The following is a 1153433-nucleotide window of genomic DNA, read 5'->3' on the forward strand; positions in this document are numbered from 1 at the left end:
ATAACATCTCATTGTGAAATCTTTTACAACTAGTTACTTATTCTCACTTGAATACCATCCATGCGACGCCGTTTCGAAGCTGTTTAGCACTCTCATCGGTGGGCGGATAGGTATTACTCAGAGGAATAACAACTCACGGTACGGTTGTGATTTAATTACACAATATGAGAGTTGCCAAAAGGTATACGACTTTCACTAACAAAATTTTAGGGCAGAAAACTTAAAACTGTAAAATTCAAACTAGTTTCACACTTTGGAAATTAATTTGATTGGCAATTTGGTTTCCTGATAGACAGGATGGTAATATCAGATAAATTTTCTCTGAGAAGATTTTAAGTCTTGTTTTAGGTACCTCCGTAAAATTTGGGCCCGGTTTTGGTCGGTCTGCTTTTGATTGGGCCTTCCACTTTGTTCCTGTAGAACGGGGTATCCGAATGGCCAGGCTGGTGTGCATCATTATAGGTTCACCTGACTCAGTCCGTGGGTCATCTTGAATCAGAAGGGCATCCAGTAATTCTCCATAGTTTCACTCCACTTGATGGTTTCCTTGCTTTCTGGATTTGTGAGTGAGCTGATGATATCTGTTGTGGTAATTTTATTTCTGCTAAGTTACCAAAAACAATAACTTGTAACTAAACTGTCAAATTCGAGTCGTTACTTTTGATGTCTGGCAATACACTATACAGTACCAGCAACTTCCTTAATTTGGCAAAAAAAAAAAAAAAAAAAAAAAAAAGGAGTAAAAAGTATGGAAGAGAATTTTGCAGTGCTGAAATAATTTATTCTTTACAGTCACTTTGAATACTTACGGAAAAAAATAATACAAAAAAAAGTAATATAAATAAGTATTATATAATATAAATAAGTAATATATAATAAGTACAAATAAAACCTTTGCGTAATACTTCCAACTGCAGAAGGCGAGTCCTCCGAAGCCTAACCACTGTCCTCATAGCCGCATAGTGTTTTGTGGAAGGCACCACCGATGGATTCCCACATCTGCGCCGATGATACTTTGTGTGCACTACCTCCGATGACTGCGGGATCTGTGCAAAAAAAAAGCACATACAGATGATAAAAACAGAACACACACTCTCGCTATACAGAGTTTATGTACCATCACAGAGGATAAAGGTGAAGATGGGCATTTGACTAGGAGCCACCCGATACAGGAACACACACACACACACACACACACACGCACGCACGCATGTACCACCCCTAGACCCAGAACACTGTCTTTCACACTTTTTATTACGTTTTGTTCATTTTTTGCCAAAGCAAGGATCCAAGGAAGCTACCATGATATTATACAGCACAATATGGTCTAAGTCGCTAATTCACCAAAAACCAAATGTGGATTCTTTAACAAAAAATAAAATAAAATAAAATAAATAATAATAATAAATAAATACTAATTTTATAACTTAACCAACTAAACATTTCGCATCACACATTCTCAATAATCTTTACATGAAAGACCTGGGAGTAATTGTGCAATCAGACAAAAATTTCTCTGAGCAGACAGGGTGCCGGGACAGCTCATGGGGTTTGTCAATGATATACAGGAAATTTGCTAGCAGGGATAGGGAGGTGATCATCTAATTGCACAGGAAATGGTTAGGCCGCATCTTGAGCGTTGTGTATAGGTCTGGAGGCCTATTTTAGGAATGATGTAGATCTACTGAAATGGTGCAGATAAGGGAAAGAGATTGGGAGGAGGGGGACAAAACAGTGCTTTAACAAGAAAGGTATCAGTTCTGCAAATTGCAGCATCTGAAGACTAGGTACCTGCGAGGAGATTTGATTGAGTTGTGTAAGGCTTTGGATGAATTGAGCAAGCGCAATGCTGCCGGAGTTCTTATTCTTGCTTAGACTACATATGTGAGGGGGACATACATTCAAACTGAGGAAGAATGGTTGCAGTAGCGTAGCTACCCTTTTTCGGGTCGGGAGGCAAAGAACATGTTCGGGCCCCCTACTTAATTAATGAAAACTGCAAAAAGAGGAGACAGCCAAAGACGCTGGGCCCCTAAAGGGCCCGGGCTCGGAGGCAATTGCCTTGCCTGCCTACATGGTAGCTACGCAATTGAATGGTTGCAGGATAGATGTGCGGTAGTTTGCTTTTAGCCAGCGGGTGGTTGATTGCCGGAATAAACTTCCATCTGTTGGGTAGTTTGAATAAATTCAAGGAAAAACTAAATAAACTATTGGAAGAAATGCCCTGGTGAAGTGGGAAGGTTTTTCATTTATTTATTTTTTGGCTCATGCTGTGTAAACTTGCTTTTTTGCATCATTTTACTGTACTAATACACTGCTGGAAAAAATTCACAGAACACGTAGAAAATGTGGTGTAACTCGTGCAGTTTGCGATGAAAGGGCACAAAATTTGGTATGGTGGTGTACTATCAAATAGCGATGAAATGAGGAGACAGCGAGAAACTGTGAACAGGTATAAGAAGGGACATTTATACCTGTTCCTTATACACATTATTCCACAATTATTATTATCATATGTTTATTCATCAAAAGAAACAACCCCGGGAAGGCTAAGTGGCAGGAGGGTGCTAAATACATTGCAGGGTACTAGGTATTACGGGCAGTGGGTTACATATACTAAAGACGTAGTCTCGTCCCGAAATATTATATACACATTTTATATTTAACATATATTTACACATTAATAATTCTGTATGTACTTTATGCAAAGCATATATTTACAAATCAGCAATTCCATATATAAATTATATACTTACTTAGTTAAGAAATGGAGGAATTACCTCTATGATGTCTTGTAGAACACTCGGGGAGTATCAGTGCTGATACTCCCCATTGTTGAATAACTCTACAAATAGTTTACATGTATTCCACACCCTCGTAGATAAAATCAGTGATCCAATGCATCACGGAATCGGAGGCCCGCAGACCCCAAGCCCGACTCCAAAATATATTGAATCACCAACGCTAATCTTTGAGTGAGAGAATACAATACGTCCGCATTTTATAAACAATTCAAATGCTTTGAAACCAAATAAAATATGTAACCATACTTTTAGCACTTTGAAAACAAATATTAAAAAAAAAAAAAAACATTAAGAATCTCTGAAACATTAAGAAACTAAAGAATTTTGTTATTAGCATTAGCATTAGTAGAGGCATTTTATGCAAGAAAGCAAGCTTATGCAGCATTATTTATTTGGTTTCAAAGCATTTAAATTGTTTATAAAAATACGGACGTATTGTATTCTCTCACTCAAAGATTCGATGTATTTTGGGGTCGGGCTTGGGGTTCGCAGGCCTCCGATTCTGTGGTGCATTGGATCATTGATTTTGTCTATAAGGGTGTGGAATACATGTAAGCTATTGTAAACTATTTGTACAGTTATTCAAAAACGGCGAGTATCAGCACTGAAGTTTTCTACAAAACATCACGGAGGTAATTCCTCCATTTCTTAACTAATTGATATACAACGTAGAATGTATTGAGCCTTTGCAGCTCTGTTGTCTATTAATTATATACTTACACAATTGTTATAGAGGGCATGTTTTTCCAGTCAATAGCTTACCAAATATTATTTTTCTTAAAGTAGAAAGTTTGACTTATGATACATGAAATGGTTTTATTTAGACCTCATAGAGTTTTCTAGCATCTGTCTGCAGAGAGTTAAATATTTTTGCTGTATTTAACGAGAAGAATCTTCGTAGGCTACCAAGATTGTTCAGGATTGGACAAAGTTGGAGATTTACTCCTCCGCAATGTCTAGCAGTGGCACACGGTTTGGCTAGAACATTATCCATGGCTGGCGCGTCCAATCCGCCTGTGAGCATTTGTGCGAGAGTGTGTATATTCCTGTTGATTATCCGCTGCATCCAGGTTGTGATGCTAAGGTTTCAGAAGAGAATGGCCCATGAGACAGTAAAAGGGGGTGGCCAGCAACCCGGTTAAGCCATCTCAAGAGCCAGTACTCGATCCTGAGGTCGGACTTATAATGCGAATCAGGAATTGAGGACCAAATTTGAGAGGCGTACATTGGAATCGGAAGGGCACTTTAAAATGTAGTTGGTCGCTAGCTGAGGGTCCCCAATTCCTACAAGTTCTTATCTAGTAGCCCATAAAGCAGCTTTTATTTTCGTCTTCATGTGAGCGAAGTGTTGAGCAAAGGTGAATCTGTCGTCCTACTTAAGACCCAAGTCCAGGTGAGAGTGCACTTTTGCCACACTAGACCCGTTCACAAAGATTGAGATGTCATGTTTCTTTTGCTTGTTAGTTACAGTCATTTGGGTAGAGGGTCGTGCCGAGCGATTTTAGTACGTGAGGCAAGAATGAAAAATTTCCGGCCTCCCCTGAAATATAGTTTTTTTTTTTTATTAAAAAAAAATATGACTTATTTAAAATACATTTCTGGTACACGTTTTAATAAAAATAAAAGGATGACAAAAAGAGAAAATAAATACTGTTAAATTACATATCTTCCGTAGAGGTAGAGCGTTTAAGCTCGACGGCGTCGATGATAACTTTGCCAGGAGACAAGTAATTGATGATATAAAAATGACAACCAGGGTAGCAACAACCATGGTGGTGCCCCATATAGCTCTGGCGCGCAGAGCTTGGTATCTGTACTGTGGCGCGACAACAATTTTCGTTTTGCAAAAGCAAGATAAACGGATTGGAATAATCAAAACATAAAATCGAAAACGTTGGCAATTATTTAATCTTTCTTTTGGCGCCCCTTTCAACTTTTAACCTGAGGCAAGAGCCTCGTTCGCCTCACATTCGGCATGGCTCTGGGATAGATTTCTGCGCATTAAGGGAGGGAACCTTATACAATTCAGATAGCTCTCAAATTCTCGGATTGTGCTATTCGTCAGCAGGCAAATACCTTCAGTTGATTCGTGGTTCTTGGACGTGATGAAGAATTTCATATCGTCAGCGTACTTTATAAAATTACAGTTCCGAGAAATAAACGGCTCTGGAGGGGCTGCAAAAAGGGTAGCCGAAAGAACTCCTCCTTCACGGCACTCCTCGTGAGATGGTAAAGCAAGATTGTAGCTTTTGGTGCTTAACAGTAAGTTGTTTTTCTTCGAGCAGGCTGCTTATGTTTAATAAATTTCGTCTTAGATTAAAATAATCTCTTAAAATACCAATGAGCGCTGGAATTGAGATGCTTTCCTAGGCCACAGAGATATCCAAAAAAATAATATCTATTTGTTTTTGTCTCATTTAGGGATTTATGCACGCGAAAAAGGGCTTCCAGTAAGTTTGTTTTTGTCGATCTTCCTGAAATGACTGAGTGCAAATGTGGTGGTCTATGGCCGAAGCAGTGTTGGTTGATGGTAGGAAGCAATGCTTTTTCAAATACCTTCCGTAGGGTATAAGTAACAGAAATTGGTCTGTAATCCTTAGATAATTTTGGCTTTTTAATCTTTGGTATTGGGGTTACAATGTAATTTTTCCAAGCTTGCGGGAACACTTGTGATTTGATGATTTCCTGATAGATGTGTAGTGATATATCTTTTATAAATGGGCTACTTATTTTAAGTATGAACATTGGAAAATTAATTGTTCCAACAGTGGCCTTATTGGGCAGATCGTTGATTGCCTTCACTACGCTCTCTTTGGTGATATGAATTTCACTCAAAGGAGGTCGTGCTGGATCCTCTGGTGTCGAATCCTTTTGCCTGCATTAGAGGAACTCCTGTAATGCAGGCAAAATACAGGATTCCGACAAAATACAAAATGCAGGCAAAACAAATACAGGAACTCCTGCATTACAGGAGTTTCTGTAATCTTTCAGGAGTTCCAAAATTTTGTTCCTGTTTTCAGTAGTCTCCATGTGATTTGGTCCAGAGGGGGTTACCAAAAGTGCTATTAGCTCATTCCTTGAAAATGCATTCAGTCATATACGCTATGCTATTTCTATTGATAGTAATTCTTTTTGCTTGTTTTAATTTGTTATGAACAATATTGCAGTATGCCTGCTTTTTGATTTGATGAAATGTGCTCTTTCCTTCTTGTAACGAATATGATTGGCGGGATGACCCGTTCTTTGCCATTTTCTGTATAGTTTTTGCTTCCTGAGAAAACTTGCTTTTAGTAGTTGTGGGTTGAACAATTCTTTTGTTCTCTCAGATATTTTGATTTCTTTTGCTGCTCCTTCTAATGCTGCTTGGTATAGCTCTTGAGTGATCATTTTTAAAGCATTCTCTACTGGCTTTTCTTGCAGATCATTCCAGTTGTAACTAGTTAGATGAATGAGTGTGATTTCTGCATTAATATACTTCACGGAGAAAAGATATTTACTTTGCTTCGGCCAGTTTGTGTGCCTACCCTGCATGCATTTATTGATCTTCACTGCTACTTCTACTTCAACGGGGTTGTGGTCCGACTTAAATTTTATAAAATTTTGCGTTAGCTTAATATCTAACGCAACTATGGTACAACAGGTCAAGTTTTTGTATGCCCCTTGATCTTGTCACTGGTGTTGGAAGCTGCGTTGTGCAATGTGCCTAATGTAGCACCTAGCTCTTTCTTGGTCTCCCTGTGTTTCGGAGGAGGAATATTAAAATCTCCTGTTATTATTGTGTCTACTGATGGGTTTAATTTTCAGTGTCACCCATAAAACTCATTTCTGATTCCTTTGTGTGCTCTGGCGTGAGGTATATGATGCATAACTGTATTTTCACATATTCTTTTAAAAAGGAAATGCATATCCCTTCAAAATTATTTGAATTGGTTGTTCATTCTCTTAAAGAATGGTATTCATCTTGATAGCAAATTATAACTTCCTCTCCTCGTCTATCTGTTCTTCTGATTCCAACACATTTGTAGTTTGCTGCCGTAGTTCGCCGATCTGTTTTCCATTTCTTAACCAGGTTTCGATTTAGCAAATGAAATCCAGGTCATGCTGCAATCATCATTGTTTGTAAGGTGTGGAGCTTACTTGAAATGCTCCTCACGTTTTGTGCAAAAGACAAGCGGATGTGATCTTCCGCATTCCCAGCTGGGGATAACTTTTTTTTTTATTGCTATTGAGCCCGATTCCTTGCTGCATCATTTTTATCAAGCGATCTGGCTCATCTGTCTCTGTAGGGCTTGACTGTCTGCGCGGGTAGCACAGTGGTATCGTCACCGTCCTCCCCACACCGGGTGTAAAAGGCCCGGGTTCGAATCCTGTCGATGACGCGAGGAACTTTAATGGGCTTTTTTCACTCCGTGGCTGAGTGAGCCGGTCTCAGGCGTAGATAGCAAGGTTTTTTACCCCAGAAACTTGGTTTGTTTCGTCCAGCAAACAGGCAAATCGACCAGAGAACATATGCTATTTATACAAAATAAATATATGGGTAAATGCAATCATTTACAGGGGACCCTAATATCGTAATTTGTTTGTAGGGCTTGACTAAGGCACCGAGTGGCCAGGCGTCTAGGTCTAGTAGGCGAGTTGCTTTATCTGGTGGACAAGAGGTTATAAAGGAGGAGTAAGCTGGGTGTCGTGTTTTCACATGCTTTACTTCCACAGTTCGACTTTACTTCCACAGATTGACTTATGTTTTCTCAATGTATTGCCCTCAGTCATCTGACATAATTTCTCACTGACACTAAATCGATTCCGTATTCAGTTTATTAGGCCATATTCCACTGTTAATCTTACTAGACTCAAACTCCAAGTCTGCATTGTGGTACAGTTCTTTCACAGATGCTCGGGGATTACTGCTCGAGGATAGATATCATCGTCTCCCATTAGCTTACTATCTTGAATCAACTAAACCAGCCATGTACCTTTTCTAATTCCCTGGGTGAATCAAATATAGACATTTCTCTGGCCACAGCCCGCATTGCTCCTTATATTACTGACTGGCCCTTAGAAACTGACCTAACAACAAGTGATCATCGCTCTATCGTCTTCCTGCTGGGATCAACTCTTCTTCTTCAACAACCTCTTCGTAATCTCATACGTTGCTCTCTTAGAAACATAAAACGGGATCGTTTTAATTGTTCTGCTCTCTCTGATTTGCCTGAAGACAACCTAGAAAATTTTAATTCTCTTCCGCCGAACAACTAGCACTGCACCTTCAAAACATTATCGTTACTGCAATTCCGAAATCTACGCACAAAAAGAAGCTAAAAACTAACTGCACACCTTTGTGGAACAACGAACTTTCTTCTGCTCGGAAACTTGTACACAAAGCCAGAAGAAATTTTCATTGCAAACGGCGTACTTGGCCTCAAGAAGAAGTTAACAGATTACATGATGAATACAAAACTCTCAAAAGAAAATATGTAAAATTTATTTATGAAAGCAAATTGTAATCCTGGCACAATCGTACATCTGGGAATAATAATCCTTGAGGTGTCATTTATAAATTGCTAAAAATAAAATGATCCTAGGTGACATTTTTAACTCCATTACCTCCAACAGTATGGAAACTCTTACATTAAGAGACTCCATGAATGCCATCTTGGACCAACTGCTGCCTAATGATGATCTCACCAATGAAACTTCATACCATCTATCTATTACAGATTGTAACCAAAAACACCTTCCTTTAGAAGAAACACGCCCATTCACAGCAGAGGAACTGACTTCAATCATGAATAAAATTCAGTCAAACAAATGTCCTGGCGATGACCTGATTGATAATATATTTACGAAACATTTTTATGACCTAAGGCCCAAAGTTCTACTTAAATCATTCAACAACTGCTTAAATACTGGGACGTTTCCCAAACCATGGAAACACGCCATTCTTAAGATTTTACATAAACTTGGTAAACCACTGGACAATGCCAGATCATACTGCCCTATAAGCTTTGCTCTCTCACCTTGGAAAATTGTTAGAGAGACTAATCGCTAATAAAATAACCACACTGCAGGGAGCTACAAGCTCCACATCCTATGTTCAAAACTGTTTTAGGAAAGGGCCTGGATGCGAAGGCGCCTTATTAGGACTTCACCACCTTATTGATAGCTCCACTTCCAAGCACGTTATGGTGATTTTTATCGACTTTGAGAGCGCTTTTGATACCTTATTGGTGGAAGAGCGCTCTCAGTAGACTTCGTTCCAATCATTGCTCTCAGCAGCTTTATAAACTTGTTAGAAATTACTTTGCTGATTGCACTGTCACCATCTCACTAAAAGCACGAAGATTCACAGATCTGTCTCCCGTAGCTGCCCCCAAGGATCAATTTTGGGTCCCTTGATTTGGAATCTAGGTCCTGATGATTGGCTGCTTAGGACGACTGAATTTCAAAATGTGCAACAACTTGCATATGCAGATGACCTTTTCATTTTGGTGAATGGAAACTCAAGATCTGATTTAGAACTCTATGCCAATAAAGTACTCCTTGAACTATCGTCTTGGTCCTCTAAGAACAAATTGAAATTATCTCCAACCAAATCAAAGATTATGATTTTTAAACACAAATTAGAAAATGGCAGAACACCAGTTGTAAAACTTGACAAGAAATCACTTCCACTTGTCTGAAGCACCAAATTTTTAGGAGTAATCATCGACAACCGCTTTTCCTTTACTGCACATATTCAACATCTCTTCGTCAAAGTTAAGAGTTTTACCGCAATGCTGCTCTGAATAACCACACAAGAATGGGGATTGAACACCAAAACACTACATCTATTTTATAATACTGCCATAATCCAATTACAACCTATGCTGCCAGTCTTTGGTTTAGACATACTGCACTTAAAACTGTACAAACTAAGTTATCCACTATTCAATGTTGTTTTCTCCTTGGCCTACTTCATGTTTGCCAGACAAAAAAAAACCAAAACTATTATATTAGGCCACCCGAATATTTAAATTCATCTGCCATGCTGTGTGTCTTATGTCTGTTAATTGCGATTTTTCTGTTTTGCTGGACGAAAAACCCTGGGGGGAAAACCTTGCTATCTACGCCTGAGACCGACTAACTCACCGCGGAATGAAAAACGCCCATTAAAGTTCCTCGCGTCATTGACTGGATTCGAACTTGGGCCTTTTCCACCCGGTGTGGAGGACGGTACCAATGCCACTGTGCTACTCGCGCAGATCGTTTGTCGAACATTTTCCACTCCTGCTCTACAGACTCTTGTGGGCACTATACCACTTGACCTGCATGTTGTGTTTAGAGGTCTTTGATTTTACATCCGCCGAGGCATTTCTACGGAATTTCAGGTAATCGTTGTTAATCCTCAGGCTGATCCAAAACTGAACGAACCCGATGTTGGAATTTGTTAGTCAACACCTGGCAGAATAGATGAAATTCTACCGAAAAAGGAGCCATTAGCAAAAAATTCGTTCCTGACGACTACTTCCTATATTAATTCCATCATGCACAAGAAAATGGTTTTCACCCTCACTGTTTACCTCCTACGTACTAACTGGACATGGTTCGCTTAAAGCACAGCTTTACCAATCCAGACTTTCTAATACGGTCTCCTGTCGATGTGGGCTTCTGAAGACTCTTCTCACGTCCTTTCCGAATGCTCCATTTACGAGGACCTAAGATTGGCTCTTAAGGCAATAGTTCCAAACTTGTCTCCTGGATGTGAGGAGATACTCATATCTATCAATAATTTCCAGGCCCTTCAAACCTTCTGCAATGCTACTTTTAATTGCAGGAAGACTTTCAACCTCAATGTTAATGCAAGCAATCAACTTGAAAACATTATAAATCATAATACAACTTGATGCCTCTTCTGTCGTACTGATCACATAATATACAAAATTTTTGTGGTTTTCAAGAACACAAGAAGGTTTTAGCAGATGCTGCATATTTCTGGCCCATCCTTTATCAAGACTCTCCACAACTAAATCCTTCCTCTGCACAGCGAAACCGTCATCAACCAGTGACTTCTGATACCACTCCCCATTAACAAAACAGATTTATATTTAGAACTTGTTCCTGCCTTGCTGATCTTGTTTTCGGATGACATTACTACTGCTGTTTGACTGTACACCTTTTGTCTTTGTGGACTTTGGGCAGCACTGGATAAAGACGTGGACAAGGACATTTCTTTTTTTACTTTATGCTATTTTCTTTGTCTTCTGGTTGTGGCTTACCTCCCTGTGGTGTAGAAGGATACTGGACAGGCTTTGCCTGGTGACAAAACGGCCAGAAACAACACACACGCACACACATTTCTGGCCTTCTACAGAGCTCTGTAATTATCACAGTTACAAAGGCGGAGTTGAACTTTCGTTTAGGTGCCATCCTACATAAGATACTATACATGTCTATATGTTTAGTTAGTATTAGTATTAGTATTAGTAACGGCCGTATGGTGCAAGAAAGCCTATGGCTTATGCTGCACCAGCCAAAAAAAAAAAAAAAAAAAAAAAAAAAAAATCCGAACAAAACAATGATAAAAACAAAATAAATAAATAAATAATAATAATTAATAAAGAAATAAAAATAATAAAATGAAATTAAAAATTAAATAAAAAGGAAATTAATCCTATCATCCTATGCGCTTCCCTTACCCGAAAGTACTATCCAGATGACCTTTGAATTTCCCCAAACTGTCGGCCTCTACCACCCATGAAGGCAACTTATTCCAGTAATTTATAACTCGCTGGCTAAAATAAAACTTCCTGCAGTCCAATCTAAACATTTCCCCGCGTAACTTGAATTTATGTCCCCTAGTTCTAGCATCATTTATAATCTTGAAAATTTTGTCCTCATTCAGTTTACTGATGCCTCTCAGAGCCTTAAACACCTCAATCAAATCTCCTCTAAGGTGTCTAGTTTCCAAACTCTGCAACCCACATATTCGAAGTCTTTCTTCATAAGGACGCCCTTTTGCCGATCTCACCAGGCGAGTTACCCTTCTTTGCACCCTTTCAAGAAGCTCGATGTCTTTCTTTAGGTGCGGTCTCCATACTTGAACACAGTATTCCAAGTGTGGTCTAACATAGGCCTTATATAATGGGATTATCACGTCCCTATCTCTACTTGCAAAAGTTCGATAGATCATCGATAGGATACCATGGGCCTTCCTTGCAACCTGTTTACAATGCTCAGAGAATTTCATGTCTGACCGTATCGTAACACCCAAGTCCCTTTCCTCCAGTACTGGGTTTAGTTGAACTCCACCAAGTGAATAAGTTATTTTGGGATTACTGTTTCCCAGGTGTAATACCTTACACTTTGTTGGATTAAAGCACAGCTGCCATTTTTCTGACCATTCTTGAAGTCTATCTAGGTCTCTCTGAAGAAGCTCAGCTTGACAGTGATCATTAACTACTCTACCAATTTTAACATCATCTGCAAATTTAGACATCACGCCCTCTATCCCTTCATCAATGTCGTTTATGAAAATTAAAAACAACAGTGGTCCTAATACTGATCCTTGGGGAACCCCACTTCTTACATCAACCCAATCTGAGGAATAGCCATTTATCACAACCCTCTGCCTCCTGCCCTGAAGCCATCCTTCTATCCATCTAAGGATTTTCCCAGTGATTCCGACCTGTTCCAGCTTATAAAGCAACCGCTCATGTGGGACTGAGTCAAAAGCTTTGCTGAAATCTAAATAAACAATGTCGAAATTATTCCCTAAATCCAGCTCGTGAGTGACCCTTTCGAAATAGCGAACCAGATTTGTTAAACATGATTTTCCCTTTACAAAACCATGCTGAGTATCCTTGAGAATTTCAATTCTATCCAAATGATCCTGAATTCCACCCTTGATCAATGCCTCCATGATTTTCCCTACTACTGAAGTCAGACTGACAGGTCGATAATTTCCCACTTCACTTTTAGAGCCACCCTTATGTATGGGAGATACATTTGCACTTTTCCAATCCAAGGGAATCTCCCCAGAGTCTAGTGATGCTCGCATAACCAGCCTCAGTGGTTCAATGCACTCGCTTGCCGCCTCTCTCAAGATTATAGGGTATATTCCATCAACTCCAGGAGCCTTACTAGTCTGTAGGCTTGAAAGTTTTTTCATTAAATAATCTTGCGAAATTTCAATATCATTAATTACATATTTTTTAACTTTGCTCCCACAATTTCCCATTGCCACAAACGGTTATGCCGCGGTTATGCCATGTTTACCCTCACACATGGCTTCAATATTTCTGGGCTGTGTTGTGGGCCCCAGTTTTGATACGAAAATTTGTTTTCTGGTTGCAACAGAAGTAATGTTATAGATTTCACAAAACCGACTATTTGTTTCAGGTGTGTTAGAGGAAGCTATAGACGTGTTAATACTTCCTCTGTGAACTGGCTTACATCCTCGGCGAGAGTAGGAATGAAATTTGGGACGAGCGGGTTGTTTTTTAACCGCAAAAATATTGTTTTTTAGGTAGCTTAGCGATGTGCGCATAGGTGAGTGGGTTTACAGAAGCCTGATCTGAGGGGAAGAGATAACTCTTGAGCCCATACTCTCGGAACACATGCATGCCCCAATCATTGTAGTAGATTCCTGATGTCCTAATATTTCTGAGCCTTTTTTTTTATTTTCGTTTCCAATTTTCCTAGTGGAATGTGTGAAGTCATTCTCTTGAGCTGAACCTTAAATTTTACTGGGTTTGGGCTATTGCTTGTCGGGTCTTGCTGCAAACAGACAGTTCGCGGATGGGCTTGAAGTTCACCAATTATTTGGCTTTCTTGTAGATATCTTATTCTTTCTGATATATTTTCCCCTGGATTCCATTAATTTCTTGTCTTCTGTTTGCGATTTTTATTACACTCTATCCTCATGTGCAATCCATGCATTTCACTTCTACTTTTCTTTGAGTAGCACTGCCTCGAACAGCATTCGCTGGTTAAGGGGGCTGCTGAGGCACCTTGTGCAATGAGGATGGATTCAAAACATCCTAACTTTTCCTCCAGTTGTTCTAGGGTGTGCAGTATTCTATTGTTTTGTTCCTTGGGAAGAAAATTCTCTTCCTTAGCATTTTATGCATAGGGATGAAATTGCTTGCGAGATTTTCAGCGTATTCCGCAGCCTGCATCGAAAGGGGTCTAATTCAATCCGCTAGGATGTCCTTTAATTCTGCACACACGAGACAAATTGTCTCGTGTGTGTGCAATTTGTCTTTCAATCAGGCTAAGATTATTCCTTTGTCAAGTGGAACACCCTTCAGAATTCTCGCAGTCTTCCGGGCAAATATCGCTTCCCAAGGTTTCAAGGACTGATCCTTCAGGATGGCTCAGGTCATTTCCTAGGTCGGTCTGCGAGAGGGTTCCTATTGTTATTTGTTCAAGGTCGTTCACCTGTTCTTCGGAAGAATCTTCACAAATGCCTTCATTCGGAAATTATTTTTTTTTTCTGTTTGTTGCCTACAAGCGTCACATTCAAACTTGCATTTTCTAGTTCTATTCAATCTCTTAATATCGATGGAAGTACAATTAAGTTTATAGCAATAATTTTGTGACAAGTAACGCATTTAATTATAAAGTTATCATTCACCAGACAATGGCCAATCAACAATAGGATGCAAGAATTGGTACGACTGATGCGCTAAAATCTGTCATTCTGCAATGTAAACGGAAGGTAGAATTTCAGTAATTTCGTGACAGGTTCGTGGCAAGATACAGACTTCTTTCGTTCGATGACTAGGCGATAAAGTATGCAGCAATGGATGGGAGCGGGGAGGTATAATCCCTAATCCTGTCGCCACTTGATATGCAGAGCTTAAGTGTCGTATTGTCTTAAGTAGACTATTGCTACGTTCCGCTGCGCTGAATCAACAATAAACCGACTGTTCGTGTCAACTATTAACCGAAGTATGAATGCCTAAAAATTAAGATTAAGCATATTACCTGCTCAGGATTCCATCAGCAGACACTATATCCAGATTTCAGTCCTCTAATTATATCTGTTGATAGATATAAGCTCTCTATCAATATGTAATTCACGTATGATCCTTTCAGGTTAACTGATATTTTGGAATATTTATGGGGAGCACATAATTCAGTAACTCACTTACCACGCCACCTAGCGGCAAATATCATATAATCACCTCCAATGGCTAAACAGGCCTGATAGCGGTGAACCATGTTCGATATAAGGGTGGCTATAAGATTCTGTGCAACAAATCCCATTTTGTCACCACCACAGACCTCAACTCACCAAGTAACTGAGGATTAGCTGTGAGAGTGCAATGTGATACCCAAGGGTGCCTCACCCATGTTCGATCGGATTTAAGTCTGGTGATCATGCTGACCATGGCAGTCGTTGGATACCATCATAGTTCCTTAAGAGTTATCTATGGTGTATCTACACCGATGTTATATAGATACTAAACTCTTACTCTTAACGTATTATGCCTTGTGCATTTAGTTATTTTTAAATATTGTCATTGTATATAAATTTCTATGGTGTCACCTAGACTAGTGCCCATCTCCGCCATATATTCTGTGTTAAATGGAACATCTACAAAATGGGCCTATAATGTAATGTATGTGTTTGCGTGTATTAAATAATGTTAAAAAAACAGGCCACCAGGGGGAAAACACCCACAGGGGGTTTGCCACCTGGTTCCCTGTCCCTAGGCTCTGTCTGCGCGTGTAGTACAGTGGTATCGTCACTGTCCTCCCCACACCGGGTGGAAAAGGTCCGGGTTCGAATCCCGTCGACGACGTGAGGAACTTTAATGGGCTCTTTTCACTCCGTGGCTGAGTCAGTCGGTCTCAGGTCTCAGTCAGCAAAACAGACGAACCGACCATAGAACACACGAAATTAACAGATATAAGACACAGAGCACAGCAGATGAATTTAATTATTCAGGTGGCCTAAAAATAATATTTTTTTATCCCTGGGCTCTGCGGTGATGGGGGAAACCCCTGGTGCCGTTTGACACAAAATACACTGTCCCTAGGCTCTTGGAGCCAGACCTGGGTATACTTTACTAACCGTGCATCAAACACCAACTCCGCTACCAATGGATGGAGTGCAATACCATTGGTAGCTATCACCACCACCACCAGGCTGCACACACTAAAAAAAAAAAAAAAATAATAAATAAATTGAAAAAAAAGTCCTGCACTCCTCGCAAAGAGGGACTAATCCCGTATCAGCCAATTCTCTGATGCTGGTGAAAAAAAAAAAAAAAAAAAAAAAAAGAGTGAAATAAATAAATAACAAACCTCAAGTGAGGAGTAAGTGTAAAGTGCGTTTACGGTCTAACGGCACCAGGGATTTCCCCCATCTCCGCATAGTATACATTGTCGTGTGTTTCAGTACGTTGTAAAGGCCAGAGATTTAAAAGTGTATTGATATTATGAAGTGTAAACCTTGGGTCCCATTAGGGGTCCACCGTTGTTCTTCTGACTTTTCAGCCATTAGACCTCTATTGGAACCCAAGGTTTAAGTTAAGCACTGTAGAATTAAGAATTTTGAGTGTAGGATAATTTTGACATGGGTTTAACACTAGTTGGAAAGCTAGGGGGGGGGAGGAGAGGAGACTAAAGGCTGGGGGGTGAGAGACAGAAGTATAGGGTCGATAGAGTAGATGACCCAAAAATCAGCGAGGCAGGCCCATGACCTACTAAGGTGTAAGATGTAAGGTATATTGTTGTCATGCGGCACCAGGGTTTAGGGTTTCCCCCATCTCCGCGTTGCTTTCTTTGTGGGTGCACCAGTTTGCTGGAAATGCCAGAGGTTTAAAAGTGTGTGGGTATTGTACGTGTGTAATGTCGTACCGTTGTTCATCTGGTCATTTAGCCGCAGGACCCCTGCCGGAGCCCAGCATTTCCCCACCTTTGCCCCGTGAAGGCAGACCAGGAACCCAATAGACTTAAGTTACTCCGGCAGGTCCTGCCGCATAATTTCCTGAGATTTCAGCGGCTAGGACCTAAAAAAAAAAAAAAAAAAACACTTATGTACACATACAAGAACATACATACATATATATATGCATATATATCCATGCAGTCGTAATTATTTTGGATGTTTGCATGCAGCACGTGTGCATGCATTCATATGGCAGGAGCAGGGCAGTGACAGGGATAATTAGGCCGAGACCGGGCAAAGATAATTTTTGGGCTAGATTAAATTTAGTGTGTAGGGCGTACACGACGCGTAGGTAGAGTGGGGGGAGGCAAAAGGTTGGGGGAAAAGGCTGATGTATGGGGGAGACAGAGGAGATTCCCCAAGGTGGTCAGTGAGGCATGCCCGTGCCTCACCAGAAGGAAAGGTGGGGTAGCAGGGGCGAGGCGACTGGTCGTCTCGTCCCCCTGCTAGGAAGGGGTATTATAGGAGAGCCAGGCTAGTGCTTGGCTCAGGCCACAAGAACGGCTGCTATTCGTCCTTCATTCAAATTTTTTGTCTATCTTCATGGTTGCTTGGTAGGTCATCTTTGGTGTTATGCACATTTTGGCTTCTAGCCATTATGTGGCTAGTGTGCATTCAGGTCCCGTCTTCTTCTGTACAAATCTTCAGCGAACTTTGAGAAGGCAATATATTCCTGCCTCCCGTCTGGAGGTGTTATTCTCTATCTCTGGGCAAAAAGGTGATCCGGGTGATAAGCTGGCAGTGGAGATCATCATAAAGCTGGCATTCATGCATGAGGTGGTGCCAACTCTCCACAGCAGCAAGTAGGGTCATCTGTAATGCCCAAGGCTGTAAGCTTAGCCTTAAAGGCACCATGTCCTGTTAGCAGAAAGGTCGCATGGAGTCCTCGCGTAAACCACGCTGGAGCCACTGGGTAGTTTTACAACGTTGGGGAAGAATCGTTTGGTGAATTCTCCCATCTGGTTTGCCAGGTCTGCATAAGGTGATTTGTAAGTCTCTTTTTCTCAGTCAAACGGTTTGTGGTAGGATCTGTGTCGAAACCGGCGAAGGTACAGGTTCTTCCCTTGGAAAGTTCATATAATACTCCACAGTTAGCTACTTCGTCACCAGAACCTGCAGTGGGTGCTAATTGTGCTGCAGGCCCGGGTTATAGCTAGCAGCATGGCTCTATGGATAGAGTCGATTCTGCGATTTACAGCCATGGTAACTTTGGGGTACCACGCTCCGGAAGCATAGGTAGCTATCGGAAGGAAAGCGCTTTGTAAAACAGCTTGAGGATCTTCTTTTTCAATCCCCAGTCTCTTTTTGCGACTCTGGTGACAAGGGCTGTATAGCCCAGTATCTTCTTATATCTCTGTATCTGGCTTGTCCGATAGAGAGAACATACGCGGAGATAGGAGAAATCCCAGGTGCCGTCAGACCCCGAACATACCTAATACCTTCTTAAAGATGTATTTTACGTGTGCCTGGAAGGAGAGAGTGGGGTCCAGTATTACTCCCAGGTATCTAAGTTCCTTGGAAAGTCGTAGTGTGATACCATCAATCTTAATCTGTGGGAGGTCTCCTGTAATCTAGAAAACCCTTGAGGAGAATGGAGTCCGTTTTGGTTGGAGAGATCCTAAGGAAGTGGATATTGGTCCAAACTTGTAAGATTTTAAGGGAATGATTTGCCTTTCTTTCCAGCTGGATTCTGCTGTTTGCCTCTGTCATCAGGATGAGGTCGTCTGCAAAGGCTTGTGAAGACGCCTCTCCAATATCGGTATTTAGGAATTCATCCAAGACGATGTTCCATAACGTGGGTCCTAAAATGGAGCCTTGTGGAAAGCCTTTGTTGATTTTTCTGGTGAGTATTTTATATGGAGCATTCACCATGATGAGGCTACTAGAGAGGTAGCTTTGGATTACTCCATAGAGGTTGCCTGGAATCCAAGTCCCTCGAAGCCGGGCCAGGACGCTCGGCCACCAAAGGGTGTCGAACGCCCGCCCCAGCGAAGTCGATCGAGATAGCCAGGAATTATTTGTTTTCTGTGGCAGCTGCACGTGCAAGGAGGTTTCTTCAGGGCATCTACAGTCGATGTTCCTGGTATAAAGCCATACTGTTTGGGGACCTTAGGTTTGCCTGTAGGTAGTGAGCCTGTATTCTGGTTAACAGAAGTCGTTCCAAGAGTTTACTGCAGACTTTTAGTAGGGCTATTGGTCTGTAGGAAGTCGGTTGGTGGTTTTGTCGGGTTTTTAATTATGAGTTTAATATTTTCTTTTTTCCAGTCCTTCGGATAGGTCCCAGTTTGGAGACAGATTGAAGAGGTTCAGAAGCATATCGGGAGCTATCTTCACCACCTTCCTGACAATTACCAGCTCCAAGAGGCCCTGACCATGACATTTCTTACTTTTAATAAGGTGCGCAGCCGCTTGTAATTCCTCTATTGTGAAATACGGTTCCCTGACTTCTGTTCGGTAGTCGTCATTCTCTGTGCACATGATTGATTTTGATTTGGTAGTTGTTGGCGCATCGGCTTCTGTGGCCATATTGCACCTCCCAAGGTTTTTGCAGTACTTTGATCCAAGCCCGAGGCGGGAATCGAACCCGCGACCTTTGGGTTGCCCGGCAGGTACTTTACCCACTCGGCTCTCTGTGCACATCTTGATTTGATAGGGTGTCTGCGGGTCTACATGAGGGTGGAAGGTTGCATCCAAAATATTGTTGACAGATGCCTCCCAAGAATTGGTAGGATCTCCTTGTGGTGTTATAGTGGTTGAGATTACCTCTCCTCTGGGGAGTTTATTAGTCGTTACTTTGTAGACCATCCCCAGGGGTCAGTGTTGTGACCAGATTTTCCCACGAGAGTTTACTCCTGCGTATGACCTAGGTGTATTGGTTTCTGGCTTACTTGTAGATTTTCCGCCATCCAGTTCAGGAGCGTCTGGCTCTCTGGAATGCTTTTCTTCTGTCCTGGACTTCTTTTCGGAGCTCCTGACTCCACATGGCACAGCACTCGAGGCAGGTTTTCTTCGTTTTATGGCAGCATTCGCTGCTTTAGTGATGATCGCTTTGACTGTTTTTTTGGAATTGGTCAGGGTCTTGGTTTGTTTGAATTGCAGCTTGCTGTGTATCTTTTTCTGCTATTAGGGTGTCTCTGAACGGGTTCCAGTTTGCAGTGTTGAGCGCACATCTGTGCAGCATTTTTCTCTCAGGATATTGTCTCTGATGGTCTCTGTTGAGTTGGAAAGTCAGGATCCTGTGGTTGGACGTTGTCCAGGAATCCTGAACCGTCCAGTCTGTTATATTGCCAGCAATATTCCTAGTGACTATGGAGACATCGATGGTTGATACCCATCGTAGGTTGCAGTAATTCGGTAGTTGATTAGGTTTGTTTAGCACTGTTATCGTTGATGTTGCGAGGAATTCCTCCAGGCGCTGCCTATTCCTTGTCCCCTGCCCTGTCCAGGGTATGGCTGTACCAAGCTGGTGACCTGCAGTTCACGTTCGCTCCTATTATTAGTTTCTGGTCGAGGAGGATATTTGTTACATGTTTTAGGTTGCCATCGTTAGGTCCTCTCCAGGGCGGCAATAAAGGGCTACGACGTAGAAGGCTGCCAGTGCTGAGATAAGATGTGCACAGGCCGTGCAGAAGTGAGTGATCCTGGTAACTGTTATATCTGGATTTCTGACCATAATAGCGGCCCAGGGGATTTCATTTTCAGGCTGTATGCTCTTGTATTATAGGGGGTATCCCCTTACTTGATTGGTGGCTGCGTATGGTTCTTGGAGTATGATGATATCTATATTTTCGTCATCGGCTTTTATCCTGACCTGGTCGGCCACTGCCCTGGTTCTATGAGCGTTTAGCTGGAAGAATTTGATTACTTTAGTGTTCTAGACAGTTTACTAGAACACTTACTGGTGTAGGCAGTTTATGGTATGGTGCCGTAATCTGTTTTGGATTGGGTCAAGCTCTTGTATTTTTGGTATATGGGACACATGCTGTCTCTGAGGGAATGGGAGGCATCCATTTTCTGACTTCTGCAGTTAGCACAAACGGCGTCCGTGCTCTTATTTGGACAGTCGGTGAAGTTGTGGCCCTTGCCAGCGCAGTAGCCGCAGGTTTGCACAGCCTGGGAGCATGTGTGCGACGTGTGTCCGAACTTGCAGAATTTGATGATAGTCACATGTTCGCAGAATCGGTGGCTACCCCAATGTATATAAACTCCAGTCTGATTTATAAGTATTTGCCAATCTACCGGGCTGTTCTACAGATCAGTTGACTGTGCTCGATGGCTTGCTTGGGTGTCACATGATCATTTAGATTTTGATCTGGCAAATGTTTGGAGATTTCAAACAATTCTCTTGCAACCTCCTCGGGTTTGGTATCCTTATCTAGGTCGTATATAAAAATGGAAGGCCCTTCCTTCTTGGAGGTTCAGCTCTGAGCCCCAGGGTTGCGATCTTAGCGTTGGCTATTATTTCGTTTATTTCCTCTGTGGTCTATGTTTCGATGACCACCCCTGGATTCCTTGTCTTTTGCGATTTTATTTTTGTGGTCCTTAGGTCATCGGAGACTTTATCAATTATTGCCTGCTTAATGCTTTCACTAGAATGTTTGTCCTCTTTATTAAGGGCTCTCAACACTAAAAGGTTAGGTGGCCGAGTGGTGGATTTCTCCTCGGCTTGTATTGGTTGGGTGGCTGTGTGGTCACACTGAGCTGGTGTCTTCAGCGCATCTGCATAGGAGGGAGCGCGCTGTGGCATATTTTTTGCTCCTCCTTCCTTATAAGCCTCCAGTTTAGCTGTGGCTATTTTGGATATGTTTGGAATAAAACAGACTCCATTTTATTCCTTAAAGTAACATTTGGCCTCTGAGGTATGCAGAGAGTCTGTTGCTCTGGTCCCTAAATAGGTCTTCTAGGGCTGTCTTGAGAGTGCAGGGTTCAGGGCGAATCCTTTGGCTTGGTTTCCTGGTTGTAGGGAGCCAGGATCATCATCATGAGCGTCCTTTGGTTGGCTCTGGCTTCTAGTTGTTATGTGCGATTTAGGGACTATTTTATTTTTATTTTTTCTTTTAGCCAAAGGTGTCGGTTTAACTTCTTGAAGATGGAATTGGTGTTCAGAGTTAGCAGTCGGAATCAAGTTGTAGCACCTCAGGCTGGTCACTGTCTTTTTCGTGTGGTTCTCCCATGTTTGTATCCATTTCGGATTTTCGAATTATCCGGAATAGTGAGTTCTACACGCGTTATTTTGTTAGAGGGCTCTGAGAGCTGTTGGAGGATATAAACCACTAGTCCGTGGGTATATTTGTTGCGTTGCAAACTGCAGGCGAGGATTTGGGCTCTCCCCCACTGACAGTACGGGGGGGGGACAGCTTAGTATATAAGTGGCTCTAGGAAAATGGGGTTACTTTCTCTGGGGGTTTTTGTTGGCGCCGATAACAGTGGTGACATCAGTTTTTGCACTACATGTATATTTGCTAAGATCCATTCTGTCCACGGTATGTCTATTGCGGAGGGGGATGGGGAAAGACACAAAATACATGTTTCACTAGCACAGTAACGGTAATTCAGCACAGATGATGGAGCGCTCTTGCAGCTCGGGTTTGGCACAAGTTGGGGCACCTTCCCAGTCAAATGCAGGGTATTTACGTGGCCGCCGCTTTATATTGGCGCCTCTCTATATCCTTGCTGCCTTCCACATGGTGACCACTGTGGTCTCGCAAACAAAGGATATAAATGATAACACAAATAGCCTGCTAAATTCCCAGTTGAAATTTAAAAATTTCTTACCATGGGAGTCCACTAGTTGACTTCTTTAAGTGAGAATACTTTTTGGAGCAATAACTATGATTAAAACACATATTTAAGCACATTTTTCATGAGCCATGACCTAATAAGCAAAGAAGCAGCGGACCATCTCCTCCTCCTTCCCTGCCAAGGGGAGGGGTGAAAAGTGGGCAGGGCTAGAGTGCCCTGCTCATATCGTCAGTATGGCATTTCGCAGCAAGCTGCAAATTGACAAATCCGGTGGTCGCTACCCAGACACGAGGTCAGCGAAAACACAGCAGGATGTGGCGGAGCTGCAGGTCTCAGTCACTGCAGTGAGTATTGTCCAATTAGTCAGGTCAGGTCAAAAATTTCTATACATAGGACAGGGTCCCATACAGGGTATATTTACTCAATCTAACGGGCGGTGTCAAGATCAGTGGTGCAGTATTAAGTGGAACACTAGTCCCATCCGCGTTCAATTTAATGGCTTCAAGCTTGATGACACAGACAAGAAAGAAGTGGTAAAAGGGAATAAATGGCAGTTTTGTTGAAAAAAAGAGCGACCTAGCATGAGGGAAAGAGAGAGTGAATGAGTGGAAGAGCAAATGTCATTGGCTGAAAGAATACAAAGTTAAAAATAACTTATACTTTATATATACTAACAAACATTTACTAACAACACAAACACTATCACTGCATTCTCCCCTGGCCTGCAAAAAACTTGCGGCTAGGCCTGCACCATAACTGAAATATACCAGTAAGTTGAGGTGCCCAGAGAGTGCAATGCAGAAAGCAAGAGTTGAATAAATCAAATGAAAGCCAGAAGAATGAATGAAATTGTGTGTGAGAAAAAGAACACAAACCATAAATGCTAGTTAAGTACACACTAACCCTAGTTTTAATTAGTATTTAAATTTATATTACACATCATTGCATCCCCCTTCCCCCTGGTGTGTGAGAAAAAGATGAATGTGTGAGTGAAAAAAAATATAAAATGCAAGAAAAAGTATAAAAATAGAATGCAAGTAGAGTGAGAATGCAGATTATGAATGAAGTAAATATCTCTCTCTCAACCCTTCACCTTGTGGGTTCCCCACTGCCAACTAACATATCCCACCCCTGGAGCAGGATGGGCAGCTTGACCTCCTACTGGATTTAACACTACTTGGACATCACACCAACGAAGACATTCTGTGGCTTTGCTGCCAACATGCCATTGGCGACCTGAGCTGTGTACTCTAACCCGGTTCTCTTTAAAACCCCATCGCCAGGCAGGAGACAGGTCTGTCTCCTCTCCTCCCTGCCTTCCCCCACACTTTGCCTGGTGGGGCTCGTCTCCACTGACCTCTTTGGGGATGCCTACTCTATCGTTCCTGTTCTTCTGTTTTCCCCCAGTCTTCAGTCTCCCCCTTCTCTCAGTAAACCGACCGAGTACACCCCTTAACAATGCTGCCAAATTCTAATCAACATCTAAATTCTACCGTTTTCTTGTAAATCTCTTTTGACCAGATTTTAGTGTATACTTTTTTTTTTTAAGCCTTGCCACTGAAATCCTTAGAAATTAGGTGGTGGAGCCTGCCAGAGTACTTAAATAATCTACTGGGTGCTTGACCTGCCTCCTCGTGACAAAGTGCGGGCAACGGTGGGTCCCAATAGCGGACCCACCGTTAGTGGGAGTCTCTGACCAATGGCTAAATGGTCAGAGAAACAACAGAAGATAACGCTACACACAGACCACTCACTATCCACACTTTTTAAATCTCTGGCCTCCACAGAATTGTGTCACTCACAAAGAATACAATGCGGAGATGGGGGAAATGCCTGGTGCCGTCAGACAACTAACACACTTTACACGAAAGAAGTGCAGTTCCGTCATAGGAAGGAGTCTGGTTCCAACGGTGTTATCAGATGTCATTACTGGGTTCCAGAGGAATTTTCAGGCTTTCTTCAGTTTAGTAGTTGCACGGGCTTCGGAGTTTGGCAATGTTATCCAGTTTGAATTATGGTCAGCATATTCTAGGATTGCTTGGGTTTCCTGTGCTGTCTGTTCATGTTGATGGGGTTGCCACTTGTAGGGCTATAGTTGAGGAAAGTTTCTTTGCCTGAAGAGTTCCTGGACAAAAGTGGAGAAGGCATGGTAATGCTCTTCATTTTCTAATAGTTGTCTTTCTTGTGCTTGCGGGAGATAATGGGTCTGGGTAATTAAGGTGGGTCTAAGGTCCTCCTAGTGTGGGCACTCGTACATCAAACGATCCAATGTTTCTTGAGACGTTAGGAACAAAAAAAAAAAAAATCTTTAGTGCTGAGACGACATTGTGTAACATGAAACCAACATGCTGCCTCTGCCTGTGTCTCCCCAGCTTCAAGTTGTCCAACAGCCATCTCAAAGAATCATCTAAATGGCCATGAATTGCCATCCTTCTCTTGCATGAGGTTCCTGTAGTAGGCTCTCTGGTTTTCATCAAATATCCTGTTGTGTTTTTCCTCTGGGCACTCTCCCTCTAACCATGGAGTCTCTTGCTGAGTGCCAGGAATTTCTGTTTTAGGGTATCACGTTATTCATCAATTCTCTCATTATAGGTCTCATGTTTGCTGAGTATGTTGTCTTTTTGAAGATGAACTTCACTTTTCTGACCAGCTTCTTACTTCTGTTACCCCTTTGGTACTGCATCAGTTGGCCTATCTTCACTCTTATCACTTCTATCTTCTGCTATAGCCTTGTTTCCAAGTCTGGTTCCTTGTCTTAGCGTTTTCTATCATGTTCTGTTTCTCCTTCTGTTCATCCTTGTGGTTGCTACAGCGGCACAGTAATAACGAAGTAACACTAGGCACCATCCGCTGTGCAGATGGTGTCTAGTGTTACTTCGTTATCTTTGAGATAATTCGGTATTATTCGCCTACTGAGGTGGTCTGTGAGTTGCCACAAGAATCTGTTGTCTCTGCTTCAGTATGGTGAGTCTCTGTGAGGTCCATTACCTAGAATTCTGCTAGGGTCTTTTTCTGCATTTCTTCTATTCTGGATATTGTAATCTCGTCTGTTTCCAGTTCGGCTGCATTGGGCTGTTGTAGTTCTTATATTTGCTGTTGCTCTTCCAGGCCCTCGTGGATTACCCAGTTGGTAGGATCGCTGTCCTCTCCAAACCTGGTGGAAAGACCTCAGTTCCTCTGTTCTGTCGATGCTTGGAGTAATTTTTATGGGCTTTTTTCACAACATGGCAGAGTTAGTCTGAGTTAGTTAGTCAGAGTTAGTATGTCTCAGGTCAGGGTAGCTTGGTTCCCCCCTCCCCCCCAAAGACTCGGGTTTTCGACAAGCAAACAGAAAATCAACCGCAGAACATGCAATTTACAGACAATATACACGTAGCAATATGGTCTTAGTTGCCGATGCTCCTAAAACTCTAGCAACTGTTCTTTCTCTAGATCTAATTCCGTTTTGTCCGTATTTGCTGTTCTTTGTAGTTGGTCACTTACATCCTGCTTGATTTTTTTAAAAGATTGCAGGAGCTATCAGGTTCTTCTTCATGATGGTCTGTCTCTGGTCTGCATTCGCTGTCCAGTGACCTGAACAGTCGGGAACCGTTTCACTTGGTGTGTAATTTCGTCCTATACATTGTCATGTCTGTCTCTACATGTTACTTCGTAATATGCTCGCATGATGAATGCATTCAATTCGCTGCTCCGCTTCATGCATTAGTTTCTCATTTCTTCCTCGGTGGTCACTAAGGCAGTCACGTCCATCCATCTGTATGCACGATACAGATGGATGGGCTGAGTGGTCTTGATCTTCATTTGTGGTAGCCATACGGGAGACAGCACCACTTGCTCCAGTCACCCGCGAGAGACTGTCTTCGACATTTCGAAACAACCCTTCTGCATAAGGCCTGAACGTGAGTGACTATCCAACGCCACACTCGATGCTATATGTTGAATATTTCTACTTCTCATCTTCATCCAGGGAGGTGGAACTGTTTTAACTCGCTTTTACATCCAGGGGCGAGTGGTAGTTATAGAGCGACAGATAGCGCTACTTTCTACCTCGGCCGTCAAATCGAGCCTGGTGGAAGGAAGGTATGAAGAGACTAACGATTTTTTTCTTCCCGGTGGAATTGCAGCCTAGGTCCGACCCTGATAGTGGTGATCCGAAGTCGTAACCACTGGGCTAATCGTGCCGCTTTTATTATTATTAATTGCATATAAATATTGAATTGTATTGTATTATTATTATCACCATCATCTATAAATAAAATTGGTTTATATTCATTTCAGAAGTACACCATTTTTTAGACTGAACTGAGCACGTGGAATAACTCTCTCATTGAGAGAGAAAAAAAAAAAAAAAAAAAGATTATGAAGTTAGAAATCGTAAAATTTAAAAAGGTAATAGTTAGCCCAATTGTAACATCAAATTCAAATATTTCAGCCCAGACATGACAAAAAAGATCAGACGGTACATAGCCTAAATCTAAAAATAAGCGAGATCGCATTTTAATTGAAACACCTTATACAAGCAAGAATGGTTTTGATAAATGTATAATTGATCGATGAATCAGTGACATCATCTCATTTTCATTTATTAAACAATTATTTCTCGTTCCTGCTTCATAGACCTGCTGCTATTACCCGTTCAAGGGTAAATGGAAGGAGTTTTCCTACCGCAAAAGTGACCACAGTAATTTTAGACAGCATATTTAAATTAATTTCTATGGGACGAACTCATGTTCATAACAACTTCGAATGTTAATGGAAAGTGGTCAGAGAAGAAATCACAGAAGATACTAAGTTTTTTATATCAAGTAAGAGATAATTGATGATTACTGATGCTGGTGTACAAATCAGAGCATTGTGGCATTAGGGAGAAGTTACTGCCATGCATGAAGGGATGGCTCAGTGGCAGGAGACAGAGTGATTATTAATGGGCACTGCTCTTCTTAGACTAATGTTATTAGTGGAGCCTTTCACAGTTCAGTGCCGGGCCGGATTTATACATAAGCTAAACAAGCTTAGGGACTCATTACGAGAGGCTTCGCTCCATCTTAAAAAAAATCCTTTTTTAATATTGTAAGAGACAATTGACGACATGCAAAGTATGCATGTCGTCAGTTGTTTGAGTAATATAAACAATGGGGTCTAAAAATCAATTTTAGTAAGACTGAAATGCTGTCTTCAGGGCCAGGACCCGTTCTAAATATTGCAGGTTTTAAAATCAAACAAGTCGATAAATTCAAATATTTGGGATCAATCTTACAAAGTGATGGATCATCCCAAGCAGAGATCAATAAGAGAATTGCAGACGGCAGAAAGGCTATCGGCATGTCAAACTCTTTTCTGTGGAGCAAAAATATCCCAAATAAAACAAAGAAACTTATATTTCAAACGATTGTACAAGGTCTTCTATTGTATGGGGTGGAAAACAAATTGTTCTCCACAGAAATGGATTGTTGGAGACGCTCAGAAGGAACTTCTAGAAGAGACAAAAAACGGAATGAAGACATAAGGGAAAAAATGGAAGTGAAAAAGACTATTATTGACACCATCAAACAAAAGCGTCTAACATGGTATGGACATGTAAAACGGATGCAAGAAAACAGATATCTAAAGGCTATCCTGGAATGGATACCACCTGGAAGAAGGAGAAGAGGAAGACCTAGGAGGACATGAATGGATGGAGTACGGGAGTGCATGACAGCCCGAGGCTTAACCGACCAAGACACCTTGAACCGCACTTTATGGCGGGAAAAAATTCCTAACAAGATGTAGGCTGAGGAAACCCATTGTAAATGGAAACACTCCTCTTGAAGACGAGAGAAGGGCATCATATAACGTATAGCTTAGGGCCACAAGTTTAAATCCGGTCTTGGTTCAGTGCAACACCCTCCCCGTTATCAGTACTAATGATATTGATGAAGGCATATCAAGCTTAAATGTCTAACTTTGTAGATGATGCAACAAATGGAAGGGTTGAGGGGTTAGCGAGTGGAATCATGCATACTACTGTAACAAGATCTAGCGAAATTAGGCAGATGGACTGCAAAGTGACAAACTGAAGTTTAACATGATAAATGCAAGGTATGCATATTGTCATAATTGATTATAGCAAATCATTTCATTATCATCGGAATAACATCATTCTATTATTTCATTCGCTATTATCAGTCTAATTATGTCATATTCGAATGATTAGCAGTTAGTGATTTATAACAAGTACAGCTTATGAGAATAAAAATCACTTTAAACAGTTTTTATTTTATTTTTATTAATACGTGTACCAGAAATGTATTTTATATAAGTCATATTTTTTTTAATTAAAAAAAAAAAATATATATATTTTAGGGGAGGGCACAATTTTACATTCTTACCTCAGGTAATAAAATGGCTCGGCACGGCCCTGCTGCCCAATTACGTATTTCACATTGGCGAAATTTCTGGCCTGTTCGATACTACACATATTTATTAAAAAAAAAAAAAAAAAAAAAAAGGAAACAAAACTGCAACCTCGCCCGAGTTTGCTAGTGATCAAGAATACGGTAACGTACTGCTGAAGAATTGTTGATTTTATAGTTAGTACATTATACAAAAAAAAAAAAAAAAGTGACCGACAATTGAAACGGCCGATACTATTGTTTCTTCTTAAATATTTAGTTTTTATTATTAATAATATAAAAATAAATGAATACGGGCAATCGACAGCAAAAGGCACAAGCCTCATAGTTTCCATCTTGTATGCTGAGTCCGGACTGAAAAACTGTGTTATTTCGGGGTTTTTCCAGTCCGCGCAATATGCAAATCGGCCATGAACACGGTTACAGATCAATAATTACTAGTAAATTAATAAGAGGAGTTTACCTCAATATAGTACGTGGAACACTTCCGTATGATACCCTCCAGAAATTAAAACGGAAAAAACGAAAAAATCGACAACTTACCGGTACATTAAAGTAAAATATAAATAAATAATTAAAGTAAATTATAAATAATTAAATAATCAATTTAACACAATTCAAAATCAATTCAAAACAATTAAAATTCAAATTAACGCAATTAAAAGAATCTAACGAAAATATTCAAAACGATTTTCCTTCCTGAAGCTGACAATGCTTTTCGACCGACTGTCGTGATCACAGGAATGAAAATTATCGAATCAGGCTAAACCTGCAACTTAAATAGTGATTATGTGTCTTCGCGCATGCGCGTAAAGGTCCACGCATCGGAGATCAAATATGGCCGCCGAACATTAACAGAATTCTCGTGTAATTTAATTTCAACGGTTTCTGCAATTAATAGTCGCGTATAATTACGTTGAACGTTAAGTATTTTGGCCTCGTTAAATAAAAAAGTATGTTTTTCGTTAATGGCATGAAAGGCTAATTCTGACGCTGCTGAACGAGAAGCACGAACAGAGGCTTCGTGTTGATTTACACGGATATTAAGAGAAAACCGCGTGGAACCCTGATAAGACGAGTCGCAATCACAGCAAGAAATGTTGTATACTAGATCATTAATTTGTGTTGCGAACGAAAGAACCGAGCGTTCTTTCGGCGTTCGCAACACAAATTAATGATCTAGTATACAACATTTCTTGCGGTGATTGCGACTCGTCTTATCAGGGTTCCACGCGGTTTTCTCTTAATATCCGTGTAAATCAACACGAAGCCTCTGTTCGTGCTTCTCGTTCAGCAGCGTCAGAATTAGCCTTTCATGCCATTAACGAAAAACATACTTTTTTATTTAACGAGGCCAAAATACTTAACGTTCAACGTAATTATACGCGACTATTAATTGCAGAAACCGTTGAAATTAAATTACACGAGAATTCTGTTAATGTTCGGCGGCCATATTTGATCTCCGATGCGTGGACCTTTACGCGCATGCGCGAAGACACATAATCACTATTTAAGTTGCAGGTTTAGCCTGATTCGATAATTTTCATTCCTGTGATCACGACAGTCGGTCGAAAAGCATTGTCAGCTTCAGGAAGGAAAATCGTTTTGAATATTTTCGTTAGATTCTTTTAATTGCGTTAATTTGAATTTTAATTGTTTTGAATTGATTTTGAATTGTGTTAAATTGATTATTTAATTATTTATAATTTACTTTATTTATTTATATTTTACTTTAATGTACCGGTAAGTTGTCGATTTTTTCGTTTTTTCCGTTTTAATTTCTGGAGGGTATCATACGGAAGTGTTCCACGTACTATATTGAGGTAAACTCCTCTTATTAATTTACTAATATCATTATCAACGTAGAACATATTGAGTATTACAGCTCTGATTCATACTATCTAATAGATCAATAATTACATACGGATATGTGCCACGAACTCTGTTAAATAAAATAAATAATTTTCTGTTTATATTCCGGGACGACCAAACGGTCAGAGGAGTTCACAAGATAGATAGAATACAAGAAACAGCACCGTATTCAGTAGTCACGGGCTTGAACCTCGGTCACTCAAGGCACGTGTACTTATGCACCCGCGCGCCTGACCACTAGGCTACGGCGGCTGAATTTGTCCGTTCTGCATGTATAATGTAAAAAAAAAAGTTTGCCTAGTGTGTTATTTTGTCTCATTAGTTATTGAGTGACTATTTTAATTTATTGTTTCGAGGCAATAACAATTCTTAAGGAGCAATACCTTTTTTTTTTTTTTTAATAATTTTGTGTAACTTACATATTTAACCCCAGGGGCTCAAGATCTGGTATTGGCTTGGCACACTCAGGGGCATGAGCTGGATATCATCATTCTTCTCTTTCTTGGTGATTTTCTTCTCTCTCTCTCTCTATTTTTCAGGGTAACTCAGAAAGAATTTTATTTTATTTATTTTTTGCTTGGTGCAGCAAAAGCCTCAGGCTTCCTTGCACCACATGGCTGATAATGATGATTGTTGCTTCTGAGCTCAAAAAAAAAAAAAAAAAAAAAAAAAAAAAATTGTAATTCACTTAAAAACGTATTCTTTGTATTCCACTTAGCTTAAGGAATTTTTATTTATTTACCTTATATAAAGAATCAATAATATAAGTAAAAGCAAAACAGGATGGAATATCTACTATGATCTCCTAAAATATTCAAGGTTCGTGTTGCTGGTTTTCGCAGACCGAATGCTGACCCTGTTAAAGACCATCGGCACGGAGAATAGCCAAATAGGTTAGTGGGTCGACACTGCGTTAGTCCCACACAAACGTGACCGTAACATATGACATCTCTCGCGACAGAAGAATCCGGATGTCATGTGAACTTTTTATTAAAATCCTTTGAATATGGGCCCGTTTTTCAATTCTTTTGTTATTGTTCTACCTATCTTCTGTATTTAGGTACGTACTTGGCTGGGAACACGTGATTTATCTGCCTTTAACTTCCTCATCTCCCTTCACCCTTTCTCCTTTGTTTCGGAAGACAGCGATGAAAATAGGCAAAACCATATCTAAGAAAATGAAAATTAGTGCAACAATGAGGAGTAAAACGGTAAATAACCCCTCTTTCGTCCACTGAAGCTGAAACTAGTGTTTTTATTGTAATAACACATATACGCAATCTAAGACGACATTCGGTGCTAAGTTATTTTGCATAATAAAACATATATAGTAAATTCCCACTACAATACGCTGTAAGATATAAAGGGTATTATAGTGGATCGCACAAACATATTTCTCTTAGTAAGAATAGCGTGTGGAAGTAAAACACTTAAAGAATAAAGAAAACACCATTTCGGAAATATTTCCATTAGTGGGAGTAGGCCTGGCGGTATGAATATGGTAAACAACGGTATGGTCAGGTGCGGAAGTAGGTTAAAATTAAATGCTTCCAAACAATAGTTTAATCCCTCTATTATACCGCTACTTGAGGACGCAACATGAGTGCAATTTGGGGTCAGGAGCGAGAGTGTGCAGAAGCACCAGCTGTTTGAGCGGACCAGGATTCAAGTCCGTGGTTGCTAAATATGATTAATGTTTGTATTGATAATATATTATAAACTACATTGACCTGGTGGTCGTGAGAGAGTATAAATAAGAAAATTTCAAAGGTATGGTCAAACAGGTGATCTAGACCAGCGTTTTCCAAACTGTGTTCCGTGAAAAATCATAATTAACAATTAAAAAAATAAAATAAATAAATTTTGCATATTTGTAGCGTACACAACTTTTTTATCAGTATAATTTTTAACATTATTTTTTTTTTCGGTTATTAATATACTGGCATAGACTAATTATCAAATAGACCGCGGAACACTTTATTTTGGCGGGCTTTTGCATAGAGCAGTATGCGTAGAGGTAATGACATCTACGAAACAGTAGGAATGTAGGGATCTAATAGGCCGTTAATATGTGATTTAGTCTGGGGTACACGGGGTTGAAGGAGAGGGGGAAGCGAACCGATATCATAACTAAACTTATTTCCTTGTAAAAAATATATTTTTTTAATAATTATTAGTATTTCGAAATATTATTATTAAAATAAATGACCATGGATTTGTGGCCGAAAAAAGGAACTTTAAAACGAGAAGCACGTACTCAGTACTGAACAGATAAACTGATTTCTGTGCTTACGTTTCTGCTGCCCACAAAGATAAAGCAAGCTTTTCTTATATTATAATTTAGTTTAACGCAGAAGAATTAGAGTATGATAACATACCACTGCATGCATAATCATATGTACTTTGCCAAAGTTTACAATAAAAAAAAAAAAAAAATAAAAAAATAAATAATAATACCCCCCCCCCCCTGAATATTTGTCTTTTATGGCCAAAAGATCATGGCTAGAGGTTCACATAAATATTAGAATATACACCATATAATTATAATGCATTAAGGGCTTATGCTTCAGGCTGTGAGAGACTTAGACCATGTTTTTTTTGTTTTTTTTTTATGAGAACCCCAAACACGAGAGGTTTTAGAACCTATAGTACTTAGTACCGTGCTTGGGTTGGAGGTTGAGAAGATGAAAGAAGATATTTGTTGATATTGGACTTGAACTTCTGTAGATTGTAATTTTCAGGAAATACGTATGAAGGAAGGTTGTTTCAGAAAACGGCAGTTGAATGAATAAATGAGGAAGATGAAAAGTTGGTTCTGTGGGTTTGAAGTTGGACAGTAAATGGATGTTGGCTGGTGGCAGCACGTGTTCGGACTGTTTTGAAAGAGAGAGCGGGAATTATAGAAGCCAATTCAGAAGAACAGTGCCCATGGAAGTATCTGTAGAAGAGGCATGCAGCAGAAACAGTGCGTCTATGAGAAAGCGAGTGGAGAGACTCTGTTAGAGATGAATCATTAATTAACCTAACTGCCCTCTTCTGAATGGAATCAAGAAGCCTGAGAGAGGTTTTGGAGGCACTACCCCAGATGTGGGAACAATATTCCATGGCAGGGCGGATTTGCGATTTATACAGAGTGAGCAGCTGTTTGGAAGAAAAGTAACGCCGAGAGCGAAAGAGAAAACCAAGTTTTTTAGATGCAGAGGAAGCAATATTTGTAATGTGCTTGTGCCAAGAGAGATTAGAAGTCAGGGTAATCCCCAAAAGAGATATATCATTTTCCTAGAAATCGGAGTGTCACTAAAGATAAGCATAGGAGCAGAAGAATCCTTTTTGCGAGATATAAAACAAGATTGAGTTTTAGAAGTGTTGAAATCAACTAAGTTGTCTTTGCCCCACTGGAGAATTACCTGAAGATCGGCATTTAAGAAATTGGCAGCAGATTTTCGAGAACTTGAAGCTGATTGAGCAGGACAAGGTTTCTCAAAATGGAAAGTTGAATGCAATGTGCTATCATCGGCAAAACTATGGATAGGATTTCCAGTCAACGGAAGAAGGTCATTGATATACAAGAGGAAAAGAGTGGGGGAAAGAACTGAACCTTGGGGGACACCAGCATTAGTGGAGAAGTTAGAAGACAGAGAGCCATCTACCATCACCCTCAGTGAGCGATCAGAGAGAAAACTGGATAACCAATTACTAAAAACAGTTGGCAAACCATGAGATGGAAGCTTGTTTAGAAGACCTTTGTGCCAAACACGATCAAAAGCCTTTGAGATGTCAAGAGCAACTACTTGTGTTTCACCGAACCTTTCCATTGAATTAGTCCATAAATGGGTAACATAAGCCAGAATATCACCAGTGGATCGACACTGATGGAATCCATACTGGCGATCGTTGATCAGATGGAAGGTTTCTAGGTAGTTTAACAGTTGGCGGTTAATTGATTTCTCCATTACTTTAGAAAGAGTAGAAGTAATTGCAATGGGATAGTAATTGGATGGGAGGGATTTGTCACCCTTTTTAGGAACTGGCTGGATATGAGCAAATTTCCAAGCAGAAGGAAAAACACCTTTGGAATAAGAAAGTGAAAAAAGGCGGCAAAGAATAGGAGTAAGTTCAGGAGCACAGGTTTTGAGAACAAGTGGAGAAATACCATCAGGACCTGGAGCTTTCTTAGCATCAAGATTCATCAAAATCCTTCTGATATCCTTTTGACGGAAGACCACAGGAGGCATTGAATGGAGCGTGTTAGGAATGGTAGGAGGTGTTTTACCAAGGTCATTAATACATGAGCTGGAAGAAAAATGGGATGCTAGCAGGTCAGCTTTATCCTTGGCTGAAGTGACAACAGAACCATCTGGTTTGGACAGAGGTGGGAGCAGAGATGGGCAAAAGTTGCGGCCAATAGCTTTGGCAAGAGACCAGAATGCTCGGCTACCATTAGGGCAAGAAGCAAGTTTTCTACTCTTAGCCTGTTCAAACTCGAGTTTGGACTGATTAATAACTGCTTTACAATTGTTGCGAGCTTTGGTGTAGGCAGAAAATGAAACTGAAGAATTAGAAACAGGCCAATTACGATATGCAACATTCTTCTCTTGGACAGCCTTAGCACATTTATTGGAAAACCAAGGTTTAGATAAAGGATGAGATTTTAAAGTGGAGTGTGGGATAAAGGATTCCATTCCTGCAAGAATAATTTCACTGACACAATGTACAAGTTGATACAACTGCATCATATTAGTACACAGCGAATTCTGAATTAGCAAATAATTTGCGTTTAAGTGATATCTCATATTAGTTCAACTATTAGTTGAACTAATATGTTCAACTAATTTGTTGGGGCTTTGCGTGGGCCCTTCAGAAGTCGGGCCCAGGGCGCACGCCCAACCGTTAAATCCGCCTCTGGCCATGACATTGCACTACTTTGAATAAGTAATGCTTCACCCAAAGGAGAAGACTGTTGTTACTTATTCTCAGTGAATACCACCACCCAGACAGCACCGTTTCAGGGCTATTTTGTAAATGTGTGGGATAATAACTCGACTATCCACTTGTCCCTATTAGACTTAGAAAAGCAAAAAGGTAGAGGGAAAGTAATAGTAGGAGTGGAAGAGGAAAAGGAATGGTGTAGAAGAATGAAAGGGACAGTAACTCCTTAAACTCACACCACTCAAAAACTCAAACTCCTTGAATAGGCAACACTTCCCCAGTGGAGAAGGACTGTCGTTACCTATTCTTGGAAACTCCGGACATCATCAGGCTCCCCCTGGTACCGTTTAAGGTGACGTAATGATGGCCAAACAGTTATGAAGTATAACTCCACAATATGAGAGATACCTGATAGTGTATAAGATGAATTAAGACTATAATGCATTAAGGGCTTATGCCTCAGGCTGCGAGAGAATTAGACCATGTACAAGTTAGTGTAACTGCATCATGATTAGTACGCATCCAATTCTGAATTAGCACATTATTTGCAAAAGTGGCATCATTTAAGTCATATCTCATATTGTGAATATCTTCACAATGAGTTGCCATGACATTGCACTACTTTGAATAAGTAATGCAATGTCATGGCATTGTCTACAAGAAAAGAAGATTTTAACAGGGCACAAATACAAAAACGTACAATTAAAAGAATTTTTTAAATAAAAACATGCTATGTTGCCTAACCAGAAACTTTAAGGGTCCAAACAAAAATTTACAACTGAAATTAATAAATGTTCTTTTGGAGTAGTAAAATATATAAAACACAATTTTATATGTTATATTATTAAAATGTAGCAATAAAATAATTACAAATCTAACATTTTTATGTCATATTTCATTCAAGTGATGGGGATGACCCAAAAGCATTCAACTTGGAGGTTATGGTCCCCTGCCTCCCCCAAAATCTCAATTAAGTTTATTAAAAAAAGCTTTGTTAAGCGTATAAACAAGACCGTTTGTTAACGACTTACCTGGAACAATCAGTGAACTGATAAGGTGGGTATTTAATGGCTACCATTTTATTTTCTGGTCACTGGTTCCCAATCAACATCAGCTGTAACTAAATCTTCAGAAACTTTGATTCTGTGTTGTGGAAACCATGCAATCAGTGAATGAAATCCTTTCTGGAGTAATAATACTTATTCCATCTGTCTACTGATTTCCAAAAAAGCAATGTAAACAATGGGAAGAAGTTGATAATTTAAAAAAAAGTTGTGTAATGCCAACTTCTGTAATGAAATACCATTACAGAAGTTGACAATGTAGTGAATAAAAAAAGAACACATAGTATTAAAACAGAATACGTTAGCCGGTAAAAAAAAAAGTAGTAGTAAGCTGGTCGGTTGCTGTTTCTGTGTTTACCAGCACATCAGCAACTATGGCTATAGTTCACGAAGTCTGAATTAACAGTAAAAGTTATTTATCAACAGTCAGACCAAGTTAAAGTTGGCTGTTTGCTTGTTCCTTGGTGTACAGATGACTTTGGTCAGTGAGTACCAAATTCATGTGGTCCAATATCTTTCTTATGTGTATTACTATTAGTAGGGGCAAGTGATGTAAGGAAGCAAGCTTCCTTACATCAAAAAAATGCTTCCTTACATCAAAAAAAAAAAAAAACTCTACCAACCTCATTTACATCCACTGTAATAATTTGTCTAATTATTCCTTAAATTTATTTAAACTACCCACTTTCACAACACCAGATGGGAACTTGCTCAACAATCAATCACTGTTTGGCTGAAAGCAAATTTTCACATGGCTATCCTGCAACCGTCCTTCCTAAATTCAACTTTATGTCCACTCGTGCATTTTACAAGGAGTAAGGATGCCATAAGCATTTAGATTACTCAATCCATTTAAAGCTTTAAACAATTCAATAGGGTCTCACATAGGTGTCTAATTTGCAAGCATCATAATTTGCAAAATGGAAGTCTTTCATGGTAATAGCACCCTTTTGTGTTCTTGGCAAATATTGTAATTCTTTTCTGCACCTGTTCCAACAGATCCACATTCTTCCTAAAACGAGGCTTCAATATCTGTATGTAGTACTCATGATACAGCTTACCAACTGGCAGCTATGTTTTAATGCAGCAAAATGCAAGATCATAAGGATACCACTTGGGGAACAGCAACCCTAAAATAAATTATATGCTTGGTGGGGTTGAATTAAAAACAGTAGACGAAGAAAGGGATCTGGGAGTTATAATACAGGCAGATATGAAGTTTTCTGAGCAGTGTAAACAAGCAGCCAGGAAAGTCCATGGTGTCCTATTTATCGAACTTTATCCTGTAGAGATATTGAGGTCATAGTCCCATTGTATATGGCAATTGTAAGACCATATTTGGAATATTGTGTTCAAGTATGGAGACCTCATCTGAAAAATGGCACTGAACTTCTTGAAAGGGTTCATAGACAGGCAACTCGCGTGTTTAGATCGGCAAAAGAGTGACCGTACAAGGAAAGACTGATTATGTGGGCTACAGAGCTTGGAAACCAGGCACCTGGTTTCCAAGCTCTGATTGAGGTTTATAAGGCTCTGAGAGCATTAGTAAAATGATGAAGGCGGAATTTTCACTGTTATAGAGAATTCCATAACTCGAGGGCATAAATTCAAATTATGTAAACTAAATTGTAGGAAGTTTTCTTTTAGTCAGTGAGCCATTGATTGCCGGAACAGGCTGCCTTCACAGATAGTCAAGGCTGACAGTTTAAACAAATTCAAAGGTCAATTGAACAGTTATCTATGTGTGTGAGTGTGTGTGTGGGGGGGGGGGGGGGAAGCAAAAATAATTTTTTTTTTCTCGGCTAGTGCAGGAAAAGCCTGTGGCTTCCTTGCACTATATGGCTATTATTATTACTATACATTCAACATGATAATCACCTCCTCTACTGGCAAAATTCCTGCATTTGTGTCTTTTTCATTCTCTACTAGCTTGAGTGGTGCCACACTCAAGGTGATGGAGAATGAAAACCATAACAGTGGGGGGAACCAATAGCAGGCAGTGATTCTTTAGATACAGTCCATAAAATAGACTCTATCTAAAGAAACCTATGTAGTCAAGGGTAAAGGCAAGGTTCAAACAAGGGAAACAAGTAAGTAAATCCAATGGGTTCCTTAATTTGTCACCGCAGAAGGTTGAGATCCCAGCAGAAATGGCAGATAAGTCAAACTGATACTTCTCACCAATAATTACAGACAAAAGCAAGCTCGAAACTGTGGAGAACGTTGAGGAATCAGACTGTTGTAACATAAGTGATATAATGTCAGACAAGCATTTGTTATAAAATGCTACTGAGATTAAAGGAGGCAAGGCTCCAGAGGAAGATGTCGTTGTTGTTATTTGGTTTTTAGCAGCATTAGCAACTAAGGCCATATTGCTCTGGGGATATGCGGTGGTCTTTCCCTGATCTTTCCGCATCCTCCATATTTAGTGGTCACGGGCTCGACTCCTGCCCACATGGCTACAGAGGCGCCCAGAAGAAGACCGTATATATATTCAGTTATAATTAAAAAGGCTGTGTATGAATGTATTAACCTGTTGGGAATGGTAATGAGAGTATCACTGAACTCAGAGAAGATTCTCAATGGTATCTTGAATACATCAGCGTGGGTTAAGGGAAGACTATGCCTGTTCAATCTGGTAAATTACTATGATGAAGTCATTAAGAAGTTGAAAGCAGGTAACAATTTTGATTATTATATATCTAGGCTTTAGGTGTTATCAAAAGCTTTTAATACAGTCTTTCACGGTAGACTGCTATATAAACTAGAAAATTTGAAGTCACTGGTAAGATCATATGCTGGAATGAAGATGGCTAAAAGGGGGGGGGGGAGTGTTGTCACAAATGGTCAGTCTTTAGGGTGGACCAGCATAACAAGTGGAGTCCATCAGAAATTAGTGTTCCATCCCATCCTATTTCTAATTTTCATAAATGATAGTGATCATGTTGTTGTTGTTGTTGTTATTTGGTTTTTAGGAGCATTAGCAACTAAGGCCATATTGCTCCGGGAGATGCGGTGGTCATTCCCTGACCTTTCCGCATCCTCCGTATTTGGTGGTCACGGGCTCGAACCCTGGTCTAATCAAGAAGAGTGTGTTATGCACTGTTGCTCCTTCCCACTCTGGCTACGGAGGCACCGATAGTGATCATAATCCCATGTTGTGGGAGCCATGTTGCTTCAAAAAGATTCAGATTGATTCCACATATGGGCTAAAAAAAAAAAAAAAAAAAAAAAAAAAGCAACTCAAGTTTAGTGCTTCTAAATGTAAGGCTACCGCAGTTTGGGAACAGAAATCCTATTGATGAATAGTTAATGACAAAAACTTTAGTTTAATCTGAAATCACTGATTTAATCTGAACAAAAAATGTAGGTTATCATAATTTCTGTATTATTATTATTATTTTGTGTTAATAGGTGAAAAACAACTAAGTTACACATCTTGCCCTAGTTTAGATGTTTTTGTGTGTATTAAAGTTTTGTAATGCACTTCACTTCTGTCAAATAAATATGATTTCTAGACAATCTTATACAAGTTTATTTATTTTTGTAGTTAAATATTTGCATCGTTATTAAGTAAAATAAAGCATAAATTGCTATCTCTATATACAGTATACTGTATTAGAAAAGCACAATAGGCAAATGATGCATCTTTTATCATAATATTGGGCAGTATTCATTATAATGAAATTTTGGTACAAAGAAATGAAATGAATAAAGGGATTGTACTGTAAACACCCTATATATATGTGTGCACACACACATATATATAGGATGTTTCAAAAGTGATGGTCAATAATTTAAAGGTGAACTATACAGACTACAATATGCAAAACAAAAAAAAAAGCCTAGTAAACATGGGTCCTTAAGTGAATCGTTTTCGAGATATTGCACATTTCTAGTTAGGATCCACCACCGACAAGGTGAAATGTACAGAGTTGGGATTCACCACTGACTTGTTTGTTTAGGTTATGCTCATTCTCTCCCTTTCACCTCTCTCAATGCTCTGAGACGTAGTAGGCATACTAGTACTTGTCAAAGGATAGTCAACATGGAAAGAGGTTACAGCAACGAAGAGTAGTTAAATCTTATGGATTTTTGTATCTGGGGTCATGAAAAAAGCTTGGTGTACACTTCTGACAACAACACAGTTGAGGAATTGCAGCATTGGGTTGGAGCCATTCAGCAAATCAGAAATGACCCAGGAATGTCTGAGAGGATTTGTAACTCAATGCAGAGAAGACTACAAAGCTGCGTACGGATGCAAGGACAGCATTTTGAACACCTTTTATAACATCCTGTAACATGTAACATCTGTAAAATCCTGTGGTGTTGTAACCAAAAATTAAAAATGTATTACCTTATGTTTAATAAAACCACCCTTAGCAAAGGATTCACAGTGTTTTGCTAAACTAGTGCTTCCACAGTCAGTGGCGGATCTTAACAATAAATGTGCATTATCCTAAAAACAGTTCATAGGCGGACCGATGTTCACTGGGACTTTTTTGCTTATTTTAGTTGGTATTTTTCACCTTTAAATTATTGACCATCATTTTTGAAACACCCTGAATATATATATATATATTTTATCTTATTTGGATAATTTGATATCAGAAATAAAACCTTAAACTTTGCGAAATGCAAAGTTTAAGGTTTTTGTGAAAGCAAAGTGTAATATCAATTGGAATTTTATCTTTGATTTCTCATTCATCATAAATTTGTTTGTAATTCTTCACTTTTATTTACTCATATATACAGGAATCCCTCACCAACCACAAGGGATACATTCCTGAAAAGTAATGATTTTGGTCAAACTGTGATTGACAAGAGCAAGGTCCTATAGCAAATAGGGGGTTAGAGTAAATATAATAATTATGTCAAACTATTATTATTAAAAATAATCAAAATTACGCAACAAAATATATGAAAATAAGAAGAAGTAAATTTTACTTTCCATTTATACAATGTAAAAATTATAATTACATTTGCAATACAATAAAAAAACAAAATTATCAAGGTGAAGAAACGAGTTGTGCATACAATGCATTAACATAGCATTCATCATTTTAAAACATAATAAAGAGACAAAAAAAAAATATATATATATATATTTATATTCCTGTATAACAAATAAGGTAATCTCCAAAGTGTTATGGAAACAAGTTCAAAATATGCCTGATAAAAATATAAATTTTAATAATAAGCACAAAAATCTGCAAAGAGAGAGAGAGATGACTAAAGGGCAACATACATCAGTGGTCACCAATTGGTGGAATGCAGTCAGCATCAGGACTGACAATAATTTTTCATGGACTGCAAGTGATCTGAGTCTAGGTCAATAATTTGTGACTTGGGGTCAATAAGGAAGTAAAATATTTTGGTATTGTCTTGGATTGTAAACTCATTTTTGTCTTCTCATGCATGCTTTATGAAAAAGAAAACACATTATAAAAAAGATAGTGTAATGAAATGTACCACAATGAAATATTTTATGTTGTTAATCTTTCCAAAATTTACTTAAGTATTGCGTACTTATACTTCATCCCTTACTTAGTGTTTAGTATGGGAATTTAAAATGGTGCAGCTTTAAAGCAGCACCATTTTATGAATATAAAATGGTGCTGCTTTTATGAATATAAAAGCAGCACCTTTTTTTATGAATATCATTTTTCTTCTTTTATGAATATCATTCTTATCTTATTTCTAAACTTGAATATACAACTATTAAACATTTATGGAAGTTTCAACTAATGAAGTTCACTATTAATTTTTTATCAGGCAAGGATCATTTTATCAGTGTTAGGAATTTTTGTCCAAGGTAATGGTGATTCTTTCCTATGTGCTAGATATAGGGACTGTAATGACAACAACCCCGTAACAAATTAAAACTCTGCATTGCAAGACGAGATGAAGCTCTGAGAAAACTAGTTGATGCCCTAAACCAAAATCAAACTGGGAGCTCAACAGGGACTCAAGTCTTTAATTCTATGCAAGGAGATGCTCTCTCAAGCGAACCTCCAGAAATGGATCTTCTGTTGAAGAACTCTCTTGTTCCGAAAGTAGTCTTATTGCGGATTCAAATGAAAGAGATATATATCACATTTGAATATCCCATTGCCATATGCTTTACTCTCCTCCTTATGTCTGTATGTTTTCACATTCTAATTTTTATTCCCTATGAAATATTAGAATATTCAAGGCAAGGATTGGGATAAAGGGAAGGAGGCTAGTGGTAAAGGGAAGGGTTTTTACTTTCATAAAGGTGACTGTGGTGGTCTGAGACAGTATTTAAATTCTATACAGTGAGACCAACTGATGATATTACCAACAGCAAATTCCAAATGGGAAGCATTCAAAGGATTAATCTTGGAAGCTATTAGGCTTTTCATACCAACTAAGAAATATTGTTCAAGGTTTAGGCCTAAATGGATGTCAGATGAAATAATGAGACATGTGGCAGAGAAGAAAAATGCATGGGATACACATAAATTAACACGTGACGCAGAAGCCTATGATAGATATATGGTCTGTAACCAAGTCACAAAGGAGGTTAGGCAGGCAAAGGCAGATTACGAGAAATCTTTGGCAAAGTATGCAAAGAAAAACAGCAAAGAGTTCTTTACTTGTATAAACTCTAGAAAGAAGGGGATGAATCAGATTGGTCCACTTGATATCGATGGTTCAACTGTTGATGATCCTGCTCAGGTAGATAACAAACTAAATGAGTATTTTGCATCTACATTCACACATGAAGAGTTATTCAGGGAGGGGAATGCCAGAATTGAATTAAACTCTGGCAGTGTGCTAGATGATTTTGTAATAACCGAGAGGAAAGTGGAGGAGAAATTGTTGAAAATAAACATAAGAAAGGCACCTGGGGTGGATGGGATCTATCCAGTTTTATTAAAGGAGGCAGCAAAGGAAGTAAGCAAACCTTGCCATAATTATGAGAGCTTTCTTGGACTCAGGGGAGGTACCCATGGACTGGAGATGTGCAAATGTGACCCAAATTCACAATGGAGGATCAAAGAGTAACACAAGTAATTACAGACCTGTTAGTTTAACTTCTGTTCCAGAGAAATTAATGGGGGCACTGGTTAAAGAAGCACTGCAGGATCATCTAGAGAAGACTTCAGTTATAGCTCGGACACAGCATGGGTTTGTTAAGGGGAAGTCGTGTCTGACCAAATTGTTTGGATACTATGATGTAGTCACAAAGGAACTGGATGCCAAGGATAATTTTGATATCATATATTTGGATCTTAGAAAGGCTTTTGATACTGTTGCACATGAAGACTGTTGCACAAAATTGGAGCAGTGTGGCACTGGAGTCAAATTGCTGCTATGGATAAAGGGATGGTTGAGTGGGAGAAGACAGATAGTGGTAATCAATGGACACTGCCCTTTGTGGACTAATGTTATTAGTGGAGTCCTCAGGGTCAGTGTTGTTCTGTATTTATTAATAATATTGATGATGGTATATCAGGCTTAATGTCCAAGTTTGCAGATGATACGAAGTTCGGCAGGGTTGTTAATGACACTAACGAAAGTACGCTGCTGCAACAGGATCTCGAAAAGTTGAGCAGATGGGCTGAGAGTTGTAAACTGAAGTTTAACATTGACAAATGTAAAGTACTGCATATGGGAAAGAGCAACCCCAGAGTAATGTATCAACTGTGTGGTTCTACACAGTTGAACAGCAACAAGATTAGTGAATGGAACAAAGGATTGCTCTTATGAAGAAAGGCTTAAGTTTTGCAAATTACAGTGTCTGGGGACTAGGCACCTATGAGGTATCTGATTGAGGTGTATAAAGCCTTGAATGGTTTGAGCATGCTCAATGTTGTTCGGATTCTTCCTCTTGTTCAGAATAATCGCCTGAGAGAGCATAAATTCAAATTGAGGAAAGATAGTTGTAGGACAGACGTGTGCAAGTTTACCTTTAGCTAGCAGGTGGTTGAATGCTGAACAAACTTCCATCTGTCTAGAAGTTGATAGCTTAAAGAGATTCAAGGCAGAACTAGACATTTGTAGCCAGTGGATGTGTGAAATGAGAAGGGTTTTTTTTTTTTTTTTTTTTTGGCTGATGCTATATAACCTTGCTTTCTTGCATCATGTGCCTTTACTAATACTAATGTATCTTCTGTTGAAGAATTCTCATGTTCTGTAAGTAGTCTTATTGGGGCTTGCAAACCGGTTTTCATATTGAGTTGTTAAAACCAAAACCGAGTTTCTAAAACCGGATTCGAACATTTTCTTAGTTAGCCCTTGAATGTAGTTTTTTGTTACGCACATTTCTTTTGTTTGTTCGTTTGTCTGGATCGTTCAACTGCTTTATGTTTTAAACATGTTTTTTATTTTATTTTATGTTTAGGTATGAATCTCATGGGCAAGTGGCCCAAATCTAGGAGGGGTACCTTTTATTTTCCCACCTGTATCATGACACGATGCAGGTGTACTCATTTACCACTGAGTGAGTCGGAGTGATAGCGTAAAAGAAAATGCTCAACATTTCTCCGTTCCATCTATCTTGTTTGCCAGGCAAGTTATGGAACGAACCTTATTGATGGTTACCCAATAGAAACAGATTCGCTGAATATTGCATCAAATTTCAATCGTAGAAAGTTTTTTGCTTCTTTATTCCTATTAAATTTGCGATCAAATATTCTCCAAAAAGCAGCTTCACTAAATTTAGCCTTTATGTAATTTTGAAAATACAATAGCTTTAATTGGGGGAAAAAAAAATTGCAAGTAAATAAATAAAAAATTTCTTTCGTGAAAATTTTGAAACTTGCCTCGTTTAGACTCTTCATTCAGTGCTTGCAGGAGTGATGCAATAGTATTGTGCCTTTGTTATCTTCAATATTTTTATTTAAAATTGTCGGTGATATAAATTGCTACTAATTAATATTTATTACTCTTAATATGTCTAAGATGAAATCAAATGTATGGAATTATTTTGCTTGAAAAAGCAAAGATGAAGCACAATGTTCGAAATGTCAGAAGATAATGAAGTCTCTGGAGGATCTACATCATCTTTGATGTTGCGTTTAAAGAAAATGCATAAGATTGAAATTAAACAAGATAACGGTGAACCTCCCATAAAAATGGTAAGAACATTAGAAAACTTTATCGTTAAAAAATCTATGGAAGAAGAGATTTCAAAATTAGCTGCTTTAGATGTATTTTCTTTTAATTCAATTGCCAAGAGTGAGTTTATACAATCAAGCCTTCACCTTCAGAGAAATAAATACGATAAATTACCACCAGCCTCAGTGAATGGAATTAAAAATATGGTTCTGAATTATTATAAAACTAAGAAAGAACTCATTCAGCATTTCGAAAATTCATTGGTTTTGGGTGCACTGTATTCATTGACTTCTAGTCGAATATACGTCTATACAAAATAAAAGGTATATGAACATAAATGTGCATTCAAAAGACAATCATTGGTCGTTAGGTCTTATTGAGATTAATGATTCACTTGATAGCAGAAGAACTGAGCAAACTGTGAATGGACACTTGAAAGAATTTGGTTTGAACTTGGATGAGGATATTGTTGCTTGCACCACCGATGGAGCAGCAATGATGATTAAGTTTGGCAAGCAAATTACGCCTAATCATTAACAATGTATAGCCCATTGTATACATCTGTCAGTTATAGATGTACTTTATGAAAAAGCAATCAATTATGGTGCCACAGTCTGAGTCTCCCAAAGACAGCAAGGCATGCTTTATCAAACTGACCTTACCGATGAGCTCATTTATTTCTTCAATCCAATGGCCAATATTGCACAAACTATTAACAAAGTCAGAAAAATTTGCAAGCTTTTTCGAAAATCGCCTACCAAAAATAACATATTACAAAATTTTGTTAAAGCAAAATTTAATGGGAAATATAAACTTATATTAGATTTCAAGTCTAGATGGGATAGCACATTCTATATGATTGAGAGATTTTTGAAATTGAAAAATTGCATTCCAAATGCTCTATGTGCAGTACTGTCAACCGAAGCTGTGTCTGATGATGACTGGAAAACACTTGAATTGCTATGTGAAACTTTGCGCGAACAACCCCAAAAAGTTTAGGAAAGAAGATTCAGGTTCAAGAACTTTTGATTTTCCAAGTAAGTAAGTTTTGAAAAAGCATGCTGAAGAGATTTATCAGAGATTATTTGCAAAACATTCCGAAGGAGTCTTAGCGTTGAATGAAGAAACTGAAAATAAACGAACTGTTCTTTTAGAAGAAAACAAAGACTCGTCAAGTTCCGATGTTGGAGATACACTCATGCGAGAGTATGATAGTGTAATAAAGAGATTAACTGAAATATCCGAGTGAATTGGAAATCAGCAAAGAATTTAAACTTTTGGAGGCAACTAGCAGTAGAAGTGAAAAGCTGGAGAAGAGAAACACTGCTGACCATTAAACCAACAAGTGTCCAATCTGAGAGTGCACAAAAATAAGGTCAAGTCTATCAGGAAAAATGCTTAATATACTGTGTTTTTTAATGGATCATTTTCAGAAAAAAAGCTGAGCAATAAATAGTAAAGTAATTTTCCCAAGCTGTTTTTTTTTACATTATTTTTATTTATTTATTATTATTATTATTATAGGACTTATTATTTTTTTGTTTACTATACGAGAAGATAGTTTTTATTCAAAGGAATTGAATACAATTTGTAATTTTGTATAATCTCAAGCTGGTTACTTTTTTGGAGCATTTTAATTTTTTTATTTTTTTTAATATAAGAGGTGATAGATTTTGTTTAAAAGATTTGATTACGATTTGTACAATTTACCCAAGGTAAAATAAATACCTGTGTTATAAGCTTTTAATTATTTTCCCTAAGTCTGAGAAAAGTTTTTAAGAGTAAATTTCGGTTAAACTCAGTTTTATGCAAGCCCTAATATATATATCACATTTGAATATTCCATTGGCATATGCTTTACTCTCCTCTTTATGTCTGCATGCTTTCACATTACAATTTTTCTTCCCACAAAATATTAGAGTATTCCAGGAGGACTGGGATACTATTGCTATCCTATTTCTTCCCTCAGCCTTTCTTCCTTCCTTCCTTCCTTTAGCCTCAGCTTATTACTTATGCTCTATTAACACCCCATCTCCTCTCATTTTATGTACATAATTTGTGTATATATTTGTTCAGTTTGTTATCTGTTGGACTAGCTGTTATTCTGCCAGTAACCTGCTAAAATTTTGACAAATTATTACATTTTTATTTTTCTCAGGCCCACTGGGCCCTCGCCAGTGAGTGCCAGCTAACATATTCCACCCCTGGAGTGGGATGGGCAGTTAGACCTTCCCACCGGATTTGACCTACACTACATGGACCTGACAACCATCACTGATGAAGACATACTGTGGCTTTGCTACCAACACGCCATTTGGCGATTTGAACTGGGTACTCAAACCCAGTTCCCTTAAAAATCCCATCCCCCAGGTAGGGAGGAGATGGGTCTCTGTCTCCTCCCCCTCCCTGCCTCCCCATACTTCACCTGGTGGGGCTCATCCCCACTGACCTCTTTTGGCCTTACCAAATTTTAGTGTTCACCCTTTTTTATTTATTTATTATTTTTTTTTTATAAAGGTCTTGCCACTGAAATCCTGGGAAAATAGGTGCCATTGCCTGCCAAAGTACTTAAATAATCTACTGGGAACTGCCTCCTCATGGCAAAGTGTGGGCAACAGTGGGTCCCAATAGGGGCCAAATGGCTAAATGGTCAGGGAAACAACAGAACATAATGCTACACAACAAAACACTCCTCACACACTTTTTAAATCTCTGGCCTCCACAGAGTCTGTGTCATACAAATAGAGCACACAACGCGGAGATGGGGGAAACCCCTGGTGCCGTCAGACAATTAACACACTTTACACTTGGGCCTGAGTAATATCTCTCTTTTCCTTCCCTATAAAAATTCACTAACAATGCCGGCTTTCCATATCCATAGTTTTCCCCCTCTTTCTCTGTGCAGGCATTTTGTTCAGAAATATACTGCTAAGATCCTACCAGATCACAAGTAAGATCTTTCAATAGATTTGGGAACTGACTAAAATATAGGAAACAGAGTTGTCACATATGGTAACCCTCAGGGTGTACCAGTGTATTAGCATTAGTATATAATGCAAGTATACATGTACTTGTGTACCCAATCTATTTAAGTGTATCCAAAGTCTGTAAAAACAGCCTCTCCTGCTAACAAGCACAGACCATGCTGAGAAAAATTCTACCATGCGACACCTGCAGTCTCATCAAACTGATCGACACCTCTTATCATGTCTGGACAGAATTGCAGACATGTTCAAATTTATTTATAACTCATGGCTTTTTATCAGCATTGCCCTATACTTGATAGGCAATTCCTCAGATCTCCTACTCTTAATATTTAGTACCAATTTATACAACAATATCACCTTTGGTGTCCTTAGAAGATGATAGCTACTCTATAACATTATGAACTTTAGCCCCCGGGCAGATATACCATGATCCTATTCCACCTTCTTTTTTACAGAATATATTTTCCATTTCCCTAACAATAGTCACAGAGAACGGCTACCTTCCATGGGGCCAGAGACTTCTTTCATTGAGGATGTTGTTTGAGCATGGGCTCCAGCACAGAGTTGGGCATTTGAGTGCTCACAGGTTCTTCTCTTTAATTCCTTTGATGGCTTCAAACTTTTTCTGCAGAACATCATAAGCCCATCAGAATGCTGAATAATGCTCTTTACAATGAACACACACAAAGGCATTCCCTTTGGTGTATCATGTCTCCAGTTAGAGGTAGTTTTGTAAAGAATAAGCAAGCAAAAACACATTACAAAACTGACTCGTAAGAGAACCACAGGTGGCTGCTCTCTTCAGCCAAAGCATCCCTGCTACTTTGGGCCCTTTGCTTCATTGATCTAGTCTCAGGCATAATCTAATCTAAATTTAAGAATACCACATGATACAAGTATAATATCAATTATATCAGGATTATTTGGCAGCAGTACATCCTTTACTATTTTAAGCTGTTATTTATTGTGATACAGTTAAATTTATATTGCTATATATTTATAGTTTATGGACTTAATAAAACACTTCTCATATAATTATAGTCAGTCCTATATTAATGAAATGATGAAGGCTACTCTGATAGTGGGAAATGATGCAAGAAAGCAAACTTATACAGCATCAATTGAAAAAAAAAAAAAAAAAAATCTTCCCACTATAATAATTTACCTATTTCTTTATTTTTTCAACATTCCTATATTCTGGTCATAGTAGCCTTACAAATGTGGTCAACTTTAGGGACATCACTCACTGTACAGATTTCATGGTCTAATGTACACTCCAATACATGTAAATTCCTTACAGTGCACATATGACAGAGCCATGTCGAGGGTGAGGCGAACGAGGTGCCAAAAGAAAGATTAAACAATTCTCAGCATTTCCATCATTAACAGTACAGTGAAATTTTTCATTCTTGCCTCAGGTACTAAAATGGCTCGGCATGGCACTGACAGATGGTGATGATCTTCAAATTAGACAAAGTTTGTCCTAATGTCTGTACAAAGGAGGCTGCAGCTCCTCACTCCCTTGTAAGAAACTGTAATAGATGAAACAAATGGAAGATGGCCTGCTTGACTCTTAACCAATTCTTTAAACTGATATTGGTATTGTAATACCTTGCTTTAATTAAGGGGATGACATACATGGCCCACAAACTAAGTATCTAAGATGACAGCACAATTATTTTGTATACATAGCAAATCAGGTTTTCTGACATCAATTGTTTGGTAATGTGGCTCTTTGAGGACTATCCACTGTTTCTGAGAAAGGTGATGAGGCCACATTGTTAACTATGGCATTATGTTGCCTTATTCAGGTTCCATGGAAATGGTGATATCTAAGTGCAACATGGGCTAGGGATTCTGCAGCCTGACACCTGACCCTACCAGTCCTATCATCTGTACAGCTAAGTGGGAAAAGCACTGACACTAGGTTTTTATTAAGTCAATCTATTCATGGCTAGATAGGAGTCAGGTGCCATTTCCAACCCACTCACCTTGAGATTTTACTTTAGAGGACACCTTAACTGAATTACCATTATACGGTCTGTGAAGCAAGTCTCTTCAATGGTGCTTAACCTTCTTGATGAAGTCAACACATACACACCCACATCCAAAAATTTTTCTACTGCTCCAAACCTTTTCCTAACATCAATCAACTTCCTAATTATAGGAGATGACAAGTTTTGTGACTTCAAGAGATGACTTTGCTTGTAAACAGGTATTATCCATTTAAGAGAAGGAATACCAAGTAATCCTGCTAAAACTTCAGCATAAAAATAAGCATAGCCATGTCCTTCGGTAAACGCACAGCTGATCGAACTTGGAGGTCCAATGGATTCAAGCACATTACTGAGGTTTTAATGGTGCTCTTCAGAGCCTTTCTAATTTCATCTGCAAATCAGCACCTATCTTGGTACATCCTTCAGGAGAAAATGCTACTCCAAGATACTTCCAAAAGAACTCAACCGAACAAGAAGTCATCTCATCCGGCTCCATCAGGAACTCAGTATCTTGGACCTTTATCTTGTTTTCATGGCCAGAGGGAACCAAAGACAATGTCCATGATTTACTGGGATTAATCACAAGGTCCCACTTGTGACTTGCTTGTGTCTGGCTTGAGTGACCTCTTCTTGAGTGATCAAGAAGCTGTTGTAAGCCAGACTTTGTTGTAGCAACCAGGATCAAATTATCAGTGAAGACCATGGCTTTGATCATATATACAGTAAACCCCCGCTATTTGCGGTATCTGTATTCGTGGTCGCTGATTTAATATAAAATGAAACCTAATAAAAAAAAATGTGAATTTTAAAGTGTTGTGAACATTTTCCACCATAAAAAAAACATGGGTGTGGCTAAAATTATCTTTCCCGGTCAAAACAGCGCTCAGTGGGTGGGGGGTCAAAAAATCGCGAGTGTGGATGTTTCTCATTAATCCTTGTTCAGTATGTGTTATGCGCTTGTCATGGAAGGTTTCATCATTTGCTTTTAATTTATATGCTTATAAATTGATATGCTTACAAAAATGATAAATCTACCGTTTTGCAGTGTAAAACAGACTTTTTCGAGTGTGTTAACAGAAGAAAGTGACTTTATTGTGGACAAGTTCTTTCTAACCCGTACAAAAATATGGCTACGAATAACAAGGGAAATGTGAAAAGATTAAAGGTGATGAATTAGCGAATAAAATTGAGTTATTAGACAAAATTTCTAATGGTGAAAGTGTCTCCTCAGTGGCAAAACATTATAAAATCAATGAGTCAACGGTACGATCAATCAAAAAATCAGAAGAAAAAATCCGCCGTAGCTCTGTAACTCGTGATGTTAAATTAGAAAAAACGGAAAAAGCCTTAAACCTGAGGATAGAAGACCAAACTCAAAATAAAATCCCCTTAAGTTCATTCATCATTCGTGAAAAGGCAAAACTCCTTTATCAACACTTTAGCGAAACAGGTGAAAGAACTGACGGGATAAGTTTTTTAGCTAGTAAAGGTGCTAGTTTGAAATTTCTAATAAATATTACATTTAATATTAAATTGTTTCTTATTTTCATTTCAATGCCATATGCTTGCATTTCTAATGGTCATATTATGATAAATAATAGACAAAATTTTAGACTAGTTTTTCTTATTTTTTTCATACTTTGGAATGGAACCCCTTTATTACTGTGGGAGCCATAACTCAGTATTTGCGGCATTTCTCAGGAACGTAACCCCCGTGAATAGCAGGGGGTTTACTGTACTCACAAGTCATAACCTATATGGCTTGGCAACTCTTAAAAGAGCATATCAATTACCACATTAAATAACAGTGGGGAGAGAGGGTTTCCTTGTTGTTACTCCTCTTGTGGGGTGGATGCAATGTTCATTCCCAACTGCAAGAAGTTTGGCAAAGGAGTTGTCCTGTAAAGAAATAATATAGTTGACAAAAGTTTGAGGGGAAACCCTTCCACACAAAGGCATCTGCGACTGCTGTAAAGGTTACCTGGTTGAAGGTTTATTCAAACTACCCACTGTCACAATGCCAGATGGACATTTATTCAAACAGTCAGCCAGCTGGCTGAAAGAAAATTTCTGCACATCTATTCTTCATCAATTTAAAATTGTGCCTCATATGTGTTGACTGAGCAAGAGGAAAGATGCTATCAGCATTTATCTTTCTCAACCCATTCAAAGCCTTAATGCCTCAATCAGATTTCTATGCAGGTGCCTAGTCTTCATACATGGCAGTTTTCAGAACTGAAGCCTCTCCTGGTAAGAGCACCCTTTAGTTCCCGGCTAATCTCACTGCTTTTCTCTGCACCAATTCCAACAGACCAAAATCCTTCTCCGAATGAAGTTTCAAGACCTGTATACAGTACTCAAGATGTGGCCATTGCCTCATATAAAAGGATAATCACCTCATGACCAGTGGTGATTATCCTGTATATCAGGCATTCCTTTATCCAGATTTTCTTAATGTGTGATTCTTAATTCCTTTATTAAGATATTATTAACTGCTAAAAAAAAAGAAGAGTATTTCTTTCTCTTGTTACCTATCTAACATGCTGGTATACAAACTATCATCCAATAAACCTGCAAGGGTATTGATGCTGTGTGAGTGATCGACCCACAAGTTCCACTCAATATGTGTTAAGTTAAAATGCCCCATTATAAGACATTCTCATTTACTGGTATACTCTATTCCTATGTATAGTTGTTCACTATACTCATCTCAGTCATTAGGGGTATAAAAAATTCACACTATCATTTTGTTTTCCCAGTACTTGTCACACCACATTGATTCAGCATTGCATCGGCAATCTTTCTCGACTGGATGCACTGCTTTAGATTCTATATGCTTAATAATTAAAAGCATACGCCCTCCCCAATCTTACCTGTATATCAGGCAAGGTTAGGGAGGACCTAACCTGTCCTTTTTGTGTAGTCTTTGCAGGTAGCACAACAGTTATAATCATTGTCCTCCTCACATAATGCAGAAAAGACCTGAGTTTGAATTCCATCAATGACACAAAGAACTTTTATTTGATTTTTTCACTCTGTGGTTGAGTTACTTGGTCTCAGGTGAGGAGAGTAAGGTTTTTCATTCAGCAAAACAGGCAAAACAAACACGTAGGCTACAGTCATAATACATATGGTTAGGTGTGTATTATGACTGTAGTAATTCTTGGGTGTTCTTAATATGATAGTTTTTTTTGTTTTTCTTTTAATCCTTTCCACACAAATTATACTCCAAACATTCAAATTCTTCATCCATTATGTCTGAGTGGCACCATCTCACCAATATCCTCATATTGTTTGCATCTGATGATTTTTAACCAAACTCCTAAAATTAGTTTATATGCAGGTATACGTGTGCCTGTTTTAACTCTTAGTAACCCTAACAGCCAATGAATCAACAAAGCTTTGCATTCCAGACAGCTGCATAACTCTACTGAAGTTCAAGAATCACCCACTTCTACCTACAGCTGCTATTAATCTTTTAGCTTGTGTATCCCTCCAAGCTAGCTGTTTTCTGATCTGCCTAACATTGGCTCAATAGCATCAGCAAATATTCCTGCACTCCATCTAGGTGGCTCCGTAGCCAGGTGGGCAGGAGCAGCAGTGCGTAGCACATGCTTCTTGAGTAGACCAGGGTTCGAGCCCGAGGAGACCACCAAATACTGAGGATGCGGAAAGGTCAGAGAATGACCACCGCATATCCCTGGAGCAATATGGCCTTAGTTGCTGATGCTCCTAAAAAAAACCAAATAACAGTAATATCAATCAGCACTCCATCTATTTAAGTGTATTCCCTTCCTGTAAAAACAGTCTCTCCTGTTAGACAACCAAGAGGATGCTGAGAAATATTCTACTGCACAAGCCTTGCACAGTCTCTCTGGAGTCAAGCTGATTAGTCTCTCTGGCAAGGCTCTGATTAGGAATTCACTCCTATCATGTGTGGGCAGAATTGTAAACATTTTCAAATTTTATCCTAAATTGCAAATTTTTCTCAACACTACTTGTTAATTAAATCCTCAGATCTCCTACTCTTAATATCATTAGCAAGTCATGCTGCTCTATGTTATCAAATTTTGCCACTGGCAGACATAACCCAAAGTCCTATTTCATTTCTCTTTTTTACTAAATATTTTCCAAACAATAATAACATCCTGTTGGACCAGTGCATTCTGTTGTGTGGTATATATAGGGGTTAGACAGCAGAGAGGGTTATTCTGGTTTATCAAAACTTAAGTAAATTAATCAGATGGTCTACAAGATAGCACTTCAGGTATATCATTGTTAAATGCAAGAAATTTCATTTGGATAATAGTAAAACTGAGTTAAGTTATTATCAAGAAAACAAGATGGACGAAAGGATGAGGCTTCATCATGGCTTTATTAGCTCCAAACTAAAGCTTGGAACTTAGCCTGAAGTGATAACAAAGCAATCATATGAAAGAAAGTAGTTGGACCACACATTAAATACTGTATGCAGATTAGAAAACTTGGAAAACCTGCAAAATATGGAAAATTGGCCTCTACTTGTTGACCAGATAGATGTGGTTTAAAGGGATTGGGAGGGAGGATGTATTTGCAGAGTAAATGCAAAAAAACTCGATTGCAAAAACATAATGGCAATTAGCTGCTGGAATAAAAACCACTATATGATCTTGGGCCATTGGAAAATTTATTAAAATTCTAAAAGAAAGAAAAAAAAAAAAAAAAAAGTAAAATATTTAAATAAAAAAAATAAAAACACAAGGAATGAGATCTAAGATATTTCTTAGAATTCTGGAAGTTCATTACCAGGATTTTGTGTAAATGAAACATTTTCTTGACCCCCCCACCATAAAGAATAAAATTCCACATTGTATTATCTGGATTTTGTATGTTAAGGAAATAATATTCATTATTTTTTGTCGACAATGAAAGTTTTATCCTAAAATTGTTTATACAAGTCAAAATTATTATTTAAGATACATTAAAACAAAGTACAAATTTAAATGAAAGAAATAAATTCAAAGTGTACAAAAAAGACCAACAATGTTCTTTTATGCCATCACAAAAAGCACGTTATTTTTTTAAAATGACTATTTCACTATTTTTAAGAAAAAATTTACTTCATGAAAACATTTACATCCCAGACACAAGTAACAGCTAAAGTGAATATCATAAACACTGATGCACCTCTGCATTTTTTTGTTTTAAATGAGGACAATAAAGAGAAACTGTGGTGAAATAAATATTAAAAAAGACAGCAGGAATTTATAAACTACACTTCCCCATGGGCTTAGTGTTTACATTTCTACATATGTCAAATTTAAAATTCAAGTTTCTAAATATCTAAAATCAAATTAAAAAGGTTTATAGCCTTGTAACACTTCATTTCTGGGAAGGCAGGGGGAGAAAAGAATTAAAATAAATATTTAATCTACTCCCCCCAATACAAGTCCTGCTGTTGGAATTGCAGCACAGCCACAAAATCCTTTTACATATTAATACTGACATCTCTAATTACAAATAATGAAAATGTTCATAATACATCTTTTAATAGGGTCATGAACAGATAAAATATGAAATACGAAAAAAAAAAAAAAAAAAATTTCATAAAAGCTGTTTAAAACATAGTAGAAGAGAAAGATGATCTTAAAAATTCACAAACTTTGTTAAAAGTTGGGTTATAAGTGCTCTCCCTTGTAATTCACAAATGGAATAAAGGCTAGGTCAATAAATTATCATTTGTGTAATATGTGGTATCCATATCATACGCTATGACATGATATCTGTTAAAATGTGATGACAATTCAACCATGTGGGGTATCATCTTCTACAAAATCTCTGGCTTCTTCTTTAGTAACTGCTTCAATATGACTGACCTATATTTCAAAATGACCATTAGTAATAAGAATATGAAATTTTGTTCATTTATGCAATTCAATAAACTAATGTACAGTGAATTACAAAAAAATTTGTAATTTTCACACTTATTATTATTATTAGCCATATGGTGCAAGGAAGCCTGAGGCTTATGCTGCATCAGTCAAAAAAAAAAAAAAAAATTCCCAAGTTACTCCTGAGAGAGAGAGAGAGAGAGAACGAGAGTTATTTTTTGTTTATTTGGTTTTTTTTTTTTTTTAAAGGAGCATTAGCAACTAAGGCCATATTGCTCCAGAGATATGCAGTGGTCATTCCTAGACCTTTCCACATCCTCCGTTTTTGGTGGTCACAGGCTCGAACCCCGGTCTAATCAAGAACTACACGCTGCTGCTCCTGCCGAGAGAGAGAGAGAGAGAGAGAGAGAGAGAGAGAGAGAGAGAGAGAGAGAGAGAGAGGGGGGGGGGAATCATCAAGAAAGAGAAGAATGATGATATCCAGCTCAGTACACTGGATTTGCCAAGCCCATACTCAGCAGATGTGAGCCCTTGGGGTTTCACACTTATAAAGCTGTCACAAAAGTATCAGCTTTATAAGTGTGAAAATCTGCTGTACACCAATGGAAACAGTGAAAGGAGTGAAGGTGGAGTTGGGTTTCTGGTCCATAAAGATTTTAAAAACAACATTTTGGAATTCAAAAGTACATCACCAAGGGTGTCAAGACTAATACTCAAGATTTCTAAGAGGTACAAGCTAAAGATTATAATGATTTATGCACCAACATCGAGCCATGATGATGAAGAGGTTGAAGAAATGTACACCAAAATTGAGAGTCTTCTAGATGAGCAGAAAACCCACTACACTATTATTATGGGGGACTTCAATGCTAAGGTTGGAAAAAGGCAAAACAGCGCAGAAAGAGGAACTATAGGAAATTTTGGAATTGGTGAAAGAAATGAAAGAGGTGAAAGACTTGTGGAATTTGCAGAATCTCAAGGACTGTCAGTAATGAACACTTTTTTCAAGAAAAGGGTGAACAGAAAGTGGACATGGAAGAGTCCAAATGGATTAACAACTAATGAAATCAACTTCATCCTCACTAACAGAAGATATATTGTGAATGATGTTACCGTCCTGAATAAGGTAAATGTTGGAAGTGATCACAGAATGGTAAGATGGACACTTACCATTCTGTGATAGAGGTAGGAAAGGAAAAAACTGACTCGAGTAAATAATACAAAGGTCTTTGAGATAACAGAGGAGGAGAAAAAGCAGTATGTACTGGAACTTAAGAACAAGTTTGAGCTTCTGCAGACTGCTCAGGACCAAGATATCGACGAGGAATATTACAACTTTCTGAAAGTGATAAAGCCCAAGAAACCTATAGGAAAAAAGAAATCCAAAGAAGAAAAAATTAGTCATGAAACACTTGTGATGATTAACCAAAGGCGACAAATGAAGAGCAAGATAAACACTGCCAAGGAGAAAATTGAGTATACTGAGTTATGCAAAGCCATTAGAAAGAGACTCAGAGAGGACATAAGAAGATTTAACACAAGAAAAGTAGAACAAGCATTAAGGGAAAACAAAGGATTTAAATCAGCAGCCATGAGCAGTAATACAGAAAGACAAATGATATTGAACTGAAGAATAGTGATGGTGTACTTATAAACAGCAGAGAAGGCATAATTCAAATAGCAGAAGACTACTATAGAGAATTATACAAGGAGCGAGGGAATGATACCAGCAGTGGGGAAGATGGATTGCAAAGTAGCAACACATACGACATACCCGATATTCTTCCTGATGAGGTAGAACATGCATTGAAAAAAATGAAGAATTGGAAAGCCCCGGGGGAAGATGAAGTTACTGTAGAGGTGTTAAAATTGGGAGGAAGAGACATAACACAAAAACTGGCAAGGCTCTTCACAAAGTGCATTAGAAAAGGTATGACACCTAAGCAGTGGAATAATGCAATCATAGTTTTGCTGCATAAGAAAGGAGATAAATCAGAAATTGGAAATTATAGACCAATTAGCTTGTTATCCCACATCTACAAGTTGTTCACAAGGGTCATTACTAACAGATTAGAAAGAATACTTGATGAGAATCAACCGAAAGAGCAAGTTGGCTTTAGGACAGGATTCTCAACTATGGATCACCTTCACGTAATATCACAGCTAATGGAGAAAGCAAATGAATATAAAACACCATTATGCCTGGCATTTGTGGATTATGAAAAGGCATTCGACTCCATACAGCATAAGGCAATGTTTCGGGCACTGGAAAGACAAGGCATAGATACCCCATATATTATGATTTTGAAGAAAATATATGAGAGTGCTACCTCCTTTATTAGACTAGACAAAGAGAGTAGGAAATTTAAAATCAAGAAAGGAGTTCGCCAAGGAGACAATATCTCCAAAGCTGTTTACTGCTGCTCTTGAAGAAGCTTTCAGAAGATTAGACTGGTCGCAGAAAGGAGTCAATGTGAACGGAGAGTACCTAAACCATTTACGATTTGCAGATGACATTGTAGTCATAAGCCACGATCCCAAGAATTAGAGGAAAATCTTAATCAGTTATGCACAGTTAGTAAGGATTTTGGACTAAAGTTGAATATGGCTAAAACAAAAGTAATGATGAACAAGTATGCCACGGAAAGGGAAATAATGATTGAAGGAGCAGTAATTGAAAAGGTGGAATCATATACTTATCTGGGACAAGTTATTAGCTGTAATAATGATAAATGGCTGGAAGTCAAGAGAAGAATAAATTTTGGATGGATAGCATTCAGGAAATATAGTCACATACTAAAGAGCAATATCCCAGTTTGTCTGAAACGTAAAATAATGAATCAATGTATACTCCCCACCATGACTTATGGAAGTGAAACTTGGGCACTCACAAAAAGAATGGAAGAGAAGCTGAGAACTACACAGCGAAGAATGGAACGAATTATACTGGGAATCAGACTGTTAGATAAGAAGAGAAACACATGGATTAGGCAGCAAACTCAAGTAAAGGACATTCTTATCAAAACTAAAGAACTAAAATGGTCTTGGGCAGGACACATAGCTCGAAGACATGATGACAGATGGACTAAGAAAATAACAGAATGGTACCCAAGAGGAGCTAGAAGAAAACCTGGAAGACAAAGGCGGAGATGGATAGATGAAATTCATGAGTTTTTGGGTAGTAAATGGATGGCCAGTGCTCAAAACAGAAGGAACTGGAAAGTTGCTGGAGAGGCCTTCATCCTGCAGTGGATTGAAAATGGCTGATTATGATGAAGTGTGAAACATCTGAGTAGAGCAAGAACATGAATGTTGCTTAGCCTTCTTATGAATTAGGTGATATTTAAACGTGTTATCAACAGGACTCAGACATTGATGATGTAATTTTCTTTCTAAGAAGTCCAATGTGATGCTTAATGACAAATAGTCATTTCTCTGGTGTCCTGGTTTCATATTTGGTGTTTTTATTTTGCATTTTTAAAAATTTTTTTTATCCTTTTCCTAATGTCAGGATATGTTTTAATAATTTTAGAATTTTTACAACAGATGGCTCTATTGCACTTTAAAAATCTATTTGAAATGTATATATATACACACATACCGATGAGCCAAAACATTACGACCACCTACCTAATATGATGTTGGCGTCCACGTGCAGCCAAAACAGCTCGTACCCATGGATGCTACAAGATTTCTAAATGTGTCTTGTGGTATCTGGTACCACCACGTAGCCAGCAGATCCTTTAACTCCTGTATGGTCAGTGGTTGAGATGCCGCAGATCGGAGTTGCTGTTCCAATACAAACCACAGATGCTCAATGGGATTGATGTCTGGGGAATTTGGAGGCCAGAGAAATACCTGGTAGTCTTCCTCATGTTCTGCGAACCAGTCTCGAATAATGCGGTTGGTGTGGCATGGTGCATTATCCTGCTGAAAGATGGCACCCACCAGAGGGGAAGACCGTTGCCATGAAAGGTTGTACCTGGTCAGCAATTATGTTTAGGTAGGTGGTGGATGTCAGAGTGCTCGCCACATGGATGATTGGACCCAGAGTATCCCAGCAGAACATCACCCAAAGCATGACACCGCTGCCATCAGCTGGATTTTGTCCACGGTGCAACCAGTCACCATCACTTCCTAGGGTAAACGACGCACATGTAACCAGCCATCCACATGGTGCAAAAGGAAATGTGATTCATCAGACCAGACAACCCTCTTCCAATCATTCAAGGTCCAGTTTTGATGCTCGCGTGCCCATTGTAGGTGCTATCACCGGTGAACCATGGTTAGCACGGGCACTCAGAGTGGCCTGCAGCTATGCAGCCCCATTTTCAGCAGGGTTTGATGTACTGTGTGTTGTGACACATTACTCCCATCACCAGCATTCCAATTACCGCCGAGTTGTGCCACGTACCATCCGGGAGAGCCTTCACTCACCTCGAGCATCGATGAGCCGTGGTCGTCCAACACCTTGCCAGCGGTTCGTGGGTTTTTCCTCCTTAGACCACTTTCTGTAGGTACTAACCATGGCTGACAGTCAGCATCCCACCAGTCATGCCATTTCAAATATGCTCTAACCCAGTCATCTGGCCATTACAATTTGGCCTTTGTCAAACTCGCTTAAGTCTGCTGCCTTTCCCATCTGAAGAACAAGAGTAACACTGATTAACGGAGCTCAATATCAAATGATTTTTATACAGTGTCCTGACCTGCGCCTTAGTTGACCTGAAGTTGTTTCGATTTGCATAACAGCTTGCTGGTCATAACATTTTGGCTCATCTGTGTAATAAGTAAAAAATGGGGTGAAAAGTTTAGTGGTAATAGAGAGATAAAATAAAAATAATATGACATTATTTGACATAATATGAGTGTGCAAAGTAGCAGCAAAGGATACAAAAGTTTATATATGCGAGGTAAATTAAATAATACTGTTAAAAAGTGCAAAGATGGATGTGTAAATTACAGAAAATGCCAAAACTAATAGGCGAAGGTGGCAGAAATTGCAAATGTTGAAGGCGTGAGAAAGAGATTGAATATCCTATATGATATAATGAAGTAAAATAAAACTAATAAAATAATAAAACTATATTAGTTTTGTCATTTTGTGTAATTTACACATCCATCTTCACACTTTTCAACAGAATTATTAATTTTACCACACACACACACACACACACACACACACACACACACACACACACACACACACACACACACACACACACACACACACACACACACACACACACACACACACACACACACAAATTAATTTTAAAACTACAATACTGCAGAAAATAATTTAATTTACTCTGTTTATGAATGGTGTTAAAGCTCTTGTATATAATTACTCATTATACATGCATGAAATTTGATAAGTATAATTTTAAGATTAATGCATATTATAGAAATTACATGCAACTAGATGAACTGCTCAGTTGCATTACAGGCAGATTAGGTCTATATGCTGCTGACTAATGCTAGGTGTGCCTGAGGTTGCAATTTGTCCCTATGTTTAATTTAATACTAAAAACTAAAGATACTGCTAAAAACTAAAACTAAATGTTAATACTAATAATATGATTATCAAACCATTCATCCACGCGGACATTTCTCTGATACTCTTCAGGGGCTTTGAGTGGAGAAATAATTAATTTAAATTTTCCCAATAAGTTTTATTAATTATATTAAATATTAGCTTTTCGTTAGAAAGACAAATTTTTTGCATAATCCAAAATTAGCATCTGAAAATTAATATAGATTAAATTTATTATTAAAAGAGATAACAACAGAAAACTGGCATTGGAACTACAACACTACAGATATGCATCATATAAAACAATACTTATACTTACCAAGTCAAGACTGAAGAACTTAACATTAGCACAGTAGAGGCATATGATGCAAGAGAAGCAAGCTTATATAGCATCAGCCAAAAAAAAAAAAACCCTCCCATTTGACCCATCCATTAAACTCCAAATGTTTGTCTAGTTCTGCCTTGAACTTATTTAAGTTTTCGACCTCCACAACAACAGAAGGAAGTTTGTTCCAAATATCAACCACTTGCTGGCTAAAGGAAAATTTCTGAAAATCTATTCTACAATTGTCTTTCATCAATTTAAATTTATGTCCCCTCAGGTGAGTAATCTGAGCAAGAGGAAGAATTCCATCAGCATTCAGCTTGCTTGAACAATTCAGGGCCCTTTAGAACTCAATTAGATCACTGCACAGGTGCCCAGTCTCAAGATGATGCAATTTGCAGAACTTAAATCTTTCTTAGTAACAGAAACCATTTGTTCCACTTATCAGTTTCATTGCCGTTCTCTTTACACATTCCAGAAGCTCTACATCCTTCATAAAATGAGGCCTCCAGACCTGTATGCAGTACTCAAGATGTGGCCAGACCATTGCCTTATACAAGGAGATAATCACTTCCTTATCCTGATAGCAAAATTTCTGTATATCATTGACAAGCCACCATGAGCTTCTCTTGCAGCCTGTCTGAACTGCTCAAAGAACTTCATATCTAACTGCACAATTAACCCCAAGTCCTTTTCATTCTCTACTACCCTGAGAGTAGTACCACACAGTTGGTACCTTCTCAGGGGCTACTACTACCCATATGCAGTACTTTACATTTGTCGGTAGTATACTGGTACCCACGTGCAGTACTTTACATTTGACAGTAGTATACTATTATTACTGTCATTAACAACCATGCCAACCACCTTTGTACTGTCTGCAAACTTAGACATTCACCCTGATATATCTTCATCAACATTTATTATTATTATTAGCCAATATGATGAAAGGAAGCCTGATGCTTATGCTGCATCAGCCAAAGAAATTTTGATTTACCCAGTGTGTGTGTCAAAAGTACAAGAGAATCACCAAGAAAGAGAAAAATTATTTGGCTGGTGCAGCATAAACCTCAGGCTTCCTTGCACCATACTGGCTAAAAATAATAATAATAAATATTGATGAAGGTATATCAGGGTTAATGTCTAAGTTTGCAGACAATACGAAGGTGGTTGGCATGGTTGTTAATGACAGTAATAATAGTATACTACTGCCAAATGTAAAGTACTGTATATGGGTAGCAGAAAACCCTGAGAAGGTACCAACTGTGTGGTACAAACCTCAGGGTAGTCGAGAATGAAAAGAACTTGGGGTTAATTGTGCATATGAAGTTCTTTGAGCAGTTAAGACAGGCTGCAAGAGAAACTCATGGTGGCTTGTTAATGATATACAGAAATTTTGCTAGCAGGGATAAGGAGGTGATTAGCATCCTTATACAAGGTGATTATACAAGGACTGACCATTGCCTTGTATAAGGCAATGGTTAGGCCACATCTATCTTGAGTACTTCATACAGGTCTGGAGGCCTCATTTCATGAAGGATGTAGAGCTTCTGGAAAATTGTAAAGAGAACGGCAATGAGATTGGTGAGTGGAACAAAGGGTTTCTGTTACAAAGAAAGACTTAAGTTATGCAAATGCATCATCTGTAGATTAGGCACCTGCGCAGTGATCTAATTGAGGTGTATAAGGCCTTGAATGGTTTGAGCAAGATGGGATTCTTCCTCTTGCTCAGATTACCCTGGGGCATGCCAAGACCATACCCACCAGATGTGAGCCCCCGATCATTGATAAATACAGAAAACAACATTGGGCCCAACACCAAAACCTGGGGAACTCCACTAATGGCATTAGTCCACGAAGGGCAGTGTCCATTAATTATCATTCTCTGTCTTCTCCAACTCAACTTTCCTTTTATCCATTGCAGCAACTTGCCCTTAATGCCACACTGCTCCAATTTTTACAGTAGTCTTCCCTGTGCAACAGATTTAAAAGCTTTCCTAAAATCCAAGTATATAATATCAAAATTATTTTTGCATTCAGTCCCATTGTGACCATACCCCAGGGGCTCACATCTGGTGAGTATGGGCTTGACACACCCAGGGTCCTGAGCTGGATATCATCATTCTTCTCTTTCTTGGTGATTCCCTTCAACTTTTAACACTCTCTCTCTCTCTCTCTCTCTCTCTCTCTCTCGCTTTCAATCATGGGAACATATTATGTACAAATATGAGGAGTACTGCGATCTACGAATTGAATTGGTATCTCAGGTTAGTAATCTCAATCTTATGGCAGAAGGCTGCGAGACAATTCTAGTTGATAAACAGGAGAACGTCTTGGCTTTCCAAGCCTTTGCAACTGCAGTATTTCTTAGGCGGAAGACTCTTCTGCATCTGGAAGCCTTGGATTTGTAATGTGGTATGGTGTATGCTGAATTACCTAGAATTCTGTGAAATCGTGGAGGCTTGAGTCCACTATATCCACTGCAACTCCAGCTCCTTGTGCTCAATTACCTAAAGTTCTGTGAAATTGTGGAGGCTTGAGTCTGCTATATCCACTGCAACTCCAGCTCCTTGTGCTGGCATTTCTGCTCTCGGCAGCTCCTGGCACTGGTATTTCTCTTCTCGGCAGCTCCTGGCACTGGTATTTCTCTTCTCGGCAGCTCCTGGCACTGGTATTTCTCTTCTCGGCAGCTCCTAGCACTGCTGGCTTTCCAACAGACTGTGAACAGATGCAGATCTTTCCAATGAAGTTTGAACTTTGTCTGAAATTTAATTATATGTATATTTTATTTTTTTATGTAATTTGATTATTTTTCAATTTGTTCATATCAATCATTTTTGGTCATGGCAGGTTTTTTCCCTCCCTGTACTTGGGCAAACAGGAGAAGAAGTATATAAGAGTATGGCTAATTATGAGTAACTGACAGCGGGTTTGCTACTGGTTGGTTGGGACTGCTTTAAGTAATAAATATCAATCAATATCAATCTCTCTCAGGGTAACTTGGGAATTTTTTTGGCTGGTGCAGCATAAGCCTCAAGCTTCCTTGCACCATATGGCTAATAATAATAACAATATCATAGAAGCCAATCAAATTTGTCAGACAAGAATTACCCTTAACAAATCCATGGTAAGTCTGAACTATAACTGCAGCCTTGTCTAGATGATCCTGCATTGCTTCCTTAACCAGTGACTCCATTATTTTCTCTGAAACAGAACTTAAACAAACAGGTCTGTAATTATATGTCTCACCCTTTGAGCCCCATTTGTGAATTGCGGACACATTTGCATATCTCCAGTCCATGGGGACCTCCCATGAGTCCAAGGAAGCTTTCATAATTATGGTTAAGGGTTTACTTATTTCCTTTGCTGCCTATTTTAATATAACTGGATAGATCTCATCCACTCCAGGTGCCTTTTTTATGTTCAATTTCAACAATTTATCCTTCACTTTGCTTTCAGTTATTACAAAATAATTTAGCTCCATGATAGAGATTGATAAGCTCCTGGCCTCCAATTCCCTACTGACTTGCTCATATGTGAATGTAGAAGCACAATACTCATTCAGTTTGTCATCTACCTCAGCAGCTTCATGATCAGTCGAACTGTCAATATCAAATGGTTTTGTTTGTTTGTTATTTGGTTTTTAGGAGCATTAGCAACTAAGGCTATATTGCTCCAGGGATATGCGGTGGTCATTCCTTGACCTTTCCGCATCCTCTGTATTTGGTGGTCACGGGCTCGAACCCCGGTCTAATCAAGAAACGTGTGCTGCACTACTGCTCCTGCCCACCTGGCTACGGAGGCACCTGAATATCAAATGGACCAATCTGATTCATCCCCTTCCTTCTATGTTTACATAAGTAGAGAAGTCTTTGCTGTTCTTCTTTACATCCTTTGAAAAAGATTTCTGATAATCTGTCTTCACTAGCCTAACCTCCTTTGGGAATTGACTACAGATTAACTTATATCTACCACAGTCTTCTGTCTCACTTGATAATTTATATGTATCCCATGCATTTTTATTTTCTCCGAGTCCCATCAGTTTATTTGCCATCTATTTAGACCTAAATCTCTGATCCGTATTTCTTAGTTGATACAAAAATCCTTGAATGCTTCTCATTTAGAATTTGCTGTTGGTAAACATCATCAGTTGATCCCATCGTATATTGTATAGAATTTAAAAATGGTCTGAGACCACTGTAGACACCTTTACAAAAGCAAAAACCTTTATCCGTGACAGTAGTTACATCTTTAAGTAAATCCCACATCAGCACACTGTGGTCACTGCAACCTAGTGGTTCCTCTATCTGCAGATTCTTAATGCATGAAGAATCACTGCTGATAATCAGAATAAGAGTAATACTCCCTCTGGTTGTCTCTTGAACATGATACTGTAGAAAACAATCATCCAATAAATCCACAAAAGCCTTGCTAGTGTGCAAGTGACCAAACCACAAGTTCCAGGGAAGTTAAAACCCCCATTATACGACAGTCTGATTTATTGGCACACTATTTCTCTGTACAGTTGGTCGTTATATTCATAAGAGTCGTTAGGCCTATAACGCTTCTACTCTTCGTCTCTGATATCCCAGCAATATCCACCTTCGATGTCTTCAAATTAATCAAATTTATTTACTATACTCCTAGCACTGGTGTACATTCAAGTATACGTGCACCTGCCCTTACTCTTAGTTATCCTAACACAGCCCATGTATTTACTTGTTCCATGATAACTCCCAGCAATCGTGGAAATGCCCTGCACCTTGCTTTCCAGGCTGCTGTTCATTCCAATAGAAGCAGTAAAAGAATCACTTTCACTGATGCCCGCAGCTACTGGTAATCTATTAGTCTGTGAATTCCCTCCCCCAATCCACCTAACATTTCCTCAATAGCATCAGCAAATATTCTTGCACCCTTTCTATTTTAGTGTATCCGATCCCTGTAGAAACAATCTCTCTTGTTAACAAGCACAGGACAGGCTGAGAGAAATTCTACCCCATGAGCCATGCACAATCTTTCCAGGACCCCACTGATTGACAAGGCTCTCATCATACCTCCCTCCTATCTTGTCTGCACAGAATTAGACGCTTTCAAATTTAACCCTAACTCATGACTTTTTTCAACATTGACCTGTACTTGCTAAGTAGGCAGATCTCCTCTTAATATCATTAGTGCCAATGTGTACAACCAGTGTTCTCACAAGAAAATTTTGCAAGCCGAGTGGCATTATGAAATAGCTGGGTGGAGAAGTGTAATACTTTGCAATATAAAATTTTCTGTTATTTATAAATGTGATTTAAGCGATCCAGAGTGAAAATTACTTGCATAATTAAACATTTGCTCCTGTGGCATTGATTCGATTGCATAGTATTGATTCAGATCAGTGAACAGTACCAATATTACCAATAAAAAAAAAAAAAAAAAATCGCTTAAATTGTAGCCGGGCAGTCAGTTAAATTCACCAGCCGGTTCACCCATTTGATAGGTCCTGGGGAGAACATTGGCAACAATATCACCCTTTGTGCCCTTAAAAGATGATATCTGCTTTACGTCATTTACTTCTTCCCCAGGCAGACATACCATGGTCCTGTTCCACCTATCCTTTTTGCACAATATATTTCCTGTCTCCTGAAAATAGAGTCACCAACAATAACTAGCTCCTGTGGGACCAGTGCATTCTGCCTTGGAGATTGCCACTGTGTTGCCTGATGCAAAAATAATGAGCTCTGGCATTGAGTTGGGCAGCTGAGAGATTGATGGGTTTCCACTTTAATTCCTTCAAAGGATTTGAAGGAATTAAACATCTGCTCCTGTCACATTGACTTCGATCGCATAGTATTGATTGAGATCAGTGAACAGTATTGACACCCATCAGAATGCTGAGTTGGCATCTAATTTCCTGATACTCTGCACCTAGCAAACACAAAGACATCCTCCTTGGCTGGATCATGTCCAAACATTTCAGAAGTTGCATAATTTTTCAGGCTTGTGATGCGTAGGAGCATCACCCCCTTCGGTTCTCCCCTGAGCTAAATCACTCCCGCTACTCTGTGCATGTTGCTTTGCTGCTCTAGGCTGGGGCAGGTTTTGTTTAAATGAGATTTAATCAATTTACAATGAAAATGAGTAAGGTTAATACATTTAATTGATTAATAGACTATACTATACTACAATTGACTATACAATACTATACTATGCAAATACAGTGATATGTATTATGCTAAGATCAAAAAAATTCATCTTAGCTTAGTAAGTAAAAGTATGTTTAACCTAATGCATAGTTATTGGGCTTTGGGTTCCAATCTTAGTTTGCTGTTATTATTTCCTTTAATGATGAAATCAATCTATACTTATTTTCAGACACTAATTTCATATAACATACAAAAAAAAAGCTTTAATACCAAAGCACTAAAATGTATTGTATTTAGTAAAACTGTTATTGAGATAGCAGAAATGTGTATTTATTTTGTTTGGTTATTTCTCTGCTCAAAGCCTTAAGTATTGTTGTTGTTTGTTAGTTTTTGTCACATCAGCTTCTGTCCCCATAATCTGATTATATAAGCCTATTAATTTTAGGTAGTGAAAGACTTCTTGTGTATTATTCTCTTCACTTAAAATGTCTCCCAGGGGCAAAAGCTGATGATACTGTAGAGGAGGTATCATATTTTAAGGGCACAAAGGGCAATATTTTTGTACATGCTGGCACTAATGACATCAATAGTAGGAGATCTGCAAATTTACTTAACAAGTACAGGTCAATGTTGAAAAAAATTTGCGAGTTATGGTTAAATTTGGAAATGTCTACAATTCTGCCCAGACATGATAGAGGGGGTATATGATGAGAACCTTGTTAATCAATTCGGCTGTGGAGAGATTGTGCAAGACTGGAGTAGAATTTTTCTCAGCATGGTCTGTGCTTGTTAACAGGAGAGATTGCTTCTACGGGAAATGGGATACACTTAAACAGAAAGGATGCAAGAATATTTGCTGATGCTATCGAGGCAGTGTTAGTTGAGTCGGCAAACTGCAAGTTTGGTGGGGAATCACAGATTAACATCTCATCTCATTTGCTCAAATTATTTGCTGTATGATTCCTTTCGTCTCAAAGGTGGTACTTGTGCATATGTCCATTCCGATATTCCCTGTCAGAGACTTGGTAATTTGGAATCTCCTTATTTTGATCTTCTCTGGCTTAAAATCTCTCTACCTCATTGTGTCAAATTCATCTGTTGTCTCTAATGTTCTTCCAACTCCACTAATCACTTGGAGCTCTATGACTTCCTCTCTTTGCAACTTGACTTTCTCCAGTCCAACTTTTCTAACAGTATGGTAATTTTTCTTGGTGATTTTAAGGTTCACAACACCAGCTGGTTTCCGTTTTATAGTCAAACCGAACCAGCTTTACGACATGCTGAGGCTCTTGCAATTACTAATGGCCTAGCACAGATTGTTTATTTACCTACAAGAATACCAGACAATCCTAACCATGCAGCCAACACGCTTGATCTTTTTCTCACAAACAACCCTTCTAAGTACATGGTTGAGGTGAGTGGTCCTTTAGGCATCTCAGATCACACCTTGGTGATTGTCTCTTCTCCAATGGAGCCTTTATCTCATGGCTATTCCCAACCTTGTATTGTTTGGCATTACAAGAATGCAAAATGGGATGACCTGTGAGATTTATTTTCTTGTTTTCCTTGGTTGGATTACTGTTTCAAAACTTCTGATGTCAACGTTTGCTCAGATCGGGTCAGTGAAATTATTCTTGTATGAATGGAATCCTTTATTCCACACTCCACTTTAAAATCTCGTCCTTTATCTACACCTCGGTTTTCCAATAAATGTGCTAAGGCTGTTCAAGAGAAGAACGCTGCATATCGTAATTGCCTTTTTTCTAATTCTTCAGTTTCATTTTCTGCCTACACCAAAGCTCACAACAATTGTAAAGCAGCTATTAATCAGTCCAAACTAGATTTTGAACAGGCTAAGAGTAGAAAACTTGCTTTTTGCCCTAATGGTAGGCGAGCAATCTGGTCTCTTGCCAAAGCTACTGACCGCAACTTTTGCCCTTCTCTGCTCCTACCTCTGTCAAAACCAGGTAGTTCTGTTGTCACGTCAGCCAAGGATAAAGCTGACCTGCTAGCATCCCATTTTTCTTCCAACTCCTGTATCAATGATCTTGGTAAAACACCTCCCACCATTCTCAACACGCTTCATTCAATGCCTCCTGTGGTCTTCCGTCAAAAGTATGTCAGAAGGATTTTGACAAATCTTGATGCTAAGAAAGTTCCAGGTCCTGATGGTATTTCTCCACTTGTTCTCAAAACCTGTGCTCCTGAACTTACCACTGTTCTTTGTCGCCTTTTTTCACTTTCTTATTCCAAAGGTGTTTTTCCTTCTGCTTGGAAATTTGCTCATATCCAGCCAGTTCCTAAAAAGGGTGACAAATCCCTCCCATCAAATTATCGTCCCATTGCAATCACTTCTATTCTTTCTAAAGTAATGGTGAAATCAATTAATCGCCAACACTTAAACTACATAGAAACCTTCTGCCTGATCAACGATCGCCAGTATGGATTCCATCAGTGTCAATCCATTGTTGATATTCTGGCTTATGTGACACTCTGATTTCTATGCAAGATGATATATCTTTTTTGTGGATTACCCTAACTTCTAATCTCTCTTAGCACAAGCACATTACAAATATTACTTCTTCTGCATCTAAAAAACTTGGTTTTCTCTTTTGCTCTCGGCGTTACTTTTCTTCCAAACAGCTGTTCACTCTGTACAAATCGCAAATCTGCCCTACCACGGAATATTGTTCCCACATCTGGGGTGGTGCCCCTCTAAACCTCTGTCAGGCTTCTATATTCCATCCAGAAGCGGGTAATTAGGTTAATTAATGACACATCTCTAACAGTCTCTCCATTCTCTGTCTCATAGACGTTCTGTTTCTACTGCATACCTTTTCTACAGATACTTCCATGGGAAGTGTTCTTCTGAATTGGCTTCTATAATTCCTACTCTCTCTTTCAAAACAGACCAAACACGTGCCGCCACCAGCCAACATCCATTTACTGTCAAACTTCAAACCCACAGAACCAACTTTTCATCTTCCTCATTTATTCAATCAACTGCCGTTTTCTGGAACAACCTTCCTTCATACGTATTTCCTGAAAATTACAATCTACAGAAGTTCAAGTCCAATATCAACAAATATCTTCTTTCGTCTTCTCAACCTCCAACCCATGCATGCCACTAAGTACTATAGGTTCTAATACCTCTCGTGTTTGGGGTTTTCATAAAAAAATAAATAAATATATAAATAAATAAATTGTCAGAGAATACAAAATCCTAATATAAGCTTAATCAGTCTATACTCAAGTTACTCACAGGTTTAAATCTACATAAGCAGATTGTGATAATTAGGAGTATGTTTTGCCAAGTAATTGTCATGTCTATGATTTACAACTGTACATAAAATAGAGTGAGCTAGGAAATCATTTCATGAATGGCATTACTACTGATGATGCTGTACAGGTTGCTAAAAAAATGAATAAATATTTTGCATGTACTATATTTGCCTGAATGCAAGTTGCAACCCCAAAATTACATGATCTTACCATGTGGTGGGGGGGGAGAAACAATTTTATGCAATTAGATAATTTCTTTTACACCATGGTAAAGACAGCTGTGAAAAGTACAAATGCAGAATGCTTGAAAAATAAATAAATTTGTACGTAATAAATTATGAATGTCATGATCCCACAAAATTTTCAATATTATAATGCATTAGAGCATTATAATGTTATTGAAAATTTCGTGCATGATAATCAGAACTTGTAGTTAATAAATTTTACATTGCTCCAAAAAGTGATAAATACATTACTTAAGACACATTCATTTAAATTTTTAGGTTGATAAGTGGCGTTTTATTATGAAGTATTAAATCTACCTGTTAACCTAAATATGAATGTCAGAAATGGATGTCAGGTATCATACTCTAATGCGAATGCAGCATACCCAATTTTCAAGTAGTGTTGTCAGATGACTAACTGTCTCTTAATAAAATTCTATTTAAGTTAAAGTTAAATATTTACTTAAAGCTTCGGAATATTCATTCAGCATCTCGCTTCTCCAATATAAAATCAACATATGAAAGAATGCAAAAAAAAAAATTTTGATACAACTGCATCATTTTTTACACAAAATAATATGCATGAGATATAAAATAATATGGAATCACCTTAGCATTAGCATTAGTAGAGGCATACGATTTAAGAAAGCAAGCTTATGCATCAGCCAAAAAAAAATAAAAAAACATCCTCCCATTTGTTCCAAATACCTGTCCAGCTCAGCCTTAAATTTATGTAGACTATCAACTTCCACAACAAAAGATAAAAGTCTGTTCCAGCAATCAACTATCCGCTGACTAAAGGCAAACTTCCGCACATCTATCCTACAATTGTCTTTCCTCAATTTGAATTTATGCCCTCTCAGGCGATTATTCTGAGCAAGAGGAAGAATCTCATCAGCATTGAGCATGCTTTATACACCTCAATCAGATCACCTCGCAGGTGCCTAGTCTCCAGACACTGTAATCTGCAAAACTTAAGCCTTTCTTTTAAGAGCAACCCTTTGTTCCATTCACTAATCTTGTTGCCCTTCTCAGTACTCGTTCCAACAGCTCTACACCCTTCTTAAATTGAGGCCTCCAGACCTGTATACAGTACTCAAGGTGTGGCCTGACCATTGCCTTATACAAGGGAATAATCACCTCCTTATCCCTGCTAGAAAAATCCCAGTATATCACTGACAAGACACCATGAGCTACTCTTGCAGATCGTCTGCACTGCTCAGAAAACTTCATATCTGCCTGCACAATTACCCCCAGGTCCTTTTCATTCTCTACCACTGTCAGTGTAGTACCACACAGTTGATACATTATTCTGACAAATGTAAAATACTACATGTGCTTCCCACATGTAGTATTTTACATTTGTCAATGTTAAACTTCATTTGCCACCTCTCAGCCCATCTGCTCAACTGTACTAGATCCTGTTGCAGCAGCGTATTGTCATTAGTATCCTTAACAATCCTGCCAACCTTCGTATCGTCTGCAAACTTGGACATTAAGCCTGATATACCATCATCAATATCATTTATAAATTCAGAAAACAACAATGGACCCAACACTGAACCCTGAGGGACTGCACTAATAACATTAGTGGAGTCCCTCTTTAACTCTGAAGTTAAAGTGGGATTACTTTTGTACACATGCAAAAGTAATCCCACTTTAACTTCAAAGTAAAGCTAACTGTAAAAAGTATAAAGGCAGAATGCTTGAAATATAGATTATTTTGGATAAATTGCCTGGCCTGAATTCCTAAGAAATCTTAGGTATTCACAATAGCAAGGGTGCAGATTGTCAACATAAAACACACTCAATGATTACATAGTGAAGCAGCAAGAGACACATGTACCAAATTTATTTGGTACATGTAAAGCCACTAGACTGTTATTTGGAGTTAATTTTTAATTTCAAAATAAATAATAACTGCACTCTCTTTTCTCACTAGGCAGCTGTACAGGCTACTCCCAAGCAGTTGTTCAATTCAAAACACATATATAAATGCCAAGAAGAGCAGGACAAACCAGATCGGACCTTTACGTAAGAGAAAGGGGAAAGTATTAAATACACTAGCTGCCGTTGCAAATGAACTCAACAGTTATTTTGCATCGATATTTACAAATGAAAAACCTTTTGTGGCAATAGGAAATTGTGGGAGCGAAGTTGAAAAATATGTAATTAATGATACTGATATTTCGAAAGATTATTTAATGAAAAAACCTTCGAGCCTACAGGCCAGTAAGGCTCCTAGAGTTGATGGAATATACCCTATAATCTTAAGGGAGGCGGCAAGTGAGTGCTTTGAACCATGAGGCTAATTATGCAAGGATCACTAGATTCTGGGGAGATTCCCTTGGATTGGAAAAGTGCCAATGTACCTCCCATACATAAGGGTGGCTCTAAGAGTGAAGTGGGAAATTATCGACATGTCAGTCTGACTTCATGAAAGTCATGGAGGCAATGATCATGGGTGAATTCAGGATCATTTGGATCGAATTGAAATTCTCAAGGTACTCAGCATGGTTTTGTAAAGGGAAAATCATGTTTAACAAATCTGGTTCGCTATTTTGAAAGGGTCACCCACCAGCTGGATTTAGGGAATAATTTCATCATTGTTTATTTAGATTTCAACAAAGCTTCTGACTCAGTCCCACATGAGTGGTTGCTTTATAAGCTGGAACAGGTTGGAATCACTGGGAAAATCCTTAGATGGATAGCAGGATGGCTTTAGGGCAGGAGGCAGAGGGTTGTGATAAATGGCTATTCCTCAGATTGGGTTGATGTAAGAAGTGGGGTTCCCCAAGGATCAGTATTAGGACCACTGTTGATTTTAATTTTTATAAATGACATCGATGAAGGGATAGAGGGTGTGATGTCTAAATTTGCAGATGATGTTAAAATTGGTAGAATAGTTAATGATCACTGTCAAGCTGAGCTTCTTCAGAGAGACCTAGATAGACTTCAGGAATGGTCAGAAAAATGGCAGCTATGCTTTAATCCAATAAAGTGTAAGGTATTATACCTGAGAAACAGTAATCCTAAAATAACTTATTGACTTGGTGGAGTTCAACTAAACCCAGTACTGGAGGAAAGGGACTTGGGTGTTACGATACGGTCAGAGATGAAATTCTCTGAGCATTGTAAACAGGTTGCAAGGAAGGCCCATGGTGTCCTATCGATGACCTATCGAACTTTTGCAAGTAGAGATAGGGACGTGATAATCCCATTTTATAAGGCTTTTGTTAGACCACATTTGGAATACTGTGTTCAAGTATGGAGACCACACCTAAAGAAAGACATCAAGCTTCTTGAAAGGGTGCAAGGACGTGGTAATTCGCCTGGTGAGATCGGCAAAAGGGCTTCCTTATGAAGAAAGACTTTGAATATGTGGGTTGCAGAGTTTGCAAACTAGACACCTTAGAGGAGATTTGATTGAGGTGTTTAAGGCTCTGAGAGGCATCAGTAAAATGAATGAGGACGAAATTTTCAAGATTATAAATGATGCTAGAACTAGGGGACATAAATTCAAGTTACGGGGGGAAATGTTTAGATTGTACTGCAGGAAGTTTTATTTTAGCCAGCGAGTTATAAATTACTGGAATAAGTTGCCTAAATGGGTGGTAGAGGCTGACAGTTTGGGGAAATTCAAAGGTCATCTGGATAGTACCTTCGGGTCAGGGAAGCGCTTAGGATGATAGATTTAATTTCCTTTTCTTTTATTAATTATTATTATATATTTATTTATTTTAACATTGTTTTATTTATTTTATTATTTTATTTTTTTTGGCTGGTGCAGCATAAGCCACAGGCTTTCTTGATCCATGCAACCATTACTAATACTAACTTAAAACATAAAAAGAATAATAAATCTGCGTTTGGTGTCTATGTATCAGCACTCAAAAGAGTAAATAATTTTTTATGAGCAGAAGTGAAGATAGAACATGTACGTAACCTGCTTTATTGTCAGTCATGACCTCTTTACTGCCAAATTTTTTATGTGGCTAAAGTTAATTTCAATATATAGGATATTTTGTCAGTAAAATATTAGCATTGGTAGTACGATACAAGGGAATAAGCTTATATAGCATCAGCAAAAAAAAAAAAAGAAGAAAAAAAAAGTGTATGTGTGCATGCATGCACACACATACATACGACCCACTCATCTATCATCCCCTCTAATAATTTGCCTAATTGTCCCTAAATTTATTCAAACTATCCACTTCCACAGCACCATATGGAAGGTTGTTCCAACAATCAGACACACTCTCTCTCTCTAGCTCAACAATTTTCACATCTATCTTGCAACCATCCATTTTCAATTGTCCCCTTACATGTGTCTGTGTGTAGATTAATGTAAGGATGCCACCAATTTGTTTATTATATCCATTTAAAGCCTTCATTTCAATCCATATAAACACTTAAAATCCTCATCTTAAAAACTTCTTCATATGTCAACGTAGATGCAAAGTATTCATTCAGTCTGTCAGCAACCTGAACAAGGATCATTAAAGCAGCTAAGCCATCATGTTTAATGTAGTTCATCCCTTTCCTTCTAGTGTTAACAAATGAAAAGAGTTGTTATAATCTTCCTTAACTTGTAAACCCCCCATCACTTGATTTGCAGACTGCTCCCATCACTTGATTTGCAGACTACTTAATTTGCAGCTAAGCCATCATGTTTAATGTAGTTCATCCCTTTCCTTCTACCCCTTAATTTGTAATCATCCCATGCATTTTTCTTCTTTACCACTATTTCCATTAGTTCATCTAATATCCACTTAGGTCTAAATATTGAACTGAACAATATCTCTTAGTTGGTATGAAAAGCATAGAAACTTCTATAATAACTTTCCTGAATGGTTCCTGTTTAGAATTTGCAGTTGGTAACATTATTACTTGATCCTACTGAAAAGAATTTATACAACTTTTTAAAGAATTTAAAAGAATTTATACTGTACTGCAATCACATTTCTGAAAACAAAAATCCCCTCCCTTTTCCCTTGAATACAGTTCAGAAAAGTTCTGCTCCTGTGTGTCACAACGCACAAATTCCAGCAATTATCTCAAAATTTAAAATCTCCCATTATGAGATGTTCTGATGTACTGGATTCACGCAATTTGTCTGTATCATACTCATCACAGTTATTTGGCCTATAACACCCTTCTAAACTCATTCTTGTTTTACCAGTGCTCATTACTTTACACCAAACTGACACAACATTACACTGGTCATGCATGTCAAACCAGGCACACTGCCTCATGTTTCTTAATCAAGAGCATTCCTCCCCCACCAAACTGTCTGTTTTTTTGACACTGTACACACAACAGTCAAATTTCACATCACATATGTCTAATTGCCACCATGTTTCTGATACCTAAAATGTCCCCATTTGATGACTTTACCAATGTCTCAAATTTTATCAAAATTTGGTTGAGAAAAACATTTTTATAAACTATAAATCCAAGACATGCTTCTTGATTTTTTTTTTATTATTATTATTATTTGTAGTAATCTCAGATGGTACATAAATTTAAAGTCATTGCATTACTCTCTCACATTAATATTAAAATTAGTAATACCAAAAAGAGAAGGGATCTGTCATTTCCTGATACTGGATGGATGACAGAATAATAAAGAAAATATATACAGGCAGTTCCTGCTTTACGAGTTCCCAGGTTTATGAGTTTTTTTTTTCGAGTATCAACAAAATTGAAAATATGAACATTAATTGCAAAAAATGATTGTTAAAGATTCATAAATACCGCTTTTCAAACCACGATCCTAGCTATACAATACAGTGTACCCCGCTTTACGATATTAATCCGATACCATCATATCATGAAAATATCATACTGTGAACCCAATAGCACATTGTTTTTTGGTAATTCGTTCCACAACCTCGGAAGTTAAAATTTTCACTATATAACTTCCTAAAAGGTCGTTTTTATAGTGTATATTATATTAGTTACCAATTGAAATTATTAAAATGCACTACACTTTCATTGTTATATGTTCTGTTATAAGAATCAATTTTGAGAGGCTTTGTGATATTTTTCTAAAGCACATTTCTGGAGGTCATGACCATAAAATAATAAAAACAATTTGCACTTTCCTGTTTATTGGGATTTTCTGTTACTGCATTTCAGAAAATACTGATACTGGAAATGTGGTTTTTTACATTATTATGGTAAAATGTGTTTCCCCCTTACTGAATCAATCGTATAAAAAACAAAATTTCAGAATCTTCTCTTCAATCTTTTTTTTTTTTTAAAGCTTTGTAAACTTATTATGCCATGCAAATTGTGTTAGTTGCAATTGTGCGTTTCGTTAAAAAATGCTTATGCATGCTATTGAAATTTATAAAGAAAACAGAAGATTATCTTGGAAACAAACACCTCTTTTGAAGCATTCCTGAAGAAGACGACTCCTTGTGCAACAAACCAACGAGTGTCGAGCCAATAATGAGTGATCAACGAGTTGTGCATTTAGTTGATGATAAAGAATAAACATTCTTTAACATTTTTAAGTCATAAATAATTTCTTTATTATTATAATTTGCTTGATTTCACAGGTTACGTTTTCCTTTCTTTGGATAAATCAATCAATGTTTAAACAAACTAATTACTAACTAATTTCATTGTTGAGAATGTAACTCCTATTTTTTAGATTATGTCTATGGGTAAAGCGTGTGCTGGGAACAAATTAACTCTTAAAGTCGGGAACTACCTGTATGCAATTTTTATCTTTGAAAATGTGCTAGAAATAATTAATGATTCATTAATAATTTTGGTTTAATGGGAATCATTTGCAGTTTGTTCTGTACACTCCCTCTAAAAACTATAATTGCTGATTATCTTAAATTACTAAAAAACTTAAACCACAGAGTGCTGTGGCTCGGAGGAGAACTTAAGGGGGCGATTCTCCAATGCATCACAGTCTAAAAAAATGTGTGAAATTGAAATGTTTGCGGAACTGTTTAGAACAGAACATGATCTAGCCAAGGAGAATGTATTTGTGTATGCTATGTGCAAAGACTGTGAGGAAATTAGGCACCAACTCAGTTTTCTGATGGGCATCTATGACGGTTTGAGGTGTAGGTTAGATGCCCTCGAGGAAATTAATAAGAGGGGCCCATCAAGCTATCAGCTGCCCAACTCAATGCCAGAGCTCACTCCTGCATCAGGCAACACAGTGGCAATCTCCAAGGCAGAATGTGCTGGTCCCACAGGAATAAGTTATTGTTGGTGACTCTATTGTCAGGGAGATGGGGAATATATTATGCAAAAAGGATAGCTGGAACAGGACCAGGGTATGTCTGCCAGGGGCAAAAGTTGGTGACAAAAGTGGTCTCTGACAGTTTTTAAATTCTGTACAGTGGGATAAACCGACGATGTTACCAACAGTAAATTCTAAGTGGGAAGCATTCAAGGAATTAATCGTGAAAGCTATTAAAAGTTTCATACCTATTAAAAAATATTGTTCAAGGTTTAGGCCTAAATGGGTATCTAATGAACTAAAGAGACTCGTAATAGAGAAGAAAAATGCATGGGATGCATATAAATTATCAAGCGACTCAGAAGCCTATGGCAGATATAAGCTAGTCTGTAATCAGGTCACAAAGGAGATTAGGCAGGCGAAGGCAGATTACGAGAAATCCTTGGCAAAAGATGGTAAGAAAAACAGCAAGGATTTCTTTACTTATATAAACTCTAAACGGAAGGGGATGAATCTGATTGGTCCACTTGACATCGATGGTTCGACTGTTGATGATCTTGCTCAGATAGCAAACAAACTGAATGAGTATTTTGCATCTACATTCACACATGAGGAATTATTAAGGTTTGAAAATGGCAGAAGGTTATCAAATTGTAGCAGGATACTTAATGATATTGGAATAACCGAAAGCAACGAGGAGGAGAAATTGTTGAAGTTAAACATAAGAAAAGCACCTGGGGTGGATGGGATCTATCCAGTTATATTAAAGGAGGTGGCAAAGCAACTAAGCAAATCCTTAGCCATAATTACGAGAGCGTCCTTGGACTCAGGGGAGGTTCCCACGGACTGGAGATGTGCAAATGTGTCCCCAATTCACAAAGGGGGATCGAAGGGTGACACGAGTAATTACAGACCAGTTAGTTTAACTTCTGTTCCGGGTAAAATAATGGAGTCACTGGTTAAAGATGCATTGCAGGATCATCTAGACAAGACTGCAGCAATAATTCAGACACAGCATGGGTTTGTTAAGGGAAAGTCTTGTATGATAACTGTGATAGGATATTATGATGTGGTTACAAAGGAACTGGATGCAAAAAATAATTTTGATATATATTTGGATTTCAGGAAAGCTTTTGACACTGTTGCGCACGAAAGACTATTGTACAAATTGGAGCAGAATGGTATTAAGGGTAAGGTGCTACAATGGATAAAAGTATGGTTAAGTGGGAGAAGACAGAGGGTGGTAATCAATGGGTGCTGCTCTTCTTGGACTAATGTTATTAGTGGAGTCCCACAGGGTTCGGTGTTAGGTCCACTGTTGTTTTATATATTTATCAATGATATTGATGAAGGTATATCAGGCTTAATGTCGAAGTTTGCAGATGATACAAAGGTTGGCAGGGTAGTTAATGACAGTAATGGCAGTGTGCTACTGCAACAGGATCTAGATAATTTGGGCAGATGGGCTAAGAAGTGGCAACTGAATTTTAACCTTGAAAAATGCAAAGTACTGCATATGGGTAGAAGTAACCCCAGAGAAACGTACCAACTGTGTGGTACTACACTTAAGGTGGTAGAAAATGAAAAAGACCTGGGAGTAATTGTGCAGTCAGATATGAAGTTTTCTGAGCAATGCAGACAGGCTGCCAGGGCAGGTCATGGGGTTTTGTCAATGATATATAGGAATTTTGCTAGCAGGGAAAAGGAGGTGATTATCCCTCTGTATAAGTCAATGGTCAGGCCACGCCTTGAGTACTGTGTACAGGTCTCTAGGCCTCATTTTAGGAAGGATGTAGATTTACTTGAGCGTGTACAGAGAAGGGCAACAAGATTGGTGAGGGGAATGAAGGGATCCTCTTACAAAGAGAGGCTTAAGTTCTGCAAATTGCAGTGGCTGGAGACTAGGCACCTGCGGTGTGATCAGACTGAGATGTACAAGGCCTTGAATGGTTTGAGCAGGCTCAATGCTCACATTAAGAACCCGAGGGAGCATAGATTCAAATTGAGGAAAGAAGTTGTAGAATAGATGTATGGAAGTTTGCCTTTAGTCATCGGGTATTTGAATGCTGGAACAGACTTCCATGTGGTGTGTGGAAGTTGATAGCTTAAATAAATTTAAGGCTGAACTAGACAAACATTTGGAGCGACTGGATGGATGAAATGGGAAGTTATTTTTTATATTTATTTTTTTTCTTGCTTTCTTGCATCATACGCCTCAACTAATGCTGATGCTAAGGCTACTACTATACACTGGCGCATTATGACCAGCGTAGTCCATGCGCCATTAAACCTTAATACAAACCAAACCAAACTATACCTTGTTTCTGAATTTCACTCCATAAAATTTATCTGCTTTGTCCAAAAGTTCAGGTCTAAATGTAGTTGTGATGAACTGTGCATCCTTACATAATTCATGGATCATATCTAAAGAAACAGGAAAAAAACACACAGATGATTAATTTTACTCAATTTTAATTGTAAAATTAAATTTATACAAGTGGAGAAATGTGATTTTTTTTATTTTTTTTTTTATTTCACATTAACTATTTTTATAACGAGAGAGAGAGAGAGAGAGAGAGAGAGAGAGAGAGAGAACTTTATAAAATGAAAATCTTAAGAAATTAATAAAAGCTATAAAACAGATATTTAATCAATAGAACAGATTTTTTTTTTTCCCTCATTCCTTTCTACACAGTGCATATTGTCTTTATGCATTTTTTGGTATTAGTTATTATTACATCACATTTTCCACTACATTTTAATTTAAAGTTCACATCTGCACACAGAACATGAATCAAATATGTACCTTTTACAGATTTCACAATACATGGAACATCTAGCGATATATCTTCTGAAATTTTACTTTGTATTTCTTTGGCATATTAAATGACATTGTTAATTATATATCATTCAAATTAGCAAAGTAATCTAGCAAACCTGACAAAAATTCTTTAATGAAAATAAGTGGAAATTTGCTGAATGAACACATGGACTCCTTCAAAGTGTTTTTGCCATTTGCCTACATTAAATGTATTTCCCAGTGCAAGTATATTTTAAATATGGTGTCGAAGTTATTTGAACACAGGGAGTCAATATGTCCTAACAATTGGTGTTTGTTTGTTTAAATATTTACCAATGGCTATAGAACACCAAACTCATGTGTTTAATTTTATGTTGGTTGTTATTTTAAGAAGGTTTTGCTATTATGTGTATATATATATATATATATATTTTTTTTTTTTTAATGAAAACCTCAAACATGGGAGGAATTAGAACCAATAATATTTATTACCAGAATGGGTTGAAGGTTGAGACATTAGGCTTGAATTTCAGTAGATTATAATTTTCAGGAAATATGTATGAAAAAGGTTGTTCGAGAAAACAGAAGTTGAATGAATAAATGAAGAAAAAGAAAAGTTGGTTCTGTGAGTCTGAAGTTGAACAGTAAACGGATATCGCCTGGCTGCGGCACATGAGTGAGCGGGAACTAGAGAAGCCAATTAAGAAGAACAGTGGCCATGGAAATATGTATAGAAAAGGCATGCAGCAAAAACAAAATATCTATGAAACAGAGAGTGGAGAGACTGTTGGAGATGGCTCATTAATTAATCTTACTGCCACTTTTGAATGGCATCTGTGAAGTCTGAGAGAGGTTTTGGGGGCACTGCCACAGAAGTGGGAATGATATTCTATGGTAGGGCAGATTTACGATGTGTACTGAGTGAACTGCTGCTTGGAAGAAAAGAAATGCTGAAAGCAAAAGAGGGAACCCCATTTTTTAGATGAAGAGGAAACGATATTCATAATGTGCTTAAGCTAAGAGAGATTAGAAGTCAGGGTGATCCCCATAAGAGATATATGATCTTGCCTAGAAATCAGAGTATCATCGAAAATAAGCATCGGAGCAGAAGAATCCTTCTGCGAGATATAACACAGGACTGAGTGTTTGAACGATTGATTCCCCCCCCCCCCTTATCAAAACCCCAAACACTACAGGTATTAGAATCTATAGTACTTAGTACCATGCATGGGTTGAAGGTTAAGAAGCTGAAAGAAAATATTTATAGAAGCCAATTCAGAACAACAGTGCCCATGGAAGTATCTATAGAAAATGCATGCAGCAGAAACAGAAAGGCTATGACACAAAGAGTGGAGTGACTCTGTTAGAGATGAGACATTAATTAACCTAACTGCCTTCTTTTGAATGGAATCAAGAAGCCTGAGAGAGGTTTTGGAGCTCTAGACGTGGGATATTCCATGGTAGAGGATTTGTGATTTATACAGAGTGAACAGATGTTGGGAAGAAAATAAATGCCAAGAACAAAAAAGAAAGCCCTCTTTTTTATATGTAGAGGAAGCAATATTTGTAATGTGCTTATGCCAAGAGAGGGTTAGAAGTCAGGATAATCCCTAATAGATAAATATGATCTTGCCTAGAAATCAATGTGTCGTCGAACATAAAAATAGGAGCAGAAGAATCCTTTTTGAGAGATATAAGAGAGCACTGAGTTTTAGAAGAATTCTTCTGCTACTATTTTTATGTTCTGTGCTATCTTTGCTCCATTGAAGAATTACCCTGGAGATCAGCATTTAATGAATTGGTAGAGGATATCTGAGAAATTGAAATTATTTGTGCAGGGCAAGGTTTCTCAAACTGGAAGGTGGAATGCAATGTGCTATTGTCAACAGAACTATGGATAGGATTTCTGGTCAATGAGAGAAGGTTATTAATATACGAGAGAACGAGTGTAGCCTGTGCAGATGTAGCTTTTTGCCGCTCCTGGAACAGAGAAGTTTTTTCTGATTTATTTCTGTTTTATTAGTTAAATTGGCATATTAACTTATTTTCTAGAGTAGCTTTATATTCCTATTTACGATACTTGTTTAAAGTAACTTAGATAGAGATTTTATAGGTATTACTTAGTATCGGTAAGGGTATCAAATCCATGTGTTGACCGTTTGTAAATTAGCGCCATTGTAACGCGATACAAAATATCTCGAACTAGATAGCATAAGCTTAATATAGTATAGTATAGTACATAATATTGTCAATTAATCAGTAAAATCTATTAATCTTGTTGAACTTCATTGTCAATTAAATTGTACTTTTAACTATACATATAACAACTTAGGTTACGTAACATAAATAATTAGAAAATAAATAATTAATACTTAACTTGATTCGGAAGTTATATAAAGGGATTTCGTAGATAACACTCGATACTGAAACATAAATATAGCATTATTTTTTTATTATTATTTTTTTTTGTGGTAGTTGTTGGCGCATAGGCTTCTCTGGCCATAATGAACCTCCGAAGGTTTTTGCAGTACTTTGATCCAAGCCCGAAGCGGGAATTGAACCCGCGACCTTTGGATTGCCAGGCAGGCACTTTACCCACCCGGCTCGCCCGGTCGGCATATAGCGTTATAACTGTGTTGGGATACAAGTTTAGGGTTTTAATTTTGCACTGAAATTGAAATTTTATTGAAATTAAATCGATATAATGACTCAAACCAGAGCAGCAAAGCAAAAGGCTCAAGCTAATGGGAGTGCTGTGGCTGAGAGGAGAACTGAGGGGGGGGCAGTTGCCCTCTGAATCACAGCCTTTTAAAATGCACTTGCTTGATGTTTGTGGAGCAGTCGGGTACGGGACATGATATTGCCGTAGGGGATGTCTTTGTTTGTGCGCGATGCAAGGAGTGTAAGGAAATCAGGCGACAACTCAGCGTTGTTATGGGCCTATATGAGAGCTTGAAGGACAGGGTGGATGCCCTCGAAGGATTAAAAGTGAGGGGCCCATCAAGCTCTCAGCTGCCCACACCAATGCCAGAGCTTGCACTTGGTCATCGCGCAATACAGCGGCAGCCCCCAAGGCAGAATTCGCTGGTTCCAAAGGAACTAGTAGTTGTTGGTGACTCTATTGTCAGGGAAACGGGAAACATGCTTTGTAAAAAGGAGAGGTGGAACAGGACCAGGGTATGTCTGCCAGGGGCAAAGGTTGATGACGTTGTAGAGCAGATATCATCTTTTAAGGGCACAAAAGGTGATATAGTTGTACATGTTGGCACTAATGATATTAAGAGTAGGAGACCGGCGGAATTACTTAACAAGTACAGGTCACTGTTGAAAAAAAGCCGTCAATTAGGGTTGAATTTGAAAGTGACTGCAATTCTGCCCAGACACGATAAGAGGGAGTATATGATGAGAGCCCTGTCGTTCAATTCGGCCCTGGAAAGATTGTGCAAGGCTCAGCTCAAGGGGTAGAATTTTTTTTGCCTAGTCTGTACTTGTTAACAGGAGAGACTGCCTCTACAGGGATGGGATACACTAAAATAGAAAGGGGGCAAGAATGTTTGCTGTTACTACGAGGCAGTTTAGGTGGGTCGGAAAACTGCTAGATTGGGGGGGATACAAGGACTAATAGATTAACAGTAGCCACTGGCAGAGGTGAAAGTGATTCTTGCACTGCTTCTATTGGAATGAGCAGCAGCCTGGAAAATAAGATGCAGGATATTTCAGAGACTGCTGGGAATCATTGGGGTACAAGAAAACACATGGGTTGTGTTAGAGTAGCTAAGAAAAAGAACAGGTGCATGTATACTTGAGTGTACACCAAAGCTAGGAGTTTAGTAAATAAATTTGATGAATTTGAGGTATTGCTCAAAACATCAAAGGCAGATATTGTTGGGATTTCAGAGACGTGGTGTCACACAGATATAAGGAATGCAGATTGGAATTTGGGGAGTACAATATCTACAGAAAGGATAGACAGGATAGGAAGTGAGGAGGGGTTATGCTATTAGTTAAGAAATACATAAAATCCAAGGAAGTGAAGCCAGTCGACATCGCTGGACAGTGCAGTGTCGAGTCAGTTTGGTGTGACATAAGCATTGGGAGATCAAAATTGAGAGTAGGAGTGTGCTATAGGCCTAATGACTCTGATGAGTATAATAAGAAACTCTACAGGGAAATAGAGTGGGCCAGTAAATTAGAGAGTCTTATAATGGGGGATTTTAATTTCCTAGATATTGACTGGAATTTGGGGGCTGGTCACTCACACACCAGCAAGGCTTTTGTGGATTTATTGGATGATTGTTTTCTACATCAGCATGTTTGGGAGGCAACTAGAGAGAGTAATACTCTTGATTTGATTATCAGTAGTGATTCTTCATGCATTAAGAATCTGCAGATAAATGAACCACTAGGTGGCAGTGATCACAGGTGCGCTGAAGTGGGATTTACTCAAAGAGGTAACTACCGTCAAGGGTAAAGGGAAGGGTTTTTGCTTTCATAAAGGCGACTACGATGGACTGAGAGAGTATTTAAATTCTACACAGTGGGACCAACTGATGATGTTACCAACAGCAAATTCAAAATGGGAAGCATTCAAAGAACTTATCTAGGAAGCTACTAGGCTTTACATACCAACTAAGAAATATTGTTCAAGGTTTAGGCCTAAATGGATGTCAGATAAACTAATGAGACATATGGCAGAGAAGAAAAATGCATGGGATACATACAAATTAACATGTGACACAGAAGCCTATGATAGATACAAGTTGATCTGTAACCAAGTTACAAATGAGGTTAGGCAGATTATGAGATATCTTTGGCAATGGATGCAAAGAAAAACAGCAAAGAGTTCTTTACTTATGTAAACTCTATAAGGAAGGGGATGAATCAGATTGGTCCACTTGATATCGATGGGTAAATTGTTGATGATCCTGTTCAGGTAGCTAACAAACTAAATGAATATTTTGATATCGACATTCACACATGAGTAGTTATTCAGGGAGGGGAATGCCAGAGGTGTTTCAACTCTGGCAGTAAGCTAGAGAATCTTGTAATCTCTGAGAGTAAAGTTGAGGAGAAATTGTTGAAGATAAACACAAGGAAGGCACCTGGGGTGGATGGAATCTATCCAGTTATATTAAAGGAGGCAGCAAAGGAAGTAAGCAAACCCTTAGCCATAATTATGAGAATTTCCTTTGACTCAGGGGAAGTACCCATGGACTGGAGATGTGTAAATGTGACCCCAATTCACAAAGGAGGATCAAAGGCTGACACAAGTAATTATAGACCTGTGAGTTTAACTTCTGTTCCCGAAAAATTAATGGAGGCACTGGTTAAAGAAGCACTGCAGGATCATCTAGACAAGACTTCAGTTATAGCTCGGACACAGCATGGTTTTGTTAAGGGGAAGTCTTGCCTGACCAATTTGATTGGATACTATGATGCAGTCACAAAAGAACTGGATGCAGGGAATAACTTTGATATTATATACTTGGATCTTAGAAAGGCTTTTGATACTGTTGCACATGGAAGACTGCTGCACAAATTGGAGCAGTGTGGCATTGGAGGAAGATTGCTGCTATGGATAAAGGGGTGGTTGAGAGGTGCTCATCGTAGACTAATGTTATTAGTGGAGTACCTCAGGGTTCAGTATTGGGTCCATTATTGTTTTCTGTATTTATAAATAGTAGTAGTAGTAGTAATAGTAGTGGCATGTGATGCAAGAAAGCAAATGTATGAGCTTATGCAGCATCAGCCAAAAAAAAAAAATCACACCATTCCCTCCAAATGCCTGTCCAGTTCCTCCTTAAATTTATTCAACCTATCAACTTCCACAACGACAGATGGAAGTTTGTTCCAGCAATTAATCACCTGCTGGCTAAAGGCAAATTTCCACACATCTATTCTAGAGGCTTAATTTGAATTTATGCCCCCTTAGGTTCGTAATCTGAACAAGGATCCCATCAGAATTCAGCGTGCTGAACCCATTCAAGGCCTTATACATCTCAATCAGATCACCGCGCAGCTGCCTAGTCTCCAGCCACTTCAATTTAAGCCTCTCTTGATAAGAGGATCCCTTCATTCCCCTCACCAATCTTGTTGGCCTTCTCTGTACACACTCAAGTAAATCTACATCCTTCCTAAAATGAGGCCTCCAGACCTGTACGCAGTACTCAAGGCGTGGACTGACCATCGCCTTATACAGAGGGATAATCACCTCCTTTTCCCTGCTAGCAAAATTCCTATATATCATTGACAAAACCCCATGACCTGCCCAGCAGCCTGTCTGCATTGCTCAGAAAACTTCATATCTGCCTGCACAATTACTCCCAGGTCTTTTTCATTTTCTACCACCTTAAGTGTAGTACCACACAGTTGGTACGTTTCTCTGGGGTCAGTTCTACCCATATGCAGTACTTTGCATTTGTCAAGGTTAAACTTCAGTTGCCACTTCTTAGCCCATCTGCCCAAATTATCTAGATCCTGTTGCAGTAGCACACTGCCATTTCTGTCATTAACAACCCTGCCATTTTCATTTTCTACCACCTTAAGTGTAGTAGCACATAGTTGGTACGTTTCTCTGGGGTCAGTTCTACCCATATGTAGTACTTTGCATTTGTCAAGGTTAAACTTCAGTTGCCACTTCTTAGCCCATCTGCCCAAATTATCTAGATCCTGTTGCAGTAGCACACTGCCATTTCTGTCATTAACAACCCTGCCAACCTTTGTATCATCTGTAAACTTTGACACTAAGCCTGATATACCTTCATGAATATCATTGATAAATATACAAAACAACAGTGGACCCAACACCGAACCCTGTGGGACTCCACTAATAACATTAGTCCAAGAAGAGCAGCACCCATTGATTACCACCCTCTGTCTTCTCCCATTCAACCATCCTTTTATCCATTGTAGCAACTTACTCTTACCATTCTGCTCCAATTTGTACAATAGTCTTCCATGTGCGACAGTGTCAAAAGCTTTCCTGAAATCCAAATATGTATCAAAATTATTTTTTGCATCCAGTTCCTTTGTAACCACATCATAATATCCTATCAAATTTGTCAGACAAGACTTTCCCTTAACAAACCCATGCTGTGTCTGAATTATTGCTGCAGTCTTGTCTAGATGATCCTGCAATGCATCTTTAACCAGCGAATCCATTATTTTACATGGAACAGAAGTTAAACTAACTGGTCTGTAATTACTCGTGTCACCCTTCGATCCCCCTTTGTGAACTGGGGATACATTTGCACATCCAGTCCTTGGGAACCTCCCCTGAGTCCAAGGATGCTCTCATAACTATGGCTAAGGGTTTGCTTAGTTGCTTTGCCGCCTCCTTTAATATAACTGGATAGATCCCATCCACCCCAGGTGGTTTTCTTACGTTTAACTTCAACAGTTTCTCTTCCACTTTGCTCTCAGTTATTACAAAATCATTAAGTATCCTGCTACAATTTGATAACCTTCTGCCATTTTCAAACCTTAATAATTCCTCATGTGTGAATGTAGATGCAAAATACTCATTCAGTTTGTTTGATTGGTTAATTGGTCTACTTGACCATCGATGTCAAGTGGACCAATCAGATTCATCCCCTTCCTTTTAGAGTTTATATAAGTAAAGAAATCCTTGCTGTTTTTCTTAGCATCTTTTGCCAACGATTTCTCGTAATCTGTCTTCGCCTGCCGAACCTCCTTTGTGACCTGATTACAGATTAACTTATTATCTGCCATAGGCTTCTGAGTCGCTTGATAATTTATATGGATCCAATGCATTTTTCTTCTCTGTTACGAGTCTCAGTAGTTCATTTGACAACCATTTAGGCCTAAACCTTGAACAATATTTCTTAAATAGGTATGAAACTTTTAGTAGCATCCACGATTAATTCCTTGAATGCTTCCCACTTAGAATTTACTGTTGGTAACATCGTCAGTTGATCCCACTGTACAGATTTTAAAAACTGTCGGAGACCACTGTACTCGCCTTTACGGAAGCAAAAACCATTTCCTTTACCCCTGATGGTTATTAAATCTTTAAGTAAATCCCACGTCAAATGATATTGATGATGTTATATCAAGCTTATTGTCCAAGTTTGCAGACGATACGAAGGCTGGCAGGGTTGTCAAGGACACTACTGACACTATGCTGCTGCAACAAGATCTGGAAAGGTTGAGCAGATGGGCTGAGAGGTAGCAAATGAAGTTTAACATTGACAAATGTAAAGTACTACATATGGGAAACAGCAACCGCAGAGCAACGTATCAACTCTGTGGTACTATACTAACAGTGGTAGAGAATGAAAAGGACCTGGGGGTGGTTGTGCAAGTAGATATGAAGTTCTCTGAGCAGTGTAGACAGGCTGCAAGAGTAGCTCATGGTGTATTGTCAATGATATATAGGAATTTTTCTAGCAGGGATAAGGAGCTGATTATTCCCTTGTATAAGGCAATGGTCAGATAAGGCACACCTAGAGTACTGTATACAGGCCTGGAGGCCTCATTTCAAGAAGGATGTAGAGCTGCTGGAACGAGTACAGAGAAGGGCAACAAGAGTAGTGAATGGAACAAAGGGATGCTCTTACGAAGAAAGGCTTAAGTTTTGCAAATTACAGTGTCTGGAGACCAGGCACCAGCAAGGTGATCTGATAGAGGTGTATAAAGCCCTGAATGGTTTGAGCATGCTCAGTGCTGATGGGATTCTCCCTCTTGCTCAGAATAATCACCTGAGAGGGCATAAATTCAAATTGAGGAAAGACAGATGTAGGATAGACGTACGGAAATTTGCCTTTAGCCAGCGGGTGGTTGGTTGGTGGAAAAGACTTCCATCGCTTGTCGTGGAAGTTGATAGCCTAAATAAGTTTAAGGCTCAGCTGGACAGGTATTTCGAACCAACAGAGGGGTGAAGTGGAAGTGGTTATTTTTTTATTATATTTTTTTTTATTTTATTTTATTTTTTGGCTGATGCTGCATAAGCTTGCTTTCTTGCATCAAATGCTTCTACTAATGCTAATGCTAATGCTATACAGGAGGAAAAGAGTGGGAAAAAGAACTGAACCTTGGGGAACACTAGCATTAGTGAAGAAGTCAGAAGAAGAGAGCCATCTACCAGTGAGTGGTCAAAGAGAAAACCGGATATGCAATTACAAAAAACAGTTAGCAAACCATAAGACAAATCTTATTTAGACCTTTAATTCCAAACATGACCAAAAGCTTTTTGAAATGTCAAGCGGAACTGCTTAAGGTTCACCAAACTTTTCCATTGAATTTGTCCATAGATGGGTAACGTAAGCCAGAATATCACCAGTGGATCAACACAGCCAGAATCCATACTAGTGATCATTGATCAGATGGAAACATTCTAGGTATTTTAAAAATCGGCAGTTAATTGATTCCTCCATTACTTTAGAAAGAGTAGAAGTGATTGCAATGGGATGATAATTGGATGAGAGGGAATTTTCATCCTTTTAAGGAACTGGCTAGATATGAGCAAATTTCCAAGCAGAAGGGAAAACACGAGTGGAATAAAAAATTGTAAAAAGCTGATACACTTAATACACTTATTAAGAGTAGAAGACTGGCAGAATTACTTAACAAGTACAAGACAATGCTGGAAAAAAGCCGTGAGTTAGGATTGAATTTGAAAGTGTCTGCAATTCTGCCCAATACGACCCTGGAGAGATTGTGCAAGGCTCAAGGGAGAGTGGGGGGGGGGGAGAATTTTTCTCAGCCTGGTCTGTGCTTTTTAACAGGAGAGACTGCTTCAACAGGGATGGGATACACTTGAATAGGGTGCAAGAATATTTGCTGATGCTATCTAGGCAGAGTTAGGTGGGTTGGAAAACTGCTAGCTTGGAGGGAATACACGGACTAATACATTAACAGTAGCCACTGGCAGAGGTAAAAGTGATTCTTGCACTACTTCTATTGAAATGCAATTGAGCAGCAGCCTGGAAAGCAAGGCAATGGGAATTTCTAGGGCTGCGGGGAGTCATAGTGGAACAAGTAAATACATGGGCTGTGTTAGGGTAACTAAGAGTAGAAACAGGTGCATGCATAGTTGCATGTACACCAATGCTAGGAGTATAGTTAATACTCCTAGAATTGGTGTAAATGCAAGGAGTATAGTTAATAATTTCGATGAGCTTGAAGTGCTAGTGAAGACATCAAAGGCAGATATTGTTGGGATATCAGAGACATGGTATCACACAGACATAAGCAGTGCAGAACTGGAATTTGGGGAGTACAGTGTGTACAGAAAGGATAGACAGGAGAGGAGGGGAAGAGGGGTTATGCTGTTAGTTAAGAAACACATAAAATCTAAGGAAGTGCATCCAATTGATGTGGATGGATAATGCAATGTTGAGTCTGTTTGGTCTGACATAAGCACTGGGAAAGGAAAAATGAGGGTAGGTGTGTGTTATAGGCCGAATGAATCTAATGAGTATAATGAGCAATTGTGCAGAGAAATAGAGGGGACCACTAATTTAGAGTGACCTATAATGGGGGATTTTAATTTCCCGGATATTGACTGGAATTTGTGGGTTGGTCACTCACACACTAGCAAGGCTTTTGTGGATTTATTGGATGATTGCTTTCTACAGCAGCATGTTCAGGAGGCAACTAGAGGGAGTAATACTCTTGATTTGATTGTAATTAGTGATTTTTCATGCCTCAAGAATCTGCAGATAAAGGAACCACTAGGTGGCAGTGACCACAGTGTGCTGAAGTGGGATTTACTCAAAGAGGAAACTACCGTCAAGGTTAAAGAAAGGGTTTTTGCTTTCGTAAAGGTGACTACTCTGAGATAGTATTTAAATTCTATATGGTGGAACCAACTGATGATGTTACCAACAGCAAATTGAAAATGGGAAGCATTCAAAGAATTAATCTTGGAAGCTACTAGGCTTTTCATACCAACAAAGAAATATTGTTCAAGATTTAGGCCTAAATGGATGTCAGATGAACTAATTACACATGTGACAGAGAAGAAAAATGTATGGGATACATAAATTAACATGTGACACAGAAGCCTATGATAGATATAAGCTGGTCTGTAACCAAATTAGAAAGGAGGTTAAGCAGGCAAAGGCAGATTCCGAGAAATCTTTGGCATAGGATGCAAAGAAAAACAGCAAAGAGTTCTTTACTTATGTAAACTATAGAAGGAAGGGGATGAATCAGATTGGTCCATGTGATATCGATGGTTCAACCGGTGATGATCCTGCTCAGGTAGCTAACAAACTAAATGAATATTTTGCATCGACATTCACACATGAGGAGTTATTCAGGGAGGGGAATGCCAGAGGTGTATTCAACTCTGGCAGTAAGCCAGATAATCTTGTAATAGCTGAGAGTAAAATGGAGGAGAAATTTTTGAAGATAAACACAGGAAAGGCAACTGGTGTGAATGGTATCTATCCAGTTATACTAAAGGATGCGGTAAGGAAAGTAAGCAAACCCTTAGCCATAATTATGAGAGCTTCCCTGGACTCAGGGGAGGTACCATGGACTGGAAATGTGCAAATGTGACCCCAATTCACAGAGGAGGATCAAAGAGAGACACAGGTAATTACATACCTGTTAGTTTAACTTCTGTTCCAGGAAAATTAATGGAGGCACTGGTTAAAGAAGCATTGCAGGATCATCTAGACAAGATTTCAGTTATAGCTCGGACACAGCATGGGTTTGTTAAGGGGAAGTCTTGTCTGACCAATTTGATTGGATACTATGATGTCGTCAGAAAGGAACTGGATGCAAAGAATAACTTTGATATTATATACTTGGATCTTAGAAAGGGTTTTGATACTGTTGCACATGGAAGACTGCTGCACAAATTGGAGCAGCGTGGCACTGGAGACAAATTGCTGCTATGGATAGAGGGATGGTTCAATGGGAGAAGACAGAGAGTGGTAATCAATGGACACTACTCTTAGTGGACTAATGTTATTAGTGGAGTCCCTCAGGGTTCAGTGTTGGGTACATTGTTGTTTTCTGTATTTATAAATGATACTGATGATGGCATATCAGGCATAATGTCCAAGTTTGCAGACAATACGAAGGTTGGCAGGGTTGTTAATGAAACTAATGACAGTACACTGCTGCAACAGGATCTATAAAAGTTGAGCAGATGGGCTGAGAGGTGGCAAATGAAGTTTAAAATTGACAAATGTAAAGTACTACATGTGGGAAGCAGTAATCCCAGAGTAACGTTTCAACTTTCTGGTACCACACTGACAGTGGTAGAGAATGAAAAGGACCTGGGGAATTAGCCCCAGGTCTTTTGTGCGATATGAAGTTTTCTGAGCAGTGCAGACGGTCTGCAAGAGTAGCTCATGTTGTCTTGTCAATGATATACAGAAATATTTCTAGCAGGGATAAGGAGGTGATTATCCCCTTGTATAAGGCAATGGTCAGGCCACAGCTTGAGTACTGTATACGGGTATGGAGGCCTCATTTTAAGAAGGATGTAGAGCTGTTGGAACGAGTACAGAGAAGGGCTGAGATTAGTGAATGGAACAAAGGGGTTGCTCTTACGAAGAAAGGCATAAGTTTTACAAATTACAGTGTCTGGAGACTTGACACCTGCGTGGTGATCTGATTGGGGTGTATAAAGCCTTGAATGGTTTGAGCATGCGCAATGCGGATGGGATTCTTCCTCTTGCTCAGAATAATCGCCTGAGAGGGCATAAATTCAAATTGAGGAAAGACGGTTGTAGGATTGATTGATTTGATTTGGTAGTTGTTGGCGCATCGGCTTCTGTGGCCATATTGCACCTCCCAAGGTTTTTGCAGTACTTTGATCCAAGCCCGAGGCGGGAATCGAACCCGCGACCTTTGGGTTGCCGGGCAGGTACTTTACCCACTCGGCTAGCCCGATCGGCGACGGTTGTAGGATAGATGTGCGGAAGTTTGCCTTTAGCCAGCAGGTGATTGATTGCTGGAACAAACTTTCATCTGTCGTTGTAGAAGTTGATAGCTTAAATAGATTTAAGGCTTAACTTGACAAACATTTGGAGCGAGTGGATGGGTGAAATAAGGGGTTTTTTTTTTTTTTGGCTGATGCTATGTAAGCTTGCTTTCTTGCATCATGTGCCTTTGATAATGGTAATGCTATGCAATTACAAAAAACAATTAGCAAACCAGAAGATGAAGCTTATTTAGACCTTTAATTCAAAACACAACCAAAAGCGCTTGAAATGTCAAGAGCAATTGCTTAAGGTTCACCAAACTTTTCCATTTAATTTGTCCATAGATGGGTAACGTAAGCCAGAATATCACCAGTGGATCAACACAGCCAGAATCCATACTAGTGATCACTGATCAGATGGAAACATTCTAGGTATTTTTAGAATTCGCAGTTAATTGATTCGTCCATTACTTTAGAAAGTGAAGAAGTAATTGCATAGGGATGATAATTGGATGAGAGGGAAATGTCATCCTTTTAAGGAACTGGCTGGATATGAGCAAATTTGCAAGAAGAAGGGAAAACACGGGTGCAATAAAAAATTGTAAAAAGTTGACACAGAACAGAAGTAAGCTCAGGAGCAGAGGTTTTGAGAACAATTGGAGAAATTCTGTCCAGTCCTCGCACTTTCTTAGCGTCAAGACTGTTCAAAAATCTTCTGACATCCTTTTGACAGAGGACCACAGGAGGCATTGAATTGAATATACTGGAAGGTAGGAGTTGTTTTACTAGGATCATCAACACGTGAGTTAAAAGAAAAGTAGGATGCTCGCAGGTCAGCTTTATCTTTGGCTGAAGTAGCATTAGAACTATCTGGTTTTCACAGAGACAGTAGCAGAGATTGGCAAAACTTGTGGCTAATAGACCAGAATGCTCACCTACCATTTGGACAAGAAGCAAGTTTTCTACTCCTAGCCTGTTTAAAATCTAGTTTGGACTGATTAATAACTGCTTTACAATTGTGAGTTTTGGTGTAAGCAGAGAAAATGAACCTGGAGATTTGGAAACAAGGCAATTACTATATGCAAAAAAATGGTGTTCGCAATCTCGGTGCAAAATTCAAAATCGGGAAGATGCAGGTAAGCGACATCCTAAAGGAAAAAAAAAAAAAAAAAAAATGAACTGCTCAAACAATTTTGGCAACACGTAAATGATCAGGTTCAAAAATCATTCCCGAAAACTGTTGGACTTCAAATTGACAATGTTACGTATGGGTCGTTTTGTCGGGCATGTGCTAAAAAAATTCCCATTAATGGGCCTATTATTAGGGAAAAGGCTATGGAGGTTGCGAAATCTATGGGAGTAAATGAGTTCAAAGCTTCTGTGGGATGGCTAGACAAGTTCAAAACTCGGCATCAAATTTCTTGGAAAACCGTAAGTGGTGAAGGTGGATCTGTTGATACTGGGGTTGTAACAGAGTGGACCGTCAAATTGGAAGATTTATGTCGTGATTTTGAAGCTAAGGATATTTACAACTGTGACGAAACAGGGTTGTTTTTTAAAGCTCTTCCTGAAAAAGCAATGAGTCTAAAAAACGAAAAGTGCCAGGGCGGAAAAATTTCTAAGGAACGCTTGACTGTACTATTGTGTACAAATATGCTGGGAGACTTTGAACAACCTCTTGTTATAGGAAAACCACAAAATCCTTGTTGTTTCAAGGGCATAAAGTTGAATCTTTTGAATGTTGACTGGAAGACTAATAAAAACGCGTGGATGACACAACATATCATGAGAGAATGGATAAGTCACTTTAACCAAAACATGATTCATCAAAACAGAAAAATTATTCTTTTCATGGATAATGCTGCATCTCACCCGCACATTGAATTGCCCAACATTCAAATCGTTTTTCTGCCACCAAACACATCTGCAGAGTGTCAGCCCTCGGCTCAAGGGATAATAAATTTTAAACTTCACTACAGAAAACGTGTTTTAAGACATCTCATTGCGAACATGAACGATGTAACATGTGCGAGTGACCTTGCAAAGCAACTCGGCATCCTAGATGCGATTCAATGGATTTCCTCTTCAGTAAACGCAATTAGAAAACAAAAACTGTCGTGAACTGTTTTGTAAAGTCTGGCTTCTCAAACGCAAAAATTGAAGTTGTGAACAGCAATGTGGAGCACCAAGAAGAACACGAACTTCAACATCTATTGATAATGTACGATACTTCTGCTACAAGTGACCCTGGCTACAAAGATATAGACTCGAACCTCACTACAGAAGATGGTGCTCTAGATATCAACGACTAGATATCAACTAGATATCATCGATATTTTTCAAGAAGTTCCTCATGAGGATGAAGAAATGGAAGGAGGTCATTCTGCTTCTTCTATTTCCACCGATGGAAATAGAAGAAGCACTCATACAAATCAATCGTTTAAAAATGTTTTTTGCTGCTGAAGAAGATACTGAAGGACTTTCGATGGTTTCTTCACTCCAAACAAATGTTGAAAACAAAATTATCAGCCGGAAGAAGGTGCAGAAGAAAATAAGTGATTACTGTATGTATTTTTCTTAAGATAAAGTCATAATATGCATAGCACAATTGTATGTATATTATTTACAAAAATATTGTGCAAAATCTGTATATAATTTAATTTAATTTTACATTAAACGTTTAACGATTTTTCTTTCTTTCTTTTTTTTTTTCTCTCCCAGACTTCTTGTTAGTGGACACCTCTCTAACGGACACATTCTCGTTCCCCATGGCTGTCCGTTAAATGGAAGTTTCACTGTATTGGCTTTTCCTGAAAGGGTATAACTGGACTATTATTATCATGAAATAAGATAGAACACTGAAAGTTTCTAATTAATTTTCTTGGCATTAAACAATCACTGTTTACAAATGAAATCCCATAAGTCACTGATAATGATAGCTTTATTACATTTACATTTTTACATTACATTTTACATTTATGTAAAATATCACATCTGTGAAATAGAATGCAATTTCAGTGTAGATTATCACGAATTCCATAAAAACCCAATGGAAATACTGGAGATCACTACAGTCGTGTCTGAATATTGATGATCAACAAATGTTCGAACACTAGAAATATTATCTCTAGAAAGTGTATCACAATCAAACATTTGTACTGATGACAAAGATAAGCAAATAAAATTTTGAGAATTGTATGCATGAAAAATTAGATGGTAACCTCCTTCCAAAACAGGCATTTTATTTTCTGAGATGTTTTGTATTTCAATGGAAATATCAATTTACACAAAATCAAATCAATAAAGTGTCAATCAATCAATCAGACAAATACATCACCTGATACAGCCTTCCTGTGTTGGGAATCTAGAGCTTGGTCTATCTCATCAAAAAGATAAAAGGGAGCAGGATCACATTTTTGGATGGCAAATATCAAAGCTAAAGCAACTAAAGATTTCTGTCCACCAGATAACTGCTGCATCTCTTTCATTTCACCTGTCTTTCCTGTGAAGGATACCTAGAAAGAAGATTCCGAACAGAGTAGGTAAAACTATTGTAAATATATAAGGAACTGTATACTACTCACAATATCAAATATGTACTTATCAATAAGTGTCTATTAATATTATTGCAAATAATGTAATTAATAATGGCAGTCCCTAGGATGTTAATGTAAATATTAATGTTTGCCTTTTATACATAAATATAAAAAGGTTGTATAGTTGTATGGTAACCTTGTGTGATGGGCCTTCGTAGCCGAGTGGTCAGGAGTGGGAGTGCAGTAGCACACACTCCTTGAGTAGACTGGGGTTCAAGTTCCTGACTGCTAAATACGGTAGATCTGTCAACCTGCACTGGACCAGCATGGCAGATTATGGTCCACTTCCCTCAACATGAATTGTTGAGGAGGCTTCCATCCTGCAGTGGGTTGATAATTGCTGCAGTTTACCTTTTTTTTTTTTTTACCTTGTGTGATGGTTAAGTGGTTTTGTTTCTTGTCACTTATTTGGAGAGGTCTGGATCCAAATCCTGTCAGAGAATGGAAAGGATTCTTGAAGGCTCATTCAATCAGGGCTATAATTAATGGATCTCAGGCAGAAGGTTTGCATTATGGACTTAGATGCTAATGCATTATATAAATAATAACAACAGTGATGTTATATAATAAGAAGTCGCCATGCAGAAAATTTCAGAAATATGAAATGATCCATACTAGAGTTTCCCAAAGTGTAGTCCGTGGGCCAGTACTGGAATGCTGGACCTTAGAAAATATACAAAGGATCACGTGATCCCAATATTATTGCACAGCGTTTATAAACATGGCAGGTCAAGACATATAAGCACAACTAGTTTTTTGCCTTGATTTTCTTCAAAAACAAGAATGATTTACATTTATGAATAAAACTATCTTCTTTTGCTTCAGATAGAAAGTTCCTATTTGATGTTAAATGATTTATGGTTATAAGTTTATCTATAAGGTTTAAATAAAGCATAAAAATTCATTCATTCTTTTAATTATTTTATATATGTTTATATTTTTGGGTATGATTTCTTCCTGGATGTAATAAAGCTGATGCTACAAATAAGAGTTCTGAATAATAAATTCTATATATTTAGTCTAAAGACGCTTCTTTTCAAAAAAAAAAAAAAAAAAAACTACTATTTGATAATACTCCACTGCTTTGCCATTATATCAACAATTGTAGTTTTTAGATTAGGTTGGGCTGTCTGGAATAAGTACCAAGATAGCTAAGGCCTTGGAGATGGCAATGCCTGTAAAATGAATGAAACCAAAATTCAAGCTTTTTCCAACACGGTGCAGGAAAAGAACAACTCTAGCATATTCTATTCTAGGTACTGAAGTCATTAACAACATTAATCATAAATTCAACTTAAGTACTGTCCATAAAATTATTAAATAAATAATGGTAGTTACCACAAAGTTAAAGGAAAAATGGTAATGAAAATACTCCTTAACTCTATTAATTCCAAGAATCTTATGTATTGATGCTTTCATTAATTGATCATTTGATAATTTTCCTGCAGCACTGCCACAAGTGACACTGGTCAAATTCTGGACTGGTAAGGAGGGCGGGGGGGATGTTACACAGTCAAACATCAACAACAATCAATCAGGGTCAGTTCATGATCTAGGTGCTGCCTATGAAACATTAGTTGCTGCATTGGAAAGAAGGGTGCATACTTAAAAAAATAATTAGGTTGGCTGTTATGCAGTATACCTACATGAGTGTTAATCTTCCCTTCCCTTCACAATGTGATATTGGAATCCACTGATAATTCTCTGAAACTCTGTGAAAATTACACTTTTTCTGGAAAACTATTATTTATATGGAAAGCAATTAATTATTACCAGTTTATTAAGTATACACACACACAAGATGAGAAATTACCAGTTTCTTCCCTGAACTACAAACACCAAACTTCTGACCATCCACCCTTGAGGAACAAGATATGCTGGATTTTAAAATTTTACAGATTTTAGAGGAGTATACTTAGTGGTTCAGCAGTTTTAAGTGGCACATTTCAATAAATATTAAGCACAAACAACTGAACCTATTTACATCTGTAGACATTTGTCTTTTCATATATTGTGGCCAGCAGGATTTAATCTGCATAGCTTCAGAAATAGAAATTTAAACTTAATAATTCTCACAGCAGAACAAACTTCTGTTTGTAACAAGCTGCCCTAGTATTGCACCACTTTCGACAGATAGCTTTAACTATATTACAACTTTGAAAACAGATAAACCTGGTATTTGGTATACCACATGAAAGCTCACATCAAACAACTTCTTTACAACTGTTTTGCATGTTGTCACTAGACTTGATGAGGGACCAGTCAGTGATGACACAGGCTGTCACAGCTCACAGCAGTCTCTTTCAAGTAGTGCAATATCAGGGCAACTCGTTGCAAATGCGTTTATTCTGTGAAAATTAATACGATTCCATTATTTAGGCAGTTTAAATCCTGCTGGCTACAAAAACAGATCATCTTTTTTCATGGATTCTTAAGGTAAATATGATCATTCATATCAGGGCCAGATTGCTTTCTAACACCCCCCCCCTTTTTTTTTGTAAAATGTTCCTGAAAATGTTTTTGAGAGTTTACGGAATTTCAGGGTTGTAAAATGCTGATTTTAAAGAATTCCAGATTGTAAAGTGCCAGATTTTACCATAATGTTTTTTATCTTAGGAGCTTTGTTCAATTAACAATTGGGGGTAATTGTGCAATCAGATATGAAGTTTTCTGAGAAGTGCAAAAAGGTTGCAAGAGTAGCACATGGTGTCTTCTCAATGATATACAGGCATTTTGCTAGCAGGGATAACGGGGTGATTGTCCCTTGTATGAGGCAATGGTCAGGCCACATCTTGAGTACTCTATACAGGTTTGGAGGCCTCATTTTAGGAAAGATGTAGAGCTACTGGAATGAGCAGAGAAGGGCAACGAGATTGGTGAGTGGAACAAAGGGTTGGTGTTACCAAGAAAGGCTTAAGTTCTGCAAATTGCAGCTTCTGGAGACTAAGCATCTGCGAAGTGATCTAATTGAGGTGTATAAGGCCTTGAATGGATTGAGCAAGCTCAATGCTAATGGGCTTCCTCTTGCTCAGATTACTCACCTGAGGGGGCATAAATCCAAACTGAGGAAAGACAATTGTAGACTGGATGTGTGGAAATTCGCCTTTAGCCAGTGGATTGGATGGTTGATAGTTGGAACAAACTTCTATCTGTTGTAGTGGAGGTCAGCAACTTAAATAAGTTCAAGGCAGAACTAGACAAACATTTGGAGTGAATGGATTGGTGAAATGGGAAGGATAGCTTTTTTTTTTTGGCTGATACTATATAAGCTTGCTTTCTTGCATCATATGCCCTATTAATTCTGCTGATAGTTTAGTTATCTGTATTAAGAAGCAAGATAGTATACTGTAGCTTTGTTAAAAGTTTTGCCAATTATTGGCAAGGATACAGCACTTCTAAAACTAAAGAACTAATGTTGTTTTGTTTGCTCTAAAACAAAACTTTTGTTTAGAAAGAAAGTACTGTGGCTTGGGGAGAACCGAAGGGGACGATTCTCCAATGGATCACAGTCAAAAAAAATGTGCAAAGTGTGAAACGTTCCATTCTGGAACAGGACATGATCTAGTCATGGAGGATGTCTTTGTGTTAGATGCAGAGTGTGTGAAGAAATTAGGTGCCAACTCAGCATTCTGAAGGAATTAAAATGGAGACCCATCAAGCTCTCAGCTGCCCAACTCAATGCCAGAGCTCATTCTTCTGCATCAGGCAACACAGCAGCGATCTCCAAGGTAGAATATGATGGTCCCACAGGAGCTAGTTATTGTCAGCGACTCAATTTGTAGGTGGTAGATGACTTTCATCAACAGGTGAAATACCACCTCTTTGCTTATTGGAGGCTTGAAGTGATGAAACCCTGATGTTTAGTCTCTAGAGCAAAGTTTCCGGGAACCCCCCCCTTCCCCCTTCCCCCATACTTCTCCTTCAACCCATGCACGGTACTAAGTACTATAGGTTTTGATACCTTTCGTGTTTGGGGTTTTCATAAAAAAAAAAAAAAAAAAAATTGTCAGGGAAACTGGAAGTATATGGTGCAAAAAAGATAGGCGGAATAGGACTGGGGTAGGTCTGCCAGAGGAAAAAGTTGTTGACATTGTAGAGCAGATATCTTTTAAGGGCACAAAAGTTGATATCGTCGTACACATTGGAACTAATAACATTAAGTGTAGGAGACCTGTGTATTAACAAATACAAGTTAATGTTGAAAAAAAGTCATGAGTTAGGTCCAATTTGAGAGTGTCTGCAATTCTGTCCAGTCACAATAGGAGGGAGTATATGATGAGAGCCTTGCCAATCAATTCAGCCCAGGATAGACTGTACAAAGCTCATGGGGTAGGATTTTTCTCAGCCTGGTCTGTGCTTGGTAACAGGAGAGATTGCTTCTATGGGGATGGGATACACTTAAATAGAAAGGGTGCAAGAATATTTGCTGATGCTATCGAAGCAGTTTTAGGTGAGTCGGAAAACTGCTAGCTTGGTTGGGATTCACAGTAGCCGCAGGCAGAGGTGGAAGTAATTCTTGCTTCTATTGAAATGAGCAGCAGCCTGGAAAGCAAGTTGCTGGGGATTTCAGGAACTGCTGGGAGTCATAAAACAACTAAATACATGGGCTGTGTTAGAGTAACTAAGTGTAAGAACAGGTGGATATACACCAAGGCTAGGAGTATAATAAATAAATTTGATGAATTTGAAGTGCTAGTCAAGACATCAAAGGCAGATACTGTTGGGATATCAGAGACGTGGTGTAATACAGATATAAGGAATGCAGAATTGGAATTTGAGGAGTACAATGTCTGCAGAAAGTATAGGAAGGGAGGAGTGATTATGCTGTCAGTTTAGAAACACATAAAAATCTAAGGAAGTGCATCCAGTTGACATAGATGGACAGTGGAATGTTGAGTCAGTTTGGTGTGACATAAGCACTGGGAACACAAAAATGAGGGTAGGAGTTTGTTATAGGCCTAATGACTTTAATGAATAAAATGAACAATTATACAGAGAAATAGAATGGGCCAGTAAATCAGAATGTCTTATAACGGGGGATTTTAACTTTCCAGATATTGACCGAAACTTGTGGGCTGGTAACCTGCACGCTAGCAAGAGTTTTGTGGATCTATGGATTTATGGTGATCTATAATTGATGTTTACTTAGTTTGCCTCTATATAAAGAATAAAATTATTATATACTATACTGTATATATATAATTTGTATTATGAAATATAATTTTTATAATTATATTATTGTAATAATTATCATATGACATATTTTTTAATATTATATATATATATTGATGTATATGACACTGTGATGATGACACTACTGTGTGTGTGTGTGTGTGTGTACACATTCTCTGTATGTGTGTGTGTACACACACATACAGAGAATCGGATCTAACAGGCAAAAAATTGAGTAGGGGTGCTGCAAAATAAAATAAATTACTTAGGGGTGCCGTTATTAAAAAAAGGTTGAAAAGCACCTGAGCTAGACTGTAATCAAGTCACAAAGTAGGTTAGGCCAGCGAAGGTAGATTATGAGAAATCTTTGGCAAAGGATGAGAATTGTCAGTGTCATTCGAGGGCTGCTCAGGCCACATTGCACCTATCAGTGATGTGGAAGTTACCTGTGATGACTGTTATGGAAACAGTCAGAGACGATCATATAAGTTTATTCGTTTAAGAAAGGAGAAAAATTTTGTGTGGTTGGCATCATTATCATTTTCTGTCTCTGCCCGACAGCTTGTGGGTTCTAAAGAGGCAAATATATTGAGCACCATATTGGCTACTTTTAGCCTTTGTCAGATGAACTTTCCTGCCAAGGTTACGGCCTCGCCATGGGGAGGCAGGAGCAGTGCCTGGTATGACCAAGTGAAATTAGTAGGAGTTAGTCTATTAAATAAGAAAAATAAAGAAAGGTTACTTTTCTTCCTTGCTCTCTACCAGTACTTTTGATACAAGAGCTACTATTAAATAAAAGGATTTCTTAAAGAGAAGAACGTAAAAGAGAACTAGAATTCACCTTTCAGAAAGTCGCAGTGAAAGCACAAAGAGAAAATGCTCAGTCAGAATCGCTTAGCACCCGGGGCCACTACTGCTTGAGAGAGTGTCCGTAATTTTGACACTTCAAACATCAGACAGGGTTTAGAATGTATGGTCTCAGTGGGCAGTTTAGGTATCCAGCTTTTACAGTTTTTGGTGGTTTTGGAGTGTTGAAGGTCAGAATTATATTCCTCATTGGGATGATGTCTTTGTCTCTTTTAATTGTTATTCCTTGGACTTGAATAACCCTTTGATCTTTCAGCTCTTCTTGGATTTCATCTTCAGGAACACTGAGGAGGTCCCATTCAGTAATTACTCCTTTCGAGGTATTCAGAGTGTGTGTGTGGGGGGGGGGGGGTAATGGTGCACGAGCTGCTGGGGCTATAGTGCGCCTATTCATAGAAAAATGATAAAAACAAATTTCAGATATAATCACTTCATTTTTTATTAGAGAAATCTTTTAGAATTTATGATAGATTCCAATTTTTTTTTTCAAAAAAGAGAAAAATTCACTGATGTTTGCATCGTCACCAATAATATGTTTTAATGTCTTTGGTTCTCGAAGATTTGTTAAGAAAAGGAGGATGGATGTTCTGTCCTGACGATAGTGAGGGCAATCAATGAGAATGTGTTTGACTGTTAAATGTGAGGAACAGTGTGGACATCGAGGAGGATTTTCTCCTGTAAGTAGATGAAGGTGCGTCAGGTATGTATGTCCTATCTGTGCACGTGTAAGCACTACTTCTTCTCTTCGTATTGGTGTTTTGGTGCTAGAGCGCCAAAGCTGTGGATCCTGTTTCAACTGATAAAGTTTATTATTGGTTTGGGTGTGCCAAAGCTCTTTCCACTGTGCAAGACATGTTGTTTGTATGATATGATTATAATCAGAGATTGGAATAGGAGTGAAGGTTAAATCATGAGTTGATGGATTTTTGGCAGTTTTGTCAGCAAGTTCATTCCCTTTTATCCCCAAATGTGCTGGGATCCAGCAAAAGGTTACTGATTGATGACATTCCTCAATTTTTAATAAGAGGCTTCTGATTTGGTTTAACATAGGATGAACCTTGTAAGAAAAGTTTTGTATTGGTGTAATTGAGCTCAGGGTGAGTGTATACCACATATTTTAAAGATGGGTACAGATTCAGGTTTTCTAAAGCTAATTTTATTGCATGAAGTTGTGCAGAGAAGCTGCTATACTCAGGTGGAAGGGCAGAAGAAATGATTGTAGTGAGAAATACTGCTGCTGGTCTAATTGCTGAATGTGATTTGGAACCATCCGTATTATATTGGCAATAAATTAGCATATTTCTGAATATGGCTTGCATGGAGTTGTTTCACATTGAGTGACGGTAGGTGATTCTTTCCCCACTTGTGAAGATATTGCAAGTTAATTGAGGAGGTGTCCAAGGTGGATGAAAGCATTTCATAATTTGTAGCCTGTTGACATTAGGAACATTCCAACTTTGTGTTATTTCAATTAGGCATAAGACTGCCTGTCTTATTTTACTGGGTTTAGCAGTGGTGGATTAAATAGGTATGGCTCAATAGGATGCTGACAGCAACTTTGTATTTGGGCTGCATACTTAAGAAGTAGTGTTTTCCTGCGGAGCCAATGAGGGGGCTCATGTGCTTCAATATATAAATTATGGGTAGGAGATGTCCTGAATGCACCAAGGGCAATTTGCAATGCACTATGCTGCATAGGATCCAGCCAGCGTAGTGTACTCTTTCAGGCAGAATCATAGATTGGAGCACCATAATCAAAACAGGATCTGATCAATGCTCCATATAAGAGCAGCAAAGATGTACAGTATGCTCCCCAAGACAGGACAGATAAAGCTCTGAGTATATTCAGTTTTTTGAGACAGGAAGTGTGCACAGATTTAATGTGTTCAAAGAAATTTAATTTTCTGTCAAGGATTAATCCCAAGAATCTGATATTGTTAGTCACTGGAATGGTAAAGTATGACTTCTGAAGTTCAGGATCTGTATGCATTTTTTGTTGATTACAAAAGTGTATTGCAACAGTTTTCTGCTGAGATAGACGATAGTCACTGAGTCCTGCACACCTTTGGACTTTACTCAAGGATATCTGCAATTGCCGTTCAATGGATCTCATATTCTGAGAGTGGCAAGAAATGGAGAGATCATAAAGATAGGTCTCAACTGTATTTGGAAGTTCTTTTGTGTTGGAATCAATTTTAAGGGCAAAGAGGTTTGCACTCAGTACAGAACCTTGTGGCACTCCTTCCTGTAAAAATGTCATAGAAAGCAAGTTGTGGTATCGAACTTGGAACGAACGATTCTGGAGAAAGTTCCTGATGAATATAGGAAGGTTGCCTCATAGACTAAGAGCATGGAGGTCACTGAGAATGCTATGGCGCCATGTAGTGTCAAATGCCTTCTCTATATTTATGGAAACCAAAATAAGATGTTCATTTTTTATGAAGGCATTGCAAATTGCAGACTCGGCCTTGATCATGAGATCTAAGGAGGACCGTTCTTACAAAAGCCATGCTGATTATTACTCATTAAGTGTTGTGTTTCGACGATCCAAACAAGTCAATTATGATAATTTTTTCAAGTAATATGATAATTTTTTCAAGTAATTTACCGAGGCAAATGGAGAGGGAAATTGGTCGGTAATTGTATGGACTGGTAGGGTCTTTTCTAGGTTTCAAAAAAAGCAAGAACTGTGCCATGATGCCAAGAGCTGGGATAAATGTTTTCCATAAATATTTGGTCATAGTAGACCAGCAGTATTCGTGAATTTTTGTCACCAAGGTTTTGTAACATAACATAAGATATTCCATCTGGCCCAGTGGCACTGTTGTGTGTTGTTTTAATGGCATGTAGAAGTTCACGATACTGTTCATGATTCTCGAAGAGGCTGGTTATACGGAAGGAAAACTGAGGTTTGAAAGGTGATGGCTTGTTGTTCAGTCTTGGTCTTTATTTTATGAAAATCTGGAGAATAAGTTGATGCCGCTGAAACTTGGGCAAAGGTTTTGCCCAAGGTACTTGCTATGTCCTTAGGAGCAGAGAGTTCCTGCCCATTCCATGAAAGAATTGGTTGGAAATTTGCCCAAAATCTGCCCGATTTTATTCCATATTAACCTGGAGTTAGTGTTTCGGTTTATGGTAGATGCAAACCGAATCCAAGAATTCTTCTTGGCTTGCCTTTGAATGAGATGTGCTTTTGCCATATCATACCCACAGTGTTTCTGTGGGTATGATAGGGTGCCCTTACAAAGTGTGGCTTCAACGTGATGTTTTATGGCTTGAGATTTGATGCAGTTAAAGCTTGCTCATGCTTTGGGCAATTGGAGTATGCAATTCGGTCTGGAATTTGTCCTGTCCTTTTCCATTGTTTGTAAAGTTGCTGTTTAACCTTAAAGCTGTTGTTCAGTTCGGGGTTCACCATCCTCTCATGCATTTCGAGATCCTTGTTTCTGGTTGTTTGGCTGCAAAATCTGCTCTTTCATTGCCGGCTATCCCAGAATGTCCTGGGATCCAGCAGAATGTCACAGTTTGGTTCGACTCATTACAAGCAAGTAACTTGGAATGTATTTGTTTTATTATAGGGTGAGAGGAGTTGTTACTACTAGTTATAGTAGTGACAGAACTGAGTGAGTCAGTGTATATTAAAGCAGGGGTAATTAACTGAAATGTAATGTGGTATGTACATTATTAACATTTTTTTGAATTGATTTTCTTTGAGGCTGCAAAGTTAGAAATTGTGATGAGCCAGCTAGTTAACAGATCCAAGGCAAGTTGACTATCACACTGCTCAAGTGCATTTCAAGGGATTGCAGTTGCTGCTTCAAGGCATTTATTAATGTTGATTAATTTTGGGTTCGTTATTACCTTAGTGTGGACCCGAGTCGAGACATTATAATTTGGAGTCGGTAAAGGCATGTTAATGAAAATTGGCATATGGTAAGATTGAAAAGCAGTTTCGGCTGTTGAAAGATTATGAATGATGAAGGTTATTTAGCATTCTGGACTGAAGATGCATAAGTTGACGGGATAAATTGAAATTTCCACAGATTACATGCCTTGCTGAAGGATGAAGCCCATGAATGAGCCAATAATATAACTCATCAATAATATAACTAATTCAGCATGATATCCTGGGAGGGGGAGATAGATTGGATTGTCTATTGAAAATCCAGCACTTATTTGTGTAGTGAACCACTGAAGCAGTGCTTCATCAACATTTGTAACCTCACACTTTCTATATATATATATTTTTTTTTTGGTTATGTTCTTTTCCAGTGCCAATATGTAAACATGTTTATTCTTCCACAACGTCGATACTGTTGAAGAGGACAAAGAAAACGTTTTACACACTTCATATTTTTTGCACCATGTTCTAACTCACAAATAATTTAGACTTTTTCACAAATCAGGAGACACTTTCTTTAGTTAGTAGACATGTTTCTGAAGAAAGGGTTTGTTTATAACTGATTTTACTTTAAAATGGCAATAAAGTGATCTGCATACAAACAATTACAAACAAACAAATACAAACAATACAAAGGCAACGGTTCTGTAAATCTGAAGTGTCTGCAGGCTAGGCACCTGCAAGGAAATCTGACTGGGGTGTTTAAAGACATTGAATAGATTGTGTAAGCTCAAAGGTGATAACATTCTGCCTCTTTCACAGACTACACACATAAGGGGACATAAGTTCAAACTGAGGAAGGATAGTTGCAGGATAGATGTGTGCAAATTTTCCTTCAGCCAGTGGGTGGTTGATCATTGGAAGAAACTTCAATCTGCTGTTGTGGAAGAGGATAGTCTGAATAAAGTCAAGGAAGAACTGACAAATCGGTAGAGATATTAGACAGGTGATATGGGAAGTGTTGTTATTGGTCTACAGTACTGGTATAATGAGAAGGGGAAAGGAAGAACCTTCCAGCAACTGGAAGGTGCTTCCCTTCATGGGTTGTAGTACTCCCATTAGCAAATAGGTTCTTTCAATGGGAATGTGCCAAGTTACGAGAACAGAACTGTACAGAATTGGTTCCCTGTATATGAAGGTGAACTCCAGCCTATTATGCTGGCCTTCCCAGTTGCCAGACCTTAGTCCAACTGAGCACCTGTAGGATGAGTGGGGATCAGCCCTTCAGAGCAAAACTCTGTAACCAATTAATTCTCAACTGTTGGAAGCAATCAAACCAATATAGTCCAACATGGTTCAGCATTTCAACACCTCTCTGAGTCCATGCCACAATGAATCCCCAATGTTCAGAGAGCTAAAGGTGTATCTACTTGCTATTAGGTAGGTGTACCTAATAAAGTAGCCACTCAGAGTATATGGTTGCTCACACTAGCTGGAATGTATCCTCATCAAATTAGCCATTGTTGGAAGCAATCAAACCAACATAGTCCATGCCACAATGAATCCCTGATGGTCTGAGAACTAAAGCGGTATCTACTTGCTATTAGGTAGGTGGAATATATCTGCATCAAATTAGTCATCTTGTAACTGAATACAACTATCGTTACACGAAGACAGTTGTATTCAGCTGTAACTGAATACAACTGTCTTCGTGTAACAATGCTGCCACTTAAGACATTCTTTCAGATTGGCTTTCAGCATTATCATTGTGTTTTCAATCATTCCCCCCATCCTTTTAGTTGAGCTTCAGTTTAGGAAAGAGGAAGAAATCACATGGAAAAATGGGGAGGGGGGGGCTAGAGTAAGGAGAATGGGCTACACCAGCCCCAGAACTTTTGGAGAGACTCTCATAACTAACATACTAAAAACAGACCAATATGAAGCAAAGTCTCATATTTCATTGTTTCAGAATACAATTTTAATCCTTTCTGGAGTATCTATGCATGTATGCACATTTATATTTTCCAAGCTCATTTCAAATAATGTATCTTTTAATGCACAAACTATTTTGAAAATTCCGGTACTGGAGTTTCAGAACATAAATAAGAGATTCTGCCATCTTATTTGTGTTTCCAGCTAATAGCAGTTTTAATAGATGGCACATAAACAGCTTTGAAAATCAAAGGAGGTCAGCAAAACTGATGGTCATTATTATCTGATTTTGGTGTTAAAACAGATGAAATTCTCTGAAAATGAGATCTATAAACTGAATTAAATGATAAATAAATAAATAGATATACAGGAAATTACTTCATTAAAAAATAGTAAATAACTATAATTTTTTAACAATTCTGAATGTACATACTTCAAAGTAGTCACCTCGTGAACACATAGAAAGTTTTATTCTAATGATCTTTTGAAAAAATTCAAAAAATTTTTTTTGAATATTTAAACATTTCTAATTGGATTTTTGGCAATATTTTCACCTACTGCTAGGAATTCAGGTCAAAATAAGAAAAAAATAATATTTAAAAGCAATCAGGTGCACAGTTTTCATTAAAAAAAAATCACCTCACAGATCCAGCTATAGTAGAAATCTTACTACTGTGAACCCATATATGTTTGACAAATTCTGAATGAAAGGGAAAGGGTTATTCAAATTTACTTTTCTCCATAACTATTGGACATATTACAAAACAGTGGGGGTCCAGGTGCTTAGGCAGTTCTGGATCTATTACTGTCTGTAACTAAATCATTGCCATGTTGACATAGGAGGCTGTGTACTTCTCTCAATTCTCACTTATAATATGGAAGGGCCTGTTCCAGAATTATTTTACAGCTTTCTGGCTCATCCACCTACAAAGCAGACTTCTTAAGTTATGCCGATGGCATCAAGCATATCATCAAGATATCCCAATAATGATACTTTAAAAAAAAAAACAAGTGCAAGAATTAAATGCAACTTATGCACCATTTAAACTGTCACAAAATCTGTAGTGCACACCAATCTGATTAAATTCACCTGCACTGTTTTTTCACTCTGAAAAGCACATGCTCAAATGGAATCACTGTTGTAAAAACCTTGTATCCAAATGATGTAAAATCATACGTATTTGGGTGCAGTTCTCAAATCTAAACTGATTCCATTGCTATCATAGTATCATAGGTTTTTGGATTCATCTGCAACAGCAAATCAAATTTCACCTTTTATATATTTACAAATTATCTGTCACAAGAAAATATATTTTAAGATTGTTCTACCTGGAAATCAGACATACAGCAAAGATAGGGAACTGGCGGCACCATAAAAACAGAGGCGGATTTAACGGCGGGCACACTGGGCGCGCGCGCGTGCCCCGACTTCTGAAGGGCCCATGCAAAACCCCAACAAATTAGTTGAACATATTAGTTCAACAAATAGTTGAACTAATATGTTGAACTATTAGTTCAAAACTTTGTGATTATTATTATGCTATTATTAATTATATTATACATATATTATATTCAAATTTTATTGGAAATAAAACATTAATAGTACATAATATTTTTTATTTATTTAAAAAAATGGTTAACATGTATTTTTATTTTTCCTGTCTCTCTCTCTCTTTTTTTAAGGGGCCCAATATTTTTTTCTGCGCCCGGGGCCTCAACTGACCTTAATCCGCTCCTGCATAAGAAACCTTAACTCTGAAGTACTGGTATTTTCAGTGGTGGTGGTGGTGGTGGTAATGCAGGAGGCATATACTGCATGAGCAGTATATTTTTCCTGCATATACTACCCATGGTTGCAGTGTATGTTAGATATTCAATGCTACTCCACATGAGCCATGGAAGCTCACAGCCATTACAACAATTGATAGCAGGGCTTATCGTTGGCTCTGCAGAAATGTATCCAAAACTCTGCTGCAAATGAGATTATGCCTACTGAATAGTTTCCTCCCTAACAGTCAATCTCCTGTCCCCCCCCTCTCTTGGCACCTCCGTAGCCAGGTGGGCAGGAGCAGTAGTGCATAGCACATGCTTCTTGATTAGACAGGGGTTCAAATCTGTGACCACCAAATACGGAAAGGTCATTCATTCATTCAACTCACCTTCAGCAAGTCCACCTCCTAAGCCTAGGCTTATGTGTGGATTAATGCTACTTCAGTGTTATTATCTTGAGCTGTTCTATAAATGTTAATATAGTAATAATAAAATACTATTTAAAATTCAAACAACACAACACATCTTGGGAGAGCACTAATCCTCTTAGCCACAGCCAAGAAGGATATAGTATTAGCTATCATCATCATCTCACATATCCTAATTGGCTGTGTTACCGTCCCCAGCCACGAGGAGGCGGGAACTACTATCTAGTCTTGCTCTCCGTTTAAAAACTAAACTCACAGACTTATTGAAGTACCATAGGAGAGCCCTATCCGTGAACATGATCCATAGATCTCGTTGTTCAAGTCTATCTAGACTTATCTCCAGTTCGTGCCTTAGATCAACATATTGATCACAATGGAGCATAATATGGACACTAGTTTCTTGTAACCCATAAGAACATAAATCATTTTCCACAAGGCCCAACTCATGGAGTTTTTTTGCCAATCCATGTCCAGTGATAAGGAAAGTAGCATGTAGTCCAAATAGATACATATAGGTGACACGGTCTTTTTCACTCGTGTCCCACCTCTGTTTCCATACAGCCATCAGTTCATTTTTAATTCTTGCCTTTTCTTGTTTATAATCAGATCTCGAATATATCTTATTTAGATCTGGGCAAGAGGACACACCCAACACAGTTTTCCTGATGTTCTTTCTAGTGCAATATAGCAACGCCGACAAGATGGTCTGCAAATCAGCCGGAAATTGTCCAGCTAATACTTGCAGAGCATCTGTCAATACTGTTCTACAGCCTTGTTGTGCATAAGAGAGCGAACCTCTGTGCCTGGAGTAAGTACAGTAAACCCGCGAATAGCGGGGGTTACGTTCCTGAGAAATGCCGCGAATACTGAGTTATGGCTCCCATAGTAATAAAGGGGTTCCATTCCAAAGTATGAAATATATAAGAAAAACTAGTCTAAAATTTTGTCTATGTATATATTATATGTACCTTCATAATATGACTATGTAAATAGACAGCACATAGTGAAATGCAAGCATATGGCATCGAAATGAAAATAAGAAACAATTTAATATTAAATGTAATATTTATTAGAAATTTCAAGCCAGCGCCTTTGCTAGCTATAAAACTTATCCCGCCAGAGCTATCACCAGTTTCGCTAAAGTGTTGATAAAGGAGTTTTGCCTTTTCACGAATGATGAGTGAACTTAACGGAATTTTATTTTGAGTTCGGTCTTCTATCCACAGATTTAAAGCCTTTTCCATTTTTCCTAATTTAACATCATGAGTTACAGAGCAAATTTTTGAAGCAATTAGCGCATTTTCATGGACACTACAGTGGATTTTTCTTCTGATTTCTTGATTGATCATACCGTTGACGCATTGATTTTATAATGTTTTGCCACATTTCACCATTAGAAAATTTCACCATTAGAAATTTTGTCTAATAACTCAATTTTATTCGCTAATGTCATCACCTTCTTTGAACTTTTCACAATTCCCTTGTTATTCATAGCGATATTTTTGTAGGGGTTAGAAAAGAATTTGTCCACAATAACGTCCCTTTCTTCCATTAACACACTCGAAAAAGTCTGTTTTCACTAACACACTGCAAAACGGTATATTTTTCACTTTTGTAAGCATATCAATTTATAAATTGATATATAAATTGATAAATTTATTCAATTTATAAGCATATAAATTAAAAGCAAACCACGAATTATTCCATGACAAGCGTATAGCACATACTGAACAAGGATTAGCGAGAAACATCCACGTTCGCGATTTTGTTACCCCTCTCCCCCCACCCACTGAGCACTGTTTTGACCGGGAAAGATAATTTTAGCTATGCCCATGTTTTTTTATGGTGGAAAATGTTCATGGCGCTTTAAAATTCAATTTTTTTAGGTTTCGTTTTATATTAAATCAGCGACCGCGAATAGCGGGGGTTTACTGTACTTCTTTTTCAACAGTATTAGTTATTCGGTGCAACCAAGCCACAGAAGAATATGTGATTATGGGGACAAATACACAATCATAAAGGAGATTCAGGCCTCTTCCTTTTATCCCCCAATCTGTTCTGATTATTCTTCTCAGCTTGGCGTATAGCACTCGCACTTTATTTTTTAAGTACTTCATGTGCTCCAAAAACGCCATCCTCTCCCCTACACACACACACCAAGGTACTTTACAGAGGTCACATACCTAATTAACATATCAAATGCTTTAACTACGGAAAGGTCAGGGAATGACCACCGCATATCCGCAGAGCAATATGGCCTTAGTTGCTAATGCTCCTAAAAACCAAATAACAACAACAACAGCCCCCCTTCTTTCTTTATTTCCTTTTTTTTAAAATGAAAACTCCAAACATGAATGGTATTAGAACCTATAGTACTCAATACCATGCATTGGTTCAAGGCTGAGAAGATGAAAGAAAATACTTGTTGACATTTTAATAGCATATTTAATACTTAATAGCGTATTTTAATTTGTGTAGATTGTAATTTTCAGGAAATACGTATGATAAATGAGGATAAAGAAAATTTTGTTCTGTGAATTTGAAGCTGGACAGTAAATGGCTGTTGACTGGTTGTGTTATGTGTTCGGATTGGCTTGAAAGAGAGTGGGATGTATTATCAGAAGAACCGTGCCCATGGAAGTATCTATAGAAAAGGTATGCAGTGAAAACAGAAGATCTATTAGACAGAGAGTGGAGAGACTTTGTAAGAGCTGGGTCATTAATTAACCTAACTGCCCTCTTTTGAATGTAGTATAGAAGCCTGACAGAGGTTATGGTAGGGGTACCACAATGTGGGAACAATATTCCATGGTAGGGTGGATTTGAGATTAGCACAGAGTGAGTAGCTATTCAGAAGAAAGTAATGCCAAGAGCGAAAGAGAAAAATCCAGTTTTTTTAGATACACAGGAAGCAATATTTGTGTTGTGCTTATACAAGAGAGAGATTAGAAGTCAAGGTAATCCCTAACAGAGATATGTGATCTTGTCTAGAAATTTGAATGTCATTGAAGACAAGCTTAGGAGTAGAAGAATCCTTTTTTACAAGATATAAGACAGGATTGATATTAACTAAGTTATCTTTGCACTAGTGGAGAATTACCTGAAGACAAGCATTTAAGGAATTGGTAGTGGTATAATCGAGAAGTTGAAGCTGTTTATGTGTGGCAAGGTTTCTCAAACTGGGAGAGGGACTGCAATGTGCTATCATCAAAAAAACAATGATAGGATTTCCAATGGAAGAAGGTATTAATATACAAGAGGTAAAGCGGGAGAAAGAAGTGAACTTTGGGGAATGCCAGCATTTGTGGAGAAGTTAGAAAACAGTGAGCCATCTACAATCACCCACAGAGAGCTGTCAGAGAGAAAACTAGATACTCAAGTACAAAACACAGTCAGTAATCTATAAGATGGAAGCTTACTTAGAAGACCTTTATGCCAACCACAATTAAAAGAATTAGAAATGTCAAGAGCAACTGCTTGAGTTTGCCAAACTTTTTCCATTGAATTTATCCATAGATGAGTAACATAAACCAATATCATCAATTGATTGACACTGACAAAATCCATACTGGCGATCATTAATGAGATGGAAAGTTTCAAGATTGTTCAGGAGTTGGCTTAATGGATTTCTCCATTACTTTAGAAAGAGTAGAGGCAAATGCAATGGGACAATAACTGGAAGGGAGGGATTTGCATCCTCTTTTAGGAACTGGCTGGATATGAATAAATTTCCAAGCAAGACATTTGTTTATATCAAATTCAAGGAAAAACATAATTGAAATTAAAAAGTTAAAAAGGCAACACAGAACAGGAGTAAGCACTCAGGAGCTTTCTTTGCATTAAGATTCTTCTGGCATCATTTTGACAGAAGACCTCTGTAGGCAGTGAGGAGTGCGGAGGTGGTTTACTAAGATGGCCAATACAAGTATTAGAAGAAAAGTAGGATGATAGTAAGTCTGCTTTTTCTTTAGCTGAGGTAGCAAGAGCACCATAAGGTTTTAACAGAGCTGAGAGTACAGATGGGTAAAATTTGTGGCTAACAGCTTTGGCAAAAGACTAGAATGCATGACTACCATTTGGACAAGAAAGAAGTTTTCTACTCTTCACCCGTTCAAAATCTAGCTTGGACTGATTAATAATTGCTGTGAGCTTTAGTGTAGGAAGAAAATGAACCTGGAGATATGGATGCAAGACAATTACAATATACAACATTCTTATCATGAGCAGCCTCAGCACATTTACTGGAAAACCAAGGTTTAGATAAAGGGCAAGATTTTTAAAGTGGAGTATGGAATAAAGGATTTCATCCCTACGAGATAACTTCACTGACATGATCCGAGCAACATTGATGCTGGAAGATTTAAAAAAAAAAATCCAACCAAGAAAAGAAGAATAGAAATTTTGCAGATCATTCCATTTTGCTTTCTTGTAAAGCCAAACAATGTGGAACTGAGAATGGCCATGAGATAAAAGCTCTATTGGAAAAGAAAATATCACCATGTGCACAAATTAACCATACGGCCAACACTCAAAAGTGTTGGCTGTGTGGTTAATTTGTGCTGGTTCTTGTTTTATTTATCTGAGCTGGTCATAATTAATGCATATAGCATTATAACCAAAAAAAGGAAGATGGGATTTTCTACTATTGTTAGTGACTTTAGAATGGGTATTGTTCTGCATAAGCATATGAGGTCAACTGAGTATTGTGGCTAAAGGATTTTTGACTGTTTTAAGTAAACACCATGGTCTAGTACTCATTTGTATACAACAAGTTGTTTGAGATGTACTACTTTTTAAAAAAACAGCATCAGCAAGTTGTTCTAAACATTGTGAGGAAACTGCTGTCACAACTTGTTTTGAGATAGTGATTGCTCATTAAATAGCATGTAGTAGCAATTATCCATCTCTGACAACTTTTGAATAATGAAGGAGTTGTCAAGTTCCACTTTACAAATTTGCTGGGTTTTTTTTTCCCCCTTAAAATGTAAACAGGAGTATAAAATCACAGACACTGAAGGAATTATATGTTAGTAAAGTATGGAATACTTTAGTAAAATAATAAGGAGTTAACCTCAATATAGTGGAAAAGAAATATGGTAACTTTGTGCCGAGTACCTTAGTGTAGATCTACACTAAGGTACTCGGCACAAAGTTACTGTACTATCTAATGGAATACTTTAGTGAAGTAAAATTTTGTAAGCTTCTGAATGATTAGTAATTGCAGATTGTGAAGTTATAAATAATGTTTTTTAATCGATAGAGTGAAAAGGAAGAAAGGATGAGAAAAATAATATAAATAAATTAAAAATAAAAGAAAAAAAATAGGAAAGGGTTTTGATAAAACTGTGGAAAAATTGGGAAAAAAAAATTCATTATAATAACACTGAGATTCTATTTCAAAAAAATTTCAAAAATAAGTTCTGAAAATGTGTATTTGAAACCCAGAACTGAATTTTGTGACAGAAAAGTCAACTACCATTACTTCACATATGTTAAATGACATTAAGGAGCCATCTTCAAGGAGGATGTCTCCAGCTAAGTTGTCTAATTAGTATCATCAAATGAGAGAAGAGTTAGGGGAACTGAAAACAACAGGGTTAAGTTTGGCAACAAAGATTCAGAGACAGAATGAGAGTGCAATTTCTTTTCCTCATGGACTGCAGAGAGTAAAGATGTCAGCTGAATGCAGAATAATCAGAGGTGGCATAAGTTCATGCAAGCCTTACCTTGATTGTGAGAAAATTGGTGAGAATTAATATACCTTCACAAAAGTGGGATCAAATCGAAAAGAAAAAAAAAAAAAAATGCAGATAAACTACTGCACCCAGACTTCCCCACTGCCCACAAATTTAAGTCCTAGGGCAGCATTTCTCAAGTCTTATAAATTCTTACTTTTTTTTTTTTTATTGACATAAAAAATGTGAAAAAAAAAAAAAAAAAAAAGTGCGATTAATAATTTTCGAAGTTGTATTTACAGTTTGAATATGATTTACATATCTAATTAATAACAGATCTATTATCTGTTCTTATTCACGTATATAATTTATGAAAAGATGTACTTATCTATTATTACACATTCATTTTTAATGTGATCATTGTGCTTTATCAAAATTTCCCAACTGATGTAGATTTTTGTGGGACACATTGGTGAGTTGCAAATCACAGGTTGAGAAATATTTTTCTAGAGCTTAGGGCAATTGTGACACAGCAGTTTATCAGGTATGCAAATGCATCAAGCAGACCCCATAGTTCCAGGGGAGCATGCAAGAAGGTGGACACTGTCCTTTATGATACAAAAAAGGTTGGCAGGGTGGTAAATAACAGGAATCAGGGTATACTACTGCAACAAAACCTAGAAAAATTAGGTTTTTTTGTGGGCTAAGAAATAGCGATTAAAGTTTAACATTGATAAATGTAAGTTACTGCTGCTCTTGGGTAACAGTAAGCCCAGAACATCATACCAGTTGCGGGGGAGTACAACTGAAGTGATATAGAATGAAACAGACCTAGGCTGCTTGGACAGCTAATGGATTCTGTCAATGATATACAGTAATTTTTCCAGTAGGGACAAGGAGGTGATTATCCCATTTTATGAGGCAGTGATAAAATGATGACTACCGTGCCTGAATTTCTCTGTGAATATTTATTTGTTGACTTCTGATATAGACTGGAGCATTAACTATTTCTACATACTTTCCTGTTTTTATTTTAATCGCTTTAACATCTTATGAGTCCCTCTAATGAATTTTAATCCAACAGTGTCCCACAAACATTTTAAACCCTAAACCATTGTTGATCCTCAGGTTTACCAGAAAAGTGCCAAAATAAAATAACATTTTATTTTATTGTTCTCAATAATAAAACATTATGACTGAAAACAAAAGTATTTCTAACTCATCTTAAAAATTTTGTTATTCACATTTCAAATTGTCATCATCAGTGTTCTGCAAAGGGCAGGTCCAAGCACACAACTTACCAACCACTTCTCCATATCTCTTTATCCTCAGCACTCCACTTCATCTTCCCATACCCACCATTCTCTCTCTCTCTCTCTCTCTCTCTCTCTCTCTCTCTCTCTCTCTCTCTCTCTCTCAGTTATCAATTATAGTTTTCCCATCTTTCTCTGGGCCTCTTCTCTTCAACTTTTTCCTACAATTACATCATTATCAAACTTAGACATTAAATTTGGTATGCCTTTATCAGTACAGCCACTCCCTGATTAACATAAGGGTTGCATTCCGCGGAACGCTACATAAGTCAGAATTTCCCTAAATAAACATTTAGGGAAATTCCGCACTTGCAACTATGAGCGCTGAATTTGATAGAAGCAAAAAAGGAATGTTCGATGAACATGTAATTCTTTCCTTTCTTGGTGGATTCCTCTCTCTCTCTGGGTAACTCAGGAATTTTTTTTTTTTTTTTTGGCAGGTGCAGCAAAAGCCTCAGGCTTCCTTGCACCATATGGCTAATAATAATAATATAATTATTCAATTTTTTTGTCTCATGCGCAGGAAAAATTACAAAAGTGTACAAAATTACAAAAATATAAAATTACAAAAATATAAAATTACAAAAAGAGAGAGGAGACAGGCATAATGTCAGCAAGTTTTACCTTTCGAGCATCGTTACTAGAATTAACTCTCCAGCTGATCAGCATGCCACTGCGGAAGTTGAGGGCTGTGGAGATTTAAAAGGTTTTTTCCCCAACACATCACAAAATTTCTGTGCAGCTGCACAATCGGCACTTCACCGCATGCTTGCCACGAACTTTGCTTGGGGTTTGCTGTACTTATCGGTATCTTCATAAATACTTCTTGCTTGAATGGCCGTTATATTCAGGGACACTTGCTTCTGAATCTGATTTTCTATCCTTATCATTAATAGCTTTTTCATCTTCGATATAGCAACTGAACGCTGTTTTCTGATCACTGTTGGGGTGGACTGGCCCCAGTGTGAAATACGTTGATCCTTTAACATGTTCTTTTATACACGCATTGTCCCTTAAAATAGTATTCACTGTTGAAGCAGCGAGACCTAATTCCATGAAATAGATGACAAACTTTGTCCTGCTTCGTACTTCTTAATTAATCATCTTCATTTCTAAATCAATTTTGTTTCGTTTCATTTCCAAACACTGCCAGCACTTGCACTTTCCGTTGGTCGTTTTCCCTTCATCATTGTAATAAGTAAATAGGAACGAAGAGAAGGTTCTGAAAATTTATTATGTTTTTTATGTGACTGAAGATTTCAGTAAACAGGGAACACACTTCACCATAATAACGTAAAAACCCACACAATTCCAGTTATCGGGATTATTGAAAATGCAATAAGATCGAGTTTACTACCTATTTATAATTAGATGCACTAACAGAAAAGCCCAATAAACCGGAACATGCAAATTGTTTTTATTGTTTTCTGGTAGTGACTTCCAGAAATGTGTTTTAGAAAAATATCACAAAGGCATTCAAAATTGATTCTTATAATGGAACATATGGTAACAATGAAGGTGTAGTGCGATTTCCATTATAAAAATGACCTTTTAGCGAGATAAATAGCTTTTTAGTTATATAGTGAAAATTTCAACTTCCAAGGTCTTGGAATGAATTGTCAAAAAAAAAAAAAAAAAAAAAAGTGTTATTGGGTTCACATTACAATATTTTCATAATATTCCTACGGGATGCAAAATATGTTTCCATGATTTTTTTAAAGTTCACTGGCTGGCAAAAACTTACTTAAAGTTGAATTTTCGTAAGTTGAGGAGTGGCTGTATTTTCAATAAATAATTCGAAAAAATGATTAGGATTTTTTGTTATTATGGTGATATGTGTTCACTGAAATATTCAATCACATAAAAAACATAAATAAATTTTCAGAATCTTTTCTTTATTCCTATTTACTTATTACAATGATGAAGGGAAAGCAACCAACGGAAAGCTCAAGTGCAAATGTGACCCCAATCCACAAAGGAGGATCAAAGGGGGAGACAGGCAATTACAGACCTGTTAGTTTAACTTCTGTTTCAGGGAAATTAATGGAGGCACTGGTTAAAGAAGCATTGCAGGATCATTTAGACAAGACTTCAGTTACAGCTCGGACACAGCATGGATTTGTTAAGGGGAAGTCTTGTCTGACTAATTTGATTGGATACTATGATGTAGTCACAAAGGAACTGGATGCAAAAAATAACTTTGATATCATATATTTGGATCTCAAAAAGGCCTTTGATACTGCTGCACAAATTGGGGCAGTGTGGCATTGGGGGCAAATTGCTACTATGGATAACGGGATGGTTGAGTGGAAGAAGACAGAGAGTGGTAATCAATGGACACTGCTCTTCGTGGACTAATGTCATTAGTGGAGTCTCTCAGGGTTCAGTGTTGGGTCCATTGTTGTTTTCTGTATTTATAAATGATATTGATGGTGGTATATCAGGCTTAATGTCCAAGTTTGCAGATGATACAAAGGATGGTAGGGTTGTTAATGACAGCACACTGCTGCAACAGGATCTACAAAAGTTGAGCAGATGGGCTGAGAAGTGGCAAATGAAGTTTAACAATGACAAATGTAAAGTACTACATATGGGAAGCAGTAATCCCAGAATAATGTATCAACTCTGTAGTACCACACTGACAGTAGTAGAGAATGAAAAGGACCTGGGGGGTAATTGTGCAGGCAGATATGAAGTTTTCTGCGCAGTGAAGATGATTTGCAAGTGTAGCTCATGGTGTCTTGTCAATGATATACAGGAATTTTTCTAGCAGGGATAAGGAGGTGATTATCGCCTTGTATAAGGCAATGGTCAGGCCACACCTTGAGTACTGTATACAGGCCTCATTTTAAGAAGGATGTAGAGCTGTTGGAACAAGTACAGAGAAGGGCTGTTGTTGTTGTTTGGTTTTTTTTAAGGAGCATTAGCAACTAAGGCCATATTGCTCCGGGATACGCGGTGGTCATTCCCTGACCTTTCCGCATCCTCCGTATTTGGTGGTGACGGGCTCGAACCCCGGTTTAATCAAGAAGCGTGTGCTACGCACTGCTGCTCCTTCCCACCTGGCTACGGAGGCGCCTACAGAGAAGGGCAACAAGATTAATGAACAGAACAAAAGGTTGCTCTTATGAAGAAAGGCTTAAGTTTTGCAAATTACAGTGTCTGGAGACTAGGCACCTGCAAGGTGATCTGATTGAGGTGTATAAAGCCTTGAATGGTTTGAGCATGCTCAATGCTGATGGGATTCTTCCTCTTGCTCAGAATAATCGCCTGAGAGGGCACACATTCAAATTGAGGAAAGACGGTTGTAGGATAGATGTTCGGAAGTTTGCCTTTAGCCAGCAGGTGGTGGATTGCTGGAACAAACTTTCATCTGTCGTAGAAGTTGATAGCTTAAATAGATTCAAGGCAGAACTTGACAAACATTTGGAGTGAGGGGATGGGTGAAGTAAGGGATTTTTGTTTTTTGGCTGATGATATATAAGCTTGCTTTCTTGCATCACGTGCCCTTATTAATGCTAAATATGTTTTAGAAAAATATCACAAAGGCATTCAAAATTGATTCTTATAATGGAATGTATGATAACAATGAAAGTTTAGTGTGATTTCCATTATAAAAATGACCTTTTAGAGAGATAAATAGCTTAGTTTTATAGCGAAAATTTCAACTTACTTCCAAGGTCTTGGAATGAATTATCAAAAAAAAAAAAAAAAAATCAACGTGTTATTGGGTTCACATTACTATATTTTCATAATATTCCTATGGGATACAAAATATGTTTCCATGATTTTTTTTAAGTTTGCACTGGCTGGCAAAAACTTCAAGTCGAATTTCCGTAAGTCGAGGAGTGGCTGTATTTTCAATAAATAATTTGAAAAAACGATTAGGGGCCCAGCACTAAACCTTAAGGGACTCCAGAAATAACAGTACTCCTAGAAAGTAGCATCCATTAATTGCCATTCACTGTTTTCTGCTACTCGACCATCCATTTAGCTTACACGAGGAACAGTATCAAATCCTTTACTGAAATCTAAGTAAATGATATCAAAATTAATTTTTCACCTAGACAATTTGTTCCTGTGTCATAGTAGTTAATCACATTGGCCGAACAAGATCTTCCCTTAATAAATATACAAAGCAAGTTACATATAACTGAATTCCTGTCAAAAGGATCCTATCTTACTTTTTTAACCAATGACTATTATTTTTCCGGGAACAGAAGTCAAGCTTAGAGGTCTGTAATTATTCACTTTGTCCTGTGACCCCCCCCCCCCACTTTGTGAATTTATACATCTCCAATCCATAGGGATTGGGGAGTTATAATAAATGAATCCAAGAATGCTCTGATAATAATATCCTTGCTCTAGCCATATAAAATAAAGTATCTTCCACAATTTTGAAGGATCTAAATATAAGAAAAATTTTGTTATTACAGTGATTTGAGCCACTTGCTGTAGTGAAAAGTTTTACAATTTTTATTTCAAAAGTTACCAGAGAATTTTCTCATATTTAGTGTTATTAAAATGACTCTATATTAATAATGCACGCAATAATAAACTTTCTATTATAAATTGAATTTACAATATTAATATGCTGTTTATTCAACACAGTGATCATTTATTGCATCTTCTCAGATATTTTCTTACCTATTTCATGATTTATAAAGAATGCATAAGAAAACCATTCACTAATAAATGAAGCCAGATTATTAGTGTGTGTGTGTGTTTCATAATTCAATATTTAGGAATGCCAAAAACACTGCTTTGCAAAGAAGCTGATGAAAAATGTAAACAATATAAACCTGCAAAATAAAGTATAGATATCATGGTATTAAATAATGGTAGATCCAGTCAAAGCATGTATAAGCAATATTACATATTGCATATATATGTTTTGAATGGAAATATCTGCCTGCTAATCTTGTCAGTGGAAGCAAAACTTAGGCCTCCAATGATTTGTTTTTCCACAGTTGGATAACCAGAGCTAGTCCAACTGGATTAGCACTTGTTATGAACTGGCTATTCACTCTTCTGAATGAAAATCACTGGTATTTGAGTAACTAAATAAGTATAAATTTTTGATTATAGAAATTGAATGTGTTCCCTGTACTTACTCTGATTCCAACACCTGTAAACTGTTCAACTGATGGGACAATATTTTGTGATTCCTTGAAAATATAAAGAAAAAATTAATTTGTTAATTCCAAAAACAAAATTCATTTAGTTATTATGTAAAATAAAGTAATAAAAATATTTAAAAAAAAAAAAAAAAACATTGAGCATTGTTCATGAAATCTGACTGATTTCTTACTTGTGAAATGAATAATTTACTAAATGCAATGAACACTACATAAAAATGTTAAGGAAATTCATGTTGAGGCAAATTAAATTTAAAATAAAGTCTCTGAGAAATTATTAGTTAAATTAACTTTCTAGGATTTATGTAAGAACACTTTCTTCTTCTTCCAGTCACATAGCTCCCTGAGGAGCTGTTGTGGCCACCAACAAATTCCTCCAACTGCATCGATTGAGTGCTATACGAGCAGCATCGCAAGGTGTCATGCCTAGAAGTTCACTGATCCCATCCTTCCACCTAGTTGCAGGTCTTCCTCTGCACCTCTTAACCTCGGTTTTTCCTTCCATTATAATCTTCAAGAAAAATGTTTTCCCTTCTTACTATATGACCAAAAAATTTGAGTTTTCTTTTGTTTATGCTATGAAGAATTTTAGGTCTGCCAATTTGATTCAATACCCACTCATTTGTTCTTCGATCCAAGTAAAAGACAGGCAGTATTCTCCTGTAACACCACATTACAAATGCCTCAATTTTCTTCCTGTCAACTCTTTTCAGTTTCCACCCTTCACATCCATAAGTGGCAACTGGAAAAAAATTAACGAATCAATGATTCTCAGTTTCGTCTTTAGGGGCAGATCATGATCTCCATAATTTTATCAGATCAGCGACCAACATTTTAGCAATTGCCTGTTGTCTCTTTACATCATTTGAGCAGTCACTATTTTTATTTATTCTTGACCCTAAGTAATATTAAATTCATCAACTTCTTCGATATCTTGCCCATTAACCTTCACTTTACTGGAACCGAGATTATCACTAATCACCATAATTTTAGTTTTACACACATTCAGAAACAATCCTTTTTCTTACTTGCTTCACACACTCTCCTCAGAGTTTCTTTAAGATGATCCTTAGAATTACAAATTTGCACAGTATCTATCATCTGCATAACGAAGGCTGTTTATCTTCAGTCCTCCAATTTTGATGCCAGCCTCTAATCTTCCAAAGCTTCATGCATGATATTTTTGGCATAAAGATTAAAAAGGTGAGGTTAAAAAATACAGCCCTGCCTGACACCGTTACCTATTGTGAAAAAGTCCGCATTCCCCATGTTCATTCTCATAGTTCCTTCCTGTTCTTGGTACAGTAGCTTAATCAGCTGAATTATGTGGATTGGGAAATCCATAATAGTCATCGTTTCCCATAGTTTCTCATGTTGAACACAATCAAATGCTTTTGCATAATCTATAAAACACAAAACGATTGGAACATTCAATTCTTTGCATTTTTCAATAATCAGTCGTAGATTTAAGATCTGGTTCCTTTATCCCTTCTGAAACCTGCTTGCTCTTCTGGCATTTCTTCTTCAAGTGGCCTAACGTAGTGGCCAGCCGAGTGGTCAGGAGTGAGAATGCATAGCACGTGTTCCTTGAGTGGACCGGGGTTCAAGCCCGTGACTATTAAATACGATAAATATTTGAATTGATGATTTATTGTAAACTCTACTGACTTAGTTGTTGTGCCGGAGTATAAACAGAAAAAATTTAAAAATTTAATTTTTATTGAGATTCTGTTTAATATAATTTTAAGAAGAATCTTGCTAGCGTGAAAAATTAGGCTAATAGTCCTGTAATTTGAGCATATTTTCAGATCTCCTTTTTTTGGAAAGGAGATGAAAATTGATTTCTTCCAATCTGATGGCCACCGTCCCGTTTCCCAAATTTTTACAATCATTTTATGAAAAAACTCGGCACCCTTCACACCTGTAGCTTTAATATGATGTGGTTTAATATGTGGCAAGTCACCTGGAATTGATAAAATTCTGCTGGAATTTTATCAATTCCAGGTGACTTGCCACATGTTAGTTCTCTGATGGCTTTTTCGACTTTTTCCTTCAGTGGAACTGGTTCATGATAACACTCTTGAAAAGGGGGGGGGGGGTGGCAGATCATTACTGCCAGCAGGTGCTCGGAAGAGCTGCTCACAGTATTCTTTCCACCTTCCTTTGATTGTGTTCTTCTCTGTTAAAATTTCCCCTTTGTAGTCCTTAATTACATTAAGTTTTGGTTGGAACTTTTGTCTTAAGGACTTAATTACATCATACATCTTTTTAGTGTTGTTTCATTTGTTGTGGTATTCGATTTCTTTACACTTTCAATCGATATAATCCTGCTTGTCCTGGCTAAAACAGCACTTTATGACTTTGCTTAGTTCCTGATACTCTTCATTTCCTTGTACACCCTGGGCATACAAGGAAAATAAGTTTAAAAGTGGCTTCTGTAATCCAAGGCTTCCTGATCTTTGACCTTTCTCTAATGCATCTATTTGCTGAATCCTTAATAATGCTTTTTGTATTTTCCCACAATTCATCAGCCAGCATATCGTCATCTAGTTCTAATAGAGCTTGAAAATGATTGCCTGTTTCAAGCATATAATCATTTGGAATATTTTCTACATCCAATTGTCTAGGGAAAACCTTATTCATGATCTTTTTCAGCTTCAGCTTGAGAACGATGTGGAGTAGCTGATGATCACTGCCACAATCTGCTCCAGGAAGTGTTTTTGCTGTGATTACACTGGAACGCCACCTTTGCTGCATAAGGATATAATCAATCTGATTCCTTGTTTTATGATCAGGAGATTTCCACGTGTAGAGCCTTCTCGGGTGCTGCTGAAAGCAGCTTGTCACATATGACAAGATTGTTCAGATGACAAAATTCAATTAAATTTTCATCCCACTCATTTCTAGTGCCAAGACCAAACCTACCACATTCCGGACTAGAAGAAACTGTCTTGCCTACTTTTGCATTAAAATCACCCATGAGTATCAAAACATCTTTTTTTGGGACCAGATCAAGAGCTGACTGGAGATTTTCATAATAAACGTCCATATCTCTGTCAGTGGATGTTGATGTCAGTGCATATGCAACTAAAACTGTGAGATTTATTGGCTGGCTCTGAAGTCTAACCATCATCATTCTACTATTAATAGGATTGTATTCAAGAAGAGACCTTGAACATTCCTTATTAAAAATGACAGCGACACCATGTTCTTTTATTTGGTCACTTCCAGAAAAAACAAGCAAAAACTCATTTCCAGTTTTGAAATGACCTTGTCCTGTCCACATGACTTCGGTTTCTCCTAAAATGTCAATTTTATACCTTTCCATTTCATTGATGACCATATCCATCTTGCCTTCTTTTAAATTTTTACATTTCGGGTGGCCACGTTTACCCTCTTCTTTCTTAAATTTAACTTTGCAGGGCACACAGCGGCATCTGGGATCTGGTTAACAGAAGTTTTTTGGAGTTGCTTTTGCTGTGGCATCAAATAATGTGGTGGTATGCCATTGCTTACCACATGGCTAATTTTGAAAGGGGCCAGCTTTAATCATAGGAAGAGTCATCCTGCATCTCACTAGATGCTCACACATATATATATATATATATATATATATATATATATATATATTATTTTTTTCCCCGAGTATATTCGCACAATTAATTTTTATAACTTCAGTCAATGAATTTATTCATAACGTAACACTGATTTCATATGTTTTTAAATATTCGCTCCTATATTTCAAAATTTAAATTCCTTTCATTAGCGTTAAACCGCTGCATAATCTTCAGTACTCTTCGAACGTGTTAACCATTAAAGTTATTTTAGTCTTAGAGCCTAAATATTTACCACTCACACATAAAATATATGTCTAATGAATCCTCTTTATCTCTTCTTCCTTACGGTAAGATGTATTTTCAGTTTTTTATGCTTCAAACCACCAAATTTTAATAAACTGAGAGCACATTTAAACACAGCCACTACACGCAGTGCCACTGTAGTCAATGGCAGACTAAAATAGCATATGAATATACATTAGTGCTCATAAGAAAATATCTGGTGAGAAAGAGGAATAAATGCATAATTAGCATTAGTAGAGGCATATGATGCAAGAAAGCAAGCTTATATAGCATCAGACAAAAAAAAAAACTTCCCATTTCACCCATTCATTTTGCTCCAAAAGTTTGTCCACTTCTTCCTTGAATTTATATGAGCTATCAACTTCCACAATGACAGATGGAAGTTTCTTCCAGCAATCAACTACCCATTGGCTAAAGGCAAATTTCCACACATCAATTCAGCATTCCACCAAGGTTTGAGAAAAGGTGGAAAGAGTGTGGACGTTTTTGGAATTGCAGTTGAAGCTGCATGGACTACACTTTCTGTGATGTATGTAACTGTAATATTGATATGCTGACTTAACTGCAGTAAGGTCAAAAGTTGCAGAAGTTGAAAGGCATTCACAGTCAGCATGATCAACTTCCATCATGGTAGTCTAACAGAAAGACAAGATCTCCCATTAATTAGGGTGGTTATCATGGGGAAGCGATCGCTTTCAAACAGATTCTCCTCTACCCACCAAGTAAGTGAAGGGAGAAGAGAAGGTGAGCATATAGAAAGATCAATTGCAGAAAACGTAAAGGCAGGTGAGAGAAAATATGTATTTATTTCCGCATTTAGAAGGGAGAGGTCATTGTCCATGAGCATATGCTCTATGACTTGTTCCATTACATTGATATTAGCACTACCCCACAGGGTGCTATGTCCATTAAAATCCCCAAGTAGTAAGAAAGGGGAAGGCAACTGCATTACAAGATCATCAAGGTCTTTCTGGGAGATATCCGTCACAGGTGGCAAATATATAGAGCAGACAGTCTTTAAAAACCCCACTGTAACTCAACTCAACTTGCTACAGTCTCCATGGTGGTTTTAATATGGAGAGGCTGAAATGGGGTATGGTTGCCCACGAGGATTGCAACTCCTCCACGAGCAGGGGCACCCCCCAATTCTATCCTTGCAAATAATAGCAGTGTTACGCATCCTGGGATCATTATTTGCCCTTAGGTAAGTCTCCTGTAAGCAAAAGCAAAATGGTTCATACTTTTGCAAGAGTATCTCAATGTTTTCTGCACTTTGGCAGAATCCAGAACAATTCCACTGTAGGATTTAGTCATTATGTAGGCAGTATATGAAGTGCTGAGGGCTTGCCTTTATCAGTCTTGTATTTATCTCTTTTGGGGAAGTACGGATGCTGTCCTGTGTCTATTTCCTCCTCTGCAAAGAGTTCCAAGACTGAGTCATCAGGTACCTCCTTCATTTCTACATCCATTTTTACTTGTGTTTGGCAGTTGAGTTTTTGGTGCTGTTACTTTTGCATTAGATTTTGGTAACGCTGCTGGAGCAAAAGGAGGAACTGATATTGAAGTGGCAGCTGCTGAAATTTCTGTGCCAGCTTTTCTGAGCTCAGTAAAAGTGAGCAATGGGCTTAAATTACTCTTTCGGTGGTATACGGTCATTTCCGTTTGAGTTCCAATTGAACATTTCTTGGCAACCTTTTTAGCATGTTGCCTTATTGCCTCTTGGTGTGAAATGTTCAGCACAGCCTTTAGTCTTTGTATTTCCTTTTCTTCCTTCCACTCAAGCATGCTCTAGAGTAGGCAGAGTACTCACCTTGGCAGTTATTGTAGGCAAGGTTTGAAGCCTTACATGACGTCATTTCATGGTCCTTTGAACAGCAAGTGGAAGCAAGAGAAACTCGGCAGGATGTTTGTGAATATCCATATTTCTGACATTCATAGCACAGTAATGGGTTTGGAACATATGGACGTATTGTGCAGTTCAGTTCAGATAACTAGCTTTAACCTCATTAGGTTAGTTTAGTGTATTAAAAATAAGGATGATGTTTCTAGTCGGAACTAGATTCGCATCCCTACATATGAACATTTTATTTGCAGGTGTCACTCCTTGTGATTTCAGTTCTGAACAGATCTCTTCATCAGACAAGTCCAGATAACATTCAGAGATCACACTGGGGATGGGTTAAGTGTCTTATGGGATATTACTGTTATTGGCATTCCCCCAAAAAGGTTAGTACAAAGGAGCTGTTCTGAGTGTTTTTCAAACTTTGTTTCAACAAGGATATCCTCAGAACACAACTGTTTTACAGATTTAGTCTGTGATAGTGATCCCAGGAACGATGAGAGGTGTGCAGTGTATTTTCCCTTCATATTCCGGATTTTCTCCCAGACCACCTCAGCACTGGTAGTCTGGGTAATAGATGATGTGAAACGGATCCATGATTCCTTTAAGGGAGCCTGCCATCGGTTCCAAACCCTTCTGAATAAAGAAGGATGACATTTTCCCTATAGGCTTCTCTCTGGTGGAATAAATCATACTAAGCTTTTCATACCAACTAGGAAACACGGTTCAGGCCTAAACGGATGTCAGATGAATTAATGAGGCTTGTGGCAGAGAAGAAAAATATATGGGGTGCATATAAATTATCAGGCAACAAGAAGTCTAGGGCAGATACAAGCTAGTCTGTAATCAAGTCACAAAGGAGGTTAGGCAGATTATGAAAAATCTTTGGCAAAGGATGCAAAGAAAAACAGCAAAGAGTTCTTTACTTATGCAAACTCTAGAAGGAAGGGGATGAATCAGATTGGTCCATTTAACATAGATGGTTCGACTAGTGATGATCCTGCTCAAGTAGCTGATAAACTGAATGAGTATTTTGCATCTACATTCACACATGAGGAGTTATTCAAGAAGGGAAATGCCAGAAGTTTATCAAACTCTAACAGTGAGCCAAGTGATTTTGTAACAACTGAGAGCAAAGTGCAGGGGAAATTGTTAAAGTTAAACATAAAAAAGGCACCTGGGGTGGATGCAATCTATCCAGTTATTATTATTATTATTAGCAATATGTTGTAAGGAAGCTTGAGGCTTATGCTGCACCAGACAAAAAAAATTCCACGAGTTACACTGCAGGGGGGGGGAGCACAGGACTGGGGACTGGATATACCAAGCCCATTTTATTGAAGGATACAGCGCGGGAAGTTAGCAAATGCTTGGCCATATGAGAGCATCCTCAGAGTCAGGGGAGGTCCCCACGGACTGGAGATGCGCAAATGTATCCCCAATTCACAAAGGAGGTTCAAAGGGTGTCACAAATAATTATAAACCCATTAGTTTAACTTCTGTTCAGGGGAAAATAATGGTGTGATAAAGAGATGATAAAGGATGACCTAGACAAAACTGCAAAAATAGTTCAGACACAGTATGGGTTTGTTAAGGGGAAGTCTTGTCTGACCAATTTAATTGTGTGCTATGATGTGGTCACAAAGGAACTGGAGGCAAAAAATTCTGATATCATATACTTGGATTTCAGGAAAGCAATTAATACTGTTGCACATGGAAGACTGCTGTACAAATTTGAGCAGTATGGCATTAAAGGTAAGTTGCTGCAATGGATAAAGGGATGGTTGAATGGGAGAAGGCAGAGAGTGGTAATAAATAAATGGACACTGCTCTATGTGGACTAATGTTATTAGTGGAGTCCCCCAGGGTTTGGTGCTGGGCACATTGTTATTTTGTGTATTTTTCAATGATATCGATGAAGGTATATCGGGCTTAATGTCCAAGTTTGCAGATGATAAAAAGGTTGGCAGGGTTGTTAATGACAGTAAAGGCAGCATGCTACTGCAACAGGATCAAGAAAAGTTAGGCAGATGGGTTGAGAAGTGACAAGTGAAGTTTAACATTGACAAATGCGAAGTACTGTTTATGGGAAGCAGTAACCCCAGAGTAACGGACCAACTGTGTGGTACTACACAAAGAGAGGTGGAGAATGAAAAAGACCTGGGTGTAATTGTGCAATCAGATATTAAGTTCTCTGAGCAGTGCAGACAGGCTTCCAGAGCAGGTCATGGGGTTTTGTCAATAATATTTACAAATTTTGCTAGCAGAGACAAGGAGGTGATTATCCCTTTGTATAAGACAATGGTCAGGCCACATTTAACTGCATACAGGTCTGGATGCCTCATTTTAGGAAGGATGTAGAGTTGCTAGAATGAGTACAGAGAAGGGTAACAAGATTGGTGAGAGGAACGAAGTGGTGTGCTTAAGTGCTGCAAGTTGCTTGTTTGTTTTGGTTTTTAGGAGCATTAGCAACTAAGGCCATATTGCTCCAGGAATATGCGGTGGTCATTCCCTGAACTTTCCGCATCCTTCGTATTTGGTAGTGATGGGCTCGAACCCCGGTCTAATCAAGAAGAGTGTGCTATGCACGCTGCTCCTTCCCACCTGGCTACGGAGGCGCCGATGCAAGTTTCAGAACCTGGAGAATAGACACCTATGAGATGATCTGATTGAGGCGTATATATAAGGCCTTGAATCAATTGAGCAGGCTCAATGCTGTCAGGATACTTCCGTTTGCTCAGATTAAGAACCTGAGGTGGTACAGATTCAAACCGAGGAAAGACTTGTAGAAGAGATGTACGGAAGTTTGCCTTTAGCCAGCGGGTAGTTGATTGCTGGAATAGACTCCCGTCTGTTGTTTTGGAAGTTGATAGCTTAAATAAATTTAAGGCTGAACTAGAGAAACATTTGGAGTCACTGGATGGGTAAAATGGGGAGGTTTTTTTTTTTGGCAGATGCTGTATAAGATTGCTTTCTTGTGTCATATGCCTCAACTAATAAGGTAACGCTAATAAGGTAGTATCTAGGTGTTGGGACCTGATAACATTTCTGTTCTGGGCCTCTTTGCTGAAGTGGTGGTTTCTGCACTAATGTCAATGACTTCTGATAGGGACCGTGTTAGGTCCCCAGAAGAAAAATTTATATTATCAGGATTCAAAATGGTTTTGCGTTTAGTTCAGTGCCCAGGCCACGGACCACAAAGTGACGCCTACTACCTGGCAAGCAATAACCTGCACCTCTGTCAGCCTGAATCCTGTCCAGCGGATCTTGAGGGTAGCAGATGGCATTCATACGGTTGACTCTTCGAGGCGAACCCACTATCCATTTTGAATTTCCATTCAAAACAGGGAAGCAAAGTTAATTAATGATTCGTCTCTAACAGTCTCACCACTCTCTGTCTCAGAGACATTCTGTTTCTGCTGCATGCCTTTTCTATAGGTACTTCCATGGGCACTGTTCTTCCGAATTGGCTTCTATATTTCTCACTCTCTCTTCCGAAGCAATTGTATATGCATCATAACCATTCTATTCAACAACCTTCCTTCATAAGTATTTTCTGAAAATTACAATCTACAGAAGTCCAAGCCTAATGTCTACAAATATATTTTTTTATCTTTTCAACCTTCAACCCATGCACAGTACTAAGTACTGTGCATGGGTTGATTTGTTTCTCAAGGACCAAGTTGGTCCTTGAGGTTGTCACAGACATTCTCTCAGATATGCAAGACAAGTTGTACTTGCTACCTTGGGAGTCTAAAACACTGATGGAACTGATATTCGGGTGACATTCAAGTCAAGTGAACACAATTTCGGCGAAGCCCAGACGGTCTGTGACAGCCAAACGTTCTGTTTGCACCTTCACGATGGTGGGACTGTTAATAATTCTGGGTATAACCTCCATGCACAAGCACACTGTGGGTGACCACCCAGGTGTGAACTAACATAAGCAGGGGTTGAGGTGTGGTGCCCAAACCACATGGAGGAATGCCGTCCCTCTGTGTTACCAGGCAATACCAAGCTGTAGATGACTCTCATCAACCAGTGCAATACCACCACTTTGCTTATTGGAGGCTTGAAGTGGTGGAACCCATGTTTAATCTCCAGAGATAAGTTCCGGTCAACTAGTCTCCAGAGCTAAGTTCCAGTCAAGAAAAGGAAATTACGATGCCTTAAGGTGCTACATGGCCTCTATTAACAGGGTAGATATCGCACAGAGAACAAATACAATTGAACTGTGGTATGCTTTTAAAACATTAATCACAGATGCCTTGAATGCGTAATTAAAAAAAAAAAAAAAAACTCCACGAAAAGGGTTCCAAGTTGGATGAATAGTGAAGTTGCCACATTACTTGAGCAGAAAAAAGTGGCATGACGTTACAGAGCATTAAAAAGTACTAAAGCCTATAACAGCTAAGATCCCAAAATGGGAAGCATTCAAAGAACTTATCTTGGAAGCTACTAGGCTTTACATACCAACTAAGAAATATTGTTCAAGGTTTAGGTCTAAATGGATGTCAGATGAACTAATGAGACATATGGCAGATAAGAAAAATGCATGGGATACATATAAATTAACATGTGACACAGAAGCCTATGATAGATATAAGTTGATCTGTAACCAAGTTACAAAGGAGGTTAGGCAGGTGAAGGCAGATTACGAGAAACCTTTGGCAAAGGATGCAAAGAAAAACAGCAAAGAGTTCTTTACTTATGTAAACTCTAGAAGGAAGGGGATGAATCAGATTGGTCCACTTGATATTGATTGTTCAACTGTTGATGATCCTACTCAGGTAGCTAACAAACTAAATGAATAATTTGCATCAACATTCACACATGAGGAGTTATTCAGCAAGGGGAATGTAGGCAGGTGAAGGCAGATTACGAGAAACCTTTGGCAAAGGATGCAAAGAAAAACAGCAAAGAGTTCTTTACTTATGTAAACTCTAGAAGGAAGGGGATGAATCAGATTGGTCCACTTGATATTGATTGTTCAACTGTTGATGATCCTACTCAGGTAGCTAACAAACTAAATGAATAATTTGCATCAACATTCACACATGAGGAGTTATTCAGCAAGGGGAATGCCAGAGGTGTATTCACCCCTGGCGGCAAGATAGATAATCTTGTAATAACTGAGAGTAAAGTGGCGGAGAAATTGTTGAAGATAAACACAAGAAAGGCACCTGGGGCGTATGGGATCTATCCAGTTATATTAAAGGAGGCAGCAAAGGAAGTAAGCACATCCTTAGCCATAATTATGAGAGATTCCTTGGACTCAGGGGAGTACCCATAGACTGGAGATGCACAAATGTGACTTTAATTCACAAAGCAGGATCAAAGGCTGACACAAGTAATTATAGACCTGTGAGTTTAACTTCTGTTCCAGGAAAATTAATGGAGGCACTGGTTAAAGAAGCACTGCAGGATCATCTAGACAAGACTTCAGTTATAACTCAGACACAGCATGGTTTTGTTAAGGGGAAGTCTTGCCTGACCAATCTGATTGGATACTATGATGCAGTCACAAAAGAACTGGATGCGAGGAATAACTTTGATATTATATACTTGGATCTTAGAAAGGCTTTTGATACTGTTGCACATGGAAGACTGCTGCACAAATTGGAGCAGTGTGGCATTGGAGGCAAATTGCTGCTATGGATAAAGGGATGGTTGAGTGGGATTTGTTGTTATTGAGTTTAAAGACACAAGGGCAACGGTTGAGTGGGAGAAGACAAGAGAGTGGTAATCAATGGACACTGCTCATTGTGGACTAATGTTATTAGTGGAGTCCCTCAGGGTTCAGTATTGGTGAACAAACTTTCTTCCATTCGCACAAGATTAGTGAATTATGAAGAAAGGCTTAAATTTTGCAAATTACAGTGTCTGGAAACTAGGCACCTGCGAGGTGATTTCATTGAGGTGTATAAAGCCTTGAATGGTTTGAGCATGTTCAATGCCGATGGGATTCTTCCTCTTGCTCAGAATAATCACCTGAGAGGGCATAAATTCAGATTGAGGAAAGACAGATGTAGGAAAGATGTGCAGAAATCTGCCTTTAGCCAGCAGGTAGTTTGTTGGTGGAACAGACTTCCATCCTTCGTTGTGGAAGTTGATAGCCTAAATAAATTTAAAGCTCAGCTGGACAGGTATTTTGAATGAATGGAGGCGTGAAGTGGAAGTGGTTTTTTTTTTTTTTTTTGTTTTTGGCTGATGCTGCATAAGCTTGCTTTCTTGCATCATATGCCTCTACTAATGCTAATGTTAATAACCTCAAAACATATCAATCAAACTACATGAAGGAAGAGATGGGAGATTGCCGGAGCTTTGCTCTGGAGACTAAACACAGGTTTATCATTTCCAGCCTCCAATAAGCAAAGTGGTGCCTCTGTAGCCAGGTGGGCAGGAGCAGCAGTGCGTAGCACACGCTTCTTGATCAGACCGGGGTTCGAGCCCGTGACCACCAAATACGGAGGATGCAGAAAGGTCAGGAAATGACCACCGCATATCCCCGGAGCAATATGACCTTAGCTGCTAATGTTTCTAAAAAAAACCAAATAACAACAACAACAATAAATAATAACAACAATAAGCAAAGTGGTGGTATTGTACAAGTTTATGAGTGTCATCTAGCACCTAGTATGGCCTGGTAACACAGAGGGGCATTCTTCTCTGTGGCATGGAGCCCACATGTTGGCTACCGCTTTTGTTGGTTCACAGCTGGGTAGTCACCTCCCAGTATACTAGGTTCAGTATTTCAGGACCTGCACACAGTGGTTATACCCAGAGCATTATCATGAAGGTGCAAGCAGAGAATCTGATTGTTACAGACCGACTGGATTTCACTGAAATTCGGCCACTTAACCCAAGTATCAGCAAGCTGTAGCTTGCTATACCCAATATAATGTCTGTGACAAGCTTCTAAGGCATAATGGTCACTCCAGTCCCAGCAGGACCTACCTTAGGCCTAGGCAAACTAGACACACCTAGGGCCCATTCTTGGGGGGGACTCACAAAAGGAAATGGACACGGTCAAAATCGACGATATCCAGTTGCGTAATGAAGAGTATGGGTGCTCGTGTTCCTTTTAAAATTTGCAAATAAAATATACTTTCAAATTATAATGTAGCTTCTAGTCAAAATGCACATGCCACTGATATGTTCAGATTTGTATATACTTCCTAATTTTCTGAGGGCCCTTTTGCCCTATTTTTTTTACTATTAAAGTAGGAGGTCCTGTTCATAATAAACATGGGTCCCAAAAAAACTTTTCCTAGAGCCCACATATCCTCAAGTTAGGCCCTGGGTCACAGGTATTACCCTTAACACTGAAGCTTTTTACAGACTTGTCAAAAATTAGTTTATAGGCTGGTCAGTTGTATAATGGAAATATCTATGCACTTATACAACTGGATATGTTATCTTTTTGAAGGAAACATGAAAATATGGAATCTTTTCTCAAAAGAATTAATTAAACAAGATATAACTGGAAAATTTGTTGTGATTTGAATGTGGTTGCACTTTTGATTTGTAACTTGGTTTCACAAAATTTTGCTACTTGTTGTGTGCATAACAGCAATGCAGCACAGTGGGTATCCAGGTATCATCATGGGGGGGGATGGCGACCAAGTCCAGGTATCATTGCAAAGGGGGGGGGGACATGGTGACCAGGGTTTTGATGTTTTTTTTTTTTTTTGAAAGATCGCCTCCTGCCTTCTTCTTCTTTAATTTCAAATTTTTGGTTAAGGGGGACATATGCCCTTTCTACCCACCCCCCGAATACTACCACATCTACCATCTACACAAGAAGATAAGGAAAAGATTTTATTGCTCCTTTTCATAGCAAATGAAACAATGAAAAACTTTATAAGGTATAATTAAAAAGTTATAAAAGCAATGGACAAAAAATGAGTTTCCAATACCTAAAACAAATATTTCATAGACTTGGTAATGTAAAGATAAAAGAGGGAACATCCAATGGCTCACAAATAAAGATAGATATGCAAAAATCAGAAATGAAAACATTTTGAGTTCATAAAAATTTAAGTTTTGTTACAGCTTGTTAATTGATTTGTTAATAAACTAGTAAACAAAAAAAAACTCATTAATTTTTCTCAAAAACCAGACAGCAAAATTTCAAGGTCAGGTTCAAGCACTAGAAAGTAAATATGGATAGAACATCTTATTACAAAAAAATACAAAACAAATGTTTGAATTCATTGGCAAGTATAATTTAAAAAAAGAAAAAGGGTTCGGAATATATTTAAATACACCACACTTGTCAACTAACTAAAAAACATGAAAATTTACTTGAGTGGAATCATCATTTTCTGTCTTCATTACTAAAGTAGCATGACCTTGAGGTACCAATTTCTTGAAAACTTCACTAAAATACTTGGACACCTGTTTAAATGTCAGCTGGATGGCTTCATACTTTCTCTGTTCTAGAACATTCATCAGTTCCATGATAGACTGGAAAAAAAAAATAAATAAAATAATAAAATAAAATAAAATTATATGCATAGTGGGATGTCAGTTACCTATACTAAGTGGGCAACTGTCCAGCTGACAATTAATTTTGACCCATTTTTTATAATATCCAAAACTCCTAATTTCCCTACTTTACATTTAGTCTTATATCATTAACAATTACCTAATTTTTTTTAAATATCAATTATATCATTGATGAACAGCATATGTTTAATCGCTTCACAAATAATGCAATAAAAAGGAGCATACTAAAAATAATAAAACTAAATTTACTTACAAATAAGCAATTATGCAGGTAAAAAACATTTTAAAATACAACTACGTTTACAAATCAAAATTTTCTTTGTATTCTTTTATTATTTTTTCTGTACATATGTTTTTAATAGCCATATTACAAATTACATACAGTGAAACTTCTCCTAATGGACACCTCTCGTTAACGGACATCTCTCTACAACGGACATTTTCAAATTCCCCAACTCACCTCCATTGGTTTTAACGTGTTTGCAGCTTCTGCCTAGCGGACATTCTCTGTAACGGACGCGGACAGGCAATCTGCACTGTTTCGTTTAGATTAGCACTTAATTTGATCTCCCCGTAACGGACAGCGGGCGAGCTCACGGCCCTTTTTCTAGGAACGTTTTTTCCACGTATTGCCTCAATCGTGTGTTTATTTTCTATTTCCGATTCTCTGAATTTTATCAAGGTTTGCGTCGCGGTTCTAAACCCTTTTTCAAGAATTTTAAGGCACGTGTAAAACTTCTGATGAATTCGGTGTGTGCAGGGGGGGGGGGAAATATGGTCTGCCTTTCGTCTTTTCAGTTTTGTTCAGTGTCGTGTGAAGTGCATAATGTCTTCTCGTAAACATTTAACTTTAAAAGATAGTCGAACTCATTAATGCGTATGATCTGCAAAAAAATAGTGTTCGCAACCTCGCTGTAAAATTCAAAATCGGGAAGACATCCTAAAGAAAAAAAATGAACTGCTCAAACAATTTTGGCAACACGGAAATGATCAGGTTCAAAAATCATTCCCGAAAACTGTTGGACTTCAAATTTGTCGCGCATGTGCTAAAAAAATTCCCATTAATGGGCCTATTATTAGGGAAAAGGCTTTGGAGGTTGCGAAATCTATGGGAGTAAATGAGTTCAAAGCTTCTGTGGGATGGCTAGACAAGTTCAGAACTCGGCATAAAATTTCTTGGAAAACCATAAGTGGTGAAGGTGGATCTGTTGATACTGGGGTTGTAACAGAGTGGACCGTCAAATTGGAAGATTTATGTCGTGATTTTGAAGCTAAGGATATTTGCAACTGTGACGAAACAGGGTTGTTTTTTTAAAGCTCTTCCTGAAAAAAACAGAGTCTTAAAAATGAAAAGTGCCAGGGCGGAAAAATTTCTAAGTAACGCTTGACTGTACTATTGTGTACAAATATGCTAGGAGACTTTGAACAACCTCCTGTTATAGGAAACCCACAAAATCCTCGTTGTTTCAAGGGCATAAAGTTGAATCTTTTGGATGTTGACTGGAAGTCTAATAAAAAAGCGTGGATGACACGAGATATCATGAGCGAATGGATAAGTCACTTTAACCAAAACATGATTCGTCAAAACAGAAAAATTATTCTTTTCGTGGATAATGCTGCATCTCACCCGCACATTGAATTGTCCAACATTCAAATCGTTTTTCTGCCACCAAACACATCTGCAGTGTCAGCCCTTGAATCAAGGGATAATAAAAAATTTTAAACTTCACTACAGAAAATGTGTTTTAAGACATCTCATTGCAAACATGAACGATGTAACATGTGCGAGTGACCTTGCAAAGAAAATCAGCATCCTAGATGCGATTCAATGGATTTCCTCTTCAGTAAACGCAATTAGAAAACAAACTGTCATGAACTGTTTTGTAAAGTCTGGCTTCTCAAACGCAAAAATTGAAGTTGTGAACAGCAATGTGGAGCACCAAGAAGAACAAGAACTTCAACATCTATTGATAATGTATGATACTTCAGCTACAAGTGACCCTGGCTACAAAGATATAGACTCAAACCTCACTACAGAAGATGGTGCTCTAGATATCAATGATATTATCATCGATATTTTTCAAGAAGTTCCTCATGAGGATGAAGAAATGGAAGGAGGTCATTCTGTAGAAGAACATATTAACGACGAACCACCGATGAAAATAGAAGAAGCACTCATACAAATCAATCGTTTAAAAATGTTTTTCGCCGCTGAAGAAGATACTGAAGGACTTTCGATGGTTTCTTCACTCCAAACAAATGTTGAAAACAAAATTATCAGCCGGAAGAAGGTGCAGAAGAAAATAAGTGATTACTGTATGTATTTTTCTTAAGATAAAGTCATAATATGCATAGCACAATTGTATGTATATTATTTACAAAAATATTGTGCAAAATCTGTATATAATTTAATTTAATTTTACATTAAACGTTTAACGATTTTTCTTTATCTCTTGTGTATGTAATTGTATATTATTTACAAAAATATTGTTCAAAATCTGTATATATTTTAATTTAATTTTACATTAAACGTTTAACGATTTTTCTTTCTTTCTTTTTTTTTTTTCCTCCCTCAGACTTCTTGTTAGCGGACACTTCTCTCTAACGGACACATTTTCGTTCCCCATGGCTGTCCGTTAAAGGGAAGTTTCACTGTATTTATGTTTTGTCCATTTCTCTAGACAGTGGACAAAGTAACAAGATACAGGGTCACCTTCCTATATATATAAACAGAAAAATACGATACAGAGAGGAACTGTTTAATGTTACTTCATGTAAAAAATATTTTTAAAGACTAATTCTTTGCCTCTCATTGGTATATCACAGTAGCCATGTTTAAAATTTTATTGTTTTTTTTTCAATTTAGAAATAAAATCAAATCCTCTGGGATGGATTGCATTTCCACAACAATATTTCCTCATCTCTAAATGATTATATATTTTCTGTTTTTAAAAAATAACATGAATTATTAGAAACCGATTTTTTTTTTGTTTGGCACTGAAAAGAGATGCCAGGCAAGTGAGAGCATCTGAGTCATACTTCCACTCTCATGTGGAACCTGCAGGAAGCCAATGATCTCTGTGTGTGGAGTTCTGGTTCAGCAGAAACCAAATGCAACAGCTGACAAAATAAAGCACATCTGTTTTTAAATTGGTGTGTGTGTGGGGGGGGGAAGCCAAAGCAATTCTTTACAAATTTGAGAATGTAGCATTAGAAGCAAGTTGCAAGTTGCTGATAAGCATAGAGGGATGGTTGAGTGGCCGAAAACAGAGAGTGGTTATAAATTGGCATTGCTCTACTTGGACTAATGTTATTAGTGGAATACCCCCCCCACCCTAGGATTGATGATGGGCCCTTATTGCTTTATTTATTTATTAATGATATTTATTAATAAATAAATATTAAACATATCAAACTTGTTGTATAAGTTTGAAGGATGATTAATGACAGGAATCAAGGCATACTACTACAAGATTTAAAAAGATTAGACCAGTGGGCTGAGAAGTGGCAATTAAGGTGGAGAATGAAAGATATCTAGAGGTAACTGTACAGTCTGTCATGAAGTTTTTTGAGCAGTGCAGACCAGCTGCTAGGACTCATGGTTTTCTGTCAATGATATATAGGAATTTTGTCAGTGGGGAAAACAGAACAATTATCCTGTTGTGCAAGGTAATGATTAAGTCACATCTTGAGTGCTGCATACTGCAAATCTCATTTTAAGAGGGACGTGGATCTGATGTAAATGGAAGTAGTGAAGAGTAACTAGATTAATCAAGGACACAAATGGGTACTTTTATTATGAAAGGCATCGGTTCTACAAATTCACAACTTGGAAACCTGTAAGGAGACTTGATTAAAGTGTTTCAGGTTTTAAATGGTTTAAGGTAATTAAATGCACTGATGGCATTCCCACTCTTTCTCAGACAACACATATAAGGGAGGGAATTAAACTGTAAAAGGATGGCTCCAGGATAAAGTGTGAAAATTTGCTTTCAGCCAGAGATTAACAGATTGTTGGAACAAACTCCCAGCTGGTGTTTGAGGAATAAATTTAAGGAAGAATAAGATAAATTATTACATGCAAAATCCAGGCAGGGTGTTTTTTTTGCTGATGTTTTATAAGCTTGCTTCCTAAAGTTCTAATATTTTTGGCAAAGGGAACAGTCATATGCAGATATAAAAATTGGAATAAAATAGCATTTCACTGTGTATAAACATAGTTTATAACACATTACTATGTTATAAACTATGTTAATTCTTGGGGACTACACATTAGTACACAAGAAAATTAGATCTACAGGTAAATCTTTTTAAATTCTGATGTTGCATAATATATAAATTTACTAACAAATGTAGGTCTAATAAGGAATTGTTGGAGACAAAGATTACTGTTCAGACAGGGAGTTTATTGGCTGAAGCAAGTTGTCCTTGGTTAGAAGATTTGGTTATAGCTTACAGTTTCAGGGTCATCTGGAGGGATGTTAGAGAGAGAGACTGCTTTCTGCATGCAGCCTTCAGCTATTCTCACTGACCAGTAAAGTTGGGAATTCCCATTGCTACTTGCAATAGGACTGTTGATTGTGGGAGGGGGAGTGAATTGAGGTAGAAGAGGGCGGACTATTTGGAAAGGGGAAGAGAATTATCAGGTGAAGTCAACTCCTTTTAGTGTTTTTCTGCTTCTAGAATCTTGGAGTCTTTCAGGTTGGAGCTGTGGCCTTGGGAGATACAGTCAGTCCTCGTATAACATGGTAGTGGTGTTCCTAGAAATCCCCGTGCAATGCAAAATCATGCAATATAAATAACAGGCCTTAAGGGAAAAATAGAGTTAGGTGCCGACCACGCAAGACTGAACACACATTTGTAACCAAAACATTACCAAATGCAATAACTAATCATAGTAAAATACGTAAGTATTTTATTGGAATATAATTTTATTGATTTTTATGGAATAAAATATTGCTAATACTTTTATCGTAAACAAACTTGTTACTGATCTCTTCTTTGTTTGATTTTCTATCCAAACAGACATTCCATCTCTTCCAATTCTTTGTCTTGATCTAATGTATTTTGTTAGACTTGAGTTGTTCCTGCTATAAAAGTTGCTTTTATTTTCTCTGTATACTTTCTAATCGTTCTCAGCGGTTAGGTTATGTTAGGAAATTAGGGTTTCCTAACTTCGTCTGTCACACTGATATGGCAATCAATATATTGTTCTCAACTTCTACAGCCACTATTGATAACATGTGCAGTCTGTTTACCGAGAATGTAGGGAGAAACTGCAGTAATGGCAAACCAGCTTGATCAGCAAGTTTCCCGTAGTTTGCTGTGGTTCTCATGTTGGCTTTCTTTACCTTTTCCGCCTTTCCTTTTTCTCTCTGAACTTGCAGTATCTTCACCAGCACGCTTCCTTTTCACACTGTTTTCAAGTATTTTACTCATTTTTAGGGAATAAAGCAAAATTACAGCATAAAAAGAACAAAAATGAGGAGGTATGTTTGATATGCACAAAACAGTGTGCGTGTAGCAAATGAGTAGACAACGCAGTAAGTGTTGTATTCAGCTGTTGTGATTCCGCTGCATTCAACTGCCATTTCTTGCAAACGCAAAGCCGAATCGCGTATGATCGAATTCGTGTAGTGTAAACTTGTGTTATATGAGGACTGACTGTACTGTGAAATGTCACATCACACTGGATGCTAAATTGCCATGGTAGGGATGGCCTGCAACCTTTCATACAGGCTTTCAATCCCTGTGTGTAGATCTTGTTGCACTCATTGCAGATTACCCTTGGAAGGAAACAGAGGTGACTTTTAGGGAGAGGTGACATGTCTACTTATTGTCTGAATTGTCCTGTGGGCAGCAGGATCCCTAAACTGATTCACTGCTTTCTCCATATTTCTTTCAAGTAACTGTGGGGATAACTGTTATCCTGTAGCAGAATCCTGTTTTTGAGCTCTTTTAGTGCAAGCATTAAAGGTGGAAGATTTTTAAGGCTCTAACTGAGGCACTTGTTGATGCTTGTTATCATAGAGATGGGATGATTGAATCAAAAATTAAGTCTGCTCCCTGCATCAGTGTGTTTGTGATTTATGATAGTGGATAAAGTATTGTTAATGTTCCAGATTCAGGAAGGGGGTTGGCTTACCTTTTTTCAATTCCTGGGAAATGCCATGTTCACACCTTGTGAACTGAGATGGAATGAAAACCATCCAAATTAAATTATCTCTGCTGTGGCTCCATTTCATGAAAATATTGTCTCCATACTGAAGCCAGAGCCTAATGGGAACACCTGATGTGAGAAAATGACCATTCTGTCTGAATTTCAAAGTAGTCAAATTGTTGGTGCATGTTTAGCAGGGGCATTGATAACTAATACTGCCGATCTGTTTAATGTATCAAGAGAAAATATATTTAAAGTGATGTTTACATTCAACAAGTATGGAAAAATGAAATCTGATAGGATAAATTGTGGCAGAATGAAGTTCAGTAAAAGAGACTGCCACACACTGAAAAGGATTTTAGCCCAGAAACATAAATCTATTGCCTCAAAAATAACTGCAGAACTTAATGATAGTCTCGGCAATCCAGTTTGGTAAGAACTTCATAAAGTTGAAATTTATGATAGAGCCACTTGTTACGGACATAATGCTAGAAATAGGATACAACAGTGTAAGGAGCACAACTACTGGACACTTGATGATTAAAAATGCTATATTTTCAGACGAATCATTGTTCATATTTTTTTCAACATCAGAGAGAGTTTACATTTGGCAAATGAGGTATCAACATAAGCAAGAATCAAGGTATGGTGTCCACATCACACAAATGAATAGATAGTCGACCCTTGTGTCACCAGCCTTTTATCACCCAGTACAATAACACCATACTGCTTATCGGAGACTTGAAGTGGTGAAAACCATGGTTAGATTCCCCAGAAAAGTTCTGGCATCTTCATATCTCTTCTATCATGCAATATGAATCATGTCTTTTGAGGTTATGACAGGGACCATGGTAAGATCCAGTATTCTTTAGATTTCAAGGAAACTGCTATGGTCTAATTCTATAACAACAGGAAAAATATTCAGTAGGTCATATGCTTGGCACATGCAGAACTCTGCGTTAAAGATGAAGGGGGAACCTAATGCAGTTTTGAAGTCCATGCCAAAATATTTGGCAAATATGAATATTAAAAACATAACACATAAGCATATTTGAAAAATTACACCAGAAAGTTGACTTATATAAGGAAGAAGAGAAAACTTTCCACAATGCCATAAAAGACATGGTTACTAGGAATTTTTTGTGAAAAAGTTGAAAAAGGTTGCAGGTATGTTAGCATTACTGCTGAGGAAGAATATTGTCTTTTCACCATATGAAACTGTGTTGCTTTAAGCACCATTAGCAGACCGCTGTTTGATGATCCATATCACTGTGCAATTGTAACCATTTCAGACTTTGTAAGACTGGAAATTGCACTGAAGGAGGTATATATCTCCTGGATATCCTCTTCACTTGTGTGGGCTATTTAGAATCCAGCTTGATACTACTACTGCTAACTTCTTGGCAGCTCGGATACTTTGTATTTCCTTGGAAATTATTAACCATTCTTCCAATAACTACCTGACCAACTGAAGACTGGAATTTTTTTAACGAAACAAAAGTAAATAAATGATTTCAAGTGCCTGGCATTTCACAAATATGCCGTTGTTATGTTGTTGTTATTTGGTTTTTAGGAGCATTAGCAACTAAGGCCATATTGCTGCGGGGATATGCGGTGGTCACGGGCTTGAACCCTGGTCTAATCAAGAAGCGTGTGCTACGCACTGCTGCATCTGGCTACGGAGGTGCCTCACAAATACGCATGGTCATTCCACAATGTATGCATTGTTCTGAATCTGCTATTCCTTTGCTAACTCCCCCCCCCCAACCAAATCAGATAGAGGGCAGATGGTAGCACCAGTTCTAAGTACATAACAATTAAAATCAACTCTGCTCTCTCTCTCTCTCTCTCTTGTTTAGAATTCATCATTATCGATCTATCTAGAAAGAAATATAAAATTATCACAGTACTAGTATTACCATGAAAGCACACAACTAAATTCACTACAGTGCAAGACTTATGCAGTACCAGTACCCTTCAACCACTTCACAAATAACTTGTAAAAGAATAAGAGGAGTTTACCTCGTTCTTTTACAAATACTGAGATCAACATAGAACGGATTGAGCATCACAGCTCTCTGGTTTATACTATTAACTTATAAATTTGAGAAAATATTTTCATAAAAGGAAAGGGATGAATTTAAATATATAAAAAAAAGTTACCTTATGTCCTCTATCTAACTCTTCTTTCCTTTTCACAAGTTTTTCTTTCTGTTCTGAAAAATTTATGAACTGATCCAGAGCTTTTTTATTTACATGGCTATACTTCTTTAATTCTTGGTTACACTGCTCTAACTTCTTGAACAGCTAAATAAAGTACATAAAGGATTTAAAATATATTTTGAAATACAAAGTATATATCTATGTGAAATGTAAAAGGAAAGAACACAGAAAAGAGCATTATCATCATAACATAACAAACTGAGTTCCCAAAACATGTGTAAAAGGAAATCTGCTTTTGATATTAGCATCATATTTGTTGATGCATTTAAGCAATTTGTAAAATATAAGGGGATATCAAAAAGTTTGTACCCTTACCCAGAAATAATATCCCTAAAAAGGTGAAACTTCACAGGAACTTTAATCCTTTTCTATGTACTCTCCACGTATAGTAACACATTTCTCACATCTATGGCTCAGTTGTTTAATGCCTTGATCATAGAAATCTGCACTTTTTGCCTGAAACCATGATTCCACTTCACTGATACCTTCTCTTCATTGCTTTGACATGTCTCTAGTCTCCGGATCATACTGGTACCAGCAATCGTCATTTGTCACTAATTGATCAAAAACGTTTTCAACATTGCATTCGACATTACTTCTGCAAAGGTGTCAGAAATCTAGGAGCCCATCAGGAAGACCTTAGACATGTGCATATGGTCAAGTAAAATGCTGTGGGCAGACCCATAGCTAATTCCCAACCTTTGCAACTGTCTTACTGTTGTGGATGTTGATGGCCTTCCTTCTCTCGGCTCAACTCATCAAAGACACTTGTGCAACCGCACTGGAACTCCCATTTCCACTTTTTTACAGTGTCATAGGACGAAAAATTCTGCCCATACACAGCTTTCATTTCTTTGTCAATAGTCTGAGCTTTCTTGCCCTGCAAATGCAGGAACTTGATCACTGCTGGATATTCCATTTTGTTAACCAGATTCCAGGCTCCACTTCTGGTGTACGATCACCTACAGGAATGAAATTTCACATGTTAGTTATTGAATATGTTGCTAATTCTGTTTTTATTTGTAATAAAAACAGAATTAGCAACCAAATATTCATTCCCACCTTTCAGAAACCCCAGTATCATCATAAAATTTGTATGAAATTCTGAATCTCCCATTCCTTTGCTAACCCCCACCCTCCACTTACCAATCAGATAGATTTGGTAGCACTAGTACATAAGAATTTGTAATTTATGTACTTAGAATTTGTTTTGTTTACAGTGGAATTGCTACTTCATACCATGTAAACATAAATTCTTAATGGGGCAATTATTGCAATATATAAGTGTAAATAAATTAATTAATTATTAATAGAATGCTGATGCAGCAAAAATGAAAAAACTTTCATATTCACAAATGAACTTTGCATTATTGTAAATTATGATGCTAATGGAATTTCTTTGGAGAATTGAATGAAGCAGTCAGTATCATATATTAATACCGACTGTTAAATTAATCTAAGGCAGATTTAAATTGCCAAAAGGAGAGTGTAATAATTACAAAATGTCACAATTAATCATTGCATTACCATTTATGGTAACAACTGAAAAAGTGAAGTATGTCAAAAGCACAACCTGATGGTAGCCAACACGTTTTATCAAAACAAGTAATATCAACACGTTTTATCTAGAGTGTAAAAATGTTTGAAATTGATATTCGTTTATATCTTTGTTACAGAAAACAAAGATAGTCATCACAGATCATGAGAAGTAATATTAACTCTATCATATAATGATTTATTGGAACATGAATATCCACGATATAATCTGTCTTTGGGATCTGGGAACAGGATAGTTGTATTTGAGCAGATTGGAGAGAAAACTGTATTTATTGAAAATCTGTCCAACCACATGAAAGTATAATTATTTGAAGCTTAACCCGGCCAGAGGCCTCCCTGTTTTTGTCTAATTTTTAACCCTAACTCGAAAGTTGCTCCCCCCGAAGAAAACTAATAATTTTCATAATTTCTACTCAATTTTCAAAATTGAAATTCTCAATATACATAAACAGAAGTATATTCTTTGATTTCCTACCTTTAGCGCTCAGCAAAAACTATTAATTCACTCTAAAACAGCAAAAATGTACGATCACATTTCAATTTATTAAATTTTGATGTCGGCAAAACAAGATCCAAGCTTTGAAAATAAAACGCATTACTTCATTAGTTCAAAAATTCGCGCGTCAGCTTGGAGGCTCTGGCTAAAACGAATCAACGCACGCAGAGAGATAATTGACTGGTCAAGCTTACGTCATTAGCGTTACCAAGGTGATCGAAGGAGAAAATGAAACTGTAAACAACTTTCGTGGAAAACAAACAGTTGGGCATCATTACTTGCGAACACTAATTTGCATGGCTCACTCAGAACAGTAGCTTTATTGCTTTTCGTAATTGTTGTACGAAAGAATTGCAACGAATTGGTTTTGAAAAACTAAAATATTGCATTTCCTTTCTTCAATATCTACTAAAAAAAATCAAGGAAATTCATCTACTGGAAGCCATACTGGAAACGGAAAGAAAAAAACTGTCGTAAAACTGATCACTACAATGCGCATTTCATAAAAAAAAAAGTTCGCTTTATTGTAATTGTTTCTAGAGGACTAAATCGGAACAGCAGTTTCATGGATGTATATTTGATCTTCTTACGAAATTTCAAGAAAATATTTCTATTCATAGCTGCGTTATAAACTTCGAAAACTGATATCGAAGGAACTTCACATGCATCTCACCTGGTGTACAAACGAAAAAAAAATGCGCAGCTAGTAACAGATTGTGAGAACAATCCGTTACTCGTAGTGAGGGATTGGGAAATTGTAAGTAATTGTTATTGAATACTTCAATATTTCCTTGATATGCATTTGATATCATCAAAAAATTTCCAGAGAAAAATTGAATTTTCATTATCACACAACGCCCGACAAATTCACCATAAAATGTCACGTGTTTCAATGTTTGAATTCCATTCTGAGCTGCAAATGTAATTTCACTTCTCTTGCACTGACAGAGTAGCCGTTCACCGAATGAAGAAAAACAGGGTTCATTTTCATGAAATTTCCAATTCCCTTCTTTCACTTGACGGAAAAAAACTCCTTAGGGGAGGGAGTCCACCCTTTCTAGTCCGACCCTGGAGAGAGAGAGAGAGAGAGAGAGAGAGAGAGAGAGAGAAATAAAAAATACCCTTTTGGTGGGGAGAAGGCCAAGAGATTGTCAAACTTCCCGAGTGCTAACTTTCATTTATATTATTTATTTATTTTATTTTATTATATTATTATTATTTTTTTTTTTCTTGTGTTGTTCTAGCAATCCATCCTGGATTGGGGCTTCCCTGGGCCGGGATAGTGCTTCTCCTCTTTTCTCCTTCCGTCTCTTCATCTTATACAAGTTTTTCTTTCCTCCCTGGGAAACTTTTTTTTTTTTTGGCTGATGCTGCATAAGCTCATACAATTGCTTTCTTGCATCACATGCCACTACTACTACTACTACTAGTTCCCCAGGGAGGAGGGCGTGCAGTTAGTAGGGGAGATCTTGCCCTCCTGCTAGGGACGAGTACCTGGAGGCAGTCGTCCAGGTGAGCGCTGCTTCCAGGTAGCCAGAATGCCCAAATACAACATCACAATACGCAACGAGGCCAAGATGAACTTTTGTTCTAGGAGCCACCCATACAAAAACAAAAAATAAATAAAGAAAATAAATAATAATAATAATAAAAACAGCATTGCAGCTCTAAGTCAGCTTCATCCTAGGATGCCGAAACTGCAATTGTTTTAGAGAACAATATTTTGCATTTTTACTTTCTAACATTATTTTGCATTTTTACTTTCTAACATTATTTTGCATTATAGCTCTGTTACAATATTTTGCTTCGTTTCTTTATATTATTGCTGTAGCAAACGATATCGGTGTGCATGACGTTTCATCACAGATGCTGGAGTTCTAATTGGTCAGTTCATCCTAGGATGCGGAATTACTAATTAGTCCGATTTTGGTCTGGTGCTCATTTGATAAAAAATCCAGAATAATTCCTCTGGAAATATTAGCTAGTGAACTGCATTATAAATTTCAAACATCGCTGTATTGCTTATCCTTTGAGTGACCGCATGTTTTCGCCTTGTACAATTGTTTTATTGTGGACAGTTTCTTCCAGTCAGTAAAATCATTATTATACATATAAAGTAATTCATTATGTTGGGGGAAACCGTTTTTGTTCCTAATTGATGTAGCACTTTCGAATTTCGCAAAGTGGATTATTAGAACATACATTAGAAGGTCGGTAAAAGAGTTGATAATTGATGGGCAGCATTCCGACAAACAAATTTTCTGTTTATATTACGTGATGACCACACGGGTCAGAGATCCCGAGAGAGAGAGAGAGAGAGAGAGAGAGAGAGAGAGAGAGAGAGAGAGAGAGAATACAAGAAACAGCACTGCATTTAGCAGTCACCGACTCATCTGCCAAAAACCACAGTAAAACAATAAAAGTGATGGGGAGTAAGTCTATTTGTCAGCGGAGTTTATCTGTTTATTGCAGTTCAGAACAGCATTATGACCATGGATAGTGAATTTATTCGGCTTCTGAGCTGAAACAGAATTTCTCCCTTTGCGATGACATCAAAGCGTAACAAGCAAATATCTTCTAACGATACTTTTTTTTTGAGCAGCCGTTAGTTGTAATCTGTTAGCTTTGTATTGTTATAAATATTGCAGTTATGTGAACAATACCCATTTCAAGAAAGAAAGAAATTCATAGCGGATGATTTTTTTTCTTTCTTTTGATGCACCAGTTTCGAAGTTTATAACGCAGCTATAAATAGAAATATTTTCTCGAAATTTGGTTAGAAGATCAAACCCAGGAAACTGCTGTTCTGATATTGTTTACTAAAAACAATTACAATAAAGCAAACTTTTTTTTTTTTATCAAATGCGCATTGCAGTGTTATCAGTTTTACACCAGTTTTTCCCGTTTCCAACAGATGAATTTCCTTGATCTTCTGTTCGTAGGAGCAATACACGTTGAAGAAAGGAAATACGATCTGTTCACCTTCCATAAACTGTTATTGGTACTGTATGGCTTTATTGCCTCTTATGTCAAAAACAGTAGCTCCTGTTCGTCTTTTGTTTATTTACACTTCTCCCTTACAGTCTCGATGTAGCCGTACGATGTAGCTGTTTATATACTTCCCACGCTTCGCTCGTATTCACGCGGAGTTGTTTATGAGAACTGCTCCTCTCCGTAAAAAGAAATTCGCGCGCTTTACACCAAGAAACGAATCAAGTGTCGGGTTTCATAAGCTCTAGGCTGATTAGGGTGGGGGTAAAAAAATTAATTGAAATAGGCCTAAAAAATTGCATACTTGATGTCACATTTTTGTCATTTGCGTGAAATTCAATAGAAGGTTTTGAAAATTTAAGTAGGAAAACTCAAGAAAAATGTTCTGATTCCAGCTATACCGAGTTTCAGCTCTGTAATTAGTGTAAAAATTATAGAATTTATGAATTGTAATTTGATCTGGGTAAATATTTACCCAGAGGACCGTTTGAAGGTTAAAATACTTTCATCAATATCCAAGCAGGATTTCATTAATATGTGGCTGTGTGATTTTCTTCCTTTTGTCAAGGGTACGAGGAGACTGATTTCTTTTTGAAGTGAAGCTTCTTTAGGCATGCTTCGGGCAGTTTTCACAAGGGAGTAACTTGCATCAGTGGATGAACAAAAATCACCACAAAAATGCAGCACGAAATTACATATGTGGTAAGCAGCAACGCATGGTGCAATCAGTAACCCTACAGCACAGCCATGGTGTAACTCACACGTGTCGCATTTATGTTTTAAACCACTATATCTCAGCTTCTAGTAGTCCGATTTTAAAAATTTTAAAACCAAAATATTTCTTTCATCATTCTCTGCCGCATTTCAAAAAAATTTCGATGGAAAAAAAATTTATAATTCAACATACCAAAGACTAATAGCATGCGTTTTAAGGCGTATAGAGCACAGAAACTACTTCCATTGAGTACAATGGAGAGATCTGTAAAAACTTTGTAATAAACTTGTAAAACATTAAACCACTGTAGCATTGAAATAACACACATTTCAAAAGATTCTAATGAAGTTTTACTTAACTTCTTCCACTATGCATGCTCTGCAAACACATTTTTTTTTTTTAGACATGGCATCTAGACCTGAATACAATATTCCAGATGGTCTCACAATCATCTTATAAAGAGAAATAGTGGCATCCACTTTGGTTTAATAAAACATTGATAGCATAAGTGCTTTTACCATATGCTTTCTTCTCTGCTTGTTTACACTGCATGGAAAATATCTGATCATGTTGTAATCCTAAGTCCTCAACCTGAAAGAAATTTAATTTCTCCTCCTCACCAGTCTATAAGCCATTTCTGGGTTCTAGACTTCTTCTTCAGGTGCAAGACCACATTTAATGGACTTAAACTTGAAGTATCACTTTTCAGACTACCTGACACACTTCTATGCTTTGTTTTTCAGCAAAACCATATACAGTGGATTCCCACTGTATGATTGGCTCACTGTACAATCAAATCACTTTACGATGGATTCTCCATAATAAAAAACCTTCACTATACAATATGTAGTAAGTGCCGGTCATTGTGATCATGCCTGTGAATTGAATTTTAATTCTATTAAATGGTGATTCTAATAAGTGAAAATAGGAGGAATATTATCCATCGGCTATAAAAGTAAAGATATAAAGCACAAATTTACACTTTATTATCTTACCAATTAACAAAATTAAATGATACATGAAAATCGGAATAATATTATCCACAGGTTAGCAAAATAAAATTAAATTTATGCTTATGTACATAGCTTAATTAATACTGCATATATACGCATACTAACTAATTGATATTTCTGTTCAATGACTTTTTTTGAGTTGTAAAAAAAAAAAAAAAAAATAACCAATCAATAACAAAGAACATGGAACGCACAAATTGCAACCAATCTGAATCGCACAAGTGAGATATGGAGTAACAAGCTTATGAAGCTTAAAGCATAGGAATGAAGAGAAGATTCTGAAAATTTATATTTGTTTTTTATATGATTCAGGATTTCAGGGAAGGGGAAATACACTTCACCATAATAACGCAAAAACCCAGATAATTCCGGCTATCGGTATTATCTATAATGCAATAAGATCGAGTTTACTACCCGTTTATAATAGATTGCACTAACAGAAAAGCCCAATAAGCCGGAAACCGCAAATTGCTTTTATTGTTTTATGGAAGCGACCACCAAAAATGTGCTTTACAAAAATATCACAAAGGCATTCAAAATTGATTCCTATAACCGAACATATGATAATAATGAAAGTGTAGTGCATTTTAATGATTCTACTAACCAGTGATCCTGCCTGTGCCGCCTTACTTCACTTTACAATGGGCCGGACCATGTGATCCTTCCTCTCTGCCAATAGGAAACTTTGTAAATGTATTGGCTGCATGTTTTGTTTTTACATCCTTTAGTTGAAGTGATTTTTTGTGTTGTGCTTATTTGACATAAATTTACTGTATTGAATTCGTGTACATACAACATTGTGTAAACTGATAATATGGCCCCTAAAGAGCACAGTAAGAAGAAAATTTAGGTCTTGGAATGAATTACCAAAAAACAATTCTAAGGTGCTTTTTTTATAAAGGTTTGTGAACTACTTCAAATCACATCACCTTGTCAGATTATCTATTATATCACTGATTTGATCTTGTAACGGCTTCTGTTTAAATGTCCCAAATATTTATCCATTTTCATAGAAAGGAAAGCAACTGTTCCATCTCTTTTAATATCCTTCTTGCTTCAATTTGTGGGCCTAACATAATATGGGCATTATGAACACTAAGTGCAAGCTAATTTTTTTAAAGGAATCCTATATGCTTTTTTCCCATAAGGAATCCCATATCCCATATGGTGTTCAGAAGAAGATGCCCAATGCTGTATCATGTAGAGTCACTTTAAAATACTTGCGCTTAGAATATCATTCATGTTAGATACATTCCAGAAACTTACCGTGCTAAACGAAAATGCCTTAAACAAATATTACTTTTCAATAACAATAAGAACAATGTAATAATGATAGGATACCAAGATATTAGCAAAAGGAGTCTCAAAGAATACCAAATATTTTCTACCCAAAGAACTGATAATATTTCTTAATAGAATAAAAATTTTTATCATAAAACTTAACCCAATTTCCTACCTTATCAAAATAAGCTTTGGTAAAAGAAGAAAGCCACATTATACATCCAGTAAATTGCTATTCATGTAGGGGGTTTTATGAAAACCTTTTTCACACAAGAAATAACTAACACTGGCAAAATTCACATACAGTAAGACCGCCCCCCCCCCCTGTATCCACAGGGTATACGTTCCAAGACCTACCGTGGATGGCTGAAACTGCAGATATAAGCGAACACCTGCTGACCCCATATATAACGTGATTTTTTTGTACATACGTACGTATAATAAAGTTTAATTTATAAATTAAACACACAGTAAGACATTACCAACATTAAATACGGTAATAATAAAGTACAGCTGACTCTCGATTTATTCATCTGGAATTAGATTAATCAGGACACTTCAAGACCAAATGTTTAGTTTTATTTAGTGCATTGTGTTGATTGTTGTGTTCCATCGCACTGAAAAAGGACATATTTTGTTTCGTTATTTATGTCAGGGATGTCGGAATTTTTTTTTTTTTTTTTGTTTAGAAATTGCAAAAATGATGGACAAACGCAAGAGTTGTGCTTTCAAATTAAACAAAAACTTGAAATTATTCAAAAGTTTGAAAACAGTGCATCTGTTAAATCTCTAAAGAACCATTATAATATTAGTGAACGAACCATACACGGCATTGTAAAAAATAAAGGGAAGCTATTCGATTTAAAATCGACACTGTAAAGTAAAAAAATAAAGGGAAGCATCGTATTGGACACGCGTGTAGTATGTGTTAAGTTTTTTCGTTTTTTTTCTGTGGTTAACTGAATCAGCAGATACGGGGCACAACTGTATATTGATTCTGTTAACTGATGTAAGTCATGGGCCAAACAAGTAATGCGGTTCAGGTTTACAGAGAAAACCTGCAGAAGCTATTTTATCATATATAGTGATGCTGCTCCATATATTTTATCATATATGGAGACACATCACCAATAAAAATGCATACTTTATTGCTAAAGGCTGATTCTTGGTCTGGCAGTAATGCAAAGAATCAATTACAAATATAATAACTGCAAAATGATTTTCATTTCTGAGAACTTTACAAGCAAGTAAATGTGAATGAGAAGGTCTGTGTCTAATTTCCCACAAATCAAATAGACATCATAATGATCAAGAGCACCTGCTGTTTCATTGGTACTTTTCTCCAATATCTTGACGAGTTTCACAAGTAAGGCCATCATAAAAAGCAATAAGATATTCTCCTCAAGGTAAATTCATCTGAAATGTTTTGATTTATACAATATTTTTTCCAAAATCATTTGAAAACCAAAACCAAATTGCTTAACTTGTGTTCAATGGGATACTGCTGCTTGTCAAGCCAAAGCACAGATCATTTGCAGTCCTTTTATATACTCTTGAAGTAAGTGGCTTGGTTAAAAGTGGCTGATCTGTCAATTCTTCCTTGATTTTTTTTTTTTTTTTTGTCACTGTGTGTGATGTTGTTTTCATATGCTGGTTAATGTGGATTTTTTTTTTCTGCATGGAACATTCCATTTTGATCAAAAGTTCAAACTGCCTATTCTGTAGTTTTTAAAGCAAAATTGAACTCCTTTCTGCATGGAATGTTCTTTTCACAAACAATATAACGACAATACTGCCATCCTTAGTAAATTCTTTTCTGTAACAAACAAACCACGATTCCATAAAGTTTAGTAGTAGATTTGATTTTTTGGCATTTTTTTGACAGCTCCAGCTGCCTGTTGTTTAAAGTTTTTATAGCATGCATTTTTCTTCTCTGCCATATGTCTCATTAGTTCATCTGACATCCATTTAGGCCTAAACATTGAACAATATTCCTTAGTTGGTATGTAAAGCCTAGTATCTTCCAAGATAAATTCTTTGAATGCTTCCCATTTTGAATTTGCTGTTGGTAACATCATTAGTTGGTCCCACTGTATAGAATTTAAATACTGTCTCAGACCATCATAGTCACCTTTACGAAAACAAAAACCCTTTACCCCTGATGGTAGTTTCCTCTTTGAGTAAATCCCACTGCAGCACACTGTGATCACTGCCACCTAGTGGTTCCTTTATCTGCAGATTCAAGAAATAAGAAATCAAAAATAAGAACATTACGAGCAGGTGGGCACTATAAGCAAGAACATTATAATGAAAGTTTATTGTACTACCAAATTTTTAAAGTGCATTTTCATAAAATTATTACTAACAATGTATAATTTGCACCTCATAATGTAGACAGTCATTTGAAAGAATAACTGTATATATGTTATGATGTGGCATATTATTTGCATTACCATTTTTAATAATACATTTCAATTCACAAGTTATATGATATAAAGACACTGTGAGATGACTGAAAATGTACTAATTTAGTTAAAATTTTTTAATTTAATTTTATGATTTAGTTAAATGATCTAATTAAATTTAAAACTCGCAATTTTTTTTTTTTTTTTTTTGTCATGGGGGACTCTCCATTAAAATCACATTTATTTAAATTTAGTTAGAGCCAGACATCAAATTCATAATACTGTTTTCTACAGATTGGCAATTCTTAAAATCATATCACTTACTTGTTTGAAGCTCAAATTCTGGTATTTTTCAAAAGCATCTGAAGGAAGTGAACCTAGTTCACGTATTTTCCTCATGCACTCTTCTTTCTAAGAAAAAATAATTATCACTTACTAAAATACAATTTTTCATTAATATTAGTTATGTAAATACCTTATGTTTTTTTTGATACTTCTAAGGTTACAATTAGCCAAAGTTTAGTTAAATATATGTTTACCTGGTTTTTAATATCGGGTAGTGGTCCCAAACAATTTCAGTAAATTTCACATATCCGACAATTGCTCTAAGTAATTTTTATATTGTTGTTGTTGTTGGTGGATAGTGTGGAGGTGTAATATTGCCAAATTGCACCTTTTACCATGTTTCATAGTAACATACTGGTCAGTACACAATAAAACAAATGTTTACAGGTACATTACAAGTTGATTTTTTCCAATTAAGTGAAAAATCCTATGAAGCTGCTATTATCCCCAATACGAAACATTTTTTAAAGGTACTTGTAACGAGAATTCTGGTAGCTTGATAATGAGTACAGTCAATCCTCATATGGTATGATAGTTGTATTTCTAGAAACCCTCGTGCAATGCAAAATCATGCAATATAAATAACAGGCCCTATGGCAAAAATAGGGTTAGATGCCAACCACCCAAGATTGAACACACATTTGTAACCAAAACATTACAACCACAATAAATAATCGTAATATTACGTAATAAAATACTTATGTGTTTTATTATAACTATTACGTAATAAAATACTTATGTGTTTTATTATAACTATTACGTAATAAAATATTGCTAATGCTTTTACTTCTATCACAAGCAAACTTGTCCTTTGTTTGATCTTCTATCCAAACAGATGACAGCCATTCCATCTCTTCCAATTCTTTGTGTCCTGATCTAATGGATTTTGTTTTTATTTTCTCTGCATTCTTTCTAATTCTCGGCATTGCCTCATTTAGGCCTGTAGCATGTGCAATATCACATGTTCTTTCATTTTGCTCAAAGCATTTCACAATTTCATATTTTTTCGCTACCGACAGAGTCAGACTTGACATAAGCCTTACCAGGGAAACCTCGGTGGGCCGGAGGCCAGAAGACGATGGAAGCTGGTGTGATTTTGGCCATAAACGCTAGTATGAGGCCACTATAAATTTTCCCCAGTAAGAATTTTTGACCCAGTCTGCCTCTGTCTCTATTGATATTGCTTTTCTTTTTCTCTCTGAATCTGTAGTGTCTTCACCAGGACACTTCCTTTTCACATCTTTTAAGTATTTTACTCATTTTTAGGGAAAAAAGCACAATTACAAAATAAGCCATGCTTGATACACATAAACAAAGCTGCGTGTGTGTTGCAACTGAATAAAGAATCATTCTTCCCTTTCTCTTTCTTGGTGATTCCTTTCTACTTCTCTCTCTCTCTCTCTCTCTCAGGGTAACTCGGGGATTTTTTTTTTTTTTTTTTGGCTGGTGCAGCATAAGCCTCAGGCTTCCTTGCACCATATGGCTAATAATAATAATAATAATAAGAACACTGTAAAGGCTGAGACACACTATTAACACCTCACTAGCTTACATTTTACTAAAGCATATTTCTGGAGGTCACTATCATAAAACAATAAAAAATTTCCAGTTGCGTTTCTGCTAGTGGAATCTGTTATAAACTGGTAGTAAACTCGATCTAATTGCATTTGCGATAATACCGATTGCTGGAATTGTGTGGGTTTTTAAGTTATTATGGTGAAATGTGTTTCCCCTTCCTGATATAAAAAACACAAACACACATTTTCAGAATCTTCTCTTCATTCCTATCGTGGTGCGTTCAGTTGGGGTGTTTCCACGTTCGACTGCCATTTCTTGTAAACACAAAGGCGAATTGTTCATAAGCGAATTCAGTTTGTATTATATACGATATCGTTCCCCTACTTATAAATCGTGCATGATCGAATTTGTATATTGTAAACACGTGTTATACGAGGACTGACTGTACAGCCAATATGGATACGTTGTTTTATGGTAGTAAAGAGTGGCAGTGCAAGCAATGTAGGTAGATCATCTTCTAGTAGTAGCAGTACTAGTAAAAAGAGGTGTGATATATGAGTATGGCTAGTGTGTGTGTTCAATGTAGGTAGGTAGATCATTAATGTAGGTAGATCATCTTCTAGTAGTAGCAGTACTAGTAAAAAGAGGTGTGATATATGAGTATGGCTAGTGTGTGTGTTCAATGTAGGTAGGTAGATCATTAATGTAGGTAGATCATCTTCTAGTAGTAGCAGTACTAGTAAAAAGAGGTGTGATATATGAGTATGGCTAGTGTGTGTGTGTTCTAGCTAGTAACAATCTCCAAGTAAGAGAAACATTTCATTATGCGTATTAAGAAATGTTATTAAATCTATATAACTAAAGATGAACATTACTGAACAACAAATTATGGGTCATATCCTGTTACGGGCATGGAAGTAAGTTTACTTTATAGATTTTGGGGTGCTAAACATGGAAATAGTGCTTAAAATGGCAGATCATTTTTGAAAAAAAAAAAAAAAAAGTAGTTTTTTATATTTATACAAAGTATTTTTTATTTATATGGCAGTAAGATGTAACTATCAACATACCAGTATCCAACACGGGACCTTTTCACCTTTCGCTTGTATTCAGCTTCGAGACTTCCTTTTCACCATCCAACAATAATTGGCTAATGTGTCAGCATTCCATTTGCTTTTGTATCTTTGTTCCATCAATGCAATGTCTTGATGGAAGCACTCACCACGTTCGTCACTGACGGCACCACAGTTTGGCAGCGAGAAATGCACCTTCAATGACATGTTGCACCCCAGTTTTTCATAAGTAGTAATCAGTTCTTCCACAAGCTGCCTGTAGCTGCTGGCTTTAACATTTCCTAGAAAACCAGTTGAAACATTTTGAAAGGCCTTCCACACTATCACTAAGGACACATTCAAACTGTTCATCTTTGAAAAGTCTTATTTGTGGACCAATTAAAATGCCTGCTTTAATCTTCATTGTACTAAGTCATGGGAATTTCTCTTGTAAGTATATGAATGCAGCACAGCTGACTTCCAAAGTTTTCACGAACTTTTTCATGAGCCCCAGTTTGATGTGGAGTGGTGGAAGCAAAATTTTATTTGGCTCTACTAGAGGTTCAAATGCGATGTTCTTCATTCGAGGTGTTAATGATTTTTCGTTGAGCCCAACTCCTCTTCTCGTAGTGCATATCCTTGACACAACCTTGGTGATAAATCATGATATATTTGCCACTCATACTTCTGATAGTGTATGCCAGTGGTGTCCAACCTACAGCCCATGCAGAAAGTGAACTAAAACAGCATTTTAGAAAGTCATGCCACTGCATGTACAGGAATGCAAGAATCGAGCTTGACTGTATCAAACATGTACACGTAGCCCAGTGTTGTCATATGTATACACTGAAAGCATATCAGTAAAGAAATTTATCTGCTATAAGTGCCAGTTATGAAATTGCATATTTCATCACTTTTGAAAGTAAACCGTTCAGTGAACTTTTTAAATGTTTGTTAAAAGTTATGGAAGAAATTTGTCTGGAGAAATGAACAACGATACAAGACATCAGTTTGCCTTGACAAACAATTATGTGAAGAGTAGAAGATATTGGAAAGAATTTGTTCACATAACTTTTGGAAAACATAAGACAAATGAAATATTTTAGTGTTGCACTGGATGATAGTACTGATGTAAATGACACAGCCCTTCATATGTGGAATTGATGATAATTTCGTACCAGTTGAAGATTTAGCTGATCTACAGAGCATGCACGGAACAACTACAAGTGAAAATCTTTTTGAAATTTTTTTTCCTTTCTATTGAAAAGTTAGGATTAAATATTAAAAACCTGATAGGAGTCACGACTGAGTGCAAAAAATATGATTGGTGAAAAACACTGGGCTTATGGGCAGAATAACTAAAATGATAGATATCAGAACTGAACCTCTGATTAAAATTCACTGATTTGTGCATAAAGCTCGCTGTAGGAAAGTACTGGATCTCTAATACTTTATAAATCTGGTTATTTCAACTGTAAATTTTATAAGATCACATGGCCTTAATCATCGTATGTTTCAGCAGTTTCTTTCAGAAATTGAAGCTGAATATGAAGATGTAATTTTACATAGTGTAGTGGGATAGCTTAGTTGTGGAAAAGTGTCATATCTTTTTTCTTTAAACTTCATCATGAAATTGATATTTTTATGACAGAAAAAGGGAAACCAATAAAACAACCATCAAATATGGAATGGATGTTTGATCTTGTAATTCTTACAGATAATTCTAATCATTTAAATGCTCTTAATTTAAAACTACGAGGGAAAGGGAAATTTGTCTCTGATTTGTATGGTGGCATCAAATCATTTCAGAATAAGTTGTTATTATTTAAATCCCAAATTGAGCAAGACAACTTAGTTCACTTTGAATGTTATACAGAGCTAAAAGAGAAACACGCATTTCCAAAGAATTGTTGCCTCTCGTTATTACAATTACATTTTGACGAGTTTGAAAGTCAATTTGCTAATATAAGATCTCATGAAAATTACATAAGCTTGTTTGAGAATCCATTTAATAAAGCCAGTCATATTTTTATAATTTTAATAAAACCTAAAAAATAAATCACGGACACAATTTGTTGCACATAAAAGTGTTGGGAATTTGCATTTTTTATATATAGCATGAACACAGAATAAAAAATGGTAACATGAAAATAGAAACTTCCTTTTACATGTAACAAGATACGGAAATGTAACACTAATTTTTCTCAAATAACTGAGTGCGGCCAGCGAAACAAATCTAACTTTGAATATGGCCCTTATTCTTCAGCAGTTCAAGATCCCTGATGAGGTGACTTTTTGTGATTTGATGTGGTTCAGAAGGATAAAGGTTTGGACAAAACGGCGGATCCCTTAATGTAGACAGCTGCTATACTTTGTGTATATCAAGTTGATATTCGTCAGTGTCTTCATCTTCATCAGTGTACAGAAAAAAATAGTCGGGTGGCTCAGGAATAGGTAGTACTTCACTGTGAGATGTATTACAGATAGTATATTTGGGTAGGTCACTGTCCACTTTTTCTTCATCGTCATCCCTTTTCTAATAGGAGGCACCATACAAAAGTAATAGTCTGTGACGTGATTTGTTGGCTCCCTTCATATCATGGGCACTGCGAAAGGCATAAAACGACCCTTTCAATTTTTGATTTTTCAACTGAGTTTTAATGAATATGTAGTGCAGCATATGTGTGGGGTCTGGTTCTTGTCCTGGTCGCCTCCTTTACACCCAAAGTACAAGAAGTAGGCCTTTTTTAAGGTTCGAGCTAAGGGATGCTTTCTTGAAGCTAATGTGACTTCACATATGTAACAGAAGTCATTAAGACTATATTCACACAATTACAGGGAATATTAATCTTACACAACACAAATACTGCACAAAAAGTAGGAATTTCACAGAGAACAACTGTTAACTGAGAAAAAATAACCAGGTATCTAGATGTATTTGAGGGAAAAACAACTTATCACGTGATGCAGAGCGAGGCGACAGTTGCCGATCACGTGATAAGAGCATGGTGGTAATGAAACTGTGCTGTTGCCATATGTTTTGCTGAGAGCCATAGTTGATAATGTAGAGTTACTCGCTAATATGAGACCTCCAACTGTAATTCGAAAACAAGAGCCAATCAACAAATTTGAATGTGATTTTCGTGTTCAGCAGCATGATATTAGTCAAGATTGGGTATCTTCGTTTTTGTAACATTTTACATATTGACCAGTGTTATCGATAGAAAATTTAGAATATGATGTGATAATCAGCAAAGCAGATTAGAATGGATAAAATGGGGTCAGCGTTTCACTGCCATGAAAGAGCTTAGATTAATTAGCACCAGGAGAGGAGGGATGCTGGAGATTTATTTTGTAGGCTGTCACTGCATTTAGGCAACTTGTATATACAGGGTCATAAAAAAAGGTGTCCGTGATTTCATGATAAAATAACAACACAAATACTAACATCAATCAATTGATTTATTTGTTAATATCTACAGAAATATCTCAAGTTTTACTTCATAACTTGGTGCCTCCATAGCCAGGTGGGCAGGAGCAGCACACGCTTCTTGATTAGACTGGGGTTCGAGCCTGTGACCACTAAATACGAAGGATGCGGAAAGGTCAGGGAATGACCACCGCATATTCCCGGAGCAATATGGCCTTAGTTGCTAATGCTCCTAAAAACCAAATAACAACAAACTTCATAATTTAGTATGTTTCAATATAAGCACCATTCGTTGCTCAGCAAACATCCAAGTGGTACTCTATCTCTGTCCATGTGCACTCAATCATTTATGGTGTAATGGTTGCTATTGCAGCTGTGATCCTCTCTCTTAAATGGTGTAGATCGCGAATCTTTTCTGCATAGATGATGTTCTTTAGGTAGACTCACAAGAAAAAGTCTAATGGTGTCAGGTCAAAACTTCTTTGTGGCCAAGGCACAGGTCCACCTCTTCCGATCCAACAATCAGCAAACCTATCATTTAGGGTATGCTGCACATTACGGCTGAAATGAGGGAGTGTGCCATCTTGCTGAAAAATCACAGAAACTCCTTTCTCTCTTTCTATGTCTTCAACTTGATGTAAAACATAAAGCTCAAGCATATCCAAATAAATGTTGCCAGTTATTGTCCTTTCAGCAAACATAAATGGGCATAGCAAGCAATTGTGCATTAGTCCACACATTTATTTGGTTTTTAGGAGCATTAGCAACTAAGGCCATATTGCTCCGGGATATGTGGTGGTCATTCCCTGACCTTTCCGCATCTTCCGTATTTGGTGGTGACGGGCTCGAACCCCGGTCTAATCAAGAAGCGTGTGCTACGCACTGCTGCTCCTTCCCACCTGGCTACGAAGGCACCTGTTTATTTTAGTAGTATCATGTACATACTGGTGAACTTCATTTGGTTGCTGTGACCCCGAAATTCTACAATACGATTAACACACCAATTTATGTGGAAGGTTGCTTTGTCACTAAACAAAATGCGTTTTAAATAATTTTCATCATTGTCAATCTCATTTAACTCGGCATGTCTGGGACGGTCTTCAGGTTTGATTTTGTGTTTGAGTTGAATCTTGTATGCAGGCAGTCTCAGTTGTTTATGAAGCACATTCTGAATGGTGCTCTTTGGAATGGCAAACTCCAGGCTGCGATGAGCGATGGATTTTTTCGGACTACGTAAGCAAGACTGTCTCAAGCACACCACATTCTCTTCAGACGAAGATAATTAAAATGGAAATCATGGACACCTTTTTTCGATGACTGTGTATATTATGGTCTGCAGGCTGAAAAGATTACTAAAATTGTCAAATCTAATTTAACTGCATAGTTTTTTTTTATTTATTTATTTAATTAGTGGATCCCAGCAAACATCTGGCAACTCTATCAAACTACAGTACAGTACAGTTTCATACACAGATATTATGATACAATTTCGAATGTCATACAAAAAGAAAAGTATAATATATTACAAATTGTACAATAAGTACAATATACTATGAATATATTATGAAGTACAATTACAAAATGAACATTCTGGATTGATACAACTTACAATTTCGAATATCATACAAATACAGAGATCAATGAGTACCTGGAAATGCAAAGTGAGGTACAATATCTTACAAAATGAATATCCTGGATTGATACTATTTACAATTTTAATATATCATACAAAATGCAGTGTACGATGAGTACACTGTTCTAGGGCAAGCTCCCATCAATTATATAATGAAGTTACCTTTCATCCTACATTTCCTCTCTCATCTTTCATTCTATTTTCTTATCTGTTCCATTTATAGATTTCATCCATCTTGTTGCTCATTATCTAATAAAACCCTTCTTCTTTTAAAAATTTGTGTGTAAATATATAAACACCATGAAGTGCACCTTTGTTTTAATCATTTGAACCTCAGAACCTCTACTCACACTGTTATTCATATTTGGAGCACTACAGTTCAACTCAATCCTTAAATCCACATACTCTTCAAAATCGTATGAAACATGTTCCCATGTTTCCACCTCCCCACAAATACATCTTATTCTCTGAACTGCTCAAAACTTATTCAACCTTACAGAGAAATGTCCATGATCCATCATGAGAAACAAATTATAGTCTGTCTGAAACTATTTATAACTTATATTCTTTCTTACATCTGGTAAAAATTTTCTTCTTATTTCTTTTTTATTCAGTCTCCCATCAACTTTGCCAAATCTCTAGCAGCTTGTACTATTTCTCTTCTTTACTCCCACTTCTTCTCTTCTTTTCTCCCACTTCATATCTTCTAGATTTAATTCTATTTCCAGCAGCCTATACGGTTTCCATCATCACAAATAACAGCACAGTGCCCCGTGGGCCAGTAACAAATCCAAAAGCAGCTTCACCACTATAACCTGAAGCACTTCATTAGATACAGTCCCACAACACTACCAATTTTGGCATCAATTTTACTCTTTGTCCTGAATGCAGCCTTTGTTCATCACTTTCCTTGATTCCTTCCGCTAGTCATAATGGTGCACCATAAGTTATCGGGACAAAATACATTCATATAAAAGATTTATTCCTTTACCCTTAATATCCCATTGCTTCCTGGTTATATGAGATATCATTCCCACAAATCTTTTAATTTTATCACGTATTGCATTGATATGTCCAATAAACTTCATATGCTGATCTATATGCACCCCTAAATACTTCAAAGTCATCAAAAACTTTCTTTTCCCCAAGAAATTGATAATCTGTGTAGCTTACACCATTTGCTGTTTTCAGTTTTGCTCTCGATCCTGCTTCTACCATTTATAACTGTCATCTGCATTGGTAATCATGCAGACATCCAGAAATTCTTTCTCATTCAGTATTATAACACTATCAACCACATTAGTGGACCAAAAATGGATCCTTGTGGATGTCCTTTCAATACCTTTCTTGTTACTGCTTCATATTCATTTTGTTAACTGTCACAGATCTAGCTCTGCAGTAATCTTTATTTACATTATAGATTTGTGAGGAACATTTAGCCTTGCTCAACATCATTAGAACACTTTCCCAACTGATGTTATCATATGCACTGGCAAAATCTACAAAGATTTTAATCATGTGCATTTGCCTCTTGTACTATGTTTTTCAGTCGCATCAACACAGCTTCTGTTCTTTTTCCTTCCTTGAGTAAAACCAAACTGTTTCCCTGAAATTAGAATATTCTGTTCATTACAATAGTTTATCCTACCTGTCAGCATTCTCCTGTAGACCTTACCCAAACCAAGCAATAGGATAATTGGTCCATATGAACTTGGATAATTTCTAGATTTCTCTGGTGAATTTAACAATTTTTTTTATAGGACAATCCTTCCATGGTGCAGGAAACATGCCCTCCTTCAAACATGCATTGTATATACCTAAAAGACGGTTTGGCCATTTTACCTACATTCATGTTATCACTTCACCCTCAATCAAATCCATACCTGGGCATTTCCCCAATCTTATTCTTCCAATTGACTAATTGACTACTCTAATTAATTCTTCCATTGTGAAGAGCTTCTAGCTTTCCCCATTAAGATACTTTTCACTGATATGATCCCAAACAATCAGAGCCTTTTATGAGGCGTCAGAGTATATCTGAAGATCTTGTACATCAGTTGAGGACAGCCAGCATATAGTTGCCAAATATTTTGCTCATCAGAGAGCATTATACCATGGATGAAAGCTGTTATCAAAAGTCAGTGTGCACAATGTCCAAGTAGATTGTTTTACCTCTGGATCTCAGTTAATGTCATCACAACATGTACTACTTGTTTAATGTTTGCAGATCTATCTGGAATGGGACATGATATCACCAAGGGGGATCTTTGTGTGTGTTCGATGCAGAGTGTGAGGACATCAGGCATCAAATCAGCATTGTTGTGGGCCTCTATGAGGGCTTGAAGAACATTGAGGGCCTATCAAGCTCTCAGCTGCCAACCCACAAAACAATGTGCTGGTCCCACAGGAGCTAGTTGTTGCAAGTGACTCTACTGTTAAGGAAATGGAAAATATATTGTGCAAAAAGGACAGGTGGATTACAGACCAGGGTATGTCTGTAAGCAGGGTCGGTGCTAGGGATGCATGCCACAGGCGCTGCCTAAAATAAGCCCTGCTAGATGCATTACTGTATATATATGTGTGTTAAGATACAATATAAATTAAGTGCCGTTACAAAGTTTTGCCTCAAGCACCACAAACGCAGCCCTACCTGACAGGGGCAAAAGTTTATGCGTTGTAGAGCAGAACAAAATGCAGAAGGAATATTTTCTTATGGGTTTAAGTAATTAACTATATAATATCGTTGTAGATATACCATAGTTTACCCATAAATTTGAACTACGTATGTAGTGTAAAAGGCATCGTTTTTGTATCTCATATTGTGGGTGCCTTCACCAACGTGATAGCTGGTATTGCACTACTTCAAATAAATAATGCTTCTCTAGTAGAGAAGACTACTGTTATTTATTTTCGGTGGATACCACCACCCAGATGATTGTTTCGAAGCTAGTTGTGAATTTAATGTGAAAAAAAAAAAAAAAAAAAACCATTGGACCAGATCTATTAAACCAAACAAATGAATTATTTTTTAAAGCTAGTTGGCTTCGTCAGCATTGAGTTGGCTGGTACCCTGGTAATGCAACATGCCATCACAGTTGCAAAGTTATTTCCACAATATGAGAGATGCCAAATGGTGTATACATAATAATGTATTAGAAGACGAAATGCACAAGGCATAATTTCTTATGGGTTTAGGTTATATCCACTGAAAATAAATATCAGTAGTCTTCTCTACTACAGAAGCATTACTTACTTGAAGTAGTGCAATACCAGCTATCTCATTATGAAGGCACTCACAATATGAGATACAATTAAAATGATGCCTTTTACACTACATACATAGTTCAAATTTATGGATAAACTATGGTGTATCTACACCGATATTATTTAGTTAATGACCTAAATCAATAAGAAATTATGCCTTGTGCATTTCGTCTTCTAATACATTATTATTTATACACCATTTGGCATCTCTCTATTGTGGAAATAACTTTGCAACTGTGATGGTATGTTGCATTACCAGGGTACCGGCCAACTCACTGCTGACGAAGTCAACTAGCTTCAAAAAATAATTCATTTGTTTGGTTTAACAAATGAACAAATGAAACAAAAAATAATTGTTTGGTTTAATAGATCTGGTCCAATGGGTTTTTTTTTTCACATTAAATTTACAACTAGCTTCGAAACAATCGTCTGGGTGGTGGTATCCACCAAAAATAAATAACAGTAGTCTTCTCTACTAGAGAAGCATTATTTATTTGAAGTAGTGCAATACCAGCTGTCTTGTTGGTGAAGGCACCCACAATATGAGATACAAAAACGATGCCCTTTACACTACATACGTAGTTCAAATTTATGGTGTATCTACACCGATATTATACAGGTGATACCATTGTACATATTAGTACTAAAGACATTAAGGGTAGGAGATCTGCACACTTACTTAATAAGTATAGGCGATATTGGGAGAAAAAAAAAAAAAAAAAAGGTGAGTTACAATTAAATTTGAAAGTGTCTGCAATTCTATAATCCTTCTTATCTAGCAGACATGATAAGAGGGATTATATGACGACATTCTTGTCAATCACTTCGATCCTGGAGAAACTGTGCAAGGCTTGGAATAGAATTTTTCTGAATGTGTGCTTATTAACAGTTTTTCTGTGCTTATTAACAGGAGAGACTTCTAGAGGGATGAGATACATTAAATAGAAAGAGTGCAAGAATATTTACTGATGCTATCGAAGCAGTGTTACTTGGGTTGGAAAACAGATAGCATGGGGAGATACACAGACTAATATATTAACAATAGCTGCAGGCAGTGGTGAAAGTGTTTCTTACACTGCTTTTATTCGAATGAGAGTGAGAGGCAGCCTGGAAAGAAAGGTACTGGGGATTTCAATGACTGCTGGAAGTTATCTTGGAACAAGTACATTTTTAATAATAATAAAATTCTTTATTTACAAAATTTTATAAGGATACGATTCCTGTTACTGGCATCCAGAGGAATCTAACAATGTAACTGGAGACATTATATTTACTTACATACAAACTGCTAAAAAATAGAAAAACTGCAAATAGAATGCATAAAACATCCATAGAATAAATACAACATCCATATAATAGAAAGAACAAAAATATAATACATATAACATCCATAGAATATATAAATCATAGCGAATATATTGCTTTCTCCAGCATAAGATTAACCTAAATAGTTTTGATTATCGATAACTGCATTTGAACTGAATCTTCTAAGATATTGATGATGATACAGGGCTGTACTGTAGAGTACGACCCTGGCATAACTTGATAGACCAATTGAGCCAGCCTCGACATCTTTCATTTGGAGTCAGTTTTAGTTTTAATGACAGTTACAGGAATGGTGATGGCACGTGAATATGGATTTTCCCTTTTTCCCCTGTAGGCCAAAACATTGGACCATAGATTAAAATCAATGTCGGCAGAGCTCAGTGCGGTGATGATGCTGTTGGAAAAGTGCCTCTTGAAGGTCAACACCATCTGCAGGTTTGAGCAGAGTACTAGAGGGTTTCTGAGAGTTCCCAGATGTTGATGAAGTAATGAACTTTGGAGCACAGATGTGCCATTGTGAGCTTCTATGCATATGCCAAGTGCTGGGCTGGGTGTAGCTTAGATTTTTACAGAGCAGTGATCTTGATGTCATATAGGTAAGGAGAGCCCAACTGTCGGCCTAGTTGAGGACCCAGAATTGTAGACCCCCAAAGCATCTTCAGGTTGGACCAAGGAGCTGTGGACCAGATTTCAATACCATATCTGATAATTGAGCTGAAGTAGTATAAGAGAAATTTCCTGACTGTTTCTTTATTATGCGATCTACAGAGGTTGAGTTTCATACCCCAGAAGGCTTGTAGCGCTTTTGAGTGCAGTTTACAAGTCAAGTTTTTGTCCATTATCACCTCTAAAAATTTAAATGAATGAGTGGCAATGAGAAGATGCCCCACAATTGAGGGCTCCAGAGAGACTGTGGATTGAGGTCTGCTTGTGCTCTTGGTGAGATCTTATACTTTGATTTTTCTCAGTTTATTTTTAGCCCAAAATAGGCAGCATATTTACAGGAGGACAGATATTTGTTGAGGATAACAGACTTCAATAGATTCTTTACTGGGTCTGGTGAGGTGTTATTGGGGCTTGATAGATAGCATATGATATCATCGGCATAGGCCATAAATACAGGTATCTCATTCATTAGTGGTAGAAATATTGGCAAAAATAGCATAGCCACTTGGGGTATGCCGACTTCCACCTGCTTGGTGATGTAGTGATTCCCATGCTGAAAGGTGAGAAATCTTGTGGAGAGTAGATTTCTGGAGCTTAGCGACATTATCTGTGAAACCATAGTAGTTCTCCAGGAGGCACATGAGAGTAATCTGTATTTCGGATCCAGGAAGACAGCATGAAGAACAGAACCTTGTTCCCATGCCTGAAGGGTATTCAAGTTTAGAGCCTGTAGACATGTTATTGGTGATTGTGAGAGTGCATAGTGTGTGTGCTGAGGTCACTGGGAGAGAATCAGATTGGCAACCACTTTGAAAATGCACTTCTTTAGGCATTTGAGGAGAGGTGAGGAAATAGAAATTTGCCTGTAATCAGTAGCTGAGTTGGCGTTTTGCATATTTGGAACTGGAATGACTGTAAGTCAGCCAAGTGACTGGGACGACTCCCTGTTGTAGGATTCTGTTGTACAGCTCTTTCAGCTCCTTGCTGATTAAGTAAGAGGCGATTTTTAGACAAACAGCAGGAACAGAGTCACTTTCCATTGTTTTCTTATCAACCAGGGTGTTGATGGCCTTGATTAGCTCCTCTTCACATAGTGACACTTTAGTGAGGTAGTTAAGTTGTAGTGGGCACTGTCCCAGGGAAAGTCTGCTGATTCACTGTCTGTTTTGCAGAATCGAGTTATGCAAATGCTCCATTTGGCCAGGCTAACTGTCCACACGCTATCCTCTTCTCCATGAACTTGTTTGCTTGATTCTTGGATTTCTGGAAGGCTAGTGAATAAGCTGAGTATGATCTCTCTCTCTCTCTCTCTCTCTCTCTGAAGGTAGCCTCTTGAACTGAGCATGTAGTCATTGCTTTTCCTTAAATTGAAGCATAAGGGTGTTGGACCACCATGGTTTTGAGCATGGACCGATGACACATACTTTTGACATGGCCAAGAGACATCTTGCAATGAATGACAGCCATCTCTGAAACCAAAATGCTGCTTCCTCAATAATAATTTCACTAAGAGCTTTCCAGGGGTAGGAGCCTAAAGAGGTCAATTGACGTTTCAATTTTTAAGTATTTTGGATCATAGACAGCCTTCCTGATCATTTGAATTGGGATCGATTGATTACAGATTGTTAGATTCCTTTTGCCACAAGGATCAGAGATGCTTCAATTGGCCTGTGATTGGAGGTAAATGTCGAATAAATCCCTGTAATGTGGCTTCTCCAAGAGAGGGTGGTACAAAGATGCCATGGATGTTGAGATATGACAGATCCGAAATTAACCTATCAAGGTGCTTTGATGCAGATGGCAGAGGCAAGTTGAAGTCTCCAGAATTATCACTCTCTGGTTGCACTTGATTGAGGGCAAGAGCCAGGCAGAGAAGTTAATAATGCATTGATCTGTAACAGGTGGGGGTATAGAATGCGCATACTAGCAACTGGATTCCACAAATATACTTGCTTATACACCAACTGCATATCACCATTCTTCTCTTTCTTGGTGATTCCCTTCTCTCTTTCTCAGGGTAACTCGGGAATTTTTTTTTTTTTTTTTTGGCTGCTGCACTAGCCAAAAAAAAAAAAATATATATATATAGCTAATAAATAATAACTAATAAATAGCTAATTGCACCATATAGCTAATAATAATAACATGATGTCAATCAGATAAGGGATACAGAATTTGAATTGCCATGCAAATGCCAGGTTGGTGACTCACAAGCAAGACAAACATCCTCAGAAATTGTAAACAGCAACCTTAATACATTCTTTGAGTATGCTAAATTTTTTGGCCTGTCAGTCAACTCAGAGAAGTCAAGCTATCTCATCTTTACTCCAAGTCAGATGATGTCTGCTGATACTACATCATCCTTACTTCCGGAATTAGCTGGAAATGTTCTGACTCCCACAGACAGTGTCAAATTCCTAGGAGTAACCCTTATTGCGAATCACATCTATAAACATCAAATCCAAGCTCAGTATTCCAAAGCCTTGAGAGCATTCTGCAGAATGAAAATAGATTTGTGCAAAAACTCACAATAAACAAATAATCAAGAAATATCTCACAACCTATTTCAGTAGTGTGCTCTCCCATTCCATAGATGTATGGTCTGTTGCACCTCCCACCAGTCTCAAGAAACTATGGGGTCTCAAGTGGGCCAACTTATCGTCTCACCAGATCTACACTTTGCTCCAACCTTCAATAGACACCACAGAGCCCATGTACTAAAAATAAAGGCATTCCTTCATCTGTGCTCTTCTAAGCACGATTACATAAATATCTGGAACACAGCTCGTTGGCGTTTACTAGGAAGACACCTCCGTAATATCCCCTGCTTGTGCTCAAAGCTCCAGAGGTTACAGAGTTTCAATAGATACTTCCCAAATGTGTCCCTGGACACTCTCAAGTTGCTCAACATTGACATATCTTTCTGTATGCCAAGGACAGGTATGTAAGTGCCGCACCCAAGTATGCTGACGTCAAGTAGTCATGTGTGTTCTAATTCCTATCGATCCTCTTTTCTGATATGTCTGACTTGTTTTTACTGGATATTTTTTTCTCACTTATTTTTATTTATTTAGTTATTTTTCAACCATCACATTTTTTTATTTTAGCTTAATTTTATAATGCAGATGTACTTTGTATTTCTGTATTTAGTCACTTGTTATAGACAATGTATTATTAGATTCCTCTGGGTATGTCATCAAGTATATACAGGCTGGCCTCAATTAACGCAATTAATTCGTCCTGCGAGTACATTGCACAAAACAAAAATGCGTAAATCGAATATAATAATCAATAAGAAAAATTATAATTGGTGCTTGACCTTCAGGAATGTCCATAAAGAATTTTAAACAACTTTTTAACTATACACCATGTAAAAGATAATGAAAATAATTATAGAATTAAATGTTTATTGCATAAAACAGTGGTTCCCAAACCATGTGGCGCAGAATACTTTAAATTTTCAAGGGAAACACAGCGACACTCAACATCTGTCGGACACCGCACAAACTACTAGCTTGAGGTAGTTCACAGTTTCAACATTACTTATTAAGTTGTTTGGATTTAACTACTAAATAAACGGAACTGTTAGGTATTCCTTTTGGCCTAGGGGCACCATGAAAAAATTACTTCGACACTTAAGTGTGCCGTGAACCGAGAAAGTTTGGGAACCTCTGGCATAAAATACACAATGAAGAAACTATTTGTTATGGAAATATTTGAACAGATTCGTTTGAACAGTGTTAGCTTTCTTTTTTTCATCAATCAATTTCCAATAGCCAACAACAATCTTCTCTAGGCCATGGTGAAATAAATATCGCAGAGAACCTAAAATATTTCATCTACTTCTTTTACCATTATCTCCTTTGTGGTAACATTTTCATCTGGCTCATTTAAAAATAAAATTTTTTTTTGCATTTAAAAATTTGAATTTTTAAATGCAAGTCTGCAAGTGTTTATTAATGGGATACAAACAAGTAACATGTCTTCTTCTGATAGTTGATGGAACACACTGAGGCAGGCAGTGGGCAAATGCTTGTTTACTGCCTGCCTGACACACGGTAAACTTAGTGTGCGATTCAAATCTTTTTCAATCATCAAATAAAAATTATCTCGTTAAGTGGAAATTTGCATCATGTAAAGTGGTATAATTTTTTTAAAATAGTGGTAATTGAAAAATGCATTAATCGAACTAGCGTTATGCAAGGCCTGGCTGTATATGATTTAGTCAATAAAGAAACATTATTATTATAATATGGGGAGTACAATGTATACAGAAAGGACACTGTCAAAGTGTACTGGTTGCAGGCTCCAGGTTTTCCCCATTCACCACTAGGTCTTCTGTACTGGTATAAGCCATGCACCTGCAATGTGAGCATAGTGTTGAGTGCGTCTGTGTAATGTATTGTTTTGTTATGTTGCTGGCTGGAATTTAGCAGCCAGGAAAATAACACCAGGTTGGTGGTCCTACAAATTCCATCCTTGTCGCATGGAGGCATGCCAGTTTCTGTCTAAGATCTAATTGGGCTTTTCCAGAATTAGTACTAGAAAGACCACAAGGAAAATAGCAGAGTGAATGTGGGAGAGGGTGTTAGTGGTGTGTGGGAGGGGGGATAGAAAGAGAACAGTGGGGGATCAGATGGATCTGTAAGCTTGGTTGAGCTGTCTAATCAGCAATTTGTTCTCAATGCAATGACCCGAGGCACTGGCTCCATAAGTTATTACTGAGAGAACGACACAGTTGTAATATAGCACTGGGCTATGTCCCTTGAGTCCCCAGTCTCTTCTGGAGGGCCTAATCAGCTTGCCGGCATATTTTTTTTTTTTCACTTTTCTTTTTTTGAAGACTTATGTATGGGAAATAAAAGAAAGCTTGTCATTCATAAGTACTCCTAAATACTTGAAGGTACTTTGACACTTAATCTGTTAGTTGTTGTATTTAATTTGAAAGGATCTTCAAGTGTTTAGACTTCTTCAAGGAGCATTTGCCGAATCTTGGTGCCTGAGACAGTGAGTTTCTGGTTCGCATACCACTGCAAGAGGTCTTCAAGGATGTCATTTGCAGGGTCCTAAGAGTTGTTGCTGGAAATTTCCATAGATAACCACAGCAAGGCCAACCGCATGTGCAATTTTTAGCAGCGTTTTTTGGTGTTCCTTTGCAGCCATTTGTTAAAATCTATGTTCCATCAGATCAGGCCTAAGATTGAGCAAAAGGCATCTTATTGTTGGTCTTGAGAATGTATTTGTGTTTGCTCACACTATGAGATATCTGTTCTGAAGAAAGCTAGTCACGAGTTGATAGATTTAGACATCCCCCACCGCCCAGGGCACTTTGCCACCATATGATGTAAACGACCACTTTGAAGTCTACAGAGAGGCCAAGTTGTTGTTGGTGTTAGTGGCATCAAGTAGTGCTTCGATTGCATCATCAGTGCTCTTTCCCTTGGAGAAACCAAACTGGCTCACAGTATTCAGACCCCTAGCTTGATATGATGCTGTAAATCACCCTGTGATAAGTTTCTCCAAGACCTTGCCGGTTATGGAAAGGAGGGTGATTAGTCTGTATGAATCCGGTTTATCATGAGTATGAATTTAATCCGTTTTCCAGATCTTTGGAAAAACCCAATCACAAAAGCAAGCATCGTAGAGATTGATCACATTGCCTGGGGCAATGGACTAAAGTCTCTTTATGACCTCTGTCTCAATCAGATCTGGTCCTGGATATTTGCCCAATCTGGTTGTTTTCATAGTCAAAGTCAATTTCCTGACGTGAGAAGGGTACTTCTTCAGCTCTTTGTTGCTCTGGTTTGAGTGTTGCATTCCTGCTGTGCCTTTAGCCCAGGGGGGGGGTTAGTTGATTGCTGGAGCAAACTTCCATCTGTTGTTGTTGTGGAAGTTGATAGCTTAAATAAATTCAAGGAGGAACTGGACAAACTTTTAGAGGGAATGGATATGTGAAAATTTATTCATTTTTTTTTTTTTTTTGGGCTGATGCTACATAAGCTTGTATCACATGCCACTATTACTACAGTAGTCTTTCATGCACAACAGTATCAAAAACTTTCCTGAAATCCAAGTATATGATATCAAAATTATTTTTTTATCCAGTTCCTTTGTAACCACATCATAGTATCCGATCAAATTGTCTAACAAGACTTTCCCTTAACAAATCTGATGACTTTGAAGTACCCATTAAATCAAACAGGGACACAGCATAGGGTTATTGGAGTGATGGTGCCACTCAGACATAAGGGATGTGGAATTTGAATATTGTAAGTACTCTGATAATACAGAAGAAAAGAAAAATAAATACTTTTCTCTTCTTCTTCATAAGTGCGGAAGCAGTCCTAAACCAGACCATGGTAATCCCCCTGATACAGTACCCAACAAAGCCAATCAGTACAGTGGAGTCTATGTTTGCATAGTAGTGTTGAGTTATCGGCCTCTTTGCCCAGTGAGAAATGGGCCATCTATCATTATCATTCTAGACATTTAGTACTGATAAAAGAATCAGTAGTAAAAGAAAAAGATGAAAGAATACTGATAAAAAGAAATGTGAACAAAGAAAAAAATAAATCTGTCAACAACTGACTTCCGGGCACTCAGGATGCATATAAGGATCCATAGTCAAGAATGGTCATTAGTGTAGTATCTCAAACAGAGAGCTTTATGGTAACTGAAAAAAAGTTTCTAGCACCCCGGATTGGCCTAAAACTGAGGAACTAACTAAAATGTTGTCTATTTGAGTCTTTCCAGTTGTTGTGAATGACAAGGGTGGGAGAAGCCGTGTAGATGTCTCCCCACCATGCCGCCTCAACACTGGCTCTCTGAGTACCTCCTTGCCAGGACAACTCCAACTTTGAAAATTGTTAAACATACTTCTCGTCGCAAAATTTATAAATGACCTTTATAGAATTATTAACTAACTATTTAGCAACCTTTTTGTCACCAAAAGGAGAGTTACTTAGTACAAAGAAGCGTGCTATCGAAGTGCAAAAAAAAAAAATTTTTTTTTTTTATTTTTTTTTATTTTAACACAAAAAGTAAATGATAGATTTCATTCGAAATAGTTTTCCCTTGATTGAATAATGCACAGCTAATGTAATTTTTAGCTCCATTAGAAACGGAAATAGAGGGGGGGGGCATGAAAATGACTCACATTTTCCTGTCTGGTGCCACCATTTTTAATTTAAAAAATATTTTAAAATTATATCTTAACCTACTCGTTGAACTCTTTCCAACGGTGTATAATAAGCTATAGGTTGTCGGTAACTTTTTTATCCCCCCCCCACACTTCTCAGACAGATTTTGTCAACAACGATCAATATGTCGTTATGTTGGCCCACATGATGTACAAACCCATGCAAAATTTCAAGTCAATAGGTTGAGTTGTTCCAGAGATACAATGTCCATCCGTCTATACATCCAGACGGATGGACAGAGAGAGACAGACAACCGAGTGACATTATAAGGGTCCTTTGTTAGACTACGGATCAAGAACAAGAGAGAGACTTCGGTTATGCTGATTGCAGAATCTGGGAACTAGGCACCTGCATGGAAAACTGAAGTGTTTAAGACTTTGAATAGAATAAGTAAGCTAAATGTTGAGGGAATAGTTGTAATACATTCAGACAACTTGCATAAGGGGTTCAACTTTAAATTGAGGGAGGAAGGTTGCTGGTTAGATATGCTTTTAGCAGAGGGCAGTTTCAATAAATATATGGAGGAATTTGAAAAATTATTAGAGGGGATGGACAGTTAATATGGGAATTACTTATTATTATTATTTTTTTTTGTTTATTCTTATTTTATTTTTTGGCTGATACTATATAAGTATGTTTCCTTACATAATTTGCCAATACCAATAATACTACACAATTGTGCTAACCTGGTAGTTAGCATAATTATTTAAATTTAAGCCACAGAAAGCAAGCAGGAAAAACAGTGGTCCAAATCATATGTAATAATGGTATATATATGTAAAATAATTAGCTTTTTTGTATTAAATTATATCAAATTTCATAGTTTTGAATGCAATACAAGTGCATTTTGTATAAATTTTATATGTTCTATTTTTAGTTTATTTAGTCCATTCAAATTTAATTTTAGAATTAATGTTCATTCTATTAATGTCTCAAACAAATTAGACTCATTAGAATTAAACTGGAAATATCATTTAAAACAAAAGATGAACACCCTCAACAAACCTTTTTTAAAAGTAAAGACTGTTTGCTCGTCATTTTTTCTAAATCTTTGGCATCTTCATTGATACGTTCCTGGTAATCTCTCTCTTGGCTTTTCCAATGTTCCAGTTCCTTCTGAACATTTTTCTGTTCTGAATTCAACTTTTCTATCTTCTGATCCAATTCTAAAAGAAATCATATTACATATGCATAAACACACAAATAGAAAGTAAACTGTAAAAAAAAAAAAAAAAAAAGGAATACCTACTGAAAAAAAAAAGTGAAGGCTTCTTTTCCTCTTTCCGCACCCACCCCAATATATCGTATCCATTATTCTTATAGGCAAGCATCTTGCTCTGGTTCTGATCAATGATTCCATTTCTTAAACTGTTATAGGAGCCATACAATCTTTCAGTAGCTCACAACTGATAAATAATCAGGCTAATGAAGATAAATAAATGCTAAAAGCTACCAGTAGTCTTATCATTCTTCCTTTTGCAATGCTGTATTTTAACAATAAATTCTTACTGCAACGAATATTGTTTTAACGAAATTTTGGCACATAAAACTGAAAATATTTCTAGAACCCAGGTGACTTCCCTATTATGATTATTGCTTTGTTAGTCTCATTTGAGATGAAATAGTTCTAATGAAAATTCAGTAAAACAAATTACTTTCAAAGTCCACTTTGTGTGTACTTCAATGTACTGTTTTACAATGAAACAAATTTTATCAAAATTATGAATGGTGTAGCATAGCCAATGTAAATATGGTTATGGGAGCATTCAATTGAAGAAAAACATGAAAGTTTTAAAAAATGCAGCAAAAGAATTCCATATTACACTTACAGTAATGAGGAGCTAAATGAGTTTGTAATAACTGAAAGGAAAGTGCAAGACGAATTGTTGAAGATGGATATAAAAAAGGCAAATGGAGCAAGAGAATCTATCCAATTATATTAAAGGAGGCAGCAAAGGATATAAGTAAACCCTTAGACCTAATTATAAGAGCATCCTTGAATTCAGGGAATCCCTATGGACTGGAGAATTGCAAATGCATATCCCCAATTCATAAAGGGGGATAAAAAGGTGACATAAGTAACAGTAGTAGTAGTAGTAGAGGTATGTGATGCAAGAAAGCAAGCATATGAGCTTATGTAGCATCAGCCAAAAAAAAAAAAAAAAAAAATTTCACACATCCATTCCCTCTAAATGTTTGTCCAGTTCCTCCTTGAATTCATGTAAGCTATCAACTTCCACAACAACAGTTGGAAATTTGTTCCAGCAATCAACTACCTGCTGGCCAAAGGCAAATTTCCACAAATCTATTCTACAAATGTCTTTCCTAAATTTGAATTCATGCCCCCCAGGTTCATAATCTGAGCAAGTGGAAGAATCCCATCAGAATTGAGCGTGCTCAACCAGATATACACCTCAATCAGATCACCTCACAGGTGCTTAGCCTCCGGCCACTGCAATTTGCAGTACCTTAAGTGGAATTCTCTTACCTTTCTTGGTAAGAGAATTCCACTCACCAATCTTGTTGCCCAACTCTGTACAGATCAAGCAACAACATTCCTAAAGTTAATCCTCCATACCTGTATGCGGTACTCAATGCGAGGCCTGACTATTGCCTTATATTAAGGGATAATCACTTCCTTTTCCCTACTACCAAAATTCCTGTATATCATTGAATTTTGCAATTCAATTGGCACAGGCTGCCAGAGCACCCCATGACCTGCTCTAGCAACCTGTCTGCACTGCTCAGAAAACTTTATAACTGACTGCACAATTACTCCCAGGTATTTTTCATTTTTTACCACCCTAAGTGCAGTACCACACAGTTGGTACGTTTCTCTCGGGTTACTTTTACCCATATCCAGGACTTTACATTTACACAGACCTGTTTGCTTAACGTCTGTTCCAGGAAAAATAATGGAATCACACAGCATGAATTTGTCAAGTCTTATCTAATCAACCTAATTACCATGATGCACTGACCAAGGAACTGGATGCGAAAAATAATTTTGACATCACATACTTAGATTTCAGGAAGGCTTTTGATACTACTGCACATAAGTGATCACAATCTACCGATGTGGGATTTACTTAAAGATGTAACTACCATCAGGGTAAAGAGAAGGGTTTTTGTTTTTGTAAAGGTGACTACAGTGGTCTCAGAAAGTTTTTGAATTCTATACAGTGGGAGCAACTGATGATGTTAAAAACAGTGAAATCTAAATGGGAGGCCTTCAGAAAATTAATCTTGGAAGCTATTTGGTTTTTCGTACCAGCTAAGAAATACTGTTCAAGATTTAGGCCTAAATGGATGTCAGATGAACTAATGAGGCTCGTGGTAGAGAAGAAATATGCTTCAAATGCATATAAATTATGCAGGTGACACAGAAGCCTATGGCAGATATAAGCTAGTCTGTAATCAAGTCACAAAGGAGGTCAGGCAAGTGAAGGCTGATTATGAGAAATCCTTGGCAAATGATGCAAAGAAAAACAAAAAATTCTTTACTTATGTACACTCTAGAAGGAAGGGGATGAATCAGATTGGTGCACTTGATGTTGGTGGTTCGACTGTTGATGATCCTGCTTAGATAGCTGAAAAATGAATGAGGATTTTGCATCTACATTCATACATGAGGAATTCTGTAAGGAAGGGGAGGAAAGAAGTTTATTAACTCTAGCAGGAAGCTAAATGATTTTGTAATAACGGAGAGCAAAGTGGAGGAGAAATTGTTGAAGTTAAACATAAAATGGGCACCTGGGGCAGATGGAATCTATCCAGTTATATTGAATGAGGCAGCAAAGGAAGTAAGCAAACCCTTAGCCATAATTATGAGAGCATCCTTAGATTTGGGAGAGGTCCCCATGGGCTGGAGATGTGCAAATGTATCCCCAATTCACAAAGGGGGTTCTAAGGATGACAAAAATAACTATAGACCTGTTAGTTTAACTTCTGTCCTGGGGAAAATAATGGAGTCACTGGTAAAAGAAGTGAGGTAGGATCACCTAGACAAGACTGCAGTAATAGTTTAGACACAGCATGGGTTTGTTAAGAGAAAGTCTTGGCTGACTAATCTGAATGGATAATACGACGCGGTCACAAAATAACTGGATACAAAAAATAATTTTGATATCATATACTTGGATTTCAGGAAAGCTTTAGAATCTGTTGCACATGGAAAACTACCGTACAAATTGGAGCAGTATGGCATTAAGGGCAAGTTGCTGCAATGGATAATGGGACGGTTGAGTGGGAGCCGGCAGAGAGTGGTACTAAATGGATACTGCTCTACGTGGACTAATGTTATTAGTTGAGTCCCCCAGGGTTTGGTGCTGGGCCCATTGTTGTTTTGTGTATTTATTAATGATATCGATGAAGGTTTGGTTTGGTTTAGATTTTATCAGCGCATTAGCAACTAAGGCTATAATGTGCCAAAACCAGGTGATATATAAAAATTTAAGCTTTCAGTGACCTAATTACTTTGGTCACAATGTCAAGATATAAAATAACAAAGGTATAAAATGTACAATAGATAAATCAATAAAGAAATAACAATAACATTTAAATTTTAAATACAAGTAAAAACCTTTATTGATTTAAAATAGCTAAAAACAGCAGACACATGGTCATTGTTGGATAAAATCTGACTGAGTGTACACGGCTCAGTCAGATGATTAAAAGCGGTAAAACAGATATTGTTAAAATCTGGACAGTCAATTAAAATGTGTCTGATTGATAAAATTGTGTCACAGGACTCACACATAGGAGGATCATCAGCCCTCAGCAAATACGAATGAGTCAAATGACTATGTCCTATGTGGGTCCGGGCAAAAACAACTTCCTCCTTACGATTCCTGCGCAGACTAGACTGCCACGGTTCGATTACAGGCTTTATACGATATAATTTGTTCGTAGTCTGCTATTCCGCGAATCTTGCCATTGGGAGTATATCTTTTGGTGTATTATTTGCCTGTAGTCTGTACTGGGGACTGACAGGCAGCGATTATTATTGGGAATTGCTGATTTGGCTGCGGTGTCAGCCAAATCATTTCCACTAATCCCAATGTGGCTGGGAATCCAGCAGAAGCGGATATTGTATTCCCATTCATGGAGAGAGTGAATCTTCTTCTGAATGCAAGACAGAACTGGATGAGGATTATATCTCACAGTTATAAAAGCCTGTAACACGCTGAGAGAGTCAGAATATAAAATGAACCATTGGTGTTGGCATTTACTAATGTGATCCAAGGCTAACTCTATAGCGTGCAGCTCTGCAGTAAATATGCTGCATTCCGGGAGAATCTGCTGTGATAGTGGTGTCCGGAAAGGCAGCAGATCCTACATATGATTCCAACTTTGAGCCGTCTGTATAAACTGGTGCAAAGTCAGAATGTTCAGCTCGGTGTGCTGAATAAAGCTGCAGGTAGACAGATGATGGAGTGTCCGACTTTCCCCAATTTTTAAGGAAGAAGTCACATGCTGGAACATGAGCATGCCAGGGTGAAAGGGGTTGCTTAGGTATTTGGGCAACCTTGTCTACCTACCTTGATTTTATGTTCTTTGAATAGCTCTTGGAGATGAATACCAAAAGGAGATTGGCAGTCTTACGGGTGTTGTACAAATTTTCTCATCGTGGCTCAAAAACGAATGGCCACGTAGGATGGTCTGGCAAGGATTTCAGTTTTAAAGAGTACTTTAGAGACAACTGCTTACGTTGAAGCGATAACGGTGCTTTGTTTGCTTTGACGTATAAGCTCTGGACAGGAGATATTCGATATGCTCCAATAGCGATATGGAGAGTCTGATGATGGACAGGATCCAGCCATCGAAGTACACTGTCTCTGGTCGAATTGTATACCAGGAACCTGTAATCTAATCTGGATCATACAAGCGCACGGTAAACGCGTAGTAGGGTGCATCGGTCAGCACCCCAAGATGTAGAGGAGAGAGAGAGAGAGCGCAGAATATTCAGGCCTCTTGTGCACTTTGTGCAGAGTTGACAGATGTGATCCAGAAAGGTCAGCTTTTTATCAAATACGAGTCCCAAGAATTTTGTGTCTGCTGCTACCGGAATAGCATTTTGTCCGAGCCTTAATTCAGGTTCAGGATGAAGATTACGCTTATGACAAAAGTGTACGCAAACGGTCTTCTGCGGCGAGAACCTGAATCCATTAGACAGTGCCTGGGAATTTAGGCGATCAATGGCTTTTTGCAGTTGTCTTTCTATAACCCTCATGTTGCATGACTGACAAAATATGCTAAAGTCATCAACGTAGAGGGCACTCTTTACAGTTAGAGGAAGTTGTTTGGTGATGGAATTTACTTTGATGGCAAAAAAGCGCGACACTTAATATACTCTTAATGTGCTCCCTCCTCTTGACAGAAGGGACGAGAGAGTGAGGATCCCACATGAACTTGGAAAGATCGATTGGCTAAAAAGTTTTTAATAAAAATGGGGAGATGCCCTCTAAGACCAAGGCTATGTAAATCTTTTAAGATGCCAAATCTCCAAGTTGTGTCATACACTTTCTCCATGTCAAAGAATACAGACACCAAATGTTCACGTTTTAGGAAAGCATCCTGGATGGATGTTCCCAATCTAATAAGATGGTCCAGAGTGGACCGGTTCCTTCGAAAGCCGCACTGGATGTTAGAGAGAAAGTCATTTGATTCTAAATGCCACATTAAACGAAAGTTAACCATTCTTTCTAAGATTTTGCACAGACAGCTAGTCAGAGCAATAGGATGATAATTAGTAGTGACTTTTGGATCCTTTCCTGGCTTAGCAAAAGCAACAACGATTGCTTTGTGCCAGGAATCCGGAAACTGCCCTTCAATAAAGATTCTGCAGGTGATCCACAGATTTTGGTGAAAGATGCTTAATCATTTCATAATGGATGCCATCTGGTCCAACAGCACTTGCCTTGGAAAGAGTGAGAGCTCTTTTCAGTTCCTGTATAGTGAATGCTCTTAGACTTAAAATTAAATGCCTGTTTTTCGATTTTATGTTTCAGGACCAGAAACTCTGGGGAATACGATGATGTTGCAGAGATGTTATAGATTGTTTCCCCAAGAGAATTGGCTATTGCAGTTGGATCTGCAACAGTGCATCCATTATAATCTAGGATTAAAGAATTGTGGGATGTATATTTTCCCTTCATTTTCCGGATTTTGTCCCAGACCAACTTAGTACTAGTGGACTGAGTAATTGATGAAGTAAAACGGATCCACGATTCCTTTTGACTCTGACGGTGAATGTAGCGTGCTTTGGCTCAAGCGCGTTTAAAGGCCATAAGGTTGGCCGTGGTGGGATATCATCGGAATATCCCCCAAGGCTTTGTTTTGTGCCTTTTTTGCTGCTATGCATTATGAATTTCACCAAGGTTTGGAAAATGGTGGAAACCGAGCAGATGTTTTTGGAACAGCATTCGCAGCTGCTTGGATAATATTTTCTGTGATGTACGTGACTGCATCATTGATAGGCTCCTGACTGATGGCACTGAGGTCAAAATTTGCCTGTTGTTGGAAGGCAATCCAGTCAGCCTGATCTGTCTTCCACCGTGGTAACCTGAAAGGAAGACACGATCTCCCACTGTGTAACAAGGTTATCACAGGGAAGTGATCACTTCCATATGGGTTCTCCTCCACTTCCCTAGAGAGTGAAGGGAGTAGAGAAGGGGAGCAGATAGAAAGATCAATGGCAGAAAACGTACGGGTAGGCATGTGGAAGAATGTGTTGGTTCCCACATTTAGAAGGGAGAGGTCATTGTCATTTAGCATATGCTCTATGACTCGTCCCCTTCCATTATTGCTATCACTACCCCACAGGATGTTATGTCCATTAAAATCCCCGAGAAGTAAGAAAGGGGAAGGCAAATGTGTTACAAGATCATCAAGGTCTTCCTGGGAGATGTCAGTCCCAGGTGGCAAATAAATAGAGCACACGGTTAATAAAAAAACCCACTATAAGGTGAATTGCAACAGCCTCTATGCTGGTTGTAAGTAGCAAAGGCTGAACTGGGGTCTGGTTGCCCACAAGGATAGCCACTCCTCCATGAGTAGGACCATCCGCAATTCTGTCCTTACGAAAAAAATGTTATGTTATGCATGGTGGGGTTATCATTTGCCTTTAGGTAAGTCTCCTGCAAGAAAAAGCAAACTGGCTCGTGCTTTTGCAGGAGGGCCTTGATGTCATCAGTATTTCGCCAGAATCCACGACAATTCCATTGTAGGAATTTAGCCATTATTTTGGCATGGTGGGTCCATCAGGCGGCTTCCGAGGTGCTGAGGGCTTATTTTTGTCAGTCTTGGATTTATCTTTTTTGGGGAAGTATGGTTGCTGTCCTGTGTCCATTTCTTCCTCAACAAAGGGTTCCAAGACTGATTCGTCCGGTACCTCCTTATCCTCTACATCCATTGTTTCTGATATTACGGGTGGCTCTTCTGATCTTTTTGGCTTTTCTTTACCACTTGATTTTGGTAGTGGTGGAGCACTAGGAGGTACGGATATAGGAGTAGCAGCTGACTGTGTTTTTTTGGTGGGCTTTTCTAAACTCAATAAATAGTGTGCAATCAGAGTGAATGACTCTCAAGGTGGTACGGTCATCTCAGTTTGTGTACTGATAGTGCATTTAGCAGAAACCTTCTGGACATAAGAAGGCTTCCAGCTATTTATTGGTTGGATACGTTTTCTGGCCTCTGGGTAGGAGACATTCAGCTCTGTTTTTAATTTTTGGATCTTTTTTTCATCCTTCCACCGCTGGCATGCTCTAGAATAGGCGGGGTGCTGTCCTTGACAGTTGACACAGGTTGGTTTCGAAGCTGAACATCCCTTGCTCTCGTGCTCTTTAGCACCACATCGAGCACAGGCAGGGTTACCACGACAAGATGTTTGTGAGTGGCCGTATTTTTGGCATCTAAAACACCTCAGTGGGTTTAGAATGCGAGGATAAGAACTTGGGTAGGGACGAGATTCCCATCCTTTCGTATCGATGTTCTCTTGACAGCTGTCACTCCTTGGTCTTTTAATTCAGAGCAGATCTCTTTTTCAGAGACACGAAGAAGGTCCCACTCTGATATAACACCTCGTGAAGAATTCAGAGTTTTGTGGGGGGTTACGGTGATAGGTATTCTGGATAAAGAAGGGCAACATCTTTCCGATTGACTGCTCTCCGGTGGAATGGAGAATGAGGAAGAGTGGCATCACTGATGGTGGTGTGTCCTCAGTTCTGGCTCTTTTGACGGAGGTGTTATCCGTGCTATCATCTCGATTAGGTAGGGGCCTTATTAGAACCCCAGAAGAATTTGAATTTATAATATTCATAGGAGTAAAATAAAAATTTCCGATGCCCTAAGTACCTCACCCACCATGGAGCCCTACGAGGGGACACCCACTCGTGAACTAGCAGGTACTGCATACACGAATGGGACGCTAAGTTCACTTAGGAGCACCACACCCACGTTTACAATAAGCCTTGATCCCATCCCAGGACCAGAGAGAGGGAGACTTATTGGAACGCAGTTGACCCTAGCAGTAAGAACCACCCGACTTGTCGAAGCAGGGGCCAAAGTGGTATATTAAGGCTGGGGCCCCTCAACCACCAGATCCCCCTTTCTGAATTCCGCGGGTCGCAGCGCACGGCTGCACATGCCGGATTCCAACAATGTAACCCTGGAATCAAGGTATGGCCGTTAGATCCCAGTTATGCTAATCTGGAAAACCAGCAGCATTACTGGGAGGTCCCCTCACCACATACAGGTTTGTTTGTTTGTTTGTTTGGTTTTTAGGAGCATTAGCAACTAAGGCCATATTGCTCCGGGATATGCGGTGGTCATTTCCTGACCTTTCCGCATCCTCCATATTTGGTGGCGACGGGCTCCACGTACAGGTAGCGATGAAGGTACATCAGGCTTAATGTCCAAGTTTGCAGATGATACAAACGTCGGCAGGGTTAATGATAGTAAAGACAGTATGCTACTTCAACAGGAACTAGAAAAGTTATGTAGATGGGCTAAGAAGTAGGAACTGAAGTTTAATATTGACAAATCCAAAGTATTGCATATGGGTGGCAGTAACCAAAGAGAAACGTACCAACTGTGTGGTACTACAGTCAGGGAGGTGCAGAATGAAAAAGACCTGGGGGTAACTGTGCAGTGAGATATGAAGTTCTCTGAGCAGTGCAGACATTCTGTCAGACCAGCTAACTGGGTTTTGTCAATGATATACAGGAACTTTGCTAGCAGGGATAAGGAGGTGATTATCAGTTTGTATAAGGCTGTGGTTAGGCCCCATCTTCAGTATGTATATAGGTTTGGAGGCTTCACTTTAGGAAGGATGTAGATCTGCTGGAATGGGTGCAGAGAAGGGCAACCAGATTAGGAAAGGGTGCTCTTACCTAGAAAGGCGTTCTGCAAATTGCAGTCTCAAGACCAGGCACCCGCAGGAAAATCTGATTGAGCTGTTTAAAGCCTTGAACGAATTGAATAAGCTGAATGTTAATGGCATTTTCCCCTTGCTGAGACTGCACACTTGAGGGGGCATAAATTGAAGTTGTGGAAGGATGGTCGATTGTTGAAACAGAGTTCCATCTGTTGTTGCGATAGTGGATGGGTTGAATAAATTCAAGGGAGAACTAGACAAATTCTTGGACAGTACAGAAGGAAGAACTGGTGTTTTTTTTTTTTTTTTTTTTTTTTGTGTTTTTTTGATGCTATATAAGCTTGCAGCCTTGCATCATTTGCCATTACTACTATTGCTACAACACCATCTACATTTTGAATTTTTGTACCCGTAGTTACTATCCCCCATTAATTTTGTAATAGTATACATTTTTAAAAAAAACGCTCAAATTTGAGGGGCATAATGAACAGGATTCGTTTATATACGATTTAATTTTTTACCAATCGAGTGAAACACTGAAGTGGTTACTCAATCAGTAAGAGATACCAGAATTAATTGAATTCAATTTAATGCAAGAAATCCCACATATTTTTGATTGTACTAAAGCACAATTCTCATTAATACAGGGAAAACTGACAGACTGATAAGTGAAAAGTAACAATATGTTGTATGTATTGTACCATATTTCTGAATGTGTGGTATTTCTTATAAATATAATATGCTTTCAAAGTGACACTGTCTGAACAAAATAATTTTATTTTTGTAGTACATTTCATCAATTTATCCATTACTGATTTTATAGTAACTGTTGAATAAATTTATTTTATAGTAAAATAAATCAGAAATTCCTTCAACATTATAAAAGTGCAACAAATCACAGATGAATTTATCTGAACAAATAATAGTTCTCTGAAATAATTTTTAGCAATATTTATTATAATGAAATTTCAGTAAAACAAACTGATTTATGCATCCCCTAAGAATTTGTTGGAAACAAGCTATTTTGGCAGTACAACAAGCAGATATCATCTTTTAAAAGCATCAAAAGTGATATTGTTGTGCACTTTTCACTAATGATATTAAGAGTAGATGAGGCAACGTTGAATTTGATTGAATTTGAATGCCTGCAATTCTGTCCATCTAAGAAAGGAGGGAGTACACATTGAGAGGCATTTCAATCAATTCAACCCTGTAGAAGCAGTTGAAGACTTATGGGATAGAATTTTTTTTGCAGTGTGGCATGTGCTTGTTAACAGAAGAGGCTGTTTTAACAAGGATGGGATATATTTAAACAGAAGAGGTGCAAAGATATTTTTTGTTGATGCTATCAAGGCAGTTTTAAGAAGTTCAGAAAACTGCTGGCTTGGGGGTTACACAGACTAATAATTTAACTTGAACTGCAGGCAAGGTGATTGTTGGAACATGCAGCACCCTGGAAAGAAAGATGTTGGGAATTTCAAGCCCTGCTGTGAGTCATCACGGGAGAAATAAATACATGGGTTCTGTTAGGGTAACTAAGAGTAAGAACAGATCCAATGTATACTTGCAAATTCACTAATACTAGGAGTATAGTAAATAAATCTGATGATCTGAAGCATTCATAAGTCCTGTTAGCTTAACTTCTGTTCCAAGGAAAATAAGGGCATCACTGGTCAAAAAATAATGCAGGACCATTTATATCGGAATGCACTGTAGTCACAGCCTGGATTTGTTAAAGAGCCAACTTGCCTGACTAATCTGATTAGCTACTATGATGCAGTAGCAAAGGAACTGGATGCAAAAAATAATTTTGATATGATTTTTTGGATTTTAGGAATGCTTTTGATACTGTTCCACATAAAAGACTGCTGAACAAATTGAAGCAGTCTGGCATTAAGAGTATGTTACTGCATTGGATAATGGAATGCTTGAATAGGAGAAGCGAAAGAGTGGTTATTAATGGACATTGTTTTTTGTGGGCTAATGTTATTAGACCACAAAAAACGTTTTCTTTTTTGTTCCATTAGCCCAGGTTCAGTGCTGGGCCACTGTTATTTTCTATATTTATTAATGATACTGATAAAGGTACATTATGCCAATTCGAAAATTGTAGATCTCTTAAAGTACCATTTATAACTGACACAATATAATAGCGTAGCTTAATTTAATTTATTATGATACTCATCTTTTTATAATCTGCATTGATGTTGGAATAAACTGGATGATAATTTTTAAATTTAAGTTATCTTGAATAAGTTAGGATTTAAAAACAGAATTAAAATGTGCGCAAGGAAGTAGAAGTGCACGTCTTCGTCCTTGGTTGTCAATGTTGAAATTTGAAACGATTTTATTTATACGGTTGGAAACAGAAGGCCAATAGCCATAACAAGTGGCTTTCGTTTTAGACGTCTTCCGCTGGCATGGTAGAATGAGAGTAAACGCGTGTATTTAAGAAGACTAAGTTCCCGTGATGTTCCTGGATACACGTGGGAATCTCAGGTGCATGAGATTCCAGACTGGTGCTATGTTATAGGGTAGTTTGGAATTTAATACTTGAAGAGTGGAATGGTGACGAAACTATTCTATAACTAGGGCTTCATATTGGAAAATTTTAAAGCTGGATTTTAATTTGATAATAGGAATGGCTGAATCTACTAAGGGGGTGTGGTTGTGGGATTGAACATGTGTTGCTAATTCAGTATTGGACTGTCCCGTCCTAAAGCTATTGTAGTGGTAGACGCACATGTGTTTGATGTTTTGGTAGAACCGTATTTTGTGGTGGTGCTACCAATGTAGCAAGCGTTACAATTATCTTGACATTTTATTAAGTAGATGATATTATTCATGTCACTAATGTGGTAATTTTGTGTATCTTTATATGAGTTGAATAATGAACCTAGTTTATTGTAAGATGAGAATGTAAGGGTGATATCAGTACTTTTGAATAAATGGCGGAATTGGTTGGCAAAATTACTATGGTTAGGGAGGATAATAAGTGGATTATTATTGGACATGCGTTTGGGTGGGTTGTTGCTATTATTTTGGACTGTGATAATAGTTTGTTTGATTAATTGAATAGGATATTTCCTAGATATGAATTTACTTGTAAGATATTGTAATTCATTATTAAGGTCATAATGTGTGGAACTGTATTTTATAGCATTGTAAATTTGTTTATAAAGGACTGCTTTTTTTGTGTTGAGGGGGTGATGTGATTCAAAGTGTAAATATTTGCCCATGTGAGTATTTTTCCTGAAAATACTTGTTCCTAGTTTTGTATCGCTTCTGTATATAGTGAGGTTTAGGAAATTAATTTGACGTGCACTTCTACTTCCTTGCGCACATTTTAATTCTGTTTTTAAATCCTAACTTATTTAAGCTAACTTAAATTTAAAAATTATCATCCAATTTATTCCAAAATTAATGCAGATTATAAAAAGGTGAGTATAATAATAAATTAAATTAAGCTACACTATTATATTGTGTCAGTTATAAATGGTACTTTAAGAGATATACAATTTTCGAATTGTCATAATACAAAATACTCTTAACTATTGTAAATTCACCTTCATCTGCTCCGCCTTTTAATCTATGTTCCTTGATGCCCCTGAACATGTTTTATTTGTTATTTGGTTTTCAGGAGCATTAGCAACTAAGGCCATATTGCTCCGTGATATGCGGTGGTCATTCCCTTGACCTTTCCGCATCCTCTGTATTTGGTGGTGACGGGCTCGAACCCCGGTCTAATCAAGAAGCGTGTGCTACGCACTGCTGCTCCTTCCCACCTGGCTACGGAGGCGCCCCTGAACATGTCAAATCCCGAAACACAACTATCAAAAATTTTAATTAAATATTTTTCCAATAAAATTCATATTTCTTTTTTAAAAAAAAAAAAATGCCTTTTTCATAATATTATCCCGAAATTTGCCAGCATATTCCCTAGAAATACATGTAAAAAATATCCATATATTATCCATCAAACCAGTATTAAAATTGTACAAAAAGAATTACATAAGAGATACAATAAAAAATATAGCCTACTATCCCAAATAAACCGATTAAGATTCAGCCTAAAAAGAAATACGACACCGCAATCTTGGGTGGACCTTACAACATATAATGAAATAAGTATAGCAGCTGCCATCAACGACATCGAACTCAGACACAACAGAAAATGGGAGATCCTTACACAGAAACCTCACACCGCCACAAAATCTTCCACTATAAACATTTCTTCGTACCCTTTTTCTTCCACTGAACTCGGTAGCCTCAATTATGGTTTTAACTTTGCTATTAAAGATAATAAATATCCCTACAAAGAATGTATAATAGAACTACAAACCAAATTAGATAACCATCCAGATAAATGGCGAATTATACACCAAAGTAATTCAATTCTTAACTCCAGATTCAAACCCCAACCCAATATAAACAAACAACAGTTAATGAACTTACAAAAAATACGTAACAATCCAAATATTATAGTCCAGAAAGCTGACAAAGGTGATTCCATAGTAATTATAAACAAAAGCACATATATAGAAAAAATGGAATCTATACTCTCTGATTCAGATACATACGAACTGGATAACATATATACTATTTCCAAACATAAAAATAAGCTTGACATTATTTTAAGGAAATTAAGATCCAACAATGAAATTAATTTATACACCCTTCAACAGATTGGTATCCAAAACAATATTCTACCGCATATGTTTGGTATTACCAAACTCCATAAACCCAATCACCCACTAAGACCCATAATATCCTTCAGCAAATCAGCTTTCACTAATTTATCTTCCTTCCTGGTTAAAATTATCTCCCCCCTCACCAGATTTTCGAAATTTAAAGTAAACAATACCTCCCAAACCTTTGAAAAAATAAATTAGCATTAGCATTAGTAGAGGCATATGATGCAAGAAAGCAAGCTTATTCAGCATCAGCCAAAAAAAAAAAAAAAAAAAACAACCACTACTCCCATTTCACCCCTCCATTAGTTTGAAATACCTGTCCAGCTGAGCCTTAAATTTGTTTAGGCTATTAACTTCAACAACAAGCGATGGAAGTCTATTCCACAAACCAACTGCCCGCTGGCTAAAGGCAAATTTCTGCACATCTATCCGACATCCGTCCTTCCTCAATTTGAATTTATGCCCTCTCAGGTGATTATTCTGAGCAAGAGGAAGAATCCCATCGGCATTGAGCATGCTCAAGCCATTCAAAGCCTTATACACCTCTATCAGATCACCTCGCCGATGCCTAGTCTCCAGGCTCTGTAATTTGCAAAACTTAAGCCTTTCTTCGTAAGAGCAACCCTTTGTTCCATTCACTAATCTTGTTGCCCTTCTCTGTACTCGTTCCAGCAGCTATACATCCTCCTTGAAATGAGGCCTCCAGACCTGTATACAGTACTCAAGGTGTGGCCTGACCAATGCCTTATACAAGGGAATAATCACATCCCTGTCCCTGCTAGAAAAATTCCTGTATATCATTGACAAGACACCATGAGCTACTCTTGCAGCTCGTCTGCACTGCTCAGAGAACTTCATATCTGCCTGCACAATTACCCCCAGGTCCTTTTCATTCTCTACCACTGTCAGCGTAGTACCACAGAGTTGATACGTTGATCTGGGGTTACTGTTTCCCATATGTAGTACTTTACATTTGTCAATGTTAAACTTCATTTGCCACCTCTCAGCCCATCTGCTCAACCTTTCCAGATCCTGTTGCAGCAGCATAGTATCAGTAGTGTCCTTAACAACCCTGCCAACATTTGTATCGTCTGCAAACTTGGACATTAAGCCTGATACACCACCATCAATATCATTTATAAATACAGAAAACAACAATGGACCCAACACTGAACCCTGAGGAACTCCACTAATAACATTAGTCCACATTGAGCAGTGTACATTGATTACCACTCTCTGTCTTCTGCCACTCAACCATCCCTTTATCCATAGCAGCAATTTGCCTCCAATGCCACACTTCTCCAATTTGTGCAGCAGTCTTCCATGCGCAACAGTATCAAAAGCCTTTCTAAGATCCAAATATATAATATCAAAGTAATTCCCTGCATCCTGTTCTTTTGTGACTACATCATAGTATCCAATCAAATTGGTCAGACAAGACCTGCCCTTAACAAACCCATGCTGTGTCTGAGCTATAACTGAATTCTTGTCCAGATGATCCTGCAGTGCTTCTTTAACCAGTGCCTCCATTAATTTTCCTGGAACCGAAGTTAAACTAACAGGTCTATAATTACTTGTGTCAGCCTTTGATCCTCCTTTGTGAATTGGGGTTACATTTGCACATCTCCAGTCCATGGGTACCTCCCCTGAGTCCAAAGAAGCTCTCATAATTATGGCTAGGGGTTTGCTTACTTCCATTGCTGCCTCCTTTAATATAACTGGATAGATCCCATCCAACCCGGGTGCCTTTTTTATGTTTATCCTCAACAATTTCTCCTCCACTTTCCTCTCAGTTATTAGAAAATCATCTAGCTCACTGCCAATGTTTACTTCACCTACGACATTCCCCTTCCCGAATAACTCCTCATGTGTGAATGTAGATGCAAAATACTCGTTTAGATTGTTAGCCACCTGAGCTGGATCCTCAACTGTTGAACCATCAACATCCAGTGGACCAATCTGATTCATCCCTTTCCTTCTTGAGTTTAAATAGGTAAAGAACTCTTTTCTGTTTTTCTTTGCATCCTTTGCCAAGGATTTCTCATAATCTGCCTTTGCCTGCCTAATCTCCTTTGTGACTTGGTTACAGACCAACTTATATCTATCATAGGCTTCCATGTCACCCATTAATTTGTATGTATCCCATGCATTTTTCTTCTCTGCCATATGTCTCATTAGTTCATCTGACAACCATTTAGGCCTGAACCTTGAACAATATTTCTTGGTTGGTATGTAAAGCCTGGTAGCTTCCAAGATTAGTTCCTTGAATGCTTCCCATTTTGAATTTGCTGTTGGTAACATCATCAGTTGGTCCCACTGTATAGAATTTAAATACTGTCTCAGACCATCATAGTTGCCTTTACGAAAGCAAAAACCCTTCCCTTTACCTCTGATGGTAGTTACCTCCTTGAGTAAATCCCACTTCAGCACACTGTGATCACTGCCACCCAGTGGTTCCTTTATCTGCAGATTCCTAATGCATGAAGAATCACCAGTGATAATCAGATCAAGAGTATTACTCCCTCTAGTTGCCTCCCGAACATGCTGGTGTAGAAAACAATCATCCAATAAATCCACAAAAGCCTTGCTAGTGTGTGAGTGACCAACCCACAAATTCCAGTCAATATCTGGGAAATTAAAATCCCCCATTATAAGACTCTCTGATTTACTGGCCCATTCTATTTCCCTGTACAGTATCTTATTATACTCATCAGAGTCATTAGGCCTATAGCACACTCCTACTCTCAATTTTGATTTACCTATGCTTATGTCACACCAAACTGACTTGACACTGCCCTGTCCATCGATGTCGACTGGCTTCACTTCCTTGGATTTTATGTGTTTTTTAACTAATAGCATAACCCCTCCTCCCTTCCTATCCTGTCTATCCTTTCTGTAGACGTTGTACTCCCCAAATTCCAGTTCTGCATTCCTTATATCTGTGTGACACCACGTCTCTGATATCCCAACAATATCTGCCTTTGATGTTTTGAGTAATACCTCAAATTCATCAAATTTATTTACTAAACTCCTAGCATTGGTGTACACGCAAGTATACATGCACCTGTTTCTATTCTTAGCTACCCTAACACAACCCATGTGTTTACTTGTACCGCAATGACTTCCAGCAGTCTCTGAAATATCCTGCATCTTGTTTTTCAGGCTTCTGCTCATTCCAATAGAAGCAGTGCAAGAATCTCTTTCACCTCTGCCAGTGGCTACTGTTAATCCATTAGTCTTTGTCTCCCCCCAAGCTAGCAGTTTTCCGACCCACCTAACACTGCCTCGATAGCATCAGCAAATATTCTTGCACACTTTCTATTTAAGTGTATCCCATCCCTGTAGAAGCAATCTCTCCTGTTAACAAGTACATTCCAGGCTGAAAAAAATTCTACCCCCTTGAGCCTTGCACAATCTTTCCAGGACCGAATTGATCGACAAGGCTCTCATCATATACTCCCTCCTATCGTGTCTGGGCAGAATTGCAGACACTTTCAAATTCAACCCTACTTCACGGCTTTTTTTCAACAGTGACCTGTACTTGTTAAGTAATTCCGCTGGTCTCCTACTCTTAATATCATTAGTGCCAACGTGTACAACTATATCACCTTTTGTGCCCTTAAAAGATGTTATCTGCTCTACAACATCATCAACCTTTGCTCCTGGCAGACATACTCTGGTCCTGTTCCACCTATCCTTTTTACAAAGCATGTTCCCCGTTTCCCTGACAATTGAGTCACCAACAACTACTAGTTCCTGTTGGACCAGTGCATTCTGCCTTGGGGGCTGCCTCTGTGTTTCAAGATGACCAAGTCCAAGCTCTGGCGTTGATGTGGGCAGCTGAGAGCTTGATGGGCCCCTCAATTTATTTCCTTCGAGGGCATCCACCCTGTCCTTCAAGGTCTCATATAGGCTCATAACAACGCCGAGTTGTCGCCTAATTTCCTTGCACTCCTTGCATCGTGCACACACAAAGACATCCCCCATAGCAGTATCGTGTCCCGTACCCGATTGTTCCGCAAACATCAAGCAAACAGTGCATCTTAAAAGGCTGTGATTCAGAGGGCAACCGCCCCCCCTCAGTTCTCCCCTGAGTCACAGCACTCCCATTAGCTTTAGCCTTTTGCTTTGCTGCTCTGGTCAGAGTCATGATTTCGATTTAAATGTCAATAAAATTACAATTTCAGAACAAAATTAAAACCTTAAACTTGTATCTTAACACAGTTATAACGCTATATTTATTTTTCAGTATCGAGTGTTATCTACGAGTTCCCTTTATATAACTTCCGTATCAAGTATGTATTAATTATTTGTAACGTTTGTACTCTAAATCGTTATATATATATAGTTAAAAGTACAATTTAATTGACAATGAAGTTTAACAAGATTAATAGATGTACTGATTAATTGACAATATACTATACAATGACAATGCACTATACTATACAAAGCTAATGCTATCGAATTCCGGATATGCTGTATCGCGTTTCAGTAACGAGTGTTATCTACGAAATCCCTTTATATAACTTCCGTATCAAGTTATGTATTAATTATTTATTTTTACTAATTATTTATGTTCCGTAACCTAAGTGGTTATATGTATAGTTAAATGTACAATTTAATTGCCAATGAAGTTCGACAAGATTAATAGATTTTACTGATTAATTTTCACGTAACAATGGCGGCTGTTTATGAACGGTAAACACGTGGATTTGATACCCTTTTCCGATACTAAGTAATACCTACAAAATCTCTATCTAAGTTATTTTAACTTTAAGTACCGTAAATAGGAATATAAAGCTACTCTAGAAATAAGTTAATATGTCAATTTAAACTAATAAAGCAGAAAATAAATCAGAAAAAACTTCTCTGTTCCAAGAGCGGCAGAAAGGCACGTCTGCACAGGAAACCCTCGTCCGATCTATCTAAATTCTATCACAATAACCAATGTTGTTTGTTTGTTTGTTATTTGGTTTTTAGGAGCATTAGCAACTAAGGCCATATTGCTCCGGGATATGCGGTGGTCATTTCCTGACCTTTCTGCATCCTCCGTATTTGGTGGTGACGGGCTCGAACCCCGGTCTAATCAAGAAGAGTGTGCTACGCACTGCTGCTCCTTCCCACCTGGCTATGGAGGTGCCAATAACCAATGATGACATCCTAGCATCTTTTGATGTAGTCTCATTGTACACTAATGTACATTTGCCGTCAACATTACAAAACTTACGTAATTTCTTAACAGACGACAAAACCTTATCCAATCGCAGTTCCCTTTCAATTAATAGCAATTAATAGAGCTCACAACCTTTCTATTAGATGCCAGATACTTCCGATTTCTTAATCAGATTTATCAGCAAACCTATGGCCTACCTATGGGATTAGGGATCTCAGCTCCCCCTATCTGAAATTTACCTAGCCTCCGTAGAAAATCATATATATACCCCTGGAATTGGAACAAAAGGGACAAATTAATTTCCTAAACCTCACTATATACAGAAGCGATACAAAACTAGGAACAAGAATTTTCAGGAAAAATACTCACACGGGCAAATTTACACTTTGAATCACATCACCCCCTCAACACAAAAAAAGCAGTCCTTTATAATCAAATTTACAATGCTATAAAATACAGTTCCACACATTATGACCTTAATAATGAACTACAATATCTTACAAGTAAATTCATATCTAGGAAATATCCTATTCAATTAATCAAACAAACTATTATCACAGTCCAAAATAATATCAACAACCCACCCAAAAGCATGTCCAATAATAATCCACGTATTATCCTCCCTTACCATAGTAATTTTGCCAACCAATTAAGCCATTTATTCAAAAGTACTGATATCACCCTTACATTCTCATCTTACAATAAACTAGGTTCATTATTCAACTCATATAAAGATACACAAAATTACCACATTAGTGACATGAATAATATCATCTACTTAATAAAATGTCAAGATAACTGTAACGCTTGCTACATTGGTAGCACCACCACAAAATACGGTTCTACCAAAACATCAAACCTGTCCGTGTCCGTTACAGAGAATGTCCGCTAGACAGAAGCTGCAAACACGTTAAAACCAATGGAGGTGAGTTGGGGAATTTGAAAATGTCCGTTAAAGAGAGGTGTCCGTTAGGAGAAGTTTCACTGTATAACATTGAATCACTGATCTGACACACAGTGCAGAAGACATCATTCAAAGGACTACAAAGCTGTCAAGGAAATCAAGATTCACAATGTAGAAACAATATTACACAACAAGCAATTTATCACCTCTTCTGGAGATACACATATAAATGCACTACTTTATCAAGCAACATATCAAAGAAGTTCAGAGCAATTAGGACTTTCCCATCAAAGAAGAGAAGTAAACAAGCTGCAAATATCTGATTTGGTAAATTTCCAAAATATAGTCTTTTAATGACTGCTGTTGAAATGGAATTGGATAGTACCAGTTTCCCTGTCTTGTGACACAGGGACTCACTGGTCTATCATTTTACACTTGATGCTGCTTATCAGGCCTTTTCAGCTGCTTTGAAAAGGCTTGATATGCAGAATCAATTCAAGATCCAATTGTTACTGTGAAAGTTACAATGAGCTTTGGGAGAAAGTAAATGGGTATACCCATAATTCCAATGGAGACTCGCTTTTTAATTGAAGTCAAGTTTTGGCTTAAGGCATATTACACTGAGAGTGAGTTTAATAATGATTATCAATTTTTACTTGGTCAGGAGTTTTTGTTTCAAACAGGAAGTGACTGCAATTACAAAAAAGGAGACTTTTAATATTGCTGATACAGATGTTCCTATATGAATTCTTTAAAAAATAAATAAGTTGAGTATGCAATAACTTATTTGTGGAAAATATCCTCTGATGTATATTCAATCTCCACACAAGAAGTGAAGTATGACGTGTCAATGTCAAGTATTTTCTCCAAAAGAATTACTTGACAGAACATTGAGCCAATTATCCTCGGATATAGACAAAAAGGAAGTGGAACAACTGATAAATGTTTATAAAGAAAAAAAAAATTTTTTTTTTTTCTTTTTGAAAAAGCGTGTTGGCAATGAAGAAAACTGCTGAAGTGGAACATTCAGAGTAAGTTTCAACTGATACACGTGTCAGCTGTATTGACTGCATCAGTACAGGACTTAAGTGTATAACGTGGTTTGTGCAAACTACTGGAGGAGTATCAAGAAGCTGGGATCAAAAAATCATCCATATTTCCAAGGAATAGTACATTCATGGCAGTGAATGTCAAATAGTTATCTTAGATTTGTGCCAGACAGGGTGTAACCTTCAAGCTGTAAAGAGTTATCCTGCTAATTAATTTTAATATTCAATAGTTCTGAGGAGTTATTAATGCATTTACAGGGTGAAATTATTTTCTATATTACATCTGAACCTTAAATGATCTTAACAAATATGTCTATGTTCAAAGGTCAGCTAGTATTTTGCTTTCAGCATATAGAAAAAGTACCAGATATGTTTCGCGATCAAGATGCTAAGAATTCAACTAAAAGTTTTCAACATTAGATCCACTTGGTGAAGGGGTTATGCTTTCAAGATAACCAGCATGTTTATTCTCAGGACTTGAAAGAACACATAAGAATATTATCAAAAGTATTCAAGGGGTTGGCAGTTACTAACTTTGCATACGAGATGGTTTGAGTATAGTCTCTTCTTTATGTAAGTAACATACCTTCATCATATTGTTGTAACTTCAGATGGGATCACATTAAAGAAATAGGTACAGGGTGTACTAGAATACACTGTGCCCAGTAGTGTGAAATGAGAGGGTTTAGGGAGTGGTTATATTTAGTAGGCAATTTATTCCTACCTATTCTGATTATGCTTCCAATTACAAACCTAACAACAGTGGGTATAATGCTGTTCTGGGGAGAAGCTCTGTACACTTCAATCCTTACACATCCAAAGTTAAATGTAATGTATTTCAAAGTGATGTCTCAGATCAGAATATTGTTGCAGCAGCTGCAACAAAGCCCAAAGATAAATCCAGAAGCTGGTTACTCCACTACTGAAAGAGAGTAAAGTAGCTATGGAGTGGTCATCTTATCTTCATTTATTCTGACCATAAGCCTCTTTTTTTGCACACTATGAAGAAAAGGAATTACATTCTCTAAAGGGCATTAGAATTTTGTGAATCTGATGTCAAAATATCATATCTATCAGAAAAAATACAATGTGGCAGCAGATTTCCTTTCTCAGAGTACTTCAAAGAGGAAGAATCAAGGAGCTAAATTAGTGGTATACAATCAAATCTGGTTACAGCAACATCAAGGGATATTCATGATGCTATAACCTAGTGACATTATAACTATTACTCCAATGTTCCAAGTTTCTATCAATGAGATTATTTGGTGTAATGTAATGATATCCTTTTCTTATTGAAGGAAAACATACTGGGAAAGCAGTTAAATAGTCAAATGAAGTAAATTATGAATGTGACAAGCAAGCTCAAGAAATCATTGAAATAATGGCCAAATTTATCAGTATTTCAAGAGCAAAACAAACAGATATTACTAACGAGCTAACAAAGTAACATATGATGATTTCAGAATACTAATACCTTCTGTTTTTGAGGTAACTATAAAAAAAATACAGTATCCAAAACAGACTATAATAGCAAATTACTATTTGAAACACAACACTGATGGGTAATGACTGAATAATGTTTTACACTTCATAAAATATACATTGCTATTCAAGTTTAATGGAAAGTTTGATATTATAGCAACAGCATGCAATTTTGAAATGATGTCTTTTATGGAGTAAAACTGAGGTAAAATTGTGCCATTTCAAAAGGGTACCAAATTAATTTGGTGGTAACCAAAGTTAAAATAGTCCAATTTTATATGGACACTTTTAACCAACTTAACTATGATGTTGCAGCTGAGTTGGTCTATAATTGTGAATATGGAAATTTTAATCTGACAAAGGGATTATTTTCTCATTCTAAAAGAAATATGTAATGAAGAATATATTAAAGCAAAATGACAACCAGAAGAATTAAACACAACAAGGAATGAACTGCTTTAATCACATTCTACAACAAATCATATTGTGCACCTTTTAAACGCTGGATCCTTACTAAATGCTTTTTCCACCAGAAAACTATTAGTACTCAACAGAGACATTTCTGAAAAGATTATAAAAAACAGCTAACCGGCTATATGAATATTTAATAACTGCAATGTGCTGACATCATCAAAGCAGTTGTGAATAATGTGAATAGTCCGTGTAATAACACGAAACAGAGAAGTAGAAGGGACTTGAAGGCAGCTTTTTAAAAGAATTCTAAAGGAAAGATTTGCTACCGAAAATCTTCATAAAATGTTGGACTGTTAACAGAAACTAGGATAACTATTGAACTTTTAAAGCAGGTTAATGGCTGTGAAGAAATATCAGGAAATTGCAAATACTTGAGAATTTGGTGCAAATATTCAGTGATTTCTAATTTCTTATTAGGACAGGAGAAGATGCTAATGTACCACTGTCTGAAGATATGGAACCAAACCGTGAGGCCTCAGAGAAATTGCTAACTAGAGCAGACAATGGACCAAAGACAGTTTCCCAAATAAGATTGGAGAGGGGGAAGGGGAGGAGAGAATCTAGAAGAAATGGTAGGAGGAGTATAATGGTGAGATAACCAATATCAAATGAAATCAACACAGGAAATATGATATAACAGTCTTCAATTACTGATACAGGTGACCCCCGCTTAACGCTGATCATTCGTTCCGGAAAAACAGAGCGCTAAGTGAATCCGCGCTAAGCGAGCCCCGCTTTCCCATAAGGTAACATACGTATTTATGAGCTGCGGTCGGTGCCATAGGATATTTCCTAATGAATAATAAACAGTAATGAAAAGATGCACAAATGTCGGTCAAAATATTTAATATTCAAATATTTGCACATATAAAATATTCTGCATTACATACGTATAATTATGTGGTAACTACTTGCGTATCAAAAGTAAACTTAAAATTCCAATTAAAATAATGAATTTAATTGATTTCATTTAATATGAATTTAATCATGAAAAATGTGTGGATTTTGAGATGAACTTTGGCCCTCTTCCAAATAAACTAAAAGGGGTATTAATTTTAAATTCCCCGCAGCGTTACCACCCAACAATAAAGTCAACCGATCCTTTGCCGCTTTGAAACCTGGCATGTTTTTTTTCTTCTTTCAATATGAAACTTCTTTTAGGCATTCGTTTCCACAAAAGTCCTGCTTCATCTATGTTAAAAACTTGTTGAGAAGTATAACACATGATACCCCTCTTCAATAATTTTAACAAGTTCTCTTTTGAAAGTTTCGGCTCCTTGATCTGCACTAGCGACTTCTCCCTGGATTTTAAATCTATTCTACCAGCCCTTACCAGTTTTAAATGGTTTCACTTTTTTTTTTTTTTTTAGGCGAGTTTTCTTCAGATCATCATATTGGCTAATCTCTCTCTCTCTCTCTCTCTTTTTTTTTTTTTTTTTTTTTTTAATATTTAACTTAACTGAATTCTGCATTGGAATATTATCTTCAATAAAATTAAAGTCTTTCCATTTCAATCCTAATAGCCGGCCTAGTCCTAGTTGCTTGCAGTGGAACAGCTATCTTTCCCGCTGCTAAAATTAATTCTTTATTTTTTTATAATTGTTCTTACAGTTAAAGTTGCAAGTCCTAAATTATGGCACACATCCGCTTGTCTTGGACCTGAATCGATTCGCTTCAAAACGTCTAATTTAATTTTCAAATTCAGTCTTTTTCTTACATTTATAGTCTTCGTACTGCGCCCAGACGTTGTTGCTTTTTCATTCCTATCGATCATTATTAGCTATTCGAAAATGTAACTGCGTTGGTTGAATTAATTATGATACAATGTTCAAGTAAACTTTCCGTTATGCACGATGTCCAATACTCCACTGAGTGATGACTAGACTTCGGATAAATGCATATAATGCAAATATTACAAGCAATATATTTGATCATTTTTTAAAATGTTGATCTCGGAACTACGTAACAAGTCACTGTACTGCAATTAAATTAGCGTGCGAGAAAATTTCACTGAGCGTGGGAAAATTTCTCAAGTCGGCGTGGGAAACGTTTTAATGCTGTTTTGCTATTCATTTTCAAGCTATCGACTCCATCAAATGAAACGATTTCGTTAAATATGTCAAAAATGTAATCTGTAAAAGAGCGTTATAGTGATCTGTGACAACGTTATAGTCAGATACGGGTTATAATATAAGAACAGCGTTATAGCGAATCAGCGTAAAGCAAACCGTGTTATAACGGGGGCCTGCTGTATACAGCAAGTATATCCTCGATTCAGATACAGTGGAGTTCCCAACAGGATCAAAGGTCTGGGAACCAAAATCTTCAAACTTTTTTTTCTGACAGAATCCCAATTATCAGTTGATCCAACCACTGCTCATCTCAGCTGTCCTAATTATATGCTGTATGATTCCTTTTGCTTGAAAGGTGTACTTGTGCATATGTCTGTGCATTTATCTGGAATAAAGATACTTAGTAATTAGGAATCTCTTCTTTTTCGATCTTCTCTGGCTTAAAATCTCTCTACCGTATGTTGTCAAATTCATCTGTTGCCTCTGTTGTTTTCACAACTCCACTAATCACTTGTAACTCTTTGACTTCCTCTCTTTGAAACTCGACTTTCTACAGTCCAACTTTCCTAACAGTGAGGTATTTTCCTTGGTGATTTTAATGTTCACAACTCCAACTGGCAATTTCAACAATACAGCTAACACTCTTGATCTTTTTCTCACAGATAACCCTTCTAAGTACATGGTTGAAGTGGGTGGTCCTTTAGGTATCTCAGATCACAACTTAGTGATTGTCCCTTCTCCACTGAAGCCTTTATCTCACGGCTATTCCCAACCTCGTGTTGTTTCGCATTACAGGCAGTTCTCGCTTTACAAGTTCCCAGGTTTATGAGTTTTTTTTTCTCTCCAAGTATTAAGTATCAACAAAATCGAAAATACGAACATTAATTGAAAAAAAATTAATGTTAAATATTCATAAATACCGCATTCCAAACCACATACGTAGCCATACAATACATGTATCCCGCTTTTACGATATTAATCAGTTCCAGAGACACAATCGTATTGAATATCTTAATGTGAACCCAATAACACATTGATTTTTGGTAATTCGTTTCAAGATCTCGGAAGTTGAAATTTTCGCTGTATAACTAAGCTATTTATCTCTCTAAAATGTCATTTTTAACGTCACGAGCGTGACCTTAAGGCCATATAAAAGGCCACGAGCGTGGTTTGCAAATTATATGCAAATTTTGCAAATCATATGTTCCGTTATAAGAAATTTTTCTAAAGCACATTTCTGGAGGTCACAACCATAAAACAATAAAAATAATTTGCACTTTCCAGTTTATTGGGCTTTTCTGTTACTGCAAGCAATTATAAATGGGTAGTAAACCTGATGTTATTGCATTTGCCAAAATACCGATAGCTGGAATTGTGTGGTTTTTTACGTTATTATGGTGAAATGTGTTTGCCCTTTACTGAAATCTTGAATCATATAAAAAACATAAATAAAGTTTCAGAATCTTCTCTTTATTCCTCTTTTTTTTTTAAAACTTCATAAACTTGTTACTCCACGCGAATTGTGTTAGTTGCAATTTGTGTGTGTTGTTAAAAAATGCTTATGCATGCAACAAACCAATGAGTGCCGAGCCAACAATGAGTGATCAACGAGTGTGCATTTAGTTGATGATGATGAGGAATAAACATTCTTTAACATTTGTAAGTCGTAAATAATTTCTCTATTATTATAATTTGTTTGATTTTACAGGCTACGTTTGCATTTCTTTCGATAAATGAATCATTGTTTAAACATAAACTAAACTAATTAGCTAACTAATTTCATTGTTGAGAATGTAACCCCTATTTTTAACCTTATGTCTATGAAATAAATTCCCAATTTACGAGTGCACGTTAGGAACGAATTAACTCGTAAAGTCGAGAACTACCTGTACAAGAATACAAAATGGGATGACCTGCAAGATTTCTTTTCTTTTTTCCATTGGTTGGATTACTGATTCAAAACTTCTGATGTCAATGTTTGCTCAGATCATGTCAGTGAAATTATTCTTGTAGGGATGCAATCTTTTATTCCAAACTCTACCTTAAAATCTTGTCATTTATATAAACCTTGATTTTCCAAAATTCATTTTCTGACTAAACCAAAGAACATAGCAATTGTAAAGCAGTTATTAATCAGTCAAAACCAAATTTCCAACAGGCTAAGGGTGCTTACACATAGAACACAGGTAGATGCTTACCAGAAACTAGAATCAATATGCAGTGGAAGATTCTCAATGGCTATGAATACATAGAAAGCAAGCAGTGACTAGTGCAAATTCTACGTGGAAGCACCCTTAGGTTGCTTACACATAGAAGACAGATTGAACAGTTGAAAACTTTGCCCCATCATATACCGGGAAGTTGCACTGGTCAGTTGCAACTGCTTTCTATGTGTTCACAACCAGTGAGAAGCTTCAGCTGCATGTTGCTGCTGGTTTCTGGTAAGTGGCTACCTGCATTCTATATGTATGCACCCTAAGAGAAACCTTGCTTCTTGTCCAAATGGCAATCAAGCATTCTGGTCTCTTACCAAAGCTATTGGCCACAATGTTTGTCCATCTCTGTCAAAACCAGATAGTTTCATTGCCACTTCAACCATAGATAAAGCAGACCTGCTACCATTATACTTTTCTTCCAACTCGTGTATTGGTGATCTTGGTATACTACCTCCAACCATTCCCAGTACATTCCAATCAATGCCTCCTATGGTCTTCCATGTAAAGGATGTCAGAAAGATTTGAATAATCTTGATGCTAAGAAAGTTCCAGGTCCTGATAGTATTTCTGCACTTGTTCTCAAAACCTGTGCCCCTGAACTTACTACTGTTCTGTGTAGTATTTTTTTCAATTTCTTATTCCAAGGATGTTTTTCCTTCTGCTTGGAAGTTTACTAATATCCAGCCAGTTCCTAAAAAGGATGACAAATCCCTCACATCTAATTATTGTCCCATTGCACTTACTTTCACTCTTTCTAAAGTAATGGAGAAATCAATTAACTGCTAACTCTTAAACTGTCTAAGAACCTTTCCTTTGATCAACGATTGCCAGTATGGATTTCATCAGTGACAATCCCCTGGTGATATTCTGGCTTATATTACTCATATATGGACAAATTCAATGAAAAAAGTCTGGTGAAACTCAAGCAGTTGAAACTCAAAGGCTTTTGCTCGTGTTTGGCCTAAAAGTCTTCTAAATAAGCTTCCATCTTATGGTTTGCCAACTATTTTTTGTATTTGGTTATCCAGGTTTTTCTCTGACCACTCATTGCAGTTGTTGCTAAATGGCTCTCTGTCTTCAAACTTCTCCAAAAATGCCAGTGTTCCCCCCAAAGTTCAGTTCTATCTCCCACTCTTTTCCCCCTGTACATTAATAACCTTCATTCATTGATCAGAAATCCTTTCCATAGTTCTTCTGACGATAGTGAGCAGAACTATTCCTTAAATGCTGATCTCCAGTGGGATAAAGATAACTTAGTTAATTTCAATCCTTCTCAATCTGAGTCCTGTCTTACATCTTACAAAAAGGATTCTTCTGTTTATCTTTGATGACACTCTGATTTCTAGGCATAGTCATATGCCTCTATTGGGGATTACCTGACTTCTAATCTGTCTTGGCATAAGCACATTACAAATATTGCTTCCTCTGCATTTAAGAAACTGGGTTTTCTCTTACGCCCTTGGTGGTACTTTTCTTCCAGAAAGCTGGTAACTGTGTATAAATTGCAAATCAGCCCTATCATGAAATATTGTTCCCACATCTGGGCAGTGCCCCCAAACCTCTCTCAGGCTTCTAGATTCTATTCAAAAGAGGGTAGTTAGTCTAATCAATAACTCATCTCTAACAGGGTCTCTCCCCTCTCTGTCTCATAGATGTTCTGTTTCTGCTGCATGTCTTTTCTGTAGATACTTTCAAGGGTACTGTTCTTCTTGGGCATGTATAATTACTACTCTCTCTTCCAAAGTAGTCCAAATACGTGCCACAACCAATTAACGTCCCTTTACTGTCCAATTTCAAACTCGCAGAACCATATTTTCTTCTTCTTCTTCCTCATTTATTTATTCAACTTCTGTTTTCTTTTAACAACCTTCCTTCATACATATTTCCTGAAAATTATAATGTACACAAATTCAAGCCTAATGTCAACAATTATCTTCTTTCATCTTCTCAACCTTCAGCCGATACATGGTACTAAGTACTATAGGTTCCAATACCTCTCGTGTTTGGGGTTTTTCCATAAAAAAAAAAAAAATAATAATAAAAAATTAAATAAATTTTTCTGTCTAATATTGATCATATAAAGCATCCACATGGGTGCTCTCTACTAAATTAGAGGTACCCATATGGAAAGGGAAATAAAAATATGGATGGGGTTGAATGATACTGCAGTTATGGAATCTATAATTTTATAATACTGCTAACTTTATGATGCTGAGTATACAATGGCATTATGCTGTAGGAACTGAAAAACCGAAAATGAGAAAAACAAGAAACTGCAAATTTTTTCCATATTTTTGAGAAGATTTACAGGGTAGCCTCACTAGCCATTCATCGAAAATATATTTTTCTTTTTTGGTTTGGAATACAAATACCAAAGTTATACACCCATGGTGAATGTGAAACCTTGAATTATCCAAGAAGGTACTAATTTCTTCAAGTGAATAATAACACATATCCAATTAACACAAAAAAGGACAAAACATTTTCATAAAGCCAAATTAAATGTTTTATTGAAATCTGCATGTGAAAAATAAAACAAACTTGATTAATAACTAAAAGGAACACCAGAAGGACAACTGATTTTTAGAAAATTCTGACTACACTGAAAGATTTGGCAAGTATATAGAGGATAGTTGATAGAACTGTAATTCTCAATAGAACTGTAATTGTATTAAGTTTTGCAACTACTATATTTAAAAGAAAAAAGAAAACGTGACAATAACACCATACACATGCAAAATATTTGACTGTGTTTATATTTCTCGGAATAATCCTTTTACAATTTTTAAAATTAACATTTATACTAAATTTCTTTCAGAACTCACCCCTGATATTTTGATTGACATCATCAATCCGATTATTTATGGCAGACAGTTCAGCATTGCTGTTATCCAGCTTTCTTCTTCTGTCTTCTACAGAGATTTCTTGCAAAGCCTAAATTAATAAAATAATTAAAAAGAAACAAGATATTTTTAACCATCCGAGTGACTGATTATTTATTATTATTAGCCATATGGTGCAAGGAAGTCTGAGGCTTATGCTGCACCAGCCAAAAATAAATTTTTCTGAATCACTGAGAGAGAGAGAGAGCGAGAGAGAGAGAGAGAGAGAGAGAGAGAGAGAGAGAGAGAGAGAGAGAGAGAGAGAGAGAGAGAAGTAGAAGGGAATCACCAAAAAAAGGAAGAATGATGATATCCAGCTCAGGACCCTGGGTGTGCCACACCCATACTCACCATGTGAGCCCCTGGGATTATGTTTCTTATACTTGTCCATTTTAATGTATTTTGATATGTCAAATTATAGAATTTGTTGTTAAATTTTAGCACTTTCCAAGAGTGTGTAATCAGTATTCTTTTCTATGACAAGCTCGCAGTTCGTGATCATCCAATTTATGAACTCCTATCTTAATTTTACAAACCATTTCATAACTTCATACAAAATCTTTTGAAAATAAAATTTGTAACAAATATATTCAGCTATTCTTAGAATGAACTAAAGAGAAATTCCAAGGACCATCTCATGAGTTTAAATGTTTCCAACAGATGTTACCAGAAGCTTAATGAACTAAACATGAAGTTCCAGGGAAAGGAAAGGTAAGGAAGTTGTATCACTAATGAGTGCAGCCAATGTATTTACCATATTTCCCCATGTATAAGATGCACCTTAATTTTGGGGCCCGAAATTTTGTATTACATAAAGTTAAAAAAAAATGTATTACATAAAGTTAAAAAAAAATGTATTACATAAAGTTATTGAACTCAAGTTTTATTCATCATAAAATTCATACAACTCCTCATTACTGTTAAAACTCCCATCCATTAGTTTGTCCTCATCTGTGTCTGATGACGAATCACTGTCTTCATATATTGCCTCGTCCTCAGTTCCATCTATGGCATTTGAAATGCCACACTTCTTAAATGACTTGACAACGATCTCAATCTTGATATTATCCCAGGATCTTTTCACCCAGGTACAAACTTCTCCCCAGAAGACTTCATCCATTGGTTCCATTCATCTCTCATGGCAGCTTTGAAGGGTTTGTTAATGCTGACATCAAGTGGTTGGACCTGGGATGTCAAGCCTCCAGGTATGACGGCAAGTTTTGTTTTTTGTTATGTGTGCCCTGAACTGATCAAGCACCAATAGGGCAGGTTTGTGTAAGAGCCCACCTGGTCTCCTGCTCCAAACTTTCTCAAACCAGATCTTCATCCCATCCTGATCCACCCAACCCTTGTCATGAACGTGGACAATCACTCCTCGAGGAATGTCTTCTTTTGGCATTATTTTGCGTTTGAAAATCAGCATAGGAGGCAGCTTGGTTCCATCGGCACAACAAGCTAGAACAACTGTATAATGGCTCTTTTCATGTCCACTTGTCTTCACAGTTAGTTTTCACCCCCTTCTTATCAACAGTTCTATTACTTGGGATATAAAATTGAAGGGGGACTTTGTCCATATTTGCAATCTGTCCCAACTCAAACTGATGTGTCTTCCGACATTGAATGACAAAACGATGAAATTCAAGGACCTTCTGCTCATAGCTTTCAGGCATCTTTCGGGTAAGTCTGGTGCATGTATGCATGCTTAGTCCATTCCGTTTCATGAACCTGAAGCACCAACTGTGTCCTCCTTTGAAATCAGTACCTTCTTTTTCATCAGCAATTTTTCTTGCCTCATGCTGAACCATCTTTGTGGACACAGGAATTCCAATTGCCCTTTGCTCCTCAATCCATATCTTCAATTCCCTCTCTAAATAGGCCATTTTGCTGACTTGCCTCTAATGGCCTTCTTCTGCCGTGGCGTTTTCAGTAGGGTTTTTAATTCCCGTAGCCAGTCTCAAATTGTTTTCTCAGTTGGAGGAGGACCAAACTTACGTTCGGCAGCACGATTTCCATTCACTTTTAACTTGAATTCAGCACTGTACGAAAATCTTTTCTGAACCATTTCTGGGCAGATGTGGCAAAACGTAACCTAATATACCAGTAACAAGTGCGAAACAATGAGCGCAAAGACAACAAACGCGAAATGCAAGTAAAAAAAATCTACAACCATTGTATAGGACGCACCCAGTTTTTAGACCCCAAATTTTCCAAAAAAAAGGTGCATCTTATACATGGGGAAATACGGTATGTCAAAAATTATTACATAGATTTCACTAATATTAAATCACAATTTTCAGCAATTTTAAAATATTAGAAATGGTCAGAATCTGTGGAAAACAATGGACTGAGTGTGCAATGCTTTCTGGAGATTGCATGAATAAGATCAGTGCCTAGTTCAAATCAATTTTTGTTGAGGGTAGAAGTGACTTATAAGTTGTTACTGAGGAACTGATATGCATAAAAAGTAAAGAGTTTCAAATAGAGGCTATTTTCTTGCAAAATGTCATTCAAGAAAAATCAAGAAGCAATGGTGATTTCTGGACTTTCTTGATAGAAATTCTTATAGTTCATTAGTGAATGTCGATTTGAAAGTAAAATCATTCTTAGGCTCAATATATTTGTGTGAATACCATCAAAACAAAGTATTGCACCAGCTTAACAGACAAACATGTTAGTTACAGTATTCAAATTGCAGTATCGACTTAACCACCAGGATTCTTCAAAACTGTACAAAATAGTGTCTCAAGCTCTCATTCATTCAGTAAATAATGCTACATGAAATGTAATTTTTTTTTTTTTTTTTTGATGCTTTTAATGGAATTTTATTATGGTGCACAAAAGTGTTATAATCTTTAAATAAAATGTTTTTCTGTTCAGAAATATATAAAATTTAAACTTTATTTGTGATTTTTCAAAATCAAACCTAAATAGTTTTAAGCAGAAGTTTTTTTTTTTTTAGTTTCCATTTTCATCAAAAAAGTTTCAGATTTTTAAAACTGTTTAAAAAAACAATCTACCTGCTATCTGGCAAAATGTAAACATAAACAATCAAGATTACTTTGCTAAAACTGTGATTATGTGCTGTTTCCATATAACATAAATCAAAAGGTGACTTTGGGTGCTCCCGAGGTCTCCTTTAAGCTCACTGCCCTACTAATAATATCCAACCACCACCCCTCTGGTAGTTGGATATGTCATACCTAAGTACCATATGTCAGACACAACTATAAATATTCTTTATAGGCCTCTGCAGAGACAACTCAATTGACTCAGTGAACAGACTTCCAGTATGGAATGATAATAGGTATTACATAATCAATTGGTCTGTATGTGACATTTCAATGGCAGTGATTATCCTTAAGTCGACAATGTTATCTGCAAATCGAAGTCGTCTTGGGCTTAAACCATCATGAAACAGCCCAGAAAACCTCTGAAGCTGACTGAACATGGCAAGAGGGTCTTGCAAAGAATCATCTGTTTAGAATGATTCTTTACAGATCAACATTAGGTCAATGTCACAGCACACACAAGCCTCAGTGAGATGTTGGAACATATGTCAGTACCTGTATAGTGTGCAGGATGGTGCAAGATCATGACTGCTATTAGTGGCTTGTGGAATGTTGCACTGCTTGAGTGGCATTCTACAAGCCATTAAATCATTCCAAGTAATGGCAGACACAAGTGTAAGGCCCATTTTCTTGGACACACCAATGGAGAGTTGTTCTTAGTGCGGTGAATCACAGCACGTGGTCTACCAGTGTCATGATTCTGCTCGTGTGTGGCAGATGCTTATTGTTTACTTCACTCCCAAGCCTAATTATATGTCAACACAGTAGAATTGCAATTCTGTTTTTGCACCAAAGCAACATAGGAACTGCATGTACTCGTGAATTGCATCATTATCATAGTTGATTTTCTTGTTTTTCTGGATGAAAATCCAAGTTTCTGTGATAGGGGCTAATATAATCCTTATCTCAGCCGATTGAACATGAGAAAAAAAAGCCCAAAAAATTATTCCTCCTGCCTTCAGAAGATTGAAATCCAGGCCCCTAGGCCCTTTTCCCTTCCCAATGGAGTTAAAAAAGAGTTATTATAACCACATTCCCACTTGTGAGGCAATTCTGTTGAACTGCAATCGAATCAGAAGGCATAATATTCAAAGGAAAGTTGTCCTGAAGTTTTATAGTAAGAGTTTAGAGCTAAGTTTTGTAACAGTCTAAAGTTTAAACACTGTACATATGTAGGATTCTATTTTTTTTTTTTTTTTTTTAATAAAGCCCCAAGTACAAGAGGTATTAGAACCTATAGTACTTAGAATACTGTGTGAATTAAAGGCTGAGAAGATGGAAGAAGATACGTGTTGACATTAGACTTGAATTTCTGTAGGTTGTAATTTTCATATAATGTATGATGGAAGGTTGTTCCAAAAAACAGAAGTTGAAGATGAGGAAGAATAAAAGTTGGTTCTGTGAGTCTGAAGTTGGACAATAAAACGATGCTAACTGGTTGCGGCACATGTTCAGTTTTGGAAGAGAGAGAGAGAGAGAGCAATTATAGAAACCAATTCAGAAGAACAGTGCCCATGGAAATAGCTATAGAAAAGGCATACAGCAGAAACAGAACATCTATGAGAGAGAATATAATGGAGAGACTTTGTTAAAGATGGATATTAATTAACTTAACTGCCCTGCTTTGAATAGAATCTAGAAGCCTGAACAAAGTTTTAGGGGCATCACCCCAGATGTGGAAACAATATTCCATGGTAGGGTGAATTTGTGATTTGTATTAATGAGTGAGCAGCTGTTTGGAAAAAAAACAGTAATGCCGAGAGTGAAAAACAAAATCCAGTTTTTTTTTACGCAGAGAAAGCAATATATGTGATGTGCTTATGCCAAGCCACAGAAGGGTCAGGGTAATCCCTAACAGAAAGATGTGATCTTGTCTAGAAATCGGAGTGTCATAAGATAAGCATAGGAGCAGAAGAAACCTTTTTTACGAGATATAGGACAGCACAGAGCTTTAAAATGATTGAACTCGACTAAGTTATATTTGTCACACTGCAGAATTACCTGGAGATTAGCATTTAGGGAATTGGCAGAAGCTATTAGATAAGTTAAAGATAATTTTGGGGGGAAAGTTTTCTCAAACTGGAAGGTGGAATGCAATGTGCTGTCATCAGCAAAACTATGGATAGGATTTCCAGTCAATGGAAAAAGAGTCATTAATATACAAGAGGAAAAGAGTGGGAGAAAGAACTGAACTTTGGGGAACACCAGCATTAGTGAAGAAGTTAGAAGACAGAGGGCCACCTACCATCACCCACAGTGAGCATTGAGAGAGAAAATTGTATATCTAATAACAAAAAACAGTTGGCAAAGCACAAGATGAAAACTTATTTAGAAGACCTTTATGCCAAACACAAGCAAAAGCCTTTGAAATGTCAATGCTTGAGTTTTGCCAAACTTTTGCACTGAATTGTAAATAGATGGGTAACATAAGCAAGTATACCACCAGTCGATTGACATTGATGGAATCCATACTGGCAATCGTTGATCAGATGGAAGGTTTCCAGATAGCTTAAGAGTTGTTGGTTAATTGATTACAATTAGCATTAGTAGAGGCATATGATGCAAGAAAGCAAGCTTATGCAGCATCAGCCAAAAAAAAAAAAAAAAAAAAAAAAACCCCTTCCACTCCACCCCTCCGTTCTTTTGAAATACCTGTCCAGCTGAGCCTTAAATTTATTTAGGCTATCAACTTCCACAACAAGGGATGGAAGTCTGTTCCACCAACCAACTACCCGCTGGCTAAAGGCAAATTTCTTCACATCTATCCTACATCTGTCTTTCCTCAATTTGAATTTATGCCCTCTCAGGTGATTATTCTGAGCAAGAGGCAGTATCGCATCAGCATTGAGCATGCTCAAACCATTCAAGGCTTTGTACATCTCTATCAGATCACCTTTCTGGTGCCTAGTTTCCAGACACTGTAATTTGCAAAACTTAAGCCTTTCTTCATAAGAGCAACCCTTTGTTCCATTCACTAATCTTGTTGCCCTTCTCTGTGCTCATTCCAGCAGCTCTACACCCTTCTTGAAGAAAGTTTTCCACTTAGCATGTTCAAAATCTAGTTTGAACTAATTAATAAATGCTTTATAAATGTTGTGAGCTTTCATGTAAGTAGAAAATGAACCCAGAGATTTGGATACAAGGCAATTGCGATATGAAACATTCTTATATTTCACAGCCTTAGTACAATTATTGAAAAACCATGGTTTAGATAAAGGATGAGATTTTAAAGTGGAGTGTGGAATAAAGGATTTTATCCCTACAAGAATAATTTCGCTGACATGATCTGCACAAACTTTGACATCAAAAGATTTGAAACAGTAATCTAATCAAGGAAAAGGAAAGCAATTTCACAGACCATTCTACTTTGCATTCCTGTAAATCCAAATAACACTAGGTTGGGAATGGCCAGGAGAGAATGACTCCATTGAAGAAGAGACAATCACCAATTTGCGATCTGGGGTGCCTATAGAACCGTTCATCTCCACCATGTAATTAGAAGGGTTGTTTGTTAGAAAAAGATCAAGAGTATTGGCTGTGTGTGGTTAGGATTGTCTGGTATTCTGTTAAGTAAATGAACAATCTGCATGGGATCATTAGCAATTGTAAAAGCCTCAGTATCTCGACCAACTAGATCAGTGTGACTAGAAAACATAAGACACCTGAAGTTGAGAACATTAAAATCAACAAGGAAAATTACCTCACTTTTAGGAAAGTTGGACTGGAGAAAGTCAAGTTTCAAAGAGTTCCAAGTGATTAGTGGAGTTGGGAGAACAACAGAGGTAACAGATGAATCTGACAGAATGGGGCAGAGAGAGATTTTAGGCCAGAGAAGATCGAAAAGAGGAGATTACAAATTTCTGAGTCTCTGACCAGAAATATCAGAGTAGACATATGCACAAGTACCATCTTTGAAGTGAAAGGAATCATACAGCGAATAATTAGAACTCAAATGAGCAGTGGTTGAATCAACTAATAATTGGGATTCTTCAGCACAAAAACTGTGGGGCTTGGCAGATCATAAGTTGAAATGGACATCATGGAGATCGGTACTGAAATATCATTTTGTAAAATGAATTATGAGGAGCAGTACAAAAGTAATGACTCCTATTTTTTTCTCAAAAAAATTTAATTTGCCTTTTACATGAATTAATCATCAATCATCAATAAACACTGCTATTTTTCCACAAAGTTATCAACATTTTCTATGCAGTTCTGCCATCTTTGAGTCAGATGTTGTATTAAAATCCTGTAAAAATCCTTGCACTTGCTCCGGAGGGCTTTGCAAATACTGTGCTTGAGCTGGTTGTCGTTTGCAAAATGGATTCCACAGAGTGCATAATTCAAGTGTACTGAAGAGGTGATAATCAAAAGGTGCAAGATCCAGGCTATGCAAGGGGTGAGGAAGAACACTGCACACCAGTTTTGCAATGGCCTCCATCATGTGCATTCTGGTGTCAGGTCGTACGTTGTTGTTGTTATTTGGTTTTTAGAAGCATTAGCAACTAAGGCCTATTGCTCCGGGAATATGCAGTGGTCATTCCCTGACCTTTCCGCATCCTCCGTATTTGGCGGTGACGGGCTCGAACTCCGGTCTAATCAAGAAGTGTGTGCTATGCACTGCTGCTCCTTCCCACCTGGATACAAAGGCGCCTGTCGATTGTTGTCATGGAGAAGAACTTTGCTAAGGTTTTTGTCCAGTTAAACTCTACAAATTGCAAGAATGTTTGCTGATGCTATCGAGGCAATGTTAGGTGGGTCGGAAAACTGCTAGATTGGGGGAATACAAGGACTAATAGATTAACAGTAGCCACTGGCAGAGGGGAAAGTGATTCTTGCCCTGCTTCTATTGGAATGATGCAGGATATTTCAGAGACTGCTGGGAGTCATTGGGGTACAAGTAAACACATGGGTTGTGTTAGGGTAGCTAAGAAAAATAACAGGAGCATGTATACTTGCGTGTACACTAATGCTAGGAGTTTGGTAAATAAATTTGATGAATTTGAGGCATTGCTCAAAGCATCAAAGGTGGATATTGTTGGGATATCAGAGACGTGGTGTCACACAGATATAAGTAATGCAGAACTGGAATTTGGGGAGTACAACATCTACAGAAAGGATAGACAGGATAGGAAGGGAGGAGGGGGTTATGCTATTAGTTAAGAAACACATAAAATCCAAGGAACTGAAGCCAGTCGACATCGATGGACAGTGCAGTGTCGAGTCAGTTTGGTGTGACTTAAGCATTGGGAGATCAAAACTGAGAGTAGGAGTGTGCTATAGGCCTAATGACTCTGATGAGTATAATAAGAAACTGTCCAGGGAAATAGAGTGGGCCAGTAAATCAGAGAGTCTTATAATGGGGGATTTTAATTTCCCAGATATTGACTGGAATTTGTGGGGTGGTCACTCACACACTAGCCAGGCTTTTGTGGATTTATTGGTGATTGTTTTCTAAATCAGCATGTTCGGGAGGCAACTAGAGGGAGTAATACTCTTGATTTGAATATTAGTGGTGATTCTTCATGCATTAAGAATCTGCAGATAGAGGAACCACTAGGTGGCAATGATCACAGTGTACTGAAGTGAGATTTACTCAAGGAGGTAACTACAATCAGGGGTAAAAGGAAGGGTTATTGCTTTCGTAAAGGCGACTATGATGGTCTGAGACAGTATTTAAATTCTATACAGTGGGACCAACTGATGATGTTACCAACAGCAAACTCAAAATGGGAAGCATTCAAACAACTTATCTTGGAAGCTACTAGGCTTTACATACCAACTAAGAAATATTGTTCAAGGTTTAGGCCTAAATGGATGTCAGATGAACTAATGAGACATATGGCAGAGAAGAAAAATGCACGGGATACATATAAATTAACATGTGACACAGAAGCCTATGATAGATATAAGTTGATCTGTAACCAAGTTACAAAGGAGGTTAGGCAGGCGAAGGCAGATTACGAGAAATCTTTGGCAAGGGATGCAAAGAAAAACAGCAAAGAGTTCTTTACTTATGTAAACTCTAGAAGGAAGGGGATGAATCAGATTGGCCCACTTGATATCGATGGTTTAACTGTTGATGATCCTGCCGAGGTAGCTAACAAACTAAATCAATATTTTGCATCTACATTCACACACGAGGAGTTATTCAGGAAGGGGAATGCCATAGATGAAGTAAACACTGGCAGTGAGCTAGATGATCTTGTAATAATTGAGAGTAAAGTGGAGGAGAAATTGTTGAAGATAAATACAAGAAAGGCACCTGGGATCTATTCAGTTATATTAAAGGAGGCAGCAAAGGAAGTAGGCAAACCATCAGCCATAATTATGAGAGCTTCCTTGGACTCAGGGGAGGTACCCATAGACTGGAGATGTGCAAATGTGACCCCAATTCACAAAGGAGGATCAAAGGCTGACACAAGCAATTATAGACCTGAGTTTAACTTCTGTTCCAGGAAAATTAATGGAAGCATTGGTTAAAGAAGCACTGCAGGATCATCTTGACAAGAATTCAGTTATAGCTCAGACACAGCATGGTTTTGTTAAGGGAAGGTCTTGCCTGACCAATTTGATTGGATACTATGATGTAGTCACAAAAGAATTGGAAGCAGGGAATAACTTTGATATTATATATTTGGATCTTAGAAAGGCTTTTGATACTGTTGCACATGGAAGACTGCTGCACAAATTGGAGCAGTGTGGCATTGGTGGCAAATTGTTGCTATGGATAAAGGGATGGTTGAGTGGCAGAAGACAGAGAGTGGTAATTAATGGACACTGCTCATCGTGGACTAATGTTATTAGTGGAGTCCTCAGGGTTCAGTGTTGGGTCCATTGTTGTTTTCTGTATTTATAAATAATATTGATGATGGTATATCAAGCTTAATGTCCAAGTTTGCAGAAGGTACAAAGGTTGGCAGTGTTGTTAAGGACGCTACTGACGCTATGCTGCTGCAACAGGATCTGGAAAGGTTGAGCAGATGGGCTGAGAGGTGGCAAATGAAGTTTAACATTGACAAATGTAAAATACTACTACATATGGGAAACAGCAACCCCAGAGCAATGTATCAACTCTGTGGTCCTACACTGGTAGAGAATGAAAAGGACCTGGGAGTAATTGTGCAGGCAGATATGAAGTTCTCTGAGCAGTGCAGACGGGCTGCAAGAGTAGCCCATGGTGATTTGTCAGTGATATACAGGAATTTTTCTAGCAGGGATAAGGAGGTGATTATTCCCTTGTATAAGGCAATGGTCAGGCCACACCTTGAGTACTGTATACAGGTCTGGAGGCCTCATTTCAAGAAGGATGTAGAGCTGCTGGAACGAGCACAGAGAAGGACAACAAGGTTAGTGAACGGAACGAAGGGTTGCTCTTATGAAGAAAGGCTTACGTTTTGCAAATTACAGTGTCTGGAGACTAGGCACCAGCGAGGTGATCTGATAGAGGTGTACAATGCCTTGAATGGTTTGAGCATGCTCACTGCTGATGGGATACTGTCTCTTGCTAAGAATAATCACCTGAGAGGGCATAAATTCAAATTGAGGAAAGATAGATGTAGGATAGATGTGGGGAAATTTGCCTTTAGTCAGTGGGTAGTTGGTTGGTGGAACAGACTTCCATCCCTTGTTGTGAAAGTTGATAGCCTAAATGAATTTAAGGCTCAGCTGGACAGGTATTTCGAACGAACAGAGGGGTGAAGTGGAAGAGGTTTTGTTTTTTTTTTTTGGCTGATGCTGCATAAGCTTGCTTTCTTGCATCATATGCCTCTACTAATGCTAAATGTGGGCTTTTAACTTTTTCAAAGTTTCCACATATCAATCTGAGTTGTTTGCTGTGCCACACTCCAAGAAGTCCACAAGCAAGACCCCATATTTGTCCCAAAACACTGTCATGATGACTGTACCGACACAAGGCTGTCTTTTGAACTTCTTCTTGCAGAGTGAATTTTAATAGTGCCACTCCACTGACTGTCTCTTCGTTTCAGGGTCATAATGGTGGACCCAGGTTTTGTCACAAGGGATGTTATGGCCAAACGGGCCATGGCCTGGGGCTTCACACAAAGAGGGGCCTCATTTTCAGTGTAAATATTTTCTAAAGTAGTGACAAAAATATCTAATAATAATATTAAACCAAGAAAAAGTGTAATATATAACTTAACTTGTTAAGTGTTTAAATTTTATTCTCATATCTTTATATTGTACAATAAATAAGTTAACAGTTTCTACTAAAATTGTTTTTTTTTTATTACTTTATTTTTAAAGTCAAAAAACATAAAATAGTTTTGACCTCTATGGTTTTATCAAGGAATTATTATTCACAATATAAATATAAAAACCTATGTAATATTTGTATTTATATGTATGTGCTATATATATATTAAAGGGGCCTCAAATTTAAATATATGACCGGGGGCTTATTTCATCCTTAATCCGGCTCTGCCTGTGACTATGCATGAAAGAAAAGCCTCGCCTTCACTCTCTAAAGAAGCACTAAAGAAGTTCCGTACAGATGACTTTTTGGGCTCCGCTATGCTCATGTGTCAGCATTTTTGGGAGCCACTGGGCACAAACGTTGTTGTAGCCTAATTCCTTTATGATGGCTATCAACACAGCAGGTTTCCCTATACCTACTGCAACACACAATTAGTGTGTTGTGATGTGGCGGTCCTGCTCTTGTTGTCTGTTGTCACTGACTGGCTGCTTTGGGGCTTGTCAACAACGTCAAGGATTCCCACCAAAAGAAAACACTTGTGCACCCAAGGGTCTTCTTTTGTTGGGATTCCTGCCTTCGCCTCTTCTCCTTGAAGTTCCTTTGTTGAGGCCAGCTCTTCACCAGCGTGGGATTAGATTCTTTGAGGTTCTTCTCCTGGCCCGGGACACTTCCCAGGTGGGATTTTAACCACCCTTGATGAGACCTCATCGAAGGGTTTTCTGCTGACACTGGTCAACTGGCAGGTGACCAGTTGACCAGTGCTCCATAAAATGTTCAACTTCACCCTTCACTTCTCAATAGTGTGCTATCTTGACGATCTCCTAATGTCTCCAATTATATCTGACAGTTGCTTAGTTAAACTCTGCCTACCCCTGCTTCCTTCCCTTTTCTTATCTTTCTTATCCTACTTGCTCCGTTCCTCTAACTTGGCCTCTCTCCTGCAAGTGGGTAGAGAGCTAATCAGGCATCCCTGCTACTTTGCTGGCTGGATCCTTGTGCTGGTGGACGGATGCTGAAAAGGTCTTTCCACCGTGATCGAGCCTCCTAGTAACTAAGAGGCCAGTCGAACAACATACTACTCACGTATAACCCACACCTACTAGCCTTGCAACGTTGTGCATGCATCACAGAGTACTCAACGAGGATTTGTGGGGAACCACTTTCCCCACCCTTGTGCCTTTCTGTGGCCTCTTTAATTTTCTGGGATGGAACTTCATATGAATTTGCTGCTGAAGTTTTAACAAAAGCTTCAGTGAAAGCATTTGCTATGTTTTTGGGGTTCCTGTCCATTACATACCAATATGGGAGATGATGACAATGGATATTTACCATTCAGAAGTTGGATTTTCCTCCAGTTTAATCTAGTATCGGTGTTTTTTTTGTGATAGGGGAAGCGAACTGTATCCATGAATCTTGTTTGGCCTTTCTTCTTATTTGCCTTGCTTTAGCATTGAGTTTCTTATAGTTTATAAGGTTAATAATAGTGGGATGCTTGTGGAAAATATTCGAAGCTTTATTCTTTTCCTTTTTTGCTTTATTATATTCTTCGTTCCCCCAGCAGTTTTTGTGCCTGAGTGAATGGCTGAGGAAAAGCGTCATCAGCTGCTGCTAGTATCTGTTTTGTGATATGGTCAGTAGCTTCATCTATTGATTGATTCTGAATGAAGTGTTTATCTAAAGTGGTGCTTACGGAAAATTTTATCCAGTTTGCCTTTGAGAATTTCCATCTTCTATGAATATCCGGATAGTTGGAGATAGTTTGAAATTTGCAAGTAATTTGGAAGATGATCACTATTATGCGGAATTTCCAATACTGCCCAATGTATACTTGGGTACAGAGTGGGGGAGCAGATAGATAGAACTATGGCAGAAGTATTTCCTGTGGGAAAAAGCACATGAGTATTTGCAGTGCGTAGCACATGCTTCTTGATTAGACCGGGGTTCCAGCCGGTGACCACCAAATACAGAGGATGTGGAAAGGTCAGGGAATGACCATCGCATATCCCCGGAGCAATATGGCCTTAGTTGCTAATGCTCCTAAAAACTAAATAACAACAAACCAACCATACTGTCAGTTTTGGAACCATCTGTATAAATTTTACAGGCCTGGCTGTTCATAGTAGCATGAGCTGAATGTAACTGTCTGATATTGCAGGGAGGTATAATATTTTTCCCCCACTGGAGGAAGTATATATCTTGAGAGACAGACATATATGTCCAAGGTGGAAAACAGGTGCAGTTGTATCTTGAAAAATTTCATTTAATTTGACATTTCACCTGTGAACAAGCTCTTTGATCCTGAGCGAGGCAGGTCTATTTTCATTTGGCTTGTTCTCATAGAAGGCTTCCCAACGAGTATTATAAAGATACTCCCAATTTGGGTGTGATGGTAGACTCCAGATCTTAGCAGTGTAGAGAAGCAGTAGCGTTTTTCTATGCAGGTGTAATGGGGGGATCGTGCACTTCAATATAAAGACTTTGGATCAGAGAAGTCCTGAAAGCTCTTAACGCAGTCCTCAGAGCACTGTGATGGATCACATTTAGCCGTTTTAAAGTAGTGTTCCGGGCAGAGTCATACATTGCACAACTATAATCTAGCTGTGAACGGATTAAACTTCTATAAAGATGCAGTAAAGTATATTGATCAGCTCCCCATGACATCGACGAGATCGATTGAAGAAGTATATTCAAATGATTCATACAAGAAGTTCTCAAATAAGTGACATGGGCTTTGAAATTTAGTTTGCTGTCTAATATTAGTCCAAGAAATTTAATGGTATTAACAAGCGGGATTGGAGTATTGTTTATTTGTGGTTCAGGTTCGGGATGGAGAGCTTGCTTCTTGCAAAAGTGAGTGACAGTGCATTTCTTTTCTAAGAGTCTGTAACCATTCCATGAAGTCCAGGATTCTATACTGGTTATGGCAATGGTATTCATACTTTGAGATTGACATGAAATGGTAAGATCATCTGCATACATATAAGTTTGAACAGTTTTTGGGATATCTCATGTCATGCGGCTAACTCGGATTGAAAATAGTGTTGGACTAAGTATCGATCCCTGTGGGACTCCCTCTTCCTGAATGTGAGATGTAGAGAGTATATTTTTATATCGGATCTGAAAAGAATGCAATTGCAGGAAATTTTGAATTCTTTCCGGCAAATGGCCCCGAAGCCCCAGATGGTAAAGGTCGCTAATAATACCATGATGCCACGTAGTATCAAATGTCTTTTCAAGATTTAAATTGACCATGACTAGATGTTGTTTCATGACAAAGGCATTGCGGATATGAGATTCAGCTTTGATAAGCGTCCAGTGTTGATCTATTCTTCCGAAAGCCATATACAGCCACCAGTTTATTGTAAATTATAGTAAATTATACAATTTGTTTATTTGTAAAATTTTAGTTACAGTAAAACTTATTTAACGGTCGGTGTATGAGTTCACTTATTTCCCAGACATGACTTTTCCCGACCTCAGAGGCCTCTTTCAGGATGTTGAAAGCCATACTGTTGTTCTGGAAAAAGATTCTCTGACTCCAGGATGTGACTCTAGTATGAACCATTCTTTCGAAAATTTTTCCCATGCAGCTCGCAAGAGATGCATGGGAAAAATTGCCTGTAATTTTCAACACAGGAAGGATCTTTTCCTGGTTTTGGTATGGCGATAATGAATGAATGACACCAGGAAGAAGGAAAGGCAGTTTCAGAGAAGATCCGATAATAAAAAATTAATAGAGATCTCAAGTCTTCTTCAAGTAAATTCTTTAGCATAACATAATGAACACCATCTGGACCTGATGCACTACTGGAAGATCTGTTTAATGATTCTTAAAGTTCTATAAGTGTAAAGAGTTGGTTGTATGGGAATGAGCGGTGGTGAAGAAGTAGATTTTATACCGTTCTGCACTTGCTTTGGTGTTCTGGAAGGTGGGCGCATAGGAGGCAGAAGCAGAGATTTTTGCAAATGATTCTACTAGTGCATTGGCAACTTCTTCAGCTGTAGATAGGTCTTTCCCTTTCCAATGAAGTACTGGAGATGATAGTTGAACAAATTTTCCATTTAGCACCTGTATTCTTTTCCAGATGATCCGTGTCTTTGGTGATGGTTGAGGCAAAAGCAATCTGTGAATCCTGTTTTGCTTTCCGCCTAACTTATCTAGTTTTTGCTTTGAGTCTTTCATAAGCAATTAGGTTACTAGTGGTGGGATACTTGCGGAAATTTTTCCAAGCGTGGTGTTTTCCCTGTTTGGCAATTAAACAATCTGTATTCCGGAATGGAAGCATTAGCTGTAGTCAGAATCCGATTAGTTATGTAAGTATTTATTTCATCAATATGTTGTCTCTGAACATAAAATCTGTCTAAGAGTATTTGGGCAGAATAGCCACCCCAGTTTGCCTTTTTTAAACTGCCATCTGGATTGTTAAATACGATTTGGAGTTACCCTTGTTTGTAGTGAGCAAATAATTGGAAAGTGATCACTGTTAAAGGGATCGGTTAATACCGACCATGTCTTGTCAAAATGACAAGTCTATTGCAGAAGCAGAGCCTGTTGGTAGGTGTATGTAGGTAGGAGATCCAGAATTTAATAAATTAAGATCATTATTTTTCATGAATTCCTTCATCAATTTGCCTCTTCTATCCATTGTAGCAGACCCACACAATGGATGGTGTCCATTAAAGTCACCAAAGAGACAAATTGGAGCTGGGAGCTGCAAAATCAGGTTGTCAAGTTCTGAATGCGGAAGTGGTAGAGATGGAAACAATGGTAAGTGAAATACCAACTGCAATACGAGCTGCCACAACTTCTAGACTGGTTCTCAATTGGATCGGCCTGGATGGAATGTCAGTGTTATCAAGAATAGCTACTCCGCCACGGGCAGGAGAGTTTGAACTCCTATCTCGTCTGAATATCACATAATTTGAGAATTTTGGTGAAACTTGGGGTGACAAGAATGTTTCCTGTAAGCATACACCTATGGGATTGAATTGAGCTAGTAAATCCCTTAAGTCGTCAGAATGACTGCTTAGTCCTCTGCAGTTCCACTGTATGATGTTATACATTATTTAGATTTAGCTGAAGATGATTCGTCTGACTGATTTTTGTTAGTGGGACATTTTTTCCGGTCTTTCTTTGGGAATGTGGGGTGTCCAATATCCATGGTGTCATCTGCGTGGAGTTCTAGAATGGGCTCCTCGTTACCTAGCAGCCATCTAGAGTGAGACTGAGTGAGATTTTAATTGTTCTTTTCCAATTGGGACCGATGGAGTATGAGTAAGGATGCTGATTGGAGTATTAGTGGCTTCGCTGGTTTTTTTTGGAGGATTATCTTTTTTAGAGGTTGAGAGTGTAGATTTAAGCCAATTCGCTAGAGAGGTGTTAGGTGGAACTGATACATCTGTTTGGGCTGTAGTAGAAACAAAGTTTTGAGTGCAAGCTGCATAAGAACGACTACTAGGCATGGTCGACATAACTTGCCTACGTGCCTCAGGAAATGTCACTTTTATTTTCTATTTTGTATTTTCTTTCCTGTTATCCATAGCTCACAAGTTTTTGAAAAGGCTGGATGGCTTCCTTTGCAGTTTGGACAAACAGGGGTTTTGACTGAGCAATCCGTTTGTGTGTGATCTTTAGAGCCGGAGATTGGACATATGGCTTCACCCTCTACATGCCTACTGCAAATGACCATATTTCTGACATTTAAAGCAGCAAACGGGATTCGGAATGTATGGTTGAATCCGACAGTTTAGATAGCCGGCTTTAATTGAGGATGGTAAATCTGGAGTGCTGAATGTCAGTATGATGGATCTAGTTGGATTGAGATTTCCATCTTTTTTCGACATAATCCTTTTCACATCTGTTACCTTTTGACTGCTAAGTTCCTGCAGTAGTTCCTCTCCGGACACACCTTTTGATGAATTTAAAGTTTTGTGGGGAGTAATTGTTACCGTCAACCCAGCAAATGTTTTGGTCTATAACGGCTGCTCAGAGTGTTTTGCAATAGCTGTTTCAATCAGGAGGTCTCCGGACTGCAGTCTTTTCGCCATTTTTGGTGATCCAGCAATAGACTAGATGTTTTTGAATTAAGAAATGTGATAACTTGCCGATAGGTTGAGTGGTTATCAAATGTATGACCAAGAAATTTGGCATATCTTCATGACATTGCACTTCCCTTCGAAACCTTTTTGGTTTGTTACAGTCATGGTCTATGTCAGGATGTTTCGATCTGGAGCTCGAAGGCTCTAAAGATGGATGACAGCTTGTATCCATGTCAGCTCCTTTTGGCCCTATGGGTTTATCTTTACCACCCAGGTTACCGGCCCCGCCACGGGCATGCAGGAGTAGTGCCGCTTGGTGGCCAAGCATAAAGGTTAGTCAGTTAATAAGAGTATTAAATTAAAAAAAGGTACTTTCCTTCTTCTGGGCTTACTTCTTAGTCCTTTTAAGAAAGTAGAGCTACTTAACAGAAAAATTGATTAAGTAAAAGAGAAAACAATGAAAAACTCAGTTGCGGTAGAGAAAAACACTCTTTAAACTCACAAGAATTGCTTGGCACCCAGGGCCACATGGAAACGGTCATCATCATTGAGAATATGCTCTATGACTCGTCCCCTTCCATTAATATTAGCACTACCCCATAGAGTGTCATGTCCATTAAGAAAGGGGGAGGCAAGTACATTACAAGATCATCAAGGTCTTTCTGGGAGATGTCAGTCGCAGGTGGCAAATAAATAGAACAAATGTTTAACAAAATAACCCCACTGTAAGGCGAACTGCAACAGCCTCTATGCTGGTTGTAAGTCATCAGTATTTCACCAGAATCCACGACAATTCCACTGTATGAATTTAGCCATTATTTTGGCTTGGTGGGTCCATCAGGTGGCTTCCGAGGTGCTGAGGGCTTACTTCTGTCAGTCTTGGATTTATCTTTTTTTTTTTTTTTTTTTGGGGAAGTATTGATGCTGTGCTGTGTCCATTTCCTCCTCAGCAAAGAGTTCCAAGAATGTTTCATTATGTACCTCTTCTTGTCCTCCACATTCATTTTTTCTTGAGAACTAGGATGTATGACAAGTTTTTTGTTCTTTTCTCCAACATCTTTGTTTTCTTACTGGTGGAGCATTAGGAGTGGCAGCTGATTGGTCCTGCTGTGCAGGTTTTATTGAACTTAGCAGGTAGCGTGCGATGGGAGTGAATGACTTTTGGTAGCATGGTCATTTCAATTTGGGTTCCAACAGAACATGTCCCTGCTACCTTCTGAGCGTAGGTTGGTTTATTTATATTTAGAGGTTTCACCGTTTTCCTTGCCTCTTGATAAGATATGTTCAGTTCTGCCTTAAGTCATTGAATTTCTTTTTCTTGCTTCCACCTGCCAGCTCTTGAGTAGGCTGGGTATTCTCCTCGGCAGTTAATGCAGGTTGGTTTTTCAGATGAACATCATGTTGTTTTGCGGTCCTTTGCACCACACTGAGCACATGCAAGAGCTCCATGACAAGCCATCTGTGAGTGTCCATATTTCTGACACTTAAAGCACCATAAAGGATTTGGCACATACAGATGCACTGGACAGTTAATATAGCCAGCTTTGATCTCATGAGGAAACAATGGTGAATTAAATGCCAAGATGATATTTCTGGTGGGAATAAGTTTCTCATCCCTACACATGAATATACGTCTAACAGCTGTCACTCCTTGGAGTTTTAACCCAGAACAGATTTCCTCTTCAGCCATATTTCTATATGCTTCTCACTAGTTGAGTGAATTATCAGGAACCGAGGTCCTTTTTCTGTCTTTTTGCATAAGTGACATTCTATTGGTTAATGGTCAATTTTCAGTTAGGGTCCAGGTTGGGCCTCCAGAAGAAATTAGTTTATCAGGATTCATGGAGTTTTTTAATTTTTTCAGTGCCCGGGCTTCCCACCCACTACGGGGTCCAAAGGTACGCCCACTACCCAGCAAGCAATAAATGCACTCAAGAGTAGAACGGCAGGGGTAACCAGACGCCATACCCACACCGCCACCAGCCTGAATCCTGTCCCTCAGACCATGAGGGTAGAGGCGTGGCATTGACACGGTTGATGCTTGCAGGCGAGCCTAGTAGTCGACTGATACTAGCCGGGCCTTTCAGTACCACCCATCTTATCGAAGCAGGGGCCAAAGTGGTGCCAACTGATACTAGCTGGGCCCCTGAACCACCAGAATCTCCCCCCCCTCCAAATTTCCATGGGTCGCAGTGCACGGCAAACGTGCTGGATTCCATTGATGTTAGCCCAAAACCTAGGTTGTGGGCATTGGATCCCAGTGATGCTAATTGGAGGACTAGCAGTGTCACTGGGAGGTCCCTTCAGCACATACAGGTTCCCACATAAAGGGGCCAAAATTTGGTCCACTTGACTAAGGCATTAAGGGTAAGTTGCTACAATGGATAAAGGGATGGTTGAGTGGGAAACAACAGAGTGGTAATCAATGGACACTGCTCTTCGTGGACAAATGTTATTAGTGGAGTTCCCCAGGGTTTGGTGTTGGGCCCATTCTTGTTTTGTATATTTATCAATGATATTCATGAAGGTATATCAGGTTTAATGTCCAAGTTTGCAGATCAAGGTTGGCAATGATAGTTGATAGAACGATAGTAAAGACAGTATGCTATTCCAACAGAATCTAGATAAGTTGGGCAAATGGGCTAAGAAGTGGCAACTGAAGTTTAACATTAAAAAATGCAAAGTACTGCATATGGGTAGCAATAACTGAAGAGAAATGTACCAACTGGGTGGTACTACACTCAGGGAAGTGGAAAGTGAAAAAGACCTGGTGGTAATTGTGCAGTCAAATATGAAGTTCGCTGAGAAGTGCAAACGGACTTCCAGGGCAGGTCGTGGAGTCTTGTGAATGATATATAGGAATATTGCTAGCAGGGACAGGAAGGTGATTATCCCATTATACAAGGCAATGGTCAGGCCATACCTATAAAGTACCGTGTACAGGTCTGGAGGCATCATTTTAGGAAGGCCATAGGGTAGCTAGAATACAAAGAAGGGCAACAAGATTGGTGAGGGGAATGAAGATGTGCTCTTACCTGGAGAGTATGCACCTGCAAGGTGATCTGATTGAGGTGTATAAGGCATTGAATGGGTTGAGCAAGCTGAATGCTGATGGGATTCTTCCTCTTGCTCAGATTAATAACCTGACGGGCACAGATTCAAATTGAGGAAAGACAGTTGTAGAAGAGATGTGCGGAAATTTGCCTTTGGCCAGCGGGTAGTTGATAGCCTAAATAAATTTAAGGCTGAGCTGGACAGGCAATATGGAACAAATGGAGGGGTGAAATGGGAGGTTTTTTTTTTTTTTTTTTTTGGGTTGATGCTGCATAAGCTTGCTTTCTTGAATCATATGCCTTGACTAATGCTAATGCTAAAGAAATAGGTTTTAATTACAGGAAAGGAAACAACGTAAGGTGTTCCATGTACCGTATGGGTAAAAATCTCACAGAACATAAATATATTAGAATTATGTATACTTTTAAAGCTATAGTCACAGAAATCTTGAATTGTACATACCATTAAGAAAGTAAATCAAAAACAGCATTCCACAATGGATAAATAATGAAATCGCCAGAGTAACAGATCAGAAAAATATGGCAAGTTACAGAACAATAAAAAAGTAGTGAAGCTTATAACAGATACAAACTGATTTGTAATAGAATAGTACATAGATGTTTGGCTGGCAAAGGCAAATTATGAATAATCACTGGCTGAGAGAGCAAAGATCAGGGACAAGGAGTTTTTCAAGTATGCGAATACAGTGAAGACAAAACAAATCAGATTGGACCCTTGTTACCTAAGATTTTTGATATTTAAAAAAGACAGACACTTCGCTTCAGGAAAACTGCAGGTAAAAATAGAAACCATGAAATTAGCAATATAGAAATTTCATAAGATTAACTTTTGTGCCAAATAGGGCTGAAATAGATGACATATAATCAGTTATTTTGAGGGAGAAAACAATAGTCTATTGAACCATTACGGTTAATTATAAGGAGATCAATGAACTCCAGAAAAATTTCCTAAGATTAGAGAAGTGCCAATTCATTACCAACACATAAAGGTGGCTCTAAGAGTGATGTGGGTAGCTACTATCTCCATGATTCTCCCTTCGACTGAAGACAGACATCATTGGAAGGGATCTGACATCATGGAGACAATAATCAAGAGGGTAATGCAGGATCATTTAAAAGGAAATGGAATTCTGAATGAAACACAGCATGTTTTTAAGGAAAAATCATAAGTATTAGTAGTGGCAAATGATGCAAGAAAGCAAGCTTATACACAGGGATATTCCTAGTGTATGTGGTGCCCAGGTTCCAATCGCAATTTGACGTTTCCCTTTAAAACTTTCTTCATATGTGTATGTAAATTTTAGGTTTTCAAGTGCCTCTTGAATGCTGGCGCCTGAGTGCAACGCACCCCTTGCACCCTCGGGACAGCTCACCCCTGCTTATACAGCATCAGGCAAAAAAAAATCCATTTCATTTATCCATCCCCTCCAATAGTTTGTCAAGTTCTTTCTTGAATTTTTTTAAACTATCCACTTTCACAACAACAAAAGGAAGTTTATTCCAACAAACAATTACCCACTTGCTGAAGGCAAACTTCCTCACATCTATTCTGCAACCATCCTTCATCAATTTGAACATATGTCCCCTCATCCGAACAGCAAGAGAAAGAATTCCCCAGCACTAAGTCTGCTCAAGAAATTCAAAACCTTAAACACCACAATTAGATCAACTCATGGGTGGGTGCCTAGCCTCCAAATGCTGAAATTTGCAAAACTGAAGCCTTTCTTTGGAAGAGGACCCCCTTTGTTCCCTTGACCAATCCCACTGCCTGTCTGCACTGCTCAGAAAACAACATATCAGACTGGTTCTGATATGTTGTTTTCAGAAAATGAAAAGAACCTGGGGGTTCTTTTCATTTTCCACTAACTGAGAGGGTAGTACCAATAATCATAATGTTCCTCTGGGATTAAAAGCTATCCATATGCAGTACTTTGCATTTGTCAATGTTAAACTTCAATTTACATTTCTCAGCCCATGTGCATAATTTTTCCAGACCTTGTTACGGCACCTGCCGTCATTACTATCATTAAACACCATGCCAACCTTTGTATCATCTGCAAACTTAGACATTGTCTGATATACCTTTATCAATATCATTAATAAATACAGAAACAACAATGGGCCAGGCAACAAATCTTGTGGCACTCTACTAATAACATTAGTCCACAAAGTGAAGTGTCCATTAATAACCACTTTCTGTCTCCTCTCATTCAACCATCCCCTTATCCATAGCAGTAAATTGCCTTACCTTTCTGAATTGGGATTCCTGAGTGCACAGGGACCTCTTGTGAGTTCAGTGATACTCTCATAATTATGGTTAAAGGTTTGTTTACTTCCTTTGCTGCTTCCCTTTATACATCTGGATAGATTCCATCCATCCCAGTTGACTTTTTATGTTGAACTTCAACAACTCCTCTTCTATTTTTCTCTCCGTTATTACAAAATCATTTTGCTCACTGTTAGAGTTTGATACACTTCTGGCATCTGCTTTCCTAGAGAATTCCTCATATATGAAGGTAGATGCAAAATACCTATTCAGTTTGTCAGCAATCTGAGCAGGATCATTAACAGTTAAAGCATCAGTATCAAGTGAACCAATGTAATTCCTCTTCCTTCTAGTGTTCACATAAACAAAGAAGTCTTTACTGTTTTTCTATGCATCCTTTTCCAAAAATTTCTTATAACTTGCCTTGGCTTGCCTAACTTTTCTGTATTTCTGTAACTTCTGTATCTGCTGATAATTTATATGCATCCCATGCATTTTTCTCCTCTGCCACATGTGTCATTAGTTCATTAGACATCCATTTAGGTCTAAACCTTGAAAAGTATTTCTTGGCTGTTATGAAAAGGCTAGTAGCTTCTTTGATTATTTCCATGAATGCATTCCATTTAGAATTTGTTGTGGTAACATCATTAGTTGGTCCCACTGTACAGAATTATAGAATTTAAAAACTGTCTGAGACAACCATAGTCTCCTTTAAGAAAGCAAAAACCCCTTCCTTTACCCTTGATGATAGTTACATCTTTAAGTAAATCAGACATCAATACACTGCAATCACTGCCACCTATGGTTTCTTTTATCTGCAGATTTTGAATGCATGAAAAATTACTGCTGATAATCAGATCAAGATTATCAGCAGTAATTTCTTTCTCTATAACATGCTGCTGCTGCTGCTGCTATAGAAAACAGTCAAAAAATAAATCCACAAAAGTCTTGCTAGTTTGTGACCAACCAAAACATTCCAGTCAATCTCTGGAAATTGTTGGTTGGTAATTTGCAAACTTTAACTGGAAATTTAAAGTCCCCCCATTACAAGACATTATAATTTACCGTCTAACCCTATTTCTCTTTATAGCTGTTTGCTGTGCATCAAATAAACACTCCTACTCTCATTTTTGCTTCTTGTTGTTGTTGGTATGGGGTTTAAGGACACAAGGCTACTGAGACCAAATTGTCTGTTCACTGTTTATTTACAGGCAATATATAGTTATAAATGATAAATCATATGCTCCTGTATACAAGCCAATATTAGCATTAATAGAGGCGTACGATGCAAGAAAGCAAGCTTATGCAGCATCAGCCAAAAAAAAAAAAACATCCACTCCCATTTCACCCCTCTGTTCGTTTCAAATACCTGTCCAGCTCAGCCTTAAATTTCTTTAGGCTATCAACTTCCACAACAAAAGATGGAAGTCTGTTCCACCAACCAACTCTTTCCTCAATTTGAATTTATGCCCTCTCAAGTGATTTTTCTGAGCAAGAGGAAGAATCCCATCAGCATTGAGCATGCGCAAACCATTCAAGGCTTTATACACCTCAATCAGATCACCTCTCAGGTGCCTAGTTTCCAGACACTAATCTGCAAAACTTAAGCCTTTCTTTGTAAGAGCAATTTTTGTGATTTGGTTACAGACCAGCTTATATTTATCATAGGCTTCCATGTCACCCATTAATTTAGATGTATCCCATGCATTTTTCTTCTCTGTCACATGTTTCATTAGTTCATCTGACATCCATTTAGGCCTAAACCTTGAACAATATTTCTTAGTTAGTATGTAAAGCCTAGTAGCTTCCAAGACTAATTCTTTGAATGTCTCCCATTTTGAATTTGCTGTTGGTAACATTGTCAGTTGGTCCTACCATATAGAATTTAAATACTGTCTCAGACCATCGTAGTGGCCTTTATGAAAGCAAAAACCCTTCCCTTTACCACTGATGGTAGTTACTTCTTTGAGTAAATCCCACTTCAGCACACTGTGATCACTATCACCTAGTGGTTCCTTTATCTGCAGATTCTTAATGCATGAAGAATCACTACTGATAATCAGATCAAGAGTATTACTCCCTCTAGTTGCCTCCCGAAAATGCTGATGTAGAAAACAATCATCCAATAAATCCACAAAAGCCTTGCTAGTGTGTGAGTGACCAACCCACAAATTCCTGTCAATATCCGGGAAATTAATAAACTGTGTCATGTCAGCACCTCTTTATTGCTTCTTTCTTCTCAAGAAGAAGAAAGCAATAACAGCCCTAGCAGTCCTGTTTTCGATCGATTTCAGTAGTAGTTAATTAATGGAAATAAACAATTAAAATACAGTAAACCCCCCACTATTCACAGGGGTTACGTTCCTGAGAAATTCCGCGAATACCGAAAACGTGAATACTGAATTACGGCTCCCATAGTAATAAAGGGGTTCCGTTCCAAAGTAAGAAATTTTTTTTTTTTTTTTTTTTGATTTGGTAGTTGTTGGCGCATCGGCTTCTGTGGCCATATTGCACCTCCAAAGGTTTTTGCAGTACAGTGATCCAAGCCCGAGGCGGGAATCGAACCCGCGACCTTTGGGTTGCCGGGCAGGTACTTTACCCACTCGGCTAGCCCGGTCGGCAAAGTAAGAAATAGATAAGAAAAACTAGTCTAAAATTTTTTTGTCTATGTAGGTATAAATGTGCCTTCATAATATGACCAATAGAAATGCAAGCATATGACATCGAAATGAAAATAAGAAACAATTTAATATTAAATGTAATATTTATTAGAAATTTCAAACTGGCGCCTTTACTAGCTAAAAAAACTTATCCCGTCAGCGCTTTCACCTGTTTCGCTAAAGTGTTGATAAAGGAGTTTTGCCTTTTCACGAATGATGAGTAAACTTAAGGGGATTTTATTTTGAGTTTGGTCTTCTATCCTCAGATTTAAGGCTTTTTCCATTTTTTTCTAATTTAACATCACGAGTTACAGAGCAAATTTTTTAAGCAATTAGCCCATTTTCACGGAGACTACGGCGGATTTTTTTCTCCCAATTTTTTGATTGATCGTACCGTTGACTCATTGATTTTATAATGTTTTGCCACTGAGGAGACACTTTCACCATTAGAAATTTTGTCTAATAACTCAATTTTATTCGCTAATGTCATCACCTTCTTTGATATTTTCACATTTCCCTTGTTATTCGCAGCCATATTTTTGTACGGGTTAGAAAGAGCTTGTCCACAATAAAGTCACTTTCTTCTGTTAACACACTCGAAAAAGTCTGTTTTACACTGCAAAACAGTAGATTTATCACTTTTGTAAGCATATCAATTTATAAATTGATAAATTTATTCAATTTATAAGCATATAAATTAAAAGCAAATGATGAAACTTTCCATGACAAGCGCATAACACATACTGAACAAGTATTAACGAGAAACATCCACGCCGCAATTCCCCCTCCCCCCACCACCCACACCCACTGAACGCTGTTTTACTGTACTGGCTGTTGTTTGTTGTTTGTTATTTGGTTTTTAGGAGCATTAGCAACTAAGGCCATATTGCTCCGGGATATGCGGTGGTCATTCCCTGACCTTTCTGCATCCTTCGTATTTGGTGGTGACGGGCTCGAACCCCGGTCTAATCAAGAAGCGTGTGCTACGCACTGCTGCTCCTTCCCACCTGGCTACGGAGGCGCCCCACTGTACTGGCAGTTTTCTATCCATCAGTATAGATTTTATAGGCATGGGAATTCAGAGTAGAGTGAGCTGTGTGCAACTTCCTGATATTGCAGGGAGGTATGACATTCTTTCCCCACTGAAGAAAGTGTACATTGTAAGAGGCAGAAATGTACATCCAAGGTGGAACAGATGCAGTTCTGCCCTGAAAAATATCACTGAAATCGATATTCTGACTCTGAACAAGCTCTTTAATTCTGGGTGAAGCAGGTCTATTTTCATTTGGACTGCTCTCATAAAAAAAATCCCACCGAGTATTATAAAGATACTCCCAAATGGGATGGGAAGACTCTGGATCATCCTCATCCTCAAATTTAAATGATATACAATAATTTTGCCAATAGGGAACAGGAGGTGATTATTCCTTTGTATAAGGCAATGGTCAGACCATGCCTTGAGTACTGCATACAAGTCTGGAGGCCTCGTTTTAGGAAGGATGTAGAGTTGCTTGAGCGAGTACAGAAAGGGCAAAAACGTGGGTGAGGGTAAGGAAGGGGCCCTCTTAGCAAGAAAGGCTGACATTTTGCGAATTGCAGTGTCTGGAGACTAATCTGCAAAGCAATCTGATTGAGGTGTATAAAGCCTTGAATGGGTTGAGCAGGTTCAAATCCTGATGGGATTCTTCCTCTTGCTCAGATTATGAACTTGAGGGGGCATAAATTCAAATTGAGGAAACACAGTTGTAGAATACATGTGCAGAAATTTGCCTTTAACCAGTGGGTAGTTGATTGCTGGAACAAACTTCCATCTGTCATTGTGGAAGTTGATAGTGCTTAAATAAATTCAAGGAGGAACTGGACAAACTTTTAGAGGGAATGGAATGCGTGAAACTTTTTTTTTTTTTTTTTGGCTAATGCTACATAAGCTTTCTTCCTTGCATCATACGCTTCTACTACTACTACTCTTAAAAATTGTGCGAATGATATATGTAGTGTAAATAAAACCTTATCTATCAATGCATTCAAGAGCCATGTGAATTGGAGCAAAATTGTAATTTTATAATATAAAATTTATGAAATTAAATAATCAAATAATTTTCTGTCCTAGTAATTATGTTTCAATTCCTCTTTGAGAAACATTTTAGAGTTGGTTTGTTGGAATGCATCAGACTCTTTCAGGGACTGAAAGAAAACTATTTTATTTTAGTCTCTGAAGGTGAAAGTTTAGTTACTAGGTATCTGCCATCTGAGTTGACATTTATGACATTAATGTCATAAATTACATTATTTAATTGTTATTTTTAATGTAATTTATGTAATAATTACACCTCAATAAACTTACAATTTTGCTCTACATGGCAGTTGATTGTCCTTTTATACATAACATTTAAGAATTATCTTATCACCTTTTAAGAAAATACAGGGAAAATTTTTTATTCGTCATACCATTTTATTCATTTGAAGAACATAAAATATTGTTTAGAAATAGAAATTACATCTGAACTATATTTAGCAGTGATGGGAAATTCATGTCATAACATCTTCAATGTGTTCTTCATGTTTATCAATAATCTGCTGGAGTCAGAATATGAAGTTATGAAGAACATGCTACAATGTTTCCACCGATGCAAAAAATTTCATCCTAAATTGTATTCTTTAGCACGAGAATGGTTTGTAGATTCTTCTGAAACATTGGCTTTGATCCAATCCCAAAGATAAAAATCACATTGATTTAAATCAGGTATTATTTTATTTTGGCCAGTGAGTTATAAATTACTGGAATAAGTTACCTACGTGGGTGGTAAGGGCTGACAGTTCGGGAAAATTCAAAGGTCAGCTGGATAATTACCTACAGGAGGAGGGAAACGCATAGGTTTTCTATATTGTTTTCTCTTATTAATTATTATTTTTTTAAAATTTCTTCTTCTTCTTATTATTAATATTATTTTATTCTTACTTATTTTTTGTTTTTTATTTTTATTTATTTTTTTTGGATGGTGCAGCATAAGCCATAGGCTTCCATGTGGCCATTGCTAATACTAATACTATTAATGGAGGCCATACCAGTCCTTTGTCATACACCTCAGGGGAGTGGTTAGAACCACCCTGTTGTTACAAATTTCACCCACGAAATCCAGACAACTTTGGAGAGTAACCAAATGTTGCCAACCAAATCTCCAAACATTTCTCAACAGAATAATAACATTGTTGGTATGAAAAATTTGTAGCTTGTGAAACTGCAAAAGAAAATAAATAGTATAATGAATAAAAAAAAAATCATCATGCACATTTCTTAAAATTTTATAAGAATATATAATTTGAAGTTATATTCCAATAACTTATAATTTAAAGTATATATAGTACAAATTATACACTCTTATATATAGACAAAAAATGCAGTCACTCGTATTCTTCAACAGGCTCTCTGTTACTTGTCTTGAACTTAATGAGCAAAGATGAGCAAAGCCACTTTTAGGACTTCAAAGATAATTTTAGGCTTTGAAATTGGTAGATCAACATTTAAAAAATCGAATGGAAACCACAATAAATTCTGAAAGAAAAGAACTTAATCATAAAAAGACACCTTTTCTAGAAACTCTCTGGTAGAGGCTTGGAAACACTATTACACACGTGCTATATCATATGCTATTCAACACATGAAAGGTTTGTTTAACCCTGATAGGATTATAACTGATACTAGTATTTGACAATGTATTTCACATATTACATTGGACATTATCATTCAAAAAATTATAATATTTTCCCTCAAACTATTAAAATTCATTATAAAATACAAAAGACTGGTGAAATCTGGCAATGAACATCTACTTACAGCTTCTAACTCTTCTTTACGCCGGTACAGATTATTATTCAGCAAGTTTTCCAGTTTATTTTTTTCGGCTTCCAACTGAAAAGAGAACACCCATGTATATATAATAAAAATTATATTATAATTATTTATTTTGAATTGCAGGGTGTCCATAAAGTTTTTCCGAGGGTTTTCAATGGATGTTGTAGACAAATGAATGCAACTGTACCTTCCAGCATGAAGTTATCTGAGTAGTATTGATAGACTGCTAGGATAATGCAAAGGGTTCTGTCAATGATATACAGGAATTTTCTAACAAGAACAAAGAGGTGATTAGCCTCTTGCATAAAAGATTGGAGGTCTAATTTTAGTACTTAGTACCGTGCATGGGTTGAAGGAGAAGTATGGGGGGAGGGGGATGCCGGAAACCTTGCTCTAGAGACTAAACATGGGTTTCACCACTTCAAGCCTCCAATAAGCAAAGTGGTGGTATTTCACTGGTTGATGAAAGTCATCTACCTCTATTTACAAGGAAACCTATTTAAAGTTTTAATATTCTTACTTGTTTACAGATATAGCAGTGAACCACCTACATAGTTACCCCTACAAGAATTTTGTCTAGTTCTTTCTTGAATTTATTCAATCCATCCACTTCCAGAACAACAGATGGAAGCATGTTCCAACCAATCACCCACTGGCTGAAGGCAAACTTCTGAACATCTATCCTGCAATCATCCTTCCTCAGATGGCACTAAGAAGTCATAAGTTTAATATGGAGAAGCTGCATCATATGAGCCTTATAGATGTCCAGAAATTTGGTTTCAGATAGAGTGATTGAGTGTTGGAATAGGGTTCCACAGTGTTGCAGAGGTAGATGGTCGAAATAAATTTAAAAGATTGGACAAATGATGCAGTTTTTTTGTTTTTTTTTTTCTGATACTGTGGAAACTGGCTTTGTAGCATCATTTTTCCACTACTAATACTATCAACAATGGTTTATCATAATTTTTTGTTAATCTCTTAAAGTTACATTGTTTAGCATCCATAGTGTACATCCAACTGATAATTAATTTCCTGACATATTTGCTAGAGCACAGCAGTGTCTATCATTGAAATGATACTTCTAATATGAGTCTTTAGGACACCAATTCCGGAGACTGTAATGTGATATCATGTAATGTAATGTACATCTCATCCTTAACACATTCCTACATAAAAAAAAAAAAAAAAAAAAAATATGGGGAGTAAGTAGGCTAAAGGACTTGCCTATCTGAAATTTATGAGATACTGGCAAACAGTTTAGACTCCACTGGGGGGGTTAATGTTGTTGCAGAGTGGTATGTAGGTGTAGGTGCTAAATCTCAGGAAGTGTGAAATGCTGTTGGGGGGGGGGGATGTTAATGATATATTGGCTGCATAATTTGTGCCTGCATCAAGGCACAAATTATGCAGCCAATCCTAACAATAATTTTCTAAGATGCTGGCAGAGATGGGCAGCATCTTAGAAAATTTGACTACCTTTGTCTTGGGAGTGGGGTAGTCCTTTGACTACCCCGCTCCCAAGATTACCCCTCTTCCTTGATTTTTTGATATGGGGATGTGTTAAGGAAAATGTGTATCACACTAGTCACCATGATTGATGGCAAAAAGACCCATATTGTGAATGCCATTGTGATGATAGTCACTGCTGCACTGTACTGAGAATGAAAGGTTTGTAGGCTTTAAGGGCAGCAAAGGCCATAATGCACCTGAGAATTACAGGAAATTGATTACTGGCCAGATGTATTTCAAGCTAGCAGGAATGCCTATTTTATTGCTTACTTCAGACAGATTTACTACAAATTACAGTAAACCACACATTTACAGTTGAATTTGTTTGTCTAAGGAATACATTGAAAGCTCAAGAAGAAATTTATGGTTATATAAGCCAATATAAAATTATAAGTTGACCTGTATATATTTAATTAAATAAGTAACCGGCAATTAATATGTAGATGTAATAAATCTGCAGTGTGGAAACCCTAATGGTTATTACGTTAAATTATTAACAAAATATCAAATAAGAACTAAGATTCATACAAGTTCACAGTGAATTATTAAAACAAAATCAGAAATTACAAAAGATAAAACTTATGTGAACTTCAAAGTAACATGCTTCAAAAATGATTATTATCAAATTACTTACTCATCACAGGTGTAAACTAATTTCACAATTTTAAAATTCAAGGATGTTGTCCAATCACAGCTTGCTATATCATACTGAGAAATCCTTAAAATTCCAGCAAATTTTGCATTAAAAAATATGACAAGGAAACTCAATTATGGAAGGATACTGAAATAACATAACCAAAGAAATCCTGAATACACACTAAAAATAAGATAATATATCAAAAACGACAACATGCTTCCCCAGATACTTTAAAATAGTAATTGGGGAAGAGATTTTTTGAAATCTGCATTAATCATGGTTTCTCTTTTAATTGAGATCCCCCCACCAAATAATTTTCACTGATTCCCTTTATATTAACTTCTCATATCACTAGTATGTGATCATTCAACTGGGGGGAGGGGAAGCAATTTTTTTGAAAAGGTGTGTTTAAGTGAAAAGAAAGTAATCACCAAAACTATCATATTCATCACTGAAAATGCTGTTGTATGAGTTTGAAGTCTATATTCTATCCAATGACACCCCTGCTTAGAAATCATATCATGCAAGTGGAAAAAAAAAAAGTTGCAGTTAATTGAATAATGCAAGAAACTCTTCACAATATGTGGTAGACACCACATTGCATATCTTTGCTATCTTTTTAACAGACATGATTCTTGAATAATAATATGTCACTAAAACTAAAATACAAATCAGCATATCCATACAAAATAGTGACCAGTCATATCTGATCATTGGCTACTTAAAATTAATTAAATGATTGTTTAAATATTTTATTTATAAAAATCATAATGAATTTGTAAAAAAAAAAAAAAAAAAAAAACTGTCACTTATTTTACTGAGTTGAAATCAACTCAGTAAAATCTTAATTGCATTATTGTTTACAAAAATTACTTTTCCAATTCTCATTGCTGTTATTGCCTTTAAAAACTCTTTAGAGTGTAACAAACTTTCAATCAAACATTATTTAGATTGAGTAATATGTCACTTTAAGTCAGGCCTGGGCAAACTTTTTGGCTGAAGGACGACATTAGGAATTCAAAAAGAAGGTGGGCCGCACGTAAAATACTATTTTTAGATATATATTATTTGTTATCATGAAGAAGAAATATAACATAAAAAAAAATATTCTCTAACAACCAAGAATTTAATGAGATGAATGGAATTGTTTTACATCTTTTAACATTTTTTTAATTTCGGGTGTTGATTTTGTAGTTGAGATTCTTAAAACTGCTTGTAAATGTTCATCGGTGATGCCTGATCATATAGAATTTTTATTTAGATTCATGATGGAAAATGTTTGTTCACATATGTAGGTTGATCCAAAAATAACCAACATTTTACGGGCAAAATCTTTTAAGTTCGTTGAATTTGTCCGAATTAAGAGTATTGTAAAATTTACAGATTTCCTTAAATCAGTATCACACTGCATCTATAATCTGAAGCTGTAGTTCACTCGGTGCACTATCAATTTCTATTGAAAAATGGGTCGCGCACTATTGCCAAACTTATCTCAATTTTTCGGAAGTCGCCAAATCTTCATGAAAAGTTGTCATTCAAAGTGTTGATAATTTCACAATATTTTTAAAATTTACTTTCTGGACTCTTCAGCAACTTCATTGTTGGAAAGTGGTCTACCTTGTTAATCAATAAATGTCGAAGGAACAACTGGAGTTTTAATTGAAATCCATTCAAACTTTTCACCATATCATGGGCATATAAATTTTTTAATTGTAACACGGTGTTGAAAGTATTTAAGTGTGTCACGGTGTTCAGGGTAAACACAAATTCACAAATCCAGTTATTATCAGTTAATTCGGGAAAGTCCATAATATTTTTCAGTTTTAAAAATAGAACGATGTCATCTTTAAGATCCCATACTCGCTGAAGAACTTTTCCTAAGCAAACCATCGAATTTGGCTATAAGGAATATATGCGTACTCGGATTCAATATCTTAAAGAAAATTAACGAATTATCTGTGTTTCAGGCCCCTCAATCGTATTCAATTTACTAGTTTAATAATACAAGATGTGACATGTTCAACTTTTAACACATTTTTACATAATACTTTTTGATGTATAATACAATGAATTGTAATTAAATTATAAATCGGGATAATTTTCAAAGATTTTATCCTGAATTTTCTTTAACGCTCCAATATTTTTACCTGTCAAACTTGGTGCTCTGTCAGTTGTTACGCTTACCATTTTGTTCCATTGTAAATTATATCTTCTTACGCATTTTTCAAATATATCAGCTCCCGTTGTTCGGTCTTTAAGAGATTCCATTGAAAGAAGCTCTTCAATAATTTCAAAATTAGAGGTACATCAACGTATGAAAATTAATAACTGCGCAGTATTCTTTTGGTCGTTACTTTCGTTGAGAGCTATCGAGTACCATGTTATGGATTCTAATACGCATAATAATTGCTCGTTCAAATTTGTATTGATACATTCAATTCTTCTTACTACGGTTCGCCGAGATAAACTTATATTCTCAAATTTGTGTTTAATGTCAGGACATATAATTCCACAAGCTTCAGTCATACATTCTTTAATATAGTCTCCATCAGAAAAAGGCTCGTTGCTTTTTGCAATTATATGAGAAATAACAAAACTTGCCTCTACAGTAGCTTCTTGTTCCTTAGTTAGCAGCGTAAACACATTTTGTTGTCTAGATAAATTTTGAATCAATCCATCAGCAGTTTTCTTTCTTGTTTCCAGAGTTAAATTGGCACCATATTCGGAATGTTTAGTAGTGAAATGTCTTCTAATAGTGTACTCTCTCAACACTGAGAAACTCTCCCAGCAGATGAGACAAACAGTCTCGTTATTTGTGTTAGCAAAAAAAAAATATTTTGTGTTCCACTCTTCATTGAAGACACGATGCTCTTGTTGAATTGTTCGTTTTTTATTCATTTTTAAAAGGGCGTAAATATTATTTTTATTGCTACTGGAACCAAGATGATAACCAAAGATAACGCAAAAAAAATAACTGCGAAATGACGATCAGAGAAAACAGACTGGAACTGCGGCCGGTCAGCGATCCTATCCTATTACTCCGCCACCGCAGCAAAGCCGTTGTGGTCATCAGCGGTTGTCTGTTACCATAGTTTTGCGCGGTTAGTTTATAATCGCCATTATAAAAGCGCCCGCTGGCTCGCTCCAGTTTGCGCACAATTTCAAATCTATCTCAATTTGAACAATAAAGAGAGATGATAAAACAATTTACAAGTCGACAAATTCTATAATGTATTACATATACAAATTTATTTTTCAAAAAGGCGTCGCAAAAGGCATACAAATAAGTAAACTTTTTTTCGAAAATACAATTAAAGCTCGCGGGCCGCAAAAAAATGTGCGGTGGCCCGCGGGCCATAGTTTGCCTGGGCCTGCTTTAAGTGAAAGGTAGGAATTTCAAAGAGGATAATTTCTCCTTAGAATCTGAATTATAAGAAAAACTGACCATTTTGTGACTACCTATGATCACAAAAAATGTCTTTATGGTTATCAGAAAACCATAGCCAGAAATTTGTATATTTATTGCTGTAAATTTTTTTTATATAAAATAGTAATTGTTTTAGTAATCATAAAAGAATTCGATGATGAGACTGCAGTTATAAGCTCTTCATGAAAAAAGAGGAGAAAGCAGTCTTTGTTGCAAAGAAGAATGATAAAAAAACACTGGGGTCTTTTAATCAACTCAGAAGAGTTAGTGGCTTTGTATAACAACAGTTAAACATAAAGAATAATTATTTTTAATAAATTACACTGAGTGATCACTGAATTATGACCACCTACCTAATACTTCATAGGTTCTTCTTTTGCCCTCAGTACAGCAGCTATCCGACATGGCATTGATTCAACAAGATGTTGGAAGCGTTCGGGAGGTATGGTCAACCAAGCTGTTTGTAATGCGGCTAGCAAAGCAGGTATGGAGATGATTGGTGTATCCAGAAGCCTGATATGCCTTTCCATAGTGTCCCACTATGCTCTATGGGATTGATATTGGTGGAGTTCAGAGACCAATCGATATGCTGCAAGTCAAAACTGTGTTCCTCAAACCATTCCTGCAATCAAGTGCCCGATGGTTGGCACATTGTCATCTTGGAAGACACCATTGATATTCAAGAAAAAGTGTAACGTAGTGGGATGTATACAGTCAGCAAGCAGTTGACGATAGCGGAGGCCAGGATACATTGTTCCACATGCACCAGGGGTCCAAGTTCCTGCCAGTGAAACATGCGTCACACCATACCACTGCCTCCACCGGCCTGAACTTTTGATATCATGCATGATGGATCAAGAGCCTCATGTTGTTGATGCCAAATCCGTACACAACCATCCACGGTGTGGAGTAAATAACGTTACTCATCTGACCAGCACACCTTCTTTCAGTCTTCTAATGTCCAACTTGCATGCTCTTTGCATCAGGCGAGTCTTTTATGCCAATGAACCTTGGTTAGGAGAGGATGCCGTAGGGGTCGTCTGCTGGTATAGCCCATACGTACGACGTATGGTCACGCCACATATTGTTCTGGGTTGGCCCATGTTGCATTGAGTAGTCAACTCTTGAACAGAGCTGCGCCTGTTCACCTGTACGAGTCGTCAGACCTGACGCTCACCTCTAACATCAACCTTTCGCTGACCTTTGCAGTTTTGCCGTCGGGTCATTGTTTGACCATTTTGACACCGGTCCTGGTACACTTTAACAACGGTGGCTCGCGAACACTCCCACCAGTTCAGCCGTTTAGGAAATCGAAGCACCAGCTCATCGAGCACCCACAATCTGTCCTTTATCAAAGTCCGATAAATCCTTCCTTTTACCCAACATGCTTGGAATTTTACTACCTACTGAACACCTTATCTATGTTACATAAGTTGACTAACTGTGCACTCTTGTACCTCACGTTGTCAACGGGTCATTCAGTTTTCAAAGGGTGGTCATAATTCAGTGATCACTCAGTGTATAATGAATATATAAAATGATAATTTAGTTCACTGCAATTAAACTTCCACAGTACTATATTTAAAACATTTTAAATCAGGAAGATATATAGAATAAGTAACAGGAAGATATATAATACGTTGAGTAAAATAAGCCAAGATATCACCAGCGGATTCACACTGATTAAGATAAGTGCAATGGGATGATAACTGAAAGGGAGGGACTTTTCACACCTTTTATGAACAAGCTGTATATGAGCAATTTTCATGTTGAAGGAAAAGTAGTAAGGACTGGGGAACAAGTTTTGAGTATAAATTTAGAATTGCCACCAGGAGGCTTCTTAGTATAAAGATTATTTAAAAGTTTTCTATAATGATTACTCTTATACGTTATGAACAAATTAAGAGAGTTTATTTAGCTAATAAATAAATCCCTATACATTAAGGTAATGAAGTTTAAAATTTCCACCAGGAGGCTTCTTAGTATAAAGATTATTTAAAAGTTTTCTATAATGAATACTCTTATGCAGCAGCACGTTCGAGAGGCAACCAGAGAAAGTAATACTCTTGATCTAGTTATCAGCAGTGATCATTCATGTATTAGGAATTTGCAGATAAAAGAACCACTAGGTGGCAGTGATCACAGTGTACTCACGTGGGATTTACTTAAAGATTTAATTACCATCAGGGGTAAACGAAAGGGTTTTTTCTTCCGTAAAGGCAAGTACAGTGGTCTCCGACAGTTTTTAAATTCTGTACAGTGGGATCAACCAACAGTAAATTCTAAGTGGGAAGCATTCAAGGAATTAATCGTGGAAGCTACTAAAAGTTTCATACCTGTTAAGAAATATTGTTCAAGGTTTAGGCCTAAATGGTTGTCAAATGAACTAATGAGACTCGTAACAGAGAAGAAAAATGCATGGGATGCATATAAATTATCAAGCGACTCAGAAGCCTATGGCAGATATAAGTTAATCTGTAATCAGGTGACAAAGGAGGTTCGGCAGGCGAAGGCAGATTACGAGAAATCCTTGGCAAAAGATGCTAAGAAAAACAGCAAGGATTTCTTTACTTATATAAATTCTAAAAGGAAGGGGATGAATCTGATTGGTCCACTTGACATCGATGGTTCGACTGTTGATGATCCTGCTCAGATAGCAAACAAACTGAATGAGTATTTTGCATCTACATTCACACGTGAGGAATTATTAAGGTTTGAAAATGGCAGAAGGTTATCAAATTGTAGCAAGATACTTAATGATTTTGTAATAACTGAGAGCAAAGTGGAAGAGAAATTGTTGAAGTTAAACGTAAGAAAAGCACCTAGGGTGGATGGGATCTATCCAGTTATATTAAAGGAGGCGGCAAAGCAACTAAGCATACCCTTAGCCATAATTATGAGAGCATCCTTGGACTCAGGGTAGGTTCCCACGGACTGGAGATGTACAAATGTATCCCCAATTCACAAAGGGGAATCAAAGGGTCACACGAGTAATTACAGACCAGTTAGTTTAACTTCTGTTCCGGGTAAAATAATGGAGTCGCTGGTTAAAGATGCATTGCAGGATCATCTAGACAAGACTGAAGCAATAATTCAGACACAGCATGGGTTTGTTAAGGGAAAGTCTTGTCTGACAAATTTGATAGGATATTATGATCTGGTTACAAAGATTAATTTTGATATCATATATTTGGATTTCAGGAAAGCTTTTGACACTGTTGCGCATGGAAGACTATTGTACAAATTGGAGCAGAATGGTATTAAGGGTAATTGCTACAATGGATAAAAGGATGGTTAAGTGCGAGAAGACAGAGAGTGGTAATCAATGGGTGCTGCTCTTCTTGTACTAATGTTATTAGTGGTGTCTCACAGGGTTCGGTGTTAGATCCACTGTTGTTTTGTATATTTATCAATGATATTGATGAAGGTATATCAGGCTTAATGTCGAAGTTTGCAGTGATACAAAGGTTGGCAGGGTTGTTAATGACAGTAATGGCAGTGTGCTACTGCAACAGGATCTAGATAATTTGGGCAGATGGGCTAAGAAGTGGCAACTGAAGTTTAACCTTGACAAATGCAAAGTATGGGTAGAAGTAACCCCAGAGAAACGTACCAACTGTGTGGTACTACACTTAAGGTGGTAGAAAATGAAAAAGACCTGGGAGTAATTGTGCAGGCAGATATGAAGTTTTCTGAGCAATGCAGACAGGCTGCCAGGGCAGGTCATGGAGTTTTGTCAATGATATATAGGAATTTTGCTAGCAGGGAAAAGGAGGTGATTATCCCTCTGTATAAGGCAATGGTCAGGCCACGCCTTGAGTACTGCGTGCAGGTCTGGAGGCCTCATTTTAGGAAGGATGTAGATTTACTTGAGCGTGTACAGAGAAGGGCAACAAGATTGGTGAGGGGAATGAAGGGATCCTCTTACCAAGAGAGGCTTAAGTTCTGCAAATTGCAGTGGCTGGAGACTAGGCACCTGCGCGGTGATCTGATTGAGGTATATAAGGCCTTGAATGGGTTGAGCGCGCTGAATTCTGATGGGATCCTTCCACTTGTTCAGATTACGAACCTAAGGGGGCATAAATTCAAATTAAGAAAAGACAGATGTAGAATAGATGTGCGGAAATTTGCCTTTAGCCAGTGGGTGGTTAATTGCTGGAAACTTCCATCTGTCGTTGTGGAAGTTGATAGGTTGAATAAATTTAAGGAGGAACTGGACAGGCATTTGGAGAGAATGGTGTGATTTTTTTTTTTTTTTTTTTTTGTTTTGTTGGCTGATGCTGCATAAGCTCATACATTTGCTTTCTTGCATCACATGCCACTACTACTACTACTGCTACTACTACCTCATGAATATATTAAGAGAGTTTATTTATCTAATAAATAAATCCCTATCTATTAAGGTCTGTATATATATTATAAACTTTATAATATATATACAGATTTATATTTATAATATATATATATAATATATATACAGGTCTATATATTATAAACTTTTATGGAAACCACCTAGACCATACAAAGGCTGCTGCCAGCCTCCTGCTTGCTGAATGTCTAAATTTTGACTGCACATTCTCTTTAATACATTACAGTAGGCACTCGATTTAATGGACTAATTGGTGTAAGGGGTGTTTGCTCTTGCCGAAAGTCCATTAAATCGAATGTATTTTAAAAACATATTTTAATAACGAACTTATAATGTACAGGATGTATTAAAATGTTATTATAATGTCACTGAATAATTTATACATGCTACTAAAATATCTGTTAAAAATATAAAAATAAATTTGACAGGAACCAAACTTTACTTTAATTAAACACATCAAAAACTATACAATGTAACTAATAGAGTGTTTCCACCACTTTTTTTTCTTAAAGTCACACAAAGTTGTTTTCAATGTGAACATTAGTTTTTTTTTCCATTTAAATCGATTTTAGAGGGAAAAAATACTTTAAAATTCTTAAACACCATTGAATAAAAAGCATTAAAAAAAATACATAATATTCAATATTAATATTAACTTAATTGAAAGAAACACAGAAACAACTGCCATATGGAGGAAGAGATGTCAATTCCTTGCTGGTAGAATCCAGTTGATGAAGTGGTCTTGAAGACATCATCAAGCTTCAGTAACCTGCTTCCTTATTACTGTAGATCGAAATTCTCGAAAATGTTCATATTAAGGAAGCACATCAGGGTCTGATTATGATTCAATATAATGTATGATGTCATCCATATGTTGTCATTGAGTATTACAGCTCTGATTCATACTATCTAGTTGTCTTATAACAGGCAATTTAGGATGAGGTGTAACTGATTCTTCATATTTGTCATCATCATCGTCCTCTTGTGCTCCATGAAGAATGTTTTCCGCAATCTCTCCTTCAGAAAAAATTTGATAGCCCGGACCACCTTCATCATTTTCGAGCCACTGTTCCACATCATTCTCAGTTGCATTTTTGTTGCCGGCCCTCAGAAGAATGTCCCGAAAATTAGACGCCTCAACTCCCTCAAAGCCCATTTCAGGTTCTACTCATACAATAACTTCTTTCAAGCATTGGCCAAGGTAGTGATCTTCGTATCTTTCCAAGCAGCTGCTAAGTTGAAGATAGCAGATCTGATGTTGTAGGCATGTAAATTTTGCAGTGTCCTGGTGCCTCTTGTAATTCTTCTGCATCTTCTGTTTCTTCCAAAACAATCATCACCTCTTCCTAAAACTTCTTCTTATACAACTGCTTACATTCAAAAATTACACCCTGATCAATCGATCAGGGTGTATCAGTGAAGTAGTGTTAGGAGGCAGAAAATAACATTTAATTCTCCTATCCCTGATAACTAACCTCTCAGAATTAGGGTGAGCATGTGCATTATCTAGCAGTAAAACAGCCTTTTTTCATTAGAAGGAATTTTCAGAAAATCAGACAGATGTGCTGTCTGATGTGTGATACTATCAGACATAAATAGGTTCTAAATTTTTCCATTTGGACAGAAATGTTTTATCCGTGAAATCTGAAGTCCATTAAATAGAGGGCCTACTGTACATTAGTTTTTTTTTTTTTTTTTACCAATTTTATACAATTTGAGTAATATAAGTACAAGGATAAATAAAATAAAATTCAGCGGACTCCCACTTTACGATGGACTCTCCATAATAAAATACAGTTCACTATAGGATATGTGGTAAGCGTTAGTCATTGTGATCACGTTTGTGAATTGAATTTTAATTCTATTAAATGGTAATTCTAATAAGCAAAAATAGGAGGAATATTAACTGATTTTTTGATTTGATTTGGTAGTTGTTGGCGCATCGGCTTCTGTGGCCATATTGCACCTCCCAAGGTTTTTGCAGTACTTTGATCCAAGCCCGAGGCGGGAATCGAACCCGCGACCTTTGGGTTGCCGATTAGGTGCTTTACCCACTCGGCTAGCCCGGTCGGCGAGGAATATTAACCACAGTCTATAAGAGTAAAGATATAAAGCACAAATTTACACTTTATTACCTTACCAATTATCAAAATTAAATGATACGTGAAAATGTGTATAATATTTTCACAGGTTAGCAAAATAAAAATAAATTTACGCTTACGTACATAGGATAATTAATACTGTAATAATTACATGCTAACTAATTGATATTTCTGTTCACTGACTTTTTTTTGTGTTGTAAAATTTAAAACAGTAAAAGAGATAGGCAATCAATAACAAAGAACACAGCATGCACAAATTTGCAACTAACACAATATGCGCCAGTGATATAGGGAGAAACAAGTTTATGAAGCCTAAAAAATAGGAATGAAGAGAAGATTCTGAAAATTTATTTATTTATTTTTTTTTATGACTGAACACTTCAGCGAAGGGGAAAACACATTTCACCACAATCACATAAAAATCCATAGAATTCCAGCTATTGGTATTATTGCAAATGCAATAAGATTGAGTTTACTACCTGTTTATAATAGATAGCAGGATACAACGTAGGATATTCCGGATCCAATACTCATCCTCAGACACGCTATGCGTTGTTGTGCTGCCTAGTTCTGGAGGTAGTGGTTCGAGACTATACATTTCTTCTGGTTTTGGAGTTTTCTTTCTTGTTTTTTTTTTTTTTTTTTCAGGTCTACCTCTATTGTCTTTTTAAATATGTTAAAGTATCACTGGTTAATTCCAATCCCTTGTTTTCTATTTACAGAAGTGACCACAAACAGTTTTATAAAGAATGCTTCTTTAAATTTTCTTTTATTGTATACCGGTGGTCAGGGGAAAGAACTATAGTATTACTGAACTGCCATATGTCACCGCTCTGGAACAGTGGGACAATTCTGACAACACATTCTCACATTGCAGAATGTACAGGTGGAATTGAGACATTCAGCAAGCAGAAGGCTGGCAACAGCCTATGTATGGTCTGAGGATGGGTTATGACACAGTTCCCGAAACGTTACTTTAATGTATAGGGATTTAGTTATTATCTAAATAAACTATCTTAATATTCACGTAGGACAAGAGTGGTCATCAGAGATTGTAAGGACAAATTGTAAGGGGGATTATGGAAAACCACTAGGTAACATCCTTCTCCAACTATATTAAAAGTTTTTTAAATATCCATCTTTCAAAAGACCACAGGAACCAATGGGTTGAGTATGTTTGGTATAATATAAGGTGATTTATCAATATTACTGATGCAATGAACTATCAGGTTGTAACAGAGGAGGTAGCAAGTGGAGCAAAAAAGTTTTAATCAATAACTCTTGGCCAGAGAACAAAAGACTTAACAACCATCTGGACAAGAAAAAGGTTTACAAATCTTAATCTGTTGAAAATTGAGTTTGGATTGGACAATAACTTTTTTTTTTTTTTTTTTTTACAACCGTTGTGAGCTTTAGCGCATTCAGATAATGAATGATGAAGATTTCGATATAATATAGCATATAGCAATGTGGTAATTGCTATATGCTATCTAATATAAGGCATAGACATGACATACATTATGATTTTGAAGAAAATATATGAGAACACTACCTCCTTTATTAGACTGGACAAAAACAAATTTAAAATTTAGAAAGTAGCAAATTTAAAATTGAGAAAGGAGTTCGACAAGGAGACACGGTATCTCCAAAGTTGTTTACTGCTGCCCTTGAGAAAGCTTTCAGAAGATAGGACTGATTACAGAAAGGAGTGAATCTGAATGCAGAGTACCTAAACCATTTATGATTTGCAGATAACATTGTGATCATAAGCCACGATCCCGAGGAATTAAATGAAAACCTTAATCAGTTATGCAGAGTTAGTAAGGATTTCAAACTAAAGATGAATATGGTTAAAACAAAAGTAATGATGAACAAGTATGCCACAGAAAGAGATATAACTGTTGAAGGAGTAGAAATTGAAAAGGCTGATTCATATATTTATCTTGGACAAGTCAGTAGCTGCAATAATGATAAATGGCTGGAAGTCAAAAGAAGAAGAAATTTCAGATGGATAGCATTCAGGAAATATAGTCACATACTGAGGAGCAATATCCCAATTTGTCTGAAATGTAAAATAATGAACCAATGTATACTCCCCAACATGACTTATGGAAGTGAAACTTGGGCACTCACCAAAGGAATGGAAGAGAAGCTGAAAACTACACAGCAAAGAATGGAATGAATTATATTAGGAATCACTGTTGGATAAGAAGAGAAACACATGGATTAGGCAGAAAATGCAAATAAAGGGCATTCTTATTAAAACTAAAGAAAAAAATGGACTTGGGCAGGGCACATAGCTCGAAGACATTATGACAGATGGACTAAGAAAATAACAGAATGGTACCCAAGAGAAGCTAAAAGAAAAACCAGAAGACAACAACGAAGGTGGACAGATGAAAGCCGGGCGGGTAAAGTGCCTGCCTGGCAACCCAAAGGTCATGGGTTCAAATCCCGCCTTGGGCTTGGATCAAAGTACTGCAAAAACCTTGGGAGGTGCAGTATGGCCACAGAAGCCGATGCGCCAACAACTACCAAAAAAAAAAAAAAAAAAAAAAGAACCAGATGAAATTCAAGTGTTCATGGGTAGTAAATGGATGGCCACTGCACAATACAGAAAGAAATAGAAAGCTGCTGGAGAGGCCTTCATCCTGCAGTGGATTGAAAATGGCTGATGATGATGATATTCTTATTTTGAACACAATTAGCATATTTATTAGAAAACTAAGGTTTAGATGAAGATGAGATTTTAGGATGGAATGAGGCATAAAGGATTTCATCCTAACAAGAATAATAATAATAATTTCATTTACCCAATCTGAGCAAGCATTAAGACTGGAAAATTTAAAATGGTAATGGAACTAATCAAAAGAGGAAAAGTAATCATGCAGATCATCACATTCTTCTAATGCCAAATGACACAAAGCTGAGAATGGCCAGGGATAATGACCCCTATCCCTATCCCTGGGGCCACTATCCCTTGGCCATTCCAAATGTGAATATATGCTTTTCATATATTTTGACACTTTTTTTTCATAGGAAATATGTTAATCTGAATAAGTTGTGATTTGTGGTACATACATAACAACTAACATTAACTGAGTGTTTTGAAAGGTTGTTTGCGAGAAGGTTGAGAATTTTGGTTGTACAGCTAGGACTGCTTGGGATTCTAATAGGTAAATAGACAAATTGTAGGGTAATCAGTAAATGTAAAAGTCTTGGAATCTCTATCAGCTGTGTCTGTGCAACTATAAAAGTGAAGGCAGCTGGGGTTGTGAATGATGAAATCTCTGAGGAAAATAATTTCGCTGTTAGGAAAGTATGAATATACAAAATAAAATTTAAGAGACAGAAAGTCAAAAAATGTTGTGTCATCTGTATAGGTGGGAAAATGAAAGAGGCAACACATGAATTTGACTGAATGTGATAAGAAGAATTATAAGCTAGACGAGAGGAAAAATAGGAGTTTCCAGATTAGGAGGTCTCAGACAACAAATATTAGTGCAGGTCAAGTATCATCTTTCATTTTAAAGATGGTACTTGTGCACAAGTACCATCTTTAAAATGAAAGAAATCAAAGAGAGTGAATAATTAGGAGAGCTGGGACAAGTGATAATTGAGCCACACAATGAAGTAAAGAAATAGAAGTATCTGAAAAGAGAAGGTTGGCCTCTCAGCAGAATTACTTCAATGGCAAAGAAAAACGTGGTTAAGCACTGGAAATATATCAGGTTAGATGGGGTGTATGTAAAAATTATACATCAAATTAAAGACAACTGTTTTTTTTATCTACAACTACAAGATGTAATGAAAAAGTTCAGGGAATGACTTTTAATGCAACCAGTCACAATATTTTGGTGACTCACATAGATATAGTAATGCAGGTATCACCCAGTTATCTGTAATGAGTTCAATTAGTGCACAATGAACAGTAGATAATTTATGTGTTTCAATGCATTTTAAAATGAGTGCTTTTATTGAGAAGAAAATTTTGTTATATTTGGGAAATATGCAATAGACATTAGTGAAATGTTAAAAACAGTTTTCAGAGAAGATCATCCCTATTCTGGTTCCCTTCAACTTCAAAAACCAACAGTTAAACTGCTTGAGTTTGTGCTTCTGTCATGAGTGATCAACGTTTAAACATCTACAAATTTGCTAGTGAACCTGGTACTTTTTACAGAGCAGCTCAATTTTAACACAGGATTTGGGAATGTCATTGTCTTGGCCAAATTTGCATCATCATCTTTGTCAATGTGCTACTGCCAATCCACACTTTGTCTCTTCCATCACTACTGGTGAAGAATCATATGTGTCTGACTTGGAAACAAAGGTACAGTTCTCCCAATGGAAGATTTTGCTTCTCCAACAGAAAATTGCAATGCTGTTTCCTAAGAAATTATAAGATTAAATTAGAAGTATCGTTTAGAGCAGGGATTCTTAACCTTGTGCTCTTTAAAAAATTAATTTTGCTCATGACTGATCCTAAAATGGCTGATCACAAGCATCATCGCTAAGCTAAAAAAAATTATATATAAATCTTTGTATTTATAAAAGGTTCTTTCTATTTCTCAACTTTCTGCGATATTCTACAAAAATCCATCCCAATTTTCGCTAGAAAATCCTTTCTTTTGTTAGCAATTGGAGGAAAATTATATATTTCGCGACGGTTTAATCTCAAAAACAGTCAAGGTTTGACACTTTGACAGTATTCTTAAAATTTTTTCTCATTAATTATCGATAATTTGACATTTATTTAGTACAAAATACTTTTTTCAGAGTACGATCATTGTTGCCGCAGTGTCGCTACGGACCGAGGATACTGCCTTGTGATTCTCAGTTTCTGGTTTTAACAGGTTTCTTCTGGGTTTTGCTCAGTTGCACTGCTGCAATAGGTACCGTATATGTATAGTGCTAACTTTAAAGGTGATGAAAGTGTTATAGCAAGAAATCTTTTGATTTTGTGTGCAAATGCTTAAATGTATTTTCTTTTAACAGATTTAACTAAAGTAACTAAACCCTTTCAAAATGGATGTTTTTAAAAAGAAACCGAAATGAACATGATAAGGAAAAAAAAATGACGTGTTAACACTACCTTCGCAGTCTGATTTAGACCTACACGTCTCAAATGCAGAGAAACAAAAAATTAAAAAGTATGCAATTACAGCCAACTTTAGGACAGACCCACATAGCATAGCTGGATGGAGATGAATCTTTATATATTATATGATTGTGCCAAGTTTTAGATATGTATTAAATTGTGCTTTAAACTCCATTTCAGAGATTTAATTTAGCATTTTGAAGATTAATTTTAAATAACAATTTAGTCAAAATAAGTTCCCACACCTTTGTGGATACCATATTTTGAATCAATCACATGTTGCAAATAGCAGAAAATTTATTATTATAAATTTCAAGAATATACAATGTTGGGAAGATTATATACATTAATTACTACATTTTCTTGAAAACCCACATAATGGAAAAAATGCATCTTACTGAAGCATGAAACAGAGGGCAAATTTGAATAAATAAAATACATGAATCTATTTTCTACCAACAGCATTCACTTCCAATTTTTTTCTGCCCCTTGAATTAATTTCAGTTTTTAATCAACTGTGAAAGATCATAACCACATGCCTTTAGTACTCATGATTAGCAGTTTATATACAGAATACCTTACAAATTATTCACCAGTAAAAAGCACCAAACTCTGAGTAGCAGAATGTGAGATCCACAAGATCATGATATCTGCACGGACTGCATATGTACTAAGAAACTATGTTGATTTCCAAAAGAGAGATTTTAAAGTTTTATATAGGGCAACAATCCAAATCAAGTGTCAGATGAATATGCTATATTTTTAAAATATGAGTATCAACAGGATAGGTGTTTCAAAACTAGTGGTTTCTTATAACGTTCTGTTCACCTGTTCAAGTGATTTATGCAATTTAAAAGAGAAATATTAGCAGCTTAGGCAGTAGAATGGATAACTATATTTGTCTGTAGGTTAAACCTAAGTCCAAGCCTTTGCTGCAAGTACAGGCAACGGTACTTCTACAACACGGTTTCGCTCTAACACGATTGATAAATTGTGGCAATCCTTGCACAATACAGTACTTATATAACAAGGTTTCAGTCTAACATGGTTTGAGAATTGTGGGGAATCTCACATAACACGGTATTTTTGAGCATTTTGTATTTTTAAGCATAGCAGGAAAACCCTGCTATTAAGTTAGCTGTAATTTTCAACATTTCCATTCCTCTTGTGAATCCCTGCTGTTGACTCGCTAGTCGTTATCACCTTTGTGATATTTTTCTAAAACACAATTCTGGAGGTCACTACCATAAAATAATAAAAACAATTTGCAGTTTCCGATTTATTGGTCTTTTCTGTTAGGGTATCAATTATAAATGGGTAGTAAATTTGATCTTATTGCATTTGCTATAGTATCGACAGCTGCAATTCTGTGGATTTTCACGTTATTATGGTGAAACATGTTTCCCCTTCCATGAAATATTCAATCATAAAAAAACATAAATAAATTTTCAGAAACTCATTACTTGTGCGTATCATGTTTGTGCAACTTGTGCGTGTCGTGTTCTTTAATTAAATGAACGTACATTATCTGACATATAAGTATCACAGTTTGTAAGGCAAGATGTTTGTTCAGTTATTATTAATTAAGTTACTAATATTATAAAAATAAAGTTAAAATATTAAGTTATTACTACTCTAAAAATTAAGTTTCTGATAGTTATAAAAAAATAAGGTGTATTTTTGTTAGCTTTTGAAACGTAACCTCCCCTTTTGTATTGGTCCTTAGTTCCGAATAATATGGTTTCGCATTACACGAGATTTTGTAGGAACCAAACTACCATGTTATATGAGGGTTACCTGTACTCATCATCAGCAGCAGAATGACCCCATGATCAAAGTGAAATGCAGTACACTATGGATTTGTACATTTTAAATTTGTGTTGAAATAACCGCCAGAAATCCTATGGTACTGTACTGCATTGGATAGATGCTGCCCAGTTCTAGGAGTTAGAGACACACACACATAATGGTTTTGTGTTTAAATGGAAGTTTTAATTACACACTGCTTGCTTGATGGTTCACAGAGACCACTCACCAGCTGATGAGAAAGCAGTAGTTTTGAAATGACTGTCTCAGATTTTTATATACGTAACAGATTCGCCTGTTCAGGCGTCTGAAATTTGATCAAGCTCAGGTCTTAGCACAGCCACATGAAGACCAAGCCCGAGTACTTATACTTGGCCTTCAGTGGAATATTTCAACCTCTGCACTGAAGCATCTCATCAAGCATTCTGTACAGAAATGCTAAAAATCTGAAATAAGTCTTAACTAATTTATCATCCTCATCAACATACGCTGTCTGCTACGACAGGTTCAAGACAGCCAAAGCTCGATCACAACTCCATCTCTCCCTATTTCTATCAATTTTCCTTTTCCTACATCCTCTTTACATGTCCACCAACTGAATTCGCCTCAGCACTTTTCTTGCGGGCTTTATTATACTTTGATTTTCTCCTAAGCTCCTCAATTCTAATGTCACCGTTTCACTTCAATATACTGAAATGTGGGTGTGAGGCATCCTCCACACAAACATCTCAAAAAGTTTCAAATTTTCTAATATTCCTCCTCCTTTATTTTTATAGCCCCATAAAGCACGAAACTCCATACAAAATATTTATCTAACCTCTTTCTTAATTCATTATCCATTCTCCCTGTAAATATCTATTTTCTCTACTCAAATGTTATTTATGTACTGCAATTCTAATTTCTTGACTACTTCTCTCATTACTTATTAGTAATGAGTATAGTCAGTTGGAAAATGATGTAAGAAAGCAAGCTTATATAGCACAGCAAAAAAAAAACCAAAAAAAAAAAAAATAATAATAAATAAATAATAATAATAATAAATAAATAAAATAACTGACATGCTGGTGGCAAATAACACAAGAAAGCAACGGGGAAAAGAAGAAGAAGAAGAAGAAGAAGAAGAAGAAGAAAAAATATATTTTACAATAAAATGCATGCCTTTATCAGATATAGTAATTGTTCACTGTGTCTTATACCAATATTTATATGAATAGTTGAATAGTGTCTTAAATAATAATTGTTACAACAGAAATGGAAAAATATTACTGCTTTATGGTATTTACTTACTGAGAATATTAGCATACAATAAAATTCAACAATACAGAAAATTACCACTCTGGTCACTCCTAATTTTAGAGTCATCCAATCTTTCAGGCCACTAATCTACAAAAATATACAGTGTCCAAAGAAATACTGAAGTTTGGATTAATGATTGCTTTGCACTTTTAATTTAGAAGTATCTTTTAATTGTATCACGTGCGCTAACTATAGTTCAACAGGTTTGTCTGTACTTGCAAATTTCACAATCTAATGAGCAGGAGATAAATCATGTTTAAAAAGCCTAATTGCCTCAAATGTCAGTATCAGTCATCCAACCTTTGCGAAAGTTTCAACTTGCTGTTCACAAAATTCTTTTTCACCATATAGCTCACAGCCAACCAAACCATCATTAATGCTTGATAATCTCTTTCTCTGTTGTCGTTCTCTCTTCCTACCTATACATAACTCCAATCCCCTCCAGAGACACAAACTTTATTAGTAATAATAATTAAACAACTTGTGAACTTTATACAGGACCCAACAAAAAAACCCGTCTATTTTGAAACCACATTTTACAATTTAAATTTATGTCCTCTTTGTGTATTTAATACATGAAAATGCCATCCATTTAGTTTACTTAACCTGCTTAAATCTTATACACTCTGTTTCCGTTCTCTCTTCAAATGTCCAGTTCTTGAAATGGCTTACAAAACTACACTCTTTCATGGAAAGAATATCCTTTTGCATCCACAAATTGCTACTCTTCTCTGCACCCTTTCCAACATATCTGTATCCTTCTAAAATGAGGTTTCCAAGGCTGATACAATATTCCAGATGTGGTCTAACCATTTTGTATAATGAGATCTATTCCCTGCTAGGAAAGTTAATAAATATTATTATTGGAAGAACTCAATAGGTTGTCTGAACAGCTTGTTTGCACTGCATGGAGAACTAAATGATAAACTATATGATTACAGTAAACCCTCGATTTAACGGATTTCGGATTTAACAGATCGGACAAATAATAATACAATAATGTACATATTAATCTCGACCATATTATTTTTTTTTTAGGTTACACAAAACTTCAGTGTTATTATTAATTAAAAATTAATAATAATTACCTATTTCCATTATTGTTTTGATAATTACCTACTTTTATTTTTATAATCAAATTCAGGAAATTGTTTTTTATTCTTTCTGAAAACATGTTCAAATAGCTGTTTTCCCAGATTACAAATAACAGATAAGAGCAGGTGGTGACTTGCGAGATGAACATGACTCAGGACACTAAACTGCAGGTCTACCGACTTGCTTTGTTTTGGTCTCAGTCTGCCTCAATCTATCGTGCGGTCACGTTGTACACAGAGTGTTTCTGTGATTTCTGAATTGTGACTTTATTTATTAAATAATTTTGCGATCTTTACAATTTAAAAGAAAGCGCGTGAACTTAAACATGGCACAGAAATTAGAGCTAACTGAGAAATTAGAACAAGGAAATTAGAAAAAAACAAACTGTTTCTGATATTCGAGAATCAAAGGCCAAATTGCAACTTAATTTTATATTGTACAGTACTGTATATTGTATTAAAGCTTTTTTTTTTTAAATTAAGAACAATAAAAAATATTTTTATTTATTTTTTGTCCCTTTCACATTGTTACCACCCAGGTGATATGTTATTCTGGGAATACTGATAACTAAATGCACTACCTTGTATTTCTAACTGTCGTTGAACATCAGTTTCAATTTTTCTGCGTGATTTGCTGAACTTACCTAGGTCCTCTTGATGACTATTCTTGAATGATCCTACTCAAATTGATGACAAACTGAATACATATCTCATATCTACCTTCAAATAATAAAAAAATTTTAGAGTGCAGGTAACAGAGGTTTATTTAATTCTAACAGGAGCTAAATAATTTTGTGATACTTGAGAGGAAAAGTGGGAAAAAAAACTGCTGAGGCTAAATGTAAATAAGACACTGGAGTGGATGGAATCTATCCAATTGTGTGTGTGCGTGCGCGCACGTGTGTGTGTGTGTGTGTGTGTGTGTGTGTGTGTGTGTGTGAGAGAGAGAGAGAGAGAGAGAGAGAGAGAGAGAGAGAGAGAGAGAGAGAGAGAGAGAGAGAGAGAGAGAGAGAGAGAGAGAGCAACGGAGATCAAAAACCATTTAACCTCTGCATTTACAGCTTTTGAAATGCAATACAAACTCGGTAAAGGCCAGATGAGTATGAGTTATTCTTCTGGCCTCTTAGCCTCTTAGCTGCTGGGCCCCTGGGAACCAGAGTCCCAATGTTGCCAATCTAGGACTGTGGGGAAGCGGGCAGGATCAGTAGGTGTCATGTAAGTCTGTGGCATGTTGGGCAGACAACTTGTATAGTCGAGACCCACAAATGCTAATTTAATGTGATTTTTTCTTGTAGAGGATCTATGTTCTCATTATGAATTTAAAAACGATCTTGTGAATTTTAACCAAATAGGATAGTATCGATTATTAAGAAGCATTTTTTGTAATTTTAAAAATATATTTCAGGCAGAAATTCTCTTACCTGAGAATTTTTCTTCAGGAATGGCTGCATCTAGGTGAGATGTAATTAGAAAAGTATTGAAATGAAATAAACCTAGTAAGAGAACGAGGAATAAAAGGAAGCTTTGATCCTAGATCCATGCATTGGGAAATAATAGAAGTATAAAGGGAAATGATTTCCTGAAGGGGTTTTTTTATTTATATCATCTTCAAAGGGAAGCGAACACGTGTCGTAGGACATATTTATAGCCCGGGCATTCCACTGCCATATTTCAAAAGCGTGGTGGGGGTGTTTGAGTAGGCAAAAGGAAGAGAAGTAGGATAGAAAAAAAAAAAAAAAAAAAAGAAAATTCCCACCCCTTTGTATTACACTAATAGTTTGGAAATTTGAAGAATTTAGAGAAGCTTAAAGGATTTTTTTGGAGAGAAAATATGAAAAGGTTTCACTCAGAAATCCGGGTGCACGACTACCTGTCCAGGACCTCTACTAATTGGGACAGATAATCACACACCCAGATTTCCGAGTGAAACCTCTTCATATTTTCTCTCCAAAAAATCCTTTATGCTGTTTTAAATCTCTAAATTCTTCAAATTCCAAAACTATTAGTGTGATACAGAGGGGGTGGGAACTTTCCTTCTATCCTACTTCTCTTCCTTTCGCCTACACCCACCACCACACTTTTGAAATATGGCAATGGTACATGCCCGCTATAAATACAACCTATGACACATGTTCGTTCCCCTTTGAAGATGGCATAAATGAAGAGCCTCCATCAAGCTTAAGGAAATCATCTCCCTTTATACTTCTATTATTTCCCCATGCATGGATTTAGGACTAAAGCTTGCTTTTATTCCTTGTCCTCTTAGTATGTTTATTTTATTTCATTTCGATACTATTCTAATTATATCTCACCCAGATGCAGCTATTTCCGAAGAAAATATCTCAGGTAAGAGAATTTCTGCCTGAAAATATAATATTTGTAAAATTCCAAAAAAATACTTCTTAATAGTCTATACCAGGAGTCGCCAACTTAATATATGATGCAATCTACTTTTTTCCTTCAAAATGCGCCGTGATCTACCATCTCAAAAATTTCATTGCACAAATCGAGGGATGACTGTATATTTAAAATTCGCCATGATCGACCGAAATTAAATCTGCAATCGACTCGTTGGCCACCCCAAAATTCACAAGATCGTTTTTAAATTCAAAATGAGAACACAGATACTCTACAAGAAAAAAATCACAATAAATTAACATTTGTCCAATTTTATGAAAATTAGCGGTTCTCGACTACACAAGTTGTCTGCCAAACATGTCTAATAAAGTTTCAAGACCTTAGGTTTCCATAATGTGTTTTACTCTATGTAAGTCTCTGGCACGACAAATCCTGGCTCAACAGTAGGCTTGCCAGGAAGGGCCCATAAAAAAAAGGAGGGGGGAAAAAAAAAAAAAAAAAAAGGTTTTAATTGGAATTTAGTGCAAGGATGGCAGACTGAGCTTCGGACAAAAGGTGAAAAAAAAAAAGTAAGTAGATGTTAGGAAGGCTTTCCAGCAGGAAATACAAAAGTAAAGGATAGAGGTGCCACCCCCGTGAAGGTCTTCCTATCCTTCATGGAGGGAGTAGTCATGGCAGTTTGTGAAACTGACATCTCACTGGCCAGACCGGATGAGAAAGGACAGGTAAGGCTTCCCATAGGGTTGCTCTGAACCACAGTCTTAAGTTGGATGGAGGTGGGGGGGGGGGGAAGACACCTGCTTCTCACAAGATGCGATGAATGTGTACTCAGGTCTCTCGAAATCTATTTGTTATATGGAAATTTTAATCGTTCTACAGAAATAATTTTAATTAGACCACCCATAGATTTGAGACTATATAGGCTGAGTCCAAAAACTGTGAAATTTAGTTTAATTTACAGTTAATAATGCAGTGAAAATATGAATCTGGAGCATCTAAAGTTAAGAAACAAACAAAATTTAAGGAAGTGCATCCAACTGACATTGGTGGACTATGCAATGCTGAGTGAGTGTGGAGTGACATAAGCACTGGGAAAGGGAAAATGAGAGTAGATGTGTGTTATAGGCTTAATGAAACTGCTGAGTATAATGAGCAATTCTTAAAAGAAATAGAGTGGGCCAGTAACTCAGAATGTCTTATAATTGGGGGATTTTAACTTTCCATATATTGACTGGAATTTGTGGAATGCTCACTCGCACATTAGCAGACATTTGTGAATTTATTGTATGTTTGCTTTCTACAGCAACACGTGGAGCAGAAACTGTTGAAGATAAACATAAGAAAGGCATTAGGGGTGGATGGGATCTAAAATCCAGTTATATTAAAGGAGGTAGCAAAGGAAGTAAGCAAACCATTAGCCATAATTATGAGAGCTTTTTTGGACTCAGGGGAGATACCCATGGACCAGAGAACTGCAAATGTGACCCCAATTCGCAAAGGAGGATTAAAGGGTGACATAAGACCTGTTAGTTTAACTTCTGTTCCGGGGAAATTAATGGAGACAATGGCCAAAGAAGCACTGCAGGATCAACCACACAAGACTTCAGTTATAGTTCACACACAGCATGGGTTTGTCTGACCAATTTGATTGGTTACTATGATGTGGTCACAAAAGAACTGGATGCAAAGAATAATTTTGATATTGTTGAAATTAAAAGACTGCTGTACAAATTGGAGTGGTATGGAATTGGATGCAAATTGCTGCTATGGATAAAGGGATGGTCAAGTGGAAGAAGAAAGAGAGTGGTAATCAATGGACCTGCTCTTCGTGGACTAATGTTATCAATGGAGTCCCCCAGGGTTCAGTGTTGGGTCCATTGTTGTTTTCTGTATTTATTTAATGCACTGCTGAAGGCTTAATGTCTAAGTTTGCAGACGACACAAAGGTTGGCAGGGTTGTTAATAACACTAATGACAGTACTCTAATGCAACAGGATCTAAAAAATTGAGCAGATGGGCTGAGAGGTGGCAACTGAAGGTTAACATTAATAAATGTAAAGTACTGCATGTGGGTAGCAGTAATACCAGATTAACTTATCAACTGTCTGGTACTCAGGGTGGTAGTGAATGAAAAGGACCTGGGGGGGGGGGGATTGTACAATCAGATACGAACTTTTCTGAGCAGTGTAGACGGTCTACTAGAGTAGCTCATGGTGTCTTGTCAATGATATACAGCAATTTTTCTAGCAGGGATAAGGAGGTAATTATCCCCTTGTATAAGGCAATGGTCAGGCCACACCTTGAGTACTGTATACAGGTCTGGCGGCCTCATTTTTAGGAAGGATGTAGAGCTGCTGGAATGAGTACAGAGAAGGGCAACAAAATTATTGAATGGAAACAAGGGTTGCTGTTGCCAAGAAAGGCTTAAGTTCTGTGAACTTCAGCGTCTGGAGACTAGGCACCTGTGAGGTGAGCTCATTGAGGTGTATAAGCCTTGAAAGGTTTGAGCAAGCTCAATGCTGATGGGATTCTCCCTCTTTCCCAGATTAATCACTTGAGGGGGGACATAAATTCAAATTGAGGAAAGACAGTTGTAGAATAGATGTGCGGAAATTTGCCTTTAGCCAGCGGGTGGTTGATTTCTGGAACAAACTTCCATCTGTCATTGTAGAAGTGCACAGCTTAAATAAATTGAAGGCTGAATTAGACAAACATTTGGAGCAAATGGATGGATGCAATGAGAAGGTGTTTTTTTTTTTTTTTTTTGCTGATGCTGTATAAGCTTGCTTTCTTGCATCATATGCCTCTATTAATGCTAATAATCCTGTACTAAATGCGTTCAGTACTGTGATTAGGGATGTAATTTTGTTTTGGTATTTCATTGGTACAAAAATTTATCATTATTTGTGGCAGCAGTACTGTAGATATAAATTTCTAACTTTTGAATTTAGAATAACTCTCTAAAAATTTAAAGTATTATCATCATATCATCAAAACAGTGGAGAAATAACCTGATACTGAAAATTTTAATAGTTCTACCTGCTAATGAAATTTTTCTTGTACAAAATGAAATACACAAACAATACTATTAAAGGAGGGAAAAAAAAAAAAAAAAAAAAAAGGGAGACAAAATGAGAACTAACCCTCATTCTTTCACTAAATGCCTCTTTGTTTTCTTGAGTAAGTTTGCGAATGTCATCATTAAGCCTGTCCACTTCCTGCTGATCAGTTACAGATAACTGAGTAAGCAATTCCTGTTGCAATTCACTTCGAAGGGACTGTTCTGTAGATTCCATCGACTTTAGGCTGGAATCGAGACTTGCAAGGCTTCGCTCCTGAAACAACATGCAAGAAAGTGAATATAGTGAAATACAAAAATCAGATTTTAAACAAAACTAAATCTATACGAATAAATAAGTGCTTACTTTACAGTAATTTTTTTTTTTTTTAAACTAAGATGAAAGTGCTTGGTACTGCAGTTGAAATCCCCCCCTTCTCCAATTAAATTCCCACAATTGAGTATTCAGGGGATATTCATGTGTTGTTGAGGTGGATCCCAGGGTTTTCCCCATCATCTGCCATTGTACATCTTGTGTAGAAGCTTACCCCAAAACCCGCCATTTTTATGTAGTGTGTTGGATGTGTAAGTGTAGTGATATGGTGTGTTGTTATATTTTCGGCCGGTACCTGGCTCTTAGCAGATGGGAAGTAGCAACACCTGGTCACCACGTCCCACCTCCCCACCACGTGGAGGCGGCCAAGATCTACTATCACCTGCTGGACTAGCTCAGGGCAAAAGACTAGAGAGAGCCCAAATTAGGATGAAATGAAAAGGCTATAGAAGGAGAAGTTTGGGAGCTGGAGAGGTAAGAAAGAATAGAAGGGAGGAGGATCAAACAAAGGAACCCTCCAGTAGTTAGAAGGTAGAAGAAATAAAGCAAGACTAAAGGAAAGAGAGGTGGACTGACTTCTCATGCTATGGGAAATAATCCCATGGAGGATCCTTGTGTCGTTAAGCTTTATACCAACAACAACCCACGGAGGATCCCATCCTAGAAGCTAGGATCAGCAAGATTTCTTAAGATATAATTATGTCTAATCTCCTGTAGACATTGCTCCAGGCACTTCCTTGGAGAAACAAGTTTTTTATTTATTTTGTTTTATTTATTTATTATTATTATTTTTTTTTTTACCCCAATCACGCTATACACAGGTTCCACATCTTCAGAAGAACACCAAGAATTTACACTATATACAGGAACACGTGCAATGTCCAGCAGGGTATATTTGATTACAATGAGTATCCAATCATCATCAACTCCTGAAAAAATTATCCCAAATTAGCAAGTCTAAGTTCCTCTCTTCTTTTAAAAGCACATGAGGCAAAGGTGTTCAGCGCTATAAATGCTGCTCGAGATCCAATAAGCGCAGGTTTATTTCCCATTGTGAACGTATCTGAAACAAGCTGCAGTTCACACCTGTAGTCATGATAATATTGACAATTGAAAATAACGTGGTCAATACTCTCTTCCCATCCACAGAGACAAAGTGGGGTAGGAGACAATCCTAATTTGAATAATTTGCTGTTAATACTCCCGTGGCCAGTGAGTAAAAATGTACCATGCAAGCTAGGTGCAAATCACAAAGTTTATCTCTTCCTGAACTCCTTCACCAATGGTAAAAACTCTCTGGTCACAGCACCAAGTTCCGAAGCTGACCAGTCTCTTTGCCATTTATCTACATAAATAGAATGAAGCCTTCTTTTCTCAGATGTTAAAGAAGCATCTAGGTCAAGTTGCAACATCCAAAGTAACAGGTATTGATTTCTTCACGTGATACATCATATATCTGTATTGTATTTCATAGTGTAGAGGTAATTTTTCCAATAACACCTGCAAAGCCATAGTAGAAGTGGTTCTACACGCCTGTGACATTATCAGAAAGGCAGCACGCTGGGCCTGCAGAAGCTGTTTCATAATTGCAGACTTGTTGGCCCTATGTCCCCATGCTCCAGCTGCATAAACAATGATAGATAAAAAAACACAATGAATGGCCTCTCAGGCCCCACTCCTGCCTGGTTACCTGTCTCAATCGGGATAAGAAAGACACACTTCCCTTTCACATACCTTGTATGTGGCAGAAGACTTAAGGCATCATCAAGTTGAATACCTAAATATTTTGTAATGGCAGTATATTTAATTGTCTATCCTCTATATATTGTTGTTTGTTATTTGGTTTTTAGGAGCATTAGCAACTAAGGTCATATTGCTCCGGGAATATGCGGTGGTCATTCCCTGACCTTTCCGCATCCTCTGTATTTGGTGGTGACAGGCTCGAACCCTGGTCTAATCAAGAAGCGTGTGCTATGCACTGCTGCTCCTTCCCACCTGGCTATGGAGGCGCCTCTATATATTGTGAATTGCAGACTAAGTTGAAAGTTCTTGTAAGACACAGTTAGCTGTGTCTTCCTGATTCTTCCTTGAATTTCTGCGGACAAGGATGGTAAGATCGTCTGCATAGATAATCATCTTTGTTCCTTCAAATTTCCTGGTGAGCCATGAATCAAACACAGCATTCCAACACAGGGGGGGGCCAAGAATTGATCCCTGTGAGCAGCCCCTTGTAACAAGTCTAGAGGCCTGTGTAGTACCACTCTTATCTATGATAGAGCGCTGGTAAAAACAGCTTGTAAGTAACTTGAAGATTGGTCTAGAAACCCCAGCCTCCTGGAACCTCTCCAGAGCACTCTGCCACCAAAGGGTGTCAAAGGCCCCTTTGAAGTCCACAAAGAGGCTAAGTAGGTATTTTGTATCAGTTTCCTTTTGCAAACTAAGGAGTCTGGTAATTGCATCCTCAGTCCCCTTACCACGAGTAAAACCAAATCGATCCAGAGATGATAATGCTTTATTGGTGTGAATAAATAATAGTCGATTAGCAATCACTTTTTCCAGTGCCTTGCCCATAACTGGTAGCAAGGCAATCGGCTTGTATGAAGCTGGGTTGTTCTCAGGTTTCTTCAGATGTTTAAGTAGTATCTTATTTGCAATTTTTGAGGCCTTAGGAAAAATTCCATGTTGCAGACAAGAATTAAACAGCTTGAGAAAAAAAGGAGAAACAACTTTCCAGGTTCTTTTGAGGACGCCCAATTCTAGACCATCAAGAACTGGGCATTTCCCAGAGTGCATTGAATTTATTGCATTATCTACCTCTTCAAATGTGAAAGAAGGCTCTTCAGACTGTCCAATATAAGTCGAATTTTTATATTTAATTTCCACCTGCTCCGGGAGCTCACACGTTCCGTCGTCCTGGTGTATGATTACATCAAGAATTCTATTAAATTCTATTATCAAGAATCAGGACACCCTTTCGTGGACGTAGACGTCCACGAAAGGGTGTCCTGATTCTCTGCAGTTTTAACTGAAGCAAACACCTCTCCAGGCAGGATCTTGTTCTTGTACACTAGTCCCCAGGATCAGCATTTTCCTGGGAACTCACCATACTTTTTCATGAAGCCTTTTTCTGTCTATATATCTCTTGGTGATATTGCTGTCGAGTTTGCTTATATCTATTTTGTAACACCAGTATTTCCAGGGATGAATGGGTTCTATCCCTTTTTGCTCTCTGAAATTCACGTCATGTTCGCCTAGTTAGCGATTTTAGATTCGATAAAACAGGTGACCACCAGGGCACATGATAAGGTTTCCTCTTCCTAAAACTCATTGATTTGTCACACGCCTGTAGTATATTGTCCTGAATGAAATTTACCTGGTTGTCAACAGAAAGAGTTTCCATGAAGTTCAGCTCGTCCGATGAAAGAGACTCCTTGAGGGAATTCTCAAAAATTTGCCATTTGGCCAATTGTGCATGATACCTAGGGTTATCAGTTGTATCCGATCTGGCTCTAGAGACGTCAGCAGAGAGACAGTTGTATTTAATTGCATCTCGATCAAATGGGATATTTGTTTCACAATGTGATGTAAATATGATGTCCTGTTTTACAAGGCAGATACCACACTGAAAGAATCAGTACATATTAAGGTCTGTGGAATGGATAAGTTGCTAACATGTTCTAGTGCTAGCTGAATTGTATATAATTCTTCAGTATTAATTTACTGCAAAGGAGGTAGTGACATATAATAAATGAGATAATGCAGCTGCTCCCATAGTAGTTGCATTTTTGATCCATCAGTGCATATCTAGACTTCATGAGCATTGTCCAGGGAACGAACTGCATGCACTGCCAAATGCTGAGAGTGACTAGCTAGTTTTGTCCTATTATAAAAAATAGTCATAACACGTGAATATTCATACATTTCAAGGTGGACCCAGTTAATCAGTTTCTTGGTATCTATTAAATAATGAGACTTTTGCAATAAAACAAATATAATGAAATATTTCGTACCTTATAAGTTATTCCCATCAAATTAATTGCCTTAGGCTTGCATGCACTGTTCCATGTTTATTACAAGCACAGAAATAATTCTAGAAGTAATCTTCTGTAAGCCCTTTTAACATTTCGGTTGTTTTATGGCGAATTCCTTCAATGGACTCGAAATGGCTTCCCTTAACATGTTAAGGGAAAATTTAAGAAAAAATTTCCGCTTGGGCCAAAAAATATTTAGTAAATAATTTGATTAGTAATTCTAAAATAAATACTGTAATGTCAGTGTCGTGTTGTTTTTTCGCTTAAAATCTCAAAAAAAGTCTTTTTTTTGTGTCACATATATTTAGCTCACGTGGCTCAGTAAGTCCCTTTATTTCTTGAGAAGCCATGTCAGCCACACACGTATGACCATATTAGGCCACACATATGAAGGTCATTTTTGATTAGTTTATTGCATGCACGGTGTGCAATAAACTTATTACTTGTTGAAATAAGTTTGTCAGTATGGTAAAAGTTTTTGTCAAAACGAGTTCATTAAAAAAAGGGTGGTAGTGCACTGTATTATCCATTATATTGTGTGTGTTTCTTCACAAGTTTGTACAAGTGTTATATATATATATATAAAAACTCTAAAAAGCAATGGCTAAAAGAAAATTACTAAAAGAAGAGGAACTGAGAGAAATTGCTGAAAATCTTAGTAATTTTGAAGATGAAAAACAAGATTTGACTCCGATGATTCAGTAAAAGATCCTGGGATATTTCTTCAAACAAAGAAGGAGGAGATACTGAAAAATTGGAAAATATTGCAGAAGTGCTTCAAGACTGGGTCGGAGAAGAAAACAGTGATAAGCAAATTGAAAAGACTGAAGAACCTGAGATGAAGCAACTGAAACAAATGAAGTTATTGATTTAATACAAAGAATGCCAAAAAAATTCAATTTTACAGGCAAATTGGGACTGCAAATAGACGTAGCAAGAAATATTACTCATTTTGAGGCTGTTTTCATTATTTTTTGATGAAGTCATAAATCTTATTGAATCAGAAACAGATATGTTGAATAGAAAATTCAAATTCTGCCAAGCTTCGCAGCAGAGTCATCATCTTATTGCCAAGACTGTAATCGTCAGCCTTTTATGAGATTAGAGTGTTTTAGTCAACACCACAAAGCTACATATTTTGCAATTGTAAAATTTATATAATAAAGAATTTTTAAATGATCAGCAGTTAGTTGCTTATTTTTTTCTCATTGTGCCATGCAAATTTCATCAGATGTATCACCAGGGGCCATGCTTTTCAAAAATAATGTAAATTCCCATCAATCGTTTAGCACCACACAACTGACACAGCTCTGACAGAAACAGAGGGTGTGGGACTAGTAAGATTAAACAGTATTTCATCTTACTGATCAACCAGATCTATCTATGAAAATAATTTAGTAATAAAAATGTCTCAAAACAGATTTGAATTGTTGTTATGCTTCATTCACTTTGTAACTGTAAAATTCATATAATAAAGAATTTTTAAATGATCAGCAGTTACTTGCTTATTTTTTCTCATAGTGTCATGTAAAGTTCATTACATGTATCACCATGGGCCATGCTTTCCAAAAATAATGTAAATTCCCATCATTCATCAGTGCCATACAGATAACACAGCTATGACAAAAAAAAAAACAGAAGGTGTCAACCATATATGTCTGAGGCACCATCTAAAAAACCTAATAAAAAAAAAAAAGTAAAGTGCAGCCATTATCAATCTACTGCAGGATGGAAGCCTCCTCAACAATTCATGCTGAGGAAAATGGACCATAATCTGCCATGCTGGTCCAGTGTGGGTTGGCAGATCGACCGTATTCAGCAGTCAGGGGCTTGAACCCCGGTCTACTCAAAGAGCATGTGCTACTGCACTCCCGCTCCTGCCCACTCGGCTACGGATACGGCCAACATGGCAATCAACATGTAAGTAAACACACATCAGTTTAGAGAAAAGGAAAAAGTTGTAAATGGCTAGGTCTGGTGAGTAGCGTGCACGTTCACACACAGGAATTTGTTTTTTTGGCCATAAACTGGCAAATAGAGATTGGGTTGTGTGCTAGAGAATTATCTTCAAGTCTAATCTTGAAGAGACCACAATTCAGGTCACTTCATTCGAATTTTTTCATGCACCTTGTCAGAACTTCAATGTAGTATGTTTGATTGAGAGTCTTGGTGGACCATATTCAGTTTTCATAATTCCTTTAATCAAGGTGAGTACTGGACAAATTAAGATTTAGCTATAAATTAATTATTCCTTTAATCATTACTTCATCAGGCAATTATTAATCATTAATCATTAGTCTTGATAATTTCCCTCCATTTACCTCACCAAGGGTAAAGGGAGGGGATTTTTGTATTTGTAAAGGTGACTACAGTGGTCTCAGACAGTTTTCAAATTCTATACAGTGGGACCAACCGATGATGCCATCAGCAAATTCTAAATGGGAAGCAGTCAAGAAATTAATCATGTAAGCTAACTAAGCTTTTCATACCAACTAATAAATAATGTTTAAGGTTTAGATCTAAATCGGTGTCTTGTGAAGTGATGAAATTCATGGCAGAGAACAAAAGTGCAGTTGTTATTGTGCGGGTTTGAGGGTGCATAAGCTGTTTTGGCTATAATGTGCCTATTCAATTATTATATGAATATATGAGAAATTCTTGTAACGTCAGAAAAGGCTGAAATCAGAAATGATTAAAGACTCCAATTTGCTTCAGAAAGTTGAAAAATTCAGGAATATTTGCATTGTCACCAATGACATTCTCTACAGTTATTGGTTTCTGAAGGTTAACCAATGATAGCAGGGTTGTATTTCTGTCTTGTTTATAGTATGGGCATTCAATGAGAATGTGTTTAACAGCCAGATTTAAAAAAAAAACAACGTGGACACTGTGCTAGATCATCTCCAGTGAGTAAATGAAGATGAGTCAAATGAGTATGACCTATTCTTGCTCTTGAAAGGACTATTTCTTCTTGTCCTGATGTATGGACACTGGAACACCAAATTTTAGGATCCTGTTTAAACTGAAAAAGTTTATTATTTGTTTGAGAGTGCCATCCATTCTGTTAGGCATGCACCATGAATGATTTGTGGATAGTCTGAAGATGGAACAGGGATATTGGTTAAATCTAAAGTAGTTGGATTTTTTGCAGCTTTATTGGCCAGTTCATTACCAGAAATTCCAGAATCCAGCAGAAGGTGACCAGTTGGTGGTGCTCTTCAATCTGCAGTAATAATCTTCTAATTTCATTTAGAAAAGCGTGAACTTTATCTGAGGAGTTACGTAATGCCAAAATTGAGCTGAGGGAATCAGTGTAAATAACAAATTTTCATGAACACTCAGAACAGAGATTTTCTAAGGCTAGTTTTAATTGTGCATATAATTCTGCTGAGAAGATACTGAATTCAGGTGGAAGGGATGCTGAAAAAGTGGTATTTGGAAACACTGTGGCTGCTTCAATGTTTGAGTTGGATTTAGAGACATCAGTATAAATTGGGGAAAATTCAATATATCTATGAGTGTGAACTGCATGAAGTTGTCTGGTATTTGATGCTTGTGGAATATTCTTTCTCCACTGGCAGAGGTAAGTGTCACAAGTCGGTAGAAGGGCAGGATTTCAGGTGGTTGAGCGCAATTTACTACCTGTTGTACAGAATGAATGGAAACATTCCAAACCTGCATCAGTTCACGAAGGCAAAGACCAGCTGGTTTTACTATGCTAGGTTTATTTCTGTAGAGGTTTTCTAGTGCTGTATTGAATAGGTGTATGGCTGAATGTATGCAAGGCACAACTTTGTATTTTGACAGCATACTTCAGTAACAATGCTTTCATATATAATGTTAGTGGCAGCTCATGAACATCAATGTAGAGGGTATGAGTTGGCAATGTTCTGAATGCACCAAGTGCAATCCTCAAGCCACTGTGTTGAACTGGATCAAGCCAGCACAGTGCACTTGATCTGGCAGAATCAGAGACAGGAGCACCACAATCAAAACGGGATCTGATTAAGGCCCTGAACAACTGAAGAAGGGAGGTGCGATCTGCACCCCATGTTAGGGAGGATCAAGTTTTAAGTATATTTAACTTTTTTATACGGGAAGTACATACATTTTTAATATGGTCTAAGAAATTTAATTTGTTGTCAAGGATTAATCCTATAAATCTGATGTTAGTAGTAACTGGAATGGAGACATTGGAAATTTGAAGTTCAGGATCTGGATGACGTTTTTGTTGTCTACAAAAATGGATTGCAACAGTTTTCTGCCTGGAGAGTCGATAGCTGAGCTGAAGCTATCTTTTGATTAGATCTCATGTTTTGGGAATGGCTGGAGATGGAAATGTCATCTGCATAAAGGCAAGTCTCAATTGTGTTTGGAAGCTGTTTAGTGATAGAATTTATTCTAAGAGCAAAAACAGTTGCACTCAGTACTGATCCCCACGGAACACCTTCTCCCTGAATGAAAGTTGCAGAGAGGGCATGTTGGTATTGCACTTGGAACAATCTAGAATATAGAAAATTCTGAACAATTTTGGGAAGGTTGCCCTGTAGACCGAGAGCATAAAGATTACTAAATATGCCATGCCGCCATGTGGTGTCAAACGCCTTCTCTATATCTATTGAAACCATTACTAGATGTTCGTGTTTAACGAACATAGAGGTATTCCAAATGGAAAATTCAGCCTTGACCATGAGATCCAATCATGACCTGTTTTTTCAAAAGCCATGTTGACTATGACACAGATGTTCTGATTCAATGATCCAGACGAGTCTACTGTGGACAACTTTTTTCAAGGATTTTGCTGCGGCAGCTTGAGAGAGATATTGGTCTAAAGCTATGGGGTGGATGGATCTTTTTCTGGCTTTAGGAATGCCAAAACAGTAGAATGATGCCAAGAAGCTGGATAAACATTTTCTAAAAAAATATGGTTGTAAAAGAGAAGGAGGCACAAAACTGTTATCAAGATGTTGCAGCATGACATAATAGATCCCATCTGGTCTGGTAGCACCACTGCGGGCTGTTTTAATGGCATGCAAAAGTTCAGAATATTGCAGCGGTTTGTTATATGGTAGAGTGAGAGTAGTTTGGAAGTTAATAAAATGCTGTTCTTTACTGTTTTTAATTAATCAGAAAGATATATAAGCTGATGCTGCTCATATTTCAGCAAAATTATTTCCCAAAGCATTTGATATATATCCAAGGGACTTGATAGATCTTGCCCATTCCAGGAGAGGATTGGAGATGGTATGGTTAGAAACTTACCAGATAGCTGTCTAATTTTTTTTTTCAAATTATTTTGCTATCAGTGTTTCTGTTGATGCTGGATGCAAACGAGTCCAGGATTCTTTCTTGGTTTGCCTTTGTATGAAACGTGTTTTTTCCCTTAATTTATTATAATTTATCAGATTGGTTTTTGTTGGATACTGCCGAAACAAATCCAGGCTTTATTTTTTGCTATTGTGCATGCCTCATTCCACCAATAATTATAATGCTTTCAGCCGGGAGGGGGGAATTTGATAGTGGTAAGGTGTCTTTGGCCACATTTAGGAAATGTGACATGATGTAATCTGTCAAATCATCAATAGGCTGGAGACAGATTTTTTCCTCATCAAAAGATATTGATGATTGGAATTTTGCCCAGTTTGCTTGGACAAATTTCCATTTCCTGCAGGGTTGAGCTAGAGGAGTCTGTGCTATTAATATGCTGCATACAATTGGGAAGTGATCACTGCCCACAGAATCATTAACAACATACCACTCTACGGTCAGAACCAGTACTGGAGAACAAATCGAGAGATCTATTGCTGAGGTTTGTCCAGTTGGAGCCGAATGTGAGTGTGTGCACCAGTTGAGATTTAATGCCTCTAAAAAGTTTTCAATGAGTCGACCCCGTCTATCTAATTTAGAAACGCCCCATAAGGGGTTGTGCCCATTAAAGTCCCCTAATATACAGAAAGGTGGAGGTATCTGTATGAAGAGGTCTTTTCAAGATCTTTTAAACAGTAAGTATGGTTTGGTTGTAAGTAGATTGAAACTACTGTTATTGCAATAGGGAGAGTTATACGAACAGCAACAGCTTCTATTTCAGTTTGAAGTGGAATATGTTTAGTCGGGATCTTTGAATTTATTAGGATTGCCACACCACCATGGACAGCATTAGCTGTATTATGGTCTCTTCAATAAAGGCAATAGTTAAGGGGTGGGCTACCCGTGGCCATCTAAGATCTTATGTGCGGCCTTTGTCACACAAAGATGAAATAAAATCATTAAATAATCCTACGACTTTTAAAGTAATATTTTTTAAAATTAAATATTCAAAACGTTTTAATAATAAAAAGCTTTATGTTTTTTTTTCACGAAATAGAAACATTATTCAGATAATTAAAAAAGGAAAATACAAATTTTTTTGATCTAAAAAGTAAAATATTTCGTGTTTAACTTTTTCTATTTATTTAAAAATCGTTTTTATGTACCACAAATGATAAAAAATGAAAGCTATTTAATAAAAGAAAAATTCTAATCCTCTGCTAAGTTTGTTAAAATAAAAAAAAATATATATATTTTAACAGAGTTAATAATTTGACGAAAATAGTTTTTTATTTTAAAATTTAAATTGTGACATCGTGATTTTTTATCTGTTGCTTTTATGCGCATATTTGTAACTGTGAATATTCTGACAACCGTATGTATTCTTGTCTTGAATTTTGTAATCCTGTAATTTCTTATGTTTGATTTCACAATTGTTTAATTTTTAGATTGCCCATCATGTCCAAAAAAGTTAAAAGGAAGTTGAATGAAGAAAACAGAACATTTAAAGAAGATTGGGAGATGCAGTATTTTCTTATTTCTGTGAAAGACAATGTTTTGTTTGATATGTAATACAGCGCTAACAACAATAAAAAAATACAATGCAAATCAAAAAACCATAAATATGTAAAATTAGAAGGAGAAGCTCGTAAATCTGTACTTCAAAAAATGAAGAAAGAAAAACAGCACTAGGAAAAGGCTTTTGGTGCTTTTATTAAGCAAGGAACTTCTGCAACCGATGTTATATACAAAATAGCGCATGTACTTGGAAAAAAAGGCAAACCATTTAGTGACATCGAAATGATAAAAGAATGTATTGTTGAAGCAGTAGGATGTTTAGATCCGGAAAAAGGTGACAAATACAAACAATTACGTCTCTCAAGAAAAACTACAACTAATAGACAACATGAATTAGCTCCGAATGTAGAAACAACTTCAGATAATAATTCACTCTAAAGATGTATATTTTTCAATAGCGTTAGATGAAACCACTGATAGAAATGACTCTGCTCAAATATTATATTTTATTTGTGCTATAACTGAAGATTTTCATTGTTATGAGGAACTACTCACTGGAAGGACTCGTGGAATTGATATTTTTAACAACTTTGAAGAAATGTGTCTTGAGAGAGGACTAAACCTTGGTAACCTGGTGAGTGTATGCACGGACGGTGCACCTTCTATGAGAGGAAAGCGAAAAGGATTCATTTCATTGTTAAAAAAAGAAAAGCCCAATTTAGAAAAGTTAATTTCATTCCACTGTATATTACACCAACAAAACCTTTGCGCTAAATCCTCCACATTGAGCAATACTTCGGACAAAATTATTGCAACTGTTAACTTTATTCGAGTAAATGCTTTAAGACATCGCCAATTTCGAAGCATGCTTATATTGGACGATGAGACATATAATGTCGACTTGCTATATTATTGTAAAGTGCGCTGGTTATCAAAAGGACAAATTTTAGTAAAAGTTTTGGCTTTGCGAGAACAAATTAAAAAATTTTACGAGGAACAACAACAAGAATGTGATTTATTAGATGAAGAATTTTGTAGAATGCTGCGTTTTTGTGTGATATTATGGAAAAGCAAAATGAATTAAATGTTTATTTGCAGGGAAAAACAAGACATATATATGACATGTGGCAAAAAATTCAGGTATTTTGAAAAAAATTAATTTTTTACAAAACTTTTCTCTAAATCAGAAATATCTGGGGAACATTTCCCTCATTTAAAAAATATGTTAAAGGTGCAGAAATATGTTGTATGTGACACTTTCAAAGACTACATAACCGTACTGGACATGCTTATTGAAGAATACAATGATAGATTTTCTGATTTCGAAGAACATATTTTAGAAATGAAATTATGAAAATCGAGAAATGAGCCACATTTAGTTGATATCCTGATGGCACCCGTGGAACTACAGATGGAATTAATTGAATTAGGAGAAGATAATATGATAAAGACTTTTTTTGATACAAAAAAAGATCCTATTGAAATATGGAAAAATGCAGTTGAATACCCACGTTTACGTTGACATGCTCGTTGAGTGCTGTCTTGCTTTGCAACTACATATTGTTGCAAATCAACTTTTTCATACCTTACACAAATTAAAAGTCATTTAAGGACTCCAATATCTGATATTCATTTAGAAGACCAACTCAAGTTGCGTACAACTAAGATGGAGCCTAATATCCAGTTGTTATCTAATAAAAAACAAACCCAAAAATCTCATTAGTTAATTATCAAAAAAGATGTTTCGGCTGAAACCAATGCATTCTGATGAGTTTAGCTCATTAAAAATGTGCAATCGAAGTGGTTTCAGCCAAGACACCTTTTTTTGGTAAACAACTCAACCACCAAAGCATCAAATCTTCAACTCATGACAACTCATATTAAATTATTTTTTACAATAGTACAGTTTTTTCTAATTATTCTTGTATAATACACAGAGAGAATGTTAAATAATTGCTATAAATTTTCATTTGAATAACAATTTAGAAAATAATTTATTATCTTTATAATTATATTTTTTTAAATTTTGTGTTCATATAAAATGTAGGTGGATGTATTATGAGAATATTGTAAATATGTATGTTTTATTGAAATTTATTTGCCTTTTCTATAGTTATATGTAATACAATTTAACACTGATAATTAAGTATGTTTTACTTTGCAAGTAAGTGGTTCAAAGGATTGGTGCGGCCTTTCCACTATTTCCGAAAATGAATATGGCCTTTTATTCAAAAAGGGTTGCCCACCCCTGCAATAGTTCTTTATTGAAGGAGAAATTTGCAAGGTTAGGTAAGTTTCCTGAAGACAAAGCGCAAGTGGAGAATATTGGTTAATTAGATCATGTATGTCATCTGTGTTGCAACAAAAGCCTCTCTGCAGTTCCACTGTAAAATACAAGGTATTATTTGTGTTTAATTGATGGAGCTGGATCTGACTGCTTTTTGAAGGTGACTGGCTTATTACATTCCAATTTTTGTTTATCGTTTTATGGAGAAAACTGGCCGACCAGTGTCCATTTCTTCTTCAGCACAGATTTCTAAAATAGGATCTTCCTGTATAGATGTGCCACCTGTGTTCATGGTTGTGTCCTGGATATTTTTCTTTGCATTTGAGTTTGTAATATTGGATGTGGTAGCACTCTTTGGAGGAGATGATGCTGGTATTGGCAGAGGAGTATTATTTGCCTGACATAAGAGTATTGGTTGTTGCTCAGTGAGGATATTTCTAGTCCAATCAGAACTTGATTTATTAGTGAGAACTGTGACATCGGTTCGAGTGGAGACTGTCTGATACTTTTTTATGGCATTGGCATAGGTTACATTTTTGCTTATAGGAGGTATAACTAGTTTTTTTTTGCTTCTTGGTAACTTACTTTGTTCTCAACCTTATATTTTACATTTTTTTTTCTCAGTTTTCCATTTTTCATGTCTTGGAATATGCAGGATGATCACCTTTGCAATTTGGGCAGGTCATTTTTGTAGTTGTGCAGTCACTTTGTATGTGATCTGAGGACCCATAGTTAGGGCAGACAGGAACTCCTCTGCATAGTTTGTGAGTGGCCATACCATTGACATTTATCACATTGCAAAGGGTTGGGAATGTAGGGGCAGATGCAGCAAAGTAAATAACCTGCTCTTACAGAGAAGGATAAGTTGGGTGTACTGAAGGTGAGAATAATATTTCTGGTTGGTATAAGTTGGTTATCTTTTTTTAGTCATTATACGTTTTGCTTGAATTACATTTTGTCCCTGCAGCTCTTGGGTTATTTCCTCCTCTGTGACATTTAAAAGGCCCCATCTGGATATGACACCCTTAGATGAATTTAGGGTTGCATGAGGAGATATTTTTACTGGAATGCCGGCAAAGTTTGTAGCTGTAAAAGTTACTCCAAATGCCTGTGGTTTGTAGTTTCCACTAAAAAGTCTCCTGATTGCAGTCTTTTAACAGTCTTAGGAGATCCTGCAATACCTTCCAGATGTTTTTGTATTACAAAGGGAGACAGTTTGCTTGTAGGCTTAACCAATGAGAAAGTGGAAAATTAAAAATGAAGGGCACGGTTGCTCCATCTGATTAGTCTTCTGTCTCTTTGGATTGTCATTACCTAAGTCATGATTGGAGTCATAGTCAATGTAGGTTTCAGGCCTTGAGCTCGAAGGGTGGATAGGTATTTTTATCCATGATGGTATTTTTATCCTTTTGGCCCTGGGGATTTGTCTTTACCACCCAGCCACGGGAGGCAGGAGCAGTGCCACAAGGTGACTAAGCAGCTGTTAGTTGTGTTAGTGAGAGATACGAAAAAGAAACAGAAAGGTGTCTTTCCTTTCTGGACCTTTGCCTACTTCCTGTAGTGCCAAAAAGCTACTCTAGTAGAAAATGAAAATGGTAATCAGAACAAAAAAGAATCTATTTATACGGCAAAAGCTCTTTGAAAAGATTGCTTTACTGAATGCACTATAATCACCTGGCCATGAAACGCTTGGCACCGTGAATAACGGTGCCAAGCATTAGTGAAAAATGAGAAAGACCTGGGATAATAGTGCAGTCAGATGTGAAGTTCTCTAAGCAATGCAGAGAGGCTGCAAGAGTAGCTAATGGGGAGGATTTGAGGAATTTTGCTAGCAGGGATAAGGGGATGCTTATCCCATTGTATAAGATAACAGTCAGGACACATCTTGAGTACTGCATAGAGGTCTGGAGGCCTCATTTTAGGAAATTGTGGAACTGCTGGAACAAGTACAGAGAAGAGCAATGAGATTGGTGAGTGGAACAAAGGGTTGCTCTTACCAAAGAAGCTTCAGTCTGCAAATTGCAGCATCTGGAGACTATGGACCTGTGAGATGATCTGATTAAGGTGTTTAAGGCTTTGAATTGATTCAGTAAGCTCAGTGCTGATGGGATTCTTCCTCTTGCTTAGATCACACACGAGGTTCACAAATTCAAATTGAGGAAGTGTGGTTAGTATTAGTATTAGCATTGGCCACATGGTGCAAGGAAGCCTATGGCTTATGCCCAGCAAAAAAAATAAATAAATAATTAAAATAAAAAAATAACAAAAATAAAATAATAATAAGAAGAATATTAAAAATAATAATAATTAATAAGAGAAAAGGAAATAGGCAACCTATGCATTTGCCTCCTCTTGTAGGTAATTATCCAACTGACCTTTGAATTTCCCCAAACTACCAGTCTCTATAAGTTACGCATCTAAAGTAACTTATTCCAGTAATTTATTACTCGCTGGCTAAAATAAAACTTCCTGCAATCCAGTCTAAACAACTCCCCCCAGTAACTTATATATATGCCTCCTAGTTCTAGAATCATTTATAACTGTGAAAATTTTGTCCTCATTCATTTTACTTTTGCCTGAGAGCCTTAAACACCTCAATCAAGTCTCCTCTAAGGTGCCTAGTTTCCAAGCTCGGCAACCCACATATTCAAAGTCTTTCCTCATATGGACGACTTTTTGCCGATCTCACCAGGCAAGTTACCCATTTTGGATCCTTTCACAAGAAGCATAATGTCTTTCTTTAGGTGTGGTCTCCATACTTGAACACAGTATTCTAAGTGTGGTCTAACAATGAACTTATAAAATGGGATTATGATGTCCTTATCTCTACTAGCAATTGTTCGACAAATCATCGATATGACACCATGGGGCTTCCTTGCAAATTGTCTACAATGCTCGAGAACTTCTTGTCTGATCGTATCGTAACACCCAAGTCCCTTTCCCCCATTAACGGCTTTAGTTCAACTCCACCAGGTGTATAAGTTATTTTGGGGTTACTGTTTATCCAGGTTTAATACCTTACACTTTGCTAGATTAAAGCATTGCTGCCATTTTTCTGACCATCTCTGAAGTCTATCTAGGTCACTTTGAAGAAGTTCTGCTGGGTGGTGATCATTAACTACTCTATCAATCTTTACATCATCTGCAAATTTAGACATCATACCCTCTATCCCTCCATCGATGACATTGAAATCAAAAAGAACAGTGGCCCTAATACTGATCCTTGGAAACCACACTTCTTACATCAACCCAATCTGAGGAATAACCATTTAACACAACCCTCTGCCTCCTGTCCTGAAGCCAACCACCTATTCATCTAGGATTTTCCCTGTGATTCCAAACTGTTCCAGCTTATAAAGTTACCACTCACATGGTCAAATGCTTCGCTTAAATTTAAATATACAATGTCGAAATTATTCCCTAAGTCCAGCTCATGAGCAACCCTGTCAAAATAGCTAACCAGATTAGTTAAACATGACTTTCCGTTTACAAAACCATGCTGAGCACCATTCAGAATTCCATTTTTATTACATTACAGATTGCAGAATAAATCTGTAGAAGTTTGCCTTTAGCGATCGGGTGGTTGATTGTTAGAACAAACTTCCATATGTTGTTGTGGAAGTTGGTACTCTATATAAATTCAAGGAAGAAACTAGATAAACTATTGGAGTGGGAGTGAATAGGTGAAATGTGTGGTATCGTGTATGTTTTTAAATTTTTTTTTTTTTTTTTTTTTTCTGGGTTGTACTGGAACAGTCAACTTTCATTGCAAGTAATTACAGTACTCAAAAATCTGGTTCTTCAATTTTTTTCAAAACACCTTAACAAACTTGGGGACATCTCACTCTTTCATCTTCATTCAAAAGTTTTGGTAAAATCTTGGCGCACACTTTTCTCATACTTAAATTTTCAGTTAAAATTTGCTTATTTTACCACAACACATTCTAATGCTAACGATGATCACTTCTAATCAATGTCCTTACCCAATCCACATTTTGATGTTTTCATGGACACCAGATGGCCTGGTTTCACTATCTTCCATATTCTCTCTTTCTTCTAAAAATTTCCTATGCCTTTCAAATACACGAACCCTTGACATAGTATCTTCCTCTTACATTTTGTCATAAGTTTCAGTTGATGCATTCTTTAGTTTTATGGTTCCTGGTCAATTGCTGTGCCTTTGTTTCACGGGAGGGGGGCTTGGTGCATAGTGGCTGCGCGTGCAATCTCGTTATTTGATAGCCACACCTTGTATACATTGCAAAGGCATATGTTCAGAATTTCCATTTTAACTCACACCGGCCTTTTATTGTGAAAAGAATAATAGCCTATCACATTGTGTGATCATCAGAAATCTGAACTTGTGTCCATAATACAGGACACTGTCGATAAATTAAAGCAGCTATTGCAATTAGAATGAAATCAATGATCTGATTCTAATCACTAAATTGGATTTAAAATTAAAGATATTCAAATAGTTCATAATTTCTTGAGTTTTGCAAAAATATCTGCAATCCTTTAAATATGTTTTAAAAATGAATTGTTGCACATATGGAATAAAAAAAAAAAAAAACCCTTTATTTATATTTTTTTATAGTTACAGAATTAAGTAATCATGTCTACATCAGGCAATTTTCTTAACCATTATGGAAATGAACTTCTCTACCCTTTTAGTCACATCCAGCATAAAGAAAATTTGAAAGCTGTTCATTCAAGCTCCTGAATTCTTTCAATGATTTGATTCTGAGTTTTATTTAAAAAGAGAAAAAAAAAAAAAAAATTTTTTTTTAAAATTATATGTAGAAAGTATGCATTTCAATCTTTCTGCATGGAGAGCAAGTATAAAAAAATAATGTTTATTGACTGTACCACACCTTAGAAATAAAAAACATAGCTTATGTTACAATTGTTACTTAGCAGTTATAAGTCCAATTACATACAGCCAAGAATTTATCAAAAAGAAGTGATGCCATTTGATGTACATGATAATAAAAGCACAACTTTAATAGGAAGGTTCTTTCAGACAGTTCCACAAAACAAAAGAAATCAATGTAATGATTTTACTTTTTTAAATCAGATCATTTGAAATTATCTGGTACCAACAAAATAATAGGATACCTTTGGCTGCCGTGACCTGTCCAGTGCAGCTAATTCTTCTTTCATAAGACGAATGTCTGCCTTCAATTTATCAAAGACATCTCTACAAGAAAATAAATGGATCAAAATTTTTATTTTAATTATTATTATTATTACTTCCTCAAATGTGTATAACAGTTACAAAATAAAGTAGCATGTACATATCATGTTTCATTTTAAAAATCAAATTACAGCGAAACCTTGAAAGAAGGTTTCACTGTAATTCAATTTTTTTCAGGAAATCACCCTGTGCTTCCTCATAGAGCTTTCCTGAGTTAAAGAAATTTTTTTAGAAAAAGATATATAAATTACATATCTAAAAACAAAAGTTTATATTTAACTGTTTCTTATATGTATTTTATGTGTGGAATCCAATAGTGCCATTGGTCTCTCCAAATGTCGATATTTTGACAGAAATTGAAGGTCTTATATTTTGCAACATTTATAGGTATATCATAAGTGTGTTCAATCCTGTAATATATAAGAGCCTACAGTATTCGTATACAGTATTAAGTGCAGCTGTCCAATCCTGTAATCCAAGATCCTGTGGTATTCTTATACACTAATAAAACTTGTCGATATTAGAATACACGTGAAGCATAATATTGTTTGTGATACTAAGTTTTCCTGAAGGCTACATTGAAATGCCTATGAGTGATCAACACAAGTTGTGGGCACCTCATTTCTGCTGTGGTAGTTGCAAGTCAACATTAACACAAACCATTATGGCTCCTACTTTTGTGTGGTGGATATATCAAAGTTTAAAAAGTCTGCAGATCAAAAATTTATAGCGTAAGGCACAACTTCTGTGATGCGATGATTATGGCACTTCGAATTTTATGTTAATTTTAATTTTACACAAAAATAATCATACAAATATATAATGAAATAATATATGCAATCAATTCTGACGTCATTTCAAGCATGGTCTGTAATATAAATATGATATCTTCATTCGTCCTTTTTTTAGTATTAGCCATATAGTGCAAAGAAGCCACAAGCTTTTGCTGCACTGTCCAAAAAAAAAGTACATAAGAAAATAAAAATTATGCACTTCCCTCCTCATGTAGATAACTATCCAGTTGACCCTTGAATTTCTTCAAATTGTCAGCCTCAACTACCTGCAGGCAACTTGTTAAACTAATCAAGGACTGACTGGCTGGCTAAAAGAATACTTCCTACAATCTAGTCTAGTCCTTCCCCGTATTCAAATTTATGTCGAAGTTCTGGAATGCTCTATATCAGTGAAAATTCTGCCTTCATTCATTTTGTTGATCCCTCTCCTCAATCAAGTCCCCTCTAAAGCACATAGTTGCTAACTTCTGTAGCCCACATAATCGAAGTCTTTGATTAACAGTGATCAGGTGACCACGGGCATGCCATGAAAGCAGTCCCCAAACTGCACCACCACTTCTGACCTGCCAAACACCAACTGACATCCAGGTTCCATGGCCTCATGTTGCTTTCTCCAAATGTGGATATGCTAGTCTGCACGACAGTTTCATTGGTTGGAATGGAAAGAAGTTTTCCAGATTTCAGCAAAACTAGAATGTTAGCATGGTGCTATTGATCTGGAAAGAAGTTTTCTGAATAAATTTTATCATAAAGAGTTAGGGATGACTGTAGTGATACTGCACTGAGTTGCTTGGGCATAATGTAGTAGATGTCATAATGTCTAGTCCAGCAGAACTGTTTTCAGATGCTGACAATATTTGACAGAACTCATACATTGTGAATGGGTCATTATATTATTCATCTCCTTTTGAAGAGAAGTTTAATTTATGCTTTTCTGTTATGGCTGAGACCTAGGCAAAGATTTTGGCAAGTACATTTCCAATTTTCTGTGGTTCTACAATATTCTGCCCTTACCAGGTTATAATCAGCAAAGAACTGTATCTACCACTCATTTTTTTTTTAAGGTGCCTCCGTAGCCAGGTGGGCAGGAGCAGCAGTGCGTAGCACACGCTTCTCGATTAGACTGGGGTTTGAGCCCGTGATCACCAAATACGGAGGATGCGGAAAGGTCAAGGAATTACCCCGGCATATCCCCGGAGCAATATGGCCTTAGTTGCTAATGCTCCTAAAATCAAATAAACAAACAAACAAGCCACTCATTTCGCTGATTGCTTTCCAGATTTTCTGGGATGGTGTTCTATGTTTTCTTTTTGAAGTGAAACATTCCCAGGAGGTATTTTGGTTGGAGCCCCCTACATACCTTGATTTTATGTGAGTCTGTTTATACTGGAGAAGGTTTACCACTGTTCAAGGCCTTGTTGTGTTCTTTTTTTGCTCTAAGGATTTTGGGAGCATCACTTTCAGCAACAAGCAGTATTTTCCCTGTGACATATGTGACTGCCTCACTAGGTGAGGATTGTAGGATACTTTCCAAATCTAATGTTGCTAATGTTTAACATTTTGCTTAATCAGCTTTCTCCTGTTTCCATTTCTAGTTTCTGAGGATGAGCTTGAATTTTAACTAAAAATTTAATTAGTATTGAAAAGCAGTCACAGTGAAGAGGATTGATTACTGGTTGCAAGATGTACTGCAGTGCCTAACAAAATATGAATATATACAGGTAGCTCTCAATTTAAGCCAGGGTTAGGTGCCGGGGGGACAGGCACAAATGGAACCCTTTATATCATGGAGTCAATGGGAAATCACAGGTTAGGTTCCAGGCACCAAATATTTTACTACCCTTTTCAATACTGGTATATTTAAAACATTTTTTTAATTAAAAAAGTGTTTTATTTTTAACCTACATAAATATAATAGTACATACATATAAATAAAAAAATATATTAATACATACATAAAACATTTTTTTGACAGTGGTGTAATGCCAAAGTTTTAGTTGACTTTTGAAGGTCCTGGTTGATGATGTTCTGTTGACGGTCCTGGTTGAGAAGATTGCCTTTTTTTGAAGAAAGGATCACGTGTTGATTGCCTGGATTTCTTCCTCCTTTCTTTACGAATTTCAAAATAAGGGTTCGGGGATGATATGACACCCCTTTTAACTGTGGTACTCCTCTCCCAGTCATGATCAATGTCACAGAGCTCATCAGTGAGGGACTCTACACTTGCAAGGATCCGTTGTAGATCACTGGTCTTCATAATTTTTAGAGGAGAGTCTTCTTTCTCTTCCTCCCACTGTTGGCTAAGTTCTACAATTAACTCTTCAAGGTCTTCATTTGAAAGCATCTCTGCGTGACTTTTAAGTTACATCTTAAGTCAGTTACATCTTCAACTGTAAATTCTTCTAACCCTGCCTCTTGTGCCAGCCTGCTGATGTTTTCTACAACATTCTGTTGTGGGTTGAACCCTCTGAGGTCATGCATGAGATCTGGGAGAAATTTACACCACACTCCATTTAGACAATTGACAGTCACTTCTTGCCAGGCTCTGTTAATGTGACTGATGCCCTTAAAGACATCAAACGACTGCCAAAATTCTCTGATGGTAATGTTGGACATGTCCAAAACTTTAGCCATTTTGTAAATGTTTGCTGTAGGTAATGAGCTTTAAAGGTGGCTATTATCGCTTGGTTCATGGGTTGCAAAACTGATGTTGTAAGGAGCATGTAGACAACATTAACTTTAAGAGGCATTTTGACTTCACCCAGATTTGTAGAATGTTCAGGGGCATTGTCCAAAAAATGAATAGTCTTGGTTGGTAAATTTTTGTCATTGCAGAATTTGAGAACAGTAGGGCAAAAAACAGTTGGTGCACCAATCCAAGATGAGGTTTTGTTTGACTTCCAGTACACAGGCAACGTGGCTTTGTTTAAGCCTTTCATAGCACATGGTGTTTCTGAATGGTTAGGAGCAAATGTGTCAGGCAATTTTAAATTGCCTGACACATTTGCTCAAGCCAACTTTTCTTCATGGGCAATGAAGGTTCCTTGAGGGCAACTTTTTCCAAAAAAGGCCCATTTCATCAACATTGAAGATGAGATCTGAAGGTTGGTTGGTTGGCTGGGTTTTATTGGCGCATTAGCAACTAAGGCTATAATGCGCCAAGATCTGAAGGGTAATCACCCTCCTGTACTATGGCCTGAAACTCTGAAGAGAATGCGGCAGCCGCCTCAACATCTGCACTAGCTGCTTCGCTGGTAATTTTCACACTTCTGCATTTGGTTCTTGCTTTAAATCTCACAAACCAGCCCTTGCTAGCAAAAAATATTTCATTGCACTGACCTCTTTCTTTCTTCTCAAAGTCTTCAAAAATTGACTTAGCCTTTTCAGTTATTACAACTTGGGTCAAGGGAATGTTTTTTGGTTCAAATCATCAACCCAAAGAGTCAGCAATTGCTCCATTTTTTCCAAAAGCTTCTGTTGGACACAAGTTGGTTACAACAGAAATTGTGAATAACTTGTATAGCACTTACTCTGTTAGCACTTTGCACCGATTGTTTTATTTTATCAGGATTCTTCACAATTGTAGTAACATGTGTACACATATTAGGGTGGCTTTCACCAGCTGCCATCCTCCGAATAACCTCCATCTTATTTTCCAATGTGATAGATCAACGTGCCTTTTTCATGCTTTCATTTGCACTAGTGCTCATTCAACTTCTTTTACCAGTCATGGCATCTCTTTATTCTATTAAATTAAAAACTTTATAACACGATTGGCAAAATCTGCACACGGCTATCACGAATGGCAAAAACTGCACACGGTTATCACATTATTAATTATTATTTAATTTATTAATAGCACAATTAATAAAAAATGTTAGCGTAATAAATTTCCAACACATGTACATACAGTAAACAACAACCAATTGAATGCTTCACTGCATGGACCTTTAACTTCCGCTTCTACGAGTGGCTAATTTGAGGGCAGGAAGCTTTCTCGTCTCTGAATGGGATGCGCTAATTGCTGATTACCTCAGATTGTTCTTGATTGCGTGAACAGTGCACAATACATAGTACAGTATGATATCCATAAATTTTGTCTGACAATTTTAAACTTTCAATTTATAAAAAAATTGCAAAAATAAAAATGGCCTTGGGGTTAGTGACTGGCGCTATTGCAAACTGGTGCAAATCAGAACGGCACAAAATGAGGACTATCTGTATACAGGTGACCCCTCACTAAGGACAGAGAGATTATCACTATCTAGGAATTTTTCATTTAGATGGCCTCTATCATTATACTGTATGTTATAATTGGGTTGTATATACAAAGAACAGATTATGATGTACATACCCACAGCAAAGTGGATAGCTACACCACCTAGGGGTATATTGAGTGGCACCTGTTTGGTTTGTATTTGAGATTGATGAGAATTGCAACTCCATAATGAGCTGTACTTTGCTGGATTCAGTCTTTTCTAATTGTGCCATATTTGTGCACCCTTTAAATGACCATATTTTTGGTTTTTTTACTCCCTTGCTGGGGGTGCAGACAGTGTATCGAGTGGTACTGAGATTGACACATATTGTTCACATTTTGATCCTCAGTTGGCAGAGCGGTAAATAATTTTCTTGCATGATTTAAAAAAGATTCACTTAGAGGTACTGTTAAGTCTGTTTGTGTTTCAGCTGAGTAGTATTTGTGAGTGAATTGAGCATAAGAGGGCTTATTTAACTGAGTTGATAAGGCATATCATTTTGCTTCCTGGTAGGTGATGTCATGTTCTGCTTTATATTTTTGGATTGCTTTCTCATTTTGCCAGTGTTTGCATGCTATGGAATTATAGACAAACTGCCAAAAGTGGTCCTTTTGGCAGTTTGGGCATTACATTCCTGACAGTTGTGGTCTGTTGATCCCCACTTAGTACAAATAGGGATTCCCCTATAGGTTGTTCAGAGTGACCAAAATTATGATTATTAAGTTCTGATTAGGGATGAGGTTACCATCTTGCCCAGTAAAGATTCTTCTAACTTCAACAACTTGTTCTGAAAGCTTGTTTAGCATTTCATCTTCAGAAACATCTAGGAGATTACTCCTTTTGAGGAATTTAGAGATTTATGAAGGGGGGGGGGTATCCTGATTGGAAGCCCTTAAAAGCAAGCAACTCATTAAGCATTCAGAGTGTCTTGGATTAGCAGTTTATATATGTTCCCCTGACTAGAGTTGCTTAAACATCTTGGATGATCGGGCAATAGACTTCAGTTCTTTCTGGATCCTGAATGGTGAAAATTTGCTTACTGTTATTTCACTGTTAGAGTGAAATATTAAAGAAGTGAGAGTTGGATGTATCATTTTGTCAGTTTTTTTTAGTTTGTTTGGCCGTGAGCAGATGAGACTTCTCATATTTGTGCCCTGTTTTAATCTGACAACCCAGGCACTTTCTGGGTTTTTGGAGAGTCAGTTCACTCATTTCACCCTAAATGGAGCAACTTATCCTGACCAGGTCACCAGCCCTACCACATGGCTGCAGGAGCAGTGCCACCTTATGACCACCAACCAGTAGAGAAGGTTAGTAATAAGCATGTACACAGAGAGAGAGAGAGAAAACAGAAAAAGGAGAAAAGGTGGGGGGGAACAAAACAAAGGCAGTTACTTTTCTTCGCAATCTGTAATCTGTAATTTAGTAAAGTGGATTTCTTTACTAAAGTCCTGGTTAATTGTGTTTAGATTTAGCTTTAAAAAAAGGAAAGATTTATCACTTCAAGAGAAAGCATTAATTTGCAGACAAAGTCGCTGAATCTCAAATTGCTTGGCACTCGTGGCAACAGAGGTGGAGAATATATGATAAGATCAACTGCAGAATATCTTTGTGATTAAATGTATATGGATTATAAGTATGCATCTTTTCTTAAGAGAGTAAGTTCCTGCTGTCTAGAAGTTTTTTTTTTTTTTTTTTTTTGGTTATCTGTTCACTTTTGTCTAGATGGAGAGATTCCACAGGAGAAATTCCCCATGAAACAAAAAGATGATGATAACAGAGAAAGCCACTGGGTTTCTCAGTTATAAACAATTTCTCTTAGAGAAAAATTTTCTAGGAGAAACTGTTGAAGCTAAATATAAAAAAAGGTGCCTAAGCTGGATGGGATATCAAGGGAGGCAACAAAGGAGGTAAGCAAACTTATAAATAATTAAGAAAGCATCCTTGGATTCAGGGAAGGTACCAATGGACTGGATTGTGCAAATGCATTCCTGTTTTACAAAGGGGGAGAACACAAGACCATATTAGTAATTACAGACCTGTTAGCTCAACTACTGTTTCAGGGAAAATAACGGAGTCACAAGTTTAAGAAGTAATGCAAGACCGTCTAGACAGGAATGCATTTATACTGCAGTCACAGCATGGATTTGTTAACAAATAAACAAAAGGGCTGGTGATCTTGTCTGACCAATCTGATTGGACACTGATGCAAAAACAAAGGAATTATATGCAAAAAATTATTTTGATAACATACGTTCGGATTTCAGGAAAGTTTTTGATACTGTTTCACATAAAAGACTACTGTACAAATTGGAGCAGTGTGGCACTAAGGGCAAATTGCTGTTAAACAACAACCATCTCGTTATCTTTATCAACCATCTTTTTATCTACAGATAAAGACACACTTGAGTGAGAGAAGACACAGTGGTTATCAGTAGGCACTACTCTTTTTTTTTTCTTTTCTTTTTTTTTTTTTCATGAAAACCCCAAACACGAGAGGTATTAGAACCTATAGTACTTAGTACTGTGCTTTAGATGGAGGTTGAGAAGATGAAAGAAGATATTTGTTGACATTAGACTTGAACTTCTGTAGACTAATTTTAAGGAAATATGTATGAAGGAAGGTTGTTCCAGAAAACAACACCTGAATAAATAAACAAGAAAGATGAAAAGTTAGTTCTATGAGTTTGAAGATGGCCAGTAAATGGAAGTTGGCTTGTGGCGGCACAGGTTTGGACTGCTTAGAAAGAGACAGCGAAAATTATAGAAGCCAATTTAGAAGAACAGTACCCATGGAAGTATCTGCAGAAAAGGCATGCAGCAGAAACAGTATGTCTATGAGACAGAGAGACTCTGTTAGAGATGAGTCATTAATTAACCTAACTGCCTTCTTTTGAATGCAATCTAGAAGCCTGAGAGAGGTATTGTGGGAACAATATTCCATGGTAGGGCGGATTTTTGATTTGTACAGAGTGAACAGCTGTTTGGAAGAAAAGTAATGCCAAGAGCGAAAGAGAAAACCAAGTTTTTTAGATGCAGAGGAAGCAATATTTGTAATGTGCTTTTGCCAGGGGAGATCAGAAGTCAGTGTAATACCCAAAAGAGATATATCATCTTACTTAGAATCGGAGCGTCACTAAAGATAAGCATAGGAGCAGGAGGATTCTTTTTACATGATATAAGACATGACTGAGTTTTAGGATTGAAATCAACTAAGTTGTCTTTGCCCCACTGGAGAATTACCTGGAGGTCTGCATTTAAGGAATTGGTAGCATATATTCGAGAAGTTGTAGTTTCTGAGCAGGGCAAACTGGAAATTGGAATGCAATGTGCTATCACCAGCAAAACTATGGATAGGATTTCCAATCAATGGAAGAGAGTCATTAATATACAAGAGGAAAAGCGTGGGGGAAAGAACTGAACCTTGGGAGATATCAGCATTAGTGGAGAAGTTAGAAGACAGAGCCATCTACCATCACCCTCAGAGAGTGATCAGAGAGAAAATTGGATAACCAATTACAAAAAACAGTTGGCAAACCATAAGATGGAAGCTTGTTTAGAAGACCTTTGTGCCAAACACGATTGAAAACCTTTGAGATGTCAAGAGCAACTGCTTGTGTTTAACCGAACATTTCCATTGAATTTGTCTATAAATGGATAACATAAGCCAGAATATCACTAGTGAATCGACACTGACGGAATCCATACTGGCGATCGTTGATCAAACGGAAGGTTTCTAGGTAGTTTAAGAGTTGGCAGTTAAGTGATTTCTCCATTACATTTGAAAGAGTACAAGTAATTGCAATGGGCCGATAACTGGATGGGATGGATTTGTCATACATTTTAGGAACTGGCTGGATATGAGCAAATTTCCAAGAGCAGAAGGAAAAACATCTTTGGAATAAGAAAGTGAAAAAAAGGCAGCAAAGAATAGGAGTAAGTTCAGGAGCACAGGTTTTAAGAATAAGTGGAGAAATAGCATGAGGACCTGGAGCTTTCTTAGCATTGAGATTTGTCAAAATCCTTTTGACATCCTTTTGACAGAAGATCAAAGGAGGCATTGAATGCAGTGTGTTGGGAATGGTAGGTGTTTTAGCAAGATTAATACATGAGTTGGAAGAAAAATGATATGTTGGCAGTCAGCTTTATCCTTGACTGAAGTGACAATAGAACCATCTGGTTTTGACAGAGGTGGGAGTAGAGATGGGCAAAAGTTGCAGCCAATAGCGTTGGCAAGAGACCAGAATGTTTGGCAACCATTAGGGCAAGAAGCAAGTTTTCTATCTTAGCCTGTTCAAAATCTAGTTAGGACTGATTAATAACTGCTTTACAATTGTTGCGAGCTTTGGTGTAGGCAGAAAATGAAACTGAAGAACTGGAAACAAGCCAATTACGATATGCAACGTTCTTCTGTTGAACAGCCTTAGCAGATTTATTGGAAAACCAAGGTTTAGATAAAGAATGAAATTTTAAAGTGGAGTGTGGAATAAAGGATTTCATTCCTACAAGAATAAATTCACTGACACGATCTGAACAAATGTTGACATCAGAAGTTTTGAAACAGTAATCCGACCAAGGGAAAGGTCGGATTACTTAATTACTTATCAAGTACAGGTCACTGTTGAAAAAAAAAGCCGTGAATTAGGGTTGAATTTGAAAGTGTCTGCAATTCGGCCCAGAGACGATAGGAGGGAGTATATGATGAGAGCCTTGTCGATCAATTCGGCCCTGGAATGATTGTGCAAGGCTCAAGGAGTAGAATTTTTTTTCTGCCTGGTCTGTACTTGTTAACAGGAGAGACTTCTTCCACAGGGATGAGATACACTTAAATAGAAAGGGTGCAAGAATATTTGCTGATGCTATCGAGGCAGTGTTAGGTGGGTCGGAAAACTGCTAGCTTGCGGGGATACAAGGACTAATAGATTAACAGTAGCCACTGGCAGAGGTGAAAGTGATTCTTGCACTGCTTCTATTAGAATGAGCAGAAACCTGGAAAACAAGATGCAGGATGTTTCAGAGACCGTTGGGAGTCAGTGTGGTACAAGTAAACACATGGGTTGTGTTAGGATAGCTAAGAATAGAAACAGGTGCATGTATACTGGCATGTACACCAGTGCTAGGAGTTTGGTAAATAAATTTAATGAATTTGAGGTATTGCTCAAAGCATCAAATGCGGATATTGTTGGGATATCAGAGACATAGTGTTACACAGATATAAGGAATGCAGAACTGGAATTTGGGGAGTACAATGTCTACAGAAAGGATAGACAGGATAGGAAGGGAGGAGGGGTTATGCTATTAGTTAAGAAATACATAAAATCCAAGGAAGTGAAGCCAGTCGACATCGCTGGCCAGTGCAGTGTCGAGTCAGTTTGGTGTGATATAAGCATTGGGAGATCAAAATTGAGAGTAGGAGTGTGCTATAGGCCTAATGACTCTGATGAGTATAATAAGAAAATGTACAGGGAAATAGAGTGGGCCAGTAAATCAGAGAGTCTTATAATGTGGAATTTTATTTTTCCAGATATTGACTGGAATTTGTGGGTTGGTCACTCACACACTAGCAAGGCTTTTGTGGATTTATTTGATGATTGTTTTCTACATCAGCATGTTTGGGGGGCAACTAGAGGGAGTAATATACTTCATTTGATTATCAGTAGTGATTCTTCATGCATTAAGAATCTGCAGATAAAAGAACCACTAGGTGGCAGTGATCGCAGTGTGCTGAAGTGGGATTTACTCAAAGAGGTCACTACCATCAGGGGTAAAGGGAAGGATTATTGCTTTCGTAAAGGTGACTATGATGGTCTGAGACAGTATTTAAATTCTATACAGTGGGACCAACTGATGATGTTACCAACAGCAAATTCAAAATGGAAAGCATTCAAAGAACTTATCTTGGAAGCTACTAGGCTTTACATACCAACTAAGAAATACGTTCAAGGTTTAGGCCTAAATGGATCTCAGATGAACTAATGAGACATATGGCAGAGAAGAAAAATGCATGGGATACATATAAATTAACATGTGACACAGAAGCCTATGATAGATATAAGCTGGTCTGTAACCAAGTCACAAAGGAGGTTAGGCAGATTATGAGAAATCTTTGGCAAAGGATGCAAAGAAAAACAGCAAATATTTCTTTACTTATGTAAACTCTAGAAGGAAGGGGATGAATCAGATTGGTCCACTTGATATCGATGGTTCAACTCTTAATGATCCTGTTCAGGTAGCTAACAAACTAAATGAATATTTTGCATCGATATTCACACATGAGGAGTTATTCAGCTAGGGGAATGCCCAAGGTGTATTCAACTCTGGCAGTAAGCTAGATAATGTTGTAATAACTGAGAGTAAAGTGGAGGAGAAATTGTTGAAGATAAACACCTGGGGTGGATGGGATCTATCCAGTTATATTAAAGGAGGCAGCAAAGGAAGTAAGCAAACCCTTAGCCATAATTATGAGAGATTCCTTGGACTCAGAGGAGTACCCATAGACTGGAGATGTGCAAATGTAACCCCAATTCACAAAGGAGGATCAAAGGCTGACACAAGTAATTATAGACCTGTGAGTTTAACTTCTGTTCCAGGAAAATGAATGGGGGCACTGGTTAATGAAGCACTGCAGGATCATCTAGACAAGACTTCAGTTATAGCTCGGACACAGCATGGTTTTGTTAAGGGGAAGTCTTGCCTGACCAATTTGATTGGATACTATGATGCAGTCATAAAAGAGCTGGATGCGGGGAATAACTTTGATATTATATACTTGGACCTTAGAAAGGTTTTTGAAATCTAATGCATATACTGCATTAGATTTTTTTTTGAGTGTGCGTGTGTTACTGCATTATTTTTATTCTTACCAACATGTCTGGTTTCTTATTTTATTTTATTTATTTATTTTTTTTTTTTTGTGCATTACTGGATATTTTCCCAAATTATACCATGTTCATCCTGGCCCATAAGAGGTAACTACTTAGTATTTGGTTTTAGTATTAGTTGAAGCATATGAGGTGAGAAAGCAAGCTTATGCAGCATCAGCCAAAAAAAACGAAATCCTCTCATTTCACCCATCCATTCACTTCAAATGCCTGTACCCGGCTCAGCCTTAAATTTATCTTAGTTATCAACTTCCATAACAAGAAATGGAAGTCTATTCCAGCAATCAACTACCCGCTGCCTAAAGGCAAATTTCTCCACATCTATTCTACAACTGTCTTTCCTTAATTTGAATCTATGAACACTCAGGTTCTTAATTTGAACAAGAGGAAGAATCCCATCAGAATTGAGCTTGCTCAATCCATTCAAGGCCTTATACATCTCAATCAGATCACCTTGCATGTGCCTAGTCTCCAGGTGCTGCAATTTGCAGAACTTAAGCTTTCTTGGTAAGAGCATCCCTTTGTTCCCCTAACCAATCTTGTTGCCTTTCTTTGTACTCGTTCTAGCAATTTCTCCATCCTTCCTAAAATGAAGCCTCCAGACCTGTACACAGTGCTCAAATGTGTGGCCTGACCACTGCCTTGTACAATGGGATAATCACCTCCTTGTCCCTGCTAGCAGAATTCCTATACATCATTAACAAGGCTCCATGACCCTGCTTTGGCAGCCCAACTGCACTGCTCAGTGATTTCATATCTGAGTGCAAAATTACCCCCCAAGGTTTTTTTCACTCTCCACTACCCTGAGTGTAGTACCACACAATTTGTACGTTTCTCTTGGGTTTCTTGTTGTTGTTTGTTTATTTGGTTTTTAGGAGCATTAGCAACTAAGGCCATATTGCTCCGGGGATATGCGGTGGTCATTCCCTGACCTTTCCGCATCGTCCATATTTGGTGATCACGGGCTCAAACCCCAGTCTAATCAAGAAGCGTGTACTACACACTGCTGCTCCTGCCCACTTGGCTACGGAAGTGCCTTGGGTTTCTTGTACCCATATGCAGTACTTTGCATTTGTCAATGTTAAACTTCAGTTGCCACTTCTCAGCCCATTTGCCCAACTTATTTAGATCCAGTTGCTGTACATACTGTCTTTACTGTTGTTAACAACCCTGCAAACCTTTGTATCATCTGCAAAATTGGACATTAAGCCTGATACACTTTCATCACACAAAACAACAATGGGCCCAGAACCGAACCCAGGGGGAACTCCACTAATAACATTAGTCCACAAAGAGCAGAGCAGAGTCCATTGATTACCACTCTGTCATCTCCCACTTAGCCATATCTTTATCCATTATAGCAACTTGCGCTTAACACTATACTGCTCCAATTTATACAGGACTCTTCCATGTGCTATAGTATCAAAAGGTTTCCTGAAATCCAAGTATACGATATCAAAATTATTTTTTACATCCAGTTCCTTTGTGACCACATCATAGTATATCCAATCAAATTGGGCAGAAAAGAACTATTACTGCAGTCTTATCTAGATGATCCCACAATGCTTCTATAACTAGTGACTCAATTATTTTCACCAGAACACAAGTTAAACTAACGGGTCTATAGTTACTTTGCATTTTTGAACCCCCTTTGTGAATTGGGGATACATTTGAACACTTCCAGTCCATGGGGACTTCCCTCGAGTCCAAAGAAGCTCTCATAATTATTGCTAAGGGTTTGCTTACTTCCTTTGCTGCCTCCTTTAATATAACTGGATAGATCCCATCCACACCAGGTGCCTTTCTTATGTTTAACTTCAACAATTTCCCCTCCACTTTGCTCTCAGTTATTACAAAAGCACTTAGCTTCCTGTTAGAGTTAGATAAACTTCTGGCATTCCCCTCCTTCAATAACTGCTCATGTGGGAATGTAAATGCAAAATACTCATTCAGTTTGAATATTATTAAAGAGGCCTGTGTTCTCTAGATTCATTATTATTGTGGATTATTGTGTGACACAGAGTGAAACAGAAGACAGAATAAATAATGACAAGTTTAATACTAATTGTAAAACAAACATACATTAAATATTAAATACCTACAAAAGCTTTCGGTTATTATGGTAACCTTCATCAGTCAAACTGACAGTTAAGAGTGTGGAACATGAGGACGTGTACTGCCAGTCATGTATATGAAATTGCGTGATGCAATAGTTAGTTCTCCTGTGGCTATGACGTATGTGAACGTTGCCAACATTTGTCATTCATCAAAATGGTTAATATATTAATAGGGTGGACACAACATCCACTGCTTCTGCTGACTGAGGTATTAGAGCATGTGATGTTCAACAACTCCAACCAGGCACGTCGTTGGTAGTGGCAGGACCTATCTACAATCACAACATCGCAGTGCGGGTTGACCAGAAGTGCTCGGCAATGACCAGATGTTCTATGTCTGCTAAGTGGATGACTCTTTCGCATTCCTAGTGCAGTGGTACTGGTGTTTTCACTCTAGAGATGAGGGATTGCAACTTTCTGCCTGGGAGCTGTACGCACTTTATCCCATATGATTTTAGGACTCGAGGATGTAGTGTACACCCTATTATTGAAGCAACCATTTTGATTAATGACAAACATTGGCAACATTCACATACGATTATCAGCCACAGGCTTCAACATCAAACAATTAACTACTGCATCATGCAGTTTCATATACATGACTGGCAGTACACGCCCTCCTGTTCCACACTCTTAACTGTCACTTTGACTGATGAAGGTTACAATAATAACCAAAAGCTTTTGTATGTATTTAATATTTAATATATGTATGTTTTACAATTAGTATTAAACTTGTCATTATTTATTCTGTTGTTCGTTTCGCTCTGTGTCACACAATAATCCACAATAATACTCATTCAGTTTATTAGCTACCTGAGCAAGATCATCAATAGTCAAATCATCTATGTTAAGTGGACCAATCTGATTCATCCCTTTTCTTCTAGAGTTTACATAAGAGAACTCTTTTCTGTTTTTCTTTGCATCCTTCGCCAAAGATTTCTCGGAATCTGCCTTTTGTCTGCCTAACCTCTTTTGTGACTTGATTACAGACTAGCTTATATTTGCTATAGGCTTATGTGTCGCCTGATAATTTAAAGCTAAACCCTGAACAGTATTTCTTAGTTGGTATGGAAAGCCTAATAGCCTCCAAGATTAAGCCCCCAAAGGCTTCCCATTTAGAATTCACTGTTGGTAACATTATCAATTGATCCCACTGTACAGAATTTAAAAACTGTTTGAGACCACTGTAATCACCTTGACGAAAGCAAAAGCTCTTCCCTTTATCCTTGATGGTAGTTACATCTTTAAATAAATCCCACATCAGTACATTATGATGACTGTCACCCAGTTGTTCCTCTTAGTGGATGACAGAGGGCGGCACTCTCGAAATTTAGCACAACAAAGTAATTTGACCATTTTTTTCATGTTTTTTCTTTTGTTGCTTTAATAACTATTAATTAACTTTTAATTTACAAATAGTAAACTGTTCCCCATCAGTAAACCAATTCCCCCCCCCTCAGTGGAATGAATTATAGATTTTACTTTTATAAAATTAAAAGTAACATAACGTAGATGCCACAGTTACCTGTACATATTTAAATAAACAAACAAAATCCATTTGACTACAAGGGATATGTACAGGAACTACTGAAATGTTATAGGCTGTATATATATGGACTATTTCAGCATATTTTGCTGAACAAGTGAAACGGTGTGGCATCCTGAAGAGATACCATTATAATTAATATTCTACTTAACTATATTGTTAAGTAGAAGATTAATTATAATTATAAGATTGTTACATATTAGCATACATACAACTACTTGTGGATAGATATGTCTACTATGTCTAGGGCCATCACTAATATGTACAGGAAATCGCGCTCCCTGATAACCTGAGCACCAGCTTTATATTCTTCAGTCATATACCATTTACTTTCCTACAACTAAATATTTTCCACACTCTTGGCTAGTAGTGCAATATGAGGGCAGAAGTGTCTATTTCTATCCTAAACACTTTCCTAATTTTACCTTCTGTCTACTATGTCCATGGCCATCACTAATAGCTATCCAATTGCCTATAGTCACAACACAAAATATAAATATATATATATATATATATATATACATACTTACAAGCTCTATCTTTGCAGCTAGTCGCAAGATAGGCAAGTAGTTTTAAAAGTAACATAACGTAGATGCCACAGTTACCTGTACATATTTAAATAAACAAACAAAATCCAAAACAAATACAAAAAACAATGATAGAGAAACCTCTCAAATAACACAAACATATATATATCTTATTATACAAATGTACACATACAGGAAAATCTCTTTAACACACTCGTTTTATACAAATTAATCATTTATATGAATTCAGCGCAAATCATTCCCCTGCGAAAGGATAGGATTTTCTATGTAAATATATTTGTTTATTACAAAATTCGGTTAATATGTATTACAAAGTTTGTTTTCACCCTGTGAGAAATATTGTTATTTTGTATGTTCAATACAAATCTTGGCACAGCTGTCTGATTATTGTTCCCATTATTGCCTCTGGCCACCTGGTTTCCTACTTCATGAAGGATGACTTGTTAGAAATTACTTTTGTGTAAATAAAACCAGTGTATGGTATCTCTAACATAAGTACACTCTGAAAAATTCCTCTGAAGGATGAGCTGCTAAATTAACAAATGAATAAAAACAGTTTTTCTAAATGGTTTATATACATTCCCTCGCTCTCCACGTAATTAGAGTCATTTAAAATTGTTATGTGAGTTCAAAGAGTCTTTTGCTACAGTATACACTAATCAATTTTTTGGGCCATTTTATCTAAGCTGATGTCTTTAAATTAATTTAGAATTTGTTTATATTAAATCTTGTCTGGCAGTATTATGGCAACAAAATGTAAATGGACAGAATTAAGCCTGGAAATTAAACTGAAAATAATACTAGAGGCTGATAGGATGGATCGAAGTAAAATGAACGTTGCAAAGGAATACAACATCCCTACTTTATCTACGATACTGAAAAACCAAAAAAAAAAAAAAAAAAAAAAAAAATGAAGAAGTGCGTGTCATAGGAGCAGCGATAAAAAACAGGAAACAAATTAGTGGTGCAAAACATGAGGAACTTGAAACCAAAGTTTTTGATTGGTACCAACAAATGCATGCATTTAATTTGGTAATATCAGGTAAAAGAAAAGGCAAATTATCTAGCAAAGCAGCGTGGAATTAGCAACTTCAAATGCAGCAGTGGCTGGGTCCAAAGATTTAAAAACAGGAATAACTTGGTTTTGGGAAATGTTTGCAGTGAGTCTAGATTAGCTGACAAAGAAAAGGCTACAGACTGATTGTGTTCTGTACAGTCCATCCTTTAAAAATATGAAGCAAAGGTTATTTTTAATCTTGACGAGACAAGTTTTTTATATAATTTTCTGCCAAATGAAACATTTGCTGTTCAAGGAGAGTCTTGTCATGGTGGAAAATTAAGTAAACAAAGACTCACTGTTCTGTTATACTGCAATTCAGATGGCAATAAAAAATGATGCCCACTTGTGATTGGTAAGTTTTCCAAGCTAAGACGTTTTAAAGAAGTTAACCAACGTCCCTGTGATTATGAAGCCAGTAGAAAGGCTTGGCTTAAGTTCAAAACTAAGAACACAACTTCAATGTTGTAAAAGACTGCAGATGTTAGATCTGGCCGAGAACTATAAGAAGTTGAATTGTAGAATTAAGAAAAATAAGTATGTAACTTCTATAAACGCTGAGAAGAAGCTGACCTGGCAAGAATATATAAGAGTGTGAGGGTGGAAAGATTCACAGAGTATAGCTTTTGAAGCAATTACTGAAGTTAAATTTACTGGTATTGTTTTATACTGTTGGCCCAGGTACAACAAGCCTATTAGCTGCAGTTTGCGAGCAAGATTTTGGATAAGTTGCTTTCCAGTGATGAGGCTGAGAATGAGAGGTGTGAACACCATATTATTGTAAATGAGAATCCGAGTCAATGAGATGGTCAGGGACAGTAAAACTCCAGGACTGAACTTTACTAATACTGAAGAGCTTAAAAGGTTCTTTAAACTAAAGACACAATATATCCTTGATATCCAAACATCCTGTTTGGATGAAGACATTTTTGAGTTATTGCAAATCACTTATTAAAGATCATTTCGAAGAACCCTGATTTGTATTGCCCAAATAGTCTGTTACCTAATACGACTAGCTCTGTATCAGCCAATTAATGATTACATATAATGTAGAGCAAGCAAGAGAGAGATAGAGAGAATCTTTATTGCAACAACCTTTGATTGTAACTGGATAAAAGAGTAAACAGTGTTGCACTTTCCCTTCACAGCCAAAAGGCCAGGGGGTTTACAGATAAGAGGTATTAAATAACATTAAATAATATAAGACATTAAAGAACAAAACAAGATTACATTAAATGTCTTGGTTATTAAAAGTGGACAGAAGAATGTCATGTTATCAAAATCAGTCTTGGTTATCAAAAGTGGACAGAAGAATGGCTTCAGCAAAAAAGGATCATTTTGATGATTCTAGATCATTGTACAGCACATTTTGCCAAGACACTTAAGTTGACAAATACACAGCTACTCTTTCTACCTCCCAATACCACCAGTTTTATGCAACCCTGGATCAAGGTATTATTTATAACCTCAAGAGAGCATATAGAGGCCGCCTGATAGGGTACTTGATCCTCAACATAAGAGGGAAAAATTTGCAGCCAAATTGGAATGTCTTGGATGCTATCTATAATCTTGTATTATGTGAGACGTGGTTCTATTGCATTTGATAGTGACTGTGAAGTACTTAAAAATGCATATAGGACAAAAACTGTGCAAACAACATTGGATTCTTTCTTTAAATTAGATTAATTTATTAAAAAGTTAGCTTGTATGTTTTATATCAAAATTGTAATTTTTTTTACCATGATACTAAAATATTGTATATATCAAAATATATACTGTACAATATTTTCATTTCCGTGAATTGTTTCCCTCTTAGTTGATCTTACAAACAAAATAAAAAAAAAACAAAAAAATGTGTTATCCCTATTATTGTATCATTAGACAAAGATTTTGTTTTTATTTTTATTATTTTATTTTATTAATTTAAATTAATTTATTTTTTCATTTACTTTTAATATTATTATTTAATATTATTCTTAGATATACAGAATGTACCAAAAAACAAACTGTAAAATTTTAACACTTTTGGGGGACCTCGTTACTACAAACCTTGTTACTACAAAATGTGAACATTTAGGTCCCTCACGCTTCTTCAAATCTCATTTGTATAAATGAGATTTGAAGAAGTGCGTGACATAGGAATAGCGATAAAAAACAGGAAACAAAAACACACTGTTTTTGGGTAGAGAGAGAATGCCTGGCGAATATTGCCCGAGTATTCTTCCCAAATGTGAAGCTGGGGCAGGAGGTATTACATGTATGCATCCTATACTGATGCTCTTAAATCAATGTAGGCTTTACAATGTGAAAAATTTTATGGAAGTGGCTGTTATACCAGCCACTTAAAGTAAAAGTATAACAGCCACTTCCATAAAATTATTCAACGTCATCAGCCAAAAATAAATCCAGGATTCTTCACATCAAGTAATGATTTTGAATGTTTGTTTTGAAGAGAATAAAACTGGAAGACTGCAATGGCCAACACACAGCTCCATCTTTAACTCAATAATTGTACATATTTCAGATGAACTGAAATTCAGAATTAGTATAAGGTGTCGTTAGTGGAGCTCAATTCAGTCAAAGCTGGATTTACTTAGGCAAGTAAATCCAGTTGCTCAAGGGCTCCTGCAATATTATATTTTTTCTAGAAACACAGGGCAAGACCACTGACTACCTAAACCTGGCAGTCAGCTAAATATAGAATTGAGTGGTGGAGCATAATATCCTCAGTTTACTACCAGAAAGTCCTCACACAAACACTGATGTATTATAATCAAAGGTGGGCTATTATGACTGCTTCATGCACTATTAATTCTTCAAATAAATACATTTTATTCATAACTACAAATATTGAACACTTTTGAAAGGACAGTTTTTTTTTTAATATCATACCACTTAAATATTTATTTATTTATTATTTATTATTTAATTGGCATACTTGTTTTTGCTATTTTTTGTCTCTGCTTTCTGCATATCACTGACAATTTGGTTAATCTGGCTTTCAATAGGTACCTGAATTAAGGAACATGCACACAAAAACTTTTATACATAAAAAATATAAAAAATTTGAAAAATCACAATATGCAGTCCCAATAAAAAATCCCATTTATCTTTTTCCAAAAAGAGGTATACTATTCACATAACATAATATGCTGTGGTGAGAAGGAAATGATGTGTTTATGAAGTCATCTCCACCCCATCCCAGGTCTTAGCTAAAAGGATTGTGGGGATAATGTCCTTTACTCTCCACGAGAAGAGGACACCACATGGTTGTGATGTGTTGTTGTAAGGAGGATAATGTACTTATGATTTCATAAGGTCAAAGAAATGTGCTTAAACAGTATGTTGTAGTGAAAGTGAGTAATATATTGCTGATGTGAAATCAAATGGTCTCCTCAGACAACCATTTCATGGTCTGAAAGAACAATAATTTCTCCTCAGAACAATAATTTTAAGAAGTTTATATTATATGCTTATATGAGGGGTATTTTTTTTCTAGCCCATCACATATTTTAATTTTCTAAAATAAAATAAAGAAAATAACATTAAATTACAAATATTCATACATACACAGCCCAACTTTCATATTAAAATCTTAATTATTATTGATTGCAAAACTGTCCAACATACAGTACTATTAAGAAGTGGGTTGCTAAATTCAAAACAGACCACAGAGCCACAAAAGGTGAACCTGGTCTGGATGATCTGTAATTGTATCAACTTTAGAAATGCATCAATGCCATTCATAACCTGTTTTTGAAAAGATTCTTATTAGGTTGCAATACGTAACAAAGAAAATAAACATTTCCTTTACAAGAATATTATATTGTCCATAAAGAACTGAGCCGGAGAAACTTCAGCAAACTAAGTACTAAAAAGATTGTCTCTTTATTTCCGGGTATTCATCTTTTCATTCTGAAATCTATAAATATCTTTTAATTTATGTTTTTTGACATTACAAATACCACAATTAGCTAATGTTACTCATTAGATTAAAACAAATTTATCAGCAAATTGATGATGACAATGGATGAAACTTAGATTCATTAGAGAAAAACAGCAATCCACAGAACAGCATGAAGGATTTCCTTGATACAAGAAATTTTGAAGGACATCAATTGTCAAGATGATGTCATGGGAGAAAAAAGTAATGTATTCATCATCTTCAAAAATTGCGAAACAATTAAAAGTGCTTCTTTACTACTGAAATTTTAAGGGAAATTAGATGCTAAACATTATGGAGAACTTTCAAAGGGATCCTCTTCCTGTGATAACACTGACTGTCACAGGGCTCTGGCAATCAATGAAACAGTCAATGATTTAGGTTATGAATTGCTGTCTCCAACCTTATTCACCACATAATGGCTTCAAATTACTACCCATTTCTTACACTGTACAAGAACAAACCTTTGAAAGAGAATCCAAATTGCTGCCCTTTCAAATAGGTGAATAATAATTATGTCATTATTATTATGCTATTTGTGCAGTCAAATACCAAGAGATGAAGGAGCATTGCATCAAATGTGCAGTTACAAATGACTAAACTGAAAACAGTTCATAAATTTATAAACTGCTTATGCTTTCTATTGAATTTCAAAGATTTTTCAACTGGGGTAATTGTTGTACTGGGCTGGGCTGGGTTTTTTAAAGATTGAATGTAAGGTCAGTGGCCTAGCCTGCTTTTCTTTTTCATCTAAAAAAATTTGTAACTGCTAATCTTTTAAACATAAAGCAGCTTTTTTTGCTGTCCAGATCCATGGTGAAAACCACTTTTTTCAAATTTTGAAAACTTGCATTTTTTTAATATTTTAATTTTTATTTTAATAATTTAAATATTAATCAAGATTTCAACATTTGATGGTTTCTGTTTTTCCTGAAACACCACGTTCTAATGTTTTTTTTACTCATTTGTTTACACTGAGTGGACAGAAATCATGGGATAGTTACTACAAAAGGTAGGCCCACCTTTTACCTGGATAAGGACAATCACATGCCGAGGCATTGAATGCGGTGGTCATTCCCTGACCTTTCCACATCCTCCGTATTTGGTGGTGACGGGCTCGAACCCCGGTCTAATCAAGAAGCGTGCGCTACGCACTGTCGCTCCTGCCCACGGAGGCACCATTGAGTCCACTAGTTCACGAAAGTGTTCCACAGGTATTTTCATCCATGCTTGCTGCACCACTGTCCATAATTCAATCACATTCTGGGTGGAGGATTCAAAGCTTGAATGGACTCTTCCACAGCATCCCAAAGATGCTCCACAGGGTTCATGTCTAGTGAACAGAGAGACCATTCCATGGTGGCAAAATCTGTGGAATGCTCTTCCAACCATGTTGTAGTTACCTTGGCTCTGTGGGGAGGAGCACTGTTCTGCTGGATAAATCCATTGCCCTATGGGTGCACGATGACCATGAAGGGATGCAGATGGTCTGCAAGGATGGTCACATAACCTGGACCATTCAGAGATGCATCTAGATGTACCAGAGGCCCCAATGTGTGCCAGTTGAACATGTTCCAGACCATTTCTGACTGTCCACCTGCTTGAACAGTTCCTTGTTAACATGACGGGGTGCATAGCATCATGTGGTTTCCGCCAGATATGCACCCTCCCATTCGCTCGAAATAACTGGAAAAGGGACTCATTGGACCAGGAGACCAGTCTCCAATCATTCAAGATCCAGTGCCGATGTTCTTTCGTCCAGTTGAGGCAGAGCATCCTGTGTCATAGTGTTAGCAATGGGAATCTGGTGGGTCAACGGCTCCCATAACATATTGCGGCTAATGACTGCCTGATGGCCTTGGAGACATTTCTCGCACCTCCCTCATCGAAGTCGGCAGCAGTGATTTGTGCCACTGTTGCTCTCCGGCTGGCTGAAATAATGCAAGACAGATGTCAACAGCCATGTTCATCCATCACCACCTTTCTCTGCCGATGGCGCTGTCCATGATGAGATGTTATTCCGTTAATGGCATGTTCTTGACACACTCTTGATACTGTCGAACAGGGATAGTGCAATTTCTGTATCACCTCCGCGACAGAGTGAGCTATGCATCGGGCATCCACTATCATTCCTCTATCAAAGTCAGTTAACTCACGAAATTTATCCATACTGACATCGAATTACTGTCTACCCAAATGCAGTGTTGTTGTTCTTGTGTTTTCTGGCACAAGGGCAACTTAGGCCATATTGCGCCTCCCAAATCAATTGAATTTACATATAACTGCTTGTACAGCAGATAGAAACGGTCATACATTTGAATTTGTTTTAAATAGAAAAAGAATTCAGAGATATCTGCTTCTTTACCTATGATGCTATTGAGCAACAGAGGTTGTTATAGCAGAGGTTGTCCAATCTCCTTTGTGAATTGATTACAGACTAGCTTATATCTGTCATAAGCTTCTGTGTTGCCTATGCGACATCATCACCATTCTTTTTTTGTTATTGTTACCAATTCAGCAAGGTCCCAAAGTGATTTCAATAAGCAGTGTCCACCTATATGTTTTTAATTTTTCATTTTGTATCTTTTATAATTTCTCTTGCTGACTACCTGAAATCCAGAAAGCCTTTGATCCTGAATTTTTGGATAAGGGGTCTGGTACTGTATTTAAATTTTGCTTTGTGATATTACAATAAAAATTATATATATATATATATATATATATTACAAAACAAATAAAATGTCACAGATATGAATTAGATAAAGTTGTATTGAGGCTATCACTGACATTCTGTCAGGGATGTCAAGCTATGCTTGTTACCCTGGAGTCTAAAACTGATATTCGGGTGACACTCAATTCAATTGGACGTCAGCCAATTCCCCCGCTTGCACCTTCATGATGATGATAGTGTTAGTACCCCTAGGTATAACCCTACCCATGTGAAGTTCTGAAATAAGGCATACAAAGTGGAGGTGACCACCCAATTGTGAACTAAGATAAGCAGGGATCGAGATCTGGTGCCCACACCATACGGAGGAATGCCGCCCCTCTGTATTACCAGGCAATTAATACTAGGTGGTAGATGACTCTTATCAACTGGTGCATTACCACAAATTTGCTCATTGAAGACTTGAAGTGGTGAAACCCATGTTTAGTCTCCAAAGGAATGCTCCAGCAAACCCAGTTTCCTCCCACTCGACCTAATCTCAGAAGCAGTAATGGTCACTTGCCCTAATGAATGCATGCCATAACAGTGACCTACCCTAATCGTGTCCCAATGGTTAGAGCAGGGGAAAGTGCTACTGTGAGTTGCCCTAAGCAAGTATATAATTCCATACCTTCAATTCTTTTGATTCTAATGACTCTTTACAGGAGGTTGATGAGCAAGTGAGGTAATGCCCCGCAGTGTTTCCATCTGCATTTGTCAACCTTAGAATTCATTCAAATAGTAGCCAAACATCAGCATGACGTTTGCCCTTAACAGCAGGGGATAATACCTATTAAGGTTATTATTATATTATAATTATAATATAATTATTATTATAATTTATAGTTGGTGTGTTGGCTGGTTCAAGATCTTACCGCCACCCAGGGCCCAGTTAATGCTATGGCCAAACCTGGCATGGCCAGGGGCCTCATTTTCAGTGTAAATATTTTCCGAAGTAGTGATAAAATTTTCTAATAATAATAAACCAAGAAAACGTGTAATATAAAAGCATACTTAAACTTAACTTGTTAAGTGTTTAAATTTTATTCTTATAGCTTTTTATTGTACAATAAATAAGTTAAAAGTTTCTATTAAAATTGTTTTTATTATTACTTTATTTTTCCAGTCAAAAACCATAAAACATTTTTGGTCTCTTACTTTACATTTTTTTAAGGAATTATTGTCCACAATATAAATATAAAAACCAATGTAGTATTTGTATTCACATGTATGTGCAATATATGTGTGCGTGTGTGTTACAAGGGCCTCAAATTTAAATGTGGTGGGGGTGGCTCTTTCATCGTTAATCCGGCCCTGCATGCTTATCATCAGACCATTTTGCTGCCACGTTTTTGTCCTGGATCTAGGGTTTCTGTGTATTATGAGGCCAAATGTTTTCATTTCATTATATTCTTCTTACAGATAAGTCAAAATCAACTTACAATTGCATGTTCTGATTAATTCAACAGAAAGCATTGCAAATCGAGATGTTTCAAACAAGAAAATTCCAAGTTGATTACGAAAGTGCTGCTATTAGATCCATAGAAGGAACATTTTCTGATGCTGATGTTAAGGGCTGTTTATTTCATTTCAGTCAAGCAATTTGGAGGAAAGGACAACATTTAGGATTACGACTGGCATACATCGAGGAACAACCTGTCAGAAATTTAGTGAAGTCAATGGTGGGATTAGCATTTGTTTCTTTAGAGGAAGCTTGGGAAGGAATCATTCGAGAACATCCGCCGTCAGAATATCCTTTATATGAAAAGTATGTGCTTTCTAAAATACTTCGAAAAAAATTGGATTGGACCCACTGATCACTTTCCGCCATCATTGTGGAATCATAATGCTAATATATGAAAGATAATTACCCTTTCAAGAAAACAACAAGATAAGTTTAAGAGATTAAGTTTAGGATTAATAAATGTTGGAAACCTTCCGCCACGTAAAAAACGTAAATATGAGGGCATTAATAACAAATTAATGAAATTAACAGTAGATGGACACAGCAGATTTACAAACTTTTGTTCAAGCAGTTGGTTACTTTCACCCACTAAATGATTGGTATAATTTATAAACTTTAATAGATTTGATAATAGAGAGCTATTAAGTGCTCAATAATTCCTATATTCTATTATATTATGAATCAACAAGGATTACCTTTATTTTAGATATAGGAAGCTTCTTTTCCAACCAACTCTCCTGGTCCAACTCGCTAATAATTCTTGGGGAAGGCGATATCAATTTTGCAAAACATGTGGGACCTCTTCCCCACTGTCAGAACCGTATGGTCCCAACAATGAGCGCTCAAGACTTCTGTCTTCAAACACCATACCTCTGGCAGTAAGGAAACCATTACGGGGATTGACATAAAATTAGATTTTTGAAGGTCTAAACTGCTTAATAAATATGGACCGATTATTTCTTTTGGTCCTGTAGCTTGACTTTAGAGTTAAATTTACGGGTCTAAAAAAGTTTAATGGATATGGGGGGGGGAGATTATTCTCTACATTCCTTAAGTCGGACTAGAACTTTTCGGGGCGTCAGGTGAGTTGCTCTATTCCTGTGAACATGATGCCCCGAAAAGTTCTAGTCTCCGACTTAAGGAATGTAGAGAATAATCCCCCCCCCCCATATCCATTAAACTTTTTTTAGACCCCTAAATTTAACTCTAAAGTCAAGCTACAGGACCAAACGAAATAATCGGCCCATATTTATTAAGCAGTTTAGACCTTCAAAAATCTAATTTTATGTCAATCCACATAATGGTTTCCTTGCTGCCAGAGGTATGGTGTTTGAAGACAGAAGTCTTGAGTGCTCACTGTTGAGAACGTATGGTCTGAACACTACGGTTCTGACAGTGTGGAAGAGGTCCCACATGTTTTGCAAAATTGATATCGCCTTCCCCAAGAATTATTAGCGAGTTGGACCAAGAGATTTGGTTGAAAAGAAGCTTCCTATATCTAAAATAAAGGTAATCCCTGTTGATTCATAATAAACTTTAATAAATTGTATTTATATTTTAAACTTGTTTATTTCTTTATATGATATCAAGACATTTGTATTTTAAACATAATTTGTATTTGCATAAAGAAAATAAATTGATTATTATTTTGATGTTATATTTATTTATTTTTTTCATTGTGTTGCTGAAGTCCATTTTTGTATTTTTATCACTCCGAAAAAATAAGTTACAGTTACGTACACACATAGAAGTGTGATTAGGGCAAATGGGATATAGAGCATATACTTTCAGGGCAAGTGGGAAATAGGACCTAAGCCATTAGGGCATATGAATTAGGGCAAGTGCGGTAATGCCAGCAAACTCACTACCCCATCTCTGCCATCATGCAGTATGATCAATGTATTTTGAAGTTATGATAGACATCATTAGATCCAATCTTCCTTACATTTCGAGAGTACAGCACTAAAACGATGTTTGCAGGTTGGCCACTAGATAGTCCATCAGACAGGACTTAGTGGCAACTCTCTAGGCTTTCAGATCAGCTAGTGCATAATCTCAAGGCTTCTACTCTGCCAGATAATGACTGGAGGGAGTCTGAGTACTGTGTATCCACATACACACTACTCGGAATCCCGCCAGTCGGGGGAGGGGGTGGGTTGGAATTGTAGAGGCCAAGTTATGTCAAGGAGTGGGGTATATTCCTACCATGTATATGCCCTCACCACCTTTTTTAACTTTGGAAAACATGAAAATCATATCTGTGTAATGATCGAAAGATCTCAAACACTTCCCTTGTATGTCAACTTGTATGTTCCCTTGTATTTCACAAGGGAACATACAAGTTGACATACAAGGGAAGTGTTTGAGATCTTTCAGTTCTAATCTCAATGATGTCCATTTCCACTTACAGCCTGCCAAACCCAATGTACGTTTTCGTGACAAAAACCCAGTTATCAGTTGATTAAAGCACTGCTCATCTCAGTTGTCTGAATTATTCACTGCACAATTCTTTGCACTTCAAAGGTGGTACATGTGCAGATGTCCATTCTGACATCAGAGACTTAGTAATTTGGAATCTCCTCTTTTTGATCTTCTTAGAATTAAAATCTCTACCATATTCTGTAAAATTCATCTGTTGCCTCCAGCTTTCTACCATCCCCACTAATCTCTTGAAACTCTTTCAGTTCCTCCCTTTAAAACTTGACTTTCTCTGGTCCAACTTTCCTAATGGTCAGACAATTTTCCTTGGGGATTTTAATACTCATAACTCCAGCTGGCTTCCGTTTTCTAGTCACACGGATCCAGCTGGTCAAGATGTGGAGGCTTTTGCAATTACTAATGACCTCGCACAGATTGTTCATTTACCAAGCAGAATACTAGACAATCCTAACCATGCAGCCAATATACTTGATCTTTTTCTCACAAACAACCCTTCTAAATACAAGGTCAAGGCAAGTGGTACTCTAGGCACCCCGGATCACAACTTCGTAACGGTCTATTCTTCAATGAAGCTATCCTGTTTTGGCCATTCCCAACCTCATGTTGTTTGGCATTAAAAGAATGCAAAATGGGATACTCAGCGAGATTACTTTTCTTCTTTTCCGCAATTGGATAACTATTTCAAATCTTCTTATGTCAATGTTTGCTAAGGTCGTGTCAATTAAATTATTCTTGTAAGAATGAAATCATTTATGGAACTCCACCTTAAAATCTCATCCTTTATCTAAACCTTGGTTTTCCAATAAATGTGCTGAGACTGTTCAAGATGAGAATGTTGCATATAAATAGGATTACAGCAGATCAGTTTTATTTTTGGCTGAAGTGGCTTCAGATTTTTTTTTTTTTTTTTGGCTAGTGCAGCATAAGCCTCAGGCTTCCTTCCACCATATGACTATTAATAATAATAATAATAATAAATATTGCAATTGGCTTGTATCCAAATCTCTAGATTCATTTTCTGCCTACACTAAAGCTCGCAATAATTGTAAAGTAGTTATTAATCACTCCAAACTGGATTTCAAACAGGCTAAGAGTAGAAGATTTGCTTCTTGTCCAAATGGTAGTCAAGCATTGTGGTCTCTTGCCAAAGCTATTGGCTGCAACTTTTACCCATCTCTGTTCACACCCATGTCAAAACCAGATTGTTCTATTGCCACTTCAGCCAAAGATAAAGCTGATTTGTTATAATCCTAATTTCCTTCAAACTTGTGCATTAATGATCTTGGCAAACCATCTCCCACCATTCCCATTACACTCCATTCAATGCCTCCGGTGGACTTCTGTAAAAATGATGTCAGAAGGATTTTGATGAATCTTGATGCTAAGAAAGCTCGAGGTCCTAATGGTATTTCTCCACTTGTTCTCAAAACCTGTGCTCATGAACTTACTCCTATTTGGTGTCGCCTTTTTTTTCATTTTCTTATTCCGATGGTGTTTAAACTACAGCTTAGAAATTTGCTTGTATCCAGCCAGTACCTATAAAGGGTGACAAATCCCTCCCATACAATTATTGTCCGATTGTACTTACTTTTACTATTTCCAAAGTAATGGAGAAATAAATTAACCGCCACTTCTTAAATTATCTAGAAACCTTCCATCTGATCAACAATCGCCAATATGGATTCTGTCAGTTTCAATCCACTGATGATATTCTGGCTTATGTTACCCATTATGGATAAATTCAATGGAAAAGTTTGGTGAAACACAAGCAGTTGCTCTTGACATCTCAAAGGCTTTTGATAGTGTTTGGCATAAAGGTCTTCTAAACAAGCTTCCATCTTATGGTTTGCCAACTGTTTTTTGTAATTGGTTATCCAGTTTTCTCTCTGACCGCTCACTGAGGGTGATGGTACTCTGTCTTCTAACTTCTCCACTAATGCTGGTGTCCCTCAAGGTTCAGTTCTTTCCCCCAATCTTTTCCTCTTGTATGAATTGCTGACCGTCTTCCATTGACCAGAAATCCTATCCATAGTTTTTCTGATGATAGCACATTGCATTCCACCTTCCAGTTTGAAAAACCATGCCCTGCACAAACAGCTGTAACTTCTCAAATTCTACTACAAATTCCTTAAAATCTGATCTCCAGGTAATTCTACATTGAGGCAAAAATAACGTAGTTGATTTCAATCCTTCTAAAACTCAGTCCTGTTTTATGTATAGAAAAATAATTCTTCTGCTTCTTCTGTATCTAAAAAACTGGGTTTTCCCTTTTGTTCTTGGCATTACTTTTCTTCCAAACAGTTTGCAATTTATCCCAGAACCAAGACGGTCAGCAAGATTATTCACGAAATTTATCAAAATTCTGAAATTATAAGTTCTGTAATTAGTAATATAAGCAATGCATCATATGAATCTGAATTTTTAAGGTAAAGGATATAAGTCAAAGTTTCTCTATGTTGGCTCAGTTGCCTTTCTTGTTCTGTAATTTCATTCATAAGCTGCATGTGAGCCTTGTGGATATCTAAACGAGATCTTCTCGTATCAAAGTAACCACCTGTAAGTGCACCTTTGTGAGACACTTGGTCACCTAAAAAAAAAAAAAAAAAATATATATATATATATATAAGTACACACACATATAAAAATAATTTGACATGAAAAAGAACTAAAATAGACTGTAAGAGAATCAATTTTTTTTCAAGAACAGAAAATAAATCCGATAACTAAAACACAGAATAAATGAACAGAAATGTACCGAGCATCAAACCATAAAATTTAAATCAAAATACTAACAGCAAAAGTTGAAACATACACACAAGGCACAAAGATTTAGAAAAATGAAATATGTAAATAAAGGCCAACAAGGCTATGTAAATGCCACAATAAGCACCAATTTTGCTGGCTACAATGATGAAATTTCGATAAATAAAACTCGAAAAAGATGAAAGAACTCTACTCCTAAGAAAACTGCCAGTTCCATAACTGTGACAAGCAGTATTTCATATACCAAACAGCTACGAAATTAATAATTTCTCTGAAGTAACATCTTTATATAGTGAAACAAGAAGATAGAAGACACCAATATAAGGAGTGAAACTAACATCACCATCTATCATTGTTCCATTATTCCAAAGGTCGGCGTATGACCTGTATGACGTAACAATGCCCTGTCCGTGTACTTCTCTCTGTCGTTGATTTCACTCCAGTTTCCTCCTCTCTTAATGACATCAGTCTTTATCATGTCTTGCCATCTCATTCTTGGTTTTTTCTCCCTTAATTGTAAATCAAACGTTCCTCTTAGCAAATGCCGCTTGCTCATACTCTTGACAGTACAAACTATTTCAAACAGGACCTTTCAATCCTATTCTGGAGTTTTTCAACTTGAATTCTCTCCCTAATCACATCTTGTCTCTCCAGCTATGCTCCTCACAAATCACATTTCTGCCCCCTGAATTCTGCTTTCATCCTTTTCCCTCACAGTCCAAGTTTCAGATGTGTATATCAAAATTGGTGCATAATAGGCATGATATATATAGCCTTCTTACACTTTGATGGTATGTTTCTGTTCCAGATCAGATCTCTTGTTTGCCTATTTCAATTCCCTCCTGTATCCTTCTACTTATTTCTTCGTCTATCACACTAGTCTTTGTAATGTCTAGATACTTAAAGTTGTTAACCCTTTTTAGCTTTTTCCCTTCCATTGTAATGAATCCGTGAAGTTTGCGATTCCTCTTTAGAACCATTACTTCACTCTTCTCCTGACTGAAAACCAGTCCAAATTCACTGGCCATACTAGCCCATATCAACTTGCGTTGCACTTGTTCCCTGCTCTCTCTCCCCATATGCATAGATCATCTGCGAAGAGTATAACTTTCATCTGGTCCTGTCCAAGTTGTTCGACCACTCTACATTGCACATCATTCATGACAGCTATGAATAGTAGTGGTGACAGGACGTCTCCTTGCCTCAAACCTGATGTTATTTTGAAGCTTTCTGTCAACCCCATCACTGTTCTTACTTTGCTCACTGTACTGGTGCACATATTCTCAGTTCTCTCCACAAGATGTTCCTCTATCCCCAAGTTTCTCAAAACCTCCCACACTTTCTCTCTCTTTACGGCATCAAACCCTTTCTTTATATCCAAAAATGCCATCCATAATTCTTTATTGTGTTCATAACAATTTTCCATCAGTTGTCTGATGCAGAAAATTAGATCCACCGTCAGTCTGCCAGGCCTGAAGCCATACTGTTCCTCTGCCATCCTATTTTCAATCGTTAATCCAGTCATAGAAATTGCCAGATTTCTATGACTGGATTAAAGGACATGCCAGATTTCTATGACTGGACTAAAGGACACTCAAAAATAATTAATATTACCACTCTCCAACTCTTACTCCATCCCCTGCCACCCCAAAAAAAAGGAAAATTGAATGATCTTTTAGTTAATAATCAAACATTTTGTTTTAAAAATTATAGTTTTCATATTTTGACTATAAATATTTGCAAATAAATTTTAGTTTAATTTAGAATTTAAGATATTTAATGGTAAACCATAGCTTTCTATGGGGAAAGATATATAAGGATAATGAATGATATAAAAAGCACGAATTGATCGAAATATTTTAATGCAAGTTTAGTGTATTAATTGACATCAAGTTAAAGTAACTTTAGTTAGATAAAAAAAAAAGCAAAAAAAAATTGGTTTAATAGCTAGAAATCATTCACACTGAACATATTTTGTACTACTTTGAGCAGCCTTAAGAACTTCAGCATCATTTTAAATTTTCTCAGAAAAATCTAAACAATTATCTTTACAATTGAAGTAGATCATTAATTCACTTTTTATGAGCGAAACTGAACATCTATTTCACCCGTCGCTCCACTTCGAGTTCATTACACTAAAAATCCTTTCTGAAAACATACAAAATGACCCTGAAAATATATGAAATCTGAAAATCAACACTTTTCAAAATTAAATGCCAATGACTTGAAGTACTTGAAAAAGTTTTAAGAGGTTTACACAGTTTCATAATTTGTTTTCAGCACTGAAACCTCATCAAATAAATCATTCATATCCAACTTTAGTTTTTCTATTAATTTAAAATATTCTGCTACTTCAACAAATGAGTCATAGTTAAGACAACCATTTTAAAGCTTAATTTGCTGAGTTCCATTATTTTCATTAAAATTAAATTTCTTTCAAAGTATTTCAATGCAGCATTATAAAATGCTTTGACATCATTTATTACTGTGCTTTTAACTACACGGTCTGATTTCTGAAAACGCTAATGAACTTGATACCCAAAAAATCCTTGATCAAGACGATTCTCTTCAGTGAATTTTTTAGATCATTCATTATACAAAAAATATCACTGGCACAACTTTCATTCTTTTCAGGCTCTTTTATTACTTTGCAAATTATTTTGATCGCATACATTGAGAAAAGAAAATGTAATTCCATAATTATAAGGAATTCTATTGAATTTTTGATAAGTTGAAGGATTTTAAAAAGCTGATTGGAACAGTCTTTTTGTTGCTAACAAAGTAAAGGCTCAAAGCCTTACACGAAGGCAAAATTTATTCTATATATGTTCCTTTCTGTTCCAGGAAAATTAATGGAGGCACTGGTTAAAGAAGCACTGCAGGATCATTTAGACAAGACTTCAGTTATAGCTCGGACACAGCATGGTTTTGTTAAGGGGAAGTCTTGCCTGACCAATTTGATTGGATACTATGATGCAGTCACAAAAGAACTGGATGCAGGGAATAGCTTTGATATTATATACTTGGATCTTAGAAAGGCTTTTGATACTGTTGCACATGGAAGACTGCTACACAAATTGGAGCAGTGTGACACTGGAGGCAAATTGCTGCTATGGATAAGGGGGTGGTTGAGGGGGAGAAGACAGAGAGTGGTAATCAATGGACACTGTTCATCGTGGACTAATGTTATTAGTGGAGTCCCTCAGGGCTCAGTGTTGGGTCCATTATTGTTTTCTGTATTTATAAATGATATTGATGATGGTATATCAAGCATAATGTCGAAGTTTGCAGACGATACAAAGGTAGGCAGGGTTGTCTACTGACACTATGCTGCTGCAACAGGATCTGGAAAGGTTGAGCAGATGGGCTGAGAGGTGGCAAATGAAGTTTAACATTGACAAATGTAAAGTACTACACATGGGAAACAGCAACCCCAGAGCAACGTATCAACTCTGTGGTACTACACTGACAGTGGTAGAGAATGAAAGGGACTTGGGGGTGGTGGTTGTGCAGGCAGATATGAAGTTCTCTGAGCAGTGCAGACGGGCTGCAAGAGTAGCTCATGGAGTATTGTCAATGATATACAGGAATTTTTCCAGCAGGGATAAGGAAGTGATTATTCCCTTGTATAAGGCAATGGTCAGGCCACACCTAGAGTACTGTATACAGGTCTGGAGGCCTCATTTCAAGAAGGATGTAGAGCTGATGGAACGAGTACAGAGAAGGGCAACAAGATTAGTGAATGGAACAAAGGGGTGCTCTTACGAAGAAAGGCTTAAGTTTTGCAAATTACAGTGTCTGGAGACTAGGCACCAGCGAGGTGATCTGATAGAGGTGTATAAAGCCTTGAATGGTTTGAGCATGCTCAATGCTGATGGGATTCTTCCTCTAGCTCAGAAAAATCACCTGAGAGTGCATAAATTCAAACTGAGGAAAGACAGATGTAGGATAGACGTGCGGAAATTTGCCTTTAGCCAGCGGGTGGTTGGTTGGTGGAACAGACTTCCATCCCTAGTAGTGGAGGTTGATAGTTTAAATAAGTTTAAGGCTCAGCTGGACAGGTATTTTGAACGAACAGAGGGGTGAAGTGGAAGTGGTTTTTTTTTTTTTTTTTTGGCTGATGCTGCATAAGCTTGCTTTCTTGCATCAAATGCCTCTACTAATGCTAATGCTAATATGGTTGTAAACAAAGCCATCTAGTTGGTACATGCCTTAAAATTTCCTTAAACTCCGTTTTGGCAAACTCATGAAATTCTTTAAGGTTATCCCTTCTTTTAGCTGAAACAGAGAAACAACCATATATTTTCAAGACAATATTTTTTAAATCAATATTTAAATTACCGAAAGCATATTTAGCTAAATTATGAATAATGTGACCATGGCAGTTTGTTTTAATTACATCTTCATTCAATTTCTTAATATTTTGGAATAAGGGTTTATTACTCCCAAAATTACAATTTGCACTATCTGCAATGAAACTAGATACCCTTTACCAATCCAATCGTAAATTACTCTTGAATTTTTTTTTTTAGGCACTCAAACATTCCATCTTCACTTTCATCAGTATTTTCAAAAAAGTCAAATAAATACTTTATAGGACCATATTCATTCTATTAGAAGCATCAATCTGTAAACAAAAAAATAATGGCAGATCATGATGTTTTAAATCATTCAAAATAATTTGCAATGCTTTTTTACCTAAAACATTAAAAACATTGGCAGCAGATTTAGTTCTTCCACATGATATTTTTGATGCAATTTTTGAAATATTGTCAAGTTACAATATACTCGATACCGGAAAAAAATAAAAATAAAAATACATATACTGGGTGATTCACTACCAGTGCGACAAACTTGCAGGAGGTGTAGGGAGCACAAATACAAATCGGAATCACATAGCATTGCAGGGTCCGAAATGCCTTCGTCATGTGGTAGAGGACGTTGAACGAGAGGTCGTGTGAACAGCGATCCCGCTGGAAGTCAGCATTTGCGAATCGGTTCCCGAGGCAGTAGGATGGACCAGTATTCAAACGTTGAACTGGCCGACATGCACCTTGCGTTTGGAGCTGCGGACTGTAACGGGCGCGCTGCTCTGCGCTTGTACCAGGAACGTTTCCTGCACAGGTGTGCTCATACGATTTTCGCACGTGCGCACAGAAGGTTACGTGAGACTGGTTGTTTCATTGTTGTTTGTTGTTTGTTATTTGGTTTTTAGGAGCATTAGCAACTAAGGCCATATTGCTCCGGGATATGCGGTGGTCATTCCCTGACCTTCCCGCATCCTCCGTATTTGGTGGTGACGGGCTCGAACCCCGGTCTAATCAAGAAGCGTGTGCTACGCACTGTTGCTCCTTCCCACCTGGCCACGGAGACGCCCGGTTGTTTCATGAGGTACCATGAATCGAGAGCGAACGATGAGGACGCCAGACAATGAGGAGAATGTCCTACGTCGTGCAGAAGGCAATCCGAGTACGAGTACTCAAGCGATAGGCCAATGATTGGGTATTTCCCAATCCACTGTATGGAGGATACTGTCAACAAACCAAATGAGTTCATACCATCTGCAACGCATCCAATCATTGGCGCCTGCGGATTATCCACTGCGGAGGACTTTTGCTACTTGGTTTCTTCAACAGAAACGGTTCGCAAATGCCGATTTCCAGTGGGGTCGCTGTTGCACGACCTCCCGTTCAACGTCCTCTACCGCATGACGAAGGCATTTCGGACCCTGCAATGCTAGGTGATTCCGATTCATTTTTGTGCCCCCTACACCTGCAAGTTTGTCGCACTGGTAGTGAATCACCCTGTATATAGTGTTATAACTGCATTGGGATATAAGTTTAGGGTAATAATTTTGTACTGAAATTGAATCGAAATCATGACTCAGACCAGAGCAGCAAAGCAAAAGGCTCAAGCTAATGGGAGTGCTGTGGCTCAGGGGAGAACTGAGGGGGGCAGTTACCCTCTGAATCACAGCCTTTTAAAATGCACTGCTTGCTTGATGTTTGTGGAGCAATCAGGTATGGGACATGATATTGTCAAGGGAAATGTTTTTGTGTGCACGCGATGTAAGGAGTGTGAGGAAATCAGACGACTACTCAGCGTTGTTATGGGCCTAAATGAGAGCTTGAAAAAACAGGGTGGACGCCCTCGAAGGATCTAAAGTGAGGGCCCATCAAGCTATCACCTTCCCAGATCAACACCAGAGCTTGCAATTGAACATCACACAACACAGCAGCAACCCCCCCAAGGCAGAATGTGCTGGTAACACAGGAACTAGTAGTTGTCGGTGACTCTATTGTCAGGGGAAACGGGGTAAGTTTCAATAGCAAAAGCTTAATTTATGGTACTCACCTTGGACGATCTGCAGTTGTTATTTGGGTGAATGAATGACTAAATTTTTTGATTTGGGTAATTTAAAGTAAAATAGATTAATTGGTAACTTTACGGGACGAGAATAAATTAATTAAAAACGGAATTAAAATATGCGCAAAGAAGCACAAGTGCACAACTCCATCCCTGGTTGTCATGGAGAATTAATTAATTAAGAACTCTAAAATATGTGAAACAGATGAGGCCAATAGTCATAACGGTAGACTTTTGTTTTGTTAAAACATCTTCAGTTGGCAAAGTTTAGTGGAGAGAGAACACGTGCTGTATTTTAAAGGAATTTTTATGTTCCCGTGATGCACTTTGCAACATGGGGAAATCTCAACTGTATGAGATTCCAAACCGGGGAAAGGTTGGACGCTAGTTTCGCATTTATGATGTTTAATTTAGAGTAGTGACAGAACCATTCTATGATGAGGGCTTTGTATTGGAGAATTTTGTATCTGGTTTTTAGTTTTACTATGGTAATGGCTGAACCAACTAGGAGGTGTGGTTGTGGGAATGCACGTGTAATGTGAGCTCGGTACTGGATTGACCTGTTCTGAAACTGTTATAGTGATATATGCCCGTGTATTAGAGGTTTTAGTGGAACCGAATTTTGTTGTAGTACTTCCAATATAGCAAGCATAGCAATTTTGTTGGCATTTAATCAAATATATAATGTTCATGTCACTTGTCGAGTATTTATGTGTTTCTTTATATATATAGAACAAAGATCCAAGTTTATTATATGCGGAAAATATAAGTGTAATGTCTGTACCCGCGAACACTCGGTGGAATTGTCCCGAAAGACTACTATGGTAGGGGAGGATGATATGTGTGTTTCCATTTGTGATATGTTTAGTTGAATTATTGGTGTTGTTTTTTGCAATGGAAATAATGTGATGAATTAAATGAGATGGGAAGGCTCTAGCCATGAACTTTTTTGTGAGGTACTGTAGCTCAGTAGATAGGTCGTCATGTGAAGTGCTGTATTTTATGGCGTTATGGATTTGATTGTAAAGAACAGCTTTTTTTGTGCTAAGTGGGTGGTGTGATGCAAAGTGTAAATATTTCCCTGTGTGTGTGTGTTTTTTCTAAAGATCTTGGTTCCCAGTCTGGTGCCTGTTTTGTATATAGTAAAGTTGAGAAAGTTGATTTGTTTATTAACTTCTGTTTCAAGTGGGTATTTCAATCTATCATGTATTGAGTTGAATTTAGCAAAAAAGATTGTCAATTGTGATTCTATTTCCAATTATAAGTATATCATCTGTGTATCGTATGTATAGTTTTATCCCTGAAGGGTAAGGCTGTAGAATTTGGTTTTCTATTGTTGCTAAATAAATCTCAGATAAAGGAGCGGAAATACCTAGGCCCATGGGTAAGCCAAATGTTTGTTGGAATATTTGGTTATGGAACCTGAAGTGTCTGGCATCTAGTAGTAATGAGGTAAGTTCTAGGATATTGTTGATGGAGAGAGAGAGAGAGGTTCGGTTGATTAAAGTGTTGTCTGTCATTAGGTATTCACGTAACGCTTGTAATGTGAATGGTATGTGTACGTTTGTGTATAATGATACTACGTCGAAAGACGCTAAGATGCTTTCATCGGAGATTATGGTGGTACTTATTTTTTCGAATGCTTGATTGATTTGTTTGTTGTTGTTTGTTATTTGGTTTTTAGGAGCATTAGCAACTAAGGCCATACTGCTCCGGGATATGCGGTGGTCATTCCCTGACCTTTCCGCATCCTCCATATTTGGTGGTGACGGGCTCGAACCCTGGTCTAATCAAGAAGCATGTGCTATGCACTACTGCTCCTTCCCACCTGGCTACGGAGGCACCTCTGCTTGATTGGTGTTGCTGATTTTAAATTTAGAGAATCTTGTGGGGTGGGGATATAATTTTTACTAAAAAAGTTGATAAATTGGCATAGGCAGATTTACTAAATGAAATTATTGGCCTTAGGGGGTGGCCAGGTTTGTGTAATTTGGCAAAACTAAACATGTGTGGGAGGATATTGTTATGTATGCCGATCTGTTGTAGGGTGTGTAGGGTGATTTCTTTGTTTGATCCGAGTCTCCTTAGGATTACATCGAGTTTATTTTTGAGTTTGGAAATATTGTAAGTATTGTCAATTTTGTAGGTATCTTGATCAGAGAGTATCTGTTCCATTTTATCTGTGTAGGTGTTTTTGTCTAGAATTACAGTTGTGTCGCCTTTGCTTTTTGTATAATGATATCAAAGGTGTTATTTAATTTTTGTATATCAAGTAGCTGTTGTTTTTTTTTTTATGTGGGGTTGAGAGTTAAGTTTTGAATTAATTATAGAATTGGTTTGGTGTATAATACGCCACTTATCAGGGTGATGTTCGAGTTTTGTTTGTAGTTCTATGATACAATCTTTTATGGGGTAACGGTGATCTCTTATGGCGAAATTAAACCCGTGTTCCAACCCTGCAAGTTCAGTGGTAGTAAAGGTTTTTGAAGAAATATTAACGGTGGAGATTTGTGGGGGTTTTTTTTGTTTTTTGTGTAAACGTAATCCATTTATTAGTGTGCCTTTGTTCTATGTCTTGGAGGGCTGCATTAATGCGTATGTTGTTGAGGATAGTGAATTCTGTCCAAATTTGGGGTGGCATTTCTTTTTTAAGATTAAATCTTAATTGATGTATTTGGTGTAATAGTTGGTATTTTTTATTAAACCTTTTATGTAGTTCTTCTCGTATAATACCAATAGAGGTTTGGTTATGATGTGCGGGTATTTTTTGCAAACGTTTTTAGGAAAAATGTGAGCAAATTTGGGAATTACATATGATTAAGGCATTTCTGTAGAAATGAAAGGTGCAGTTTGTTGGTAAAATATTTAATGAGTATTTTTGAAAGATGTGTCTTTTTATCTGGCATGTTTCAAAGGCATCAAGGACAAGTTAGATAGGCAGTGCAGTTAAGTGTATTTATGATCGTTAAAAATATCTTATGAATTGACATTAGATAAATTCGTGGGTACAGACATTACACTTATATTTTCTGCATATAATAAACTTGGATCTTTGTTCAATACATATAAAGAAACACATAAATACTTGACAAGTGACATGAACAACATTATATATTTGATTAAATGCCAACAAAATTGCCATGCTTGCTATATTGGAAGTACTACAACAAAATTCGGTTCCACTAAAACCTCTAATACAAGAGCATATTATCACTTTAACAGTTTCAAAACAGGACAATCCAGTACCAAGCTCACATTACACGTCCATTGCCACAACCACACCCCCTAGTTGATCCATTACCATAGTAAAACTAAAAACCAGGTACAAAATTCTCCAATACAAAGCCCTCATCATAGAATGGTTCTGTCACTACTCTAAATTAAACATCATAAATGCGAAACTAGCCTCCAACCTTTCCCCGATTTGGAATCTCACACACTTGAAATTTCCCCATGTCGCAAAATGCATCATGGGAACATAAAAATTCCTTTAAAATACAGCACATGTTCTCTCTCTCTCCACTAAACTTTGCCAACTGAACACGTTTTAACAAAACAAAAATCTACTGTTATGACTACTAGCCTCATCTGTTTCACATATTTTAGAGTTCTTAATTAATTAATTCTCCATGACAGCCAGGGACGGAGTTGTGCACTTCTGCTTCCTTGCGCATATTTTAATTCAGTTTTTAATTAATTTATTCTCATCTCGTAAACTTACCAATTAATCTATTTAACTTTAAATTACACAAACCCAAATATTTAGTCATTCATTCAACCAACTAACAACTGCAGATCGTCCAAGGTGAGTACCGTAAATTAAGCTTTTGCTATTGAAACTTAGTCCAATCACACGGTATTTTAAAACATTCTATAATTTATCTAATGGAAGCGGGGTACATTTGGTGTAAAAAGGATAGGTGGAACAGGACCAGGGTATGTCTGCCAGTGGCAAAGGTTCATGATGTACAGCAGATATCATCTTTTAAGGGCACAAAAGGTGATATTGTTGAACACGTTGGCACTAATGATATTAAGAGTAGGAGATCGGCAGAATTACTTAACAAGTACAGGTCACTGTTGAAAAAAAAAAGCCGTAAATTAGGGTTGAATTTGAAAGTGTCTGCAATTCTGCTTAGACATGATAGGAGGGAGTATATGATGAGAGCTTTGTTGATCAATTCGGCCCTGGAGAGATATTGTGCAAGGCTCAAGGGGTAGAATTTTTCTCAGCCTGGTCTGTGCTTGTTAACAGGAGAGACTGCTTCTACAGGGATGTGGTACACTTAAATAGAAAGGATGCAAGAATATATGCTGAAGCTATCGTGGCAGTGTTAAGTGGGTCAGAAAACTGCTAGCTTGGGGGGATACACGGACTAATAGATTAACAGAGGTGAAAGTGATTCTTGCACTGCTCAGACTGGTATATTGCAGCAGCCTGGAAAACAAGATGGAAGGGATTTCAGAGATGCTGGAAGTCAATGCAGTACAAAGAAACACAAAGGGTTGTGTTAGGGTAGCTAAGAATAGGAACAGGTACAGGTGCATGTATACTTGCGGGTACACCAATGCTAGGAGTTTGGTAAATAAATCTGATGAATTTGAGGTGTTGGTCAAAACATCAAAGGCAGATATTGTAGGGATATCAGAGATGTGGTGTCACACAGATATAAGGAATGCAGAACTGAATTTGGAGTACAATGTGCACAGGAAGGATACACAGGAGAGGTTATGCTATTAGTTAAGAAACACATAAAATCCAGGGAAGTGCAGCCAGTCGACATCGTTGGAAAGTCCAGAGTCGAGTCAGTTTGGTGTGACATAAACACTGGGAAATCAAAATTGAGAGTAGGAGAGTGTTATAGGCTTAATGACTCTGATGAGTATAATAAAAAACTGTACAGGGAAATACAGTGGGCCTGTAAATCAGAGTCTTATAATGGGGGATTTTAATTTCCCAGATATTGACTGGAATTTGTGAGTTGGTCACTCACACACTACAAGGCTTTTGTGGATTTAATGGATGATTGTTTTCTACACCAGAATGTTCGGGAGGCAACTAGAGGGAGTAATAATCTTGATCTGATTATCAGTAGTGATTCTTCATGAATTAAGAATCTGCATATAAAGGAACCACTAGGTGGCAGTGATCGCAGTGTGCTGAAGTGGGATTTAACCAAAGAGGTAACTACCATCAAGGGTAAAAGGAAGGGTTTTTGCTTTCGTAAAGGTGACTACAGAGGTCTGAGACAATATTTATATTCTATATATACGGTGGGACCAACTGATGATGTTACCAACAGCAAACTGAAAATGGGAAGCATTCAAAGAATTAATCTTGGAAGCTACTAGGTTTTACATATTCGCTAACAAATATTGTTCAAGGTTGAGGCCTAAATGAAAGTCAGATAAATTAATGAGACATGGGGCAGAGAAGAAAAATGCATGGGATACATATAAATTAATGAGTACCATGGAAGCCTATGATAGATATAAGCTGGTCTGAAACCAAGTAACAAAGGAGGTTAGGCAGGCAAAGTCAGATTATGAGAAATCTTTGGCAAAGGATGCAAAGAAAAACAGCAAAGAGTTCTTTATGTATGTAAACTCTAGGAGGAAGGGGATTAATCAGATTGGTTCACTTCATATCGATTGTTCAACTGCTGATGATCCTGCTCAGGTGGCTAACAAACTAAATGAGTATTTTGCATCTACATTCACACATGAGTAGTTATTCAGGGAGGGGAATGCCAGAGGTGAACTAAACTTTGGCAGTGAGCTAGATGGTTTTGTAAAAACTGAGAGGGAAGTGGAGAAGAAATTGTTGAAGATAAACATAAGAAAGGCACCTGGGATGGATGGGATCTATCCAGTTATATTAAAGGAGGCAGCAAAGGAAGTAAGCAAACCCTTACTTACCGAAGGGTGACACGAGTAATTACAGACCAGTTAGTTTAACTTCTGTTCCGGCTAAAATAATGGAGTCGCTGGTTAAAGATGCATTGCAGGATCATCTAGACAAGACTGCAGCAATAATTCAGACACAGCATGGGTTTGTTAAGGGAAAGTCTTGTCTGACAAATTTGATAGGATATTATGATATGGTTACAAAGGAACTGGATGCAAAAAATAATTTTGATATCATATATTTGGATTTCAGGAAAGCTTTTGACACTGTTACGCATGGAAGACTATTGTACAAATTGGAGCAGAATGGTATTAAGGGTAAGTTGCTACAATGGATAAAAGGATGGTTAAGTGGGAGAAGACAGAGGGTGGTAATCAATGGGTGCTGCTCTTCTTGGACTAATGTTATTAGTGCAGTCCCACAGGGTTAGGTCCACTGTTGTTTTGTATATTTATCAATGATATTGATGAAGGTATATCAGGCTTAATGTCGAAGTTTGCAGATGATACAAAGGTTGGCAGGGTTGTTAATGACAGTAATGGCAGTGTGCTACTGCAACAGGATCTAGATAATTTGGGCAGATGGGCTAAGAAGTGGCAACTGAAGTTTAACCTTGACAAATGCAAAGTACTGCATATGGGTAGAAGTAACCCCAGAGAAACGTACCAACTGTGTGGTACTACACTTAAGGTGGTAGAAAATGAAAAAGACCTGGGAGTAATTGTGCAGTCAGATATGAAGTTCTCTGAGCAATGTAGACAGGCTGCCAGGGCAGGTCATGGGGTTTTGTCAATGATATATAGGAATTTTGCTAGCAGGGAAAAGGAGGTGATTATCCCTCTGTATAAGGCAATGGTGAGGCCACGCCTTGAGTACTGCGTACAGGTCTGGAGGCCTCATTTTAGGAAGGTGTAGATTTACTTGAGCGTGTACAGAGAAGGGCAACAAGATTGGTGAGGGGAATGAAGGGATCCTCTTACCAAGAGAGGCTTAAGTTCTGCAAATTGCAGTGGCTGGAGACTAGGCACCTGCGCGGTGATCTGATTGAGGTATATAAGGCCTTGAATGGGTTGAGCATGCTGAATTCTGATGGGATCCTTCCACTTGTTCAGATTACGAACCTAAGGGGGCATAAATTCAAATTAAGAAAAGACATGTAGAATAGATGTGCGGAAATTTGCCTTTAGCCAGCGGGTGGTTAATTGCTGGAACAAACTTACATCTGTCATTGTGGAAGTTGATAGGTTGAATAAATTTAAGGAGGAACTGGACAGGCATTTGGAGGGAATGGTGTGATTTTTTTTTTTTTTTGGCTGATGCTGCATAAGCTCATACATTTGCTTTCTTGCATCACATGCCGCTACTACTACTACTACTACTACTACAAGTAATTATAGACCTGTTAGTTTAACTTCTGTTCCGGGGAAATTAATGGAGGCACTAGTTAAAGAAGCACTGCAGCATCATCTAGACAAGACTTCAGCTATAGCTCAGATACAGCATGGCTTTGTTAAGGGGAAGTCTTATCTGACCAATTTGATTGGATACTATTATATGGTCACAAAGCAACTGGATGAAGGGAATAACTTTGGTATTGTATATTTGGATCTTAGAAAGGCTTTTGATACTGTTGCACATGGAATACTGTTGCACAAATTGGAGCAGTTCAGCATTAGAGGTATATTGCTGCTATGGATAAAGGGATGGATGAGTGGGAGAAGACAGAGTGGTAATTAATGGACACTGCTCTTTGTGGACTAATGTTATTAGTGGAGTCGCTCAGGGTTCAGTGTTGGGTCCATTGTTTTCTGTATTTATAAATGATATTGATGATGGTATATCAGGCTGAATGTTCAAGTTTGTAAACAATATGAAGGTTGGCAGGGTTGTTAATGACACTAATGACAGTATGCTGTTGCAACAGGATCTAGAAAAGTTGAGCACATGAAGTTTAATATTGACAAATACAAAGTACTATATATGGAAAGCAGTAACCCCAGAATAACATATCACTCTGTTCTACTACACTGACAGTGGTAGAGAATGAAAAGGACCCTGGGGGTAATTGTGCAAGCAGATATGAAGTTCTCTGAGCAGTGCAGACGGGCTGCAAGAGTAGCTCATGGCATCCTATCAATGATATACAGGAATTTTTCTAGCAGGGATAAGGTGATTATCCTCTTGTATAAGGCAATGGTCAGGCCACAACTTGAGTACTGTATACAGGTCTGGAGGCCTCATTTTAAGAAGAATGTAGAGCTGTTGGAACAAGTACAGAGAAGGGAACAAGTACAAGTGCAGATTACAGTGTTTGGAGACTAGGCACCTGCGAGGTGATTTGATTGAGCCTTGACTGGTTTGAGCATGCTCAACGCTGATGGGATTTTTCTAATGAGGGCATAAATTGAAATTGAGATAAGACAGTTGTAGGGTAGATGTGTGGAAGTTTGCCTTTAGCCAGTGGGTAGTTGATTGGTGGAACAGACTTCCATCTTTTGTTGTGGAAGTTGATAGTCTAAATAAATTTAAGGCTGAGCTGGACAGGTATTTGGAACGAATGGAGGGGTGAAATCGGAGAGGGTTTTTTTTTTTTTTTTCCTTTGGCTGATGCTGCATAAGCTTGCTTTCTTGCATCGTATGCCTCTATTAATGCTAAGTTTAGAGTTCAATTTCATGCTGCAATCTAAGAGTTATCCTCTTCTTTCATATTCTTTTTCAGAAAAAACGTATCACAAAAATTTGAAGAATTTGCCGATTTATTAGCTTGTGAGTCTTTATGCTGAGTAACCACTAAGATGCCCATATAACCAACTTTAAATACATTTCTACATAGGAAACATCTACCTCGTGAGGTTTATTTGTTGAAGCTAGTCATTCATATTCTTGCTCCCAATTTTTGTTATAAGAACAAAGCCTCTTATTTTTTGAGGGAAATTCCATTTTTGATGGCTAAAAAATAAAATACGTTTCTAAAATGTGTTTGAATATAACATGAAATATGTAGGTGCCTATAACCGAATAAATGAAATAAGATAAATCGTAAAATATAACTTTTCTTCTTTGTAAAGTTATAGGAAAATCAGTTAAAACAAAGCCATTGAACTCCATATTATAAAAAGTGATTTTTCTGATGCCTATGATTTTATTAATTATCTACCAGTCGCAAGTTTTTATGCTTTGTCAAAAAAATATAATTTCATCGAGAAGTATGAAGTTAAGTGCATAGTGTTCATAAAACTACATATATGAGCCAGAGAGGCTAGAATAGGTTAAGATTATCTCTTTGTGATTCATTTCTCAGTGGCAGATTTTGCATTTGAGGAAGTTTTTAACATATTTCCTGTTAAAGCTTTGAAATGAATACATTTTTTTGTCTGTTTGGGGGGGGGGGGGGGGGCTGCTCATATGAAGGTCTGAAGCGTATGCCTTCTCTGCCTGTTCAGAAATCCGCCACTACCATTACGAGGAACTGACATTAAAAAAATGAAAATAAAGGACAAATTGTGCACTTTCTCATTTCAATAAATGACAAGGACAGTTTGGCTAAAATAAAGGATTGTCCTTTGAAATAAAGGACGTCTGGCAACCCTATCTATAATGATGGCTAAACCCTTCCTCGCTACATTACCTCCAGAACAATATAGGTAATAGCCTTCTCGTAACTCTCTACACCCATTTTCTTTCCATTTTGATTTATTCAATCCAAGTATGCTTATTTTTCTGTTCTTTGAGATATCCACACACTCCTGAATTTTTCCTGACAATGTCATAATATTGAGTGTGGCTAGTTTAATGTATGTCTTCATCAGCTGATCTTGTTGGTTGCAGATACCACCACGCCAGAGCTAATTGGCTTTGGGGCTTCTTTTTCTATTGAAGGCAATAAATTTAAGCTGCCGATCTGCCAAACCTGTCGCAGATTTGGGGATGCGACAGGAGCCAAACTAACAGCAGATAAATATATATAAATGGCAGAAGGATACTATGGTCTCTTTATATCTATTTGCTTTTGCCATATATATATATATATATATATATATATATTATTTTTTTAAAATCCTCTGTAGGTAGAGATTCCCACATATAAAGTATATACCACTGAGCCTTGTAATATTTCTCATTTTGTAACATCTATAACCAGTCTCTTCAATGGCTTCTGAATTTCTTTTCTTAGGTCTCATTTAGTTTTTTAGCATTTTATGTTAATATTCCCATTTAAATTTTGTGTTGTGGTCACTGTACTTCTGTTCTAATATTATACTTGGTGTAAGAATAAAGTTCCTAGAATGGTGTGGTTGTGGTCATGTTCAATGAGTTTGAAAATAAATGCAAGTAGTATATTGTAGTTTAAACTTCCTCCAACAGAAGGTTGTTGTTGTTATTTGATTTTTAGGAGCATTAGCAACTAAGGCCATATTGCTCCGGGGATATGCGGTGGTCATTCCCTAACCTTTCCGCATCCTCCGTATTTGGTGGTCACGGGCTCGAACCCCGGTCTAATCAAGAAGCATGTGCCACACACTGCTACTCCTACCCACCTGGCTACGGAAGCGCCCCAACAGAAGGTGTTACATTAGCCAATAGACAGAGGTTGCAAGTAACAACCACTTTTGTCAACAGCTTTAAGGTTCTGTGTCATGATTTTGCAATGCAGCAAAGAATGAATATCAAATTTTGCATTAAACTGGAAAAATCTGCAACAAAAATGTCTGATAATTTAAAAACTGTTTATGGTGAAAAAACATTAAGTTGTACCAGTGTGCGCGAATAGCAAAAGCGGTTCAAAGAACAGACATAGGAATTCATGATGACCCAAAAGGTGGGTGTCCATCAACCTCTCAAAATGAAGATAGATGCAAAAGTCAAGAAAATTGTGGAAAGAGATCATCATTTGACCCTTAAAATGATGGCCGATGAGTTGGATATGAATAAGGAGATGATTCTTGAAATTTTGATGAATATTTAGGGAAAAGGAAGGTCAGTGTAAAATATGTGCCACACAGCCTCACAGATGAGCAGAAGCAACAAAAAGTATCATATGACAAGATTTCATCCAGACTTGTCATGGCAATCCTGATTTTTTCAAGTGTATTGTCACTGGAGATAAGTTGCATGTTTCAGGGAGAGACAGAGAGAGAGAGAGAGTCAATGCTGCGTTCTACTTACTTACATAGAACGCAGCACTGCTTCAAAGACTACTGAAGTGCATTTCCTAGGTGAGGCTACAATTTTGAAAGAAAGGCAGCTGGTTCTTACTGCATGACAATGCCCCTGCCCATTCCACACTTGTGAAACCATGTTTCATAAGAAATATCTTCATACTTGTTATGAAGATATTTCTTGTGAAACATGGCATTGTACAGAAAAACCATTCACCCTACTCCCTTGATCTAGCACCAGCAGTCTCTTCCCTAAGATGAAAACTGGCCTCTGAAAACTGGAGGAAATAGATTTCGGGATGTTGAGGAGATAAATAAAAAAAATAACTGCTAAACTGAACATCATCTCTTTGGCAGAACTGTCATGCAGTTTCCTGTAACGTTTTACATAACATTTAGTCCTAATGCATATGGCTGTGTATATATATAGCAGAAGAGCAAAGCCAAATATAATGATGTGTTTTATAAGTTCTCCATAACTCTCAGAAACTTGAGTGAGAGTGTGTGTAAGTTGTATTAATATATTGAATTAAATATTCATAAATGGATGTGATAGTTATACGAAGTGCCAGCAACCAGCAAGGTGAGGAAAGTAGAAAACGAAGTGTAGTAGATTAATACAGTGTGGACAAGGTAATCCCAACCATTAGAAAGTGCTAATTTCTTTATCGTGACTTGTTTTGGCCATTCATTTTTCTTCTACGACTATGGACAAGTATAGACATGCAGTTCCTGATACATGATCAGGTGTAGTCCCTTGATGAAATACCTGATCGTGTATCAATAATTATTTCTGCTGACATCAGATCATGCATATTTGCATTATCTATATTCAACCATTTTCCAAATATATTCCCCCCCATATCTGATGACAGCTATAACATTTTATTTGCATTATATTATTATTTTGATGTACTAATTTTCCTTTACAGTTCCCCCACTGTATATTGGCTTGGTAATTCAGGACATAATTTTTCTTAATTTATATTTATAGTTACACTTTGTATAACTATCACATCCATTGATACATATTTAATTCAATATATTAATACAACTTTTTAATACAACTTATATTTACTCTTGCATCTTCTAATGCTGCTTTACACTTTTAGGTGCATCTGTCATACCTATTTATTAATTTTGAAATCACTGAAACCATTTCATCAACTGTATACCTTTTTCATATGTAACTCTTTAACCATTACCATTATAGAGTTACATTGAATGCCCATTTAAATATATATTATTTATTTTTATGTTTTCTTAAATTATTTTTCTGTTTTCTTAAAACAATAAATTGATTGTAGTTTGCCATCCATCTAGGGCAAACTGGAATTGTTGTCTATGTCAGCGTTTCCCACACTGTGTTCTGCGGAACACTAGTGTTCCACAGAACACAGTAATTATCATAATTAACAATAATAAAAAAAATAATAAAATAAATAAATTTTGCAAATCTGTAGCATACACCACTTTTGTATCATTATAATTTTTAACTTTTTTTTTTTCAGTTATTAATATACTGGCATAGACTAATAATCAAATAGGCTGCAGAACACATTTAAGAAAAGGTAGCAATGAGTGATCTAATATGCCATTCGTATGTGATTTAGCCTGGAGTACAGGGGTTGAGGGAGAGGGGGAAGCAAACCGATATCATAACTAAACTCACTTCCTTGTATAAAATTTTTTTATAATTATCAGTATTTCAAAATATTATTATTAAAATATGTTATGATGGATTTGTAGTTGAAAAAAGGAACTTTAAAACGAGAAGCAAAGTACTTCCAGTAGTGCAACTGCGGTCGATGAAAATGAACACAATATTGTCACATTCAAAGCGTTGAACAATTGCAGCCTTTTGTTCCCCAAAAATCCGAAATCAACTAATAAAAGACCAAAATGAAAGTATAATGACAGTTCTTTGAATTTTGGATTTACATGTGTTAGAAATAAAGATTCTCCTGATGCATAGTGTGTCGTATGCAAAACATATTAGAAAAGAGTTCTTTGGCTCCATCTAAACTTGTGTTTTGTAAGTGTTCCGTGAATGTATCAATGGTCAATCATCAACAGTCAAACCATTGACTATTGATGATCCTGCTAATATAGCAAACAAACTGAATGAGTATTTTGCATCTACATTCACACAAGAGGAGTTATTAAGGAAGGAAAATGCCAGAAGTTTATCATGTAACAGGGTGCTTAATGATTTTGTAATAACTAAGAGCAAAGTGGAGGAGAAATTGTTGAAGTTAAACATAAGAAAGGCACGCGGGGTGGATAGGATCTATCCAGTTATATTAAAGGAGGCAGCAAAGGAAATAAGCAAACCCTTAGCCATAATTATGAGAGTATCCTTGGACTCAGGGGAAGTCCCCACGGACTGGAGATATGCAAAGCAAAAGGTGACACGAGTAATTACAGACCAGTTAGTTAAACTTCTGTTCCAGGTAAAATAATGGAGTCGCTGGTTAAAGCTGCATTGCAAGACCATCTAGACAAGACTGCAGCAATAATTCAGACACAGCATGGGTTTAAGGGAAAGTCTTGTCTGACAAATCTGACTGGATACTATCTAAGGAACTGGATGCAAAAAATAATTTTGATATCTTATACTTGGATTTCAGGAAAGCTTTTGATACTGTTGCGCATGGAAGACTACTGTACAAATTGGAGCAGAATGGTATTAAGGGTAAGTTGCTACAATGGATAAAAGGGTAGTTGAGTGGGAGAAGACAGTGGGTGGTAATCAATGGACGCTGCTCTTCATGGACTAATATTATTAGTGGGATCCCTCAGGGTTCAGTGTTGGGCTACTGCTGTTTTGTATATTTATCAATGATATTGATGAAGGTATATCAGGCTTAGTGTCAAAGTTTGCAGATGATACAAAGGTTGACCGGGTTGTTAATGACAGTAATGGCAGCATGTTACTGCAACAGGAGCTAGAAAATTTGGGCAGATGGGCTGAGAAGTGGCAACTGAAGTTTAACATTGACAAATGGCAGATCGATTTCTATTGGATACTTGGAATTTGCCAGCCAGGATGCCTATTACATCAAATATTCGCCTTTGGTGACACTGTTCACAATAAAATATTCACAAAAAACATTTTGCACTGTTCATTTTGTCAAGCAGTGTATAAGTATAATTTTTGTAACTTTTGTTAGGTTTGCTTAACCTAATTTTAGTAATTTTAACTGGCAATGTATAGTTTAAAGCAGTGCTTCTCAAACCATCTCTGGTAAAGGACCAGTTCCTTTCCCAATCCTTCGCAGACCAGTAATGGAAGAATGGTCGTGGAATAGTGATCAGTAACAGTTCACGGACTGTCACCGGTCTGCGGACCACACTTTGAGTAGTACTGGTTTAGAGTATACAACCATTTTCTAATGAATGTAACTAGAATGCCAAGGGACATCAATAGTCCAAACAGGTAATTACTTCTACAGGTAACCCTCACATAACATGGTAGTTAGGTTCCTATAAAATGTTGTTTAGTGCAATTAGATGGGACTAAGAACCAGTACAAAAGGGTGGTAACATTCCAAATGCCAAGAAAAATATACCGTTTTTTTTTTTTTTTTAAACTATTGGAAACTTTATTTTTATTAAAAACTGAACAAACGTCTTAGAAACTGATACATATATGTCAGATTATGTACATTCATTTAATTTTCTTTCTCTTCGTAGCTGCTAAGCACAATCAAACAAAAACATTTTCTCTGTTGCAGAATATCTCCACTTCTGAACTTTCTTCTGCAGCATCTGGATTATACGTATCTTCTGTTCACCTTAAAAAATCAGTAATCTGGGTTTGTTTGCTTTTGTTTGATAGATCTTTGATGGCATTGAGCTAAGCATGCTTGATGCTCTCTTTTGAACTTTTTGCCCGTTTCAGTCAAAGGATCTGCATTCAAAAAATAAGATTCTAACTGCTCAGCTATGTTCATGCCTTCCCATATGCTTTATATTGTAAAATATAGAACTTCAGAATTTTCATCTATGCTATCATCCTCTGAATTGACTTGGTTTACCTTCAATGCCATTTCCACCAAATCCACTTCGTCAGCAATTCTTGAATGTCTTCAGTAGTCATATCATCAAAACCTTCCCCTCCAACTGACTTAACAAAATCTGCTATCATATTGATTCCGCTTTTCCCGGTTCAAACTTATTTCCTGAATGAACTCTGGCCATAAACATTTTTCCAACACATTTAATGTTGATGGTTTACTTCTTTGAGCAATAAAATTATGATACCAATACAGTCCATAATTTAAAAATATTTCCATGCCTCCATCACTTGAATAGATTTGGAATCAGTTTTTTCGAAAATACATTGTAACAATTTTCTGATGTAATGAGTTTTAAAGGTAGATATAATGCTTTGATCTAATGGCCGAATTAAAGAAGTTGCATCAAGTGGTAGGAATATTACTTCAACATTTCGATGACTTTAATCTTTTGGATGGCCTGGTTCATTATCCAATAGTAATAAAAACTTTGAAATCTAGATTTTTCTACTTTAAATAGTTTCACACAGCTGGCACAAAATAATTTAGAAACCATTCTTTAAATAAATCGGCAGTTACCCAAGCTTTTTTATTTGCTTTCCAAAATACCGGTAACATGTTTTTATTTACACCTTTCATTGCATGAGGATCTATAAATTAGCATAGGTTTTTATTATGTAATCTCCATTCACAAAATAGAATGGATGGAAATGACGAAAAATTACATCGAACATAATAGCAGTTTCCCAGCACAAAAGCTCAAAAATACCATGTTATGTGACATTTGCCCAATTCTTTAACCATGTTAGAGCAGCAAAACCGTGTTATATAAGTACTGTGTTGTGCAAGGATTGCAATATATCAATCCTGTTAGAGCAAAATCGTGTTGTAGAAGTACTGTTATACAGGGGATGCCTGTATTTCAATATACCATCCTTAAATAAGATGGTCACCACTCAAAATACTGGTGTTATTGTTTGAAACTCTTCTAGTAGTCTAACAAGAGAATTTACTCTAACATTAAAATGGAAAAAGCAAATATTAAAATTCGACTGTTGGCTACATGGCGAGCAGACATGCCTGGTGGAGCTCTTCATAGCAATAGCAAACAAGTATAGATAACAGGGGATTAGAGCAAGATTAGTGGAGTAGAGCAGGATTTCAGAGGTTATTTAGTACACTGTTAAGTTTATTTTGATAAGTTTTTTTTTTTTTCATGTAATGGTTTGATTTTTTTAATATTATAAATATAATTTTTTGAAAGTTTGTTTTATTAATAAATAGTAAATTTCATAATGGTTATTACAAGATCCACCTTAAACACTTAGTCAGAGGGTACCATGACTCACAGAAATAGCCGATGGCAATTTACAGGTGAGTCATGATTTTATCCAGGAGAAAGTGACCATCTGGGCAAAAGCTCAATAGTGACAATCTAGATCACATCTGTTTCAGGATGGGGTGAGAGAGAGAGAAAGTAGATTGAATGGCAGTGACTGCACTTAAGGAGTTTATATACAAGGTGCTACCCAAAAGTTCCTGAAATGTATTTATAAAATAAATTAGACTCAGCCTGGGTCTTATTCGCGACCTTCGAAGTAGTTCCCTTGAGAGTGTAAACACACCAATCCTAGTGCTTTTATCATGATTTGAATGCATCTTGAAAGTCCTCTTCCATCACAGTGTTCAGCACAGCCTGCAATTCGGTTTGGATATCCTCTATGCTGTGAAATGTTCAACCCTTCAACTTGATTTTCATTCTTGGGAAGAAGAAGTCACATGGGGCTAAATCTGGAGAATAACGGGGGTGAGGAACAATTGTCATGTTGGATGCCAAAAACTGTGCCACAGCGAGAGATGTGTGGGTCTGCACGTTGTCATGATGAAGGACCCAGTTTTTGTGTGCCACTTTACTGGACAATTCCTCCCGACTGTTTCCCTTAACTGCCTCAGGACGTCGCAATAGAGCTTTGTGATGATGGTCTGGCCAGGGGATGAATTCCTTAGAGATAATCCTGTCAATATTTAAAAAAAACAGATCAACACAGACTTCACATTGCTCCTCACTTGTCAGGCTTTCTTTGGCCGGGGCAAAGACGGGCTCTTCCACTTGGATGATTGTTGCTTGGTTTCTGGGTCATACCCATACACCCAACTCTTGTCACCAGTGATGACCGCAGAAAGTAAGTTTTGATCACTCCTGGCCTGTTCCTGAAGATCTCTGCTAACTTCCATGCGATGCTGCTTTTGGTCATCACTCAGTAACCTGGCCGCAATCTTTCTCATGTTCAGCTCGTCTGACAAAATCTGCTGGCATGTGCCGTACAGTAGTGCTACGATGCCACAAACATTATGAATGGTCTGCCTGCGATCTTCATGGATTGCTGCAGGAACTTTTGCGACATTTTCCGGAGTGGCATTCAATGATGGATGCCCAGAGCAATCGTAGTAATCAACCGACATTCAACCATTTTTAAAACAGTTAATCCAGTAGTAGGTCTGCGCCGGGCCTAAAGCATTGTCACCAAAAGCTTGTTTCAACTTCTTATGGGTTTCTGTTGCTGTATCGTTAAGAAGGAAACAAAACTCAATGCAAGCATGTTGCACTTTCACATCAGCCTTCGCAACAATTGCAAACTACACAAAACACACCACCAAAGAACTGTGCATAAATATTCAATAACTCTATCCAGCGTTACCTAGCGCCACAAGTCCGTACTAGATGTAATTCCCACGGAACATTCAAATTTCAGGAACATTTGGGTAGCACCTCGTATATCAGAGTTTAGTCGAAATGGTGATCATTAATATCATCTAGGGCTAGTTTTATTGTGTATAATTCTGCAGTACAGATATTGTATTCTTTAGGAAGAGACATGGCTACTGAGGTTGAAGGAACTGCTGCAGCACCTATAGCTGAGTCTGATTTGGAGCCACCAGTATAGATATGTAGTTTCTCTGAGTTTTTCAAGGTACATGCTTCATGTAGCTGCTAAAGGTTGACGTTTATTATGGAGCAATTTCTCCATCACTGAAAGAATTCATCACAGATGAGAATGGAGTCCAGGAAGAGTCAAGAGCAGCAGCAGCAGCAGCATCTTGGAAGATACACTCCTAATCAATGTCCCAACTGTGTATGAATTCTTCCAATTGATGTCCAACCATTTTCATTAGGTTTATTGTGGTACAGCATGACATACTGAGGATAAAATAGGCATACCCAACAGGGCCGAGATGGAATATTTTTAATTTTAGTGCAGTTACATAGCAACGTTTTTCTCCTAAGGTGCAAAAGGGGTTCATAATATACAGGCAATGGACTGGAGGTGTTTTGAAGGCTCCAACAGCAATCCTAAGGGCACTAAGTTGGATGGAATTCAATTGTAAAAAAAAGAACTTTTCCTTGCATAGTCACACGCTGGTGATCCATAATCCAAGCAGGACTGAAATAAAGTTTTCCAGAGATGTAAAAGTGAGCTTCTATCAGCACCCTAGAACATAGCGGAGATGGCTCTTGGGATGTTGAATTTTTTTAGACAAACTATTCAAAGATAAGCCATATGAGTAGAAATTAAGTTTATTATCTAAATATAAGCACAATAACCAAAAGTTGTTGGTAAGAGGAATCAGATTGTTTTCTTAAAAACATTTCTGGATGTGGATATAGCTTGCATTTTTTACAGAAATGAATTCCAGTGGATTTCTTTTCTTCTAGGGCAGGGGTGGGGAACCTTTTTAAATTGGAAAGCCAAATTTTATTTAACCAAGATACTATGAGGCCGCATGCTGAGAATTAAATATATACAAAAAAAAAAAAAAATATATATTTTTGTAGGCATATTCACAATTTTAATTACAACCTGTTATTGTATGAGGAATTTAAACAAACAAATTAGCGAAAACATTTATTTGTTTAGGAAAAATAATAACAAAACTAAAAATAGACGAATTTAGACGACAAACCATTTAATGACTTTTTTGTGACTGCTTAATGCCAGATAGTAGTCTGATATTTGGTTCCAACATTGTTGAGCGTACTTTTAATTGGTCCTCCAAGTGAATATAACAGAGAGCGAATACATTTGAACTGTGGTATGCTTTTAAAACATTAATCACAGACACCTCTGAATGCGCATTTACCATTAAAAAAATACTCCACAAGGAGGGTTCCAAGTTGGATGAATAGAGAAGTTGCCACATTACTTGAGCAGAAAAAGGTGAAAAGATGGAAAAGTTACAGAGCAATAAAAAGTACTGAAGCCTACAACAGCTACAAGATGTTCTGTAATAGAGCCACAGAAAAGGTTCGACAGGCAAAGGCAGTTTATGAGAAATCGCTAGAAAATAGAGCAAAGAGGGGGGAGGGGGGATAAGGAATTCTTCACATATATAAATGATAAAAAGAGCAGGACAAACCAGATCGGACCTTGATGTAAGGGAAAGGGGATAGTATTAAATACACCAGCTGCCATTGCAGATGAACTCAACAGTTATTTTGCATTGATATTTACAGAAGAAAAACCTTTTGTGGCAATGGGAAATTGTGGGAGTGAAGTTGAAAAATATGTAATTAATGATACTGAAATTTTGCAAGATTATTTAATGAAAAAACTTTCGAGCATACAGGCCAGTAAGGCTCCTGGAGTTGATGAAATATACCCTATAATCTTATGGCCCTCAGTCCCCAGCAGCTTTCACTCCCCCTCTTATGGCAGCGAGAGGATCAGAGTGGAAGCAGAGGGTGCTAAGAATCTCTGGGTACGACCAGGCTGCCATGCACGGAAACTGAACTTGGCCTATTATAACGTAAGATCACTCAACGATGAAGACAGGATATTAGAGCTGGAAAAGGAATTAGAAAATGTGAATTGGAATATCATTGGTTTGGCTGAAACAAGAGGAAGAAATGAATCAATTACAAGTTTATAAAGTGGAAATCTGCTATACACCAATGGAAACAGTGAAAGGAGTGAAGGTGGACTTGGGTTTCTGGTCCATAAAGATTTAAAAAACATTTTGGAATTCAAAAGTACATCACCAAGGGTGTCAAGACTAATACTCAAGATTTCTAAGAGGTACAAGCTAAAGGTTATATTGATTAATGCACCGACATCGAGCCATGATGACGAAGAGGTTGAAGAAATGTACAGAAATTGAGAGTCTTCTAGATGAGCAGAAAACCCACTACACTATTATTATGGGGGACTTCAATGCTAAGGTTGGAAAAAGACAAAACAGCGCAGAAAGGGGAACTATAGGAAATTTTGGAATTGGTGAAAGAAATGAAGGAGGCGAAAGACTTGTGGAATTTGCAGAATCTCAAGGAATGTCAGTAATGAACACTTTTTTTCAAGAAAAGGGTGAACAGAAAGTGAACATGGAAGAGTCCAAATAGATTAACAACTAATGAAATCAACTTCATCCTCACTAACAGAAGATATATTGAATAATGATGTTACCGTCCTGAATAAGGTAAATGTTGGAAGCGATCACAGAATGGTTAGATATATACTTGATATAGATGTAGGAAAGGAAAGGAAAAAACCGACTTGAGTAAATAATACAAAGGTCTTTGAGATAACAGAAGAGGAGAAAAAGCAGTATGTACTGGAACTTAAGAACAAGTTTGAGCTTCTGCAGGCTGCTCAGGACCAAGATATCGACGACGAATATTCCAACTTTTTTGAAAGGGATAAAGCCCAAGAAATCTATAGGGAAAAAGAAATCCAAGGAAGAAAAAATTAGTCAAGAAACACTTGTTATGATCAGTGTTGCCATTTTAGCAGTTTTCCCGCTAGATTTAGCGGAATTGCTTCAGGTTTAGCGGATAAAAGTATGAAATAGCGGATAGCGGAAAGAGTATAAATGTTTAGCATTTTATGTATTTTGGCAATGTAACATTTATATTAAGAAATATTAAATTAATTGTTCAATTAATTATTTAATTAACAATAAAAATAATTCATAATTGAAATAGTAGGGATATCATATTTCATAGTTTTTTTTTTTTATAAAGCGAAGAATCGGTTTTATATTATTCTGGATTTCTCTGAGGAGAACCCCAACAATTTTACGTAGTTACGCTCGCGGTCAAACGACCTGATCATTGGGTCATAGCTTTAAATTGTTGAATCAAATCTAAAAATGTGGAAAAAATTCTAATGACGCCTTTTTTTGAAACAGCGAAGGAATGGCATTGGATAATTTTTCTTCGTCGTATTTGTTTGGCTTCCAAGAAATGCGATCCGAATTACCGACATCTCTTTCAACGTTTCTAATAACCACAGAGCAATAAGTAATAAGAGTAATAAGTAATAATTATTTCTAATAACTACAGTGTAATAATATCTTAGTATAGTCAGTCCTCGTATAGCACGATAGTTGTATTCCTAGAAACCCTCGTGCAATGCAAAATCGTGCGTTTAATAAATCCACCAGCCGACAAAATCAATTCAAATATTTATACAGTGTAAAGTGCCATAAACGATGGTGCAGATCCGAAAAAGATAGTTCATTCGTGTCAAACAAGGTGGTTATCCATTGAAGTTGCTATAACAAGAATTTTAGAACAGTATATTGAATTAAAAGTCCATTTTGAAATAACTCGTTTGACTGACAAATGTTATACTGCAGAACTTCTTTATTCAATGTTCAAAGATGAAAGTAATTTAGCATCTCTTTTATTTTAAAACCTATCTTATCTGAAGTACAAAGAGTAAACAAATCTTTTGAATCAAATACTGCCGATCCTACATTATTACTACATGATTTAAACATGCTATTTTCGATGATTGCCAATAAAATGTTTTTACCAAATACACATATTGAAAGGATAGAAGAGGACATTAATAATTATTTAGACCCTAAGCCATATTTAGGTTACCAATTTGAAAGAAAAATAAATGAATTAATAATGAATAAACTTATCACAACAACAACAGGCAACAGTATATAAACATTACTCTCGTTAAATGGGAAAACATCAACAATACAATGAAGTTTTGGTCAGAAGTTTCGAAATATCGAGATGCAAGCGGTAAAAATCCATTTAAAGAAATTATCGAATTTGCATTGGGAATTTTAATTTTGCCATTATCCAATGCAGATGTGGAAAGAATATTCAGCAACTTAAATCTAGTAAAAAACAAAACATGCAACAGAATGAGTGTTGGCACAGTTAATGCAATCTTATCAGTACGATACGGCTCAAAAGAGTTGAAAAGTGTTGTAAAAATTATGTTTTACCTGAAGAAGTGCTTCGCAAAATAGGTACACAAGAAGCATATGATGAGGAGGTATTGAATTTCGAAATTAATTTAGATTTTTAAATATTGATTTTATATTAAAAACAGAAAAATAAATAACTATTTATATATACTATTTGTTTGTTTGTTTTTATTCACTACAAAGTACAAACAAATGAAAATTTAAAAAATTTGGCGGGTCAAGTGCTAAAAATAGCGGATTTTGAGTATGCGGCTAGCGGGAAATATTATTAAGAGTTGGCAACACTGGTTATGATGAACCGAAGGCGAAAAATGAAGAGCAAGATAAACACTGACAAGGAGAAAATTGAGTATACTGAGTTATGTAAAGCCATTAGAAAGAGACTCAGAGAGGACATAAGAAGATTTAACACAAGAAAAGTAGAACAAGTATTAAGGGAAAACAAAGGATTTAAATCAGCAGCCATGAGCAGTAATACAGAAAGACAAATGATACTGAAACTGAAGAATAGCAATGATATACTTATAAACAGCAGAGAAGGCATAATTCAAATAGCAGAAGACTACTATAGAGAATTATACAAGGAGCGAGGGAATGATGCCAGCAGTGGGGAAGATGGATTGCAAAGTAGCAACACATACGACATACTCGATATTCTTCCTGATGAGGTAGAACAGGCATTGAAGAAAATAAAGAATCAGAAAGCCCCAGGGGAAGATGAAGTTAGTGTAGAGTTGTTAAAATTGGGAGGAAGAGACATAACACAAAAACTGGCAAGGCTCTTCACAAAGTGCATTAGAAAAGGTGTGACGCCTAAGCAGTGGAATAATGCAATCATAGTTTTGCTGCATAAAAACAGGAGATAAATCAGAAATTGGAAATTATAGACCAATTAGCTTGTTATCCCACATCTACAAGTTGTTCACAAGGGTCATTACTAACAGATTAGAAAGAATACTTGATGAGAATCAACCGAAATCAACAGAGGAGCAGGCTGGCTTTAGGATAGGATTCTCAACTATGGATCACCTTCACATAATATCACAGCTAATGGAGAAAGCAAATGAATACAAAACACCATTATGCCTGGCATTTGTGGATTATGAAAAGGCATTTGACTCCAGACAGCATAAGGCAATGTTTCGGGCACTGGAAAGACAAGGCATAGATACCCCATATATTATGATTTTGAAGAAAATATATGAGAGTGCTACCTCCTTTATTAGACTAGACAAAGAGAGTAGGAAATTTAAAATCAACAAAGGAGTTCGACAAGGAGACACAATATCTCCGAAACTGTTTACTGCTGCCCTCGAGGAAGCTTTCAGAAGGTTAGACTGGTTGCAGAAAGGAGTCAATGTGAACGGAGAGTACCTAAACCATTTACGATTTGCAGATGACATTGTGGTCATAAGCCACGATCCCAAGAATTAGAGGAAAATCTTAATCAGTTATGCACAGTTAGTAAGGATTTTGGACTAAAGATGAATATGGCTAAAACAAAAGTAATGATGAACAAGTATGCCACAGAAAGGGAAATAACGATTGGAGGAGCAGTAATTGAAAAGGTGGAGTCATATACTTATCTGGGACAAGTTATTAGCTGTAATAATGATAAATGGCTGGAAGTCAAGAGAAGAATAAATTTTGGATGGATAGCATTCAGGAAATATAGTCACATACTGAAGAGCAATATCCCAGTTTGTCTGAAACGTAAAATAATGAACCAATGTATACTCCCACCATGACTTATGGATGTGAAACTTGGGCACTCACCAAAAGAATGGAAGAAGCTGAGAACTACACTGCGAAGAATGGAACAAATTATATTGGGTATCAGACTATTAGATAAGAAGAGAAACACATGGATTAGGCAGCAAACTCAAGTAAAGGACATTAGGGTTGAATTTGAAAGTGTCTGCAATTCTGCCCAGACACAATAGGAGGGAGTATAAGATGAGAGCCTTGTCAAACAATTCGGCCCTGGAAAGATTGTGCAAGGCTCAAGGGATAGAATTTTTTTTCAGCCTGGTTTGTACTTGTTAACAGGAGAGACTGCTTCTACAGGGATGGGATACACTTAAATAGAAAGGGTGCAAGAATATTTGCTGATGCTATCGAGGCAGTGTTAGGTGGGTCGGAAAACTGATAGCTTGGGGAGATACAAGGACTAATAGTTTAACGGTAGCCATAGTGATTCCTGCACAACTTCTATTAGTATAAGTAGCGACCTGGAACGAGGGGTGGTGGGGGTTTCAGGGACGGATGGCAGTCATCCTGAAATAGGTGGGTATATGGGATGTGTTAGGGTAACTAGGAATAGGAGCATGTATGCTTGCATGTATACCAATGCTAGAAGTATAGAATATAAATTTGATGAATTTGAAGTGTTGGTCAAGACACCAAAAGGCAGATATTGTTGGGATAGCAGAGACGTGGTGTCACACAGATATAAGAAATGCAGAACTGGAATTTGGGGAGTACAATGTGTACAGAAAGGATAGACAGGATAGAAAGGGAGATGTTATGCTGTTAATTAAGAAAAACATAAATTCAAAAGAAGTGCACTCAGTTGATATAGATGAACAGTGCACTGCGGAGTCAGTTTGGTGTGACATAAGCACTGCGAAACAAAAATAAGAGTAGGAGTGTGTTATAGGCCTAATGACTCGAATGAGTACAATGAACAATTATACAGAGAAATTAAATCAGAATGTCTTATAATGGGGGATTTTAACTTCCCAGATATTGACTGGAACATGTGGGTTGGTCACTCACACACTAGTCAGACTTTTGTGGATTAACTGGATGATGTTTTCTGCAGCAGCATGTTCCAGAGGCAACCAGAGAGAGCAATACTTTTGATCTGGTTATCAGCAGTGATCACTCATGTATTAAGAATTTGCAGATAAAGGAACCACTAGGTTACTTTTAGGTGGCAGTGATCACAGTGTACTGATGTGGGATTTACTTAAAGAGATAATTACGATCAGGGGTAAAGCAAAGGGTTTTTGCTTCCGTAAAGGTGAGTACAGTGGTCTCAGAAAGTTTTTAAATTCTGTACAGTGGGATAAACTGACGATGTTACCAACAGTAAATTCTAAGTGGGAAGCATTCAAGGAAACTACTAAAAGTTTCATACCTATTAAGAAATATTGTTCAAGGTTTAGGCCTAAATGGTTATCAAATGAACTAATGAGACTCGTAACAGAGAAGAAAAATGCATGGGATGCATATAAATTATCAAGCGAGTCAGAAGCCTATGGCAGATATACGCTAGTCTGTAATCAGGTCACAAAGGAGGCTAGGCAGATTACGAGAAATCCTTGGCAAAAGATGCTAAGAAAAACAGCAAGGATTTCTTTATTTATATAAACTCTAAAAGGAAGGGGATGAATCTGATTGGTACACTTGATATTGATGGATCGACTGTTGATGATCCTGCGCAGATAGCAAACAAACTGAATGAGTATTTTGCATCTACATTCACACACGAGGCGTTATTAAGGTTTGGAAATGGCAGAAAGTTATCAAATTGTAGCAGGATACTTAATGATTTTGTAATAACTGAGAGCAAAGTGGAGGAGAAATTGTTGAAGTTAAACATAAGAAAAGCACCTGGGGTGGATGGGATCTATCCATCCAAACCCTTGGCATAATTATGAGAGCATCCTTGGACTCAGGGGAGGTTCCCACGGACTGGAGATGTGCAAATGTATCCCCTATTCACAAAGGGGGATTGAAGGATGACGAATAATTACAGACCAGTTAGTTTAACTTCTGTTCCGGGTAAAATGATGGAGTCACTGGTTAAAGATGCATTGCAGGATCATCTAGACAAGACTGCAGCAATAATTCAGACACAGCATGGGTTTGTTAAGGGAAAGTCTTGTCTGACAAATTTGATAAGATATTATGATGTGGTTACAAAGGAACTGGATGCAAAAAATAATTTTGATATCATCTATTTCGATTTCAGGAAAGCTTTTGACACTGTTGCGGAATGGTATTAAGGGTAAGTTGCTACAATGGATAAAAGGATGGTTAAGTGGGAGAAGACAGAGGGTGGTAATAAATGGGTGCTGCTCTTCATGGACTAATGTTATTAGTGGAGTCCCACAGGGTTCGGTGTTGGGTCCACTGTTGTTTTGTATATTTAATGCTTAATCAGGCTTAATGTCGAAGTTTGCAGATGATACAAAGGTTGGCAGGGTTGGTAATGGCAGTGTGCTACTGCAACAGGATCTAGATAATTTGGGCAGATGGGCTAAGAAGTGGCAACTGAAGTTTAACCTTGACAAATGCCAAGTACTGCATATGGGTAGAAGTAACCGCAGAGAAATGTACCAACTGTGTGTTACTACACTTAAGGTGGTAGAAAATGAAAAAGACCTGTGAGAAATTGTGCAGGTAGATATGAAGTTTTCTGAGCAATGCAGACAGGCTGCCAGGGCAAGTCATGGGGTTTTGTCAATGATATATAGGAATTTTGCTAGCAGGGAAAAGGAGGTGATTATCCCTCTGTATAAAGCAATGGTCAGGCCACACCTTGAGTACTGCGTACAGGTCTGGAGGCCTCATTTTAGGAAGGTGTAGATTTACTTGAGCATGTACAGAGAGGGCAACAAGATTGGTGAGGGGAATGAAGGGATCCTTTTGCGAAGAGAGGCTTAAGTTCTTCAAACTGCAGTGGCTGGAGACTAGGCACCTGTGCGGTGATCTGATTGAGGTATATAAGGCCTTGAATGGGTTGAGTATGCTGAATTCTGATGGGATCCTTCCACTTGTTCAGATTACGAACCTAAGGGGGCATAAATTCAAATTAAGATAAGACAGATGTAGAATAGATGTGCGGAAATTTGCCTTTAGCCAGCGGGCGGTTAATTGCTGGAACAAACTTACATCTGTCATTGTGGAAGTTGATAGGTTGAATAAATTTAAGGAGGAACTGGACAGGCATTTGGAGGGAATGGTGTGATTTTTTTTTTTTTTTTTGGGCTGATGCCATTTCTTGCATCACATGCCACTACTACTACTACTACTACTACTACTACTACATTCTTATCAAAACTAAAGAACTAAAATGGTCTTGGGCAGGACACATAGCTCGAAGACATGATGAATGGTACCCAAGAGGAGCTAGAAGAAAACCTGGAAGACAAAGGCAGAGATAGATAGATGAAATTCATGAGTTCGTGGGTAGTAATTGGATGGCTAGTGCTCAAAACAGAAGGAACTGGAAAGTTGCTGGAGAGGCCTTCATCCTGCAGTGGATTGAAAATGGCTGATGATGATGATGATAATGACCCTATAATCTTAAGGGAGGCGGCAAGTGAGTGCATTGAACCATTGAGGGTAATTATGGAAAAGTGCCAATGTATTTCCCATACATAAGGGTGACCCTAAGAGTGAAGTGGGAAATTATCGACCTGTCAGTCAGTTTGACTTCAGTGGTAGGGAAAATCATGGAGGCAATGATCAAGGGTGAAATTCAGGATCATTTGGATAGAATTAAAATTCTCAAGGATACTCAGCATGGTTTTGTAAAGGGAAAATCTTGTTTTAACAAATCTGGTTCGCTATTTTAAAAGGGTCACTCATGAGCTGGATTTAGGGAATAATTTTGACATTGTTTATTTAGATTTCAGCAAAGCTTTTGACTCAGTCCCACATGAACGTTTGATTTATAATCTGGAACAGGTTGGAATCACTGGGAAAATCCTTAGATGGATGGCAGAATGGCTTCAGGGCAGGAGGCAAAGGGTTGTGAAAAATGGCTATTCCTCAGATTGGATTGACATAAGAAGTGGGGTTTTCCAAGGATCAGTATTAGGACCACTGTTGTTTTTAATTTTCACGAACGACATTGATGAAGGGATAGAGGGCATGATGTCTAAATTTGCAGATGATGTTAAAATTGGTAGAGTAGTTAATGATCACTGTCAAGCTGAGCTTCTTCAGAGAGACCTAGATAGACTTCAGGAATGGTCAGAAAAATGGCAGCTATACTTTAATCTGACAAAATGTAAGGTATTACACCTGGGAAACAGTAATCCCAAAATAATTTATTCGCTTGGTGGAGTTCAACTAAACCCAGTACTGAAGGAAAGGGACTTGGGTGTTACGATACGCTCAGACATGAAATTCTCTGAGCATTGTAAAGAGATTGCAAGGAAGGCCCATGGTGTACTATCGATGATCTATCAAACTTTTGTAAGTAGAGATAAAGACGTGATAATCCCATTATATAAGGCTTTTGTTCGACCACACTTGGAATACTGTGTTCAAGTATGGAGACCACACCTAAAGAAAGACATCGAGTGTCTTGAAAGGGTGCAAAGACGAGTAACTCCCCTGGTGAGATCGGCAAAAGGTGTCCTTATGAAGAAAGACTTTGAATATGTGAGTTGCAGAGTTGGAAACTAGACACCTTAGAGATTTGATTGAAGTGTTTAGGGCTCTGAGAGGCATTAGTAAAATGAATGAGGATGAAATTTTCAAGATTATAAATGATGGGATATAAATTCAAGTTATGGGGGGGGGAGAAGTTTAGATTGGACTGCAGGAAGTTTTATTTTAGCTAACGAGATATAAATTACTGGAATAAGTTGCCTAAATGGATGGTAGACGCTGACAGTTGGGAAATTCAAACGTCATCTGGATAATACCTTCGGGTAAGGGAAACGCACAGGATAATAGGTTTAATTTCCTTTTCTTTTATTAATTATTAGGGTTTTTTTTTTTTTTTTTTTTTTTTGCTGGTGCAGCATAAGTCCTAGACTTTCTTGCACCTTGCAGCCATTACTAATACTAATATCCATCATCTGAGATCTCAAGCTTGTTTTAATTTGTTTCATATATGAAAATGTTGATTCCCAACAGTGGTTTGTGCCAAAACAAGATAGCATTTTCCATATTTAAAGAGGATCCTTCTTCACATCAAATAGAGACTTCAGAATATTATCTTTTGAGAGCTCAATTAATTCCATCTGTAAGTCAATCAGGTGCGGTTGAAAAGTTGGTTTCAGTGTGAGATCATGTTTCCAAAATCAGCAAACCTTTCATTGTTTTCTTCCATCATGGAGTCTAGAACAGCTGTGTATTCTTTCCTGTTCATTAATTACTTTTGCCAGTTCAGGAAAGTGTTCAGCTGAAAGTTCCGATTGGTTAAGCAAGGTTTTGAACAAGGTCAGCCTTTTTCGAAATACCTGTATTTTAAGCCATATATCATATTAAGATTTGGTTTTACACTGCAAAAAAATATTCAGATCATTTTGCTTTGACATTATATCACGCAAAATTGCAATATCTCTGCAGAATTCCACTACTGGCAATTCACACTGTTGATTCAGATTCTCAAAAAAGCTTGTGGTTTGTTTTCGCAAAGAAAATGTTTAACAAGTATTTGTCCTTGGGACAACCAGGGCACTTTAGAAAGATATGGCAGATCCATGCTGAATGTTTCATCATTAAGCTGAAGCATATTGTGAAATTGGCAATATTGTGATGTATTTGCTTGAATGTACTTTACAACACCTATAACTTCATTTAATTTAAGGTCTGCCATCTGTGCATATACTTACTAAATTACATAAATTCAGTTTCGCTTCATGGCATTTTTCTTTGAAGATGGTGAAGACGCCAATTCCACGTATCCTGGCAGTAAGGATACCCAAAGTCAGTATCCCCTCATGACAATGAAACTCAGCAATAACACGAATAAAAAAAAAAAAAAACACCTGCGCTGACTCAGTAATGTCAGTGGATTCATCCAAGGCAATCGAATAATAAATGTCTTCGCTTTGGTAAATTGCATGTTGTTCTATTATATTAAGGGCTAATTCATGTTGCCTATCATTTATGGTCCTCCTTGAAAGAGGTAGCTGTTTGTACTTCTTTACCTTAACTGAATCTAAACATCCCACAACTTCAATAATGCATTCTTTTATGATTTCCACATCGCTAAATGGCTTATCTGTTCTCTCAAGTATATACGCTACTTTATGTGTCGCTTCAGTGATATCATCTCTTGTCCTGATGTAGTTTTGAATACTTGTTGCTGCTGATGATTTCCAACTTTCATGTTCTTATATACAGACTTTCAAGGTTCTCCTTCTAGTTTACCATATTTGTTGTCCTTATGAGTTGCATAATGCTGATATGCATTGTAGTTCTTCACTGTTGCCAATATGGCATTGCAGAGCAAACACTTCATTTTATCATTCACTGCAACAATGCAATACTTCTATTCCCATTCTTCATTGAATCCTCTCTTTTCTTCCTTTAATGCTCTTTTCTTATTTCTTGACATAATCGGGTAACCAGTAAAAATTAAAAATGAAATACATACATGGATTGAAGATTCAATTTTAAAGAAAACAAGCACTGAAAACCTATGGAACTGGGGAGAATGACTGGAATATCAAATTCAAGTTTGAATTTGAAATTTTAAAATTTCAAATTCAAAGTTTTGAAAGTCTGTTCTCATTAATAAAACAAAATCAATTTAATTCTGCTAAAGCATAAATATTTACAAAAATTTTGTTCAACCTGTCTTTAGATATTTTTTACCAGCATAAGAACAAACAGGATTATATGACAAGACCAAGAACTTTTATCTTTGGAAATCCTGTACAAGTTATCATTACAATAATGATGTCGGAGCCTTAGAGGATAGGCTTTCCAAATATTTCCAATGGCAAAGAACTTACTTCAAGTTGAACTTTCTTTCTGTATATCACTACATTTACAAAATAAATGCTTTGTTTTCTTAGATACAAAGATTGTGTGTGTCTTACTTTATTTAAGAATTGAATCTTTACTGTGGGCCATTAGAAACACTTCAAAATAAACAACATTGAAAGAATCTGCATGGCTTCCTCAACAAGAAATTAAGAGAAGCACAGAATCAATATAATTCACAACTATAAGTATTTTCATTAAACTTCTCACACACAAATCAATCTAACTTCATTTTATGCATAATTATAAATTTAACAGCTGATTTTACACATACACTTTTTCAGTCCACAATTAAAAATTTTCTCTCTATGTCATGCTTATTATGTGAGCATGCAAACGTGCTGTTGCATTAGGAGTAATCATGTGTTCCTTTCTTTTGGTAATGGTGTTGGCACCAACACAGTTAGTTTAATAGTAAGTATACTTCAAAGCAGAGAGAGAATGTGTTTGTTTTTCTATTAGCAAGTGGCATTTTAAAATACAAAACTTTCAGATAAATGGACTATTTATACAAGGTGTCTGCGCTAGAGGTATCCAAACATACACACATATATCTCAGCATCTATAAGGTGTATTAAAATAATTTTTTTGTTATTATACTGAGTAAGTCACCAAGTTTTTATGAAGGTTAGTAAAGTTCAATATGGGCACCTTTTGTAGCTCGGCAGATGTCAAAAGGATACTCAAGCTCTTGACAAGTGTTTTCCAGCATCTGAGGCGTTATTAGAGCAACTGCTTCAATGATATGCTGTTTCAAATTGTCCAAATACTAAAACTTTCTCTGGTACACACAGTGTTTAATAAAGCCCAAGGTTTTTTTTTTTTTTTTTTCATAGTCATATCTATGGAAAAAAAAATGGATCGATGATGCCATTTTTGTGCACTCCTAACCAGAAAATGACTTTTGGTGTGTACCTTTCATTTTCGATCACTTGGTGAGGATTCCCTATACCCCAAATGCGGCAAAATGTGATGAAACAAATCTTGGAGAGATCTTCTATCGACTGTGCTTTCGTTTGAGAAAATATAATGAATGGTTATATTTCTCAAACTATAAGCCATTATTTTTGAAATTACCGGGCACCCTGTATTTCAATTATCAGAGTAAGTATCTTTCTCTTTCTCTAATAACATTTTCATCATAACAAGTTTTGAAACTATAAAAGCACATTATTTCAATTCAAAAGTATCACCATTTTATTCTTGTGGAAGAAAATATTAAATCTTGGTTCTTGTGGAAGAAAGAATACCTAATATTTAAGAAACATCGAAACACAAGGAATACAGTTTTTCCAAAATAGCCACCTGATATTTTATATAACTGACTGATATCAAATTTAACCATTTAAAAATTCCAAGTCATTTATCACTGCATAAGGAAATTCAACTGAAATTTCACAAACTTACCATCTAGGGTGATGCAATCCAAATTAGAAGTTCTTGCTATTTGGGTTGCAACTTCCAAATTTCTGCAGATAAGAGTTTTGCCAAAAATATATTTCATGGCCCTTTCAAATTTGGTATCAAATGTTAATTTGCTGATCATTGGAATTGCATCCTAGGGAAAAAATAAAAAAAAATTAACGTTCCTCAAGTTCCATTATGAACTTTTTATACATTTAATACAAATAACATATTTCATAAACTACCAATATATGGAATATATAACATTTACTCTTGTTAATAGTTACTACTTCTATCTTCACTTAGAATGTAATCAGAGTCCCCATTCTTTCTCTTGAAGAACTTGGAAATCTCATGCAGAATGAGGTTACATGCCACTTAGTTCTATTTACTTTCAATAAAGTGCCACAATTATATTGCAGCAACATTTTTGTTACCCAAGAGTCTTGCTTCTGTTAGTAAATTTTATGGTGTTTATGAATTCTGTAGGTAAAAATGTTGACTGACAAAATATACTTGCCCACATTCATTAGAATGTACTGATAGTTCTACATGTAAGTACAAATAACATATACAATCACTGACAAGGTCTGAAAAATCCAGTAATGAATACATTGAATGACTGTGAAAAATTTATGCAGAATATTTCCCTAATCATAACTTAAAATAACTGTTACCTCTGTGGGTTATTTTCCATTAACGTTGGGCAGCCAGGTGTCACTTGGTGAAGACGTAGACTCTGTAGCTGCTGCAAGCCGATAAGTTGAAATTGAAATTTTATCATATTTTTGATTAGTTAGCATATTAATTTGTGTTTTTCAAATAGATTAAATAAGCTTGGTGGAATTCATTAGCTTATTTTTAAAATTTAGCTAGTGATTTTGTAAGTTACAATTTGCTACACCTACCGTTATCACAGCAGTGTTTTTGGCGAGAATATTGTAGCATAACCAGTAGTTCAGAAAAACAGTAAGGTTTAAATTGTAATAAATAAGTATTTTGAAGAGTTTAATCACATTTTAAACATATATCTATTGTATTTTTTGATTAGCTAATGTATTACTTTGTGTTTTACAAATAGATTAAATAGGCTTAGTAGCGTCCATTAGCATATATTTTTTTAAAATTAGCTAGTGCCTTTGTAAGTTACAATACGCTGTCTTACTGCTATCATACTGCTGTTTGGCTGGAATATCATAGCATAATTAGTAGCACAGAAGAATAGTAGGCTTTTAATTGTAATAGATAAGTATTTTGAAGGGGTGTTAATCACATTTTGGGAATATATCTTTTGAATTTAGCTAAGCATATAACTTATTTAGCAAGTGATCGTTACGGTATAGCTTAACTTGATAACGTATATGTGGAATTCGGTAGCTAAGGTAAAGGTAAAACTACAGCTGAGTACGTATTACTGCATTAGCTTAGTATAGTATTGTATAGTCAAGTATAGTATAGTAAATTAATCAATTAAATTTATTAATTTTCATTGTTATTTAATTAATTGTACTGTATATAAACGGAAATCATGTCTCAGAGTAGAACAGCAAAGCAATGTGCACAAAGTAGCAGGAGTGCAGTGGCTCAATGAGAACCGAAGGGGCGATTCTCCAATGCATCACATGAAATGTTTCATCTTGTGAAATGTTTGCAGACCTTTTTGGGGTGAGACAATTTTGCCAAGGGGGATGTCTTTGTGTGGGCTCAATGTAAGCAATGTGAAGAAGTTAGGCACCAATTCAGCATTGTTATGAGACTTTATGAGAGCTTGAAGGACAGGGTGAATGCCCTCGAAGGAATTAAATTGGGAGGCCCATCAAGCTCTCAGCTGTCCACATCACTGCCAGAGTTTGCACTTGATCATCAGGCAACACAGTGACAACCTTCAGGACAGAATGTGCTGGTCCCACAGGAGCTAGTCATTGTTGGTGATTCTATTGTCAGGGAGACAAGAAATGAATTGTGCAAAAGAATAGGTGCAATAGGACCAGGGCATGTCTGCCAGGGGCAGAAGTTGAGCAGATATCATCTTTAAAGGGCGCAAAGGGTGATACTGTTGTACACATTGGCACTAATGACATTAAAAGTATGAGATCTGCAGATTTACTTATTGAAAAAAAGTCACGAATTAGGGTAAAATTTGAAAGTGTCTGCAATTCTGCTCAGACATGATAGGAGGGAGTATATATGAGATCCTTGTGAATCAATTCTGCCCTGGAGAGATAGTGCAAGGCTCACGGGATAGAATTTTTCTCAGTGTGGTCTGTGCTTCAAAATAACAAGAGAGAGAGAGAGAGAGAAAACTAAGGGGGTGGAAGTTGAAAGAAGAGGAAAAATGGGGCGATGTTAGAGAAGAGTTCAGGAAGGTTGTACCTAATACAGTGGTGAACAGCGTGGAATCAGAATGGAAAGCAGTCAAAGACGGTATAGTATGACTAACAGAGCAGGTTTGTGGAAGGACAAGCAATAGAAGCAGATGGAAAGAAACCCCAGGGTGGAATGATAGGACAAGACAGGCTGTAAAAATCAAGAATAATGCATTCAGGATCTACTTTCAGAACAGAACTGATGAGAATAAAGAGAGATATGAAACCGTGAAGAGAGAGGCTAAGAGGATAGTTGATGAGGAGAGAAGACTGTGGTTGGAAGAATGGAGTGAAACTATGACAAGATATCAACAATAATAAAAAGACTCTGTATGGTATGATGAGGAATAGAAAAAGAGATGGTGAACAGAGCAAATAGTTGACGGATGAGAATGAGAACCTAAATAACCAAGGATGGAGAAATAAGAAAAACATGGAAGTACTTTGAAAATCTGTTGAATGTGCAGGACAGCCAGCAAAAGGAATAAAGGCAGGTTGATCATAGAAGAGGGGATGGAAGAGAAAATACAGAGAGAGAGCAGACAGACTTGACATGGAATGATGTAGTGCAGGCAGGGAAATACATCAAGACAGGTAAGTCTGATGGTATGAATGAGATAAATGGAGAGATGCTGAAGGCTACAGGCAAGGCAGGGATAGCGTGGACATACAGACTGTTCTGTAAGATGTGGGATGAGAGACAAGTGCTGAAGGACTGGAAAGAAGGTTTGATCATCCCATCGTTCAAGAAGGGGAACAAGAAAAATTGTTCCTATTATATTGGCATCACATGTGAGTAAGCTGTATGAGACAGAGTTAGAGTGCAAGTTAAGAGGAACAATTGAAAATAGGATGGCCGAGGAACAGTATGGCTTCAGGCCTGGCAGATTGACGGTGGATCTAATTTTCTGCATCAGGCAACTGATGGAAAATTGTTATGAACACAATAAAGAATTATGGATGGCATTTTTGGATATAAAGAAAGGGTTTGATGCCGTAAAGAGAGAGAAAGTGTGGGAGGTTTTGAGAAACTTGGGGATAGAGGAACATCTTGTGGAGAGAACTGAGAATATGTGCACCAGTACAGTGAGCAAAGTAAGAACAGTGATGGGGTTGACAGAGAGCTTCAAAATAACATCAGGTTTGAGGCAAGGAGGCGTCCTGTCACCACTACTATTCATAGCTGTCATGAATGATGTGCAATGTAGAGGGGTCAAACAACTTGGACAGGACCAGATGAAAGTTATGCTCTTCGCAGATGATCTATGCATATGGGGAGAGAGCAGGGAACAAGTGCAACGGCAAGTTGATATGGGCTAGTATGGCCAGTGAATTTGGACTGGTTTTCAGTCAGGAGAAGAGTGAAGTAATGGTTCTAAAGAGGAATGGCGAACTTCATGGATTCATTACAATGGAAGGGAAAGAGCTAAAAAGGAAGCACCATTACAATAATGGTGTGATAGCTTCGTCTATCACACCATTACTGGGGGTGATAGACGAAGAAATAAGTAGAAGGATACAAGCGGGAGGGAACTGAAATAGGCACACAAGAGATTTGATCTGGAACAGGAACATACCATCAAAGTGTAAGAAGGCTATATATATCATGCCTATTATGCACCAATTCTGATATAGGCATCTGAAATGTGGACTATGAGGAAAAAGGATGAAAGCAGAATTCAGGGGGCAGAAATGAGATTTTTGAGGGGCATAGTTAGAAAGACAAGATGCGACAAAATCAGGAATGATGTGATTAGGAAGAGAATTCAGGTGAAAAACTCCAGGACAGGATTGAAAGGTCCCATTTGATTCGGACATGTAAAGACGATGAACAAGAGGCATCTGCCAAGAAGAAAGATTGATTTACAATTAAGGGGCAAAAGACCAAAGGAGAGACCGAGAATGAGATGGCAAGACATGATAAAGACCGATGTCATTAAGAGAGGAGGAAACTGGAGAGAAATCAACGACGGAGAGAAGTACAGAGACGGGGCATAGTGGCGAGGCATCATATGTCGACCTGTAGAATAGCGGAACGATAACAGATGATGGTCTGTGCTTATTAACAGGAGAGACTGTTTCTACAGGGATGGGATACACTTAAATAGGGAAAGGTGCAAGAATATTTGATGCAGCTATCGAGGCAATGTTAGGTGGGTCAGAGGACTGCTAGCACAGGGGGGGGATTCACAGACTAATAGATTAATGGTAACCACAGGTACTGGCCTAATTGTTGATGGGATATTTGGATATTTGATGCAAATATCCAAATACCTCTTTTTGTAAATACCTTTTATTTTTGTCATACAGAAATAGCAGTCCTTGAAATAATTCTTGGGCTCGCGCCACACCATAGGGACGCCAAAAGGTAATGATCTCGGCTTGCCATATAACAGCAGCCTTAAGTTCATTGTACAAGTAATACACAGATATGTGGAGCCCAATTTTTTTCTTGGTCACCAATCTTGCAGCTGAAGTACAATAAATATGCAAGTTTTGTGACATTGTATATTTTCTTCCTCTGAGTTTTTGGGGTTAAGTGTCCACAAACAGCAGAAGTTGTCTGGGTGATTGACGCAAGTTCTGTGCTTTTGTCTTCTCCATTTTAACAATGCAATTAACCTAAAAGCAATAAAAGCAATTGGTAAATTTGAACAGAAGGTGAATTCTTGCAGTGTAGTTTATCATACATTATATAATGAACAGTTGAATGGTACAATAAAATTAACAAAAATACTGACGTCTGGAAAAATGCATCAAAATCAAAATATACTATATTGCAAGAACAGTAATGATTTTATTTATTTATTTCGTATGATGTGATCAATACACAAAGGAACCAGTTTTTTCTTGCTTCCTTCGTGTATCGTGGCCGGGATGTCCAACCAACCGGTTGGTTCGGCCCCATCGTGATATCCAGCCCGAGGCGGGAATCTGTAATGATGTACTTGCTTAACTTTTAGCCCAATAAACAAAACCAACCAAAAGTTAATAAGTTTAAAAATTGTATTTCAAACATTAATGATATCATTGTGCAGAATCCATTTATCTATCTATATCTTAAAACTGAGACGTGATAGGAAATTTTTATGATTGATTTTAAATTCTATACATAAAACTTAACCAGAAACAACCATTGATTTGCTGGAGGTAAAAATCATTTTGAGTAATGTTATCAGATCAGCTGACACCTCCAAGAAGGAAAAAACAGCACACATTTCCCTGTTGGCACTCAGAGCTGGATACTCTCCATCCACAGGTGAACCAAGCAAGGAAGCACTTCAAGAGATTCAGAACAAATTGGCCACGAGCAGAGATAAAAGCCAGAAAGGAAGAATACTAAAGCTTAAAGAACCAATATACAAGCCTAATAATGAAAAAGGAAAAAAAAAAAAAAAAAAAAAAGACTCAGCAAAGAGACTGTTGGGGCCACTGGTAATACCAACCCACAGGGAGTGGTTTACCATACTGTTACCAACAAATTACCAAAAAGGTGGTGGTTAATACCACAAACACTGAGGCCGGCCAGACTACCAACATCTGGGAAGAAACAGTCAGCAATATGTACTGTTTCCAGTAAATAACAATCCACTTACAGAAGAACAGTCAAATGTATACACTGAAAACAAAACAAAATTTGGAGACTGGAATGCCTTTCACCCCGAGGAACAATCTGAAGCATTAGACAGAACAAAACACAAGTGTTCAGGCAATGACCTAATTGAAACAGAAATGGTAAAAGAACTAGCCAAAAGCCATCCACACCATCTCCTGCATATCTTTAATAACTGCATACAAAGGTGAATTTTTCCCACTTCATGGAAACAGGCAAACATAATTTATGAATTCATAAAAATTCATAATTTATGAATTTTTATGAATTCTTAATACTTAAGAATTCATAAAAACTCCCAACAGTTCAGAAATCATACAGACCCATTGCCTTATGACCAGTTTTGGGCAAGGTATTGGACAAGCTGTTATTAGTCAGGCTGGAAATCCACTATCTAAATGCTAACTTACAATCAGACAGACAAGGTGGATTCAAACAGGGAATCTTCAATTAGGACCCAATGAATTACACAGTCAATACAGCAACTACAGTGAAAGAAACTTACGTTAGTTACCAAAAGAACAAAAGTCCACAGAAGTAATGACTTGAGCAAACAAGGAAAAGGTTCAGTTTCCACTAAGTTGCTTGCCATATCAACAGACTTTGCAGGAGCCTTTAATGTCCTATGGTGGCCCAGCATACTTCACAGATTGCAATATGCTGGAATACCAAAAAATCTGTACCAGATAATGGAAGTTTACCTTAGAGACAAATCGGTATCGGTCAAAACCAGATAGCAGTGCATCACCAGAAAAGTGACCCAAGGATGCCCCCAGGGTTCAGTACTAGATGTATTTCTGGAAACTGGTGTTGGACAAATTCCTGGGGATGGACGTTCCCCTGACAGACAATACCAGGGCTATTTTCAAAACAGCCCTGGTATTGGCCTTAATGAGCTAATTTAGGAAGGATTTCTGGAGGGTAAAGTAAAAAAAAGTAAATTGCAGCCATTATCAAACCACAGCAGGATGGAAGCCTCCTCAACAATTCATGCTGAGGGAAACGGACCATAATCTGCCACGCTGGTCCAGTGCGGGTTGGCAGATCGACCGTATTTAGCAGTCAGGGGCTTGAACCCCGGTCTACTCAAAGAGCGTGTGCCACTGCACTCCCGCTCCTGACCACTCGGCTACGGAGGCCTTCTCTGGAGGGTATTGATCACTAATTTAGCAATCAATACCTTCCATCAATGGGCAAGTATACACAAACTAACAATATCCAGGGTTTTTTTTTTTTTTTTTTTATGAAAACCCCAAACACAAAAGGTATCAAAACCTATAGTACTTGGTACCGTGCATGGGTTGAAGGAGAAGTATGGAGGAGGGGGGGGGGATGCCGGAAACTTTGCTCTAGAGACTAAACATGGGTTTCACCACTTCAAGCCTCCAATAAGCAAAGTGGTGGCATTTCACTGGTTGATGAAAGCCATCTACCACCTACAACCTAAATCGATTCTATTAAAAGGTAACTTGAACAGATAAAATTTCAGATAAAACAATAGCTCTATTCACTGAACTAAAGTCCCTATGTGTAATATTTGATAATAAGTTAACTTTCTATCCACATCTTGCAAACTAGCTAAAAATGTTAGGAACTATGCTGGTATGATTGCTAGAATCCTGTGCTGACTGGGGACTAAAAAGGAGGGCATTTATACTTATCTACAAGGGGCTATCTACAAGGTACTAACCGACGGTACAGACATATGGTATCATAGTCATTCTATACAGAAATTGAAAGAAGTTAAAGTCCACACAGAGGATTATACTCTTAACTATCACAAGGGCATGCTGCACCACCAGTACATTTTTACTGGTCTTGGCAGGGGCACTACCATTAGATTAGAAGAAGCCTTAATTACAGCCCAAAGAAGCAAATTCTTACTAATATATCAGGAATTGCTATAAAACAGACGCTGACATAAAACAGAACAGGATCCTGTCCACACTCTACCAGTTAAGGCAGAATCAATGAGAGCAGACACCTAAAAGGGAAGTCACTAGAAGGTTCCTGGCCCAGTTAACCCTAGTTGTACCCCAAACCATCTCCCTGGTATGCCCCAGGGCTCCACACCATATTTTTTCTAACAGGGCATGGCTCCCTGAAAGCAAAGTTGTGCCAAATGACTCTAACCCAGGATCCGAAATGTACCTGTAGAGTTGATGAGAATTGGGGCCTATGTCCTTTATCACTGACCCAATTACCAACCCCACAGATGTAGACTTAACTCTAAGACTGGACCAATAAACCGCAGAAAGGGCATTTCATCAGAGATGAAATGCCCTTTATGTGCTTACCTGTGCCTGGTCCCAATCCAGCTCCATGGATGACAGGCGTAGTGAAGTTTCAAAAACAAAGACTGACCTTACAAACTGTGGCTATCCTGCTTACACCCTACACAAATGCGATTTGCAGACTAGTGAGCTTGCCGCATGCCCTATCCCTCCCTTCTGCCTACATCCCATATTAGCCAGGCATTTCAGAACGCCTTTCTAAGATCCTATGTGGGTACCTGGTTAAACCGCTTGCACCTTTCCGGCAGAAAATCACGATCTCTTGTCTCAAGGATGAAATCAGCCATTCCCTCCTTATTACGAAGTGGTTTCATATACTGCATCACGTACCATGATTGTGGCAGCTGCTATGTGGGGAAAACAGCTAGGAGGCTCCAGGACCGCATCTCAGAACACGAGAAGGCCATCTGGTCTGCTAATTCCGAGCAATCTGCGGTTGCAGAATATTACTGGTCCAAGCACACAACCTAAATCTGTTGAGTGATACTGCAGTCACTGACCACTCATGTCACTACCATCAATGGTTGTAGCTCGAGTCACTTCATATATCTGGTTGCCACAGTGTCCTCAATTGCAGCAGAGGCATGCGCATGAAGTAAGCAAACCCTTAGCCATAATTATGAGAGCTTCCTTGGACTCAGGGGAGGTACCTATACACTGGAGATGAGCAAATGTGACCCCAATTCACAAAGGAGGATGAAAGGCTGACACAAGTAATTATAGACCTGTGAGTTTAACTTCTGTTCCAGAAAATTTAATGGAGGCACTGGTTAAAGAAGCATTGCAGGATCATCTAGACAAGACTTCAGTTATAGCTCGGACACAGCATGGTTTTGTTAAGGGGAGGTCTTGCCTGACCAATTTGATTGGATACTATGATGCAGTCACAAAAGAACTAGATGCAGGGAATGACTTTGATATTATATACTTGGATCTCAGAAAGGCTTTTGATACTGTTGCAAATTGGAAGACTACTGCACAAAGTGGAGCAGTGTGGCATTGGAGGCAAATTGCAACATCATCAACAGTCGATGGTTCGACTGTTGATGATCCTGCTCAGATAGCAAACAAACTGAATGAGTATTTTGCATCTACAGTCACACGTGAGGAATTATTAAGGGTTGAAAATGGCAGAAGGTTATCAAATTGTAGCAGGGTGCTTAATGATTTTGTAATAACTGAGAGCAAAGTGGAAGAAAAATTGTTGAAGTTAAATGTAAGAAAAGCACCTGGGGTGGATGGGATCTATCCAGTTATATTAAAGGAGGCGGCAAAGCAACTAAGCAAACCCTTAGCCATAATTATGAGAGCATCCTTGGACTCAGGGGAGGTTCCCACGGACTGGAGATGTGCAAATGTATCCCCAATTCACAAAGGGGGATCGAAGGGTGACACGAGTAATTACAGACCAGTTAGTTTAACTTCTCCGGGTAAAATAATGGAGTCGCTGGTTAAAGATGCATTGAAGGATCATCTAGACAAGACTGCAGCAATAATTCAGACACAGCATGGGTTTGTTAAGGGAAAGTCTTGTCTGACAAATTTGATAGGATATTATGATGTGGTTACAAAGGAACTGGATGCAAAAAATAATTTTGATATCATATATTTGGATTTCAGGAAAGCTTTTGACACTGTTGCACATGGAAGACTATTGTACAAATTGGAGCAGAATGGTATTAAGGGTAAGTTGCTACAATGGATAAAAGGATGGTTAAGTGCGAGAAGACAGAGGGTGGTAATCAATGGGTGCTGCTCTTCTTGGACTAATGTTATTAGTGGAGTCCCACAGGGTTCGGTGTTAGGTCCACTTTTGTTTTGTATATTTATCAATGATATTGATGAAGGTATATCAGGCTTCATGTCAAAGTTTGCAGATGATACAAAGGTTGGCAGGGTTGTTAATGACAGTAATGGCAGTGTGCTACTGCAACAGGATCTAGATAATTTAGGCAGATGGGCTAAGAAGTGGCAACTGAAGTTTACCCTTGACAAATGCAAAGTACTGCATATGGGTAGAAGTAACCCCAGAGAAACGTACCAACTGTGTGGTACTATACTTAAGGTGGTAGAAAATGAAAAAGACCTGGGAGTAATTGTTGTTGTTGTTGTTTTTTGGTTTTTAGGAGCATTAGCAACTAAGGCCATATTGCTCCGGGATATGCGATGGTCATACCCTGACCTTTCCGTATTTGGTGGTGACGGGCTCGAACCCCGGTCTAATCAAGAAGCGTGTGCTACACACTGCTGCTCCTTCCCACCTGGCTACGGAGGCGCCTGGGAGTAATTGTGCAGGCAGATATGAAGTTTTCTGAGCAATGCAGACAGGCTGCCAGGGCAGGTCATGGGGTTTTGTGAATGATATACAGGAATTTTTCTAGCAGGGTGATTATTCCCTTGTATAAGGCAATGGTCAGGCCACACCTAGAGTACTGTATACAGGTCTGGAGGCCTCATTTCAAGAAGGATATAGAGCTGCTGGAACGAGTACAGAGAAGGGCAACAAGATTAGTGAATGGAACAAAGGGTTGCTCTTACGAAGAAAGGCTTAAGTTTTGGAAATTAGTGTTTGGAGACTAGGCACTGGCGAGGTGATCTGATAGAGATGTATAAAGCCTTGAATGGTTTGAGCATGCTCAATGCTGATGGGATTCATCTACTTGCTCAGAATAATCACCTGAGATGGCATAAATTCAAATTGAAGAAAGACAAATGTAGGATAGATGTGCGGAAATTTGCCTTTAGCCAGCAGGTAGTTGGTTGGTGGAACACACTTCTATCCCTTGTTGTGGAAGTTGATTTCCTAAATAAATTTAAGGCTCAGCTAGACAGGTATTTCGAACGAACGGAGGGGTGAAGTGGAAGTTTGTTTGTTTTTTTTGTTTTTTTGGCTGATGCTGCATAAGCTTGCTTTCTTGCATCATATGCCTCTACTAATGCTAATGCATGCACCCAATAATAGAGGCAGTTGTTTTATAATATGAGAAGTGTTGGCATACCTCATGCATGTACCCTACATTCGCAGCAACAATTACCTGGTTCTAAATGCCTTTGACCTTTTGAGCTACAGCTGTTAAAAATTAAGGTTAAGAAGTTTTCAGTTACTACTTAAATAAATAATAATAAACAATTATAAAAAATTAAAAAATAATAAAATATACAATAAATAAATAACTTTTTGCAATTAGTAATTCATTATTCTGGCCCTTGTTTTATTCTAAAAAATTCTTATATTTTCACTTACATTTTGTATTTTAAATCAAATTTTGACAAAAAATATGTGAACAAAATATTCCCCTACTGCAAGTCAGAGGGCATTCCCCTCCCTGAATAACTCCTCATGTGTGAATGTCGATGCAAAATATTCATTTAGTTTGTTAGCTACCTAAGCAGGATCATCAACAGTTTAACCATCGATGTCAAGTGGACCAATCTGATTCATCCCCTTCCTTCTAGAGCATAGGTTCCCAAAGTGGGCGGTACCCCCCCCCCCAGTGGGCGTTTAAGCCTTCTAGGGGGGTGATAGTGGGTTCAGAAGCAATTTGGTGGGGGGGCGTTCAGGCGGTCTAGGGGTCGGTGGCTCCTTATCCGTATTTTTATCTCCTTGGGTCCAGTGGACCCAGTTCAAAGGTCAACCAATAAATTCTATAATTTTTACTCTATGGACACAGCTGAAATTCACTATAGGTGAAGCCAGAACTGTTTTCTTCGATTTTCCAACTTCAATTTTCAAAACCTTCTATTGAATTTCACGCAAATGACAAAAATGTGACATCAAGTGTGTATTTTTTTAGGCCTTTTTCTGTTATTTTTCTAAACACACCCTAATTAGCCTAGGGCTTTTGAAACGCAACAACACGAGCTACTGTGAGTTGACATAAGAAGCAATAAAGCGAAACAATAGCAACAACTGTTTTTGAAAGGCGAACAGATCGTATTTCCTTTCTTCAACGCGTATTACTCCTATAAACAGAAAATCAGGAAAATTCATCTTTTAGAAACGGGAAAAACTGGTGTAAAACTGTAAAACTGCAATGCAATGCATTTGATAAAAAAAAAAGTTTGCTTTATTGTAATTGTTTTTAGTAAACAATATCGGAACAGCAGTTTCCTGGGTTTGATCTTCTAACGAAATTTCGAGAAAATATTTCTATTTGTAGCTGTGTTATAAACTTCGAAAACTGATATGCAAAAGAAGAAAAAAAAAAATTATCCACTATGAATAAAGGATTGTTTCTTGAAATGTGTATTCTTCACAAAACTGCAATATTTTATAACAGTACAAAGCTAACAGATTGCGACTAACAGATGCTCAAAAAGTATTCTTAGAAGATATTTGCTTGTTACGCTTTGATGTCATCGCAAAGAGAGAAATTCTGTTTTAGTACAGAAGCCGAATAAATTCACTATCCATGGTCATAATGCTGTTCTGAACTGCAATAAACAGATAAACCCTGCTGAAAAATAGATTTTCTCTTCATCACTTCTCTTGCTTTGATGTGGTTTTTGGAGAGCAATTTCACACAATCAAGTCGGTGACTGCTAAATGCGATGCGGTTTCTTGTATTCTCTCTCTCTCTATTTTGGGATCTCTGACCGTGTGGTCATCCTGGAGTATAAACAGAAAATTTGTTAGTCGGAATGCAGCCCACCAATGGCACCAATTATCAACTCTTTTACTATCCTTTTAATTTTCAATATGTGCAGATAATCGACTTGGGAAAAATTCGAAAGTGCTACTTCAATTAGGAGCAAAAACCGTTTATCCCAACATAACGAATTACTTTAGGTACAATATAGGACGACTACTGATGATTTTACTGATTGGAAGGAAGTGTCCGCAACTGTACAAGGCGGTCACTCAAAGGAAAGTAACTGTAGTCATTTGTATTCAAGGACAAGCAACACGGCGATGTTTGAAATGTATAATGCAGTTCACTGGCTAATATTTCCAGGGGGATTATTGCAAAATATTGTTCTGAAAAACAATTACAATAAAGCAAAGAGGGTTTTTTATCGAATGCACACCGGAAAAAAATCGGACTAATCTGAACTTAGGAATCCTACGATGAAACTGAGTTATTAGAACTTTAGCATCTGTTGTGAAACTGAATGCAATAAAGAAATACTTTCAAATCCGCAATGAAACTGACTTAACTTCAGCATCTGTGATGATAGTTACAGTTGTGGACCTTTGACAATCTCCTGGCCTTCCTCCCACCAAAAGAGTATTTTTATTTCTTTCTCTCTGTCTCTTTTCCGTAGGGGTTGGACTAGAAAGGGTGAACTCCCTCCCCTAAGGAGTTTTTTCCCCCAAGTGAATGAAAGGAAGTGGAAATTTCAGGAAAATGAACCCTGTTTTCCTTCATTCGGCAAACAGCAGCTCTGTCAGTGCAAGAGAAATGAAATTACATTTGCAGCTCAGAATGGAATTCAAGCAAGCAAACATATGACACTTTATGGTGAGTTTTTCGGGCATGCGTGATAATGAAAATTCAATTTTTCCCTCAAATTTTTTGATGATTTATATCAAATGCATATAAAACAATCCATTACTCGTAGCATATATACATATATATATATATATATATTTTTTTTTTTTTTTTCTCGTTTGCACACCAGGTAAGATGCATGCGAAGTTCCTTCGACATCAGATTTCAAAGTTTATAATGCAGCTAAGAATAGAAATATTTTCTTGAAAGTTCGTAAGAAGATCAAATATACATCCATGAAACTGCTGTTCCAATTTAGTCCTCTAGAAACAATTACAATAAAGCAAACTTTTTTTATGAAATGCACATTGTAGTGATCAGTTTTACAACAGTTTTTTTTTTTCCCCTTCCGTTTCTAGTATGGCTTCCAATAGATGAATTTGCTATATTTTTTGTTAGTAGATACAGTACATACGGAAGAAAGGAAATGCGATATTTTTGTTTTTCAAAATCAATTTGTTGCAATTCTTTCGTACAACAATTACGAAAAGCAGTAAAAGCAAAATGTTGTGACAGAGCAACAATGCAAAATATTGTTCGCAAGTAATGATGCTCAACTGTTTGTTTTCCACGAAAATTGTTTACAGTTTTATTTTCTCCTTGGATCACCTTGGTAACGCTAATGACGTAAGCCTGACCAGTCAATTATATCTCCATGTCTGTTGATTCGTTTGAGACAGATTAGGCGTGAATTTTAAACTAATGCTGTAGTGCGTTTCATATTCAAAGCTTCCAAGGCCATTTTGCCGACATAATAATTCATAAATTGATATGTGATCGTACATTTTTGCTGCTTAGGAATAAGTTTCATTACAATCATCAGTCGAAAGTGTGAAAGATAAGTGGAGTCATACAAAGTGTAAATTAAATCTTTTATTTTGTGAATATTGTTGCAAATTTTATTACTTCATTATGTCTGAATCTAAGAAGAAATGTCGACAGTACAGTATTGAAATATGGCTTTATTCAGTCTCCTATGAATCAATTATTACCTATGTGCTTGATTTGCCAAAAAGTATTTTCAAATGAAGCAATGAAGCCTTCTAGGCTACAAGAGCATTTGACTAAAATGCATGGTGACGAAAAGGATAAAGATTTGTCCTATTTTAAAGTACTGGAAGAAAAATATTTTAAACGTCCAACTATATCAAAACTTTTTGCGTCGTCCACTAAACAAGATAATGACAGATTACAAGCTTCTTATAATATTTCATTATTAATCGCAAAAGCGGGAAAACTACACACAATTGGTGAGGAATTAATCTTGCCGGCAGTAAAAGAAGTAATAAACACTGTGCTTCATAAGCCAGTGTCAGATATCATCATGAAAATTCCTTTGAGCAATAATTCAGTGCAAAGAAGAATTGATGAAATGGCTGAAGACGTTGAAAAATCATTGTGCGATTATTTGAAGACATGCCAATTTTCCATTCAACTCGATGAATCAACTCTCCCAAATAATGAAGCACTACTCTTATCATACATATGATTCATAAAAGAAGAAAAAGTTTGTCAAGAATTATTATTTGCTAAAAATTTGGAAGTGGATACAAAGGGAGAATCTATATTTAATACCATGAATAAGTTTTTTCAAGAGAAAGACATTCCTATTCGTAATATTTTGTCTGCTGCTACTGATGGCGCTCCAGCAATGACAGGGCGTCACAAGGGTTTCATAGCGCATTTGAAACAAGCAGTACCAAATGTACTTGCTATACATTATGTTCTTCATCGTCAACATTTGGTTGCGAAGAATTTAAGTGAACGCCTGCATACATTGCTCCATTACGTTATTAGAGCAGTCAACAAGATTAGAAGCAATTCATTGAGTGACAAATTGTTTAGCCAACTTTGTAGTGAAAACGATGAAGATTTCAATCGTTTGCTGCTTCACACAGAAGTTTGTTGGCTTTCAAAAGGTATTTGTCTGAATCGATTTTACAATTTGTTTGATTCAGTACTAGAGTTCCTAGAAAACAGAGACGACAGATTGCGGGCCAACCTGATTACATCCAAAAATGACATCGCTTATTTGACAGACCTCTATAAAATATTTAATGAAGTCAATCTACAATTACAAGGTGATGAATGGAATTTAATTAAAACAAAAAACATTATTGCCGCTTTTGTGGAGAAACTTCTTCTGTTCAAGCGGAATCTAGGCCGAGGGGAATATAGTCACTTTTCAAATTTATCAGCAGTGTCTCTCAAAAAGGAAGATTTACTTACATACTGCCAATACTTGGAGATTCTCCATGCTGATTTTAGTGAGCGATTCAAGGATATTCTACACATGAATATACCAAATTGAGTTCTAGATCCTTTCTCACATGTAAACACAGCAGGATCATCAAATTTAGAAGAGGAACTCATAGAACTAACAACAAATGAAGAACTAAAAATAAAATACAAAAGTGGATACCAAGAGTTCTGGCTTCAGAAATCAATACCGACACTGTACCCTGGATTATGGGAAATAGAGCAGAAATTGTTAATTGCATTTCCATCTTCTTATTTGGCTGAGTGTGGGTTTAGTGCTGTAGCGAATTTACTATCTAAGAAAAGGAACCGATTGCATATAACTGAGCGTGGCAATTTATGACTGTTTTTAACGAAAGTTGAACCCGATATTAACAAACTTTTAAAAATGCATCAGGCTCATCCTTCACGTTAATTTGTTATTCTTTCTTTGTATATTTTTACTTTGTTAATTTTTTTTTTTTTTTTACTTTGTAAGTTCGAAATAAACAATTTTCTAATACATTTGATGGTGTTTTAATTATTACGATAAGATTCTTACTAACGTAGCACACTCTCCTAATATGTATTCCGAATTTTCATATTTAAACCATTGTGTGAAACTTCACATTAATTTGTTATTTTTGCTTTGTATTTTTACTTTATAAGTTCGAAACAAACAATTTTGTAATATATTTGATGGTGTTTTAATTATTACAATAAGATTCTTACTAATGCATTTGCAATCTCTTAATATGTATTCCAAATTTTCATATTTAAGCCATTGTATGAAACTGTGCATAATGTTATTCGAGCATACACTTTACAGTCTTTACATATGGGCTATGTTTCATCAAAATCGGAATAGCAATAACTGTGTTCAAGATGAAGCACATATTGGCCACTACTTTTTCAATAATTTAATGGCATAAGCAGTAATGTATCATTAGTTGCTATTTATGTCAAAAATATCAAATGGCTTGAACGAGGAAAACTGTTATAATGGGGGGTATTACAAAATTTATGTCTTGCAAAGTGGGCGGTGGCCCGGAAAAGTTTGGGAACCTATGTTCTAGAGTTTATACAAGTAAAGATCTCTTTGCTGTTTTTATTTGTATCCTTTGCCAAAGATTTCTCATAATCTCCCTTCGTCTGCCTAACCTCCTTTGTAACTTGGTTACAGACCAGCTTATATCTATCATAGGCTTCTGTGTCACATGTTAATTTATATGTATCTTATGCATTTTTCTTCTCTGTCACATGTCTAATTAGTTCATCTGACATCCATTTTGGCCTAAATCTTGAAGAATATTTCTTTGTTGGTATGAAAAGCCTAGTAGCTTCCAAGATTAATTCTTTGAATGCTTCCCATTTTGAATTTGCTGTTGGTAACATCCTCAGTTCGTCCCACAGTATATACAGTAAACCCCCGCTATTCGCGGGGATTACATTCCTGAGAAATGCCGCAAATACCGAAAACGTGAATACTGAGTTATGGCTCCCATAGTAATAAAGGGTTTCCGTTCCAAAATATGAAATATATAAGAAAAACTAGTCTAAAATTTTGTCTATGTACGTATTATATGTACCTTCATAATATGACTATGTACATAGACAGTACATAGTAAAATGCAAGCGTATGGCATCGAAATGAAAAAAAAAAAGAAACAATTTAATATTTATTAGAAATTTCAAACAAATCTTTCGAACCAGCGGCTTTGCTAGCCAAAAAACTTATCCTGCCAGTGCTACCACCAGTTTCGCTAAAGTGTTGATAAAAGAGTTTTGCCTTTTCACGAATGAAGAGTGAACTTAAGGGAATTTTATATTGAGTTCGGTCTTCTATCCACAGATTTAAAGCCTTTTCCATTTTTTTCTAACTTAACATCACGAGTTACAGAGCAAATTTTTGAAGCAATTAGCATGTTTTCACAGACACTGCGGCGGATTTTTCCTTCCATTTTGATTGATCGTACCGTTGCCTCATTGATTTTATAATGTTTTGTCACTGAGAAGACGCTTTCACCATTAGAAATTTTGTCTAATTACTCAATTTTGTTCGCCAATGTGATCACCTTCTTTGATATTTTCACATTCCCTTGTTATTCGTAGCCATATTTTTGTACCGGTTCTAAAGAATAAAGTCACTTTCTTCCATTAACACACTCAAAAAAGTCTGTTTTACACTGCAAAACGGTAGATTTACACTTTTGTAAGCATATTAATTTATAAATTGATAAATTTATTCAATTTATAAGCATATAAATTAAAACCAAATGACAAAACCTTCCATGGCAAGCACATAACACATACTGAACAAGGATCAGCAAGAAACATCCACACTTGCGATTTTGTCACCCCTCTCCCCCCCACCCACTGAGTGCTGTTTTGACAGGGAAAGATAATTTTAGCCACGCCCATGTTTTTTATGGCGGAAAATGTTCACGGCGCTTTAAAATTCACATATTTTTAGGTTTTGTTTTATATTAAATCAGCGACCACAAATACGTGAAACCGCAAATAGCGGGGGTTTACTGTACTGTCTCAGACCACCGTAGTCACCTTTACGAAAGCAAAAACCCTTCCTTTTACCCTTGATGGTAGTTACCTCTTTGAGTAAATCCCACTTCAGCTAACTGTGATCACTGCCACCTAGTGGTTCCTTTATCTGCAGATTCTTGATGCATGAAGAATCACTACTGATAATCATATCAAGAGTATTGCTCCCTCTAGTTGCCTCCCGAACATGCTGCTGCTGAAAGCAATCATCCAATAAATCCATAAAAGCCTTGCTAGTGTGTGTGAGTGACCAATCTACAAATTCCAGTCAATATCCGGGAAATTAAAATCCCCCATTATAAGTCACTCTAATTTATTGGCCCACTATTTCTCTGCACAATTGCTCATTATACTCATCAGATTCATTAGGCCCATAATACACACCTACTCTCATTTTTCCTTTCCCAGTGCTTATGTCACACCAAACAGACTCAAAATTGCATTATCCACCCACATCAATTGGATGCACTTCCTTAGATTTTATGTTTCTTAACTAACAGCATAACCCCTCATCAATTCCTGTCCTGTCTGTACACATTGCACACCCCAAATTCCAGTTCTGCACTGCCTATGTCTGTGTGACACCATGTATCTGATATCCAAACAACATCTACCTTCGATGTCTTGACTAGCACTTCAAGCTCATCAAATTTATTAACTATACTCCTAGCATTAGTGTGTACATGCAAGTATACATGCACCTGTTTCTATTCTTAGTTACTCTAACACAGCCCATGTATTTACTTGTTCCACTATGACTCCCAGCAGTCCTGTAAATTCCCATTGCATTGCTTTCTAGGCTGCTGCTCAATTGCATTTCTATAGAAGTAGTGCAAGAATCACTTTTATCTCTGCCAGCGGCTACTGTTAATCTATTAGTTCGTGTATCCCCCCCCCAAGCGAGCAGTTTTCCAACCCACCTAACTCTGCCTGGATAGCATCAGCAAATATTCTTGCACCCTTTCTATTTAAGTGTATCTCATCCTTGTAGAAGTAGTCTCTCCTGTTAACAAGCACAAACCAAGCTGAGAAAAATTCTACCCCTTCAGCTTTGCACATCTCTCCAGGGCAGAACTGATCAACAAGGCTCTCATCATATACTCCCTCCTATCGTGTCTGGGCAGAATTGCAGATACTTTCAAATTCAACCCTAATTCACGGCTTTTTTCAGCATTGTCTTGTACTTGTTAAGTAATTCTAAGGATCTCCTACTCTTAATATCATTTGCCAACGGGTACAACAATATCACCCTTTGTGCCCTTAAAGGATGATATTTGCCCTACAACGTCATCAACCTTTGACACTGGCAGACATACCCTGGTCCTGTTCCATCTATCCTTTTTGCACAATATGTTCCCCGTTTCCCTAACAACAGAGTTACTTACAACAACTAGTTCCTTTGGGAGCAGCGCATTCTGCCTTGGGGGTTGCCACTGTGATGCAAGAAAGCAAGCTTGTATAGCATCGGCAAAAAAAAAAAAAAAAAAAAAAAAATGCTTATTTCACCCATCCCCTCACTCCAAATGTTTTGTCAAGTTCTGTCTTGAATCGATTTAAGCTATCTACTTCTACAACGACAGATGGAAGTTTGTTCCAGCAATCAACCACCCACTGGCTAAAGGCAAACTTCTGCACATCTATCCTACAACCGTCCTCTCAATTTATGCCCTCTCAGGTGATTATTCTGAGCAAGAGGAAGAATCCCATCAGCAATGAGCATGCTCAAACCATTCAAGGCTTTATACACCTCAATCAGATCACCTCACAGGTGCCTAGTCTCCAGACACTGTAATTTGCAAAACTTAAGCCTTTCTTCATAAGAGCAACCCTTTGTTCTGTTCACTAATCTTGTTGCCCTTCTCTGTACTTGTTCCAACAGCTCTACATTCTTCTTAAAACAAGGCCTCCAGATCTGTATACAGTACTCACGGTGCGGCCTGACCATTGCCTTATACAAGGGGATAATCACCTCCTTATCCCTGCTGGAAACATTACTCTGTATATCCTGTATATCATTGACAAGACACCATGAGCTACTCTTGCAGACCATCTGCACTGCTCAGAGAACTTCATATCTGCCTGCACAATTACGCAGGTCCTTTTCATTCTCTACAACTGTAAGTGTGGTACCACAGAGTTGATACATTACTCTGAAATTACTGCTTCCCATATGTAGTACTTTACATTTGTCAATGTTAAAATTCATTTGCCACCTCTCAGCCCATCTGCTCATATTTGTCATCATCTAGAGCAGCAGAATAAAAATCCATGGATTTAAAAGCAAAATGTTTTAAATGGTTTATTGCTTTGTTTTTCAATTATAAAGCAAATTTTGCCAGGTTACTTCTTAAATTTAAAAACAAACATTACTCAATTAAAAGCAGCAACCCGAGTCTCATGACACATCCAGTGAAAGACACTATTTTCTCCTTTCAACAGTATTATTAATTTTAAAAATCAAATTTAGTCACAAATGAAAAAAAACTTACATTGGTATTGGGATACTGTACATCTTTATAAATCAATCTATTAAGTGGCATAAAAGTCACTTCTCCCGGAAGTTGCTGCCTATTCATTTCTTGCAAGATTTTTGTACCAATTCTATCACTTTCCACAATATGATAAAACAGCCTACAATAAAGTTATAATTTAATAAAAATCAGAAAAATGATCAGAAACAGGCATAAACTTTCATTTTTTTGCCACCATTCAACGAAAACTTCTAACAAATAAAACATATAATGACCTCAAACATTACAGAAAATTAGTTAGCAATATTTTAATATTGCAGATTGTTCACAATGGCAGCTTACTATAATCATTTATGACTACGGTAATGGTATAATGAAATTCAGATAATAGAAAGTCCTAAAGTGATTTTGGATTTTTATTCAAAAGTATTAATTTTGTAAGACAAAATATATATTAAAAAAATTTCCAAATAAAACATTTAATCTATATTCACTAATATTAAACATGAAATCAGGCAAGCAAAAATGCCAAAAAGAACTTTCACATATTGCAAGTATCAATATTTGGACAAGCTCAGAAAATATGAATGTTCCACTATCTTTTACTAAGAATTTTTACAAAGTAAGTAAAACTAAATCTGCCATTATCTGTATTGATACGATCAGATTTGTATTAAAATGAAACACTTGTCTTGAAATCAGACAATTTGTTGTGTGGATTGAAATGAGAAAAATATAATTAATACAGTTTAGTACATCATGATAATTAGATTTAATTATTGTGGTCTAATTAGAAGTTAACTCTCTCTAAATGGAAATAATGCACAAGGTGAATGACTCATTTAAAGTCATGATTACTAAAAAATAAAATTTATTAAAACAAAACACTAACTACTCTACTATAAATAAATAGTAATTTTAAGTTTGGGACAAAAGAATAACACAAAACACTTTAGATTAAAGTGTTCTGTGTTAAGAAATGCTTCTTCCAGACATTCTTCTTCTGGCTTAAATAGAGAAAAAAACTTTTAAGCAAAGCTAACAATCTCTTTCCTGGATCACTGCTCTAAATAGATCTGTCCTTTTTTAGGGATGTGGTGAAAGCAAACTTTTCCAGCAAATAAAAATGGCGACTCTATCACTGTGGGAAAAAAGGGTTGCTAGTGGTTATATTCTGATGGGTCAGCAGGCAATCCATGTGGCTGCTGTAAACACATTTGCTGAAAAGGGATTGAAATTAGTTGTGACAAGTAGCACTCCTACCCATTATCCACTGAAACCATTTAAGGACCATGGTTATCAGAAATAATCTCAAGGCAGGGGAAGCAATTGTTGACACTGCTGTTGCTTGGTTGTCATCTTTTGTTGTGAACTCTAGATTGTTGGTGTGTGTTAAGAAATGTGATAGGTTAGCATCTAATAGTTTGGAAGAAGGTGAGCTGGATATAAGGTGATAATGTACCTTCCACATCTTCGTGGTGAAACTTGGACTCTGTTGATGCTGCAGATTAAAGCCTTGTTTTCAGGCATAATGGTCTAAATTCACAAGTTGCAGATGTCTCAGATGCAAGAGTGGTGTCAACTGTCATTATGGAAAGCAACTATAAATAAATAAGCATGTCCTTCCACTCCAATGTCTATATTTAGGAGCTGCAGATGTCTAAAATGGAAAGGGGTACTGAGGATTGTTATTGTGAAAATCAGGGTGACTCCCTTCCACTCCAGGTTTCTTTGTCATGCTGAATAAATTGACATCCCAGCTTATGATAAAACTGCCCTAAGTAGATGGAAGTCACATTGGTAGACAACTAGTAAACCATGGGTTGTAGAACTCTGCTTCAATTCTAGTTATCAATGAACAGGTGCACTGTACTGTTTGGCAACTGTGGAAACCATTCCAATTCTGAGTGGTACACAAAACTCCCAGTAGCCTGTTCTAACATATCTGTTCCTGGGAATAGGGTGAAAGGTAGAATTATCTTTAGCACTACTGATTATGATGTGGTAAAAAAAATATAGGTGGAACATTTCTTACTAAGGAGTATTAGCATTAGCAGAAGCATATGATGCTAGAAAGCAAACTTCTACAGCATCGGCAAAAAAAAAAAAAAAAACTCATTTCACCCACCCATTCGCTCCAAAAGTTTGTCAACTTCTTCCTTCAATTTATTTAAGCTATCAACTTCCACAACGACATATGGAGGTTTGTTCAAAGTAATTAACTACCCGCTGGCTAAAGGCAAATTAGCATTAGCATTAGTAGAGGCATGTGATGCAAGAAAGCAAGCTTATGTAGCATCAGCCAAAAAAAAAAAAAAAATAAATAAAAAATAACCACTTCCAATTCAACCCTCTGTTCGTTCAAAATACCAGTCCAGCTGAGCCTTAAACTTATTTAGGCTATCAACTTCCACGACAAGGGATGGAAGTCTGTTCCACCAACCATAAAACCACCCGCTGGCTAAAGGCTAATTTCCTCACATCTATCCTACATCTGTCTTTCCTCAATTTGAATTTATACGCTCTCAGGTGATTATTCTGAGCAAGAGGAAGAATCCCATCAGCATTGAGCATGCTCAAACCATTCAAGGCCTTATACACCTCTATCAGATCACCTCGCTGGTGCCTAGTCTCCAGACTGTAATTTGCAAAACTTAAGCCTTTCTTTGTAAAAGCACCCCTTTGTTCCATTCACGAATCTTGTTGCCCCTTCTCTGTACTCGTTCCAGCACCTCTACATCCTTCTTGAAATGAGGCCTCCAGACCTGTATACAGTACTCTAGGTGTGGCCTGACCATTGCCTTATACAAGGGAATAATCACCTCCTCATCCCTGCTAGAAAAATTCCTATATATCATCGACAATACACCATGAGCTACTCTTGCAGCCCGTCTGCACTGCTCAGAAAACTTCATATCTGCCTGCGCAACCACCCCCCAGGTCCCTTTCATTCTCTACCACTGTCAGTGTAGTACCACAGAGTTGATACGTTGCTCTGGGGTTGCTGTTTCCCATGTGTAGTACTTTACATTTGTCAATGTTAAACTTCATTTGCCACCTCTCAGCCCATCTGCTCAACCTTTCCAGATCCTGTTGCAGCAGCATAGTGTCAGTAGTGTCCTTGACAACCCTGCCTACCTTTGTATCGTCTGCAAACTTCGACATTATGCTTGATATACCATCATCAATATCATTTATAAATACAGAAAACAATAATGGACCCAATACTGAACCCTGAGGGACTCCACTAATAACATTAATCCACGATGAGCAGTGTCCATTGATTACCACTCTCTGTCTTCTCCCCCTCAACCACCCCTTTATTCATAGCAGCAATTTTCCTCCAATGCCACACGGCTCCAATTTATGCAGCAGTCTTCCATGTGCAACAGCATCAAAGGAGATATTCCCTGCATCCAGTTCTTTTGTGACTGCATCATAGTATCCAATCAAATTGGTCAGGCAAGACTTCCCCTTAACAAAACCATGCTGTGTCTGAGCTATAACTGAAGTCTTGTCTAGATGATCCTGTAGTGCTTCTTTAACCAGTGCCTCCATTAATTTTCCGGGAACAGAAGTTAAACTAACAGGTCTATAATTATTTGTGTCGCCCTTTGATCCTCCTTTGTGAATTGGGGTCACATTTGCACATCTCCAGTCCATAGGTACTTCCCCTGAGTCCAAGGAAGCTCTCATAATTATGGCTAAGGGTTTGCTTACTTCCTTTGCTGCCTCCTTTAATATAACTGGATAGATCCCATCCACCCCAGGTGCCTTTCTTGTATTTATCTTCAACAATTTCTCCTCCACTTTACTCTCAGTTATTACAAGATTCTCTAGCTTACTGCCAGAGTTGAATACACCTCTGGCATTCCCCTCGCTGAATTCTTGCACATCTATCTGACAACTGTCTTTCCTCAATTTTAGTTTATGCCCCTCAGCATTGAGCCTGCTCAATCCATTCAAGGCCTTATCTTGTTGCCATTCTCTGTACTCGTTCTAGCAATGCCACATTCTTCCAAAAATGAGGATTTCAGACCTCTACGTATAAAGTGTGGCCTAACCACTGCCTTTACAAGAGGATAAACACCTCCTTTAAGTAAATCCCACATTAGTAGACTGTGACAGTGATCACAGTCTACTGATGTGAGATTTACTTAAAGATGTAACTACCATCAAGGGTAAAGGGAAGGATTTTTGTTTTCGTAAGGTGACTACAGTGGTCTGTCAGTTCTTGATTCTATACAGTGGGATCAATTGATGATGTTACGAACAGAGAATTCTAAATGGGAGACCTTCAGGGAATTAATCTTGGAAGCTACTAGGCTTTTCATACCAACTAAGATACATTCCTCAAGATTTAGGCCTAAATGGATGTCAAATGAACTAATGAGACTCGTTGCAGAGAATAAAAATGCATGGGATGTATATAAATTAGCAAGTGACACAGAAGCCTATGGCAGATATAAGCTAGTCTGTAATCAAGTCACAAAGGAGGTTATGCAAGCAAAGGCTGATTATGAGAAATCCTTGGCAAAGGACGCAAAGAAAAACAACCAATACTTCTTTACTTATGTAAACTCTAGAAGGAAGGGGATGAATCAGATTGGTCCACTTGATGTTGGTGGTTCGATTGTTGATGACTCTGCTCAGATAGCTGACAAACTGAATGATATAGTGAATCATATGCCTCAACTAATGCTAATGCTGTTAATATTATATATTGCATTAATGTTTATATATTGCAGAACTAATGTTCTGCAAATAAATTGTGATATGAAAAGTGTTCCGTGACTAAAAAAGTTTAGGAAATGCTGTCCTATTGGATGGATTTTTACAAAATTTCACATTTGGCTCTTTTAGTATGATTTTTCATGCTATTCAAAATGCTAATACTGTGGTTAAACAAGGTTCTGTTTAAGCATGGTCATGCACTATGTTTATCTAACACGACCACACAATACCACGATTGATTTTCATATGAAACGTATTTATGTATTCACAACAGAGGAAGTGACATACACAGTGTCGAAAGCTTCTGTAAGTATTTTATATTACTTTATCATAATAAACAAGTACTGTGAACAGGGAGCGAAGCCCGCTACTTATTATTATAATAAATGACCATGGATTTGCAGATGAAAAAAGGAACTTTAAAACGAGAAGCAAGTACTTCTAGTATTGTAGCTGTGGTCGATGAAAACAAACACAATATTGTCACACTTCAAAGTGAGGATGAACAATCACAACATTTTGTTCCCTAAAAATCTGAAGTGAGAAACAGAAATCAACTAATAAAAGACCAAAATGAAAGCATGATGACAGTTATTTGAATTTCAGCTCTACAGGTGTCGGAAATAAAGATGCTCCTGATGCACAGTGTGTCATATATAATAAAATATTAGCAAACAGTTCCCGCTAGACTTGAGTTCCGCAAATATATTGTGACATGAAAAGTGTTCCGTGACTAAAAATGTTTAGGAAATGCTGTCCTAGTAGATGGATTTTTACAAAATTTCACATTTAGCTCTTTTAGTATGATTTTTCATATTCAAAATTTCACTAAAATCAGACTGATATGTCAATTATCATTTCCTTCTCCCCCTCCCTCCCCCCATATGTATCACATATGCTTAGCCATACATCTTATACCATAGCTGAAGAAATGGACATTATGGAGAAACAAATGGACTATAAGGCATATACAAAAAAAAAAAAAATTCTTTGTTCACACATAAAAGTCACTGTGTTTTGTTTTGTTTTTTAATACACACGTCATGAATTTTTATGATTTGCTATTTGCTGATGTGCCTACAATGTAATGTGCTGTATACATTAACTACATTGTTTATATACAGGGTGTCTCAAAAATATTGGTAAAAACGTTTAGGGGAGGTAGGTGATGTGAATCGCATAAGAACCCATAACTGGAAACGTCACGGGAAAGTAGTAGCAGAGGCACAAGAAGCAGAAATGACACAAGACAGTAATTAGTGGCAAACATTTATTTGACATAATATTAACAATGGAGTACGAGATGGATGCATTTCACGATGTTACAATAGATGCTCGAAGGTTCCACCATGAGATGCGATGCATGCGTGACACCGACAAAGCATGGATTGGCGGACACAGTCGAACACACCTGGAGTTTCTTTGATAGTAGCAGCAGCGCAGACAAGTCTCGCCACGAGATCCATTTCCGTCTCCACAGGCGATTCATACATGATAGGTTTGAGAGCCCGCCACAGAAAGAAATCAAGGCTCGATAAATCAGGTGAGCGTGGGGGGGGGCCAATACATCATTGCCCAAAACGCCTGTTCAAATGGTCACGAACACACCTTTCATAATGGGCAAGCGCCCCGTCATGTTGAAACCAAATGGTGTATCTCACATTTACTGGAATAGCAACAAGTAACCCTGGTAGAACTTGTTCAAGAAAGATCCGATATTTAGCAGAGTTCATGCGGGATGGTAACAGGTATGGGCCGACTAAACAATCACTGACCATACCTGCCCACCCATTTATTGCGAAGCAATGTTGTGTCGCATGGGGGCACACACCGTGTGGATTGTCGTGAGCCCACACATGAGCATTGTGCTGATTGAATAAGCTTTCCCGAGTGAAATAAGCCCTATCCATGAACAAAAAATAGGCTGGAAAATTCAAATCTTGAACACTTTCTTGGAGAAACCACTGTGCAAAAGCCACATGAGCAGGATGATCTTGGGGGAGCAGTAACTGAACCCTTTGGAGATGAAAGGGGTGTAAGGAATCATCGTGCCAGACACGCTGTACACTGCAACAAGACAGTCCTAAGGCAGAGGCAACAGCACGTGTGCTGGTAGTAGGATTATTCTGGATGGCATTCAACACACTTTCTTCCATGGCGGGAGTTTGCGTCGAACGTGGTCTGCCTGCACTACTACTGTTACCTCTAAATGACCCATAATCACACAAATTTTGATGCACATGCACAAACAAACGGTAGTCCGGTACATGTCTGCCTGGGAAGCGTTCTCCATAAATTTGTTGAGCGGCTTGTCCATTGCTCTCTGCTAAATCCATACACTAGGTGCATGTCTGCCAGCTCACAGTTCGTATATCGATGCATGCTCTTCGTTCGGCAACTACTGCTTGAATGACTAAACCAGAAATTTTCCCTCTTGCGAACTGATGAACAACGCCGTCTACCGACTTACAGTGACATTTCTGGTTATGGGTTCCTATGCGATTCACTTTCCTTTAGATATTACCTACCTCGCCTAAACATTTGTACCAATATTTTTGAGACACCCTGTATAATACAACGCTATTTATGAAGATCAGTTGTTAACAGATGAACAAGCTGTGAACAGAATATTATTTTAATAGAAATTTTGTGAACAACTAGAAAGACTGTAGATCGGCATGTGTGACCACATGCCGATCAACATGAATAAATTGTATTATTCCCAACTTTCAGAACAATGAATGCTAAAGCATTTGGTCTCAAATAAGAAAGATGTCACAGAAAAACTTTTCAGTATATTGTCGAACATAAAAGCAAGAAATATGCAACTAGCAAGATCCTATTAATTTACTTTCTGTTTTGAATTTCTTTACTAGAACACCCAATATGGCAATAGACAGACAACTTTGCTGTAGAAACACCTAGTAGCTTTTAAGAGAGAGAGAGAGAGAGAGAGAGAGAGAGAGAGAGAGAGAGAGAGAGAGAGAGAACGCCTATCCTTTAAAGATCAGTTCCCTTATACAAAGGGTACTAGAAACGTTTTGCAATATGACGCAACAATGAATCACAGGAAGCTGCTTGTTGCTGCATGTTGAGACATGTTCATACGTACATAGTAGCCGCCGCGCCAAGTCAATGGGCTCAGTTATTCATTAGTAGTGAGAGTGTAAAGTGCTTGCGATGGCATCGTGGTCACGAAATGAGATAAGGACAGTTTTGCGGTATAATTTCGTGCGTGGTTTAACCATAGACCAGTGCTTAGAAGAAATGACTCTTGCACTAGATGATGATTGTCCACATCGTACAACGATATTCAGGTGGTATAGAGAATTCCAAAGGGGAAATTTCACTCTGGAGGATTCTGAGAGGACGGGAAGGCCACGAACGTCAGTTACGGAGGAAAACGTTACTGCTGTGAGGAAAATGCTTGACGAAAACAGGCGAGTGACCTACCAACAGATAGAGGATACTTTGGGCCTAAATGCACCAGCAATTCGTTCGATTCTGCAAGATCATTTGCACGTGAAGAAACTTTGTTCTCTCTGGGTGCCGCATCAACTGACTGAAGAGCAGATGACACGACGTGTGACTTGGTGCCGGGAGATGTTAAAAAAGTTTGATAAGGGACAATCTCGGTATGTGAACAACATCGTGACAGGTGACGAGACTTGGCTGTACTATTACGATCTGCCGACCAAGGCTCAAAACAAAGTTTGGGTCTTTGATGATGACGACACACCCGTAATTGTCAGAAAATCCCTATCTGTAAAGAAGAAAATGATAGCTGTATTTTTCAAATCGAGTGGAATTGTGGAACGTGTCATTTTGGACATGCAGAAGACAGTCACAGCTAAGTGATATACTGAACAATGCCTGCCTAAAGTCATTGGATCTATGAAGAACCTGCGGCCAAAGTCAAGAATGGACACCTGGTACCTCCATCACGATAATGCTCCAGCTCACCGCGCCAAAGCCTGCACCGAATATTTGACCACGACAGGAATGAAACTTCTCGAGCACCCTCCCTACAGCCTCCCTTGCTCCCTGCGACTTTGCACTGTTCCCGCATGTGAAAATGAAGCTAAAAGGGAGGCGGTTTTCCAGTGATGAGGACCTTCTACGGGCTTGGGACAACGAGCGTGCTTTACTCCCTAGTGAAACTTGGCAGACCTGGTTTAAAGATTGGTTTCGGAGGATGGAGAGGTGTATTGAATGTAGAGGAAATTACTTTGAAAAAATTAAATAAACAAAGCTGTATTGCAAAACTTTCCTAGTACCCTTTGTATTAATGTACATGGATAATGTACATGGATTAATGTACACCAAAAAAAAAAATAATAATAAATAAATTAAAAAAAAAGTTGCAACCGTAATACATCTATATCTGTCCCCATATATTTATTTGTCTTGTCTATAAATTTTCTTATCTACACAACTTCTTTAATTTTTCTTGTAGTAAAATACCTTTCCCTTCTATAATTTCAAAATTGGTTATATTAAAAGCATAGGAACAACTACAGGTGTGTGTTCTATGACCTTTGATTTCCCTTCGCTACATGTTTACAATGCTCCCCCACCCTCATGCCAAATAACCTTCCAATCTCACAAGTTGTAAACTTTCTTGCAACCATATTCTTTTGTAAATAACATGTCCACATCTCATTGGGGAAACTGAGTTCCTCAGAAACTACCTATTTTGTTTTTTGTTTTGAAAACCACATCGAGTCCACATTTTTTACATGTTTTCATGGTGGTTCTCTCTCTCTCTCTCCCATTCCTTTTATGTAAAAAATTGTGACATATTTTTTTTAAATTTGTCCCTGTTCTGTATTTTATTATTATTAACTAAGGTTGCATTTTGAAATTTTTCTTATATTTGCATATGGTTTTGACAAGTATGCCTTGTGGAAACACATTGTTAGAGAGGGTCAGGGAGATATTTTTTAAGTTTCTCATCTAATTTTTCCAGATCACAAATTCTTAACACTGCACAATAATGTGTAGTTAATGTAACCTAGTACCTGGTTATATCCCACAGTTGCTGGGTGTTCGATGGTACTATATTCAGACAACAAACAGCCCGTTCCATGGGCTGTTTGTTGTCTGAATATAGTACCCACACATGTTCAATTTGATTGAGATCAGCTCACTTTCATGGCCATAGCTGGATGTATAACTTGAAAGAACATTAGGCAAATCAATCCAACACTGCTGCAAGCAATATCACACAAAGTACAACATGTACTTTGTGCAACCTGTACAACATGCCTTATGCAGTGGGGGTCTTGTACACAAAAATGTCTAGGTACTTTGGAAAGACTTCATAAATGGATGCACAAAGTCAGAAATGACAGACCTGTATGTATGAGTCTCCCATGGGTTGCTGAGCAAAGGCAGGGGCCCATGCGGTCTCCCATCCACACCACGACACTCACCCCTGGCCTGTACAACATGCCTTATGCAGTGGGGAGATATATATTTCAGTCATCCATCCAATGGCACCTACAGTTCTCATTGTAGGTGCATCTGCTTGTGAAGGACCATCAGTAGAAGCTTTTGGTGAGTCACTGGCTGTAACAGCCCAACCATATTAGTGTCCAACAGATGGTCCATATTAAAATGGGTTGTGTCACTCTATGGTGTATTGTGTAGTCAAATGCTTACTATGGCAAGTGTATCCTTCTGTATAGTATGCTGGATCCTCCTTTTGCCCCTTTGATCATTATTCCACAGTTGATCCACTCGATACATACAAGGGACACAGTTATAAGGAACAATGGACAGAGGCAGCTGAGTCCAAGATACTTACCTCTGCTAATCTGTCCCAATAGTCATCCTCAACTGAAAGTCAGTTAGGTCACATTCTTCAGGGGAACACTGGCATATTAAATGCTATAGAACCAGGGGTCAGCCCTTAAATAGAAATAGTGTGCTACGTGGTGGCAATAGTAGCAGATATGCACATTGTATATATAAAATCATTGTAAAATGAAAAATACACAAATATAAAAATCAATAGTAGCCTGGTACAAAAGGATTTCAGAGATGAGTTAAAAGAAATTTGAAAAAAAAAAAAAAAAAAAAACATGCTAAAATTGTAGTAAACAAAAATTACACAACTTCCTCTTAATAAAGACATGATACAAAGTGTCATTAGTCCATAAATCAGCATCCACATTTGATAAATTAACACAATCAATGCAGCACTGATAAAAAAAAAATTGGTCACACTTTCTTAATCTATTTATTGAGGGCACCAAGCTTTGTATGTATGCAGACAAGGAATCATCAGGTGACAAAATTCCACAGGTGAAGATTACTATCAATCCCAATATTAAATTCATTAGACACTTCAAATGAAGAAAGCACCACATACTGTTGCACCGCTCAGAGGATAAGTCCTTCAGAAACTCAGATCCTGATGTCAGTTGGTATAATGCAAGCTTAACTGCCAACCAACATAATACCAAATATTCTGCATTTAACACTTGCAGGAGCTGTAGATGACCAAGCAACAGTGCCATAAGTAAGAATTTGCATTAGATATGAATGAAAATATAGGTAAACATAGTATAACACGGTATTTAGGTTCCATAAAATCTCACTACCGTGTTATACTAGAGTTACCTGTATTTAAATGAATAGTAATAACTGAACAAACATCTTACAAACTGTGATACATATGCAGTGGGGCCCCAACATCTGATGGTTATTTGTTCCACAAAACCCATTGTAAATTGAAATTATTGTAAGTGAAACCAATACTACACTGATTTCCTGTAACTTGTTCCAAACTCTTAACAGGCGACCGCAACAACACATGAAATAGGTATTTCTTACAGGTTACATACTTTGTTACATACTTTGTTACATACTTCATTTTTATATTAAAAATTAGTGTTTTATAGAGATCATTTAATAAATAGTCATAAAACTTCTTAAAACAAAAAAAAAAAAAAAAAAACCAATAAATCAGCATTCACCTTAGACTTGAAGTCTGGAGCTAATTAAATCAATGGCAGCGTAATGGTGATGGTGGTGGGACTATATCGGGCATCAGCTGTCTTTTCAATCTTTTGTCTTTTGCTGCTACTGGCAAAGAAACTCTTCAAAGTGGACTGTTTTTGACGACTTTTTGTAACTTCCTGAAGAAAGAAATTACTCTGTCTTCCATTTTGCACATCATGAGTTTAGTGTTTTCAATGTTCGGGTGTGTTTTTACCATTTCTCTTAAATGCTCCCAAGAAGAAATGACAACCTTCAACTCCTCAGCTGACACTTTTTGGGTGTCTTCTTATTCCTCTCCCTCTCCAGTGTCACTCTCCAAAAATTTTCTCCAACTGTTGTAGCTCCTCTATTGTTAGCTCACACCCATGAGCATCAATAAGGTCCTCCACATCCTCTTCATAAACTTACAGACACAGTGATTTACCAGGGGTAACAACATCATTTGTCAAAGCACCATCACCTTCAAATCTGTCAATGTTATGGATAATTAAAGGCAGATGTTTATCCAAACCAAGTTTAAGCACCTGGTGGAAACATCATTCCAAAAACTTACAATCAGCCTCACACAGTCCAGGATGTTCAACTTCGACCTCCAAATATCTTTGAGAGTGAGAGCATTTTCACCAGAGGTGGCTAGAAAGCAACTTGCAAACATTTTATTGGTGTAAATTTTCTTGAAGTCTGCAATCACTTGCTGGTCCATTGGCTGAAGAAGATGAGTGGTGTTGGGTGGCAAAAATTTGACTTGAACAAAGACAAATTGTGCCTCAAGAGATTGAACAAGGTCGGAATCATGTCCTGGCACATTATGCAGCAGGAGCCGTTCCTTCATAGGAAGTTTATTTTTCTCAAGGTAACTCTTCACTGAAAAACAGAAAACTTCAAGTGCCCATTCATTGAAGACATATCTTTTAACCCTGGGCTTCTTTTTACTGTGCTAAAACACTCCTAACATGCCTTTGTCGACCTTTTGTTGTTTAAATACTCAGGGGGTGGTGATATAGAAGCAAAGTCTTCAGGTTAAAATCTCCAGAGGCACCCAACAGGAGAGCTCCTATCTTTCATAGGCTTATTTATGCCCAGGTAAACTAGCCTCATTCTTAGTGATGCACGTTCACCTGGGAATTCAATTCCAGAAGCGGGCGGTTCTTCAATGCTAAAAACCTGCTGGGGAAGTTAACCCTCCTGATCAACAAACTCTTGAAATTCAATTTTAAAAGACTCAGCTACTTTATTTTTTTTTTTTTTAAATCAGCATGAGATTTCTCCATGCTTTTCAACACTTTTTATATTTGTCCTTTTTTTTTGAAGTGTTCAAACCAACCTCTACTGACTAAATTCTTCCAAGCGCATAGCACTGCCACTGGTTGATGGAGTTTCAGATTGTCATAAACCTGCTTAACACATTCGCAGATAAATTGTCAAGGCAGTGTGTCACCCTTCATCTACAATACATATCAACAAAAGCCTTTCCATTTCCACAATAAAGTCTCTTCCCTTTTGCACCGATGTGGAATCATCACTAACTTTAACACTCTTTAGAATATCCTTTTTGTTTTCTGGGTGGCAGATAACTCATCAACCGGTGCAATACCACCACTTTGCTTATTGGAGGCTTGAAGGAGTGGAATCCATATTTAGTCTCCAGAGCTAAGTTCGGGTCAACCCTTCTCCATCTTTTACATCATGCAGTATGACTGATGACTTTTGAGGTTATGATGGACACCACGGCGAGATCCAATCTTCCTTATATTTTGAGGGTACAGCTCTAAAATGGTGTTCGCATGCTGGCAGCTAGTTAGTACACCGGACTGAACCTATTGATAACTCTCTAGGAGGCTTCCGGATCAGCTATTGTATAACCTTGCTACCTCTACTCTTCCAGATAGTGATGGGAGGGAGTCCGTGTAGAGTGTATGTGAGAGGCACTGTCGAGGCCACATTATGTCAAGGATCCGGGGTATATTCTTACCACGTGTACGGCATATCCAAAAATTTCATTACTTCATACAGCATCTCCTCCCCCCCCCACACACTTTTTTCTTGCTATTGAATACACCATGAATTATCAAACTAATAGAGTAAGCTTTAAAGTAAGATTTAAACCTCCCAAACACTTCCTAGTTCATTTCACAAATATACGTGGTCTCAGTTCTAATCTCAATGATCTCCATTTCCACTTGCAGTCCGCCAAACCCCATGTACTTTTTCTGACAGAATCTCAGTTATCAGTTGATTCAACTATTGCTCATCTCACTTGCCCAAATTATTCAGTATATGATTCCTTTCGCCTCAAAGGTGGTAACTCTGCGTATGTCCGTTCCGATATTCCCTTTCAGAGACTTGATAATTTGGAATCTCCTCTTTTCGATCTTCTCTGGCTTAAAATCTCTCTACCACATTCCGTCAAATTCATCTGTTGTCTCTACCATTCTCCCAACTCCACTAATCACTTGGAGCTCTCTGACTTACTCTCTCTGCAACTTGATTTTCTCCAGTCCAACTTTCCTAAGAGTGAGGTAATTTTCCTTGGTGATTTTAACTTCACAACTCCAGCTGGCTTCCGTTTTCTAGTCACACCGAACCAGTTGGTCGAGATTATTCATTTATCTACCAGAATACCAGACAATCCTAACCATAAAGCCAACACGCTTGATCTTTTTCTCACAAACAACCCTTCTAAGTACACGGTAGACGTGAGTAGTCCTTTAGGCATCCTCAGATCAAAACGTAGTGATTGTCTCTTCTCCAACTGAGCCTTTACCCCATGGCTATTCCCAAACTCGTGTTGTTTAGCATTACAAGAATGCAAAATGGGATGATCTGCGAGATTTCTTTTTTTCTTTTCCTTAGTCGTTTCCTCAGATTGTGTCACTGAAATTATTCTTGTAGGAATCAAATCCTTTATTCTACATTCCAATTTAAAATTTCATCCTTTATATAGAGCTTGGTTTTCCAATTAATGTGCTAAGGATGTTCAAGAGAAGAATGTTGCATATTGTAATTGGCTTGTTTCTAATTCTTCAGTTTCATTTTCTGCCTACACAAAAGCTCGCAACAATTGTAAAGCAGTTATTAATCAGTCCAAACTAGATTTTGAAAGGCTAAGAGTAGAAAACTTGCTTCTTGACCTAATGGTAGCCGAGCATTCTGGTCTCTTGCCAAAGTTATCGGCTGCAACTTTTGCCCATCTCTGCTCCCACCTCTGTCAAAACCAGATGGTTCTGTCATCAGTTCAGCCAAGGTTAAAGTTGACATGCTAGCATTCCATTTTTCTTCCAACTCATGGATTAATGATCTTGGTAAAACACCTCCCACCATTCCCAACACACTTCATTCAATGCCGCCTGTGATTTTCTTTCAAAAGGATACCAGAAGAATTTTGACGAAAATTGATGCTCAGAAAGCTCCAGGTCCTGATGGTTTTTCCCCACTTGTTCTCAAAAACTGTGCTCCTCAACTTACTCCTGTTCTTTCCTGTCTTTTTTCACTTTCTTATTCCAAAGGTGTTTTTCCTTCTGCTTGGAAATTTGCTCATATCCAGCCAATTCCTAAAAAGGGTGACAAATCCAACCCATCCAATTATCATCCCATTGCAATGACTTCTACTCTTTCTAAAGTAATAGAGAAATCAATTAACCGCCAACTCTTAAACTGCCTAGAAACCTTCTATCTGATCAACAATCGCCGGTATGGATTCCGTCAGTGTCCATCCACTGGTGATATTCTGGCTTATGTTACCTATTTATGGAAAAATTCAATGTCAAAGTTTGGTGAAACACAAGCAGTTGCTCTTGACATCCTTTCGATCGTGTTTGGCATAAAGGTCTTCTAAACAAGCTTCCATCTTATGGTTTGCCAACTTTTTTGTAATTGGTTATCCAGTTTTCACTCTGATCACTCACTGAGTGTAATGGTAGATGGCTGTCTTCTTCTAACTTCTCAACTAATGCTGATGTTCCCCAAGGTATAGTTCTTTTCCACCACTCTTTTCCTCTTGTATATTAATGATGTTCTTCCACTGACTGGAAATCCTATCCATAGTTTTGCAGATGACAGCACATTCATTCCAGTGGAATGCATGCCAATGACATGCATTCCCTGCTCATTCAGCTTCAACTTCTCGAATATCCTGCTACCAATTCCTTAAATGCCGATCTCCAGGTAATTCTCCAGTGGGGCAAAGACAACTTAGTTGATTTCAATCCATCTAAAACTCAGTCTTATATCTCCCAAAAATAAAAAATAAAAATAAATAAATAAATTTTCTGTTTATACTCCAGGATGACCAAACAGTCAGAGAAGTTCACAAGATAGACAGAATACAAGAAACAGTACTGTATTTAGCAGTTACGGGCTTGAAACTTGGTCACTCAAGGCAAGTATACTTATGCACCTGTGTGCCTAACCACGTGGCTCCGGCAAGGATTGAGTGGAGAGACTGTTAGAGACGAGTCATTAATGAACCTAACTGCCCTCTTCTGAATGGAATTTAGAAGCCTGGGAGAGGTTTTTGGGGCACCACCCCAGATGTGGGAAGAATATTCCATGGTAGGGCGGATTTGCGATTTGTACAGAGTGAACAATTGTTTGGAAGAAAAGTAACGCCGAGATTTCTAATCAAGATGATATATCTGTTTTGGGGATTATGGATTATCCCGATTTCTAATCTCCCTTGGCACAAGCACTGCTTCCGCTGCATCTAAAAATCTTGGTTTTTCTCTTTCACTCTCGGCATTACTTTTCTTCCAAACAGTTGTTCACTCTGTACAAATCGCAAATCCGCCCTACCATGAAATATTGTTCCCACAACTGGGGTGGTACCCCAAAAACCTCTCTCAGGCTTCTAGATTCCATTCAGAAGAGGGCAGTTAGGTTAATTAATAACTCATCTCTAACAGAGTCTCTCCACTCGCTGTCTCACAGACGTACTGTTTCTGCTGCATGTTTTTCTACTGATACTTCCATGGGCACTGTTCTTCTGAATTGGATTCTATAATTCCTTCTGGGGTTTTCATAAAAAAGAAAGTATCGTAGAAATGGTCGATTGAGGAAAACTATCTCACATACTAATGCACTAATTTTTACTCCTTCATGTTTTTTTATCATCACTTGCTTCACTTTAAATAATTTTATCCTTAACTTGTGCTTTAGGTGCCACGGTTATTTAATTTCAATAAATTTAATTAATAAATTCAAAAATAACTCGAATAAAATTACTGTAATTGCCAGAGTTGCACAAAGGTACTTGGGGACCAGGATTCAAAAGGGTTTAAGGGGCCTTGTTTATTTATGTTGAGACTTTGATGGCTCCTTCGATTGGGGTTCCCTAGATCAAGGGGCTTGGAGTAGTGCATCCAATGCATCCCCCATTTGCATGGCACTGGTAATTACTTACAATTAACAAAAGCACACTGCTTATACACTTAACAAGCACATCAAACAGAAGATAAAGAAACTCTCCAAAGTACTGGAGCGCATGGGAATGTTTGTTAAACAATAACAAAGATTCTAATTGTTTGAGAACATCGTACGTGATGTTCCATGCACCACGCATTGAACAACAACGTTTTTGAACAATAATAAAGACGCTAATTGGTTGAAAAAAATTGTACAAGTGATGTTCTGTGCGGCACAAGTCTGAAAATTTTCCAGCATGTATCATTCCAGCTGTATCGGAAAACCATCAGCTCCTGAAAATATTGCACGTCGATGTCATTGTAAGTCGAGGCCTCACCATGTCAGATAATGTACGTTCATTTAATTTTCTTCATCGCTGCTAAGTACAGTGGTACCTTGGATTGCGAGTAACTTGGTCTACGAGTGTTTTGCAAGACGAGCAAAATTTTTTAATAAATTTTAACTTGATAAACGAGCGAGGTCTTGCAATACGAGAAAAGTCAGTCCTCGTATAACACGTGTTTACACTACACGAATTCGATCATACACGATTTATAAATAGGGTAACGATATCTTATATAACACGAACCGAATTCGCTTATGCACGATTCGCCTTTGTGTTCACAAGAAATGGCAGTCAAACGCAGAATCACCCCAACCGAACGCAACACGATAGGGATGAAGAGAAGATTCTGAAAATGAATTTTTTTTTTTTTTTTTTTTGTTTTTTATATCAGTGGAGGGGAAACACATTTCACCATAATAACGTAAAAACCAACACAATTTCAGCTATCAGTATAATCGCAAATGCAATTAGATCCAGTTTGCTACCAGTTTATAATAGATTCCACAAGCAGGAACGTAACTGGAAGTTGTTTTTTTTTTGTTTTATGGTAGTAACCCCTAGAAATGTGCTTTAGTAAAATGTGAGGCGTTAATAGTGTATCTCTGTCTTTACAGTGTTGTTTATTCAATTGCTACACGCGCGCAGCTTTGTTTATGTGTATCAAGTGTGCCCCCTCATTTTGTAATTGTGCGAGCGATAAATTAACGACAATGCAGTTGTCATATTTCCGTGAAATCCTCAAGAGGAGGCAAAAGCAATTGTCATTGGAGGGGTTACTTTTTAAAGTCGCACAAAAAAGAAAGAGTCTACAGATAGCAGTGATTCCGTTAGTGACAGTGAAAGTCATCCTACCATAAATTCGATTGCTTCATGTATATTAAATTTAAATATTAAAAAGGTATGTATTTTGTATTAATCATTTTTACAGTATATGAATATTTTTGAGTTTTGGAACAAATCATCTGGGTTTCCATTATTTCTTATGGGAAAATTCGCTTTGATATACGAGTGCTTTGGATTACGAGCACGTTTCCGGAACGAATTATGCTCGCAAACCAAGGTATCACTGTACAATAAAATGAGAACGTTTTCTCTGTTGTGGAATATCTTCACCTTCTGAACTTTCTTCTGTAGCATCTAGATTTCATGTATCTTCTGCTCTCTTTAAAAAATCAGTAATCTCGGTTTGTTTACTTTTGCTTTATAGATCTTTGTAAATATCTGGTATGGAGCTAAGCATGTTTGAAGCTCCCTTTGGAACTTTCGTGCTCCTTTCAGTTGAAGGATCTGCATTCAAATAAGATTCTACTTTCTTGGCTAAGTTTATGCCTTTCATATGCTTTTTAGTGTAAAAATTGGAACTTCAGAATTTTCATATTTGACCCCACGGGCTCACATCTGGTGATGTATGGGCTTGGCACACCCAGGGTCCTGAGCTGGATATCATCATTCTTCTCTTTCTTGGTGATTCCCTTCTACTGCTGACTGACTCTCTCTCTCTCTCTCTCTCTCTCTCTCTCTCTCTCTCTCTCTCTCTTCCCCCCCCTGCCAAGGGTAATTCGGAATTTTTTTTGGCTGGTGCAGCATAGGCCACAGACTTCCTTGCACCATATGGCTAATAATAATAATAATCTGTGCTATCATCGTCTGAATTGATTTGGTTTACCTCTGATGCCATTTCCACCAAATCCACTTCACCAGCCTTCAGAAAATGTTGCATTCTTCTCCTAGCAACATTCAACCTATTTCTTCAAACTCCTCACATCACAAAACAGCATGCCCTTTTTATAGTGGTAATGTTAATATTTTCTGAAGTTGGGTTCAGTCTCCCCCCCCCAACCAAATCATTGGTTTGCTATAATAAAACCAAAAGATTCCGAAACAGGGGAGCACCTCTTTGGGAATCTCATGGGATGGCAGCAAAAATTGCAGTTTCAATACTCTGGTCTTGCTATCACTGACACTTCTATAGTGTGGTATAGCAAGCATGCCACAAATTTATATCTTGTCACCACATGACATGGAAAGTACAACTCTCAAAACCAAGCAATCAACCAAGCACAAGCTGCTTCTATAATTTGCCCATGAAATTACTTTTTCAATGACTAAAGATAAAAAACTTTAAGGCTGTTTTATATAACTCATAGATATTATGCCTTGCGCATTGAATTTTCAAATATAACTCAGAGATAAAAAAATAAAACAGAGAGGAGTAAGACCAGTTAGTTTCAATATTTTATATTAAAATGTGAGCAATAGGTTGTTACCATCACAACAATAAAACATACTTGTTGCCTGAAGTGACCTCAACAGCAGTATAGATTGTCTTATCACAATCAAAATTCTCTATAAGCATTCCATAATAAGAATTAGCAATCTGTTCAGAATTGCCTCCTCTGTCACGAAATGTTTGAAGCACCTTCTTGACACTGTCTCGTCCATTGAGAGTTGCCTATATTATAAAATAAAACAGATGAAACAAATTATACATCTCAAAATATATGCATATTATTAATGATACAGGATTACACAAAAGCATGCTGTGTGTGTGTGTGTGCACGACAACTCATTAGGAATACTATTGTTACTTGTTATTGTGCAAGTTAGACCTCAGCCTTCACCATAGAATAGATGCCACAGATGAAAATAGCATAATAACATCTAGTCTGCATGCCTTAATTTCTAGGTTACTGGATGGTACACAACTAGCTTTCCAACACTGTCCTCAAATCCCATAAACTGTGTAGACCAGAAAGCAAGGAAAAGTTACTCTCATTTTCTTGGCATTATTTCTGCATAATTTTTTTTGTATAAATTTAAAAAAAAGGGGGGTGGGGGGCTTACCTTTTAATTTTTTTCAAGGTGCTGCTGAAATCAATAATCAATTTAAAAAACTTACTGCAAATATGAATTTTAGCACTACAAGCCATACCACATCCTTTACCCTCAAATTTAAGGATAATTGAGCATCCTATTGTTATAAATACCAGTATAAAAGAATGCAATATAAATTGAAATCAATATCCAAATGCCATATCAAGTAACATAAAAAGAAATCCCTAGACTATTTTGTATTACTTGACTTGTCTTTTGGTGTCTCATTTGAATTTGTATTGCATTCCTTTTATCTCAATATTTATAATGATAAGGCACATGGGTGTTATATAATAAAGACGTGTTCAAAGCCGCTAAGTGGATTTTTCTTATTTATTGATTGAAATTATTGTTTTTCTACAACTTTTGATTTAAATTTAGTAGTATAGCATTATTTTGTGATTTTCTGATTAATCTGGTGTATTTATTCTTTACTTGGCCTTGTAATTGCATAAAAGTATTGGTAAGGGTATCAAATCCATGTGTTACAAGTTGCAACTCCGCTGAACGAGAAGTTTTTTTACCCAAATTTAGCCGCTATATTGAATATTTTTTACATCAAATTATTTTCTGTAAGTAGCTTATAGACCTAGTAAGAATTGTTAGTTTATTCTGAATTGAGACAGCGAGATTTGAAAGTTAATTAATACTTAAGTGTCCGTAGATTTACTGTTCGTAACTTGCCGCCTTTGTCATACGATACGTTATATACCGAACTGATAGCTTTAGTATAGTATAGGTTATAATATGGTCAGTTGATCGGTAGAATCTATTGAACTTGTTGAACTTTGTTTTCAATTAAATTGTACTTTTAACTAAAAACATATAACGACTTAAGATTACATAATTAATTAATACATAACTGACACGGAAGTTATATAAAAGGAACTCGTAGATAATTAATACTTGACACTGAAAAATATATATACGGTTATAACTGTGTTGGGATACAAGTTTAGGGTTATAATTTTGAACTGAAATTGAAATTTTATTGAAATTAATAGAAATCACGACTCAGACCAGAGCAGCAAAGAAAAAGGCTCAAGCTAATGGAAGTACTGTGGCTCAGAGAAAAAATGAGGGGGGCAGTTGCCTTCGGAATTACAGCCATTTAAAATGCACTGCTTGCATGATGTTTGTGGAGCATTCAGGTACAGGACATGATATTGCCATGGGGGATGTCTTTGTGTGTGCGCGATGCAAGGAGTGTATCGAAATCAGGCAACAACTCAGTGTTGTTATGGGCCTATATGAGAGCTTGAAGAACAGGGTGGATGCCCTCGAAGGAACTAAACTAAGGGGCCCATCAAGCTCTCAGCTGCCCACATCAATGTCAGAGCTTGCACTTGGTCATCACGTAACACAGCGGCAACCTCCGAGGCGAATGCGCTGGTCCTGCAGGAACTAGTAGTTGTTGGTAACTCTATTGTCAGGGAAACGGGGAACATGCTTTGTAAAAAGGATAGGTGAACAGGACTAGGGTATGTCTGCCAGGGGCAAAGGTTGATGACGTTGAAGAGCGGATATCATCTTTTAAGGGCACAAAAGGTGACATACTTGTACACATTGGCACTAATGATATCAAGAGTAGGAGACCAGCAGAATTACTTAACAAGTACAGGTCACTGTTGAAAAAAACAGGTGAATTAGGGTTGAATTTGAAAGTGTGCAATTCTGCTCAGACATGATAAGAGGGAGTATATGATGAGAGCCTTGTCGATAAATTCAGCCCTGGAAAGATTGTGCAAGGCTCAAGGGGTAGAATTTTTTTCAGCCTGTACTGTACTTGTTAACAGGAGAGACTGCTACTACAAGGATGGGATACACTTAAATAGAAAGGGTGCAAGAAGATTTGCTGATGCTATCGAGGCAGTGTTAGGTGGGTCGGAAAACTGCTAGCTTGGGGGGGGGAGACAAAGACTAATACACTAACAGTAGCCACTGGCAGATGTGAAAGAGATTCTTGCACTGCTTCTATAGGAATGAGCAGAAGCCTGAAAACAAGATGCAGGATATTTCAGAGGCTGCTGGGAGTCACTGCGGTACAAGTACACACATGGTTTGTGTTAGGGTAGCTAAGAATAGAAACAGGTGCATGTATACTTGCGTGTGCACCAATGCTAGGAGTTTAGTAAATAAATTTGATGAATTTGAGGTATTGCTAAAAACATCAAAGGTAGATATTGTTGGGATATCAGAGACGTGGTGTCACACAGATATAACGAATGCAGAACTGGAATTTGGGGAATACAACATCTATAGAAAGGATAGACAGGATAGAAAGGGAGGAGGGGTTATGCTATTAGTTAAGAAACACATAAAATCCAAGGAAGTGAAGGCAGTCGACGTCGCTGGACAGTGCAGTGTCGAGTCACATAAGCATTGGGAGATCAAAATTGAGAGTAGGAGTGTGCTATAGGCCTAATGACTCTGATGAGTATAATAAGAAACTGTACATGGAAATAGAGTGGGCCAGTAAATCAGAGAGTCTTATAATAGGGATTTTAATTTCCCAGATATTGACTGGAATTTGGGGGCAGGTCACAGCAAGGCTTTTGAGGATTTACTGGACAACTGTTTTCTACATCAGCATGTTTAGGAGGCAACTACAGGGAGTAATACTCTTGATTTGATTATCAGTAGTGATTCTTCATGCATTAAGAATCTGAAGATAAATGAACCACTAGGTGGCAGTGATCACAGTGTGCTGAAGTGGGATTTACTCAAAGAGGTAACTACCATTAGGGGTAAAGGGAAGGGTTATTGTTTTCGTAAAGACGACTACGATGGACTGAGACAGTATTTAAATTCTATACAGTTGGACCAACTGATGATGTTACCAACAGCAAATTCAAAATGGGAAGCATTCAAAGAACTTATTTTGGAAGCTACTAGGCTTTACATACCAACTAAGAAATATTGTTCAGGGTTTAGGCCTAAATGGATGTCAGATGAACTAACGAGACATGTGGCAGAGAAGAAAAATGCAGGGATACATACAAATTAAAAAGTGACACAGAAGCCTATGATAGATACCAGTTGATCTGTAACCAAGTTACAAAGGAGGTTAGGCAGGTGAAGGCAGATTACGAGAAATCGTTGGCAAGGGATGCAAAGAAAAACAGCAAAGAGTTCTTTATTTAGGTAAACTCTAGAAGGAAGGGGATGAATCAAATTAATCCGCTTGATATCGATGGGTCAACTGTTGATGATCCTGCTCAGGTAGTTAACAAACTAAATGAATATTTTGCATCGACATTCACACATGAGGAGTTATTCAGCGAGGGGAATGCCAGAGGTGTATTCAACTCTGGTAGTAAGTTAGAGAATTTTGTAATAACTGAGAATAAAGTGGAGGAGAAATTGTTGAAGATAAACACAAGAAAGGCACCTGGGGTGAATGGGATCTATCCAGTTATATTAAGAGGAGGCAGCAAAGGAAGTAAGCAAACCCTTCGCCATAATTATGAGAGCTTCCTTGGACTCAGGGGAGGACCCATGGACTGGAGATGTGCAAATGTGACTCCAATTCACAAAGAAGGATCAAAGGCTGACACAAGTAATTATAGACCTGTCAGCTTAACTTCTGTTCGAGGAAAATTAATGGAGGCACTGGTTAAAGAAGCACTGCAGCATCATCTAGACAAGACTTCAGTTATAGCTCGGACACAGCATGGTTTTGTTAAGGGGAAGTCTTGCCTGACCAATCTGATTGTATACAATGATGCAGTCACAAAAGAACTGGATGCAGGGAATAACTTTGATATTATATACTTGGATCTTAGAAAGGCTTTTGATACTGTTGCACATGGAAGACTGCTGCACAAATTGGAGCAGTGTGGCACTGAAGGCAAATTGCTGCTATGGATAAAGGTGGTGGTTGAGGGGGCGATGACAGAGAGTGGTAATCAATGGACGCTGCTCATCGTGGACTAATGTTATCAGTGGAGTCCCTCAGGGTTCAGTGGTGGGTCCATTATTGTATTCTGTATTTATAAATGATATTGATGATGGTATATCAAGCTTAATGTCCAAGTTTGCAGATGATACGAAGGTTGGCAGGGTTGTCAAGGACACTGCTGACACTATGCTGCTGCAACAGGATCTGGAAAGGTTGAGTAGATGGGCTGAGAGGTGGCAAATGAATTTTCACATTGACAAATGTAAAGTACTACATATGGGAAGCAGTAACCCCAGAGTAACGTATCAACTCTGTGGTACTACACTGACAGTGGTAGAGAACGAAAAGGCCCTGGGGGTAATTGTGCAGGCAGGTATGAAGTTTTCTGAGCAGTGCAGATGGTCTGCAACAGTAGCTCATGTTGTCTTGTTAATAATATACAGGAATTTTTCTAGCAGGGATAAGGAGGTGATTATTCTCTTATATAAGGCAATGGTCAGGCCACACCTAGAGTGCTGTATACAGGTCTGGAGGCCTCATTTCAAGAAGGATGTACAGCTGCTGCAACAAGTACAGAGAAGGGCAACAAGATTAGTGAATGGAACAAAGGGGTGCTCTTACAAAGAAGGGGTTTATGGTTTGCAAATTACAGCGAGATGATCTGATAAAGTTGTATAAAGGCTTGAATGGTTTGAGCATGCTCAATACTGATGGGATTCTTCCTCTTGATCAGAATAATCACCTGAGAGGGCATAAATTCAAATTGAGGAAAGACAGATGTAGAATAGACGTGCGGAAATTTGCCTTTAGCCAGCGGGTGGTTGGTTGGTGGAACAGACTTCCATCCCTTGTCGTGGAAGTTGACAGCCTAAATAAGTTTAAGGCTCAGCTGGACAGGTATTTTGAACGAATAGAGGTGTGAAATGGAAGTGGTGTTTTTTTTTGTTTTGGCTGATGCTGCATAATCTTGCTTTCTTGCATCACATACCTCTACTAATGCTAATGCTAAAGGGTAAAGGATACAATATGTCTAAAATTGCTAAAATTTCACATTTTCCTGTGTTTTTAAATCAAGTGTTGATTTTTAGCAAAACCTTGAGAAAAACAAAAAGGTAAGACTTTTTAAATTTAATAAAATATTCTCAAATTCAAGGTGTATTGGACTGTGTTTGTCCTTTCATCCTTAATAATGCAGACTGGTAGCAGAATGCAATATTTAAGCCATTACTGAAAAGGCAGAGAACTCCTATGTCAGTATGCATACAGTCCATAAGATTATCCCTTGGAGCAGTTCTTCGAGGAATTGTTAATTGCAAATGTATGCAAGGTCACGCATCCATGATTAACAATTCCTTGGAGTAGGGTGGTGATTTTAAAAACCCAACAATATATCAGCATTTATGAGGGTGGGAAAAATCAAAAACAGTCAATTATTTATTTTTTATTATTATATATTTTTTTGGCTTGCAAGGTAACAATGGATGTGAGCATTTCAATACCACTTTTCTCAAGTCTACTAACACATCTTCCAACAGAGATTTTGTCACCACATTCCATCAGTTTTTGAAATTTTTAATGCAGCTGCCAATAGATGAATTTCCTTGAAATTTTGTGCAATATACACTAAAGAAAAGAATGATGAATAATAATTTTCATTAAAACACACACACACACACACACACACACACACACACACACACACACACACACACACACACACACACACACACACACACACACAAATTTGTTGTGAGTAGTAGTACAATTTTTTCTTTGTGTGCAAACAAAACTGGTTGTTTTTGACAAAAGTTTCAGAAGTTTATAATGTAGCTTTCAATAAATCTTTTTCTTGAAATTTGTTACATAAAATATACATCTAGAAGGTGCTGTGGCAATATAGTTTTCAAAAACATTTCCATGTGCATGACAGGCAATTCTTTCTTTCTTTTTTTATCCAGTGCACAGTGTGACATTTTCCATTTGATATATTTTGCACCATTTATATTAAATTTCCCTGTAATTTTGTTAGTAGATGTAATACATACTGAAGAAAAAATTTATAATTTTTTTCCAAAATACAATTTACTGTAAGGAACTTCCCCCACTACAAAGAAGCATTTGGTCCATTTCATTTCTATTCCTGATGCAAACAAGTGGGAGTATGCAAGGCAACTTGTGGTGTGAATTAACTACTACTACTGTGTGCATATCCACACCTTACTACACAGAAAATCCAAACAAATGAGGCAGGGTTCATTTCCTGCCTCACCAGGTCTCATTTCGTTTCCTTTTGCAAGCCTTATTGAGAGTAAGTTCTGCTTGTTTACATCAGAAATAAATTTTAAAAAGAGGGCAGTACATGATCCTGCATTCTTCCTGATTGCATTATCATAATCAGTGCAATAAAGATCTCAGAGATTTTAGAATTTTTATAAGAGAAATCAAAGAAAAACACTTTTTTTTTTATGAAAATGTAATATGAGGTTTTAGCTGTGTGGACAGATAGGCAAACAGCACAAAATCACTAAAATTTGTGCAGATTCTCATCAACCCACTCAATGCATACATATCCCTTCAGCTTATGAAGGCACTACCAATGTCTCCAACAAAGCATGTCTCAGCAAAATATTTTAAACCCCACCAACATATTAAACGGAAATCATTGTTATGAAGTAAATATTGTACAAATCATTACACCAAATAAGAAAAACCCTGACACAACATAACTATTCAACAATTGTCAATGTTTCTTGATTGTCAATGTTTCATATTGAATCTCATCACAATGACTGCACGATCCTATACGAACTGTTATAAACTTTTATTAAATAAAATAAAATAAAATGAAATAAATTACAGTTGTCTTGTATTAAGATAAATAATAACAATAATGAAATAAAATAAGTAAAATGAATAGTACAATTACACAAGATAAAACTGAAAAAATACGATACTGTCTGTACAATAAAAATATAAAATACAATAAAATAAAACAATGTAGATAAAACACAGGATAAAAGAAATAAAAAAATAAAAGCGATAAAATACTGAAGTTTAACATACAGTATATCTTTAAATATCAGCAGGCTCACAGAATACGTTACTACAGGAGTATTCTCCAAATGTGCTCTAGAACCAGAAATGGCTCGGGAGCTTGCCAGGCGGTACCATACATCCTGTCCAAGAACCACAGCTTCGAAGAATGGGATGAATGCAGATTCCCATCTCTATTAATAGTGTTACTCTCAGAGGAGCAAATTCGCAAGCTTTCGAGCCACTTGCGGCCCAAAATCCGTGCCCAGTTAATAATAACAGATCATCAGGAAAGATTTGAGGGTTCTCTTCCCAAAAATGCTCTACCACAGCAGACCTCCCATAATCCGCAGTCTTCTATTGCATTGATATGCTGCCCCATACAATCTTTAAACCAATGCTTTGTTTCACCAACATAACATTCCCCGCAATCCTAGCATTTTATCTCATATATGACCCCACCTTCTATAGGTATGACACAACTGTGTGCAACTTTCGCCCTGGTGCATGTGGCATTAGTAGAGACACATGATGCAAGAAAGCAAGCTTATGCAGCATCAGCCAAAAAAACCTCTCCCATTTCATCCCTCCATTCGTTCCAAATACCTGTCCAGCCCAGCCTTATATTTATTTCGGCTATCAACTCCCACAACAAAGGATGGAAGTGTGTTCCACCAACCAACTACCCGCTGGCTAAAGGCAAACTTCTGCACATCTGTCTTTTCTCAATTTCAACTTATGCCCTCTCAGGTGATTATTCTGAGCAAGAGGAAGAGTCCCATCAGCATTAGCATGCTCAAACCATTCAAGGCTTTATACATCTCAAATCAAATCACCTCGCAGGTGCCTAGTCTTCAGACACTGTAATTTGCAAAATTTAAGCCTTTCTTCATAAGAGCAATGTTTTGTTCCATTCAATAATCTTGTTGCCCTTCTCTGTACTCATTCCAACAGCTCTACATCCTTCTTAAAATGAGGCCTCCAGACCTGTATACAGTACTCAAGGTGTGGCCTGACCATTGCCTTATATAAGGGAATAATCACCTCATTATTGCTGCTAGAAATATTCCTGCATATCATTGACAAGACACGATGAGCTACTCTTGCAGACCATCTGCACTGCTCAGAAAACTTCATAACTGCCTGCACAATTACCCCCAGGTCCTTTTCGTTCTCTACCACTGTCAGTGTAGTACCACAGAGTTGATACGTCACTCTGGGGTTACTGCTTCCCATATGTAGTACTTTACATTTGTCAATGTTAAACTTGATTTGCCACATCTCAGCCGATCTGCTCAACTTTTACAGATCCTGTTGCAGCAGTGTACTGTCATTAGTGTCATTAACAATCCTGCCAACCTTCATATCGCCTGCAAACTTGGACATTAAGCCTGATATACCATCATCAGTATCATTTATAAATACAGAAAACAACAATGGACCAAACACTGAATCCTGAGGGACTCCACTAATAACATTAGTCCACGATGAGCAGTGTCCATTGATTGCCACTCTCTGTCTTCTCCCACTCAACCATCCCTTTATCCATAGCAGCAATTTGCCTCCAACGCCACACTGCTCCAATTTGTTCACCAGTTTTCCATGTGTAACAGTATCAAAAGCCTTTCTAAGATCCAAATATATGATATCAAAGTTATTCCCTGCATCCAGTTCCTTTGTGACCACATCATAGTATCCAATCAAATTGGTCAGACAAGACTTCCCCTTAACAAAAACCTTGCTGTGTCCGAGCTATAACTCAAGTCTTGTCTAGATGATCCCACAGAGTTTCTTTTACCAGTGCCTCCATTAATTTTCCTGGAACAGAAGTTAAAGTAACAGGTCTATAATTACTTGTCACCCTTTGATCCTCCTTTGTGAATTGGGGTCACATTTGCACATCTCCAGTCCATGGGTACCTCCTCTGAGTCCAAAGAAGCTCTCATAATTATGGCTAAGGGTTTGCTTACGTCCTTTGCTGCCTCCTTTAATGTAACTGGATAGATTTCCATCCACCCAGGGTGCCTTTTTTATGTTTATCTTCAACAATTTCTCCTCCACTTTCCTCTCAATTATTACAAAATCATAATAACTCATAATATCATATCTACCACAGTACCAGAGTTCAATTCACCTCTGGCATTCCCCTCCCTAAATAACTCCTCATGTGACGTAGATGGAAAATACTCATTTAGTTTGTTAGTCACCTGAGGAGGATCATCAAAAGTTGAACCATCAATATCCAGTGGACCAATCTGTCCATCCCTTTCCTTCTAGAGTTTACATAGGTAAAGAACTCTTTGCTGTTTTTCTTTGCATCCTTTGCCAAAGATTTCTCAAAATCTGCCTTTGCCTGCCTAATCTCCTTTGTGATTTGGTTACAGACCAGCTTATATCTGTCATAAGCTTCCATGTCACTGATTAATTTATATGTATCCCATGCATTTTTCTTCTCTGCCATATGTCTCATTAGTTCATCTGACATCCATTTAGGCCTAGACTTTGAACAATATTTCTTAGTTGGTATGGAAAGCCTTGTAGCTTCCAAGATAAATTCTTCGAATGCTTCCCATTTTGAATTTGCTGTTGGTAACATCATCAGTTGGTCCCACTACATGGAATTTAAATACTGTCTCAGACCACCGTAGTCGCCTTTACGAAAGCAAATACCCTTCCCTTTACCCCTGATGGTAGTTACCTCTTTGAGTAAATCGCACTTCAGCACATTGTGATCACTGCCACCTAGTGATTCCTTTATCTGCAGCTTCTTAATGCATGAAGAATCACTACTGATAATCAGATCAAGAGTATTACTCCCTCTAGTTACGTCTCGAACAGGCTGATGTAGAAAACAATCATCCAATAAATCCACAAAAGCCTTGCTAGTGTGTGAGTGACCAACACACAAATTCCATTCAATATCTGGGAAATTAAAATCCCCCATTATAAGACTCTCTGATTTACTAGCTCACTCTATTTCCCGGTACAGTTTCTTATTATACTCATCACAGTCATTAGGCCTATAACACACTCCTACTCTCAATTTTGATCTCCCAATGCTTATGCCACACCAAACTGACTCGACACTGCACTGTCCAGCGATGTCGACTGGCTTCATTTCCTTGGATTTTAATGCATGTCTGGCAATCAGCCTGGATAGTAGTGAACATATGCAGGGGTAATGGGTATAAATGGCTCTCTACGTCCATGCCCCAATTCTCAGATACATTTATCTATGATCCTCTCGGGGTAGCTGCATTTTCTGAAATCACCAGTGACACATTTAATTTCTTCTTTTCTAACCTCGGAGGTGCTGCAATGGGACCCAGCCCTTTCCAGTAATGCCCTAATGGTGCTGTTCTTGTGATGGTTGGCTTGTGCCATAATGTAATGTGTGTATTTGCCCCAGACACATGGGTTTCCTATACACATTGGTTTTCACTCTAGGGCCATCCCTATGTACCAACACATCGAGGAACAGGAGGGTACCCTGTACTTCCACATCCGACATGAATTGAATAAACGGGAAGAAAATACTGAGGAAACCAGGCACCTAAACCTCTCTCCCCCTCCGAATAATTGCAAAGGTATAGTTGACATATCTTTTCCATGCGTGCATGGGTAGAGAACCAGGAAGACTACTTCAAAGTACCCGCACCGCACCAGAAGAGAAGGCAGGCCCAACTATGCTCACACTAAACTAAATGTAATACTTCCAACAGCTATAGGAAGAAGAGCAAGTCGTATGGGTACAGCAGTCTCCTATAATCACATACGGTGATGAAGACCACAAACAAAGGTTGCAAGAATATTTGATGATGCTATCCAGGCAGTGTTAGGTGGGTCAAAAAACTCCTAGCTTGGAGGGGGGGGGTGTTCACAGACTAAAAGATCAACAGTAGCCACAGGCAGAGGCAAAAGTGATTCTAGCACTGCTTCTATGGTAATGAGCAGCAGCCTAGAGAGCAAGCTACTGGGGATTTCAAGAGTTGCTGGAAGTCATCATGGAAGAAGTAAATACATGGAATGTTTAAGGTAATTAAGAGTAAGAACAGGTGCACGTATAGTATATAGCTAGTAGTATCATCATCATCATCATCAGCCATTTTCAATCCACTGCAGGATGAAGGCCTCTCCAGCAACTTTCCAGTTCCTTCTGTTTTGAGCACTGGCCATCCATTTACTACCCACAAACTCATGAATTTCATCTATCCATCTCCGCTTTTGTCTTCCAGGTTTTCTTCTAGCTCCTCTTGGATACCATTCTGTTATTTTCTTAGTCCATCTGTCATCATGTCTTCGAGCTGTGTCCTGCCCAAGACCATTTTAGTTCTTTAGTTTTGAGAAGAATGTCCTTTACTTGAGTTTGCTGCCTAATCCATGTGTTTCTCTTCTTACCTAACAGTCTGATTCCCAATATAATTCGTTCCATTCTTCGCTGTGCAGTTCTCAGCTTCTCTTCCATTCTTTTGGTGAGTGCCCAAGTTTCACTTCCATAAGTCATGGTGGGGAGTATACATTGATTCATTATTTTACGTTTCAGACAAACTGGGATATTGCTCTTCAGTATGTGACTATATTTCCTGAATGCTATCCATCCAAAATTTATTCTTCTCTTCACTTCCAGCCATTTATCCTTATTACAGTTAAAAACTTGTCCCAGATAAGTATATGACTCCACCTTTTCAATTACTGCTCCTTCAATCATTATTTCCCTTTCCGCGGCATACTTGTTCATCATTACTTTTGTTTTAGCCATATTCATCTTTAGCCCAAAATCCTTATTAACTGTGCATAACTGATTAAGATTTTCCTCTAATTCTTTGGGATTGTGGCATATAATCACAATGTCATCTGCAAATCGTAAATGGTTTAGGTACTCTCCACTCACATTGACTCCTTTCTGCGACCAGTCTAATCTTCTGAAAGCTTCCTCAAGGGCAGCAGTAAACAGCTTCGGAGATATTTTGTCTCCTTGTCGAACTCCTTTGTTGATTTAAATTTCCTACTGTCTTTGTCTAGTCTAATAAAGGAGGTAGCACTCTCATATATTTTCTTCAAAATCATAATATATGGGGTATCTATGCCTTGTCTTTCCAGTGTCCGAAACATTGCCTTATGCTGTATGGAGTCAAATGCCTTTTCATAATCCACAAATGCCAGGCATAATGGTGTTTTATATTCATTTGCTTTCTCCATTAGCTGTGATATTACGTGAAGGTGATCCATAGTTGAGAATCCTGTCCTAAAGCCAGCTTGCTCTTTCGGTTTATTCTCATCAAGTATTCTTTCTAATGTATTAGTAATGACCCTTGTAGATGTGGGATAACAAGCTAATTGGTCTATAATTTCCAATTTCTGATTTATCTCCTTTCTTATGCAGCAAAACTATGATTGCATTATTCCACTGCTTAGGCATCACACCTTTTCTAATGCACTTTGTGAAGAGCCTTGCCAGTTTTTGTGTTATGTCTCTTCCTCCCAATTTTAACAACTCTACAGTAATTTCATCTTCCCCCAGGGCTTTCCGATTCTTCATTTTCTTCAATGCATGTTCTACCTCATCAGGAAGAATATCGAGTATGTCGTATGTGTTGCTACTTTGCAATCCATCTTCCCCACTGCTGGTATCATTCCCTCGCTCCTTGTATAATTCTCTATAGTAGTCTTCTGCTATTTGAATTATGCCTTCTCTGCTATTTATAAGTACACCATCGCTATTCTTCAGTTTCAGTATCATTTGTCTTTCTGTTTTACTGCTCATGGCTGCTGATTTAAATCCTCTGTTCTCCCTTAATGCTTGTTCTACTTTTCTTGTGTTAAATCTTCTTATGTCCTCTCTGAGTCTCTTTCTAATGGCTTTGCATAACTCAGTATACTCAATTTTCTCCCCGTCAGTATTTTTCTTGCTCTTCATTTGTCGTCTTCGGTTCATCATGACAAGTGTTTCTTGACTAATTTTTTCTTCTTTGGATTTCTGTTTCCCTATAGGTTTCTTGGGCTTTATCACTTTCAGAAAGTTGTAATATTCCACGTCGATATCTTGGTCCTGAGCAGTCTGCAGAAGCTCAAACTGTTCTTAAGTTCCAGTACATACTGCTTTTTCTCCTCCTCTGTTATCTCAAAGACCTTTGTATTATTTACTCGAGTCAGTTTTTTCCTTTCCTTTCCTACATCTATATCAAGTGAACATCTTACCATTCTGTGATCACTTCCAAAATTTACCTTATTCAGGACAGTAACATCATTCACAATATATCTTCTGTTAGTGAGGATGAAGTCGATTTCAGTAGTTGTTAATCCATTTGGACTCTTCCATGTCCACTTTCTTTCTTTCTTTTTTTTTTTTAATGAAAAACCCCAAACACGAAAGGTATCAAAACCTATAGTACTTAGTACCGTGCATGGATTGAGGAGAAGTATGGGGGGAAGGCTTCACCCTTTTCTTGAAAAAAGTGTTCATTACTGACAGCCCTTGAGATTCTGCAAATTCCACAAGTCTTTCACCTCTTTTATTTCTTTCACCAATTCCAAAATTTCCTATAGTTCCTCTTTCTGCGCTGTTTTGCCTTTTTCCAACCTTAGCATTGAAGTCCCCCATAATAATAGTGTAGTGGGTTTTCTGCTCATCAAAAGACTCTCAATTTCGGTGTACATTTCTTCAACCTCTTCATCATCATGGCTCGATGTTGGTGCATAAATCATTATAATCTTTAGCTTGTACCTCTTAGAAATCTTGAGTATTAGTCTTGACACCCTTGGTGATGTACTTTTGAATTCCAAAATGTTGTTTTTAAAATCTTTATGGACCAGAAACCAAACTCCACCTTCACTCCTTTCACTGTTTCCATTGGTGTACAGCAGATTTCCACTTGATAAACTTATAAGTGATTCATTTCTTCTTCTTGTTTCAGCCAAACCGATGATATTCCAATTCACATTTTCTAATTCCTTTTCCAGCTCTAATATCCTGTCTTCACCGATGAGTGATCGTACGTTATAACAGGCCAGGTTCAGTTTCCATGCATGGCAGCCTGGTCGTACCCAGAGATTCAAAGCACCCCCTGCTTCCACTCTGATCCTCTCGCTGCCGTAAGAGGGAGAGTGAAAGCTGCTGGGGACTGAGGGCCATTTGTATTGTTGTACTCTCATATGCTCGAGGGTTTGGTGTTTTCCTCTTCAAGCTGACCAGGCTAGTAGTATAGTAAATAAATTTCATGAATTCGAAGAGCTGATCAAGACATAAAAGCAGATTTGATGGGATATGAGAGACATGGTGTCTCACAGATATAAGCAGTGCAGAATTGGAATTTGGGGAGTACAATGTATACAGAAAGGATAGACAAGTAGGAAGGGAGGAGCGATTATGCTGTTAGTTAAGAAACATAAAATCTAAGGAAGTGCATCCAGTTGACATGGGTGGACTGTGCAATGTTGAGTCAGTTTCGTGTGACATAAATACTGGGAAAGGGAAAATGAGAATAGGAGTGTTAAAAGTGTAACGACTCTGATGAGTACAATGAACATTTGTGCCGAGAAATAGAGTTAGCCAATAAATCAGAATGTCTTGTAATGGTGGATTTTAACTTTCCAGATATTGACTGGAACTTGTGAGTTGGTCACCCACACGCTAGCAAGACTTTTGTGGATTTATTGGAGGGTTGTTTTCTACAGGAACATTTTCGACGGGGAAACCAGAGGAAGTTATACTCTTGATCTGATTATCAGAAGTGATGATTCATGCATTAAGAATTTGCAGATAAAGAAATCATTAGGTGACAGTGATCACAGTCAACTGATGTGGAATTAATTAAAGATGTAACTACCAACAAGGGTAAAGGGAAGAATTTTTGGTTTTTGTAAAGGTGACTACAGGGGTCTCAGACAGTTTTTAATTTCTATATAGTTGGATCAACTAATGATGTTAAAAATGGCAAATTGTAAATGGGAGGCCTTCAATGAAACTTGTAATCTTGTAAGCCTTTTCATACTAAATAATGAGGCTCGTGGCAGAGAATAAAAATGCGTGAGATGCATACACATTCCATGCATTTTACAGACTACCCTATGGCAGATATAAGCTAGTATGTAATGAAGTCACAAATGAGGTTAGGCAAGTGAAGGCTAATTACAAGAAATCCTTGGCAAAGGATGCAAAGGAAAAAAAAAATCTTCTTTACTTATGTAAATTCCAGAAGGGGATAAATCAGATTGGTCCACTTGATGTTGGTGTTTTGACTGTTAATCCTGCTCAGATAGCTTGACAAAAGGAATGAGTATTTCGTATCTACATTTACACATGAGGAATTCTGTAAGAAAGTGGAGAACAGAAGCTTACTAAACTCTAAAAGGGAGCTAAATGATTTTGTAATAATGGAGAGCAAAGTGTGGGAGAAATTGTTGAAGTTAAACAAATAAAGGCACCTGGGGTCAGATGGAATCTATCCACTTATATTGAAGGAGGCAGCAAGGGAAGTAAGCAAACCCTTAGCCATAATTATGAGAGCATCCTTAGATTAAGGGGAGGTCACCATGGATTGGAGATGTGCAAATTATCCACAATTCACAAAGGGGGATCGAAGGGTGACATGAGTATTACAGACCAGTTAGTTTAACTTCTGTTCCGGCTAAAATAATGGAGTTACTGGTTAAAGATGCATTGCATGATCATTTAGACAAGACTGCAGTAATAGTTCAGACACAGCATGGGTTTGTTAAGGGGGTCATGTCTGACCAATCTGATTGGATATTACGATGTGGTGACAAAGGAACTGGAGGCAAAAAATAATTTTGATATTATATACTTGAATTTCAGAAAAGCTTTTGATACTGTTGCATATGGAAGATTGCTGTACAAATTGGAACAGTATAGCATTGAGGGCGTTGCTGCAATGGAAAAAGTGATAGTTGAGTGGGAGACGGCAGAGAGTGGTAATACATGGACTCTGCTCTACGTGGACTAATGTTATTAGCAGTTATTAGCAGACTCTGTTACAGATGAGACATTAATTAACCTAACTGCCCTCTTTTGAATGGAATCTGGAAGCCTGGGAGAGGGTTTGATGGTACGGCCCCAGATGTGGGAACAATATTCCATGGTAGGCCCGGATTTGTGATTTTTACAGAGTCAACAACTGTTTGGAAGAAAAGTAACGCTGAGAACGGAAGAGAAAACCCAATTTTTTAGATGCAGAGAATGCAATATTTGTAATGTGCTTTATGCCAAGAGAGATTAAAAGTTGGCGTAATTCCCAAGATCTTGCCTAGAAATCAGAGCATCATTGGAGATAAGCATAGGAGCAGAATAAGAATCCTTTTTTGCAAGATATAAGACAGAACTGAGTTTTAGAAGGATTGAAATTAAGTTATCTTTGACCCACTGGAGAATTAACTGGAGATTAGCATTTAAGGATTTGGCAGTGGATACTCGAGAAGTTGAAGCTGTTTCAGTAGGGCAAGGTTTCTCAAACTGCAAGGTGAAATGTAATGTGCTATTTTATGGATAGGATTTCCGGTCAATGGAAGAAGGTCATTAATATATACAAGAGGAAAAGAGTGGGTTAAAGAACTGAATGTTGGGGAGTACCAGCAATAATGGAGAAGTTAGAAGACAGAGAGCCGTCTGCAGTGAGCGGTGAGACAGAAAACTGGATACCCAATTACAAAGAACAGTGGCAAACCAAAGAATGAAAGCTTATTTAGATGGCATTTATGCCAAACACAATCAAAAGTCTTTGAAAAGAGAAGAGCAATGGCTTGAGTTTCACCAAACTTTTCCAATAAATATGTCTATAGATAGGTAACATACGCTGCCCTACCATTAATATCTGGACACCTGCCTTTAGACAAAAAAAAAGAGCTTTTATTGTGTCATTTAATATTTTGTGCTGAAACTTTCTGCTTTTATGATGGCCTTCAATCTTCACGGCATATTCTCAACCAGCTTTTTATAAATGTCAGGTGATATGTTCCTCCACTCAGCCACCAGTTTGGCACTGTTCTTTGGGTGATCTCAACGTGCACATAACTGACAATCCAATACATCCCAAAGATGCTCGATAGGGTTAAGACCAAGACTCTTGGTTGGCCAATCCAACTTTTCCACACCCATTCCACAAACCACTCTGTTATGATCGAAGCAGTATGGCATGGCACGTTGTCTTACTGATACATTTATGGGTCATCCCCGAAGTACTGCCATAATGTTGTAAGTGCATAATTGTCTACAGCATTCATTATTTTTCCATAAAGACTAATCGACACAAGCCAAACCATGAAAGGAGCCCCATACCACGACATTGCCTCCACCAAACTTTATTGTAGAGAGGATACAATCAGGAAGGAACTGTTCCCCCTGGCATTTGCCACACTCAGGAATGGCTATCTGACTAGTAGAGTGCGAACCTCGACTCATCTGTCTATAGGACTGTTTTCCACTGCTCTATAGTCCAGGATTTGCACTCCTTACACCATGTTAATCAGCATCTAGCCTTTGATGAGGTGATCAATTCTGTTGAACTTTTGAGGGTATTCCTCAATAGTTCAATTGAAAGTGTCATCTTGCATGCCTGCTTTTTCAATTGTCTGTTCAAAGCCCAGTGTACATATTTATAGCAGGTTCTGTGACATGTTGCATGCATAGGACCTATTTCCCCAAAGTCCATGGAGGGGTGTCCGGATATTAATGGTACGGCAGTGTAAGCAAGAGTATCACCAGTAGATCGACACTGACGGAATCTATACTGGCGATTGTTGATCAGATGAAAGATTTCCAGATAGTTTAAGAGTTGGTGGTTAATTGATTTCTCCATTACTTTAGAAAGAGTAGAAGTAATTGCAATGGAATGATAATTGGATGGAAGGGATTTGTCACCCTTTTTAGGAACTGGCTAGACATGAGAAAATTTCCAAGAAGGAAAAACACTTTTGGAATAAGAAAGTGAAAAAAGGCGGCAAAGAACAGGAGTAAGATCAGGAGCACAGGTTTTGAGAACAAGGGGAGAAATACCATCGGGACCTGGAGCTTTCTTATCATCAGATTCATCCAAAATCGTTCTGATATCCTTTTGATGGAAGACCACAGGAGGCATTCAATGGAGCATACTTGGAATGATTTGAAGTGATTTACCAAGATCATCAATACATCAATTGGAAGAAAAATAGGATGTCAGCAAGTTAGCTTTATCTTTGGCTGATGTGGCAACAGAACAATCTGGTGTTGAACAGAAATGGGCAAAAATTGAGGGCCAATATGGTTTGGAAAGAGACCACAATGCTCGGCTACCATTTGGACAAGAAGCAAGTTTTCTACTCTTAGCCAGATCGAAATCTAGTTTGGACTGGATAATCACTGATTTACAAAGTATAAATAATACTTAATAATAATTTTTATTATTATGCAATGTCACTTATAAAAATTTAGTACTGGAATTATTTTATAATAAAAATTTGGAAAAATTATACAATTTCAGAGAATATAGGCTTAATGTTGAAAGGGGTTCGTGAGTAAAAAAAAAAAAAAAAAGGTTGGGAACCACTGATCTAGATGATTTCAATTAAAAAACACGAGTCATATTTCGACCACCAAACACGGCTTCACTCATGCAACCTATGAATCAGGGTGTTATTCTGAATTTAAAAGAATTCTATTTACGCACAACAGTTGCTCAGGCATTGTCTGCAGTATACAGTGAGAAAAATTCTACATTATAAGAGACTTTTGAAATCTTACAATATTTACCACACCATCTTAAAGATTAATAAGGCCTGGGTGGAAATTACTAAAAAGTTGTTTAAATGGCGCATGGAAGAAAATATGCCCACAGCAGGTAAAAGGCTTTGAAGGGTTTAAAAAAGACGAATGATATTAAGAGGTTACAAATAAGATTGTAAAGGATGCAGAGCTACTTCAGTTGGAGGTTGTTGCCAAAGATGTGGAAGAGTTAATAGAGGAAGAAGAGAAGGAATTATCCAACGAGGATCTTATTGATCACAGGCAGCGAGACAGTGAAAGAAGAAAATGTTGACAAAGCTCAAAATGAAACAAATGAGGAGCCAAGATGCTTCCCCACAAGAGAGATGGCAATGGCATTTTGTGAAATTGCATCAGCAATGCCAAGGTTTAGGAAGATTGACCCTGACATTTCAGGGTCCATCTATATATATATATATATATATATATATATATAAAAAGAATCTTTCTTTCTTTTCCTATTATTTCCTAACCTAATGTTTAAGGGTAGGTCACAAAATATAAGGAATCCTTTTCTATTATTTCCTAACCTACCATTTAAGGTCGGGTTATGAAATATAACGAAAAATAGAAAAACCTTTTCCTTTTTTCGTTGTTGTTATTTGGTTTTTAGGAGCATTAGCAACAAGGCCATATTGCTCCGGGGATATGCGGTGGTCATTCCCTGACCTTTCCGCATCCTCCGTATTTGGTGGTGACGAGCTCGAACCCCGGTCTAATCAAGAAGTGTGTGCTACGCACTGCTGCTCCTGCCCACCTGGCTACCGAGGTGCCCTCCTTTTTTCGTAACCAAACCTAAATCAACAATATAGTAAAAACTCATGTACTCCAAAAATCTGCTTTTAATAATGAGAAAAAAACATAATGAAGAACACAAAAATGAACGGAATGAAACTTATATTAAGTTTTCATCAACCAACATTTTATTTTCCTTACAAATTCCTTCCATTTTTAAAAGATTCATCGCTACTATTACCTGTTTACCATTCATCACAAAACTATTATGCACTGTTCTTTACTCATAAATACCCATTATAATGCCAACCATGTGACTAGACAGTAGCTTGTTGTCTGTCGTGCCCACCACCAATCATTTCATTGTTTGCCATGCTTAACTGTCAATTAATATATCCTTCTCGATTTCGGCTCCAGACCGACAACACCTACCGTATGTTTATCGAGCGAGCAGCGCTAGAGTCCGGTGTCAGGGAACTAATTTTCCGCGTAAGTTATCCAAGTTTTCTCGTCGTTCTCATGTTGGCTTTGGTAAACATTTGGTAGAAATTGGAAATTATAGACCAATTAGCTTGTTATCCCACATCCACAGGCTGTTCAAGGGTCATTACTAACAGATTAGAAAGAATAATTGATGAGAATCAACCAAAAGAGCAAGCTGGCTTTAGGACAGGATTCTCAACTATGGATCACCTTCAAATAATATCACAGCTAATGGAAAAAGCAAATGAATATAAAACACCATAATGCTTGGCATTTGTGGATTATGAAAAGGCATTTGACTCCATACAGCATAAGGCAATGTTTCGGACACTGGAAAGACAAGGCATAGATACCCCATATATTATGATTTTGAAGAAAATATATGAGAGTGCTACCTCCTTTATTAGACTAGACAAAGACAGTAGGAAATTTAAAATCAACAAAGGAGTTCGACAAGGAGACAAAATATCTCCGAAGCTGTATACTGCTGCCCTTGAGGAAGCTTTCAGAAGATTAGACTGGTCGCAGAAAGGAGTCAATGTGAGTGGAGAGTACCCAAACCATTTACGATTTGCAGATGACATTGTGATTATATGCCACAATCCCAAAGAATTAGAGGAAAATCTTAATCAGTTATGCACAGTTAATAAGAATTTTGGACTAAAAATGAATATGGTAAAACAAAAGTAATGATGAACAAGTATGCCACAGAAAGGGACATAATGATTGAAGGAGCAGTAATTGAAAAGGTGGAGTCATATACTTATCTGGGACAAGTTATTAGCTGTAATAATGATAAATGGCTGGAAGTCAAGAGAAGAATAAATTTTAGATGGATAGCATTCAGGAAATATAGTCACATACTGAAGAGCAATATCCCAGTTTGTCGGAAACATAAAATAATGAACCAATGTATACTCCCCACCATGACTTATGGAAGTGAAACTTGGGCACTCACCAAAAGAATGGAAGAGAAGCTGAGAAGTACACAGTGAAGAATGGAATGAATTATATTGGGAATCAGACTGTTAGATAAGAAGAGAAACACATGGATTAGGCAGCAAACTCAAGTAAAGGACATTCTTATAAAAACTTAAGAACTGAAATGGACTTGGGCAGGACACATAGCTCGAAGACATGATGACAGATGGACTAAGAAAATAACAGAATGGCACCGAAGAGGAGCTAAAAGAAAACCTAGATGACAACAACAGAGATGGACAGATGAAATTTGAGAATCTGTGGGCAGTAAATGGATGGCCATTGCACAAAACAGAAAGAACTGGAAAGTTGTTGGAGAGGCCTTCATCCTGAAGTGGATTGAAAATTGCTGATAATGATGATCCTTACACTCCTTACATCGAGCACACAAAAAGACAATTTCATGTCCCATTCCTGCTAGCTCTGCAAACATCAAACAAGTCGTAGATTTCATAAGACCATGATTCAGAGAACAACTGTCCCTCTCAGTTCTTCCCAGAGCCACACACTCTTACTGGGTTGAGTGCTTTGCTTTCCTGCTGTGGTCTGAGACATGATTTCTGTTCAAATTCAATATAATTAAAAATACTACACTAAACAAATATATCTAATCCAGTAATAACACTATTCACCCATTATGCTGTGAAGTTTATGTTATTAATTATATATAATTAAAATTCAAATGTTCTTATTTATACAAAAAAATTATGGCAAAAGTCGAGGGTGGTTCCTTGAGCAATTATAAATGAGAAGTAACGGACATATTCACCAATGTAATCAGAGAATCACAAATAACTACAATTCCATTTATAAATGAAAAGTTAAATGCAATAATAATTCTACTGAAATTCACAAGTTATGCAGAAATAATACTACCATGCTAACAGTTTCTATTATACATGTACTAGGGCAATACCATTATGCTTAAAAGTTAAGATTATTACTAAATTTCATGTTATACATGAGTGGTATTAAATATAGTAATAATCTTAATGGAAACAACCATGTCATCTTTCCCTAAGTATATTAGCTATAAGTTAATTATAATTTATAACAAAATTATCCAGGAATGCTAACCTAAGTGATTCAACTTTAAAGCTACATATTTACCACAATTATAAAAATTAGAATTCCCCTACAACTCACATTATAACAATGGCAGCGAGATTCAAATCATACAAATTTTCTATGTATATTAAATAGTAACCTTTTTTTTTTTTATGTGAACCCCAAACACGAGAGGTATTAGAACCTATAGTACTTAGTACCGTGTTTGGGTTGGAGGTTGAGAAGACAAAAGAAGATATTTGTTGACATTGGACTTGAACTTCTGTAGATTGTAATTTTTAGGAAATACGTATGAAGGAAGGTTGTTCCAGAAAACGGCAGTTGAATGAATAAATGAGGAAGATGAAAAGTTGGTTCTGTGGGTTTGAAGTTGGACAGTAAATGGATGTTGGCTTGTGGCGGCACGTGTTCGGACTGTTTTGAAAGAGAGAGCGGGAATTATAGAAGCCAATTCAGAAGAACAGTGCCCATGGAAGTATCTGTAGAAGAGGCATGCAGCAGAAACAGTATGTCTATGAGAAAGCAACCTACAAAATCTCTATCTGAATTAAAAAATAAAGTAATGAGTGCGACTAGGACTATAAAGCTACTTACAGAGTATGATTTAATAGGACAATTAGGTCAATAAAATGCAAAATATTTCAATAACTTATCTGTTTCTTGGAATTCTTTGACTAGCATGTGGATACTCTTGTAGCCAGAGTTCTTATTAAAATATACAATTAAATACATTGAATTGCCATTAACACAAAATCTTTTTGAATCAGAGGTTAAGATTCAAAATGGTGTTTTATTCATTTATATAATCCATCCCCATTATCTACATAATTATTGAAAATGCATAACTTGTAAAAACATTTTAAAAATTTTAGTGAACATAAATACCAGTGAATTTAATACTTTTCATATATATTCTGGGCAGCACTTGTGCTACTACTGATACTGGCAAAAGATGCAGAAGTAAGCATATACAGCACAGGAAGGGAAAGGGCAAAAAAAAAAAAAAACCTCATTGGTCCATCCTCTAATATGTCTAATTCTTCCTTAAATTTATTCACACTATCAACTTCCACAACACCTAATAAGAGTTTGTTACAACTATCAATTGCTCTATGCCTGATTGCAAATTTTCATACATCTATTGTGCCTGCAGCAAACGATTTCCAATTTATGTTTCCTTATGTTTTCCAAAAAAGATTAAGGATGATTAAGGAATAGAGCAGCAAAGCATTTGCCCCAGAGCAGTAAAGATGCTCTTTGCGGACTAATGTTATTAGTGGAGTCCCTGCAGGTTCAGTGTTGGGCCTATTGTCATTTTCTGTATTTACCAATGATATTAATGAAGGTATATAAGGATAATGTCTAATTTTGCAGATGATACGAAGGTTGGCAGGGTTGTTAATGACAGTACACTACTGCAACAAGATCTGGAAAAGTTGGGCAGATGGGCTGAAAGGTGGCAACTGATGTTTAATATTGACAAAGTACTGCATATGAGTATGTTACTCTGGGGTACTGCTACTCATATGCAATACTTTACATATGAGTCGGTATGTTACTCTGCGGTACTGCTACTCATATGTAAAGTATTGAATATATGAGTAGCAGTACCCCAGAGTAACATACCAACTGGGTGATACTACACTCAGGGTAGTGAAGAATGAAAAGGACCTGGCGGTAATTGTGCAGTCAGATATGATTGTTTTGTTTGTTTGTTTGGGTTTTATTGGCGCATCAGCAACTGAGGCTATAATGCGCCAGTCAGATATGAAGTTTTATGAGCAGTGCAGATTGGCTGCAAGAGTAGCTCATGTGTCTTGTCAATGATATACAGGAATTTTGATAGCAGGGATAAGGAGGTGATTGTCCCCTTGTATAAGGCAGTGGTCAGGCCACACCTTGAGTACTGCATATATTTTCTGAAGGTTTCATTTTAGGAAGGATGTAGAACTGCTGGAACAAGTACAGAGAAGGGCAACATTAGTATCATTGCTACTAACGATATTAAAAACAGGTGATCAGAGGATTTATTTGACATGTTTGAAGTAGTTGAAACATACGAGTCAGACAGTACAAATTGATGTGTTGTAACAACAGAAACACACAAGTGGTGTGCTGTAATGCATATAAGTGGTCATTCTTTAGCAGTCAATATATAATATATAATGGTGTAAAAGTAAAGTGAAATCAACTGTTCAATTCTATTGGCACACAGACTGAACTCTGAGCTATTAGCAACAAAGCTTTGTTTTGATTTATAGCTTGGTACATATTTTTATTTTGAGTGGAGCAAAGGATTGCTGTTACCAAGAAAGGCTTAAGTTCTGCAAATTGCAGCATCTGGAGAATAGGCACCTGCGAGGTGAGGTGCATAAGGCCTTGAATGGTTTGAGCAAGCTCAATGCTGATGGCATTCTTCCTCCTGCTCAGATTACTCATCTGACGGGACATAAATTCAACTATCAACAGCCAGCAGGCTGTTGATAGTTGGAACAAACTATCATCTGTTGAATGGAGGTCAACAACTTAAATAAGTAAAGTTCAAAGCAGAACTAGACAAACATTTGGAGTGAGCGGATGGGTGAAGTGGGAAAGGGGTGGTTTTTTTTTTTTTTTTTTTTTTTTGGTTATGCTGTATAAGTGTGCTTTCTTGCATCATATGCGTCTACTAATGCTAAAATGGCTTGGTTAAGGGGGAAGCTACCAAAGTTCCAGTCTTAATCAAGCATGATAGGTGCAATATGTAGACCTGACTGTAAAGTGGACATTATGTCACAAGGATTTTTGTTGCAAGAATTTGCTTGCATAAAAGGGTTATTTAATTCCTTCATTGCCATTGAAGAAATTAAAGAGTGTGTGGGAGTGGGAGAAGTCATCGAGAATGCTGATGCCCACATTAGTAAGAGTCTAACCTCGTGCATCTGGCTGAATAGAGGGTCACCATGAGCAGGATGCACAGGTACCACAGAAGGTAGCAATTCTCGGAGACGCTATGTCTCCGAGAATTGCTACCTTTTGTGGTACCAGCTATTGTAAGAGAAACAGGAAATATTTTATGCAATAAGGAAAAGTGGAATAGTATGACTGCCAAGGGCAAAAGTGGTGATATTGTTGTACTCATTGCTACTAACAATATTAAAAACAGGTCATCAGAGGATTTATTTGACATGTTTGAAGCAGTTGAAGCATACAAGTGGCGTGCTGTAATGCATATACCATATTTCCCATGTATAAGACGCACCTTAATTTTGGGGCCCAAAATTTAAAAAAAAAAATTTATTACATAAAGTTATTGAACTCAAGTTTTATTCATCATAAAATTCATACAAACCTCATCACTGTCAAAACTCCCATCCATTAGCTTGTCCTCAACTGCATTTGATGACGAATCACTGTCTTCATATATTGCCTCGTCCTCAGTTCCATCTATGGCATTTGAAATGCCACACTTCTTAAATAACTTGACAACGATCTCAATCTTGATATTATCCCAGGATCTTTTCACCCAGATACAAACTTCTCCTATAGTTGGTTTCTTCACTCTTCCTGCTGGTGTCAAATTGTCCCCAGAAGACTTCATCCATTGGTTCCATTCATCTCTCATGGCAGCTTTGAAGGGCTTGTTAATGCTGACATCAAGTGGTTGGAGCTGGGATGTCAAGCCTCCAGGTATGACGGCAAGTTTTGTTTTTTGCTCTGCAGCAATCTTCTTTGTATTTTTTGTAATGTGTGCCCTGAACTGATCAAGCACCAATAGGGCAGGTTTGCGTAAGAGCCCACCTGGTCTCCTGCTCCAAACTTTCTCAAACCAGATCTTCATCCCATCCTGATCCATCCAACCCTTGTCATAAACGTGGTCAATCACTCCTCGAGGAATGTCTTCTTTTGGCATTGTTTTGCGTTTGAAAATCAGCATAGGAGGCAGCTTGGTTCCGTCGGCACAACAAGCTAGAACAACTGTATAATGGCTCTTTTCGTGTCCACTTGTCTTCACAGTTACAGTTTTCACTGCCCCCCTCCCTTATTATCAACAGTTCTGTTACTTGGGACATCAAATTGAAGGGGGACTTCGTCCATATTTGCAATCTGTCCCAACTCAAAATGATATGTCTTCCAATCATTTCAATGTCGATGAAATTCAAGGACCTTCTGCTCATAGCTTTCAGGAATCTTTTGGGCAAGTCTGGTGCGTGTACGAATGCTTAGTCCATTCCGTTTCATGAATTTAAAGCACCAGTTGTGTCTTCCTTTGAAATCCGTAACTTCTTTTTCATTAGCATTTCATTAGCTTCTTGCCTCATGCTGAACCATCTTTGTGGAAACAGGAATTCCAATTGCCCTCTGCTCTTCAATCCATATCTTCAATTCCCTCTCTAAATCAGGCCATTTTGCTGACTTGCCTCTCATGGCCTTCTTCTGCCGTGGCATTTTCAGTAGGGTTTCTTCTTCCAGTAGACAGTCTCAAATTGTTTTCTCAGTTGGAGGAGGACCAAACTTACGTTCAGCAGCACAATTTCCATTCACTTTTAACTTGAAATCAGCACTGTACGAAAATCTTTTCTGAACCATTTCTGGGCAGAACATAGCAAAATGTAACCTAATATACTGGTAACAAGTGTGAAACAATGAGCGCAAAGAAAACAAGCACGAAAAAGTAGGAAATGCAAGTTAAAAAAAATCTACAACCACTGTATAAGACGCACCCAGTTTTTAAACCCCAAATTTTTCGAAAAAAGGTGCGTTTATACATGGGGAAATACGGTAGGTGGTCATTCTTAAGCAGTCAATATATAATATAAGCATTATAGCCAAAGTAGCTTATGCACCATCAAACCTCCATATCAACAACATATAATATATAATGGTGTAAAGGTAAAGTGAAATCAACTGTTCTATTCTACTGGCACACAGACTGAACTCTGAGCTATTAGCAACAAAGCTTTGTTTTGATTTATAGCTTGGTACACATTTTTATATGTTTTTTAATTCATGTTGAGGTTAGCTTATATATATATATAACTTTAAAGTTTAAACTTTAAAGTTTTGTAATGATTTTCTACAAAATTCAGCCCAAAAGAATGAATTCCAGACTTATTTTTCAATCATCATTTATGAATTTTTGGAATATCTCTTTCAAATATAGGCAACAAATATATTAATATTTATAGGACAATGTTCAGAAAAAGCCATCCAGTTAGAATTAAATTTGAAAGTGACTAGAATTTTGGCCAAAGCTTCTTATGTGAGAGTACATGACAAGATCCCTGGTAATCAATATGGCAATGCAGAAATTGTGCAGAGCTAATGGGTAATAGCTAGTGTGAGAGTTCAAACCACGTATGTGGCAATAGATAATAAAATTTATTATCTATGTTCGTTTGTATTTAGAAGATATGAAATTCATATAATGTTAACTCGATAGGAGGTAAAACTCGAAACTGAAATATATATGGGTCTGGACGAAAATACCAATGGCCAGAATCCTGACAGTCAAAAATCCCTACAGCCCAGAATCCCGGCAGTACCTACTATATTGTAAACGTATATGTATATAATTCTGTATATTTATTAGTTTTTTAGTAAGTAAAAATTTACCTTATCAGATTAATTTTGTATAGAAAGAATATAAAAAATAACAAAAATTTTCATGACAAATGCCTTTTTCAATTTGAAGGTCATATTTTCCATTTCAAAAACAGTTTTAAAATCCGATTATCAAATAAAAACAACTTTAATTAAGTTGTTTTTATTTGCTGATCGTATTTTAAAACTGTAGCAGTGAAACTGACTAGAAAAATTACCAATTAAATGCAATATAATAAAGTAAAATTAATTATTTTACTTTATTATACTGCATTTAATTGGTAATTTTTCAAGTTGAATTCTGGTATTTGTATAGGGAATCTGAGAAATAATTATAGGTATAGCATTGAAATGCTAAAGATAAAAAATACTTTCATAATATGAAATAAGAATACTTTCAGAATATGAAAATTTAGAGTAATGTATTTTGGCAGCTGAGTAATATTTGTCATAAATATCATTAGCATAACTAAAACTATAATTATAGAGGTTTTTTTTATATATTTGTTATTAGCTGTACTTTCACAAATTTCTTTGGGAAGTATATTAGGCATGCCATGGGTACCAGCAGGATATTTTGAAAAGGGTAAGAGGAAAAAATTTCCCCCCAAAAAAATCAAATTTTTTCTTCTTATTATACTTAAGATTATTTCCGTGATTCATATCCCCAGGAAAAAATAACCCGTTTGCTTATCATTATTATAATACTTAAGATTATCTACATATCTCTCTATACATTAAAAAACCTTAATCTTCTCTTTTCTTTATAAATTTCAATAGCATGCATAAACATTTTTTAACAGAACGCACAAATTGCAACTAACATGATTTGTGCGGAGTAACAAGTTTATGAGGCTTAAAAAAAAGGAATAAAGAGAATATTCTGAAAATTTATTTGTTTTTTATATGATTGAAGATTCAGTAAAGGGCAAACACATTTCACCATAATAACGTAAAAACCCACACAATTCCGGCTATCAGTATTCTCATAAATGCAATAACATCGAGTTTGCTACCTGTTTATAATTGCTTGCAGTAACAGAAAATCCCAATAAACCGGAAAGTGCAAATTGTTTTTATTGTTTTATGGTCGTGACTTCCAGAAATGTGCTTCAGAAAAATATCACAAAGCCATTCAAAACTGGTTCTTATAACACATGATAACGGTGAAAATGTAATGCATTTAATGATTTCAATTGGTAACTAATAGACTCTTTTTACAATATAAAAAGAACCTTTTAGGGAGATATATATAAATTTGAACTTCCTTGGTCGTGGAATGAATTACCAAAAAACAATGTGTTATTGGGTTCATATTACGATATTTTCGCGATACGATGGTAACGGATTAATATCATAAAGCGGGATACACTGTATTGTATAGCTACACGCATGGTTTGAAATGAGTATGTATGAATGTTTAACATTAATTTTTTGTAATTAATGTTCATATTTTCGATTTTGTTGATACTTGAAGGGGGGGGGGGAACCTCGTAAACCCAGTAACTGTAAAGCAAGAACTGCCTATATATATTGGGGGGGGGGGGGCTGATTATCTTGCTTATTATAAGCTTGAGTTCTTGCATCGTTTGCCACAACTAATAGTAATAAGAAAACAACAATCTTTTACAATACTTAACTAAATATACACAAGAAAACCATTTATCCATAATATTTTGATTTAACAAACACATGCAGTTCATTATCCAGATGTAAAAACATCTCCAGCTGTCCTCCCTTTCCTTTCCTTTTTTTTATATAAGCTTTTTTTTTTTTTTCCCTGAACATCAAAATAAAAATGCATAGCAGTCCTTGAGGTTGTCACAGACATTCTCTCAGATATGCCAGACAAGCTGTTCTTGCTACCCGGGAGTCTAAAAGGCTGATGGAACTGATATTCGGGTGACACTCAAGTCAAGTGGACCCAATTTCGGTGAATTCCGGACGGTCTGTGACAGCCAAATCCTCTGCTTGCACCTTCACGAAGGTGGGACTGTTAGTAATCCTGGGTATAACTTCCATGCACAAGTACATGGTGGGTGACCACCCAGGTGTGAACCAACGTAAGCAGGGGTCGAGGTGTGGCGCCCACACCACATGGAGGAACGCCGCCCCTCTATGTTACCAGGCAGTACTAGGTGGTAGATGACTCACATCAACCAGTGAAATACCACCACTTTGCTTATTGGAGGCTTGAAGTGGTGGAACCCATGTTTAGTCTCTAGAGCTAAGTTCCGGTCAACCCTTCCCTATCTCTTCCATCATGCAGTATGATTGATGACTTTTGAGGTTATGATGAACGTCGTGGCGAGATCCAATATTCCTCACATTTCGAGGGTACAGCTCTAAAACGGTGTTCGCAGGCCGGCCGCTAGATAGTACACCGGACCAAACCTATTGGTAACTCTCTAGGAGGCTTCCGGATCAGCTAGTGTATAATCTTGCTACCTCTACTCTGCCAGATAGTGACTGGAGGGAGTCCGAGTAGTGTGTATGCGGGGAGCATTGTCGAGGCCACGTTATGTCAAGGATCTGGGTATATTCTTACCACATGTACGCCATATCCAAAAATTTCATTACTTCATACAGCATGTCCCACCCACTTTTTCTTACTATTGAATACACCATGAATTGTCAAAATAATAGAGCAAGCTTATCTGCGAAAAGATCTAAACCTCCCAAGGACTTCCTAATTCATTTCACAAATATACGTGGTCTCAATTCCAATCTCAACGATGTCCATTTCCACTTGCAGTCTTCCAAACCCCATGTACTTTTTCTGACTGAATCTCAGTTATCAGTTGATTCAACTACTGCTCATCTCAGATGTCCAAATTATTTGCTGTATGATTCCTTTCGCCTCAAAGGTGGTACTTGTGCATATGTCCGTTCTGATATTCCCTGTCAGAGACTTGGCAATTTGGAATCTCCTCTCTTTGATCTTCTCTGGCTTAAAATCTCTCTACCTCATTGTGTCAAATTCATCTGTTGTCTCTACCGTTCTCCCAACTCCACTAATCACTTGGAGCTGTTTCACTTCCTCTCTTTGCAACTTGACTTTCTCCAGTCCAACTTTCCTAACAGAGGTAATTTTCCTTGGTGATTTTAACGTTCACAACTCCAGCTGGCTTCCGTTTTCTAGTTACACCGACCCAGCAGGTCGAGATGCTGAGGCTTTTGCAATTACTAATGACCTAGCACAGATTGTTCATTTACCTACAAGAATACCGGACAATCCTAATCATACAGCCAATACGCTTGATCTTTTTCTCACAAACAACCCTTCTAAGTACATGGTCGAAGTGTTTAGGCACTTCAGATCACAACTTGGTGATTATCTCTTCTCCAATGGAACCTTTATCTCATGGCTATTCCCAACCTCGTGTTGTTTGGCATTACAAGAATGCAAAATGGGATGACCTGCGAGACTTCTTTTCTTTGGTCTGATTACTGTTTCAAAACTTCTGATGTCAACGTTTGCTCAGATCGTGTCAGTGAAATTATTCTTGCAGGAATGGAATCCTTTATCCCACACTCCACTTTAAAATCTCGTCCTTTATCTAAACCTTGGTTCTCCAACAAATGTGCTAAGGCTGTCCAAGAGAAGAAAGTTGCATATCGTAACTGGCTTGTTTCTAATTCTTCAGTTTCATTTTCTGCCTACACCAAAGCTCGCAACAATTGTAAAGCAGTTATTAATCAGTCCAAACTAGAGTTTGAACAGGCTAAGAGTAGAAAACTTGCTTCTTGCCTTAATGGTAGCCAAGCATTCTGGTCTCTTGCCAAAGCTATTGGCCACAACTTTTGCCCATCTCTGCTCCCACCTCTGTCCAAACCAGATGGTTCTGTTGTCACTTCAGCCAAGGATAAAGCTGACCTGCTAGCATCCCATTTTTCTTCCAGCTCATGTATTAATGATCTTGGTAAAACACCTCCCACCATTCCTAACATGCTCCATTCAATGCCTTCTGTGGTCTTCCGTCAAAAGGATATCAGAAGGATTTTGATGAATCTTGATGCTAAGAAAGCTCCAGGTCCTGATGGTATTTCTCCACTTGTTCTCAAAACCTGTGCTCCTGAACTTACTCCTATTCTTTGCCGCCTTTGTTCACTTTCTTATTCCAAAGGTGTTTTTCCTTCTGCTTGGAAATTTGCTCATATCCAGCCAGTTCCTAAAAAGGGTGACAAATCCCTCCCATCCAATTATCGTCCCATTGCAATTACTTCTACTCTTTCTAAAGTAATGGAGAAATCAATTAACCGGCAACTCTTAAACTACCTAGAAACCTTCCGTCTGATCAACGATCGCCAGTATGGATTCTGTCAGTGTCGATCCACTTGTGATATTCTGGCTTATGTTACCCATTTATGGACTAATTCAATGGAAAGGTTCGGTGAAACACAAGTAGTTGCTCTTGACAGCTCAAAGGCTTTTGATCGTGTTTGGCATAAAGGTCTTCTAAACAAGCTTCCATCTTATGGTTTGCCAACTGTTTTTAGTAATTGGTTATCCAGTTTTCTCTCTGATCGCTCACTGAGGGTGATGGTAGATGGCTCTCTGTCTTCTAACTTCTCCACTAATGTCGGTGTCCCCCAAGGTTCAGTTCTTTCCCCCACTCTTTTCCTTTTGTATATCAATGACATTCTTCCATTGACTGGAAATCCTATCCATAGTTTTGCCGATGATAGCACATTGCATTCAACTTTCCATATTGAGAAACCTTGTCCTGCTCAATCAGCTTCAAGTTCTCGAAAATCTGCTGCCAATTCCTTAAATGCCGATCTTCAGGTAATTCTCCAGTGGGGCAAAGACAACTTAGTTGATTTCAACCCTTCTAAAACTCAGGCTTGTCTTATATCTCGCAAAAAGGATTCTTCTGCTCCTATGCTTATCTTTAGTGACACTCCGATTTCTAGGCAAAATGATATATCTCTTTTGGGGATTACTCTGACTTCTAATCTCTCTCTCTCTTGGCACAAGCACATTACAAATATTGCTTCCTCTGCATCTAAAAAACTTGGTTTTCTCTTTCGCTCTCAGCGTTACTTTTCTTCCAAACAGCTGCTCACTCTGTATAAATCGCAAATCCGCCCTGCCATGGAATATTGTTCCCACATCTGGGGTGGTGCCCCCAAAACCTCTCTCAGGCTTCTTGATTCCATTCAGAAGAGGGCAGTTAGGTTAATTAATGATTCATCTCTAACAGAGTCTCTCCACTCGCTTTCTCATAGACGTTTCTGCTGCATGCCTCTTCTACAGATACTTCCATGGGCACTGTTCTTCTGAATTGGCTTCTATAATTCCCGCTCTCTCTCTTTCTAAACAGTCCGAACACGTGCCGCCACCAGCCAACATCCATTTACTGTCCAACTTCAAACTCCCAGAACCAACTTCATCTTCCTCATTTATTCATTGAACTGCCGTTTTCTGGAACAACCTTCCTTCATACGTATTTCCTGAAAATTACAATCTACAGAAGTTCAAGTCCAATGTCAACAAATATCTTCTTTTGTCTTTTCAACCTCCAACCCAAGCACGGTACTAAGTACTATAGGTTCCAATACCTCTCGTGTTTGGGGTTTAAAAAAAAAAAAAAAAAAAGTAAAGAATGGAGGCTTAAAGTTCTTTTCAGAGTTAGTCATTACACTGCGCACGTTACCATTTATTTTACTATTTATTCATTTATCTATTTGATATTTGTAATTTTTAATGCAAATTTAATTTTCTGTTATTTTAATAAAGTTTTATACAGTTGGTGTAATATACTCACTCCCTTATTCTTGCCCAGTTACAGGGTGGGAAGACACTCTAAGATGAGCATTAAAGCAACACAAAATTAGCTACATAGAGAAAATAGCATCTATATATGAGTTTTTCAAACTATCATGACCTTTATAGAAATACAATAAAAGTTCATTATCAAAGAGGAATATGGTGTATCGTGTGATAAGTATGCTATCAGTATACCAGACAAAAAAACTTCGTTTTTCATTTAATACTTCAGAAATCTGGAATATTTGGTCCCTGTATGGTAAAATGTAGTTTGAATAAATACAATATTACGTTCCTATAACTGAATAATAATAATTAAAAAAACAGGAAATGCGATTTTCCAGAAAACAAGTGATTGTTACAATTAGGGAAACTTTTGAAAAAGATGCAAAACTTGCGTACTAAGATAAGTAAATATTCAAAATAGATAAATAAATAAACAATAAAATAAAATAAACCAAGTAATTCAAAATAAAAAAATAAATAAACAATGAAATAAAATAAAATAAACAAAGAAATTCAAAATAAATAAATAACTAAACAATGAAATCAAATAAAATAAACAAAGTAACATGAATAGTGAAGGTGCACAACTCCCTACGCAAGGAGATGTCCCCCCCCCCACCATAGGCACTAAAGCATGAGAGCCTCTTACCTATAAAATAAAATTCCTTTAGTTTTTCATTTTATGGGTAAGTAGTTCTGATGCTTAAATGGCTGTCGAGATGTATCTCCTTAGTCAGGGAATTGTGCACTTGCACTATAGAGGATACACGTCACTTTGGTTTTTTTTTTTTTTTTGTTTTATTTTATGGTTCAATTTTTTAATGGTGGAGCATCTTATTACGATATCACAGGTAATAAATAATATTGCAACTTTCTCAGAAGTTACCCTAATTGTAGAATTATTTTTTTTTTTCTTTTTCATAAGCAGCTTTGCAGGCATAACCACGTTTGTTTTAATTATAAAAAATGGATAATTCAAAATTTTATATTTTAACTTTTTATGTTAATAATGACAAAACTTTATACTTTAGTTTAGCACTAATACATACTTTCCCTGTCATGGAACGTAATGCTTGATCTTTCTTTGACAATTCCTCCTTCAGCATGGCTAAATTCTGCTGCATAGCATTCTCCTGTCTCCAAAGTTCACTGGAAGACAAGAAAACAAAAACACATATTCTGAGTTATAATTCAAAGTACTAAATAAAAGATTGTTAAAAGGAAATTATTCGTAAACTTTACAAATAATTAGGTTTGTCTAAATGTTTGTATACTAACAGTATCTTAGAAAATAATTACGGTTAGAAAAGATTGGGACACAGTTAATGTGTCCAGACTAGGGCTTGCATAAAACCGAGAAATTTCAAAACCGAGTTTAACCGAAGTTTACTCTTAAAACCGGTTTTAAACCCGATTTTCTCAGACTTAGGGAAAATAATTAAAAGCTTATAACACAGGTATTTATTTTATCTTGGGTAGATTGTAAAAATCGTAATCAAATCTTTTAAACAAAATCTATCACCTCTTATAGTAAAAAAAATTAAAAAATTAAAATCTTCCAAAAAAAGTAACCAGCTTGAGATTATACAAAATTACAAATTGTATTCAAATCCTTTGAATAAAAACTATCTTCTTGTATAGTAAACAAAAAAATAATAATCCCTATAATATAATAATAATAATAAATAAAAATAATGTGAAAAAAAAACAGCTTGGGGAAATTACTCTACTATTTATTGCTCAGCTTTTTTCTGAAAATGATCCTTTAAAAAACACAGTATATTAAGAATTTTTCCTGATAGACTTGACCTTATTTTTGTGTTAAAGAGACCAGTGATCGAAAACACTCTCTCAGATTGGACACTTGTTGGTTTAATGGTCAGCAGTGCTCTATAAACTTTCTCCAGCTTTTCACTTCTACTGCTAGTTGCCTCCAAAATTTTAAATTCTTTGCTGATTTCCAATTCACTCGGATATTTTGAAGGCTCTTCAGTTAATCTATTTATTACACTATCATACTCTCGCATGAGTGTATCTCCAACATCGGAATTAGACGAGTCTTTGTTTTCTTCTAAAAGAACAGTTCGTTTATTTTCAGTTTCTTCATTCAACGCTAAGACTCCTTCGGAATGTTTTGCAAATAATCTCTGATAAATCTCTTCAGCATGCTTTTTCAAAACTTGCTTACTTGGAAAATCAAAAGTTCTTGAATCTGAATCTTCTTTCCTAAACTTTTTGGTGTTGTGTAGATAGCTCAGCAAAGCCACAGTTTGCAATTTCGTCTTGCATTGTAACGCTGCAAAAGGCTTTGGTGAAACTTTAAAGTAAATGGGTTTTCTTCTGTATCAAGCTTAGCAAGCAGAAATTCTACTGAAGATTCTGCTTTAAGTAAGTCTGTATCTTCTGAGGTTATAGCCTTCATAACTATTTCAACTGGTCGCAAAGTTTCACGTAGCAATTCAAGTGTTTTCCAGTCATCGTCAGACACAGCTTCAGTTGACAGTACTGCACATAGAGAATTTGGAATGCAATTATTCAATTTCAAAAATCTCTCAATCATATAGAATGTGCTATCCCATCTAGTCTTGCAATCTAATATAAGTTTATATTCTTTCCCATTAAATTTTGATTTAACAAAATTTTGTAATATGTCATTTTTGGTAGGCATTTTTCGAAAAAGCTTGCAAATTTTTCTGACTTTGTTAATAGTTTTTGTAATATTGGCCATTGGATTGAAGAAATAAATGAGCTCATCGGTAAAGCATGCCTTGCTGTCTTTCTTCAACTTCTTCAGCATCACTACTTTCTTCATTATTTTCATTTTCTTCATTGTCTTTGGGAGACTCAAAGACGGTGGCACCATAATTGATTGCTTTTTCATAAAGTACATCTATAACTGACAGATGTATACAATGGGCTATACATTGTTGATGATTAGGCGTAATTTGCTTGCCAAACTTAATCATCATTGCTGCTCCATTGGTGGTGCAGGCAACAATATCCTCATCCAAGTTCAAACCAAATTCCTTGAAGTGTCCATTCACAATTTGCTCAGTTCTTCTGCTATCAAGTGAACCATTAATCTCAATAAGACCTAACGACCAATGATTGTCTTTTGAATGCACATTTATATTCATATACCTTTTATTTTGTATAGACGTATATTCGTCTAGAGTCAATGAATACCGTTACCTTAAAATAAAATAAAATAAAAAACATAAAGCAGTTGAATGATCCAGACAAACGAACAAACAAAAGAAAATGTGCGTGACAAAAAACCTATATTTGAATCCGGTTTTAGAAGTTCGGTTTCGGTTTTAACAACTCAATATGAAAACCGGATTTAACCGGTTTATAAAACCGGTTTGCAAGCCCTAGTCCAGACGTTTCTAACCCTAAGGTATTAAGGTTACAAAAAATAAGTTACACCTGCCGCCATCTCTTGGTATAACTGAGCAACAAATGTGGTACCTGCATGGAATGAAGTTCGTATTATGCACCCACTGGAAGGTAAGTTTCGCTGACGTAGTGGTAACAGTTGCGTAGGAGCAAGTGTTCATAATGGCACGTCAGCTGGAATGTTACTCCAAGTTCAAGGTAGGTGGACAGTACGATTTTTCTGGCAAAACGACGTCTGAATTGTTCCGAGATTAATCGTGAAATAATGGTGGTGTATGGGAAAAATGCAGTGTCACGTCCAGCTATAGTGAAGTGGTGCCAGCAGTTGCCAGCAGTTTGAAAGTGGTCGCACAGAATTGACGGATGCTGATTGAAAAGGAAAGCCATCAACGTCGACAACTGCAGACAACATTATGCAGGTTGATGAAATGATTCGCAATAATCGAAGACTGACAGTCGCAGAAATGGCAAAGGAGTTGGATATGTCAATAGGCAATGTTCATTCCATCGTCCGTGAACATCTTGACTATCGCAAATTGTGTGCACGATGGGTTCCTCGTTCACTGACAGACAAACACAAAGGTTAACGTTTTTTGTTTTCACTAACCTTCCTTCAACACTATTCTGTGGAAGGCCATGACTTCTTATGGAACATCACTACCGGCAATGAAATGTGGGTGCACCATTTCACCTGAGAAACGATGAGAGCATCTATGGAATGGAGACACATGTCGTCCATGCAGAAGAAATTCAAAGTTTCACCATTAGCAGGAAAGGTCATGGCCACTGTGTTTTTCGACTGGTGAAGCTGTTGTTTACAAGGAATTTATGACAAAAGGCACAACAATTAATACTGCCTCTTACTACCAAACATTACGATCTTTGCAAACAGCCATGAAAAACAAGAAGACTGGAAACTTAAGCAAAGGTGTTGTTTTCATTCAGGACAATGCCACCCTACACAATGCACACACAACATGACACTTGCTCCAAAGTTTTGGATGGGAGGAATGGCAACATCTGCTGTACAGTCTCAATCTTTCGCCTTGTGACTATCACATCTTCGGTAAGCTGGAAGAACATCTAGGGGAACAATGATTTGCAAACGATGAGCAGGTGCAAACAGCAGTTCGACGGTGGCTGAATGACCAAGTAGTGCAATTCTATCATCAGGGAATCAAAAGTTTAGTCACACATTCTGAGAAGTGTTTACACCAACTCAATGACTATGTGGAAAAGTAGTGCAAGGTATGTGCTTTCTATTGCATGTTACATACCTCAATAAATGTCTCTTGGACTACAATGGTCAAGTGTAACTTATTTTTGAATTACCCTTGTAGATAAGCGTAACACGTATCACTGCATTTAGGAATATATTAGCTTGGTGTAGTATTGTCAATTAATGAATTAAATTGATTTATCTTATTAATTTTCTTTGTTAATCAATTAAATTGTATTTAAATGGGCAGCATGTGACAGACTAGAGGAGGAAGGCGACGGGCACAAATCAGCAGACATGCTGTGGCTCGGGGAGAAGCAAAGGGGAGATTCTCCAACAAATCACAGCCTAAAAGAATGCGCAACTTGTGAAATGTTTACAGACCTTTCTAGAGCAGAACATGATCTAGCCAAGGAGGATGTCTTTGTGTGTGCTAGGTGCAGAGAGCATAAAGAAATTAGGTGCAAACTTAGTGTTCTAATGGGCATCTGTGAGAGTTTAAAAAGCAGGTTAGATGCTCTTAAAGGAATTAATAGAGGGAGGTCCATCAAGCTCTCAGCTGCCCAATTCAACATCATAGCTCACTGTTGTGCAGCAGACAATATAGTGGCAATCTTCAAGGCAGAATGTGCTGGTACCACAGAAGCTATTTATTATTGGTGACTCTATTGACATCACAGAAATAGCAAACAGATCACGCGAAAAGGATACATAGAATAGCACCAAGGTACATTTGCCAGGGGAAAAATTTGATGACGTGGAGCAGATGCCATCTTTTAAGGCACATTGGCACAAATGACATTACGAGCAAGAAATCTGGGAATATACTTAACCAGTAGGTCCACAGATTATTTGTGCACTAACAATTTGCATATAAAAGAACCACTAGGTGGCAGTGATCAGTGTACTGATGTGAGATTTACTTAAAGATGTCACTACCATCAGGGGCAAAGGGAAGGGTTTTTGCTTTCATAAAGGTGACTACACTGATTAAATTCTATACAATGGGACCAACTGATGATGTTATCAACAGCAAATTCTAAATGGAAAGCATTCAAGCAATTAATATTGGAAGCTACTTGGCTATTCATACAATAAAGAAATACTGTTCATAGTTCAAGCCTAAATGGATGTCAGATGAACTAATGAGACTTGTGGCGGAGAAGAAAAATACATGGGATGCATATAAATTATCAGACAACACGAAGCCTATGGCAGATATAAGTTACTCTTTAATAAAGCCACAAAGGAGGTTAGGCAAGCAAGAAATCTTTGTTAAAGGATTAAAAAAAAAAAAAAAAAAAAAAAAAAAAAACACACACACTTAAATTTTCTTATTGCATTAAGAACAATGCAATCAAAAAAAGTTTGTTCTGTCAACAATTTGGGATTTTCATCAAAGAATCACTTTACTTTGACATTCATATATCAAACATCGTGAGGGCAGCAATTCAATCAATTGACAATATTTATATTTCTTCACAAAATTTGTAAGGCAAGCTCTAGAATATGCCTCCCAGGTCTTGTCCCCACATGCAGCTTACCAAGAACAAGAAATTGAAAATATTAAAAAAAAAAAAAAAGAGCAATAAAATACAATACAATACACGTCTGTTTTAAAAGTGGATTATAATGTAATTAGTAATCTTACCAAAAGTGGTGTATATTCTTTGGACATGAAACATTGGAAGAAAGAAGAGACAAAGCCGATGCACTCCTATTTTACCAGCTGCTAAATGTTACCATAAATTGCCCTTACCTTGTCTCACAAATTAACTTTAACACATCGAAAAGAACTTTAAGAAAACAACAACTGCTTAAACCATCCTACAACTGCAAGGTCAATTAACAAAGGAAATTCAGAGATATTCAATACCCCTGGACACTTCAAGAGGCAATTGAAATTTCTTACTGCACTCATTACCCGAGTCTTTACATTGCTTTTTTATTTATTTTTAACTGATGAAAATTGTATTCCAAATCTCTGCTTTGGAGCTGCGTAATTTAATTTTACTTTTGTTGCTGTACACTAAGGCATGTTTGTTTGCTGTTTAAATAAATAAATAAATAAAAATTGATGAAGGTATATCAGAGTCAATGTCCAAGTTTGCAAACGATACAAAGGTTGGCAGGGTTGTTAATGACAGTAATGATAGTACCCTACTGCAACAGGATCTAAAAAAGTTTGGCAGATGGGCTGAGAGGTGAAAACTGAAATTTAACATTGACAAATGCAAAGTACTGGGGGTAGCAGTAACCCCAGAGAACGTACAAAATGTGTGGTACAACACTCACGGTCATGGAAAATGAAAATGACCTGGGGGTAATTTTGAATTCAGAAATGAAATTTTCTCAGCAGTGGAGACAGGCTGCCAGAGCAGATAATGGGGTTTGTCAATGATATACAGGAATTTTGCTAACACAGATACAGAGGTGATTATTCCTTTGTATAATGCAATGGTCAGGCCACACCTTGAATACTGCATACAAGTCTGGAGGCCTCATTTTAAGAAGGATGTTGAGTTGTTGGAATGAGTACAGAGAAGGGCAACAAGATTAGTGAATGGAACGAAGGGTTGCTCTTACGAAGAAAGGCTTAAGTTTTGCAGATTATATTAAGTTCTGGAGACTAGGAACCTGCGAGGTGACCTGGTTGAGGTGTATAAAGCTTTGAATGGTTTGAGCATGCTCAATGCTGATGGGATTCTTCCTATTGTTCAGATAATGCTCCTGAGGGGGCAAAAATTCAAACTGAGGTAAGATAGTTGTAGAATAGATGTGCAGAAATTTTTCTTTAGCCGGTTGCTTGCTGGAACAAACTTCTATCTGTTGTAGTGGCAGTTGATAGCTTAAATAAATGCAAGAATTGAACGAATTGTTGGAGTGATTGGACAATTGAAACTGGTAGGAAGAGGGATTTTTTTTTTTTTTTTTGGCTGATGCTGTATAAGCTTGCATCATATATTGTTGGGTTTGTTGGTGCATCAGCAGCTGTGGTTAAAATGCACTGATTTCTGACTAGTGTATCTTTCTTGTTGGTTTTGATCCTGATAAAAGTTCAGAAAAGGTGATATTTATCAATCGATTTTAGGAAAACAAAAATGTCATCCATATCCTGATGATCTCCTAGAACATTCTGTAGTGTTAATTGATTGCAATTTTTGAAAAGTTATTAGAAAGCAGTTTTTCATTCTCTTAGATACAGTGGGCATTCTATGATGATATGCTTTACACACAACCCCAGGGGCTCACATCTGGTGGGTATGGACTTGGCATAACCCAGGGTCCTAAGCTGGATATAATCATTCTTCTCTTTCTTGGCGATTCCCCCCCCTCTCTCTCAGGTTAACTTGGAATTTTTTTTAGCTAGTGCAGCATAAGCCTCAGGCTTCCTTGCACCATATGGCTAATAATAATAATAATAATAACGGTGAGTGGGCATGAACAGTTCCTACATTGTGGGGCATCTTTCTTTCGTAACAGATAACTCTGAGTGAGGTATGTGTAACCAATGCGCAGTCGTGCTAGTACAGTTTCTTCTATTTTCTCTCAGACTGGACTGCCACTGCTTTGGTTCTCTCTTTATTTCAAAATGTTTATTATTTGTTTCTTTTTCTCATATACATTTCCACTGTTCTTTAGAGGTCTGCTGTATAATGCATTTATTGTCATCATAAGGTGTCCTGAAATTGGGTGTAAGATTGGATTTGAAGCATTTTTGGCAGCTAAATCTGCCTGTTCATTTCCTGGGATTCCAGAGAGTCCAGGAATCCAACAAAAAATTATGTGGTGATCACGTGTATGAATTTCCATTAACTGAGCCCAAATCTGCTGTACCAGAGGATGACTGCTGGAGCGTTTACATTGCATACAATTCACAGCACTTAATGAATCAGTATATATTATGGATTGAGTTTAAGTATATGAAGCTTCTTTTATTTTCTCCAGGGCTAATAGGATACCATATAACTCAGTGGCATAATTACTACATTCTGAGGGGAGCTGTTTGGCGATAATAGCATCCAGCAGGACCACAGCTGTACCAACTTTACTGGCAGTCTTGGATCCATCTGTATATAGCTGTACATAACTTCTAAACTGAGTTGAGTGGACCAGATGTAACTGTCTAATGTTAATATCTGGAAGATTATTTTTTTTTCCCCATTTCTCATAGTATTTGTCAATATGTATTGTGGGTATTTGTCATGGCTGGGTTTCCATGCTAGTATCCTGCAGTATGTTATTCATGTTGAGACCCCAGATTATGTTTAAAGCCTGAAGCCTAATGCCAGTTGGATTGTGCTGTCGAGATGTGGTTTAGTTTGATAGAAGTTTTCCCATTTGGGTCTGAACAGATATTTTCATATGGGGTGATGTGGAAGGCTGCTGATTTTAGTGGCATAATTTAGATGAAGCATATTTCGTCGGAGGTGTAGCGGCAGTTCAAGGGCTTCTGTATATAGACTTAAAATGGCAGATGTGCAAAAGGCTCCCAGTACAACTCGTAGTGCACTATGACATATGGGATCAAGCCATTTCAGTACACTTCGCCTGGCTGAGGCATATTCAGGAGATGCATAGTCTAAGCAGGATCTAATTAATGAGTGGTATAAATATAGCAACATGTAACAATCTGCACCCCATGACATTGAGGAGATTACTCTGAGAATATTTAGTTTCTTAAGACAACTGGTACAAATATATTTTATATGTTCAAGAAAGTTTAGTTTTTTATCAAGTATTATTCAAAGAAATAGAGTACTGGGCTGAAATGTAATACAATGAGAGTCTAACTGAAGGTCTGGATCAGGATGTAATGTACGCTTATGACAGAAGTGTACTGCAGTTGTTTTCGATTTAGAAATTCTGTAACCATTGTTTTTGGCCCAAGAGACTATTCTATTAATGGTGGCTTGTAGTGTCTCTTTTGAGAATGACATGAGATGGCAAGATTGTCAGCATACAGGTATGCATCAACTGTGTGAGCTTTACACTTGGTTATAGAATCAACCCTGATGGTAAAAAGTGTGGTCTCAGCATTGAGCCCTGGGCAAATCCCTCTTCTTGTACATATGTTCCTGAAACTGAAGAATGGAATCGGACTTGGCAGGATCTGTTAGCTAGGAAGTTCCGAATAAATTTCAGGAGATGGCCCTGAAGACCAGATTTATGTAAGTCCTGAAGAATCCCATATCACCAAGTTGTATCAAAGGCTTTTTCGATGTCAATGCATATCCTGACAAAGTGCTATTTCTTAGAAAAGCGTTCCGAATATTTCCTTCCGCTTTGATAATGAGATCAAGCGTCGACCTACTTCTTCAAAAACCATACTGCCTTGGACTCAAAATGTTTTGAGTCTCCAGGAACCATGTTAGCTAGGCATTAACTATTTTTTCCAATGTTTTTCCCAAGCAACTGGTTAAGGAGATAAGCCGATAGTTTGCTGGATCTGTGTGTCTTTTCCTGGTTTCGGGAAGGCCAGCACATAAGAATGGCACCAGCTAGTGGGGTAATATTCCTCTAAGAAAATTCTATTATAGAGTTGTAAGAAAGCACTTAACGATCTTTCACTTAAAAGGGAAATCATTGTGTAATAAATTCCATCAAGACCCGGAGCATTGGCCTTCACCCATGAGTGCATTGTGCAATTCAGTCATGGTCAATGGCAGATTGTATGAATGTTGGAGAGTGGTACTGAATTTTAGTTTATATTTTTCTGTCCTGGATTTTAGTGACTGAAAGGCTGGTTCATATGTGGAAACAGCTAAGTGTGTTTCAAAAGACGAGCTGAATACATTAGCAATTTCCACAGGTTCAGAAATTTCCTTCCCTTTCAGAAAAAGAATCAGAGAAGTTGCAAGCAAGTATTTGCCATTAATTTGTTTGATTTTTTTTCTAGACTAGCAGTATCTGTGGATCTGTTTATGGTGGTAGCATAATGCACCCAAGCTACTTTTTTACTCATTCATCTTACATAACGAGCCTTAGCCCTTGCTCTCAAACTGTAGGAGGTTGGCTGTGGTTGGATTTTTTCGAAACTCATTCCAGAATTTATTCTTTTCTCTTTTAACAATGCTACATGCTTCTTTCTAACAGATTTTAGATGACGATTTCAGGATAGCAGATTCAGCTGCTATCATTATTTGTTGTGTGATATAACTTACTGCAGAATCAATCTTGACAGTTTTAATGATGGAGGAATCTAAATGAGCTATTTCTTCATATTTAGTCCAGTTGGCCTCGTCAAATTTCCAAATTGCTCTAATGTTACTCTGCGGAACTGTCCAGTCTATGAGAGGAAATATTGTTGGAGAACATACTAACAGATCAATAGCAGAGCTTGACCCAGATGGTAAATGCGTGATCACCGGTATTTAAAATAGCTAGGTTGTGTTTATCTAAGAATTTTTCAATTATTTTTCCTCTGCAGCCAAGATGTCGAGAGCCCCATAAGGGGTGATGGCCCAGAATACAGAAAAGAATGGGTATTTGTCTTACTAGGTCATCTAAATCAGCAAGAGTGTAAGAGTGGTTTGGCAACAGATACAATGAGACTAATGTTATCGTTATGCGAATGGTGATGCAGGCAGCAATTGCCTCCAATGGTGTTTGTAGGGGAACAGGTCTAGAAGGAACTAAAGAGTTTACTAAGAGTGCTTCTCCTCCATGAGCTGCTTTAGAGCAGTTTCTATCTTTTCTATACATGGTGAAGTGTTTTATTGTTATAGAAATTGCATTCGTCATGTTTGTTTCTTGTATCCATGCTGCAGCAGGCTTATATTCACTTATGATATCGCATACAACATCTAAATTAGCATGAATTCCATGACAATTCCATTGAATCACTGTGTGCATTGTTTGGTTTTAACTGGTGTGTTGGTTACTTCTGCAAGATATTTTTGTTTGTGCCTGTCTACTTTTGCTTTTTCTTTCTTTGGGATGGTTGGCCTTCCTGTGTCAATGTCTCCCTCTGCATGAATCTCAAGAACGACATCATCTTCATTTACCTTTACATCGATGTCCATGGCATCAGATGTTAATTTATACGTGTTGCTTCTTTCAGGGCTCTTGGTTTGTTCTGTAGTTGCTCATTGGGTTTCTTATCTGGAGGTACTGTTACAGGCATATTAGCTTCTTGAATAGCATATTTGGAGGCAATTGTTCCTTGGATGAGGAAAGGAGTGATTTAGCCCAATTAGATATCGATATATTTGGAGGGACTGAGAAGTCAGTCTGAGTTGCTATTGAATGTAGCCGTTATGTAACTGAAGCATATGTAGATGACTTAGTAGATACTAAAAAATGTTTCTTTGCTTCTTGGTATGACACGTTCTGTTCTATCTTATATTTTTGAATATTCTTTTCTTGTTTCCACTGAAGGTATTCCTTCTTTAGAACTGCAAGAAGCACAGGTGGCTACACCTCTGCAGACAGTTTGCGAATGACCAAACTTTTGGCACTTAAAACACTGGACTGGGTTCGGAATATAAGGTCTTACCTGACATCTAAGGTAACCAGCTTTTATGGTGGTAGGTAGATTTGCTGTTTTAAATGTGAGTATCACTGTTCGAGTAGAGACAGGATTTCCATCTTTTTTGATGAAGATTCTTTTGGCGTGTACTACATTTTGATCTCGTAGTCGGTGAACAAGTTCATCCTCCGATATATTTAACCCATCCCATTCTGATATTATTACCCCTTTAGAGGAATTTAAGGTGGCATGGGTAACCTTCGTGGGAATTCCACCAAAGGTAGATACTTTTAATAATCTCTCAGCATGTCTCTGTTTGGTCATTTCAACTAATAAACCTCCGGATCTTAATTGCCTAACCATTTTTAGAGGGCCAGCCACATTTTCAAGACATTTTTGTATCAAAAATGGGGAAAGCTTACTCAATGGTTGGTCTGTGGAGGAGCGTAGTATTAAAAAGAGAGAGGTATGGTACTATTCGTTTCTTCTTTATTTTTGTCTCTTAGCATGGGAAGTTGTGTCATCATGATCTAGATCTGGATCAAAAGATTCATAAGTGGATGTTTACTTTTGTCCCTCTTTGCTCCTTTTAGCCCTGGGAGGGTGGCTTTCTTCTCCCAGGTTTCCAGCCCCGCCACGTGGAAGCAGGAACAGTGCCACCAGTGACCAAGCGATAAAGTAAAGTTATTTGTTAGTGCATTAATAAGTTAGTCCTATGTACAAGAAGAAAGGTGTCTTTCCTTTCTGTTAGGTATGCTTACTTCTTTACTTTAGAAGAGCAAAATTAAATAATTCTGGAAAAAATGAAGAATACCACTATAATTATCAGCCACTCTTTAGGAAAATCTCTTGGAAATCACCCGGAAATCGCTACAGTCACTCGATTGGCACTCGGGGCCACTTGCATCTTATGTCTCTACTAATGCTAATGCTAAAATGCACCACTTAAAATAGGGTGGTGCAGGTTTCACAGAAAAGTGCATAATGCATGTTTTCCTGTATAGAAAACTGAATATATAAAAGGTATATCGAAGAATTGCAATATGGTTTATGGACACTGCGTTTTTTGCAGAAAGAACCAAATGACCATAATGAATATATATATATATGGATAAATGAGAGGATTGGGAATGAGAATAGAATATAAACTACTAACAGTAACTGGGATTGAACAAACAAATACAGGAAAAAATGAAGAAAGTACTTATTGCTGTAAAACCCATAATTTCAATGTCGTCTTTGGGGGATGAACCATTGAAATCACAAGAGATAAAGAAATAAGTGGGCCACTGTTTCTGACATGAAATGTATGGACAGAATACAGAGTTATAAAGATGTTTGAAGTTGGTAGTGGAAGAGATTAGGTCTAAAGCTCAAGATAATGCACAGGAATGGTGATCAGACATTTCAGGGCTGACACAACAAAGGCAGAAAGTAAAAAGGAAACATTTACAAAAATAACTCACTGAATCTGATGAAGTAGACAGCCAAAAGGAACTTTCTGAATCCAAGAAAGTATGAAGCCAAAAGAACCATGAAGCAAAGCGAATGTATACAGCAGGACCCACTCATATGGCAGGTTAGGTTCAAGAACCCTGCTGAAAATCACCGAAAAGTGGAACATAACTTTTTTTCACTTGCAAATGCATATAAAAGCTTAATAACATGTTTACACTATCATATGCTGTAAACAGATTGAATCACTGAAAATCAATTCCGCCTGACACCCTTCTTGGAGCTGAGCATATCACGAAAAAGCACAGAACATAATGAACATGGATATAATTGAAAACTGCCGTATTTGCAGAAGGCCGAGAAGTGGAATGCCAAAAAGGGGGCCCTACTGTATAGGCTATATAAAGTATCAATCCTGTGTGTCAAAAGTTGAATCTCTGTTGCATCGATGTTTTCAAAGCATTGCAGAGGGAATAGAAAGCAAGGCCTTCTATTCTCTGTGCGATCGCTACAATATTAGCATTGATATTGGGAATTGTTTTTAGCAAAAATCATTTCTGGCCACAATTTTCGCCAACACGTGCTAATTATAGATGCTCTTATCATATCAACATCGCAGATTGCCTTGGTGTTGATCAGGCAATCTGCGATGTTATAATTTTTCCAACTTTGATTTACAGTCAAGTCTGACTCCCTTCCCAATTTTTCAATTAAGCCATTAAAAGTTCTCCTAACACAGTAGGACTTAAACATAGCAATCACACCCTAGTCTATCGGTTGTAAAACTGATGTAGTGTTGAGTGCCAAAAACAATTTCAATGTTAGGTTGATCAAATGCTAGAATGTCCTGACACGTTATCAATAAGAAGCAGAACTTTGAAAAGCAAAGATTTTGAAGCTAAGTAACTTTCCACCTCACACACAAAGCTATCATTAAACCACTCTCTAAAAAGTGTAGTTGTTACCCAGGCTTTTTTATTGGATTTCCAATAAACTGGAAGATGTTCTTTATTCTTTTCCTTCAAAGCACGTAGATTCTGCGATTTACACAAAAGCATCAGTTTGATCGTGTGTCTACTAGCGTGTGCACAAAACAAAAGAGTAAGCCTATCTTTAGAAGCTTTGAATCCAGGAGTAGATTTTTCATTTTGTGTTAAGTACCATATTTCCCCATGTATAAGACACACCTTAATTTTGGGGCCCGAAATTTGAAAAAAAAAAATGTATTACATGAAGTTATTGAATTCAAGTTTTATTCATCATAAAATTCATACAACTCCTCATCACTGTCAAAACTCCCATCCATTAGCTTGTCCTCATCTGTGTCTGATGACGAATCACTGTCTTCATATATTGCCTCGTTCTCAGTTCAATCTATGGCATTTGAAATGCCACACTTCTTAAATGACTTAACAACGATCTTAATCTTGATATTATCCCAGAATCTTTTCACCTAAGTACAAACTTCTCCTATAGTTGGTTTCTTCACTCTTCCTGCTGGTGTCAAATTGTCCCCAGAAGACTTCATCCATTGGTTCCATTCGTCTCTCATGTCAGCTGTGAAGTGTTTGTTAATGCTGACATTAAGGCTGGGATGTCAAGGTATGACGACAAGTTTTGTTTTTTGCTCTGCAGCAATCTTCTTTGTATTTTTTGTAATGTGTGCCCTGAACTGATCAAGCACCAATAGGGCAGATTTGCGTAAGAGCCCACCTGGTCTCCTGCTTCAAACTTTCTCAAACCAGATCTTCATCCCATCCTGATCCAGCCAACCCTTGTCATGAACGTGGACAATCACTCCTCGAGGAATGTCTTCATTTGGCATTGGTTTGCGTTTGAAAATCAGCATAGGAGGCAGCTTGGTTCCGTCGGCACAACAAGCTAGAACAACTGTATAATGGCTCTTTTCATGTCCACTTGTCTTCACAGTTACAGTTTTCACTGCCCCCCACCCCCTATTATCAACAGTTCTATTACTTGGGACATCAAATTGAAGGGGGACTTTGTCCATATTTGCAATCTGTCCCAACTCAAACTGATGTGTCTTCCGACATTGAATGACAAAACAATGAAATTCAAGGACCTTGTGCTCACAGCTTTCAGGTATCTTTTGGGCAAGTCTGGTGCGTGTACGCATCCTTAGTCCATTCTGTTTCATGAACCTGAAGCACCAATTGTGTTCTCCTTTGAAATCAGTAACTTCTTTTTCATCAGCAATTCTTCTTGCCTCATGCTGAACCATCTTTGTGGAAACAGGAATTCCAAGTGCCCTTTGCTCCTCAATCCATATCTTCATTTCCCTCTCTAAATGAGGCCATTTTGCTGACTTGCCTCTAATGGCCTTCTTCTGCCGTGGCGTTTTCAGTAGGGTTTCTTCTTCCCATAGCCAGTCTCAAATTGTTTTCTCAGTTGGAGGAGGACCAAACTTACGTTCAGCAGCACGATTTCCATTCACTTTTGCAAACTGGATCACTTTTAACTTGAATTCAGCACTGTACAAAACGTTTTTCTGAGCCATTTCTGGGCAGAACATAGCAAACGTAACCTAATATACCGGTAACAAGTGCAAAACAATGAGCACAATGACAACAAGTGCAAAAAAGTGGGAAACGCAAGTAAAAAAAAATCTACAACCACTGTATAAGACGTACCGAGTTTTTGGACCACAAGTTTTTCGAAAAAAAAAGGTGCATCTTATACATGGGGAAAAAAGGTGTGTCTTATACATACGTTATGTTCTGGCCGGCATCCTCTTCCAAAATAACCCAGTTTCATCAGCATTGAACGTCCTTTATTAATTTTTTTAAATTCAGTCGGGAAACTATCTGCAGCCACAAAATCCGTTGATGCAGACTTGCCTTCAAGTTTCACATTATGAAGGCCATATTGATTTTTAAACCTTTCAAACCAGCCTTTGATAGTTAAAAAAACTTATCCCACCAGTACTATCACCAGTTTTTGCTAAAGTGTTGATAAAGGTGTTTTGTGTTTCATGAACAATGAGTGAATTTAACAGAATTTTATTCTGAGTTCAGTGTTCTATCCATAGATTTAAAGCCTTTTCCATTTTTTCTAATTTAACATCACGAGTTACACAGTAAATTTTTGAAGCAATCAGTGCGTTTTCGTGGACATTACGGATATTTTTGTTTCTGATTTCTTGATTGTCAATTGTCAATCAATTCACTGATTTTATAATGTTTTGCCACTGACACGACACTTTCACTATTAGAAAATTTGTCTAACTCAATTTTACTCACTAATGTCATCACCTTCTTTGATCTTTTCAGAATTTCCTTGTTATTTGTAGCCATATTTTCGTAGGAGTTAGAAAAGAACTTGTCCACAATAAAGTCACTTTCTTTTAACCGTTAGCACACTCGAAAAAGCATATTTACACTAACACACTGCACAGTGGTAGATTTTTCACTTTCATAAGCATATCAATTAAAAGCAAACGACAAAACCTTCCATGACAAGCACATGACACATACTGAACAAGGATTAGTGGGAAACATCCGTGCTCATGATTGTGTTCCCCTCTCTCCCCATCCACTGAGCGCTGTTTTGACTAGGCAAGATGACTTTAGCCACGACCATATTTTTTATGGCAGTAGATGTTCACGGCACTTTAAAATTCACATTTTTTAGATTTCATTTTAAATTAAATCAGTGACAGTGAATAGCGGGGGTTTAGTGTAATATGCATATAAATTTTGTCTGACAATTTTAAACTTTCGATTTATAAAAAAATTGCAAAAATAAATATTTATGGCTTTGTGGTTAGTGAATGGCGCTATTGCAAATTGGTGTAAATCAGACCAGTGCAAAACGAGGGCTACCTGTACTGCTCAAGGATTAAACCTAAATGAATGTCAGGTGAACAAATAAGACTAGTGGAGAAGAAAATGCATTGTACAAAGGGTACTAGGAAATTTTTGCAATATGACGCAACAATGAATCACAGGAAGCTGCTTGTTGCTGCATGTTGAGACATGTTCATGCGTACATAGTAGCCGCCGCGCCAAGTCGATGGGCTCAGTTATTCATTAGTAGTGAGAGTGTAAAGTGCTTGCGATGGCATCGTGGTCACGAAATGAGATAAGGACAGTTTTGCGGTATAATTTCGTGCGTGGTTTAACCATAGACCAGTGCTTAGAAGAAATGACTCTTGCACTAGATGATGATTGTCCACATCGTACAACGATATTCAGGTGGTATAGAGAATTCCAAAGGGGAAATTTCACTCTGGAGGATTCTGAGAGGCCGGGAAGGCCACGAACGTCAGTTACGGAGGAAAACGTTACTGCTGTGAGGAAAATGCTTGCCGAAAACAGGTGAGTGACCTACCAACAGATAGAGGATACTTTGGGCCTAAATGCACCAGCAGTTCGTTCGATTCTGCAAGATCATTTGCACGTGAAGAAACTTTGTTCTCTCTGGGTGCCGCATCAACTGACTGAAGAGCAGATGACATGACGTGTGACTTGGTGCCGGGAGATGTTAAAAAAGTTTGATAAGGGACAATCTCGGTATGTGAACAACATCGTGACAGGTGACGAGACTTGGCTGTACTATTACGATCTGCCGACCAAGGCTCAAAACAAAGTTTGGGTCTTTGATGATGACGACACACCCGTAATTGTCAGAAAATCCCGATCTGTAAAGAAGCAAATGATAGCTGTATTTTTCAAATCGAGTGGAATTGTGGAACGTGTCATTTTGGACACGCAGAAGACAGTCACAGCTAAGTGGTATACTGAACAATGCCTGCCTAAAGTCATTGGATCTATGAAGAACCTGCGGCCAAAGTCAAGAATGGACACCTGGTACCTCCATCACGATAATGCTACAGCTCACCGCGCCAAAGCCTGCACCGAATATTTGACCACGACAGGACTGAAACTTCTCGAGCACCCTCCCTAAAGTCCAGACCTTGCTCCCTGCGACTTTGCACTGTTCCCGCATGTGAAAATGAAGCTAAAAGGGAGGCGGTTTTCCAGTGATGAGGACCTTCTACGGGCTTGGGACAACGAGTGTGCTTTACTCCCTAGTGAAACTTGGCAGAACTGGTTTAAAGATTGGTTTCGGAGGATGGAGAGGTGTATTGAATGTAGAGGAAATTACTTTGAAAAAATTAAATAAACAAAGCTGTATTGCAAAACTTTCCTAGTACCCTTTGTATTATTATAGATTATCAGGTGATAAAAAGTATTCAATATGTATAAACTAATCTGCAATCAGGTTACTAAGGGTTTGGCATGTTAGGGCAGATTGTGAGGTTTGGCTAAGAACACAAAGAAAGGTAGCAAAGAATTCTTTCTTAATATTAATATTAGAAGGAAACAGATGAACCGTTTTGTTCCACTAGATATGAATGGCACAATGATTAAGGTTGCTGAGAAATAAAATAAACAACCTGGATCAATTTGCACACAATGAAGTTTTTAGGGATGAGCATATGAGAAGTGTACTCAATTATAAACGGTGGTTAAACCATGTTATCATGGTTTAACCACCATGTTATCATTGATATTTTTTATATTGATATAAACAATATCAATGAAAGTGCACATTTAATGGTCTCTTTATGCTGCATTTAATATTGCTCATTAGAATAAAAAAAGAACAATTGCTCTTATCTTATGGTGCATCATTCTGGTTTTTTTTTTTTTTTTCCTTTTTGAAGATATTTTCATTAACTTTATTTAATATTACCAAACTTTAAATCCACTTCTTTTGTCATTAGCTTGCAAAACCAAAGGCAAATGTTTCCATAATTCAATTCCTTAGATTCTCATGAGCATAAAACAATTCACTGCAATACCACATCTAATAAAGAATAAGAGCTACAAAGCCTGAAGCTATGAAAAAAAATTCAGACTATTCAGTTGTGCACATGTATCATTATAACATAAGGATGTATGTGATATATGTAATGTGATAATGTAAGAGTATGATGTAGTTGCACATATGCACAACTACATCACAGTCTGTTTTTTTTTTTTTTTTTTATTTTCATAGATGTTACAATGATGCAAATGTGGAACTACATTATCACAACTTTTATGATACATCTTGTCACTATTTTTTTTTTTTTTTTTGTTAACCATATAATATTTCTTTTTTGAAAATATATCGCTTTCAAAAATTTCAACCTTTACCTCCCATGGGGTGCTAACAACCATGTAGCAGTTCAAAGTGCAAACAAATCGTTAGACAAATTAAGTGAAGGAAATGTGAATACGAGAAATATTATTAAATATTGAATATTATTAAAGTAGTGTACGAAATATTACAAGAATATAACTAAACAAGTGTATAAAAACCATGTTAAATACATTTATAAATATCATTGGATTATCGAAATAACATAGTGGATAACCAAGAATTACAAGGTTAACAACTTAAACAATAATAATTTCAGTAATTTCATATTCCTTATATGTGCTTATTATAATAATAACAATAGCTTCACATTATGGGCATAAGTGGAGCTTAATGAGCAAAGACAGTGCATGAGTAAGATAATACACATAATGTTTTTACTATTTTCAGTCATCATCACAAACAATTTATGGATTAATATAAAGTTCACATAAAAAATTTCAAGAATTCAATGTGCAAATTGTACATTGCTCATTCACATTTATTTCAATACAGAAATAGTGGATCCTTTCCATGCACAGTTAAAATAAAAATACAATAGAAACTATTTACTTTCTTTCACTCTGCAAAGTGTCTTTCTTCTTTTTCATCTCGTAAAAATTTTTGTTTTGATTGTCAATGCTGATCCGGTGATTTTCCAGTTCTTTGGTTAGTTCCTAGAGGAGTGTATATTAATAAAATCTAAGTGAAAGTAATCTATACAATGAAATATTCAAAATGTAAACAAAGTAAACAGTAAACATTTTAAATGAGAACCCATGAAAATGTAAGAACTCTGAGTAAAAGAATAGTAGAAGGTATGAAATGGGCACACATCATTCTTTTTTCTGAGAAATGTAATACAGCTGTCAATCAGCAGAAAAGATCAACTAATATCATTTATCAGATTTGTTGTGAATGGAAATATGATGAGTCAATTTCTCTGTTGCAAGGAACTGTCCAAAACAACAACTGGCCAAGACACTTTTAATGTCATATCAATAATTATATCGAAAAACAAAAATATCGCGGAAGTTGTGTATTAATATTGGTACAGATGGAACACCATCAATGATCGGGTCAGTTAAAGGGTTTATCATGATTCTCAAATAACATAACCCACATATTATTACCACCCACTACTTTTTACACAGAAAAGCTCTAGTAGTGAAGTGTATTCCTAGTGAGTTACAAAGAGGGTGATGGTAGATGGCTCTCTGTCTTCTAACTTCTCCACTAATGCCGGTGTCCCCCAAGGTTCAGTTCTTTCACCCACTCTTTTCCTCTTGTATATTAATGACCTTCTTCCATTGACTGGAAATCCTATCCATAGTTTTACCGATGATAGCACATTGCATTCCACTTTCCATTTTGAGAAACCTTGCCCTGCTCAATCAGCTTCAATTTCTTGAAAATCTGCTACCAATTCCTTAAATGCCGATCTTCAGGTAATTCTCCAGCAGTGGGGCAAAGACAACTTAGTTGATTTCAACCCTTCTAAAACTCAGGCTTGTCTTATATCTCGCAAAAAGGATTTTCTGCTCCTATGCTTATCTTTAGTGACACTCCGATTTCTAGGCAAAATGAATATCTCTTTTGGGGATTACCCTGACTTCTAATCTCTCATGGCACAAGCACATTACAAATATTGCTTCCTCTGCATCTAAAAAACTTGGTTTTTCTCTTTCGCTCTCGGCGTTACTTTTCTTCCAAACAGCTGTTCACTCTGTTAAATCACAAATCCACCCTACTATGGAATATTGTTCCAACATCTGGGGCAGTGCCCCCAAAACCTCTCTCAGACTTCTAGATTCCATTCAGAATAGGGCAGATAGGTTAATTAATTACTCCTCTCTAACAGAGACTCTCCACTCTGTCTCACAGATGTACTGTTTCTGCTGCATGCCTTTTCTACAGATATTTTTGTGGGTACTGTTCTTCTGAATTGGCTTCAAAAATTCCCGCTCTATCTTTCAAAACAGTCCAAACACGTGCTGCCACCAGCCAACATCCATTTACTGTCCAACTTCAAACTCACAGAACCAACTTTTCATCTTCCTCGTTTTTTCATTCAACTGCCGTTTTCTGGAACAACCTTCCTTCATACGTATTTCCTGAAAATTACAATCTACAGAAGTTCAAGTCCAATGTCAACAAATATCTTCTTTTGTCTTTTCAACCTCCAACCCAAGCACGGTACTAAGTACTATAGGTTCTAATACCTCTCGTGTTTGGGGTTTACATAAAAAAAAATAATAAATAAATAAAATAAAGATCATGTGGTAAAAATGGGAAATTGCATAAAAAGCAGCAGACATTTAAAAGTTCATTTTGTTTCTAAACTACGTGAAGCTATGGAACGTGATCATTTTATGTTAATAATTCACACAGAAATAAAATGGTTGTCAAAGGAGAAGTACTATCATAAATTCTCAAATTGTGGAAAGAGCTCCTTGCGTATTTTTTGATAGAGGAAAAGAAATGTTCTGCTTATTTGAGTGATGACATTTGGAGCTCATTTGGAGTTCAAGTGAAGACTAGCATTCTTGCCAATATATTCGAATACAATATAAGCATGCAAGGCAAATAAGAAAATATTTGGGATTCAACTGATAAGTTGTGTGCTTTTAAGAACAAAATTAATATGTGGAAGAGATGTCAATGAAAAAAAATTGAATGCATTTCCTTTAACTGCAAAAACAAATTTTAATGATAAAATTATAACATTGCAATTCACTGACACTATTTGACCGAAAACTCCAACAATGCTTTCCATCAATCGACGTTAAATGTTTTGAATGGGTGGGCGATTCATTCTTGAAAAGCCACTTCAAAACATCCAAACTGTCTAGGGAAGAGGAGCAAGAATTAATAGAATTGAGGAATGATCACACTCTCTGAATTAAGTTCATAATGTTGAGTTGAGCAAATTTGGGATAACTGTAGCTATAATGGTAATAATGCCTTTTTTTCCCCCACATCCTACCTTTGCAAATTAGTATTTTCGGCACTCATTGAGATATTTAAAAAAAGGGGGGGGGGGCTTCTTTCTGCAGAAAATGAGCTGAGGATTGCACTATCAAAATTTTTTCAATTGCTGTTCGCCAGAATTTTTTATTTCTTTATGTTAATTTCGTTAAATTGTGAATTTTAAGCAGATTTCATTGATATGCACTCTTGAAATGGCTTGACTCACATTTCTACTAATTTCATATTAATAAACAAAGACTGTTGAATATTTTAAAGCAGTTTTAAGCATTTTGTTGTGTTTGAACCAAGAAAACTGACCTTTTACTTGATGATGCATTGCAAGAGTTTGATCTTTGAAAAGTAAAAACAAAAAGATTTAGGAACCATGTTGTAACATGACCCAGGTATAATCTTTGGTCTGTTTTTATTGTTAAAAAAGGAATTATAAGAACAGGTATTAAAGAAAATTTGAATTTTTATTTTATATTTATGCTGCATCACAGAAAATGGATTATTTGGCAAGTCACCAAAGCAAAAAAGGTTGAGAAACACTGGACTACACAACACAATGCTAATTAAGTGATTTCTGCCAAATAGATCACTCTACTACATTCTCAATTACCATAAACTAAATGTAAAATGTACCCCCCCCCCCCGACTTCCACCTAAATTAGATCACCTTGCAGGTATCAACTCTCCAAAGCAGCAATTTGCAGAACTTAAGCTTTTCTTGGAAAAGCAATCCTTTGTTCCACTCACCAATCACGTTGCCCTTCTCTGTACTAGTTACAGCAACTCTGTATCTTTCCTAAAATGAGGCCTCCAGACTTGCACACAGTACTCAAGGTCTGGCCTGACCATTGCCTTATGCAAGTGGAAAATCGCCTCCTTATCCCTGCTAGCAAAATTCCTGTATATTATTGACAAGACACCATGAGCAACTCTTGCAGCTTGTCTGCACTGCACAGAAAATTTCATATCTGACTGCATAATTATCCCCAAGGCCATTTTTATTCTCCACTACCCTGAGTGTAGTACCACACAGTTGATACGTTACTCTGGGATTACTGCTACCCGTATGCAGTACTTTACATTTTTCAAAGTTAAACTTGAGTTGACACGTCTAAGCCCATTTGCTCAACTTTTCTAGATCCTGTTGCAGTAGCATACTGTCATTAACAACCCTGCCAACCTTCATATCGTCTGCAGACAATAACCCTGATATACCATCATCAATATAATTCATAAATACATAAAACAACAATGGCCCCAACAAAAACCTGGCGCAACTCCACTAATAACATTACTCCATGAAAGCAATCCATTGATTACCACTCATGTCTTCCCCCATGCAACCATCCTTTTTATCCCTTGTAGCAACTTGCCCTTAATGCCATACTGTTCCAATTTGTACAATGGTCTTTTACGTGCCACAGGATCAAAATCTTTCAGAAAATCCAAGAATATGATATCAAAATTATTTTTTTTAATTCAGTTCGTTTGTGACCACATCACAGTATCTAACCAAATTGGTCACACAAGATTTCCCCTTAGCAAACCCATGCTGTGTCTGAAATATAACTGCATCTTGTCTAGATGATCCTGCATTGCTTCCTTAACCAGTATCTCCATTAAATTCCCTGGACCAGAAGTTAAATTAACAGGTCTGTACTTACTCGTGTCACTTTTTGAACCCCCTTTGTGAATTGGGGACACATTTGCACTTCTCCAGTCCAATGGGCCCTCCCCTGAGCCCAAGGAAGCTTTCATAATTATGGCCTAAAGGCTTGCTTACTTACTTACTTTGCTGCTATAACTGGGTAGATCTCATCCACTCCAGGTGCCTTTCTTATGTTGAAATTCAACAATTTCTCCTCCACTTTGCTCTCAGTTATTACAAAACCATATAGCTCTCTGCTAGAGTTTGATAAGCTTCTAGTCTCCACTTCCCTCCAGACTTCCTTGTGTGTGAATGTAGATGCAAAATACTCATTCAGTTTGTCAGCTACCTCGCCAGTTGCATCAACAATCAAATCATCACTGTCAAGTGGACCAATCTGATTCATCCCCCTCCTTCTAGAGTTTACATAAGTAAAGAAGTCTTTACTGTTTTTCTTTTCATCCTTTGCGAAAGATTTCTCATAATCTGCCTTTGCTTCTTAACTTCCCTTGAGACTTGATTACAGACTATCTTATATCTACCATCATCATCATCAACAGCCATTTTCAATCCACGGCAGAATGAGGGCCTCTTCAGCAACTTTCTAGTTCCTTCTGTTTTGTACAATGGCCATCCATTTAAAACCCATGAACTCATGAATTTCATCTATCCATCTCCATTATTGTCTTCCGGGTTTTCTTCTAGCTTCTCTTGGGAACCATTCTGTCATTTTCTTAGTCCATCTGTCATCATGTCTTTGAGCTATGCATCCTGCCCAAGACCGTTTTAGTTCTTCAGTTTTCATAAGAATGTCTTTACTTGAGTTTGCTGCCCAATCCATGTGTTTCTTTTCTTATCTCACAGTCTAACTGCTAATACAATTCATTCCATTCTTTGCTATGTAGTTCTCAGCTTCTCCTCCATTCTTTTGTTGAGTGCCCAAGTTTCACTACTATAAGTTGTGGTGTGGAGTGTACATTCATTTATTACTTTATGTTTCAGACAAATTGGGATATTGCCGTTCAGTATGTGACTATATTTCATGAATGCTATCCATCCAAAATTTATTCTTCTCTCTCTCTCTCTCTCTCTCTCTCTCTCTCTTTCTCTCTCTCTCTCTCTCTATCATACGCATCTCAGTCTCCTGATAATAATTTATAGCCTTCCGATTTCACCCATTCTGTCACTCCAAATATTTGTGTAGTCCAGCCTTAAATTCATTTCAGCTATCAACTTCCACAACAACAGATGGAAACAACTGTCTTTCCTCAATTTGAATCTATGCCCCCTCAGGTTCTTAATCTGAGCAAGTGGAAGTATCACCATTCAACGCCTTTGACATCTCAATCAGATCACCTCACAGGTGCTTAGTCTCCACACTCTGCAACTTGCAGAATTTAAGCTTTTCTTGATAAGAGATCCCATTTGTTCCTCTCAACAATCTTATTGCCATTCTCTGTACTCATTCTACCAACTCTACATCCTTCTTAAATTGAAGGATCCACAACTGTATGCAGTACTCAAGATATGGCATGAACATTGCCTTTTTACTTCTGATTATTATTGTATTTTATTATTATTTGCTATATAGTGCAAGGAAGCCCAAGGCTTATGCTGCACCAGCCAAAATATATTTCTGAATTACCGTGTGTGTGTGTGTGTGTGTGTGTGAGAGAGAGAGAGAGAGAGAGAGAGAGAGAGAGAGAGAGAGAGAGAGAGAGAGAGAGAGAGAGAGAGAACACAAGTCAGAAGTAAAAAGGAATCACTAAAAAGGACAAGAATTATGATATCCAGCTCAGGACCCTGGGTGTGCCAAGCCCATACTCTCCAGATATGAGTCCCTAGGGTTATACAGTAAACCCCCGCCATTCATGGGAGTTACGTTCCTGAGAAATGCCGCGAATACCGAAAACGCGAATACTGAGTTATGGCTCTCATAGTAATAAAGGGGTTCCATTCCAAAGTATGAAATATATAAGAAAAACTAGTTTAAAATTGCCTAAAAGTACATATAATATGACTATGTACATAGACAGTACATAGTGAAATGCAAGCATATGGCATCAAAATGAAAATAATAAACAATTTAATATTAAATGTAATATTTATTAGAAATTTCAAACAAATCTTTCAAACCAGCGCCTTTACTAGCTAAAACACTTATCCCGCCAGTGCTATCACGAGTTTCGCTAAAGTGTTGATAAAGGAGTTTTGCCTTTTCACGAATGATGAGTGAACTTAACGGAATTTTATTTTGAGTTCGGTCTTCTATCCACAGATTTAAAGCTTTTGCCATTTTTTCTAATTTAACATCACGAGTTACAGAGCAAATTTTTGAAGCAATTAGTGCGTTTTCACGGACACTACGGCGGATTTTTTCTTCTGATTTTTTGATTGATCGTACCGTTGACTCATTGATTTTATAATGTTTTGTCACTGAGGAGACACTTTCACCATTAGAAATTTTGTCTAATAGCTCAATTTTATTCGCTAATGTCATCACCTTCTTTGATATTTTCACATTTCCCTTGTTATTCGTAGCCATATTTTTGTACAGGTTAGAAAGAACTTGAGCACAATAAAGTCACTTTCTTCCGTTAACACACTCGAAAAAGTCTGTTTTACACTGCAAAACGGTATAAATTGATATGCACTTTTGTAAGCATATCAATTTATAAATTTATTCAATTTATAACCATATAAATTAAAAGCAAACGACGAACCCTCCCATGACAAGCGCTTAAGACATACTGAACAAGGATTAGTGAGAAACATCCACGCTCGCGATTTTGTCACCTCCCCCACCTCCTCCCCACCGAGCACTGTTTTGACCGGGAAAGATAATTTTAGCCACGCCCATGTTTTTTTATGGGCGCTTTTTAGGTTTCATTTTATATTAAATCAGCGACCGCGGATACACAAAACTGCAAATACAGATACCGCGAATAGCGGGGTTTACTGTAATTACTTTCTTCTCTCTGCTAGCAAAATTCCTATATATCATTGACAAAACTCTACGACCTGCTCTGGCAGACCATCTTCACTGCTCAGAGAATATGATACCCAACTGTACAATTACCCCCAAAGTCTTTTTCATTCTCCACCTCCTTGAGTGTAGGACCACGCAATTTGTACGTTTCTCTTGGGTTACTGCTACCCACATGCAGTACTTTGCATTTGTCAATATTAAACTTCAGCTGCCACTACTCAACCATCTGCCTAACTTTTCTACATCCTGTTGCAGTAGCATACTGTATTTACTATCATTAACAACTGCCAACCTTTGTATCATTTGCAAACTTGGACTGTAAGCCTAATATACCTTCAACAAAATCATTGAAAAACACACAACACAATGGGCCCAGCACCGAACCCTGGGGGCCTCCACTAATAACATTAGTCCATGTAGAGCAGTGTCCATTAATTAGCACTCTCTGCTGTCTCCCACTCAACCATCCCTTTATTCATTGCAGTAACTTGCCCTTAATGCTATATCGCTCCAATTTGTATAACAGTCATCCATGTGCAACAGTATCAAAAACTTTCCTGAAATCCTAGTACACAATATCAAAATTTATTTTTTACATCCAGTTCCCTTGTGACCACATCATAGTATCCAATCAAATTGATCAGACAAGAATTGTTTGTTGTTTGTTATTTGGTTTTTAGAAGCATTAGAAACTAAGGCCATATTGCTCCGGGGATATGCGGTGTTTATTCCCCGACCTTTCCGCATCCTCCGTATTTGGTGGGCACGGGCTCGAACCCCGATCTAATCAAGAAGCATGTGCTATGCTCTGCTGCTCCTGCCCACCTGGCAACGGAGGCGCCAGACAAGAATTCTCCTTAAAAAAAAAACCCATGCTGTGTTGTCTAGGTGATCCTGAATTACTTCTTTAACCAGTGACTCCATTATTTTCCCCAGAACAGAAGTTAAACTAACAGGGCTATAATTATTTGTGTCAACTTTGAATGCCCTCTGTGAATTGTGGATACATTTGGACATCTTCAGTTCATGGGACCTCATCTGAATCTAAGGATGCTCTCATAATTATGGCTAACAAGGGTTTGATTACTTCCCTCGCTACTTCCTTCAATATAACTGGATAGATTCCATCTGCACCAGATGCCTTTTGTGTGTGTGTGTGTGTGTGTGTGTGTGTGTGTGTGTGTGTGTGTGTGTGTGTGTGTGTGTGTGTGTGTGTGTGTGTGTGTTTAACTTCAACAATTTCTCCTCTACTTTGTTCTTCATTATTACAAAATTATTTAGTTCCCTGTTAGAGTTTAGTAAACTTCTGTCTTTGCCTTCCTTACAGAATTCCTCATCAGTGAATGTAAATGCAAAATACTCATTCAGTTTGTCAGCTATCTGAGCAGGATCATCAACAGTTGAACCATCAACATCACAGAGACCAATCTGATTCTTCCCCTTCCTTCTAGTGTTTACATAAGTAAAGAAGTCTTTGTTGTTTTTATTTGCATCCTTTGCCAAGGATTTCTCGTAATCAGCCATTTCTTGCATAACCTCCTTTGTGACTTTTTTACAGACTAGCTTATATGTACTATAGGCTTCTGTGTCACTTGATAATTTATAAGCATCCCACGCATTTTTCTACTTTGCCTCATTAGTTCATCTGGCATCCATTTAGGTCTAAATCTAGAACAGTATTTCTCAGTTGGTATGAAAAGCCTAGTAGCTTCCAAGATTGATTCCTTGAAGGTTTCCCACTTAGAATTTGCTGTTTTTAACATCATCAGTTGATCCCACTGTATAGAATTTAAAAACTCTCTGAGACCACTGTAGTCACCTTTACGAAAACAAAAACCCTCCCCCATTTTTTTTTTTTTTTTTGGTAGTTGTTGGCGCATCGGCTTCTGTGGCCATAATGCACCCCCAAAGGTTTTTGTAGTACTTTGATCCAAGCCCGAGGCGGGATTTGAACCTGCGACCTTTGGGTTGCCAGGCAGGCACTTTACCCACCAGGCTAGCTCCTCTCCTTTACTCTTGATGGTAGTTACATCTTTAAGTAAATCCCTCATCATACACTGTGATGACTGTCACCTAGTGGTTCCTTCTTTTGCAAATTCCAAATGCATGAATCATCACTGCTGATAATCAGATCAAGATTATTACTCCCTCTGGTTACCCCTCAAACATGTTGCTGTAGAAAACAATCCTCCAATAAATCAACAAAAGTCTTGCTAGCATGCGAGTGACCAATCCACACATTCCTGTCTGTACCTGGAAAGTTAAAATTCCCCATTATAAGACAATCAGATTTACTGTCCCACTCAATTTCTCGGTACAGCTGTTCATTGTACTCATCAGAGTCATTTATCCTATAACACACACCTAATCTCAACTTGGTTTTCCCAGTGTTTATGTCACACAAAGTGACTCAACTCTGTACTGTTCACCTAAGTCAACTGGATGCACTTCCTTATATTTTGTTTCTTAAATAACAGCATCACCCCCTCCTCCCCCTCTATCCTTTCTGAACATATTGTACTCCCAAAATTCCAATTCTGCATTCCTTATTTCTGTGTGACACCATGTCTCTGATATCCCAACAAGATCAACCTTTGATGTCGTCACTAGCATCTAAAATTCATCCAATTTATTTACTACACTCCCAGTTCTTGTTATTTGTTGCTTAGGAGCATTAACAACTAAGGCCATATTGCTCCGGGATATGCAGTGGTCATTCCCTGACGTTTCCGCATCCTCCGTATTTGGTGGTGACAGGCTCGAACCCCGGTCTAATCAAGAAGTGTGTGCTACGCACTGCTGCTCCTTCCCACCTGGCTACGGAGGTGCCCTACACTCCCAGCATTGGTGTACATACAAGTATACATGCACCTGTTCTTACTTTTAGTTACCCTAATACAACCCATGTATTTACTTGTTCCATGGCAACTCCTAACAGCCCTTGAAATCCCCAGCACCTCAGTTTCCAGGCTGCTATTCATTCCAATAGAAGCTGTGCAAGAATTACTTTCACCTCTCCTGTGGCTACCGTTAATCTATTAGTGTGTGAATTCCCCCAAGCTAGCAGTTTTCTGACCCACCTAACACTCCCTCGATAGCATCAGCAAATATTCTTGTACCCTTTCTATTTATGTGTATCCCATCCATGTAGAAGCAATCTCTCCTGTTAACAAGCACATACCATGCTGAGAAAAAATTCTACCCCATGAGCCCTGCACAATCTCTCCAGGACTGTATGATTGACAAGGCTCTCATCATATACTTCCCCCTATCATGACTGGCCAGAATTGCAGACACTTTCAAATTTAACCTTAACTCACGACTTTTTGTTTTCCAACGATGACCTTACTTGTTAAGGTCAATGTTGAAGGATGATATCTGCTCTACAACATCATCAACTTTTGCCCCCGATAGGCATAGCCTGGTGCTATTCCACCTATCCTTTTTGCACAATATATTTCCCGCCTCCCTGACAACAGAGTCACAGGCAATAACTAGCTCCTGTGCATTCTGCCCTGAACATTGCAGCTGTGTTGCCTGAGGCACAAGAGTGAACTCTGGGATTGTGGTGGGCAGCTGAGAGTTTGATGCCCCCCCCCCCATTTCAATTCCTTCGAGGGCATTTACCCTACTCTTCAAACTCTCACAGATGCCCATCAGAATGCTCAGTTATCACCTAATTTCTTGACACACTGCACCTAGCACAAACAAAGACATCCTCCTTGACTAGATCATTTCCTGTTCCAGAAAATCTGCAAACATTTCACAAGTTTCACATTTTTTTTAGGCTGTGATGCATTGGAGAATCGCCCCGTTCAGTTCTCCACCGATCCACAGCACTCCAGTTACTTTGTGCATGTTGCTATGCTGCTCTAGTCTGGGGCATGATTTCCACTTAAATACGATGAAATTAATTAATAAGATTGATAAACTGAATTGATTAATCTACAATACTATACTTGACTATACAATATTATACATACTAACCTAATGCAGTAATATTGCATTCCGCTATATAGTTTTACCTTATACCTTAGTTATCAAGTTCAAGATTTATGCTATACCATAACAATCACAATGTTAAATTAGTTAAATCCTTAGCTAAATACAAAATATATATGCCCAAAAGTGATTAAAACCTTCAAAATACTTATTTATAACAATTAAAACCCTACTATGCTTTTATGCTACTGCTTACGCTATGATGTTCCCGCCAAAAACACCAACACTATAGTGGTAAGAGTAGCGAGTTGTAACTTACAAATTCACTAGCTCAGTTTAAAAAGTATGCTAACAAATGCTACTAAGCCTATTTAATCTATTTGTAAAATGCAAATTAGTATTTTAACTAATCAATAATATGATAAAATTTCAAGGAAAATGTTTCCACTTGCAGCAGCTACAGAAGTCTACGACTTTGTAAGAGATGGATGATTAATTAACCTAACTGCCCTCTTTTGAATGGAGTCAAGAAGCCCATGAGAGATTTTGGGTGCCTGACCCCCATGAGAGGAAACCTCATCTTAAAAACTGCAATATTTGTGATGTGCTTATGCAAAGAGAGATTAGAAGTTAGCATATTCCCTAAAGGAAGTATGCAATCTTCTTTACAGATCTCATCGTCATCGAAGATGAGAATAAGAGCAGTAGACTCCCTTTTGCAGGATAAAAAACAGGACTGAGTTTTAGAAGGATTGATATAAACTAACTTTATCTTCACCCAACTGGAGAATTACCTAGGGATCAGGATTTCTGGAAATGGTTTCGGATATTACAGAAGAATATTTGCAAGAAAATTTGTTGACGCCATCGAGGCAGTGTTAGGTGGGTCAGAAAACTGCTAACTTTGGAGAATACACAGACCAATAGATCAACCATAACTGCAGAGTAGAGTTAAAAGTGATTCTTGCAATGCTTCTACTGGAACGAGCAGCAGTCTGGAAAGCAACGTGCTGGGAGTCATCGGGTAACAAGTAAATAGATGGGCTGTGTTAGGGTAACTAAGAGTGACTCAACATTGCAATGTTGAGTCAGTTTGGTGTGATATAAACACTGGGAAAGGAAAAATGGTAACAGGAGTGTGTTATAGGCCTAATGACTATGGTATCATTAGGCCTATAACACAACAAACAAGGGTACAGAGAAATAGAATAGAACTGTAAATTAGAATATCGTATAATTGGAGATTTTAACTTTCCAGATATTGACTGGAATTTGTGGATAGGTCAATCGCACACTAGCAAGACTTTTGTGGATTTATTGGATGATTGTTTTCTACAGCATGTTTGAGAGGCAACCAGAGGGAGTAATACTCTGGATTTGATTATCAGCAGTGATTATTCGTGCATTAAGAATCTACAGTTAGTTAAGAAAAGGATGATTTACCTCTATGATGTCTTGTAGAACACTTCTGTGCTGATACTCTCCGTTGTTGAATTAATCATGCAAATAATTTACATGAATTCCTCAAGATAGAATCAATGATCCAATGCACAATGGAACCAGTGGCACGCGGACCCCAAACCTGACACCAAAATTACATTGAATCACCAACCCAAATCTTTGACTGCAAGAAGACAATAAGACCATACTTTAAAGAGCATTTAAATTGTTTTCAACATAAGTTTTTATCATCCAGTTAGCATAAGCCAATATATCACCAGTAAATCAACATTAACAAAATCCACATTGGTGATCACTGATCGGATGGAAGGTTTTGGGATAGTTCAGTAGGTGGTTAATGAATTTCTCCATTAGTTTGGAAAAAGAGTAAATAAAGGCAATGGAATAATAACTGGATAGGAAAGAATTAGTCATCCTTTTTAGGAACTATCTGCTTATGAGAAAATTTCCAAGCAGAAGAAAAATCATTGGTGAAAGTATAAAAAGGCAACACTGAAGAGGAGCAAATTAATGAGCACAGGTACTGAGAACAAGTGGAGAAACATCATCAGAACCCTGATCTTTCTTGGTATCAAGATTTTTTCAAAATTCTTAAGCTCATGAACACTGGTAATGAGAACAAGTTGAGAAATGTCATCAGAATCTTGAGCTTCCTTGGTATCAAAGGTAGTTCAAAATTCTTCTGACATCATTTTGATAGAAGACCACAAAAGACGTTGGGTGGTGTGTAGTGGGAATGGTAGCAGGCATTTTACCAAAATTACCTATAAAAGAGAGTTAAGGGAAAAGTATGATGCCAGATGGCATTATCTTTAGCTGAGGATGCAATAGAACAATAAGGTTTTAACAGAGGTGGGAGATGCAGCCAACGGCTTTGGTAAGAGACCAGAATGCTCAACTAATGTTTCAACACAAAGCAAATTTTCTATTCTTAGTTCATTCAAAATATAGTTTGGATTGATTAATAACTGCTTTACAATTGTTGCAATCTTTAGTGTAGAAAGAAAATGAACCTGGAGATTTAGACATAAGCCATATATACAATACACAACATTGTCTTGAACTGTAGCACATTTATCGAAAAACCAAGGTTTAGATAAAGTATGAGATTTTAAGGTAGAGTATGAAATAAAAGATTTCATCCCTACAAAAGTAATTTCACTCACACGACCTGAACAAACATTGACATTATTATTATTATTATTATTCATATGGTGCAAGGAAGCCTGAGGCTTGTGCTGTACCAGCCAAAAAAAAATTTCGGAATTACACTGAGAGAGAGAGAGAGAATCACCAAGAAAGAGAAGAATGATGATATCCAGCTCAGGACCCTCACAAGAAAAAGAATAGAAATCTAACAGATCACCCCAATTCACATTCTTATAATGCCTGACAACGTGAGGCTGAGAATGTTCACAAGAGAAAGGCTCCACTGGGCAAGAAACTATTATGAAATTGTGATCGGAGACGCCTAAAAGCCCACTCATCTCAACTGTGTACTTGGAAGGTTTGTTGGTGAGAAAAACATTCAGGGCGTTAGATGTGTGGTTAGGATTGTCTGGTATTCTGGAAGGTAAATGAACAGTCTGTGAGAGGTCATTATTAATTGCAAAAGCCACAGCATCTCAAGCAGCTGGATCAGTGAGACTAGAAAATTGAAGCCAGCTGGAGCTGTGAAAATTTTCAACATCAAGGAAAATTAGCTCACTGCTAAGAAAGTAGACTTTCAGCAAGAGGAAATCAGAGAGTTCCAAGTGATTAGTGGAGCTGGGAGAACGATAGAGGCAGCAGATGAATTTGAAAGAATAGGGCAGAGAGATTTCAAGCCTGAGAAGATCAAAAAGAGGAGTTCCAAATTACTGTCTTTTGCAGGGAATACCAGAGCAGACATATCCACACAAGTATCAGCTTTGAAGTGAAAGGAACTGCACAGTGAATATTAGAGCAGCTGAGATGAGCAGTGGTTGAAGACTACTGATAATTGGAATTCTGTCAAAAAAAAAAAAAAAAGTTAAGTAGGGCTTGGCTGACTGTAAGTAGAAACAGAAATCACAAAGATTGAAAATGAGATCACATTTAGTTTATATCTTTTTGCACATAAGGTTGTTCTATTAGTTTGACTAATCATGGTTCATTCAACCAAATAAATTAAAAGTAGAGAGGGGGCCATGAATAAAGCAATGAAATTTTTGGATATGGTGTAATACGGCATACACACGAAATTAATATATATCCAACTCCTTGACAATGCCCATGCATACACGCTACTTGTACTTCTGCCAGTCACTATCTGGCTGGAGTAGAGGCAATGAGATTATACACTAGTTAATCTGGATGCTTCCTAGAGAGTTACAAGTAGGGTCAGTCTGGTGAACTCTCCGAACACCATTTTAGAGCTGTACCCTCAAAATGTAAGGAAGACTGGATCTTGCCATGATTCCCATCTATCTGCAGACACAAATGCACAATGACTGGTTTAGCCTCTTGGAAAAGGTAGTTAGCATGCCATGGACACGAAAACCAGCGAGTGGGTCACACTGTCTGACAGAAGGGCTGGAGTGAATGTTTACATCTGACATCTAGGCAGTGGTGAGCTGTGAATATTTTAACAATGGGCTTGCACTTTTGCTAACTTTTTGATGTGAAACATCTTTGTGGGGGGAGATACCTACTGAATAAATGTGATAGGTCATGTCATCTGCAGCGAAGTGACGTCATCCACGGCGCTTCCCACTCTCACACCACTAGTTGTGTGGAGCACTCACTAGTAGCATGATTAGAGCATGTGACGCATTTTTCGTGACCAGTACGATATCTGGAGTTCTAACTTTTTAAAATTTTTTAATGGTATGACATCACAATCATACTTCCTGCAGTTACTACTGCAGTAAGTATGACTGCAACAATACAGAGATTTGTCAACAATTTCTTTTTTGTCTCGCATTTTCGCATAAGCAGCTGTTCGGGGCATGTAACATTCTGTTAAGTGCCCCGAACAGCTACGTATGTCGTTCCAACTAAGGTCGGGTACCTCAATTGACGCTGTTTTCAGAGACATTTAGATACGTTGCAGTAGCAAGTATATGTCTCTTACTTTTGATACCATAAATCCATTGTATATTGTCTTCCAGAAATTATGGAAATTTGTGAATGATCAATAAAATATTTACAATACAAAAGCTCTTTTATTTCATAATCAGTATATACAAATCCAAATATCTAAAAGAAACACGAAGGAAGTTTCACATAAACCATCTACCGTGCGTGCTCGGCAGACGCACAACTTTTTTATTCTTTTTTTTTTTTTTCTACAAATAGGGAAATATAATGGATACATTTTTTTCATGATAAAATTTTAATATTGTGAATAAAAATATTTCTCGTATCACACATAAAAACTATCACAAAACATTCCACAATATAAAAAATATTACATAAAAATCAAACTATTCTAGAAAAGGTACACAAAAATCACAATTACATGAAAAAAAAATTATTACACAAATATTCAAGAAAAAATTATTCTGAAAATTGCCATATACAATTTACTTCTTTATTAATATTTGTTGTTGAGCTTTGCTCAATAGCTGAGCGATGATTACAGAGGAATGATTCGACATAAAGATCCAAATCAAATCGAAGCAATGGTTTTCCATTTAGATGTATGGTCATCATAATCTGCAACGTGTTTAATTGTCAACATTATTCATAGAGCTGAAAGCTCGCTCAGTTTCAGCACTGCTAACCGCAATAGTTAGAAAGATATTTCTGGCTTTCTTAATTGAAATGGGAATTTCACTCGATTTTAAAGAGAAACTGTCTTCGACAAAATTTCTAAAATCATTAATTTTTATTTCATATTTTATCAGAAAAAAAATTTCTTATTCGGTTTTCACCATCTTGCCGCCGAAACAAACGTTCTTTCATATTCCACGATTTCCAGTAGCATATGTTTAAAATTTATTTCAATGGTATGATTATTTTCTTTATTTAATTTAAAATCACTCTGTTGCATTAATAATTTATCTTTTAAGAATAAAACAATGCATTTAATAACCTGTCACGGGGTAATTTTTTAAATGTGTTCTTACTTTCGATTCCTTCAAATTCTTTCCACTTCAACATGCTCTCAAATTTAGCTTCATAATTTCCTTCAGAATTTTTCAAATTATCAATAGCATTGATAGTTCGAATAATTAATTTATAAGCTTTTACCATAGTGAATCTGTAAAGCTTCTGAAAGGTAAGAGAGCTCCTGCAGGATGTCGGTCATTATGCTAAATGGCTAAGAAATTCCAGATTTAAAAGTTGATTTAATAATCCGGAATATTTAACTTCTGATTCAAAATGTTTGCACAATGCAGGATAATTCCCTTAACCCGTAATTGCCCTCTGCAAGCTACTCATCATAGTCCGAACACATAACCGATCTTTATAGTTTCCACATCAAGTTCTTTAGCAATCATCCTTAATTCGTGCTGGTTTTTTGGAGATTGGTGATATAATGCATACAGTTTTTTTTTTTTTTTTTTTAAATTATTGCCTGCATGCCATTATATTTTAGAACATTTTCTACACAGTGAAAGCCTCGACAAAATTTCAAAATCTGTCAACAGTTCATCTTCATAAATTTTATATAATATCTTAGTTGCTTCAATCCCCCCACTCCCCTCTACGTTGTTACTGTCACTAGTTCTTTGAATATTGTGCAAAATGTCGGAATCACACAGATATTCAGCTATTGTGACCATGTAAACATAGACAGGAGAAATTTACTGTAAGGCGTGGATCACTCACTTCTCCGAAAAACATATGGCATCTTGTGGAGTAAAGTGGAAAGACAACACAGGTTGACCAGAGGCTATAATCTGTGTCGAGAATCTTAATCCTCTGACTGGCTATGGAAAGCATATTGACTAGCACAACTTCTCGGTGTGTGCATAGGTTTTAGGGACACCACTAACATTGTGAAACGGTAATCCCTTTCACCCCTTGATTCTCGCTTTCTAATTGCCTAAAAACCAGAGGTGGGAACAGCGCACACAAAGTTGTCTCTCGTAATCCGTCGTCGTATGGAAATTTTCTTCGTTCAACGGAAACTATTTTAAATGTAATTACAAGGAATTTTAAAAAATTCGCTATAAAGAAGTTGGTCAAACAGAAGTCCGACTGTAATTAAATCAAAAATGAAGGTTTTAAAATACATAATTGATCAATTGTACCATTAAAATATTGGGGATAGGGATATCACTCACCCCACCACAGTTTCGGCTCTGGATACTCAATAACTGCATTCAGGATTTCATTTGTAAAATAAATTATTGTCTCAACAATGGGCTCGCAAATTTTCAAAAATAACAATGGGCTCTCACAAGCCCACTACAGCTCACCACTGCATCTAGGTAAAGATAAGGTGGGGAGGAGGGATCACATATGAAGTAATGAAATCGTTGAATACTGTGTACACACAGCAAGAATCAGTGTGTATGCTGCCCGCATACACACTACTCAGACTCCTTCCAGTTACTATCTGGCTGAATAGACGCAACAAGATTTACATTAGGTGGTTCTGATGCCTCTGTAAAGATATTAATAGGTTCGGCATGGTGGCCTGCAAACACCATTTCAGAGCAGTAACCTTGAAATGCAAGAAAGATTGGTTTGTGATACCCATCATACTTCAAAAGACATCAAAGATAACGCATTAAGGAACAGATTGGGGTTATCGCAGTTTGCTCTGGAGACTAAATGTGGGTTTCCCCACTTCAAGCTTCCAACAAGAAAATTAGTGGTGTTCCTCAGTTTGATAAGAGTCATCTAGCACCTTGTTCCAGGTGGTAGATGAGAGCATTTTGCATAACAATTCAAGTTCGAGGATCTTAAATCCTGTTATCAAGCTAATTTTGAAAGTTATTCATGTAACTAGGTGTTTATACTTCTTACATAATCTAACGAATAATTACAACATTATGTTCTTTCCAAATTACAATAAAATTATTTTTGTTAGTTTTATTGTAGTTAAAAATAGAAAACACACACACACACAAAAAAAAAAAAAAAAAAAAAACAACTTTGGGATTACTGAAACCATTCAAGAGGTACTGAAATGTTATTTCATCTGTTTATTTTATTCACCTAAATCTAATCCATGTGAGATGGGGCCTTAGCAGGCAAAAATCCTTTTATATAATTTTTCAAATTATGACAGACTGCCATTTAGCTTTATAGGTTTTTATTACATGTGGCATACGAAATTTCCTGTATAAGTAGCAAAAGAGAAATAATAATGAATACGTAGAAAGTTTAGAGAAACTTCTGTTAATGGTGTTTCATCTTATTTTTCGGTTAAGATAAATTTAGGGAATGGAAGGAATGGAGAAATTATTTTTTTTTTAAACAAGAAGTTTTAAAAAGAAATTAAATAAATTAGCCAATCTGAGTTTTCCATACCATTAAAAAAGTATCTATTCAGATACTTACATCAATTTTGCATTCCAACATTCCTTTCTTTTCTGCATCCCTCTGAAGGTCTTCTTGAAGACGTTCAATCTTGAATAAAAAAAGTAACAATAACATTACAGCCACTGAGGGCAGATTTTGATAAAAAATGAAATAATAGTAATAATAAAATTTTCTAACTACTTTTCTAAACAGTACTTAATACAATTGAAAAGCTATTATATTTTTTAGTATTAAGCAATTCTTCTAAGACTCTAGTGAAATTTTTTTGTAAAAAGTAGTTTTCCATAAGTATGTGGCCTCACAGCAATGAGGTTTCTGCTTGCAGTGGGCTCTGAAGTATCTTATCAAACTGAGGACCCCCCCCCCCCCCGATTGGAATTTTTAAGATTTTTGAAAATGAAAACTTTGTACATTTTTTTAAAAACACTAAATTCGACAATTATAATGTGTTGACAGGTTACTGTCTGTTGCAAGGATAGCAGGCATGGCTCAGCAAAAGTTAACCCATGCCACAAATAAAAATAATCAAGAAACGTATTATCTTTATTCCATTAAAATAAAAAATAAATTTATCTTTTGCTTTCAGAGGTGAAAAGATGAGATAAATACAAATGTATTCTTTCCATAGCTAATAGACAGTTTACATGCATTTGCTGGTAATAAAACAATATCACACAAAACATTCATTGTTCCTACTTAGCAATCCCCCCCCCCCTACATACACACATGGTGAAATGAAATTTATTACAATAAAACCACTTGTCAGGTCAATGTGCATTCATCTAAAAAATCAGAAAATTAAGTAAATTTTATTTAAGGTGCTATAAAGTGGATATTAAAAGATATCACTGACAGGCACAATGTATTGAGGTTGCACTGCATATATTGACAAATATATGAAATACTTAATGCTTATTGCAAAAAGTAGGGATATTTGAGAGAGAAAATTTTCAACCTCACACCCATACTGAAGTTATAATATATTTTATTATATACTATTTAACACTTATCTACACTTAATTTTTAGAATTTCATATGTACTGTATTTTTATTTTGTAAATGAACTATTTTAATTTTTATATTCTGCTGTTTAGTTGATTGATTTGATTATAGTAGTATTAAAATTTGTATTTTCTAACACTTTTTAGATAAAGTAATTAATATAAGACTTTTAATTATTTATTTCCCAAGTGTTCTAATTTCTGTTGCTAAGGACATGAAATCTAGAAAGCCTTCTGTTCCAAGCTTTCTGGATAAGGGATTCAGTACTGTATTTCAGATTTCAAATAAAATTATTAGATGCTCTATCCCCACCTGAGGTACTGTCTGTGAGTACAGTCAGTCCTCGTGTAACACGTGTTTACACTACATGAATTCGATCATACACGATTTATAAATAGGAGAACGATATCTTATATAACACGAACCAAATTCGCTTATGCACGATTCATCTTTGTGTTTACAAGAAATGGCAGAATCACCCGAACCGAACGCAACACGATAGGAATGAAGAGAAGTTTCTGAAAATGTATTTATGTTTTTTTATATCAGTGAAGGGGAAACACATTTCACCATAAAAACGTAAAAACCAACACAATTCCAGCTATCGGTATAATCGCAAATGCAATTATATCGAGTTTACTACCAGATTCCACTAGCAGAAACGCAACTGGAAATTGTTTTTATTGTTTTATGGTAGTAACCCCCAGAAATGTGCTTTAGTAAAATATGAGGTGTACCTCTGCCTTTATGGTGTTGTTTATTCAGTTGCTACACACGCGCAGCTTTGTTTATGTATATCAAGCGTGCCTCCTTGTTTTGTAATTGTGCTTCTTCCCTAAAAATGAGTAAAATACTTAAAAAGGTGTGAAAAGGAAGCGTCCTGGTGAAGACACTGCAGATTCAGAGAGAAAAAGAAAAGCAATATCGATAAACAGAGGCGGACTGGATCAAAAATTCTTACCCGGGAAAATTTATAGTCGCCTCATACTATGGTTTATGGCCAAAATCACTCCGGCCCACCGGGGTTTCCCCAGCAAGGCATATTTAGAGAAAAAATATGAAATTGTGAAACGCTTTGAGTGAAAGGAAAGACCATGTGATATTGCACGTGTTACAGACCTAAATAAGGCAACGCCAAGAATTACAAAGAATGCAGAGAAAATAAAAACAACTTTCATAGCAGGAACAACTCAAAGTGTAATTAAAATCCATTAGATTAAGACACAAAGAATTGGAAGAGATGGAACGGCTGTCATCTGTTTGGATAGAAAATCAAACAAAAAACAAGTTTGCTTACGATAGAAGCAAAAGCATTAGCAACATTTTATTACGTAATAGTTGTAAAAAAATACGTTTTTTATTATATTATAATAAATATTGTAAAAATTTATAGTATTATTTTTTATTACATATTTTAATCGTTATAAAATATGTAAGTATTTTATTAAGATTATTTATTGTGTTTGGTAATGTTTTGGTTACCAATGTGTTTCAATCTTGGGTGGTCGGTACCTAACCCTATTTTTCCCATAGGGCCTATTGTTTATATTGCACGATTTTGCATTGCACGAGGGTTTCTAGGAACACAACTATCATGCCATACGAGGCATGACTGTATTTCTATTCATACAGTTTTAATTCAGTTTTACAGCTCTGCTGGTCAGGAAGGTGGCCTATATATTAAGGCTCACTGGCACGGGCTACAGCAACTCCTTTAGGTTATTTTTTTCATTAATTCATTTCAGTTGGTGAGAGTATTGCAGTAAAGGAAGTATTTTATCGTTTTGCTGCTTTTCCAGGAGTTTTTCACTTCTGAAAATTCTCTTCCAATCTGTTATATGATTTATGTCCAAAAGCGCAAACTTAAAACCATCGTGCTGGCATTTTTTAGTTTTCCTTTGTTTTTCTAATCACTTTATTCGCCCTATATAAGGGTGGACTTTATTTATCTCCTTAAATTTTTTTGGATTTCCACCCCCGCATCCCCACTTCTCTATTTGGTTGGTAACTACAAGAATATATGATACAAGAAACCTACACAATATCAAAATTATTTTTTGCATCCAGTTTCTCTGTTACCACACCATAGTACGTAATCATATTGATCAGACAAGATCTCCCGTTAGCAAATCCATGCTGTGACTGTCACATAATTGCATTCCTGTCAAGATTTTCTAGCATTACATCTTTAACCACTGGCTACATTTTATCTTCGCTGGAACAGAAGTCAAGCTAACTAGTCTGTAATTACTAGCTTTACCCCTTCATTTCTCTTTAACAATAGGTGAGCCATATGCCTAACTCCACTCAGAGTGCCTCCCCTGACTCCAAGGGTGCTCATAACTATTGCCTAGGGTTTGCTTACCTCTTTTGTCACTTCCTTTCAGTAGATTCCAAGTGGCCATTTTTACTTTTAGCTTCAACAGTTTCTCTTATGCTTTCTTCTCAGTTATCAAAAAAAAAAAAAAAAAAAAACGTTTACCTTCCAGTTATAGCATGGTAAGTTTCTGGTATTCCCATCCCTAAAAGTTTATTCATGCATGAATTTACAGGGTGATTCAAAAGTTATGTACCATTATAAATACTGCATATTAATATTTTTTTGCTTCAGAACTAAAAAAAAATGACTGACAAATTATCTAAGGATGACAGAGTGAGCTTTTTATTATTGGGGTACAGGTATTACATACACCATTCAGTTGCCGAAGAATTTAACAGATCAAATCCACACTGGCCTTCAAGTCATTAATCAACCATTGGATGACTAATAAACTTTTAAATAAAGAAGTGTTGCTGGTTGTCCTCAAAGTGGGACACCAAGACATGTAACAGATGAAGAAACATCATTGATGGTATTGGAGCAGCTTGTAAACAGCCCAAAAAAATCAACGAGGAAGTTAAGTCAAGAAAAGGGGATTGGCCAAAGGTCAGTAGTGTGAATTCTTCGAAAAAATTATTTTCGTCCAAATAAAGCATTCGTTCAGGATTTGCATGGTGATGATGCACATTAACAACAACAACAGTTTTGTGAACTGATGTTGTAAAACAGAGATATATCGATCTTCTTCAGTGGTAAAGCAATATTTTAACGTCAACAGGCACAATTTTCATTACTGGCCACACAGTATCCTTAACTGGATGGAAGTGACTAATGTGCAAAATTACTCCTCCCAGGTTATGATGTGAGCTGTGATATGGGATGGTCAAATGATTGGTCCTTATTTTTTAGGCAACAACATTACTGGCAAAACATACTTAGATATGATAGAGAATACTTGATGGATTTTCTGGATGATGTTCCTTTTTACTTTAGCAATGGCCATATGGTAAATAAAATAATTAAATAAAATAAATAATTTTATTTTATTTAATTTTACAGGATGAAATTCAATAATTTCATCCGGCTGACCACTGAATTTCCCCAAACTGTCAGCCTTGTGTAGGTAACTTATTCGTGATTTATAATTCACTGGCTAAAATAAAACTTCCTGCAATCCACTCTAAACATCTCCTCTTCCCCCATAACTTGAATTTATGGCCCCTAATTCTAGAATCATTTGAAACCATGAAAATTTCATTATATTACATTTTAATTTTGTCTCTCAGAGCCTTAAACACCTCAATCAAGTCTCCTCTAAGGTACCTAGTTTCCAAGCTGTGCAACCCACATATACAAAGTCCTCCTTCATATGGACACCCATTTGCCAATCTCACCAGGCAGGTTACTCATCTTTGGGCCCTTCCAAGAAGTTTGATGTCTTTTTTTAGGTGTGGTGTCCATACTTGAACACACTGTTTCATGTATGGTCTAACAATAGCCTTATATAATGAGATTATGATTTCTTATCTCTACTAGCAAATGTTCAATAAATCATATACAGGATACTGTGGGCCTTCCTTGCAACCTGTCTACAGTACTCTGAGAACTTCATGTCTGACCGTATCATAACTCCCCAAGTCTTTTTCTTCCACTACTGACTTTAGTTAAACTCCACCAAGTGTATAAGTTATTTCGGGGTTGCTATTCCCTGGGTGTAAGACCTACCATTTTAGCATTAGTAGAGGCATATGCAGACTTATCTATGAGACTTTCCCATACAAGATGGGAAAGTCTCATATATGCAATAAGGCCATTAAGACAAGAAATTGGTGAAATTTATGATGCCCTTTTAGAAATAATGGAAGATAAGAATAAAGATGTTAGATCAAAACACCAGTAAAAATATTTAGCCTCGAAATTAAAATCATTTAAATTTATAGATTCAATAGAAATTTGGTACGAAATATTAAATAATGTGAATGCAGTAAGTAACACAATGCAAAATCCAAAACTGAATATAAATTCTTGGCTTGATCAATTAAATAATTTATCTAGTTACTTACAAAGCAAACAATCTGATAGGGGATTTTTAGTTTTTAAATGAATCAAAAGCCAAAATATTGGAAACCAAAACTAAATTTCCTGTTGTCTCTCTTATAAGTCGATGTAAAAAGAAAATTCAATTTGAATCATTTGATAATGAAAATTCAGATGAAGGCATAAACGATGCACAGTTAAATTTCAAAGTTAATTTTTATATTTCAATACTAGACAAAACAATAAATTCTCTTAAAGACAGGTTTGATTTATTAAGAACACAGTGATCATTTAAATTTTTTATATGACATACATAATTTAAAGTATGTAACCGATCAAGAAATTCTAAAATGTAAAGATTTGCAAAATAAATTAACAGACAATACCAAGAACGAAAAGGATATCGATACCGTTGACATGACCGATGAATTAAGTACTAAAAAATATTTTAAAACCAAATTTGAGAGTAACAGAAGTATTAGAGTATATTTTTGAAAATAATTTATGTGCCACTTTTCCAAACGTAGTGGTTGCTCTAAGAATACTTCTTACATTGCCAGTGAGTGTAGCTACTGGAGAAGAAAGATCATTTTCCAAATTAAAATTAATTAAAAATTATCTTTGTAGTACAATGTCCCAAGACAGATTGGATAATTTAGCACTAGTTTCGAAAGAACACAATTTAGCTGAAAGATTAGATATGCACGACATGATAAAAAAAAATTTCCAGGCCCGAAAAGTCCAATTTATTTAATATCTAGTCATTTTATTTCAATTTATTTATAAGTTAAACATGTAAGAACACATGAATTAAACTTTATACGTGTAATTATGTTTAGTTATAAATAAAGGTTATTATTAATATTATATATTTATATGTGCCTCCGTAGCCAGGTGGACAGGAGCAGTAGTGCGTAGCACACTCTTCTTGATTAGACCGGGGTTCCACCCCGTGACCACCAAATACGGAGGAAGCGGAAAGTCAGAGAATGCCCACTGCATATTCCCAGCCCAGATAAAGAGTGAGAGTTGGAGTCAGGAAGGGCATCCAGCCGTAAAAATTGCATGCCAAAACAATAAAAAAAAAAAAAAAAAACCGCTGGTCCCATATATAATGGGAAAAAGTGAGGACAAAAAAAAAATAATTAATATTACATATTTATGTATTTTTATAACAATTATTATTAATATCTGTGTTCACAATTTTTTTTTTTTTTCCCTTTTCAAAACAGTCATTATTTAAAACATATACACCTAATTCTGTTTTTGCACGAACTTTTTTTACACGAATTTGGTTTAACACGAATTCAAAATAAATATTTCATTCTCTTTTTACGCGAGTCATTTTGATTTAACACGATTTCTATGAATTTTTTTTTGCCTAAATTCTAAGAAAAATTTTTTTATTTGTGGCATATTAGTATCATTTCTATATTACACGAACCAATAGATTGGATAACAGCTAGTGTATGCGTTTTGAAACGTGTGCTTTTGCTTACCAATGTGTACATCTAGGTATCTATGAATCATCAACGTTTTTATTGAATTGGTGCACATCTACGGTATTCCTGCATTGTATCTTCGGCAGACATGTAGTAGTAAGCTCTATTTCAAAGTGAAAGAATCTTTAGTGAAATTTGTGCACATATAAATTTATTAATTTTGCCGATAGTCAATAAATTGTAAGTTTACAAAATTTTCATACCTTTTTTTATTAATTATAACTGAGATATTTTTCGGTAGCCCTTATATAATGTCGAATAATTCGCCTATTACCAAAATGAAAAGAAAAGCGATTTCTTTGGAACTTAAAATTCAAATTTTAGATCGTCTTGCAACTGGACAAGGGGCTACGTCTGTAGGAAAGCATTTTGGTGTACATGAAGCTACCGTAAGAACTATTAAGAAAAATGAAGCTGCAATTAGGAAGTCGGTATGTTCTGGAACAAAAGTAAGTGTTAATTCATCATCATATACAAGAGATATTGTCAAGGAAAAAATGGAAAAGGCCCTGGTAATATGGATAGAAGATCAGTCACAAAAAAGAGTACCAGTAGATGGAAATGCCATCAAGCAAACAGCACTAAGAATTTACAGACAGATTAAAGAAAAGGAGCCAAGCACTTCATCTCAGTTAAACAGAAAGTATGAATTTTCTGCGAGTACAGGTTGGATGACAGGGTTTCTTAAAAGGAATGCTCTTCATAATATAAAAATTAAAGGTGAAACTGCATCTGCAGATGAATCGGCTGCTAAAGTATTCCCGCAGGAACTTGCAAAAATTATTGAAGATGGAGGATACACTCCTGATGAAGTGTGGAATGCTGATGAAACTGGTTTCTTCTGGAAACGAATGCCGAACAGAACGTATGTAGCCAAATCGCAGAAAACTGCTGGTGGTTTTAAGGTAGCTAAGGATCGTGTGACCTTATTATTTTCCTCCAACGCTTCAGGAGATCGTATGTCGAAACCACTGCTGGTAAATCGAGCCCTAAACTCACGTTCAATGAAAGGTGTAGATATCAAAAAACTGCCTGTTCACTGGATGGCAAACAAGAAGGCCTGGGTGAACACTACTATTTTTACAGAATGGTTCAACAAATGTTTCGTCCCAGAAGTCAGACGTCATATGAATTTGAAAGGTCTCGAATTTAAAGTTCTTCTGATTCTTGAAAATGCACCCGGCCATCCTGTTTTGGAACACTCAAACGTACAAATTTTATTTCTGCCACCTAATACTACATCTTTGATATAACCGCTAGACCAAGGTATAATTGCGACAATTAAAACATACTACGTAAAATGAACATTCCAACACGCTTTGGACAAACTGAATGATGAAACACTAACAGTCATTGATGTGTGGAAGAAATTCTCAATTATGGATTGTATCAATCAAGTTGGATTAGCGTTAACTGAATTAAAACCAGCAACTTTAAATGCGTGTTGGAAAGCGGTTTGGCCACAATGTGTAAAAAGCAAAGATCCCATCATCCCTAATACGACCGAATTTCCCAACATCATTACAATAGCACACAAAATTGGTGGAGAAGGATTCGATGATCTATCGTTTGAAGATATTGATGAATTGTTAACAGACAAAGCCCTAAGCGAAGATGAAATATTAGAGGTTGTCCTTGGGACTCCTTATCCCACAGAACGTAGTGATAATGAAGAAAATGATCCTGTTCTAAATGCAGATTTAATAAAAGAAGGTCTGGAACTGGCCAGAAAATTAGGTAATCATTTTGTCAAACATGACACTAATGAGGAACGCGCTGGGAAGTTTCAACGTGAACTGAAGTTGTTGACAGCCTCTTACAGAGAATTATATAATGGCCTAACCAAAACACGAACATAATGATTAATAACTGAATTCGTTCGTAAAACCGGTGAAACATCAGCACCAGAGGAGACTCGTGCTGATTTTGCTGAAGAGATCACAGAAAGAATTTCATTAATAGAGGAAGAAGACGATGTCCACAACATTTCTACTGATGGCAGTGATATTCCAGTCGTACGCAAACGTATGCGCCGTTTATTATCAGAAAGTGAAAATGAATAAAATCTTGTTATGTGTAAAACAGATTTTTTTTGTTCATGAAGAATTTTTTTTCATTTCATATGCATACAAATTTATTTTAGTACATTTTAATTACATATTATTACATGTGTATTTTGTTGAAATAAAATAAGCTTAAAACGAATATTTTATGTGTTTTTTTTTTAATTATTTTTACTGATTTTTTTAGATTCGGAACCAATCTTCTTTTCTTCCATAAATACAATGTCTTTTTTTACACGTATTTTTCAGGAACGTATCTATCGTGTAAAAACAGAATTAGGTGTATATCAATTTTCGATTAAATTTATTCCACAAAGCTGTCTTAATTTTATACCTTTTCATGTTCAAATATGTGTAGCATGAATAACGCGTGATAAGGAAATAAAATAAAAATGTAATTATTATTTCTAAATTCTAATATCAATAAAATATTATTACAAAAAATGTTATTTATTTTTTTTTGGAGGAGGGGATTACAATGTTACCAGGCGGCATGTTTTTCCTTTGAACACGGGCAGCCAAAATATACAGTGCAGCCTTGGGCATACAATGCAAAAAAGCAGGCTTATGCAGCATCAGCCAAAAAGAGAAAAAAAAAAAAAAAACCCTACCATTTCACCCCACCATCCATTCCAAATGCCTGTCCAGCTCAGCCTTAAATTTATTTAGGCTATCAACATCCACAGCAAAACATAGAAGTCTGCTTCACCAATTTTACCTGCTGGCTAAAGGCTAATTTCTGAACATCTATTCTACAACTGTCTTTCCTCAATTTAAATCTATGCCCCCTTAGGTTCTTAATCTGAGCAAGAGGAAGAATCCCATTACCATTCAGCTTGCTCAACCCATTCAAGGCCTTATACACCTCAATCATATCACCTCGCAGATGCCTACTCTCCAGGCACTGCAATTTGCAGAATTTAAGCCTTTCTTGGTAAGAGCACCCTTATGTTCTCTTTGTCTGTTTCTTGTTTGTTATTTGGTTTTTAGGAGCATTAGCAACTGAGGCCATATTGCTCTGGGGATATGCGGTGGTCACTCCCCGACCTTTCTGCATCCTCTGTATTTGGTGGTCACGGGTTTGAACTCCAGTCTAATCAAAAAGCGTGTGCTATGCACTGCTGCTCTTGCCCACCTGGCTATGAAGGCGCCACAAAGAGCAGTGTCCATTGATTACCACTCTTTGTTGTCTGCCACTCAACCATCCCTTTATCCATTACAGCAACTTACCCTTAATGCCAAATCGCTCCAATTTGTACAGCTGTCTTCCATGTGCAACAGTATCAAAAGCTTTCCGGAAATACAAGTATATGACATCAAACTTATTTTTGACGTTCAGTTCCTTTGTGAGTACATCATAGTATCCAATCAAATGGGTCAGACAAGACATCCCCCTTTAAAAAACCCCATGCTGTGTCTTAACTATTACTGCAGTCTTGTTTGGTTGATCCTGCAATGCTTCTTTAACCAGTGACTCCATTATTTTCCCCGGAATACAAATTAAACTAACAGATCTATAGTTACTTGTGTCACCTTCTGAACCCTCTTTATGAATTGGTGATACATTTGCACACCTCCAGTCCATGAGGACTTTCCCTGAGTCCAAGAAAGCTCTCATAATTATGGTTAAGAGTCTACTTACTTCCAGTGCTGCCTCCTTTAATATAGCTGAATAGATCCCGTTCACCCCCAGGTACATTCCATATGTTTAACTTCAACAATTTCTCCTCCACTTTGCACTTAGTTATAACAAAATCACGTAGCTCCGTGTTAGAGTTTAATTAACTTCTGGCATTCCCCTCATTGAATAACTCCTCATGTTTGAATGTAGATGCAAAATACTCATTCAGTTTATCAGCTACCTGAGCATGATCTTCAACAGTCAACCCATCGATGTTAAGTGGTCCAATCTGATTCATCCCTTTCCTTCTAGATTTTACATAAGTAAAAAACTCTTTCCATCCTTTGCCAAAGATTTCTTCTAATCTCCCTTCGCCTGCCTAATCTCCTTTGTGACTTCATTAGGGCAAGCTTATATCTGCCATAGGCTTCTTTGTCACCTGATAATTTATATGCATTCCATACATTTTTCTTCTCTGCCACGAGCCTCATAATTTCATCTGACATCCACTAAGTCCTGAAACTTGAACAGTATTTCTTAGTTAAAATGAAAAGCCTAGTAGCCTCCAAGATTAAGTCCCTGAAGGCTTCCCATTTAGAATTTAACTTTGGTAACATCATCTGTTGATCCAATTGTACAGAATTTAAAAACTGTCTGAGACCCCTTTTGCTTTATGAAAGCAAAAGCCCTTTCCTCTAGCCTTGATGGTAGTTACATCTTTAAGTAATTCCCATATCAGTACATTGTGATCACTGTCACCCAGTGGTTCCTTTATCTGCAACGTGTCTATCCTCTTTGTACACATTGTATCCCCAAATTTCAATTCTGCACTGCTTATATCTGTGTGATACCATGTCTCTGATATCCCAACAATATCTGTCTTTGATGTCTTGACTAGCACTTCAAGCTCATTAAATTTATTAACTATACTCCTAGCATTGGTGTACAAGCAAGTATACATGCACCTACTCTTAGTTACCCTAACACAGCCAATGTATTTATTTATTCCACTACAACTCCCAACAGTCCTAGAAATCTCCATTGCCTTGCTTTCCATCTGCTACTGCTCATTCCAATAGAAACAGTGCAAAAATCACTTTTGCCTCTGCCTGCGGCCACTGTTAACCTTTTAGTCAGTGTATCCACCCCCCCCCCTCAGCAAGCAGTTTTCTGACTGACCTAACACTGCCTCGATATGATCAGCAAATATTCTTGCACCCTTTGTATTTAAGCCCATCCCTGTAGAAGCAGTCTCTTCTGTCAACAAACACAGACCAAGCTGAAAAAATTTCTACCCCTTGAGCCTTGCACAGTCTCTCCACGGCTGAACTGATCGACAAGGCTCTCTCTTCATATGCTCCCTCCTATCATGTCTGGCCAGAATTGCACACACTTTCACATTCAACCCTAACTTGTGACTTTTTTCAACATTGACTTGTATTTGTTGAGTAAATCTGCAGATCTCTTACTCTTAATGTCATTAGTTGCAACGTATACAACAATATCACCTTTTGTGCCCTTACAAGATGATATCTGCTCTACAACGTCATCAACTTTTGTCCCTCGCAGACATACCCTGGTCGTCCTGTTCACCTATCCTTGCATAGTATATTCCTCGTCTCCCTGACAATAGAGTTACCAACAATAACTAGTTCCTTTGGGACCAGCGCATTTTGCATTGGAGATTGCTGCTGTGTTGCCTGATGCACAACAGTGGACTCTGGCACTGAGTTGGGCAAATGAGAGCTTGATGGGTCCCTCATTAATTTCTTTGAGGGAATCTATCCTTCTCCTCAAGCTCTGATAGCCACCCATCAGAACGCTGAGTTGGTGCCTAATTTATTGACACTAGGCATCTAGCACACACACAAAGACATCCTCCTTGGCTAAACCATGTCCCATTTTAAAAAGTTCAGCAAACATTTCATATTTCGCAAATTTTTTGAGACTGATGCAGTGGAGAATTGGCCCCCTTCGTTTCTCCTCTGAGTCACAGGACTCTGGCTAGCCTGTGATCTTTGCTTCGCAGCTCTAGTCTGGGTCATGATTTCCATTTAAATACAGTTTAATTAACGATGGAATTTAATAAGATTAATAAATATTTTTCATTAACTGATAAGACTATACTAAGCTAACAGATTCCTAATACAGTGCTTCGTATTACATTATCTAGTTTTATGTTTTTCCTTACGCTATCTGTTCGAGATATATATGTTGCACTAATTCTTATTGATTACAATTTGGTGGCTAGTTCAACAATACTAGCAGCAACCCCGGGAGTCAACTTCCAAAAATCACTAGTTAAATTCAAAATAAGAAGCTAACGAAAGCTATTAAACCTATTTAATATCTTTTTAAACATGATGTGGTATGTTAATTAACAAAGCATAAGGTAAAACTATCAAAATACTTATCCCTTTACAGCAGCCAAAAATCCACCGACTGTTCTCTTCTGCGACCAGACCGCCCTCGAATTAAAGCTGAAGTCTATCTAGGTCGCTCTGAAGAAGCTCTGCTTGGTGGTAATCATTAACTACTCTATTGATCTTTACATCATCTGAAAATTTAGACATCACGCCGTCTATCCCTTCATTGATGTCTTTACCCGGAACATGATTTTCCCTTTACAGAACCATGCTTTTTAACAAAGGATCAATGTGTTCTTCCAACAAGGCGGAACACCACTGCATTATTCATTGGTTGTGCAATACTACCTCAATGAACAGTTCCCCAACAGGTGTATAGGACAACGAGGCCCGGCCGAATGGCCACCCAGGTCATCAGACCTCTCACCCCTCCAAAGGAAGCCCCTTTTGTGATATCATGTCCTACTCAGAGAATTCTTTGCAATTATGCAACAAGTAGTATACATTCTACAGCCCCTTATCATAGGAGAACTATCCTTAGCAATTATTCCAATGCCAAATATTCTCACTATTTTTTCCTGTTTAGGTCTGATGATGGGATTCAGTATGGAATGCAGAAATGTTGCCAAATATTAAGAACAAGTTGTATTTATTAAATGAGAATTTAACTGACTTCATATAATACTTTTTAAACAATAAAATACACTTAATAGTGCACATGATTTAATTTGTGTTATTCACATTTAATTTATTCATTTAGAATTCAGGCTTATAAGAAAAGACAACACTAATAATTACTCAGGATAAATCTATAGTAATCAAAAAACACATTACCAACAGTACTGAAACTTTTCATGTACAAAATATGAAACAATAAGCAACAATAAATTGGTAAATTGAGTAGTATTTTTGCCCTTTCATGAATTTTATGGCCGGAACAATTTTGACCTACCAATAAATGCTATAAGGGCTAAGACAAACCAAACTCATTAAACACAAATTTCACTGAAAGCAAAAATTTACACAAAAAAACATCAAAGAAAAGCTATACTATTATTTGTTTACAGTGAGAGACATAACTATAACAGTCTGTTTCAAGATTTACTGAACTTTCATCAGAGAGTGCATGGTTTCTGTTAAGAATTCTCTGATGACTTATGAATGAGAAAGTATTTGCCCTCGAGGGCCCATTAAGCTCTCAGCTGCCCACATCAACACCAGAGCTTACACTTGATTATCACGCAACACAGCGGCAACCCAAGACAGAATGGGCTGGGCACACAGGAACTAGTAGTTGTTGGTGACTCTACTGTCAGGGAAATGGGGAACATGCTATGTAAAAAGAATAGACAGAACAAGACTAGGGTATGTCTGCCAGGGGCAAAGGTTGGTGACGTAGAGCAGATATATTTTAAAGGCACAAAGGGAGATATTGTTGTACACATTGGCACCAATGATATTAAGAGTAGGAGATAGAATTACTTAACAAGTAGAGGGCACTGTTGGAAAAAAGCCGTGAATTAGAGTTGAATTTGAAAGTGTCTGCAATTCTGCCCAGACACAAAAGGAGGGAGTATATAATGAGAGCCTTGCTGATCAATTTGGCCTTGGAAAGATTGTGCAAGGCTCAAGGGGTAGAATTTTTTTCAGCCTGGTCTGTACTTGTTAACAGGAGAGACTGCTTCTACAGGGATGGGATACACTTAAATAGAAAGAGTGCAAGAATATTTGCTGATGCTATCGAGGCAGTGTTAGGTGGGTCAGAAAACTGCTAGCTTGGGGGGAGATACAAGGACTAATAGATTACCAGTAGCCACTGGCAGAGGTGAAAGTGATTCTTGCACTGCTTCTATTGGAATGAGCAGCAGCCTGGAAAACAAGATGCACAGTATTTCAGAGACTGCTGGGAGTCATTGCACTACTCTAACACAACCCATGTAAACACATGGGTTGTGTGTTAGAGTAGCTAACAACAGGAACAGGTGTATGTATACTTGCATGTACACCAATGCTAGGAGTTTGGTAAAAATATTTGATGAATTTCAGGTATTGCTCAAAACATCAAAGGCAGATATTGTTGGGATATCAGAGATGCGGTGTCACACAGATATAAGGAATGCAGAACTGGAATTTGGGGAGTACAATGTGTACAGGATGGATAGACAAGATAGGAGGGGTTATACTATTAGTTAAGAAACACATGAAATCCAAGGAAGTGAAGCCAGTCGACATCGCCCGACAGCATAGTGTCAGGTCAGTTTGGTGTGTCATAAGCACTGGGAGATTAAAATTGAGAGTAGGAGTGTGTTATAGGCTTATTGACTCTGATGAGTATAACAATGAACTGTACAGGGAAATAGGGTGGGCCAGTAAATCAGAGAGTCTTATAATGGAGGATTTTAATTTCCCAGATATTGACTGGAATTTGTGGGTAGGTCACTCACACACTAGCAAGGAATTTGAGGATTTATTGATTAATCTTTTTCTACATCAGCATGTTTGGGAGGCAACTAGAGGTAGTAATACTCTTGATCTGATTATCAGTAGTGATTCTTCATGCATTAAGAATCTGCAGATAAAGGAATCACTAGGTGGCAGTGATCACAATGTGCTGAAGTGGGATTTACTCAGACATAACTACCATCAGGTGTAAAGGGAAGGGTTTTTGCTTTCGTAAAGGCAACTACGGTGGTCTGAGATAGTATTTAAATTCTATATGGTTGGACGAACTGATGATGTTACCAACAGCAAATTCAAAATGGGAAGCATTCAAAGAATTTATTTTGGAAGCTACTAGGCTTTACATACCAACTAAGAAATATTCTTCAAGGTTTAGGCCTAAATGGATGTCAGATGAACTAATGAGACGTGGCAGAGAAGAAAAATGCATGCATGGGATACATATAAGCTCACAAAAGAGATTAGACAGGCAAAGGCAGAATATGAGAAATCCTTGGCAAAGGATGTAAAGAAAAACAACAAAGAGTTCTTTACCTATGTAACCCCTAGAAGGAAAGGGATGAATCAGATTGGTCCACTGGATATTGATGGTTCAACTGTTGTTGATCCTGCTCGGGTGGCTAACAAACTAAATGAGTATTTTGCATCTACATTCACCCATGAGGTGAGGGGAATGCCAGAAGTGAGTTAAACTCTGGCAATGAGCTGGATGATTTTGTAATAACTGAGACGAAAGTGGAGGAGAAATTGTTGAAGATAAACATAAAGAAGGGACACCCGGGGTGGACGGGATCTATCCAGTTATATTAAAGGAGGCAGCAAAGGAAGTAAGTAAACCCTTAGCCATAATTATGAGAGCTTCTGTGGACTCAGGGGAGGTACCCATGGACTAGAGATGTGCAAATGTGACCCCAATTCACAAAGGAAGATCAAAGGGCAACACAAGCAATTATAGACCTTTAGTTTAACTTCTATTCCAGGAAAATTGATGGAGGCACTGGTTAAAGAAGCACTGCAGGATCATCTAGACAAGACTTCGGTTATAGCTCGGACACAGCATGGTTTTGTTAAAGGAAAGCCTTGCCTGAATAATTTGATTGGATGCTATGATGTGGTCACAAAGGAACTGGATGCAGGGAATAACTTTGATATTGTATATTTGGATCTTAGAAAGGCTTTTGATACTGTTGCACATGGAAGACTGCTGCACAAAATGGAGCAGTGTGGTACTGGAGGCAAATTGCTGCTATGGATAAAGGGATGGTTGAGTGGGAGAAGACAGAGAGTGGTAATCAATGGACACTGCTCATCGTGGACTAATGTTATTAGTGGAGACCCTCAGGGTTCAGTATTGGGTCCATTGTTGTTTTCTGTATTTATGAATGATACTGATGATGCTATATCAAGTTTAATGTCCAAGTTTGCAGATGATATGAAGGTTAGCAGGGTTGTTAAGGACACTAATCACAGTACGCTGCTGCAACAGAATCTAGAAAAGTTGAGTAGATGGGCTGAGAGGTGGGAAATGACGTTTGACATTGACAAATGTAAATTACTACATATGGGAAGCAGCAACCCCAGAGTGACGTATCAACTCTGTGGTACTACATTGACAGTGGTAGAGAACGAAAACAACCTGGGGGCAATTGTGCAGGCAGATATAAAGGTTTCTGAGCAGTGCAGACGATCTACAAAAGTAGCTCATAGTGTCTTGTCAATGATATACAGGAATTGTTCTAGCAGGGATAAGGTGATGATTATCATCTTATATAAGGCAATGGTCAGGCCACACCTTGAGTACTGTCTACAGGTCTGAAGGCCTCATTTTAAGAAGGATATAGAGCTGTTGGAATGAGTACAGAGAAGGGAAACAAGATTATTGAATGGAACAAAGAGTTACTCTTACGAAGAAAGGCTTACGTTTTTGCAAATTATAGTGTCTGGAGACTAGGCACCTGCAAGGTGATCTCATTGAGGTATAGTTACAGACCTATTAGTTACCTGCCTTGAATGGTTTGATCAAGCTCAATGCTGATGAGATTCATCCTCTTGCCCAGATTAATCACCTGAGGGGACATAAATTCAAATTGAAGAAAGACAGTTGTAGAATAGATGACTTTAGCCAGTGGGTGGTTGATTCCTGGAACAAACTTCCATCTATTGTTGTAGAAGTTGACAGCTTAAATTAATTCAAGGCAGAACTAGACAAACATGTGGAGCAAATGAATCGATGAAATGGGAAGGGTTTTTTTGGGTTTTTTTTTTTTTTTGGCTGATGCTGTAGAAGCTTGCTTTCATTCATCATATGCCTCTACTAATGCTACTGTTTCTTCTTCTTCTTCAATGCCACTAATCTACTTTGAACAACAGGTGGTACACACTGCATTCTTCAACGACCTCAGTAATTGGATGTGAGGTATGCTGGACTGAAGAGCTATGTTTGAATTTTTAAATTGTCGCATATTGCTTATTGAAGTCAGAAGAGAGGAACATGACCAGACTTTATGCACAAGTTAGGATAGGCTGGCCTGTTTAGGCTTGCTTTTAGCAGAAGTTTGAATTTTTTTTTTTTTAGGAGCTCATTTATTTGCCTTTTTTTTTTTTTTTGATTGTGAACTCGATTTGGAAATGAATCAGTGCCACTCACAAGTAATTTACCTGTACTTTTCAATTTGTCTCAAAAGTACTCAAACAGATTTTCTCACCACTTCATATAGCCTTATCAGAGGTTGCCACTGTTTCTGAGACTGAATGTGTACAGACATACTTAAAAACCTTTTTTTACTTCAGTGGCATGTATTAACTGAAGTTTTTAATGATGCTTTTTTTGGAACTTTTTTCTAGATAGTAGTAAAGGTCATCAAATATTCATCCACTTTCACAGGAAGGGACGCAGCTCCTTTTTAAGTACAGATGACTATGTTAGTTTATTACATTAAACAGTAGTAGTGGCATGTGATGCAAGAAAGCAAGTGTATGAGCTTAAGCAACATCAGCCAAAAAAAAAAAAAAAATCACACCATTCCTTCCAAATGCCTGTCCAGTTCCTCCTTAAATTTATTTAACCTATCAACTTCCATGACAAATGGAAGTTTGTTCCAGCAATTAACCACCCACTGGCTAAAGGCAAATTAACCACCCACTGGCTAAAGGCAAATTAACCACCCGCTAATAGCTTCAATGATTACTTCCTCGAATGCTTCCCATTTAGAATTTGCAGTTGATAATATCATCAGTTGGTAAATATGTTTTCCTTCTGTAAATATCAAATGGAAAGTAACTATTCAGTTCATCTGAAACATCAGCTGGGGTATCTAACACATCCATTACATAAGGGTGGTGTCTGATTTGTCTTTCTGTTCTTTGCATTTATATATGTGATGACTTACTTATTCCCACACTCTTTGCTCTTTTTTCCGGCGATTTCTCATAATCTGCTTTTCTAGCCTAACCCTTTCTGTGGCACTGTTGCAGATCAATTTGTAACTGTTATAGGCTTCAATACTTTTATTGCTCTGTCCAGTTCCTCCTTAAATTTATTTAACCAATCAACTTCCACAACGACAGATGGAAGTTTGTTCCAGAAATTAACACCCGCTGGCTAAAGGCAAATTTCCACACATCTATTCTACATCTGTCTTTTCTTAATTTGAATTTATGCCCCCATATGTTTGTAATCTGAACAAGGAGAAGGATCTCATCAGAATTCAGCATGTTCAACCCATTCAAGGCCTTATACACCTCAATCAGATCACCGTGCAGGTTCCTAGTCTCCAGTCACTACAATTTGCAGAACTTAAGCCTCTCTTGGTAAGAGGATCCCTTCATTCCCCTCACCAATCTTGTTGTCCTTCTCTGTACACACTCAAGCAAATCTACATCCTTCGTAAAATGAGGCCTCCAGACCTGTATACAGTACTCAAGGCGTGGCCTGACCATTGCCTTATACAGAGGGACAATCACCTCCTTTTCCCTGCTAGCAAAATTCCTATATATCATTAACAAAACCTCATGGCCTGCCCTGGCAGTCTGTCTGCATTACTCAGAAAACTTCATATCTGACTGCACAATTACTCCCAGGTCTTTTTCATTTTCTACCACCTTAAGTGTAGTACCACACAGTTGGTACGTTTCTCTGGGGTTACTTCTACCCATATGCAGTACTTTGCATTTGTCAGGATTAAACTTCAGTTTCCACTTCTTAGCCCATCTGCCCAAATTATCTAGATCCTGTTGCAGTAGCACACTGCCATTACTGCCATTAACAACCCTGCCAACCTTTATATCATCTTCAAACTTCGATACTAAGCCTGATATACCTTCTTCAACATCATTGATAAATATACAAAACAACAAAGGACCCAACACCAAACCCCGTGGGACTCTACTGATAAAATTAGTCCACGATGGGCAGTGTCCATTGATTACCACTCTCTGTCTTCTCCCCCTCAACTATCCCTTTATCCATTGTAGCAACTTACCCTTAATACCATTCTGCTCCAGTTTGTGCAGCAGTCTTCCATGTGCAACAGTATCAAAAGCCTTTCTAAGATCCAAATATATTATTTCAAAGTTATTCCTTGCATCCAGTTCCTTTGTAACCACATCATAATATTCTATCAAATTTGTCAGACAAGAATTTCCCTTAACAAACCTGTGCTGTGTCTGAATTATTGCTGCTGTCTTGTCTAGATGATCCTGCAATGCATCTTTAACCAGGGACTCCATTATTTTACCCGGAACAGAAGTTAAACTAACTGGTCTGTAATTACTTGTGTCACCCTTCGATCCCCCTTTGTGAACTCAGGATACATTTGCACATCTCCAGTCCGTGGGGACCTCCCCTGAGTCCAAGGATGTTCTTATAATTATGGCTAAAGGTTTGCTTAGTTGCTTTGCTGCCTCCTTTAATATAACTGGATAGATCCCATCCACCCCATGTGCCTTTCTTATGTTTAACTTCAACAATTTCTCCTCCACTTTGCTCTCAGTTATTACAGAATCATTAAGCACGCTGCTACAATTTCATAACCTTCTGCCATTTTCAAACCTTAATAACTCCTCATATGTGAATGTAGATGAAAATACTCATTGAGTTTGTTTGCTAACTGAGCAGGATCATCAACAGTCGGACCATCGATATCAAGTGGACCAATCAGATTCATCCCCTTCCTTTTAGCGTTTATATAAGTAAAGAAATCCTTGCTGTTTTTCTTAGCATCTTTTGCCAAAGATTTCTCATAATCTGTCTTCGCCTGCCTAACCTCCTTTGTGACCTGATTACAGACTAGCTTATATCTGCCATAGGCTTCTGAGTCGCTTGATAATTTATATGCATCCCATGCATTTTTCTTCTCTGTCACGAGTCTCATTAGTTCATTTGATAACGATTTAGGCCTAAACCTTGAACAATATTTCTTAATAGGTATGAAACTTTTAGTACCTTCCAAGATTAATTCCTTGAATGCTTTCCACTTAGAATTTGCTGTTGGTAACATTATCAGTTGATCCCACTGTACAGAATTAAAAAACTGTCTTGAGACCACTGTACTCACCTTTACGGAAGCAAAAACCCTTTCCTTTACCCCTGATGGTATATATATCTTTAAGTAAATCCGACATTAGTACACTGTGATCACTGCCACCTAGTGTTCCTTTATCTGCAAATTCTTAATACACAAATGATCAAGAACATTTCCCTCTCTGGATTTCTCTCGAACATGCTGCTGTAGAAACAATCATCCAATAAATCCACAAAGGTCTTACTAGTGTGTGAGTGACCAACCCACAAGTTCCAGTCAATATCTGGGAAGTTAAAATCCGCCATTATAGGACATTCTGATTTACTATCCCACTCTATTTCTCTGTACAATTGTTCATTGTACTCATTCGGTTCATTAGGCGTATAACACACTCCTACTCTTATTTTTGCTTTCACAGTGCTTATGTAGTAGTAGTAGTAGTAGTAGTAGCAGTGGCATTTGATGCAAGAAAGCAAGTGTATGAGCTTATGCAGCATCAGCCAAAAAAAAAAAAAAAAAAAACACACCATTCCCTCCAAATGCCTGTCCAGTTCCTCCTTAAATTTATTCAACCTATCAACTTCCACAACGACAGATGGAAGTTTGTACCAGCAATTAACCACCCGCTGGCTAAAGGCAAATTTCCGCACATCTATTCTATATCTGTCTTTTCTTAATTTGAATTTATGCCCCCTTAGGTTCGTAATCTGAACAAGTGGAAGGATCCCATCAGAATTCAGCGTGCTCAACCCATTCAAGGCCTTATACACCTCAATCAGATCACCGCGCAGGTGCCTAGTCTCCAGCCACTGCAATTTGCAGAACTTAAGCCTCTCTTGGTAAGAGGATCCCTTCATTCCCCTCACCAATCTTGTTGCCCTTCTCTATACACGCTCAAGTAAATCTATATCTTTCCTAAAATGAGGCCTCCAGATCTGTATGCTGTACTCAAGGTGTGGCCTGACCATTGCCTTATACAGAGGGATAATCACCTCCTTTTCCCTGCTAGCAAAATTGCTATATATCATTGACAAAACCCCATGACTTGCCCTGGCAGCCTGTCTGCATTGCTCAGAAAACTTCATATCTGACTGCACAATTACTCCCAGGTCTTTTTCATTTTCTACCACCTTAAGTGCAGTACCACACAGTTGGTACGTTTCTCTGGGGTTACTTCTACCCATATGCAGTACTTTGCATTTGTCAAGGTTAAACTTCAGTTGCCACTTCTTAGCCCATATGCCCAAATTATCTAGATCCTGTTGCAGTAGCACACTGCCATTACTGTCATTAACAACCCTGCCAACCTTTGTATCATCTGCAAACTTCGACATTAAGCCCGATATACCTTCATCAATATCATTGATAAATATACAAAACAACAGTGGGACTCCACTAATAACATTAGTCCACGAAGAGCAGCACGCATTGATTACCACCCTCTGTCTTCTCCCACTCAACCATCCTTTTATCCATTGTAGCAACTTACCTTTAATACTATTCTGCTCCAATTTGTACAATAGTCTTCTGTGAACAACAGTGTCAAAAGCTTTCCTGAAATCCAAATATATGATATCAAAATTATTTTTTGCATCCAGTTCCTTTGTAACCAAATCACAATATCCTATCAAATTTGTCAGACAAGAATTTCCCTTAACAAACCCATGCTGTGTCTGAATTAATGCTGCATTCTTGTCTAGATGATTCTGCAATGCATCTTTAACCAGTGACTCCATTATTTTACCTGGAACAGAAGTTAAACTAACTGGTCTGTAATTACTCGTGTCAACCTTCGATCCCCCTTTGTGAATTGGGGATACATTTGTACATCTTCAGTCCGTGGGAACCTCCCCTGAGTCCAAGGACGCTCTCATAATTATGGCTAAGGGTTTGCTTAGTTGCTTTGCCGCCTCCTTTAATATAACTGGATAGATCCCATCCACCCCATGTCACACCAAACTGACTCAACAGTGCCCTGTTCATCTATATCATAAAATGAAATACTGAATCACCTCTTTTAACACCGGTGCTACTCCAGTTTTCAGGTCTACCACGACTCAAGTATTTTCAACATTAAGTGTCAGTCAATTTTCTAAAAGGAATCCCACATGCTTACAAGTTGTTGTTGTAGGCACCTCCGTAGCCAGGTGGGAAGGAGCAACAGTGCGTAGCACATGCTTCTTGATTAGACCCGGGTTTGAGCCCATCACCACCAAATACTTAGGATTCAGAAAGGTCAGGGAATGACCACCGCATATTCCCGGAGCGATATGGCCTTAGTTGCTAATGCTCCTTAAAAAAAAAAAAAACAAATAACAAAATAAATAACTTACAAGTTGTTCAAAAGCAGATGCCCAATTTTGTACCCTTCAAATGCTATGAAAAAGCTGTTTTTGATTTGACAACTGTTCTGAAATAAGTTATATTCTATATTTATGTTAGCAAATCGGTCTAATTCTGAAATATTCACTTTTTGTGTATGTCCATGCAGGATTTGTACCTTTCCTTTCCCTCTGTGTTCACTTTCTACAGCAATTGCTTGCTGTTTTTGTTCTTCCACAACCCGTTTTTTTTTCTTCTTCTATATCACTATTGGAAAAACATATTTCAGAACAATGCATCTGGATGATTAGCAAAACTCAGAGGAAGATTACTCACTTAGAAACATACAAATAAACATTCAGCATGTATGACAGTATCATGTTCACTATGAAATGCTAAAATGTTTTTGAATTTCTTTTTACACAGTGTATGTTGTCCATATGCTCATTTGTTTGCAAATGGCTGATTACATCTCTTTCCCACATCCTATTACCTTTTCCAGATTTTACAATATACAGAAAATCTTGTTTACATCTTCTGAAATTTTATATTGTATTTCTTTGGCATCTTACTAAAGAACATTGTCAATTAGCTTCACACACCACATATGCACCAGCACAAAGAGACAAAAAAAAAAAATAAACCAATTGAAAAGAAACGTTAATGTAAATTTACATTAATTTCATTAATAAACTGGCAGCTAATTCAGGGTAATTTTACTACTTTTTGTGAGAAATGGGGGGAAAGAAAACCTGTTTACACTGGTGAGACATAGTACTGGTCAAAAATAATCAAAAAGATCGATTCTCCATTGTAAATCCAGAAAGTGAGCAGGTATGAATAAACTTACAAGATAGCACCACATGCTTAAGGTGTGATCTCAGTCAGCTAAATCAACATCTCATTCCCTCTCATTCCATTACCAACATGATAGTATACAATTACTAGAAAACTGAGAAGCAAGCATAAATTCTATCATGGTACAAAGCAAAGCATCATGAAATCCCCCTAAAGCAGGCATATCAAATTGGTAGCTTGCCAGGCTGCTTGTAGCCCTCTAAAATGTTTGTTGTGTCACTTCAAATGTTAGCTTTCATAGGTTATCAAAATTAAACCTATCTGAAAATAATGGTAAATGTTGATACTTAAAGGAGATATACTAATATATAATTTAAGTAAATTTATACATTAAGTAGTAGTAGTAGTGGCACATGATGCAAGAAAGCAAGTGTAGGAGCTTATGCAGCATCAGCCAAAAAAAAAAAAAAAAAAAAAAACACACCATTCCCTCCAAATACCTGTCCAGTACCTCCTTAAATTTATTTAACCTATCAACTTCCACAACGACAGATGGAAGTTTGTTCCAGCAATTAACCACCCGCTGGCTAAAGGCAAATTTCCGCACATCTATTCTACATCTGTCCTTTCTTAAAGATTACAATTTTAGTAAGTAAAATTATATGAACTTTAATAAATGTTATTGATAGCGAGATCACATATTTTTGTGCAAGGGGATATAGATGAAAATATTTAATATATTCTTTTAGCAATGAAACACCATTGCATTGTGTGTAAAGTAGTATGGCATGCAAGCCCCCTTCTCCTCAAGTGCTGATCATTCAGCCCACAAATCTCCCAAGAACCACAATGCAGCACTGACGATTCACAGGCACTTCAGAGTCTGATAACCCTGTACTAAAGTGAAATACATAGAATGCTCAAAAATTTTTAATTTTAATAATAAAGACTGTTGTTGTTAATAAAAAAAATTGTTAATGACTTTCAAAGAAATTATTTACAAAAACTCACTTGCTCTCTCTTATCTCTGATTGCTCGTTGTAATGATTTTAGTTCTTTCTGGATCCATTTATCTCTCTCTGCTTTGGATGTGAACTGACTCCCACGGCCTTGTTTTGCATATAATTCAGTCCGTTTCTGTTCTTTTAAGCTCAATCTAAATTTCGAAATGCAAATTATTTAAACCTAAGACAAAAAATAAAAATTATAAAGAACTAATGTACTACATCTATTCATTCAAACTCAGAAGGCTTAATCAATTAATAATAATAAAACAGCAATAGCTACAAGACCAATAAGAAAAGTAGCAGACATATTTGCAATAGTTCCTAATTTGGTATGCTTAACAGTAGTGATTACTGACATTCTCAAACTTGAACTTAATGACAGGGTTTGTTTTTAAATACAAAAAAAAATTTAAACTATCACAGTCATTACGCTTGTTTGCAGCTCACTTCATGACTCAATTACTATTTTTGTTAATAATTCTTTCCTTACTTAAAAAAATAAATACATATATAAATAAGCTGTCTTGTATTTGTTGTTTGAACAAAGCCTAGGTTAAAGGAAGAAAATACTAAAAGAAGGAAATTGGTAATTACGTACCAATAATGACTAATGTCATAAAATACAAGCCATGCAGGTTGTTTCCCCCCCCCCCAAGCAATACATGTGAGGTAGTGTGACCACTAAACAAAAAAAGTTGCAATAGTGGTTGTGCTACTTAACAGGTGTTTCCATGCAATTACAGCAGAGAAAGTTTCATTCAATAATTTTGAACCAAAAATTTCTGTACAGATTGCTTGTACACAAATGCAAACGGAACAACTTTCTGCACTACACATGAAATTGTAGCAAAACTACAGATAGGTTAAAGATATTCCAACTACAAAACAACGAAGATGTGAATAGCCATGAATAACAAGAACAGTCTATAGAGAATGGAGGTAATGATAATTTCCCAAACAAGGAATGTTATTGTAGTGGTGAACCGCTGTTGTGTAATCAAAAGAGCACAGGTTTCAAGTAACTGCATTTCCCAATTTCTTCTGGTAACACTTCTAGCTATGCCAATTTCCTAAATTTAGGACCTTATTTAATGCCTCAAAATATCACAATACAAGAATATATTCAATATTAACTTGCAAAAAGTCAAGAAAAATATTTCAAAACAAAACGTGTCAAAGTGAAATCTGTACAAATTTCAAAGTAGCTGCTACCACTTCTTGTCTTCACATAACACAGAGAACAAGACACACTGTTCCACACATTTAGAGTTCGAATGTAAACTAGCCAATGTCAGGAAATTTACTAACAAAAATTAGTATAATTCTGAATTTAACAGCTGTAGTTTTACTTCCTTTTTTTTTTCATTTTTTTTTTTTTTTAATCAAAACGATGGAGGGGTAAACGGTGAAATAGACACAGTCAAAATGAGTCTAAAAGATACTGCTCACAAATCCAGAGAATTGGCAGGTATGAATTATTATTAAATTTATTTTTTATCTCCAAACTTTCTTAGAAATCTTCACAGATGTAATTTCCTACACTTTTATTTAACTCTAAAACCAATACCACTCTTTCTTCAGCATTAGTTTCTGCTGCTGCTTCCACTTTTTGTTTATCTTTCAACTAGGCCATATGCACAGAAAAATTTTATCACAACTTTCCATTTTAAATTCTGCTCAACTGATAATACACCTGGTTAATGCTTCACAATCAAATCCCTTTCAAACTAGCTCTAAAAGCTGTTATTACACCTTCAATGCATTATATACTTCCTGAATTATTATGAATCAGAGCTGTAATACTCAATACGTTCTACGTTGATATTAATATTTGTAAAATAATAAAAGGAGTTTACCTCAATATAGTACGTAGAACACTTCCGTATGATACTCTCCAGAAATTAAAACGAAAAAAATCGAAAACTTCACATTTTTTAATCTAATGTAAATTTTCGATTTTTTCGTTTTAAATTCGTGAGAGTATCATACAGAAGTTATTCTACGTACTATATTGAGGTAAACTCATTATTATTTTACAAATAATTCCTGAATACACAAATTTATAATTATTATTTGGTTACAACTCCCTTCTTTCATTTTACGCTAATGGAACTGATAATCGGGTGACATTCAAGTCAAGCGGACCCAAGTTTGGCAAAGTCTGGATGACAGCCAAATCCTCTGCTTGCACATTCACAATGGTGGATCTGTTAGTAATCCTGGGTATAACCTCCATTCACATGCACACTGTGGGTGACCACCCAGGTGTGAACCAACGTAAGCAGGGGTCGAGGTGTAGTGCCCACACCACACCACACCACACCACGTGGAGGAATGCCGCCCCTCTGTGTTACCAGGCAATACTATGTGGAACCAATGTTTAGTCTCCAGAGCTAAGTTAATATCAACACTTCCCCATCTCTTCCTTCATGCAGTATGACTGATGACTTTTAAGGTTATGATGAACATCATGGCGAGATCCAATTTCCTTACATTTCGTGGGTAGAGCTCTAAAACGGTGTTCACAGGCTGGCCGCTACTTAGTACACCGGACTGAACCTACTGGTAACTCTCTAGGAGGCTTCCAGATCAGCTAGTGTATAACCTTGCTACCTCTACTCCACCAGATAGTGACTGGAGGGAGTCCAAGTACTGTGTTTGCAGGTGGCATTGTCAGGGCCATGTTATGTCAAGGATCTGGGTATATTCTTACCATGTGTATGCCCTATCCAAAAATTTCATTACTTCATAGAGCATGCTCCCCCCCCCACTTTTTCATGAAAATCACCTGTAAAATATGATATTCCACTGAATATATTGTATATTGACATTTGACTGCATATTTACTGCAAATAGACCTGTACTATTACTGTTATATTGACATTTGACTTTGTATATTGATAATGGACATTGTATATTAACTGTAAATATACCTGTATTATTACTGTTCTTTTTCTCCTCTGTAAGGCTTAGGCTGTTCTGGAGTATAATAAAAAAAATAAAAATTAAACTAGATGGATATGATATCAGAATATCACAAGATGTTTTATTATTTTTTTTTTATGAAAACCCCAAACACGAGAGGTATTAGAACCTATAGTACCTAGTACCGTGCTTGAGTTGAAGGTTGAGAAGACAAAAGAATATATTTGTTGACATTAGACTTGAACTTCCGTGGACTGTAATTTTCAGGAAATACGTACGAAGGAAGGTTGTTCCAGGAAACAGCAGTTGAATGAATAAAGTGACAGCGTTATAGTCAGATAGGGGTTATAATATAAGAACAGTGTTATAGCAAATCAGCGTAAAGCAAACTGCGTTATAACGGGGACCTGCTGTACTTGGTAGCAGCACCAGTCATCGGGTGGAATCCCCCCACCCCCAAATCAGGAAGAAATAATATAAGAGCAACGATAATAATAATAATACAGAAAGTTTAATATATTTGATATAAATGTAGTGAGGCCTCGGAATAAAGAATATTTTTTTTTTTTTTGGTAGTTATTGGCGCATCGGCTTCTGTGGCCATAATGCACCTCCCAAGGTTTTTGCAGTACTTTGATCCAAGCCCGAGGTGGGATTCGAACCCGCGACCTTTGGGTTACCAGGCAGGCACTTTACCCACCCGGCTAACCCGGTCGGCACTATATAAAGAATATGTATGGCCTACGAACGCCAAATAAAGATCCATGCCTAGAGCTAGACTCCTGCACTGGGTTGTGTACCCACGAAAACTTGCAAGTTACCAGCATTTAGGTCTGTCTTGTTGTTGTTATTTGATTTTTAGGAGCATTAGCAACTAAGGCCACATTGCTCCGGGGATATGCTGTGGTCATTCCCTGACTTTTCCGCATCCTCCGTATTCAGTGGTCACGGGCTTGAACCCCAGTTTAATCAAGAAGTGTGTGCTATGCACTGCTGCTCCTCCACACCTGGCTACGGAGGCACCATCTGTCCTGTCTTGTCTTCAGTTAATTTTGCATTTCAAGTGGCAGGTGTGGTTCAGGGTTTTGAATGTAAAAAATTGAATGCAATACTACTAAAAAATAATATATTAACTCCTAAAATTAACTCTTTTTATTAGTTTTTTGCTAAAAACATTGCAATTAGGAAATGGCACTGTGCAATGATTATCTACAGAGTATATAATGAAACCCTTGTACACCAGGTGAATAAATCAAATTGGATTATTAAATGCTTAACAAACTACATAATTAACGTAAGTAACATTATTTTTTAAAAAAGTAATGTTACCTATTTATGTTCAATAATGAAGAGAAAAAAACTGAGTGCAGTTTTAAATCGAGGCTGGAATTTAGAGGAGGGTCAGGGCACTTTCTCTGTAGTTTCAAAGCTACTGGGAATGGCAATTGCAGTTTCACATCTTAAGTGATTTACTTGAATTATACATTGTCAAAAGATGGCGGGTGATATTTAGGATAGACAGTCTCGCCCAGCCTTTGCCCAGTACATTGTTTCCTGACAGAGGGAATCAAGAGGGATTTAATTTTTGCCTTTCCTGCCAAAATTGCACTGTGCAAAAGAGCTTTCTACAGAACGATCACCAATCCAAGGAAGAAGAGTAACTGCTGTACTGTTTCTGAAAAGTAACTTTTCAAAAAAAATTTTTAAAACTAATTATATTATAAATATATTTTCATTTTTTTTCTCTCTACACATTAAAAAAGTTTTCCTCCTAATGATCTTTATTCAAGCCAATGAGAGAGGAGAGAGAGGCAATTACGTCACTACAAATGCAATTAATTATTGACAATTGCCTCCATAATGTTCACCACCTCGTGCACATGCTTCACTATCTAACTGGCATCAAACATTCCATTGTAACTTTTTTGTACATTAATGAATATTGCATATTTGTAAATAGTATTTTGTAAATATTTCAGTTAAATAATTTAGTCCTGCTCTTTCGGATGCAACAATGGCATACTTGCATTATATGTCATTCTTGCAAATCAAGGTATAGCATATCGTGTCACTTGTATATAGATTGAGAAAACACACTTTTCTCCCTGTTAGTGCTGGATTATTCAAGCAAAAGAAATAGTTTTTTAATAGATTTTCATTTTGAACTACTTAAAGAAGGTTACATTAGTTTACGCCACCAATTCGGGACGGATTCAAGCGAAAAATGGTGTGTCCATTATCTTGTAAACAATAGATTATGAAACCGTTTTACACATGAATCTGTTAGTCTTGAGTGTTTATCCCCCACTTGACGCAGTTTAAAACAGAGGAAAGTGGGGAATAAAGTTAAGTTAGGGGGTTTATACCACACTTTCTACTGTTTAAAAGTGTGGTATAAATGGCAAGTAGAAGATACACACCTTAGGGAATAAACACCACGGCAAGTAGGGGATAAACACCCTAACTAACACTAACCATAGCGGGCTAGCGTGTCAATCACTACTATTCACAAGAATCAGTTGGAAGGGGGTATCAAATTGTAAAGACTCGCTTTTTTTTATTATTATTATTATTATTTTCATAATTTTACGTTTAGTTTTATGGTATAAATAATAAGTTATACATTACTAAGTAATATGGTATAAATAATAAGGTAAATTTTACATTTAGTTATATGGTATAAGTAATAAGTTTTACTGTTATATGATATAAATAATAAGGAAAATTACATAGTGATATTTATTTGACCTTGAGAATGCTGTGCATTACAAATGCACAGGTAAATAATTACATAGGTCATTTCCTGATTAGATATAGATCAGTGACATAGTGTTTTTTTGCAGGCTACACTGGGGGTCTCCCCCAATTCCGCATTTTTTATTCTGTGTAGAATACAATACGCTGCATAAGGCCACAGTGTGTGTGTGTTAGTGTTGGTTTTTTTGTTCCACTGGTCACTTAGCCAGCCTGGGGCCTTGTGGAGAGCAACTAACACCCAATGTTTCTGTCACTACCCCTGGGAGGCAGGCCAGGACACATTAGGAGAGAAGAAAGCTCTGGTCATTCTCACTGGATACTGGGGTAGCCCTGGTATCCAAGGAGAGCCCCAAAAAAAAAAAATTTTTTTTGGCAGAACTCCAGTATAGGGTACAACAATGAAAGCCAGGTGAAAGCACCTCCCACTCAGTGCTGTGATTGTACTAACTCAGTGGTCGTGGTCGTAGAATGGAGTGATTATACGGTCAAGTTCTGTGATTGGGTGATTATTGTGGAGGCATTTTCTTTCTGATTGTTTTGTGTCATCGAGGAGGGGGGGTGCTTAGATTAGGTAGGCTGTTTAGCCCATCCCGCTTTTTTTGAATCGGAAAATGAGTTCACAATCTAAAAACAGCAGCAAGTGGGGGGGAGGGGTTATTTGGTTATTTTTTTTTTGGGAGCATTAGCAACTAAGGCAAGGTTGCTCCGGGATATGCGGTGGTCATTCCCTGACCTTTCCGCATTCTCCGTATTTGGTGGTGACGGGCTCGAACCCCGGTCTAATCAAGAAGCGTGTTCTACGGACTGCTGCTCCTTCCCACCTGGCTACGGAGGCGCCTGTGGGGGGGGGGGGGGAACACCCCAGGCAGATAGTGGGCAGAGTCACAACTTGTCAATCACTGTTTTGCTGGAGTTTTACTAAATTTTTTATTGGAAAGAAGATAATGGGGAGATAGGAAGAGGGTGGGATGAAAAGGGTAGTAGACCAGAGGTAACAGTAGTTGAGGCACCTGACTGATTTGAAACGGGATTTGGTCTGTCTGATTTGGTCTGTCCCACACTGACCCAGGTCAGTGTGGGACAGACCAAATGGCCAGCATTGGCATCCCACACCATTTCCAGCTAGGAAAAGCTACAGTTTGGATGATCATGAAGTCCTTGAAGGCCTGCATAGCCATCAGTCTATGTGGTGAAGAGACTAAAATTGAACATGCAATTAATAATAACTTTCATTCACTCAACATTCCACAATTTTACTTTTTATAATTTTTTCTTACACTTTCTATTTCCTTTTATATATCAGATTAGTTATCGATCAGTGCGTTTCAACAGGTAGTGTCTGCAATTCTGCCCAGACACGACAGGAGGGAGTATATGATGAGAGCCTTGTCGATCAATTCGGCCCTGGAAAGATTGTGCAAGGCTCAAGGGGTAGAATTTTTTTCAGCCTGGAATGTACTTGTTAATAGGAGAGATTGCTTCTACAGGGATGGGATACACTTAAATAGAAAGGGTGCAAGAATATTTGCTGATGCTATCGAGGCAGTGTTAGGTGGGTCGGAAAACTGCTAGCTTGGGGGGGAGACAAAGACTAATGGATTAACAGTAGCCACTGGCAGAGGTGAAAGAGATTCTTGCACTGCTTCTATTGGAATGAACAGAAGCCTGAAAAACAAGATGCAGGATATTTCAGAGACTGCTGGAAGTCATTGCGGTACAAGTAAACACATGGGTTGTGTTAGGGTAGCTAAGAATAGAAACAGGTGCATGTATACTTGCGTGTACACCAATGCTAGGAGTTTAGTAAATAAATTTGATGAATTTGAGGTATTGCTCAAAACATCAAAGGCAGATATTGTTGGGATATCAGAGACGTGGAGTCACACAGATATAAGGAATGCAGAACTGGAATTTGGGGAGTACAATGTGTATAGAAAGGATAGACAGGACAGGAGGGGAGGAGGGGTTATGCTATTCGTTAAAAAACACATAAAATCCAAGGAAGTGAAGCCAGTCGACATTGATGGACAGGGCAGTGTCGAGTCAGTTTGGTGTGACATAAGCATAGGTAAATCAAAATTGAGAGTAGGAGTGTGCTATAGGACTAATGACTCTGATGAGTATAATAAGATACTGTACAGGGAAATAGAATGGGCCAGTAAATCAGAGAGTCTTATAATGGGGGATTTTAATTTCCCAGATATTGACTGGAATTTGTGGGTTGGTCACTCACACACTAGCAAGGCTTTTGTGGATTTATTGGATGATTGTTTTCTACACCAGCATGTTCGGGAGGCAACTAGAGGGAGTAATACTCTTGATCTGATTATCAGTAGTGATTCTTCATGCATTAGGAATCTGCAGATAAAGGAACCACTGGGTGGCAGTGATCACAGTGTGCTGAAGTGGGATTTACTCAACGAGGTAACTACCATCAGAGGTAAAGGGAAGGGTTTTTGCTTTCGTAAAGGCGACTATGATGGTCTGAGACAGTATTTAAATTCTATACAGTGGGACCAACTGATGATGTTACCAACAGCAAATTCAAAATGGGAAGCATTCAAGGAACTAATCTTGGACGCTACCAGGCTTTACATACCAACCAAGCAATATTGTTCAAGGTTCAGGCCTAAATGGTTGTCAGATGAACTAATGAGACATATGGCAGAGAAGAAAAATGCATGGGATACATACAAATTAATGGGTGACATGGAAGCCTATGATAGATATAAGTTGGTCTGTAACCAAGTCACAAAGGAGATTAAGCAGGCAAAGGCAGATTATGAGAAATCCTTGGCAGAGGATGCAAAGAAAAACAGAAAGGAGTTCTTTACCTATTTAAACTCAAGAAGGAAAGGGATGAATCAGATTGGTCCACTGGATGTTGATGGTTCAACAGTTGAGGATCCAGCTAAGGTGGCTAACAATCTAAACGAATATTTTGCATCTACATTCACACATGAGGAGTTATTCAGGAAGGGGAATGTCGTAGGTGAAGTAAACATTGGCAGTGAGCTAGATGATTTTCTAATAACTGAGAGGAAAGTGGAGGAGAAATTGTTGAGGATAAACATAAAAAAGGCACCCGGGGTGGATGGGATCTATCCAGTTATATTAAAGGAGGCAGCAAAGGAAGTAAGCAAACCCCTAGCCATAATTATGAGAGCTTCTTTGGACTCAGGGGAGGTACCCATGGACTGGAGATGTGCAAATGTAACCCCAATTCACAAAGGAGGATCAGAGGCTGACACAAGTAATTATAGACCTGTTAGTTTAACTTCGGTTTAAGGAAAATTAATGGAGGCACTGGTTAAAGAAGCACTGCAGGATCATCTGGACAAGAATTCAGTTATAGCTCAGACACAGCATGGTTTTGTTAAGGGCAGGTCTTGTCTGACCAATTTGATTGGATACTATGATGTAGTCACAAAAGAACTGGATGTAGGGAATAACTTTGATATTATATATTTGGATCTTAGAAAGGCTTTTGATACTGTTGCGCATGGAAGACTGCTGCACAAATTGGAGAAGTGTGGCATTGGAGGCAAATTGCTGCTATGGATAAAGGGATGGTTGAGTGGCAGAAGACAGAGAGTGGTAATCAATGGACACTGCTCAACGTGGACTAATGTTATTAGTGGAGTTCCTCAGGGTTCAGTGTTGGGTCCATTGTTGTTTTCTGTATTTATAAATGATATTGATGATGGTGTATCAGGCTTAATGTCCAAGTTTGCAGACGATACCAAGGTTGGAAGGGTTGTTAAGGACACTACTGATACTATGCTGCTGCAACAGGATCTGGAAAGGTTGAGCAGATGGGCTGAGAGGTGGCAAATGAAGTTTAACATTGACAAATGTAAAGTACTACATATGGGAAACAGTAACCCCAGATCAACGTATCAACTCTGTGGTACTACGCTGACAGTGGTAGAGAATGAAAAGGACCTGGGGGTAATTGTGCAGGCAGATATGAAGTTCTCTGAGCAGTGCAGACGAGCTGCAAGAGTAGCTCATGGTGTCTTGTCAATGATATACAGGAATTTTTCTAGCAGGGACAGGGATGTGATTATTCCCTTGTATAAGGCATTGGTCAGGCCACACCTTGAGTACTGTATACAGGTCTGGAGGCCTCATTTCAAGAAGGATGTAGAGCTGCTGGAACGAGTACAGAGAAGGGCAACAAGATTAGTGAATGGAACAAAGGGTTGCTCTTACGAAGAAAGGCTTAAGTTTTGCAAATTACAGAGCCTGGAGACTAGGCATCGGCGAGGTGATCTGATAGAGGTGTATAAGGCTTTGAATGGCTTGAGCATGCTCAATGCCGATGGGATTCTTCCTCTTGCTCAGAATAATCACCTGAGAGGGCATAAATTCAAATTGAGGAAGGACGGATGTCGGATAGATGTGCGGAAATTTGCCTTTAGCCAGTGGGCAGTTGGTTTGTGGAATCGACTCCCATCGCTTGTTGTTGAAGTTGATAGCCTAAACAAATTTAAGGCTCAGCTGGACAGGTATTTCGAACGAACGGAGGGGTGAAATGGGAGTAGTGGTTGTTTTTTTTATTATTTTATTTTTTTTTTTATTTTTTTTTTTTATTTATTTTATTTTTTTTTTTGGCTGATGCTGAATAAGCTTGCTTTCTTGCATCATATGCCTCTACTAATGCTAATGCTAATGCTCTTATGTAGAAAACATTTGACTCACTGCACATACCTCTACATATTATGTAGAAAAGTGTGCACGGGGATTACTGAGCAAAGCGAGCAAAGGGCGAAGCCGCCTAGTAATCATTAAAATTCTTTTATTATATATGATAAAAATATAACTGAATCTTATTGAATGATTTATTTAAAAATAAAATTAACTATACTGCATTATTAGTGAAGAGTAATAAATTTAAGACAAATTTTCTAAATATGTCTTCTGTTTCTTCTTTTCTTTTGCAATTTGTGGATCAATTTATGGATACAAATAACATGTTTCAGCTTCAACAAATAACAGTAACCTCTCATAAGTCAAATTCTTTGCTAAAATTCAAATAAATTCAAACATTTGGGATTTGGAATCCCAAATCCACCCTACCATGGAATATTGTTCCCATATCTGGACATTGCCCCCAAAACTCTCAGGCTTCAAGATTCCATTCAGAAGCGGGCAGTCAGGTTAATTAATGACTCCTCTCTAACACTCGCTGTCTCGTAGATGTACTGTTTCTGCTGCATGTCATTTCTATAGATACTTCCATGGCCACTGTTCTTTTGAATTGGCTTCTATAATTCCCACTCTCTCTTTCAAAACAGTCCAAAGACGTGCCGCCACCAGCCAATATTCATTTACTGTCCAACTTCAAACTCAGAGAATCAACTTTTCATCTTCCTCGTTTATTCATTCAACTGCCGTTTTCTGGAACAGCCTTCCTTCATATGTATTTTCTGAAAATTAGTTGTAAAGTGGTAGCATTAATTACTTTTGAGCATCCTTTAATCCAGTCACAGAAATCTGGCAACCCTACCTATAGGATTTCTATAGGTAGGGTTGCCGAGTTTTATATAGTAAATCTGCAGATTTACTATAGGACTCTCAGAAATTCATATACTGTTCTAATAAGGACTAAAAAGAAGGCATCTTGGCAGACCTTGATGGGGATGTCTAGTAATGCTGATCTTTGGGATGTGGTTTACAGGATTGTCACCAACAAACTGTGAACTCCGCAATTAAGACAGATGGAACCCAACTCACAATTGGGCAGACTCTGTCAACACTACATTAGACCACATCTTCCAGATTGAGGACCAGGTACTAACCCAGGCTCAGTGCGACATTATAGCCAGCAATGAAAAATATAGTAATATGTCCAAAGAACCACCCTTCACCTTATATAAATTGCAACTAGCACTGCTAAAAAACAAGTGTCCTGGACATGACCTAACTGATATAGAAACTGTTAAAAAACGTAGCAGAAATTTACACAAAATTCTATTACAGTTGTTTAACCAATGTCTAACAGAAGGAAAATTTTCATAAAAATGGAAACTGGTAGTAATCAGGATTATTCAAAAATATCCAGAGAAAAATCCCATAGAACCAAAATCTTACAGACCTATTACCTGTATTAGGAAAACCATGGAATGCTTACTCCTACATAGAATTAACAGCTACTATGATGAAGAAACTTTAAATCTGAAATACAATTTGGCTTCAAGCAAGGACCGTACACAGAAGATGCCATGCACTATATCTTATCAAATGTTAATAACTGGATCAAAAATGCATTCTAACAACATCTACAGATTTTGCTGATGCATCTAACTCACTCTGGTCGCCAAAAATCCTTAGGAGACTCAGCCAAGCAAATGTGCCAAAAAATCCTACCAATGTGTCAACAGCTATCTTACTTTGGAACTAATGATATTAAGAGTAAGAGATCTGCAGATTTACTCAACAAGTACAGTTCAATGTTGAAAAAAGTCATGAGTTAAGGTTGAATGTGAAAGTGTCTGCAATTCTGCCCAGACACGATAGGAGGGAATATATAATGACAGCCTTGTCGATCAATTCAACCCTGGAGAGACTGTGCAAGGCTCAAGGGGTAAACTTTTTTTCAGATGGTCTGTGCTTGTTGATGGAGAGACTGCTTCTACAGGGATGAGGTACACTTAAACAGAAAGAGTGCAAGAATATTTGCTGATGCTATCGAGGCAGTGTTAGGTGGGTTGGAAAACTGCTAGTTTTGGGGGGTGACACAGATAAAAGGTTAACAGCGGCCGCAGGAAGAGGCAAAAGTGATTCTTGCATGCTTCTATTAGAATGAGCAGCAGCCTGGAAAGCAAGGCAATGGGGATTTCCAGGACTACTGGGAGTCATATTGGAACAAATAAATACATGGGCTGTGTTAAGGTAACTAAGAGTATAAACAGGTGCATGTATAGTTACATGTACACCAATAGTTACATGTACAGCCTGGAAAGCAAGGCAATGGGGATTTCCAGGACTACTGGGAGTCATATTGGAACAAATAAATACATGGGCTGTGATAAGGTAACTAAGAGTATAAACAGGTGCATGTATAGTTACATGTACACCAATGCTAGGAGTATAGTTAATAAATTTGATGCTATCGAGGCAGTGTTAGGTGGGTTGGAAAACTGCTAGTTTTGGGGGGGTGACACAGATAAAAGGTTAACAGCGGCCGCAGGAAGAGGCAAAAGTGATTCTTGCATGCTTCTATTAGAATGAGCAGCAGCCTGGAAAGCAAGGCAATGGGGATTTCCAGGACTACTGGGAGTCATATTGGAACAAATAAATACATGGGCTGTGTTAAGGTAACTAAGAGTATAAACAGGTGCATGTATAGTTACATGTACACCAATGCTAGGAGAATAGTTAATAAATTTGATGAGCTTGAAGTGTTAGTCAAGACATCAAAGGCAGATATTGTTGGAATATCAGAGATGTGGTGTCACACAGACATAAGCAGTGCAGAATTGGAATTTGGGGAGAACAATCTGTACAGAATGGATAGACAGGACAGGTAGGGAGGAGGGGTTACGCTGTTAGTTAAGAAATACATAAAATATAAGGAAGTACATACAATTGATGTTGGGGAACAATGCAATGTTGAGTTTTTTGGTGTGACATAAGCACTGGGAAAGGAAAAATGAGAGTAGGTGTGTGTGTTATAGGCCTAATGAATCTGATGATTATAATGAATAATTGTGCAGAGAAATAAGAGTGGGCCAGTAAATCAGAATGTCTTATAATGGGGGATTTTAACTGGAACTTGTGGATTTATTGGATGACTGTTTTCTACAGCAACATGTTTGAGAGGCAACCAGAGGGAGAGTAATACTCTTCATCTGATTATCCGCAAGGATTATTGATGCATTAATTATTTACAGATAAAGGAACCACTGGGTGACAGTGATCACAATGTACAGATGTGGGAATTACTTAAAGATGTAACTACCTTCAAGGTTAAAGGGAAGGGCTTTTGCTTTCGTAAAAGTGACCACAGGGGTCTCAGACAGTTTTTAAATTCTACACAGATGTTACTAATGTTGAATTCTAAATGGGAATCCTTCAGGGACTTAATTTTGGAGGCTACTTGACATTTCATTCCAACTAAGAAATACTGTTCAAGGCCTAAATGGATGTCAGATGAACTAATGAGGCTAGTGGCAGAGAAGAAGAATGTATGCGATGCATATAAAGTATCAGGTGACACAGAAGCCCATGACAGATATAAACTAGTCTGTAATCAAGTCACAGAGGAGGTAAAGCAGGTGAAGGCAGATTAAGAAAAATCCTTGGCAAAGATTGAAAAGAGTTCTTTACTTATGTAAACTCTAGAAGGAAAGGGATGAATCAGATTGGACCACTTAACATAGATGGGTTGACTATTGATGATCATGCTCAGGAAGCTGATAAACTGAATGATTATTTTGCATCTACATTCACACATGACGAGTTATTCAATGAGGGGAATGCCAGAAGTTAATCAAACTCTAACAGGGAGCTAAGTGATTTTGTAATAACTAAGAGCAAAGTGGAGGAGAAATTGTTGAAGTTAAACATAAAAAAAGGCACCTGGGATGGATGGGATCTATCCAGTTATATTAAAGGAGGCAGCAAAGGAAGTTGTTGTTCATATTTGGTTTTTAGAAGCATTAGCAACTAAGGCCATATTGCTCAGGGGACATGCAATGTTCATTCCGTGACCTTTCCGCATCCTCCATATTTGGTGGTCACGGGCTTGAACCCCGGTCTAATCAAGAAGGGTGTGCTACGCACTGCTCCTGCCCACCTGTCTACGAAGGCACCAGCAAAGGAAGTAAGGAAATCCTTAGCCATAATTATGAGAGCTTCCTTGGACTGAGGGGAAGTCCCCATGGACTGGAGGTGTGCAAACGTATCACCAATTCATAAAGTTGGTTCAAAAGGCGACACAGGTAACTATAGACCTGTTATTTTAAGTTGTGTTCAGAATAATGGAGACACAGGTTAAAGAAGCATTGCAGGATCATGTAGACAAGACTGCAGTAATAGTCAATACACAGCATGGGTTTGTTAAGGAGGTCTTGTCTGACCAATTTGATTGGATACTATGATGTGGTCACAAAGGAACTGAATGCCAAAAATAATTTTGATATCATATACTTGGATTTCAGGAAAGCTTTTGATACTGTTGCAAATGGAAGACTGCTGTACAAATTGGAGAGGTATGGCATTAAGGGTAAGTTTTACAATGGATAAAGGGATGGTTGAGTGGGAGCAGACAGAGAGTGGTAATCAATGGGCACTGCTCTTCGTGGACAAATGTTATTAGTGGAGTTCCCCAGGGTTCAGTGTTGGGCCCATTGTTGTTTTTTATATTTATCAATGATACTGATGAAGGTAAAAAAAAAAAAAACTGCAGCCATTATCAACCCACTGCACGATGGAAGCCTAATCAACAATTCATGCTGAGTGAAAATGGACCATAATCTGCCACGCTGGTCCAGTGCAGGTTGGCAGATCAACAGTATTTAGCAGCCAGGGGCTTGAACTCTGGTCTACTCAAAGTGTGTGTGCTACTGCACTCCTGCTCCTGACCACTCGGCTACAGAGGCCATCTTGATGAAGGTATGTCAGGTTTAATATCCAAGTTTGCAGATGATACAAAGGTTGGCAGGTTTGTTAATGACAGTAAAGACAGTCATCATTATCAGCCATTTTCAATCCACTGCAGGACGAAGGCCTCTCCAGCAACTTTCCAGTTCCTTCTGTTTTGAGCACGGGCCATCCATTTACTACCAACAAACTCATGAATTCATCTATCCATCTCTGCCTTTGTCTTCCAGGTTTTCTTCTAGCTCCTCGTGGGAACCATTCTGTTATTTTCTTAGTTCATCTGTCATCATGTCTTCGAGCTATGTGTCCTGCCCAAGACCATTTTAGTTCTTTAGTTTTGAAAAGAATATCCTTTACTTGAGTTTGCTGCCGCCTAATCCATGTGTTTCTCTTCTTATCTAACAGTCTGATTCCCAATATAATTTGTTCCATTCTTCGCTGTGTAGTTCTCAGCTACTCTTCCATTCTTTTGGTGAGTGCCCAAGTTTCACTTACATAAGTCTGGTTCGTTATTTTACATTTCACACAAACTGGGATAATGCTCTTCAGTATGTAACTATATTACCTGAATGCTATCCATCCAAAATTTATTCTTCTCTTGATTTCCAGCCATTTATCATTATTACAGCTAATAACTTGTCCCAGATAAGTATATGACACCACCTTTTCAATTACTGCTCCTTCAATCATTATTTCCCTTTCTGTGGCATGCTTGTTCGTCATTACTTTTGTTTTAGCCATATTCATCTTTAGTCCAAAATCCTTACTAACTCGGCATAACTCATTAAGATTTTACTCTAATTCTTTGGGATCGTGGCTTATGACCACAATGTCATCTGCAAATCGTAAATGGTTTAGGTACTCTCCATTCACAATGACTCCTTTCTGCAACCAGTCTAATCTTCTGAAAGCTTCCTCAAGGGCAGCAGTAAACAGCTTAAAAGATATTGTGCCTCCTTGTCGAACTCCTTTCTCGATTTTAAATTTCCTACTGTCTTTGTCTAGTCTAATAAAGGAAGTAGCATTCTCATATATTTTCTTCAAAATCATAATATGTGGGGTATCTATGCCTTGTCTTTCCAGTGCCCGAAACATTGCCTTATGCTGTATGGAGTCAAATACCTTTTCATAATCCACAAATGTCAGGCATAATGGTGTTTTATTTCATTTGCTTTCTCCATTAGCTGTGATATTACGTGAAGGTGATCCATAGTTGAGAATCTTGTTCTAAAGCCAGCTTGCTCTTTCGGTTGATTCTCATTCAGTATTCTTTCTAATCTGTTAGTAATGACCCTTGTGAACAACTTGTAGATGTGGGATAACAAGCTAATTGGTCTATAATTTCCAATTTCTGATTTATCTCCTTTCTTATGCAGCAAAACTATGATTGCATTATTCCACTGCTTAGGCATCACACCTTTTCTAATGCACTTTGTGAAGAGCCTTGCCAGTTTTTGTTTTATGTCTCTTCCTCCCAATTTTAACAACTCTACAGTAACTTCATCTTCCCCTAGGGCTTTCTGATTCTTTATTTTCTTCAATGCATGTTCTACCTCATCAGGAAGAATATTGGGTATGTCGTATGTATTGCTAATTTGCAATCCATCTTCCCCACTGCTGGCATCATTCCTCACTCCTTGTATAATTCTCTATAGTAGTCTTCTGCTATTTGAATTATGCCTTCTCTACTGTTTATAAGTATATCATTGCTATTCTTCAGTTTCGTATCATTTGTCTTTCTGTATTACTGACATGGCTGCTGATTTAAATCCTTTGTTTTCCCTTAATGCTTGTTCTACTTTTCCTGTGTTAAATCTTCTTATGTCCTCTCTGAGTCTCTTTCTATTGGCTTTGCATATCTCAGTATACTCAATTTTCTCCTTGTCAGTGTTTATCTTGCTCTTCATTTTTCGCCTTCGGTTCATCATAACAAGTGTTTCGTGACTAATTTTTTCTTCCTTGGATTTCTTTTTCCCTATAGGTTTCTTGGGCTTTATCACTTCATGATTCGAATGAGTACAATGAACAATGGTACAGAGAAATAGATTGGGCTAGTAAATCGGAGTGTCTTATTAGCATTAGCATTAGTCGAGGCATTTGATGCAAGAAAGGAAGCTTATGCAGCATCAGCCAAAAAAAAAAAAAAAAACCACTTCCACTTCACCCCTCTGTTCGTTCGAAATACCTGTCCAGCTAAGCCTTAAAACTTATTTAGGCTATCAAATTCCACAACAAGGGATGGAAGTTTGTTCCACCAACCAACCACCCGCTGGCTAAAGGCAAATTTCCACACATCTATCCTACATCTGTCTTTCCTCAATTTGAATTTATGCCCTCTCAGGTGATTATTCTGAGCTAGAGGAAGAATCCCATCAGCATTGAGCATGCTGAAACCATTCAAGGCTTTTTACACCTCTATCAGATCACCTCGCTGGTGCCTATTCTCCAGACACTGTAATTTGCAAAACTTAAGCTTTTCTTCGTAAGAGCACCCCTTTGTTCCATTCACTATCTTGGTGCCCTTCTCTGTACTCGTTCCAGCAGCTCTACATCCTTCTTGAAATCAGGCCTCCAGACCTGTATACAGTACTCTAGGTGTGGCCTGACCATTGCCTTATACAAGGGAATAATCACCTCCTTATCCCTGCTAGAAAAATTCCTATATATAATTGACAATACACCATGAGCTACTCTTGCAGCCCATCTGCACTGCTCAGAGAACTTCATATCTGCCTGCACAAACACCCCCAGGTCCCTTTCATTCTCTACCACCGTCAGTGTAGTACCACAGAGTTGATACGTTGCTCTAGAGTTGCTGTTTCCCATGTGTAGTACTTTACATTTGTCAATGTTAAACTTCATTTGCCACCTCTCAGCCCATCTGCTCAAACTTTCCAGATCCTGTTGCAGCAGCATAGTGTCAGCAGTGTCCTTGACAACCCTGCCTACCTTTGTATCGTCTGCAAACTTCGACATTAAGCTTGATATACCATCATCAATATCATTTATAAATACAGAAAACAATAATGGACCCAACACTGAGCCCTGAGAAACTCCACTAATAACATTAATCCACGACGAGCAGTGTCCATTGATTACCACTCTCTGTCTTCTCCCCCTCAGCCACCCCTTTATCCACAGCAGCAATTTGCCTCCAATGTCACACTGCTCCAATTTGTGCAGCAGTCTTCCATGTGCAACAGTATCAAAAGCCTTTCTAAGATCCAAGTATATAATATCAAAGTTATTCCCTGCATCCAGTTCCTTTGTGACTGCATCATAGTATCCAATCAAATTAGTCAGGCAAAACTTACCCCTTAACAAAACCATGCTGTGTCCGAGCTATAACTGAAGTCTTGTCTAAATGATCCTGCAGTGCTTCTTTAACTAGTGCCTCCATTAATTTTCCTGGTACAAAACTCACAGGTCTATAATTACTTATGTTAGCCTTTGATCCTCCTTTGTGAATTGGGGTCACATTTGCACATCTCCAGTCTGTGGGTACCTCCCCTGAGTCCAAGGAAGCTCTCATAATTATGGCTAAGGGTTTGCTTACTTCCTCTGCTGCCTCCTTTAATATAACTGGATAGATCCCATCCACCCCGGGTGCCTTTTTTGCGTTTATCTTCATCAATTTCTCCTCCATCTTATAATGGGGGATTTTGACTTCCCAGATATTGACTGGAACTTGTGGGTTGGTCACTCACACACTAGTCAGACTTTTGTGGATTTATTGGATGATTGTTTTCTGCAGCTGCATGTTCAAGAGGCAACCAGAGAAAGTAATAATCTTGATCTGGTTATCAGCAGTGATCATTCGTGTATTAGCCAGCGGGTGGTTGGTTGGTGGAACAGACTCCCATCCCTTGTGGTGGAGGTTGATAGCCTAAATAAGTTTAAGGCTCAGCTGGACAGGTATTTTGAACGAACCGAGGGGTGAAGTGGAAGTGGGTTTTTTTTTTTTTTTTTGGCTGATGCTGCATAAGCTTGCTTTCTTGCATCAAATGCCTCTACTAATGCTAATGCTAATGCTAATCTCTCATTCTGGAAATTTCCGGTAAATTTAGCCCAGTAGAATAAGCAAGCCGATCAGATTAAGAATTTGCAGATAAAGGAACCACTACGTGGCAGTGATCACAGTGTACTGATGTGGGATTTACTTAAAGATTTAATTACCATCAGGGGTAAAGGAAAGGGTTTTTGCTTCCGTAAAGGTGAGTACAGCGGTCCCCGACAGTTTTTAAATTCTGTACAGTGGGATAAACTGACGATGTTACCAACAGTAAATTCTAAGTGGGAAGCATTCAAGGAATTAATTGTGGATGCTACTAAAAGTTTCATACTTATTAAGAAATATTGTTCAAGGTTTAGGCCTAAATGGTTATCTAATGAACTAATGAGACTCGTAACAGAAAAGAAAAATGCATGGGATGCATATAAATTATCAAGCGACTCAGAAGCCTATGGCAGATATAAGCTAGTCTGTAATCAGGTCACAAAGGAGGTTAGGCAGGCGAAGGCAGATTACGCGAAATCTTTGGGTAAAAGATGCTAAGAAAAACAGCAAGAATTTCTTTACTTATATAAACTCTCAAAGGAAGGGGATGAATCTGATTGGTCCACTTGACATCGATGGTTTGACTGTTGATGATCCTTCTCAGATAGCAAACAAACTGAATGAGTATTTTGCATCTACATGCAAACATGAGGAATTATTAAGGTTTTGAAAATGGCAGAAGGTTATCAAATTGCAGCAGGATACTTAATGATTTTGTAATAACAGAAAGCAAAGTGAAGGAGAAATTGTTGAAGTTAAACATAAGAAAAGCACCTGGGGTGAATGGGATCTATCCAGTTATATTAAAGGAGGCGGCAAAGCAACTAAGCAAACCCTTAGCCATAATTATGAGAGCATCCTTGGATTCAGGGGAGGTCTCCACGGACTGGAATTGTGCAAATGTATCCCCGTTTCACAAAGGGGGATCGAAGGGTGACGCGAGTAATTACAGACCAGTTAGTTTTACTTCTGTTCCGGCTAAAATAAGGGAGTCACTGGTTAAAGATGCATTGCAGGATCATCTAGAGAAGACTGCAGCAATAATTCAGACATAGCATGGGTTTGTTAAGGCAAAGTCTTGTCTGACAAATTTGATAGGATATTATGATGTGGTTACAAAGGAACTGGATGCAAAAAATAATTTTGATATCATATATTTGGATTTCAGGAAAGTTTTTGAAACTGTTGTGCATGGAAGACTATTGTACAAATTGGAGCAGAATGATATTAAGAGTAAGTTGCTACAATGGATAAAAGGATGGTTAAGTGGGAGAAGACAGAGGGTGGTAATCAATGGGTGCTGCTCTTCGTGGAGTAATGTTATTAGTGGAGTCCCACAGGGTTCGGTGTTAGGTCCACTGTTGGTTTGTATATTTATCAATGATATTGATGAAGGTATATAAGGCTTAATGTCGAAGTTTGCAGATGATACAAAAGGTTGGCAGGGTTGTTAATGACAGTAAGGACAGTGTGCTACTGCAACAGGATCTAGATAATTTAGACAGATGGGCTAAGAAGTGGCAACTGAAGTTTAACCTTGACAAATGCAAAGTACTGCATATGGGTAGAAGTAACCCCAGAGAAACATACCAACTGTGTGGTTCTACGCTTAAGGTAGTAAAAAATGAAAAAGACCTGGGAGTAATTGTGCAGTCAGATATGAAGTTTTCTGAGCAATGCAGACAGGCTGCCAGGGCAGGTCATGGGAATTTGTCAATGATATATAAGAATTTTGCTAGCAGGGAGAAGGAGGTGATTGTCACTCTGTATAAGGCAATGGTCAGGACACGCCTTGAGTACTGCGTACAGATTTGGAGGCCTCATTTTAGGAAGGTGTAGATTTACTTGAGTGTGTACAGAGAAGGGCAACAAGATTGGTGAAGGGAATGAAGGGATCCTCTTACCAAGAGAGGCTTAAGTTCTGCAAATTGTAGTGGTTGGAGACTAGGCACCTGCGCGGTGATCTGATTGAGGTATATAAGGCCTTGAATGGGTTGAGTACGCTGAATTCTGATGGGATCCTTCCACTTGTTCAGATTACGAACCTAAGGGGGCATAAATTCAAATTAAGAAAAGACAGATGTAGAATAGATGTGCGGAAATTTGCCTTTAGCCAGCGGGTGGTTAATTGCTGGAACAAACTTCCATCTGTCGTTGTGGAAGTTGACAGGTTAAATAAATTTAAGGAGGAACTGGACAGGCATTTGTAGGGAATGGTGTGATATTTTTTTTTTTTTTTTTTTTGGCTGATGCTGCATAATATCTTCAAAACGGCCTCTAAAGTTGTGAGAGTAATACATATCCAGAATTTAAAACAAATACACCAACCGTTTAACTATAATGGTTTAATACTGAAAATTATAAAATGTACCAAACGATACTACACTGTAAAATAATATATGCAAAAAACTGATTTACAAAATAAAATATACGATAAAAATTTTAATATACAATAAAATTAAAAGCGATAAAACATTGACTGAAGCTTTCGGAGGCTTCCATCTCCTTTCTCAACAGCAATGATGTTTAAGCAACACATCCTTAAGTAACAGGCTCACAGCACACGTGGTTGACCAGGCGTATGCTCAATATTTCTTCCATACGTTCCAGAACCGGAAGCGGCTTGGGAGCGTGGAAATATAAAATGCTCATCTTTTGCCAGAACCACGGCTTCCAATGGGAGGTGAAATCGAACACCCCTGTCCCTATTCATACTACTGCTCTCAGACGAGCCTATCCACAAACTCTCGAGCCACTTACAGTCCCAGAACCTATGCGCCTGGTCAAGGATGACAGCATTCACAGGGGAGACCTGATGATGTTTCTCCCAATAATGCTCAGCAATGGCAGACTTATTGAACTCTGCGGTCTGTATAGCTCGCATGTGCTCCCCAGACGGTCTTTTAGTCGCCGTCCTGTCTCCCCCACAATCCGCGCATTTGATCTCATATACAACCCCACTACTGGAATCCCCAGGAATGGGGTCTTTGACCTGTGACAACACTGTGTGCAACCTCCGGCCCGGAAGTTGCACACAGCGTACCTGAAAGTCACGTAGCATTCTTGAGGTTCGATCTGACAAGCCGAGATAGTAGAGAATATAAACTGTGGCGACTGGAACGGACGGTGTTCCATGATTAGGCTCCACGCCTCTATTATATTTATCAATGACCCTCTGGGGGTAACCGCATTTCATAAGATCCGCCCTAACTTGCCCAATTTCTCTCTCTCTCTCCTCAGAGGTACTACAATGTGTTCTAACCCTACCCAAAAGTGCCCTGGCCACACTGTTTTTATGCTGCGCAGTCTGTGCTGACCTATAATGGGTGTACTGGCTCCTACACATGGGCTTCCTAAACACTGTAGTACTAAGCCTGGAGTCTTCTCTACTCACCATTACGTCCAGGAATGGGAGGGAACCATTCACTTCTATCTCTGAGGTGAACTGTATAAAAGGAGAGAAATCATTGAGAAAACTAACTACATCCTCTTCTCTCCCCTTTTGCACCAAAGTGAACGTGTCATCCACGTATCTCTTCCACTTGCGCATAGGGAACTCCAAACTTGTAAAAACCCTATTCTCTAATTCTTCCATTGCCAGGTTTGCGACAATAGCGCTAATAGGAGAACCCATAGCTGTGCCGTGAACCTGTTTGTACATCACTCCTTTATATAGCAAAGTCGTACTCGAAAGACATAATTCTATGCCACAGCATATATCCTCTACACTTAGGTGCGATCTAGTACTTAGGGTATCATCTCTTTGTAGTGCCACCTTTACACATTCCACCCCATGGGCTATGGGTATACAAGTAAATAATGACACCACATATCTAGCGACACCATTATTTCATTCTCCCCTACATTCTGACTTTTAACAAAGTTCACAAAATCCACACTTTCTTTAACAACAAACATGTACCGTCCCACTATAGGAGAAATCAGCTGCGCCAGGAATTTTGACAAAGCATAGGTAGGGCTCCCAATAAAAGAAACAATGGGTCGTAATGGGACCCCCACTTTATGTGTTTTCGGCAGCCCATAAAACCTGGGCAGCTGACACCCCGTTGCATGCATAGACCAGTACTTTTCTTTAGAAATCTTACCCGTTTTTAACCAGAGCTGTAAAATCTTATTAACACGTTGTTCTAAACCGGCTAGAGGATTTCTGCGGATGATCTTGTATGTATTATCATCCTGTAATAAATCTAGGGCTTTTTTATGATAATCATCACTGTTTAATACTACTGTGGATCTACCCTTATCTGCCAGAAGAACCACAATATCTTCATCCTGCTTGAGTTCCTTTAACGCTTTCATTTGATTACGTGTGAGATTAGAGGTAGCCTTTCTGGCCTGACATAGGATGTCTGAGGCCTTTACCCGGATACGATTAGCAATGGGTTCTGGCAATTTACGAATTGACCTCTCGACACCCAAAGCTGTCTCAGTGATCGGAGGTTTAGGGGGTAACAAGGCAAACTTAGGTCCTAAAGCCAATACCCCCTCTTGCTCTGTAGTTAAGGGTTTACCACTCAGATTCTGAATAAAATTAGATTTATTAACCCTATACATATTTGCTTGTTCTTCCAATAATGTAGTGAATTTGCTAATATGCCTCATCTTATATAAATGTGCAATCCTACCAACCCTATTATGAACTAACGTCCTGACACATCCTAAATGTAAAGGGGATAGTCTACTACTAATGTTACCTAAAGATACACCAATCAATCTCCTATTGCATCTTAAGTCATCATGCAATTTCTGTATCCAAGTGTTCAACACCTTCTTCTGATACCACGCAATAATCCTCATCATTCGCACATCCTTAAATGGTGCTTTAATCCTAAATCCATGCAGAATGAGTCCATGTTCCCTACAACGATACGCAAATCTTAGGTGTTGTTGCTGCTTAACCTCTCCTATGTTGCACTTCTGAAACTGCCGGATGTGTTGCAAAACTGTATGGCCATAAACACTGACAATATCTTCAAAAAGGCCTCTAAGGTTGGGAGAGTAATACATATCCAGAATTTAAAACAAATACACCAACCGTTTAACTATAATGGTTTAATACCGAAAATTATAAAATGTACCAAACGATACTACACTGTAAAATAATATATGCAAAAAACTGATTTACAAAATAAAATATACAATAAAATATAAATAAAATATTTAAAATACAATAAAATTCAATAATAAAATACAATAAAATATAAAATTTTATTTATATTTTAATGTATATTAAAATTTTTATCGTATATTTTATTTTGTAAATCAGTTTTTTGCATATATTATTTTACAGTGTAGTACCGTTGGGTACATTTTATAATTTTCGGTATTAAACCATTATAGTTATACGGTTGGTGTATTTGTTTTAAATTCTGGATATGATGCTGCATAAGCTCATACACTTGCTTTCTTGCATCACATGCTACTACTGCTACTACTACTACTACTTTCAGAAAGATGTAATATTCGTCGTCGATATCTTGGTCCTGAGCAGCCTGCAGAAGCTCGAACTTGTTCTTAAGTTCCAGTACATACTGGCGCCTCCGTAGCCAGGTGGGAAGGAGCAGCAGTGCATATGTAGCCCACGCTTCTTGATTAGACCGGGGTTCGAGCCCGTCACCACCAAATACAGAGGATGCGGAAAGGTCAGGGAATGACCACTGCATATCCCGGAGCAATATGGCCTTCGTTGCTAATGCTCCTAAAAACCAAATAACAACACCAACAACAACAACCAGTACATACTGCTTTTTCTCCTGTTCTGTTATCTCAAAGAACTTTGTATTATTTACTCGAGTTAGATTTTTCCTTTCCTTTCCTTTCCTACATCTATATCAAGTGTACATCTTACCATTCTGTGATAGTTTCCAACATTTACCTTATTCAGGATGGTAACATCATTCACAATATATCTTCTGTTAGTGAGGATGAAGTCGATTTCATTAGTTGTTAATCCATTTGGACCCTTCCATGTCCACTTTCTGTTCACCCTTTTCTTGAAAAAAGTGTTCATTACTGACAATCCTTGATATTCTGCAAATTCCACAAGTCTTTCAACTCTTTCATTTCTTTCACCAATTCCAAAATTTCTTATAGTTCCCCTTTCTGTGCTGCTTTGTCTTTTTCCAACCTTAGCATTGAAGTCCCCATAATAAGTGTAGTGGGTTTTCTGCTCATCTAGAAGACTCTCAATTTCAGTGTACATTTCTTCAACCTGTTCATCATCATGGCTCGATGTTGGTGTATAAATCATTATAACCTTTAGCTTGTACCTTGTAGAAATCTTGAGTATTAGTCTTGACACCCTTGGTGATGTACATTTTTTAATTCCAAAATGTTGTTTTTAAATCTTTATGGACCAGAAACCCAACTCCACCTTCACTCCTTTCACTGTTTCCATTGGTGTACAGCAGATTTCCACTTGATAAACTTATAAGTGATTCATTTCTTCTTCTTGTTTCAGCCAAACCGATGATATTCCAATTCACATTTTCTAATTCCTTTTCCAGCTCTAATATCCTGAAGACAGGATATTAGAGTAAACACAGTATCCAACTGGATCTAGATAAGTTGGGCAAATGGGCTGAAAAGTGGCAACTGAGGTTAAACATTGACAAATGCAAAGTACTGCATATGGGTAACAATAACCAAAGAGAAATGTACCAACTGTTTGGTACTACACTCAGAGAAGTTGAAAGTGAAAAAGATCCGGGGGCCATTGTGTAGTCACATATATGAAGTGCGCTGAGCAGTGCAGAATGGCTGCCAGGGCAGGTCATGAAGTCTTGTCAATGATATATAGGAATTTTGCTAGCAGGGACAGGCAGGTGATTATCCCGTTATACAAGGCAATAATCAGCCCACACCTAGAGTACTGTGTGTACAGGTCTGGAGGCCTCATTTTAGGAAGGATGTAGAATTGCTAGAATGAGTACAAAGAAGGACAACAAGATTGGTGAGGGGAACAAAGGGGTGCTCTTACCAAGAAAGGCTTAAGTTCTGCAAATTGCAGCGCCTGGAGTGTAGGCATCTGTGAGGTGATATGATTGAGGTGTATAAGGCATTCAGCTTCCTCAATCATGAATGGATTGAGCAAGCTGAATGTTGACAGGATTTTTCCTCTTGCTCAGATTAAGAACCTGAGGGGGCACAGATTCAAACTGAGGGAAGACAGTTGTAGAATAGATGTGCGGAAATTTGCCTTTAGCCAGCGGGTAGTTGATTGGTGGAACAGACTTCCATCTTTTGTTGTGGAAGTTGATAGCCTAAATAAATTTAAGGCTGAACTGGACAGTCATTTGGAACGAATGGAGGGGTGAAATGGGAGGGTCTGTTTTTTTTTTTTTTTGGCTGATGCTGCATAAGCTTGCTGTCTTGCATCGTATGCCTCTACTAATGCTAATTCTAACAACAGAAATGTAGCAGTACGCACTCAGTTTTAAAATATTATACACCCTGTAACAAAATGTTGCCCCCAGGGTTCTATGCTGGAACCATCGTACTAGATGGATTCCTGGCACAAAATCTGGGCCCCACTCAATGTCAAAGGTAATACAAGAGTGGTAGTGGAAGAAAGAGGCAATGCTCTTTGTCCAGTCTTGCAGCTTAAGTTGGTGTCCAGTCTTGTGGCTTAAGACAGCTGCAAGGCTGGACACTGACCTATATGCTAAAAATTTTGGCGGAAAAAAACTAAGTGTATACTAATAAGAGAAACACTAAATATACACAGACCATCAGTGATCAAAATAGACGCTACCTCAATACATATGGTAAAAGAATTGAAGTAATTAGGTATAATTTTGGATTCTAAACTAACTTTCTATCTTCATTTGACCTATATGGCCAAAAAAGGGCAAAACTATGCCGGAATGATTTCCAGAATCAGCTGAGCTGATTAGGGTCTCAATTGCAGGACTCTGGAACTCATCTACAAAGAAGTATTTTTACCTGTAATCCCCCATGGAGCTAAAGTATAGTTCCATCGCACAGCCATAATAAGAAACAGGGCAAAACTAAACAGGATATAGAGAACAATTCTATTAACAATAGCCAGAGCATGTCATACAGTGAGTATCCCAGCTTTACAAGTTTTGGCAGGCACTCTACCACTATATCTGGAAATAGCAAAGAAAGGGCTATATTATAGACTGAAAAAAGGAATCCCTATGGAATTCCTAGGAATTACCCTAAACCCTGCCAATGATATCAAGGCAGAAAGAAAACAAATTGCCATCCAATTACATCAAATATGGCAAACCGAATGGGAGCAAGAAACCAAAGGTGCTGTCACAGAACATTTTTACAACAGGTGGCTATGGTTAGCCCTAAGCAACAGGTGGGAATTATGTGGCATGCTCCAGGACTATTTACAACCTATTTATTGACTGGTCATGGGTCTCTCAATAACAAATTGGCTTCCTTGGGACTAACCGATGACCCCCACTATACCTATGATGACAGTGAGGATTTTGACACATGTCCTGCACAACTGTACAATATATGAAACCAAAGAAACCAGCTTATTACAGAAATTGGTCTCCTTCCTAGGTGCCAAGAATACCTATTTAATAGAGGAGAGCCTTTATAAGGCCTTCACCGACATTGCACAAAAAGCATTTGAAATCAGGAGAGACTTGCAAAGACAGGCACTGCAACCAATCCCTGTACCAAATAAATAGCTCATCAACTAAATCAGCCCATGCCCACCCACATCTATAGAATGACAAGATTAATTTAACATGACCACATGAAATGACGAAACATACCGGACAAGATTGCTAAATTTTATCCCCCCCATAGCCCCCTAACCAATTGTTGGGGGAACCCCAGAGGCGGGAAAACAACCTATGTGACTGAATAGGAATAAGGGCAAGATGGTTCTGTCCCCATCATAGCACTAAAACTGACTTGGATAAATGTACCTAAATTGATCAAATAGCTGAGTGGACCACCAGGAGGCTAAATGGTGCCTGCAGTCGGGGCTACCTCTCAGCTGAAGAACAGCAAGCTAAGTCACTGTGGTATCCTTGTGTGAATGAGTAAGTATAAATGGTAGGAAGTGTGTAGATGCATGACTGTGCGTAAATGATTTTAAATACTGAGTATCGTAGTGAATGCAAGTTACTGATTGTTGTGGTGAATGTGAGTGACTGAATGATGCAATGAATGTGATTAGATGATTTAGGTATTTTAGCACGTTCGTGTACTTGTGGAGAAAAAGAAGATTGGGTACATCTTTTGTATAGCTGCCATGAATACCGGGATCTACGAGAGGAATTGATTGATAGAGCACCCAGCATGCAATCACTGACTTCTGGATGTGACTCCCTTCTACTGAAGACAAGGAGAGACATTGGTGCTTTCCAAAATTTTGCATTACAAGTTTTCAAGAGACTACAAGTCCTGCTGCAAATGGAGCAAGAACAATCCTAATAAAACACCTGTGAAAAATGTGGTCGAGTGGATGGACTAAATAGTCTACTGGACATTGGAATGGAGGTTTTGGGGTCAGGGTAAGCATAGGATGTGTGGCACCATTCCAATTAATGGTGAGTAGCTTACCCTGTGAAAATACACAAATGCAGCTATCGCTCACAGTGAAATGGTGTTCTTGTAAAAGAGCAACATGGAATAAGATGATTCCTGCATTTCCAGGCCCTGCACTGGATACTTTCATAGCACATTCCAATTTTTCGTGAGGATGCATATAGGATGTTTCTTTGGCTGTGGCAAACATGACAGAAGAAGACTGATGAAATGATTCAAGAGGGCTAGTGCAAAAACTAGCCCTCTTGAATCATTACTCCCGAGGAACCATGTGACGAGTGCCATGGATCTGCTATTTAAGGATGTGCCACACAGCAGAAATATGCTGTTGAGAAAGGGGATTGCTATCTCTGAAAGCTCCAGTTGTTACGGTATTTTATTAATTGTTTTTATCGCTTTTATCATCATATTTTATATTTTTGTATTTTATTGTAAATTAAATCACATCAGTTTTAGACTATTATATATTTTATTTTATTTCATTTTATACGCTCGTATTTTAATTTATTGTAAATAAAGTGTTTTAGTTGCAGGATTGTTACCGGCTGGTGTAAAGTCTAATTGTTCAATATGAATTGTTCCAGCCTTGTAGGCCTATTTAGAGAAGTGCAAAAACTCTCAATAGCTATTTTCTTGGCAGAGATTCACACTCACATGATATGAACTGGAGGGTTTCAATACCCTATAATGGAGCGGGCACATGAAGTGCAGAACTTCAATTTGTTATAATAGAGCAATTGTAATTATCTGTACAGTATGCAAATAGTGGCAGAGGTGTCAGGAAAGCAAACAGGCAGCCTAGTACAATAAATAAATTAAAAAAAAAAAAAAAAAAAGAATGTGATTATCTGAATGCTGTGGTGAATGTCACAGACTGGACGTGATGGTGAAAGTGAGTGGGTGAATATTCTGGTGAAAGTGAGTGACTATGAGGTAAATGTGGATGACTGAGTAGTTGTGAATGTGAAAGACAAAATGTTGTGGGAAATGTGAATGACTGAATATGTGTGTGAATGAGAATGGCTCAGTGTGGTGGTTAATGGGAAACTTGACTGAGTGAGCAATGTGTACATGAATAAATGACTGTGTGCATTATTGGATGAACGTGGAAAGTAATAATACAGGTAAACCTCGTATAACATGGTACTTTTGTTCATACAAAATCTTGTGTAATGCGAAACCGTGTAATATGGGACTAAGCACCAGTACAAAAAGGAAGGCTACATTCCAAAAGCTAACAAAAATACACCTTTATATATATATAACTATCAGAAACTTAATTTTTATAGTAGTAATAACTTAATATTTTAACTTTATTTTTATAATAGCAGTAACCTAAATAATAATAACTGAACAAACGTCTTACCTTACAAACCGTGGTACTTATATGTCAGATAACGTACGCTCAATTAATTTTTTTCCTCTTCATTGCTGCTAAGCACAATCTCTTCTGCAGCATCTAGATTTCACGTACCTTCTGCTCTCTGTCACAATTTGCACACTTCGAAGTCACAATTTTTTATGGTCTCAAACAAGCAAGCACAAGTTCAATAGCACAGAACCTTACCCAGGGATCTGCCAAGAAAATACAGTGGACCCCCGCTTAGATAAAAAGCACAAGTTTAGCTTTATGACCTTACCAATTAACAAAGTTAAATGATACATGAAAATCGGAAGAATATTTTCCAGTTAGCAAAATAAAAATAAATTTAAGCCTACGTACATAGCTTAATTAATACGTACTGTAATATGTACAGTGGAACCTCTATATTCGTCATTAATCCATTCCTGAGGGACGGACGAATACTGAATCGGATGAATATAGAATCAATTTTTTCCATAGGAATTAACTAAAATTGGAATAATCCGTTCCCAGCCCCAAATCTGATACATAAATAAATAAATATTTAACCAGAGCTTTACCTTTACTGAGGAGCGATGATGGCAGAAGCTGAAGAGGAGGAAAGGAATTATTGTTTAGAAGGTCACCTTCCATTAAAACATCAGGTAACTCTAATTCTTGTGATCAATGTCTTTTTTGTCCCGTTCTCGACGATTCACTAGCACTCGATTTAGCAAAGAACTTGTCTGTTTTTTAAAATTTTCTGAAAGTAGCCAATCACATTATCTTGAATGAATTTATATTTGATTAACTACAACAATGTTCAGGTGCCACTTCTCGACCATACTCTGCATTTTGGCCCAATTAGACAGCATTTCCTTAATGTCAGCAGTTGGGATGCTGCCTTTACTTGGCCCTTCCTCCTCTGATGAAATTTCCTCCACTGCTTCAGCTTCCTGTTCTTTATGAAGGTCCAACAGTTCTTCTGTGGTGAGCTCCCTTCCATGATCCTCTACCAATTCCTCTACATCCTCACTATCAACCTCCAATCCCATGGACCTGCCCAGAGACATAATTTCATCAACAACAGACTCTGACCCAAAACCTTCAAAGATTCTTTCTGACACACACTCTGGCCACAATTTCCTCCAGGCCGAGTTCATTGTCCTGAAAGACACTTCACCCCATGTCTTATCAATTATCCTCAAACAATGGAGGATACTGAAGTGATTTTTCCAAAATTCTCTCAATGTAAGTTCTGTCTCCAACGTCACTTCAAAACATCTTTGAAACAGGGCTTTTGTATAAAGTTTTTTAAAACAGGCAATGACCTGCTGATGCATGGGTTGGATTAGAGGAATTGTGTTTGGTGGTAGATATTTAATGCAAATAAAGCTGTATTCCCCTGCTAAATCATCTTTCAAGCCAGGGGGATGAGCAGGAGCATTGTCCAAAACCAAGGCGGCCTTTACAGGTAAATTATAACTTTCTAGATAAGCTTTCACACTTGGGGCAAACACTTCGTGAATCGACTCCAGGAAAAACTGTCTTGTTACCCACATCACATTTAGTTTACTTTTTATGATATTGTTCTTCTTAAAAACTCTTGGATTTTTTGAATGATAAATGAGCAATGGTTTAATTTTGCAGTCCCCCACTAGCGTTACCACACAGCAAGAGTGTTAATCTGTCTTTTATTGGTTTGTGTCCAGGCAATGCTTTTTCCTCTTTTGTGATGTAGATTCTTCTAGGCATTTTTTTCCAGAATAGGCCCGTCTCATCACAATTAAAAACTTGTTGAGGGATAAATCCCTCAGTGTCTACATAGTTTTTCAAATCTTCAACAAACTTTTTAGCATCTTCTGCATTCGAGCTTGAAGCCTCCCCATGCCTAATGACACTGAATGCCTGTTCGCCTTTTAAATTTTTCGAACCAGCCCCTACTTGTCATGAAATCATCACTGGTTCCTGGGTTCTTTTGTTGCAGGTCATCATATAACTGCCTTGCTTTTTCGCAGACGATAGATTCTGAAATACTATCACCAGCCATTTGCTTTTCAGTAATCCATACTAATAAGAGATTTTCCATGTCTTCATACATTTGTGATCTTTTAGCAGGAAGAATTTTTACACCTTTTGCCACATCAGCCACTTTAATTGCTTCTTTATTTTTAATTATGCTGCTTACCGTAGTTCTCGGCATGTTAAATTCTAACACTAAGTTGGAAACACGCATTCCACTTTCAAACTTAGCAATGATTTCTTTTTTCAACTCAATTGTGGTTCTCACAGCTTTCCTTTTTGGTTGTTTTTCTTCACTACACTTTTTTTTTGGGGCCAGTCACTTCTTTTTACAAAGATAACTGCAAAAAATTGCAAAATTAAAAAAAAAATTCAAAAAAGATAAAATAACAGGTGATGCACACTGAACAATCGCACAAGGAAAGACTGCTGGGCTATCGCATGGAGCTGGCTGGCTGGGTGGGCGATTGTGGGAGATTGCACGACACTAGGATGACCATGTGGTGGATGACTTTTCGTGTTGAATATTGGATTTGACAAATATAGAGTTCCACTGTACATACTAACTAACTGATAGTTCTGTTCACATTTTTTTTTTTTTTGTTGTAAAATTTAAAACAATAAAAATGATAAGCAATTAAAAACAAAGAACATGGCACGCACAAGTTGCAACAAACACAATATGCACAAGTGAGATAAGGAGTAATGAGTTTCTGAAAATTTATTTATGTTTTTTTATGATTGAATATTTCATGGAAGGGGAAATGCATAATAATGTGAAAACCCACAGAATTACAGCTATTGGTACTATAGCAAATGCAAGATCGAGTTTACTACACATTTATAATTAATTACACTAACAGAAAAGACCAAAAAACCAGAAACTGCAAATTGTTTTTATTGTTTTATGGGTTTTATGGTAGTGACCTCCAGAAATGTGCTTTAAAAAATATCAGGAAGGCGATAATGACTAGTGAGTCAACAGCAGGGATTCACAAAAAGGAATGGAAAAATTGAAAATTAAATTTGACATAACAGCGGGGTTTTCCCAACACAAAAGCTCAAAAATACCGTGTTCTGCAAGATTTCCCACAATTCTCAAACCATGTTAGAGCAAAACTGTATTGTAGAAGTACTGTGTTATATGGAGGATGCCTGTATATGGTTTAATATATGGAACACTTTTACCTCATACATCACATAAATGTGTGAATGTCTATTATTTTGACCGATTACTTTAATTAGTTATCCTCTCGTATAAGCTAGATTAAATGTCTTTAGTTACTGATATATTACATTTATCATATTGACTGCATACCCTCCCCCGGTGCAAAAGATATGACGGATAAATGAACAAAACAAAAAAAATAAATAAAAAAATTGTAAAAGAGTAAAAATATAAAATGTAAAAAAAAAAATTACAAAACAAAAAATGTAAAAGAAAAAGTTAAAAGTTTTAAAATGCAAGAAAAAAGTATAAAATAGAAAATGTAAGAAAAATATATAAAAAGTAAAATTGTGTGAATGCAAGTTATTATTAATTGGATGTTCTATCTTAGCCTCTTCATCAGACAGACTAATGGCCATGCAGGCCCTCATGGTTATCCAAGCTGACACCATGCTATAGCTTTTCCTAGCTGGCATGATGTGGGAAAGAGCTGCAAAAAAGCACGCTCCACCATAGGGATCTCTTTCCCTATGTACTTTTATTACAACCACCCGGGGTGGTTGCGTCTCCTTCCTCCACTCCCCTTCCCCAACTCTGGGCAGTCAATACCCCCCCCCCCATCCTTTTACCTGGTGGCTCACCCACCATCCATTTTCATCTCCCATCCTCTGGGACTGGATGGGCATCCTGTACCAGGGGTTCCCTTAATGTCTCTACCCTTTCAAATTAGGCAGGTGCCTCAACTACTGCCTCCCTCTGTTCTCTACCCCTTTTATCCCACCCTCTTCCTATCTCCCCATTATCTCCTTTCAAACCCACTTCTATCTCCCCCTTATTTCTTTTCCAATAATTTTTTTTTCTCAGCCTCTCCCTGGACAGAGCTCTTGGGAGGCTAGAGCTAGTCAATCCTAATGTGTCCTGATCCACCTCCCCAGGGCAGCGATTGAGACTGTTGGTGGCTCTCCATAGGCCCCCAGGCTAAGTGGCCAAAAGAACAATACCTCAAAAAACACGCACTAATACAAACCTTGGCCTTATTTTCAGAGTATTTACACAGAGTGAAAAAGTGGAGTTTGGGGACACAACCGGTGATGCCAGACAAAAAAAAAAACTCACTACACCCAAAAAAAAAAAAAAAAATGTCAGTGAACAGAAAGATTGAATTTGAGTGTAAAAAAGATAAGTTACCAATTATACAAGGGGTGATCATTTATTTTGCAGACTGGTGCAAAATCTTATCTTAATTGTCATCGCCTGAATCTTCTGTAGATTTCTTCTTCACAAAAAAAAATATTCTCCTTTAAACTTTTACACACGTTTTCCACCATTGTGCCCATGCATTAAATGCTTCTTGTAAGTTGCTTTTCGAAAGATTGCAGAGTGCTCCTGTTGTGGCTCTGTGAGCATTGTTGTGCTGGACGCAAAACGCATACCATTTAGAGCTTTTTTCAGATGCGGAAACAGGAAGAAATCACACATGGCTAAGTCCAATGAATAAGAGGGATGTGGCAGAACCTCAGCACCTATGGCAGTGACCATTGCCTGCACAATATTAGCCATATGGGGCCTGGCATTGTCTTGATGGAGAAACCACTTCGCACTGGAAAGCTTGGTCATACCAGAATTTGGCCGTTCTACCAAGACACTCATTACCATGTGCTTCATTCATCTCTTTAACTTTTTCTGATGCATTTAAGCCACATCTGACACAATAACAAATCACATATCGCTGTTCAATCTGTATGTCCCACATGATGCTTGCTTCGAAATGATTGTCAGTGCCACAAGGCTTAAAAAAAACTCCCTTCATACAACACAACACAACAAGTACTGGCATGCACATACCGAGTCTGCTCAGTAGCAATCAGGTAGAGTGCCGTAGTGGCAGTTATGGAAAGTTTGTGCGGTAGTCCAAGATTTTATGTTTGTCACCCCTCGTAGAAACATATGACATATTAAACTTAAGCAATATGTCTCAAAAGGAAGGAGCGGTAAAATAGGAGTGCCTCAGTCATCTTTATCAAAATTATTAAAATCACATCACACATTAAAGACTAATTTGATTAGTGAAACCATAAAACTGTTACAGAAAAGGAAATTCCAAACAGTAGAAAAAGCTCTATTCGTTTGGTTCAAACAGGCCAGCTCGTTAAATGGACCAATCAATCATAGCATTCTTCTTCAAAAAGCTAATGATTTTGCCAAAAACAACATGAAAAGTCTAAGGCAAGGGACAGATGGCTGAATAGATGGAAGAGGCACAATATCGTTTACAAAAAAAAAACTTCACCAAGAAAAATAGGATTCCGATGGTTCTGCAGCTGACAACTGATTGAAAACCTCTTAGCAAACTATGTTAAGCACTTATAGCCCGGAAGACATTTTTAATACAGATGAAACAGGGTTGTACTACAGGGCCACCCCAGACCACTGCATGATTTTTAAAAATTCCTCTGCATCTGCAGAAAAGATCAAAGACGTGATTACAGTTCTTTTAACATGTAACATGACAGGAACAATCAAGATGAAGCATTAGTTATAGGCAAGAGTAAATCACCTAGATGTTTTAAATGAGTAAAACAGATGCTTATTGAACATGCCAACAATGCCAACACTTGGATGACAGCTTCTTTATTTAAAGATTATCTTCGTAAATGGGATTTTCAATTGGATAAGAAAAACAAAAAAAATTGCATTGGTTTTGGACAACTGCCCAGCAAATTCAAACATGACTTTCAAAAACACTGAATTAGTTTTTCTACCTTTGAATACCACATCACAATCAGGGAATAATAAAAATCTTTAAGACCTTTTATAGATTGGATATGAGGTGAAGAATCATTCGGTCTATAGATGATGGTTTGGAAACATCATCTGATATTGCAAAACAGATAACTATTCTAGATGCACTTCATATGACAATAAGTGCCTGGAATGAAGTTTCCAAAACCTGCATTAGCAACTGTTTCAAAAAAAAATGTAGATTAATTATTCATGATGGTCAACTAAGTCACGATACTGATCATGTTGAAAATTCTGAAGGTATGGGTGAACAAGCGTTTAATGATTGGGTGGACATAGATGTGATCTACAAATTACTACAGCTTAACAGATGAAGAAATTGCCCAGTCTGTTACTGATAATTTCACCAAGGAGGAGGAAAATGAAAATGAGCCAGAACGAATTCCAGTTACAAAGCAGCAAACTCATGAAGCTATAGCCATCATGAGGAGAGCATTGGAAGAAACTGGTTGTGAATATAGACTGTTATACAATATTGAAAATTTTATAAATAGACTTTGTAATGATAATTTAAAGCAATCTAAAATAAGTGACTATTTTAAATTATAATCATATTACAAAGTGTTATGTTTAATTAATATGTATATTAATTAAGCTACATACGTAAGTATAAATTTATTTTTATTTTGCTAACCTGTGGATAATATTCTTCCGATTTTCAAATATCATTTAATTGGTAATAAAGTGTAAATGTGCTTTATATCTTTTTTTTATAGCCTGTGGATAATATTCATCAATTTTCACTTATTACAATTGCTGAAATATAAATATATATATGTATCTGTGCATTTAAAAAACAAAACAAACTTGGCTAAAAATTTAAAGAAACTAAACTTATCAGAAAACCATCAAACTAAAAATATCCCCCCCATTATTGGAAAAATTCTGACTATTCTGGAAGAGTTGGCAGATATGTCAGTTTGTATTCAATCATCCAGAGAACTCAACTCCCTCACCCACATCAGTTTTAGAAAGTCTTTAAAGTCAACGTTTATCATATATATGAAGTGTACATTAGATTTCACATGGATATACTAAGAAGGAAAAACAAGACAGAGATTATATGCAGACACAGATTCCTTTTCAATTTTAAACAACAAAGAATGGTTTTCATATAAATGTGGATGTGCACCACACAACAGAAAAATTAAGCAAATAAATATACAATACCCAGCATTATAATGCAAGTTGTCTGGCAAGAACAAATTATCATCTAGTACTGCTTACCAATTAATTTAATTAGGGCAATTTTATCGATTATATTAATTAAACTGGAAATTAGAATAGAATATTTAAAGAAATTATATAAATTTAATTTTGAATTCTGTTCTTCTAACATACCATTAAATAGCAAAAGGAAATATCTGGTTCTTAGTAACTAATAATGCACTTACTCTCTTGTGCATTCCTCCTCCCTTTTCTTCTGAGCTTCATACTGAGGCCTAATTTCTTCAAGCTGAGCCAACTTTTGGGATATAGTGTCTTTCAATCTGTCCAGTTCCCTCTCTGCCCGTCTACGAGAACTATCGTCACCCTCTACTTCATCACGTAAATCTTTGATTGTCAGCTCAAGCCTGGTTTTTTCTTTGAACAGGGAGGACTGCTCCTGGGACAATGCTTCCTTTTCTTCTCGAAATGATTGGATTTTACTCTTCACATCTCTCAACTCTTTACTTAATTTCTAAATATTGTTACACAAGAAAATTAACAAATGAAGAGGAGTGAATCAAAATAAAAAAATAAATAAATAATAAAAAAAATAAAAAAAACTTATGATGAACTGCTTATCAGGTAATACTACATAAGATATTAAATGTATCATAAATAAACATGCTCTATAATGTTCATTAAATATATCAGAAATAAACATTACATGCTCAACGTGTGAATGATGTTCATTAAACATACGGGAAATACAGTCAGTTCTCGCTTCACAAGTTCCCAGGTTTACAAGTTTTTTTTTCCCCCAAGTATCAAGTATCAACAAAATTGAAAATATGAACATTAATTGCAAAAAATGAATGCTAAACATTCATAAATACTGCATTCCAAACCACTTGTGTAGCTATACAATACAGTGTACCCCACTTTGCGATATTAATCAGTTCCAGAGACACCATCGTATCGAAAATCGCAATGTGAACCCAATAGCACATTGATTTTTGGTAATTCGTTTTAAGATCTCGGAAGTCGAAATTATCGCTGTATAACTAAGCTATTTATCTCTCTAAAAGTCATTTTTAAGGTCGAGTGTGACCTTAACGCCACATAAAACGCCACACAATTTACAAACCACCGTGAGGGTGGTTTGTAAATTGTATTAGTTACCGATTCAAATCATTAAAATACACTACACTTTCATCGTTATCATATGTTCTGTTACAAGAATCAATTTTTAAACGCCTTTGTGATATTTTTCTAAAGCACATTTCTGGAGGTCACGACCATAAAACAATAAAAACAATTTATACTTTCCGGTTCATTGGGCCTTTCTGTTACTGCAAGCAATTATAAACTGGTAGTAAAGTCGATCTTCTTGCATTTGCGAAAATACTGATAGCTGGAATTGTGGTTTTTTATGTTATTATGGTGAAATGTGTTTCCCCTTTACTGAAATCTTAAATTGAATAAAAAACATAAATAAATTTTCAGAATCTTCTCTTCATTCCTTTTTTTTTTTTTAAGCTTCGTAAACTTGTATACTCCACGTGGATCGTGTTAGTTGCAATTTGTGTGTGCCGTTAAAAAATGCTTATGCATCTATTGAAATTTATAAAGAAAAGAGAAGATTATCTTGGAAACAAATGCCTCAAAAGCATTTCCGAAGAAGACGACTCTTTGTGCAACAAACCAACGAGTGCCGAGCCAATAATGAGTGATCAACGAGTGTGCATTTAGTCGATGATGATGATGATGAATAAACATTCTTTAACATTTGTAAGTCATAAATAATTTCTTTATTATAATAATTTGCTTGATTTTACAGGCTTTGTTTTCATTTCTTTGGATAAATCAATCAGTTTAAACAAACTAATTAGCTAACTAATTTCATTGTTGATAACGTAACCCCTATTTTTAACATTATGTCTATGGGAAATAAATTCCCACTTTACAAATTTTCACTTTACGAGCGCGCGCTAGGAACAAATTAACCCATAAAGTCGAGAATTATCTGTATAATAAATGCACTACACACACAAAATACTAAATGTTAATGAAGTGATAAACACTACATTATTATATCACATGGTAGATTAAGCAATTTATTATAAAATGGCACACTTTTAAAAGAAATCAACCACCCCAATGCCAAGCACTTAAATTATTATGGCTACATTTTGGGAACTCACTGATTCCCATCTTCAGGCCTGTTAATGTGATCCAGATACGGAGTTTCTTGGTCTGATTGGGGAAGACTGGAATACTAAATGTTTTTCAGATCCAAGTCCTTGTAACCTTTGATACATTCAAGTTGAGATTTTTTTTTTTTTTTTTTTTTTGTAGTTGTTGGCGCATTCGCTTCTGTGCATAATGCACCTCCCAAGGTTTTTGCAGTACTTTGATCCAAGCCCGAGGCGGGATTCGAACCCGCGACCTTTGGGTTGCCAGGCAGGCACTTTACCCACCTGGCTAGTCCAGTCGGCAGTTGAGATATTGAACAAAATAAGGACAACTATTAAAACTAACATAACACGTTACATACAATGAAGGGATAACATCAAGTCTATCTGAATGGATGTAAAAACTTAAAATCAATAAGTATGTATAGTAAAACCTTGTTAATTCAAGTAAAATGGACCAAAACATATCCATTTCAATTTAAAGAGATTCAAAATATTCAGAGAAGTTAAGAATATGTAGGTATAAATTTATAAAGGGAATTTTTAGTCAGATACTCTTATTAACACCATTGCTGACTTTTCGTAATTCACGTTTAAAATATTAATAATCTTTTATTTTCACTGTTTCAGCACTAATGAATAGATTGTTAATACATTAATTTAGTCATTTAACATAAGAAAGATAACTGTGCTGTGGAGAAATTCAGCAACTTTCTCATACATGACAAGATTACTAAGTTTCATTTTTGCTGCATAACAGTCATGCACCTTGATGTATATAAGCTGCATGACTTGTTACCAACCATGAATGTCACCAATTCGAGCAAGCACTTTATAACCAGCTTACATAGCTGCAATTAGCAAGAGTAGTTAGGTGCTGAATGAGAAAGAGCCACAGGATAGAAATGGCATCCTCTTTTGCAAAGATTACAAGCATTAAACAAATAATATCCCAAAATATGGACTGACTGTGTGTGTGTGTGTGTGTGTGTGTGTGTGTGTGTGTGTGTGTGTGTGTGTGTGTGTGTGTGTGTGTGTGTGTGTGTTATTATGTACAATTATACCTAAAATTATACCTATTATGTACAATTATACCTAAAGTTGTACATCTCAGTGTACAACTTGTGTACACTGAGATGCATTACAAAAAAACAACACAGTAATCTCTGTTATTACTTGTAAGGAAAATGAATTTGCATGCCTCACTGTGAATCCATTCAGTAAAAATTGCCTATTTTTTAAATCCTCCAATACAAAAGTATTTTTATCTCAGAAGCACATTAATCATCATTCTCTCTCAAACTGAGTGCACACAGGGGAAGAATACTTAAAGATGCACAGCACCTGCATTGAGAACTCAAGTTTTGCCTTGTTATTTAAAGATTAGTGTTTCATTTTCTTTCTCTCTCCTTGTCATAATTTTTTTTTCCATTTTTTTTCTCTCCCTGTGATTACATGTGAACCTATAATGCAAGTTATAGAAACTTTTTTTTTAAGAATAAGAGAAATTTACCTCAATATGATACGTAAAATACTTCCATACGATACCCTCCAGAACTTAAAAATGAACATAGCATTAAAGCAAAATAATTAGTAAAAAAAAAAAAAAAAAAAAAACGCAATTGAACACAATAAATTAATTAAAAAATTAATTTAAAAAATTTAAAAAGTTTAACATAAATTTTGAAAAATGATTTTTTTCAAAAATTCTTTTTCAAATTGGAAGGAAAACAGTTTCTCAAAATTTACATTAAACTCTTAATTTCTTAATTAACTTTTAATTGATTTTTAATTGTTTTCAATTTATTTTTTATTGTACTCATTTTGTGTTAATGTTATACAGTGAAACTTCCCTTTAATGGACAGCCATGGGGAACGAAAATCTGTCCGTTAGAGACAAGTGTCCGCTAACAAGAAGTCTGAGGGAGAAAAAAAAAAAAGAAAGAAAGAAAAATCGTTAAACGTTTAATGTAAAATTAAATTAAAATATATACAGATTTTGAACAATATTTTTGTAAATAATATACATACAATTGTGCTAGGCATATTATGACTTTATCTTAAGAAAAATACATACAGTAATCACTTATTTTCTTCTGCACCTTCTTCCGGCTGATAATTTTGTTTTCAACATTTGTTTGGAGTGAAGAAACCATCGAAAGTCCTTCAGTATCTTCTTCAGCAGCGAAAAACATTTTTAAACGATTGATTTGTACAAGCGCTTCTTCTATTTTCATCGGTGGTTCGTCGTTAATATGTTCTTCGACAGAATGACCTCCTTCCATTTCTTCATCCTCCTGAGGAACTTCTTGAAAAATATCGATGATAATGTCGTTGATATCTAGAGCACCATCATCTGTAGTGAGGTTCGAGTCTATATCTTTGTAGCCAGGGTCACTTGCAGCAGAAGTATTGTACATTATCAATAGATGTTGAAGTTCATGTTCTTCTTGGTGCTCCACATTGCTGTTCACAACTTCAATTTTTGCGTTTGAGAAGCCAGACTTTACAAAACAGTTCATGACAGTTTGTTTTCTAATTGCATTTACTGAAGAGGAAATCCACTGAATCGCATCTAATAGGATGCTGAGTTTCTTTGCAAGGTCACTCGCACATGTTACATCGTTCATGTTTGCAATGAGATGTCTTAAAACATGTTTTCTGTAGTGAAGTTTAAAATTTTTTATTATCCCTTGATCCAAGGGCTGACACTCTGCAGATGTGTTTGGTGGCAGAAAAATGATTTGAATGTTGGACAATTCGATGTGCGGGTGAGATGCAGCATTATCCATGAAAAGAATAATTTTTCTGTTTTGACGAATCATGTTTTGGTTAAAGTGACATCCATTTGCTCATGACATCTCGTGTCATCCATGCTTTTTTATTAGACTTCCAGTCAACATTCAAAAAAAAATTCAACTTTATGCCCTTGAAACAACGAGGATTTTGTGGTTTTCCCATAACAAGAGGTTGTTCAAAGTCTCCCAGCATATTTGTACACAATAGTACAGTCAAGCGTTCCTTAGAAATTTTTCCGCCCTGGCACTTTTCATTTTTTAGACTCTGTTTTTTCAGGAAGAGCTTTAAAAAACAACCCTGTTTCGTCACAGTTGTAAAAATTCTTAGCTTCAAAATCACGACATAAATCTTCCAATTTTACAGTCCACTCTGTTACAACCCCAGTATCAACAGATCCACCTTCACTTATGGTTTTCCAAGAAATTTTATGCCGAGTTTTGAACTTGTCTAGCCATCCCACAGAAGCTTTGAACTCATTTACTCCCATAGATTTCGCAACCTCCAAGGCCTTTTCCCTAATAATAGGCCCATTAATGGGAATTTTTTCAGCACATGCGCAACAAATTTGAAGTCCAACCGTTTTCGGGAATGATTTTTGAACCTGATCATTTACGTGTTGCCAAAATTGTTTGAGCAGTTCATTTTTTTTCTTTAGGATGTCGCTTACCTGTGTCTTCCAGATTTTGAATTTTGCAGCGAACACTATTTTTCTGCCGATCATACGCATTAATGAGTTCGACTTTATCTTTTAAAGTTAAATGTTTACGAGAAGACATTGTGCACTTCACACGACACTGAACAAAACTGAAAACTGAAACTCAAAAGACGAAAGGCTGACAAAATCCCCCCCCCTGCACACACCGAATTCATTAGAAGTTTTACACGTGCCTTAAAATTCTTGTAAAAGGGTTTAGAACCATGATGTAAACCTTGATAAAATTCAGAGAATCGGAAATAGAAAATAAACACACGATTGAGGCAATATGTGGAAGAAACGTTTCTAGAAAAAGGGCCGTGAGCTTGCCTGCTGTCCGTTATGGGGAGATCAAATTAAGTGCTAATCTAAACAAAACGGTACAGATTGCCTGTCCACGTCCGTTACAGAGAATGCCCGCTAGACAGAAGCTGAAATCATGTTAAAACCAATAGAGGAGAGTTGGAGAATTTGAAAATGTCTGTTGTAGAGAGATGTCCATTAAAGAGAGGTGTCCGTTAGGAGAAGTTTCACTGTATTCTTTCTGGAGACTATCATACGGAAGCATTCTATGTACCTTAATCATGTAAATTTTTCTTGTTCTTCACAAATATTGAAATCAAAGTAGAATGTATTAAGCACCAAAGCTCTGTTTTATACTATCAAAGTTATAATAATGTGAATTCTCCATGATTTTAGATAAAGTTCTTGAGGAAAGTGAACAGAAAGGTAAAATTTAAGGATGCCATATACTGTCTAATGATACTATATGCCAATATAAATTTTTTATTTTAATGATGTTTTTCTATAGGAGGGTTTTGGCAGTATTTTGAATTAGACAAGATATTCAAAGTAACAGAACTCAATTCAGACTTCGAATTTCATTGCAGATGTATTTTGAATAAATCATATAAAATATGTCAATGGTCAGGAAACTGTAGCGACTTCGAAATACATTACATTTTGAATAATCCAACATTGAATTAATGAGGATATACTGTGATAGCAATTTCTGTGGACTTTCAAGTTGCTTCTGGTGCACTGTGGTGGCCAAGTGAATTGAAGCATCTGATTAGTGTGACTTGTTCAAGACAATTATGCAGAATAATTCCTTGGGTTAATTTGAAGTTCAGGAGACCAAAATATATTTCATTTTTAGCATTAGCATTAGTAGAGGCATAATATGCCAGAAAGCAAGCTTATACAGCATCAGCCAAAAAAAAAAAAAAAAAAACAACCCCTCCCATTTCATCCCTCCATTCATTCCAAATGCCTGTCCAGCTCAGCCTTAAACTTATTTAGGCTATCAGCTTCCAAAACAAAAGATGGAAGCCTGTTCCACCAATCAATTACCCGCTGGCTAAAGGCAAATTTCCGCACATCTATTCTACAACTATCTTTCCTTAATTTGAAACTGTGCCACCTCAGGTTCTTAGTCTGAGCAAGACGAAGAATCCCATCAACATTCAGCTTGCTCAACCCATTCAAGGCTTTATACACCTCAATCAGATCACCTCACAGGTGCCTACTCTCCAGGCACTGCAATTTGCAGAACGTAAGCCTTTCTTGGTAAGAGCACCCCTTTATTCCACTCACCAATTTGTTACCCTTCTTTGTACTCGTTCTAGCAACTCTACATCCTTCCTAAAATGAGGCCTCCAGACTCTAGGCGTGGCCTGACCATTTCCTTGTATAACGGGATTATCACCTCCCTGTCCCTGCTAGCAAAATTCCTATATATCATTCACAAGACTCCACTCCATGACCTGCCTGGCTGCCTGTCTGCACTGCTCAGCGAACTTCATATTTGACTGCACAATTACCCCCAGTTCTTTTTCACTTTCCACTTCCCTGAGTGTAGTACCACCCAGTTGGTACATTTCTCTTTGGTTATTGCTACCCATACGCAGTACTTTGCATATGTCAATGTTAAACTCCAGTTGCCACTTCTCAGCCCATTTTCCCAACTTATCTAGATCCAGTTGGAGAAGCATACTGTCATTAATGTCGTTAGCAACTCTGCGAACCTTTGTATCATCTGCAAACTTGGACATTAAACCTGATATACCTTCATCAATATCATTGATAAATATACAAAACAACAATGGGCCCAACACAAAACCCTGGGGAATTTCACTAATAACATTTGTCCACAAAGAGCAGTGTCCACTGATTATCACTCTCTGTTGTTTCCCACTCAACCTTGTTACCCTTGATGCCATACCTCTCCAATTTGTACAGCAGTCTTCCAGGGGCTCACATCTGGTGAGTATGGGCTTGGCACACCCAGGGTCCTGAGCTGGATATCATCATTCTTCTCTTTCTTGGTGATTCCTTTCTACTTCTCTCTCTCTCTCTCTCTCTCTCTCTCAGGGTAATAGGAAATTTTTTTTTTTTTTTGGCCGGTGCAGCATAAGCCTCAGGCTTCCTTGCACCATATGGCTATTAATAATGATAATGAATGTGCAACAGTATCAAAAGCTTTCCTGACATCCAAGTATATGATATCAAAATTATTTTTGGCATTCGGTTCCTTTGTGACCACATCATAGTAAGCAATCAAATTGGTCAGACAAGACCTCCCTTTGTTACAAACCCATGCTGTGTCATTACTGCAGTCTTGTCTAGATGATCCTGCAATGCTTTTTTAACCAGTGATTCCATTATTTTCCCCGGAACACAAACTTCTGTATTGCTTGATACTTTTTATGCATCCCACACATTCTTCTTCTCTGCCACTAGCCTCATTAATTCATCTGACATCCATTTAGACCTAAACCTTGAACAGTATTTCTTGGTTGGAATGAAAAGCCTAGTAGCTTGCCAAAATTATGTCCCTGAAGGCTTCCCATTTAGATTTCACTTTTGGTAACATCATCAGTTGATCCCACTATACAAAATTTAAAAACTGTCTGAGACCTCTGTAGTCTCCTTTACGAAAGGGAAGGGCTTTTATTTAAAAGCCCTTCCCTTTAGCCGTGTTGGTAGTAAACCATCAAGGCTAAAGGGTTTAAAATGGCTTTTAAATGGGTTCAAAGCATGTATACAAGTTCAGAACATATTAGTATTAATCAATTAGGAGAAATTTTCTCACTCTTATTAATTTTTCAGAATTCTCATTTAAAATATTAATAAAATTTTAGCTTCAGTGGGATAAACATTCATGAACAGATGGTTAACACATTAATTTAGTCAGTACGAGAAAGAAAACCATCATATTGTGGAAAAATTCTATTAATCTTGAAATTCCACAAGATTGCTAAGTTTCATTTTTACTGTCATTACTACTTATACAGTTTGAGGAATACAAGGTGTGTCGCACAGTGTAAAGAATACAAGGTGTATGTTATTACACTAAAATAAGCATGCTGTTTATAACAGTATATACCTGCGTGGGGGAAGGGATATCCATGTCCTGGGATACTACTTGCTGTTTAATATTTGCAATCCATGCTTGTTTGTTGTTTGTGCTAAATGGTGCAAGAGTAGAAAAATAATGATGCCTAATCTATGATGAATACAGAATTATATGATTCTGCATTCCACATATTAATCACACTGGCAGCATAAGTATACTTCTCAAGTTAGCCTGGCTATTATATATTTATTGTTGAAATAATTAACTGTCAATTTCTCTAACCCAGCAATTGTGCCATAGTATAAAATAAAATAAAAAAATATTCTTAATTATGATTAAAGAGGCCTGTGCGCTCTGGATTCATTATTATTACTAAATTACAGTTGCTTAGAGCGAAACGGATACAAAAATACAGATTGTGACAGGTTTAATGATAGGAAATATACATACATTATATTAGATTAGATACAAAGCTTTCGGTTATTTAGTTGACCTTCTTCAGTTGAAATGAAATAACAATTAGAATGGAGGTGTGTACTGCCAATCTTGTACGTGAAGTGCATGGCTAATTGTTTGATGTTGAAGCTTGTGGCTGTGATGTATGTGGACGTGGCCAGCGTTTGTCAATGGACAGGATCGTTGCTTCAGTGATAGGGTGGATTTGACAACCACTGTTCCTGTTCACTGAGGTATTGGAGCATTTGAGGTTTAACCACTCCAACCAGGCGCGGTGCAGATAATGGCAGGACTTATGCACAATCACAGCATCGCGGTGTGGGTCAATGTCGTGGTTGGTTGCCTAAACGTGTTCGGCAATAGCTGAGTGCTCTACATCCGCTAAGCGGATTGCTCTTTTGTGTTCGGAAAGGCGTTTTTTGAGCCGTCTCCCAGTTTCCCTGATGTAGCAGCTAGGCAGTCATGGCAAGAGATGCGGTAGACCAATCCGTTATGTAGTAGGGTGGGGACGGGTGTTTTTAACTTAGAGATGAGGGATCGTAATTTCCTGCCTGGGAGTTGTACGCACTTTATCCCATGTGATTTTAAGATTCTACAGACCTGTTGTGATAGGTTTGGGTAGTATGGGATAAAGGTGCTCGTGGCTGAGTCATCACCTTGGATGTTTCTGTCGGTCACACCTGCCAAGGGTATTGATGGGATAGCCAGACCTCGTAAGATCCGCCTTGACATTAACGATTTCGGTGCGCCTCTCATTTACAGAGCTAGAGTGTGTCCAGGCACGAGTTAGTAAGGTTCGTGCAGTGGCAAGAAGATGGCTACGTGCATGTGCTGACCGGAAGTTGGTAAATTGGCCAGCACACATAGGTTTACGATGGACTGTTGTCTTAAAGCACGTGCCCTTGCGCTGGACAAGGGTGTCTAAGTATGGTATGGTGTTGTTCGACTCTAGCTCGATCATGAATTTTATGAAAGGTGACAGAGAGTTGAGGTCGTCTAAGATTCAGTCACCTGAATTTCTGGGGATAACTACGAAAACATCGTCCACATAGCGACATCAAAAGGCAATGGGATCCAGTACGTTTGTAAATGCACGACCCCGTAGTTATCCCCAGAAATTCAGGTGACCAAATCTTAGACCACCTCAACTCTCTGTCATTTCATAAAATTCACGATCGAGTAGAGTCGAACAACACCATACCATACTTAGACACCCTTGTCCGGCACGAGGGCACGTGCTTGAAGGCAACAGTCCATCGTAAACCTATGTGTGCTGGCCAATTTACCAACTTCCTGTCAGCACACGCACGTAGCCATCTTCTTGCCACTGCACGAACCTTACTAACTCGCGCCTGGCACACTAAGGCAATGAGGAATGCAGATTACGGTAACTCCGCCGTGGCCAAGCATTTTTGCGAGAAGCAACACCAGATCTCCCTGGACGAAGCTATCATCACTGATCGGGCGCATAGGTTCTGGGACCGCAAGTGACTCGAGAGTTTGCGGATTAATTTGAAAGAGAACATCAATAGAGACAAAGGTTTGTGGATTCATCCCTTCTTTGAGGCTATGATCCTCAGAACGGATGAACGATTTCATATGACGCACTCACAAGCCGCTTCCGGTCCCAGTACACAGGAGAATAGAACACGTGATTTAGACCGTGAACCTGCTGGTACTTAAGATGCAGCGCAGTACAAGGGAGCTACCGCTGAAGATGAAGGCAGGAGCCTTCGATAGCTACAGTCAGTTTTATCGCTCTTAACCCGGTATTTTAATGTATTTTATTCAATGTATATATATATATTTTATGTATTTTATCCTTTTTAGTTGTAAAGTTATTTTAATTGTAAATATATAGCAGTAAACATATAGTTTTTTTAAAATTCCAGTTTCCGTGTCTTATTTTAATACGTGGTTGGTGAGAAACATTTAAAATCACAATATGAATTTATCCAACCCCAGAGGCCTGTTTGAAGTACAGACCAGTTAGTTTAACTTCTGTCCCGGGGAAAATAATGGAGTCACTGGTTAAAGATGCATTGCAGGATCATCTAGACAAGACTGCAGCAATAATTCAGACACAGCATGGGTTTGTTAAGGGAAAGTCTTGTCTGACAAATTTGATAGGATATTACGATATGGTTACAAAGGAACCGTATGCAAAAAATAATTTTGATATCATATATTTGGATTTCAGGAAAGCTTTTGACACTGTTGTTCACAGAAAACTATTGTACAAATTGGAGCAGAATGGTATTAAAGGTAAGTTGCTACAATGGATAAAAGGATGGTTGAGTGGGAGAAGACAGAGGGTGGTAATCAATGGGTGCTGCTCTTCTTGGACTAATGTTATTAGTGGAGTACCTCAGTGTTCGGTGTTGGGTCCATTGTTGTTTTCTGTATTTACTAATGATATTGATGATGGTATATCAGGCTTAGTGTTGAAGTTTGCAGATGATACAAAGGTTGGCAAGTTGTTAATGACAGTAATGGCAGTGTGCTACTGCAACAGGATCTAGATAATTTGGGCAGATGGGCTAAGAAGTGGCAACTGAAGTTTAACCTTGACAAATGCAAAGTGCTGCATACGGGTAGAAGTAACCCCAGAGGAACGTACCAACTGTGTGGTACTACACTTAAGGTGGTAGAAAATGAAAAAGACTTGGGAGTAATTGTGCAGTCAGATATGAAGTTTTCTGAGTAATGCAGACAGGCTGCCAAGGCAGGTCATGGGGTTTTGTTAATGATATATAGGAATTTTGCTAGCAGGGAAAAGGAGGTGATTGTCCCTCTGTATAAGGCAATGGTCAGGCCACGCCTTGAGTACTGCATACAAGTCTGGAGGCCTCATTTTAGGAAGGATGTAGATTTGCTTGAGTGTGTACAGAGAAGGACAACAAGATTGGTGAGGGGAATGAAGGGATCCTCTTACCAAGAGAGGCTTAAGTTCTGCAAATTGTAGTGACTGGAGACTAGGAACCTGCACAGTGATCTGATTGAGGTGTATAAGGCCTTGAATGGGTTGAACATGCTGAATTCTGATGAGATCAGATGTAGATGTAGACAGATGTAGAATAGATGTGCGGAAATTTGCCTTTAGCCAGCGGGTGTTAATTTCCGGAACAAACTTCCGTCTGTCGTTGTGGAAGTTGATAGGTTAAATAAATTTAAGGAGGAACTGGACAGAGCAATAAAAGTATTGAAGCCTATAACAGTTACAAATTGATCTGCAACAGTGCCACAGAAAGGGTTAGGCTGGAAAAGTGGATTATGAGAAATCGCCGGAAAAAAGAGCAAAGAGTGTGGGAATAAGTAAGTCATCACATATATAAATGCAAAGAACAGAAAGACAAATCAGACACCACTCTTATGTAATGGATGTGTTAGATACCCCAGCTGATGTTTCAGATGAACTGAATAGTTACTTTCCATTTGATATTTACAGAAGGAAAACATATTTACCAACTGATGATATTATCAACTGCAAATTCTAAATGGGAAGCATTCAAGGAAGTAATCATTGAAGCTATTAGGCTTTTTATCCCAACTAAGAAATACTGTCCAAGGTTTAGACCTAAATGGATGTCAAATGAACTAATGACACTAATGGCAGAGAAGAAAAATGCATGAGATGCATATAAATTATAAGGTGACACAGAAGCCCATGATATATAGAAGGTGTGTAATCAAGCACATGACCGCTATTAAGACTGCTAATTATGCGAGGTCTGCTGTGGCAGAGCATTTCTGGGAGAAGCAGCATCAGATCTCCCCTGAAGACGTGGTCATTGCGGACCGTGCCCATGGATTTTGGGAACGCAAGTGGCTCGAGAGCTTGCGAATCGGTTCATCCAGTCGTAATACTATTGACAGGGGGACACGTTTACACCCGCTGTTTGAGGCGGTTGTCCTCAGACGGGATGACCGGTTCTGTTTGACACGCTCCCGAGCCACATCCGTTTCCGATGCGCGCGTGGGGAATGCCGCCCATGTGTCTGACGGACCACGTGCATGAGTGCCATGGGTCTGCTACTTAAGGATGTGTCATTGCAGTAATAGTATACTGTTGAAGAAGGAGACAGCAGCCTCCGAAAGCTTCAGGTTTTATCGCTTTTAATCCAGTTTATTTTAGATAATTTTATTGCTTCGGTATATTTTTAACTATATTTTTAACATTTTATCGTAATTTATTTTATCATAATTTATTGTAATATTTCCGATAGTGTATCACATTATTTTTATAGTAAATTTTTTTTTTTTTTTTTTATTCCTTGGCTGGTGTTTGTCTTTAATTATTGCAGTAAATTAAGAGAAATCATAGTAAAGAATGCAAAGAAAAACAGCAAAGAATTCTTTACTTATGTAAAATCTAGAAGGAAGGGGTGAATCAGATTGGTCCACTTGACATTGATGGTTCGACTGCTGAGGACCCTACTCACGTAGCTGACAAACTGATGAGTATTTTGCATATCCTTGAGGAGTTATTAAGGGAGGAAAATGCCAGAAGTTTATCAAACTTTGGCAGGGAGCTAAATGATTTTGTAATAACTGAAAGCAAAATGGAGGAGAAATTGTTGAAATTAAACATAAGAAAGGCACCAGAAGTGGATAGGATCTATCCAGTTATATTGAAGGAGGCAGCAGAGGAAATAAATAAACCCTTAGCCATAATTATGAGAGCATCCTTAGATTTAGGGGAAGTCCCCATGGACTGGAGATATGCAAGTGTATCCCCAATTCACAAAGGGGGTTCACAAAAGGTGACAAATAATTATAGACCTGTTAGTTAAACTTCTGTTCCGGGGAAAATAATGGAGTCACTGGTTAAAGAAGTGATGCAGGATCACCTAGACAAGACTGCAGTAATAGTTCAGACACAGAATGGGTTTGTTACGGGGAAGTCTTGTCTGACCAATTTGATTGGATACTATAATGTGATCACAAAGGAACTGGATGCAAAAAATAATTCTGATATCATATACTATAACGTGAATTTTCACAATGCAAATTTGCTCTGATGCAATTGATATATTAGTGAACGATGTAACTATAAACCGATTTTTGTGTTGGCTCATGCGCAATTTCGTCTGCAAGTAACACCAGGTGAACGTAAAACCTGGCAGCAAGCTGAATGTAGCGACACACAGCAATACATACAAGTTTACGAGGTGCCTCCATAGTCAGGTGGGAAGGAGCAGCAGTGCGTAGCACATGATTCTTGATTAGACCGGGGTTCGAGACCGTCACCACCAAATACGGAGGATGCAGAAAGGTCAGGGAATGACCACCGCATATCCCGGAGCAATATAGCCTTAGTTGCTAATGCTCCTAAAAACCAAATAACAAACAAACAAACAAACAAGTTTACAAAGCTTAAAATAATGTCAAACGTGTGAGAGCTATATTTCCCATTTACTGTAACCGTATTGGTCGGAGACACTGTTGTCATTCGCTGTATTCGCAAGTTTTTTTGTTCGAACAGAAATTTAACGAGACGAGATAGCATGAGCATAGGGGCACATTTCTGGAGGACACTTCCACAAAACAATAAAAACAATTTGGAAGCTTCTAGTTTATTGGGCTCTTTTCTGTTAGCACAGTCTAATTATAAACAGTAGTAAACTCTAAAAATATTAACGTATTTATCCAGTAAATCATATATTTATTTAACTATAAATACATAGGAGCTGTCGAAACATTCGTGTTTCTTTATCAACTAAAATTTTTGAACATAACGTATACAGTTATGCGTGCAATGAGGCGAATGAAGGCACGTTATTCATTAAACTGGTTTCTATTATTGCCGCACGGACCAGGACAATACACCACGATCTCAATCCAAAATGTGACTACGAAATATTATATCACTCACGACACTTTCGCCACTGTCTGTGGTTAGAGTCACTCAATATATTGAACAGTTCGAAATCCATAAACCGCTGCAAAGGAATGAGACTGCACCACATCTTAGAGACAACCATTTTAAGCCTCGAGAAACGCTGGAGTAAAACAGTGCAAGTCCGTGTGGCAACACCAGAAACCAGTTTAATGAATAACGTGCCTTCACTCGCCTCATTGCATGCATAACTGTATACGTTATGTTCAAAAATTTTAGTTGATAAAGAAACACGAATGTTTCGAAAGCTCCTATGTATTTATAGTTAAATAAATATATGATTTACTGGATAAATACGTTAATATTCTTTTAACCATGGAATGGTTAAAATCCATAAACTGTGTTTTGGGCCATTTATTATAGTAGTAAACTTGATCTTACTGTATTTGCAATAATAATAGCGATAGCTGGAATTTTGTGGGTTTTCATGTTATGGCAAGATGTGCTTCCCCTTCCTCTTTTCAATCATATAAAAAACATACAGCGGTGGACAAAAAAAACTGCATCACTTGTGAATTTTGCAAATAATGTGTTTTGTAATGCATTGTGGTTTACAGAAATCTTCAAAATGCATTTTTTTGATGTGATATATATATATATATATATATATATCTGTGAATGAAATCCAATAAAAAGACTCCACCTAATATACCTAATTGACCTAAATATCTTCCCAAAGGATAAAATGATTAAATTAATGGAAATATGAGAAATCATGTAAATGGCAATCATGAGAACCAAACATACATTTTATTGAATTTACATGTCATTTCAGTTTAAATTTACATTTAAACTGAAATTACATATTAACATAATAGTATTATGTACCGTAAATCAGCAAAATAAGTCCTCAATATTTTGTTGTTCCTCCTCAAGCTGCAATTACAGCCTTGCAACGATCTGGCATAGGTTTAATCAACTTCTGGATATATATGGTTGGACGATAATAGTAATAGAGGCATATGATGCAAGAAATCAAGCGCATGAGCTTATGTAGCAATGTTGGTGCATAAATCATTATAATCTTTAGCTTGTACCTCTTAGAAATCTTGAGTATTAGTCTTCACACCCTTGGTGATGTACATTTTTTAATTCCAAAATGTTGTTTTTAAAATCTTTATGGACCAGAAAGCCAACTCCACCTTCACTCCTTTCACTGTTTCCATTGGTGTACAGATTTCCACTTGATAAACTTATAAGTGATTCATTTCTTCTTCTTGTTTCAGCCAAACCGATGATATTCCAATTCACATTTTCTAATTCCTTTTCCAGCTCTAATATCCTGTCTTCACCAATGAGTGATCTTACGTTATAACAGGCCAAGTTCAGTTTCCGTGCATGGCAGCCTGGTCGTACCCAGAGATTTTTAGCACCCTCTACTTCCACTCTGATCCTCTTGCTGCCGTAAGAGGGAGAGTAAAAGCTGCTGGGCACTGAGGGCAATTTCTTTTGTCGTGCTGTCATATGCTGGAGGGTTTGGTCTTTTCCTCTTCACGCTGACCAGGCATCTTGAAGAGAACCACTCTACATGTTTGTTGCCACCTAAGTGACGTAACAGGGCTTACCATCGAGAAGGTGTGCATGACTGGATTTTAGGGAGGCAGGCCAACCGGACTTCTCCTAAATCTTCTGTAATAGAGAGATATTGGATCCATCAGTGTTTTAGGCTGAGTGTCTGATAACACACACAGGATACCTGTTCCCCTCTAAGCCCCCAAAAAGTGAACTACTCTTAATTAATTTCGCTGATTTTAAAATGAGCTCTTGATGCCCACTGTGTCCCTATGTAGGTCAGTGTTTTAGGCTGAGTGTCTGATAACACACACAGGATACCTGTTCCCCTCTAAGCCCCCAAAAAGTGAACTACTCTTAATTAATTTCGCTGATTTTAAAATGAGCTCTTGATGCCCACTGTGTCCCTATGTAGGAGGGCAATATCCATGCTCTATAATGGGCAACATTACACTATGTTAAATAAAATGCTGTGAGCACTAACCAACTGAAATAAAATCAATTAAAATAATTGTAAATTGTAAAACATGCGTAAAAAAAAAAAAAAAAAAACATAAAATTACCGCACAAAAATATACATCTTTTGTAATTTTTTTTTTTCCTTTTACACATATTTTTGCAATTCAGCCATATATTAATTATTTTAATATGATTTCATGTTAATAATTTTATTCATTATAGTTAGCTTTTACAGCAGACTTTTTTAACCATCTCAGACTTTTTTTTTTTTTTTTTTTCATTATTATTATTAATACAGGTAACCCTGTAAAATCTAGTACTTTGAAATATTGAATTTTACCTTTTTTTTTTTTTTTTTTTTTTTTTTTTGGGAGGGGGGGGGGAAAGAAAGCAAGCTTATATAGCATCAGCAAGTAAGAGAAGCTACTCAACTCATTTGTCCATCCAATCTAATAACAGTTCCCATGATATTTTCAAACACTAATATCTTTGCAGTCAATTTTTGTATGTAGATTTCAAAAATAATTCTTAAATTTCACATCATGTCACACTTTTCACATACACAGGTTTTTTTGTTTACACCTAATATACCCTGGTGTTCAAAGAAAGTGCATCACTTAGGAATTTCACATTTCTATCCCTTTTTTGCAATGGTGTTACTTTAATGACAAGCATCACAAATAGAAATATAAACAAAAGATAAATAGCTAAGGCAAAGCTAAGTAATATTTGACAGGTACTCTCAAAATATTCCAAAATGAGCATTTGCAACCTTTATACAACAGTTTTTGTAAACACAGCAATTCTGAAATGTTATCAGAAGCCCTCAACTTGCTTCAGTTTATCGTTTTAAATGGTTGTTGTTGTTATTTGGTTTTTAGGAGCATTAGCAACTAAGGCCATATTGCTCCGGGAATATGCGATGGGCATTCCACATCCTCCGTATTCGAGCCCGGTCTAATCTTCTTGATTAGACCAAGCTCGAACCCCGGTCTAATCAAGAACCGTGTGCTACGCACTGCTGCTCCTGCCCACATAGCTACGGAGGTGCCATTTTAAATGGAAAATGAAAATGAAAAGTTCAACAGGTGCAAACTAATATTTAGTTGAACCGCCTCTGGCCCTGATGACAGCAGCACACAATTTCTGATGATAATCAACTGATAGTTCGTGGTTCCAAAAACGAATTATGGCTTTCTGAAGTTCACGTAGGGTCTTTGGTTTCTTTCTGGCAACTGTAGATTCCACACAATGCCAACAGTTCTTAATAGGATTCAGGTCCAGGCTGTTTCCTGACCAGCCAAGAGTTGTAATGGACCGTTCTTCCCACCATTTTTTCACCTGTTACAAATGTAAACACATTACTGTTGAATTTCTAATGCAGAAATGAAGCTAAAGTAACTACAGAAGTGCCTAATTACACTTTTCACCCGATGACATGGAACAGAGTCGTCCTGAAAGATGCAGTTACTTGGCAGGTTGAAATGGTCTCTAATGGTTGGCAGCAATTTGCCTTCCAATACAGCTAGGTATCCAATTGGCACTTACGGAACCTTTTATCAACTGCAGGTGACCTACTCCGCGATATGAAATGCACCCCCATATCATTTGGCTGGTAGGGAATTTCACTGTAGACCCCATACAGTCTGGATGGTATTCTTCACCACATTTACGGCAAATCGTTTGTCTCCCATTAGAGCCATGCAGATTGAATTTCTTCTCATCCGAAGAAATAACTGACTTCCTCTGCTTGTGGGTCCCTTTGACATGCTCATTACATCAAATTAATCAGGCCTTTTTTATTTTTTGTGTGAGGAGGGGCTTTTTCTTAGGATGACGGGCTACAAGTCCATTTTTGAAGAGGCACCTTCTGACAGTTACTGCACTTGCTACCACTCCTGTACGTTCTTCCCATTCTCTTTTCACCTCAGATGAAGAAGCTTTACGGTTTTTAAGGCATAAGCACTTCAAAACGTGGTCCTGTTTTGGCATAGAGACTCGTTTGCATCCGGTTCCTTTTTTCCTATCAGCAGAACCAGTATTCTTGAGTTTGGAAAAAAATCTACTCACTGTCGACTGATTACAAGACACTCTGTAGGCATTTTAACAGGAAGAACATCCTTCCTCACACAAAGCAACAATAGCACTCTTTCTTCATGGCATCAACTAAACGTAATTCACCATTCTGACACAAGCAAGAATTGACTGCAACTCTTGCAGAACATGCTTATATAGCTGAAAGTAACAGCTGATGCAATCTGTAAGAAATATTGCCATATACTTAAGTTATTCGGACGACAATTAAAATTTTAAGGGGTGATGCACTTTCTTTGAACACCAGTGTATGTACCTTACTACAATTTAGGGAAACCAATAGAGAATAATAATAATATTATTCATAAAATTGTACAAGGACATGATTTCTGCTACAGGCAACCAGAGGAAACATATGATACTGATCTGTTGTGTTACCTAAAAAAAAAAAAAAATTTTTTTCATGTGCTCATAGACAGCAGTAAGGTTGGAGAGGGTTCAACCTTGTCTGTCTGCCCGCACCCCCGTAACAGGAACACAGTTTTAGCATGAATAAATTAACAGTTTAGCTGAATACTATTGCATACTGTTTGTTTCTTGTGTCTTGCTTAGCATTATACTGTTAAAATGTTTCTTCAGAAGGAAAAGAAATAACTGAATCACCCTGACACTTTCTACTATGTGTGTGGATAATTCACAACAAAAACTCAGAGGAAGAAATTATATAGAATATTATTAAACATTCACATTCTTCATACTTTGGCTGTGATATTGGTGACTGGGACAAAAATTGAGCTCTACATATGTGCTGTATCACCTGCAGCACAAATATGAAGACCTGGCTAAGTATGAAAATTAAAAGTATGCCTTTTGCTACTCCCTTGATGTGGCAAAAACCATGCAACCACATTGACAATTACTATTTCTGCATGATAAAACATCAGGAATGCCCAGAAAAATCACACCTAACCGACTATCCTAAAATACCACTACAACAAGGCCTGTTCAATCAGTAAATTACAAAGTCACATATTTAATTAAGCAAGAAGAGTTGAACTTAGTTTGTGATTTAAACTTATCTAGAGAGCAAGCAGCACTTCTTGGTTTTAAGTTATAACAGCAGTTACTTGAGGCTAGAACTAAAATTATAGTATATTGAAAATGTCACACAAAGTGTTTTTCAAAATATTTCATTACATAAGAAAGAATGTTTCTGTAAAAATGTTAGTCTTTTGAATGAAATGGCATCGAACATAATCCTAATGAATGGTGCATATTTATTGATGAAATGAATATGAAACTATGTCCAAGATCCTGAGTGCAATAAAATACTGTGACTTTGCTTGGAATGTCTGTGGTAATCTTAGGTGATTAGATTACTCACTGGACTACAGGGAGGTTTCACAAAATGCTGTTGTTGTCTATGTTTGTGGGACACTCATTATACACTGCACAGAGAGAAGAGGGTGCAATTTTTGCCAGGGAGAATTAACATAAAATATGTTACATGGTTGAACATAGAAAGGTTCTTCTTCTATCTAAGCATATAAAAGCTTGGTTGTTGTTATTTGGTTTTTTAGGAGCATTAGCAACTAAGGCCATATTGCTCCGGGGATATGTGGTGGTCATTCCCTGACCTTTCCGCATCCTCCATATTTGGTGGTCACGGGCTCAAACCCTGGTCTAATCAAGAAGCGTGTGCTTCGCACTGCTGCTCCTGCCCACTTGACTACGGAAATGCCATATAATAAAAGCTTGGTTTAATGAAGATTTTGTTAAGGTACTGCACCTGATGGAACTGTTTCCTTCTGGTAGCAGCATCTACAAAATTTGAAAAAAAAACTATAAGATAGCGAACTAGCAGCCTGGATATTGTCTAAAACAGTTGGATTTCTTGGCAGAAGGAAAGAAGATAATCATGAATCTCTGGTGCTAACTTAACTGCAATGTTATAATAATATGGGCTGCCAGATCTCTTTGAAAATAAAATTTTCTCCATTCCCATTCCAGATTTTTACCTCAAAATTTGGGAGAAGTAAGTGATGAGTAAGGTGAATACTTTCATCAGGACATATCTAGAATGAAAAAACAGTACCAAAGAAGTTGTGATACTGCCATGATGGAAGATTACCTCTCATTTCTTCAGAAGGAAAGTAAAATCGCAAACATTTCTAAGGAAAGCGAATGCGTGTAGTACATTAAGTATTTGATTAATGCATTTTAAAATGAATAAGAGCGAATTTTTAGGGTAGCATATGTATATATATTTTTTAATATTTGGAATTGATCATTCATTATGTTAATAAATTTTCAGTATAACTTTTAAAGCAGATGTGCCAAAGGAACCAGCCTTTAACATTTAAGTTTATATCTCATTATGTGCATTGTCTGAGACAGAGTAAGGATACAATCAGCATTTGGTTCACTCACTCCATTTAAAGCCTTAAACATTTCAGTGAGATCTCCTCCTTACATGTGCCTAGTTTCAAGATACAGCAATTTGCAGAACTAAAGTTTTCACGCTAAGAGTATCATTTTGCATTCTTTGACTAACTTTTTTGCATTTTTCCGAATACATTCAGAGACCATCCTTCTTAAAATGAGGTGTGCATACCTGTATTCAAGATGTAGCCTGGCCATTACCTTATATAACAGGATAATCAGCCCCTTGCCCCTACTGGAAAAATTCCAGTATATCATTGACGGAACCCCATGTGCTATTCTAGCAGACAAGCTGCTAGAATAGCAGACAAGAGAACATTATGTCAGACTATACAACTATCCCTAGGTCACTTCTGTTCTCTACCACATTAACTGTGGTACCACCTAATTAATCCTGAAATAGCATATTAATGCTATTTCAGGATTACTACTATGCAATACTCATGAATCACTTAAGGTTTCCTTGGTGATTCATGAGAGGAATGAAGGCATACTACTGCAACAATAAACCTCAAATGCCATTGCTCAGCACATGGTATTTAAGGCAAAAATTGGCATGTCGTATTTTTGCCTTGTTGCAGTAGTATGCCTTCATTCCTCTCATGAATCACCAAGGAAACCTTAAATCATCTACAAACTCATATGATAAGATTGATATGTCTTTATCAATATCATTAATAAATAACAGTAAGGGCACACAAATCTGAACAGTGTGGACTTCCGCTTAATAACATCAGTCCAAGAAGGGTAGTGCCTATTTATAACAACACACTATCTTCTGTCATTCAAGATCCTTTTATCCATAATGTCACACTTCTCCAATTTATAGAGCAGTCTTTCAATTGGAAGTGTCAAAAGCTTTACTGAAATATAATTTGATCTCAAAATTATTTTTTGCATCTAGTTCCTTTGTTACTGTATCGTAACAAAGATTTAGATTGGTCACACAAATCACCTCCCCTCATACAGACAAATCCATGCTTATTTTCCCACTGATTCTATTTTCCCCTGAAACAGAAATCAAGCTTACGGGTCTGTAATTAATCACATTGCCCTTGTTTCCCCCCCCCCTTGTAAATAGGAGAGACATTTGTGCATCTCCAATCTACAAGGTTCTCCCTGAATCCAGGATGCTCTCATAATTATGGCCAAAGGTTTGCTTACTTCTTTTGCCACATCTTTTAATACTTTATAAGTGGACAGGCTCCATCAGTCCCATGTGCTTTATCTACTTTTAGTTGCAACAATCTCTCTTCTACTTCCTTCTATTATCACAAAGTTATTTAACTTACTGTTATTACTTGGTATATTACTGGTATTCCTATCCCTAAAATCTTCAAACACAAATACAGAAGCAAAATATTTACTGTTTGTTAGCAACATGAACACAATCAACGGTTATGCCAATCATATCTAATAGACCAATTTGGTTTATCCCTTTGTTCTAGTGTTAATACAAGCAAAGAATTCTTTGCTTGCATTAACACTATGTATTTAACTATGGGCATTAATAGCCAAAGACTCGTCATAATCTGTCTCAGCTTAACTAATCCCCCCCCCCTTCTTTTCCATGGGTCTCATCAGGTTGTCTGACGTCCATTTAGGACTAAGCCTTAAATAATATCTCTTAGTTGATATAAAAAGTCTAGTAGTTTCTATGATTACTTCTCTGAATGCTTCCCATTTAGGATCTGCAGTTGGTATAACATTACCAGGTAGTCCCAATTAAAAGAAATTTCTGAAAGCAAAATCCTTTATTTTGACACTCAATGGTAGTTATATCTTTATGTAAATCCCACACCAATATATTATGGTCACTGCTGCCCAGTAGTTCCATTAACTGGATAAGATATGAAGAGTCAATGCTGATAATCAGCATTGACCCTTTCATCACCTCTCTAAAATGCTGCCGCAATAACAGTCATCCGATAAATCCAAAAAGTTCTGGTTATGTGTGAATGACTAACTCACAAGATCCAATCAAATTCTGAAAAGTTAAAATCCCCAAATTATAAGCCATTCTAATTTGCTAGCCCACTCTATCTGTCCAATCATTACACCCATAACAGACTAACTGTCAATTTTGTTTTCCCGGTGTTTACATTGTGCCAACCTGAGTTAACATTCCACTGGCCACCTGCAACAAATTGGTGCACGGCCTTATATTCGATGTGCTTCTTAACTAAGGGCACAACTCCCCCACATCCTGTTTGTTCTTTCTGTACATAGTGTTCTCCTCATTCAAAATCAGCATCCCTTATGTCTGTGTGACACTGTCTCCAATATCCCTACAATGTCAATATTTAGTAACTTAACCAATACTTCAGCAAATTTGTTTACTAACTCATAGAATATGTATACAAGAAATATATGTACACAATATATTTCCTGTTTCCCTAACAAGTCAGGGACAATAGCTGATTTCTCTGAAACTAGTGCATTCTGCTTTTGGTTGTTGTTATTTGGTTTTTAGGAGCATTAGCAACCAAGGCCATATTGCTCCGGGGATATGCGGTGGTCACGGGCTCGAACCCCGGTCTAATCAAGAAGTGTGCGCTATGCACTGCTGCTCCTGCCCACCTGGTATGGAGGCACCCCCTGCTTTTGGTGATGATGCTACTGTGCTGGGCATCTGATTGCTTGATGAGTCCTCATTTCAATTCCTTTGAGGGCATCATATGATCAGAATGCTGAATGTCCTTAATCCCACCAAATTGTTTACATTGGAAACAACAACATGTATTTACACCACATTTCTGAATGTTGTATTTCTTATGAATAAAATATTACTTCAAAACCATATGCTCTAAATAAACTATTTTTACTTTTGAAGTATGCATATTTTGTCATTTTATTTATTTATTAATTACTGATTTAAAAGTTGATGTTTAGGCAAAATGAAGCAGAAATTATTATTTATACATAACAGAAAAGCTCGACATTTTTTAATAATACAAATAATGATTATTTTGAAGTAATTTTCATAGATATTCATCATATTGAAATTTCGTGGATCCCTAAAAAGTTCGTTATAATGGAATTTTACTGCAAGAAATTTGTTAACCAAGGAGAAAATTAAGTTAGATTGTTTTATATTATGTGATAGCTACGTTATAAATCATGTTTAAATTATTATAAATATACAGTCTATAGACTTAATAAAAACACTTAATATATTATTCTTGTTTAATTATTAACATGTAAAAAGTAACCATGTTGTATCTAGGCTGTATTTCTGAACGTTTCATTTCTTACAAATAAAATATGATTTCAAAGCAACATGCAATGAACAAAATATTTTTTACTTTTGAAGTATGCATGTTTTGTCATTTTGTTAATTTATTAATTATTGATTTAAAAGTCAATGTTCAGGCAACATAAAGCAGGAGGAATTGTTATTTATACATATTGGGAAAGTGCAACATTATTTATTTATGCAAATAATGATTCTTTTGAAATAATTTTCATAGATATTCATTACAGCAGGCCACCGTTATAACGTGGTTCGCTTTACGCTGATTCGCTATAATGCTGTTCTTATATTATAACCCATATCTGACTATAACGCTCTTTTACAGATTGCCTTTTTGGCATATTTAACGAAATCTTTTCATTTGATGGCATTGATAGCTTGAAAATGAATAGCAAAACAGCATTAAAACGTTTCCCACACCGATTTGTGAAATTTTCTCGCACGCTAATTTAATTGCAGTACAGTGACTTGTTACGTAGTTCCGAGATCAACATTTTAAAAAAATTATCACGTATATTGCTTGTAATATTTGCGTTATATGCATTTATCCGAAGTCTAGTCATCACTCAGTACAGTATTAGACACCGTGCGTAATGGACAGTTTACTTGAACATTGTATCATAATTAATGCAACCAATGCAGTTACATTTTCGAAGAGCTAATAATGACCAATAGGAATGAAAGAGCAACAGTCTGGGCGCAGTACGAAGACTATAAATGTAAGAAAAAGACTGAATTTGAAAATTACATTAGACATTTTGAAGCAAATCGATTCCGGTCAACGACAAACGGATGTGTGCCATAATTTAGGACTTGCAACTTTAACTGTAAGAACAATTATAAAAAAAATAAAGAATTCATTTTAGAAGGGGGAAAGATAGCTGTTCCACTGCAAGCAACTAGGACGGCTATTAGGATTGAAATGGAAAGACTTTAATTTTATTGAAGATAATATATTCCAATGCAGAATTCAGTTAAGTTAAATATTAGAGAGAGAGAGAGAGAGAGAGAGAGAGAGAGAGAGAGAGAGAGAGAGAGAGAGAGAGAGAGAGAGAGAGAGAGAGAGAGAGAGAGAGAGAGAGAGAGAGAGAGAGAGATTAGCAAATATGATGATCTGAAGAAAACTCACCTAAAAAAAATGTGGAACCATTTAAAACTGGTAAGGGATGGTTGAATAGATTTAAAATCCAGGGAGAAGCCCCTAGTGTAGATCAAGGAGCTGAAACTTTCAAAAAAGAACATGTTAAAATTATTGAAGAGGGGTATTATGTGTTATACTTCTCAACAAGTTTTTAACATAGATGAAGCAGGACTTTTGTGGAAACGAATGCCTAAAAGAAGTTTCACATTGAAAGAAGAAAAAACATGCCAGGTTTCAAAGCGGCGAAGGATCGGTTCACTTTATTGTTGGGTGGTAACGCTGCGGAGGATTTAAAATTAATACCCCTTTTAGTTTATTTGGAAGAGGGCCAAAGTTCAACCCAAAATCCACACATTTTTCATGATTAAATTCATCAATTAAATTAAATCAATTAAAATCAATTAAATTCATTATTTTAACTGGAATTTTAAGTTCACTTTTGATACGTAAGTAGTTACCACATAATTATATACGTATGTAATGCAGAATATTTTATATATACAAATATTTTAATATTAAATATTTTGACCGACATCTGTGCATCTTTTCACTACCGTTTATTATTGATTAGGAAATATCCTATGGTACCAACTGCAACTCACAAATACATATGTTTCCTTATGGGAATGTGGCGCTCGCTTAGCACGGATTCACTTAGCACTCTGTTTTTCCGGAACGAATTATCAGCGTTAATCGGGGGTCACCTGTATATTGAAATTTTGGTACAACAAAAAAAAAATTCATGGATACCCAAGAAGTTCGTTGTAACATAATTTTACCATATGAAATTTTTTAACCAAGGGATACGTGAAATTCCACTCCTGCCCTAAAAAATCATGAAGACTACACTTCATCACCTCTGCCTGTATAAGTGATTAACGAATCTCTAAATTTCACAACTCCATGATTACATGATAAGATTACAAAAATTAAATATGAATTTATACACTATGTAACAAACCTTAATTTGATCTGTTGCATTCTGCAAACTCTCCCTTAATTTCTCTGTGACTGAACTACTTGTCTCTCGACGTGTTTCCAACTGTAAACCAGAAAGTAACATAAGTAGAATAATTACAAACAAGAAAAAATCTTGTTTACTCTAGTGCATTCTAAGTAATATATCTAAACTGTTCAATAAAGCAGCATAATAAACTGCATATTATCCACAGCGTAACTCGGAAATTTTTTTTTTGGCTGGTGCAGCATAAGCCTCAGGCTTCCTTGCACCATATAGCTCATAATAATAATAATAAAGGGAAGCTATTCGATTTAAAATCAACATCATAAAAAATAAAGGGAAGCATCATATTGGACACGCGAGTAGTACATGTTAAGTTTTTTTTCAATGGTTAACCACAGGTAACTGAATCAGCGGATACCGAATCAGTGGATATGGGGGCACAACTGTACTGTAATATGTACATACTAACTAGTTGATATTTCTGTTCACTGACATTTGGGGTTAAAATTTAAAACAGCGTAACAGTAAAAAAGATAAGCAATCAATAACAAAGAACATGGTACATGTAAATTGCAACTAACACAATACGCACAAGTGAGAATGGGAGTAACAAGTTACACGGCTTAAAAAATATGAAGAGAAGATTCTAAAAATTTATTTGTTTTTTATATGATTGATGATTTCATGGAAGGGGAAACACATTTCACCATAATAACGTAAAATCCCACATAAAAAATACCTAGGTGTCGGTATTATCACAAATTCAATAAGATTGAGTTTACTATCCGTTTATAATAGGTTGCACTAACAGAAAAGCCCAATAAACCAAAACCTGCTAATTTTTTTATTGTTTTATTATTGTGACCTCCAAAAATCCGAGCAGACCATGTAGTATGGTTGGAGACAATTGTAGGGTAATCTCGAGTGCTACAGTCTCCTGCCCTGATTAAACGGCATGTTGTAAATTAAGTGAAGAAAACTCTATTTTCTTTATTAGGGTCTGTTCTTTAAAGATATGTCCCAAATAAACGGCTGCTCCGATTAACAGGTGGCCCAAATAACCAAAATCCACTGTATTACAAAAAAATAAAATAAATTTTTAAAAAATTTGAAGCTGAAGTTATCTAAATTCAGACTTACTGGAATTATTATTTGACAACCACATCAATGTGTCAGCATGGTGTTTTATCCATCCACCAAGCATTCTCAATTCAGAAACTGTATAGTTATCACAAAATTTTGTGGTACCTTCCCGCATATTTAAAAATGCATATAGTTCAATTTAAAAATATTTAAAATTTTTGCAGTACCGTTCTCCATAATTTAAAATGTAAATAGTGTAATTAAAAATGACATTGTAATATGGTTAAAAAACACTTGAATGCCATAATGTATGTAATTAGATAGTATGAAACAGAGCTGTAATACTCAACGTAACGAAAATATTCAAAAAATCGTTTTTGAATATTTTCGTTAATTCTTTTAATTGCGTTAATTTGAATTTTAATTGTTTTAAATTGATTTTGAATTGTGTTAAATTGATTATTTAATTATTTATATTTTACTTTAATGTACCGGTAAGTTGTCGATTTTTTCGTTTTTTCCGTTTTAATTTCTGGAGGGTATCATACGGAAGTGTTCCACGTACTATATTGAGGTAAACTCCTCTTATTAATTTACTAGTAATGTATGTAATAAAAGCAAGAATACCAAATTTGCACATTTTCACTTTTAAACACTATACTGCCCAAGAAGACAATTTTTCTGAATATATTGTGTTTATCTATTTCAATTTACGTCATACCAAAAGAAATGTTATATTCTCGAAAATGGGTGGACACTACAAATCATGTTAATTACAAAGAACCTGCTTTACAAAGTATAAATTAAATAAGAAAAGTTATGACTGCTTATTCTTTACCAAAATTAAATTTGTTCGCCTCGAAAATAACCATATTTCAGAAGATTTCATAGGTGCATATTTCACAGAAAGAATAAAAAAAGAGTATTTAAAATGGAATAATTTTTACAGACTACAATTAAAATTGCTATCACAATTATTGCTGCAAAAAGATTCATTGTTAGTATCAACTTCACTGTCATTTATAAAAAATATAAGTGGGTCCACCATTCTCTCTTCACTCATATCATCATCTTTGACTTAATAATTATTTTCCAAATCTTTCACATGCCATACAGGACAAGGTTTCTTAAACTGAAAGGTGAAATGCAATGTGCTAGCATCAGCAAAACTATGGACAGAATTTCCGGTCAATGGAAGGTCATTAATATACAAGAGGAAAAGAGTGTGAGAAAAAACTGAACTTTGGGGAACACCAGCATTAGTGGAGAAGTTAGAAGACAGAGAGCCATCTACCATTATCTGCAGTGAGCGGTCAGAGAGTTCTTCTAAACAAACTTCCATCTTATGGTTTGCCAAACAGTTGGCAAACCATAAGATGGAAGTTTATTTAGAAGACCTTTATGCCAAATACAAATACAATCAAAAGCCTTTGAAATGTCAGAGCAACTGCTTGAATTTCACCAAACTCATCTGTTGTAAACCTCATTTCTACTTTTTTTTTTTTTTTTTTTTCATAATATGATTTCACTTTTCCCTTCCCTTCTCCCTCAAGAAATTTGCACTGCAATGCTAATACAACTTTTGGAGGTCTCCTATGAAAAAGAATAATGTTTATAATATGCTAAAGAACCATCTTAAGAAACCAATTATTGGAGTAGGTTGTGCTGCTCATATAGTGCACAATACTATTCAATCAGCAGCAGATCAACTTCCTATTCATATTGAGGGCCTCGTAGTCAAATTTATAGTCAGTTTTATATATTTACAGTAAGGGTGGAGTTATTAAAAGAAATCTGCAAAAATGCAAAGGTGGAGTACATGCACTTGCAAGGATACAGTAAGACCAGATGGCCTGTTTTGATGCCTGAGATTGAAAGGGTTTTAAAATTGTATTCACCTCTAAAATCATATTTCTTATCCATTGACAACTGTCCAAAGATTCTGCTAAGTCTTTTTGAAGACTTACCAGTTTTTTTGAAAATACAACCATACTTCTCCCACAAGTATGGTTGTATTTCATGCACAGAAGGCAGCAACAATTCACAGTGCAGTGAAAAATACAATTATGGACGTTTTTGAAGAGATAAACGATTTAAAATTCAAATTAAAAGAAAGAATGGATATGCAGTATCCACCACTCATTGCATGCAATCTGTTAATAAATTTAGAAGGAAATCGTTGCTCCAAAAAAATTACTTCATTTCCAACGTGAACAGTTTTTATTGGTTTGTTTGTTATTTGGTTTTCAGGAGCATTAGCAACTACGGCCATATTGCTCCGGGGATATGCGGTGGTCATTCCCTGACCTTTCCACACCCTCTGTATTTGGTGGTTACAGGCTCGAACCCTGGTCTAATCAAGAAGAGTGTGCTACGCACTGCTGCTCCTGCCCACCCGGCTACAAAGGCGCCAGTTTTTATTGGAACTGTGTCCAAAATTTAAACACATTTTCAATATATTGATTGTGTTAGATGGATCAACCTTATAAATTGCATTAATTGGCAATGTGTGTAAAAAAAAAAAAAAAAAAAAAAAAAAAAAAGTTTACAATACATTTCAACGTACAATAAAATGAATTTAATTGATGTGAATGTAGAAGAAAGTGGGCTTTTTGACAAGATATATTTAAAAAAATATGCTGATGATTCAAAATTAAAAGAATGGAATGATGAAAGAATGCCAACAGATATGAGGTGGTCAAAATATTTAAACATTTTGAAAAGAGTAATTGGATTTGCATTATGTTTTTCGGAAACCAATGATGCAATGGAAAGAGTTTTTATGGTAGTAAATAAGTTGTGGATGTTAGGAAAAACACAGTGACCATAGAAATGCTGAAAGCAATACTACAAGTTAAGTGCAATTTTGCTAATTCTTGTGAAGAATTTTATGAAGAAATAGCAAATAATCAAGAATTATTTTAACATTATTAATTATATTTAACCCCAGGGGATCACATCTGGTGAGTATGGGCTTGGCACACCCAGTGTCCTGAGCTGGATATCATCATTCTTCTCTTTCTTGGTGATTCCCTTCTGCTTTTCTTTCTCTCTCTCTCTCTCTCTCTCTCTCTCTCTCTCTCTCTCTCTCTCTCTCTCTCTCTCTCTCTCTCTCAGGGTAACTCTTTTTTTTTTTTTTTTTTTTTTGGCTGGTGCAGCAAAAGCCTCAGGCTTCCTTGCACCATATGGCTAATTATAATAATAATAATATAACATTAATGCATTAAAGACTTAAGCCTCAAGCTGCGAAAGAGATTAGACTATGTATATTTTAGTGCAATTGCATCATTTATACACAGCTAATTATAGATTAGAAAATTTGCAATAGCGGCATCGTTTAAGTTACATCTCACATTGTGAATACCTTCACGAAGAAGGGCCAAATAGCCCTGAAACGGTGCCGTCTGGGTGGTGGTATCCACTGAGAATAAGTAACAACAGTCTTCTCCTTTGGAGAAGGAGAAGACTGTTGTTATTTATTCTCAGCGGAGAAGGAAATTTGAAGCGTTACTTATTCGAAGTAGTGCAATGTCATGGCAACTCGTTGTGAAGGTATTCACAATATGAGATATAACTTAAATGATGCCACTATTGCAAATTTGCTAATCTATAATTAGCTGTGTATAAATGATGCAATTGTACTAAAATACACATAGTCTAATATAAAATTATTGTTAAAAGAAGTATGTATTTTTATTTTTAAGATTTTTTTTTTTTTTTCAGACAAATACCTATATAATATAGGTATTTCTTTGAAATGAAACAAATATATGGAAAAAAAAAAATATATATATATATAGCGATTTATTATTTTTAAGAAGTGTGATTTTTTATTTTATAACTTATGTTCAAAGAAGTATATCTATTTAATTTATATTTTGTATGTGAATATTTTTTATAAATAAAAAAATTTTTAAAAAATGTGTGTGTATATTATTTGTGGGGGGAGGGGTTGTAAAATCAATGTCCCGCATGGAACACTAACGCTCTGGTCACTTTACATTAAGGACAAGTTGCTAATATGGATATCATCATTCTTCCTTTTCTTGGTGATTCCCTTCTGCTTTTCTCTCTCTCTCTCTCTCTCTCTCTCTCTCTCTCTCTCTCTCTCTCTCTCTCTCTCTCTCTTTATCAGGGTAACTCACAATACTTTTTTTTTTTTTTTTTTGGCTGGTGCAGCAAAAGCCTCAGGCTTCCTTGCATCATATGGCTAATTATAATAATAATATAACATTATTGTTAAAAGAAGCATGTATTTTTATTTTTATTATTATTATTTTATTTTATTTTTTTTTTCCAGATAAATCTATATAATATAGGTATTTCTATGAAATGAAACAAATACAGGTGACCCCCGCTTAACGCTGATCATTCGTTCCGTAAAAACAGAGCGCTAAGTGAATCCGCGCTAAGCGAGCGCCGCTTTCCCATAAGGTAACATATGTATTTGTGAGCTGCGGTCGGTGCCATAGGATATTTCCTAATCAATAATAAACGGTAATGAAAAGATGCACAAATGTCGGTCAAAATATTTAATATTCAAATATTTGCACATATAAAATATTCTGCATTACATACGTATAATTATGTGGTAACTACTTGCGTCTCAAAAGTAAACAAAATTCCAATTAAAATAATGAATTTAATTGATTTAATTTAATGGATGAATTTAATCATGAAAAATGTGTGGATTTTGAGTTGAACTTTGGCCCTCTTCCAAATAAACTAAAAGGGGTATTAATTTTAAATGGCCCGCAGCGTTACCACCCAACAATAAAGTCAACCGATCCTTCGCCGCTTTGAAACTTGGCATGTTTTTTGTTCTTTCAATATGAAACTTCTTTTAGGCATTCGTTTCCACAAAAGTCCTGCTTCATCTATGTTAAAAACTTGTTGAGAAGTATAACACATAATACCCCTCTTCAATAATTTCAACAAGTTCTTTTTTGAAAGTTTCGGCTCCTTAATCTGCACTAGCGGCTTCTCCCGGGATTTTAAATCTATTCTACCAGTTTTAAATGGTTCCACATTTTTTTTTAGGCGAGTTTTCTTCAGATCATCGTATTGGCTAATCTCTTTCTCTCTCTTTTTTTAATATTTAACTTAACTGAATTCTGCATTGGAATATTATCTTCAAAAAAATTAGTCTTTCCATTTCAATCCTAATAGCCGGTCTAGTCCTAGTTGCTTGCAGTGGAACAGCTATCTTTTCCGCTGCTAAAATTAATTCTTTATTTTTTCATAATTGTTCTTACAGTTAAATTTGCGAGTCCTAAATTATGGCACACATCCGCTTGTCGTTGACCGGAATCGATTCGCTTCAAAACGTCTAATTTAATTTTCAAATTCAGTCTTTTTCTTACATTTATAGTCTTCGTACTGCGCCCAGACGTTGCATTTTCATTCCTATCGGTCATTATTAGCTCTTCGAAAATATAACTGCGTTGGTTGAATTAATTATGATACAATGTTCAAGTAAACTGTCCATTACGCACGATGTCTAATACTGTACTGAGTGATGACTAACTAGACTTCGGATAAATGCATATAACGCAAATATTACAAGCAATATATTTGATCATTTTTTTTAAAATGTTGATCTCGGAACTACGTAACAAGTGACTGTACTTAAATTAGCGTGAGAGAAAATTTCACTGAGCGTGGGAAAATTTCTCAAGTCGGCGTGGGAAACGTTTTAATGCTGTTTTGCTATTCATTTTCAAGCTATCGACTCCATCAAATGAAACGATTTTGTTAAATATGTCAAAAATGTAATCTGTAAAAGAGCGTTATAGTGATCTGTGACAGCGTTATAGTCAGATACGGGTTATAATATAAGAACAGCGTTATAGCGAATCAGCGTAAAGCGAACCGCGTTATAACGGGGGCCTGCTGTATATGGAAAAAATATATATATAGCGATTTATTATTTTTAAGAAGTGTGATTTTTTTATTTTATAACTTACGTTCAAAGAAGTATATCTATTTAATTTATATTTTGTATGTGAATATTTTTTTATAAATAAAAATTTTTTTAAAAATGTGTGTATATTATTTGTGGGGGGAGGGGTTGTAAAATCAATCTCCTGCATGGAATACTAACGCTCTGGTCACTTTACATTAAGGACAAGTTGATGCTATGGATAAAACGATGGTTGAGTGCAAGAAAACAGACAGAAATGGCAACAGAAGTTTAACATTGACAAATGCAAAGTAGTGCATATGGGTAGCACTAACTCCAGAGTAACAAACCAAATCTGAGTCGAACTACACTTTCATTTTCCACAACCTGAGTTGAACTACCCTTTTTCATTTTCCACAACCTAGTGGAACTACACTCATGGTAATGGGAAGTTAAAAATATCTGGGAGTAATTGTGCAGTCAGATGTGAAGTTCTCTGAACAATGTAGACTGGCTGCCGGGATAGCTCATGGGGTTTTGTTAATGATATACAGGAATTTTGCTAGCAGGGATAAAGAGGTGCTTATTCCATCGTATAAGGCAATATCCGGGCCACATCTGAAGTATTGCATACAGGTCTCATTTTAGAAAGGATGTGGAGCTGCTGGAATGAGTACAGAGAGGGTTAGTGAGGGGAACAAAGGGGTGTTCTTACCAAGAGGTTTCAGTCTGCAAACTAGGCACCTGCGAGATAATCTGATTGTGGTGTTTAAGGCTTGGAATAGATTCAGAAAGCTCAATGCTGATGGATTCTTCATCGTGCTCAGACCACACACGAGGGGACAAAAATTCAAACTAAGGACGGATGGTTGCAGAACAGATGTGAGAAAGTTTGCCATTAGCTAGAGGGTGGTTGATTGGTGGAAGAAACTTCCATCTGTCGTTGTGGAAGTTGATAGATTAAATAAATTTGAGGATGGGAATGAATAGGTGAAATGAGAGGTGCGTCATGTAATTTTTTTTGCTGATGCTGTATAAACTTGGTTTCTTGCATCATTTTGCCACTGCTAACCTGTTTTATCTTAATAAAGCAGATAAAATATTAAGATAAGTAACAGCTTGTTTATCAACTAACTTAGATAACTCTTTCTTATATGTAATTATATAATATTTGTAAAAGAATAAGAGAAGTTTACCTCAATATGATACATAGAACACTTCCATATGATATCTCCAGAAATTAAAACGAAAACAATTAAAAAAATAAATCAAAATCTTACATTACAGTAAGAAATAATTAATAATTAAAAATCAAATGAACACAATTAAAAATCAATTTAACGCAATTAAAAATTAAGTAAAAAATTAATTTAACGAAAAAAAAATGCAAAATGATTTTCCTTCCTGAAGCTGACAATGCTTTTTGACCGTATATCACAAGAATGAAAATTACCAAATAGGGGCGAGCTGGAACTGAAATAGGGATTATTTGTCTTCGCATATGTGCGTAAAATACCACGAGTCAGAGATTAGATATGGCCAGTGAACATTAACAGAATTCTCATGTAATTTAATTTCGATGGTTTCTGCAATTAATAGTCTCATATAACTAAGTAAATAATTAATTTAATTAAATTACTATGGCTCACTTAAAGGAATTGAAGGCCAGAACATACAATATTCCTGCACTTTTCAGTCAGGTAATATTACATAAGACCGGCTTTCCTATTCGGCCTATTGTTTCCTATAGAAACTCAGCATTTTCATCCTTGGCCACACATGTATATAGTACTATAAAACCCTTTAGACAGGCGATACAATTTGGGATTAAGAACTATGATACGTTATTTAATAACCTTAAGGACTGTAGGCTTGGTGGTAATGATAATTTATTCTCACTAGATGTTACCTCGTTATATCACCCCGGGGGGCTCACAGCTGGTGAGTATGGGCTTGTCAAACCCAGGGTCCTGAGCTGGATATCATCATTCTTCTCTTTCTTGGTGATGCCTCTCTCTCTCTCTCTCTCTCTCTCTCTCTCTCTCTCTCTCTCTCTCGTGCACGCACGCGCACACAAACAGGGGGTGGGGGGGGTTACTCAGGAAATTTTTTTTTTTTTGGCTGGTGCAGCATAAGCCTCAGGCTTCCTTGTACCATGTGGCTAATAATAATAATAATAATATACGAATGTAATCGTTGAATACACATTAGATATTCTTTGGGATATGTTAAATAATAACTCAATACCGATTAATTATACGAAGCTTCCTATTAAGGAAATTTTTCACTTAATTAAACTCTTAGTTGAAGCCAACTATATCACCCTTCGAGACAAAGTATACAAACAAATTTTTGATTTGCCAATGGGATAAAGCCTTAGCAGCCCCATTCTAGACTCATATTTACATTTGAGAGGGAGAATACGGATTCTAAGTCATTAAATTTTCTAAATTTCACGCTTACTTGGGACTCGAATAAAATCCAATTTAACATCTATCGTAAACCTACAAACGCCGGTATGTTTCTCCATTATAATAGCTATCACCCTCGTTCACCTACAAAAGATCAATTATCTTTAATCAATTTCTCAATACTTATAAATATTCAACAACGGAATCTGCTTCGGGCTCAGAAATACAAATATTAACCAGCAGATTCTTAAACAGGGTTACTCACTTGCTACAATAGACAGAATTAGGGTACAAGCTAAGGATAGAATAGAAAAAAATACACCAATGAACAATAGTAATATCAAAAAATGCTTTATTTCTGTCCCATGTGTTGAACAGTTGCACAAACAACTTAACAGATTCTTTAAAGATACCAAATTTAAAATTGTAGCCAGGCCAATACGAAAATTAACCAACTATACTGAACAATTGCTCATTCCTCTCCTCGTTTGCAACACAAACAAATGACCTAGTATACATTTCTTGCAGTGATTACGACTCATCTTATCAGGGTTCTATGCGGTTTCCTCTGAATTAGTAGTAGTAGCAGTAGTAGTGGCATGTGATGCAAGAAAGCAAGTGTATGAGCTTATGCAGCATCAGCCCAAAAAAAAAAAAAAAAAAAAAAATCATACCATTCTCTCCAAATGCCTGTCCAGTTCCTCGTTAAATTTATTTAACCTATCAACTTCCACAACGACAGGTGGAAGTTTGTTCCAGCAATTAACCACCTGCTGGTTAAAGGAAAATTTTCACACATCTATTCTACATCTGTCTTTTCTTAATTTGAATTTATGGCCCCTTAGGTTTAATCTGAACAAGTGGAAGGATCCCATCAGAATTCAGCGTGCTCAACCCACCAATTTTCGTGTTAATCAACATGTGGCCTCAGTTCGTACTTCTCATTCAGCAGCGTCAGAATTAGCCTTTCATGCCATGAATGACAAACATACTTTTTTATTTAATGAGGCCAAAATACTTAAGTGTCCAATGTAATTATACGAGACTATTAATTGCAGAAACCGTCAAAATTAAATTACACAAGAATTCTGTTAATGTTCGCTCACCATATCTAATCTCCGACTTGTGGTCCTTTACGTGCATGCACGAAGACAAATTACTATTTAAGTTCCATGCTCACCCCTATTCGGTAATTTTTCATTCCTGTGACCATGACATATGGTCAAAAAGCATTGTCAGCTTCAGGAAGAAAAATCGTTTTGCATTTTTTTTTTCATTAAATTAATTTTTAATAATTTTTAATTGCGTTAAATTGATTTTTAGTTGTGTTCATTTGATTTTTAATCGTATTCATTTGATTTTTAATTATATTCATTTGGTTTTTAATTATTGTTAATTATTTCTTACTGTAATGTAAGATTTTTTATTTATTTTTATTGTTTTCATTTCAATTTCTGGAGAGTATCGTACGATAGTGTTCTATGTATAATATTGAGGTAAACTTCTCTTATTCTTTTACAAATATTGATATCAATGTAGAACGTATTGAGCATTATAGCTCTGGTTCATACTATGTAATTATATAATCTACAATTAAATCAGTAAAAATATTAACTATATTACTCTTTAAAATTTCCCAGTTATAAATGCACTTCCTGCAAAACTGTTTGTATGAGCCTGAACAGATAACCATTCATCATTAGAGTTAAAATGCTTATTCCAAGGTCTTTTCTTCTTGCAAATAATGTTGGTTACTTAAGGCTAAATGATTATTAGATGCAGATAAAAATCACATCTTTATTTTCAGTCTCAGGAACTAGCTCAACACAAAGTTCAGCATCTGAACGTGGTTCTTCAATTAGTTCAGTCAGGAGAACTAATTCCTCGCTAGTTTTAGACAGTATAGCTAGCTCATTATTACTTTCAGTTACAGGATCACATTCATTTTTCCTCACTAGTTTAGTAAGATTCTTCAAATCACATAATTTTGATTTTGTCGATGAATCCAAAAAAGTTTAAAGGGGCATTAACTTTTGTTTTACAGCATACCAAATTTGTTTTGTGGCTGAAATTGATTCCATTATAGACAACTGGTGATCATCTAAGCATAAATGATTGCCTTTCATTTTCTTAAATTTTTCAGATAAAAAAGAAAGTTTATTCTAAAGTTCAAATCCTTCATATTGAACTAAAGTTTGGAATTTCAAGTAAGATTGTTTCTGAAAGCAAAAACAGTCTCAAGTTAAATTCGGCATCTAAGGGTCAACTGCCAGATTTTACAAAATGTGCTTTTCAGATATCCCTAATTCAATCAAACTATTAGAACCTCCTGAGGACTCCTTGGCCAGCTTGAGTCTTCAATAAAAATTGTCTATTAGTACGATCAATTTTATCTGAAATATGACCTTTAACAGAGAACTTTAATTCCGTTACATTTTAAGCAAATGAATAAAATGGTTGCAGATACATGTAAGATAATCACTTTTCTCATTTATGTTAGAATTGCACAGATCATATTTAGATAATTTTTTCATTCTATTCTGGTTAAAATTACTACAGCCTTTGTTTCTTCTTTTTTTTTTTTTTAAATCAAAGACAGAATCAAAATTAAAAGCAAGGAATAATTTCTCTATATGCAAAGGCCAGATTTTTGAAAATTCAGGTTTGCTGAATTACCTTGGGGATTACCTTGACTTCTAATCTCTCTTCGCATAAGCACATTACAAATATTGCTACCTCTGCATCTAAAAATATGGGTTTTTCTCTTCTCTCGGCATTACCTTTTCTTCCAAACAGCTGTTCACTCTGTACAAATCACAAATCCGCTAAATCATGGAATACTGTTCCAAGATCTGGGGCAGTGCCCCCAAAACTGCACTCAGTGTTCTAGATTCTATTCAAAAGCAAACAGTTACGTTAATCTCTGACTCATCTCTAACAAAGTCAACCCACTCTCTGTCTGAAACAGAATGTCACATAGACATTCTGTTTCTGCTGCATGTCTTTTCTTTAGATATTTCCATGGGCATTGTTCTGAATCGGCCAATGGCAAAAGTAGATGACATAGAGCAGACATCTTTTAAGGGCACATAAGGTGATATTGTTTTACAGTTGGCACTAACAATATTAAGGACAGGAGATCTGAAGATTTACTTAAAAAGTACAGGGCAATAGTGGGAAAAGGTTGTGAGTTAAAATGAACTTGATGGCATTTGCAATTCTGCCCACACAAGATAGAAGGGAATACATGTTGAGAGCCTTGTCAATCAATTTGGCCCTAGAGAGAATGTGCAAGGCTCATGGGATAGAATTTTACTCAGCATGGTCTATGCTTTTTAACGGGAGAGACTGTTTTTACAGGGATGGGATACACTTAAAAAGAAGGGGTGGAAGAATATGTGATGATGCTATGGAGGCAGATATTATTATTTAAGTAATCAAATGCAGACATTGTAGGGGTAGCGGAGACATGCTACACTCAGCTATATGTGATACTGAATTTTAATATGGGGAGTACAATGTATACAGGAAAGACAGGAGGAGTTATTCTCTTAGTTAAGAGGAATATCAAATCTAAGGCAGGGCATCCAGTTGACTTAGATGAAAGGTGCAATGTAGAGTGAGTTTAGTATGATATAAATACTGGGAAAACAAAATTGAGAGTAGGAGTGTGTTATCGACCTAATAACTGGGATGAGTATACCAAACAGCTATAAGCAGGAATAGAGTAGGCCAATAAATCAGACTGTCTTATAAGAGTGATTTTAACTTTCCAGATGCTGCCTGGAATTTGTTGGTGGATACTCACACACCAGCAAGACTTTTGTAGATTTCTTGGATGACTGTTTTCTACAGCTTTAAGTCACAGGAACAGCAGGAGGAAGCAATACTCTTGATTTGGTTATCAGCAGTGATTCTACATGCATTAAGAATCTGCAGGTAAAAGAACCACTGGGTGGCAGCAATCATAGTGCATTAATGTGAAATTTAATTAAAGAAATAACTATTGTCATGGCTTTTGCTTTTGTCAGGGTGTCTACAGTGGTCTCAGACAGTTTTTAAGTTCTATACAGTGGGACCACCTGATGATATTACAAACAGCAAATTCTAAATGAGAATCACTGAGGGAAGTAATCAATGAAGCTACTAGGTTATTCATACAAACGAAGAAATACTATTCAAGGCTTAGACCAAAATGGAAATCAGATAAGCTATTCAGCCACGTGGCAGAAAAGAAAAGTGCATGAGATGCATATAAATTATCAGGTAATACAGAGGCCTATGGTACATATAAATTAGTCTGCAATCAATCACAAAGGAGGTTATGCAAAATAAAGCAAATTATGAGAAGTCTATGGCGAAGAATGCCAATAAAAGCAGAAGAGACGTCTATGCTTATATTACCAGTAGAAGGAAAGGGTTGAACCATACTGGGCCACTTGATGTCAATGGATTTAACTCTTGATGACCCTGCTCAGGTTGCTGACAACTGAATACCATATTTTGCATCTACATTCACACCCAAGGAATTCTTTACAGGAGAGGATGTCAGAAGTTTATCAAACTCCAGCACAGAAGTAAATGACTTTGCCATAACTGAAAAGAAAGTAGAAGAAAAATTGTTGAAGCTGAACATAAAAAAGGCATCTGCAGTGGATGTTATGTTGTTGTTGTTTGGTTTTTAGGAGCATTAGCAACTAAGGCCATATTGCTCCAGGGATATGCGGTGGTCATTCCCTGACCTTTCCGCATCCTCCGTATTTGGTGGGCACGGGCTCGAACCCTGGTCTTATCAAGAAGCGTGTGTTACACCCTGGTGCTCCTGCCCACCTGGCTAAGGAGGCGCCGCAGTGGATGGGAGCTATCCAATCATATTAAGAGAGGCAACAAAGGAAGTGAGCAAACACTTAGCCATAATTATGACAGCATCATTGGATTCGGGGGAGGTTCCCATGGAGTGGAGCTGTACGAATGTATACCCAATTCAAAAAGGTGGATCAAAAGGTGACATGAGTAATTACACACCTGTCAGCTTAACATCTGGTTCAGGGAAAATAACAGAATCACTGGCTAAAGCAGTAATGCAGGATCTCTGGAGAGGAATGCGATTAAACTGCAGTCGCAGCATGGATTTGTTAATAGGCTGTCTTGTATAACCAACCTGATAGGTTACTATAATGCAGTGACCAAGGAACTGGAGGAAAAAAACAATTTTGTTATCATACTTGGATTTCAGAAGGCTTTTGATACTGCTGAACATAAAGGACTGCTGTGTAAACTCAAGAAATGTTGCATTAAGGGCAAGTTACTGCTATGCATAAAAGGATGGTTGAGTTTGGTTTGGTTTGGATTTTATTGGTGCATTAGCAACTAAGGCTATAATGCGCCAAGACCAGGATGGTTGAGTGGAAGAAGACAGAGTGGTTATCAATGGGCACTGCTCTTTATGAACTAATGTTATTAGTGTAGTTACCCAGGGTTCAGTGTTGAACCCATTGTTGTTTTCAATATTTATTAATAATACTGATGAAGGTTGATTCAGGCTTAATGCAGGGGTGGCTCATCTATAGGCACTGTGGCACCCCCAGCTATTTAAATCTAGATATTGAGTGAACGGAGTTATATTAAATTTTGTGAAGAACAATGCAACGCAATGAATATTTTTATTAACAGGACCCACATATAGTATGTGCATCCTCTATTTACAGTAATCATTTCAATAATAAACGAATAAAAACATGAAATTGTTTCCAACTTTTGAACTTTAATTAACCGTAGGCCTCACTGTATGCCAGGCAGTGACACATTTTGCAGTCCAGTGAATATCTGGTAGTTGATTCCCAGTGGCAACCAGCATTTTGGCAACTTGCCAATATACATTTTTTATAGGTGAAACGAATCAAAGTCACTGTAAAGGGCACAGTGCAGATTTCATCGTTGACCATGATGGAAAATCAAGTGACAGTGAATAAACTTCAGCAATTTAGTTTTTCACAATTATCTCTCCAAGAAAAAAATGCGATTAAAAAAGAAGACTGCCCACACCAAAGATTCAAATTTCTAAGTGGGGAATAAGTAATAATAAGAAATATATTTGCAGTTTTAAAACTAAATGATACCAAAGGAAAAGTTGGCTTTGTGGTTGTGAAGTTAAAAATGCACTGTTTTGTTTTCCATGTTTACTGTTCAGAGGTGACTTAACGTGGACAAAAAGTGGCTTTACAAACATAAACAGAATAAAAAAAAAAAAAAAAAAAACTCTAAAACATGAGAGTTTGAAGACACATATAGATAATATGATTTCACTATCTCTTTTAGGAAGCGTAAATATTAAAGAACAGCGTAGAGAGGCCTACTGACTTTCGATGTGCAAACTTAACAGAAAAGGTACCAAGAATCATGAGGTATTATCTAAAATAACAGACAGCATTAAATTTTGTGGACAGTGAAATTCCTTTACATGGACATGACAAAAGAGACGATTCTAAAAATCCAGGAGTATTCAGAGGTTCAATAAATTTTGCCTGTACATTAGATTCCAATTTAAAGAACCATTTAGAAAGTAATGCAGCATTTAAAGGCATTTCAAAAACTATTCAGAATGATATTCTTCATTGTTTACTGCAAAAATTCTGGGATGAAATAAAAAGAGAAATTAAAGAAGCTTCATTCATAGCTGTCATGGCTGATGACACAACAGATGTTTCAGAACATATACAAATGGTAACTGTTCTGAGATATGAACTGAATGGAGACATTTTTGAGCATTTTTTGGGGTTTTTTCCACTCCAGAAAACCAAACGGCAGACGGAATATCGAAGTGCATTCTAGATCAGTTAGAAATACTCAAAGGAAATATCACAAAAACTGGTTGCTCAGACATCTGATGGCATGTGTAATGAAAGGCAAGAAAGAGGGGAGTTCAGGCAAAAATAAAAGAAGTATACAAAAATGTGCATACCATCTGAATCTGATGATGAGAAATGCAGCAAGTAGTACCCGAGATTCAAGAATATTCTTTTCGAACCTCATATCGATACCAACATTTTTCTTGAGATCACCACAGCATCTCTCTGTTCTCAGAAAGCATATGGACAGCTGTGTTGCCAGACCTTCCCTTACAATTTCTGGCAGAGTTGAAAGTGATTCTTGAACTGTTCTATTGGAATAAGCATCAGCCTGGAAAACAAGATGCAGGGTATTTCAGAGACTGCTGGGAGTCATTGTGTGGTACAAATAAATACATGAGTTGTGTTAGGGTAGCTAAGAATAGGAACAGATACATATATACTTGCAAATACACCAATGCTAGGAATTTGGTAAATAAATTTGATGAATTTGAGGTGCTGGTCAAAACATCAAAGGCAGATATTGTTGGGATATCAGAGACATCATGGTGTCACACAGATATAAGGAATGCAGAACTGGAATTTGGGGAGTACAAAGTGTACAGGAAGGATAGACAGGATAGGAAGGGAGGAGGGGGTTATGATATTAGATAAAAAACTCCAATTCCAAGGAAGTGCAGCCAGTCGACATCACTGGACAGTGAAGTGTCGACTCAGTTTGGTGTGACATAAGCACTGGGAGATCAAAATTGAGAGTAGGAGTGTATTATAGACCTAATGACTCTGATGAGTATAATAAAAAACTGTACAGGGAAATAGAGTGGGCCAGTAAATCAGTCAGTCTTCTAATGGGGGATTTTAATTTCCCGGATATTGACTGGAATTTGTGGGTTGGTCACTCACACACTAGCAAGGCTTTTGTGAATTTATTGGATGATTGTTTTCTACATCAGCATGTTAGGGAGGGAACTAGAGGGAGTAATACTTTGATCTGATTATCAGTAGTGATTCTTCATGCATTAAGAATCTGTAGAAAAAGGAACTACTAGATGACTGTGATCACAGGGTGCTGAAGTGGGATTTACTCAAAGAGGTAACTACCATCAAACGTAAAGGGAAGGGTTATTGCTTTCGTAAAGGCTTCTTCGGTGGTCTGAGACAGTATTCAAATTCTATATGGTAGGACCAACTGATGATGTTACCAACAGCAAATTCAAAATGGAAGGCATTCAAAGAATTAATCTTGGAAGCTACTAGGGTTTATATACCAACTAAGAAATATTGTTCAACATTTAGGCCTAAATGGATGTCAGATGAACTAATGAGACGTGGCAGGGAAGAAAAATGCATGGGATACATACAAATTAACATGTGACACAGAAGCCTATGATAGATATAAGCTGGTCTGTAACCGTCACAAAGGAGATTTGGCAGGCAAAGGCAGATTATGAGAAATCTTTGGCAAAGGATACAAAGAAAAACAGCATAGAGTTCTATACCTATGTAAACTCTAGAAGGAAAGGGATGAATCAGATTGGTCCACTGCATATTGATGGTTCAACTGTTGATGATCCTGCTCAGGTGGCTAACAAGCTAAATGAGTATTTTGCATCTACATTTACACATGAGGAGTTATTCAGGGAGGGGAATGCCAGAGGTGTATTCAACTCTGGCAGTAAGGTACATAATGTTGTAATAATAGAGTAAAGTGAGGAGAAATTGTTGAAGATAAACATAAGAAAGGCACCTGGGGTGGAATGGAATCTATCTAGTTATATTAAAGGAAGCAGAAAAGGAAGTGTGCAAACCCTTATCCATAATTATGAGAGCTTCCTTGGACTCAGAAGAGGCACCCATCAACTGGAGATATGCAAATGTGACCCAAATCCACAAAGGAGGATCAAAGGGAGACACATGTAATTCCAGACCTGTTAGTTTTACTTCTGTTCCAGGGAAATTACTGGAGGCACTGGTTAAAGAAGCACTGCAGGATCATCTAGACAAACTTCGGTTATATCTCGGACACATTATGGTTTTGTTAAGGGGAAGTCTTGTCTGACCAATTTGATTGGATACTATGATGTGGTCACAAAGGAAAAAGTTAACTATAAAAGTTAACTTTGATATTATATATTTGGATCTTAGAAAGGCTTTTGATACTGTTGCACATGGAAAACTGCTGCACAAATTGGAACAGTATGGCATTGGAAGCAAATTGCTGCTATGGATAAAGGGATGGTTGAGTGGGAGAAGACAGAGAATGGTAATCAATGGACATTGCTCTTCGTGGACTAATGTTATTAGTGGAGTCCCTCACGGTTCAGTGTTGCGTCCATTGTTGTTTTCTGTATTTATAAATGATATTGATGATGGTATATCAGGCTTAATGTCCAAGTTTGCAGACGATACGAAGGTTGGCAGAGTTGTTAATGACACTAATGACGGTACACTGCTGTAACAGGATATAGAAAAGTTGAGCAGGTGGGCTGAGGGGTTACAACTGAAGTTTAACATTGACAAATGTAAAGTACTGCATATAGACAGCAGTAACCCCAGAGTTGTTTGTTTGTTTGTTATTTGGTTTTTAGGAGCATTAGCAACTAAGGCCATATTGCTCCGGGGATATGCGGTGGACATTCCCTGACCTTTCCGCATCATCCGTATTTGATGGTGACGGGCTCGAACCCCGGTCTAAATCAAGAAGTGTATGCTACGCACTGCTGCTCCTTCCCACCTGGCTACGGAGGCGCCACCCCAGAGTAATGTATCAATGTGGTACTACACTGACAGTGGTAGAGAATGAAAAGGATCTGGGGATAATTGTGCAGACAGATATGAAGTTTTCTAAGCAGTGCAGATGGTCTGCAAGTGGCTTGTCAATGATTAACAGGAATTTTTCTAGCAGGGATAAGAAGGCAATTATCCCCTTGTATAATGCAATGGTCAGGCCACACCTTGAGTACTATATACAGGTTTGGAGGCCTTATTTTAAGAAGGATGTAGAGCTGTTGAACGAGTACAGAGAAGGGCAACAAGATTAGTGAATGGAACAAAGGGTTGCTCTTACGAAGAAAGGCTTAAGTTTTGCAGATTATAGCGTCTAGAGACTAGGCTCCTGCGAGGTGTATAAAGCCTTGAATGGTTTGAGCATGCTCAATGCTGATGGGATTCTTCCTCTTGTTCAGAATAATCATCTGAGAGGGCATAAATTCAAATTGAGGAAAGACAGTTGTAGAATAGATGTGTGGAAGTTTGCGTTTAGCCAGTGGGTAGTTGATAGGTGGAGCAGACTTTCATCTTTTGTTGTGGAAGTTGATTTGAAACGAATGGAGGGGTGAAATTGGAGAATTTTTTTTTTTTTTTTTTTTTTGGCTGATGCTGCATAAGCTTGCTTTCTTGCATCGTATGCCTCTACTAATGCTAATGCAAGATGGACCTTCATATGCACTGTGAACAGCGTTTTTGAAATTCTGAATCCTTAAAAAAGTGCATGGAGGAACTACAAGCGACAGCAATCGTAGATAAGATGATTTTAGAAGCAACTGGAATTTTGCACATCTTGAGTAACGAAAAATTCCAGTTCGGGTTAGAACTGTTCCATCAGATAATGCTTCACGTGGAAGTTATTTATAATTAAATGCAATCTCCAGAAATTGAAGCAGTTAAAATACATGAATATATAAGATACTTTAAGAATGCCATTCTAAAAATCAATAATTGAATGTACTGTAAAAATCCTTCAAAAACTCTCATGATTGAAGTGAAGGGAGTATGCGACTACATAAGTGTTGACATAGGTGAGAGATATTCTTTTACAAAGCAATTAATTGCTGCTAAACTGTTTAAAGAGGAGAACTTTATTATTTTTCGTATGAAAATACCCATGGAAGAGGTACAGGAGATTACTGAGGCTTATCCCATGATTGAAAGAGAAAACTTCTGACAGAATTACAAATTTTCTATAGCGGACATGATCTACACAATTATTGCAAATTAACTGACTTGCTGAAATTTATCTCAGAAAATAATCTAGCCGAAGTTCTTGGTGAACTTACAAATCTCATAAAAGTTCTTTTGACCATTCCGATGACTACTTCAGAGCCCATTCAACATTAAAAAGAATAAAAACATTTTTAAGGAGCACTATGAATCAGGAAAAGCTAAATGCTCAAGCAATGCTTTCAATAAAGAAAAGCTTGGTCAACAGTGCACCAAATTTGAATGAAAAAGTTATTAATGTATTTTCAACAAATAAAAACCGAAGAATGGATTTTGTTTTTAATAAAAGTTCAAGTCTGTTAATGGTAAATGTCTAGTTAATGTTTTATAGTATTTTTAACTTGCTTATTATTATTACTGTGTATGTCTACATGGCTTATCACCAAGGCAATTTAATGTAACTTTAAGATGCAGCACCCCCCAAACATCAGAGTCACAAGCCGCCACTGGCTTAATGTCAACATTTGTAGATGTTACAAAGGTTAGAAGGGTGGTTAACAACAGTAACGAAAATATGCTACTGTAAAAAGATTTAGAAAAATTTGGTCGATGGACTAGGAAATGGCAGTTGAAGTTTAACAATGACAAATACAAGTTACTGCATATGAGTAGCAGTAATCGCGGAGTAACTTATCAACTGTTTTCACTTTCTACTACACTCAGGGTAGCAGAAAAAGACCCTGGGGGTAACTGTGCAATCAGATATGAAATCTCTGAGCAGTGCAGAAATGCTGTCAGGAGAGCTCATGGGGGTTTTGTCAATGATATACAGAAATTTGCTAGTAGGGATAAAGAGGTGATTATCCCGCATCTAGAGTATCGTATACAGGTCTGGAGGCCTCACTTTAAGGATGTAGATCTGCTGGAATGGGTGCAGAGAAGGATAACCAGATTGGTGAAGGGAACAAAAGGATGTTCTTACCTAGAAAGGCTTCAGTTCTGCAAATTGCAGTGTCTGGAGAGTAGGTACCTGTGGGTGATCTGATTAAGGCCTTCAATAGATTGAGTAAGGCTGAATGTGAAAGGCATTCTTCCTCTTGCTGAGGAAGAATGCCATTTCACATTCAGCTACATATATGAGGGGCCATAAATTTAAGTTCAGGATGGATAGATGTGCAGAAATTTTGCTTAATCCAGCAAGTGAATAGGCTTCCATCTGTTTTTGTAGAAGTGGATGTTTCAAATAAATTCAAGGAAGAATGGACAAATTCTTGAAGGGTAAGAATGGGTGAAGTGTGTATTGTTTTTTTTTTTTTTTGGCCTGATGCTATAAGCTTGCTTTCTTGCATCATTTGCCATTACTCTCTCTCTCTCTCTCTCTCTCTCTCTCTCTCTCTCTCAAACCAAACAGGTGCATAGAACAAGATGTATGGCTTTAGAAATAAATTAATAATCTGGCAGCCAGCAGACTTTCAGTCATGAGTTAATAGGACTATAGTATTAACTTGTTTCAGATGAAAGTCTGCTGACCACTAGACAGAGAAGTCATATGTACAAAGCTTCCAACAGAGTTGCAGCAACTTTAAACTATATAACATTCAACTTTAATATAATCAATTTTGCCAATTCAGCATCCAACTGCACTATTCAGAGAATAAATTTGTGTATCAGAGTGTAATAACTGTTTCACAAAAAAAAAAAAAAAAAAAAAAAAAGGGATAAAAAAATAATACAGTAATAAGAAAAAGATGTCCGGATTTTGGATAATTCAGTTTCTGGACAACCAGGTTTTAGACATTCTACCTGGATCTTTAAACCACAGAAGTACAGGCACTAAAGCAAAACTTACCTCTTCTAACTTTTTTCTTGTATCTTTCAATTCATGATCATATATGGTATACTCCAGTGATCTAAGAACAAAAAAAAAAAATAAATAAATAAAAACAAAAAATTCTATTCCAAGGATAAGATGAAAATATTTTTCGCTAAAATATGAAATGAGACTCCTTACCTCCTCATCTTATCCCATTTTTGATATTCTTTCAACTCTTCTTTTTCTTCCTCTAATGTTTTTAGTCGATCTTCAATATATTTTAAAAGATCCTCAATTTTTTCTCTTTTTCCTTCTGTTTCTCTCAAAATTGTCTTGCTCTCCTCTCTTCTTTCATCATAAACTCTGGTACCAGCAACTTCCCGCAGAAGTTTCAATCTCTGTGAATCAGGTGCTGTTGCCATTTGATTAATCTAAATCAAGAAAAGAACAGAATAATATCACAAATTCTGTTATCTACTGAATATTCTATATTATATTTTTGCATAGCATACATCCAGATGAGGTAATTTATCTGAATTTTAGCATAACTAAGCTGTCAGAGTTGCAAAAATTTTGATATGACCTAAGTGGTAAGACTGCATCACACTTTTGATAGGTTGATAACATATAACACTCAAATTCCTTAGATGCAACAAAATCAGAAAATTTTTTTTTTTTTCTTCTTTTTATTTGAAAAAATTGTATGTGGTTAAGTGCGAGGGTACATAAGTACAAGCACTATCAGTGACTGTGGTTCAAGCCTGTGTGACTACTAAATGCAGTGATTTTCTTGTATCTCTCTCTCTCTCTCTCTCTCTCTCTCTCTCTCTCTCTCTCTCTCTCTCTCTCTCTCTCTCTCTCTCTCTCTCTATCTTGTGAACTCCTTTGATTTCAGAGATTTACAAAATAGGGGGCATGGTTTTTGGGAGTTAAGTATTGTTTTTATGAAACACTTTATTAATGATATATGGACAAAAATATAGAAACACAAAAACATTGGTTAAAATTATTTAACCAATTTATACACAGAGCATATTTTATTTCACTGTTTGGGATTAAATGTATTGGAAGTATATATATTAATTTATAAATATATGTTTTTAAAATTTTATGTCAAATCCATTTGTTTGCAATCGTTCTGAAAGGATGGGGGCAAGAAATTTATGAAATATTTTAAAGGGAGTGTAAGGTATAAAGAAGTTTGGGAGCCTCTGCTTTCACCTTATGTGGATCATCCCAGTGTATAAACAGAAAATTTATTTAAAAAACAGAATTTAATAATGTTTTCACATGCACTGCCATATTCCCAAAAATAATAACCCACAAATTGTATTCATTCATGGAATTTAGCTTCACTGTCACTTCAACACAAATTGTGTTGTCATCATAAATGAACCACTAGGTGGCAGTGATCACAGTGTGCTGAAGTGGGATTTACTCAAAGAGATAACTACCATTAGGGGTAAAGGGAAGGGTTATTGCTTCCGTAAAGGCGACTACGATGGACTGAGACAGTATTTAAATTCTATACAGTGGGACCAACTGATGATGTTACCAACAGCAAATTCAAAATGGGAAGCATTCAAAGAACTTATCTTGGAAGCTACTAGGCTTTACATACCAACTAAGAAATATTGTTCAAGGTTTAGGCCAAAATGGATGTCAGATGAACTAATGAGGCATATGGCAGAGAAGAAAAATGCATGGGATACATACAAATTAACACATGACACAGAAGCCTATGTTAGATACAAGTTGTTATGCAACCAAGTTACAAAGGAGGTTAGGCAGGCGAAGGCAGATTACGAGAAATCCTTGGCAAGGGATGCAAAGAAAAACAGCAAAGAGTTCTTTACTTATGTAAACTCTAGAAGGAAGGGGATGAATCAGATTGGTCCACTTGATATTGATGGGTCAAGTGTTGATGATCCTGCTCAGGTAGCTAACAAACTAAATGAATATTTTGCATCGACATTCACACATGAGGAGTTACTCAGCGAGGGGAATGCCAGAGGTGTATTCAACTCTAGCAGTAAGCTACAGAATCTTGAAATAACTGGGAGTAAAGTGGAGGAGAAACTGTTGAAGATAAACACAAGAAAGGCACCCGGGGTGGATGGGATCTATCCAGTTATATTAAAGGAGGCAGCAAAGGAAGTAAGCAAACCCTTAGCCATAATTATGAGAGCTTCCTTGGACTCAGGGGAGGTACCCATAGACTGGAAATGTGCAAATGTGACCCCAATTCACAAAGGAGGATCAAAGGCTGACAAGTAATTATAGACCTGTGAGCTTAACTTCTGTTCCAGGAAAATTAATGGAGGCACTGGTTAAAGAAGCACTGCAGGATCATTTAGACAAGACTTCAGTTATAGCTCAGACACAGCATGGTTTTGTTAAGGGGAAGTCTTGCCTGACCAACTTGACTGGATACTATGATGCAGTCACAAAAGAACTGGATGCAGGGAATAACTTTGATATTATATACTTGGATCTTAGAAAGGCTTTTGATACTGTTGCACATGGAAGACTGCTACACAAATTGGAGCAGTGTGACATTGGAGGCAAACTGCTGCTATGGATAAAGGGGTGGTTGAGGGGGAGAAGACAGAGAGTGGTAATCAATGGACACTACTCATCGTGGACTGATGTTATTAGTGGAGTCCCTCAGGGCTCAGTGTTGGGTCCATTATTGTTTTCTGTATTCATAAATGATATTGATGATGGTATATCGGGCTTAATGTCCAAGTTTGCAGACGATACAAAGGTTGGCAGGGTTGTCAAGGACACTACTGACACTATGCTGCTGCAACAGGATCTGGAAAGGTTGAGCGGATGGGCTGAGAGGTGGCAAATGAAGTTTAACATTGACAAATGTAAAGTACTACACATGGGAAACAGCAACCCCAGAGCAACGTATCAACTCTGTGGTACTAAACTGACAGTGGTAGAGAATGAAAGGGACTTGGGGGTGGTTGTGCAGGCAGATATGAAGTTCTCTGAGCAGTGCAGACGGGCTGCAAGAGTAGCTCATGGAGTATTGTCAATGATATACAGGAATTTTTCCAGCAGGGATAAGGAGGTGATTATTCCATTGTATAAGGCGATGGTCAGGCCACACCTAGAGTACTGTATACAGGTCTGGAGGTCTCATTTCAAGAAGGATGTAGAGCTGCTGGAACGAGTACAGAGAAGGGCAACAAGATTAGTGAATGGAACAAAGGGGTGCTCTTACGAAGAAAGCCTTAAGTTTTGCAAATTACAGTGTCTGGAGACTAGGCACCAGAGAGGTGATCTGATAGAGGTGTATAAAGCCTTGAATGGTTTAAGCATGCTCAATGCTGATGGGATTCTTCCTCTAGCTCAGAAAAATCACCTGAGAGGGCATAAATTCAAATTGAGGAAAGACAGATGTAGGATAGACGTGCGGAAATTTGCCTTTAGCCAGCGGGTGGTTGGTTGGTGGAACAGACTTCCATCCCCTGTGGTGGAGGTTGATAGCCTAAATAAGTTTAAGGCTCAGCTGGACAGGTATTTTGAACGAACAGAGGGGTGAAGTGGAAGTGGGTTTTTTTTTTTTTTGGCTGATGCTGCATAAGCTTGCTTTCTTGCATCAAATGCCTCTACTAATGCTAATGCTAAAGTCAGTATAGCTTTTCAGTCAGAAATATGAACAAAACAATAGCTTAACACAGAAACATTTACAAGCAGCATTATTTTTTAATTTTTAATTTAATTTTTTAATCTTTTCTTCATAAATAAATTTCATGATAGCAAGCATAAGAATTTTTTAAATCTGAAGCAAGTTTTCTAGTTCGGTTGAAATTTGAATCTTGTAACTCAAAAATCTCAACTGCTTTTCTATGTGTTGAAAAGCTTCGTCAAGCCCCTTGAGAGTGAAGGAAGGAAGAGCAGTTTCAGCTTAATTCTTCTTCTTCCTCAGCTTCTTCACATTTTGCCATTTCAAGGTCTTCATCTGTGATCTCTCCATTTGGTACTTGAAGATCAGTGACGTCAATTGTAGAAACCTCAAGCTGCAATTTTAACGACCATTTCTGTTTCATTTTGTACAATCACTGCTGTTTGCTTATGATCTCATATTTTGTTTCCAATGAAATATGACAAGATAGCAAAAATGAAGAGCAACACAACCACTCTTTGTAATTTCGCCATGGTAACTGCTTTATTTATGTGAGTCAGCGAGATGCTCTCGTCTGTCTGGACGCACAGTAGCACTGTATTCTGCAGCTACGCGAGTGGTTTGGAATACCATATTAATTAATGTTTAGCATTTATTTATTGCAATTAATGTTCATATTTTTGATTTTGTTCATACTTGAAAAAAGAACTCATAAAGAACACACTTTAATATCTAGAGGAGGGGGGGGATAGTGTTGGATTTTATACTAATGCTTGACCTTTTACTAGTAGACTGCAATAGTCAATAATTTTAATCCTTTATAAAAAAAAAAAAAAAAAAACTGCCACAGCCAGTTAGAATCCATTCACTTCCCAACTGCAAACTAATTGAACCAACTTTTTCTTTTTTATCCCTTCTACTTCTGTTTTCTGGAACAACCTGCCTTCTTATGTATTTCAGAACTTCAAGTCTAAGGTCAAACAGGTATCCTCTGTCCTTCTCAACCTTCAACCCATACAATGTACTAAGCACTATTGGTTCTAATACCTAGTATTTGTGATTATTATAAAAACAATGGGAAAAAATTTCACAACTGTAATCAAATGTACATTTTTCCACACATTTGGCATTTTCTCTTTCTTCACTCTTGGCTTATTACCTAAATAAAACTGTTCACCACTTCACAACCAGCTGATGTAGCCATAATTTGCAAAATCAGTCCACACTATTATAAAGTTAAACTATTGTTGTTACACTATTACCTACGAGATCTTTATGCTACTAGCTAAAAGAAGATTAGCATTAGCAAAGGCACAAGATGCAAGAAAGCAAGCTTAATATAGCAAAGGCCAAACAAAAAAATAAAAAAAAAACCTTATTTCACCCATCCACTCGCTCCAAATGTTTGTCAAGTTCTGCCTTGAATCTATTTAACCTATCAACTTTTACAACAACAGATGGAAGTTTGTTCCAGCAATCAACCACCCACTGGCTAAAGGCAAACTTCCGCACATCTATCCTACAACCGTCTTTCCTCAATTTGAATTTATGCCTTCTCAGATGATTATTTTGAGCAAGAGGAAAAATCCCATCTGCATTGAGCATGCTCAAACCATTCAAGGCTTTATACACCTCAATCAGATCACCCTCACAGGTGCCTAGTCTCCAGACACTGTAATTTGCAAAACTTACGCCTTTCTTTGTAAGAGCAACCATTTGTTCCATTCACTAATCTTCTTGGCCTTCTCTGTACTCGTTCCAACAGCTCTATATCCTTCTCTTCTTAAAATGAGGTCTCCAAACCTGTACACTCAAGGTGTGGCCTGACCATTGCCTTATACAAGGGGATAATCACCTATTTATCCCTGCTAGAAAAATTCCTGTTAATCATTGACAAGCCACTTGCAGACCATCTGCACTGCTTAGAAAACTTCATATCTGCCTGCACAATTATCCCCAGGTCCTTTTCATTCTCCACCACTGTCAGTGTAGTACCACACAGTTGATTCTTTACTCTGGGGTTACTGCATCCCATATGCAGTATTTACATCTGTCAATGTTAAACATCAGTTGCAACCTCTCAGCCCACCTGCTCAACTTTTCTAGATCCTGTTGCAGCAGTGTACTGTCTTTAGTGTCATTAACAACCCTGCCAACCAACCTTCGTATCGTCTGCAAACTTGGACATTAAGCCTGATATACCATCATCAATATCATTAATAAATACAGAAAACAACAATGGACCCAACACTGAACCCTTGAGGACTCCACTAATAACATTAGTCAAAGAAGAGCAGTGTCCATTGATTACCACTCTGTCTTTTACCACTCAACCATCCCTTTATCCATAGCAGCAACTTGCCTCCAATGCTGCACTGCTACAATTTGTGCAGCAGTTTCCATGTGCAACAGTATCAAAGGCTTTTCTAAGATCCAAATATATGATATCAAAGTTATTCTTTGCATCCAGTTTCCTTTGTGACTACATCATAGTATCCAATCAAATTAGTCAGACAAGACTTCCCCCTTAACAAACACATGCTGTGTCCGAGCTATAACCGAAGTCTTATCTAGATGATCCTGCAATGCTTCTTTAACCAGCGCCTCCATTAATTTCCCTGGAACAGAAGTTAAACTAACAGGTCTGTAATTACCTGTGTCTCCCTTTGGTCCTCCTTTGTTGATTGGGGTCACATTTGCACATCTCCAGTCCATGGGTATCTCCCCTGAGTCCAGGGAAGCTCTCATAATTATGGCAAAGGGTTGGCTTACTTCCTTTGCCGCCTCCTTTAATATAACTGGATAGATTCCATCCACCCCAGGTGCCTTTCTTGTATTTATCTTCAACAATTTCTCCTCCACTTTACTCTCAGTTATTACAAGATTATCTAGCTTACTAACAGAGTTGAATACACCTCTGGCATTCCCCTCCCTGAATAACTCCTCATGTGTGAATGTCGATGCAAAATATTCATTTAGTTTGTTAGCCACCTGAGCAGGATCATCAACAGTTGAACCATCAATATGCAGTGGACCAATCTGATTCATCCGTTTCCTTCTAGAGTTTACATAGGTATAGAACTTTATGCTGTTTTTCTTTGCATCCTTTGCCAAAGATTTCTCATAATCTGCCTTTGCCTGCCAAATCTCCTTTGTGACGGTTACAGAACAGCCTATATCTATCATAGGCTTCTGTGTCACGTGTTAATTTGTATGTATCCCATGCATTTTTCTTCTCTGTCACATGTCTAATTAGTTTATCTGGCATCCATTTATGCCTAAATCTTGAACAATATTTCTTTGTTGGTATGAAAAGCCTAGTAGCTTCCAAGACTAATTCTTTGAATGCTTCCCATTTTGAATTTGCTGTTGGTAACATCATCAGTTGGTTCCATCGTATAGAATTTAAATACTGTCTCAGACCACTGTAGTCACCTTTATGAAAACAAAAACCCTTCCCATTACCCTTGATGGTAGTTACCTCTGAGTAAATCCCACTTCAGCACACTGAAGTGGGATTTACTGTGATCACTGCCACCTAGTGGTTCCTTTATCTGCAGATTCTTGATGCATGAAGAATCACTAATGATAATCAGATCAAGAGTATTACTCCCTCTATTTGCCTCCTGAACATGCTGCTGTAGAAAACAATCATCCAATAAATCCACAGAAGCCTTTCTAGTGTGTGAGTGACCAACCCCAAATTCCAGGCAATATCCGGGAAATTAAAATCCTTCATTATAAGACACTCTAATTTACTGGCCTACTCTATTTCTCTGCACAATTGCTCATTATACTCATCAGATTCATTTGGCCTAAAACACACACCTACTCTCATTTTTCCTTTCCCAGTTCTTATGTCACACCAAACAGACTCAACATTGCATTGTCCGCCCACATCAATTGTATGCACTTCCTTAGATTTTATGTGTTGCTTAACTAACAGCATAACCCCTCCTCCCTTCCTATCCTGTCTATCTTTTATGTACACATTGTACTCTCCAAATTCCAGTTCTGCAATGATTATGTCTGTGTGACACCATGTCTCTGATATCCCAACAATATCTGCCTTTGTCTTGATTAGCACTTCAAGCTCATCGAATTTATTAACTATACTCCTAGCATTGGTGTAAATGCAAGTATACAAGCACCTGTTTCTACTCTTAGTTACCCTAACACAGCCCATGTATTTACTTGTTCCACTATAACTCCCAGCAGTCCTGGAAATTCCCACTGCCTTGCTTTCCAGGCTGCTGCTCAATTGCATTTCAATAGAAGTAGTGCAAGAATCACTTTTACCTCTGCCAGCGGCTACTGTTAATCTATTAGTCCGTGTATCTCCCCAAGCTAGCAGGTTTCCGACCCACCTAACTCTGCCTCGATAGCATCAGCAAATATTCTTGCACCCTTTCTATTAAGTGTATCCCATCCCTGTAGAAGCAGTCTCTCCTGTTAACAAGCACAGACCAGGCTGAGAAAATTCTACCCCTTGAGCCTTGCACAATCTTTCCAGGACCGAATTGATCTATAATAACTATTTTATTGATCTATTTTAACTATTATAAAGTTAAACTATTGTTGTTACACTATTGTTGAAGTTAAACATAAGAAAGACACCTGGGATGGATAGAATCTATCCAGTTATATTAAAGGAGGCAGCAAAGGAAGTAAGCAAACCCTTAGCCATAATTATGAGAGCATCCTTGAACTCAGGGGAGGTCCTCATGGATTGGAGATATGCAAATATATCCCCAATTCACAAAGGGAGGATCAAAGGGTGACATGAATAATTACAGACGTGTTAGTTTAACTTCTGTTCTGTAAATAATACTGTCACAATACTCACAGTTTCACTTGCCGGACCAGGGTGATGGTCACAGGAAAGTGAAACCTCAGGTATTGCGATGGTATTTTATAGCACGGAGATTAGCATTTTACAGCATGTGCCAAGATTGTAATTAATCTCCATGCTATAAAATACTGTCGCGATACCGGCAGTTTAATTTTCTTGTGATCATGATTCTGGTCGAAAAGCCCAATCTGCTTCAGGGAAGTAACAAAATTTTTTAGTTTCTTAATGTTTCAGAGGATTCTTAATGTTTTTTTGTTTTCATAGTTGTTTTCAAAGTGTTAAAAGTATGGATTCATTATTTATTTGGTTTCAAAGCATTTAAAATGTTTTTAAAATACAGACATATTGTTGATTCAATGTATTTTGGGGGTCAGGCTTATGGTCCGCAGGATTCCGATTCCGTGGTACATTGGATCATTGATTCTGTCTACAAGGATGTGAAATACTTGTAAACTATTTGTATAGTTGATTCAACAACAGAGTATAAGCAATGAAGTGTTGTACGTCATCATATAGGTAATTCATCCTTTTCTTAACTAATTAGTATAAATAACATAGTAATAGTAAGCTCTTTTTTAATGTACAGTTAAAGGCCCTACTTGATCAAGGAGGGCCTTTAACTGTACTGTGCATGAAAAAAGTCATACAAAATTCATACAAGCTCCTTAACACATAATTTGTTTATAGTTACGAGGCCTAAATGGTTATCAAATGAACTAATGAAACTTGTGACAGAGAAGAAAAATGCATGGGATGCATATAAATTATCAAGCGACACAGAAGCCTATGGCAGATATAAGCTAGTCTGTAATCAAGTCACAAAGGAGGTTAGGCAGACGAAGGCAGATTACGAGAAATCTTTGGTAAAGGATGCTAAGAAAAACAGCAAGGATTTCTTTACTTATATACACTCTAAAAGGAAGGGGATGAATATGATTGGTCCACTTGATATCGATGGTTCGACTGTTGATGATCCTGCTCAGATAGCAAACAAACTGAATGAGTATTTTCCATCTACATTCACACATGAGGAGATTTTGAAAATGGCAAAAGGTTATCAAATTGTAGCAGGGTGCTTAATGGTTTTGTAATAACTGAGAGCAAAGTGGAGGAGAAATTGTTGAAGTTAAATATAAGAAAGGAACCTGGGGAGGATGGGATCTAACCAGTTATATTAAAGGAGGCAGCAAAAGAAGTAAGCAAACCCTTAGCCATAATTATGAGAGTATCCTTGGACTCAGGGGAGGTCCCCACGGACTGTAGATGTGCAAATGTATCCCCAATTCACAAAGGGGAATCGAAGGGTGACACGAGTAATTACAGACCAGTTAGTTTAATTTCTGTTCTGGGTAAAATAATGGTTGTTTGTTGTTGTTATTTGGTTTTTTAGGAGCATTAGCAACCAAGGCCATATTGCTCCGGGATATGCGGTGGTCATTCCCTGACCTTTCCGCATCCTCCGTATTTGGTGGTGACGGTCTCGAACGCCGGTCTAATCAAGAAGTGTGTGCTATGCACTGCTGCTCCTTCCCACCTGGCTATGGAGGCGACCATAAAATAATGGAGTCACTGGTTAAAGATGCATTGCAGGATCATCTAGACAAGACGGGCAGCAATAATTCAGAGACAGCATAGGTTTGTTAAGGGAAAGTCTTGTCTGACAAATTTGATAGGATATTATGATGTGGTTACAAAGGAACTGGATGCAAAAAATAATTTTGATATCATATACTTGGAATTCAAGAAAGCTTTTGACACTGTTGCACATGGAAGACTACTGTACAAATTGGAGCAGAATGGTATTAAAGGTAAGCTGCTACAATGAATAAAAGGATGGTTGAGTGGGAGAAGACAGAGGATGGTAATCAATGGGTGCTGCTCTTCATGGACTGATGTTATTAGTGGAGTCCCACAGGGTTCAGTGTTGAGTCCACTGTTGTTTTGTATATTTATTAATGATATTGATGAAGGTATATCAGGCTTAGTGTCGAAGTTTGCAGATGATACAAAGGTTGGCAGAGTTGTTAATGACAGTAATGGCAGTGTGCTACTGCAACAGAATCTAGAAAATTTTGGGCAGATGGGCTGAGAAGTGGCAACTGAAGTTTAACCTTGATAAATGCAAAGTACTGCATATGGGTAGAAGTAACCTCAGAGAAACGTACCAACTGTTTGTTTGTTTGTTTGTTATTTGGTTTTTAGGAGCATTAGCAACTAAGGCCATATTGCTCCGGGATATGCGGTGGTCATTCCTTGACCTTTCCGCATCGTCTGTATTTGGTGGTGACAGGCTCGAAGCCCAGTCTAATCAAGAAGCGTATGCTACGCACTGCTGCTCCTTCCCACCACCTGGCTACAGAGGCGCTCAAAAACGTACCAACTGTGTGGTACTACACTTAAGGTGGTAGAAAATGAAAAAGACCTGGGAGTAATTGTGCAGTCAGATATGAAGTTTTCTGAGCAATGCAGACAGGCTGCCAGGGCAGGTCATGGGGTTTTGTCAATGATATATAGGAATTTTGCTAGCAGGGAAAAGGAGGTGATTGTCCCTCTGCATAAGGCAATGGTTAGGCCACAGTTTGAGTACTGTGTACAGGTCTGGAAGCCTCATTTTAAGAAGGATGTAAATTTGCTTGAGCATGTATAGAGAATGGCAACAAGATTGGTGAGGGGATTGAAGGGATCCTCTTTACAAGAGAGGCTTAAGTTCTGCAAATTTCAGTGGCTGGAGACTAGGCACCTTTGCGGTGATCTGATTGAGGTGTATAAGGCCTTGAATGGGTTGAGCACGCTGAATTCTGATGGGATTCTTCCACTTGTTCAGATTACGAACCTAAGGGGACATAAATTCAAATTAAGGAAAGATAGATGTAGAATAGATGTGCGGAGATTTGCCTTTAGCCAGCGGGTGGTTAATTGCTGGAACAAACTTCCATCCGTTGTTGTGGAAGTTGATAGGTTCAATAAATTTAAGGAGGAACTGCACAAACATTTAGAGGGAATGGCTGTGTGAATTTTTTTTTTTTTTTTTTTGGTTGATGCTGCATAAACTCATACACTTCCTTTCTTGTATTCACATGCCACTACTACAATCCGAAAATTTTTGAGTTGTGTCACTTTTCTTGCAAGGGGTGCGATATGTGCAGTGACTTTTAAAGATGTACCGCTTCTGCATTCGGAAATCATGACATTTTTTGTCATTAGTCATTAGTGTACTTTTGTTTCAGTGGGGTGAACAAAATGGATTATGTGTGCACTGGTAGTGCAACATAGAAGTATATATATATTCCCCATGATTCTGTAATCAATTTTTGGGAAAGCTAAGAGAAATATAAAATTTCTATCCACTTCCATGGTGAAGGTGATATATACTGTACAGTATCAAATTTTCTTTACAGTTCCATTCAATTTTGTTTTAACAAAGTTTGAGTGTAGTTGGCTTTCGCAGTCTTTTCAAATTACAAAAGAAGTTACGAGACCCAATTCAGACTTCATCGCAAACATACTTCAAATTATTCATACTAAAATGCACATAATTCTATACATTATTATTCAGAGAATAGAAGAAACTTTGGAATACATCACATTTTGAATGATCCAATATCAAATTAACAAGGATATACCATAGCAGCTAATCAGATTATTTAGGCATGAATTTGTTTGTAAGAAGTTGGCAGGGCTACTTGTCCTTTCATATGTTTTTATGACCAGCAGGTGCATGAATAATTCTTCACTGCTTCAACAAGCTTTCAGATTATTTATTTATTGTTAAAAATATAACAACTCTGATTAAAATGTTCAGTAAAATATTACGCATTTCTTAAAAATGTGCAGCAAACTATTACACATTTCTTAAAAATGTGCGACGCACACTGCAGATTACACAGCACTACATATTCAAAGATGGGACGTATTTACATATCATCAGTTCTTTTCAAAGTGGGTCTAGTGCTGCATATGTGTGTGATTTCATGCGGCAACAGATCTTGAAATCTCACGCACTATCAATAATTTGCACTTCATATGGCTGCAGGTCACATCTCTTCTGCCAATAGTAAACAGCTATCACTGATTGGTTAAAATCAGCATTCTCAATAGATGTAATGCATAATTTTTCAAACAGTCCTCCGACTGTTGCTACTGACGGAACTCACAGTTATTATTAGCCATATGGTGCAAGGAAGCCTGCGGCTTATGCTGCACCAGCCAAAAAAATTTCTGAATTAGAGAGAGAGAGAGAGAGAGAATCACCAAAAAAGAGAAGAATGATGATATCCAGCTCAGGACCCTGGGTGTGCCAAGCTCATACTCACCAGATGTGAGCCCCTGGGGTTTGTGTTGCATGACAAAATAATAAATCATAGCATAAAGCACATTTACTGATGTTTATAAACATAGAAAAAGGGATACAGTGCTGATACTTTGTGATCACATGTACTGTACCAATGCTATATGATTGGATATCGAAACAAATTGTTAATCATGATGCTGCAAAATTCATATAAACAAATTTCCTCTAAACTGAAAGATATTATTTTCATAATTTTGCTATTAATCAGAGTTTCCATGTGTAAATTGTAGATAAAACTTATGGTTTCAGCTGTTAAACTATATTCCACACAGCATCATCAAAATAAGTTTAAAATTTCTACAGTTCTATTTTCAGTGCTATTCAGTTTACATCCATTTTGTTTAACAGTTCCCAAAAGGAGAAGGCTAACTCTTAAAGAAAAAGATGAAAATTATCAAATTAAAAGGGAGGGAACACAATTTACAGAATGGGCTTTAAATACAAACTAGGATTCAAAGGTAGTTAAGATGAGAAAAAAACAGATGACTGCTTATGATGTCAGCATGCTTGACCAGTTCTGCTCTGTTTGATTAAAAAACATTCTGGGAAGCATTAATTCAACAGCTGGCACTGGAGGCTAGTGGAAAACTGAAAACAAACAACTTCAAAACTTCCAATGGACAGCTCAATTTTAAACACTGCATAAAACTTCATTTAAAACCATAGGTGGCAAAGAAAAATCTGTCAATAGTAAAGGAAACAAATTACAAAGTAGTATTAGAAATTGGATAGCATCTGTGAATCATATAACAAAAAAGACATTTTTAATTGTGATGAAACTGGATTATTTTTCAGAGCTCTCCTAAATGATATATTTGAAAGAGTAAAAAATGTAGCGCTGGGAAAATCTCAAAAGAAAGGCTAACTATTATGTTGGGAGTGAATGTGTTAGAAGACTTCAAAATCCAACTGGTGATAGACAAGGCCAATAAATCTTGTTGTTTCAGAAGTGTAGATTTGTGTGTGTTCTATGTCATCTGGCATGCAAATATATCTTGGATGTTGGTTGCTGAAATTTGATGATAAAATAAGGACAGTCAAGAAATGTCATTTTATTTCTCTATAATTTTACATGACATCCCAGTCTCAGCCTTCAGAATGTTAAATTTGTTTTTCTAATCTATAAGTACATCAGTAGGTCAAGCATTAGACCAGGGATCATCCCTGACATTAAGAGCATGACATTAAGCACAGAACCCCAAAGGACTCCTTCTTGAACATATGCTTGAAAGAGAGCAGAATGAAAACATGCTGAAAAAAATCTGTTGATCAAAAAGTTCCAGATAAATTTTGGAAGATAACCTCAAAGACTGAGTTCATACAGATCGTGAAGAATCCCATATCGCCAGGTTGTGTCAAAAGCTTTTTCAATGTCAAGACATATCATCACTAACTATTTGTTCCTAAGAAATGCATTTCGATGTTTGTTTGAGTTATTCATGCAAGGGCTAATAAGGGCTGAAGTAAATATTGAAATGCACCACATTTCAATGTTTACTTCAGCTTTAACGTAAATATGAATGAAATGAAATCTCAGCCTAGTTCTTTGATAGTCATACTGATTTTGTCATAGAATGTTTTCAGTTTCTTTTGTTTCCCTAGAAACTAAAAACATTTTATGACAAAATCAGTATCACTATCAAAGAACTACGCCGAGATTTCATTTCATTCATATTTACTTTAAAGCTGAAGTAAACATTGAAATGTGGTGCATTATGGCCTTATTAGCCTTTGCACCAATAATTCAAACAAACATCAAAATGCATTTCTTAGGAACAAACAATTAGTGATGATATGTATTGACATTGAAAAAGCTCTTAACACAATCTAGCGATATGGGATTCTTCATGACCTGTATGAACCCAGTTTTTCAACGTGGCATTAATTAGTTTTCCCAATGTTTTTCCTAAACAGCTTAAAGCAATAAGCCAGTAATTTGTTGGATCAGATTGGTCCTTTCTTGGCTTTAGGAATGCTAATACAACAGAATGACACCAGCTGGCAGGGTAGTAATCCTCATCAAAGAATATATCAAACAGTTGTGGAAGAGCAGTTAGGGACTCTTAATTCAAGTGTCAATCGTGGCATAATAAACTACATCAGGACCTGCAGTATTATTCCTTGCCTGTTCAACTGCACTGTGTAAATCAATCATGGTAGGAGGTAAATAATATGGAAGCAAAAGTGTGGTATTAAAATTTAAATTACATTTTTCTATCTGTACTTTATGTAACTGAAAGACTGGTTCATATGCAATTACAGCTGAAAGTGTTTCAAACGTTTCAATTTCAAGAGGATCAAGGATTTCTTTCCCTTTTAAAAGTAGTATTGGAGTGTTATACGAGGGTATCTTCTATTAGTTCTGATTTAGCAGATGCATATCAGGCCCATGCTTCCTTCTTACTATTTCATCAATTCAATGTGACGAGCTTTAGCTCTTGCTTTCTATTATATTGTATCAGGTTAGCAGAGGTTGGATGTTTGTGAAATAAATTACAATATTTATTATTATTTTTTTTTTTCATCATTGCACCTCATTTTTTGGGTGGCACAAGGTTTTGACAGACAATTTAGGTATGGTGGATTCCGCAGCTGCCAAAGTTGGTGAGTAATATAATTTACAGCAGGGTCAATGGCAAGAGATGCAATAGTCCAAATATCTAAATCAGTGGTTTTCAACAGGGGTATGCCACGGCACCTTAGGGTGCTGCAACAACATTCCAGGGGTGTCACGTAATTTGGGTTTAAGTTAATTAAATTTATTTTTTTAAATGTATATATATTTATTTTATTATATGTAAAAAGGTGTACAGTATCTTTTTAATTTTGTGGTGATCTATAATTGATGTTTATTTAAAGAATAAAATTATAATATATATATATATTTTTTTTTTTTAATGAAAACCCCATACACGAGAGGTATTAGAACCTATAGTACTTAGTACTGTGCTTGGATTGGAGGTTAAGAAGACGAAAGAAGGTATTTGTTGACATTAGACTTGAACTTCTGTAGACTAATTTTCAGGAAATACAGTCAGTCCTCGTATAACACGTGTTTACACTACACGAATTCGATCATACACGATTTATAAATAGGGGAACGATATCTTATATAACACAAAACGAATTCACTTATGCATGATTCGCCTTTGTGTTTACAAGAAATGGCAGTCGAACGCAGAATCACCCCAACCGAACTCAACACGATAGGAACGAAGAGAGGATTCTGAAAATGTATTTATGTTTTTTATATCAGTGAAGGGGAAACACATTTCATCATAATAACGTAAAAACCAGCACAGTTCCAGCTATCGGTATAATCGCAAATGCAATTAGATCGAGTTTACTACCAGATTCCACTAGCAGAAACACAACGGGAAATTTTTTTTATTGTTTTCTGAAAGTAACCACTAGAAATGTGCTTTGGTAAAATGTGAGGTGTTAATCTCTGCCTTTACGGTGTTGTTTATTCAGGCGCTACACGCGTGCAGCTTTGTTTATGTGTATCAAGCTTGCCTCCTTGTTTTGTAATTGTGCTTTATTCCCTATAAATGAGTAAAATACTTAAAAGGTGTGAAAAAAAGCATCCTGGTGAAGACACTGCAGATTCAGAGAGAAAAAGGAAGCAATATAGATAAACAGAGACGGACTGGGTCAAAAATTCCTACCCGGGAAAATTCATAGTGGCCTTATACTATGGTTTATGGCCAAAATCACAATGGCCTCCGACCCACCAGGGTTTTCCAGGTAAGGCTTATGGCCAGTCCACCTCTGTCGATAGAGAAAAAATATGAAATTGTGAAACGCTTTGAGCAAAATGAAAGACCGTATGATATTGAACGTGATATAGACCTAAATGAGGCAACGCCGAGAATTACAAAGAATGCAGGGAAAATAAAAACAACTTTCATAGCAGGAACAACTCAAAGTGTAATTAAAATCCATTAGATTAAGACACAAAGAATTGGAAGAGATGAAACGGCTGTCATCTGTTTGGATAGAAAATCAAACAAAAAACAAGTTTGCTTATGATAGAAGCAAAAGCATTAGCAATATTTTATTTATGTAATAGTCGTAATAAAATACTTACGTATTTTATTACGATTATTTATTGTGTTCGGTAATGTTTTGGTTACAAATGTGTGTTCAATCTTGGGTGGTCGGCACCTAACCCTATTTTTCCCCATAGGACCTCTTGTTTATATTGCATGATAATTTTACATTGCATGAGGGTTTATAGGAACACAACTATCGTGCTATACGAGGAATGACTGTACGCATGAAGGAAGTTTGTTCAGGAAAACAGCAGTTGAATGAATAAACGAGGAAGATGAAAAGTTGGTTCTGGGAGTTTGAAGTTGGACAGTAAATGGATGTTGTCTGATGGCGGAAAGTGCTCAGACTGTTTTGAAAGAGAGAGCGGGAATTATAGAAGCCAATTCAGAAGAACAGTGCCCATGGAAGTATCTGTAGAAAAGGCATGCAGCAGAAACAGTACGTCTATGAGACAGTAAGTGGATAGACTCTGTTAGAGATAAGTCATTAATTAACCTAACTGCCCTTTTCTGAATGGGATCTAGAAGCCTGAGAGAGGTTTTGGGGGCACTGCCCCAGATGTGGGAACAATATTCCTTGGTAGGGCAGATTTGCAATTTGTAAAAAGTGAACAGCTGTTTGGAAGAAAAGTAACACCGAGAGCGAAAGAGAAAACCAAGTTTTTTAGATGCAGAGGAAGCAATATTTGTGCTTATGTCAAGAGAGAGAGACTAGAAGTCAGGGTAATCTCCAAAAGAGATATATCATTTTGCCTAGAAATCAGAGTGTCACCAAAGATAAGCATAGGAGCAAAAGAATCCTTTTTTGCGAGATATAAGACATGACTGAGTTTTAGAAGGATTAAAATCAACTAAGTTGTCTTTGCCTCGCTGGAGATCAGCATTTAAGGAATTGGTAGCAGATATTCAAGAAGTTGAAGCTGATTGAGCAGGGCAGAGTTTTCAAAATTGAAAGTGGAATGCAATGTGCTATCATCGGCAAAACTATGGATAGGATTTCAAGTCAATGGAAGAAGGTCATTAATATACAAGAGGAAAACAGTGGGTGAAAGAACTGAACCTTGAAGGACACCAGCATTAGTGGAGAAGTTACAAGACAGAGAGTCATCTACCATCACCCTCAGTGAGCAGTCAGAGAGAAAACTGGTTAACCAATTACAAAAAACAGTAGGCAAACCATAAGATGACCACAGGCGGCATTGAATAGAACGTGTTGGGAATGGTGGGAGATGTGTTACCAAGATCATTAATACATGAGTTGGAAGAAAAATGGGATGCTAGTAAGTCAGCTTTATCCTTGGCTGAAGTGACACCAGAACCATCTGATTTTGACAGAGGTAGGAGCAGAGATGGGCAAACTTTGCGGCCCACAGCTTTGGTAAGAGACCAGAATGCTCGGCTACCATTAGGGAAAGAAACAAGTTTTCTACTCTTAGCCTGTTCAAAATCTAGTTTGGACTGATTATTAACTACTTTACAATTGTTGCGAGCTTTGGTGTAGGCAGAAAAAGAAACTGAAGAATTGGAAACAAGCCAATTACGATGTGCAACATTCTTCTCTTGAACAGCCTTAGCACATTTATTGGGAAACCAAGGTTTAGATAAAGAACGAGATTTTAAACTGGAGTGTGGAATAAAGGATTCCATTCCTACAACAATAATTTCACTGACACGATCTGAGCAAACATTGACATCAGAAGTTTAGAAACAGTAATCCAACCAAGGAAAAGAAGAAAAGAAATCTTGCAGATCATCACATTTTGCATTCTTGTAATGCCAAACAACACAAGGTGGGAAATAGCCATGAGATAAAGGCTCCATTGGAGGGAAGAGACAATCACCAAGTTGTGATCTCATGTGCCTAAAGGACCACTCACTTCGACCGTGTACTTAGAAGGGTTGTTTGTGAGAAAAAGATCAAGTGTGTTGGCTGTATGGCTAGGATTGTCCAGTATTCTTGTAGGTAAATGAACAATCTGTGCAGGGTCATTAGTAATTGCAAAAGCCTCAGTCTTGACCAGCTGGGTCGGTGTGACTAGAAAACAGAAGCTAGCTGGAGTTGTGAGCATTAAAATCACCAAGGAAAACTACCTAATTGTTAAGAAAGTTGGACTGGAGAAAGTCAAGTTGGAAAGAGAGGAAGTCAAAGAGTTCCAAGTGATTAGTGGAGTTGGGAGAATGGTAGAGGCAACAGATAAATTTGACAGAATGAGGTAGAGAGATTTTAAGCCAGAGAAGATCGAAAAGAGGACATTCCAAATTATTATGTCTCTGACAGGGAATATCGGAACGGACATATACACAAGTACCACCTTTGAAGCGAAAGGAATCATACAGTCAATAATTTGGGCAACTCAGATGAGCAGTAGTTGAATCAACCGATAACTGAGATTCTGTCATGGAAAAGTACATGGGGGTTTGGCAGATTGCAAGTGGAAATGGACAGAGTTGAGATTAGAATTGAGACCACGTATATTTGTGAAATGAACTAGGCAGTATTTGGGAGGGTTAGATCTTTTTGCAGATAAGCTTACTCTATCAGTTTGACAATTAATGGTGTATTCAATAGTAAGAAAAAATGGGGGCATGCTGCATGGGGGCATGTGTACGCCATGTTTGGATATGGCGTACACATGGTAAGAATATACCCAGATCCTTGACATAACGTGGCCTCGACAATGCCACCTGCATACACACTATTCGGACTCTCTCCAGTCACTAACTGACAGGTAGAAGTAGCAAGGTTATACACTAGCTGATCCAGAAGCCTCCTAAAGAGTTACCAATAGGTTCGGTCCGGTGTATTAACTAGCGGCTGGCCTGCAAACACCGTTTTAGAGCTGTACCCTCGAAATGTAAGGAAGATTGGATCTTGCCATGATGTTCATAATATCCTCAAAAGTCATCAGTCATACTGCATGATGGAAGAGATGGGTAAGGATTGACTGGAATTTAGCTCTAGAGACTAAACATGGGTTCCACCACTTCAAGCCTCCAATAAGCAAAGTGGTGATATTGCTCTGGTTGATAAGTCATCTAGTATTGCCTGGAAAACAAAGAGTGGCGGCAATGCTCCATGTGTTGTGGGCGCCACACCTCAACCTATGCTTATGTTGGTTCACACCTGGGTAGTCACCCACAGAATGCTTGTACATGGAGGTTATACCCAGGATTACTAACAGTCCCACCATCATGAAGGTGCAAGCAGAGGATTTGGCTGTTACAGACTGTCCGGACTTCATCGAAATTAGGTCCACTTACCTCCATGCATGATGCATGCTTTTCTACATAATATGTTGAGGTATGGTGGAGTAAGACAAATCTTTTCTACATAAAAAAAAAGACACACCTGTCAAAACACTGATTGATATCTAATCTAATATACAAAAGAAAATAGAAAGTGTAAGAAAAAACTATAACAAGTAAAACTGTGTGAATGTTGAATGAATGAAAATTATTATTAATTGCATGTTCTATCTTAGCCTCTTCATCGAACAGACTGATGGCTATGCAGGCCCTCAGGGGCCCATGGTTATCCAAGCTGATACCATGCTGTAGCTTTTCCTAGCTGACACTGGCATTAGGGTAACCCCCAGGGCTGCAAAAAGCACACTCCACCATAGAAATCTCTTTCCCTATGTTCTTTTATTCCTACCACCTGGGGTGGTTGAGTCTCCCCCCCAATTCCCTTCCCCCACCCTGTGTGGCCTTACCTACTTTTGCCTGGTTGCTTAACCCACCATCCAATTTCAACTCCCACCCTCTGGACCAGGATGGGCATCCTTTCCAGAGGTCCCCTTACTGTCTCTCCTTTTAAATCAGGCGTGTGCCTCAATACTGCCCCATCTGTTCTCTATCCATTTTATCCCACCCTTTTCCTATCTCCCCATTATCTCCTTTCGAATAAAAAAAATAATAAAAAAATTTTTTTTTATTGAAAAAAAAAAAAAAAAAATTGGAAACTACAATTATTGCTATCCCAACCATAACTCAAGCAATAACTGCTTCTACAGGTATTTGGAGGGATAGGTCTAAAGGGTATTGTGGAGGTTTACTAGCAATGCTTCTTCTGTATGAGTTATATTAGAGTCATTCATCTGTCATAGGTATTTGAGGGGTCAGATCTGTTTCCTGTACCATTTTCCTGTACACAACAGTTCCACTGAACAAATGTGTTCATTTTTATCAGGTGTGTGTCTGTATGGCTTATGTGATGTAATTTATTTGCACCTGTCTACCTTTGTCTTTCCCTTTTTGGGAATACTGGACTGCTGATGTCCATGTTCTCCTCTACGTGACTTTCAAAAAGTGGATCATGCTCGTGATTTTTCATCTATGTTCATGGTATCAGTACTGGATTTTTGCTTGTCCCTTTAAGAGCTTTTTGATTGCTCTACTGACTGTTGTTCATGGTGTATTTACCGAATTAGTTGCTGATTGGGTAGAATGGGTAGAATGTTCTTTTAGTAAGGAGAGGACTGACCGTCCCAGTCAGATATTGAAATGCTTGGAGGATCTGTCGATTTGGTCTGTATTGTTATGGAGTACAGGAGGATGACTCACAAACTTCTTTGCTTCTTGGTATGGTACCTTGTGTTCAACTTTGTACTTTTGAATTTCCTTTTCAAAATTGACTTTACTGTCATATCATTTGAGGTATTGCTCAAAACATCCAAGGCAGATATTGTTGGAATATCAGAGACGTGGTGTCACACAGATATAAGGGATGCAGAACTGCAATTTGGGGAGTACAACGTCTACAGAAAGGATAGACAGGATAGGAAGGGGGGAGGGGTTATGCTATTAGTTAAGAAACACATAAAAACCAAGGAAGTGAAGCCAGTCGACATCGCTGGACAGTGCAGTGTTGAGTCAGTTTGGTGTGACATAAGCATTGGGAGATCAAAATTGAGAGTAGGAGTGTGCTATAGGCCTAATGACTCTGATGAGTATAATAAGGAACTGTACAGGGAAATAGAGTGGGCCAGTAAATCAGAGAGTCTTATAATGGGAGATTTTAATTTCCCAGATATTAACTGGAATTTGGGGGCTGGTTACTCACACACTAGCAGGGCTTTTGTGGATTTATTGGATGATTGTTTTCTACATCAGCATGTTCGGGAGGCAACTAGAGGGAGTAATACTCTTGATTTGATTATCAGCAGTGATTCTTCATGCATTAAGAATCTGCAGATAAATGAACCACTAGGTGGCAGTGATCACAGTGTGCTGAAGTGGGATTTACTCAAAGAGGTAACTACCATTAGGAGTAAAGGGAAGGGTTATTGCTTCCGTAAAGGCGACTACGATGGACTGAGACAGTATTTAAATTCTATACAGTGGGACCAACTGATGATGTTACCAACAGCAAATTCAAAATGGGAAGCATTCAAAGAACTTATCTTGGAAGCTACTAGGCTTTACATACCAACTAAGAAATATTGTTCAAGGTTTAGGCCAAAATGGATGTCAGATGAACTAATGAGACATATGGCAGAAAAGAAAAATGCATGGGATACTTACAAATTAACACATGACACAGAAGCCTATGATAGATACAAGTTGATATGCAACCAAGTTACAAAGGAGGTTAGGCAGGCGAAGGCAGATTACGAGAAATCCTTGGCAAGGGATGCAAAGAAAAACAGCAAAGAGTTCTTTACTTATGTAAACTCTAGAAGGAAGGGGATGAATCAGATTGGTCCACTTGATATTGATGGGTCAACTGTTGATCCTGCTCAGGTAGCTAACAAACTAAATGAATATTTTGCATCGACATTCACACATGAGGAGTTATTCAGCAAGGGGAATGCCAGTGGTGTATTCAACTCTAGCAGTAAGCTACAGAATCTTGAAATAACTGAGAGTAAAGTGGAGGAGAACTGTTGAAGATAAACACAAAAAAGGCACCCGGGGTGGATGGGATCTATCCAGTTATATTAAAGGAGGCAGCAAAGGAAGTAAGCAAACCCTTAGCCATAATTATGAGAGCTTCCTTGGACTCAGGGGAGGTACCCATAGACTGGAAATGTGCAAATGTGACCCCAATTCACAAAGGAGGATCAAAGGCTGACACAAGTAATTATAGACCTGTGAGCTTAACTTCTGTTCCAGAAAAATTAATGGAGGCACTGGTTAAAGAAGCACTGCAGGATCATTTAGACAAGACTTCAGTTATAGCTCAGACACAGCATGGTTTTGTTAAGGGGAAGTCTTGCCTGACCAACTTGATTGGATACTATGATGCAGTCACGAAAGAACTGGATGTAGGGAATAACTTTGATATTATATACTTGGATCTTAGAAAGGCTTTTGATACTGTTGCACATGGAAGACTGCTACACAAATTGGAGCAGTGTGACATTGGAGGCAAATTGCTGCTATGGATAAAGGGGTGGTTGAGGGGGAGAAGACAGAGAGTGGTAATCAATGGACACTGCTCATCGTGGACTAATGTTATTAGTGGAGTCCCCCAGGGCTCAGTGTTGGGTCCATTATTGTTTTCTGTATTTATAAATGATATTGATGATGGTATATCAAGCTTAATGTCCAAGTTTGCAGATGATACAAAGGTTGGCAGGGTTGTCAAGGACACTACTGACACTATGCTGCTGCAACAGGATCTGGAAAGGTTGAGCAGATGGGCTGAGAGGTGGCAAATGAAGTTTAACATTGACAAATGTAAAGTACTACACATGGGAAACAGCAACCCCAGATCAACGTATCAACTCTGTGGTACTACACTGACAGTGGTAGAGAATGAAAGGGACTTGGGGGTGATTGTGCAGGCAGATATGAAGTTCTCTGAGCAGTGCAGACGGGCTGCAAGAGTAGCTCATGGAGTATTGTCAATGATATACAGGAATTTTTCCAGCAGGGATAAGGAGGTGATTATTCCATTGTATAAGGCAATGGTCAGGCCACACCTAGAGTACTGTATACAGGTCTGGAGGCCTCATTTCAAGAAGGATGTAAAGCTGCTGGAACGAGTACAGAGAAGGGCAACAAGATTAGTGAATGGAACAAAGGAGTGCTCTTACGAAGAAAGGCTTAAGTTTTGCAAATTACAGTGTCTGGAGACTAGGCACCAGCGAGGTGATCTGATAGAGGTGTATAAAGCCTTGAATGGTTTAAGCATGCTCAATGCTGATGGGATTCTTCCTCTAGCTCAGAAAAATCACCTGAGAGGGCATAAATTCAAATTGAGGAAAGACAGATGTAGGATAGACGTGCAGAAATTTGCCTTTAGCCAGCGGGTGGTTGGTTGGTGGAACAGACTGCCATCCCTTGTGGTGGAGGTTGATAGCCTAAATAAGTTTAAGGCTCAGCTGGACAGGTATTTTGAACGAACAGAGGGGTGAAGTGGAAGTGGGTTTTTTTTTTTTTTTTGGCTGATGCTGCATAAGCTTGCTTTCTTGCATCAAATGCCTCTACTAATGCTAATGCTAATCATTCCATTACTGTCTGCTGTTTGGATGTTTCACCATATACGGAACTGAAGCCCTTAAACTTGGTTAAAGTCTTTATTATTATTATTAGCCATATGGTGCATATGGCTAATAATAATAATTATGGCTAATTATTATTATTAGCCATATGGAGAGAGAGAGAGAGAGAGAGAGAGAGAGAGAGAGAGAGAAGTAGAAGGGAATCACCAAGGAAGAGAAAAATGATGACATCCAGCTCAGGATGCTGGGTGTGCCAAGCTCATACTCACTAAAAGGAGGAATAGAAGGAAGGGTGAAAGCTCTTAACACTGGCTAAGGGATTTAGTAAGTGGAGGAAATGCACTGATTCTTTTGTTTATTTAAGATTGAAAAGAGCCAGGGCAAAATTTTTCCCAAGGCTACAAAGAAGAAATATGCGAAATAAGAGAATAAAATGAAAATTACAACTATTTCCACTAGTTTTTTATACCGCATTTTTTGAAATGAAATTTGATGAACAACATAAACATTAAATACCATTTAAGTAAATAATTATTAATAGCAAAGTAATTTAATTATGCCATACCTTTCCTTGTTTAACTATGTAGTAAGGGTTACTCCTTGAGAAACCAGCACTTTCTAACAAATTCATGACATCCGTTCTACTGCATGACACCAAGCAAATAAATAAATAACAAAATAAGATGTTATGTGCAACTGCCTTGGGCTAAATACACTTAATTACAAAGAAATTAGTTTAAACTATCAGGGTGAACTATACAGACTAGTTTTATCTGAGAAGTGTGACAAAATATTACAGAGGGATCACTGAACTATTTCTCTTCTGCCTAACATATTGCAGGGCATGACAATTTCCAGCCACTAGGTCACCTAAAAATTAAGGACTGGCACCAAGTAAGCTCAATTTCATAGCATCAGTGAGGCTGAGCACTAAATGGCAGCTCTTTTGGTGTAATGTATTTATAGATTATAACCTTATGATAAAGGCTTAAATTTTCTTCAGTTAAAACTTGTATAAAAATTAACATCTGTAATGTACTGTCTGGACTTACGAGGGGTGTTCAATAAATTATCTACCTAAGGCTTCCCATAGTTATGTTTCAATGATCCATGATTTATCATGTTCCTATATATCTCAACTTGAATCATACCAATTTTGATCTCACTATGTTTTTAGGTTGTGCTGCTGTAACAAAAAGAAGGAAGACACCTGAATCAAATTATAGATTTGCAGAAATTGGAGCATTGTTCAGTCATCAAGTTTCTCATCAAAGAAGGAAATGCGCCAAAGGCCATCCATGAAAGAATGTTGGCTGTATATGGCATCAGTGCACCTTCACAGTACCAAGTGAAAACCTGGTCAAAACAATTCAAGTGGGGTAGAGAGTCAATTGAAGATGGTCCACTGCCAGGAAGGCCTGTGACAGTGACCACTCCAGAAATATGCCAAGCTGTGGAAACCCTTTTGCTGAATGACAGATGTTTAAAGGTGTCCCAAATCACTAGGGAATGTGAAATATCTGAGGAAACAGTTATAATCATCCTCCATGAACATTTGGGGATGCCTAAGGTCAGTGCAGGGTGCACTGACCTTAGGCATCCCCAAACTGCACTGACCTTAGGTCCACTGACCTGCACCACAAAAGCAATTTTTAAGCAGTGCAGACAGTCTGCAAGAGTAGCTCATGGTGTCTTGTCAATAATATACAGGAATTTTTTTTCTAGCAGGGATAAGGAGGTGATTATCCCCTTGTATAAGGCAATGGTCAGGCCACACCTTAAGTATACAGGTTTGGAGGCCTCATTTTAAGAAGAGAAGGATATAGAGCTGTTGGAACAAGTACAGAGAAGGGCAACAAGATTAGTGAATGGAACAAAGGGTTGCTCTTATGAAGAAAGGCTTAAGTTTTGCAGATTACAGTGTTTGGAGACTAGGCACCTGCGACGTGATATGACTTGAGGTGTATAAAGCCTTGAATGGTTTGAGCATGCTCAATGCTGATGGGATTCTTCCTCTTGCTCAGAATAATCATCTGAGAGGGCATAAATTCAAATTGAGGAAAGACAGTTGTAGGATAGATGTGCAGAAGTTTGCCTTTAGCTAGTGGGTAGTTGATTGGTGGAATAGACTTCCATCTTTTGTTGTAGAAGTTGATAGTCTAAGTAAATTTAAGACCGAGCTGGACAGGAATTTGGAATGAACAGAGGGGTGAAATCAGAGGGTTTTTTTTCTTTTTTTGGCTGATGCTGCATAAGCTTGCTTTCTTGCATCATGTACCTCTACTAATACTAATTCAGAGTACGGCATTGTGAGGAGAATTTAGAGCTTTATGGAAGGGATCTTGAAACTTTCATCGCCAGAATTGCTTCGGGTGATGAAACAAGGGTTCATCACTGGGATCCTGAAATCAATGCAATGGAAGCACAAGGGCCCCCCACCCCAAAAAAAGTTTGGACACAACCTTCAATTGGCAAGATTATGGCCACCATTTTTTTAGGATGCTGAGGGAACTTTGTACATTCACTACTTGGAACATAAGCAGACAGTCACTGGGAATTCATATGCCTCCCTACCGTACAGCCTACGGGATGTCATAACGGAAAAACGCTGTGGAAAACTTTCCACAGGTGTGCTGCTTCTTCAGGACAATGCACCAGTGCACAGGTCACATGCTGTCGCTGCTGCTTTGAGAGACTGTGACTTTACAGAAGTTACCTATCACCTTACAGTCAGGATCTGGCCCACAGTGACTATTTTCTGTTTTGACACCTCAAGAAAAACATACGTGGACATCGCTTTGCTGATGATAATGAACTAAAGTCAGCTGTTTCTGTGTTCTTTGACAGACAGGACAAAGAATTTTATTTGTCTGGTATTTCCTCATTGCCAACAAAATGGAGCAAGTGTACTGAAATTCGGGAAATTACATTGAAAAATAAAAACAGAATTTTGCCTCTATCTCATTTCCTTCATAGGTAAGTAGATAATTTACTGAATGTCTCCCATATCCACAGGGCATCATAAAGGAAAATACATGTACACAGTAAGTAAATCTTATGATAAATACCTTATAATGTAGAATTATTAGTTTTAACAGACAAGGAATTGTGAGTGACAAATGGGCCTGGAGTACTGGGGTCCATAGTTTCAAATACATGGTAAATCGCCAGAAAGGCATGCGTATACATCCCATCCTAGAGACAACCGTTTTATTGATGGATGATCACTGGCGTAAGGCAGCACACGTCCGTGCTACAACAATGACGCATGAGTAACGTGCCACATTTGCTTGTAATGTATTCAAATTTGTCAGTTGATAAAGGGACACGTGTTCTGAAAGCTACTGAATTTTGTACTTATATTTTATTTTATTTTATTCGTACTTTAATAAATTAACTGGGCATAACTGTGTATATGTATATGTATTTGAGACAAGGAATTGTTTTCAAAGTTCATTATAATTTAAGAGACTGCCATAAACCTAAAGTAAAACTCAAAATAATAACAATGTTGATATTAGTTGTTTGTGCAGTGAATTTAAACTAAATAAATGCAAAAAATTATTTGCCTATTTATTATGCCCAACAAGCTGTTAAAAATCTGATAGTTATTCTTTTATTAAAAAAATTACAGTGCCACCATTTCTTTCTGTTAGAATTTCAATGAACAATACATATCTGTATATAAAATTGGTATATACAGGGTGATTCACTACCAGTGCGACAAACTTGCAGAAGGTGTAGGGGGACACAAAGACAAATCGGAATCACATAGCATTGCAGGGTCCGAAATGCCTTCGTCATGTGGTAGAGGACGTTGAACGGGAGGTCGCGTGAACAGCGATACCGCTAGAAGTCAGCATTTGCGAACCGTTTCTGTTGAAGAAACCAAGCAGCAAAAGTCCTCCGGAGTGGATAATCCGCAGGCTCCAATGATTGGACGCGTTGCAGATGGTATGAACTCATTTGGTTTGTTGACAGTATCCTCCATACAGCGGATTGGAAAATACTCAATCGTTGGCCTATCGCTAAAGTACTCGTACTCGGATTGCCTTTTGCAAGACGTAGGACATTCTCCTCATTGTCTAGCGTCCTCGTCGTTCGCTCTCGATTCATGGTACCTCTCGTGAAACAACCAGTCTCACGTAACCTTCTGTGCACACATGCGAAAATCGTGTGATGAGGAGCACGCCTGTGCGGGAAACGTTCTTGGTACAAGCGCAGAGCAGTGTGCCCATTACAGTCCACAGCTCCATATGCGAGGTGCATGTTGGCCAGTTCAACGTTTGAATACTCGTCCATCCTACTGCCTCGGGAACCAGTTCGCAAGTGCTGACTTCCAGCGGGATTTCTGTTCACGCGACCTCCCGTTCAACGTCCTCTACCGCATGACGAAGGCATTTCGGATCATACAATGCTATGTGATTCCGATTCGTCTTTGTGCCCCCTACACCTCCTGCAAGTTTCGCACTGGTAGTGAATCACCCTGTATATGTTCATGGCATTGTTGTTGTGATGTTGTAATGTTCAAAGCGTGAGGCGACAAAATGTGTGGCTAAGAAAATGTCTGGAACAGAACTTGTAGTGGGTTAATTATATAGGGTGGCCACTGAAAGACTGAAGGGTTTGAAAAAGTCATAACTTGTTCATTTTTAATCTTTTTTATTTTCTTTTTTTACAGGTTATAGAGCATCCCTTGGAGATTAAAATGTGGCCACTGAAAGACTGACCACCCTTTCAGAATCTTCTGAAGCGATGTTCTAGTGATGCCTAGTTGAGCAGAGTGACGACGGGTAGAGGCAGATGGATCCTCAAGGACACTCTGCCGTACAGCTTCCACCGCTGCGTCAGTGCACACAGTGCGCTTAGGACCTCTTCCCAGAAGATCACCAACTGACCCAGTTCTTTCAAACCGGGCAATTAGGTTCCGAATCATGTTATCGCTAGGAGGACTTTAAAATGTTGCCGGTATTTTCTCTGAGTTTCAATAATTGATCTTTCACTGGAATAGAAAAACCCAACGAGTTTTACTCGTTGCTGGACATCATAAGTAGCCATTTTAATCTCCAAGGGATGCTCTATAACTTGTAAAAAAAAAGAAAATAAAAAAGATTAAAAATGAACAAGTTATGACTTTTTCAAACCCTTCAGTCTTTCAGTGGCCACCCTGTATAACAGATGGGGGGAACAAGATTGACTTTCCCCCCAAACAAAACACATAACAAAACTGCATAGAAAGAAGAAGGCTAACTGCACAACCCATTTAGGACATGCTTCAGTTCCCCACCTGCCTTGAATTTCGGACGAGTGCTCCCCTACTGGCCCAAATAAGTGATTGTCACAAAGGGTTAAATCCAGATTGTAACGAATTGAGAAATTCATAATTTCTCAAGAAAATGGTAAACGTTATTGTTGTCATGCAGCAAAATTATTCCTTTTCACACTTCCCAAGATTTTCATTGTGTATTTCTGTATGCACATCATTCAGAAGGAAGCTGATGTAAAACTGAGCATTTAATTGTTGGATTAGGTGGCAGAAAATCAACAAGTATCCACCCTTCTCAATCCCAAAGGATGCTTGTCATAATATGACATTGCCAGCTGAAGACTATGTCAATATTTTCAGTGGTGAGGAGATCTGCATTGCAATTCCATATCAGAACTCTCTGATTCTGGAGTTAAACAGTGTACCGATCTCAACGTGAGACATGCATGTACCACTCTGTGATGGAAATATAAAAAAAACATGCCTTCTCTAAAGGCAGTACTTTTGAAATTCACTGTGTACACTTTCTTGAACAAGTGTCCATGAAAAATTACATCTACACTTCTAACACTTATTGCAATCTTTTGAAACAACATTGCATATTGTAATTTCTCTGTTTTTCAAAATCATTGACTTGACAAAATGTTTGCATTTGTAACAGCTGTTGGCAGCACATGAGTATGCAGTAAGTTAGTAACTTCTTCACAGCCTTTGGAAAACTTGGTACCAATCATACACACTTTAAACAACGAAACTTCAGGAGAATTTCAACTCATTAATACATAGTCTGTAATCAGGTCACAAAGGAGGTTCGGCAGGCGAAGGCAGATTACGAGAAATCTTTGGCAAAAGATGCTAAGAAAAACAGTAAGGATTTCTTTACTTATATAACCTCCAAAAGGAAGGGGATGAATCTGATTGGTTCACTTGATATCGATGGTTCGACTGTTGATGATCCTGCTCAGAGAGCAAACAAACTGAATGAGTATTTTGCATCTACACTCACACATGAGAAGTTATTAAGGTTTGAAAAAGGCAGAAGGTAATCAAATTGTAGCAGGGTGCTTAATGATTTTGTAATAACTGAGAGCCAAGTGGAGAAGAAATTATTGAAGTTAAACATAAGAAAGGCACCTGGGATGGATGGGATCTATCCAGTTATATTAAACAAGGCGGCAAAGCAACTAAGCAAACCCTTAGCCATAATTATGAGAGCATCCTTGGACTCGGGGGAAGGTTCCCACGGACTGGAGATATGCAAATGTATCCCCAATTCACAAAGCGGGATCGAAGGGTGACACAAGTCAGTTAGTTTAACTTCTGTTCCGGGTAAAATAATGGAGTCACTGGTTAAAGATGCATTGCAGGATCATCTAGACAAGACTGCAGCAATAATTCAGACACAGCATGGGTTTGTTAAGGGAAAGTCTTGTCTAACAAATTTGATAGGATATTATGATGTGGTTACAAAGGAACTGAATGCAAAAAATAATTTTGATATCATATATTTGGATTTCAGGAAAGCTTTTGACACTGTTGCGCACGGAAGACTATTGTACAAATTGGAGCAGAATGGTATTAAAGGTAAGTTGCTACAATGGATAAAAGGATGGTTGGGTGGGAGAAGACAGAGGGTGGTAATTAATGGGTGCTGCTCTTCGTGGACTAATGTTATTAGTGGAGTCCCACAGGGTTCGGTGTTGGGTCCTCTGTTGTTTTCTATATTTATCAATGATATTGATGAAGGTATATCAGGCTTAGTGTCGAAGTTTGCAAATGATACAAAGGTTGGCAGGGTTGTTAATGACAGTAATGGCAGTGTGCTACTGCAACAGGGCAGGTCATGGGGTTTTGTCAATGATTTATAGGAATTTTGCTAGCAGGGAAAAGGAGGTGATTGTCCCTCTGTATAAGGCAATGGTCAGGCCACGCCATGAGTACTGCGTACAGGTCTGGAGGCCTCATTTTAAGAAGGATGTAGATTTGCTTGAGCGTGTACAGAGAAGGGCAACAAGATTGGTGAGGGGAATGAAGGGATCCTCTTACCAAGAGGGGCTTAAGTTCTGCAAATTGCAGTGGCTGGCTAGGCACCTGGGCGGTGATCTGTTTGAGATGTATAAAGCCTTGAATGGGTTGAGCACGCTGAATTCTGATGGGATCCTTCCCTTGTTCAGATTACGAACCTAAGTGGGCATAAATTCTAATTAAGAAAAGACAGATGTAGAATAGATGTGCGGAAATTTGCATTCAGCCAGCAGGTGGTTAATTGCTGGAACAAACTTCCATCTGTCGTTGTGGAAGTTGATAGGTTAAAATTTAAGGAGGAACTGGGCAGGCATTTGGAGGGAATGGTGTGTTTTTTTTTTTTTTTTGGCTGATGCTGCATAAGCTCATACACTTGCTTTCTTGCATTACATACCACTACTACTACTAGGTGCATAGGACATAGCCACGTGTCAGGGACTGAGAGAAGTATTCCCACCAAGGAATTGGTGAGAACATCAATGGTCCTTGATGCTGTCACAGACATTCTTCTATGCATGTCAAGCTGGGCTTGCTACCTGGGAGTTAAAGGCTGATGAAACTAATATTCAGGTGACACACAAATCAAGTGGACCTAATTTTGGCAAAGTCAGGTTGCATCTGTGACAGCGAAATCCTCTGCCTTCACCTTCATGATGGTAGGACTGTTAGTAATCCAATGTATAACCCCCACGTGCAAGTCCTGAAATAAGGCACCTAGTATACTGGAAGTGACCACCCAGGTGTGAACAACGTAAGCAGAGATCAAATTGTGGCATCCAAACTACACCACATGGAGGAATCACATCCCTCTGTGTTACCAAGCGATACTAGGTGGTAGAAGAATCTCATTAACCAGTGTAATACCACCACTTTCCTTATTGGAGGCTCAATGTGGTGGAATCCATGTTTAGTCTCCAGAGAAAAACTCAGACTAACCCTCTCCTATCTCTTCCATCGTGCAAAATGATTGATGTCTTTTGAGGTTATGATGAACACCATGGCAAGATCCAAGCTTCCTTACAATTTGAGGCTACAGCTCTAAAATGGTGTTCACAGGCTGGTCGCAAGAGAGTCCACCAGACTGAACCTATTGGAAACTCTAGAGGGTTTCCAGATCAGCTAGTGTATAATCTTGCTGCTTCCACTCTGCCAGATAGTGACTGGAGGGAGTCCGAGTAGCGTGGGGACCACTGTCGAGGCCTTATGTCAAGGAGGTGGGTATATTTACCATGTGTATGCCATACCCAAAAATTTCATTACTTTATATAGAATGTCCTCACCAACTTTTCTTATTTCTAAATACACCATGAATTGTCAAACTAATAAAACAAACTTATTTGCAAAAAGATCTAAATCACATAAACACTGAGAGAATCACAATTATCAGTTGATTCAACCACTGCCCATCTTGCCTCTCTGAATTATTTGCTGTATGATTCCTTTCGCTTCAAAAGCAGTACTTGTGCATATGTCCGTAATGATATTCCCTGACAAATACAATTTGGAATCTTCTCTTTTCAATCTTCTCTAGCTTAAAATATCTCTACCACATTGTGTCAAATTCATCCATTGCCTCTATCATTCTCCCAACTCCACTAATCATTTGGAACTCTTTGAAACTTGACTTCCTCCAGTCCAGCTTTCCTAACAGTAAGGTAGTTTTCATTGGTAACTTTAATGAATTCAACAATTAAAAAATAAAATCCAACAAAAAAATTATTTTCATTACAGCTTACATAGGTAAGCTGCAATGAAGTGTATTTTGAAGTGGGGAAAAGAAAACAAATTAAAAAAAAGTGGCTAAAATCTTACCAGCAGTGCACCAGCTGAACACAGTGCCATCTACATCAGTATTCATAAAGTAAGGAAATGTTTCTGTCCCAGTGTTGTGTCTGGAATTAGCATTTTCATTCAAAGATGTGTCCAAAAGACAAAGCATTACTAGTCCACCTCTAGTAAAAGCCAATCACAGTGCCATTAATGTACCCTGAAGAAAAGATAATAACAAGGAATCGCTAGACTCATCCAACCCCTCCCTGAAGACATGAAGGCACATTTATAAAGCGAACCCTGCTTCTTTGCATTCCCTGAAATCTCACATTCAATTTCAACACTTGGTTTATGCCATCTGTTTTAGATGATATCGATAAGGTAACTGAGGGGATTGGCTTGCCAAGGCTTCACCTTCCCTCCAAAAGAAATTAATCAAAAATGAAAGTACAAAAAACAAAGTAATTTTATCCAAGTCGCAACAGCTTTGACACTGTTTCTTTTCTCCCTCAAAATGGGGCGGAATCCTAGATGCCCACCGGTAAACAATGCCATGTCTCCTCTCTCTCTCTCTCTCTCTCTCTCTCTCTCTCTCTCTCTCTCTCTCTCTCTCTCACGCACGCACGCACGCTGGACACCTTTTAAAATACCAATATGTGAACTTGGCTTGATAATTTTTTGGTCAAACCACTTTGACCAAAAAAAAAAATAACTTCATTACAGATTCCACACATGTGAAAACCATATTTTTCTATGGAGTTTCAGTTTTTTGTTATTAATTTTTAAAACTGATTAAAGATTTTTATAACCACCCTCTATAACCAACATTTATATCATGAACAAATTATGGCATATTGAAATAACAGCATTCAACAAACAGAAAGTGGATTTATGCTTAGCAATGTAAATACTAGAGTTGATTTTTGCTTTCAGAGTGCAATCAACCTTCATGAGCTGCACACTAATTATATGATCACCAGATTAACAATGAAAAACAATTCTGTTTTATGGGATTTCTTAAACAACTACACTAAAATTGTAGTTCTATAAATTCACCCCAAAACTGCCTCAGAAATTATTTTCTAAGGCAGTTTTAGGCAGGTTACTCACAGTACAAATGAACTACTGTGACCCTTTGCTCTTGTTTTTGACCTTTTTAAAACAGATGATATGATAAAACCACACTTTGACCTTATTTTGTACTTTTCCACTTGTAAGGTTTTTTTTTTTTTTTTGTTTATTTTCCAATATCTTATTAAAACAATAACATACTGCAGATGTTAGGGCAAATACATGAATTAAAGCAAATCTGCTTTGCAATTTCAAGAATTCAGTAAATCATGATGGAATTAGTTTTAAAAAAATTCAGCAAAACTGTCACTTACGTAACCATTTTCTTGTTTAAAAAATATTGATCTTTCTTTGAACCAATTACTCTTCTCAGTGACACCTCTTCCTTATCTATCTAAAAAATTACAATAACAAGGCAAAGTTCAATTAAAAGGCCTTAATACCAAAGAAATATTAAAATTAATAAAAAAATTGCATGATAATGCTGAGTTTGAAGGTAACTGAAACCTGTAGCAATTTCATTTATACTATAACCGAAATTAAAAATCTAATAAAAAAAAAAAATTGATGCACAATTATGTACCATTAAGAATTATCAAATCTCATATGCATAGAAATGTTCACGGCCTGAAATTTATCTACCCAATTCTCAAAATTAGAGTACAGTGGTGCTTCGCAATTAGACTATAATCTGTCGCCGAATTAGAGTGGAATTGCGAATTTGTCGAATTGCGGGTCAATATTTTCCATATAAGTTTATGGAAAATTGATTAATTCGTTGTCTGAGAGAAATACACAGTATTATTGACTTTACTATATTCTACCATATAACAAACGAAATTACGAAATACATAATGAGTACATACATTTCATTGAGCCTTAGATGTTGGAAGGATGTTTTATTTATCTTGTTCTACCCTTTCTCTTCTCCTCTTGGCTTGAATGGCGATGAGGAATTGATCAAGGGTGGACTGTCTCTCCCTCTTTTTCAAGATAGCCTTGAAGTGATGCATAGTAGTGTTGTTAAACAAGTCTGTCATTCTAGTTACAACAGCAGTGTTGGGATGCCATTTTAAACAAGCAGACTGCACCTTCTCCCAATGGAATAAAATTTCTTTAATGGCAGCTGTTGGCATCAGCCCTTTTTCCCTGTCCTCTTCTTCTTCAAGTGAAATTTCCTTTTTCTCTCTCTTTTGCTTCCTGTTCACTGAGTCTTTTGAGTTCTTCCACGGTTGGTTCGTCATTGTGATCCTCCACAAGCTCTTCACACATCAGCCTCATCAACTTCTCCTATGTCGAGGTTCTCCGCCGTCGAAATGATTTCTCGCATGGCCGCAGCTGCTTCTGATTATTGAGCGACTTGGACTGCATTGTTGCCATCTCGAAAAAGGGAAGGAACGAGTTTCTTCCATGATGCACAAAGGGTCCTCTGTGTCACTCCCTCCCAGGCAGTTTTAATAAAGGAAATGGCGTGAAGAATATTGAACTCAGTCTTCCAGAACTCCTTCAGTGTCTTATCAGAAGAATGAGTCACGTCAAAAAGCTGTGAAAACAAAGCCTTGGTGTAAAGTTTTTTAAAACAGGCAATTACTTCTTAATCCATGGGTTGGATCAGTGATGTAGTGTTTGGAAGCAAAAACTGGACTTTGATGAAATCAAAGTCAATTTCAAGAATGTTTGCCAAGTCTTGGGGGTGGGCACTAGCATTGTCAAGAATCAGCAGTGCTTTCAAAGGTAAATTGTTGTCAATGAGGAATTTTTTTATGCTCGGGGCAAACTCCTCAAAAATCCAATCTTTGAAGACTTTCTGGTCTACCCAGGCTTTTGCATTGGATCTCCACATCACTGGCAGTTTGGACTTGATGATTTTCTTCCCAAAGCAGCAAGGATTTTTAGAGTGGTAAACGAGAAGCGGCTTTACTTTAAAGTCTCCGCTTGCATTTGCTGCCAATAACAAGGTAAGCCTATCTTTCATAGGCTTATGTCCTGGGAGCGTCATTTCTTCTTGCGTGATGTATGTTCGATTTGGTAAGCGCTTCCAAAATAACCAAGTTTCATCCCCGTTAAAAATTTGCTGTGGCAAGTAGCCTTCCTTCATGATTAAATCTTCAAATTTTTTCACAAACTCTTCTGCAGCCTTTTTATCTGCACTAGCAGCTTCCCCATGTCTGAGAACACTATGGATACCTGTTCCACCTTTGAATCTGTGAAACTTGCCTTGAATTCATCAGTTTGATCTGAGATACGTCCTGGAATTTTCTTCTGCAATTCTTCAAAAATTAACCTGGCCTTCTCACAGATCATTGCCTGAGTTACTCGATCTCCTTTCATCTGTCTTTCTCTAATCCAGGTAAGAAGCAGCTTTTCCATTTCTTCATTAGTTAAAGATCTGTTTCTGTCAGAAATTTTCATTGCTCCAGCGAACACCCTAGCACCTATAATCTTGTCTCATTGTTGCCAAAAAGTTGCCACGGTTGACCTAGGGACGCCATACTCTTGAGCTACATCTGTAATTGTTCTACCTTTCTGCACTCTTTCTATAATTTCTTTCTTCTTTTCTATGCTCAACCAAGTGTGTTTCTTTCCTGAATTATTCCGCTGTTCACTTCTCTTTGGACCCATTATCAAATTTCACTCAAAAAATAAATAACTGCCAAAGCACAAAATTTTTTACTTTATGAGAAATGCAGAATTATAAATTAGCACAAACAACTAGAGAAAACGTGAACTCAGACTATGATTATTAACGAGATAATGTTGTCTCATAACTGAGGAAGAACTGACGGCATACCTGTAGCTATCTTTGAGGGCGGCTAACGTAGCTGAACGATTGAGGGATCTATTCCTACTTTATCTACCATTGGTTAAATGTTACTCTCGCTCTTTAATACCGTTGGTTAAAATGTATGGAGCAGCCATCACTATTTAGTAACGTTAAACGCAGTTACGTAGTCCAGCAAAGAATTCTATCGTGCAATATCATGTAGCGTTTTCGCTGGCCCGCAAAATCCGACTGTCGAATAGCGGTACGTCGAATTGCGAGGCACCACCTGTACAGACTATTATGACATATGGGGGGGGGAGAGAATACATAACATCGTGGGTTTAGCTACATTATTAATACATTATTTACATTAATAATTAATTAATCAACAATTAATAAATAAATCTTATCTTCCTTCATGGATTAAGCCAGTGGTTTTCAACCTTTTTTTAATAACGGCACCCCTGAGTAATTTATTTTATTTTGCAGCACCCCTACTCAATTTTCTGCTTGTTAGATCTGATTCTCTCTCTGTATATATAATATTAAAAATATATATTAAAATTATATATGTTTATATATAATTTTAAAAATATATTAAAAATATATATGTTATATTAGTTATTACAATAATATAATTACAAAAATTATATTCATCCATAATAGAGTGTAGCAGATTCCACAACTGTGATTAATTATGGAATCCACAACAGCCACATGGAGTGCTTCCAACCAAAAACGTAATATTTCAATATTAGAATGTGGGTTACAATTTATTGTTGCTCACACCAGTAATGTTCAGCAATCGCAGAAAGGGCAAAATATCCCTGACGAATAGCCCCTACATGCTCCAAGAGCATGAGGGGCTATTCGTCATTAGGACTTACTGTTGGGACTCACCAATGTAACAACCCCCACAATCTGGGCAAGTAATTCAATAAAGCTATATCCGCATGTTGCAGCAGAGGATCTCAAATTAACACTAGAAACTATCACTGCTATGCTCTGAACAGACAACAAACCTACCTATTATCATATAACTGAAATCTAATTAGGGGAGCGATTATCCACACCTGGACAAATTCCCCCTTGATTTTTGAAATTTCAGCATCCCTGTCAGCAGGAATATTGCAATGGAACCATGCACAATTAAATAATGCTCTTGTTGTTCTGGGACACATTGCCGCCAATTTATAATTAGTGAATTTTCCATGGGCAAATTAGCTTTCTGCATACTGAAGTTACAATGTGGGAACCCACACATCAAAAGAAGACATCTCAGAATGGAAGCATATGAGAATTTTCCAACTTCATGGTGAAACAAATATGAGACAAGGAATTGGAGCAATTTCCTCCTCCAATCTCCCCCCCCCCTTTTTTTTCAGTCAGGAGAAGTGCAGAAGATAATCAAATATTCACAAAACAACTTAAGGTATCTGTCCTTCTAAATTAAATCAAATCTTTCTTAAATTATGGATTTCAGATTCACATGTTCACAATAATGTTCTTGAACATGTATCCTGAACTGATAGTAACCTCTTTTCAATAGACTCCTTTAAACATTTATAAAATGCACCCATGTTTATAAGTTCATTACCAACGTTTCCCATTTCCTGAAGAGTTACATTTTTAAACTTCAAACTGTTAGCCGTATTAACAGTATATTTGAAATAAGTTCCAGGTGTTGTGGTAATTCTTTCTTCAAAAATATTTATTTCCAATGCATGACTGCCAACTTCTTACTTTCAAAAAGCTGGAGATAGTAATAGTAGTAATAGTATTTGTCATACAGTGCAAGGGAGCCACAGGCTTTTGTAGCACTAGCAAAAAAAAAAAAAAAAAAAACCATGTACACACATGTTTCAAAATCTTTTTTTAATTCAGTGGCCCATAACCATTGAAATTGTTTATATCTGTTTCCATTTTTTAATACTTAGATAGTGGTAGTCTAGACAGTAGTAAATTTCCACCAAATATTCACCCACTCTCACAGGAAGGCATGCAGATCCCTTTTTTAAAAAAAATTAATAAAATGAGAAGTGCTCAATCTCCTTTTTAATACTCTTGCTCTCCAGTTTTTAGGCCCAACAGGTGCATTATTAAGTGCCAGATAGTTTTTTAAAAGTGGTACCACATTCTGTCAAGTTGCTCAGATGTCCAAATGTTGTACCCTGCAGAGTTGCCTTCCAATGCTGGCACTATGAGCAAACTGCTTTTGATTTGATGAGTTATTTTTAGAAAAGGCCACCATAATGGGATATAGCTTGTGGCTCGCTTTCATTCTCCATCTGTAACAATTGAAAATGGTCCATATTTTCAGAGCATCACTACCTCTTCTTCAGTATCCATGTAATTTCACTAACACTGCCTGTTGTTTTTGTTTTTCCACAATCATACTTTTTGTGCTACTGGAAAACATATTTCTGAATATAGAAATTATGTTCTAGAACGAAAGATGCAAATAAACATTCAACACATATGACATCGCTGCCACCATGAAATGCAACATTTCTTTTTGCTAGGAACTACATACTGCCTTTATGCCTATTTGTTTACGGATGTCTGTTCATTCTGCATTTCCCCCGCTTGTAACTGAAAAATCACATCCACACACACACAGAAAGGCAAGCATGTTACCTTCCTCAGATTCTACAATACGTGGAAAATCTTGCATATCTTTTGAAATTTTATGTTGTACAGTAATACCCCGACTTACGCGAACTCGGAGTTATGCGGTTCTTGATTTTTTCGTTTGGCAACACTGCCGCCCACTATCTTCAAGGTCGTTTCTCATATGTTATCAATATACGGTGCGACGGCGGAGAGTGAGAGCGAAAGATGAACAAAATTCAACTTTGCTGCGCATGAGCTGCACACATATACAAGAATTTGTATTCCAACTGTCATATTTATATGTGTGCGTTTGAATTCGTGCTCAACTTTTATCGGAAATTACATCATTTTCACGAGAGAAATGGATCGTGTGGTCGAGCTGTATACAGTCAGTCCTCGTATAACACGTATTTACACTACGCGAATTCGATCATACACTATTTATAAATACGGTAACGATATCTTATAATATAACACGAACCGAATTGGCTTATGCACGATTCGCCTTTGTGTTTACAAGAAATGGCAGTCGAACGCAGAATCACCCAACCGAACGCAACACGACAGGAATGAAGAGAAGATTCTGAAAATGTATTTATGTTTTTTATATCAGTGAAGGGGAAACACATTTCACCATAATAACGTAAAAACCAACACAATTCCAGCTATCGGTATGCAATTAGATCGAGTTTACTAACAGTTTATAACAGATTCCACTAGCAGAAACGCAACTGGATTTTTATTGTTTTATGGTAGTAACCCCTAGAAATGTGAGGTGTTAATAGTGTATCTTTGCCTTTATGGTGTTGTTTATTCAGTTGCTACATGCGCGCAGCTTTGTTTATGCGTATCAAGCGTGCCTCCTCGTTTTGTAATTGTGCTTTATTCCCTAAAAATGAGTAAAATACTTAATTAAAAGGTGTGAAATTGAAGCGTCCTGGTGAAGACACTGCAGATTCAGAGAGAAAAAGAAAAGCAATTATCGATAAACAGAGGCGGACTGAGTCAAAAATTCTTACCCGGGAATATTTATAGTGGCCTTCATACTATGGTTTATGGCCAAAATCACTCCGGCCCACCGGGGTTTCCCCGGCAAGGCTTATGGCCAGTCCGCCTCTGTCGATAGAGAAAAAATATGAAATTGTGAAACACTTTGAGCGAAATGAAAGATCATGTGATATTGCACGTGCTACAGGCCTAAATGAGGCAACGGCGAAAAGCACATGACAATTGCAAACTTGACAGAAGGTCTCAGCTCAATTGAAAAAGGCTTAAAAATTTTAGAAAACAGACTCCAACGAAGAACGCGTTATAGCTACAAAGCAAGGAATAAAAAAATTATTAGCTTGCTATGGAGAAATTCTGCGTGAAAAAAAGGTGCTGTGTCGTCAGACGAATTTGTTAGATTTTATGAAGCCATTGACATCGAAATAACTTTTTTACGTAAGTCATTTATTTTTTTAATACATATTTTGTATTAATATGTATAAATAACTGCAATTTTATTAAATATTTTTCTTCTAAACTAGTGTTTTTGTTAGTCCTTGGTCCCAATTAAACAAAATTTATATGTATTTATATGCAAAGTTGTACCCCGACTTACGCGAATTCGACTTAAGCGATTTTCGTCGGACCCACCTATCACGTAACTTCGGGGTATTACTGTATTTCGTTGGCTCTTACTGAGAGGCACTGTTAATTAGTTTTGCACTATATAAACAGAGGAATAAGTATATAAACAGAGAATGCTATTATCGTTTATTTCTATTTTGTATTTAGACTACAATTAGTTTTTTTCCAACAGCAAATTTAACAATGAAAATAAGCAGAAATCTGCAAAATTTTTAAAAAATCTAATTTTAATATATTTTAATTTTATTGTGATTCAGCAAAGGATAAAGTCTTCCTCAAGGTGATTCAGCAAAGGATAAGATGTAAGTGCGAAAGTGCACTAGGAAACACACAGTTCGGATTCTGCAGGGGACTAGGCACCAGAGAAGCAATTTTCTGTTTACAAATATTGCTACAAAGGTGCTATGAACATCAAAAAGACGTGTATATATGTTTTATTGACTACGAGAAAGCCTTCGATTCAGTAGACCACGACCGCCTAATTGACCGACTGAGAAAACTTGGGCTTGAAAACAATGATATCAACTTTATTACAACTCTCTACTGGAATCAAACAGCCCGGCTTCGCTATGACAACGATCTGACAGACCCAATTCCAATAAAAAAAAGGCGTCCGGCAAGGCTGTCCATTATCTCCCATTCTTTTTAACATCTATTCGGAAATGATCTTCGACCAAACACTGGCTGACAAGAACATCGGCATAAAAGTTAACGGACACTACATCAATAACTTAAGATATGCCGATGACACAGCACTAATAGCGGATTCAGAACAAGATTTACAGACCATCTTGAACGAAGTGGACATAGAAAGCCAAGCATGGGGGCTACGAATCAACAAAAAGAAAACAAAGGTGATGAAGGTCAGCAGGACTGCAAGCAAAATCACGATCAAACTAAACAACGAAAAATTAGAGCAAATACACCGCTTCAAGTATCTCGGAGTGCTCATTGATGACCAGCTGAACCATGAGGCCGAAATCAAAAGCAGAATTGAACAAGCCAGGCAGGCATTCACCAAATGGAGAACCCTCCTCACCGACAGAAGCTTGAACATCGTGCTCAAATTACGCACATTGAAATGCTACATCTGGCCAATACTGCTCTACGGTGTAGAAACCTGGACTCTAACATCAGCCACTACAAAAAAGCTCCAGGCCTTCAAAATGTGGCTCTACCGAAGAATGCTGAAAATTCCGTGGACAGCCAAGATAACCAACGCACAGGTCCTGCAGGACATGCACACGGAACGGGACCTGCTCAAAACCATCATCAGCAGGAAATGCAAATACCTAGGTCACATCGCTAGGAACCAACAAAATATCACCTACTACCACTCATCCTGGAGGGAAAGATCGAAGGCAAGAAACGCCCAGGCAGACCGAAAATGGCATGGCTAGATAACATCAACACCTGGCTTCACATGACAACAGCACAAATTCTACACGCAGCGCTAGACAGAGAACAATATCAAAACGAAGTCGCAAACGCCATTCGGCAGCATTAAAGAAGAAGAAGATTGTGATTAGTTTTATTATTCTTTTGTTTTTTTTAAAAGAGATAGAGAAACTCTGGTGAGACAAAGTGGGGTAAAAATCAAGTAAAAAAGATGGATTCTCCATTGTAAATCCAGAAAGTTTGAGCTATGCCAATGTGATTTTCTGATGTGCTCTATATAAATTTATTTCACTCCACCTGCAGTTCAAGAGAAAGTTCAGACAAGTGTAAGAATCACACATCAATACAAAATCCAAAACAAATTTGACTGAAGTGATTTTATTAAGAAGTCCAGAGTACACTTCTGTCCTTTCAATCTCTGTGCACATTGTCATTCTGGAGCCACATAAAGTACCCAACTAGAACAGATGTCTTCTGGACATTTTTCCACTCATTACAGAGTCAAGATTCATAATATTGAGAGTAAAAATAAATTGGCAACAAATAATTATAGTAAAGTTGATGAAAGAAATGATTTTTTTTATGATAACCACAACAAGAAAAGTGTAAGAACATATCCGCAACAGAAAGTTCTAATGAATGATTTTTTTTTTTTTTTTTATTTATTTAAACGTGAACAGTAGATACATTTTCACCAACAACTATTTACATTCTATATACAAAAACAAAAAAGGAAAAATAAAGAAAACTGTTTAGAAAGAAATACAAACGTTTCCACATTTCAATTTGAGGAATTAAGAAAACAGTTTCTTGGCATTGGATCAGTCTCATAATTTCACACGCTGAAGGTGATGTACTGTTCAGTGATGGTGAAAGAGGTGACCGCCACTGTTCCATTTGCTGTTAAGATGATCCAGAGTTTCTGGTCTTTTGCAGTGGAATTCGAGTAGAAATCTACTCTGCAACTTCCTCCGTAGGCTCCACTTCAGACGTTGCGCCGATGTGTCAACAGGAGGCACATCGTCACTGCTTCTTGTATGCTTCAAGTAGAAGCTGGAAATGACGGCCTTGGCAGCAATGAATAGGAAGTTGCACATGGTGTGTGCTGTCTGCTCAGAGTGAAGCAGGTACCAGTAGTCCTCCGGAGTGTGGGCGTGGTTGCAGGCAAGTTTTGCTACATCCAAAGTGTATTTGACCAGTTCCTTGTTCACAGGGCACGCCATACCTGGCGTGCCATGTATGTGGCGCAAAAGAGGGAGTAGTCTGAGGTGCATAACCCGAAGATTTGTAGCTTGACTGGGGTGGGAAGGATGTTGTGCCATAGTCTCCACTAGATGTCTGCGTCCGATTTTGAACATTTCGTCCTGTACAGAAGGTTCCACTGAAAGTTGAATGGTGGATTGTGGTGAGAGGTACAGGGACAGCCTGGCAGGTAGATGATGGGAAAATCGTGGCTCATGATTAGTTGATAGACTTTTTTTGGAGGGTTCAGGGGACAGAGGTACAGTGTTTTCTGGTGTTGTGATGATGAAGGTTGGTGCTGGTGAGGATCCAGCGACATCTCCAATCCCTTTAGCTGTAGCGATGTCTGGGAGAGCTTGTGCAATCGCTGATTGCACAAGCTCTCAGCGGTCCTAATTCCTGCCCAGTTCTGCATAGGAAGAACGAGGTGGTCATCAGTTGTGGGGTCTGTTATTCTTTTATTGTAGAAGAGTGGTTCTGAGAATATGGCGGGAAGTGATATTCCCTCAAGAGTGTGGTGAAGGTTGAGCTTCTTCCAGTGATGCAGTGCATCTTTGTAAAAGAAAGGCAGTTTTAGGGGTGTTGGTGCCATGTCCATTCTTAAGATTTTTGGCAGAGAGAGCCCTCTTGTGGCTGTTGCTAGTAGTTTAATGGTGGTGGCATAATATGAGTTTTTCATTTGCAATGTCTTTAGAAGAAAGGTGATCCTGAAGGTTGTAATTTTGTCTTCAAGAGAGACCAGCCACTGACCCCCCGTGAGTGAGTGGCTGGCAGAGTTTAGAGAAGGGCATCCAGTTGGTTTTGTTCCAAAGGAAGCTTCGGGTAGATGCTTGGATTTGGTGGAGAAAGTCACTAGGCGGAGTGAGAACTTCGAGGGTGTGCCAGAGAATGCTTGCTGCCAGCGAGTTGACCACAAGCACTCTCTCTCTCAATAAAAAAATGTAGCGTACACTCTTCTCCATTTCCCGAGTACCCTGTTGAAACGGCTCAGCAATTTGGGCCAGTTCTTCTGGGAGAAAAGGATTGAATTGCCTAGATTCACACCTAGATATTTCTGTCCCTCGCTAGACCGTGTGCATTGGATGGGGGAGTCAGTTCTGCTTTTCCAGTTGCCAGCCCAGAGACTGCTGGTCTTAAAGTGGTTCAATTTGGCACCTGATGCTTGGGCATAGAGATCGTGAGCCTTTTAGATGTTTTCAAACTCACTATAGTGGTGAATTACAATTGTGACGTCATCAGCGTATGCTGAGTAGGTTATTTTAAGGGGAGGCTCTGGTAGCAGTGTTCATCAGGATTGTAGATTGGTGGGAATTTTATTGAGGAAAGGTTCAATGGCAATTTTTAAGAAAGGATGTAGAGCTGTTGGAACGAGTACAAAGAAGGGCAACAAGATTAGTGAATGGAACAAAGGGTTGCTCTTATGAAGAAAGGCTTAAATTTTGCAAATTAGTGTCTGGAGACTAGGCACCTGCGAGGTTTTTTTTTTTTTTTTTTTTGATTTGGTAGTTGTTGGCGCATCGGCTTCTGTGGCCATATTGCACCTCCCAAGGTTTTTGCAGTACTTTGATCCAAGCCCGAGGCAGGAATCGAACCCGCGACCTTTGGGTTGCCGGGCAGGTACTTTACCCACTCGGCTAGCCCGGTCGGCTACCTGCGAGGTGATCTGATTAAGGTGTATAAAGTCTTGAATGGTTTGAGCATGCTCAATGCTAATAGAATTGTTCCTCTTGCTCAGAATAATCATTTGACAGGGCATAAATTCAAATTGAGGAAAGACAGATGTAGGATATATGTGCGGAAGTTTGCCTTTAGCCAGCGGGTGGTTGGTTGGTTGGTTGGTGAAACAAACTTCCACCCTTTGTTGTGGAAGTTGATAGCCTAAATAAATTTAAGGCTGAGCTGGACAGGTACTTGGAACGAACAGAGGGGTGAAATGGGAGTGTGTGTTGTTTATTTTTTTTTTTGGCTGATTCTGCATAAGCTTGCTTTCTTGCATCATATGCCTCTACTAATGCTAATGCTAATTGTGTACAGTTGCCCAGAGAGTGGGCAGCTGTACACAATTAGCATTAGCATTAGTAGAGGTACTTGTTTTATCCCTCTGGAGTACAGAAGGTTGCGGGTAAGCTGGTTATTGACTTTCAAGCAGAATTTGTCATCCTTGTATAGCAGATGGATATTTCGGATGATGTAGAGCCCATATCGAAATGTTTTCAGCGTTTCAAGCAGGTAGCAGTGTTCAACTCTGTCAAATGCTTTTTCCTGGTCAAGGCTAGTCATAGAAATTCCTGTTGGCTGCTTGCAATGGAGAGAAGGTCATGGATCAGATGAAGATTGTTGTGTATTGATCTTCTTGGTACTGAGTATGTCTGTTGTTGACCGATGATATCAGGAAGGGTGGATTTTAGTCTATTGGCGATGGCCTTTGAAAATATTTTGCAATCTGTGTTAATTAAAGGTATCGGGTGCCAGTTTTGGAGGTTTGTGCAATCGCCTTTCTTGGGTATCAGCCATGCAACAGAAGTAGTGACGGAATCTGGTAGACAGTGGGATCGTGCTTCTTCAAGCATTTATAAGAGAAAGACTCCGAGTTGGTTCCAGAAGGTTTGGAAGAATTCTGAAGTTAGTCCATCCAGACCTGGAGATTTGTTTTTGGGAAGTACTTTGCACGCTGCTGTAAGTTCTTCTACGGTGATTGGTTTCTCTATGCTGTGTTGGACTGTTGGGTGAATTTTTTGAGTCCCAAAAGGATTTCCTTGGTTGCCTTTGTAGAGGTTTCTTGGGAAATCTAGTAACTTCAGAGAAGATTTGCTCTGTGTTTTCAGTAATGTTTCCGTCTTGGAGCTGAATGGCAGTGATGGTGTTTGCTTTGTGTTGTCTGCGTTCTAATGAGAAGAAATATAACTAGGTCGCGATTAATGCGAGTTTGAATAATGTGATATTCGATTTAGTGCGAATTGTATAACGATACCAGGTCGAGTTTAATGCGAACCAAAATTCAGTTAATGCAAGGCTAGCGGCAGCTAGCTGCGTATTAGATGATTAGTCTCGCATTAGACGCTGTTACATTTGTTTATCTTCGCATGTGCTACTGCCTGTCGTAATATATGTTAGTTTTCGTAATTTGTTTTAATCATTTTAAGAAGTGCCTATAACAAAATGGACAAAAGGAAGATTCCTTCAGATAAAAACACTACGAGCGCAAAAAAGAAGAGGCTTGTTATTAGATTAGAGCAAAAAATTGATGTGATTAAACAACATGAATGTGGTCATAGCAACTCTAAAATAGGACGAGATGTCGGAATGCCTGAATCTACGGTACGGAATATTATAAAACACGCAGGGGAAATAAAAGAAAAATGTAAACTTGCATCAGCTTTTTGTGGTTTGCAAACATCTACAAGGAATAGAAGTATTACTATGATAGAAATGGAGCGTATTTTAACTGTATGGATTGAGGATTGCAATCAAAAACGCATTCCCCTTGGCAGAGCAGCCATTCAGACAAAAGCTTTAAATTTGTTTAAGAGAATGAAAGAAAAAAATAATGAAGTAGAAGAAACGTTTAGTGCGAGTGCTTGTTGGTTTAATCGATTTAAAAATAGAGTTCAGCTGCATAATGTTAAAATTACCGGTGAGGTGGCCAGTGCAGATGAGGATGCAGCATCTAAATATCCTGATGTTTTAAAAAAAATAATCAAAGATGGTGGATACATTGATCAAGAAATATTTAACGTGGATGAAACCGGTTTATTCTGAAAAAGAATGCCTTCCAGAACTTACATTTCTAAGAAAGAAAAAAACTCAACCTGGATTTAAAGTGTCTAAAGATCGCCTAACACTTTTATTGGGAGGTAATGCTCAAGGCGATTTTAAATTAAAACCGATGCTTGTTTATCGGTCCCCAAATCCTCGCGCTATAAAGGCTACAACCATAGATCACTTACAGTTATTTGGCGATCAAATAAGAAACAATGGGGTGGCCCACGCTGTGTTCACTAACTGGTTTTCAAGCTATTTTTGCCCAACTGTTGAAAAATATTGCAAGGAAAGCAACATCTCATTTAAAGTTCTACTAATTTTGGATAATGCTCCAGGTCATCCAACTACACTCATTTCATTATGTGAAAATGTAAAAATCATTTCTTTGCCGCCAAACACAACATCTTTGTTGCAGACCATGGATCAAGGGACCATCGCAACATTTAAGGCCTACTATATAAGAAAAACATTTGAACAGGCAATTGCTAAAAATACGGGAGGCGATGCAATTTCCTTAACAGAGTTCTGGAAAAATTATAACATTAGACATGCAATAGAAAATATTCAGCATGCTTGGCAACAAATAACTGCACACAACATGTGTGGAGTGTGGAAGTGCATTTTGCCTCATTGTGCAAATAGTAGTGGTTTCAAAGAAACTGTTATAGAAGAAATAACAAATATTGGAAGAGAACTTCGATTTGATGAACTAAAAAATGACGATGTTCGGGAACTGCTCAATTCACACTCGAAAGAATTGACTGATGATAATCTCCTACTTTTAGATCAACAAAGAGCATTTGAAGAAGCCAACAATGATGCTGAAGAACGAGATAATGCACAAGTGAAGGAGTTCACTCTCAAGAAATTCGAAGATATCTTTTGAGCTGTAGAAGTTGTGAAGCAAAAAATTATTGATGCTGACCCTAACCTCGATTGAAGCATGCAAATTCGCCGAGATGTGGATAAAGTACTCTGCATCTACTAGGCATATGTACGGATATTTAAAGAAAGAGAAAACAGTTCAGTCTACGGCACTAAAATATTTCGAAAGACAATAAAGATGTTTCTGTCAGTGTAAGCTTACCTTTAGGAATGATATTTAGAATTTTTGTTTTTATTTTGCTTTCTATAATTACAGTACTATATGACTTTGTTAGGACAGGATATTAGAGCTGAAAAAGGAATTAGAAAATGTGAATTGGAATATCATTGGTTTGGCTGAAACAAGAAGAAGAAATGAATCACTTATAAGTTTATCAAGTGGAAATCTGCTGTACACCAATGGAAACAGTGAAAGGAGTGAAGGTGGACTTGGGTTTCTGGTCGATAAAGATTTTAAAAACAACATTTTGGAATTCAAAAGTACATCACCAAGGGTGTCAAGACTAATACTCAAGATTTCTAAGTGGTACAAGCTAAAGATTATAATGATTTATGCACCAACATCGAGCCATGATGATGAAGAGGTTGAAGAAATGTACACTGAAATTGAGAGTCTTCTAGATGAGCAGAAAACCCACTACACTATTATTATGGGGGACTTCAATGCTAAGATTGGAAAAAGACAAAAGAGCGCAGAAAGGGGAACTATAGGAAATTTTGGAATTGGTGAAAGAAATGAAAGAGGTGAAAGGACTTGTAGAATTTGCAGAATCTCAAGGACTGTCAGTAATAAACACTTTTTTCAAGAAAAGGGTGAACAGAAAGTGGACATGGAAGAGCCCAAATGGATTAACAACAAATGAAATCGACTTCATCCTCACTAACAGAAGATATATTGTGAATGATGTTACCGTCCTGAATAAGGTAAATGCTGGAAGTGATCAGAATGGTAAGATGTACACTTGATATAAATGTAGGAAAGGAAAAAACTGACTCGAGTAAATAATACAAAGGTCTTTGAGATAACAGAAGAGGAGAAAAAGCACTATGTACTGGAACTTAAGAACAAGTATGAGCTTCGGCAGACTGCTGAGGACCAAGATATCGACGAGGAATATTACAACTTTCTGAAACTGATCAAGCCCAAGAAACCTATAGGGAAAAAGAAATCCAAAGAAGAAAAAATTAGTCAAGAAACACTTGTCATGATGAACCGAAGACCACAAATGAAGAGGAAGAAAAACACTGACAGGGAGAAAATTGAGTATACTGAGTTATGCAAAGCCATTAGAAAGAGACTCAGAGAGGACATAAGAAGATTTAACACAAGAAAAGTAGAACAAGCATTAAGAGAAAACAAAGGATTTAAATCAATAGCCATGAGCAGTAATACAGAAAGACAAATGATACTGAAACTGAAGAATAGCAATGATATACTTATAAACAGCAGAGAAGGCATAATTCAAATAGCAGAACACTACTATGGAGAATTATACAAGGAACAGGGGAATGATGCAGCAGTGGGGAAGATGGATTGCAAAGTAGCAACACATACAACATACCCGATATTCTTCCTGATGAGGTAGAACATGCATTGAAGAAAATGAAGAATCAGAAAGCTCCGGGGGAAGATGAAGTTACTGAAGAGTTGTTAAAATTGGGAGGAAGAGACATACCACAAAAACTGGCAAGGCTCTTCACAGAGTGCATTCGAAAAGGTGTGACGCCTAAGCAGTGGAATAATGCAATCATAGTTTTGCTGCATAAGAAAGGTGATAAATCAGAAGTTAGAAATTATAGACCAATTAGCTTGTTATCCCACATCTACAAGTTGTTCACAAGGTCATTACTAACAGATTAGAAAGAATACTTGTTGAGAATAAACCGAAAGAGCAAGCTGGCTTTAGGACAGAATTCTCAACTATGGATCACCTTCACGTAATAGCACAGCTAATGGAGAAAGAAAATGAATATAAAACACCATTATGCCTGGCATTTGTGGATTATGATGTGGATTATGTCTGCCAGGGGCAAAAGTTGATGACGTTGTAGAGCGGATATCATCTTTTAAGGGCACAAAAGGTGATATAGTTGTACACGTTGGCACTAATGACATTAAGAGTAGGAGACCGGCGGAATTACTTGACAAGTACAGGTCACTGATGAAAAAAAGCCGTGAATTAGGGTTGAAATTGAAAGTGTCTGCAATTCTGCCCAGACAAGATAGGAGGGAGTATATGATGAGAGCCCTGTCAATCAATTCGGCCCTGGAAAGATTGTGCAGGGCTCAAGGGGTAGAATTTTTTTCAGCCTGGTCTGTACTTGTTAACAGGAGAGACTGCTTCTACAGGGATGGGATACACTTAAATAGAAAGGGTGCAAGAATGTTTGCTGATGCTATCGAGGCAATGTTAGGTGGGTCGGAAAACTGCTAGATTGGGGGGGATACAAGGACTAATAGATTAACAGTAGCCACTGGCAGAGGTGAAAGTGATTCTTGCACTGCTTCTATTGGAATGAGCAGCAGCCTGGAAAATAAGATGCAGGATATTTCAGAGACTGCTGGGAATCATTGGGGTACAAGTAAACACATGGGTTGTGTTAGGGTAGCTAAGAAAAAGAACAGGTGCATGTATACTTGTGTGTACACCAATGCTAGGAGTTTAGTAAATAAATTTGATGAATTTGAGGTATTGCTCAAAACATCAAAGGCAGATATTGTGGGGATTTCAGAGACGTGGTGTCACACAGATATAAGAAATGCAGAACTGGAATTTGGGGAGTACAATGTCTACAGAAAGGATAGACAGGATAGGAAGGGAGGAGGGGTTATGCTATTAGTTAAAAAACACATAAAATCCAAGGAAGTGAAGCCAGTCGACATCGCTGGACAGTGCAGTGTCGAGTCAGTTTGGTGTGACATAAGCATTGGGAGATCAAAATTGAGAGTAGGAGTGTGCTATAGGCCTAATGACTCTGATGAGTATAATAAGAAACTGTTCGGAGAAATAGAGTGGGCCAGTAAATCAGAGAGTCTTATAATGGGGGATTTTAATTTCCCAGATATTGACTGGAATTTGGGGGCTGGTCACTCACACAGTAGCAAGGCTTTTGTGGATTTATTGGATGATTGTTTTCTACATCAGCATGTTCGGGAGGCAACTAGAGGGAGTAATACTCTTGATTTGATTATCAGTAGTGATTCTTCATGCATTAAGAATCTGCAGATAAATGAACCACTTGGTGGCAGTGATCACAGTGTGCTGAAGTGGGAGTTACTCAAAGAGGTAACTACCATTAGGGGTAAAGGGAAGGGGTATTGCTTTCGTAAAGGCGACTACAATGGACTGAGACAGTATTTAAATTCTATACAGTGGGATCAACTGATCATATTGCCAACAGCAAATTCAAAATGGGAAGCATTCAAAGAACTTATTGTGGAAGCTACTAGGCTTTACATACCAACTAAGAAATATTGTTCAAGGTTTAGGCCTAAATGGTTGTCAGATGAACTAATAAGGCATATGGCAGAGAAGAAAAATGCATGGGATACATACAAATTAACACGTGACACGGACGCCTATGATAGATACAAGTTGATCTGTAACCAAGTTACAAAGGAGGTTAGGCAGGCGAAGGCAGATTACGAGAGATCCTTGGCAAGGGATGCGAAGAAAAACAGCAAAGAGTTCTTTACTTATGTAAACTCTAGAAGGAAGGGGATGAATCAGATTGGTCCACTTGAGATCGATGGGTCAACTGTTGATGACCCTGCTCGGGTAGCTAACAAACTAAATGAATATTTTGCATCGACATTCACACATGAGGAGTTATTCAGCGAGGGGAATGCCAGAGGTGTATTCAACTCTAGCAGTAAGCTAGAGAATCTTGTAATAACTGAGAGCAAAGTGGAGGAGAAATTGTTGAAGATAAACACAAGAAAGGCACCTGGGGTGGATGGGATCTATCCAGTTATATTAAAGGAGGCAGCAAAGGAGGTAAGCAAACCCTTAGCCATAATTATGAGAGCTTCCTTGGACTCAGGGGAGGTACCCATTGACTGGAGATGTGCAAATGTGACCCCAATTCACAAAGGGGGATCAAAGGCTGACACAAGTAATTATAGACCTGTGAGTTTAACTTCTGTTCCCGGAAAATTAATGGAGGCACTGGTGAAAGAAGCACTGCAGGATCATCTAGACAAGACTTCAGTTATAGCTAGGACACAGCATGGTTTTGTTAAGGGGAAGTCTTGCCTGACCAATTTGATTGGATACTATGATGCAGTCACAAAAGAACTGGATGCAGGGAATAACTTTGATATTATATACTTGGATCTTAGAAAGGCTTTTGATACTGTTGCACATGGAAGACTGCTGCACAAATTGGAGCAGTGTGGCATTGGAGGCAAGTTGCTGCTATGGATAAAGGGGTGGTTGAGGGGGAGAAGACAGAGAGTGGTAATCAATGGACACTGCTCATCGTGGACTAATGTTATTAGTGGAGTCCCTCAGGGTTCAGTATTGGGGCCTTTATTGTTTTCTGTATTTATAAATGATACTGATGATGGTATATCAGGCTTAATGTCCAAGTTTGCAGACGATACGAAGGTTGGCAGGGTTGTCAAGGACACTACTGACACTATGCTGCTGCAACAGGATTTGGAAAGGTTGAGCAGATGGGCTTCGAGGTGGCAAATGAAGTTTAACATTGACAAATGTAAAGTACTACATATGGGAAACAGCAACCCCAGAGCAACGTATCAACTCTGTGGTACTACACTGACAGTGGTAGAGAATGAAAGGGACCTGGGGGTGGTGGTGCAGGCAGATATGAAGTTCTCTGAGCAGTGCAGACGAGCTGCAAGAGTAGCTCATGGTGTATTGTCAATGATATATAGGAATTTTTCTAGCAGGGATAAGGAGGTGATTATTCCCTTGTATAAGGCAATGGTCAGGCCACACCTAGAGTACTGTATACAGGCCTGGAGGCCTCATTTCAGGAAGGATGTAGAGCTGCTGGAACGAGTACAGAGAAGGGCAACTAGATTGGGGAATGGGACAAAGGGGTTCTCTTACGAAGAAAGGCTTAAGTTTTGCAAATTACAGTGTCTGGAAACTAGGCACCAGCGGGGTGATCTGATAGAGGTGTACAAAGCCTTGAATGGTTTGAGCATGCTCAATGCTGATGGGATTCTTCCTCTAGCTCAGAAAAATCACCTGAGAGGGCATAAATTCAAATTGAGGAAAGACAGATGTAGGATAGATGTGCGGAAATTTGCCTTTAGCCAGCAGGTGGTTGGTGGGTGGAACAGACTTCCATCCCTTGTCGTGGAAGTTGATAGCCTAAATAAGTTTAAGGCTCAGCTGGACAGGTATTTCGAACGAACAGAGGGGTGAAGTGGAAGTGGTTATTTTTATTTATTTATGTTACTTTTTTTTTTTTTTTTTTTTGGCTGATGCTGCATAAGCTTGCTTTCTTGCATCAAATGCCTCTACTAATGCTAATGCTAAATGCTAATGCTAATGCTAATGAAAAGGCATTTGACTCCATACAGCATAAGGCAATGTTTAGGGCACTGGAAAGACAAGGCATAGATACCCCATATATTATGATTTTGAAGAAAATATATGAGAGTGCTACCTCCTTTATTAGACTAGACAAAGACAGTAGGAAATTTAAAATCGAGAAAGGAGTTCGACAAGGAGACACAATATCTCCGATGCTGTTTACTGCTGCCCTTGAGGAAGCTTTCAGAAGATTAGACTGGTTGCAGAAAGGAGTCAATGTGAACGGAGAGTACCTAAACCATTTACGATTTGCAGATGACATTGTGGTCATAAGCCACAATCCCAAAAGAATTAGAGGAAAATCTTAATCAGTTATGCACAGTTTTACTAGTAATTGAAAAGGTGGAGTCATATACTTATCTGGGACAAGTTATTAGCTGTAATAATGGTAAATGGCTAGAAGTCAAGAGAAGAATAAATTTTGGATGGATAGCATTCAGGAAATATAGTCACATACTGAAGAGCAATATCCCAGTTTGTCTGAAACGTAAAATAATGAACCAATGTATAATCCCCACCATGACTTATGGAAGCGAAACTTGGGCACTCACCAAAAGAATGGAAGAGAAGCTGAGAACTACACAGCAAAGAATGGAACGAATTATATTGGGAATCAGACTGCTAGATAAGAAGAGAAACACATGGATTAGGCAGCAAACTCAAGTAAAGGACATTCTTATCAAAACTAAAGAACTAAAATGGTCTTGGGCGGGACGCATAGCTCGAAGACATGATGACAGATGGACTAAGAAAATAACAGAATGGTATCCAAGAGGAGCTAGAAGAAAACCTGGAAGACAAAGGCGGAGATGGACAGATGAAATTCACAAGTTTGTGGGTAGTAAATGGATGGCCAGTGCTCAAAACAGAAGGAACTGGAAAGTTGCTGGAGAGGCCTTCATCCTGCAGTGGACTGAAAATGGCTGATGATGATGATGACTTTGTTAATAATAAATTTCAATTATAAGTACATGTATATTCTTTTTATCCTTTATTGCAATATTTTGTTAATAAACATATAAAAACTTATTTTTAAAATTTATCATTACCTATTTCCGTCGAGCTGGAACTAATTACCGTATTTTGCACATAATTATAACTTTGAATAGTGCGAATTTGAATAACGCGACTACTTCATGGGATTCATTAGTCGCACTAATCACAACCTAGCTGTGTTTGGTTGGAGCATCCAAAAGAGTTATATGGTCGTGTCTTGATCTCAGTAGGGTGCCTTTGGCTGTGTTCCAAGTGAGTTTGAATGGCCAGTAGTGTTGACTGATGAGCCAGACTATCAGGTGGTAGTTGTTTCAGTCTTTGCTCAAGTTGGTAGAGGTCAATACGCTTTTGTTGGCTCTTCTGATGGCTGTAGATTTGTGAAAATGATCTCAGTTGACTTTTAAATCTAGGTCACCATGCGTTCATAGGTACCAATCTGTCTTTGGATTGGGCAAGATTGAATATCAGGTCTTGTAGTTTAAAGATATATTCTGTCTTGAACAAGGCTATTGTTGAACGTCCAATAAGCACCTCCACTTTTGAAGTAATTGGGTGAGAAGGAGAGTTGCAGTTTGACAAAGGAGTGATCTGAGATATAAGATGGGATATGTGTGATGCTTCTGAACAGGGGGATGGTGTGTTTTGGGATGTAGTACAGTCAGTCCTCGTATAACACGTGTTTACACTACACGAATTCGATCACACACGATTTATAAATAGGGGAACGATATCTTATATAACATGAACCGAATTCGTTTATGCACGATTCGCCTTTGTGTTTACAAGAAATGGCAGTCGAATGCAGAATCATCCCAACTGAACGCAACACAATAGGAATGAAGAGAAGATTCTGAAAATGTATTTGTTTTTTATATCAGTGAAGGGGATACACATTTTGCCATAATAACGTAAAAACGAACACAATTCCAGCTATCGGTATAATCGCAAATGCAATTAGATCGAGTTTACTACCAGTTTATAACAGATTCCACTAGCAGAAACGCAACTGGAAATTGTTTTTATTGTTTTATGGTAGTAACCCCTAGAAATGTGCTTTAGTAAAATGTGAGGTGTTAATAGTGTATCTCTGCCTTTACGGTGTTGTTTATTCAGTTGCTACAAGCACGCAGCTTTGTTTTTGTGTATCAAGCGTGCCTCCTCGTTTTGTTATTGTGCTTTATTCCCTAAATGAGTAAAATACTTAAAAGGTGCAAAAAGGAAGCGTCCTGGTGAAGACACTGCAGATTCAGAGAGAAAAAGAAAAGCAATCGATAAACAGAGGGGGACTGGGTCAAAAATTCTTAATCGGGGAAATTTATAGTGCCTAATACTATGGTTTATGGCCAAAATCACACTGGCCTCCGGCCCACCTGGGTTTTCCCAGTAAGGCTTATGGCCAGTCCGCCTCTGTTGATAGAGAAAAAATATGAAATTGTGAAACGTTTTGAGCGAAATGAAAGACCATGTGATATTGCACGTGATATAGGCCTAAATGAGGCAACGCCGAGAATTACAAAGGATGCAGAGAAAATAAAAACAACTTTCATAGCAGGAACAACTCAAAGTGTAATTAAAGTCCATTAGATTACGACACAAAGAATTGGAAAAGATGGAACGGCTGTCATCTGTTTTGATAGAAAATCAAACAAAAAACAAGTTTGCTTATGATAGAAGCAAAAGCATTAGCAATATTTTATTATGTAATAGTCGTAATAAAATACTTACGTATTTTATTACGATTATTTATTGTGTTTGGTAATGTTTTGGTTACAAATGTGTTCAATCTTGGGTGGTCGGCACCTAACCCTATTTTTCCCATAGGGCCTGTTGTTTATATTGCACGATTTTGCATTGCACGAGGGTTTCTAGGAACACAACTATCGTGCTATACGAGGACTGACTGTATCTGTCCAATCGGGCTTGGTAAGGGAGTCTTCCTGATGCTGTATTTGCTGATCTCCAGGTGTAGGACTTTTCTTATGGGTGCTGGTGTCTAAATGCATCGACCAGTTCATTATTGTTTGCCAAGGCCTGCAGGTTGTTGATTAACATTGTGCAATGCTCAGTGCATCACGCTCTGTGCATTTCTGGGTCAAGAGTGCAGTTCAAGAGCCAGCAAGGATTATGTGTTCCTGATCTATTGCAGAGATATGGCTGTATATGAAGTTGGTTATTTGAATAGCATGTTGGTCCTGCTGTGGCATATAGATGTTAAAGATATAAAGGGTTTCCTTTTGGGGTGTATCCAGGGTGGCATAAACTGCATTGCCAGCGATCTCTGCTATCACATTGAGTTTACAGGCAGACTTACGATGAATGCCGATACTCACTCCTTCTCCATGATGTTGTTGGGTTGGAGAATGACGGAATATATATGGTCAGTCTGCCCATTTCAAAGATGGCCTTGTGTCTGCTTTAATATTTGTTTCTTGCAGGAGTAGGTCAGCATGATGTCATTCGACCTGGTCAGGGGCCAATTTATTGTGCAACGCAGAGGAGCATCCTCTTGCATTAAGTGACAACATGCTAAACATCCTCACTGTCTACAGAAATAATGGTAAAGGTTTTGCAAATTTTGAGAGCGGTTAGCATCCTGATTGATGGTATAGTTGTTCCAGCCCGTTAATCAAGTAGTACAGACTCTTAGATCTATTCACATCTGCCCTGTTCTTTTTTCCTTTTAGTTTAGAATGCAGACTGTAAGTTGTGAGATGAGCAATGATATGTCAGTAGTGAACTTCACAGCTGTCACCAGCTTCTGTGGAGAGCCGCAGACTTCCCTTAGGAGTGTAGTTTTTCCACAGTTAAAGGGCCTTTAGTGAAGGGAAAGTTGCTTTCCCCGTCCTCTTCCTCTGAATCATCTGAATAATGGGAATCACGGTTGTTCTCTTTTTCTGCCTCCAGAAATTCAAGTTCTTCTTCATTTGAGTCGTGGGTGGTATCTACCTGCTTATTTATTTCCGTACTGGATGGCATGATGGGCTTATTTGGGATATGACTGTTTGACTTCTGTCGCGTTCTGTACTTATTTTTGTCGATCCTGTTGTTTTTGTTAGTGGTTGACTCTTTTCCTACCAGCATGTGCATTGTCTTTTGGTGTTTTGTTACTTTGGATATTGACTGCCTCTGGGGATTGATTCAGGGAAAAACCTCGTTTCTGTTGGTGGGCCTTCTGAAGAGAATGCGTCCTGTGGTCTTTTGTGGTTGTTGAATTTTCTTTTTCTGACGAGTTTAATGTGCGAAACATCTCACACTGTTTGATAGTTTCTTCAGTATCCCCATTTTTTCCAACATTCAACTCGCTCTGTGCATCTGGCCTGGCTAGTGATGCCTGAATTTCGTTATTACTTTCGGAAGGGGTGGAGATATGCGGGCAATTTTTCCTGATATTGCCCTCTTCGTGGCAGAAGAAACATTGTGAGGAAATGGAGGTATAAAACGTGTAAATGATTCCGTTTAAATTGGCATTGATGGGTTTAGGGACGTTGTTTGGTGCGTTGTTGGCGAAGTGCATAAGTTCTTGCCTTTGAAAGCTTTTTATATGTGAAAATTCCAGTTTCGTAGTTGCTGCAGATAGTGTGCATATTTTTCCGGTTACGGATCCATATTTGGATAAAATTCCTCTGAGGAATTTCAGGTGGGGCGTTTGATATTGTAACTTTTGTTGGTGCTAAGGCAATTGGTGCCACTTCCAGGTGATGAAAACCGATGTCTATTCCATTTTGCAGAATAGTTTGCAGCCATGAGGGGTGACTGAAATACACCTGCACAGTTCCCACTACCCATGAGACGTGAGTAATATTTTTCGGTGGTACTTTCTCCGCGATCACTGTAAAGTACTGCTCTAAAGGGTGTTTTCCTTGGTAGCAAAAATTACTATTCCATTTTCCCCGGGAAGTGATAGCAGTTGCTTCATTTGTAGGAGTGTTGTTCGACCGTGTATGTACAATTATTGGTCGCAAGAGAGGGGTTTTCGCTGGCGTCAAGCATAATCCATTAGATACAACATTAGCATAAGTATTAACAGATACTGATCTTTTGGACCTTGAGGTATTCACCTGTTGTTGCAGAGTGTGGCTTCCGGTGTCATGGTCACTGCTGGCAATAGCTGTAGGTTCCGTTGCTGTAGTTGTTTGACCTTTGCAGGCCATAGCTGGAAGCAATTGATGGGGTGGAATAAGCCGTTACTGGAATATCCAGCCTTCTATGGCTAAACTTGAAAAATTAAAAACTAACCTAACTCAAACTCCGCTAAATCTACACACACAAAATTATTACTACTCGAAAGCTCTTCCGAAGAGGAATCGAACAATATAAATCTTGACTGGGGGTTCTCGCAGACAAATGTCAAAAAAGGGCAAAAAGGCAGGAGCTCAAAAGCAATGTGTCCTATGTGAACTAGATTAGCACAATGTCAAATCAAGACAGATGGAAACACTTGTAAATATTTTTATTGTTTACAACTTCCAGAATGTCAATCCCACAGAAACAAAGAGCCCTGTATATTATTATTTTAAAATCTTATTGTTAAAAAAAAAAAATTTAAATATTGTTAAGATATTTATCTGGCATAAATCTTATTGTTATCCCAGTTTTTGGGAATTTTTGGGAGTAACCATTTTATTTTTTGGAATACATTATATCTATTCAGAACCATTATATCTGGAAAAATTGCTCTCAATTTATGAACTTTCAATTTAACATCTACTTCTTCTACAAGTTCTTCACATTTTCACACAATATTCATAAATTGAAAGCTTATTGTATTTATGTGGGTTTTTTTTTTTTTTTTAGGAGCATTAGCAACTAAGGCCATATTGCTCCGGGATATGCGGTGGTCATTCCCTGACCTTTCCACATCCTCCATATTTATGTGCATAAACATGTTTATATGCAAATATGAAAAAAATCACAGACTGTGACCAGTCAATTTATATGTAATTTCTTAGAAATAATACTCACAGTTCTACTGTGATTTTAACATAAATACTGCTTTCATATGCAAAGGCCATACTTACTGGGAGTCTGTTATCTGTATTATCAAAAATTATTTCCACAAATGCATTAAGAACACGAGGTCCTGTACCTTCATGCAGTAGTGCCTGTCGCTGTTCAGGTCGTAGATGAGAAAATTCATCACTAAGAACAAACTGGATGGCTGAATTAAGACAAAAATCCTTTGTAAATCCCATCTATCAGAGCATTATGCAACTTTAAATTCAAAAAATTCATATTCATATGTAATTTTATGAATTAATATTTAAATATGGCTAAATACAAATGATTTAAACCATTTAATATCATAACTGAATTCTAAATAAAATGACTTACCATAAAAAAAATTACTCTTGCCTGATCCATTTCTGCCCACTAAAAGAAAAATGATCGAAACACTATATATTGCATTTCTGTAAGAATGATATGTATTGAAAGAGTAAATGTTTCATAAATTTGAAGAGAAAATCAATTCTCACATACTAATTTTAATGAAGTATCAAATATGCTATATACTGCATTCATCCAAATATAAAACAACTAAAAATATACACCAATTCCTTCCCTCTGCCAACACTGCAAGAAATTTCAAAATAGAGGAAAATTTTCCTGCTGAAATAAGAGATTAGCTACCAGATAACATACAGTACATAACTGACATATTCTTCTTAAACAAAAGAAATAGCACGAGAAAATTCATTATGCTATTTTTTATATGAAATCAAATTTTTAATGATTTCTAAGTTCTTGAAATCTTTCCAAAAAAAAAAAAAAAAAAGACAGTCTGAAATATAAAACAGAAAGTAGATATCAGTTTTCTTAACATAAAATAATTAATTTCCCTTACTATAATTAACTCCTTCAATTCTTTATACATGGTAAGTAAAGTCATTTTGCAGATTTAAAAATTTGTGAACATATTTAAAAGAGAAGATGTGCTGACAGTAGTAAAAACTTAAGAGTTAAAAATTCAGTTTCATGCTCCTTTGTTACTGAATTACTGAAGGAGTCACCTGCAGTGCTGCTGTAATATAAACAGAAATGACAATGTATACTTTATTTGGATGGAAGAAGTGAAATCTAAGAAATAAGTTAAGCAGAAATTATGTGCAAAATTCAGCAAAATTCCAGCAAGTAAATTTTCAATCCATAATTGGCATAGGACTTTTGTAGTTACCAGATGTTTTGTACATCACAGTAAGTACAAAATCCACAATCCATGAAAATCAACACACTGGACTAGGACAGAACTTAATAAATGCAAAAAGCAGTGTGGAGAGTGTTGTGTAAATGGTTGCATCTAAAACCATATAAGTTGCAGATGGTACAAGCAATTACAGCCAACATTCTGTGATCGAGGTTTAATATGGCAGAAGATGAACTGCTTAAATGTTTTGGTTTTAGCAGCAAGTATACATTTCATCTCACACAAAGTTAACTCACACAAAGTCAGTGTGGGAGAAGTGAGAAACTCAACATGGTTTCGGAACACATCTGAGATCCAAAATGAACATGTTTTGTGGTACAAGTTGCAGAAAGGTATATACTGTACTGCACGTCCTTCTTCAGAATGAAGGATCACTTGTCCTATGTATTGAGACATACCAGAGAATTATTCCTATTAATAGTTTCCTTAACTCAAATATTTTTAACAGCAGTTCACTATTTGGATATATGCAAAAAAACTTCTTCACATGTAACAACCAAGTCAAGAGTACCGAATCCAACCAGTAGCATCCTGAACAAACTGATGTTGAAAGCAGTCACTGATATGGTCCAAGAAGTGACTGCTACTAGGCAAACATCCAAATCCTAAGTCCCAATCTATTCAAATGGATGAAGATATTAAGACATGATTTGCTTGCCCACTCCAGTTGCATATGCAGCTGATCCTCACTCTCAATGCATTTAGTATTAGTACTGGCAACATGCTGCATGGAAGCAAACTTATACATTACAGTCAGTTCTGCTATAACGTGCATTTTAGCAACACAAATTTGCTACAACATGACTGATATATTAAGGAACAATGTGAGTATAATGCAATTTTTGCACTGGCTCATACGTGACGTTAGCGAGTAACACGAGGTGAACGCAAAACTCAGCACCAAGCTGAATGTAGCAACCTGCATAGCAATACATACAAGTTTACGAAGCTTAAAAAATGTCAAACATCAAATTTGTGAAAGTATATTTCCCATTTACTGTAGTTGTATTGGTTGGAGACACACTGTTGTCATTCGCTGCATTCACAAGATAATAGGTGATATTGTAGACCACCTCACATTTTTCTGTTCGAACAGAAATTTCGTGAGGCGGGATAGTGTCAGCAGAGGAGTACATTTCTGGAGGTCATTACCATAAAACAAATTGCAGTTCCCGGTTTATTGGGCTTTTCTGTTAATGCAATTCATTATAAAAGGGTAGTAAAGTCGATCTTATTGCATTTGCAATAATACTGATAGCTGGAATTCTGTAGTTTTTATGTTATTATGGTGAAATGTGTTTCCCCTGCCTTGAAATCTTCAATCATATAAAAAACAAATAAATTTTCAGAATCTTCTCTTCATTCCTATTTTTTAAGCATGCTATTTTTAATGCGTGAAATTGCACAAGTGAGTTACTGGGTATCTCACTTGTGCAATTTGTGCATGCCGTGTTTGTCATTATTGATTGCTTATCTTTTTTATTGTTTTAAATTTTTCAATTCAAAAAAAGAAAAAAAAACACGTCAGTGAACAGACATATCAATTAGTAGGTATATATTACAGCGCTATATTTACTGTAATGTTTATTTATTTATCAGAAATTTAAGATGTTTAAACCTGTGTTAGCAATATTATTGGGTTTCTAACTTTTTTTTAGTGTTTTACTTACCACACTGAACATTTTTTTTGAGTGCTCTGCCCCATCCCTATTTCACCCATAAGCCCTGTTGTTTTTAATGCACGAAATACCATAACAGAGATTTTCAGGAACACATATACCTTGTTATAGCAGAACTGACTGTACTAGTCAAAAAAAAATCCATATTTCTTCCAGTATTTTTGTTCAAACTTCCCAAAATTTCTTATAAATTTATTCAAACTACCCACCTCCACTACTCTTTGGCTGAATGCTGATTTCCATGCATCTACTATTGCAACCATCCTTTTATGGTCTAACAATAGCCTTATATAATGGGATTATAACGTCCTTATCTCTACTAGCAATTGTTCGATAAATCATCAATAGGACACCATGGGCCTTTCTTGCAGCCTGTCTACAAAGCTTGGAGAACTTCATGTCTGACCATATCATAACACCCAAGTCCCTTTCCTCCACTACTGGCTTTAGTTCAACTCCACCAAGTGTATAAGTTATTTTGGGGTTACTGTTCCCCAGGTGTAATACCTTACACTTTGCTGGATTAAAGAATTTCACTTCCATAAGTCATGGTGGGGGGGGGGGTATACATTGGTTCTTTATTTTGTTTCAGACAAATTGGGATATTTCTCCTCAGTATGTGACTATATTTCCTGAATGCTATCCATCCGGAATTTATTCTTCGCTTGACTTCCAGCCATTTATCATTATTACAGCTAATGACTTGTCCAAGATAAGTATATGAATCCACCTTTTCAATTTCTGCTCCTTCAATATATCCCTTCCTGTTGCATACTTGTTCATCATTACTTTTATTTTAACCATATTCATCTTTAGTCTGAAACCTTACTAACTCAGCATAATTGATTAAGATTTTCCTCTAATTCTTCGGGAGCATGGCTTATGATCACATTATCTGCAAATCATAAATGGTTTAGGTACTCTTCATTCATATTAACTCCTTTCTGCAACTAGCCCAGTCTTCTGAAAGCTTCCTCAGGAGCAGCAGCAAACAACTTCGGAGATATTGTGTCTCCTTGTAAAACTTCTTTCTCAATTTTAATTTTGCTATTGTCTTTGTCTAGTCTAATAAAGGAGGTAGCATTCTCATATATTTTCTTCAAAATTATAATGTATGGGATGTCTATGCCTTGTCCCTCCAGTGCCCGAAACATTGCCTTATGCTGTATGGAGTCAAATGCCTTTTCATAATCCATAAATGCCGGGCATAATGGTGATTTATATTCATAGGCTTTCTCCATTAGCTGTGATATTACATGAAAGTGATCCATAGTTGAGAATCCTGTCCTAAAGCCAGCTTGCTCTTTTGGTTGGTTCTCATAAAATATTCTTTCTAATCTGTTAGTGATTACCCTTGTGAATAACTTGTAGATGTGGGACAACAAGCTAATTGGTCAATAATTTCCAATTTATCTCCTTTCTTATGCAGCAAAATTATGATTGTATTATTCCACTCCTTAGGTGTGACAGCTCTCCTAATGTATTTTGTGAAGAGTCTTGCTAGTTTTTGTGTTATGTCTCTTCCTCCCAATTTTAACATTCTACAGTAACTTCATCTTCGCCCGGGACTTTTTGATTCTTCATTTTCTTTAATGCAAGTTCTATCCAGCACTTTATGACAACAGCTTCTTACTGGCCCCTAACTTTGGAAAGAGACCTCACCAAGTAATTATACTGCTCCCATCAGGATTAGCAAGATGAACCATTTCATGGAAGTATTTAACCATCTTCCTAAGTGAAACTTTTTTATGAACAAAATGATTCAGTTCAAAAATACCTAATGCTTTTCTATGTGCATATACATTTGAATGGGGGTATAATTTATCTATTATTGCTCTTTGAAGGAAAAGAAGATTTTTTTTAGTCCCAGTTGCTCATCTTCCTGAAACTCAACAGTCTTTTTAACTCTGAATGAACTGTATATCCTTACAATTACACCCCCAAACACACCAGAACTTTCATCCAGACATCACTCTACCAAAAAACATCGTCTCAGCCCTGAAAACAAAAACTAAGGGTCGCTCTTATATTTTCTTTGGAGAAACCAGGAAAAATAAGAAAGTATCTATCTACTTGATTCTGAATAACTAATTTGACCAAAGAGCCGTAACATCACAAAACTCTTTGGAGCCATCCACCTCCTTAAGGCAAAAGCAAAAGTGTATTTGAAAGGACCAAGGAGGACTTCCAACCATTGAGGGGCTCAGACCTCAATGAACAGGATTTTCTAACCATTCAAGGGGTCACAAGTGCCCCCCCCCCATCAATAGAGCTAATGCTGTAGAAAATATGAATTAAGAGCTAAAAGGATTAAGAATTAATCCCTTTAGATATTAAGGGCTAAAACATTCCACAATTTAGTGGTGCCTGTAAAACCTACACAACCACCGCATCTACTGTACTGAGAAGTCGTGCTGTTAAACTGCTAACTATGTGTCCACAGCCACTGGAAAAGATTAAGGCATATTCCCAATGCGGACACTGGCTCTGGTCAACCTGTTTTCTACTGTAAGCACCTTATTAGCAAATTAGGGGAGGGAGGGAGGGAGGGAGGGAGAGAGAGAGAGAGAGATATTTTCCTTTATCCCAGGAATTCATCTGTTTTGCAGAAATGAGTCATCCACACTTTCACTAAACTTTACATGTCTCTGTTTAAATGGCAGGTACAAGTGTTCCCTAAACCAGTTTTGTTAGCTGCTGTGCAAGAAACCTTACACGTCTAAGAGGAAATCCTTGAGTGTGATGGAAAAAGTGGAAGTGCTTAATAGTGTAGATCGGGGTTTTAAAAAAAAGAAATCACTTTAAAATTTAGTATACCTGCTAGTAGTGTGTCAACCATTCTGTAAAACTGTGTTTTGATTCTCAAACTGTTTCAGGAAACAGGACCCAGTTGGAAGCGTCAAAATTATGCCTGTATGAAGTTGCAGATGAAGCCTTTTTTAAGTGGGTGAAGTTGACTCGAGACCAAAACATACCGATATTAGAGCCATTAATAAAAGAAAAAGCTATGGAGTATGCATCTACTCAAGGGCATAAACCATTCTAAGCCAGTTCAGGTTGGCTGGATAATAAAAAGTGCCATGGCTTACTCAAAAAAGTTATTTCTGGTGAAAGTGGAGTTGTAATCAGAGAAAAGAAACAGTTTTGAAAAAAATTATGGAGGTTTACGAGCCCAAAAACATATTCAACATTGATGAAACATATCTATTTTTTAAATATTTGCCGAACAAGACACTGATTTTTAAAGATGAGAAGGAGAGAATTACAGTCTTAGTTGGTGCAAATATGGCTGGTAATGAAAAACTGAAGCTTTTGGTAACAGGCAAAAGTAAACAACCCCAATGTTTCAAAGGAGTAAAGTCGTTAGAGTTGGACTGCAACTACAAAAAATCTTGGATGACAAGTGAAATTTCTGAACAGTGGATTTTAAATTTCGATAGAAAGATGACGACAGAAAACAGAAAAATCACGTTGAGTGTCGATAACTGCCCTACCCACCTTCACTTGGTAATTTCAAAAGTTACAAGTGTGAAGCTTGTTTTCTTCCCTCCGAATACCTTGTCTAAACTGCAGCCAATGGACCAAGGCATTACAAGAATTTGAAAATTCACTACTGAAGGCACATTACTAAAAAAAAAAATTATACTGACAACAGAAACCAACCAACTTATAGATTTGCAAATGTACATATAAGAGTGGCAAAAGTGTGGAGTCAAGATGTGACGGAAACAACGAGTAATTGTTTCACAAAAGCAGGTTTTGCTAAAATGCCAATTAACAGGGTTGAGAGGGATGAACTACTACAACATATCGAGCAACCCCGGGAACAACTCCAAGTGAGAGGTTTGATCACTGGAGAAATTGTTCTTGATGAATTTTTAGGAGTTGATAATGATGTCATAGTAGCTGAATATCCAAGTGACTACAACGTTTTGGAGAGTATTCAAAGAACTTGTGACAATATCAATGATGAGTTGGAGGTAAATATTAAATCTTCCAAACATGAAATGTTGGCAGCATTTAAAACTTTGAGTCGCCACATCTTCAGTGTGAAGAAAATGAACCAGAAAATATATTTAAGTATTTAAACAAATGTGAACATTTTTATGAACTATGTACAGTAAAATCCAGTGTACAACAAAAAATAACCAAATATTTTACAAAATAATTTTTAAAAGTGTACTAATATATTGCATGCATAATGTTGTAGTCATTTCTTAATATGCATGTATTAATAAATTAATTGTTCTAAAATGTTAGAAAATTTATTCATTACCACTTATTTCTAATTTTTAAGCATAAACAGCAAGGTTTGCCGTCCCCCACCATAAAAAACTGAGGTTTTTCGTCCAGCAAAGCAGGCAAATCGACCAGAGAACACATGCAATTTACACACACAATATACGAGTAGTTGGAAGTGACTTTTCAGGTGACCCTGATATAATAGTTTAGTTTATTCATGATTTCCTATCTTTTACTATATTTCTGAACGTTGAATTGCAGTATTTTTCAACGTTGAAAAAGTCATATTTCTTTATAACAAAATTTGTGTTTAACAAATTTTTTCAAACAAATGATCAATTTCATTATATAGAGGTCCGACTCTATATATATCTGATACAAATAGTCAACAGGAATATGATGCCCTTTCTACATATCAGTAAAGGTAAGTACCACTCTTTACAAAGGGTACTATGTGAAAATATGTTCTTGTTTATACTCCAGCACGGCTACCAGGTCAGTGGAGTTTACATTAAATCAATCGATACAAATGTTACTCGTATTTAGCAGTCACGGATTTGAACCCCGGTCCCCTCAAAGAGCGTGTGATACTGCATTCACATCCTGACCACTTGGCTATGTCAGGCCTTCTTCATGACAATAGGTCAGCAATAAATTACACAAAGAATTCTTGAAATTAATGTCCTCTCACTGCTTCCCATTTCACTCCAAGATGTGATGTTCTACATGCAAGCTGTTACATTTTCTGGATGAGACTGTCAGCCATTTATTGCAGCAGCCATAGCCCAAATAACAGCTGGCATCTGCCATTATTATTTATGCTGTTTTACACAAAGACATCACCAAAAGAGCAGTGTATTTCCAACAGAGTTATTTGCAAAAATTCACTTTCTTCATATTGAAGATGTTTGAAATATTTCTTATACTCTGTTGGCACATCCCTCCAGTTTGTTTTGCTAAATACACTTTTTCACCTATAATATCTAATTTTTGTATCCAAAGAAATCAGAAATTTAATAATTCACTTATCACATTGCTTTACTAAACTTTGCTATCAAAATGACAAAATTAACTGCAATAAAACATATCCTGAATTCATTGAAAGCAAATCCAATGTGATCATTCATTCTGAGAATAATAACCATTGCAGACTGTTTTACACAAAGATATAGATTTGAACTGTACCCAGGTCCACAGAGATTGATTGGGTTTTGTAATTTCCATCAACAGATGGCCCAGAAAACACTGGAAATAATTCACTGCATCAACTACATATGCTAAGTTGACAATTTATCAGATACACTGACCTAACTGCAAGATGCTGAAAGCATTCCAAGGGAATGTTGACCATGCAGTCTTAACTACATTCCAGAATCACGTCATAGTGGATGGCAGCAGATGTTAATCACAAACAAATCATTCCACAGATACATAATAAAATTGATATGAGGTGGCCGCACATGCCAATGAATATGGTAAGATCACCATACTTCATTGTCCTGGTACTATTCCCAAACAATGCACACCTTTTGACTCAGTATAATATCCTACCAGAAGCAACTGTTATCAGATGAATAAACTATGAGCATGAAGAAATGCACCTGGTTAGCAGGAATGAACAAGTAGGCTGTGGCATTCTAAGGTTAACTCACCAGTATCAAGAAACCTAATGTGTGCCGTGGAAATATTACCTGCACCACACACACTTCCACCACCACTATCCTGTAGTGTTAACACTGATTCATGCTGCTTTTGCCACACCCAGGTCCTGCCATTAGCAGGGAACAACTGAAAGAAGCATTTGTTGAAATATACAAACTTTTTCCACTCCTAAAATGGCATGTGTCAATGATCCTATGCCCACTACATCTATTACTGCTTCCTCTTCAGCCAAAAGGAAGGATATAGCAGCCAAAAGCATCACCCCCGTGAGGCTTCTGACTGCTATACCCCATCCATGACAGATTTTGAAGTGAAACTTCTTTAGGCACGCCCCAGGCAGTTTTCACATTGGAGTAACTTGCATCGGTGGAGTGACAAAATCGTCGCAAAATGACTCTTCGGCCCACCATTGTAGCACTCTGTACCAGGCATGAGCGACACGGCAATGTACATAGCAGAAATGCATGACACAGTCAGTACCTCTACAGTGCAGCCACGGTGTAATTCACACTCATGTCACATTTACGTTTTAAATCACTATATCTCAGTTTCTAGCAGTCAGATTTTAAAAATTTAAAAACCAAAATATTTCTTTCGTCATTCTCTACCATATTTCCTAAAAAATTTCAATGGAAAAAAAATGCCAATGACTAGATCTGGAATATCGATCGAGTATTTCAACGACACTTACAACTTTGAAGTCTGAAATTTATGCATCATGAAGGTAAAGCAGCCTCTCCAGGTTCCATAATAATAGAGAAAAATATATTGTCGGTCCAGAAAACAGTAGCTAAAAATTTATTAAGAACTAATAAGTAGTATAAAACAGGTACAAAATACAATAAAATAAACAACGTAAGCTTTCGAGACTATGGGTCTCTTCTTCAGCTATAAATACACAAATACGTTACATATGGAATCAAGAATAGTACCGGGCGTGGTCATGGTAGACCAGGGGTTCACAAAATAAGGCCTGCAGGTCAGAACTGGCCCAAGGATATTTCAATTAGATCGTAAAAATTAATGTTTATATTAGATTACAATAAAATTTATGAAAAACACATATGTAAATTATTTAATTGAGTGTTACAGAATCTAACCCCTCATTTTATATACAAATGTTAGTCTCAATTTACACGACTTTCATTTACATGTTACTTTTGCAGAACCAAACTACTGTGTAAATGGAGAGTTAGGTGTATATATAATATTTTTTTATTTAATGGTTTAATATTTATATATATAATAAGAAGAAATGTATGTATGGTTGAACTTGTGTACTTAATGGCCTTTTAAACTGGCAAATATGAAAAATAAGAGAATAATTAGAATAAATTAAGAGAATTATAGAATAAAGTACACTAATACGATAGGTGGGTCCGACGAAAATCGCTTAAGTCGAATTTGCGTAAGTCGGGGTAAAACTTTGCATATAAATACATATAAATTTTGTTTAATTGGGACCAAGGACTAACAAAAACACTAGTTTAGAAGAAAAATATTTAATAAAATTGCAGTTCTTTATACATATTAATACAAAATATGTATTAAAAAAATAAATGAGTTACGTAAAAAAGTTATTTCGATGTCGATGGCTTCATAAAATCTAACGAATTCGTCTGACGACACAGCGCCTTCTTTTTTTCACGCGGAATTTCTTCGTAGCAAGCTAATATTTTTTTATTCCTTGCTTTGTAGCTAACGCGTTCTTCGTTGGAGTCTATGTTTTCTAAAATTTTTAAGCCCTTTTAAATTGAGCTGAGATCATCTGTCAAGCTTGCAATTGTCATGTGCTTTTCTGGTGGAACTGGGTCTGAAGTGTCGGATACTTCAGTGACGTTTTGCTCACGCATCTCTATGAGCTCATTCATTGTCAGCTCCTGACTATGTGAATCCAACAGCTCGTTGACATCATCACCAGTGACTTCCAAATCTAACTGCCTGGCAAGATTAACAACTTCTTCTATCACATTAGCGACATGATCAGTTTCTGGTGTTGTTTTCGTCTCGGTTTTGAAAAAAAATGGACAAAGTTACTTCCAAACACCATTCAATGTTTTTTTGTGAATTTCATCCCAAGATTCTTCAGTGATTCTTACGGCATCTAAAAGATTGAATTGTTTCCAAAAGTCTTTAACAGATATCTCACTATTTTGTCTCATAGCTTCATTCAGACGTGCAAACGAACGCCTCATGTAGTAAGCCTTGAATGTTTTGATGACTCCCTGATTCATCGGTTGAAGCAAGCTGGTTGTGTTTGGAGGCAAAAACACAACTTTCACATGTGGATCAAAATTAATTAGGGTGGCAGGAGGGTTACTAGGTGCATTGTCAATAAGAAGCATCACTTTAAATGGAATCTGTTTAGACTTGCAATAACGTTCGACTTCGGGTATGAAGTGGTGACCAAACCAGTCCTCAAAAACGTAAGCTGTCACCCAAGCTTTATGATTTTACTTCCAAATCAATGGTAAGCTAATTTTAGATATACACCAAACGAAAAAATCAAGAACCGCGTAACTCCGAGTTCACGTAAGTCGGGGTATTACTGTATAAAGAATGAAGAACAGAATAAAGTATAAAGAATGAAGAACAGAATAAAGAATAGAATAAAGAGAAGGCAAATAAGAGAATAAGACACTAATGTTTCTATTTTACGTATAAAATGGGTTTTTTTGCAATTTTCAATAGAGTTAATATTTTTTTGTTTTTAAAAATAAAAGGCATGAAACACATAGCATGTTTTAAAAAAAATTTTTATCTTTTATTAAAACTTGAAAACTACATGCAATAAATACCGCAGCTAAAAAAAAAAGATGAAATATTGGCACTGTTTAAGCAGAATTTAAAAAATATATATACAGTTATGGCCCCATATCCACTGATTCAGTTACCCGCAATTAACCACAGAAAAAAAAACGAAAAAACTTAACAAGTACTACTCGCGTGTCCAATACAATGCTTCCCTTTATTTTTACGGTGTTGGTTTTAAATCGAATAGCTTCCCTTTATTTTTTTACAATGTCGCATACGGTTTGGTCACCAACATTATAATGGATCATTAGAGATTTAGTGGATGCACCGTTTTGAATAATTTGAAAGCACTGCTCTTGCGTTTGCCCATCATTTTTGCGATTTATAAACAAACAAAAAAAAATTCTGACATTCCTGACATAAATAACAAAACAAAATTTGTCCTTTTGCAGTGCGATAGAGCACAACAATCAACGCAATGAACTAAATCAAACTAAACATTTGGTTTTTTTTTTTTGAGCGGTAGGTGTGAAGACAGCAGGGGTTGCAAGTAAATACCACCACTTTGCTTATTGGAGGCTTGAAGTGGTGAAACCCATGTTTAGTCTCTAGAGCAAAGTTTCCGGCATCCCCCCCCCATACTTCTCCTTCAACCCATGCACAGTCTAAGTACTATAGATTTTGATACCTTTCATGTTTGAGGTTTTCATAAAAAAAAAAAAAAAAATAGGTACACTAATCTCCCAATGATGACTTATAACGCCAGTTCTTGTCCCTTATTTACAACTTGCAAAATATCTGTTATACCTATTCCAGTTCTCCCATTGGCTGAATAAATATCACTAGGAGGAAACTTATTTTAATGTATAGAAAGATAATTCTTACCTATAACATTATGCCTGGGACTAAAAGGCTCAACAACAGTTTGTTCTCTATAACTTCTAAAGCCCTGAATAATAACCTATAGAAAAAAAAGAAAAAATTATTAAAGTGCCAGTTATCAGAAATGGCAAACACTGATTATTTAATTAAACAAATAAGTTATGCATTCTGCATGCACACAAAATGCACCTTCAAAAAATCACCCAGTTTTAATTTTTTTTTATTTATAGTAACCCTAAATATGCAGTAACAGACTAGATATTTTAACACACTGTAAGTAAGCGAATTTATTACACATGTGGAATATTTAATTCATTCACTTATACGAAAGGAAACTGATACAATTAGACTAAATTAGTCCCAATAACTAAATAAAATTGGCTACATTTCAGATTGCTATATTGATATCCAGCCCTGGAATTTAGGTTTAAAAGAACACTATCATTTGATTATCGCCCCAAGACCATCTGAATTCTACACCTATTGGCTCACCTTTGTCCAAACATTAACAACCTCAGTATTCAGTACAGCCTACAAGAAAATTTTCCTAATAGGGATAATAAACGAGAGGCGGAGGGAGAAAGCAGCAAAGAACAAGATCAATCACAGTATTAAAAACCAATAAAGATAATTAACAACTTGATTATGCAACCAAAATCAGAAATCTACTGGAAAAAATTTTTACTATATTTGTCAGTACCCAAACACCAGACCTTCAGCATTAGGTTAAAGAAAGTAAAGCAGAAACTGAAGTATTTGATAATCAACAAATCGGATGATGAAAACAAATGATGAATCAAGAAAATCCAGAAAAACGAATGATGAATTATACAGAAAAAAAAAAAAAAACACAATCCAAATAGTTCAGACCTGCTGCTACCTGTTCAAGTGCATAAAGAGGGATTCCCAGCCAGATTCATCACCGATAAAAGATTCCATCCTGTTCATCATTTCTAATCAATTTCATCATACAATTAAAAGATTTCCAGAACGGTCAAGGTCTGTCAACTCTCATCCCAAAGAATCCTCTTTCCATCAAGGACACAACACTATCTAGAAATCAGAAAGATTTGAGTCAATGTATAAATCCATATCTTTGGAATAAGCAAAAGCATGTATTAAAGAAGCTTTAGATCATCAACTATACAAAGAATTTTAGAGACCTATATATCTACAAAAGACACTGGATATTCAGATCAATCAGTAGGTGGGGCAGCATTCCGCACAGTGGTATAATCAGGTTTCTCCTATAATCAAATGATAACCTTCTTATAATGTGTTCAATGAAATGTATGGTTTTAAACACAGAATGCAGAAAACCTTGCAAAAATATGGTAAATTTAAATTTAACTGTTATTCAGTATAACAAATAATTTTTAAAAACCAAGAGCAGTATTTCCATTTGTAAGAAAACCTTCTCCTAAACAACCAAAAATCCAGGCTTAAAGACATTTCAATAAACAACAGAAGTCCAAAATGTAGCCAAGCTCATTTGGTTATTGAGACTATTTGGATATAACCATTTCAATTTTTCCTTTCATACCAATAAATTAAATATTTCACATGGTAAAGGGTTTTTTTTTAATTAAATTTTGTTAAATAGTAGTTCTGGCATATATCTTTTTATAAATATAATACTTTGACTAAAACTGCTATGCTGATCACGAAAATGACAAGTAAAAATTATAGCAGGTTTTTTATACATCTTTTATTTCTGTGCAACACACATGAGAAAGCATATATACACTTACTATGCAATTTGAAATAACAACATTATTAAAAAGAGAACAAACTTTTATTCATTAACAAAACATCATATTCTTATATTATACAGAAATATTAAAATACAAAAAAAAAGGCAAAAATTTGATATAGTTTTTTTAACTCTTATGTATAGTTTTGCCGTCTCTTTGGAAAAACCAACCTTCATTCATTATGACCGGATCCCACTTCCCTAGATAACACAGTTCCATTACACTCACATCCCAATGAAACCTTTCACCCTGTTTATCATTAACTGCACTCCAGGTTAGCAGATGAAAAAATTTAGATATAAACATAAAGTGTATTTTGAAAGATGTGAAAAAGTGTGCATTAGCATTAGTAGAGGCATTTGATGCAAGAAAGCAAGCTTATGCAGCATCAGCCAAAAAAAAATAAAAATAAAATTTTAAAAAAATAATAATAAATAAATAAATAAAAAATAACCACTTCCACTTCACCCCTCTGTTTGTTCGAAATACCTGTCCAGCTGAGCCTTAAACTTATTTAGGCTATCAACTTCCACGACAAGGGATGGAAGTCTATTCCACCAACCAACCACCCCGCTGGCTAAAGGCAAATTTCCTCACGTCTATCCTACATCTGTCTTTTCTCAATTTGAATTTATGCCCTCTCAGGTGATTATTCTGAGCAAGAGGAAGAATCCCATCAGCACTGAGCATGCTTAAACCATTCAAGGCTTTATACACCTCTATCAGATCACCTCGCTGGTGCCTAGTCCCCAGACACTGTAATTTGCAAAACTTAAGCCTTTCTTCATAAGAGCACCCCTTTGTTCCATTCACTAATCTTGTTGCCCTTCTCGGTACTCGTTCCAGCATCTCTGCATCCTTCTTGAAATGAGGCCTCCAGACCTGTATACAGTACTCTAGGTGTGGCCTGACCATTGCCTTATACAATGGAATAATCACCTCCTTATCCCTGCTGGAAAAATTCCTGTATATCATTGACAATACTCCATGAGCTACTCTTGCAGCCCGTCTGCACTGCTCAGAGAACTTCATATCTGCCTGCACAACCACCCCCAAGTCCCTTTCATTCTCTACCACTGTCAGTGTAGTACCACAGAGTTGATACGTTGTTCTGGGGTTGCTGTTTCCCATATGTAGTATTTTACATTTTTCAATGTTAAACTTCATTTGCCACCTCTCAGCCCATCTGCTCAACCTTTCCAGATCCTGTTGCAGTAGCATAGTGTCAGTAGTGTCCTTGACAACCCTGCCAACCTTCGTATCGTCTGCAAACCTGGACATTAAGCTGGATATACCATCATCAATATCATTTATAAATACAGAAAACAATAATGGACCCAATACTGAACCCTGAGCGACTCCACTAATAACATTAGTCCACGATGAGCAGTGTCCATTGATTACCACTCTCTGTCTTCTCCCCCTCAACCACCCCTTTATCCATAGCAGCAATTTGCCTCCAATGCCACACTTCTCCAATTTGTGCAGCAGTGTTCCATGTGCAACAGTATCAAAAGCCTTTCTAAGATCCAAGTATATAATATCAAAGTTATTCCCTGCATCCAGTTCTTTTGTGACTGCATCATAGTATCCAATCAAATTGGTCAGGCAAGACTTCCCCTTAACAAAACCATGCTGTGTCTGAGCTATAACTGAAGTCTTGTCTAGGTGATCCTGCAGTGCTTCTTTAACCAGTGCCTCCATTAATTTTCCTGTTCGGGAACAGAAGTTAAACTCACAGGTCTATAATTACTTGTGTTGCCCTTTGATCCTCCTTTGTGAATTGGGGTCACATTTGCACATCTCCAGTCCACGGGTACTTCCCCTGAGTCCAAGGAAGCTCTCATAATTAAGGATAAGGGTTTGCACACTTCCTTTGCTGCCTCCTTTAATATAACTGGATAGATCCCATCCACCCCAGGTGCCTTTCTTGTGTTTATCTTCAACAATTTCTCCTCCACTTTACTCTCAGTTATTACAAGATTCTCTAGCTTACTGCCAGAGTTGAATACACCTCTGGCATTCCCCTCGCTGAATAACTCCTCATGTGTGAATGTCGATGCAAAATATTCATTCAGTTTGTTAGCTACCTGAGCAGGATCATCAACAGTTGACCCATCGATATCAAGTGGACCAATCTGATTCATCCCTTTCCTTCTAGAGTTTACATAAGTAAACTCTAGAAGGAAAGGGATGAATTTGCTGTTTTTCTTTGCATCCCTTGCCAAAGATTTCTCATAATCTGCCTTCGCCTACCTAACCTCCTTTGTAACTTGGTTACAGATCAACTTGTATCTATCATAGGCTTCTGTGTCACGTGTTAATTTGTATGTATCCCATGCATTTTTCTTCTCTGCCATATGTCTCATTAGTTCATCTGACATCCACTTAGGCCTAAACCTTGAACAATATTTCTTAGTTGAAATGTAAAGCCTAGTATCTTCCAAGATAAGTTCTTTGAATGCTTCCCATTTTGAATTTGCTGTTGGTAACATCATCAGTTGGTCCCACTGTATAGAATTTAAATACTGTCTCAGTCCATCGTAGTTGCCTTTAAGAAGGCAATAACCCTTCCCTTTACCCCTGATGGTAGTTACCTCTTTGAGTAAATCCCACTTCAGCACACTGTGATCACTGCCACCTAGTGGTTCATTTACCTGCAGATTCTTAATGCATGAAGAATCACTACTGATAATCAAATCAAGAGTATTACTCCCTCTAGTTGCCTCCCGAACATGCTGATGTAGAAAACAATCATCCAATAAATCCACAAAAGCCTTGCTAGTGTGTGAGTGACCAGCCACCAAATTCCAGTCAATATCTGGGAAATTAAAATCCCCCCTTATAAGACTCTGATTTACTGGCCCACTCTATTTCCCCGTACAGTTTCTTATTATACTCATCAGAGTCATTAGGCCTATAGCACACTCCTACTCTCAATTTTGATCTCCCAATGCTTATGTCACACCAAACTGACTCGACACTGCACTGTCCAGCAATGTCGACTGGCTTCACTTCCTTGTATTTTATGTGTTTCTTAACTAATAGCATAACCCCTCCTCCCTTCCTATCCTGTCTATGCTTTCTGTAGACATTGTACTCCCCAAATTCCAGTTCTGCATTCCTTATATCTGTGTGACACTACGTCTCTGAAATCCCCACAATATCTGCCTTTGATGTTTTGAGCAATACCTCAAATTCATCAAATTTATTTACTAAACTCCTAGCATTGGTGTACACGCAAGTATACATGCACCTGTTCTTTTTCTTAGCTACCCTAACACAACCTTGTGTTTATTTGTTCCCCAACGATTCCCAGCAGTCTCTGAAATATCCTGCATCTTATTTTCCAGGCTGCGGCTCATTCCAATAGAAGCAGTGCAAGAATCACTTTCACCTCTGCCAGTGGCTACTGTTAATCTATTAGTCCTTGTATCCCCCCCCAATCTAGCAGTTTTCCGACCCACCTAACACTGCCTCGATAGCATCAGCAAACATTCTTGCACCCTTTCTATTTAAGTGTATCCCATCCCTGTAGAAGCAGTCTCTCCTGTTAACAAAGCATGTCTTAGTGTTGTACAGAAATTAGAGAAGACTCTACTATGTCTCTTTCCTGCATCTTTGGGTAATATAAAGTGAAAAAACAAACTGTGTCAGATATTGTAAAATGCAAGGCAAAGCTTAAATAACTGCAGGCAATCTATTCTTCTATTCTTTATGCTCACACCAGAACAAACTTTGCTTTCACAAGTTGCAATGATAATGCACTGCTTTTGAATAAACATCTCCAGAAGATTAATCTCCCAATTATTAAATATCTAAGTATTAAAACAAATAAAACTTGAATGATGATCACAATTCCAAGCTTCATAGCATGAATGCAATGTTCTCTGTGCTCAGAGGAAAAAACTTTGCCTTCACAAAGAATTGCATTAGTATTGTACTACTTTCAAATAACATAATACAGTGGTGCTGCTCCAGGCAGGTTGCTTCTCACACACAACTCTGGGGAACCTGCATACAAATAATTTCAAAAATTATATACCATGCAAGGCATAGAAAATTAAAAATGTTTATCTTCAATTAATAGTTAACACAGGTTTCTTATTTTCAAAAGGAATTTCACAGACACAGTGAAAACACTGCAGGATTAAGGAGCTTTCAGTAATGTATAGTGTTGATGGGAGTATTTCCATGGTTGGCAATAGAGAGCACAAGAAAGTAGCAACCAGTTTTAACCAAAAGATGCAGTTTATACAGTTTTTACAAGTGCTGAACTGGCATGAGTGGACACAGTGCTGAAGTGATTTCAGCTGGTAAAAAACTAACGAAATGCATTGGAAATACTTCAAACTTTGAAGGTTCACCAGTATCTCAACTTCTGACTCTGAATAGTTTTTCCAGGCACCACTATGTGGTCACAGTAAATTATCTTCTACTAAGTATCAACCAATAAAGCTGAAGTAAATAAAAAGCTTGTTGATGTGTAAACATCTTTGGCGGCACCTACTAAATTTCGGAAAGTAGTAAAACCAATTTGTCATGATTTTGCAATGCAGAAATGATGTCATTTCTGTTTTATAACAAAGAAAAACTGCATTGGGAGAGGAGATCTTGCAAAGGATCATGGGAGGTGATAATGGATGTGTTCAGAGCTGGCATAAACCAGCTGGTGGTGGAAAAACATTTATGATTTGGAGAATACTACTTAGGTGGCTTTGGGATAACCATTGCCAACCATGGCAGAAACCTTTTGGTAACCAGAATGAAATGGATATCTTGAGGGCAGTGATCTTGGATGTGCTCAGAGCTGGCATAAACCAACTCTGAGCACATCCAAGATCATTACCTTACCTGCACTCCAGCCTTACCAGTGGAAGCGCATGTAATGTAGGCATTACAATACCCGTATTGCTGAAGCGGTTGAATATTTCCATCAAGAGGTGAATCATAAATGTTTTTCTGCAACCAGCTGGGCCGGTCAAGAATATTTGAATCAGTTCGCGATTGGGAGATAAACTCCAAATTACATGTATAAGTAGAATCTTTTGCTTATCATTGGCCATTCTCATTAAGTGCAGAAGTCTTTGTTGGTCATCAAGTTTTCACTTTTCTTTGCAACTGCACTGAGTCGGTTGAGCGTGGTGAGCTTTAGGTCCTCATTCATCTCGCTGTTTGATTGATTGCAAAAGTTTCGAAAGGAGTCTTCTTCTCGCAGTCGCGTCACAAGGCTATGCAAGTCATTACCACATGCTTCATTAAGGTCAACGTCATCGCTGTATTGACACATCGTCTTACCTATTTCAATCATTTTGTGAATGTCCAATTCATACAATTTACCATCTAGTATGAGCTCTTCATTGTCATCGTAGATCTTGACATATTTCATCTCTGACAGTTTCCTCTGTTTCGTCAATTGTGTATTATGTGTGGATACTGTCGTTTCTTGCAGATTTCATAGCGCTGCACGTGTAATTTGCGACAAAGCATGACAGAGTAACATGATCCAACATGATAGTATGATTGCAACAATACAAATACTTGTATTGTTGCAATCATACTATTCAACAAATGGCTACAATCAAATGGGCAATTAGGCTATTGGCGTAACCTCTTCCAAATGTTGATTCGGCAGAATAAGCAGTGGGCGTGTTTCCTATTTATCACTAACATTGATTCAATTTGGTAGAGTAAGCAGCGGGCATGTGTTTCCTATTTATCACTAACATTGATTTGGTAGAGTAAGTAGCAGGCGTGAGCATAAATTACATTGTTTGTGATTTCGGTTCTAGCTGTTCAAAATTTAGTAGGTGTCATCAAAGATGTTTGCACATAAAACATCTTTTGGGCGTACAGGGTACACACGCCATTTTTTTTTATTGTTTAACTCTATTTCAGTGTTTCTAATATGTACACATACAGAGTAACTATTTAAATTGTCAATAATGTGGGGTAAAAATGGTCTTGAAAAAGAAAACCTTTTATTTAACAGATCCCCTTTCCTTATTAGTCCATAAAAGCAAGGGTTTAATGTAATTTAATTTTATATTCAATCATTTCTCTTTTGCCATTTATGTTCATCAATTCAATAAACTTAAAAGTATGTGCTTCAAGAGAGACAAGGTCATCTCAGCACGCTATGTGTATATTCATATGATTACAATGCTGAGCAATGTTATCTGAGCAGATTTCAATTCATAATTCCTACATATCTATTTATATTTTTGGGTTAAAGACAGTTGACTCTTAGAAGCATCCCCACCCAATATCTCTTGATGTGATAGCTAAATCTTATCAGTGTAGAATCACACCTCTCCAATTATTATTATATTATGATACTTCACTGATATTTCTGGAAATATATTTTCTTCTTCTTCACTGATATTTCTGGAAATATATTTCCTTCTTCACTGATATTTCTGGAAATATATTTCCTTCTTCACTGATATTTCCGCTCCCTGAGCAGTGCAAGAAGGCTGCCAGAACAGTCCATGGCGTGCTGTCAATGATATACAGGAATTTTGCTAGCAGGGATAAGGAGGTGGTTATCCCTTTGTATAAGGATAATGGAGCGAATGGATGGGTGAAATGAGTTTTTTTTTTTTTTTTGGCTGATGTTGTATAAACATGCTTTCTTGCATCATATGCCTCTACTAATGCTAATATCTTCACTGATATTTCTGGACATACAAAGGCATCCATCAGCATGTTGCACCTGGTATTTGGACTTACCCAACCAGTGCATTGTTGACACCACAGCATTCACCATTGACAATTATCAGTGGTAAGGAGATGATGTCTCTTGGAGTGTCTATTGTGGAAGCCCATACATCTGAGTGTGCAGCACATTATCATTTGGGATAGTATTGTGATGTCAACTGTAGCACAGTGACCTGCCAATGAGCCCATACAACACGCTGCACCCTTCACTCACCACAAACATCCACCTTGAATAATCCTTTATGGTACTGTTGGCAGGAAAGGTTTTGGCCTATTCAACCCTATTCTTTGTTGCACTTTAGCCAGTGGGCTGTGAACAAGCAACAAGATGTGCTGTTTCAGATATGGAAGCACCTGATGCATGAGCTCCTACAATCATGCAGTTTTGAAACTCTGTGATATCTTTACTAAGTCCTGTAATTGCTGCTTTGTCACGTTGACTTGCACAGCCAGATGCAAATTACCACTGCTCTAGTATACAAAGCTGTCCGGCTTTTTACACTGCGAGCTATGCAGCATAGTCCATTACGGATAGGATGGTTATAACTCAGTGATCACTGAGGTGTATATTATAAGCAAACTTTTAATATTTTTCCACTAGTGGATGGCATGGGTTAAACGGTTTCATATTTCAGGATGACCTCCCCCCCCCCCCAACATGTTCTATAAAACTTAAATGGGAGTAATGAAAGCACATCATTTTAGTGCCAGCAAATATGTGTAAACTGTTAGCACTGGCTATAGAAAGAATATGTTTGTATTTATCTCTTGTTTTTATCACAAAAGCAAAAGTTAAATTTATTTACTTATTTTCATGAATCAAAAATAAATTTTATTATTACCTTTATTGTAGCACAGGTCTGCTTTTGCTATGCTGTGGTCATGCCTCTAGTCTGTATATCGCACAGTAGTCCGTCAATTGCCAATATGCCTGGGAATCTCACAGTAAAACAGTTAAAAGGAGACATACGAAATGGAATATCTGTTTGCATGTGTTGACACAGTCATTCCAGTGGGAAAGTATATAGAGGAGGAAGTAACTGCTGCACAACACCGTAGTTGCTGACAATGATCTTTATGTTCATTTGGTGGGAGGGAGGATAATAATGACAAAAAGGCATGAAATATGAAATAAATATTTTTATTATAAGAAACTTAGCATATGTTACAGGGAAATTGGTTCTCCAATTGCCCTCTAACAACACTAGATTTCTGTTCTTTGAATGAGTGCTCATCCTTGTTTTTCTCTCAATGAAGTGATACATATTGAGTTTTCACAAGTCTCAATGAAATCACACTTGTAGCACACCCCCACTTCAGTATTCTCACTTGTGGCAATACTAACTGAGAGCAGTGATGGTACCCCCCTTATTTTATTGCTAGCAAGCCTATGTGAACGGTACATTTAGAAAGGAAAAGAATATTTATCTTTTGCTTTCACTGCTATAAGCAGAAGATAAATTTCTTTTCATGAAATATTTATTTATATGCTATTTGGTTTATTTATTTATTATTTTTTTTTTTCAAAGGTTATTCCTTGAGGTTGTCGCAGACATTCTCTCAGATATGCCAGACAAGCTCTGTACTTGCTACCTGGGAATCTAAAATGTTGATGGAACTGATATTCGGGTGACATTCAAGTGAAGTGGACCCAATTTCGGCAAAGTCCAGACGGATAGCACATATCTTTTAAGGGCACAAAAGGTGATATTGTTGTACACATTGAAGCTAATGACATTAAGAGTAGAACTGTAGAATTACTTAACAAATACAGATCAATATTGAAAAATAGTCGAGAGTTAGGATTGAATTTGAAAGTGTGTGCAAATCTGCCGAGACACAATAGGAGGGAGTATATGATGTCAATCAATTCGGCCCTGGGGAGATTATGCAAGGCTCATGGGATAGAATTTTTTGCAGCATGGTCTGCACTTGTTAACAGGAGAGACTGTTTTCAGAGAGATGGGACATGCTTCATTAGAAGGGGTGCAAGAATATTTGCTGATGCTATTGAGGCAGTGTTTGGTGGGCCGGAAAATTGTTAGTTGGGGGGGATACCCAGACTAACAGATTAACAGTAGCCACTTCCAGAGGTGAAAGTAATTCTTGCACTGCTTCTATTGGAATGAGCAGCACCCGCCTGGAAAACAAGATGCTTGGGATTGCAAGGACTGCTGGAAGTGACTGCAGAACAAGTAAATACATGGGCTGTGTAAAGGTAACTAAGAATAAGCACAGGTGCATGAATACTTCCATGTAGACCAATGCTAGGAGTTGAGTAAATAAATTTGATCAATTTGAGGTGCTGGTCAAAACATCAAAGGAAGATATTGTTGGAATATCAGAGATGTGGTATCACACAGATATAAGGATTGCAGAATTTGAATTTTGGGAGTACAATATGTACAGAAAGGACAGGAAAGGAGGAGGGCTCAGATAGGAAGAGAGGAGGGATTATACTGTTAATTAAGAAAAACAAAATCTATGGAAGTGCATCCAGTTGGCATGGGTGGACAGTAAAACATTGAGTCAGTCTGGTGTGACATAAGTACTGGGAAAGCAAAATTGAGAGTAGGAGAATGATTAGAATTACTTGAGGCAAATGATGCAAAAAGCAAGCTTATACAGCATCAGCCAAAAAAAATCTTCCCATTTCACCTATGCAGTCACTCCAAATGTTTGTCTAGTTCAGCCTTAAATTATTTAAGCTATCAACTTCCACAACAACAGATGGAAATCTGTTCCAGCAATCAAATTTCTGCTGCTAAAGGCAAACTTCTGCACACCTATTCTACAACTGCCTTTCCTCAATTTGAATTTATGTCCCCTCGTGACAAATCTGGCCAAAAGGAAGAATTCCAAGTATTGAGCTTGCTGAAAAATTCATGGCATTATACAACTCAATCAGATAACCTCGCAGGTGCCAAGTCTCCAGACACTGCAATTTGCAGAACTTAAAGTCTTTCTTCTTAAGAGCAACCCTTTATTCCACTCACCAATTTTGTTGCCCTTATCATCAGCCGCACAACAATTGGAATCCCATTTTTCTCCATAAAGTTTTTGTTAGCATTAGCGTTAGTTTAGGCATACGATGCAAGAAAGCAAGCTTATACAGCATCAGCCAAGAAAAAAAAAAAAACTTCCCATTTCGCCCATCCAGTCACTCCAAATGTTCCTCTAGTTCAACCTTAAATTTATTTAAGCTATCAACTTCCACAACAGATGGAAGTCTGTTCCACAAATTAACTACCCACTGCCTAAAGGCAAACTTCCGCACAACTATTCTACAACTGTCTTTCCTCAATTTGATTCTATACCCCTAAGGTTCTTAATATGAGCAAGCAGAAAAATCCCATCAGCACTGAGCCAGATGAAACCATTCAAGGCATTATACACCCCAATCAGATTACCTCACAGGTGCCTAGTCTCCAAATGCTGCAATTTGCAGAACTTAAGCCTTTCTTGGTAAGAGCACCCCTTTGTTCCTGTCACCAATCTTGTTGCCCTTCTCTATATGCATTCTAGCAACTCTACATCCTTCCTAAAATGAGACCTCCAGACCTCTATGCAGTACTCAAGATGTGGCTTGACCACTGCTTTATACAAAGGGATAATCATGTCTTTATCCCTCATAACAAAATTCCTATATATCATTGAAAAGGCTCCATGACCTGCTCAGGCAGTCTGTCTGCACTGCTCGGAGAACTTAGTATCTGACTGCACAATTACCCCCAGGTCTTTGCCATTCTTGCCTGAGTGTTGACCACACAGTTGATATGTTTCTCTTGGGTTACTGCCACCCATATGCAGTACTCTGCATGTATCAATGTTAAACTTCACTTGCCACTTATCAACATATCTGCCTAATGTTTCCAGATCCTGTTGCAGTAGCATACTGTTTTTATCATCATTAACAACCCTGCCAACCTTTGCATTATTTGCAAACTTGGGACATTAAACCTGATATACCTAAATCAATATCATTGATAAATACATGGAACAACAATGGCCCCAGAACCGAACGCTGGGGGTCTCCACTAATATCATTAGTACACATAGAGCAGTGTTGATTGATTACCACTCTCTGTCTTCTCCTGCTCAACCATCCCTTTATCTATAGCAGCAACTTGCCCTTAATGCCATACCACTCCAATTTGTACAGCAGTCTTTGAGGTGCAACAGTATCAAAAGCTTTCCTGAAATCCAAGTATATGATATCAAAATTATTTTTGCATCCAGTTCCATTCTGACCAGATCGTAGTATCGTTTGTTTTTTTTGTTTTTTTTTTTATGTGAACCCCAAACACGAGAGGTATTAGAACCTATAGTACTTAGTACCGTGCTTGGGTTGGAGGTTGAGAAGACGAAAGAAGATATTTGTTGACATTGGACTTGAACTTCTGTAGATTGTAATTTTCAGGAAATATGTATGAAGGAAGGTTTTTCCAGAAAACGGCAGTTGAATGAATAAATGAGGAAGATGAAAAGTTGGTTCTGTGGGTTTGAAGTTGGACAGTAAATGTATGTTGGCTGGTGGCGGCACGTGTTCGGACTGTTTAGAAAGAGAGAGAGCGGGAATTATAGAAGCCAATTCAGAAGAACAGTGCCCATGGAAGTATCTGTAGAAGAGGCATGCAGCAGAAACAGTGCGTCTATGAGACAGCGAGTGGAGAGACTCTGTTAGAGATGAATCATTAATTACTAACTGCCCTCTTCTGAATGGAATCAAGAAGCCTGACAGAGGTTTTGGGGGCACCACCCCAGATGTGGGAACAATATTCCATGGCAGGGCGGATTTGCGATTTATACAGAGTGAGCAGCTGTTTGGATGAAAAGTAACGCCGAGAGCGAAAGAGAAAACCAAGTTTTTTAGATGCAGAGGAAGCAATATTTCTAATGTGCTTGTGCCAAGAGAGATTAGAAGTCAGGGTAATCCCCAAAAGAGATATATCCTTTTGCCTAGAAATTGGAGTGTCACTAAAGATAAGAATAGGAGCAGAAGAATCCTTTTTGCGAGATATAAGACAAGACTGAGTTTTAGAAGGGTTGAAATCAACTAAGTTGTCTTTGCCCCACTGGAGAATTACCTGAAGATCGGCATTTAAACAATTGGTAGCAGATTTTCGAGAAGTTGAAGTTGATTGAGCAGGACAAGGTTTCTCAAAATGGAAAGTTGAATGCAATGTGCTATCATCGGCAAAACTATGGATAGGATTTCCAGTCAATGGAAGAAGGGTCTAACCCCAGGGGCTCACATCTTGTGAGTATGGGCTTGGCACACCCAGGGTTCTGAGCTGGATATCATCACTCTTCTCCTTCTTGGTGATTCCCTTCTACTCTCTCTCTCTCTCTCTCTCTCTCTCTCTCTCTCTCTCTCTCTCTCTCTCTCTCTCTCTCTCTCTCTCTCTCCCCCCAGGGTAATTCTGTTTTGTTTTTTTTTTTCAGCTGGTGCAGCATAAGCCTCACTCTTACTTGCACCATACGGCTAATAATAATAATAATAATAATTAATATACAAGAGGGAAAACAGTGGGGGAAAGAACTGAACCTTGGGGTACACCAGCATTAGTGGAGAAGTTAGAAGACAGAGAGCCATCTACCATCACCCTCAGTGAGCGATCAGAGAGAAAACTGGATAAACAAATACTAAAAACAGTTGGCAAACCATAAGATGGAAGCATGTTTGGAAGACCCTTATGCCAAACACGATCGAAAGCCTTTCAGATGTCAAGAGCAGCTACTTGTGTTTCACCGAACCTTTCCATTGAATTAGTCCATAAATGGGTAACATAAGCCAAAATATCACCAGTGGATCGACACTGACGGAATCCATACTGGCGATCGTTGATCAGATGGAAGGTTTCTAGGTAGTTATCTATAGAAACCTTCTCTGAATCCAAGGATGCTTTCATAATTATGGCCAAGGGTTACCTTACCTCTCTTAATATAACTGGATAGAGTCCATTAGCCCCAGACCAGAGGTGGACTGGGTCAAAAATTCTTACCAGAGAAAGCTTGTATCGGCTTCATACTAGTGTTTATGGCCAAAATCACACCAGCTTCTGTCAGTCTCCAGCTTCTGTCAGTCTCCAGCTACCGGAGTTTCCCCGGTAAGTCTTATGGCATGGCCAGCCTTATTGACTTTTAGCTTCAGCAATTTCTCTTCTACTTTCTTCTCAATTATAACAAAACCATTTAGTTCCCAGTTATAACTTGTTGTACTTCTGGTGTTCCCGTCTTTAAAAACTTCTTCACATAAGGATATAGATGCAAAATATTTATTTAGTTTATCAGCAATATGAATCAGCAGCAGTTATGCCATTCATTCATAGCTAACAGGCCAATGTTATCCATCCCTTTGCTACTGGTGTTAGCATAAGCAAAGAATTCTTTGCTCCTTTTCTTTAGATTCTTAGTCAAGGCATGCTCATAATCATCTCCCTTAGCTTGCCTTAAGGGGGATTCCCATAATGACCTCATTAAATAAATAAATTTTCTGTTTTATACTCTAGGACGACCACACAATCAGAAGAGTTCACAAGATGGGTCGGAAAACTGCTGGCTTGGGGGAGATACACGGACTAATAGATTAACAGTAGCCGCTGGCAGAGGCAAAAGTGATTCTTGCACTACTGCTATTGAAATGCAATTGGGCAGCAGCCTGGAAAGCAAGGCAATGGGGATTTCCAGGACAGCTGAGAGTCACGGTGGAACAAGTAAATACATTGGCTATGTTAGGGTAACTAAGAGTAAAAACAGGTGCATGTATACTTGCATGTACACAAATGCTAAGAGTATAGTTAATAAATTCGATGAGCTTGAAGTGCTAGTCAAGACATCAAAGGAAGATAATGTTGGGATATCAGAGACATGGTGTCACACAGACATAAGCAGTGCAGAACTGGAATTTGGGAAGTACAATGTGTACAGAAAGGATAGACAGGACAGAAAGGGAGGAGGGGTTATGCTGTTAGTTAAGAAACATAAAATCTAAGGAAGTGCATCCAACTGCTGTTAGCAGACAATGCAATGTTGAGTCTGTTTGGTGTGACATAAGCACTGGGAAAGGAAAAATGAGTAGGTGTGTGTTATACGCCAAATGAATCTGATGAGTGTAATGAGCAATTGTGCAGAGAAATAGAGTGGGCCAGTAAATCAGAGTGTCTTATAATGGGGAATTTTAATTTCCCAGATATTGACTGGAATTTGTGGGTTGGTCACTCACACACTAGCAAGGCTTTTGTGGATTTATTGGATGATTGTTTTCTACAGCAGCATGTTTGGGAGGCAACTAGAGGGAGTAATACTCTTGATCTAATTATCAACAATCAACAACAATCATCAACAATCAACAACAACAATCATCAACAATCTGCATATAAAGGAACCACTAGGTGGCAGGGATCACAGTGTGCTGAAGTAGGATTTACTCAAAGAGGTAACTACCATCAAGGGTAAAGGGAAGGATTTTTGCTTTCGTAAAGGTGACTACGGTGGTCTGAGACAGTATTTAAATTATATACGGTAGGACCAACTGATGATGTTACCAACAGCAAATTCAAAATGGGAAGCATTCAAAGAATTAACCTAGGAAGATATTAGGCTTTTCATAACTAACCACGGGGGCTCACATTTAGAGAGTATGGGCTTGGCACACCTAAGGTCCTGAGCTGGATATCATCATTCTTCTTTTTCTTGTTGATTCCATTCTACTTCTAACTCTTGTTCTCTCTCTCTCTCTCTCTCTCTCTCTCTCTCTCTCTCTCTCTCTCTCTCTCTCTCTCTCTCTCTCTCTCTCACACACACACACACACACACACACACACACACACACACACACACACACACACACACACACAGCGTAACTCCTCAGAATTTTTTTTTGGCTGATGCAGCAAAAGCCTGAGGCTTCCACCATATGGCTAATTATAATAATACCGATATACTGTTCAAGATTTAGGCCTAAATGGATGTCAGATGAACTAATTTGACATGTGATAGAGAAGAAAAATGCATGGGATACATATAAATTAACATGTGACACAGAAGACTATGATAGAAATAAGCTGGTCTGTAACCAAGTTACAAAGGAGGTTAGGCAGGTGAAGGCAGATTACGAGATCTCTTTGGCAAAGGATGCAAAGAAAAACAGCAAACAGTTCTTTACTTACGTAAACTCTAGAAGGAAGGGGATGAAACTTGATATCGATGGTTCAACTGTTGATGATCCTGCTCAGTTAGCTAACAAACTAAATGAATATTTTGCATCTACATTCACACATCAGGAGTTATTGAGTAAGGGGAATGCCAGAGGTGTATTCAACTCTGGCAGTAAGCTAGATAATCTTGTAATAACTGAGAGTAAAGTGGAGGAGAAATTGTTTAAGATAAACATAAGAAAGGCACCTGGGGTGGAGTGGAATCTATCCAGTTATATTAAAGTAGGTGGCAAAGGAAGTAAGCAAACACTTAGCCATAATTATGAGAGCTTCCCTGGACTCAGGGGAGGTACCCATGGACTGGAGATGTGCAAATGTGACCCCAATCCACAAAGGAGGATCAAAGGGAGACACAGGTGATTACAGACCTGTCAGTTTAACTTCTGTTCCAGGAAAATTAATGGAGACACTGGTTAAAGAAGCACTGCAGGATCATCTATACAAGACTTGTTATAGCTCGGACACGCCATGGATTTTTTTTTTTTTTTTTTGTTAGTTGTTGGCGCATAGGCTTCTGTGGCCATAATGCACCTCCCAAGGTTTTTGCAATACGTTGATCCAAGCCCGAGGCGGGAATCGAACCCGCGACCTTTGGGTTGCCAGGCAGGCACTTTACCCACCCGGCTAGCCCAGTCGGCCCATGGGCTTGTTAAGAGGAAGTCTTGTCTGACACTTTCACCTCTGCCAGTAGTGATTCTTCGTGCATTAAGAATCTGCAGATACAGGAACCACTAGGTGGCAGTGATCACAGTGTGCCGAAGTGAGATTTACTGAAGGAGGTAACTACCATCAGGGTAAAGGGAAGGGTTATTGATTTGATTTGATTTGACAAATTTGATTGGATACTATGATGTAATCACAAAGGAACTGGATGGAAAGAATAACTTTGATATCATATATTTGGATCTTAGAAAGGTCTTTGATACTGTTGCACATGGAAGACTGCTACACAAATTGAAGCAGTGTGACATTGGAGGAAAATTGCTGCTATGGATAAAGGGATGGTTGAGTGGGAGAAGACAGAGAGTGGTAATCAATGGACACTGCTCATCGTGGACTAATGTTATTAGTCGAGTCCCTCAGGTTTCAGTGTTGGTCCACTGTTGTTTTCTGTATTTATAAATGATACTTACGATGGTATATCAGGCTTAATGTCCAAATTGGTAGATGATACGAAGGTTGGCAGGGTTGTTAATGACAGTACACTGCTGCAACAGGATGTAGAAAACTTGAGCAGATGGGCTGAGAGGTGGCAAATGAAGTTTATCATTGACAAATGTCAAGTACTACATATGGGAAGCAGTAATCCCAGAGTAACGTATCAACTCTGTGGTACCACCCTGACAGTGGTAGAAAATGAAAAGGACCTGGAGGTAATTGTGCAGGCAAGTATGAAGTTCTCTGAGCAGTGCAGACAGTCTGAAAGAGTAACTCATGGTGTCTTGTCAATGATATACAGGAATTTTTCTAGCAGGGATAGGGAGGTGATTATCCCCTTGTATAAGGCAATGGTCAGGTCACACCTTGAGTACTGTATACAGGTCTGGAGGCCTCATTTTAAGAAGGATGTAGAGCTGTTGGAACGAATACAGAGAAGGGCAACAAGATTAGTTAACAGAACAAAAGGTTGCTCTTATGAAGAAAGGCTTAAGTTTTGCAAATTACAGTGTCTGGAGACTAGGCACCTGCAGGGTGATCTGATTGAGGTGTATAAAGCCTTGAATGGCTTCAGCATGCTCAATGCTGATGGGATTCTTCCTCTTGGTCAGAATAATCGCCTGAGGACATAAATTCAAATTGAGGAAAGTCGGTTGTAGGATAGAAGTGTGGAAGTTTGGCTTTAACAAGTGGGCGGTTGATTGCTGAAACAAACTTCCATCTGTCGTTGTATAAGTTGATAGCTTAAATAGATTCAAGGGAGAACTTGACAAACATTTGGAGTGAGGGGGATGGGTGAAATAAGGTTTTTTTTTTTTTTTTTTTCTGGCTGATGCTATATAAGCTTGCTTTCTTGCATCATGTGCCCTTGCTAATGCTAATAATAAAAAAGATAGAGAAAATACAAGAAACAGCACTGTATTTAGCAGTCAAAGCACATATATACTCTCATACATGAACACTTGGCTATGGAAGCCCATAAAGTCAGAGGAATTCTGAAGGTAGAGAGAACACAAGAACATTATACTGTACCATATTTAGCAATCACATAGGGTTGAACCATTATCACTCAAAGTATGGGCATGTTTGTACTCTTGAGTTTGACAACTTAGCTACAGAAGTCTATAAATAAATTTTCTGCCTATACTCTGAGATGACCACATGGTCAGAGGAGTTCAAAAGAGAATACAAGAAAGGGAGCTGCATTTTAGTAGCCATGCAGGCTTGAACCGTGGTCACTCAAAGCACATGTACTTAATGCACCTGATCACTGGGCTAATGCAGTTGCAGATTGTTTCATACTTGCTATATGATTTCATGTCCCTACTAATTCATAAACATCCCACACATTTTTAACTTGCAACTACTACTATCAGTTCATCTGACATCCATTTAGGTCTAAACCATGAAACATATCTCTTAGTGGCAGGATTACTTCCCTAAGTGCCTCCCATTTAGAATTTGCAGTTGGTAACATCATCAGTTTGTCCCACTGTCTAAGACCACTGTGGTCTTTATGAAAGCAAAATTTTCAAGTGATGGGGATGCTGCAATTTTTCAAATGCTACAGATTCTAAATCTCATTCAGGATCTGCATCACTTGAATAGAATCCACTGTCTCAGACATCAGGACTGAAAAGGCACAGACAGGGATGGACAGGATATTGAAGCTGATCACACTGAATCAGCTCTTTATAATATGTTAGCAGATACTGAAATAGAACTCTATTCAACAGATGCAGAAGTGAATCACATTTAAATGCAAAGACACAGAAATGACCCTCCCAAATATAAGTGGCAGAGAACATGTTTAACATGTTCTCAATCAGATAATTAAAGCCTAATCTTTCTTGCTTCTCTCTCTCTCTCTGCAAATTCCTGTATTACATTATTATTAGTCATATGGTGTGTAAGGAAGCCTGAGGCTTTTGCTGCGCCAATCAAAAAAAATTTCTGAGTTACCCTGAGAGAGAGAGAGAGTCAGAAGTAGAAGGCAATCACCAAGAAAGGGAAGAATGATGATATCCAGCTCAGAACCCTGGGTATGCCAAGCCCATCCTTGCCAGATGTGACCACAAACCCAAATAAAAAGGCATGGGACCCTACTTGGATGTGGGGGGGTCCTTTCATAATTAGGTCCAAGGCCTAATCATGAACTGACTGTGTGGGCCCTTAGGGCGACCATCTGCAGGGCCAGCCAATTGTTGGATTTGATATACTCTCCAAGAAAGTGTGGCAAAGCAGCACGCTACTGAAGTGAGTGGCAGTGACATCACTGTGAACTAACCCCGGGGGCTCACATCTGGTGAGTATGGGCTTGGCAAACCCAGGGTCCTGAGCTGGATATCATCATTCTTCTCTTTCTTGTTGGTTCCTTTCTACTTCTCTCTCTGTCTGTCTGTCTCTCTCTCTCTCTCTCTCTCTCAGGGTAACTCGGGATTTTTTTTTTTTTTTTTTTGGCTGGTGCAACATAAGCCTCAGGCTTCCTTGTACCATGTGGCTAATAATAATAATAATAATAATAACAACTACTTTTTGGTGAGTAGTTAGTATAGTTCTTTTTTCTTATCAACCACCTTTAGTTGCTACTAGTGGCACAAATGGTGTTATTCTATGATTAATGCTAACAAATCCAGTACCATAAATTTATCAAAGTTCAAATGCCAAAATATCCCATATAACAGAATAAATGGAGCTATATTATCTCTTGGCACATCAACATGTGCTAAGAAAATTTCCCCAAGCCCACAAACAAAAACAACACAGCATAACACCTAGGTAAAAAGTTGCAAAGTATAACGAAGATTGTGATTTTAAAATTAAATTTTTCATCGAGTACACGTACTGTAAATTTTATGCTGATTTCAAAATATAATAAGAAAAAAATGTGATGCATAATAATGATGGGCATATCAAATTTGTCATTCAATATTATCTTGTCAACGTAAGTCACTCTTAACGTATGATAGTTCAATGAGACATATTATTTACCTGTTTAATAAACATCCTGATTCCAATATATAAACTAACAGGAAGGGGATTTTTAAAAAATAGCTAAAATACATTTAAAACATATAAAACCTTAAAATTATACCCAACTATCTAAACATAAACACTGCAACACGCGACACACCATAACATTTACACACATTTTCCAACTAGCGTAACCAAATGGCGGGAAGCAGAAGCAATATATTTTCAGAAGAATTGAAATAATTATATTTAAAACTTGTATAATAACACAGCAAAACTAGTAAAATTAAAAATAAATATGCTAATTAAAAAATACGATTATATACGGATGAATTTTTAAATAAATTATTAATTCTTGCACACCATGAAAACGCAAATTTGTTTTTCCCATAACCAGTCAGTGACGTATGTGCGTGTTAAGCTTCTCGACAGTTCAGATCCTGATAGTCAGTACGTTGCAACTGATATTTGTGTGCATAGTCCGGTCGGACTGTTTTCTTGCTGAATTTTCGGAAGATGAAAGCCATTCATTGTCGTCAGTAACCGACTAACTGGATAAAAGATGCTGACCTGATAAGATAAAAGTTCATCCCTCCTCAAAGTGACTAAAATCAGGGTTCGAAATGGACCGAAGAGCACAACCCATACATCATATCGATTTTTATAACACTTTGGGCAGTGAATATAAAAAGAAGAAAGACTGCGGTGCAGCATCACAAGCAAACCTAATCAAAGTTTGATTGTTGGTGTAATAATCTGAGCTGTGTTGGCAGGAATATAAAATAAAGAAAATGTTTCATATGAGAGTTACCAGCGAAAACAAACTCATCCACCCACTTGTATATCCGTTAATTACACGCTAACCATCTCGGTTAATCTGTTTTTGGGGATGGAAAAACCACGAAATCCAGGATGAAAAACCTTACTCTCCCCGCTGCAGATCAAGCAACTCAGCCATGATATTAAAAATTATAGAAGAATTCTTCGCGGGATTTACGGATTTCAACCCGGACCTTTTCCAACCACTGTGTTACCGCAAAGACAATTAGCAGTAATGTTATTATCATTACCTATATGGTGAAAGGAAGCCTGAGGCTTTTGCTCCAATAGCCAAAAAACAAAAAAAAAAAAAATTCCTGAGTTACCCAGAGAGGGGGAGAGAGAGAGAGAGAGAGAGAGAGAGAGAGAGAGAGAGAGAGAGAGAGAGAGAGAAAGAGAGAGAGAGAGAGAGAGAGAGAGAGAGAAGTAGAAAGGAATCACCAAAAAATAGAAGAATGATGACATCCAGCTGAGGACCCTAAGTGTGCCAAGCCCATACTCACCAGATGTGAGCCCCTGGGGTCATTCACCAAAGACCACGGAAAGCATCACCCTTCTACAACACAGTCTTCACAATCTCTTACGACCAATTTTACGAGAGCCAGTTGCGTAGTTCCTCCAGTTGCAGGCCCCAGCGACAGTCTACAGGGTGATTCACTACCAGTGAGACAAACTTGCAGGAGGTGTAGGGTGCACAAAGACGAATCGGAATCACATAGCATTGCAGGTTCCGAAATGCCTTCGTCATGCGGTAGAGAACGTTGAACGGGAGGTCGCGTGAACAGCGATCCCGCTGGAAGTCAGCATTTGCGAACCGTTTCTGTTGAAGAAACCAAGTAGCAAAAGTCCTCCGGAGTGGATAATCCGCAGGCTCCAATTATTGGAAGCGTTGCAGACGGTATGAACTCATTTGGTTTGTTGACAGTATCCTCCATACAGTGGATTGAGAAATACTCAATCGTTGGCCTATCGCTGGAGTACTCGTACTCCGATTGCCTTCTGCAAGAAGTAGGCCATTCTCCTCATTGTCTGGCGTCCTCGTCGTTCGCTCTCGATTCATGGTACCTCTCGTGAAACAACCAGTCTCATGTAACCTTCTGTGCACACGTGCGAAAATCGTATGATGAGGAGCACCCCTGTGCGGGAAACGTTCTTGGTACAAGCGCAGAGCGGCGCGCCCGTTATAGTCCGCAGCTCCATACACGAGGTGCATGTCGTCCAGTTCAACGTTTGAATACTCGTCCATCCTACTGCCTCGGAAACCGGTTCGCAAGTGCTGACTTCCTGCGGGATCACTGTTCACGCGACCTCCCGTTCAACGTCCTCTACTGCATGACGAAGGCATTTCGAACCCTGTAATGCTATGTGATTCCGATTCGTCTTTGTGCCCCCTACACCTCCTGCAAGTTTGTCGCACTGGTAGCGAATGACCTTGTACATATGTAGACCTTCGGAGGATTATATGTGTGCTCTGCCCAAACATATAATCCTCCATTACGGGACCTTAGAAGATTTTCCTTCAGACGCATCACGTGGAACCAGTTTGAAGACTCGAACAGCACTGACTTCCCACTTGAAACGATAAGCTTCAACAATCAACTCACATCTTCTGAATTAGCTTCCTATGTTATTGATGCTTTCTGCAGTGTCTGTAATAAGGGAGCAAAAAAAAAAAAAAAAATACAGTCCTCCCATCTCACGTCTTCGTAGAACTGGGAATTTACTTTGCTTCTTCAGCAAGTGCATTGTGGAACGCGTAATTACTGAGGAAATCGCACGAGCTGGCCACCATCTGACGCCGAAAGCTTAAAACAAAATATTAGGTTCTCAAAACAAAATATGTCACTACTTGTAAAATTACTTTGCAAAAGTTGATTACTTCCACTGAAAAATCCGAACCCATGGGGGTCATGTTTATTGTCTTACCAGGAACAAATTCCATTTGTCTGCAGTTTATTAGTCCTTACACATTTCCACAAGCACCGTCTAACAGAACCTATGCAAATTCTGATATATCATTTGGCAAAACCACTTGAAAATTGATTGCTATAAGGTTCACTTCTATTTTTCTGTTCGTATTTGTAAAATGAACTGGTGAATTACTTTCTCGAGTTCATTCTACAAATTCTAAGTATGTTTTTGCTGTTTTTTGTTCATTTCTCTATAGTCTTTGACCTGTTATAGTTGTGTACTCTATTTAAGCGATTAAGTTTTGCTGATTGTCCTCTTTCCCTTTATAATCTTCTAAGAAGTTGTTTTAAAAATCGTACAATGCCTATTATTACTATGGTTTATAGAAATATTATCAAATCAGGGTTCCAAATGGACCGGAGAGCACAACACAAACATCACATCGATTTTTATAACACTTTGGGCCGTGTCTTTAAAATGAAGAAAGAAAGAAGGCAGTGCAGTATTACAAGCAAACGTAATCACAGGAGCAGAACTCCATAAATTTGATTGTCATGTGTGCAAGGAAGCCTGAAGCTTATGCTCCATCAGCCAAAAAAACTCCCCCGACTTACCCTGAGAGAGAGAGAGAGAGAGAGAGAGAGAGAGAGAGAGAGAGAGAGAGAGAGAGAGAGAGAGAGTAGTAGAAAGGAATCACCAAGAAAGAGAAGAATGATGATATTCAGCTCCGGTCCCTGGGTTTTCCAAGCCCATACTCACCAGATGTGAGCCCTGGTGGTGTGTTTCTATTATGGTTCGATTAATGCAAAGTTGCACGAATCACTGAAAGATCTAGTTGCCATTGCAGCGAAATGGAATAATCATGGGAACATATTAGGTACAACTGAAGAGTATAATTTTAATTTTAATAATTTTAAACTTAGGGCAGAATGCAGTGAGACGATTTTACTTGATAAACAGGAAAACTTCTTGGCTTTCTAGGCCTTCGCAAATATTACATTTGTTAGGGGGAAGACACTTCTGCATCTGGAAGCCTTGGAGTGCTGGACGAAAAACTCGAGTTTTACCGGGGAACAAAAACCTTGCTATATACGCCTGAAACAGACTAACTCAGCCACGGAGTGAAAAAATCTGTAAAAGTTCCTCGCCTCATCTATGGGATTCGGACCGTGGGCTTTTCCAATGCCTTCCTGGGTATTACTATCAATGTCACTTCGGTTCGCAAGACGGAGAAAACATGCTGTTCAAAACTTTTGTTGCACAATGGCAATAAAGATGGTCCAATAATTTAAGGGTCTTGAAGAAAATGTTTCATATTAGGGTTACCTTTAAAGTTTCTTGTTACTTTAAAGTTTCTCCCTAATGCCATCTTTGCAACGTTAGAGTCTACTTAAAAATGATACCATCCTGATATCTATACTCTCTTCTCTACTTACCCTCTGGTTTGGTTCTGTTGAAGCCAGAGTGGCACCTTTCAACCTTACTCTGTTCTTGGGGTGCCCCAGAAGACTAGGAACATATTCTTTACCAACTAGCTCTTCGATGGAACCATCTTCTCTCTGGAACTGAACCGGAATTCCTGAGTACCAGAAAAAATTTCCATTCCGGCGCCTCCGTAGCCAGGTTGGCAGGAAACAGTGCGTAGCACACGCTCCCAGATTAAACCGGTGCTTGAGCCCGTGACCGCCAAAAACGGAGGATGCTGAAGGTCAGGGAATGACCACCGCATATCTCCAGTCCGGATAAAGGATGAGGGTTGCCGTCAGGAAGGGCATCCGGCCGTAAAAAAATTTCATGGCAAAACAGTAAAAACGCTGACCTCATAAACATTGGGAAAAAGGCGAAGGCAAAAAAAAAAAGTATATTAGTGTCACTCGCAATTCATTACATAAACCCACATTTTGTGTCTCCAAGTTGTGTGTGTGTGTGTTCTCTGGTCTATTTGCCTGTTTTTCTGGACGAAAACCCCCATTTTCTGGTGGAAAAAACTTGTTATTTACGACTGAGATCGACTAACTGAGCCACGGAGCGAAAAAAAAAAAAAGCCGAGTAAAGTTCCTCACGTTACCGCCGGGATTCGAACGCGGGCAGGACGGTGGAGTGTACGGTTACGATACCACTATGTTACTCGCGCAATCAACTACAGGACATCTGCTTCCCTTCGTAGCGACCTTTGACAGTGACTGACACAGAGAACATTTCTAGTGCCTGCAAGAATTTGCTCGGATGGCATTGATCGCCGGAGATGCCTTTTCACTCAATTACAGGACACCTCCTTCCCTTCGTAGTGGCATCTGCTACTGACACTGCTAGCAATGGCCTTTGGCCAGTGCGGGATTCGATATATATATACAGTATATCCTATATCCAGGGACCTACTTTGGTACAGGTTACGCAATCCCGGACTGCCTAAGCACCACGTGGCTGAGTTAGTCGGTCTCAGGCGTAGAAACACAGCAAGGCAGATAAATTTAATTATTCGGGTGGCCTAAATGTAACAGTTTTCCCGAGCACCACTACATTCCTCTTCTTCCAATTACTTTTTGCTGTTTTTATACACTACATCTTGTATCTCGTGCGCGTTTAGGCTGGCTGAAAGCAACATTCGAGATATCATTTTTCTGCTCTCACTTATTTTTTCTTCAGTAGTTATTATTATTATTATTATTATTATTAGCCATGTCGTGCAAGGGCAAGAATATGTTGCACTAGACAAAAAAAATTCTCGAGTTACCCGGAGAGAGAGAGAGAGAGAGAGAGGGGAGAGAGAGAGAGAGAGAGAGAGAGAGAGAGAGAGAGAGAGAGAGAGAGAGAAGAATGATGATATCCAACTCAGAACCCTGGGTGTGCCAAGCCCATACTCACCAGATGTGACCCCCAGGGATAAACCCATATTCAACCTGTTCCTTATAAGCCTGGAAGTCTTTATTATTTTTCATTATATTCTTTGCCAGAGACTACTCAGAATCTGTCCTAGCTTACCTAACCACTTTTGTGATCTGATTACCGACTACTTTATATCTGCCATAAGCTTCTGTATCACTTGGTAATGTATATGCATCCGATGCACTTTTCTTTCTTCTCTTCCACGTGCCTCAATAGTTCATCTGATATCCATTTAGGCCTTGAACAGTATTCCTTTGTTGGTATGAAAAGCCTAATAGCTTCTTTGATTTTGTACTACCCGGAATACTTTCCATATACAGGGTGTTTCAGTTAAACGTTTCAGAACTTCTAAGAGGGGTAGGGTACATCCCGACAACTCGAAATCATATAGCAATGTGGGGTGGGAAATGCTTTCCTGAAGCGGTGTTGTACACAGAAGCACCATAAAAAGAAAAGAGACCGTAAGTGAGAAATCGTTTTAATAATACATGAAAAGAAGCAAAAGGTACATGGATTAAAGTAAGTGTTCGAAGTTTCTTCCACGGGCTACAATGCACGCCTCACATCTCCGACGCATGGACATCCGAACATTCTGGAATACTCCAGGCGAATTTCGAATTTCTTCGGCAGCTACTGCGATTCTTGCAACCAGCTCCTCAGCATTGTCAACAGGGGTCTCATAAACTAGCGATTTCATATGACCCCAGAAATAAAAATCAAGACATGATAGGTCGGGTGACCGAGCAGGCCAACGCACGGGACCACCACGTCCGATCCACTGTCGACCAAATGTGACATCCAGGTAGTTACGAACATCTCCGCCATAATGGGCAGGGGCTCCATCGTGTTGGAAACACATTGTGTGTTGCGTCGATGCAGAAATCTGTTCATCTCTCAAAAGTGGTGGCAATACTTGCTGCAGAAAGATCAAGTAGATAGGTCCGGTTAGACGACACGGTAACAGGTAAGGTCCGATGAGGTGATCTCCCATAATACCGGCCCATAAATTGACCGAAAATCGAATCTGTGCTGCACGACGTCGTATTGCATGCGGATTCTCGACCGCCCAGATATGGTCGTTATGCGTGTTGAAAATTCCTTCCCTTGTGAAGGATGCCTCATCGGAAAACAACACTTCAGCAGGGAAAAAGGGGATTTGTAGCACATTTTCCAAGGTACCACTGTGCGAAAGCAATACGAGGTGCATAATCCTCCGGTTGCTGTGCCTGGACACGCTGCCTGGAGTATTCCAGAATGTTCGGATGTCCATGCGTCGGAGATGTGAGGCGTGCATTGTAGCCCGTGGAAGAAACTTCGAACACTTACTTTAATCCATGTACCTTTTGCTTCTTTTCATGTATTATTAAAACGATTTCTCACTTACGGTCTCTTTTCTTTATGGTGCTTCTGTGTACAACACCGCTTCAGGAAAGCATTTCCGACCCCACATTGCTATATGATTTCGAGTTGTCAGGATGTACCCTACCCCTCTTAGAAGTTCTGAAACGTTTAACTGAAACACCCTGTATAGAGTAGCCACTGAAAGACTGAAGGGTTTGAAAAAAGTCATAACTTGTTCATTTTTAATCTTTTTTATTTTCTTTTTTTACAGGTTATAGAGCATCCCTTGGAGATTAAAATGTGTCCACCGAAAGACTGACCACCCTTTCAGAGTCTTCTGAAGCGATGTTCTGGCATTGCCTAGTTGAGCAGAGCGAGGACGGGTAAAGGCGGATGGATGCTCAAGGATACTCTGCCGTACAGCTTCCACCGCTGCGTCAGTGCGCACAGTGCGCTTAGGACCTCTTCCCGGAAGATAGCCGACTGATCCAGTTCTTTCAAACCGGGCAATTAGGTTTCGAATCATGTTATCGCTAGGAGGACTTTAAAATGTTGCCGGTATTTTTTCTGAGTTTCAATAATTGATCTTTCACTGGAATAGAAAACCCCAACGAGTTTTACTCGTTGCTGGACATCATACGTAGCCATTTTAATCTACAAGGGATGCTCTATAACCTGTAAAAAAAAATAATAATAATAATAAAGATTAAAAATGAACAAGTTATGACTTTTTCAAACCCTTGTCTTTCAGTGGCCACCCTGTATAATGTGCTGTTGGTATGGTTCAGGAGATATTCGAATTTTAAATTCCAAAATCTAAGCAATTGTGTATTTTTAGGAATTCCTATTGGATCGTCTATAGTAGTTAACACAGAGTATTAAGATATTACTATTCTGTGGTAGTTAAAAAACGGGAACATATCTGGTAAAATGATTTCGAATGGCAGCCTTAAGTATGCACTGAACTTTGATCTTTTGAATTTTTTTGACTTATTAATTGCTCCCTTGAATTTTTTTTTTTTTTTTGTATTATATCTTAAAATAATAGAGGGTGTTCCGGAATGTGCGGGTTTTAAATTATGGTTGCGGTAATTGTTTTTGTCGTTGCAGAATGCTTCCGTATGTTCAGGTCATTACGTGCCGCTGGGCGGAGTCTCCACTCGTCAATAACTGCCGTGTCGGCGAGTTTAGAGAGGGTGCACAATAAACTAAATCTCAGCCCGAATAAGGTATTCTTATTTTTGATGGCCTGACCATTGCCTTATACAAAGGGATAATCACCTCCTTTTCTCTAATAGCAAATTTCTTGAATATCATTGGTAATTAAAACTTAGATTAGGACACACCGTCCAACATGGTGGCTGGCAAAACAGTAGGAAAGCTGTGATTGACAAGTTGTGACTCTGCTCACTGTCTTCCTAGGTTGATATGCCTAGTGTGTTTTCCCCCAACTTTCTGCTGTTTTTAGATCGTGAACTCATTTTCCGATTCAGAAATAGCTGGATGGGAGGAATAAAAACCCCATAAGCACCCACTCCTCGATGACACAAAACAATCAGAAAGAAAACCCCTCCACAATAATAGGCTGCCGTAGCCGAGTGGTCAGGCGCGCAAGTGCATAAGTACATGTGCCTTGAGTGACCCAGGTTCCAGCCTGTGACTGCTGAATATGGTGCTGTTTCTTGTATTATCTCCACCTTGTGAACTCCTGACTGTGTGGTTGTCCTGAAGTATAAAAAGAATATTTATTTATTTATAATCACCCAATCACAGAACTCGACCATCAATCACTTCCTTTCTCGCTGTGTTGGACGGGTTACACTAATCTAGACTTCAGCCCATTGACAATACCCCTTGACCTGCTCTGGCAGCCTGTCTACATTGCTGAGAAAACTTCATATCTGACTGCACAATTACTCCCAGGTTAAGGTATTCTGTTCTTATTTTTGATTGATACTGTTAGGCATACAACGGTTGCAATTGTTCGATTGTTTCATTACAGGAGGAAGCTGCAAACCCAGAAGAAAAATTTTAATCTCCAGTCATTGAATTTGATAGCTTTCCACAGATTAAGAATGAAAGTATAATTTTAAAGACATTCATCGAAATGTCCCATTCACCCATCAGTTGAAAGAAACGAGAAGTGGAGGCAGCCAGTTTTTTTTTTTTTTTTTATTATATAATAATAATTTATTTATCCCTATTTTATGTTACAATTTTTTGGGAGATAACAGCAAAAAGGGAGGGAGAACACATAAGCCAATGCTTTTTAGGGGGTGTTCCCTTAAAAAACGATGAATATACAATTGAAAGATATACAGTTCTGAAACTGTACAGGTAATGTTCAACAGAAAAGACAAATAAATTGGAGTTTTTTGTACATTTCTTTACAGAAGACTTCGAAAAGTATCATTACTTATAATATCATTGTGAACATTTTTACAATTAGATGATGAGAAAAGAAAAAAATGATCACAGATGTGTGCACAGACATTTACAAACTATTTGCTAACTGCTTCCTTTAACATTTGTTACATTATTTCCATGTTGGTGTTTTTAAAATCCAGGAGTTGAGTGGAAGGTAATTTGAATTGGACATTCCTGGTGATATGTTCAATTAGTAGTTTCTTGAATTGATTTAGTTAAGTGACATTTTTGATTTTTGCAGGAAGTTTGCTCCAGGTTTTAGCACCTCTGTATTTTATACTTTTCTGAAAAGCGGAATCTTCAGGTTCGCTTCATTTCTTAGATTGTATGATATTTCTTCTTCATCTATGGTTATGCAAAAGGATCTGAAGAGAGGAGGAAACTCTGGTATCTTCAGTGTATTGTAAACAAAGACTTCCTCGGCTTTCTGTAGCAGTTGGTAGATGCTGAGGAGTCTCACTTCCTTGTATCTCGAACTAACCGATGCGTTCCAGGGAAGGCCCAAAATTGAAAGAACGCATCGATTGAGAATGGAGTTGATTCTTACAGGTTTTCTTGGCTGGTGGTACCCCATGAGATGATTCCATAGGTGAGGTGCAGATGAATTAAAGAAAGGAATACTAGTCTGAGAAGGGAAGGAGACACCAGGCAGAGGCCCTGGCGAGTATTCCCGCCAGTGATGAGGTTTTCTTACGTAAGGTTATCATCATCTGTTTTGCCCAAAACAGATATCTTTAGCTTATCATCTAGCCAGATTCCGAGAAATTTGGTTTCATTCACCATTTCAAGTTGTTTTTCTTTGTATATTACGTCTAAATCAATATTTAGTGGTTTGTTTTTCGTTCTGAACACCATGTTTTTTGATTTTTCTGGATTCAGTATAAGCTGATTCTTTTGAAGCCAACTGTGCATCACAGAGAGCAAGGCAGAGATTTTGAGTTGAAGCTGATTAGGGTATTTATCTGTGATCAGGATGGAAATATCATCGGCATACGCTACTAGGTGAGAAGATGGAAGAAGAGAGAGAAATTCATCGATGTAAAGAAAAAATAGGATAGGTCCAAGAAGTGAGCCCTGAGGTACTCCCCTGGAGAAATAACAGATGTCGGAGTATGATTGATTTGTTTTTATGACAAATGGACAATCAGTAAGGTAGTCTTCAAGGAGAAGGTTAATTTTCCTTTTCTCAAGCCAAGGTTATTGAGTTTATTAAGTAGAATATTGTGGTCAAGCCAAGGTTATTGAGTTTATTAAGTAGAATATTGTGGTTTATGCAATCGAAAGCTTTAGATAAGTCAAGAAACAGTGCTATAGCATAGTGACCCTTTTCAAGACTATCAAGATCCCTGAGCCGAAGCCAACAATTGCAAGATCGGTGGATCTTTTAGAGCGATAAGCATACTGTTGTTGATGGATTTTTTTTTTTTATGTAAACCCCAAACACGAGAGGTGTTAGAACCTATAGTACTTAGTACCGTGCTTGGGTTAATAAATGAGCTGATTTTCTTCAAGAAAACCCACGAGTCTGCTATGAAGAATTTTTTCAAATAATTTTGCAAAGACTGAGAGTAGAGTTATTGGGCGAAAGTTGTTGATAGAGTTACAATGGTTTCCCTTTGGCACAGGGATGATTATTGCTTTTTTGAATTGAGAAGAGAATTTACCAGATTGAAAGGAGAGATTGAATATATACTTCAGTGGCGTAAGAATTGAGCTAAGGACCTTTTTCAGCAGAGGAGGAGATATTTCACCAAATCAATATATTTCACTCATTTATCATTCACTCACTTAGTAAAACTCTCTTCAAATGAATGAGACCCCAGGTTTTCAATACACACAAATTTTTCATCTAAACTAATTTTTGGTTAAATTTAGAACAAGACTCGCCTATACACCAGTTTATGGTACCCCTTGTGTTTTGCTATGTGACAAACAGAAGGTTGCGAACTGAAAAAAAATAGTTAATACTAATAATATTATTAGCCATATGGTTTTTTTTTTCAGTACTTTGATCCAAGCCCGAGGCGGGATTCGAACCTGGGACCTTTGGGTTGCCCGGCAGGCACTTTACCCACCCAGAGCCGTATGGTGCAAGGAAGCCTGAGGCTTATGTTCCACCAGCCAAAAAAATTTCCGACTTACCCTGAGAGAGAGAGAGAGAGAGAGAGAGAGAGAGAGAGAGAGAGAGAGAGAGAGAGAGAGAGAGAGAGAGAGAGAGAGAGAGAGAGAGAGAGAGTGTGTGTGTGTGTGTGTGTGTGTGTGTGTGTCAAAAGTAGTACCTCCGTAGCCAGATGGGCAGGAGCAGCAGTGCGTAGCATACACTTCTTGATTAGACTGGGGTTCGAGCCCGTGACCACCAAATACGGAGGATGCGGAAAGAATAAATGCTATTGGTATAGTTGTTTATGTGCAGATAGGAAGATGAAGTAGTTTTAGAATCTACAGGGACAAGAAACAATAAAAGTAAAGTATATATTTCCTCTGTTTAAAGAGATTGCAGTTTGCTGATAGTGATAGTTTAAAAAGAAATGTTGGGATTATTTATAAAACAAACATTTTTCAAAATAAAATGAAACTACTACTAAAGGTAGGATAATCAATCTCTCTCTCTCTCTGACTCGCATATCCCCGGAGAAATATGGCTTTAGTTGCTAATGCTCCTAAAAACCAAATAACAAACAACAACAAAAGTAGAAGGGAATCGCCAAGAAAGAGAAGAATGATGATATCCTCCAGCTTACGACCCTGCGTGTGCCAACCCCATACTCACCAGATGTTGAGCCCCTTGGGTTAACAGTTGTAAATTGAAGGAAAAAATAAACAATTATAAGAGGGATCGTGTTTTTAATCGTCTTTCATTTCTGTTTAGTGAAAAAAGGTTAGTTTAGGTTTTTACGTGACTTTGGGAGGGATTCAAGAAAAAACTGTTCCAGTTGACCTTTCACGGCCAGGGGATACTGTAAACTGGAGTTTTACACAAGACATGGATCTTTACGAAGCTGAGTAGTGGATTAGCTTAGCTCCTCCTCCTCCTACTGCTTTGCAGTGATTGGATGATTTATTCCTTTGCGTAATTTTGTTTCCCGATTGTTTCTTCCCCTACCATTGATAAGGGGCCCTTAACTATTCATTGGGAAACAAGTTTTTCCCCCTTTGGCACTAGTTTAAAATCAGAAATGATTTACTGTTGGATTTAAATAGGGTAACAAAATCACAGAAAGGAATAGATCGTCCAATGAGTGTGAAGCCGAAGGTTTCACACTTCAAACTGTCAAGCTGACAGATAATGTCCGTATTTGTGTTTCTTTTTACAGCAAGGATAGTCTCAATACCTTGTTAGTATTAGTATTATTAATGGAGATATGGTGCAGGGAAGCCTAAGGCTCATACTGCACCAGGCAAAAAAAAAAAAAAAAAAAAAAAAAAAAAAAAAAATGGAAAGAAAGAATAAAAAGAGTAAAATAATAAGTAAATAACATAAATAATAAAAGAAAGAGAAATAGACAACATATGTATTTCCCTTCTCCCACAGGAAACTATCCAGTTGACCTTTCAATTTCCCCAAACTGTCAGCTCAACCACCCATGTAGGTGGTAACTTATTCCAGTAATTTATAACTCGCTGGCTAAAATAAAATGTCCTGCAATTCAGACTAAACATTTCCCACTGTAATTTGAATATATGGCCCCTAGTTGTAGAATCATTTATAACCGTGAAAATTTTTGTCCTCATTTTGTCTCTCAGAGTCTTAAACACCTCAGTCAAGTCTTCTCTAAGGTGCCTAGTTTCCAGGCTGTGCAACCCCATATTCAAAGTCTTTCCTCAAATGGATGTGCTTTTGCCTATCTCAGCAGGCGAATTACCCATCTTTGGATCCTTCAAAGAAACTCATGTCTTTTTTTAGATGCAGTCTCCATACTTGAACACTGTTCCAAGTGTGGTCTAAGAATAGCCTTATATAATGTAATTGTGACGTCCTTATCTCTACTGGCAAATGTTCAATAAATCATCGATAGGATGCCATGGGCCTTCCTTGCAACCTGTCTGTAATGCTCGGAGAACTTCATGTCTGACTGTATCGTAACTTCCAATTCCCTTTCTTCCACTACTGACTTTATTTCAACTCCACCAAGTGTATAAGTTATTTTGGTTTTCTGTTCTCAGGTGTAAGACCTTGCACTTTGCTGGATTAAAGCAAAGCTGCCACTTTTCTGACCATCCTTGAAGTATATCTAGGTTACTCCAAAGAAGCTCTGCTTGGCGGTGATCATTAACTACTCTATCAATCTTTATATCATCTGCAAATTTAGACATCACACCCTCTATCCCTTCATCGATGTCATTTAAGAAAATCAAAAACAACAGTGTTCCCAATACTGATCCCTGGGGAACCGCACCTCTTACATTAACCCAATCTGACGAATAACAATTTATCACAAACCTGTGCCTCTTGCTCTGAAGCTATCCTGCTATCCATCTAAAGATTTTCCCTGTGATTCCAACCTATTCTAGCTTATAAAGTAACCGCTCATGTGGGACTGAGTAAAATGCTTTGCTGAAATCTAAATAAACAATGACAAAAATATTCCCTAAATCCAGCTAATGAGTGGCCCTGTCAAAATAGCTAACCAGATTTTTTAAACACGATTTTCCCTTTAAAAACCATGTTGAGATTCCTTTAGAATTCCATTTCTATCTAAATGATCCTGAATTCCACCCTTGAAACCCACGATTTTCCCCACTAGTGAGTTGAGCTCCTTTGTACTATGCATATGTAATATGAATTTTTGCATGCTCTTTGAAATTTTTGACTTCATATTTTACAGAACTTCATCCAGGCGGCATTTATATTAAAAAAAAAAAAAAAAAATTAATTAAATAAAAATTGTTAATAAAACTTACTATAATTAATCACTTTTAAAGTTGAATGTAGGTTTATATTTTAGGTTGCTAACATGTAACAAACAAGGAAAGTATCACTCGTCACGTACATCCAACACTGATTTCAATGTGATCGAGAATGAGATGGAGGGACAACTTAGTCGCTCCTCTTGTACCAGCTGGTGTTGAGGTTTCATAGAGATCACCATCTATTCCCATCATGAGCAACTGTTCTGACCTGTCTCCAGGCCACTCCCTTCTCACCCAGGCTATTATGGATGTTATCTTCTCATTTCAGTCATTGCTTCCCCCCTTGGTTGTGCTCCAGAGGATTTGGCTTCCCAGGTGAAACATGTAAACCGGTTGTTGTCCATTCTGATGACATGGCCACACCATTGAAGTGGAATTACATTCAGTGCAGCCTGTATCATCTGTATTTTACTGGACGAGTTGATAGGAAATGTCAACCTCTAACTAAATATATCTCAATGCTTATGAAGATGATGCATTTGCAATAGATCTGTGTTCATCTTCTAACTACAATTTACTGATGATAATACTTTTCCAGCCTGACTGCAATTTACTTTGGAGAATACTTCCATAGTGTGAAATTCAGCTTATGGATAATATTTCATTTATTAAAAAGACTTTCTCAGACTGACATTACATTGAAATTGTGTGAACTGACTGTAATTTCTCACTAGCTACTTTCTGTAGCTGGGACTCCAAATTCATTTTATATGAAGTGCAGCTCTTCAGTGTCTTATATTTGTGCAGGAACATGAAGTGCAGAACTTCAATATCTTGTAATGGAGTGGGAATTAATGATGTAAATCTGTAATTATCTATACAGTATTGTGATTAGTAACAGGGTGCCAGGAAAGCTGGCTGGGACCAGCTAGTACAATAAATAAATAAATAAATGTATCATCTGTATATAATATATGTATGTATGTAGCAGATTTGCCAATTTCTGGCTAGGGGGCCACTTGTTAATAAAAATGCAAAAAACAAATGTATAGTTTGATTGCAGACTCTGCCTCATCTTGTCTTCTGTTCCACTCTATGAAGGTACTTCATCTCGGCACCCTGCAGTAGGCTCTGATGCTTCACAAAAGGGTCCATGACTCACAGCTGTATGTCAAGGTTGGTACATAGGTGGACTTGTACACAGCTAACTTGACCTTCTTCACCTCCTTGCTGATAAGCCCTTGGGTTATGGCTTGGTACAGGCATCCTGAGGATGCAATCTTTGCATTTAGCTTTTCCTCTGTTTGGCTACCCCCGTTGAATATAGATCCCAAATATTTGAAGTGCTGAACTTGCTCAATGTTTCTCTCATCTAAGATGCTCTTCTGAGTGTACTCAGTGGATTTCTCAGTAATCTGCCAGAGCATAGAGATTAGTGTAAGGAAATCAGGCAACAACTCAGCATTGTTATGGACTTATATGAGAGCTTGAAGGACAGGGTGGATGCCCTCGAAGGATCTAAATTGAGGGGCCCATCAAGTTCTCAGCTGCCTACATCAATGCCAGAGCTTGCACTTGGTCATTACGCAACACAGCGGCAACCCCAAGGCAGAATGTGCTGGTCACACAGGAACTAGTAGTTGTTGATGACTCTATTATCAGGGAAAGAGGGAACATGCTTTGTAAAAAGGGTAGGTGGAACAGGACCAGGGTATGTCTGCCAGGGGCAAAAGTTGATGTTGTAGAGCAGATATCATCTTTTATGGGAACAAAAGGTGATATAGTTGTACATGTTGGCACTAATGATATTAAGAGTAGGAGAACTCCAGAATTACTTAACAAGTACAGGTCACTGTTGAAAAAAAAAGCCGTGAATTAGAGTTGAATTTGAAAATGTCTGCAATTCTGCCTAGACATGATAGGAGGGAGTATATGATGAGAGCCTTGTCAATCAATTCGGCCCTGGAAAGATTGTGCAAGGCTCAAGGGGTAGAATTTTTTCCAGCATAGTCTGCACTTGTAAACAGGAGAGAATGCTTCTACAGGGTGCAAAAATATTTGCTGATGCTATCGAGGTAGTGTTAGGTGGGTCGTAAAAGTGCTAGCTTAAGGGGATACAAGGACTACTAGATTAACAGTAGCCACTGGCAGAGGTGAAAGTGATTCTTGCACTGCTTCTGTTGGAATGAGCAGAAGCCTGGAAAACAAGATGCAGGATATTTCAGAGACTGCCGGGAGTCATTGCGGTACAAGTAAACACATGGGTTGTGTTAGGGTAGCTAAGAATAGGAACAGGTGCATGTATACTTGCGTGTACACCAATGCTAGGAGTTTGGTAAATAAATTTGATGAATTTGAGGTATTGCTCAAAACATCAAAGGCAGATATTGTTGGGATATCAGAGATGTGGTGTCACACAGATATAAGGAATGCAGAACTGCAATTTGGGGAGTACAATGTGTACAGAAAGGATAGAGAGGACAGGAAGGGAGGAGGGGTTATGCTATTAGTTAAGAAACACATAAAATCCAAGGAAGTGAATCCAGTTGACATCGCTGGACAGTGCAGTGTCGAGTCAGTTTGGTGTGACATAAGCATTGGGAGATCAAAATTGAGAGTAGGAGTGTGCTATAGGACTAATGACTCTGATGAGTATAATAAGAAACTGTACAGGGAAATAGAGTGGACCAGTAAATCAGAGAGTCTTATAATGGGGGATTTTAATTTCCCAGATATTGACTAGAATTTGTGGGTTGGTCACTCACACACTAGCAAGGCTTTTGTAGATTTATTGGATGATTGTTTTCACCAGCATGTTCGGGAGGCAACTAGAGGGAGTAATACTCTTTATCTGATTATCAGTAGTGATTCTTCATGCATTAAGAATCTGCAGATAAAGGAACCACTAGGTGGCAGTGATTACAGTGTGCTGAAGTGGGATTTACTCAAAGAGGTAACTACCATCAAGGGTAAAGGGAAGGGTTTTTGCTTTCGTAAAAGCAACCACATTGTCTGAGACAGTATATAAATTCTATACAGTGGGACCAACTGATGATGTTACCAACAGCAAACTCAAAATGGGAAGCATTCAAAGAACTTATCTTGGAAGCTACTAGGCTTTACATACCAATTAAGAAATATTGTTCAAGGTTTAGGGGCGCCTCCGTAGCCAGGTGGGAAGGAGCAGCAGTGCGTAGCACACGCTTCTTGATTAGACCGGGGTTCGAGCCCGTCACCACCAAATACGGAGGATGCAGAAAGGTCAAGGGATGACCACTGCATATTCCCGGAGCAATATGGCCTTAGTTGCTAATGCTCCTAAAAACCAAATAACAAAATAACTAACATCAAGGTTTAGGCCTAAATGGTTGTCAGATGAACTAATGACACATATGGCAGAGAAGAAAAATGCATGGGATGCATATAAATTAATGGGTGACATGGAAGCCTATGATAGATATAAGCTGGTCTGTAACCAAGTCACAAAGGAAATTAGGCAGGCAAAGGCAGATTATGAGAAATCCTTGGCAAAGGATGCAAAGAAAAACAGCAAAGAAATCTTTACCTATGTAAACTCCAGAAGGAAAGGGATGAATCAGATTGGTCCACTGGATATTGATCGTTCAGCTGTTGATGATCCTGCTCAGGTGGCTAACAAACTAAACGAGTATTTCGCATCTACATTCACACATGAGGAGTTATTCAGAAAGGGGAATGGCAGAGGTGAAGTAAACTCTGGCAGTGAGCTAGATGATTTTGTAATAACTGAGAGGAAAGTGGAGGAGAAATTGTAGGAAGTGGAGGAGAAATTTATATTAAAGGAGGCAGCAAAGGAAGTAAGCAAACCTTAACCATAATTATGAGAGCTTCTTTTGGACTCAGGGGAAGTACTCATAGACTGGAGATGTGCAAATGTGACCCCAATTCAAACTCAGGAAAGATGGTTGCAGGATAGATGTGTGAAATTTTGCCTTCAGCCAGTGGGTGGCCGATTGCCGGACAAATCTCCATCTGTTGTTGCGAAGTGGATAGTTTGAATAACTTCAAGGATGAACTACACAATTTATTGGATGGAATTGGCAAGTGATGCAAGAGTTTTTCTCCCCCTCTGGCTGATGCTTCATAAACTTTCTTTCTTGCAACATTTTCGACTTCCAATATTAATACTACGTGTACATGCACTTGTTTTTACTCTTAGTAAACCTAAGTAACACCCAATGTTACTTAGGTTTAATGGGCTGTGTTAGTAACCCTAACACAGCCCAGGTATTTGCTTGTTCCAAGAGGATCCCAAGGAAGTCTTGAAATCCCAGAGAACATCCTTTCCAGGCTGCTGCACGTTCAAGAAAAAGCAATGCAAGACTACTTAAACCTCTGCATGTGGCTGCTTTTTATGTATTAGTTTCTGTATCTTGCAAAGCTAGCAGTCTTCCAACCCACTGCTTCGATAGCATCAACAAATATATGTTTACCCCTTCTATTTCAGTGTATTACACTCCTGTACAGTCTCTACTGTTAACAAGCACAGACCATGCTGAGAAAAATTCAACCTCATGAGCCCTACACAGTCTCTTTGGAGCCGAAATGACTGAGAAGGCACTTATCATATATTCCCTCCTATCATGTGTGGCCAGAATTGCAGGCACTTTCAATTTCAATCGTAACTTGCAACTTTTTCTCAACATTACCCTGTATCTGTTGAATAAATCCAAAAAATCTACTACTCTTAATATCATTATTCCCAAGTATCACACAGTTGGTACATTTAACTGGGATTACTGCTACCTACCTATATTCAGTACTTTGCTGCCAATGTTAAACTTCAGTTGCGTCATTTCTCAGCCCGTCTGCCTAATTTTTTTAGATCTTGTTGCAGTAGCATACCATCATTAGCATTAGTAGAGGCATTTGATGCAAGAAAGCAAGCTTATGCAGCATCAGCCAAAAAAAAAAAAAAAAAACCCACTTCCACTTCACCCTCTGTTCGTTCAAAATACCTGTACAGCTGAGCCTTAAACTTATTTAGGCTATCAACCTCCACCACAAGGGATGGAAGTCTGTTCCACCAACCAACCACCCGCTGGCTAAAGGCAAATTTCCGCACGTCTATCCTACATCTGTCTTTCCTCAATTTGAATTTATGCCCTCTCAGGTGATTTTTCTGAGCTAGAGGAAGAATCCCATCAGCATTGAGCATGCTTAAACCATTCAAGGCTTTATACACCTCTATCAGATCTCCTCGCTGGTGCCTAGTCTCCAGCCACTGTAATTTGCAAAACTTAAGCCTTTCTTCGTAAGAGCACCCCTTTGTTCCATTCACTAATCTTGTTGCCCTTCTCTGTACTCGTTCCAGCAGCTCTACATCCTTCTTGAAATGAGGCCTCCAGACCTGTATACAGTACTCTAGGTGTGGCCTGACCATTGCCTTATACAATGGAATAATCAGCTCCTTATCCTGCTGGAAAAATTCCTGTATCCATGAGCTACTCTTGCAGCCCGTCTGCACTGCTCAGAGAACTTCATATCTGCCTGCACAACCACCCCCAAGTCCCTTTCATTCTCTACCACTGTCAGTGTAGTACCACAGTTGATACGTTGCTCTGGGGTTGCTGTTTCCCATGTGTGGTACTTTACATATGTCAATGTTAAACTTCATTTGCCACCTCTCAGCCCATTTCCTCAACCTTTCCAGATCCTGTTGCAGCAGCATAGTGTCAGTAGTGTCCTTGACAACCCTGCCAACCTTTGTATCATCTGCAAACTTGGACATTAAGCTTGATATACCATCATCAATATCATTTATAAATACAGAAAACAATAATGGACCCAACACTGAGCCCTGAGGGACTCCACTAATAACATTGGTCCACGATGAGCAGTGTCCATTGATTACCACTCTCTGTCTTCTCCCCCTCAACCACCCCTTTATCCATAGCAGCAATTTGCCTCCAATGTCACACTGCTCCAATTTGTGTAGCTGTCTTCCATGTGCAACAGTATCAAAAGCCTTTCTAAGATCCAAGTATATAATATCAAAGTTATTCCCTGCATCCAGTTCTTTTGTGACTGCATCATAGTATCCAATCAAGTTGGTCAGGCAAGACTTCCCCTTAACAAAACCATGCTGTGTCTGAGCTATAACTGAAGTCTTGTCTAAATGATCCTGCAGTGCTTCTTTAACCAGTGCCTCCATTAATTTTTCTGGAACAGAAGTTAAGCTCACAGGTCTATAATTACTTGTGTCAGCCTTTGATCCTCCTTTGTGAATTGGGGTCACATTTGCACATTTCTAGTCTATGGGTACCTCCCCTGAGTCCAAGGAAGCTCTCATAATTATGGCTAAGGGTTTGCTTACTTCCTTTGCTGCCTCCTTTAATATAACTGGATAGATCCCATCCACCCCGGGTGCGTGCCTTTCTTGTGTTTATCTTCAACAGTTTCTCCTCCACTTGACTCCCAGTTATTTCAAGATTCTGTAGCTTACTGTTAGAGTTGAATACACCTCTGGCATTCCCCTTGCTGAATAACTCCTCATGTGTGAATGTCGATGCAAAATATTCATTTAGTTTGTTAGCTACCTGAGCAGGATCATCAACACTTGACCCATCAATATCAAGTGGACCAATCTGATTCATCCCCTTCCTTCTAGAGTTTACATAAGTAAAGAACTCTTTGCTGTTTTTCTTTGCATCCCTTGCCAAGGATTTCTCGTAATCTGCCTTCGCCTGCCTAACCTCCTTTGTAACTTGGTTGCATATCAACTTGTATCTATCATAGGATTCTGTGTCATGTGTTAATTTGTAAGTATCCCATGCATTTTTCTTCTCTGCCATATGCCTCATTAGTTCATCTGACATCCATTTTGGCCTAAAAATTGAACAATATTTCTTAGTTGGTATGTAAAGCCTAGTAGCTTCCAAGATAAGTTCTTTGAATGCTTCCCATTTTGAATTTGCTGTTGGTAACATCATCAGTTGGTCCCACTGTATAGAATTTAAATACTGTCTCAGTCCATCGTAGTCGCCTTTACGGAAGCAATAACCCTTCCCTTTACCCCTAATGGTAGTTACCTCTTTGAGTAAATCCCACTTCGGCACACTGTGATCACTGCCACCTAGTGGTTCATTTATCTGCAGATTCTTAATGCATGAAGAATCACTGCTGATAATCAAATCAAGAGTATTACTCCCTCTAGTTGCCTCCCGAACATGCTGATGTAGAAAACAATCATCCAATAAATCCACAAAAGCCCTGCTAGTGCGTGAGTAACCAGCCCCCAAATTCCAGTCAATATCTGGAAAATTAAAATCTCCCATTATAAGACTCTCTGATTTACTGGCCCACTCTATTTCCCTGTACAGTTCCTTATTATACTCATCAGAGTCATTAGGCCTATAGCACACTCCTCTCAATTTTGATCTCCCAATGCTTATGTCACACCAAACTGACTCAACACTGCACTGTCCAGCGATGTCGACTGGCTTCACTTCCTTGGTTTTTATGTGTTTCTTAACTAATAGCATAACCCCTCCCCACTTCCTATCCTGTCTATCCTTTCTGTAGACGTTGTACTATCCAAATTGCAGTTCTGCATCCCTTATATCTGTGTGACACCACGTCTCTGATATCCCACAATATCTGCCTTTGATGTTTTGAGCAATACCTCAAATTCATCAAATTTATTTACTCAACTCCTAGCATTGGTGTACACACAAGTATACCTGCACCTGTTTCTATTCTTAGCTACCCTAACACAACCCATGTGTTTACTTGTACCGCAATGGCTTCCAGCAGTCTCTGAAATACCATGCATCTTGTTTTTCAGGCTTGTGCTCATTCTAATAGAAGCAGTGCAAGAATCACTTTCACCTCTGCCAGTGGCTACTGTCAATCTATTGGTCTTTGTCTCCCCCCAAGCTAGCAGTTTTCCGACCCACCTAACACTGCCTCGATAGCATCAGCAAATATTCTTGCACCCTTTCTATTTAAGTGTATCCCATCCCTGTAGAAGCAATCTCTCCTGTTAACAAGTACAGTCCAGGCTGAAAAAAATTCTACCCCTTGAGCCTTGCACAATCTTTCCAGGGCCGAATTGATCGACAAGGCTCTCATCATATACTCCCTCCTATCGTGTCTGGGCAGAATTGCAGACACTTTCAAATTCAACCCTAATTCTCGGGTTTTGTTCAGCAGTGACCTGTACTTTTTAATTCTGCTGGTCTCCTACTCTTAATATTATTAGTGCCAACGTGTACAACTATATCACCTTTTGTGCCCTTAAAAGATGATATTCGCTCTACAACGTCAGATTCGCTCTACAACGTCAATTACATTACTGTAATTAACCATTCTGCCAATCTTTAGTCATCTGCAAACTTAGTCAGTATTAGTCAACTTAGTCAATATCATTAATAAATACAGAAAACAACAATGGGTCCAGCACTGAATCCATGGAGACACAACTAATAACATAAGTCCACAAATAGCAGTGTCCTCTGAAAACCACTGTTTTCTTCCATGTAACCATCCCTAAACGGATGGTTCAGTGGATAAATCCATAGCAGTAACTTTCCCTTAATATCACACTGCTCAAATTTGTGCTTTTCTGAAATCCAAGTATATGATATAAAAATTATTTTTTGCATCCAGTTCCTATGTGATTATCATAGTAACCAATCAAATCGGTCAGGCAAGATTTCCCCTTAACAATCCTATGCTGTGACTGAAGTATAATTGCACATCCTGTCTAGATGGTCCTGTATTACTTCTTTAACCAGCAACTGAAGGACTCATGTTGCACTTTGATCCCCCTTTGTGAATTGGGACTTCCTTAAAATCCAAGGATGATCTTATAATCGTGTCTAAGGGTTTGCTTACCTCCTTTGTTGCCTCCCTTAATATAATTGGATAGATTCCATCCACTCCCCCCCAGATGCATTTCTGATGTTTATCTTCAATAATTTCTCTTCTACTTTCCTCTCAGTTATTACAAAATAATTTATCTTCCTGTTAGAGTTACGTTTCTGGTATCCACTTCCCTAAAGAATTTCTCGTGTGATGCAAAATACTTATTTAGATTTTCAGTAACCTGAAAGTTACTAACATTAAGTAGATGTATTATAGAGATAAACATGAGTTGAACTCATGTTTATCTCTATAATACATCTACTTAATGTTAGATGAGAGAACGAAATGGTTTGGTTTTTAACTATTTTTCCTTGCCAAAAGGTTGAGCCTATTGTATGGCACATTTTTAAATTAATTCTCCATCAGAAAATGGTTTTCTTGCTTTTGCTACCTCTAGGGAGACAGCAAATGAAGCAGCTACTGATGCTTCTTGTGATTTTGATACTGTATTAAAAAATGTTTTGTTTTCTTTGGATTTTTCACCTTTTTTACCAGCACTATTCTAGTGTCACCTGTGCTACAAAAATACTTTTTTTGACACAGTGAAAGATAATAATGCTTTAAGTTGTATTCCTTACTGCAACATTTGTAAACACTTCAAACACTGGCTTTCCTTTGTGAAGAATAAAAAGATATTCATTTCCCATCGGTCTTGAAATTCACAATTTTTCATTATCAATCTTTTTTTTTTTCATATTCACATCCATATTTTTGTGTTAATTTGACTATTAAATAAAAGTTCTGCTAAAAACATATAATAATGCACCACATGGAAAATTCATAGAACAATACCACAAAGATAAACTGCTACTGAATACTGAACACATGCACACAATGAAAACAGACCACTACCAATGCCACCTACTGGTCGGTAACAAAATGTGAGTTTGGTATTGATGACCTCATTCTAGCATAGACTGCTGTGGCATATGCAAGTATGCATCTGTGCACTATTGCCCATAAATGTCATGGATATTTGTTACTCTGTATTGGTTGTCACTAGTTTTATTAGGGTTAAGTACCAACTACTGTCATTTTTGAAGAAACATTTAATTTAAAATATTTGATTTAATGTGATAAGGAGTTCAGTAGCCGTGTTAAATGCATTTCTTTTGGTAACTGTACATACCGAGTGAAGCAAAATATGTTAATGAAATTATTCCATATGTTATCGAACAAAGCTTTGAAACACATATTATAGAATTACCTAATTTTTTATTAAAATTTGTTTGTGTTAGTAGGTTCCCCTTCATGCAGCCTGCAGGCCACCAGTGGAGAGCCCTGGTCTAAGCCTTGAACGGTATTTCTTTGTTGGTATGAAAAGCCTAGTAGCTTTGATGAATTCTTTGAGTGCTTCCCATTTAGAATTTGCTGAAGGTAACAACATCAGTTGGTCCCATTGTATAGAATTTAAAAACTGTCTGAGACCACTCTAGTCACCTTTACAAAAACAAAAACCCTTCCTTTTACCTTTGATGATGGTTACAGCTATAAGTAAGACCTACATCAACACACTGTGATCACTGCTACCTAAAGGTTCTTTTATTTTCAGATTCTTAATGCACGAATAATTACTGCTCATAATCAAATCAAGAGTATTGCTTCTCTTGTTGCCTCTCTAACATACTGCTGTAGAAAACATCCTATAAATCCACAAAATCTTACTAGTGTGTGTGTGACCAACCCACAAGTTCAAGTCAATATATGGAGTGTTAAAATCCCCCATTATAAGACATTGCTGGCCCATTCTATTACTTTGTACAGTTATCCATTGTTCTCATCAGGGTCCTTAGCCCTACAGCACACTCCTACTGTCATTTTTGCTTTCCTAGTGCTTATCTCACAATAAACTGAATCAGCATTGCACTGTCCACCCATGTCAACTGGATTCACTGCCTTAGATTTTGTGTTTCTTAATGAAGCATAATCCCCCATCCTATCCTGTCTGTCCTTTCTGTACATTTCATACTCCCTATATTCCAATTCTGCATCTGAGTGACACCAAGTCTGTGATATCCCCACAATGATGACTGCATTTAATGACGTGACTGGCAATTGAAATTCATCAAATTTATTTACGATGCTCTTAGCATTGGTGTACATGCAAGTATACAGGCACTTGTTCTGATTCTTAGTTACCCTAACATAGCCCATGTATTTACTTGTTCCATGATAAACCCACAGTGGGACCTGAAATCTCCGATATCTTGCTTTCCAGGCTGCTGCATTTTCTGTTAGAAGCAGTGAAAGAATCACCTTCACCTCTGCCTACAGCCCTGGTTAATCTATCAGTCTTTGTATCCCCCTTGCAGTTTAATTGCACTAGATCAGGGTTCTTAACATTGTGCTCTTTTAAAAAAAAAAATATTTTGTTTGTGACCGATCCTAAGGTTGCTTGCAAACACCTTCACTTAAGCTAAAAAATTTATATATTAATCTTTGTATTTAAAAAAGGTGTTTTCTATTTCTCAACTTTCTGCGATATTCTACAACAATCCAGACCAATCTTTGCTAAAAAATCCTTTCTTTTGTTAGTGATTGGAGGAAAATGATATATTTCACAATGTTTTATCTCAAAAACTGTCAAAGTTTGACACTTTTACTGTATTCTTAAATTTTTTTCTTATTTATTATTGTTAATTTGACATTTATTTAGTAAGAAAAATTTTTACAAAATACTTTGTTAAAAGTACAATCATAGTATCGCTACAGACCGGGGATACTGCCTCATGCGATTCTCACTTTCTTGTTCTAACAGGTTAGAACAAGTTTCTGCTGGGTTTCGCTCAGTTGCGTTGCTGCAGTGGGTACCATATATGTATAGTGCTGACTTTAAAGGTGATGAACATGTTATAGTAACAAATCTTTTGATTTTGTGTGCAAATGCTTAAATGTATTTTCTTTTAACAGATTTAACTAAAGTTACTAAACCCTTTCAAAATGGATAACTTTTTAAAAAGAAACTGAAATGAACATGATGAGGAAAAAGATGATGCACTAACACTACCTTCGCAGTCATCTGATTTAGACCTACACATTTCAAATGCAAAGAAACAAAAAATTAAAAAGTATGCATTTCATACTTTTTAATTTAATAAAATTTAATAAAATATTTAATAAAATATGATATTTAATAAAATAAAAAATTTAATAAAATATGATTACCCAAGAGGTAATCATATTCTTGGGAATATGATTACCTCTTGGGTAATAGATTATCTCTACTATTACCTCTACTGTTATCTATTACCTCTTGGGTAATAGATAATAGTAGAGGAACTGGTGTAATTTGCTTATTATGTCAGGTGTGTTTGGTTGGCCATCTGAGGTTGAATTGTGAAAGACATTATCATACATGCCATAGGAATTTTGGAATTTTCATGAATCTTTTCCCAAATTTAGTGATATTAGAAAAGCTAAACTTCAAGAAGAAAAAAAAATAAACTTGTAAGACAGAAAAATATTTTAAATGTATGCCAAGCTAATAGTAGTAAAGTGTTAGCGAATGAAGTTTCATTTATTTTATCAAATATAATTGCAAAGAATCCATTGCCTTACACTAGTGGTGAAATAATAAAAAAAAAATGTGTAAGGCATCATTAGAAGTGCTTGCTAGCATCTTACCAGAAAAACAGAAAGCTACCTTGATTAGCTCCGCCAAAAATATTCCTTTGAGTAATGATGCAGTTTCAAATTGAGTTCATAAAATGGCAGATGTAATATTCAATGAATTATTAGGTAGAATTGAAAGTTGTATATTTTTTTTTTCACTGGCACTTGATGAGTCGACTGATGTTTTGGGCATATCTATCACAACTTGTGCTATGTTCGTTTGCTTCAACATGACGGCAGCTTTGAAGAAGATTTTTTGGCTATTTTGCTGTTTTCTGGTCATAAAACTGGAAAAGATGTATATGACGCACTTACAAAATTCCTCACAGTGCACATAATTGATCTGAGTAAACTTGTATCAGTTGTTACCGATGGCACGCATTCCATGTAGGTAAAAACAAAGAGATGAAAGGATACTTAATTTTGTGTATCACTGTTTGATTAATATTCATATTGAGGCCTTGTGTTCATGAATGAAAGATCAAAAAGAAATTATAAGATGTCTTGAATCATTTTATTGCTAAATCCCTAAATAAGCAACTTCTAAAAATATTTTTGGAAGATCTTCAAGCATTCTGATCTTATTACCCATACAGAAGTTTGTTCGTTCAGTCTTGGAAAGGTTCTCTCCAGAATTTGGGGTGCTTGAAGAAGTAAAAGCTTTTCTAATAGAAAGCAATAAAGGAAACCTTTTTAATGAAAGTTTTACTGAAGATTTCAAGATTACACTTTCATTCATGGTTGGCATTTTCAGCCATTTAAATGAGTTAAATTTGAGGCTACAGGGAAAAGATAAATTTGCTTTCATTTTCCTACTGTTAAAAAATGTCTGGAGGAAACTGATGGGAAGTGCCCATGGGAAGTGTAAGGAATGCAATGAAAGAAATTAGTAACCAATTCCAAGAAAGATTTGAATACTTGAAAGAGCATCTCCCAAAATTTGAATTAACGATAAATTACAGAAATTTGAAATCAGTAACTTGGAACAAATTTTAAATCAAAATGAAGTAGCAACTGCCAAGTTAGAACTTGTTGATATGAGAGTTGTCTTTAGCTCTGAAATGTCTTTTCCAACACCAAACTATTTTAAAATTCTGCGGTTCTTGCAACTGCAAAAAATTTCCTTTATTACAAAGAGAGAAGCATTCAGAGTACTTTCTATGTTTGGATCAACATATACGTGTGAAATTTTTTTTTCATTAGTGGACAATATCAAAAACAAAAAAGTACAATATTGTTGACATCGTATTTTGAAGAAAATTTGCGATTATTGCTTTATAATGGAGAAATTAATTTCGAAGGTTTGGCATTATCTCTTTAAAGTCAAGAGTTCACACTAATAAGGTAATAAATATTAGCGCTCAAAAATTTTAATTGAGAAATATAATTCTTGTATGTGTAATATGGCTAAAAAATTAATTAAAAAATGCACTTTTAATCTTTAAGCAAAAAAAATATATATATTTTAATGTATGGTGCTCGCATGTACAGTAGGTCCCCAACATCCGATGGTAATTTGTTCCACAAAACCCATTGTATGTTGAAAATATTGTAAGTTGAAACCAATAATACATTGATTTCCTATAATTTGTTCCCTAACAACACATAAAATAGGTATTTCTTATTCATAAAATAGTCATAAAACATCTTAAAATAAAAAAACAGACAAAATGCAGCTGATGAAATCAATGGTGGCGTAGTGGTGGTGGTGGAACTATATCAAGAATCACGTCTTTTCAGTCTTCTGTTGCTACTGGCAAAGAAACTGTCCAAATGGACTGATTTTGATGACTTTTTTTGTAACTTCCTGAAGTCAGGGGGGTCACTCTCCTTAATTTTCTCCAACTCTTGTAGCTCCTCTGTTGTTATCTTACACCCATGAGTGTCAGTAAGGTCCTCCACATCCAGACCCATTGATTTACCAAGAGTGACAATATCATTTGTCAAAGCATCTGTCAACGTTATGAATGATTAAAGGCCAGATCTTTTTCCAGGCTGAATTTAAGTACCTGGTGGAAACATCATGCCAAGAACTTACAATGAGCCTCACACAGTTCAAGTTCAACATGTTGAACTTCAACCTCCAAAAATCTTTGAGGGTGAGAGCATTTTCTTCAGAGGTCAAAACAACTTGCAAACATTTTTGTGGTGTAGATTTTCTTTAAGTTTTCAATCACTTGCTGGTTTGGTTGAAGAAGAACAGTGGTGTTGGGTGGCAAAAATTTGACTTGAACAAAGTAAAATTGTACCTTAAGAGATTGAACAAGATTGGGATTGTGGCCTGGTGCATTATCCAGCAGGAACAGTGCCGTCACGGGAAGCTTATTTTTCTCAAGATAACTCTTCACAAGGAGACAGAAAACTTCAAGCTCCCATTCATTGAAGACATCCTGTAACCCAGGCCTTCTTGTTACTGTGCCAAAACACTCCCAGCATGCATTTGTCGACCTTTTGTTGTTTAAATACTATGGGGGGTATTAGAATAATACACAAGAAAAGCTTCAGCTTAAAATCTCAAGAGGCATTGGCACCCAACAGAAGAGTGAGCCTATCTTTCATAGGCTTATGTCCAAGTAGACTAGCCTCATCCTTAGTGATGTACATGTTCCTGGGCATTCGTTTCCAGAAGAGGCCGATTTCGTAATGTTAAAAACCTGCCGGGGAAGATAACTCTCCTGATCAACTAATTCTTGGAATTCAATTTTAAAGGTCTCAGCTGCTTTATTATCAGCACTGGATGCCTCCCCATTCCTTTCAACACTTTTGATATTCGCTCCCCCTTTTTTTTTTTTGAAATGCTCGAACCAGCCTTTGCTGGCTTTAAAGTCTTCAAACTGCAAGCACTGCCACTGGTTGATGGAGCTTGAAGTTTCAGATCATTATAGGTCTGAAACAATTGTACGAGTGATGTTTCACACGTTGAACGATAAAGTTGTTGAACAATAACAAAGACGCTAATTGGTTGAAAACAATCTTATGAGTGATGTTCCATGTGCCACGCTTCTGAAAATTTCCACCCATGTATCGTTCCAGCCGAGTGGTCAGGAGCGGGAGTGCAGTAGCACACGCTCTTTGAGTAGACCGGGGTTCAAGCCCCTGACTACCGAATACGGTCGATCTGCCAACCCGCACTGGACCAGCATGGCAGATTATGGTCCATTTTCCTCAGCATGAATTGTTGAGGAGGCTTCCATCCTACAGTGGGTTGATAATGGCTGCACTTTACCTCTTTTTATCTTTTTTTTTTTTTTTTTTTACCTTTTCCAGCTATATTGGAAAGCCATCGGTACCTGCAAATATCATCTGTCCTTAAAATAAAATATTGTATGGATGGTATATCGGTTCCTGAGAATATCGGATGTCAATGTCATCGTAAGTCGTGGCCATACTGTATTGTAAGCTGCACAATCTTGTTCGCTTAAAGCAAAAGGTTAAGAACCCCTGGTCTAGATGGTCCTTCACTTCTTTAACCATATTCAAATTCTGTGTCACTTATATATTCCCACACATTTACTAGCCCAACTATATATATGTACATATGCTCATTATACTCATTACACTCATTGGGCCTATAACACACCTCTACTTTTATACTCTAAACCTTCTAGTGCCACTAATAACTTAAGTCCATGAAGAGCAGCTCCATTGATAACCACACTCTGTCTTCTTCTTTACTCAACATCCCTTTATCCATAGCAATAACTTGCTCTTAATGCCATGCCACATTCCTCCATTTTGTACACCAGTCTTTTATGTGCAACAGTATCAAAAGCCTTCCTGAAATCTAAGTACAGCAGGCCCTCGTTATAACACGGTTTGCTTTACGCTGATTCGCTGTAATGCTGTTTTATATTATAAACCCATATCTGACTATAACACTGTCACAAATCACTATAATGCTCTTTTACAGATTGCATTTTTGGCATATTTAACGAAATCGTTTCATTTTATGGTGTTGATAGCTTGAAAATGAATAGCAAAACAGCATTAAAACGTTTCCCATGCTCAGTGAAATTTTCTTGCATGCTTATTTAATTGCAGTACAGTGACTTGTATGTAGTTCCGAGATCAACATTTTAAAAAATGATCAAGTATATTTCTTGTAATATTTGCCTTATATGCATTTATCCGAAGTCTAGTCATCACTCAGTACAGTATTAGACATCATGTGTAATGGACAGTGTACTCGAACATTGTATCATAATTAATGCAACCAATGCAGTTACATTTCTGAAGAGTTAGCAATGGTGGATATGAAAAAGCAACAGCGTCTTGACACAGTAAGAAGACTATAAATGTAAGAAAAAGACTGAATTTGAAAATTAAATTAGACATTTTTAAGTGAATCGATTCCGGTAAACGACAAGCAAACATGTGCCATAATTTAGGACTGGCAGGTTCAACTGTAAGAACAATTATAAAAATAAAGAATTAATTTTAGCAGTGGGAAAGACAGCTATTCCACTGCAAGCAACTAGGGCTAGGCCGGCTGTTAGGATTGAAATGGAGAGATTTTAACTAATTTTTTATTGAAGATAATATCCAATGCAGAATTCAGTTAAATATTATAAAAAAAAGAGAGAGAGATTGAGAGCCTATTAGCCTATATGATGATCTGAAGAAAGCTCATCTAAAAAAAAAAAAAAAAAAAAAATGTGTAGCCATTTAAAACTTGTAAGGGCTGGTTGAATAGATTTAAAATCCAGGGAGAAGCTGCAAGTGCAGATCAAGGAGCTTTGGTTTGGTTTGATTTGAATTTTATTGGCGCATTAGCAACTAAGGCTATAATGCGCCAAGACCAAAATCAAGGAGCCAAAACTTTCAAAAAAGAACTTTTTAAAATTATTGAAGAGGGGTATTATGTGTTATACTTCTCAAGTTTTTAACATAGATGAAGCAGAACTTTTTTTGGAAACAAATGTCTAAAAGATGTTTCATATTGAAAGAAGAAAAAAACATGCCAAGTTTCAAAGCGGTGAAGGATCGGTTGACTTTATTGTTGGGTGGGGATTTTAAATTAAAACCCCTTGTACTTTACCAGGAAGAGGGCCAAAGTACAACCCAAAATCAACACATTTTTCATGATTAAATTCATGATTTTAATTGGAAAAATTAAGTTTATCTTACGTTACCACATTATATGTATGTAATGCACAATATTTTATTACATACAAATATTTGAATATTAAATATTTTGACCGACGTTTGCGCATCTTTTCACTACCGTTTATTATTCATTACAAAATATCCTGTGGCACCGACCATAACTCACAAATACATGAATTTATGTTACCTTATGGGAATGCAGCACTCACTTGGCGCGGATTCACTTAGTGCTGTTTTTCCGGAACAAATTATCAGCGTTAAGCAGGGGTCACCTGTATATGATATCAAAATTATTTCTTTCATCCAGTTGCTTGGGCACTGCATCTCACAGTATCCAATCAGATTGGTCAGACAAGACTGTCCCTTAACAAATCTATGCTGTCTCACTGCAGTATAATTGTATTCCTATCTAAATGGTCCTGCATTTATACATTCACACATCTCCAGTCCATAGGGACATCCGACTCTAAGGATGCTCTCATAATTATGGTGAAGGGATTGCTTGCCTCTGTTTCTGTCTCCATTAATATAATTAGATAGATTCCATCCACCCCAGGTACCTTTTTATGTTTAGCTTCAAATATTTCCCTTCCACTTCCTTTCAGTAATCACAAAATCATTTAGCTCCCCACCATTTAGCTTTGATAAACTTTTGGATTCCCTTACATAGAGAATTCTTCATGTGTTGACAGGGTTATCAGCAGTTAGCCCATCAACATAAAGTGGAATGTGATTCCCCCCTTGCATATACTGTTAAAATAAGCATAGAAATGTTTCCTGCTGTTCTTTGTATTCTTTGTCAGAGATTGCTCATAATCTACCTTAGCTTGCCTAACCTCCTTTGTGACATGATTACAGCAGATATTGTTGGGATATCAGAGACATGGTGTCACAAAGATATAAGCAATGCGGAATTGGAATTTGGGGAGTACAATGTGTACAGAAAGGATAGACAGAATAGGAAAGGAGGAGGGGTTATGCTGTTAGTAAGAAACACATAAACTCTAAGGTATTGCATCCAGTTGACATAGGTGGACAGTGCAATGTTGAGTCAGTTTGGTGTGACATGAGTACAGGTCGACCATCATTAATCCGGCAGTGTTGGGACCTGTGGGGTGCCGGATTAGTGAGTTTGCCGGATCACCGGTGGTTATTTTAGAACATACATTTTACCCAACAGCTAACCACCTCCTTCTACCCTTAACACGTTGACTGCCAAGCTAGTTTAAGAAAAAAATTCCCCAGGAAATATTTAGGAAATAATTTGATTAGTAATTCTAAAATAAATATTGTAATGTCGGTGTTCTAAAGTCATTTTTTTAATGTCACATATATGTGGCCACTTTGGCCACATATGTTGGTTACTTTATTTCTTGAGAAGCCGTGTCGGCCATGTACATGTGATGCTATTATGGCATACATATGAAGGTCGTTTGTGATTAGTTTATTGCAGGTGTGGTGAGCGCTGCAATAAAACTAATTATGATAAAATAAACTCTCAAACATAGCAATAAGTTTGTCAGTATTGTTAGAGATTTTGTGAAAACAAGTTCGTTAGCGCATTGTATTATCCATCATATTGTGTTGTGTTTTTCCGCAAGTTTGTATAAGTGTGTTGTAAAAAAAAAATTACTAAGATAAGAGGAACTGAGAGAAATTGCTGGAATTTACAATTAAGCAGAGTTAAACTTCTCACAGACACACCACTTTCGAGTTTTTTCAGAAGTCAACTTTATCTGTTATGGACAATGTACGGTGTTTGCGCTTTACACCACGAGAGGCACTTCCTTTATGCATTGGTACCATGGCTGTTGCTAAATGTGAGCAGGTTATAATAATAAATGCAGAAAACAAGTGGGAATGGTTTGCCAGAGTTTACGAGTTCGTGCCAACAGCTGATGCTGCAACCAACGCCACCAAAACAGTAGCAGCAGGTTGGTGCGCCGACTCGGAATTCTGAGATTACATTCGCAGAAATTATGTCCGGTGGCCAGATTAGTGATGGTCGACCTGTACTAGGAAAGCAACAATGACAGTTGGAGTGTGTTATAGGCCTAATGACTCTAATGATACAATGAACAGTTGTACAAGAAATAGAGTGGGTAAGTAAATCAGAATGTCTAATAATGGGGGATTTTAACTTCACAGATATTGACTCGAACTTGTGGATTGGTCACTCACACACTAGCAAGACTTTTGTGGATTTATTGGATAATTGTTTTCTTCAGCAGTATGTACAAGAGGCACCCAGAGAGAGAGAGAGAAATACACTTGATCTGGTTATCAGCAGTGATTATTCGTACATTAAGAATTTGCAAATAAAGGAACCACTGGGCGGCAGTGAACACAGTGTACTGATGTGGGAGTTACTTAAAGTTATTTACTACCATCATGGGTAAAGGGAAGGGTTTTTGCTTTTGTAAAGTTGATTACGATGGTCTCAGACAGTTAAATTCTATATAGTGAGATCAACTTGATGATGTTAAAAACAGCGAATTCTAAATGGAATTAATCTTGGAAACTACCAGGCTTTTCATACCAACTAAGAAATACTGTTCAAGATTTAGAACTAAATGGATGTCAGATGAACTAATAGATTTGTGGCAGGGGGAAAAAAAAAATGCATGGGATGCATATAAATTATCAGCTGACACAGAAACCTGTGGTAGATATAAGCTAGTCTGTAATCAAGTCACAAAAAAGGATGCTAAGAAAAACAGCAAGGACTTCTTTGCTTATAAAAACTCTAAAAGGAAAGGGATGAATCAGATTGGTCCACTTGATATTGATGGTTCGCCTGTTGATGATTCTGCTAAGATAGCTGACAAACTGATTGAGTATTTTGCATCTACATTCACACATCAGGAATTCTGTAGGGAAGTGGAGGACAGAAGCTCATTAAGCTCTAACAGGGAGCTTAATGATTCTGTAATAGAAGAAAGTATTGAAGTTAAACACAAGAAAGGCATTTGGGTTGGATGGAATCTATCCAGTTATATTAAAGGAGATGGCAAAGGAAGTAAGAAAATCCTTAGAAATAATTATGAGAGCATCTTTGGACTCAGGGGAAGTCTCGATGGATTGGAGATGTGCAAATGTATCACCAATTCACAAAGTGTGGCATGAGTTACATAATTACAGACCAGTTAGTTTAATTTCTGTTCCAGGGAAAATAATGGAGTCACTGGTTAAAGATTTTTATTTTTGGTTGATTTGGGTATTTTGGTGGCGCATCAGCTTCTATGGCTATATGTGCCAGACTTATGATTTGTGATTTATTCTGTGATGTACTGGTTAAAGGAGCATTGCAGCATCATCTAGACAAGACTTCTGTAATAATTCAGACACAGCATGGATTTGTTAAGGGAAAGTCTTGTCTGACAAATTTGATTAGATACTATGATGTGGTTACAATGGAACTGGATGCAAAAAATAATTTTGATATCATATACTTGGATTTCGGGAATTCTTTTGTTACTGTTGTGCATGGAAGACTACTGTATTTAGATAAAAGGGTGGTTGAATGGGAGAAGATAGCGTGGTAATCAGTGGACACTGCCCTTCGCGGACTAATGTTATTAGTGGAGTCCCACAAGGTTCAGTGTTGGGCCCACTGTTGTTTTATATATTTATCAATGATATATATGAAAGTATATCAGACTTAATATCTAAGTTTGCAGATGATATTAAAGTTGGCATGGTTGTTAATGAAGTAATGGTAGTGTGCTACTGCAACAGGATCTAGAAAGTTGGGTAGATGGGCTGAGAAGTGGCAACTGAAGTTTAACATTGACAAATGCAAAGTACTGCATATGGGTAGAAGTAACCCCAGAGACATATACCAACTGTGTGTTACCTCACTTATGCTACTAGAAAATGAAAAAAAGACCTGGGATTGTGCAGTCAGATAAGAAGTTTTCTGAGCAGTGCAGGCAGGCTGCCAAAAGCAGGTCTTGGGGTGTTGTCAATGATATACGGAAATTTTGCTAGTAGGGAAATGGAGGTGATTATCCCTTTGTATAAGCCAATGGTCAGGTCATGCCTTGAGTACTGCGTACGGTTTGGAGGCCTCATTTTAGGAAGGATGTAGAGTTGCTTGAGAAAGTACAGAAATGTGCTACAAGATTGGTGAGGGGGACAAAGGGCTCCTCTTATGAAAAAAGGCTTAAATTCTTAAATGGCAGTGTGTGGAGACTAGGCACCTCTCAGGTGATCTGATTGAGGTGTACAAGGTTCATAATCTGCTTGCTCAGATTATGAACCTTGAGGGGGCATAAATTCCAATTAAGGAAAGACAGTTATAGAATAGATGTGTGGAAATTTCCCTTTAGCCAGTGGGTAGTTGATTGCTGGATCAAACTTCCATCTGTCGTGGAAGGTGTTAGCTTAAATAAATTCAAGGAGGAACTGGACAAATGTTTAGGGGGAATGGATGTGTGAAATGGTTTTTTTTTCTTTTTTTGGCTGATGCTACAAAAGCTTGCTTTCTTGCATCACATGCCTCTACAGACTAGTCTTCTGTATCACCTGACAAGTCTTTAGGTCCAAGCCTGTAACAGTATTTCTTCGTTGGTACGAAAAGCATAGTAGCATGTATGATTACTTCCTTGAATGCTTCCATTCTGCTGTTGGTAACATAATCAGTTGGTCCCACTACACAGAATTTAAAAACTAAGACCACTGTAATCTGCCTTTCAAAACGAAAAATGTTTCCTTTTACCTGTGACAGTAATTTTGTTTTTAATTAAATTCCACATTAGTAAACTGTGATCACAACCACCCCAGTGGGTTTTTTACCTGCATATTCTTTATGCTTGAAAAATTGCTGCTGATAACCAGATCAAGAGTATTGTTTTCTCATGCTGCTGTAGAAAATGGTCATCTAATTTATTTGCCAAAGTCTTGTTTGTGTGTGTGACCAACCCACAAATTCTAGTCAAATATCTAGCAAGTTAAAATTGCCCATTATAAGACATTCTGATTTCTATTTCTTTGTATACCTGTTTGGTGTTCTCATCACAGTCATATAGCACACTGGTATTCTTATTTTTGTTTTTTTAGTACTTATGTCACACCCAAATGAATCAACATTGCAGTGTCACTCATGTCAACTAGATGGCCTTAGATTTAATATGGTTATTAATTATGAGCATAATCCTCATAAACCTCCTGCTCTGTCTGTCCTTTCTGTATATATCATACTCTCCATGTTCAAATTCAGCATCCCTTATATCTGAGTGACATCATATCTCCTCTGTCCCTACAATATCTGCATTTGATGACTTAATCAGTACTTCAAATTCATCAAATTTGTTTACAGTGCTCCTATCATTGGTGTACATGCATATGTTCTTACGTCGACTGGGCTAGCCGGGTGGGTAAAGTGCCTGCCTGGCAACCCAAAGGTTGTGGGTTCGATTCCCGCCTTGGGGTTGGATCAAAGTACTGCAAAAACCTTGGGAGGTGCATTATGGCCACAGAAGCCTATGCACCAACAACTACCAAAAAAAAAAAAAAAAACATGTTCTTACTTATTCTAACTTAGCTTGTATATTTATTTGTTTTTTTATAATGAGCAAGGCTTGAAATCCCTGACACCTTGCTTTCTAGTCTGATGTATGTTCCAATGGAAGAAGTGCATGAATCACTTTCGCCTCTGTCTGTAACTCTAGTTAACCTATTAGTCTGTGTGGTTTTTTTTTTTTTTTTTTTGTTAGTTGTTGGCGCACCGGCTTCTGTGTCCGTAATGCACCTCCCAAAGTTTGTGCATTTTCTACTCTGATCCAAGCCCGAGGCGGGATTCGAACCTGCCCGGTCTGTGTGTCTCCCAAGCTAGCAGTTTTCCTACCCACCTATCACTGTCTTGGCATCATCAGCAAATATTCTTGAACCTCTTCTAATGAAGTGTATCCCATCCCTCTGAAAACAGTCTCTTCTGTTAACAAGCACAAACCACACTGAGAATAATTCTATCCCATGAGCCTTGCACAATTCTGATCTGGGCCGAATTGCAGGCACTTTCAAATTCAATCCTAACTTGTGACTTTTTCCCAATATTTCCCTGTAGTTATTAAGTAAGACTTCTGAACCTCTAATGATATTAAGGGCAATGTGGACAATGATATCACCTTTTGCCTCTAGCAGAAATACCCTGGTCCTATTCCACCTATCCATCTTGCACAATATATTTTTTGTTTCCTGATAATAGAGTCACTGGCAATAACTACCTCCTGTGGGACCGGTGATTTTTGCCTGGGAATTGCTGCTGTGTTGCCTGATGCACAAGTATCAGTTCTGGCTTTGAGTTGGGCAGCTGAAAGGGTGATGGGCCCCATTTTAATTTCTTTGAGGGCTTTCAACTCTTCAAGCTCTCATGAATGCTAATTAGAACGCTTAGTTGGCTCCTAGTTTCTTCACACTCTCTGTACTGAACACACACAAGGATATCCCCCTTGGCTGTATCACGTCCTATTCCAGAAAGGTCTGCAAACATTGCACATTTTGTTAGGCCATGATTTGTAAGAGAATTCCCTCGTTTGGTTCTACTCTGAGCCACAGCACTCCTGCTACTTTGTGCCTATTGCTTTTCTGCTGTAGCTGGGGCATAATTTCCCTTTAAATACAGTTTAATTAACAATGAAATTAATCAATTTAATTGTTAATTGAAAATACTAAACTAAGCTAATTGATTCCTAAATGCAATGATATGCATTACTCTAAGTTTGTTATACCTTACGCCATCAAATTCATGTTATACGTTATGCTATACCATTATGCTTGCCCAGTTTTAAATTAGTTATATCCGTACTAATAGTAAAATTTCTTAACTAAAAAAAAAAAAAAAAAAAAGCCAAATTACATGATTAGTACCTTTGAGCTACTTATTTATTACAATTAAAATCTTATAATTCCACTGCACTACTAGTTATATGCATTATACCCTAATGATTTTTTCTATTATATACTTTATTAAATATTGCATCAATGCATGATCTATTTTTCCTAAATCCTTACTGCTCATCACTTAATTCTATAATTTTAATTTATTTTTTCTGATAATTATTTTGTATACACTTTCAATGAAGTGTTTAAGAAATTTATATCACTGTAATTTTAAAGCAATTGCTTATCTCCTTCTTTTATATTTTTTTCCCAATCACATTCTTTTCTTTAAAAATTCCATTTCAATAATTCTGTTAATTCTGTAGTTAGCTTTTCTCCTCCATACTCTAGTAACTCATTATTTATTTTATCTATAGCTGCATTTTTCCTATTAATAATTCCTTTAATTTCTTCTATATTTAATCTCTGTACATTACACTGATCTTATTTTTGTGTTCTGATTTTCTGTTCTTTGCTTGTATATAATTTTTTAAAATAATTCACCCATTTAGCCAAATCTATGTTTATTATTTTAACATATTGATTTAATCCTTTTCTTTGATCTCTTATTTTATTTTTTCCTTGGGTTCAATAGAAATCATGTTCTAATTCTTTTTAAAACCTATCCAAATACTTGTTTTATGTTTCTTATCTACTCATTTTATTCTTGGGATATCAATGTATCTGTTTTATTTGATAAATATATCTGAAATGCATTTGCTTTGATCTTAGCTGAGTGGTTTATTTGTTTAAACCATGGTGTCCATTTTTATTCTTTTTTTATATTTTGTTTTCCTAATATTTCAAATGCTAAATTATACAAATTTTAATCCTTTCCATATTTCTTTTATTTTCTGATTTTCATATTCCATTTCTTTTAATTCAAAATATTCTCTTTCTGCATGGATTTCTGATACTTTAATAATTCAATTTTGAATTTTGTTTCTATATCTTTGTTTCTTTTTAGCATTTTCATAAAGGATTCTCTAAATCTGAACGTTCCCACTACTAATTTATAATCATTTCTAATATCTAATTCTAATATCATTTCTATTGCTTTTACATCCTTTATATTTTTCAGTTTTATATTTCAATTAGTGATTATATAATCAGTTACTGGTTTACTCCCCCTGTTTTTTGTCCATATTATTTTATGTTGTTCTTTATGGTCAAAAAACATATTGTTAATTCTATATTCGCAGTCACAAAATTGTAATAATTTTATTTCCATTTTAGTTCATTGACTGTCCATTAAACTACTGACAGACTCCTGGTATTATTTTATTTCCTGTTCATTCATTTAAATCTTCTGCTGTTATTACTAATTCATTCTTATAATAAATAAATAAATAAATATTCATTTATTGCAAAGAGAGCAAGCCCATCTCAGCACACATGGCCAGGGGCAGATAATATGGTACAAAGGAAATAAAAAAAAAATAATCGAATACATAGCAGATTTCATATAAACATTAACAATGAATAGGAATTATACTTATGAATTAATAAAAAATTTTGCAGAACAGCACATTTGGATTTCAGTTGCAGTTACTGGGTTGAAGGCAGGCTGCTATTTTTATTTATCTTCACTAAATCTGATATTTTTTTTATCGGATATCTGAATCCCATAGGCTTCAGAGTTGAGTAACCTTTTGCAATCAATGTTGGGATGATTTATGAGGTGAAGGAATGCATTGTGGAACATTCTGTCCATTTGTTTGAGCCTGGAGAGGTTGGATTTGAATTGTTGGTTTCTTGAATTTTTTCTGTTGGGAGCAGCTATTATACTGACTAAGTTTGGTGAATCACATGCAGCAGTAATTAACTTTGCAAGAAGTATGACTCCAGGCTCATTGATCATCTGTTTCAAAGGCATTGTTTTTAAGTTTTCATAAAGCTGTTGCCTGGATATTGTATGGGGAAAACAAAGCTTACTATTGAGCCATCTAAGAACCCAATATTTTAGGCAAGGAATTTCTTGACAGTTACTTGAGGAGCACCAGACCAGATTTTGGAAGCACAGGACAGAATGAGAAAGATGCATCTTTGAACATGCTTAATGACTGTTTTTTTTTTTGAATCACTGCTGTTTCTTGTTTGATAAACCATTTTGCTTTTTGAATTTTTTGAGCAACATATAAATAGTGGACATTAAAGAAAAGATTTTTATCAAAAACAACTCCAAGTCGTTGTGAGCATAGACGTTTGGGTTTGGGACATCTGCAATTTTTATTTCTATGTGGTTGGGTTGTTTCTGAAAGGAATAAGTAATTTGAGCAGATTTATAGTCAGACTGAGATCTTTCAGATACTTGATGATTTCACAAATCCGTAAATTTGCATCATAGATAACTTTGCAAATATCATCTCTAGCTTTGGAGATTACGAATAACTTTAAATCATCAGCATATGCCAGTAGGTTTGGATTTTCTTTGTAGAAGTAGTTGAAGAGATGCTGAAAATATAGTACTGCAGAGAACACGTCCTTGAGGAATGTCTGTTGAGGTTATGATAAGAATATTTTCAGTACTAGTGGAGGAAGAGGAGAAATCTGCGATTTAGGCTGTACTGAAGATAGGAAATGATCATTATCAAAGATAAAATGATTTTTTAGTCTATCTTAGTAGTTAACTCTTGTAGTTGATTATAGAATTTATCAACTTCTTTAGGTTTCCCCCTCTTTTGGGCCATATATATACTTAATGTTTTATTTTTTAATTTTATTTGTACATGTAATGTTCTTTCTGATTTCAGATTAAATTGTTCTGTTTTTTGTTCCAATAATTCATGTTTTGCAGGCAAAAAAAAAAAAAAAAAAAAAAAGGACCCCTGATGCATTACTGTCTTGGAAGATCCTGTTTCTGTCCAGGAAAAAATGCAACATGGCAGAGTGTAGGGTACACATGGTTCCCTAAGAGCTGCCAGTAGACTTCACAAGTGAAATGTTGGTCCATATGCACCAGGGATCCATTTTTTTGTCTGCAAAACATAATAAGTGGCAATCACCACAACATGCCTGGATAGTGGGCACCATGCAAGATGGATCCATGGACTCCTGTTTCTTGCACTACATACACGAAAGCATCCATCTACGTGCTGTACCAGGTATTTTAACTTATCTGGTCAGCATACTTGTTTCCAGTCCTCCAGTGTCCAACCAGCACTTTGCTGACACCACAGCATTCGCCATTGACAGTGATCAATGAAGAGAGAGAGTCTTTGTGGAACCATTAGAACGGGGTTAGAGCCTGTGACCACCAAATATGGAGGGAGGATGCGGAAAGGTCAGGGAATGACCACCGCATATCCCCGGAGCAATATGGCCTTAGTTGCTAATGCTCCTAAAAAACCAAATAACAAACAAACAAACTGTTGTGGAACCCCATATGTTTGAGTGTGCGGCACATTGGTATTAGGGATATTTTTCTTGCATTCCCCATACTGTATTGTGATGTCACCTGTTACACATTAACCTGCTGTTGAGCCCATACAATGCACTGCACCCTTTTCTCACCACTAGCATCCACTTTCCATAATCCTTTACAGTTCTGTTGGCAGGAGATGGTTTGACTCTTTTGACACCATTCTTTGTACACCTTAACCATAATGGGCCATGAGCAACTGACATCATGCCATTTCCAATATGGAAGTACCCAACGCACAAGCTCCCACAATTATGTCCTTCTGATATCTTTACACTAGAGTAGTGGTAATTTGCATCTGATGTATGAAGTTATTTGGCTTTTTATACTGCAAGCTATGCAGCATAGTCCATTATGAATAGGGTGGTCATAATTCAGTGATCACTGAGTATATGTGGAGGACCAGGTTTTATTATTTTGCATATGATTATTATTCCTCTACCATGATATTAAAGTATACTATCTACTGTGCATATGTACAGTGTGGCATGAAGTTCATTGTGCAGTGCAGACAGGCTGCTAGAACAACTCATGGGGTTCTGTCAGTGATATACAGGAACTTTGCCAGCAGGGACAAGGAAGTGGTTATCCCATTATATAAAGCAGTGGTTAGGCGAAAACTTGAATACAGGTCTGGAAGCTTCATTTTAAGAAGGGTGTGGAACTCCTGGAACATATGCAGAGAAGAGCAACTAGATTAGTCATTGAGATAAAGGGGTATCCTTACCACTTCGGTTATGCAAATTTAAATGCTAGGAAACTAAGCACTTGCAAGGAGACCTGATTGAAATGTTTGAGGCTTTAAATTAATTGAGTAATTCAAACGTTGGTGTATTTTACTCATTCTCAGAAAATGCATGCACATGAGGGGGCAAAATTTAAAAAAGGATGGCTGCATGATAGATGAGTGAAATTTGCTTTCAGCCAGAGAGTAAGTGATTGTGGAAGTGGGTTGTTTGAATAAATTTAAAGAAGAATTAGACATATTAACAGAATGGATAGACATATGAGGTGGGTAGCATTTTTTTTGGCTGATGCTGTATATAAGCTTGCTTCCTTGCATAATTTTTCAGATTAATAATAATATATTTTGGTATGTAACTTCCATTTTTCTGTTATATGATACTAATATCATATTATAGGCTTAGAAATAGTACTGCTTTAGTCATTTTATATATTTTTTTGTACAAAAATACATCTACATTTAACACCTACTTTTTAGTTACTATGTAGTGGACTAGTGACTACATTTGACTTATTACTTACTATTATATTTTATTTACTACTTGTCTTGTTTTATTTGTCAACAAGTAAGAAAATAAACCTGAATTTGGGTGTACTTTAGCTAATTTAGAAATGTTTTATATAATTACTCAAAATGTTTTCACAAAGAAAATGAAATTTCAAACAAAAATACTGCTGTTGTACAGTATTATATCTTTTATTTTTAACCATATTACAAGAATAATAAGAATCTTAATTTGTATTTTCGAACAAAGTTTAACTGAAATTTCATTATAAATCAACACACATGATGACAGCATTTTATTAATTAGCCAAGTTATTGCTACACAGATATAAGCAATGTCTCATTAGTTAACACTTTATAAATGGCTAAATCAATGTTTATAACCAAGCTAAAATTTTCAGACTCAGTTAGCAGCAAGGTATTCCAGTTGTTTGGTTCGGTTAAATTTTGACATGTAACTGCAGTTCTAAACCTTTATTTCTAAATTTTCAAATATTCTATATACATGCAGGCCTCAATACTTCATACTTAATTCATTCTTTATACATTTAAACAGGAGGTTTTTGTGAATCAACTAAGTCATAAAGCCAAGCCTATCATCACTTTTTTCCTGTGTATTTGGTTCAAAGTATTTTTAATGTAGTTCAGTTCAAAATTTAAAATTGCAAAAAAAAAAAAAAAAAAAAAAAATTAATTCATTTTCACCTGGTTTATGGTTTACTTCAGGGCACGTTTTTGGAAACAGATGCCTGAAGTAAAACTTTTACAGGTTACTACACCTTAAGGTATAAAATTTTGCTGTTCATTTACTTGTGCCATGATAACTGCAGGCTGCTTTGGTTTTAAAAACCAGAAGAGTCAAGGTGATTTATACACAACAGATTCTACAATATTAAAACATTCTGTGTGAGCAGAAATATGCAATGGCTAACAGAAATATATCTACATAGCCTCATTATGTAACAAAAAATACTGATACTGGAGAGCCTAGGATAATTCAAGGTTTGAATAAACATTTTGTTTCATCTGGATTTAATTTATAGGATTCCATTCTAAAGGCATTAACTCCACACAGCTCAGAAGAGTTTGGCCCGCTTTTTAAGGTCATTTCTTCTCCACTCTGGTAAACGGTAAAATTCCAATCTGTTCATGTGGAAAAGTACTTCAAACTCTTCTTTTGATAGGTGACGCTACAAAACAAAAATTAGTAACACAATTCATATAATAAAACTTAAAGAATAAATATATACATGTACACACAAAATGATTTTTTTGTAAAATAAAATTCATATGATGCACAAATTACAATAAAAGTCCAAAAAACCGGACTTTTCGAAAACTCGCAAAATTTTTAAATTCAGCGGACTTTTGTGCATGTGTGCACATGCGTGAGTGCCATAGATGCCTGTCGACAACAAGCGAGCTCGTGGTTGCCATTTTAAACGAGCAATCAAACTGTGGCAACGCTATAATTTTTGACCTACTCTTTCCATTTACCATATAACAACAAAGTTGAAGAAAAGATATCTTGGGCTACTGCAGAAATGTCCATTGAAATGGTTATTAAATTTATGGAACAGAACCATAGCTTCAGTCTTCAAGACGTCATGCATGTGCACATGGTGCATAATAATTTTATCACAAAGAAATTACAAAGTTGTAAACAAGATGATATACGAAAGTATTTAAAGAAGGCAATAGAAGCATCAAGCAGTGCAGCAGATAGAGTAGAAGCTGTAAGTGTACCATCCACAAGCAGTGCAACAGATGCAACAGAAATCATGGAAAAAAATGAATAAAAATTTTTTTGTTTTTTGAACTTTGTATTTTATATGAAAATGTTTTGTTAATAAACTTAAAATAAATAATTAATTTATATAAAATATGTATCTTCTGCTTTCATTTATATACTGTATTTTTCTTTTACATTGTCATTTTTAAACACTATTTCAAGCATTACATGCTCTTTTTTTTTTTTTTTTTCTTGTGGTGAAAATTTTTGTTTACATCTTTGTCAGGTTGTTGACTTTATTTTTTTTTAAAACTGCTCGTTTCGATAAATGAAGTATGCTTTATTTGCTAATGAATAAACTGCCAAAATTTACCTGGTCATCTCTTCTTTATTCCATCTTAAATTTTAATTTTAAAAGTACTGCCTGAGAATCCGGATCAACCCCATCCCTGAGCAGTCCGGATTTTTGAACTTTTACTGTATGCAATATTCTTGTAATCTTATTTTGTAAACTCTTCTGACTCTATTAGGGTTCCCATCCCTCCCCCCACTTAAAATCTGGAGACAAAATGAAATTACACTGGTTTGAAAAAAAAATTTTTTTGTTCCCTGTTAAAATTCAGAGTGATTCTTGTAGATTTGACATTGCCGAATTCAAATATGGCAACCCTATTGCTGTAACACCCACTGATTTTAAGGGAGAAGGGATTAAAATCAAAACTAAGTTTCTAGTAAAAAAAGATTTTATATATTTTAAGAAAATGTTACTTACAGTATTAAACAATTAACCTTATTCTATTTACAAAAATGTTTATCTAATAACAAAACACTTATTTTTGTTGTGTTTTTCCTCTTATAATTGTCCACTAGTGTCTCCTGTATGAGATTCCAACAGTATCTGCCAACATATTTGGACTCCATTTTCCCTGGTATCGTTTTCCCATATGAGAAATATCTTGGTGAAACCTTTCACTGTGTTTGTTGGAGACTGCTCACAAGTTTTCAGGAAAAAAGTAAATGGGAATATAGGAAATTAAGCTTTAACAACATGTTGCATCCCAACTCTCTGTACATTAAAATTAGCTCCTCCACAATTTCATTGTAATTTTGTGATTTCTCATTGCCTAAAAAGTTCCGGCAGATGTTTTCGAATGCCTTCCAGGCTCTGCTCTTATTTCTATAGCATTTAATTTTTTAGTCAATTCCTCATCTTGGAATAGCAGTTTGATTTGAGGACCCACAAAAATTCCCTCTTTTATCTTGGCCTCACTTATTTGAGGAAACTTTTGCCTCAAATAGGAAATCCTCCTCCTTTTTTGTCCATCGCTTTCACAAATATTTTTATCAAAACTAGCATTTATTAATGCATTTTTGGTGGTTTTGTATGTTTTTATATGCTGAAATTAGGGTGGGGGGGATCTGCACATATATTGTAATGTCTTTCACGCCATCCAGGAGAACCATGTTTTTCTTTTTAACAAGGCTAAAGTAATTAATACACAGAATGAATACATAAAACTGTTAATAGCTGAAACACTTGAAATGAAATTAAACTGTAATTCTATAAATGTGCAGAGACCATACACTATTTCGGACTCGTGGGCCTTTACATGCATGTGTGAATAGCACGATTCACATTGGTTAACGAAAATAACCTTGTTGCAGTACACTAATTTTAATTTCAAATTATAAGAGAGTGGATATTGTTTAATTTGTCACTTTACTTCTTGTGAGCACAGTTCATAACCGAAATACCTGGTCCTGTATAAAGAAGTCTAGTCTAAAATATTTTAATACGGTGTTTAATATATAGTTTGACAATTGTCTTCTGTTTCTGGGGTAGAATGATGTGCATCGGCTATGCTTTGCTCTTCCTTGGTAGCACTACCTACCAAGTAAGTAGACAATGGGAATTGAAGTCAAGATTAGTTTTATAAAAACTGACTGCATATTTTACAATCTTTCATTAAGGATATTTTTGCTTCATAAACTTAAATCTTTTATATTATATTAACTGGATCAATTTGATGTGAGCGTTGGGTGAAGATTATTTCCTACAAAAAGGTATAGTAATCTATCTTATATTTAAACAATTGTAATGTCTGGAAAGACAGTGGCAGATACAACAGAAAATTCTGACTTTGAACCATCTGTATAAACTGGCAAGAAATTAATGCTTAGCTCAGTATTCTGAATAGAGTTGCAGATAGGCAGATGATGGGGTAACAGATTTTTCCCCAGTACTTAAAGGAAAAATTGAAGTGGCAACAATGTTTACTTTTATATTTTCTACTTTCCTAACTATAGTCAAACTTTTACTGTAATAGTCTCTGAAGTGATTTTTTTTGTAACTATTTTGGTTTTTTACTTGAAATGTGGTATGGTACTAGACATGCACTGACTGTGTATATTTAGTTTCAAGTTACTTGTTTTTCTTCTTTTGCTGGTTCAGTAAGCATCTAAAGTCTTATCCCAGTTGTTTTTAAAATATTTATTTTCACATAGTAAAAACAGGAAAATAAAACCTGATATTCTCCCAAAATGGCCACTAAACCGCAGGAAACAAATTGCGTGGTTTTCAAATTTTCACACTGTGAAGCATACCAAATTTGAAATAAACCTGAAAACAGAACTAATAGCATTTGAATATATATATATTTTTTTAAAAATTTTAATAATAATATTTATACACATAACTGAAAAAATGTGCATATATTTTTTCTTATTAAGAAAATATGAAATATTAGATTATTTAAACCGAATTAAAAAAAATAAAAAAATTCCAATAATAAAAAAGAAAACTGTGCGCCTGTCAGATGAGCTGCTACCATTTTTGCTACCGTTTTGGCTGCCACCACCACCACCACTGGGTTAAATGATGTCGAAAGTATTCCTTCAGCTAGTGCAAAGATAATCATTTGAAAAAGCAACTCCATGGGTAGTTATGGTGGTCAATAGTTTGTAATTTGTTTCCATTTATCACCACTGAAGGTTTCCTGTGTAGTGTCTTATTAAATTATTTTTTCATGCAGTAAACTGTCATATAACAGCACCAATACAGAATTTTGTCTTTTAACTACCATATCAAGTTAACATATTTTGCTATTTTTCAATTATTAAAAAAAAAAATATATATATATATATATATATATATACCTCAAGATGACACCGGTCTACATCCACTGGAAGGCGATAATTAGTTGTAACTAGCAGATGATATGGGTATAACTGAAATAAATTATAAAAAATTTGTAAATTTTAAAGTTCTCAAACAGGAGTGAAAACTTAAGAGTATGCACTTTAATCATTCGTTACTTTATTTATTGAATTATGATTTTCTTTGTTTGGAATACCAATATTATCAGAAATTCAAATTTAAAATTAAACCTAATACAACATTGGTAAACAAGGATTTAATAACATATTACGAATCAATTTTTAAATTCCGTTATGTTAATTTGAAATATGAGATACAAATTTTACAATATATAGTAGTTTTGAATGAAATAAGAAATGAATTAAGCATCACTTTCTGAAATGAGACAAAATTTGAGGATTAGAGGTGATGGCTCATAATCATAAGTCGGCTGCTATGACAACCTGTTATAATAGCTCTGTGCATAGTTTTAATAGTTATAAAGTGGGTTTCTGAGAATTAGTATGGAGAAATATCACTGTTGTATAAACTCACTAGACAATTTCCACTGTATAAGTGTGTGTGGAGAGTGTACCTGAAAATATTGTTCTACAACAAAAACAGCTAAACATGCTTATTGATGTGTGAGCCATCATCTTGTGGCTGTATATTATTATTATTATTAGCCATATAGTGCAAGGAAGCCTGAGACTTTTATTGCACCAGCAAAAAAAAAAAAAAAAAAAAATCTAAATTACTCCGAGAGAGAAAACAAGAGTCAGAAATAGAAAGGAATCACCAAGAAAGATAAGAATGATGATATCCAACTTAGGACCCTGGGTGTGCCAAGCCCATACTCACCAGATGTGAGCGCCTAGGGTTAAATCTTGATGGATAATACAGAGCATCAATAAAATCTTGTCCTGGTTATTCCTTTTAAGTGGGTCAGATGCAGTTTTGGCAAGTGATGATACACTCATGACTTCAATGTCAGTCAGCACAGCATTTGATTTTCTAAGTGGGTCACTCACAGGTTCACCTGGCAATGTTGCTGGGAGGTTGTCAATAGCTGATGAACAGTCATTGCATTCCCATTTTTCTTTAGCATTAGCAAAAGCACATGATGCAAGAAAGCAAGCTTATATAGCATCAGCCAAAAAAAAAAAAAAAAAATCTACTAATTTCACCCATCCATTCACTCCAAATGTTTGTCTAGTTCTGCCTTGAATCTATTTAAGCTATCAACTTCTACAACGACAGATGGAAGTTTGTTCCAGCAATCAACCACACACTGACTAAAAGCAAACTTCCACACATCTATCCTACAGCTGTCTTTCTTCAATTTGAATTTATGCCCTCTCAGGCGATTATTCTGAGCAAAAGGAAGAATCCCATCAGCATTGAGCATGTGCAAACCATTTAGGGCTTTATACACCTCAATCAGATCACCTCACAGGTGCCTAGTCTCCAGAAACTGTAATTTTCAAAACTTAAGCCTTTCTTTGTAAGAGAGCAATCCTTTGATCCATTCACTAATCTTGTTGCCCTTTTCTGTACTGGTTCCAACAGCTCTATATCCTTCTTAAAATGAGGCCTGACCATTGCCTTATACAAGGGGATAATCACCTCCTCATCCCTACTAGAAAAATTCCTGTATATCATTGACAAGACACCATGAGCTACTCTTGCAGACCATCTGCACTGACTGCTCAGAAAACTTCATATCTGCCTGCACAATATACAAATATCTGAAGCTCTTCATAAGAGGTTAGTTTTTGAAATAATTTTGAGGGTTTTTTTTAAATTAAATATACTAAACTGTAGTTAATATATAGCTTGGATTCCTAACATAGATTAGTTTTTATATTTGGATAAGTACACATTTAAAAAGCTTCAGCTTAATATTCAGACAGCCTTTGTTATGAATATTCTGGTGGGAACTTCGTAACTTGCATTCGGTAGCTTAAATTTCACTTCTCTAGCAGTTAAAGTTTTGGCAACAGAGTAATTTCGGTAATGTACTGAAAATTTAAATTTCATAATCATTCTAAAATTCAATTTTATCTAAATAATGGTTGTTACAGGATCCACTTACAACACAAAGTTCAAGGTACATCATGACTCAGAGAGAAATACACTTCTGGTGTGAGTTGCAAGTTCATTGTTTGCATAGCTTGTGGAATACATTCTGAGGTTAAAGGGGTTGCAGAAAATTTTAAATAAAATTATTTTTTTTCTGTATAGACCTTACAACTCAAATGAAGTCTGAGATACAAATGACCCTACTGCCACTCTATTTTGTTAGGGTGTGACACGGGTGGCATTCTTACTTATTGTTCGCATCAGGAATACACCTTAATTTGCTCACTGGCTATGGACACACAGAAAGCAGCTGAGTTGTGTGACTTCTCATTATGTATTAATACTTCTCAGTGCTACTCAGCAATTGCTGAACGGTAATCCCTTTAATTCGTGCATCCTGCAAATTCTCAAATTGCTTATATTGCCTAAAGGTCAGAGGTGCAAATATGTAGTGGCAGTAAATATATGTTATTATTTTATTATTTTTTTTTTTTTTGATTTGGTAGTTGTTGGCGCATCGGCTTCTGTGGCCATATTGCACCTCCCAAAGTTTTTGCAGTACTTTGATCCAAGCCCGAGGCGGGAATCGAACCCGCGACCTTGGGGTTGCCGGGCAGGTACTTTACCCACTCGGCTAGCCCGGTCGGCATAAATATATGTTATATAGCAAGTCTGTTTCACATATGCTTTACTCTGCTTTGAAATTCGGTGCTTTCATGTCAACTTGGATGCATTTTTCATTCTTCTGCTACTTTTTATTTTGCTTGTTTTATTGTTATTATTGTTGTTTTTAAACAAGAAAAAAAAAAAAAAAAAAAATTTTACCATGCACAATTGGGTAATCAGAACGAAACAGCCAAGGAGTGACGGAATAATATTGCTAAGATACTTCAGAAGCTAATAAAGTAAGAAATATATCATGTGAAAATTCAGGCACTAATGTTATTTCAAGTGTAGTGCGACCGCCAATTTCAGATAGAGCCATCATATTCCAAATCAAAAGGAATGAAAAAGAATAGAAAATATCAAGAGAAATTTATGAAGTACGGCTTCACTTAGAGCACTGATGATGAGCAACATCCTGTGTGTGTAATATGTTATGAAAAACTGGCTAACGAAAGCTAATAAAGTAAGAAATATATCATGTGAAAATTCGGACACTAATGTTATTCCAGTTGTAGTGCAACCACCAATTTCAGGTAGAGTCATCATATTCCAAAGCAAAAGGAATGAAAAAGAATAGAAAATATCAAGAGGAATTTATGAAGTATGGCTTCACTTAGAGCACTGATGATGAGCAACATTCTGTGTGCATAATATGCTATGAAAAACTGGCTAATGAAAGCTGTTAAATTAAAAATGCACATATGAAACATCCAGAGCTAATGAAAAAAAAAAAAAAAAAAAAATGGAATCCTTTTTCAAAAGATAATCTGACACCATACAAGGTCTGCAATCTTTCATGAAGAAAGATATGGCAGCTTTAACAATGCTCTTAAAGCTTTAAGAGCATCATTGGAAGTTTCATATTTAATAGGAAAAAATTTGAAATCCCGTACTATTGCTGAATCTCTTGTTTTTCCTGCTGCAATAAATTATGTCAATTATGCATGGAGGAAAGTACAGCAATGATTTACAAACCATTCCTCTATCCAAAGACATAGTCTTGCGGCATATTAGTTATTGCAGACAACATTAAATTTAATTTATTAAATTGATTGAGAGAAAGTCCAATTTTTGCAATACAGTTAGATGAATCCACAGATATTTCAAACCTCGCTCAACTTATTGTATATGTCAGATACGGCTACGAGGTAGATATTTTGGAGGATTTTCTATTTTGCAAAGCTTTGGAAGGAAGAACAGCTGTGAGAAGATTTTTGATTTAAATATTTTCTTTCAAACAAATAACTAATATGGAACAATTGTATTGCGATTTGTACTGATCGTGTGGCTGCATTAACACGAGAAAATAAAGGTTTAAAAGGCAAAGTAAAGGAAATTGGTCCAAATATAGTTTTTATTCACTGCATTTAATCATAGGGAAGAATTAGTATTGAAGGAAATGCAAACTGATTTGCACAGATTTTGAAAGTGCAGTAAGTACAATCAACTTTATTAAATGTAGAAGATTAAATAGCAGACTTTTCACTGCACGTTGTAATGAAATGGGATTCGCTTATGAAATGCTTCTTTATATATGAAAGTGAGGTGGTTGTCCAGTAGCAAGGTCTTGCAATGTATTTTTTGACCTCAAACATGATGTTTTATCGATTTTACTGGATAAAAATGAGAACCTTAATCAGTTGTTTACAAATAAAAAATGGCTTGGAAAATTAGTTACCTTGTTGATATACTTGAAGAACTTAATAAAAGTTCTTTAAATGATTTAAATTTAAGTCTTCAAGGACAGGGAACAAATATATTAATACTCAGTGATAAAATAGATGCTTTTAAAAAGAAGCTTAATCTTTGGAAAACTGAATTTGGGCTTAATAATACTGAAATGTTCCCATGTTTTTCTGATTTTGTTAATAGCAATAATATTGACATTTTACAATTTAGGGATATCATTGTCACCCACCTAACAATGCTAATTAAGAATTTTTCTATTCTAAATGATTTAATGTATCTCCGGAAAAAAAGTTGTATTGGATTCGTGAAACCCCTTGCTTTTGAAATTTCTTCATGCCCAGAAATTACCATTCAGCAAAAGGAAGATCTTGTCAACCTGTCGTCTGACGAAACATTTCAAGAATACAACTTGTGAAAAATTTTGGATTTCTCTTCGAGGCAAGTATCCAGAATTATCTAAAATGGTGATACAAGCATTGCTACCTTTCGGGTCTACATATTTATGTGAGGTTGGTTTGTCAAGATTAATAGCAAAATTAAAATTAACAAAACAGCATTCCAGACTTGATCCAGAAGATAACAGTAATTAGCAATTTTAAATATTGCACTAAATATGGACCAAATATTATCGGTTATACAGGCTCAAATGGGTTCAAAGTAATGCTTGCACTCACCTCAAGAATTCTTGTTTGTTGTTGTAATGGCTGCTGATAGTGGCAAGATGTTCTGAGGGTAGCAACATTTCAAATGAGCAGGAAGATAAAACATCATCCCCAATTGCCACCTGGAAATTGGGGATGATGAATTCCACTATGGTATGTATAATGTATTTAGGAAAGATAGGGAAGACAGAAGGGGTGGTGGGGTTATTATTATTATCATTAGCCATACGGTGCAAGGAAGCCTGAGGCTTATGCTGCACGCCAAAAAAACAAGAAAAAAATTTCTGAATTACCCTGAGAGAGAGAGAGAGAGAGAGAGAGAGAGAGAACAAGAGCCAGAAGTAGAAAGGAATCATCAAGAAAGAGAAGAATGATGATATCCAGCTCGGGACCTTGGGTGTGCCAAGCCCATACTTACCAGATGTGTTATGTTTCTTATCAAAAGCAGCCTGAGCACGAAAAGAGCTTTTGCTGAATCTGAAGTTTACATCTGCCAGCACAGAATCTGTGTGGTGAGTTAGTTGAAAGCAAAGGTATCATAACAATCTCTACATGCAGATGGAATATGGGAAAGCAAGTGTGAATGTGTTGTTATGGTGACTTCAATCTGTCCCAGATTCTAAATATAATGCTTGACAAAATGTCAGAGTATGAAAAAGGCTGTTTAAGCATGGGTAATGAATCTCCATCATTTCTACTACCCAGGTAGTGTGCATGCATCGTTTTATTATATCTATATCTCATATTGTGAATACCATCACAACGGCCCCGGGTGCCAAGCGTTCCGTGACCAAGTGATTTTTGTGCGTTCCAAAAAGCGTTATATTCAAAGAGCCTTTGAACAAATTATATTTCGTTCCAACTACCGTTTTCTTTATTTATAAATTACTGCAGCACTTTCGCACTACAAGAAGTAGGCAAAGGCCCAGAAAGGGAAGCCACCTTTCTGTTTCTATTTCTAACAGTACTAACCAAATAACTCAGCCGCTTGGTCACCTAGTGGCACTGCTCCTGCCTCCCCGTGGCGGGGCCGGAAACCTGGGAGGTAAAGCAAACCTCCAGGGCCAAAAGGAGCAAAACATGGAATATGACAACTTTCCCCCAATTAAGACTGCAAATCTGAATAATACGGATTTGCATCAACCTGATATCGACTCTACCAATCCAAAGAGACTGAAAACGGATACTCCTCGAATTGAACATCCGAGTTTTCTGATTCTCCATTCACTGACAAACCAGCCCTTAGGCAATCTATCGCCATTTCTCATTAAAAAATGTCTTGAGAACGTAGCTGGTTCCCCGAAAATGGTGAGGCGACTAAAATCTGGCGACCTGCTTGCAGAGACCACAAACTCTAAACACTCTGAGTCTCTACTTAGACTCAACTCATTTGGTGGAAATCAAGTCAAGGTGTCCCCATATGCCACACTAAACACATCCAAAGGCATAATTTCAGAATGGGACCTAATGAATGTTTCAGAGGAGGAAATTGTTCAGGAATTGCAGGAACAGAAAGTCACACAGGCCAAAAGAATCATGATGAAAAAAGATGGCGAGCTAACTCCAACATGGAGCATCATACTAACATTCAGCTCACCAAACCTACCTTCGTCAGTGAAAGCAGGGTATTTGCATTGTCGCTTACGGCCATATATTCCAAACCCAATAAGATGTTATAAGTGTCAGAAATTTGGACACTCACAAACAGTCTGTCAAGGTGACCCAGTATGCCCAAACTGTGGATCGAAAGAGCATACCCAAACTGATTGTAATGCCCAGTCTTCTCTTTGTCCCAACTGTAAAGGCAACCATCCAGCCTTCTCCAAAAATTGTGAACAGTGGAAATACGAGAAAAAAATCCAGAAATATAAAATAGAAAAGAAAGTCTCGTTCCCAGAAGCACGAAAGCAACTGCAAATACAGATGCCTAGACGTACATATGCCGAAGCCTCTAAAAAATTTCATTCAGTATCCATCCAAACTGACACATCAATTCCACCAAACATCTCTATTGCTGAATGGGCTTGATCCTTGCTCTCTTCTGCACCACAATCATCAAAGCAACATATATCAAGCAGGGCTAACAACATGCCAATCACCATACCACCTGCTGTCCATGCAGCCCCTGTAATATCCATTCAAACAGAGAAACCAGATCCCGTTAGCAAACAGCCAGTTGACTCCGTCCTTATGGATACCAATGAAATCCCCAGTCAGGAAGAAACAGAAACCATTCTGGAGATCCATCCGGAAGATGAAATAGACAAGAGACCAGTTTTCTCAAAAAGAGATAAAATTAAAATTGACTGCGGCAAACAGACTTTTAAAAAACAGACAGACTCAGCTCCTTCATCTAAATCTAAACAATGAATAACGTAGTCCAGTGGAATTGCAGAGGCTTGCGTAGCAATATTGATGACATCCAGGAAATAATTAAACATCATAATCCAGTTGGCATCTGTTTACAGGAGACATATTTAACTCCTAAGGTATCTCTCTCGATCAAAAATTATTCTCTTTTCAGAGAAGATGGACCAGTTACAAATAAAGCTCACGGTGGGGTTGCTATTCTCATAGATTCAAGAGTCCCTTGCAGACGTATTCCTTTGCAAACCTCTATTGAAGCGGTTGCTGCACGAATAGCAATTGGAGTCACTATAACACTTGTTTCTATCTATCTACCGCCCACTCAGTCTTGCACTATTCATGAACTTGAAGATCTAATACTGCAGTTGCCAACCCCTTTCTGTTTATTGGGTGACTTCAATGGACACCATCCATTGTGGGGCTCTCCCAATGCAGATGGACGGGGACAACTTATTGAAATGCTCATTGACAGGCAGAATTTATCCATCCTAAATACTGGTTCACCAACTTACATCCATCTCCAAACAGGAACTGTGTCCTCAATAGATCTATCTATATGCTCTTCAATCCTTTTTCCTTGTATTGAGTGGACAGCTCTGGATGATCCACTAAACAGTGACCACTATCCACTAATCTGTAAAATTCAAATTTCACACTCTGTGACTTCAGAAAACTGCATGAAATGGAAATTTTCCAAGGCTGATTGGGCAAAATATTCTTATCATGTATCCTTTGATAATCAGATCATTGAATCTTGTCCAATTGACATAGTCACCAGCCATATCACTAAACAAATCCTAGCAGCTGCGTCTATCGCCATTCCACAGTCACAGTCAAGCTCCCATAGATCCATAAATTATTGGTGGAATGAGGACTGTAGGAGTGCCAAAAAAAGAAAAAAACCAAGCCTGGAATATATTCCGCAAACATCCTACTACCAATCCTACTATCCTACTATCTTATAAATTATAAAAAACTCAGAGCCAAGGCTCGCCACATCAGGAAGAAAGTAAAAAGAGACTCCTGGATCCGATTTGCAAATTCAGTTAATAAAAATACAGATTCTAGAATAATATGGAGAAAAATAAAACAATTAAATGGCAAATTTCCTCCTCCATCCTCCCCAATTCTCAACTGGAATGGACAGGAGCTGTGTACTCCTGCAGAAATTGCAAATGCTTTAGGCTCTGTATTCTCACAGCTGTCTGCATCGACCGCATACGACCAGTCATTTCAGAAGATTAAAGCTTCAGCTGAAAAATCTCGATTGAACTTCAAAACCAAATCGTGTCTGTCATATAATTGGCCCCTTACTATGATCGAACTTCAAGAAGCTATATATACCTCAAAAAACAGTGCTGCTGGTCCAGACGGAGTGTATTATACAATGCTTAAACACTTAGATAACAAAGCATTATCCTTGCTGTTAACTTTCTACAATCGTATTTTCACTGAACATTCATTCCCCACATGCTGGCATCACTCCTATGTACTGGCAATTCCCAAACCAGGGAAAGATCACTCTGTCCCTCACCACTATAGACCTATTTCTCTTACCAGCTGCTTGGGTAAAACTCTGGAAAAAATGATATACCGCCGACTGACCTGGTATCTTGACTCCAAACATTTAATATCTGATAGCCAATTTGGCTTCAGGAAAAATCGATCATCCCTGGATCTCATGGTCAAAGCTGAAACAAACATCAGGAATGCGTTTATCCGAAACGAGCATCTCGTTATGCCTTGACATAGAGAAGGCCTTTGACACCACTTGGCGTTTTGGCATCTTGAAAGATCTACATTCCCTTGACCTCAGAGGCCACTTACCATATTTCATACAAAACTTCCTTCAGCATAGAACTTTTCAAGTCCGCTATCGGCAAGTCCTCTCGCAAATCTATATACAAGAGGAAGGAGTCCCACAAGGCTCAGTTCTGAGTTCTACCTTATTTGCAATAAGAATAAATAATATAACCAAATGCATACCTGTCCCTGTAAACACATATCTCTATGCCGATGACCTGACTGTTTCCTGCAGTTCACAGAATATGAACTTCATCGAAAGGCAACTACAAATCTCTCTTAACAATATTGAATTATGGATGACACAGAATGGATACTGACTATCACATCAGAAATCCAGTGTCATTCATTTTTGTAACAAACGAAAGATGCATCCTGAACCAGAGCTTCACTTAACGAATCATCCTTATTAGTCATGAAAAGTATTTGTCTCCTAGGCCTCATTTTTGATAGTAAGCTTAATTTCTTAGAACATATCAAATATCTGCGGACTACTTGCCAGAAAAAAATGAATATACTCAGAGTTCTTTCTTCGACAACATGGGGTGCAGATCGCTATACCCTGCTTCAATTGTATAGAACTCTAATTAGGTCTCATCTTGATTATGGCGCCCCAGTTTATGACTCTGCCAGGGAAAGCGTACTTACACGCCTTGCACCTATTCAACATTCTGCCCTCAGGATTGCTACAGGAGCTTTTAGGACATCGCCAGTACAAAGCCTTTATATTGAAGCCCATGAAGTTCCACTCTGTCTCAGAAGAAAGGTGTTACTTCTGAATTATGCAGCTAAAATTTGAAGCATGCCTACCCATCCAATTTGGCCTATACTTAGTGACCCACAGTTTAAAATTTTTTATAGAAATAAACCCAGTGCAGTTCAGCCTACTGGTATCAGATTACAAGCACTATCAGAAACTTGGAATGTCCATCTCGAAAAAGTCCTCCAAGATCCAACCTGTTCAGTCGCCCCATGGGCCTATACTATACCATCCTGCGACAATTACTTCCTAAACTGGGGGAAGCATTCCCTGGCAAATATCAATATACAACAACTCCATACTGCTCACACAGAGAATTATCCTCTTTTTACAAAAATATATACCGATGGATCAAAGTCTGATAGTGCAGTAGGTGCTGCAGCAGTTTTCCCTTTTAACACCATCTCTCTATCACTTCCCACCAAATGCAGCAGTTATAACACTGAGTTATTCGCCATCAAGCTTGCCCTACAAAATATTGTCCATCTGTCCATCAAAAAGAGTATAATATATACGGACTCGCAGAGTGCACTTATAACCGTACAAAACACCTCCTCACCAAAGAATCCTTTAATAAAAACTATAAGAGATATATTGATACATACTCAGGAATGCCAGCTTGTAGTTATCTTTTGCTGGATCCCAGGCCACACTGGGATATCTGGAAATGAATGTGCAGATTATGCCGCCAAACATCCTTCTAATTCAGATTCATCATGTGCTCTCGTTCCATATGCTGACTACAAATTTAATATACAAAGAATATGTAAGGAACAATGGACACTTATATGGCAAAATAAACCAGATAATAAGCTCTTTCAAATAAAACCAGATCCACAATTATGGGCCTCTAGCTTCCGGGAAAACAGAAAGGAAGAGGTAATCCTAGCCAGAGCAAGAATTGGTCACAGTCACATTATCCACCTATTTCTCCTCACAGGCAATGATCCTCCTCAGTGTACATACTGCAATTCTCAACTCACATTCTTGTTGAATGCACCTTATACTCGCACGCCAGGCAACTCTCATTCAGTTTTCTTCCTAATCTTAAAGAATCTTTGAACCTCTGTCATATCATAGGTAACGATGCCAACCTCACAGAATTTTTCTCATTTATCAAACGGATAAACTTATATGATCAGTTCTGACTGTTTGCAAAACAGTCATCATGAGTATCGTCCACATTGCTGATCGGCGCAATATGGCCTGAGCAGCCCTCGCGCCAAAAATAACAATAACAACAACAACCATCACAACGAGTTGCCTAGGTATTGAACTACTTCAAATAAGTAACACTTCTCTGGTAGAGAAGACTACTGTTACTTATTCTCAGATGGGCACCACCACTCAGACGGCACTGTTTCGAAGCTGGTTGGCTTCATCATCTGTGGGTGGGCAGGTACCCTGTTGCAATAGTGACAACCCAGTTATGAAGTATAACTCCACAATATGAGAGATGCTTGGTGTGCATCGTTTAATCTAAATATAATTCTTGACTAAATGTCAAAGAGTATGAAAAGGCTGTTTAAGCATGGGTAATGCATCTCCATCATTTTTACTACCCAGGTAGTATGCATATATCATTTAATTAATCTCATATTGTGAATACCTTCACGAGTTGCCTAGGTATTGCACTACTTCGAATAAGTAATGCTTCACTGGTAGAGAAGACTACTATTACTTATTCTCAGATGGGCACCACCACACAGACGGCACCATTTCGAAGCTGGTTGGCTTCATCATCGGTGGGTGGGAAGGTATTCTGTTGCAATAGTGACAGCCCAGCGATGATGAAGCCAACCAGCTTCGAAAGAAACGGTACTGTCTGTGTAGTGGTGCCCATCTGAGAATAAGTAACGGTAGTCTTCTTTACCAGAGAAGTTTTACTTATTCAAAGTAGTGCAATACAAGTAGGCAACTTGTTGTGAAGGTATTCACAATAAAAAAAAAAAAAAAAAACAGAGAGAGAGAGAGAGTGTCAAAAGTAGAAGGGAATCACCAAGAGGAGAAAATATCCAGCTCAGAACCCTGGGTGTGTCAAGCCCATACTCATCAGATGTGAGCCCCTGGGGTTATAATAAAATGATGTATGCATACTACCTGGGTAGTAGAAATGATGGAGATGCATTACCCATGCTTAAATAGCCTTTTCCTACTCTTTGACATTTAGTCAAGAATTATATTTAGATTAAACCATGCACACCACAAGCATCTCTCATATTGTGGAGTTATACTTCATAACTGGGTTGTCACTATTGTAACAAGGGGAACAGGTATCCTGTGTGTTATCAGACACTCAGCCTAAAACACTGATGGATCCAATATCTCTCTACTACAGAAGATTTAGGAGAAGTCCGGTTGGCCTGCCTCCCTAAAATCCACTCATGCACACCTTCTCGATGGTAAGCCCTGTTACGTCACTTAGGTGGCAACGAACGTGTAGAGTGGTTCTCTTCAAGACGCCTGGTCAGCGTGAAGAGGAAAAGACCAAACCCTCCAGCAATGAGAGCACAACAATACAAATGGCCCTCAGTCCCCAGCAGCCTTCACTCTCCCTCTTACGGCAGCGAGAGGATCAGAGTGGAAGCAGAAGGTGCTAAGAATCTCTGGGTACGACCAGGCTGCCATGCACGGAAATTGAACTTGGCCTGTTATAACGTACGATCACTCATTGGTGAAGACAGGATATTAGAGCTGGAAAAGGAATTAGAAAATGTGAATTGGAATATCATCGGTTTGGCTGAAACAAGAAGAAGAAATGAATCACTTATAAGTTTATCAAGTGGAAATCTGCTGTACACCAATGGAAACAGTGAAAGGAGTGAAGGTGGAGTTGGGTTTCTGGTCCATAAAGATTTTAAAAACAACATTTTGGAATTCAAAAGTACGTCACCAAGGGTGTCAAGACTAATACTCAAGATTTCTAAGAGGTACAAGCTAAAGATTATAATGATTTATGCACCAACATCGAGCCATGATGATGAAGAGGTTGAAGAAATGTACACTGAAATTGAGAGTCTTCTAGATGAGCAGAAAACCCACTACACTATTATTATGGGAGACTTCAATGCTAAGGTTGGAAAAAGGCAAAACAGCGCAGAAAGAGGAACTATAGGAAATTTTGGAATTGGTGAAAGAAATAAAAGAGGTGAAAGACTTGTGGAATTTGCAGAATCTCAAGGAATGTCAGTAATGAACACTTTTTTCAAGAAAAGGGTGAACAGAAAGTGGACATGGAAGAGTCCAAATGGATTAACAACTAATGAAATCGACTTCATCCTCACTAACAGAAGATATATTGTGAATGATGTTACCGTCCTGAATAAGGTAAATGTTGGAAGTGATCACAGAATGGTAAGATGTACACTTGATATAGATGTAGGAAAGGAAAGGAAAAAACTGACTCGAGTAAATAATACAAAGGTCTTTGAAATAACAGAGGAGGAGAAAAAGCAGTATGTACTGGAACTGAAGAACAAGTTTGAGCTTCTGCAGACTGCTCAGGACCAAGATATCGACGAGGAATATTACAACTTTCTGAAAGTGATAAAGCCCAAGAAACCTATAGGGAATCAGAAATCCAAAGAAGAAAAAATTAGTCAAGAAACACTTGTCATGATGAACCAAAGACGACAAATGAAGAGCAAGAAAAACACTGACAGGGAAAAAATTGAGTATACTGAGTTATGCAAAGCCATTAGAAAGAGACTCAGAGAGGACATAAGAAGATTTAACACAAGAAAAGTAGAACAAGCATTAAGGGAAAACAAAGGATTTAAATCAGCAGCCATGAGCAGTAATACAGAAAGACAAATGATACTGAAACTGAAGAATAGCGATGATGTACTTATAAACAGCAGAGAAGGCATAATTCAAATAGCAGAAGACTACTATAGAGAATTATACAAGGAGCGAGGGAATGATACCAGCAGTGGGGAAGATGGATTGCAAAGTAGCAACACATACGACATACCCGATATTCTTCCTGATGAGGTAGAACATGCATTGAAGAAAATGAAGAATCGGAAAGCCCCGGGGGAAGATGAAGTTACTAGAGTTGTTAAAATTGGGAGGAAGAGACATAACACAAAAACTGGCAAGGCTCTTCACAAAGTGCATTAGAAAAGGTGTGATGCCTAAGCAGTGGAATAATGCAATCATAGTTTTGCTGCATAAGAAAGGAGATAAATCAGAAATTGGAAATTATAGACCAATTAGCTTATTATCCCATATCTACAAGTTGTTCACAAGGGTCATTACTAACAGATTAGAAAGAATACTTGATGAGAATCAACCGAAAGAGCAAGCTGGCTTTAGGACAGGATTCTCAACTATGGATCACCTTCACGTAATATCACAGCTAATGGAGAAAGCAAATGAATATAAAACACCATTATGCCTGGCATTTGTGGATTATGAAAAGGCATTTGACTCCATACAGCATAAGGCAATGTTTGGGGCACTGGAAAGACAAGGCATAGATACTCCATATATTATGATTTTGAAGAAAATATATGAGAGTGCTACATCCTTTATTAGACTAGACAAAGACAGTAGGAAATTTAAAATCGAGAAAGGAGTTCGACAAGGAGACACAATATCTCCGAAGCTGTTTACTGCTGCCCTTGAGGAAGCTTTCAGAAGATTAGACTGGTCGCAGAAAGGAGTCAATGTGAACGGAGAGTACCTAAACCATTTACGATTTGCAGATGACATTGTGGTCATAAGCCACGATCCCAAAGAATTAGAGGAAAATCTTAATCAGTTATGCACAGTTAGTAAGGATTTTGGACTAAAGATGAATATGGCTAAAACAAAAGTAATGATGAACAAGTATGCCACGGAAAGGGAAATAATGATTGAAGGAGCAGTAATTGAAAAGGTGGAGTCATATACTTATCTGGGACAAGTTATTAGCTGTAATAATGATAAATGGCTGGAAGTCAAGAGAAGAATAAATTTTGGATGGATAGCATTCAGGAAATATAGTCACATACTGAAGAGCAATATCCCAGCTTGTCTGAAACGTAAAATAATGAACCAATGTATACTCCCCACCATGACTTATGGAAGTGAAACTTGGGCACTCACCAAAAGAATGGAAGAGAAGCTAAGAACTACACAGCGAAGAATGGAACGAATTATATTGGGAATCAGCCTGTTAGATAAGAAGAGAAACACATGGATTAGGCAGCAAACTCAAGTAAAGGACATTCTTATCAAAACTAAAGAACTAAAATGGTCTTGGGCAGGACACATAGCTAGAAGACATAATAACAGATGGACTAAGAAAATAACAGAATGGTACCCAAGAGGAGCTAGAAGAAAACCTGGAAGACAAAGGCGGAGATGGATAGATGAAATTCATGAGTTTTTGAGTAGTAAATGGATGGCCAGTGCTCAAAACAGAAGGAACTGGAAAGTTGCTGGAGAGGCCTTCATCCTGCAGTGGATTGAAAATGGCTGATGATGATGACCTGCCCACACACCGATGATGAAACCAACCAGCTTCGAAAGAATGCCATGTGGGTGGTAGTGCCCATCTGAGAATAAATAACAGTAGTCTTCTCTACCAGAGAAGTGTTACTTATTCGAGGTAGTGCAATACTGAGGCAACTCATTGTGAAGGTATTCACAATGAGATGTAATAAAATGATGCATGCATATACTACCTGGGTAGTAGAAATGATGGAGATGCATTACCCATGCTTAAACAGCCTTTTTATATTGTCCCAGATTGATTGGAATAAGTAAGAGGAAAACTCACCATGGGAATTTTTTTTTTTTTTTTAAATAAACTAGATGATTATTTATACCAGCATATCAGACAAAATACTAGGGGTTAGAATATTCTGGACCTCTGTGTTACTCATGAACCAGATGATATCACTGGGCTTAAAGTACAGAAACCATTGTCACATAATGATTATGCAATCGTCAACTGGAAGATGAAGAAAGGTATTGCAGTAGTTAAAGGTAAAAACATGGGTTTTAATTTCAGAAGAGGGGACTTTAATAGTTTAAGGCACTATATGAATCTATTAATTGGGTGGACTGCAGAGTGAGTGCAAATACATTTGAATTATGGAATACATTTAAAGCAAAAATCACAGAAGTCATGAATGCATACATACCATTAAAAAAAATATTGCAGGAGGATTATGCTGAAATGGATGAAGAAAAAGATAGCATGGGACATTTACTGAGTGATAAAAAGTACTGAAGCTTACAACAGTTACACGTTGATTTGTAATAATACCACAAATAAGGTTAGGGAATCCAAAGCTGCATATGAGAAAGCACAGGCTAAGAGAGCAAAGCATGGGGACAAGGAATTTTTCATATATGTGAATATAACAAAGAAGAAAGCAAATCAGACCATACCCTTGTGTACTCGGTGTGGGAAAGGCTTAGATAACCCAGCTGATGTTGCAAATGAATTGAATAGGATTTCTTCGAAGAAAGACCCTTCATGCCAAGAAGAGGCAGTAAGTAAGGTTGAGCCACATGAAATTAGCGATTTCAAAATTGCAGATGACTTTATTAGAAAAACTTTTTAGTATAAAGGCAAGTAAGGCTCCTTGAGTTGATGGCATATATTGAGTAATTTTGAGGGAGGTTGCCAAGGAGTATATTGAACCATTGAGGTTAATTATGAGGGCATCTTTGGACTCATGAGAGATTCCTTTAGATTGGAGAAATGCCAAAGTATTGCCAATACACAAAAGCTGTTCTAAGAGTGAAGTTGGTAACTACAGACAAGTTAGTCTGATTCCAGTGATAGGAGAAATCTTAAAGGCAATGATTAAGAGTGCATTCCAGGATATTTTGATATATATATATATAGAATTCTGAAGTATATACAACATGGTTTTGTTAAGAGAAAACCATGTGTAACTAACTTAAGTCTATTTTGACACAGTCACTCATGAGGTGGATGTAGAGAACAATTTCAACATAGTTTATTTGGATTTTAGCAAAGCATTTGGCTCAGTCCCTCATGAGAGGATACTGTATTGGGATTACTGGAAAGATTCTATGATGGATTGCTGGATGGATGCAGGGCAGATGGCAGAAGGTCATGATTAACGGATATTCTTCAGATTGGTGTAACATCAGGAGTGGAGCACGCTCCCAAGAATTGCTTCTTGGACCACTGTTGTTTCTGATTTTCATAAATGACATCAACGAGGGGATAGAAGGCATAATGTTAAAATTGCAAACAACATAAAGATTAATAGAGTCATTAATGATCAGTGCCAAGCAGTACTCCTTCAGGATGACTTAAACAGACTTTTTAAAAATGGTCAGAGAAGTGGCAGCTATATTTTAGTGCAGCAAAATTGATGGTCTTATACTTAGGGAATAGCAACCACAAAATAACTTACACACTTATACAACCCCAAAATAAATTAAGAGCAATAGAGGAAGAAAGGGATCTAGGAGTCATGATATGGCCAAATATGTTTTCTGGGCGGTGTAAACCAGCAGCCAGGAAAGTTCATGGCGTCCTATCGATCATTTATGAAACATTATCCTTAGAGATAGGGAGGTCATAATCCCACTGTATAAGGCAACTGTTTGGAATACTGTGTCCAAATATGGAAACCTCGTAAGAAAAAAGACAGTGAGCTTCTGGTAAGGGTCCAAAGATGGGCAGCTTGCATGGTGAGATTGGCAAAAGGACAGGATGTCCATACGAGGAAAGACTGATTATGTGAGCTTGACAACCAGGCACCTCAGAGATGACCTGATTGAGATTTATAAGGTGCTAAGAGGGATTAGTAAAATGAATGAAGGCGGCATTTTCATTGCTGTAAAGAATGCCTGAACTAGGGGCCATATTACTTCAAATTACAGGGGAAGAAGTTTAGACTGGATTATAAGAAGTTTACTTTTAGCCAGCGAGTCCCTGATTGCTGGAACAAGTTGACTTTGCAAGTAGTTGAGGCCAACAGTTTGAATAAATTCAAAGGTCAACTGGAAAGTTACCTATGTGACATCAACGAGGGGATAGAAGGCATAATGTCAAAATCGCAGACAACATAAAGATTAATCACATAATTTGTATTTTCTTATCTTTTTTTTTGGCCAGTGCAGCAAAAGCCTGTGGCTTCCTTGCACTATACAGCAAATACTATTATTATCTCTACTTCCAATGCCCACTTGGTAGATCAGTGGAAGTTGATCACACATGCATGCTGCATATCATACTATGTAAACCTCACTTAAGGGATGAAAAAAAGAAGAGCATGAAATTCACAATCCTTTTGTATGGGGTGAATTGACAAACACCTATTTGATGTCTTATAAAAATTTAACATTTTTGAGGAAAAATGAAAAAGATTATCCAAATGTTGCTTCCTTAATAAAGCCAGCCCAGCATGGAGCAGGTCTTGTCAGAGCTTTAGCCTTGTACAATCAATCAACTAGAAAGAACTCCCTGTTATTAACAAAGAAGGGATTAATAGCTAATTTAAATCTCACAAAATGGCAAAAAGTCACACTTAACTGAACAAAATGGGCTTAATGACCCTAGTACGTAATTTAAATTTATCAAAGCAATACGAAGAACTTTTGCGATTGACTGCATGAATGGATTTTTTATATATTGCAGTACTAGTGCAATATAACTAGTACTGCAACTAATAAAATATATCTCTTTCTATATTTAGAAAGAGAAATAAAAACTGATACATTTTATGGCATGCAGGATTCCCTTTGTGTCTAGACAAAAATGAAATGATTAAAAAATTGAGATTTGAACACAAAGCTGTAGAATGGTGGCTCTTCACTGATTAATCTGAAGTAAGTTTATTATAAATGGAAATTCAAATTCTTCAATACCTATAACCCATTTAGTGTTTGCGAGTATGTTCCAAATATTGCAGTCAAATATAAGGAAAACTGCCACGTGTTATGACTGATTTTAACTTTGTACTTTTATTTCAAGTTGGATTTACCATATATTGCTCTTTTCTCTGCTTTTTTGGTAGTTGAGCAACAGAACAGCTTTATCTTGGGAGGGATTTGCCAGCACAAGAACAGTTCACTCCTAGAAGAAGTGATGTGACATTAGCAGACCCTTTGGAAACTCTTCCTTCACTGCATAAAAAACCAGTAAATGAAAAATTCTGTTAACAAAAAAAGTGATTTTAACTAATTAATGGAAAATTTCCAAAACTGAGTGATTCAAAACTAGGCTGACCATATGTCCCGGTTTCAATGGTACAGTGCTGTTTTTTTGCTGGGTCCCGGCCGTTCCGTCATTTCAGTAAAAATATAATTTTTGTCCCATTAAAAAAAAAAAAAAAAAAAAACCTTTACAAAACGCTTAAATATTGGTGCAATATAACCTATAATTGTGATTATATCGTAGGATGGCTGCCATTGTATGTAGTATAATGTCGATTGAATGCCAAGAATTCCATTGACCCCAGGGGCTCACATCTGGTGAGTATGGGCTTGGCACACCCAGGGTCCTGAGCTGGATATCACCATTCTTCTCTTTCTTGGTGATTCCCTTTTGACTCTCTCTCTCTCTCTTAGGGTAGCTCGGGAATTTTTTTTTTTGGCTGGTGCAGCATAAGCCTCAGGCTTCCTTCCACCATATAGCTGATAATAATAATAATAATAATCTGCCAGCAGTTACCACTACGATGGAAAGAGAACAACAATTTTTGTCATAGGCCTTTAACGTTGGTTAAACAATGTGTTGCATGTCAGTAGTTGATCAGTAGTCTGTAGTCGGCATTTGTTCTGTGTGTTCTCGGTTGTCACATAACAGACACTTGAAAGTTTTTATTTTATAATTTTAAGTTTTAAGCCTCAAAATTTAAAATTTCAGAAAGGAGAAATTGCACATTTAACGAAGACCTTCAAAAAGAATTCAAATTTATTAAAATGGACAATTGGTATAGTGATAAAACAAAAGTGGTTTATCAACATTGTAATGTTCATTTTACTGTTGCTCACGGAGATAGGAGTGACACTAACTAACATCTGTAGCCAGAAACATAAGGATGCTGAGACAAATTAGAATTCAGTTCAAAGCATCAGCTCATTCATTGTATGACATGATGGTGGAGAAAGTGATAAAACTGCAGAATGTGAAGCTCTTGTGGCCTATCATACAGAGTTTTTGTACAATCACAATTAAAGTTTTCGTACAAATGACTGCTTGTCAAAATTGATAAAAAGGTTTAACAAACAAAATTTCCTTCCACATGTACAAAATCAGAAGCAATAATTACTAACGTTTTATCACCATATATAGTGGATGAAGTAATAATGGATTTGAATGAAACTAAAAGCATTACAATAGGTTTAGATGCATCAAACAAAATAGACAGGAAACTGTTTCCGATCGTTGTGCGTTACTTTTTGCCAAACTGTGGCATGAAGGTTAAAATTATAGATTTTACTTCTTTACCTGGTGAAACATCTGAACTACAAAATATTAAGTTGAAGAAAATAATAGATAAATTCTTACAAAACAAAATCGTTGCTCTGTGTGCCGATAATACCAACAAATTTTGGAGGTTGTAAAAGAGTTGGTAAAAATAATATTTAGAGAAAAATTAAAAATAAGTTGGAGCAAGAGATTATTGGTTGTGGTGCACATATTAGTCACAATTATCTCCAGTGTGCTGGCGAGTGTCTACCAATCATGATTGTTTTGCAGTTAAAATATATAAATACTTTTTTATATACACAGTCATTGAACTTATAAACTTTTATGAATTTGCAGGAGACAATTATGCAAAATTATTAGAACATGGAAATACAAGATTTTTGTCCTTAGGCCCATCAATTGACAGAATTTTAAGCATGTTTGACGGAGGTTAAAGATGCATTGCAGGATCATCTAGACAAGACTGCAGCAATAATTTAGACACAGCATGGGTTTGTTAAGGGAAAGTCTTGTCTGACAAATTTGATAGGATATTATGATGTGGTTACAAAGGAACCGGATGCAAAAAATAATTTTGACATCATATATTTGGATTTCAGGAAAGCTTTTGACAATGTTGTGCATGGACTGTTGTCCAAATTGGAGCAGAATGGTATTAAGGGTAAGTTGCTACAATGGATAAAAGGATGGTTGAGTGGGAGAAGGCAGAGGGTGGTAATCAATGGGTGCTGCTCTTCGTGGACTAATGTTATTAGTGGAGTCCCACAGGGTTCGGTGTTGGGTCCACTGTTCTTTTGTATATTTATCAATGATATTGATGAAGGTATATCAGGCTTAATGTCGAAGTTTGCAGATGATACAAAGGTTGGCAGGGTTGTTAATGACAGTAATGGCAGTGTGCTACTGCAACAGGATCTAGATAATTTGGGCAGATGGGCTAAGAAGTGGCAACTGAAGTTTAACCTTGACAAATGCAAAGTACTGCATATGGGTAGAAGTAACCCCAGAGAAACGTACCAACTGTGTGGTACTACACTTAAGGTGGTAGAAAATGAAAAAGATCTGGGAGTAATTGTGCAATCAGATATGAAGTTTTCTGAGCAATGCAGACAGGCTGACAGGGCAGGTCATGGGGTTTTGTCAATGATATATAGGAATTTTGCTAGCAGGGAAAAGGAGGTGATTGTCCCTCTGTATAAGGCAATGGTCAGGCCACGCCTTGAGTACTGTGTACAGGTCTGGAGGCCTCATTTTAGGAAGGATGTAGATTTATTTGAGCAGGTACAGAGAAGGGCAACAAGGTTGGTGAGGGGAATGAAGGGATCCTCTTTACAAGAGAGGCTTAAGTTCTGCGAATTGCAGTGGCTGGAGACTAGGCACCTGGGCGGTGATCTGATTGAGGTGTATAAGGCCTTGAATGCGTTGAGCATGCTGAATTTTGATGGGATCCTTCCCCTTGTTCAGATTACGAACCTAAGGGGGCATATTCAAATTAAGAAAAGACATGTAGAATAGATGTGCGGAAATTTTCCTTTAGCCAGTGGGTGGTTAATTGCTGGAACAAACTTCCATCTGTCATTGTGGAAGTTGATAGGTTGAATAAATTTAAGGAGGAACTGGACAGGCATTTGGAGGAAATAGTGTGATTTTTTTTTTTTTGGCTGATGCTGCATAAGCTCATACACTTGCTTTCTTGCATCACATGCTACTACTACTTCATTCATATTTTCATTCTCAAGAGAAATGTCCTGTTACGTTTAAAAAATTATTTGAAGATCCCTGTTAAATTATTGTTGTATTTCGCAAGAGATCGTTTCAACATTCCAAACATATATTAGTTTTATTGAAAAAGATAATATTTCAGCTGCAGAAGTAGCCATGAATATTGAAAAATCTTACAAACATAGTTGTCAGGCAGTTGGATATATGGAATAAAGAAAACATTTCTGTATCTGATAGATGGGTTCAAATATTTTCTGAAATGAGTGAAAAATGTCTAGCTTTTCAAGATTTTAGTAATGTTGTGGAATTTGTTCTTTGCCTGCTTGGAAGTGCAGCTTCCGTGGAGAGAATATTTTCTATAATGAATAGCATGTGGTCGAAGAAATCTAGATTATGATTTGTAATCTTGAAAGCCATGTTAATTAATAAGAAAAATTGCAATAATATGGAGTGTGATAAGTTTTGCGACAAGATCTTAAAAGATCAAAATTTGTTACGCAAAATATGTTCATCTGAAAAACATTCTTGGTATGAACTCGATGATGTGCAGTCCCCTCCACGTCGACCTAAAAACATTTTGTTGAATATATATATTTTTTTCTTTTAATGCTCTTTCCGAACAACGTTTCTTCTCCCCATCCCATTTTGACTCAAAGAATGAATGTTGTGGCCGCATTCAGTTAGCTGCATGGTCTTTTCATTTTATGAGTTTTTAGTAAACAAAAAAGAAAACTAAACAATAACTACAAAAATTTAGGTTAGGTTTAATGTAACAATATATTAGGAAATATATTTTTACATTCATTTGAATTCCTAGATAACTATAACCTTGAGTGCTGTTAGTGATGAACTGCTCAATAGATTTGTAGATAACTAAACTGCATAAGGTAGTTATTGACATGCTTCTAAATATAAGTAGAATTGTTCTACAACAATATCATTTGTATGATTTTGCACTGTTCATTCAGTGTTGTGTTTATGTAAGTTATTGGCACTTTTATTTAATAGAAGTAATTTTTTATGTACTTGATAGTGTGAGAAAGATAATTCTTGAAATACTGCACTGAACTATTTAATATCCACTACTAATCACACAAGTAATGCAAATGCATTATTATTTATTTGGCTATATAGGAAAAGTAAACTTTGCACAGAAGAACATCATACATTTCACATTGTGAAGCAAATCATGAGTTATCTTACTCTTAACTGCCTTTGATTATATATATATACACAGTAGAACTTGTATAAGAAATTCCCGCATAAGAAGTGTTTCCCCGTTCGAGGTTTGGTTTCTTAAGTTTCAATTTCACCTCTATATATTGTAATGTATTATTTTAAAATACCCTGTGTAAGAAGTCTTTCCGCATAAACAGTTCGTGATAAAGAATACACAGAGTATTTTCTAATGACATTTCCCCACTTAATATGTTTTTTTAAATATACAAATTCTTTATTTTTAATATTAAAAAAATAAACAATATAAACATTTTGGTAATCGAACAAGTTAGTGTCGAGCATCATTTTAGACTGTGGTAAATCACTGAAGTAGGCGAAATGGCATCATTTTTGATATACATTATCTCATATTGTGAATGCCTTCACAATGAGTTGCCCTGATATTGAACTACCTCGAATGGGCAACTCTTTGACACTGGATTCTTGGCGGATATCACCACCTGGGGGTGATAATATCTGCTGAGAAACCAGTGTCAAAGAGTTACCCAATCGAGGTAGTTCAATACCAGGGCAACTCGCGTTGAAGGCATTCACAATATGAGATATTACAAAAATGATGCCATCTACTTCGGTGATTTACTACAAACTAAAATGATGCTTGGCACTAACTTGTTTGATAAGTGAATTTTCAGCCCTAAAGCCTTTTTAGTATAAACATTTTGATATAATGGAAGTGACATATTGCAATTGTTTACATTGATATCCATAATTTGATAGTGTCGACCACGTGAAGCACAGTGAAGCATTTGCTGTTAGGTTGTGAACAGTTCTGAATTACTTAATGGATTGTTGTTCTGGCTTATTGTAATTGTCACCTTTTAAGGTATGTTGAAAGGAGCTCATCCTTCCGACTTGGTAATGAGTTTAATGAACAGAATGTTAAGCAATTAGAAATCCTCAGTTTAAAAATGTTTCCCATAGGCAAAGTAAAATATTTATAAATTCTGAAATAGTACTTAAAAATGATCTTTAACTTATGTGTATCTTTTCATTTGTGTAGTTATTATTTCATACCCGTAGGTCATTTTCCCTTCTAAGAAGATTTCCTGCATAAGAAGTTCCAAACCTCTAGTCCCTTGGAAAACTTCTCATCCGAGTTCTACTGTATATTTGTAGAAGAATAAGAGAAATTTACCTCAATATGATACATAGAAACTTCCATATGCTACTTTCCAACGAATATAACATTAATGTAAAATGATTACAGTAAAAAATAATAAACTGAAAATAATTAAAAAATCAATTGAACACAATTAAAAAATTAAAAGTTTAATGCAAATTTTGAAAAATGATTTTCCTTCCCAAAGCTGACAGAGCTTTTTGACCATATGTCACAATCTCAGGAATGGAAATTACTGAGTATGTGTGAGCATGAATCTTAAATAGAGATTATTTGTCTTCGTGCATGCACGTAAAAAACTACAAATCAGAGATTAGATATGGATGGCAAATGTTATTAGAATTCTCATGTAATTTTATTAGGACAGTTTCTGCAATTAATAGTCTTGTATAATTATGTTGGACATTAAGTATTTTGGACTCGTTGAATAAAAATGTATGTTTTTCATTAAACACTGAGGGTGCGTGCTGTTTAACTCTAAAATTCAGTAGAAATCGCGTCAATCCTTGATAAAGCAAGTTGCAATCACTGCAAGAAATGTTGTATACCAGGTCATTTATTTATGTTGCAAAAGAGGAAAGGACTGAGTGATTGATCAGTATAGCATATAATTTCCTTATTGGTCTGGCCACAATCTTAAATTCGGTATATTTAAAGAATATGTTAAACTGTTTGTGCCACTGTTCAACGTATGGGACAGAAATAAAGTATTTTTTGATGTTACTGTTGTTGGTTGGTTAGTTTTTTGTATTCTATCCTTAGCTTGTACCCTAATTCAGTTTATTGTAGCAAGAGGGTAACCCTGCTTAAGAATTTGCTGGTTAATATCTGTATTTCTGAGTCTAAAGCAGATTCTGTCGTTGAATATTTATAGGCATTGAGAAATTGATTAAAGATAATAGACCTTTTGTAGGTGAATGGGTGATAGCTGTTATAATGCAGAAGCACACCGTGTTTGTTAGTTTATTGGATTTTATTTGCATCCCAAGTAAGCGTGAAATTTAGAAAATTTAATGACTTAGTATCCATATTTTCCTTTTCAAGTGTAAAATTGAGTCTAGGATGAATATTATTAAGCGAATATAAAATGTCTCGAATAGGACTACCATCATTAATAACAAGAACGTTGTCTAAATATCTCCCATAGCATGTGACATGGGGTAAAAAAAAGGCGTCAAATGTGTACTCTCAATCGTTGAGAGATAGACCTCCAATAGGCTGCTTAGACTCAATCCCATTGGCAAACCAAAAATATGTTTGTATACTTTGTCTCAAAAGGTGATATAGTTGGCTTCAACTAAGAGTTTAAGTGAAAAATTTCTTTAATTTTCTATTAATCGGTATAGAGTTATTATTTAACATATAACTTCCATGACCAGAGTGTCCTTGCCCTGGTCGCAGAAGAGAACAGTCAGTAGGTTTTTGGCTGCTGTAAAGGGATAAATATTTTTGATAGTTTTACTGTATTTTTCGTTAATTAACATACTACATTGTGTTTTATAAAGATATTAAATAGGTTTAGTAGTGTTCGTTAGTTTCTTATTTTGAATTAAACTAGTGATTTTTGGAAGTTACAACTCCCGCTGTTGGCGCCAATATTGTTGAACTAGCTGCCATATTATAATTGATAAGAATTAGTGTAATGCATATATCTTGAACTGATAGTGTAAGGTATAACGTAAAACTAGATAACGTAATACGAAGCACTGTATTAGGAATCTTTTAGCTTAGTATAGTATTATCAGTTAATCAAAAATATTTATTAATCCTATTAAATTTCATTGTTAATTAAACTGTATTTAAATGGAAATCATGAATTAGACTAGAGCTGCAAAACAAAGATCACAGACTAGCGAGAGTGCTGTGACTTGGGGAAGAAACGAAGGGAGTGATTCTCCAATGCATCAGTCTCAAAAAATGTGTAAAATGTGAAATGTTTGCTGAACTTTCTAAAACAGGCCACGAGATCTGGTCAAGGAGGATGTTTTTGGTTTTGGATGCCCAGGGTGTCAAGAAATTTGACACCCCATGGACTGAAGGTGTGTAAATGTATCCAATTCACAATGGGGATTCAAAAGGTGACACAAGTAACTACAGACCTGTTAATTTAACTAGTGTTCTGGGGAAAATAATAGTCACTGGTTAAAGAAGCATTGCAAGATCATCTAGATAAGACTGAAGTAATAGTTAAGACATAGCATGGGTTTGTTAAAGGGCAGTCTTGTCTGACTTTACGGCACCTCTGTAGCCAGGTCGGCAGGAGCAGCAGTGTGTAGCACATGCTTCTTGATTAGACCGGGGTTCGAGTCCGTGACCACCAAATATGGAGGATGCAGAAAGGTCAGGGAATGACCACTGCATATCCCCATATCCCCGGAGCAATATGGCCTTAGTTGCTAATGCTCCTTTAAACAAATAACAACAACAACAACAACAGTATCTCCTTTATCTGCTCTCTGAATAATGTCTTTATTTTCCCGAAGTTCACATAAAGCTGAACTTTCATGTCTATTCAATTTAGGAAGTCACGTGTCTTTTATGTTATTTACCACTTCTTAACTTGTTGAATAAATAAATATTTTTGTGGAACATTATGAAGTCCAAATTCAATATTTATTACAAACTGATTTTTAGGTAGTTTTCAAAGTGGTAAATTATGATTTAATCCTTTGGATAAAAGTGAAATCTGGTCCTGCGATAGCGTATACAAAGAAAGATTTGTAACAGGTTACAAATCTTTCTTTGTATATGCTATTCAGCTAGTTCTCAAACACCCCTTCACCCAAAATTGCATGTTGGGTGAAGGGGTGTTTGAGAACTAGCTGAATCTTTCTGATTGTACGTTAGCATGTACACATGTGGGGGTCGTCAACGAACTTGTATGAACCTGTCTTGATAATTGCAATAATGTACTCAATTTGTTAATGTGTTGTTTATTTCTGTGGTCTGTAGAAATAAATCTTTGGAATGATGTTTTGAAAGCAATATTTTAGGAAAGAAATATTGTAAATTTGGCTTGAGTATCTTAGTGTTAATCTAATGTATTTTTGCACCAAGATGTTCAAAAAATCTCTCACACTTGTGTGTATTGATAGGTTATGCTTGGAGAGGAAGGAAGTGAATGAAATAGTCAACAAGAGTTTAAAATATGAATTTTTTTTTAACATCTTGGTGTTTGCGTTAATGTTATATTCGTTTTAATTTCTGGAGAGTAGCACATGGAAGTGTCCTACGTATCATATTGAGGTAAATTTCTCTTATTCTTCTGCAAATATTGAAATCAACGTAGAACGTATTGAGAATCATAGCTCTCGTTTATACTATCATACATATATATAGTGTTTAGGTTTTTCTTGGCACATTAGCGACAAAGACTATTACACACCTTAAATAAATATACAAAACAGATAAGCTGACCAAAGAATACCGACAATATAGTGGTGCCACATAGACTAGTAAAAACTAGTATACCGAGTAAAAATAAATGTTCTATTTTATATACTTTATACAAGTTAATTTGTTAAAAATCACTGACATATGGTCATTGTCAGATAAAATCTGACTGGGTGTATATGGCTCAATAAATCAAATGATTAAAAGTGGTAAATGCACATTATTAAAATTTGCACATTTGATTATAACAGGCCATATAGATAAACTGGTGTCACAAGACTTGCATATATCATCAGCCTTCAATATATAGCACTTCTGCATAAATAGAAGTATATTGCTATTTATTCTGCGATATCAATACCCAGCTGGACTGTTTCAGGAATTCCTGTCCCTTCATCGGTGGGTAACTAGGCACTCTTAGTGTACAAACTAACAGCCCAGTCATGTGAAAACTTCACTTTACTATACACAGAATGATGCATTTGCACTACACTTGGGTAATAATTTTATTAGGTAAAAACCATGTGCATCAGCAGTTATATCAGTAAAATTTTCTTGCATCCATTGATTAAACATAAATGAAAATAAAATATTTAATAAACTATATGAAAAGGACAATGGAGGGGTACAATTAAAAACAAGGTAAAAACTTGTTAAGAAATGATAAAAGTATGTTGAGTTTTGGAGTGCTCTATATAATGTTATTAGTACTCATTGTTTTGCATTATCAGATTTTGGTAATTTTTTTTTTCTTTGATGCTTCTCTTTTCTTCCCATCTTCCCCTTTCTGGTTTTTTTTTTTTTTTTTTTTGTTGCAATTTTTGTTATGTATCCCATGGTATCATGTTGTTTAAATTGATATTAGGTCATATACTTTAGAGTTGAGAAAGACTCAAAAAAAAAAAAAAAAGCACCTTTTTAATTATCTATTTTATTGTTTTAACCCTTATTTTTAAAAGTTCTTACTAGTTTTTATAATTGTACTTAGTGCTGTTTTATAATGGATTTTATTTCTTTATTTTTATACCTTCCATTTGTACAGTTTATTATTTTATTTACATTTGTGTTTATTCAGTGGATGCAGGATCATTTTGCTGAGTTATATATCTTCTGTAGTTTCAAGCTCTACAGCTCTAAACTGAATATCATTACTTATTTTCTGGTGTTCTAAAGCCTTCAGCCATAAAGTTTCAACTATAATTTTACACTCCACAAAGTTTGCATTTGTTACTGAGAAGCATAATGTTGCAAATTACTGCTTTCACTACCTGCTCATTTAAAAAACATTACTTATTCAAGTGAAGTTATTAAATAACTTCTTTATTCGCATAGCGTGAAGTATGCTGAGTAAAGGAAATTTTTTTATATTGATGTATTATATTGATAATTTAAATATAAAAAAATTAAAGGTGGACACTTCTCCCCCATACAAAACAGTTTATTTCTTCTACAGCTGCCAAGCATGCAATACCCTACATCTATAATTTGCTATGCAAAATGTTACAGGTAGTTCATGGATCAGATGATGGAACACTTACATATCACCATCTGGCCAAACTAATGCCATGAAGATGGAAACAACTATGCAAAATGATCCAGAAATGTAACTGTAACAAACTACAGTTGGAGCTTAGATAACTCAAAATTGCTTTATTCTAAATATTGGTTATTTTGAATTATTATTCTGCATGTTGAGCCTCCTATTCTATAAAAAAGGATTATTTAATTTGAAGTTTGGAAAATTCAAAATAATTATGTTGTTCAGCTTCAAATTAACCAAGCTCTACTGTATTTAGCAAGCTATTGGACTAGATGCAAAGTATTGAATGTTTGGGAACTGTACAAAAATAAATTGAATCATATTAAAAGATATTAAACATAGTGTCTGAGTTATATACCTTCATTTTTGACGATTAATTTACACTCCCCCCCCATGTGAAACAGTTTATTTTTCAACAATTATTGTCAAGCATAAAATACTCCATGTCATGTCTAGCACAATAATTTGCTATGCAAATTTTTACAGGAAGTTTATGGATCAGATGACTCTCTCTCTCCAGGTCTTGACTTTTCAATGTTTTTTTTTTTTTTTTTTAACTAAGTCATAAATCATAAAACAGCAGCACACTTACCTTAGGAGGTTCACTCGAAAAATGCAAATTCACATTTGGCATGGATCGCCTTAAATGAGGACTATATGAGGCATAGCGAAAGTTATAGCCATCTGAGTAAGGTGTGGCACGGAACACAGCACTGGGTGTGTGATTCTATGGAAATAATATACATGTTTTTTATATATATACACACACACACACACACACACACACACATACATACAGAGGATATATATATTCCTATCTTTCACTCGTTCTATTAATTTACACACACACACACACACACACACACACACACACACACACACACACACACAATGTAAGTCAGATTATGCAATTTAAGTACCGGGGTTCGAGCCCGTCACCACTAAATACGGAGGATGCGGAAAGGTCAGGGAATGACCACCGCATATTCCCGGAGCAATATGGCCTTAGTTGCTAATGCTCCTAAAAACCAAATAACAAACAAATAATAACAAGCAATTTAAGTATATGAAGTGTGATCAAAATGTTTGGAGACTGATTTTTGTATCTTGAAATTGCCTTGTCATAGCAAGCTGTGACTTGCTGCAACATATGCGGTGACTAATCACATAGTAATGCATATAGACATGCACTACCTGTGCCATCACTATATACGCTGCTTCAGACTGATCTCACTCCCAGGTGCTTTGGGATCATAGAATAGGTTGTGCTCACATTAAACTTTGCCGTAGTGCACCCAAGCCTGCTAGTAAAAACAATCCTAAACATAACTGGTCCAAATTAAACAATCTTAGAAAAGCAAACAAATTCAAGCAAATAATAGAGAACGCTCTCAATAAAGAAGCAATAACAGACAATCTAAACAACAATTTTGATAACATAATAAACTCCAACCAACAAGCTGCAAGTCAAATCTTCGACATTACAAACTCCAAGAAGCCTAAAAGAGAATGGGTGTCCCAATCCACAATCAACTTGATTGAAGAAAGGAACAATCTCAAGTGGACTTAGGATGTGCAAACATCAAGATCTTCTAACTATGTTACACACATTAAATATTCATATCCTTTCAGCATTTAAGACAGATGAAGAAGACCAAATTCAGAATTACTGTCAGCAACTCGAAGACTGAAAACAAGAGAAATGTACAACATAGCCAGATCATTAAGTAATAAAGAAAGAAAACCTAGGAAACTAAGAATCAGAGGCAGGGACGGAAGAGCCACCGAAACCAAAGGAGAATAAATGGAAGAATGGAAAAAAACATTTCCAAAACCTATTAAATCCAGCAATCCCCACAATCACAAAAACCTTACCCAATACAGTAGTACAGAATGTTCTCCCGATCAATTTTAATAGCTTCACCAGACAGGAATTTGAAAAAGCATTACAGCAGCAATAAAATGGGAAGGCATCAGGACCTGATGGCATCACAGTTGAGGCCATTAAGTATGGAGAAAGTGAACTTAACAACTCTTAACGTATTCAATACAGCTCTGGCCACTGGGACTATTCCTTCGCAATGGAAGAAAGGACCAACCAAAACCAAAAAAGGGTAATCACAATAGACCCGAAAACTACAGAGGAAATACACTTTTATCAATCACGTTGAAAATTTATAAAAATTTATAACATGATGCTATTAAATAGAATAGAACCCCATATTACTCCACACAAATCAAGCTGGATTTCTTAAACACTGCTGTACTCTCGAACATATTCAGTGTATTAGGTTACTTGAAGAAAAAAAAAAAATCTTCCACTTATTTTAAACTTTACAGATTTCTCCAAAGCATTTGGACTCAGTTAACAGGTCGAGGATGTTCAAAATATTAAAATTCAAATTCCTGAACAAATTCTTAAAGCAATAGTAGCACTGTACCAGGATTATTTTGCCAGAGTCCTCATTAATGGTAAAAACACTGACAAATTTCCCATCACCTCAGGAGTTCTATAGGGAGACACCCTAGGTCCCCTTCTCTTTATAATAACCCTAGACTATATTTTCAGACGATATCATGCTTATTGATGACAGCATTACATTCAACACACTTTGCCAAACAGCAGAAATCTTTGGACTAAAAATCAATGACAGCAAAACAAAAGTCGTCATAAACCAATTAGAATGATCAATTCAATTAAACAAAACTGATAGACTGGAAGTAAAAGATTTCTAATACCTAGGTGCCTTTATAAGTGATTTGGTAAATGATATTGTCAAAAGAAAGAAAAAGGCTCGGCAGTTTCACTCGACTTTAAATAAAATATGGAAATCCACTCTAATCACTACAGATACAAAAATAAGATTATTTAAGAGCACTAGTTTGTCATTATTCATATGATGCATAAACCTGGAATGTTTACACCAAAAAAAGCTTCCAACATTATCAATCGTTTTGGCACCTCCTGCCTTCAAACTCTTCTATGGTACTCCTGGAGGGACCATATTATCAACGCAACAATTTTAGAAGAAAGTCTTCGGGAACCTTTAGCAATAACTCTCCAAAAAAGTCAACTGAGATGGCTTGGACACCAACTTAGACTGCCAGCAGCTCACTTTATTCCACTTGCTCTCTACAAACCAACAAATGGCCATAGGAATTGAGGGAGATCCAAAATTCAATTCTGGCAGTACATCAGCAATTCTTAATGAATCTGTATAACTATCAGCCTTGTCGATCAATTCAGCCCTGGAAAGATTGTGCAAGGCTCAAGGGGTAGAATTTTTTTCAGCCTGGACTGTACTTGTTAACAGGAGAGATTGCTTCTACAGGGATGGGATACACTTAAATAGAAAGGGTGCAAGAATATCTGCTGATATCGAGGCAGTGTTAGGTGGGTCGGAAAACTGCTAGCTTGGGGGGGGGGCAAAGACTAATAGATGGCAGAGGTGAAAGAGATTCTTGCAATGCTTCTATTGGAATGAGCAGAAGCCTGAAAAACAAGATGCAGGATATTTCAGAGACTGCTGGAAGTCATTGCGGTACAAGTAAACACATGGGTTGTGTTAGGGTAGCTAAGAATAGAAACAGGTGCATGTATACTTGCGTGTACACCAATGCTAGGAGTTTAGTAAATAAATTTGATGAATTTGAGGTATTGCTCAAAACATCAAAGGCAGATATTGTTGGGATATCAGAGACGGTGTCACACAGATATAAGGAATGCAGAACTGGAATTTGGGGAGTACAACGTCTACAGAAAGGATAGGAAGGGAGGAGGGGTTATGCTATTAGTTAAAAAACACACAAAATCCAAGGAAGTGAAGCCAGTCGACATCGATGGACAGGGCAGTGTCGAGTCAGTTTGGTGTGACATAAGCATAGGTAAATCAAAATTGAGAGTAGGAGTGTGCTATAGGCCTAATGACTCTGATGAGTATAATAAGAAACTGTACGGGGAAATAGAGTGGGCCAGTAAATCAGAGTCTTATAAGGGGAGATTTTAATTTCCCAGATATTGACTGGAATTTGGTGGCTGGTCACTCACACACTAGCAAGGCTTTTGTGGATTTATTGGATGATTTTTTTCTACCAGCATGTTCGGGAGGCAACTAGAGGGAGTAATACTCTTTATCTGATTATCAGTAGCGATTCTTCATGCATTAAGAATCTGCAGATAAAGGAACCACTAGGTGGCAGTGATCACAGTGTGCTGAAGTGGGATTTACTCAAGGAGGTAACTACCATCAGAGGTAAAGGGAAGGGTTTTTGCTTTCGTAAAGGCGACTATGATGGTCTGAGACAGTATTTAAATTCTATACAGTGGAACCAACTGTTGATGTTACCAACAGCAAATTCAAAATGGGAAGCATTCAAGGAACTAATCTTGGAAGCTACCAAGCTTTACATACCAACCAAGAAATATTGTTCAAGGTTCAGGCCTAAATGGTTGTCAGATGAACTAATGAGACATATGGCAGAGAAGAAAAATGCATGGGATACATACAAATTAATGGGTGACATGGAAGCCTATGATAGATATAAGTTGGTCTGTAACCAAGTCACAAAGGAGATTAGGTAGGCAAAGATTATGAGAAATCCTTGGAAAAGGATGCAAAGAAAAACAGAAAAGAGTTCTTTACCTATTTAAACTCAAGAAGGAAAGGGATGAATCAGATTGGTCCACTGGATGTTGATGGTTCAACAGTTGAGGATCCTGCTCAGGTGGCTAACAATTAAACAAGTATTTTGCATCTACATTCACACATGAGGAGTTATTCAGGAAGGGGAATGTCGTAGGTGAAGTAAACACTGGCAGTGAGCTAGATGATTTTCTAATAATTGAGAGGAAAGTGGAGGAGAAATTGTTGAGGATAAACATAAAAAAGGCATCCGAGGTGGATCGGATCTATCCAGTTATATTAAAGGAGGCAGCAAAGGAAGTAAGCAAACCCCTAGCCATAATTATGAGAGCTTCTTTGGACTCAGGGGAGGTACCCATAGACTGGAGATGTGCAAATGTAACCCCAATTCACAAAGGAAGATCAAAGGCTGACACAAGTAATTATAGACCTGTTAGTTTAACTTCTGTTCCAGGTAAATTAATGGAGGCACTGGTTAAAGAAGCACTGCAGGATCATCTGGACAAGAATTCAGTTATAGCTCAGACACAGCATGGTTTTGTTAAGGGCAGGTCTTGTCTGACCAATTTGATTAGATACTATGATGTAGTCACAAAAGAACTGGATGCAGGGAATAACTTTGATATTATATATTTGGATCTTAGAAAGGCTTTTGATACTGTTGCACATGGAAGACTGCCGCACAAATTGGAGCAGTGTGGCATTGGAGGCAAATTGCTGCTATGGATAAAGGGATGGTTGAGTGGCAGAAGACAGAAAGTGGTAATCAATGGACACTGCTCAACGTGGACTAATGTTATTAGTGGAGTTCCTCAGGGTTCAGTGTTGGGTCCATTATTGTTTTCTGTATTTATAAATGATATTGATGATGGTATATCAAGCTTAATGTCCAAGTTTGCAGACGATACAAAGGTTGGCAGGGTTGTTAAGGACACTACTCATGCTATGCTGCTGCAACAGGATCTGGAAAGGTTGAGCAGATGGGCTGAGAGGTGGCAGATGAAGTTTAACATTGACAAATGTAAAGTACTACATATGGGAAACAGTAACCCCAGATCAACGTATAAACTCTGTGGTACTACGCTGACAGTGGTAGAGAATGAAAAGGACCTGGGGGTAATTGTGCAGGCAGATATGAAGTTCTCTGAGCAGTGCAGATGAGCTGCAAGAGTAGCTCATGGTGTCTTGTCAATGATATACAGGAATTTTTCTAGCAGGAATAGGGATGTGATTATTCCCTTGTATAAGGCATTGGTCAGGCCACACCTTGAGTACTGTATATAGGTCTGGAGGCCTCATTTCAAGAAGGATGTAGAGCTGCTGGAACGAGTTCAGAGAAGGGCAACAAGATTAGTGAATGAAACAAAGGGTTGCTCTTACGAAGAGAGGCTTAAGTTTTGCAAATTACAGAGTCTGGAGACTAGGCATCGGCGAGGTGATCTGATAGAGGTGTATATGGCTTTAAATGGCTTGAGCATGCTCAATGCCGAAGGGATTCTTCCTCTTGCTCAGAATAATCACCTGAGAGGGCATAAATTCAAATTGAGGAAGGACGGATGTCGGATAGATGTGCGGAAATTTGCCTTTAGCCAGCAGGCAGTTGGTTTGTGGAATAGACTTCCATCACTTTTTGTTGAAGTTGATTGGCTGATGCTGAATAAGCTTGCTTTCTTGCATCATATGCCTCTACTAATGCTAATGCTGACATTTTTCAAATAGCACAAAACAGAGACTTGGCTCTTGCTAATACAGTAGACTTTTCTCTTACCAGATTTTTTTACGCCAGGACTGCTGGTTTGCTTGAAAAAAAAAAATGTGTTCTGTTTCCTTATTTACATTGTATTTTGTAAATAAACTATGATGATGATTATTAAAATAAATGACCGTGGATTTGTGGTTGAAAAAAGGTACTTTAAAACGAGATAATAACGATATATAAATAGAAATTATTAGCGATATCAAATGAAGGTATATACTAAAATTAGTTCAGTATAATCTGCTCCCTGTATTTATCCTGTCTATTGCTAATTCTCTTCAGAATTCATAGTCATAATGCAATATGTAATGGAATAAACTAAAACAAAAAATAGTGGAGAACTTCGTACTTACATTGGGCACCTTTCCATGTTCTGGAATGGGTGAAACTAAGAAAAATAAAAATAGAATAAAAAATAAGACATTTCATCTTGAAACAAGCATATAAAGAAAGCAGCACAATTCTATATTAGACTACACATAAATAATCATACCATCTGATTTCCTGCTGCTGATTTCAGAGCTATGCATGGGATGCAGTTTGCAAAATGTCAGATCACTAGTCTGGAAAGTAAAGGGATAACCCATTATGGTTCATGCATTCCTTTGTTGTATAAATAAAACAATACCACTTATGACTAAAATGAAATTTCATATAGTGACCTTTAACCCTAATGAAACTTAAATAAGCAACATGTTTTTACAATGGTGTTTTTCCAGAAGTTGGGCAGTAAATACTAAAAAAGTTCAGATTTCTCATTTTTTTTTTTAATGAAGCCCCAAACATGAGAGGAATTAGAACCTAAAGTACTTAGCACCGTGCATGGGTTGGAGGTTGAGAAGATGAAAGAAGATACTTGTTGACATTAGATTTGAACTTCTGTATATTGTAATTTTTCAGGAAATACGTATAAAGGAAAATTGTTTCAGAAAATGGAAGTTGAATGAATAAATGAGGAAAATGAAAAGTCGGTTCTGTGAGTTTGAAGTTGGACAGTAAAAGGATGTTGATCAGTTGCAGCATGTATTTGGACTGCTTTCAAAGAGAGAGCGTAAATTACAGAAGGCAATTCAGAAGAACAGTGCCCATGGAAGTCTATGAGAACTCTGTTAGGGATGGGTAATTAATTATCTTAACTGCCCTCTTTTGGATGGAATCTAGAAGCCTGAGAGAAGTTTTAAGGGCACTGTCCCAGATGTGGAAACAATATTCCATGGTAGGGTGGATTTGCAATTGTACAGAATGATGAACAGTCGTTTGGAAGAAAAGTAATGCTGAGAGCAAAAGAGAAAACCCAGTTTTTTAGATGCTGAGAAAGCAGTATTTGTATTTGTAATGTGCTTATGTAAAGACAGATTAGTAGTCAGAGTAATCCCCAATAGAGAAATATGATCTTGCCCAGAAATCAGAGTGTCATCAAAGATAGGAGCAGAAGAATTCTGAGATATAACACAGGATTGAGTTTCAGAAGAATTGAAATCAACTAAGCTATCTTTCCCTTACTGGAGAATTGGAAGTGGATATTCGAGAAGTTGAAGATACTTGTGCAAGGCAAGGTTTCTCCAACCAGATGGTGGAATGCAATGTGCTATTATCTGCAAAACTATGGATAGGATTTCCGGTCAATGGAACAAGGTCATTAACATACAAGAGGAAAAGATTGAGCGAAAGAAATAAAACTTGGGGGATACCAGCATTAGTGCAGAAGTCAGAAGACAGAGAGCCATCTACCATCACTTGCAATGAGCAGTCAGAGAGAAAACTGGATACCCAATTACAAAGAACAGTTGGCAAACCATAAGCTTGGCATAAAGGTCTTATTTAGAAGACCTTTATGCCAAGATGATCGAAAGCCTTTGAAATGTCAAGAGCAACTGCTTGAGTTTCACCAAACTTTTCCATTTAATTTGGCCATAGATGGATAAGATAGCCTGAATATCACTAGTGATCGAAACTGACAGAATCCATACTGGTGATCATTGATCAGGTGGTAGGTTTCTATATAATTTAAGAGTTGGCACTTAATTGATTTCTTCATTACTTTAGAAAAAGTAGAAGTAAATGCAATGGGATGATAATTGGACGGGAGGAATTTTTCACTGGTTTAAGGAGCTGGATGGTTATGAGCAAATTTCCAAGAAAAGAAAACTCCTTTGGAATAAGAAAGTGAAAAAAGGTGACACAGAAAAGTTGCAAGTTCGGGAGCACATTTTAAGAACAAGTGGAGAAATACCATCAGGACCTGGAGTTTTCTTAGCATCAAGATTGTTCAAAATCCTTCTGATATCCTTTTAACAGAAGACCACAGGAGGCACTGAACGGAGTGTACTGGGAATGGTGGGAGATGGTCTACCAAGATCATCAATACACGAGTTGGAAGAAAAATAGGATGCTAGCAGGTTACTTTTGACTGAAATGACAATAGAACCATCTAGTTTTGACAGAGGTGGGAACAGAGATGGGCAAAAGTTGCGGTCAACGGCTTTGGCAAGAGACCAGAACACTTGACTACCATTTGGACAAGAAGTAAGTTTTTTAATCTTAGTCTGTTCAATATCTAGTGACTGATTAATAACTCTTTACAACTGTTGCAAGCTTTGGTGTAGGTAGAAAATGAACCTGGAGATTTGGATACAAGCCATTTCAATGTGCAACATGAACACTTGAACAGCCTTAGCACATTTATTGGAAAACCGACATTTAGATAAAAGACGAGATTTTAAGGTGGAATGCGGAATAAAAGATTTCACCCTATAAGAATAATTTCACTAACATGATCTGAGCAAATGTTGGCATCAGAAGATTTGACACAGCAATCCAACCAATGAAAAGAAATCTCAAGATCATCCCCTTTTGCATTCTTGTAATGCCAAACAACATGAGGCTGAAAATGGCCATGAGAGAAAGGCTCCATTGGAGAACAGACCATCACAAAGTTGCGATCTGAGGTGCCTAGATGACCACTCATCTCTATTGTGTATGTAGAAGGGTTGTTTGTGGGAAAAAGATCAAGCATATTGGCTGCATGGTTAGGACTGTCTGGTATTCTGGTAAGTAAATGAACAACCTGTGCACGGTCATTATTTCATTATTAATTGCAAAAGCCTCAGCATCTCGACCACCTGGGTCCATATGACCAGAAAACAGAAGCCAGCTGGAGTTGTGAACTTTAAAATCACCAAGGAGAATTACCTCACTGTTAGGAAAGTTGGACTGGAGAAAGTCAAGTTTCAAAGAGAGGAAGTCGGAGGGTTTCAAGTGATTTGTGGAATTAGGAAAATGATGAGGCAACAGATGAATTTTACAGAATGTGGTAGAGAGAGATTTTAAGCCAGAGTAGATTGAAAAGAGGAGATTCCAAATTACTAAGTCTCTGAAAGGGAACATCAGAACAGACATATGCACAAGTACCACCTTTGAAGCAAAAGGAATCATACAGTGAATTTGGACAACTGAGGTGAGCAGACTGGTGGAAATCGTTGAGATTAGAACTGAGACCACGATATGTGTGAAATGAATGAAGTGTTTGGGAGGTTTAGATCCCTTACATATTGCAATATGACTTATCTTTTTGCAATAAGTTTGTTTTATTAGTTTGACAATTCATCGTGTATTCAGAAGTAAGAAATGGTGATGAGGACATGCGGGATGAAGTAATGAAATTTTTGGATATGGCATACACATGTTAAGACTCCCTCCCTCTAGTCACTATCTAGCAGAGTACAGGCAGTGAGACTATACATTAGCTGATCTGGAAGCTACCTAGAAAGTTGCCAATAGATTGGTCCAGTGGACTATCAAGCGGCCCACCTGGGAACACCGTTTTAGAGCTGTACCATCAAAATGTAAGGAAGATTGGATCTCACCATGATGTCCATAATAACTTCAAAAGACATCAATCATATTGTATGATAGAAGAGATGGGGGGGTTGATGGAGCTTTTCTCTGGAGACTAAACATGGGTTCCACCACTTCAAGCCTCCAATAAGCAAAGTGGTCATATTGCACCAGTTGATGTGGGTCACTATCACCTAGTATTGCCTGGTAACACAGGGGTGGCATTCCTCTGTGTGGTGTGGGCGCCACACCTTGACCCCTGCTTACTTTGGTTCTCACCTGGGTGGTCACCTACCTACAGTGTGCTAGGTTTGGCATTTCAGGACTTCCACATGGGGGGGGTTATACTTAGGGTTACTAACAGTTCCACCATCATGAAGGTGTAAGCAGAGGATTTGGGTGTCACAGACCAACCGGACTTTGCCAAAATTGGGTTCACTTGACTTGAGTGTCACCTGAGTATCAGTTCCATCAGCGTTTTAGACTCCCAGGTAGCAAGCATGTGATATCCTCAAGGATCATTTGCCCTTCAAACATAAAGTAAGCACATTTACTCACATTTGTAAATATATTAATATTTTCTGTAGTACTAGATGACAATATTCATCTAGTACAGGGGTTCTTAACCTGTTGGTCGCAACTCAAAAATGAGTCGCCATGCTGTTTATGGATTGTCATGATCCTCTTTAATAAATTGAAATTTCACATGTGATTTTGCACTTGGTGTTGAGGTAGGCTGTGTGAAAATGTGAACAACCCAGTGATGAGTTATATCCACATTATGTTAGATGGAAGATTTGATGTATAGTGGTTTGGCAGTAATCTTGAATGAACAGGAGGCTGTGGGCTTGGCTTTGAGTGAATATGTGAGTTCTCTTCTACCTTCAAGAGTTGCTCTTGCCTTCATTCCCCAATGCCAATTACACCATCTGTCCCACTCATTCCTATTGATTCCTTGCCTAGAATATTCTATGATAAGGCTAGAGGTCCTGTCACATTAGCATTTTAGCATTAGCATTAGTAGAGGCATTTGATGCAAGAAAGCAAGCTTATGCAGCATCAGCCAAAAAAAAAAAAAAAAAAAAAACCCCACTTCCACTTCACCCCTCTGTTCGTTCAAAATACCTGTCCAGCTGAGCCTTAAACTTATTTAGGCTATCAACCTCCACCACAAGGGATGGAAGTCTGTTCCACCAACCAACCACCCGCTGGCTAAAGGCAAATTTCTGCACGTCTATCCTACATCTGTCTTTCCTCAATTTGAATTTATGCCCTCTCAGGTGATTTTTCTGAGCTAGAGGAAGAATCCCATCAGCATTGAGCATGCTTAAACCATTCAAGGCTTTATACACCTCTATCAGATCACCTCGCTGGTGCCTAGTCTCCAGACACTGTAATTTGCAAAACTTAAGCCTTTCTTCGTAAGAGCACCCCTTTGTTCCATTCACTAATCTTGTTGCCCTTCTCTGTACTCGTTCCAGCAGCTCTACATCCTTCTTGAAATGAGGCCTCCAGACCTGTATACAGTACTCTAGGTGTGGCCTGACCATTGCCTTATACAATGGAATAATCACCTCCTTATCCCTGCTGGAAAAATTCCTGTATATCATTGACAATACTCCATGAGCTACTCTTGCAGCCCGTCTGCACTGCTCAGAGAACTTCATATCTGCCTGCACAACCACCCCCAAGTCCCTTTCATTCTCTACCACTGTCAGTGTAGTACCACAGAGTTGATACGTTGCTCTGGGGTTGCTGTTTCCCATGTGCAGTACTTTACATTTGTCAATGTTAAACTTCATTTGCCACCTCTCAGCCCATCTGCTCAACCTTTCCAGATCCTGTTGCAGCAGCATAGTGTCAGTAGTGTCCTTGACAACCCTGCCAACCTTTGTATCGTCTGCAAACTTGGACATTAAGCTTGATATACCATCATCAATATCATTTATAAATGCAGAAAACAATAATGGACCCAACACTGAGCCCTGAGGGACTCCACTAATAACATTAGTCCACGATGAGCAGTGTCCATTGACTACCACTCTCTGTCTTCTTCCCCTCAACCACCCCTTTATCCATAGCAGCAATTTGCCTCCAATGTCACACTGCTCCAATTTGTGTAGCAGTCTTCCATGTGCAACAGTATCAAAAGCCTTTCTAAGATCCAAGTATATAATATCAAAGTTATTCCCTGCATCCAGTTCTTTTGTGACTGCATCATAGTAGAACATTCTTTGATGAGTCCTCTTTGTTGTGTGCACAGTCTGCTGTTGAGTGTTGCGATTTGTGCACCTTTACAATTGTTTCAGAATAAGTATTTTTTAACGTGAATATGTCTTTAAATTCGGTCCGGTATAGAGGGGTCTCTATGAAAACTATAGAGACCAAAAAAATGGCAAGATTTGTCATGCTTATATCTCGTAAACTATAAATGATAATCTAATGATTTAAATTTTGTTCGATAGAGGGTTTATGTCCGTATCTAAATTGGTGGGTAGTGGGGTGTGTAGTGGTGAGGGGTAGTGCTTGTGCATGAACACTGAAAATGGCAACGCTGTGCGGCATTTGGGCAGTGTAACTTAGGATTGCGAAGAGATAGGACGCTGAAATTGGTGGCAGTTTGTACAGAATAACAGGATCTACAATATTATTTAGCAATAATAACTGATAAAATAAAATTTGTAAAGTTATAAGCTGATAAGTGTGCTGAGTTGAAGAAAATTTTCATAATGTCGAAAAAATTGCAAAGTAAATATGAACAGAAATGTAAGAAACATATATCATTGGAAAGAAAAATTCAAAAGTTCAACGTGAGTTCAACTTGAAGTACATTTCTACATCGCCCACTACTCTGGGCAACACTTGTATAGCTTTAACCTTTGTAAGAAACATCAATGTAAATACTATTCCATATGTATCTTACTCATCCTATCATCGGCCTTTGATAAATAAAATTATACTTCACTTATAACCACCAAGACTTGATTCATTTGCATCTTACCCTTCCTCTAATAACACAAAGAGGGATTCACATCTTAAATGATTGCGATTGTGTCCCCGTACACAACCCACCCCAATTTTTTACTGTACTTTGTGAATTATTGCAGCTGCAGATATTTTATAAGCAGAATTTTGTTATATTTTATTAAAATTTTTACTTGTGTGTAACCTCATAATATAGCAAAACATCAGTGCAAATATGATTTTTTGGCTATGGGTTTCACATGTATCACTGAGTGTGTAATAGTTAAGCCACAAGTGCGTGATCTATGGTACTGGAGTTAAGAAATCCCTGAAGTAAAAAAAGCTAAAAAGGCATCTTGAAGATAAATACACCACTGTCACTGGCAAAGACTGAGGAAAGAATAATAAATTAACCAGTGACTTGATATTCCAGCCAAAAGATATATCTGTTCTATGCAATAAGCCACTATGGCTTCTTATCATGTTGCTTGGGTATTGCAAAACTAACTACATACACCTATCAGCTATAGACATGGCACATATGACCTGTGGAGATAACGTTACCAAAAACACTGACCAGGTACTGCTGTCGAATGACACCGTTTACATAAGTGTTTATGACTCTCTTTAGAAAATACAGCTGCGAGTTACAGGCTCTGAAAAAAACGATAAGTGTTTGCTTTTTATTTGCATAATTGTTATTTTATATTGTACTTAATACGTAGTCTTATAGTTTTAATTACGCTGGTTATTTTTATTTTAATTTATATAAACAGTTTTTGTAGATATACGTAATACTTTATAAAACCATTATTCGTTCGAATATTGCAGGCATTGTTTTTTGTATATAGTGATAGGGAATTCAAATTTTTAATTGAGGTAGCTAGGTAGCTATAACGTATAATTATAGAAACAGTAATACGCTTCACTGTTTCTATTAGATAGCGTAGTATTGACATTTAATTAATTTAATTTATTGATTTAAAGTATCATGCCCCAAACTAGAGCAGCAAAGCAATGGGCACAAAGTGGCAGGAGTGCTGTGACTCGGGGGAGAACTGAGGGGGGCAATTCTCCAATGCATCACAGCCTAAAAAAATGTGCAACTTGTGAAATGTTTGCCGAACTATCTGGAACGGAACATGATATTGCCATGGGGGATGTCTTTGTGTGTGTGCGCGATGTAAGGAGTGTAAGGAAATCAGGCGACAACTCAGCGTTGTTATGGACCTATATGAGAGTTTGAAGGACAGGGTGGATGCCCTCGAAAGATCTAAATTGAGGAGCCCATCGGGCTCTCAGCTGCCCACATCAACGCCTGAGCTTGCACTTGGTCATCACGCAACACAGCGGCAACCCCCAAGGCAGAATGCGCTGGTCCCTCAGGAACTAGTAGTTGTTGGTGACTCTATTGTCAGCGAAACGGGGAACATGCTTTGTAAAAAGGATAGGTGGAACAGGACCAGGGTATGTCTGCCAGGGGCAAAGGTTGATGACGTTGTAGAGCGGATATCATCTTTTAAGGGCACAAAAGGTGATATAGTTGTACACGTTGGCACTAATGATATCAAGAGTAGGAGGCCGGCAGAATTGCTTAACAAGTACAGGTCACTGTTGAAAAAAAGCCATGAAATAGGGTTGAATTTGAAAGTGTCTGCAATTCTGCCTAGACACGATAGGAGGGAGTATATGATGAGAGCCCTGTCGATCATTTCGGCCCTGGAAAGATTGTGCAAGGCTCAAGGGATAGAATTTTTTTCAGCCTGGACTGTACTTGTTAACAGGAGAGACTGCTTCTACAGGGATGGGATACACTTAAATAGAAAGGGTGCAAGAATATTTGCCGATGCTATCGAGGCAGTGTTAGGTGGGTCGGAAAACTGATAGCTTGGGGGGATACAAGGACTAATAGTTTAACAGTAGCTGTAGGCAGAGGTGAAGGTGATTCTTGCACACCTTCTATTAGAATAAGTAGCAACCTGGAGCGTGGGGTGTTAGGGGTTTCAGGGACGGGTGGTGGTCATCGTGGAACGGGTGGGTATATGGGATGTGTTAGGGTAACAAAGAATAGGAGTAGGAGCATGTATACAAATGCTAGAAGTATAGTAAATAAATTTGATGAATTTGAAGTGTTGGTCAAGACATCCAAGGCGGATATCGTTGGAATATCAGAGACGTGGTGTCACACTGATATAAGGAATGCCGAACTGGAATTTGGGGAGTACAATGTGTACAGAAAGGATAGGAAGGGAGGAGGTGTTATGCTGTTAATTACGAAAAACATAAAATCAAAAGAAGTGCATCCAGTTGATATAGATGAACAGTGCACTGTTGAGTCAGTTTCGTGTGACATAAGCACTGCGAAAGCAAAAATAAGAGTAGGAGTGTGTTATAGGCCTAATGACTCGAATGAGTACAATGAACAATTGTACAGAGAAGTAGAGTGGGCTAGTAAATCGGAATGTCTTATAATGGGGGATTTCAACTTCCCAGATATTGACTGGAACTTGTGGGTTGGTCACTCACACACTAGTCAGACTTTTGTGGATTTATTGGATGATTGTTTTCTGCAGCAGCATGTTCGAGAGGCAACCAGAGAAAGTAATACTCTTGATCTGGTTATCAGCAGTGATCATTCATGTATTAGGAATTTGCAGATAAAAGAACCACTAGGTGGCAGTGATCACAGTGTACTGACGTGGGATTTACTTAAAGATTTAATTACCATCAGGGGTAAAGGAAAGAGTTTTTGCTTCCATAAAGGCGAGTACAGTGGTCTCCGACAGTTTTTAAATTCTGTACATTGGGATCAACTGACGATGTTACCAACAGTAAATTCTAAGTGGGAAGCATTCAAGGAATTAATCGTGGATGCTACTAAAAGTTTCATACCTATTAAGAAATATTGTTCTAGATTTAGGCCTAAATGGTTGTCAAATGAACTAATGAGACTCCTAACAGAGAAGAAAAATGCATGGGATGCATACAAATTAACACGTGACACAGAAGCCTATGATAGCTACAAGTTGATCTGAAACCAAGTTACAAAGGAGGTTAAGCAGGCGAAGGCAGATTACGAGAAATCCTTGGCAAAAGATGCTAAGAAAAACAGCAAGGATTTCTTTACTTATATAAACTCTAAAAGGAAGGGGATGAATCTTATTGGTCCACTTGACATAGATGGTTCGACTGTTGATGATCCTACTCAGATAGCAAACAAACTGAATGAGTATTTTGCATCTACATTCACACGTGAGGAATTATTAAGGTTTAAAAATGGCAGAAGGTTATCAAATTGTAGCAGGATACTTAATGATTTTGTAATAACTGAGAGCAAAGTGGAAGAGAAATTGTTGAAGTTAAACGTAAGAAAAGCACCTAAGGTGGATGGGATCTATCCAGTTATATTAAAGGAGGCGGCAAAGCAACTATGCAAACCGTTAGTCATAATTATGAGAGCATCCTTGGACTCAGGGGAGGTTCCCACGGACTGGAGAAGAGCAAAAGTATCCCCAATTCACAAAGGGGGGATCGAAGGGTGACACGGGTAATTACAGACCAGTTAGTTTAACTTCTGTTCCGGGTAAAATAATGGAGTCGCTGGTTAAAGATGCATTGCAGGATCATCTAGACAAGACTGCAGCAATAATTCAGACACAGCATGGGTTTGTTAAGGGAATGTCTTGTCTGACAAATTTGATAGGATATTATGATGTGGTTACAAAGGAACTGGATGCAAAAAATAATTTTGATATCATATATTTAGATTTCAGGAAAGCTTTTGACACTGTTGCGCATGGAAGACTATTGTACAAATTGGAGCAGAATGGTATTAAGGGTAAGTTGCTACAATGGATAAAAGGATGGTTAAGTGGGAGAAGACAGAGGGTAGTAATCAATGGGTGCTGCTCTTCTAGGACTAATGTTATTAGTGGAGTCCCACAGGGTTCGGTGTTGGGTCCACTGTTGTTTTGTATATTTATCAATGATATTGATGAAGGTATATCAGGCTTAGTGTCAAAGTTTCCAGATGATACAAAGGTTGGCTGGGTTGTTAATGACAGTAATGGCAGTGTGCTACTGCAACAGGATCTAGATAATTTGGGCAGAAGGGTAATTAAGAAGTGGCAACTGAAGTTTAATAGGGCGCCTCCGTAGCCAGGTGGGAAGGAGCAGCAGTGCGTAGCACATGCTTCTTGATTAGACCGGGGTTCGAGCCCGTCACCACCAAATACGGAGTATGCGGAAAGGTCAAGGAATGACCACCGCATATCCCGGAGCAATATGGCCTTAGTTGCTAATGCTCCTAAAAACCAAATAACAAACAAACAAACTGAAGTTTAACCTTGACAAATGCAAAGTACTGCATATGGGTAGAAGTAACCCCAGAGAAACGTACCAACTGTGTGGTAGTACACTTAAGGTGGTAGAAAATGAAAAAGACCTGGGAGTAATTGTGCAGGCAGATATGAAGTTTTCTGAGCAATGCAGACAGGCTGCCAGGGCACGTCATGGGGTTTTGTCAATGATATATAGGAATTTTGCTAGCAGGAAAAAGGAGGTGATTATCCCTCTGTATAAGGCAATGGTCAGGCCACGCCTTGAATACTGCGTGCAGGTCTGGAGGCCTCATTTTAGGAAGGATGTAGATTTACTTGAGCGTGTACAGAGAAGGGCAACAAGATTGGTGAGGGGAATGAAGGGATCCTCTTTCCAAGAGAGGCTTAAGTTCTGCAAATTGCAGTGGCTGGAGACTAGGCACCTGCGCGGTGATCTGATTGAAGTATATAAGGCCTTGAATGGGTTGAGCACGCTGAATTCTGATGGAATCCTTCCACTTGTTCAGATTATGAACCTAAGGAGGCATAAATTCAAATTAAGAAAGGATAGATGTAGAATAGATGTGTGGAAATTTGCCTTTAGCCAGCGGGTGGTTAATTTCTGGAACAAACTTCCATCTGTCGTTGTGGAAGTTGATAGGTTGAATAAATTTAAGGAGGAACTGGACAGGCATTTGGAGGGAATGGTGTGATTTTTTTTTTTTTTTTTTGGCTGATGCTGCATAAGCTCATATATTTGCTTTCTTGCATCACATGCCACTACTACTACTACTACTACTACTACATATCAAATTGAAAGATGTGGGTACAAGAGTACACGTGAACAGGGGAAGTATTTAAGGCTCTAGCTAATAGAGAAGTTTTTGCTTTTTTATTGACTTAAATTGGCATATTAATTTATTTTTTTAGAGTTGCTTTATATTCCTAGTAACAATATTTTAGTTTAATTTGAATTTAGATAGGGATTTTGTAGGTTATTACTTAGTATCGGTAAGGGTATCAAATCCACGTTGGACAAGTTTTGCAGCTCCCGCAAACGCAAAGTTTTTAATTATATTTAGTCGCTTTATTGACTTAATTGTTAGATTAAATTATTTTCTATAAGTAGCTTATAGACCTAGTCAAGCTGCGTGGTTTATTTTGAATTTAGATAGAGTTATTTGGAAAGTAAATAATACCTCGTGTCCATAGATTAACCGTCCAAAATTTGCCGCCATTGTTATACGATACAACGCGTGCAACGAACTAGATGGCATACAGTTTAACGGAAAACTAGATAGCAAGTATAGTAGTATTAATCGGTAACATTTATTAATCTTATTAAATTTCATTGTCAATTGAATTGTACTTTTTTAACTAAATAAATATATCGACCTTTACAAACAGAACATCATAAATAAATACATATAAGTTGACAGGGGATAAGAAAGTCATATAACGTAACTCGGAGATAATATTCGATACCGAAATACATATATATAGTGTTATAACTGCATTGGGATATAAGTTTAGAGTTATATTTTGTATTGGAATTTTATTGAACTTGAATAGAAATCATTACTCAGACCAGAGCAGCAAACAAAAGGCTCAAACTAATGGAAGTGCTGTGGCTCAGGGGAGAACTGAGGGGGGGCGGTTATCCTCTGAATCACAGTCTATTGAAATACACTGCTTGTTTGATGTTTGTGGAGCAATCAGGAACAGGACATGATATTGCCAAGAGTCTTTGTGTGTGCATAATGTAAGGAGTGTAAGGAAATTAGGTGCCAACTCAGCATTGTTATGGGCTTATATGAGAGCTTGAAGGACAGGGTAGATGCCCTCGAAGGATTTAAATTGATGGGCCCATCAAGCTCTCAGCTGCCCACATCAATGCCAGAGCTTGCACTTGAACATCATGCAACACAGCGGCAACCCCCAAAGCAGAATGCGCTGGTCCCAAAGGAACTAGTTGTTGTAGGTGACTCTATTGTCGGGGAAATGGGGAACATATTGTGCAAAAAGAATATAAGGAACAGGACCCAGGGTATGTCTGCCAGGGGTAAAGGTTGATGACGTATAAGTTTGCTTTCTTGTATCATGTGCCTTTGCTAATGCTAACGATAAATGATATCAAACATTGAGTAACTACTACAGCTATAAAAATAAAGGAGCAGTTTAGGCTTCAGCTGGACAAAACAATTGATATGTGTGATGCACAAATCATAAATTTGTACAACATCCTTTTTAATAGTTTTTTCTATAGGGAGACTCTTGCTTTCAAGAGACTGTTGGAGTTAGATATTGTGATGAAAGTGGTCATTCAGGCTAAATTTAATAAAAGCAAGGTCATGAAACATCAGGATATTTAGACAGATATGCTCAGATGTTGGTTCTGACTGCACACATTTACTCTAAGATTCTGAAAGCAGGTGACTGTTATAAGGGAAACCTACAGTGGCATTACACATTTGGATCAAAATCTTTTTGTCAATAAAACCATCCCCTCGCTCTGAGGTTCTTGAATTCCAAGTGACTACTGAAAACTAGCATATCTTTCAGATATATTTGCTGATATAAGTTGAATAATTATGCAAGGCCTTGAACAAATAGTGATTGGGCTAACAGAGAAGTTAACAGCTTTCAAAGGAAAGCTAAAACTGTGGAAGAAGGAAATAAAAGAAAACAAGATTGCTTCTAGAAGATGAACAAGCTGAATTTTATAAGGTAAAAAAATGTTGTGGAACATTTAGGAGAACTAACTCTTAATTAAACTGCTACACCTTGGAGGGTGTGCAGCCCATTTCACACTGATGTTAAATATTTGGCTGATGACATTTCAAGTATTACTGGCTTTCAGCATCTTATTGAGATCCAAAAAAAAAAAAAAAAAAAAGAAATTCTGAGAAATGAGGTATAAAGTTTTAATACCATTTTCTAAAAATTCTGTGCAATAAGTTTTCTAATGCTTGCCATCATAAAATTAAGTTTCAAAGCCATCTGGTTGCAGTTGGCTTCAAAACTTAAGATGAAACCTTATTAAAATGTATGACCATAGTTTGAAGCGACATCAGAGCTTGTGCAGAGACAAGATTCACATATACTGATAACTGTTTTAATTATATAGTTTTGCTAATATTTGTGCTTCTGTAAACTACTACCAACTAATAAACTAATTACACTGGCTGTCATTAATTTTCTCCCTGAAATAATTTAGACAGATTCTTGTAAGAAATATGTTCAAAAACTCAGATTATGTGCTTAAAAAGTTCTAATCACCCTCAGTTTTCAAGTACAGTCAGTCCTCGTATAGCATGATAGTTGTGTTCCTAGAAACTCTGGTGCAATGCAAAATCGTGCAATATAAACAACAGGCCCTATGGGAAAAATAGGGTTAGGTGTTGACCACCCAAGATTGAACACACATTTGTAACCAAAACATTACCAAACACAATAAATTATCATAATAAAATACGTATTTTATTACGACTATTATGTAATAAAATATTGCTAATGCTTTTGCTTCTATCGTAAGCAGACTTGTTTTTTGTTTGATTTTCTATCGAAACAGATGACAGCCGTTCCATCTCTTCCAATTCTTTGTGTCTTGATCTAATGGATTTTAATTACACTTTGAGTTGTTCCTGCTATGAAAGTTGTTTTTATGCATCTTTCTAATTCTTGGCATTGCCTCATTTAGCATTGGCATTAGCATTAGTAGAGACATATGATGCAAGGAAGCAAGCTTATGCGGCATTAGCCAAAAAAAAAAACACTCCCATTTCACCCCTCCGTTCATTCGAAATACCTGTCCAGCTGAGCCTTAAATTTATTTAGGCTGTCAACTTCCACAACAAGGGATGGAAGTCTGAAGGGATGGAAAAAAAAAAAAACACTCCCATTTCACCCTCCGTTCATTTGAAATACCTGTCCAGCTGAGCCTTAAATTTATTTAGGCTATCAACTTCCACAACAAGGGATGGAAGTCTGTTCCACCAACCAACTACCTGCTGAAAGGGTAGTTTGTTGGTGGAACTTAGACCTGTAGCACGTGCAATATCACATGGTCTTTCATTTTGCTCAAAGCGTTTCACAATTTCATATTTTTTCTTTATTGACAGAGGCAGACTGACTATAAGCCTTACCGGGGAAACCCAGGTGGGCCAGAGGCTGATGTGATTTTGGCCATAAACCATAGTATGAGGCCACTACAAATTTTCCCGGGTAAGAATTTTTGATCCAGTCTGCCTCTATTTATCGATATTGCTTTTCTTTTTCTCTCTGAATCTGCAGTATCTTCACCAGGACGCTTCCTTTTTCACATCTTTTAAGTATTTTACTCATTTTTAGGGAATAAAGCACAATTACAAAATGAGGAGGCACGCTTGATACACATAAACAAAGCGTGTAGCAACTGAATAAACAACACCGTAAAGGCAGAGATACACTATTAACACCTCACATTTTACTAAAGCACATTTCTGGGGGTTACTACCATAAAACAATAAAAACAATTTCCAGTTGCGTTTCTGCTAGTGGAATCTGTTATAAACCGGTAGTAAACTCGATCTAATTGCATTTGCGATAATACCGATAGCTGGAAATGTGTGGGTGTTTACCTTATTATGGTGAAATGTGTTTCCCCTTCACTGATATAAAAAAACATAAATGCATTTTCAGAATCTTCTTTTCATTCCTATCGTGTTGCGTTCAGTTGGGGTGATTCTGCGTTCAACTGCCATTTCTTGTAAACACAAAGGTGAATCGTGCATAAGCGAATTCGGTTCATGTTATATATGATATCATTCCCCTATTTATAAATCGTGTATGATCGAATTCGTGTAGTGTAAACACGTGTTATATGAGGACTGACTGTATTGTAAATTAATGACTGAAAACCAAGACCTGTAGTTGGTTTATTTATCTTTTCCATCTATTTTATCAATTTATTTTTTATTATTTTTTTTTCCTAGAACATTCGGGAGCTTTCAACAACATTAGAGAATGTTCTGGAATGTTGTAGAATACTGTAACATACAGAAGAAAGGTCAGGATATTTCGGGAAGGTTCTAGAAGTTTCAATGGAGTTCTCTAGAAACATAGTGAGCATTCTAGAAACTTCTCTACCAGTGTATATACCAGTCAGTTCCACACTAAGCAAGCATTTTCATATTTCAAAAAGTGTATGTGTTTCAGAGAGTGAGTAGTAAACAAAGTGAACAAGTATTTTAGTGAATTAGTGTTTGTAAACGAGTGTTGTGTGCATAAGCATAAATCATGACCTGTTTAAATTAGAAATAAAAATCTTCAATTTCTTAATTGTGTTCTTATGTGCACATACCTCAATTGTACATGAAATATGTTGTATTCTTGCTGAAATAAGCCTGATAGCTTTTGCTACATTTGCAGAGAAGTGGTATTAAAATCACAGTGGAGGCCACTTTTGCAACTTGTGAGAAATGCCTATGAACTCTATTTTGGATGTAAGGTCAGAGATCAAGATAAAGTATGAGCTCCAAAGATTTCCTGTAGCTCATGTTGAAGGACTTTAACAGGCTGGCTTAGAAGTAGTCATAAATTGATGCCTTTTGCTGTTCCGGTGATATGGCAGGAACCTTGAGACCACATAATCAATTGTTACTTTTTCATGACCAATATTTCTGATTTTTCTAGGAAATCCAAACATAAAGTAGAGTATCCGAACATATCTTCTGCTCTAAGGCCTCACAATGATACAATGGCAGTGTAAAGCCACCAGAAACTTATGGAGTTGACTCTGATTCAGGATCGGAAAAGGAGTCTACAGAAGATGCAGAACCCAGAACAAGACAGATCCAGACTTTTCAACTCTTGCTACTGCAAAGCCGCATCTAATCATTCAGTCAGAATTGAACCATTTGATCAGACACTCTAGATCCTTCCTAAAATGAGGGCTCCAAACTTGTATACAGTACTGAAGGTATGGCCTGACCATTGCCTTGTACAAGGTGATAATCATCTCCTTATCCCTGCTAGCAAAATTCCTGTATATCATTGACAAGAAACCATGAGCCCCTCCTCTTGCAGACCATCTGCACTGCCCAGAAAACTTCATATCTGACTGCACAATTACCCCAGGCCCTTTTCATCCTCTACTACCCCAAGTGTAGTACCACACAGTTGATATATAACTCTGGGGTTACTGCTACCCATATGCAGTACTTTACATTTGTCAATGTTAAACTTCAGTTGCCACCTCTCAGCCCATCTGCTCAACTTTTCTAGGTCCTGTTGCAGTAGTGTACTGTCATTAGTGTCATTAACAACTCTGCTAAACTTCATATCGCCTGCAAACTTAGACATTAAGCTGAGATACCTTCATCAACATCATTAATAAATAAATACAGAAAACAACAATGGACCCAATACTGAATCCTGGGGTACTCCACTAATAAGAACAACCTGATATTAAGAACAACCTGAATATTTTATCAATGGTCCTTATATTATTGCAGAATCAACGATCATAACTATACATCAGATTATATCCATTTGTAAATGCATATTGTGGACATCTTATTCATTAGTGATAATATTACTAGCAACACTGCACATTTCAATTAATTTGATCAGTTTTCAGGCATTAAACTTGGAAAAATGTGATTTTGATAATTGTAAACATCACAATATTATAATAATGTTGAGCACAGGAAAATATTTCAGTTAGTATGGGAAAACCACATTAATAGTCTTAGTTTAATTCTCTTGCCATCAGTGACATTAGATGAGAGTATATTCTTTGATTCCTTGAAGTTCAGCATTTTCTGTATCAAATGTTAAAAAACTTAGATTTATGGATTGCCAATTACAGAAATGAGTTCAATACAGATGGCAATATTGTTTTGTGTGTTGTTTGTGAAAAATATATTCCATGCAGAAAAAGTAAATAAATAATAAATTTCCAGGTTGACCAAAAACAACATCACACATTATGATAAGGAAAAATTTCAAGATTGGTTACTTTTAACCAAGCTGTGTACCCCAAGAAATGAGAAAAGTGACATTAAGCTTAAGCAAGCTGGTTTTCTAATGATTTTTGAAAAAGAATTGTAGAAATCAAACATTTCAGATGACTCTAAGCTTGAGGAAGAATTATCTTAATGATTTTTATGATGGTATTCATCGAGATGTTTAAAAAATTGTACCTGGATGTCTCCCAGTGAAAAGTAAGATGCTTTTAGCTGTTATAGTTTACATTTATGAGGGGTGTTTGAAAAGTTTGGCCTGAGTATGAAAGGTTAAGGGTACAGTGGTAAATTTTTGTACTTAATGAATAACACTTCAAATATTAACCCACTAAGTTTCATGGAGTTTCAATAATTATTTTTTTAATTACAGGTCCTGAAGTCAACAAAGTTTTGTGAATGAGTAAAGATGGGGAAAATAAGCACTGTGCAGTCATCCAATATTTGGGAAAATAGGAACTCACACCAAGGCAATTCAGGAAGATATGGTTACAGCAATGGCAGAATATGGCAGAAGGACAACCGTATGAGGAAAGATTCTGATTATGTGGGCTACAGAGCTTGGCAACCAGGCACCTCAGAGGTGTCCTGATTGAGGTTTATAAGGCTCTGATAGGAATTAGTAAAATAAATGAAGGTTGAATTTTAACTGTTCTAAAGAATTCCAGAACTGGGGGGGGGGGGTCATAAATTCAAATTATAGAGCTTGAGGTTTAGATTAGATTGTAGGAAGACTTCTTTTAGCCAGCAAGTCATTGATAGCTGGAACAAGTTACCCTCGCAGGTAGTTGAGGCTGACAATCTGTGTAAGGAACCATATAATTTGTGTTCCTTATCTACTTGGTCGGTTTTTTTTTTGCCAGTGCAGCAAAAGCCTGTGGCTTCCTTGCACTATATGGTGAATACTATTACAAGAAGTCTCTGGTGAAGAATGTCAAGGAAAGCAACAAAGACTTCTATGCTTATATTAACAGCAGAAGGAAGGGACTGAATCACAATGGGCCATTTGATGACCCTGCTCAGGTTGCTGACAAATTGAATGGACATTTTGCATCTACATTCACACATAAGGAAGGGGATTTTGGAAGTTTATCAAACTCAAACAGGGGGAGCTAAATAACTGAAAGGAAAGTGGAATGGAAACTGTTGAAGTTGAACACAAAAAAGGCACCTGGGGTGAATGGGATCTATCCAATCATATTAAGAGTGGCAGCAAAGGAGGTGAGAAACCTTTAGCCATAATTATGTAAGCATCCTTGGAATCAGGGGAGGTCTAGAGATGTACAAATGTATACCCAATTCATAAAGGGTCATAAAGGGTGAATTTGGGATACACCCTTGAATTTTTTATAAATTTTAATTATTCATGTCACCTTTTGATAAGGTGACATGAATAATTACAGACCATTAGTAGAGGCATTTGATGCAAGAAAGCAAGCTTATACAACATCAGCCAAAAAAAAACAGAACATTCCCATTTCACTCATCCATTCACTCCAAATGTTTGTCCAGTTCTTCCTTCAATTTATTTAAGATATGAACTTCCACATCGGCTAAATGCAAATTTCTGCATTTAGCCGATGTGGCTAAATGGACCCACTGGCTAAATGCAAATTTCTGCACATCTATTCTACAACTGTCTTTCCTCAATTTCAGTTTATGCCCCCTCAAGTTTGTAATCTGAGAAAGAAGAAGAATCAAATCAGAATTGAGCCTGCTCAAGCCATTCAAGGCCTTATACACTTCAGTTAGATCACCTTGCAGGTGTCTGGTCTCCAGATGCTGCAATTTGCAGAACTTAAGCATTTCTTGGTAAGAGCAACCCTTTGTACCCATCACCAATCTCGTTGCCCTTCTCTGTACTCATTCCAGAAGCTCTACATTCCTCCTAAAATGAGGCCTCCAGACCTGTATGCAGTATTCAAGGAGTGGCCTAACCACTGCCTTTTATAAAGGGATAATCTCCTTAATCTCCTTATCCCTGCTGGCAAAATTCCTGTATTTCATTGACAAGATCCCATGAGCCGTTCTAGCTGCCTGTCTGCACTGCTCAGAAAACTTCATATCTCACTGCACAATTACTCCCAGGTCTTTTTCATTCTCCAATACCCTGAGCATAATACCACACAGTTGGTATGTTTCTCTGGGGTACTGTTACCCATATGCAGTACTTTGCATTTGTCAACGTTAAACTTCATTAGCAACCTCTCAGCCCATCTGCTCAACTTTTCTAGATCCTGTTACAGTAACATACTGTCATTAACAACCCTGCCAACTTTTTTGTTAACTGCAAACTTTAACATTAAGCCTCCTGATATACTTTCATCAATATCATGGATAAATAAACCAAACAACAATGGCCCAACACCAAACCCTGGGGGACCCACTAATAACATTAGTTCACAAAGAGCAGTGTCCATTGATTACCACTCTGTCTTCTCCCACTCAACCATCCCTTTATCCATAGCAGCAACTTGCCCTTAATGCCATACTGCTCCAATTTGTACAGCAGTTTTCCATGTACAACAGCATCAAAAGCTTTCCTGAAATCCAAGTATATGATATCAAAATTATTTTTTACATCCAGTTCCTTTGTAACCACATCATAGTATGCAATCAAATTTGTCAGACAAGATATCCCCTTAACAAACCCATGCTGTGTTTGAACTATGACTGCAGTCTGATCTAGATGATCCTACAATGCTTCTTTAACCAGGGACTCCATTATCTTCCCCAAACAGAAGTTAAACTAACAGGTCTGTAATTACTTGTGTCACCCTTTGATCCCCCTTTGTGAATTGGGGATACATTTGCATATCTCCAGTCCTCACAGACTGGAGATATTGTAATAACTAGAACATCGTCTAACGATGTTCTAGTTATTACCGATAGTAGTACTATCCAAGACATTTTACATTTGTTTAATAATATTCATTTTAGACTCAAATTTACATTGGAAAGGGAGGATATGGATACTAAGTCATTAAACTTTCTAAATTTCACGCTTACCCGGGACTCGAATAAAATACAATTTAGCATCTATCGAAAACCTACAAACATCGGTATGCCTCGACATTATAATAGCTATCACACGTTCACCTACAAAAGATCAATTATCTTTAATCAATTTCTAAATGCCTATAAATATTCAACGACGGAATCTGCTTTGGACTCAGAAATACAAATATTAACTAGCAGATTCTTAAACAGGGGTTATTCCATTACCACAATAAACTGAATTAGGGTACAGGCTAAGGATAGGATACAAAATACTACACCAATCAATAATAGTAATATCAAAAAATACTTTATTTCTGTCCCATATGTTGAACAGTGGCACAAACAGCTTAACAGATTCTTTAAAGATAACGAATTTAAAATTGTAGCTAGGCCAATACGGAAGTTACACACTATACTGAACAATCGCTCGGTTCTTTCCGCATTCGCAACACAAATTAATGATCTGGTATACAACATTTATTGCGGCGATTGCAACTCGTCTTACCAAGGTTCGACGCGATTTTCTCTTAATATTCATGTAAATCAACATGAAGCCTCAGTTCGTGCTTCTCGTTCAGCAGCATCAGAATTAGCCTTTCATGCCATTAACGAAAACATACTTTTTTATTTAACGAGGCCAAAATACTTAACGTTCAACGTAATTATACGCGACTATTAATTGCAGAAACCGTTGAAATTAAATTACACGAGAATTCTGTTAATGTTCGGCGGCCATATTTGATCCCCGATGCGGGGACCTTTTCGCGCATGCGCGAAAACAAATAATCACTATTTAAGTTTCAGGTTTAACCCGATTCGGTAATTTTCATTCCTGTGATCACGACATACGGTCGAAAAGCGTTGTCAGCTTCAGGAAGGAAAATCGTTTTGAATATTTTCGTTAGATTCTTTTAATTGCGTTAATTTGATTTTTAATTGTTTTGAATTGTTTAAATTGATTATTTAATTATTTATATTTTACTCTACTGTACCGGTAAGTTGTCGGTTTTTCCGTTTTAATTTCTGGAGGGTATCATACGGAAGTGTTCTACGTACTATATTGAGGTAAACTCCTCTTATTATTTTACTATTAGTTTTATATAGAATACTTAATACCCGCATTTTCCAGTGTATACCATGCACCTTTTATCTGAAAAAAATTCGGCGTAAAATTGTGGTGCGTCATATAAGTGCACCACAATTTTACGGTGACTTTATTTGGCATTTAACATGATCACTGGTTAGTAGAATCAAATTTCAAAAAACCAATTCAAATCATTAAACTGCACTATACTTTCGTGGTAGATGACTTTCATCAACCGGTGAAATACCACCACTTTGCTTATTATGGCTTGAAGTGGTGAAACCCATGTTTAGTCTCTAGAGCAAAGTTTCTGGCATCTCCCTTCCCCCATACTTCCCTTCAACCCATGCATGGTACTAAGTACTATAGGTTTGATACCTTTCGTGTTTGGGGTTTTCATAAAAAAAAAAAAATATGTTCAGTTATAAGAATCAATTTTGAATGCCTTTGTGATATTTTTCTAAAGCACATTTCTGGAGGTAAAAACCATAAAACAATAAAAAAATTTCCAGTTTCTGGTTTATTGGGCTTTTCTTGTAGTGCAATCTATTATAAATGGGTAGCAAACTCAATCTTATTGCATATGTGATAATACTGATAGATGGAATTCTGTGGGTTTTTACGTTATTATGGTGAAATGTATTTCCCCTTCACTGAAATTTTCAGTCATATAAAAAATATAAATAAATTTTCAGAATCTTCTCTTCATTCTTATAATTTAAGCTTCGTAAACTTGTTACTCAGTATCTCACTTGCACATACCGTGTTAGTTGAAATTTGTGTGTGCCATGTTCTTTGTTATTGATTGCTTATCTTTTTTACTGTTTTAAATATTACAACAAAAAATAAATAAATAAATAAATTAGTGAACAGAAATACCAGTTAGTTGGTATGTACATTACAGTATTAATTAAGATATGTACATAAGCGTAACTTTATTTTTATTTTTCTAATCTGTGGAAAACATTCTGATTTTCACGTATCATTTAATTTTGTTAATTGGTAAGGTAATAAAGAATAAATTTGTGCTTTATATCTTTACTTTTATAGCCTCTGGATAAAAAGGTCCTAATTTCGCTTATTAGAATCGCCATTTAATAGAATTAAAATTCATTTGGCAAACATGATTATAATGACCGGCACTTACTACATATCATATAGTGAATGGTATTTTATTTTGGAGAGCCCATCATAAAAGTGGAGATCTACTGTATTTATTAATGATATTGATCAAGGTATATCAGGTTTAATGTCAAAATTTGTAGATGATACAAAGGTTGGCAGGGTGGTTAACAAAAGTAATTATGTTATGCTATGCTACTACAAAAAGCCCTGGGGGGTAATTGTGCAGTCAGGTATGAAATTCTCTGAGCAGTACATCTGTACTGCTCAGAGATTTCTATATATCGTTGTTGTCAATGATATATAGAAATTTTGCTAGTAGGGATAAGGAGGTGATTATCCCTTTATACAAGGCCATGGTTATGCTGCATCTAGAGTATTGTATATAGGTCTGGAGTCCTCACTTTAGGAAGGATGTAGATCTGCTGGAATGGGTGCAGAGAAGTGCAACCAAATGCCAGATTGAAGGGAACAAAAGGGTCCTCTTATCTAAAAGGCTTCAGTTCTGCTAATTGCAGCATCTGGAGGCTAGGAACCTTGTGGTGATCTGATTGAGGTGTTCAAGGCCTTGAATGGATTGAGTAAGCTGAATATGAATGGCAGTCTTCCTCTTTCTGAGACTACACACTACACACTTGAGGGGACATAAATTTAAATTGAGGAAGGATGATGGTAGTATAGATGTGTGGAAGTTTTCCTTAATCCAGCAAGTGGTTGATTGTTGGAATAGGCTTCCATCTGTTGTAGAAGTGGATGGTTTGAATGAATTGAAAAAAGAACTAGACAGATTCTTAGAGTGGTGTGTGTGTTTTGACTGATGCTATATAAACTTGCTTTCTTGTATTGTTTGCCACTGCTACTACTACAATCAAACATGAAGCATAGGGACTTTCTTTGAGTAGTACAATTAAGAAGATAAAGTTTAGTTGGAAATTTTAGTTGGTTTAGTTTAGTTGGAAACCATCCTTACTCAATTTGAATTTATCCCTCCTTGTGTATAGTCTGAGCTAGAGGAAGAATCTCATCTGACTGCATTGAGCTTACTCATGCAGTCAGAGTGCCTTCTTTGATTAGATTGAGTAAGTAATCTCAATCAGACCTCCTTGCAACTGCCTAGTGTCTGGATACTGCAATTTTCAGAACTGAAGCCTTTTCTGGTAAAGCACCCTTTTGATCTCCCTCATTAATCTTATTGTTTTTCTCTGTGCCCCCACGCACAGGTCCACATCCTTCCTAAAATGAGGTTTCCAGACCTGTATGATATACTTAAGATGTAGCCTAACCACTGCCTATAATCACTTCCTTATCCCTGCTGGCATAATTCCTGTATATCATTGACAAAACCCCATGAGCTGTCCCAGAAGCTTGTCTGCACTGCTCAGAGAACTTGACATCTGACACCATAATTACCCCCCAGGTGTTTTTCACTCTCCACTACCCTGAGTGTGGTACCACATAGTCAATAAGTTAATCCCAGATTAACTTATTGACTGTGTGGGCAAAGCAATTAAACTTCAGTTGCCACTTCTCAGCTCACTACCAATTTTTTTTTTTTTTTTTTTAGATTTTGTTGCAATAGCATACCCTGATTACTCATTAAGCGTCCTGCCAAAATCCATATCAACTGCAAATTTTGATTTTAAGTCTAATATGCTTTCATCCGTATCATTAATAAATATAGAAAACAACAATGGGTCCAGCACTGAATCCTGGGGAACTTCAGTAGATGCTTTGAAAGGCTGATATTTTTAAGTTTAGCTAGTCACTCCTGTTAGTGTGGAAAGATCATTCTCTGCTTTTAGAATGTTTTGGATGTCAAATTCCACAAATTTACAACAGCCACATTGAAAATATATTGTTGTTTACTATAACAAAAATTATTCCACCCACAATGATATTTAATTCTAAAGCATTTTTTTTCTCATTTTTTTCATTTTTAATTCGTTTAATTCATTTAACAGTTTCTTGCTTTTAAATCATGAATACAATCAATAATTAAATGTATAATAATAAGGATAATAAATGAAAATGTTATTGCATTATATTATATTTATATTAGACAAACAAGTTAGTGCAAACCATCGTTTTAGTTTGTAGTAAATGATGATGCATAGAAATGATGCTTTGTTCTAACTTGTTTGTCTAGTAAGTTTCCTATAGTCTGAGGTTTTCAGCCCTAAACTCTTTTTAGTATATTTAGATTATTACAAAAATGCTATTATATTATTTGGTGCACATTATCTGAAGTTTAGTAATAACATCTAAGTAAAACTGCTAGATATGATTCGGTACTGATACAAGGAAGCAAATTGGCAATTTTCCAGGTTCAGCCATCAAAATGGGCTTGTCTTTTAACCCAGATAGTGGAATTCTCATTTCAGCTTCCTTGATTTATTATTATCTGCTAATAATAGTGTTGGTTGTCTGACGGCACAAGGGGTTTCTCCCATCTCCACCTGCAATAACAGTGTTAGTGTGTTAGTTGTCTGACGGCACCTAACACACTGTGAGAGTGGTATGGAACTGAACTAGAACAGACTGATTAAATGAGTGGGTAATCAAATTTTCTGATGCTTGGTTTTATATGCTTAAACCACCTTAAGAACCAATATTGTTGTGGCAAATTTTTTTTAGTTACATTTTATGGCAGTTGGTTTAGTAAGCTACAAGGCTCTAGAGCAGCAGAATGTTTTGTGAACCACTGGATTTTCTATACTTTTTTAACATGATTAGTAAAATAATTGTAAATAATTTTTATTATTATTATTTTTTTTGATATTTAAATTCTTCAATCAATAAAATAAACAATTTTATCATATTCATTAATTTCTTTTATTACAAAAATAATATGAATGATGAAGTTATTATATCCACTGGCTCACACTGTTTAAAAAATTAATGTATTCAGAACACCAAGTTAAAAAGTAAAAAATATCTATTTAACTGTAAAATTACAATAAAAAATGACAAAATGGCAAATTACAATTCAATAACAAAATGGCAAATGCATTATAAGTGCATATTCTATGTAATTGTACAGTTAAATATAGAAATTTTAGTATTGTTACTTCGTTTTCTAAGTGTATTCATTCATTGTGTAAGCAGTGGTGTGCTGGTAAATTTTTAACTGGCTTGCTAAAAAAAAAAAAAAAAAAAAGACTAAGAATACGTGGGTATATATTTATTGTAAAGTTTTACTGATTTACAACATTTTCGAATACAAAACTTTCAAACAATAATAAAATATTCATTTTTTTTATTGTGATTTCCATATAGCCAATTGATTCTCACAAAATGTTTTCATTGACTTTTTCTGAGCTCTTGTATCTGTTGTCAATCTATGGTTGTGATTCAATCATGATTGACAAATGGAGTTGCATCCCAATCTGCTAACTCTTTTCACAATAAATTTATCATCATTAAATCTGATATGTGATCTACTGTTAAACTATTTCTCACCCTCATACAAATTATGTTCATTAAACTGAACCTCTTAATTGAATCTCTTTCAGCTTCAGCACTACTGATTGCAATAGTTATATCTTTTTAGCTTTTTGAATACTTGCAGGAATTGAAACATTTTTTGATTCTACAATATTATCTACAAAATCTCAAAAACCATTCAAATCAGTTTCATATTTTAAAATTTCACTTAAATGGTACAATTTTTTTTTTTTTTTTTGCCAGCATAGTTATCCATGGTGAAGTTAGTTCTTCAGAAGGCCAAGTTGATGGTTCTAATAAATTAAAATAATTTAAAATGTTTTCGTCATTATTTCTGTCTGATAAAAAGATGTAAATTCATGTGTTGAATTATATTTTATAGTGACATATTCCTAAGAGCATTGAATTTATTATTTTTATTAAATATTTTTAAACTTATCTGATTTAATCAAACCTTCAACTTGAGATTCATGTTTTCCATTACCAACCTTTAAATTTTCCAGTGCTCTTATTGTGCATTTGATTAATTTTTGCACTTTCTGAATGTTAGTTGATCTTGAATGAAGTACAGTTGAAAGTAATGAAAATTCTTCAAGAATGTCTATCATTAAAGCAAGGTCTTGCAAAAAATTTGTTAGCTATTCTCTTTGCTAGACCAGAATATAGTGTCAGCATTATACAAGCTTATCGTCCAAATGCCACTAGCCGTTGTGGATAGAAGTGCATGCCGCTCTACAGTTTATAGCCGTTGTCGGTTTAACAACCAGCTCTGAAAATTTAATAATCAGCTCCAGCACACTATTGTGTGTAAGCCAATGAACACAACAATAACCAGATATATCAAAGAAATGCCTGAATATTGTCCATAGCCTTTTTGTTATCAAAAACAGATATAGCTAATGTTAGAAATCCAGAAACCTAGGAACCTGGAGTTTATTAGTTTTTGGATAATAAATATAATCAAAAATGTAATGTCAAAATTCAAGCATGGAGAATGCATTGGGAGTGTGGCCATCTACTTTTTTTTTTTTTAATATAATTTATCTACATGATTAACAATTAGTAAAAATTTCAGAGCTGCAAGGATCAATAACTTCCAAAAAACTTTCAATTCTCTCCAAATGTAATGAATAAAATAAGATGAAAAAAAAAAATAAATAAAATATTAATGAATTCCCTCACTCATAGAGATACGACCAAATTCGACGCGCAACGGAATCGAAAGCCAAGAACCCCAACTTGGGGCTCTTGAAACACATCAAACCACCGCAGCAAGACCATGAATGTGAGAAGACATTGTGTCAGAATAAATAAATTAAAACCGCTTCCGATAATAAATAATTAAAATCACTATTAAAATCATGATTAAAAAGATTAAAATCACAATTAAAATTTGGATCAACACTCAATGACTCTTCAACCAGTGCAATACCACTACTTTGCTTATTGGAGGCTTGAAGTGGTGAAACCCATGTTTAGTCTCTAGAGCAAAGTTTCCGGCACCCCCCCCCCCAATACTTCTCCTTCAACCCATGCACAATACCAAGTTTTTTTTTTTTTTTTTTTTGTTTTGGTTTTTAGGAGCATTAGCAACTAAGGCCATATTGCTCCGGGTTATGCGGTGGTCAGTCCCTGACCTTTCCGCATCCTCCGTATTTGGTGGTGATGGGCTCGAACCCCGGTCTAATCAAGAAGCGTGTGCTGCACACTGCTGCTCCTTCCCACCTGGCTACGGAGGCGCCTACACAATACCAAGTACTATAGGTTTTGATACCTTTCGTGTTTGGGGATTTTATTAAAAAAAAATAATAAATAAACGAAATGCACGGTTGTTTTCCTTCCTTAAGCTGACCACACTTTTTGGCTGATCGCCGTGTTCACAGGATGGGAATATTGCAAAGTGTTTGTGTGTGTATTTGGCTCTTAAAATAGAGAGATTATTTGTATTGATGCATGCGTAAAAAAGACCAGAAATCTGAAATTAGGTAAGGTCGTCGCACATTGATAGAATTTTTGTGTAATTTCATTTCAAGCATTTCAGCGATCAATAATTGTATGTAATTGTGTTGTATGTTTAAAATTTCCGCTTCATTGAATAGAAATACATGACCATCATTGACCGCATGAAAGGCCAACTCAGATACGTTTGCACACGATGTGCGGACGGAAGCAGCATGTTGCTTGACATGTAAATCTAAAGTATAGCGAGTGGACCCTCGTACGATGAATCACATTGACTACACAAAATCTTGTATACAAGATCATTTACCTGTGCCGAGCAAGAAGGAAGAACTGTGTGATTTTTGAATATATTATGGAGCTGCCTGTAGCACTGGTTAATGTACGGTATGGAAATAAAGTGTTTTTTATTGGTTCTATTAATGGGTATTGTATTTGCTGTTTTATTTTTAGCCTGTAATCTGATTTGATTTATAACAGAGTGAGGATAGCCTCTATTTAAAAACCTGTCGGTTAGTGTAACAATTTCTAAGTGTAAGGTGGGTAATATTTGTAAGTGTTGAAAACTGGTTAAATATAATGGATCTATTATATGTGAATGGATGATAACTCCAGTAATGCAGGTACTTCCCCGAATTGGTTGGTTTCGGTAAATGCTAAACTGGATTTTTTTGCATGTCACATGTCAGAGTGAAATTTAAGAAATTCAGGGCTTTTGTTTCTATCTGTTCTTCCTCCAATGTAAAATGTAGTCTCGTGTGAATGTAGTACCATTGACTTTGCCCTTAATTCTGCTCTCTCTCCCTACAGTCTATCAACATATAAAATGCACATAATTTAGATTGACTACAAAAGATTTTTTGTATAATATGATGCAAAATTACATCCAAGTGACACTGAAATATTCCACACAAAAATATCTTATTTCTTTTCTGAAATATTGCCTCCTTGAAAATATCACTCAAAAATTCGCAAGGGTTAATTTTAATGATAGGTTTCCTGCTACTTCGCACCATATTATTAAACTCACCTTAAATTCTTGTTTTGCAATGAAGAGGTGTTATTATTCTCAGGTTGCTGCACTTCATGATAAAATAAAAAAAAAATATTTACATTCAAACGATTGGACCGTTTTAAAATCCTTCATAGATTTAAGGCAGGACACACTGGCCACTGACATAATAAATAGGCACTCAATTAAGTTAAATGCTTTATTAACAGTTTCAAATCGAGTTTCAAAAAAATGCAATATACCCACCGACAACCTGGACATGTTTATGTGAGCGGATGCTCATACACACAGAGGCACGTCCATTATTTTTATACATAAAGAGAATGGCGCTGCACATAACAAATATCCAGCTTACATACGTTCTTCCCCACATCATACACATAATGAGGCGACATATAAACAAGTTACTAATTTGTCTTCATATGCTTATCTGAGGATCAGATTTTGCTCCTTTCGAAGGGTCTGAAACTTAATTTACCCCCTCATAAACTCCCCAAGAAACAATTTGCGATAGACTTTGAATATGGTCTCCGCAACATTCCACAAAAAGACCTATTGGTCTGGCAAGTCAATTAGGTAGTCAATAACTCCAAAACTCTTCGGGTACCCAGACTGAATATGAATGAAATTATAGCATTGCGTAGTCTTAGAGGGAACAAAGATATTGTTATCCAAAGAGCAGATAAAGAGGACACTGTAGTTATTATGAATAGAACGGAGTATTTTAGAAAATCGGACTCTATTATATCGGACAGTTCCACTTATAGGAGATAGACCGGTGTGTATTCACAAATTTAGTAAACCAATATAACAAAACCCTAACTGCATACCATAAGAGTGATTTTATTTCCATGGTCCAATTAAAAGAGAGGACATATAATATTCCTGTACTTTTTGGACAGGTTAAACTTCAGAAACCCGGTTTTCCCATTCACCCTATTGTAATCATACAAAAAGTCAGCATTTTCACACGTAGCTGCACACTTATACAACATCATAAAACCATTTAGACAGTTGATAAAGTTTGGCATAAAAAATTATGACACTTTATTTAATAGTATTAAAGATATGTCTGCCAGGGGCAAAGGACCAGGGTATGTCTGCCAGGGGCAAAGGTTGATGACGTTGTAGAGCGAATATCATCTTTTAAGGGCACAAAAGGTGATATAGTTGTACACGTTGGCACTAATAATATTAAGAGTAGGAGACCGGCAGAATTACTTAACAAGTACAGGTCACTGTTGAACAAAAGCCGAGAATTAGGGTTGAATTTGAAAGTGTCTGCAATTCTGCCCAGACACGATAGGAGGGAGTATATGATGAGAGCCTTGTCGATCAATTCGGCCCTGGAAAGATTGTGCAAGGCTCAAGGGGTAGAATTTTTTTCAGCCTGGACTGTACTTGTTAACAGGAGAGATTGCTTCTACAGGGATGGGATACACTTAAATAGAAAGGGTGCAAGAATATTTGCTGATGCTATCGAGGCAGTGTTAGGTGGGTCGGAAAACTGCTAGCTTGGGGGGGGAGACAAAGACCAATAGATTGACAGTAGCCACTGGCAGAGGTGAAAGAGATTCTTGCACTGCTTCTATTAGAATGAGCAGAAGCCTGAAAAACAAGATGCATGGTATTTCAGAGACTGCTGGGAGCCATTGCGGTACAAGTAAACACATGGGTTGTGTTAGGGTAGCTAAGAATAGAAACAGGTGCAGGTATACTTGCGTGTACACCAATGCTAGGAGTTTAGTAAATAAATTTGATGAATTTGAGGTATTGCTAAAAACATCGAAGGCAGATATTGTTGGGATATCAGAGACGTGGTGTCACACAGATATAAGGTATGCGGAACTGCAATTTGGGGAGTACAACGTCTACAGGTGCAAGGATAGGAAGGGGGGAGGTGTTATGCTATTAGTTAAGAAACACATAAAAACCAAGGAAGTGAAGCCAGTCGACATCGCTGGACAGTGCAGTGTGGAGTCAGTTTGGTGTGACATAAACATTGGGAGATCAAAATTGAGAGTAGGAGTGTGCTATAGGCCTAATGACTTTGATGAGTATAATAAGGAACTGTACAGGGAAATAGAGTGGGCCAGTAAATCAGAGTGTCTTATAATGGGAGATTTTAATTTCCCAGATATTGACTGGATTTTGGGGGCTGGTTACTCATACACTAGCAGGGCTTTTGTGGATTTATTGGATGATTGTTTTCTACATCAGCATGTTCGGGAGGCAATTAGAGGGAGTAATACTCTTGATTTGATTATCAGCAGTGATTCTTCATGCATTAAGAATCTGCAGATAAATGAACCACTAGGTGGCAGTGATCACAGTGTGCTGAAGTGGGATTTACTCAAGGAGGTAACTACCATTAGGGGTAAAGGGAAGGGTTATTGCTTCCGTAAAGGCGACTACGATGGACTGAGACAGTATTTAAATTCTATACAGTGGGACCAACTGATGATGTTACCAACAGCAAATTCAAAATGGGAAGCATTCAAAGAACTTATCTTGGAAGCTACTAGGCTTTACATACCAACTAAGAAATATTGTTCAAGGTTTAGGCCAAAATGGATGTCAGATGAACTAATGAGGCATATGGCAGAGAAGAAAAATGCATGGGATACATACAAATTAACACATGACACAGAAGCCTATGATAGATACAAGTTGATATGCAACCAAGTTACAAAGGAGGTTAGGCAGGCGAAGGCAGATTACGAGAAATCCTTGGCAAGGGATGCAAAGAAAAACAGCAAAGAGTTCTTTACTTATGTAAACTCTAGAAGGAAGGGGATGAATCAGATTGGTCCACTTGATATTGATGGGTCAAGTGTTGATGATCCTGCTCAGGTAGCTAACAAACTAAATGAATATTTTGCATCGACATTCACACATGAGGAGTTATTCAGCGAGGGGAATGCCAGAGGTGTATTCAACTCTAGCAGTAAGCTACAGAATCTTGAAATAACTGGGAGTAAAGTGGAGGAGAAACTGTTGAAGATAAACACAAGAAAGGCACCTGGGGTGGATGGGATCTATCCAGTTATATTAAAGGAGGCAGCAAAGGAAGTAAGCAAACCCTTAGCCATAATTATGAGAGCTTCCTTGGACTCAGGGGAGGTACCCATAGACTGGAAATGTGCAAATGTGACCCCAATTCACAAAGGAGGATCAAAGGCTGACACAAGTAATTATAGACCTGTGAGCTTAACTTCTGTTCCAGGAAAATTAATGGAGGCACTGGTTAAAGAAGCACTGCAGGATCATTTAGACAAGACTTCAGTTATAGCTCAGACACAGCATGGTTTTGTTAAGGGGAAGTCTTGCCTGACCAACTTGATTGGATACTATGATGCAGTCACAAAAGAACTGGATGCAGGGAATAACTTTGATATTATATACTTGGATCTTAGAAAGGCTTTTGATACTGTTGCACATGGAAGACTGCTACACAAATTGGAGCAGTGTGACATTGGAGGCAAATTGCTGCTATGGATAAAGGGGTGGTTGAGGGGGAGAAGACAGAGAGTGGTAATCAATGGACACTGCTCATCGTGGACTGATGTTATTAGTGGAGTCCCTCAGGGCTCAGTGTTGGGTCCATTATTGTTTTCTGTATTTATAAATGATATTGATGATGGTATATCGGGCTTAATGTCCAAGTTTGCAGACGATACAAAGGTTGGCAGGGTTGTCAAGGACACTACTGACACTATGCTGCTGCAACAGGATCTGGAAAGGTTGAGCAGATGGGCTGAGAGGTGGCAAATGAAGTTTAACATTGACAAATGTAAAGTACTACACATGGCAACCCCAGAGCAATGTATCAACTCTGTGGTACAACACTGACAGTGGTAGAGAATGAAAGGGACTTGGGGGTGGTTGTGCAGGCAGATATGAAGTTCTCTGAGCAGTGCAGACGGGCTGCAAGAGTAGCTCATGGAGTATTGTCAATGATATACAGGAATTTTTCTAGCAGGGATAAGGAGGTGATTTTTCCATTGTATAAGGCGATGGTCAGGCCACACCTAGAGTACTGTATACAGGTCTGGAGGCCTCATTTCAAGAAGGATGTAGAGCTGCTGGAACGAGTACAGAGAAGGGCAACAAGATTAGTGAATGGAACAAAGGGGTGCTCTTATGAAGAAAGGCTTAAGTTTTGCGAATTACAGTGTCTGGAGACTAGGCACCAGCGAGGTGATCTGATAGAGGTGTATAAAGCCTTGAATGGTTTAAGCATGCTCAATGCTGATGGGATTCTTCCTCTAGCTCAGAAAAATCACCTGAGAGGGCATAAATTCAAATTGAGGAAAGACAGATGTAGGATAGACGTGCGGAAATTTGCCTTTAGCCAGCGGGTGGTTAGTTGGTGGAACAGACTTCCATCCCTTGTGGTGGAGGTTGATAGCCTAAATAAGTTTAAGGCTCAGCTGGACAGGTATTTTGAACGAACAGAGGGGTGAAGTGGAAGTCGTTTTTTTTTTTTGGCTGATGCTGCATAAGTTTGCTTTCTTGCATCAAATGCCTCTACTAATGCTAATGCTAATGCTAATATTAAACTTGGCTTTCATGATAAATTATTTTCGTTAGATGTTACCTCCTTGTACACCAATGTAAATGTAGACTACGCTCTTGACGTAGTTTGGGAACTGTTAAATAATGATACTATTGCGATAAATCACACTAAATTACCCAAAAAAGAAATTTTTAAATTAATCAAGCTTCTTCTTGAAGCTAACTATTTCACGTTTAAAGACACTATATACAAACAGGTTTTCGGTTTACCGATGGGTTTGAACCTGAGTGGTCTTATAGGAGAAATCAATCTTGCCAATATCAAGGACATTCATTTAACACTGTTTCTCCCCCACATTACATACTATGGGAGATATATTGACGATATACTTGTTATAACAGACCATAACACCACTCAGGACATTCTACTGGTCTTCAACAATATGCACACGAGACTACATTTTACACTGGAGGAAGAACAGATAGAAACAAAAGCACTGAATTTCTTAAATTTCACTCTCACATGTGACATGCAAAAAATCCAATTTAGCATTTACCGAAAACCCACCAATTCGGAGATGTACCTGCATTACCGGAGCTATTATCCATTCACTTATAAGAGATCCATTATATTTAACCAGTTTTTCAACACTTACAAATATTCCACTTCTGAACCCACCTTGCACAAACTGACAGGTTTTTAAATAGAGGCTATCCTCACTCCATTATAAATCAAATCAGATTACAGGCTAAAAATAAAACAGCGAATATGATACCCATTAATAGAACCAATAAAAAACACTTTATTTCCATACCGTACATCGAACATGGTACAGGCAGCTCAATAAACTCTTTAGAAATACTGAATTCAAAATTATAGTCAGGCCCATAATACAGAAGCTCCATAATATATTCAAAAATCACACAGTTCTTCCTTCTTGCTCGGCACAGGTAAATGATCTTGTATACAAGATTTCGTGTAGTCAGTGTGATTCATCGTACGAGGGGTCCTTAGATTTACGTGTCAAGCAACATGCTGCTTCCGTCTGCACATCGCGTGCAAATGCGTCGGAGTTGGCCTTTCATGTGGTCAATGATGGTCACGTATTCCTATTCAATGAAGCGGAAATTTTAAACATACAACACAATTACATAAAATTATTGATTGCTGAGACGCTTGAAATGAAACTACACGAAAAGTCTATCAATGTGCGACGTCCTTACCTAATTTTGGATTTCTGGTCTTTTTTACGCATGCATCAATACAAATAATCTCTCTATTTAAGAGCTAAATACACATACAAACACTTCGCTATATTCCCATCCTGTGAACATGGCGATCAACCGAAAAGCATGGTCTGCTTAAGAAAGGGAAACAGCTGTGCATTTTGTTTAATTTGAGTGTTCATCAAATTTTAATCGTGATTTTAATCTTTTTAATTATTTATTATCGGAAGCGGTTTTAATTTATTTATTCTGACACAATGTCTTTTCACACTCATGGTCTTGCTGTGGTGGTTTGATGTGTTTTGGAGTCAGATTGGGGCTCTCGGCTTTCAATTCCATTGCGCATCGAATTTGGTCATATCTCTATGAGTGAGGGAATTCATTTTTTTCATCTTATTTTATTTGTTACATTTGCAGAGAATTGACTGGAAGCATTCCACAAAAAAGAAGTAATCTCTTACTTTTTTTTTTTTGTAATATACTACATGATTAACTTATTTTTATTAACCCCGCAGTAGTGGCACTACACTTGTGAGGTCCACCTCACAAATAATGAGCCCACGTTAATTGTTGGTTGGGAATAAAACTGTGTGATTTTCTGTAACTTACTAAATATAGACAAATTTTTACTGAGTATGTCTGGGTATGTTTTGTTGAATTGTTTTTTTTACCATTTTCCCACAATTACTGCATGAAAAGACCTACTGGGTACACCACCACCACCACCATATTTCTTACTGTTTTTCACTGGAAACAGCATATCTCACTAGATCTCCTATGAAGTATTTCCCTAGTTTGTTGCTGGCTATTATTGTGTTCTTTTCTGCCTAATTTTAAAAATGCCTTGAAATGATATGTCAATGTTTATGTGAAATAATGATTTAGCAACACATGATTTACTCTGAGGCATTTTTTGTGCAAAAGTTTTAATAACATAACTATTTCTGTTTCACAGCATGTTGTGAAATGAGGATGTTTTATCTTGTTTGTTTCAATTTCATGTTTGTTTCATTCATTTCTATTCAGATGGATAGATATTGTTCTAATGTAAATCAGATACTGTGTTTTCATCAGTGTAGAGTACACTTAGGAATTATAACATAAAAGGATTCTAGTTATCCAAATAACAATCATAAATTATATAGAGACTGCTCTACAAAGTAAGGCAGTCTTTATCTAATTTATGACTGTTTTCCAGAAATTAATCTTTTAGTGAGGCTATTCATTTGAAAATACTGCAATCCCTGTACGACTTAGTGCATGCAAATTTTTTTCTGCTGTGAGCATAAAGAATAGATTATCTGTGGTAAAGAATTGTCCCATGTGTTCTATAACCAATAGTCTTGAGAATAGAGGTGTTTTTGAAAGATTTGTTATTTATTTTTGTTTTTTTTCCATTTATTATTTTGAGTAATGAAGACCAAAACTCTGAAGGCAATATTCTGAAGAAACCAAATGTGAATTAAATTTTTAAAAAATTGGAATATGGAAGTAAATAGTTTCTAAAATTTTTATATAAATTTTAAATGTTTTTAAAACAATTTATACACATAAGCAGAAACATATGGCTGTGCACATGTTAAAGTTTCACACATTTAATGGTTTTAAAGCTGGGAAATGGAAGACACTAAATAGTTTCATCTTTATATTTTATGTGTATAATTTTTTTTTTAAATTGTAGCAGAATTAATTTTTTTTAATTTTAAAATAAGAGGTATAAAAAACACAGCTTTTTAAAATATTTTTTATTAAATCAATGGACACTGCTCGTCGTGGACTAATGTTATTAGTGGAGTCCCTCAGGGCTCAGTGTTGGGTCCATTATTGTTTTCTGTATTTATAAATGATATTGATGATGGTATATCAAGCTTAATGGCCAAGTTTGCAGACGATACAAAGGTAAGCAGGGTTGTCAAGGACACTACTGACACTATGCTGCTGCAACAGGATCTGGAAAGGTTGAGCAGATGGGCTGAGAGGTGGCAAATGAAGTTTAACATTGACAAATGTAAAGTACTACACATGGGAAACAGCAACCCCAGAGCAACGTATCAACTCTGTGGTACTACACTGACAGTGGTAGAGAATGAAAGGGACCTGGGGGTGGTTGTGCAGGCAGATATGAAGTTCTCTGAGCAGTGCAGACGGGCTGCAAGAGTAGCTCATGGTGTATTGTCAATGATATATAGGAATTTTTCTAGCAGGAATAAGGAGGTGATTATTCCCTTGTATAAGGCAATGGTCAGGCCACACCTAGAGTACTGTATACAGGTCTGGAGGCCTCATTTCAAGAAGGATGTAGAGCTGCTGGAACGAGTACAGAGAAGGGCAACAAGATTAGTGAATGGAACAAAGGGTTGCACTTACGAAGAAAGGCTTAAGTTTTGCAAATTACAGTGTCTGGAGACTAGGCACCAGCGAGGTGATCTGATAGAGGTGTATAAAGCCTTGAATGGTTTGAGCATGCTCAATGCTGATGGGATTCTTCCTCTCGCTCAGAATAATCACCTGAGAGGGCATAAATTCAAATTGAGGAAAGACAGATGTAGGATAGACGTGCGGAAATTTGCCTTTAGCCAGCGGGTGGTTGGTTGGTGGAACAGACTTCCATCCCTCGTCGTGGATGTTGATAGCCTAAATAAGTTTAAGGCTCAGCTGGATAGGTATATCGAACGAACAGAGGGGTAAAGTGGAAGTGGTTTTTTTTTTTTTTTTTGGCTGATGCTGCATAAGCTTGCTTTCTTGCATCAAATGCCTCTACTAATGCTAATGCTAAATCTGGAAAAAAAAAAAAAAAAACGCAATAAATATTGCAATCCATTAAGAAAAGATGAAATATTCTAACCTCCAAGCAGAATTAAAAAAAAAAAAAAAAAAAACAACTAGTTTTTCCAGAAATTAAAATGAAAGTTTCCACCTGTTTAGGTGTAGTACCACACCATTTTTGTTACAATTAAGGATGTTACCTTCACAGGGGTAATTACATTATATATGCTTTTATCTCTTAGACCATTGATCAAAATTTAGAAATGAGAAACTTGGCACCATGAGGTTACCAATATGATACAAAATTGCCCCATCAATGCTCCATTTAAAAAATTAAAACAAATGAGGTGGAAAAAATAAACAGAAAAAAAGTAATGCAAGGGCAATTTTTCAAGACTATAGGAATACCTTCAATTTCCCCAAAATCTATGCCAAAATAAAACTCACTTTAGAGACGAAACATTATGATATCTCTTATTATGAATGCAGAGTCTGGATAACAATCTTTCAGTGTGTAATGCAGGTGTAAAATTAACTAGCAAGCTTGAGATAGGAGACATGCCAGTTTTCAAAGTTTATAGGTTTTCTGAATAAATACCTGTATGGTATTTATTCAGAAATATCATCAGCTGACTGTACTCTTGAATATCAGATAAAAGTGAAAATTGTGAATGAAATTTTCTAGAGTTCAAATATTTATAAGTACAGTGTATGTGTGACTGTTTCACTTACTAAAATATTAAATAGCTATATCATTATATAATTAGAAATCCAAGAATAATGAATATGTTCATAATAAACAAAAGGGAACAAGCAAATTTTGTTCTCAATTTTTTTTTATTATTATTGTTAATTTTAACTTCTGTCCCAGCTGTTTTCTTGATGTTAAGCTGCACTCCTGCTTTATCGCTCTCATCTTTAACCATTAAAATTAATTGTATTAGATCTTCATTTTCTGCAAGCAGAGTTGTATCATCTGCATATCTTAAATTATTGATGTTTCTGCTGCTAATTTTCACTCCAATTTCTGACTCAACCAAATACAATTTTCTCCTAACTGATTCAATATACAAATTAAATAGAAATGGGGATAAATATAGCCCTGTCACTCACCTTTTCCGATCATTGGTATACAATGATCTTATTAGCTCAAACAAGTGTGACGGTACCCCAAATTCTACCCAAAGAATTCCACAATTTTTTGTGTACAACACAATCAAATGTTTTTGGTATAGTCGATGAAGCACATGTATACATCTTCTTTCTGAAATTCATGGGCTTTTTTTCACGATCCAACAGATGTTTGCAATGTGATCACAAGAGCCTCTTCCTTTGCAGAAACCAGCTTGAACTGTAATTTTCGATACAATTTTGCTTGCATGTGATATCAAGGCTATTGTACTGTAGTTCAAACAATTTTGGGTGTCTCCCTTCTTCAGGATTGGAATAAACACTGATCTCTTCCAGTCTTTTGGCCACAGATTGCTTTCCCAAATCTCCCGGCACAAAGCTGTGATAACTGTAATTGGAAAAAGTGTTAACAATTCTGATGGTATTCCATCAAATCCAGGGGCTTTTCTCCTTGGTAGTTGCTGAAGCACTGATACTACCTCTTCCTCTAAAATATTCGGTTCTAGTTCATCCTGCCCTTCCGCTTCAATCTGTTGATTTTTCTTTTTATTTGCATACAGTTCTTCATGTATTCATGCCATCTTTTCCTAATTCCTTGTTGATCATTCAGTTCATTTCCATCTTTATCTTTTATTGAATCCTTACAAGCAGTGAGCGGTATCCGGATCTTCTTTATTAGTGCCTTTTTTTTCTTGTTATTATCTTCCATTTCTTTACAACGTTCGTTCCAGTATTTTTCTTTGTCTTTTCTGGCTGCCCTTTGGAATTCTGCATTAAGCCACCTTGTCTCATCTCTATCTCCAGCAGCTTTAGCCTTTCTTCTTTTTTTCAGCAATTTTGATGGTTTCTTCTGACAGCCACTTACTTGATTTTGCATGTTTTTTCTACAAAAAACATGCAAAATCACAGAAACAGATGTGCTGTTTCTGTGACAATGCGTCTTATATCCTCCCAAAAAAAGTACATCTGGTTGTCTTTCCATGTAGTTAAATGAATCGAATCTGTTTTTTTATCTCGACATAGATAAAATGGTGAAATTTTATCTATGTTATATTTCCATGGTGTGGCATTCGTTTTAATGTTACAGAATTTGAGCCTGACTTTGGCTACTAAGAGTTGGTAGCCCGAGCTGCAGTCTGCACCAGGTAACGTTTTCACTGAAAAAAGAGCTTTTCATCTTTGACTCCACATAATGTAGTCAATTTGATTGCGGTGCAATCCATTTGGGGATGTCCATGTATACAAATGTTGTTTAGGTTGGATAAACCACGTGTTTGTAATCCTTAATTGATTTTCTTGACAGAACTGCACCAGGTGGTTTCCTGCCTCGTTCCTATCCCCCAGACCAAATCTACCAATGACCTCATCTTTTTCTGTTTCCTATTTTCACGTTGAAGTCTCCAAGAACATACACAATGTCTTTTGATGTGAATAATGTCTATGCTGGAGGTACCCTAAGGCACTCAGGCTCTCACGAAAAGTGAAACGTCTAACGGCTGTTATATCTCCGAAACTAACAGACAATAGTATAAACAATTTATACTTATTTTTTCGGGTATATAATGCTGCTGATGAACATGCAAGAAAAAATTAGAAATTTTGATATTTAATATCATTTTTTTCAAAAAAACTAAAACGTTCACATTTTGGTCATTTGCCGTTGCACCTTGGTTACTTTCATTCTCAATAATTTCTAAACTATGATAGAACGACATAAACACTGAGCAACAAAATTGTTCAGTAGAAAACATAGTTTTTACATATAAATAGTTTTGATGCAGCTCTTCTGGTTCCTGAGTAATAGCGATGCAAAGTTGGGAAAGTTGAAAAATTCGAGCATTTTGAAGTTTTTTTTTGCAATATTCTGAAAACTATAAATGTTAGTCAAAAACAGTAAACAACAAAACTGTTGCCCTTTGAGAGCTCTACAAGGATATATAACTAGATTTAAAATCGGGTTTTTAGTTTTCGAGAGTTGAACAACTCGTTAAAGTAACTACTTCGTTCAGTTACTTCGCATTTGTTGAGCAGTGCGGTTGTGTTTCATTTAGTTAAGTTGTGACGATGACAAAAGTTACATCAACTAAACGTGTTCAAAGATTTCAATAAAATCACAAATCTAACATTGAATGAAAAGCAAGCATCAGAGTCGGCGGCAGAATGCAAGAGAGAGAGAGAGAGAGAGAGTCATAAGTGTAAACGTGAGCAAGATCCATTAGAGGCAGATTTCCGGCCATCAAAATCGAAAATAACAGTAGCCTAGTGGTCAGGCGCACGGGTGCATAAGTACACGTGCCTCGAGTGACCGGGGATTCAAGCCCGTGACTACTGAATACGGTGCTGTTTCTTGTATTCTGTCTATCTTGTGAACTCCTCTGACCGTTTGGTCATCCCGGAGTATAAACAAAAAATTTATAAACAATTTATACTTTGTGCGATAACAATAAAGGTTACCACAAACCTTTATTGTTGATTGTAAATGAAAATATCAATAAAATAAAACTGATTTTATTAAGCTTAAATTGTATTTTTTCATTTCACATGTTATTCACAGATCCACCTTCGGCTCTATGGAGCCAGTGTTGATTTCTTTTTGGTGTTTGACTCAGTACATCCTGAGCTTCAACATAAAACTGTTCAATTTCATCTTCAGTTGCATCTGTTGTTGGTGCACAGACTTGAAGAAATGTGACTTTAATCAGTTTTCCATTAATGCAGATGTCCATTACTCTGTCACTTACTGATCTATAACTTTCAACTAATCTGGCAATTCTCTTGTTCACTATAAATGTCACACCATTTCTTATTTTTTCGTTCCCACAGTAGTAAACTATAAAATCGTCTGACTGAAAGTAGCCATTTCCCATCCAATTTATTTCACTGACACTGAGGATGTCAGTCTTGGTCCTAAACATTTCCCTCTTAAGAATAAACAGCTTTCCACAATTTAAACTCTGAACATTCCATGTGCAGATCTTATGTTCATAGTAAATGAAAAAACTTTGGGAGGTGCATTATGGCCACAGAAGCTGATGCACCAACAACTAACAAAAAAAAAAAAAAAAAAAAAGATGTGTTTTTGTACAGTGCAGACTGTTCCTTCCATCATGGCCTGCCTCAGCAAACACGTCTCCTGACGGCTTTAACCAAATTGTCATCCACATTAAATGTAAAGATACAAAGCTACTAATGGAGTTTAGAAAAGTTATATGTTTTTACTTTAATGTAATCACATTTGGAGAACCAATTTGTAGGTGCTATTTAGAGAACGAGTTTTCCATCAAATTGAAAGGACCCAGTTTTGAAAAATAAAGGGGAAAAAAAAATGAATTTTAAAAATATCCAGATTTTAGATCATTTTTGGACACCCAGAGTTTGGACAATCTGCATGTAATATTTTTTAAAAAATTGAATAGTGTAATAATATAATAATTTATGGAAACTGAATATAATTTGTATGACTGCTATTATTCTTTCCCACAAATTCTTTGATCCTCAGAGTTAGTGAATGCAAGTTGTAGTGCAGGTAATCAGCCAATTCCTTTGATTTTTATGATTATTATGGTTGTATAAGAATTTTATTTAAAAAACAAAAAAAAAAGAAGGAAAAAATCTGCTTTTTTTCATGAAATAAAATTTTGATCCAAAATATGTCTGAAGGTAGTTCAATCAGACTTTTGTCTTCAGTACATGTCAGCTTGCTAATTTGATGTTCCATAAACAGACTGGTAATTCAAATATTTTTTGATTGTTGGCTGTCTTATAGAGGTGAGTAACCATTGTTGAACATTCAAGAAAGTACTTTCAGATGTTTAAGATTACCTGCTTGAATGAAATTAGTGGGATCTTTCCATGAATCACTGAAAGGCCCCAGTTTGTTATTTGTTTGGTTTTTAGGAGCATTAGCAACTAAGGCCATATTGCTCTGGAATATGCGGTGGTCATTCCCTGATCTTTCCGCATCCTCCCTATTTGGTGGTGACGGGCTCGAACCCCGGTCTAATCAAGAAGCGTGTGCTACACACTGCTGCTCCTTCCCACCTGGCTACGGAGGTGCCTGAAAGGCCCCAGTAATTTATGTATTATTTATTAATGAAATGGCATCTTAGTACAGTGTTTCATGAAATAAAAATCAGATGTTTATTTTAAGCAAAAATAACATAACTGAATTTTTGAATAAAACTTTATAAAATTCAGAAATAAATATTTTACCATAAACCCCATTCCTCCTTCTCGGCCTGCAGCAGGTAATGTAGCAGACTTTGTTGTGAATCCATACCCTGGTTTTGGCACTTGTCTTAATGAAGAAACCACTGAATAATTAAAAACAAATGGAAATTATTTTATGTATTTTAAAGTTATTTTCAAATGTAAAAACCTTGATCTCTGCTAAAACTATAAATTTTTTTAAAGTCTTTCTAGAATAGAAAAAAAATCGTGTGTGTACTCTGTTGCACAAAAAAATGTTTTATGTGTAAACATCTTTGACGACACCTACTAAATTTATCCTTTTTGCACAATATTTTACCTGTTTCCCTGCAATAGAGTCACCAACTACAACTAGCTCCTGTGGATCCAGTGCATTCTGCCTTGAAGATTGCCACTGTGTTGCCTGATGCACAAGAGGGAGCTGTGGTGTTTTGTTGGGAAGCTGAGAGCTCGATGGGTCCCCCACTTTAATACTTTCGAGCGCATCTAACCAATTCTTCAAACGCTCATAGATGCCCATCAGAACGCTGAGTTGTTACCTAATTTCTTAACACTCCCTGCACCTAGAACACACAAAGACATCCTCTTTGGCTAAATCATGTCCTGTTCCAGAAGGTTCTGCAAATATTTCACAAGTTGCACATTTTTTAGGCCATTATGAATTGGGGAATTGTCCCCTTTGGTTCTCCCCGAGCCACAATATTCCTAGTTTGTGCCCGTTGCTTTGTTTCTCTAGTCTTGGGCATGATTTCCATTTAAGTACAATTGATTAACAATGACTATTAATAAGATTAATAAATATAATTAATGGATTATCAATACTACACTAATGTAATAGATTCCTAAATGCAGTGACACATATGCTATCTAACTTTAAGTTTTACTTTTCACTAATAAGTTTGGAATATACGTTATGTTCTACCGTAACGACCACAATTTTAAATTAGTTACATCTCTAGCTAAACACAAAGATAAATGCCGAACAAGTGATTTGGAGTTAAAAGTTAATTATAATATAAAACAAAATTATCCAACTAATGACCTAATTGATTCCAAGTTTAGAGCTACCTATTTACTACAATTAAAAATTTGAATTCCCCTACCACTCACACTATATTATAACAATTGGGGGCATGATTTGAAAGAAACAATGGATCTACATATATTAAGTAGTAACCTACAAAATCTCTAGCTAAATTAAAAATAAAAATAACAGGAATGACTGGACTATAAAGCTACTTACACACTATGATATAATATAACAGTTAAGCCAATAAAACAACAAAAAGTCTTCAAAAGCGTATGATTTGTTGGAGCTGGAAAATATAGCATTAGCATAGGCATATGATGCAAGAAAGCAAGCTCATATAGCATCAACCAGAAAAAAAAAAAAAAAAAACAACCCTTTCTCATTTCACCCATCCGCTTGCTCCAAATGTTTGTCTAGTTCTACCTTAAATCTATTTAAGCCATCAATTTCTACAATGACAGATGGAAGATTGTTCCAGCAATCAACCACCTGTGGGCTAAAGGCAAACTTCCGCACATCTATCCTACAACTGTCTTTCCTCAATTTGAATTTATGCCATCTCAGACGATTATTATACAAGGCGATAATCACCTCCCATCCCTGCTAGAAAAATTCCTGTATATCGCTGAAAAGACACCACGAACTACACTTGCACACTGACTACACTGTTCAGAAAACTTCACATCTGACTGCACAATTACCCCCAGGTCTTTTTCATTCTCTACCACCTTGAGTGTAGCACCACACAGTTGATATGTTACTCTGGAGTTACTGCTACCCATATGCAGTACTTTACATTTGTCAATGTTAAACTTCAGTTGCCACCTCTCAGCTGATCTGCTCAACATTTCTAGATCCTGTTGCAGTATCATACTGTCATTAGTGTCATTAACAATCCTACAACCCTGCCAACCTTCGTATCATCTGCAAACTTAGACATTAAGCCTGATATACCTACATCAATATCATTAATAATTACAGAAAACAACAATGGACCCAACACTGAACCTGGGAGACTCGACTAATAACATTAGTCCACGAAGAGCAGTGTCCATTGATTACCACTCTCTGTCCTCTCCCACCCAACCATTCCTTTATCCATTGGCAGCATTTCGCCCTTAATACCATACTGCTCCAATTTGTACACTAGTCTTCCATGTGCAACAGTATCAAAAGCTTTTCTAAGATCCAAGTATATATCAAAATTATTTTTTGCATCCAGTTCCTTTGTGACCACATCATAGTAACCAATAAAATTGGTCAGACAACACTTTTCCTTAACAAACCCATGCTGTGTCCGAACTATAACCGAAGTGTTGTTTAGATAGTCCTGCAGTGCTTCTTTAACCAGTGCCTCCATTAATTTCTCAGGAACAGAAGTTAAACTAACAGGTCTGTAATTACTTTGTCACCTTTGATGCTCCTTTGTGAATTGGGGTCCCATTTGCACATCTCCAATCCATGGGTATCTATCTCCCCTGAGTCCAAGGAAGCTCTCATAATTATTGCTAAGGGTTTGATTACTTCCTCTCCGTCTTCTTTAATATAACTGGACAGATCCATTCCAACCCCAGGTGCCTTTTTTATTTTTATCTTCAACAATTTCTCCTCCACTTTGTTCTCAATTATTAAAAAATCTTTAACTCACTACTATAGTTTAATAAACCTCTGTTATTCCTCTCCTTGAATAACTCCTCATGTAAATGTAGATGTAAAATACTCATTAAGTTTGTTAGCAACCTGAGCAGGATCATCAACAGTTGAACCACCGATATCAAGTGGAACAATCTTATTCATCCTCTTCCTTCTAGAGGTCATCCTCTTCCTCATAAGTAAAGAACTCTTTGCTGTTTTTCTTTGCATTCTTTGCCAAAGATTTCTCGTAATTTGCCTTTGCCTGCCTAACCTCCTTTGTGACTTGATTACAGACCAGCTTATATCTTCCATTGGCTTCTGTGCCACCTGTTAATATATATGTATCCCATGCATTTTTCTTCTGTGCCATGAGATTAGTTTATCTGACGTCCAATTAGGCCTAAACCTCGAACAATATTTCTTAGTTAGTATGAAAAACCTAGTAGCTTCCAAGATTAATTCTTTGAATGCTTCCCATTTAGAATTTTCTGTTGGTAGTATCATCAGTTTGTCCCACCGTATAGACTTTGAAAACTGTCTCAGACCTCCATAGTCACCTTTATGAAAGCAAAAACCCTTCCCTTTATACCCGATGGTAGTTATCTCTTTGATTAAATCCCACATCAGCACATGTGATCACTGCCACCTAGTGGTTCCTTTATCTGTAGATTCTTAATGCAGGAAGAATCACTACTGATAATCAAATCAAGAGTATTACTCCCTCTAGTTGCCTCCCAAACATGCTGCTGTAGAAAACAATCATCCAATAAATCCACAAAAGCCTTTCTAGTGTGCGAAAGACCAACACACAAGTTCCAGTCAATATCTGGGAAATTAAAATTTCCCATTATAAGACAATATGATTTACTGGCCTACTCTATTTCTGTGTACAGCTGTTCATTATACTCATCAGAGTCATTGGGCCTATAGCACACTCCTACTCTCAATTTTGCTTTCCCAGTGCTTATGTACTGGGAAAGCAAAATAAATTCAAGTTACGGGGGGAAATGTTTAGATTGGACTGCAGGAAGTTTTATTTTAGCCAGCGAGTTATAAATTACTGGAATAAGTTGCCTTCATGGGTGGTAGAGGCCGACAGTTTGGGGAAATTCAAAGGTCATCTGGATAGTACTTTCGGGTAAGGGAAGCGCATAGGATGATAGGTTTAATTTCCTTTTTATTTATATTTTATTTTATTTTATTTTTTTATTTATTAATTATTATTATTTAGTTATTTATTTTATTTATTTTTTTTGTTTTTATCATTGTTTTGTTTGGATTTTTTTTTTTTTGGCTGGTGCAGCATAAGCCATAGGCTTTCTTGCACCATGCGGCCGTTACTAATACTAATACTATGTCAAACAAAACTGACTCAACACTGCATTGTCCACCCATGTCAACTGGATGCACTTTCTTAGATTTTGTGTTTCTTAACTAATAGCATAACTCCTCCTCCCTTCCTATCCTGTTTGTCCTTCCTGTACACATTGTACTCTCCAAATTCCAATTTTGCATTCCTTATATCTGTGTGACACCACGTCTCTCATATATCCCAACAATATCTGCCTTTGATGTTTTGACCAGCACATCAAATTTATATACTACACTCCTAGCACTGGTGTTCACGCAAGTATACATGCACGTGTTCTTATTCTTAGCTACCCTAATACAGCCCATGTATTTATTTATTCCGCAATGATTCCCAGCAGTCTCTGAAATCCCTGGCACTTTGTTTTACAGGTTCTGTTCATTCCAATAGAAGCTGTGCAAGGATCACCTCTGCCAGCGGCTACTGTTAAGCTATTAGTCAGTGTATCTCCCCAAGCTAGCAGTTTTCCGACCCACCTAACACTGGCTCAATAGCATCGACAAATATTCTTGCACCCTTTCTATTTGGCGCCTCCGTAGCCAGGTGGGAAGGAGCAACAGTGTGTAGCACACGCTTCTTGATTAGACCGGGGTTCGAGCCCATCACCACTAAATACGGAGGATGCGGAAAGGTCAGGGAATGACCACCGCATATTCCCGGAACAATATGGCCTTAGTTGCTAATGCTCCTAAAAACCAAATAATCAAAATAACCAACCAACCTTTCTATTTAAGTGTATTCCATCCCTGTAGAAGCAGTCTCTCCTGTTAATAAGCACATACCAGGCTGAGAAAAATTCTATTCTATGAGCCTTGCACAATCTCTCCAGGGCTGAATTGATTGACAGGGCTCTCATCATATACTCCCTCCTATCGTAACTGGGTAGAATTGCAGGCATCTTCAAATTCAACCCTAACTCGTGGCTTTTTTTTCTTCAACATTGACCTGTACTTGTTAAGTAATCCTGCCATTCTCCAATTCATAATATCATTGGTGCCAACTTGTACATCAATATCACCTTTTGTGCTCTTAAAAGATGATATCTGCTCTACAACATCATCAACTTTTTCTTGCCCCTGACAGACATACCCTGGTCCTGTTTCACCTATCCTTTTTGCACAATATATTCCCCATTTCCCTGACAATAAAATAGATTCACCGAGAACAACTAGTTTCTGTGCGACCTGTGCATTCTGCCTTGGGGATTGCTGCTGTGTTGCCTGATGTTCAAGTGTAAGCTGTGGTGTTGATGTGGGCAGCTGAAAGCTTGATGGCCTCCTCAATTTAAGTCCTTCGAGGGCATCTGCCTTGTTCTTCAAGCTCTCCTTAAGGCCCATATAACAATACTGAGTTGGTGCCTCATTTCCTCACACTCCTTACATCAAAAACACACAAAGACGTTCCCCTTGGCAATATCATGTCTCGTTCCTGATTGCTCCGCAAACATCAAACAAGCAGTACATTTGAAAAGGGTGTGATTCAGAGGACAGCCCTCCCTTAGTTTTCCGCTGAGCCACAGTACTCCCACTATCTTCAGCCTTTTGCTTTGCTGCTGTGGTTTGAGGCATGATTTCGATTCTGGTGCAAACTCTAGTGTTGATGTGGGCAGCTGAGAGCTTGATGCCCCCCTCAATTTAAGTCCTTCGAGGGCATGTAACCTGTTCTTCATGCTCTCATAAAGGCCCATAACAACGCTGAGTTTGGGCCTCATTTCCTTGCACTCCTTACATCCAACACACACACAAAGACATTCATTCCCCTTGGCAATATCATGTCTCGTTCCCGATTGCTCCACCAACATCAAACAAGCAGTATATTTGAAAAGGCTGTGATTCAGAGGAGAGCCCCCACTCAGTTTTCTCCTGAGCCACAGCACTCTCACTATCTTCAGCCTTTTGCTTTGCTGCTCTGGTCTGAGCTATGATTTCGATTCAATTTTAATACAATTCAAATATAAATTTAATACAATTAAAAATATTACATTAAACTTCTATCCCAATGTAATAATAACACTATACAGGTAGGACCCATTTTACAACAAGGTTAAGTTCCAGCAAAACAGGGTCTTAAAATGAAAAGTCGTAAAACAAGACCAATTTATAATGTAATTGAATGAGATAGGTTCAAAAATTCCCAAAATTTTCTGAAGTATGTACTAATATTTCTATTCTTTATATATAAATAAATATTTTAAACATTTAATGCACATGTTTTATTTATACTTATACAAAAAACAATAAAATAAAATTTTAATTTACTTTGGTCCTGTGGAGTCATCGCTTGCATACGTATTCACTTCACTGATATTTTATGTGACAAAGGCATAATGGGACGAAATTAAAGGTAGGTTCCTGGTTGAGGGTCATCGGGTTCTTTTCCGTTCTTTGTCAAGAACTGTTGTATCGACATCTGGCGGCACCTCCGTAGCCAGGTGGGAAGGAGCAGCAGTGCATAGCACACGCTCCTTGATTAGACCGGGGTTCGAGCCCGTCACCACCAAATACGGAGGATGCGGAAATGTCAGGGAATGACCACCGCTTATTCCCGGAGCAATATGGCCTTAGTTGCTAATGCTCCTGAAAACCAAATAACAACATTGACATCTGGCATGACTTCCTACTTCTTTCTTCCAAGGTGTTATAGTAGGGCTTCAACATCATGTTGACACCTCTTTGGATGCCATGGCTACATTCTCAATTAGGATCATTATCACAAATTTCATCAACTGCACTATTAATTTTGGAAAGAGCACTCTGAATATGTTTTGTTTTTAATGTTCTGATTGGCTCCAACTCTTTCGCTCCATGGTGTGTCAGCCTCATGTTGTTGAAGTTGCACAGTCAGTTCCTCCAATTCCTCCCTCAAAACTGGCTCACCATGACTCTCCAGGAACTGGTCAACATCATTTGGATCAACGTTGAAACATCTTTAGCCACTTCAGAAACTGGCTCAATCCTTCCAAAATTAATCACTGCTTCGGGCCACAATTTATGCCAGATGCCATTTATGCAGGACTGTGACATTTCCTCCCAGGCAGAATCAATGTTTGTGATGGCATTCAGGATGTTATATGACTTCCAGTAGTCCTTCACAGTCATATCAGAGTGCACAGCCTCAATAATTCCTTTGAAGGTCGTACGAAAATAAGTACGAGGTGTACCATTTACTAAAAATTGTCTGAATCACCCACGCCTTTTTGTTAGAGCACCAAAACACAGGAAGTCATGCCCTTCATTACACGAGGTGTCTCTGAATGGTACACCAACATCAGTTTGAGTTTAAATGTTCTCAATACATTGCCACCCAGGAGCAATGTCAACCGATCTTTTGCAATCTTGAAACAAGGGGAAGACCTCTCCTCACAGGCGATGTACGTCCTACTTGGCATTTTTTTCCAATAAAACCCTGTTTCGTCCACATTAAAAACTAAATCAGGGTGGTCTATTTTTTTTGAGTGGCAGGTGTGAAGACAGCAGGGGTTGCAAGATAATAGGTACACTAATCTCCCAATGATGACTTATAATGCCACTTCTTGTCGCTTATTTATGACTTGCAAAACATCTGTTTATACCTATTCTATTTATTACTTGAATTTTATGATTTCTGGTTGGTTGATTTTTTTTTTTTTTTTAATTTGGAGTCTTGAAATGTCCAGGTTAATCCGATCCTGGTAAATTGAATCTGCTGTACATAGTAAAAACTTTATGCTATTGATCAAAATATCTAATATGGGTAAATGAATCAAATTTAAACATTAAAATCAGAATATAAAATTGTTTACCATTATAATTTGGAGTGGTCCCAACAGAACGACCAAGTGATGACCGAAAACCAGAACTCCGATCTAGTTCGTCTTCTTCCCATGGCTTAGGGCGGTCAATATCTCTGGATGGAGCTGTAAAAATGCATTAATCACTATTAATGAAAAATCATTTCACTGCAAAGTTGTATGAATGAATACATTTATGCAAAATTAATTGAATTTTGTACAGAAGCAGAGTACTATTTCAATTCAGGTACAGAAATAGCCAGCTTCTTTACTGAATTGCTGCATTGGCCAATGTAGACTAGTAATAGGGATTACTAGGCTACACTTGATGAAAGTTACATTTTCAACTGGAAGTGTTATTCCATACACTGCTTGGTTCCTCTTTTATTTATTCAATTAAAAATGATAACTAATAGTGACTTTGGGTCAACCTGTAGATAAATGTAATCATTTTTAAAGAGTCCAAGCTCTGTTATTGCCAGTGGAGGAAAAAGAGTGACCCAAGAGAGTATAGACAAGTGTAATGCAGATTTTCTTAAGATCTTTCAAACTATAACTTGGTTTTATTTCTTTTCCTTACATGAAGCACTGAATTCTGGATGATGCCATGTCCAAAAATTTCATTACTTCATACAACATATCCTCTCCACCTTTTCCTACTACTGAATACATCACAAATAGTCAAACTAATAGAACAAACTTATCTGCAAAAAAGATCTAAACCTCCCAAACACTTCCTCATTCATTTCACAAATATACATGGTCTTGGTTACAATCACAATGATGTCCATATCCACTTACTTTTTCTGGCAGAATCCCAATTATCAGTTGATTCAACCACAGCTCAGTTGTCCTAATTATTTGTTGTATGATTCCCTTTGCTTCAAAGGTGGTATGGTACTTGTGCATACATCCATTCTGACATACCCTGTCCGTAATATTCCCCTGATTTAAGCTGTCTTGAATTCTATTTGTCAGCCTGGAAGATGTAGTGTGTAGTATAGAACTAGTTGGACTTCAACAATTAAAGGATGAAATTAAACAAGTGTACACCAACCAGAAGTAATCTCACTCAGGAAGGTTAAACTGGATTGCAGATTAATCAGGCCTACAAAAGTTACTCCAATTTGGACATTAAAAAAAAATACGTGTTCCATATTTTTGTAATGTTCAAGTGTATGAAGCTATCAGGCTTAATGTCTAAGTTTTCAGACGATGTAAAGATTGGAAGGGTAGTTAACGGCAGTAATTAGGGTTTGCTACTGCAACAAGATCTAGAAAAATTAGGCAGATAGGCTGAGAAGTGGCAGTTGAAGTTTAATATTAAAAAAATGCAAGGTACTGCTTATGGGTAGCAGTAATCCCGGTAACGTATCAACTGTGTGACACAACACTGAGAATAGTGGAGAACAAAAAATACTGGGGAATAATTGTGTAGTCAGACATGAAATTTTCTGAGCAGTGCAGACAGGCGGCTACGGAAACTCATGGGGTTTTGTTAATGACATTTAAGAATCTTGCCAAAAGCGATGAGGAGGTGATATCCTGTTGTATAAGGCAATGGTCAGGCCAAATTTTGAGTAATGAATACAGGTCTGGAAGCCCCATTCTAGGAAAGATGTTAATCTGTTGCGGTGTGCAGAGAAGGACAAAGAGATTAGTGGGGTGAACGAAACCATACCCTTACTAATTGCAACATCTGGAAACTAGGCACCTACAAGGAGTTCTGATTGTGGTGTTTAAGGCTTTGAATGGATTCGGAAGCTAATGCTGATGGCCTCCTTTGAATTGCTCAGGTGACATGCATGAGGAGACAAATTTAAATTGAGGAAGGATGGTTGCAGGATAGATGTGCAGAAATTTGCTGTCAGCCAGTGGATAGTTGATTGTTGGAATAAACTTCCATCTGGTGTTATGGAAAGGGGTATTTTGAAAAAAATTTAAGGTGGAACCAGACAAATTATTAGAAGGTTTGGACTAGTGGCGTGGAATTTTTTTTTTTTTTTTTTCTCATGCTGCGGCACCTCTGTAGCCAGGTGGGAAGGAGCAGCAGTGCGTAGCACATGCCTCTTGATTAGACCAGGGTTCGAGCTCGTCACCACCAAATATGGAGGATGCGGAAAGGTCAAGGGAATGACCACTGCATATTCCTGGAGCAATATGGCCTTAGTTGCTAATGCTCCTAAAAACCAAATAACAAACAAAACAAACAAGCTCATGCTGCATAAGCTTGCTTTCTTGCATCACTTGCCACTACTAATACTAATCCTAATTTCAGCAGTAATATTGAATTTTTCATTGAATATTTTTCATTCACCAAACCCTGAGGAACTCCACTAATAACATTAATCCATGAAGGGCAGTGTACATTGATTACCACTTGCTGTCTTCTCCCATTCAACCACACTTTCATCCATTGTAGCAACTTACCCTTAATACCATGCTCCAATTTGTACAATAGTCTTTTATGTTCAACAGTATCAAAGGCTTTCTTGAAATCCAAGTATATGATATAAAAATTATTTTTTGCATCCAGGTCCTTTGTGACCACATCATAGTATCCAATCAAATTGGTCAGACAAGACGTCCTCTTAAAAAACCATGCTGTGTCTGAATTATTAGTGCAGCTTTGTCTAGAGATGATCCTGCAATGCTTCTCTAATCAGTGACTCCATTATTTTCCCCGAAACAGAAGTTAACAGGTCTGTAATTACTTGTGTCACCCTTTGTGAAATGGGGATACACAACTCCAGTCCGTAGGGGACCTCCCCTGAGTCCAAGGAAGCCCTCATAATTATAGCTAAGGGTTTGCTTACTTCCTTTGCTACCTCCTTTAATATAACTGGCTAGATCCCATCCACCCCAGATGCCTTCCTTATGTTTAACTTCAACAATTTCTCCTCCACTTTGTTCTAATTTATTACAAAATCATTAAGCTCCCTGTTAGAGTTTAATTAGCTTCTATCCTCCAGTTCCCTACAGAATTCCTCAAGTGTGAATGTAGATGCAAAATACTCGTTTAGTTTGGCAGTATCTGATCAGAATCATCAACACTTGAACCATTGATATCAAGTGAACCAACCTGATTCATTCCCTCCCTTCTAGGGTGTATGTAATTAAAGATCTTTACTGCTTTTCTTTGCATCCTTTTTGCTGTTGGTAACATTATCAGTTGGTTCCACTGTATAGAATTGAAAACTGTCTGAGACCACTGTAGTTACCTTTATGAAAGCAAAATCCTTTCCCTTCACCCCTGATGGTAGTTATGTCTTTAAGTAAATCCCACATCAGTAGACTGTGATCAGTGCCACCTACTGGTTCCTTTATCTGCAAATTCTTAATGCATGAATAATCACTGCTGATAATCAGATCAAGAGTATTACTCCCTCTGGTTGCCTCTTGAACATGCTGCTATAGAAAACAATCATCCAATAAATCCACTTTTGTGGATTTATTGGATGATTATATAATATCCACATAAATAAAACAGTCTTGCCTGACCAATTTGATTGGATACTATGATGCAGTCACAAAAGAACTGGATGCAGGGAATAATTTTGATATTATATACTTGGATCTTAGAAAGGCTTTTGATACGGTTGCACATGGAAGACTGCTGCACAAATTGGAGCAGTGTGGCATTGGAGGCAAATTGCTGCTATGGATAAAGGTGCAGTTGAAGGGGAAAAGACAGAGAGTGGTAATCAATGGACACTGCTCATCGTGGACTAATGTTATTAGTGGAGTCCCTCAGGGTTCAGTGTTGGGTCCATTATTGTTTTCTGTATTTATAAATAATATTGATGATGGTATATCAAGCTTAATGTCCAAGTTTGCAGATGATACAAAGGTTAGCAGGGTTGTTAAGGACACTACTGATGCTATGCTGCTGCAACAGGATCTGGAAAGGTTGAGCAGATGGGCTGAGAGGTGGCAAATGAAGTTTAACATTGACAAATATAAAGTACTACATATGGGAAACAACAACCCCAGAGAAAAGTATCAACTCTGTGGTACTACACTGACAGTGGTAGAGAATGAAAAGGACCTGGGGGTAATTGTGCAGGCAGATATGAAGTTCTCTGATAATGCAGATGGGCTACAAGAGTAGCTCATGGTGTCTTGTCAATGATATACAGGAATTTTTCTAGCAGGGATAAGAAGGTGATTATTCCCTTGTATAAGGCAATGGTCAGGCCACACCTTGAGTACTGTATACAGGTCTGGAGGCCTCATTTCAAGAAGGATGTAGAGCTGCTGGAATGAGTACAGAGAAGGGCAACAAGATTAATGAATGGAACAAAGGGTTGCTCTTACGAATAAAGGCTTAAGTTTTGCAAATTACAGTGTCTGGAGACTAGGCACCTGCGAGGTGATCTGATAGATGTGTATAAAGCCTTGAATGGTTTGACCATGCTCAATGCTGATGGGATTCTTCCTATTGCTCAGAATAATCACCTGAGAGGGCATAAATTCAAATTGAGGAAAGACAGATGTAGGATAGATGTGTGGAAATTTGCCTTTAACCAGCAGGTAGTTGGTTTGTGGAACAGACTTCCATCCCTTGTTGTGGAAGTTGATAGCCTAAATAAATTTAAGGCTCAGCTTAACAGGTATTTTGAACGAACGGAGAGGTGAAGTGGAAGTGTTTTTTTTTTTTTTTGGCTGATGCTGCATAAGCTTGCTTTCTTGCATCATATGCCTCTACTAATACTAATACTAAGTCTTGCTAGTGTGCGAGTGACCAACCCACAAGTTCCAGTCAGTATCTAGGAAGTTAAAATCCCCCATTATAAGACATTCTGATTTATTGGCCCACTCTATTTCTCTGTACACCATTAGTTTGTGGCACATAGTTCACCATGTGCCATGAGCTATTACTCCTGTAAAAACCCAATAATAATAGTCTCTGAGGTTTGTGATTAATTAATTTACTTCCTAAAATGTAAACACATCTTTTAAGATGCTCTGTATCCCAAAATGTATGTATATATTAAATTATGTATTTAATCTTCTCTATAGTACACTTTTATAAACATAAATATAGTATGTATCTAAATAACCTTTGTGTTTCCTTTCATTTTTTTGGTTATCCAAGTAAATTCATTGCACAACAACCAGGTAAATTTCACAAAACGATCCAGGTAAATTTATTTCACAATGAGAAGTCTACTGTAATATATTATGGGCTACTTTTTATGAGTTAAATAACTTTCAGTCTTTTCTAGTTTTAAATGATAGCAGCAGTTTTCAATGACAGATATTATAGATGTAATCTATAATGTCTTTCATAAGTTAATAAAAATGCAGATATTTGAAATATTCAGCAATGTTTTAAATTTCTTTTTCACATCTGTCATGTTATTTCTTTCATTTTTAGAATTAAAGAGTGTTCTGTTTTCCTGAAATACCATTTCTTAATTTTCATGACAAATTATACTGAGTTGGCTCTGCATTAACAACTGATATAAGATTGTAGTTCACAGAAGTGGCGATCAGTTTTTATGCATCTGCTAGGAAAAATGGGTCAGTGTCGAGATCCTTCCAACTTGTAATGTGGAATGATTATGGGGCAAGACATCTGGGTGCCAGTATCTCAACAACAGTTAACATGGTGGTTAAATGCTCCTGTTCTGTGGTGTCACAAGTCTACCATGAGTGGCTCAACAGTGGTTGAAAAACCACCCAAAGATCACATGTGGGACAGCCACATGTATCTTATGCCCATAGTGAGCACCACGTGTCTCATCTCGTAACACAGCAGCGACACAGCAAATTGGCCCAGCTAACCACCCAATATAACATATGAATATCAAGACCAAAATCGACGTGGACTATACGACAGACAGTCACTTGTTTAGGCTATGGCATCCCACACTCCCTGAGAGACACAAGAAACTGCATCTTGCATGGGCACATCAGCACCAACACTGGACCACCGACACGTACTGAAAACTGTTGCCTGGGCTGATGAATCCTGTTTCCAACTTTATCATGTTGATTGGGTGTATTCACATTTGGAGAAAGCAACATAAAGACATGGTACCTGGATGCACTGTTGGTGTTTAGCAGACTGGAGGTGCTGGTGCTATGGTTCGGGGATTGTTTTTGTGCATGCCCTGGGTCCTTTTACCATTAATCAACAGCTCAATGGGGAATGCCTACCTTTCTATCATCACTGGCCAGGTACACCCCTTCATGGTGACAGTTTATCCAGACAATTCCATCGTCTGCCAACAAGACAACGTGCCATGCCACAAGGTGTGGTAGGTTGCTAACTGCTTTCAGGAACATGACAACGAATTCTCCATCGTCCTATGGCTGCCCAACTCACCCAGTCTTAATACAGTTGAGCATGTTTGGGGCCAACTGGAAAAAGACATTTGATGTTACAACTGTCCACCTAACAATGTGCAGGCATTACAGATTATGTTGTCCAATGCACAACTAGCACTATCATAGGGCACCTTGCAACAACTTGTAGAGTCTATGCCAAGATGGTTACGATCTGTATTATGGACAAAGGGGCCCCCACAGCAAGATATTAGGTAGGCACTGATAATGTAAAGCCATGACATATCAAATTCATTTTGAAAAGCACAAAAACCGACTCACTCACCTATGTGAATTTTCATTCTTTTAAAACTTTATAAGCTGAAGGCCTTGCACTAAATCATTCAAAGATCTCCCAAAAATTTAAATTTCACAGAAGAGTTTCTGGGAAATTAAATAATTTCTTTTCTAGCTAATAAAACAATTACCTACTTGAATATAATCCAAACCAAAAAAGTACTTACAGGCATTTACAGGACTACTATAAAGTAGCCTACAAGCAGGTTCTTTATTAGCAGATGGAGTTCGAGATGCATTTCTAGGATCTAAGTTTGCACGTTTCCAAGCTCTCAGTTTTTCTCTTTCCTTCACAGTTTTAAGAAAGACCTAAACATACAAAAATTAATTGCTTTTTACAATTTTCAATTTATTCTATTTTGTGTTTTAATCATTTATACATTTATGATGGATACAATAATCTGCAAAGCATTGAGTACTTTATACAGGGAGGTTTCTTGAGGACTGTGCAAAGAGACAACTACACTCTAGTAGCAAGTGCACATTGTCCATTATGGACATTTTTGTTTCAGCTTCAGCAGTAGCATGATGTCCGTAAACTGCAATCAATGGCATTTGTTAGTTTCATAAAATATTCAAACAAGTGCTTAACTATAAATTAGAAATAAAAACTTTATTTAGTTATCCTTATTTTCTTAAACTAACCATCATTAAGATCAATTAGATGAAGGAAAGTAAGAAATGAAGGAAAACAGTAAATTCATTAGAAACATTGATAATGACAACTTGTAAATGTAGAATCCTGGCTCCTTACTTTGATACAGAGTTTGGTTTTTTAATTGTTATTTTTGTCTGATACAAAGCACTCAATTAGGAATCTGTTAGCTTATTGTAGTATTACATTAACCATATATAATAACAATATTTATTTTTCACAGGGTGAAAACGAAATTTGTAATACATATTAACTGAATTTTGTAATAAACGAATATATTTACGTAGAAAAGCCTCTCCTTTTGTATGTGCTTCATATAAAGGAATATAAATATGGTATACTATCATTACGGTAAGAATTTCAAAAATCTGAAATCCATTGTGTACACCCCCCCCCTTCCTACAAAATTCATAGCAAGGGCAAAGGGCATCAGTTTTTAGCAAAGTGCAGCTAAAACAGGAGATGCCTGGCTATTAATCATAATTAGCCAACATTCAGCTACATTACACAACCAATCATTAGAAGGTCATAAACTTGCATATCTGAGAATAGTGTGCAAAACTACTTTTATATAAATCAAATACTGTTTAATTTAAATTGAAAAACAAATTTACAAGGATTATATTGAATGCACTGCTTAAAAAAAAAATAAATAAAGTGCAGCCATTATCAACCCACTGCAGGATGGAAGCCTCCTCAACAATTCTTGCTGAGGGAAATGGACTATAATCTGCCACACTGGTCCAGTGCGGGTTGGCAGATCGGCCGTATTCAGCAGTCAGGGGCTTGAACCCCGGTCTACTCAAAGAGCGTGTGCTACTGCACTCCCGCTCCTGCCCACTCGGCTACGAATTCTGAAATATAATAGGTTCAGAGTTCAAATTTTCTAAGCCTTTATTATAATCACCATTTCATTTACATTATGATCTTCAATCCATCATGCTAAATATGCTGCATGTCATTCAACCAGGAGTAAAAAAAAACAACCCAACACAGTTACTGTTTGGAAATTTAAAAGGCTGAGCTCAAATGAAATTAGATGAAATCACATAATTTTGGAGTTGTAATTACTGAATAATGGAGGCATTCTCAACTACTTATGTGATATTTAGTGTAGCAGAGGAAAACTGATGTTGATACAGCAAATCCTATACACATAGTAGAATCTTAGTCATGGAATCTTCAAACAATTTTGTAAATTCCATGACCACTTCCTCAAAGATGAACACACACACACACACACACACACACACACACACACACACACACACACACACACACACACACACACACACACACACACACACACACACACATGTACATAGTTTTATCTATACACACATATTAACATTAATAATAGGGAACAAATAAAGTTACATGGTTATACAGAATAAAGTTCAGTACTATCTTCACCACCAAAGGCTAAAGATAAACTGTTTGATGCTATACAGTTCATCCTTGCATGTTTGCACCCAATCTTACACAGCATTCAAGTACCTTTAACAGGCTGCTGTGGAGGGCGCTCTAGTCACGGAAGAGAACAGTCGGTGGATTTTTGGCTGCTGTAGAGGGATAAGTATTTTTAATTTTTGTCATATTCTATTCTTCATTAATTAACATACTACATTGTGTTTTACAGAGATATTAAATAGGTTTAGTAGCATTTGTTATCTTCTTATTTGAATTTAACCAGTGATTTTTGGAAGTTACGAGACTACCGGTGTTAGTGCCAATATTGTTGAACTAGCCACCATATTGTAGTCAATAAGAAATAGCATAACATATATACATATCACGAACTGATAGCGTAAGGTATAAAGTAAAATTAGATAGCGTAATACAAAGCACTCAATTAGGAATCTGTTAGCTTATTGTAGTATTATCAATTAATCAAAAATATTATTAATCTTGTTAAATTTCATTGTTAAATTGTATTTAAATGGAAATCATGACCAAGACTAGAGCTGCGAAGCAAAGATCACAGACTAGCGAGAGTGCTGTGACTCGGGGGAAAAATGAAGGGGCGATTCTCCAACGCATCACAGTCTTTCTAAAACAGGACACGATCTAGCCAAGGAAGATGCCTTTGTGTGTGTACTTCAAGAAATTAGTTGCCAACTCAGTGTTCTGATGGGCATCTATGAGAGCTTGAGGTGTAGGGTAAATGCCCTCGAAGAAATTAATATGAGAGACCCATCAAGCTCTCAGCTGCCCAGCTCAACGGCAGAGCTCACTCCTGTGCATCAGGCAATACAGAGGCAATCTACAAGGCAAAATGCGCTGGTCCCAAAGGAACTAGTTATCGTTGGTGACAATTGTCAGGGAGACGGGGAATATACCATGCAAGAAGTATAATGGAACAAGACCAGGGTATGTCTGCCAGGAGGTAAAGGTTCATGACACTGTAGAGCAGATATCATCTTTTAAGGGCACAAAAAAAATGACATTGCTGTACATGTTGGAACTAGTGACATTAAGATTAAGAGATCTGCAGATTTACTCAAGTACAGTTCAATGTTGAAAAAAAGTTGTGAGTTAGGGTTTAATGTGAAAGTGTCTGCAATTCTGCCAGATACAATAGGAGGAAGTATATGATGAGAGCCTTGTCAATCAATTTGGGTCTGGAGAGATTCTGCAAGGCTCAAGGGGTAGAATTTTTTTCAGCCTGGTGTGTGCTTGTTTACAGGAGAGATTGCTTCTACAGGAAAGGGATACACTTTTTTTTTTTTTTATGAAAACCAAACATGAGAGGTATTAGAACCTATAGTACTTAGGAATTATAGAATCCAATTCAGAAAAACAATGCCCATGGAAGTATCTGTAAAAAAAAAAGGCATGCAGCGGAAACAGTATGTCTATGTGACAGAGTGGAGAAACTCTGTTAGAGAGGAGTCATTAATTAACCTAACTGCCCTCTTCTGAATGGAATCTAGAAGCCTGAGAGAGGTTTTGAGGCCACCGCCCCAGATGTAGGAACAATATTCCATGGTAGGGTGGATTTGCCATTTGTACAGAGTGAATAGCTGTTTGGAAGAAAAGTAATGCCGAAAGCAAAAGAGAAAACCAAGTTTTTAGATGCAGAGGAAGAAATATTTGTAATATGCTTGTGCCAAGAGAGATTAGAAGTCAGGGTAATCCCCAAAAGAGATATATCATTTTACCTAGAAATCGGAGTGTCACCAAATATAAGCATAGGAGCAGAAGAATCTTTTTTGCGAGATATAAGACAAGACTGAGTTTTAAAAGGATTGAATTCAACTAAGTTGTCTTTGCCCCACAGGAGAATTACCTGAAGATTGGCATTTTAAGGAATTGGTAGCGGATATTCGAGAAGTTTAAGCTGAGTGAGCAGGGCAAGACTTTTCAAAATGAAAAGTGGAATGCAATGTGCTATCATCGGCAAAACTATGGGTAGGATTTCCAGTCAATGGAAGAAGGTCATTAATATACAAGAGGAAAAGAGCGGGGGAAAGAACTGAACCTTGGGGGACACTAGCATTAGTGGAGAAGTTAGAAGACAGAGAGCCATCTACCATCACCATCAGTGAGCGTTCAGAGAGAAAACGGTATAACCAATTACAAAAAACAGTTGGCAAATCATAAGATTGAAGCTTGTTTAGAAGACCTTTAGGCCAAACATGATCGAAAGTCTTTGAGATATCAAAAGAAGCAACAGCTTGTGTTTCCCCCTAACTTTTCCATTGAATCTGTCCATATATGGGTAACATAATATCACCAGTGGATCGACACTGGCAGAATCCATACTGACGATCGTTGATCAGACAGAAGGTTTCTAAGTAGTTTGAGAGTTGGCAGTTAATTGATTTCTCCATTACTTTAGAAAGAGTAAAAGTAATTGCAATGGGACGATAATTGGGTGGGAGGGACTTATCACCCTTTTTAGGAACTGCCTGGATATGAGCAAATTTCCAGGCATAAGGAAAAACACCTTTGGAATAAGAAAGTGAAAAAAGGCGGCAAAGAACAGGAGGAAGTTCAGGAGCACAGGTTTTGAGAAAAAGTGGAGAAATACCATCAGGACCTGGAGCTTTCTTAGCATCGATTTGTCAAAATCCTTCTGATATCCTTTTGACGGTAGACCACAGGAGGCATTAAATGGAGTGTGTTGGGAAGGGAATGCTGGGAGATGTTTTACAAAGATCATTAATACATGAGTTGGAAGAAAAATAGAATGCTAGCAGGTTCGAGGGCGCCTCTGTAGCCAGGTGGGAAGGAGCAGCAGTGCGTACCACACGCTTCTTGATTAGACCGGGGTTCGAGCCCGTCACCACCAAATATGGAGGATGCGGAAAGGTCAAGGAATGACCACCGCATATTCCGGAGCAATATGGCCTTAGTTGCTAATGCTCCTAAAAACCAAACAACAACAACAACAACAACTAGCAGGTTCGCTTTATCCTTGGCTGAAGTGACAACAGAACCATCTGGTTTTGCCAGAAGTGGGAGCAGAGATGGGCAAAAGTTGCGGCCAATAGCTTTGGCAAGAGACCAGAATGCTCGGCTACCATTAGGGCAAGAAGCAAGTTTTCTACTCTTAGCCCGTTCAAAATCTAGTTTGGACTGATTAATGACCATTTTACAATTATTGCCAGCTTTAGTGTGGACAGAAAATGAAACTGAAGAATTGGAAACAAGCCAATTACGATATGCAACGTTCTTCTCTTGAACAGCCTTAGCACATTTATTGGAAAACCAAGGTTTAGATAAAGGACAAGATATTAAAGTGAAATGTGGAATAAAGGATTCCATTCCTACAAGAATAATTTCGCTCACACGATCTGCGCAAACGTAGACATCAGAAGTTTTGAAACAGTAATCCGACCAAGGAAAAGAAGAAAAGAAATCTCGCAGATCATCTAATTTTGCAATCTTGTAAGGCCAAAGAATACAAGGTTGAGAATAGCCATGAGATAAAGGCTCCATTGGAGAAGATAAATTAACCAAGTTGTGATCTGAAGGACCTCTCACTTTAACCGTATGCTTAGAACGGTTGTTTGTGAGAAAAAGCTCAAGCGCATTGGCTATATGGTTAGGATTGTCCAGTATTCGTGTAGGTAAATGAACAATCTGTGTAAGGTCATTAGAAATTGTAAAAGCCTCAGCATCTCAACCAGCTGGGTCAGTGTGACTATAAAACAGAAGCCAGCTGGAGTTGTGAACATTAAAATCACCAAGGAAAATTACCTCGCTGTTAGGAAAGTTGGACCGGAGAAAGTCAAGTTGCAAAGAGAGAAAGTCAAAGAGCTCCAAGTGATTAGTGGAGTTGGGAGAATAGTAGAGACAAAAGATGAATTTGACACAATGAGGTAGAGAGATTTTAAGCCAGAGAAGATCAAAAATAGGAGATTCCAAATTACCAAGTCTCTGACAAGGAATGTTGGTGTGGACATATGCACAAGTACCACCTTTGAGGCGAAAGGAATCATACGGCGAATAATTTGGGCAACTGAGATAAGCAGTAGTTGAATCGACTGATAACTGAGATACTGTCAGAAAAAGTACATGGGGTTTGGCAGACTGCATGTGGAAATGGACATCTGTGAGATTAGAATTGAGACCATGTACATTTGTGAAATGAACTAGGAAGTGTTTAGGAGGTTTAGATCTTTTCGCTGTTAAGCTTACCCCATTATTTTGACAATTTATAGTGTATTAAATAGTAAGGGGGCTTAGAGGGGAACAGGTATCCTGTGTGTTATCAGACACTCAGCCTAAAACACTGATGGATCCAATATCTCTCTATTACAGAAGATTTAGGAGAAGTCCGGTTGGCCTGCCTCCCTAAAATCCACTCATGCACACCTTCTCGATGGTAAGCCCTGTTACGTCACTTAGGTGGCAACGAACGTGTAGAGTGGTTCTCTTCAAGACGCCTGGTCAGCATGAAGAGGAAAAGACCAAACCCTCCAGCAGTGAGCGCACAACAATACAAATGGCCCTCAGTCCCCAGCAGCTTTCACTCTCCCTCTTACGGCAGCGAGAGGATCAGAGTGGAAGCAGAGGATGCTAAGAATCTCTGGGTACGACCAGGCTGCCACGCACAGAAATTGAACTTGGCCTGTTATATAACGTACGATCACTCATCGGTGAAGACAGGATATTAGAGCTGGAAAAGGAATTAGAAAATGTGAATTGGAATATCATCGGTTTGGCTGAAACAAGAAGAAGAAATGAATCACTTATAAGTTTATCAAGTGGAAATCTGCTGTACACCAATGGAAACAGTGAAAGGAGTGAAGGTGGAGTTGGGTTTCTGGTCCATAAAGATTTTAAAAACAACATTTTGGAATTCAAAAGTACATCACCAAGGGTGTCAAGACTAATACTCAAGATTTCTAAGAGGTACAAGCTAAAGATTATAATGATTTATGCACCAACATCAAGCTATGATGATGAAGAGGTTGAAGAAATGTACACCAAAATTGAGAGTCTTCTAGATGAGCAGAAAACCCACTACACTATTATTATGGGGGACTTCAATGCTAAGGTTGGAAAAGGGCAAAACAGCGCAGAAAGAGGAACTATAGGAAATTTTGGAATTGGTGAAAGAAATAAAAGAGGTGAAAGACTTGTGGAATTTGCAGAATCTCAAGGACTGTCAGTAATGAACACTTTTTTCAAGAAAAGGGTGAACAGAAAGTGGACATGGAAGAGTCCAAATGGATTAACAACTAATGAAATCGACTTCATCCTCACTAACAGAAGATATATTGTGAATGATGTTACCATCCTGAATAAGGTAAATGTTGGAAGTGATCACAGAATGGCAAGATGTACACTTGATATAGATGTAGGAAAGGAAAGGAAAAAACTGACTCGAGTAAATAATACAAAGGTCTTTGAAATAACAGAGGAGGAGAAAAAGCAGTATGTACTGGAACTTAAGAACAAGTTTGAGCTTCTGCAGACTGCTCAGGACCAAGATATCGACAAGGAATATTACAACTTTCTGAAAGTGATAAAGCCCAAGAAACCTATAGGGAAAGAGAAATTCAAAGAAGAAAAAATTAGTCAAGAAACACTTGTCATGATGAACCAAAGATGACAAATGAAGAGCAAGAAAAACACTGACAGGGAGAAAATTGAGTATACTGAGTTATGCAAAGCCATTAGAAAGAGACTCAGAGAGGACATAAGAAGATTTAACACAAGAAAAGTAGAACAAGCATTAAGGGAAAACAAAGGATTTAAATCAGCAGCCATGAGCAGTAATACAGAAAGACAAATGATACTGAAACTGAAGAATAGCGATGGTGTACTTATAAACAGCAGAGAAGGCATAACTCAAATAGCAGAAGACTACTATAGAGAATTATACAAGGAGCGAGGGAATGATACCAGCAGTGGGGAACATGGATTGCAAAGTAGCAACACATACGACATACCCGATATTCTTCCTGATGAGATAGAACATGCATTGAAGAAAATGAAGAATCGGAAAGCCCCGGGGGAAGATGAAGTTACTGTAGAGTTGTTAATGGGAGGAAGAGACATAACACAAAAACTGGCAAGGCTCTTCACAAAGTGCATTAGAAAAGGTGTGATGCCTAAGCAGTGGAATAATGCAATCATAGTTTTGCTGCATAAGAAAGGAGATAAATCAGAAATTGGAAATTATAGACCAATTAGCTTGTTATCCCATATCTACAAGTTGTTCACAAGGGTCATTACTAACAGATTAGAAAGAATACTTGATGAGAATCAACCGAAAGAGCAAGCTGGCTTTAAGACAGGATTCTCAACTATGGATCACCTTCACGTAATATCACAGCTAATGGAGAAAGCAAATGAATATAAAACACCATTATGCCTAGCATTTGTGGATTATGAAAAGGCATTTTAATCCATACAGCATAAGGCAATGTTTCGGGCACTGCAAAGACAAGGCATAGATACTCCATATATTATGATTTTGAAGAAAATATATGAGAGTGCTACATCCTTTATTAGACTAGACAAAGACAGTAGCAAATTTAAAATCGAGAAAGGAGTTTGACAAGGAGACACAATATCTCCAAAGCTGTGTACTGCTGCCCTTGAGGAAGCTTTCAGAAGATTAGACTGGTCGCAGAAAGGAGTCAATGTGAACAGAGAGTACCTAAACCATTTACGATTTGCAGATGACATTGTGGTCATAAGCCACGATCCCAAAGAATTAGAGGAAAATCTTAATCAGTTATGCACAGTTAGTAAGGATTTTGGACTAAAGATGAATATGGCTAAAACAAAAGTAATGATGAACAAGTATGCCACGAAAGGGAAATAATGATTGAAGGAGCAGTAATTGAAAAGGTGGAGTCATATACTTATCTGGGACAAGTTATTAGCTGTAATAATGATAAATGGCTGGAAGTCAAGAGAAGAATAAATTTTGGATGGATAGCATTCAGGAAATATAGTCACGTACTGAAGAGCAATATCCCAGTTTGTCTGAAACGTAAAATAATGAACCAATGTATACTCCCCACCATGACTTATGGAAGTGAAACTTGGGCACTCACCAAAAGAATGAAAGAGAAGCTAAGAACTACACAGCGAAGAATGGAACGAATTATATTGGGAATCAGACTGTTAGATAAGAAGAGAAACACACGGATTAGGCAGCAAACTCAAGTAAAGGACATTCTTATCAAAACTAAAGAACTAAAATGGTCTTGGGCAGGACACATAGCTCGAAGACATAATAACAGATGGACTAAGAAAATAACAGAATGGTACCCAAGAGGAGCTAGAAGAAAACCTGGAAGACAAAGGCGGAGATGGATAGATGAAATTCATGAGTTTTTTAGTAGTAAATGGATGGCCAGTGCTCAAAACAGAAGGAACTGGAAAGTTGCTGGAGAGGCCTTCATCCTGCAGTGGATTGAAAATGGCTGATGATGGTGAAATAGTAAGGAAAAGTGGGGGGGGGGAAATGCTGTATGAAATAATGAAATTTTTGGATATGGCGTACACATGGTAAGAATATATCCTTGACATAACGTGACCTCGACAATGCTCCCCGCATACACACTACTTGGACTCCCTCCAGTCACTATCTGGCAGAGTAGAGGTAGCAAGATTATACACTAGCTGATCCGGAAGCTGCCTAATGAGTTACCAATAGGTTCGGTCTGGTGTACTAACTAACGGCCGGCCTGCGAACACCGTTTTGGAGCTGTACCCTCGAAATGTAAGGAAGATTGGATCTCGCCATGATGTTCATCGTAACCTCAAAAGTCATTAGTCATACTGCCTGATGAAAGAGATGGGGAAGGGTTGCCCGGAACTTAGCTCTGGAGACTAAACATGGGTTCCACTTAAATAGAAATAGTGCATGAATATTTGCTGATGCTATTGAGGAAGTGTTAGGTGGTTGGGAAAACTGCTAGCTTCGGGGATACTCAAGCTAAAAGGTTAACAGTGGCCGCACGCAGAGGCAAAAGTGATTCTTGCACTGCTTCTATTAGAATGAGCAGCAGCCTGGAAAGCAAGGCAATGGAGACTGCTGGGAATCATAGTGGAACAAATAAATACATGGGCTGCTTTAGGATAACTAAGAGTAGAAACAGGTGCATGTATACTTGCATGTACACCAATGCTAGGAGTATAGTTAATAAATATGATGAGCTTGAAGTGCCAGTCAAGACATCAAAGGCAGATATTGTTGAGATATCAGAGACATGCTGTCACACAGACATAAGCAGCGCAGAATTGGAATTTTGGGAGTACAATGTGTACAGGAAGGGAAGAGGGGTAATGCTGTTAGTTAAGAAACACATAAAATCTAAGGAAGTGCATCCAATTGATGTTAGGGGACAGTGTAATGTTAAGTTTGTTTGGTGTGACATAAGCACTGGGAAAGAAAAAAAGAGAGTAGGTGTGTGTGTGTTATAGGCCTAATGGATTTAATAAGTATAATGAGCAATTGTGCAGAGAAATAGAGTGGGCCAGTAAATCAGAATGTCTTATAATGGGGGATTTTAACTTTCCAGATATCGACTGGAACTTGTGAATTGGTCACTCGCACACTAGCAAGACTTTTGTGGATTTATTGGAAGACTGTTTTCTACAGCAACATGCTTGAGAGGAAACCAGAGGGAGTAATACTCTTGATCTGATTATCAGCAGTGATTATTATTTATGCAATAACAATTTGCAGCTAAAGGAACCACTGGGTGACAGCGATCAAAATGTACTGATGTGGGAATTACTAAAAGATGTAACTACCATCAAGGGTAAAGCTATTGCTTTCGTAAAGGTGACTACAGGGGTCTCAGACAGTTTTTAAATTTTTTACAGTGGGATCAACTGATTAGCATTAGCATTAGTAGAGGCATTTGATGCAAGAAAGCAAGCTTATGTAGCCATCAGCCAAAAAAATTAAAGTAAAATAAATAAATAAAAAAAAAACCACTTCCACTTCACCCCTCTGTTCGTTCGAAATACCTGTCCAGCCGAGCTTTAAACTTATATAGGTTATCAACTTCCACGACAAGCAATGGAAGTCTGTTCCACCTACCAACCACCCCTTGGCTAAAGGCAAATTTCCGCACATCTATCCTGCATCTGTCTTTCCTCAATTTGAATTTATGCCCTCTCAGGTGATTATTCCGAGCAAGAGGAAGAATCCCATCAGCATTGAGCATGCTCAAACCATTCAAGGCTTTGTACACCTCTATCAGATCACCTTGCTGGTGCCTAGTCTCCAGACACTGTAATTCGCAAAACTTAAGCCTTTCTTCATAAGAGCACCCCTTTGTTCCATTCACTAATCTTGTTGCCCTTCTCTGTACTCGTTCCAGCAGCTCTACATCCTTCTTGAAATGAGGCCTCCAGGCCTGTATACAGTACTCTAGGTGTGGCCTGACCATTGCTTTATACAAGGGAATAATCACCTCCTTATCCCTGCTAGAAAAATTCCTATATATCATTGACAATACACCATGAGCTACTCTTGCAGCCCGTCTGCACTGCTCAGAGAACTTCATATCTGCCTCCACAACCACCCCCAGGTCTCTTTGATTCTCTAATATTGTCAGTGTAGTACCACAGAGTTGATACGTTGCTCGGGGGTTGCTGTTTCCCATATGTAGTACTTTACATTTGTCAATGTTAAACTTCATTTGCCACCTCTCAGCCCATCTGCTCAACCTTTCCAGATCCTGTTGCAGCAGCATAGTGTCAGTAGTGTCCTTGACAACCCTGCCAACCTTTGTATCATCTGCAAACTTGGACATTAAGCTTGATATACCATCATCAATATCATTTATAAATACAGAAAACAATAATGGACCCAACACTGAGCCCTGAGGGACTCTAGTAATAACATTAGTCCACGATGAGCAGTGTCTATTGATTACCACTCTCTGTCTTTTCCCCCTCAACCACCCCTTTATCCATAGCAGCAATTTGCCTCCAATGCCACACTGCTCCAATTTGTGCAGCAGTCTTCCATGTGCAACAGTATCAAAAGCCTTTCTAAGATCCAAGTATATAATATCAAAGTTATTCCCTGCATCCAGTTCTTTTGTGACTGCATCATAGTATCCAATCAAATTGGTCAGGCAAGACTTCCCCTTAACAAAAAAACCATGCTGTGTCTGAGCTATAACTGAAGTCTTGTCTAGATGATCCTGCAGTGCTTCTTTAACCAGTGCCTCCATTAATTTTCCGGGAACAGAAGTTAAACTCATAGGTCTATAATTACTTGTGTCAGCCTTTGATCCTCCTTTGTGAATTGGGGTCACATTTGCACATCTCCAGTCCATGGGTACCTCCCCTGAGTCCAAGGAAGCTCTCATAATTATGGCTAAGGGTTTGCTTACTTCCTTTGCTGCCTCCTTTAATATAACTGGATAGATTCCATCCACCCCAGGTGCCTTTCTTGTGTTTTTCTTCAACAGTTTCTCCTCCACTTTACTCTCAGTTATTACAAGATTCTCTAGCTTACTGCCAGAGTTGAATACACCTCTGGCATTCCCCTCGCTGAATAACTCCTCATGTGTGAATGTCGATGCAAAATATTCATTTAGTTTGTTAGCTACCTGAGCAGGATCATCAACAGTTGACCCATCGATATCAAGTGGACCAATCTGATTCATCCCCTTCCTTCTAGAGTTTACATAAGTAAAGAACTCTTTGCTGTTTTTCTTAGCATCCCTTGCCAAGGATTTCTCGTAATCTGCCTTCGCCTGCCTAACCTCCTTTGTAACTTGGTTACAGATCAACTTGTATCTATCATAGGCTTCTGTGTCACGTGTTAATTTGTATGTATCCCATGCATTTTTCTTCTCTGCCATATGCTTCATTAGTTCATCTGACATCCATTTAGGCCTAAACCTTGAACAGTATTTCTTAGTTGGTATGTAAAGCCTAGTAGCTTCCAAGATAAGTTCTTTGAATGCTTCCCATTTTGAATTTGCTGTTGGTAACATCATCAGTTGATCCCACTGCATAGAATTTAAATACTGTCTCAGTCCATCATAGCCGCCTTTACGAAAGCAATAACCCTTCCCTTTACTCCTAATGGTAGTTACCTCTTTGAGTAAATCCCACTTCAGAACACTGTGATCACTGCCACCTAGTGGTTCATTTATCTGCAGATTCTTAATGCATGAAGAATCACTACTGATAATCAAATCAAGAGTATTAGTTGCCTCCCTCTAGTTGCCTCCCGAACATGCTGATGTAGAAAACAATCATCCAATCAATCCACAAAAGCCTTGCTAGTGTGTGAGTGACCAGCCCCCAAATTCCAGTCAATATCAGGGAAATTAAAATTCCCAATAATAAGACTCTCTGATTTACTGGCCCACTCTATTTCTCTGTCAGAGAAACTCTGATGATGTTACCAATGTTGAATTCTAAATGGGAAGCATTCAGGGACTTAATTTTGAAGGCTACTAGGCTTTTCATTCCAACTAAGAAATAATGTTCAAGGTTTAGGCCTAAATGGATGTCAGATGAACTAATGAGGACTGTAGCAGAGAATAAAAATGTATTGGATGCATATAAAGTATCAGGTGACACAGAAGTCTATGGCAGATATAAACTATTCTGTAATCAAGTCACAAAGGAGGTTAGGCAGGTGAAGGAAGTTTACTAAAAATCCTTGGCAAAGGATTAAAAGAAAAACAGCAAAGAGTTCTTTACTTATGTAAACTCTAGAAGGAAAGGGATGAATTAGATTGGATCACTTAACATTCATGGATTGACTATTGATGATTTTGCTTAGGAAGCTGATAAACTGAATGAGTATTTTGCATCTACAATTCACACGAGGAGTTATTCAATGAGGGGAGTGCCAGAAGTTTATCAAACTCTAACAGGGAGCTAAGTTATTTTGTAGTAACTGAGAGCAAAGTGGAAATTGTTGAAGTTAAACGTAAAAAAAAGGCACCTGGGTTGTGTGGAATCTATCCAGTTATATTAAAGGAGGCAGAAAACCCTTAGCCATAATTATTAGAGCTTCCTTGGACTCATGAGAGGTCCCCATGGACTGGAGGTGTGCAAATTATTATTATTATTAGCCATATGGTGCAAGGAAGCCTGAAGCTTATGCTGCACCAGCAAAAAAGAATTCCTGAGTTACCCTTAGAGAGAGAGAGAGAGAGAGAGAGAGAGAGAGAGAGAGAGAGAGAGAGAGTCAAATGTAGAAAGGAATCATCAAGAAAGAGAAGAAGGATGATATCCAGATCAGGACCCTGGGTTTGCCTAAGCCCATACTCACCAGATATGAGCTCCCCGGGGGTTTCACCAATTCACAAAGGGAGTTCAAAAGGTGACACAAGTAACTATAGACCCCTTAGTTTAACTTGTGTTCTGGGGAAAATAATGGAATCACTGGTTAAAGAAGCATTGCAGAATCATATAGACAAGAGTGCAGTAATAGTTAAGACACAGCATGGGTTTGTTAAAGGGAGGTCTTGTCTGACCAATTTGATTGGATACTATGATGTGGTCACAAAGGAACTGAATGCCAAAAATAATTTTGATATCATATACTTGGATTTCGGGAAAGGTTTTTAAAAAAAGGTGCACAAGGAAGACTGTTGTACAAATTGGAGAGATATGGCATTAAGGGTAAGTTGCTACAATGGATAAAGGGATGGTTGAGTGGGAGAAGACAGAGAATGGTAATCAATAGACACTGCTCTTCATGGACAAATGTTATTAGTGGAGTTCCACAGGGTTTGGTGTTGGGCCCATTGCTGTTTTGTATATTTATCAATGATATTGATGAAGGTATATCAGGTTTAATGTCCAAGTTTGCAGATGATACATAGGTTGGCAGGGTTGTTAATGACAGTAAAGACAGTATGCTACTCCAACTAAATCTAGATAAGTTGGGAAAATGGGCTGAGAAGTGGCAACTGAAGTTTAACATTGACAAATGTAAAGTACTGCATATGGGTAAGAATAACCAAAGAGAAACATACCAACTGTGTGATACTACACTCAGGGAAGTGGAAAGTGAAAAAGACCTGGAGGTAATTGTGTAGTTAAATATGAATTTTGCTGAGCAGTGCAGACAGACTGCCATGGCAGGTCATGGAGTCTTGTCAGTGATATATAGGAATTTTCTAGCAGGGATGGGGATGTGAGTATCCCGTTATACAAGGCAATGGTCAGGCCACACCTAGAGTACTGTGTACATGTCTGGAAGCCTCATTTCAGGAAGGATGTAGAGTTGCTAGAATGAGTACAAAGAAGTGCGACAAGATTGGTGAGGGGAACAAAGGGATGCTCTTACCAAGAAAGGCTTAAATTCTGGAAATTGCAGCACCTGGAGAGTAGCCACCTGCGAGGTGATCTGATTGAGGTGTATAAGGCCTTGAATGGTTTAAGCAAACTGAATGATGATAGGGTTTTTCCTCTTGCTCAGATTAAGAACTTGAGGGGGGGCACAGATTCAAATTGAGGAAAGAAAGTTGTAGAATAGATGTGTGGAAATTTGCCTTTAGCCAGCAGGTAGTTGATTGGTGGAATAGCCTTCCATCTTTTGTTGTGGAAGTTGATAGCGTAAATAAATTTAAGGCTGAGCTGGACAGGCATTTGGAACCAATGGAGGGGTGAAATGTAATGGTTTTTTTTTTGGCTGATGCTGCATAAGCTTGCTTTCTTGTATCGTATGCCTCTGCTAATGCTAATGTTAAATTACCCATGGGTCACTTAGATTTCATTTCTGTCATGAAATTTTTGTCCACAAATACAAGTCCCTTAGCATTATAGTTAAAGTAGCTTATGCCATCAAACCTCCATAACAACAAAAGTCCTTCATTAAAAATGGAGGGGGGGATACGTCAGAAAATGCAAAAATAGGGGAGTTATGTTTAACTGTCAAGCCATTTTTTGCAATGTGTCTTCAACTGATGCGAGGATGAGCATTTCACGGTACAGCACAACAGAATCAATATTTTTTGTCTTTCTTTTTTTTGAATAGTATTTGTAAGCTTCTTGCAATGAGAATACACTGTTAATTATTTGGCATTTTCCAAAAAAATCATAAAAAGACAAGCTCTTAGTTAACCCAAAAGCTTGTGGCCAAATATCCTGTGCACAGACCACTGTGATCTGAATGTCTTAGACCTAAGAAAGAGAGAGGGGGGGGGGGGGCACAATGCTGCTATTCCACCAACTGTCTCTTAGACTCTAGATCATATAAAGAAATCCATATTCATTTATCACCATAATAATAATAAAAAAAAATATCCTTCTTTTCTTCAAAACATTGCCAACATAAGTTGCACACTTCTTTCTTGACTTCATATCTTTTATTAAGTGATGGTGAATCCATTACTGAACTCCTTTTTCAAATCCTAAAATTGGTGATTTTTTTGTAGCAATATATCCACATTGCATCTGCTTCACAAAAAAAGAAGTAAGTGTGCAACATATGTTGGCAATGTTTTGAAGAAAAGAAGGACAAGAGTTGATGTCAGAAATTTTTGAAAATGATAAACAAATTTAAGAACAAAGTGGCCAGAATCATGTTTTCCACCTGTTTTCAGTTTATGCCTGTTACTGTTTGTCCGTGAATCCTTGGCTACTTTTCTGGCCACTTTGTTCTTAAATTTGTTTATCATTTTCAAAAATTTCTGACATCAACTCTTGTTGCCATAGACATTAGTTAGACTGCTAGTAGCAGTACTTCTATGCCTGGAAAGAAATTAAATAACAGCATTATGTTTAGAAGTTATAGTATGTCTTAAAGTACTGTTTTATTGGACTAAATTCAAAAATAGCAAAAGCTTAAATTTCTTGTACTCACCTTTGATCGATCTGCAATTGTTATCGTTTTTTAAAAAAATTAAGGGGATGAATAAGTGGTAATTACAATGAAAACGGGATTAAAATATGCATAAGGAAGTAGAACTACATCCTTGGTTGTCGTGAAGTTGATTAAAGTTGAAATTCTAAATAGTGAATAAGCCAATAGTCGTAACAGTGGACTTCCATTAAAACATCTTTAGTTGGCAAGTTAAGTGAAAGGGAACGTGTATTGTATTTAAGAAGAATTTTGTAATCCTGGGATGCACTTTGCTGCTTGCGGAAATCTCAAATTGGTGAGATTCCAAACTGGAGAAAGATTGAAGGAGAGTTTCACATTTAAAATGTTTAGATTGGAGTGGTGACGGAACCATTCTATAATGAGGGCTTATTATCACTACAATAGCTTCAGAATGGGACAATCCAGCACTGAAAACTTACTTTACACGTACATTCCAACAACCAGACCCTCCTAGTTGATTCAGCTATCACCATATTGAAATTAAAAAACAATTACAAAATCTTGCAATACGAAGCCCTCATTATAGAATGGTTCCGTCACCACTCAGATCTAAACATTTTAAATGCGAACTTCCCCTTCAATCTTTCTCCGGTTTGGAATCTCACCAATTTGAGATTCCCGCAAGCGGCAAATGCATCACGGGATTACAAAATTCTTCTTAAATATAGTACACGTTCCCTTTCACTTAACTTGCCAACTGAAAACATTTTAACGAAAGTTGACCGTTACGACTATTGGCTTATTCACTATTTAGAATTTCAACTTTAATCAACTTCACAACAACCAAGGACGGAGTTAGTGCACTTCTACTTCCTTGCGCATATTTTAATCCCATTTTCATTGTAATTACCACTTATTCATTACCTTAATTTTTTAAAAAAACCAATCACCTTAAAATTAGCCAATCTCTTATTATTCAAACCATAACAATTGCAGATCGATCAAAGGTGAGTACTGGAAATTTAAGCTTTTGCTATTTTTGAATTCAGCACTTTGTTTTAAATTAATATTCATGGCTAACATTCAAAGACCTAGAAAGAAAAATATGCATTCACAGCTGTCAACTTTTGACTTTAAAAAACCTTGGATGTTAGGTATTTGTGGGCAGGAGATTTTTCAGAAAAAGCAGGAGGTTTTTGAAATCCACTAGAAATTAAATTTCACTGACAAAATACAATATTTAAAGTAAAATACAGCCACAGGATTGTTAAATCCTGTGGCTGCATTTTACTTTAAATATTGTATTTAAACTAGAACTCCTGAACTTATAACTGGTCCTTGCCATCTGCCATATGGTCCACTGCTGTCATATCGTCTGTCAAATGGTCCACTGGAAAAACTAGGCATTGAATATCAATGTCACTTCATGGTCTATCAGTTGCAACAAAAAAGTCATACTTGTTGGCATTTTAATATAAAAATATGTATTTTGTCAGTGAAATTTAATTCTGTTATCAGTATAGTTGCTTTTAACATTATTTTTCCAGTGTCTCCATTATGTTACTCATGTCCACTTCACTGTAGCCAATCTCGTTTGCCAAACTGTAACTGTATTTCAAGGACAATTGCAAGTTCCTGAACACCATGAATACATTCTGGCCATATACTGTGTCCCCCCCCCCACACCCATTCATCATAGCCCAAGTGACTTCCTCCCACAATGCTGTGTATGGACTTCTTAATATTGTATTTAAACTAGAACTCCTGAACTTATAACTGGTCCTTGCCATCTGCCACAACAATCAGCTGTCATATGGTCCACTGGAGAAACTAGGCATTGAGTATCAATGTCACTTCATGGTCTATCAGTTGCAACAAAAAGGTCTATCAGTTGGCATGAAAAAAACTTGAATGTTGTCATTCAGATCTTAATGCTAATAATAAGATGGCCAGGCATTGACAATACCAAGAAGGGTCCTGTTCAGATATCATTCCTTAGAATAAATAAAATAAATTAATTTTGCATATTTGTAGCGTACACCACTTTTGTATCATTATAATATTTAACAATTTTTTTTCAGTTATTAATATACTGGCATAGACTAATAATCAAATAGACCGTAGACCATTTTATTTTGGCATGCTTTTGCTTAGAGAAGTATGTGTAGAGGTAATGACAACTACGAAAAAGTAGCAATGTGGTGATCTAGTATGCCATTCGTATGGGATGTAGCCTGGACTACATGGGTTAAAGGAGAGGAGGAAGCGAACCCATATCATAACTAAACTCATTTCCTTGTATAATTTTTTTTTTTTTGATAATTATTAGTATTTCGAAATATTATTATTAAAATATGTGACCATGGATTGGTGGTTGAAAAAAACAGGAACTTTAAAATGAGAAGCAAAGTATTTCTAGTAGTGCAACTTTGGTCAATGAAAATGAACAGTATTGTCATGCTTCAAAGTGAGGATGAACAATCACAGCCTTTTGTTCCCCAAAAATCTGAAGTGAAAAAACAGGAACCAACTAATAAAAGACTAAAACGAAAGTACAATGACAGTTATTTTAATTTTGGCTTTAGATGTGTTGGAAATAAAGATGCTCCTGATGCACAGTGCACCATATGTAATAAAATATAAGCAACACTTCTTTGGCTCTCCCTAAACTTGTGTTTTGTAAGTGTTCTGTGAATATGGTGTGAGATGAAAAGTGTTACATGACTAAAAAAAGTTTGGGAAACGCTGCCTTAGAACATTTCTTGAAGAAGAAGAGAAGCAAACGATTTTAAATTATGAAATTACAATTTTAAAATAAAAAAAACCCATTATACGGAAATAATGTAAATCGGAGAGAGTGTACGAGGTGTAATCAGAAAGTTTAGAAACAGAACTAATATTTGGGAAATGATGAAGTTTATCAGCTATTTGTATGGATCGATCTCCTTCAAATAGTCTCCTAGACACCGTATACACAGATTCCAGTGCTTCTATAACTTCTGATAAGCTCCTTTTGGAATGAGTATTAGTAATTATAAGTTGCGGAAGGCTAAAGCTGGTGAGTATTGCAGTTGGGAAGTATCCATAGTGTATAGGGGCACTGTCATGATGGAAATGCCAATATTCCATAGCCTACTTTTCTGGCCACTTTCTCTTGCACAGTGCACCAAACAGACACAGAACTGGTTTTTTTACTGGTTCATGGTTTGACCACACAGAACAATTCATAATAGATAAAAACAATTCATAGATAGAAGGCGCGTGCGCGTGATTGTTCGGGTCGGGTTATTTACATGCTCCGCTTACTTCAATTGTTTTAGTTTCTTAAACTAGTGTAACCATCTTAATTTTCATTTAATGTCTTAGATCTATATTCATAGCTCGTGAAGAGTGAAAATCAAAGTGCTTTAGCTACTATTTCGTCCAATAATTTTGGATTTCCTGGCAGAATTGCTAAAGTTGAATCGGACCTTATTGTTCGCCATTGTGAGTACAGTGTGTTTTCATTTACCCGTTCGAGCCCACATACTGTGAAAAGTAAGCGGTCAGCTCTTCACCACCCTACTTAATCCTAGCCTGAAGGAACATTCCTGGGTCAGTAAGTACTCTGTTTTTACTTTGTCAGCAACCTTGACATATCTTTCCCTGTAGTGTTTAGCGATTTTTGGGTACAATGCCGTCGAAAAATATGCAACCCTGCTCGAGCTGCGGAAAACTTTCCGACTGCCTAATAAAATGTTCTTCATTATCATGCCAGCTTCTTTTTTGCAATTTTTGTAGTGGCATTAAAGATCTAAAACGGACAGCACAACTTAGGAAATCAAAATGGAGATGTGTACCCTGCCGCAAGCAAAATAGGGATTCGTCAGATACAGCTGACATATTGGCTGCTCCCTTAGTGCATCTGCCTCCCTCCCCCACAGTTTCTCCCTCTAGAATGCCGAATGTTGTTAATGACGTCACCACACATATCAATTCCACTCTCAGTGAACCGGCTACGAATAGCAAGTTTTTGCCTGGGGTTACTGATAATTATTCTCAAACGGAATCACAGGCTCAAGTCAGCTGCGCTTTTTGCGGGTGTAACACTGAGAAACTTGAAACTATTGAAGGCATTCTAAGAAAACTGTATTCAGAAAATAGCTCGCTAAGGGAACGTCTGAGCCAGCTTGAAGATTGTCAACGAAAGTCCTTGAGCGTACTACAAGGTCTCTTGCCCGTGAACACTAGACTCCCTGGCCCTGGCCCACTGGAACGCCCATCTCCCACACCTGAGTCATCGCTACTACCCGAAACGGATACATGTACACTCTCTAAAGACAGCGCCTATAGCGCCATGCTAATATCAACGAAACGGAACTCTGACATTGCAGACATGAATGGAGCACAGCAAGGCCAGATGCCCGGACCTCAACCGAAGCAAGCATCCCCACGCCAACGGTATTCCAGAAACAGCAAAACCACCTTGATTGGCACGAGAGTAGTTAACACTAGACTCAGAATACGAGATCGCCGAGCCACCAGCAATACTCATGCAAATATCTTCATTAGCAGGCTGGATCCGTTGACAAGAGTTGAAGAAATTCAGGCACTATTGATGGAACTAGGCATACCCGGTAAGCCTTTCAAAATAAATACCAAGCATCCGTCTTATGCTTCCTTTAGGATTCAGATTGATGGGCCTAATTACCAACAATACCTCAATGCAGAATACTGGCCCAGAGGTCTGTTGGTAATGCCATACTATGGGACACCAAAGAACAAGAACTTATCAAGCCCGAACCCCATTCCACAACAATGTATAACTACACCAGCATAGCTACCTGTCCTCTCTAGCGGAGTCTCCCAAATTATATCCGAGAGCGAGTGCAACTTATGGATGTCTAAAGTGGAGATGACGAGCGAACATCGGACCGATCACATTCCAGTTAGAATATCCAGAATGAGAGCACATCGAACGCGACATCGATCCTGGGACGAGATTTCAGATCATTATGTGAAAAGCAAATACTGTTCCAAGAGTAATCTCACCATAGTACAACCTTCTGCCGAAGTAAAAATTCGATGTTTCCTACAAAACATCAGAAGTGTCAAAAACAAGCTAGATGGTCTACTTGATTTGCTTTCCTGCTCAGAGTACGACTTCGTCATTCTGATTGAAACCTGGCTCAGAGATGAAATGGAAATTGCTGCCTTCACCTCAAATCTTGGCTATCACACGCTGGCTGCTAATAGAATTGGGAGACGAGGTGGCGGTGTAGCAATCTGTCAAAGGAGTTCACTACCACTGATTAAGGCTTCCACTTATCCAGGAGGTGACATAGAAGCTGTTCTTGGAATCTACCGAATTGCTGGCTTGTCGATCTCTGTGTGTGCCGTTTATTTACCTCCACCAGTTTCTGAGGATTCTGTACTTAATCTGACAGCATGGCTGTCATCCACAATCAATAATCGGCAAAAGCTCATCATCCTCGGAGACTTTAACCTTCCACTGCCAGCCACAAAGAAGATCCTAGATACTCTGTCATTGAACATGTCGGAAATGGGCATTGGTCTTATTCATGTTCCTCCCTCACACGGCGATGCCACCCTGCAGCTCATCTTCTCAAACTGTTTAGTAGAGGAAACCCTGACCATAACTGAGAATTTCCTCCCATCCGATCATGTTCCGATTGCTGCGATGATATCTCTGCAGGCACCTAAGGATGAACGTACACAAGTACAAACTACGAACACTGTTAGGAGAGTATACAATCCAAAATACATCAACATTGAAAAAGTTACTACCCTTTTCCAACTTTACCCATGGAATATACTGGCTGAGCTTAACATAGATGAGGCTGCCTACTGGCTTTCGAGATGGATGGAATTCATTGCAAGGTCTGCAATGTCCAAAACTTGCATCCTTAGTCCCCACTCAAAGCCATGGTGGAATGACCTCCTGACCAAGGCCTTTAGGGAAAAACAGGCAGCCCATGCCTCTTACAAGAAGTTGCCTTCACAAGAGTCATACGCCAGATTTTCCAAGGCAAGGATGGATTTCCAGAAGAGGAAACAATTTTCTATTGACAATTTCATGAACGGCCGGCTATCCAGGGGAAAACGTGTGTGGTCCACTAGCCATACTTGCGCCCCTCCATCTTTAGATGTCCTGGAATGGTGTGAGCATGTGCTGCGTTTTAAGCGAGATCACCGTGTGTCCGAAGCATATCCTTGGAATGAAGCGTTTAACATTTCTTCACCTACTAGTAATACAGAAATTTCCGAAGAACAACTAATAAAAATAATAAATTCACTACCTGACAAGTCCACCATAGGAATTGACGCAATACCTCTGTTTAGTCTAAAAATTGCTTCTCATTTCATCAGCAAAGAGCTCACTCAACTCTACAACAAAGTACTCAAATTTGCACAGGTGCCTTCAAGCTGGTTATCATACAGAGTCGTGGCAGTTCCGAAAAAGCCTCATGCGAAAAGACCGGCTGACTTCAGACCAATATCAATTGCCTCTCCCTTCCTGAAATGCCTCGAGAAGTGCATCTATAATGATGTAGCACTCGCAATCTTTGCGCATAGGCCAAAACACACCCATTATGACATGCCTAATAGATCTACGGTAACCTGCCTACAGTCATTATCACAGAAAATACTTCAGGCCTGGAATGACAACGAAGATCTTCACACCATTTTTCTCGACATGAAATCTGCTTTCGACTCAGTCCAAATAACACCCCTTCTTGCCTTACTTGAGAGATTCTACGGGATATCCGGAAATATGCTCGAGATCCTCAATAATTTGCTATCTAGGAGAATGCTTCACTTCAAAGGCGATAGCGTTAAAGTTACTAAAAGCGTCGAAGTAGGGATCCCACAAGGTGGTTGTCTCTCAGCCTTGTTATTTGCAGCAATATTCGTTCCACTAATGGATCAAATTCCAGCGTTCCTATCATATGCTGATGATATTGTTTGCTACTTGCCATGCAGACGCAATGTTGGTCCTTCACAAGAAAGACAAACCGCCTCTGAATCATTAAACAGCTACCTAAATACATTCTGTAAGTATGCTAAATTTTTTGGCCTGTCAGTCAATCCAGAGAAGTCAAACTATCTCATCTTTACGCCAAGTCGGATGACTTCTACTGATACTGCATCTTCTCTACTTCCGGTATTGGCAGGAAATGTCCTGACTCCCACAGACAGTGTCAAATTCCTAGGAGTAATCCTGGATGCCAACCTCACCTATAAAAAACAAATCCAAGCACAGTATTCCAAAGCCCTAAGAGCATTCTGGGGAATGAAAATTGATCTGTGCAAAACGCACAATAAGAAAATAATCAAGAAGTACCTTGCAACTTACTTCTGTAGTGTGCTATCCTATGCCGTGGAAGTTTGGTCGGCGGCACCACCCACCAGCCTCAGGAAACTGTGGGGCCTCGAATTCTGGGTGCTGAAGTGGGCCAACTTGTGGTCGCACCAGAACTACACAACATCTAAATCTACTCTCTGCTGCAACATGCAATATACGCCCATAGTCCACAGAGCCCATGTACTAAAAATAAAGTCATTCCTTCATCTATGCTCAGCTAAGCAGGATCACATCAACATCTGGAACACGGTTGGTTGGCGTTTGCCAGGCAGACATCTCCGTAGTACTCCCTCCTTATGCTCAAGGCTCCAGCGGTTACAGAATTTCAAGAGACACTTCCCTAATGTGACTCTGGACACTCTCAACTCGCTCAACATCGACATCGACCTGTGGACGATAGACAAGGCATACCGAGATGGCATCTTGTCCTATCTTGCTGTTTGTAAAGGACATTTGTGTAAGTGCCGATCTTAGTTAACTTATGTAATTTGTTTCTGCTCAACTTGTATTCCTTTTTCGCTGTAATTACTACTTCATTCATTTTTACATTTTGACTATTATCTTTGCTTCGATCTATTAATTATGATTTAGTTATTATTATTATTTTTTATTATTATTATGATTTTTTTTATAAATCAAAATCACTTGTATAAACAACTAATTGTAAGATTCCTCTGGCTTTCTGTGTAAGGAATCACTAGTGTATAAAAAAAAAAAAAAAAAAAAAAATTTATGTTAATAAAGAATTTTATTATTATAATGAATAATGCCCTGTGTATCAAATAATATGATAATCATAATTTTTACATTTAATAAGTATTATCAAGCTTTTTTGAGCCTTGGAGAAGTCAGTCTTTCAATGAGAAGTCTGGGCCTTTGTTTCTAGTGTTAGCTAAACATCCACAATTTGTCACTAGTAATAATAGAAAACACAAAGTATGGGTGAGCAACAGCACAATGACAAAGATTTCAGCACACAAAAACACAAACTTGCCTGAAATGCATCACTTCTAAATTCTGCACTAAAGTTGATGCCACATCCCACCAAAGGTATCAATTTTACCAGTTACTTCATGGATAATTAAACATCAATCACTCATGGTCAGATCATGAACATGAGTGATTAAAAAAATATTTGTTTTTGAATTCGAAGGGTGACCCTCTTTAAACTTTGTGAACTACTAAAAAGTCTTCACACAACATGTAGCATCTTTTCCAAAACTGTTTTAATGTTTTGTTGGTTTCTGCTGCACTTTTCCCTAACTGGAAACAAAATTTGATGCAAATTCACTGCTCAGTAAAATTGCTTATTTTAAAATACTACAAACATGTAAAACAATTTCTATTCATGTGCCTTAATTCAGACTGACTGCAGATAAATGGATGATTCATGTGTTATATGTCTAGATGAGTTGCTAACATGTGACAAGTTGCAATGTGCTACAATGGTGAAATTTCAAGACGCAAAATCTCGAAACCTTTTGACCACACCTAATATACAATAAATTTTAAATAATATTCATATTAATTCATGCCTTCTAAGTGTCTTTAATTCAGACAAGTTCGATTCAACAGTGTATTCCTTATACAATTGAATACATGGTATTATTTTTTCAGTTTATCCCTACCACACCCCATGGGCACAGCCCATGGGGTGTGGTAGGATTAAACTTCATCTAATGTAATATCTAAGGGAACTGTAACTTCCCTCTCACTCATACTTTGTAATGTTAATAATAAATTAGAGACTTAGAGGCTACAATTAAATGTATAAATACATTGGAAAAAGACTGAAAATAAAGATTTTTATCTCCTAATATTACTTATTAATAAAAATATACAAACAGGTTAACTATACACACCTTTCCAATTCCAGTAGCTATTTTGGATAGTTCTTCCTCTTCTTTTTTTAATTGCAATGTTTCATCTTCTTCTAATTCCTGTTCTTCTGCTTCTTCTTCATCTATGCCAAAATCCTTTGAACTGCCACTCCATCGTCTTCGTCTCTCTAAAACAATAGTATTAGTATTAGTAAAAGCCAAAAGATGCAAGAAGTAGACTTTGCTACATCAGGGGAAAAAAAAAAAAAAAAAATTGTCTATACAACATACATCACTGTTATCATACTCTTTTCACTGCCATATCCAGTTGCCTCTTAAACCTCACCCATCCAGGAAGACAGTTTATTCCAATGGTCAACAGCTGACCAAATGTAAACTTCCTCATATCCAGTCTATTAATTTCCCCAATAGTTTATATTTATTGCACCTCTCCCTTTTGTGTCCTCTTTCAGTGTGAAAATCCCACCATCATTCCATTTGCTCTGCCCCTTTCTGTGCCTTATACACCTTGATTAGAACCTCCAATATGCCTTTTTTCCAAGTTCTGTGTAAGCTGCATGTTTTTAATCTCTCCTTACATATAACCCCAGGGGCTCACAACTGGTGAGTATGGGCTTGGCACATCCAGGGTCCTGAGCTGGATATCATCATTCTTCTCTTTCTTGGTGATTCTCTTCTACTTTTGATTCTTGTTTTCTCTCTCTCTCAGGGTAATTCAGAATTTTTTTTTTTTTGGCTGGTGCAGCATAAGCCTCAGCCTTCCTTGCACCATAATTATGACTATTAATAATAGTCATAATTAATAGTCATAATTATGACTATTAATAATAATATGGATGTTCCTTCACTATTTTCACAAGACGAGATGCCTGTCTTTGGACCCTTTCAAGAAACTTAATGTCCTTTTCTTAAATCAGCACCAAAACCAGAACAAAATATTCTAAATGTACTATGACTGGCTTGTGTAACAGAACTATAATTTTCTTCTCCTTAGATTCAAAGGAATTACCATTCCTTTGAATCTAAGGAATTATTTGCCATTCCGCTCCTCAAATTCAAATGGAAGGTAAATCACTGAGAAGGTGCTGTGCACTTTCTTGGCTGCCTACTTATGCTACACACTAAGCTTCACGTCAGATTGTATCAAAATGTCCAAGTATCTTTCCTCATTTAGACCCTTCAACCCACTTAATTATATTAGCTGGGTTGAAGGATCAAACAGATTCAAATGATAATGTACAGGTCATTATGATAGAAAAAAATTAATCCTTCTGGACTGCCACTATTTAAACTATACATTTCTTGTAAAATCTTTAGCCCTATTTAGAGTAAGCTATTTTTCTTATAATCTTTGCTTAATACTATCAGTTCATTTTCTTCTTAGTCTGCCTTTGAGCCTATTACCATTCAGTTTTGCTTCAAAATCTGTTTAGCTAATCTGCCACCCCAGTGTGCTTCACCTGTGACTTGTTTTTTTGTTATTCTGAGATTTTTCTTATTGAACTCAGGCTTACACATGACCAGCTGAATAAGAGGAGTTCATCGCAATGCATCCCAAGAACCATTGAAAAAAGGTGCAAAAGGATTTTTCCCGGTGTGTTATATGCCCCCGCAAAAAAGGACCAAAAACTGCTAACTTTTGCTGCAAATATCTGAAGGCTGATGTGCAAAGTCCATCTGAACAGTGTATGCAATCAGTGTCTATATTCAGTGACACACTCGTTGAAGTCATTTAGCTTGTTTCCTAGCATTAGCCTCCTGTTCTTTTGAACCATTGGTATCCTCAGGACATCTTATAAATACCAGCTTTGGCAGCCATAAACCCCTATATCATAAATGTGTGTATATTATCTTTCCCCTCCACCCCAACAACTAGCAGCTTCCCTGAACTTTTAAGGACTAGTCAGGCCTTAAAGGTTCAGGGAATAATTTCATTATTATTATTTTTGTGTAGTGGGAGTGGGCCAAGTTATACTGGATGATGAGACCTGTATCAGTAGCATTAGCATTAGTAGGGCATATGATGCAAGAAAGCAAGCTTATATAGCATCAGCCAATAAAAAAAAAAAAAAAAATCCACCTTTCTCATTTCACCCATCCATTCACTCCAAATGTTTGTCTAGTTTTGCCTTGAAGTAATTTAAGTTTTATACTGCCTGACCTCACTATAACAGATGGAAGTTTGTTCCAACTATCAACCACGTGTGTCTGGCCCCGAGTGCCAAGCGATAGTGACAAGCGATTTTCTTCCAGTGATTATAGAGTGATCTCCAAAGTGATATAGTTTCTTTATTTTCCAGTGCGGCTGTTATTTTATTTACTTGAAGTGGTTCTGTGCTTTAAAAGTCAAAAGTAAGAACCCAGAAAGGCAATCCACCTTTCTTTTCTTATTCTTTATATATATATCACTAACCAAATCAACTAACTTAAACAACCGCTTGGTCACTGGTGGCACCGCTCCTGCCTCCACGTGGCGGGGCCGGTAACCTGGGGGAAAAACCAACCCTCGGGGCGAAAAGGAGCAAAGATGGAAACAAGCGAATTTCCACGTTTAGAGCCAAAGTGCTCTCAACATGAACTTGACAATGACACCGACCATGACTTCTCTCTTTCAAAGAGACTTAAAAAAGACACTAGGAAGCAGGAATCTCCAGCTTTCCTAATAATACACTCTTTGTCATCCCAACCTGTGAGCAAGCTCTCACCTTTCATCATCCAGAGATGCCTAGAAAATGCTGCAGGTTCACCAAAAATGGTTAAACGTCTCCAATCAGGAGATCTACTAGTGTAGTGGGAGTGGGCCAAGTTATACTGGATGATGAGACCTGTATCAGTAGCATTAGCATTAGTAGGGCATATGATGCAAGAAAGCAAGCTTATATAGCATCAGCCAATAAAAAAAAAAAAAAAAGACATTCTGAGTTACTACTAAAACTTACTTCTTTAAGCGGAATACCGATTCAGGTCACCCCACACAACACACTAAATTCTTACAAAGGAGTGATCTCTGAATGGGATCTATTATATGTTTCTGAGGAAGAAATTGTCCAGGAGCTAAAAGATCAAAATGTCTCTCATGCAAAACGTATCATGATCAGAAAAGACGGCAACTTAACTCCCACGCGAAACATAATCTTGACTTTCAGTACTCCAAATCTACCGGATTCTGTCAAAGCAGGTTACTTGAATTGCCGCATTAGGCCTTATATCCCAAATCCACTCAGATGCTTTAAATGTCAAAAGTTCGGCCATTCTCAGACAGCATGCCGTGGAGACGCCATATGTCCAAACTGCAGCTGCAAGAATCACACACAAGCAGAATGCAAAGCTCCAACACCACAGTGTCCTAATTGTAGTGGCAAACATCCAGCCTACTCTAAAGATTGTGAACTATGGAAGATAGGAAAAAAAATACAAAAATATAAAATTGAAAATAAAGTCTCTTACCAAGAAGCGAAAAAACAGATCAACTTAAGTATGCCAAAGCGCACTTATGCTTCTACCACTCTCAGACATGAATCAGTAGCATGTCAGACTGAAGTATCCATCTCTCCAAATATATCAATATCAGACTGGGCACGATCAGTACTCTTGATCCAGCATCCATCTAAACCGAATTCAATAGACCAAAGCAATAACACGCCACTCACAATTCCAACCCAGAGACTTCCGCATCATCAGGCAGCAGAAAATTTGCAAAAACCGTATTCTGCTGAGACGAAAGTATCAGGTCTAACAAGCATGGATACGGATGATTCTATCGGTCAAGAAGAACTGCTTGAAATACATGCAGAAGATGATATGGACGATAGCAATGAATCGGGACGTCCCACTTTTCCCCGAAGAGAAAAACCAAAACCGGACCGTCATAAACAGTCAACTTATAAAAAGCAGTCAGATACATCTTCCACGAACAAAACCAAATAATGGAAAACATCATTCAATGGAATTGTAGAGGTTTTCGTAGCAACATCGATGATATTAATGAACTAATTCACTGCTTCAATCCGGTAGCTATGTGCCTACAGGAAACCAACTTGACTCCCCAAGTTTCCACCACAGTCAAAAATTACACTATCTACAGACAAGATAGATCTGACACTAATAGTGCTCATGGAGGAGTAGCCATCCTGTTGGACTCAAGAGTTCCTTCCAGATGCATTCCATTGCAAACCTCTTTAGAAGCTGTTGCCACACGCATAGTAATTGGAATCACTGTTACATTGGTCTCAATTTATCTACCACCTAATCGTCCATATTCTATTCAGGAAATCGAAGATCTCGTGTTGCAACTACCAGTTCCCTTCTGTCTACTAGGTGACTTTAATGCTCACCACCCATTATGGGGTTCTTCCAGCTTAGACAGGCGTGGAAAACTTGTTGAAACGTCAATAGATAGACAGGATCTAACGTTGTTAAATACTGGCTCTCCTACCTATGTTCATTTTCCTACCGGATCAACCTCTGCAATAGACCTTTCCATTTGCTCTCCAGTGCTCTATCCAAGTATCCAGTGGGTAACTCTTAACGACCCTCACAACAGCGATCATTTCCCAATAATATGCAAAGTTCAAACTTCCTGTTCATTACCAACAGACAATCCAGTAAAATGGAAATTTCCAAAGGCTGACTGGATAAAATATAGCACGCTTGTCTCGTTCGACAACCATATCATACAGTGCTCTTCTATCAACCATGTTACTGAACATATAATAACAAACCAAATATTAACAGCTGCAACCGCTGCAATTCCACAATACCAAGTCAGGAAAAGGCGAAAATTAAACTATTGGTGGAACGAAGAGTGCAACAATGCAAAAAAAGAGAAAAACAAAGCTTGGAATCAATTCCACAAACATCCAACCACTTCCAATCTTATTAATTATAAGCGACTTAGAGCAAGAGCCCGTTATATCAGACGGAAAGCAAAAAAAGAATCTTGGATTAAATTCGCTTCCTCAGTTAATAAAAATACAGACATCAGACTGATCTGGAATAAGATAAAATTGTTAAATGGCAAAATTCCTCCAACATCTACTCCACTAATTAACTGGAATGGACAGGAACTCTCTACTCCTGCAGAAATCGCAAATGCACTAGGATCTGTATTTTCCCAGTTGTCCTCCTCAACTTCTTATGACCAATCGTTTCAAAAAATTAAAGGCGTAACTGAAAAATCCAAACTGAATTTCACTGACAGATGTGCACTAAAATATAATCAACCATTTACCATGGTTGAACTCCAGCATGCTCTTACCAACACAAGGAACAGCGCTGCTGGCCCTGATGGGATATTTTATATAATGCTCAAAAATTTAAATACAAAGTCACAGTCATCACTGCTGTTCTTCCTCAATCGAATATTCACTGAACATACATACCCAAGCTCCTGGCGTCATTCCTACGTTCTGGCTATCCCAAAACCTGGTAAAGACTATTCTGTTCCTCAAAACTACAGACCAATTTCACTTACCAGCTGTCTGAGCAAAACCCTCGAAAAAATGGTTCACCACCGTCTGACTTGGTATCTTGAGTCCCAAAACTTAATCAATAACAATCAATTTGGTTTCAGAAAAAATCAATCATCATTGGACTTTATGATTAAAGCCGAAGCAAACATCAGAAATGCATTCATCAAAAAGGAGCATCTCGTTATGGTCTGTCTGGATAATGAGAAAGCCTTTGACACCACATGGCGTTTCGGCATTTTAAAGGATCTACATTCTCTTGGCCTGAGAGGAAATTTGCCATATTTCATCAAAAATTTCTTAGAACAAAGATCCTTTCAAGTTCGTTACCAAGGAATTCTCTCTAAAAAATTTGTTCAGGAAGAAGGAGTCCCTCAAGGGTCCGTTCTCAGTGCCACTCTATTTGCAATTAGAATTAATCACTTAACTGAACTTATTCCGAAAACAGTGGACTCATATCTTTATGCCAATGATCTCACAATCTCCTGCCACTCTCAAAACATGAACTACATTGAGAGACAATTGCAGATATCAATAAATCAGATCCAGATTTGGATGACACAAAACGGTTACAGACTATCCAGCCAGAAATCTACTGCCATTCATTTCTGTACCATACGTAAAATGCATCCTGATCCTGAACTCCATTTAGATAACCATCTTATTCCAATAGCAAATAGTATTCGTCTACTTGGCTTAATTTTTGACTGTAAGTTAAACTATCAAAAACACATTGAACATCTCCGGACAGCTTGCCAAAAAAAAATGAACATACTCAGAGCCTTATCAGCAACAACCTGGGGAGCAGATCGCTACACCTTGCTTCACTTATACAGATCCATAATTAGATCTCGTCTGGACTATGGCGCACCTGTCTTTGATTCTGCTAGGGAAAGTGTCTTATCTCGTCTCAACCCTATTCAACATTCAGCTCTAAGAATAGCTCTAGGTGCGTTCAGAACATCTCCAGTGCAAAGTCTCTATGTAGAAGCCTACGAAGCTCCTCTAAACATCAGAAGAAAGATGCTACTATTGAACTACGCAACCAAGATTCAAAGTCAGTCGACGCATCCTAATTGGTCAATATTTAATGATCCGCCACTCACCATGTTTTATAGAAACAAGCCACAAGCAACTAGGCCTGCAGGTATTAGGTTAATGGAACTAGCAGAAAACTGGAACATACAACTCAATAAAGTCCACCAAGAACCTACAGATCACGTTCCTCCATGGTCTGTCATCATACCATGTTGTGACTATTATTTCCACCAATGGGGGAAACACTCTTTAACGGGTATTAACATCCAGCAGCTCCACACTGCACATTTACAAAGTTATCCCGACTTTGCGAAAATATATACTGACGGCTCAAAGTCTGAGAATGGATCAGGTGCAGCAGTGGTATTCCATGACACTATCACTTCCGTGTCACTTCCGACAGAATGCACCAGTTACACCACTGAATTATATGCTATAAAACTTGCTCTGGAAAACATTTCCCATCTCTCAATCAAAAAGAGTATAATCTACACAGACTCGCAAAGTGCCCTATTAGCAATGCAAAAGATTTCCCCATCTACTCATCCGCTACTACAGCTAATCAGATCAGAATTGATTCGTCTCCGAGATCATCGGCAAAATGTTGTCCTCTGCTGGATCCCAGGTCATACTGGAATACCGGGAAATGAAATTGCAGATGATGCTGCCAAGCATCCATCCAGCACATCCCCAATGAATTTTCTGGTCCCATTCAGGGATTACCAAGTACATATACGAAATATGTAAGGAACGATGGAAACTACAGTGGCAAACGCACATTCACAACAAACTCCTTGAAATTAAACCTATACCGCAATTATGGGCCTCCAATTTTCGCACAAACAGACAAGAAGAGGTTGTCCTGGCCAGAGCCCGAATAGGCCACACCCATTTGACCCATCTATTCCTGTTATCAGGTAATGACCCTCCACAGTGTTCACATTGCCACAAGCCACTCACAATAAAACACATACTCCTGGACTGCATCTTGTATAACAACTCCCGTCTAATTTCATTCACTTCTCTCTCAAACTTACAGGAATTGTCACTTCACCATATTATAGGCGAAAATTCAAACCTTACAGAATTCTTTTTCTTTCTGAAACGAATCGGTTTATATAACCGTTTCTAACTGCTTCCATAGAAGCCAATAAAATTAGTACTAACTACTATGATCGGTGCAATATGGCCTAAGTAGCCTTTGCACCAGAAAAATCCAAGCACAACAACAACAACAACATCAACCACGTGCTGGCTAAAGGTGAATTTCCACACATCTATTCTACAATTGTCTTTCTTCACTTTGAATTTATGCCCCCTCAGGTGAGTAATCTCAGCAAGAGGAAAAATTCCATTAGCATTGAGCTTGCTTTAATCCATTCAAGGCCTTATACACCTTAATTAGATCACTTCGCAGGTGGCTAGTCTCCAGAAGCTGCAATTTGCAGAACTTAGGCCTTTCTTTGGAAAATAGGCCTTGTCTTCAGGTTGCATATCATAGAAGTTTCTAGTGACGGCCGACTAACTGGCTAAAATAAATTTATTAAAATAAACAAATGATATATACATAATTTAAAACAGAGATAAAATAAGATAAAAGTGTTAAAATACAATATAATAAAAGCATTAAAATACACAGAAGCTTTCGAGAAGGTGAATGGTATTCCATTATATATTGTTGGTTACAACAGCAAAAGTCAACTGAGCATGATCATGTATCAAGAGTCTGGTGTCAATAGAACAGAATTACGTATATGTGATGACTGCCAACACTCACACATTGCAATAAAATACATTCCATAATATGATGCAAGAGCACTTCCCTCGTGCGATTCATATTACTATTATTGGTAGCTATGTGCAGTGCTTCAAGCCATGAGCACTGGCAGTAATCATGTGAATAGTCAATGATTTCAATATCCCGTATGGGATCAAGATTGTGCTGCTCAACCCAATAATGCTTGGCAACTGCGGAGCATTCAAAATTAGTGGTTCGCAGTCACCTCATTGAGAAATCCAGTCTTTCAATCTTCTGCCAGACTCGCCCACATAACATCCCCCACAATCTGTACATGTAATGCGGTATATGGAACCACTCTCTAGAATAGGAGGAACGGGTGTTTTCACCTTAGAAATTTCCTCCCCAGAAGCTGCACACATTGTATATGATGGAGACAAAATTCTAACAAGACATTCCGATACGCCAGAATAATAGGGGATGTAGATGGTAGAGATAAATTCATTGGCGTGAGGAGGGTTAGGTTGCACAACAGATTCGTGAGCCTGAAGCTCATCTACCTAGAACCTGAGGTGGATGGATAACCACAATTTGAAAGCTCTGCCCTAATTTTGGAAATCTCCAATTACCTGTCACCAGTTGAACTAGAGTGCATCCGAGCATGGGAGAATAAAGTGCGAGCAGTGCAAAGCAAATGACCATGTGCGTGCACAGACCAATAATTGGTAAATTGGCCTGCACACATTAGCTTCCTAAAAACAGAAGTTACTAAACACAAATCCACGCAAATCCAAATGTCTATTGATAACCACTCTCTGTCTTCTCCCACTCAACTATCCTTTTATCCATTGTAGCAACTTGCCCTTAATGCCATACTGCTCCAATTTGTACAGTAGTCTTCCATGTGACACAGTATCAAAAGCTTTCCTAAAATCCAAGTATATGATATCAAAATTATTCTTTGCATCCAATTAGTTTGTGACCACATCATAGTATCCAATCAAATTTGTCAAAGACTTTCCTTAACAAACCCATGCTTTGTCTGAACTATAATTAAAGTCTTGTCTAGGTGATCCTGCATCGCTTTCTTAACCAGTGCCTCCATTAATTTCCCTGGAACAGAAGTTAAACTAACAGGTCTGTAATTACTCTGTCACCTTTTGATCTCCCCCCCTTTGTGAATTGTGGGCACATTTGCACATCTCCAGTCCATGCGGACCTCCCTTGAGTCCAAGGAAGCTTTCATAATTATGGCTAAGGGTTTTCTTCCTTCCTTTGCTGCCTCCTTTAATAAATTGGAAGGAATCCCATCCACCCCAGGTGCCTTAAGTTTAACTTCAACAATTTATCTTCCACTTTGCTCTCAGTTATTACAAAATTACTTAGCTCCCTGTTAAAGTTTGATAAACTTCTGGTATTCCCCTCCTTGAGTATCTCCTTATGTGTGAATGTAGATGTAAAATACTCATTCAGTTTATCAGCTATCTGAGCATGATCATCAATAGTGAAACCATATATGTTAAGTGGACCAATCCGATTCATCCCTTTCCTTCTAGAATTTACATAAGTAAAGACCTCTTTGCTGTTTTTCTTTGTATCCTTTGCTAAGGATTTCTCATAAATCTGCCTTTGCCTGCCTAACTTCCTTTGTGACTTGATTACAGACTAGCTTATATCTGCCATAGGCTTCTGCATTGCCTGATAATTTATATGCATCCCGTGCATTTTTTTCCCTCTGCCACGAGCTGCATTAATTCATCTGTTATCTATTTAGGCCTAAACCTTGAACAGTATTTCTTTGTTGGTATGAAAAGCCTAGTACCCTCAGAGATTAAGTAGGTTTTCAGTACACTGAAGTTTCTGTACTGTTGGGTCTTCTGTGGAGGAGATATCCAAGAAAAGCAGACAGCTCTTTTCTTCTATTTCCATTTTGAATTTTATGGATTGGTGTAAATTGTGTAGGCCTTTCTGACTGCTATTCCAGTTGCACAATATGTCATTGACATAATGCCCCTAGAATTTAGATTTTAACCTTTGACCATTTAAGGTTTCCAGCCAGGTCATGAATACCTCAGCCAAGAGCAGTGAGAGTGAGTTGCCTATGTTAAGAATAGATTTTTGTGAGAAAAGAAGGTGGTTACAAGGATTAGTCACCTTATCCAGCAGCTCATCTTCCCTTAAACAAACCTCAAATTACCAGAAGATAATCCAAGAGGGCCAAAATACCACATTGGAGAATCCTATATGTATCTTCAGTAAAGATGTGAAGAACACAGGAAGGATATGCAGTATGGTAGGTCCAACAAATCAGATAAACCCTACCATCCTTCCAATGCAGCAATCTCTGGGAATTCAGGGAGACATTTGTGCTCACCACAGATGAAAACTACAAAAGAAGAACCTTCAAGGAAGCTTTTTTTATTAAGCTCTCTGGTGATCTTTCCATTATGAAAAAAATGGGGATCAAATTTTGACAGACTATATTTAAACATTTTCAAAACAACAATAGAAAAGGAAATAAAGAAATGATTACATTCTATTTCTTCCTACATAATACATAGCATATAATACTATCGAGTGAACAGCATCACGCTCTTTGAGACTGACTGCATGCTACCCAGATATCCAGAACTCCAACAGATTCCTCCGGCTCAAGCTCCTCAACATGGGCACCTGTACATGGTGAGGGGAACTTTCACAGTGATGCTGCTGGTCCTCCAGCTTGGGATGTTTGCTGTGCATTGCGACCCATGGAAATTCAGAAAGGGGGATACCGGTGGCTGATAGGGCCAAGCTTCAATTTATATTTTTATACTTTGATATACATTTCCATTTTTTGACATTATAACCTGTTTAGGTTATCAAATAGATTTTTGATGTGTTTTTTTGCTTGGCACATTATGGCCTTAGTTGCCAATGTGCCATAAAATACCAACCAACCAGGCTCAAGATTTTAGCCTGGTACCAGCCCATCATATTCAACGTTCATCCATCTGGTCTTGATAACCTTAAACTGTACCTTACCTGGTCTCTTTATATGGCCCTGCTCGAGGAAATTTTTTGTTGTTTGTATTATAGTGCAGGAAGTAAGAAGTCCAGTTCCTCCAAAGTGTATGTAGGTAAAATTGTTGTGTTTCTATTTAATATTATTATTATTATTAGCTATATGGTGCAAGGAAACCTGAGGCTTATGCTGCACCAGCCAAAAAAAAATTCCCAAGTTACCCTGAGAGAGAGAGAGAGAGAGAGAGAGAGAGAGAGAGAGAGAGAGAGAGAGAGAGAGAGAGAGAGAGAGAGAGAGAGAGAAGTAAAAGGGAATCACCAAGAAAGAGAAGAATGATGATATCCAGCTCAGGACCCCTGGGCGTGCCAAGCCCTGGGGTCATTGAGCACTCATTTGGCAGGGTAATTTCCCATCACTTTCTATGCACATTCACTGAGCTTAACAATGGCAGTGTTTTGTTTATATGGATGAGTAATGTCCACAGTTTAGATAGAAGTGCTTACAGCAGTACAAGAAATAAATTTAGCTTTAATAAAAGCATTGGCAAACATCCAGGCAAATTACTTTCTTCAGCTATTTTTACTTGTGATCAGTCATGTTCAATGTGTTTCAGATGTTACTAGTGGTCATATTAAAGAAATTTCTTAAATCCAATCCAAAATTATCTTTAATATGATCACCTCAAAGGTAAAGGTGTAACATATATTATTTAAATTATTTTGTTTGAATGTCAGCAGATTAAGACAGTGATCTTCCTGAATGATTTTCTAGTAGTATTTATCTGCAAAAAATTAAAATTTGTGCAACTTTATTTATTAATGAAATAGCAAACTGTTGCCAGAGACAACAGAGAAACACTCTCAAAGACAACAGTCATTTAAAATTCAACAAAACTGAGTGTAGGTCTGTGAGTGAGTAATGTATTCATGTCAATCTCAATGGCTCCTAACCCGGAACACACTGTTTTATTATCCAATATTACTCAATTATGCAGTGCTTGGCAATTTAAATAAATAAGAATCAATTTTAAAAAAAATAATTTAACTTATTTTATTAAGAATGTGATTATACCTGGATCAGTATATGGAAAAGGAGGTGCTGGAAAGTCATCTCTTTCAATTTTTGGAACTTCATTTGGCTTTGGTTTCTGAGCATTAGGATAATGGGCTAGTTCAATAGGTTCTTCATTATTCATGTGAGGTGACCTAGGACGAGGTGTCGTTGCCTGTATTGTCTCCACTATAATAATTTAATTTTTTATTAAATCATTTTTACAGTATCAATGAGGCTATCTGCAGTTTGCATTTCCAAATAGCTTAATGTATAAAAATTAAATGAAACTATTAAAAAAATATTTCCTTTTAGCAATTAGTCAGTTGTAAAAGTGACAAGTATCAATATATGACAGAGAATGATTTTTTCTTAAATGACTTAGGAATAAATAACAAAAATAGTATAAATGCAGCAAATGAATCAAAAGAGGCATACGTACAATAAAATTAAGAACTACACATTGAAATTAATATTTGTGAAATTCGATTACTTTTATTTCTGCACCTTTTTAAGATGAAGTGAATGCTGTCTGCTATATCTAATTTTTTAGATAAAACAAAAGAAAATTTCTAGAATGTAAAGCCATATGCAGAGACTAAGAAATCAACTAAGAAATACTGTTCAAGGTGTAGGCCTAAATGGATGTCAGATGAACTAATGAGACATGTGGCAGAGAAGAAAAATGCATGGGATACATATAAATTAACAGGTAGCACGGAAGCCTAGGATAGATATAAGGTGGTCTGTAATCAAGTCACAAAGGAGGTTAAGCAAGCGAAGGCAGATAATGAGAAATCTGTGGTAAAGGATGCAAAGAAAATCAGCAAAGGGTTCTTTATTTATGTAAACTTTAGAAGGAAGGGGATGAATCAGATTGATCCACTTGATATCAATGGTTAGATTGTTGATGAACCTGCTGAGGTAGCTGACACTCTGAATGAATATTTTGCATCTACATTCACACATGAGGAAGCCTGTAAGGAAGTGGAGGCCAGAAGCTTATCAAACTAGCAGGGAGCTAAATGATTTTGTAATAACTGAGAGCAAAGTGGAGGAGAAATTGTTGAAATTGAATTTAAAAAAGACACCTGAGGTGGATGGGATCTTATCCAGCTTTCTTGGACTCAGGGGAGGTCCCCATGCACTGAAGATGTGCAAATGTGTCCCCAATTCACAATGTGACTTTTCTAAAGGATACATATCATTATTATAGCCTGACAATACATAAACGATGTGTACATGCTTCCTTGCCCTACATGTCCACCAGATCTGTTGCCCGTTGAACATTTATCATATGATGAATCATCCACTGACCTCCAACCTCTTAGCTTCCTACCGATGCAGCCCAACTCACAGCACTAGTGCAAGGAGAATGGCTAACTGTTCACTAAAACAACAGTTATCATCTTCAACTCTGTACCATGACATTTGGCTGTTTGTATCACTATAAATGGAGCAATACTTCATATTGATGTGAAACACATTTTTGTGAGTAAATACTGTTAAACTGATATGCAAATTTTATCATTTCTTTTCTATATTGAAATGTGTTGCCTCCATTTATTTTGAGCTTAAAGCATAGACTCCTTTTTAGGTGGAGCAATTTCAATGACAACCAGTGATTTCTTTTTTGTATCACCAGACTGCAAAATGACCTGAAAACAAATCTGTACCTTTTAAAAGCACCAGCTAAACTTTCTATTGTTCCATCAAAAGAGCCTTCAGCAGTTGGGAATAACAAACATGAGAGATATTCTATAGTACATCAACCAAACAAATAAAAATAAAACTTTGTTTACAATAAAATATAAATAGAAATAAACATATATCATATTTTAAAAAAATGTGCTATTTTTCTCAACCAAAATATCTTAACAAAAGATATACTATACAAGAAGTTATTGCATTACTGCTATACAAAAAGATGATTTTTTTTAGGGTCATCAGTAGAGTCCCACTTTTGACAGGAAGGTCATCAAAATTGAGTGCACGACACTTCATATCACGAGTAGCTTTGCTGATTTTTATTATTGCCACTGGCATAAGGGTTCTTGATATTTAAAACACTCTACAAAATATAACAGAAATAGGATCGATCTCATGTCTGAATCTATAATTATGAGAAAATATGCTCAGTGGCATACAGTTGATAAAGTAGGGGAGGGAAGTATTACCATGTTATTCTTATCTTACAAAAAACTCTTATACAGCTATCCAATGGCCCACTGGGAATCACATGATCTCATATATTGAGGCAGTTATTGTTGGTAACTCTACTCATGAAAATACATTGTGCAAGACGGATAGACAAAATAGAACCAGAGCATGTCTAGCAGGGTGGAAAAATAGATAATGTACAGCAGATAGCATATTTTAAGGGCACAAAATGTGATACTGTTGTACACATCAGCACTAATGACATTAAGTGTGGGAAATCTACAGACTTATTTAACAAACACAAACCCCAGGGGCTTACTGGTGAGAATGGATTTGGCACACCCAGGGTCCTGAGCTAGATGTCATCATTCTTCTCATTTTTGGTGATTCCCTCCTACTTCTCTTTCTCTCTCTCTCTCTCTCTCTCTCTCTCTCTCTCTCTCTCTCACTCTCTCAGGGTACTCAAATTTTTTTTTTGGCTGGTGCAGCATAAGCCACAGACTTCCTTGCACCATATGGCTACTACTAATAATAATAATAATAACAATAAAATAGGGGTGTGATGGCCCAGTGGTTACGACACTGGACTAACAGCCTGATAGACCTGGGTACTGTAGAGTACTGCCTTGGCAGAAGCAAACGTGGCTCCATCACACTGGGAGACAAATATAATAATAATAGTAATCAATTTTTTTTTTTTTTGTGAAAACCCCAAACACAAGAGGTATTAGAACCTATAGTACTTAGTACCATGCTTGAGTTAGAGGTTGGGAAGATGAAAGAAGATATTTGTTGACATTAGACTTGAACTTCTGCAGACTGTCATTTTTGAGAAAAATGTATGAAGGAAGGTTGTTCCAGAAAATGGCAGGTGAATGAATAAAAGAGGAGATGAAAAGATGGTTCTCTGAGTTTGAAGTTGGACAGTAAATGGATGTTAGGTGGTAGTGGCACATGTTTGGACTTTTGAAAGAGAGAGCGGAATTATAGAAGCCAATTCAGAAGAATAGTGCCTATAGAAGTATCTGTAGAAAAGGCATGCAGCAGAAACAGTATGTCTATGAGACAGAGAGTGGAGAGACTCTGTTAGAGATGAGTCATTTATTGACCTAACTGTCCTCTTTTGAATGGAATCTAGAAGCCTGAAAGAGGTTTTGGGGGCACCGCCCCAGATGTAGGAACAATGTGGGAATTTGCGATTTGTACAGAGTGAACAGCTGTTTGGAAGAAAAGTAACGCCGAGAGCAAAACAGAAAACCAAGTTTTTTAGATGCAGAGGAAGCAATATTTGTAATGGCGCCTCCGTAGCCAGGTGGGAAGAAGCAGCAGTGTGTAACGCACGCTTCTTGATTAGACCGGGGTTCGATCCCGTCACCACCAAATACGGGGATGCGGAAAGATCAGGGAATGATCACCGCATATTCCCGGAGCAATATGGCCTTAGTTGCTAATGCTCCTAAAAACCAAATAACAAACAAACAATATTTGTAATGTGCTTATGCCAAGAGAGATTAGAAGTCAGGATAATCCCCAAAATAGATATATCATTTTGCCTAGAAATAGGAGTGTCACCAAAGATAAGCATAGGAGCAGAAGAATCCTTTTTGCGAGACATTAGCATTAGTAGAGGCATACGATGCAAGAAAGCAAGCTTATGCAGCATCAGCCAAAAAAAAAAACAAAAAAAAACCCACTCTGTTCATTCCAAATACCTGTCCAGTTCAGCCTTAAATTTATTTAGGCTATCAACTTCCACAACAAGGGATGGAAGTCTGTTCCACCAACCAACTACCCACTGAGTAAAGGCAAACTTCCGCACATCTATCCTATCAAGCTTTCTGCACATCTGTCTTTCCTCAATTTGAATTTATACCCTCTCAGGTGATTATTCTGAGCAAGAGGAAGAATCCCATCAGTACTCAGCATGCTCAAACTATTCAAGGCTTTATACACCTAAATCAGATCACCGCGCAGGTGCATAGTCTCCAGACACTGTAATTTGCAAAACTTAAGCCTTTCTTTGTAAGAGAAACCCTTTGTTCCATCACTAATCTTGATGCCCTTCTCTGTACTCGTTCCAGCAGCTCTACATCCTTCTTGAAATGAGGCCTCCAGACCTGTATACAGTACTCCAGGTGTGGCCTGACCATTGCCTGATACAAGGGGATAATCACCTTGTTATCCCTGCTAGAAACGTTTCTGTATATCATTGACAAGACACCATGAGCTACTCTTGCAGATTGTCTGCACTGCTCAGAAAACTTCATATCTGCCTGCACAATTGAAATATAAGACAAGACTGAGTTTTAGAAGGATTGAAATCAACTAAGTTGTCTTTGCCCCACTGGAGAATTACCTGGAGATCGGCATTAAAAGAACTGGTAGCGGATATTCGAGAAGTTGAAGCTGGTTGAGCAGGGCAAGGTTTCTCAAAATGGAAAGTGTAATGCAATGTGCTATCATTGGCAAAACTATGGATAGGATTTCCAGTCAATGGAAGGAGGTCATTAATATACAAGAGGAAAAGAGTGGGGGAAAGAACTGAACCTTGGGGGACACCGGCATTAGTGGAGAAGTTAGAAGACAGAGAGCCATCTGCCATCACCCTCAGTGAGCGATCAGAGTGAAAACTGGATAACCAATTACAAAAAACAATTGGCAAACCATCAGCTGGAAGCTTGTTTAGAATACCTTTATGCCAAACACGATCGAGAGCCTTTGAGACGTCAAGAGCAACTGCTTGTGTTTCACCCAACTTTTCCGTTGAATTTGTCCATAAATGGGTAACATGTCAGAATATCACCAGTGGATAGACACTGATGGAATCCATATTTGCGATCGTTGATCACATGGAAGGTTTGTAGGTAATTTAAGAGTTGGCAGTTAATTAATTTCTCCATTACTTTAGAAAGAGTAGAAGTAATTGCAATGGGATGATAAATGGATGGGAGGGATTTGTCACCCTTTTTAGGAACTGGCTGGATATGAGCAAATTTCCAAGCAGAAGGAAAAACACCTTTGGAATAAGAAAGTGAAAAAAGGCGGCAAAGAACAGGAGTAAGTTCAGGAGCACCGGTTTTGAGAACAAGTGGAGAAATACCATCAGGACCTGGAGCTTTCTTAGAATCAAGATTCGTCAAAATCCTTCTGACATCCTTTTGACGGAAGACCACAGGAGGCATAAAATTGAGTGTGTTGGGAATGCTGGGAGAGGTTTTACAAAGATCATTAATACATGAGTTGGAAGAAAAATGGGATGCTAGCAGGTCCGCTTTATCCTTCGTTGAAGTGACAACAGAACTATCTGGTTTAGACAGAGCTGGAAGCAGAGATGGGCAAAAGTTGAAGTTGCGGCCAATAGCTTTAGCAAGAGACCAAAATGCTCGGCTACCATTAGGGCAAGAAGAAAGTTTTCTACTCTTAGACTGTTCAAAATCTAGTTTGGACTGATTAATAACTGCTTTACAATTGTTGCGAGCTTTGGTGTAGGTAGAAAATGAAACTGAAGAATTGGAAACAAGCCAATTAAGATATGCAACGTTCTTCTCTTGAACAGCCTTAACACATTTATTGGAAAACCAAGGTTTAAAAAAAGGACGAGATTTTACAGTGGAGTGTGGAATAAAGGATTCCACTCCTACAACAATAATTTCACTGACATAATCTGAGCAAAGGTTGACATCAGAAGTTTTGAAACAGTAATCTGACCAAGGAAAAGAAGAAAAGAAATCTCGCAGAACATCCCATTTTGCATTCTTGTAATGCCAAACAGCATGAGGTTGGGAATAGTCATGAGATAAAAGCTCCATTCGAGAAGAGATAATCACCAATTTGTGATCTGAGGTGCCTAAAGGACCACTCACTTTGATCGTGTACTTAGAAGGTTTCTTCGTGAGAAAAAGATCAAGCATGTTCGCTATATGGTTAGGATTGTCTGGTTTTCTGGTAGGTAAATGAAAAATCGGTGTGAGGTCATTAGTAATTGCAAAAGCCTCAGCATCTCGACCAGCTGGGTCTATGTTACTAGAAAACGGAAGCCAGCGGGAGTTATGAACATTAAAATCACCAAGGAAAATTATCTCACTGTTAGAAAAGTTGGACTGAAGAAAGAAAGTAAAGTTGCAAAGAAATAAAGTCAAAGAGTTCCAAGTGATTAGTGTAGTTGGGAGAATGGTAGAGACAACAAATGAATTTGACAGAATGATATAGAGAGATTTTAAGCCAGAGGAGACCAAAAAGAGGAGATTCCAAATTACCAAGTCTCTGACAGATAATATCGGAACAGACATATGCACAAGTACCACCTTTGAGGCAAAAGGAATCATACAGTGAATAATTTGGGCAACAGTGATGAGCAGTAGTTGAATCATCCGATAACTGAGATTCTGTCAGAAAAAGTAAATGGGGTTTAGCAGACTGCAAGTGGAAATGGACATCATTGAAATTAGAACTGACACCATGTATATTTGTGAAATGAACTAGGAAGTGTTTGGAAGGTTTACATAATTTCAGATAAGCTTACTCTATTCGTTGGAGAATTCATTATGTATTTAATAGTAAGAAAAAGTGGGAGGGACATGCTGTATGAAATTTTTGTATATGGCATACACATGGTAAGGATATATCCAGATCCTTGACATAACATGGCCTCGACAATGACCCCTGCATACATACTACTCTGGAGATTAAACATTGGTTCCACTACTTCAAGGTGCCTCCGTAGCCAGGTGGACAGAAGCAGCAGTGCGTAGCACACACTTCTTGATTAGACCGGTATTTGAGCCCGTAACCACCAAATATGGAGGATGCGGAAAGGTCAGGGAATGACTGCCGCATATGCCCAGAGCAATACGGCCTTAGTTGCTAATGCTTCTAAAAACCAAATAACAACAACAACAACCACCACTTCAAGCCTCCAATAAGCAAAGTGGCGGTGTTGCAATGGATGATGAGAGTCATCTACCACCTAGTATTGCCTGGTAAACACAGAGGGGCAGCATTCCTCCATGTGGTGTGCCGCCCCTCTGTGTTTACCAGGCAATACTAGGTGGTAGATGACTCTCATCATCCATTGCAAAACCACCACCACTTTGCTTATTGTGGTGTGGGCACAACACTTCGGCCTCCACTTACGTTGGTTCACACCTGAGTAGTCACCCACAGTGTGCTTGTGCATGGAGGTTATACCCAGGATTACTAACAGTCCCACCATTGACAAGATGCAAGCAGAGGATTTGGCTGTCAGAGACCATCCGGAATTCCCGGAAATTGGGTCCACTTGACTTGAATGTCACCCTAATATCAGTTCCATCAGCATTTTAGAGTCCCATGTAGCAAGTACAGCTTGTCTGGCATACCTGAGATAATGTCTGTGACAACCTGAAGGACCAAATTAGAATAATAATAATAATAAATAAACTAATAGTAATAAAATTTAATAAATAAATAAACATCGTGAAAGTTGCTCCAAGGTACCTACCTACCCCAAGGTCGGAGTGGCGGCTGAGGCAGGCTCTGGCACCATCTGGTGTCACTCCCAAGAACTACCACCTGACATAAGCCAAAGCTAAAGAGGTCCATCTCCATAAATGGATGATGTCACAGAAAAATATTAATCATACTGCATCCAGTGTGGCACAGTGTACAATCACTCGAATTCAGGCTTGAGGCAGAGGGGTCAGTTAGAAAAATCAGAGATGGTCTTCTGAGGAAGACAGTGAAGCAAGTGGCGCTGTCTCCCGTATGGCTACCACAAGAGAAACCATCAATCCCTAACAACTGGAAGTGCTTCCTGCATAAGTGTGCTAGAGACCACCATGGAAGGAAGAAAATGTCAATGCATGAATTGGAGCATCGAAATGAATATGTACATCATGCAAACATACTATGAAATAACGAAGCTAGAGACCGATATGACAACTTACAGAGTGAGACTACATTCCATATGGCTGGAATGATTCCCGGATATTCAGGTCACCGAACACTGAATAGTGGAACAGAGGAGGACAATTGTCATGAAGAACCTGATAGCTCCTGCAATCTTAGAAAAAATCAAGCAGGATGTGAGAGCTCAACTACAAACGATAAAGAATACAGAAACAGTGGAAGAACATACCACCACTGAACCAGAGGAGGAAGAGCAAGAAGAAATACAACCCACAGCAGCTGAAGTGGAAAGAGATAAGGTCATGATATCGAGAATAGAGGACGAGTGGAAGAAGGCCCTAACAGAATTCGAAGGAATGGACCCCACAAAGACTCATGTCATACCGAAGCAGAGGCTGAATAGAACCTTCTGGAGAGTAACAGACCACTTCAACCAGCAAATAATACCGCATTACCTCGACAACAATGATGCAACACTGGAGACCATCCACACTGCCGTGTATTATGCTTCTGTAGCAGCCACTAGGATTAATGTAAGAGAAACTACAGACCACTAGCAGAAGAACAGAAAACAGAAGAAACCGCTAGCTTGGGAAAGAAGACTTCAGCAGAAGATAGAAGAATTATGAGTCAAGATAGGCCAAATGACCAATGGGGCAATAGGAGTAAGAAATTAATTGTAAAAGTGAAGAGCATCCTGAAGAGACTGCGTCCACAGCAAACATGAGACAAAAAATCAGAGAATAGGAGAGTACTTGAACACAATGAAGCAGAACCTCCTTGCACTCAGCAAGAGACTGTGCCGGTACAAAGAGAGCTCCTGGAGGAAAATAAACAACTGAATCTTCGATTAGGACCAGAGGCTTCTACAGGAGTCTTGGAGAAGACAGGAAAGAAGGGAACGGACCACCCGAGCAGAAGATGATTCAGGAGTTCTAGGGAAGCATATGCAGCAGGGAAGTAAGACATAACAATCGAGCCCTCTGGATAGAACTAGAATGCAAGAAAACCAAGGACGTACAAGAAATGAGAGAGTGGAAGATTTGGGAAGAAGAAATAAAACAGACGATCAAAAACTCTCACAACTGGCAAACTCCAGGAATAGATAACATCCACAACTACTGGTAAAAGAAACTCACTTGCACACCTGGCAGAGTAGTTCATCTGAATGATAAGGCACCTAGTTACAATTCCGAAGTTTCTCACTCAAGGAATCATATATCTGAAGCCTAAAGATGAGCAAAATAGTCTTAGATGCTAATGCGCCATAAAATCCTAAATCCTAAGCCTAAAGACGAAGACCCGGCAAAATACAGGCCAATCACCTGCCTCCCAACAATGTACAAGATCCTGACCAGCTGCATAACCAGAAGATATCACACCACTTGGAGAGCCAGAACATAATGGCCGAATAGCAGAAAGGATGCAAGGAGTAATTAACCATAGATTGTGCGGTTATGGAGCAAGCCTACAAGAAGTGCCGCAACATGTACACAGCCTACGTCGATTACCGCAAGGCCTTTGACTCTGTGCCTCATAGCTGGCTAAAAGAACATCTACAAAGTCAATCCAATAGTGACAAACTTCCTGGGAGAAACAATGGTGAAATGGATGATGTGATGTTTTCGACCATTAAGGTCGAAAACATCACACCAGGCCAATCTCCATCAGGAGAGGAAACTTTCAGGGAGATGCCCTGAGCCTATTGTGGTTCTGTCTAGCACTTAACCTGCTATCCATCATGCTCAACAGTAGCAAGTATGGATATAACCTCAAAGAAGGAAGGAAGAGCCTGTACATCCTCACCCACCTGTTATACACGGATGACATCAAGCTCTATGCGGGAACCGAGAAGCACCTCCAGCAACTACTCCAGCTCACTGAAAATTCAGCAATGATATTAGGATGGAATTTGGTCTAGACAAATGCAAGACCTATGGATTGCACCAGGGAAAATTAGTCAACTGAAACTACCAGCTGCAGGCTGGTAAAGAGATCGAAGCCATGGCAGAGGGAGAGGCCTACAAATACTTGGGGATGATGCAGGCTCAGCAGTTACAGCACAAGGAAATTAAGGCCTGCCCGAACAAAAAATACCTGCCAGGCTGATAAAGAAATCAAAGCCATGGCAGAGGGAGAGCCTACAAATACTTGGGGATGATGCAGGCTCAGCAGTTACAGCACAAGGAAATTAAGGCCTGCCCGAACAAAAAATACCTGCCATATGATGTCAGGTATTTTTTGTTCGGGCAGGCCTTAATTTCCTTCAGAGGCCTGCTGAAAGCAAAGCTGAATGGAGGGAACGCAGTTAAAGCCATAAACACCTATGCAGTCCCAGTGCTAACATACTCTTTCGGGGTCATAGACTGGACTAACACCAAGTTGGAGGATATCATAAGAAAGACAAGGACAGTGATGACCAAGAGCCATCAGCACCACCCAAAATCAGCCTTGGAGAGACTGACAATTGCCCAGAAAGAAGGAGGTTTGGTTTGGTTTTTTTTTTAGGAGCATTAGCAACTAAGGCCATATTGCTCCGGGATATGCGGTGGTCATTCCCTGAATGACCTTTCCGCATCCTCCGTATTTGGTGGTGACGGGCTCGAACCCCGGTCTAATCAAGAAGCGTGTGCTACGCACTGCTGCTCCTTCCCACCTGGCTACGGAGGCGCCAAGAAGGAGGAAGGGGCCTGATAGATCTCATTGGGCAACAGAAGACAGCAATTGCTAACCTGAAGGATTACTTACAAAAACACACAGCAGCACTCAAGCAGGCTATAAGGAAGATAGACAAGTGGTATACCCCCACTCAACCTAAGCAAGGAGTCCCCTCCCATTCAGAAGGCACAAACGAAGCTAGAAAGATGGGCAAAAAAGACATTCCATGGCAGACACTACAATGACCTCCATCAAGATCACATAGATAAAACTGCTTCCAATGCATGGCTCATGAGCTGGACGCTCTTCCCAGAGACTGAAGGATTCATGCTCACCATCCAAGACCAGGTAATCAACACCAGAAACTACAGAAAATACATTGCCAAGGAGCCCAGCATGTCCAATGACACATGTCAATGATGCCACCTGGCATCGTCAACATGTGTCATCAATCCAATACATCACTGAAGGATGCAAGGTGATTGCATCCCGTAGACTGAGTACACTGATTACCCAGACTGAGTACACTAATAGACACAACCAGATAGCCAGGATAATACATCAGAAGCTAGCAAGGAAATACCAGTTGATCAAAGAAAGTGTACCATACTACAAGTACAAACTAGAGAACTGAAGCCACAAGCTGTACTGGGACCGTGCCATAATAATGGATAGGACAATCCCACACAACAGACCGGACATAACCCTTGTGGACAAGAAGGAAAAGGCTACCTATCTGATTGACATAGCGGTACCCAAAACTGGCAACCTGCAGAAATCCCATGGAGAAAAAATCAGGAAGTACACGAACCTAAGACAGGAGATCAAAGAGATATGGCATATGCAACAAGTAACAACCATCCCGATCATCTTGTCCATCACAGATAGGGTCTTTGGCACCATACCTGTGGTTGATACAGTTATGGTGCCAAAGACTCTACATAACAGCCTAGCCACAATAGGGTTCCCCATCAAACACCTACACGGAACTCCAGAAAGTCGCAATCCTGAACACCTGTAGGATAGTCAGAGAGTTCCTCGACCAACATTAACACCAGCCACAACAACAACCACCCTGTGTACTTGGTAGAAATACCCATCATGAGGTGGAACCCCCAATCAGGGAGAAATAATATAAGAGTAATAATAATAATAATAAAATACAGGGCAATGTTGCAGAAAAGTTGTAAGTTAGGATTAAATAGGGCAAGGTTGATGACGTCGTAAAGCAGATATGGTTTGTTAAGGGCACAAAAGGTGATAATGTTGTACACATTGGTATTAATAACAATAAGAGTGGGAGATGTGCAGACTTACTTAACAAGTGCAAGGCGCTGGAGAGACAACTTGTGTAATCGACACTCACTAATATTCGTAAAATTGGACAAATGTTAACTTATTTTAACTCTTGTAGAGAATCTGTGTCCTCATTTTGAATTTAAATCAATGTTTCGAATTTAAACCAAATAAAAATAGAATAAGAAATAGAATACAGGATATTAAGAAATATTAAATTTTACAAATATTATATTTTAAGTCAGGAAATCTCTTACCTAAGATTTTTTTCAGGAATAACTCATCTAGGTAAGATGTAATCAAAATAGATGAAAACGATATTAAAAGATCTGCCTAAAGATAGATGAACTTTGCAGCAGGACAAAGGAATGAAAGCAAGCTTTGACCCTAAATCCATGCATGGAAAATAACTGTAAGTGTAATGGGAGATAAATATCCGAAGCTTGATGGGGGCTTTTCATCTGTACCATTTTCAAAGCGGAAGGAAATAAGTGTTGAAGGCTATATATATAGCCTCAGCATGTTCCATTGCAATATTTGCAAACTGCTGGGGGGGGGGGTTTATATGATGTCGGTGCTTTTTATACAATGTCAATGTCTGTAAGTCTATCCATTTGATGTTTCATAGCTGCTAAAACGTGTTGGACAAATGCATCAGTGAATAATCCATTTTTCTATTTCCAAAGCATACAATCCCCATTACTTGAACATTTCAACCTATATGAAGTTAACCATAATAAAGTATTTCCAACAAAAAACACACACATAGCTTTCATAAAAAAATGCATGCATTTACAAATTATTCTAAAATTTGCGCAAATAAAAATACAAGCAAACTATAAAAATTTTAGAAGAGAGTTCAAAAGAGCTGCCATATCCATAGCAAAACATGCAATAAAACTAAGGACCCATGCAAAGAGAAACCTTCTGCATTATATTCACAGACTCAAAAATTGACTAAAATCACCTGTGAAGGACTTATTTCTTCCACCATCTACAGGATAGAATCAAATTTCATACTGAAATACTTACAGTAAGCTAAGACATGAGAATAAATGGATCTCCCTTTTAAAAACACAGAGACCACCATCTGTAGGTATGCACCAAACAGTGAATTTGTAACCAATCTTTCCTACTAACAAAAGATGAATACAATCTCAAAAAACTTAACAAAAGATGAATACAATCTCAAAAAACTTAACAAAAGATGAATACAATCTCCTCCATAAAGGCCTCAACTACAGTGTGACCCCAAACAGGTCCCATACAACGAATATGTGATATCAGTCCAAACACGTTTACACAGCAACAGAAAAAAACTAATTAAGCAAATAAATAATGTAATAAATAAAAAACCAAATCTTACTCCTAACCTTTCAAAGGAGCAGTTTCAGTGCATCAAAAAATTAGCCACGAATAAAAACATCATTATTCAAAAGGCTGATAAGGGCAACTCAACAGTATTAATAAACAAATCCGATTATCACAACAAACTGACAAACCTCCTACAAGAGAGAAATACATACCAGAAACCAGAAAAAAATCCTATTCCCAAAATCAGATCAAAAATCAAAAAAGAATTAGCATTAGCATTAGCATTAGTAGAGGCATTTGATGCAAGAAAGCAAGCTTATGCAGCATCAGCCAAAAAAAAAAAAAAAAAAAAAAAACCCACTTCCACTTCACCCCTCTGTTCGTTCAAAATACCTGTCCAGCTGAGCTTTAAACTTATTTAGGCTATCAACCTCCACCACAAGGGATGGAAGTCTGTTACACCAACCAACCACCCGTTGGCTAAAGGCAAATTTCCGCACGTCTATCCTACATCTGTCTTTCCTCAATTTGAATTTATGCCATCTCAGGTGATTTTCCTGAGCTAGAGGAAGAATCCCATCAGCATTGAGCATGCTTAAACCATTCAAGGCTTTATACACCTCTATCAGATCACCTCGCTGGTGCCTAGTCTCCAGACACTCTAATTAGCAAAACTTAAGCCTTTCTTCGTAAGAGCACCCCTTTGTTCCATTCACTAATCTTGTTGCCCTTCTCTGTACTCGTTCCAGCAGCTCTACATCCTTCTTGAAATGAGGCCTCCAGACCTGTATACAGTACTCTAGGTGTGGCCTGACCATTGCCTTATACAATGGAATAATCACCTCCTTATCCCTGCTGGAAAAATTCCTGTATATCATTGACAATACTCCATGAGCTACTCTTGCAGCCCGTCTGCACTGCTCAGAGAACTTCATATCTGCCTGCACAACCACCCCCAAGTCCCTTTCATTCTCTACCACTGTCAGTGTAGTACCACAGAGTTGATACGTTGCTCTGGGGTTGCTGTTTCCCATGTGTAGTACTTTACATTTGTCAATGTTAAACTTCATTTGCCACTTCTCAGCCCATCTGCTCAACCTTTCCAGATCCTGTTGCAGCAGCATAGTGTCAGTAGTGTCCTTGACAACCCTGCCAACCTTTGTATCATCTGCAAACTTGGACATTAAGCTTGATATACCATCATCAATATCATTTATAAATACAGAAAACAATAATGGACCCAACACTGAGCCCTGAGGGACTCCACTAATAACATTAGTCCACGATGAGCAGTGTCCATTGATTACCACTCTCTGTCTTCTCCCCCTCAACCACCCCTTTATCCATATCAGCAATTTGCCTCCAATGTCACACTGCTCCAATTTGTGTAGCAGTCTTCCATGTGCAACAGGATCAAAAGCCTTTCTAAGATCAAAGTATATAATATCAAAGTTATTCCCTGCATCCAGTTCTTTTGTGACTGCATCATAGTATCCAATCAAGTTGGTCAGGCAAGACTTCCCCTTAACAAAACCATGCTGTGTCTGAGCTTTAACTGAAGTCTTGTCTAAATGATCCTGCAGTGCTTCTTTAACCAGTGCCTCCATTAATTTTCCCGGAACAGAAGTTAAGCTCACAGGTCTATAATTACTTGTGTCAGCCTTTGATCCTCCTTTGTGAATTGGGGTCACATTTGCACATTTCCAGTCTATGGGTACCTCCCCTGAGTCCAAGGAAGCTCTCATAATTATGGCTAAGGGTTTGCTTACTTCCTTTGCTGCCTCCTTTAATATAACTGGATAGATCCCATCCACCCCGGGTGCCTTTCTTGTGTTTATCTTCAACAGTTTCTCCTCCACTTTACTCCCAGTTATTTCAAGATTCTGTAGCTTACTGCTAGAGTTGAATACACCTCTGGCATTCCCCTTGCTGAATAACTCCTCATGTGTGAATGTCGATGCAAAATATTCATTTAGTTTGTTAGCTACCTGGGCAGGATCATCAACAGTTGACCCATCAATATCAAGTGGACCAATCTGATTCATCCCCTTCCTTCTAGAGTTTACATAAGTAAAGAACTCTTTGCTGATTTTCTTTGCATCCCTTGCCAAGGATTTCTTGTAATCTGCCTTCGCCTGCCTAACCTCCTTTGTAACTTGGTTGCATATCAACTTGTATCTATCATAGGCTTCTGTGTCATGTGTTAATTTGTAAGTATCCCATGCATTTTTCTTCTCTGCCATATGCCTCATTAGTTCATCTGACATCCATTTTGACCTAAACCTTGAACAATATTTCCTAGTTGGTATGTAAAGCCTAGTAGCTTCCAAGATAAGTTCTTTGAATGCTTCCCATTTTGAATTTGCTGTTGGTAACATCATCAGTTGGTCCCACTGTATAGAATTTAAATACTGTCTCAGTCCATCGTAGTCGCCTTTACGGAAGCAATAACCCTTCCCTTTACACCTAATGGTAGTTACCTCTTTGAGTAAATCCCACTTCAGCACACTGTGATCACTGCCACCTAGTGGTTCATTTATCTGCAGATTCTTAATGCATGAAGAATCAAGTGGACCATCAATATCAAGTGGACCAATCTGATTCATCCCCTTCCTTCTAGAGTTTACATAAGTAAAGAACTCTTTGCTGATTTTCTTTGCATCCCTTGCCCTTCGAGACGGTCGTTTTCAAAGCCGCTAAGTGGATTTTTCTTATTTATTGATTTGAAATTATTGTTTTTCTAAAACTTTTGATTTAAATTTAGTAGTATAACATTATTTTGTGATTTTCTGATTAATTTGGTGTATTTATTCTTTACTCGGCCTTGTAATTGCATAAAAGTATCGGTAAAGGTTTCCACGTGTTTCAACTCCGCTAACCGTTCGTAATTTTCCCGCCTTTGTGATACGATATACCGTACTAGATAGCGTTAGTTGAACTTCGTTAGCAGTTAAATTGTACGTTTAAATAAATACATATAACGACTTAGATTACAAACGTAATATAATTAATTTTATTTAACATAATTAATTATACATATAACCACTTAGGTTACGTAACATAAATAATTAGTAAAAACAAATAATTAATACATAACTTGATACGAAAGTTATATAAAGGGATTTCGCAGATAACACTCGTTACTGAAACGTAAATATTTCGTAGATAACACTCGTTACTGAAACGTAAATATTCCGTAGATAACACTCGTTACTGAAACATAAATATAGCGTTATAACTGTGTTTGGATACAAGTTTAGGATTTAATTTTGTACAGAAATTGAAATTTTATTGAAAGTAAATCTAAATCATGACTCAAACCAGAGCAGCAAAGCAAAGGGCTCAAGCTAATGGGAATGCTGTGGCCCAGGGGAGAACTGAGGGGGGCAGTTGTCCTCTGAATCACAGCCTTGTAAGATGCACTATTTGCTTGATGTTTGCGGAGCAGTCAAGTATGGGACATGATACTGCCATGGGGGATGTCTTTGTGTGTGTGCGATGCAAGGAGTGTAAGGAGATAAGGCGACAACTCAGCGTTGTTATGGGCCTATATGAGAGCTTGAAGGATAGGGTGGATGCCCTCGAAGGATTACAAGTGAGGGGCCCATCAAGCTCTCAGCTGCCCACACCAATGCCAGAGCTTGCACTTAGTCATCGCGGAACACAGCGGCAACCCCCAAGGCAGAATGCGCTGGTCCCAAAGGAACTAGTAGTTGTTGGTGACTCTATTGTCAGGGAAACGGGAAACATGCTTTGTAAAAAGGATAGGTGGAATAGGACCAGGGTATGTCTGCCAGGGGCAAAAGTTGATGACGTTGTAGAGCGGATATCATCTTTTAAGGGCACAAAAGGTGATATAGTTGTACACGTTGGCACTAATGACATTAAGAGTAGGAGACCGGCGGAATTACTTGACAAGTACAGGTCACTGATGAAAAAAAGCCGTGAATTAGGGTTGAAATTGAAAGTGTCTGCAATTCTGCCCAGACACGATAGGAGGGAGTATATGATGAGAGCCCTGTCAATCAATTCGGCCCTGGAAAGATTGTGCAGGGCTCAAGGGGTAGAATTTTTTTCAGCCTGGTCTGTACTTGTTAACAGGAGAGACTGCTTCTACAGGGATGGGATACACTTAAATAGAAAGGGTGCAAGAATGTTTGCTGATGCTATCGAGGCAATGTTAGGTGGGTCGGAAAACTGCTAGATTGGGGGGATACAAGGACTAATAGATTAACAGTAGCCACTGGCAGAGGTGAAAGTGATTCTTGCACTGCTTCTATTGGAATGAGCCGAAGCCTGGAAAATAAGATGCAGGATATTTCAGAGACTGCTGGGAATCATTGGGGTACAAGTAAACACATGGGTTGTGTTAGGGTAGCTAAGAAAAAGAACAGGTGCATGTATACTTGTGTGTACACCAATGCTAGGAGTTTAGTAAATAAATTTGATGAATTTGAGGTATTGCTCAAAACATCAAAGGCAGATATTGTGGGGATTTCAGAGACGTGGTGTCACACAGATATAAGAAATGCAGAACTGGAATTTGGGGAGTACAATGTCTACAGAAAGGATAGACAGGATAGGAAGGGAGGAGGGGTTATGCTATTAGTTATGGACAGTGCAGTGTCGAGTCAGTTTGGTGTGACATAAGCATTGGGAGATCAAAATTGAGAGTAGGAGTGTGCTATAGGCCTAATGACTCTGATGAGTATAATAAGAAACTGTTCGGAGAAATAGAGTGGGCCAGTAAATCAGAGAGTCTTATAATGGGGGATTTTAATTTCCCAGATATTGACTGGAATTTGGGGGCTGGTCACTCACACAGTAGCAAGGCTTTTGTGGATTTATTGGATGATTGTTTTCTACATCAGCATGTTCGGGAGGCAACTAGAGGGAGTAATACTCTTGATTTGATTATCAGTAGTGATTCTTCATGCATTAAGAATCTGCAGATAAATGAACCACTTGGTGGCAGTGATCACAGTGTGCTGAAGTGGGAGTTACTCAAAGAGGTAACTACCATTAGGGGTAAAGGGAAGGGGTATTGCTTTCGTAAAGGCGACTACAATGGACTGAAACAGTATTTAAATTCTATACAGTGGGATCAACTGATGATATTGCCAACAGCAAATTCAAAATGGGAAGCATTCAAAGAACTTATCGTGGAAGCTACTAGGCTTTACATACCAACTAAGAAATATTGTTCAAGGTTTAGGCCTAAATGGTTGTCAGATGAACTAATGAGGCATATGGCAGAGAAGAAAAATGCATGGGATACATACAAATTAACACGTGACACGGACGCCTATGATAGATACAAGTTGATCTGTAACCAAGTTACAAAGGAGGTTAGGCAGGCGAAGGCAGATTACGAGAGATCCTTGGCAAGGGATGCGAAGAAAAACAGCAAAGAGTTCTTTACTTATGTAAACTCTAGAAGGAAGGGGATGAATCAGATTGGTCCACTTGAGATCGATGGGTCAACTGTTGATGACCCTGCTCGGGTAGCTAACAAACTAAATGAATATTTTGCATCGACATTCACACATGAGGAGTTATTCAGCGAGGGGAATGCCAGAGGTGTATTCAACTCTAGCAGTAAGCTAGAGAATCTTGTAATAACTGAGAGCAAAGTGGAGGAGAAATTGTTGAAGATAAACACAAGAAAGGCACCTGGGGTGGATGGGATCTATCCAGTTATATTAAAGGAGGCAGCAAAGGAGGTAAGCAAACCCTTAGCCATAATTATGAGAGCTTCCTTGGACTCAGGGGAGGTACCCATTGACTGGAGATGTGCAAATGTGACCCCAATTCACAAAGGGGGATCAAAGGCTGACACAAGTAATTATAGACCTGTGAGTTTAACTTCTGTTCCCGGAAAATTAATGGAGGCACTGGTGAAAGAAGCACTGCAGGATCATCTAGACAAGACTTCAGTTATAGCTAGGACACAGCATGGTTTTGTTAAGGGGAAGTCTTGCCTGACCAATTTGATTGGATACTATGATGCAGTCACAAAAGAACTGGATGCAGGGAATAACTTTGATATTATATACTTGGATCTTAGAAAGGCTTTTGATACTGTTGCACATGGAAGACTGCTGCACAAATTGGAGCAGTGTGGCATTGGAGGCAAGTTGCTGCTATGGATAAAGGGGTGGTTGAGGGGGAGAAGACAGAGAGTGGTAATCAATGGACACTGCTCATCGTGGACTAATGTTATTAGTGGAGTCCCTCAGGGTTCAGTATTGGGGCCTTTATTGTTTTCTGTATTTATAAATGATATTGATGATGGTATATCAGGCTTAATGTCCAAGTTTGCAGACGATACGAAGGTTGGCAGGGTTGTCAAGGACACTACTGACACTATGCTGCTGCAACAGGATTTGGAAAGGTTGAGCAGATGGGCTTCGAGGTGGCAAATGAAGTTTAACATTGACAAATGTAAAGTACTACATATGGGAAACAGCAACCCCAGAGCAACATATCAACTCTGTGGTACTACACTGACAGTGGTAGAGAATGAAAGGGACTTGGGGGTTGTGGTGCAGGCAGATATGAAGTTCTCTGAGCAGTGCAGACGAGCTGCAAGAGTAGCTCATGGTGTATTGTCAATGATATATAGGAATTTTTCTAGCAGGGATAAGGAGGTGATTATTCCCTTGTATAAGGCAATGGTCAGGCCACACCTAGAGTACTGTATACAGGCCTGGAGGCCTCATTTCAGGAAGGATGTAGAGCTGCTGGAACGAGTACAGAGAAGGGCAACTAGATTGGTGAATGGGACAAAGGGGTTCTCTTACGAAGAAAGACTTAAGTTTTGCAAATTACAGTGTCTGGAAACTAGGCACCAGCGGGGTGATCTGATAGAGGTGTACAAAGCCTTGAATGGTTTGAGCATGCTCAATGCTGATGGGATTCTTCCTCTAGCTCAGAAAAATCACCTGAGAGGGCATAAATTCAAATTGAGGAAAGACAGATGTAGGATAGATGTGCGGAAATTTGCCTTTAGCCAGCGGGTGGTTGGTGGGTGGAACAGACTTCCATCCCTTGTCGTGGAAGTTGATAGCCTAAATAAGTTTAAGGCTCAGCTGGACAGGTATTTCGAACGAACAGAGGGGTGAAGTGGAAGTGGTTATTTTTATTTATTTATGTTACTTTTTTTTTTTTTTTTTTTTTTTTTTGGCTGATGCTGCATAAGCTTGCTTTCTTGCATCAAATGCCTCTACTAATGCTAATGCTAATGCTAATGCTAATGCTAATCACTGCTGATAATCAAATCAAGAGTATTACTCCCTCTAGTTTCCTCCGAACATGCTGATGTAGAAAACAATCATCCAATAAATCCACAAAACCCTGCTAGTGTGTGAGTAACCAGCCCCCAAATTCCAGTCAATATCTGGGAAATTAAAATCTCCCATTATAAGACTCTCTGATTTACTGGCCCACTCTATTTCCCTGTACAGTTCCTTATTATACTCATCAGAGTCATTAGGCCTATAGCACACTCCTACTCTCAATTTTGATCTCCCAATGCTTATGTCACACCAAACTGACTCAACACTGCACTGTCCGGCGATGTCGACTGGCTTCACTTCCTTGGTTTTTATGTGTTTCTTAACTAATAGCATAACCCCTCCCCCCTTCCTATCCTGTCTATCCTTTCTGTAGACGTTGTACTCCCCAAATTCCAGTTCTGCATCCCTTATATCTGTGTGACACCACGTCTCTGATATCCCAACAATATCTGCCTTTGATGTTTTGAGCAATACCTCAAATTCATCAAATTTATTTACTAAACTCCTAGCATTGGTGTACACGCAAGTATACCTGCACCTGTTTCTATTCTTAGCTACCCTAACACAACCCATGTGTTTACTTGTACCGCAATGGCTCCCAGCAGTCTCTGAAATACCATGCATCTTGTTTTTCAGGCTTCTGCTCATTCTAATAGAAGCAGTGCAAGAATCTCTTTCACCTCTGCCAGTGGCTACTGTCAATCTATTGGTCTTTGTCTCCCCCCAAGCTAGCAGTTTTCCGACCCACCTAACACTACCTCGATAGCATCAGCAGATATTCTTGCACCCTTTCTATTTAAGTGTATCCCATCCCTGTAGAAGCAATCTCTCCTGTTAACAAGTACAGTCCAGGCTGAAAAAAATTCTACCCCTTGAGCCTTGCACAATCTTTCCAGGGCCGAATTGATCGACAAGGCTCTCATCATATACTCCCTCCTATTGTGTCTGGGCAGAATTGCAGACACTTTCAAATTCAACCCTAATTCTCGGCTTTTGTTCAACAGTGACCTGTACTTGTTAAGTAATTCTGCCGGTCTCCTACTCTTAATATTATTAGTGCCAACGTGTACAACTATATCACCTTTTGTGCCCTTAAAAGATGATATTCGCTCTACAACGTCATCAACCTTGGCCCCTGGCAGACATACCCTGGTCCTGTTCCACCTATCTTTTTTACAAAGCATGTTCCCCATTAAACATGCTTTGTAAAATTAAAAAGATTATGCTCCAAAGAAAAGATTACAAGCAATTTGCACACAGATCTCTTATTCTATACAACACGTTCGCCCTACATTTTTGATGTCATGAAGTTACATAAAACTGACAAACCATTAAGGCCCATAGTAAGTTTCAAAAATACATCAGTAGCAAACTTGGCAAAATTTGTAGTTGACTTACTTTTTTCTGACCAGGGACCACTCTAAAATTTTTTCATAATAGTGCCTACTAGATTCTCACACTGAAATTGGTAGAACTGACCGTTTGTGCTTTATCTATTGCTTAATCTTTAATGACACCAAGCATTGAAAATTTGTCCACAATAATTTAAAATTTGAAAATTATACACTGCCAATTGATAAAATTTGTGCTACCTCAGCATTTATAAGAATATCATTTGTCAATGGGAACTTGTGCACTATGTAGCCACATGAAGCAATAAAATATTTCCTCACTGAACAAAAGAACAGAAATTCCTCTTGTTTCTGACTCTTCACAACCTTGGCAGTAGAAATGCCTGTGACTAAGAATTATCCTTCCGGTTTAGTCTGCTATAGTTGTTATTTGGTTTTTAGGAGCATTAGCAACTAAGGCCATATTGCTCCGAGGATATGCAGTCGTCATTCCCTGACCTTTCCGCACCCTCCGTATTTGGTGGTTGGGCTCGAACCCCGGTCTAATCAAGAAGCGTGTGGTGCTGTCTGCTATAGTAATCAACTTTTAAAATGGAAGTGGAAAATTTGAATGCCGTTCACAAAATAAATTTGCCCATAATATTCTTAAACAAATGTGGGAAATGTTGAATTGAAGAGCAACGTTTCAATTTTTAAACATTTGCATAACATATAAAAGAAATAAGTAAACTGCTTTATTTAATGTAGAAAAAAAAGTAAAATGAACAGACTTTCTGTATCAATAGGGCCATGCATAAAGTTATCAGTTATGTTTATTAGCTTGCCAGGCCTCTTTAAGTTTACTTTCACTAGTCTGCAGTTCAGAAATCCTCTTTCTTGAGGAGTTCATTAATTTGTCTTCTTTCCAAACTTCTTTTGTCCCATGAACTGGATTTGGATATGAATCAGTTTCACTCACTAAGGATCATTTGCACTTTTCAATTTGATAACTTTAAAAAGTGCCTATGTGACTTTTCTGACCACTTATAACCTCTTTTTTTAAAGAGACTCATAAAAGATTTTTGCTGTTCTATCAGTGTAGTTACACATTTAACCAAAGAGAACCAACACATGCACACATTTACTTCTGGTATATCTCTTTTTTACTTCAATGGCATACTACTGAAATCTACCAAGTATTCATCTACTTTCGCAAGAAGGTATGCATCTCCCTTTCAGCACACAAATTAATAAGATGACAAGGACAGCATATTGCTTAATCTCTTCTTTTAATACCAATTTAACATCAACAAAGCATCAGACTATTTTTTGAAGGAATCTTGCAAGCTTTCAGCTTGTTAAGAAGAAAATATCCAATTCTGGCACTGAGATCACGCTGCTTTTCATAATTCTTTTTTATTACAAAAGGTCACCGCAATGGGATATGGCTTAGAATCTCTTTAATTGGCCGACCGGGCTAGCCGAGTGGGTAAATGTACCTGCCCGGCAACCCAAAGGTCGCGGGTTCGATTCCCGCCTCGGGCTTGGATCAAAGTACTGCAAAAACCTTGGGAGGTGCAATATGGCCACAGAAGCCGATGCGCCAACAACTACCAAATCAAAATCAAAACTCTTTAATTACTGCCATTTGCAGCAATCAAAAATGGCCTATTTTTCAGAGCCATTGATAGCTCTTCTTTCCCTACTGGTGCAATTTCACTAACAGTGTCTCTAATTTTTGTTCTTTCACAATGATTTTTTTTTTTTTTTGTTAATGGAAACATTTCTGAACAACATGCCTGCATGTTCAGCACAACATAGAGGAAGATTATGTTCCATGACAAAATATGCACATTCAGCACATATGATATCATCACTATGAAATAGTGACACTGATAACATATGTACATCTATTTTTGTATTTCTTTCATTTTTGTATTTTTGCATGATATCACATGTACATCCATTTTTGTATTTTTGCATGATATCATATGTACACCCATTTTTGCATTTTTTTCTATGCACTGCACACAATCCTTATGTTTTCCCTCTGCTTGGAATTAAAAAATCATGGCTACACACAATGCAAATGTGTTTTCCTTTTCAGGTTTTAAAATACATATAAAATCTTTCCCATATGCCTTCTGAACTTTTACATCATATTTTTTTGCATTTTTCTAAGAGATCTGTTAAATATACAAGTACTATGAAATGACTGAACATAACATGGAATAATTACATATTTGCAAAGTAGACAACAGCATCACATTTGAAAGCCAATTCATTAACAAAAATAGCAGAAATTGACAAAATTAATAAAACAAAAAACTATTTTTATTATTATTATTTATAGTGGCAAATACTGCAAAAAGCAATCATATACAGATTAGCCGAAAAAAAAAAAAAAAAAAAATTCCCATTTCACCTGTCCATCCCTGCTAATGGTTTATCTAGTTCTTCCTTGAATTTATTCAAAGTACCCACCTCTACAATCAACCAAATACACACACATCCAACCTGCAACCACCCTTTCTCATTTTGAATATATGTCCCCCCCAATGGTATGTCTGAGTAAGAGATGAAAGATTCCATCAGCAGTCAGCTTACTCAATCCATTCAAGGCCTTAAATACCTCAATCGGATCTCTTTGCAGGTGCCTAGTTGTCTGATGCTGCAATTTGCAAAACCAAAGCCTTTCTTGATAAAAGCTCCCTTTGCTCCCCTTACCCATCTTATTGCTCTAATGGGGCTTCCAGAGAGATGGGATAATGAAGCTTCCGGACCTGTAAATGGTACTCAAGATGTGTGCTTCATACAGTGAGATAATCACATCTTTATTCCTACTGGCAAAATTCCTATATCATTGACAACACCCCCATGAGCTGTCCTGGCAGCCTATATGCACTGCTCAGAGAAATTAATCTCTAAGTGCAAAATTATCCAAAGTTCTTTTTCATTTTCCAATGCCCTGAAAATTGTACCACACAGTGGTACATTAATCTAGGATTACTGCTCCTCATATGAAGTACTTCTCAATGTTAACTTCAATTGCTACTTCTTAGCCCATTTGCCAAATTTGTCTAGATCATGTTGCAATAGCATACCCTGATTGCTATGAAAAACTACACTGCCAACCTTTTTGACATCTGCAAATTTAGACATTAAGCCTGATATTCCTTCGTCATTAACATTAATAAATATTGAAAACAATGGGCCCAGCACTGAAACCTGAGTGGACTCCTGCCCTCTTTTTTCTCCCCCTCAACAATCCCTTTATCCATAGCAGCAACTTTCCATTAATATTACACTGCTACAATTTGTATAGCACTCTTTTATGTGCAACACTAGCAAAAGCTTTTCTGAAATCTAAGTTCATGATGTCAAAATAATTTTTTGCATCTGGTTCAGTTGTTACTGTGTCATTGTATCCAATCAGATTGGTCAGACAAGATATTGCCTCTTAACAAATCCATGCTGTGACTGCAGTATGACTGCATTCCTGTCTATATGATCCTACATTCCTTCTTTAACCAGTGACTTCACTATTTTACCTGTAACAGTAGTCAAGCTCACAGGTCTGCTCATCTCCCTTTCTGAACTAGAGATACATTTGCACATCTCCAGTCCATAGGGATCTCCCCTGAATCCAGGGTTACTCTTGTAATCATAGCTAAAGTAGATGACACTCTACAGTGTCATCTACTTTAGCCCCTGGCACATAGGTCCTATTCCACCAGTCATTTTAGCAGAATACATTTCCCAATTCCCTCACAGTAGAGTCACCAACTATAGATACTTCCTGGTGGGACCAAGGATCTTTGCTGGAGCATGAGCTCAAGCATTGGGCTAGGTGGCTTGATTTTTTCCTCTGTTTTAATCTTTCAAGGGCATCAACCTTGTCCCTCAAACTTTCATATAATCCCATCAGAATGCCAAGTTTGCACTTAACCCCCTCATGCTCATTTTCAATGAACACACACACAAAGATATCCCCCTATAGCTGTATCCTGTTCTGCTATAAGTAGCCGCACAAAAAGAGCACAAGTAACACATAACGTAATCCAGATCTGTAGTAGAACTGCATTCAGAAATTCCAAACAAAGCATTCCTACTACTTTGAGCACTTTGTTTTCCTGCTCTAAAATTTATTTAAAAACAGCCAAGAGAAACCAAGAGATGGAAAAGAATAACACTCTGTTAATCTCCCTTATTAACAGCAGTACAAACTGCACTCTTTTAGATTATATTACATACTACGTGATAATGACACAATCCTAAAAATTTTTGTATTGCTATAAATTATAGTGTTATAGGCCTCTTCTGATACTGATTACACTGCTACAAAACTACATAGAAAATTTCCAGATATAGCCTATATCAATACTATAACAAAGGCAGCATAAGTAGAATATTCTTATTGATACAAAAAATGACGGCAGCAGAAACTTACTGTGGTTTCTTCAGCAATTAAAAGGGCCAAGAAATGAACAAATTCACCAACTTAAAAATAGAGAATCACAAATAATAACTACTACATTACTACTTTTTAATCAAAAGTTACAAAAAAAAAAAAAGAGATCTTTTAGCAATAAAAAAGTTCCACTTTGTGGCTATCAAAAAAACTGCATATAAAAATGAAGAAAACTTAGTTTTTGAAAAAAAAAAAAAAAAAAAAAAGAGAGAGAGAGAGAGAGAGAGAGAGAGAAACTTTTTGTCACTGAATATATTATGATGTTGACATGGAGAAGGGTTAAATAAAATAAAAACAACAGATTCCCTGTTGTAAATCTGGAGAGTTGGCAGCTATGCATATAAAATTACTTTATATATGTGCTGTACTTAATAATTGAGATCCTTAAAGCTTCATACCTACATAAATATTAAGCTAATATAAAGAGCAGGACTTGCATTTTATATTTTAAAGAAATTTATAGTTTAATAAATATTTTGAAGTATTTTTATGGTATGCAGTAGTAGTAGTAGTAGTAGCAAATTATGCAAGAAAACAAGCTTATGTAGATTAAGCCAAAAAAAAAAAAAAAAAACACCTACACATTTCACCCATCCATACCCTCCAAGAATGTACCTAATTCTTCCTTGAATTTATTCAGTGAGGCCTCCAGACCTGTATACATTACTCAAGATGCGGCTGAATCATGGTCTTGTACATGAGGATAATCACCTCCATATCCCTGCTAGCAAAGTTTCTGTATACCATTAACAAAACCCCATGAGCTGTTCTGGCATCATGTCCACACTGCTCAGAGAATTTCATATCTGACTGCACAGTTGCCCCCAGGTCTTTTTCATTTTTCACTATTGTGATCATAATACCACACAGTTGATAAATTATTCTGGTATTACTACTACTCATATTCAGCACCTTGATTTGTCAATGTTAAACTTCAACCAACTGCCATTTCTCAGCCCACTCACCCAATTTTCCTAGATCTTGTTGCAGTAGCTTACCCTGACTACTGTCATTAACCATCCAGCAAACTTAGACATTAAGTCTGATATACCTTCATCAATATCATTAATAAATATTGAAAAGAACAATGGGCCCAGCACTGAACCCTGGGGCACTCCACTAATAACACAGTCTATGAAGAGCAGTACCCATTGATTACCACTCTCTGTCTTCTTCCACTTAACCATCCCTTTATAGCAGTAATATAGCAGTAACTTGCCTTCAATGACAAATTGCTCCAGGTTATACAGCAGTCTTTTATGTTCAGCAGTATCATAAGCCTTCTTGAAATCCAAATATACAATATCAATATTATTTTTTGCATCCAGTTTTTTGGTTACCGCATCATTATGTCGTTTAGATGTATAAATGTATCCAGAATTCCCTTGAATTCTGGATACATTTATACATCTCCAGTTGGTAGGGACCTCCTGTAAATCCATGGATGCCCATATAATTGGCTAAGGGTTTGCTTACTTCCTTTGCTGCCTCCCTTAATATAATTAAATACATTAAATACACCCTGGGGGCATTTTTTATGTTCAGCTTCAACAATTTCTCTTCCACGTTCCTTTAATCACAGTTTTGCCTTTAGCCAGTGGGTAGTTGGTTAGTGGAACAGACTTCCATCCCTTGTTGTGGAAGATAGCCTAAATAAATTTAAGGCTCAGCTGGACAGGTATTTCGAACGAATGGAGGGGTGAAGTGGAAGTGGTTTTTTTTTTTTTTTTTTTGGCTGATGCTGAGCTTGCTTTCTTGCATCATATGCCTCTACTAATGCTAATAGATTCAATTTCTATTTCCATTCATTCATTAATGTCTTGTATTAGTTTAGCAGTTTTTATTGTAATTTGTTAAAAAAAAATAATTGTACAATTTCCTATAACAAAAATAAGAATATAAATTTCCACTAAGAGCTTAAATTTAATGCTTTGATATGTATACTGTTTTGTAATTTAAAAATTAGATTTATATATAATTTAAACATGTATTTAATAAACTGTTGACATGTTTCATAACAGAATGTAAAGGAAAGTAAAGCAAAAATGTCTTACCTAGAACTTGCATTCCTTGTTTCCATAATGTTGACCCCAAAAAATAAAGAATAGATTAAATAAATAAGTATAATATAATTATATAGATTATTTTTCTATTCACTGTAATTTTTGAATGTATGATAGTAAATAGTACTAAGTAATTTTACCCTGTTTCATTTGAGGCTTGTTTATGATTTTTCTCCTTGTAAGCCCATCTATAAAATATAAAATGAATTAAGTTATTTCTTGATCACTTTAATAATAATAATAATAATAATAAACAAATAAAGAAACAGCACTCAACAAAGAGACCACACTAACATAGACAGAAAGATGAGTGAAGAAGACACTCCATGGCAGACACCACAATGACCTCCATCAAGACTACAGAGATAAGATGGCTTCCAACGCATGGCTTATGAATGGAAGGCTCTTCCTCGAGACTGAAGGTTTCATGCTCACCATCCAAGATCAGGTAATCAACACTACGTCACCAAGGACTCCAAAATAATAGGGGACAACAATGCCACCTGGCTCTAGAAACAATTCAGCACATCACCCTGGAATGCAGAGTGATCATCCAGATGGATTACACTTAAAGACACAACCAGGTGGCTAGGATAATACATCAAAAGCTAGTACAAAAATACTAGCTGATCAAAGAAAGTTTATTGTATTACAAGTACGAGCGTCATGCTGTACTACAAACCTCTACTCACAGACTATACTGAGGCCATGCCACAATAACAGGCGATCCTGCACAACAGGCCAGACACAACCCTCATTGACAAGTAAGAAATGGATACCTACCTGATCGACACAGAGGTGTCCAACACCAGCAACCTCCAGAAAACATATGAGAAAAAGGTCAGGAAGTATTCAGACCTAAGACAGGAAGTCAAAGATATATGGCATATGAAACAAATAGTGACCATCTGGATCACTGTATCAACCGCTGGCATGGCACCAAAGGGCCTCCATATGAACCTACCAACAATAGTCCTCCCAGAGAACACTTACATGGAACTCCAGAAAGCCGCAATCCTGAATACCTGTAGGATAGTAAGAGAGTTCCTCACCCAATAGTCATAACAATAATAATATTAATCAAACACAACCAACCAATCCATACACTTTGTACCAGTACCCATCATGGGGTGGGAAAAAATCCCATAAAGAAAAAAAAGTTTTTTTATAATAATAATAACAACAGGCACAATTAGCCCAGTGGTTATGATGCTGGACCACCAATGTGATAGACCTGAGTTCAAACCCATGGTGGGTTTGAACTCTGGTCCATCACATTGCGGTCCCGAAAAAAAAAAAAAAAAAACTCACGAAAGTTGCTTCATTAGGCTTACATCCTGCAAGGTCATATTGATGGCTGAGAAAGAGATTGACACCATCTGTGTCAATCCCAATAATTGTCATCCATCACTGGATGCCAAATCTAAAAAGGTCCATCTCCATAGTTGGATGAAGATGAGATGTAGAATTATTGAACATACTACATTATGTGTGCCGCAGGATAAAGTCACTCGCATTTAGGCGTTAGGCAGAGAAGTTCATTCAAAAAAGTCAGAGACGTCTCCTGAGGAAGCAAGTGGCACTGTCCCCAGTATGGCTATCACAAGGGAAGGGCAAACCCAGGAAGGAGGAAAAAACCAACACATGAAGTGGAACAGCAAAATAAATATTGTTGTTGATACTGCAATATGTCGTATGTAAAAAAAAAAAAGCTCAGGGCATATCAAATGGTTTTAGTGCAATACGTTAGACATTGGTCTTATTGCTGCTGCGCGGGCACCTCCCTTGCTATTAGCCCATCACATATGACCTCTTGCAGGAAGGTAGAACTGGTTATTTTGATTACAAAGGTGCCATAATCTCAAACTGGTATTTTTTTGACATACAACGTATTGCAGTATCAACGACAATGTACTGATCATGCAAGCATACTATGAAGTAAGCAAGCTAGAGACTGATATGACAATGTATGGGATGAAACTACACATCAAGTGGTTAGAATGGTTCCCGACTGTTCAGGTTACTGAACAGCGAATAGCAGAGCAGAGCAGAGATGGACCATCATCACAAAGAACCTGATAGCTTCTGCAATCGTAGAAAAAATCAAACAGGATGTGAGCGACTACAAAGAACAATGAATATGGACACAACCGAACCAGAACTGGAGGAGGAACACCAAGTACAAATACTACAACCCAGAGCAACTGAAGTGGAAAGAGAAGGGAACGTGATATTCAGAATAAAAGAATAGTGGAAGAAGGCCCTAGCACAATTTCAGAGAATCGACCCCACAGAGACCCAGTAGAATCCTGTGGCAAGTGGCAGACCACCTCAATCAGTGATTAATACCAGATTACCTTAACAACAACCACAAAGTAACACTAGATTCCATCCACACAGCCATTTACTGTGCTGTTGTAGTAGCCATGATGAACAGAAAAGAAACCAGAGACCAACAGAAAACAAAATGAAAAGACAAGGAAAAGCCTGGGAAAGAAGGCTACAGCAGAAGATAGAAGAGCTAATAGTAAAAATAGGCCAGCTAACTCAGTACCAATGGAGTACAGAAATAAGAAGCTGATCAGAAAAGAGAAGAAGAGAAACCGTCCTCAAGAAAGACAGCAAACATGAAACCTATAATCAGAGAACTGAAGAATACCTGGACACCCTCATGCAGAACCTGCTTGCAATTGGCATCATATTTTGCTGATACAGAGAGAATGCCCGGGGAAAACAACCAACCGGATATTTGATGAAAACCAGAGGGCCTTCCACAGGAACACTGGATAAGAGGAGAAGGAGGGCAATGGACTCCCCAACCAGAAGGCACTCGCTTTCTGGGACAATGTGTAGGGCAGCAAATTTAGACATAATGGTCGTGTCCCTGAATTAACTTAGACCAAAAGAAAACCAAGGACATACATGAAGAGTATAACAGTTGATCAGGAAGTCAAACAGCTAGCACACAACATGGTTAGATAACATCCACAGCTAGGTACAAGTTCAGTTGCACACATGGGCATATAGCAGAGTACTTCATCCATATGATAAGGTACCTTGACACAATCCCAGAGTCTAACTCAAATATTGCCCTATTTCAAGGCTAAGCACAGACACCAGAAAACCCGAAGAAGAAGTACAGACCCATCACCTTTCTCCCAACAAAGTACAAGATCCTGATTTGCTGCATAACCAAGATATTGGACTACTTGGAGAGCCAGAGCATCATGGCCAAGCAGCAGCAGAAAGGATGTAAGCAGATGAGCAAAGTATGCAAGGAGCAATTGGCCATTAACACTAATATGGAGCAAGCCTACAAGAAGCACTGTAACCCATACATGGCCTACATCGACTATTGCATGACCTTTGACTCCCTACCCCATAGCTAGCTGATATATAGACACTGAAGAGCTACAAAGTCAACCAAACACTGACACACTTCCTAGAAGCAACCATGGCAATGTGGAGGGCCATCATCATTAAGATCGAGAATATCATAACCAGGCAAATCCTCAGCAGAGGAAGAATCTTCCAGGGAGATGCCTTGAGTCCATTATGGATAACTACATCCTTTATAACTCCCCCCCCCCTCTGTGATAACCACAGAAACAAGTTTATCACTAAAACTGCCTGTCCACTGCTTAGAAACTATGAATATTTCTGCATAACTGAAGAGCTATATTACCAATTACTGACTGACTACTCGCAGGCAACCTGATTACCTTGCTTTCTAGCTCACAGGAAAATAATGCTTCAAGCCATAAACACCATTACAATAGTAACTGATCTCACAACAGAAACCTAAATCTGAATCCAGCGCAGTTCTTTCCCTCCTCCAGATATAACATAGTAAACTGCCAAATGTTACGTTTATCTTCAACAATTTCTTTTCCACTTTACTCTCAGTTATTACAAGATTATCTAGCTTACTACCAGAGTTGAATACACCTCTGGCATTCCCCTCCCTGAATAACTCCTCATGTGTGAATGTAGATGCGAAATATTCATTTAGTTTCTTAGTTACCTGAGCAGGATCATCAACAGTTGAACCATCGATATCAAGTGGACCAATCTGATTCATTCCTTTCCTTCTAGAGTTTACATAAGTAAAGAACTCTTTACTGTTTTTCTTTGCATCCTTTGACAAAGATTTTTCATAATCTGCTTTCACCTGCCTAACCTCCTTTGTAACTTGGTTACAGACCAGCTTATATCTATCATAGGCTTCTGTGTCACATGTTAATTTATATGTATCCCATGCATTTTTCTTCTCCGTCACATGTCTAATTAGTTCATCTGACATCCATTTAGGCCTAAATCTTGAACAATATTCCTTTGTTGGTATGAAAAGCCTAGTAGCTTCCAAGTTAATTCTTTGAATGCTTCCCATTTTGAATTTGCTGTTGGTAACATCATCAGTTGGTCCCACCATATAGAATTTAAATACTGTCTCAGACCTCCATAGTCACCTTTACAAAAGCAAAAACCCTTCCCTTTACCCCCGATGGCAGTTACCTCTTTGAGTAAATCCCACTTCAGCACGCTATGTTTACTTCCACCTAGTGGTTCCTTTATTTGCTGATTCTTAATGTGTGAAGAATCACTACTGATAATCAGATCAAGAGTATTATTCCCTCTAGTTGCCTCCCGAACATGCTGCTGCTGTAGAAAACAATCATCCAATAAATCCACAAAAGCCTTGCTAGTGTGTGCGTGACCAACCCACAATTTCCAGTCAATACTCGGGAAATTAAAATCCCCCATTATAAGACACTCTAATTTACTGGCCTACTCTATTTCTCTGCACAATTGCTCATTATACTCATCAGAATCATTTGGCCTATAACACACACACCTACTCTCATTTTTTCTTTCCCAGTGCTTATGTCACACCAAACAGACTCAACATTGCATTGTCCACCAACATCAATTGGATGCACTTTCTTAGATTTTATGTGTTTCTTAACTAATAGCCTAACCCCTCCTTGCTTCCTGTCCTGTCTATCCTTTCTGTACACATTTTACTCCCCAAATTCCAGTTCTGCACTGCTTATGTCTGTGTGATACCATGTTTCTGATATCCCAACAATATCTGTCTTCTTGACTAGCACTTCAAGCTCATCGAATTTATTAACTATACTCCTAGCATTGGTGTACATGCACTCTTAGTTACCCTAACACAGCCAATGTATTTACTTGTTCCAATATGACTCCCAGCAGTCCTGGAAATTCCCATTGTTTTGCTTTGCAGGTTGCTACTCAATTGCATTTCAATAGAAGCATGGGTTTGTTAAGGGAAAGTCTCGTCTGACCAATTTGATTGGATACTATAATGTGGTCACAAAGGAACTGGAAGTAAAAAATAACTTTGATATCATATACAGGAACTCCCCGACTCAGGTAATACTCTACTTATGGAAATTCGACTTTATGTAAGGTTTAGCTAGCCGGTGCAAACTTAAAACAATTGTGGAAACATATTTTCCATCTCGTAGGAATAAAAGGAGGTATCGTGAAAATGTTGTAATGTGAATCCAATAACACATTTTTTTTTTTCGCTTTTGTAATTTGTTCCAAGTCCTTGGAAGTTGAAAATTTTGCCATATTACTAAACTATTTATCTCTCTAAAAGATAACATTTATAACAGAAATAGCACTACCTTTTCATCATCATCATATGTTCCTATTATAAGAATCAATTTTGAACGCCTTTGTGATAATTTTATAAAGCACATTTCTGGAAGTCACAACCAAAAAACAATAAAAACAATTTGCACTTTCTGGTTTATTGGGCTTTTCTCTTAGTGCATATAATAAACGAGTAGTAAACTTGATCTTATTGCATTTGCGATAACTGCAATTCTGTGGGTTTTTACGCTATTATGTGAAACTGTGTTCCTTTCACTGAAATCTTCAATTATATAAAAAACACATTTTCAGAAACTTCTCTTCATTCCTATTTACGTCTTACAATGATGAAGGGAAAGCGACCAACGAAAAGTGCAAGTGCTGGCCGTGCCAGGAAACGAAATAAAATTGATTTAGAAATGAAGATGAAAATGATTAAGTATGAATCAGGCCACAGTTTGTCATCTTTTTCAAGGTAATTAGGTCTCGCCACTTCAACAGTGAATACTATTTGAAAGGACAGTGCGAGTATAAAAGAACACGTCAAAGAATCAACGCACTTAAGATGAACAGCGATCACAAAACAGTGTTCAGGTGCTATATTGAAGATGGAACAGCTGTTAATAATATGGATGGAAATCAGATTTAGAAGCAAGTGTCCCTGAGTTTAATGACCATTTAAGCAAATGTAAGAAGCATTTATAAAGATATTAAGGATAAGTATGGCGAACCCCAACCCAAGTTCGTGGCAAGCAACGGGTGGTTTAATAGGTTCAAACATCGTGCTGGTTTCCACAATGTTAAAGTATGCGGTGAAGTTGCCAGTGCCGATTCTGCAGCTGCAAAGAAATTTTGTGATGTGTTGGAAAAAATTATTGATGAAGGCTATTCAATGCAGCAAATTTTTAACATAGATGAGACTGCTTTGTATTGGAAAAAAATGCTGAATCAAACATACATTGTCAAAGACGAAAATATAATGCCAGAATTTAAGGTGTCAAAAGATAGGGCCACACTCTTGCTTGGGGCTAATATAGCAGGAGATTACAGATTAAAACCATTGCTTGTGTGCCATTCTGGAAATCCTTGTGCATTTCTGATCAAACCAGAGAACATGGATAACAATATCTCTAGTTGAGGATTGGTTTAAATCAGTGGTTTTCAACCTTTTTTTAATAATGGCACCCCTAAGTAATTTATTTTATTTTGTGGCACCCCTACTCAATCTACTCAATTTTCTGTCTGATAGATCCGATTCTCTCTCTCTCTCTCTCTCTGTATATATATATATATATTAAAAAAATATATATGTTATATGATAGTTATTACAATAATATAATTATAAAAATTACATTTCATAATACAAATTATATATATACAGTACATAATAATTTTATTCTTTATATAGAGGTACTAAGTAAACATCAATTATAGATCACCACAAAATTAAAAAGATACTGTACACCTTTTTATAATTAAATAAACATATAAATTTAAAAAAATAATAAGTTTAAGTAACTTAAACCCAAATTACGTGGCACCCCTGGAATGTTGTTGCGGCACCCTGGTTGAAAACCACTGGTTTAAATGCTGCTTCATTCCCGAGGTTGAAAAATATTGTAAAGACAACAATGTTCCTTTCAAGATAATGCCTCCACACAAGGGACTCACTTCTGGTGAGTATGGGCTTGGCACACCCAGAGTCCTGAGCTGGATATCATCATTCTTCTCTTTCTTGGTGATTCCCTTTTCTCTCTCTCAGGGTAACTTGGAATTTTTTTTTTAGCTAGTGCAGCATAAGCCTGAGGCTTCCTTGCACTATATGGTTAGTAATAATAATAATAATAATAATAATAATAATGGACATCCTATGCATCTAGATGATTTCATTTTGAAAGTCAGAATCATTTCTACCACCAAACACGACTTCACTCATCCAACCTATGGATCAGGGTGTTATTTTGAATTTAAAAGCATACTGTTTATGCATGACATTTGCTGAGGCATTGTCTGCAGTAGACAATGAGAAAAATTTTACATTAAGAGACTTTTGGAAATCTAACAATATTTACCACTCCATCTTAAACATTAATAAGGCCTGGGCGGAAATTACTAAAAGTTGTTTAAGTGGTGCATGGAAGAAAATATGCCCACGGCACGTAAAAGGCTTTGAAGGATTTGAAAAAGACGAATCACATGAAGAGGTTACAGATAAGATTGTAAAGGTTGCAGAGCTACTTCAGTTGGAGGTTGATGCCAGAGACTATAAGGAGTTAATAGAGGAAGAAGAGAAGGAATTATCTAACGAAGAACTTATTGACTTGCAGGCAGCAATAGTGAAAGAAGAAAATGCTGATGAAGCTCAAGATGAACCAAATGAGGAGTCAAGATGTTTCATCACCAGAGAGATGCCAGTGGCATTTCGTGAAATTGCATCAGCAATGGCGAGGTTTGAGAAGATGGATCCTGATAGCGAACGATTCTTAAAAGTTAACAGAGGGAGTGAATAATATGCTTGCTTGCTACAAAGAAATATACGATGAAAAGAAAAAAGCCACCATCCAGTCATCGATTAATATGTTCTTTCGTAAGGTTAAGCAGTCGACCCCTTCGAAATCTCCACAGCCCTCAACCTCCGCAGCGACGTACTTATCAGCTGAACACGTCGATTTTGGCAATGATGCTCGAGAGGTAAAACTTACTGAAGTTATGCCTGTCTCCTCTATTTTTATTGTAATTTTATAATTTTGATATTTTTAAAAATTACACACTTTTGTAATTTTTCCTGCGCATGAGATAAAAAATTGAATAAATATAATAAATAATTCTATTTACATGTTCATTGAACATTCCTTTTTTTGATTCAATGAAATCAGCAAGCACAGTTGCGAGTGCTGCACAAGCATGGGAGAAATTCCGATTTACATAGCGTTCCTCAGAACGCAACCCTTATGTAAGTTGGGGAGTTTCTGTACTTGGATTTTAGGAAAGCTTTAGATACTGTTGCACATGGAAGACTACTGTACAAATTAGAGCAGTGTGACATTAAGGGCAAGTTGCTAGAATGGATAAAGGGATGGATGAGTCTGAGAAGATAGAGTGGTAATCAGTGGACAATGCTCTTCGTGGACTAATGTTATTAGTGGAGTTCCCCAGGGTTCAGTGTTGGATCCATTGTTGTTTTCTGTATTTATTAACGATACTGATGAAGGTATATCAAGCTTAATGTCCAGGTTTGCAGATGATACGAAGGATGACATGGTTGTTAGTGACACTAACGACAGTACGCTACTGCAACAGGATCTAGAAAAGTTGAGCAGATGGGCTGAGAAGTGGAAACTGAAGTTTAACATTGACAAATGTAAAGTACTGCATATAGGTAGCAGTAACCCCAGAGTAATGTATCAACTCTGCGGTACTACACTCATGGTGGCAGAGAATGAAAAGGACCTGGGAGTAATTGTGTAGTGAGATATGAAGTTTTCTGAGCAGTGCACAAGGTCTGTAAGAGTAGCTCATGGTGTCTTGTCAATGATATAGAGGAATCTTTCTAGCAGAAATAAGGAGGTGATTATCCCCTTGTATACTGGGATAATCAACTCCTGATCCCTGTATACAGTACTCAAGGTGGTAAGGCCACACATTCAGTATTGTATGCGGGTCTGGAGGCCTCATTTTAGGAAGGATGTAGAGCTCCTGGAATGAGTATAGAGAAGGGCAACAAGATTAGTGAAAGGAACAAAGGATTGCTCTTACGAAGAAAAGCTTAAGATTTGCAAATTACAAGATCTGGAGACTAGGCACCTGTGAGGTGATCTTATTGAGGTGTATAAGGCCTTGAATTGTTTGAGCAAGCTGGTGGGATTCCTCCCCTTGCCCAGATTAGTCGCTTGAGGAGACATAAATTCAAATTGAGGAAAAGCAATTGTAGAACAGATGTGCGGAAGTTTGGCTTTAGCCAGCGGGTGTTCATTGATGGAACAAACTTCCATCTGTCACTGTAGAAGTTGATAGCTTAAATAAATCCAGGCAGAACTAGACAAACATTTGGAGCAAATGGATAGGCAAAATCAGAAGGTTTTTTTTTTTTTTTTTTTTTGGCTGATGCTGTATAAGCTTACTTTCTTGCATCATATGTTCTACTAATGCTAATGGTAAATAAAACAACAAAAGACCAATTAGCATTAGCATTAGTAGAGGCATATGATGCAAGAAAGCAAGCTTATTCAGCATCAGCCAAAAAAAAAAAAAAAAAAACACAACCACTACTCCCATTTCACCCCTCCGTTCGTTCGAAATACCTGTCCAGCTGAGCCTTAAATTTCTTTAGGCTATTAACTTCAACAACAAGTCCACCAAATACGGAGGATGCGGAAAGGTCAGGGAATGACCACCGCATATCCAGGAGCAATATGGCCTTAGTTGCTAATGCTCCTAAAAACCAAATAACAAATAACAATCAACAACAAGTGATGGAAGTCTATTCCACAAACCAACTGCCCGCTGGCTAAAGGCAAATTTCTGCACATCTATCCGACATCCGTCCTTCCTCAATTTGAATTTATGCCCTCTCAGGTGATTATTCTGAGCAAGAGGAAGAATCCCATCGGCATTGAGCATGCTCAAGCCATTCAAAGCCTTATACACCTCTATCAGATCACCTCGCCGATGCCTAGTCTCCAGACTCTGTAATTTGCAAAACTTAAGCCTTTCTTCGTAAGAGCAACCCTTTGTTCCATTCACTAATCTTGTTGCCCTTCTCTGTACTCGTTCCAGCCAGCTCTACATCCTTCTTGAAATGAGGCCTCCAGACCTGTATACAGTACTCAAGGTGTGGCCTGACCAATGCCTTATACAAAGGAATAATCACATCCCTATCCCTGCTAGAAAAATTCCTGTATATCATTGACAAGACACCATGAGCTACTCTTGCAGCTCGTCTGCACTGCTCAGAGAACTTCATATCTGCCTGCACAATTACCCCCAGGTCCTTTTCATTCTCTACCACTGTCAGTGTAGTACCACAGAGTTGATACGTTGATCTGGGGTACTGTTTCCCATATGTAGTACTTTACATTTGTCAATGTTAAACTTCATTCATTTTAGACATGCCACCAAAGAAAAGAAGCGCATACCGCGTAGAAAGACTGCATAAAGAGGAATTAAAAAAAAAAATCATTCCACTTGTTTACAAAACTGGCTTAAATTTGAATTTTATTATTATAATTATTATTATAATTGTTATTATTTTTTTAATTGTATGAAATGTTGGAGACACTCAGATATTAAATTACTGGGACCATATAAACAGAACGGGAGGATATTTAGGCAAAGTGCCGTTATTCACTTCAGTGAAACAACAGATCACCCTTTGTTGGGGAACAGGAAAACCACTCTCATAAACTTCTAACAGGGTGCTTACAGTAGAAGATTGACCGCAGCCTATTGTCTGATTGTGAAATACCTTTGATCTGCCCAATGGCTGTGGATACATAGAAAGCAGCTGACCAGCTCGACTTCTTGGTATGTACTAGTTTAAGTAGTAGAGGCATGTGATGCAAGAAAGCAAGCTTATGTAGCATCAGCCAAAAAAAAACCCATTTTTCACACATCCATACCCTCTAAAAGTTTGTTGAGTTCCGCCTTGAATTTATTTATGCTATCAATTTGGAAGTCTGTTCCTGCAATCAACTACCCACTGGTTAGGGCAAATTTCTGCACATTTATTCTACAACTGTCTTTCCTCAATTTGAATTTATGCTCCCTCAGTTTCGTAATCTGAGCAAGAAGATCTTAGTCCCAACAGAATTAAGCCTCCTCCACCCATTCAAGGCAACTCAATCAGATCACCTCGCAAGTGCCTAGTCTCCAGAAGCTGCAATTTGCAGAACTTGGGCCTTTCTTGGTAAGAGAGAGAGAGAACCCTTTTTCATTCCCCTCGCCAATCTTGTTGCCCTTCTCTGTGCTCGCTCCAACAACTCTACATCCTTTCTAAAATTAGGTCTCCAGACCTGTATGCAGTACTCAAGGTGTGGCTTGACCATTGCCTTATCCAAGGGGATAATCACCTCCTTATCCCTGCTTGCAAAATTCTTGTATATCATTGACAAGATCCCATGACCTGCTCTGGCAGCCTGTCTGCAGTGTTCAGAAAACTCCATAATTGACTGCACAATTACTCCCAGGTCTTTTTCATTTTCTACCACCCTAAGTGTCATACCACACAGTTGGTATATTGCTCTGGGGTTACTTCTACCCATATGCAGTTTTTTGCACTTGTCAATGTTAAACTTCAGTTGCCACTTCTCAGCCCATTTGCCCAAATTTTCTAGATCCTGTTGCAGTAGCACACTGCCATTACTGTCATTAACAACTCTGCCAACCGTTGTATTATCAGCATACTTGGACATTAAGCCTTATATACTTTCATGAATATCATTGATAAATACACAAAACAACAGTGGGCTCGATATTAAACCTTCAGGGACTCCACTAATAATATTATTCCACAACGAGCAGCATCCATTGATTCTCTGTCATCCCCCACTCAAGTACCCTTTTATCCATTGTAGCAAGTTGCCCTTAATCTCATACTGCTCTAATTTGTACAGTAGTCTTCCATGTGCAACAGTATCAAAAGGTTTCTTTAAATCCACGTATATCACATCAAAATTATTTTTTGCATCCAGCTTCTTTGTAACCACATCATAGTATCCAATGAAATGTGCTATAGGTTTTACAGGTACCACTAAGTTGGTAGTCTTTTAAGCTAAAGAGATTACCGTTGTGCTTAGCAACAGCACTATTCCCTGAATTTCTTGAAGGGAAGAGGGGCAAGCAATGCTTATCCAGTTAAGTCTCTTGTAAACAATTAACCACGTAATCTCATATAGAAAATTTTCTTTGTTCTACAAACACTATTTTAAATGTAATTGCGAAGGGTAATTTTAAAAAAATCGCTAAACAGAAAAATTTAGTATAAAGATGTTCTTTAAACAAAGGTCAGAGTGTACTTATTATTATTTATTATGATAATTTTATTTCCTCGTCTTTTTTATGATGATTTTACTAATTATCAAAAAAGGCTTGTAGCCACGAATTTGCCAAGGGTGCCAAAAACCTAGCTATGCTTCTGCCTGAAGGGACATAAATTCAATTTGAGGGAAGATAATTGTAGAGTAGATGTGCAGAAATTTGCCTTTAGCCAGCGAGTCATTGATTGCTGAACAAACTTCCATCTGTCGTCATATAAGTTGACAGCTTAAATAAATTCAAGGCAGAACTCGACAAACGTTTGGAGTGAATGGATGGGTGAAATGGGAATTGTTTTTTTTCTTTTTTTATTCTGGCTGATGTTATATAAGTATATAAATACTTTCTTGCATCATATGCCTCTAATAATGCTAATACTCTTTTAATTCCCTTGTGGACCTTTTAATTTTAGGCCTACCATAATAGGTGCCTTATCAGTACTAAGTGCTAGATAGATTTTTGATGGAATCCAATACCCTTGTATTCTATCCTTGTAGAGTCACTGTCCAATGCTGATATTAAGAGCAAGCTGCATTCAGCAGCTTGCTATCTTTGACTACTAGCATTAGCATTAACAAGGGCACATGATGCAAGAAAGCAAGCTTATATAGCATCAGCCAAAAAAAAAAAAAAAAAATCTACTAATTTCACCCATCCATTCACTCCAAATGTTTGTCTAGTTCTGCCTTGAATCTATTTAAGCTATCAACTTCTACAATGACAGATGGAAGTTTGTTCCAGCAATCAACCACCTGCTGGCTAAAGGCAAACTTCTGCACATCTATCCTACAACTGTCTTTCCTCAATTTGCATTTATGCACTCTCAGGTGATTATTCTGAGCAAGCGGAAGAATCCAATCCGCATTGAGCATGCTCAAACCATTCAAGGATTTATACACCTCAATCAGATCACCTTGCAGGTGCCTAGTCTCCAGACAATGTAATTTGCAAAACTTAAGAATTTCTTTGTAAGAGAAACCCTTTGTTCCATTCACTAATCTTGTTGCCCTTCTTTGTACTCATTCCAAAAGCTCTACATCCTTCTCCTTATCACCTCCTTATCCCTGCTAGAAGAATTCCTGAATATCATTGACAAGACACTATGAGCTACTCTTGCAGACCGTCTGCTCTGCTCAGAAAACTTCATGTCTACCTGCCCAATTACCCCCAGGTCCTATTCATTCTCTACCACTGTCAGTGTGGTACCACAGAGTTGAAATGTTACTCTGGGATTACTGCTTCCCATATGTAGTATTTGTCATCACCTTTGTCAATGTTAAACTTCATTTGCCACTTCTCAGCCCATCTGCTCAACTTTTCTAGATCCTGTTGCAGCAGTGTACTGTCATTAGTGTCATGAACAACCCTGCCAACCTACGTATCATTTGCAAACTTGGACATTAAGCCTGATATACCATCATCAATATCATTTATAAATACAGAAAACAACAATGGACCCAACACTGAACCCTGTGGGACTCCACTAATAACATTAGTTCATGAAGAGCAGTGTCCATTGATTGCCACTCTCTCTCTCTCTTCTTCCATTCAACCATCCCTTTATCCATAGCAGCAATTTGCCTCCAATGCCACACTACTCCAATTTGTGCAGTAGACACTCCATGTTGTTGTTGTTCGGTTTAACGACACAAGGGCTACTACGGCCAAATTGTGTCTCCTAATCGTTAATTTACAAAAAACGTATTGCTAGAGAGATTAAATTATATACTTCTGTACAAACCAATATGTTTTAGATATAATAAAAGTTCTTCAATATTTGCTTCATTTCCTAAGATGCGAGATAAATCAGGTGATATATTCAATGTAGACAGTGACTGAAAAGTGTTTGACCGGATGGTTGAATGCAAGGGACAAGGGGAATGCCAGGAAATGACGGACTGTAAGTTGCGTCTGACAGGATGAGCACTGTGGTGGGCTTTCTCCCAATAATAGGAAGAGATGAGTATGGTGAGTGTGTCCAATTCTCAGTCTTGCCAGTACTACTTCCTCTCGTCTGTTTCTTCGGAAGCCAGACAGCCACAGCTTTGGGTCTTCTTTTATTTGGTATAGTTTATTGTTAGTGTCACTTTTCCAGGTCTGTGACCATTTATTGTAGCAGGCTTTGCGTATGACAGACTTAAAATCAGAGAAAGGAACCTGAGGATGTTGTGAGAGAGTGGTTTCCGGATGTTTAGCGGCAAAGTCAGCACTTTCATTTCCCGGAATGCCTGAGTGGCCAGGGATCCAGCAAAATCTGATTGACTGATCGGACACACTGCAAACGAATAGCTGGGAATGAATCTGTTTCAATGTAGGGTGAGAAATGGAGGAATTCTTCCTTATGGCAGAGACAGCACTAAGAGAATCTGTGTAAATTATGGCAGATGAGATGGAAAGCTCAATTATCTTACTAAGTGCTAACTTAATGGCATATAATTCGGCTGTGAAGACGCTGCAGGCAAGCAGTAGAGTGGCTGAAATTGTACATAAAGGGAAAACCGCCGCAGCACCTACCGTACTCTCAGTTTTTGAACCATCCGTATAAATTTTACAGGCATGGTTGTTCATAGCATGAGCTGAATGTAACTGTCTGATATTGCAGGAAGGTATATTTTTCCCCCACTGGAGGAAGTATGTATCTTGAGAGACAGACACATATGTCCAAGGAGCAACAGGTGTAGTTGTGTCTTGGAAAATTTCATTTAAATTGATATTCCAAGTCTGAACAAGCTCTTTTATCCTGATAGAGGCAGGTCTATTTTCATTTGGTTTGCTCTCATAGAAGGCGTCCCAACGAGTATTATAGAGATACTCCCAACTTGGGTGCAATGGTAGACTCTGGATCTTAGCAGCGTAGCGAAGCAATAGTGTTTTTCTACGCAGATGTAATGGGGGATCATGCGCTTCAATATATAGACTTTGGATAGGAGAAGTCCTGAAAGCTCCTAGTGCAGTCCTCAGAGCACTGTGGTGGATCATATTTAGCCGTTTTAAAGTAGTGCTCCTGGCAGAGTCATACACTGGACAACCATAATCTAGTCGTGAACGGATTAAACTTCTATAAAGATGCAACAAAGTACACCGATCAGCTCCCCATGACATAGATGAGACCGAACGAAGTATATTTAAATGCTTTAAACAAGAAGTTCTCAAATAACTGATGCGAGCTTGGAAATTTAGTTTGCGGTCTAGTAATAGTCCAAGAAATTTAACGGTATTAACAATCGGGATTGGAGTATTGTTTATTTGTAGTTCAGGTTCCGGATGGAGAGCTCGCTTCTTGCAAAAGTGAGTGACAGTGCATTTCTTTTCTGACAATCTGTAACCGTTCCGTGAAGTCCAGGCCTCTATTTTGGTTATGGCTAGTTGTAGCTGCCGTTCAATGGTATTCATACTTTGAGATTGACAGGAAATGGTAAGATCATCTGCATACATATTTTTTTTTTTTTTTTGATTTGGTAGTTATTGGTGCATCGGCTTCTGTGGCCATATTGCACCTCCCAAGGTTTTTGCAGTACTTTGATCCAAGCCCGAGGCGGGAATCGAACCCGCGACCTTTGGGTTGCCGGGCAGGTACTTTACCCACTCGGCTAGCCCGGTCGGCTCTGCATACATATAAGTTTGAACAGTTTTTGGGATATCTCGTGTCATTGTGCTAACTCGGATTGAAAACAGTGCTGGACTGAGTATTGATCCCTGCGGAACTCCCTCTTCCTGTATGTGAGATGTAGAGAGGACGTTTTTGTATCGGACTTGAAAAGAGTGCAATTGCAGGAAATTTTGAATTGTTTCCGGCAAATGGCCCCGAAGCCCCAGATGGTAAAGGTCCCTAATAATACCATGGACGCCATGTTGTATCAAATGCCTTTTCAAGATCTAAATTGACCATGACTAGATGTTGTTTCATGACAAAGGCATTGCGGATATGAGATTCGGCTTTGATAAGCACGTCCAGCGTTGATCTATTTTTCCGAAAGCCATATTGTTGTTCTGGAAGGCGATTCTCTGACTCCAGGATGTAGGTGAGCCTAGTATAAACCATCCTTTTGAAAATTTTTCCCATGCAGCTCGTAAGAGATATTGGCCTGTAATTTTCAACACAGGAAGGATCTTTTCCTGGTTTTGGTAAGGCGATAACGAACGAATGGCGCCATGAAGAAGGATAGGCATTTTCGGTGAAGATCCGATTATAAAAAATTAATAGAGTTCTCAAGTCTTCATCAAGTAAATGCTTTAGCATAATGTAATGAACTCCATCTGGACCTGCAGCGCTATTGGAAGATCTGTTTAATGATTCTTGAAGTTCTATTAATGTAAACGGTTGGTTGTATGGCAGTGAGCGGCGCGTGAAGAAGTTGATTTTATACCGTTCCGCACCTGCTTTGATGTTCTGGAAGGTGGACACATAGGTGGCAGAAGCTGATATTTTTGCAAATGATTCTGCTAATGCATTTGCAACTTCTTCAGGAGTAGAAATGTCTTTCCCTCTCCAATGAAGTATCGGAAAGGGCAGCCGAGTAAATTTGCCATTTAATGCCTGTATTCTTTTCCAGATGACTCATGTATCCGTGTCTTTGGTAATGGTTGAGGCAAAAGCAATCCAAGAATCCCGTTTCGCTTTCCGCCTAACTTGTCTAGCTTTCGCTTTGAGTTTTTTATAAGCAATTAGGTTACTAGTGGTGGGATACTTACGGAAATTATTCCAAGCACGGTTTTTTTCCTGTTTGGCAATTAAACAATCTGTATTCCACCAGTTATTCCTGTGTTTGTGATAAGGCGTGGATTTTGGAATGGAACCATTAGCTGCAGTGAGAATCTGATTGATTATATAAGTATTTACTTCATCAATATGTTGTCTTTGAACATAACATCTGTCTAAGAGTATTTGGGCAGAATAGCCTCCCCAGTTTGCCTTTTTAAACTGCCAGTTGGATCGTTGAACAGGATTCGGAGTTACTCTTGTTTGTAGTGAGCAAATAATTGGAAAGTGATCACTGTTAAAGGGATCGGTTAAAACTGACCATGTCATGATTGGAAAGATAGATGGTGAACAAATTGACAAGTCTATTGCAGAAACAGATCCTGTTGCTAGGTGTATGTAAGTAGGAGATCCAGAATTTAATAAATTAAGATCATTATTGCTCATGAATTCCTCCATCAATTTGCCTCTTCTATCCATTGTAGTAGACCCCCACAATGGATGATGTCCATTAAAGTCACCAAAGAGACAAATTGGAGTTGGGAATTGTGAAATCAGGCTGTCAAGTTCTGAATGCGGAAGTGGTAGAGATGATGAAATATAGATGGAAACAAGGGTAACTGAAATACCAACTGCAATACGAGCTGCGACAACTTCTAGAGTGGTTCTCAATTGGATCGGCCTGGATGGAATGTCAGAGTTAACAAGAATAGCTACTCCGCCACGAGCAGGAGAGTTTGAACTCCTATCTCGTCTGTATATCACATAATTTGAAAATTTTGGTGAAATTTGGGGTGACAAGAAAGTTTCCTGTAGGCATACACCTATGGGATTGAATTGAGCTAGTAAATCCCTTAAGTCATCAGAATGACTACTTAGTCCTCTGCAGTTCCATTGTATGATGTTATACATTATTTAGATTTAGCTGAGGACGATTCGTCTGACAGTTTTTTGTTCGTGGGACATTTCTTCCGGTCTTTTTTTGGGAATGTGGGGCGTCCAATATCCATGGTGTCATCTGCATGGAGTTCTAGAATGGGCTCCTCGTTACTTAGCAGCTCATCTACATCCATATTATTGGTAGGCGATTCCATTTTTTTTGAGACTGAGTGAGATTTTAATTGTTCTTTTTCAACTGAGACTAATGGGGTATGAGTGGGAATACTGATTGGAGTATTTGTGGCTTCGCTAGTTTTTTTCGGAGGATTATCTTTTTTAGAGGTTGAAAGTGTAAATTTAAGCCAATTCGCTAGAGAGGTGTTAGGCGGAACTGATACATCCGTTTGAGCTGCAGTAGAAACAAAGTTTCTAGTTCTAGCGGCATAAGAACGGCCACTAGGCATAGTCGACATAACTTGTCTACGTGCCTCAGGAAACATGACTTTATTTTCAATTTTGTATTTTTGTATTTTCTTTCCTGTTATCCATAGCTTACAAGTTTTGGAAAAGGCTGGATGGCTTCCTTTGCAGTTTGGACAAACAGGAGTTTTGACTGAACAATCCGCTTGGGTGTGATCTTTAGAGCCAGAGATGGGACATGTGGCTTCCCCGCGACAAGCCTGCTGGGAATGGCCGTATTTCTGACATTTAAAGCAACGAACAGGATTCGGGATGTATGGTCCAATCCGGCAGTTTAAATAACCAGCTTTAATAGAGGATGGTAAGTCTGGAGTGCTAAATGTCAGAATGATGGATCTTGTTGGAGTAAGATTTCCATCTTTTTTCGTCATGATCCGTTTTACATTTACAACTTTCTGACTGCTGAGTTCTTGGAGTAGTTCTTCTTCGGAGACTGTAATTAGGTCCCACTCGCTGATGACACCTTTTGATGAATTTAGTGTTTTGTGGGGAGTAATTTCTACTGTCAACCCACCAAATGTTGTTGTTTTTAACAGCCGCTCAGAATGTTTTGAGGTGGCTGTTTCTATCAGAAGGTCTCCGGATTGCAGTCTTTTAACCATTTTTGGTGATCCAGCAATTGACTCCAAGATTTTCTGAATTAAGAATGGTGACAACTTACCCACAGGTTGGGCAGATAGGGAATGAATCACCAGGAAGTTTGGGCAATCGTCATGACATTCTGCTTCTCTTCGCAGTCTTTTAGGTTGACTTGAGTCATGGTCAGGTTAAGAATCTTCCGCTCTTGAGCTCAAAGGCTCTAAGTTTGGATAATGATTTTTATCCATGATCGCTCCTTTTTGCCCTGGGGGTTTGCCTTTACCACCCAGGTTACCGGCCCCGCCACGGGGAGGCAGGAGCAGTGCCGCTTGGTGGCCAAGCGTAGAGTTAGTAAGTTAGTATAGCTAGCTAAATTAAAGAAAAAGGTACTTGCCTTCTTCTGGGCTCTCTTCTTAGTGTTTTTAAGTAAGTAGAGCTACTTAACAGAAAATATTAATTCTAAGAGAAAAACAAGGAAAACTCTGTCACTTGGAGGAAAAACGTTTTATAAACTCGCAAGAATCGCTTGGCCACGGAAACGCTTGGCACCCGGGGCCAGACTTCCATGTTCAACAGTATCAAAGGCCTTTCTAAAATCCAAATATATGATATCAAAATTATTCTTTGCATCCAGTTCCTTTGTGACAACATCATAGTATCCAATCAAATTGGTCACACAAGACTTCCCCTTAACAAAAACTATGCTGTATCAGAGCTAAAACTGAAGTCTTGTCTAGATGATCCCGCAGTGCTTCCATTAATTTCCCTGGAAGAGAAGTTAAACTAACAGGTCTGTAATTGCCTGTGTCTCTCTTTGATCCTCCATTCACATTTGCACATCTCCAGTCTGTGGAGACCTCCCCTTAGCCATAATTATGGCTAAGGGTTTGCTTACTTCCATTTACCGCCTACTTTAATATAACTGTATCGATTCCATCCACCCCCATGTGTCTTTCTTATATTTATCTTCAACAATTTCTCCTCCACTTTACTCTCAGTTATTACAAGATTATCTAGCTTACTGCCAAAGTTGAATACACCTCTGGCATTCCCCTCCCTGAATAACTCCTCATGTGTGAATGTAGAGGCAAAATATTCATTTAGTTTGTTAGCTATTTGAGCATGATCATCAACAGGTGAACCATCGATATCAAGTGGACCAATCTGATTCATCCGCTTTCTTTTAGAGTTTACATAAGTAAAGACCTCTTTGATGTTTTTCTTTGCATCCTTTGCCAAAGATTTCTCGTAATCTGCCTTCGCCTGCCTAACCTCTTTTGTAACTTGGTTACAGACCAGCTTATATCTATCATAGGCTTCTGTGTCACATGTTAATTTATATGTATCCCATGCATTTTTCTTCTCTGTCATGTCTAATTAATTCATCTGACATCCATTTAGGCCTAAATCTTGAACAATATTTCTTTGTTGGTATGAAAAGCCTAGTAGCTTCCAAGATTAATTCTTTGAATGCTTCCCATTTTGAATTTGGTGTTGGTAACGTCATCAGTTGGTCCCACTGTATAGAATTTAAATACTGTCTCAGGCCACTGTAGTCACCTTCCCTTTACCCTTGATGGTAGTTACCTCTTTGAGTAAATCCCACTTGAGCACACTGTGATCACTGCCACCTAGTGGTTCCTTTATCTGCAGATTCTTAATGCATGAAGAATCATTACTGATAATCAGATCAAGAGTATTACATCCTCTAATTGCCTCCTGAACATGCTGATGTAGAAAACAATCATCCAATAAATCCACAAAAGCCTTCCTACTATGTGTGTGTGAGACCAACCCACAAATTCCGGTCAATTTCTGGGAAATTAAAGTCCCCCCCCCATTATAAGACACTCTGCTTTACTGGCCCACTCTATTTCTCTGCACAATTGCTCATTATACTCATCAGATTCATTTGGCTTATAACACACACACACCTATTCTCATTTTTCCTTTCCCTGTGCTTATGTCACACCAAACAGGCTCAACATTACATTGTCCACCAACATCAATTGGATGCACTTTCTTAGATTTTCTGTGTTTCTTAACTAACAGTATAAACCCTCCTCCCTTCCTGTCCTGTCTATCCTTTCTGTATACATTGTACTCTCCAAATTCCAGTTCTGCACTGCTTATGTCTGTGTGACACCATGTTTCTAATATCCCAACAATATCTGCCTTCGATGTCTTGACTAGCACTTCAAGCTCATTGAATTTATTAACTATACTCCTAGCATTGGTGTACATGCAAGTATACATGCACCTGTTTCTGCTCTTAGATACCCTAAAATAGACCATGTATTTGCTTGTTCCACTATGACTCCCAGCAGTCCTGGAAATCCCCATTGCCTTGGTTTCCAGGCTGTTGCTCAATTGCATTTCAATAGAAGTAGTGCAAGAATCACTTTTACCTCTGCGAGTGGCTACTGTTAATCTATTAATCTGTGTATCCCCCCCCAAGCTAGCAGTTTTCCGACCAATCTTACTCTGCCTTGATAGCATCAGCAAATATTCTTGCACCCTTTCTATTTAAGTGTATCCCATCCCTGTAGAAGCAGTCTCTCCTGTTAACAAGCACAGACCAGGCTGAGAAGATTTCTACCCCTTGAGTCTTGCACAATCTCTCCAGGGCCAAATTGATCGACAAGGCTCTCATCGTATACTCCCTCCTATCGTGTTTGGGTAGAATTGCAGACACTTTCAAATTCAACCTTAACTCAAGGGTTTTTATTTTACTGTAGCAATTGAAATTGGTCCATTCTTCAGTGCCAACACTACCACTTCTTTGCCTATCCATGCAATTTCACTAAAAATGCTGTTGCTTTTGTTTTATTCAACAGTCATAATTTTTTATTATTTCACTATCAGGAACATATTTCCTGATAGTGAATGTGATGATGTCATACGTTCTGAATACACGATGACACAATATCTATTTTTGCATTTCTTTCTACTCCCCACATGCTGTCATCATGCTTATTTGTTTGCAAACGTCTGATTACATCACCTTCCCTATTGCATGAAACATAAAAAAGAAGGGGGGGAATTTTCAGAAGATATACACAAGATGTTTTATATATTTTGCAATACATGGGAAATCTTGCATGCGTGTCTTCTGAAAATTTACGCTGTATTTCTTTGGCATCTTACTGAAAGACATTGTTAATTAGCTTTGCACGAGTCCAATAAAATATCACTGAACATTACAAAGAATGTTATTATCATGTGTTCCTATTCTGCAATGTAGACCACCACAGCAGACACCTGACATCCAATTCATTAATGAAAATCAGTAGAACTTGGCAAAAAATTTTTAAACTAATTTTAATAGTTTTATTATTTTTATTTTTTGTAAAGAAATGATGAAGAAGCAGCAAATCGGGTAAATAAATAAATAAATAATAATAAAAAAAACTAATTCTGTGTTGTAAATGTAGAATTTTACAACAGAATTACTTGTGAAATCCGGAATTTTAGTTGTGAAATTTGAAGTGGATGTCAAAAAGATAAGTTCAGAAGTAAGTTCTCTAATTGTTCACTACACAGTATGCAGAGTGGAGGTAATCCAAGTTGAGAAAGCTGTGAATGAACATGATTTTATAGCTGTTAATGGGAAAGTTTGGTCCAAAGGCAAGAATGCAAAGAAATTAAATCAAGTGACTAATGGGTTTCAAATCAAAAAACTTATAACATCCTGTGGTAAAATTTTATGCTGCCTTTTTGTGAAAAACTTTCTATGGCTTGTGTGTTACTCCAAAGTATAAGTAAGTGCTTATGAAAGCATCTCTCATTTTCTTTTTGTCACACAGAATGACACTTAAATTTCACTGCACAAAAACTGTTTATCTTATGAGAATCAATAGAGTTTGTCAATTAAATAAATTAATCCTATATACTGAATACTATATATTTCTTGTAGTCTAATAATGAACTTATCTGACAGAAAGCCAAGCAGTCTGCAGTCTATTAGTCAACAGTAATTAATTATAAATATTTTTAATTTAGTAATAAAATATTTCTGAAAAGTTAAGTATATTTAAAGATAGTTTCAAATGTGTTATAAGTTATAAAAATTAGTAATAAGATTATTAAAAAGATTAAGATTATTATTATTAGTTTAGTATTCTTTTAATACAATGCATATGAAAGGCAATAATTTTACTCAATCGTAAACTGAGTTTTGTGAATGACTTTATTCTGATATTGTAAATTATTATTTTTGTAGGTTTAGGAATTATGAATTAATATGGTAGCAAATTCTCCTAGATATATATATACAGGGTGTTTCAGTTAAATGTTTCAGAACTTCTAAGAGGGGTAGGGTACATCCTGACAACTCGAAATCATATAGCAATGTGGGGTCGGAAATGCTTTCCTGAAGCGGTGTTGTACACAGAAGCACCATAAAGAAAAGAGACCGTAAGTGAGAAATCGTTTTAATAATACATGAAAAGAAGCAAAAGGTACATGGATTAAAGTAAGTGTTCGAAGTTTCTTCCACGGGCTACAATGCACGCCTCACATCTCCGACGCATGGACATCCGAACATTCTGGAATACTCCAGGCGAATTTCTTCGGCAGCTACTGCGATTCTTGCAACCAGCTCCTCAGCATTGTCAACAGGGGTGTCATAAACTAGCGATTTCATATGACCCCAGAAATAAAAATCAAGACATGATAGGTCGGGTGACCGAGCAGGCCAACGCACGGGACCACCACGTCCGATCCACTGTTGACCAAATGTGACATCCAGGTAGTTACGAAGCTATAATGGGCAGGGGCTCCATCGTGTTGGAACCACATTGTCTGTTGCGTCGATGCAGAAATCTGTTCATCTCTCAAAAGTTGTGACAATATTTGCTGCAGAAAGATCAAGTAGATAGGTCCGGTTAGACGACACGGTAACAGGTAAGGTCCGATGAGGTGATCTCCCATAATACCGGCCCATACATTGACCGAAAATCGAATCTGTGCTGCACGACGTCGTATTGCATGCGGGTTCTCGACCGCCCAGATATGGTCGTTATGCGTGTTGAAAATTCCTTCCCTTGTGAAGGATGCCTCATCGGAAAACAACACTTCAGCAGGAAAAAGGGGATTTGTAGCACATTTTCCAAGGTACCACTGTGCGAAAGCAATACGAGGTTGAAGAAACTTCGAACACTTACTTTAATCCATGTACCTTTTGCTTCTTTTCATGTATTATTAAAATGATTTCTCACTTACGGTCTCTTTTCTTTTTATGGTGCTTCCGTGTACAACACCGCTTCAGGAAAGCATTTCCGACCCCACATTGCTATATGATTTCGAGTTGTCAGGATGTACCCTACCCCTCTTAGAAGTTCTGAAACGTTTAACTGAAACACCCTGTATATAAAAAAAAAGCTAGAAGGATTTAATAATTCATTAAGCAGCATTATCAATCCACTGCAGGATAGAAGCCTCCTCAACAATTTATGTTGAGGGAAATGGACCATAATCTGCCGTGCTGGTCCAGTGCGGGTTGGGAGATTGACTGTATTTAGCAATCAGGAGCTTGAGCTCTGGTCTACTCAAAGAGCATGTGCTACTGCACTACCGCTCCTGACTACGGATGTCTCCTTTAGGTAAGATCATTTAGCAAGTGACTATTAAGAAATACACTTAATAAGATTCAAAAGTAATTACATATTTTTGATAATTTTTCAGTAATTTGCTCAATCAGGATAAAGAATACATTATTCACAAATCCTGAGAATTATATTTAATAACACTGGTCTGTACAGATTTTGATGCTTCCAAAATTTACTGGGTGTACTTTCAGTGGTAATTCTAAAAAATCCAAACCACTTTTACTTATCATGTACAGCCTTTTTGCAAACAATGAAAGCTGTTTTCTTGAATACACATTCCATGTATATGCAATATGCATACTACTTCCTTTGTGACTGTCAAGTATAGATGTCCACAAGACATGATTAGACAGGTTGAGACTTGCAAGTCAGATGGATATAAAACTTGCCAAGTCATGCTAACTACTAGCTAGTTGCTTCTAATGTGATTTTCATATTCTGTCTTTGATAATGGCAACTCATTGTTGTGTGAACAATCAAATATAATTTGTTACATTTGCAGTAACGTGGTAAAGCAAAACAAATGAGGCAAAATAACATTTGTGAAAAATGCATATGCCACATATTTTGGAATTAAATTAGGGTAACCAAAATAAAAGTTGTGTCCACCCATAAAGTGTGCTATATATGTTGGAGAGTTTGAGAAATGTGGTTAAAAAGAAAGCTGTGATTTTGCCGCTCCCAAGGCATGGAAAGAACCTTGGGATCATATTAATGACTGCTGCTTTTGTTCCGTAAATGGAGCAGGTCATAACACGAAGAACAAACAGAGCATTTTGTACCCAAACAACACTATTTCAGCTGTAAGACCAGTATTTCGTGGCCCTGAACTACTCGCACCACCTTCACCAGTTGTTCTTCAACATACATCATCAGATCCCGAATCTGACATTTGTAATCCAGAGGATGATATAAACTATTGTGGGGAAGAAATTTATGACTGTGGAACACAAGTGTTTACACAGATGAACTCAATGATCTTGTTACAGATTTATCTACACAAAAAGTCTACAGGGCTTTTAGGATCAAGACTGAAATCCAAGAATTTTCTAGTCTAGAACTTTCTTTCCTAGAACAGTCTTTTCATGGTATAGACAGAATTTGTTCCCCATTTTCCCGAAGAGGGCTCAATGATATGTTGCAACAATGTTTTTGTAGTTATGTACTTTTCTGGAATATTCTATCGACCAACAGAGTAGAGGCTATTTATTGACTTATCGAAGAAAATCCTCAAAGGAAATCTCCTTCATAATGGTAACAAGCATGCATCTGTTGCAGTAGCCTACTGAGCACATTTTAAAGAAAACCATGAAAATGTTAAACTTCTTTTGGAAAAGATTCAGTACAAGAATCATGGTTGGGTAGTGTGTAGTTATTGGCCTGTTACCTGCTTAACAACTTCATTACACAAAAATGCCTTGATTTATGTGCAAGTGAGATAGTCGAGCAAGAAGTGAACACTGCGAAAGGAAGGTATGGCCACCAAGACAGTCTCTATCATCAAGTTCAAAAAATGCAATACTTTTTCATGTATATTTAGTATGCAATATTTTTGGAAATACAGGCAACCCCTGTATAATTTGGTACTTCTACAACATGGTTTCACTCTAACACAATTGATAAATTGCAGAAATCCTCACACAACACTACAACAAAGTTTCGCTTTAACACGGTTTGAGAATTGCTGAGAATTTTGAGAATTGCTGGAAATCTTGCATAACACAGTATTTTTGAGCTTTTGTGCTGGGAAAGCCCTGCTGTTATGTTAGATGTAATTTTCAATGTTTCCATTCCTTTTTGTGAATCCCTGTTGTTCACTCGCTAGTCGTTATTGCCTTCGTAATATTTTTCTAAAGCACATTTCTAGAGGTCACTACCATAAAACAATAAAAACAATTTGCACTTTCCGTTTTATTGGGCTTTTCTGTTAGTGCAAACAATTATAAACAGATAGCTGGAATTCTGTGGGTTTTCACGTTATTATGATGAAATGTGTTTCCCCTTCCATGAAATATTCAATCATATAAAAAAACAAATAAATTTTCAGAAACTCATTACTCCATATCGTGTTTGTTGCAACTTCTGTGTGCCGTGTTTTTTGTTATTAATTGCTTATCATTTTTACTGTTTTAAATTTTACAACCAAAAAAAAAAAAAAAAAAGTCAGTGAACAGAAATATCAATTGGTATGTACATATTAATTAAGCTATGTATGTAAGTGTAAATTTATTTTTATTTTGCTAACTGGAAAATATTCTTCCGATTTTCACGTATCATTTAAAGTGGGGATCCACTATATTTTTTTGGGAGATCCCTGGGTTAGGTTCTGTGCTATTGAACTTGTGCTTGTTTGAGACCATAAAAAATAATTGTGACTTCAAAGAGTGCAGTTTGTGACTTTCAAAGAGAGCAGAAGGTACATGAAATGTAGATGCTGCAGAAGAGATTGTGCTTAGCAGTGGGTGCCTCCGTAGCCAGGTGGGCAGGAGCAGCAGTGCGTAGCACATGCTTCTTGATTAGACCGGGATTCGAGCCCGTCACCACCAAATATGGAGGATGCGGAAAGGTCAGGGAATGACCACTGCATATCCCCGGAGCAATATGGCCTTAGTTGCTAATGCTCCTAAAAACCAAATAACAAACAAACAAACAGCTCAGCAGTGATGAATAGAAAGAAAATTAAATGAATGTACATTATTTCACATATACGTTTGTAAAGTAAGATGTTTGTTCAGTTATTACTATTTAAGTTACTACTATTATAAAAATAAAGTTAAAATATTAAGTTATTACTAATATAAAAATTAAGTTTCCAATAGTTTTTAAAAAAATGGCATATTATTGTTGCTTTTGGAATGTAATACCCCTTTTTGTACTGGTTCTTAGTCCCGTATAACACAGTTTTGCATTACACAAGATTTTGTAGGAACCAAACTACCATGTTATATGAAGGTTACCTGTACATAGATTATGGGATGATCATGAATATCACGCTGGAGCAGTTAAAAAAACTAAGCTGCAAATGAGTATTAAGGTACACTTCTTGCATTCTCATCTCAACTATGGAGAAAGAGTCCATCAAGATATAAAAGAAGAGGGGGGAAGTATGTGGGATGGAATGTCAGTAGGGTGGCTGACTACAGCTGAATACTAAAAAGAGAAACAAGACACTGAAACAGCTGCCTGAGGAAGTCAAATTGGCACAAGTTTAATCAAATCTAGTATATAAGAAATTCAGTTTGTAGTTATCTATGCATGATAGAAGGATGTAGCCTTTAATATTTCTGTTTTTATGTATTTTTCTCAGTATTTTATAAAAAATTACCTATCTGTAAAAATACAAACTAAACCAGAAGCACACCACCAATATTTTCTTTCTTTATTTTTTTATAAAAAATTCTGACATGACAGAGCAAATTTCAAGTACCTTTCAAAATTTCACTTAAATGCAATTCAGATTTCCTATCAGCAGTAAAACATCAGAGAATGTTTCTTAAAATACAGACTGATGTAATAGATATTTGTGTTAGATAAATAACCAGTCATCCTTTGTGGGAAAGATCATTGGAGATAGGGATAGGATTCATTGAAGATAAGGTGTTTAAAAGAGTTTAGAATGCTGCTTAATAGTTTTATTTTTACATAATTACTTAATCATACCAGATGTAATCTGATAGTAATTTTGGGATATTCCTTATAACTGTTTGACATATGACTGTATAAATTTCCTTTAGGCAGAAGTAAACAAATAAATAAACAACCATAAACTTATAATCAAATCGTATGTGATTAAGATAGCTAATTTGCTCAATGATTCACCAGTGACACTCACTCCTTTTAAAGTAGAAAGGGATTTTTTAAAGAAGCATGAAACAAAAGTATAAATATATATAATTGGAACAATGAAGTTTCATTTCTAGAGGAAAGTTTCTAATAATAAAATGCTACATATATCAAGGGAAGTGAAGGAATAAGAAAAATTAACTTACCTGGTGGCCTGTGAAACTGTGGAGACTTAGGAGGATGAGGTTCAATAGGTCGTCGAAGGTAACCCTGAGTAGGCTCTGCTGTTAGATAACTGTAAGTGTATACTCTGCTAAGATCTGTGATAAGTGGCTCCTTGTCAAGGTAAATTCCAGGACTGACTCGTCCAAACTATTAATTACAGATTTTAGTATAAATTTTCAATATTACTTCCTTGTAGTCTTTCTTCTAATTTATTCCTAATATAAAGCTTTTAATAAGAAAGAACACAAAATATAAAACAAATTCCACATGTTAATAAAAAAAAATGAAATAAATATAATTTGCAAATGTAAGATTGGCTGATGAATGTTGCACATGACTGAATCAACCATTCCGTTATCTGAAATAAAGAAGTTAGATCACCACAGAGCATGCAGCAGGACAGCATTTCCCAAACAGTCGATCATGAATTCATAGGTGGTCCACAAAAACATTTCATAATGGTATCTGTTTTACTTTCCTGATTCAATAGATCCTACCATTATTTTAACTTCACTCTAATTCATTAAAACAATTAGAAAGAAAAGCTGATAGACATTTCAGCTGATTGTGGGTTGAAATCTTGAAGTAAGGTTTGTGTCAAATGAATTTCTTGTTGCACTTGGTGTTCTATTACTTGGTGAAAAGAGAAAACAATAAATTTCCTTATCCTATTTTCAATTGCTTAAGAAAGAATTTTTTAACTTAGCCTTGGTAAAGCAAAACACCAAATAAGTTTAATGCAGAGTCAAATTTAGGACTCTCTCTCTCTCTCTCTCTCTCTCTCTCTCTCACACACACACACACACACACACTAGCAATATTTTATCTGATGGAGGTGTTCAAGAATTTGAATGAACTCAGCAAGCTCAATGCTGATGGCATTCTTCTTCCCCTTGCTAAGACTACACATAATGGGGCAAAAATTCAAATTGAGGAAGGATGGTTGCAGGATAGATGTATGGAAGTTTACCATTAGCCAGGGAGTGATCACTTGTTGGAACAAACTTCCATCTGTTGTTGTTGTTGTGGAGGTTGGTAGTTTGAATAAATTCAAGGAAGAACTAAACAAATTATTGGTGGGGATGGACAGATGATGTGGGAAGGTTATTTTTTTTTTTAACTGATACTTTATAAGCTTGCTTTCTTGCATCATGTGTCACTACTAATACTAATATACATATACATTGTTATAATAGCTGGGAATAACATATTACGTATTCCTATTGTACAAGCATATCACATACCATTACTCCAGTAGTATTCATGCTTAATGCTGGAGGAGTAACTGATTGTTTTTAACTGAAATTATACTTTGGACTAGAGAAGCAATAGATATGACCCAGAGCAAGTGATATCTTAGCTTGGAATTGCCAAAAGTAGTTCTCCTGCCAATCAAGATGTATTGCACGTACTGTGTAGTATGATTGCCGATCTAGTGGTAGTTGGACATAATGTCATAGGAAATGTCTTTGTGTATGGAAAGAGTGAAGAAATTAGCAAATTAAATATTTGAGTGAGTGAGTGAGTGAGAGAAGAAGAGGAACATACCCTCAAAGGAATTAAATCAGGGTACTTTTGAAGTACTTACTCCCACCTTGACATTACAGCCTGCTCTCGTGCATCTCGAAGCAAGGTGAGATCACTAGCAAGATACACTGGTCCCACAGGGAAGGTAGTTATTCTTAATGACTCTATTATCAGGACAGCAGGAAATATTTTATGCAATAAGTATAGGTGGAATAGACCATGATATGTTTGCTAGAGGCAAAAGACATATCCTAGTGCAATATCACTAAAGGTGATATTGTTGTACGTGTTAGTACTAAGGATATTAAGCATATGCATTCTGAGGTTTTACTTATATTGATAAAAAGGCAAGAGTTAGGGACTGTGAAAGAGATATGGGGGTAGAATTTTTCTTCGAATGGCCAGTGCTTGTAAACAGAAGGGCCTAATTTTATACAGAGGGAGATACACTTGAATAGAGAGGCGCAAGAATATTTGTTGATGTTACAGAAGCAGAGCTAGGTGGATCAGAAAATTGTTAGGTTGGGGGATAATACACATACGAAATTAATATGACAGCCATAAGAAAGGGCGAAATCATTCTTGCATTGGTTCTATTTTGACATGAAGGCGGCCTGACGTAGCCGAGTGGTGAGGAGCGAGAGTGCATAACACGCATTCCTTGAGTGGACCGAGGTTCAAGCCTATGACTACTAAATACGATAAATATTTGTATTGACAATTTATTGTAAACTCTACTGACTTGGTTGTCGTGCTGAAGTATAAACAGAAAATTTTTATCATGAAGATTACATGGCCTAATCCACATGTGACTAGCAATTACATGGGCTGTGGGGCAATTGATAAAAACTCAAACAGGTACATATTTACTTACCAGGAGTATAGTAAATAAATTTGAAGAGTTTGAAGTATTGATCAAGTCATCCAATACTAACATTATTAGTATAAGAGAAACATGGTGTCACTCTGATACTCGAAGTGCAGAATTCGAATATGGTGATTATGATGTGTATAGAAAGGATTGACATGATATGTGTGGCAGGGGAGAGAGGATTGCTTCTAGTTAAGAGGCACATAGGCTCTAAAGCAGTACAACCAGTACCAGCTTACCAATGTAATACTGAATCAGTCTGGTGTAATATAAACACTAAGAAAACAAAGTGAGAGTTTGATTATATTTATAGTCATTTGGCCTATAACAGGAATCTGTTGTGCGATAAATATAATGAACAACTATACAGAGCAACAGAGCAAGACAGCAATTAGAATGTGTTATCATGGAGGATTTTAACTTTCTAGATAGTGACTGGAATTTGTGGGTTTGCCTAGTAGCAAAAAAATTTCTCTATTTGTTGGATGCTTATTGTTTAAAGGAAGCTTTACATGGCAGTAATCATAATGCACTGATGTGGGGTTTATTCAAAAATACCTACTGCCTAGGGTATAGAGAAGGGATTTTGCTTTTGAAAAAGTAATTAAAATCAGCTCATATATTTCTTCCACTTTTCTTGATCTAATAAATTGTCAGGGGATACAGAACCTTATAATAAGTACAAACTAGTATGTAATTAGGTAACTCAGGAAGTTAAGTAAACTAAGGAACATTATATGAGAAGTCTTTGGATAAGAGAAGAAAGAAAAGCAGCAAGGAATTCTTTGCTTATGTTAACACTAAAAGGAATGGAATAAACTACATTGGTGCACAAGATATGAATAGTGATGACCCTATACTGATGATCCTGTTCAGGTTGTTAACAAAATGAATAAATATTCTGCATCTGCTTTCACACGTGAAGGAGTATTTAGCGTTGAGGGTTAACAGAAATCTATCTTATACCGATTGGGAGTTAAATGATTTCATAACAACAAGTAAGGTGGAAGAGAAATTGTCACAGCTAAAAGTGAGCAAAGCACCAGGGCTAATGCTTCCATTATAAAGGTTAAACCTTTAACCATAATAATGGAAGCATCTTTATATCCAGGGAAAATAATGGAATCAACAGTTTAAAAAATAATGCAATATCATCTTGATAGGAGTGGTATTAAAAGGTAATCACAGCATGAGTTTGTTAAAGGGAGATCATGCCTCACCAAACTGATTAGCTATTATGAGGTCATCACAAAGCAACTGGATGCACAGAATAATTTTGATATCACATACTTAAGATATCGGTAAGCTTTTGATACTGTACCAATGGTTGTATAAATTAGGGCATTGTGCGATTAGGAAAAAGTTCTACTGGTCTTCATGGACAAAGGCAGTGTTTAACGACAGTAAGAGAATGTAGATAAACTAGGTGATAAATATAAGGTAAGTGCATTAGGGTTGACGTAATCCCAGAATGCCACCCAACATACATACCAGTTGGGTGGTACCAAATGCAAGGTACTGGAATGAAACAGATCTAGGAGTAATTGTATATGAAATTCTTTGAGCAGTGCAAACAAGGTGATAGAACAGCTCAGACTGTTCTGCTAATGATATACAGGAACTTTTCCACCAGGTACAAAAAGGTGATCATACTGTTAGGTGATACTTGGAATGCAACATTCATGTTTGCAAACTTCATTTTAGAAAGGACATAAATCTGTTGCAAAGAATGCAGAGAAGAGAACCCAGATATTGACTGGAATTTGTGGGTTGGTCACACACACACACACACACACACACACACACACACACACACACACACACACACACACACACACACACACACACACACACACACACACACACACTAGCAAGGCTTTTGTGGATTTACTGGATGATTGTTTTCTACATCAGCATGTTTGGGAGGCAACTAGAGGGAGTAATACTCTTGATCCGATTATCAGTAACGATTCATTAGCTGGGTCACAAAAGAATATTCTTAATAAAGAAAGATTAGGGTTCTGTAAATTTGTAACTTCAGGAAACTAAATATACTGACCTAATAGACATGATACGGCTTTAAAAGTGTTAAGTAAACTGAATGCTGATTGTATCTTTACTAAATTGAGAGGCCCATCCAGCTCTCAGCTGCCCACATCAATGCCACAGCTTGCACTTGAACATCACGCAACACAGCGACAATCCCCAAGGCATTGCATACTTGCATGTACACCAATGCTAGGAGTATAATTAATAAATTTGATGAGCTTGAAGTGCTAGTCAAGACATCAAAGGCAGATATTGTTGGGATATCAGAAACATGGTGTCACACAGACATAAGCAGTGCAGAACTGGAATTTGGAAAGTACAATGTATACAGAAAGGATAGACATGACAGGAAGGGAGGAGGGTTTATACTGTTAGTTAAGAAACACAGAAAATCTAAGAAAGTGCATCCAATTGATGTTGGTGGACAATGTAATGTTGAGCCTGTTTGGTGTGACATAAGCACGGGGAAAGGAAAAATGAGAGTAGGTGTGTGTTATAGGCCTAATGAATCTGATGAGTATAATGAGCAATTGTGCAGAGAAATAGAGTGGGCCACTAAATCAGAGTGTCTTATAATGGGGGATTTTAATTTCCCAGATATTGACTGGAATTTGTGGGTTGGTCACACACACACACACACACACACACACACACACTAGCAAGGCTTTTGTGGATTTACTGGATGATTGTTTTCTACATCAGCATGTTTGGGAGGCAAATAGAGGGAGTAATACTCTTGATCCGATTATCAGTAACGATTCTTCATGCATCAAGGATCTGCAGATAAAGGAACCACTAGGTGGAAGTGATCACAGTGTGCTGAAGTTGGATTTACTCAAAGGGGTAACTACCATCAAGGGTAAAGGGAAGGGTTTTTGCTTTTGTAAAGGTGACTACGGTGGTCTGAGACAGTATTTAAATTCTATACAGTGGAACCAACTGATGATGTTACCAACAGCAAATTCAAAATGGGAAACATTCAAAGAATTAATCTTGGAAGCTACTAGGCTTTTCAAACCAACAAAGAAATATTGTTCAAGATTTAGGCCTAAATGAATGTCAGATGAACTAATTAGACATGCGACAGAGAAGAAAAATGCATGGGATACATATAAATTAATATGTGACACAGAAGCCTATGATAGATATAAGCTGGTCTGTAACAAAGTTACAATGGAGGTTAGGCAGGCGAAGGTGGATTACGAGAAATCTTTGGCAAAGGATGCAAAAAAAAAACAGCAAAGAGTTCTTTATTTATGTAAACTCTAGAAGGAAGGGGCTGAATCAGATTGGTCCACTTGATATCGATGGTTTAATTGTTGATGATCCTGCTCAGGTAGCTAACAAATTAAATGAATATTTGCATCGACATTCACACAGAAGTTACTGAGGAAGGGGAATGCCAGAGGCATATTCAACTCTGCCAGTAAGCTAGATAATCTTGAAATAACTGAGAGTAAAGTGGAGGAGAAATTCTTGAAGATAAACACAAGAAAGGCACCTGGGATGGATGGAATCTATACAGTTATATTAAAGGAGGTGGCAAAGGAAGTAAGCAAACCCTCAGCCATAATTATGAGAGCTTCCCTCGACTTAGGGGAGGTACCCATGGACTGGAGATGTGCAAATGTGACCCCGATCCACAAAGGAAGATCAAAGGGAGACACAGGTAATTACAGACCTGTTAGTTTAACTTTTGTTCCAGGGAAATTAATGGACACACTGGTTAAAGAAGCATTGCAGGATCATCTAGACAAGACTTCAGTTATAGCTCGGACACAGCATGGGTTTGTTAAGAAAGTCTTGTCTGACTAATTTGATTGGATACTATAATGTAGTCACAAAGGAACTGGATGCAAAGAAGAACTTTGATATTATATATTTGGATCTTAGAAAAGCCTTTGATACTGTTGCACATGGAAGACTGCTGCACAAATTGCTGCAGTGTGGCATTGGAGGCAAATTGCTGCTATGGATAAAGGGATGGTTGAGTGGGAGAAGACAGAGAGTGGTAATCAATGGACACTGCTCTTTGTGGACTAATGTTATTAGTGGAGTCCCTCAGGGTTCAATGTTGGGTCTATTGTTGTTTTCTGTATTTATAAATGATATTGATGGTATATCAGGCTTAATGTTCAAGTTTGCAGATGATACGAAGGTTGGCAGGGTTGTCATTAGTATCAGTGTACTGACACTAATGACAGTACACTGCTGCAACAGGATCTAGAAAAGTTGAGCAGATGGGCTGAGAAGTGGCAAATGAAGTTTAACATTGACAAAGGTAAAATACTACATATGGGAAGCAGTAATCCCAGAGTAACGTATCAACCCTGTGGTAGAGAATGAAAAGGACATGGGGGTAATTGTGCAGGTAGACATGAAGTTTTCTGAGCGGTGCAGACAGTCTCCAAGAGTACCTCATTGTGTCTTGTCAATGATATACAGGGATAAGTAGGTGATTATCCCCTTGAATAAGGAAATAGTCAGGCCACACCTTGAGTACTTGAGTACATCTGGAGGCTGCATTTTAAGAAGGATGTAGAGCTGTTGGAACGAGTACAGAGAAGGGCAACAAGATTAGTGAATGGAAGAAAAGGTTGCTCTTACGAAGAAAGGCTTAAGTTTTTCAAATTACAGTGTCTGGAGACTAGGCACCAGCGAGGTGATCTGACTGAGGTGTATAAAACCTTGAATGGCTTGAGCATGCTCAATGCGGATGGGATTGTTCCTCCTGCTCAGAATATTCGCCTGAGAGGGCATAAATTCAAATTGAGGAAAGACGGTTGTATCCTACAACTGTCTTTCCCCAATTTGAAGGATACAACTTCAATTTGTAGGATACAACCTCAATTTGTAGGATACAACTATCTTTCCTCAACTACTGTTGAGAAAGAAGGCAGAGCCTTCGAAAGCTTGAGATTTTAGCGTATAATCTGTATATTCTGTATATTTTATTGTATTTTATGCTTTTTTTTTTTTTTTTTTTTTTTTTTGTTTTATATACCTATTGTAAATAGTAATTTATTGTAAATTAGTAATACCGGTTTATTTTATTAAACTATTAATTTTGTTTTTTGCTTTATTATTTCAATGCAAGGTTGGTGTAAACTACTAAAAATTTATATTACGGTTGTAGGATAGATGTGCGGAAGTTTGCCTTTAGCCAGCGGGTGGTTGATTCGTGGAACAAACTTTCATCTGTTGTAGAATTTGATAGCTTAAATAGATTCAGGGCAGAACTTGACAAACATTTGGAGCGAGTGGATGGGCGAAATAAGGTTTTTTTTTTGGCTGATGTATATAAGTTTGCTTTCTTGCATCATGTGCCTATGCTAATTTCTCAGATGACACATATAAGGAGATATATTTAAATTGAAAGAGGATGACATTTAAAGAACATAACAGTTAGAATAAAACAGCTGTAAGTGGTGATGTAGTGTGTATAGCTTTACTAAATTTAAGAATAGTTTGGATAAATTATAGGAAGGAAAGTGCAAATGAAGTACTTTTTCCTGTTTTTTTTTTTTGGCTAGTGCTGTCAAATAATACTCTCTCTCTTATCTCTAAAAAAAATATATTAAAAACTTTTGGGTTGTTCAGAGCAAGCTTAGGTTTTACAAAACATTTATTTTATTTTATTTTATTATATTTCAAGAATTATACTTTAATATTACTATGTACTTAGCTATGAATTGTACTTAGCAATGAATTAGTGACAATATTGGAATTTACTGTAAGCATCTTACATTCCATGTGTTATAGAAACTGTTTTCAATAAACAATGTACATTCAAATATTTGATTTTTTAATTTACTATTTTTTAAGAAGGGTTTGCAGCGTGCATTACTACCCAAGAGATTCAATGAAAATGCAAAACTACTGATCAAGGTAATAGTTCATGAAGAGAAATATACTAGGAAGCCTCCAGAAAGGCATAAAACCATTAGTATTAACTAAAGTTCTATAATGGGATTGCAACAACTGAATATTCCTGGCACTATTGCTATGTCGTTAGCAAGAATGTACTATAAAGTAAAATAACCTATACTTATAGCACAGAGAGAGAGCTTATGTGTTGGGGTGACACATAAGCAGTTGGTCTGTGTGATGGTTCAACTGCACTGGAGATTTCTAGATCAAGGATTAGTGATATGTTCTGCAAATGAAAGTAGACTGAAATGGTCACAAAACAATACGGAAAACCTCTGAAATTGATGAAATGTTATGAGAATCACGCGAAGAATCACCTGCTCTGAATGCAAATTGAATGAATTGTTGCAGCAAATACAAGCCAAAAGTGACATGATTGGAACACATATCAACTGGTTGTATGTCAGTATGGACACATATCATCCATCTTGCACAGTCAACCGCAAGTCACTAATCACCCCAACTAATGCCAGACACTGTCATGCTTGGTGTAAACACTCACTCAAAATGCTTACTGTTCTCAGACCACAGACCAATTGAAAGTTGTGCTTTGGAGTGAGGAGTCATGGTATAATGATAGTATCTGGGTTGGGGCAGAAGCCCAAAGAAAGCTACCTGCTGGACTGTATTGTCCCAGTGATGAAGTTTAGCAGAAGCAGCATGATGGTCTGGGCTGTTTTCCATGATTTGGCCTGAGACAATTGGTTTGGACAATAGACCTTTACAATCATGATTTGGACAAAACCATAAATGTAAAGGTCTATTTAGACATCCTGGATAATAATGTATCACTAAGTTGTGGCGCCATGTCGGGGAAGGTGCATACCTGCATCAGAAGGACAATGTATTGTGAGAGACCAGTTTGAGGATATGAGTGTCAAAAAGTTGGACTGGCCAGCTCAGAGTCCCGAACACAATCCTATAGAGGACCTCTGTGATAAATTGGTTTTTTGGGTGCATGTGAGGAGAGAGACCACCCAAAAAACAGAGCTGAACTGGTCACCACTTTAAAGGCCAAATGGCAGAAAATATCAGAGTACATTTAAGCTGTGGAACACTTTCCACCAGTTTTTTAACTGGTGAAAAGATAACAGTGCCAGGTATATTCATTTGTTGCAGTCCCATTATAGCACTTTAGTTTTAAACTAATGGTTTTATGCCTTTCTGGAGGCATCTTAGTATTTTTCTCTTCATCCAAGATGAATTCCTTGAATGCTTCCCATTTAGAATTTGATTTGCTGCTAGTAACATCATCAGTTGTTCCCACTTTATAGAATTTAAAAACCGTCTGAGACTACTGTAGTCACCATTACAAAAGCAAAAACCCTTCCCTTTACCCCTGATAGTAGTTACAACTTTGAGTAAATCCACATCAGTACACGGTGATCACTGCCACCTAATGGTTCCTCTGATTGCCTTTTGAACAGGCACCTCCGTAGCCAGGTGGGAAGGAGCAGCAGTGTATAGCACATGTTTCTTGATTAGACCGGGGTTCGAGCCCGTCACCACCAAATACGGAGGATGCGGAAAGGTCAGGGAATGACCACCACATATCCCAGAGCAATATGGCTTTAGTTGCTAATGCTCCTAAAAACCAAATAACAACCAAAGAACAGCCTCTCGAACATGCTGCTGTAGTAAACAATCATCCAATAAATCCACAAAAGTCTTGCTAGTATGCGAGTGACCAACCCAGAGGTTCCATTCCATATCTGGAAAGTTAAAATCCCCAATTATAAGACAGTTTGTTTTCCTGGCCCACTCTATTTCACTGTACAGTTGTTTGCTGTACACGTCAGAGTAATTAGGCCTATAACACACTCTACTCTCAACTTTGCTTTCCCAGTGCTTATGTCACACCGAGCCCATCACCACCAAATACGGAGGATGCGGAAAGGTCAGAGAATAACCACTGCATATTCCCGGAGCAATATGGCCTTAGTTGCTAATGCTCCTAAAAACCAAATAACAAACAATAACAAGCTTATGTCACACCAAACTGACTCAACATTGCGCTGTTCACCCATGTCAGTTGGATGCACTTCCTTAGATTTTAGGTGTTTCTTAATTAACAGCATGATCCCTCTTCCCTTTCTATCCTGTCATATCATTTCTGTACACATTGTACTCCCCAAATTCCAATTCTGCATTCCTTATCTGTGTGACACCACATCTCTGTTATCCCAACAATATCTGCCTTTGATGTCTTCACTAGCACTTCAAGCTCATCAAATTTATTAACTATACTCCTAGAATTGGTGTACATGCAAGTATACATGCACATGTTCCTACTCTTATTTACCTTAACACAGCCCATGTATTTACTTGTTCCACTATGACTCCCAGCAGTCCTGGAAATCTCCATTACCTTGGATTCACCAAAGGATGACCTCGATGGAGTGATGGTCCATCAAGTTATTCGTCCAGGGCATACAAACTAAGGCTACCCCTCATGGAGGAGGGGGGGGAACTTCCATCATGAATTTGGTGGTGTAGAAAATCATTAGTGCCAACGAGTAGAACCTTGATTCTTGCAAGAGATAAACTTAACTCCACCAATTACTCCCAGTATCAAAAATTACATAAATTCAATCTGACAGAAATTCAATCTCCTCTGCACACAAAGGAATGGCATTCCTGATAAACACCTGGCAGGCACATAATAAAAAAGTTGGGCAAGTTGCTGCTATGGATAAAGGAATGGTTGAGTAGGAGAAGACATAGAGTGGTAATCAATGGACACTGCTCATCGTGGACTAATGTTATTAGTGGAGTCCCTCAGGGTTCAGTGTTGGGTCCATTATTGTTTTCTGTATTTATAAATAATATTGATGTTGGTATATATCAGGCTTAATATCTAAGTTTGCAGATGATACGAAGGTTGGCAGGGTTGTTAATGACACAACGCTGCTGCAACAGGATCTAGAAAAGTTGATCAGATGGGCTGATAGGTGGCAACTGAAGTTAACATTGACAAATGTAAAGTACTGCATATGGGTAGCAGTAACCCCAGAGCAATGTATCAACTGTGTTGTACTACACGCAGGGTGGTAGAAAATGAGAAGGACCTGGGGTTAATTGTGCAGTCAGATATGAAGTTTTCTGAACAGTGCAGATGGTCTGCAAGAGTAGCTCATGATGTCTTGTCAATGATATACAGGAATTTTTCTAGCAGGGATAAGGTGATTATCGCCTTGTACAAGGCAATGGTCAGGCCACACCTCGAGTACTGTATACAGGTCTGGAGGCCTCATTTTAGGAAGGATGTAGAGCTGCTGGAACGAGTACAGAAAAGGGCAACAAGATTAGTGAATGGAACAAAGGGTTGCTCTTACAAAGAAAGGCTTAAGTGTTGCAAATTACAGTTTGTGTAGACTAGGCACCTGCGAGGTGAGCTGATTGACTTGTATAAGGCCTTGAATGGTCTGAGCAAGCTCAATGCTGATGGAATTCTTCCTCTTGTTCAGATTAATTGCCTGAGGGGACATAAATTGAAATTGAGGAAAGATAGTTGTAAAATAGATGTGCGGAAATTTGCCTTTAGCTAGCAGGTTGTTGATTGCTGGAACGAACTTCTATCTGTCATTTAAGTTGACAGCTTAAATAAATTTAAGGCAGAACTAGATAAACATTTGGAGTGAATAGATAGGTGAAATGGGAAGGGTTTTTTTTTTGCTGACGTAAAAGCTTGCTTTCTTGTCAAGGCAATACACAATTTCCTTAATATGCCACTACTAATGCTAATGCTGAAGAATCCCATCAAAACACATTCTTTTACAAACCTCTCTAGAAGTTCTTGCTGTGTGAACATCCTTGCAATTATTCTAACTATTGTATCAGTATACCTTACACCAAATTATGTCTATAGTACTAAAGATCTTGAAGAACGTATAGAACAAATACCACTTCCTTTCTGTTTATTAGGTGACTTTAATGTGCACCATCCATTGTGGGAGTCTCCCCATGGATAAGAGAAGGAAGATTAAATTTAAGGAGGAACTGGACAGGGATTTGAAGGGAATGGTGTGATTTTTTTATTTATTTTTTTTTATTTTATTTAATTTTTTTTAAATTTTTTTATTATTTATTTTTTATTTATTTTATTTTTTATTTATTTTTTTATTTATTATTATTTTTTTTGGCTGATGCTGCATAAGCTCATATAGTTGCTTTCTTGCATCCCATGCTTCTACTACTACTACTACAACTATTGATAATAATACTAATCTCACTTCTATTCTTTGACCTAGTTGGTCAAAGAATAGAAGTGGTCCTGCTAGCATAGTTCTCAGGGTTATTAGGGTAGTCAAAACTTTTAAACATAATACGGTGGTCATCCATGATGAGAAGGGTTTTTTTATATGTTGAAAAGCCCTCGCCCTCTTAGGTGCTGCCATCAGTGACACAAAGCTGGTGTGGAATCACCTCTTTCAAGCTAACTGCTAATTCTTGGCTCCCAGGGATAGCATGCCACTTAAATTAGTTCGGCATGGATCAACTCTTCAAAGCATAATGCTGCAAACCCTAATCCTCGGGGTATTATTCTAGTGGATGCCAAGTAAACCAGCTCAACGTGGGATAAGCTTATTGCTGCAAACCTTTTCTGACTGCTGCACTGGGTATCCACCCATTATCCAGGATCCAGGATCTACGTTAATGCAACAGCTTGCTCCAGATATGAACTGGTGTCCTTGAGCAGAGATGGAGCACTGCAAACCCTCTACCTTAATAGAGGGCTAAACCACTGACCTTAATATTTTAAACCCCCCCACCCCCCAGTAGAACAGTCTTTCACAGGGGACCAATCCTGTCCTCTACTACTGTTCTCACCTGGAGGATGCCTCATTCTTTCATTCTCCTTAACCTGCACCTGCCAACTCGCCAATTGTTGTCCTGTTTATTAACCTTCAACTACGGTTAGAGAGAGAGAGGTCTAGCCGAGCTAGAGTGGATCCCGAGACTTTCACTAAGTATAGGCCCAACTCAACATGTCAAGAACAAATGATGGGAAGTGACTCTCTACTTTCTCAGTATACTTTCTCACATAATCGCCATCAAAGGATTAAAAGTGAGGGCCTATCAAGCTCTCAGCTGCCCACACCAATGCCAGAGCTTGCACTTGGTCATCACACAACACAGCGGCAGCCCCCAAGGCAGAATGCGCTGGTCCCAAAGGAACTAGTAGTAGTTGGTGACTCTATTGTCAGGGAAACGGGAAACATGCTTTGTAAAAAGGATAGGTGAAACAGGACCAGGGTATGTCTGCCAGAGGTTGATGACGTTGTAGAGTGGATATCATCTTTTAAGGGCACAAAAGGTGATATAGTTGTACACATTGGCACTAATGATATTAAGAGTAGGAGACCGGTGGAATTACCTAACAAGTACAGATCACTGTTGAAAAAAAGCCGTGAATTAGGGCTGAATTTGAAAGTGTCTGCAATTCTGCCCAGGCACGATAGGAGGGAGTATATGATGAGAGCCCTGTCGATCAATTCGGCCCTGGAAAGATTGTGCAAGGCTCAAGGGGCAGAATTTTTTTCAGCCTGTACTTGTTAACAGGAGAGATTGTTTCTGCAGGGATGGGATACACTTAAATAGAAAGAGTGCAAGAATGTTTGCTGATGCTATCGAGGCAGTGTTAGGTGGGTCTGAAAACTGCTAGATTGGGGGGATACAAGGACTAATAGATTAACAGTAGCCACTGGCAGAGGTGAAAGTGATTCTTGCACTGCTTCTATTGGAATGAGCTGCAGCCTGGGAAATAAGATGCAGGATATTTCAGAGACTGCTGGGAGTCATTGGGGTACAAGTAAACACATGGGTTGTGTTAGGGTAGCTAAGAAAAAGAACAGGTGCATGTATACTTGCATGTACACCAATGCTGCATAAGAAAGCAAGCTTATGCAGCATCAGCCAAAAAAAAAATAATAATAAATAAATAAAAAATAACCACTTCCACTTCACCCCTCTGTTCGCTCGAAATACCTGTCCAGCTGAGCCTTAAACTTATTTAGGCTATCAACTTTCACGACAAGGGATGGAAGTCTGTTCCACCAACCAACCACCCGCTGGCTAAAGGCAAATTTCCTCACGTCTATCCTACATCTGTCTTTTCTCAATTTGAATTTATGCCCTCTCAGGTGATTATTCTGAGCAAGAGGAAAAATCCCATCAGCACTGAGCATGCTCAAACCATTCAAGGCTTTATACACCTCTATCAGATCACCTCGCCGGTGCCTATTCTCCAGACACTGTAATTTGCAAAACTTAAGCCTTTCTTCGTAAGAGCACCCCTTTGTTCCATTTACTAATCTTGTTGCCCTTCTCTGTACTCATTCCAGCATCTCTACATCCTTCTTGAAATGAGGCCTCCAGACCTTTATACAGTACTCTAGGTGTGGTCTGACCATTGCCTTATACAAGGGAATAATCACCTCCTTATCCCTGCTAGAAAAATTCCTATATATCATTGACAATACATCATGAGCTACTCTTGCAGCCCGTCTGCACTGCTCAGAAAACTTCATATCTGCCTGCACAACCACCCCCCAGGTCTCTTTCATTCTTTACCACTGTCAGTATAGTACTGAAGCAGCAAACATGGCCATCAGGAAGAAGCCCGTTCCCAAAGTGGTCCACTGGTGGTCACCAGAACTCCAGGCAATAAGACAGCGAGTGAATAATGCCCGAAAAAGGTTCCAAAGGGCACGCAGATCTTGGCCCCAAGCAGAGGTTGACATACTCAGACAGCAATACCGGGAGGTCAGGTACCAATATACGGCTCAAATTAAAACAAGAAAGAGACACTCCTGGGAAGACTTTGTATCCACAGTGAGAAATTCAGACCCCTGGGGATTGGCATATAAAATCACCACAAGTAAATTCCCCAGGGGAGAAGTCGTTGCTGCCACCTTAACACCTCAAGGGACATACACTAGATCCTGGCACTCCTCCATTAATAATATATTGGACCATATCCTCCTACCTTCAACAATTACACACACGCATGAAGAGAGAACTCTCTGCGAGGAGAATGATAAATACTCCACCCAGACAGTGGAGCCCCCTTTCACGATAACAGAACTCAACATAGCTGCAGCCAAAATGCAAAACAGGAAAACTCCCGGCGAAAATCAAATAGAGCCGGAAATACTAAAAAAGGCAGTGGAAATTATACCGGATACTATATTAAACCTAGCAAATCAATGCCTCACAGAGGGTTTCTTTCCAACTTCGTGGAAGACAGCCCGAGTCAGACTTATCCTGAAAAACCCCACTAAACCCCAGGACATGCCAGGCTCATACAAGCCTATCGCTCTGCTGTCGATGCTGAGCAAGCTCTTTGAGCGACTCATCTACCACAGAATTGAAAACCGTTACCAGAATGCTCAATTGATGTCAAGAAACCAATTTGGTTTCAGGAGGGGATGCTCCACCACTGATGCCTTCGAGAGGATCATCGATGCAGTCAGAAACTGTAACAAGAAATATTTCCTCCTCATCTCAATTGACTTCGCTGGAGCCTTTGACTCCCTCTGGTGGCCCAGTGTTCTAGCCAGGCTCCGACGGGCTGAAATCCCATCAAATCTATTTCGCTGCATGAAATCTTACCTGGAAAACCGAAGAATCACTGTCAGCACTCCCTTTACCTCTGCATCCAGACCGGTTTACAGGGGCTGCCCCCAGGGATCCGTCCTGGGGCCGCTCCTGTGGAACCTGGTGCTTGACGAGTTTTTAAACCTGGATGTTCCAAATGTCATTACACAGGCATACGCTGATGATCTGATTATGATGCTTCAAGCAGACAGCAGGGCTCAACTGGAGGTCATAGGCAATCATGCCAAACACATGCTACAGGATTGGGCCAAGAGGAATCTTCTAACGATCTCAACCGAAAAAACAAACTCAATACTCCTCAGGGGTCACCTTGACCCTGGTAGACCTCCACTAATCAAAATAAATGGAGTGACCATCAAACTCAAACAGGAACTAAAATACTTAGGAATAACACTAGACCGAAACTTGAACTTCACATCTCATCTCTGTTATGTCAGAACGAAAACAAGAAGGCTCTCGGCCCTGATAACCAAAATCACCAGGAGGGACTGGGGACTAAAGAAGAGGGCCCTTTCTCTTCTATACAAAGCTCTCTTCATCCCTATCCTTTCCTATGGTGCAGGCGCCTCGTATCAGAAAGCAAACACAGCAGTCAACAAGAAAAAGCTGGAGTCGATCCACCGATCCATACTATTGACAACAACTAGAGCCTGCTGCACGGTGAGCACCCATGCGCTCCAGGTCCTGGCAGGCTTCCTTCCCCTGGACCTGGAGATTGTGTGCTGTGGGCTGCTACACCAGCATTCAAAAGGAAGAAGCACAACTTATTTAGGCTACACAACAGATCCACAGAAAAGCAAATCCTCAGAAAATAAGAGGTTAACGGAACACCTGCAATCTATCTGGCAAAATAGATGGAATCTTACCACAAAAGGTCAAGTCACCAAAAAATTTATACCAGATGTCAGCAGGGTATATCCTATCTCCCCATCCTGGTTTTCCCCTGGCTTGCACACCACCTTCCTTCTTACAGGACACGGCTCCTTCAGAGGAAAACTCCATGAGCTGGGAATCTCTGACAAACTGAGCTGTAACTGCGGTCAGGAGGAAACATGGGAACATCTTATCCATGACTATGACAACTACGAGGACCTCAGATGTCAGCTATATACACGCATCAACTCCTTGCTAAAAAACCGAGAAGAAATAATATTGCAAGATGAAGATAATTACCGGGCTTTCACCACCTTTGCCCGCAAACTCTTTGAAAGACAAAGATCCATGCCACATCATCACTAACCTATGAAAACACAGACATAACTACCTGAGATGATTGCGAAACTCTGAAAATAGTGACCACCTGAAGCAGATAAAACACATGAACGTAACAAACTGGACCTGACTTCTGGACTTGGACCTCCACTGGACCAATGCAAAGACGAAGATTGAAACTTGGACTCGGACCTTGAAGATTGCATCTTATGATGCCATATAGTGCCCCGGCTCTGTCTAGCCTGCTTTTTACTCCTCTTTCCCTAGCGGGAGGGGGGGGGACGGCCTGCTGTCTACTCCCCCTCCTGCCACCCTTCTTTCTCCTCTGGTGGGGCATGGGCATGCCCCACTATTTCAACAGGGGTCACCTTCCCTATAGACCCCTTACTTCCAATTTCCAACCCCCCAGTCTTCCACCTCCCCTCCCATCTCTTTACAACAGCGCCTGCCCCACACGTCCAAATTTAAAATACCAAAATTCATGCCCGACTTATTAGGAAATATTATTACCTCCAGCACTTATCCCTTATAGCCCCTCTAAGTTGCGTGTAATGTACCATCTGTGCCCAAAAGAAAACAAGAATTTTTTTTTATTTATTTATTTTATTTTATTTATTTATTTTTTTTTTTTTTAAGGTCCTAGCCACTGAAATCTCAGGAAAATAGGTGGTAGGACCTCCCAGAGCAAACTTTATGGGAACACCTGGCTGGCCTCCACGTGGCGGAGTACATAAACGACAGGTCCCATCTGGGACCTGGCGGCTAACAAGCCAGAGGAACAAGGGGCACAACATATTACACAATACATGATCCACACACTTTTAAACCTCTGGCCTTGACAGCGTACTGTCCTCGATACAAAGAACATACGCGGAGATGGGGTAAATCCGTGGTGCCGTTAGACCCAAAAAATACTCTGTACTCTGTCAGTATAGTACCACAGAGTTGATACGTTGCTCTGGGGTTGCTGTTTCCCATATGTAGTACTTTACATTTGTCAATGTTAAACTTCATTTGCCACCTCTCAGCCCATCTGCTCAACCTTTCCAGATCCTGTTGCAGTAGCATATTGTCAGTAGTGTTCTTGACAACCCTGTCAACCTTCGTATCGTCTGCAAACTTGGACATTAAGCTTGATATACCATCATCAATATCATTTATAAATACAGAAAATAATAATGGACCTAATACTGAACACTGAGAGACTCCACTAATAACATTAGTCCACGATGAGCAGTGTCCATTGATTACCACTCTCTGTCTTCTCCCCCTCAACCACCCCTTTATCCATAGCAGCAATTTGCCTCCAATGCCACACTGCTCCAATTTGTGCAGCAGTCTTCCATGTGCAACACTATCAAAAGCCTTTCTAAGATCCAAGTATATAATATCACAGTTATTCCCTGCATCCAGTTCTTTTGTGACTGCATCATAGTATCCAATGAAATTGGTCAGGCAAGACTTCCCCCTTAACAAAACCATGCTGTGTCCGAGCTATAACTGAAGTATTGTCTAGATGATCCTGCAGTGCTTATTTAACCAGTGCCTCCATTAATTTTCCGGGAACAGAAGTTAAACTAACAGGTCTATAATTTCTTGTGTCGCCCTTTGATCCTCCTTTGTTAATTGGGGTCACATATGCACATCTCCAGTCCATGGGTACTTCCCCTGAGTCCAAGGAAGCTCTCATAATTATGGCTAAGGGTTTGCTTACTTCCTTTGCTGCCTCCTTTAATATAACTGGATAGATCCCATCCACCCCAGGTGCCTTTCTTGTATTTATCTTCAACAATTTCTCCTCAACTTTACTCTCAGTTTTTACAAGATTCTCTAGCTTACTGCCAGAGTTGAATACACCTCTGGCATTCCCCTCGCTGAATAACTCCTAATGTGTGAATGTCAATGCAAAATATTCATATAGTTTGTTAGCTACCTGAGCAGGATCATCAACAGTTGACCCATTGATATCAAGTGGACCAATCTGATTCATCCCCTTCCTTCTAGAGTTTACATAAGTAAAGAACTCTTTGCTGTTTTTCTTTGCATCCCTTGCCAAAGATTTCTCGTAATCTGCCTTCGCTTGCCTAACCTCCTTTGTAACTTGGTTACAGATCAACTTGTATCTATCATAGGCTTCTGTGTCACATGTTAATTTGTATGTATCCCATGAATTTTTTTCTCTGCCATATGTCTCATTAGTTCATCTGACATCCACTTAGGCCTAAACCTTGAACAATATTTCTTAGTTGGTATGTAAAGCCTGGTAGCTTCCAAGATAAGTTCTTTGAATGCTTCCCATTTTGAATTTGCTGTTGGTAACGTCATCAGTTGGTCCCACTGTATAGAATTTAAATACTGTCTCAGTCCATCGTAGTCACCTTTACGAAAGCAATCACCCTTCCCTTTACCCCTAATGGTAGTTACCTCTTTGAGTAAATCTCACTTTAGCACACTGTGTTCACTGCCACCTAGTGGTTCATTTACCTGCAGATTCTTAATGCATGAAGAATCACTACTGATAATCAAATCAAGAGTATTACTCCCTCTAGTTGCCTCCCGAACATGCTGATGTAGTAGTAGTAGTAGTAGTGGCACATGATGCAAGAAAGCAAGTGTAGGAGCTTATGCAGCATCAGCCAAAAAAAAAAAAAAAAATCACACCATTCCCTCCAAATGCCTGTCCATTTCCTCCTTAAATTTATTTAACCTATCAACTTCCACAACGACAGATGGAAGTTTGTTCCAGCAATTAACCACCCGCTGGCTAAAGGCAAATTTCCGCACATCTATTCTACATCTGTCCTTTCTTAATTTGAACTTAGGTCCCCGTAGGTTCGTAATCTAAACAAGTGGAAGAATCCCATCAGAATTCAGCGTGCTCAACCCATTCAAGGCCTTATAGACCTCAATCAGATCACCGCGCAGGTGCCTAGTCTCCAGCCACTGCAATTTGCAGAACTTAAGCCTCTCTTGGTAAGAGGATCCCTTCATTCCCCTCACCAATCTTGTTGCCCTTCTCTGTATACGCTCAAGTAAATATACATCCTTCCTAGAATGAGGCCTCCAGACCTGTACGCAGTACTCAAGGCGTGGCCTGACCATTGCCTTATACAGAGGGACAATCACCTCCTTTTCCCTGCTAGCAAAATTCCTATATATCATTGACAAAACCCCATGACCTGCCCTAGCAGCCTGTCTGCACTGCTCAGAAAACTTCATATCTGACTGCACAATTACTCCCAGGTCTTTTTCATTTTCTACCACCTTAAGTGTAGTACCACACAGTTGGTACGTTTCTCTGGGGTTACTTCTACCCATATGCAGTACTTTGCATTTGTCAAGGTTGAACTTCAGTTGCCACTTCTTACCCCATCTGCCCAAATTATCTAGATCCTGTTGCAGTAGCACACTGCCATTACTGTCTTTAACAACCCTGCCAACCTTTGTGTCATCTGCAAACTTCGACATTAAGCCTGATATACCTTCATCAATATCATTGATAAATACACAAAACAACAGTGGACCCAACACCGAACCCTGTGGGACTCCACTAATAACATTAGTCCACGAAGAGCAGCACCCATTGATTACCACCCTCTGTCTTCTCCCACTTAACCATCCTTTTATCCATTGTAGCAACTTACCCTTAATACCATTCTGCTCCAATTTGTACAGTAGTCTTCCATGCGCAACAGTGTCAAAAGCTTTCCTGAAATCCAAGTATATGATATCAAAATTGAAAAAAAAACAGTCATGTAGAAAACAGTCATCCAATAAATCCACAAAAGCCTTGCTTTACTGGCCCACTCTATTTCCCTGTACAGTTTCTTATTATACTCATCAGAGTCATTAGGCCTATAGCACACTCCTACTCTCAATTTTGATCTCCCAGTGCTTACGTCACACCAAACTGACTCGACACTGCACTGTCCAGTAATGTCGACTGGCTTCACTTCCTTGGATTTTATTATTTCTTAACTAATAGCATAACCCCTCCTCCCTTCCTACCCTGTCTATCCTTTCTGTAGACATTGTACTCCCCAAATTCCAGTTCTCCATTCGTTATATCTGTCTGACACAACGTCTCTGAAATCCCCACAATATCTGCCTTTGATGTTTTGAGCAATACCTGAAAGTCATCAAATTTATTTACTAAACTCCTAGCATTGGTGTACACGCAAGTATACATGCACCTGTTCTTTTTCTTAGCTACCCTAACACAACCTATGTGTTTATTTGTACCCCAATGATTCCCAGCAGTCTCTGAAATATCCTGCATCTTATTTTCCAGGCTGTGGCTCATTCCAATAGAAGCAGTGCAAGAATCACTTTCACCTCTGCCAGTGGCTACTGTTAATCTGTTAGTCCTTGTATCCTCCCAAACTGGCAGTTTTCCGACCCACCTAGCACTGCCTCGATAGCATCAGCAAACATTCTTGCACCCTTTCTATTTAAGTGTATCACATCCCTGCAGAAGCAGTCTCTCCTGTTAACAAGTACAGACCAGGCTGAAAAAAATTCTACCCATTGAGCCCTGCACAATCCTTCCAGGGCCGAATTGATCGACAGGGCTCTCATCATATACTCCCTCCTATCGTGTCTGGGCAGAATTGCAGACACTTTCAAATTCAACCCTAATTCACGGCTTTTTTTCAACAGTGACCTGTACTTGTTAAGTAATTCCGCCGGTCTCCTACTCTTAATATCTTTAGTGCCAACGTGTACAATTATATCACCTTTTGTGCCCTTAAAAGATGATATCCGCTCTACAATGTCATCAACCTTTGCCCCTGGCAGACATACCCTGGTCCTGTTCCACCTATCCTTTTTACAAAGCATGTTTCCCATTTCCCTGACAACAGAGTCACCAACAACTACTAGTTCCTTTGGGACCAGCGCATTCTGCCGTGGGGGCTGCCGTTGTGTTGCGTGATGAACAAGTGCAAGCTCTGGCATTGGTGTGGGCAGCTGAGAGCTCGATGGGCCCCTCACTTTTAATCCTTCGAGGGCATCCACCCTGTCCTTCAAGCTCTCATATAGGCCCATAACAGTGCTGAGTTGTCGCCTGATTTCCTTACACTCCTTGCATCGTGCACACACAAAGACATCCCCCATGGCAGTATCATGTCCCGTACCTGACTGCTCCACAAACATCAAGAAGTAGTGCATTTTAATAGGCTGTGATTCAGAGGGCAACTGCCCCCCTCAGTTCTCCCCTGAGCCACAGCATTCCCAATAGCTTGAGCCTTTTGCTTTGCTGCTCTGGTCAGAGTCACGATTTCGACTTAATTTCAATAAAATTTCAATTTCAGTACAAAATTGAAACCCTAAACTTATATCTCAACACAGTTATAACGCTATATTTATGTTTCAGTATCGAGTGTTATCTACTAAATCCCTTTATATAACTTCCGTATCAAGTTAAGTATTAATTATTTATTTTTTACTAATTATTTATGTTACGTAACCCAAGTCGTTATACACATAGTTAAAAGTACAATTTAATTGACAATGAAGTTCAACAAGATTAATTATCTGATTAATTGACAATTTTATGTACTGTACTATACTATACTATACTATACTAAGCTTATGGTATCTATTTCGAGATATTTTGTATCGCGTAACAATGGTGGCTATTTACGAACGGTAAACATGTGGATTTGATACCCTTTCCGATATTAAGTAATACCTACAAAATCTCTATCTAAGTTACTTTAATCTAAGTATCATAAATAAGAATATAAAACTACCCTAGAAAATAAATTAATATGCCAATTTAAGCTAATAAAACAGAAAATAAATCAGAAAAAACTTCTCTGTTCCAGGAGCGGCAAAAATGTACGTCCGCACAGGCTTCACTCGTTCTCGAACCATGATATTCAAAGTAACTCTCAAACAAGCAAGAGAAACAGTGAAACATTAGATCGTCAACACAACAGACAAGAAACTTTATGATCGAAAAAGCTGTTGTTGGTGACTCTATTGGCAGGGGAAACGGGAAACATAGTATGTAAAAAGGATAGGTGGAACAGGATCAGGGTATGTCTGACAGGGGCAAAGGTTGATGATATTGTAGAGCGGATATCATCTTTTAAGGGCACAAAAGGTGATATTGTTGTACACGTTGGCAATAATGATATTAAGAGTAGGAGACCGGCGGAATTACTTAACAAGTACAGGTCACTGTTGAAGAAAAGCCGTGAATTAGGGTTGAAATTGAAAGTGTCTGCAACTCTGCCCAGACAAGATAGGAGGGGGTATATGATGATAGCCTTGTCGATCAATTCAGCCCTGGAAAGACTGTGCAAGGCTCAATGGGCCAAATTTTTTTCAGCCTGGTCTGTACTTGTTAACAGGAGAGACTGCTTCTACAGGGATAGGATACTCTTAAATAGTAAGAGTGCAAGAACATTTGCTGATGCTATCGAGGCAGTGTTAGGTGGGTCGGAAAACAGATAGCTTGGGGGAGGATACAAGGACTAATAGATTAATAGTAGCCACTGGCAGAGGTGAAAGTGATTCTTGCACTGCTTCTGTTGGAATGAGCAGCAGCCTGGAAAACAAAATGCAGAGTATTTCAGAGACTGCTGGGAGTCACTGCGGTACAAGTAAACACATGGGTTGTGTTCGGGTAGCTAAGAATAGGAACAGGTGCATGTATACTTGTGTGTATACCAACGCTAGGAGTTTAGTAAATAAATTTGATGACTTTCAGGTATTGCTCAAAACATCAAAGGCAGATATTGTGGGGATTTCAGAGACGTTGTGTCAGACAGATATAAGGAATGCAGAACTGGAATTTGGGGAGTACAATGTCTACAGAAAGGATAGACAGGGTAGGAAGGGAGGAGAGGTTATGCTATTAGTTAAGAAATAATAAAATCCAAGGGAGTGAAGCCAGTCGACATTGCTGGACAGTGCAGTGTCGAGTCAGTTTGGTGGGACACAAACACTGGGAGATCAAAATTGAGAGTAGGAGTGTGTTATAGGCCTAATGACTATAATAAGAAACTGTACAGGGAAATAGAGTGGGCCAGTAAATCAGTCTTATAATGAGAGATTTTAATTTTGAGATATTGACTGGAATTTGTGGGTGGTACACTCACACACTAGAAAGGCTTTTGTGGATTTATTGGATGATTGCTTTCTATATCAGCATGTATAATGATATACTCTTGATCTGATTATGAATAATGAGTCTTCATGCATTAAGAATCAGCAGATAAAGGAACCACTAGGTGGCAGTGATCACAGTGTGCTGAAGTGGGATTTACTCAAAGAGGTAACTACCATCAGGGGCAAAGGGAAGGGTTTTTGCTTTCATTAAGGGGACTACAGTGGTCTGAGGCAGTATTTAAATTCTATACGGTGGGACCAACTGAATGATGTTACCAACAGCATATTCAAAATGGGAAGCATTCAAAGAATTTATCTTGGAAGCTACTTGGCTTTACATACCAACTAATACATATTGTTCAAGGTTTAGGCCTAAATGGATGTTAGATGAAGTAATGAGACATATGACAGAGAAGAAAAATGCATGGGATACATATAAAATAATGGGTGATATGGAAGCCTATGATAAATATAAGCTGGACTGTAACCAAAGGAGATTAAGCAGGCAAAGGCAGAGTATGAGAAATCTTTGGGAAAGGATGCAAAGAAAAACAGCAAAGAGTTCTTTACCTATGTAAACTCTAGAAGGAAAGGGATGAATCAGATTGGTCCATTTGATATTGATGGTTCAACTGTTGATGTGCTCAAGTAGCTAACAAACTAAATGAATATTTTGCATCAACATTCACCCATGAGGAGTTATTCAGGGAGGGGAATGCCAGAGGTGAATTAAACTCTGGCAGTAAGCTAAATGATTTTGTAATAATTGAGAGGAAAGTGGAGGAGAAATTATTGAAGATAAACATAAAAAAGGCACCCGGGGTGGACGGGATCTATCAAGTTATATTAAAGGAGGCAGCAAAGGAAGTTTGTTTGTTTTTTGATTTTAAGGAGCATTAGCAACTAAGGCCATATTGCTCCAGGATATGCGGCGGTCATTCCCTGACCTTTCCGCATCCTCCGTATTTGGTGGTGACGGGCTTGAACCCCGGTCTAATCAAGAAGCATGTGCTACGCACTACTGCTCCTTCCCACCTGGAGGCGCCTAACAAAGGAAGTAAGCAAACCCTTAGCCATAATTATGAGAGCTTCTTTGGACTCAGGGGAGGTACCCATGGACTGGAGATGTGCAAGTGCGACCGCAATTCACAAAGGAGGATCAAAGGCTGACACAAGTAATTATAGACCTGTGAGTTTAACTTCTTTTCCAGGAAAATTAATGGAGTCACTGGTTAAAGAAGCACTGCAGGATCATCTAGACAAGACTTCAGTTATAGCTCGGACCCAGCATGGTTTTGTTAAGGAAAAGTCTTGCCTGGCCAATTTGATTTGATACTAAGATGTGGTCACAAAGGAACTGGATGCAGGGAATAACTTTGATATCATATATTTGGAACTTAGAAAGGCTTTTGATACTGTTGCACATGGAAGTCTGCTGAACAAATTGGAGCAGTGTGGCATTGAAGGCAAATTGCTGCTATGGATAATGGGATGGTTGAGTGGCAGAAGACAGAGAGTGGTAATCAATGGACACTGCGCATCATGGACTAATGTTATTAGGGGAGTCTCTGAAGATTCTGTGTTAGGTCCATTGTTGTTTTCTGTATTTATAAATGATACTGATCATGGTATATCAAGCTTAATGTCCAAGTTTTCAGATGATATGAAGATTGGCAGTGTAGTTAAGGACACTAACAACAGTATGCTACTGCAAAAGAATGTAGAAAGGTTGAGCAGATGGGCTGAGACATGGAAAATAAAGTTTAACATTGACAAATATAAAGTACTACATATGGGAAACAGCAACCCCAGAGCAATGTATCAACTCTGTGGTACTACACTGACAGTGATAGAGAATGAAAAGGACCTGGGGGTAATTGTGCAGGCAGATATGAACTTCTCTGAGCAGTGCAGATGGGGCTGCAAGAGTAGCTCATGGTGTCTTGTCAATGATATACAAGAATTTTTCTAGTAGGGATAAGGAGGTGATTATTCCCTTGTATAAGGCAATGGTCAGGCCACACCTTGAGTACTGTATACAGGTCTGGAGGCCTCATTTTAAGAAGGATGTAGAGCTGCTGGAATGAGTACAGAGAAGGGCAACAAGATTAGTGAATGGAACAAAGAGTTGCTCTTACAAAGAAAGGCTTAAATTTTGCAAATTACAGTGTCTGGAGACTAGGCACCTTCGAGATGATCTGATTAAGGTGTATAAAGCCTTGAATGGTTTGAGCATGCTCAATGCTGATGGGATTCTTCCTCTTGCTCAGAATAATCACCTGAGAGGGCATAAATTCAAATTGAGGAAAGACAGATGCAGGATAGATGTGCGGAAGTTTGCCTTTAGCTAGCGGGTAGTTGGTTGGTGGAACAGACTTCCATCCCTTGTTGTGGAAGTTGATAGCCTGAATAAATTTAAACCTGAGCTAGACAGGTATTTGGAACAAATGGAGGGGTGAAATGGGAGTGTTTTTTTTTTTTTTTTTTCCCTGACTGATGCTGCATAAGCTTGCTGCATCATATGCCTCTACTAATGCTAATGCAATAGCCAGCCCCTCATCATGCCCAAGTGAGTGAAGGATATGCCATAAACAGAGTATTTGTTTCCCCACCACCACCTTCGATTTATTGTATGAAGGTTCAACTCTTTGTACTTTAGAATTACGTGTGAAGCAATACGCTGCTTCGGTCTGTACATCACGCGCAACCGTGGCCTTTCATGCCATCAATGAAGGTCACGTGTTCCTATTCATTGAAGTGAAAATTTTAAGCATACAACATAATTACATAAAATTATTGCTCGCTGAAACCCTTGAAATGAAACTTCACAACAATTCTATCAATGTGTAACATCCTTACCTAATTTCGGGTTTCTGGATTTTTTCATGCATGCATAAAAAAGTCCAATAATCTCTCCATTTAAGAACCTAACACATACACACACTTCGCGATTCCGTCCTGTCAACATGGCGATCAGTCAAAAAGCATTGTCTGCTTAAGGAAGTTCAAGGCCGTGGATTTTGTTTAATTTGTGCATTCATCCAAATTTTTAATCGTGATTTTAATTTTTAATTGTGATTTTAATCATTTATTCTCTTAAATGGTTTTCCGATTTTAATTATTAATTGTGACACAATATCTTCTCACACTCCTGGTCTTGCTGAGTTGGTTTGATGTGTTTCGGGGTCGGGTGGGGTCTCTCAGCTTTCCGATTCTGTTGCACGTTGAATCAGTCATATCTCTCTGAGTGAAAGAATTCATTAAATTATTTTATCAATTTATTTTATTTTATTTTTATTTGTTACATTTGGAGAGCATTGATTGGAAGCATTGTACGCAAATATTGAGGTAATCTCTTACTCGTTTAAAGTATCATTATGTGAGAGATATCAGAAAGAGTTGAAGGAAACTTTGACCAATACACAATACAGTGTCCTTCCTCTACACACTGTAGTCCCCCATATTCAAATTCTGAATCCCTTACAACTTGTTTCCAATATACCTACAAATATCCACATTTTGTGACTTAACCAATATATCAAGTGCATCATTATTTACTATACTTCAACATTAGTGTATAAGCAAGTATACATGTACCTGTGCTCCTAGTAAACCCATGAGTAGAAGTAGTAAGGGTAAATGATGCAAGAAAGCAAGCTCATATAGCATCAGCCAAAAAAAAAAAAAAAAACACTACACACTTCTCCCATTCATACCCTTCAAGAATTTTTCTAGTTCTTCTTTGAATTTATTTAAACAGTCCACTTCCACAACAACAGATGGACACCTGTTCCAACAATCAATCACCCACTGGCTGAAGGCAAACTTCCACACATCCATCCTGCAACCAAAGCTCAATCCATTCAAGGCCTTAAACACCTTAATCAGATCACCCGGTAGGTGCCAGAAACTGCAATTTGCAGAACTGAAGCCTTTCTAGGTAAGGATACCCTTTTATTCCCTTCACCAATCTGCCTTTTCTGCACCTGTTCCAACAGATCTACATCCTTCCTAAAGTGAGGCCTCCAGACCTGTATACAATACTCAAGATGAAGCCTAACCAAGGCCTTGTACAAAGGGATAACATCAGGACCTCTCTGCCACCTCACTTTCCAGGATATTATAGGTCCCAACAGAAGCAACACAAGAATCACTTTCACCTCTGCTTGTGTTTACTTTTAAAATTACAAGCTATTCTTAAAACTGTTAATTATGTTTTGACAGAAAAAGTGGTGATTTTTCTATGTGATATGCAATAATGAATTTCTACATAGCTTTGAATAGCAATACTAACATTCTTCCACATTAAAGTTCATATCTTGATCAAGTAACTCAATGGAAAATGTGAAGAATAAAGTTTGCTTTTTACAGTATTGATGTTAAATAAAAGACAGAGATAAGATAAGAACTTGCTTAACTCTGCATCTCACTTCATCTTCTGACAAATTTAGATTCAAAAATCTGTGTTTCAAAGTGTTCCCCAAAGAAATGTTCTTTACTGTATAAGAAGGACTTATGCTAAAACTTTTGAAAGTACTCAAAAAAGAAGACTGGATAAAAATGAACAGAGTATTATGTTTAGATGTTTCCTTTTTTGAATTTTACATGTTAGCTTGATTTAAAAAGAACCTTACCAAAAATGCATTCTATAAAATGTAATGTAGATTTAACCCTAGTGGCCACTACTTTATTAGCAGTTTTGTTGTTTGACTTGTTGATACTGTTGTAATATTGTAAACGTAACTGTTTTTCATATTAATTGAACTATATTTTGCAAGAAATTATTCACTTTTGTATTAGTAACTATTACAGAGAAGAATAAATGCTTTTATTAATAAAACTTTATGAAATGTGTTGATGTGAATGCATTAAGCATTTAGAAATACAATCATTTTTGAATGCTTTAGTGTCCATGAATTTAATGTGCTCAAAAGTGATATTTTGCAGGGTGAGATCATTACATATTGCAATACTTACTCATTTATTGTCACACATGGAATTAACTTATTTTCTTTCAGTGGGCAGTTAATAGGTAATAACAAAAGCACATGAGACCAGAAACAGGGGCCAATTTTGCTCTGGTACAATTAATCATATTTTAGGTCAATAGGTGAAGCATTCCAAAACATTGCTATTTGCATGTGGGTTATTTGCTATATGCAAGCAATGAGAAGCAATTTTAGAGTGGTATATGACTTTATGACTTTGTTCTGTTGGCTGAAGCAATACAACTGTTTGATTTAATCATTTATAACATCAGATATTATAAATACAAAATAAATAGAAATCAGTAATAAACAAAATAAATATATATCAGTAATAAATACAAAAAGGTATTAACTTTTATATTTTCAGTTTTGATGTGGCAGTGCCATGGCTCAGTGGTAATTTATAGCCAGCTCCCACTGTTCAAAATAAAGGCTTGAAATGAGAACAGAATGCTAAGTGGAAATGTAATATCCACTAAATCTGGCCATCACTGCAAAGAAAATTCTCAACAATACTTTTCTAAATGCTGCTCAAAAAGGTAATATAAATAATTTTGTGGCTTAACTTTAAACAACACTAGTCTGCAAATCCTTTTTTTTTAATTCTACATTATTATTATTATTATTATTATTATTAGCCATATGGTGCAAGGAAGCCTAAGAGTTTTGCTGCATCAGCCAAAAAAAAAAAAAAAAAATATTCTGAGTTACCCCTGAGAGAGAGAGAGAGAGAGAGAGAGAGAGAGAGTCAGAAATAGAAGGAAATCACCAAGAAAGAGAAGAATGATGATATCCAGCTCAAGACCCTGGGCGCGCCAAGCCCATACTCACCAGATGTGAGCCCCTTTCTATACTTCTAACTACTGATTTCAAAGATAACATTTTTTTCCATTGCACTAAGGATTTTCTCTGATTTAAAAATGCATTTTCCTATACATGGTTATATGTATTTTATTTATTTATTTGTATAAATGTGATTATGTTTATTTTATTACAGATTTTACACATTTCTAATTTCGAAATTGGAAATGTTTCAAATTTTAATCTCTATTTAAATTTTCATGTAAGGCATGTTTTGTTTGTTATTCGGTTTTTAGGAGCATTAGCAACTAAGGCCATATTGCTCCGGGGATATGCGGTGGTCATTCCCTGACCTTTCCGCATCCTCCGTATTTGGTGGGCATGGGCTCGAACTCCGGTCTAATCAAGAAGCATGTGCTATACACTACTGCTCCTGCCCACCTGGCTACGGAAGTGCCCATATAAGGCATAAAGTTGTACATGTATTTAGGAGAATATTTTTATTAATGGCATTAGTTTATATACACTTAAATCTACACTTTTTTGGTATGTTTATTTTTTTATGTTCTGCTGCAAGACTCTCTTTTCTGTCTCACCAGCAGTAAATAATTAGCATTTTAACATTCCATTTTTCTTAATATCTCTTTTCCATTTTTTTATACCCTGATGAAATATTTTTCCTTATTCTTCACCAAAACTATCAAGATTTTCTGGAAAAAAAACCAGTCCAAATGGAAATCAAATAAGCAAATCTTATAAGTTCACACTTAAAATGAACTTTTTGAAATTCAATTGGCATGTTTTTAACACCTCATTTTGTAAGTTACAAACAACACCTCTATTAACAGTCCATGCTTCTTTTAACTTGGTTCATTCACTGCTAATTACCTGATCGATGTCTGAGGCTCCTTTAATTTTATATAGGTAAGAGCTGGAAATCTGCTACAGTTGGGCAGTCATAATTCTTATTCAATGCTTTATCAAGCTGTTTTATGTAGCGTAAAGGTAACAGCATTCTGAATGGGCCAGCCAGCTTTTCACAAAGAATATTTTTAGAACCAGGAGTTGGCCTAGAACTGACATTCTCTTGTGCTCTGCAGTACCACTTACGCAAAAAGACATGGCCCTTTTGTGTAACCATACTACTGATAATGCATCATGCAGAAAACTTTAAAGCTTCCATATACACTTCTCTTAATACCAAACCTTTTCAAAAATTTCAAGAGTTTCATGTTTTTTTCAAGTAAGCAAAATGATCTATAGGAAAATAATTATAATATGAAATGAGCTATAAAAAGAAAAATAATATAAATATATCTTGAGGTATTTGAAATAGCAATTACACAATAAAACCACAATTAAAATATTAAATAATCAATACACATGTCAAATAAATTGATTTTCAGTTGCTTAGCCAGTATTTCATGAATATTAGTTACTAGAGCATTGTGGAGTGTCATGAATTAAGTATCTGCAAAAAGATGTACCAGAAAAATGTTTGAAGGGCTTCAAGCCAAATTCTTGATTTAAAGCCTAGATCTCAAAACTCTAGAATCTCTCAGCAGATTCAAATACTGGCATGCCAAATGTCAGTCGATTTATCTGGCAAGAGGACTGGCCAACTAACATTTTGATTTATAGTATTATAACACTATATAACATGAACAGAAATAACAATTATCCCATGGTTCTTAGGCATATGCCAGACCACAGGATTTCCAAATTGCATTTAGAACTTCAAGTGTGAAAATGACGCAGCCAGTGGTTTTAAAATAGTAGATTGTTTCTCTACCATAACAATGCTCCTGCCCACATTCTCAATTCAAGAATTTTTAGCCCAAAATTCATTCATAAAATAGTATTCAATCTGCCATATTTCCTTGATTGGGGTCAAGTGAATATGGAACTGAAAGGACAAAGATTTAATAACATTCCAGCTAGCCCATAAATTGTAACTGCAGAACTCAACAAACTCACAGTTGATGACTTCCAACATTGCTCCAGAAGTAGCAGAACACTTGTATATCATTGGAGAAGTGGGTGGAATACCTTGAATAGACTTTTGAATAGACCTTGTAAACTTTTCTGACAAAGTCTGTAATGGTCTGTTTCTTTCAAACACTGCTGCCACATATACAGCCAAATATGTCAAAGTAATGCACCCTATTGAAGTCATATTAGTAGAAGTCTGAAATTTATATTGAAAAAAGGTTGTAAAAAAAAACATAATAGAAAGGAAGGCAAAAAAACCATATCAGGAAGGAAGAACAAAAAATATATATAAAAGAAAGGAAGGAAAAAAAACATAATAGAAAGGAAGGAATAAAAAAAAGAACATAACAAAAGGCATAAAACTATAAAAATATACAAGATAATATACGTAAGTTAGTTATAATCCAGTTTAATACAAATATATACTAACAAAATCCAGGCGTTATCCATTCGAAATCCGTCCAGGCGTGTCAGGACGGATCTCGAAGGTCCTTAGAAGTTACAACATCAAATGTGTGCAATTACCCTGCAGGAACCTACGTTCACTTGTCTCCAGCGTGAAGACCCCTGTCACACCTGTCTTACGCAGCAATGTGGTATATCGCATCACTTGTAGAGACTGTAACAGTTGCTACATAGGAGAAACATCAAGGCGTCTCCAGGATCGCCTCACGGAGCACGACAGAGCAATCCGGCTTGCCGAAACTGACCAGTCCGCGGTCGCGGAACATTTTTGGGCCACCAACCACGATCTTGACCCCAAACGCGACTTTGAAATAGTAGACCACTCATGACATTTTCGCCACCGCCTATGGCTAGAGTCACTCAACATAGTAAACAATCCAAAGGCATTAAATCGCCAGAAAGGCATATGTCTACATCCCATCCTAGAGACAACCATTTTATTGCTGGATGATCAGTGGTGTAGAAAGCAGCGCACGTCCGTGCAACAACAATGACGCATGATTAACGTGCCTCACTCAGCTCATTGTATTTTTGTATTTAATTTGTCAGTTGACAAAGAGACACGCGTCTCGAAAGCTACTGATTTTGTTAGTATATATTTGTATTAAACTGGATTATAACTAACTTACGTATATTATAAACTATGGACCCCAGTACTCCAGGCCCATTCGTTACTATACAAGATGTTCTAACAGTTTGGCAAAAAATTAATAAATCACTGGTTGGCACAAAAAAAAAAAAAAAAAAAAGAAAACTTTTTGCTCCCTATTAAAATAAAATTCAGGGTGATTCTTGTACATTTGACATTGCTCAATTCAAATATGGCAATCATATTGCTGTAACACCCATCAATTTTAAGGGAGAAGGGATTGAAGTCAAAATGTTTCTAGTAAAAAAGATTTCATACATTTTAAGAAATTGTTACATACAATACTAAATATTGAACAATGGGTCTATAACCTTAATCTCTTTACAAAAATGTTTATCACAATGAAAAACTTATTTTGTCATATTTTGCCCTTTATAATCTTCCAATGGTGTCTCCCGTACGAGATTCCAACAGTAATCTGCCTAGGTGCCTCCGTAGCCAGGTGAGAAGGAGCAGCAGTGCGTAGCACATGCTTCTTGATTAGACCGGGGTTCGAGCCCGTGACCACCAAATATGGAAGATGTGGAAAGGTCAGGGAATGACCACCGCATATCCCGGAGCAATATGGCCTTAGTTGCTAATGCTTAAAAAAAACCAAATAACAAACAAGTAGTCTGCCAACATATTTGGACTCCATTTTCCCTGGTATCTTTCTTCCACTTGAGAAATATCTTGGTGAAACCTTTCACCATGTTCATCGGAGACTGCTCCCAAGGTTTCAGGAAAAAAGTCTAAACGGGAATGTAGGAAAGCTACCTCTCTCTCTCTCTCTCTCTCTCTCTCTCAGGGTAACACAGAATTTTTTTTTTTTTTTTGGCTAGTTCATTATAAGCCTCGGGCTTCCTTGCACCATATACAAGACCCCAAGGGCTCACATCTGGTGAGTATGGGCTTGGCACACCCAGGGTCCTGAGCTATATATCATCATTCTTCTCTTTCTTGGTGATTTCCTTTATTTCTCTCTCTCTCTCTCTCTCTGGGTAAGTTGGGAATTTTGTTTTTTTTTTTTTTTGGCTGGTGCAGCATAAGCCTCAGGCTTCCTTGCACATATGGCTAATAATAATAATAATAAAGCTTTAATGACATATCTTGGTTTTCAATCATTAACCTACAATATTCGGCACCTCTGTAGGTGGGCAGGAGCAGCAGTGCGTAGCACACACTTCTTGATTAGACTGGGGTTTGAGCCCGTGCCCACCAAATACGGAGGATGCGGAAAGGTCAGGAAATAACCACCGCATATCCCCGGAGCAATATAGCCTTAGTTGCTAATGCTCCTAAAAACCAAATAACAAACAAACAAACTACAATATTTGACAACTTTTTAAGCACATATCTGAGTTTTTGAACATATTTCCTATGAGAATATGTTGAAATTATTTCAGGGAGGAAATTGATGCCAATCAGTGTAAACCATTATGTGAGAACCAATAGCCAAAGAGGATGTGGTTTCACAAAAATACTCTAAAAGTTAGTGATTTTTTTTATGGAATCAGAACTTTATTTAGGTCCAAAAAAAAATTTTTTTTTTTTATCACTCAGAGGGAGCACTGTTACAAAAATTTATGTTAAAGGAGACAGATTAAGAGGTGATTCTTCTTCTGCCATTAATCACCATGCCTCTATTGATCAAGCCATAATACAAGAATTGAGTAAGTAATGTTGCATTATAGATATTTCATAATAAATGCGAGATAAAGATAAATGTAAGAGGTGGAACGTCAATATCACTTAGACTAGCATTTGCCAAACTGGGGTCCGTACACCAGTTCCAGGGAGTCCGCGAAACGTTCAGAAGGTATCAAGTAATATGTGTTTCTTTTCTTAAAAAATATACTGATAGAATCATGATGAATTATGTTATAGAACAATACTTATTTTCGATATAACTGTATACATATTTAAAATTATTCAATTTATGTATAGTAAATTGATGATAAATAAAGTTTTTATTATATATCTGTATAAAAATAAGAATAAAGTTGAGTTGTGTCACATAAAACTTTGAATTTTGTTTTAAAAACCCAGTGTTCACACACACACACACACACACACACACACACACACACACACACACACACACACACACACACACACACACACACACACACACACACACACACACACACACACACACACACACACACAGAGAGAGAGAGAGAGAGAGAGAGAGAGAGAGAGAGAGAGAGAGACATATGCATGTATATATATACATAGGAGTCCACAAACTTGTTTTGAGTTTTGAAGGTCTCAGTAGTTTGGGTACCACTGACTTAGACTATCCTGACTAGTCTGGTTGATTTGAAAAAAAAAAAAAAAAAAAAAAAAGGAAAAATTCCTTACACAGCAATTGCACACATCAATATTTGGCTATATTCCCAATTTACTAGGCAGACAGTGTCAACATGAATGTACTCCCAACCCACCCAGATCTACTGCAGGTGATCTAAATATATCTGTATAAAAATAAAAATAAAGTTGAGTTGTGTCACATAAAACTTTGAATTTTGTTTTAAAAACCCAGTGTTCACACACAAACCGCAGGTGATCTAATGTTTCCATCATCATTACTGAAATTGAAAGATGCCACATGCCAAGAAATTGTAACAATTCCTATGGATAAGTTCTGTTGTGAGCTTGGTAATACCATCCTATGCTCACTATTGGAATGTGGACATTCTAATTTACAATTAGCTTTTACAGAAGGAATCGCCAATGCATACATCCACTTTATGCATTGGTGATTCCTTCTGGTGATATTTGAAACTTAGCTTTTAATTTCATAAAAATCCTCTAACTTGCAGAGTATCACTGCAAAAAGTGCATTCTTTGCAAAACTTTTTTTACAGTGTCTGTACATTAAAATATATAGCGTCAAAGCCCTATACAGATATATGAGGTGTGACAATAAAATTTCTGGAATGTTTTTTAGTTCAGCTGGATTGCCCAAGTGTTATAAGATAAATATGGATGTGTTCGAACACATTTGGACTTGCTGATGCTGCAGTAGTAAAACAATTGTGCCAGTCCTTTAAAGTAGTCACACTGACAGTAACAGCATTTCTCTCACTGAAAAAATAATTGCTCACTGGTTAGATCAACAAATCATCAAATTTTGTCCAAAGTTAAGCACAAATGTAAGTGAAACAGTGAAGATATTATTAGTATTTTATAGAAGTTCAGCTATGAAAAGTATTTTGAAGTTTGTTTGTTATTTGGCTTTTTAGGAGCATTAGCAACTAAGGCCATATTGCTCCAGGGATATGCAGTGGTCAATTCCTGACCTTTCCACATCCTCTGTATTTGGTGGTCACAAGCTTGAACCCCAGTCTAATCAAGAAGCGTGTGCTACGCACTGCTTCTCCTGCCCACCTGGCTACGGAGGCATCATATTTTGAAGTAAAGGTTTGTTTCAACTGCCTAATTCATCAAGTGATGTTGTTTCCTTTTATCAGGCAAAATTCACAGCACCATCCTTACTGACACTTTCTTCATGCCCAAACCTTTGCGAAAATCTTTCTCCCAGTTTAAATGTCAAATTTTAATTCCTCTGCCATCGTTCATACAGCTATAGGTCTGACTGACAGAAGAAAAGTCTGCACTCTTTCCATTCTTCACCAGCTGGTTGGCTTTCAGATGACCACTTCTTTCATCACTTCCAGATCACCCTCCCCCGAGAAAGTGCTTATCAAAAACCTTGCCTTTTTCACTGTTGCATCAAATACTAATATCATTTCTGTCAAACGCTTCCATCGTTTCACCTGCACTTTTGCCTAACTTTTCACAATACTTTAAGATTTGTTGGTTTTTCTACCCAGAAATCACTCATTTTTGCAATGGAACCAAGAAATGCTCTCTTTTGGCAACTACTCTGAAAGGATTGGTTTGATGCCTGAGCATTAAGACAGCACAAGCTGTCACATCAAACATAAAAGCATTCCAGGAATTATACAAAATTCCATGACTATTTGTAAAAAAAAAAAAAAAAAACCCTAAGCGATGGGCAAAAATTGTATTGATTTTTGATTTGGCATATGACACGAAAAATACACTTATGAAAATAAAAACAACAAACAATTCAGAACGGTGCTAGGTGGAAAAGTCTCCAATAGAAAAAGTCTTCTTTCTCTCATTCTTACCATCAATTTTCACATAAAAACATTGACAGATGTATTTCTAATAGCTGGCCAAGTTCCTGTATATCAATAAGATAGAAAACAAATTGTTAATGATTTAAATCATAAAATAAAATTTTTATAATAATAATTCATAGCTTATGAACAAAACCAACCTGTCTATTGAGTGAATTATAGGGACTGGTGGATCGGGAACTAGAGAGACTGGGTGAATAGGGTGGGTACTAAAAGGTTAAAAAAGAAACATAAACATAAATAAAAAATAAAAAAATTAATAAAAATAAACTCATAAAATACATCCACTGTTGCCAACTTTCAATGTATCATTATATAATGCTAATGACTTTGAAGTTGCAAGACGTTTCGGGTTTTATTTATTAGTAATTTATTAATACAATTACCACTCTTTAACTTAGTTATCTTGTTAATGAACATCTTAAATTTAAATTACCCACAAATAGTAAAAATCGCTTTCAAATAAATAATAAATTCAGCACAGAAACTAATCCAGTATTCACTCTATACATATTGTATCAGGGAATACTTTAGGTTTTAATCTAATCACATAAGCCATTACTTGCCTTTTACTTGCACATAATAACTTTAACAGACTGATGTTTTTCAAGTATTACAGAGAAACTTCCCTTAACGGATACCCTTCTAAAAGGGACACTTCTTGTTGTAGACACTCAAGCTTGGGTCCTGGATAGAAGTATTAGAAATTGGTTATTATATGACTTCTCCAAAACAGGCACTCTAATATAGACCTGGACACTTTCATGGGTGTTATTTTGGTATTTTCAACCTCCCTACATGGAACACTTTCAAGGGTAATTGACATGCATGTGCATTTTTGTTGATCAGCAGGCACTTGCAATGAAGGCCAGAAAAGGTCAACATCACTACAATAATACTAATTATAGTATTATAATTAGTGATGTGATGATGGATTACTTACAGAGAAGATGGCAATAGTGGAAGTATTGCCATCTTCTCTGTAATGGATAGCAGCAGTAGAACTATATCAGACAGCCAAAATAAGTTTGGGCTGTCTGATATAGTTCCATGGTTGCTCATCACTAAGTAAGGCAATAAATTTGTCAAAGTGAGAAATGCTGTTTACAGAATAAAAAAAAAAAAAAAAAAACCCTCGATCAGTGGGCTGTATATAGATAATTTTGACCAGTAACATGAAGATTTTCTGTGTCTACAAACATAAGTATCTACAAACCTCCTTTAAAAAACTAAAACATTACTGTGTGAATAAGTCCATAATTGATGATGCCAACTCTGACCAATTATAACTTTATAAACATAAATAAAATTAAATTACAAATAAAATACATAAAATCGACTGTAAAATATAATATAATTTAAAATACAATAAATCATATGAATATATTAAAAATATAAAAATAACAAAAATATTACACATTAAAAGCATTAAACCCATATTACTGTAAAACTGAAGCTTTCGGCAGCATCTGCTGCCTTTCTCAACATAAGTAGTGCTGCATCAAACATTCATTATAAAGTACTTAACCTTCCCAGCAGAAACCATTTCCAAGTAATAGAGGATATCTTCAAGTTTTTATCCACCAAATAGAAAAGTGAGCTTGCAGTAGATGGCAGCAAACCTCTAATCGTGGTAGCATTTATCAATCCCAAAAGGCTCAATGTGCACTTTGGTTCAATGAGCTGTAGTATTCTACCACAGTTATACCTAAATTTTGAACACAGTTTAAAAAAGAAACTGCAGACTGAGTAGACCCCCAGTTCTCTAATGATGCAGAAAATTCAGAAAGGATGCCTGTTTGTGCAATCATCCTAGCAAAGGTGGTGGCCAAAAAAAAAGTGGGGCTGGTTTGAGGAAGTTTTACAAAAAGTCCAGAGAAATCCATACATTTCAGTAATGAGCTTAACATATCAAGGTCAACAGTGTGTACAATGTTAGGCATGTAATCTGTCAAATAGTGTGTATGTTAGACTTAGCATTAGTAGAGGCATATGTTGCAAAAAAAGCAAGCTTATACAGCATCAGCCAAAAAAAAAAAAAAAAAAAAAACACCTTCCCATTTCACCCATCCATTCACTGCAAAAGTTTATCCACTTCTTCCTTGAATTTATTTAAGCTATTAACTTCTACAACGACAGATGGAAGCTTCATCAAAGTTTCTTGCGATGACCGACTAACTGGTTAAAATAAATTTATTAACATAAAAATATAATATACAGTAAACCCCCGCTATTCGTGGTATCTGTATTCGCGGTCGCTGATTTAATATAAAATGAAACCTAAAAAAAAATGTGAATTTTAAATCTCCGTGAACATTTTCCGCCATAAAAAAACATGGGCATGGCTAAAATTATCTTTCCTGGTAAAAACAGTGCTCAGTGGGTGGGGGAGAGGGGTGACAAAATCGCGAGCATGGATGTTTTTTGCTAATCCTTGTTCAGTATGTGCTATGCGCTTGTCATGGAAGGTTTTGTCGTTTGCTTTTAATTTATATGCTTAAATTGAATAAATTTATATGCTTACAAAAGTGAAAAATCTATCGTTTTGCAGTGTGTTAGTGTAAACAGACTTTTTCAAGTGTGTTAACAGAAGAAAGTGACTTTATTGTAGACAAATTCTTTTCTAACCCCTACAAAAATATGGCTACAAATAACAAGGGAAATTGTGGGAAGATCAAAGAAGGTGATGACATTAGCGAGTAAAATTCAGTTATTAGACAATTTCTAATGGGGAAAGTTTCTTGTCAGTGGAAAAACATTATAAAATCAATAAGTCAACGGTACGATCAATCGAGAAATCGGAAGATAAAAATCTGCCGTAGTGCCCATGAAAAGGCGCTAATTGTTTCAAAAATTTCCTCTGTAACTCATGATATTAAATTAGAAAAAATGGAACAAGCTTTAAATCTGTGGATAGAAGACCGAACTCAAAATAAAATTCCCTTAAGTTCACTCATCATTCGTGAAAAGGCAAAACACCTTTATCAACACTTTAGCAAAACTGGTGATAGAACTGGAAGGGATAAGTTTTTTAGCTATAGCAACGGAGCTGGATTGAAAGCTTTGTTTGAAATTTCTAATAAATATTACATTTAATATTAAATTGTTTCTTATTTTCATTTCGATGCCTTATGCTTACATTTCACTATGTATTGTCTATGTACATAGTCATATTATGAAGGTACATATAATACATACATAGACAAAATTTTAGACTAGTTTTTCTTATAAATTTCATACTTTGGAACGGAACCCCTTTATTACTATGGGAGCCATAACTCAGTATTTGCGTTTTCGGTATTTGTGGAATTTCTCAGGAACATAACCCCCGCGAATAGCAGGGGTTTACTGTATACATGAGATAAAACAGAAATAAAATAAAAGCGTTAAAATATATAGTAGCTTTCGAAGCGAAGTGCCTCTTCATCAGTTAGTCTGTGACTGGTGTAATTCAGTATATATTAATGGTTACAATAGCACAAGTTAGTGGGGCATGATCATGTATCATGAGTCTGGTGTCGTTAAAGCAGAATTACGTACACGTGATGATCGCCAGCGATTATCGCACTGCAATATAGTACATTCTATAATAGGGTGTAAATGTACTCCCCTCGTCTGATTCATAGTACTATTATTAGTGGCTATGTGTAGTGCTTCAAGCCATGAGCGCTGGTGGTAATCACGTGAATAGTCAACGATTTCAATATCCTGTTGGGGATCAAGATTGTGCTGCTCAACCCAATAATGTTCGGCGACTGCGGAACGTTCAAAATTAGTGGTTCGCAGAGCCACCTCATGTTCAGAAACCCGATCTTTCAATCTTCTACCAGACTCACCTACATAACACCCCCCCCCCCCACACACAATCCGGACAGGTAATACGGTATACGGAACCACTCCGTAGGAAAGGAGGAACAGGTGTTTTCACCTTAGAAATAATGGATTGAATTTCCTCCCCAGAAATTGCACGCATCGTATATGATGGAGACATAAAATCCTAACAAGATGTTCCGATACACCTGGATAATAGGGAATGTAGGCGGTAGAGATAAATTGATTGGCACCTCCGTAGCCAGGTGGGAAGGAGCAGCAATGCGCAGCACACGCTTCTTGATTAGACCGGGGTTCGAGCCCGTCACCACCAAATACGGAGGATGCGGAAAGGTCAAGGAATGACCACCGCATATCCCGGAGCAATATGGCCTTAGTTGCTAATGCTCCTAAAAACCAACCAAAAACAAAAAAAAAAAATAAATTGATTGGCACGAGGCGGGTTAGATTTTGTAACAAATTCCTGAGCCTGAAGTTCACATCTATCTAGAACATGAGGTGGATAGCCACAATTTGAAAGCTCTGCCCTAATTTTTGAAATCTCCAATTGCCTGTCACCAATCGAACTAGAATGCATCCAAGTGCGGGAGAACAATGTATGCTCGGTGCTACGTAAATGACCAGGGGCGTGCGCAGAGCCATAATTGGTAAATTGGCCTGCACACATTGGCCTCCTAAAAACGGAAGTTACTAAACACGAATCCACGCGTTAGACTAACACATCCAAAAAAGGAACGGTATTATCGTTTGTTTGTTATTTGGTTTTTAGGAGCATTAGTAACTAAGGCCATATTGCTCCGGGGATATGCGGTGGTCATTCCCTGACCTTTCCCTAAATTTAGTGGTCATGGGCTCAAACCCCAGTCTAATCAAGAAGCGTGTGCTACGCACTGCTGCTCCTGCCCACCTGGCTATGGAGGCGCCCAGGATATTATCAACCTCTAGTTCAATCGTAAACTGAATGACGGGCGACAGAGAATTGCCTGTCACCAGATTCTGATCCCCAGGGTACAATTGCAAAAATATCGTCAACATAACGACACCAGAGAGTGATAGTTATTAACTTTTATGAAACTGTGAAAGACTCCCCTGTGAAAGTGTTGGAGAAGTTGGAATCCAAAGTTAATAAACTTGTGCATTCTTGGTTTTTAACCAATAAGATTACCAAGAACGTCCCCTGGAAGCTTCATGCGACAGGTTGTCAACTCCCGCAGTTTTATGGACTTCCAGAGATCCATAAACCTGATGTTCCTTTATGGCCCATTGTGTCTTGTTGTCATACACCAAGTATGAACTTTCTAAATGTGTTGCCAAGTTATTAGCACCCCCTTGTTGGGAAAACTGTTTACACCGTTTCCAGTAGTATGCATTTTCTGCGTATTATTAAAGATTTTATTATTTCTGAGAGCGAGGTTATGGTCTCCTTTGATGTGGTTTCCCTGTTCACTTCTGTTCCTGTATAACAGGCCATTGCCAGTGCGAAACGTCTTTTGAGCAGGGATGCCACATTGGAAGATAGAATGTTGCTCTCTACAGATTATATTTGTACTGCCCTCAATCTCTGTTTGGGGGGGGGGGGTGATCATGTTCAATGACTCTCTGTTTCGCCAAATACAGGGCACAACTGTGGGGGCCCCTGTTAGTCCTATCGTAGCCAATATCGCCATGGAAGAACTCGAAAGTCTGATTTTCTTGAACTTACCAATTCCTAACACTCTCTGGTGTCGTTATGTTGACGATATTTTTCCAATTGTACCCCTGGGATCAGAATCTGGGCTGCTGCAATATCTAAATTACCTGTCGCCCGTCATTCAGTTTACAATTGAACTAGAGGTTGATAATACCCTTCCTTTTTTGGATGTGTTAGTCCAACGCTTGGATTCGCGTTTAGTAACTTCCGTTTTTAGGAGGCCAATGTGTGCAGGCCAATTTACCAATTATGGCTCTGCGCACGCCCCTGGTCATTTACGTAGCACTGCGCATACATTGTTCTCCCGCACTTGGATGCATTCTAGTTCGAATGGTGACAGGCAATTGGAGATTTCAAAAATTAGGGCAGAGCTTTCAAATTGTGGCTATCCACCTCATGTTCTAGATAGATGTGAACTTCAGGCTCAGGAATTTGTTACAAAATCTAACCCGCCTCGTGCCAATCAATTTATCTCTACCGCCTACATTCCCTATTATCCAGGTGTATCGGAACATCTTGTTAGGATTTTGTGTCTCCATCATATACAATGCGTGCAACTTCTGGGGAGGAAATTCAATCCATTATTTCTAAGGTGAAAACACCTGTTCCTCCTTTCCTACGGAGTGGTTCTGTATACTGTATTACGTGTCCAGATTGTGGGAGGTGTTATGTAGGTGAGTCTGGTAGAAGATTGAAAGATCGGGTTTCTGAACATGAGGTGACTCTGCGAACCACTAATTTTGAACGCTCTGCAGTCGCAGAACATTATTGGGTTGAGCAGCACAATCAGTACGATTTAAATATCCCCAACAGGATATTGAAATCGTTGACTTCACGTGATTACTACCAGCGCTCATGGCTCGAAGCACTACACATAGCCACCAATAATAGTACTATGAATCGGACAAGGGGAGTACATTTATGCCCTATTATAGAATGTACTGTATTGCAGTGCGATGAGTGCTGGCGATCATCACGTGTACGTAATTCTGCTTTACCAACACCAGACTCATGATACATGATCATGCCCCACTAACTTGTGCTATTGTAACCATTAATATATACTGAATTACACCAGTCACAGACTAACTGATGAAGAGGCTCTTCGCTTCGAAAGCTACTATATATTATAACTCTTTTATCTTATTGTATTTTAATGTTTATTTTATTTCTGTTTTATCTTATGTATATATTATATTTTTATTTTAATAAATTTATTTTAACCAGTTAGTTGGCCGTTGCAAGAAACTTTGATGATATAATGCAACCCAACACACAAGGAATGTTTTCTAAAGATGGAAGCTTGTTCCAGCAATAAACTACCCGCTGGCTAAAGGAAAATTTCCGCACATCTATTTGGCAATTGTCTATCCTCAATTTGAATTTATGCCCCCTCAGGTTTGGAATCCCATCAGCATTGAGCCTGCTCAATTCATTCAAGGCCTTATACACTTCATTCAGCTCACCTCACAGGTGCCTCGTCTCCAGAAACTGCTTAAATTCTGCAATTGCAGAACTCAAGCCTTTCTTCGTAAGAGCATTCCTCTGTTCCCTTCACTAGTCTTGTTGTCCTTCTCTGTACTTGTTCTAGCAACTCTACATCCTTCCTAAAATGAGGCTTCCAGACCTGTACGCAGAACTCAAAGTGTGGCCTGACCACTGCCTTATACAAGGGGATAATCACCTCCTTATCTCTGCTAGCAAAATTCCTGTATATCATTGACAAACCCCCATGACCTACTCTGGCAGCCTGTTTGCAAAGCTCAGAAAATGTCATATCTGATTGCACAATTACCCCCAGGTCTCTTTCATTCTCCATTACCCTGTGGATAACACTGCCCAGTTGGTACATTTCTCTGGGGTTACTGCAATCCATATGCAGTACTTTACATTTGTATAGTTTGGTTGTATGGTTTCACCCTCAAACACCATCTGAAGGTGAAATCATACAATTTAGAGCTCACATAGAAGCCATTGATCGACAACTAAACTAAGAATTTTGTGGTAAATTTCTCTGTGATTACAGTTTTGCCCTTACCTGCTATCCACTGGAGCATGCACATACAGCAATACCTCGCATAGCACTGATAATTGGTACCGAAACTGTTCCATGTTATGTGAAACCATGATGACTGAGGTATAATTATAATAGGTTTTAATTGAATGCGTACCAGGGAAACAGTCTATAAACAAATTATAATAAATCTATGAACAATTTGCGCTTGATAGCCAATTAAAAGGATTTTATATAAAAAATATTGCAAAAATTTTATTAATGAAAAGGAAACATCATGAGAGATGAGAAAAAATCTTTTATTATTTATTTAGGTATCTCCTGTTCAATAATGACGTCTTGTGAAATCGTCTCTTCTTTTTCTCAGTGTACAAGTCTTTGTAGCATCGAATCTCATCTTGTAAAATTTGATGTATCTTGATGCTACGTTCAACATTTGGATCTCCATTCATAATTGCCTTGCAGGCTATGTCAACCCCCCCCCGAAAAACTTTCTCCAATTCTTCTGTTGAAAATTCTTTTGGTACCAATTCAGTGTTATCCACTCCAGGATAACATTAGTTGTTGGCGTATCGGTTTCTGTGGCATAATGCGCCTCCTAAAGTTTTTGCATTTTACTCTGATCCAAACCCGAGGCGAGATTTGAACCTGTGACCTTTGGGTTGCCAGGCAGGCACTTTACTCACCTGGCTAGCCCAGTCGGCTTTATATCTATTATAGGCTTCTGAATCACCTAATAATTTATATGCATCCCATGCACTTTTCTTCTCTGCCATATCTCAATAGTTCACTGACATGCATTTAGGTCTAAACCTTGAACAGTATTCCTTCATTGATATAAAAAACCTAGTAGATTCCATGATTACTTCCCTGAATGCTTCCCATTTAGAATTTGCTGTTGGTAACATCATCAGTTGGTCCCACTGCAGTCACTACTAGGAAAGCGAAAACCTTTCCCTTTACTCTTGACAGTAGTTATGTCTTTAATTAAATTCCGCATTAATACACTGTGAGTGCTGCCACCCAGTACGTCTTTTACCTGCAGATTCTTAATGTTTCACTGCTGATAACCAGATCATGTGTTTTGCTTCCTCTTGTGTTGCCTATCTAACATGCTGATATAGAAAACAGTCATCCCAGAAATCCACAAAAGTCTTGCTACTCTGTGAGTGATTAACCCATAAATTCAAGTCAACATCTGGAAAGTTAAAATCCCCCATTATGAGACATTCTGATTTACTGGTCAGTTCCATTTCTCTATATAGCTATTTGATATAAACTCACAGTCAATAGGCCCAAAACACACTCCTACTCTCAATTTTGTTTTCCCAGAGCATACATTACATTAAATTGGATGAACATTGCACTTAGCATTAGTAGAGGCATAATATGCAAGAAAGCAAGCTTATGCAGCATCAGCCAGGAAAAAAAAAAAAAAAAAAAAAAAAAACTTCCACTTCACCCCTCCATTCATTCGAAATACCTGTCCAGATGAGCCTTAAATTTATTTAGGCTATCAACTTCCACAACAAGGGATGGAAGTCTGTTCCACCAACAAACTATCCGCTGGCTAAAGACAAATTTCTGGACATCTGTCTTTCCTCAAATGAATTTATGCCCTCTCACGTGATTATTCTAAGCAAGAGGCAGAATCCCATCAGCACTGAGCATGCTCAAACCATTCAGAGCTTTATACACCTCTATCAGATCACCTCGCCGGTGCCTAGTCTCCAGACACTGTAATTTGCAAAACTTAAGCCTTTCTTCGTAAGAGAACCCTTTGTTCCATTCACTAACCTTGTTGCCCTTCTCTGTACTCGTTCCAGCAGCTCTACATCCTTCTTGAAATGAGGTCCCCAGACCTGTATACAGTACTCAAGGTGTGGCCTGACCATTGCCTTATACAAGGGAATAATCACCTCCTTATCCCTGCTAGAAAAATTCCTGTATATCATTGATAGGATGCCATGAGCTACTCTTGCAGCCCGTCTGCACTGCTCAGAGAACTTCATATCTGCCTGCACAATTACCCCCAGGTCCTTTTCATTCTCTACCACTGTCAGTGGAGTACCACAGAGTTGATACGTTGCTCTGGGGTTGCTGTTTCCCATATGTAGTATTTTACATTTGTCAATGTTAAACTTCGTTTGCCACCTCTCAGTCCATCTGCGCAACCTTTCCAGATCCTGTTGCAGCAGAATAGCATCAGTAGTGTCCTTAACAACCCTGCCAACTTTTGTATCGTCTGCAAACTTGGACATTAAGCTTGATATACCATCATCAATATTATTTATAAATACAGAAAACAATAATGGACCCAACACTGGACCCTGAGGGCCTCCACTAATAACATTAGTCCACGATGAGCAGTGTCCATTGATTACCACTCTCTGTCTTCTCCCCCTCAACCACACCTTTATCCATAGCAGCAATTTGCCTCCAATGCCACACTGCTCCAATTTGTGCAGCAGTCTTCCATGTGCAACAGTATCAAAAGCCTTTCTAAGATCCGAGTATATAATATCAAAGTTATTCCCTGCATCCAGTTCTTTTGTGACTGCATCATAGTATCCAATCAAATTGGTCAGGCAAGACTTCCTCTTGACAAAACCATGCTGTGTCCGAGCTATAACTGAAGTTTTGTCCAGATGATACTGCAGTGCTTCCTTAACCAGTGCCTCCATTAATTTTCTTGGAACAGAAGTTAAACTCACAGGTCTATAATTACTTGTGTCAGCCTTTGATCCTCCTTTGTGAATTGGGGTCACATTTGCACATCTCCAGTCTATGGGTACCTCCACTGACTCCAAGGAAGCTCTCATAATTATGGCTAAGAGTTTGCTTAGTTCCTTTTCTGCCTCCTTTAATATAACTGGATAGATCCCATCCACCCCAGGTGCCTTTCTTGTGTTTATCTTCAACAATTTCTCCTCCACTTTACTCTCAGTTATTACAAGATTATCTAGCTTACTGCCAGATTTGAATACACCTCTGGCATTCCCCTCGCTGAATAGCTCATGTGTGAATGTCGATGCAAAATATTCATTTAGTTTGTTAGCTACCTGAGGAGGATCATCAACAGTTGAACCATTGATATCAAGTGGACCAATCTGATTCTTCCCCTTCCTTCTAGAGTTTACATAAGAAAAGAACTCTTTACTGTTTTTCTTTGAATCCTTTGCCAAAGATTTCTCGTAATCTGCCTTCGCCTGCTTAACCTCCTTTGTAACTTGGTTACAGATCAACTTATATCTATCATAGGCTTCTGTGTCACATGTTAATTTATATGTATCCCACGCATTTTTCTTCTCTGTCATATGTCTCATTAGTTCATCTGTTCATTAGTTTTGATGGTCAACAAGTCATGTCTCTGCTCTGTCTCACAACTCTGACTGACAAGGAAGGTAGCTTTTACTAATTTATTAACAGGGGAGGGAGAGTTTTGTACTTTGGCTTGTAAATTTCTAGACTATCAGCGACCCAAGTTAGAAGAAAATGTGTAACTTTTCCTTTGAAATAAATCTTTAATTACATTAGAGTTTAATAAAATTTAAGTTCTTTTATTAATATTTATTGATTTGTAAACTGAGAGAGGGTATCATCCCTGGGCTGTATCATATACGTTGTGCTGAAATTAAATTTTGTGCAGAATAGTGTTGTTGTTTTTTTTTTTTTTTTTTTTCTGTTTTTTTTACACGGCTAATTGAACAATTATGACAAACTATTTTCATATGCTTATCATGACCATATTCCTTAATGAAAAGAGTAATTAAAATAATGTAAATTGAGGTATCGTGTGTTGCATTGAAAATGAGAATCTACAAAATAAAAGGTAAATGGTACCAACTCTACTGTGATAATGATGAGATAGAGAAGGGGTCAAATAAAGTCAAAAAGACAGATTCTCTATAGTAAATCCTGAAGGTGCAGGTAAGAGTGTCTTCATCTTCACAAGGCAGCCCTTATATATACAGTTTTTAAATTTTCTAGTCATTATATCAGTTTGTCTCTATGTTTAAATAAAATACGAAACAAACAGCTCAACAGATGTACACTACTTATAAAACTAAATGAAAATTATCACTCATATGCTTAAAAGGTGGCAACAGTGAAAATCTGAATTAAAAAAAATTAAAAATTTTAATTTTAAAAATTAGTTATAAAACATGAAATTGGACAAATTTCTATTTTCAGCAAAAATGAAATTCCTTAGATGTAAATAAAAAAGGTATAAACTAAATTTTTTTAAAATACAGTGGAACTTGGTTATAACAAGCATCAAGGACCCGACAAAATTTCCTCGTTATAACTGTTACTCATTATATCCGTGATGAGTTAAATCTGCCTCCTATTTTTTTTAATTCTCAATTACTTGAAAAAAGGATAGATTCAAAAAACAAAAGAAATATTAGAGAGATATATCTACATATTATTTGTATTAATATGCAGTTTTTATTTTATTTTGTATTCTGTTTTCAAATCGATCCAGCCAACCGTTGTTACATACAAAATCGTCACATCCAAATTGTTTAGCAAATTTTTCTTCTTGGACCTCCAAGATCTGATCATCTATTGACGATCAGATCCAGCACTTCTTTGCGTAGTGAACCATTGAAGCAATGATTGATCAGCATTTGTAACCTCGCAATTTCTAATATATATGTATTTTTTTATCAGTTATGTTCTTTGCCAGTGCCAATATCTAAACATGTTTATTCTTCCACAATGTCATTACTGTTGAAGCGGACAAAAACTTTTTACATACTTCAACATTTTTTGCACCATGTTCTGGCTCACGAATAATTTTGACTTTTTCACGAATCGAGAGACTTTCTTTTGTTAGTAGACATGTTTCTGAAGGAAGGATTCGTTTCTAACTGATTTTATTTAAAATGACAGTAAAGTGACTTTCTTTTGTTAGTAGACATGTTTCTGAAGGAAGGATTCGTTTCTAACTGATTTTATTTAAAATGACAGTAAAGTGATCCATACAAAGTTCTTATAAGTCCCGAAATGCATACAAGTTCTTAGAAGTTCCAAAATGCATACAAAGTTCTTAGACGTCCCATTGACAAAATTCTTAGAAGTTCCAAAATGCATACAAAGTTCTTAGACGTCCCATTGACAAAATTCTTAGAAGTTCCAAAATGCATACAAAGTTCTTAGCCATCCTGTTGACAAAATTCTTAGAAGTCCCAAAATAAATTTATGGTTCAGTGAATACAAGACAATCTGCAAATAGGGTAATGCGACTAGCAGAATGCCAATGCACTATTCTATAGCCCCATCCCTGAAAGGACAAGGTCATAAACTGGCCGCTAATCCAATGCAATGCGGGTGGTCATAAAAACTAAGTCGCCCTTTTCATTTTTGTCTATTCAAAGAATTGGGTTTTTCCGACCCAAACAATTAAAGAATGTTTGCATAGTTACCAAAATTTGTATGGTATATCCATGTGGTAGCCTGATATAAGTGAGCAATTGTATGGGAATATGTGTAAATTAAAATCATTATAGCTTTTTGCTCATTACAGCCATGATCTCATTATTTTCGTGCTCATTATAACTGAGTTCAACTGTAAATAGTTAGCAAATCCAATGTTATCAGAAAATAAATAAATTCTCTGTTTTTTTTTTTGAAGTCGCACTACTATTACAAGTAATGGTTACCTCTTCGATGTATAGTTGCAGAGCAAAAGAGAGATTGTGTTCTGAAAACCAAAACAACTGTTATGAAAGAGAGATTGTTTTCTAAAAACCAAAATAACTGTTACGAAAGAGAGATTTTTCTGAAAACCAAAACAACTGTTACGAAAGAGAGATTGTTTTCTGAAAACCAAAACAGCTGTTAAATTAATTACTGGTAAATTCACGTTGGGTAACTTGTAACTTGTCCAGTAACTTGCCTAACAACAGTGGATAACAACTGCCTACTGTTATTTGTGGAATAACAAATATCAATAGGCAGTTGGCTGTCATGCTATTTTATGGCATACTGGCAGATAAAGACATAATGTGCCAAGTCCATGGTGAAATTAAAATAAAAATCATTCTAATAGGATATGACTACAAATGATGTATATATAATATAAAATAGAAAAAAGTAAAAGCTTGTAAAAGGCCAAGTATAATATTAGTGACTGATTTACATTCACTTACATCTGGTGATAGTAATTCATCATTTGTGGAAAGAAGTCTACAATATGGCCTGTGTCTGCTGAAATCTGACTAAGTGTAAAAGGCCTGGAAGTGTCTAAAATCAGTAAAAATAGTACCATTCATTAACGAATTACAAGGCAGTCTATATATATTTAAGGAAATATTATGCAGTTTGCATACTGGAGAATCAGCACAAACGAATGCAGGAGAAAATTGTGTCCTATTCATAGCCTACACAGAACTACTTCCCCTTTGTGTTCTGCATAAAATGGGGCACCAGGCTTTTATTATAGGCTTGATCTGATATAGCTTATTTCTCTCCAGCCAGTTTCACATTATTTGCCACATTGACAAGCATTTGGATAAATTGTCTATAGTTAATTTATGGTACTGTTGGACGAAAATCGTTTAAGGATTTTACATGTTTGCCAAACTCATCAGCTATCTCATTTCCACTGATCGCAGAGTGACTTGGATCCCACAGAAACAGATTTCAACGTTAGTTTCTGATAAGGTCTGTAACCTCTATGGAATCTGATACAAAATTGTATGTAAATAAGATCTTGTTCCTACTAGTGCCTGTAGATCACTTTGCAAACCTGTGTATAACACTTTTTACATTGCTTGTTCCAAATGTAGCTCAAAACAAGTTCAATTGCATGAAGCTCTGCAATATATAATTTTGCTGCAATATCATATATTGCAAAATTATATATCAAGGTGTCCATAAAGTCCCTGCACACTTTAAAACTGCAATAACTTAGATTCTATATGAGATAAAAACACTCTGTAATTTGAACTAGATTAATTAGATAAAATTATTTGAATTAGATTAATTTGAATTAGATTAATTAGATTAAATTAAATAAGGTAATTAATCTAATTTTTAGGCACAAATATAATTCCCTAATTTATTCTCATTTTGCTTTTTTGAATTTTTTCACATAATATCTATATTTAAATAAAACTAAATGCAACTAAGCATAATATTTTAAGAGTTTAAGATTCTATAACTATATAATATCGGTGCAGATACACCATAGACAACTCTTAACCCCTTCATGGATTATCCCAAGATATCTCGTTTTTAGTTTTAAAAGTTATTTGGAACTACACAAAATATCTCGAGATACAATAATACCCGAAGTAAACAATAATACCTACAAATTTAGGACTGAAACATATTTTCTCTGGCATTTATCTGGCTAATTTTGCATTAGGCAGGTAAATCCAGAGTTTCTCAGGATTTTCTTATGCCTGGCAGCAAACGACTGGCTTTAGTTTTACTTATATTGTACAGCAATGTCAGAACAGTAGCGTGCATTCCTGTACCGCTAGTAAGCAAAATACAATTTGCCGTCCTAAATGCAGTATAAACCCACTAAAATAATTCACAAAAACAATATCGAAAAATATTTTGGCGCCCTCTTGAACTGCCGCCCATAAGTGAAGCTTACCTCGCCTGTCCACTTGTGGTGGCCGTGTGTCAGAATGTAGTTAGTTACTGCTTGTGGCGGAAGGTTACTACTTGTGTGTTCCACTTGATTTTTTATATTTATTTATATAATAAGTAATGAAGACTTTTTCCTTGCCTTTCTTTTAGCTCAAGTGCTAATTTATTAAAAAAATTTGTATAATCTGCGCACTTTTTGGCATACACGAGATAACTTGGGATAGCCCAAATGGGTTAATTACTCCCATATATTTTCTACGAAAAAATTAATAAAAAATACAAAAAACTACACAACGAATATTCGCATGATGCATACTTTTAACCTGTAAAATTAAAGACATCAATCTGTTACGGCATATTTTCGGGAAAAAAATGTTCTAGGAATGGGTTAAAGAAAAACTAAGGTAGTAGTGTGAAAGGCATAATTTCATCTGTATCTCCCCGATGAAAAGCCAACTAGCTTTGAAATGGTGCCTTCAGAGTGGTGGTGCTCACCAAGAATAAGTAACAATAGTCTTCTCTATTAGTGAAGTGTTACTTACTTGAGGTAGTACGATACATGGGCAACTTGTTGTGAAGGATGAGAACAATATGAGATACAGATGAAATGATGCCTTTCACACTACTACCATAGTTTTTCTTTAAGAGCATGCATGCATGCATGCATCTATCCATCCAGTTTAAAGAGAATTGCACAAAATTCTTAGAGTAAAATTGCACAAGTGACCTTACAAGATTCAAGTGGAAATGTTGCTGAAATAAGGAGTATCATGCAAAATTAGCTTTTCTGATGAGTTATATACTTTTTGTCACTAGTTTAATGAAAATATTGAAAATGGCATCTTATTTCTTGGAAAACTAATTTTTAATGATGAAGAAATATTTCACATTAGTGGCAAGATTAATCACCATAATGGCTGTATTTCGGGACATATAAACCAAGTCTGGGAACATGAAAGGGATTTCCCTAAAGTCAATGTCTGGTGTGCCCTGGGAAAAATATGCATAATTAGTCCTTTCTTTTTTGAAGAAACAGTGGTTAATGGTGATAATTATCTTGTAGTACTATGGGATTTTTTTTATTTCTGAACTAAAACAATTATGAATTGAAGCAAATGCATTTTTCAGCAAGATGCCTTGCCACTTCACTCAGAACGTGTGACAATTTAAAAAAAAAAAGTGTTCCCAAACAGATTGGCAGAGGTGGGTCAAATGCTTAGCCAACTCTCTCATCCAATTTTCTGTTAAAAGTATGGTTTACCCCTCAAAATCTCCCTCTTTAAATAATCATACTAAGATCACAAATGAAATTAATACTGTAACTAAAACACAACTGGGAATGTGTTTATGAAATTGCAAAATTATACTGCACTTGTGTATCAGCAATGATGGAGTTATGTTGAATCTTAACAATCTTAAGATTACAGCCTAAAAACAAGAATAAATTACCATTACCTTTCCAATGCACATTGCATATTGGTTTTATCTCATACAGGACCTTTCTGCATTTTTAAAGTGCATAAGGGCTTTATGGACACACCCTTTATTTTGTAATATAATACAATATATAATTGCATGAATCTCTGTAATATATTATGTCCAATCATCTTCGTGAAGGAAGCTGATTAGATATAATAAAGTCTGGAAGGACAGAAGGATCCTATCAAACATTTGGACTTTAAACCATCACTGTAGCTTGGTATTAAGTTTGAGAATTGGAATCTTTGTGATCTTCCTCAAAGTCGTCAAAGTTCAATAGTTGGAAAGCATATGTTCTAAGGAAGGATAACCTGCTTGAAGAAATTTTCAACACGATCAGTTGTCATCATGCATTAAATATTTTTAAATTCAGATATCAAATGCTCTGTTAGCCCTTGGACAGAATTATATAAGTTTTCTCAATTTGGTTCTCAATTATTGCAATGACATTTGCATTTAGCATTCATCAGAATGACAGAGGTGGTTCATTGGCTTCAACATAAAATCTAGGAACCTGGAGATGAGTGGAAAGAACCAGTGGCAATGCATATGTCCAGCTAGCAAAGGGCACCTTCTCAAAGAGAGGCACCACATCAAATTCACATCTAAGATCTTGACACAATCAAAGCACAAAGAATGACCACAATCCTCAAAACATTTTATTCTTGATTGAGGGATATACTCGAGTAAGGTTAATTTACTATCAAATATCATCCCCAAAAATTTAGCATGGGACTTAACTGTGATAATATGCCCATCTAGCCACAATTCTGAACCCAGACAGAAGTGTGGATTAACAAGAGGGTGGCATGAATGCAAAATGCCATGAGGTCTGGACTTCTATTAATAGGATCTTTATGATTTTTAAGATGTTTTAAAATATTTAATTTTTTTTTCCACAGAAGGAGGGAAAACAGGTCCCTGAAACTCCTGTTTTTTTGCAATTACTGTGTTAAGTTAGTCTAATTATTAATACAATACTAAACAAGTACAAGGCAGCATAATGTTTTATCATTGTATCAGTTTCTACATGTTCTTCAACTCCCTTATACTGACTTTTTCTTTCCTTCAAGAATTATTATAATCTCCAATTAACATCACAAAGTACAGGAATCACTGCATTTGCCCGATGGGTCTCCATTGGCAAGTAAATAAACTGAAATAACCAGTGCAATTCTCACTACATTCTCCAGATTTAATGCCCATGGATTTCTTCCTGGAGGGCATAAAATAAAGGGTCAAGTGTGTGCTATACACCCATAGCAATTAAAGAATTCAATTGCTAAGGTAAACACCATCTTCTCACACAAATAGAATCCATCATTTGAATGTGTTAGATTGCACATCATGGATATAGTTCTGTTCTGAATAGTACATTAGGATCCTTATGATTTTTCTAATACAATAATTCTCAACACTAAGTTAAACTTCCTTCCACAGAAAAATGTAAAAGTGTATAATTATCTGTCTAGGACATCTCTTCAATGCTATCTGGACTTATTCTAGTACATGAAAAAATATACCAGAAGATAAAAGTCTCCAGAGTAGCATGTTGAAGAAAGTGACTTATTGTCCATTCAACCCAATGAAATTTTTTTTTAAAGGTGCACCTATATCCTTTCTACACACCATGCAATGATTAAGATCAACAGATTTACTCATTCACTCCATCTAAGGAACTAAGACCATCTGAAATATTGCAGTGAAAAGTCATATTTGAATTAAAAAATTGAAAAATTTACTATTGATATGTTATCGACTTACTGGTCCATCTATAACACCATTTCCTTTATGATTTTCTAAACCATCCTCCAACTTTCCATCTGCATAAGGTCCACAGCGAGGATGCCAAATAGCACCACCTACATAAAAAAGTTGTTTGAGCTATTAGTTTTTTCCAAGAATAAATTTAATGAAGTACTATATAAAATGCTTAAATTAATTTTTAAAAATTTATTAAATTATTAATAAAAATGAAGGCCAGAAAAATTAATAATTTTTCTGTCCGGTTTTCTTTTCTTAATTAACTTACAGAAACATCTTCAATAAATAGTATTAATATTCCTAGTCATAATCGTCTGCTTATTTTTAAATTTAGCTAAGGATTTAATAAGTTAACAAATTAATATCCTAGATATTTTAGTGTATTGCATCAAGTCTATATGTAGTAAATCAACCAAAGTTAATTACACAGCATTGTTTTATTTACATCTCATATTGTGAATGCCTTCACACTGAGTTACCTATTCGTTGTACTTCAAAGAAGGAATGCTTCTTCAATAGAGAAGACTACTGTTACTTATTCTCAGTGGATACCGCCACCAGGCAGCCATTTCAGGGCTATTTGGCCATCATCGGTGAATGAGTAGGAACCCAGCGGTATAACAACTTACAACCCAGTTGGGAAATTAACTCCACAATATAAGAGATGCTAAATGGCATACAGCAGTTTAACAATCAACAAAAATTTAGGGCTAAAAGCCTCACACTACAGAAAACTTACTAGACATACAAGTTAATGTATTGCATCAAGTCTATACGTAGTAAGTCAACTTCAAATTCAAATTCAAAGTCAAATTCAACCCCAATCACCTGAGAGGGCATAAATTCAAATTGAGGAAAGACAGATGTAGGATAGACGTGCAGAAATTTGCCTTTAGCCAGCGGGTGGTTGGTTGGTGGAACAGACTTCCATCCCTTGTGGTGGAGGTTGATAGCCTAAATAAGTTTAAGGCTCAGCTGGACAGGTATTTTGAACGAACAGAGGGGTGAAGTGGAAGTGGGGTTTTTTTTTTTTTTTTTGGCTGATGCTGCATAAGCTTGCTTTCTTGCATCAAATGCCTCTACTAATGCTAATGCTAATGCTAACTAAAGTTAGTCACATGGCATCATTTTATTTACATCTCACATTGTGAATGCCTTGCCTTCACAACGAGTTGCCTGTTCATTGTACTTTGAACAAGTAAAACTTCCCGATATATGAGATGTAAATAAAATTAACTCATATTTCTAGTAAGTTTTCCATAGGCTGAGGCTTTTAGCCCTAAATTTTTAATGAGTCTTAAACTACTGTACACTATTTGGCATCTCTCATATTGTGGAGTTAATTTCATAAATTGGTTATCACTCATTATACCACCTACCCCACCCAATGATGAAGAGCCAAACAGATCTGAAATGGCCATCTGGGTGGTTACCCATGAAAATAAGTAACAATAGTCTTCTCTATTGGGGAAGCATTCAAAGTACAATGAAGAGGCAACTCGTTGTGAAGGCATTTACAATATCAGATGGAAATAAAACAATGCTATATAATTAATTCCAGTTTACCTACTACATATAGACTTGATGAAATGCACTAACTTATATGTCTAGTAAGTTTTCCATAGTCTGAGGGTTTTAGCCCTAAATTTTTATTGAGTCTCAAATTAATATCCATAGTGCTTTTGTTATTAGTGATTCTGTTGCAAACATCTTATTATAGCATAGTGTGTTGTAGTAATAATTATACTGTTTTCACTGTGGTAAATATATAGCTTAAATGCTGTAATCACACAGGTTTTTTTTTTTTTTTTAATTAAAAAGTCAGTAGTGTTATTTAGAAATTTAACAGCATATCACATACTATGTAACAAAATCCGATAATGTCATGAATTGTTATACTCTTACCTTTTGGATTGTGCAGTCATTTTAAATTACATTTAGTCACGCCTCAAACAAGAGCAGCAAAACAAAATCTCAAAGTAGCAGGAATGCTTTAGCTCAGGAGAGAGCTATTGGTGAAGATACTCTTGCAAATCACAGCTACATTCATTATGCTAATTGCCTGTTTGCAGAGTTATCTGCAGTAGTAGTAGTAGTAGTGGCATGTGATGCAAGAAAGCAAGTGTATAAGTTTATGCAGCATCAGCCAAAAAAAAAAAAAAAAAATCACACCATTTGCTCCAAATGCCTGTCCAGTTCCTCCTTAAATTTATTTAACCTATCAACTTCCACAACAACAGATGGAAGTTTGTTCCAGCAATTAACCACTCTCTGGCTAAAGGCAAATTTCCACACATCTATTCTACATCTGTCTTTTCTTAATTTGAATTTATACCCCCTTAGCTTCGTAATCTGAACAAGTGGAAGGATCCCATCAGAATTCAGTGTGCTCAACCCATTCAAGGCCTTATACACCTCAATCAGATCACCGTGCAAGTGCCTAGTCTCCAGCCACTGCAATTTGCAGAACTTAAGCCTCTCTTGGTAAGAGGATCCCTTCATTCCCCTCACCAATCTTGTTGCCCTTCTCTGTACACGCTCAAGCAAATCTACGTCCTTCCTAAAATGAGGCCTCCAGACCTGTATGCAGTACTCAAGGCATGGCCTGACCATTGCCTTATACAGAGGGACAATCACCTCCCTTTCCCTGCTAGCAAAATTCCTATATATCATTGACAAATCCCCATGACCTGCCCTGGAAGCCTGTCTGCATTGCTCAGAAAACTTCATATCTGACTGCACAATTACTCCCAGGTCTTTTTCATTTTCTACCACCTTAAGTGTAGTACCACACAGTTGGTACATTTCTCTGGGGTTACTTCTACCCATTCTCTTACTTTGACATTTGTCAAGGTTAAACTTCAGTTGACACTTCTTAGCCCATCTGCCCAAATTATCTAGATCCTGTTGCAGTAGCACACTGCCATTACTGTCATTAACAACCCTGCCAACCTTTGTATCATCTGCAAACTTCGACACTAAGCCTGATATACCTTCATCAATATCATTGATAAATATACAAAACAACAGAGGACCCAACACCGAACCCTGTGGGACTCCACTAATAATATTAGTCCACGAAGAGCAGCACCCATTAATTACAACCCTCTGTCTTCTCCCACTTAACCATCCTTTTATCCATTGTAGCAACTTACCCTTAATACCATTCTGCTCCAATTTGTACAATAGTCTTCCATGCGCAACAGTGTCAAAAGCTTTCCTGAAATCCAAATATATGGTATCAAAATTATTTTTTGCATCCAGTTCCTTTGTAACCACATCATAATATCCTATCAAATTTGTCAGACAAGACTTTCCCTTAACAAACCCATGCTGTGCCTGAATTATTGCTGCAGTCTTGTCTAGATAATCCTGCAATGCATCTTTAACCAGTGACTTCATTATTTTACCCAGAACAGAAGTTAAACTAACTGGACTGTAATTACTTGTGTCACCCTTTGATTCCCCTTTGTGAATTGGGGATACATTTGCACATCTCCAGTCCATGGGGACCTCCCCTGAGTCCAAGGTGGCTCTCATAATTATGGCTAAGGGTTTGCTTAGTTGCTTTGCCACCTCCTTTAATATAACTGGATAGATACCATCCACCCCAGGTGCTTTCCTTATGTTTAACTTCAACAATTTCTCCTCCACTTTGCTCTCAGTTATTACAAAATCATTAAGCACTCTGTTACAATTTGATAACCTTGTGGCATTTTCAAACCTTAATAACTCCTCATGTGTGAATGTAGATGCAAAATACTCATTCAGTTTGTTTGCTATCTGAGCAGGATCATTAACAGTCAAACCATCGATATCAAGTGGACCAATCAGATTCATCCCCTTCCTTTTAGAGTTTATATTAGTAAAGAAATCTTTGCTGTTTTTCTTAGCATCTTTTTCCAAATATTTCTCATAGTCTGCCTTCGGCTGCCTAACCTCCTTTGTGACCTGATTACAGACTAGCTTATATCTGCCATAGGCTTCTGAGTCGTTGATAATTTATATGCATCCCATGCATTTTTATTCTCTGTCACGAATCTCATGTGATACAGCCAAGCAGAATATAGCATTAGCATTAGTAGGGCATACGATGCAAGAAAGCAAGCTTATGCTGCATCAGTCAAAAAAAAAAAAAAAACTCCCATTTTCACCCCTCCATTCATTTCAAATGCCTGTCCAGCTCAGCCTTAAATTTATTTACGCTATCAATATTCACAGCAAAAGATGGAAAGCTGTTCCAACAATCAACTACCCGCTGGCTAAAGGCAAATTTTCACACATCTATTCTACAACTGTCTTTCCTTAATTTGAATCTATGCCCCTCAAGTTCTTAATCTCTGCAAGAGGAAGAGTCCTATCAGCATTCAGCTTGCTCATCCCATTTAAGGCCTTATACACCTCAATCAGATCACCTCGCAGGTGGCTACTCTCCAGGTGCTGCAATTTGCAGAATTTAAGCCTTTCTTGTTAAGAGCATCCCTTTGTTCCCCTCACCAATCTTGTCGCACTTCTTTGTACTCGATCTAGCAACTCTACATCCTTCCTAAAATGAGGCCTCCAGACCTGTACACAGTACTCTAGGTGTGGCCTGACCATTACTTTGTATAATGGGACAATCACCTCCCTGTCCTTGCTAACAAAATTCCTATATATCATTGACAAGACCACCATGACCTGGCCTAGTAGCCCGCCTGCACTGCTCAATGAACTTCATATTTGACTGCACAATTACCCCCAGGTCTTTTTCACATTCCACTTCCCTGAGTGTAATACCACACAGTTGGTACGTTTCTCTTCGGTTATAGCTATCTATATGCAGTACTTTGCATTTGTCAATGTTAAACTTCAGTTGCCATTTCTCAGCCCATTTGCCCAACTTATCTAGATCCAGTTGGAGTAGCATACTGTCATTACTGTTGTTAACAACCCTGCCAACCTTTGTATCATCTGCAAACTTGGACATTAAACTTGATATACCTTCATTAATATCATTGATAAATATAAAAACAACAATGGGCCTAACACCAAATGCTGAGGAACTCCACTAATAACATTTGACAACGAAGAGCAGTGTTCATTGATTACCACTCTCTGTCGTCTCCCACTCAACCATCCCTTTATCCTTTGCAGCAACTTACCCTTAATGCCATACCTCTCCAATTTGTACGGCAGTCTTCCATGTGCAACAGTATTAAAAGCTTTCCTGAAATCCAAGTATTTGATATCAAAATTATTTTTGGCATTCAGTTCCTTTGTGACCACATCATAGTATCCAATCAAATTGGTCACCTCCCTTTAACAAACCCACGCTGTGTCTTAACTATTACTGCAGTCTTGTCTAGATGATCCTGCAATGCTTCTTTAACCAGTGATTCCATTATTTTCCCTGGAACACAAGTTAAACTAACTACTTGTAGTTACTTGTGTTACCTTTTGACCAAGGATTATGGCTAAGGATTTGTTTACTTCCTTTGCTGCCTCTATTAATATAACTAGATAGATACCATCCACCCCAGGTGCCTTCCTTATGTTCAACTTCAACAATTTCGCATCCACTTTGCTACCAGTTATTACAAAATAACTTAGCTCCCTGTTAGCATTTGATAAACTTCTGGCACTTCCTCATTGAATGACTACTCATGTGTGAATGTAGATGCAAAATACTCATTCCGTTTATCAGCTACCTGAGCATGATCATCAATAGTCAACCCATCTATATTAAGTGGTCCAATCTGATTCATTCCTTTCCTTCTAGAGTTTACATAAGTAAAGAACTCTTTTCTGTTTTTCTTTGTATCCTTTGCCAAAGATTTCTCGTAATCTGGCTTCGCCTGCCTAATCTCCTTTGTGACTTGATTACAGACTAGTTTATACCTGCTATAGGCTTCTGTGTCACCTGATACTTTATATACATTCTTCCCATACAGTCTTCTTCTTCTCTGCCACGAGCCTCATTAATTCATCGGACATCCATTTAGGCCTAAACCTTAAACAGTATTTCTTAGTTGGAATGAAAAGCCTAGTAGCCTTGAAAATTTAAGTCCCTGAAGGCTTCCCATTTAGAATTCAACATTGGTAACATCATCAGTTGATCCCACTGTACAGAATTTAAAAACTGAGGCCTCTATAGTCACCTTTAAGAAAACAAAAGCCCTTCCCTTTAGCTTTGATGGTAGTTACATCTTTAAGTAACTACCGACATTTCCACATCAGTACATTGTGATCACTGTCACCCGGTGGTTCCGTTATCTGCAAATTCTTAATGCATAAATAATCACTGCTGATAATCAGATCAAGAGTATTACTCCCTCTGGTTGCCTCTTGAACATGTTGCTGTAGAAAACAGTCATCGAATAAATCCACAAAAGTCTTGCTAGTGTGCGAGTGACCAACCCACAAGTTCCAGTCAATATCCGGAAAGTTAAAATCCCCATTATAAGACATTCTGATTTCTTGGCCCACTTTATTTCTCTGCAGAAATGCTCATTACACTCATCAGATTGATTAGGCCTATAACATACACCTACTCTCATTTTTGTGCAGAGAAATAGAGTGGGCCAGTGGGCAAGCTAGCAGTTTTCCGATCCACCTAACACTGCCTCGATAGCATCAGCAAATATTCTTGCACCCTTTTCTATTTAAGTGTACCCCATCCCTGCAGAAGCAGTCTCTCCTGTCAACAAGCACAGACCAGGCTGAAAAAAATTCTACCCCTTGAGCCTTGCACAATCTCTCCAGGGCCAAATTGATTGACAAGGCTCTCATCATATACTCTCTCCTATCGTGTCTGGGCAGAATTGCAGACACTTTCACATTCAACCCTAACTCGTGAATTTTTTCCAACATTGACCTGTAATCACATTTTTACTCATAATCACTTTTTTTGCAAAGGTGATTATAATGGGATCAGACATTTTTTAAACTCTTTTCACAGGGACCAGTTAATGTTAAAATATGCAAATGCCAAATGGAAAGAGTTCAGAGAAGTAAAAAGAAAATCTACTAAGCATTTTATAAAAACTAAAAGATATCATTAAAATCTTAAAAAATAAATGGATGAGAAGAACTGCTAAGTTTAGTGGCAGAAAAGAAAAATGCATGGGATATATTATAAACTGGCATTATAAAGACATAATCTAATAAAAAGTATAAATTAATCTATAATTAATTTAATCAGGGGATTAAGCATGCAAAGGAGGATTATGAGAAGACATTTCCTGAGAGTGTAAAGAAAATGTGCAAGTAATTCTTTGCTTATGTCAATATCAGAAGGAAAAGAATAAATCATGTTAGTCCACTTAATGTGAATGGCATAACTATTGATAATTCTGTACAGGTTGCTAACAAACTGAATTAATTCTTTTCTTTGACTTTCAGCACAAATTCATTCTTATAACTAACAGAATTGGAGTATAGAATAAATGAAATTGATCTAGGTACTAAATAATGAAACAAACTGCATAAATGGTTAACAGAAATCTTTATTACACATGATGAAGAATGTATCTTATGTTTTCAGTAATATTTAGCTATTGTGTCCATTTTAATACTAAGAGATCTCAAAAATATAAAACAAAGCAAATACTGAGTAGTTCTTTCTGAGTTTGAAACTATGAAACAAATGAGATGCATTAAAGCATAGACAACTCTTCTAACAAGAAAAATATAATTGCTATATATCCACTAGAGCAGAGGTTCCAAAACTTTTTTATTTTGAATCCCCTTAAAATTTTTCATAACTTTCACACCCCCAACTTCCAAAACAAGTGCAATAAACATTTTTGACATAAAATTTATTATGAATACACATACTTTTATAAATTAATATTTATAAAATATAAATTAATTATAAAATTATATATTAATTATATTTATACTTTATAATTATAATTATAAAGTATAAATTAATATACTTATATTAATTTATAAAATTAATGACAAAGGTGAGATATTATAATGGAAGAATAAGAAAAACTGGACATGTGGACATACATAAAAGATCTCTTCGCTGACAGTGAGCCTGAACTAGATGGCAACAACGATGCAGTGGTAGGGCCATCCATCCTAAAATCTGAGGTGGAGAGGGTGATTAAATCAATGAAGAAGGGAAAAGCCACAGGACCTGAAGAAATCACAGTGACTGGCCTTGATGAAAATCAAAGCCAGTCGGCCTTGGCCATCTGAATAACCAACCCCCTCCAAGGGAACCAAACGGCATCTGTTGTAGTTGATGGCAGAAAGACAGAAAACATCAACATTGAACATGGAGTGAGGCAAGGATGTGTACTCTCTCCCACCTCCTGTTTAACATTTACTAGGACATCATCTTCAAGAGAACATTAGATGGAAGAAATGAAGGAATACCTGTCAATAGTAGAGTGATTAACAACCTTCTCCATGCAGATGACACAGTACTTTGTACCACTAAAATGCAGGACTTAAAGATACTCCTCAATTGTGTGAGTGAAGAAAAAAATAAAAGAATGAAAAGAAAAGAAACGGCTGATAGAAAGAATTAACAAAATCAAATATCTAGGCTGTTAGATCAATGACAAAAACGAACCAGATAAGGAAATAAAAGCAAGGACTGAAATGGCTGCCAGGCTGTATTTTCTTAAAATGAGACCTGCATTGTGCAATGGAAACCTGGATCTCCACCTTAGAATCCAGATGGTGAGATGTTACATTTGGTCAGTTTTGTTGTATGGTGCCAAGACCTGGACACTGAAAATTAACTAGAAGCATTTGAAATGTGGACATACAGAAGAATGCTAAAAATACCACAGACAGCCAGAGTGATCCAAGAGATTGTCCTGCAGAGAATTAGAGAAACCCAGAAATTGCTGAAGGACATACAGAAAAGAAAAACGACATATCTTGGACACCTGATGAGGAACAACAAATACACAATTCCACGGATAATTATGGAGGGGAGAATGGAAGGAAGAAGAAAGCCTGGGAGAAGACATACATTGTAGCTTGATAACATTAAGAATTGAACAGGACTGAACATCGAGCAGCTGTTCAGAGCTGACAGAGAGAGACATTTGCTGTGGTTTGTTTGTTATTTGGTTTTTAGGAGCATTAGCAACTAAGGCCATATTGCTCCGGGGATATGCGGTGGTCATTCCCTGACCTTACCGCATCCTCCGTATTTGGTGGTCACGGGCTCGAACCCCAGTCTAATCAAGAAGCGTGTGATACACACTCTTGCTCCTGCCCACCTGGCCACGGAGGTGCCTTTTCTGTGGTGGTCGCTGACCTCCGTTAGGAGATGGCACACAGAGAAGGAGAAGAATTTATAAAAGTTTGTATATTCATAGAAAGAAGTATGTAAATATATTAATATATACTTCAATACAATTAATCTCAAGAAATAAATTAACAATAAGAACAAGAGAAATAAAAAAGAGAAACCCAAGTGTGCCCACCCATGTGGGAGGGCATGCCCCAAGTTTTGGGAACCTTTGCAATAGAGTAAGTGTAGGACCAGCACCTACAAATTATCAAAAATAACATTAGCTGTGGAACGACATTCAAAATTGGCACGAACACTGACAACAGTGATGACAACCATTATTTTGTAAGAGTATTAACAGTTTCATGATCATACACTAATTCTTGTAGTCGGTAACAGTCGCTACATTTAATTCCTCTAATAAAGAAATGGAAGCAACCTACTTGAAAAATTTCATGCTCAAAATTAAAATAATTTCTATTTCTGTGAAAGACAACAATGATTGTTGAAAAAATACATTAAATTAAAAAATTTTCAGAAGAACATGAAAAATCAGTATTCTTGGAAACAGAATGCTACTCTTTGATTAATTTCCTGGAACTGTAGAATGCTAACTTCAGATAGATTTCTAAACAAATAACATTGCGCTTACATGGGAGATTAAAAAACAACTAAGTAAACTGTTATACAAAATGAACATATTTTAAAATGTATTTATTGAAATGTTACCACATCAAACTATACTTCAAACATTGGCAATGCTTAAAGTTTCAAATGAACCTCATCTTCCTGAAGACAGGATTCAGCCAAACCTTGAAACATTGCCAATATTTTAAGTGTAGATTGATGTATTAACACTTCAATAAATACACTTTAAAAGACACTCATGTGGTATAATAGTGTACTTAATTGTCATTTAATATCCATACATATAACTAATTATTCCACAATAATGTGAGCATCCTTGGTTTTCAGGGGAGGGACCTGTGGACTGTAAATATGCAAATGTAACCCCAGTTCACAAAGGGTGAAATGAGTAATTAAGACCTGTTCCAGTATAAATAATGGAGTCACTCGTTAAAAAAGTAAAGCAGGACCATCTAGGCAGGAATGCATATACACTGCAGTCCCTTGGTCCCAATTGGTCCTCGAGGCTGTCACAGACATTCTCTCAGATATGCCAGACAAGCTGTGCTTGCAACCTGGGAGTCTAAAACGCTGATGGAACTGATATTCGGGTGACATTCAAGTCAAGTGGACCCAATTTCTACAAAGTCCGAATGGTCTGTGACAGCCAAATCTTCTGCTTGCACCTTCACGATGGTGGGACTGTTAGTATTCTGGGTATACCCCCCCCTCCATGCACAAGCACACTGTGGGTGACTACCCAGGTGTGAACCAATGTAAGCAGGGGTCGAGGTGTGCTGCCCATCCACACAGAGGAATGCCGCCCCTCTGTGTTACTCTCATCAACAGGTGCAATACCACCATTTTGCTTATTGGAGGCTTCAAGTGGTGGAACCCATGTTTAGTCTCAGTCAACCCTCCCCCATCTCTTCCTCATGCACTATGGCTGATGACTTTTGAGGTTATGATGGACATCATGGAGAGATCCAATCTTGCTTACATTTCGAGGGTACAGGTATAAAACAGTGTTCGCAGGCCGGCTGCTAGTTAGTACACTAGACCGAACCTATTGGCAAACTCTCTAGGAGGCTTCCAATCAGCTAGTGTATAATCTTGCTCCCTCTGGAGGGAGTCCGAGTAGTGTGTATGTGGGGAGCATTGTCGAGGCTACATTATGTCAAGGATCTGGGTATATTCTTACCATGTGTACGCCATATCCAAAAATTTCATTACTTCATACAGCATGTCTCCCCCCCCCCCCACTTTTTCTTATTATTGAATACACCATGAATTGTCAAACTAATAAAGCAAACTTATCTGCAAAAATATCTAAACCTCCCAAACATTTCCTGGTTCATTTCACAAATATACGTGGTTTCAGTTCTAATCTCAATGATGTCCATTTCCACTTACAGTCTGCCAAACCCCATGTACTTTTTCTGACAGAATCTCAGTTATCGGTTGATTCAACCACTGCTCATCTCAATTGCCCAAATTATTCACTGTATGATTCCTTTTGCCTCAAAGGTGGTACTTGTGCATATGTCCATTCCGATATTACCTGTCAGAGACTTGGTAATTTGGAATCTCCTCTTTTTGGTCTTCTCTGGCTTAAAGGTAATTTTCCTTGGTGATTTTAATGTTCATAACTCCAGCTGGCTTCCGTTTTCTAGTAACCACCTGGTCGAGATGCTGAGGCTTTTGCAATTACTAATGAATTCGCACAGATTTTTCATTTACCTACCAGAATACCAGACAATCCTAACCATATAGCCAACACGCTTGATCTTTTTCTCACGAAGAAACCTTCTAAGTACCCGATCAAAGTGAGTGGTCCTTTAGGCACCTCAGATCACAACTTGGTGGGTTTTCCAATAAATGTGCTAAGGCTGTTTAAGAGAAGAATGTTGCATATCGTAATTGGCTTGTTTCCAATTCTTCAGTTTCATTTTCTGCCTACACCAGAGCTTGCAACAACTGTAAAGCAGTTATTAATCAGTCCAAACTAGATTTTGAACAGGCTAGGAGTAGAAAACTTGCTTCTTGCCCTAATGGTAGCTCAGCATTCTAGTCTCTTGCCAAAGCTATTGGCTGCAACTTTTGGCCATCTCTGCTTCCACCTCTGTCAATTACTTATACTCTTTCTAAAGTAATGGAGAAATCAATTAACCACCAACTCTTAAATTATCTAGAAACCTTTCATCTGATCAACGACCACCAGTATGGATTCCACCAGTGTCAATTCTCTGGCTTATGTTACCCATTTATGGACAAATTCAATGGAAAAGTTCAGTGAAACACAAGCAGTTGCTCGACATCTCAAAGGCTTTCAATCGTGTTTGTCATAAAGGTCTTCTAAACAAGCTTTCATCTTATGGTTTGCCAACTGTTTTTTGCAATTGGTTATCCAGTTTTTCCTCTGACCGCTCACTGAGGGTGATAGTAGATGGTTCTCTGTCTTCTAATTTCTCCGCTAATGCTGGTGTCCCCCAAGGTTCAGTTCTTTCTCCCACTCTTTTCCTCTTGTATATTAATGGCCTACTTCCATTGATCGGATCCTATCCATCCTATCCTATCCATAGTTTTGCTGATGATAGCATATTGCATTTCACTTTCCAGTTTCAGAAACCTTGCCCTGCTCTATCAGCTTCAACTTCTCGAATATCCTCTACCAATTCCTTAAATGCCAATCTCCAGTGGAACAAAAACAACTTAGTTGATTTCAATCCTTCTAAAACTCAGTCCTGTCATATCTCGCAAAAAGGATTCTTCTGATTCTATACTTATCTTTGGTGACACTTCAATTTCTAGGCTAGATGATATATCTCTTTTGGGAATTACCCTGACTTCTAATGTCTCTTGGCATAAGCACATTAGAAATGTTGCTTCCTCCGCTTCTAAACAACTTGGTTTTCTCTTTCGCTCTCGGCATTACTTTTCTACCTAACAGCTGTTCACTCTGTACAAATCGCAAATCGTGCTACCATGGAATATTGTTCCCACATTTGGGGCGGTGACCCCAAAACCTCTCTCAGGCTTCTAGATTCCTTTCAGAAGAGGGCAGTTAGGTTAATTAATGACTCATCTCTAACAGAGTCTCTCCACTCGCTGTCTCATAAACGTACTGTTTCTGCTGCATGCCTTTTCTACAGACACTTCCACGGGCACAGTTCTTCTGAATTTTCTTCTATAATTCCTGCTCTCTCTTTCAAAACAGTCCGAACATGTGCCACCTCCAGCCAACATCCATTTACTGTCCAACTTCACAGAACCAACTTTTCATCTTCCTCATTTATTTATTCAACTACCGTTTTCTGGAACAGCCTTCCTTCATACGTATTTCCTGAAAATTACGGTCTACAGAAGTTCAAGTCTAATGTCAACAAATATCTTCTCTCGTCTTCTCAACCTTCAACCCATGCATGGTACCAAGTACTATAGGTTCTAAAACCTCTCGTGTTTGGGGTTTCATAAAAGAAAAAAAAAAGTCCCAGTGTGGATTTGTTAAGGGGCAGTCTTGTCTAACCAATCTGATTGGATATAGTGATGCAGTAACAAAGGAAATAGATGCAAAATATAATTTTGAAATTTTATGCTTGGATTTCAGAAAAGCTTTTAATACTGTTGCACATAAAATAGTTCTGTAGAAGCTAGAGCAGTGTGACATAAAGGTCAAGTTATTGCTATGGATGGTTGAGTGAGAGAAGACAGAGTAGTTTTGCTCTTCATGGATTGACATTTTTAATGGAGTTAAAACTACCTGCAACTGGTCCCAATAATCAACAACACACTGGCTAAAAGAAAACTAACTATAATACAGTCTAAACCTCTTCTCCTGTAATTTTAATTTAAACGTCACTAGTTCTGGAATTCTTTTAAACAGTGAAATTTCCACCTTCATTCACTTTATTAACCCCTCTCAGGACTTTTAAACCTCAATCAGGTCTCCTCTAAATTGCGTAATTGCCAAGCGATGTAGCTCACATAATCGAAGTCTTTCCTCATGCAGTCGTCCTTTTGCCGATCAAACCATGTGAGTTTCCCTTCTTTGGACCCTTTCAAGAAGTTCAATGGCTTTATTCAGATGAGTTCTCCATACTTTGATACAGTATTCTAAATGTCTTCTATAGTGGGATTATGACCTCCCTATCTCTACAGGATAACGTTTGATAAATCATCAATAAGACACCATGGACTTTCCTGGCTGCCTTTTACACTGCTCAGAAAACTTCATATCATAACTCCCAGATCCCTTTTTCCTCTCCTATTTTTAATTCAACCTCACCAAATATATAGGTTATTTTGGAGTTGCTATTTCCCAAGTATAAGAGCTTGCATTTTGCTGCATTGAAACATGGCTGTCACTCTTCTGACCATTCTTGAAGCCTCTTCAAATCATCCTGAAGGAGCACTGCTTAGTGCCAATAATTAATGAATCTCCCAATCTTTACGTTGTCTGCAAATTTTGACATCAGCCTTTATCCCTTTGTTGATGTCATTTATTAAAATCAGAAACAACAGGTCAAAGAACCAATTCTTGGGGCACCCCATTTCTAAAGTTATACCACTCTGACAAATATCCATTAATCACAACCCTATGCTTTCTGCCCTGTAGCCATCTTGCAATCAATCAATCATAGAATCTTTCCATTAATCTTAACATGTTCCAGCTTATACAGTACTTCTCATTAGGGATTGAATTAAATGCCATGCTTAATTCCAAACCTTGGACTGCACTCTTAATCATTGCCACTAAGATTTTCCCTACCATTGAAGTCAGACTGACTAGTCTGTAGTTATCGACTTTACCTTTAGAACCGCCTTTATGTATTGGCAATATGTTGGCACTTCTCTAATCCAAAGAAATCTCTCCTGAGTCAAAATATACTTTCATATTAACCTCAACACTCTCTGACCACCTCCCTCAAAATTACTGGGCATATTTGTTGTTGTTGTTATTTGGTTTTTTAAGATCATTAGCAACTAAGGCCATACTGCTCCGGAGATATGTGGTGGTCATTCCCTGACCTTTCCACATCCTCCGTATTTGGTGATCACGGGCTCGAACCCCAGTCTAATCAAGAAGCACGTGCTACGCACTACTGCTCCTGCCCACCTGGCTACGGAGGCGACTGGGCATATGCTATCAATTGAGACATGTGGGAGAGAAGAAAAATGCATGGGATACATTTAAATTAAGAGGTGACACAGAAGCCTATGAAAGATATAAGCTGGTCTGTAATCAAGTCACAAAGGAGGTTAGACAGATTACGAGAAATCTTTGGCAAAGGATGCAAAGAAAAACAGCAAAGAGATCTTTACTTATGTAAACTCTAGAAGGAAGGGAATGAATCAGATTGGTCCACTTGATATCGATGGTTCAACTGTTGATGATTCTGCTCAGGTAGCTAACAAACTGGATGAGTATTTTGCATCTACATTTACACATGAGGAGTTATTCAGGAAGGGGAATACCAGAGGTGTATTAAACTCTGGCAGTGAGTAAAATGATTTTTTAATAACTGGGATCAAAGTGGAGGAGAAATTGTTGAAGATAAACATAAACATAAAAAGGGCACCTAGGGTGGGTGGAATCTATCCAGTTATAGGAAGTAAGCAAACCCTGATCCATTGGGTTAAAGGTTGCTTTAACCCAATTAGGTAGCGAGATGCTGGGCGGTATTGACACATCTGTTTGAATTGCAATTGTATTAAAACTTTGGGTTCGAGAGGCATAAGATAGACTAGGCATGGTCAACATTATTTGTCTGCATGCCTCAGGATATGTGACTTTATGTTCTACTTTGTATTTTTGGATTTTCCTACCTGTTTTCCACATTTCACATGATTTAGAAAAGGCAGGGTGATTACCTTTGCAGTTGGGGCAAATGGAAATTGCAGCTGGACAATCTGCTTGTGTATGATCTTTTGCTCCACAAATAGGACAGATGGTGTCACCTCTGCATGCCTCCTGTGAATGGGCATATTTCTGGCATTTAAAACAGCAAAGAGGATTCAGGATGTATGGGCAAATTCGGCAGTTTAAATATCCAGCTTTTACTGAGGATGGCAAATCAGGAATACTAAAAGTTAAAATGATGGAACGAGTTGGAATGAGATTTCCATCTTTTTTTGTCATTATTCTTCTAGCACTGATTACCTTTTGATTTCTAAGTTCTTGTACTAATTCCTCCTCAGACAGTGTAATTAAGTCCCATTCTGTGATGACCCTGTTTGATGAATTTAAGGTATTGTGGGGAGTAACAGAGACTGGCAACCCACCAAATGTCGTCTTTAATAGCCACTCCAAATGTTTGGCGGTGGCTGTTTCAATCAGGAGATCTCTGGATTGTAGTTGCTTCACCATTTTTGGTGATCCTGCAATATATTCAAGATGTCTTTGAATCATGAATGGGGAAACTTACCCACAGGCTGGGTAGACAGAGAGTGTATCAGCAAAAAATTAGGAATGTCTGGAGAGTGTGCTTCTGTTCGAAGCCTTTTAGGTTGACTATTGTTGTTATTATGACAGGATTCTTGCCTTGAACTTCAAGACTCTAAGGGTGGAAAATTGTTAGAATCCATGATGGCTCCTTTTGGCCCCGAGTGTTTATCTTTTCCACCCAGGTTACTGGCCCCGCCACGGGGAGGCAGGAGCAGTGCCACGAGGTGACCAAGCGGCTGAGTTAGTAATTAGTATTTATAGAAAAAAGAAACAGCAAGGTGGGTTACCTTTCTGGGCCTTTGCCTACTACTTGTAGAGTGAAAGTGCTACTCTGATATACAAATAAAATCAAGAAAACGGTTTTTGAAACAAAAAATATAATCTCTTCGCTCAAATGCTCTTTGCAGAAATCGCTTTTAGAAATGCACTAGAAATCGCTTGGCCATGGAACGCTTGGCACCTGGTGCCAGGTAATTGTGCAGAAGGATATGAAGTTCTCTAAGCAATGTAGACAGGCTGCCAGAGCAGGTCATGGAGTTTTGTCAATGATACACAGGAATTTTGCTAGCAGAGACAAGGATTTTTTGGTTTGGTTTGTTTTTTTTAGGAGCATTAGCAACTAAGGCGATATTGCTCCAGGATATGCGGTGGTCATTCCCTGACCTTTCCGCATCCTCTGTATTTAGCAGTGATGGGCTCGAACCCCGGTCTAATCAAGAAGCGTGTGCTACGCACTGCTGCTCCTTCCCACCTGGCTATGGAGGCACCTGCAGAGACAAGGAAGTGATTATACCTTTGTATAAGGCAATGGTCAAGCCACACCTTGAGTATTGCATACAGGTCTGGCGGCCCCATTTTAGGAAGGATATAGAGTTCCTAGAATAAATACAGAGAAGGGCAACAAGGTTGGTGAGAGGAAGAAAGGAACAAAAGAGAGGAACAAAAACTCTTACCAGGAGAGGCTTAAATTCTGCAAGTTGCAGCATCTGGAGACTAGGCACATGCAAGGTGTACAAGGCCTTGAATGGTTTGTGTAGGCTCGATGCTGATGGGATACTTCTGCTTGCTCAGATTAAGAACCTGATGGGGCATAGATTCAAATTGAGGAAAGACAGTTGTAGAATAGATGTGCAGAATTTGCCTTTAGCCAGAAGGTAGTTGATTGCTTGAACAGACTTTCATCTGTTGATGTGGAAGTTGACAGCTTAAATAAATTTAAGGCTGAACTAGACAAACATTTGGAGTGACCGGATGGGTGAAATGGAAAGTTTTTTTTTTGGCTGATGCTCTATAAGTTTGCAGAAGCTTGTCTTCAGCACATCTGTTTTTGTTCCAACAAACTTCCATCTGTTGTTAATTTGTATAAATTCAAGAAAGAACTAAACAAATTATTGGAGGAGATGGCCAGATGATGTTGGAAGTTTGTTTTTTGGCACTGAGGCATTATAAGCTTGCTTTCTTATATCATTTGCCACTACTAATACTAATACTTTTTCTGACAGAATATCAAATACGGTTGCCTCATCACCATCAGTGTTCTGGTAGTGATGAGGCAACCTCATCACCAGCAGGTCTGTATAAGTCAACAACCACTTCTCGATGTTATTGTTTAGGGTTTTATTGGTGCATCAGCGACTTAGGCTATAATGCCATAAATTATCACCCTGCATAAGTCAACAACCACTTCTCGATATCTCCTGAATGAGATGAGTGGTGCTTGCTCCTATTACCACTCACCTCAGTTGTCCTAATTATTTGCTCTATGATTCATTTCATTTCAAAGGTGGTACTTGTGCATATGTCTGTTCAGATATTCCTTTTTAGAAACTTCCTAATCTCATCTAGCTTAAAATCTTTTTAAACCTTTCTGTAAAATTCATCTGTTGTTTGTATCAATCTTCAAAGTGTACAAATCATTCAGAACTTCTTGATTTCCTTTCTTTGAAACTCTATTTTTTCCAGTCTGACTCGCCTGAAGTACATTTCTTTAGTTATTTTAATAATCACAACTGCAACAGGCTTAAAATTTCTAGTTGCACAAATCCAGCTGATAAAGATTGCTAAGAGTATATGGTTAGATCTAGTAAAATCTAAACCATACGACCTTTTCCTCACAAGCAATCTTTTAAGTACACAATTAATGTTAGTTATCCTCTAGGTACCTCAGATCACACCTTGATGATGGTCTCTTCTCCAATTTAACTTCTCTCACTCATGGCCATTCTCAGCTTTGTGTCATTTAGTATTACAGGATGTAAAATGGAATGATCTCCCAATTTCTATTCTTCTTTATTGTTGGATTACAGTTTTAAATCTTCTGATACCAATATTTGCTCAGACTGTGTCAGTGAAGTTATTCTTCAAAGGACAAAATCCTTTATTTTTCATTTTACCCTAAAATCTTGTACTTTATCTAAACTGTGGTTTCCATTGTTAAGGCTGTTCAAGATAATAACAGAACATATTACATTTGGCTTATGTCCAAAAATCCAATTTCGTTTTCTGCCTGTACTGTGGTCATCCACTATTTTAAATACATTATGTTAAAAGTAATTTTGAATAAAAGTAATTGTGATTATGAACAACCAACACAGATGTGCAAATTCAGTCTAATAATCAACAGATGTGCTGATTTCACAAAGAGGTCAAGCAACCACCCATAACATTTTTTCTGGATATATTGTTCACAATGAATCGTTACTTTCTTCATTTGTATTATCATTTAAGAACTGTGAAAACATGAAAAATGTACCTTGCAGAAACATCTCCTCACTGTCCCCAAAGGTGTCTCCACATTTGGAGCATCGAGCACAGGAAGGATGAAAATGATGATTATCACCAGCCTGAAGAAAAGCAGGGAGAGAAACATTAATTAATAAGAATATCAATTCATTCATAATGGTAGAGCAAAATAATCTATTATCATCAATTATCCAAACTAACTGGGAGGGGGGGTGACCGGTTTGTACACAGTGACTCTTCTACTACACATTTAAGTTTTCAAAGACAATACTGCAACACAATGCTGTTCACTCAGTCATTAGTCTCATTAACACATTACAATGGGGAGGGGACTTCACTTAAAATATACAGTACTTTGAAAATTTTAAAAAGAACAAAACAATATAAAGTTATCAAAAATATTACATACAACTGTTGTTTGCTGTTGCTTATGAAAACTTCATCTGTCAGAATTATAACTTCTGTACCTGTTTTAGTTAATGAAGGTTAAATCATCAAAGAGCATCTATTATTTAAAGACATTCAAGATACATAATGAGTTTACCTGAATTTGATTTACAAGTGACTTACAAGTACATGAGAGAGCATCAGAAGAGCCTGCAGATAAACTGACATTACAAGGAAAGCTCAGACTACTGAAATGGTTTGTTTATAGGCTTTAACCTATAGGAAATGGTGCAGGAGAAATAAGGCCATAATGTACCTATTAATGATAATCTTAAAAAAATAGTTTTATCCTTATAAATGTCATTTTACTTTACACTGCATTGTACAGCTATATCTATTCGAGGAAAGTAAAAAGTTTTGACCATGTGTTGCGTATCTGCTAGGAGATCAGCAATACTGAAAGAAGTGTTCGCCGTGGAAAAAAGAGGTAAACATAGCTTATCGGGGGCCACTATTGTATTTGGGACAATCCATGAGTACATGTTGGACAGAGTGTTGCTATTGTTGTTATTTGGTTTTTAGGAGCATTAGCAACTAAGGCCATATTGCTCCGGGGATATGCGGTGGTCATTTCCTGACATTTCCACATTCTCCGTATTTGGTGGTCACGGGCTCGAACCCCGGTCTGATCAAGAAACATGTGCTACGCACTGCTGCTCCTGTCCACCTGGCTAGGGAGGCGCCGTTGGGTGTTGCAGCTTGTGCACTGTGGTGGATTAGTACCTGCAAGTAGATAAAGATGTGTTATGTCTGTGTGGCCTATTCGTAGCCAGGATTTGTTCATGTCTACTCTCATGTATACTGGATTTCCATGGTTTGAGATCTATCTTTATATGGAGTAGTGCTTGCTGCCAACTTCACTTTGCCAGAAAATCAAGTTGGCATTGTTCAAGACATTACTTCTTTATAATTAACTTGTAATCTGAGACTGGTTCACTAAGGGATTGATCTATAGGATCTGTTGCAGTTTTGGCAGCTAGGTCAGCATATTCATTTCGAAAAATTCCAACATAACCAGGGATCTAACAAAAGAGAACTTGTTGTTTGTTCTTATTTAACTTGGTCATAGTATTCAAAATCTGTACGAGTAAGGGGTTATCATGATTTTTATGGTGCCTCCATAGCCAGGTGGGCAGGAGCAGCAGTGTGTAGCACATGCTTCTTGATTAGACCAGGGTTCAAGCCCATGACCACCAAATACGGAGGATGCGGAAAGGTCAGGGAATGACCACCGCATATCCCCGGAGCAATATGGCCTTAGTTGCTAATGCTCCTAAAAACCAAACAACAACAACAACATGATTTTTATTCTACTGGATAGCCTGAATAACACTAACAGAATCTGTATAAATAACACTGTGCAGTATGTTTGTTGAGAATGTGGAATTTAAGGCTGTGTGGAGAGCACAGAGCACTGCAGTGTAGCTGCTAGATTCAATAGAGAGTGTCTTGGATATGGCTGTGGTAATGTTGGGAAATAATGCTGCTGCACCAACATGACACCAACAGTTTAAGATCTGTCCTTATAGATTGGGATGTACTGTGAATGCTGGGTTCTCAATGCAGTGTGAATTTACAGAATGTTCTGTTGGAATAAGTATGTTTTCCCCACATTTTGAATGAAAGGTCGCACAGCGCTATATGATATGTCCAGGGTGGGACTGTATGAGAGGTAGTAGCCTGTATTTTACCAAGGTCAAGTTGATAGTCAGTCAGCAGGGAGCAAAGGCATATCCCTGTTGATGGGTTTGTAGATGGATAAGCTACGTAAAGGTTCTCCCATTTGGGAGAGAAAAGTCTATTCCAAGTAGGGTCATCTGGTTGCCCTTTGAGTCATCTGGTTGCCCTTTGAGTTTAGATGCATAGTTTAACAGAAGCATTTGTCTGCACAGAATGCAAGGAGGTTTCATTTGCTTCAGCATATAAGCTCTGAGCTGGTGATGTATGGTATACCTCTAATGCAAGACAAAGAGAACTGTGGTATATGGGATCAAGCCAATGTAAAGCATTTGGTCTAGCAGAGCTGTAGATTGCAGAACTGTAGTCTAGACATGACTGCATTAATGCATGGTACAAACGCAGTAGTGTGTAAAGATCAGCACCCCATGTTGTGCCAGATAGTAGTACCCTTAAGATGTTTAGCTTTTTAAGACAAGTAATCCAGAGCTCTTTTATATGTTCAAGGAAGGTAAGTTTACCACACCAAGAAAGCAAACACTAAGAACCACTGGGATGATTTGATTTTCTAGGTGAAGTTCCAGGTCTGGATGTAGGTTAAGCTTCCTAGAAGTGTATCCTGACAGCCTTTTGGGGTGAGAGGCAAAAACTGTTGTTTTGGGACCATTTAGCAACTTGATGGCACCTTGCAACTGTCTTTTTATCATTCACATATTAGGGGCATGAGAGGAGATACTGAAGTCATCAGCATACAGGGTAGTGGACAATGTTTGTGATAGATCCTGTGTTATTGAATAGAGTGGCACTTAGCACTGAACCTTGTGGGACCCCTTCTTCCTGGATAAAATTTGAAGATAACTGCTTATCAACTCTAACTTGAAATGAATGGTGATGTAGGAAGTTTCTGATAAACTGTGACAGGTGTCGACGTAGTCCTCGATCATATAGGTTTTGCATTATACCATATCTCAGAGATGTGTCAAAGAGAACCATGACATGATGTTCTTTTCGTACAAAAGCATTACAGATGTTAATTTCTGCCCTGATCAGTAAGTCAAGAGCAGATCTGCCTTCACAAGAACTACATTGCACTCGGTTAAGGAGGTTATTTTTAACTAGAAACCACATTAGGTGGGCATTAATAATTTTTTCCAGGACCTTGCTTATGCAGCTCATGAATGCAATAGGTCGGTAATGTAGAGGATTTGTAGAATCTTCTGGTTTTGGAAATGCCAAAATATAAGAATGACGGTATTTATTATTATTATTATTATTATTATTATTAGCCATATGGTGCAATGAAGCCTGAGGCTTATGCTGCACCAGCCAAAACAAAAAAAAATTCCCGAGTTACCCTGAGAGAGAGAGAGAGAGAGGAGAAGTAGAAAGGAATCACCAAGAAAGAGAAGAATGATGATATCCAGCTCAGGACCCTGGGTGTGCCAAGCCCATACTCACCAGATGTGAGCCCTGGGGATGTGTCGGGAAGGTATTTTCTTTGAATATTCTGTTGTAAAGAAGTAACAGTGTCTTAAGGGCTGGTTCAGTAAGTTGTGCTATCATGATATAATGTATTCCATGTGGTCCTGCTGCACTGAGATTAGTGGTGGCTAGAGCATGGTACAATTCTGACATTGTGAAGGAGATTGTATGCAGTACTAGATGCTAATTCGAAGTGATAAAATGTTTCTCAGCCTGTGCCTTGTGTACCTGAAAAAAGAGGTGGATAAGATGTCATAACTGAGATTTTCATGAATGATTTGCCCAACGTATTCGTAATCTCCACTGGTTGTGTAACATCATGACCGTTAACAGTGAGTATGGGAAGGTTGGAGCATAGATGTTTTGAATACATATATAGTATTTTGGCTTATATTGTTGGTGTTTTTGTAGTTCTTGTAATTGTGGAGGGTGCCTCCCTGCTTCCCTTTTGCTGGTCTGCCTAATATGTTTTGCTTTTGCCTGAGCCTGCTTAAGCAGATGAGATTTGCAGTGTTGGAAACTTCCTGAAGATGTTCCATGCTCTGTTTTTCTCTTTTCTAGCTGCCTTGTATTCATTATTCTACCACAATTTTGAGTTTTGTGTGCGCTATTTTTTTGGATTGTTTTGGAATCGCTTGGTCTGCAGCATTTGGTTAGGTATATATATTCTGTGGCCAAGTTTATGGATGCAGAATATATATCTAACCTACATCTAGCCTACAGGACAGTGTTTGCTTTTCTTCCAGTATCGCTAGCTGCTTTATACATCCCATTGTGCTTTGAAAAAAGTTTCATTGTCAGTTTAGTTAGAAGAGGGGAATGCTTCTATCTATACAGCATATCACTGGGTAATGATCACTACCCAGCGGATTGCTAAGAATAATCCATCCAAATAGAGGATATATGGCTGCTGAGCACAAAGATACATCAGTAGCTGAAGTAGACCCTGTAGGTAAATGGATATAAGTGTGTGCACCATTATTGAGAGTAATCAAATTGTGCTGGTCAAGTAATTTTTTGTCGAAGTTTATCCATGTTTTAATTTCCCCATAATGAATGGTGACTGTTGAGGTTCCCTAGGATGAAGTAGGGTTGAGGAAGTTGTACCACTAATTCTTCTAGGTGAGGACTGATTGGTTTCATGTAGGCAGAAAGTAATAGGGTCATATGGAGGTCTTGGATGTCATGTAAATTACTACAATATCCTGTACAGTTCCATTGCAAAAATGTAAGCATTATTTGGGTTTAGTAAACTCTCAATTTGTTTTTGAGATGCTGAAAGTTTGTTTTGCTGAAATTTACCTTTCCCCTTCTTCGGATAGTATGGTTTTCCCATGTCCATCTCCTCATCGGTAAATAGTTCTAGTACCTTCGTGTGAGCTATCTTCTAAGTCCATACAATCTGTTTGGTTTGCATCAAAAGAAGTAGGTATCATAGGGTTTTGCTGTGCAATAGTTTTGTTGTACAGTAATCAGTATATTTATAGCTTTACTTTGCTTGTCACATCATTCTTCTCTTTCTTGGTGATTCCTTTCTACTTCTCCTCTCTCTCTCTCTCTCTCTCTCTCTCTCTCTCTCTCTCTCTCTCTCTCTCTCTCTATCAGGGTAACTCAAATTTAGCTTGCTGATATGGTTACCACCATTTGGGTTGCAATTGATATTTGTCTTTTGGTTACTTGAGCATAGGTTGGTTTATTAATATTCAGAGTCAGTAAGGATTTTTTAGCCTTTTGGTAGGTGACAATGTGTTCCAATTTTGTATCGCTGTATCATTTTTTCATGTTTCCAAAGGGATACTCCTTGGAAAATATCGGATTTGCTTCTCTATGGTTAGAACGACTGGGTTTGTAGCTGTGCAATCAGTATTTGTGTGTACAGTGGATCCACATGTGGCACAGGCAGCTGCTCCTCTGCAGACCGTCCAAACTTCTTCCACTTGTAACAGCATAAGGGCTTTGGAATGTAGGCTTTAACATGGCAGTTAAGATAATCTGCTTTGATTATTTGTGGTGGTTTGGGGTTGTTAAAAGTGAATATTATGTTCCGAGTAGGAACTAGTATACCATCTTTCTTTGTCATAATTCTTGACCTTGCAGTTCTTGTTTTAGCACTTCATCGGACACACTGATTAGGTCCCATTTTATGATGACACCTGTTGACATGTTCAGGGAAATGTATGGTGAAACGGTAACAGAAGTTCCACCAAAAGTTTTTAGTTTTAGTAGTTGCTCAGACTGTTGAGCAGTGGCAACTTCAATCGGTAATCCCCCAACCTTAAACAACAAACTGTCTTAGGGGTACCTATTATGCTTTCTAGGCATTCCGGCACAAGAAATGGCAAGAGAGTGCCAATCAGTTGTTCTTGGGTTGAGTAGATAATAAGGAAGGTTGGAGTTTAGATTAGGTCTGACATAGCCCAGTGGTCAGGAGCGAGAGTGCATAGCATGCGTTCCTTGAGTGGAACAGGGTTCAAGCCCGTGACTACTAAATACAATAAATATTTATATTGACGATTTATTGTAAACTCTACTGACTTGGTTGTCGTGCCGGAGTATAAACAGAAAATTTATTTATTTATTGTCTATTGACATTTAGCTGCAATAAAATCAGGCTCCAATTGTTTTCAACCTGTAAGGGTTTCATCTATGCACCCAGTGGATTTCTGAGCTTTAGGAACTGTTTGCTCCATTTGGCCCTGGAGCTTTTCCCCACCAGGTTACCAGCCCTGCATGCTGAAGTAGTAGTAGTGCTACCTTTGTGACCAAGCAGTAGTGGGTTAGTAATAAAAAGGAAAAACTAAAAGCAGAAAGAAAGAAGGTTACTTTTCCTCCTGATCTAGTAAAGTGCTTCCTTTACTGAAGATTATTTAATTGAGTGTTAGTGTAATGCCAAAAACAAGGAAATGATTTCTTCTGGAGGGAGAGAGAGAGAGAGAGAGAGAGAGAGAGAGAGAGAGAGAGAGAGAGAGCACAAATTTACTGGCAAAGACACTTGATCACAAAATTGCTTGACACCTGAGGCACTGCTGAAAAGGATGGATAATTAAGCATAATATCTAACTAAATTATATCTAGCAAACATAACAAAGTGAAATTATATACAGTCTTCTGCCAGCCTTATGATTAAAAATAGACAAAACTGTTGCAGAAAAACAGGATGTAGTTTAAGAAAATGCAAAACAAAAATATAAAAATATGGAAAGAAACAGAAATACAGGAGCAAGCCAAAATATAGAAAGATATTGGAAATACGTGAAATAATGTATTTCTTGTTATTACAGTAGTTACCTTTCCATTACCATCATCATAAAAAAAAAAAAAAGGAAAATAATGGTTGCTGGTAGAATTGGTGAAGACTTTCTTCTGATCAATAATCAGAGTTTTGTTCATTTGCAAAATTACATCATTTGGAGCGAGTGGATGGGTGAAATAAGGTTTTTTTTTTTTTTTTTGGTTGATTCTACATAAACTTGCTTTCTTGCATCATATGCTAATGTTTTTTTTTTTTTTTTTTTTAATGAAAACCTCAAACACGAGAGGTATTAAAACCTATAGTACTTAGTACCGTGCTTGGGTTGGAGGTTGAGAAGACGAAAGAAGATATTTGTTGACATTGGACCTGAACTTCTGTAGATTGTAATTTTCAGGAAATACGTATGAAGGAAGGTTGTTCCAGAAAATGGCAGTTGAATGAATAAATGAGGAAGATGAAAAGTTGGTTCTGTGGGTTTGGAGCTGGACAGTAAATGGATGTTGGCTGGTGGCGGCACATGTTCGGACTGTTTTGAAAGAGAGAGCAGGAATTATAGAAGAAAATTCAGAAGAACTGTGCCCGTGGAAGTGTCTGTAGAAAAGGCATGCAGCAGAAACAGTACATTTATGAGACAGCGAGTGGAGAGACTCTGTTAGAGATGAATCTTTTATTAACCTAACTGCCCTCTTCTGAATGGAATCAAGAAGCTTAAGAGAGGTTTTGGGGGCACCACCCAGATGTGGGAACAATATTCCATGGCAGGGCGGATTTGCGATTTATACAGAGTGAGCAGCTGTTTGGAAGAAAAGTAAAGGCGAGAGCGAAAGGTAAAACCAAGTTTTTTAGATGCAGAGGAAGCAATATTTGTAATGTGCTTGTGCCAAGAGAGATTAGAAGTCAGGGTAATCCAAAAAAAAAGAGATATATCATTTTGCCTAGAAATCGGAGTGTCACTAAAGATAAGCATAGGAGCAGAAGAATCCTTTTTTGCGAGATATAAGAGAAGACTGAGTTTTAGAAGGATTGAAATCAACTAAGTTGTCTTTGACCCACTGGAGAATAACCTGAAGATCGGCATTTAAGGAATTGGTAGCAGATTTTCTAGAAGTTGAAGCTGATTGAGCAGGACAAGGTTTCTCAAAATGGAAAGTGGAATGCAATGTGCTATCATCGGCAAAACTATGGATAGGATTTCCAGTCAATGGAAGAAGGTCATTAATATAAAAGAGGAAAAGAGTGGGGGAAAGAACTGAACCTTGGGGGACACCGGCATTAGTGGAGAAGTTAGAAGACAGAGAGCCATCTACCATCACCCTCAGTGAGCGATCAGAGAGAAAACTGGATAACCAATTACTAAAAACAGTTGGCAAACCATAAGATGGAAGCTTGTTTAGAAGACCTTTATGCCAAACACGATCAAAAGCCTTTGAGATGTCAAGAGCAACTACTTGTGTATCACCGAACCTTTCCATTGAATCAGTCCATAAATGGGTAACATAAGCCAGAATATCACCAGTGGATAGACACTGACGGAATCCATACTGGCGATCGTTGATCAGACAGAAGGTTTCTAGGTAGTTTAAGAGTTCGCAGTTAATTGATTTCTCTATTACTTTAGAAAGAGTAGAAGTCATTTCAATGGGATGATAATTGGATGGGATGGATTTGTCACCCTTTTTAGGAATTGGCTGGATATGAGCAAATTTCCAAGCAGAAGGAAAAACACCTTTGGAATAAGAAAGTGAAAATAGGCGGCAAAGAACAGGAGTAAGTTCAGGAGCACAGGTTTTGAGAACAAGGAGAGAAATGCCATCAGGACCTGGAGCTTTCTTAGCATCAAGATTCATCAAAATCCTTCTGATATTCTTTTGACAGAAGACCACAGGAAGCGTTTTGGGAATGGCAGAAGGTGTTTTACCAAGATCATTAATGATCATTACATGAGCTGAAATAAAAATGGGATGCTAGCAAGTTAGCTTTATCCTTGGCTGAAGTGACAACAGAACCATCTGGTTTGGACAGAGGTGGGAGCAGAGATGGGCAAAAGTTACGGCCAATAGCTTTGGCAAGAGACCAGAATGCTCGACTACCATTAGGGCAAAAAGCAAGTTTTCTATTCTTAGCCTGTTCAAACTCTAGTTTGGACTGATTAATAACTGCTTTACAATTGTTGCGAGCTTTGGTGTAGGCAGAAAATGAAACTGAAGAATTACAAACAAGCCAAATTACGATATGCAACATTCTTCTCTTGAACAGCCTTAGCACATTTATTGGAAAACCAAGGTTTAGATAAAGGACGAGATTTTAAAGTGGAGTGTGGGATAAAGGATTCCATTCCTACAAGAATAATTTCACTGACACAATCTGAGCAAACGTTGACATCAGAAGTTTTGAAACAGTAATCCGACCAAGGAAAAGAAGAAAAGTAGTCTCACAGGTCATCCCATTTGGCATTCTTGTAATGCCAAACAATACAAGGTTGGGAATAGCCATGAGATAAAGGTTCCATTGGAGAAGAGACAATCACCAAGTTGTGATCTGAAGTGCCTAAAGGACCTCTGACTTTGACCGTGTACTTGGAAGGGTTGTTTGTCAGAAAAAGATCAAGCGTATTGGCTGTATGATTTGGATTGTCTGGTATTCTTGTAGGTTAATGATCAATCTGTGCAAGGTCATTAGTAATTGCAAAAGCCTCAGCATCTCGACCTGGTGGGACTAGAAAACGGAAGCCAGCTGGAGTTGTGAACATTAAAATCACCAAGGAAAGTTACCTCACTGTTAGGAAAGTTGGACTGGAGAAAGTCAAGTTGCAAAGAGAGGAAGTCAAACAGCTCCAAGTGATTAGTGGAGTTGGGAGAACGGTAGAGACAACAGATGAATTTGACACAATGAGGTAGAGAGATTTTGAGCCAGAGAAGATCAAAGAGAGGAGATTCCAAATTGCCAAGTCTCTGACAGGGAATATCAGAACGAACATATGCACAAGTACCACCTTTAAGGCGAAAGGAATCATACAGCGAATAATTTGGGCATCTGAGATGAGCAGTAGTTGAATCAACTAGGTAGTAGATGACTTTCATCAACCGGTGAAATACCACCACTTTGCTTATTGGAGACTTGAAGTGGTGGAACCCATGTTTAGTCTCTAGAGTAAAGTTTCCGGCATCCTCCTCCCCCCATACTTCTCCTTCAACCCATGCACGGTACTAAGTACTATAGGTTTTGATACCTTTCGTGTTTGGGGTATTCATAAAAAAAAAAAAAAAAAACTGAGATTCTGTCAGAAAAAGTACATGGGGTTTGGCAGACTGCAAGTGGAAATGGACATTGTTGAGATTAGAATTGAGACCACATATATTTGTGAAATGAATTAGTAAGTGCTTGGGAGGTTTAGATTTTTTCGCAGATAAGCTTGCTCTGTTAGTTTGACAATTCATTGTGTATTCAATAGTAAGAAAAAGTGGGTGGGACATGCTGTATGAAATAATGAAATTTTTGGATATTGTGTACACGTGGTAAGAATATACCCAGATCCTTGACGTAACGTGGCCTCGACAATGTTCCCAGCATACACACTACTCGGACTCCCTCCAGTCACTGTCTAGCAGAGTAGAGGTAGCAAGATTATACACTAGCTGATCCGGAAGCCTCCTAGAGAGTTACTAATAGGTTCGGTCCGGTGTACTAACTAATGGCCGGTCTGCGAACACCGTTTTAGAGCTGTACCCTCGAAATGTAAGGAATATTGGATCTCGCCACAACGTTCATCATAACCGCAAAAGTCATCAATCATACTGCATGATGGAAGAGATAGGGAAGGGTTGACCGGAACTTAGCTCTAGAGACTAAACATGGGTTCCACCACTTCAAGCCTCCAATAATCAAAGTGGTGGAATTTCACCGGTTGATGAGAGTCATCTACCACCTAGTACTGCCTGGTAACATACAGGGGCGGCGTTCCTCCATGTTGTGTGGGCGCCACACCTCGACCCGTGCTTACGTTGGTTCACACCCGGGTGGTCACCCACCATGTACTTGTGCAGGGAGGTTATACCCAGGATTACTAACAGTCCCACCATCGTGAAGGTGTAAGCAGAGGATTTAGCTGTCACAGACCGTCTGGACTTCACCGAAATTGGGTCCACTTCACTTGAGTGTCACCCGAATATCAGTTCCATCAGCATTTTAGACTCCCAGATAGCAAGACTAGCTTATATCTGCCATAGGCTTCTGAGTCGCTTGATAATTTATATGCATCCCATGCATTTTTCTTCTCTGTTACGAGTCTCATTAGTTCATTAAATAACCATTTAGGCCTAAACCTTGAACAATATTTCTTAATAGGTATGAAACTTTGAGTAGCATCCACGATTAATTCCTTGAATGCTTCCCACTTAGAATTTACTGTTGGTAACATCGTCAGTTTATCCCACTGTACAGAATTTAAAAACTGTCGGAGACCACTGTACTCACCTTTATGAAAGCAAAAACCCTTTCCTTTATCCCTGATGGTAATTAAATCTTTAAGTAAATCCCACATCTGTACACTGTGATCACTGCCACCTAGTGGTTCCTTTATCTGCAAATTCTTAATACACGAATGATCACTGCTGATAACCAGATCAAGCGTATTACTTTCTTTGGTTGCCTCTCGAACATGCTGCTGCAGAAAACAATCATCCAATAAATGGATGGAATCTATCCAGTTATATTAAAGGAGGCAGCAAAGAAAGTAAGCAAACCCTTAACCATAATTATGAGAGCTTCCATGGACTCAGGGGAGGTACACATGGACTGGAGATGTGCAAATGTGACCCCAATCCAAAAAGGAGGATCAAAGGGAGACACAAGTAATTACAGACCTGTTAGTTTAACTTCTGTTCCAGGGAAATTAATGAAGGCACTGGTTAAAGAAGCACTTGTTTAGATGATTGCAGGATCATCTAAACAAGACTCCAGTTATAGCTTGGACACAGCATGGTTTTGTTAAGGGAAAGTCTTGCCTGACCAATTTGATTGGATCACAAAAGTCACAAAAGAACTGGATGCAGGTAATAACTTTGATATTATATATTTGGATCTTAGAAAGGCTTTTGATGCTGTTGTACATGGAAGACTGCTGCACAAATTGGAGCAGTGTGGCATTGGAATCAAATTGCTGTGACGGATAAAGGGAAGGTTGAGTGGGAGAAAACAGAGAGTGGTAATCAATGGACAATTCTCTTCATGGACTAATGCAATTATTGGAGTCCCCCAGGGTTCAGTGTTGGGTCCACTGTTGTTTTCTGTATTCATTAATGATATTGATGATGGTATATCAGGCTTAATGTCCAAGTTTGCAGATGATACGAATTCCGGCAGGGTTGTTAATGATACTAATGACAGTACGCTGCTGCAATAGGGTCTAGAAAAGTTGGGTAGCTGGGCTGAGAGGTGACAACTGAAGTTTAACATTGAGAAATGTAAAGTACTGTATATGGGAAGCAGTAACCCCAGTGTAACATATCAATTGTGTTGTACTTCACTGACAGAAGTAGAGTGAAAAGGACCTGGTGGTAATTGTGCAGGCAGATATGAAGTTTTCTGAGCAGTGCAGACGGTCTGCAAGAGTACCTCATGGTGTCTTGTCAGTGATATACAGTAATTTTTCTAGCAGGGATAAGAAGGTGATTATCCCCTTGTATAAGGCAATGGTGAGGCCACACCTTGAGTATACAGGTCCGGACTGGAGGCCTCATTTTAACAGCAGTGCGTAGCACACGCTTCTTGATTAGACCAGAGTTCGAGCCAATCACCACCAAATACGGAGGATGCGAAAAGGTTAGGGAATGACCACCGCATATCCGGCAGCAATATGGCCTTAGTTGCTAATGCTCCAAATAACAAACAAACAAACCTCATTTTAAAAAGGATGTAGAGCTGTTGGAATGAGTACAAAGAAGGGCAACAAGATTAATGAACAGAACAAAGGGTTGCTCTTATGAAGAAAGGCTTAAGTTTTGCAAATTACAGTGTCCGGAGACTAGGCACCTGCAAGGTGATCTGATTGAGGTGTATAAAGTCTTGAATAGTTTGAGCATGCTCAATGCCGATGGAATTCTTCCTCTTGCTCAGAATAATCACCTGATAGGGCATAAATTCAGATTGAGGAAAGACAGAGGTAGGATAGAGGTGCGGAAATTTGCCTTTAGCCAGCGGGTAGATGGTTGATGGAACAGACTTCCATCCATCTTCCTTCCATCTTGTTGTGGAAGTTGATAGCCTGAATAAATTTAAATCTGAGCTGGACAGATATTTGGAACAAATGGAGGGGTGAAATTGGAGTGGTTTTTTTTTTGGCTGATGCTGTATAAGCTTGCTTTCTTGCATCATATGCCTCTACTAATGCTAATGCTAATATTACAGTCATTTAATAATATTCATTCTAAACTCAAATTTACATTGAAGATGGAGAATATGGATACTAAGTCTTTAATTTTCTAAATTTCACGCTTACTCAGGACATTTCAGTCCCTGAAACCCCCAGGGGTTTCAGGGACTGATGGCAGTTATTGTGAAATAGGTGGGTATATGGTATATGTTAGGGTAACTAAGAATAAGAATAGGTGCATGTATACCAACACTAGAAGTACAGTAAATAAATTTGATGAATTTGAAGTGTTGGTCAAGACATCAAAGGCGGATATTGTTGGGATAGTTATTGTTATTGTTATTTGGTTTTTAGGAGCATTAGCAACTAAGGCCATATTGCTCCGTGATATGCGGTAGTCATTCCCTGACCTTTCCGCATCCTCTGTAATTGGCGGTCACGGGCTCGAACCCTGGTCTAATCAAGAAGTGTGTGCTATGCACTGCTGCTCCTGCCCACCCGGCTACGGAGGCGCCGATGGGATAGCAGAGACGTGGTATCACACAGATATAAGGAATGCGGAACTGGAATTTGGGGAGTACGATGTGTACAGAAAGGATAGACAGGATAGGAAGGGAGGAGGTTATGCTGTTAATTAAGAAAAACATAAAATCAAAAGAAGTGCATCCAGTTGATATAGATGAACAATGTACTGCTGAGTCACATAAGTACTGCGAAATCAAAAATAAAAGTAGGATTGTGTTATAGGCGTAATGACTCAAATGAGTACAATGAACAATTGTACAGAGAAATAGAGTGGGCTAGTAAATCAGAATGTCTTATAATGGGGAATTTTAACTTCCCGGATATTGACTGGAACTTGTGGGTTGGTCACTCATACATTGGTAAGACTTTTGTGGATTTATGGGATGACTGTTTTCTGCAGCAGCATGTTTGAAATCACCAGAGAGGGTAATACTCTTGATCTGGTAATTAGCAATGATCATTCATGTATTAAGAATTTGCAGATAAAGGAACCACTAGGTGGCAGTGATCACAGTGTACTGATGTGGGATTTACTTAAAGATATAATTACCATCAGGGATAAAGGAAAGGGTTTTTGCTTCCGTAAAGGTGACTACAGTGGTCTCAGACAGTTTTTAAATTCTGTACAATGGGATCAACTGATGATGTTACCAACAGTAAATTCTAAGTGGGAAGCATTCAAGGAATTAATCGTGGAAGCTACTAAAAGTTTCATACCTATTAAAAAATATTGTTCAAGGTTTAGGCCTAAATGTTTGTCAAATGAACTAATGAGACTTGTTGCAGAGAAAAAAAATGCATGGGATGCATATAAATTATCAGGCGACACAGAAGCCTATGACAGATACAAGCTAGTCTGTAATCAAGTCACAAAGTAGATTAGGCAGGCTAGGCTAAGGCAGATTATGAGAAATCTTTGGCACAGGATGCTAAGAAAGGCAGCAAGGATTTCTTTACTTATATCTTTACTTGAATGCTTTCCACTCTAAAAGGAAGGGGATGAATCTGATTGGTCCACTTGATATCGATGGTTTGACTGTTGATGATCCTGCTCAAATAGCAAACAAACTGAATGAGTATTTTGCATCTACATTCACACATGAGGAGTTAATAAGGTTTGAAAATGGCAGAAAGTTATCAAATTGTAGCGGAGTGCTTAATGATTTTGTAATAACTGAGAACAAAGTGGAGGAGAAATTGTTGAAGTTAAACATAAGAAAGGCACCTGGAGTGGATTGGATCTATCAAGTTATATTAAAGGAGCCCACAAAGGAAGTAAGCAAACCCTTAGTCCTAATTATGAGAGCGTCCTTGGATTCAGGGAAGGTCCCATGGACTGGAGATGTGCAAATGCATCCCCAATTCCCAAAGGAAGATTGAAGGGTGACACAAGTAATTACAGACCAGTTAGTTTAACTTCTGTTCTGGGTAAAATAATGGAGTCACTGGTTAAAGATGCATTGCAGGATCATCTAGACAAGACTGCAGCAATAATTCTGACACAGCATGGGTTTGTTAAGGGAAAGTCTGACAAATTTGATTGGGTGTTATGATGTGGTTACAAAGACTGGATACAAAAAATAATTTTGATATCACATACTTGGATTTTAGGAAAGCTTTTGACACTGTTGCGCATAGAAAAGTACTGTACGATTGATGTAGAATAGTATTAAGGGTAAGTTGCTACAATGGATAAAAGGATGGTTGAGTGGGAGAAGACAGAGGGTGGTAATCAATGGGTGCTACTCTTCGTGGACTAATGTTATTAGTGGAGTCCCACAGGGTTCGGTGTTGGATCCACTGTTGTTTTGTATATTTATCAATGATATTGATGAAGGTATATCAGGCTTCATGTCAAAGTTTGCAGGAAATGTAAATTTGTAAATGACAGTAATGGCAGTGTGCTACTGCAACAGGATCTAGAAAATTTGGGCAGATGGGCTGAGAAGTGGCAACTGAAGTTTAGCATTAACATTGATGGGTAGAAGTAATTTCAGAGAAATGTACCAACTGTGTGGTACTACACTTAAAGTGGTAGAAAATGAAAAAGGCCTGGGAGTAATTGTGCAGTCAGATATGAAGTTTTCTGAGCAATGCAGACAGGCTGCAAGGGCAGGTCATGGGGTTTTGTCAATGATATATAGGAATTTTGCTAGCAGGGAAAAGGAGGTGATTGTCCCTCTTTATAAGGCAATGGTTTGGCCATTGCCTCATAAAGGCAGTGGCCCAACCATTGGTACAGGTCTGGAGGCCTCATTTTAGGAAGGATATAGATTTGCCTGAGCGTGTACAGAGAAGGGCAACAAGAAGTTTATTGAGGGCAATGAAGGGATCCTCTTACCAAGAGAGGCTTAAGTTCTGCAAATTGCAGCAGCTGGGAGCTAGGCACCTGTGAGGTGATCTGATTGAGGTGTATAAGGCCTTGAATGGGTTGAGCACACTGAATTCTGATGGGATTCTTCCACTTGTTCAGATTATGAACCTAATGGGACATAAATTCAAATTGAGGAAGGACAGATGTAGAATAGATGTGCGGAAATTTGCCTTTAGCCAGTGGTGGTGAATTGCTGGGACAAATTTCCATCTGTCTTGGAAGTTGATAGGTTTAATAAATTTAAGGAGGACAAACAATTAGAGGGAATTGTTTTGTAATTTTTTTTTTTTTGGCTGATGCTGCATAAGCTCATACACTTGCTTTCTTGCATCACATGCCACTACTACTACTGCGTGAATAAAATTCAATTTAACATCTATCATAACCCTACAAACACAGTATGCTTCTGCATTATAACAGCTATCACCCATTCATCTACAAAGTATCGATTATCTTAAATCAATTTCTCAATGCTTATAAATATTCACCAACGGAATCTGCTTTGGGCTCAGAAATACAAATATTAACCGACAGATTCTTAAACAGGGGTTACCCACTTGCTACAATAGACAGAATTAGGGTACAAGCTAAGGATAGAATACAAAAAAAAAAATACACCGACCAACAATAGTAATTTCAAAAAGTTCTTTATTTCTGTCCCATATGTTGAACGTGGCACAATCAACTTAATAGATTCTTTAAAGATAACGAATTTTAAATTGTAGCAGGCCAATATGGAAATTACACACTACAGTGAACAATTGCTCAGTCCTTTCCTCATTCACAACACAAATCAATTACCTAGTATACAACATTTCTTGCAGTGATTGCGACTCGTCTTATCAGGGTTCTATGCGGTTTCCTCTGAATTGTCATGTTAATCAACACGCGACCTCAGTTCGTGCTTCTCGTTCAGCAGCGTCAGAATTGGCCTTTCATGCCGTTAATGAAAAATATACTTTTTTATTTAATGAGCCCAAAATATTTAGGGTCCAACGTAATTACACAAGATTGTTAATTGCAGAAATCATCGAAATTAAATTACATTAGAATTATGTTAATGTTCGCCGGCCATATCTAGTCTCTGACTCGTGGTTCTTTATGCACATGTGCGAAGACAAATAATCCAGATTTAAATTCCATGCTCACCCCTATTCGGTAATTTTCATTCTTGTGATCACAACATAAGGTCAAAAAAGCATTGTCAGCTTCAGGAAAGAAAATCGTTTTTCAATATTTTTCGTAAAATTAATATTTTACTTATTTTTAATTGCGTTAAATTGATTTTTAATTGAGTTAAATTGATTTTTAATTGAGTTAAATTGATTTTTAATTGTGTTCATTTGATTTTTAATTATAGTTAATTATTTCTTAATGTAATGTAAGATTTTAAATTTTTTAATTGTTTTCGTTTTAATTTCTGGAGCATATCATATGGAAGTGTTCTACATATCATATTGAGGTATACTTCTCTTATTCTTTTACAACTACCAACCTTTATATCATCTGAAAACTTAGACATTAAGCCTGATATGCCTTCATCAATATCATTAATAAATATTGAAAACAACAAAGGGCCCAACACTGAACCCAAAGGGAATCCACTAATAATATTAGTCCACAAAGAAAGTGCCCTATGATAACCACTCACTGTCTTCTCCCACTCAACCATCCCAGTAACTTGCCCTTAATGCCACATTTCTCCAGTTTGTACAGAAGTCTTTTATGTGCAACAGAATCGAAAGCTCTCCTGAAATCCAAGTATATGATATCAAAATTGTTTTTTTGCATCCAGTTCCTTGGTCACTGCATCACAGTATCCAATCAGATTGGTTAGACAATTCCACCCCCTTAACAAATCCATGCTGTGACTGCAGTATTAGTGCATTCCTATGTAGATGGTCCTGCATTTCTTCTCAAACCAGTAACTCCAATGTCATGAAAGGTGCATTATAGCCACAGCAGCTTATGTGCCTACAAACCCCCATAACAGCAACAACAACATCTAGTGAAGTTTAAATTATTTCATGCCTGTTTTTTTTTAATGATTATTTAACCTAACAGATAGTGAGGTGAATTACTGAAAAAGAAGCTCTAGCTATTTTTTATGATTAATTCAGTAAGACACAGTAAATAACAGTCATGGAGCTATAATTATAATGTTGTTAAAAAGTATTTAAAATTGTGTTAGTAATCCCAGATACCAATTAATAATAATTTTTTTATTAAATTTATAAATACACATACCTGTAACACTTTTCCAATAATATAACGTTCACAATGGTCACATTTAACTCCAAAGAGTTTCAGGTAATCTTTTTCACAATATGGAATACCGTCTCTAAAAATGAAACCATAAATGTTTTGATGTTTTGATAAATGCTTTACAATATGAAATACTGAGCTGTAATTCAAGAGGAAAGTAGAAATATACAAACTTTAAAGAAAAGAAATAATAATTAAATATTAAGTATTTCCTATTTTCTTCATCAGTAGACAACCGGAGTGGAATCCACTAAGGTTTCCTTATTAGATTTCTCATCAAAAGCCCATTTTAATTGTACAGTGAAGCCTCTCTAAAGTGGACACAACAGGGAGGTGTCCACTCTGCAGAGATTATATAGCCTTTTTCAACAATTCAAAACAACAATTCTGCAGAGATTATGTAGCCTGTTTCAACAATTCAAAAAAATGAAATCCGCTGTAATTGGTTGCTTACTCAGTTATTTTTTTTTTCATTAATTATCATTACGCATATGTGTTTCAATTAATTAACTCTTAATAAATAATGCAAATGGCTTTGTTCATAACATTTCATTCTGGCAGTTTCATTTTCATTATTAGATCACTTACTAGTTGTCCATATTCTTCATTTTTGCTCACATAAAATTTTTATAATGTAATAGGATACATCCTCCCTTTCACTGAGTCACTTTTTTTTAAATTTCTGCATATAGTCCTACTGCAAACAGCAAGAAATTTCATCAAGAAATAAGCTGTTCAAACACCATAAACCATAATAAATATATATTAGTTTGTACAGTTCATTTCTTGATGGTTAACAGATACAAAGAAAATGTCTGATTTAAAGACATGATTGAAGCAAGAAATTTCAGTTCTCAATAAGCATGCAATCAATGTAATGCCTAAGAAAATTTAGCCAACCACCATTTCTCACTACCAAGTGAAACTGGTATATGATGGTACATGAAAATTGTCATCAGCCCACACTCAAAAAGTGCCTCCGTAGCCAGGTGGGAAGGAGCAGCAGTGCATAGCACACGCTTCTTGATTAGACCGGGGTTTGAGCCCATTACCACCAAATACGGAGGATGCATAAAGGTCAGGGAATGATCACCGCATATCCCAGAGCAATATGGCCTTAGTTGCTAATGCTCCTAAAAAAAAAAAAAAAAAAAAAAAAAACACTCAAAAAGAGCTTGAAACTGCTGTTGTTAAGGCAGTCACGAAAGTAATGTAAAGCATTATATAATGTTTTTACTGATATGCATGAATATCAATTGTACAAGGTCTCCCTTTACAAAAATATAACATTATTGTGAAAAGGATATCTTCAAGTTTTTATTCACCAATCAAAAAATTAGCATGCTGAAGTAGGCAGCAGCATAATCAAAAAAACTGTAATCATGGAGAAACTTACCAACAAAATTCCATCCTCTTGGTTTTGTTGTCGATTGGCAGCTTCTATATGAGTTGTAACTTGTATTGTTCATCCTCAGATGGCTATAACATGTTTCACAATGTTGATCTTGACGTGTTGTACATGACTGCACACTGTAGGGATTTCTCTGGGCTTTCTCAAAACAAATCCATATGCCCTCACTAACTTTTCTTCAGCTACCACAACTGCCAAGATGATTGCACAAACAGGCATCCTTTATGAATTTTCCATATTACTTCAGAATTGTAAGTCTACTTGGCTTCTTTTTAAACCATGTTTGAAATTTAAGCATAGTTGCAGTGGCAGACTGCAGCTCGTTGAACCAAAGTGTGCACTGCACCTTCTCAGGTGCGTAAATTACACCGCAATTACTGTTTTGTGATTATGATGCCATTTACCATAGCGTGCACTTTTCTGGTTGGTGAATAAATACTTGAAGATATTCCTTTCATCTGGAAGTGGTTTCAGATGTAAAGGAGATTTGTGGACATGAAAATTCCTCATGAGTTACTGGCAAAAATTATCCATGCAGTGTCCCCCTCCCTTCCCTGTTATGCACATATCGCAAACTGAATCCTGTATACAGATTTGCTACAGTACTGTTTCTTGCTTGCGCATGCGCTCTCTCTTTTTTGAGAGACAGCATTTCTCAATTTGGCAATTTTATAGCCTTGCTAAGTGATGTGCAATAATGGTACTGCATCAGGCAGCCCAAATAAGTATGTAAACATTCCTTAGTGGAGAGTGCATTAATGATATATTTGCTATATTCTTCATGAGCAAAAAAGAGGGTTAAATCCAAACCATAGGCCATCGTACGTCTAATTAGTATTAGACTTCTGATGACTATTGCAAAAGCCTGTTGACCAATGAAAATGTGTATGTGCCCCAATTATCCTTGAAACTATGTACATCTAGGGAGGTTGAAAATATCAAAAGGCCATCTATTAAAATGTCTGTACTGATACATTTGTATTGCTGAAGTATTATATTAATACTTTTGGCTGGGAACACAAGCCTGAGTGTCCACAACAAGAGATGTCCTTTTTAAATACATAGTGAACAAATGGTAGTGAATGGCATTAAGGTTTCAGGGAAGAAGAAAGTTGTCAATGAGCTATAACCATACAAAAAATTTGTCATCAAGGAGCTCAGTCGTTGGATGAAGAGGCAGTGGAAGAGTGCCTCAATACTGACAGCGAAATATATGAAATGGTAATGATTGAAAATCAAGGTGATGATAATGATGTGAATACCAGTGTAGAAAAAAAAATTTTTTTTTTTTTTTACTAACACGATGATAATCATTAGAGAAAAACTGATTTATGGGATGGAACAGAGGAGCTTAATTTCAAGGAATTATATAATGACTATAGTGTTTGTTGTTTGTTATTTGGTTTTTAGGAGAACAACTAAGGCTCCGGGATATGCGGTGGTCATTCCCTGACCTTTCCGCATCCTCCGTATTTGGTGGTGAGGGGCTCGAACCCCGGTCTAAATAAAGAAGCGTGTGCTACGCACTGCTGATCCTTCCCACCTGGCTACGGAGGCGCCATACATATAATGACTGTTTATGAAATTCAAGGACTTGAGCTAAAATAAAGACCAAAATACTGTCACAGATATTAGTGGTACAGAAGACTATGGCAGATAAAAGCTAGTCTGTTTGTTTGGTTTTTTAAGGAGCATTAGCAACTAAGGCCATATTGCTCCGGGTCATGCGGTGGTCATTCCCAGACCTTTCCGCATCCTCTGTATTTGGTGGTGACGGGCTCGAACCCAGGTTTAATCAAGAAGCATGTGCTACGCACTGCTGCTCCTTCCCACCTGGCTATGGAGGCGCCGCTAGTCTGTAATCAAGTCATAAAGGAGGTTAGGGAAGCAAAGGCAGATTATGAGAAATTTATAAAATGTGTTTCATCAAGCAAATCTCTGCAAGATCTACAAAGAACCTCAACCTTCAACTTTCAGAGCCTATCTCCAGAGAGCTATCCCAGATAGATGATTTTTGCTCAGATGATGCCATGCAATTATTGATTACCAAATCATCACTCCTACATTTAAAAGCAGAAAAGGGACAGTGAAGTTAAAAAATGTTATTCTTTGTTTTTAATTAAACCTGGCACTCCAAATTCTACAAAAAAAAAAATGTTCTTGTTTATACAACGGCAAGCCCACGGGTCAGCGGAGTTTACAATAAATCAATCAATACAAATGTTAATCGTATTTAGCGGTCACAGGCTTGAACTCCGGTCTCGAAGCGTGTGTTCTGCTGCACTTGCGCTCCTGACCACTCGGCTATGCCAAAAGTCTGGTATCCAGTAACCTTCAGACCTCATAATGATCTGGATAAATGTTCCCATACTATGTTTGTTACCTATTTTTATATAATGATTTAAACATAAAACAAACAGTATTTAACTTACAAAAGCAACAATAATATGATAGTTGATAAAATTAACAGCTATACTTCCTCACACGAAAACTATTGACAAAAATAATTGCAAGTAATTGCAATAATCTCATCAACAAATTTCACTTAATGACACTGCATAAACAACAGCTGTCACTTCCGCACTACTCAAATATGCATTTAAGAAGGTATATAGAGCAAGGACCACTAATCTCAAACAGATGATTAATGAGTAAGAGATATTTTGCTGAGGGAGCCTGTTAAATCCCTTGATGCCATTTTTACTATTCAGTGTGTGTGTGTGTGTGTTATGGTGGCTCCAAGGCAATAGCCCAGCTCCACCTTTGCTCTCTATGATGGTGTAGAAACTCCAGGCCACTTTGCCACCAGGGAGCAGCCAACACCTGGGCAGCTGCTGCCTGGTCCCATCCCCAGGTACAATAAAACTGGCCTGGTTCTACTTTCCTATATGTGCTTATGTGCACAAAATCTTGCACCCACCAGTAAGGTCTATCAGTGCTAACTGGAAAAATTTGGTTTCCAGTTCCTTTTCAGTTGTAATAAGATCATTCAACTTCCAGTTAGTATTAGCCAAGTCACTGCTATCTTAAAAGTTTAAAAACTTTTTCACATGTGAATGTGGATGAAAAATATTTTTAAACTTAACAGCAGTAAGTTCAGAATCATATGTGGCAGGGTTGTTAATGAAGTAAGGACAGTACGCTGCTGCAGCAAGATCTAGAAAAGTTGAGCAAATGGGCTGAGAGGTGGCAACTGAAGTTTAACACTGACAAATGCAAAGTACCATATGGGTAACAGTAACCCCAGAGTAACATACCAACTGTGCGATTTTACACTCAGGGTAGTGGAGAATGAAAAAGACATGGGAGTAATTGTGCAGTCAGATATGAAGTTTTCTGAACAGTGCAGACAGGCTGCAAGAGTAGCTCCTGGGATCTTGTCAATGATAAATAGGAATTTTTCTAGCAGGGATAAGGAGGTGATTATCCCCTTGTATAAGGCAATGGTCAGGTCACACCTTGGGTACTGCATAGAGGGCCGGAGGCCTCGTTTTAGCATTAGCATTAGCATTAGCATTAGTAGAGGCATTTGATGCAAGAAAGCAAGCTTATGCAGCATCAGCCAAAAAAAAAAAAAAAAAAAGTAACATAAATAAATAAAAATAACCACTTCCACTTCACCCCTCTGTTCATTCGAAATACCTGTCCAGCTGAGCCTTAAACTTATTTAGGCTATCAACTTCCACGACAAGGGATGGAAGTCTGTTCCACCCACCAACCACCCGCTGGCTAAAGGCAAATTTCCGCACATCTATCCTACATCTGTCTTTCCTCAATTTGAATTTATGCCCTCTCAGGTGATTTTTCTGAGCTAGAGGAAGAATCCCATCAGCATTGAGCATGCTCAAACCATTCAAGGCTTTGTACACCTCTATCAGATCACCCCGCTGGTGCCTAGTTTCCAGACACTGTAATTTGCAAAACTTAAGCCTTTCTTCGTAAGAGAACCCCTTTGTCCCATTCACCAATCTAGTTGCCCTTCTCTGTACTCGTTCCAGCAGCTCTACATCCTTCCTGAAATGAGGCCTCCAGGCCTGTATACAGTACTCTAGGTGTGGCCTGACCATTGCCTTATACAAGGGAATAATCACCTCCTTATCCCTGCTAGAAAAATTCCTATATATCATTGACAATACACCATGAGCTACTCTTGCAGCTCGTCTGCACTGCTCAGAGAACTTCATATCTGCCTGCACAACCACCCCCAAGTCCCTTTCATTCTCTACCACTGTCAGTGTAGTACCACAGAGTTGATACGCTGCTCTGGGGTTGCTGTTTCCCATATGTAGTACTTTACATTTGTCAATGTTAAACTTCATTTGCCACCTCGAAGCCCATCTGCTCAACCTTTCCAAATCCTGTTGCAGCAGCATAGTGTCAGTAGTGTCCTTGACAACCCTGCCAACCTTCGTATCGTCTGCAAACTTGGACATTAAGCCTGATATACCATCATCAATATCATTTATAAATACAGAAAACAATAAAGGCCCCAATACTGAACCCTGAGGGACTCCACTAATAACATTAGTCCACGATGAGCAGTGTCCATTGATTACCACTCTCTGTCTTCTCCCCCTCAACCACCCCTTTATCCATAGCAGCAACTTGCCTCCAATGCCACACTGCTCCAATTTGTGCAGCAGTCTTCCATGTGCAACAGTATCAAAAGCCTTTCTAAGATCCAAGTATATAATATCAAAGTTATTCCCTGCATCCAGTTCTTTTGTGACTGCATCATAGTATCCAATCAAATTGGTCAGGCAAGACTTCCCCTTAACAAAACCATGCTGTGTCCTAGCTATAACTGAAGTCTTGTCTAGATGATCCTGCAGTGCTTCTTTCACCAGTGCCTCCATTAATTTTCCGGGAACAGAAGTTAAACTCACAGGTCTATAATTACTTGTGTCAGCCTTTGATCCCCCTTTGTGAATTGGGGTCACATTTGCACATCTCCAGTCAATGGGTACCTCCCCTGAGTCCAAGGAAGCTCTCATAATTATGGCTAAGGGTTTGCTTACCTCCTTTGCTGCCTCCTTTAATATAACTGGATAGATCCCATCCACCCCAGGTGCCTTTCTTGTGTTTATCTTCAACAATTTCTCCTCCACTTTGTTCTCAGTTATTACAAGATTCTCTAGCTTACTGCTAGAATTGAATACACCTCTGGCATTCCCCTCGCTGAATAACTCCTCATGTGTGAATGTCGATGCAAAATATTCATTTAGTTTGTTAGCTACCCGAGCAGGGTCATCAACAGTTGACCCATCGATCTCAAGTGGACCAATCTGATTCATCCCCTTCCTTCTAGAGTTTACATAAGTAAAGAACTCTTTGCTGTTTTTCTTCGCATCCCTTGCCAAGGATCTCTCGTAATCTGCCTTCGCCTGCCTAACCTCCTTTGTAACTTGGTTACAGATCAACTTGTATCTATCATAGGCATCCGTGTCACGTGTTAATTTGTATGTATCCCATGCATTTTTCTTCTCTGCCATATGCCTCATTAGTTCATCTGACAACCATTTAGGCCTAAACCTTGAACAATATTTCTTAGTTGGTATGTAAAGCCTAGTAGCTTCCACGATAAGTTCTTTGAATGCTTCCCATTTTGAATTTGCTGTTGGCAATATCATCAGTTGATCCCACTGTATAGAATTTAAATACTGTCTCAGTCCATTGTAGTCGCCTTTACGAAAGCAATACCCCTTCCCTTTACCCCTAATGGTAGTTACCTCTTTGAGTAACTCCCACTTCAGCACACTGTGATCACTGCCACCAAGTGGTTCATTTATCTGCAGATTCTTAATGCATGAAGAATCACTACTGATAATCAAATCAAGAGTATTACTCCCTCTAGTTGCCTCCCGAACATGCTGATGTAGAAAACAATCATCCAATAAATCCACAAAAGCCTTGCTACTGTGTGAGTGACCAGCCCCCAAATTCCAGTCAATATCTGGGAAATTAAAATCCCCCATTATAAGACTCTCTGATTTACTGGCCCACTCTATTTCTCCGAACAGTTTCTTATTATACTCATCAGAGTCATTAGGCCTATAGCACACTCCTACTCTCAATTTTGATCTCCCAATGCTTATGTCACACCAAACTGACTCGACACTGCACTGTCCAGCGATGTCGACTGGCTTCACTTCCTTGGATTTTATGTGTTTTTTAACTAATAGCATAACCCCTCCTCCCTTCCTATCCTGTCTATCCTTTCTGTAGACATTGTACTCCCCAAATTCCAGTTCTGCATTTCTTATATCTGTGTGACACCACGTCTCTGAAATCCCCACAATATCTGCCTTTGATGTTTTGAGCAATACCTCAAATTCATCAAATTTATTTACTAAACTCCTAGCATTGGTGTACACACAAGTATACATGCACCTGTTCTTTTTCTTAGCTACCCTAACACAACCCATGTGTTTACTTGTACCCCAATGATTCCCAGCAGTCTCTGAAATATCCTGCATCTTATTTTCCAGGCTGCGGCTCATTCCAATAGAAGCAGTGCAAGAATCACTTTCACCTCTGCCAGTGGCTACTGTTAATCTATTAGTCCTTGTATCCCCCCAATCTAGCAGTTTTCCGACCCACCTAACATTGCCTCGATAGCATCAGCAAACATTCTTGTACCCTTTCTATTTAAGTGTATCCCATCCCTGTAGAAGCAGTCTCTCCTGTTTAGGAAAGATATAGAGCTGCTAGAACGGGTACAGATACGGAACAAAGGGTTACTGTTACCAAGAAAGGCTGAAGTCTGCAAATTGCAGTGTCTGGAGACTGGGCACCTGTGGAGTGATCTGATTAAGGTGTATAACGCCTTGAATAGTTTTAGAAAGCTCAATGCTGGTGGGATTTTTCCTATTGCTCAGATTCTGCAACTGAGGGGGCATATATTCAAACTGAGGAAAGACAGTTGTAAAATAGATGTGCAGAAATTTGCCTTTAGTCAGAAGGTGGTTGATTGCTAGAACAAACTTCCATCTGTTGTGGAAGTTGACAGCTTAAATAAATTCAAGGCTGAAGTAGACAAATTTTTGGAATGAATGGATGGTTGAAATGAGAAGGGTTTTTTTTTTTTTTTTTGTGGATTTATTGGAGGATTGTGTTCTACAGCAACATGTTCAAGGGGCAACCAGAGCGAGTAATACTCTTGATCTGATTATCAGCGGTGATGATTCATGCATTAAGAATTTACAGATAAAGGAACTACTAGGTGAGAATGATCACAGTGTACAGATTGGGGATTTACTTAAAGATGTAACTACCATCAAGGGTAAAGGGAAGGGTTTTTGTTTTCGTAAAGGTGACTGCAGTGGTCTCAGACAGTTTTTAAATTCTATACAGTGGGATCAACTGATGATGTTACCAACTGTGAATTCTAAATGGGAAGTCTTGGAAGCTACTAGGCTTTTCATACCATCTAAGAAATACTGTTCAAGGATAGGCCTAAATGGATGTCAGATGAATAAATGAGGCTTGTGGCAGAGAAGAAAAATGTGTGAGATGCATATAAATTATCAGGTGGCACAGAAGACTATGGCAGATAAAAGCTAGTCTGTTTGTTTGGTTTTTTAAGGAGCATTAGCAACTAAGGCCATATTGCTCCGGGTCATGCGGTGGTAATTCCCTGACCTTTCCGCATCCTCCGTATTTGGTGGTGACGGGCTCGAACCCCGGTTTAATCAAGAAGCGTGTGCTACGCGCTGCTGCTCCTTCCCACCTGGCTACGGAGGCGCCCTAGTCTGTAATCAAGTTATAAAGGAGGTTAGGGAAGCAAAGGCAGATTATGAGAAATCTTTGGCAAAGTATGCAAAGAAAAACAGCAAAGGCTTCTTTACTTATATGAACTCTAAAAGGAAGGGGATGAATCGTATTGGCCCACTTGATGTTGGTGGTTCGACTGTTGATGGTCCAGCTCAGATAGCTGACAAACAGAATAAGTACTTTGCATCTACATTCACACATGAGGAATTGTGTAAGAAAGGGGAGACAGAAGTTTACTAATCTCTAACAGAGAGCTAAATGATTTTGTAATAACAGAGAGTAAATTGGAAGAGAAATTGTTGAAGTTATACATAAAAAAGGCACCTGGGGTAGATGGAATCTATCTAGTTATATTGAAGGAGGCAGCGAGGGAAGTAAGCAAACCCTTAGCCATAATTATGAGAGCATCCTTGGATTCAAGGGAGGTCCCCACGGACTGGAGATGTGCAAATGCATCCCCAATTCACAAAGGGAGATCGAAGGGTGACACAAATAATTATAGACCTGTTAGTTTAACTTCTGTTTGGGGGAAAATAATGGAGTCACTGGTTAAAGAAGTGATGCAGGATCACCTAGACAAGACTGCAGTAATAGTTCCGACAGAGCATGGGTTTGTTAAGGGGAAGTCTTGTCTGATCAATTTGATTAAATACTACAATGTGGTCATAAAGGAACTGGATGCAAAAAATAATTTTGATATCATATACTTGGATTTCAGGAATGCTTTTGATACTGTTGCACATGGAAGACTGCTGTACAAATTGGAGCGGTATGGCTTTAAGGGAAAGTTGCCGCAATGGATAAAGGGATGGTTGAGTGGGAGATGGCAGAGTGTGGTAATAAATCTACACTGCTCTACATGGACTAATGTTATTAGTGAAGTCCCCCAGGGTTTGGTGCTGGTCCCATTGTTGTTTTGTGTAGTTATCAATGATATTGGTGAAGTTATATCAGGTTTAATATCCAAGTTTTCAGATGATACAAATGTTGGCAGGATAATTAATGACTGTAAGGACAGTATGCAACCGGAGCAGGATCTAGAAAAGTTAGCAGATGGGCAGAGATGTGGCAACTGAAGTTTATCATTGACAAATGCAAAGTACTGCATATGGGTAGCAGTAATCCAAGAGAAATGTACCAACTGTGTGGTAATCTCTCAGTGAGGTGGAGAATGAAAAAGACCTGAAGGTAATTGTGCACTCATATATGAAGTTCTCTGAGCAATGCAGATGGACTGCCAGAGCAGGTCAAAATTCCTGTATATCATTTTGTCAATGATATACAGGAATTTTGCTAGAAGAGGGAAGGAGGCAATTACCCTTTGTATAAGGTAATGGTCAGGCCACATTGTGAGTACTGCGTAGAGGTCTGGAGGCCTCATTTTAGGAAGGATGTAGAGTTGCTAGAATGAGTACAGAGAAGGGCAAGAAATTGGTGAGAGGAACAAAGGAATGCTTTTACCAAGAGAGGCTTAAGTTCTGCAAGTAGTAGTAGTAGTGGCATGTGATGCAAGAAAGCAAGTGTATGAGCTTATGCAGCATCAGCCAAAAAAAAAAAAAATTTACAAAATAATTCCCTCTAAATGTTTGTCTAGTTCCTCCTTAAATTTATTTAACCTATCAACTTCCACAACAACAGATGGAAGTTTGTTCCAGCAATTAACCACCCGCTGGATAAAGGCAAATTTCCGCACATCTATTCTACAGTTGAGGTTGTATAAGGTCTTGAATGGTTTGAGCAGGCCCAATGCCGATATGATACTTCCACTTGCTCAGATTAAGGAACTGAGGGGGCATAGATTCAAATTAAGGAAAGACAGTTGTAGAATAAATGTGTGGAAGTTTGCCTTTAGCCAGAGAGTGGTTAATTGCTGGAACAAACTTCCATCTGTTGTTGTGGAAGTTGATAGGTTAAATAAATTTAAGGAGGAACTGGACAGGCATTTGGAGCAAATGGTGTGATGTTTTTTTTTTTTTTTTTGGCTGATGCTGCATAAACTCATACACTTGCTTTTTTGCATCACATGCCACTACTACTACTACTGCAGATAATTCACCAATGAGCAATGTTTTTTTCAAGATGGAGCAAATAATAGTAATAATAATGAGTATGTAGGGATTGGTGAAAATCCTCATCAAATAACTGAAACCAATTTCAGTCAGATGTGTGTGTGTGGGGGGGGTGTAAATCCTGCTGGGGGATCCTCATGGGACAAGCAAATATATAGGCTGTGTTGTGATTACTAAAAGCAAACACATATTCACATTCAGGAACAGATATTCAAAGGACATTCATATGAAAAACTGCGAAACCAACAAAATGTGAATTAAGCAAAACTGATGATAGTCTTGTATTGGATTACTGCTCAAAATCTGTTTGCAACGTTGATTGCTCATACAGCACCATCTGGCAGCATTATTTGGAAATAGCCAATTCTCAAGATGGTGACATCCTTGCAGACACAACAAGGTAGAAATGTGATTAGTAATCCAACTTTTGGATGCAGAAGGAATAAAACCTGCTGATATTTATAGCAGAATACTGGATCAGTATGGTTAAGTGTGCATATCAACCTACGAGCAGGTGAATAAATTTGAAAATGGCATTGAAAGTATTGAAGAATCTCTGCAAATATGGCAGCAATGGAAGAATACATATGAGGAAACAACTGTTTACTACTGAAGAAACTGAAGAAAAGTGCTTCTTTTCTCCCCATTTGGGTTAATGGGGAGAAAAGAAGCACTTTGAAAAGTGAGTTTTCAATCGATTCCTCAGCATTTAACACCAGAATTGAATGATGGCAATGTGTCTTCTGTGCTTCTTGAACAGAATGTGTATGCAACAGACAAGTTCTTAGAACACACAGTGACCACAGATGAATCCTGGTTGCACTATTAAACAAATTCAGCTGCACATCATCTGACTTTGCAGATGGTGTTTTGTTCTGTTTGCCTGCTTGTTTTACATTAGCACTGAAACAACATAAGGCCCTGTGTCAGTGTATTATGTCTTTTATCTGCACATTCTATGGTTAGTTCTTGTTTTCAGGATTTATAAAAAAAATAAATAAAAAAAAAACAGCAATCCTCACTGAAACACAACTAACTCAGCCATATTGAAAAATAAAAAAATAAAAATATAGCCCATAAATATTGCTCCATTTAGATGGAATTTCTACCTAGGCTTCTCCCACATCATATGGGAGAACAGAATCATAGTCTCTGTGCCAGCTGTGAGGGATATAAATAATAAGGTAAAATAAATATTCTAATGCCTTACCAAAAATGCCTTTAAAGTACAAATTTTCTCAATAGAAAAGCAGTCATCTAGACAGCTAAGTGTATATCTACATTTCAAATTTTGAATATCCCCCCTGCCTCATGACTGTTTTTCATATTTCAACTACTTCTTTCATTTAATGTTTCTGCTCAACAAGATTAATTTACCATTCGTATTACTACATGTTGAAGTGTTTATAAGTGCCAAGACTGCAAAACAGTTTACACAGTTATATACAATGAAACAATGTCAAAAAAATGAAGATAGAGTGCACTCTGCTGATTGTAATCATGAACAATGTTATCAACTTTTATGAAGTCCCAATCAAAAGTATAAGAATACATAGGAAAAATGCCATTTATTGCAATCAGTGCTTCAGTTCATGTTATATATTTTTTGCCTTATCACAGTTTACCCATGCACAGTGGAAGGGGTTACATAACAATCCCAATTTGTTCATAAATTCTGACACATTGTGTAGTGAATTACTGATTTTGCTTCATACAGTTCATACTGGTTGTTGTTGGTGTCAATACTCCGTGAAAGAAAGTACTGTATTTGTACTCTTACTGTTTTTATTGCAGAGAATTAACCCTTTTCTTGATTTTAATATTTTTTTTGTTTGTTTTGAATGATTTGTATGGTTTTACAGAAACTTTGTGATAGTTTCAATTTTTATGGAAGAAATATGGACAATCAATTGTTATCACTTTAGCCCTGAAGTGATCACAATAAGTGGAGTACACTGTAATTTTAAATTCTTTAAAATAATTTAAAAAGTATGAAATAAGGCTTTTAACATTAATGTGCATACAAACAGATAAACTAAATAAAATTAATACAATACACTGAAATGCCAAATTCCTTTACAGGAATAAAATAGAAATAAATTTATACCATGTCAAAAATATTACCAATAATGATAAAAGCAAATCATATATTTTTTGCATAACAAAGAAAAACAGCACATATTAGGATATAACTATTATTAATATAACTACTAACTTATCCATGTATTCTCCATGAAGCACGGCTTCACAAGCGGTACACTTGAAGCACCAAATATGCCACTCCTTATCCAAAGCAATGAGAGCTTGCCCTTCCTTTAATTCTTCAGTGCAACCAGCACAAGCTAAAAAACAAAGAATTCAGAACACAAGTGAAGAGAAAAATTGACAATTTTTTGCTAATATTTTATAAATGTCTACTAAAAATGGCTTTTGATTAGTGTCATTAAAATTTTAAATATGCATGAAATAAATATACAGACTAAACCTACAAAAATAGGAAATTAACAAATGATCAAATCTTTGAATGATGGAATTCAAAATCGGTTGAAAATTTTATATATGGATTATACAAGATGTTTCAAAAGTATGTGCAAAAATTCTGAGAAATATTAATGGTAAAAATAAGAAAAAAAAAGTCACATAAGCATAAGTCTGATTCTGAACAGTTAAATAGCTATGGTTGTTTGAATTTTGAAATATGGGTATGGTATAGATTTATGGATGGTAAAACATAATAAAGGTAATAAATTAATTAAAAAATAAATAAGAATAAGTAGTAGATACCCAGTAAAATATTCATTCATACTAGGTACATCTCTAGCTTATTCTCATTTATTTTATTATTATTTAGTTCTTTTTTACTATTCAAAATGCTGGTCTGTTCAAAATTAAACATGTTTATATGACTTCTTTTTGAAAAAATAACACTATACTGCATTATGTTTTTCCCCATTACTGCCTGGGGACCATACTGCCCTTACTGTGACAGAGCTTGAGCTTAGGCTCTTTATCTAAAAAAGAACAATGTTTATCCACAAACTGACCTAAAATAATTAATATTATTTTTAATTGAATAACATCACCCAGATGGTGAATCCATTATATGTTAAAAACTCAAAGGCACTATTGTGACCAGTTTCAGATTTCAGAACTGTTTGGTTCTATCATTAGACAGCAATTAGCCGTAATTGGTGACCTTGTGTTTAGAAGTGAATAAATATATCAAATCTCAATGAGGAACCAATCAGGGTTCGAAAGAAAAAACTTCTAACTGAAAACTGTATAATGAAACTCCTATTAGTAGGCCACATTGCTACATTGCAACAATCAAGAAAAGAAATAGCATACTATTTCATCATATTGAAATAGTTTGAGAAAATATGCTACACTGTGAATGCTTTTCTGTCATTACTTGCTAGGAGCCTATACTGTCCTTCCTATGACAGAACTTGGGCTTAGGCTCTTCAAAAGTGACTACATTTATCCATGAGTTGACTTAAAGAAACTAATATCATTTTTAATCCAATACTGTCACCCAGTAGGTGAATCTATTATTCATTAAAACCTCAAAAGAACTGTAATGACAGGTTTCAGAACTATCTGATTCCATCATCAGAAAATAAGTAGTCTCAATTAGCAACCTTGTGTCAAGCTTGAGCAGCCACGTGGTGTGAGGAAGAAAAACTGATTTAAAATGTAATTTTCATTATATGTATGATAGTACACTATTAACAGGGGTTTTATTATATCATATCGAAATAGGTTTTATTATATCATATTACATTTTTTAATTGTAAGCTCTTCATCCAAATACTGCTTAGCTGCTTGTTTAGATTCAAGCAGCATTCATTCACAACTCAATAATGGTTGCTAATAGAGGTTATGTATTGTCTGTTGATGGAACCAAATAGTTCTGAAACTGTTCATAACTCTATTGTTGAGCTTTTACTGTGTAAGAGATTCACCTACTGGGTTATGTTATTTGATTAATATGATATTAGTTACTTTAAGTTGACTTGTGGATAAATGTAGTCATTTCTAAAGACCATAAATCCAAGTGCTGTCACTGTAAGAACATCACAGGTAGCATTATTTTCTCAAACTATTCCAATACCTGCATTAAAATAGCATCCCATTTCTTTACTTGATGACAACTTTTACTTAGCATTCTGGATGCTAGAATATTTAACCCCAGGGGCTCACATCTAGTGAGTATGGTCTTGGCACACCCAGGGTCCTGAGCTGGATATCATCATTCTTCTCTTTTTTTTGTGATTCCCTCTTACTTCTCTCTCTCTCTTTCTCTTAGGGTATTAAATTTTTTTTTTGGCTGGTGCAGCATAAACCTCAGGCTTCCTTGCACCATATGGCTGATAATAATAATAAATAATAATAATCTCCGAGAATTTTCTGCACATACTTTTGAAACATCCCTGATTCAATAGCTAATTTATGATTTGGAGTAAAAACTGTTGCACATTTAGAATTATTTGTTAGAAGTAAAAGACATTTTTATAACATTTAAAATTTTCTAAAAGATTTCAAATAAATGCTCCCTGTGTTCCTGTTTTATGCAAAAATAAAAGAATAAGAATAAAAATTAAAATAATACTGGTCTACGAGAATTTTTTTAGCTACCTGCCTCAAATTTTGTGACTTTACTAATATATCTTAAACAGCCAATGCTTTTAATACAGATTTTCATTATATGTAGGCATTCAATTAATAGCTGAATGTTTACACACTGAGGCCAACAATAGCTATTTCCCCTCAATAATAACCGCATTTACAAAGTGCAGAGAAACATACATGATGAAGAAACAGAAAGAGAGATTTCATATGAAAACAGTAGATAGTGCAAATGTTTTATGAATTTAAAACTTCTTCAACATCGCTGAGTAAAGCACTGAGCATCATCAAAATGTCATGTAATAAATTTCATCAAAATCTGATAATATTTATGAAATGGAATGCTCATTAAAAAAACCTTACATTTAATAATCATGACATTACCAATATACATGACAAACCGAAACAGTGTTCCAGTGTATGGTCCATTCTGAGCTTATTCTGTATATGTTTAAAATGCTAATATATTAAATAAAAGAAAATAAATAGGTAATGAAATTAAAAAAGTAAATACTGATTCTTTTCCAGGTGGTTATGAGATGCAAAGCATTTCTGTAAAAAGAGGGGGGGGGGATAGATTTATAGAGTGAATAAGTCTCTTACTACTGCAAGAGATTTATTCACCTCAAAGTGGAAATAAGGTTAAAAATACATTTTCTTTACCATAATAGAATAAGTTTTCTCGCTGTTTTAAACTGGAGTACAACAGCATTAAAATTTTCTTAAAATTTGTTTATATGTGCATGAAGAAAGGATAGGTGAGGAGAGATGAATGAATTTTCTTTACTTTTAACTTTTATAGTACTTAACCATTTGCAGTCCAATGTCATGCCCACTGTGACATCATAAAATTCCACTTCCAGTCTGATGTCACTACCATCACATTCATTGGTGATTCTGATTACAGAATCTGTTTTCTTGCTGTGCCGGCAAATTACTGTACTATCACCTATTTACATTGATAGAAACAATCAGAAAATTTAAATTTATATTTATATTCAACTGTTAATGGCAGGCAGTGTTTTTTTGTCCTCTTCAAGTCCGAATGCTTCAACTGCCACAACCATTTTTTTTTTTTTTTTGTGAAGAAATCAGTGTCAACTCAGTGTTTATGAAAGCTTGAATAACAGAGTGGATGCCCTCAAAGGAATTAATTAGTTGGGAGCCTGACAGACCAAACCGGGTGCTTGGGGTGTCAAGCTCTCAGCTGCCCAATTCGATTCCAAAGTCCTCACTTGTGCATCAGGCAACACAACAGCAACCCCCAAGACAGAAAACACTAGTCCCACAGGAGGTAGGTATTGTAAGTGGTTCTATCATCAGGGAAAAGGGAAATATATTGTGCAAAAAGATAGGTGGTATAGAACAAGGTTATATCTGCAAAAAGGCCTCTAAGTTTGGGGTTATACATACCACAAGTTTAGACAAATACACCAACCGTTTAAATAAACTGGTTTAATGATAAAATAATACTGAATAGTATACTGAAATGATACAATAAAAACTGTAAAATAATAATTTACCAAAAACTGATTTACTTTAAAACAAATAAAAATGAATTGATGAATTTAAAATACATTAAAAATTTTAAATTTAAAAGTGATAAAACACCATTGAAGCTTTCAGGGGCATCCGCCTCCTTTCTCAACAATAATGAAGTTCAAGCGACACAATCTTAAATATCAGGTTCACGGCACACGTGTCTGACCAGGCGCATGTTCAACACTCCCTTCATGTGTGCTGGAACCAGAAATGGTCTGGGAGTGGGGCAAATTAAAACGTTTGTCTCTGGCAAGGACCAAAGCCTCCAAAAGGGGGTGGAGCCGAACTCCCCTATCTCTATTCATACTATTGTTACCAGATGACCCAATCCACAAACTCTCCAGCCACTTGTGGTCCCAGAATCTATGTGCCCAGTCAAGGATGACAGCATTCTCAGAGGATACCTGATGTTGTTTTTCCCAATAGTGCTTGGCAATGGTGGACTTATTGAACGGTACATGGAGGAGACAAGGCGACGACTTAAGGACCATCTGGGGGAACATACGAGAGCTATACAGACCGCAGAATTCAATAAGTTCGCCATTGCCGAGCACTATTGGGATGACAGCATTCTCAGATATCCCCTGAGAATGCTGTCATCCTTGACCGGGCGCATAGATTCTGGGACCGCAAGTGGCTGGAGAGTTTGTGGATTGGGTCATCTGGTAACAATAGTATGAATAGAGATAGAGGAGTTTGGCTACACCCCCTTTTGGAGGCTGTGGTCCTTGCCAGAGACAAACATTTTAATTTGCCCCACTCCCAGACCATTTCCGGTTCCAGCACACGTGAAGGGAGTGTTGATCATGCGCCTGGTCAGACACGTGTGCCGTGAGCCTGATATTTAAGGTTGTGTCGCTTGAACTTCATTATTGTTGAGAAAGGAGGCGGATGCCCCTGAAAGCTTCAATGGTGTTTTCTCGCTTTTAAATTTAAAATTTTTAATGTATTTTAAATTCATCAATTCATTTTTATTTGTTTTAAAGTAAATCAGTTTTTGGTAAATTATTATTTTACAGTTTTTATTGTATCATTTCAGTATACTATTCAATATTATTTTATCATTAAATCAGTTTATTTAAACGGTTGGTGTATTTGTCTAAACTTGTGGAACAAGGTTATGTCTGCTGGGGAAAAAAATAGATCACATAGAGTATTTATATTTTAAGGGCACTAAATCTGATATTGTTGTTCACACTGGAACTAATGACATTAAGAGTAAAAGATCTGCAGATTTCCTTAGCAAGTACAGGGCAATGTTGAGAAAAAGTCGCAAGTTAGGGCTAAATGTGAATGTGTCTGCAATTCTACCCAGGCACTACAGGAGGGAATATATGATGAGAGACTTGTCAGTCGACTCGGCCCTATAGAGAACTGTGCAAGGCTCATCGGTAGAATTGTTCTCAGCATGGTCTGTGCCTACTAATAGGAGAGAACGTTTCTACAGGAATGGGATATACATAAATAGATAAGGTGCAAGAATATTTGCTGATGCTATTCAGGTAGCCAAAAAACTGCTTGCTTTGGGAGGGATACACAATACTAAAAGATAAACAACAGCTGAAGGCAGAGGTGAAAGTGATTCTTGCACTATTGGAATGTGTAGAAGCCTGTAAAGCAAGGTGCCAGAATTTCAAGGCGTCTTGTGAGTCATCATGGAACAAGTAAATATGTGGGCTGTGTTAGATTAACTAAGAGTAAGAACAGTTCCATGTATGCCATGCGAGGAGCATAGTAAATAAATTTGATGAATTTAAAGTGCTGCTCGAGTCATCAAATGTAGACATTGTTGGGATATCAGACATGTGGTTTCACTCAGATATAAGATAAGGGATGTAAAATTTGACTATGGAGAGAACAAAGTGTACATTCTGATCTCAGCCTAAAGGCCAAAAAGTGATAGTACAAAGCGTAAAAGTATTCAAGTATTCTCTGTGTATTTGTTGCAGACCCCAGGGTTCCCCCCATTAGCCGCATTTAGTCACCTTGTGATGAGACTTGCACCATATCTGGTCGCATATATGTTGTGTATTGTGTGTAAGTGTTGTGTTGTTATGTTGTATGACTGGCATCTGGCAACTTAGCAGGTGGGAAGTAGCAACACCTGATCACCATGTCCCACCCCCATCCTTGCTGCATGGAGGCATTCCAGGATCTGTAATCATCTTGCGAGCCTGTGCTAAGACAAAGCCTTGAAACACAAACTAAAGAAAAGGAAGGGGAATGAGTAGGAATAGTTTAGGATGGGGTAGGGGAGGAAAGTATAGTGAAGAGGAGGGTCAGATTGAGAGACCGACTCTAATATCCAGAAAAACTGACAGTCATCATAATACTGTCCATCAACTCAAAGGAAGACTCCATGATTTGTCAGGATCTAAGCTAAATAATTTTCTTTATATTCTATGAGTCAAATGTCCAAAACATTTGAAACCAACTTCCTAGTTGATTTAAGTTGTCCTCCAACAAAGTTGTCTCAACAGCATTTAATACCTTAGGCTTGAACCATTAGCCTTAGGTTATTATTATTATTATCATCAGCCATATGGTGCAAGGAAGCCTGAGGCTCATGCTGCACCAGCCAAAAAAATTTTCTGAGTTATCCTGAGAGAGAGAGAGAGAGAGAGAGTCAGAAGTGGAAAGGAGTCAGCAAAGAAGAGAAGAATGATGATATCCAGCCCAGGACCCTGGGTGTACCATGCCCATACTCACCAGATGTGAGCCCCTGGGGTTAATTAACTGGCATAATTTACTTCACTGCAAGATTTATAAAACAATTATACTATATACAAAAGGTTTTCCCCCTATTCAATTTAATAGTAAACATTTGTACTATTCCAAAGTTAAGTTTGTATTATTCAGAGATCATCTTCCTTAAGAACGTCTTGAATGCTTCTGTTCATGACACAATGTCAAGAATTCCAAACAAACAAAATGAAGAACCATTGTAGCAATCATACTTAAAACAGAAAAACAATCCACTTGTACAGTTAAAGGCAGCACAAAATATGAGTAGCCATCCTCAAAAAAGTCATCATAAAAGGTAATATTAAGTTGTTGAGTATATAGACTTTAAGTCAATCCAAAGTCACTACAGAAAAATAAAGAGGGGACCTTGTGAGAAAGCTACAGTAGTAAGGTGTCATTAGGGTATAAGTACGTAGAAGTCGTCACTAAGAAGTTACCACTATGAGGCAACTTTAAGTCAATCAAAGTCATCACAGAAAATAATGAAGGCATCATGCGAGGAAGTCTCAAGGTATCATTAGGTCATAAAAAAATGTAGAAGTCATTACCGAGAAAGTTACCACAACGAGGAAATTTTAAGTCAATCCACACCACAAAGGAATAAAGAAGTCATATTATGAGGAACAGGTCACTTATAATGGCACAATAACCTTAAAGCTTAATCACCGGCTATAATCCTGTGAACATAGAAGAGAGCTTCACTCAGTGGTCTTCAAACCAACCAGCAAAGTAGATCTCAATTTCTCTCTCTGATTGAAAGCTTTTGTTGCAAAAGTATTAAGAGAATTAAATGCAATTTGAGTCTGAATTAGTAGTGAATTGTTTTCCCTAGAGAAATTTCTGGTTATTAACTGAAGTTCATTCCTCAAGTTTATGTAAAAATAACAATCCAGAAGGATATGGTCCACACCTTCAATACAACCGCAAAGGCAATTTGGCATAGGTGAAAGACCCAACTTATATAATTTACTCTTGATACTGCCATGACCTGACAGTAAATACATACCATGTAGTCCAGGAGAAAATCACAAGTATTCTCTCTCTCTCTCTCTTCCTAAACTTTTTAATGGCAGGAAGAAATTCTTTTGTCACCTTTCCTAAATCCGAAGCATTCTAATCAGCTTGCCATTTACTTATATAAATCGAATGAAGTCGCTTCTTCTCTGATGTAATGAAAAAATGTAACTGTACATCTAGTGAGACAGGAAGTGCTTTTTTTTTCAAATGATACTTCAAGTAATGAAACTGGATTTTGTACTGCATAGGAATTTTTTCGGTCAGTACCTACAAGGCCATTGTTGAAGTGGTCCTGCAGGCCCTTAACATCATTAAGCACACTGCATGCTGAGATTGTTGCAGTGGTTTAATTATAGCATACTTGGTGGCCCTGTAACCCCAAGCGCCAGAACCATATGTGATGATAGAAAGGAATAGGCAATTATTGTACAGTCTTAAAGAGTCTCCTTTCCTGCCTTGTTACTTGTCTTAATCTGGTAAGAAAGGATTTACATTTTTCCTTAATATGCTTTGCGTGAGGAATAAAGCTCAAAGTCATCTAGTATTATTCCCAAATACTTAGTCATCAAGTTATATTTAATGATTGGCCTTTTTACTTAATCAAGGGAGGACAACTAGCTAACTTACCTTTAAGCAACATCTGTGAAGTCTTTCTTGTCGAGACTTAAAGCATATGTACATCTGCCCACTCAGAGAACTCAAGTAAAAACACGATTCAGCGTGTCCTCAATGGACTTCCTGGAATTACTCTAAACCAAAATAGTCAGGTTGTCCACATAAGTGACCATAGATGTGTCTTCAAATTATTTACATAACCAAGAAGCAAAAACTAAGTTCCAGAAGGGTCCCAATATGAATCGTTACAGACAAACTCTAGTAACATTTCTAGATACCTGCAATGTTCCACTTTTCACAACCAAAGACTGCCAAGAGAAATAACTGGTTAGAAAACTATAAAGTTGTCTGAAAACCTTGGCCTCCGAGAATCTTGCCAGGGCACTTTGCCACCAAAGGGTGTCAAAGGCCCCCTTTGAAGAGATACAAAGTGTACAGAAAGAACAGACAGAATAAGGGGGTTATGCATCCATTTGACTCAACATTGCCAGTGTAATGTTGAGCCAGTTTGGTGTGACATAAGCCCCGGGAAAGCAAAACTGATAATAGGAGTGTGTTATAAGCCTAATTACTCTCATGAGTATGATACCCAATTGTACAAAGAAATAGACTGGGCAAGTAAATCACAATGTCTTGTAATGGGGATTTTAACTTTCCAGATACTGACTGGAACTTGTGGGTTGGTCATTCACACATTAGGAAGACCTTTGTGGATTTACTGGATTGGCTATTTTCTAGAGCAGCATGTTAGAGAGGCAACAAGAGGTAGTAATACTCTTTGATCTGATTATCAGCAGTGATAATTCATGCATTAAGAACCTGCAGATAAAAGAACCAAATTCAGGATACCAAATTGTATTTAAAAATACTCACGTGTTGCTGAGTTATACATAATTGGTATTTTCAAGGTCACAGTAATTCTACCGAGTCAGCCATTTGGATGTTTCCAGGAGATAAAAGAACTACAGCAGTGCCTCCTGCTTGTTCAGTGGTGACTAGAAATTCAGCATAAATTGTGTAAAATTATTAAATTGTGACATCACGAGGAAGCTTCATTACCGAATAAGAGGTACTCCATTTAGGGCATCCGGTTGTAAAAACTATGCCAAAACCAATAGAGGTGTTCCGGTTAAGAAGTTAATCCAACTAGAGGAGAAGACGAGGATGTAAAATGTGAACTGGGAACATTGAATGCCGACCCCATATAACGTAGGAAAAGGTGAAGACAAAGACAAAGAAGAAGAAGAAGAAGAAGAAGAACCTGCAGATAAAAGAACCAATATATACACACTGTGATCACTGGAAGTTCTCACAATGTATATATTGGGGATTTACTAAAGATGTAACTAATATAAAGGGTAAAAGGAAAAGTTTCTGCTTTCACAAAGGTGAATATAGTGGTCTCAGACAGTTTTTAAATTGAGCCTTTGCTGCTCTGTTATCTATTAATTAAATACAGTAGGACCAACTGATGATGTTGCCATAAGCAAATTCTAAATGGGAAGTGTTCAAGGGAATCATAGGAGCTACTAGGCTTTTCATACAAGCCTAAGAAATACTGTTAAAGGCTTAGACCTACATGGATGTCAGATGAACTAATGAGACTCTGGCAGAGAAGAAAAATTCATGGGATTCATATAAATTATCAGGTGATACAGAAGCCTATGGAACATATAAACTAGTCTTAATCAAGTCACAAAAGAAGTTAGGCAAGCCAAGGAAGATTATGAGAAATCTGTGACAAAGGATGCGAAGAAAAACAGCAAAGAATTCTTTACTTAGATAAACACTAGAAGGAAGGGGATAAATAGTATTGGTCCACTCGATATTGATATTTCAAATCTTCATGCCGCTGATGAGGTTGCTGACAAACTGAATAAGTATTTTGCACCTACATTCACAGATGAGGAATTCCTTAGAGAAGTAATAACTAAGACAAAAGTGGAAGAGAAATTGTTGAAGTTAAACAGTTCTTAAATCCTATACAGTATGACCAACTGATGATGTTACCATAAGCAAAACCCCAGGGGCTCACATCTGGTGAGTATGGGCATGGCACACCCAGGGTCCTGAGCTGGATATCATCATTCTTCTCTTTCTTGGTGATTCCCTTTTGTCTCTCTCTCTCTCTCAGGGTGGCTCAGGAATTTTTTTTTTTGCTGGTGCAGCATAAGCCTCAGGCTTCCTTGCACCATATGGCTGGTAATAATAATAATAATAATAAATTCTTAACCATAAGAGAGGCAGCTTGGGTTGATGGATCTATTAAATTATATTAAGTGAGGTAGCAAAGGACATAATCAAACACTTAGCTAAAATTATGAGAGCATCCTTGGATTAGGGGAAGTCTCCGTGGACTGGAGATGTGCAAATATATCCCCAATTTACAAAGTAGGGTCAAACAGTAACACAAGTAATTACAGACCTATTAGCTTAACTTCTGTTCCAAGAAAAATAATGGAGTCGTCCATTAAACAAGTAATGCAGGAGCATCAGGACAGAGGTGCAAATTTACTTTAGTCACGGCATGGGTTTGTTAAGGGAAGGAATTGTCTGACCAATTTAACTGGATACTATAATCCAGTCACAAAGGAACTGGATGAAAAAATTATTTTGATATCATATATACAGGGCGTTTCAAAAATGATATTCAATAATTTAAAGGTGAAAAGTACAAACTAAAATAAGCAAAAAAGTCCCGTGAACAACAGGCTGCAAATGAGCCATTTTCGAAATAATGCACATTTTTTGTTAAGATCCGCCACTAACTATGGGAGCATTCTGGGAGGGTAGTCTGTATTGCTGAGAACTTGTACACACTGGATATGGTATGGATACAGTAATTGACTACGCAAAATTTGCCACACACTGCTATGACTCAATACATGCTCTTGCAGAGCAACCCTCCTTGTCGAAATTCCTGGATTTTGTTCTATTCTTTCTAACACCATTTCCTCAACATCAGGTGTTATGCTTCTGGGGCTACTTGCTCGTACTCCATGTGCGAAGTGCCCATGTTCTCTAAGGTATTGATGTCCTGATGAATGTGTGCCTTCGACGGGGAAATGCTTCTTGGTACAAACGTGCAGCTTCAAGTGCACTGCCGTTGGCTTTACCACACGTGAAGTGCATGTCCGCATACTCTTCGTAGCTGTAACCTCTTTTCATGTTGACTATCCTTTGACAAGTACTAGTATGCCTGCTACATGTCAAAGCATTGAGAAAGGGGAAAGGGAGAGAATGAGCATAACTTAACCTAAACAAACAAGTCAGTGGTGGATCTCAACTAGAAATGTGCAATATCTCGAAAATGATTCACATGTTTACTAGGCTTTTTTTGCATATTGCAGTCTGTACAGTTCACCTTTAAATTATTGACCATCACTTTTGAAACACGCTGTATACTAGGATTTCAGGAAAGCTTTCGATACTGTCGGTGATTCTATTGTCAGGGAAACGGGAAAAATATTGTGGAAAAAGGATAAGTGGAACAGGACCAGGGTATTTCTGCCAGGGGCAAGAGTTGATGACGTTATAGAGCAGATGTCATCTTTTAAGCGCACAAGAGGTGATATTGTTGTACACGTACATGTTGGCACTAATGACCTTAAGAGTAGAGATCTGCAGATTTACTTAACAAGTACAGGTCAATATTGAAAAAAAAGTTGTGTTAGGCTTAAATTTTAAAGTGTCTGCAATTCTGCCCTGACACAATTGGACGGAGTATATGATGAGAGTCTTGTCAATCAACTCGGCCCTGAAGAGACTGTAGAAAGCTCATGGGGTAGAATTTTTTTCAGCATGGTCTGTGCTTGCTAACAGGAGAGACTGCTTCTACAGGGATGGCATACACTTAAATAGAAAGGGTGCAAGAATATTTGCTGATACTATAGAGTCAGTGTTAGGTGGATCGGAAAACTGCTGCAGCCAGAAGCAAAAGTTATTCTTGCACTGCTTCTACTGTAATGAGCAGCAGCCTAGAGAGCCAGTTTATAGGGAATTCAAGAGCTGCTGGGAGTCACTAGGAAACAAGTAAATACATGGGCTGTGTTAGGGTAAGAGTAGGGAGAGGTGCATATATACTTGCACATACACCAATGCTAGAAGCATAGTTAATAAATTTGATGACCTTGAAGTGCTGGTCAAGATATCAAAGGCGGATACTGTTGGGATATCAGAAATGTGGTGTCACAGATATAAGCAGTGCAGAATTGGAATTTGGGGAGTATAATGTGTATATAAAGGATAGACAGGGGAGGAGGGGTTATGCTGTTAGTCCAGAAACAAATAAAATCTAAGGAAGTGCATCCAATTGACATTGGTGAACAATGCAATGTTGAGGACGTGTGGTGTGACATAAGCACTGGGAAAGGGAAAATTAGAGTAGGTGTGCATTATTACCCATGTCACCCTTTGTGAATTGGGGACAAATTTGCACATTTCTAGTCCATGAGGACCTTCCCTGAATCTAAGGAAGGTTTCATAATTATGGCTAAGGGTTTGCTTACTTCCTTTGCTGCTTCTTTTCATATAACTGGATAGATCCCATCCACCCCAGGTGGGTACCACCCTTATTTTTAAATTCAACAATTTCTCCTCCACTTTGCTCTCAGTTATTACAAAATCACTTAGCTCCCTGCTAGAGTTTGATAAACCTCTGGCATTCCCCTCCATCAATAACTTCTCATGTGTGAATGTAGATGCAAAATACTCATTCAGTTTTACACAGCAAAGGCAGAAACATACTATTATCACCTCACTAGCTTAAATTTTACTAAATGTACATTTCTGGAGGTCACTACCATAAAACAATAAAAACAATTTGCACTTTCCAGTTTATTGGGTGTTCCTGCTAGTGAAATCTGTTATAAATTGGTAGTAAACCCAATCTAATTGCATTTGCGATAATACCTATAGCTGGAATTCTGTGGTTTTTTTTACGTTATTATGGTGAAATGTAAATAATTATGTTATAATGGTTCAATGTGTTTCCCCTTCACTGAAATCTTCACTCATATAAAAAACATAAATTTTCAGAATCTTCTCTCCATTCCTGTTGTGTTGCATTCAGTTGCAGTGATTCTCGAGTTTGACTGCAATTTTTTTAAATGCAAAGGTGAATCGTGAATAAGCGAATTTAGTCATGTTATTTATGACATCATTCCCCTATTTATAAATTGTGTATGATTGAATTCATGTAGTGTAAACATGTGTTATACGAGGTCTGACTGTATGTCTGGGGACTAGGCATCAGCGAGGTGATCTGATAGAGGTGTATAAAGCCTTGAATGGTTTGAGCATGCTCAATGCTGATGGGATTCTTCGTCTTGCTCAGAATAATCACCTGAGAGGACATAAATTCAAATTGAGGAAAGACAGATGTAGGATAGACATGAGGAAATTTGCCTTTAGCCAGCGGGTGGTTGGTTGGTGGAACCGACTTCCATCCCTTGTCGTGGAAGTTGATAGCCTAAATAAGTTTAAGGCTCAGCTGGAGAGGTATTTCGAACGAACAGAGGGGTGAAGTGGAAGTGGGTATTTTTTATTTATTTATTTATTTTATTTTATTTTTATTTTTTTTTTTTGGCTGATGCTGCATAAGCTTGCTTTCTTGCATCAAATGCCTCTACTAATGCTAATGCTAATGCTATATAAATAACACTATTATATTCCACTTAAAAATTTGTACCAAAAAAGGTTTTTTAAACTCATCTATAATATAAGTTCAATACCACACCAATTTGTTAGCAGGTTAGTAAGCATGGATGCCTGTACTTGCAAAGCATGTATTTCAGTTTTTTTAAAGTTTTTTCCCTCTTAAGGAACTACTGAAATCAACCTGCTAACAAATTAGTGTAGCACTGCGCTTGCATTACATAAGAGTTTAATAAAATCTATTTGCTAAGAATTTTCACACGGTATAATAGTTATTTTATATATACAGTATAAATTTTACTGTGGAGGATCACTAGAATCCTTCCAATGCTTTGATTGCTGCAAAATACTTTTCAACTTGAGTTAAACAGTATTGAGCAGCAATCCAAATTTCCAACAAAACTGTTTTGATATTGAATAATGCACTAAGACACAGCACTTCACTCAATGATTTAGTGCTAATGTAAAGTCATTTTTATATCTCCCAATACCACTTTGCTCATTCAACCAATGGGCCAGTTATAGTAGTGGATTTCAAAGCCTATTTACATAAGAAGAACTTTCTTTCAGGCTATTAACGCTGTGAATACAATTAAAAATTAACCAAGCCTTAAGAAATTTTGGAAAGCATACAATATTGAACATGCCATTAAAATTACATTATCTGCCAAACAGGAAGTGCAAAAACAATCAATAACTGGAGTGCAGAAAAAGCTTTGGAATTGCGTTCAGGATTTCGATAGCTCCAATATCAAGAAGGTTAAAAACAATATAGTAGGGCTTGAATGATATGAAGTCTAAGGGCTCATTATGAACCAGAAAGATGGCCTACACAATGGAGAATTCACAGAAATGGTTGTCAAACTGGAGAAAGCCATAAAAGTCATCGAAAGAACAATAGAAAGAGACAAACTTGAGTTCTTTCTAACATCATGACCACATCATTGAATACAAGGGTGGGGCTTCCAAGAAGCATAATGCATGCCTTTCCTGCTTGAAAGATAATGATGTGGATATAGAAACATATCTCAATGTACATTGAATAGTTGAATATGTAATTATTAACTGTTACACAGTGATTTATAACAAGACGAAAGTCAAACTACTGTAACACTCTCTTTCTGTCCAGCATCTACTGCTGCTGCTGCTACAGAAAAAAAGTGTGAAAATATTCCTACACACCTTCAAGTTATTGCACTATATTTAATAGGTTTCGCCAACCTGAAAATTAATACAGTAGTCAAAATAATGGCACCCCAAATAAGGGAACATTCGAGCTAACGGCACATTGAGCGAGGATGTTTACATTCAGGGCAGATGTCTTGCAGTGGCGAAACAAGAAATCGGCAAGTCATGTGATTACTATATTTGTTTACGTTTACCATTATGAAAATGAATTCTGTGCTGATATCAAGGATTGTATTGCTGTTTTACATTTATTTTAAATTAAAATCTCCTCTCTATGGCTCTTAAGGTAATAAACCTCATACAGAGAAGAAAAGAAGAACAACACTAAAGATTAGTGACAAATATGATATAATCCAAACTATTACTGCTAGATTGGGGGGATACAAGGACTAATAGATTAACAGTAGCTGCTGGCAGAGGTGAAAGTGATTCTTGCACTGCTTCTATTGGAAAGAGCCGCAGCGGAAAATAAGATGCAGGATATTTCAGAGACTGCTGGGAATCATTGGGGTACAAGTAAACACATGGGTTGTGTTAGGGTAGCTAAGAAAAAGAAGAACAGGTGCATGTATACTTGCGTGTACACCAATGCTAGGAGTTTAGTAAATAAATTTGATGAATTTGAGGTATTGCTCAAAACATCAAAGGCAGATATTGTGGGGATTTCAGAGACGTGGTGTCACACAGATATAAGGAATGCAGAACTGGAATTTGGGGAGTACAATGTCTACAGAAAGGATAGACAGGATAGGAAGGGAGGAGGAGTTATGCTATTAGTTAAGAAATACATAAAATCCAAGGAAGTGAAGCCAGTCGACATTGCTGGACAGTGCAGTGTCGAGTCAGTTTGGTGTGACATAAGCATTGGGAGATCAAAATTGAGAGTAGGAGTGTGCTATAGACGTAATGACTCTGATGAGTATAATAAGAAACTGTACAGGGAAATAGAGTGGGCCAGTAAATCAGAGAGTCTTATAATGGGGGATTTTAATTTCCCAGATATTGACTGGAATTTGGGGGCTGGTCACTCACACACTAGCAAGGTTTGGTGGATTTATTGGATGATTGTTTTCTACATCAGCATGTTCGGGAGGCAACTAGAGGGAGTAATACTCTTGATTTGATTATCAGTAGTGATTCTTCATGCATTAAGAGTCTGCAGGTAAATGAACCACTAGGTGGCAGTGATCACAGTGTGCTGAAGTGGGATTTACTCAAAGAGATAACTACCATTAGGGGTAAAGGGAAGAGTAATTGCTTTCGTAAAGGCGACTATGATGGACTGAGACAGTATTTAAATTCTATACAGTGGGACCAACTGTTGATGTTACCAACAGCAAATTCAAAATGGGAAGCATTCAAAGAACTTATCTTGGAAGCTACTAGGCTTTACATACCAACTAAGAAATACTGTTCAAGGTTTAGGCCTAAGTGGATGTCAGATGAACTAATGAGACATATGGCAGAGAAGAAAAATGCATGAGATACATACAAATTAACACGTGACACAGAAGCCTATGATAGATACAAGTTGGTATGCAACCAAGTTACAAAGGAGGTTAGGCAGGCGAAGGCAGATTACGAGAAATCCTTGGCAAGGGATGCAAAGAGTTCTTTACTTATGTAAACTCTAGAAGGAAGGGGATGAATCAGCTTGGTCCACTTGATATCGATGGGTCAACTGTTGATGAGCCTGCTCAGGTAGCTAACAAACTATATGAATATTTTCCATCGACATTCACACATGAGGAGTTATTCAGCGAGGGGAATGCCAGGGGTGTATTCAACTCTGGCAGTAAGCTAGAGAATCTTGTAATAACTGAGAGTAAAGTGGAGGAGAAATTGTTGAAGATAAATACAAGAAAGGCACCCGGGGTGGATGGGATCTATCCAGTTATATTAAAGGAGGCAGCAAAGGAAGTAAGCAAACCTTTAGCCATAATTATGAGAGCTTCCTTGGACTCAGGGGAAGTACCCAAGGACTGGAGATGTGCAAATGTGACCCCAATTCACAAAGGAGGATCAAAGGGCGACACAAGTAATTATAGACCTATTAGTTTAACTTCTGTTCCCGGAAAATTAATGGAGGCACTGGTTAAAGAAGCACTGCAGGATCATCTAGACAAGACACGGACACAGCATGGTTTTGTTAAGGGGAAGTCTTGCCTGACCAATTTGATTGGATACTATGATGCAGTCACAAAAGAACTGGATGCAGGGAATAACTTTGATATTATATACTTGGATCTTAGAAAGGGTTTTGATACTGTTGCACATGGAAGACTGCTGCACAAATTGGAGCAGTGTGGAATTGGAGGCAAATTGCTGCTATGGATAAAGGGGTGGTTGAGGGGGAGAAGACAGAGAGTGGTAATCAATGGGCACTGCTCATTGTGGAGTCTCTCTCTCAGGGTTCAGTATTGGGTCCATTATTGTTTTCTGTATTTATAAATGATATTGATGATGGTATATCAAGCTTAACGTCCAAGTTTGCAGACGATATGAAGGTTGGCAGGGTTGTCAAGGACACTACTGACAGTATGCTACTGCAACAGGATCTGGAAAGGTTGAGAAGATGGGCTGAGAGGCGGCAAATGAAGTTTAACATAGACAAATGTAAATACTACATATGGGAAACAGCAACCCCAGAGCAACGTATCAACTCTGTGGTACTACACTGACAGTGGTAGAGAATGAAAGGGACCTGGGGGTGGTTGTGCAGGCAGATATGAAGTTTTCTGAGCAGTGCAGACGGGCTGCAAGAGTAGCTCATGGTGTATTGTCAATGATATATAGGAATTTTTCTAGCAGGGATAAGGAGGTGATTATTCCCTTATATAAGGCAATGGTCAGGCCACACCTAGAGTACTGTATACAGGTCTGGAGACCTCATTTCAAGAAGGATGTAGAGATGCTGGAACGAGTACAGAGAAGGGCAACAAGATTAGTGAATGGAACAAATGGGTGCTCTTACAAAGAAAGGCTTAAGTTTTGCAAATTACAGTGTCTGGAGACTAGGCACCGGTGAGGTGATCTGATAGAGTGTATAAAGCCTTGAATGGTTTGAGCATGCTCAATGCTAATGGATTCTTCCTCTTGCTCAGAATAATCACCTGAGAGGGCATAAATTCAAATTGAGGAAAGACGGATGTAGGATAGACATGCGGAAATTTGCCTTTAGCCAACGGGTGGTTGGTTGGTGGAACAGACTTCCATCCCTTGTCGTGGAAGTTGATAGCCTAAATAAGTTTAAGGTTCAGCTGGACAGGTATTTCGAACGAACAGAGGGGTGAAGTGGAAGTGGTTATTTTTTATTTATTTATTTTTTTTTTTTTTGGCTGATGCTGCATAAGCTTGCTTTCTTGCATCAAATGCCTCTACTAATGCTAATGCTAATGCTAATGCTATTACATTAGAGTCACTGGAAAGTTAATTCATATACCCATGTGTATTGTGTCTGTAAATTGTGTGTGTGTTCTCTGGTCGATTTGCTGGTTTGCTGGAAGAAAAACCCCAGTTTCTAGGTAAAAAACCTTGCTATCTGTGCTGAGACCGACTAACTCAGCCATCGAGTGAAAAAAGTCCATAAAAGTTCCTTGCATCATCAACGTGATTCGAATGTGGGCCTTGGGGGGGGGGGGAACGATATCACTGTGCTACCCATGCAGACCACTTGATATAATAAAGAAAATAGAATGGGGCATAAGCAATAAGCAGGAGTACATTAATGACAAAATATAATACTGGATTGTCAACATATTTATATTTTTTATGTGCAATTAATAAAATTGCATTCTTAATCTCCTATTTCTTATTTAGCCTCATTATTTCTGCATGAAATATATTAAAAATAACTTTCTAGATTACGGAAAAATCGAAATAATGGCACCTTGAATCCCCGAAGATGCCATTATTCTGAAAATCTGCTGTAGTATTGCAAACTGTTATTGTAAATAATGAAATACAGTATCAAAGGTTCCACAGTTTTAAGTTTTCTTCCAAAATGATGGAAAAATCAATCAGAAATGCTGATTATGCAAGCCAATTATAATTATTTACATTATTTCCTACAGATAAATCTTCTTCATTTCACACAGATTCACTTTGGTGCTTCAGTTTCATAGTCCAATTTAGAGTACTAAGTGGATGATGCCTGTATTTGCAAAGTATGCATTTCAGCTATTTTTCCTCTAATGAACTACTGAAATGAAATGACAATGAAAGCTCAAGGATATGAATGGAACATTTTCTTGTAACACATCAAGAAAAACTAGTTTTGTACTATTTTGGCTTTTATAAAAATACCTTTATGCTTTTGAGTCCTCGTGTTAGAAGAAAGAAAAACTTAAACATACTTTTAATTTCTGTGATAATATCAGTAGATTCTTCCGGAGTTTGGGCAGACACTATTGGAATTTGAATACATTTGGAACAGAGGCACACTTTCCCTGTATAGGTCACCTTCTCACCAGATGGAAAAGGTTGTCTGAAAGAGCATATATTCAAATTCATATATTCAAAAGGATTTAAGCAGAAACTAATTAAACAATAATGATCTGAATAAATATTGAATGATAAGGCTATAATGACCATTCAGTATTTATTCGATATTTATCACTCAATATTTATTCAGTAATACTGTATAAATAATGCTATAATTATCATTCAATATACACATTTGTTCTATTACTAATTTTTACTGAAGTGTTATCTTTATGTTATATCTGGAGCAAAATAACACAACTCTTAGTCCAGTGGTTACGATACTGGACTACCAGCCTGATGGAACTGGGTTGGAGGCCTGCTTTGGCAGAAGCGAACATGTCTCCATCATGCTGGGAGGCTGGTATAATAATAGTAATAAATTATAATAATAAGCAGGTAGCCAGGATAATACATCAGAAGCTAGCGAGGAAATACCAGTTGACCAAAGAAAGTGTACCATACTACAAGTAGGAACACCAGGCAGTACTAGAGACCTGAACCCACAAGCTGTACTGGGACCGCCCTATAATAGCGGATAAGACCATCCCGCACAACATACCAGATATAACCCTTGCGGAAGATGGAAAAGGCTACCTACCTGATTGACATAGCGGTGCCCAACACTAGCAATGTCCAGAAAACCCATGAGGAAAAAATTAGGAAGTACATGAACCTGATTCATGAGGTCAAGGAGATGTGGAATATGCAAGAAGTAACGACCATCCTGATCATCGTGTCGACCACCAGTATGGTGCCAAAGACCCTACAAAGCAGCCTAGCAGCAAGAGATCTCCCAAAGAACACGTACAAGGAACTCCAGAAAGTCGCAATCCTGAACACCTGTAGGATAGTCAGGGAGTTCCTCGACCAACAGTAACACCAGACATAACAACAACCACCCTGTGTACTTGGTACCCATCATGGAGTGGAATCCCCCAATCAGGGAGAAATAATATAAGAGCAACAATAATAATAAACAACATCTTGAAAGTTGCTTCAGCGGACCAAGGTTGAAGCGACGGCTGAGGCAGATAAGGGCACCATCTGGTGGGTGTCATTCTGAAGAACTAATATCACCACTGGATGTAAGCCAAAGCTAAACAGGTCCACCTCCATAGATGGATGATGACATCAAAGAGAAGTAATGATCATACTACATCGAGAGTGGTGAAGGATAAAGCACTCACGTTCAGGATTTAGGCAGAGGGGTCGGTTTAAAAAGTTGGAAAGAGTCCTGAAGGCAGTGGAGCAAGTAGCACTGTCTCCCATGTGTCTACCACAAAGGGAGGGCAAGACCATCCAGCCCAACCAACTAGAACTGCTTTTGGCAGAACTGCACTGGTGACCACCCAGGAAGGAAGAAAATGCCAATGCATGAAGTGTAGCATTGAAATGAATACGTTGAATACGTGAACATACTATGAAATAACCAAGCCAGAGAATGATATGACAATGTATAGGTCGAGACTACATACCAAGTGGTTGGGGATGATTCCTGGACATTCAGGTCACCATACAGCGAACAGCGGACCAGACAAGGACCACCGTGATGAAGAACCTGATATCTCCTGCAATCATGGGAAAAAATCAACAACAAAGAACAAAGAATATGGACAATTTGTGGAACCAGAAGAGGGAGAGCAAGAAGAAATATAACCCAAAGCAGCTGAAGCGAAAAGAGACAAGGTTATGATATCCAGAATAGAAGACGAGTGGAAGAAAGCTGTAACAGAATTTGAAGGAATGGATCCGACAAAGATCCATGTGATACAGAAACAGAGACCCAACAGAATCACGTGGAGAGTCACAGACTACTTCAATCATCAAATAATACCACATTACCTTGACAACAATGGTGCAACACTGGAAGCCATCCACACAGCTGTATACTATGCTACCATAGCAGCCACTAGGATTAATGGAAGAGAAATGAGAGACCAGCAGCAGAACAAATGAAAAATCAAGGAACTGTCAGCTTGGGAAAGAAGACTTCAACAGACGATAAAAGAATTAAGAGTCAAGATAGGCCAACTGACTCAGTACTAACAGGGTAATAGGAGGAAGAAATTGATTGGAAAAGTGAAGATCATCCTCAAGAGAGACAACATCCACAGCAAACATGAGACCAAAAATCAGAGAATATGAGAATATTTAGGCACACTGAACCAGAACCTCCTCACACTCAGCAAGAGACTACGCCAATACAAAGAAAGATCCAAAAGGGAAATAAACAACCAAAACTTTGATGAAACTAAAGAGCCTTCTACAGGAGTATTGGACAAGATGAGAGAGATGGAAACAGACCAACCAAGCAGAAGACGATCAAGGAGTTCTGGGGCAATGTATGGAGCACTGAAGTAAGACATAATAGATAAGCCTTCCAGATATAACTAGAACAGAACAAAACCAAGGATGTACCAGAGATGGGAGAATGGAAAATTCTGCAGTAAGAAGTACAATAGTCGATCAGGAAGTCCCACAACTGGTGAACCCCAGGAATAGATAATGTCCACAACTACTAGTATAAGAAGCTCACTTGCGCGCACGCACGCACGCACGCGCACACACACACACACACACACACACACACACACACACACACACACACACACACACACACACACACACACACACACACACACACACACACACACACACACAGGCACCTAGTAGAGCTGTTCACCCGAATGATGTCACCCAGATTCTCTTCCTCGAGGAATCATATATCTGAAGGCAAAAGGCAAAGATACAAGGTCTTGACCAGCTACATAACCAAGATATCAGACCACTTGGAGAGCCATAACATCATGGCCGAACACCAGAAAGGAAGGAAGGAGCAATTAACCATTGATGCCACAGTTATAGAGCAAGCCTATCCAAAACGGCACAACATGTACACAGCCAACATCGATCACCACAAGACCTTGACTCCGTGCCTCATAGCTAGTTAATAGAGATGCTGAAAATCTACAAAGTCAATCCAACAGTGAAAAACTTCCTAGAAACAACCACGGTGAAATGGAGTACAATGTTCAAGGTTGAGAATATCCCAACCAGACTGATCCCCATCAAGAGAGAAATCTGTCAAGGAGATGCCCTGAGCCCACTATGGTTCTGTCTAATATTCAACCTGATATCCATCATGCTCAACAAGAGCAAGTATGGATATAACCTCAAGGAAGGAAGAAAAACCTGAACACTCACTCTCTTTCTCTCTCTCCCACCTGATGTACATGGATGACATCAAGCTCTATGTGGAAACCAAGAAGGAACTATTCCGATCTCCACAGAATTTAGCAATAATATCAGGATGGAATTTAGTCTAGACAAATGTAAGACCCACAGATCACATCAGGAGAAATTATTCGGATGAAACAACCAGCTACAGACTGGTAAAGAGACTGATGCCATGATAGTGGGAAAGGCCTACAAATATCTCTGGATGATTCAGGCTCCTCTGCAGTTAGGGCACAAAGAGATCAAGGCCTTCCTGACCAAATAATACCACCAGAGACTCAGAAGCCTGCTCAAAGCAAAGTTGAACACAGTTAAAGCCACCAACACATACGCAGTCACAGTGATCACATACTCCTTCAGGATCATAGATTGGAATAACACCGAGCTGGAGGGTATCGTGAGAAAGACAAGAACAATGATGACCAACAGCTGCCAACAACACTCAAAGTTGGCCGTGGAGAGACTGACTGTAGCATGGAAAGAAGGAAGAGGAGCCTGACTGACCTCATTGAACAACAGAAGACAGCGATAGATAACCTGAAGGATTACTTCCAGAAAAACACAGCAGCACTCTACCAGGCCATAAGGAAGATAGAAAAGTGGCATACCTCTCTCTCTCAACCTAAGCAAGGGGTTCCCCTCCTGCCCATGGTAGATATTACAATGACCTCCATCAAGAACCATAGATTAATGGCTCTTGATCAAACCATAGATAAAATGGCTTCCAATGCATGGCTCACGAGCAGGACACTCTTTGCTAAGACTGAAGGATTCATGTTCACCATCCAAGACCAGGTAATCAACACCAGGAACCATTGAAAATACATCACAAAGGAGCCCGGAGTGTCAGATGACACACGTAGAGACGATGCTGCCTGGCCTCAGAAACGATCCAACACATCACCAGATGATGTGAGGTAATCACCTCGCATCATTGAGTACACTCGTAAACATGACCAGGCCAGGATAATAAATTAGAAGATAGGAAGGAAATACCAATTATCAAAGAAAGTGTACCATATGACAAGTACGAACCCCAGGCCATTGTAGAGACTCCAACCCACAAGCTAAACTGGGACCACACCATAATAATGGACAAGACAATCCCACATAACAGACAGGACATAACCCTTGTTCACAAGAAGGAAAAGACTATCTGCATGATTGACATAGTGGTGCCCAACACTGGCAACTTCCAGAAAACCCACAAGGAAAAGATTAGGAAGTACACGGTCCTAAGACAGTAGATCCAAGAGATTTAGCATATGCAACAAGTAACGACCATCCCGATCACTGGTATGGTGCCAAAGACCCTATATAGCAGCCTAGCAGCAATAGCTCTCCCAGACAATACATACAAGGAACTCCAAAAAGTTTCAATCCTGAACACCTGTAAGATAGTCAGAGAGTTCCTCGACCAACAGCAACAGCAGATATAACAACCACTCTGTTCACTTGGTACCAGTACTCTTCACAAGGTGGAACCCCCCCCCCCTCCACCACCATCGGGGAAAAATAATATAACAACAACAATAATAATGCTGTCATTAATGAGATTTACTGATGCCACTTTCAGGATGCACTCACACAAGATACTGATTTGATATCAGTGAGGAATGCAGGCAAACTATGTTGAATTAATAAAAATAAATAAAAAGATGAATCAGCTTGTGTGAATGCATCAATAAATATCACTTTCATCTGCAATTTCTATGAAGTAAATAAACCTCACTACAAATGAATCCTAAACTTTAGCCTCCATCCTTTAGAGCAGCATTTTGCAAACTGGGTTCCGCAAAAGGGACCCTCTGGTACTGGTCAAATTATTCGTTCTATGTATAGCAAGCAAACTGATGATAAATAAAGTTATTATATATTTATGTAAAAAATAAGAATACAGTTGAGTTGTTTTAAACACAAAACTTTGAATTTTTTTTTCAGAAAATCCAGTGTTCATACATATATACACAAAGAAACAGTTTCAGAAAACCCAGTGTTCATACATATATACACACACTCACACACACAGAAACAATTGCTTATATATAGAGGGGTCCACAAACTTTTTTTGATTTTTGAAAGGATCCGTAGATCTCAGTACTTTGGGAACCACTGCTTTAGAGGAAGAGGGGCTATATCCAGATTTATACCTTCTTGGAACCTTAAAGAAAAAGCGATAGAAGCAGGAAAGCATTTTAAATCGAAGTGCTAAAGACAAATAGTGCTCCAATTTAAATATATGGCATTTTGTAGGACTGATCATGGGAACAAAAGAAAAAGTGTACTAAAAGCAGGATAATGCTATTAGGACAGTGCTATTAGCATTATAATGGGAGTTTACTGTATATCTTATTACTGCATTACTACATAATGCAACTATATTTAAGTCATCTACAATCATATTATGACTGTCATAATAATGCATACAACATATTTGCCACATTTTAAAGAGAGTTCCTAAATTCTTTAAAAGCTATCTTAACTTTGAACTACAAAACTAGAACTACTGAGCTTATTGAGCTCAACAGTCCAGTTTTTAACTAGAACTTGTTGAGCCATTAATTCTTCATTATTTATAAAGTGGATTCTGATATTTTTCGTGGACAATGAGACAGAGAAATAATGTTACGATCAGCCTTTCCTCAGTTACAGATGAGAAATATGACATATCATATTTCTCAGCTGTAACTGAGAAATAACTGACTAATAGATTAAGAGTAGCCGACTAGTAGATTAACAGTAGCCACTGGCAGAGGTGAAAGTGATTCTTGCACTGCTTCTATTGGAATGAGCAGCAGATTGGAAAATAAGATGCAGGATATTTCAGAGACTGTTGAGAGTCATTGGGGTACAAATAAACACATGGGTTGTGTTAGGGTAGCTAAGAAAAAGAACAGGTGCATGTATACTTGCGAGTACACCAATGCTAGGAGTTTGGTAAATAAATTTGATGAATCTGAGGTATGGCTCAAAGCATCAGAGGTGGATATTGTTGGGATATCACAGACGTGGTTGATTTTTGATTTGATTTCGATTTTATTGGAGCATTAGCAGCTAGGGCTATGTCTAAGAATATATAAATTCATACACCGACCATTGAATAAAATTTAAAATTTAATATGACTACAATCTTTACACAAAAATATTTACAATAAACTATTACGGAATGCTAAAAACTGTAATAAAAGATCATTTACAATAAAATTTTGCTAAAATATAAAACATTAAAAGCGCTAAAAATCTGAAGCTTTCGGGAGCGTCAGCTCCCTTCTTCAACAGTGATATGACTTCCTGCAACATCTCCTTAAGTAGCAGGCTCACGGTACCTCCACACGTGGTATTTCTCCACGTGGTTCAATCGGCACATGGTCAGAACTGGAAGCGGAAATGTCTCGGGAACGTGGCAAAGAAAATCGTTCATCCGACCTTAATATAATTGTTATATTATAATTGTTATATTAAGGTCGGATGAACGATTTTCTATGCCACGTTCCCGAGACATTTCCGCTTCCAGTTCTGACCATGTGCCGATTGAACCACGTGGAGAAATACCACGTGTGGAGGTACCGTGAGCCTGCTACTTAAGGAGATGTTGCAGGAAGTCATATTACTGTTGAAGAAGGGAGCTGACGCTCCCGAAAGCTTCAGATTTTTAGCGCTTTTAATGTTTTATATTTTAGCAAATTTTATTGTAAATGATCTTTTATTAGTTTTTAGCATTCCGTAATAGTTTATTGTAAATATTTTTGTGTAAAGATTGTAGTCATATTAAATTTTAAATTTTATTCAATGGTCGGTGTATGAATTTATATATTCTTAGACATGAGTTTTCCCGACCTCAGAGGCCTCTTTCAGGATATAGCTAGGGCTATAATGCGCCAAGACCAGGTAAAAATTTAACATCTCAGTGACCTAATTAATTAGGCCACCATGTCCAGATCTAAAAATAAATATATAAAAAAGATAAATCAATAAAAGACATAACAACAACATATAAATTTTAAATACGATTAAAAACCTTTATTGCTTTCAAAAAGCTAAAAATCGCAGACACATTGTCATTGTCGGATAAAATCTGACTGAGTGTATAAGGCTCAGTCAGATGATTAAAAACGGTAAAACGGGTGCTGCTAAAATCTGGACAGTCAATTAAAAGGTGTCTGATCGTTAGAATTGTGCCACACGACTCACACATAGGAGGGTCATCAGGCCTCAGCAAAAACGAATGAGTTAAATGAGTGTGTCCTATGCAGGTCCGGGCAAGAACAACTTTCTCCTTATGATTCCTGCGCAGACTAGACTGCCACGGTTCAATAACAGGCTTTATACAATATAGTTTATTTCCAGTCTGTCTATTCCACGAGTCCTGCCATTGGGAATGTATCTTTTGATGTATTATTTGCCTGTAGTCTGTATAGGGGACTGACAGGCTGTGGTTGTTATTGGGAATTGTTGATTTGGCTGCGGCGTCAGCCAAATCATTTCCCCTAATCCCAATGTGGCTGGGAATCCAGCAGAAGCGGATATCATATTCACGTCCGAGGAGGAAGTGAATCTTCTGCTGAATACTAGACAGAACTGGATGAGGATTATATCTTACAGATATTAAGGCCTGTAACACGCTGAGAGAATCAGAGTATAAAATGAACCGTTGGTATTGGCATTCACTAATGTGATCCAAGGCTAACTCTATAGCATGCAGCTCTGCAGTAAATATACTGCATTCAGAGGGAATCTGCTCCGATGTAGTGCTGTCTGTAAAGACAGCAGCAGATCCCACATATGATTCCGACTTTGAACCGTCTGTGTAAACTGGCGCGAAGTCAGAATGTTCAGCTCGGTGTGCTGAATAAAGCTGCAGGTAGACAGACGATGGAGTGTCCGACTTTCCCCAATTTCTAAGGGACAAGTCACATGTTGGGAAATGAGCATGCCAGGGTGGAAGGGGTTGCTTTGGTGTTTGGGCAACCTTGTCTACCTTAATATTAAGTTCTTTGAGTAGCTCTTGGAGACGAATACCAAAAGGACGATTGGCAGTCTTACGGGTGTTGTACAAATTTTCCCATCGTGGCTCAAAAACGAATGGCCACGTAGGATGGTCTGGCAGGGATTTTAGTTTTAAGGCATACTTTAGAGACAACTGCTTACGTCGAAGTGATAACGGTGGTTCGTTTGCTTCGACGTATAAGCTCTGGACGGGAGATGTTCGAAATGCTCCAATAGCGATACGGAGAGCCTGATGATGGACAGGATCCAGCCATCGAAGTACACTGTCTCTGGCCGAATTGTATACCAGGGACCTGTAATCTATTCTGGATCGTACAAGTGCACGATAGATGCGTAGTAGGGTGCATCGATCCGCACCCCAAGATGTTGAGGAAAGAGAGCGCAGAATATTCAGCCCTCTTGTGCACTTTGTGCGGAGTTGACGGATGTGATCCAGAAAGGTCAGCTTTTTATCAAATATGAGTCCCAAGAATTTTGTGTCCGCTGCTACTGGAATTGCATTTTGTCCGAGCTTTAATTCAGGTTCAGGATGAAGATTACGCTTGCGACAAAAGTGTACGCAAACGGTCTTCTCCGGCGAGAACCTGAAGCCATTAGCAAGTGCCCAGGAGTTGAGGCGATCAATAGCTTTCTGCAGTTGTCTTTCAATAACCCTCATGTTGCATGACTGACAAAATATGCTAAAGTCATCAACATAGAGGGCACTGTGTACAGTGGGAGGAAGTTGTTCTGTGATGGAATTTACTTTGATGGCAAAAAGCGTAACACTTAATACTGATCCTTGTGGTACTCCCTCCTCTTGAGTGAAGGAACGAGAGAGTGAGGATCCCACACGAACTTGGAAAGATCGATTGGCTAGAAAGTTTTTAATAAAAATGGGTAGTTGCCCCCTAAGGCCAAGGCTATGCAGATCTTTTAAGATGCCAAATCTCCAAGTTGTGTCATACGCTTTTTCCATGTCAAAGAACACCGACACCAAGTGTTCGCGTTTTAGGAAAGCATCCCGGATGGATGCTTCCAATCTTATAAGATGGTCCAAAGTGGACCGGTTCCTTCGGAAGCCGCACTGGATGTTGGAGAGAAGGTCATTTGTTTCGAGATACCATATTAAACGAGAATTAACCATTCTCTCCAGGATTTTGCACAGACAGCTGGTCAGAGCAATAGGACGATAATTTGTGGTGACTTTTGGATCCTTTACTGGCTTAGGAAAGGCAAGAACGATTGCCTTTTGCCAGGAGTCCGGAAACTGCCCTTCAATAAAGATTCTGTTATACAGAAGGGGCAGACAATCCATAGATATTGGGGAAAGATGTTTAATCATGTCATAATGGATGCCATCTGGTCCAACAGCACTTGCTTTGGAAAGAGCGGGGGCTCTTTTCAGTTCCTGAATAGTAAAATCCCCGTTGTAGGGATAGAGGCCCTTGGACTTAAAATTAAGTGCTTCTCTTTCCAGTTTATGTTTCAGGACCAGGAACTCTGGGGAGTACGAGGATGTTGCGGAGATGTTAGAGAATGTTTCCCCAAGAGCACTGGCTATTGCAGTTGGATCTGCAATAGCGCATCCATTATAATCTAGGATTGAAGAAGGGTGGGATGTATATTTTCCCTTCATTTTCCGGATTTTATCCCAGACTACCTTAGAGTTGGTAGACTGGTTAATAGATGATGTAAAACGGATCCACGATTCCTTTTGACTCTGACGACGGATGTAGCGTGCTTTGGCTCGTGCATGTTTGAAGGCTATAAGGTTGTTCGTGGTAGGATATCGGCGGAATATCCCCCGCGCTTTGTTTTGAGCCTTTTTTACTGCTGTGCATTGTGAATTCCACCAAGGTTTGGGAAATGGTGGAAACCGGGCAGATGTTTTTGGAACAGCATTCGCAGCTGCTTGGACAATATTTTCTGTGATGTACTTAACTGCATCATTGATAGGCTCTTGACTGACTGTGCTAAGATCAAAATTTGCCTGATGTTGGAAGGCAGTCCAGTCAGCCTGATCAATCTTCCACCGTGGTAACCTGAAGGGAAGACATGGTCTCCCGCTGTGTAACGAGGTTATCACAGGGAAGTGATCACTTCCGTATGGATTCTCCTCCACTTCCCAAGTGAGTGAAGGGAGTAGAGGAGGGGAGCAGATAGAGAGATCAATGGCAGAAAAAGTACGGGTAGGCATGTGGAAGAAGGTGTTTGTTCCAGTATTTAGAAGGGAAAGGTCATTGTCATTGAGCATACGCTCTATGACTCGTCCCCTTCCGTTGATGTTAGCACTACCCCACAGGGTGTTATGTCCGTTAAAATCCCCGAGAACTAAGAAAGGGGGTGGCAGCTGCATAAGGAGATCATCAAGGTCTGCCTGGGGGATGTCACTCCCAGGTGGCAAATAAATGGAGCACACAGTTAATAGAAATCCCACTGAAAGGCGAATTGCAACAGCCTCTATGCTGGTTGTAATTAGCAAAGGCTGCACTGGGGTCTGGTTACCCACAAGGATAGCCACTCCCCCATGTACAGGGCCATCCGCAATTCTATCCTTTCGAAAAAATGTGATGTTGTGCATGGTGGGATCATCATTTGCCTTTAGATATGTCTCCTGCAAGCAAAAGCAAACTGGCTCGTGCTTTTGCAGGAGGGCCTTGATGTCATCCATATTTTGCCGGAATCCACGACAATTCCATTGTAGGAATTTAGCCATTATTTTGGCTTGGTGGGTCCATCAGGCGGCTTCCGAGGTGCTGAGGGCTTACTTTTATCAGTCTTGGATTTATCTTTTTTGGGGAAGAATGGACGCTGTCCCGTGTCCATTTCATCCTCCGCAAAGAGTTCCAAGACTGAATCTTCGGGTACCTCCTTCTGCTCGACATCCATCTTTTCTTGGGTACTAGGGGGGACTTCCCCTTTCTTATTCTTTTCTTTCATAATTAACTTAGTTACTTGTGGAGCATTAGGAGGTACCGATATAGGAGTGGCAACTGATTGGTCCTATTGTGCAGGTTTTTGAGAACTTAAGAGATACCGCGCGATGGGAGTGAAAGACTCCTTTGGAGGAATGGTCATGTCCGTCTGAGTTCCGACGGAACATCTCCCTGCTACCTTCTGGGCGTAGGTAGGTCTGTTGATATTCAGGGTTTTGACCGATTTCCTTGCCTCCTGGTATGATATATTTAGCTCTGCCTTCAGCCGTTCAATTTCTTTTTCTTCTTTCCACCTCTGGCATGCTCGTGAGTAGGCCGGGTGTTCGCCCTCACAGTTAATACAGGTGGGTTTTGTGGCTGAACATGCTGCTGTTTCGTGGTCCTTTGCACCGCATCGAGTGCATGCAAGGACTCCACGGCAGGCCATTTGAGAATGTCCATACTTCTGGCATTTAAAACACCGCAAAGGGTTCGGAATGTATGGACGCACTGAACAGTTGATGTATCCAGCTTTTATCTCGTCAGGAGGTTTAGGAGAGTTAAAAGTCAGGATAACGCTCCTGGTTTTAACTATTTTTCCATCCCTTCGCGCAGTAATTCTCATGACGGCAATAACTCCCTGGGGTTTTAATTCGGAGCAGATTTCCTCCTCGGTTACGTCGAGAAGGTCCCACTCTGAAATGACACCTCTCGATGAATTGAGTGTTCTGTGTGGTGTCACCGTTATAGGTATTCCTCCGATTGATGTTGTTCGGAGTAGATGTTCGGATTGCCTGTCATTTTTAGTTTCAATTAAGAGGTCTCCAGAACGGAGCCTCTTAACTGATTTGGGAGAACCTGCTAAACCATCTAACCCTTTTTGAATAAAAAAAGGGCGACATTTTACCAATCGGTTTTTCACCAGTTGAGTGCATAATCAGGAACCTTGGAACAGGCCCTGATGGTAGTTCTGTTCGCTGCCTCTTTGTACTAATAGTACTATCTGGGTCTTCGTCTAAGTTTGCAGATAGGGACCGGGTTGGGGCCCCTGAAGAAATGAGTTTATCAGGATTCATAGAGTTTTTTTAATTGTTCAGTGCCCGGGCTCCCCACCCACCACGGAGCCCAAAGGGACGCCCACTACCCGGCATGCAATAAATGCGCTCGGGAGTGGGACGCCAGGGCTACCCAGACACTATACCCGCACCGCCGCCAGCCTGAATCCTGTCCCTCGGACCATGAGGTAGGGCGTGGCATTGACATGGTTCACCCTCGCAGGCGAGCCTACTAGCCGATTGATCCTAGCCGGGCCTTCCAGGACCACCCGTCTTGTGGAAGCAGGGGCCAAAGTGGTGTATTGAAGCTGGGCCCCTCAACCACCAGGATCCCCCTTTCCGAATTTCCACGGGTCGCAGCGCACGGCAAACACGCCGGATTCCATTGATGTAAGCCTGGAACCTGGGCTGTGGGCATTGGATCCCAGTGATGCTAGTCTGGAAGTCCAGCAGCGTCACTGGGAGGTCCCCTCACCACGTACAGGTGCCCACGTCGAGGGGTCACACAGATATAAGGAATGCAGAGCTGGAATTTGGGGAGTACAATGTCTACAGAAAGGATAGACAGGATAGGAAGGAGGAGGGGTTATGTTATTAGTTAAGAAATACATAAAATCCAAGGAAGTGAAGCCAGTCGACATCGCTGGACAGTGCAGTGTCGAGTCAGCTTGGTGTGACATAAGCATTGGGAGATCAAAATTGAGAGTGGGAGTGTGCTATAGGCCTAATGACTCTGATGAGTATAATAAGAAACTGTACAGGGAAATAGAGTGGGCCTGTAAATCAGAGAGTCTTATAACGGGGGATTTTAATTTCCCAGATATTGACTGGAATTTGTGGGTTGGTCACTCACACACTAGCAAGGCTTTTGTGGATTTATTCGATGATTGTTTTCTAAATCAGCATGTTCGGGAGGCAACTAGAGGGAACAATACTCTTGATTTGATTATCATTATATTCTTCATGCATTAAGAATCTGCAGATACAAGAACCACTAGGTGGCAGTGATCACAGTGTGCTGAAGTGGGATTTACTCAAGGAGGTAACTACCATCAGGAGTAAAGGGAAGGGTTATTGCTTTCGTAAAGGCGACTACGATGGTCTGAGACAGTATTTAAATTCTATACAGTGGGACTAACTGATGATGTTACCAACAGCAAACTCAAAATGGGAAGCATTCAAAGAACTTATCTTGGAAGCTACTAGGCTTTACAAACCAACTAAGAAATACTGTTCAAGGTTCAGGCCTAAATGGATGTCAAATGAACTAATGAGGCATATGGCAGAGAAGAAAAATGCATGGGATACATATAAATTAACACGTGACACAGAAGCCTATGATAGATATAAGTTGATCTATAACCAAGTTACAAAGTTAGTCAGGCGAAGGCAGATTACGAGAAATCTTTGGCAAGGGATGAAAAAAAAAAACAACAAGGAGTTCTTTACTTATGTAAATTCTAGAAGGAAGGGGATGAATCAGATTGGTCCACTTGATATCAATGGTTCAACTGTTCATGATCTTGCTCAGGTAGCTAACAAACTAAATCAATATTTTGCATCTACATTCACACGTGAGGAGTTATTCAGGAAGGGGAATGCCATAGATGAAGTAAACACTGGCAGTGACCTAGATGATCTTGTAATAATTGAGAGTGAAGTGGAGGAGAAATTGTTGAAGATAAATACAAGAGAGGCACCTGGGGTGGATGGGATCTATCCAGTTATATTAAAGGAGGCAGCAAAGGAAGTAAGCAATCCGTTAGCCATAATTATGAGAGCATCCTTGGACTCAGGGAAGGTACCCACAGACTAGAGATGTGCAAATGTAACCCCAATTCACAAAGGAGGATCAAAGGCTGACACAAGTAATTATAGACCTGTGAGTTTAACTTCTGTTCCTGGAAAATTAATGGAGGCATTGGTTAAAGAAGCACTGCAGGATCATCTTGACAAGAATTCAGTTATAGCTCAGACACAGCATGGTTTTGTTAAGGGAAAGTCTTGCCTGACCAATTTGATTGGATACTATGATGTAATCACAAAAGAATTGGATGCAGGGAATAACTTTGATATTATATATTTGGATCTTAGAAAGGTTACTGTTGCACATGGAAGACTGCTACACAAATTGGAGCAGTGTGGCATTGGTGGAAAATTGTTGCTATGGATAAAGGGATGGTGAGTGGCAGAAGACAGAGAGTGGTAATTAATGGACACTGCTCATTGTGGACTAATGTTATTAGTGGAGTCCCTCAGGGTTCAGTGTTGGTCCATTGTTCTTTTCTGTATTTATAAATAATATTGATGATGGTATATCAAGCTTAATGTCCAAGTTTGCAGACGATACAAAGGTTGGCAGGGTTGTTAAGGACGCTACTGACGCTATGCTGCTGCAACAGGATCTGGAAAGGTTGAGCAGATGGGCTGAGAGGTGGCAAATGAAGTTTAACATTGACAAATGTAAAGTACTACATATGGGAAACAGCAACCCCAGAGCAACATATCAACTCTGTGGTACTACACTGACAGTGGTAGAGAATGAAAAGGACCTGGGGGTAATTGTGCAGGTAGATATGAAGTTCTAGCAGGGATAGGGAGGTGATTATTCCCTTGTATAAGGCAATGGTCAGGCCACACCTTGAATACTGTATACAGGTCTGGAGGCCTCATTTCAAGAAGGATGTAGAGCTGCTAAACGAGTACAGAGAAGGGCAACAAGGTTAGTGAAAGGAACGAAGGGTTGCTCTTACAAAGAAAGGCTTAAGTTTTGCAAATTACAGTGTCTGGAGACTAGGCACTGGCGAGGTGATCTGATAGAGGTGTATAAAGCCTTTAATGGTTTGAGCATGCTCAATGCTGATGGGATACTGCCTCTTGCTCAAAATAATCACCTGAGAGGGCATAAATTCAAATTGAGGAAAGACAGATGTAGGATAGATGTGCGGAAATTTGCCTTTAGCCAGCGGGTAGTTGGTTGGTGGAACAGACTTCCATACCTTGTTGTGAAAGTTGATAGTCTAAATAAATTTAAGGGTCAGCTGGAGAGGTATTCCGAACGAATGGAGGGGTGAAGTGGAAGGGGGTTTTTTTTTTTTTTTTGGCTGATGCTGCATAAGCTTGCTTTCTTGCATCATATTGCCTCTACTAATGTTAATGCTAATGCTAATGCTAATATGATTTGTCTACATGAGGTGGTTTAGTCAGATACAGTAAATTCCCAGTTATCAAGGTGGCTGAGAATTAAATTTGACCAGATAATCAGAAAGCCAAATGATATGCAAAATGAAAGAAAAACTTAAAAAATGTAATAAAATCATAAATTTATATGATTTTTTGAAAAATAAAAACATGGAAGTTCATGTTTCCCTTGGTTTGTCTTCCTGCAAATGGTACTACAGATATTTTACAGCATAATCTATTGGTGAGAATGGAATGTCTTTGTTGTTCCATTCAGCCAAGTAGAGACTGTATGTTCCAATAACTCATTAAAGTATGGAACATTCCAAGTATGTTCCAATAACTCATTAAAGTTCATACTTGAGAAACGTTTTCATGTTTATTGATAAGTTAAAATTTTTACTAAACAGAAAGAAAAATCCTCTTCTGATTTAACATTATGGAAGCATATTTTTTGGAAGTTTGTTCCAATAATCACCCAGAGGATGGTTGACCGTTGGAACAAATTTCCACATGTTGTTATAGAAGTGGGTAGTTTCAATAAATTTAAGGAAGAAGTACACTATTGGAGGGATGGACAAGCAATGTGGGAAGTGGTGGTGTGTTTTTTTTTTTTTTTTTCGGTGATGCATTATATGCTTGCTTTCTTGCACATCATTTGTCACTACTAATACTAATTCTAATTATGGACTCAAATTAACAAAAAATCTCAGAAGAGAATGTTAAAATTAAAGGTAAAGATGTAAAACTAGATTACCAAAATATGTATTTGCAAAAAATGAAAATGTAGTGTTTTCATTTTGTTTGGTGATATGTATGACCACATGATGCAAGCGAACAAAAAAAAAAAAAAAAACATACTTTTGTCTATCAATACTGCCACAGGTCCAACTGAATTTTGAATTTCACCAATCTGTTGGCCTCAGCTACCCATCAAGGCAACTTAGTCCAGTATCAAAACTTTCCTAAATGTAGTCTATAAAACTATTTTCCCTTAATTTGCATTTATGGCCGCTAATTCTACCATTGTTTATAACATGAAAATTTAACTTAATTATACAATCTCCTCTCATGAATTTATAAATCCCAATCAGATCCCCTCTAATATACCTAGTTAACAAGTACAGCAGCATATTTAAAATCTTTCTGCATATGGATGCTCCTTTTGCCAATCTAGCAATCTCATCACCCATCTTTACTTTTCAAGAAGTCGGATTTATTTTTTTAGGTGTAGCCGCTATAGCAACCAGCCAGAACATTCCAAGTGTGACGTCACAGTTGCATTATACTGTGGAATTATGATCACCTATTCTATATAAGCAAATTTTTGCTAAAACAATAGGACACCCTGCATTCCTGTTTGCACTGCCCAAAGAACCTTGGTCTGCCTGGATTACAAGCCATAAGTTGTTCTCTACTGTTTTTAATTCAACTCCTATTGTATAAGCTATTTTGGGGTGGTTAGGCACAGATGTTAAACTTTGCATTTCACAACATTAAAACAAAGCAGCAACTTTTCTGTCCATTCTTGAAATCTATCCGTCATCCTGCAGGAACAAGGACACTGCCTATGCCAGGGTGTCATTTATCACCCTCCCAATTATCACATAATCTGCAAATTTGGGGGGGGAGCTGTTGGAGCCAGTGTGGGGGTGATTGGTGGGTGGAGCAGGGGGTTGCTTTTGCAAAGAGGGGCTTGGATTTTGCAAGTTACAGTGTCTGGAGCTGGGCGCCTGTGGGGTGGTCTGATTGGGGTGTGTGGGGCCTTGAGTAGTTTGAGCATGCTCGGTGCTGATGGGGTTCTTCCTCTTGCTCAGAGTAGTCATTTTGGGGGGGCTTGAATTGGAATTGGGGAGGGACGGATGTGCGGAGGTTTGCCTTTGGCTGGTGGGTGGGCTTCCGTCCTTTGTTGTGGAGGTTGATTGCCTGAATGGGTTTAGGGCTGGGCTGGACGGGTGCTTGTGGAGAGCCGAGGGGTGTAATGGGAGCATGTTTTTTTTTTTTTGGCTGGTGCTGCATAAGCTTGCTTTCTTGCATCGTGTGCCTCTACTAAAAAAAAAATAAATAAAAATTTGACATTATAACCTATTACTTTTATCACTGTCATTAAGAAAATCAGAAGCAGAAAAATTCCAAGCACCAATCTCTGCAGGACCAAACTTCTAAAATTAGCCCAAACTAATAAGTAGCCCTTGATTACAACCCTCTGTCTCCTGTCCTGCACCATCCTGCAATCCACCTAAGTATCTTACCCATGATCACAAAAAGTACCAGATTATGTAACATTTCAATAGAATTTTTCACAGCATGGTCTGTGCATGTTAACAGGAGAGACTGCTTCTACAGGGATGGAATACACTTTAATAGAAAGGATGCAAGAATATTTGCTGATACTAAGAGGCAGTGTTAGGTGGGTCGGAAAACTGCTAACTTAGGGGGTTTTCACAGAATAACAGATTAAAAAATAGCCTCAGGCAGAGGTGAAAGTGATTCTTGCACTGATTCTATTGGAATGAGCAGCAGCCTGGAAAGCAAGGTGCTGGGGATTTCAAGCACTGCTGGGTAGTCATCATGGAACATATAAATACATGGGCTGTGTTAAAATAACTAAAAGTAAAAACAGTCACAGATGTATACTTGCACATGCACCAATGTTAGGAGTATAGTAAATAAATTTGATGAATTTGAAGTGCTGGTCAAGACATCAAAGGCAGATATTGTTGGGATATCAGAGACATAGTGTCACACAGATATAAGGAATGCAGAATTGGAATTTGGGGAGTGCAATATGTATAGAATGGCTAGACAGGATAGGAAGAGAGGAGGGGTTATGTTATTAGGTGACAGGTGGACAGTACAATGTTGAGTCAGGTTGGTGTAACATAAGCACTGGGAAAGCAAAATTGAGAGTAGGAGTGTATTATAGGCCAAGTACAATGATATACAGGAATGGTTTTGACAATGATATACAGGAATCGTTTTGACAATGATATACAGGAACTTTGCTACCAGTGATAAGGTGGTGATTATCCCTTTGTACAATGCCATGGTTAGGCTGCATCTTGGGTATTATATATAGGTCTGGAGGCCACACATTAGGAAGGATATAAATCTGCTTGAATGGGTGCAGAGAAGGGTAACCAGATTGGTGAAATGAACAAATGGATACTCTTACCTAGAAAGGCATTAGTTCTGCAAATTGCAGAATTTAGAGACAAGGCACCTGCAGGCGATCTTACTGAGATGTTTAAGGCCTTGAAAGGAATTAGTAAGCTGAATGTGAATGGCATTCATACTTGAGGGGGCATAAATTTAAGTTGAAGTAGGATGGTTATGGAATAGATGTGCAGGATTTTGCCTTCAGCCTTCAGGTGGTTGATTGTTGTAATAGGATTCCATCTGTTCTTGTGGAAGTGGATGGTTTGAATAAATTTTAGCAAGAACAAGACAAATTCTTGAAGGGTATGAATGAGTGAAGTGTGTAGTGTTTCTCTTCTTCTTTTTTTTTTTTTTTTTTTTTTTTTTTGGCTGATGCTGCATAGCTTGCTTTCTTGCATGACTTAGAAGTAGTAGTAGTAGTAGTAGTAGTGGCATGTGATGCAAGAAAGCAAATGTATGAGCTTATGCAGCATCAGCCAAAAAAAAAAAAAAAAAAAAATCACACCATTCCCTCCAAATGCCTGTCCAGTTCCTCCTCAAATTTATTCAACCTATCAACTTCCACAACGACAGATGGAAGTTTGTTCCAGCAATTAACCACACGCTGGCTAAAGGCAAATTTCCGCACATCTATTCTACATCTGTCCTTTCTTAATTTGAATTTATGCCCCCTTAGGTTCGTAATCTGAACAAGTGGAAGGATCCCATCAGAATTCAGCGTGCTCAACCCATTCAAGGCCTTATACACCTCAATCAGATCACTGCGCAGGTGCCTAGTTTCCAGCCACTGCAATTTGCAGAACTTAAGCCTCTCTTGATAAGAGGATCCCTTCATTCCCCTCACCAATCTTGTTACCCTTCTCTGTATACGCTCAAGTAAATATACATCCTTCCTAGAATGAGGCCTCCAGACCTGTACGCAGTACTCAAGGCGTGGCCTGACCATTGCCTTATACAGAGGGATAATCACCTCCTTTTCCCTGCTAGGAAAATTCCTATATATCATTGACAAAACCCCATGACCTGCCCTGGCAGCCTGTCTGCATTGCTCAGAAAACTTCATATCTGACTGCACAATTACTCCCAGGTCTTTTTCATTTTCTACCACCCTTAAGTGTAGTACCACACAGTTGGTACGTTTCTCTGGGGTTACTTCTACCCATATGCAGTACTTTGCATTTGTCAAGGTTAAACTTCAGTTGCCACTTCTTAGCCTATCTGCCCAAATTATCTAGATCCTGTTGCAGTAGCACACTGCCATTACTGTCATTAACAACCCTGCCAACCTTTGTATCATCTGCAAACTTCGACACTAAGCCTGATATACCTTCATCAATATCATTGATAAATATACAAAACAACAGTGGACCCAACACTGAACCCTGTGGGACTCCACTAATAACATTAGTCCACGAAGAGCAGCACCCATTGATTACCACCCTCTGTCTTCTCCCACTCAACCATCCTTTTATCCATTGTAGCAACTTACCTTTAATACCATTCTGCTCCAATTTGTACAATAGTCTTCTGTGAACAACAGTGTCAAAAGCTTTCCTGAAATCCAAATATATGATATAAAAATTATTTTTTGCATCCAGTTCCTTTGTAACCACATCATAATATCCTATCAAATTTGTCAGACAAGGCTTTCCCTTAACAAACCCATGCTGTGTCTGAATTATTGCTGCAGTCTTGTCTAGATGAGCCTGCAATGCATCTTTAACCAGCGACTCCATTATTTTACCCGGAACAGAAGTTAAACTAACTGGTCTGTAATTACTCGTGTCACTCTTCGATCCCCCTTTGTGAATTGGGGATACATTTGCACATCTCCAGTCCGTGGAAACCTCCCCTGAGTCCAAGGATGCTCTCATAATTATGGCTAAGGGTTTGCTTAGTTGCTTTGCCGCCTCCTTTAATATAATTGGATAGATCCCATCCACCCCAAGTGCTTTTCTTACGTTTAACTTCAACAGTTTCTCTTCCACTTTGCTCTCAGTTATTACAAAATCATTAAGTATCCTGCTACAATTTGATAACCTTCTGCCATTTTCAAACCTTAATAATTCCTCATGTGTCAATGTAGATGCAAATTACTCATTCAGTTTGTTTGATTGGTCAATTGGTCCCCTGCCTTTTAGAGTTTATATAAGTAAAGAAATCCTTGCTGTTTTTCTTAGCATCTTTTGCCAAGGATTTCTCGTAATCTGCCTTCGCTTGCCGAACCTCCTTTGTGACCTGATTACAGATTAACTTATATCTGCCATAGGCTTCTGAGTCGCTTGATAATTTATATGCATCCCATGCATTTTTCTTCTCTGTTACGAGTCTCATTAGTTCATTTGACAACCATTTTGGCCTAAACCTTGAACAGTAGCATCCACGATTAATTCCTTGAATGCTTGCCACTTAGAATTTACTGTTGGTAACATCGTCAGTTGATCCCACTGTACAGAATTTAAAAACTGTCGGAGACCACTGTACTCGCCTTTACGGAAGCAAAAACCCTTTCCTTTACCCCTGATGGTAATTAAATCTTTAAGTAAATCCCACGTCAGTACACTGTGATCACTGCCACCTAGTGGTTCTTTTATCTGCAAATTTCTAATACATGAATGATCACTGCTGATAACCAGATCAAGAGTATTACTTTCTCTGGTTGCCTCTCGAACATGCTGCTGCAGAAAACAATCATCCAATAAATCCACAAAAGTCTGACTAGTGTGTGAGTGCCCAACCCACAAGTTCCAGTCAATATCTGGGAAGTTAAAATCCCCCATTATAAGACATTCCGATTTACTAGCCCACTCTATTTCTCTGTACAATTGTTCACTGTACTCATTCGAGTCATTAGGCCTATAACACACTCCTACTCTTATTTTTGCTTTCGCAGTGCTTATGTCACAACAAACTGACTCAACAGTGCACTGTTCATCTATATCAACTGGATGCACTTCTTTTGATTTTATGTTTTTCTTAATTAACAGCATAACACCTCCTCCCTTCCTATCCTGTCTATCCTTTCTGTACACATTGTACTCCCAAAATTCCAGTTCGGCATTCCTTATATCAGTGTGTCACCATGTCTCTGATATCCCAACAATATCCGCCTTTGATGTCTCGACCAACACTCCAAATTCATAAAATTTATTTACTATACTTCTAGCATTGGTATACATGCAAGTATACATGCTCCTACTCCTATTCCTAGTTACCCTAACACATCCCATATACCCACCTGTTTCACGATGACTGCCACCCGTCCCTGAAACCCCCAACACCCCTCGCTCCAGGTCGCTACTTATTCTAATAGAAGTTGTGCAAGAATCACCTTCACCTCTGCCTACGGCTACTGTTAAACTATTAGTCCTTGTATCCCCCCAAGCTATCAGTTTTCCGACCCACCCAACACTGCCTCGATAGCATCAGCAAATATTCTTGCACCCTTTCTATTTAAGTGCATCCCATCCCTGTAGAAGCAGTCTCTCCTGTTAACAAGTACAGTCCAGGCTGAAAAAAATTCTATCCCTTAAGCCTTGCACAATCTTTCCAGGGCCGAATTGATCGACAAGGCTCTCATCATATACTCCCTCCTATCGTGTCTGGGCAGAATTGCAGACACTTTCAAATTCAACCCTAATTCACGGCTTTTTTTCATCAGTGACCTGTACTTGTTAAGTAATTCTGCCGGTCTCCTACGCTTAATATCATTAGTGCCAACGTGTACAACTATATCACCTTTTGTGCCCTTAAAAGATGATATCTGCTCTACAACGTCATCAACCTTTGCCCCTGGCAGACATGCCTGTTCCACCTATCCTTTTTACAAAGGATGTTTCCCGTTTCCCTGGCAATAGAGTCACCAACAACTACTAGTTCCTGAGGGACCAGTGCATTCTGCCTTGGGGGTTGCCGCTGTGTTGCGTGATGACCAAGTGCAAGCTCTGGCATTGATGTGGGCAGCTGAGAGCCTGATGGGCCCCTCAATTTAGATCTTTCGAGGGCATCCTACACCACTACCACTACTGCTACTACTACTTGATGATTTCATCACTTAATAGCACCATTACTACTACTACTACTACTACTTGATGAATTTGAACTGCCGGTCAAGTCATCAAATTCAGACATTGTGGGAATATCAGAGGCATGATGTCACTCAGATATAAGGGATACAGAATTTGAATATGGATGTACAATGTGTACAGAAAGTACAGACGAAACAGAAGGGGGGGCATTATGCTCATTGTTGACCTGGGTGGCCAGTGCAATGTTGAGTCAGTTTGGTAACTTAAGCACAAGGGAAGCAAAAATCAGGGTAGCTGTGTGCTATAGGCATAATGACGCTGATGAGTACAACGAACAACTGTACAGAGAAGGAGACAGACACAACAAGTAAATCATTTAACTTTCCAGATATTGACTAGAACTTATTGGATGCTCACTCATACATTAGCAAGAACTTTGTGGATTTATTGGAACAGCAGCATGTTAAGAGACAACAAGAGTAATACTCTTGATCTGATTATTAGCAGTGATTCTTCATGCAATAAGAATCTGCATATAAAAGAACCAATAGGCGGCAGTAGGAGTTCACATCTGGTGAGCATGGGTCCTGAGCTGGATATCATCATTCTTCTCTTTCTTGTGTACAGATACTTAGGGATGATGCAGGCTCAGCAGTTACAGCACAAGGAAATTAAGGCCTGCCCAACCGAAAAATACCATCAGAGACTCAGAAGCCTGCTGAAAGCAAAGCTGAATGGAGGGAACACAGTTAAAGCCATAAACACATATTCAGTCCCAGAGCTAACATACTCCTTCGGGGTCATACATTGGACTAACACCGAGCTTGAGGATATCGTGAGAAAGACAATGATGACGAAAAGCCGCCAACACCACTCAAAATCAGCCGTGGAGAAACTGACAATTGCCCGGAAAGAAGGAGGAAGGGGCCTGATAGACCTCAATGAGCAACAGTAGACAGCGATTGCTAACCTGAAGGATTACTTCCAGAAACACACAGCAGCACTCCAGCAGGCCATAAGGAAGATAGACAAGTGGTATACCCCCCCACTCAAACTAAGTGAGGAGTCCTCCTCCAAACCAGGAGGCACAAACGAAGCTAGGAAGATGGGCAAAGAAGACATTGCATGGCAAACACTACAATGATCTCTGTCAAGGTCACATAGATAAATTGCTTCCAATGCATAGTTCACGAGCAGGACGCTCTTCCTCGAGACTGAAGGATTCATGCTTGCTGTCCAAGATCGGGACACCAGGAACTATAGAAAATGCATTGCCAAGGAGCTCTTAGTGTCTGATGACACATGTTGACGATGCCACCTGGCCTCAGAAATGATCTAACCCATCACCGCAGGATGCAAGGTGATGTGTTAGATCTGTGAGTGTACCCAGACTGAGTACACTCATAGGCACGACCAGGTAGCCAGGACAATACATCAGAAGCTAGCAAGAAAATAAGAGTTGATCGAAGAAAGTGTACCGTTCTACAAGTACGAACCTCAGGCAGTACTAGAGACCCCAACCCACAAGCTGTACTGGGACCACGCCATAATAACAGATAGGACAATCCCGCACAACAGACCAGATATAACCCTTGTGGACACAGAAGGAAAAGGCTACCTATCTAATTGATATAGTAGTACCCAACACTGGCAACCTGCATAAAACCCATGGGAAAAAAATCAGGAAGTCACGAACCTAAGACAGGAGATCAAAGAGATGTGGCATATGCAAGAAGTAACAAACATCCCTATCATCGTGTCAACCACTGGTATGGTGCCAAAGACCCTACATAACAGCCTAGCAGTATTAGGTTTCCCAGCGAATACCTACAAGGAACTCCAGAAAGTCTCAATCCTGAACACCTGTAGGACAGTCAGAGAGTTCCTCGACCAACAGTAATGCCTGACATAACAACAACCACCCTGTGTACTTGGTAGTAATACCCATCACGAGGTGGAACCACCAATCAGGGAGAAATAATATAATAAAGATGTAACTACCATCAAGGGTAGAGGGAAGGGTTTTTGTTTTTGTAAAAGTGAATATGGTGGTCTCAGACAGTTTCTAAATTCTATTGAGTAGGCCCAACGGATGATGATGTTATCATCTGCATCTGAAGCATTCAAGAAAATAATCATACTAGGCTTTACATACCAACTAAGAAATACTGTTCACGGCTCAGACCTAAATGGATGGCAGATGAACTAATAAGACTCATGGCAGAGAATAAAATTCATTGGGATGTGCATAAATTATCAGCTGATATAGAAGCCTTTCGTAGATATAAACTAGTCTGCAATCAAGTCACAAATGATGTTATCCAAGCTAAAGCAGATTACGAGAAATATTTATCAAAGAATGCAAAGAAAAGCATTTTTCTTTGCATTCTTTGCAAAAGCAAAAGACTTCTTTTCTTCTTTTCTTAAACATTAGTATGAAGGGAATGAATCATATTGATTTACTTGATATCGATGGTTCAACTAATGATGATCCTGCTCGGGTTACTAACAAGCTGAATAAGTATTTTTTTTTATCTACATTCACACATGAGAAATTCTTTAGGGGAGTGGATGCCAGAAGATTATCAAACTCTAACAGGGAGCTAAATGATTTTGTACTAACTGAGAGGAAAGTGGAAGAGAAATTGCTGAAGTTTGGATATATCCCATCCACCTCTGGTGCCTTTCTTTCTAGAAGAAAGAAAGGCACCAGAGGTGGATGGAATATATCCAATTTTATTAAGGGTGGGAGAAAAACGAGGTAAGCAAACTCTTAGCCACAATTATGAGAACATCCTTGGATTCAGGGGAAGTCCCAGTGGACTGCAAATGTAGAAATGTGTCCCCTAATTCACAAAGGGGGTAATCTAAGAATGACATGCATAATTATAGACCTGTTAGCTTAACTTCTGTTCCAGGAAAAATACTGGACTCACTTGTTAAAGAATTAATGCAGAACCATCTAGAGAGGAGTGCATTTATACTTCAATCACAGTATGGATTTTTCAATTGGTCAGGCAATTTTGTCTGACCAATTTCATTGAATGCTGCAGTCACAAAGGAACCAGATGCAAAAAATGATTTTGATAATATATATACACTTGGATTTCAGGAACGCGTTTAATACTATTGCACATAATAGACTGCTGTACAAATTGGAGCAGTGTGGTATTAGGGGCAAGATACTTCTACGGATGAAGGGAACGGTTGAGTGGGAAAAGACAGAGAGGTGATATCAATGGATACTGCTCTTCATAGATGCTATTAGTGGAATCCTTCATAGTTCATTGCTAAGCTTATTATTGTCTTCTGTACTTATTAATGACATTGATGAAGGTAAATAGGTAAATCAGGCTTATCGTCTTAAGTCTGCTGATGATACAAGTGTTGGCAGGATGGTCAATGACAAGACAGTAATAACAGTATGCTATTATAACAAGATCTAGATAAATTGGGCTGAGAAATGGCAACTGAGTTTTAACATTGACAAATGCAAAATACTGCATATGAATAGCAGTAATCCCAGATTAGCATACCAACTGTGTGGAACCACAGTCAGGGAAGTGGGAAATTAAAAAGACCTGAGGGTGTGTTTGGCCTATGTTGTTCTCGGAGCAGTGTAGACAGGCTGACAGGATAGCATATAAAGCTTTGTCAATGATATACAGAAATTTTGGTAGCAGAGATAAGGAGGTGATTTTGCATTGTATAAGGCAATCATCGGGCCACATTTTCAGTACTGCACACAGGTCTGGGGCTTCCTCATTTTAGGTAAGATTTTTAGCTGCTTGGGGGGGGGGGAGGTACAGAGAAGGGCAACAACTTTGGTGAGGGGAACTAAGGGATGCTCTTGCCAAGAAATGCTTTGAAACGGATTGGGCAAGCTCGATGCTGATGGAATTCTTCCTCTTACTCAGACTACACATAGGAGGGGGCCTAAGTTCAAATTGAGGAAGGATAGTTGCAGTATAAATGTGTGGAAGTTTGCCTTGAGCCAGCAGGTGGATGATTTCTGTAACAAATTTGCATCTGATGTTGTGGAAGTGGATGGCTTGAATAAATTCAAAGAAGAAATAGACAAACCATTGGATGGGATGGATAGATAAAATGGGAAGGGTTTTTTTTTGGCTGATGCTGTATAAGCTTGTTTTGTTTCATCCTTTGCCACTACTAATACTAATATTATGTGACACCAAACTGATTCATCATTGCACTGGTCACCGATGTTGTAATAAAATGAGTAATTAGATATAATATGCTTCTTAACAGTATAACCCCCCCCCACCTCTCCTGTCCTCTATCTTCTTCTTCCTATATACATTGTACTCTCCATATTCAAATTCAGCATTGCTTATGTCTGAGTGACATCATGTCTCTGATATCCCTAAAATATATGCACATTTGATGACTTAATCAGTATTTCAAAGTCATCCAATTTATTTACAATTATTAAGTATATTTATGAATGAATTATATTAATTATATTTATAAAGGCATATCTGGCTTAATGTGTCCAGATTGATTGGTTGGTTGATTGAATTTTATTGGCGCATTAGCTTCTAAGGCTATAATGTGCCACAATGTGTCCAGATATTACAAAGATTGGCAGTGTGGTTAATGACAATAATCTGAGTAAGCTAGTGAAACAATATATCTAGAAAACCTAGGGAGTGCTGAGAAGTGGCAATTGAATTTAGAAATTGACATACGAAATGTCTGATATGTCAATATTCTGTATTCTTTCTGTGCATTGACATTCAAGATAGAAGAAAACAAAAAAGACAGGGAGTAATTGTGCAGCCAGCCATGGAATTCTCCAAGTATTGCAGATTGACTTCTAGAGCAGGCTCATGGTGTTTTGTCAATGATATACAGAAATTTTTCCTGCAGGTATATAAAGCAACGGTAAGATCATATCTTGAGTAACTTGTAAAGTCACATCTTGAGGCTTCCATACCTGGATACTCTTGGCAATCAAAGGGTACCAGGAATAAACGGCTTCCAGACCTTTACACAAAGAGTACCAGGAGTACAAGTCAGTCTGGAAGCCTCATTTTAGGAAAGATGTGGATCTGTTGGAATAGGTGCAGAGAAGAGCAACAAGATTAGTGAGATGAACAAAAAAGTACCCTTACCAAGAAAGCTTCAATTCTACAAGTAGCTGTATCTGAAATCTGGAAATTGACCACCTTCAAGGAGATCTGAATGAGGTGTTTATGGCTTTGAATGGATTGAACAAGCTAAACAAGATATGCAGAAATTTGCTTTCTGCCAGAGGGCAGCTGATTGTTGTTACAAACTTCCTTCTGGTGTATGGGGAAATGGATATTATTAGATGGAATGGATAGGTGATGTGGGAAGGGGTTTTTTTTGTTGATGTTGTTGTATAAGCTTGCTTCCTTCCATTAGCCAAAAAAAACACCTCCCACAACGTCCGTCAATCCCTCTAATTCTGAGGGATGGACAAGATGTATTTGTCATGTTCAGGTTGCTTGCTACAAGAGGCATATCTGACCAACCTCCTATCTTGTCTACGCTTCCTAAATTTGCTATATATACATACCATGGTGAAACTCATCATCCACTATTTCTTGTTGACACCACATCATCCACTAGTCCTTTTATGTGAACATTAGTTGTTCTAACCAGGAGTTCAAACTCACTCATTTTATTGACAGCATTCCTCACTTGTTCTGTTTTCGTAGAGGTGACTACAGAGGTCTCAGACAGTTTTTAAATTCTATACAATGGGATCAACTGATGATGTTGCCAACGGTGAATTCTAAATGGGAAGTCTTCAGGGAATTAATCTTGGAAGCTACTAGGCTTTTCATTCCAACTAGGAAATACTGTTCAATGTTTAGGCCTAAATAGAGGTCAAATGATCTAATGAGACTCGTGGAAGGGAAGAAAAATGCATGGCATGCATATAAATTATCAGGAGACACTGATGCCTATGATAGGTATAAGATAGAATGCAATCAATTCACAAAGGACATTAGACAAGCAAAGGCAGATTACGAAAAATCTTTGGCAAACAATGCAAAGAAAAACAGTAAAGATTTCTTTACTTTTTTTTAACTCTAGAAGGAAGGGGATGAATCAGATTGGTCCATTTGACATAGGCAGTTCGATTGTTGATGAACCTGCTGAGGTAGCTGACAAACCGAATGAGTATTTTGCATCTACATTTACACGAGGAAGTCTGTAGAGGAGTGGAGTCCAGAAGCTTATCAAACCCTGGCAAGGAGCCAAATGATTTTGTAATAACCGAGAGTAAAGTGGAGGAGAAATTGTTGAAATTGAACGTAAGAAAAGCACCTGGGGTGGATAGGATCTATCCAGTTATATTAAAGGAAGTAAGCAAACCTCTAGCCATATATTATGAAAGCATCCTTGGACTCAGGGGAGGTCCCCATGGACTGGAGATGTAAAAATGTGTCCTCAATTCACAAAGAGGGATCAAAGTGTGACACGAGTAATTACAGACCTGTAGTGTAACTTCTGTTCCAGGGAAAATAATGGAGTCACTGGTTAAGGAAGTGATACCAGATCATCTGGACAAGACTGCAGTTATAGTTCAGACACAACATGGGTTTGTTAAGGGGAAGTCTTGCCTTACAAATTTGATTGCATACTATGATGTGGTCACAAAGGAACTGGATGCAAGAAATAATTTTGATATCATATACTTGGATTTTAGGACAGCTTTGATACTGTGGCACAAGGAAGACTACTGTACAAATTGGAGAAGTATGGCATTAAGGGCAAGTTGCTACAATGGATAAAAGGATGGTTGAGTGGGAGAAGACAGAGAGTGGTTATCAATGGATATTGCTCTTCGTGGACTAATGTTATTTGTGGAGTCCCACCAGGGTTCGGTGTTAGGCCCACTGTTGTTTTCAGTATTTATCAATGATATTGATAAAGGTATATCAGGGTTAATGTCTGGCGCCTCCGTAGCCGGGTGGACAGGAGTAGTGGTGCGCAACGCGCACGTCTTGATTGGACCAGGGTTCGAGCCCGTGACCACCAAATACGGAGGATGCGGAAGGTCAAGGAATGACCACCACATATCCACAGCCTGGATAAAGGGTGAGGGTTGGCGTCAGGAAGGGCATCCAGCCGTAAAAATTTCCTGCCAAAACAATAAAAAGGCTGACCCCATATATATATATAATGGGAAAAGGCAAGGACAATAATGTATCAACTGAGTGGTACTATGCTCAGCGTAATGGAGAATGAAAAGGACTTGGAGGTAATTGTGCAGTCAGATATGAAGTTTTCTGGACAGTGCAGACAGGCAGCAAGAGTAGCTCGTGGTGTCTTGTCAATGATATACAGGAATTTTGCTAGCAGGGATAAGGTGGTCATTGTCCCCTTGTATAAGGCAATGGTAAGGCTACACCTTGAGTACTGCAAACAGTTCTGGAGGCCCCATTTTAAGAACAATGTAGAGCTGCTGAAAGGAGTACAGGAAGCGCAACGAGATTGGTGAATGGAACAAAGGGTTGGTGTTACCAAGAAAGGTTTAAGTTCTGCAAATTACAGCTGTAGACTAGGCACCTGCAAATTACAGCTGTAGACTAGGCACCTGTGAGGTGATCTAATTGAGGTGTGTAACGCCTTGAATGGATTGAGCAAGCTCAATGCTAATGGGATTCTTCGTCTTGCTCAGATTACTCACCTGAGGGGACTTAAATTCAAATTGAAATTGAAAGACAATTGTAGAATAGATGTGCAGAAATTTGCCTTTAGCTAGCGGATGGTTAATAGTTGAAACAAACTTCCATCTGTTGTAGTGGAGGTTAACAACTTAAATAAATTCAAGGCAGAACTAGACAAACATTTGGAGTTAATGGATGGGTGAAATGGGAGGTGTTTTTTTTTGGCTGATGCTATATAAGCTTTCTTTCTTGCATCATATGTCTCTACTAATGCTAATTATTATTACTATTATTATTAGCCATATGGTGCAAGGAAACCTGAGGCTTATGCTGCACCAGCCAAAACAATTACCGCATTACTCTGAGAGAGAGAGAGAGAGAGAGAGAGAGAGAGAGAGAGTCAGAAGTAGAAGGGAATCACCAAGAAAGAGAAAAATGATGATATCCAGCTCAAGACACTGGGTTTGCCAAGCCCATACTCACCAGATGTGAACCCCTGGGGTAAATGCTAATAACAACAAAAATACTGATTATTATAGTGACCACCAAGAAGCTCTCAATAAATATAAAAATGTTTCCTGAGAGAAATAAAAATGTCCATATTAATAGTAATCATGTAATGGATGTCTTAAATAAATAATTCCAAATGGAGATCCTGCTGTTTTCAAAAACAAGTGTAGTTTCCTTTATTATAATGGTGACTAAAAAGAATTAGTTAAAACAAGGATTTCCTTCCAAGCATGAATTTCATAGTTTTTTCTATTTTGGAAGTAATGTAAAATAATATTGTAAGTTATTTTCCAGTTGCTAAAATATTAATAATAGGCATTCACTAAACTCACCTGCAACTTTCACAAACAAAGCACTTTTGGTGATAAGTATTACCAAGGGCAGTGACAACTTCACCTTCCACATATTCCCCACAACCTGCACATTTGGTACCAAAGAGGTCTTGATAGTCTTTAGCACAGTAATAGCTACCATTTTTAAGGAAAAATCCACCTTGTGCTAAGGAGGAGTTGCACTCTAAATAAAGAATATACAGTCAACATCAGAATTGCAAAAAACAAGGTGACTATTGTATATTAATACTATACTCATTATTAAAATTTTTCATATCTGCATTTACCTCATTTTCTTTTTAAAAAATATGATATATGATTCAATTTCTGTTGAAGAAATTTGATTCTGAAATTCAGAGTGAAACAAAGCAGCTTAAAATGAAATGAAGTGCCCAATCAAAAGATTGGAACTATATCCCTATAAATTATAGGGTCTACATGCTTAAATTAGCGATTTAGTTTTATATGGTGTAGGTTAAGCTAATGACTGAAAGATATCTAGTAATTTTGCTATATTCTTATAACTTAAAGATATCCAGTAATAATTTCTAAATGTTGTGTGGTATAATAATGAACACTAACACACCATACAACATTTTTATATTTTTGATCATAGTGCCCCAGTTCATATGATCATATCAATCAACAGTAGTAATTATAGTATTTAAATAGCAATTGATGCAAGAAATCAAGCATGCTTATATAGCATCAACCAAAAAAATAATAATAATAATAAAACCACACAGTTCATGTATCCTTACTCTCCAAGGATTTGTTTAACTCTCTCTTGAATTTATTCAACCCTTCCACTTCCAGAACAGGTGGAAGCCTGTTCCAACAATAAACCACCCACTGGCTACAGGCAAACTTCCACGGAACTATTCTACAACCATCCTTCCTCAACTTGAATTTATGCCCCCTCATGTATATAGCCTCAGCAAGCAGAAGTATACAATTAACATTCAGCTTACTCATTCCATTCAAGGCTTTAACATCTTAATCAAATCTCCCAGCAAATGTCTGGTCTAGAAGCTGCAATTCGCAGAATTGAAGCCTTTATAGGTAAGAGCACCTTTTGTTTCCTTCACCAATCTGGTTGCCCTTATCTGCACCCATTGCAGCAGTTCTACATCCTTTCTAAAATGAAGCCTCCAGGCCTGTATACAATACTCAATATGTGGTCCTTAATGCCATATGGACCATGGCCTTATACAAAGGGATAATAACCTCCTTATCCTTGCTAGTCTATATATCATTGACAAAACTCCATGAGCTGTCCTGGTAGCATGTTTGCACTGCTTAGAGAATTTCATGTCTGACTGCACCTTTACCCCCAGGTCTTTTTCATTCTCCACTATCCTGAGTGTAGTATCACACAGTTGATAAGTTACTCTAGGGTTACTGCTACATATGTGCAGTAACTTTCATTTGTCAATCTTAAACTTCAACTGCCATTTCTCAGCCGATCAAGCCAATTTTCCTAGCTCTTGTTGCAGTAGCTTACCCTGATGACTGTCATTAACCAACCTGCCAACATTTGTATCATCTGCAAACTTAAACATTAAGTCTGATATACCTTCAGCAAATGGCCTCTGTAGCCGAGTGGTCAGGAGCGGGAGTGCAGTAACACATGCTTTTTGAGTAGACTGACTGACAAATACAATCAATCTGCCAATCCGCACTGGACCAGCATGGCAGATTATGGTCCAATTCACTCAACATGAATCATTGAGATTTCCATCCTTCAGTGGGCTGATAATGGCTGAAGTTTACCTTCATCAATAACGTTGATAAATATTGAATATAAAAAAAAAGGAACCTGCACTGAACCCTGAGGAACTCCACTAATAACATGAGCAGTGCCCACTGATAATCACTCTCTATCTTCTTCCACTTAATCATGCCTTTATCCTCAGCAGTAACCTGCCCTTAATGTCATATTGCTCCAGTATGCACAGTCTTTTATGTGAAACAGTATTAGAAGCCTTCCTGAAATCCAAGTATATGATGTAAAAATTGGTAAAATAAAATTACGGCTTTCTCAGAGCAAATTGTAACAGGTTTAATAAATATACATAGAAACATACAAAGCTTTCGGTTGGTTAGACAACCTTCTTCAGTTGAAACAAAACATAAAATGACAGTTAGAATGGAGGCGTGTACTGCCAATCTGGTACGTGAAGCGCGTGGCTAATTGTTTGAGGTTGAAGTCTGTGGCTGTGATGCATGTGGACGTGGCCAGCGCTTGTCAATGGACAGGACTATTGCTTCGGTGATAGGGTGGACTTGACAACCACTGTTCCTGTTCATTGAGGTATTGGAGCATTTGATGTTTAACGATTCCAACCAGGCGCGGCGCAGATAATGGCGGGACTTATCCACAATCACAACATTGCGGTGTGGGTCAATGTCGTGGTGGGTTGCCCAGACGTGCTCAGCAATAGCTGAGTGCTCCACATCCACCAAACGGATCGCCCTCTTGTGTTCGGAAAGGCGTTTTTCGAGCCACCTTCCAGTTTCCCCGAAGTAGCAGCTAGTGCAGTCACGGCAAGAGATGCGTTAGACCAACCCGCTCTGCAGTAGGGTGGGGACAGGTGTTTTTACATTGGAAATGAGGGATCGTAGTTTTCTCCCTAGGAGTTGGAGGCACTTTATTCCATGCGATTTTAAAATCCTACAGACTTGTTGTGATACGTTTGGGTAGTATGGGATAAAGGCGCTCGTGGTTGAGTCACCACTTTGGATGTTTCTGTTGGTCGCTACGTGGTCGCGTGCCTATAGGTCGCACCTGTCAAGGGTATTGATGGGATAGCCACACCTCACAAGGTCCGCTTTGACTCTAGCGATCTCTGTGCGCCTCTCACTTACAGAGCTAGAGTGTGTCCACGTGCGAGTTAGCAAGGTTCGTGCAGTGGCAAGAAGATGACTACATGCGTGTGCTGACCGGAAGTTGGTAAATTGGCCAGCACACATAGATAAACCTATGTGTGCTGGCCTATGCCTATAGGTAAACCTATGTGTCCTGGCCAATTTACCAACTTCCGGTCAGCACACGCACGTAGTCATCTTCTTGCCACTGCGCGAATCTTGCTAACTCGCGCCTGGACACACTCTAGCTCTGTAAGTGAGAGGCGCACAGAGATCGCTAGAGTCAAAGTGGACCTTGCGAGGTGTGGCTATCCCATCAATACCCTTGACAGGTGTAACCTACAGGCACGCGACCACGTAGCGACCAACAGAAACATCCAAAGTGGTCACTCAACCACGAGCACCTTTATCCCATACTACCCAAACGTATCACAACAGGTCTGTAGGATTTTAAAATCGCGTGGGATAAAGTGCCTCCAACTCCCAGGGAGAAAACTACGATCCCTCATTTCCAACATAAAAACACCTGTCCCTACGCTACTGCAGAGCGGGTTGGTCTAACGCATCTCTTGCCGTGACTACACTAGCTGCTACTTTGGGGAAACTGGCTCGAAAAACGCCTTTCCGAACACAAGAGGGTGATCCGTTTGGCGGATGTGGAGCACTCAGCTATTGCTGAGCACGTCTGGGCAACCCACCACGATGTCGTGATTGGGGATAAGTCCCGCCATTATCTGCGCCGCGCTTGGTTGGAATCGTTAAACATCAAATGCTCCAATACCTCAATGAACAGGAATAGTGGTTGTCAAGTCCACCCTATCACCGAAGCAATAGTCCTGTCCATTGACAAGCGCTGGCCATGTCCACATACGTCACAGCCACAGACTTCAACCTCAAACAATTAGCCACGCGCTTCACGTACCATATTGGCAGTACACGCCTCCATTCTAACTGTCATTTTATGTTTTGTTTCAACTGAAGAAGGTTGTCTAACCAACCGAAAGCTTTGTATGTTTCTATGTATATTTATTAAACCTGTTACAATTCGCTCTGAGAAAGCCATAATTTTATTTTACCAATATGAATCCGGAGCGCATAGGCCGGAGCGCATAGGCCTTTTTAACGATGTAAAAATTATTTTTTGCATCCAGTTCCTTGGTTACTACATCATAGTAACCTATCAGATCAGTTAGACAACACCACCCACTTGACAAATCCATGCTGTGCTTTACAATATAATTGCATGGATGTCCAAATGGTCCTGCATTATGTTTTTAACCAGTGATTCTATTATTTTTCCTGGAACACACGTCAAGCTAACAGATCTGTAATTACTCATGTTGCCTTTTGATCCCCCTTTATGAATTGGCAACATATTCGCACTTCTCCAGAATCCCCTGAATCCAAGGATGCTCTCATAATTATGGCTAAGGGTTCGCTTACCTCCTTTGATGCCTCTCTTAATATAATTGGATAGATTCCATCTACCCCAAGGTGCCTTTTTTATGTCCATCCTCAACAATTTATCCTCCACTTTTCTTTCAGTTATTGCAGTCATTTAGCTCCTTGTTAGAATTTGATACACTTCTGGCATCCCCTTCCCTAAAGAATTTTTAATGTGTGAATGTATATGCAAAATACCTATCCAATTTGTCTGCAACCTGAGCAGGTTATTCAACAGTTAACTCACAGTCATCAAGTGGCCCAATGTGATTCAACCCCTTCCTTCTACTGTCAATATAAGCTTAAAGTCTTTGATGTTTTTCTTTGCATTCTTTGCAAAGACTTCTCATAATCTGCCTTGGCTTGCCTAACCTCCTTTGTGACTTGATAACAGACTAATTTATATCTACCATAGGCTACTGTATCACTTGATAATTTATATGCATCCCATGCACATTTCTTCTCTGTCACACGTCTCAATAGTTCATCTGACATTCAATTAGGTTTAAGCCTTGAACATATTTCTTTGTTGGTATGAAAAGCCTAAGTCAATCTATTTCTCTGATAGCTGTTTGGTATACTCATCACACTCATTAGACCTATAATACACTCCTCCTCTCAATTTTGTTTTCCCAGTGCTTATATCACACCAAACTGACTCAACGTTGCACTTGTCACCCAAGTCAGCTGGATGCACTGCCTTAAACTTAATATTCTTCTTAACCAAGAGCATCACCCTCCACCTCTCCTGTCCTGTCTGTCCTTTCTGTATACATTGTGCTCCCCCATGTTCAAATTCAGAATCAATGATGTCTGAGTGACACCACGTCTTTGCTATTCCTATAATGTCTGCATTTGATGACATAATCAGTACTTCAAGTTCATCAAATTTATTTACAATGCTCCTAGCATTAGTGTACATGCAAGTATACATGCCATGTTCTTACTCTTAGTTACGCTAACACTGCCTGTGTGTTCATCATTGGTACATGCTGCTGCATGTACCAATTAGAGCAATGCAAGAATCACTTCCACATCTGCCTGTGGCTCTAGTTAAACTATTAGTATCACCAAGCTAGCAGCATTCCGACCAACCTATCACTGCCTCAGTAGCATCAGCAAATATTCTTGCATCCCTTCTATTTAAGTGTACCCCATTCCTGTAAAAACAGTCTCTCCTGTTATCAATCACAGACCACGATGAGAAAAAATTTCTACGCCATGAGCTGGGCTCATTCTCTCCGGGGTCGAATTGATTGACAAAGCTCTCAACATATATATCGTCCTACTGTGTCTGGGCAAAACTGCAGACACTCAAATTCAATCCTAACTCATGACTTTTTGCCAACATTGCCCTGTCCTTGTTAAATAAGTCCTCAGATCTCTTACTCTTAATATCATTACTCCCAACATATACAACAATATCACCTTTTGTGCCCATAAAGTTGATATCTGCTCTATAACATCATCTCCTTTTGCCCCTGGCAAACATACCCTGGTCCTATTCCACCTCTCCTTCTTGCACAACTTATTTCCTGTTCCCCTGACAGCAGAGTCACCCATAATAACTAGTTCCTGTGGGACTAGCAAACATTTTGCCTTGAAGATTACCACTGTGTTGTCTGATGTGCAAGAGTGAATTCTGGAATTGAGTTGGGCAGCTTAGAGCTGGATGGGCTCCCCATTTTAATTCCTTCGAGGGCATCTACACTAGTCTTCAAACTCTCATAAAGGCCCATCAGAATGCTGAGTTAGCACCTAATTTCTTCACTAGAACACACAGAGGCACCCTTGGCTGTATCATGTACTGTTTCAGAGATCAGCAAACATTACACAAGTTGCACATTTTGTTAGGCCATGATTCATAGTAGAATTGCCCCCTTCTGTTCTCCCCTGATCCATAGCACTCCTGCTACTTTGCGCACATTGCGTTGCTGCTGGGGAATAATTTCTGTGAACAGCCTTGTTTGAAGAAGACAAAAAATTTCTAAGGTGATCAATGGGATTTAAACTCAAACCTATCCAAAGGGATGCCAAATAGCAAAACCACTATATTATCATAGAGAATATTTGCAGGGCTCTCAGAATATGCAAAATGAAGTAAGCTCTGTATTGATTATCTCACTATCAATGGAAAATATCTGTCAACTGAAAATTGTATAGGGTGTCAAAATATCTGAGCAGTACAGAATTACAAAGTTAAAAGCTAAGTTAGAAGTTATTACTTTTGGGAACTTTTAAATTAACTCATTATTTTATTATTATTATTATTTAATTCAGTAACTAAGTACCGTAACAAATCAGAAAAGGCTTGTAAAACTATACGGACTACACAGAACTAACGGCATGTATTTTTATATTTTTCTTAATTAAATGAAATCCGAACCAAAAAAAAAAAAAAAAAAACTTATAAAACAAAATTCATTATCAGAAAGCTGGTCATATTTCCTGTAATGTGAATATTTTACGTGGTGCACAGCCTATATTTTCTATGTACAAAGATTAACAGAATCCAATAATCCAGTATGTAACTTGCAGTCAACCACTGGAAGGACTTTATAATATGATCTGTAACCGGCACCCAATTATTGATTCCTATTTACAGCAAAGTCTCTACTGCAAAATAAACGATGACGTCTAATCAATTAAGAACCAAGGTTCAAAAACAATACCAATTTTTATTTTGTGCAAAGGTTAATTATTTTGTTTTCGCTTTTCAAATTAAGGATTGTAATGTGTCAAGAAAAGCTATCAATGACATTCCAGGGCAGCCAAGCATAATAATTCATTCCTGTACAAAATTTAATCCTGAAACTCTCAAAACTTTAATAGAGAAAGATATAAATAATATTAAATGAAATATTTATAATTCCAAGAGAAAACTTCAGCCTGTTTTACTAGTTTACTTGAAAGGGACAATGAAACCTTATCATCATTAACTTTAAACAGTACACATTTTAGAAAATTTTAATACACATAATAAAGATTAATATTGTTTATTTTTGTTATACTAATATGATTTTTGCAACATCAATCCCAAATTTTTGCTGTTATCAACAAAATTATACTATGATTTTATTGAATAGTTTTTTTATAATTAAACTCAGTAATATTTCTCATTGGTTGCAATTAATCGGTACTGCACAGAACTAACAAACTGCATTATCTCATAGATGCTTAAACCAAACTTCTTTTCTTTTTTTTTTATGTTTCAGAATGCAATGCTGCAATTGCTAAGGATATGAATATGAACATACAGCATGTGGAGGCAGGATATAAACATAAACATACAGCATCATAAAAAAATCCCTTTCAGAGCAAAATTTGTTTCTCTTTGGTTATTTAAATATATAAATAAAGAAGGAATATATATTAGTGAGTAATCCCAATTTTAAAAACCACTACTCTTTCAAATTTTTGGTAACAAAACCTTCCTTTATCAATAAATATTATTAACCCCTTACTTTGTGCAGAGACAGAAAAAAAATGACAAATATACACTTTATTTACTGTATTTCTGGTTTGATGAAATTCATGATAACAGCCATTTAAGATTAAATTTTGGGAAAGTTTTCTTGCATAGTCATCAATACTTGTACTTTTTTTATATTTATACATCATTCTACTGTTACAAATCAGGTATGCTCTCTATTTACTTATTTTATTTATATAATACTTCTGTTATAAATAAAGCATTCATTTAAGTGTAAAGAATCAGTTCTTTAATGAAATTGTAACAGGTATCTGATATCATTTGAACAGACCTAATGTCAAAATTATCTTTTTGGTAATTTCTCCAAAGATGGAAAATCACTTATTTTCAACTCTTTTCCATTCATTTTACCACATATATCTCAAAATTGTGTACTAAATCTGTAATGTCATATAACATTAAAATTTTACATCAAAGATAACCCATTTCATGAGATATATTAGTTTAAAAAATAGAGTTCTTAATAGAGCCATCTCTTCACCACTTGTGAGGAGATGGCCCCATTCACTATAATCACTATTTGTGTTTCTTGAAATTCTACTAATAGTTAGTATGATAAGTTGGAACTCCAATAATTTATTGTCAATATTTATTGCTCTCTCTCTCTCTCTCTCTCTCTCTCTCTCTCTCTCTCTCTCTCTCTCTCTCTCAGGATAGATGTGCAACCCATGCGGTTTCCGGTTTCGTGAACAGTTTACAGAAATTCTGGCAGTAAGAATAAGGAATTGATTATCCTGTTGTATTAAAGCAATGATTAGGCCACATCTTGAGTACTGTATACAGGTCTGGAAATCTCATATGCAGGAGAATGTGGATCTGTTGGAGAGTGCAGAGAAGAGCAGCAAGATTAGACAGGAGAACAAAAGGGTGCTCTAACCAGCAAAGGCTTTAATTTTATAAATTGCAGCATCTAGAGAATAGACACTGAGAGGAAATCTAACTGAGGTGTTTAAGGTTAGAGAGAGAGAGAGAGAGAGAGAGAGAGAGAGAGAGAGAGAGAGTCAGAGTCAAAAGTAGAAGGGAATCACCAAAAAAGAGAAGAATGATGATATCTGGCTCAGGCCTCTGGGTGTGCCAAGCCCATACTCACCAGATGTGAGGCCCCTGGGGTTCTTGATAAGACTATGCACATGAAGTGATATAAATGAAATTGAGAATGTATGGTTGCAGGACAGATGTGCAGAAATTTGTGTTCAGGCAGCAGACAGTTGATTGTTGGAACAAAGTTCCACCTGGTGTTGTTGAAGTAGGTAGTTTGAATAAATTCAAGGAACACCTAGATAAACTGTTAGAGAGGATAGCCAGGTAAAATTGGAAATGTTAGTGTTTTTTTTTGTTTTGTTTTTTTTCTATTTTTGGCTGATGCTCTATAAGCTTGCTTTCTTGCATCTTTTACCACTATTAATGCTAATACTAATAGTAAATTGGCATCAAATTTTGCTAGTACATGCTGTCATCTCTTATAATGTTTTCAACTAACTTCTAGACACCATTTATAATAAATAACACCACAAAAAATAGTTTTGCAATTAGAGAAGATTTCACCAAATGGCTTCAGGGTTCTGATTTGTTTTTACAAAAGCTGAAATTGAAAAATTTCTGTTAAATCAAGATCCAAATCCAAAAATTGGAAAAAAATAAACCAAGTAATATAAAAAAAAATTTTAAGGATATTATTGCATTAAAAAGGAAACAGTAGATTTTTTTGGTTTTTTTTTAAAATTCCGATTTGATTTTTGACTTTAATTTTACTCTAGTATCGGGCAGTAATGTCAAAGCAAGAACATAGTAATATTTCAAAGCATTAAATACAAAGTTTTCATTTTTAAAAAATTTCAAAATCCCACACAATAAATTCACTCTAAATAGGTTATGAAAATCTGTTGTGAAGGACTGACACAAGTGACAAACTCATTGATAAAAGGTTAAATATATTCTTTTTTGTCAGTTAATAGAACAAAATGCTAATGGTATATAATGCTCTCCTAGCAGAACATGTAATGTAAATAACTGACAAAAGTATTTTGCACAATAACTATGAGTTCCATCTGAATAAATTCTGTGTGCTTCACATAAAAATTTTGCAAATGTAACCTGTTGACCCCAAGTTTTTGTCCCAAGTATCTCTCCTGGTATTAATTTAAATTATGTCGATCAATTAGGCCCTGGAAAGATAGTGCAAAGCTCAAGGGGCAGAATTTTTCTCAGCCTCGTCTGTGCTTGTTAACAGGAGAGACTGCTTCTACAGGGATGGGATACACTTAAATAGAAAGGGTGCAAGAATATTTGCTGATGCTATCGAGGCAGAGTTGGGTGGGTCGGAAAACTGCTAGCTTTGGGGGGGTGGGAATACACAGATTAATAAATTAACAGTAGCCGCTGGCAGAGGTAAAAGTGATTCTTGCACTACTTCTATTGAAATGCAATTGAGCAGCAGCCTCGAAAGCAAGGCAATGGGAATTTCCAGGACTGCTGGGAGTCATAGTGGAACAAGTAAATACATGGGCTGTGTTAAGGTAACCAAGAGTAGAAACAGGTGCATGTGTACAGTAAACCCCCGCTATTCACGGGGGTTACGTTCCTGAGAAATGTCGCGAATACCGAAAACGCAAATACTGAGTTATGGCTCCCATAGTAATAAAGGGGTTCCGTTCCAAAGTATGAAATATATAAGAAAAACTAGTCTAAAATTTTGTCAATGTATGTATTATATGTACCTTCATAATATGACTATGTACATAGTGAAATAAGTAATTATAGACCTGTGAGCTTAACTTCTGTTCCAGGAAAATTAATGGAGGCACTGGTTAAAGAAGCACTGCAGGATCATTTAGACAAGACTTCAGTTATAGCTCAGACACAGCATGGTTTTGTTAAGGGGAAGTCTTGCCTGACCAACTTGATTGGATACTATGATGCAGTCACAAAAGAACTGGATGCAGGGAATAACTTTGATATTATATACTTGGATCTTAGAAAGGCTTTTGATACTGTTGCACATGGAAGACTGCTACACAAATTGGACATTGGAGGCAAATTGCTGCTATGGATAAAGGGGTGGTTGAGGGGGAGAAGACAGAGAGTGGTAATCAATGGACACTGCTCATCGTGGACTAATGTTATTAGTGGAGTCCCTCAGGGCTCAGTGTTGGGTCCATTATTGTTTTCTGTATTTATAAATGATATTGATGATGGTATATCAAGCTTAATGTCCAAGTTTGCAGATGATACAAAGGTTGGCAGGATTGTCAAGGACACTACTGACACTATGCTGCTGCAACAGGATCTGGAAAGGTTGAGCAGATGGGCTGAGAGGTGGCAAATGAAGTTTAACATTGACAAATGTAAAGTACTACACATGGGAAACAGCAACCCCAGAGCAACGTATCAACTCTGTGGTACTACACTGACAGTGGTAGAGAATGAAAGGGACTTGGGGGTGATTGTGCAGGCAGATATGAAGTTCTCTGAGCAGTGCAGACGGGCTGCAAGAGTAGCTCATGGAGTATTGTCAATGATATACAGGAATTTTTCCAGCAGGGATAAGGAGGTGATTATTCCATTGTATAAGGCAATGGTCAGGCCACACCTAGAGTACTGTATACAGGTCTGGAGGCCTCATTTCAAGAAGGATGTAGAGCTGCTGGAACGAGTACAGAGAAGGGCAACAAGATTAGTGAATGGAACAAAGGGTTGCTCTTATGAAGAAAGGCTTAAGTTTTGCAAATTATAGTGTCTGGAGACTAGGCACCAGCGAGGTGATCTGATAGAGGTGTATAAAGCCTTGAATGGTTTAAGCATGCTCAATGCTGATGGGATTCTTCCTCTAGCTCAGAAAAATCACCTGAGAGGGCATAAATTCAAATTGAGGAAGGACAGATGTAGGATAGACGTGCGGAAATTTGCCTTTAGCCAGCGGGTGGTTGGTTGGTGGAACAGACTGCCATCCCTTGTGGTGGAGGTTGATAGCCTAAATAAGTTTAAGGCTCAGCTGGACAGGTATTTTGAACGAACAGAGGGGTGAAGTGGAAGTGGGTTTTTTTTTTTTTTTTTTTGGCTGATGCTGCATAAGCTTGCTTTCTTGCATCAAATGCCTCTACTAATGCTAATGCTAATGCTAATGCAAGCATATGGCATCGAAATGAAAATAAGAAACAATTTAATATTAAATGTAATAAAATGCCTTTGCTAGCAAAAAAATTTATCCCGCCAGTGCTATCATCAGTTTCGCTAAAGTGTTGATAAAGGAGTTTTGCCTTTTCACGAATGATGAGTGAACTTAACGGAATTTTATTTTGAGTTCGGTCTTCTTGCCACAGATTTAAAGCTTTTTCCATTTTTTCTAATTTAACATCACGAGTTACAGAGCAAATTTTTGAAGCAATTAGCACGTTTTCACGGACACTACGGCGGATTTTTTCTTCCGATTTTTTGATTGATCGTACCGTTGACTCATTGATTTTATAATGTTTTGCCAGTGAGGAGACACTATCACCATTAGAAATTTTGTCTAATAACTCAATTTTATTCGCTAATGTCATCACCTTCTTTGATCTTTTCACATTTCCCTTGTTATTCGTGGCCATATTTATGTACGGGTTAGAAAGAACTTGTCCACAATAAAGTCACTTTCTTCCGTTAACACACTGGAAAAGTCTGTTTTACACTGCAAAACGGTAGATTTATCATTTTTGTGAGCATATCAATTTATAAATTGATAAATTTACTCAATTTATAACCATATAAATTAAAATGCTTATAAAAATGCTTATAAAACGACGAAACTTTCCATGATAAGCGCATAACACATGCTGAACAAGGATTAGCGAGAAACATCCACGCTCACAATTTTGTCACCCCTCTCCCCCCTCCCACTGAGCGCTGTTTTGACCGGGAAAGATAATTTTAGCCACCCCCATGTTTTTTTATGGCAGAAAATATTCACGGCGCTCTAAAATTAACATTTTTTTTTGGTTTCATTTTATATTAAATCGGCGATCGAGAATACGCAAAACCGCGAATACAGATACCGCGAATAGCAGGGGTTTACTGTACTTGCATGTACACCAATGCTAGGAGTATAGTAAATAAATTCGATAAGCTTGAAGTGCGAGTCAAGACATCAAAGCAGATATTGTTGGGATATTAGAGACATCGGGTCACACAGACATAAGCAGAGCAGAACTGGAATTTGGGGAGTACAATGAGTACAGAAAGGATAGACAGGACAGGAAGGGAGGACGGGTTATGCTGTTAGTTAAGAAACACATAAAATCTAAGGAAGTGCATCCATTTGATGTGGGCGGAGTGCAATGTTGAGTCTGTTTGGTGTGACATAAGCACTGGGAAAGGAAAAATGAGAGTGGGTGTGTATTATAAGCCTAATGAATCTGCTGAGTATAATGAGCAATTGTGAAGAGAAAGAGAGTGGGCCAGTAAATTAGAGTGTCTTATAATGGGGGATTTTAATTTCCCAGATATTGACTGGATTTTGGGGGCTGGTCACTCACACACTAGCAAGGTTTGGTGGATTTATTGGATGACTGTTTTCTACATCAGCATGTTCGGGAGGCAACTAGAGGGAGTAATACTCTTGATCTGATTATCAGTAGTGATTCTTCATGCATTAAGAATCTGCAGGTAAATGAACCACTAGGTGGCAGTGATCACAGTGTGCTGAAGTGGGATTTACTCAAATTGGTAACTACCATCAAGGGTAAAGAGAGGGTTTTTGCTTTTGTAAAGGTGACTACTGTGGTCTGAGACAGTATTTAAATTCTATATGGTGAAACCAACTGATGATGTTACCAACAGCAAATTCAAAATGGGAAGCATTCAAAGAATTAATCTTGGAAGCTACTAGGCTTTTCATACCAACAAAGAAATATTGTTCATGATTGAGGCCTAAGTGGATGTCAGATAAACTAATTATACATGTGACAGAGAAGAAAAATGCATGGGATACATATAAATTAACATGTGACACAGAAGCCTATGATAGATATAAGCTGGTCTGTAACTAAGTTACAAAGGAGTTTACGCAGGCGAAGGCAGATACGAGAAATCTTTGGCAAAAGTTGCAAAGAAAAACCGCAAAGAGTTCTTTACTTATATAAACTCTAGAAGGAAGGAGATGAATCAGATTGGTCCACTTGATATTGATAGTTCAACTGTTGATGATCCTGCTCAGGTAGCTAACAAACTAAATGAATATTTTGCATCAACGTTCACACATGAGGAGTTATTCAGGGAGGGGAATGCCAGAGGCGAATTCAACTCTGGCAGTAAGCTATTGCTATTATTTATTTATTTTTTTGGTTTTTGGGAGCATTAGCAACTAAGGCCATATTGCTCCGGGATATGCGGTGGTCATTCTCTGACCTTTCCACATCCTCCGTATTTGGTGGTGATGGGCTCGAACCCCGATTTAATCAAGAAGCGTGTGCTACGCACTGCTGCTCCTTCCCACCTGGCTACGGAGGTACCTCGGCAGTAAGCTAGATAATCTTGTAATAACTGAGAGTAAAGTGGAGGAGAAATTGTTAAAGATAAACACAAGAAAGGCACCTGGGGTGGATGGAATCTATCCAGTTATATTAAAGGGGGCGGCAAAGGAAGTAAGCAAACCCATAATTATGAGAGCTTCTTTGGACTCAGAGAAGGTACCCATGGACTGGAGATGTGCAAATATGACCCCAATCCATAAAGCAGGATCAAAGGAAGACACAATTACAAACCTGTTAGTTTAACTTCTGTTCCAGGGAAATTAATGGAGGCACTGGTTAAAGAAGCATTGCAGGATCATCCAGACAAGACTTCAGTTATAGCTCGGACATAGCATGGGTTTGTTAAGGAGAAGTCTTGTCTGACTAATTTGATTGGATACTATGATGTAGTCACAAAAGAACTGGATGCAGGGAATAACTTTGATATTATATACTTGGATCTTAGAAAGGCTTTTGATACTGTTGCACATGGAAGACTGCTGCACAAATTGTAGCAGTGTGGCATTGGAGGCAAATTGCTGCTATGGATAAAGGGATGGTTCAGTGGGAGAAGACAGAAAGTGGTAATCAATGGAAACTGCTCTTCGTGGACTAATGTTATTAGTGGAGTCCCTCAGGGTTCAGTGTTGGGTCCATTGTTGTTTTCTGTATTTATAAATGATAATGATAATGGTATTGCAAACTTAATGTCCAAGTTCGCAGACGATACAAAGGTTGGCAGGGTTGTTAATGACACTAATGACAGTACACTGCTGCAATAGGATCTAGAAAAGTTGAGCAGATGGGCTGAGAGGTGGCAAATGAAGTTTAACATTGACAAATGTAAAGTACCACATATGGGAAGCAAGAGTAACGTATCAACTCTGTGGTACCACACTGACAGTGGTAGAGAATGAAAAGGACCTGGGGGCAATTATGCAGGCAGATATGAAGTTTTCTGAGCAGTGTAGACAGTCTGCAAGTGTAGCTCATGGTGTCTTATCAATGATATACAGGAATTTTTCTAACAGGGATAAGGAGGCGATTATCCCCTTGTATAAGGCAATGTTCAAGTGGGGGTTCTTGGGGGTGGTTGTGCAGGCAGATATGAAGTTCTCTGAGCAGTGCAGACGGGCTGCAAGAGTAGCTCATGGAGTATTGTCAATGATATACAGGAATTTTTCCAGCAGGGACAAGGAGGTGATTATTCCATTGTATAAGGCGATGGTCAGGCCACACCTTAAGTACTGTATACAGGTCTGGAGGCCTCATTTTAAGAAGGATATAGAGCTGTTGTAACGAGTACAGAGAAGGGCAACAAGATTAGTGAATGGAACAAATGGTTGCTCTTATGAAGAAAGGCTTAAATTTTGCAAATTACATTGTCTGGAGACTAGGCATCTGCGAAGTGATCTGATTGAGATGTATAAAGCCTTGAATGGTTTGAGCATGCTCAATGAAGATGGGATTCTTCCTCTTGCTCAGAATAATTGCCTGAGAGGGCATAAATTCAAATTGAGGAAAATTGTAGGACAGATGTGCAGAAATTTGCCTTTAGCCAGCTGGTGGTTAATTGCTGGAACAAACTTCCATCTGTCATTGTAGAAGTTGATAGCTTAAATAGATTCAAGGCAGAACTTGACAAACATTTGGAGCGAGTGGATGGCTGAAATAAGGGTTTTTTTTTTGGCTGATGCTATGTAAGCTTGCTTTCTTGTATCATGTGCCTTTGCTAATGCTAATGCCTGATATTTTTGAAACGTTTGTTGATAATAAACAGTGATGTTTGTTTCTTATTGGTTGCTCTTATCAGTAAAATTTGAATTACATCACTGTAATTCAAATGAGTGTGGTTTTTTCTGAAAGTCTGCACTGCTCAGAGAACTTAAAATCTGACTGTACCATTACTCATCAGACTTTATTTTATTCTCCACTACCCTGTGTTTCTGTGTGGTATTACACAGTTGGTATGTTATCTGGAATTACAGCTACCTATATGAAGTACTCTGCATCTGTCAATAATAAACTTCAATTGCCACTTCTCTTCCTAATTTATCTAGATCTTGTTGCATATCCTGATGACTGTCATTAACCACCCTGTCAACTTCCATCTCATCTCCAACTTAAATATACAAGCTTAAATATACAAGTCATTAAATAAATACTGAAAACAACAATGGGTCAAGCAAATATTAATGTTATTAGTAGAGTTCCACAGGAACTCTACTAATAACATTAATATTTGCTTGACCCATCTGGGGCTCACATCTGGTGAGTATGGCCTTGGCCAGTACACCCAGGGTCCTGAGCTGGATATCATCATTCTTCTTTTTCTTGGTGATTTCCCCCCACCTCTCTCTCTCTCTCTCTCTCTCTCTCTCTCTCTCTCTCTCTCTCTCTCTCTCTCTCTCTCTCTCTCTCTCTCTCTCTCTCTCTCTCTCTCTCGGGGTAATTCAGAAAAAAATGTTTTCTTAAATATATTAAGAAATTAATAATAATAATAATAACAGCTTCAACAATTTTTCTTCCACTTACTTCTCAGTTATCACAAATAATTCAGCTCTCAATTAGCATTTGATAAACAGCTTAGTAGCTTCTACGATTACATCCCTGAATTCTTTCCATTTAGAATTTCCTGTTGGTAACTTCATAAGCTGATCCCACTGTACAGAATGTAAAAACTGTCTCAGACCACTATAGTCACTGTTACAAAAAAACAAAACAAAAGCCCTTTCCTTTGCACATGACAGTAGTTACATCTTTAAGTAAATTCCACATCATTACACAATGATTACTGCTACTCTTTTATCTGAAGAATCTTAATGCATGAAGGCTAATTTCCTGGGGCCAAATCAAGCTTTTTAGGACACAGGCATCCAATAAACCCCTAACTTCTTGCTGCTGTGCAAGGTGACTCACCCAGAGTCACCTTGCACAGCAGAAGTCACCTTCCAGAGTCACCTCACCCAGAGTCACTCACCCAGAGTCAATATCAGGAAAGTTAAAATCACCCATTATAAGATATTCTAATTTACTCTCCCACTTTATTTGTTATACTTGTTTGTTATACTTGTTCTACACTTGTTTGTTATACTCATCACAGTCATTAGGCCTATAACACACTCCTGCTCTCCTTTTTGTTTTCCAAGTGCTTAGGTCACACCAGACTGACTCCACATTGCACTGCCCACATGGGTGAGCAGTGCAATGTGGAGTTATGCTCTGAGTTAAAAAGCACATTCTGATGTGCTTTTTAACTCAGCATAATCCATAACATCCGTTATATCCGAGTGATGCCATGTCTCCAATATCCCCACATAGTCATGACGTCATCTTCATTTGATGACTTCACGACTACAGGCAGTTCTCATTTTATGAGTTCCCGGTTTACGAGTTTTTTTCCCCCAAGTATCAAGTACAGTATCATCAAAATCGAAAATATGAACATTAATTGCAAAAAATGAATGTTAAAAATTCATAAATACTGTATTCCAAACCACGTATGTAGCTATACAATACAGTGTACCGCACTTTACAATATAATATTAATCAGTTCCAGAGACACCATCGTATCGTTAAATTATTGTAATGTGAACCCAATAACACATTGTTTTTTTCGTAATTCGTTTCAAGATCTCGGAAGTTGAAATTTTCGCTGTATAACTAAGCTATTTATCTCTCTAAAATGTCATTTTAAGGTCACGAACGTGACCTTAAGGCCATATAAAAGGTCGTGAGCATGGTTTGTAAACTGTATTAGTTACCAATTCAAATCATTAATATGCACTACACTTTCATCGTTATCATATGTTCCATTATAAGAATCAATTTTAACGCCTTTATGATATTTTTCTAAAGCACATTTCTGGAGGTCACGACCATAAAACAATAAAAACAATTTGCACTTTCTGGTTTATTGGGCTTTTCTGTTACTGCAAGCAATTATAAATGGGTAGTAAACTTGATTTTCTTGCACGAAAATACTGATAACTGGAATTGTTTAGTTTTTTACATTATTATGGTGACATGTTATCCCTTTACTGAAATCTTCAATCGTATAAAAAATATAAATAAATTTTCAGAATCTTCTCTTCATTCCTTTTTTTTTTAAGCTTCGTTGCAATTTGTTAAAGAAAAGAGAAGATTATCTTGGAAACAAACACCTCTTTGAAGCATTTCTGAAGAAGATGACTCCTTGTGCAACAAACCAATGAGTGCCGAGCCAATAATGAGTGATCAACGAGTGTGCATTTAGTCGACGATGATAAAGAATAAACATTCTTTAACATTTGTAAGTCGTAAATAATTTCTGTATTATTATAATTTGCTTGATTTTACAGGTTACATTTTCATTTCTTTCGATAAATCAATCATTGTTTAAACATAAACTAATTAGCTAACTAATTTCATTGTTAAGAATGTAACCCCTATTTTTAACCTTATGTGTATGGGAAATAAATTCCCGCTTTACAAGCGCGCACTAGTCACAAATTAACTTGTAAAGTTGAGAACTACCTGTACTTTAAATTCATAAAATTTATATAATCTGCTTCTAGCACTAGTGTATGTGCAAGTATGCATTCACCTGTTTTTACTCTAATTAACTCTAACACAGCCCATTCACCTGTTTCGCTTGTTTCATGAAGAACTCCAACAGGCTTTTAAATCTCTGAAAACTCATTTTCCAGGCTGTAATCCATCCTCATTTTCCATCTCTGCCTGCAGCTACTGTTAATCTATTAGTTGATGTATCTCCCCCAGCTAGCAATTTCCTGAGCCACCTAACACTGCTTCGATAGCATCAGCAAATATCTTGCACTCCTTCTCTTTAAGCATATACCATATAACATAGCAAATAATTTTGAGCTCCTTCTATTTATGAGGGGGATTCAAAAAAGATTTGTATTCGCCCAGAAGTAGAAATTGAAATTGAAATTGTAAATAAAATTACAAATTGTAGTTATGACAGAAGATAGAAGCAAACACCATGTATTATACTTTTTCAATAAATCACCAGACAAAATGATACACTTTTACCACCTCTCAATCTGCACACATCTGCAGGCCAGTTTTGTGGAAGTCATCCGAATGTCCTTCAAACCATGACTTTGCAGCAGAAATCACCTCATCAGTAGCAACAAAGTGTTTTCCACAAAGAAACATCTTCAGGACTGGAAAGAAGAAGAAATCCAAAAGAGGGTGCAAGGTCTGGGGAATAAGCAGGGTGTGGCACATATTCCCATCTTATTTGTTGGTATTGCCTCTTTAAATCCTCCATTTGTTCACTTATTCCTCTTCTCCGTACCCTCTGGAAATTCCTCCTAGCCCTGTTCACTTCTCTCCTCATTTCCGCTAATATCCCATTCTACCAAGGAACAACCCTTTTTAATTTTGTGCTCCTCCTCATAGACCTGCAGCAACTTTCATATATAATACTAACTATTTTCTCAGCCCTTTCTCCAGCCAGGCTGCTATCTATTTCTTGTCTATTATCTCTAAGTCTTTTTATAATCTCTTCTTCAAAACACTGCCAGTTCGCAGAACTCCCTGCAAACCTCTTTTCAAACCCTGTATTGCATTCTACCCTCTCATCTCTTATCTCGAAACTGATACATCTATGATCGCTGGTAGTCCAGTCCTCCCTAACCCTCCAACACCATATCTTATTCCACAAGGCTTCTGTAGTTAATGTTAAATCTATATTAGATTCTCCTTGTATAGTACTAAAGGTAGAGGGCTTACAATATTAAGTCTCTGACTTATCAACATTTCCTCTAATTGATTTCCTCTATTATCAGTCTTGCAACTTCCCCAAGTTGCGAAACTGATTGAACTTGCATTTGAATCAATACCAATTGTAATACATCTACCACTTTTTCAATATAGTTTAAATAAGGCTGCAGTTCATCACGGAACTGGCAGTATACACTTACCATATATACGCTACCAACCTCACTCAAGATTTCAGCACAGACTCCATGAGTAAAACACAACTCATCAATTTATGTTACCACACAGTCTGCATTTAATAATTACCACACAGTCTGCAACGTATAATTATATAGAGTAATACGCATCACTGCATTTAGGATTCTATTAGATAGCGTAGTATTGACAATTAATTAATTAAATTTATTGACATTTTTAATAAATTTAAAATATCATGCCCCAGACTAGAGCAGCAAAGCAACGAGCACAAAGTGGTAGGAATGCTGTCACTCGGGGGTGAACTGAGGAGGGCAATTCTCCAACGCATCACAGCCTAAAAAAATGTGCAACTTGTGAAATGTTTGCCGAACTCTATGGAACAGAACATGATCTAGCCAAGGAGAATGTCTTTGTGTGTGCCAGGTGCACAGAGTGTCTAGAAATTAGGCATCAACTCAGCATTCTACTGGCGTCTATGAGAGCTTGAGGTGTAGGGTAGATGCCCTCGAAGAAATTAATGAGGGGGCCCGTCAAATTCTCAGCTGCCCAACTCAATGCCAGAGCTCACTCCTGGGCATCAGGCAACACAGTGGCAATCTCCAAGGCAGAATGCGCTGGTCCCAAAGGAACTAGTTATTGTTGGTGACTCTATTGTCAGGAAGACAGGGAATATATTGTGTAAAAAGGATAGATGGAACAGGACCAGGGTATGTCATCCAATGACATTAAGAGTAGGAGATCTGCAGATTTACTTAACAAGTACAGGTCAATGTTGCAAAAAAGTCGTGAATTAGGGTTAAATTTGCTAACTACATGATGAGAGCCTTGTCAATCAATTCGGCCCTGGAGGAAATGTGCAAGGCTCAAGGGGTAAAATTTTTTTCAGCCTGGTCTGTGCTTGTTAAGAGGAGAGACTGCTTCTACAGGGATCGGATACACTTAAATAGAAAGGGTGCAAGAATATTTGCTGATGCTATCGAGGCAGTGTTAGGTGGGTCGGAAAACTGCTAGCTTGGGGGGATTCACAGACTAAAAGGTTAAAAGTAGCCGCAGGCAGAGGTGAAGGTGATTCTTGCACAACTTCTATTAGAATAAGTAGTGACCTGGAGTGAGGGGGGGTGCGGGCGGTTTCAGGGACTGATGGCAATCATCGCGAAACAGGTGGGTATATGAGATGTGTTAGGGTAACTAATAATAAGAATAGGAACATATATACTTGCATGTATACCAATGCTAGAAGTATAGTAAATAAATTTGATGAATTTGAAGTGTTGGTCAAGACATCAAAGGTGGATATTGTTGGAATAGCAGAGACGTGGTGTCACACAGATTTAAGGAATGCAGAACTGGAATTTGGGGAGTGCAATGTGTACAGAAAGGATAGACAGGATAGGAAGGGAGGAGGTGTTATGCTGTTAATTAAGAAAAACATAAAATCAAAAGAAGTGCATCCAGTTGATATAGATGAACAGTGCACTGTTGAGTCAGTTTGGTGTGACACTGCGAAAGCAAAAATAAGAGTAGGAATGTGTTATAGGCCTTATGACTCGAATGAGTACAATGAACAACTGTACAGAGAAACAGAGTGGGTTAATAAATCAGAATGTCTTATAATGGAGGATTTTAACTTCCCAGATATTGACTGGAACTTGTGGATTTGTCACTCACACACTAGTAAGACTTTTGTGGATTTATTGGATGATTGTTTTCTTCAGCAGCATGTTCGAGAGGCAACCAGAGAGGGTAATACTGTTTATCTAGTTATCAGCAGTGATCATTCGTGTATTAAGAATTTGCAGACAAAGGAACTACTAGGTGGCAGTGATCACAGTGTACTGATGTGGGATTTACTTAAAGATATAATTACCATCAGGGGTAAAGGAAAGGGTTTTTGCTTTCGTAAAGGTGAGTACAGTGGTCTCAGACAGTTTTTAAATTCTGTACAGTGGGATCAACTGACGATGTTACCAACAGTAAATTCTAAGTGGGAAGCATTCAAGGAATTAATCGGGGATGCTACTAAAAGTTTCATACTTATTAAGAAATATTGTTCAAGGATTAGGCCTAAATGGTTATCAAATGAACTAATGAGACTCGTGACAGAGAAGAAAAATGCATATAAATTATCAAGCGACTCAGAAGCCTATGGCATATATAAGCTAGTCTGTAATCAGGTGACAAAGGAGGTTAGGCAGGCGAAGGCAGATTACGAGAAATCCTTGGCAAAAGATGCTAAGAAAAACAGCAAGGATTTTTTTACTTATATAAACTCTAAAAGGAAGGGGATGAATGTGATTGGTCCACTGGATATCGATGGTTCGGCTGCTGATGATCCTGCTCAGATAGCAAACAAACTGATGAGTATTTTGCATCGACATTCACGCATTAGGAGTTATTAAGGTTTGAAAATGGCAGAAGGTTATCAAATTGTAGCAAGGTGCTTGTAATAACTGAGAGAAAAGTGGAAGAGAAATTGTTGAAGTTAAACATAAGAAAAGCACCTGGGGTGAATGGGATCTATCCAGTTATATTAAAGGAGGCGGCAAAGCAACTAAGCAAACCCATAGCCATAATTATGAGAGCATCCTTGGACTCAGGGGAGGTCCCTGACAAGAGTAATTACAGACCAGTTAGTTTAACTTCTGTTCAGGGTAAAATAATGAAGTCACTGGTTAAAGATGCATTGCAGAATCATCTAGACAAGACTGCAGCAATAATTCAGACACAGCATGGGTTTGTTAAGGGAAAGTCTTGTCTGACAAATTTGATAGGATATATTATGATGTGGTTACAAAGGAACTTGATGCAAAAAATAATTTTGATATCACATATCATGGAAGACTATTGTACAAATTGGAACAGAATGGTATTAAGGGTAAGTTGCTACAATGGATAAAAGAATGGTTGAGTGGGAGAAGACAGAGGGTCATAATTAATGGGTGCTGCTCTTTGTGGACTAATGTTATTAGTGGAGTCCCACAGGGTTCAGTTTTGGGTCCTCTGTTGTTTTGTATATTTATCAATATTATTGATGAAGGTATATCAGGCTTAGTGTCGAAGTTTGCAGATGATACAAAGGTTGGCAGGGTTGTTAATGACAGTAATGGCAGTGTGCTACTGCAACAGGATCTAGATAATTTGGGCAGATGGGCTAAGAAGTGGCAACTGAAGTTTAACTTGACAAATGCAAAGTACTGCATATGAGTAGAAGTACCCCAGAGAAACGTACCAACTGTGTGGTACTACACTTAAGGTGGTAGAAAATGAAAAAGACCTGGAAATAATTGTGTAGTCAGATATGAAGTTTTCTGAGCAATGCAGATAGGCTGCCAGGGCAGGTCATGAGGTTTTGTCAATGATATATAGGAATTTTGCTAGCAGGGAGAAGGAGGTGATCGTCCCTCTGTATAAGGCAATGGTCAGGCTGTGCCTTGAGTACTGCGTAAAGGTCTGGAGGCCTCATTTTAGGAATGATGTAGATTTGCTTTAGCATGTACAGAGAAGGGCAACAAGATTGGTGAGGGGAATGAAGGGATCCTCTTACAAAGAGAGGCTTAAGTTCTGAAAATTGCAGTGGCTGGAGACTAAGCAACTGCCCGGTGATCTGATTGAGTTGTGTAAGACCTTGAATAGGTTGAGCACGCTGAATTCTGATGGGATCCTTCCACTTGTTCAGATTACGAACCTAAGGGGGCACAAATTCAAATTAAGAAAAGACAGATGTAGAATAGATGTGCGGAAATTTGCCTTTAGCCAGCGGGTGGTTAATTGCTGGAAGAAACTTCCATCTGTCGTTGTAGAAGTTGATAGGTTAAATAAATTTAAGGAGGAACTGGACAGGCATTTGGAGGGAATGGTGTGATTTTTTTTTGGCTGATGCTGCATAAGCTCATACACTTGCTTTCTTACATCACATGCCACTACTACAACTACTACTACTACTACTATTTCTCACTATGACAGTAGCCTGACTGTTTACTCTGGACTGCACAATTTTATCAGTTATTTTATTACCTTTAACAAGGTTCTCAACCACGTATGGCTCCTGAAGAAGGAAGACATCATAGTCTTTTTCATCCATCCAATTACTCAACTGTAATGCAACATTATAGGATCTTTGCCCATTCACTTGCAGTACCTTTAGCTTTTTCCTTTCTATTTCTCTCCTATCCATAATCTAATCTAGTCCTATATTGTTCATAATACTTCTTATATTCACTGCATTCCTTGCTTCTAATTGAATGGCAAAAATCCCTATTTTTTCACTTACAATTAATACATATAGCACTTTCATTTTTCTTTTTACAATCTTTAAAAACATGTCCCTCTTCTCCACAATGTCCACTCGTGGTCTTTCCCTTACACTGATAAGCCACATGGCAATAAGATAAACATTTAAAACATTTTGGAATGAGGACAATATCCTTCAACCGAAATGAGGTCCACTGGCAACAGACTCTTCTTTTATTTATTAATATACCTCTCAACTCCTTGGGCATTTCCAAAGTCCAATTACTTCCTTCCTTACTTGAAGAAATAGACCTCACAATTGCTTCCTTTTTAACCCTTTCCAAACTATATCCATGATCAAACAAATTTCTATCCCAAAGTTCTTGCATAAACTGTTATTTCTGTATATCCTTATTCACATCATATACTATTATCTTTAAACCAGGTTTCTTTGGAACTTCAACTTTAAGACCAGACTCTTCCAACCTCTTATTATTCTGTAATTCACATAGATCACTTATAGAATCAACTTCAACCAATATTCCTCTATCTCTAATCTTTCTTCTTCTCTTTACTTTAACTTTCTTCATTAAAGGTCTTATATCCTCATTCACCACTGATTCAACTTGTTCACTCATAGTATATTTATCTTATTCGCCTTAATGAAGGCCACTATAGTTTCACCTCCCTTTTAAACTTCCTTCACCTTTCCTCTAATACAGAATAACTTTCAAATTGTTGTTCTCGATCCTGAATTAATTGTCTACAGTCTTTTACTCTAGACACCATTACTCGATGTTCCACAAACAATCTAATTGCTCTATCTTCCAACGTATCCCACTGAAAGAACCATTGAAAGAATCTTGTTCATGGCAGCTCTAGTTACTTTATTTGCATCACAAAATAGAAATTTTTGGAGCCTAGTCCATACTTGTCCTATTTCCAAAAACTCCTCCCAAATATCTTTTCCTATACCCATATGTTCACTATCTCCATTATTTATCTCTTCATCTTCTACTCTTACCATTTTCTGTGCCCTTCTTTCCTTATTCTCTTCTCCACCTTCCACTTTTTCTTCACTTTCTATTCTCTCTAATCTACCAACTACCATCTTTAACTGTTCTTGAAACCTCATCTCCTCCATCTCTTCGGCGTCTCCGTAGCCAGGTGGGAAGGAGCAGCAGTGCGTAGCACACGCTTCTTGATTAGACCGGGGTTCGAGCCCGTCACCACCAAATACGGAGGATGCGGAAAGGTCAAGGGAATGACCACCGCATATTCCCGGAGCAATATGGCCTTAGTTGCTAATGCTCCTAAAAACCAAACAAACAACAACAACAAACTCCAACTCTTCGTCATCCAGGCAAGCCCTGGTCGGCAGTGGCAGAGAGTGAAAAGGACCTGGGGGTAATTGTGCAGGCAGATATGAAGTTTTCTGATGGTGTCTTGTCAATGATATACAGGAATTTTTCTAGCAGGGATAAGGAGGTGATTATCCCTTTGTATAAGGCAATGGTCAGGCCCCACCGAGTACAGAGAAGGGCAACAAGATTAGCGAATGGAACAAAGGGCTGCTCTTATGAAGAGAGGCTTAAGTTTTGCAAATTACAGTGTCTGGAGACTAGGCACCTGCGAGGTGATCTGATTGAGGTGTATAAAGCCTGGAATGTTTTGAGCATGCTCAATGCCGATGGGATTCTTCCTCTTCCTCAGAATAATCACCTGAGAGGGCATAAATTGAAACTGAGAAAAGATAGTTGTAGGAAAGAAGTGGGAAGTTTCCCTTTAGCCAGCGGATGGTTGATTGCTAGAACAAACTTCCATTGTAGAAGTTGATAGCTTAAATAGATTCAAGGCAGAACTAGACAAACATTTGGAGCGAGTGGATGGGTGAAATGAGAAGGGTGCGTGTGCTTTTTTTTTGGCTGATGCTATACAAGCTTGCTTTTTTGCATCATGTGCCTTTGCCAATGTTACTAATGCTAATGTACTGTTTCTGCTACATACCTTTTCTACAGACACTTCCATGTGCACTGTTCTTCTGAATTGGATTCTATAATTCCCACTCTCTCTTTCAAAACAATCTGAACACATGCTGCCACCAGCCAACATCCATTTACTGTCCAACTTCAAACTCACAGAACCAACTTTCCATCTTCCTCGTTTATTCATTCAACTGCCGTTTTCTGGAACAACCTTCCTTCGTACGTTTTCCTGAAAATTATAGTCTACAGAAGTTCAAGTCTAATGTCAATGAATATCTTCTTTCGTTTTCTCAACCTCCAACCCAAGCACGGTACTAAGTACTATAGGTTCTAATACCTCTCCTCTTTGAGATTTTCATAAAAAAAAAAAAAAAAAAAAAAGGTTCCTGGGGTTGATAGCATTTGCACTATAATCGTAAGGGGGGGGCAAGTGAGTGCATTGAACCATTGAGGCTAATTAAGAGAGCATCACTGGACTTGGGAGTGATTCCGTTGGATTGGAAAAGTGCCAACGTATCTCCAATACTAAGGGTGGTTCTAAAAGTGAAGTGGGAAATTACCGGCCAGTGAGTCTAACTTCAGTAGTAGGGAAAATCATGGAGACTATGATCGAGGGTGGAATTCAGGATCACTTAGATAGAAATAGAATTCTGAAGGATACTCAGCTTGGTTTTGTAAAGGGAAAGTCATGTTTAACTAATCTGGTTAGCTATTTTAACAGGGTCACTCAAGAGCTGGATTTAGGGAATAATTTCGACGTTGTTTATTTGGATTTCAGCAAAGCATTTGACTCAGTCCACATGAGTGGTTACTTTATAAGCTGAGGCTAATTAAGAGATAAGGGTGGTACACCAATACTAAGGGTGGTTCTAAAAGTGAAGTGGGAAATTACCGGCCAGTGAGTCTAACTTCAGTAGTAGGGAAAATCATGGAGACTATGATCGAGGGTGGAATTCAGGATCACTTAGATAGAAATAGAATTCTGAAGGATACTCAGCTTGGTTTTGTAAAGAGAAAATCATGTTTAACTAATCTGGTTAGCTATTTTAACAGGGTCACTCAAGAGCTGGATTTAGGGAATAATTTCGACGTTGTTTATTTGGATTTCAGCAAAGCATTTGACTCAGTCCACATGAGTGGTTACTTTATAAGCTGAGGCTAATTAAGAGATAAGGGTGGTACACCAATACTAAGGGTGGTTCTAAAAGTGAAGTGGGAAATTACCAGCCAGTGAGTCTAACTTCAGTAGTAGGGAAAATCATGGAGACTATGATCGAGGGTGGAATTGAGGATCACTTAGATAGAAATAGAATTCTGAAGGATACTCAGCTTGGTTTTGTAAAGGGAAAATCATGTTTAACTAATCTGGTTAGCTATTTTAACAGGGTCACTCAAGAGCTGGATTTAGGGAATAATTTCGACGTTGTTTATTTGGATTTCAGCAAAGCATTTGACTCAGTCCACATGAGTGGTTACTTTATAAGCTGGAACAGGTTGGAATCACTTGGAAAATCCTTAGATGGAGCAGAGTGGCTTCAAGGCAGGAGGCAGAGGATTGTGATAAACGGTTATTCCTCAGATTGGGTTGATGTAAGAAGTGGCGTTCCCCAAGGATCAGCATTAGGAACATTGTTGTTTTTTATTTTCATAAATGACATCAATGAAGAGATAGAGGGTGTGATGTCTAAATTTGCAGATGATGCAAAGATTGGTAGGTTAGTTAATGATTGCCATCAAGCTCTGCTTGGTGGCAAGCAGAGCTTCTTTAGAATAACCTAGATAGACTTCAGAGACGGTCAGAAAAATGGAAACTATGCTTTAATGCAGCGAAGTGTAAGGTATTGTGCCTGGGGAACAGTAATGCCAAAATAACTTATACACTTGGCGGAGTTGAACTAAAGCCGGTAGTGGAGGAGAGGGACTTGGATATTACGATACAGTCAGATACGAAGTTCTCCTAGCATTGTAGACTGCTTGAAAGCAGGGTCCATGGTGTCCTATCGATAATTTATCACACAATCGCTAGTAGAGGTAAGGACATCATAATCCCATTATACAAGGCTACTGTTAGACCACACTTGGAATACTGTTTTCAAGTATGGAGACTGCACCTAAAGAAAGACATTGTTCTTCTTGAAAGGGTCCAAAGACAGGTAACTCACCTGGTGAGATCGGCAAAAGGGCATCCATATGAGGAAAGACTTCGAATATGCAGGTTGCAGAGCTTGGAAACTAGGCACCTTAGAGGAGACTTGATTGAGGCGTTTAAGGCTCTGAGAGGCACAAGCAAAATGAATAAGAAAGAAATTTTTGTGGTTATAAATGATTCTAGAACAGGGGCCATAATTTCAAGTTATGGGGGGGAGTTGTTTAGACTGGATTGCAGAAAGTTTTATTTTAGCCAGCAAGTCATAAATTACTGGAATAAGTTACCTACATGGGTGGTAGAGGCTGACAGTCTGGGTAAATTCAAAGGTCAGCTGGATAATTACCTAAGGGAGGAGGGAAATGCATAGGTTGTCCATTTCCTTTTCTCTTATTAATTTTATTATTATTTTTTTAAATTTTCTTATTATTATTATTAATTTATTATTTTATTTTATTATTATTTTTTTTTTTTTGGCTTGTGCAGCATAAGCCACAGGCTTCCTTGCACCATGTGGCCATTACTAATACTAATACTAAATACAGTCAGTCCTTGTATAGCACAATAGTTGTGTTCCTAGAAACCCTCGTGCAAAGCAAAATCGTGCAATTTAAATAACAGGCCCTATGGGAAAAATAGGGTTAGGTTAGGTGCCAACCACCCAAGATTGAACTCACATTTGTAACAAAAACATTACCAAACACAATAAATAAAATACGTAAGTATTTTATTACAACTATTACGTAATAAAATATTGCTAATGCTTTTGCTTCAATTGTAAGCAAACTTGTTCTTTGTTTGATTTTCTATCCAAACAGATAACAGCGGTTCCACCTCTTCCAATTCTTTGTGTCTTGATCTAATGGATTTTATTATACTTTGAGTTGTTCCTACTATGAAAGCTGTTTTTATTTTCTCTGCATTCTTTCTATTTTGCTCAAAGTGTTTCACAATTTCATATTTTTTATCTATTGACAGAAGCGGACTGGCCATAAGCCTTACCAGGGAAACCTCGGTGGGCCGGAGGCCAGTGTCATTTTGGCCACAAACACTAGTATGAGGCCGCTACAAGTTTTCCCTGGTAAGAATTTTTGATCCAGTCTGCCTCTGTCTATCGATATTGCCTTTCTTTTTCTCTCTGAATCTGTAGTGTCTTCCTTCTCACACCTTTTAAGTATTTTACTCATTTTTAGGGAATAAAGCACAATTACAAAATGAGGAGGCATGCTTGATACACATAAACAAAGCTGCGCACGTGTAGCAACTGAATAAACAACATCGTAAAGGCAGAGGCATACTATTGACACCTCACTAGTTCACATTTTACTAAAGCACATTTCTGGGGGTTACTACCATAAAACAGTAAAAACAATTTCCAGTTGCATTCCTGCTAGTAGAATCTGTTATAAACGGGTAGTAAACTCAATCTAATTGCATTTGCGATAATACCGATAACTGAAATTGATGGGTTTTTATGTTATTATGGTGAAATGTGTTTCCCCTTCACTGGTATAAAAAACATAAATACATTTTCAGAATCTTCTCTTCATTCCTATCGTGTTGCGTTCAGTTGGGGTGATTCCATGTTCGACTGCCATCTCTTGTAAACACAGGCGAATCGTGCATAAGCGAATTCGGTTTGTGTTATACACGATATTGTTTATGATTGAATTTGTGTAGTGTACAGTCAGTCCTCGTGTTATACGAGGACTGAGTGTACTAAATATCATGAGCTTGTTCATGGGGGACGTTGAATGTTGTTGCAATGTGCTTCAATGTTATTTTGTGGTCTTGCATGATCAGGTCATGAATGGCATCCTTATCTTCAAGCATCGACACAGTAACAGGCCTCTCACTGTGGGTGCATCTTCAACTCATTCATGCTTAAATTCTGCAACCCAGAATTTAATGTTTGGATGCATGTCTTCATGAATTTCTTTTGGCAATATTCCCTTTAAATGAAGATACTCAATGACTGCATGGTGCTTGACTCTCTCAACAGCTGCCATCTTCATTCACCTTCCACTCTTCAATGCCTTCTGTACAGAAGAATATACAGTAAAAGGCCAAAAATCCATATACCAGAAATTCGGACTTTTCAAAAACTCACAAACTTTTTAAATTTAGCAGACTTTTGTGTGTGCATGTGCATGTGTGAGCGCCACAGATTCCCAGCGGCAACAAGCTAGCTCGCGGTTGCCATTTTTGAAAAGAGTAATCAAACCGTGGCAATGCTATAATTTTTGTCCTACTCTTTCCATTTACCATATATAGCATACGTATTTACAAACCCATAATAATGGCTCCTAAAATAGATATACTTCGTGGTGTGAAGAGAAAGAAGAACACGTTAAAATTGAGTGACAAACTTGAAATAATTAAGAAACTAGAATGTGGTATGAGCAATACTGTTTTAATAGAAACATACAACATCGGAAAATCTACAATTTATGATATAAAAAAGGCAAAGAATAAAATTCTAGAATTCACAGCCTCGTCTGAGCCTTACAATAAAATTACCAAGAGAAAAAGTTTACATCGGTCAAAATCTCGATAAAGTGTTGTATAAATGGTTTTTGCTAAAACGATCGGAAGGTATGACAATTTCTGGGCGGATGCTTATTACCAAAGCAAAGTCTTTTAAGGAGCAAATGAACATTGAATCAGAGTGCACATTTAGTGATGGATGGCTTAGGAATTTCAAGACTAGTCATGATATTAGACAGTTAGATATTGCTGGAGAAATACAGTCGGCTGATACACAAGCAGCAACAGAATATAGTGCAACATTTGAAAAAATTGTATCTGACCACGACCTTACAGCCAATCAAATTTATAATGTTGATGAAACAGTGGTTTACTGGAAGTGTTTGCTGACAAAAACTTTGGCTGGAAACCAAGAATGAAATGCAACAGGGTTTAAGTTTAATAAGGAAAGAGTAACCATTCTTATATGTGCTAATGCTTCAGGTCAGCATAAAATTAAGCTTTTGGTGATTGGTAAATTTCAGTGCCCATGGGCCTTTAAAGGAATTGTGCACTTACCTATGACCTATAAAGCCCAAAAGAATGCTTGGATGGACAAAGATATACTTTGCGATTGGTTTGTTCATGATTTTGTTCCATCAGTTCGTCAAAACTTGAGAAAATTGGGGAAGGCTGCAAATACAAAGTGCCTGCTACTTCTCGACAACTGTAGAGCCCACCCACATACATAAAAATTAGTGTCTGATTGCAGAAATATTTTTGCATGTTATTTGCCACCAAACATAACACCATTAAATCAACCCATGGATCAAGGAGTCATTAGGAACTTTAAATGTCACTATAAAAATGATTTTATGACGAAAATGATGCACAAGAACGTCAACCCTTCAGAATTTCAATGCAGTTTTACAATCAAAGATGCAACGTTTTCACTTGCGACTGCATGGAATGCAGTCAAGCCTGTAACTCTTTTAAGAGCGTGCCGAATGTTATGGCTGAACGTGATGTTTGCAGATCTACAATTTGATTGAAAAGAAGACTTTGAAGGATTTCACATAAAGCTGAAGGCATCTGAAGTGAAAGAACTGATGGAAACTGTTAAATTATGTACAGAAGACAACCCTCCATGCAAACTTAATGCTGATGACACAGATGAGTGGATACGCATTGAAGATGATGTTGAAGTTGCAGTGACTTTCACTGATCAAGAAATTATTCAAAGCATTATAACTCAAGGGGCTCACATCTGGTGAGTATGGGCTTGGCACACCCAGGGTCCTGAGCTGGATATCATCATTCTTCTCTTTGGTGATTCCCTTTTGACTCTCTCTCTCTCTCTCTCTCTCTCTCTCTCTGTTAGGGTAACTCGGGAATTTTTTTTTTTTTTTTAGGCTGGTGCAGCATAAGCCTCAGGCTTCCTTGCACCATATAGCTAATAATAATAATAACTCCTGATAAGATAGAAGAGATTTATTCAGAAGAATCTGGTGAAGAAAACGACAAAGTTGAAGAAGAAAAGATATCTTGCAGAAAAGTCCATTGAAACAGTTATTAAATTTATGGAACAGAACCATAGCATCAGTCTTCAGGACGTCAATGTGCCCATGTGCATAATTATTTTATCACAAAGAAATTACAAAGTAGTAAACAAGATGATATACGAAAGTATTTAAAGAAAGCAATAGAAGCATCAAGCAGTACAGCAGATAGAGTAGTAGCTGCAAGTTCTATCCACAAGCAGCACAACAGAAATCGTGGAAAAGAATGAATAAATATTTGTTTGTTTTTCGAACTTTGTATTTTATATGAATATGTTTCATTAACTAAAACAAATAATTAATTTATATAAAATATGTATCTTCTGCTTTCATTTATATACTGTATTTTTCTTTTACATTGTTCACTTTTAAACACGATTTCAAGCATTACACGCTTTTTTTTTTTTTTTTGTGGTGAAAAGTTTTGTGTTTACATCTTTGTCAGGTGTTGACTTTATTTTTCTTTAAAACTGCTCTTTTGATAAATGAAGCATGCTTTATTTGCCAATGAATAAACTGTTAAAATTTACCTGGTCATCTCTTCTTTATTCCATCTTAAATTTGAATTTTAAAAGTACTGCCTGAGAATCCGGAAAATCCAAAAATCCGGATCGACTAAGTCCCCGAGCAGCCCGGATTTTCAGACTTTTACTGTAGACTTTTACAAACCTGAAATTTTCTTTGAACACACAAAAAGAATCATAACATAGGTTGGCAATACTATCTTTCAAAAAAACCTTTGTGATCTAAATTGGGCTAAAAACTTTCAAAATCTTCCTTTGTATCACCAATACTTATTGGTTCCGAGAGTGAAGTGGGTAACTACCAACCACCCAGTATGACCTCAATGGAAAATCATGGACACAATAATCAAGAGTATAATATGGGATCATTTAGATAGAAATGGAATTCTGAGTGAAACAGCATGGTTTTGTAAAAGGAAAATCATGTTTAACTAATCTGGTTAGTAGTTTTGACAGAGATACACATGAACTGGATGCATAAAATAATTTTGGCATTGTTTACTTGGATTCCAACAAAGCATTTAACTCAGTTCCATATGAGAGGTTATTGTACAAGTTAAACCATGCTTGCATTACAAGGAAAATCCATAGAGGGATCACAAAATTGCTACAGGGCAGGGAGCAGAAGGTTGTGATTAATGATTATTGTTCTTCAGATTGGGCTAACGTAAGAAGTGGGCTTTCCCAAGGATTAGTACTGATACCACTGCTGTTTTTGATTTTCCTAAAAGACATTAATGAAGGGATACAGGGTATGATATCAAAATTTGCACATAATATCAAGATAAGTAAAATAGCTGATGATTAGCACCAAGCAGAGCTTCTTCAGGATGACTTAGATGGGCTTCAGGATTGATTAGAAAAAATTCAATTATGTTTTAATGCAGAAAAATGCAATGTCTTACACCTGGGGAACAGCAACATTTGGAGGGGTTGAACTAAAAAAAAAGTAGAGAAAGAAAGGGATTTGGGAGTTATGATATGGTCACATAAATACAGGCAGGCAGTGAGGAAGGCCTACCGTTTCCTATTGTTTATTTATCATACGTTTGCTTGTAGAGATAGGAAAGTCATAATCCCACTGTATAAGACAATGCATATGTTTATACAATTGTCTTTACAATATACTTTTAAACTCAAAATCCTGCCACCATACTTCTTCCATGGGCTGTCCAGGCAGCCTGTCTGCATTTCTCAGAGAATTTCATGTCTGACTGCACAACTCCCCCTAGATCTTTTTCATTCTCTGCTATTCTGAGTGCAGTACCACACAGTTGGTGTGTTACTCTGGGATTACTGCTACCCATATGCAGTACTTTGCATTTGTCAATGTTAAACTTGAATTGCCATTTCTCAGCTAATCTGCCTAATTTTTCTACGTCTTCTTGCAACAGCATACCTTCATTAGTGTCATTAACCACTCTGCCAACCTATGTGTCATCTGCAAACTTAGACATCATGCCTGATATATTTTTATTATTATCATCGATAAATATAGAAAACAACAATGGACTCAACACTGAATTCTGGCGGTCTCCACTAATAACATTAGCCCACAAAGAGCAGTGTTCATGGATTATCACTCTCTATCTTCTCTCACCCAACCATCCCATTATCCATAGCAGCAACTTGCCCTTAATGCCACACTGCTTCAATTTGTACAGCAGTCTTTTATGTGCAACAGTATCAAAAGCTTTCCTGAAATCCAAGTATATGATATCAAAATTATTTTTGCATTCAGTTTGCTATGTCACTGCATTATAGTATCCAATCAAATTGCTCAGTTAAGATCTCCCCCTTAACAAACCCATGCTATGACTGAAGTATAACTGCACTCCTGTTTTCATGGCCTTGCATTTTACCAGCGACTCCATTATTTTCCCTGGAACAGAAGTTAAATTAACAGGTCTGTAATTATTCGTGTCATACTTTGATCCCCTTTTGTGAATTTGGAATACATTTGCACATCTCCAGTCTGTGGTGATTTCTACAAAATCTCATGTAATGCGAAACGGTGTTATATGGAACTAAAAACCAGTACAAAAAGGTGGGTTACGTTCCAGAAGCTAACAAAAATACACCATTTGTTTTGCAACTACCAGTAACTTAATTTTTATAGTAGTAATAACTTAATATTTTAATACAGTGGACCCTCGCTTTAAGGATATAAAGCACAAATTCATTTTTATAATAGTAGTAACTTAAATAGTAATAACTGAACAAACGTCTTACCTTACAAACTGTGATACTTATATGTCAGATAATGTATGTTCATTTAATTTTTTTCCTCTTCATCGCTGCTAAGCACAATCTCTTCTGCAGCATCTAGATTTCGTGTACCTTCTGCTCTCTTTAAAAGTCGCAAACTGCACGCTTTGAAGTTACAATTTTTTATGGTCTCAAACAAGCACAAGTTCAATAGCACAGAACCCACGGATCTCCCAACAAAATATATTGGACCCTCGCTTTAAGGATATAAAGCACAAATTTCCAATTAACAAAGTTAAATGATATGTGAAAATGGGAAGAATATTTTCCAGTTAGCAAAAAATATTTCTGTTCACTGAATTTTTTTTTTGTTGTTGTAAAATTTAAAACAGTTAAAATGATAGGCAATTAGTAACAAAGAACACATAATAACATGAAACATGAATTCACCATAATAACATGAAAACCCACAGAATTCCAGCTATCAGTACTATAGCAAATGCAAGAAGATTGAGTTTACTACCCATTTATAATTGATTACACTAAGAGAAAAGACCAATAAACAAGAAACTGCAAATTTTTTTTAATGTTTTATGGTAGTGACCTCCAGAAATGTGCTTTAGAAAAATATCAGGAAGGCGATAACAACTAGAGAGTCAACAGTAGGGATTCACAAAAAGGAATGGAAATGAAAATTACATCTAACATAACAGCAGGGTTTCCCCAGCACAAAAGCTCAAAAATATCGTGTTATGTGAGATTTCCCACAATTCTCAAACCGTGATATATAAGTACCATGATGTGCAAAGATTGCCACAATTTATCAATCCTGTTAGAGTGAAACCGTATGTAGAAGTACCATGGTATAGGGGATTGCCTGTATATTGTATTGTATTTGCTCTAGTCCAGATAAAACAGTATTATTAAAACTACTAGTGTATCCCCCGAAATTATCTTTGCCTGAAAGGGGGGTACACTGGTATGACTAAACTCTTAAAAGCAGTACGCGATTATTGTAAGTTTGGGAAACATTGCCATAATACATATGAGCAGTCATTCTTAAGCTCTCAATAAACAAGTGCCATAAAAGTAAAGGCACACGAAATGAATGACCACTCAAATACACCGAATGAACTCTTTAAAGCAATGCTTGGTTCTTGTTTATAAACTTGGCACACAGTTTTATTTATTCTTTAGTTGTGTTGATGGTAGTTTATGTCCATGAATTAAAATTTTAAGATTTGTTCTGATTTGCAGCTTAGCACAAAAGTAAGTATTTGCTTTTAGCTTTGAATTCCAAGCTTTTACTTTTCAACCATTATTTAAAAATTTTTGGAATGCTAAGAATGTCGGAATTTTGATGTTTTTTCAATGTTCCAAAAATTATGGCATATTAAATGGGCTATCTCAAATGAGGGATGATCATTTAATTCGTGGACTGGTGCAAGATTTTATGTTTACCATGCAAACTTTCCATAACTGCCCACTAGAGGCGTTTTCCCTGATCAGTACTGAGAAGACTATGTGTGCACATGGCAGAACTTGTCGAGCTAGCATTGCGTGAAGAGGATATTTTTTAGCCGCATGTCACTGACAATCATTTTGAAGCAAGTATCATGACATACAGATTGAACAGCGATATGTGATTTGTTGTTGTTGTGTCAGACGGAGTTTAAAGGCATTGGAAATGGCTTAAGAGATGAATGAAGCATATGGAATTCAGTGACTTGGTAGGGCAGCTTTATTAAAATGGCATAAGTGATTCAGTGAAGGCCAAGAGTCTGTTGCAGATGACCCAAGACCTGGCCAGCCAACCAGCCAACCTCCTCATGAGCAAATCACAAAAGCCCAGAAAATCTTGGATGAAGACAGGTGAATTATACTTCGTCAATTAGCTGTTAAAATGTCCATTTCATGCCAGATTGCTCGAAATATTGTGAAAGATCACCTGAAAATGTCACGAATCTTGCTCACTGGACTCAACACAGTTCGACTCCAGAACAAAAATAGCAAAAAGTAGACTTGAGCATTTATTTATTTTTTTAGACTTGAGCAAAGAAATGTTTGATCATTTTGAAACACAGCGTCACAACTTCTTAACTCGAATAGTGACTTGTGTTGAAGCTTGACAAAACAACAGTCGAGTGAGTGGAACCATTCTTATTCCAAGACCTAAAAATTTCGAACTTCTTCTTCACAGAAGAAACAAATGTTTCTTCTGTTTTTTGACATAAAAGGCATTCTTGTTACACATTTTTAGCATTAGCATTAGCAAAGGCACACAATGGAAGAAAGCAAGCTTAAATAGCATCAGCCAAAAAAAAAAAAATAAACACACACAGCCTCATTTCACACATACACTTGCTCCAAATGTTTGACTAGTTCTGTGTTGAATCTGTTTAAGATATCAACTTCTGCAAAGACAGATGGAAGTTTGTTCCACCAATCAACCACCCGCTGGATAAAGGCAAAATTCTGCACATCTATCCTACAACTGTCCTAAATTTGAATTTATGCCCTCTCAGGCCATTATTCTGAGCAAGTGGAAGAATCCCATCAGCATTGAACATGCACAAACCATTCAAGGCTTTATACACCTCAATCAAACCACCTCGCAGGTGCCTAGTCTCCAGACACTGTAATTTGCAAAACTTAAGCCTTTCTTTATGGCGCCTCCGTAGCCAGGTGGGAAGGAATAGCAGTGCGTAGCACACGCTTCTTGATTAGACTGGGGTTCGAGCAGATCACCACCAAATATGGAGGATGGGGAAAGGTCAGGGAATGACCACCGCACATCCCGGAGCAATATGGCCTTAGTTGCTAATGCTCCTAAAAACCAAACAACAAACAAACAGCCTTTCTTCGTAAGAGTAACCCTTTGTTCCATTCACTAATCTTGTCCTTCTCTGTACTTTTTCCAACAACTCTACATCTTTCTTAAAATCAGGCCTCCAGACCTGTATACAGTACTCAAGATGTGGCCTGACCACTGCCTTATACAAGGGGATAATCACCTCCTTATCACTGCTAGAAAAATTCTGGTATATCATTGACAAGACGCTACGAGCTACTTTTGCAAACCATCTGCACTGCTCAGACACATTCACATCTGTCTGCACTGCTCAGAAAACTTCATATCTGTCTGCACAATTACCCCCAGGTCCTTTTCACTCTCTCTACCACTGTCAGTGTAGTACCACACTTTTGATATGTTACTCTGGGGTTATTGCTTCCCATATGTAGTACTTTACATTTGTCAGTGTTAAACTTCTCAGCCCATCTGCTCAACGTTTCTAGACCTTTTGCAGCAGCGTACTACTATTGGTGTCACTAACAACCTTGCTGACCTTTGTATCATTTGAAAACTTGTACATTAAGTGCCTGATATACCACCATCAATATCATTTATAAATACAGAAAACAACAATGGACCCAACACTGAACCTCGGGGGACTCCACTAATAACATTAGTCCAAGAAAAGCAGTGTCCATTGATTACCACTCTCTGTCTTCTCCCACTCAACCATCCCTTTTTCCATAACAGCAATTTGCCTCCAATGCCACACTTCTCCAATTTGTGCAGCAGTTTTACATGTGCAACATTATCAAAAGTCTTTCTAAGATCCAAAAATATAATATCAAAATTATTCTTTGAATCCAGTTCCTTTGTGATTACATCATTGTATCCAATCAAATTGGACAGACAAGACTTCCCCTCAACAAACCCATGCTGTGTCCGAGCTATAACTGAAGTCTTGTCTAGATGATCCTGCAATGCTTCCTAAACCAGTGCCTCAATTAATTTCCCTGGAACAGAAGTTAAACTAACAGGTCTGTAATTACTGGTGTCACCCTTTGATCCTCCTTTGTAAATTGGGGTCACATTTGCACATCTCCAGTCCATGGGTACCTCCCCTGAGTCCAAAGAAGCTCTCATAATTATGCCTAAGGGTTTGCTTACTTCCTTTGCTGCCTCCTTTAATATAACTGGATTGATCCCATCCACCCCTGGTGCCTTTTTTATGTTTATCTTCAACAATTTCTCCTCCACTTTCCTCTCAGTTATTACAAAATCATCTAACTCACTGCCAGAGTTTAATTCACCTCTGGCATTCCCTTCACTGAATAACTCCTCATGTGTGAATGTAGATGCAAAATACTCATTTAGTTTGTTAGCCACCTGAGCAGAATCATCAACAGTTGAACCATCAATATCCAGTGGACCAATCTGATTTATCCCTTTCCTTCTAGAGTTTATATAGGGAAAGAACTCTTTGCTGTTTTTCTTTGCATCCTTTGCCAAAGATTTCTCGTAATCTGCGTATGCCTGACTAACCTCCTTTGTGACTTGGTTAGAGACCAGATTATATCTATCAGAGGCTTTTGTGTCACCTGTTAATTTATATGTATCGCATGCATTTTTCTTCTCTGCCACATGTATAATTAGTTCATTTGACATCTATTTAGGCCTAAATCTTGAACAATATTTCTCACTTGGTATGAAAAGCCTAGTTATTGTTATTGTTATTTGGTTTTTTTAGGAGCATTAGCAACTAAGGCCATATTGCTCTGGGGATATGCAGTGGTCATTCCCTGACCTTTCCGCATCCTCCGTATTTGGTGGTCATGGGTTTGAACCCCGGTGTGATCAAGAAGCATGTGCTATGCACTGCTGCTCCTGTCCACCTAGCTACGGAGGTGCCTGAAAAGCCTAGTAGCTTCCAAGATTAATTCTTTAAATGCTTCCCATTTTGAATTTGCTGTTGGTAACATCATCAGTCGGTCCCACTGTATAGAATTTATATACCCTCTCAGACCACCATAGTTGCCTTTACAAAAGCAAAAACCCTTCCCTTTACCCCTGATGGTAGTTACCTCTTTGAGTAAATCCCACTTCAGCACATTGTGTTCACTGCCACCTAGTTGTTCCTTTATCTGCAGATTCTTAATGTATGAAGAATCACTGCTGATAATCAGATCAAGGGTATTACTCCCTCTAGTTGCCTGCCGACACATGCTGCTGTAGAAAACAATCATCCAATAAACCCCAGGGCTCACATCTGGTGAGTATGGGCTTGGCACACCCAGGTCCTGAGCTGGATATCATCATTCTTCCCTTTCTTGGCAATTCCCTTCTACATCTCTCTCTCTTTCGGGGCGGTTCAGAAATGTTTTTTTTTTGGCTGGTGCAGCATAAGCCTCAAGCTTCCTTGCACAATACGACTAATAATAATAATAATAATAAAATCCACAAAAACTTTGCTAGTGTGTGAGTGACTAACCCACTAATTCCAGTCAATCTCAGAAAAATAAAATCCCCCATTATAAGCACTCTGATTTACTGGCCCACTCTATTTCTCTGCACGATTGCTCATTATACTCATCAGATTCACTAGGCCTATAACACTCACCTACTCTCATTTTTCCTTTCCCAGTGCTTATGTCACACCAAACAGACTCAATATTGCATTGTCTCCCCAACATCGATTGGATGCACTTCCTTAGATTTTATGTTTTTTCTTAACTAAAAGCATAACACCACCAGACGTGGTGTCACACAGACATAAGCAGTGCAATTCTGCACTGCTTACGTCTGTGTGACATCACGTCTCTGATATCCCAACAATATATGCCCTTGATATCTTGACCAGCACTTCAAGCTCATCAAATTTATTAACTACACTCCTAGCATTGGTGTACAAGCAAGTATACATGCACATGTTTCTACTCTTAGTTACCCTAACACAGCCCATGTATTTACTTGTTCCACTATGACTCCCAGCAGTCCTAGAAATCCCCATTGCCTTGCTTTTCAGACTGCTGCCAATTGCATTTAAATAGAAACAGTGGAAGAATCACTTTCACCTCTGCCAGCGGCTACTGTTAATGTATTAGTCCGTGAATCCCCCCCAAGCTAGCAGTTTTCTGATCCATCTAACTCTGCCTCGATAGCATCAGCAAATATTCTTGCACCCTTTCTATTTAAGTGTATTGTATCCCTGTAGAAGCAGTCTCTCCTGTTAACAAGCACAGACCAGGCTGGGGAAAATTCTATCCCCTTGAGCCTTGCACAATCTCTCCAGGGTCGAACTGATCAACAAGGCTCTCATCATATATTCCCTCCTATCGTGTCTGGGCAGAATTGTGACTCTTGGAAGAACTATAAATAAGGATAGCAGAGCCAAACTTTGCCATGCTATTCATAAGAAATGTCAAAAACGTTCCGGTGTGAAGTGATTTCTCCATCAAAACAATGCCAGCCCCAGGGTGCCTCCGTAGCCAGGTGGGAAGGAGCAGCAGCAGTGCATAGCACACGCTTCTTGATTAGACCAGGGTTCGAGCCCGTCACCACCAAATACAGAGGATGCGGAAAGGTCAGGGAAAGGTCAAATTCAACCCTAATTCACAGCTTTTTTTCAACAGTTACCTGTATTTGTTAAGTAATTCCGCCGGTCTCCTACTCTTAATATCATTAGTGCCAACATGTACAACTATATCACCTTTTGTGCCCTTAAAAGATGATATCCGATCTACGTCATCAACCTTTGCCCCTGGCAGACATACCCTGGTCCTGTTCCACCTATCCTTTTTACAAACCCCGTTTCCCTGACAGTAGAGTCACCAACAACTACTAGTTCCTGTGGGACCACCGCATTCTGCCTTGAGGGTTGCCGCTGTGTTGCGTGATGACCAAGTGCAAGATCTGGCATTGATGTGAGCAGCTGAGAGCTTGATGGGCCCCTCAATTTAGATCCTTCGAGGACATCCACCCTGTTCTTCAAGCTCTCATATAGGCCTATAACAATGCTGAGTTGTCGCCTGATTTCCTTACACTCCTTACATCGTGCACACACAAAGACATCCCCCATGGAAATATCATGTCCCATACCCGATTTCTGGCACCTCCGTAGCCAGGTGGGAAGGAGCAGCAGTGCTTAGCACACGCTTCTTGATTAGACCGGGGTTCGAGCCCGTCACCACTAAATACAGAGGATGCGGAAAGGTCAGGGAATGACCACCGCATATTCCCGGAGCAACATGGCCTTAGTTGCTAATGCTCCTAAAAACCAAATAACAAACAAACAGCCAGGCCCCAAACGGATAATATTGTGCAACCAGTGATCACTGCCTTAAGTGCTGAGGTTCTGCCACATCCCCACCTTATTCACCGGACTTAGACTCATGTGATTTTTTCCTGTTTCCACATCTGAAGAAAGCTCTAAAAGGAAAGTGTTTCACATCCAACAACGACACTCGCAGAACCACAACAGCACTTTGCAGTCTTTCGATAAATGGCTTGCAAGAAGAATTTAACAGTGGCAAAAGTGTGTAAAGTTCAAGGGAGAGTATTTCAAGAAGGAGAAATCCACAGAAGATTCAGATGATGACAATTAAGATAAGATCTTGCTCCATTCTGTGAATTAAATTATCATCCCCTCGTAGGTAGCAGCGAATGTTTCAAACAAGAGAATTAGGAAATACACGATTACCATGATTACAGAAGTAACTTACCCCAAATTTTAGATATATAATATTCTAGTTAAATTAATAAAGAAAATACATTAAAATTAAAATAAAAAATAGAAATTCAACTCACCAGCACATTTAAAACATTCAACGTGAAAATATCTATCTTGGACCCTTAAAGCATTTCCTGAGCATTTTTTTTTACATACTTCACAAGTCACTTTACCTGAAATAATAAAAAAAAAAATTTAAATCTATTAATGTACTAGTAAATAAATAAGCTCTGATATTTATAGACTCTACACAAACAGTTATAGTAGTCCACTTTGTGGACTACTATAACCTATAATTTTAAATTTTAAACCTATAATTTTAAAAGTGGAATACTATAATTTTAAATATTGTAGTTATACATTATAGTTATAGTTGGCCACAAAGTGGACTACTATAACTATAATGTACAACTACAATATTTAAAATTATCTTCTCATCTCCCTCAAGTTCATTTAGTAATAACCAAGTTGGTAAAAAAATAAAAAATTCCACATCATTTATCTGTTATAAAAAATTAATTATGGCACAGAAATATAACTTCAATAAATCTTAATGCGGCTATCAAAAATGGCAAATTGAAGCAATAATCCTGAAATCAAATGACAAAGTGAATATATAATGCAATAATACTTATTTTTAAATTTTCAAAATAAAAGTTATTAACTTACTTATTACTTATTAACTTATTATAAATTATTAATAATATTAATAGTGGCAAACAATGCAAGGAAGCAAACTTACACATCATCGAACAAAAAAAAAAAATACACCCATTATCTCTCCATCTCCTCTAAGAATATTCTTGTTTCTCAACATTACATAAATTATAATTTGTGTAATCTTTGCTTAAATTTATTAAAACTACCCACTTCCACGACACCAGATGGGCTATTTGTCTCTTCATTTGGAACAAACTTTCACTTCTATCCTGCAATCATTTTTTTCAAAGTAAATTTATATCACATCATGTATGTGTCATCCAATAAAGAATAAGAATGCCATTAGTATTTAATTTACTCAATCCATTTAAAGCCTTAGCAGTTCAATCAGGTCTCTTCACAGATGCCAACATTAGAGATACTATGGTTTGCATAACTGAAGTCTTTTCAGTAAAAGTATCCTTTTGTGCCCCTGATTAATCAGAAAATCAATTTTGCACTTCTCTCCACCCACTCCAACATCCTTCCTAAAATATGGTCTAAAATTTTATTGGACTACACTCTTAAGTGATCTGATATATGCATATTAGCTCAGTGTGTGCATGTGTGTGTGCGCACGTGTGTGTGTCCAGACCTGAATGCAGCACTCAAGGTGTAATGCAAACATTGCCTTATACAAAGGAATAATTACCACCTTGTTTTGCTAGAAAAATTCCTATATATTATTAATAGAATCCCACATCTTGAGTGTGGTACCACCCAACTGGTATTTATTCTAGGATTACCATTACCCATATGCAAAAATTTGTGTTTGTCAATATTAAACCTCAATGTCACTTAGTGCATCTGCCTAATTTCTAGGTTTTATTGCAGTAGCATACCCTGATTCCTGTCATTAACATGTTCACTGCCTCTGATGCAAGTATTGCTTGTATTGAGGTTATTTAATGTATATGGCATTCCAGACAGTTTTCAACCATTATTTATGAAGTTTCAGAATGCTGCTGTTTCTCAACATTATGAAAGTTATGGCACATTGAATACACTCTATGTCTCAAATAGGTGGAAGTGATTAAAGTCAATATTAAAATTGATATGCTTCATCAATATTGTTAATAAATATCACTGGAGAATTCTGCGATCACTCTCTTCTACTGATTTCTCTACTGTCAACCCTATTATGTCATCTGGTTCATGGGTGATCATCAGGTCTGGAATATTCTTTTCCCTAGTACTTTCCCTGACATGTTGATGCGCATTATGGCCACAGCTGCCAATGCGCCATTAAAACCCAAACCAGACATATTGATACAAATAACAATCATCTAGTAAATTTTGTTCCCCATGTCAACTTTCCTTCCCATTTGCTCCAATCAGACATAAATTAAAATCACCCATTTTCAGCTGCTGAAGACGGATAAGTAGTTTTCATATTTTTACCATATTCTTTGTTAATTAACATATTACATTGTGTTCTACAAAGATATTAAATAGGCTTAGTAGCATTCATTAGCTTATTTTTTAAATTTAACTAGAGATTTTAGCATTAGTATTAGCATTAGTAGAGGCATTTGATGCAAGAAGCAAGCTTATGCAGCATCAGCCAAAAAAAAAAATAAATAAATAAATAAAAAATAACCACTTCCACTTCACCCCTCTGTTCGTTCGAAATATCTGTCCAGCTGAGCCTTAAACTTATTTAGGCTATCAACTTCCATGACACGGGATGGAAGTCTGTTCCACCAACCACCAGCTGGCTAAAGGCAAATTTCCGCACGTCTTTCCTACATCTCTCTTTCCTCATTTTGAATTTATGCCCTCTCAGGTGATTATTCTAAGCAAGAGGAAGAATCCCATCAGCATTGAGCATGCTCAAACCATTCAAGGCTTTATACACTTCTATCAGATCACCTCGCTGATGCCTAGTCTCCAGACACTGTAATTTCCAAAACTTAAGCCTTCCTTCGTAAGAGCACCCCTTTGTTCCATTCACTAATCTTGTTGCCCTTCTCTGTTCCAGCAGTTCTACATACTTCTTGAAATGAGGCCTCCAGACCTGTATACAGTACTCTAGGTGTGGCCTGACCATTGCCTTATACAAGGGAATAATCACCTCCCTATCCCTGCTAGAAAAATTCCTTTATATCATTGACAATACACCATGAGCTACTCTTGCAGCCCGTCTGCACTGCTTAGAGAACTTCATATCTGCCTGCACACCACCCCCAGGTCCCTTTCATTCACTACCACTGTCAGTGTAGTACCACAGAGTTGATACGTTGCTCTGGGGTTGCTGTTTCCCATATGTAGTACTTTACATTTGTCAATGTTAAACTACATTTGCCACCTCTCAGCCCATCTGCTCAACCTTTCCAGATCCTGATGCAGCAGCATAGTGTCACTAGTGTCCTTGACAACCCTGCTAACCTTCGTATCATCTGCAAACTTGGACATTAAGCTTGATATACCATCATCAATATCATTTATAAATACAGAAAACAATAATGGACCCAATACTGAATCCTGAGGGACTCCACTAACAACATTAGTCCACGATGAGCAGTGTCCATTGATTACCACTTTCTGTCTTCTCCCCCTCAACCACCCCTTTATCCATAGCAGCAATTTGCCTCCAATGCCACACTGCTCCAATTTGTGCAGCAGTCCTCCAATTTGTGCAACAGTATCAAAAGCCTTTCTAAGATCCAAGTATATAATATCAAAGTTATTCCCTGCATCCAGTTCTTTTGTGACTGCATCATAGTATCCAATCATGGTCAGGCAAGACTTCCCCTTAACAAAATAATCCTGCAGTGCTTCTTTAACCAGTGCAGTGCCTCCATTAATTTTCCGGGAACAGAAGTTAAACTAACAGGTCTATAATTACTTGTGTCGCCCTTTGATCCTCCTTTGTGAATTGGGGTCACATTTGCACATCTCCAGTTCATGGGTACCTCTCCTGAGTCCAAGGAAGCTCTCATAATTATGGCTAAGGGTTTGCTTACTTCCTTTGCTGCCTCCTTTAATATAACTGGATAGATCCCATCCACACAGGTGCCTTTCTTGTGTTTATCTTCAACAATTTCTCCTCCACATTACTCTCAGTTATTACAAGATTCTCTAGCTTACTGCCACAGTTGAATATACCTCTGGCATTCCCCTCACCGAATAACTCCTCATGTGTGAATATCGATGCAAAATATTCATTTAGTTTGTTAGCTACCTGAGCAGGATCATCAACAGTTGACCCATCGATATCAAGTGGACCAATCTGATTCAACCCCTTCCTTCTAAAGTTTACATAAGTCAAGAACTCTTTGCTGTTTTTCTTTGCATCCCTTGCCAAAGATTTCTCGTAATCTGCCTTCGCCTGCCTAATCTCCTTTGTAACTTGGTTACAGATCAACTTGTATCTATCATAGGCTTCTGTGTCACGTGTTAATTTATATGTATGCCATGCATTTATGCATTTTTCTTCTCTGCCATATGTCTCATTAGTTCATCTGACATTGATTTAGGCCTAAACCTTGAACATTATTTCTTAGTTGGTATGTAAAGCCTAGTAGCTTCCAAGATAAGTTCTTTGAATGCTTCCCATTTTGAATTTGCTGTTGGTAACATCATCAGTTGGTCCCACTGTATAGAATTTAAATACTGTCTCAGTCCATCGTAGTCTCCTTTACGAAAGCAATAACCCTTACCTTTACCCCTAATGGTAGTTACCTCTTTGAGTAAATCCCACTTCAGCACACTGTGATCACTGCCACCTAGTGGTTCATTTACCTGCAGATTCTTAATGCATGAAGAATCACTACTGATAATCAAATCAAGAGTATTACTCCCTCTAGTTGCCTCCCAAACATGCTGATGTAGAAAGCAATCATCCAATAAATCCACAAAAGCCTTGCTAGTGTGTGAGTGACCAGCCCCCAAATTCCAGTCAATATCTGGGAAATTAAAATCCCCCATTATAAGGCTCTCTGATTTACTGGCCCACTCTATTTCTCTGTACAGTTTCTTATTATACTCATCAGAGTCATTAGGCCTATAGCACACTCCTATTGCTCTCCCAATGCTTATGTCACACCAAACTGACTCGACACTGCACTGTCCAGCGATGTCGACTGGCTTCATTTCCTTGGATTTTATGTATTTCTTAACTAATAGCATAACCCCTCCTCCCTTCCTATTCTGTCCATCCTTTCTGTAGACATTGTACTCCCCAAATTCCAGTTCTGCATTCCTTATATCTGTGTGACACCACGTCTCTGAAATCCCCACTATATCTGCCTTTGATATTTTGAGCAATACCTCAAATTCATCAAATTTATTTACTAAACTCCTAGCATTGGTGTACACGCAAGTATACATGCACCTGTTCTTTTTCTTAGCTACCCTAACACAACCCATGTGTTTACTTGTACCCAAATGATTCCCAGCAGTCTCTGAAATATCCTGCATCTTATTTTCCAGGCTGCTGCTCATTCCAATAGAAGCAGTGCACGAAATACGCACACCGGTAAATATCTACATTTCTGAAAAAATACGCACACTGGTAAATATCTACATTTCACTTCACATCATCCCCTTAGTACCAAAAAAGCCGTCCTACACAACCAAATCTACAATGCTATCAAATTCACCTCTTCACAAAACGATCTACACAATGAACTTCAATACCTTACTGATAAATTCATAGCCAAGAGCTATCCCCCTCAACTCATCCAACACACAATATCCACCGTAAAAAACAGTATTAATAACCCCACCAGACACAGTCACAAGACAAATACTCGCATAGTTCTCCCTTACCATAGTGAACTCGCAGCACAATTCCGACGTGCATTCAAAGATACCGACATCTCCCTCACCTTCTCCACTTACAATAAACTAGGTTCCCTATTTAATTCTTACAAAGATACACACAAATATCCCATCAATGATCTCAATAACTTAATATATCTCATAAAATGCCAACCGAACTGCGACACCTGTTACATCGGCAGCACAACCACCAAATTCGGTTCCTCCACAACTTCCAATACCCGCGCATACTACCACTTCAACAGTTTCAGGACAAGTCAATCCTGCACTGAGTTAACAACCCATGCTCAAACCCACAACCACACCCCCCCCCCCTTGTTGACTCTGCCATCACTATTATTAAACTTAGATCGAGCTACAGAATTCTTCAATATGAAGCCCTCACCATCGAATGGTACCGACACCATTCTGATCTCAACATTATTAACGCTAAACTTCCCTTCAACCTTTCACCGGCTTGGAACCTCTCGCGGCTAAAGTTCCCACGTGTCAAAAAGAACATCATGGGAGTTTAGATTAACTTTAAATACAACACGCGCTCACTTCTCTTCCATTTGCCAACTGATGACGGTTTACTCACAAAAGTCCATCGTAACGACTATTGGCACCACCGGTCTTCTCTCTCTCTTTTTTTTTTTTTCCATTTACGTCTTTTAACCTCTTTATGACAACCAAGGATTGGAGATCTGCATTTCTACTTCCTTGCGCTCATTTTAAAATCTGTTTAAAATATTTTCACCCCATTCCCCCGCCTTAGTTCTATTTAATGCCTCTTTCAACCTAAATTTAACCACCATCTACCAAAAAATTTTATTGCAGATTTATACAAGGTGAGTACCGTTTTCTGAGCATTTGCTATTCATTTTTTAGGGACAATATAATTTACATAACTTACACAAAACGTTCTTGGAGTGATTTTACCACCTCAGCTGACACCGTGCACGTACCTATGGCTAGCTGCATGTACTGGTAAGAGGTACAGGCTAGCTGCTGGTAAGAGATACAAGCAGCTATCCATGTGGTGCTTGTTACCAAAAGCAGGTAAAAACGTTCTATATTTATCATATTTTTAAATTTATTGCAATTATTTGTGGTTTTTTTTATTACTGTGTAGCTGTTTCAGTGATTTTTTTGCATTTTTTGTGTGGTTGCATTAAGATAAATAAATAAATAGCTGCATTTTAGGCGTGCACGTGTCAAGTAAACTTGTTATGTGCATGCCTAATAAATTACTTCAGTATCGCTTATGAAGATCTTCATTGTTCTTACCTGTATGAGGTATCATATGAGCTCTGTTGCAGATTTTTTTTTTATTTTTTTTATTTAAGTTTATATTTTGAAAATATGTGAACTAGGGTTGCCAGTATCCAGTTATTGTTTTATGTTTGTTAGTTTGTTAGTTCAGCTCCGGGGCAAAAACTTACCCTGGAGCTGACATATCATCAGACCATAACCCGGTAATAGCAACACTACGTCTCAAATTATGAGCAGTCAAACGCACAAGCACAACAAAAAGAATCGACCTGGAGAAACTGAAGAACACTGCCAACAGGCGACAAGTACAGCTTCATCTCAACACTACAATCCGATCGATCGAAGCAGTAACAACAGACGTGCAAGCATTCGGGCGTTCACTCAAACAGTGCATCAATGAAACAGCAGAAACCCTGCTAGGACATCAGGCGTCGAAAAAGAAACAACGGTGGATGACCCAGCCCATACTAGACCTAATGGATGAACGGAGAATATTCAAAAGCAACAACAACCGGGAAAAATACAAAGAAATACAACAAAAGATCAAACAGGAAATCCGGAAGGCGAAGGAAAAATGGATGGAAGATCAGTGTGCAGAAATCGAAGACCTAATCAAGAAAAATGACAACTATAACCTGCACAAGAAGCTTAAAGAAGCTGGAAACATCTACAAACTGACTCCTATCCCAAGTTTATATACGGACAACAATCAACCTATACTAAGCAAACAAGCCAAACTCGACACCTGGAAGAGCTATATATACAATCTGTTCGGCACCAACAGAAAACCGGCAGAAACGCAACAACAAACACAGGAAAACAATCTCCACATATTAACATCTGAAGTGGAACATGCCATCCGAATAACAAAGCCAGGCAAGGCCTGTTGACCTGATCAGATTCATGTGGAACTGCTGAAACAACTAGACTACAGCAACATCCAACAACTAACGAAATGGTTCAATCAAATCTACAGCAACAACGACATTCCATCCGAATGGCTCCAATCCATCTTTGTGGCCCTACCAAAAAAGGCTACCAGCCGGAAATGCGAAGACTTCAGGCTGATCAGTCTAATGAGCCAGGTGCTAAAAGTCTTCCTCAAGGTGATTCAGCAAAGGATAAGATGTAAGTGCGAAAGTGCACTAGGAAACACACAGTTCGGATTCTGCAGGGGACTAGGCACCAGAGAAGCAATTTTCTGTTTACAAATATTGCTACAAAGGTGCTATGAACATCAAAAAGACGTGTATATATGTTTTATTGACTATGAGAAAGCCTTCGATTCAGTAGACCACGACCGCCTAATTGACCGACTGAGAAAACTTGGGCATGAAAACAATGATATCAACTTTATTACAACTCTCTACTGGAATCAAACAGCCTGGCTTCGCTATGACAACGACCTGACAGACCCAATTCCAATAAAAAAAGGCATCTGGCAAGGCTGTCCATTATCTCCCATTCTTTTTAACATCTATTCGGAAATGATCTTCGACCAAACATTGGCTGACAAGAACATCGGCATAAAAGTTAACGGACACTACATCAATAACTTAAGATATGCCGATGACACAGCACTAATAGTGGATTCAGAACAAGATTTACAGACCATCTTGAATGAAGTGGACATAGAAAGCCAAGCATGGGGGCTACGAATCAACAAAAAGAAAACAAAGGTGATGAAGGTCAGCAGGACTGCAAGCAAAATCACGATCAAACTAAACAACGAAAAATTAGAGCAAATACACCGCTTCAAGTATCTCGGAGTACTCATTGATGACCAGCTGAACCATGAGGCTGAAATCAAAAGCAGAATTGAACAAGCCAGGCAGGCATTCACCAAATGGAGAACCCTCCTCACCGACAGAAGCTTGAACATCATGCTCAAATTACGCACATTGAAATGCTACATTTGGCCAATACTGCTCTACGGTGTAGAAACCTGGACTCTAACATCAGCCACTACAAAAAAGCTCCAGGCCTTCGAAATGTGGCTCTACCGAATGCTGAAAATTCCGTGGACAGCCAAGATAACCAACGCACAGGTCCTGCAGGACATGCACACGGAACGGGACCTGCTCAAAACCATCATCAGCAGGAAATGCAAATACCTAGGTCACATCGCTAGGAACCAACAAAAATATCACCTACTACCACTCATCCTGGAGGGAAATATCGAAGGCAAGAAACGCCCAGGCAGACTGAAAATGGCATGGCTAGATAACATCAACACCTGGCTTCACATGACAACAGCACAAATTCTACACGCAGCGCTAGACAGAGAACAATATCAAAACGAAGTCGCAAACGCCATTCGGCAGCATTAAAGAAGAAGAAGAAGTTTAATTTTAGTTACAATGAGTTATTCTTACAGTTGTTTTCTCGAGTTTTCGTACATTTTGGCTGCAAAAAGTAGAACTGCATTCTGTAATCTTCATCATTCTCACACAGTCAGAATAAATATTTAATGTTTCAGTAAAATTTCAGTTTCTATAGCAGATGAACATTAAGTGTCTGCAATGAATCGGTATGAAGTAACTTTTTTTCTCTCTCATTGCTTGAGTGAGAAAGATATTTTCTTCTCATTAAAAAAGACTGATAAATTTTATGCAATCAAACTGAAATCAAAAAGTTGTAAATAATTATTTTGAATATAGTTTCAGTTTAGTTCCATTGTATTTTAAATCAGTACTTCTTACTATAACAACCTCTCTTCAAATGAAAACTTTTTTCCCCCTTTCCTCATGTGTGTGTGTCCAGTATTCTTATGGAAAACCATTCAGCAGACTTATGTACTTAAATGTAATTGACACCAATGCATGAAACCGGAAGCTGCAGATATGTAAAACCGATAGTTGTCCACAATCAATTATTGTGAAAGTACTCTTTAAAAGTTATTGCTAGAAGTGAACTTCAACAAAAAACTTCTGCAAAACAGAATACAACTTCACACAGATTTTTTTCACTTTCTTCCTCCTAATTCTTATGATTTATTACCAACATCTTAATTATAACATTATCTAAAGTTCAAAAAAATGCCAAGCATTTGATTCAAAACTTAGCCATCAAACAAAGCTCCATATGAAAAACACATTACGTTTTCGTTAGTCAAAGAAACAGTACCACATTCACCATTCTACCCAACTATCGAGCCTTTAAAATTCCCCAAAAGATGCAAGGCATGGCCAAATACAGCAGTGCATTGCATATTACAGGCAAGCAAAGGTTCTTGCTTGGTGTCAGCATAGCAGGCGCTGGAGTCTAGAGCCCACTAAGCTGACACAAAGAGAATCTTATACAGTCTATAGGATTCTTTTTGTGTCTCAATCTGCACCATAAACAAAATCTGAATTCTTGGCAGGAGTCCAAAGGGACGAATAAAACTTTAATATATTCTCCAACAATTCCAGATGGGGGGGGGGATTTCAATTAGAGTAATCTACTTCAGTCCTGATGTGAGTAACAAATTTCCAACCAAATTTTTAACAGCATCGGTCATCATACTACAAAGTTTATTTCAATTTAAGTGAAGATTGTTGATCGCAAGGTAGAACGTAAAGGATGTTGCAAGCGAGTCCATCATAACAAGAGGAAGGTTGTATTTCTTAAAATCAGTTATAGCAGAAAGTTGTTAAGTCCAGTTTAAAGTGATGTCAGTGAAAAAGTTGTATAAAACTGTATTTCAGTGTATTACTAACAAGAAAGCTACTAATTCTGTATAAGATCTTAAGAAGAGAAAATCGCTGAAACATCACTTTTTAGGAATGTGATTTGCCAGATGAAACCACAATGTGAGAAATGCCCAACCCATGGGCGATAGGGTATCAACCCCTCATATAAACTTCAATAGTGTACAAATAGACATAGCTGGAATTAATAATGGTGACAGATTGTCTTAATGAATTGAATAATTTGACTGAATAATGAATTGTCTGAGTTGGTAGCACAGTGATTATAATCACCATCCTCCCCACAGCAGTGGAAAAGACTCGGGTTCGAAACCCGCCAATGATGCAAGGAACTTTTGTGGGCTTTTCTCACTTTGTGACCAAGTTAGTTAATCTCAGGTGTGGATAGGGAGGTTTCGTTCCCTTAAAACTACGGTTTTTCATTCAGCAAAATAGGCAAATTGACCAGAGAAATCTGCCAATTTATGAACCTAACACAGGTTCATAAATTGGCTTATAAGTTTGGTCTTGGATGGCCCTAATATGAGTTGTTATTTTTATTATTTTTTTAAAGTAATGAATCAAGTTGTGGTGACACAATCGTAAATTACATATATCCCTCCCTGTATTTTAACCTCAGGGGCTCACATCAGGTGAGTATGGGCTTGGCACACCCAGGGTCCTGAGCCGGATATCATTCTTCTCTTTCTTGGTGATTTCCTTCTACTTCTGACTCTCTTTCTCTGGGTCACTCAGGGTAACCCAGAATTTTTTTTTTTGCTGGTGCAGCATAAGCCTCATGCTTCCTTGCATCATATGGCTAATAATAATAATAATAATAATAATATTCAACAACGGCTTAGAAATCTGACTTGGGCTGCAATCTCTTAAAACAGCCTTTCACTATGGTTTTTTAGTTCAGGTAATACCATAGAGCTTTATGGACACCATATACAGGGTGTCCTTAAAGTCCTGTTCCTATTTTAAATTTTAATTATGTCACCACCAAAAGACAGAGCATGCGGTCTTATGCAAAATACACAATTCAATACATAATACACAATTCACAATTCAATACACCTCAACGAGTACACTCTTAGTGGCTCTTAGAACATCAAAGTGAAATTCCACTCCTTGCCATGTATTGATAGCATATCTATATTCACAGTTTTGATTGCCTAAGTGGTCCTTGCGTGAAGGGTTTTAATGCTACTAATCAGTGTTCTGTACACAAATCCTTGAGATGCCTCCAAGGAAGAAGTCTAAGAGTGTGATGTCAAGGGAGTGTGGAGGGCAGGTGATTGGTCCATCATGGCCCATTCATCTACCAGGAAATGTTTCATCCAGAAAATTACAAACATTTGCCCGCCAGTGCAGAGGTTTTGCCATCCTGTTGAAAAATGATGAATGGCTGCAACTCTTCCAGCTGAGGGACCACACACTGCTGTAGCATATCAAGATAAATGTTTCCTGTGATGTCCTCATAAAAGAAAAATGGATCTATCATCCTATCATGCATGAACCCACACAAAATGTTTAACTTGGTGCTATCATGAATGTAATGCAGGCTTTTGCAACTCCCATATCTAAATATAGTGGCAATTCATATGTCCAGATTGGCATTAGCATTAGTAGAGGCACATGAGGCAAGAAAGCAAGCTTATGCAGCATCAGCCAAAAAAAAAAAAAAAAACACTCCCATTTTGCCCCTCGGTTCATTCCAAATACCGGTCCAGCTCAGCCTTAAATTTATTTAGGCTATCAACTTCTACTACAAAAGATGGAAGTCTGTTCCACCAATCAACCACCTGCTGGCTAAGGCAAACTTCCACACATTTATCCTACAACTGTCTTTCCTCCATTTGAATTTATGCCCTCTCGGATGATTATTCTGAGCAAGTGGAAAAAATCCAATCAGCATTGAGCATGCTCAAACCATTCAAGGCTTTATACAACTCGATCAGATCACCTCGCAGGTGCCTAGTCTCCGGACACCATAATCTGCAAAACTTAAGCCTTTCTTCGTAAGAGCAACCCTTCATTCCATTCACTAATCTTGTTGCCCTTCTCTATACTCGTTCCAACACCTTTACATCCTTCTTAAAATGAGGCCTCAAGACCTATATACAGTACTCAAGGTGTGGTCTGACCATTGTCTTATACAAGGGGATAATTACCTCATCCCTGCTAGAAAAAGTCCTGTATATCATTGACAAGACACAATGAGCTACTGTTGCAGACCATCTGCACTGCTCAGAAAAGTTCATATCTGCCTGCACAATTACCCCCAGGTCCTTTTCATTCTATACCACTGTCAGTGAAGTACCACAGAGTTGATATGTTACTCTGGGATTACTGCTTCCCATATGTAGTACTTTACATTTGTCAATGTTAAACTTCATTTGCCACCTCTCAGCACATCTGCTCAACTTTTCTAGATCCTGTTGCAGCAGCGTACTGTCATTAGTGTCCTTTACAACCCTGCCAACCTTCGTATCGTCTGCAAACTTGGACATTAAGCCTGATATACCTCATCAATATCATTTATAAATACAGAAAACAACAATGGACCCAACATTGAACCCTGAGAGACTCCACTAATAACATTAGTCCATGAAGAGCAGTGTCCATTGATTACCATTCTCTGTCTTCTCCAACTCAACCATCCCTTAATCCATAGCAGCAATTTGTCTCCAATGCTACACTGCTCCAATTTGTGCAGCAGTATCAAAAGTCTTTCTAAGATTCAAATACATGATATCAAAGTTATTCCCTGCATCCAGTTCCTTTGTGACCACATCATAGTATCCAATCAAATTGGTCAGACAAGACTTCCCTTTAACAAAACCATGCTGTGTCTGAGCTATAACTGAACTCTTGTCTAGATGATCCTGCAGTGCTTCTTTAACCAGTGCCTCCATTAATTTCCCTGGAACAGAATTTACACTAACAGGTCTATAATTACTTGTGTCACCCTTTGATCCTCCTTTGTGAATTGGGGTCAGATATGTGGAAAGTGGATTCATCAGAGAAAAGCACCTTCTTTAGGTATTCCTGGTCTTCATCGATTGAAGACAGAATTAAACAAGCAAATGCATAGCACTGAGGAAGGTCATTTTGCTGCAAAGCTTGGACAATTTGCACTTTGTATGCATAAAGAGCTAATCGCTTATGCAAAACTTTATGGACTGTCGATTTTGGTAACTGCAGTTCAAGTGAACCACAATGCATTGACTTTTGAGCACTGCACTGCACTGCACTGCACTGCACTGGGATGCTGCTTGGATATTTTCGTGGTTTCTTCAAACATACGTGGAAATCCACTTCAATGCAGATCAATCACACTTCTTGTTGCACAAAAATTCTGAAGTCACCTCCTGATATTTGGTTTGGAGGGAGGTTTCTTTCCGTATTGACGGCGATAATTTCATTGCACAGTAATTATACATTTTGACTCTGCAAACCACATCACACATTCAGCCTTTACTCAGTGTGCTGCCATTTTTAAACATCATACCCCTGAAAACAGAAAAAAACTTTTTTGAGTTCTATATTTTATAAAATAACTTTCACAGTTTCATAATAATTTCCATAACATTGCATTGCTATATATCTTTTGGTTGTGACATACTTAAATTTTAAAATAGGAACAGGACTTTATGGGCATCTTGTATATAACTTTATTCCAACAGGCCAATGTCGGTCACATAACGCTTCTCTCGCCTGTTCCAACCTCATCTGCCTGCTATCAAACATATCTGGGGCTTTATGGGACAACAACGTGGGATCATATCTCAGTCACGTTTAAAAAAAATAGCTAAACCATTGAGGAGTACTCGTCGAGAAGATAGTTATATACAATTTCTACAATATGACTCAGGTAACAAACATTGGAATCCCAGAGGAAATACCTCAACATGAAATAAGACATTGTATGGATATTGGAGAAATGGTGTCATTCGGACATGAGGGATGCAGATTTTGAATATGGGGAGTACAATTTGTACAGAAAGGACACACAAGACAGGAGGAGGAGAGCTATGCTTGTAGTTAAGGAGCATACTAAATTTAAGGCTGCATATACAATTGACACAGGTGACCAGTGCAATTTTGAGTCAGTGTGGTGTGACATAGGCATTGGGAAAATGAAAATGAAAGGAGTGGGGTATAGACCTAAAGGCTGTGATGAGAATAACAAACAAACATACAGAGAAGTAGAGTGGGCCAGTAAATCAGAATGTCTTGTAATGGAGTACTTAAACCTTCAGGATATTAACTGCAATGTGTGCATTGGTTACACACACACTAGCAACACTTTTGTGGATTTATTGGATGACTGTCTTCTACTGCAGCATGATAGAGAAGCAACAAGAGGAAGCAATATTCTTGGTTTGATTATCAGCAGTGCTTCTTTATGCATTCAGAATCTGCTGATAAAAGATCCTCTAGGTGGCAATGACCATAGTGTGGTGATTTGGGATTTACTTAAAGAGATAACTACTGTCAAGCATAAACGGAAGGGCTTTTGCTTTCATTAGGGTGACTACAGTGGTCTCAGACAGTTTTTAGCTTCAATAATGTGGGACCATCTGATAATGTTACCAACAACAAATTTTAATGGGAAGAATTTAGGGAAGTAATCGTAGAAACTACTAAGCTTTTCATACCAAAAGAAATATGGTTCTAAGCTTGGACTAAACGATTGTCAGATGAACTGATGAGACTTGTGGGAGAGAAGAAAAATGCATGGAATGGATATAAATTATCAGGTGATATAGAAGTAATATAGAAGATGATATAGTGGAGGGTATAAGCAGATATATGCCATACAACCTGTGGGTTTCTTAGATGAATAACATATACCTTCTGGTTTTTGAATTAAAAAATTGTAATTGTCTTCCGAATAACATAATTGTGGGGCAATATTTCTTAAAGATTGCATCAGATAAGATTGACACGTGATGACGGAATATTGCATCAGCTGTTAATTTCAGCTATATAAGCATGCCATCTTTTCAGGATGGTGAGTTATGTGCAGTTTACGCCATAAAGAAAGAGTGCTATTGTTGCTTTACGTGAGGAAAAATGTTCTTCCCATCATATTTCTTATAGAATGTTTTATATTCAGTAGACAGTGAGTAGATTTCTTTCCAAACTCAAGAATATTGGTTCTGCTGATAGGAAAAAAGGAACTGGACGCAAACGAGTCTCTATGACAAAACAGGACTGCGTTTTGAAGCGCTTATGCCTTAAAAACTGTAAAGCTTCTTCATCTGAACTGACAACAGAATGGCAAGGGCAGTAACAGTCAGAAGACACCTCTTCAAAATTGGATTTGTAGCCCGTCATCCTAAGAAGAAGCCCCTCCCCACACAAAAAATGAAAAAGGCCTGATTAATTTGGTGTAAAGAGCCTGTCAAATGGACCCCCAAGCAGTGGAAGTCACTTATTTTCTCGGATGAGAAGAAATTCAACCTGCATAACTCTGATGGGAGACAAACAATTCATCATAGATGCAGTGAAGAATACCATCCAGACTGAATAGTGTCAACAGTGAAATTCCCTACCAGCCAAATGATATGGGGGTGCATTTCGTATTGCGCAGCAGGTCACCTGCAGTTTATAAAAGGTTCCATAAATGCCAATGGATACCTGGCTATATTGGAAAGCAAATTGCTGCCAACCATTAAAGACCATTTCAACCTGCCAAATAACTGCATCTTTCAGGACGACTCTGCTCCTTTTCCTTGGGCGAAAAGTGTAAGTAGGCACTTCTGTAGTTACTTTAGCTTCATTTCTGCATTACAGGTTCGACAGTATTATGTTTACATTTGTTACAGGTGAAAAATGGTTGGAAGAACGCACCATTACAACTCTTAGCCTGGACACGAAAGAGCCCGGACCTGAATCCTATAGAGAACTGTTGGCATCGTGTGGAATCTGCAGTTGCCAGAAAGAAACCAAAAACCCTTTGTGATCTTCAGGAAGCCATAATTCGTGTTTGGAACCACAAACTATCAGTTGATTATCTTCAGAAATTGATCTTCTCAATGCCTCAACGGTGTGCTGCTGTCATCAGGATCAGAGGCAGTTCAACTAAATATTAGTTTGCATCTGATGAACTCTTCATTTAGTTTTTCATTTAAAATGATAAACTGAAGTAAATTGAGGGCTTCTGATAATATTTAAGCCATAACTGTCGGGTTTACCAAAACTGTTCTATAACGGTTGCAAATGCTCATTTTGGAATATTTTGAGAGCACCTGTCAATTTTTTTTTTTTTTTTATGTAAACCCCAAACACGAGAGGTATTAGAATCTATAGTACTTAGTACCATGCTTGGGTTGGAGACTGAGAAGATGAAAGAAGATATTTGTTGACATTGGACTTGAACTTCTGTAGACTGTAATTTTCAGGAAATACGTATGAAGGAAGGTTGTTCCAGAAAACGGTAGTTGAATGAATAAACGAGGAAGATGAAAAGTTGGTTCTGTGAGTTTGAAGTTGGACAGTAAATGGATGTTGGCTGGTGGCGGCACGAGCATTTCCATGGGCACTGTCCATTTCCATGGACAGTGCCCATGGAAATATCTGTAGAAGAGGCATGCAGCAGAAACAGTACGTCTATGAAACAGCGAGTGGAGAGACTCTGTTAGAGATGAATCATTAATTAACCTAACTGCCCTCTTCTGAATGGAATGAAGAAGCCTGAGAGAGGTTTTGGGGGCACCACCCCAGATGTGGGGACAATATTCCATGGTAGGGCGGATTTGCGATTTGTAAAGAATGAACAGCTGTTTGGAAGAAAAGTAACACCGAGAGCGAAAGAGAAAACCAAGTTTTTTAGATGCAGAGGAAGCAATATTTGTGCTTGTGCCAAGAGAGATTAGAAGTCGGGGTAATCCCCGAAAGAGATATATCATTCTGTCTAGAAATTGGAGTGTCACCAAAGATAAGCATAGGAGCAGAAGAATCCATTTTGGGAGATATAAGACAAGACTGAGTTTTAGAAGGATTGAAATCAACTATGTTGTCTTTGCCCCACTGGAGAATTACCTGGAGATCGGCATTTAAGGAATTGGTAGCAGATTTTCGAGAAGTTGAAGCTGATTGAGCAGGACAAGGTTTCTCAAAATGGAAAGTGGAATGCAATGTGCCATCATCACCAAAACTATGGATAGGATTTCCAGTCAATGGAAGAAGGTCATTAATATACAAGAAGAAAAGAGTGGGGGGGAAAGAACTGAACCTTGGGGGACACCGGCATTAGTGGAGAAGTTAGAAGACAATGAGCCATCTAACATCACCCTGAGTGAGCGATCAGAGAGAAACCTGGATAACCAATTACAAAAAACAGTTTGCAAACCATAAGATGGAAGCTTATTTAGAAGACCTTTATGCCAAACACGATCAAAAGCCTTTGAGATGTCACGAGCAACTGCTTGTGTTTCACAGAACTTTTCATTGAATTAGTCCATAAATGGGTAACATAAGCCAGAATATCACCAGTGGATCAACACTACCGGAATCCATACTGGCGATCGTTGATCAGACAGAAGATTTCTAGGTAGTTTAAGAGTTGGCGGTTAATTGATTTCTCCATTACTTTAAAAAGAGTAGAAGTAATTGCAATGGGATGATAACTGGATGGTAGGGATCTGTCAGTCTTTTTAGGAACTGGCTGGATATGAGCAAATTTCAAAGCAGAAGGAAAAACACCTTTGGAATAAGAAAGTAAAAAAAGGCGGCAAAGAACAGGAGTAAGTTCAGGAGCACAGGTTTTGAGAACAAGTGGAGAAATACCATCGGGACCTGGAGCTTTCTTAGCATCTAGAATCATTAAAATCCTTCTGACATTGTTTTGATGGAAAACCACAGGAGGCATTTAATGGAGTATGTTGGGAATTGTGGGAGGTGTTTTACCAAGATCATTAATACATGAGTTGGAAGAAAAATGGGATGCTAGAAGGTCAGCTTTATCCTTGGCTGAAGTGACAACAGAACCATCTGGTTTGGACAGAGGTGGGAGCAGAGATAGACAAAAGTTGCGGCCAATAGCTTTGGCAAGAGACCAGAATGCTCAGCTACCATTAGGGCAAGAAGCAAGTTTTCTATTCTTAGCTTGTTCAAACTCTAGTTTGGACTGATTAATAACTGCTTTACAATTGTTGCGAGATTTCTTGTAGACAGAAAATGAAACTGAAGAATTAGAAACAATCCAATTATGATATGCAATGTTGTTCTCTTGAACAGCCTTAGCACATTTATTGGAAAACCAGGGTTTAGATAAAGGACAAGATTTTAAAGTGGAGTGTGGGATAAAGGATTTCATTCCTGCAAGTATAATTTCACTGACACGATCTGAGCAAATGTTGACATCAGAAGTTTTGAAACAGTAATCCGACAAAGGAAACGAAGAAAAGAAATCTCAGAGGTCATCCCATTTTGCATTCTTGTAATGCCAAACAATACAGGGTTAGGAATAGCCATGAGATAAAGGCTCCATTGAGGAAGAGACAATCACCAGGTTGTGATCTGAGGTGCCTAAAGGACCTCTCACTTCAACCGTGTACTTAGAAGGGTTTTTTGTGAGAAAAAAGATCAAGCATGTTGACTGTATAATGGATTGTCCGGTATTCTTGCAGGTAAATGATCAATCTGTGCAAGGTCATTAGTAATTGCAAAAGCCTCAGCATCTCGACCAGCTGGGTCGGTGTGACTAGAAAACGGAAGTCAACTGGAGTTGTGAACATTAAAATTGCCAAGAAAAATTACCTCACAGTTAGGAAAGTTGGAACGGAGAAATTCAAGTTGCAACAGTGATTAGTGGAGTTCGGAGAATGGTAGAGACAGCAGATGAATTTGACACAATGAGGTAGAGAGATTTTAAGCCAGAGAAGATCGAAAAGAGGAGATTCCAAATTACCAAGTCTCTGACAGGGAATATCGGAATGGACATATGCACAAGTACCACCTTTGAGGCAAAAGGAATCATACAGCGAATAATTTGAGCAACTGAGATGAGCAGCAGTTGAATCAACCGATAACTGAGATTCTTTCTGAAAAAGTACATGGGGTTTGGCAGACTGCAAGTGGAAATGGACATCGTTTAGATTAGAACTGAGACCACGTATATTTGTGAAATGAATTAGGAAGTGTTTAGGAGATTTAGATCTTTTTGCAGGTAAGGTTACTCTATTAGTTTGACAATTCATGGTGTATTCAATGGTAAGAAAAAGTGGGTGGGACATGCTGTATGAAGTAATGAAATTTTTGGATATGGTGTACACATGGTAAGAATATACCCAGATCCTTGACATAACGTGGCCTCGACAATGCCCCCCCCCCCACACACACACACTACTCGGACTCCCTCCAGTCACTATCTGGCAGAGTAGAGGTAGCAAGATTATACACTAGCTGATCCGGAAGCCTCCTAGAGAGTTACTAATAGGTTCAGTCCGGTATAACTAGCAGCCGGCCTGCGAACACCGTTTTAGAGCTATACCCTCGAAATGTAAGGAAGATTGGATCTCGCCACAATGTTCATCAAAACCTCAAAAGTCATCAATCATACTGCATGATGGAAGAAATGGGGAAGGGTTGACCGGAACTTAGCTCTGGAGACTAAACATTGTGTTCCACCACTTCAAGCCTCCAATAAGCAAAGTGGTGGCATTGCACCAGTTGATGAGAGTCATCTACCACCTAGTACTGCCTGGTAACACAGAGGGGCGGCATTCCTCCATGTGGTGTGGGCACCACACTTGACCTCTGCTTACGTTGGTTCACACCTGGGTGGTCACCCACCGTGTGCTTGTGCATGGAGGTTATACCCAGGATTACTAACAGTCCCACCATTTTTGGGTACAAGCAGAGGATTTGGTTGTCACAGACCATCCGGACTTGGCCAAAATTTCATCCACTTGACTTGAGTGTCACCCGAATTCTATCAGCGTTTTAGACTCCCAGGTAGCAAGTATAGCTTGTCTGGCATATATGAGAGAATGTCTGTGACTACCTCAAGGACCAAATATTACTTAGCTTTGCCTTAACTATTAATAAATATCTTTTGTTTATAGTTCTATTTGTGATACTGGTCATTAATGTAACATACCATCGCAAAAAAAAGGGTTAGAAATGTGAAATTCCTAGGTGATGCACTTTCTTTGAACACCAGTGTGTGTATATATATATATATATATATATATGTGTGTATATATATATATATATATATGTATGGGTATACACCATATATCCTCTGGAATTTGATTAATAAGCACAGTATACTCTCTGCATACGTAACATTCACAGTGTACCTTCTGCTAATTTTACAACTACAGCACTGTATAGAAGCCTATGGTAGATATAAACCAGTCTGTAATTAAGTCAAAAAGGAGGTATGTAAGCAAAGGCAGATTACGAGGAGTCTCTGGCAAAGAATGCAAAGACTTCTTTGCTTATACACACAATTGCTAAAAAAAAGAACCTTTATTCAGTATGAAATCGGGCTGCCATTCTTCCAGCAAAATAAACCAAAATGCACTAAAACAACTTATAGAATTCATGCCATGCCTAGCATGCAGCACAGCATGGATTCTGTAAGGTGTTTTAGGTAACTGATCTGATTGTAACCATTCTTCCAGCAAAACATTGCATAGCAACAAAGTTGAAGCAAAAGGACTACATTGCCTGATAGCTCTCTTCAGCAAATCCTCCAGATTCTCGAAAAGATTGAGAGCATGTAAACGTGGGGACCAGGGAAGATGGTAAAAAATCGTGTCATGTTCTTGCAATAATTCTTGCGTGATTCTGGCATGATGTGCTGTAACATTGTTATCCATAAAGTGGCCATCACCTTCTGGATGGCCAATACCTTCTCTAGATCAGAGTGTAATATTGCAGGGTGAGGTAAGTAGATCTGATACAAAATTCAGGTACTCCCTGGAATGACATTTGACTTTCCATCGGTATCAAAAGGCAGTGCTGTACCTACGCACAGGTGGACCGTGTGGCTATCGTAGGCCCAGGAATGTATGGGGCCCAAATTCTGATGATATTTTAATTTTTTAAATATAAAAAAAAAAAAAAAAAAAAAAAAAGGTTGTTTCTTAATATAATACTTTGAATTATAGAAAAAAAATTCCATGTTAGCTTATTTATATTACGGTAAATTTATTTATTGTATAATCAGATGTTAAAAGAATTCAATTTTTGCCAATTTTTATTATTATTCAAACCATGTAGTGTGGGAATTTTAATGTTTTAATGCAACAAAAACCCACAATAATGTAGATTCCCATTTAAAACTGTTCGCTTTGCTCTGAATGTGACGTCATATCACCTAGAATGAGATGGAAGATACATGTGCAATAATGCAGTACGTTACAAGTTGCAACCTGTAGTAGAGCACAGTACTGTCTGTTGGAGTGTAGAACATATTTCAGTGCACTGGCAACCGGACCAAACCATTTTGCAGAAGTGTAAGGTAAAGAGGCACCTCATTGAGCAGTACATATGATGTGTACTAGTATGTACCTTGAAGATGAAGCAAGATGTTCTAGTTTAATTGTACCCAAAGGTCAACCTACAAGAAGAGCTGTTCTAGCTATAGGTTTTTCAGAAATAATAATTAAACTGATTAGAAAAGAATGTGCATTGCTGTCACACTCAAGAAAAATTAAAATCTTCAAGTAAGAAAAAATCAGTGAGTAGGAAAACAGTTGATGAGATAGATGATTTTAATATGCATTATTCATCACACTATTCAATAATTTTATAGCGTCAATAGAAAGGTAAAAAAAAAAAAAAAAAAGAAAGGTACCCACTTTAAATAAATTGTTGCCAGTTATAAGGCAGAAATTGGATTTTCATTCGGGAAAACAGGTGTACATGCAATTTTGAACCAAATTGTGTTTAAATGGAAGTAAACAGAAAGTCTTAATAGAAAGAGACGATACAGTCAACTAAATAAATTTAGAACATCAGGATTTAAACTGTGTATAGATAAAACTATAGGCATTGCAACTGAGTTGGAAGTACCGTCAGTGATATCAGAAGTACGAGTTTCTAGAAAAAAGCATGAGTTTACCTATGAAACTTCATCAGATGAACTCTCTATTGATCCAACCAAAATGTTTGAAACAGAATTTTTTAATATAATGATTGATATAGCTATCATTAGCTTACAAGAAATATTTGAAGATGAATGAAATATCCTCGTCTTTTCATCTTATTCTAAAATCAGAAGACTTTTATGAATTTATTTGAAAGTGCAATAGAAACAAAATACCAACACCTTGAAGGAATTCTCACTCGTGAAGATGGGAGCAGTGACATTGATACCAAAGAGTTCAAGAAATCGAATCTTTGCAGCATGTTTTAAAAGGAAAACATTTTGGTTGCATAGAATTATTGACATAATTTTGGATATTATTACCATAGCCAATTACGGTTGCATCTGTAGAGAGGTGTTTTTTAAGGCTCAAAACGATTAAAACATATTCGTAAGCAACAATTGACCAAGAATTAATTAATAGATTGGCCTTTATGTCAATAGAAGAACAAAATGTAGTAAAAGATATAAAAACATCAGACAGCATAGACAAATTTATATCAAGTAAATATTGTAAAGTAATGACGATAAAACTTTTAAGTTTATATAAATAATGTACTAGCCATTAAAGTTTAAATAAATAATTATGATCTGAACAATTTTTGCATGTTTCCTTTATTTTTAAATTTCAGGTATTCCACCTTTAATTTTTTCGAGGGGGGCCCCAGATTAATATTTCACTCGGGCTGACAGGAGTCTAGGTACAGCACTCTTAACAGGTACAATGCCAACAAAACATTCTCCATATCATGATACCACCTCCAGCTGCTTGTGTCATCTTAAGAAGGCATGCAGGGTGCATCACTTTGTGAGATTCTCGCCACACTCTCTACTTACCATCAATGCAAAACAAAATGTATCGTGATTCGTCTGACCACATGAATTTCATCTATTATTCTACTATCGAATCACAATGTTCTCAGCTGCAAGCGGATTTTTCTGTTTTTTCTCAGAATTATTCATATTTAATTGCATTTCTTCTGTCTGTGACTGTCTTAATACAAAGGTTTAATTTTTTGGCCAGTGTGTACATACTAACAGTATTAACAGTAAAAGAAAGGAGTTGTATGAGTTGTATGACATTGGTCCACTTGATGTCAATGATTTTACTGTTGATGATCTGCTCAGTTCTCTGACAAATTGAATAGGCATTTTACATCTATATTCACATATGAGGAACTCTTTCCTTGCATAACAGAGAGAGTAAAGTGGAACTTAAATTGTTGAAGCTAAATTTAAAAAAAAAAAATGCCCTGTGGATCTATTCAATTATATTAAGGCAGATGGGCAGAAAAGGAAGCAAGAAAACCCTTAGCTGTAATTACAAGAGAATCTTTGAATTCCAGGAAGTTCCCTGTGGACTGCAGATGTCAGAATCTACCCCATTTCATAAAGGGGATCAAAAGGTGTCATGAATAATTATAAGCCTGTTAGCTTAACTTCTGTTCAAGGAAAAATAATGGAATCACTGGTTAAAGTTGTAATGCAAGATCATCTAGACAAGAGCACAATTATACCGCACTCACAGGATGGATTTGTTAAGTTGGGGTGATCTTGTCTGACTAATCCAACTGGATATGACGCAGCAACAAAGGAACTAGATGCAAAAAAAAAAAACAACTTTGGTATCATATACTTGGATTTCAGGAAAGGTTTTGATACCATTCACATAAGAGACTATAAATTGGAGCAGTTTGGCATTAAGAGCAAGTATTTCTCTGGATAAAGGGATGGTTGAGTGCAAGAAGACAGATAATGGTTATTAATGGACTAATGTTATTAGTGGAGTCCTCCAGCAAGTTCAGTGCTGGGCCCATTATATACAGGGTGTCTGGGCTACAGTTATCTAAAAATAACAGCTTATAATGCAAGAACCACTCATTACTTTTTCTGAAATGACAGTGCAGTCGATAGGAAATCTCTCCAAGATTTGTTTCGTCACATTTTGCAGCATTTGGGGTATGGAGAATCCTCACCAAGTGATCGAAAGTGAAAGGGACACACCAAAAGTCAATGTCTAGTTAGGAGTGCACAAAAAGGGCGTCATCGGTCCATTTTTTTCATAGATATGACTATGAAAAAAAATAAAGCATGGGGCTTTATTAAAGACCGTATGTACCAGAGAAAAGTTCAGGATTTGGACGATTTTAAACAGCATATCTTGAAGCAGTTCCTCTAATAACACCTCAGATGCTGGAAAACACTTGGCAAGAGCTTGAGTATCGTTTTGACATCTGTCGAGTTACAAAAGGTGCCCATTTTGAACTTTACTAACCTTCATAAAAACTTGGTGAGTTACTCTGTATAATAACAAAAAAATTATTTTAATACTCCTTATAGATAGGTGGTAGATGATTTTCATCAACCAGTGAAATACCACCACTTTGCTTATTGGAGGCTTGAAGTGGTGAAACCCATGTTTAGTCTCTAGAGCAAAGTTTCCGGCATCCCCCTCCCCCCCATACTTCTCCTTCAACCCATGCATGGTACTAAGTACTATAGGTTTTGATACCTTTCATGTTTGGGGTTTTCATAAAAAAAAAAAAAAAAAAAAAAAAAAAAAAGATGCTCAGATATATGTGTGTATTTTTGGATACCTCTAGCCCAGACACCCTGTATATAATATATATACATACAGTATATATATTATATACATAGTTGTCTATGTATATATATAATATATATACATACAGCATCGTTTCACTCTAACACAGCTAGAGAATTGCGGCGAAACTTGCATAACATGGTATTTTTGAGATTTTTGGGGGCGGGAACCTGCTATTATGTTGAATGTAATTTTTCCAAAATTTGCATTCTTTTTTGTGAATCCCTGCTGTTGACTCGTTATGTCGTTATGCAAAAAAATTATTGGTAAATCCCCATATTTTATTTTGTTGGGAAATCTCCATGTTAGGTTCTGTGCTGTTGAACTTCTGCTTGTTTGAGGCCATAAAAAATTGTGACTTCGAAGCATGCAGTTCAAAACTTTTAAGTTTTTTTAAGGTTCGTTTGGCTTTTATTTGATCGTTTATAAATTTTTCTGGGTACATATTACTAAATTTTGTTCTTAAAAACAGCATTGGAATAATTTCTTTGTTGAAAATCAAATTCCAGCCCTAAATTATGCCTAAGGAAAATAAAATTGCACCACTGAAAAGAAACTGTATTTCTCTAGAATCAAACATACAAATTTTGGATCATCTTAAAAAAGATGAAAAGATATCATACATTGCAAAAAGTTTAAATTTAAATGAAGTAACAATCCGGACGATAAAGAAAAATGAACAGAAAATTAGAAATGCTGTTGCTACAGGATCTTCCATTTCTGCAAATATGACAGCTTGTCCCTGAGCGCCAATAATTGAGAAAATGGAAAAAGCCCTCAGCATTTGGATTAATGATAGCAGTAAAAAACGGATCCAATATTTCATTTTTTAATTGTGAACTATATTGGAATCATAGCTTAATATTAATAGAATCATAGCAAAGAAGTAAAACCGTCAACATTAAATGTGAGTTGGAAAAATGTATGGCCAGAGTCAGTACATTCAGGAAATATGGTAGAACCGGCAGAAAACAGAATCGGTGCAATAGTGGAACTTGGTAAGTCAGTAGGAGGGGAAGGTTTTGATGATATGACTACTGAAGACATTCAAGAATTGGTGGCAGAAAAAGAGGCTGGTGAAGTGGATTTGAATCCAGATCCTTCGACTGAAAGGAGCGCAAAGCTCAAAAGGGAGCTTCAAAAATGCTTAGCTCCATACCATGAAATTTACAAAGATCTATCAAGAAAAAGCAAACAAACCCAATTACAGATTTTTTAAAGAGAGCAGAGGATTCATGAAATCTAGATGCTGCAGAAGAAGTTCAGAAGGTGAAGATATTCTGCAACAGAGAAAATGTTCTCATTTGATTGAGCTTAGCACCAGTGGTGAGCTGTGAATATTTTAACAATGGGCTCGCAGTTTTTCCGACTTTCTACCGAGTAAATTTGATCGGTCATGGAAGTGACGTGATCCGCAGCTTCCACTAGACGCACTTCCCACGCTCAAACTACTAGTACTGTGATTAGAGCATGTGACGCATTTTTCGTGACCAGTATGATATCTTGAGTCAGGGGTGGATTTAGGGGATCGACAGATGCGGCTTATTACTTCCTTAACCATGTATATAAGTGAATGTGTAAAACGTTCCTAGGTCTATCTAAAAAAAAAAAAAAACTTAAAAACCTGGTTGTCCTGCCTCGTCTTACGATGATAACTGGATACGACAGTGTCTGCAGTTCTAACTTTTTAGAATTTTTGAATAGTATGACGTTGCAATCATGCTTCCTGAAGTTACTACTGCAGTAAACATGATTGCAACAATACAAATATTTGTCAACAACTTCTTTTTTCGTCTCGCATTTTCGTTACATTCCATCGTTAGGTTCCCCTAACAGCTGCATATGTCGCTTAAACTACAAGATCGGTACATCAATCAGTGCTATTTTACAGAGATATTTAGATATGTTGCACTCGCAAGAACACATCTCTTACTTTAGTTATCATAAATCCATTGTATCTTGTCTTATAGAAATTATGAAAATCTGTGAATGATCAATAAAATATTTACAATAAAAAAGCTCTTTTATTTCGTAATTGATATATACAAATAAAAATACCTAAAAGAAACACGGAAGATGTTTCGCATAAACCATCTACTGTGCGTGTTCGGCACATGCACAACTTTTTTGGTCGTCTTTGTTTTAACAACTAGGGAAATATAATGGATACATTTTTTTCATGATAAAATTTTAATATTGCGAGTAAAAAATAACATGAAATATTTCCCATATCACAAATAACATAAAAACTATCACAAAACATTCCACAATATAAAAACAAACTTTCTAGAAAAAGTACACAAAAATCACAGATTACATGAAAAAAAATTATTTCACAAATATTCAAGAAAAATTTATTCTAAAAATTGCCAATTTACTTCTTTATTAATATTTGTTGTCGATCTGCTTTGCTCAATAGCTGAGTGATGATTACAAAGGAATGATTTGACGTAATGATCCGGATCCAATTGAAGCAATGGTTTTCCATTTAGATGTCATAATCTGCAACGTGTTTAATTGTCAACATTATTCATTCATTCACTCAATATTATTCATTACACTGAAAGCTCACACAGCTTCAGCACTGCTAATCGCAATGGTTTCAGAGATATTTTCTGGCTTTCTTAATTGAAAAGATAATTTCACTCGATTTTAAAGATAAACTGTCTTCGACAAAATCTCTAAAATCATTAATGTTTATTTCATATTTTATCAGAAAACTTAAATTTCTTATTCGGTTTTCACCATCTTGCCACTGAGACGAAAGTTTTTTCACATTCCACGATTTCAGGTAGAATATGTTTAAAATTTCTTTCAATGATATCGTTATTTTCTTTATTTAATTTAAAATCACCCTGTGCAGTAATAAGTTAAGGATAAAACATTGCATTTTATAACTTGTCACAAGGTAATTTTTTAACTTTTGATTTTGATTCCTTCAAATTCTTTCCACTTCAGCATGCTCTCATTTTAGCTTCATAATTTCCTTCAGAATTTTTCAAATTAGCGATAGCATTGATAGTTCAAATAATTAATTTATATGCTTTTACCATTGTGATTCTGTTAAGCTTCTGAAAGGTAAGAGAGCTCCTGCAGGATGTCAATCATTAGTGCTAAATGGGTAAGAAATTCCAAATTTAAAAGTTGATTTAATAATCCAGAATATTTAACTTCGATTCAAAATGTTTGCACAAAGCAGGATGATTCCTCCAACCCACAATTGCCTTCTGCAAGCTAAAAGCTGCTCTTCGTGGCCTGAACGCACGACCGATCTTTATAGTTTCCACATCAAGTTCTTTAGCAATCATCCTTAATTCTTGCTAGTTTTTTGGAGATTGGTGATACAGTTTTTTTTTTTAAATATTGCCTGTACCATGCCATTATTTTAGAAGATTTTCTACACAGTGAAAGGCTCGACAAAGTTTCAAAATCTGCCAACATTTCATCTTCGTAAAGTTTATATAATATCTTAGTTGCCTCAATCCCCCCTTCTACGTTGCTACCCTCACTAGTTCTTTGAATACAGTGCAAAATGTCGGAATCACAAGGATATTCAGCTACTGTGACCATGTAAACATAGACAGCAGAAATTTACTGGAAGGCATGGATCACACTTCTCCGAAAAACATATGCCCGTTTGTCGGAGTAAAGGGGAACCACAACTCACGTTGACCAGAGGCTATAATCCATGTCGAGAATCTTCTTAATCCTCTGACTGGCTATGTTGTTGTTGTTGTTTGGTTTTTAGGAGCATTAGCAACTAAGGCCATATTGCTCCGGGATATGCGGTGGTCATTCCCTGACCTTTCCGCATCCTCCGTATTTGGTGGTGACGGGCTCGAACCCTGGTCTAATCAAGAAGCGTGTGCTACGCACTGCTGCTCCTTCCCACCTGGCTACAGAGGCGTCTGACTGGCTATGGAAAGCATATTGACTAGCGTGACTTCTCAGTATGTGACTGCATAGGTTTTACGGACACCACTAACATTGTGAAACGGTAATCATTTTCACCCTTAATTTGCAGTTTCTAATTACCTAAATTGCCTAAAGGCCAGAGATGAGAACAATGCATACAAAGTTGTCTCTCCTAAGCCGTTCGTTACATGGAAATTTTCTTTGTTTAACAGAAAGGGGAATGAAAAAAAATTCGCTATAAAGAAGTTTGTTAAACAGAGGTCCGACTGTAATTAAATCAAAAGTGAAGCAATTTTAAAATACATAACCGATCGATTGTGCCATGAAAATGCTGGGAATGGGGCCCCGCTCGCTCCACAGTAGTTTCGGCTCTGGATACTCAATAATTGCATTCAGGATTTCATTTGTAAAATAAATGATTGTCTCAACAATGGGTTCGCAAATTTTCAAAAAAAATAACAATGGGCTCTCGCAAGCCACTATAGCTCACCACTGCTTAGCACTGATGAAGAGGAAGAAAATTAAATGAATGTACATTAATTGACATATATGTATCATAGTTTCTAAGATGTTGGTTCAGTTATTACTATTTTTAAAATTAGTGTCTGGTGAAAAATTAAGTTTCTGATAGTTATATAAAAATGGTGTATTTTTGTTAGCTTTTGGAACGTAATCTCCCTTTTTGTACAGGTTCTTAATGCCATACAACAAGGGTTCACACTACATGAGATTTTATAGGAACATAACTACCATGTTATAGGAGAGTTACATGTATATATATTAATGATATTAATGAAGGTATATTAGGCTTAATGTGTCAGTATGCAGAAAGTAATAAGGTTGACAGGGTGATAAGGACAGCAGTGAGATTAAACCTTAATGTCTCAGTTTCCAGAAGATAAGTAGTAGTAGTAGTGGTGGTAGTATGGTTTTAGGAGATTAAGCAACTAAGGCCATATTGTTCTGTGTATACTGTCTGTAAATTGCACGTATCCTGAAGCCGATTTACTGTTTACTGGATGAAAAACCCAAGTTTCAGTTTTTTTGGGGGGGGGGGGGGGAACAATGCTAGCTTCGCCTGAGACCAACTAATTTGGCCATGTTGTGAAAAAAGGCCCATAAAATTACCTCCCATCATCAACGAGATTCAAACTCAGATCTTTTCCACCTGGTGTGGGGAAGATGGCAATCTTACCAACAGTGCTACTCACGAGGACAGAGGATACTAGGGTGGCTAACAAACGACAGTAATCAGGGTAGGCTACTGCAACAAGGTTGCCGTAGCCTACCCTGTCTGAGAAATGGCAATTGAAGTAGATTTTCTTTTTACTGGACGAAAAACCCAAGTTTCCAGGGGAAACCATGCTACCCTCGCCTCAGACCAAATAACTTGGCCACATTGTGAAAAAGCCCATAAAATTACTTCCCGTCATCAATGAGACTCAAACACAGTCTTTTCCACTCGGTGTGGGGAGGATGGTGATCTTACCAACTGTGCTACCCACAAGGACAGAGGTTACTAGGGTGGCTAACGAATGACAGTAATCGGGGTAAGCTACTGCACCAAGATCTAGATAAATTAGGAAGATGGTGAGAAATGTCAATTGAAGTTTAACATTGAAGTAGATTTTCTTTTTACTGGATGAAAAACCCAAGTTTCTGGGGGGGAGAACCATGCTACCCTCGCCTGAGACCAACTAAATTGGCCACACTGTGAAAAAGGCCCATAAAATTACCTCCCATCATCGACGAGATTTAAACTGTTCTTCCCCCCCCCCCCCCGTGTGTGGAGGACAGCGATCTTACCAACTGTGCTATCCACGAGAACAGAGGATACTAAGAGGGGGGTAACAAATGACATTAATCAGGGTAAGCTACTGCAACAAGATCTAGACAAATTAGGAAGATGGCTGAGAAATGGCAATTGAAGTTTATCATTGACAAATGCAAGGTGCTGCATATAGGTAGGAGTAATCCGAGATTAACATACCAACTGCGTGGTTATATTCACTGTAATTGTGCAGTCAGATATGAAGTTCTCTGAGAAATGCAGATAGGCTTCCGGTCAGATCACAGGGTTTTGTCAACGATATACAGCAACTTTGCTAGCAGGGATAAGGAGGTGGTTATCCCATTGTACAAGGTTAGGCAGCACTCTTGAGTACTGCATACAGGTCTGGATTCCACATTTTAAAAGGATGTAGATCTGCTGGAACAGGTCCAGAGAAGGGCACCAAGATTGAAGGGAGCGGCATGGTGGTCTTACCAAGAAAAGCTTTAGTTCTGCAAATTGCAATGTCTGGAGACTAGGCACATGCAAGGTGATCTGAGGTTCAAGGGCTTAGATTGAATTGTTGTTGAGTTTTAGGAGCAACAGCAACCAAAGCTATGATGTTGCTCCATGTATATTATCTGTCGATTTTCTGTTTGCTGGATGAAAAACCCGAGTTTCCAGGAGAAAAAACCACGCTACCCATGCCTGAGACTGACTAATTCATCCACATTGGAAAAAACACTCATAAAAATTCCTCCTCGGGTATTTTCCATCAGATGTGGGGAAGAGAGCGTTCCTACCAACTATGCTGCTACCCACACGGTCATTCTTTCTCTTGCTCAGACTACACATGTGAAAAGTCATAAATCCAAACTCAGGAAGAATGGTTGCAGGAGAGATGTGCAGAACTTTGCGTTCAGCCAGTGGCTGGTTGATTGTTGGGGAAAACTTCCTTCCGATGTTGTGGAAATGAGGAGTTTGAATGAATTCAAGAAACAACTAGACAAATTATTGGATGGAATGGACAGGTAATGTGGGAATTTTTTTTTTGGCTGATGGTTTATAAGCTTCCGTTCTTAATAATTTTTCCCTACTAATACTAATATGAGGTAATGAACAAGAGGTAACATACATTTATGACCCCAAACATTATGACTAACATCCCCTGTCTGGAGTGCACACATCTCACAGCACCTAGTAGTGATATGAGAATCGACTGGCGCAACATATATAATGATGGAATGGTAGTGCCTGTCAGTTTGTCAGTACAAATCCATTCAATTGGGATAGGGAAGGACCTGAAGGAGTTTGAACGAGGGATTATTTGTGGCACTAGGAAGGCGGAACGGCAGTAGTAGTAGTGCTGTTTGGGACAACAGACGGCCCACGATCTCTCGATTAACACTAAACTGAATCCAGGGTGCACAGAGAAACATTTCCAAACATACTATCTAGCAGATGCTTTTGCCAATAGGCTTACGGGTATGCGATCTCTTCATGTGCCATTGTTGCCCAACCATTATCGACACTTCTGCCTGCAATGAGCACCATTTCTAGACATTGGACGACTGGAAAAGAGTCACCTGGACTGATGAATCAAGTTTCCTGTTCCACCATGCAGATGGAGCTGAACACAGCAAACAGACGAAAAGCTGCAACCAGACTGCATCGTTGAGCAACAACAGACCAGCATAGGTGACATCACAGTTTTACAGGTGTTTTCATGGTCATCACTGGGTCCCCCCCCTTTTTTTTATGTAAACCCCAAACATGAGAGGTGTTAGAACCTATAGAACTTAGTACTGTGCTTGGGTTGGAGGTTGAGAAGACGAAAGAAGATATTTGTTGATATTGGACTTGAACTTCTGTAGACTGTAATTTTCAGGAAATACGTATGAAGGAAAGTTGTTCCAAAAAATGGCAGTTGAATGAATAAACGAGGAAGATGAAAAGTTGGTTCTGTAAGTTTGAAGTTGGACAGTAAATGGATGTTGGCTGGTGGCGGCACGTCTTCGGACTGTTTTGAAAGAGAGAGCAGGAATTATAGAAGCTAATTCAGAAGAACAGTGCCCACGGAAGTATCTGTAGAAGAGGCATGCAGCAGAAACAGTACATCTATGAGACAGCGAGTGCAGAGACTCTGTTAGAGATGAGTCATTAATTAACTTAACTGCCTTCTTCTGAATGGAATCAAGAAGCCTGAGAGAGGTTTTGGGGGCACCACCCCAGATGTGGGAACAATATTCCATGGCAAGGGGGATTTGCGATTTATACAGAGTGAGCAGCTGTTTGGAAGAAAAGTAACGCCGAGAGCGAAAGAGAAAACAAAGTTTTTTAGATGCAGAAGAAGCAATATTTGTAATGTGCTTGTGCCAACCGAAATTAGAAGATCGGCAGAGATTAGATATCATTTTGCCTAGAAATCAGAGTCTCACTAAAGATAAGCATAGGAGCAGAAGAATCCTTTTTGCGAGATATAAGACAAGACTGAGTTTTAGAAGGATTGACATCAACTAAGTTGTCTTTGCCCCACTCTAGAATTACCTGAAGATCGGCATTTAAGGAATTGGTAGCAGATTTTCGAGAAAAATCTGCTACCAAATTCTGAAGCAAAACTATGGATATGATTTCTAATCGATGGAAGAGGTTCATTAATATACAAGAGGAAAAGAGTGGGGGAAAGAACTGAACCTTGGGGGACACCGGCATTAGTGGAGAAGTTAGAAGACAGAGAGCCATCTACCATCACCCTCAGTGAGCGATCAGAGAGAAAACTGGATAACCAATTACTAAAAACAGTTGGCAAACCATAAGATGGAAGCTTGTTTAGAAGACCTTTATGCCAAACACGATCAAAAGCCTTTGAGATGTCAAGAGCAACTGCTTGTGTTTCACTGAACTTTTCCATTGAATTAGTCCATAGATGGGTAACATAAGCCAGAATATCACCAGTGGATCAACACTACCGGAATCCATACTGGCGATCGTTGATCAGACGGAAGATTTCTAGGTAGTTTAAGAGTTGGCAGTTAATTAATTTCTAAATTACTTTAGAAAGAGTAGAACTAATTGCAATGGGACGATAACTGGATGGGAGGGATTTGTCACCCTTTTTAGGAACTGGCTGAATATGAGCAAATTTCCAACAGAAGGAAAAACACCTTTGGAATAAGAAAGTGAAAATAGGCGGCAAAGAACAGGAGTAAGTTCAGGAGCACAGGTTTTGAGAACAAGGAGAGAAATGTCATCAGGACCTGGAGCTTTCTTAGCATCAAGATTCGTCAAAATCCTTTTGACATCCTTTTGATGGAAGATCACAGGAGGCATTGAATGGAGCGTGTTGGGAATAGTGGGAGGTGTTTTACCAAGATCGTTAATGCATGAGTTGAAAAAAAAATGGGAGCTAGCAGTCAGCTTTATCCTTGGCTGAAGTGACAACAGAACCATCTGGTTTAGACAGAGGTTGGAACAGAGATGGGCAAAAGTTGCGGCCAATAGCTTTGGCAAGAGACCAGAATGCTCGGCTACTATTAGGGCAAGAAGCAAGTTTTCTACTCTTGGCCTGTTCAAACTCTAGTTTGGACTGGTTAATAACTGCTTTACAATTGTTGCGAGCTTTGGTGTAGGCAGAAAATAAAACTGAAGAATTACAAACAAGCCAATTACGATATGCAACATTCTTCTCTTGAACAGCCTTAGAACATTTATTGGAAAACCAAGGTTTAGATAAAGGACGAGATTTTAAAGTGGAGTGTGGGATAAAGGATTTCATTCCTGCAAGAATAATTTCACTGACAAAATCTGAGCAAATGTTGACATCAGAACTTTTGAAACAATAATCCGACCAAGGAAAAGAAGTAAAGAAGTCTCGCAGGTCATCCCATTTTGCATTCTTGTAATGCCAAACAACACGAGGTTGGGAATTGCCATCAGATAAATGTTCCATTGGAGAAGAGACAATCACCAAGTTGTGATCTGAAGTGCCTAAAGGACCTCTGACTTTGACTGTGTACTTGGAAGGGTTGTTTGTCAGAAAAAGATCAAGCGTATTGGTTATATGATTTGGATTGTCCGGTATTCTTGTAGGTTAATGATCAATCTGTGCAAGGTCATTAGTAATTGCAAAAGCCTTAGCATCTCGACCAGCTGGATCCTTGTGACTAGAAAACGGAAGCCAGCTGGAGTTGTGAACATTAAAATCACCAAGGAAAATTACCTCACTGTTAGGAAAGTTGGACTGGAGAAAGTCACGTTGCAAATAAAGGAAGTCAAAGAGCTCCAAGTGATTAGTGGAGTTGGGAGAACGGTAGAGACAACAGATAATTTTTACACAATAAGGTAGAGAGATTTTAAGCCAGAAAAGATCGAAAAGAGGAGATTCCAAATTGCCAAGTCTCTGACAGGGAATATCAGAACGGACATATGCACAAGTAACACCTTTGAGGCGAAAATAATCATACAACGAATAATTTGGGCATCTGAGATGAGCAGTAGTTGAATCAACCGATAACTGAGATTCTGTCAGAAAAAGTACATGGTGTTTGGCAGACTGCAAGTGGAAATGGACATCGTTCAGATTAGAATTGAGATCACGTATATTTGTGAAATTAATTAGGAAGGCTTGGGAGGTTTAGATCTTTTTGCAGATAAGCTTGCTCTATTAGTTTGACAATTCATGGTGTATTCAATAGTAAGAAAAAGTGAGTGGGACATGCTGTATGAAGTAATGAAATTTTTGGATATGGCGTACACATGGTAAGAATATATCCTTGACATAACGTGACGTCGACAATGCTCCCCGCATACACACACTACTCGGACTCCCTCCAGTCACTATCTGGCAGAGTAGAGGTAGCAAGATTATACACTACTTGATCCGGAAGCCTCCTAGAGAGTTACCAATAGGGTCGGTCCGGTGTACTAACTAGCGACCGCCCTGCGAACACCGTTTTAGAGCTATACCCTCGAAATGTAAGGAATATTGGATCTCACCATGATGTTCATCATAACCTCAAAAGTCATCAGTCATACTGCATGATGGAAGAGATGGGGAAGGGCTGACCGGAACTTAGCTCTAGAGACTAACCATGGGTTCCACCACTACAAGCCTCCAATAAGCAAAGTGGTAGTACAGTACTGCACCGGTTGATGAGCGTCATCTACCACCTAGTACTGCCTGGTAGAAGGGCGGCGTTCCTCCATGTGGTGTGGGTGCCAAACCTCGACCCCTGATTACATTGGTTCACACTTGGATGTTCACCCACCATGTACTTGTGCATGGAGGTTATACCCAGGATTACTAACAGTCCCACCATCGTGTAGGTGCAAGCAGAGGATTTGGCTGTCACAGACCGTCCGGACTTCACCGAAATTGGGTCCACTTGACTTGAGTGTTACCCGAATATCTGTTCCATCAGCGTTTTAGACTCACAGATAGCAAGTACAGCTTGTCTGGCATATCTGAGAGAATGTCTGTGACAACCTCAAGGACTTATCCCTATTGAACACACTTTCACCACCATATCCTATCTCAGCATTGTGTGGCTTAAGTTTTGTCCTACACAGTGACGTATCCAAATGGCACCGGACCTCTTTCAACAGACACTGCACCATATCACAAGGCACACTTTGTGCATGAATGGTTTAAGGATCATGTCCGGCCCTAGCCGCCAAATTCCTACAATATCAATCCCATCGAACATTTGCAGGATGCAGTGGAATGCAGCATTCGCAAGCCACCAAAAACCAAATTATTATTTTTAAGCCACCCGAATAATTAAATTCATCTTCTGTGCTGTGTGTCTAATGTCTGTTAATTGTGTATATTCTACGGTCGATTTGTCTGTTTTTGTGGAAGAAAAACCTTGCAGTCTACGCCTGAGACCGACTAACTCAGTCATGGAGTGAAAAAAGGAGATAAAAATACAGTTAAAGTTCTTCGCATGATTAACGGGATTCGAACCCGGGCCTTTTCCACCCGGTGTAGGGAGGACGGTGACGATACCAATGTGCTACTGCGCACACGATTCCCAAGCCACGTCAGTGCCTCGCTCCATTGTCGAACCCTAGGACATTCTTCTGTCCAGCTGGTCCATGATACCTAAGGACACTTTTCGTCGATATCATGCCGGGTTCAAGTGGTTGTCACAGCGAAAGGAAGCCCAACACGCTGTTTAGTAGGTGATCTTGACGTTTTGGTTCATGAGTGTACACCAAACACTGCACTACAGTGTTCGGTGATTTTCAGTGAAGTTCGGTGACTTCCTCTCAAATTGAAGTGTTCGTTTTGTTGAATACTTCAATTAGACAAATGGTATAAAACTATTACTGAACACTGTCCACTTCAATGCGCTGTCCACAAAACACTGTTGTTCGGCGGGCAATGTATTGAATTCAAAATACCCGATGATGATATTAGGCGCCCGTTTAACTATGCCAAACTGCCTGCATCGCTAGCAGAGGGATAGAGTGTAAGGATATACGCTGGTATGGTGCATTAAATAACGACTTTTGTTCTGATTCTTTCACTGAAACTGTTATTATTATTATTATTATTATTATTATCTATATGGTGCAAGGAAGTCTGAGGCTTATACTGCACCAGCCAAAAAAAATTTTCCCAAGTTACCCTGAGAGAGAGAGAGAGAGAGAGAGAGAGAGAGAGAGAGAAGTAGAAAGGAATCACCAAGAAAGAGAAGAATGATGATATCCAGCTCAGGACCCTGGGTGTGCCAAGCCCATACTCACCAGATGTGAGCCCCTGTGGATTTTAATTATTTCTCTCATTTACCTTCCCCATTTGTGTGCGAAAGCTGAGATAAATCAGTCTATAATTTTAAAGTACAGAATTTTTTTTGATATTGAGCGTAGGATCAGAAATTATTGAATAAATGGAGGGGTGAAGTGTGATAGAAATTGTTATTGAAAATAAAATGCAATGTGTATAACACTATAATTAGGCTCACCTTCTCTCCTCTCCCTGTTATTAGGGAGAGCAGAGACCATCCCTGAAAAAGAGTTACTGACTGTAAGGGTGAGAAAAAATCGGTATAAAATGTACTTATTATTAAACTACTTTAACACGTGAAAATAAACGGATTGATGCACTACCGTGTGGCTGGTACAAAAAGTCGGTGTCATATTTAGTTCGATTAACAGAAACTTAGAATTAGATGCTGAAGCGTCGTACTTTGACCTGTCGGTTTAGTCTTCTACAGGATGCACTTTATCTTATCACGGCAGCACTTACCATCAGGACAAACAATCGTGATCTATATAGGTGAATGTGTGGAGATTCCAGTGTGGCTTAATGTGCTATAAATTCAAATTGAAACAGTTAATGACTAGTGTAATTTGTTTAGCAAAATTTGACCCAGTTTTTCAAAAATTATTAAAAGAACTGGAAAATGAAAAGTCATAATTTAGTAAACTTAGAAAACAAATGATATATGAATAAAGAGTTATGCACTGAAATTGTTTTCTAAACCGGCAGTGAACAGGGACAGAAAACATACCAATATTTTGTGTGTGCGTGTGTGTGGTGTTTACAACAGATTCGTTTTGGGAAAAAAGTCGAGATCTCTGTACTGATATGCAAATTGCCCGAATAAATCTTGATTATAGCAAAGTGAAACTGTTAAATAATGATAAACTTATAAGGGGCGAAAATAAAATATTAAAAACTGGATGGAATTTTACTTTGATAGTAGAAGCAAAATACATAAAAGTCTACAACTTGGATCCCAAGTGATATACTTCAATGCAGAACCGATTGAAGGTTTCGCATGAGGCACGTGATGCCATTATTTTAAATATAGTATTATGAATATATGCCGACATTTACGTTTTAGAATTATTGTTGCATTCTTAACAACCAGGGAAGTGCTAGAGTCGTGCTAGAAGCCGAAGAGTATTAAGCGATTGCCGCGGTATTCCCAAGATCTAACTCACCCTTTTACTTTTAACTAATAGATGTAGTATACAAAAAACTCTTTGCAGATGTTGAAAGTTCTAAGATTACGGGAACGTTGTAACATTATCTGTTATTTACATCTTGATAACACAGTTCTGCGTAGATTTTGATTTTCCCAAAATTCATGACGTTTCTCGGTTTCACCTTTAGAATTATAAAATCCCATACGTTTTTACATATCACGCACAGCTTTTTTTTTTACAAACACTAAGAACTCTTTTCTAAGATACATATACCATGTATAAGCGATATGCATACCACTTCCTTTGTGAATGACAGGTATAGACCAGCCAAGAAGCGTTTAGAATGTAGAGAGCTGCAAGTCAGGTAGATATATAAACCTACGAAGTGTTTCTACCGCATTCACTTATTTTCTGATGCAGTCGTGCCTAACGTCTGATTCTAACGTCATTTTCATATTCTGTTTCTTAATGGCACACAGTAGCTATGTGAACAATCCAAATTTAGAATAACTATCATAACATGTGGGATCCACTTCAGCGATGGATTTCGGACCCCAAAAACAATGAAAAAAAAAGTTCATGTAAACGTAGGTCTGATTTCGCATTAGTTACAGTCATTTTCGAATTCTAGCAATTCTTTCCATAAACTGCGTTAGCATCAATGGTTCCATTCAAACTGTTTGCATTGCCCGATATCTCATGGAGGGCATTGCTGATAGTTACGTAAACAAGATCTCGTAGTGTTCTTTGAGTTATTTCGAATAGTTCTCTTGACAAGGGCACATTTGGAGCCTGTTATTAACATTTCGATACTGTGAATTTGCTGTGATAATGGAGGCTTATTCAAATCGAGGGACTAGACACAGGCACCTCATATACGGACTTATCTGTTGCAATGCAGCCGAGGAAAGACGTCTATATGCATAACACTTTCCTAATCGTCATGTGCCAAATAAGAACACCTTTCAGGAATACATGAAAACCTTGCGGAGACTGCTTCATTTAAAAAAAAGACTCAGATGGTGGGTGACCCATCAGCATCACAACAGCAAATCCAACAGACACCCTGACCATTTTAGAGTGAAATCTATGATTGTATTCAAGCGCACGTTGGTCATTTTGAGCAAGTCCTGTAAACAGATAGTTGCTAGAATACAAAAATAGCTGTAACTAGGAAATAAGGCGAAATCAGACATATGTCTGATTTGTCTGTTCAAATGACCTTTTTTTTTATTTTTATTTTTGATTGTTTTCAGGTCCTAAATCCATCCCTGACGTAGATGCGACATGTTATGATACATGCTGTATATGTTATATTTTCAGTAACTATGTCTGGCAAAACAAAGGCAGGATCATTTGCGAAAAATGTATATGCTGAATATTTTGGAATTAAATTATTTGACAAAGATAAAACTTGTTCCCCCTGCCATTAAAGTATGAACCCTTACGGGAAAACCAAATTTTAAAAAGTGTAGCGAAGTTTCACAATCACAAGTGTAGAGTTTCACATTATCCTCAGGGGTTCACATCTGGTTACTATGGGCTTGGCACACCCAGGATCCCGAGCTGAATATCATCATTCTTCTTTTTCTTGGTGATTCTTCTCTCTCTCAGGGTAACTCGGGAATTTTTTTTTTTTTTTTTTTTTGGCTGGTGCAGCATAAGCCTCAGGCTTCCTTGCGCCATATGGCTGCTGCTAATAATGATAATAATAAAAGGGGCGCGATGGCCCAGTGTTTACGACACTGGACTACCAGCCTGATGGCCGGGGTTCGAATCTCGCCTTGGCGGAAGCGAACGAGGCTCCATTACGCTGGAAGACCGGTATAATAATAGTTATAAATTAGAATAATAAATAAATTAATAGTAATAAAAAAAATTTAATAAACAACTAAACGTCGTGAAAGTTGCTCCATTGGACCTATCTACCCCAAGGTCGGAAAGGCGCCAAGGGCAGATTGTGGCGCTATCTGGTGTCACTACCGAGAACTATCGCTGGACATCAGCGAAACAGGTCCACCTCCATAGATGGATGAAGTCAGAGAAATATTAATCATACTACATCGAGTGTGGGGCAGGATAAAAGTCACTCGCGTTCAGGCCTTAGGCAGAGGGATCCATTCAAAAATCAGAGGAAGACACTGTCCCAGGTATGGCTACCACAAGAGATGGGCATGACCACCCCCACCAATTGGATGTTCTTGCTGTGCAACTGCGCTAGTGACACCCAGGAAGGAAGAAAACGCCAAGGAATGAAGTGAAGGAGCATCGAAATGAAAATACATCATACAAGCATACTACGAAATAACGAAGATGGAGACCGATATAACGACATACAGGGCGAGATTACATACCAAGTGGATGGAACGATTCCCAGATACTAAGGTCAACATACAGCAAATAGCGGACGAGAGAAAGACCATCATCACGAAGAACCTGATAGCTCCTGCAATCCTGGAAAAAATCAAGCAGGACGTGAGCGATCAACTACAAAGGATAAAGAATATGGTCAATACGGAACCAGAGGAGGAAGAACATACCACCACTGAATCAGAGGAGGAACCGCAAGAAGAAATACAACCCACAGCAGCTGAAGTGGAAAGAGATGAGGTCATGATATCCAGAATAGAGGACGAGTGGAAGAGGGCCTTAACAGAATTCGAAGGAATGTACTCAACAATGTGATACCGAAGCAGAAGCCCAATAGATCCTTGTGGATAGTCACAGACCAATTCAATCGGCAAATAATACCACAGACCAATTCAATCGGCAAATAATACCACATTACCTTCATCAATGGTGCAACACTGGAGAACATCCACGCAGCCATGTATGGCGCTGCCATAGCAGCCATTAGGATTAATGGAAGAGAAACGAGAGACCAGCAGCAGAAGAACCGAAAACAGAAGGAACCGCCAGCTTGGGAAAGAAGACTCCAGAAGAAGATAGAAGAATCAAGAGTCGAGATAGGCCAATTGACCCAGTATCAACGAGGTAATACGAATAAGAAATTGATTGGAAAAGTGAAAAGCATCCTCAACAGAAACAGCGTCCACAGCAAACATGAGACAAAAAAAATCAACAGAATAGGCGATTACTTGGACACATTGAAGCAGAACCTCCTCACACCTCACAAGAGACTAGGCCGCTACAAAGAGAGTTCCCAGAAGACAATAAACAACCGAATCTTCGATGAGGTCCAAAGAGGAAACAGGAGTCTCGGAACTCCTGTAGAAACAGGAGTCCCGGAAAGATGGGAAAGAAGGGAACTTACCACTCGAGCAAAAGACGATTGAGGAGTTCTGTGGAAACATATGGAGCAGAGCAGAAGCACATAACAGCCGAGCCCGCTGGATAGAACTAGAAAGGAAGAACGAGCGATGAGAGAGTCGGAGAATGGCGAAGAACAAGTAGTAGAAGTAGTGGCATGTGATGCAAGAAAGGTGTATGAGCTTATGCAGCATCAGCCAAAAAAAAAAAAAAAAAAAATCACACCATTCCCTCCAAATGCCTGTCCAGTTCCTCCTTAAATTTATTTAACCTATCAACTTCCACAACGACAGATGGAAGTTTCTTCCAGCAATTAACCACCCGGTGGCTAAAGGGAAATTTCCGCACATCTATTATACATCTGTCTTTTCTTAATTTGAATTTATGCCCCCTTAGGTTCGTAATCTGAACAAGTGGAAGGATCCCATCAGAATTCAGCGTGCTCAACCCATTCAAGGCCTTATACACCTCAATCAGATCACCACGCAGGTGCCTAGTCTCCAGCCACTGCAATTTGCAGAACTTA

General features: G+C 37.7%; 2 protein-coding genes across 4 annotated transcripts in view; both read right to left on the reverse strand.

Moving 5' to 3' along the window:
- Window positions 1-56484: 56484 nt before the first annotated feature.
- SMC3 (structural maintenance of chromosomes 3) lies at window positions 56485-673140 on the reverse strand. 2 transcript variants are annotated; one of them, XM_090374164.1, is made up of 31 exons: window positions 673031-673140; window positions 651847-651922; window positions 639754-639792; window positions 639441-639580; window positions 613875-613954; window positions 603994-604072; window positions 579281-579513; window positions 579119-579179; window positions 557084-557164; window positions 530129-530415; window positions 492493-492637; window positions 467487-467555; window positions 448558-448661; window positions 429343-429442; window positions 394393-394556; window positions 374635-374776; window positions 353587-353737; window positions 314433-314582; window positions 304380-304449; window positions 284161-284242; window positions 265651-265842; window positions 238791-238865; window positions 209577-209685; window positions 179318-179478; window positions 158204-158290; window positions 147362-147505; window positions 138835-138996; window positions 124804-124857; window positions 98433-98610; window positions 81709-81815; window positions 56485-56668 (listed from the first exon to the last, which is right to left on the reverse strand). In XM_090374164.1, the coding sequence occupies exons 1-31, from the start codon at window positions 673031-673033 to the stop codon at window positions 56597-56599; spliced, it is 3597 nt and encodes a 1198-aa protein (XP_090230290.1). In that variant the 5' UTR covers window positions 673034-673140; the 3' UTR covers window positions 56485-56596. The 2 variants fall into 2 exon arrangements, with proteins under 2 accessions (XP_090230290.1, XP_090230289.1); XM_090374163.1 differs by lacking the exon at window positions 673031-673140 and adding an exon at window positions 672686-672802.
- A 43716-nt stretch (window positions 673141-716856) lies between these two features.
- LOC150085662 (actin-binding LIM protein 2-like) overlaps window positions 716857-1153433 on the reverse strand; it is a 579562-nt gene continuing 142985 nt past the window's right edge. The window contains exons 2-22 of one of the 2 annotated variants that reach the window (XM_090374166.1): window positions 1110962-1111057; window positions 1068030-1068213; window positions 1036828-1036958; window positions 1017297-1017423; window positions 1003811-1003904; window positions 985446-985536; window positions 966381-966478; window positions 948132-948200; window positions 910599-910764; window positions 881844-881891; window positions 881695-881709; window positions 853248-853415; window positions 840950-841095; window positions 815000-815141; window positions 808215-808328; window positions 800403-800503; window positions 757297-757366; window positions 757157-757191; window positions 750997-751131; window positions 720968-721039; window positions 716857-717269 (exon numbers count right to left, since the gene is read on the reverse strand). In XM_090374166.1, coding sequence (XP_090230292.1) covers window positions 717156-717269; window positions 720968-721039; window positions 750997-751131; window positions 757157-757191; window positions 757297-757366; window positions 800403-800503; window positions 808215-808328; window positions 815000-815141; window positions 840950-841095; window positions 853248-853415; window positions 881695-881709; window positions 881844-881891; window positions 910599-910764; window positions 948132-948200; window positions 966381-966478; window positions 985446-985536; window positions 1003811-1003904; window positions 1017297-1017423; window positions 1036828-1036958; window positions 1068030-1068213; window positions 1110962-1111057 — 2216 coding nt within the window. In that variant the 3' untranslated portion in view covers window positions 716857-717155. The remainder of the gene's footprint in view (window positions 717270-720967; window positions 721040-750996; window positions 751132-757156; window positions 757192-757296; window positions 757367-800402; window positions 800504-808214; window positions 808329-814999; window positions 815142-840949; window positions 841096-853247; window positions 853416-881694; window positions 881710-881843; window positions 881892-910598; window positions 910765-948131; window positions 948201-966380; window positions 966479-985445; window positions 985537-1003810; window positions 1003905-1017296; window positions 1017424-1036827; window positions 1036959-1068029; window positions 1068214-1110961; window positions 1111058-1153433) is intronic. The other variant, XM_090374167.1, reaches the window with a different exon arrangement.

Source organism: Mastigoproctus giganteus, chromosome 5, assembly GCF_048544385.1.
Source record: "Mastigoproctus giganteus isolate SK-2022 chromosome 5, ASM4854438v1, whole genome shotgun sequence".
Taxonomy (NCBI): Eukaryota; Metazoa; Arthropoda; class Arachnida; order Uropygi; family Thelyphonidae; genus Mastigoproctus; species Mastigoproctus giganteus.

Excerpts from the sequence above, each read along its gene's own strand:
- SMC3 (XM_090374163.1), bottom strand. Across the intron at positions 467,556-492,492 it reads TCAGAGATAAGAGAGAGCAA|ATTGAACGTCTTCAAGAAGA; the intron begins GTGAGTTTTTGT and ends TTTTTATTCAAG. Across the intron at positions 158,291-179,317 it reads AGTCTTTACTTTTAAAAAAG|AAAGAAGAGTGCATGAGGAA; the intron begins GTTTGTTGAGGG and ends ATTTTTTCTTAG.